At 49.2% G+C, this 1,153,433-nt stretch overlaps 1 protein-coding gene across 1 annotated transcript; it reads right to left on the reverse strand.

The window, feature by feature from the left end:
* Positions 1–243,733: 243,733 nt before the first annotated feature.
* On the reverse strand, positions 243,734–929,453 carry LOC147707338 (ribonuclease H1-like). Its single transcript, XM_086926381.1, has 9 exons — positions 929,177–929,453; positions 926,965–927,044; positions 839,933–840,024; positions 752,196–752,300; positions 663,432–663,519; positions 522,915–522,969; positions 450,713–450,797; positions 311,431–311,555; positions 243,734–244,179 (listed from the first exon to the last, which is right to left on the reverse strand). The coding sequence occupies exons 2-9, from the start codon at positions 927,015–927,017 to the stop codon at positions 244,087–244,089; spliced, it is 696 nt and encodes a 231-aa protein (XP_086782507.1). The 5' UTR covers positions 927,018–927,044; positions 929,177–929,453; the 3' UTR covers positions 243,734–244,086.
* Positions 929,454–1,153,433: the final 223,980 nt, after the last annotated feature.

The raw sequence follows: 1,153,433 nt of genomic DNA on the forward strand, positions 1-1,153,433 counted from the left end.
ATTCAGAATGCCAAAGAAGAATGTTATGGTGGGGGGTAACTCCATTGAAAATTACATGGTACAAGTAGTGTCAAAGATCAATAACGATAGGAGACAATCTCTAGGTCTTAGTCACTCCCCTAATTTATCTCCCTTAAGTCCATCACCAGACTCACCATGGTTAGATATTCCATCTCAGGCTGAGGGAAGTGTAATTTTAGATCCTGAGATAATTGAAAATGGTCCATCAAATATGAGTATCAGTTTAGCTCAGGTTCAAGATATACCTACGACTAATGTTTCGGACTCCCAGATAGTTGATCTTGAAGAAGATCACACTGCACAAGACAGTGAGCAGACAAACACAGAAGCTGATCCTCCCACTCAAGCCCCAGCTCCTCGAGCAATTAGAAAGTGTAGAAAAACCCAATTACTCCGCGGTGGAGTTTGCTCAGGGAGAAAGAGGGCCGCGTCACCATTGAGAAGTAGGGAAAAAGGTAGGAGGAAAGTAGAAGATGACGAAAAGTTAAACATGGATGAAGATCTTATATCTAGGATAGCAGATTTAATTGACACCAAACTTAGAGCCTTAATTAAACCAGTAGTGGCTAAACTGGATAAGTTATCCGCAGATGTGAAAAAGTTGGGTGTAGATCAGAAGAAGTTAATGGAAGAAGTGTCTAACATATCTGGTACAGTTAAAAATCTGGCCTTACCTGTGAAAGAGGTATCTGGCCTCCAGCCAGATGCAGGCACAACTCCTAACATCACAAGGCTAAATCATTTAGATCAGACCCCAATTATTGCATCCAACCAGTCACCGTCAAGGGTGATCCACCCTCCACAACCCCCAGAAATAACCCCACCAAATGTAGAAGAAGACACATTACACTTCATTGAAGACGCGGCCCCATTAGTGCTGGTCTTAGCAAATGCTCCCCCACTAGCACCGGATCAATCTGAATCAACCACGGCACTAACAAGTAAAGCCCTGCATTGGCTATCCGGCAACATGCGGTTGGCCCCATGGGGGAAGCAACAGCTAGCTAGAGATATTAAATCAGCTAGAAGGGCCACATGGATAGGACAAAATCCCAAAAAATTTAAAGGCGACTGCATAATTATTAATTTTGTAAATTCTGCAGTCCTACCAAATATCCTCCCTAACATTCTACCACCACAACGAAGGAGAGGTACCATCATCCCTCTTACTCTGGAATTTTTTGGTAAAAAACAACGGAGTATGACTTACCCTAAGCCTAATCATACCTATATTAGGCCTTTATGGCCAGAAACAACAAACGGTTGGGGCTTTGATGCACCAGCAAACATCTGGGGTTATAGTAGGGACGGATATGACCAACCATCACGACCATTTCATACAGATCACCAATACTTTAATATCCCCACATCCAATAGTTATGATATTTTCTCCGCGTAGGGTGGGCTGGATGGGGTAGAATGACTACCAGAAGACGCAGGCTTAGTCATTGCTAACCAAGTTTTAAATTCAGAGGCTGGTAATATTAGGGTACTGGGTGCAGATACCACTCATATAGGTATTCCTGGTCCAAACACTGCATCACATTTATCTTTACCTCCAGTTCATACCATGGAGTATTCTGGGCCAGTTCAAGAATGTAACAGTATTGCTATCCCTACTAACCCACTTGTAAGCGAGAATATGAATAGAACACAATGTGGACGTCAAAAATGTAAGGAGAGATTTTCTTTGTTATCATGGAATATAGCTGGACTCTCTGATAAAATGCAAGATAAAGATTGGTTGCACGATGTTAAAAAATATCCTATAATATGTCTTCAAGAAACCTGGGTAGTAGGGAAAAACTTGTATATTGAAGGATACCAGAGCTTTATAATCCCGGCAATTCCATCTGCTAGTGGAAGAGCTAAAGGGGGTTTGGCCATTTTTGTTAATTTGTCGCTCATATGTCACAAAATTGAACACAAATCTGGTAATAATAACATACAGATCCTGGAATTCAAAAGGGGTAAAACTAACTTTGCACTGATTAATGTTTATAATTCTGTGAACCAGCTTGGAGATTGCAATATAGAATTCTTACGTGATTTGCTAGGGGCAATTGATAGTTCTCTGCCACGTTCCAAAATCCTAGTAGGTGATTTTAACACACATTTATGTGGGAACCCTAGCGTGAGACCTGTTGGACAATTGGGTTGTAACAGTATGGAAGGAATACATTTTGAACACTCGCGGAGGGGTGCAGGTCTAAACGATTTAATGAATGAAAACAATCTATTCACGGCAATGTCGACAGTACCTGATCAAACTGTATTCCCAATCCCTACTTTTAAGGGCCATGCTACAGGTACATATATAGACCACATTCTTATCTCAGCTGACTTTGTTAATATCACTGAGGAATTTATGATCCTCATGTGTATTTACAGCGACCATAACCCTTTATGCATTACTATGGGCATGAGTCTACTTGAAAAATGCAACTCTCGAGAGGACCGTGGCCTTTTAAAATGCATTAATGGTAAGCGTCGCCTAAAATGGTCAATGGTGGATTGCGATCAATTTTATACTTCTATTAATGCAGTATGTAATCAAGAACTGATGATATGTACATCTCCTGCATCAGCTCCGTTGCAAATCTTGACATCCTTCAAGGAGATAGCCAAGAAGGTGGAGTCATTTTTAATGGTACCCAATAAAGGAAGAATAAATTCAAATTGCAACCCAAAATGGTTTGATAGTGGCTGTTCAAAGGCTAGTCGTGAGCTTAAGAAAGCCTTAAAAACAAAACCAAGAGATCCATTGATCATCAGGGGTCTGCGGACTGAATATAAGAAATCACTGGCCGCCCGCAAGCGAGCAGTTAAAAAAAGTGTATGGGAGTCACTTTTAGAACCCGAGACTCTAAAAAACAGCTCGAAGTTTTGGGGGATAATCAATAAACCAATATTTGATTGTCCTAGCAATTCAAACGTGGGCACAAACATTTCAGAGGATGAATGGATAGACCATTTTAGTTCTATTTTTATAAACAATGAACCACAGGCAGAACACAACTCAGGTAAAGGTAGAGACATCTCACTGTTTCACAAATGACGAAATAATTAAAGGAATTAAAGGTCTATCAAATAATAAGGCCCCAGGTCCCGATGGACTTCCGCCTGACCTCTTTAAATCATGCGAAGCATTATGGGCGCCGGTACTTACAGCAGTACTTAATGCTGCTGTGTTATGTGGATGCCCAAAATCATGGGGGGTATCTACAATAGTCCCTATATTTAAGAAGGGAGACCGTAGCAGCCCGGTCTGCTACAGACCGATATCGTTAATAAATTCCGTGGCAAAAGTGATAGGAGGAGTCATTTTAAACAGATTTATCAGTTGGTCAGAGGAATGTAACATAATATCTCCAATCCAGTATGGTTTTAGGCCTGGACACTCTACCATTTCGCAGTGTCTGAATTTGTATCTTATAGTAGGGAAGTACACCAAGGCTCGAAGAGGCACGATTCACATGGCGTTCATGGATCTCTCTTCGGCTTTCGATTGTGTGAAACGAGGGAAGCTCTGGGGCGCCATGGAAAAAATGGGCGTGGACAAAAACCTAGTAAACTTTCTAGAAGATATGCATTCAGATACTAAAGCTAATGTCAGATATACCCAGGACCTAAAAGTGACCAAAGATTTTGGAGTGTTTCGGGGCGTCCGGCAAGGATGCATTTTGGCCCCGTTCCTCTTCAATCTATACATTAATGACCTGGAAGAGACCCTTTTAAGCACCAACACAGATTATCCATACATTGGTCGAAAAGGTCTGCCGGTACTATTATACGCGGACGACGCAGTCCTTTTATCTAGAACGGCCAATGGACTCCAAATTTTACTAGACTCCTTTTACACATTTATGAAGACAAGAGATTTAAGTATTAACAACACTAAATCCTACATAATGAAGGTTGGTCAAGGTTTTAAAAAACCAAATCGCCTAAATGTAAACGGAGTGGAAATCCCTGTAACTCACACATTCTCTTATCTCGGGGTCCTCTTTGATAGTCAACTTAAATGGGGACCCGTGATTCAGAAAAAGAAGGGAGACGTTACAAGGGTAAACGCGGCTATATTGGATTTCTCAAAAAAGATGGGAAATAGCCCAGTTGCCGCTCTACTCCAACTTTATAAGGCCAAAAGTGTAACCACAGCTTGTTATGGCAGTGAAATTTGGGGATATGTTCCCCTGGACGTACTCCAGATAGTCGAAAATAATTTTTTTAAAACAGATTTTAAGGGTTCCCAGGGGTACAGCAAACTATTCTGTGCATGAAGAATTGGGTGTTCCGTACGTATGCGATAAAATTGCAGTGAATCCCATGTTGTGCTGGATGAATTGTTGGTTAAATGACAACATCCCATTGACCAAGCTTATTTTAAGAGAAGCACTTACATGGGACAACAGGATGGAGGTTCCTTGGCTTAAATATTTATCCAAATGTTTTACTGATTCAGGCCGCTCTGAACTCTTTCTATATCCGGAATCCATCACCAAAACGGATCTTATTACGGTAAAAAATGCTTTTATTGACTCTAGACAACAGGAAAGGGAATCATGTGAACTAAAAAAAGAAAGTGTACGAAATCATATACTAATTAAAAGCACTTTGTTTACAGAACCCTACCTGACATGGCAAATGTCGAGTTACGACCTTTTCCTGCTGACAAGGTTCAGGTTCAACCTGTTTCATCTTTTGTTGGCGGTACCTAGGGGTTCTCATCGAGGTCAAGTGTTGCCGGCTTGCGGCTGCGACAATAAGTCTCCACAAGACCTGGCACACTTTTTGTTTTTTTGTTCTTTTTATGCTATACCAAGGAAGCTATACTTGAAACCCTGTTTGAAAAAATTGAACTTCCAACAATTTCGCCCTGCACAACATTTTTTACAGCTGCTAAATTGTGATTACACTTTGTTTATATGTAGTTTTTTAAGAATGGCGATCAAATTCAGAAACAGTATGGATGGATAGTAATACTGATATATGAATTGTTATTTATAATTGTTGTTAAAGGAATACTATTTTTTAAACGGTCTTCTATGTCTTGAGATAGTGCAGTACTCTTAACTCTGTGATTTTTATCTGTAATTGAATACTTTCTTTTAGATCATGTGTTTGTTGTGTTATTAACTGTAATGTAAATACTTTTATGGTTGTCAAATCGAACAACCGAATAAAGTTTATTTGACTTGACTTGAAGTTGTCTGAAGCGCCTGGTTTGGTTTCTGAAGGCCAGCATGTAGCTATATACATTCTGGGGAGGTTTCCTGGGAGATTGCTCCCAGCCTTCCTTTACCAAACTCAGTGGTCCTCTCACGGGGTGACCGTACAGTAGTTCAAAGGGGCTGAACCCTAGGGACTTCTGTGGTACCTTGCGATATGCAAAGAGCAGGCATGGTAAGAGGACGTCCCACTTACGCCTCATTGGACCTTCCAGGCCCATGATCATGCCTTTCAGGGTTCGGTTGAATCTCTCAACCAACCCGTTACCTTGGGGATGGTAAGGCGTGGTGAACTTGTAAGTTACACCACACTCTTGCCAAAGGGACTTCATATACTTGGATATGAAGTTGGTCCCCCTGTCGCTCACCACCTCTAGAGGGAATCCTACTCGTGAGAAAATTCCCATCAGTGCACGTCCCACCACGGGGGCCGTCACTGTCCTCAGAGGGATGGCTTCAGGGTACCGGGTGGCATGATCCACCAAGACCAGGATGAACCTGTTGCCCATGGCTGTCTTGGGGTCCAGAGGCCCAACAATGTCAATACCCACTCGTTGGAATGGCGTACCGACCACAGGGAAGGGTTGGAGGGGAGCCTTGTTCTTCCCTCCGCTCTTCCCACTTGCCTGGCAAGTCGGACAGGTTCTACAATGAGCGTCTGAGCTCTTGTGCATTTGGGGCCAGTAAAAGTGGGTGACAAGCCTGTCATAGGTCTTGTCCATCCCCAAATGTCCTGCTAAAGGCACATCGTGAGCCAGACCCAGTAGGAAGGCTCTGAACTTCTGGGGTACCACCAGCACACGGGCTGACCCAGGTTCAGCAGCCTTAGGCTCTGAATACAGGAGGTCGTTCTCCCAGTACACATAATGCGTTTTGGCCTGAACACCATTGGCCTGGTCTGCAGCCTGCTGCCGCATACCCACGAGAGAAGGGCATTCTTTCTGCTCCTTGCAGAATTCTTCCCTGGAGGGTCCTCCTTCTTGCTGCCAATGGGTCAGCTCAGGCAGGTCCCCCAGTTCAGCAATCTGTTCCCTTGTAGGCTCCAGGGCATCCCCCTCAAGGTCTGCTTCCTCCTGGACCGTGGGAACTTCAGGGACCGGTTTCCCGCGCCCCCTGCGCCTTCTCCCTAAAGCCGGTTCCTGGGCCTCTCCTTCAGGCCCCAGGACCTCTTGATCACCCCTACTGGCTGCCATTGACCGGGTGGTCACGCACGCCCAGTCAGGTAGACCCACCATCCTCAGGTGAGTCGTTTTCTCCACCTTTTCCCAAGGGGAGTGCTCCAAGTCATTCCCTAGCAAACAGTCAACAGGCATGGTTTTCCTCACACAGACCTGCAGAGTACCAGAGACCCCCCCCCCACTCGAAGGGAACTTGAGCCATCGGACACTGACTCTCTGAATTATCAGCATTGATAACCCTACAGTAGGCATGGGGTACAACTTGCTCTTGAGACACCAGGTGCTGCCTCACTGCAGTCACACTGGCTCCTGTATCTCTAAGAGCCTCAGCTTCCTTACCATTGATGATCACCACCTGCCCATATTTCTTAGTGTTAGAGGGCAGGTAGTTTGTCGGGACCATCTCACTGTCTCCTAGTGAGACTAGGGTCATCTGAACGGGATCTCCACCCCCCGGGACCATCACTTCTTCTCCTAAGTGAACACTAGTCACTTGACGGGGCGGAGCACCAGTGGGTGCTGGTTTTCCAAACAGGCGACACTTGGGGTCACTGGATATGTGCCCCGGCTCACCACATTTGAAACAATTGAAGGGCCCCTTTGGAACAGGTCTACCTGTCGGGCCCCATTCTGCTTTGGGGGTGGGGGAGGCTGAGAACCTTTCTACTGGTCCCCTTGGGGATTACTTTGGGGGCCTTTTTGGAACCCTTTCTGTTTTCCCTTGTCCCCCCCACTGTTCTGCTGGGGACCCTGCCCACCCTTGGCGGAGTCTCCCACTGGACCCTTGTGGACCCTGGTGCTGAGCCAGCGGTCTGCCTCCTCAGCAAGCTTCCTCGGGTTGGACAGCTTGCTATCGATCAGGTGTTGGCGTAACTCAGGAAAACAGTGATCAGACAAGTGCTCCCATGCAATTAAATCAAAGAGACCTTGAAAATCATTCACTTTGCTACCCTTCACCCAACCATCCAGTGCTCTGCAAAAATAAGTCACATACTCCACATACGTATTCCCAGGCCGCTTAGTACATCCCCTAAACTTCTGTCTATACATTTCAGGGGTAAGCCCGTACCTGTTCATTAAAGCTTCTTTCATGTGGGAATAGGATCTTTGGTTTTCAACGGGCAAATCTAGCAGGGTATCTCGCCCTTCGCTAAGGAACCTTCCCCACAACCCCGCTCCCCAATCCTTGTCAGGGACCCGGTGGGAGGACATGGCTACCTCGTATGCCCTAAACCACTGTCCTATGTCATCCCCCTTAAAGAACTCTTTAACTACATCTTTGGGGATGTGCACTCTTGACTCTACCTGCACCGGCGTTGTGCTGCCACCAGAGGGAGGATGATCCAAGTTTCTCTCCTTTAGACTCATCTCCCTCATCTTTAATTCGTAATCCATTTGGTGCTTTCGCTCTTCCAGCGCCATTCTTTTGGTTTCAAGCTCCAGTTGGATTTTTAATTCTGCCAGCTTCCTTTCATGATCCCTCGTTTCCTTCCTGTCTGCCAGCTCCTCTGGCGACAGGCCTTTACCAAAGCTGTGCACGCTGTCTTGCTTTTCGAGATCCACCAGATCCACAGGTGCCCTCTGCTCCTCAGTGGCATCCTGATCCTCAAGGGCATCTTGATCCTCCGGGGGCTTTCTGGACTCTATCCAGGCTTTCAGGGCCTTGTAGAGCTCTGGCTTGTTCTTGCAACCGGCGTGCGGAACCTTGAGTTTCTTGCAAAAAAACTTCAGTTCCGTTCTGGTGTATTTATCCAGCTTTGCTACGTCCCATTCCACCTCCAACATCTCAGAGGTCGTGGACTCCGCTCCATCCAGGCTCTTCGTGCCCGGCATGGTTTCTTCGCTAGGGATCTTCTCTCGGCAAAATTACAACAAAACCTGTGGCCAAGTAACTGGACTGAAATCACTGTGCAATGGTCAGATGTTAAGGTATAAACACTGCAAATGTAAATTCGAAAATCCTCACCGCTGCGTCCAATGTAGGAAGGGGGAGTCTCTAGTTGGCGCAGTGTAGCACTAGCGACAAGCAGGGACTCTCTCTTCCTCGTCAGGGCTGAGGGTTACCTTCCAGACAACCTCTGCTTACCCTCAAGGTTGTGTGGCTTAAGCAGTCTTAGGCTAATCTTTGGGGCACATGGGTTAAACATTTGCAATATCACACCATCACAACCAACCCACCACACAATGACACCAAACTGTATTTGTGAAAATATATATCTTTATATAGATTTCAAGCAGGTTTGTAAATACAGTTGTCAAACTTTCAATAGCGGTTCCAGTTTACTTAAGTTCAGGTTGCCACAGTTCTTTCTTAGCAATAAGCAATCTTTTGGGCCTTCTGCCCAGGTTCAGTAAGGTTCAGTGTCTTGTAGTGCCTCAATGCGCTTTCCGCTGTCTCTGCTCGCTTCGGAGAGGAGATCGGGCCTCGGGGACCAGGAGCTGTGCGAGCCTCGGTTTCAGAGGCGGCTCGCGTTGGGAGTTGCAGGACGCTCGCACCGTGAGGATACAACACAGTACCTTTCGAATTCTTGTGGAGCGGGCGGCTTCCAGGGGAGCTGTCCCACGTCGCGTTGCTTTTCCGGGGTCGCTGTTCGCTGCGGCTCTCAGCCGGGCAGGTCACGGGTCATCCGGGGCGGCGGTGTTCAGTGGCGGCAGGGTCTTCCCTTCGTCGTTCACTCCGACCCTGGAGGCGGCGGCTGTGTGGTGGTGGCAAGTGGCAGTACGGTCCCCAAGTGCAGGACGTACCCAGCCAAAGTGCCGGTTGCAGCTGTGCGTTCACAGCTGAGCTGTCGGGCAGGCTACCGACCAGAGGGGGGTTATCACAGGGCGGCTGTCCGTCTTCGCAGGTGGATTGACGGCTCGAAGCGCAGTCAATTCGGGAGCTTGGACCGGACGGGTCCTCCTTCACTTTGCTCTCGGGCTCCCGGTGCAGATGCGGTCACGGTGTTCGTGCCAGCGGCGGCTGGACCTCACGTTGCTCTCGCTGGTGCTTTGGGCCCTGGTCACGGTGCTTGGGGGGATGTCGATGCCTTGGATTACGGGGAGCGTGGCAGGCTTGCCCAGCGCTCCCAGACCCCTCGGTCAGTACTGCAGCGATAAGCAGCACACACAGTCGCTTTCTTCAGGATGTAGCGCCCACTGGTCCTGGGGCGCTGGTCAGGGGGCAAGTTCAGCAGCAAGCCCTTGGAGATCTTTCAGCAGAGTTTGGCACAAAGTTTCACAAAGCAAAAGTCTTCTTGTAGTCTTTCCTTTTCCTCTCCTTCTGCAGCAAGGCACCGGACACAGGCAAGAGTCAGCACCCTTCCTTGTCCTTCCAGGTCCTTCTCGTCGGGCAGAGTTCCTTCTGTAGCACAAACAGGATCTAATTTACAAGGAGCAGGGCTCCTACTTTTATACTGCATTTCTTTTGTTCTTGCAGGCCAGGGGGGCCTTTGCATAACCACTTCCAGTCCTTGAACACTCTGGTGGGTGCAATCCGGCTTCTGCTTTCAGTGTGAGGGGCAGGCGCATCAGACGCCCCACAGGAGGTGGAGCCAACATTGTGTGGACAGAAGTAGCCAGAAGTACCTTGTTGATGGGGCTTCGCCCTTCCTGGGCCAGGTGTCGGCTGAGTCATCAGTCGCTCCCCAGGAGGGTGGAGCCAGCATTGTGGTGGCAGAGCACAGCAAGATTCAGAGTCAAGAGCCACTCCTACCTCCCACTAAGGTGTAATCTGCGCATTCACCACCTGTCATCCCCCAGCCCTGTCACTCACACATCCCAGACAGTCAGATACACATACCAGCAGAGGCGGGCTGAAATGGTTAGGCAAGCAAATGCTAACTTTCTAAAAGTAGCATTTGCAAACACAGGACATTAAAATAAACTTTACTAAAAGAAATATTTTATTATCCTGAGTTCAGGCATACTAAACATGACTCTCTACCATGCTCCCTGAGCCTGCTGGGATTATAGAGTGTAATAATTCCAGCAGCCCGTTCTGGCCTAAAGGAAGCAGGTAGCCTTACAATAGTGAAATACGAATTTAGTTGTAATTCACTACTAGGACATGCCACACACATCAGGGCTTGTCCTACCTTACACTTACAATGCACCCTGACCTCAGGCCTACCATAGGGGTGACTAATATGAAGTCAAGGGAAGGTTTCGGGGCTGGCAAGTGGTTGCACTTGCCCAGCCAGCATGACAGTACGAGACTGCACGCGGGTTCTGCGGTGGCAGTCCCCAGACACATCTTACGGCTGCTTCTGTGGGTGGCGCAACCAGCGCTGCAGGCCCACTAGCAGTATTGGCATTCACAAGCCCTGGCACTCCTAGTGCACTTTACTAGGGGCTAACAGTAAATCCAATGAACCAATCATGGACATCAATCACATGTACAATTTACAGTAGGGAGCACTTGCACTGCGGCACGGGTCGGCCGTGGCGCAGTGCCCTGAGTATCGGAAAACCAGCAAAACATCGGAGGCACACCAGCAAAAAGTGGAAGGGAAACTCACGCCAAGGTGCCAGGTGTAACATGTGTCCCCTCCAGCTGAAATGTGGGGGGAACTACCCTTCCCCAGGGAGTTCCACATCACTAAGGCGGAAAAAATCTGGACAGACCGTCAGCATTGGCGTGATCTGTGCCAGGGCGGTGTTCCACCGTAAAGTCCATACTCTGTAGAGAAATGGACCACCTCAACAGTTTCGGGTTCTCACCCCTCATTTGCATCAACCATCTGAGGGGCCTGTGGTCCGTCTGAACTCGGAAGTGAGACCCAAACAAGTAGGGTCTTAGCTTCTTCAGCGCCCAGACCACAGCAAATGCTTCACGCTCTATTGCACTTCACCTACTTTCCCGTGGAAGTAACCTTCTACTGATGAAGGCTACGGGTTGGTCAAAGCCCTCCTCAGTCATCTGTGAGAGAACAGCCCCTACACCATGCTCTGAAGCGTCTGTTTGCACTATGAATTCCTTGGAGAAATCAGGAGCCAGGAGCACGGGCGCCGTGCACATGGCAGTCTTCAGGGTGTCAAAAGCCTTCTGACAGGTGTCAGTCCAAATCACATTCCTGGGCTGCTTCTTCGAAGTCAGCTCTGTCAAGGGGGTCACAATCGTGCCATAGCCCTTGACAAACCTCCTGTAATACCCAGTGAGCCCCAGGAAGGCTCTCACTGCAGTCTGGGTCTTGGGGGGTTCCCAAGCCAGGATGGTCTCAATTTTGGGTTGCAAGGGTGCCACCTTGCCACTCCCCACTTGGTGTCCCAAGTACACCACTGAACCCTGCCCAATCTGGCACTTGCTTGCCTTGATTGTGAGGCCTGCTCTGCGCAGGGCCATCAACACTTCCCAGAGGTGTCGCAGGTGTTCTGGCCAGGTGCCACTGAACACCGCAATGTCATCCAGGTAGGCGGCACTGAACTCATCCAGCCCAGCCAACACCTGGTTGACCAATCTCTGAAAGGTGGCAGGGGCATTCTTCATTCCAAATGGCATAACCCGGAACTGGAAATGCCCATCTGGTGTAGAGAAGGCTGACCTCTCCTTTGCCCCATCGGTCAAGGCGATCTGCCAGTACCCAGACGTTAAATCAAACGTGCTGAGGAACCGGGCAGCCCCTAGCCAATGAGCTCATCAGCTCTGGGGATGGGGTGCGCGTCAGTCTTCGTGACTGAATTGAGTCCTCTGTAGTCCACACAGAACCGGAGTTCGGGTGTGGCTCCCGGCGCAGCAGCCTTTGGGACCAAGACCACGGGGCTGGACCAAGGACTGCTGGAAGACTCAACCACCCCAAGGGCAAGCATCTTGGAGACCTCCTCCTTGATGCAGGCCCGGACCCTGTCAGTCACTCTGTAAGCCTTATGCTTCACAGGTAAGCTGTCTCCTGTGTCCACATCATGGACGCACCAATCCGTGACACTAGGAAACAGGGAGAACCATTCTGGAAACTGCCCCAGCAACTGGCGGCAGTCTTCCTGTTGTTCGGGGGTCAGGGTGGGTGAGAGGTTAACTCCATCCACTGACCCGTCTTTCTCACAGGCCACTAAGAGGTCAGGGAGAGGCTCCGACTCCTCCTCCATTCCATCATCAGTTGCCAACAACATGCCCACTTCGGACCTTCTTAAGTGGGGCTTGAGGCGGTTGACATGTAGGACCCTCAAAGGGTTCCTGGGCGTCTTCATGTCCACCAAGTATGTCACTGGGCTCTTGCGCTCCACAACCTCAAATGGACCTGTCCACTTATCCTGAAGGGCACAGGGTTCCACTGGAGCCAGGACATACACCTCTTGTCCAGGCTGAAGCTCGACCAGAGTGGCATTCTGGTCGTACCACCGCTTCATCTCCTCCTGGCTTGCTTCCAGATTTGCCTCGGCAAGTTGTCTGAAGCGCCTGGTTTGGTTTCTGAAGGCCAGCATGTAGCTATATACATTCTGGGGAGGTTTCCTGGGAGATTGCTCCCAGCCTTCCTTTACCAAACTCAGTGGTCCTCTCACGGGGTGACCGTACAGTAGTTCAAAGGGGCTGAACCCTAGGGACTTCTGTGGTACCTCGCGATATGCAAAGAGCAGGCATGGTAAGAGGACGTCCCACTTACGCCTCATTGGACCTTCCAGGCCCATGATCATGCCTTTCAGGGTTCGGTTGAATCTCTCAACCAACCCGTTACCTTGGGGATGGTAAGGCGTGGTGAACTTGTAAGTTACACCACACTCTTGCCAAAGGGACTTCATATACTTGGATATGAAGTTGGTCCCCCTGTCGCTCACCACCTCTAGAGGGAATCCTACTCGTGAGAAAATTCCCATCAGTGCACGTCCCACCACGGGGGCCGTCACTGTCCTCAGAGGGATGGCTTCAGGGTACCGGGTGGCATGATCCACCAAGACCAGGATGAACCTGTTGCCCATGGCTGTCTTGGGGTCCAGAGGCCCAACAATGTCAATACCCACTCGTTGGAATGGCGTACCGACCACAGGGAAGGGTTGGAGGGGAGCCTGGTTCTTCCCTCCGCTCTTCCCACTTGCCTTTGCAGTCGGACAGGTTCTACAATGAGCGTCTGAGCTCTTGTGCATTTGGGGCCAGTAAAAGTGGGTGACAAGCCTGTCATAGGTCTTGTCCATCCCCAAATGTCCTGCTAAAGGCACATCGTGAGCCAGACCCAGTAGGAAGGCTCTGAACTTCTGGGGTACCACCAGCACACGGGCTGACCCAGGTTCAGCAGCCTTAGGCTCTGAATACAGGAGGTCGTTCTCCCAGTACACATAATGCGTTTTGGCCTGAACACCATTGGCCTGGTCTGCAGCCTGCTGCCGCATACCCACGAGAGAAGGGCATTCTTTCTGCTCCTTGCAGAATTCTTCCCTGGAGGGTCCTCCTTCTTGCTGCCAATGGGTCAGCTCAGGCAGGTCCCCCAGTTCAGCAATCTGTTCCCCTGTAGGCTCCAGGGCATCCCCCTCAAGGTCTGCTTCCTCCTGGACCGTGGGAACTTCAGGGACCGGTTTCCCGCGCCCCCTGCGCCTTCCCCCTAAAGCCGGTTCCTGGGCCTCTCCTTCAGGCCCCAGGACCTCTTGATCACCCCTACTGGCTGCCATTGACCGGGTGGTCACGCACGCCCAGTCAGGTAGACCCACCATCCTCAGGTGAGTCGTTTTCTCCACCTTTTCCCAAGGGGAGTGCTCCAAGTCATTCCCTAGCAAACAGTCAACAGGCATGGTTTTCCTCACACAGACCTGCAGAGTACCAGAGACCCCCCCCCCCCACTCGAAGGGAACTTGAGCCATCGGACACTGACTCTCTGAATTATCAGCATTGATAACCCTACAGTAGGCATGGGGTACAACTTGCTCTTGAGACACCAGGTGCTGCCTCACTGCAGTCACACTGGCTCCTGTATCTCTAAGAGCCTCAGCTTCCTTACCATTGATGATCACCACCTGCCCATATTTCTTAGTGTTAGAGGGCAGGTAGTTTGTCGGGACCATCTCACTGTCTCCTAGTGAGACTAGGGTCATCTGAACGGGATCTCCACCCCCCGGGACCATCACTTCTTCTCCTAAGTGAACACTAGTCACTTGACGGGGCGGAGCACCAGTGGGTGCTGGTTTTCCAAACAGGCGACACTTGGGGTCACTGGATATGTGCCCTGGCTCACCACATTTGAAACAATTGAAGGGCCCCTTTGGAACAGGTCTACCTGTCGGGGCCCCATTCTGCTTTGGGGGTGGGGGAGGCTGAGAACCTTTCTGCTGGTACTCTTGGGGATTACTTTGGGGGCCTTTTTGGAACCCTTTCTGTTTTCCCTTGTCCCCCCCACTCTTCTGCTGGGGACCCTGCCCACCCTTGGCGGAGTCTCCCACTGGACCCTTGTGGACCCTGGTGCTGAGCCAGCGGTCCGCCTCCTCAGCAAGCTTCCTCGGGTTGGACAGCTTGCTATCGATCAGGTGTTGGCGTAACTCAGGAAAACAGTGATCAGACAAGTGCTCCCATGCAATTAAATCAAAGAGACCTTGAAAATCATTCACTTTGCTACCCTTCACCCAACCATCTAGTGCTCTGCAAAAGTAAGTCACATACTCCACATACGTATTCCCAGGCCGCTTAGTACATCCCCTAAACTTCTGTCTATACATTTCAGGGGTAAGCCCGTACCTGTTCATTAAAGCTTCTTTCATGTGGGAATAGGATCTTTGGTTTTCAACGGGCAAATCTAGCAGGGTATCTCGCCCTTCGCTAAGGAACCTTCCCCACAACCCCGCTCCCCAATCCTTGTCAGGGACCCGGTGGGAGGACATGGCTACCTCGTATGCCCTAAACCACTGTCCTATGTCATCCCCCTTAAAGAACTCTTTAACTACATCTTTGGGGATGTGCACTCTTGACTCTACCTGCACCGGCGTTGTGCTGCCACCAGAGGGAGGATGATCCAAGTTTCTCTCCTTTAGACTCATCTCCCTCATCTTTAATTCGTAATCCATTTGGTGCTTTCGCTCTTCCAGCGCCATTCTTTTGGTTTCAAGCTCCCAGTTGGATTTTTAATTCTGCCAGCTTCCTTTCATGATCCCTCGTTTCCTTCCTGTCTGCCAGCTCCTCTGGCGACAGGCCTTTACCAAAGCTGTGCACGCTGTCTTGCCTTTCGAGATCCACCAGATCCACAGGTGCCCTCTGCTCCTCAGTGGCATCCTGATCCTCAAGGGCATCTTGATCCTCCGGGGGCTTTCTGGACTCTATCCAGGCTTTCAGGGCCTTGTAGAGCTCTGGCTTGTTCTTGCAACCGGCGTGCGGAACCTTGAGTTTCTTGCAAAAAAACTTCAGTTCCGTTCTGGTGTATTTATCCAGCTTTGCTACGTCCCATTCCACCTCCAACATCTCAGAGGTCGTGTACTCCGCTCCATCCAGGCTCTTCGTGCCCGGCATGGTTTCTTCGCTAGGGATCTTCTCTCGGCAAAATTACAACAAAACCTGTGGCCAAGTAACTGGACTGAAATCACTGTGCAATGGTCAGAAGTTAAGGTATAAACACCGCAAATGTAAATTCAAAAATCCTCACCGCTGCGTCCAATGTAGGAAGGGGGAGTCTCTAGTTGGCGCAGTGTAGCACTAGCGACAAGCAGGGACTCTCTCTTCCTCGTCAGGGCTGAGGGTTACCTTCCAGACAACCTCTGCTTACCCTCAAGGTTGTGTGGCTTAAGCAGTCTTAGGCTAATCTTTGGGGCACATGGGTTAAACATTTGCAATATCACACCATCACAACCAACCCACCACACAATGACACCAAACTGTATTTGTGAAAATATATATCTTTATATAGATTTCAAGCAGGTTTGTAAATACAGTTGTCAAACTTTCAATAGCGGTTCCAGTTTACTTAAGTTCAGGTTGCCACAGTTCTTTCTTAGCAATAAGCAATCTTTTGGGCCTTCTGCCCAGGTTCAGTAAGGTTCAGTGTCTTGTAGCGCCTCAATGCGCTTTCCGCTGTCTCTGCTCGCTTCGGAGAGGAGATCGGGCCTCGAGGACCAGGAGCTGTGCGAGCCTCGGTTTCAGAGGCGGCTCGCGTTGGGAGCAGATAGCGCGGTGCGAGCTCGAGTTGCAGGACGCTCGCACCGTGAGGATACAACACAGTACCTTTCAAATTCTTGTGGAGCGGGCGGCTTCCAGGGGAGCTGTCCCACGTCGCGTTGCTTTTCCGGGGTCGCTGTCCGCTGCGGCTCTCAGCCGGGCAGGTCACGGGTCATCTGGGGCGGCGGTGTTCAGTGGCGGCAGGGTCCTCCCTTCGTCGTTCACTCCGACCCTGGAGGCGGCGGCTGTGTGGTGGCGGCAAGTGGCAGTACGGTCCCCAAGTGCAGGACGTACCCAGCCAAAGTGCCGGTTGCAGCTGTGCGTTCACAGCTGAGCTGTCGGGCAGGCTACCGACCAGAGAGGGGTTATCACAGGGCGGCTGTCTGTCTTCGCAGGTGGATTGACGGCTCGAAGCGCAGTCAATTCGGGAGCTTGGACCGGACGGGTCCTCCTTCACTTTGCTCTCGGGCTCCCGGTGCAGATGCGGTCACGGTGTTCGGGCCAGCGGCGGCTGGACCTCACGTTGCTCTTGCTGGTGCTTTGGGCCCCGGTCACGGTGCTTGGGGGGATGTCGATGCCTTGGATTACGGGGAGCGTGGCAGGCTTGCCCAGCGCTCCCAGACCCCTCGGTCAGTACTGCAGCGATAAGCAGCACACACAGTCGCTTTCTTCAGGATGTAGCGCCCACTGGTCCTGGGGCGCTGGTCAGGGGGCAAGTTCAGTAGCAAGCCCTTGGAGATCTTTCAGCAGAGTTTGGCACAAAGTTTCACAAAGCAAAAGTCTTCTTGTAGTCTTTCCTTTTCCTCTCCTTCTGCAGCAAGGCACCGGACACAGGCAAGAGTCAGCACCCTTCCTTGTCCTTCCAGGTCCTTCTCGTCGGGCAGAGTTCCTTCTGTAGCACAAACAGGATCTAATTTACAAGGAGCAGGGCTCCTACTTTTATACTGCATTTCTTTTGTTCTTGCAGGCCAGGGGGGCCTTTGCATAGCCACTTTCAGTCCTTGAGCACTCTGGTGGGTGCAATCCGGCTTCTGCTTTCAGTGTGAGGGGCAGGCGCATCAGACGCCCCACAGGAGGTGGAGCCAACATTGTGTGGACAGAAGTAGCCAGAAGTACCTTGTTGATGGGGCTTCGCCCTTCCTGGGCCAGGTGTCGGCTGAGTCATCAGTCGCTCCCCAGGAGGGTGGAGCCAGCATTGTGGTGGCAGAGCACAGCAAGATTCAGAGTCAAGAGCCACTCCTACCTCCCACTAAGGTGTAATCTGCGCATTCACCACCTGTCATCCCCCAGCCCTGTCACTCACACATCCCAGACAGTCAGATACACATACCAGCAGAGGCGGGCTGAAATGGTTAGGCAAGCAAATGCTAACTTTCTAAAAGTAGCATTTGCAAACACAGGACATTAAAATAAACTTTACTAAAAGAAATATTTTATTATCCTGAGTTCAGGCATACTAAACATGACTCTCAACCATGCTCCCTGAGCCTGCTGGGATTATAGAGTGTAATAATTCCAGCAGCCCGTTCTGGCCTAAAGGAAGCAGGTAGCCTTACAATAGTGAAATACGAATTTAGTTGTAATTCACTACTAGGACATGCCACACACATCAGGGCATGTCCTACCTTACACTTACAATGCACCCTGCCCTCAGGCCTACCATAGGGGTGACTAATATGAAGTCAAGGGAAGGTTTCGGGGCTGGCAAGTGGTTGCACTTGCCCAGCCAGCATGACCGTACGAGACTGCACGCGGGTTCTGCGGTGGCAGTCCCCAGACACATCTTACGGCTGCTTCTGTGGGTGGCGCAACCAGCGCTGCAGGCCCACTAGCAGTATTGGCATTCACAAGCCCTGGCACTCCTAGTGCACTTTACTAGGGGCTAACAGTAAATCCAATGAACCAATCATGGACATCAATCACATGTACAATTTACAGTAGGGAGCACTTGCACTGCGGCACGGGTCGGCCTTGGCGCAGTGCCCTGAGTATCGGAAAACCAGCAAAACATCGGAGGCACACCAGCAAAAAGTGGAAGGGAAACTCACGCCAAGGTGCCAGGTCTAACAGCTGGCATCACCCCACATATCCAGCAGTCTGTGGCATTTGTAGCAACGTGGGTATGATGCAACATCTGTATAAAAGTGTTATTCAGATAAGACTGTCGATGCTTCAATTCTTGATAAGGGAGTGTATAAAAGAAATGCTCATCGGGAACTGGAGTGGAAACAACATACAGTTCACGGACAGGAGCTTTCTCCTCAACAAACCACATGACTGTAGCAATGACTGCTATGGCAAGAATGAACCCTACAGAACCAAAAACTTTCCTCTTATCCATTGCAACCGAAAGTCACAGTATCTTCCTGTTTCTAAAGTGTTGTCGGAACTCTTACCCCTAGATAGCCGTTGTTTTCTTCACCATTGGGCCAAGACGGGTGTCACTACTCTAATGCATGGCTGATCCCCCCCCTTGCCTCATCAGCTCTCCGTTTCACAAACCGAGGGACCGTTCAGACAACTTCTCACACAATCGCAGATTCTTTTCTTGGTCGCAGGTCGTATCTCCTCGATGCAGGCGTTGTTTGGTCCGGGAAGAACTCCTCAGAATCGTTGGGTCCCACAGCACGGCCTTTGTCTGTAGTCAGGATGTCTCGATGGTCTGTCAGCACAGCAGGCTCCACCAGGTCAGGTTGTACCTTTCGACTATGAACTGAATGAATCCAATTCTTTCGATTCGTCACTCGCACTGCTGTTCTTGTGGCCAGAAGAACTTGTTCAGGACCACACCATCTTGGCTCCAGACTATTCGACCTCTCAAAGGATTTCACGAGAACAAAATCGCCAGGCCGGAGGTTATGTCCTTCTCCTGTGGACCGATCAGGGAGTGCTTCTCGAACCTGTTGGTGAATAGAAACCAAACTATCAGTTAATTGTGCTAAATAGTCATTCATTAAAACACAAGGTACATCATACACTGAACTCGGTTTGGGCACCCCCCATATATTCATGGGGCGCCCAAAAACAATTGCATAAGGTGTCAAGCCTGTCCGAGAGTGTGGTACCGATCTGATAGACAACAACGCCAAAGGCAAAGCATCTGGCCAAGTTAAAGCAGTGGAGGCCTGTATTTTTGCAATTTTCAACTTCAGAGTTCCATTGTACTTCTCCACCAATCCTGCTGATTGCGGGTGGAATACTGCATGGAACTTTTGCACAATGCCTAATCCCTTCAAGACATACTTAATAACGTCCGCAACAAAATGGGGCCCGTTATCACTCCACAATAATCTGCAAACACCGAATCGAGGAAAGAATTCCTTCAAAAGCACCTTAGCAGTAGTCATTGCAGTATTGTCCTTGCTACGGTATGCTTCAATCCATTTACTGAATGCACAAACCACAACCAGAATGTACTTCAGATTATTACAGCGTTCCAGCTGAATGTAATCCGTTTGCAATACTTCAAAAGGTGCAATGGGTGTTGCAAATCCTCCTGCCGGAGTTCGTGTCCCTTTCCCTGGATTGTACTTTAGGCAAATCATGCACGTCTGTACTACTCTTCTAGCCGTGCTAGCAATCTCTGGATGCTCCCAGACTTGTGCAAGCAATTTCACAATCGCTGAAGCTCCAACATGTGCTAGTCCATATGCCATCTGAACCATAGGTTGCACGAAGGCTGTAGGCAACTTCCACCTATCCATCTGCTTATTCCTCCAGCAGCCTTCATCGTCCAATTCTCCATCTTTGGACCACTGCTCTCGTTTCTTATCAGTAGCAGTCTTTTGCATCTCTAACACCTTCTCCCTTGCATCATGCCACCGTTCAGCTTGTGACTTGACAACATACATAGAAGTGGAACCAGGCTGGATCGCAGTTTCTCGTGCCACTCGATCTACAAAGGCATTTCCTTGTCCCACCTTGTCTGTCACATTCTTGTGCGCACTGCATTTTACTATGGCTATTCTTCTAGGGAGTGTCAGTGCAGTCAGGAGCTGGTGTACTAGCTCTCCATACATGATCTGACTTCCATGTGATGTCAAAAAGCCCCTTTCCTTCCAGAGCAGGCCGAAATCGCGCGCCACTCCGAAAGCATAGCGCCTATCAGTGTAGACATTCACACATAATCCTGTGCTAAGCTCACAAGCACGTATCAATGCTATTAGTTCAGCTGCCTGTGCTGATTTCTGTGGTATGCGGGCTGTCTCCACTATCGTGTGTAATGTGGTAATTGCATAGGCCGCAGAAGTGGTTCCATCTGGTAACTTTAAACAAGACCCATCCACCCACAGTTCTCCATCCAAATCTGCAAAGGGCGTGTCCTGTAAATCAATGCGACCCTTTGTCTGTTCCTCAGTCACAAAGACACAATCATGCGTCTCTTGTGCCTCAGGCCGGGTCGTTGGAAAGGGCAACAATGTGGCTGGGTTTAATGTTGCACATCGTTTCAAAGTTATATGGGGGGCCAGTAATGTCAGCTCATATCCTGTGAGACGAGCACTAGTCAGATGCTGCGTCTTTGTCTGATTCAATAGGGCGTCCACAGCATGGGGGACCCGCACTAACAGTTTATGTGATAAGACAATCCCTTCACTCTGGCGTATTGACACAGCTGTCGCCGCAACTGAACGGAAACATCCAGGTAATGCTCGAGCAACAGGATCAAGAACTGCCGAGAAGTATGCACATGGGCGCTGCTTATCGCCGTGCATCTGCACTAACACTGACAGCGCGCATACATCTCCCTCATGCACATACAATGTAAAGGGCTTCGTGTAGTCAGGGGTGCCTAATACTGGTGCCGAACAAAGGGCTTGACGTAATTGGTGAAAAGCATTCTCACATTGATCTGTCCATGGAAGGGGAAATGGGGTATCTTTTGTCAAAAGGGCTAACAGTGGTTTGACTATATGTGAAAATCCCAATATCCATTGGCTACAAAAGGAAGTAAGACCCAAAAAGGCTCGAACTTCTTTCTGCGTGGAGGGGACAGGCGTATCTAAAATGACTTGAATGCGATCTGGTGTGAGCGCACGCCCCTCCTTAGACAAAAGGTGACCTAAGTAGGTTACCTTTGGTCTACAAAATTGTAATTTTTTCTTCGATACTTTGTGATTGTGAGATGCCAAAAATGTAAGTAAGGACAAAGTGCATGTTTCACATTGCTCTGGGGTGTCGGCGGCCAGCAAGATGTCATCGACATATTGTATGAGCGCCACGCCATCAGATAAAACAAAGGAATCTAGTTGTTGTTTCAATGCCTGACTATAGATACTTGGACTTTCAGTATAGCCCTGGGGAACTCTACAAAATCTATACGATCTATTATTCAAAGTGAAGCCGAAAAGGTATCGGCTGTCAGGATGAATAGGGATCGAAAAGAAAGCGTTCTTCAAGTCTATAACAGAGAACGTCGTTGCAGTTGGTGGGACCAAAGTGAGAAGTGTCGTAATATCTGAGACCACAGGGTAATCTTATTAACCTCCCTTAAATCGATAATAAATCGATAAACTCTGGTGTCAGTGTCTTTTTTCAAAATCGTTAGGATAGGGCTGTTACACACATTGTAAGGGACTTCATCGACCACTCCAACTTTAATCAAATCCTGCACTATTTGAATGAGCGCCTCCTCCCCCTCCTGTGAAATCCGATACTGAGGCAAGCGCTGCAATACAGCTCCCTCCTTCACACTGATGTGTACCGGAGGGATGATCATTTGTCCTACATCAGTATCAGACGTAGCCCACAAGGATTCAGGCAGAGAGGCCAATGCAGCTTCTACCGTAATCAAATACACCCTCTCCGTGGATGGATAATTGTCATTTAAAATAACACGCACTCCTTCAGGGGAGCACCGTATCGTGGCTCGAAAATATTTGAGCATATCCAAGCCAATGATATTGTCAGGGGTATTCGGAGAAAGCAGAAATGGACATGGAGCAGCAAACTGATCAACATAAAGTGCAAGAGGTTGTGATAGTGGGCTAACAGAAGGAGTTCCATCGAACCCTATTGACGTAATCGATGAGCCAGACAGGGGAGCCCTCGGAACCAATTTTCTAGACATAGCGCTACGAGTAGCTCCGGTATCAACCAGGAACTTATCAGTAGAGCCCAAAACGTGTGCTGTAACATAAGGACCCCTCTGATCTACTGGCACTTCAACTGGTTCCTTACCCCATCCTACGCAATCCTATGCAAACTGGGAATCATGTTGTTCAGGAGGTGTATAGTCAGACATTTGATACTGATTTCGTCGATCAAAAACATTGGATCCCTCACGGGATCGCACATTCGAATCAAATCTAGCCCTGTCATTTGTGTTGGATCGAGGACCTGGAAAGTTTCCTCTACCCCTTGCAAACCCTTGGCCCCGATGAGTGCGTAGCACCGGGCAATCACATGCCCAATGTCCCTTCATTTTACAATACGCACATTGATCCTGGGCTACATCAGTACGACCCTGTGAAGGAGTAGAAAAATTCCTACCACCCCGGTCACTCCCTCTACGCTGCTGCCCATAGACTTGCGCTAACATTACTTTCGTTTTTAAATCTTTAGTTTTCTTATCCTCACTCCCTTTCGCTTCTAATTCCGGACGCTCGTAATACTGAGCCATCGTCAGGAGGGATGCTGGCGTCGAGGTGGTCCAAGAACTTTCACTCGCTTTTAGTCGAGCTGCGATACTCGGTAATAAGTTTGAAACATATTTATCGACAAAGAGATGGTGGCCCGTGTCGTCTGTAAGCGACTGACCGCTTAAGTCATGAAACGTTGATTCAAACCGCGTAAAGAAATCCGACACGGACTCATCTGTTTTCTGTTTGCAGGACGCTAGCATAGTCCAATCAATGTTTTTAGGGGGAATAAGCGTTTTCAATTTAGTTACTATAGCAGCGGGAAGATCTAAAATCGCTTGGGGCGGTTTCTGCGCAGGTTTTCTCTCCCTATCTTCATCCTCAAGGTCCCCCCATCTAGCTTTAAAAATCGTAAGATCATCCACTTTTCGAATCGACCTCCACATATCTGGTGGCAAAATAAGCCCAAAGAACAAATCAATATCAGCTAAAGTCATAGTACAAGAATTCAAAGCCCCTTCAACTTCCTCATAAAACGCTGCAGGATTCTTTCGGGGATCAGGTAACGATGCTTTTAATGCCATGACATCTGCTCTATTCCAAGGAGTATATACCCAGTTATAAATAAAACACCCTTTCGCATCAGGCGACCCTTATCTGAACTAGTTCCCGCTCCCTTAGGGGGAACGTACAACGGCGCTGCCTCCCGCATTGGTTTAGCATGCACGGTGTCGATCTTATATGAATAAATGATGGGTGACTGCTTCCCGGCGCCAGACAGGCCCGAAGACTCGTTGCCGGCCTTCCGTTTCCGTGCCTCTTCCCGGAGTCGTAACGTTTCATCCCGTAACGCAAAAAGTCGTCGAACTGCACCGGGCACCTAGGAAGAAGGAAAAAGACCTTTACGTAATTCTTTAGCATCAGCTACCACATCCTCTGGTTCAAAAACATCGGTGCATTTCCGGAAAGCGGATACCACTTCATCGGAAAGAAAACTAACAAAATACAATCTTTCTCTATCCTCCCATTTTTCAAGATCAGTTAACACATCAGTTAGAGACACAGTATCCTTGGTGACCCGATAAACAATCTTACGAAGTTCAGTCATACGATCGGTCGATAACATAGACCGCGTATCTCTCTTCTGATCGGGCGGTCTGGAATCTGAATCTCCTCCATTCGGAGCGGACGGGCCAGCGTAGGGCGAAGGTGAACGATCTAATAACGAAAAATCATCAACCGATTTATTAAGGACCGGATAGAGTGGCTGGCAAACAGGGTATTGGCCAGATATTTGCAATCGCCGTTCTTTCTCCTGTTTCTCCTCTAACTCCTTAGCTTCACGCTGTTTCGTCTCACGCGCCTTCTCACACTCACTCTTTCGTTGCTCTTTCTCAATCAGTGCTTGCTCACGCTTCTCACGCTCTCGTACTTCTTTCACCCACATACGAACATATCTGGTCGCACTCTCCGCTTACACATACACTGCTCCACATACTCAATCTTCCTCAAGTCAAACGATCCATACATAGGCCATCGCAACTCAGGATCCTTCTTGGTATATTTCTTGGTATATTTCCTCCACAACGTGCTGTACATTATAGGGGAAAGACCAAACTTCACATACATATCCCTATTCGGCGTGATTCTTCAAGTACCAACCGTTCATTTCCAAAACAGCAGCACCACTTACAAAGTGCGCTAAAAACGGGCATGTCTTAAAATAATGCAGAATATGCAATATTACAATAAAATGGCACTTAAAAACGTTGCGCCGTTCAAATTAAAAAATCAGGAGAAATGTCCCCACATTGCCCGCCTATATGGGTTGCAACTCATATATCACAATCAAAGACACATTCACAAATGACTAGTCAATTTCAAATTCAAACAAATTAGTCGGGGCAAGCGTATCCTAAAACTACCTTGCCAATCAAGACTCAAAGGGCTCGGGGCAAGTATCGTACCACGATTCTTACCAATCAGGAGCGTCCAGATTCCAACTGCCAAGTTCTGAATTCGCCCAAACGGCCACTACACGGCAAACTGACAGAAGAGGTCTCAGTCGAGGACCGGCGCCACCCAGACGGTCAGATCGGAAGGGAAGGAAGAATACCTCGGGATGCCAGGACTAAAGGCGCCGCTGGCAGTGATCACGTCCCCGGCAAGGTTCCAATCCTTCATCACGACCAGTCCTTCGAGCATCCTAGTAGCCGATGAGCCCCACGTGACGGGCGCCAATTGATGAGTTTAGGCCTCAGCCTGCCTGCAGATGCGAAAGGTTCGCTCTTCTGTACACAAGTAGTCCTCAGACTATGTAAGAATTTGGCATGGAAACTGGAAATACAAAGTTTAATAAACCTTTAAAGGTGGTACTACAGCCCACACAACACCCTTCAGTATTGTACAAGGTAGCACAAAGAACACGGACATGCGGTCCCCTTTTATACACAAAGAAGGGGGTTCATATGTGGGCGGTTACAGCAGAAGAACATGATTTACGACCATATAAGGACATTTCTTGAACATAATCAATACATGGGTGGAGCAAATGGTCTCGCGAAGCCCCCTGAATGCACATTCCAATCCCCTCTAATCAGAAACAGATGTTGCACTGTGAGACTTGGCCCTTTCCCCAGAAATTTTTCGCTTTTTATCCCCTGATAATTTAGAATGCCCCTATTGAAACAACAGTGTGTAGGCCTTGGGTGGTGGAGAATGCCCTGTGTAGTTTAAAACTAGTGTTAAAGTACAGGTACTTCCTACCCCTAACATGGCCGCCACAGACCACTGCTGCAGAAGCGTGGTTTAGAGGGCGCATTCTAGTAGCCAGGGGCTGGCTGGAACCCTCAGGCAATGTATCCATCTTAGCCTGCCAGCCTGTCCACAGGTAGAATGGTGGAACCTCCTGGAAGCCTCTGGAACCTTCTGGGAGAGGTGAGGTGACACCAACTGACACTACCAACTGTCAACTGGCACTATAAAAGGAAAGGGAGGGAACTTTCCTGAGGAGAGAAGCTGAGGGGAAGACCTGGGGAAGTACCTACGCAGGAGGATAGGCAGTGGGGGTCAGGGCAGGGTCTTATGATGCTGGAATGACAGGGCCTAGTGTGCTGCTTTATAAGTGTTGAGGTATCCTGTTCCCCCCCCCCCCCCCACTGACCTAGCCCCGCGGCAGGGAACCCCCAGGGACCCCTTGAGGGGATTGGCTGAGGAGATCCAACACCAGCCACCAACTTAACCCCCTTCAAGGAAACAAGAACCCAACTGCTATTTACAAGGGCGCAAGAAACAGCTGCGCCAAGAAGAAATCAAGGAACAAGAAACCAAGCAAATAAACTAAGGGCGCAAGAAACATCACGCCAAGAAGAGAACTAAATCCCCACAGGACTGTTGAGGAACTTCCCAGGTATTGGCGCTGTGTCGCTCCCTGTGCCCCTCCTGACGCCACCTGGGGTTCCTGCGCTAACCTGCCACTGCTGTGTGGCTTGTCCTGTGAGCTGCCTTTACTTTAAATCCACAATGGATGAAGCGCTGAATCAGAGACTGCCTGTCCTGTCAAGCTGCTTGTAAAGCGCTGTGAACTGTTGCCCTTGAGAAGCGCTATACATGTCTCCCAAGCGCTGGTCTCCCCAGCACTGCGGCACCCTTGCAAGTGCTGTATTTCTCCCCCAGGCGCTGGACTGCCTGAAGACTGTTACTGTAGGAGAGCTGTACATGTGGCTCCAAGCGCTAACTCTGCTAAGGCTGTCATCTGCTGTGCCCCTGAAAGCGCTATAGTCTACCTATATTAAGCGCTGCATTAGTGCCTCTAAACGCTATCTTGAATGCCCCTGCGAAGCGCTGTGAAGTTGTGAGGCGCTGTACATCTTTTAGCTGTCATCAGTGACCAGTACTACATCAGCAAAGCGCTGTGAGGAGGAATGTGCTGTACCACCCCTGCTGGGCCTCCATCTGAGCGCTACAAAGTAGTTGATGAGCGCTGTGGTAATTGCCTGCTGTGGCCCATCGGAGCGCTGTGAAGTGCCTGTAAAGCGCTGCCCTTAAAGCGCTACGAAGCCCCCCCTCCAAGCACCTACCTGTAGCCCCCTAGCGAAACGCTGTGATCCCCGTGGGCCCCTGCTGAGGTGCTGACTGGGCATTCACCGCCGCGGGCCCGGTTCGACTGGAGGGCCTTCCTGCTATTAACTGCCTCGTTGCGGCGGCCCCCGATGTGAGGAGAGGGCCGCCGGAGTCCGTGAGGGCCGCGTTAGGCCTTGAGGCAAGAAACCCCGCCGGAGTTTCAGTCAGGCGCACTAGGCCGCTGAGGCCGAGGAGATCCCGCGTCACGTGACGGGGGAACACCGCCGTGTCACCGGCCACGCCCCCGTCATTGCAGCCTGAGACTGAAGGAGACTGCAGCGCCGGAGCTCATAAAGAGCAAGAGCCCCCCCCCCCCCCGAAGTTGTCCCTGAATGAACCCCGGGCCCCCGGAGGCAGAGCGAGGCCCGGAAACAAGAGGAGCTACGACCGGAGGGCTCCAGTGTGGGGTAGGAGCCCTCCCCTTCGCCTGAGACCACCGAAAGGGGCCCAGAGAAGGCCCGAAGAGACAGGTAAACCCCGGGGAGGAGGGCAGAGGGTCCTATGATCGCCCCTCCCCGGGAAAACCCTGTTACTTGGCCCGTGGGCCCCATTTAATGTGTACAACCCCCCCTTTGGTGGAAGAGGGGGGAATTTAAGTGCCTACAGGCCTGCTGGGCCCTTGAACTGGGCCAGGAGTTTATTTGTAACCCTGCTGTATTGCCTACCGAGCCCCTGTATATTAAAAAGGCCAGGGGGCTGAGAACTGGAATGGGAATAATCTCCTAATGAGAAGTTGATTCCTAGTTGAGGAACTGGTTAGTGTTACCTAAAGGAAATGGGTACCCTTGCAGAGTGAATTGGGATCCAAGCACTAATGAGAGGTGTTGCCTTTTTGAGGGATGCTACACTGATGGAATGTCTATCCAATTGGAAATGTTTATTCCTGACTAAGGAAGTGTTTTACCTACGCTTAGGGGATGGTTCTTCCTGCTTGAGTGTTACTGGCCTGTTTGGTCAGGGAGGGTGGTGAGATGTTTGCTCATTAACCATGGAATGTTCCACCTTGGCTGGATGGTCTGATGTAATAAGGCCTAATGGCAAGTTAAGCCCTAAATAAGGAACTGTTTATATTTACCTAATGTGATGTTGCTTGATCTGTTAGGAAGTGTTCTACATTCCTGCCTAATGCCATGTTTAGTTAGAACTAATGGGATGTCTACATAATGAGGTGTTTACTTAAGGGGATGCCATCCTTGTTGCATGAAATGCATATTCCTGATTGCTGAAATGTTTTATTCCTATTTAGTGCTATATGGATTTAAAACCTACCGTTGGTTATCTGCATATTTATAGATGTGAAACGCTCACCCTTGTTTGGTGAGGAGTGGGTAAAATGCCCACAGAACCAATGAGACGCAATGCTATTTGGTTGTCTCTTTAATGTATTTCTTTCAGGTGCTGACTCAAAGCAAGGCGGTAGTCAGGCCTGTGTTCTTCAAATATTTATTTATCTAATATTTAATATTTATTGCATATTCAAGATTCATTCATCTAGTATTTATTACAGAGAAATGAAACATATGTATTTGTAAAGGTAAACTGAAAAGCTAATGTTATAATGAATTTCTTCTACCCTGATCCTGCTCCATTTACCTGATTATCTATCTTAATAAAGTTAACTTGAGTTTTTACACAAACTCACTGGAGTGGTGTCACTAATTGCGTGCCCAGGTTTCTGACTCAGCGGTTGCGTGTGCTGCATGGTTGCTTTACACATAAGCTTTCTGATGCCTACCCGCTCATGCCATGCTACCCTAGGGGACTGGTGACCCCAGTTCCAACATATTGGTGTCGAGCGGTGGGATCCAGGACTTGTGACCATGCAGCACCCTCCATTGGGACAGGGTGCACAGCAATTGGGCTGCACAATTATTGTGTGTGTAAGCCAAAGTAATTGACCCCTCCACTGTCTAGCCTGTGAGTGTATCAAGATCTGTTAGACCTAATCCTGTCACCCACGTCCTGGTATCTTTTCCCAGATTTATCTGAGTCCCCACCTGGCATAATGGAGTTTTGTCAGGGGATGGGGGTGCCTGTTGGGCGGAGGGAAGAAGGAACTCCGTTCCACTTTGGGGGCATGGGTAGGAGCCCACCCAGAGGGGAGAGGGGATGGGGAACAGGAGGGGCAGGTCACACCCAGGGAGGCGGGCACACCAGAAGACCCAGGCCTACTCAAAATTGTTGTGTCTGACAAGGTGCTACCGGGAGGATGTTCTGGGGCAGGGAGTAGAGTAACTGGGGGTGTGCGTCGTCTAAGATGATAGAGCATGAGAGGGAGAGTGAGAGCCTTGCAATGGATGAGAGGAAGCTGGTGCACAGGCTTCAGCTAGAAGAGTTAGAGCTGAAGGCCGTGGAATTATGTGTACCAGGTGCTTCCAATGGTGGCAGCGTACCCGAGGTTCGGAGTTTAGACCAGTCACAGAGTGTAGGACCTGGACTGGGGTTTCAGGATCAGGGGTTGCCTGACCTGGCGGGAGGAATCTCTGTATTCAGAGTTCCTCCGGTTGTGACTTCCAGGGGTACCTATCCGGGGAGGAGGGTGCGGAACCCTGGAAGGGGGTGCAGAGGGAGGAAGGACTCTCCTCTGGCACCGGTCTAGCCACGGGGTTAAGATCCTGGGTTGGGTGGCCAGGTTCAGGGGTTGCCTGACCTGGCGGGAGGAATCTCTGTATTCAGAGTTCCTCCGGTTGTGACTTCCAGGGGTACCTATCCGGGGAGGAGGGTGCGGAACCCTGGAAGGGGGTGCAGAGGGAGGAAGGACTCTCCTCTGGCACCGGTCCAGCCACGGGGTTAAGATCCTGGGTTGGGTGGCCAGGTTCAGGGGTTGCCTGACCTGGCGGGAGGAATCTCTGTATTCAGAGTTCCTCCGGTTGTGACTTCCAGGGGTACCTATCCGGGGAGGAGGGTGCGGAACCCTGGAAGGGGGTGCAGAGGGAGGAAGGACTCTCCTCTGGCACCGGTCCAGCCACGGGGTTGCCTGACCTGGCGGGAGGAATCTCTGTATTCAGAGTTCCCCCAGTTGTGACTACCAGGGGTGTCCCGAGGTGCCCTAGCTGTGGTCACTGGGCCTGGAGTGTTCTTTAAGAGAACCCCAGGTTGGGAGACTAGGCTGTCCCGATGTGTCATCCAGGAGGGAGGGTGCGGAACCCTGGGAGGGGGTGCAGGGAGAGGTAGGTCTCGCCCCTGTCACCAATTCAACTTAAGGGTTTAGACCCTAGGTTGAGGAGGAGAGTGGAAAAAGGTACCACGGGCCTGGGGCGACTGCCCCCCACTCTGAGAGAGAGTAAGGGCCAGAGACATCTGGATTGGAGGTCTGTCCTGGCCGCATCCCACTAGGAACACCAGTGGGGTGGTTGGATTAGCGAGGATGTCATGGTGGTATTGGGCCTGCGTCCACCTTTTTCCGCCCCAAGCAGGGAAGCCCGTCAAGGGAATGATCAGTCTACCCTGGCTTTTGGCTGGGGGGGAGATGTGTGAGACTTGGCCCTTTCCCCAGAAATATTTCGCTTTTTATCCCCTGATAATTTAGAATGCCCCTATTGAAACAACAGTGTGTAGGCCTTGGGTGGTGGAGAATGCCCTGTGTAGTTTAAAACTAGTGTTAAAGTACAGGTACTTCCTACCCCTAACATGGCCGCCACAGACCACTGCTGCAGCAGCGTGGTTTAGAGGGCGCATTCTAGTAGCCAGGGGCTGGCTGGAACCCTCAGGCAATGTATCCATCTTAGCCTGCCAGCCTGTCCACAGGTAGAATGGTGGAACCTCCTGGAAGCCTCTGGAACCTTCTGGGAGAGGTGAGGTGACACCAACTGACACTACCAACTGTCAACTGGCACTATAAAAGGAAAGGGAGGGAACTTTCCTGAGGAGAGAAGCTGAGGGGAAGACCTGGGGAAGTACCTACGCAGGAGGATAGGCAGTGGGGGTCAGGGCAGGGTCTTATGATGCTGGAATGACAGGGCCTGGTGTGCTGCTTTACAAGTGTTGAGGTATCCTGTTCCCCCCCCCACTGACCTAGCCCCGCGGCAGGGAACCCCCAGGGACCACTTGAGGGGATTGGCTGAGGAGATCCAACACCAGCCACCAACTTAACCCCCTTCAAGGAAACAAGAACCCAACTGCTATTTACAAGGGCGCAAGAAACAGCTGCGCCAAGAAGAAATCAAGGAACAAGAAACCAAGCAAATAAACTAAGGGCGCAAGAAACATCACGCCAAGAAGAGAACTAAATCCCCACAGGACTGTTGAGGAACTTCCCAGGTATTGGCGCTGTGTCGCTCCCTGTGCCCCTCCTGACGCCACCTGGGGTTCCTGCGCTAACCTGCCACTGCTGTGTGGCTTGTCCTGTGAGCTGCCTTTACTTTAAATCCACAATGGATGAAGCGCTGAATCAGAGACTGCCTGTCCTGTCAAGCTGCTTGTAAAGCGCTGTGAACTGTTGCCCTTGAGAAGCGCTATACATGTCTCCCAAGCGCTGGTCTCCCCAGCACTGCGGCACCCTTGCAAGTGCTGTATTTCTCCCCCAGGCGCTGGACTGCCTGAAGACTGTTACTGTAGGAGAGCTGTACATGTGGCTCCAAGCGCTAACTCTGCTAAGGCTGTCATCTGCTGTGCCCCTGAAAGCGCTATAGTCTACCTATATTAAGCGCTGCATTAGTGCCTCTAAACGCTATCTTGAATGCCCCTGCGAAGCGCTGTGAAGTTGTGAGGCGCTGTACATCTTTTAGCTGTCATCAGTGACCAGTACTACATCAGCAAAGCGCTGTGAGGAGGAATGTGCTGTACCACCCCTGCTGGGCCTCCATCTGAGCGCTACAAAGTAGTTGATGAGCGCTGTGGTAATTGCCTGCTGTGGCCCATCGGAGCGCTGTGAAGTGCCTGTAAAGCGCTGCCCTTAAAGCGCTACGAAGCCCCCCCCTCCAAGCACCTACCTGTAGCCCCCTAGCGAAACGCTGTGATCCCCGTGGGCCCCTGCTGAGGTGCTGACTGGGCATTCACCGCCGCGGGCCCGGTTCGACTGGAGGGCCTTCCTGCTATTAACTGCCTCGTTGCGGCGGCCCCCGAGGTGAGGAGAGGGCCGCCGGAGTCCGTGAGGGCCGCGTTAGGCCTTGAGGCAAGAAACCCCGCCGGAGTTTCAGTCAGGCGCACTAGGCCGCTGAGGCCGAGGAGATCCCGCGTCACGTGACGGGGAAACGCCGCCGTGTCACCGGCCACGCCCCCGTCATTGCAGCCTGAGACTGAAGGAGACTGCAGCGCCGGAGCTCGTAAAGAGCAAGAGCCCCCCCCCCCCCGAAGTTGTCCCTGAATGAACCCCGGGCCCCCGGAGGCAGAGCGAGGCCCGGAAACAAGAGGAGCTACGACCGGAGGGCTCCAGTGTGGGGTAGGAGCCCTCCCCTTCGCCTGAGACCACCGAAAGGGGCCCGGAGAAGGCCCGAAGAGACAGGTAAACCCCGGGGAGGAGGGCAGAGGGTCCTATGATCGCCCCTCCCCGGGAAAACCCTGTTACTTGGCCCGTGGGCCCCATTTAATGTGTACAACCCCCCCTTTGGTGGAAGAGGGGGGAATTTAAGTGCCTACAGGCCTGCTGGGCCCTTGAACTGGGCCAGGAGTTTATTTGTAACCCTGCTGTATTGCCTACCGAGCCCCTGTATATTAAAAAGGCCAGGGGGCTGAGAACTGGAATGGGAATAATCTCCTAATGAGAAGTTGATTCCTAGTTGAGGAACTGGTTAGTGTTACCTAAAGGAAATGGGTACCCTTGCAGAGTGAATTGGGATCCAAGCACTAATGAGAGGTGTTGCCTTTTTGAGGGATGCTACACTGATGGAATGTCTATCCAATTGGAAATGTTTATTCCTGACTAAGGAAGTGTTTTACCTACGCTTAGGGGATGGTTCTTCCTGCTTGAGTGTTACTGGCCTGTTTGGTCAGGGAGGGTGGTGAGATGTTTGCTCATTAACCATGGAATGTTCCACCTTGGCTGGATGTTCTGATGTAATAAGGCCTAATGGCAAGTTAAGCCCTAAATAAGGAACTGTTTATATTTACCTAATGTGATGTTGCTTGATCTGTTAGGAAGTGTTCTACATTCCTGCCTAATGCCATGTTTAGTTAGAACTAATGGGATGTCTACATAATGAGGTGTTTACTTAAGGGGATGCCATCCTTGTTGCATGAAATGCATATTCCTGATTGCTGAAATGTTTTATTCCTATTTAGTGCTATATGGATTTAAAACCTACCGTTAGTTATCTGCATATTTATAGATGTGAAACGCTCACCCTTGTTTGGTGAGGAGTGGGTAAAATGCCCACAGAACCAATGAGACGCAATGCTATTTGGTTGTCTCTTTAATGTATTTCTTTCAGGTGCTGACTCAAAGCAAGGCGGTAGTCAGGCCTGTGTTCTTCAAATATTTATTTATCTAATATTTAATATTTATTGCATATTCAAGATTCATTCATCTAGTATTTATTACAGAGAAATGAAACATATGTATTTGTAAAGGTAAACTGAAAAGCTAATGTTATAATGAATTTCTTCTACCCTGATCCTGCTCCATTTACCTGATTATCTATCTTAATAAAGTTAACTTGAGTTTTTACACAAACTCACTGGAGTGGTGTCACTAATTGCGTGCCCAGGTTTCTGACTCAGTGGTTGCGTGTGCTGCATGGTTGCTTTACACATAAGCTTTCTGATGCCTACCCGCTCGTGCCATGCTACCCTAGGGGACTGGTGACCCCAGTTCCAACATGCACGTACTGAGCATGCGTTAGATAGGCTGGAACTATTTATAGCTTGTTGCTGGGCAAACTCCAGGGGTGATGGTCAGTGAGGTAGGACTTGCCTCGTGGCGAGCACATGGCACGATGTAGCCTACAAGATGGAGGCCAGAAAACAAAATGGAGTCTGGCCGTAAAATAGTGAAACATAAGAAAACTACCTTGAAGACGTTATAATAGGTCTTCAGCGGATGCTTAACATTTATCGCTGTTTTATTTACAACACATGTGGACCCTTAACCTGTTTATTAGGTAATCTCCCCAAATCAGAGAGGTATCTCAAGAATCAGAAACTTTAGATGAGGAACTCGTGCTTTGCATTTATGAGGTCAATGATAATAAAAGAGATTCGCGTGCCGGCAAACTGATTGGTTTGTTCATGAAGCCCTCACCTACCAACCTAGTTGGTGGCATGCTTCAACATCGGGCCCACCACAGTGACACCGAGTGTGTCCCGGGTGTGCTTCGGCGCTAGTTTACTGCGGAGCTGGTATGTTCGCTGAGTGTGCAGTGTCGTGAGTGAGAAAGTGAAAGTTAAAAAGCTATACAGTGGGTCCCAGTACCTGAGGATAAATGGATAAACTTTAATTACTGGGCCACTGTTAGCTACTAAAAAGGCAAGCGGACGTGTTGGAGTACGAATTATGACCTCCTGCGTCCTGTGTGGTCTACATGTTTCAGCCAGGCCTTTTTTAATTTAAAACTGGCTTTCCTCAGGACCAAGTGAGTATGTGATAAAGGTGCAAATAAATAAATAAAGTTACTAAATTATAGTGATTGTGTTGTTTCTTGGCTATTTGTCGCACTCTCTAAGGTGCGTTATATGTTAGAGGGGGATTCCCTTTTGCTTTACTACACATAACATATACAAGACATAGACAGACGTACAGGGTAGAGTCATATTAGCATGATATGATTATTTCCACATCATTTAGCCGACTTATAAGGTGTGTGACCGGCCTATATACGGCTAGGGTGTGGTCATTTCAGGGACATGACCTGCGTGGGTTTTTATCTTAAAACGGATTGTAGTGGTGAGCTAAAACAGCGGATATTAGCATGGTGAGGTACAGGTAAGTAAAAGTACATTATCCTCACACAGGCTATTTGATGTAAAAAGCTTCCTTGGGTCACCTGGCAGAGAAAGAGACCCTGAAACAAGGTTGTGAAAGTAATCGGTTACATCTGACCTGTAGGGAGAAAGATATCAACAGCTTACCCCAGTTGTTGCAATTGTGTGCTGGCTTTACTCACGGAATTGGTGGTCTAGATCCTCCTTGGACCTGTCGTCCTTCTGCGGTGCCCGGAATGAGAAGAGGAGGCCCGCCAGGCGAGTTTAAATAGCCCCGTTTATTGTTTTCACCTGGGTAAGTGTGGAAATAGAAGGAGGGGTGCACTCGCGCTAGATTCCTCGTCATTGCCGTGGGGCGCATGCTCAAAAGAGCAGTGTTTATCGAGCATGCGCATGGTGGGGTTCGAAAGACAAGGTGTGCCTCAGCGTCTGCGCATGTGCGCAGACGTAATGGGAGTCTTTTTGCATGTGCACGGGCGTGGTAAGCGACTGTTGCTTGTAATGCTGGGGGCACCAAACTGTTCAAAAGAGTAGCGCTGTTTTACGCTAGTGGCAATGGACAGTGGTATACCAAAGTACATTTATGTGTATACAGCGAATTGGCTGTAGCTTAGGTTGGGTCACTTTGTGAGAAGAAGGAAAGGCAGGATGGGACACATGACATAGTGGTCGCATTTAATGGTGGGGCCTCCGTAGGTATGTTTAGCGGATGGCTTGTGTAAGGGTAGATTGTTCAGGAGTTTAGGAAATTCCACGGTATTGAGTCGTTCAGACCCACTGTGTGGGTAGACAGTCTATATATCCAGCTTTGTTCTTTCTGGAGGAGATATTTTTCATTGTTTTCAGTTGCATCAAACTGTTCAATGACAATCCATGAGAAGTCATTAGGGGTGTGGTTGTGGGACAAAAAGTGGTCCGTCAATTTACTTATATTCTTGCCACATCGGATGGTGCTCCTGTGTTCTGTCATTCTAGTTCTGACTTTTCGGGTAGTTATCCCGATATACCGTAGGCCGCACCTGAGGTTATAAGGTATACCAGGTTGGACGAGTTGCAGTTTGTGAACTGACGTTGCGTCCATGTTTTTCCCAGTTCCAAGTTGAGGGTTTTGGATGGTGATGTCAAGTGGCATACACTGCAATTGTTACATGTCTGGTGGCCTGTGAGTTTGGGTAACCCCCAGGCGTTGAGGATTGTGTTGTCAGACGGGACGGTGTTGGGTCTGGGTCTTGTATGAACAAGCTGATATTTTAGGTTTTTTGCTCTTTTGTAGGCAAACCTTGGTTTTTCCCAGTTTCTGGTGCCTGAGTTAATGATCTTCCAGTTTCTTTTGATGATGTTGGAAACTTGGTTCGATGCAGTGTTGTATGTTATTATGTTATTATGTAAAGTAGTGAGCATATTGCGAAACTGTGAAATGACCCTTACTAAAGAAAAATGCAAATTTGAAGGAGCTCTGTTGATTATTTAGGTCATAACATTAGTGGCAACGGTATATCACCCAAGCAGAATTTAATCAAAGCAATTCAAGAAGCTCCTGAGCCTCATACTAAAGTTCAGCTCAGATCCTTTTTGGGTCTGGCTGAATATTACACCAAATTCATTCCTTTATTTTCGGATAAGCCTAGTAATATGAGGTGTTTAATGAAAAAGAATCAAAAATTTGTTTGGTGTGAAAATTGTGCTACAGAATTTTCAAATCTTAAAAAATAATTATCTCCAACTTCTGCTTTAGCGACATTTGATACACGTTGTAGTTCTGTCATTATTACTGATGCCAGTAATATTAGTATTGGGGCAGTTTTGATGCAAAATCAGAAAGGGAAATTAGTTACCATTGCATTTGCATCTAGACCTTTACAAGATGCTGAGGTCAAATATTTGACACTTGAAAAGGAAACTCTAGCATGCTGGTGGGGTATAGAGTATTTCCGAAAGTATGTATATGGCACAGTATTCAAGGTTCGGACATATCATAGTCCATTGGTGGAGTTGTTTACCACAAAGGGTTGCGGGAAAGCTACAACAAGGATTGCCAGATGGCAGTACAAACTGCAAGATTTCCATTTTAATGTAGAGTACATTCCTGGGGTCAAGAATGTTTTAGCAGACTGCCTATCCCATTTACCTGTCAAGGAAGATTGTGAATCATTTATTCCTGATGAGAATACTGAAAAGGTTATATCTGTTTGTATGGTATCTAATGGGTCTATCAAACAAGATGAATGGAAGAATGCTTGTGCTATCGATGAGGAAATTCAAGAAGTTATCAAATATATTTCAACTCAATGGCCGTTAAAAAAAGATTTAGATAAAGAGTTATTGCCTTACTTGTATGTGGCCAATGAATTGTCAGTTATTGATGACATGTTATTTCGAGGTGTACAATTAGTTGTGCCTAAGGATTTGCGGGAACAAGTATTGTGTTTGGCACACGTAGGACATCCTGGGATGTAGAGCATGAAAAACAGATTAAGATCTGAATTTTGGTGGCCAGCCATTGACAGATTTATCGAGTCAAAAGTAAGATCGTGTATAGATTGTGCTATGAGTGATAAGTCTCAAAAAGTTGTTAAGTAAGAAAAGTCTCTTGTATCGAGGCCTGAGGTTGTTTGGGAAAGAGTTTCTCTTGACATAGCTGGTACGATTTGTTTGCCCATAAGTCTGATGTATATAATTGTTCTTATTGATCAATTATCTCAGTGGCCAGAGATTAAATTAGTGCATCTTATTGATTCTCATACAATCATTCAATTCTTAAGTGAAGTGCTTAATAAGGAAGGGTTTCCCAAGTGTTTGGTTACAGACAATGGTACTCAGTTACCATCCACTCAAATGGAAGATTTTTTGGTTGAGCATGGAATTTTTCATTTGAAAACATCGGTATATTATCCACAGAGTAATGGAATTGTCGAAAGGTGGATAAGAGTTCTGAAAGAGGGTGTACAATTGGCATTATCTTCTGGACAAAATTGTTCTCAGATTCTTAAAGATTTGGTGTGGAGTTATAGGGTTACTCCTAGAGTGGTTGGTGATCTGTCTCCATTTGAGAAAATGAGGGGAAGAAAGGCTGTTTGTGATTTGAATCAGTTGTGGATGTTCGAGATGAAAAACAAAGTTGATCAATCTAAATTAAAATCCAAAGTTTCCAATGATAAGTGTCGTTGGCCATCTAATAAAAGGCAACTGTCATCTCTGAAGCGGGTGTCCCAATTTCATATTGGTGATTCGGTACGAGTGAAGAAGGGAAGATTAATAAAGGCTGGAGAATCTAAGTTTTCTATACCAATGAAAGTAGCCAGAGTTGGTCATCAGGTTGTAGAGCTAACTGATGAGAATGTGTGGAGTTTGAGCAAGGTTGTTAAGGTGCCTACATGCTTATGGTCTAACCTTGATAAATCTGCTGGAGCAAGTATCACTTCTCTACATCAACAAAACCATAATGACACCAAGTATCAAGCCACCTCAAGATTAAAGTGCAAGCCAGCTTGGTGTAAGGATTTTGTCATGACATAATGTATTTACTAAAGTTTGCTATTCTTGTTTACAGTTGAATCTATGTACAAGGTATTATTTGAATACGCTTTATATCTATTTCCCCATTTGAAAATTGTTATTTGTTGTTTTGTTGAATTACTCATTTTCTGTTAATGACTCAATGATAATATATGTAACATACAGTTCTCTTGATAATATTGAATATGTTGTAAATTTATGTTAACGAAACGGGATGTGTGGCATCCTGACCAATGGTGTCTTCCAGAACCATGGGTCAGGGTTCCACATGTCTCACATTCTATCTTGGGTCAGTTGGCCCAGGCTCTATTGAGAAATGGTTTATGGTATTTATCTTAAATAAATACACTACACAAATTACCTCGTTTAGCCTTTTTATTAGAATTTTACACTCACCTGTAGTATGAGTCTCCCAGTGAGTTGTTGGATTCTAAGATTACGTCTTCCAGCTACCTGCCTACCTTGGAGGTATCTGACTGTCGCCATTTGATTCTCTTGATTTGGCGGCCGTTGTGGCATTTAGGTCAAGTATTACAGTAAGGGTGTTGTGGTTGCCGTCAGGGCAGTCAGGGATCTCCAGTTGAGTAACTAAGGGGGCTGACAGGAAAATGTAGTCTATGGTTAAGATCCCTTTGAATGTGGCAGGGAACTGAACGTGAGGGTCTTGTGCCTGAGAGATGTGTTTGGTAGAAAGTAGATTGTGGTTAGATAAGAGTATTCATTCTGTCCTGTTCTTTGGTTTTATGTACAAAGTTGTAGGTGCTCCCAAGTGCCCTGATATTAAAATCTCCCACTAATAAGGTTTCATGGGTGACAAACTCCAAGAGGAGATTCTCCTGGCTGTTGGGCAGGTGTTTGGTAGCAGACAGTTTGGATATTTGGTTACGTTGTGGTAGCAGTTTCTTAGAAGAAGGGAGTATCTTTCTTGCTACTTGATATGCCAAAAACTAGGACTGCTTGCCAGGCCAGAGAATTACATTTTAGGGTTACAGTCTTGATCGTGCAAGAGTGTTTAATAAAAAATAGATAGGCCCGTGATGGTCGCTCAAAAAGATTGGTGCATTTTGCTGGTTTGAAGAGTTGTTGGAGCGATAACACATGGAGTAAGAACCCATGTCTCCTGTAGGCAGAGAATATAATTTCTGTTCAAATAGGTCAGCATGGGTTTGCTTGTGAGTATTGACCTAAGCCCTGCCACGTTCCAGGAAGTGATTGCGAGTTTGGGCCTTAGCTGGAAGGTCCAAGCATGAAGAAGGCCTTGGGGGTTCAAACTAGGAGCAGTAATCTGTAATCCCTCTATGGAGGTTGCCCAGCTGGCTCCACCCATTAGAGTTGAAGTTGGTACTTGAGCATCTTACCTGTTGCTGGTTGTTAGCGCATACACCTCTGATGATATTTTCATCTTTTGAGAGCCAGTCATGGGTGGCTCCCCATGTCCCCCTCAGCACACTCTTACGAGGTCTTGCAGTCTCTTGCTGAAGCAGCACATGTGGATATTTCTGCGGATGAGATTCTAAGAACTTAATGCCCTACCTCATGAAAGTTCTTGCTTTGCCCATGTTAGGGTCCTTTCTGCTCACTCCTGACCTTGTGGTAATGGTGTCCTCGGAGGTTCCTTTATCGTACATTCGGGCTAAGTTTAAGGATGTTAAATCGGAGGAGGCTAGCCCCTTCTGGGTAGGCCTAGGAGATTGTCCCTGTTGAGTATGTCGTGCAAGCACTTGAGAGTATAGTGCAGAATAAAAGCCAGTTCAAGCAGTTCTGAGCTCAGTCCCATCTTAGTGGTGAGTGGGAGAGGAGCATTATCCTCTACTTCATATGACCCTCTGAGTATGAGGCTTTCTCCCAGGTCTTCCTTGTGTGCGTTGATTGACCCAGTGGTAAGTTTAGGAGCGTCTGCAGCCCTAAGTTCCTGGGTGGCTGCCTTGAATGTCTCTTGTGCAGGTTTGGTTGTTTTTTTAGGGGTGATTTGTGTCATTAATGACTTTCTTGTGCCTATTAATCTCTGTTTTTGGTTTTAAATTCAAGTTGAAGATGGGGGAAGTGCATTTCAGACACCTGTTCCTTGTCCACCTTGTTGGTGTTGCCTATCCCTGAGATCAAGGATCGTCTTTTTTCGAGGTGTTGCTTTTTTGACAGTTTTTTAAGTTTCTTTTTTTCCTTTCTGGAGGGAATTGGTTTTATTGGAAAGGGAGATGAAATTGAAGGGTCTCTTTGTAGAGCAGGTTCGTCTTCCTTGGTCAGGCTCGGGGAGGTGAAGACCACAGTACCCTCACGCCGCTTTGCATATTAGGCTTTCTGCGCGTTTAGGCGCCCTGCTGGCATTTTAACTTACCTGTTTTCGTATTTGTGTTGGACTTAGTTTCTTTCCCTTGTTTTTAACAGGGTTTCATTCTTCCACTCACTTGCAGCATAATTGTCTGTGCACCGCTGCTTAGCGGGTCCGGTTCCTGGGGCGGTGATCTACAGGTGCCATCTTAGGGTGGTAGGACACTTTTCGGGCGCCATTAGCGAGCGGTCTAGCGCTCCGGCAGCCTCGCGGGACGCTTACTTAAGGCGACCATTTCTGTAGGCAGCCTTGATGAGGTACCCTCACGACGCTTTGCATATTAGACTTCCTGCGTGTTGCGCTCTATTAGGCGCGTTGCTGGCATTTTAACTTACCTGTTTTCGTATTTGTGTTGGACTTAGTTTCTTTCCCTTGTTTTTAACAGGGTTTCATTCTCCCCCTCACTTGCAGCATAATTGTCTGTGCACCGCTGCTTAGCGGGTCCGGTTCCTGGGGCGGTGATCTACAGGCGCCATCTTAGGGTGGTAGGATACTTTGCGGGCGCCATTAGCGAGCGGTCTAGCGCTCCGGCAGCCTCGCGGGACGCTTACTTAAGGCGACCATTTCTGTGGGCAGCCTTGACGAGGTACCCTCACGCCGCTTTGCATATTAGGCTTCCTGCGCGTTGCGCTCTATTAGGCGCGCTGCTGGCATTTTAGCTTACCTGTTTTCGTATTTGTGTTGGACTTAGTTTCTTTCCCTTGTTTTTAACAGGGTTTCATTCTCCCCCTCACTTGCAGCATAATTGTCTGTGCACCGCTGCTTAGCGGGTCCGTTCCTGGGGCGGTGATCTACAGGCGCCATCTTAGGGTGGTAGGACACTTTGCGGGTGCCATTAGCGAGCGGTCTAGCGCTCCGGCAGCCTCGCGGGACGCTTACTTAAAGCTCCCTTCAACGCACAGCGGGCGCGCCTTCCCTGCGCCTGAGTCGTGCCAAGGTCCTGTCCGTCTGCGCCCGTCAGCGCTAAGTAGGCGCGGGCCGAGGCAGGACTCTAAGCTCTAGCCTTATTGTCATGACGTCGCCTACTATTACCTATCCAAGGGAGGAACTGCTGGCCATCAGAGGTCGGGTTATTAACTGCGGCCATACCCCTGTTGGCCCGCTATGTGCTCCTTACCAGTGTACATGTAGAGGCTGGTCCTTAGACACTCCTGCCCCTAATCGAGTGGTGGAGACACCACTTTCACACAAGAGCGGGACAGGATTGCGTGAACTCAGCATCTGGAACCTGAATGTTAGATCATTGGTTAAACATCATCAGGAGATATATGACCTTATCAAGGACGAGTCCCCTGACTTGTTTTTCTTGACAGAAACCTGGCTGCAGGATACGGATACTTCCATCCTCAACCTGGCCTTCCCCCCGGAATATTCCATCTTCACGCTTAACCGTGCTACCAGGGGGGGAGGTATTGCGTTGGCCATCAAGTGTTATCCGTGCGAGTGGAAAGTCTTAAAACTCCCAGGATGTGAGAGCGCTCTCTTCAAAGCTTCGATCAGTCATCACTTTACCTTCTCTGGCATCTTGATTTATCGCCCTCCGGGCTGTGATTCCGCTTTCAGGGCAGCTCTCCCTGACTTAATTAGCACCGTGGCACTAGGATGTGCTAATTTTAATATTCTTGGAGACCTCAATCTCCATTTTGATTGCCTGACCTCCCCTTCTATCAGTAGTATTCTGGCCGATCTAGAGGCCTTGCAACTTACCCAGCTGGTCACATCTACTACACACATGTGAGGGCATATCCTTGATCCTTTTTTTACCAACTTAGAGGGGGCTAGGGCTTTATGCCCTACTCAGATCGCCTGGACAGACCATATGTTGGTGAAAATGCTATGCCCCACTCATGAGCATCCTTTTAAACCTCAGGATAGAACAGTACTTAGGCGACACTGGAACAAACTGAGATTGGAGGATCTCTACCATCTGCTGGAAGAGGCTCCGTTGGGCCCCATAACCGATGCGAAACGCAGATATGATCTCTTCTGTGAGTGGATCACCCACGCCCTTGATTCACTGATCCCCATTGGCTGGTCTAAGTGTCGCACAAAAGAACCAAGCCCCCGGTATGATAGCTCTCTAGCGCTTCTTAAAAAAGCCTGTAGACAGGCTGAGAGGGAGTGGCGGAAAGCGTTTGACCCTAGAAAAAAGGCATGCTACTTCGCCAAAATCAAAATCTATCATAGGGCGGTGTGTAGAACACGAGCAGCCTTTTATGCCCAAGAATTCCAGAACAGCTCTAATCCATCGAAACTCATCTTTAAGGTGCTAAAGGACCTGATGGCTAAAAGGGCTACGACGGCGGAAATCTGCTCGGATTCCCATTGCGAGGACCTGGCCTTCTTTCTCGAGAAAGTTCAAGCCATCTATCGAACTTTTCCGAATGGCACTCACATCTCGGAGCCGGTCAGCTGTAGCCTGGGTGGATGTGAGTCTCTCACTATTCTGCCATTTCTATCAACTGAGGCCTTTAACACCTTGAGCCTCAAAATCAAATCAGGATCCCCTGCAGATCCAATGAAACCGGCTCAGCTCAGGAATATGTCCCTGTTATGCCGTACTCCGGTGCTTTCTTTGATCAACCTGTCTTTATCTTCAGGTGTAGTTCCCATTAGGTGGAAACAGGCTGTAGTCACGCCTATCCTGAAGAAGGCTACCCTTGAACCCCTCAAACCCGAGAACTACCGCCCAGTCTCCCTTCTTCCTTGGGCTGCAAAAGTAACAGAGGCCCATGTGAACGGAATTCTTTCTGAACATCTCACTAGGGCTAACATCCTCGACCCCACCCTGAACGGTTTCCGTGCGGGTCACAGCACAGAGACGGCCCTACTCTCTATGGTCGAACACCTGCGTTCTGTGCTTGATGCGGGTCGGACGGTGGCACTATTGCTATTAGATCTTAGTGATGCGTTCGACACGATCTCGCACAGGATTTTGCTCCAGCGCCTGGAAGAAGTAGGTGTCACGGGTTCTGCCCTATGCTGGTTTCGTTCCTTTCTTGCCGAACGGTCTTTCAAGGTTGCGATCCCGCCCGGTCAGTCTAAATCATATCCGTTGGAACTGGGTGTCCCGCAGGGCTCTTCGTTAAGCCCCACTCTATTCAACCTTTACGTGAGGCCGCTGGCTGCGGTCGTCAAGCAGTGGGGCTTGACGATGGTCTCATATGCAGACGACACGCAGCTGGCGGTCACGTTGAGTGGGGACTCTGACATGGAGGCTCCCAGGTTCCGTGACGGACTACGGGCAGTGGCCAACTGGATGAATTCCAACTGTCTCCAGTTAAACGCCAAAAAGACCGAGGTCATGGTGGTCGGCAAACAGGCGGAGCTATGGGGTGACCTGTGGTGGCCTCCTGAACTGGGTGTGACCCCTTCTCCAGCATCGGAGATAAAAAATCTTGATGTTTGGCTGGATTCGACCCTTAGTTTCATCTGCCACACTAAGAAGGTGGTGGCTACCTGCTATGGCATTATCAGAAGTCTAAGACCTATCCTGAAATTTTTCGGCGCACCCAGCAGGCAGCTAGTGGTCCAAGCGTTAGTGTTGTCCCGGCTGGATTATGCTAGCTCGCTTTTGGTGGGGATCAATAAGTCAGAACTCACCCGGCTGCAGCGAGTTCAAAACGCTGCAGCCAGAGTGGTGATTGGTCTGCCAAGGCAGTGTTCTGTTTCTAACACGCTGCGCTCTCTCCACTGGCTTCCTGTGAACCAGAGGATCAAATTCAAGGTATTATGCCTTGCTTTTAAAATCCTCAAGGGTTCATCTCCCCAAATACTGGAGAATTTGCTGGTGCCATATGTACCCTCACAAACCCTCAGATCCCTGGGCCAAAACCTGGCAGTTGTTCCGCGCTTCAGGCTGAGCAGAGTCGGTGGCCGCTCTTTTCGGGTGTAAGCGGCGAAGTTGTGGAACTCTCTCCCCCTCACACCCGGGCCCTTGAAGATCTCTTGCTGTTCAGACGCGCCATCAAGACTATTTTATTTGTTTAGCTTTTATTGATTTACCTTATTGTTGTTCCATTTCTCTGGCCTTTTAACTGAGTTGTGTTTTGTGTACCTTGCAAAGCGCCGGGACGCCCCTTTCCTGGGGCAGCTGAGCGCGGTATAAGTGCAGATAACATTACATAATTGTGGGTGGCTATCACTGCACCCATCGCCTCCAGGGAAGGTGTTTCTGCTATGAGAACGGCGGAGTGCGTTAACTGTTTGGTAACAGGGTCAAGCCCCTTTTTTGGGGGAGGGGATGATTCCCCTTGTTAGTACAGATGTAGCTCTGTTGTTTTCGGTTGGTGTAGGGAAGGAGGTTTTGCACTGTTGTAAGTTTTTTATTGGTTTTCCGGAACAGCAGACATTGTTATTGACGCTGTCTCCGAGAGAGCATAGGGGCATATGTAGGAAGGCATTTGCGATTCGCAAACGCCGGAATTCGCAGAATTCTGGTGTTTGCGAATCGCAACCGGCCATTTGGTGTGTAGGTGCCACATAGCAAAATAAGGAATCTCAAAAATTGCGATTCCTTATTTTGCTCAAGCATTTAAGGAATCGCAATTTTGCGATTCCCTAAATGCTATGTAGGGGTGACTTTTAAAATGCGATTTTGGCTTAAGAAATTGCAAAATACCACCTACTCCAAGTAGATGGTATTTTGCGATTTCCTGTCAAAATGCATTTTAAAAATAAATTCAAAGGTGGAACACAGACATGCCCATAGGGCATGTATGTGCGCCACATGTACTTACAGGCACATTTCAGGGTTGCAACAGGTGTCCTTTGGACACCCTGGCACCCTTGGAATTGCGATTCTCAAATTGCGATTTTCTCATAGAAAATCTCAATTTGAGAATGTATCCCCATTCATTCCTATGGGCCTCTTGGCCCATAGGAATGAATGGGACACTCATTCCTTAATTGCGATTCGCAATTTGCAAATCGCAATTAAGGAATTTTTGCAATTCGCAAAAATATTGCGACTTTTTACCTACATTCCATTTTGCAATTCTCAAATAGCGATTCCTTAAAAATCGCTATTTAAGAATCGCAAAATGGAAATTACCTACATATGCCCCATAGTATTTCGGGAAGAGAGCTTAGTTTATTGAGCCAATAGGGAGCTTGTACATGTTTTGTTGGTTTCCGGTAGCCCAATTACTTTTTCCATGGAGGTTAGCCTGCGCCCAGGCCTGCTTAGGTTAAGGTCATTGATTGAATTGGGTCTATCTGAAGTTACATGTTCTGGGATTGCCATAGGAGTGTCTTGCAGTGTAAGAGGCAAGTGAGACTGAGGAGGGGCACAGAGGACCAGGAGGAGGGATGCTTTATGCAGAGTCCCCATGTTTGAGCCAATGAGGCTTCAATATGGGCTTCCAGTGTGGCTTTGGATAGGTTGCCTAGCTCCTGGTCTGATATGCTTTCCCTCCTCTTTATGGGCGTTTGGGTGTGATTTGACTCTGGTATGTTGCTATCCAGCTGAGAGGTATTGGGTGTCTCCTCAGGTGCTGTCAGAGAAATGGAGTCAATTACGCATGTGTACGTCTGGGCAGTTGTTGATGTTAGCATGTGTATGCTTTGGATGCTTGCAAAGCTTTGATATCCCAGGACCCTCCTGAGCTAGGAGGTTAGTTGCGTCCCTTTGTATCTGGGTTTACAGATGCGCTGGCCTGGGTCAATGGGAGTGTGTCTGGGGAGGGATGGAACAGTTGGAGAGGCTCAAAGTTGCCCAAGGCCACGCATTATTGTTTTAGGTGAGAGCTAGTAGTGTTGGATGATGGCCTGGCTGGAGGTCCGTTTATGGTGTTAATGGATTTATTAAGTGCTGGTGAGTTCAGTTGTGGGGGTGGAAAAGACACCCCTGAGGTGCAGCATTGCTAAAGTATTCACTGATGAGCCCATGTGACGATTGGGCCCCTTGATCTCCTGGTGTGGTAGAAGGAAGGGCTATAGGTTCTAGCCCCTGAGGTGTGGTGGCTAGTAGATCTAAAGAATTGTCTGCTCAGAGTGGTTCCTTTCCTCTGAGGTATTATTTTTCTTTTTGGCATGACCCTTAGGGCTTTACATGTATCCTAGCTTGCTTGGAGTAGGTCGGTGTTAGATTTGGGGGTCTCTAGTTGGCAAAGGTAGGTACCTTTGACCAAATAGGGACCCTTGCGTCTATTCAGGGTAAGGGGGTACACTCCTAAAATAAGCCCTGCTTGGCAGCTTGGCACGAGCAGGCAGGCTTACCTCAGAGGCAGTGTGTAAAGCATTTGTGAACACATACAGTAACCCAGTGACAACAGTACAGATGGACACCACACAAGTTGTAGTATGAAAATAAGTATTTTTATATAGACTTAACACAAGACCGCAAACAACAAAAATCCAAAATACTGTGCTTCAAAAATTGTAGAAATAGCTTAGTTCTCTTTAGATGTAAAATGAGATACTTTAGATGTAAAATGAGATACTTTAAGTTAAATGTACCTTTGGATGCCTAACGCTAAACAATGAAAGTGTTGCAGGGAAGGTGATGCGGCTGTTCCTTACACGCCAGAACAGTGATGCGTCGGAAACCTACTGCTGCGTAGGGGATGCGACGGTCCTTCTCCGCGTGGGGAGGTGATGCGTTGGTTTCATCCTGCGCTTCCGTGGCGATGCGACCAGCAGCTCTGTGATACAATGAAGATCCGGTGCAATGAAACAAAATGGCATCATCTTCTTGATGCGACAACGATGTGTGCACGCCCAATGGCCGTGCGGCGACTCAGCGATTCTTCTGAGCAACGACAGGCCCTGCGAAACACTTCGGCGATGCGATGGCGTCTGCTGTGACGGCGACACTGCTCCGGTGATGCAAGGCACTTGGGGTGATGCGATGGCAGCAGCAGTGGCACGCTTCTCTAGTGATGCGACAGCGTCTACTGCAAAGGCGACACTCTTCTCTGGTGATGTCAAAGGTTCTTATAGAGCACACTAATCACTGCAAGGTCTCAAGGTCTGATGTAACAACAACGGCTGTGGCGGCGAAACGCTTCTTCGTCTTGAGTCTCACTTCCAGCTCCTAGCGACACACAGTCTCTCCGAAGGCCCAGCTCAACAGCAGGCACTTCAATTCCCAGCAAGGGAAGGCAGGGGAGTTGGTTGATGAAGTCTGTTGTCCCTGGGACTTCAGCAGGAGGCAAGCTCTATCTCAAGCCCTTGGAGAGCCTTTACACGTTGATTTGAAAGGAGCACAAAGTCCTTTCTCCTTTCTTTGGCAGTCAGGCAACCACTGCAGGCCAATCCCCAAACATCACTCAACTTGGGGATAGACTCCTCCTCAGTTTCTCTGGTTCCTCTCCTCAGCAAAGGTTCTAGTTTCCCAAAAGTGATCTAAAGGTCTGGGTCCCCATATGTATACTAGCAAATCCTTTGTCCTCTGAAGGCCTGAGGGTCCTGTTTCTAGTCCAAACCAGTTCTGTGCCGTCCTGGAACATTTTGTTGACAAGACTCCTTCTTCCCTTTGACAGTGTGGGCCAGGGACATCAGAGGTGGAGTCAGCATTGTGGAAGGCAGGCACAGCCCTATTCAGGTCCCAGGTGCAACTCATCTCACCTATCTACATGCAGGTAGATCTATTCAGCCCTGTGCTGACTCACCCTGTCACCTGGAATCCCCCAGCCCATGTCACTCAAACCCCAGACAAGGAATACACAACCTAGGAGAGGCAGGCTTGGATAGTTAAGCAAGAAAATACTCACTTTCTAAAAGTGGTATTTTCAAACACAGAATGTCAAAACCAACTTCACTAAAAGATGTATTTTATCATTCTGAGTTCAGAACCCAAATTTCTACCTAGTTCCCTGAGTCAGTTAGGATTATAAGGTATTATAATCAAACTTATGCCTATGGGGAACAGGTAGCCTTGCAATAGCACATACCACACACACACCAGGGCATGTCCTACCTTTTACCTACAATGCACCCTGCCCTTGGGCCTACCATAGGGGTGACTAATATGCAGAAAAGGGAAGGTTTAGGAACTGGCAAGTGGGTGCGCTTACACAGTCAACATGGCAGTACCAGAATTCACCCAGGCTTTGCAATGGTATACAAGAGACACACTTTTACAGGCTGCGTCTGTGGGTTGCACAACAAGTGCTGCAAGCCCACCAGCAGCATTTGATTTACAAGCCCTGGGCACACTCAGTGCACTGTACTAGGGTCCTGAAAGTAAACCAAATCAGCCAATCATGGTGTCACTAATCCATACATCAATTTACCATAGGGAGCCCTTGCATTGTGGCACTAAAGTCGAAAAACACACAAAAATCACCACAATCCAATGCCATCCATGCCCTCAATGATGTTTAAATTCAAGACACCCCAAAGAAAGACTAGGCCCATGCACCACTAAGTACCCCTAGGCATAATGGTTGAAAGCAAGGCTAACTGGGTGCAGGCCTGAGCACACTGCCTGGCTTCAAAATGGCCCCTTGACCCCCACCACATGGCCAGGCCCTGCCTGTCCCAGGCCTCAAAATGTCGCCCACCCACATGGCCAGGCCCCAACAAAACCCCAAAAAGTCAAAAAACACTCAAAAATCACCACAATCCAATGCCATCCATGCCCTCAATGATGTTTAAATTCAAGACACCCCATAGAAAGACTAGGTCCATCCACCACTCACTACACCTACGTGTTCGGTATTGTTTACTCCCGTAATGCGTGATCGCGGGCCTTTATGATGTACTCGCATTGTCAAACTCTCGCTGTGCAAGATGGCAAGCCGCGATAACGTAATTGCGTTCGAAAAACTCTCGCGTGATCACGCAGTAGGATTGAAAATGGCACAGAACACGCAAACCGGGAGAAAAACAACTCGGCGGACTCAGAATCACGGTAAGTCAACGCCGCGCGCGCGATATTGTATTTTTCAAGCGCGACCAAGAAAAATAATTCGTAGCTTGCGGATTTTTGGGCAAATTTGCGCGATTCGCAGATCGCGAAATTGCCAAAAATCCTCAAATTAGCCCGCGAAATGGATTTTACACCCATACTTAGTCTCTCCCCTGACCCCAGCCTTGAATGTGTCCCATATCATCATAAGAAGGGCTGAGCCTAAATTTACCTCAAAGAACACCAGAATCCACCTCTGCATATGTACTTTATATTTGCCATCATACAATAGCGCTTTTTCAAAGGTCCAGGTTATATTCTTGCTTTCGGGCTTTAAACCATCCAGGGGAAATATTAACGGGTTGTGGTCCGACATAAATCTGAGTGAGATCTCAATGCGAGAGGAATGGACCAGGGATGAAGAGATGAGAAAATAATCTATTCTTGTGAGTGACACATGGGGAGCGGAAAAAAAAGTAAATCCCTCTTGGTTGGGTCTTAGTTCTGCCCAGACATCGACTAAGCCATGTGTCTCAACTAGGTTTAGCATGGCTTGAAACACCCTTGGTTTTCTCCCAGTGTATCTCCAGTTCTTTTCTGATTGCCAACAGGTAGGTAGGTTTAAATTCAAGTCTCCACATAGTATGATGGGAGTCGTCCAGTGTGCTAACTCTCCTGTCACCCAATTAATTACCCCCGGATCGTCCAGGTTGCTCCCATAGATAGAACACAGTGTGAAACTACAATTTGAAGCCAAAGAGCAGCTCACGATAACCCATCCCCCAAGGCTATCTGCCTTGACCCCATCTATTTGTAAAGCAAGCCTATGATTTGCTAGCACCCCTACACCTTTCACCCTAGCCCATTGAGTTGTAATTCCAATTACCTTGTACCCTTGTGAGTTAAAAAGATGTTTCTGGGCCCCTTCGATATGTGTCTCCTGGAAACAAATTATGTCTGGACCGAGTGCCCGCAGCCCTCGTTCAACTTTCTGCCTTTTTGCTAAATCGTTAAGACCACAAATGTTGACAGAAATTATTTAAATTTTATTTATATTAGTCATCCTACGTTAGTGATTCTCTTAGCTTTGCTCCTATCTTCCTGCCTTCCTGCCTATTTCTTACTTTTCCCTCAACCTTTTTAATGAAGTAACTTAGTACCCTGTGTTTTATTCCAAACTCACCCTTTGTGCCCTTCCTTTCACATCCTTTTAGTGCCCCCTCCCCCACCCTTATTGAGCAGTCAAGATGACCTTGTATGATGGATGTCAAGTGTGAGTTCCAGCCAGCCGACCACAAACAAAATAAAAACAAAGAAGAAAACCCATTAGAGGCCTGGGGATCCTAATGCCTAAGACCTTAGTGTAAAACATAATTCTAGAATATAAGTCAATTCATCCTCTTGCGTTCAGCTATTTCCTTTAAGAATTCTACAGCTTTGACTTCTGAGAGGAATACTCTTGTTTTTCCTTTGTGCATAACCTTCAGTCTGGCCGGATTCATCAAGTAAACTTCTGCCCCTTGCTGTTGAAATGGGGAGATCAGCTGGCGCAGCTTCCATCTTCGTTGTACAGTTGCGTGGCAAAAATCTGGTTTTGCAAAAAACTTTACCCCATTCGCCTCTTTCTGAGAGTTTGGTCTTGCCTTATCATAAATCATCTGCCTCAGTAGAAAGTTTCCTAAGAAGACTAGGAAGACCCTGGGTTTATCGTTAGTGTTGTTCTCGCCCCACCTAGACTTGACATTAAAAGGGAATCTATTGGCCCTTTGCACTTCCAAGTCCCAATTCCAATTAGCCTCTGTGGGGAATGCCGCTTGCAGAAGTTTGACTATGAACCCTCTGGGATCTTCCCTCTCGACTCCCTCCGGAATACCCAGTAGCCGCAGGTTATTACGGTGTTGTCTGTTTTCCTGGTCCTCTAGTTTAGTCATTAAGTCTATTAGGCATGCCTCATGAGAGTTCCCCTGTTCTTTAGCCTTTACGGCCTCTCCATCAAGTATCTCAGTTCTGGCCTCCACCATTGCAACCCGGTCCCCAATGTCTGTACAAACTTTGTAAAAGCTTCCTCATCCCACTTTGTAGTTTCTTGGAAGCGGCTTTGGCAGAGAGATTATCAGAGCGTACCTCCTCATGAAATTCCTGAATGGAGTTTAGGATTGATGTTAAAGAGAGTGCACCCCCTTCATCCCTGTTCTTATCCGGGACAGAAGCGGTTCTCACAGGTGGTGTTGTGTTGGGGGTATTCTCAAGAGAGAGCAGGCTAGGAGAGTCAGAGTAATCCCATTTGAGTTGATTCCGCTTCCGCCTAGACTGTCTCCTCCTCATGACAGTATCGACCAATTTACTTGGGGCTGCCTCCTCCTCGCTAACGGTCTCTTCTGACAGTGAGTCTTCTGTTGAAGAGGGGCCTTCTTTGCCTGTGCCTGCATCTGATAGCGATCCATCTGATACTGAGTAAAAATGTTCGGTGCTAGGATCTGGGGTTTGAGGCTGTGGCCCCCCGGGATTACTCGCAGCTGTCCGGTTCTTTCCCTGCTCTTCTGCTCTTGCCAAGGCTGCGCTTGGCGGGGCTATCTGAGGCACATTGCTTGCTTCCATATTGTTTTGCCTGGTTTCTGTGTTCGCCTCATGAGAAATCAGTGGTGTTTGTGATTCTATCTCAGTAGAGGAGACTTAGGGGGTACCGTTGGAGTGATCTTTGCAAATCACGCTGTCCCCACTCCCTGCTGGTGTTATAGTTCTTAGTACAGGGAAGTGTTTACTAATTGAGAGAGAACAGCCGGTATTGGCCGAAGCAGCCTCCTTCATAGGGTTTGGTTTAACAGTCTTTTTAATGGCCCTCTAGTCCCTCTTACCTTTCTGAGGTGGGTCTGACTTCTCTCCTTCCTTTACCCCCTCTGTCTGCATCACGGCCGGTTTTGCTTTTGTTTTCTGGCCTCTTGTCGCCATCCTCGCTGCTGGATACAGACTCAAGTTTGTCCGTGCTGTTTGGCAGTATACGATCCCTGAGTTTATGCAGACAGCCACCGACACCGCGGCTGTGAAGAGAATCCGTTCGCTGAGCGGCGATCGAATGATCAGGTGAATCTCCGCATATAGCCCCAATCGTCTGCGCGAGGGATAAAGCCTCCGTGCTTTACTCGTGGTCATGGGACTAAGCTGGTTCTTGTCCGTTCGCTCCTGCTTCAGCTGTCTGTTTCAGCTGAATGGCTGTCAGGCTGTCCGTGCGATGCGCGCCGAGCATCAGGATTTTCACAGCATGCAACAGTGGTGAGGTGGCTGGATTGCGGCTCCTCCTCACACAGGCCCCATCACTGCTCACATCCATGTGAACCGCCTCAAGCTCTACAATGACAGGGCTGACCTCACCATGCTGATGGTGACTGACGAGCAACAGGAAGCAGAGAGTTAACCTCTCCCTGGCCTCCTCTCTTTCAGCCCAAAAGATGGGTCAGTGGATGGAGTAGTCTTTTCAGACACCCTCGCTCCCCAACAGCAGGCTGACTGCAAGCAAGTCTTGCAGCAGTTTGCTATCATCTTTTTCTTGACCCCTGGTCTGACCAGCTGGTGTACCCATGATTTGGACACTGGTGACAGTAGCCCTGTGTGATGGGGCGAGTGGCCCAGGAGAGGAAGAAAACAATGACTGGTGGTCTGCCACCCCTCTATTACCCACTTCCTTTACTTTCCAACAGCCGCCTGACCCCTCCTGGAGTGAGGAGCCGGAATCGAACTGGCCGAGCGAGACAATGAGATGTGGCCCCTTTAACTACGAGGCAAGAGATGACCTGGCCCCTCCCACCTACAGCCACGGAGGGACGTCAAAAGAGGGACCAACCTCGGAAGCAGCGGACCGCGTTTCCCAGGTGGAGAAAGGAGATTAAAGTGCTGATTTCGGAGAGAAGACGGGAGAAGGAGTACCGAGAGAATTGACGGAGAGCGGAGAAGGAGCAGCGGACCCGAAGCCAGGAGGCCAACGTTTCCACGCTTCGCCCCGCCACGCTCCCACGGTAGGGGCGTGGCTCCAGCAGGTACGGGCCGAGTGGCGAGCTGGGTGGGACGGCCTCCTGAGTGATTGTAGAGCCACGTAAATGTAAATGTGTAAATGTATTTGAGCTTATATAGCGCACAGCTACCCACAAAGGGTTTCCCGGCGCTTGCTTAGGGAACCCGTCCTGGTATTCCCCTGTGAGATAACCCTGGCAGGGTATCCACAAGGTGAAAGCCAGGCATCCCGCCGCGAGGGGCCATTGTGGAGATTAAGCAAGCTATTGCCCAGAGTCGCAGAGCGTGAACCCGTGAGTCGAGAAGGCACCGGAGCGAGAATTATCGAGTCCGTGGAATTTTTGAGCCCAAGACCCGCCGAGGCGGGGAATTGAACCCTGGTCCAGGGCCGATCTCAGCTTCCGGGTCTGCCGCCTCTAACCCCTGAGCCACACTTCTCCACGTGTAAAGCTCTAACCCCTAAACCTCCTCCCTACACGAGGACTTCCCTCACTGAGTGTATATACTTCACTGTTCACCGGTTTCCCTCACCCCCGGCCCCACCAACCTGTATGGTCTCGTGCTTTGATCTGACACGGTCTCTCTCCCTCTTACCACACACCCCGGAGCCAGAGAGGAGAAGCGACGATCCCCTGCAAAGAGACCTTCCAGAAGCAAGCTGGATTCATCCCTGAAGCCGCCCTTTGACTCAGCAGCGTTTGCCCGAGAATGGATCACAAGTCCGCAACGACGCTGTTACATTAAAATAAAGCCTTCGTTGAAAACTTTAATTAAGGATTCGGCATCTCACTTGACCTCCTCCCCCTTGGTTACTCCTGTGAAGTTAGGCCTGAGTCTTCCTTCCCCCACCCCCTAACCTGGGACACCCTGTCAAAAACAAAATCTATCGACAATCAGACCAAGTCAAGGAGAGCATCAAATCTGAAGTCAGCCAGATGCTGGAGCTAGGGGTGATTGAACCTTCTGAGAACCTCTGGGCTAGCCCAGTGGTTCTAGTCCCCAAACCTCATCAACAGGGCGGAAAGAGAGAGATGAGGTTCTGTGTGGACTATAGAGGGCTCAACTCTGTCACAAAGACAGATGCTCACCCCATTCCAAGAGCAGATGAGTTGATAGACAAACTAGGGGCAGCCAAATTTCTAAGCACCTTTGACTTAACTGCAGGCATGGCCCCAGGAGCCAAAGAGAAAACAGCATTCTCCACCCCAGATGGGCACTATCAGTTTACTGTGATGCCTTTTGGGTTAGAGAATGCACCTGCCCCCTTCCAGAGGTTGGTGAACCAAGTCCTGACTGGGTTGGAATCCTTCAGTGCAGCCTATCTTAATGATATTGCTGTCTTTAGCTCCACCTGGCAGGATCACCTGATCGACCTTGGGAAGGTTCTACAAGCCCTGCAATCTGCAGGACTGACTATCAAGGCATCCAAATGCCAGATAGGGCAGCACACTGTGGTGTACTTGGGCCTCCTTGTTGGTGGAGGCCAGGTCCAACCCTTACAGCCCAAGATCCAGAGCATCCTGGACTGGGCAGCTCCAGCCACCCAGACCCAAGTCAGGGCATTCATTGGCTTGACTGGGTACTACGGAAAGTTTGTGGAGGGATATGGGTCTATTGTGACTCCCCTCACAGAACTCACCTCCAATAAAATGCCCAAGAAAGTGAACTGGACTGTTAGCTGCCAAAAGGCTTTTGACACCCTGAAAGAAGCAATGTGCTCAGCACCCATTCTAAAAGCACCAGACTACTCCAAGCAGTTCATATGCCTCAGAGCTGGGGATAGGAGCGGTCCTCTCCCAGATCAATGAGGAAGGCCAAGACCAACCTGTTGCTTTTATAAGCAGGAGGCTACTCCCCAGAGAGCAGAGTTGGAGTGCCATTGAGAGGGAGGCCTTTGCTGTGGTTTGGTCCCTGAAGAAGTTGAGGGCCTACCTGCTTGGAACTCACTTCCTGGTTCAAACTGACCACAGGCCTCTCAGATGGCTAATGCAGATGAAAGGGGAGAATCCAAAACTACTGATATGGTCCATCTCCCTACAGGGTATGGACTTTGAAGTGGAACACCGACCAGGGACTGCCCATGCCAATGCAGATGGACTTTCCAGGTTCTTCCACTTAGACAATGCAGACTCCCTAGAGCAAGGTTAGTATCATCACCTTTCGTTTGGGGGAGGTGGGAGGGGGGAGGTTGGGTGAGAAAAAGCCTCTTTCTTGCCTTGGTATGCCCCCACGTTTTTCTGAATTGCTGATGTGCTTTGACTAAGTGTGCCCTGGGCTCCTGCCAACCAGATGCCCAGGGCCTGTGTTCCTTCCCTAAAACTGTACTGAAACGAAACCCAATTGGCATCTATGGCCACCTGTCAGCCGCTAGTAGTTGGTACCCAGGGCATGGTGACCAGAGAAGACCCCTGAGGGCTGCAGCACTTATTGTGCCACCCTCAGGGGCCCTTCACCCTGGCACCCACACACTGCCTTTGCAGGCTGAGTGCCTAAGTACAGAACTAAAACCAGAGTCGACATGGCACACATCCCTGTGTGCCATGACCACAGAACCCACTGCCCTGGCATACTTCAGTCACCCCTCTAGCTGGGTGCCCTATGCCAGAGGTGTGGGCACTGGTGCATGAGCCCTGTGCCCCTACAGTACCCAGGGCCATTCCTGGGCACTGTAAGTGCAGTGATGCCATTAAGAGTATATGGTGCTGGGAGGTAGGCATTACGAACCCATTGAGCTCAATGCTATAGTGTGTTTTAGGATTGTGTTGCTTACTGTCAATACTGTATTAATTGTGTGCACAAAGTTTATTGCTCCTTTGCAAATTAATTACATGAGAGAACTCATAACAAGAAATGTATATTATTATAACTGTTGGTTCTAAAAATAAACACCTATATCTGTGGGTATAAAAACAATTGGCCTCGAGTTCAGTCCTTGAGTGTGTGAAACCTTTTGCTGATGAGTGTGTATAACAAATGCTTTACACTGTCCTCTGGTACTGTCTTACTGCTTGACCAAGCTACCACTTTGGAGAGTAAGGTCAGTTCTGACTTTAACCTCTGTTATATCTCTGGGGTTGGTGGACTCTATACACACACTGCACTTCATTCTAGTCCAGTATATATAGAGCCACTTTCTCACAACAGCCCTGAGGAAGTCGCGGGTATTTTCCTTTGCCGACAAAACATGTGTTGGCTAGAGACCAGAATTCTAAGAACAAATGAAAGAAGACAAGAAAAACAAGACAATTGAGATAATGTTATTTCATGTCATTACATAGATACGTTTCTGCATGATCATATTAGCGTGTGTTTGAGGATAACAGAATTGACATTTCTGTTGACTTTGGTCACATAATTGGGGAGTGGGTGATCTTCCTACTTCAGAGCACCGCAAAAGAACTAGGGATAACTAGATTTATGTGTATAGACCTTTAGAGCACCAGACACCTTCATAAAACCTAAACCACCACAATTTCCTTAGTCTCTGTAGAAGCCCGTAGAAACTCATCCAGGCAAGCCATCTGAGTGCCACAGTGCCACAATGGTGCCTATTGCTAATCCAAGACAGTCTAGTATCCAACACACTTCTAATGACACAATTTTCCGCACTGCAGCATTCTTGGATGACCTGTGTTGAGAGAAGGGTATAAGTCATCAGGAAGGACAGTCAACACCTGGGCCACAGAGCCCCAAAGCGTGTGGGAGTGGCAGACAAGCAAGTAGCTGCCATTTACCAAGCGCAGGTGAATGCTTGCAGATGAGGACATGCTCTTGCCACAGGTTTTGATGGGCTTGAACTCACAATATAGTTGAGTGGCGGGGAAAGAGTTCAGGTTTATTTTGATGGTGGATGTCTGGACCATCAGATATTTGGGCATTGGGTGTTGTGTCAAGAAGGTTGGGTCACCCAGAGCAGGAGATAGTGTGGAGGTATTTGCTGGTTTACTGGAGGCCTGGAACATGGCTTTGTGAATGCCCCAATCAGGGTATCCGTTTGGGCCTCATTAAAAGGCAGAAGAGATTCAGTGTCTGCCCATGTTATAGGTTCTCTGCGAGAACATTTGTTTCCACCTGCATGGTGGATAGTTGGAGGTCTAGGACACCTGACACCCTCTGCATCACCACAGCGCTTTCATCAGTGGCAGTCCCAGGGGTTATGATCAGACCAGTATCTGGAGAGCTGTCCATACCACTGGCGTCTTGTAGTTCCTTGTACCAGTTAGTCAGTATATTGAGGTACTAGGTCATCCCAATCATATTGGTTGTAGTGTGAATCCATCTCAAAAAGGCTATTGAGAACCTGAGCTCTCCTTTGAGGCTGAGATGAGATGTCGAAGTCCAATGGCTTGCCAAAAAGATGCTGCCTGGAGGATCTGGGGCACCGTCTTAGTCGAGGAGACTTTGGCTCAGAGTTAGAGAGCACAATCAGTTGTGCATCTTCCTCTTCCACGAAGAGTGCACCAAAGCAGGTGTAGAACTCGTAAGGGTGCAGAGGCTCCAGAGGGCACAGAGGGTGGACCCACCTGTTGTATTCTAATTGGAGATCTAGACTCTTCCTTGGTACCTGAAGGCATGCAGGATGAAGCCAAAAGTGTGCCAGGGACACAGCATGGCCTCACAATAGTCCTCTATCTATTGCTCAGCAATTGTCTAAGGAGGAGATAGACTTCTGGAGTGAAACAGAGAGGCACATTTGAAAGAAACAAGAAGGGGCAGAGCCCTGCTTGGACTTCTTGTGCTTCTTTTTGGACTTTCCCAATGACTTTAAACGGGACAAAGATTTGCCAGGGGAACTGGACCTTTCTCTCGACCTTCACTGGTCACGGTGTATGTCGATGTAAAGCTTCGCCTCATGGTCCCATATGGATTTGGGTTCATCTGGGTGCAGTCACCGTAGGCCTTGGAGTCGTGCGCTGACCTTAAGCAGAATACTGGATGGTGATCTGTCAGACATTTGTTTGCGACAGTCCCTACAAAGCTTAAACTGTAGTTTTAGGGGTTGACATTTTTTTTACACATTGGTTTATAAATTTGGAGAATGGTATTTTTCAGGCAGGAGGGATGGCTTTAATCTGGTGGCGCAGAAAGAAAAGAATTGTCAGTGCATGGGTGGCGCTTATATGCGGCCCAGCACTTCACTTGCAGGGTGGAGCAGCGTGACGCAACCTATTGATGCACAGGAGTACTGCTAAAAAAGTTTCCAGACTCAGTTGAATGCCAGGGGATATACCAAGTGAGGAATCTACTGTTAGAAGTATGCTTCAGAAGTCAGCACACAGAGGTGCCGCCTATATGCAGTTTCGCCTAATCACTTCCATGGAAATATGAAGTCCCACAGGAGCCATATTGTGCCACCTACTGGTACACGGGAAGCACTGGTTTGGAACCTGGGTATTTTGTAGAGGTGAGGAATCTGCAGTTACGTATCCTTTAGAAAAGGGCCCTAATTTCTGCTTCTTGAGGAAATTTTCCAGAGTGGATTGAGACTAGGTCCAATGACGACTCCTCCTAGGAAGGTAAGACTTGTTTGATCCAGTGCACAGGGTTCGCAACAACACACCTAGGATAGAATAGTTAAATCCACAATGCAAGGACTGCGGGTGACCCACATGAGCATAAACATGTCAAGCTTAGCTTGAAGGAATGGTGCCATGGAGTTTCTGGTACTGAAGAGAGTTTGCACCAAGGATGTTCCTGTTTCCAGGTGCTTGATGTGAGAAGTTGGCCTGATATATGATGCTCACTAGTTCTAGTGATCACCTTGTATTAGTCCAAACAACCCTTATGGTGATTGGTTGTAAGTCAACCTTATAGACCAGCTATCCTAATGGTAGCATTGACAAAGTAGTCTTAGGCTAAACTCTTTTGGCATGTGAAGCCAGCTGTTTTACCACATATAACCCCTTGAATACCAAATGAAAGGACACCACACAGGTAGTTATGAAAATAAACAAGATATGTATTAACTAACAAACACCTCTGAACTCTTTATGAGATCAGAGGGCTAAGCACATGACAAGACTCTTAAGAAAAATACGTTTAAGTTGCACAATTACAATGTTGCCCTAGGGGTACAACAAACCATATACTAAGTAAGTGGAATGTGAAAGTCGATAGAAGGAATGGGGCTGTCCAGAGGCTGTAAGATCGCTGGGACCACACTACCCTAACCCTAGGTAAGTAATAGCAGGCCCACGGAACGCGTGTGCAGAGTGTGAACTCACACGCGAGATGCGTAACAACGTCTATGGACAGTACAGTTCAAGTAAAAGGTGAGTACGGACAATCCTGACTAGTTAGGACTAAAACGACTGTGGAACTGGACACTAGTAGAGTCAATCTACCCTTGAGCACCGAAATGCTCGTGTTACCTCACCCACAGGCTGCGGGTGCATAGGTGCGAAGTTGTGTCGGGTTCCGGCGTCGAAGTCTATGGAGCCTGGAAGAAAAGATGCTGCAGGTGACCAGGAGGAAGATGTCTGGTGTGATCCAAGGGTGGATCAGTGAAGAGGAGAACCTGAAAGCAGAGGGGACAATGTTCAAAGTCACTAGCCAGTGACTGTAGTGGAACCAGGAGTGGAACCAGATGTCGTCGTCGCGATCAGGTGAAGAGTGGATGCTTGTCTCTGCAGCCACGTGGACCAGATGGTGTCTTCGACGACCAGGATGGAGGCACGAGCTGTCCCACGCAGGCTCTCGGTGTCGGATCCGGATTTGGAGTCAACAGGCCTTGACAAAGGCAACCCACGCGGTGAGTGGAAACGGCGTCTGGAGTGGACCAGGATGGTCCGGGGTGCTTCTCCTTCGCAGGGAAGCAAGGGCCAGTCTGGAGCAACTCCGTGGAAGTTCTCCTGAACCGAACCCAGACTCAGCACTTGACCATAGCGAGACTGACAGGATATGAACTGACACTGTTCCAACCACACATAGAGATCAGACGTTGCAACATACTAAACCCTGCTACACTGTTACCCTCGATTACAGCAGATCCTGTACCACATGACTGCGTGGAAGTCATTAATACCATGACAAAACCCAGACAAGACTTGACCGACATTGCATTGCCCGACCCAGACCTGACACTTTACGTGGATGGTTCATGTATGAGAACAAGCACAGGAGAGTTAGTGGCCGCATATGCAGTGACCACTGAAACTGAAGTCATAGAAACACATTGTATTGACACATTGTCTGCCCAAGCAGCAGAGCTCATCGCTCTGACCCAAGCCTGCATACGAGCCAAGAACCTGAAAGTAAACATATACACAGATTCACAGTACGCATTCGGAGTCGTTCACGACTTCGGTATCCTCTGGCAAGAAAGAGGTTTTTTAACTTCTCACGGCGCCAAGATACAACACGGTCCCCTCATTCAAGCTCTGTTAGAGGCAATACACTTACCTGCATCCATTGCTATCATGAAGTGCAAAGCACATACGAAAGTCACCGACACCATTTCCCAGGGTAACGTCCTGGCAGATCGAATAGCCAAGCTTACAGCTCAGACTCAAACAGACATTCCGACTGACACGACAAAGACTGAAGTAACTCCACTGACACATTGTATGACAGTTAAGGATCCCACACTAGATGTACTCGACATACAGACACATGCAACTCCAGATGAAATCAAGAAATGGACTGAACAAGGAGGGATCCAGACAGATCAGGGATGGATGACGAAGGGAAGAGCCACATGGTTTCTCCCCGACTCTATGGTTCAAGTTATCATTAATACAGCACATAGTCCAGCACACTTAGGAGAAAAAGCCATGCTAGACAGCATCCAGAATATCTGGTTCAACAAGCATTTACGTGCAGCAGCAAAACAGAAAGTGCGTACCTGCATGATCTGTTGTCAGTTCAATCCAGGCAAAGGTATCCCCGTGGAACAAGGTGGATTTCATCCTCCTGACCATCCTTTCGAAGTCCTCCAGATGGATTATATCCAGATGGACAGATGCCGAGGATTCAAGTATGTCCTCGTAGTTGTATGTGCCCTTTCCCGATGGACAGAAGCGTACCCAGTCCCAGATTACACTGCCGTGACCACTGCCAAACAGTTGGTCCGTGAATTTTTACCGCGATACGGCTTGCCCCGTGTCGTGTACTCTGATAATGGACAGCCATTCTCGTCCGAACTCATGAAACAGGTATCACTCCTGTTAGGATACCAGTGGAAATTTCACTGCCTACGACACCCCGAAGCAGCTGGTCTCGTTGAGAGACATAATCAAACTCTGAAAACACGGTTAGCGAAGGTCTGTGCAGAAAAAGGAGTAGATTGGATGGTAGCCCTGCCGATTGCCCTCTTTTACATGCGTATGGTAGCTCATTCCAGAACCGGACTATCTCCCTATGAGGTAGTCTTCGGCAGACCTCCAAACATGTGGGGTACGCCTATGCCTCGTAAGATTACTGATGTCGATAGTAACATGCTGACAGATTACCTGGCTTCCTTGATGTCTGCACTACTCTCTTGTCGTTCACAGGTCGCGGCTGCCTTCCCGGATAACACCCAGGTGAAACCGCATGAAATTGTTCCCGGAGACCTGGTGTTGGTCCGCAACTTTGACCGCTCAAGCCCTCTGGAGCCCAGGTGGAAGGAACCGAAACTGGTGTTGATGACTACGAGGACCGCTGTGAAGATTGAAGGAAGAAAAGGGTGGCTCCACTCCAGCCACATCAAGCGATTTCATGGACTGTGTCCAAAGACATTTCCCAAGGACTGCCCTGATACTGACTCTAAACTCCCCCTGTTAGAGAAAACTCCACAACAGGAGTACAAAACAAAGTTGAGGTCTAGTAAGTCAGACAGCGTTTAATTGTTTAAGTCCCCCTCTGGTGAAGCAGTTAGACAGGTTTCTGACATGTATAAGATAGACCCAAATAGTCAGAGAGATAGGCGAATTGAAAAGAGAGAAAAATATTGCAAAAACCTGCACAGCAGATGCGTCGTTACTTTAATTTTTATGTTTGTTCTGAGTATATCGATTGTATGCATAAGTTTAATGCTACATGTTTTCTTTCCTCCTCTTGGTTCCCATGTACATACTTCCTCTAATGACACTGTAGAGCACACCTTCAGTGACCTGCCCCCTCACGAGCTGTCCTATCGATTAGCAATGCGCAACAACACTTTCATTTGTATGTTACACCATACTCACCAGACCAGCAATGCCACAAATTGCTGGGTATGTGGCCGACTCCCACCCTATCAGAAATACAAGGGAGCTCTGCCCCTCTTTCCCTACCGGTTTACACATAATGGTTCGTGCGGAGCATGGTTTACTTTAATGTCCTCCCTAGACAGTAAGTCCACAGTTTCCCAAGGCAATTGGATATGGGGGAACCTGAATACAGTTATGAATAAAATATGTTTCCCAGACAAGGAAGGTCTTCCCCAAAGGACAGGGACCGATCTAGAAAATGAAGTGTATGGATTGGGTAATTTTACCCGTAACCTCATGATTCTGAACGTCCAGTCCGAGACTAATTCGGACTTGCCGTTTATTACAGTTTTACCAGTGAAAGGCGAATTATGCATCAGAAAGAATGGTTCAGTACATCTAGGACACAGTGACTGTAATACTGTGGTCGAATTCAGTGATAAAGGAAAGTCTACTTTCAAAGCCTCTCGCCATTCCTATTTTATTTGTGGTCAGACAGCCTATGTACATCTGCCCTTGGATTGGGATGGGACGTGTTATATTGCGTTCCTATTACCACCTGTTTTTCTAGCCCCACCTGATTATCATCGAAATTCACATCTTGTGCATATAAGACATAGAAGGGAGATCAAGACCCCGATTGTCGATCAGACTGAAACAACATGGGAGCAATATACAGATTTCAATAAAGGATTCTTTTTCTTTGTGGGTCCTGTCCAAAACAGTAAACTGATACGCAAATTAACCAGAACTTTGGAAGCAGTAGTGAATGAGACTACTTTTGCTTTAGGTAACCTGACCGAAGAGCAGTCCGCTATGAGGCTTGTTGTTCTTTAAAACCGCCTTGTCCTTGACATCATCCTGGCCGATAGGGGCCGGGCTTGTAGAGTGATCGGATCCAGTTGTTGCGTGTTTATTCCTAATAACGCGCTATCAGTGTATAAAGCGATAACAAGGCTTCATGAGATAGCTCACCTGATAGACCAGAATCCTGGCACCTGGACTTGGTCCGGTTGGCTCTGGAGTGTGATATCCGCCTGGGTATGGAAAGTGTTGTCATTCCTAGGAATAATACTGCTCATAGTATTCAGTTGTTGTCTCTGTCTGCAATGTGGGCCAGCGATTTGCGGCTTGTGCGCCACAGCTTGTATTCCCCGTCCAAGTTCACGTTCCCGTTCCAGAATGAAAAAAGATGAGCAAATGATGTTATATGAACAAATAGATGGTCTCATGAAGATAGATATATCCTAAAGGGTGAAGTAGGGGCCAAGGAGGGAATGAGGAAATAGAAATTTTTAGGTAATCAATGTGTCCCCCACTCGCACCCTATCCATGCACCCATGTTCCATAATTCCCTTCCCGTGCCTGCCATGAAGACGCATATGCATTTGCGTCCAACGTTAACATGTCAGTTATTCAGTCCTCCAAGAAAACCACGTTAATTTGGCTTTTAGGCCTATGGTGCCAACGTCTTTACATGGTGCACTTTTAAATATCGCAAAGCACACGTTCTTCACGTTTTTCTGGCTCAGTCGAGCCAGGCCCTTAATTGAGGCTCCGAGTCTTTTCTGTCTCTGAAAGCTGCAGTTTAGGTATGCATCCCTGACCTCTGCCTTACTTCCTGCCCAGCGAGCGGTGCCCGGCTCGGCCTGGCCTGCCTGCCAAGACAGTATTTTGCCTACAGTTATCTGCTCAGCCTCCGCAAAAACACATTCCAGTCTAGTGAAATAGGTAAACATATTCCTGACTGCAGAGCAAAGGGCCCTGCCTTCCTGTCTCCTTGCAAGTAATTTACAGAACCCGTTACCATGGTAGGCCCATGGCCCCCGCGCATTGCACCAAGACACGTATGCACGCACTAGCATTCAGTATTGAACGGCCTCTGCCCGAGAGACCTTTTACTTCAGACAACACATCCTCTAAACACAAGATACCAGATATGCTATAGGTGCAGGTCGTTCTGACATCCCAGACACCAGACTCCTCTACTAGTGCTAAAAGTCAAGCCCCCCAGCTCTCCCCAGTTACACGTCATGCTCAGTTGCGCACGCACACAGGGTAAAGGTTTCTGCTGACCCTGCAGAATTTCTCTATGCATCCACCCACCTATGACACTTCTGTGACGTTTCCAATACACGCCTACGTGTACGCCCCCTTACACGCCTTCTTTTACGCCCATGTGTTCTTATCTCTCTCTTTTCACTTGTTACGCCTACTGTATTCATTTCAATTATACTGTTTTACTATATATAATGTGTGATGTTAATAAAATGTTGAATATCCCTTCCTGAACCTTAGTGGTGATGGAACCCGATGTCCAGTTTCTCGAGAGACTTAATTAAAGCCCGTATGACTCAGATACCACGGACTCTGCCTCTCATTTTATTGAGCTATCCTTATTGTCATTTAATGTATAGAAAAATAGTCCCGGTAATTTTATTTACCACACCATGCGGCGCAGCGCCTGGCGCCAAATCATGAAGACCACTTGTGTGGCCCGAGGCAGTTCTTTCCGCAGCCTGGCCGAATACAGCAGTGTGTGGAGCGTGGTGTCGCCCATCAATGAGCGCTCGAGGGCATATGCAGGGTCACCTCTATCCCCGTACCACCACTCATTAAGAACTAATAGGTGGGAGGCCTGATAGTATGATAAGAGATCCAATGTGGCCAGCCCTCCACAGTAGGTGGACAGGAAGCATGGCCGCAGTGCCACCCTAGCGGCGCCTCCCGCCCATAGAAAGCGGCCCAGCACTGAGTTGACCCGATGAAACCACTGTGGATCTATCTTATGCGGGAGATTCTGTAGTTGGTACAACATTATTATTATTATAGAGGCTTTTGTAGCGCGCTCTGTTACTAAAAAGTATAGTATCCTGGCGCGAGAGAAAGGGAAAACAGATCATATTACATGCGGTTTAGAGAGACATACCACATGCGCGGTAGTGCGACCATTTTGAAAATCGCAGACCTTCCAAAGATTGTAAGTGGCATCCGGGACCACGTCTTGATGTCTGCCTGAACCTTCTCCCATACCGGCAGCACGTTGCGCTCCCACGCTATGTCAGCGGACTTGGACAGGAAGACTCCCAGATATTTCAGCCCCCCAGCTGCCACCTGTAACACCGACGCCCAGGGGTAGACACCGGAACCCACGCCCAGTACCCAAAGGGTGGATTTACGTGGATTGAGGAAGAGCCCCTACACCTCGCCAAATATGCGCATAATCTCCAAGATACGGGGGCCGGACCGGTTGAGGTCTGTAAGAAAGAAGAGGACATCATCCGCATAGAGCGCAATTCTATCGCAGAGCCCCCTACTCCACACAAAGCCGCGAAGCTGTGCATCAATACGCACCCAAGAAGCCAGGGGCTCCATGGCCAACGCAAAGAGGTAGGGGGATAGTGGGCACCCCTGCCGGGTCCCCCGGCCTACCGAGAATCTCTCCGAGATCGCCCCGGACACCCGCACGGAAGCGGTTAAATCAGTGTACAGTAGTTTAACATAGGAAATAAACACCGGGCCCAGGTTAAGGCGTGGCAAGAGGGAGAATAAGTAGGTCCAGCTGACTGAGTCGAACGCCCTATCTATGTCTACTAGCAACAAAGCCGCCCGCTCTCCAGAAACCCTTATAGCGTCGATGGCCGTCTGCGCTCGCCGGATGTTGTGCCGTGTTGCCCTATGCGGCATGAATCCCGCCTGATCCGGATGTACCAGGTCAGCCACGTACGGGAGGAGGCGATTAGCCAGAGCTTTTGCCAGTAATTTAGCCTCAAAGTTGAGGAGGGATATGGGGCGATACGATTCGTGACGGTCCGAGGGCCTACCGGGCTTCTGAAAGACCACTACTTCGGCGTGGCGCCAGTCTGCTGGCATGCAGCCCTGTTCCCTCGCCAACTCCAGTGCTTCCCTATAGTGGGACCCCAGTTGAAGATGAAACTTTTTATAGAACTCACATGGAAAGCCACCTGGTCCAGGCGCCTTTCCCGTGTTGAGTTGCACCAAAGCCTCACCCAGCTCCTCCGCTGTGAGGGGAAGGTCCAGGGATTTCCTTGTGTCATCGGAAACAGCCGGGGGGTGGGCAGATCCGCTATAAATTTGTCAATGGCATCAGCCGGGAGGCAGTCCCGTTGGGCATATTGGTCTGCATAATAGTGGGCAAAACTCGCCGCCAGGGCAGCTGGGTCTGTAATAGAAACTCCCTCCCCATCCGTGAGCCCCGGCAACGTAACTGGTTGCATGACGTGTTGACATAACCTATAGAGCATAGTACAGGACTTATCTCCCCACTGATACACCCTGCTCCGCGTGGCCAGCCATGCCTGCCGAGCCTCATCCATCAAAATAGAAGCGTAGGACTGTTGTGCCTGCAGGAGCAACCGAACCGCCACCCCGTCCCCCTCTCTCTGACACCGCTGTTCTAGGCGTTCAACCTGCGCCGCCTCCGCGACAATAGCCTCCCGACGACGACGACGGGCGGCCGCGCACCACGCTATGTCTATGCCTCTCAGTGTAGGCTTCATAGCCTCCCAGACTGCTACCGCGTCGACGTCCTCGACCAGATTCTCCTGCCAGTAATGGGCAATCGCGACGCGCATGTGTTGAACATAGTCTGCCTGTTGGAGATGCCACGAGGACATCCTCCACCGAAACGGCTGACGCTTCCTATGCAACTCTATCTGTACTGCGACAGGAGAATGATCGGGCAGTCCCCTAGGCAGAATTTTGGCTTCTCTCACTCTGGATTATATTTTCATGCCGGGAGTATTCCTTGACAGTCGAGAAAAGGAGCCATGCACAGCAGATATATACGTATATTCTCTCGCCTTGGCATGCATATGTCGCCAGACATCCACCCAGCCCAGTCCTTCAACCGCCGCACTCAGTCTGGTAGGGACAGCCGCCACCACCGTGCCTTGCAGCCTCTTGCGATCCATGTAGACATTCATAACATCGTTCCAATCACCGCCCGAACCCACACCACCATCCCCCTTTAGCATCAGTCTATGGCATCATGGCAATTTGGTGGCGATGTCACAAACCAGGGTAGGCCCTGGCCAATATCCGTAGCGTACCACGGCACTATGCACCCAATGATCAGGTGACCAGGTAGTCACAACCCATCCTCGAGCCATCTCCTCGGTGAGTCCTCAAAATCCGTAGAAGCACTCCCAACCAAGAGTTCAGTTTTCTTTTCCAGACTGGTCAGTGTCAAGTTGTGTCTCGTCAGGCTGGCCATTACGAGAGAAGGACCGCTTCCGTGACCTGGACTTCCTGTGTCGCTTACTCCTGGCAGCAGGGTTGCCCCTCTCCTGTGAGGATCCGCGCGACGGGCCAGAGCCCAAGCCCGGCTGGGCGTGCGGCCAGACCCTGACTGTCTCATCAGTCTACCTGAAAACCTCCTCCGGGGAGTCAAAGAAGTGCGTTTTCGATTGGAAGATGACCCGGAGGCGGGCCGGATAGAGTAAGGAGTACTGAATCTTTAAGCCACGCAGCTTAGCTTTCGCTGCCATGAAAGAGTGGCGCTGTTGCTGTACGAGTTTAGTATAGTAAGGGAAGATCATAATTTTGTGATTTTCAAACATAAGTGTCTCCTTGGCTCTTGCTTCCCGTAAGATGACGTCCCTATTGTGGAAGTTCACCAATCGGGCTATGTCCGGACGAGGTCTTTCTCCGGTTGGCGGTTTTTGCGTCAGGGCTCTGGGGGCGCGTTCAATCACAAAGCATCGCGACAGGGCGTCCGGGGGGAGCCAGCTCTCTAGCCATTGTGTCAAGAAGCTATCCATGTGTCCCTTCTCGCAATGCTCCGGAAAGCCCACGAAGCGCAGGTTGTTTCTGCGCGCCCGCCCTTCCGCGTCCTCCACTCGGAGCGCCAAGCCCTTCTGGATTCTTTCCATGGCCGCCACCTTCTGTTTCAGTGTCCCCACATCGCTCTCCACTTCATTGATCCTAGTTTCCGCCTCCGTAATGCGGGCCACGGCATTGCGAAGATCTTGTCGCAACAGAGTGACATCAGCCCCCACCGCTCCTATTTTAGCGTCCAGCATGTCCCGAGATTGGGTAATCGCCGCCATCAACGCCGCGTTGTCCGGCCCCGCACCCTGGCCACCCCCGGAGGCACCCGGCCCTCCACTAGGCCCGGTAAATTTGTCAATGGGTCCCTGCTTGGCGGGCCCGCTCCCTCCACCACCCCTGGTCATGGCTGGGTTACTCAGGGAGGGCAGCCCAACTTCAGCAGCCAGCAGAGCTCCCCCCGGGCAGCAGCAGGATAGGTCGGGAGATGTCTTAGCCCCAGAGTATGGTAGTCCACAGGGGGGTTCCTCCACCTATAACCGATTCGCACCGGGCCCCAGTTCAATCCCATAGGCGCATCCAGGGGGCAGCATCACCTGGTGCCACTATGCAGCTGACATCGTTTTGGGGCCGAGCAGGTCTCTTCCAAATCTTCCAAATGTCCACCTCGGGTACCTGGGGTCCACCACCTCACCATTCAGCACCCCAGAACGTTCAGGTCAGCCCATGCCTTGACACAGGTTGTTAGACGGCAATGCGAATCGGGACCCAGGCACCAGGCTCCTTCAGCTCCCATGCAAGCTCCGACCGGAGGCGGCCAACCGCGTCCAGGGTTCTTCAGCGGGTTCTCAGTGCCCCACAGTTCCTGCCCCGCTCCGTCCACCGGGTCCAGCATCCACCCCCACTGGGCCTTATGTACTCACTGCTCGCTCCTCGATGCAGTAGCCGCCATCCCACCGCTCCTCTAGGGGTCCAGATGGAACTCCGGCAGGGCCCACAGTCGGCTACTGGGCAGGAGGCACAACCAGGGTATCAGCGTCGCCCCGAGATGGCAAGCGGGGCCGCCCCGGTCGCTGTTCAGACCGGCTCCCACCACTCGCGGTCGGGGAGCTCGAAAATCCAGGTCCCGGTCCCAAGGCCTACGCTCAGGCCTCTGCCGTCTCTCCGTACCCCCACTTCTCACTAGGCCACTGTGGAGGCGGGGGGGATGCAATGGGGTCGCCGACCCCCACTCCGATGCCAGTTCAGCCGAGCCAGGCAGTACCGAGGACCGCTGCCGGAGGTCCGTTCCAGGGACGCCCGTCCCGGTCACCGCCAAAATCGAGGCCCCGGCTCCGCACGCCGGGACTAGGCCCCAAAGGGCTGCAGCTGTGTGTTCGGCTTCAGGCGGCGCAGGAGCTCAGTCCGGCACACCGATGGGTTCTCCACACCTTCTGCCACCAAACTAGATCGGTGTATCACCTCATGGGTCCGGGAGCCAGGATAAATGCGTCGGATTGTTGTCGGGCTGGCGGGAGCTCTAACAAGCTACGTCCACCATCTTCGCCCGCTAGGCCACGCCCCCGCGTGATGTCTCTTTTAGCTCGGGAAGTTCCCTGTTCTTGCGGTATTGCTATTCTTGCGATATCTACGTGGGTGTAAGAGAAGAGGTGCAGATCGAGGAAGTGGGGGCTCCGGGGGGGCTGAGCCTCACTGAGAAGATTTGTATGAGAGAGACATTTTGGTGCCTATTCATAGAAAAAGAACAGCTGGGACAATTGGGTCAATTTAACAGATTCCTTTTATGCTAGCTGGTGTTATGTTATGTTATGTTATGTTATACCAGGGTTTTATATAGCGTGCGGCTACTCGAAAGAGTGTCCCGACGCTTTGAATTGCACACTAATCTCATAACACAACAGGGAAAGAAAATAAAAGGCAGAGAGAAAGGAAACCTAATAGGGCCAGAAACTAAGAGGTAAAGAGCCAGGTTTTGATGGGGGCTTATCAGGGTATCATGCCTCAAGGGTGGGCAGAATTGGCCTGGGGTACAAAACAGACCCTGCTTCAACAAACACCACAACAGACACAAAGGGGGCCTGCACCTTCTGGATAAAAAAGGCAGTGAGGACCTCACATTGCTGATTGGAGGAAAGAGAGGGGGGACTTTAGGTTGCCCCAAAGATTTAAGATCTTTAAGCAGGGAGAAGATACATTTAGCAGGGTTACTGCTATATCTAAAATGGATATTGTGGCTCTGGGAGCACTTGGCGGGAATAAGGATGTTGAGGGAATGCGTGAGGCAGTCAGATAAAGTGCTTTAAGCCCCATCAGGGTTGCCGGGGAGACTGGGTATGTGATCCAGGGGAAGAGCGCAAAATTGCTCGGTATCAAGTTTATGAGAGGGGCGTTTTAAAACCGATTCACGAGCTGCACCATGGAGGGGTCAAACTCCCTGTAATGCCATGGATAGGTGTATCGGCTGTGAGCATGGGTTGTTGTGTATCGATTTAGATTCCGTATGAATTTCATGATTCATGCCCTGATATTGGTACATTTTCACATTGCCCTTATATAGGCATAGAAATCCAGTCCTTAGGCATAGTCCATGCTACCCAAATACAGGCATGGCTACTTCCATCCGTTCATCTACGTCACAACGAGTTCTTGGAAAACCAGACTCTTAAGCTTTAGGGACTTCCCCTTGCCTGGATATTGATTTCTCCAAGAACTCATTTATTATGCATTAATATCTATTCCTTAGGGTTTCATTCATGACGTTCATATGCCCGACTTTTACGTCGAGACTGGCATTCCTAAACACCTTCAAGGTATAAATATACCTTCATTTTCTATGGCAAAGCACGGTGTGGTTCGATGCAGTTAGACTACCTACTTGCACGACGCAGCAAGTCACAAAGGAAGTCATCTCCCAAGCTGATGCACTGACTAGACGCTGTTATCCTCCCTGCCGAGAATCCAGCTCCAGTGTTTCTGACTCTCCTTGCGGGGTGTTGGGAAATCAAGTCCAGGGAAAGAGATACCAAACTCGCTCATTCTAAGGTATGGAGCTGATTAGAACCTAGAGAAACCTTTGGCAATTCTTGGCGAAACTAAACTAGACTATAGCTAAAACAGCACCTACTTCTTCCCTCGTACTAGACTTAGGTTAGGGACACTGGGGTAGGCTTATTTTAGAAGCACCAGTTGAGTATTTTAGCTTGTGTTATTTATGTTTGTACTCCCTTTTTTATTTCTTTGTAATTTTTTTTGCTACTCAGAAAGAAACAAGTACAAAAAGGTAATATAAAAAGAAAAAATAGAACAGCGATACCATAATGAAGGTTACGTAGATAACAATATCGAAGTAATTCCAAAACAATATATGCAATAAATATATATGACGTGTGACATTGCAGGTAAAGAAAAGCAAAAAAAAAAAAAAAAAGCTAATTCCAGAAAACAGACAACCTTCAAATGCTTAAAGATCCCTAGATCTTATCAAACCTCATTAATGATTTAGTGCCCCTAAATCTAGCTAGAGAGGATTCCATACCGTGTATTTCGTTAAGCAAAGACCACCATTTCATGATTAGCGGGGGATTTTAGGAAATCCAGGCGTGGGCAATTGTAAGTTTAGCGCAGGATAGCATAATAGTAATTATAGCCTTTTGTGAGGTGTTAATGGTGTTGATATCAAGTGGAGCTGAAGAAATTGTGAGCGGGAGAATGCAAGTCAGATTTTGTTTAATTATCTTGTCCACAGCTCTCCAGAATTCTGCTAACATAGGGCACGAGAACAGCATGTGTACCAAATCTGCTGCTACTAGCGCACACTTGGGGCATTTAGTTCGGTCATTATATGAGGGGTTCACATCCCACTTAGATATTCTTTCGGGAGTATGATAGAGCATACATGTCGTTCTGAATTGTTGAGTCTTAAACTAGACGAAAAGACAGCATTATTGATGTTACGCAGCGATGTGTTAATCATCGCAGGACTAATATTACTATCCAACATTTTGCTCCATTTTTCCGCAAGTTTATTGCAATCGCTAATTTTATCGGGACTGAAGCACTTATAGCCAGCACTAATTAACCCCTTGTTTTTATGTAAATACACACAGTCCCAGATAACCGAATTCGAAATACTAGAAAGTTTCATCTTTCGGATGAGGAAATTGTGTATCTGTATATATTTATATCTCATGGAGTCGGTTACTTTATATAGTGTTTTTAATGTATCAAAACTCAAAAATCCTTGTGCTCTATAAAGGTCCCCGAGTGTCCTTATGCCGTGTACCAACCAAGTGTTTGTTGTGCCATTACTGAAAATTTCCGGGAGTCCCGGATTGCTCCACAATGGTAATTTAGGGTGAAAAAAAGAGGTATGACAAAAATTCAAGATATTTCGACATATTTTAACTAAATCCCTGGCGCTCTTAAACCTAACCCTTTTGGGTTTATTATTCGTGATGATTTGAGTTTTGTTTAGATTCAATTTATACCCAGAGATATCTCCAAATCGATTAGCCTCCTCTGTAATACCCTTCAGGGCTTTTGTAATGTCGGTCGAATAGATAGCTATGTCGTCGGCATAAGCCGCGATTTTTAATAAATGGGGGCCAAACTTAAAAGGAAGAATACAGGGTTGGGACTGCAAAGCATGAAGAAACGGTTCCATTGATAAGGCAAACAATAAAGGTGAGAGGGGGCATCCCTGAAGGGTGCCCCGAGCTATGGAAAACGGTATTGATGCCATGCCTACGTAACTGATTTTAGCTATAGGATTGTAATATAGCGATTGGGCCCATTTCAAAAATTTACCGCTAAAGCCAAAATTAGTCATCACCTGCCAAAAGTACTCCCACCCCACCCGGTCAAAGGCCTTTTCTGCATCAAGCAGGATCATACAGAGTAGGGTGGATTCCTTGTCTGCGATATCGAAGGCAGTTATTGCCATATTGATATGTGCCGTAGTATCCCTGCCCATTACTAAACCATGTTGATGCGGGCTGACTTTTTGGTATATACGAGACCAGACGGGTGGTGAACACTTTGGCAAATATTTTGGAATCGGCGTTAACCAACGAAATAGGGCTGTAAGAGCCACAATTGTCCGGTGGTTTCCCTTTTTTCAGAAACAACACACGTTTTACCCTATTCCATGAGCAAGGGGCTTTCCCATGGTCACCGATATAATTAATAACTTGTTGGAAAAGGAAAATCAATTCGTCCAGGCATATTTTATAGATCTCAATAGGTATTACGTCTTCCCCTGAAGCTTTTCCAGATGGTAGGGAAGAAATCGCCTGTCTGATCTCCTGCTGACTGATATAATTAGACAGTTGTATCAGCTCAGGAAAATCGGGTGTTCCTATAAGATGGTCCAAATACTTTTGAATGGCAGCCGAAGTGGGGTATGTTTCGGGAGTGTACAGTTTTTCATAAAACATTGTGAATTGCTCCAAGATTTGAGATGGTTGATCATAAATCATGCTGTTAGGACCACTAATATATTTAATCAAAGAATTTGCTTTTTCATCCGCTATTTTGTAGGCTAACCGTTTCCCGACCTTGTCCCCACTCTCATACTGAGAGAGCAGTGATTTGTGTAGATTTATACAACTCTTTTCCCAGAAAATAGTTTTTAATCTAGACTTCAGGCACCCTAGTTGTAAGCCCAGTGCCATCACATTTTCGAGGCGCAAGTAAAGAGCATCAGCCAATTGCTGTTCAACAGCCAAGATATCATTAACCAGTATTTTGTCTCTCCTGCGGCGCTCAGCGTTTTGTTGGTGAAGAAATTGCTGCGTGAACCCCTGAATGCTTGCCTTACATGCGTCCCAAACCATAAGGCAGGTAGTGGAGTTAAGATTAAGTTCGATAAAATCCACAATATGCAGTTTAAGCTGAGAGATAAATAGGGTGTTTGTAAGCAGGTGCCTAAGAAAAGAAAAGGCTCAGGGTGTAGTGCAATTCTGTTTAGTGTCAAAAGGAAATAAAATGGGATTGTGGTCGGAGTTAATTCTTGGGCGAAGTTCTAAGGTACTGTCGCTCACCAGATTGTCAGGTGCCCAGACCATTTCAATCCGTGAACAGAGCTTATGAGGAGCAGAGTAGTATGTATAGCCTGGCACATTGGGGAAGGCACTACGCCAAACATCCTTAATATTATGGATGTGGCCTAACTCTAGTATAACAGCACGGGTTCTACGCATGCGTTGAAAGGCGTTGCGCCTGGTGGTGTCAATCTGGTAATTCATTATACAGTTGAAGTCACCCATAATAATTAATTCCCCTTCCCACTGTAACAGTTCCATATTTAATTGATAAAAAATGAATCCTTCGTCAAAGTTTGACCCATAGACCACACAAAAAACAAATTGTCAAGATGAGTAGTAGTGGCTAGTGGGAGCTCCCCGATCCTACCCGAAATGGCGTGATTCGGCTTTCAAGATACGCTATGGTGCTGCAGCCAGTCCGGGACTCCGAGAGCACTTGAGACCATTGAGAATTTTTTTTTACATGTAGCTGGTGGAGTTAGCAGTCACTTTTGTATCTTTGTAAAGCGATTGCAGCCGGCGAGCTAGCAAAAGAAGACGACAAGCGAAAGGCGGAGGAAGTTGAGGAGGGCTTCTAAAAGCGACCGCAGTGAGCAGAGACCACGGTTGTGAGGGGGACATGTGAGATGTATTGGGGCCGTATTCGGGCCGGTGAAACCGCCGGTGAACCCGCTGGTGGACCCAGAGACGTGCAGATTTTTTTTCTAAAATAGCAGAGAGTATAAACCACATTTTTAAACGGTAGACGGATGCAGATGCTTGTACTTACTGCTCGCCCGACTCCTTATCCCGCGGCTGATCGGGGGGCCGGTTTTCGGCTGGTCGGGTCTTGGGATACAACCTGGATTACAGCTGAGTGCAGACCCTGCACAGGACGGTGGATCTCAGATGGCTCCAAAGAACTTGTCCAGAGGTACGAGGGCAAACAAACCCAACACTGAGGTTGCACTGGCGGTTACAGCCACAACTGCAACAAATGCAGTACAAGGTCCCGTGAGCCTCGGAAAATCCAAAGAGGGGGCTCTCGCATCGAGAACTACTATGGCAGGTGAAACCGTTTCATCTTCTGGGGGGGGAACTATCACAACTGCCCCTCCTACAGCTTCCACTGTATCTGGCAAGCAAGTTCTGAGACCTCCAGTTTTGCTCGTACCTTTGCCTTCATCAGTTCCTGTTTCCGTGAACAACAGTATTACTAAAACTGACACAAACAATGCTAAATCCACGAAAGGGAGAAAGAGCGAGGCGGAGCTGGAGGCAAATTCAACCAACATAGCTGCCCTCACTGACGTTACGCCAGAGCTCTCACCGCTTGGGGATTCTATAGTAGAAGCAGAAGCAGAAGCTACCTCGTTAGTTCGCTCTGTTGACTGTTCTAGTGAGGATCTCTCTCCGGCGGGAGAGTTAGCTGTTGTAGGCACGGAGGTAACTGGCTCTCCGAATGGAAGATTATACACAGAGGAGGAGGCGTCGGTAGAGGGCACAGAGGAGGGTGAAAACTCTAACGACGAATTTGAGGATTTAACAGAGGGGGATTCCCCTTCAGATACGGCTAAATATCTGGCGAATAGGAGGGATAAGGCTAAGACCAAATCTAAAATTAAGTGCAAGAAGGAGAAAGCACTGGGACTAGTAGTAAGCTCAAACCCTCCGGTAGGGAAAAACCTTCTGATCGAGAAAAGCCCCCTCAGGAAATGGATCCAGGCCAAGGGGTTGGTGAAGAGTATGACACTCAGACTCTCCGGTACAAGCTCGTCTGATCATGATGGTACCGATCCCTCTGCAATGTAAACAGAGGATCCTGTAAGCACGGTAGGCATAGCACAGCCACCCCTAGCTGGATCAACTGTTGTATCTAATATGGTGGGACTCCAGGATTTGGTTCCAGGAGATAGAGGCTCCACATGGGTCACCCTAACTGACGAAGTTTCTCCTAACGGCACCTCCATGGTTAATATCACTGCTGTTAATAGCTCTCCTGTCAGGGTAAAATCACCAGCGATTCTGCCTCCACCAGCTTCTGTGGCTCCTCAACGTATAAATAACTCCACCGTAACTATAGAGTTAGGATCTTTTGATTCGTCACTGGATATTATCTTGCAGACTCTAACTGGCCACAGGAAAGAAGCGCAAGAACATTTCCTGCACTTGCGAGATGACAATACTAAGCTTCAGAGTGCTCTACAAGAGATTACATCTAAGATGGGGGGGGTGACCCAGGAAATGGAGGACTTGCAGCAGCGAGTGGTTCAGGTAGAGGAGGGTTCAGCTAGAACTGATGCTCTGGTTAGCCAACACGATTCCCAACTTCTAGCTCTACAACTGAAAGTTGAAGATTTGGAGAATAGCCAACAGCGATCCAACTTCTGGCTCTTTGGTATTCCAGAGGGAGCTGAAGGGGGTGATCCGAGGGCATTCATGGTAGGCCTACTTCAGAAAGCTGTTACGGATCTCTCTGATTGGGACTGGGATTCCCAACTTCAGAGAGTCCACCAGCTACCACTTGTTCAGAGGAACAAACAAAATAAACTCCCACGTCATTTCTTATCCATTTTGGAAACTATCTGTTAAGGCAGGCAGTATCATTAAAAGCCAATCCTAATTTACCAGTTACAGTAGGAAATCTGTCTTTTTTCGTTAAATCGGATCTCAGTAAGGCTACCATGGACAGACGGTGGCAATTACGTAAACTCATAGATCCGTTTAAATCTCTTGGTGGACAAGTTTTCCTACAGGAACCTGCTCGCCTAAAGGTTAATAAGGGAGGGCAAACTCACTTCCTTACAGATGTAAGGGAAGCCTAGAGCCTACTAGCTTCATTCTCTTAAACTTATAGAGAACTGAAATTGATTCCTAATATCATACTCTATATTTAATCATTCACTCACTTAACGCCCCCTTCTCTCTTTTCTTTGCTCAATTTTTTTTCTCCTCGTCGTATCTTTTATTTCTTAATTAGATACACTTAGATTTTCTTAGTTCGGGTGGGGATTAGGAGGGAACCACTGGTTGCTCCTCAGGATAGCTGCCATCCCAGCGACAGCAAGTGTCCGGGGGGGTGCTCCTACCCGAGAGGGGGGAGGCGGTTGGAGGGGAGGAGGGTTCTGAGGGGGTGGCGGGGGGGGAGGTACCTTTTGGGAAAAGCAACTCAGGAAGTGGAGCTCCGTTATTATTTCAAGAGTATTTTACTTTTCGTTTCAGCCTTACAGAATGATAAGACATATCTGATTTCTCTTTCTAAATGGTGCGTTTAAAATGTTTAGCATGGAATGTTGCAGGTTTAAATAGTAAAAGTAAGAGAAGGCTGGTCCGGGAAGAATTAGCCCTTACCAAATTTTGTTTTTTTATCTGAGACACATATCGCTTATAAAGACAGGAAGATACTTGGTCAATTGGGCTATGATGTGATTGTTTGGTCTACTTTTAACACCTCAATAAGAGGGGTCACCATTCTTAAGGACAAAAGATAGAGATTTGCAGAACTGTTTGTGACAAGAATGGTAGATAGGCCATAGGGCAATTATTAATATGTTTGTACTCCAATACATTTAAAATACACTTATGCCAGGAAATGGGAAGTGGTCCAAGCCCCAGCATTATACAAAAATCATGTAGGATGGGATGAGAACTCTCCTTACCATAAAATCCAGTTAAAAAAATCAACCAACTGCACAAAGGCAGTACCTAGTTAAGCAAGAAACTAAAAAACAGGTCAAGGAGATCTTAGATCAACTTGAATACCAAGGGGTGATTGAAATATGCACCTCATCAATGAACAATCCTTTGTTTCATGTCTTCAAACCAGACAATACATATCGTCTAGTTTTGGATTACAGACAGCTAAACTCTTGTTGCAAAACACTTGCAGTGCAAAATGCACACAGTACAGCATTAACCTCATCGCTGCTACCCATATTCCCCTGAGGTGCTAGAGTATAATGATACTGGGTGTGGTTATGATGGAACCGTTCCGTCATCAGCACAGTTCCACTGTGCCTCATGACGGAACCGTTCCGTCATGAGCATCGAAGGGGTTAATGAACAACATTGTGCGTAAAAAATATAAAACCACATTAGACCTTTCAAATGGTTTCTTTTGTCAAAACATTGCACCAGAATGTAGGTATTTGACCCCTTTTTAGGGCGAGCTGACGTAGCTTGCAATGCGAAGCATTGCAAGCTGTCAGCGAAGACAACTAATGTTGCCCGTATTTGGAAGAGTGGACACGAGAGGGGCACGAGCGTAGACGCGGATTTCACCTCGTGGGCGCGCACGTCGCCTTGCCCCTCTCGTGTCTCATTCCCTTGCGCAAACACACTCCACAGTCACGCATGCGCACATACCCAGCCACACACACTGCATACACACACTGCATACACACACGCAGACCCACGCGCACACACGCAGACCCACACAGACACATTCGAACAGACACACACGCGTACACCCCCCTCCCCTCCCCTCCCACTCACCGGGCTCTTTCGGCGTGTTCCGTGTCTTCATCTGCAGCGCTGGTCGGAGTCGGCCGGCTTCACTGCTTCCTCGTCGGCGGCGGGCGGAACTTCCTGCTGGATTGCAGGCCCCGCCCCCGTCTCGGCCAAAAGTGCCTGACTTCCGGTTTTCACGGAGCAGGGCTGCGGCGGTGATTTCTTTTGGGGGCAACAGCGGTAGGCACCCTCGAATTCGCAATGCAATATTAGTATTGGCAAAAATGTGTAACGAGTCGCCACAATAATAGTATTTATTTAAAACGTAACCTACCTGCATCTCAGAAGGGTTGTGTTCTTTTCCCTTTGCCTGTCTGTGCACGGTCAAGAAGTCTCTTTTGATCTATCTCACTGGCAGGAAGGAGCCTGGGCTCAAGGGCCAGATTGTGATTGCGTAACATGAAGTTGATAAACAACAAGCAAGTGTCTGGGGGGGGGGGGGGGGGGGGTGAGGGCTCGCCTCATGGTTTGGACCCTAGGCAACACACACTCCACACAATACCACTCAGTGCCACAATTATATGCTACATAATTACACTGCACTCAATGCAACATACACTCCAAACAATACCACTCAGTGCCACATAATTGCACGCCACACAATTACACTCTACTGAATACATCATACACTCCACATAATTACACGCCACATAATTACACTGCACTCAACACAACATACACTCCAAATACCACTATGTCACATAATTACACGCCACATAATTATACTCTACTGAATGCAACACACTCCACACAATACCACTCAGTGCCACATAATTATGCTTCATAACTACATTGCACTCAACGCAACATACACTCCAAATACCACTCAGTGCCACATAATTACATTGCACTCAATGCAACATACACTCCAAATACCACTCAGTGCCACATAATTACACGCCACATAATTACACTCTACTGATTAGACTGGGCTCAATGCAACATACACTCCAAATACAACTCAGTGCCACATAATTACACACCACATAATTACACTGCACTCAATGCAACATACACTCCAAATACAACTCAGTGCCACATAATTACACACCACACAATTACACTGCACTCAATGCAACATGCACTCCAAATACAACTCGGTGCCACATAATTACACGCCACATAATTACACTGCACTCAATGCAACATGCACTCCAAATACCACTCAGTGCCACATAATTACACGCCACATAATTACACTGCACTCAACATCTAAGTCACGTAAATACAACACATATTGCATTACAAATGCTATAGGTGTCACATTTGCGAAAGTTAAAACTATTGGCAATGTAAATGACTAAGCTATTAATTTTGGTATTTTCAAAACCAACAGATAAATATAAAATTTGTCATTTACAATACCAACAGCTCAAACTTTCCTAATGCGAGACCTATTGCATTGCAAATGCTTGTTCAATAATGGGGACACCGCGTCACTTCTGTTGTCTCCCTTAAGGATTCAAGAATAGTCCTGGGTTATTCTCAGCAAGAGTAACAGAGTTACTACAAACGTATGATGATGAAGCATTGTCATACGTCGATTATTTTTATCTGACAGACGATTACATGGATAGGCACTTGAACAGGGTGAACACCATTATACTGGGCTTCAAATTCAACTTTAAAAAATCTAGAATTGCCCATCTTAACATCCTTTTTCTAGGATATGGACTATCAAGTGAAGGAAAAAGCCTGGCAGCCAACTTTTTAGAAAAATGTGCACTGCTCCATCCTCCAAAAACGCTGAAAAACTTAGTCGATTCTTGGTTTCCAAAATTTCGGAAGAACTTACATTCTAAATTACGCAGAATGGGTTAAACCTCTCTACAAATTAATAAAACCTGATTTTAAAACAGTAAATTGGAATAAAGAACACACAGAAATTTTGTGTTCACTCCAAACAGACATTTTAGCAACATAACATTTACAAACAAGCGTAAATGTACGCAACTTAGTGATCCGAATCATTTCGGGTCAATGCGGATTCACCTACTTAACTTTTAACAAAGGTGAAAAAGTACCAATAGCATACAAATCACATTTGTACACACAAGCAGAAATGAAATTCAATTCTACAAAAAAAATTCTGACAGCAGTTCATACCGCTGTAGCAAAAGAAAGAGCCCTAGCGCAGGAGAAACGCATTATAATCGTAAATCCTGTACCTGCCTTAGAAGCACGGATAAAAGCGAGCATTCCAAATGCAAAGCTTTACGTCGAAGATGGATACAATGGGTTAATTCTCTTGCTGCAACTGATGTTGAATACGTTTTTGATCCTTATTTGAAAACACAAGCATTTCTACAATACGAACAAGAATGTCCTCTGCCTACTGAAATTCTGCCTCTAGACCAGTATGAATGTATAATTTATACATTCGCGCTAGAGGATCCTAAACTGGGTAATTAGTCTAAAGGAAGGAGCGCCTGGTAAAGGGCTCCCAAATCACTCTGCACACTTTGTTTTAACCTACTGCTTCTGCATTGCATCAAGCCTAAGTGATGACCATTGCAAGAAACGCCAGTCCTAACTGTTTAAATTTGCCGTTTCTCACTCGCCACATTTGGTTTTACAATCACTCACGGTTCACTGCATCCCAGGTCTGCGTCTTTCCCGGTCCACCCCGGATTGTTCCGGTTGAGTGGAGGGAAGGCGGATGCAGACCGGAAGTGCCTCATTGCAACTGCGACGGTTAGCGGTCTAGTTGCCAGAGCACCAGCATATAACCCGATGCAAGCCTCGACGTACCGCTGGCACGCCAAAGGCTAGCCCGTCCGTGCCAGATCGGGCCCAGGGCCAGGAACTCTGGTTTCTACTCCCACAGCCCCTCTACGCTACTCCAGGTAAAAACTACTCCAAATAATGCAGGCCCCAAAGATATTAAGCTCTCACTCAATTACCATTGAGAAACTGCAAAACAACTGCACCCATGCCCTTACAAACTGTCATCAATGGGAATCCAACACCCAGCAGGGAATCCATTTAGCATGGCCCTGCTGAACTGCAGATCCTTACCTAAACACTCCCTGGAAATCTCCATTCTCCTACAGGACACAAAACTTGATGTTCTGTTTCTTACAGAGACCTGGCTTTCTCCAAGCTGTGACCCAGACGTTGTGCAGGCTCTCCCCCCGGGATACTTGATTCAACGCCTTGACAGAACAAGTGGCAAAGGTGGTGGAATAGCAATCATCTATAAAGAACACCTAACTTGTCACATCCTGGACAGCCCCCATCTAGATTGTGAAAACACCCACTTCACCATTGAACTCACCCCCTCTAGATCTTTTTCTGGCATCCTCCTATACCACCACCCGGGAGCACACGGACAATTCTGTAGCTCGCTTCTGGAAACTGTCCTTTCCCTGGCTAGTGTCTCACCCAACTTTAATCTTCTTAGAGACTTAAATTTGCACTTTGTTAACCCACTGGACAAAGTGGATGAAAAATTGGGACTTTACCTCTCAGCCTACCAACTCCACTTTAAGATCCATCAAGATACAAACATGAAAGGTCATCTCCTATACCCTATTTTTTCAAACATAACAGAAATAAAAGGGATGGAATCTATCCCCGTTCCCTGGTCAGATAATTTTTTAGTACCTTTCATCTGGCATCCACTCACCGAGGGCCCCCACATGCCAGCCTCATGCACCCTAGAACGGCCCTGGCCAAAACTGGCTGTAGAGGGCTAGACCCACGAACTACAATTAATCAAACCCACATATGATCCTGACCCCTCAGTAGCAGATAAGAAATTCTCCTCATGGTTCGAGAACGCACTGGACATAGTACTGCCCAGAAAAATCTTATAAAAAAAAAGTGGAACGAACAAATCCCCCTGGTTCACTTCGGAACTCCGTAAACTAAAACATTCCAAGAGATTAGGAAGAGCATGGAGGAAAGACGTAGCTAGCAATAAAAAAAACTAATATAGATCATCCATTACATCCTATTAAGCTGCTCTAAAAACAACACAGGCTGCCTTCTACGAAGAAAAAATTTGATCCTCCTCCAGGGAAACATTTCGTATTGTCGAAAAACTTCTGAAAGTTCCCGATCCACCCACTGACCCTTCTGGCCATCCATGCAATGAATTGGCAGAATTCTTCACCACCAAAATTCAAAATATCCTAAACACCTCCCACCTAACAACAATGATCACTACCTAGAGCCCCACAAACCAGAACCTCAGAACAATGCCCATTGTTTAGAATCATTCTCTGCTCTCACTGAGGTATTATTTCACCCATATTAGAATCGATCAAGAGCGGCTCCCCGCTCGACCCGACACCGTTTAACATCCAGAAGTCAGCTGCACCACCCATCAACTCCCCCATTATTCATTTATCAATGCCTCCCTAACAAGGGGCATCGTCCACCTGGACTGGAAAAAGGCCATGGTAAAGGCACTACTAAAAAAAACCATCTAGATCCCACTGAGATGGGCAGCTACCGTCCCATCTCCTTACTACCGGGAATCAGTAAGGTGCCAGAAAAAATTGTCAATCGCCAACTCTCTGATCACCTAGAGTCCGGTGGACTACTCCACTCTTCCCAGACTGGTTTCCGCCCTGGCCAGGGTACAGAAACCGCACTGATAGCAGCTGTGGAGGAGGCGAGAAAGATTCTTGACTTGGGAGGCGTTAGGATATGTTCCATGCAGAGGGCCTGTCCACGTTCACTCCACTAGCTATTGGTTCTTGTCAGTCTGTCCGCTCTTCTTGCAATAACTGAATTCTGATTAACAGATTATTGGGTCCTGATATGTGTGAAGGACTTCCTGTATGGCATCGTTTATGATTTGTTTTTACCAAGGTTTGTTGTATTCTTTATGCTGGCTTGTGATGGCCCAAAGACTATTGTATTATCGAGCATGGCCCCATGATTGCTCTAAAAATGTTCGCCTCATTGTTAAATGCCTTTCACAGTAAATGGGTGCTGCTGTAGTCTAACCTGTAAAAAAAGTTTCTAGAACAAACACGTGTTGGCGCTTTCAACCCCACCCAATGCTACCTAAAAAAAAGAAATTAAGGAACTCGAGCGGCCGCTTGTGTTCGTCACTCTAATCCTCCTCACCTGAATACCTGACTCACCGATCCTGCGCTCCTGATTCTTGAAGTCGTCATCTCTTCTCACCGACGGCTCTTCTTCCGGGAACATTGTCCATCCTTGAGATCCTACCCTTCCGGTTTCCGGCAGTCCTCGGTCCAGTTAGAAATCTCGTCCGTCCCGAAAAGAAAAGTAAAATAATGAAAAAAAGGGTAAATACATTCACGATTGCACCAGAATGCGAGTAAGTACATTTTTGACTTAATTTAAAGGGAAAACAATGCGCCTTGATGTACCTTTATAAATCAAGTTCCGGAAAAGACAGCTGGCTACTAATTGGTCATCTAATTAAAACAGACTTCCTTGTTTATTCTTCCAAAGACAAAACTCACGTAGTTTATGCCAACAGAAAAATACTTGCTGCAAAAAGACATAGTTGGCTCAACATACAAAGGAGCATGTTAATGACTTATATTATTGGCGAAAAGACTGATACGGTAGTGTAAATATTTTGGCAAAACTTGTTTTTAGAGTCTTGGAATTATTGGTCATTCACCTCAAGGAATTTTTTTTGTTTAAAGGACACAGAACAAAGAAACGAAGTAAGCAATAAATTCCAAAAGGTCATAAGGGACACATACTGTGTGTAACTTGGATTGGATGTTAATTCATGTTGTCTATTTTCTCCTTAAGAATGTTGTAGGCTGCAAATTACTTCAAAAGAGATAGTCACGTTTTCAGAGAATGATCTGGTGAAATAAGAAGCGCCAGAATAGAGAGGTATATTAAGTTTGTTTGTTCTAATATGCTGATATAGATATCTGAAAGTTACATAGCTAAACAAGTAACAAGAATGTTAATTATTTTCTGCTGAAGAAGTATTCCCCAAAGTGAGACAAGTGAGAAGTCCAGAGGAGCTGTGGAGGAGGCGAGAAAGATTCTTGACTTTGGAGGCGTTAGGGTATGTTCCATGCAGAGGGCATTCCCCCTTCTCTTGGGCTTCTTTTCCTCACGCTTTGCTCTTTAAGACAATGCGGCAGGATTAGAGGTTTGAGAGAGGGTGCGAATAGTCTTTAATTCTTTCTGGCAGGACTACCTGGATTTTCAGGTGAGTGAGGACTTAACAGGAGGATCCACAGCAGTTATCCTCCTGGACCTAAGCGCAGCCTTCGACACAGTGAACCACTGCATTTTGGTACACCGTCTCAACAAAGTAGGAGTGACAGGCACGGCCCCATCCTGGCTGAAATCGTTGCTGGAAATGAGAACTTTCCAAGTATTCTAAGGTAACACTCGATCCCAACCTATTCCGCTTCACTGTGGGGTTCCCCAGGGCTCGTCCCTGAGCCCTACACTTTTTAATGTGTATATGTCTCCACTGGAAAAAATAGTAGCCCCTTTTGGAATTAAACTGGTTACCTACGCAGATGATACCAAACTAATCGTAACATTAAATCAGGCGGATCAGTCTAGCTGGATGAACAGATCACACCTTAAACTTAACGGCGGGGGTGTGGCTAGCAGCCAACTGTAATAGCCGCAGCCTAAAGGGGCTCCTACCTTCCTGGCAAGGATTCCGCGCTATCCGCTGCCATCCCGATGTGAAATTACTCTGCAATCGTGGTGATACATCCCGGGACCCCCTCTGGGAGCCTTTTCTGTGGAAGTGACAGTGTTTCAGCAGGGGCGGAGCAGTTACCGATCTCCCGTCAGCAGTGACAATGGCGGCTCCTCAGTGAAGACGGGCCCATGCATAGATCCTGCGGGGTGCCGGAAGACGAGACAGCAGAGCTGAGGGGCCGCGACTGGTGTGGTTACATGCTGTCGGCGGCAGCAGAACGACTGGCGGCCAGAAACGATTGTGGGCACGTACGGCTGCCAGGATGATGATGCAAGGTCCCGACTTTGGGGCCTAGATGAAGACGGAAGCGGGTGCGAATACTGAAGGGCTTACGGAGGATCCAGGTGCTGACCTACTCCTGTGAATGTACTCGCGGGTAGACGAAGGCACCCGCTGTTGTCTACTGCTGCTGTAGTTGGGCGGGTAGTGCCCAGGACTGGACCAAGTGACGAGAGGTGCTGGGGTGGCCCGGAAGGGATATCATACTGGGGCCCAGTCTAGAGGCGGTACTGAAGTGACAGGCCCAACTTATAGGACTGAGCCAAGTTGGAGACGACCCCCCCACCTCCACTACTGGGCGCTAGTGCCGGCGGCTGTGGGACAGGAACCGCAGTGATTGTGGACACACCCTGTTAGTGGTTCGGGTGCCTGAGTACATACAGGAGGTCCTGGCTTTGAGGCCTTGGCCAGTACGAGCGCGGCCGCAGCCTTGGTGGCCTCCTGGAGGCCATTGTGCATTGATCTTGGCCCACCGGGACAGACTGCCATAATTGAAACTGCACACTGCCACTTCTGTGGGCTGGGGCTGGTTTGGGCATAAGGGAAGGACAAACATAACGCTGCAAGACTGAGGAAACCCAGCTGATGGCATGCTGAGAGCGACCAGGTTTGGGGGTATAGGGAAGTAGGGGACCTGGCTTCTGAACTGGCATAAGGAGGACAACTAAGTGCGACGAGGGCTCTGCGCTGGTATTTGCTGGTGATGACCTTCCACTCCCTCCTGGGCCTGACACATACTACTGCTGGCCCAGACGAGGCTTGAAGTGTCTACAGGGAAAGGTGATGAGCTACGCTGCCTATCTCGTGGAGTGACAGTGGCTAATGTGATCTATGACCTGCTGGCTTGACAGTTGCAATGGTTAGTGAGAGTGGAAGGTGATCAGGAAAGAATTGACTACAATGAGAACTCTGATTTGACTCCCCTAGGTGTTTGCTGAGATCGGTGCTGAGCCCATGGGACACTGCGCTTGTGAGTCAGAAAGAGTACCGGAACTGGGGCCGCTGGCAGAGGCCAGGCACACTGTACAAACTCCTAAAAACTGTTTTGGAGAAGAAGAGTTGTGCCCTTCCTGCGACAAAGAGACAAAGCGGAGACCACGAGGTGGCGGTCTCGTTTGGCTTTGATCACTCCATTTGCCCCATAGGCTGGATTGCTGAAGACAGGCCACCATGGCGACCGGGGGAAGGGGCCCAAGGGGTAACCCCCAGAAACAATTGGCAACATTTGATTGGTCAAAGTCTGGAGATAAAGGAGATTCCCCAAGATCCGAAAAAGAAAACTGAAGGACTGGGTTCTTTAAGACCCAGCGGTGCCAGGGCACAACACCTGAAACCTTCGTGGGTAACCTGCTCCGGCGCACGAATCACAGAGACACGGGACACTTCCTTCGACGTCAAAGATTCAAGGTTTATTTGCTGCAGGGAACACAGAAGTCACGACAAGTACACCACGTGCAACTTGGGGAGACTGCTTCAAATTGGTTCTGTGGATCGCTCCTTTTATACAGTTTTTACCCATAGAGTTACATTGAACACAAAAGTTTACAACCCGGTTCCCACCATTATCCCCCAGAGGGGTCGCTTTGGTCACTTTGAAACACATCAGGTCCGGAACATAAGTGCGGAAACATTTGGCGGTTCCCAACTGTAAAAACCCATCTTCCCAACATTAGCGAATTCCAATCGGCAGTAAAACAGATCGAAATAGGAACAAAGACAGGTGCAGAGGAAGACGGAGACAGTGGGGAGATCGGAAAGGGTGTAAAAGGGGAGGTATCAGGAAACACGAGATACAGGCATCAAAGGGACGTGCCTAATGAGATGCACGACTGAGACAATAAGTCCGTGCGGCAAGATGAGCCTCAAGCGGCGCCATCTGCCTTACAGTAGCATCCCCCTCGTCATAAAGACACTTACAAAGAACATGTGTCTTCCGCAAATATCTTGGGAGTCCCAGGGTCGCGAAGCGGACAACGTCCGTTCGCTGGCTACTTGAGGGCAAGAAACAAAATGGATGCCGTATCTAAGATGGAACCCGTGGGTACAGATAGAAATACCCACGTAACAGACGAACGGTTTAAGTTAGTGCAGCGAAACTGCGCACACTTACTAAACTCGTCATTTGCGGTTAATAGATACCAGACTCGACCATATTCGTGCGAGTCAAAAACACCACTTACAATTGTCACGGAACCTCAGACGCTCCTTTTGCCCTCATGTAGGCAAGCACTAGTCGGAATCATATTCGATATTCATCAGACCATCGAGATGTTGCTGTAGCATAGCTCTGTCCAACCGAGTCCCCTTGGTAACAGGTGGTTGTCTCATACACGTTGTAGCACAGAGGCCACATAAGACAGGACCACACTGCACACAAAGGCAACACGTGAACAGGAACACCACAACGACTCCGATGATCATCAGAATCTTCCAACCCCAAGTCGACATCAGGCCCCAAAACCATCCAAGTAGCGTCCAATCCCCTACATCCACGTGTATGGATTCGGAGATCTTATGCAACCTCGAGATGGCTTGATAGACAGTAGGAGCGTTATCTGGAATGAAAATGCAGCAGCTCGAATGGATCACCTTACATACCCCACCTCGATCTACTAAGATGACATCTAAAACCATACGGTTTTGTAACGTCATAAGTCTCTCCGCCTGAAGTTCAGTGGTGATATTACCAAGGGCACTGGCAGTAATATTAGCTGTCGATTCTACCACCCGAGTCAACTGTCTCAGGTTCCTACTATTAACCATAGGTCCCCAAAACGGGAGGAAACCCTTGAAAAAGTCTCCTGCCTCTTGACCGGCAGTATCCTCTTCGCTAATTACGCCTCGCACAACTCTAGTCTTATGATAATCGGCATCTACAGTAAACGTCGGAGGCAACAGATTTGCAATGAAACATGAGCCCATGAAGTCAGCGGGCAACCATGCATATGCACGATCATAGCAGATAAAGTATGTACCCTTGGCAGCCAGAAACACAGGGGACGAGACCATCGGCAGAATGTAATTTTCAGTGCAAGCACTTGCTCCAAGTCGGGCTTGCGATCTTCGGCCACGACCCATGAGACAAAAATTACCAGTGTGGGGTACGACCCATATCGGAGGCGAGCTTTTAAGCTGCTTTTCGCTAGTGAACGCACTATATTCACCTCTACTTAGGACCCGATAAGCCTGTACCTCTTCTTCGGGAATAAGCGAGGGATCATAGATATCGCTATCTAAATCCTCTATTGCTATCGACAAAGGTTTTTGATACGAGGTAGGACCAGAGTAGGGAGAACGTGGTTCTCGAATGGGGTGGAAACCCAGTGCGCTTCGAAACATTGTCTGGAATGCTCGAGCAGACCCTTGGGAACTATACGGTAACACCAGATATGGAATTCCCTTATCCGTAGTATGTGGCATCAACCCACACACCCAACAATTAGTAGTATTAACCACTAACTGATGCTGATGAAGGAGCTGAATAAAGGAATTGTTGCGGAATTCTACACGTCTAGCCTGTTCGTGTTCCGGTAACATATGAAAGGAATGAGGAGAAACAGTGGAGGTAAGTTTAGGGTCAGGAGTAGGAGTAGGTGTAGCAAAAGGTAAGAAGTAAGACATCGTGTAATACACCCCACCCGCCAATAATGCAGAAGCAGTCAAAAACAATACAAACAATTGGAATATAAAACATTTGGTACGACTGAGTTGCTGCAGCTTGAATCTGTGAGCCTGAGCTCCTTCCAAATCATTCAGCTTCGAGAATGCCATTCCCTACGACCGTCCGCAACGTTTCTTGACGCACTTCGTTCTGTGTAGCAATAGTCAATCCCTAGGAGTTCCCAGGAACCGACGGCCTTTAACCTAGCGTCAAGACCTACTATCCAGAAGGAAGTACGCGCGCGGCCCTACGGCCTTTAATGCACAATATGTATATATGCAAAAACAAAGTCTCTCAGCTGTGGAAGCAAAAAGTACAAGGAATAAAGCTCAATATATGTACAATGAATAATTACAGTAATACGAAGGTTCAAAACTGATCACGGAAAACGGGATAATGCAGTTGTCAATACAACAAAGCAGGATCTTTTATTTGTCCTTAGTGCGAGATCGCAAAAAGTATCGAGTTTTCCCAGGACGTGTCTGCTCGTCAAACAAAGGATCCGTTGAAGAGACAGCGTCCCGTTGATCAGTTGAGTGGTTTGGTCTTGAGTCTTTCGATGATAATTGTTCAACAATGTCTTTCTGCTGCGCTGAGAATTCTCCAACAGGCTGTGCGTCGCTAAAAGGCACAAACGTCGGCAATACTTCAGTTTCAGTTGATGCAATGCCTTTCCTCACCCACGAGTCTGCTGGCAACGGAATGGGGACTTTCTTGGTGTGCGTGGCATGCACCCAATTCTTCCGCCCCTCAAGACGAACTGCAGTTCTCGTGGCAAGGAGGACCTGGTAGGGTCCGGTAAACCTCGGGTCCAGGTTATTCTTGCGTGAAAAATTTCTCGTCACCACCCAGTCTCCGGGCTGGAGCTGGTGGCCTGGACCCTCCGTCTGCGTCGGCAATGCTTCGTGAACCTGTTGGTGAATTAACCTCAGTTTAGCAGTCAAGTCATGTAGATAATCAATCAACATTGGGTACTCAAGATCACGAAAAATACCTGGCCTAGGAACCCCCCATACTTTCGCAGGACGGCCGAACACTATTTCATAGGGACTAAGCCCTACTCGGGAGTGTACAGTCGCCCTAGTTGACAGTAATGCTAGAGGTAAAGCATCAGGCCACGAAAGACCAGTCGTAGCCTGAATCTTCGCTAACTTTAGTTTGAGGGTGCCGTTGTACCCTTCAACCAATCCAGCTGACTGGGGATGATTGGCGCTATGGAATTTCTGATTAATTCCAAGGCCCTTACACACACTCTTCATCACACTACCCACAAACTCACTTCCGTTATCTGACCACACGACTCTAGGCATTCCATACCGAGGAAAATATTCCTTCAGTAGGATTTTCGCAGTAGACAAAGCAGTATTGTCTTTGAGGGGATAGGCCTCGATCCATCGGGAGAATGCGCAAACCACAACTAAAACGTATTTCAGGTTATTGCATCTCTCCATATGGATGAAGTCCAATTGAATCACCTCAAAGGGGCATGAAGGGGGAGCAAAACTGCCAGGAGGAGTTGGGGTTCCTTTGCCAGGATTATACATCATGCACACCATACAATTCTTCACCAGACGTTCAGCACATTTCGTGATACCATCATTCTTCCATACAGGGGAAAGCAACTTACAAATACCTTTCGCGCTAATATGTGCTAACCCATGCGCCATTGTCACAACGGCCAGCACATACGCATCCGGTAACATCCATCTTTTCTGATCAGACAAATCAATCCAACAACCATTCGCATCCAATTTTCCCGTACTTTCTTTCCACTTCGCCTTTTCAGTGTCGGTGGCTTCATTCTGAATTGTTTTCACACTCTCGATAGTGTCCTCACACATACTCGATTCTGTAGGCCACCTAACTGGACTCGTCACATACATTCGAGTGCTAAGGTTCCGGGCAGTCTCCTTAGCAGTCTCATCCGCAAACGCATTACCACGACCAACATCATCCGTCACCTTACGATGCGCACTACATTTAACAATTGCAACTTGTTTAGGCAACGTCAGTGCATCCAGAAGATCATTCACAAGCTGGCCATGCTGAATCTTTGTACCGTGCGACGTCAAGAAACCTCTCTCTCTCCACAATCGTCCAAAACTGTGAGCGACGCCAAATGCGTATTGGCTGTCGGTAAACACATTCACACGTTTCCCTTTCGCTAACACACATGCTCTAGTGAGAGCAATCAATTCTGCAGCTTGGGCAGAATTCTGATTTAATCTTGCAGTCTCAACAACAATATTCAACGTTACAACAGCATAAGCAGTAGTCACATCGCCATTCGGCAACTTAAAGCATGACCCATCCACATATAGTGTACCATCCGGATCTTCCAATGGGGTGTTTTTAAGGTCCACTCGACCTTTTGTTTCTTCCTCCGTCCTCAAGTAGCAATCATGTTCTGCTACTTCATCTGACTCTGTGCTAATTGGTAACAAAGTTGCCGGGTTCAGAACATTACAACGTTTTATTTGAATGTGGCTTGCCAACAGCGTCAACTCGTACCCAGACAACCTCGCACTCGTCAAGTGCTGAGTTTTCGTACGATTCAAAAGAGTATCGACTGCATGCGGAACCATCACCGTAAGCATATTATCCATGACCAATCCTGCTGATTGTCGGATGGAGACCGCAGCTGCCGCAGTTGCTCTCAAACAACTCGGCAATGCTCTAGCTACCGGGTCCAAGGTCGAGGAAAAATATGCACATGGACGTTGCTTACCACCAAAAGGTTGCGTTAAGACACTCAAAGCACAACCTTCCCTCTCGTGAACATATAACGTAAACGGCTTACTGTAGTCGGGAGTACCTAACACAGGAGCCGAACACAATGAATCACGCAATTCAGAAAAACTTTTCTGACATTCGTCCGTCCATGGTAAAGGAGTTGAAACATCCTTGCACGTAAGAGCCACCAATGGTTTCGCTAGCAATGAAAAATTAGGAATCCATTGCCTGCAGTATGATGTGATACCTAGAAAGGCACGCACATCTCTTTGGGTTGTTGGCACAGCCATTCGCGCAATTGCTGCAATTCTCTCTGGGGTCAATCTCCTTCCCTCCTTTGACAATAAGTGACCTAGATAGGTTACTTCTTGGCAACAATATTGGAGTTTAGAAGGTGACACCTTATGATTCAACTCACAGAGATGTTGCAGCAACGACACCGTAGCAATTTTGCAAATGTCCTGAGTATCAGCAGCTACCAATAAGTCATCGACGTATTGGATTAAGGCCGCACCAGCCGGCAACCTAAACGCATCCAGTTGACCCTTCAAGGCTTGGCTGTAAATCGATGGACTTTCACAGTAGCCCTGAGGAGCGCGTTTGAACCGGAAGCTACGTCCACCAAGAGAGAAACCGAAAAGGTCTCTGCTCTCCTCGGCAATCGGGATGCTAAAAAATGCATTTTTCAAGTCAATCACCGAAAACCATGATGCAGAAGCTGGAATCAGAGTCAGTAGCGCCGTAATGTCAGGCACAACGGGAAATTGAGGAACCACAATTTTATTCACCTCCCGTAAATCGATAACAAAGCGATAAACAGGCGGTTTCGAAGGATCAGTACGTTTAAGAATGGGCAGCACGGGGCTGTTGCACACGTTTCCCCGAGTCTCCTCAATAACATCTTTCTCGATCAAATCATAGATGATCGCTAACAGTGCTCGTTCACCATCAAGGGAGATACGATATTGGGGAATACGTGGCAGTCGCACATTAGATTTCAACTGTACAACATAAGGGGAGATATCAAGTAGGCCCACGTCATTTGGACCCGTTGCCCACAAAGACGCAGGAAGAGAACTCAATTCCGGTGGGAGCTTATCGAGGGACAAATACATAGGAGAGTCAATCCTCTCTCCTAACGTAAGCTTTACACCCGCAGGAGAACAATACAAAGTCGCGTACAAACGTTTAAGCAAATCCAGGCCCAAAAGATTTTCACCACAACCCGTAGTCAAAATCAACGGAGCTTCTAGCTCACGTGGCCCAATTTTGAGGGGCAAAGGGCGTGAAACTGGATTGCTAACAGGGGCGCCAGAGAATCCAACGGAAACATTTGTTAAGCCAGACAAAGGTGCGCCAGGGAGTTTCGAATGCATGATAGAACTTTTCGCTGCACCAGTGTCCAACAGAAAAGGCTCAACGACGCCCGATGTAGCAACTGCGACGTAAGGCCCTCTCTGATCAACCGGAACTGATACCACTCCCTCTCCTTGTCTATGGCTGTCCTAGTAATTACAGTCGTCAGTTCCCTGATCGACGTAATAATCATCTACATTGTACTGCGCAGATCGTCCTTGCGATGATCCACGTTGATCGAAACAATTATTAGAATTAGATGAGTTATCTGAGCGATCATTCTGAGCACCACGACCTCTACCACGTGACGCCTGCTGCGAACCACCACGACCTCCTCTAGATGAGTTACCATTGTTACGTTCATTCAAAACAGGGCAATTGAATTTAATGTGTCCGTCCTGTCTACAATAAGCACATTGATTGTACCCTAACGAGGATCTTTGGGAGGAGGAGTCATTACGAGTTTGGGATCTGTTCGATTGCGACTGCGATCTAGTCTGCTGTGAATTATTCTGATTCGAACGTGGAGGATACGCTTGCTGAAGCAGCACTTTAGTTTTTAGCTCTTTCGTCTTTTTATCAGCACGGTCGCTCTCTTCTTTCTCTCTGTTCTCATAATATTGTGCCGTAGCCAATATCTGAGCTGAAGTAGAAACGGCCCATGCACTTTCCGAATTCTTTAACTTATTGCTCAGATCGGGCAATAAATTCGAAACAAATTTATCCAGGAACAATCTTTGACCACCCTCAGTACCCATATCCTGTCCACTATGGTCGATGAATGCCTCCTCAAACCTCGTAAAGAAGTCGGAGACACTCTCGTCCTTCTTTTGCTTACAGGCTGACAATTTGTCCCAGTTCACCTTCATAGCTGGCATAAGAGTTTTCATTAATGTTATTATTCGTTGGGGAAGAGCAGTAATCATCTGGTCGGGTTTAGCACCACCAACTTGTCCGGCATCTGCCGCTACAATGGCAGCCCAATCACCGCCTAATTCATTCGGATGATTCTCCTGCCGAATCTTAGCCCATACCGGTTGCGGTACGACATTGCCGAACAACATATCGATATCGGAAAGATTCATTACCGTAGCATCTACGAGCTGCGATAATTCTTTGTAATACCCTGTAGGATTTTTGCGAGGGTCAGGCAAAGATTGCTTCACCTGTAACACTTCCGAACGTTTCCATGGGAGATGTATCCATACTCTCTCAAAATGCCCCACTGTCGTCGGAGGTTGAGCATTAGGATTAGGTGGTATCCAGACCGGTGGAACTTCTCGCATGGGAAATTGGCCAGACTCGTCTGGTTGTTTTTCAATATCCTCAACGAACAATGCATGAGGGATTGGAGCGGGACGAAAAGATAGCAATCGCTCAACAGCACGTCGAACGTTGGTATCCACTATCAGCCCATTTGCGAACTGAAGCTGAAGATCAGACAGAGCGGTGAGCACCTCGTCAGGCGCATCGGCCGCTATCTGATCATGAAGGAACTTACACATTTCGTTGAACACATATCTCTGGGTAGGTATATTAAATTGACAAAATGTATCGAGTACGACACGGGGTGGACTTCTAAGAGGATTTACCATCCAACCCATCGCCATATTATATAGCGCAACGCGTTCTCTGTTTCCAGGAAGCTGACTACGTCTCTGAGGACCATCGGAACCAGCGGACCCATGAACAGGTCCGAGCGAATGAAAGAAGCTAGCCGCAAGAGGAGAATTGCGACTACGAATAGAGGGAGAGGAATAAGACACAGGACTAACAAGAGAAGGAGTAGAAACAGTAGCAACAGCAGGAGTTAGCAAAACAGGAGCAGTAGCAGGAGCAGTAGCGGGAGCAGGAGTATGTGGAAGCGGAGGAGCAGTAGGGATAGCAACAGGCAAAGGAGCAGGAACAGTCGGAAGGGCAGGTGCAAGTTGAGGAACAGGCGGAGGAAGAATAGGCGGAAGAATAGGTACAGCAGGAACCACAGGAGCTGCGGTACCCTGTACATACGGAGGTGGCGACTTCATAAGATAAGACATTAAAGGATCCTCAACTGGCTCTTCCTTCTTTTCCGACTCCGTAGGCAAAACGGGATAACATTTATCTACGGTCATACGCTGTAGTCTGTCAAACACTTCCTTATCCTTAACCTCCTTATCTCGCTGAAATTGCTCTGCTTTCTTCACTATGGTAGCAACATTATCTCGCTGATTACGTTTAGTCTGTCTGATTTCCTTCTGTCGGGCTTCTTTACGCCACAACCGAAAGGCATCAAACATGGCCGGCCTTGACTTTCTTTCAAACAATTTAATCTCTAGATTATCTAAGATCGGTGCCTCGAAGCTACCATGTGGTGGCCAGCGAAGGTCACCATCTTTCTTTGTATATTTGATCCAGTAATCATTAAAAGTAATCGGGCCTAGCCCATGTTTGCTATAAAGTTAATACGTGGGAGTTCCAACCGGAGGTATCGGACACGAGTCCTCCAGTCGGGAATCCGTACCACAAGGCCTGAAACAACTAAACAAAGTACTACGACCAGGCATCTTGCACACTAGCCGAGTTTCACAAACTTCAAGGGTTACGGGACTTACCAAGTCCCAGCAAAGAACAAAACCCTCGGTTTTTGGCGGCTGCAGTCGTCAAACAATACAACAAAGTACGCTAGCAAAGTGTCACCGACAAAAACACTCACACAGCGTTAACAACAAAAACACTCGCTAAAGTGTCAACAACCAAGAACTCTGGGAGCGACCCACAAATACTTAACTCAAAGATCGATGGCGTCACCAGGAAGGCCCGTCAGTCGTCTCGCTCTACCAAGGTCTACGCCAGGCGCCAAAACAGGTCTACAGTCAGGGCAGCAGTCCGTCGCAGCCGTCAGGAGGCGGGAATCATCGCGGGAAAAGTCTTCGGGCCACTTGTTTCGACAACAGGATCGATGAAGCGGGGTGCACCTTCCCTCGGAGATTTCACACGAAGTTCCTCACGATCGTCGGGCTTGGACCGGTACCACTGATGCAGCCCCACGTTGGGCGCCAACTGAAGGACTGGGTTCTTTAAGACCCAGCGGTGCCAGGGCACAACACCTGAAACCTTCGTGGGTAACCTGCTCCGGCGCACGAATCACAGAGACACGGGACACTTCCTTCGACGTCAAAGATTCAAGGTTTATTTGCTGCAGGGAACACAGAAGTCACGACAAGTACACCACGTGCAACTTGGGGAGACTGCTTCAAATTGGTTCTGTGGATCGCTCCTTTTATACAGTTTTTACCCATAGAGTTACATCGAACACAAAAGTTTACAACCCGGTTCCCACCATTATCCCCCAGAGGGGTCGCTTTGGTCACTTTGAAACACATCAGGTCCGGAACATAAGTGCGGAAACATTTGGCGGTTCCCAACTGTAAAAACCCATCTTCCCAACATTAGCGAATTCCAATCGGCAGTAAAACAGATCGAAATAGGAACAAAGACAGGTGCAGAGGAAGACGGAGACAGTGGGGAGATCGGAAAGGGTGTAAAAGGGGAGGTATCAGGAAACACGAGATACAGGCATCAAAGGGACGTGCCTAATGAGATGCACGACTGAGACAATAAGTCCGTGCGGCAAGATGAGCCTCAAGCGGCGCCATCTGCCTTACAGTAGCATCCCCCTCGTCATAAAGACACTTACAAAGAACATGTGTCTTCCGCAAATATCTTGGGAGTCCCAGGGTCGCGAAGCGGACAACGTCCGTTCGCTGGCTACTTGAGGGCAAGAAACAAAATGGATGCCGTATCTAAGATGGAACCCGTGGGTACAGATAGAAATACCCACGTAACAGACGAACGGTTTAAGTTAGTGCAGCGAAACTGCGCACACTTACTAAACTCGTCATTTGCGGTTAATAGATACCAGACTCGACCATATTCGTGCGAGTCAAAAACACCACTTACAATTGTCACGGAACCTCAAAATGACGCAGCAGCATCTGCGCAGATCACAGAGCCTACTCTCCATGATGTCATGGCAGCTATCAGTGGAGTGCGATCATCAGTGGATTCGGTTACGGTGGAGGTCTCGCTTCTCCGGGCCAACTTCCGTAAGATGGATGAGAAGGTTCAAGAACTGAAAATTGTCACCAAGGACCAGCAGACAGACACCTCAGAATTGCAAACACAGATGCTTGACCTACAGAGGAAACAGGAAAGGATGTCGCAGCAACTCGATTAAGAAGGTCGTGCCGTCGTAATAATATTTGAATCTTAGGAGTTCTGGAAAGGGCAGAGGGGCCGGCAGCGGATTTACATGTGGAGGACGAAGCACCTCAAGCCTGCGAAACTCTCCAACTACTTTTCGATTGAAAGGGCTCATAGGGTGCCTAGGGGAAGACCAAGACCTGGAGACCCATTATTGCATGGGTGTTCAACTACCACAATAGAGATATTATCCTACAGACGGCGCGCTCGAACCCTCCCTTGAAAATAGAGAACTATGAGGTAGCCCTCTATCCTGCTTTCACGGCCAAGGTTCAAGCTCAAAGACGCAGTTACCAAGCGGTGAAGAAGGAACTAAGGGACAGAGAGATCAAATATGCGATGTTGTTTCCTGCACGTCTGAGGGTCGAATCTGACAGCAAGTCCTGGTTTTTTGATTCCCCGGAGGCAGTCTGGGAATGGATGGAGGGCTGGTCCACAGTGAGAAATCAGAGGAGAGATCGCCGAGGAGGGTCGGGCCAGCGCAGAGAGGACCCATTAGAGACAGTCCACAATGCCCCGACAAACAGCTCTAGCCACCTTGAAGAACAGGACTAATGGACATGGGCAGCAGGACCAGGACAACCCACGCTGAAACGTCTGATTGAACGCAAGTAGTGGTACTGGAAGGAGGGGGGATGGGGGTGATGCTATTTACTGTGTGATTTGGTGACAAAGGGTTCCCGAAGTTATGCTGTGAACTGATTAATCGCTTTGATGTGTTTTGGTGGGAACGCTGTAAAAAGTGGATGGCTATGTTTCGAGTTCTATATGATTTGATTCGCCGGGAAGGGGAGATGCTCTACCCCGGTTATTTTGGGAATTTTAGAGAGGGGGAGAAGCACTCTGCCGAGTTTGGGGGTGGGTAGTTTTGAATCCACAGGCAGGGAGGGGGGAGGAGGTTGGGGAGCGGAGAGGGAGATTGTTTCTTGGTTACTTGGTTTATTGAGGATTTGGTTGCTACGCTAGGACGATTGAGTGACTTCACGAAGGAAGAATTGTTCTTTCAATTATTGGCTTCCATACACCCAAACTCTAAAATGGCTGTACTGTTTGTTGAACGATAATTGCTAGGTACTCAGGTTTACATATTATCTTATTCAGACATAATCGGAAGGAGGGAACGAGGGGTGACACAGACGTGGGGCAGGATAGTAAACGACGCTTGACCGTAATGTCCTGGAATGTGAATGGGATGGGAGATAAGATCAAGAGAGGCATAGTACAGCAATACCTGCAGAGATGTGGTCTTATTGCAGGAAGCCCATTTGGTGGGTCGCAAATCTAAGGCCCTCACTAGATGGGGATACACACTTTTGGCACATGCAGACTATACTACTGGTTCCAGGGGTACGTCAATATTAGTTAAAAAGACTACACCCCTCATTATACACAAGACGTGGACTGACACGGCAGGCCGCTTTGCGGGGGTGGAAGCTCAGTGGGATGGGAAGGATCTTAATCTGATCTCGGTCCACCTACCACCTGCTCTGGGCAAAACGGCGCTGGAGGACTTGGGTAACAAACTGATAGGTCTACGAGAAGGTGTGCTGATCATGGGAGGAGACTACAGTATGACATTAGATGACACTACTTACCATAGCCCACCTAAACCCCATGAAAAGGTTAATAACCTGCTGTCTAACTTTGTGCAGGCACTGGGTCTCGCAGACGTGGGTCAGGCACTTCATCCCACCGACACAATGTTTAACTTTTTATCTAATGCCCATCGTAGTCTGTCGTGTATTGACTGCTTCCGTACACATTTGTCCTCGGTGGGAAACTTTGCCCAATATAAAGTGTTGCCTAGGCGGATCTCAGATCACTCCCTGGTCTGGACGACATATACGCAATGGGAAGGTCAACCACCAGCCACCATAGTAATTAACCCGTGGCTCCTACGCATCCCCGATATTAGAGACGAACTCTGCACGCAGACCGGGAATTACTTTACGGAAAACGTGGGTTCGGTTGACTCCTTGCAAACCATCTGGGAGGCCTTCAAAGTAGTGATAAAAGGCGTAGCTAGTTTGTTAAAGGCAAGCAACACTGTCAAAAAGCAAGAACTCTTGGCTCAGGTGGAAAATGACCTCATTGACCTGGAGCTTGAGCACTCGCAAGATCCCTCGCCTGACATTAGTCATAGGCTCACACTGAAACAGGATGAGTTTCGGTTAAAATCTAGGGAGCAGATATTGGCCAGACATCGAGCGACGCAACACAGACTAAATCCGCTGCCGGCCCCCCTGCACTTTCCAGAACTCCTAAGATTCGAATATTATTACGACGGGCACGACCTTCATAATCATTGAGTTGCTGCGACATCCTTTCCTGTTACCTCTGTAGGTCAAGTATCTGTGTTTGCAATTCTGAGGTGTATGCAGGAAAGGCGGGAGCAAGGCTCCAGATGGGTTCATAGGCTGAGGACGCCGGATGGGGGCACGATAACACCCGGCAGACCTAGTGGAACGATTTGCCAATTATTTTGAAGGGGTGTACACTCCCTCTACTAGTTATACAGCGGACAACTCATATCAGCTTCTTAAAGACAGTAATCTTCCGTGCCTCTCTAAGGCGGATAAAGACGATCTGGGGGTTGACCTCTCCACTGAAGAAATAGGCAAGGCTTTGGGGCAACTTAAATCAGGAAAGGCTATGGGGCCTAACGGAGTCCCAGTGGAGTTTCTGTAGGCTACAGCCTCTTTAACTACACCACATTTGAAAGCCATGTATGAAGAGAGTTTAAAAAAGGGTCAGCTGCCCCTAGACCAGCGCCTCGCCACTATTGTAGTTATTTATAAACAAGGAAAACCAAGTGATCATTGCAGCTCCAATAGGCCGATCTCATTGATAAATGTGGAGACGAAGATTTTGGTGAAAGTCTTGGCGAATAGATTGGTGACAGTTGTTACCTCCTTAGTCCACCCAGATCAGTCTGGCTTTATGCCAGGGCGTACCACGGCTCTTAACTTGCGACGGGTACACAACGTCATGGCTAGGCGACAATATATAGATGAAGACGCAGCAATATTATCCCTAGATGCCTCTATGGCTTTCGATTCCATAGAATGGCCATATTTATTTGAGGTGTTGCAAAGGGCAGGGCTAGGTCCCAAATTTGTAGCTTGGGTACTCTCTTATATACAGGGGTATTAGGACAGGTGAGAGTGAACGGTTTTACCTCCTGGACGTTCGAACTCCGTAGGGGTACGAGACAGGGATGCCCGTTATCCCCGCTGATCTTTTACCTCGTACTGGAACCACTCGCGGCCTGGGTACGTAGAGACATAATGGTGCGTGGCATGCGCTGGGCGAATGATGTGGAAGACCGTATATCGCTATATGCGGACGATATCCTTCTTTACTTGTCATACCCGTATAGATCGATCAGGGTTGTCCTGGACATTTTCACAAACTTTGGTAAATACTCGGGGTTTGCAATAAACTGGCGCAAATCAGTTCTTTTTATGCTGAAAGGAGAGGTGCCGTGTCTCCCAGCACAGTGTGTGATAAAGGTTGCCACAGACGGTTTTAGCTATTTGGGGATCTTTGTTACCTCAGACCCAGCCTGTTTTTACAACTCAAATCTGGCCCTGCCTCTGGCTCATCTGCGTGCAGATGTTAAACATTGGAGGACCCTACCCTTGACACTAGTGGGGAGGGCAGCGCTATTTAAGATGCTGGCCCTTCCTCGCTTCCTCTCCACAATTGCCCCTACAAAGTCCCGGATTCGTATTTCATAGAGGTTGAGGGTGAGATCACTACACTGCTATGGGATGGGAAAGCCCCTAGGATTGCTTGGCAGAAACTGACAAAAAGTTGGTATGATGGGGGCATAGCCCTCCCAGACCAGCAACGCTATTACTGGGCGGCGCATCTGGTGACTATTAACCATTGGATATATTACCCTCCAGACGACCCAGCGTATGCCCTAGATAGATTTCAGACTGATCGCACACGTTACTTAGGTGCTCTATATACCACCGACAAGAAAAATAAACGGAAGTTTTTTGGACCGACCAAACACACACTTGATATTTGGCGCATAGTCACGTCTCAACTGGGCTGGACAGACACACTATCGTTGGCCACACCACTTTGGTTTGCTCAGAAGCTGGGAAGGCTAGGGTATCAGCCTGGGTTTGATAAGTGGGACCTCATTGGGCTGTCCACAGTGGAAGATTTGGTTAAAAAGAGAGCGATATTGACTTTTAGTGAGCTCCAGGACAAATATCAGTTGGCTCAGGGGGAAATTTACCGATACCTACAAATTAGACATGCGTTACAGGCAGCCATTCCGTCCTTCACGGACATACCGGAATCTTCCCCTCTGGAGGACCACCTGCTTGATGGTCCTCTCAGATCAAAGGCAATCTCCTTAACCTATAAAAAGTTGAGCAACAACCTTTCCGGATACCTTCCCGAAACTCAGGGAACATTGGCAATATGATATAGGTCCTATAGAGGACGAAGACTGGCAATCAGCACTGATGTCCCCACGTGAGGCGGCCATTACTCAAAGATTCCACCTGATCCAACTTAGAATACTGCACCGCTCATACATAACGGCGACAGTTTGGGCAGAAATAGGGGCTAAACATGACGTCAGATGTGGAAGGGAGTGTGGCCAGCAAGCCACATTTTACCACACCCTGTGGACTTGCCCCCAGGTATGCCCCTCTGGGCGGGAGCCAAGACACGTATGTCCACTGCAGTAGGGAAAGAAATAACTCTAACCCCACAACTTGGACTACTAAACATTTGGGAGGCCAAGGACATCAAACAACAGTTTACTGCATTGGGTTACACAATGGTGAAGAGAGAAGTGGCTAGGGGTTGGGGGGACAAAAACCCGCCCGTGTCACCGTGTGGGGCAAAGAAATGGACTAGTGTATGCTGGCGGAGACAGAGGTATATAAGGCGAGGGGGTGCCCTAAGAAATGGGATAGGAAGTGGTACCATTGGAACAAATACATGGGAGATATATGTGTGTCGCCCACGGCCGAAATGGAAATGCGCAGACAGGAGAGATTGATGGGAGATGTGTCCTGAGGGCTATTGACTGATACTAACCTGTAATTATTTTGATGATGTTATGCAATGTGTCATTCAATCATGTACTGTACTACTGTGATTATACTCAATAAACAACGTTCTAAAAAAAAAAAAACTTAATGGCAAAAAACAGAGCTCTTGCTGCTGAGCAACCAGTAACCACTGGGGAAAAACCAACCGTCCCAGCAAGGCCTGTCTGGATCCCAAAGTTTGGTGATCTAGTCAGAGAAAAGATCGCGGACAAGAAAGAATTTGGGCCTTCTTACAGACAACCAGTACCTGTCCTAGCAATCCACGGAACAAGAACAGTGATACTGCAGCCCCCTGCTGGTAAAAAGGAGAACCGATTCATGTCTATCGACCTGATCAAACCACACTATGTGGCCGATATTAAGCAGTAAGCCAAGTGGACTCCGCCAATGTAGCAGACTCACTCCTCTAGCTACAATCCAAGAGGTTCAAACTGAGAGACTCATCCCCATTGAGGAATCTGCAGTGAGAAAAGAAGAACTATACAACAAAGTTATGGAACTTGTACCTCTTGAGACCCAAATAACAGTTCATCATGAAACACCTGTCTACAACAAAGTACCAACTGTCTACAATGAAGTAGCACCTGTCTACAATGAAGTAACAAGTGATCAAGTCATTCCAGCGGTTTCAACAAATCTGGATGCATCCCCACCATTGACAGAACTGCCTCTGGGTACTTCATTAACTTTGATACGTTTTCTGAGGATCCAGCGAACCTGAAACAACACCAGTAAAAAGAACTTTCAAAGAACAAGCAGCTAACCTTTTCCATCACCTGGAAAACACTTACCTGGTTTCACCGTGGATTGAATTTTGGATTGTGTTGGGAATATGTTTTCTTCTACTATGGTTAGCTCTGTTAATAACTCTGGGTATGCTGATAAATGGAAGATATGTAAAAATGGACACAGCAAGTAAGAAAGTCAACTTACTCCTCAAGCCACACAAATCAGCTCATCATGAACAAAGAGTCTTGTCAGCAGTGAATATCACAGCCGTTCCTATACCTGATGGTATAGCTTGGGACAAAACAGAATATGACATTTTTGGCCCGTCGGAGCTTTTGAAGATTCCACACTTATTCAAGATTTCATTTAGTGACTGTTTCATCGAGTACCTTTTCTGATGACTGGGACTTCGAGACTGTTAATAGCATGATGTCTGATCTAGAGAGGTCTGCAGTATTCACAAATCATGAATATTTAGAAAATTCATTAGACTATGAACAACTGTATTGTTATAACCATTATGGTCATCATTTCTAGTACAAATCTGTAAGTCCTAGAAATGTGTTAATGTATAACCAATGTGAACATAGTCCTATGCCACCAAAGAGTAGCTCAAAAACATTTGCTATGAAATTTCCATACTTTTCAGGGTTCAATGTATCCAATGCAGAAACATTTTACTTTAGAAATGTAAACAGTACAAGGAATGAAAATTATGTTGACCAATACGAAACAGATTTGTTCTGCAGCCTTTTATGCCCAACTGTCTAGACAGGGTTTCGACTTTTAGAAAAGACAAAATTGAGACAAAAACTGTCTGGGGTACAAAAGATTGGCAGGTACAGGGAGTAGAAGCTTTGTTTAGGGTCTGTATCATCCCTGAGCAAATTATGTTTTTGAATGACACTGTCCAACAAACGTCCTGCCTTGGGTTAGCCAAGATCAAAGATATGAACAATCCGTCCATACCTACACCTGAGAGTGATGAAACTTCAGTGGGGGAGGTCGACGTACATACTATTTTGCATCACAACAGAACAGATCCAGATTGGAATAAATGGTTAATCTGGCCCACAGACAAAAATAACTGTCAAGATAGATTCCTGAACAAAACAAAAGGGTTTAAAATCAATAGGCCAGACCCAAGATATGTTCAAAGGCAGCATCCTGGAATAGTAACAACATACAGTGTAGAGAAAATCTGCCTTGATTGGCTACTTAATTCTACACTTAGGGATGTAAAGCAACACTTATCTTTACTTAAAGATGGCGCAGACCTTAGGGAATTCTTGCTAGGACCAAGAAAGCCACGTCAAAAACGTTTCATATATGCCGGTATATATGCTGCATATAACGAAATCTGAAATACTAGGCAAGCAGAGACTGCAGAACGAATAACGAGAAATTGATTGTATTCATTTAGAGAAATCGCTCTCTGTAGTTGACAATGGGTTAATGACTCTGTCGTCCAGGATATATTCATTGGACAGCATTGTGTCTTCTGCCATAGATATCATGGAAGAAGACTTGGTCATGTTGCAACATGGTCGATCTCAACTACGTTCTATCATGCTATTAGGTTGGATGCTCCAAAACTTGCGTTCAAGCTATGTGCCTTGGCATTTAATCAATACTATGTCACTATTTTCAGAATTTAATCTCGCTGATAAACAGATCAAACTGGCACAAAGGAGAGCAGACTATACGGTGCTGAGCATTGAAAAACTGGAAAGATTACCATTCACTGTAGCAGAAAAACCTGCTACTGAATGGATAATACATGGAACAATCACTCTCCCTGTTACAATTTTTCATTTTCAGTTTTGCCTAAAACACATACCAGCAGGCAAATATGAAAGGTTGGGTAAAGAATACATCAAGACATCCTGAGATTTACCATACACACACAGATGTTGGAGTGGGGGACGTGAAGTGTTTCTTAGCGGTTCAAACTGTGAAAATGCACTAAGCCGATCTCTCCTTTGCTAGGGTATTCATTTACAAGGGGCCTGTGATGGTTCCTCTAACAGCTTATACTGTCACCGGCAAGGTTCACCAGCTGCAGTGATTGATCCAATTTGTGGACAACTTTTAAAAGGAAGTTACCTCATGTTGAACGATCACAGCTGCTGTGGCATGTTGCCAGGTATTCCATATCCGGTAACTGTGTCATCCAGGGTCACTTGCTGTATGCAAGTATTGTTTCCAAAAACCAAGACAGTCAGGGAGTCGCCACTTTGACCTTCACTGAACATCTCTTCTATACGAATTGATACTCCAAGCAGAATGAAAGCCATTCTTTTGCAAAAAAACTGTGCCACTGACCTCGACGAACAAGTTACTTACCTTCGGTAACGATATATCTGTAAGAAACATTAGTTAGTGTTAGATTCCTTACCTTAGAATATCCCCAGGCGTCAGTCTGGATCCGGAAACTTTTGCGTAGCAGTACCCCTGCGCGTCGGTAGGCGTCGTCTGCAGGCGTCCCCTGCGGCTCCGCGTCCGTCGTCGGCGTCGTGCGCCGTGATGACGTCGCTGGAGTACATAGACGCCGCCTCCGCGCGCTGACGTCAGTTCTTTGCACACAGCTTTTCCGCGCCAGGAGACGCAGAGCCATGAGAGAACCAACACTGGTGCCATGTAAAAACTAGGGCCCTGAAAGGGATGACCTTAACCCTAGGTATCAGTTCGCAGAACGGGGAGGATGGGTGGGTTCGGTAAGGAATCTAACACTAACTAATGTTTCTTACAGATATATCGTTACCGAAGGTAAGTAACTTGTTCATCTGAAAGAAACACGTTAGTGTTAGATTCCTTACCTTAGAATACATACCCCAGCAATACCAACCCCGGTGGTGGGTCTGCGAACCAATACAAAACTACACCAGAAAGTCCTGGAGGACAGAACGGCCAAAGAAGCCATCCCTCCGGACTTGACTGTCCAGGCAGTAGTGCCTCGCAAAGGTGTGCAGCGAGGCCCACGTAGCCGCCTGGCAAATGTCCTGCAAGGGGACTCCCCGGCCCAGGGCAGTAGTAGCTGCCGTGGCCCGAGTGGAATGGGCCCTCAGCCCAACAGGAGGCTCCTTCCGAGCCAAAGAGTAGCACGCTTTGATGCAGAGGACGACCCATCGAGAGATGGTTCGTTTACAAACCGCCCGTCCCTTCTTCGCACCCACGTAGCCAACAAACAGTTGGTCATCCACCCGGAACTGCGATCCATGTAAAATGAAAGCGCACGTTTTGGGTCCAGACGATGGAGCCGCTCTTCATCCTTTGAAGGATGCGGAGGCGGGAAGAAGGAAGGGAGGGTGATGGACTGCCCGATGTGAAAGGCCGAAACAACCTTGGGCAGGAAAGAAGGTCTAGTCCTCAGAACCACCTTGTCAGGATGAATGGACAGGAAAGGAGGTTGGACAGAAAGAGCCTGGAGCTCACTCACCCTCCTGGCAGAGGTGATGGCAACCAGGAAAGCCGTCTTTAAAGTCAGGAGACGGAGAGGGCAAGAATGAAGGGGCTCAAAGGGAGCACACATCAGGAAAGTTAGAACCAGGTTCAAATCCCACTGAGGCATCACAAACGGAACAGGTGGAAACATGTGAGTGATGCCTTTCAAGAATCGAGTTACAATCGGGGATTTGAACAAAGAAGGCTGATCAGGAAGCTTCAAAAAGGCTGAAAGGGCAGAAAGGTAGCCCTTGATAGTGCCCAGAGCAGAGCCCTGCTGGGCAAGAGAAAGAAGAAACAGAAGAACCTCCGAAAGAGGGGCAGAAAGAGGGTCCACAGCCTTTGCTGTGCACCATGCCACAAATCTGTTCCACCGACAGGCGTATACCGACTTAGTGGAGGGACGCCTGGCTGCCAGAATAACATCACAGACTTCAGGAGGCAAGTCAAATGGCCTCAACTGCCGCCGCTCAATCTCCAAGCATGGAGGTGGAGACTGGACAGGTTCGGGTGGAGGACCGTCCCCTGCTGCTGCGACAGAAGGTCCTCCTGAAGGGGCAGGCGGATCGGGGGACCGACTGACATGCTGAGTAGCTCGGGATACCAGTACCTTCTAGCCCAGTCCGGAGCCACAAGGATAACTTGAGCCCGGTCGCGCCTGATCTTCTTCAGCACTCTGGGCAGAAGTGGTATAGGCGGAAAGGCGTATAACAGACCGCAACTCCACTCGCGCCGAAAGGCGTCGCCGTGCGAGTGCCGTCTTGGAAACTCCAACGCGCAGAACTGATGACATTGCGCGTTCTCTTCTGTGGCGAATAGATCTAACCAAGGCTCTCCCCAGTGCAGAAAGATGCCTTGCGCCACGTCCGAGTTCAGACGCCATTCGTGATCCATCGAGCACCGACGGCTGAGTTCGTCCGCCCTGGCGTTCAGAGAACCTGCCAGGTGTTGAACCGTCAGAGTCACGCCCTGACGTTCCAGCCATTGCCAGAGGCGCAGAGCCTCCTGGCAAAGGGTCCACGACCCCACTCCGCCCTGTTTGTTGCAGTACCACATGGCGGTGGTGTTGTCGGTGAACACCTGCACTACACTCCCGTTGACAAAGGGGAGGAATGCCTTCAGTGCCAGACGAATCGCCCGCAGCTCCAACAGATTGATATGGAGCCGGGACTCCGCCGGAGACCAGATGCCTCTGATCTCTGCCTCTCCCAAGTGGCCATCCCAGCCCTGGAGGGACGCGTCCGTCACGACAACGTGCTCCGGTTGGGGAAGGGAGAGGGACTTGCCCCTGACCCAATCGCGGTCCGTAAGCCACCACTGCAGTTGTCTCGCAGTGCCTTCCGAGATCAAGACGTGGTCGGACAAGTTGCCCTGATGCTGGGCCCACTGAAACTTCAGGTCCCACTGCAGAGCCCGCATCCGCCACCTGGCGTGATGCACCAGAAGGATGCAGGAAGCCATCAGTCCCAGCAGCCGCAGCGTCAACCTGACCGAGACCCGGGATAGCGGTTGAAAGATGGGAATCAAAGCCTGAATATCCCGAACCCGCCGTTCCGGAGGATAAACCCGAAACTGCGCCGAGTCCAGAACCGCTCCGATGAAAAGGAGCTTTTGAGAGGGACACAGGTGTGATTTCGGCACGTTGATGGAGAACCCCACGTCGTGCAAGAGGTCTGCCGTCATCTGAAGGTGGTGGACGACTGTTTGGGGCGAGCCCGCCTTCAACAACCAATCGTCTAGGTAGGGGAAGACTGAAACCCCCAACCTGCGCAGATGGGCTGCGACCACCGCCATCACCTTTGTGAACACCCGTGTGGCGCTGGTAAGGCCGAAGGGGAGCACGATAAACTGAAAGTGCTCCAGGCCTACCGTGAACCGCAGGTAACGCCGGTGGGCCGGCAGGACGGGGATGTGAAAATAGGCGTCCTGCAAGTCCAACGCTACCATCCAGTCTTGTGGGTCTAGAGCAGCCAAGACCTGAGCTAACGTCAACATCTTGAACTTCTCCTTCCTGAGGAAGCCGTTGACGTTCCTTAGATCCAAGATAGGACGTAGGCCCCCCTTGTCCTTCTTGGGCACCAGAAAGTAGTGGGAATAGCAACCACGCCCTACTTCTGGCCCAGGAACGCGCTCGATGGCCCCCTTGGCCAAGAGGGCCGTAACTTCCTCCTGCAGAAGTGTCAAGTGGTCCCCCGACACACGGTGGTTCTGCGGTGGCATGGCTGGAGGAGAGGTCTCGAAGGGGAGGGAGTAGCCCCTTCGGACGATTTGCAGCACCCACCTGTCCGAAGTGATCGTGCGCCAGTGAGCGTGGTGATGGCGAACCCTGCCACCCACTGGCGTCACATGGGGCCGAAAGCACGGACTAGGAGGATTTTGGGGTAGATGCTGCGGGGGAAGGTGTGGTCTGACCCCGCCGTTGTCCCCGACCGCCACCACGGCGGTTTCCACGGCCGCCACCGCGTTGGAAGGATTGTTGCGGCGCGTGGCTGGCAGCACGTGTGGGGGCGCCCCTTCCTTGGCCACGAAAGGGACGAAACGAACCCGTTTGCTGACGCTGGGTCGAGAGACCCAAGGACTTGGCCGTGACCCTGGAGTCCTTGAAGCGTTCCAGCGCGTGGTCCGCCTTGTCACCGAACAGGTGACAGCCATCAAACGGCATGTCCATCAATGTATTCTGGACATCAGCCGAAAAATTGGCGGATCTCAGCCAGGCGTGGCGACTAATCGCCACCGTCGTTGACATAGCTCTGCCCAGCGAGTCGGTCGTATCAAGACCACACCGTATTGAATATTTCGCTGCATCCCGGCCCTCAGCCACAGCTTGACCGAGTTTTGCCCGCACCTCCATGGGGCATTCTGGCAGCAGTTCCGCGACCGTATCCCACACAGAGTGGGTGTAGCGGCCCAAGAGGCAAGCGGTGTTGCAAGACCGCAGGCCCAAACTAATGGACGAGAAGACCTTTGTGCCAAACTGGTCATACCTCTTGGATTCCCGGTCGGGCGGGGCCGACGGGAATGCGGACTGGGAGGTCGAGGCCTGGATCACCAGACTCTCAGGAGTGGGGTGGGTAGACAGGTACTTGGGGTCGTCCGGACAAGGACGGTGGCGCCTGGCCACGTTCCGATCAACAGGCGCACCTGAAGCGGGCCTGGACCACGTGCCCAACAGAACGTCTGACAAGGCTTCATTAAACCGCAGCAGTGGCTCCTGTGGGCATGACTGCGGTTTGAAGACCTCGGTGAGGATGTTAGGCCTCACGGCCGCGACGGGGAGCTCAAGGTGCAAGGCCTTGGCAGCCCTCATCAGCACCACAGAATAGGCAGCTCCCTCCACCGATGCCACGGAAGGAGGAGAGATCAAACCAGGGTTAGGAGAGTCGTCCAAACCACTGGCATCCCCCAAGTCACCTGTCCAGTCCGGGTCATACTGGCACTCGCGTGACAGAGGGTCCTCGGACCCCTCCCAACCTTCACCGTACTCCTCATCCTCTCCGTATTCGGAGTCAATGATGAAGACCGGCTCCTCGGGGTTCATGGGCCCCATCGGCGCCGGGACCGGCGTCGAGCGACGCCCGTCCGGCGCCGCGTCCGGCGTCGGAGAAGGTAAGGGGACGGCGCCGCCCGGAGCCGGCGCCGGAACCCCACCGCCGGCCGGAGCCGGCACTGGAGAACCGGCGCCGCGCGGGGGCGGCGTCGGGGGTAACCCCGATGGCAACGGCGCCGGGGAGGCCGGAAGACCAGCCGGCGCCGATCCCGAAGGCCCTTGCGGCGCCGGGGTCGGAGCCGTCGGCAGCGCCGGGGCCGGAGCACCCGACGGCGCCGAGGCAGGGACACCCGAACCGCCAGGGCCCCCAGACGGTAGCACTGGGCCCGAAGGCACCGTAGGCCCCGTCGGAGAAGCGAGCGCCCTCATGGCCATGAGGAACGCCTCGATCTCCTCAGGCGTCGCGCCATGCCCAGGGACCGGAGGGTATGAGGCAGGCCGCGCCGGCGACTCTCGCGGAGCCGCGGGGTTGGGGTCACCCGAGCCCCCGGCCGCATCGCGCGAGCGTCGGGGGGAGTCGGGGGTACGATGACGACGCCCCGACTTCTTGTGCTTCCTACCTGACGAGCCTGACGAGTGGTGTCGACTTCCGGAACGCTCGGCGCGGCTCCGCGACCGCTCCCTCGAACGCTCTCTCGACCTCCGGCCGGACCGGGACCGCTCCCGGTCCCGACGTGGGGCCGACACCCGGAGCTCCAGTAGCTTGCGGGACCGCTCCCGCCTAGCCTTGTTGGTGAGGGCCCGGCAGTCGACACAGGAGTCCACGTCGTGGTCGGGGCCCAGACACCGGAGACAGAGGCGGTGATGATCCGTGACCGACATCGTGCGCTCACAGTCATCGCAATTCTTGAACCCAGGCATCCTATCAGGCACAATAAGAGAAAAAACAATCGAAAAACTTGGTCAAAGACCGGAGTACTGCTCTTCAGATCTGCGTCCACTGGCGCGGAAAAAAGAAGAACTGACGTCAGCGCGCGGAGGCGGCGTCTATGTACTCCAGCGACGTCATCACGGCGCACGACGCCAACGACGGACGCGGAGCCGCATGGGACGCCTGCAGACGACGCCTACCGACGCGCAGGGGTACTGCTACGCAAAAGTTTCCGGATCCAGACTGACGCCTGGGGATATTCTAAGGTAAGGAATCTAACACTAACGTGTTTCTTTCAGATCAAAGAGACTTATGATCTACAAGTCGCAAGGACTTCTGCCGCGATACATGCCCTTTTGAATAGAAACTGCCCTATAAATTTCTCAGAAACGTTAAGTCGTATCTTAAACATGGCTGATACGAGCAGTATTGTACATGTATTTAAGACTGTATTTTCCGGACTGCTAGCACCTTTTCAAGCAGTCCTTGGAATCATTCCAAACTTCGTGCACTCTGTGTTTGGCGGACGGCCCCTCCTTTTGGGACTCGTTGCAGGGATACTATTTTTGCTCCTTCTGCTACGATATGGCTAGCCAAATCACCAGCAACACCCAGTTCTCCATGGAGACAACTCTACTGGCGATGAAGTGTCGTGAGTGCATCGTCCAAATTCTGGGGTTACCTCATCTACGAGAATTAAATACCACATGGTTACTGTCATTCAGACCAATCTGGCAATATTGCATCTTACCTGTTCTACGGTGCCTGCTATGTGAAGAGGAATGCGTGCTAGACATCTGTTCAACACTCCCATCAGTCATGCCAACGGATATTGATACTTTGCTGGACCCTGTAATGGCCCATGCTCTGTGTTGTCCCCAGCGGCTACCATTCCTGATGACGGCATTCATAGAGATCTCACAGACGCAAATTGCAACTGCTGAGGTACGGGAGGAATCAACAGGTGTGCATCCGATTCAAACATTGCTCATGTGACCAATGCTAAAGGCGTTAGTTCACATCTATGTGCGGTTAATCTTCTAAACGAGGTAATCCAACTTTTGCCTACAATGATAGACGACTTTCTGTCTACAGACATAGAGGATTTTATGTTTTCTCCAAGCCTTAACACTGACTTTTGATTTTGGCAAATAATGTTCTGCGAGACTCGTAATTTGACATTCATTTATCACAACAAGGAACTAACTTTGGAAATTTTTCCTATGATTAATTTTTTCTCCAAATTTGTATTTTTCATTTTTTGGCACAAAGTAATCTGCTTATAGTAGAACTATTCATAGAGAACAAGAATTATTTGAATACTTCCAGATACAATATTTGACCTTGTCCACATACAAATGATTATGTAATCTGACATGAAATGGTTTTGGCACCTTTTTCTTCTGTATTTACGAGCCATTTCATAAATGTATATTTTCATGATTCAGCCAATTTGCATTCAAAATGTCAACATATGCTTAGAATGAATACTTGCTTTAATGTGTACAGCACCAATTCTTTAGTTTGAATACATAATTTACAATGTAGTTGAAACATGCTTTTTAGCACTTTGTGTGTAGATACATTTTAGATATGTTATCATGTTTAGGATCTAATAATGTTGTACATACGAAAGTGGAGTGGGTGTTGTGTATCGATTTAGATTCCGTATGAATTTCCCGATTCATGCCCTTATATAGATACATTTCACAATGCCCTTATATAGGCATAGAAATCCAGTCCTTATTTAGACATAGTCCATGCTACCCAAATACAGGCATGGCTACTTCCATCCGTTCATCTAAGTCACGAGTTCTTGGAAAACCAGACTCTTTAAGCTTTAGGGACTTCCCCTTGTCTGGATATTGATTTCTCCAGGAACTCATTTATTATGCATGAACATCTATTTCTTAGGGGTTCATTCATGACGTTCATATGCCCAACTTTTACGTCGACACTGGCATTCCTAAACACCTTCAAGGCATAAATATACCTTCACTTGCTATGGCAAAGCACTGAGTGGTTCAGTTCAATTTGACTACCTACTTACATGACGCAGCTCGCCACAGCAAGTCCCTAAGGAAGTAATCTTCCTTGCTGACACACTGACTAGACGTGGTCATCCTCCCTGCCGAGAATCCAGCTCCAGTGTTTCTGACTCCCCTTGCGGGGTGTTGGGAAATCAAGTCCTGGGAAAGAGATACCAACCTCTCTCATTCTAAGGTATGGAGCTGATTAGGACCTAGGGAAACATTTGGCAATTCTTGTCGAAACTAAACTAGACTATAGCTAAAACAGCACCTACTTCTTTCCTCGTACTAGACTTAGGTTAGGTACACTGGGTTAGGCTTATTTTAGAAGCACCAGTTGAGTATTTTAGCTTGTGTTATTTCTGTATGTATTTTTATATATGTCATAGGAACAGATCATGCTATTACAGTATTATTTGATATTCCTGTTTACGCTGTACGCGTTATACTTTGCATTCTGTCTTACGATTGTAGCAGTTCATATCTCTTGCATGAGAAAGAAGACTGTTCAATAAACCCTTGTTAGTGAAACACCCGTTTCTCTATTTCTGTGCAACTCTGTAGAAACGAAGCATGCATGATTGACTGAGTGAAATAGTTATCAATTGTTTCCATGACTCTGAAGATATTGTTCCGACTCTAAGGGAAACAAAGTCGTCATGTTTATGCGGTTGTCGGAGACGAATCCCTTCTTGTTAATTTGAGAAAGTTTGTAGTGACCTCTGAGTTAGCTGGAAAACACACACAATTAAGTTTAATGTACTCAGTAGAGACATACTGACCTCAGTCCTATGTCAAAACTATAGTGTATATTATTCCAATGCGCAGAGCCTATTAGGGATATAGGAACTACACTACAGGGTAAGTTGGAGAAAACAGAATCCAATAAATATCCAGCTGAGTGTGTGCAGACTGGGACACTCTGGGTTAGTTGGAGGGCGGGAGAACAGCTAAATAATTGCCAGTCTCACAGTCTTGACTAGCATCTAAACTCAGATTAAAATCTCCAATGATGCTGAAATTGGCCGATCTGATGGCAAGTATGCCAGATGCTGCAATAAGCGCCAAACATCCTATATTTCAGTGAAGCTATCATGGAGCTGGGGAACTCGTAAGGATGAGTGTCCAGCCCATGTACTTACTATGGCTTCCCTCGTCACTTACAATATCCAGGAATCGACAAGGATATTGCAAGGGGCATATTGGATATGTCCTCACAGTAGACATAGTGCACCCTGCTTAGGGTTAAGATGTCTTACCTACAACTCATGCAGTATCTATTGGCATGGCACGTTGACTCTTCAGTTTTGTCTGCACAAGGAGACAGGCTGCAGAGGCAGTGTGCATGCGCTTGGTGAGGGGGTAGTGTCTTAGAGTAGCGCAATTTTTGCTGCAGCCCTTAGGGACCCTCTTTAACCACAAGGCGCTTGGTACCAGGAGTACCTTTTAGTTATATGTGAGCTAAAGGGGTGCCATTTGTGGAAACAAAAGGTACCTTTTTTAGGGAAGGAGATCTGGCACAGGAGACCTGTTTGGCAGGGACCCAGTACACTTCCAGTCTGAACAAAATGTACCAGAAAAAAAGCAGGAGCTAACCATGTCCAAAAAAAGGCACTTGCCTACATGATCCTCTCCCTCCCTCAAACAAAAGAGGATGAGACTAACCCTCCCCTAGAATTTCTTCTTTTAAGTGGAAGAACCTTGAAAGGCCATCTGCATTGGCATGAGCAGTCCCAGGTCTGTAATTCACTCCAACGACCACTCCCTGTAGGGATATGGACCATCTTAGAAGTTTGGGACTTTCCCTTTTCATTTGCATGGGTTGTAATGGTTAAATCACGCCTCCACCAACAAGGTGACCCAAGTATAAAACCGTTCTCTGCTCTATCTGGAACTTGCCTGCCTTGAGATTCTCTTGTACTTTCCCAAGGTGGATCAGGTGATCCTGGCAGGTGGACCTAAATATAGCAATATCATTGAGATGTGGTGCACTAAAGGACTCCAATCCAGTAAGGACTTTGTTCACCAACCTTTGAGAAGTGGCAGGTGCATTGTTCAAACCAAAGGGTATCACAGTGAACTGATTATGCCAATCTAGGTTTTTATAAATATAGATCTTTCTTTTGCTCCTGGAGTCAGACCTATCTGCCAGAACCCTGGTGTGAGATCAAAGGTATTCAGATATTTGGCTGCTCCAAACCTGTCAATTAAGTCATCTGCCCTTGGAATTGGGTGTGCTTCAGTTTTAGTCACAACATTGAGACCATGATAGCCAACAAAAATCCTCATTTCTTTCTTACCACCCTGAGTATGGAGCTAGGAGACTAAGACAACTGGGCTGGCTGGCCAGGGGCTGCCTGGTGGCTCTATGACTCCCATTTCTAGCATCCTGATTATTTCAGTTTTTATACTCTCTTTCACTTGATCAGACTGCCTATAGATTTTATTCTTGACAGGTAGGCTTACACCAGTGTCCACACTATGGGTACACCAGCTAGTCTGTCGGGGTCAAAGAAAATAGCTAAGCAAACTGATTTAGGACTTGCCTGCAGTCTGCTGGTGAGTAGTGAGGGTGACCGATCTTTTGGATTAAGTGACCCAATAGGTACTGTGGGAATCACGGACATCACCGGCTTCCTGTACAGCAGCTTGCTGTCGCAGGCTTTCAGTAGGACAGGTTTTATGCCTCTGGCGCACCTCTACCCTAAAGGGTCCCCTTGGGCCCAAAAGATCATCTTGGTAATGCTCCAGCTCTCTCTCTGGAGTGGACTCTTCTTCCTCCCAAAGGAGAAAGGTCTGGTGCCAAATTGGAAGCGGGCTACCTATGCCAGAAACCTCTCCTCAGGATACCAATTCCATGGGATGGGTTTTTGTCACATTGTTGACTGGATAGGTCCTTCCAGTGAGATACTGTTTTGAGGACACCAGTTGCTCAGTCAACATTGTGATGCTGGCACTAGTCTCTCTCAAGGCTTCCATCCTAACCCCATTAATAAGAGGATGCTGCCTTTTTTTTGCATGTTAGCCACCTTAGCTGTCTGGTCCACTAAGTCCACATTCCATACTAGTCACCTCAGTGAGCTCTCTGACATGGTCAATACTCCCCTGAGATCCGATCTGGAGATTGGTCACTGCATTTACTGCAGGTGGAGTGGAGGCACTGTTCTTGTTTTTGCAGTCAGAGTCTCCAGTTTAGTGCACTGTGGTCCTACAGTCTTGGCACCAAGCCTTCTTGGGATCCCAGTTCTACCCATGGTACCCACCCTTTGGCTGTGAAGTCTCTCTGGGCCCACCCTCCTAAACACGTAATTTGGGGGCTGGAAGAAGAATTTGTTTTTAGGGTTAACCTCTTTCCCTTGGGGGCTTTTTGACTGCTTTCCTTTGGTCTCCCCAACCAGTGGAAGTCTTGGTCACCCAGTGGTCTGCCTTCTTCCCCAACTCTTAAGGAGAAAGTGGGCCTAGGTCTACCAGGGATTGATGTAGCTTCTCTAGTTAACAATTACTTAAATGATGGTCCTTCATTATCAAACTATAAAGCCCTTCAAAGTCCTGCACATTATTAACTTCTTACCAACCTCCTAGTGATTTCATGGAGTAGTCTACAAAATCTACCAAGGCCTGGCTCTGGGTTTTTAGAGCCTCCTTGAATCTGATCCTATACTCTTCAGTGATTAATCTAAAGCCCTCATTTAGAGTATGCTTCATGAGGTTACAGTATTCAGCCTCTTTCTTTTTTTGAGTGTTAAGAGCCTATCCCTGCACCTTCATGAAAACATATCCCACAGGATAGCTCTCTACAGCTTCCTGTGGACATGCCCTCTGAAAAGCAATGAACCACTTGGTGATATCATCACCCTCAAAGGATGTTAGGATAATCCATTTAGGGTCAAAACAATCTACTCTCTCCATTTATGATTGTGCTGCTGCCAGAGATAGGTCCTAGGCCCATCTATTTTCTCTTTTTCTATAGCCAGGAGTTGGGCTCCTAGAGCTGCTTTCCTGGCTAGTCTTTCCAGAACAAGCTCTTCGTCTGCAGGGGCTTCTCTGTCTTGGGCTATCACGCCGGCACTCCCATTGTCAGTGTTTTGATCTTCTGTAAGATTAGAGCCATCCTCTGGATGCTCTTTGTCATACTCTGCCAAATGCTCCAGGAGCTGTGCTTAGGCAGGGTTTTACCCAGTTTTAAGGCCACAGGTTTTACACAGGCCCCTAAGCTGTTTCATGTTTAGAGACATGTAAGGTGTGAGGTAGAGTTCCTCAACCTGTACCAGCTTTGAGTTACTACTTCTAGTACTCATTTTTACTTTAAGTTTAAAACCTTTTTGGAGAGGAAAAAAAACCTAACACTGATTTCCAAACTACAGTAAGGTTTGGACTTTTACAACAGATGAACAAAAAGGGACCTAACCAGGGCCTTAACAATTATTTGAAAATGTGGATAGTCAATTTGCAAAAATACAATTTAACTACAGGCAATTTTCAGATTTATTCCTGTGGTCACATATTGTAGAGTGGTCCAGCAAACGCTAAGTCGTGTACCCCACCACTGGGCCACTAATGTAAGAAGCTGGCTCTCTATATACTACACCAAACTGAGGTATAGTGTTCAGAGTCCAGTGGATCCCCAGAAGCTTTACAGAGGCTAAAGTATATAAAACAAATGCTCTTTTGTAGTAGTGTGGGCGAGCAGTAAGGCTTAATAGAGGATAGTGTAAAGCATTTGTTGTACACAGTGGTAATAAATGAGACACCCTTAATGAATAAATTCCAGACCAATTTATAAAATACTGGGTTATACTTATTTTGTAGAACCACAGAATTTTGTCATAGGCAAATACATTTATAAGTATAAATACTTTTTCAGTTTCAAAAATAGACACTTTTGAGTTCAATTTTCAGAATTTGCAATGATAACCTATGGGAGGAAGAAAACATTCAGCATACAGGGATAACATTTGGCTTACTAGAACAGTCTTCGTAAGTTAAGGTCAAATTGTGCAAGGTTCAGTTCAGCACCAACAGTGAACCACCAGGGACACAGGGGCAGCTGGGTGCAGGGTATAAGTTTGAGGAGAAGCTCAGTACAAATAAATGGAGATTGTGGGGCAATTGGACAGAGGCTGCTTACAGGTAAGTAGAGAGGCTTGGGTGGCCAGTCTCCAAGGGGTTGAAGCAAAAAATGGACGAAGCAGCACCAACACACCACCAGAGGCACAGGGGCAGCTGGGTGCACGGTGCCAACAGAGCATTGGGTACCCAATGCAAGGCAACGGAGAACATCCAATTCGAACAAGGGCTGCTGGGCAGGTAAGTTGCGGTGCTCGGGGGATATAGGAACACCTTTGGTGGACGAGTCATCTTTAGGTGCCGGATCATTGAGGGTTGCAGACAAGCTGGTAGGATTGGGGCCAAGTCAGTTGGTCTCCCTAGTCTTCTCTGCTAGTGCGGCTCTGAAGTGTCAGGCTCTTCTTAGATTGTCAGGAACTGAAGTCCAGAGTCAGACCACCTAAATTCTAAATTTAGGAGGTGTTACAAGGGAGTGACAGGTAGTGGCCAATGGGCCCCTTACCTGGGGTGTCTACACGCTCTATTATGCCCACCTCCTGTGGGAGGGGGGCATAGACCTAGCCCTGATTCGTTAAGTCCCACCATCTTCAAGATGGTGGGCACTGAAAGGGGTACTTCACCTCGCCTTCAGCGCAGAAGGGTGAATTTGGCAGTGGGGGCACACCTATTCTTTCTAAGTTTTCCCACTTGTCCTGCTACCAAAAAGGGGGTGAGGACAGGAAGAGGGCCTGCTTCCCTCTGACAGGAGAGGCTGGGGTTGCATTACAAAGGCAGCAAGGCCTTGAAGCTCTCAGTTACAGATCACTCTCCCTGACCGGGGCGGGGGTAACGAGTAACCACCCAGGAAAGGCATTGTTTTCACCCTTTGCGTTTGCAGGCATGCTCCCCATGAGGTAAGAACAGTCTGGAGGTTGTAGGCTGGCTCAGGCCAGTTGGTGGCCACACTAAGGATTGGTAGGTTTCAGGAGACACCTCTAATTGGTCTATGTGAACTTTGTAATAAATATGACATTGGAATCAGTGCAAGTGTATTAAGCTGAGATGTTTGGTACCAAACATCTCATATTTCAGTGAAGCCATCATGGAGCTGGGGAACTTGTAATGAGTGTCCAGCCCATGTACTTACAATGACTTCCCTGGTCACTCACAATATCCAGGAATGAACAAGGATATTGCAGGGGCATATCTGTTCATGACGATATGCCGTCACAGGAGATATAGTGCACTGTGCCTTAGAGCTAAGGCCTGCCTTACCTATATCTCATGCAGTGCCTATGGACATGGCACACAGGGATGTGTGCCATGTTGACTTTTTTGCCTGCACCAAGACACGCAGGCTGCAGTGGCAGTGTGCATGTGCTTGGTGAGGCGTCCCTTAAGGTGGCACAATTTGTGCTGCAGCCCTTAGGGACCCTCTTTAACCACAAGGCTCTTGTTACCAGGGGAACCTTTTACTAGGGGAATGAATGTGTGAGCTAAAAAGTTGCCAATTGTGGATACAAAAGTTAATTTTAGGGAACAAGATCTGGCACAAATATATCAATGAAAGAAAGGTAGCAGCACAACATGGACGTTCATGAACATACGTAGCTGATCAATTAGCTACATAGTACAAAGAAATAGAGGGACAGAGACGGGGGCCTCTGAAAAAAAACGAAAAAACAGCAAAGCATTAGGAAATTATGCTAGCTGATTGGAAGCCTGAAAAAGGCTGGTAGGAGCCACAACCTAAAAGAAAGCAACAGGAAAGGGAACCTTGCAATAAAGAATACAAGGGTGAACTGGGCCTAAAACAAGCCATGGTGAGTAAAGGCTAACTATTAGAAGGCTGAGACTGTCGGAAAGGTGAAGGCTATCGGAAAAAGCAGGAGCCGATGAAAAAGTAAAAAAACAGTCCAATAGGGAAAAGAAGCTGCATAAACCTTAAGATCCAACATTTTTACCCAACAATAAAAAAAACAATAGAAAGGAGAGGCAAGTGAGATAGAAATAATATATATTGGAGGAACAGAAGTTCCACAAAAATCAACAGTAATCAAGATTGAAGGAAAGAGAAGGGCAATCACTTGTAAGCCCAGAGTGAAAGGAAAAACAAGTGCCAGGACAGAGTCCTGTGAATTTGCCAAACGCAGTGTGTTCGAAGAACTGAAGCTACTGCAGTAAAAAGAAGAGAACATCACAACATAGTGGAAACACTAAAATGATCTAATGAAGAAAGGAACTCCAAAAGTGACACTGGTAGCAATGACAAATTCCGGAGGACAAGGCTATACGACACTGTATAGCAGAACCAAACAGAACAGTTTGTGAAAGAACACCAACCTTACAGGAAAGGAAGCCTAAAGACAGAACCATTGGTTAGAAACAAATCGTAAGAACCAAGAATTCATATGCAGATAGATCATGTCATTAACCTACAAAAGGCGCATGGTGAGAAAGAGATGTAAACAAGTTGATGCCCTACAAAATCAAAGCAGCAAGGATAAATAAGGCACCTATACCCAACAATAGTACTCAGGACCAGACAGTCAGAACAAAGACGCAAGTCTGGTTGTAAAAAGAAAGTTAGAGAATTTGAGACTCAGACACAGCTACACAGATAAATAATGTGGAATAGACTGCAAACAAAGAAGATCAGCAGGAGAAACCTGTGCACCATAGAGTATGTAAAGGGCCCCCTGTTGAAGAAAGGTAAGAAAGGACGCTGAAAGAAAATGAAGACACCAGAGGAAAAAATTTCCAACCGAATCACTGACAAGGCTCAGAACATGGATTGCCAAGCAGAGACCATACCAGACATTCCACTGCTCCAGAGAACATTCCTTTAACATAAAGAGTGCTCCCTGAGGGAATTAGAAGAGCATAACGATGAACCTCTAGTGGAATCTCAACAAACTGTACACAACCTTCCAAGGGGAAACCAAGCCACAGGATCCCCTAATATATGGTAAATTAGTAAAAAGACTGGCAATATGCCTACCAAAATTGCCCATAAGAGCAGGAAACATGAGATCAGCAGGAGAAACCTGTGCACCATAGAGTATGTAAAGTGCCCCCTGTTGAAGAAAGGTAAAAAAGGACGCTGAAAGAAAATGAAGACACCAGAGGAAAACATTTCCAACCGAATCACTGACAAGGCTCAGAACATGGATTGCCAAGTAGAGACCATACCAGACATTCCACTGCTCCAGAGAAAATTCCTTTAACATAAAGAGTGCTCCCTGGGGGAATTAGGAGAGCATAATGATGAACTTCTAGTGGAATCTCAACAAACTGTACACAACCTTCCAAGGGGAAAACAAGCCACAGGATCCCCTAAGGTATGGCAAATTAGTAAAAAGACTGGCAATATGCCTACCACAACTGCCCATAAGAGCAGGAAACATGAGCAATCCAACTTGTTCGGAAAAGATATACCACAAAAAAAGATTTCTTTTGAGCGAGGAGCTCATCAGCAGAGATCACCAAAAAACCCTATTGAATAGGTAGTAGACGCACGTATGATCACAAAGAAAGACAATCTGTTGTTAACAGTGTAAATACAAAGAAGACCTGCAGAAGCAAGAACACCATCCGGGTGACGTGCTATATAGAGCGGACAACACAAGGGGCACTCCAGAAAGAGTAACAGAAGGCAGATGTCACACAACCTAGAATACCACGCTGAATGTGAACAACGCAGTTATAGAATAACAAGGAACATTTGTTGTGTGATACTCTGCCTCACTTCACTCTCCTGTGCACTTTAAACAGCGCTCCTTGCGCTGCAACGAACGCCATCTATCGCCATCACTGAGGGCGAGGCGCCACGGCGGTCACGCCCACCTCAGCTGGACACGCCCCCTCCCCTGTCACTATAAAGTGCGCGCGGCTGGAAAGCGCGTCACTTTAATTTGGGAGTCTCCTGAGGCGGAAGCCGGGAGTGAATCTTATCTTTTTAAAACATTTGTTGTGTGATACTCTGCCTCACTTCACTCTCCTGTGCACTTTAAACAGCGCTCCCAGCGCTGCAACGAACGCCATCTATCGCCATCACTGAGGGCGAGGCGCCACGGCGGTCACGCCCACCTCAGCTGGACACGCCCCCTCCCCTGTCACTATAAAGTGCGCGCGGCTGGAAAGCGCGTCACTTTAATTTGGGAGTCTCCTGAGGCGGAAGCCGGGAGTGAATCTTATCTTTTTAAAACATTTGTTGTGTGATACTCTGCCTCACTTCACTCTCCTGTGCACTTTAAACAGCGCTCCTTGCGCTGCAACGAACGCCATCTATCGCCATCACTGAGGGCGAGGCGCCACGGCGGTCACGCCCACCTCAGCTGGACACGCCCCCTCCCCTGTCACTATAAAGTGCGCGCGGCTGGAAAGCGCGTCACTTTAATTTGGGAGTCTCCTGAGGCGGAAGCCGGGAGTGAATCTTATCTTTTTAAAACATTTGTTGTGTGATACTCTGCCTCACTTCACTCTCCTGTGCACTTTAAACAGCGCTCCTAGCGCTGCAACGAACGCCATCTATCGCCATCACTGAGGGCGAGGCGCCACGGCGGTCACGCCCACCTCAGCTGGACACGCCCCCTCCCCTGTCACTATAAAGTGCGCGCGGCTGGAAAGCGCGTCACTTTAATTTGGGAGTCTCCTGAGGCGGAAGCCGGGAGTGAATCTTATCTTTTTAAAACATTTGTTGTGTGATACTCTGCCTCACTTCACTCTCCTGTGCACTTTAAACAGCGCTCCTTGCGCTGCAACGAACGCCATCTATCGCCATCACTGAGGGCGAGGCGCCACGGCGGTCACGCCCACCTCAGCTGGACACGCCCCCTCCCCTGTCACTATAAAGTGCGCGCGGCTGGAAAGCGCGTCACTTTAATTTGGGAGTCTCCTGAGGCGGAAGCCGGGAGTGAATCTTATCTTTTTAAAACATTTGTTGTGTGATACTCTGCCTCACTTCACTCTCCTGTGCACTTTAAACAGCGCTCCTAGCGCTGCAACGAACGCCATCTATCGCCATCACTGAGGGCGAGGCGCCACGGCGGTCACGCCCACCTCAGCTGGACACACCCCCATGTTCCCTCTCGCACGGACATAAAAGATGTGCCTCGCCAGGAAGCGCAGCGGACGGGCGCAGCGGGCGCGCCGGCAGCGCGCCGAAGGCGCGCCAAAGGCAAGCCCGTCCGGGCCTGGACCGGGCCCAGGGCCAGTCCCCCTGCCTCTTCCATCAGCCCCACCCGCATCTGCTGGACTTCTGCCCAACTTCACCTACTCAACTCGCATCTATGCCCGACCTGCCCCCGCTGCATCCCGAATCACCTGGAAACCGCTCATTATCTCTGCTCACAATGCAGTTTTACGCTTCCACCTTGCCAACCCCGCCTTCCCCCTTGCTCACCACCGCATCCTTCTTCCTCTAATCAGCTCACTTTACGTGCAGGTTTGATTAACTGTCGATCTCTACCCCGTCACGCCAACGACATCTGGATGTCCATCTCGTCTGAGGAATGGGATATTCTTTTCCTTACCGAGTCCTGGATCACAGACTCTTCCTCACCAGACATTTATCTGGCTATCCCCCCAGGCTATGACATCAAATGCCTAAATCGGACCGGAGGCAAGTCCGGTGGCGGTCTTGCCGTCATTCTCAAATCTTCCTTCCAGTTTACTTTCACTAGACTTAGTGAAATTGGCACCATCGAAGCCATGTACTTCTCCATCTCCGACAATGCGTCAACAATTCTAGCTGGCACACTCGTCTACTGTCCCCCTCCTGTCTCCACGCCCTCCCTTAACGCCCTTGTCCACTTATTAGCTGATCTCTCTATTAAACATCAAAACTTCATTGTCCTGGGCGATTTTAACCTCCACATCGACAACCCGCTTTGCGCTAAGGCTATTAACCTGATTGACACCATGGAAAGCCTCAATCTTAAACAACTGGTTGCAGGTCCCACCCATGTGGCAGGCCACACCCTGGACCTCATCTTCGCAAACTTTTCGCTCATCACTGCCCTCCAGCCTCTCCCTCTAACCTGGACCGATCACTTCCTCGTCCCATTCTCCCTTACTTTAGGACGCAAATCTGTCCAACCGGCTCACAGGAAGGAATTAGGACGAAAGTGGCATAAAGTCACCTGCGCTACCCTGGACCCCATATTCCACTACCAATCGGAGCACCTCTCCCCGAACATTGATGAAAATGTCGCTAGGTTAAACTCTACCCTCCTTACGGCAATTGACTCCATTTCCCCCCAGATAACCATCTCCTCCACCAGGTCGCGGCCCTCGGCTCCCTGGTTCTCCACCTCCCTTCGGGAGGAGAAAAGCAAGTGTAAGGCTCTTGAACGCAAGTGGAGGCTCCACTACGACTCTGATGCCAAACAACTTTACAGAATGGCACTCAAACAATTTCTTAAACTGAAAAAAGGCGCTATGAAAGACCACTTTGCCACTCAAATTAACAGAGCAAAAAACTCTTCAAAAACGCTCTTTAACGTCGTCAAAGACTTTATTAACCCTCCGGCCAGAGCCCCCCAGAATACCGCTAGTCAGGCCCTTTGTGAGGGACTCTCAGATTTTTTTCTTGAAAAAATAAATAAACTATGTGTCTCCTTCCCCACTGAGACAATCACTCCATCTCCTGCTCCCAATCCCCCTGAGTCTCCATCTCTCCTTGCATTTAACAAACTAAGCACGGACGAGGCCATTAGATTGCTCATCGCCTGCAAATCTGGCGCCCCCTCTGATCCTGTTCCCGCCAAAATCATGGGAGAACTGGCACCCTCACTGGCCTGCCCTTTCCTCTCCGTCTGGAATGCCTCCCTTCACCATGGCTTCTTCCCCACCACCTGGAAGGAGGCACTGGTGATCCCTATTTTGAAAAAGGCAGACGCAGACCCCTCGATCTTCTCTAACTACCGTCCCATCTCCCTCCTTCCTAAACCTGCCAAAGTCCTGGAAAAAGCAGTTCAGCTCCAACTTACTGATTACTTGGAAAGCCACTCTCTGCTTCACGGATCCCAATCCGGTTTCCGAGCAGGATTTAGCACCGAAACGGCCCTGCTGGAGGTGTCGGAGACCATCCGGGAGTGCGTGGACAGGGGCGAGGAGGCCATGTTGGTTCTCCTCGACCTGTCCGCAGCTTTCGATACGGTCTCTCACCCCATCCTCCTGGACCGTCTCAGGCAGATAGGCGTCGGTGGCACTGCCCTCGGCTGGATCGAGTCCTTTCTCTCATCCAGAAGTCAGAAAGTACTACTACGCCCCTACAAATCACAGAAAAAACCTCTGTCATGTGGGGTGCCACAGGGCTCCGCCCTCAGCCCCCTATTTTTCAATGTCTATCTGGCCCCCCTGGCTGACGTCGTGGAGTCCTGCGGAGTCAGGGTGGTATCCTACGCCGACGACACTCAGTTGGTGTTTTCCTTCCGGGACCACTCGGACTCCGCATTCCTCAACTTTCGCCAATGCCTGAATAACATCAGCGGCTGGATGACTACGAACCATCTGAGACTGAATGCAGATAAAACGGAGGTTCTGTTTTTCAATCAGAAAACCTCTATTCCCTCGTCTTGGTGGTGGCCGACAGCTCTTGATCCCGCCCCAACCCCGGTTCGCTCGGCGCGGAATCTGGGCTTCCAATTTGAGGACTCCTTGTCATGTAAAACCCAGATTAATAAGGTTACCTCCGCCTGCTTCATGAAATTACGGATGATAAAAAAGATCCTCCCGTACCTTCCCACGGATTCCCGCCGCACAGTCACCCAGGCCCTTATCACGTCCCACCTGGACTATGCGAACAGCCTCTATGCAGGAGCTCCGCAGTACCTGATTGGCCGGCTGCAGATTGTCCAGAATGCTGCGGCCAGACTGATCGGTAACATCCCTTACCGTCAATCTGTTTCTGCATATCGAAGGCAACTCCACTGGCTCCCTGTGGCCAGCCGCATCCAGTTTAAGGTCCTCACCCTTACCTATCGAGCCGTTAACAACTTCGGTCCTACTTACCTGAAAAATCGGGTCTCGATATCTTGCTCCACCAGATCCCTGAGATCCAATGACCTCCGCCTCCTCATCTTGCCCCGCTTCAGACTTTCCAGAACCGGTGGCAGAGGTTTCGGTGTCATTGCTGCCAGACTTTGGAACTCCCTTCCTCTTGAGCTGAGGTTCTGCCCCTCTGAAACCGTCTTCCGAGCCAAACTCAAAACCTGGCTCTTCTCCGGACTCTAACTTCCCCTGCACTGTCTTTTTCTCTTCCCGTCTCCACTCAGTAACCCCTGGATTTCAGCGCCGGGACACCCCTTCGGGGGTAGCTGCGCGCTTTACAAACTCCATAAAATAAATAAATAAAAAAATAAATAAGGTTGAAAGAAGGAAAACAGAGCTAATGGTCTGCACTACCCCGACTGCTGCAAAACCAGCACAAAGCAGCGTCGTCATGGGCACCACATAAATGCAGGACATCAAAAGGCATGTCAAATAAAGTGGATTGGACTGCCTCAGAAAACCCAGTGGTACGAATTTAAGCCAGCAAGGCAACAGAAGAAGCCATCCAAATCGGTGGTGTCCACCCCACACACTTAATGATTAATTGAGCAGTCTGCTGCCCATCCAAAATCAACAGCCAGTTTAGCATCCGGGAGGGTTGGAAACAGCTGTGCCAATGAATTTCATGAGGCATGAGAAAAACGTCTGCGCACAATAGCTGTGTTGGGGACGTAACGCAGCACTGGGGGGGAGCTAATATGCTTTCCACAAAGGAAAGGGACATGCCCGGCTCCAGGAATTTTTATTTGGGTGGGCCAAGGATACATTCGGGTGGGCCACTACCGTCCCAATTTGTCACTTCTGGAGGTAGTCTACAAGCCATAGATTACATCATACTACTTGCCAACAGTCACCATGATACAAGGATTGCTTCTGTGTGTATACAGAACATGTGGAGAGTTATTTATTGGTGCTCCACCACTGACCTCTTTTTCTGTAGATACCTTTACTACAACCCTCCAACAGTGCACTCCATCTCTTCGTAGCCCCTCCCCCTCATGATCTCCTCCTCAGACTCCCTCACTACCACTCTCCACCCATGCCCCTCATCTCTCTGTATCTCCCACCCTCCCCCATGACCACCTCCTCGGATTCCCTCACTGCACCCTCCGACATTTGCCCTTCATCTCTCTGTATCTCCCCTCCTCCCCATGACCTCCTCCTTGAATTCCATCATTGCCACCCTCCACCAGTGCCCCTCATCGCTCTGTAGCCCAGCCCCCCCCATGACCTCCTCCTTGGATTCCCTCATTGCCACCCTCTACCAGTGGCCCTCATCGCTTCGTAGCCCAGCCCCCCATGACCTCCTCCTCGGATTCCCTCACTGCCACCCTCCGACAGTGCCCTTCATCTCTCTGTATCTCCCACACTCCCCCATAACCTCCTCCTCTGATTCCCTCACTACCACCCTCCAACAGCGTCGTTCATCTCTCCAAAGACCCTCTCCCTCATGACCTCCTCCACGGATTTCCTCACTACCACCTTGCAACAGTGCCCCTCATCTATCCAAAGGCCCTCCTCCCCATGACCTCCTCCTTGGATTCCCTCATTGCCACCCTCCACCAGTGCACCTCATCGCTCCATAGCCCAGCCCCCCCATGACCTCCTCCTTAGATTCCCTCATTGCCCCCTCCACCAGTGCCCCTCATCGCTCCGTAGCCCAGCCTCACCATGACCTCCTCCTTGGATTCCCTCATTGCCCCCCTCCACCAGTGCCCCTCATCGCTCCGTAGCCCAGCCCCCCATGACCTCCTCCTCGGATACCCTAATTGCCACCCTCCAACAGTGTCATTCATCTCTCCATAGCCCCTCTCTCATATTTGATTTCATTTGTTGTATTGCGCTACTCATAGTGTAGGGTGTCATAGTACTTTACATCATGCACACATTATGCAAAGACAATGAATCATACAAGTATGTAAATCAGCCTATAGGGAATGTCACATAAACCAATGAGGATTACAAGGTGTAGGAATCACGTCATCCATACTGGCGGCCAATATGTTTTAAGAGGGTTTGGTCTGGAGAAGCATAAACGCAGGATTGAAAGCATACCTCAGTGTTTGTGGGGTTGGCTTTACTGATTAAAATGTATATCTGCCAAAACAAACTCTTTATAGCAACATTAGGGTAATGAAAGAGTAGGGAAATTCCAACTATATTGAAACACACAAAAAAAGTTCGAAATATACCATTCAGGTTTGTATGCAGCTCTTTGAGGTCAGTTTATAGATCACTGTCCTATTTTAGGATTGTAACTTATGTACTGCAAGTAACCCATTGAGCTATCCACATAAAATACAGTCTATCTGCATTTAAAAATTATGAACAGACAAAATATTGCTTTTGAGTAGTTGTGTCTTGCATCCGTCATGATAACTTATAACAATATAAATGAAATATACACAGCATACACGTGTGTTGCTGGGCCCTCACAGACTTTTAGAATATTAACTAATATACACACACCCTCGAAGCATACACATAGTATATATCTAGCTGGGCCTTCGCAGATTTTTAAAAAAAGGAGCAATAGCCACGCATTCTCTTACCTGCTCTGTTCAAACTCTGTGTCACAGCCGGATCTGATAAACAGCTGAAGGGGTCAGTCTGACGTCACTGCGAGGGCCAAGGTTCATGTTTGGGTGGACCAGGCTCATGTTTGAGTGGGCCTGGCCTACCAGGCCCACCCTCTAGAACCGGGCCTGGAGAGGGAGAGGATGTGGTCTGACGGCTAGAGTTGCCGACTTTAGTGCTGGAAACCAAGGTTCTAGCCTCGGGGTCGCATCCACATCCTGTGATTCTTTGCAAATCACTTAATCTTCCTGTGCCTACCAATAAAAAATATGAAAATGTAAAAAACATGAATGTGTCCTTGTGTAACGTAACCGGTGCACATGCAATAACTTCGGGTCTTGTTTGCAATATAAATCTGAAAAAAAGAGGGTCCTATCTTCGGGAATCTCTATCAACCTGAGGAAGATAATCCAAATCATGGGAAGCTGTAGCAGCCTGTACCACGAAACTGTGGTGCTTCAGTTGGCAGAGTAGACGAGCATTAAAGCAGTCCACAGGAGCACCAGTATCACGTCTAGGCCATGCCCCCAGCAAATTATCATGCAGCATCTCACAAAAAGGTAGCACCGGCTCAACACCCAATTGGCCCGGATGAAGAACCCCAGTGAGGGGGCTCAGTAGACTGCCACAGAAGGAAGAGAAATCTAAAACCACAGCCACCCTCTCCAACATATCTGCCAAAGTAGAGCTGGTCTCGGTATCTAGGTCAGGAGCAGGGTAAGACTCCAAAACTCTTGCTTCACCTAGCTCAGTTATCCAACTATCCACCATAGGATGATCTGCAGACATTTTTTTTTTTTTTTTTTTTTTGGTGTAAGACATTTATTATGACAAAAGGGACAAACGGTTACACTGCGTCACGCCAACAACCCGGAGGCAGGCCGCTATGAGGTGTGTACATCATCTAAGTCAGGAAAACAGTCGACAGTAATACAACTTTTGTGGAGCTCCGAGCCCTCAGCAGGGTGTCCAACATTGCAATGTATCATACGTGAGCAACACAACCGTAGCACAGTTAGTGATCTTACATTTTTGCAGTGCAGTAGATAGATGACCATAACAGGAGCCGTGGAAGCTGTCTCGGGGCAATCCGCAGGCCCCAACTCTAGAAACAGCAAGTGGGAAGCACACATCTAGTAGCACCGTTTTCACCCAACCGTCCCCAACAAAATAGAAAAGAAAAGAAAGGAAACGTAAACAACGTAACAATGGTGCAAACATAGCAAGTCAACCACGCAGTTCCCCTCGCTTTGGCGGGGCCGCGTGTGTCCGTCGGCCGGTAGCGATCCGTGGCAGTAGTGGAGGTGAGGCAGGCAGCAAGCATACATGGCGGAGGTAGAGAGGGGGGGGGGGGGGGGGGGGGTGACGCGGGGGGGGGAAGGGAGATATCTTAGCAGGGCAAGGGGTCGGGACGAGTGGTCTAAGGGAAGGCAAAAAGGGGAACAGGACGCGCTGCTAGTACAAAGTGAAGGAGGGACAGCAGGGCAAGCGTGGTACATAGCCAGGGCGTGACAGTGCCAGAAGGGAACATCAGTGCCAAGTCAGTTCAGATACGCACAGCAACCACTCAGCCCATATCATCCGAAACACCCACATCAGGCGATCCTCCAGATACTTCCGATCCCGCCCGCTCTCTTGTCCACTGCAGAAAGGGCTCCCAAATGTCATTCGGCCTAGAGGCAGTGGGCATGGTCTCCCAGTAGTGAGTGAGTTGCGCGTGCCCATAGGTGACATCCCCGACCCACCCAGTGAACAATGGCAACGCCCTCCTGCCCCAGTGTAGTGCAACCTGTCGTTTAGCATAGAGGAGGAGGAGTGCATGTAATTTTCTGTCACAAGGTTCAGTGTCCTTGACGTAGCCCAGCAGGCCCAGGAGCGGCGACGGCATGTCGTTTCTACTTAAGATTTGGTTGATAGCTGCAAAGACATCTGTCCAGAAGTCTGTTAGTTTGGGGCAGCTCCACGCCACATGTATGAAGGACGCTTCTGCCCTCCCGCACTTCCAACAGGACGCATCCGTACGGATGCCCATGCGATGAAGTAGCATCGGTGTCCGGTAGTACCGGTGTAAAAATTTAAAGTGAATGAGCCGCAGCCGGTAGTTCGGGGACAGTGCAGTCAGCTGTTCACAGCAGTACTTCCATATGTCATCCGTGAGGGGGACGTCCAGGTCCGCAGCCCAAGCATCTTTGGCGGTAGCCACAGTGATTGGGGCCTGCTCCTGCATGCAGTTGTAGAGCCTCGATACCAATTTTTTGGGAGAGGGTTTCGACAGTAGGTTCTGTAGGGCATCCAGTGCCTGCGGCTCCTCCGGGAAGTGGGGTCCCAACTGTTTGCATGATTCCCTAAGGGAGTGGTACAGCAGCGTGTCCGCAAAAGATTCAGGGTGGTCCCCAACAACCGTGTGCAACTCGACAAAGGTGCCTTCAGGGTACAAGTCGGCGAATGTGTGCAGTCTTTGCCCCCGGAGCGTAAGAACATCGCCTCTGGCAGCCAAGCAGGGCAGCAGTGGGTTCCCCCGCAGTGGGATCGCAGGTGCATACAGGGAGGAGAGGCCAGCTCTTCTCTGCAGTTCTCGCCAGGTCCAGCGTACCATTTCTACAGTGTCGATCTCCGCTGAAGGGCGCGTAACCTTCCCATATAGGGCCACGCGCAGGGGCAACGGGGCCAGCGCAGCCATTTCCACCGCTACGTGCGGTTGGTAGGGAGTGGGGAAGGCCCAAAAATGCAGAAACTGCGCCTGTGCACACAGAGAGTATAGCTTCAAGTCGGGAGCTCCGAGGCCCCCCTGCCTAAGTGGGAGTGTGAGCAGGTCCCAGGAGATCCTCGCCTGGCCTCCAGCCCAAACCAGTTTCAACATCAACGAGCGCACCCGCGCATGGAAGTGTGATGTCATGGGCAGCGGGATGTTCACAAACAGATACAGGAATTTGGGAAGAATCACCATTTTTGCCAACGCTATTCGTGCAACTAGGGACAAAGGTAGCCTGTTCCAAACCTCAATCTTCCCTTCCATCCAATCTACTGCCTTTCCAAAGTTCAGAGACCATAGTTCTTGCACATCCCGGCTAATCCAAATCCCCAGGTACTTAACAGCCTCAGCTTCCCAACGTATAGGGTAGTCTGCAGATGGCTGGCTCGTCTCATCGGTCAGTGGGAAAGCTACGGACTTTGACCAATTGATGGATATTCCCGCCAGGCCCTCAAACCTCACAAACTCTCGGAGCAGCGGGTTCATGTTGTCTTTGGGGTTGACAATATACAAGGTCACATCGTCAGCATATAACGAGATCAAGAGGCTCCGAGAGCTAAACCCGATGCCCCTCGCAGTGTGGTGTTGTCGTATCCGAGCCGCAAGTGGCTCCATCGCGATGGCGAAGAGGAGGGGGGATAGTGGGCACCCTTGCCTGGTTCCTCTAGTGATATTAAAGGATCCGGACACCAGGCCATTTACACTTACTCTGGCTCTGGGTCCAGTATACAGCAATTTGATCAGGGTCATGAAATTGCGACTGAAGCCCATTCTTTCCAGCACCCTGAATAAATACGGCCATTCCAAAGAGTCGAACGCTTTGGTCGCGTCCAAAAACACCACCGCCGCCTGCACAGATGGATGTAGGTAATGAAGGACCGAGAAAATGGTCCTGAGGTTATGGGACGTGGCTCTACCGGGGATGAATCCGGACTGGTCAGGCAAAGCTATAATCGGCAACATCGGTTGCAGCTCGTCCGCGATTATTTTAGCGTATATTTTGGCATCTACATTAATGAGGGAGAGGGGCCTATAGGAGTCCAGGAGCATCTCATCTTTGTCAGGTTTTAGAAGAGTGACTATTAAGGCCTCGTGCATGGAGTCAGGCAGGGAGTTCAATTCAAGGGCCTCCACAAACACGGAGTGTAGTTTCGGCGCCAGTTCATTAACATAGGTTTTGTAAAAGGACGTCGTCAGGCCGTCAGGGCCAGGGGCCTTGTTAGCCGGCATGCTTTTTATCACCTGAGCGATGTCCTGGACGGTAACAGGCAAGTCCATGTACTGTCTGTGGTTGCTATTGAACCAAACTAATGCAATGGAGTCAAGGAAACTAGTTAAGGAGGCCGGGGCGGTGGGTTGTTTAGAGGCGTATAGAGACGCATAAAAGTCAGCAAAGGCGCGCAATACAGCCTCTTGGCCCACGGCTAAAGTCCCCTCTTTGTCATAGATAGTGTGGATGTAGTGTGACTGTGCCCGAGAGTCTATCAACCTGGCGAGTGTTCTGCTGGGCCTATCTCCCTCTCCGTATCTGCGGGCCTCAGCGCGTTTCCCCAGAAAACGCACCTCTCTCTCCGCTTCCTCTCGAAAGGCAAGCAGTTTCGTTTTGATTTCACCTGCTGTTCCTAATGTCGGGGCCAAGCTAAAGGCTGCATCCAGCCCTCGCAACTCTCCCTCCAGTTTAGCCAGGGTGTCTCGAATCGATCGTAGCACTCCCGCCTGCCTCGCTATGCACTGGCCCCTTATTACTGCCTTAAAGGCGTCCCATTCAACAGCCTCTGAGGCGACGGAACCTGCATTTTCAGCAAAGTATTTAACAATGTCGTCCCTGATCTCCTCAACGAACACCTGGTCCGTGAGTGCGTGTGGGGGCAATCGCCACGTGAATGCTCTGTTAATGGTATCAGGAAGGCGTAGCTCAAGCTCACAGGGGGAATGGTCCGATAGGGACCTAGCCTGTATTTCGACCCTTGTCACCCATGTTGCAACCTCAGGAGACACCAGCCAGAAATCCAATCTGGACCAAGCCGCTTTATGGCACGTGTAACAGGACCCCATTCTCACGTCAGGGTGACGAACCCTCCACACATCCGACAACAATCCCTCACTCATCACGTCAAGGATAGCCTGGCGCGCACGGGCATGCATAGGTCTACTCACACCACGTCTGTCCATATCATCATCCAGCACAACATTAAAATCTCCCCCCAACACCACCGACGAACAGTCAAGCAAAGCAATCTGCGCCCACACGTCCCTAAAGAAGTCCGGGTCATCTACGTTAGGACCGTAAACAGCTGCCAGCACAACAGGCCGCCCTTGCAGGGAGCCATACAAGATCACGTATCTGCCATTCACGTCATACACGTGAGCATGTTCCCGCCAGTCTAACCCCCTGCGCACAAGTATAGCAACCCCTCTGGCATAGTTGGAGTAAACAGAAGAATATACCTGAGACCACCTAGAGTTCTTCAACCTGGGCGAGGGAGTAGTATTAATATGTGTTTCCTGCAGGAAGCAGACGTCAACATTATGCCTGGCCAATGTGCCATGCATCAATCGGGCCTTTCTGTAGTCCCCGAGGCCTCTAATATTCCAGGTCCAAAGTTTAATCCCACCCATATTTGAAGTCTTCCAGTGTTGGGACCATCCTCGTCCCAGCCCACCCCCCACACCCACAACGGACCCCATAACTCCTTGCCACGAATCGCGTACCTGAAAATGAAAACATAGCGGCCAGTTCTGTGCACCATGTCGGAACAAGAAATAACGAAACAACAAACCCCCCCCATTGCCCCCCACCCTCAGCAACCTCCCAATCAGGTCGTGAAATACCCCATAGTAAGGCACACAAGGTGCAACCTAGAACCAACAGCAAAAACAGCGGGAGGCACCCCATGGGGCGTGGTGTGCCCAGCGAACAGCCCCGTGTGAACGGGGTGGCTACAATTAGGGATAAGGTTCCATGAGTTCCGCGAGTCCCCCCCCACGGGATCTAGCAGTCGCACCGCCTCCAGGATGACTGTACTCAGTAGGGCACAACAAAACACACCCAGGAGTCCCGGGACAGGACCCAGTTCCACCTATTGCGCTCCCAGGGAGCATGTACCAGCAACGAACCCAATGAATCCGCGCCAACTCACATGAAGTTTGAGGTGGCGGACTTATGACATCCTAGTACCCCCACTAGACCACCAGTTAGTCATTGTCACTTAGCTGTTCGGACGTATCTTCATGTCTGGGCGATCTTCTCCTGGACCCCGCCCCGCCGATGTGTTTGGCGAACTTGAGCGCCGACTTTGCGTCCGTGAAAAAGTGGGTGGTGTTGTCATGCAGTACCTTCAACCTTGCAGGGTACAGCAGAGAGTAAGGCACGCCTGCCTGCAGCAGTAGTCTCTTCGCCGGAAGGAACTCCTTGCGAGCCGCTTGCACCAGGGGGGTGAAGTCCGGATAAAAGGAAATGTTATTACCTTTATGGGTGATTTTGCCCTTCTCCCTCGCCAGGCGCAAGATCAAGTCTCTGTCCTGGTAGTTGATCAGTTTTGCGAGGATTGGCCGAGGTGTAGCACCTGGCGGTGGTTTCTTCCCTAGCGATCGATGCGCTCTCTCGACCGTGAAGACTGGGGATAGGTGCGGGTCGAAGAGTTCATGCAAAAGGTCCGCCACATAGGTCTCCATTTTGTCGATATTTGTAGTTTCCGGAATTCCCGTTATGCGTATATTGGATCTTCGGGAACGTGCTTCCAAATCATCCGACTTGGCTCGCAGTACATCTAACTCTCGTTCCAGAGAAGTAATATGCTTCTTGGCTTGCTGCTGGAATTCACAGCATTCAGTCTGCCTGTTTTCTAAGCAGTCAAGCCGAGTCTCATGTACGTCCACCTTGGTCTTCACGGATTCCAATTGCGCAGACATGGTGTCGAGTTTAGTATCGATACTTTTCAGGCTGGATCTTACCTCCATGATTAGCGCCCCAAAGTCAATATCGGCCGGCAGCCCTTGAGACGACGCCATGTCGCCACTCGATTCTGCAGCAGGGTTCCTCGGAGTGCGCTTGTTATCAAAGCTGATCTTGGATTGTTTGGCTTCGTTCTTCCCCATCGTGGCTGCCGGTCATTAACAAAGGGCGGTTCAGAAACGCAGGGATCCCCTGTGCAGTGTAGAGGCGTCAACCCGTGTGAGGCAGGGGTTGCGTAGGTAGTCCCGGGGAGCCCGGATCCACAGCCCGGAGTCCAGGCCCTAGTGGCGTGAGCGCTCTCCGCACGCGATGCCAGCAGCGTGCCAGGCAGGCCCTAGATGGCGGGCTGAGTGCTTGGGGTATGGTAATGGCGCCGAGACCCAAAATGCGGCAGGGCAGGTGACCAAGTTATATTCTCAGGGCTGGAGCCCCACAGTCTTGTGGCTGGACAGGCAGCACGCCTATGGTCTCAGCAGTTAGTATGCACCCCTTCCAGGTGGAGCAGGTAGGGCATCGAGGACGCCAGCAGGGGCCCCTCCGCGCGTAGCGCTGCTCGCTGCACTCCGGCCGCCACCGCCAGCGGTCACAGCAGGGTAGGAACATGCGCTCACCAGGATTCCGCAGGTTTGGCCGTTCCACGTCTTCTCCACTAAGGCGGCAGGTCCGGGCTCCGCTCCGCAGGCGAATCCGCCGCCAGGCAAGGGATCTAGCCCCCGATCGCCTCCAATCCGCCCACAGTTCTCCCGATCGGTTCAGGGCTCAGTAGGGGTCCGCTAGGGAACGTCTGAAGTCGCGGCGCCGCCGCCGATAAGTTTTCGCGCCCACGATCTCCGGTCTGCTAGGGGCCTCCAAAGCCTCGGGCTGCAGTGCGTCGCGCCGCCCAGGGATGTGCACTTCCGCCCAGTGCCAGGACGGGCTGTCCAGCCGGCGGAGTCTTGAAGGGCTCCGGTTTCGGGATCGCCGCTGCAGTGCGTCTCAGATTCACACTCCGGATTTATGGAGGTGTCCTCTGCCAAACCCGAGGGAGCGGGGGCCCGCAGGCGCCAGGAGCAGGATCACAAAAGGATTAATTGGTGTAGCCGGCGGAGCTCACTCAACGAGCGGCCATCTCGCAGCTCGGCTTAGCCACGCCCCCCGATGATCTGCAGACATTGGCTGTACAAACCCAACCCCTTCCTCATCATCATCGAAATATTCTTTATGCGAATGTTCCGCAGAAACATGATGCATTAGCTTTGTGCCCGAGGTCAATCGACAGCGATCCAGCGTCACACAGATGTCAGGAGAAGATAATGGAAGGGTGCCGATGGCACAGTGTTTAGAATGAGGCGAGGGCAGTGCTTAATTTGTCAAATGCGAAGTGCAGGTGCTCAAATATTTGTCGGAGGCCACACCTACTGTTCTCTGGCTCCACCCACTTCCTCCACTGGCACCACCCACTTACTACATTAGCTCCACTCACATTTTCAACTGGCACTGCTAAAAATCAGAGGTAATATATACCTGGCTGATCCGAATTTCAGCAAGGGAGCCTTCCTCGTTGTAAGGTTTGATAGGAGGTTCCCTTGCCCTGTGAGCTCTGACTCTCACCTCTCCCTCTGGCTAATTCTACCTCACACTTCTGCCCCATCACTGCTCAGCTGTCCACCTCCCTCAGGAAGAAACGCAGCCACGTTATTTCCCCCTCACCTCTCTGCCTCATGAAGCACCCACCCTCTTCTTTGCAAACCGACCCCCTGCTTCATGTGTTCCCGACTGCCTCTTCCCTCATCGCTTCCCTCCCATTGCAGCCTGCTCTGGCTCATTACTGCCTTTCTCTCACCTCTAATTTAATTTCCCTCCCTTTCCAAAATCGCTCTGCATCGTTTTCATTGCCCTGACGTCCCTTCTTGTTTGTGTTTCCATTTCCACATAACTGCGCCTCCCTTATCTTGCCCCTCCATCTAGTGTGTCGATATATCCCCCTTCTCCACGGCTCTCGCAGTCACCTCTGTGGTCTCCTTCCTTGTTGTCCTAAGTAGTCAGTCTCTTTTTTGTGTGATTTCAAAATGGGTGTGTTTGTGTTTTCTGAAAGATGGATAACGTTATGGCGTGGCAATGTGTGCATTGAATACCATATCTGTTGAATTTCTGTGATTTAGCATGTTTGAGCCATAATTATTTCTCCGTTTTTAAATGAGCATTTTCAGTTAGTTACTATAATACACTTTTCCCACCCCGCAGCACTCCGATATCTGCAGCCAGGAGGGATTGGCCATAGTACCGCCTGGCCTGCCCCGGCCCTGTACCTGACTCACTGCCAGGGGTCAACATTTATTTCAACAGCAGAAAGTTCAGATGCAAGTTTATAAGCAGTCTAGAACAAACATAGGAAAAACACTTCCTCATGTATTACATTATTACCAATCACTTTATTTGAGGGTGCAAGTGCAACACTTCTTATAGCCAGGAAGGAAGCCTTTTCATTGAACACAGAAGGGTGCTTAAGACGCACCTTTTTCCACCTAGGATCTAATATCTGCCCTAATCTCTGCTCTGTACCTGCCACTGCTACCAGGGCCGGTCCTAGGATTCGTGGGGCCCCGGGCAGGATAGGAACATGTGAGGCCCCTCTAATTTGCATAAAATGTAGTATCACAGCAAGTGACATCATAAGAAGTGTCCACTGACTAATCATTTTTTGGCACTGTTGAAGTAGCTTTGCAAGAAGCTACCTCTCTAATGTGTACATCACTGAGATGGCTACAAATACAAAAAATAGCCCTAATAAAATAAGTGCAAATATTTTAAAGCTGTATTATGTGGAAATGCAACACGTCAAACGGGGTTTAAAAGCTATGCCTCTATCTCTCCAAAACCAATGTTTCCAGATTAGTGCATGAATAAAATTCTAAGACAGACTGTCCCATAGCTGTACAGTGGATCTTTAGGTGGCTCCCTGATACTCCAGTTGCACCAATGAAGTTCAAAGTTAAGGCATTTGGTTTTAGCAGGCATGGACATCAACATAAAGGGATCCATGATGGTTCGGGTGAGCGACCTGAAAATGCTCCAGTAAACAGAAAGCACAAATAAGAGGATGAGAGGGCACTTGGAAAATAAAGAGGCAGGTAATTGAAAACTTTGGCAGAAGGCTCAATGTACTTAGCAGCACATGCTAGTTCAAAGACAATTTTACCTCTCCTCCAGCCTCCTACATTTTTTTGCTGGTTCTGCCCACTTACATTCACCTCTCTCCTCTGTGCTTTACTTTTTACCTCACCTCTTGCTCAGCCTACTTTCTTCTCTTGCTGGTTCAGCCCCTCTTACATCCACCTCATTCTGCATGCTCTCCTTTTAATGTATTATCTTTCCCCAATGCCCAAGCCTTTTACCTTTACTCTTTGGTTCTGCCACTCTTACATCCATCTTGACCCTCACACCTCCATGCTCTACTCTTTACCTCTGATCTTTCAACCTTGCCTCTGATATTCACTTGCTGATTCCTCCCCTCTTAAATCCACATCTCTCTTCTCTGTCCTACTCTTCACATCCCAACTCTCTACCCAGTCTTTATCTTCTTTGCTGGTTATGCCATCCTAAATCCAGCCATGCCTTTAACTTCTTCTCTTTCCTTTTATCTTTTCTTTCTGCTCCTACTTCATTACATACAACTCTCCCCTTACTACCTTCCTCTCTCCTCTTGCTGATTCTGCCACTCTTCCATCAAACTCTACTACGCTATCTTCACTGCTCATCTCTCCCCCAGCCTTATAACTTTTGTCACTGGTTCTGCCCCATTTCCATCTTCTCTCGATTTTCATCCTCTTGAACACTCTAATCTTTTCTCACAGATTTTGCCTCTTACACCACCTATTTCCATTCATTATTCATTCATATTATCATTTCTTCCTCAAACTTTATTTCATGGATTCTGCCCCTTTTACATCAATCTCTCTGCTATCCCCAACTTTGTTGCTTCTCTTTCTCGTTATGTCCTTATATCCATCTTTCTCCTCCATGCTGTATGCCTCATCTCCCCCCCTGCCTCTTACCTTTTTCACAGATTCTGGCCTTCTACATCCACATCTCATCATTCCCTCTCTCTTCTCTGTATAAGCTTTCTTGATTGTTCTGCCTCTCTTACATCTACATACCGCATCCATGTACTGCCATTCTTCTCTCATTTCTTCCTTCAGACTCCTAAGATTTCTTTGCTGGTCTGTCCCCTTTGCATCCACCTCTCCTCTTTGATCCCCTTACCTCTTACCTTGTCTCACTGTTTGTCTCATAACTTCATGTCTCCCTTCCATGCTCTACACTTCACTTTATCTTAACTACTGTCTCTTACCATTCTCACGAATCCTGCCTATATTACACCCACCTCCTACCTACCTGCTGAGCTCTTCACCTCTAATCTCTCTGCAGTCTCTAGCCTTCTCTCACTGGTTCTACCTCTCCCCTGCCTCTCTACCCTAGCCTCTTACCTGCTTTTGGTTGTCTTGCCCTCTTATATCCAACACTCACCATTCCCTCTCTATGACACTTAAGTTTTCCTGAGGGTTCTGCTTCTCTTATATCTACCTCGCCTATCCAAGCACTGCCTTTCATCTTTCTCTTCTACTTTGTTCACGGGTTCTGCGTCCCTCATGTCCACCTCGCCCCTCCATTCTCAACTCTTTTGGGGATATTCCGAAAAAAGTCATGTGAAGCATCGCAGCCTCCCCCTCCCCCCCCCCCTGTGCGGCTGCGCTGCCCTGCGCGACAGCCAGGGAGCAGAAGAGCACTATATCTTCAAACACTTGGCTCTCTCCACCCCTTTCCCTTGCACCGTCACTCGTTTCAGCTCTGTGCGCCATGCACACACCTTAGCGCTGAAGCGCTATGGTGTGTGCATGAGTGTTGCATAGGTTTTGTACAGAAGGGTACCCTTCTTGTGCAAAATACTATGCTGGGTACGATACTACGCTTTTCCCACTTTGCATACGTGCTGCGCAGTGTAGTGCGCATGCAAAGTCGTAAAAGCATGGAGAAATGAAAGCATTTCTCTTGTTAGCGCCTCCTTTGAAGGGACGTTAACTTTTGTCGCAAAACCATGTTCACAAATTTTTGTAAATATGGTTTTGCATCAAAGGGCATGGGTGGTTACATGGGCACACCCATGTACCACCCCCTCGGCGCAAAGTAACGCAAAGCAGTGCTTTGCGCTTCTTTGCACTACTTAGAGGGTGCTTTCCAGCACAAAACAAGTTTTTGCTGGAAAGAGAATAGCAGCAAAAAAATGTGCGCTGGTTAACGTCACTTTTATGACGCAAAACCTGCACAAAAGGTTTGAAAATCTCCCCCTTCATGTTTTATCTCTATCACCTCTACTCTCCATTCACTGTTTCTGCCTCTCAAGCTTCCACCTCTCCCCTACATACCCTGCTATTCACCACTCTTCTCTCCGGCCTCTTACCTTGCTTCACGTCTTGTGCCTGGGCGCAATACAGTCCCCTGCAGCACAGATGTGCCCACAACACTTCTGAGGGCCCCATCCCTCAAGGGTCCTCCCATTCAGCCTAGGGCCAATGAATAACTGTGAGATGTGGGAGACTCTGGGGCCCATTATCACATTCTGCAGTGAGGGACCCCATCACAACTGCTCTCATATTACTTTTCAGATGCGTAAAGCAATGAATGGTGAGTGGCCTGAGGGGTTATATGACTTGGGTGTATCTTGGAGGGTTCATTGCACTCCCCTTGGGGTGATAAGGATGGATGTGGGATCACCCCTCCATCGCTTCCCCTAACTGAATGTTAGCATCTCAACTTAACTTTTAAAGAGCGAATTGCTCATTCTTCCTTCGGTTCATGTAAATTACATGAAAATAAAAAACACCAAGCGCTTATAACTGGAGTTATTATTTATGTTAAACTCCTTTTATGTTTGTTTTGGATGAACATGCTTGTTTGAGAAAAAAAACAGAGTTGCAAAAAAAGAAAAGAATAATAAACCCTTTATCCATTTCTTCCATAGAAGGAGCAGCGCCTTTTGTAATGTGAGATCACTCTATGGTTTTGTGTTGTGAGCCCTGCAGGTTGCTCTGCGTTTCTTTCATGCAGGGGCAGGGCTCACTTCACACCTCACGCCAATTCAAGCATCTCCCTAACTGCTTTTATGCAGATGCAGCGATTAGGCTGATCAGGGCCCAATCTGCACTGCAGCATCTGAAAGGGATGGGGTGTCATATTGCACTTTCAGTCCATGGCAGCCTGGGAGTGAGGGGGCCCCGCCGTGGGCCTCGCTCATTGCACCACGACTGCAAACCCCAAGGGAGGGGGCTCCCCACCTGTTACTCTTACAATGGCACCATTTCAAAGGTTGATGGGCCCGTGGGGGGGCCCTCACAGTAACACAGCCGCGAGGCCCTGGGCGGCTGCCCACTCTGCCCATGCCTAGCGCCGGCCCTGACTGCTACCCTCCACTCCACCTGGTAGCCGGCTCATTGGCTGTTTTGGCGCCGGGACGCCCCTTTGCTGGGGCAGCTGCTCGCGGTATAAATTATATTAACATAACATTGTGGTTTTACCATACTAGCACTGCAACATTTAACCTCTTATTTAATATGTGACAGTCAGTGGCTTTGGGGTTATGCAGTATAACTTGGACTGCACTTTCAAATTGATATCACGCCGCATTGATCTTGTGCACTAGCCTGGCCCCTGACCATGTGAACATACTGTGTGCACAAGTGACAAAATCATCCATCATGGCCCGATCAGATGGCCACCTGGCAGTGCGGGCCATGATGACTCGACAGTGGTAAGAGCGGGCCTCAGAGGCTGAGCAGAGCCAGTGCAGGTATGCGGGGGGGCGGTCGCAAAGCAGTGAATGCGCTGCTTTAAGACAACGGAAGGGTAAGTGAAAGAGGCTGGTGTAAAGCATTCACCCTTACACCCTCAGTCACACAGGATTACACAAGAGCTCTGGCTGAAAGGCCATTTTAGCAAACAGCCTTGGCCGTCTTTTGTTGAGCCCCTGCTGCTGAGTGCAGAGTGTAGACCAGGAGACCACTCATACCCCCCAGCACCAGCGCAGCCCAAACATGGAAGGAAGTGGAGTGATAACCTGTCGGACTGGGTGGAGGCATCAGTCTTACGGGGTCTCGGCCAGCCTGGATCCTGGCAGCTCCTGGAACCCCGATAATAAATCTTACGCTTCGCCCAGAATTGGGGCAGGACTCGCAGGTGAAGGAATTGTTTTAAAAACAAGCGCCTAGCTCACAATAGTGCCTCCTTCACCTCTGAGCAAACCCAGCACTCAGTCTAAAATGAAAGACCGACACTGCATGTGAAGCAAACTTCCAACCACCTGTCATTCCCAGAGGCTCAGGAAGTCACCCTTGCACAATTATCCTCCACATGTAGCTGGATACGGGGGATAAGCGTGATGTGAGTGAGTCACTGCAGAGACTGAGTGCCCATTACAGACACGAGTGACTGCTTGGGAGGGGGCCCAGCCCTCGGAAAATCACTGCGACTCCTGTAACAACAGGTGCTGCTGGGGTCCACGTGTATCCTAAGGACATATAAATGATGCCATCGGGGCATTTCTTTTTGTTTCTTAAAACAATTTTTTAAAATATATGAAATGTAGAGGGCGTGGCTAGCAGCCGAGCATGGCGGCAGCCTAAAAGAGGAGCTCCGTAGACCGGACGGCCTCTCCTAATATCCGACCACTTATCGGCGCAGATAAGAAGCTCCAACGGAGGGTTCTGAAGCCTAGGACCGGGCGGAACCCAGGGCAGTGACTTAGAAGTCTGTCCGACATTGGAAACGGAACATACGTCGAGATGACCCTGAGGCCTGGTCGACCATAAGCAGCCGGAACATGTCCTGAATCATCGGCCGACAAGAGACGTGGGAGGCTCGGTTCATTCCCACCGGAAACGCACGACCACAATCCGAAGAGTGGCTCATGAGCTCAGATGTAGCAAGACTTGTTCAAACTGTCTTCGTTAGCCTCGACTACATTTAAGAAACCGATCTCCAAGCGATCAGGAGAGAGCTCCTCCGGACGGCAGACAGGTGAAACCGAAACCTAAGGAGAACAAAGGGCTGATCCGCCATCTTTGTGCATAATACTCAACAAGTCGACTGCCTTTGAACACCGTCGCCTCGCCATCGAGACCGACTTTGGAGAGTGGGACCTCTGGCCTAATAGCACAGGCACCTGACCCGCTGAAGGAATCATAAACCGAGGACTGAGCGTGCGGGGAGGAGGTGGCCCACTATATACATAAAAGAGTCAGGTGTTGACCACCTACACACCAGACCCCCGCGACACCCCGAACGACTGGGCGGAGTACCCTGTGAGGCTTTCAGGGTACGAAGGGGTAAGAATGGCTGGAAAGAACGCGAGAGGGGGCACCACGCAAACCCGAATTGACCGATTTGCCAGTGGTGGGGCATCATCCTCCCCGTCGGCCCCAGCCGGCAAGATGGCGGAAGGGACGAATACGCAAAAAACGACATTGGACGATGTCATGAAGACACTGACTCAAGTGCAGGCCACGGTGGGCTCAATCTCTACTGAGATCACTTTGATCCGTGCCGACTTCCAGAAAATGTCTGAGAAAGTGAAATCGATGGAGGTGGTCACGAAGTCCCTAGTGGAGGACGTTTCTGAGCTCCAAACGGAGATGCAAAAACTGGCGATAGAGAATAGAACATTGCGTGAAAAGCTGGACGATCAGGAAGGTCGCTCAAGACGGAACAACATACGAATTCTTGAAGTACCGGAATCCGAAGGTGTTAGAGCAACTGATCTCTATGTGGAGGACCTAATTAAAAAAGAGCTCCAACCCAAGGGACTGTCTGCCCTTTTCTCTGTGGAAAGAGCACATCGAGTGCCTGGGGGTAAACCTAAGCAGGGAGCGAAGCCGAGACCCATCTTGGCTCGTCTTTTCAACTTCCGGGACAGAGACACCATTTTGCAGGCGGTTAGGGTGTCCCCTCCGTTGAAGATCCTCAACTCCACTCTGGCCTTTTTCCCGGACTATACGGCGGAAGTTGAGCGCCGTAGAAGGAAATTCCTGGAGGTCAAGAAAGAACTGAGGGTGAGAGAGATCCCCTACACCATGCTTTTTCCGGCGCAGCTGAGGGTGGTATCAGACAATAAAACGTGGTTCTTTGACACTCCTGAACTTGCGAGAGACTGGCTCGATGGATGCAGACCGGCGACACAACCTCGTAGATCCAACAGATCGAAAAAGGACAATAAGGTGGGACTCCCGGGGGGCTCACAGAAGTCTCACAGGATGGAAGAAGACAACTCCCAAGAAGAAGACGCGGTGGAGGAAGGCGCCAGCAAGGGACACTAATCTTCATAAAGGACATACTAATTTTACTTTTATGTTTGCATTCTGCCTGGGGGCCGGCTATAGGACACTGGGCTGAGGACTTCCAAGGAGTGAATGTAGGGCCGCCGGCTCCGGAGACTCTTCACCCCCGCGAGCAAGTATTTGGTGTGGGGAATGGGACAGGCACTCTGCTAAGTTGGGGGGGCGGGCGGTTCTGAGTCCGTATAGCAGGGGGGCAGGGAGGGGGGCTGTTCAGGGCATGGGGGGGGTTTGGTTTTTCGTTTTGTTTGACTCAGGGAATTAATAGGCAACACGGCGAACTGAAAGACTATAGGGGTATGTACCGAGTACTATGGCATGCAGATGTTGAAATGTACAGACTAAACTTGATAGGGGTGCATGGCGCACGACTTACAATCTACTCCTCAACATGAGAACATGAGCACAGGTCCGATACCTCCACTGCAGGTGATGTCCTGGAACGTAAGAGGTCTTGGGGAGAAGATAAAGAGAGGGTTGGTCCTACAGGGTATTAAGAGACTGAATCCAGATCTAATCCTTCTTCAGGAGACGCACCTAGTGGGAACGGCGAGCAAGGCATTGGACAGAAGGGGATACAGTATGGTGGTACACTCGGACTTTACCTCCGGGTCTCGTGGAACGGGTATACTAATGAAAAAGGCATCTCGCTTCATACTGCATTCCACGAGAACTGATGAGTATGGCCGCTTCGCTGTGGCGATTGGACAATGGGAGGGCAAGCCACTTAACGTGGTCTCGGTATACATTCCACCGGCGCTGCACGCGACCACTCTACCCGAGTTAGGGAAATTACTGTTAGATCTCCCGGAAGGTGACCTAGTGGGGGGGGGAGACTTCAAAGCAGTGACACATAACACGCAGGATAGGTACCCGGCCAGAACACACACGTCTGGTCCGTCCCGCTTCCAAGAATTCATCGATACACAAGGGTTGGTGGACGTTTGGCGGCATCTTTACCCTGAGGACCGGAAATACACCTATTACTCGGCAACTCACAATAGTCTGTCTCGCATAGACTGCTTTCTTACATTGGGGGACGGTCAACTTACAATTAGTGATGTGCAGATTAGGCCCAGGGGTGTTTCAGATCATTCCCCCCTAACACTGAACATCTCATGCCCGGGGAGGGAACGCAGAAGACTATATCCAATTTAACCGGGGTATATCAAGGTACCACATGTACGGAAAGAATTAAAAAAGGCGACCCGGCACTACTTTGCCGAGAATACTGGTTCTGTGTCCTCTCCCACTACTCTATGGGAAGCATACAAAACAGTTTTGAGAGGTCATGCCATTACAGCAATAACAGGGCATAAGCGCATGCAGCAGCAGGAGTTGCGGGACCTAGAATAGGACCTAGAGATAGCAAACATAGCCTACATGGAACACCCGACGGAGGAAACACTACACATACTTACACTAAGCCAACAAGCCCACACTGATCATATCCGCCTGCAAACGATGGAGAATATAACAGCGACGGCGTATAGAATATATGATACAGGTGACCAGGCCAGTAAACTACTGGCCTGGTTAGATAAGAGAAAAGAAGGTAGCAGGACCATACTACAATTGGCAGACCAAAGTGGGACACTACACTCGAACCCGTCGGAAATAATTGATCTCCTCGCAGATCATTTTCAAGAGGTATACACTCCAGAAAGGGAAGTTACGGAGGCTGCTGCGACGCTGGCCCTCCAACCGGTTCGCACCCCAACCCTGCCCCAGGATGCAGTGGATGAACTGGAGGCAGACCTGACAGTACAAGAGGTTCAGGCAGCAATTAACTCACTTCACACAGGGAAAGCAGTAGGCCCCAACGGGATCCCGATTGAATGGTATCAAACGATGTCTGACACACTGAGTGAGCCACTATTGGCGATGTTCAAGGATAGCTTGGAGCAGGGGGTACTGCCCCGGGATCAACGACTAGCCACTATAGCCACCGAAACCGGGTAAGCCTCCAGCAGACTGTACCTCATACCGACCAATCTCGCTACTCAATGCGGAAGCTAAGATACTGGCAAAGCTGTTGGCTACCAGATTGATGCCCCACCTTTCCCTCCTGATCCATCCAGACCAATCCGGCTTTATGCCGCATAGGAGTACGGCACTTAACCTCCGAAGAGTCCATGGCGCACTGGCGCGGGCCCCCCAATTGACAGAACCAGCGGTCATTCTTTCGCTGGACGCCAAGATGGCGTTCGATTTAGTGGAGTGGCCATACCTTTTCGCAGTTTTAGCGCACATGGGCTTCGGCCCCAAATTTATAGCGTGGATAAAACTCTTATATACAGAACCTGTAGCATATGTGACGGCCAATGGCCACGTTTCACGTGACATCCACTGGCTAGAGGAACGAGGCAGGGCTGCCCGCTCTCCCCTCTGCTGTTTGCATTAGTTCTGGAACCGCTAGCGACTATCATTAGAGATACTCCTTTGTTAAAGGTGGTAAGTTGGGGGGAGCATTGGGAGGACAGAGTCTCCCTTTATGCTGATGATATGTTGATATACTTGTCAGATCCGGCTGAAGGTGTTCCTATATTACTTGACCTGTGTAATGCACATGGTGTTTACTCCGGCTACACCATAAATTGGTCAAAATTGATTATATATGAACTGAAGGATCCCCTACCGCATATACACAGCGAATGCCAATTGACCATTGCACACCCCTCGTTTAAATATCTAGGCATTTATGTAACCCGAGACGCCTCGCACTACTTTACGCAAAATTTGTTACCTCCACTCACTCGCTTAAAAGCGGATGCAAGATACTCGGCGAATCTACCATTGACGCTTCTGGGCAGAGCGGCCTTATTTAAAATGAAGGCACTTCCGCGTTTTTTACATATATTGGAGAATACACTGACCCTTGTCCCACCCTCATATTTTAGGAAGGTGACAGCAGTCCTTTCAGGGTTTGTTATGGGGAGAGCGCCCAGCTCGAGTGGCGCATATAAAACTTAACCGTGGATGGTACGACGGTGGGATAGCACTGCCAAATTTACAGTTATATTACTGGGCATCCCAACTTAGGTGATAAACCAGTGGATCCACGCACCACAAGACGACCCGGCATATATGGCTGACAGAACCCAATTAGGAACACACAGCCTATTGGCACCGCTATATAACAAACGTCTATTGACAAAACTGGTAGGCCGACAAAGCACACAGTAACATTATGGCATAAGACACAGGCTAGATTAAAATGGGAGGACGTTATAACCGAACTCACACCCCTGTGGGATACTAAAGCATTGGGATGTCTGAGACATAGCAAAGGATTTACCCTATGGGACAATATAGGAATCTCCACAGTGGGAGACCTATGGACAAGTACTGGTGTGATCCCATTCTCACTCCTACAGCAACAATATGACCTAGGATCCACTGAAACATATAGGTATATACAGATCAGACACGCATTGATGACGGCTATAGAGCCGGGGACCAAAGTCCCTGAATCATCTCCATTAGAAGACCGCCTGCTCACTGATTATATGCAAACAGGAGCTACATCACTCACTTATCGAAAACTGTTAAATAATCTACCGGACACACTAACTAAATTACGGGATAAATGGGAGACGGAGTTGGGAGAAATGGATGAAACGGACTGGAATGCCGCACTAGCATCCCCGAGAGAGGCAGGAGTATCGGCCCGATTCTGTCTAGTACAATTCAAAATACTACATAGGGTCTACTACACCAGAACTGCTTTGTATAGAATACACAGGGCGCAGCATCCGAATTGTCTGAGAGGTTGTGGAGAGGAAGGAACACTCCTACACACACTTTGGGGATGTCCGGTCATTAGCAAATACTGGAGGCGAATTATGAGGACCGTTTCACAAACACTGGAAGTTTCACTCACACCAGACCCGAGGGTTTGCTTATTGAATGTGCGGGGGAGGACGGATCTACCTAGACAGGGGCAACAATGGGTGGTGATAGGAGCGATGGTGGCCAAGCGCGACATAGCACAAAAATGGGGGGCGGCAGACGCACCGACATTGGCACAGTGGTGCACACACATGGACAAATTGATGATTACCGAGCGAGCGGTGTATAAAATAAGAGCCAACCCTCGCAAATGGAACAGGATCTGGTTACCTTGGAACAAGTATAGAGGTGACCTGTGTGACCCTTTGCCGGAAGAAGGAGAGGATAGCTCTGATGAGGAGGATGAACTTTGAAACTAACACATACCCATGGACGGGACGCTGGGAGGGATATGGGTGTGATGGTAAGAGACCATGGGGAACTCATGGGTAAGAATACAGCATAGTACATCAGTAAAGCCCCACCGATATAGATGATTGTGCGTGTATTGAAGCTCTACTAAATTGTTTACTGTTCCTAATGAGTCTATAGTTCTGTTTCAAATCAAAACAAATAATTAAAAAGTAAGACTATTAATTCTGTATACACTGATGGAAAGCTTGACGCATCATGATCCTAATTGCTGCCGGACCGGAAGGTTGTCGGCTGAATAGCTGTGTATCACAAGCATCGGAATAATTAAGTCGTGACAATGTCCTCTATACACGCCAATGATGTAATGTGTAATTTTCAACTGCAAATAAAGTCTTACAACCAAAAAAAAATGAAAAAAATATATGAAATGTAGATAAAAGGGCCGGAGACGTAGCTCCTTCTATCTTGGCGCGCATTACAATGTGAAAAAATCTGCGCAACCCCCATTGATTTGATGAGCGTGCCCTGCCCTGAAACGAAACTGAATCCAGTACTGATCATCATCTATCTAGGCAGACCGGGCCGGCCCGCAACTGTGCAACAATAGCCACCGCAGTACACTATTACTGGCAACAAAACATGATCGTGATGATCATCAAACCAGGGGATCAAAAACCTCATCATCATCAGAGTGACCATCAACATAAAAAAGTAAACCAGTAGGTCTCACCTGCGCAGCTTCATTTAATAAATCGTTTTTAAAAAATAATTTGGCCGCCGGCCTACTCCGCCTACTACCCCAGGCCATTGATGTATATTGATTCTTTATTTCATTTCTTTTCTGTAAAGGAGGAAGATATGTTGTATATTGATTCTTCTTGTAATTTGGCTGACAGTAGTCTTTAGCCCTTCCTTAGTGTTCTTACCTCCTCAGCCTCCCAGAATACCTGTGAGTGTTCTAACTTGTACCAGTGTGTTCTACTTGTGTCAGTTGATGGTCTGGTCAGCTGGCGAGGTGTGTACTCAGCTGTGTCCTACAATACATCTACATGTAATCAAGTAGAAGTATCTTGTCATCTATTTACAACAGCCACCATGATCAAACCAGTGACGTCACTCACCAATCAACAATTATGATTTAAACAAAACAGTAATCCTACACCTGCAGCCCTGCCCTGCCTCACCTAGGCTGTGCAGCTTCATTTATTTAAATCATGATTTGATTCAGCCGCCGGCGCCAGCCTACCCAGCCCAGGCCATCATGACCAGACGCCCGGGTAGACCATTCAAGTGATTCAACATAATGATTGAAAAACCTACCTGACCACTGCACTGTGACCAGTAATCACTGTCACAGCGCCTGCGGCCAGCCAGGCCCTGCCCTGCCCTGCCCTGCTGCCTCATCACCTGCACAGATTTAAATAATTTATTTTATAGCCCGCTAGCGTACCCCAGGCATTGCCTCGCTCGCCCGGCCCCTCACCTGGTGAGCAGAGCTATATACTGAAGCGTTGTGACATCCTCCAAGCAGCTCCCGACACTTTGAAAGGCGGTGCTGGTGTAGTAATAATCAACACCACCAGGGAATACTCAGTGGTGTGGACAGGTGTGGGTATGCTGGGGCGGGCGTGCTGAGGCAAAATTAAAGCGAATGCACGCGCATTCAAAATCTGTGAACGCATCGCTGCCTCTGCCGCGCACAGCCCCAACCCCCGCAGAAGACGACCAGCCCAGGACAGCAAAGCCCTGCCCAACCCAACTCAACAACTACTACAGTGTCCCGCCCACTGGGCCTGATCCGCGGCCGGAATTCTTGAGACCGAGAGGAGGAGCAATTGAGAATCGTCGTCAGTCACGTCACGTGACGGACAGTAAGTGTTTACAATTTACTGTCTGCATCACAGTCAACAACCAGTACGACGAGTCGGTATGGTAAAACTTAAACTAAGTGACACAGCAGCACAGCACACGCTCTCTGTGTGTGCCAGCCCAGTGCCAAGCACGCAGCACGACTCATAAATCAATTACTGACACAGGACAGGTGCACTTAATGCAGCATGATAGACCCGGCCCTGATAATTAGGTGCCGGTGCTAAGCACAGGCAAGCTCCAGCTCAAATTAAGCCCTGGGCTCAAGCCATCTATAGCCTGATTCTTGTGAAAGAGAATGAATTTCGGTTAACAATTGACATTTTCTTGATGTTTGCAAATCACAAAGTGTTAATTTTGTATTTTCTGAATGTTAATATAATTTGACAGACAATCACCACAATAAACAGCATTTGCAATGTAATCGGGTCCGATTGCATTACGAATGCTTATGTTTAAAACGGAGCACGCCGCCACTTCACGGACACTGTGCTTGGTTTCTTTATATATTTCTTAACTTCAACACTGAGCGCAGTTTCCTTGAAGTGGGCTCAGTGCTGAAGTTAAGAAATATATCAATAAACCGAGCGCGATGCCCGTGAAGAAAAAAAAAGTTTTAAAAAAAGTCTTGCAGAGCGTTTCCCTTGTGGGAACGAGCAGGGGCACCATATGTTTGCAAGTTAATTACAAACATATGGTGTCAAGCTCGCTCTCGCAAGGGAATCGCCTAACGTGCACGCGTTACCATTAAAAGCAATGCAACACATGCACGATTTTAGGGCGAAAAGCGAGTTGATTCCAAGAGGTCTTTTTCCTATGCATTGCATGCGCACTGGTAAGGCTCGACCTAAAAAGGCACATTTTCCAGACAAAAAACGTCATAGTGGGCAAAAAATGGCCAGAGGAACTGCTTCTCTGGATCCGCATCACGGCAGGACGTATATGGACTCAGTCAACATCACATCCGGTGGACAACATCGCTAGAGTCGCACAATGCCGTCAACCGAAGCACAGAGGTTATGCTGAAAAGATTTCCAGATCCAGTCTGGTGCCTGGGGAGAGTTCTAAAGTAAGGAATCTGTGGCTAGATGGCTATCAGATAGGAACGCTCCACCTTCATTATTAGGATCACAACTTGAATATCCCAGAATTGGTGCACAAGTGGAAAGGTTTTCATAACGACTCAAATCACCAAGAAGGAACATCGCTACTTGAGTTGGAGAGATGACTTAGACCAATTGATTGAGAACCCTTGGGTTAAAAAGCAGCAACTCTGTTTAGCACGTGATCAGACACTACTGGGGTTGGGCTCACATTCAGCAGAAAGTCATCAAGGTATGAGAATCCATGCATCCACAATCTGCAGAGATGGGCTGAGACCACAGATATATTATTGGTAAAAACCAAAGGTAATAACGTAAGGCGAAACAGAAGGCCTGCAAAATGGTACTGGGTAAAGCCCAAGACAAAGCGCAGCTACATCCTGTGAGACTGCAGAATTGGTACATGGATATACATGCTTTGCAAAACAGGAAGGCACCCTCCGTTCCCCCTTGATCCAAGGACAGCAGAAACTGGGAGAGGAATAGCACTTTGAATTTCTTCCTTTGGAGCAATACCTTCTGCCTTTCTTGCTAATTAGAAAACAATGTCCAACTTCTGCTTCTGATATTAACTTGATTGATCCTCTGGTGAGCAAAGTCAATAACTTCCAGTACCAAATACAGGAGTGGTCTGCCCAAAGCACTGTGTAAGCAGAAGGAATGTCAAGAGAAAGGTCTTGAAAAGGCACAGCATACTTAATATGTAGGACTCACCGGTCCGAAGTGATGGAGCACCAGTGGTCTAAAAACTAGGAAAAGTATCCTTTACCCTGGATTCACGGTAGCTCTCAGTACAACTAAAGAGGCTTTATTGTATTGTATGGGAGGGAGGAGGATAAAGACGGCATGATTAAGACTGCTCTCCTTAGCTTTCTGCACCACATTTGTGATGGTTGAATTGGTTTTAACGGCTGGAAGATTGGTAGAGTAGCCCAGGAACTTGAACTTCTCCAGAGCAAAAGGGGCCATGTTGCCAAAATGTTGTCACCACAGGACATATCAGTTAGCATAGTCTGGACATAACCTTGGGGGTGTACCTCAGGATTTTGGGGAAATCTGTGTGTGTGTGTGTGTGTGTGTATATGTGTATGTGTATATATGTGTATGTGTATGTGTATATATATATATATATATATATATATATATATATATATATATATATATATATATATATTTGGAACACAAGAAGGGCGGCACAACCGGGTACTTATTTAGAAGTTTTTATTACACCAACACTCCACCGACGCGTTTCAGCCTCACGGCTTTTCTCACGGTCAGCAAGTCCTTTTTGCTTTCCATTTTTATACTGCCCCACCTGAGCCATAAAGTGGCATTGTGGGATACGTAGTTTGTGAAGCAAGAATGATTAAAAAAAACACATTAATGACAAACAAAGGACTGGTGTGTTCTGATTATACAAGTATAGTACTAAGCGTCCGAAGTTGTTTTCACTCAGGGGCGTATCTTGTTTCATTTACATTCATAGTTTAAGAGTTCAAGTTTAGGGTATAGTACCCTCGTCCATGTATTATTCTCGCTGAGTTCATATTTACTCCAGATGTATGTGGAGATCTTCTCCAAAGTTCATGCCTCTGGGCTGTTTTGTCCGGAATCGGACAATGAAGCGTGATTCCATCTGTCGAAGAAGACGGACCGTGTCTCCTCCTCTGTCTGGTTTGTTCAGCATTTTCAATCCATAGTAGTTCATGGCTCGCCAATCCCCATTTTGGCAAGTACTTAGGTGTTTTGCTGTGGCATACAGCATGTTCGAGTTCTTTACAGCCCGGATGTGTTCCAGTATTCTTTTCTTTAACATGCATGTGGTAGATCCTATGTATTTCATTCCACATTTACATTCTATCACATACACCACGTTTTTGGATGTGCAGGTGATGTACTGTTTGATAGGCATGAGTTTTCCATCTGGTTTTGACACAGTCTTCGATTTTTTACCTATTTTACATGCTTTGCATGTGGTGCATGGCTTGAAGCCTACATTTTGTTCCGTCCACCATTTGGGTTGTTCTTTGATCTGAAAGTGGCTTTTGACTAATAGGTTTTGAAGAGATGTGTTTTTCTTATACGTGATGGAGGGGTATTTACCCGCCAAGGGTCCCACATCCAGATCGCTGGTTATCAAGTGCCAATATTTTTTCATTTTCTTTGCTATTAATCCACTATCTTTGTTATATGTAGTTACAAATCTTGGTGGATCTTTGTTTTGTGGGGATTTTTGTTTTTCAACCAAAGTATCAGCTCTACTGATTTTGTCTGCCTTCTTTTTACAGTCTTTTAGCACATAGTCCTTATATCCTCTTGACAGGAATCTTGCTTTACTTTCAAGTATCTTATTTTCGGCATCTTCTTGTTTTGAGCAGTTGAACAGCTCGAGAGATCAGGATTTCAAGGCGGCTGCCTCGGAATGTCTTGTAAGGTTCAGCCTTAGAGGGTATGATAAAAAATTGCTACAAAGCACTCTTAAAAAAGTGAGACGAATCCCAAGGAAAGAACTTCTGAATAAGAAATCTCCCAAGAGTGACTGTTCTAAGAATGAAGGGAAATTCAGGATGGTAACCCCATTTTCTTCTGGGGCAAATCAGTTGAGAGCTATGTTGAAGAAAAACGGGCACATTCTCCTGACGGATAATGTGCTGAAGGACGACCTACCACCACATCCCCTGGTGACCTTTAGCAAAGCTAGGTCATTGAGGGATTTGTTGGTGAGAAGCCATCTAGAGAAACCTACTCCCAGAACCAATACCTTACGGGAAATGAAAGGTTTTTTCCCCTGTGGCCGCTGCAAGGCCTGTGCGGCTAGCAGAAGGGTCCTCACATATGATATATATGATCCAGGGAAAACCATGAAGATAAAAAAATCCATCACCTGCAGTACCTCCTATGTAGTTTATTGCTTGGTTTGCCCATGTGGCCTACGCTACATTGGGAGTACAATCAACCAATTAAAAATGAGAATACTTGAACATCTCTGAGCTATTGATAAGGCAGATCAGGCATATCCGGAAGCTCGTCACTTTTCGGAACTACATGGAAGGAATAGGAGCAGGCTGCAGTATTTCAGATTGCCTCCGTTCCATTGAATATAAGGGGAGGGGACCCGCTGAGAAGTCTGCGCAGGCTAGAGTCGAGGTATATTATAGATCTGTCGACCAAACATCCTAGAGGCCTGAATAGTAGTGAGGAGATGGCGGTTCACCTAGGAAAGTGAAAAGGAAATGAAGATAAATGTATGACATATTGTCTATGTTGCGAATATGATTTCCATATGAGATAAAGTGAATCACATGTGTACTGTATATGCATTATTGTATGAATTTAGGTACAGGGATATAATTGATGAATTAGATGTAGAAACTAATGAATTGTTTGAGGAAATATGAAGGTTAGCTGCACACTGTTGATCCTGACGAAAAGATAGGAAGTATAATTTTGAATTTCAGTTTGTGGATAATTTGATGAGGGATATCAGCCGATCCACGGCTAGATAGTATGGTATGTTCCATTCGTTAATATGTTTATACCCTCTGCTTTTACACAAATACCGATGCACGGCTATATTATATTTGCGTAGATGTAAAAGGAGAATATACACTCCAATATGGCGCTGGTGGTAGTCCCTTATCTGTTTCCACTATGATTTGACTTTATTTACAGCTCATGAACATAGTGTCATCGACACTGACGAAGACTAAACGCCGAAACGGGTTTGTTGTGTGGTTCCTAAATAAAGAAAACTGTTGGACCTGACCCTCCGGAGTGCTGCAATTTTTGCTGAAAGCGAAGATTTTGAGCGTGACATATATATTTATATATATATAAATCTAATCAGTGGTTTGCATAGCACAAGCAACCAAATCTATTCAGTTCAGACTAGAGCTTAAGATTAGCTTAGTAGCATCTTAATCATCTTGTACAGTCTGTGGAAACCAAACCTGTAGGTTCTCTGGAAGAGCAGGAACCACCTGTTACACCCTCATCAAAAGAGTATGGCAGTAGTGGGTTAGATGGATAGCATTAAAAGACCATAATGCCAAAATAAAAAGATTTTTTGCCAGTGGCATCAGTTTGCTTTGACTCCCTGTCCAGTGGAGTGGAGGTATTCGGAATGCGTTTACACAAAGAAACCTGGACCACCAGGTTTTCTGGCAATATGTTGTGTCAAGAATTTATAGTCCCCTGCAGCTGCTCTGGGAGGTCAAGTAATCTAATGACTAACCATTATGGAAGAGAAACGTTTGGCTCAAGCCTCCAGAATAGGGTCTACAAGGGCATCATGAAATTGGAGAGGCTCAGGAGGTGGTCCTGGACGCATAATGTTTGACCAAACTGCCTTTTGTCTGGAATGTGGCAAATGTAAGCCTTCTACAGCCCTAAGTATAACTACAGCAAAGGAAACACTTGTCTATATGCAGGTCATGGGGTGATTCAGGAGCAGAATAAGACTAGGTGTTTGAACCACCATCATTTGTAGGTAAAGATCAGCATAAGTGGAAAAGGAGTAATAATCCACATCATCTTCGTTCAGAATAGGTACAATCCATAAGCACAGTAGCTGTTAGTACCATATTCAAAGCCAGTATTTTGTAACTTCTGCAGGAAAGGAAACCAATGTAAAGAAAGATCCAAATTTGGGGAAGAGCCCCTATCCCATTTCCCTACTTAGACAGTGGGCATACAGGGGAAGCACTCTCTCAAACTGCACCTAGAAGTAGGAGCCTCTCCAGGACCTGTAGATGTTGCATGGATTTAAATTGGGGACGAGGCAGCTTGGATTGCAGTGGCAGCTGAAGGGTTTAGTACTAAAAGGACATGCATCTTTGGTGACCTGAGTTCAGACATGGAAAATTATTCTCTAACCAATAGCCCACTGGAGCATAATACTGTGGGTCATCTGAGATTTTGTGAAAAGACAGCTGCTCCAAGGTTTAGTTACTAAGACTTCTTGGCCTCTGCGAATGCCACAGAGCAGGCTTGTTCTTCCCCTGAAGAAACTCTTCTTTGAATGCTTGCTCCTAGCTGAAGAGACAGCACAGGAGCCGTTGGATCTTGACAATCTTACTACGACCCTCCAGGTAGGAGTCTCAGGAGACTTTATGGCAGCAAGGTCAGACGAGTTTGACCTGCCGCCATGGTGTCCACAATACCCAAGGGATTAACACTCAGGGGAGAATCTGGATGGCTTTGTCCCAAGTAGACCACTGGTTGAAATGGGCTGGCTCCTGAGAGTTCAGTTACTGCCAGGGGCTCCTGTATTACTTGCTGCACCTCTGGTGTTTGGGTGGCCTCCCAACAGGACTGGAGAGGTTGGTTGTTCACAGAAACTAGCTCAGCAGTGACAAATTAAGAGAAATGCCCCTTTTAGGGTGGTCACCACCATTTTCTATTGTATCAACTGGCTGATTCCAGATTGACATATGCAACTCTCCTGTAAGGCCATAGTATTGGTGTATAAACTACACCCAAGCCATGGAAAGTTAAACATAACCTGTTACACAAGTTACTACTCGTGTAACGATATATCTGTAAGAGACATTAGTTAGTGATAGATTCCTTACCTTAGAATATCCCCAGGCGTCAGACTGGATCCGGAAAATTTTGCTTAGCAGTACCCCTGCGTGTCAGTAGGTGGCGTCCTGCGGCTCCGCATCAGTCACTGGCATAGTCAGCGCTGAGATGACATCACAGAGGGTACTTAGGTGCCACCCATGCGCGATGACGTCAGTTCTGTACACGACTTTACGCGCCGAAATGTAGAGCCAAGGAATCTATCACTAACTAATTTCTCTTACAGATATATCGTTACACAAGTAGTAACTTGTGCATCTGAAAGAGACGTTAGTGATAGATTCCTTACCTTAGAATAGATAACCCAACAATACCAACCCGGGTGGTGGGTATGCGACCGAGCGGGCGTAAATAATGTCCCAGGAACAACAAACGGACTTTTCGTTTCATGCGGCTGAATTAGGAACACGGAGGACTTGCTGTTATGGTGTTGGGAGTGGAAGACATCGGCTTGGTAGTGAATAGGTAAGAAACTCCCCCCAAATAGATGCCACAACCAAATGAAGCTACGTTGCAGAATGTATAAGTAACTGGTCCATTTCTCTGTATATTTACCTTTATACAGATAGAGACTTGACCAATGAGAAAAGGCTAATCCACCCCGTGAAGGTGTTTGCTTTGCAGAACCACGGTAAGATGTGTGGGATTGCTGCAGAACAATAGAGTCTGCGGAAGGACAAGTCGGCCATAATTAAAGCACTTGTTGCTCTCCTTTTTTCCTAACTTTAGAAACGAGGATCCGGCCAGTAGTTTTACCTAGGGGGAACTAGAAGAATCAGCGTAAACAAAAGCCCGCCCATACAGTCCAAAGGAATAAGCGCGAGGGGAACGTGCCCCATTTAAAAAGTAGGTAAAGGGCTAACATCATTGGGAAAATGACATGAGTCAAAAGATATGGTGTGTAGGATAGAAATGAGGGTGAGTCTGTCCCCTTTTCTCCTATAGGAAACAAGGTGCGATTCAAAGTGAGTAGAAAGGGCGTACCCTATGAGAATAAACACCAAAAATAAGGTAAAGGTGTGAGACAGTGCAAAATTAAGTGACAATTAGATATACAATAACTGCGTAGGATAACTTAAGTATCTATCCACGTTTCAGAAGGAATGTACTAGTATGAAGGGCTGAACAACTGAAACTAGAAAACCCTTGAAAATACTACAAACTGCTATGTAATCAGGTAAATGATATTAGAGTAAAAACAGACCCCTAAAAAACGTACGGATAGCTTATAACTCGTACTGCATGACATAGGAAATATAAAAACATCAAAATGTAGGGGAACAGAAAAGGAGTGAGGGAGAAAAAGCGGACTTATCCCCAGACAGAAACAACCAGTTTTTACTTAGAGAGTGTTTATACAAATGATTCCCCATGCCCAAACACCAACATTAGAGGCAACAGTTTGTGTATGTATAGAACGAATTAGTGATGGAGGTAGAGTATAACATGCATTGTGTATGAATTGGGGATAGGGAATGCCTGATATGTACAATGTTATAAAGCAACCAAAATGTAGTTTCTTGTACTACGGTGTGGTAAAAGGATTTGCATGTCACTGTACAGTACTGATGAAATTATGAGGAGAAATTGAATCTCTTGTATATGAACAATGTACTTCATGAATGTAGCAATAGTATATAGGATATCTAGATAGAATAAAGATGATACCTATGCAAGATATTTATGGAAATATGTTTATCTGCAGGACTAATCTTGTTAGTGGCAACCAACCAGTGCCAAGAAGCAGGAGAGACTGATGATTCAGTCTTGATAAAGATGGTAGATTATCAATAAAAGCCATCGAAACGCGTCGACGCCACCACTGCATAATCAAGAGACCAAATCTACCCTGTAGACAAGATATTAAGCGGGACCAGGTCTAGATTTTTTTGAATGTTAGGTTCTCAGATGTGCAAAATGTAATGACTAATAAGGAGTGTCTTTGTATGTCTCTCCCCCTCTGTGATTTCTCTTTATAGCCAACTGATGATGAGAAGTGATTTTGAGTTAATGTGTTTTTAATCATTATGTGTATAAAAATTTTGTTAATGAAATTGTAATGTGCTTTAATGCAAGTGCACAATGTGTTGTTTTAAAGAATTGCAATATTACTGTTGTGTTGGTGTATCAAATTGTGTAGGACCCAGTTCTCTTGTTTGGGTAACCTAGATAATTACATAGTTTGTGAAACTTTAGTTCGTCCGCCAAGGTAAAAACCTTTTTTACTGTTTAAAGTACCCTATTCCCCTGGTGTGCTAAGGGGTCTCTCTCAAATGTTAAAACAGTTTGTGCACAGCCCAACCTTTTTTGGCGCCCACGTAACCAACAAAAAGCTGATCATCCATCCGGAACTGCTGTGTACGCTGCAGAAGAATGCAAGCGCTCGTTTTGGGTCCAGACGGTGGAGCCTCTCCTCTTCCCTTGAAGGAGGCGGAAAGTTGGGCAAAGTGATGGTCTGCCCGATGTGGAAGGGTGTGGAGCTCACTCACTTTTCTTGCAGAGGTGATAACTATCAGGAAAGCCATTTTCAATGTGAGAAAACGTAAAGGACAGTTATGAAGAGGCTCGAAGGGAGCGCACATCAGACAAGTCAAGATTCAAGTCCCACTGAGGCATTATGAAGGGCACAGGTGGGCACATATGTATAATGCCTTTAAGGAAACGGTTACAACCGGGGACTTAAAAAGAGAAGGCTGATCTGGAAGCTGTAGAAAGGCGGAGATGGCCGAAAGATAATCTTTGATAGTGCCCAGAGCAGAGCCCTGCTGGGCCAAAGAGAGAAGAACAGAAGAACCTCAGAAAGAGGGGCAGAAAGGGGATCCACAGCCTTTGCTGTGTACCATGCCACAAATCTGTTCCACCTGCAGGCGTATACCGTTTTGGTGGAGGGACGCCTGGCTGCCACAATGACATCACAGTCTTCGGGAGGAAGATCGAAAGGTGTCAACTGTCGCCGCTCAATCTCCCAAGCATGGAGGTGGATGCTGGACAGGTTCGGGTGGAGGACCATCCCCTGCTGCGACAGAAGATCCTCCCGAAGAGGCAGACGGGTCGGGGGATCGACGCTCATACTGAGTAGCTCGGGATACCATACTCTCCGAGCCTAGTCCGGAGCCACAAGAATGACTTGGGCCAGGTCGCGCCTGATCTTCAGCACTCTGGGTAGAAGTGGTATAAGCGGAAAGGTGTACAATAGACCGCAGCTCCACTCCCGACGAAAAGCGTCTCCGAGCGAGTGCCACCTTGGAAGTTTCAACACGCAGAACTGATGACATTGCGCGTTCTCTTCAGTGGCAAATAGATCTACCCAAGCCTCTCCCCACTGCAGAAAGAGACCTCGCGCCACTTCCGAGTTCAGACGCCATTCGTGATCCACCATGCTTCTGATCTCCGCTTCTCCCAAATGGCCTCCCCATCCCAGGAGGGACGCGTCCGTCACTACTGTGCGATCCTGGGAAGGGAGAGGGATCTGCCACTGACCCAATCGCGATTCGTGAGCTACCACTGCAACTGTCGTGCAGCAATCGGACAGGTTGCCCTGATGCTGTGCCCACTGGAACATCAGGCCCCACTGCAGAGCCCGCATATGCCATCTGGCATGAGTCACCAGCAGGATGCAGGATGCCATCAGGCCCAGAAGTCAGAGCGTCATCCTGACTGAAACCCGGGATAGAGGCTAAAAGAGCAGAATCATAGCCTAAATATCCTGGACTCGCTGCTCGGGAGGATAAACCCGAAACAGTGTCTAATCCAGAACCGCTCCGATGAAGGGGAGCTTTTGAGAGGGACTCAAGTGCATCTTCAGCACATTGACGGAGAAACCCAACAAATGCAGGAGGTTGGCCGTAGTCTGGAGGTGGGTGACGACTGCCTGGGGCAAGCCCGCCTTCAACAGCCAGTTGTCTAGGTAGAGGAAGACTGACACCCCTGGCCTGCGCAGATGAGCTGCGACCACCGCCATCACCTTTGTGAACACCCAAGGGGCACTGGTAAGGCCAAAGGGGAGCACGGCAAACTGAAATTGCTCCCGGCCCATCGTGAACCGCAGGTAGCGCCGATGGGCCGGCAGGACGGGAATGTGAAAATAAGCGTCTTGCAAGTCCAACGCTACCATCCAGTCTCCAGGGCAGCCAGGACCTGAGCCAGAGTCAGCATCTTGAACTTCTCCTTCCGAAGGAAGCGATTGACGTCCCGGAGGTCAAAGATGGGGCGCAGGCCCCCCTTGTCGTTCTTGGGGACCAGAAAGTAGTGGGAACCACTCCCTACTTCCTGACCTGGAATGCACTCAATGGCCCCCTCGGCTGATGGGAGGTCAGAAAGGGGAGCGAGTAACCCTGGCAGATTATCTGCAGCACCCACTTGTCCGATGTAATTTCGCGCCAGTGGTGGGGGTGGTGATGAACCCATCCACCCACTGGCGTGTGGTGCTCCCTGAAGCTCGGAATAGGAAGGCTTAAAGGCAGAAGCAGCAGGGGTGGACTGATCTGCATGCTGGTTACCAGACCCGACCCTGCAGAATCCACGGCCGCCATGAAGCTGGTTCTGCACAGGCTTGTTGGAGGAGCGTGCTTGGGTGTCCTTGCCCTGGCCATGAAAGGAACGAAACCCAGGCGTGGCAGGGTTCTTTGTGGAAAAACCCAAAGACTTGGCCGTGGCCCAAGAGTCTTTAACACCATCGGTGCGGTGCAGATTCCTCCCTTGCGCTGAAGTTTTTAAAAACCCATTGTTCATGACGAGCTCAGCTCGTCATGAGTGTACGAGAGGTGTACCTCATGACGAGCTGAGCTCGTCATGAGCATCGAAGGGGTTAAAGCGCTCCAGGGCATTGTCAGACTTCTCGCCAAAGAAGCGGGAGCCATCAAAGGGCATGTCCATGAGCGAGCCCTGGACATCAGGCAAGAACCCAGTTGACCGCAACCAGGCATGGCGCCGCAGCGCCAGTCGTAGAAATTGTCCTGCCCAATGAATCAGCGGCCTGATGGCAAACTTCGCCGCATCCTTACCTTCCGCAATCGCTTGGGAAAGGACAGCCCGGACCTCCTCAGAACACTGGAGGCAAGACCTCTGCTACCGAATTCCACACTGCTTGGGAGTAACGGCCCAATAAGCAGGTGGTGTTAACCGACCGCAACGCCAAGCTGGCTGAAAACAACCTCTTCCCAAATTGGTCCAGCCTCTTAGAGTCCTTATCTGTCAGAGCCGTGGGAAAGGCACTCTGCGACGTCGAGACCTGAATGACCTGGCTCTCAGGCTTGGGGTGAGTGGCCAAGAAGGCAGGATCACCAGGCGCTGAGCGATGACGCCTAGCTCCATTCTTATCCTCCGGTGCTCCCGAGGCCGGATGCAACCGAGTGCCCAAGAGGACTTTGGTGAGAGCCTCATTGAAAGGGAGCAGCAGCTCAGCCGACGTAGACCCCATCTGGAGCGCCTCCGTAAGAAGGTTGCTCTTTAGGGCCACCGTAGGGGGGTCGAGATGGAGAGCCTCCCCAGCACCACGGTGTAGGAAGTGCCCTCCTCCCTAGTAGGTGGAGGAGAGGCAAACCCCGGGTCAGAAGACACTACAAGCTTGCCCGCATCTTGAAGGTCGTCCACCCAATCCTACTCGGGAGTCACACTGCTGTGAGAGGGGGTCCTCAGAGCCATCCCAGTCCTCGTCCGGCTCCGGAGTAGAGGGAGCAGGCGGCGGCGACAGGGCCACAGCGGGGTCAAGCTGCGTTGGGAAAGATGCAGAAAACTGCGCCAGGCGTGGCAGAGCCGGAGCCGTATCTCAATGCGGATCCCAGGTCTGAACGAAATGGTCCAAGAACCGGGGCAGGGGTGGGATAAACGGCACCCAGTGCAGCACCTGTGGTGTAGCCAGGGGCGGGGCCAGAGCCAGCAGCGCTGGATCCTGTGGCACCTGGGCTGGTGCCGCCAGGCCAACAGGATCTGGACACGGGACCGCAGGGCCCGCAGGCAGGAGCCCGAGGCCTAAAAAGGCTTTCCATGGCAGCAAGAAACTCTTGCTTCTATTCGGGAGTCGCCGGCGGACCCAAGTACAGCGGGTAGGCCACTGGACTCCCTAGCTCCGGAGGAACCGCAGGGGCGGAGCTCCTGTCCCCTTCGTCCGCCTCCGGGGAGCGACGGGGGCGGCACGACCCACAAGAGTTAAAACCGCTCATCCCTACGTGCACCAGGAGAAAAGAGAAAGGGACAAAAGTCTCAAAAAGTAGTCAAAAAATGACTGCTGTACATGCTCAATCCGGATCCTCGCTTTCGGTGCAGAAAAAGAAAAAACATGGGTGGCACCTTAGTACCCTCCATGATGTCATCTTGGCGCTGACACCAGTGACGGACGTGGAGAAGCAGGACGCCACCTACTGACGTGCAGGGGTTCTGCTAAGCAAAACTTTCCAGATCCAGTCTGACGCCTAGGGATATTCTAAGGTAAGGAATCTATCACTAACGTGTCACTTTCAGATGACTGCAGCACTTCCACTTCTTGCGCCATCTACTAGTGAGACAAGCCAAATAGGACTTCAGACAAACCATGTGTAGCCGGACAGCAGAAGTTTGAATCCTGCTGCACAGACCTGTGAAAATCACCTTACTGACATTTAGGGAAATGCTACTTTAAATATTATAGAAGTCACCCCTAAACACACCTTGCTACCTACAAGGTATGGTGCATAATATTTAAGAGTTGAAAAGGTGTGACAAAAAAAGTGGCATGTACTTCAAGTGACCAGGCCCAACACTATTGTCATGTTCAAATAGGAGAGGTCAAAGTATAGATTATAAACTGGTCTACAACTTCTGATCTGTAACAGGGACAGACTTCATTTAAAGACGTATTGTTATATTGAATAAAATCCCGTCGAATAGTAACATTGGGGTATTATTAAGTGTTTGGAAAATGTAACTTTTAGAAAGTTACCTTTAATCTATCCTTAGCTGCTGGAGGCTAATTTGCATTAGCTCTCATGCATGTGGCCTGAACGAGGCATGAATGAAGTGTGAAAACTAATCCCAGAGAATGGACAGTGGGTTGGGAGGTGTTTTTGTCCCCCAGAGGGGAAGACGAGTTGGGATAGGCCCAGAATATTAATTAACTTCATAGGGCATGCCCTGTAAAAAGTAAATGTTAGGTGACACCAGGAAATGGCCACACTTTGCCCCCATAGTAAGACTGCCACCAAACCCAGTGGGAGAAAAGTTTTCCCCACCACAGAGGAGGTACTCATTACCCTATACACACCTCTGAGTAAGCAAAAAGGAAGAATTGAACCCATCTAGGATTTTGATGGCAAGAGGCAAAGTGGGACTGTTTGTAGTAGAAAGACTGGAACTGCTGAAAAAGCGGGTAGGGTTGCCCAAACAAACTTTTACCCCATTGGTTAGGGGGTCATCCAGCATCCCCCTACCCACTAGATGGTATGAGGCTTAAATGTAGCACTCTTAAGACAACCTCCTTAAAACACAATGGACCTGTGGAAGAACAGAAGGACTAACCCTAGAGTTTGAGACCTGAAGGGATAGACCTACTCCTACTTGCACCCAATACAAAGAAGCAGCCTCAAAGGGTCCGCCTGCTGATGACCTCCATGTGTACAGGGACACAAGAGGCCCCTTTCCTCAAGTGTCCAGTTGACCAATAGCACTGAACTAGACCCTGCTGTTGGCCTCTATCCGACACCCTGAAAGCCTCTAAGTGTCTTCCCTCGAGTTCCTGCGGACCTTACAAGTGTAGTCTTGTTGTTTTGTGTACTAACAGTTTTGAAAGTTAAGAAAATTCTTACTTCAGAGCTTAAGGAGACCAGCTAGAAAAAGTCTCAGACAGGCTGTTCCATGTCAAATCATATTGCAGCTTTGTCCCTCTCAGAGGTCCTTGCATCTCTGAAAAGAAAATTACTAAGCACCATTCTACATTAGAGCTTAGAAAGTGTTCAGCTACAAATCTCCCGAGCTCCAGAGGGACCAGTGTGCTTAAGATATCTGGCCTTCACGTTCTTGTCACAGCTACAATTTCAGCAGCAGCAACTGTGGAGAGGATATTTCTTCTTAAAATATGACAAAGTCAGGGGGCGCTAGAGGGCGCGCTTACGGAATGGCTGCCTGAACGCGCAGCTCCCGTTCCTTGGCACATAATCCTTCACTGATCCTGCGCCACGGGGTGCTGAACCACCCCAAAAAGGTCGGATCCTGAGGCCTGCATCGTTCCCCACGCTCGCTCCAAGTTTGGCGGCTCTACGTGCTCCGGGACCGGAGATACGGACGGCAGCAGTTTGACCGACCCTGCCTCTGGAGCTCGGGCAGGCGCCGGACCGGCTGCTGTAACCACGCGACCCTGGGGATCGCCACGAGATTACAGGCCGCACCTCGCCGCCACAACCTGCGACCCTGCTGGGAGGACATGCGGCGATCGCCGCGAAGGTAGGAGACGTCTGGCCGCCCTGCCTAGAGCTGCGTCCCCCCCCTCCTCATCGCTGGTGGACCCTTGTTGTAGGTGCTAGGGGGGGGGGGCTGCTCCTCCCATGCTGGACGGGGCTGCGGCCTGCCCGGACTGATTCCCGCCTCGCTACCATAACTGGCCGGAACTACGAGTCTTGACGGACCTGCAGGGTTTGAGGCCTGACCCCACCGCGCTGGGACTTACCCCTGCACCGTGCTCCCTGCCGGCGGGCCCCTACACCGTGGCCACACCAGGGGATACTGTCGGATCGGGGGCTTGCTGTGTCTCTCTCCTGCGTGGGGGCCCTGGATTGTCCCCCTGTGTGGCGATCCCCGGGGGGCTCTCTTCCTGGCTGCTAGCCGATGCTGCCTGTCCTGCTGGCCTGGATCCTATTGAACTGGACCTGCCACGGGCCCTGAGGCCTGGGCTTTGCCTCGATCAACCCTACGCCACTAGTGTCCTCTAAGTGCTCTGCGCATCTTTGCTCATACATCCACTGTCGCTTCTCTGGAGCCTGGGGGGGCGCAGATCAGCGGGGCTCACCGACGTCTCTCCTGTTTTACTCTACTAAAATACACTGCGGTGGGGCCATCCTGCCCCCTCCCGATTGACCACTCCTTCTCAAGACCATTGAATTGCCCTGCTACTGCCCATCTGGGTTTGTGGACTGTCGCTGGGAGCTGCCATGGGGCGCCCTGAACACCGCCAGCCTAAACTGAGCTTCGACAATGCTCGCAGAAGCGCTAAATCGACACCGATGAACCCAGGGCCTAGCACATCTTCTCCACAATCCACCCCCCCCCCCCCCCCCCCACCCCCGGCCCCTGCGGCGGATCTCACGAGTCTGATCCAAGAGATGCGACAGGGCTTCGCCACAGTCGTGGAAAAAGTGGATGGGGTAACGGCTCGATTGGATGCCCTTGTGCACAAGGTTGACCGCCAAGAGGAACGCATTACGACTGCGGAGCAGCGGATATCCGACAACACAGACACCGCCGCGACCCATACATCGCAACTGGCCAGGATGGACAATTTGCTACGCGTCATAGCGGCGAAGAACGAAGATTTGGAGGCGCGCAGTCGCCGCAACAACATACGCATAACGAATGTGCCGGAATCCACAGCCACAGGCAGAATGGAGCTTTACGTGGAAAAGTTGCTTAGGGGTTCCATCGGAGAGGACGCTTTTTCTCCTCAGTTCATAGTGGAGAGGGCCCACCGATCACTGGCACAAATGCCCCAGCCTGGCTTACCTCCTAGGCCTATAATAGCGCGGCTATTGAACTATCGGGATCGCGACACGGCCCTCCGGGCGGCCCGCACTCAGAAATCGCTGCAGTATAATGGGATCACTTTTTCAATATATCCTGATTTTACACCGATGGTCCAAGACGAAAGGCGCAAGTTTCTGCCCGTAAAGAAAAAGCTGCGGGAGGCCCAAATTGACTATGCCCTCCTATATCCGGCGAAACTGCGAGTTACCCATCAGGGCAAGCAACGTTTCTTTATTAACCCGCAGAAAGCAGAAGATTTTTTGAAATTTGTGCGTGCAGCGCGCAGGGGCGCGAATGTGCCTGCAGAGGACCTGGAGAATACTGATTTACCCCCTGAACAACAGGATGACTAACTGTACTTGCAGGATATGTGCACAACGCCGGCCACGCCTGCTGTCTCTCCAACAGCGTGTGGAACTTTGGTGGCTGGAGTGATGAGAGAATGATGGACATGCATGGACACCGCACCCCAGTGGTAATGTACGCCAAGGACCACTCCCTTGGCCTTAGTCTCCACCGAGGGTAGTACAGTACTGGAGCTAAGGACCAGGTGGTGGCAGTACGCACTCTATGCTTTACCCCTACTGGGTGCTCCCCATTACATGGTTGTGTTTTTTGTTGCTGCTGTTGCGGTTGGAAGGGAGGTTGGGGCGGGACTACGAGGGGGGGATTCATGGCTACTGGCATGTTTGGGATGCTGGGGTGGGTGGGGGTCGGTTGGATTTTTCGAGGCTTTTATTGCTCAGACTGTATCTTTATCTGCTGATATGGTGTTTCTTGGGGTACGGGCGGGATGGCTGTGGCTGTATCACTAGGGCCCTTCGGGCGTTTTCACATATAGACTTGCTGTATCTATGGCGGTATCGAATGCAAGTGCGAGATTGACATGCATATCGTGGAATGTCAGGGGTCTCAATAATGCTAAGAAATGCAGAAATATAATTGCCTATCTGAACAGACATCATGTGCAAGTTGTTATGTTGCAGGAGACGCATCTGCCTGCTCAGGGCGATGCCACATTTGCGACGAAATGGGCTAGTGCCCGTGTTTTTTCCTCATACTCGACATATGCAAGGGGGGTTGCGGTGCTCATTGCCCGCGGAGTGCCTTTTCATCGTCTCGGAGAGGCGGTGGACAAAGAAGGGCGTTATGCTTTACTGTGGGGAAGAGTTGGCCGTGATGTCTATGTATTTGTGTCTATGTACGCACCAAACGTTGATACTCCTGCCTTTTATTCTACGTTGTGGGGGAAGATTGTAGCTGTTGGGGCAAGACATGTTGTATGGGGTGGAGATTTCAACCTCGCACTAGTGCCCCCCATGGATAGGGCGGATGGTGTCAGCTCCTACAAGCCCAAGTCTAGGGAGACATTGGAGGGAATCATGGAGGAGGGTGGACTCTTGGATGCCTGGAGACACCTGCATGCCCAGGGGCGGGAAGGGACACACTTTACCTCACACAATGGGACATGGGCGCGTCTCGACTATTTTCTGGTTGACAGAGAGGTTACTGCAGAGTTGATAAGAATAGAACACCTGCCTAGAACCTTTTCCGATCACAGCCCCGTGTCTATGCAATTTAGCATTCCTGGGTGGGACGATCCACGTCCTCAGTGGCGACTACGTCCTGATGTGCTTTTGGACAATGTCTTCTGCACTGAGTTGGGTGAGGAGATAGCAGATTTTTTCCCAAGGAATAAAGGCTCGGTAGAATCAGTTGAACACATCTGGGAGGCTTTTAAAGTCACCATTAGGGGCTTCTGCATCTCCAAAAGTCACGGGAAACTGCGTGATATCCTACAGTCCATAGCTGCACTGGAGCGCGACCTGCGAGCTCTGGAACACAGCATGATCACAGATTCTGACCCACACCTACACGCCACCTTTAGGGAGACACTATCAAAGTTTGAAGAGGAGGCAGCCAGGGAGGCGAAATATCGGGGCAAACACTGGGTGGCTCGGAAATATTGTGAGGGTGATAGGCCTGGAAAAGTGCTCGCTGCAATTACACGACCATCACGGGTGCACAACACTATACTTGAGCTTACTGACGACACCGGCACTGTAGTCAGGGACCCGGCAGAAATACTGTCCACCTTCACAACACACTACTCTTCACTATATACTTCTACGGCAGTGGAACACACCTCATACGCTGAATACCTTAACGAGGTGGCATTATGCTGGCTCAGCGATGGGGACAGGGAGTTTCTTGCGGCTCCTATCGAGCTAGACGAGGTTCACGAGGCCGTCATGTCCCTTCGGAATGGCAAGGCGCCGGGGCTCGATGGCTTACCAGCCGAATTTTATAAAACCTACGTCGACATAATGGCGCCGGTGCTCCGCGAGGTCTTCATGGAATCCCTAGCCGATGGGATACTTCCCCGCTCTATGCGTGAGGTGGTCATCACCTCCCTTCTGAAACCGGATAAAAACCCCACCACCTGTGATTCATACCGACCACTGTCCCTCCTAAACTGCGATGTCAAGATTCTAGCCAAGGTCTTAGCCACCCGACTGTCGCTGCTCATGACCAGGCTGGTCCTACCTGATCAGTCTGGCTTTGTGGCGGGAAGGTCTACGTCCCATAATCTTCGCACCCTCTTTGCCTTGCTTCGCACGGTTCACCCCGACATCCCTGTCGCAGCCGTGTTCCTGGATGCCACTAAGGCATTCGACTCGATCGAATGGCCTTACCTGTTTTCGGTTCTGGCCAGCATGGGTTTCCCCAAATTATTTCTCTCTTGGGTTCGCCTTTTGTATACGGACCCCACTGCGAGAGTGCTAATCAATGGCCGCCTGTCACTACCTATTGCACTTACTAGAGGCACCCGGCAGGGATGCCCGCTCTCCCCCCTACTGTTTGCCATCGCGGTCGAACCGCTCGCCTGTCGTTTACGGCAGCTACACCGAGAGGGAGCAGTGCAATGTCTGCAACGGCAAATAGATGTGTCCCTATATGCTGATGATATCACATTATACGTTAAACATCCCGAGACGCATCTCAATCCCCTGCTTCGAGAATTCATAATGTTCGGAGGGGTATCGGGTGTCCACATCAATTGGGCAAAGTCGCAGTTTTTTCCCCTCACTGATGCAGTGCATGTCTTCCCTCTCGATTACCCTAGAGTGGTGTAGCGACGATCTTAAATATTTGGGGATTCGTATATCTCGCGATAGAGATGAGACGTTACGTGCCAACTATGGGGTAGCCATGACCAAGTTAACTGCTTCAGTGGACAGATGGATCACTCTGCCGCTCTCCATGGTGGGTAGAGCCTCACTCATTAAAATGGTGATCTTACCTCGCTTCCTGTATCTTTTCCTTAACATCCCCTATTACCCTGGCGCTTTTTTCTTCAGAACGCTCCGCACGGAGCTGCGCAGGCTTTTCTGGGGTGGCAAGTCCCCCCGCTTAAAGTGGTCGACGCTGACCCTCCCCTACGATAGAGGAGGATTTGACGTCCCTGATTTTGAAACTTACTACCAATGTGCGCAAGCGCACTTTGCCTATCATTGGATGGCTCCAACTCCTTTCATGCCGCACATAGCGGTAGAGGACTGGATCGTACACCCTATACCACTCAACGGTCTGCTGCACTGTCCCGAGACGTCCGTCACCACTGCGAACACTTCAGTTTCCTGCACATTAGATGCATGGTGCCGCATTGCTAGACACCTGTCATGCCCGTTACCCTACTCTCCTAAATTGCCACTTTCTTACCACCCACAATTATCTCTCTTGTCGGAACGTGGCTTCCGTCAACTATGTGACAAATTACTCATCGCCTGTTGGGGCGACCTGTTCCACGAGAATAGTTTCAAGACTAAGGAACAGTTCTTTACAGCACAAGCGCACACCTCCCTTGAACTCTTTTACTACATTCGGCTACGTGCGGGGATGCGGGACATCTTACCTGACTATCCCAATGAACCTGAGACCCTAGCGCCACTGCACTTCCTGCTGGGGTCACAAGATGGGACCCACCTGGTCTCCGGTCTTTGCCTCCAAATCCGCAATGCTGCCCCGAAGCCGGACTCTAGTGCTCGGATGCGCTGGTCTGCTGAACTCGCCATCGACATTACCGATGAGCAGTGGAAATATTGCTGCACGCTCACCTCTCGCGTATCTGCTAGCAGCAGATTGAAAATTATCCACTATAAATTCCTTCAGAGGATATACTATACTCCGGCTCGGAAATATAGGTTCGGTTTGGCTGACAGCGACCACTGTGAACGCTGCCGTGCTGACCATGCTGATTTCCTGCACCTGGCATGGGAATGTCCTCAGGTTGCTCATTACTGGCAGCTGGTTGTGGAGGCTATTGCGGAGATGGTGGGTGAGGCGATGCCCGCAGACCCCTTGGTCGCCATACTCGGATACACGATGCAATTGCCTAAAGGGTGCCGGAAATTTGTTGACACCGCCTTGCTCTTAGCCAAGCGACGCGTTGCTTGCCGCTGGGGCAGAGGAAGAGCGCCTAAGTTTAAGGACTGGCTTACAGATTTGACATATTGCCAAGATCAACACACCACTTTTGCTGAATTGGTACCCCTCTCTTGCAGGCCCAGAGATATTTGGGAACCACTAATGCACTATCTGCTCACGCGCCCGGACGACGATGCACGCTCGGGCGACCTGCCTCCCCCTCCTCAGCGCGCTGGCATCCCTCCCGGATCGCAGCCCCTTGATACCTCCTGCGACATCTGACTCTCCTCATTCCCACACGCTCTCATGCCCCTGCAACGTCCTGTATGACCTAGGCCGCCCGGTCTTGGCCTGACCCACACCCCCCCTCCTCATTGGGCATGACTGTTCTCTTTTTTCTGCGTCCACAGTCCGTTTCACGCTATTGCTAGATGACACCCCGTTTTGTTTTCTGCATCTATAGGACACACCTTTGCAGGCTTCTGCCACACTGGGATAGCAGTCCCGGACATCAGTTCCGCCATGGGCTACGGCCTGCCTGACCCACCTTGCTGCACCACTCTTCATTTGCACTTTAGTACAGTCACATACGGCCTCGTAGTTATAACCTGAGTTGGGGAGTTTTGGGTTCCTGTTTTGGAAAAAAAAAAATAAATAAAGGAGAGGGATCTCATCTCTCGACTACAAAACCCTGTTCAACTGCTGCTCATCCTTGCTTGTCCTACTCCCCGGGCTGCAGAACCAGCATCATGTATGTTTTTTCTATACGCCGCCGGGCCCCCGGGATGCCGGCTACTGGGCTGTGTACTGTTCCTAACTTTTGCTGCCAGCCTCCGGGTTGTAGGCGGACCAAGCTGTGTACCATACTCTGTTTACTCCAATAAAGCAGTTTGAACCCCAAAAACAAAAAAAAACAAAAAAATATGACAAAGTCCCTTTCAAAACTGGCACTTAGTAACTTTTTCAAACTTTTTGACTTCTAGACTTCACAGGGATCAACCAACTTGATGTATCCAACTGGGCTCCATCGCAGTTGGCCTCAAATCACACATAGGTCCTGGTTTACCGCTGCCATGGACTATCATTGGCACTTTGCTAATTTTTTTCTCTTTAATAAGTAGTGGATGTTTAACCCCTTCAGCACAGCGCAAATTTTCGCGCTGTGCTGAAGGTTCTATTGAGCCGGCGGGCCGTGACGGAGCGGTTTCGTCATAAGCACAGCCCAACCAGCGCTCATGACGGAACCGCTCCGTCATGAGCACCGAAGAAGTTAAAAAAAAGAAATGTCTGAGTTTTTCAAGTTAACATACGTTTGCGCACCATCCAAGAGGGGATAGAGAAAGACATAAGCACGTCACAAACATGCTAGGTAGATAATATCACTTAATCAATTAAGCATCCCAGGTATGAGTGAGGTTCAAGACCATAAAAGTGTTGCTCTAGGAGCATGTCTGTGCATCTCATGAGGTATCGGACAGACCAGCAAATACACTTGGGGGATTAGGGTGTAGGGGGAGGTTTTTACTCCAGTGGTTGGTTCCATGGACCGTAGGTAGGCTTGAAACTGCAGCCAAATATCCAGGGGTTGGAGGTGTACATAATCTTTGCCTACCCTCTCGCAATGGCTCATGCTCCCAAGCCAGTCTGAGGCAGCAGGCAGATGGGCACTTCCACAGTGCTATCTCTCGGTTACCCAGTAGTAATGTCAAGGATACCAGGCAGCGGTTAGAGTGTGGCTTATTTTGAGTGTATCCCAGCAGTGCCATTTGGGAGGTCTGGTGTTATCTCAAGATCTGTCATGGCAGAGATGTTTTAACCCCTTCGGTGCTCATGACGGAGCGGTTCTGTCATGAGCGCCGGTTGGGCTGTGCTTATGACGGAACCGCTCCAACATGGCCCCGCCCGCTCAATAGAACCTTCAGCACAGCGCAAAAATTTGTGCCGCGCTGAAGGGTTAACACTGCTAGTCAATATGCGAGTACAACAGGACCCACCCAGGTGGGATGAGCAAAGTCTGCTCGAGTGCCCAGGCGCACGTTACTAACCTTTGGTAACGATATATCTATAAGAAACAGTAGTTAGTGTTAGATTCCTTACCTTAGAATATCCCCAGGCGTCAGACTGGATCCGGAAAGTTTTTCGTCAGCAGTACCCTTGTGAGTCGCTAGGCGGCGGCGGCGGCTCCGTGTCTGTCGTCGTGATCGCCGGGATAACGTTGTCAGAGTACTTAGACGCCGCCCTTGCGAGCTGATGTCAGTTCTGTACACAGCTTTCCGCACCAGGCACGCAGAGCCATGCAAGAAACCGACACAGGTGCCATGAAACTAGGGTCCTCAAAGGGAGATACCTTAACCCTAGATATCGGTTCGCAGAACGGGGAGGATGGGCGGGGCGGTAAGGAATCTAACACTAACTACTGTTTCTTACAGATATTTTGTTACCGAAGGTAAGTAACTTGCGCATCTGAAAAAAACAGGTTAGTGTTAGATTTCTTACCTTAGAATAGATACCCCAGAAATACCAACACCGGTGGTGGGTCTGTGAACCAAGATCACACCAGAAAGTCCTGGAGAACGGAACGGCCGAAAAAGTAATTTCTCTGGACTTAGCTGTCCAGGCAATAGTGCTCAGCAAACGTGTGCAGCGAGGCGCACATAGTTGCCTGACAGATGTCCTGCAAGGGGACTCCCCGACCGAGGGCAGTAGTAGCCGCCGTGGACCGAGTGGAATGGGAGCGCAGCCCAACATGAGGCTCCTTTTTCACCAAGGAGTAACAGACCTTGATGCACAAAACAACCCACGAAAGATGGTCCCCATGTGCACCGCCCGTCCCTTCTTAGCGCCCACGTAACCAACAAAGAGCTGGTTGTCCACCTGGAACTGGCGTGTGCGGTCTAGAGAAAAGGAGAGCGCACGTTTTGGGTCCAGACGGTGGAGCCTCTCTTCCACTGTCGAGGGATGCGGAGGCGGAAAGAAGGTGGGCAAGGTGATGGACTGTCAGATATGAAAAGCTGTAACCACCGTGGGCAGGAAAGAAGGACAAGTCCTCAGAACAACCTTGTCCGGATGGGCAGAGAGGAAAGGAGGCTTAGAAGATGGAGCTCACTCACTCTCCTGGCAGAGGTGATGGCAACCAGGAATGCAGTTTTAAGAGTCAGAAAACGAAGAGGACAGTTATGAGGTGGCTCAAATAGAGCGCACATCAGATAAGTCAGTACAAGGTTAAACTCCCACTGAGGCATCACGAAAGGAACATGTCTGCGAGTGTGTGATGCCTTTCAAGAATCTATTTACAACAGAGAAGGCTGATCAGGAAGCCTTAAGAAGGCTGAAATGGCAGAGATATAGCCTATGATAGTGCCCAGATCAGAGCCCTGCTGGGCAAGAGAAAGAAGGAAGATGAGAACCTCTGAAAGGGGGCAGAAAGTGGATCCACAGCCTTTGCTGTGCACCATGCCACAAATGTGTTCCACCTGCAGGCGTATACCGTTTTTGTGGAGGGACGCCTGGCTGCAAAATCCCATCACAGACTTCAGGAGGCAAGTCAAATGGCTTCAACTGTCACCGCTCAATCTCCACGCATGTAGGTGGAGACTGGACAGGTTCTGGTGGAGGACCGTCCCCTGCCTCTGCAGCAGAAGGTCCTCCTGAAGAGGCAGACGAATCGGGGGGATCGACTGACATGCTGAGTAGTTCGGGATACCAGTATCTTTGTTCCCAGTCCGGAGCCTAAAGGATGACTTGGGCCCGGTCTTGCCTGATCTTCAGCACTCTGGGCAGAAGTGGTATAGGCAGAAAGGCGTACAACAGGCGGAAAGGCGTACAACAGACGGTAGCTCCACTCGCGAAGAAAAGCGTCTCCGAGCGAGTGCCGCCTTCCAACGCGCAGAACTGGGGACATTGCGTGTTCTCTTCGGTGGCGAACCAAGGCTCTCCCCACTGCTGAAAGAGACCTTGCGCCACATCAGAGTTCAGATGCCATTCGTGATCCATCATGCACCAGCGGCTGAGTTCGTTCTACCTGGTGTTCAGGGAACCTGCCAGGTGTTGAACCACCAGGGTGACGCCCTGGTGTTCCAGCCATGTCCTGAGGCACAGAGCCTCCTGACAAAGGGTCCACGACCCCACCCCGCCCTGTTTGTTGCAGTACCACATGGCGGTGGTGATGTCCGTGAACACCTGCACTATACCTCCCCGGACAGAGGGAAGGAATGCCTTCAGTGCAAGCCGGATCGCGGGTGTTGGAACTGGCCCTTCTTGCAGGGTTATCCCCAAACGTTGTGCTTCTTCCTCCCTTATTTTTCCTGACCTGTGGCTGTTGGCAATAGGACTCTGGGAACTTTACCAATGCTGATCAGTGCTAAAGTGCATATGCTCTATGTGTAAATCGCTATTGTGATTGGTTATCCATGATTGGCATATTTGTCTCACCAAGAAGTCCCTAGTAAAGTGCACTGAGTGTGCCAGGGCTGGTGATGAAAAATGCTACTAGTGGGCCTGCAGCACTGTTTGTGCCTCCCATATGAGTAGCCCTAAAATGGTGTCTCAGGCCTACCACCGCAGTGCCTGTCTGCAGTCTGTCAACTGCCATGTCCTCCTGGTCAGTGTCCCCACTGACCAGGCCTAACCCTTCCCTTTCTGTGCACACTGGTCGCCCCTATGGAAGGCCCAAGGTACCCCCTTGGGCAGGGTGCAGTGTATGTGAAAGGTAGAGCATGTACTTGTGCAGGTGACATGCTCTGGTAGTGAATTACAGCCATTTTATTTTTTCACTGCTGCAAGGCTATCTTGCGCCATAGGCTATCATGGGGGATGCTGGCTACAGTGGCTACCAGCATATCTTCCAATAGGAACAAGATAGGACATAAAAGTCTGGTATCCCTAAACTCGCAATTTAATAACACGTCTTTTAGGAAAGGTGGTTTTTAACTCCTAGGTTTGAGAATAGCACTTTTAGAAAGTTGCTGTTCACTTGTCTGACCTTTCTGTGTGCATTGGCCTGTTTGTGAATTGACTGTCTGGTTTGAGAGTGACAGGGGCTGGGGATTCCCCAGGAGGCTGGCTGAGTCAGCCCTAGGCTGAATGACTGCATTTGCAACTTGAGTGGTGGGAGGAGATAGCACCTGGGCCTGAAAAGGGCTGTGCCTGCCTTCCACAATGCTAGCTCCACCTCCTGCTGGGTGGCTGACGACCCTGCCCCTCACTCTGAAAGGAAAGGAGAAGCCAGGAAAACAAAGTGATCAAAGAACGCCCAGAACTGGTTCAGACCGGGCTCAGGGCCTACTTGCGCAAAGAGAAAAAAGACTTTTAGGGGTATAAGTACAGGACCCCTGACAACAGAAAATTAGATCATCCTGGAATCAAGAAGGAACCTCTGCCAAGGAGAAAGCTGAAACTGAAGAAGGAAGACTGTCCTGCTGTTGCTCTGCTAGACTGACCTGCTGTTGCTTTGCTGCCAAGGAGAGGGGAAGGACTTTGCTTTGTGCTGTGTCCCCTTGCTTGAAAGAATCTCCAAGAGCCTGAGAAGAGCTGGCTCCCTGTTATGAAGTCCCAGGAACAAAAGGACTTCACCCCCAGCTTCCCTGAACTTTATTGAGAGAGTTCTGTCCTTCCTGGAAAGCGGGGCCCACTTGTGGTGCCTCTGGAAGTTGTACCTGTGTTGAGAAGCTGGAAACCAAGCTTTTAAGGAGTTTCTGCAATTTTTTTGCATCGCTCGCTTGCGGAGCGTATCCCAGACAGTGCGAGGAAATTCCAGCCGCTACAATGGCCGAGATTATCGCAGCGCCTGTTGCGGGACGCACCAGACCGGTGCGGGAAGATTACGATCGCAGAGCCTGTCGTCACTGGGTGAGATCTCCGCACCGCTTGCTTGCGGACCGCATCACGTTGCTGCGAGAGATCACCGCTGGTCCGCGGATCATCCCCCCATAGATCGTCGCAATTCCAAAGATCATCGCATCGTACCTTTGCGAGAGAAAACTTCCCTCGGAACCTACGCACTGGAATCCATACAAGTCCGCCTTCCTCCCCATACAGACCGGATTTGTCACAACACGCCCGCAGCTGCAGCTGTCCTCAGGGTCTCAGGAGCAACGCATCGCTTGTTTTCCACCGCAACAGGTTCTGCTTTGGAACTTTGTCGCTTTTAAAAGGTACTGTTGGTTAAACGTGACGCAACTGAACTTTTCACGCAACTGTGGATTATTTTATCGCAACCTTAAGAACTCTTTTGCAACCATATTCTTGAACTGTGTATGTTGGATTTTTGTCGTTTTGGTCTTGTGTTGTTTAGATTAAATACCTTTATTTTTCTAAACTGTTGAGGAGTCAGTTTGTGGTGTTTTCACTGTGTTACTGTGAGTGTTGGTACACATACTTACACATTGCTTTTGGATAAGCCCAACTGCTTGGGCCATGCTACCAAGGGGGTGAGCAGAGGTTATTATAAAGAGTGTTTCCTCCTTACCCTGACTAGAAGCAAGGGTCCCTATTTGGACAGTGGTACCTTCCTCTGCCAACTAGAGACCCCCAGTTCTAACAGCCGGCAGCTCCATAAGGTTGATATGGAGCTGGGACTCCGCCAGAGACCAGAGGCCTCTGATCTCCGCTTCTCCCATGTGGCCCCCCATCCCAGAAGGGAAAAATCAGTCACTACTACGTGCTCCGGTTGGGGAAGGGAGAGGGATCTGCCACTGACCCAATCGCGGTCCGTGAGCCACCACTGCAACTGTCTCGCAGTGCCCTCTGAGATCAGGACATGTTTGGACAGGTTGCCCTGATGCTGTGCCCACTGAAACTTCAGGTCCCACTGCAGAGCCCGCATCCGCCACCTGGCGTGATGCACCAGCAGGATGCAGGAGGCCATCAGCCCCAGGAGCCGCAGTGTAAACCTGACCGAGACTCGGGAAAGATCAGAATCAGAGCCTAAATCTCCTGAACCCGCTGCTCGGGAGGATAAACCCGAAACTGCGCAGAGTCAAGAACTGCTCCGATGAAAAGCAGCTTCCGAGAGGGGCACAGGTGAGATTCTGGCAAGCTGATGGAGAACCCCAGCGAGTGCAGGAAATCGGCCATAGTCTGGAGGGGGGAGACGACTGTCTGGGGCGAGCCCACCTTCAACAACCAGTCGTTAGGGGAAGACTGAAACCCCTGATCTGCGCAGATGAGCTGCGACCACCGCCATCACTTTCTTGAGCACCCGAGGGGCACTGGTGAGACCGAAAGGGAGCACGGTAAATGAAAGTGCTCGTGGCCTACCGTGAACTGCAGGTAGCGCCGGTGAGCCGGCAGGACTGGGATGTGGAAATATGCATCCTGCAAGTCCAACGCTACCATCCAGTCTCCAGGGTCAAGGGCAGTGAGGACCTGAGCTAAAGTCGGCATCTTGAAGATCCAAGATAGGGCGTAGGCCTCCTTTGCCCTTCTTGGGTACCAGAAAGTAGTGGGAGTAGCAACCACATCCTACTTCTGGCCCAGGAACGCACTTGATGGCCCCCTTGGCCAAGAGGGCCGTAACTTCCTGCTGCAGAAGTTGCAAGTGATCCCCCGACATGCGGTGGTATGGCTGGAGGAGTCGCCTCGAAGGGGAGGGAGTAGTCCCTTAAGACAATTTGCAGCACCCACCTGACCAAAGTGATGGTACGCCAGTGGAGGAGGGGATGGAGGACACTGCGCCCCACTGGCGTCGATTGGGCCTGAAAGCTCGGACCAGGAAGGCTTTGAGGCAGAAGCTGCGGGAGTGGATGTGGATTGACCGTGCCGTTGTCCCCCTGCACCGCCACGGTGGTTACGTCTGCAACCGCGTTGCGGTTGGTTCTGCGGCATGTGGCTGAACGAACGTGTGGGGGCGTCCATTCCTTGGCCACGAAAAGAGCGAAAAGCATAAGTCTGCTGGCGCTGGCCCGGCAGGCCCAAGGACTTGGCTGTAGCCCTGGATTCCTTCAAACGCTCAAGCGCACTGTCTGCTTTGTCGCCAAAAAAGGCAACGGCCATCGAAGGGCATGTCTATGAGCATGGACTGGACATCCCCCGAAAAATTGGCGGACCTCAGCCAGACGTGGCGATGGATCGCCACCGTCATGGAAATCGCTCTGCCCAGCGAGTCCATGGTATCAAGTCCACATCTGATTGAATAAAGTGCTGCATCCCGCCCCTCAGCAAGTGATTGGGCGAGCCATGCCTGGGCTTGCTCCAGTCACTGGGGCAGCACGTCCGCAACCGTGGCCCACAAGGAGTGGGTGTAACAGCCCAAAAGGCAAGCAGTGTTGATAGACCGCAATCCCAAACTTAATGAGAACAGTTTCTTTCCAAACTGGTCAAACCTTTTAGATTCCCGATCCGGGGAAGTGGTCGGGAATGCTGTCTGGGACGTAGAGGCCTGGATCACCAGGCTCTTGGGAGTGGGGTGTACGGACAGAAAGTTGGGTTGCCCGGAGCCTGGCATCGGGCCACGTTCCAATCCACAGGGGGCACTGTGGAGGGCTTGGACCAAGTGCCCATCAGAATGTCCGTGAGGGCTTCATTGAACGACAGCAGAGCCTCCGAAGAGCTTACTGGCGGCTGAAGCACCTCGGTGAGGAGGTTCATCCTCAAGGCCGCAGCAGGGAGCTCAAGATCCAAGGCCTTGGCTGCCCTGCGCAACACTACACCATAGGTAGCACCCTCCTCTCTAGCTACGGAGGGAGGAGAGATAAATCCAGTGTCAGGCGATGTATCCAGACCACTGGCCACCCCCAGCTCATCTGCCCAGTCCTGACTTAACTAGCACTATTGTGCCAGAGGGTCCTCAGACCCTTCCCAGTCCTCCCCTTCATCCGTGTCCTGATAAACAGGCAGAAATGACGGAGCCGGTTCATAGATGAATTGCTCGCCCACCGACACCGGAGACGGCGCCGAACCCGGACTGAAACTGGGGACGGCGTCGTCCGAAGACACCATCGGGTGTCGGCACTAGCGTAGGAGTCGTGAGGTCAACTGGCGTTGACCGGGATCCAGGGCTGGATCCCCCGGTGCCCTGCGACATCGGGACCATAGTCGATGACGGCGCCGAAGCCCCCTACGGCACCGGGGCCAAAGCCGCCCACCTGCCAGGGCCCCTAGTTGAGTCTGCGGGCCCGAAGGCGCGCCGACAGCCCTCGACGAAGGGAAGTGAATTCTCATGGCCAAGAGGACACCGCACATCTCCTCCAACGTCGCATGCAGCCCAGGAACCGGAGGGGATGTCACTCTTCGACTTCTTTTTAGAGGGCCTCAACTTACCTTAGTGTGAAGACTTGGAGCCCGAAGAACGGTGTGGCTCAGGCTCCGCGACCAGCCCCTCGACTTCCTCCTCGACCGGGACCTTGAGCGGCGCCAAGCCGACTGCTGGATCCCGAGGAGCTTACGAGACCACTCCTGCCTAGCTTTCGAGATCAAGGCCCGGCAGTCGGGGCACGACTTGGTGTCGTGGTCGGCCCGAGGCAGTAGAGACACCGGCGGTGGGGGTCGGTCACCGACATCAGGCAGTGACAGGCGTCGCACGGCTTGAATCCAGGCATCCCTACCAGCACCAGGAGTCAATATCGACTCGAAAAGAATAGCCAAAAAGTTAGTCAAAAAATTACTAGGGTACTAGCTCTTCCCGGATCTGCGATTGCTGGTGTGGAAAAAAGAAGAACTGACGTCAGAGCGTGAGGGCGGTGTCTAATTACTCAGACAACATCATCCTGATGATCACAACGGACGCGGAGCTGCAGACGACTCCTACCGACGCGCAAGGGTACTGCTGACGAAAAACTTTCCAGATCCAGTCTGACGCCTGGGGTTATTCTAAGGTAAGGAATCTAACACTAACCTGTTTCTTTCAGATACTTCATGCAGTTCTGTTGTCTGGTGTGGTCAAATGCTGCAATATCAGATGGCGATGGGTAGTAGCAGTGCAGAAATGTAAAATATAATATTTTATGCTGCTGGCTGATTGATATACACAGAGTCTGTGTGCAACTGATGTCCACATTTTGTCTGATCATCACTACCAGTTCAGTGGCTCAAGTCTCCTGCACCCATGTAGTAGTGTCGGCCATCAGAGTGATACATGCTCGGTACGGTCTGGAAATCATGCGGTCTCCCCCTTATCCACTAAGGTCAGTAGTAAAGGGGAGAAGTCTTCGGGAGTAGGGCACAGGAGAGGACAAGTGATCTCAGCGTGTTCTGAAGTCTCCTGAAGATAAAGTGGTACATATACAATACCTCTCCAACCCAAGGGACCCTCCACAAAAGGTGTGGTTGGCTCATCCGGGAATTGGTGCGTAGATTATGCGCCGGGATAGCATTAGAATGGAGGGGGTCACCACCCAGCATACGTCGTAGACGTAGTCATGCCCATCACGTGGTAAACACCATCCTTAATGTCGAGTAGTATGCCCTTGGGTAGTATCTGGGAGTGAAGGAGCCCCTCTTACAGGGCACGCTCCGGGCTTAGGTAACTAATACGGGCATCCGGATGATACCGGCAGTATGTGTACTGGCACTGAGATGCAAGTAGTAGAAGTATAAATCCGGGACCCCAAGACCTAAGCGCTCATAGAGAAGTTTCAGCGTGTCCCACCTAATGCGGTTGAAAGTCCTTGCCCAGATCAGTCACAAAAAGGACTCTGAAGTGTGCAAAAAAAAAAAAGGGTTGTGGCATGGGGATGTTGGGCAAAAAGAACAATTAATGGACAGAATGCAGAACAATGTCATACATTCACCCCAGTACAGAGATCTGGGCCTAAAGCCATCGTTTTTTTACTCACCATGCCATTCCAGTTTGGACACAACTATATGCAAATCAGTCTAGACCCTGTGTTCAATGGTAACAGTCCAGCCCGAACTGCCTGGCCAGGTCCTCCCTGGACTGGAAACAAGCATCCTAGGACCGTGTTTGGGCTTTCAAGCCCTCTTCAGCCAGGATAGCTTGACTCCAGTGGAATGGAGAGCACGGGACTCACATCTGAGCATACCCTTCCCATTCAGAGTGACAAATGCAAAAAGAACAATTGCTGGACAGAATGCAGAACAATGCCATACATTCACCCCAGTACAGAGATCTGGGTCTAAATCCATCGTTTTTTTGCTCACCATGCCATTCCAGTTTGGTCCCAGCCATATGCAAATCAGTCTTGACCCTGTGCCCAAGGGGAACAGTCCAGCCAGAACTGCCAGGCAAGGTCCTCCCTGGACTGGAAACAATCATCCTACTGTTCCCATCTAAACAGTGAAAAGGATAGCCAACAATGTCAGATTTTACACATTTTACAAAGTTTCCTTCAAAAAGAAAACTCCCCTTCACCAAAATCCTTGAAATGATAGAGACGAAGAGTTGGACGACAAGCCCCCATAGGCTGCCATTATGTGTCCGGAAAAGGGATACCGTGCCTTTAAGGAACTCTCCAGAGACCCTCGGTATCCCAGGATGTACAGCCAAAGTCCTTTTACTTTCAGTTCTTTTTTTGATCAAATATGTTTTTATTGGCAGCATCATAGTACATCACAGTGATAGGACAAAAACAAGTCACCATGACATGCGAGCTACCCCCACGACTCCCGGGAGAGAGCCTCAGGGCCAACCGGCCTCGGGCCATGTGTCCATGCTTGCATCAAATGCCATTTTCAAGTGAGAGAACACCCCAACAACACCCCGTCCCACCCCCCCCGCCCGGGTCCCCACCCAACTGAACAACCACGTTACCCGCCCTGTTCCCCCCTCCCATCCCTCCCCCCGAGGTGTGGTCCGCCAATGTCTAGGTAGGGGGATCATCTAGGCCTCCGCTTGCCCTTCTTCTGCCCCTGATCGGCAGCCGGTTTGCAGAATTCATCCACCAGTCTAAGGACCCGAAGGTATTTGGGGCATGTCAGTTCGTGGAATTCAGTGGAGAGTAGTGCAATCAGAGGCGCCCACACCTCTCGGAACGTGTCCTTGGTCTGCGTGAGGAAGGCCTGTATGCGCTCCATACCCATTATGAACCAGATTTTGTGGAGCCAACCCGTGTGAGATGGTCTGCGTGAGTTGCCCCATAGCGAAAGGATGTGGTGTGTCGCTGCTCCCAAGGCCAGCCCCATCTGTTTCCCTTGGATGGATTTAAGTGGGAATGTCAGTTTGTTAGGTAGGCCTAAGATCGTGTATGCCGGGAAGCGTAGGATTTCTGTGTCAAAGTGCGTATCTATGTCTTTCAGTACCTCTTCCCAGTAGGCTTGCACCTCCGGGCACTCCCACAGCAAATGAAGCATGGTCCCAATCTGACTGCAGCCCCACAAACACTTTGGATCGCGCCTGGGGTTGCTCTTGTGGAGGCGTTCCGGCGTCAAGTGCCAATAGCAGGCCACTTTAACTGCGGCCTCTTTACTCGCCATGTTCCTAGCCGTGTGAAGGGCCCTGTAAAATATGTCCTGCCATTCCCTGTCCGATAGTTCCCGGCCGATCTTTCTCTCCCATCTGATCTGTCCCGCCGACTTAGCTGCCTGTGCCGGGGGCGCTAGGAATTTATAGAGTTCCGTGATCGCCCTCCTGTCGTCTGATTTGGCTAAAAGCCACTTCTCAAAGGGCGTGAGGAAGCGGCCCACCAGCGGGGCGATGTCTTTGTGGGTGAGCCAGTGCCTTAATTGAAAGTACTGGAAGGCGTGCGGCCCGACTATCCCATAGCTCTCTTTAAGGGCCGCCAGTGTCATGAAGCCCTGCCTGTCGAACATGTGTCCCGCTGAGTTACATTCCGAGGATCGCCACTGTGAAAAAGCGTTCGGGCCATCCCTGGGGCGAACGCCGGGTTATCAAATAGAGGCATCATCGGCGACGGGAAGAAGGTGAGGTCTCGGGATGTAGCCACCGCGTCCCATACCTGTAGGAGGGTCCTAGTGAAGGACTGGGTTTTTCTAAAGCCCAGCGGTGCCAGGGACAACACCTGAAACCTTTGTGGGTTACCTGTTCCGGCGTACAAATGACAGAGACACGGGACACTTCCTTCGGCGTCAAAGATTCGAGGTTTATTTACTGCAGGGAACACAGAAGTCACAAGAAGTACATAGCATGTAGGTTCATGGAGACTGCTTCGAATTGTATCTGTAGATCGCTCCTTTTATACAGTTGTTCGCTCCGGAACATAATTACAGTAGCATTGCCGGTTCCCAACTGTAAAAGTACATCTTCTCACCATTAGTACATTCCATTCCGGCAGTAAACGAATCAAAGAAGAGTCAGAAACAGGTGCAGAAGAAGACGAGGACAGCGAACAGTTTGAAAAGAGTGTAAAGGGGGTGCTATCAGAAACACGATTGCAGGGATCAAAGGAGACGTGCCTAATGAATGCACAACTGAGACAATAGACCGGCACGGCAAGATGAGCCTCGAGCGGGGCCATCTGCCTTGCAGTGTCATCCCCCTCATCATAAAGACACCCTCAAAGGAACACGTGTCTTCCGCAAGAGTTTGGGAATCCCAGGGTCACGAAGCGGACAGTGTCCGTTCGCTGGCTACTTGAGGGCAAGAGACAAAATGGATGCCGTATCTAAAATGGAACCCGTGGGTTCAGATGAAGAAACCCACGAAACAGACAAACGGTTTAGGTTAGCACAGCGAAAACACGTACACCCACTAAACTCGTCATTTGCGGTTCATAGATACCAGACTCGACCATATTCGAGCGAGTCGAAAACATCACTTACAATTGTCACGGAACCTCAGACGTTCCTTTTGCCCTCATGTAGGCAAGCACTAGTCGGAATCAGAATCGATCTCGATATTCATCAGACCATCCAGATGTTGCTGCAACATTATTCTATCCATCAATGCTTCCTTGGTAACAGGTGGCCGTCTTATACATGTCGTAGCACAAAGGCCACATAAGGCAGGACCACACTGTACACAAAGACAACACGTGAACAGAAATGCTACAACAACCCCAATGATCATCAGAATTTTCCAACCCCACGTCGACATCAGGCCCCAAAACCACCCTAGTAGCGTCCAATCACCTACGTCCACGTGTACGGACTCGGAGATCTTATGCAACTTTGAGATGGCTTGATAGACAGTAGGAGCGTTGTCAGGAATGAAAATGCAGCAACTCGAATGGATCACCTTACATACTCCACCTCTATCTGCAAGGACAACGTCTAAAACCATACGATTTTGTAACGTCATATGCCTGTCAGCCTGAAGCTCTGCTGTAATATTACCAAGGGCGCTTGCAGTGATATTAGCGGTCGATTCCACCACTCGAGTCAACTGTCTCAGGTTCCTACTATTGATCATAGGTCCCTAAAACGGCAAGAAACCCTTAAAGAAGTCTCCTGCTTCTTGACCGCAGTGTCCTCTTCGCTAATCACGCCTCTCACAACTCTGGTCTTGTGATAATCCGACCCAACAGTAAAGGTCGGCGGCAACAGATTTGCAATATAACATGTGCCTGAGAAGTCACGAGGCAACCATGTATATGCGCGGTCGTAACAAACAAAGTAAGTACCCTTGGCAGTCAGAAGAACAGAAGAAGAGGCCGACGGCAAAACATACGTTTTGGTACAGGCACTCCTCCCGAGCTGAGCTCGCGGGCTTCGTCCAAGGCATTTCAGACAGAAATTACCGAGGTGGGGTACGATCCAGATCGGAGACGAGCTTTTAAGCTGCCGATCCCCCACTGACATGCTATACTCAGCCTCACTCAGATCTCTGTATGCTCGCACCTCTTCCTCTGGGATAAGCGATGCGTCAAAGATATCCCATCTAAATCGGCAATCGCTCTTGCCAAAGGCTTGTGGTACGGGCCAGGACCATGATCTGCAGTGCGTGGCTCTCGATGGGGGTAGGAATCTAGTGCGCTACGAAACATTGTTTGGAATGCTCGAGCTGAACCCTGGGAACTATAAGCTAGGACCAAGTACGGGATTCCCCTATCAGTGGTATGTGGCATTAACCCACACACCCAACAGTTGGTAGTGTCCATCACCAACTGGTGTTGATGAAGGAGCTGAACGAAGGAATTGTTTATGAATTCCGCACGTCTAACCTGCTCGTGTTGTGGTAAGATGTGAAAGGAATGAGGAGAAACAGTGGAAGTAGGTTTGGGTTCAGAGGAAAGTGTAGGTGAAGCAGAAGGCAATAACGATTGTATCGCATAGTATACTCCACCCACCAGTAACGAAGAAACAGTTAGGAACAGTAGGAACACCTGAAACATAAAACATTTGGTACGTACAATCCTATGCAATTCGAATCTTTGTGCTTGAACCTTCTCCACTTCCAACAACTTTGAGAATGCCATCCCCTAAAACCGTCCGCAACGTTCTTGACGCACTTCGTTCTGTGTAGCAATGCTCAATCCCCAGGAGTTCCCAGGAATCAACGGCCTCCGACCTAGTGTCAGGACCTACTAAACAGAAGAAAGTACCCGCACGGCCCTACGGTCAACCCGGATGTAAGGTTCTTTTAATCAGACAATATATACAAAATCTCCTAGCTGTGGAAAAACAAACATTTGTGGAAAAGAACTCAGAATTTGATACAAAACCACAATTGTTCAAAAATGTTCTGAGTGATAATGGTGGTAACGTGAATTTCAAAAGGAAAAAGCAAAAATAATTTTTATTAGTCTAGTATTAGAACGAAGAAAATATCTGCTTCTTCCAGGACGAGTCTGCTCTTCAAACAATGGATCGGAGTGTGGAGCAGAGTCCTGTCGGTCTGACGATAGTTCAGATCTTGAATTCTCCAATGGTAAAGGTTCAACAAAACTGTCTGGCTGCTCTGAAGTATCTCCCACAGGCTGAGCGTCACTGAACGGCACAAAGTTCGGCAAAGCTTCTGTTTCTGTTGCAGCGATGCTAGTCCTCACCCACGAGTCCGCTGGTAAAGGTATTGGTACCTTTTTAGTGTGGGTGGCGTGCACCCAATGCTTACGGCCCTCCAAACGAACAGCGGTCCTCGTGGCGAGCAACACTTGGAAGGGTCCAATAAACCTCGGCTCGAGATTTCGCTTCCGGCCAAAGTTCCTGGTAACCACCCAGTCTCCGGGTTGGAGCTGGTGGCCTGGACCCTCCGTCTGCGCCGGCAGTGCTTCAAAGACCTGTTGATGAATTAACCTCAGTTTAGCAGTCAGATCATGAAGGTAATCAATTAGCATTGGATATTCAAGACTTGTGAATGCACTGGGTCTAGGAACCCCCCAAATATTTGCAGGACGGCCGAACACAATCTCATATGGGCTGAGCCCTACTCGAGAGAGTACAGTCGCCCTAGTGGACAAAAGAGCCAGGGGCAAAGCGTCGGGCCACGAGAGACCAGTCGTAGCCTGAATCTTTGCGAGTTTTAGTTTTAGAGTACCATTGTACCCCTCAACCAAACCTGCTGACTGGGGATGGTTGGCACTGTGGAATTTTTGTGTAATTCCAAGGCCCTTACACACACTCTTCATCACACTCCCCACAAACTCACTTCCGTTATCAGACCATACAATCCGTGGCATTCCATACCGAGGGAAGTATTCCTTCAGTAGGACTTTCGCTGTGGACAGGGCAGTGTTGTCTTTGAGAGGGTAAGCTTCGATCCATCGGGAGAATGCGCAAACCACAACTAAAACGTATTTTAGGTTATTACATCGCTCCATATGGATGAAGTCCAGTTGGATTACCTCAAAGGGACATGTAGGAGGAGCAAAATGGCCAGGGGGTGTAGGAGTGCCCTTGCCAGGATTGTACATCATACATATCATGCAATTCTTAACCAATCTCTCAGCACACTTAGCGATACCATCATTCTTCCATACAGGGGACAACAACTTGCAGATACCTTTCGCACTAATATGTGACAAGCCGTGTGCCATGGTCACGACAGCTAGCACATATGCATCCGGCAACATCCATCTCTGATTCTCCGACAAATCAATCCAACATCCATTCGCATCCAACTTTCCTGTGCTCTCCTTCCACTTGGTCTTTTCAGTTTCGGTGGCCTCATTCTGAATCGCTTTCACACTTTCGACAGTATCCTCACACATACCAGTTTCTACGGGCCACCTTACCGAACTCGCCACATACATTCTAGTTGCAAGATTTCTCGCAGTCTCCTTAGCAATCTCATCAGCAAACGCATTACCACGACCAACATCATCCGTCACCTTACGATGCGCACTGCATTTAATAATCGCCACCTGCTTAGGCAATGTGAGTGCGTCTAAAAGATCATTCACAAGCTGTCCATGCTGGATCTTCGTACCATGCGATGTCATAAAACCTCTCTCTCGCCACAATCGACCAAAGCTATGGGCAACACCAAAAGCATACTGGCTGTCGGTAAACACATTCACCCGTTTCCCTTTCGACAAAACACACGCTCTTGTCAAGGCAATTAGTTCTGCCGCCTGTGCAGAATTCTGATTCAATCTCGCAGTTTCCACAACCGTACTCAACGTTACCACAGCATACGCAGTCGTCACATCACCATTCGACAACTTAAAACACGAACCATCCACATACAAAGTACCATCGGGGTCTTCCAATGGAGTGTTTTTTAGGTCAACACGACCCTTCGTTTCTTCCTCAGTTCGCAAATAACAATCGTGTGGTAATACCTCGTCTGATTCCATATTGATTGGCAACAACGTCGCCGGGTTTAGGACATTGCAGCGCTTTATTTGAATGTGACTTGCCAAGAGCGTCAACTCATAACCAGACAACCTTGCGCTCGTCAAGTGTTGGGTTTTCGTACGATTCAAGAGAGTGTCAACTGCATGCGGAACCATCACCGTAAGCATATTATCCATGACCAATCCTGCAGATTGTCGGATGGACACCGCAGCTGCCGCTGTTGCTCTTAAACAACTCGGCAATGCTCTGGCTACTGGGTCCAAGGTCGAGGAAAAATATGCACATGGACGCTGCTTACCACCAAATTGCTGCGTCAAAACACTCAACGCACATCCTTCTCTCTCGTGAACGTATAGTGTAAACGGTTTACTGTAGTCAGGAGTACCTAACACAGGGGCCGAACACAACGCATCACGCAGTTCAGAAAAACTTTTCTGACACTCTTCCATCCATGGCAAAGGAGTTGGAACATCCTTGCACGTGAGGGCTACCAATGGTTTTGCTAGCAATGAAAAATTTGGAATCCATTGCCTGCAGTATGACGTGATACCTAGAAAGGCACGCACATCTCTCTGTGTTGTTGGCACAGTCATTCGAGCGATCGCTGAAATTCTCCTTGGGGTCAAACTTCTTCCCTCCTTTGACAATAAGTGACCTAGATAGGTTACCTCTTGGCAACAATATTGCAGTTTAGAAGGTGACACCTTATGAAGTAAGTTTCAAACAAAGGGGGGAGAGAGAGAGTCAGTGGATTCAGTCTCCCTAGTCATGCGAATAAACAAAGTAGAATCCACTCAGAGTGGCGGTGATCCCTAAAGTGATGGGGAACACACAGTGTTGTTTAAATGCCCCTCACACACCAACAGGCCCCTTGGTGTCATGCTTCATCATCGGGGCCTTCGCACCCCTCTACGGGATGCGGCGTGCTACGACTCGCGAATACGCAGGAGCACTAAATAGTGAACTATGTGAGGGGGTGTGTTACTAAGGAGTGAGTGAGGTGAGGTGAAAAAAGTGAATAGTTTAAAAAATACCTGGCACGTGGGTGAAAAATAATTTTATTAAATCCCCGGCTGGTATTATTAAAAGAAGTGCAAGATGGGGTTGTAAGAATACGTGTTAGGGTATTACAACCACTACAAAGGTGTCAACATGTTTCGGAGCGCAAGGGCTCCTTCTTCAGGACAAGGATAAGCACTTACCCTCCCCTTACTCACATGTAAATGTAAAAGTGTAAAAAATGTTACAACAATGTGTAATATACCTAACAATGTTATATATATGTAGGTAGATGTAGTTGCGCCCAATTGGCGATAGATGAAAACCTGTGGAAAGAAAGCACAATAAACACACTGGTCTACAGTGCACAGACCAAGGGAGAAGAAAATGCTTCTCTTAGTACAACAAGGTAGACCCAAAAATAAGGGTCAGAGAACCCTGTAAAGAAAAAATGAAAAAATGTATATATGGACAAACACAGCACATACAGACATACATTCATAACATTGAAATACTCTGCTCAGATGGAAAGAGAGAGGGAGAAAAAGCAGTTAATGTAAGGCTTACTTATAGTTCTCAAATACAAGACCTCATGAGCCTATGCGTGTTATTGGGGGATCCTTCCTTACTGCTCAGTAAAGTAAAGGATTCAGTTTGTTATAGGCACCAAAATCCTAATGCGCCAGAATAATGCTCTTTTTCATGACCCAACTCACGGTTACTGCAATGGCTAGTTGCCTTCCTTCCCTCAACGCGGCTACGATGAAGTGAGCGTTGATCGCGTCGGTAACTCATTTATACTCTCCCGACAGGTAATTAGTTGAGGTAGATTGAATAATGAGGCCCGGGGAATGCCCAAATACGGAGTCTATAATGTCAGGGAATCCGGTGCTGCGCGATCGGCTCGCGCTACATAACGCGCATGCGTACCCCTGCTTCACAGTAGTGAATGCGCATGCGCGGCAGATGATGCAACCACGCATGCGCGAAGCAATGGCATTCCGCCGCAAGGGTAAAAACGCATGCGCGAGAGGAAATACACAGCGAGCATTCGCGCTGGAGTTGAAAATACGCCTATAAGGTGCAGGGGCACTACAATAGGACTAATATAGCCAGCAATCAAGTAGCGCTATCAAAATGAAGAGCTGGTGTAATAGAGAAATGTGGGAATTTATCCCTAACTTGGCCCAATAGGTACTCTGAGTCTGATGGTAGTATAGTAAACTGGCTCAGTGGAGACACATCGAGGGGGACAGTACATCTTAATGGAACACCGATGATGTTTATAAATAGCCCCATTAACTATGACCTTCCCATATCAGGCTGAGATGCAGAGTTCAGAGCGGGACGACCTAGTACAGTTTATCTTAGTAGATTCCAAGGAATGGAGTCGTTGAGCCCAGTGGTATCGGTTCCAAGACGGAACACCCACCGCTGTTCTTTTTCCAGAAGACCTACTTCCGAGGACAGTTGTTCAATTACTGTCCACTGTAACTCGTTGACACAGTGTTGGTGTTCAATAAAGGGGGCTGACATTTTTGTTGTAAGTTTTTTGCACCTGATGTTGCTTTTGTGCTCATTGAGTCTCACTTTCACTGGTCTCGTTGTCATTCCCACATATTCTTTTCCACAAGGACATATGATCAAATATACAACATTCTTGCTGTTGCAAATAGTAAATGCACGTTGTTCCCAGTTTGTCCCATTTGAAAAAGTCAGAGTTAGGCTTTTTCTGGTAAGGTGGCAATTATTACAGTTGCCACACGGGTGGTGGCCGTGTATCCCCTGTAGTCTTGGCTGATCAGTTTTAGTCGGGCTTGGTCTTGTGTGGACAAGCATGTCTCTCAAGTTCCTACCCCTTCTGTGTGCAAACAGAGGTTTCTCCAGTGATAGACTGCCACTTGTCAGTATACGCCAATGTTTATTGACCAATTTTGTGACTTGGTTGGTTACTGGGCTGTATGTGGTGACACAGACTGTTCTATCTCCTTGATTATCACTCCGTGGGTTATCCTCCAGGAGGGCCTCACGGTTGTTATTTCTAGCTCTTTTCATAGCTTTTTGGATCACCGCGTCCGGATATTTTCTCTGTCTCAGTTTCATGCTGAGGTCTTTAGCCTGAGTTTTATATTTGGCAATGTCACTACAGTTCCGACGTAAGCGAAGGAACTGTCCATAAGGTAAGTTCTCCCTCAAATGACGCGGGTGGAAGCTGTCAAATCTGAGGAGACAGTTCCTGGCTGTCGGTTTGAAGTGGGTCTCTGTCTTCGGGACGCCTGCCTCATGATAAATATTCAAGTCCAGGAAAACCATGGTATTGTTTGACACTTGGTGGGTAAATCTGAGGAATGCATTCTGGTTGTTAAGCCAATGTACGAACTCAGATACCGAGTTCTCATCTCCTTCCCAGATAACCAAAATGTCGTCAATATACCTTCGCCAAGTGCGGATCCTCGCCCTGTAAGGATTGTTCGGATGGAGGATTTTTGAGGATTCCAGATGACGGACATATAGTCCGGCCAGGCTTGGGGCAAAAGTACTGCCCATACTGGTCCCATGTCTCTGCCAAAAGAGGGTGCCCTCGTACTCGAAAAAGTTTTTTGTGAGGGCCAGTGAAATACACTCCAACACTACACTGCGAGGGGTATGGTATTCCCAGTTGGTAGAGTGGAGTACTTCCTCAATAATTTGTAAAGTCTCATCATGTGGGAGGCTCGTGTAGAGGCTCTCCACATCCAGGCTTAGGAGCATCTGAGAGGTAGGATCGAAAGTCTGGTTTTGTAACAGTTGTAGTACTGCTTTTGTATCTCTAAGATACGTGTCAGTGGCTTGTACGAGAGGTCTCAGAAAGGCATCGGCAAACTTGGACAATGGTTCCAAGATAGATGAAATACCGGACACAATGGGGCGTCCTGGTGGGTTTTCGAGGTTCTTATGCACTTTCGGTATGGTATAGAAATATGGAATGCGTGGATTTTTCTGAATCAAGACCGTGATCTAGACCTCCTAGGCCTCGGGCGATCCCCTGGCCGTACAGGAGGCGGGAGCTGCGGAGGCAGAACAAGAGTCCTAGGCTGTGGAGGCCTCGTAGGCGGTGACGGAAGGTGCGGCAGAGATGGAGGAGGCAGTTGTGGAAGCAGAGGAAGAGGCGGAGAAGTCGGAGGAGGAGGCAAAGGAGGTAGTGGAGGAGGCTTCCTCTGAGGCAATGGCGGAGCCACTGGTGGAGGCGTAGGCGTCCTGGGCCTAGAAGGCGAATAAGTCTGAGAATATTCGGATTCCGAAGACCTAACCACTCTCCTCTTCTTCTGCGCAGGTCTTGAAGAGGATACCCTGGAGGCAGACCTCTTCTCAGCCGAGCACCGGCGCGACCGGGGACTCGTCGATGCAGAAGACAGGCTGACTACTGAGGCAGAGGACACCGTCCTGGCCCTTGAACGCCTCCTCGACGTCTACTTTTCCTTCCTAGACGTCGATCTCTTCGCCTTTCTGCTTCTCGACGTCGATCGTCTAGACGTCGATGAACTCCTCGACGTTGACTCTTCTCTTAGACGTCGACTTGTCTTTCCTTGACGTCGAGTTGACCTAGACGGCGGTGTCGCCTAGACAGCGAGCGCCGGTGCCTCCTTGACTCATCTCGACATCGATGATATGTCAACGCAGGTGAAGTCCTCAACGTCAACCTCGTCCAAGGTCTCGATGTCCTTCCCCTCGACGTCGAATGTTGATGACGCTTCGACAAGAGCCCAGGGTCGACGGGGAACAGATAGTAGTCATGCCTCTCGACGTCAAAGCCATCGACGTCGACCAGGACCAGTGCCTTTTCTGGGCCTTTTTTTGACTGAGGAGCCCCCCAGAGGCCGAAGCACAGGCAGAGGACGATGACTGAGTCCCTCCATACCCATACCCACCTGGTTCCTGATGTCTCCTCTGCTCCAGGCCTTGGAGACTAATCTTCTCTCTGTCACGCAGGGTTCCCCTGGAGAAGGCTTGACAAATCTCACAGGCTTCAGGGACATGGGAGAAAGGGTGACAGAGTATACATACTCTGTGGGGGTCAGATTTAGCCTTCTTCCTGGCACACTCAGGGCATTTGTCGAATAAAGCTGGCATATTCGACATAAAGAGTGGGCAAAACTGGCTAAAAAACATAACAAAAGGAAGAGGAAGCCCCAGACGTCGAGTGAAACTCAAAACACTTGAAAAGTGGCAAAAAATTGAAGAAATAGCCAAAAAGGGAGAGCTCAATGCCCCAGGGTCCTGCTAGCAGGAGCCGGAAAAAAGAACTGAAAGTAAAAGGACTTTGCCTGTGCATCCTGGGATTCCGAAGGTCTCTGGAGAGTTCCTTAAAGGCACGGTATCCCTCTTCCCATCTGAGAGACATAGTGAGTAGCTGAATACTATTTGGACACACTGCCTGGGAGTTCGGCGAGATCGGTGGCTGGAGACGGAGACAACGGAGTTTGGAGGCCTTGGCCGGCCCCGGCGGGACTTTGTTATCCGGCGGTGGCCGTTCCCCCCTCCCCCTCCTCTGCTTGCTCCTGGAGACGAAACCGCTGCAGAAAACTGGGTGACCGATTAGTGGGGGAACCTCTCACCACTGCGTTGGGATCCGGTCAACGGCCCACAGCAACACAGGCCCACGACCAGTGATTGGAGACACTTTACCGGACCCCCTTTCTGGCTGGGCACCTGCTAGGCTCCCAATTGGAGAACTCGACCGACATGGGGAAGCCAAAGGGTGCTAAGGGTGGCACTCAGGCCGTCTCAGACACGGAGGCTCCGGACAAAGACGACCGGCTAGATCCAGAGAAATCGGGGGGCCCGCACCTACAGCAACGATTCAATAGAATCTTGGAGGCGATTGCAGACTCACGATCGGCTCTGCAACAGGACATTGCTCAGGTCGCGACGAGTCTGGGCCTGCTCAGAGCGGATCACGGTACGCTCTCGGACAGAGTCAAAGAAGTGGAGAGCTCGGTGGGAATCTTGGAACCCGCTCAAAAGTCCCTGGCCGCTGCCATGAAGGATGCCCTATCCCGCATTGGGGACCTGGAGAGACGAGCGGAGGACGCGGAAGGGCGGAATAGGAGGAATAACATCCGCGTGGTGGGCCTACCGGAGAAGATTGAAAATGGCGACATGGTGGCCTACCTAGAGGACTGGCTTCGGACTGTGGTAGCGCCCGAGGGGCTCTCCTCCTTCTACACCTTGGAGCGAGCCCACAGGGTGCCGGCCAGACCACCACAACAGGGCCGATCCCACGCCCGGTGGTGGCGAGGTAACTGCATTTCCGTGACAGGGATCTCCTTCTCTACGCCGCCAGGCATAATGGACCGTACCAGGTGGCGAACAGTCAAGTAAACATTTTTCCGGATTACTCCTACGAAACCCAGCGAAAGCGGGCCTCCTTCCTGGCGATCAAACGGGAACTGCGGAGCGAGAGCATTCAGTACTCCTTGCTGTTTCCGGCGAAACTCCGCATCATCCTGGACGGCACGACCAAATTTTTCGACAATCCGGAGGACGTATGCAGTTGGCTTGAGCTATACAGAGCTGGCAAAGACGCTTTGGTTCCTCCTTCCAATCCACATCGGAAACGGGCTATCAGCGGAGATCTAAGAGAATCCGGAGCCGCCGTGGTAGATCGGGCAGACCCTCGACGGTGGAGACTGCGGCCGAGCGGCAAGGGGTGCTGAGATGGTCTCCAACATATCTGGCTCCCAAGGCGGACCTATCACGGAAGACTCTGAAACTGGCATAGGTGGGGGCCAATCGGACATGGAAGACTCTGAGACTGACAGTGTGAACTTACCTGTGATTACCCCTGATTCGGCGGAGGGCCTGCTGGATGGACAGGGATGAACCCGGGTGAGCCGGTTCTGGTCAGAAGGGGGAGGATAGCGGGAGTGGGGGGGACCCTGGTGGGAGCTGTTGGATAACTGATCATCGGGTGGGTTGGGGTCGCACCTTCTTCCCGACCTCTATGACCTGGGGCTCGGTCAAGTCTCGGTAGCATCGAGGCGTGGAGGCCCCCTATCGACGCTCGACCCCCACTCAGCCCTTAAGGCACACCTGCGGTGGCTACCGCCAGATTAGTTGTTCTGGGGAGGGTGGGGGGAGCAGGGGGTTGGGGGGAGTTCTGCTGTTGTTGGGGGGGGGAAGACTGCCATTGGTGTGGGACTAACAGTGAGATTGATCGTACTTGAGCATTGGTGGGGAAAACTGGATGAGACACTATGGGACAATGGCTGATTTAACCAATTTGAAATGTATCACTTGGAATGTGCGAGGCCTTCACACCATGTCCAGGCGCCATAAGATCCACGCTTACCTAGTGCACAGAGGGGTACAGATTGCGCTGCTCCAGGAGACACACCTCACTAAGTTAGAAGGATTGGTGCTGCAGCATAGGTGGACAGGGCAGGTATACTACACCACATATTCAGCTTATGCGAGAGGCGTGTTGATCTGGGTGTGGGCCGGGGTACCCTTACAGGTTACTAAATCCATGGTGGATCCGGGGGGACGATTCGTAGCAATTGCCGGTAAACTAGGGGGCAGAGCCCTGAACATTTGCTGCATCTACGCGCCTAACGTGGACCAACTCGCTTTCCTGACCGCGCTGTCGGGCTCCCTGGCCCACTATTTATCGGGACCCCTCTTGTTAGGGGGGGACTTTAATTCGGTGGTGGATGTTGATCTCGACCGATCACATCCCCCCCTTCCGGACTCGCCAGTCCACCGAGTGGCCAAAGGTAGGAGGGAGTGGCAGGCTCGGTGGGGACTGACGGACATTTGGTGAGCACAACACTGCGCACCCGAGACTACTCTCACTTTTCTGGCATGCATGAGCTGCACATGCGGCTGGATGGGCTGTTGGGAACTGCGGAACTAATGTCTGCGACCGTGAGATCTGAGAACCTGACGAGGACCATCTCTGATCACAATCCCCTTCTAGCAGATTTTTGATGGATTCCAGGTGCCCCTAGTGTGCCCACTTGGAAGCTGCGCCTCAAGATATTGGAAGATCTAGTTTTTAAGACGGACCTGGAAGATAAAATCGCTGAGTACTTCGCGGAGTATGAGGGCACGGCTGGGACGAGGGCAACGGAATGGGATGCATTTAAAGTAGTGGTTAGGGGATATTGCATAACAAAGAAGGTGGGGATGCGGCGAGTCATTCTGGACGACCTGGCTAACGCTGACCGGAGACTCCGTGAGATGGAGCTTCTTCGCCCTGGCCACCCGGAACTTCAGGGGCAGGCCTCGGCAGCGAGGGAAGCGGTAGCTGTGGAGGTCGAACGACTACGTAGCTTCGACTATAAGGCCTACTTGACCAGGTCACTAGCGGAGGGGGATAAATCAGGAGCGCTCCTGGCTTGGCTGGCCAACCCCAGGAGACGTACTACTCCTACGACGGCCATGCGCACCGCGGAGGGCAACGAGGTATGCACCCAACCCGAGATCCTTGATTGCTACCTGCGCTACTATGAACGGTTATACCGAAGTAGACTAACACAGGACGTTGTCCCAATCGATGAATACTTGCAGGGCCTGTCGATCCCCGCTCCAGAGCCTGAACAGGCGAAAGATTTGGGGAGAGACGTGGCGCTAGGGGAAATCCGCAGCGCCATAAAAGGGATGGCGAGAAACAAGACTCCAGGCCTAGACGGCCTTCCGGTGGAGTTTTACTCCACCTATGCGGACCTCCTGGCCCCCCGACTATTGGTGGTGTATAAGGAAGCGAAGCGTCTGGGACGCCTCCCCGGCTCGATGTGCGAGGCCTTGGTGGTCCCCCTACTCAAACCTGACAGGGAGGGCAATGACCCGGCATCTTACCGACCGCTTTCGATGATCACGGTAGACTACAAGATTTTGAGCAGCATACTAGCATCAAGATTGTTGGGCCACATGAGCTCCTTGGTGCATGACGATCAGGCGGTATTCATCCCCAAACTTAACACGACAATGAATATCCGCCGCCTGTTCCGCCTACTGGAGGAAACCCATGCCGAGGCCCCATGTCCCTTAATACTCTCGATTGACCTAGAAAAGGCTTTCGACAGTTTGGAGTGGGAATACCTCGTAGCGTGCTAGTACACTTCGGTCTGGGGGAGGGGTTTCTGCTGTGGACCACGGTACTGTATGCTTCGGCGATGGCCAGAGTGAGATCGGGCCCACTGATTTCCCAACAATACCCAGTGGAACGTGGTACGAGGCAGGGATGCTCGTTGTCCCCCTCTGCTCTTTGCGCTCGCTGTAGAACCCCTGGCGCTATCGATTCGAACTGGGGCCTACTTCAAAGGGTTGCGAACTTCGACGGGGCACCAGCACATCTCCCTCTATGCCGACGACTTGTTGTCTTTCTTGAAGATTCAGGCGAAGCCTTGGCCGGGGCTGATACAGCACTTACGACATTCGGGGAACTCTCGGGCCTTAGAGTGAACTGGGCCAAAACTTGCCTGTTCCCGGTGCGAAAGGGGGAGCCCCGACCTGACACAGCCAGGGGGATTAGATGGGAGCCTAGCTGCCTCAAATACCTAGGGGTGTACGTATATCATGACCCTGCTGATATCCTCGATGGCAATATCGCCCGTTGTGTTCGAGCTCTGAAGGGCAGTATGGGCTTTTGGGCCACCCTGCCGCTATCGGTGGCAGGACGTATCGCACTGCTGAAAATGGTGGCGCTCCCCCGGCTGCTATATTACTTTAGGACGCTCCCGGTCTGGGTCCCGCCGGCCACCTTCCGGACCTTGAATTCCATGCTAGTGACGTTCCTCTGGGGATCGGGCCGCCGCAGGGTGGCGCTCAAGACACTGATGAGGCCGAAATCTGAGGGGGGGCTGGCGGTGCCCGACTTTGAAAAATACTACTTGGCTGCCCAGTTGCAAACTTACACCCAGGCTGTGGCGCGGGAGTTTCGAGGCCCGGAGGAGGAGAGGGGGGCGTGGTATGCCCAGACATGTTATATCCTACATCGCACTACAACAAAGGTTAGCCTTCAGAGACCTCACGCACGAAGAACGCACCATACGGTCGTGCTAGAACCGTGTACATGGCCGGGCGGAGCTGAAACGCCCGTATGCTCCGGAGATCCCATTGGGAATGCTCTCTGCCTTACCACACGGTGGCGATTGGTCACGATTGAGGCATTGGGAAGACGCTAGGTTACAACTGGTGGGTGACCTCTATGAGGATGGAGTGTTACCCTTTCAGGAGATTCTGGACCGCTTTGATAGCCCCGAGGTGATTTCCTGCTTCACGCGGCGGTCACGAGGGCGATCCAGACGCACTGGCAAAAGGGTCTGGAGGAACCACCGACGTCGGCAGCATGCCAATATATCATGATGTCGTCGGGGATGGTCAAAGCAGTAACGTGCTTGTATTCCAGAATGGTCAATGAGGGGCTACCCCCGCTAGATACACTTAGGACTCGGTGGGAAGCTGACATTGGGAAAGACATACCGGAGACTACGTGGGCACAGCTGATGCGCCGAGCCTGGAAGGGAACGCGTCACGCCCGATTTCAGTTGGTTCACTTTTATATACTCCATCGGGCCTACTTGACCCCGGAGAAAATACAGAAATACTTTGCCTCAGACACGGCGGCGCTGAAGGTAAAGTTTATAGTTAAGGCTGTTGTGTGCTAGAGGAAAACCAGTCAGGACTGCTTCTTATCCGAGAAATGTGTTTGTCTCTTGGGCCCAGACGTAACAAGCAGCTGGCCACTGCGGTTGCGTAAAGAGCTCTGGAGCTGGCACAGGAATTCGGTGGGAGGCAGCCCTTTGTTGTAAATTTCCATGAGGGGAGAGGAATCCATAATAGCGAGCTGCAGGAGAGGAGGAGTGTTCAGTCCAGCTTGTGTGCAGTTCAGCTTGGAGGTCAGTTCAGCTTGGAGTCAGAGCAGTCTGGTTCTTGCAGAGGAGAGAACAGGATGTCTGCTGGAGCTGCAGAATAGAGTGCAGTTCTGGAATGGAGAAAGAAGGCAGATGATTGCTGAAGAGAGAGCAGTGCAGAGAGCATCAAAGCAGATGGAGGAGCTAATGCTGTCAGCTGGAGCAATTGAACCAGAGGCGTGGTGTTGTGGTGACGGAGGCAGAGACAGAGAGAGAGCCCTGATCCCACCAGAGTCAGAGAGAAATCTTCCTTCTAATAGGTGAGGTAGTCTAAACTAGTCCCCTTTACAATTACACCTTAACCTTGTCCTTATTCCCTAGGCTATTGTATGTCTAATCCTTTTCTTTCAGCGGTGTGTTACGTCTAATCCTATTCTTTCAGCGGTGTGTTATGTCTAATCCTTTTCTTTCAGCGGTGTGTTAAAATTACTGTTAGTCATAGAGATCCCACAGTTTTGTGTATGTGTATTGCATCATTGTTAAAATAAAAGAGACCCCATTTCTTAGTGAACTAGTGTGGTGTATATCTTTTGTCCCCATACAGTGGAGGTAGCCATGTCTCCTAGTCAGGTATTACTGTTTGAACAGATGTTACCCCTGATCAGGTAAGTGATAGTGAATAATTAGGGAGATAGGAGACCTGCAACTAAGGGATAAAGTTTATGCTAGGTAATTTGGCCATCCCATAATATTATTGTAGTAGTGAGCCCGTAGTGAATAGAGAGAGAGACTTCCCAACAGAGAGACAGAGAGCTGAAGGTATTCATAGGAAAGTGGTCGTCATTGGTAAGTGGCGTTAGTGAGAGCACTGATTGTGGTCAGTGTTTAGGTCTGCCGGATTGCGGACCGTGTGTAAGTGAGAGCACCGGAAGGAGACGGTGTGGAGGCCTGCCGGATTGCGGGCCGTGTGTAAGTGAGAGCACCTAAGGTAGAGAGGTGTGTAGGTCTGTCGGATTGCAGACCGGGTATAAATGAGAGCACTGGGACTGCAGGCCCATGTGTGTAGGCGCGCCGGATTGCGTGTCGAGTGAGCACTGATGGTGAGCAGTGTGTAATGGTAGATAATCAGAACTGCCCCAGGGTAGATTAGTCTGGACCCATGAGGTCGCGAGACTATGAGGTATGAGTGTGGTGTAGGGCATGGATGTCCTTAGAAATCAGTGAGTATTCTTAGTATCCCTATAGATTTAGTGGTGTTTCTGATGATATGAGCTTGTATATTGCGAGTTCCCCATCCTCAGGTAGGTACCCAGGTGCCTGGATAGATGGTCCTGAGGAGGGAGGTGGTTACGTTCCGACTGGGTTAGAGGGGCTCTCAGGAGCTGATCCCATCAGGTCCGAAAATCCTGTCGGTACAGGCTCATACTGGCGAAGCAGGAGATAACTAGGCATTGGAAAGCACGGGTTGGTCCAACAGGCACTAAATGGCGCAATGAACTTCTAAAATGGGCTATGGGAGAGAGCACCCTGAGATACCGACTGGCGAGGCGGCAGCAGAACGAGAAAGCGTTAGAGACAGCACAGGAGTGGGAGACTTTGGTGCAGGCCCTGCGCGATTACAGCACTTCCAGTGAATCCGATAGTGATGACGGTGAACAGCCTCCGTCCCTGTAGAACTACTTCGAAACGATCTTCCATATAGAAGGGAGGGTTTTCTACCATAAGCTCTCGACACACACAACAGCGCACCGATGGCGGGGTGGGGGGGTGGTGGATAGAGGCTGAGGGTAACGGAGTAAGCCTCCACTGGCATTGAAGATTTTCACACCGTATGGTTGGCCCATGGACCTCTGGGGGGTTAGGTTGGGTGGGATGAGTGGGGTGTTTTCAAGTTGTTTAGAAAAGCAGAAGAGGACTTTTCAATTGTTTAGGTCGACACCAGAAGACCGCAAGACCCTCATACATTGGTTCAACGTAAACGCCGCCCAGCCTCCGGGATGTGGGCTGAATGGCTGTGTGGTAGAAGTATGTCATTATTGGGCTTTCTTTCTTATACTTGGTACTGGTTGTGAGAAGTTGGCCTGATATGTAGTGCTCACTATTCTAGTGATCACTATGTATCAGTCCAAACGACCCTTATTGATGATTGGTTGTAAGTCAACCTTATAGACCAGCTATCCTAGTAGCATGGACAAGAGCAGTCTTTAGGCTAAACTCTAGAGGGCGTGTTAAGCCAGCTGTTCTACCATCACATATACCCCTTGAACACCAAGTTAAAGGACACCACACAAGTTGTTATGAAAATAAAAGGATATTTATTTATAACACAACAACCCTGGACTCTTTATGAGGACAGGGCGCTAAGCACAATACAAAGCTCTTAAAGAAATACTGAAAGTCGGATAATTTACACAAATGCCCAAGGGGCACGAAAAACCATATTCTATGGAAGTGGAATGCGAAATTACTAGCAGGTAAGTACTACTCTCAGAGGCTTTAGAACCGCTGGGCCTACAATGCTGAACCCTTAAATTAGAAGCAAGAGGCCTAGGGACGTCGAGTGGAAACTCTCACGCATAATGCGGGACAAAGTCTATGGATACTAGTAAATGCAAAGTTGGTGTTCTCGGGCGAACCCGACTAGGTAGGTCAAAAACGAAAGTGGATCTAGACACTTAGAGAGTTGTTCTACGCTGGAGCACCGGGGTACTCGGTTTACCTAGCCCAGGGGCTGCGGCTGCATAGGGTTCAAGTGTTGTTGGGAATCCTCGTTGACGAACCAGGAGCCTGAAGTGGAAGTTGCTGGCAGGCGACCAGTGAAGATGTTGCGGGCTGATCCGGGGACGGATCAGTGAAGAAGAGTACCTGTAAGCAGAGGGGACCAAGTTCTGAATCACTAGCCAGTGATTAGGTGGGCACCAGGATGGCACCGGACGAGGTCACTCAGCCAGGCGAAGAGGTGACACTGGATTCTGCTGCTGCACGGACCAGGGGCGCTGATGTCGACCAGGCTGGAGGTCTGCAAGCTGTCCCACGTCGGATGTCCGCTGCTGGCGATGCTGGATCCGGTGAAGGAGGCAACAAGCCTTGGCTACGGCAAGCCCACGTGGCGACACAAAATGGCATCTGGAGTGGACCAGGAGGGTCCGAGGAAGGTCCCCTTCAGGAGGAGACTAGGGCCAGTCTAGAGGAGCTAGACCAGCGGTGAAACAAACGTAGGACGTCGTCTGGAGGGTCACTAGCCAACGGGCAAGTGACCGGACAACGTGGCAAGCGACACAGAAGCAAAAGGGCCCGCGCAGATCTGGTGGATGCTGGGGGGCTGGACTTCGGTGCTCGTGCTGCTTGGGGTTGGGGCTTCTCTTACCCCAGTGCACCCACTCGAGGGTCCCTCGGTGGTCGTGCTGGTTCAGTGTCGTGCTGGTTCTGATGATCGCCGGGTCCTCTGGTCTCGTCGCACCCACGGTTCTCAGCTGTGCTGTAGAGGCAGGTTGAGGTCAGAGAGGGCAGGGAGTCCGGGTCTCGTCGTGCTGGTCAGTCTGGTTTCGGAGGAAGGACGTCTTAGCAAACCGCAAGATACTTAGTTGGTGCCTGCGGCTGCAGGGTGACTACTCCTTAGTCACAAGGGAGAAATCTTGAGAAGAAGTCTTGAGTTCCTTTCGTGGAAAGTAGTTTCAGGATTCAAAGATGATCTAATTTGGAAGGGTCCCCGCTCCTACCTTCATTCTAAAGAAAGGGGCTGGTACGCGACTAGGTCCTGCCCATGGGTGGGACCAGGAAGGGGGGTGGTTACACCTCTCTCCCCTGTCCGGACTTTCCCCAGCTCAGGGGCTGGTGTGCCCCTGGAACTGGTTCAAGCCGGCATATGCACAGTGAGCACCGGGGTGCCACTTGCAGTCACCTTCCTATTCAGCCCTGCCTACCTAGGTGTGACGAGGAGGACCCTGACCCGGGCCCTCCCGGCTTACCTTTACCTGTGTCATCTTTTGTCACCCAGCATGCAGACGCCTGGAAACCGATAACAGACTGGCCCCAATCGTCCCGGGAACCGGAGGAGCCGTGTTTCTTTAACTGGGCGGAGCTGGAGCCGGAGACCGCCCACCAACCAGAGGTAAAGGTGCGCCCAAACGGATCCCAGGTGTGTTTTACACCCGGAGGGAGTGGAGAGTGGTGGCGTGAGCGAGGAGCAGAGTGGAGGAGAACCGAAGACGAGGACCCGAAGATCGCGATCGAGGAGGAGGCGTGTGAGCAGTGGAGGACGGGAGGCGACGGAAGCAAGGAACATCAGCTGGACGGGACGTGTGAGCAGTGGAGGACGGGAAGCGAAGAAAGCAAGGAACATCGGCTGGAGGAGGAGGCGTGTGAGCAGAAGAGGACGGGAGAGGACGCAAGCGAAGCACAGCATCGGCAGGAGGCGGGTGAGCAGGCGAGGAGATCGGGAGCGGACTGGAGAACGGAACAGCGGAGAGAGGAGGCGTTGGAGGAACATCGGAGGATGGAGTCCAGGGACAACGGAGACAGTGGACAACGGACCTGGGGAACCGAGGGACGAGAGACCCGTGACGACCGCGACAAGCCGGGAGGCCAACGAGGAGGCGCATCGCCCAGCCACACTTCACACGAAGTGTGGCTCGAGCAGGTACGGTCAAGGTTCACGGGGTGGGCGGGACGTAAATGGGGTAAACCGCCTTAAAACCGAGCAACCGACCCTCAGTGCACAGTTACCTTCCCTTCACCTCACCGGCACTAGGAACAACGAGCACGTGTGGTCCCTCACTACCCTTCCCTGACAAACACCCCAAAACCACGATCTAATAGTGGTTTCTTTATTTTTGTTTCTTTCATGGTCAAATCTGAAACGAGAGACAAGACGGCGGAGGCAAGGCCTACAACGCCCAGAAGGCACCGGGAAAGTCGGAGACTGGGAACCGCCAAACAAGTTAAAGAGGACATTGACAATCCTTTGCCATTCTATCGAGTACCAGTTCAAAAGAGGAGGCTATATAAAGTAATAAAACCGTCTTTGCCTCGCAATCCCGTGTCAGTGAGTTTATTGGATATCCCACCCGACAGCCCACACTAGGATACACAAAACCCTGTCTGGGATGGTGCTAGCACCGCCCCTGACAGGAAACCCTTTGTCCAAGCTCTCCTCGCTGGAAGGACTCCCAGCAGCAGGAGGTCAGACTTGTGTCTGTGGTGGCAGCATCCATTTTGTGATGCTGAGGCTCGAGTTAACTTTAACCGGGGTTCACAGTTACATACATGTCGTGTCCCTCTAGAAGGGTGGAATGCTAACCCCGTCGTCAGAATTGGCGAGGGGTTAGTATTCCAATTCGTATGACTTCTTACTCGACATGTTTTGATAAAGCGATACCAGAGTTGGCAAATAACCGCGAGGATTATAATGCACTTAAGAGTATATGGTATGCGTTATCATGGAACAGCTATTAGAACTTGGTTCCGCAAGCTGCAAACGGGCTCAGCTCATGCCAGAGCACCCTCTCACATGATTCCAAGCACTCTGCCTTCAGGATTGTTGAGGCCTGCCATAGGAGTGACTGATAGGAATACATGTGTCCATTTTAGGGTTAGGTATAGGTATACTATATCTAAAGCAAGGGGTGATTACACCACCTTGCCCCAGCTGTCATGCAGCCAGTTGTGTCAGATTTAGATGGCCAGCCAGGGGTGGCATAATACATGCTGCAGCCCCTGGTAGGCCCTGGGTACACCTAGGCCCTGGGTACAGGGACTGATAAGGTGGCCCAGTACCAATTGGTATATGCACCTAAGGTACATGGAATCCATTTTACAGAGAGAGCAGTAGGCCTGGGGCCCTGAATAGCAGGGTCCCAGGTCAACTAAGTCGGAAAACCAGCAAAACACCAGGCAAAAAGTTGGGGGTAACCACAGTCAGGTATCCACCTTCCTACACTGGGGATGTGTCTTGGACCGGCATGTAACTTTGGCTAATTCCTGCAATAAAAATATATTAAAAAAAAAAAAATGAAGTAACACTCCGGATGGAGGGGGACATAACTAGGAAAAAAAACGCATTCTTTTGGGAGAAGCTATCTAAGGGTTATGACATTCTTCTAGCTGAACAAGACGGGCCACCTGAATTTTTCAAGGAGTGCCCACATGGCAAATAAATCATTATGCCAGCCATCTCTAATCATATTCCAATTCATAAAAAATACAACTATGCCAGAAAATGGGCTGTGGCCCAGGCTCCAGCATTATATAAAAATCATGTGGGATGGGATGAGGAATCCAGATAAAAAAATCAATCAACAATGCAAAGGCAATTTCCTGTAAAACAGGAAGCTAAAAAACAGGTCAGGGAGATCTTAGATCAACTTGAATACCAAGGGGTGATTGAAACATGCACCTAGTCTATGAACAATCCTTTGTTTCCGGCCTCCAAACCGGACAATACATATCGTCTAGTTTTGGACTACAGACATCTAAACTCTTGTTGCAAAACTTTTGCAGTACAGAATGCACACAGTGCCGCACTGATGAATAACATTGTGCGTAAAAAGAATAAACACACTAGCTATTTCTAACGGTTTCTTCTGTCAAAACATTGCACCAGAAAGCAGGTATTTGACCGCTTTCTCAATCATTGGGACAGAGCGACCCCAAGGATTCAAGAATACCCCAGGGTTATTTTCAGCCAGAGTAACAGAATTACTACAAATGTATGACAATGACGCAGTATCTTATGTCGATGAAACTATCTTACAGACAATGACTTGGACAGGCACTTGAAGAGTGAACACCATTATACTTGGGTTTGCTTCTGAAGGGTACAAATTCAATTTTAAGAAATCACGAATTGCCCACCTCAATGTCCTATTCTTAGGATACGAACTTTCATGTGAAGGCAAAAGGCTGGCAGCAAACTTTCTATCGAAATGTGCGGTGCTCCAAACTCAATTACGCAGAAAGGGTTAAACCTCTCTACGAACTAATCAAACCTGATTTCAGACCAACTAATTGGACTCAAAAACACACAAATGTTGCGCTCAGTACAGACATTTTATCAAAAACATAGTTACAGACATACGACAACGTGCGCAATCTTGTAATCCGAATCATCCCAGGGAGATGCGGATTCACGTACCTAACATTTAATGAAGGTGAAAAGGTACCAATAGCTTACAAATCACACTTGTACACACAAGCTGAAATAAAATTCACTTCAACAGAAAAAATTCTGACAGCGGTTCAAACTGCAGTAGCAAAGGAGAGAGCCCTCGCACAGCGTAAACGCGAAAGGATCGTTAAACCTGTACCTGCCTTAGAGGCAGTAACAAAAGCGGGTATTCCAAATGCTAAAGCTTTACATCTGAGATGGATACAATGGGTTAACTCTCTTGCTGCAACAGACGTAGAATACGTTTTTGACCCATACTTGAAAACACAAGAATTTCTACAATACGAACAAGAATGTCCTCTGCCCATTGAGATTCTGCCTCTAGAACAATACGGATGTATAATCTATACAGACGGATCAGCACAACCCGCAATTGGGGGTAAACAAGCATATAGTGCTGCGTGCGCGATTGTTAAAGGTCGCTGGCACGAAAGTAAATTTCGACCCATGGTCACTAATACTCAATCACTAGGAGACTGTACAGCTCAGCAAGCTGAACTACAGGCTTTCAAGATGGCGCTTGAAAATACCGATTGCGAGTTCCCCACACTCATAGTGTGTGATTCGTATTACTGCGTCCAGTCTTACAATGAATATTTCCAGAACTGGGTTCAAAACAGTTTTAAAGACGCAAAAGGTGGCACAATTAAGCATAAAATACTTAGGGAACAAGTAGTTCTATTACAGAAAGAACTACAAAAGACTCACGTGATCCATACACTGAGCCATCAGCGTGATGGCGTTCACGTTGCAGGGAATTCATTGGCTGATGAAGCCGCGAAGACAGCTGTGCAAACAGCTTCCGTAGCTGCAATCACTCGTTCAAAAACAGAAATAGATGGTGAAACAATGCTAGCTGTCGTTGCAACTAGCGTTACCTCTAAACTATCCACTCGAATATACATACATAATTGATGTAAACTGTGCTCCTTTTGCTCGAATCCCTGGAGTGGGGGACTGAGTAATTCCAAACAGGAATTGCAGAGGTGCTTTGATACAAGAAGCACATATGGGAGAGGGTCTGACATCACGGGATCTCAAAATCTCTAATAGAACTGAAAGAGATGTACTGGTGGCCAGGGATGAATGCACATATTTACAAATTCAGAATTAACTGTGATACCCGTTACAAAGCCCATAACTTTAAAAGCCACCAGATACCGGACTACAGTGTAGCCAGCCCAGTTCAGACACCACTGTTAGACAGCAATAGACTTTCTACAAGCAGTCGTCGCAATGGACGAATGCGGTCCAACAACTATTAGGACGATTCATTTGGATGTGGCCTCAGCACTCGGCTGACGCCTGAACTGTTATAAAAGATTTGCGAGTCTTTATCAGCACATGCACACTGACCAGGGTACTGCGTTTAGCTCTCGAGTTTACAAAGAATCCATGGCCAGCTTGGGCGTTGCATTGCGGTACTCAAGTCCATTCCATCCTGAGGGAAATGCAGTAGTGCAAAGAAAAAAACGTGACATAAAGCAATCTATAACAGCTAGGGTATGAGGCTTGGGTGACTGGTGGGTCAAACATCTAATAGGTGTCCAATGTAGTCTTAATAATATGCCAAGAAATTCTCTGGGTGGAATGACTCCATATGAAATACTTCTTGGTACTAGAATGCTCATCCAGGATCTTGATTGTCACACTTCAGTGGTGGAACAAAAACCCTTTGATATCAAAGACAGTTTGGCTGCTTTGCAGGAATAAAATAAAACAAGAAGAAGCCTAAGCAACACAACACAAAAGCCATTGACCAGTGAAGAAACACCACCTGTCCCAGCAAGACCTGTCTGGATTCCAAAGATTGGAGATCTAGTCAGAGAAAAGATCGTGGTGAAGAAGGAATTTGGACTTTCGTACAGAAAACCAGTACCTGTCTTAGCAATCCACGGAACAAGATCAGTGTTACTGCTGTCCCTTGCTGGAAGAAAGGAGAACCAAGTTGTGTCCATCGACCTGGTCAAACCACATCATGTGGCTGATAATAAGTAGTAGGCCCAGTGGACTCCCAAGATGAAGCAGACGACCAAATCTTGCTACAATCCAAGAGGTTCAAACTGAAAGACGTATCACCTTTGATAAATCTACAGTGAGAAAAGAAGGACTATGCAACAAAGCCATGGAACTTGTGCCTCTTGAAAACCAAATAACAGTTAGTCAAGAAAAAAACCTGTCTACAATGATATAGCCTCTGACTATACCAACAAGCCAAAGGATGAAGCAGCCCCAGCGACTTTGAAAAATACGGATGCAATCCCAACAATTGACAGAACTGCCTCTGGCTATTTCATCAACTTTGATACATTTTCTGAAGATCCCAGTGAACCTGAAATGACGCCAGCAAATAAAGATTTCAAAGAAAAAATAACAGAACTCTTTCATTAACTTGAAAAAATATATCTGGTTTCACCATGGGTTGAATTTTGGATTGTGCTAGGTGTACTCTTTCTCCTACTTTGGCTCATTCTTGTTTTAAGTTTGGGAAAGATGATAGATGGGAAAAAACAATACAATAGACACAGCAAGTAAGAATATCAACTTGCTCCTGAAACCACACAAATCATCTCATTGTGAGCGAAGAGACCTGTCATCAGTGAACATCACAGCCGTTCCTATACCTGGCGGCATAGCATGGGACACAATTGATTATGACATTTATGGCCTGGTGGAACTGTTGAAGTTTCCACACCAGTTTAAGGTTTCTTTGAGTGACTGTTTCACCCAGCACATTTTCTGATGATTGGGACTTTAAGACTGTTAATAACATGATGACAGATTTAGAAATGTCAGCTAAATTCACAAAACATGAATACTTAGAAGGTTCATCAGATTATGAACAAATGCATTGTTTTAATCATTATGGACATCATTATTTGCACAAATCCGCAAACCTTAGAAATGTTTTTACTTATAATCAATGGGAACATTGTCCAACGCCGCCAAAGCGCAGCTCCAAAACATTTTATGAAAAGTTTCCGTACTTCTCAGGTTTTAATGTCACAAATCCAGAAAAGTTTTATTTCAAAGATGTGAATAAAACAGGAATGAAAAACATGTTGACTAATACTAAACAAATTTACTATGCAGCCTTTTATGCCCAACTGTCTGCATTAAGTTTTAACTTTTGGAAAGACAACATTGAGACAAAAACTGCCCGGGGCACAAAAGACTGGCAGGTGCAAGGTTTAGAAGCCTTATTCAGAGCCTGCATTATCCTAGAGCAAATAATGTTTTTAAATGACACTGTTCAACAAACATCTTGTCTTGGCTTGGCTAAGATTAAAGATTTAAATAAACCGTCCATACCTAAGTCCACACCTGACAGTAATGGCACTGCAGGTGAGGAGGTAGACGCAACACATATTTTACAACAGAACAGAACTAATCCAGATTGGAAAAAACTGTTAATCTGGCCCACAGACAAAAATAACTGTCAAGATAGATTCCTGAACAAGACACAAGGGTTCACGGTGAATAGGCCAGATCCAAGATATTCCCAGAGACAACATCCAGGGATAATAACAACTTACAGTGTAGGAAAACTATGCCTTAAATGGCTACAGAAATCCACACTTCCAGAAATTAAACAATACTTAACTTTACTTAAAAATGGCGTTGATTTGAAAGACTTCCTACTTGGGCCTCGTAAACCACGTCAAAGACGTTTCATATACGCCGGTATATACGCTGCTTACAATGAAGCATGGAAAGTCACGCAAATAGAAACTGCAGAAAGAATACGAGAAATTGATCGTATTAATTTAGAGAAAGCTCTCTCTGTAGTGGACAATGGGTTAACGACTTTGTCCTCCAGAATTAATTCTTTGGACAACATTGTATCATCTGCCATTGACATAATAGAACAGGACTTGCTAATGTTACAACATGGCCAGTCTCAATTACGTTCTATAATGCTGCCAAGCTGGACGTTACAAAATCTCCGTTCAGGCTACGTGCCATGGCGTCTAATCAACACCACGTCATTGTTTACTGTATTTAACCGTACAAATAAACAAATCTCTTGGCACAAAGAGCAGACTATACAGTGCGGAGCATAGAAAAACTGGAAAGATTACCATTAACTGTTTCTGAGAAACTGGTCGTTGAATGGATAATACATGGCACCATAACAATACCAGTGACTATTTTCCAGTTTCAGTATTGCTTAAGACACATACCAGCAGGCATGTATGAAAGGTTGGGTAAAGAATACATTAAGTCGACCTGGAATTTACCATACACACCCACACAAATGTTGGAGTGGGGGTAAGGAAGTTTTTCTTAGTGGGAAAAATTGTAAAAACTCACTAAGCTGTACACTTTTGTGTCAAGGTATTAATTTACACTGAGCATGCGAGGGTTCTTCAAAATAACCTTTCTTGCCACCTGCACGGTTCTCCAGCAGCAGTGATAGATCAAGTTTTTAGGCAGCTAGCCAATGGTAGCTAAATAATGTTGAGTGATCACAGATGGGGAGCCGCCGCTTAGGCCTTCACTGAACATCTCTTCTATACGAATTGACACTTTAAGCAGAATGAAAGCCATTCTATTGCAAAAAACGGTACCACTGACCTCATCCAGAGAAACGTATGATCTGCAAGTCGCAAGGACTTCTGCGGAGATACATGCCCCATTATCAACAAACTGTCGCATACATTTCGTACAAATGTTAGGTCGCATCTTAAACATGTCTGATACGAGTGGTATTGTACATGTATTTAAGACCGTTTTTTTGGGACTGTTAGCACCCTTTGAAGCAGTCCTAGGCATTTTTCCAAACTTCGTGCACTCTGTGTTCGGCGGTCTGCCTCTCATTTTGGGACTCGTTGCAGGGATACTGTTTTTATTTCTTCTGCTCCGATATATGGCAAGTCCAGTCACCAGCGATACCCAGACTACCATGGAGAATGCTCTCCTAGCCATGCGGTACCGTGACAATATTACACAGATTCTTGGCTTGGCTCGTTTAAGAGATCTGAATACCACATGGTTCCTTTGATTCAGACCAATCTGGCAAGATTGCATCTTACCTGTTCTACGATGCCTGCTTTGCGGAGAAGAATGAGTGTTGGACGTTTGTCTTACACTTCCATCAGCACTGCCATTGGATGTTGACGCTTTGCTAGGTCCGGTAACGGCTCATGCATCGTGTTGCCCCCAATGGCTGCCAGTCCTGATGACGGCATTCATTGAGATCTCACCAGCAATTCCAGCTAATGGTGGGGTACGTGGAACAACAGGCACACAGGTACCAACTACGAACGTTGCTAATGCGAATGACGCTGAGGGCGATGCTTCTCATCTGTGCACAATTGATCTACTTAATGAAGTAGTTCCACTTTCACCTACTGTGGTAGACTATTTCTTTGCCAGCTTAGACGATTTGATGTTTTCTCCAGACACCGAGAAAAACTTTTGAAATTAGCACACAACGTTCCATGAACTCTAAATTCGGCCTTCACTTGTCAAAACAAAACTTTTAATTATGGAGCTCTATTTTTTCTACTATTTTGATATGACTTTTTTTTCCAAAATTGAACTTTTTTCCTGGCACCAAGTAATCAGCTTAAAGTAGAACCATTCTTAGAGAAAAAGAAATTCTTTTTTTGAACACTTTCTAGAGACAATATTGGGCCTCCAAAACAGTTTATATATTCTGCTAAGGAATGGTCTCGACTTTTTCTTCTGTAAACATTTCTTTTTTAATTTTATCAAGAACATTTACAAACCAGCGGTCACAGTCATAACCAGCATAGAATGTGCAATACAACAGAGATCCATAATACATAGTATACAATTATCTCATGTCTGAGCGCACATATAATAATAAATCAAACCATAGGAAATGTATCTGCAATCAAAGCAATTAGTCAGGGGTTTCCTTAAGCAAATCAGGGTGTTCTTGCAAATAATCAGTAAGTGGTCCCCTGATGTCTGAGGGCCTTGAAGCAGCAGGTAATTCTTCTGCATACAACATAATGTTGTCACAGCAGTACACAGCGTCCAGTATCCAATCCCTGAACGCCGGGGCTTTTTTCCTGTCCCAGCACATAGAAACCCGTCGCTTCGCAAGTAGTAACACAATTGCTACCAATTTCTCGCTCATGGACCGTAGTGGTATGTCGAGGCCCAGTAGGCATAGCCGTGGGGTGCATGCCAATGTGCAGGAGCCCATCCGCCCCAAGGGACCAGTCACCGTTTCCCAATATCGCTGCACCCTCCCACAACCCCATGCAAGATGTGCAAAGTCAGCTTGATCTATCCCACAGCGTTTGCAGTTGGCAGCATCCCTCAACTTATATTTACATAGTTTGGCTGGGGTGTGATATACTTGGTGTATGTATTTATAATGGATAAGTCGAAGATTGCCATTTGGTGTCAGCAACGTGATCAGTGTACAGCAGGCAGTCCAGTCCTCCTCCGTTAGGGGGGTATCTAGTAAGGTGGACCACTTATCGCGCGCCCTCGATGTATCTGCTCCAATCTCCGACTGCATCTGTTTATATAGTCGTGATATGAGATGTGTTTGAGTGTTCGAGGTGAGAACCATTTGTACCAGTTGCAGTGTAGGGGGTTCATCTGGAATAGAAGGGTATAAGACCTGGGCAGCGGCTTTTAATCTGTGGTACAGCACTCGAAAAAGTAGCGACTGATTGTTTATATAGTACAAGTCCCCTGGAGTGATGAACGAGCCGTTTGGGTATAAGTCACCTTGCTTAGATATGCACACCTGTTCTAAAAGAAATGTTTTTTTCCAGCGTCACTGATAATCCGGGGAGGTGTGCCAAAGGGAGGTTGGGAGCATATATTGGGGTCTTGTGTGCTAGTTGGCTGATCCACTCCCAGGCCTGAGAAGTTGTGCGTACCGTGTTGATCTCCCTCAAAGTAAGGTGAGGCCGAACACGTGTGAGTATGCTAGTCAGCGGTATAGGGTTCGCGTTGCCAACTTCCACCGCAAGATGAGGCAAATATTGCACTGGATGATACCAGTAATAGGCGAAATGCGCCTGATCACATAAATAATAGAGGTAAATATCAGGCACTGCGAAGCCACCCGCACTGTAAGGGAGGGAAAGTGTGTGAAGACTCACTCTAGCCGGTCTGCCTGCCCATATTAGTTTTACAAAATTTGTACGGATTCTGGCAAATACCGAAGAGGGGGGTGTAATCGGTATGTTGATGAATAGGGACAGCAACAGAACCATTTTATCCAGGGATAAGCGATCGGCTAGAGAGAGGGAGTGTGATCCATCTTTGTATTTGCGTTTCCCTGCCGTCAATTGCGACTCCGTAGTTCTGTCTAATCACTAGTTCCGCATCCCTATGTATCCAGATCCCAAGATTTTTAATGGGGTCATCCTGATACATGAGGGGGAAATCCATATGTGGGGCTGTTGTGCACTAGATTTACTCCAGTTAATGTGCAGGCCAGAGTGCCAGCCGAATTTCACATATTCGCGTAATAGTGGGGAAAGATTACTCTCAGGATCACAAAGGTATACCATGTCATCGGCATATAGTGATATACTTATAGGTCGCAAACGGAAACCAAGTGCAGTGTGGGCATACTTCTGGCGTACTTTACAAGTGAGGGGTTCCAGCACAATCGAAAAGAGGAGGGGGGACAGCGGGCAGCCCTGCCTAGTGCCGCGTTGGATAGGTACACTATCGGAGATGTATCCGTTTACTTTAATGCGTGCCGTGGGTTTAGTGTATAGAAAAGTGATCAACGTTATACGCGGGGGTAGACCAATCTAACGCAGAATCGTAAACATATAAGGCCATTCCACAGAATCGAAAGATTTGGCGGCATCCAGGAGGACCGTCACTGCCTGCAGATCTGGGTTTAGCTGGTGTAGAAGTGCGAAGATCGTGCGCAAGTTATGAGTCGTGGATCTTTCAGGGATATAAAGCCTAACTGATCGGGAAGGATTATGGTAGACATAAGGGGTTGTAATCTTGTGGCAATGATCTTTGCCAGTATTTTCACATCTGTGTTAACGACAGAGGTCGATACGACTCCGCCTTCGTAGGGCACTTAACTGGTTTTAACAGAGCCACTATGAGCGCCTCTCTGAGCGACTGGCGGAGAATCTCATTATTATAGGCCTCATCATACATTTCAAGGAGATGTGGTATCAACTTATCCGAGAATGCTTTATAAAACTCTCTGGTGAACCCATCGGGTCCCGGTGATTTCCCACTTGGCAAAGCTTTAATGGCCAATAGTGTTTCCTCCTCTGTTATTGGTTGTGCCAGGTATTCCAGGTGGGCATCTGACAGCCATGCCAATGCTTGATCCTCAATATATTTAATAAAATCTCCGGCTCTATTGCTGTGTGCTGTGTAGTGTAAAATTCCCTATATGTGTCCACAAAGGTGGCCAATATCCCGGGTGTGTCATAGTGCGTTAATCCCTCATCCTCAATCTGCGTGACTATGTTGCCGGTGCTCTGTTCGTATCTTTTGCGCCAGTATGCATCCCGGTCGGCCGCCCTCACCCAGTCTACGCACCCTGTGACGTCGAGAAGTGTTCTTCATTTCATCATCTGCCAACTCGTATCGATTTACCTCGGCACGCAGGGTCCCTAGTGTGGCGGTGTTGTGAGTGGCATCATATTCAGTCTCTAGCAAGCAAATATTGTCCTCGCAGTTCTCAAACTGCGTTCGTATATCTTTCAGTATACCTGCAGAGGTACCTATACAGACTCCCCGGATTGTTGCCTTGAAGGCTTCCCAGTGTACCTGCACTATCTACAGATTGGGCATTATGTATGAAAAACTCTTCTATCGCAGTATGCATTGCCTCTTTGAACAAGGGATCCAACAAAGCTGTTGCATTGAACCGCCAGACAAAAGGAGGTGGTGCATACGTGGGGATATTCAATGACAGAGTAACTGGTTTATGGTCCGATAAGGTTCTGGGAAGATGCTGAATATCCTTAGCCCAGGTGGAGGCATGGTCAGTCAGCAGCCAGTAGTCTAGCCTAGACCAACTGTTATGGACAGTGGACGAGTGAGTGGTCTCCTGAAGATTGGGGTGACGCTCTTGCCATACATCATGGAACCGAAATTTCGTCATGCCACTAAGGATCGCTGAAGCTGCGCGGTTATGGTGTTCAGTAGTATCGTGAGCTCTGTCTAATGCAGTGTCTAATGTCGTGTTTAGATCCCCCCCCATATCCACTCCAAGTGCGGCAGTTCCCCCATCTTGGCTAAAAGGGTCAGGAAAAAGCCTGATCATCTGTATTAGTCCCTTAAGGATTTTGATGACACCCACTTTAGTGCCCCGGAGAAGACCTGTTACAGTGAGATATCTACCTTCTGGGTCAATATGTGTTTGATCCAAGCTAAACTGTGTGCCCTTACTTATAAGGATCAACACTCCATGTGCATACGAAGAGTACGTTGAAGAGATTGCGTGTGCAGCCCATCTGTAGCCCAGTGTTTTCGCTTTGCTAGGGAGCACATGCGTTTCCTGCAGGAGCGCCAAATCCACGGAATGTCTGTCTAGATATGCAAAAACCTGCCTGATTTTTTTGGGACTATTAAGGCCTCGAACATTCCATGTCATGAGTTTTAAAGGTCATACCCCTGCCATACCAATATTATAGTGTAAGATACATATACCATGTGCGTCATGATCTTCTGTGCGTTCCCATGGATCAATAGATAAATCAATGCAGTGATCGCTCCAACCGTAACAACCTCTCCCCACCCACTTCGTCATCCCAATCATGACAAAGCCGCTGCCCGATATACACATCCTAGAACGGAAGAGGAAAAAGGAAGAGAAAACAAAAGGAAAAAACCACTACCATTCAACACACACAGTCCCGGGGTGTCCACAGGACGGGGTCAAACAATGTGGGTCACACAGGGGGGGCAGTTGCCCGCTATAAACCCCAGCTAGGTGAATGCTGGGGGATCAAGCCAATTCCATAAAACACATAGGGTGTCATGGTGTGCTGAGCCGCAACGTCAGACTTAAATTGATAGACATAAAAGCACAAGTATGGAAACATAAGGTACAGCCATTAGTCACACTATCTTATCTGCCAGTGTCAGTTCTCAATAGTAAACAATATAGGGCAAAGAGCAAACTTAGGGCCAGATGTAGGTAATCCCCGATTACCGATTCTTAAATACCGATTCGGTATTTAAGAACTGGCAATCGGGATGTAGGTATATTTATCGAATTAATTACCGAATCGGTATGATTCGGTAATTAATGAATCGGTATTTACCGAGTCTGTAACCGCCATTGTTTCCTATGGGCCTTAAGGCCCATAGGAATCAATGTCAATTACCGAATCGGTAAATACAGATTCGGTAATTGGTGGAAATATTGAAGGGTGGCAGGGTGTCACTTTGACACCCTGTTGCACCCCTCAATTGTGCATGGGTTCACATGTTGCTGACATACGTCTGCAACATGACACTGTTTCAAAAGCAAAAATTATGCTTTTACATGGTTTTCTTAATTTACCACCAACTACTAGTTGGTGGTAAATTAAGACTTCTTAAACCCTTGTAGCACTGAAAACAGTGCTACCTATATCTGAAATTACAGAATCGGTAATTTTACCAATTCGGTATTTTACCGAATCGTAAAATTACAGATTCGGTAAAATTACCTATTCTGTAATTTTACATGCCCCTACATACCAATGTCCAAATACCGGTCGGAAACGGCCGAAAATCGGTATTTTCGGACGTTTCCGACCGGTATTTGTACACCTACATCTGGCCCTTAGGGTGGGGACACCCTTAGACCGGCACTGTGCAATCCATGCCCTCATAGTACAGCTACTTAGGGAAGATCAGTTATTCAGCATCAGGAGGGCCTTGCTCTGCCTGATGTCCGCGCGGTGATTTACATCGCAAGACATGTGGATGGTTCGCCTGCAGAAACTTGAGTACTTCTTGCGGGGTGTTACAAATCGTGCTTTTCCCATCTATGGTTATTTTCAGCCGTGCTGGGTAAAGCATGGCATCAAGGTCTTTCAGTTTCTTTTTTACCTCCAGATATCGTTTCCTCGCCTACTGGACCTGCGATGTGAAATCCGGAAAAATAGAGATACTCATCCCTTCATGATTCAGTGCCCCCAGCTCTCGAGCCTTTCTGAGCGCCGCATCCCTAGCTCTGTAATTTAAGAGTTTAGCTATTATAGGGCGGGGTCGTGCCCCGGGCGCAGTGCCAAAGTGCGATGCACCCACTCCACGATAAAGACTGGTTGAAAAAATATCCCTGGCAAGGATGGTGGAAAGAAGAGTCTCAACATATGTCTCCATATTACCAGTTTGTGTGGTCTTCGCCACTCCCAGGATGCGTAGATTGCAGCGCCGGGACCGCGCCTCCAAATCCTCCGTCTTCGCCGCCAAACTCTGCAGGATTTTGTCCACCTTCTTATGTTTCAGCTCGAGCTGTTGCGCAGTGTCCTCAGCATCTGATATGTGGCACTCCGCCATGTCGATGCGCTCCGTATGTTTATCCAGCCGCTCCGAGATGTGGTCCACACGGTATGCTAGCGAATCCATCTTCCCATCAATGTTGGTGAGCGTGGACTGTATAGTTGCAAACACCACCTGGACATCTAATGTGGGTTGCGCAGCAGGAGATGTATTTGCCTGGCTTCGACCGGACTGGTCAGCAGGCGTCATCGGGGTTTTTCGCCGACTGTCGAACTGCAGCCTAGGCTGGGTTTTATCCGGCTTGCCCATGGCTGCCGGCCGCAGGGGGACAACGACGAGGGGAATCCCAAGCAGAGAGCACAGGTATGCACCAGTGATGCCACCGCCGACAAGACACAGGACGCAATGAAGTCTGCGCTATGAGGTTTAGCACGTTGTAGGCGCTGCAGTGGTAAAGCAGAGAATAGGCCCTCAATTCGAGATAGGGCTGGTACCCGAGGGTCCATCAGCAAGTGTCTTGACTCCCTCGCCGCCTTCCCGCACCGCAGCACTAACAGAAGAAGAGCTCCCCCGCACGAGCAGCCACATCGCGCCTACCTCGGGGGTCACTCGGCCGCGTGGAGGCTCGCTAGAGCCCTTCGGGGGCAGGGGGGCAGCCCACAGCTATGCCAGTCAGGCAGCTCCAGGAGGGCAGCCGCCGCACAAGCTCAGGCGCTGTCACCCTCACAGCAGGCCCACTTCATTCGTACAGAGCCCCGAGCTCGCATAGTGGCGGCGTGGTCTCGTGCGCTGGGAAGCACACCCCTCCGATCACTGGGAAGGCTTGGGGCATGCTCAAACAGCGCGAGCTCAGACGCAGTCACCCTCACAGCAGGCCCACTACATTAGTCCACAGCCCCGGGCTCGCGTAGTTGCGGCGTGGTCTCGTGCTCTGGGTAGCGCACCCCTCCGATCACCGGGAGGGCAGGCCCGAAAACAGCGTGTAGAAGCACTGGAAGAATCTGCGGAGGACGGTAGGCTCTTCTCTTGTGCAGTTTATACAGGGTTGTTACGGCCTCCAGCAGTCAGACACCCAGGATCATGAGAGGACTGTGGCTCCATCGGGTGATCTCGCTTAGAGCGCGGCCATTTCCTAGCTCGGCAAGCTCCGCCCCCTTCTTCTGTAAACATAGAGCCATTCATAAATGTCATTTTTTATTATTTCATATAGCATTGCCACTGTCGTTGAATATGCTTTGAAAGACAACTATCACTTTTAAAATGCGTACAGTACAAATACTAATTTATGTGTACACCATTTTGGAATACATTTTATGTATTTTGGGTGGGATTGCGAACACATTCTTACGTTTTAGATGCTTATAGGTTTAGTAATTTCGAATATTATACATGGAGTGGGTGTTGTATGGCATTTTAGGACCCTAGTGTAATTTTCCAGATTCATGCCCTTATATAGGTATAAAGTACTGTATGCTTATATAGGCATAGAAATCAACCATTTTAAGACATAGCTCATGCAGTCCTGATTTGGCATGTCAATCTACAATGATTTCTTGGAAAATACCCGCCTTCAGCAGTCAGGGACTTACCCCTGCTTGAATACTGATTTGTCCAAGAACTCATGAAGTTTTCAAAGAACTGAGACCCTTTGATGATGTTATTATGTCCAACCTTATGTCAAACTCTGCACCTTCAAGGTATAAATATGCCCACACTTGCCCAAGCAAACACACAGTGGTTTGGAGCAGTTCGACTATCTACTTGCAAGACGCATATCGCTGCAGCAAGTGCCGAAGGAAGCCGACACTCCAGCAGACGCACTGAGAGAGACGCTGTCTTATTTCCTGCAGAGAAATCCAGCTGCAGTGTTTCCAAGCGACCCTTGCGGGTTGTTGGGAAATTGAGTCATGAGAGAGAGAGATACCAGACACCTTCATTCTAAAACCAAGGTACGGAGCTGATTAGACCCCTTGAGAATTCTTGGATACATTCTTGGCAAAGAATACTGAAACTAAGCTACACCTCACTTACTTCTTCCCTTGTACTAGACTTAGGTTAGGTATACCGGGGTAGGTGTCTTTTAGAAGCACCAGTTGAGTACTTTTTTAGTCTTACTGTATGCATTGTACTTTGCAACCAGTATTACGATTGTAGCAGTTCATTTCTTCTGCATGAGAAAGAAGACTGTTCAATAAACACTTAAAAACAAATATTAAATTTATTGGCATTTCAAAAGAAAAACAAAGACAAACCAAGGAAAAGGCATCATAAGCAATATTCTCTGACAGCAAATAATAGGCAAGGAAAACACAGCGACATTAATAGGTGCACATCAAACATAAATCAAAGCAGCACAGAGGAACAAAACCAGGCATAGTGCCCAGAAACATCCACGGTCCAACACCCCGGGCAATTGTAATAGGAGATGGGCCATCCTGAATACGGAAGAGCACAGTCTCACTCGAAACACAGGATCAGTATCATCACACTACCCAGGCACCTCACTCAGAGTGCTGCTCAGTCGCAGTGCCCGGTAATTCGCTCGGCAACTCCACACTACTATCCATGTCAGCCCTTCGCAGTTTCATCACCCCTAGCCGTCTCGTCACGAGTCAGCGCGTCATCCAACATCAAGGACCAGAAATTCTTGGGTCTGTTGCGGAGGCATCAAGTCGCTGTAAAGCTCTGATTGCGTGCAGCAGTAAGTCAGTTTCCTCGTCCAGGACTTGAGTGGGGGCGCCTCTCATCCAAGCGCGCGTAACGCACCAATTTGCTATAAGGAAAGCAATGTCAATTAGATGCCTATGCGCAGGATGTAGGGGCTTAGAATAGCCCAATATGGCTAAGAGTAGATCCAGAACCAACTGCACGACTCTGTTGATCTCCCCGTATACCGCATGCCAAAATGACAGGACTGTAGAGCAGGACCAGGCAACATGCAAAAAATCAGCGACCTGCTCATTGCACCTCTCACAATTAGGGGAGTCTCACAGCTTATACCGGAATAGTCTCTCTGGGGTATAGTAAGTTCTGTTCAAGAACTTAAAGTGTATGAGCCTGTGTCGCCCATTCAGGGATATCTTTCTGGTGCCGGTGCAGCAATACTGCCACATCTCCTCCCGAAGCTCAATTTGCAAATCAAATTGCCACTCCAGTCTCGGCTTCGCATATTCTGTCGTTCTCTCAGAGATGTTGATGCGGTATAAGTTGGTTATTAATTTAACGGGGGGCTTAGCGTTGACCACATAGTCATATGCCGTGACCGTCGGGGTACCTCCATATCATCCCCCAGAAGGTCCCTTAGTGCAGGTCTCACCCAATAGAAATTGAAGCGTGCAAGCATCAGAAATGGTGTGCAAACGTACACAATCCCCTCCCAAGTATGCTCCTTTCCACCACAAACAGATCTCCCATGATGTGAATGTTCAAAAGGTGCATCGCCAACAACACTCCCTTCTCTCTACAGAGTGCGAGCCAGGAACACCACTCTATCGCCGCCTTCGGAGCATATAACAGCGAGCACGCCTGGGCGTCCATCCTATAATGCCAAGCATGCGTGACAGAATTCAAGGAGTCTAGAATCCCCGTACGGCGATCCCCAAGTCTGGTCAATAGAGCAGGCAGCGTGGTTGGGTCTGCAACAATCGTTTCAATGCGCACATGTGGGACATTCAGTGGTCTGTGTATCCAGTAATAGGCATGGGCGCTCTGCGCAGCACGGGGCGTTGAGGCCCCCTGCTGCATACGGACAGATTAAAATGCTCCAGGCGACCCTAGGTTGCTTACCCGACCAAGCAAGGTGGACCATCAGCACCCGCAGCCGCCTGAAGAAATGATACGATAAAACCATCGGGACATTGCAAAAATAAATACTTTTATTGGAAACGCCAGTCTCACTATTTCTCTGCACCTCTGGTGAAACGAAGCATGCACGATTATCTACACGATCACGTGCCCTTGTGGTGAGAGATAGGTGGGTATGACCACCTGACCAGTTAAGATCAGGATTGGGAAGCACAAGAGCACAACACGATGCAGAAAAACGAACACTGAATTACTGAGCCATTTCTCTGAAAAAAAACCATAACTCAGCAAGTTTAAGATGGACTATTGTTGAGTCCAACCAAGATGGACAAACAGTACTTTATTCAGACAGGAACAACGCTTTGTCCATAGATTGAAGACCAACACAGAGGGGCTAAATGATGAAATACCGTGGGTGGAAGTAATGCCTTAGGATCGATGGACATTCCTAGACCCATTCCCTGTAATCACTTACGCTAACCACTTTCTTGGCATGCTTTCTTCCAATAACATGAATTAGCAGGTGGAGCGACTGTTTCCTGCTGAAATCCACACTGCTCTTAGTTCAGAGGTATACTCCTCCTCTCCAGTTCTGTACTTGACTGACCCCACCACAGATATCATCAGCAATGAGACCTCTGTCACCTCAGATATACCTCTTTGGTACGTTACACAAGACATGTTAACCCCTATGACCGGACTCCTTAGTCTATTTTTATCAGCTTTAGATCTCCAAAATCCCACAGCTGAACTACCACATCACCTCCATCTAGATGAACAGCATGCCACCTCAAATATATCAACCTAGTTCTCATCATCATCATTGGGATGAACTACAACTGGGCATGGAAATGTTCCAGTAGCTATATCACATCCCAGAAGTTAATATATTTATAATGGAAAATGCTACTTACCAGTATGCATCTGTTCTTGGCATGTAGAGCTGCAGAGTTACACACTATGCATAGATGGCCACCTAGTGTTGGGCCCGGATGTTTGCAGTTTGTTTTGTTGTAGAAAAGTCTTTGGGAGTCACGGGATAGGGGACTCCTCCTTAGGACGATACTGCGCATGGGCTTCGGCTCCATCCCGATTGTTTTTCGCCATTAGGGAAGTGATGGAGCTGTATAAGAGGTAGTGATGTCCATGTGATTTGTATCTAATTAAGATAATACTGGAACAGATCAAGGCAGCCGGGGGTGCAGGTGGGCGTGTGTAACTCCGCAGCTCTACATGCCAAGAACAGATGCATACTGGTAAGTAGCATTTTCCGTTCGAGGCATATGAATTGCAGATTACACACTATGCATAGATATGTGAGCGGTGTAAGCCATGTAGCGGCTCTGCATTTGTCATCTAAGGGGATGTTCCCTAAGAATGCCATTGAAGCCCCTATTTTTCTTGTTGAGTGGACTTTTGGAGGAATTGTTACCGTGCGTTTTGCTTTTTTGGAAACACATTTGTATGCATTTAACAATCCATCTGGTGATTCCTGATTTTGATATAGGGTTTCCTTTATGTGGCAGTGAAAAAGACACAAAAAGTTGTTTCGTTTTACAAAACGACTGTGTCCTTTCGATATAGTACAGCAGTACTCTTTTGACGTCTAAGGTGTTTAGAGCTCCTTCTGCAACTGTTTGAGGCTGCGAGAAAAATACGGGCAGCTCAACAGATTGATTTAGATGGAATGGTGAAATGACTTTAGGAAGGAATTCAGGATTAGTACGAAGAACCACTTTGTTATGATGCATTTGCAAAAAGGGTTCTTGAATGGTAAATGCTTGTAGTTCACTAACCCTTCTAAGAGAATTAATTGCTACCAGGATAGCTACTTTCCCAAGTTAGGAATTGCAATTCACATTTATGTAATGGTTCAAAGCGAGGACCCATTAACCTTGTAAGAACAATGTTCAGGTTCCACACTGGTGCTGGTGGCGTTCTGGGGGGAATTATTCTTTTGAGTCCTTCCATGAAAGCTTTAATAGCTGATACTCTGAAGAGATAGATGTTGTCTATTTTGTAAGGATGCTGCTATGGCAGCAAGGTGTAGCCGGATCAACGTATAGGCTAGGTTACACTTTTGAAGGTGTAATAGATATCCTAGGATGTGTTGGATAGACACGTCTAGGGGATCTATTTGGTTGTTTTGGCAGTATATGACAAAGCATTTCCATTTAGCAGCATAACATGCTCTGGTAGTGGGACGTCTAGCTTCTTTAATGATGTTCATGCATTCTGGAGGAAGGTTGAGGTAACAAAACTATGACCTCAGGAGCCAGATCGCTAGGTTGAGCTGAGCTGGGTACGGGTGTCTGATCTCTCCATGGTTCTGTGTTAATAGGCGTGGAAATAGATTTAATCTCTGATGTGGTACTACAGGCTTTTGCAGCAGCGTGGTGTACCACGGTTGTCTGGCCCAAGTTGGAGTGACTAGAATGAGAGTCAGTGAATGTTGTTGTAGTTTGCGCAGCACTCGCGGAAATAGTGGGAGGAGGAAAAGCGTACGCAAATAGTTTTGACCAGTTCATCCATATCGCATTGCCTTTGGACAATGGGTGTGGGTATCTGGCTGCAAAGTTTTAGCATTTTGCGGTTTCGTGGGTGGCCAAGAGGTCTATCGGAGGGGTTCCCCACATTTGGAAGAACGGATGAAGTACTTGCGGGTGAAGTTCCCACTCGTGGATCTGTTGTGTTTGTCGACTTAGCAGATCTACGATAGTGTTTTGTACTCCTGGGACGCGTTGGACTAAGAGGAAGATCTTTAGCGGTATAGCCCATCTCCATATCTGCTGTGCTAACAGAGCTGCATAGTGTGTCCCCCCCCCTTGTTTGTTTATGTAGTACATAGCTGTCATCTTGTCTGATGAGTTTGAAATGCTTTTAGAGCTAGAAACACAGCTAGCAACTCCAAATGATTGATGTGGAGTAACTTTTGCTGCGGTGTCCACCTGCCTTGCATGGTGTGATGCAGTAGATGGGGTCCCCAGCCGGAGAGGGATGTGTCCGCTGTCATGACTATTTGAGGAACTGGCTCTAGAAACGGTCGTCCTTTGGAAAGGTTTTTAGTGTTCCACCATTACAGAGAACGAGGAGTCCGACCGTCTACCAACACTAGCTCTGTTAATTGAACTTAAGCCTGGTTCCATTGGCGTGCTAGGCACTCTTGAAGTGGACGCATTTGCAATATTGCGTGAGGTACTACAGATATGCAAGATGCCATCATTCCTATGAGCTGCATGAACACTCGAGCTGGTAGCGTTGTGGTTCAAATTTTGTTAGGAGAGTTTGTACACTTGTTATCCTGGCGGGAGAGGGATAAGCTAGTGTTAGTTGGGTGTTTATTGTAGCGCAGGGATACTGTTGTATGTGCAAGGGTTGCAGATGAGATTTGACGTGATTTACCATGAATCACAAATCGTGAAGCAGTTGAATAGTAGCCTGAGTGTGTTGCACACACTGTCTGTATGAGTTGGCTTTTATGAGTCAGTCGTCCAGATATGGGAAGACGTGAATGTGCTGTCTTCTTAGGTGTGCTGCTACTACTGCTAGGCATTTGGTAAACACCCTTGGCGCTGTTGTGACTCCGAATGGGAGCACTTTGAACTGGTAGTGTGGTCCGTGACCATGTGAAAATGACCCAAATGTATGTAAATGTTTAAAGGTCTAGGATGGGTCTTAGAGATCCATCCTGCTTTGGTATTAGGAAATATAGGGAATATACTACTTTGTTTTTCTGATGCTCTGGAACTATTTCTATTGCATTTTTCTGCAGGAGGGATATTACCTCCAGTCTGAGCAATGTTGAACGTTCCTGTGACATTGGACGCTGCTTGGGTGGGGTAGATGTTCGTTCCAGACAATAACCTGATTAAATTATATGGAGCACCCACCTGTCTGATGTGATGTTTTCCCAGGCTGGTAGGTATTGCTGTAGTCTTCCCCCGACAGGAGTGGAATGGGGCGGGGGAAGGGAGTCATTGGGCAGGGGTAGAGGCAGAGCTCGAGTTGTTATTTTTGCCTCTGCCTTTGTTCCCACCCCTTTGGTAGCCTTTACTGTAGGTAGACTGTAGGGGCTTTTTATGAGGTAGAAGCTGTGTCTGAATTATATCCCCTGGTGGCACCTCGATAGGATGAGCGACAAAATTAACGTCTGGGAGCCTGAGACTGCAGGGCTCCCATAGATTTGGCGGTGTCTATCTTTTTTCAATTTCTCTAATGATACATCTACCTCTGGTCCAAATAGGTGTTGTTCGTCAAAGGGTTGGTTAAGAATGGCACTGGGTACCTCAGGTTTGAACCCCGATATGCGTAGCCAGGCGTGTCTGCGTAGCAAAACGCTGGTGTTAACTGCCCTAGAGTCTGTGTCTGCTGCATCGAGGGCACACCTAATAGATGTTTGTGATATTTTTCCCCTCTTGGATGAGCTTGTTTGCTCTATCCTTTTACTTGTCAGAGAGGTGCCTCATCAGTGAAGCTAGATCATCGTAATGTGCCCTGTCATATCTGGCTAGCAGTACCTGTGTATTGTCGATACGCCAAGTTTGCTGCTTGAGACGCTGTTCTTTAGCCTGATGCGTCAAGTAGCTTAGACTCCTTATCTGGTGGTGCAGCCACACCCGATGTTTGTGAGTTAGCTCTCTTGCGTGCGTTGGAAACTACAAGTGAGTCTAGTGGTACTGGGCCTTTAATATATGCTGGTTCTGAAGGGACAGCTTTATATTTTTTCTCTATCCGGGGGTTAATGACCCTAGTTCTGATTGAGTCTTTGAAGACCTCAGGGGCATGCTTGATCACTCCTTTAAGCATGGGTAAAGTGGATGAAGACCTTTGTGCATTATCGAATATATCCATCAGGAAGTCTTCAACAGAGTCTGTATAAATGTCTACCCCATGATAATGTGCAGCCCTGTAAATTAATTCATTAAACCCTTTAGTGTCTTCTGGTGGGGAAGGCCTCGAGGGGTATATGTCATCCTGAGGGACATTTGGGACATCTGGGGTGGTATAATTGTCCCACGGGTCTGGGGATCCTGTGGGCGTGGTTGGATCAGGTATGTTACCCCCCCCCCCTCCCCCCATATCATCAGAGCTATCATCCCTGTGTGGTGTGATAGGGGATGCTGGAGAATGCTGTGGTACAAGAGGTGGTGGTGATGGTACAGGTGAAAGACGGGGGAGGGCAGTCTTAAGGGAGAGGTAGCCATGTCCTTATTTGAATGCGGAACTGGTATGTCCAGTGGTCGCTTTTTTGGAGCCAAAACTAGGTGTCCAGTGATTGGGTTCTTGGCCAGAGTCTTTTGATCTTTTGGTGCAGAGGGAGTCTTGTGCACCGAGATGGCTTGTTTTGGTTTCTTGGCAACGTCTTTCACCGGGGAGGCAGCTGTCTTTTTCGGATCAGACGACTTTTTCGGATCCGATGCTTTTTTCGGTTCCGGTGGTGTTTTGGAACCTGAAGTGGGTTTGCTTGGATCCGGCCTGGGTTTCGGTGCCGAAGGAGTAGTAGTGTGCTTCAGTGCCGATGTTTTGGATGTTGGGCCGTTGAATTTTTCGGTGCCGGTATGTGTGCACCAGCACCGTGTGAAGGTCGACTCGAGCTGGAGTCGCCTGAAGGCTTGGTTAGCTTCTTAGCCGGGCCCGAAAGTGGGGCAGTAGAAGCAGTTTGACGGTGTGCACCAGAGCTGGAGGGCGAGGGTGTGACCAGGGCCTTCTGTGTCGAGGAGGGGTCGGGGTCAACGGTCTTACTAGCGACCCGCTGCGTTGGAGTGATGTCCTCAACATTGGAATCTTCTGCTTCAGAGCTGCTGTTGACGTCGTGTTGTTCTGGGACGTTGACTCCTTCCTCGAAAGAGGCACAAGCTGAGCAGTCTTTTGCCTCGGGCTCCGGAGAGACCGAGGTTACACACCTCATGAAGGTCGATGTGGGGAAACTTCGACCCACATGGAGGACACTTTCTAAATGGCATCCTTTCCATGAGCTGGAGTCAATGCCTAGGTAGGCTTGAAGGCAGTCGATGACGACCGGAATAGAGATCCTTGATGTTTGAAGAAGCGCGTCGACTGGAAAGCGTTTGAAACTAAGTTTTGTAGTTTGGTAAGGATTGCGCGCCGAAGGAAATCGGTTCCAACACAGAGCGCTGGAAACACATCCGAGTCCGGTTGCCGAAAAAAGTAATCTGGGGATGGAGCTGATGCCCATGCGCAGTATCATCCTAAGGAGGAGTCGCCCAAAGACTTTTCTACAACAAAACAAACTGCAAACATCCGGGTCCAACACTAGGTGGCCATCTATGCATAGTGTGTAATCTGCAGCTCATATGCCTCAAACACAATGTTTTCTCTTTTTTTATTCAGTTTTAACACCCGTTTAATCCAAGGTTTTTCTGACACTCCAGAACCACTGTTGCGCTTCCGATCCAACTGTCCCAATACTATATTTAGAAACTCGTGTTTCTTTGAAAAAGACTTATTTTTCTCAGCATCAGTGCAATTTAAAAACCTTGTACGAAGTATTTTAACGTCATACACCTTTTCAGAACAGTCAAGCACACTCAACACTTCATGATCACATCTCTGCATTACTACCCCAATATGATCGGAGCCCCACTTGAGGTTTATTTTGTCTCTGTCATTCCGTTTCAGGGTCTTCATCTTCTGATTCGGGCGGTGGATCGCATGTCACCCCTGTATTTATTCCAGGCCCCCAGATTTTACTCCACTTTTGGGGGCACCCCGGTTGCTGAACACCGTTCTTTCGGCTATCATAATCACATCCATGTCCCTACTCCATGCAGCAAGAGATGGTGTCTCCACCGCTCCCCAATTCTGTGCAATGTTCCGTTTAGCCACCATGATACCCTGCGTGGCCCAGCTCGGAGCTGGACGAGTTAAGTCATTAGGTTCCCATATATTTAATAAACACCTTCTCGGCTCAGGTACTAGTGATACTCCCTCTGATTGTGAAATTGTCCTCATCACTTGTGTCCAGTATTCCATAATTTTAGGACATTCCCATATGGTGTATAAGGTACCCTCATCCCCGCAGCCAGAAAGGGTGCGTTCTACCTATCCTGTGTAGGGTGTGTCTGGTGTAATATGAACGGATTTTAAGCTGCATTAGCCTAAATCGTGAGGGTATGCCTACCTCCCGCAGGGAAGCCAACTCTTCCTGCCATTCAGAGTCGTCGAAATCGCCTAAATCATGGGACCATTTGTCTTGAAGGGGCCCAGTTGGGTCCAGCAAGTTATTTACCAATTTACGATATGCGAGTGAAGTGGCCTTTTTTTGCAAATATTCTGTCAGTAACCTATCTTCCATAGGTGATGCCTCCAGGACTTCAGTACCAGGCGGCAATGCGGTCATTAAGGCATGTCTGATCTGCGTGCATCTAAACAGCTCCATAGCCGCCAGCTCATATTGTTGTTGGAGACGCTCAAATGGAACTATTTCACCATTATACAACATGTCACCCACCGTGGATATGCCTATATCATCTCAGTTGTCAAAGCCCTTACTATTTCGAAGTCTACCCAGTCGTTTTATGTCCCACAATGGAGTGAGTTGGGTCAGAACTCCATGCCATTCCAGTTTGGCCTGGGCGGCATGCCAGATGCCCACGGTGTCTGAGACCCAATCATTGCTGGGGTCAGTTTTCTGTCGTAGAGGGGAGAGAGCATACCTTTCTTACCTAATATTGCTCTGTCTGCCTTAAATGCTGGGTCTGACTGCGGAACATGCAGCCATTGGTTAATTACCTTCTGTTGCGCTGCCCAGCAGTAAAGTTGTGTTTGGAAGTGCTATTCCTCCATCATACCAGCCGCGCACTAACTTGGATTGTGAGATTCGTGCCAGCTTGTTGCCCCACATAAGGCTTGAGACCTGTGCCGCAATCGCCCTAAAGTAATTTGGATACACCGGGTACGGCGTATTCTCCAGTACTTATAAGAAGCGGGTAGGACCATCATCTTGAAGAGCGGTGCTTTTCCTAGCAAAGTCAGGGGCAGAGTTTCCCAATGGCACACATCTCTTGAGACGGTCCAGTGGTGGTTGTAGATTCCTTTGAAAGAAATCCACGGAGTCGGTGGTGACGTATATGCCCAGATATTTAAATGCACTCTGAAATCCGGAGTGGGCAGTCCACGGGGAGCTGTGGTGGGGGGCCGTGTAACACATACATTATAGATTTGGACCAGTTTATGGTATATCCAGACGCCCTCTTGAAAATCGTACAAATATTTAGAAGGGTCAGTATGGAGCGCCTAGGAGAGGACAGATTTAACAAGAGATCGCCCGCATACAAGGAAACACGATCTTCCCAGCTCTCCGTCCATTTGAGTCCCTGTATCATTGGCTCCAGATTTAGCAATTCTAGCAGCTTATGCGCTGAAATGGCTTCTCCAGAGAACGGTTTTATATACCTTCCATGGGATGGTCGGGGAGTCAACTGATGCAGCATTTTTTTGGAAGGAATGGCCTGTCGCCCGAGCGACTGCCTTCCTAATCTTGGGGGACTTGTAAACAGCCAGGAAATATCAGGTAGATACGCCGCCTTGTCTAGTGGTAGTGAGTGTACTTCAGGAGTAGTGGGGAATGGTCAGAGATGCCTCTAGGTCTGATCTCTATACTGTCTACATTCTTAAGGCTGCCCGCCGACCCCAGGAAGTAATCTATTCTCATTAGGCTATTGTGTGCCCCCAAAGTGGTATGTGAATTGCTGCGCTGTTGGGTGGTGCCACCGCCATATATCCAGGAGCCCAAGTGCTTCCATAAAACTCCCAAGGCATGACACTCCAGTTACCTGCTCGCAAAAATGGTCTCGTCCATAATGGTGTTAAAGTCTCCACCAATGAGTAGTTCACCCTCCGGTAGGCAACGGTAGGCAAAGTAAAAACTCAGATCTGGGAGCGCCACGGCATGTAGTGCAGGGGGGATATAGACGGAAACTATATGAAGGGGCCGTCCCTCCCATTCAGTGATAATGGCTGCAAACCGCCCCAATCCATCAGTTTTGGCTTTGTGTATTATTAATGGGAATTGTTTTCTTACCAGTATACCTACCCCCCTGGACCCTGAAGAAAACTAGAGTGTGCCACCATCTTGAACCCCTATCCATCTATCCATCGCTTTGCTTGTGGCGCCGATAAGGTGAGTCTCTTGCAGCAAAACTACCGCTGGAGCGCCCCTCTTGATACAGTGCAGGACCAGACCCAGTTTTATTTTGTCTCCCAGGCATCGCACATTCCACGTAAGCAAGGAAAGAGGTGGCACCGGTATCACGGGGCTTGTGTCAGATGCAAGATGTGCTGTATCGTTCACCGCTATGTACGGTGGGGCTTGCAAGGAATATGCTACTTACCAGTATGCATCTGTTCTTGGCATGTAAGCCTGCTCACATTCATATCTGTGCATAGATCGCCGCCTAGTGTTGGGTCCGGATGATTGCACATTGTTGTCCTGGAAGAGTATTCGAAGTATCACAAGATAGGTGGCTCCTCCCCTGGACAACAGTGCGCATGGGCATCCTCAGATTGTTTTTCGCCTTTGTGGCAGAGATGGAGTATAATACAGTAAGTGATGACCATGCCTGAAAATGATTCCGAGTGCTGCGACAGGCACCGGGGAGGAGGGCGGGCGATATGAATGTCAGCAGCCCTACATGCCAAGAACAGATGCATACTGGTAAGTAGCATATTCCGTTCGAGACATGTGGGCTGCTGAATTCATATCTGTGCATAGAGTAAAGAGCAGTTTCCTCCTTAGCGGTGGTTGCCCATGCCAGCTGCAGCAGTCTGAAAAAGAGTTCTGAGAACAGCCTGTCCTACAGCAGCTTGCTGTTTGGAGTGTACCTCTACGCAGTAGCGTTTGGTAAATGTATGTATGGTGGTCCATGTGGCTGCTCTACATATATCCTCTAGAGAAATGTTACCTAGGAAAGCCATGGATGCCCCTAACTTGCGTGTGGAATGCGCTCTCAGGGAAACCGTTAATGTGCCTTTAGCCTTCTGATAACAGATCTGTATGCACTTAACAATCCATCTGGCTATATCCGATTTGGAAATGGGGTTGCCTTTGTGCTGTGGAGAGAAGGCAACAAACAGTTGCTTAGTTTTCCTGAAATCTTTTGTCCTGTCTATGTAATACAGGAGAGCTCTTTTAACATCCAGTGTGTGCAGTGCTCGGTCTGCCACTGAATCTGGATTTGGGAAGAAAACGGGCAGTTCTATGGTTCTATTAATGTGGAACTGCGACAGTACCTTCGGCATAAATGTAGGGTTGGTACGCAGCACTACCCTATTAGCGTGAATCTGTATGAAAGGCTCTTGAATAGTTAGGGCTTGAAGCTCACTACTCTTCTTAGCGATGGGATTGCTACTAGAAAGGCCACTTTTCATGTCAGAAACTGTATCTCACAAGAGGGAAGAGGTTCAAAAGGTGGTCCCATTAGTCTGGTGAGAACTATGTTCAGATTCCAGACAGGAGAAGGTGGGTGTCTGGGAGGAATCTCTCTTGAGTCCCTCATAAAAGCTTTAATGGCTGGCACCCTGAAAAGGGAAAGATGCTGTCTGTTTTGAAGATAAGCTGCCATTGCAGCTAAATGTATCCTGATGGAACTATATGCCAGATTGCATCTGTATAGATGCAACAAATAACAATGTTTTGCGTTGATACATCTAGCGGATTTATGTCATTATTGGAATAAATGACAAATCGCTTCCATTTTGCCGCATAGCAAGCCCTGGTTGTAGGTCTTCTTGCCTCCTTGATGATGTTCATACAGTCAGGGGGCAGGTTCAGGTAGCCAAACTGTATGACCTCAGGAGCCATATTGCAAGGCTCAACTGTTGCGGATCTGGGTGCTGAATGTCTCCACGGCTCTGAGTGAGGAGACTGGGTGTGAGTCGCAGTCGTTGGTGAGGCACCACTGAAAGTTCTAGGAACGTGGTGTACCACGCCTGCCTTGCCCATGTTGGCGCAACTAGGATGAGCATCATGGAGTGCTGCCGCAGTTTGCGTGCCACTAGGGGTATGAGCGGTGCTGGAGGAAAAGCGTACGCAAATCTGCCTGACCAGTTCATCCATATCGCATTGCCCTGAGACTACGGGTGTGGGAACCTGGCGGCGAAGGTTTGGCATTTTGCGTTTTCCTTTGTGGCGAATAGATCCATCTCTGGATGACCCCACTGCTGGAAATACGGTTGGAGCACCGAGGGATGTATCTCCCACTTGTGCATCTGATGGCTGTGCCTGCTGAGCAGGTTCGCCATCTGGTTGTCCTTGCCTAGGAGATGTTCCCCCATGAGGAACACGTTTCTTTGAATGGCCCACTTCCACATGCTTTGGGCTAGATGTGACAATTGTGGAGAGTGTGTGCCTCCCTGCTTCTGGATGTAATACATGGCAGTCATGTTGTCCGTCCGGATCAGCACGACTTTGTTGCACAAATGCAGTTTGAACACCTTCATGTATAATGGAGGACATGCGCTCCCCAGCCCTGGAGAGATGCATCAGTCGTCGGCACTATCTGTGGTACAGGCTCTTGGAACGGTCGTCCCCTGCAAAGGTTTTGTGTGTTCCACCAATGCAGAGAGTTGCATCACGACCGGTCACCAACACTAGGTCTTTGAGATGTCCCTGAGCCTGGTTCCACTGTTGTGCCAAGCACTCCTGAAGAGGACGCATGTGTAGCCTCGCGTGAGGACTATGAAGATGCAGGAGGCCATCATGCCTACCAACTGCATAAATACTTGCGCTGCGAGTGTTGGGCCCTGAATTTCTGAATCAACAATTGCATGCTGTTGACTGGCAGAGTTTGGCTGCGCTGTTGCTGCGACAGTGTTTGTCGCTCCTAGGTACTGTTGTACATGTGCGGGTTGAAGATGAGATTTTGGATGATTTAGTGAAAATCCTAGACTGTGTAGGAGGTGAATCGTGCGGGACATGTGGCTGGCACATTGCTGGGCTGACTTTGCTTGGACAAGCCAGTCGTCTAGAATTAGATAAAGTACCAAGGCACATCCCTCTTAGTTGCTATTCTCCAAATATCATTTTCGCCATTACAACTCCAAAGACAAGTGATTTCACCAGCTACTCCTAGTCCTCACAAAGACATGTACAATGTTCAATGTTATTCCAAGTCCATTTATTAACAATTCCTTTCTTTTGCCACACTGCCAGTCGTCTAGATAAGGACAGAGATGGATGTGTTGTCTCCGAAGGTGCGCAGCCACTGTCACAAAGCACTGGGTAAACACTCTGGGGGCCGTAGTGACCCCGAAAGACAGGACCAGAAACTGGTAATGCTGGTTGTTTATGGTGAACCGGAGATATTTCCTGGGTGAATGTGGAAATATGCGTCCTTTAGGTCTAGGGTTGCCATGAAGTCCCCCTGACTGAGCAATGGTAGGACTTGCCACAAAGTCAGCATGTGGAAATGTTCTGACAAGATGTACTGGTTCAGGGGTATGAGGTCTATAATGGGCCGGAGAGACCCGTACTTCTTTGGGATTAAGAAGTACAGTGAGTACACCCCTGTACCCTGTTCTAAAGGCACGAGTTCTATAGCCCCTTTTTGCAGCATGCAGATGATTTCTTGCTGCAATAAGTGCATGTGCTCTGCAGACATAGGACGGTGCCTTGGGGGTATGTTGGGTGGAGTGGAGGTTAGTTCCAGACAATAGCCGTATTGGATAAGTTGTCTAACCCACCTGTCTGTGGTAATGCCTGCCCAGACTGGCAGGAACTGCTGAGGTCTTCCCCAGACCGGTGTTACATGGTCTGGGGGCAGTGACAAGACATCACTGTTTGTTGGTGGCAGAGGATCTGGCATTATTTCCTCGTCCTCTGCCTTTGGTGCTGTTCCCACGATATCCACCCTATTGTTTTTGTTATAGGTGGTCTGCGTGCCCACTTTGTTGTATTGGACTTGCTGTGATGCTTGACCTCTAGAGGCTCCCCTGTTACCGGAGCGACGAAAGGAACCGCCCCTGAACTGTTGTGACTGCAGAGCTCCCATAGATTTCGCTGTCTTTCCTAATTTTTTTCTAGGGTCGTGTCTACATCAGGACCAAACAGAAAGTCCGGGTTAACCGGCTGATTGACTAAAGTCGTTTGGATCTCTGGCTTAAAACCAGAGATGCGTAGCCAGGCATGCCTTCTAAGCATCACACTTGTGTTGATGTCCCTAGCTGCTGTGTCTGCTGCATCTAGCGCACATTTAATGGATGCATTTGAAATCAGCTTCGCCCTCCTGTATCAGCATTTCTGCTCCCTCCCTCCTTATATGCATCAGGCAGGTGTTTGTAGTAGCTGCTCTAACGTGTCGTAATGAGCCCTATCATATCTGGCTAATAGGGCCTGTGTATTTGAGATCCTCCAAATATTTGCCGCTTGAGCCGCTACTCGCTTGCCAGAAGCTTCCATGATTTTGGATTCTTTGTCCGGAGGAGGAGAATCACCACTTGTCTGAGAGTTCGCTCTCTTACAAGCATTAGCCACCACTAGGGAGTCCAATGGGAGCTGGCCCTTGATGTACGTAGTGTCTACAGGCGCAGGCCGGTATTTCCTTTCAATCCTTGGGTTTACAACCCTTGCGGTCTCCTTGAAAATGTCACCAGCGTGTTTGACACCCTTTAGCATAGGCAATGTCTTTACTGATCTTTCTGAAGTTGAGAAAGTATCAAACAAAAAGTCTTCCTCCACTGGGTCAGCGTGCATTTCCACGTCATGGTTAATGGCTGCCCTTTCAATCAATGCGTTAAACGCAGCAGTATCTTTAGTAGGTGAGGTTTTGATGGTATAGGACAGAGTGTCAGGCGTGGTGTGTGGGTCAACAGGGTCAGTCCAGGGTTGAGGTCCCTCTTGATCTGTGTCAATAGGATAATTAAATTCATCCTCATTGTATCCCTCCCCCACATCCTCATTGGTACGTGTGGGAGAATAGGCATATTCTTGTTCTTAGAACTCCACAGGTTCAAAAAAGAACAGGTGAGGTGGCAGAGTCATTTTTCTTTTTGAGTGGGATCTTGTATGACTTCAAAGGATTTTCTGGAATGATCGTTCTTTTGTAAATAGTGAGTCTGCCAGAATCGGAGTCGATGAATAGTTTTTACTGAACATCATAGGAGGCCGCTTGGACCACCACGTCATCCTCAATGGGCTGATTTCTTGATACTACCGACACCTTTTTGGCTGTGTCGGTGCTTTTTTGTGGCTCGAACGCCTTGGGTCGAGCGGTCAGGGGCAGTCCGTACTTAATTGGTGGCGTAAGCATTGGAGACGAAAATACCTTCGAGGGCGGCGCTGTCTTCGATCCGAACGACTTAGTCTGATCACTAGTTTGCTTGCGGCCTTGCGTCGACTCGAGTTCCGGGTGCGCAGCAGGCACGCTCTTCTGCTTCGACGTGACATGCTCTGCTGTCGGGTCAATTTTGATCTTCGAGTCAAAGGCCTTTTCCCACTATTGGCTTGGAAGCTGGAAGCTTTGGATTGAGACTTCTTAGCCTTGAGTCCTTTGCCAGTGTCGCCATCTTTGGACGTCGACGGCATCAGTGCAACGTGCTTGACCGTAGATACGGGCTCCGGCTCCCAGATCTTTGGGCCGACGCCCCCTTGTGACCCCGAAGGGTGGATGACACTTTTTGATTTGATTGGAGCCGATGAATCTGAAGCAGTCGATCCGAGGACTGTCTTTAGTAGTTTCGATTTAGCATCTGTCGGTTTCGATTTCACCGCTGATTGTGGTTGATCGACCGATGGCTCCTTAGAAATATTCTTCGTCGGGCCTTGACGTGGGGCTATAGAATGTGGATTAAGATCTTGGCTAAGGGCTTCCGGCGATGCCTCGACCTGAGCCTTAGAAAGTACAGTGTCAGTATTAGTCCCCGCGACTGGGCCTTGCTCATCGCTCGAGTCGTCATCGACTGCTCCGATGGCCTCTGAGTCGTCTTCTACCTAGACGGCGTCTTCCTCATGGGCGTGGGCTTCTTCTTCGACCTCATCATAGGTAGAGTCGTGCTCCGACACAGGATCAGACTGTTCAGGATCCTCTTCGACGCCCTCGTCGTCAGCCTCGAAGATGTTATCCGGGTCGGGCGCCGTTTTCTGCGCCGACTGACTTGCAGCGCGTCGAAGCCGAAGAGTCTTCTTCGACCTGAACCTAGAACAGGCCATGCAGCTGGCCTAGTCGTGGTCCGGGGATAGGCATTTATTGCACACTGGGTGCACATCAATGTGAGTGTATTTGGAGTTGCAAACGGGGCATCTTTTGAACGGGCTCCGTTCCATCGTCTATGGGGCCTTTGGTGTCGAAAAACGGTAAACTGCCTTAGACGTCCTGTTCGAAGAACTGGATCAAGTACGTGGCACAGAACGAAAGACAATACAGACGCCCCGAAGGCCTTTTGAAAGTGTTTTACTTTACAAACTTGAGTCAAGAAAGTACATCCGAACCCAATGGCGAAAAAAAAAAAAAACCCACAATCTGGGGATGGAGAGGATGCCCATGCGCACTGTAGTCCAGGGGAGGAGCCACCTATCTCGTGAACCTTCGAAGACTCTTCCAGGTGAACAATGTGCAATCATCCGGACCTAACACTAGGCGGCGATCTATGCACAGATATGAATTCAGCAGCCCACATGCCTCGAACAGTGTGTTACGGATTGGCGGGTGTAAGTCGTGAGCCTTATAGTGTGCGCTTGTACTGCATAACAAGGTGCTGTAACCAAAGTCAAAACATATGCCTAGAAAAGAACAGTTGAACAATCTTAACCCTCCCGCCTGCCTTCCTGCCTTGCGGACTTCGAACTGCCCGCCACCCCAACTCAGCAGAGTGCCTAGAACCCAATCCCCTAAACACTACTTGCGTGTATGGGAGCGGGGAGTCAGAGGAAGGCCATGCTCATCCCCTGCTCCAAAGTCCTTAGTTGCTGAGAAGTCCATCTCTATTTCTCAGCCGAGGCGAGTCCAATTAAACGCCTGTACATACTTTCTACACGTGGTGCATGATTGCCACAAAGTTTCACTCTGAAGCTGTCTATCTTCTTCCGCCCTTCGCTGAGGGTCATCGAGGTCTTCCCCCAACCAGGGACGTCAACGCCGCCTGTCGAAACGTCTGTGCCTTCTACCCGCCGCCATCTCTCGAGCCAATCCTGGGCATCCTCCGTTGTCTCAAAGAACCATGTCTTCTCATCCACTACCGCCCGGAGCTTTGCTCGAAATAACATGGAATAGGGCAGTTCACGGGCTCTCAACTTCTTCTTGACCTCCAGGCAACTCATGCGACGTGCTGAGACCACCGCTGTGTAATCCAGGAAGAAGGATACCACAGAGTTCTGTACACGTATGGGCGGAGCCACCCGGGCCGTTTGTAAAATGGCATGTCTATCACGGAAATTAAAGACGAGTACTGGTCTGGGGTGGGCCCCAGGCTTGAGCTTACCCCCCCCCCCCACCACACCTTGTGTGCGCGTTCTACAGAGAAGAAAGTGGAAAGACCTCTAGGCTGCAGTCTAGTTTATTAGTTCCTAGACGTCTAGGTCCATGGCGGGGCCCCCTTCACTTTCCGGAATTCCCGTAATTGTTGCGAAGGGAGCACTCTTTCTGGTTGTCCAGCTTCGCTGCCATACGTTTGTTTTCAGCCTCTAACTGCAACACTTTGATTAACGTGGTAGTGTTCTTTGTCAGGGATGTAGTCACTTGTTCCACTTCCGTGACTCTAGCTGACATTTTTTGAAAATCTGCTTTGAAGGTCACATCTGCAGAGATAGATCCTACCATAGACTGCACTTTGTTGAGGGCGGACATGATATCTTCCAATGTCATCTTGGGCGTCCCTGCCTCCTCGGAGGCTTTATCCGTGCGTCCTTTGCGCTCTGGCAGTGGGGGAAAGTCCTTGCTGTATGCAAATGTATCCAGTTTTCCCTGCTGGGTCGTGCGTGTCCCTCTTCCACTCATCTTCGGCTGGGCAGTCACTCCCTTCTGCCGCTGCTTATCGCTATGGGCCGTTTGCTTTACAGAGGGCTACCGGAGGGAAGTCCCTGGCTTGTCACTCAGCTGGGCGACCTACGATCCCTTCCCCATCTCACACACAAAGCTGTCTGGGGGCCATCCGCAGCCAACCTGTGCAATCCAAACCTGCAGTCACTTATCCTTGGATGAGCCCACGCCTGTAGTTCAACGTGCGGTCTTATAAGACTCTATATATCTGCTCCACGAATCTTGAATCCGGGTTTATGTGTAGTATTGGGCATTACTTGTCCATGTGGCCCACAGCTGAATTCCGATGCCCCGTACCTGTGCGCTTTATATCTTTACCTGGTACAGCCAGTCGGGGCCTAGGCAGGCCCCCGTTCACATGAGTCCCAGCCCTGGCCAGGCCAGTCGGCACAGCCCCCAATAGAGGCCCCCCAGGTGCCGCACCGGGGGCGCCACGCGTGTTTCAAGGCCCAGTCTGATGACTTCGATCGAGCCTGTGCAGCGGTGCCGGGTCAGTCCCTCACCTTCCTCTACCGGTGCACGTTGGACCGCAAGGCCGGCCGACGGTCTCAGTCTGCTCTCCCCCAGGGAACAGCTCCGGGACATGGAAGAATCGCCGGCGTCAGCCCGTCCAGCAGGTGTCCTCACTTCACTTTATTCCATCGCCGGCGCTCTCTCAGTAGCGGTCTCCTGCTGCGTGCTCAGCGCTCGGGCCGTTCCTCAAAATTTAGTCCCTGGCTTCAGCCGCCAGTGTAGGCCTTCCCCTGCAGCACGGCCTGCGTGGTGTTCTAATCAGCGAAACGAGACCGGAGTAGCCCATTCAGTTCCGCTCACTTTTGGCTTCCTGTAAGTGTCCTCTGGGTATAATTTCGACTGCGGATTAGTATTCGGATTAAAAGGGAGACAGCCTCACCCTCGGAGCCAAGTTAGATTGCGGCCATCTTGCTCGGCAGAAAGCCATGCCCACTTTTGTTTCTTAGACAGTGATTGGTCGTTCCTCCACCTTCCAATATGGCCGCCTTGAAATTCCTCACCCTGCAACACAAGCAGGGCAGCTGATATCATTCCATCGTGCTCCACGCAGTTATCTAATCTTAGTCCCGCCCCCACCACGTCACTTCTGCCCAGTCAGAGTCCAGACGCTATAACACAGCACCGGGGGCTCCCTTGTTCACACAGGCATTTCAGACGGACGTGCAGGTACTGGGCACCAAAGGGGACGAACAACTAAGTTTCCTTCTAGCTGACACTCTTCCTGGATCTGAGTAAAGGGTTTGTGACAAGGGTAGGATGGGAATTCCAGGACTCAACTGTTATTTTCTCTTTTTGTCCGCCTCCGATAACGCTCCCTTAAAGCCGCTGTGAGCGCCGACGCTGCCCTCCACTTCCAATTCGGGGGTAGGTCATCCATTCTTACTGCAGCACAACAAAATACGCATCATTTACAAAACCATGCACTACAACTAACAGCGTTTCTGTAGTGACGTGGCTGTAGTTGACAGTCACAAGTCATAAACACACTCCTTTCCCTAATTTGGGGCCTCTAAACACCGGCCTAGCAGCGACCGACCTGCATGTGAATTGAACATTTAATTTGCACAGCGTCACAGTCCACGCTATAACTCCATATCAGTAGAGCCGGATGAATAGCTTTTGTCCATCATCACCAACACTGCAAGATGGTTATATCAGTGGTTTCATGCAGCTAACTGATATTGACAACCCCCCTGTATGACTCACCTCACAGGTAGCAATAAGTCTACGTTGGCCAGCATTACAATGTGGAAACATTGGAATTTTATAAGTTTGTATTTTTTCTTTTTTCATATTACTAGATTGGGAAAAGGAACTTGAAGTACACGTTCCTACTAGCGCTGAAATGCATCAACACCCGATTATAGGTATTACAGATATACAGGGGTCCTTTTTTTTTGCCTCTGATCACTTTCTCTTCTATAATAATTCCTTTCACCCTGTTCTGGTACTGACTAAGCTCCCTCGGATTCCTTATGGACCTTTACAATGCGTGAAACATGTGGACTCCATTCTTTTTCATACACCCTCACGGATACTGAGAGCAACTACATTGGTTTCCAAGAGGAGATCACATCCATTGCATTTTTAAGTATCATCCGGACCCCCGAATAAAACTAGGTTCTAGGTACCGGCTGTTAATTTTAACTCACTTATTCACCTACTGTCCTAGGCCCACACACCTGCATGCACAACTGCAGCGTCTCCTCAAAAGATCACCATTAAAAAGCCCCCTCACGGGACGTGGGTGGGACAGAAGCTACCCCCACGAAGAGCAACACCCGATCAAGCATGATACTGGTAAGGGCACTATATTCATAAGGAGGAATTCCCCCACATTCTAGAACATCCTAACTTTACTGAGACAGACAACTCTAAAACTTTTGTGCAAACCAGAACAGGTTGCCACACTTTCTGTAGTAACAGCTACCCCTTAAGTTTATACCAAGGACAATAAGACCAAATGATTGAGCAAGATGGCTAAAAGCTCCAATAAAATTAACATACATTTAATTTTAGTAAATGCAAAAGGTCTTGGATAATGGCAGGCCGAAAAACAAAACTTTATCCAATTCACAAGCTAAAAAGAAGTTATTTTTCTTACCCATGGCTCAGTGCCATAATCTCAACCATTTACACTTCTAGATTCGACAAAACCTCATCCAGTTTTTTTTGCACATATCCTAATTAAATCTAGACAAGTCGAAATAACCCTAGAGCAGCTCATCAGGAATTAGTCTTAGAAATTGGATGTTGACACATATGGAGCAATTGTAGAACGCAAATCTATCCTAAAGGATGCAGAGCACTGTACAAGGTCAATGATAAAGTCGCAGTCAATGAGTGACTGGAGGAGTAGCAAAGGTTTCAAGAGGGTGGGGTTGAAATGTCGGATTTCTTCAGGCTCTACATGTGTGCTACAAGATACAGGATTCCAGTAAGATGGGAACTGGGGGCTGAGTGCAGTCTAGGAGGCCGAGGAGCAGGGTGCTGCCACTATCCTAAGATAAGATGGAGTACAAGAGTTAACCTCCCTTTTGAGGCAAGAGGTTGCAAATCCTGAACATTACCAGGGGGCACTTCCAGCTGTGCTTGCAGCAGAACCAGTAATTATTGGGCAGTTCCAAGAAACAAGACAGAGTTGCTGTGTTAATACCTGTGCACAAGGGTTAGAGGTTGAAGAACTGGAATAGCTTACAGAAAGGTCCAATGTGGGGCAGGGAAAAAAAAGACAGGCTTTGAAAAAGACTATCCCGACCCTGTCACCAAGTGAGGACATTTGGCAAAATTAGTCAAAGAGGTGGGTTGCATCTACCAATAACATAGGTTCCAACTTTTGGCAATGGTCTTTTTGAGTAAAGTGCACCATTCAGTTTTGATTAGGAAGATCTAGAGCAAAACAGAGTAAACACCATTTGTTTATTTAATTGCACTCCACAGTACAAGTTTCATTTATATGCTAAACAGTTAAAAACAATCTCTTAAATCGATTAAGTACAAAAATGCCATACTGTTTACAAATGTGTACAAACTGGGGATTTGTTTGGCAATTACATCACAATATACAAAAAGATTTGTTTTTATAAAGGCTAATGTTTACATTGCATAGACCTTTTGAACATTCAAAACAATCGAAATTGTAAACCTACAAAAAGGGACAGTATTCTGCAAACCACCTTATTGTGAAAACAATGGTTTGATCATCAAACTAAATCACAACAGTCCAACTGACATGCTGCACGACTTGTACTAATTAGTATTTCTTTAATGGTTTCCTAGCTCCTTCTCTTGCTAGTTCATCAGCTGCTTCATTTCCGTTATAACCAGCATGTCCAGGAACGTGTTTCTGTTAAAAAAAAAAGCCAGACACATTTGAAAAGACAGTTTGATAAGTTTTCAATGCTTAGATACTACAAAAATCAAATGCAGTAGCGGTGTTGATCTTGTAGGATATTGTGCAATTGTGTTCACATCTACATTATTATCATTTCATATTGTAGAGGTGAACAGGCTTCAGAAAAGCCCTTTTTAGTTCTGGCTATAGCTGGCTCCATTAGTCTGCTAAATCTCATATCAGCACAACACACAATATAACAAAGGGCTTTTGGGTCACACCCTTCAGTTACTGACTTTCACAGATCGAAGCCCGCAAAGAAACCACACTTTTTTGTTTTAAATAAAGGGGGGTTGGGGATGCAGGGGTGGTCTGATCGAGCCTCCCCCAAGTGAAAAAACAAACGTTTTAAAAATAGATGCCCGTGGGATCGGGTCTCTACCAGATAAAGCGCTACCGAACTAAGTAAGAAATGCGTTACTTACCTGTAACAGCAGTTATCCAGTATTGGTGTCTTTCATAGATTCACATGCCTGAATCATTCCCCGTCGTCGAGACGGGAGCCTCCGGTACATAAAAAGTAATGTCCTATAGACATACATAGAGAAAATAGGCCTAAGGGCCTCCCCTTAGTAGACTCTTTGTCCTTATGTAAAAAGGACCAAACTCACAGTCAGCCAATCAGCTCCGACCTCCCTCTAGAACCTTCCTGGGAGGAGCCTCAGTCCCTCAGATTTTCATACCCACCCAGCTAGGTTGGCGTAATATTGTCAGAGAGGGATGTGAGTCCTTCCAGGGGAGGCGGGAGGGTTGCATGTGAATCTATGAAAGACACCAATACTGGATAACTGCTGTTACAGGTAAGTAACGCATTTCTTATCCAGTATTTGGGGTGTCTTTCATAGATTCACATGCCTGAATCAGAGTAGCTAGCAATCAGATATGCACATGCGTGATGTAAAGTAGCTCTGCAGACATGTTAGACAATGCATATATTATCATATAACATGGGGACAGCATAGTTGGAACATCACAAGAGCAAAGAATGTGCATACCTGGATGGCGGGATGTAGGAAGGCTCACCTCACTGAAAGAGATGGCGAAGCACCGCCTGGCCCACTGCCGCATCCTTCTGAAGTTCGATATCCAGGCAGTAGTGTCTGGAGAAAGTGTGCGGTGACTTCCAGGTCGCCGCTCTGCATATGTCCAAGATTGGCACCCCAGCGAACAGCGCTGCTGATGTGGACATCGCCCTGGTGGAATGAGCAGTCACATGATCAGTCAAAGGCCGTCCGGCCTTGTCGTGGCAGAATGCAATCGCAGAGGAGATCCATCTCGAGATGCTTTGCTTCGTAAGAGGCTGGCCCATTCTTGGTCTGCTGTATGCCACGAACAGTTGTGAAGACTTCCTGAGAGCCTTAGTTTTATCCAGGTAGAACTTTAGGCATCTCTTGAGATCTAAAGAATGCAGTGCCCTTTCTGCTGCTGTGGAAGGGTTCGCGAAGAAGGACCTAAGGACAATTGGTTCATTGAGATGAAAGTCTGAAGGCACCTTTGGTATGAATTTAGGGTTCGGTCTCAGCACCACCCTGTCCTGTCTGAACTGTAGATATGGTTCCTGAATGGACAAAGCTTGTAGCTCGCTAACTCTCCTGGCCGATGTTAAAGCGAGCAAGAGCGCCGTTTTCCAGGAGATGTATTTGATAGATGCTCGATGAATGGGTTCAAACGGATGTCTCATGAGTTGGTTGAGTACCAGATTCAGTTGCCATGTCGGATGGACTTTCCGAGGCCTCGGAAAGGATCTGTAGAGCCCCTTCAGGAATTGCTTGACTAGCCTACTTGACCACAGAGAAGGTCCTGTGAAAGTTCTGGTGAACCTAGAGATAGCTGCCAGGTGAACCTTAATGGATGCATGTGCCAGTCCTGACTGTGCCAAATGTAGGAGGTATGGTAATATCTGTTCAGGGGTGACAGCGAGTGGTCGCAGGCCCTGATCTGAACACCAAATGCAGAACCTTTTCCACTTGAGAGAGTAGGATTTGTTTGTACTGTCTGCTCTCGGTTTTGCCAGGACATCCCTGCAGTCCTGTGGGATGTTTAGGTCACAGAACTCTGTGCTCAGGAGCCAGGCCGATAACTTGAGCAATTGGAGGTTCGGTGCTGTACCTGTCCGTTGGACATCGTTATGAGGTTCGGGTGCTGCCTCAGCCGAATCGGTGACCTGATGGAAAGTCGAAACAGATCCGAGAACCAGTGTTGCCTCGGCCAGAACGGGGCAATCAGGATCAGGATACAGGGCTCCGCCTTTATCTTCCTGAGGAGCCTCGGGATCATCGGAAACGGAGGAAAAGCGTACGCTAACACGCTGAACCAACCGATGGAAAAAGCATTTCCCAGCGACCCTTGTTGGGGATGCCAGCTTGCGTAGTTTGGGCATTTGGCGTTCTCCTTGGTGGCAAACAGGTCGATTCTTGGGACTCCCCATTGAGAGAAGATGTGAGCCAGAGCGTTGTCGCTCAGTTCCCATTCGTGGGAGCGGGATCTTTGCCTGCTCAGGGCGTCCGCGATGGTATTGTCTTTTCCGGGTACATAGTCCGCTTTGAGCTGGATTCCGTGTAGCACCAGCCAGTTCCAGATTTTTTGCGATTCGCGTGATAGAGAGAGCGAACGCGTTCCCCCTGTTTGTTGAGATAGTGCATCGTCGTGGTGTTGTCTGTTTTGACGAGCACTGGGGAGTTCTGGATGCGTAGTAGAAAGGCCTGTAGAGCAAGATATACAGCCCTCCGCTCCAAAAGGTTTATATGGAGCAGCTTTTCCTGAGCGTCCCACTTGCCGCTGATCCGAAGGTCCTGGAGAACAGCGCCCCATCCTTCCAGGGAGGCGTCCGTGGTGACCACCAGAGGTGTCGCCGGAAGGAGAAACGGCAATCCTATGGTTAGATTTTTGCGACGCCTCCACCATTCTAGACCCCTGGATATTTTTGGTGTTATCCGTACAATGTCCTCGAAAGAGCCAGTACTTTGAGTCCATTGGCTCGTGAGAGCTTCCTGCAACGGGCGCATCCTGAGTCTGCAGGGAGGGATGAGGAGTATACAGGAAGACATCATTCCCAGGAGGGATGTGTAAGTCCGGACTTTGAGGTGTGTCTTTGTTGCCACCGCCGTGGCTAGAGACAATATCTTGTCCGTCCTTTCCTTCGAGGGGAAGGCTATTGTGCACTCCGTGTCCAAGGTAGCCCCGAGGAAGGTAATCTTTGTCGTAGGGATAATGCAGGACTTTGAGATTGAGGGTCAATCCCAGCCTCTGAAAAAGATTGGTGCAGGCGCTGGAGGATTCGGCCGCACCTTCTGGTGAGGGTGCTTTCACCAGCCAGTCGTCTAGGTAGGGGAAGACTTGGTGACCCAGCTGACGTAGAAAGGCCGCCACCGGTGCAAGGCACTTTGTGAAAATCCGCGGCGCGGATTTGAGGCCGAATGGCAGGACTTTGAACTGATAATGTCGGCCTGCAACCTCGAACCTCAGGAATTTTCTTTGATGCTTGAGGATGGGGATGTGGTAGTAGGCATCCTGGAGATCCAAGGATGTCATGAAATCTCCTTTTTCCAGAGTGCCCAGGATCTCTTGGATCGTCACCATCCTGAACAATTGGCTCCGCAGGAAAGCGTTGAGCGCCCGGAGGTCGAGAATGGGCCTCCATTTGTTCTCCTTCTGTCGTACAAGAAAGAAGTGGGAATAAAACCCCTTCCCCTTTAAGGATGCCGGAACTCGTTCGATTGCTCCTTTCTGTAGCATGACAGAAAGTTCCTGGAGAAACAGGCGTAGGTGTTTGTGCGCCCGTCTTTGGGGAGGTGTATTGGGAGGGATGGTGGTGAATTCGAGATAATGGCCGAATCGTATCATCTGGAGAACCCACCGGTCCGTGGTGATGTGTTGCCAATTGGTGAGGAAGTGGGTCAACTTTCCTCCAATTTGAAAGGATGGAGAGGGCGGTAGGACTGGCTGGAGTAATCTGTCACTGGCGGCCGCCAGTGCCCCTCTTGGGATTTTTGCCTCTGAAGTTAGATCTTCCGTATGAAGATTGACGACCTTGTTGTGGCTTGTGCTGGTATTGATTCTTGTTATTGTAGGAATACGAGGACCTGTTCTGATAGGAACCTCAATAAGAGGACTGACTCCTGGATCGGTTGCCTCGAAAGGACTGGTTTCGCGACTGCAAAGTGCCCAGTGCCCTGGCAGTATCGGTGTCCTTCTTTATGGTCTGCAGTGCCTCGTCGATCTTGTCCCCAAAAAGATGCTGGCCGTCGAAGGGCATGTCCAGCACCTTCGATTGCACCTCCTGGCGGAACGACGTCGCTTTCAGCCACCCTTGACGGCGCAGAACAGCAGCTCCAGCAAGCTGACGGAAGACAGTCATGGCTGCGTCAATAGCACAGTCAATTATTTCCGCAGCTGAAGTTTGACCTTCCACAAGGAGAGCCTTGACTTCACCCTGGACTGCGTCAGGCAGCTCCTTTACGTAAGGGGCTATGTCCTCCCAAAGTTGGCGATTGTAACGTCCCAACAAAGCAATGGAGTTGGCCACCTTGATGGTCATGGCCGATGTTGTCGTGAATCTTTTCCCGATCGTGTCAAGCTTCCTGCCTTCTTTGTCTGGAGGAGCGGACAGCGGGGAGGAAGGGTTGCGGGAGTTCTTCTGGGCCGCCTGCGTAACCACCGAATCAGGTTTGGGGTGTCCATTGAGGCAAGCTGCCGCTGTAAGTGGGGCTTTGTATTTCTTGTCCAGGCGTGGAACCACCGCGGGCACAGAAGCGGGTGTCAGCATCAATTTCTTGCCTTGCTCCCACAAGAACTCTATAATTGGAATAGATTTAGTAGACTTCTGCGGCTGCTTTTTGAAATCGTGCAAGAAGCATTCCGTTTCAGTTGATTCCACGACCATATGGAATCTCTTCGCCGCCCTTTCCACAAGTTTGTGGAAGCCGCCAATGTCCACAGGCGGTGAGTCCGCTTTGCGTGGTTGTGGTGAAGCTGGGGATGACGCCACATACTCATCCTCCTCATCCTGGTCCGAGTGGACTTCTTCCAATTCCTCCTCATCCTCATCTTCGTCTGAGGAGTCCACCACCTGAGGTTGGACCCTGTCACGGTGGGTTTGAGGGAGAGGTTGAGACTGTTTTGGGGCGGACGCTGGTGTATGTACCATAGGTGTCTGATTCCCACCGTCCGCATCCGGGAAGCGTTGCTTGTAATCTTGTACAAGGTACCGCAGGTCATTGACAAGTCGCCGGTAGGCATATCATGGGGGGTGACCTCCGTGCGGACACTAGTGTGGACGGAGTGTTCCTGATAAGTGAACTCCTGTTCCTCATCAGTGCTTTGGCATTGGACATTAAGGTCAGAGATAGAAGTAGCGGGACCCAGGTGGTCATCCTCTTCAGATTCTTCACTTTGGAAGATTTCCTGAGGTGGCTGCGTTTCCACTTTGCTCAGAGACGTTGTTTCCGGGGTAATTTGCAGTTTGGTAGTCTTGCCAGACGTAGCATTTGATCCTGTCGTCGTCGAGGGTGTCGTCGACGGCGGTAGCGCGAGGGCCGACACCTCCACAAGTCTGGATTTTTTCCATGGCTCAGACAGTGCCATCTTAGACGACGAGTCTTTCGTCGACGGTGTCCTAGTCGACGGTGGGGTGGTCGACGGTACCTTGGTCGTCGACGACTTCGACGCCGATGTTGTCGTCGTCGGTGCACTCGTCGACGGCGAGCCCGTCGTCGACTCCCTCGTCGACGTCTTCGACGGTGGCTTTAATAACGTCTTCGACGACGATGGGCTCGTCAACGACAACGTCGGTGTAGTCCTCGTCGTCAACAAGGTCTTCGTCGTCGACGACGATGTCAGTAGAATAACAGAGGAAACAGGTCTACCTGATGACAAGGATGTAGTCGTCGACGCTGAAGGCGACGATGCTGATGTCGTCGACACAGTGGTAGTGACTGAGGTAGTCCTCTGGGCATGTCTGGTAGATGACGGAGCAGGCTTTTTAAAGGTTTGATCTTCCTGAACAGACACTGAAGATGTTGTGGATCTTGCCTCTGAAGACTTCTTGTGTGCCTTCTTAGGAGGAGTGTCTGAGGGGCCAGGGGAAGTTACCCTAGGCCTCTTTTTAGAGACTTCTGAGGACTTGGAAACACTGCCTTCAGATGATTCCAGATTGTCTCTGTCCTTAAGCCTGTCGAGCCAGATGAGAAGGCGACCTTCCCTGTCCCTCACGGTCTTTTTAAGGAAAGCCCTACATATTCTGCATTTGTCCGAGACGTGGTCCGGGTAAAGGCAATATAAGTCATGCTTATCATCCACATGGATCCATTTCTTCCCACATGAAGAGCAGGCCCTGAAAAGGGCTTTCTTCTGTGATTCAGACATGGAAGAAAGCAGTGGAAAGAAAACACTTACTGCAAAAACAGTGTAGTGAAGTAATCCTTGAAGAGATGAGATTGAAGAATCACTTTTAAAGAAAGTTAGATTTTGAAGGAATCCTGAGGAGAGCTCAGGCTGGAGACTCCCTAGCACAACGTGCGGTAGAAAATCTGAGGGACTGAGGCTCCTCCCAGGAAGGTTCTAGAGGGAGGTCGGAGCTGATTGGCTGACTGAGAGTTTGGTCCTTTTTACATAAGGACAAAGAGAGGCTACTAAGGGGAGGCCCTTAGGCCTATTTTCTCTATGTATGTCTATAGGACATTACTTTTTTATGTACCGGAGGCTCCCGTCTCGACGGGGAATGATTCAGGCATGTGAATCTATGAAAGACACCCCAAATACTGGATAAACTCTTAATCTCATAGCGACATTTGGTCACAGACTCCTTACTTTAGAATCAAATACCATAGTATACCAGTCCTGGAGGATGGTCTGCGAGCTGAGACCGCTAAATGCCACCAACTACAACAAAATCGGTCTAGAACCAGAAAAAAAGAGCGGGCCTCCATAAAAATGTAGGTGAACAATAGAACAAGTTACTTACCTTCTGTAACGATATATCTGTAAGAAACAGTAGTTAGTATTAGATTCCTTACCTTAGTATATCCCCAGGCGTCATACTTGATCTGGAAATTTTTATGTAGCAGTACCCTTGCGCGTCGCGTTGGCAGGTGTAGTCTGCAGCTCCGCTGCGACAGTTGTCGGCGCCGTGATGACGTCGCCAGAGTACTTAGACGCCGCCTCCGCATGCTGACGTCAGTTCTTAGACACAGCTTTTCAGCGCCAGAAACGCAGAGCCGTGTTAAAAACCAACACTGGTGCCATTGAAACTAGGGCCCTGAAAGGGGATGACCTTAACCCTAGATATCGGTTCGCAGAACGGGGAGGATAGGTGGGGCGGTAAAAAATTCTAATACTAACTACTGTTTCTTACAGATATATCGTTACTGAAGGTAAGTAACTTGTTCATCTGAAAGAAACAGGTTAGTATTAGATTCCTTACCTTAGAATAGATACCCCAGCAATACCAACCCTGGTGGTGGGTCTGCGAACCAATAATCACACCAGAAAGTTCTGGAGGATGGAACGGCCAAATAAGCCATCCCTCTGGACTTGGCTGTCCAGGCAGTAGTGTCTTGCAAACATGTGCAACGAAGCCCACGTAGCTGCCTGACAGATGTCCTGCAAGGTGACACCCCGGCCCAGGGCAGTGGTAGCCGCTGTGGCCCGAGTTGAATGGGCCCTCAGCCCAACAGGAGGCTCCTTCCTTGCCAAGGAGTAACAAGCCTTGATACACAAGACAACCCACCGAGTTGGTCCGCTTGTGTACCGCCCGTCCCTTCTTAGCGCCCACGTAATCAATAAAAAGTTGGTCATCCACCCGGCTCCTTCCTGGCCAAGGAGTAACAAGCCTTGATACACAAGACGACCCATTGAGATGGTCCTCTTGTGTACCGCCTGTCCCTTCTTCGCGCCCACGTAATCAAAAAAGAGTTGGTCATCCACCCGGAACTGGCGTGTGCGATCCAGATAGAATGAGAGCGCACGTTTTGGGTCCAGACGGTGGAGCTGCTCTTCCTCCTTTGAGGGATGCGGAGGCGGAAAGAAGGTGGGCAAGGTAATAGACTGCCCGATGTGGAAGGTCGTCACAACCTTGGGCAGGAAAGAGGGTCTAGTCCGCAACACAACCTTGTCCGGATGGACAAAAAGGAAAGTAGGTTTAGAGGAAAGAGCCTGGAGCTCACTCACTCTCCTGGCAGAGGTGATTGCAACCAGGAAAGCAGTCTTCAGAGTAAATGGAGGTGGAGACTGGACAGGTTCGGGTGGAGGACCGTCCCCTGTTGCTGCAACAGAAGGTCCTCCTGAAGAGGCAGACGAACCGGGGGATCGACTGACATACTGAGTAGCTCGGGATACCAGTACCTTCATGCCCAGTCCGGAGCCACAAGGATGACTTGGGCCCGGTCGCGTTTGATCTTCAGCACTCTGGGCAGAAGTGGTATACGCGGAAAGGCGAACAGACAGCAACTCCACTCGCGACGAAAAGCATCTCCGAGCGAGTGCCACCTTGGAAATTCCAATGCGCAGAAATGATGACATTGCACGTTCTCTTCTGTGGCGAATAGATCTAACCAAGGCTCTCCCCACTGCAGAAAAAGACCTCAGAGTTCAGATGCAGTTCGTGATCCATCATACACCGGCGGCTGAGTTCGTCCGCCCTGGCGTTCAAAGAACCTGCCAGGTGTTGAACCACCAGGGTCACGCTCAATGTTCCAGCCACTGCCAAAGGCGCAGAGCCTCCTGGCAGAGGGTCCACGACCCCAACCCCAACCCGCCCTGTTTGTTGCAGTACCACATGACGGTGGTGTTGTCTAAACACCTGCACTACACTCCCCCGGACAGAGGGGAGGAATGCCTTCAGTGCAAGACAAATCGCCCGCAGCTCCAAAAGGTTGATATGGAGTCAGGACTCCGCCAGAGACCAGAGGCCTCTGATCTCCACCTCTCCCATGTGGCCTCCCCAGCCCTGGAGGGACGCGTCAGTCACAACTACGTGCTCCGGTTGGGAAAGGGAGAGGGATCTGCCGCTGACCCAATCGTGGTCCGTGAGCCACCACTGCAGCTGTCTCTCAGTGCCCTCCGAGATCAGGACATGGTCGGACATGTTGCCTTGATGCTGGGCCCACTGAAACTTTAGGTCCCACTGCAGAGCCCGCATCCGCCAACGGGCGTGATGCACCAGAAGGATGCAGGAAGCCATCAGCCCTAGAAGTCGCAGCGTCAACCTGACCGAGACTCGGGATGAAGGCTGAAAGATCGGAATCAGAGCCTGAATATCCAGAACCTGCTGCTTGGGGGGATAAACCCGAAAATGCGCCGAGTCGAGAACCGCTCCGATGAAGAGGAGCTTTTGAGAGGGACACAGGGGTGACTTTGGCACGTTGATGGAGAACCTCAGCAGGTGCAGGAGATCCGCCGTCGTCTGGAGGTGGCAGACGACTGTCGGAGGCAACCCGCCTTCAACAACCAGCCGTCGAGTTGGGGAAGACTGAAATCCCTAACCTGCGCAGATGAGCTGCGACCACCGCCATCACTTTAGTGAACACCTGTGGGGCGCTGGTAAGGCCGAAGGGGAGCACGGTAAACTGAAAGTGCTCGTGGCCTACCGTGAACCGCAGGTAGTGTAGGAGAGTAAGGTCTGCAATCCTATGGTCACCCAAGATTTTTGCTTTTTGCTTTACTGGTTTATGACTTTCCCTGGCTGTGGGACTGCTAATCAGACCCACAGCCTAGCTGTTCTCTCTCTAAATTGACATCCATGTACTTCAGGTGCATTTACCAATTGGTATTGGGTCACTCTTGTAAGTCCTTGTACAGTGTACCATAGGTACCCAGGGCATAAGTGTAGCCAAGGCCTACCATGGGCTGCAGCATGTATTATGCCACCCCTGGCTGGCCATTCAAATCTGACGCAACTGGCTGATCAATCAGCTGGGGCAAGGTGGTGTAATCACCCTTTGCTTTAGATATAGTATACCTATATCTAACCCTAAAATGGACACATACTCCTATAAGTCACTCCTATGGCAGGCCTTAACAATCCTGGAGGCAGAGTGCTTGGAATTATTTGAGATAGTGCTCTGGCATGAGCTGAGCCTGTCTGCAGTTTTCGGAACCAAGTCCTTTAGCTGTTTCCATGATAACGCTATACCATATACTCTTTTTAAAAAAAACAGATTTTACTGATCGCATGGTGAACACATGTCAAGTAATGCTCCGACAACCAGAGACGATCACTAGAAGCAAGTTATCAATCACAAGTCACATGCAATTATTTTCGTAGATGATCAAACAAGTGAAGAAAAAAAGTAAAAAAAAGTAAAAAAAAGTAAAAAAAAAAAAAAAAAAAAAGGTGGCACAACCCCCGCGCTCCGCCTGCGTTTTGCTTGAAACATATTTTACTTGCCAAACGTGCCACAGTGTCCGTGTGTATCTCAGGCCGTCGGGCTGTCAATGGAGCTGGAAAGCATCGTCCTCAGGTGGTGGTTCCAAATCCAGGCCAGATAGTCTGCCCCCTCTTCCATATCTTGTAGTGCTTTCGAGGACAGCCCCTGGCTACATAGATTGGTTGTTCCAGGCCCATACAAAAGTCCATCCCATTCTTCCAACCTGTAAGTGATGGGGCCCGGGGTGCCTTTTAAGATCGTGCAATGTCCCTCTTGGCTAGGGTTAGCCCCAACAATAGTAATGGCGCTTATACCGATTGCCCCCCACTCCAGCCAGTACGTGAAGGGCCAGCAAAGGATCTTTCTGAAGCACCCAGGCCAGGGCCTTGTTCAAGCATCTGAAAACCCCATCCCAGAACTTCCTTCTGACCCTGCAGTCCCATACTGTATGCAGCAGCGTACCCTCTTCCGATCCACACCTAAGGCAATCTGGGGATGCTATCAAGCCCGCACTCCACAAGCGCTGCCTAGTGTAATACGTACGATGAAGGTACCTGAATTGAATTAGTCGCAAGTGCGTGGAGATGGCCGCTCCCCTGGGTCCCTCCAGCTCCTCCACCCAGTCCTCCTCATCAAGCTCCCCAACATCCCGTTCCCACGCGGTCCTAAGCTGTGCAAGGTCCGTGGAGCAATGCCGCACTAAAGTTTGATAGATGCGGTGTAGGAAGGTGGATATCTGACTATGGTTGCCCTAAACTTTTTGCCTGGTGTTTTGCTGGTATTTCGACTTAGTTTACCTGGGAGCCTGCTATTCAGGGCCCCAGGTCCACTGCTCTCTCTGTAAAATGGATTCCATGTACCTTAGGTACATATCTAATTGGATACTGAGTCACCTTATCAGTCCCTGTACAGTGTACCTTAGGTACCCAGGACATAGGTGTACCCAGGGCCTACCAGGGGCTGCAGCATGTATTATGCCACCCCTGGCCGGCCATTCAAATCTGACACAACTGGCTGCACGACAGCTGGGGCAAGGTGGTGTAATCACCCTTTGCTTTAGATCTAGTATTCCTATATCTAACCCTAAAATGGACACATATTTTTATCAATCAATCCTGAAGGCAGAGTGCTTGGAATTATGTGAGATGGTGCTCTGGCATGAGCTGAGCCCGTTTGCAGCTTGCGGAACCAAGTCCTAATAGCTGTTCCATAATAACGCGTACCATATACTCTTAAGTGCATTATAATCCTCGCGGTTATTTGCCAACTTTGGTATCGCTTCATCAAAACATGTCGAGTAAGGTGTCATACGAATTGGAATACTAACCCCTCGCCAATTCTGGCGACTGGTTAGCATTCCACCTTTCTAGAGGGACACGACATGTATGTAACCGTGAACCCCGGTTAAAGTTAACTCGAGCCTCAGCATCAAAAAATGGATGCTGCCACCACAGACACAAGTCTGACCTCCTGCTGCTGGGAGTCCTTCCAGCGAGGAGAGCTTGGACAAAGGGTTTCCTGTCAGGGGCGGTGCTAGCACCATCCCAGACAGGGTTGTGTGTATACCAGGTAGGCAGGGCTGAGAGGAAGGTGACTGCAAGTGGCACCCCGGTGCTCACTGTGCATATGCTGTTTCAAACCAGTTCCAGGGGCACACCAGCCCCTGAACTGGGGAAAGTCCGGACAGGGAGAGGGGTGTAACCACCCCCCTCCTGGTCCCACCCATGGGCAGGACCTAGTCGCGTGCCAGCCCCTCTCAGGATAAAGGTAGGAGCAGGCCCCCTTCCCAAATTAGATAATTCTGAATCTTGAACTACTTTCCACGAAAGGAACTCTTGACTTTTTCTGAAGATTCTCCCTTGTGGCTAAGGAGTAGCCACCCTGCACCTGCAGGCACCACCTAAGCATCGCGGTTTGCTGCACGTCCATCCTCCAGATCAAGACTGACCAGCTCTACGAGACCCGGATTCCCTCGCATCTGACCTCTACCTGCATCAGCCCAGCTGAGATTCGTGGGTGTGACGAGACCTGAGTGACCGGCCATCTTCAAAACCTGCACGACGCTTAACCAGCACGACCGCCGAGGGATCCTCGAGTGAGTGCACTGGGGTTTGAGAAGCCCCAACCATGAGCAGCTCCAGCCCTGAAGTCAAGCCCCCCAGCATCCACGAGATCTGCGTGGGGCCCTTCTGCTCTTTGCTGCTCACCGCATTGTCCAGTCACTTGCCTGCTGGCTAGTGGCCCTCCTGACGACGTACCGAGACGATTTCACCGCTGGTCTGGTTGCTCCAGACTGGCCCTTGCTCCCTTCCAAAAGAGGAGCACCACGGACCCTCCTGGTCCCCTCCAGACGCCATCTTGACTCCACCGCGTGGGCTTGCCTTTGCCAAGGGTTGTTGCTCCAATCCTGGTTCCAGCATCGCCGACAAAGCCTCCTGACCCGTGTGACTGCAGAGTCCAGCCTCGCCCACTCACCTGATCGAGGTGACTTCATCCGGTGCCATCCTGGTGCCCACACAATCACTGGCTAGTGATTAAGAACCGAGTCCCTGCTTTCAGGTCGTGTCCATCACCGATCCAGGCTTGGATCACTCCGAACATCTTCACTGGTCGCCTGCCAGCAACTACTTCTTTCAGGCTCCATAGACTACAACGAGGATTCCAGACGTCTTTTGAACCCTATGCAGCCGCAGCCCCTGGGCTAGGTAACCCGAGCATTTCGGTGCTCCAACGCAGGTTCACTATCCAAGTGTCCAGATCCTTTGTCGTTTTAAGTCTACCTAGTCTGATTCGTCCGAAAACAGTAACTTTAGAAATACTAGCCTCCATAGACTTTGTCCCGCATCCCGCGTGAGAGTGCACACTCTGCACCCGATCTCACTAGGCCTACTGCTCCTAACCTTGGGGTTCAGTAGTGTAGTCCTAGCGATCCTGAAGCCTCTGGATCTTGTTACTTACCTGCTAGTATTTCGCATTCCACTTTTAGAGTATATGGTTTTTCGTGCCCCTCGGGCATTTGTGTAAATTGTGCAACTTGAAGTATTTTCGTAAGAGTTTTGTATTGTGCTTAGCTCCCTGACTCAAAGAGCTCAGGGTAGACTTGTTCTAAATATACTTTATTTTTCATAACAACGTGTGTGGTTTTCTTTCAATTGGTGTTCAAGGGGTATATGTGATGGTAAAACAGCTGGCTTAACACGCCCTCTAGAGTTTAGCCTTAAGACTGCTTTTGTCCACGCTACTAGGATAGCTGGTCTATAAGGTTGACTTACAACCAATCAATAAGGGTCGCTTGGTATGATACACAGTGATCACTAGAATAGTGAGCACTATATATCAGGCCAACTTCTCACATGCGGGATATCTTCTTGTCAGGCAGATCTCCCATAAAGACCTTGGCCTCGATGGGACTGAATTCCGGTAGGTCCTCCACCCCTTGAAGATATAAGTGCATGCCGGAATTAGAGGTATTTATAGAATTGGGTACGTGGCATCTTGAATTCCTCCCGTAGAGTATCAAAGGACTCGAGTACACACCATAACATAACATCCCCTAGAGTAGAGATGCCTATCACATCCCAACCCCAAAGCCCACCAGGGTAGCGAGCTGAGGCAATCTACCATTCTGCCACAATGGGGTTTCTAACTTTGGAACATTCCACCATCCCATCCTACGCAGGGCAGGGCCTGTCGCCAAACTGGAAGACCACCTGTGTATTGGACGGCAGGGACCTCAGGAGGGATGCAGAGTACAGCAGCGTATGTAAGGAGGCAGTGCCTACCAGGGCTCGTTCCACTGCATATGCGGGATCTCTCCTGTCCGCATACCACCATTCGTTCAGGATCAGGAGGTGGGATGCCTGGTAGTATGACATGACATCTGACGTGGCCAGTCCCCCCGTGTACGTGGAGCGAAAGCAAGTCCGCAAGGCAACCCGCACAGCACCCCCCCTCCCATAGAAAGCCACTCAACGCAGTGTTGAGGCGCCGAAACCAACCCTGTGGGACCAACACCGGATGGTTTTGCAGTTGATAAATTAGAAGTGGGAGCGCCACCATCTTAAAAATGGCAGATCTACCATGGATGGAGAGTGGCATTCTGGCCCACGCCTTGGAAGTCCTCCCGTATGCGCTCCCACACCGGGGCAATATTACGCTCCCGGGCCTCGGACGCGTCCTCCGTGAGAAACACCCAAGTATTTCACTCTATCTGCGGCCACCTGAATCCCTTTTGCCCACTCTCCAACTGGCTGCGGACCCCCCCAGAGTCCAGACTTCCCAGGGTTCATGTAGAGGCCTGATGTTTCGCCAAAAATTTGCAGAATTCGAGGCCCCGAGCGCTCTAGATCAGTAAGGAAAAAAAGAAACATCGTCCGCGTATAAGGCTATTCTATCTGCCTTGTCGGTCGACCACTGAAAACCCTTTAGCTGAGCGTCGATCCGCACCCACGCCGCAAAGGGTTCCATCGCAAGTGCAAATATGGGGAGAGGGGGCAGCCCAGTCTCGTCCCCAGCTGGATGCTAAAAGAGCGGGATATCCCTCCGCCCACTCGCATCGCAGCCATGAAGTCCGTGTATAATAGCCGTACATAAGCCAGGAAGCGGGGGCCAAGATTCAGAAGCCCCAATAGGGCAAATAAGTAGGTCCAGCTCAGGGAGTCAAACGCCCTATCCATGTCTGCCAACAGCAGCGCAGCCCGTTCTCCCAATCCCCGCCAGGCCGAAATCGCAACCCAAGCTCACCTGATATGACAAGTGGCACGTTGTGGCATAAAGCCGGCTTGGTCCGGGTGGACCGAGTCTGTGATGTGGGGCTTGAGTCTATTGGCGAGGGCCTTTGCCAGTATCTTGGCCTCTGTGTTAAGCAACGAGATTGGATGGTAGGACTCATGTCTCTCCGGAGGCCGCCCCGGCTTCAGGAAAACAACTACCTCCGCATGTCTCCAATCCGGGGGCAGCGTGTCACTCTCGCATGCCACCTCAATGACCGCCCGGAAGTGGGGAGTAAACCCCCCCCCCCCCCCCCAAACACGGAAGCACCTGTCGTGGTCTGAGTGTGATCTCGGCCCCAACTGGGAGCCAGGGAACACCCCCTCCAATAAATCCCCATACAGCAGTTCATGTGGAACTAGGCTGTCGTTCCCTCCCTAACCCTGAACAAGCGTGGCCTCCAGCCAAAGCCACAGCGCCCTGGTTATTGTTATCAAGCATATAGCAAAGCAAATGTTAGTTCCCTCTGCATTCACGGCACATCCTCTCGGGCCTCCTGCGAGTCCTCATCTTGACTAGTCTTTGATCTTGGTTGCGAGCTGTGGCTCGAGCGTGATCTGCCACTGCGCTTTCCGAGCCTTGGCCGCGGTGAACTACTGTCTCTGCTGCTGGACCAGCTTCGTGTAGTCCGGAAAAATGAGGATGTTACGAGTTCTCATACATGAGCTGGCCCTTCAATCTCGCCTGTTTCAGGATAGCGTCTGTCAGCGTAGTTTAATAACTTGGCGATCATGGGACGAGGGTGCTCTCCCACCGGAGGTTTCTGAGTCAGCGCCCGATGGGCCCTTTCCACTACAAAACAGCGAGAAAGAGTGTCGGCTGGCATCCATCCCTCCTCCATTGTGCCAGGAAACGCTCTGCATTACCCTTCTCGCAATTTTCTGGAAATCCCAGGAAGCGAAGATTACTGCGCCTGGTGCGCCCCTCCGCATCCTCAGTTCTCTCCAGGGCAACGACCCTCTTTTTTAAGGTAGTCATGTCGTCCTCTACTTTAGATATGCGGGTTTCTGCACCGGTTATGCGTTCCACTGCGTTTCTTAAGTCCTGCCGAAGGAGAATCACATCCAAGCCAACAGCCCCGATCTTCGCATCCAGGACATCTCTGGACTGCGTGATCGCCTCCAGGAGCACAGCATTGTCCAGCACCTGAGCTTTGAGCCGGCAGCTTCAGTAAATTTGTCAATAGGGCCCCGTTTGCCCTGACTTCCACCTCCATCCCTTGTCATGGTATCCCGTGCTTCCCACCGCCGGGTTAACCTGGACCCGATGCGGCCGCTCGCACGCTCCGGACAGCTCGTCCCGCGGCCCCCCTCTGAGACGACTCAGCCCCAGCAGTGGATTCGGGTGCCTCTAACTGCAGTCGTCCGAGGTCTCCAGAACCGGGAGCCAAACAGGATTGCAGGGAACTACAGGAGATGACCAGGGCTAGGATATCTGGTAAGGATTACTAACGGCTGGTCGGAGCTCCGGCTCTACACGACCGCCATGTTCGCTGGCCAAGCCACGCCCCCATACCATATACTCTTAAGTGCATTATAATCCTCGCGGTTATTGCTAACTTTGGCATAGCATTATCAAAACATGTCAAGTAAGGTGTCATACGAATTGGAATTACTACCCCCTCGCCAGTTCTGGCGACAGGGGTAGCATTCCACCCTTTAGAGGGACACGACATGTATGTAACTGTGAACCCCGGTTAAAGTTAACTCGAGCCTCAGCATCACAAAATGGATCCTGCCACCACAGACACGAGTCTGACCTCCTGCTGCTGGGAGTCCTTCCCTCGAGGGAGGCATGGACAAAGGGTTTCCTGCCTTGGGAGGTGCTAGCACCACCCCAGACAGGATTTTGTGTATTGGGTAGGGCAGGCCTGAAAGGATTGAGACATGCCTGGGGCACACAAGGTGTCCCTGTGCATACACCGGTCTAAACCAGTTCCTGGGGCTGTCCAGCGGCTCTCCAGCCCCAGCTCTGGCGCAAGACCGGACAAAGGATAGGGGGTGTAACCACCCCCCTTCCTGGTCCCACCCATAGGAGGGACCTAGTCGTAGTACATCCCCCTTTAGCAGGATAAAGGTAGGAGCTGGTCCCATTCCAAATTAGATTAATCCTGACTTGAAACTTTACAAGAAGAAACTCTGGACTTTGACGTTCTGCTCCACAGAAGTGCAAATGCTACTTACCAGTATGCATCTGTTCTTGGCATGTAGGGCTGCTGACATTCATATCTGTGCATAGATCGCCGCCTAGTGTTGGGTCCGGATGATTGCACATTGTTGTCCTGGAAGAGTCTTCGAAGTATCACGAGATAGGTGGCTCCTCACCTGGACTACAGTGCGCATGGGCATCGCCTCCATCCCCAGATTGTTTTTAGCCATTGGCAGAGATGGAGTGAAGTATGTGAGTGATGACCATGCTATGAGCATATACATATTTGAAGACTGCAGCTGCTACAGGCGCCGGGGAGGAGGGTGGGCGATATGAATGTCAGCAGCCCTACATGCCAAGAACAGATGCATACTGGTAAGTAGCATTTGCAGTTCGAGGCATGTGGGCTGCTGAATTCATATCTGTGCATAGAATACATAGCAGTCCCTCATTAGCGGCGGCCGCCCGTGCCAGCTGCAGCAGTCTGAAAAAGCGTTTTGAGAACAGCCTGACCAACAGCTACCTGCTGTTTGGAGTGCACGTCTACACAGTAATGTTTAGTGAAAGTATGTGTGGTAGACCATGTGGCTGCCCTACAAATATCTTCTAAGGGAATGTTACCTAGGAAAGCCATAGAGGCCTTCAACTTCCTGGTGGAGTGGGCTCTTGGTGGGATAGTGAGAGTGCGTTTAGCTTTAGCGTAACAGATTTGAATGCATTTCACGATCCACCTAGCGATCCCAGCTTTGGAGATAGCGTTTCCCTTGTGGTGTGAGGCAAAAGCAACGAAAAGCTGCTTGGTTTTGCGAAAATCTTTTGTCCTGTCCACGTAGTACATCAAGGCTCTTTTAACGTCAAGGGTGTGGAGCATCCCCTCCGCCAGCGTCTCTGGGTTTTGGAAAAACACAGGCAACTCAATTGTCTGGTTCATATGGAATTGAGATACAACCTTGGGTAAGAATTTAGGGTTAGTGCGGAGCACAACCCTGTTAGCATGTACTTGGAAGAAAGGTTCTTGGATGGTGAGCGCCTGCAACTCGCTAACCCTTCGTAGCGATGTAATTGCTACTAAGAAAGCAACCTTCCAAGTCAGAAACTGAAGCTCACAAGAGTGCAGTGGCTCAAAGGGAGGACCCATCAGTCTTGTAAGAACCACATTGAGGTTCCATTCTGGAGCTGGTGAGGTCCGTGGTGGAATGACTCTCTTGAGTCCTTCCAGAAAAGCCTTGATAGCAGGGACCTTAAAAAGTGACAGGTGTTGCCTATTCTGGAGGTATGCTGCCATAGCAGACAGGTGAATGCGGATGGAAGAGTACGCCAAATTGCATTGATACAGGTGGAACAGGTAACAAATGATGTTTTGAATGGAAGCATCTAGCGGGTCAATATCGTGGTTAACACAGTAAATGACAAACCTCTTCCATTTAGCCGCATAACAAGCACTAGTAGTGGGCTTCCTTGCCTCCCTAATGATGTTCATGCAATCGGGAGGAAGATTGAGGTAGCCAAACTTTAGGACTTCAGGAGCCAGATCGCCAGGTTGAGCTGTTGCTGATCTGGGTGCTGAATGTCGCCATGGCTCTGCGTCAGAAGGCTGGGAGTGAGATGAAGCCTTTGATGCGGTACCACGGAGAGTTCCAGAAACATGGTGTACCACGGTTGGCGAGCCCACGTTGGAGCAACCAGGATGAGAGTCATCGAGTGCTGCCTGAGCTTGCGTGCCACCAGCGGTATCAGAGGTGCTGGGGGAAAAGCGTACGCAAATCTGCCTGACCAGTTCATCCACATCGCATTGCCCTGTGATTGCGGGTGTGGGAACCTGGCGGCGAAGCTTTGGCATTTTGCGTTCTTCTTTGTGGCGAACAGGTCTATCTCTGGATGACCCCACCTTTGGAAGTACGGTTGGAGTACTGATGGATGTATCTCCCACTCGTGCATTTGATGGCTGTGCCTGCTGAGCAGGTCCGCCATCTGGTTGTCCTTGCCCGGGAGATGCTCTGCCATGAGGAAGATGTTCCTCTGAATGGCCCACTTCCACATGCTCTGAGCCAGATGAGACAGCTGCGGAGAGTGTGTGCCTCCCTGCTTCTGAATGTAGTACATGGCAGTCATGTTGTCCGTCCGGATCAACACTACCTTGTTGCACAGATGTACTTTGAACGCCTTCAAGGCCATGAAGATTGCCATCAGTTCCAACACATTGATGTGCATCTTCCTTTGCTGTAGTGTCCATAGTCCCTGCACTGTGTAGTGGAGTACATGAGCTCCCCATCCCTGGAGAGAAGCGTCCGTTGTCAGGATAATCTGTGGCACAGGCTCCTGGAACGGTCGGCCCTTGCAAAGGTTTTGTGGATTCCACCAATGCAGAGAGTTGTACGCCCGACCGCTCACCAACACTAGGTCTGTTAGCTGCCCATGAGCCTGAGTCCACTGACGTGCCAGGCACTCCTGAAGCGGACGCATATGTAGTCTCGCGTGCGGGACAATGAAGATGCAGGAGGCCATCATGCCTATCAACTGCATGAACACTTTCGCTGGAAGCGAGTGCTGGGGCCTGAATCGTTGGATCAGCGTTTGGATACTGGCGACTCTCACTGGATTTGGCCGCCAGAGTGTTTATTGTCGCGCCCAGATACTGCCGTACATGGGCGGGCTGGAGATGGGATTTCGGGTAGTTCAGAGAGAATCCCAGATCGCGCAGGAGATGAATGGTGCGGGACACGTGTTCGGCGCACTGCTGTTCTGTTTTTGCCTGAATGAGCCAGTCGTCCAGATAAGGATAGACGTGGACGTTTTGGCGTCGTAGATGCGCCGCCACAGTCGCCAGGCACTTTGTAAAGACCCTTGGCGCTGTGGTGACCCCGAACGGCAGAACCCTGAACTGGTAATGCTGGCCTTGAATCGTAAACCTGAGATACTTTCTGTGGGAAGGATGCAGGGGGATATGAAAGTATGCATCTTTTAGATCCAGCGTAGCCAGGAAGTCCCCCTGCTGAAGCAGAGGGAGTACCTGCTGTAACGTGAGCATATGGAAGTGCTCCGAGAGAATGTACCAGTTGAGGGGCCTGAGGTCCAGGATGGGCCTGAGGGATCCGTCCTTTTTGGGGATTAGAAAATACAGGGAGTAAACCCCTGTTCCCCTTTCCTGCAGAGGGACAAGCTCTATTGCCCCTTTTTGCAGCATGACTTGAACTTCCTGCTGCAACAAGTGCAAGTGCTCGCCGGACATAGGACGGCTTCTTGGAGGTATGTTTAGTGGAGTGGAAGTAAGTTCCAGACAGTAACCGTACTGGATAAGAGACTTGACCCACCTGTCCGTGGTGATGGATTTCCACGCGGGCAGGAACTGCTGGAGTCTCCCCCCGACCGGTGTTGTGTGGTCGGGGGGCAGTGACAAGACGTCACTGCTTGTTGGCGGTGGTGGACCTGGAGCTGTTGTTTCCACGTCCCCTGCCCTTGATGTTGTTGCCTCTGTAGCCACCTCTACCCTTGTTGGTGTATGAGGTTTGGGTATTACTTTTATAATACTGTGCGGACTGCGATGCCTGACCCCGTGAGGTGCCTCTGGTATTGGAGCGGCGAAAGGAACCACCCCGAAACTGCTGAGACTGGAGGGCCCCCATAGACTTGGCAATGTCTATCTTTTTTCATCTTTTCCAGGGTCGCATCCACCTCTGGGCCGAACAGGTGGTCAGGATTAACTGTTTGGTTCAGGATGGTTGTTTGTATATCCGGTTTGAAACCCGATATCCTAAGCCATGCGTGTCTTCTTAGCAACACGCTAGTGTTGATGGCCCTGGAGGCTGTATCAGCCACGTCCAGCGCACACTTGATGGAAGCGTTTGTGATGAGCTTTCCCTCCTGAATTAACATTTCTCCTGCCTCCTTGTACTGGTCAGGCAAGTGTTGCAGTAGTGATTCTAAGGTGTCATAATGAGCCCTATCGTAGCGTGCAAGTAGGGCCTGTGTGTTTGAGATTCGCCAAATATTAGCTGCCTGTGCAGCAATCCGTTTCCCTGAGGCCTCAAATATTTTTGACTCTTTGTCTGGGGGAGGAGCGTCACCAGTGGTCTGCGAGTTCGCCCTCTTGCGTGCGTTGGATACCACCAACGAGTCCAGTGGCAAGTGTCCCTTGAAGTATGTGGGATCCGAGGGCGCTGCCTTATATTTCTTATCAATGCGAGGATTGATGACACGCGCCCGAGTGGGCTCCTTGAAGACCTCCGTCGCGTGCTTCAGCACCCCCTTGAGCATTGGCAGTGTCTTGACTGACTTTTCAGCCACTGAGAAAGTGTCAAACAAAAAGTCCACATCCACAGGGTCTGAGTGCAGCTCGACATCATGGTTAGCTGCAGCTCTTTCAATCAAAGCGTTGAAGGCTGCCGAGTCCTCCGTCGGTGAAGTCTTTGCCGCAAAAAGCTGCGGTTCCTGACCCGACTGCGGGTCCTCTGGGTCGCCTCCGGCAGACCAAGGTTCATGTTCCTCCTCCGGATCCGAGTACGCCGGATAGTTGTACTCGACCTCCTCCTAGTCAGCATCCCCTGCATTGGAACGCGTTGGCGAGTGTTCTAAGGCTTGTGGAGACATAGGCTCAATCGGGGCCGAAGTACCCGCAGAATCCTTCTTATTTTTGAGAGGAATCCGAAAATGTTCCAACACCGGCTCCGTGGTGATTTTCCTTTTGAGGAGAGACAGTTTCCCAGTATTGGCGTCGATGATGACCTCTCGACGCTCTTCCTCTGCAAGTGGCTGGAGCCGAGGCTTCGACACCACTAATGCTGCCATCTTCGGCGCTGACGCAGCCGCGTCTGTCGACTTCGCCGCCGACCCTGAGGGCTTCGGGTCGGCCATTTTGGCGTGGCTCTTCAAGTCGGCCATCTTGAATTGTTTGGAAGTTGACGCCTCCAGAGCCTTCTGCACCAGCGCAGCTTTCACTTTCGGTTTCGAAACCGGGGGAGTGGATCCCGATGGCTTTACTTTCGTTTTTGTTAACGGGAGTGGCGCCTCAGAAATGTCCGTGACCGGGCCCGGAGGCGGGGCTGTTGGACTAGTAACGAGGTCTTGGGTAAGGCCCGAAGGCGATCCCTCAACCTGGGCCGCATGAAGGGGGTTGACCCCTGAGTCAGTTCGGGGATGCTCTTCCTCCGAGCTATCCCCCACGGTGGCAATGGCCCTATCGTCGTCCCCTACCTCGTCGCCGGCCTCGTCAACGTCCTCATCACCCGCGTTGTAGGCATCCCCCTCGGACGCGGGACTAGAGTCCGAAACCTGTATGGCGTCGTCTTCAACAAATTCCTCGAAGATGTTGTCTGGCGGGGGCGCCGGGGTAGCCGATAACCGGGCCTGGAGTCTAGCGGCCCGACGAATCTTGAGAGTTTTCTTACACCGGAACTTCGAGCAGGCCATACATCTGGCCTCGTCATGGTCCGGTGACAAACATTTGTTGCACACAGGGTGCACATCGAGGTGTGAATACTTGGAGGTGCACACCGGGCACCTCTTGAACGGAGTTCGTTCCATGGCTGGAGCGTAGAGTAGGCCCGTCCGTGCCGAGAGCACGCGGATGGGTAGCAAGAGTTCGGAGCTGAGAAGTCAATAAACCCGAACGAAACGATACCGACGCTCAGCCTACAGACCTTGTGGTCTCGAGTTAGAAAAGTTTAACAACTATCGATTCCGACAGAGGGAACCGAAACACATCCGAACCCAATGGCGGAAAAAAACAATCTGGGGATGGAGGCGATGCCCATGCGCACTGTAGTCCAGGGGAGGAGCCACCTATCTCGTGATACTTCGAAGACTCTTCCAGGACAACAATGTGCAATCATCCGGACCCAACACTAGGCGACGATCTATGCACAGATATGAATTCAGCAGCCCACATGCCTCGAACACTGAAGAAATCTCCCTTGTGGCCAAGGAGTGACCACCCTGCACAAGCAGGCACCATCAAACGTTCCAGCGGTTCACTTTGTCGTCTTCCCTGGTGGATCCAGACTTCAGAGCCCGACGAGACCCGGACTTCCAGACCTTTCAGACCTCAACTCACATCTGCAGCACAGCTGAGATCAGTGGGTGCAACGAGACATGTGGGACCGGCCATCTTGAAGAAACTGCACTTCGCTTCCAGCACGATTTCAGAGGAGTCCTCGACAAAGTGCTTTGGGGATTGAGAAACCCCAGCCCAGAGCAGCTCCTGCACAGAAGATCCGGCCTCCAGCATCCACGAGATATGCGTGGGTCCCCTTTTGCTTGATTGCTGCTCGACGCGTTGTCTGGTCACTTGCCGGCTGGCTAGTGGTCTCCTAGACGACGATCCTTTAAATCCACACCGCTGGTCTGGTTGCCCCAGATTGGCCCCTGCTTCCCTACAAAGGAGAAGCACCCCAGACCCTCCTGGTCCGCACCAGACGCCTTTTCCACTCACTGCGTGGGTTGCCTTTGCCAAGGCCTGTTGACGCCGAATCCGGAACTAACACCGCCGACAGCGAGAGCCTGCGTGGGACAGCTCGTGCCTCCATCCTGGTCGAAGACACCTCCTGGTCCACGTGGTTGCAGAGTCAAGCGTTCACTCTTCACCTGATCGCGACGACAGCATCTGGTTCCTCCCTGGTTCCACTCCTGTCACTGGCTAGTGACTTTGAACATTGTCCCCTCTGCTTTCTCTTCAGTGATCCACCCTTGGATCACTCCTGGACAGCTTCCTCCTGGTAGCCTGCAGCATCTTTCTTCAAGGCTCCATAGACTTCCAACGCGGAAACCCGACACTTTGACACCTATGCACCCGCAGCCCGTGGGTGAGGTAACAAGAGCATTTCGGTGCTCAAGGGAAGATCAACTCTCCTAGTGTCCAGATTTCCAGTAGTTTTAGTCCTAACTAGTCAGAACTGTCCGTACTCACTTTTTTGGTAAATTGTACTGTCCATTGACTTGGTTACGCATCTCGCGAGTGAGTTCACACTCTGCACACGCGCTCCGTGGGCCTCCTATTACTTACCTAAGGTTAGGATAGTGTAGTCCCAGCAATCCTACAGCCTATGGACAGCTCCATTCCTTCTATCGATTTCCTTATACCACTTGTTTAGTATATGGTTTGACGTGCCCCTAGGGCACCATTGTAATTTGTGCAACTTAAACATATTTTTCCTAAGTCTTGTCATGTGCTTAGCCCTCTGATCTCAAAGAGTTCAGAGGTGTTTGTTATTAATAAATATCTTTTTTTTTTAACAACCTGTGTGGCGTCCTTTCACTTGGTATCCAAGGGGTTATATTTGGTAAAACAGCTGGCTTCACATGCCAAAAGAGTTTAGCCGAAGACTGCTTTGTCCATGCTACCATTAGGATAGCTGGTCTATAAGGTTGACTTACAACCAATCACCATAAGGGTTGTTTGGACTAATACAAGGTGATCACTAGAACTAGTGAGCATCATATATCAGGCCAGCTTCTCACACCTTTCTTTTGGGTAATGTCTTAATCTTATGGCCTGGCTAGAACATGATCAAGATATTCAGACATTTGCAGCTTAATAGTATGCATCTTAGAGGAATGAAAATCTATACAGTATTTATGAATGCGTCTAGGATCTAAGCACTGGGCAATCATGAGATATTACTTTTATTGTGATCTTTGAGAAGCCAAGCAAATGACTTACTTGGGCACACCCTCTCAATATACTTCCTGGTTTAATTCTCTTCCAACAAAACATTTAATCTGCAGCTTCTCTAAATGCCATTAAAGTAGAATACAGGTCACACTTTAACGCTGGGTCTGCATTTGTGTGGAGAGCACCCTTTGGTGCTGCAAGTTTATTTTCTTTATTCCTTTAGCTTGGACAGGGGCAGTAGTATTGGTTTCAAGAAACCAGCTTGTTTGACTTGATATACTCCTTCTATAACCAACGTAACTTCCTCCTACACCATAGCAAGTGTATCTACTGAATAAAGATTTTGCGTGAAATAGCCTCCCATTATTACAATAGCTATTCTGGTTCTAAATGTGGCGTCTGTCAGTGTCTGAGAAGGAAACCCCCAGCAACTGCCATGTCTTATCACAAGGTTGGACAAGCTGCAGCAGTATGGTGAGTGATCAGACAATGTGCAGGGAAGGTACTGCTGTTCGAATATCCAGCTTAATAGAGTAAATCATAACCAAAAATCAGTCCTGGAGAGCGAATCATGTACGGTTGTATTTTTCCTGACATGTCACATATGTATAACTTTAATTTGTATCTGTGTTTCTGGAACACCTTGGATGGGAAAATGGTTTGCTTGGATCAATCTTTCAGGGGGGTCTAGCAAAAAATTAAAATTCCCACCCCAGATAATGTGCAGTTCCTTATTTTCGCAGCTTATTTCCATTACTTCGGCAATCATTTCACAATTACAAGGAACATATACATTTATTTGGAGTACGAGTACAAGATGGTTAGCTCTGGTGCTCATTATGAGAACAGATCACCCCTAAAGGTCTGACTTTTATGCTTATAGTCTGTCTTATCACTCAGTACATTTACCAAATCCCCCATTCCCCCCCACCCCCCCCCACTCATGACTAGGATGAGAGCTAGCTTCCATCCTCCATTTATCAGCAATATTAGGCATATGCGTTTTCTGCCATAAAGCAACAGGTATATCAAGGCTGTCAAAGTAGGTGTGCACCGATCTGACCTTTTTGGATTGTTTAAAACACTAATATTTCAAGAGTAGGTAATGGACGCTGGAGAGTGTTCTCATGACACCCGCTGTATAAACAATGGAGACAAATTGCACACATGTAGACCGCATGAATCCAACTGACTGTGGTGTAGTGTAATAAGGGTAGAGTAAAAAAAACAAAAAAACATTTGCTCCACCTTCCCAACCCATATAGCTCTTAACTTAACACATTCCTGTACTCCACATTCCCAGCTATTAGTGGACTTAACCCAGGTAACATATCCAGAATAAACACAAAGTTAAAGATCTGGTATGCATCACACATGTAGGCGGTGCTACCCACTACATCAATATTGCCATATTAGCATATATTGAAAAGCCACACCAACATAGCAGTGCATGCTTTCCAAATTAAACGTATCGCTTTGAATGTAATGCACGTCATTACATTAGGGGTTTACACATGTTTATTCAATGTCAGTGATCACATTCCAATCTGGATTTGAGTTTGTAGGTGGTGATGGAAAACTTGTAGAGTCTTCCACTGTCTGGTGGAATCATTTGGAAAAGTTCAAAGCAGCTTTTTAGCCCAGAAGGTATTTTGGATGTCCTCTAGTCTCTACACGTAGTTTTGCAGGGTACTGCACAGAATATCTCCTTCCACTGGAGCAGGCCCCCTTTTGACATCTATGAACTTCCATCTGCCAGTTGTGGTTGATACAAATCGAATATGCTACTTACCAGTATGCATCTGTTCTTGGCATGTAGGGCTGCTGACATTCATATCTGTGCATAGATCGCCGCCTAGTGTTGGGTCCGGATGATTGCACATTGTTGTCCTGGAAGAGTATAAGTATCACAAGATATGTGGCTCCTCCCCTGGACTACAGTGCGCATGGGCATCTACTTCATCCTCAGATTGTTTTTAGCCATTGTGGCCAAGATGGAGTGAAACTCAGTGAATGATGACCATGCTAGAATTATATGTGAATTCTGCAGCTGCTACAGGCGCCGGGGAGGAGGGCGGGCGATATGAATGTCAGCAGCCCTACATGCCAAGAACAGATGCATACTGGTAAGTAGCATATTCGGTTCGAGGCATGTGGGCTGCTGAATTCATATCTGTGATTAGAATACATAGCAGCCCCTCCATTAGCGACGGCCGCCTGGGCCAGCTGCAGCAGTTTGGAAAAGTGTTTTGAGAACAGCCTGCCCTACAGCTGCCTGCTGTTTGAAGTGCTGTGTAAATGTGTGTGTGGTAGACCATGTGGCTGCTCTACATATGTCTTCCAAAGGAATGTTTCCAAGGAATGCCATAGAGGCCCCCAACTTCCTGGTGGAGTGGGCTCTTGGTGGAATGGTGAGAGTACGTTTTGCTTTCAGATAGCAGATCTGGATACATTTAACGATCCACCTAGCAATACCAGCCTTGGAAATAGGAATGCGAATGGAAGCATATGCCAGATTACATTTGTACAGTTGGAAAAGGTAACAAATTATATTCTGAATAGACGCATCTAGCGGGTTAATGTTGTGGTCTGCACAATAAATGACAAACCGCTTGCATTTTGCCTCATAGCATGCTCTGGTGGTGGGCTTTCTTGCCTCCCGAATGATGTCCATACAGTCAGAAGGCAAGTGCAGGTAGCCAAACTAAGACTTCAGGAGCCAGATCGCAAGGTTGAGCTGTTGCGGATCTGGATGCTGAATGTCGCCATGGCTCTGCGTCAGAAGGCTGGGTGTGAGACGCAGCCTCTGATGCGGTACCACGGACAGTTCCAGAAACGTGGTGTACCATGGTTGGCGAGCCCACGTTGGAGCAACCAGGATGAGTGTCATTGAGTGCTGCCTGAGCTTGCGTGCCACCAGCGGCATCAGAGGTGCTGGGGGAAAAGCGTACGCAAATTTGCCTGACCAGGTCATCCATATCGCATTGCCCAGCGATTGTGGCTGTGGGAACCTGGCGGCGAAGCTTTGACATTTTGCGTTCTCACTTGTGGCGAACAGGTCTATCTATGGATGACCCCACCTTTGGAAGTACGGTTGGAGGACTGATGGATGAATCTCCCACTCGTGCATTAGGTGGCTGTGCCTGCTGAGCAGGTCCGCCATCTGATTGTCTTTACCCGGGAGGTGTTCCGCCATGAGGAAGATGTTCCTCTGAATGGCCCACTTCCACATGCTCTGAGCCAGGTGAGACAGGTGCGGAGAGTGTGTTCCTCCCTGCTTTTGGATGTAGTACATGGCTGCCATGTTGTCCGTCCGGATCAACACAACCTTGTTGCACAGATGTACTTTGAAGGCTTTGAGTGCCATGAAGATTGTCATCAGTTCGAGAACATTGATGTGCATCTTCCGTTGCGTCCATAGTCCCTGCACAGTGTAGTGGAGGACATGAGCTCCCCATCCCTGGAGAGAGGCGTCCGTAGTCAGGATGATCTGTAGCACAGGCTCTTGGAACGGTCGGCCCCTGCAAAGGTTTTGTGGATTCCACCAATGCAGAGAGTTGTATGCCCGACCGCTCACCAACACTAGGTCTTTCAACTGCCCGTGAGCCTGAGTCCACTGACGTGCTAAGCACTCCTGAAGCGGACGCATATGTAGCCTCGCGTGCGGGACTTTGGAAATGCAGGAGGCCATCATGCCTATACACTGCATGAACACTTGCTGGAAGCGAGTGTTGAGGCCTGAATTTTTGGATCAGCGATTGAATGCTGCTGACCCTCACTGAATTTGGCTGTGCTGTGGCCGCCAGAGTGTTAATGGTTGCGCCCAGATACTGCCGTACGCGGGCGGGCTGGAGGTGGGATTTTGGGTAATTCAGTGAGAATCCCAGATCGTGCAGGAGGTGACTGGTGTGGGACATGTGGGCGGCACACTGCTGGGCTGACCTCGCTTGGATGAGCCAGTTGTCCAGATAGGGGTAAACGTAGATGTTCCGTTTTCTGAGATGCGCTGCCACTGTCGCCAGGCACTTCGTAAACACCCTGGGTGCTGTGGTGACACCGAAAGGCAAAACCTTGAACTGGTAGTGCTGGTTTTGTATGGTGAAACGGAGGTATTTCCCGTGTGAAGGCTACAGTGGAATGTGAAAGTACGCATCCTTTAGGTCTAAAGTTGCGAGAAAATCCCCCTACCTGGGCAACGGGCGCACTTGCTGCAGGGTCAGCATATGGAAGTGCTCTGACAGGATGTAGTAGTTGAGTGGCCTGAGGTCCAGGATGGGCCTGAGGGACCCGTCCTTTTTTGGTATTAAGAAGTACAGGGAGTAGACCCCTGTGCCTCTTTCCTGCACTGGCACGAGCTCTATTGCTCCTTTTTGCAGCATGACGGTGACCTCCTGCTGCAATAAGTGCAAGTGCTCGTCCGACATAGGACGGTGCCTTGGGGGCATGTTGGTTGGAGTGGATGTTAACTCCAGACAATAACCATATTGGATAATTTTTCTGACCCACCTGTCTGTGGTGATGGACTTCCAGACGGGCAGGAACTGCTGGAGTCTCCCCCCCCGACCGGTGTTGTGTGGTCGGGGGGCAGTGACAAGGCGTCACTGTTTGCTGGTGGCAGAGGATCTGGAGCTGTTTCCACTTCCTCTGCCCTTGGCGCGGTTGCCACAATATCCACCTCGACTCTTGTTGGTGTAAGTAGTCTGAGTGTTGCCCTTGTAGTATTGCGTGGACTGGGAGAGCTGGCCCCTGGAGACGCCTTTAGTGCTGGAGCGACGAAAGGACCCACCCCGAAACTGCTGGGACTGTAAGGCACCCATGGATTTTGCAGTGTCAGTGTCCTTTATTTTTTCTAGGGTGGTGTCAACCTCTGGGCCAAACAGGTGATCTGGGTTAACCGTTTGGTTCAGGATGGTGGTTTGGATTTCTGGCTTAAATCCAGAGATTCTCAGCCAGGCATGTCTCCGAAGCATAACACTGGTGTTTATAGTTCTGGCAGCGGTATCAGCTGCGTCCAGAGCGCACTTAATGAAAGCGTTAGAGATTAGCTTCCTTTCCTGAATCAGCATCTCAGCCCCTTCCTTGTATTGATCAGGCAGGTGTTGCAACAGGGTCTCTAGTGTATCATAGCGCGCTAGAAGCGCCTGTGTGTTAGAAATGCGCCAGATACCCTCTTCCCCGAAGCCTCAAAGACCTTGGATTCTTTGTCTGGGAGAGGAGCATCACCCGTAGTCTGAGAATTAGCCCTCTTCCGGGCATTCGAGACGACAAGGGAGTTAAGAGGAAACTGTCCTTTAATGTAGGTAGGATCAGTAGGCGCCAACTTGTATTTTTTGTCAATCCTAAGGTTTATCACCCTTGCCCTGGTAGGTTCTTTAAAGATCTTAGCAGCATGCTTTAAAACACCTTTCAGCATAGGCAGAGTTTTAACAGTTTTTTCTGATACTGAAAAAGTGTCAGAGGAAATCCACATCAACAGGGTCAGCATGCAGCTGGACGTTGTGATTGTTAGCAGCCTGTTCAATGAGGGCATTGAAAGCAGCAGAGTCTTCTGTAGGTGAAGTCTTTGCAGAAAAAAGTTGAGGGTCTTGTCCTGAATGAGGATCCCCAGGGTCACCACCAGCTGCCCAGGGCTCATTTGTATATTCAGGGTCTGTATAGACTGGATAACTGTATTCATCCTCATTATCTCCCTCACCAGCGTCCACATCTGAGTAATTGGGCGACATCATGAGTCTGTGGGGAAAGGGGTTCCACCAAGACGGGAGAGCAAGCAGTCCTTTTTCTTGAGAGGGATCTTGTAAGACTCCATTTGGGGTTCTGGGGTGATTTTCCGCTTCAGGAGGGAAAGCCTGCCCGTTTCGGCGTCGATGAAGTTTTCCCGACGCTCATCCCCCGAAGGTAGTCGAGGTCGCGGGCCGTGAACCACCGATGACGCCTTCGGAGACCTTTTCGGGCACGCCGGCCACTGCCTTAGGAGCGAAAGCCTTCGGCGCTGTCTTGGACGCCTTAACTGGTTTCTCCACAGGTGGAGGGTCCTTCGGATCGACCGACGCGGTGCCCTCACGGATGCGCTGCAGGGAGTCCGTCACCTTCTTGGTGAACGCGGCGGATGGGCGCGCCGTTCAATGGAATCCTTCGAGGCCACTTTTGGAGTCTACTCTCGGGGCGCAGCGCCCTTGGCCTTGTCGTGCGGACGCGGGGTAGTGAGGACCTTCGGGTCATAGAGTCGCTTCTTCGGGTCACCGGGAGTCTTCTTCGGGTCGACAAGGCTTTTGCTGGTGTTGACAGACTTCGGCGCCGACCTCGACCACCTTCACTTTAGCCTTCAGCGCGGCAGACTTAGTCTCGACGCCCTTGACTTTTCGGCTCGACAGCCACCTTCGGTGCCGAGTCTTGGAGCCGACCAAAGCGATGCGCACTTTTGGTTTCGATGCTGGCACCTGCGCAGTATCTGGCGTCGAGACCGTAGGTTTCACTTTCGGTTTTGTTTTGCCAGGGAGTGGCTCGGCAACAATGTACGTGGCCGGGCCCGAAGGCGGGGCCGTGGAACCCATAGCGAGATCTTGGGTAAGGCCCGAAGGCAATCCCTCGACCTGTGCCTTATAAATCGGCACGGCCCCAGAGGCAGTTTGAGGAAGCTCCTCATCCGAGCTATCCTCAATGGCCCAGAGGGCTCAGTCGTCTCCTACCTCCTAGACTACTTCTTCGCCCTCGAACACCTCAGCATCCGCGTCGTAGTCTACTTCGACGTCCGACGCGGGGTTTGATAAAGAAACGTCCTGAATAGATTCGTCCTAGACATCCCCTGCATCGAAGATGTCCACAGGCGCCGGAGCAGATTGCTGGGCCTCCAGGCGCGCAGCTAGTCGAAGCTTAAGCGTCTTCTTAGACCTGAAGCGGGAACAAGCCATACACTTGTCCTCATCGTGGTCCGGCGACAGACACTTGTTGCACACCGGGTGGACGTGGATGTGGGGGTACTTCGAGTTACAGACCGGACATCTCTTGAATGGACTTTGTTCCATGACGGACGGTCGATAGGTCAGGAGCGTCGACTGGGCCTTCCGCGCCGAGAGCATGCGGAAGTACAGAATCCGGCTCGGAGCCGAGCTAGAAGTAAAGCCGAACGCAAGACAATACCGACTTGTAGACTAAAGACCTTTTGGTCTCAAGAAAGTTTATCGATTCAGACAAGAGGGAATTAAAGACATCCGAACCCAATGGCGGAAAAAAACAATCTGAGGATGGAGAGGATGCCCATGTGCACTGTAGTCCAGGGGAGGAGCCACCTAAGACTCTTCCAGGACAGCAATGTGCAATCATCCGGACCCAACACTAGGCGGCGATCTATGCACAGATATGAATTCAGCAGCCAACATGCCTCGAACCTTTGAAACTTGATACCACAGGGGTCCATTTTCTCTCGCATGTTGCAGCACATCTGTCAATATTTCAGTAGTCATGCGAGGAGATTGGGTGCAATGGAGCACCCAAAATGGGCCTCGGGCGAATGATCATCCAGCACACTCCACCATGAATATGCGTAATGCTGATGTGGGCAAACATTTCAGACAGCATATTTTCAACAAAGCACTTGTTTAGCCATGTGTGTTGCCACTACCAGTTCTAGAATTTAGATGTTACTGTGGTGAGAACATGTTTTGATTGTAGGAAGCTGCCTCTGTATATACCAAAGGGAGGTATAGTGTGCACAGAGTCCAGTGGAACCTCAAAGGTAGGCAGATGTTAAGTTAAATAGCACCTCACTCTGTATTTGTAGTAGTGTGGTCGAGCAGTAAGGCAGTATCAGAGGACTGTGTTAAGCATTTGTTGTACACAGTCAGCAAATTAATTCACACTCAGACTGAACTTCAGGCCACTTTTTGTATAAAAATATTCTTTTAGTTATTTTATTTTCTAGAACCAAACAAGCCTGGCACAGGTAAGCAATAATTACCTAACAGTAGTAATGCAATGTGTAAATGGTTTGTATTGTAATAGCATATGCACTTTGTTTTGACTTTCAGTATGGTTGGAGAAATGCAATACTTTGTAAACAGAGTACATAGAGTTCAATGTGCTTTTCAGTAAAATACCAGGTGTTACTATTTGGATTACTTTTCTTACACAGAGTAGTACAACTAGATACAACTGACATTTCTTGTAAACAGGTAAGTAAAATTGTTTTAGTTAAACATTACAATTTTAAAGAAATGAACATAAGTTACTTACCTGTAAACTGTGGCTCTCCAGTATTGGTGTCTTTCATAGATTCACATGCTTGAATATTCCCTGAAGTGGGAGTCCCACGGTACATAAAATAGCAGTAATATATGCATATATAGATGAAAAAATTACATAATCATACATATATACATATAGAGCAATTAGATATAAAGAGATCATAAAGTTAAGAAACAGAATAGGCCCATATCAGCCTAAGGGAGAATTCACTTTAGTAACATATCAGTGTCATTTTAATGGTCCACATTCCAGCCAATCCGGTTGCAGCACCCTCTAGTACCTTCTCAGAAGCTCAAGTCCTCAGATTTTCGTAGAACAAAGTGCCCAAGAGTGCATGAGGAGAAGAGAGCCTCTGAGGGGAGGAAGGGTGGGTCGCATGTGAATCTATGAAAGACACCAATACTGGAGAACCACAGTTTACAGGTAAGTAACTTATGTTCGTCTCCAGTATTAGGGGTGTCTTTCATAGATTCACATGCTCGAATAAGAATAGAAAGCAGTAAAGCACAACAGGAGTCATAAAGGTACCATAAAACAAAGTACATAACACAATTCAACGTAAAACTGTGCATACTATGATTCAAGAGAAAATACCTTTATGACTGGAGGCGTGAGCAACAGAGGCTCACCTTATTGGAAAAGATTCCGTAGCACCGCTTGTCCCACAGCCACGTCTGCTGATCCGAGACAGTAGTGCTTCGTAAAGGTGTCTGCTCGACCATGTGGCAGCTCTGCAGATGTGGCGTAGAGGCACTCCCACAAAGAGGGCTGCGAAAGTTGACACAGCCCTTGTGGAGTGAGCTTGTACAGGAGTAGAGGGGCTTTCCAGCCCATTAGTGGCAAAAAGCAATGGCAGAGGAAATCCACCTAGTGATGGATTGTTTGGTAACTGGCTGTCCTTTGCAGATTGGGCCATAGGCCACGAAGAGCTTATCTGATTTTCGAAAAGGTGCAGTGCGTTGAATGTAGAATTTCAAACAACTGTTTAAGTCCAAAGAATGCAGGGAACATTCTGCAGGAGACTGAGTATTAGGGAAAAATGTCTTAAGGATGACAGGTTCATCAAGGTGGAAATCACTTGGAACCGTAGGTATAAATTTTGGATTGGTGCGTAGTGTAACCGCTTCTTTAGAAAACTGAAGAAAAGGAGGTGGGATTGTAAATGCTTGAATGTCACTTACTCGCCTGGAGGCTGTTAGAAGTGCAACTTTCTAGCCGATGAATTTTAAGCCCGCTGAATGGATGGGCTCGAAAGGAGGTAGGAGGAGCTGAGACAGGATCAAATTTAAGTGCCAAGAAGGCGGAGGGCGACGAATGGGCGGAAACATCCGAAAGAGGCCCTTGAAAAACTGTAGGATAATTCGAGAGAAATATGGCGTGGAACCATCGTGACGGAAGCGGGAGAGTGCTGCCAAGAAGAAGAGTGGAATGACAAAGTCCTGATTTTGCAAGGGACAGGAAAAAAGGCAGAATCTGTTCAGGCTTGGCGGTCATTGGATCCAAGGCTTTAGTGTGGCACCAGATACAGAAACACTTCCACTTCAGTTGATAGGTTTTAATGGTGGATGGAGCGCAAGCATGAGCCAGCACTTCTCTGCAATCTGCGTCGATGTTCAGACGTGCAAACTCATTGTGTTCAGTTTCCAGGCATGTAGCTGGAGATATGCCAGATTTGGATGGCAGATTTGCCCCTGCTTCATTGTCAGGAGGTGAAGAGGATGAAGCGGAATTGGATCGCTCTGGGAAAACAGGAGGAGATCCGGGAACTATGGGCGCCGTGGCCACCTGGGTGCTATAAGGAGGACACGACAGCTTTGAAGCCTCATCCTGTGTAACAGGCACCGAACTAAAGGGAGCGGAGGGAAAGCGTAGATGAATTTGTTCGACCAATTGATCGAAAATGCATTCCCGCTCGACTCTCTGTGGGGATGACGACTTGCAAAGCGTTGGCATTTCCTGTTGGTGGCAGTTGCAAAAAGATCCATCTGTGGATGGCCCCACTGACGGAAGATTAACTCGAGTTGGTTGATTGAGTTCCCACTCGTGATCGTCTGTGAGAGACCTGCTGAGTGAGTCCGCTAGGACATTGGAGACACCCGGCACATGGATCGCTGAAAGATGGACTTGATGGTGAATCGCCCAGTTCCATATTTCTTGTGCTTGTCTGGAGAGCAGAAGAGACTTCGTGCCGCCCCGTTTGTTGAGGTAGTGCATACTGGTGGTCCGCACCAGCAGTGATTGGCCCTGCACTACCCTCTGGAAAGATTTTAGGGCAAGGAAAATTGCCAGAAGTTCTAGGCGATTTATGTGCCACGTGCGTTGGAGCGCAGTCCACTTTCCTTTGACTACATTCCTTCGAGGTGTGCTCCCCAACCTTCCAATGACGCGTCTGTCGTGAGCGTCTGTGTCAGAGTTGTCTCTTGAAAAGGTCATCCCATGGAGATGTTTGGAGGGTGAGCCCACCACTCCAGTGCAGATTGAATGCGGGGCGTGAGGTGAATCTGGTCGTTGAACGACCCAGAGATCTGTTTCCACTGCTTGTTTAGTTCCTCTTGTACGACTCATATGTAGTCTGCAATGTGGAATCCGATGTATGCAAGAGGAAGCCATGCCCAGAAATTATTTTACTATGCGGACAGAAACTTACTGTTTCGACTGCAGGGAAAGTACCATCTTGAGTATGCGGTCCTGTCGTTCCTGGGAGACAAACACCTTTGCCAGTTGAGAATCTAGCAAGGCTCCTAGAAAATCTTGCTGCTGTGATGGGCGAAAGTGTGACTTTTGGCAATTGACTGAAAGGCCCAAGGTGCGAAAAAGCGAGATGCAGACCTGAGTGTGCTGATTCGCCATCTCGTATGATGGAGCCTTTATAAGACACTCGTCTGGGTAAGGGTAAAATTGGATGCCTTGCAGGCACAGAAAAGCAGCTACCGGAGCCATGATATTTGTAAAGCCCCTCGGTGCTGAGCGAAGGCCGAATGGCAGGACTTTGAACTGTGAGTGCAGGTGTCTGACTCTGAAACAAAGATATCTTCTGTTTTTGTGGTGAATCGGCACATGAAAATATGCGTCCTGGAGGTCGATAGTGGAGAAGAATTCTCCGGGATTGAGGTAATTTAAAATTTGAAGTAGTGTTAACATTTGAAATGTTTTTGCTGTGATGAATTTGTTCAGGGCCCGCAAGTCCAAAATAGGGCGCCACTCTCCCGACTTTCTTGATTAAAAAGAAGCGGGAGAAAAAGCCCTTGCCCTGCTGCCCCTTAGACAGCCCCTTTTTTGATCAATTTGACTTGAGCCAATAGTTCTCGGTAATGAGGTGGGGGCTGACCAGTAGGTGGGCGGTTGGGAGGAAATTTTATAAATTCTAGAGTATGTCCCTTTGAGATCACATCCAGGACCCAATGATCAGAGGTGATGTTTGACCAATTTAGGATGGACTTGGAGATCCGACCGCCTATTTTCACAGACAGTGTGTACTTTACACTGGGGTTGTCACTGTTAGCATTATAACCACCTCTGTACGTGGGTTTTCTCTGGTATGGTTTTGAATTGGTCTGGCGATTTTGAGACTGGTAGTTATTTTGTTGTCCATTGTCGTTAAATGAACGATATTGGTTAGAGCCACGAAAAGTAGAAGAGCTGGCGCCCCCACCACCTGCTCCTCGAAACGGCCGCTTCTTATATTGGAGGGTTGCAAAAGCCCGGGCCGTATCCTTTTTAATGGATTCGAGAGAGTCATCGACATGTTTGCCGAAGAGCGAATCGCCATCATAGGGTAGATCAAGCACTCGTGCTTGAAACTCTAGACGAAATGCAGTTGACTTTAACCATCCTTGGCGTCGCAACACAGCGGCCCCAGCCAATTGCCTGAATCCCGTAGATGAGGTCGATGGCACAGTCTATGATCTCTGAAGAGATTTTCTCTCCCTACTGTACAATGGCTTGCGCTACCGCGCGGATTGCATCCGGAAAATGTGGAATTAATGCTGCAATTTCAGACCACATCTGGCGGTCATACCGTCCAAGAATTGCCAGGGTACTAGCCGACGTAACTGTTGTGGCCACCATAGTGGTATACTTTTGTCCGATGGAATCCAATTTGCGTCTTTCTTGATCAGGGGGAGATGAGGTGTGGCAGGATTGCGAGACCTTTTCTGAGCAGCCTGTGTGATGACGGAATCCGCCTTAGGCTGAGAAACTAGGCATGCTGGAGAATTTGCAGGCGCTTTATACTTTATCAAGTCTAGGTAAAACGGCCAGGATCGAATTAGGCCGCTCCATTAATTTGAGACCTTCCTCCCAAATGTGATCGATAATCGGGATGGTGTGGGCTTGCCTCTGAGGAGGATCCTTGAAATCATAAAAAAAAGTCTGTCTGCTGGACCTCTAAAGTCATGTCAAACCTTTTGGCAGCACGGACCATCAAGTTGTGAAAGCTGCCAATGTCCACTGGAGGCGAAGCTCTTGGCGATGTTGGTGGAGTAGAAGGTGGTTGAGCCCTGTAGTCATCCCAATCAGCGAGGACGTAGTCTTTGCCATCTTGATCTGTGTTTCTAGGGTCTTGTTCCTCATTATCAGTATCCTGCTGAATGTGTACAGGTGATCTGTGTGTTTCTGTAGGTATAGAAACTTGTGTTTGTGGAGGAGGTAGCGGAACTGGCGAAGCATGCCTAGATGGCAGAAATGCAAATGCTACTTACCAGTATGCATCTGTTCTTGGCATGTAGGGCTGCTGACATTCATATCTGTGCATAGTCCGCCACCTAGTGTTGGGTCCGGATGATTGCACATTGTTGTCCTGGAAGAGTCTTCGAAGTATCACGAGATAGGTGGCTCCTCCCCTGGACTACAGTGCGCATGGGCATCGCCTCCATCCCCAGATTGTTTTTAGCCATAGGCAGAGATGGAGTGAAGAAGTGAGTGATGACCATGCTATGAGCATATGTTTGTATATGAATACATACTGCAGCTGCTACAGGCGCCGGGGAGGAGGGTGGGCGATATGAATGTCAGCAGCCCTACATGCCAAGAACAGATGCATACTGGTAAGTAGCATTTGCAGTTCGAGGCATGTGGGCTGCTGAATTCATATCTGTGCATAGAATACATAGCAGTCCCTCCATTAGCGGCGGCCGCCCGTGCCAGCTGCAGCAGTCTGAAAAAGCGTTTTTAGAACAGCCTGACCAACAGCTGCCTGTTGTTTTGAATGCACGTCTACACAGTAGTGCTTAGTGAAAGTATGAGTGGTAGACCATGTGGCTGCTCTACAGATGTCTTCTAAGGGAATGTTACCTAAGAACGCCATAGAGGCCCCCAACTTCCTAGTGGAGTGGGCCCTCGGTGGTATAGTGAGAGTGCGCTTTGCTTTAGCGTAGCAGATCTGAATGCACTTTACTATCCATCTAGCTATTCCTGCTTTGGAGATTGCATTTCCCTTGTGTTGTGTGGCAAAAGCAACAAAAAGTTGTTTGGTTTTGCGGAAATCTTTTGTCCTGTCCACATAATACATCAAGGCCCTCTTCACATCAAGGGTGTGGAGCATCCGCTCCGCCAGCGTCTCTGGGTTTTGGAAGAACACCGGCAATTCAATAGTTTGGTTTATGTGAAACTGCGAGACCACTTTGGGTAAGAACTTAGGGTTAGTGCGGAGCACCACCCTGTTGGCATGTACCTGGAAGAAAGGTTCTTGGATGGTGAGCGCCTGCAGTTCGCTAACCCTCCGTAGCGATGTGATTGCTACCAAGAACGCCACCTTCCAGGTCAGAAACTGCAGCTCGCAAGAGTGTAGTGGCTCAAAGGGAGGACCCATCAGCCTTGTAAGAACCACATTGAGGTTCCATTCCGGAGCTGGTGGAGTCCTTGGTGGAATGACTCTTTTGAGTCCTTCCAGAAAAGCCTTGATAGCAGGGACCTTAAAGAGTGACAGGTGTTGCCTATTTTGGAGGTATGCTGCCATAGCCGACAGGTGAATGCGGATGGAAGAGTAAGCTAGATTACACCGATACAGGTGAAAGAGGTAACATATGATGTTTTGAATGGAAGCGTCTAGCGGGTCAATGCTGTGCTCCACGCAGTAGACGACAAACCTCTTCCATTTAGCCGCATAACAAGCTCTAGTAGTGGGCTTTCTCGCCTCCCGAATGATGTCCATGCAATCGGGAGGAAGATTGAGGTAGCCAAACTCTAGGACTTCAGGAGCCAGATCGCCAGGTTGAGCTGTTGCGGATCTGGGTGCTGAATGTCGCCATGGCTCTGCGTCAAAAGGCTGGGAGTGAGATGAAGCCTTTGATGCGGTACCACGGAGAGGTCCAGAAACGTGGTGTACCATGGTTGGCGAGCCCACGTTGGAGCAACCAGGATGAGCGTCATCGAGTGTTGCCTGAGCTTGCGTGCCACCAGCGGTATCAGAGGTGCTGGGGGAAAAGCGTACGCAAATCTGCCTGACCAGTTCATCCACATCGCATTGCCCTGTGATTGGGGGTGTGGGAACCTGGCGGCGAAGCTTTGGCATTTTGCGTTCTCCTTTGTGGCGAACAGGTCTATCTCTGGATGACCCCACCTTTGGAAGTACGGTTGGAGTACTGATGGATGTAACTCCCACTCGTGCATCTGATGGCTGTGTCTGCTGAGCAGATCCGCCATCTGGTTGTCCTTGCCTGGGAGATGTTCTGCCATGAGGAAGATGTTCCTCTGAATGGCCCACTTCCACATGCTCTGAGCCAGATGAGACAGCTGTGGAGAGTGTGTTCCCCCCTGCTTCTGGATGTAGTACATGGCCGTCATGTTGTCCATCCGGATCAACACGACCTTGTTGCACAGATGTACTTTGAACGCCTTTAAGGCCATGAAGATTGCCATCCGTTCCAACACATTGATGTGCATCTTCCTTTGCTGAAGTGTCCATAGTCCCTGCACCGTGTAATGGAGTACATGCGCTCCCCATCCCTGGAGAGAGGCGTCCGTTGTCAGGATGATCTGTGGGACAGGCTCTTGGAATGGTCGGCCCTTGCAAAGGTTTTGTGGATTCCACCAATGCAGAGAGTTGTACGCCCGACCGCTCACCAACACTAGGTCTGTCAGTTGCCCATGAGCCTGAGTCCACTGACGTGCCAGGCACTCCTGAAGCGGACGCATATGTAGTCTCGCGTGCGGGACAATGGAGATGCAGGAGGCCATCATGCCTATCAACTGCATGAACACCCTCGCTGGAAGCGAGTTTTGGGGTCTGAATCGTTGGATCAGCGCCTGGATACTGGCGATTCTCACTGAACTCGGCTGCGCAGTGGCTGCCAGAGTGTCTATCGTCGCGCCCAGATACTGTCGCACGTGGGCGGGCTGGAGATGGGACTTTGGGTAGTTCAGAGAGAATCCCAGATCGTGCAGGAGGTGAATGGTGCGTGACACGTGGTCTACGCACTGCTGTTCCGTTTTTGCCTGAATAAGCCAGTCGTCTAGGTATGGAAAGACATGGACGTGCTGGCGACGGAGATGCGCCGCCACTGTCGCTAGGCATTTGGTAAAAACTCTCGGTGCCGTGGTGACCCCGAACGGCAGGACTCTGAACTGGTAATGCTGGTCTAAGATCGTGAATCTGAGATACTTTCTGTGGGAAGGATGCAGGGGAATATGGAAATAGGCATCCTTCAGATCCAGCGTTGCTAGGAAGTCCCCCCGTTGAAGCAGGGGAAGCACCTGCTGCAATGTGAGCATATGGAAGTGCTCCGAGTTGATGTACCAGTTCAGGGGCCTGAGGTCCAGGATCGGCCTGAGTGATCCGTCCTTTTTGGGGATCAGAAAATACAGGGAGTAAACCCCTGTTCCCCGTTCTTGCAATGGAACGAGCTCTATCGCCCCTTTTTGCAGCATGACCAGTACTTCTTGCTGCAACAAGGTCAAGTGCTCGTCGGACATAGCACGGCTTCTTGGCGGTATGTCCGGTGGAATGGACGTAAGTTCTAGACAGTACCCGTACTGGATAAGAGACCTCACCCACCTGTCCGTGGTGATGGACCTCCACGCCGGCAGGAACTGCTGGAGTCTCCCCCCGACAGGTGTCGTGTGATCGGGGGGGAGTGACAAGACGTCACTGCTTGTTGGAGGCGGTGGACCTGGAGGCATTGTTTCCACGTCCCCTGCCTTTGATATTATTGCCTCTGTATCCACCCCTGCCCTTGTTGTTGTTATACGAGGACTGGGTGTTACCCTTGTAGTATTGCGTGGACTGGGATGCCTGGCCTCTTGAGGTGCCTCTTGAATTGGGGCGGCGAAAGGAACCACCCCGAAACTGCTGGCTTTGTAAAGCCCCCATAGACTTGGCAGTTTCGGTATCTTTTTTCATTTTTTCTAGGGAGGCATCCACCTCAGGGCCGAACAGATGGTCAGGATTCACTGTCTGACCCAGTATTGTGGTTTGTATGTCGGGTTTGAACCCAGAAATTCGAAGCCAGGCATGGCGTCTAAGTAACACGCTTGTATTGATAGCCCTGGAGGCAGTGTCTGCCACATCTAGGGCACATTTGATGGATGCATTTGTAATGAGTTTACCCTCCTGAATGAGCATCTCCCCCGCCTCCTTGTATTGGTCAGGCAAGTGTTGCAGGATGGCCTCTAATGTGTCATAATGGGCCCTATCATAACGTGCAAGCAGGGCTTGAGTGTTAGAGATCCTCCAGATGTTCGCTGCCTGTGCAGCAATGCGTTTGCCTGATGCCTCAAAGATTTTGGACTCTTTGTCTGGGGGAGGAGCATCACCAGTAGTCTGCGAATTCGCCCTCTTTCGAGCGTTGGACACCACCAGGGAGTCCAATGGCAAATGTCCCTTAATATACGTGGGATCCGTGGGCGCCGCTTTATATTTCCTGTCGATGCGAGGATTGACCACCCGCGCCCGGGTGGGCTCCTTGAATACCTCCTGTGCATGCTTCAGCACCCCTTTAAGCATCGGTAGTGTCTTGACTTGCTTTTCGGCTACCGAGAAGGTGTCGACTAAGAAGTCCGCATCCACGGGGTCCGAGTGCAGGTCGACGTCATGGTTCGCTGCAGCTCTCTCTATTAATGCATTAAACGCCGCCGAGTCCTCTGTCGGGGACGTCTTTGCGGCGAAAAGTTGAGTGTCCTGGCCCGACTGCGGGTCGTCTGTGTCGCCTCCCGCTGTCCAGGGCACATGCTCCTCTTCCGGATCCGAGTACGCAGGATAGTTGTACTCGTCCTCTTCCTCGTCCACATCAGGCACGGGGGAAAGGGCCGGCGAGTGTTCCATGGCTTGTGGAGACAGAGGTTCCATCAGAGCCGAAGAGTCCGCAGAGTACCTTTTGTTCTTAAGTGGAATCCTAAAAGGTTCCAACGCCGGCTCCGACGTAATCTTTCGTTTGAGGAGCGACAATTTCCCGGTGTTGGCGTCGATGGTCACCTCACGACGTTCCTCCACCGCGAGCGGTTGGAGCCGAAGCTTCGACACCACCAAGGCAGCCTTCGGCGTCAATACTTCCTGAGAGTGTCCGCTCTGCTTAGGCGCGAAGGCCTTCGGCGCCGACTTGGGAGGAAGGGTAAAACGAATTGGCGTTTGCTCCTTGGCAGGCTTTGGCGTGGCCCTAGGCACTACAGTGTCCTGGCTGGGAACAACAGTGGACTGTTGGATCCGCTTTAAGGATTCTCCCACCTTCTTTGTAAGGGATGCCGAGGGCTGAACCGTCGCGAGCGACTCTTCTTCTCCGAGAGCCCGGTCGCCGGTAGGCCTCTTCTTCGGTGCCGACGCCCCATGGCCTGGCGCACCGTCGGCGTGACGCTTCTTCGAAGCCGTCTTCGGGTCCGCGACCCCTTTCGGTGCCGACGCAGCCGCGTCGGATGCCTTCACCTTCGGCGCCGACCCAGAGGGCTTCGGGTCGGCCATTTTGGCGCGGCTCTTGTGGTCGGCCATTTTGGCGTGGCTCTTCGAGTCCGCCATTTTGGGTTTCGTGGAAGTTGACGCCTCCAGAACCTTCTTCACCAACGCCACTTTCGGTTTCGGTTTCGCATCCGAGGGTGCGAGACCAGTTGGCTTCACTTTCGGTTTCTTGTTAGAAATGTCCGTGACCGGGCCCGGAGGCGGGGACGTAGGACTCATAGTTAGATCTTGGGTAAGGCCCGAAGGCGATCCCTCGACCTGGGCCGTATGACGGGGAGTAGCCCCGGAGTCTGGTTGGGGATGCTCTTCCTCTGAGCTATCTCCCATCGTGGCACAAATCAGTTCGTCGTCCCCTACCTCACCGGAGACTTCGTCGCAGGCCTCCTCATCCGCGTCGTAGGTCTCTTCCTCGGACGCGGGGCCAGAGTCCGACTCTTGTACGTCGTCCTCTTCCTCGACCGATTCCTGAAAAATGTCATCAGGTGGGGGCGCCGAAGCCGACAACTGTGCCTGGAGTCGATTAGCCCGGCGAATCTTCAAAGTTTTCTTACTCCTAAACTTTGAACATGCCATGCAGGTGTCTTCACGGTGATCCGGTGACAAGCATGTGTTGCACACGGGGTGCACGTCGAGGTGCGAATATTTTGAGTGACACAGCGGACACTTCTTGAATGGAGTCCGCTCCATAGCAAATGTGGTAGTGTAGGCCCGTCCGCGTCGAAGCACGTGGAAGGGCAGTAGGAGATTGGAGCTGAGAGTCAGTAAGAAAAACCGAACGCAACTATACCGACGCCCAGCCTAAAGACCTTTTGGTCTCAAGTAAAAACGAACAACTATCGGTTCCGAAGGAGGGAACCGAAAACACATCCGAACCCTATGGCGGAAAAAAACAATCTGGGGATGGAGGCGATGCCCATGCGCACTGTAGTCCAGGGGAGGAGCCACCTATCTCGTGATACTTCGAAGACTCTTCCAGGACAACAATGTGCAATCATCCGGACCCAACACTAGGTGGCGGACTATGCACAGATATGAATTCAGCAGCCCACATGCCTCGAACCCTACGATTATAATCATTCAGCATGTGCTGCAAATTAGACACTAAAGACAGTGGTATTTGTGTCATCAGTTCCGTTATGGGTGTTTTAGAGTGCTCTATGGGGAAAAGATCTGCCCCATCTTCGATTTCCTCTTCCCCGCCATAGTCCTGGCACTTGATCTTAAGTTCAGAGGGGCTAGGCGCAAAACGAAAATCATCATCGACATATGAGCCATCATTAGAGTCCTCCTCCGCGGACTGAAACAATTGTTCAGGAAGAGCAGAGCCACTCTTTACAGGACTTAAATGCAGAAGAGGTGCCCGTCTTTTAACCATTGAAGCAGTGACCACTGTGAAGGTGGGGGCTGTGGCCAGGGGATGGTGTGAAGTTGACGAGCAAGTCAACGAAGCGGCAGAAGATTCAAAAGGAGGCTGAATTGTCAGTGCTGGGTCTGCTGATGAAGAATCCATAGCCATTGATGGATGTGACTTCCCTTTGTTCTTCGTCGACGAAGGTTTTTTCGCCGTCGGCGACGAGGGTAGCGTTGACGCAGATGTCACAGTCGACGAGGATGTCATTGTCGGAATTTTACTAGTCGACGAAGGTGGGACCGTCGATGAGGATGCAACCATTGACAGCGTTGTCACCGTCGACACGCTGGGTCCCGTCTGTAGGAGAGTAGGGTCTGCAATCCTATGATCACCCGGACTTTTTGCTTTTGTTTCACTGGTTTACGACTTTCTCGGGCTGTGGGCCTGCTAATCAGACCCACAGCCTAGCTGTTCTCTCACTAAATTGATGTGTGCACCTTAGGTGCATTACCCAATTGGAACTGGGCCACCTTGTCAGACCCTGTAACTCAGGGCATCGGTGTACCCAGGGCCTACCAGGGACTGAAGCATGTATTATGCCACCCCTGGCTGGCCATCTAAATCTGACAACTGGCTGCACGACAGCTGGGGCAACGTGGCGTACTCGCTAGTTGCTTTAGGTATAGTATCCCTATATCTAACCTTAAAATGGACACCCGAGTTCCTATCAGTCACTCCTATGGCAGGCCTTGACAATCCTGAAGGCAGAGTGCATGGAACCGTGTGAATTGGGCTCTGGCACGAGCCGAGCCCGGTTGCAGCTTGCGGAACCAAGACCCAATGGCTGTTCCATGATAACGCGTATCATATCGGTAACTTCGGTATAGCGTTATCAAGACATGTCGAGTGAGGTGTCATACGAATCGGGATGCTGCCCCCTCACCAATTCTGGTGACGAGGTTAGCATTCCGCCCTTCTAGAGGGACACGACATGTATGTAACTGTGAACCCCGGTTAAAGTTAACTGAAGCGTCAGCTCCACAAAATGGACGCTGCCACCACAGAAACGAGTCTGACCTCCTGCTGCTGGGAGTCCTTCCAGCGAGGAGAGCTTGGACAAAGGGTTTCCTGTCAGGGGCGGTGTTCGCACCATCCCAGACAGGGTTTTGTGTATTCTGGGTAGGTAGGGCTTTGCAAGAAGGTGACTGCGGAGTGGCACCCCGGTGCTCATTACGCATCTGCTGGCTAGAACCAGTTCCAGGGGCGCGCAGCCCCTGACCTGGGGAAAGTCCGGCAGGGGAGAGGGGTGCAACTACCCCCCTTCCTGGTCCCACCCCTAGGGCAGGACCTAGTCATGTACCCACCCCTTTCTTTAGGATAAAGGCCGGAGCGGGGACCCTTCCAAATTAGATCATCTTTGAATCAAGAACTACTTTCTACGAAAGGACATTCGAGACTTCTCAAGATTTCTCCCTTGTGACTAAGGAGTAGTCACCCTGCACCCGCAGGCACCATCTAAGAACTCTGCGGTTTGCTGCAAGTCCTTCCTCAGGAATCCGACGACCCAGCTCGAAGAGAACCGGCTTCCCTGGCACCTCTGACCTCTACCCACATCGTCAGCTCAGCTGAGATCTGTGGGTGCGACGAGACCTTGAGGGACCGGCCATCATCAAAACCTGCACGCTTTCTTAAATCAGCACGATCACCGAAGGAATCCTCTGGTGAGTGCTCTGGGGTCCGAGAAGCCCCGACCCTGAGCCGCTCCAGCATCGAAGTGCAGTCTCCCAGTATCTCCACGATCTGCGTGGGGCCCTTCTGCTTTGCCGCTCAGCCCGTTGTCTGGTTACTAGCCACTGGCTTGTGACATTCTTGACGACATCCGACAACCAACGCTGCTGGTCTGGTTGCTCCAGACTGGCCCTTGCTCCCTTTTACGAGAGGAGCACTTTGGACCCTCCTGGTCCGCTCAAGACGCCATTTTAGGCCCACCACGTGGCCCTGAAATCTGCCAAGGCTTGTTGCCCCAATCCTGGGCCCAGCGACGCCGACAGCATCAACCTTCGTGGGACAGCTCGCACCTCCATCCTGGTCGCCGACAACGCCTCCTGGTCCGTGAGACTGCAGAGCCTAGCGTCGCCCACTCACCTAGTCGAGGTGACGGCCATCCGGTGCCCTCCTGGTACCCTCTGACTACTGGCTAGTAGTACGAACTTGGTCCCCTCTGCTTTCAGGTATCAACGATCTCTGATCCAGGCTTGGATCTCTACGAACTATTCTTCACTGGTCGCCGGCCAGCAACTCCTTCCATCCGGCTCCTGGCTCGTCAGCGAAGACCCCCGACGCCTGTAAGTCTTGTGCAGCCGCAGCCCTTGTGGCTAGGTAACTCAGGCATTTCGGTGCCCGCATAGCCTCCTTACTTAAGGGTCCCGAGTCCCTCGCTTCCGACTTGCCTTATCGGGTCCGCCAGAGACCACTAAACTTTCCGTGCCCTCGGGCACTTGTATTGATTGTGCACTTGAAGTATTTTCCTAAGAGTTTTGTTCTGTGCTTAGTACCCTGTCCTCATAAAGAGTACAGGGCTGTTGTGATTCTAATAAATATACTGTTTATTTTCATAACACTTGTGTGGTGTCCTTTCACTTGGTGTTCAAGGGGTATGTGATGGTATAACAGCTGGCTTAACATGCCCTCTAGAGTTTAGCCCGAAGACTGCTCGTATCCACGCTACTAGGATAGCTGGTCTAAGGTTGACTTACAACCAATCACCATAAGGGTCGTTTGGACCGATGCATAGTGGTCGCTAGAATAGTGAACACTAAGATTGACGCGCCGACTGAAGCTTTTTTCGTCGACGATTAGGTCTTGGCAGTCGTCGACGAGATCTTAATGATAGAAGTAACGAGTCTCACCTCATGGGTCGTCGACGACTAGGTTGACGTCGTCGACGTAGAGACAGCATCAACTGATTTAGTCGTCGTAGTCTATGGACGCGTCGACGAGCCAGTGCCCATTTTTGAAGATGATGGCACGGCTTTGGACTGTGACGCCAGAGAACCAGGTCCCGTAGGCGTTGGAGGCAAGTCCTGTGGGAAGACATTCTTAGAGACTTCAACAAGTATTCTTTTCTTGAGGAATGGAGAGGGCATCTCTGTCTCTGACCCACTCTTCTGAGAGGCCTTGGAATGAAATGAAGAGGCACTCTCAACCTCCGAGACCACTGACTCATATGTCTTTAACCTCTGTAGCCACAGAAGGTAAAGAGCCACTCTGTCTCAAAGTTTTAGCAGAAAAATTACGGCAGTACTTACAGTTCTTGACTTCATGGTCCGGGTAGAGACAGTAAATGCATTTACTGTGTGGATCTTCATGAAACAGTCTGTTTGCCACAGGATGAACATTGTCTAAATAAAGATTTCTTTGAGGACATTTGTCAAGTAGAAATGAGCTATGAAAGTACAAAAACTGAGCAGAGCTCAGGGAGAATCCCTTCACACGACGTGCAGTAGAAAATGTGAGGACTTGAGCTGAGGAGAAGGTTCTAAAGGGTGCTGCAACCTGATTGGATGGAATGTGGACCATTAATATGACACTGATATGTTACTAAAGTGAATTCTCCCGTAGGCTGCTATGGGCCTATTCTGTTCTATGGTACTTTCTTAACTTTATGATATCTTTATATCTAATTGCTCTATATGTATATATGTAAGATTATGTAATTTTTCATCTATATATGCACATATTACTGCTATTTTATGTACCGTGGGACTCCCACTTCGACGACGGGGAATATTTAAGCAAGTGAATCTATGAAAGACACCCCATATACTGGAGAATCTATGTTTTCAAACTCCACACTTTTAAAACTCAGGGGTACCCTAGGGTCAAGGATGCACTCGTTACATCTCAGCAGCACTAGGGCGGCCGGGTATAGAATGTTGAGGCCCAATGTTATCCAACAGGGGATAGGGGGCCTCCGGTTGTTGGCTGCTGACTAGCAGGCCACTTGATTGTGGGTGCAAAGCATCTGGACTTTAGCTCAGGGCAAATGGGGAAACAAAGTAGCACCAAAAGGTACACTCTCAGCAGCACTAGGGCGGCCAGGTGCAGTTACGTCGGGTGCCTTGTTTCTTTCAATAGGGAACCTCCGATTTGCAAAGGAACTGCAGGCTTGGGGACGAAGGTCTTCTGGGTTTGACCACCACTTTGGGAGGTAGTTGGGAAGTTAGGGGTTGGTTAGGCACATTTGGTTCGGCCACCCAAGGCCGCGGGACGTCAGATGCAAGGGTGCTTTTCGCTGTCAGATCTTGCCAGCTCCTGGTTGTGTGTGTGTGTGTGTGTGTTTGGGGGGGGGGGGGGGGGGGGGGGGGGGGGGGGGGGAGGAAGGGGCCTTCTGCTTTTTAGGCTGCTGGTGTTGGCGGGAGGCTTGTGGCAGGTCAGGGGTCGCAGGGTCTGGATCGCTGGGAGGACCTCCCCGTTGTTTGCCCACTCAAGCTCAGGCATCGGACGGGGGTGCAGAGTTGAGCGGATTTGCAGTGTCCGTCCGGAGCCAGAGGTTGCAGATGAACCAATCCGGTGTTCACGGGAGACAGTCTTTGTGGTTGAAGGCAGGCAGATCTTCCGGGGCTTGAGTTTGCTGGCTGCAGGACACCGTGATTTTGCAGGAGCAGGTTCGAGGTGCAGGTAGCGATGGGGCCAAGTCAGTAGGCCTCTTCCTCTTGTTGGCTTCGGCACGGCTGTTCAGTCCTTTTCCTTGTTGCAGGTTCTGGTCTGACAAAGCAAGGTTAAGGGGTTCCCCTAAATAAATGGCGGGGGGGGGGGGGGAACGGGGGGACGGGGGGTCATCGTAGACAGGATCAGTTATTTGTAAATTACGGATTGGTCAGGACTGGTCTTGCCATCTCAAAACAGTCTATTTCTAGATGGATTGTGTCCTGTATCCAACTGTTACCAGAAGGCTAACAAGACTCTACGGGGTAAGCCTAATGCTCTCTCAACCAGGGGCAAGGCAGCTACAGCGGCTTTGCTATGTAATGTTCCCATTGCAGACATCTGTAGGGCTGCCACTTGGAAGTCTGTCTATACCTTTGCTAAACACTACTGCATGGACTCTGATGCCAGAGCAGATGCTCAGGTTGGGCAGGTTTCCCCGAGATCCATTTGCACAGTAGTGGTTTAGTCTGTTTCTTCCACCGCTGGGTTGGTTTGATTGTGTTGGGCTTGCCATTCTATTCACAGATTATACCGAGGGTCTCTGGAGGGTACCTTAAAGGCACGGTATCCCTTTTCCAGGCACATAATGACAGCCTATGGGGCTGGTCTGTCCAACCCCTAAATCTCTATCATGACAGAGGATTTTTGTGAAGGGGATTATCTCTACATGTGAAACTTAGCAAAAAGGTGTAAAGTTCAATATTAGTTGGCTATTCTTTTTCACTTCCGGATGAAGTACTGGCCAGTGTAGCCTTGGTAATTTCAGGCTGCATTATTGGTCTTTGATTTTCTGTTAAGTGTCTAATGCAGGACTGCAGAAGAGGACAAGTTAAGAGACTATTTGGATTGCTCCAAGGTCAACGCACATGAGCGGGACTATTCAGATAAGGACAATACACAGCGATCCCAGACTACAGAAAAGAGGGCGCCTAAAGCTGAAAAACCACTACGCACCCGGCCGCCCAAGTGCCGCTAAAGGTGCACCTTTTGAGCTACTTTGTTTCCCCATTAACCCTGACAACCCTAGGAGCTTTGCTACCCCAACCAAGTGGCCTGCTTGCCAGCAGCCACCAACCGGAGGGCCCCCTGTCACCCATTGGATAACATTAAGCCTCATCACTCTGCACCCGGCCGCCCTAGTGCCGCTGAAGGTGCAACAGTGCATCACTGACCCTGTGAGATCCCAGAGTCTAACCCCAGAACTTTAAGTCCCACAGTTGTTTACTTACCTGTGATACATTAACCGGTTTTCCTCCTATAGGATAACATTGACATTTTTTGTCCAAAAAGTTATGGAGTTTTGAAATCTAAAGTAACTTCCCTGCAATTTACTGTAAAAGCCCATTCATTTCAATGTACTGCATTTGCCAAGTGTTGCATACTACTGCTACTCTGTAAATCAAACAAAGTACAATTTCTATTGCACTTTCAAACTGTTCTATATCCAGTAACTGATTACTGAAAATTATTTAATGCTTACCTGTGCCAGGCTTGCTTCGTTCTCAAAATAAACAGTATATTTTTATACAAAAACAAATGGTCTAAAGTTCAGTTCTTGTGTGTATTCATTTGCTGACAGTGTGTACATCAAATGCTTAACACTGTCCTCTGATACTGCCTTAGTGCTCGACCACTACCACAGAGAGTAAGGTTTTATCTAACTTTAACCTCTGCCTATCTCTGGGCACACTTTGACTCTATACACACTATACCAAATTTTGCTATAATATATATATATATATATATATAGCCAGTTTCCTACACTGTCCAGGCGCTGTTTAAGTATTGCAGCTTGTCACTGTGGCAGGTTTCCCCATCAATGGCTTCTATACTAGCCTTCAAATCTAAAAGGTGAAATTGAGTCCCCCCCATCGGACATCTGGCCAGGAGTAGGGACATGGTCAGGTTTGGTTGGCCTCTCTTTAACACTAACAATGGTCAATAGTCAAAGGACAATCTTCCCCGTTTCTGGTCAGTTTTCCCATATTTGCCTATATGGCTCGACCTACAACTGCAGATAATGTTGAGGATTTCAAATCCTAATGTACAACTTCAAGATGTGTGGCAATTTCATAGGGTCACTTTAATACACAGAGGTACTCATTTCTTATGCCATTCCATTCCACGTTCATTTTATATGTAGATGCCATGCATGGTCTTTAACCAGTGGCTTGGCATACTATTCGCATTCCAAGTGAGCCACCAGCCCCAGCCATCAAGCAAAGCCCAGCCAAGGGCTTCCAGTCTCCAGTCTGTTTTCGGTAAAGCTCTGTCTGGTGGATACTCTAACCGCAGATGACTCACCTTGTGAATCCCATGTACTTGACTGGATCTGGATTTTTTTTTTCCTTCAGCGATTCCCTTGCACATCGGTAGGTGAAGTCGTGCGGTCCATCGTACCCTGGAAGTAGCCTCAGGGCACCAATATAATGGTCACCTTCATGTTAGCTTATTTCTTTTTAACTCGGATCCTTTAATTGGTCACGTGACACTTAAAAAAAAAAATTAGTTTAACACCACCCTTATACGTCTCGGGTGTCTGGGATGCTCGCATGACTAAATTGTGCAACTGCTTGTCTGGGATGCTCGCATGACTAAATTGTGCAACTGCTTGGATGAACCCAAAGGCCGTTTGTGACAGCGAGACCAAGCTCTACATCACCAAGCACTGCAGGAAGGCTTGGAAAGCCTGGTCGAATTAGAGCATGAAATCGCCTAGTCCCAAAGACAGCTCAAAGTTTCTCATCAACAGCACCAAGGATCACGTGTTGAACAATCAATCAGCTCTTTGTAGGTTTTTCTGGGCGAAGGAAGGAAGTGTAATGCAGAATTAGACTGCCTCCAAATTCTTTGGCTAAAGATCTGCTATGGTCTGGCCAAGAAACCGCTTCGAAAGGCCTGCTGCCTCATTACGCCAAAGCCAATAAGGAAAATGTTACTTACCAGTATGCATCTGTTCATTGGCATGTAGAGCTGCAGAGTTACACACTGCGCATAGATGGCCACCTAGTGTTGTGCCCGGATGTTTGCAGTTTGTTTTGTTGTAGAAAAGTCTTTGGAAGTCACAGGATAGGTGACTCCTCCTTTGGATGATACTGCGCATAGGCTCCCTCCCCAGATTTTCCGTTCGAGGAATATGAGCTGCAGATAACACACTGTGCATAGATTGTATAGCAGTACCCACACCTAGCGGCAACCACCTGTATCCGTTGCAGTAGTTGGGTTGCCTTTATGTGGTGGTGAAAAAGACACAAAAAGTTTTTTAGTCTTATGAAAAGTTTGTGTCCTTTCGATGTAGTACAGTAATGCTCTTTTGACGTCTAAGGTGTGTAGAGCTCTTTCTGCAACTGTTTGTGGCTGCGCGAAAAAGACGGGCAGTTCAACAGATTGATTTAGATGAAATGGTTAAATTACTTTTGGAAGGAATTTAGGATTAGTGCATAGAACCACTTTGTTATGATGCATTGGCAAAAAGGGTTCTTGAATGGTAAATGCTTGTAGTTCACTGACCCTTCTGAGAGAAGTAATAGCTACTAAGAAAGCTACTTCCCAGGTTAGGAATTGTAATTCGTATTTATGTAACGGTTCAAAGGGAGGTCCCATTAACCGTATAAGAATAATGTTTAAGTTCCACACTGGTGAAGGTGGTGTTCTGGGAGGGATTATTCTTTTGAGTTCTTCCATGAAAGCTTTTATAGCAGGTACTCTAAACAGAGATAGATGTCTACTTTGGAAATATGCTGCAATGGCAGCAAGGTGTAGTCTGATAGACGTGTAAGCTAAATTACACTTTAAGGTGTACTAGGTATTCTATGATGTGCTGAATAGACACATCTAAAGGATTCATGTGGTTGTTTTGAAAGTATATTATGAATCGCTTCCATTTAGCAGCATAACATTCTCTCGTCGTGAGACGTTTGGCTTCTTTAATGACGTTTATGTATTCTGGAGGAAGGTTGAGGTAATTAACTGACTTCAGGAGCCAGATCGCTAGGTTGTGCTGAGCTGGGTCCGGGTGTCTGATCTCTCCATGGTTCTGTGTAGAGACGTGGAGATAGGCTTAGTTTCTAGTTGCAGCAGTGTGGTGTACCACGGTTGTCTGGCCCAAGTTGGAGCTATTAGAATGAGTTTTAGGGAATGGTGCTGTAGCTTGCGTATCACTAACAGAAGTAGTGGGAGAGGAGGAAAAGCAGACGCAAATTTTCCGGGCCAGTTCATCCATATCGCATTGCCTTTGGACAGCGGGTGTGGCTATCTGGCGGCGAAGTTTGGGCATTTTGCGTTTGTGGGATGCGAAGAGGTCTATCTGAGGTTGTCCCCACATTTGAAAGAACGGTTGAAAATCTTGTGGATGAAGTTCCCACACGTGGATCTACTGTGTCTGCCGAATTAGCAGATCTGCCATGATCTTTTGTACTCCTGGAACGTGTTGGGCTAATAGGAAGATTTTTAGTGGTATAGACCATCTCCAGATCTGCTGAGCTAACAGAGCTGCAGAGAGTGTGTTCCCCCTTGTTTATGTAGTACATGGCTGTCATATTGTCTGTGCGGACTAAGACAGCTTTGCCTGATACTGGTTTTTGGAATGCTTTTAGGGCTAGGAAAACAGCTAGTAACTTCAAGTGGTTGATGTGGAGTAACTTTTGTTTGCGGTGTCCACCTGCCTTGCATGGTGTGATGCAGTAGGTGAGCTCCCCAGCAGGAGAGTGATGCGTCCGCTGTCAGGATTATCTGAGGAACTGGCTCTAGGAACGGTCGGCCCGTTGAAAGATTTTTGGTGCTCCATCATTGCAGAGAGCGATGAATCCAACTGTCTACCAACACTGGATCTGTTAATGGACTACAAGCCTGGTTCAATTAGCGTGCTGGGCACTCTTGAAGTGGACGCATTTGCAGTCTTGCATGAAGTACTATAAAGATGCCATCATTCCTATGAGCTGCATGAACACTAGCTGGAAGGGAGTGTTGCAGTTTGAATTTCGTTGAGTTTGTACACTTGTTATCCTGTTTGGAGAGGGATATGCTAGTGTTAGTTGGGTGTTTATTGTAGCGCAGAGATATTGTTGTATGTGTGAAGGTTGCAGATGTGACTTGGTGTGATTTACTGTGAATCCCAAGTCATGAAGCAGTTGAATAGTAGCGCGAGTTGTACACACTGGCTGTATGAGCTGGCTTTTATGAGCCAATCGTCTAGGTATGGGAAGACGTGAATCTGTTGTCTTCTTAAGTGTACTGCTACTACTGCTAGGCATTTGGTAAACACCCGTGGCGCTTTTGTGACTCCGAATGGGAGCACTTTGAACTGGTAGTGCTGCCCGTCTAGCACAAATCAGATATTTTTTTAGCGCAGTGTGGATGGGAATGTGGAAGTAAGCATCCTCAAGATAGAGAGTGACAAGGAAGTCGTTTTGTTACAGGAGTTGAAGGACTTGTTGAAGTGTGACCATATGAAAATGATCCGACTGCATGTAAATGTTTAGAGGTCTGAGGTCTAGGATAGGTCTTAGAGATCTGTTCGTTGGGATTAGAAAATATAGGGAGTATACTCTTTTGTTTTGCTGATGCTTTAGGACTATTTCTATTGCATTTTTCTGCAGGAGGGATATTACTTCCTGCCTGAGCAGTGTTAAATGTTCTTGTAACATTAGACGCTGCTCTGGTGGTATGTTTGGTGGGGTGGATGTTAGCTCTAGACAGTAACCTGATTGAATTATTTGAAGCACCCACCTGTCTGATGTGATGTTTTCTAGGCTGGTAGGTATTGTTGTAGTCTTCCCCCGACGAGTGGAATGGGACAGGGCGAAGGGAAAGGGAGTCATTGGGCAGGGGTAGAGCCAGAGCGGGAGTTATTTTTGCCTCTGCCTTTGTTATTGTTACCCCTGTAACCACCCCTTTGGTAGCCCTTACTGTAGGTGGACTGTGTAGGGGTATTGTACAAGGTAGAAGATGTGCCCGAAGAATATCCCCTGGTGGCACCTCGATAGGATGAGCGTCGAAATAAAAGTCTGAGAGCCTGCGACTGCAGGGCTCCCATTGATTTTGCGGTATCTGTATCCTTTTTCATTTTTTAAGTGGTACATCTACATTGTCCAAATAAGTGTGCTCATCGAAGGGTTGATTAATTATGGCACTTTGAACTTCAGGTTTGAACCCTGATATGCGTAACCAGGCATGTCTACGTAATAAAACACTGGTGTTAACTGCCCTGGAGGCAGTGTCTGCTGCATCAAGTGCACACCGAATAGAGGTGTTTGTAATATTTCTCCCTTCTTGGATAATCTCATTTGCTCGATCTTTGTACTTAGCAGGGAGGTGCCTCATTAGTGATTCAAATTAGTCATAATGTGCCCTGTCATATCTGGCCAATAAAGCTTGTGTATTGCAATGTGCCCCATGTTTGCTGCTTGAGATGCAGTTCTTTTCCCTGATGCATCAAGTAACTTAAACTCTTTATCTGGTGGAGGAGCTTCACCTGATGTCTGTGAGTTTGCTCTCTTGCAAGCGTTGGTAACTACAAGTGAGTCTAGTGGTACTGGACCTTTAATATATGCTGGGTCTGAAGGGGCAGCTATATATTTTTTCTCTATACGAGGGTTAATGACCAGAGTTCTGACTGGGTCCTTTGTGCATTATCAAAGGTGTCCATTAGGAAGTCCATCTACAGGGTCTGTGTGCATGTCTACCCCATGATTGAAACCCATAGTGTCTTCTGGTGGGGAAGGCCTTGAGGGGTATATGTCATCTTGAGGGACATTTGGGACGTCTGGGGTGCTATAATCATCCCACGGGTCAGGTGTGCCTGGAGGAGTAGCTGGATCATGTAGGTTACCCCCTATATCAGAGCTATCATCCCGGTTATCGTCTGGTATGATAGAGGATGCAGGGGAATGTTGTGGTAGGGGAGCAGGTGGGGATGGTATAGGTGGAGGAGAAGGGGAAGGAAGTCTTAAAGGAAAGGTAGCCGTGTCCAGTGGTCTCTTTTTTTTAAGCCAAAGTTAGCTGTCCAGTGATTGGATCATAAGCCAGGGTCTTTTGTGCAGGATCTGGATAAAGCAAGTCCCCTGCAGGAGGCCGATCTTTTGGTGCGGAGGATGATTTCGGCACCAAAGTGGTTTCTTTTGTTTTTTGGCAAGGTTTTTAACTGGAGAAGTAAGACTTTTTCGGCTCCGAAGATTTTTTTGGTTCAGAGAATTTTTTCGGCTCTGGTTTATTTTTGGGATCTGATGTTTTTTTCGGTTTCAGTGGTCTTTTAGAATCCGAAGCGGGTTTGCTTGGTTCCGACCTGGGTTTCAGTGCCGAAGGAGTAGTGGTATGTTTCGGCGCCGGTGGTTTGGATCTGGGCGTGAACGTTGTCTTATTTGGTGCCGGTAGGTGTGCGCCGGCACCGTGTGAAGGCCGACTCGAGCCAGAGTCGCCTGAAGGCTTAGTTACTTTCTTAGCCGGGCCCAAAGGTGGGGCAGTAGAAGCAGTGTGCAGGTGTGCACTCGAGCCTGAGGGTGTGACCGGGGCCTTCTTTGGGTGTGTCGAGGAAGGGTCGGGTCGACGGTCTTACTTACGACCCTCTGAGCTGGAGGGATGTCCTCGACTTTGGAAACTTCTGCCTCGGGAGTTGCTGTTGACGTCGTGTTGTTCTGGGACGTCGACACCTTCTTCAAAGTTGTCGTCCGGAATCGGAGCTGAAGATCGAGCCATTGTTCTCCTTGCTCTTCAGTCCTGGATAGTCGAGGGCTAGCTGGGGGCCGAAGGAACGAATGGAAATGTTTGTAACTAAAGCGCTGGAAACACATCTGAGCCCGGTGGCAGAAAAAAACTATCCGGGGTTGGAGCCGATGCCCATGCGCAGTATCATCCAAAGGAGGAGTCACCTATCCCGTGACTTCCAAAGACTTTTCTACAACAAAACAAACTGCAAACATCTGGACCCAACACTAGGTGGCCATCTATGCACAGTGTGTAATCTGCAGCTCATATGCCTTGAACACATGTTATTCAGCGTACAGATACCCTTGGGTGAACGCGGGCTTTACAAATACACATGTTAAGCTGCTGGCACTATTGCTGGTGCATGGACTGCCTTTTTTGGACATCTGCAATGTGGCAGTCGGTCCATGTGTTTACAATACTGCCTGGATAACCATGTCTGGTAAGGATACTTTGCCCATTTGATCCTGCAGGACTTTTGGATCCAAGCCATTCCAGAGACCCACCACCTTGGGGAAAGTGCTGTGATATGAATTCACAGGGTGACATCTGAGGTTAGAAGTATCCCAAGTTACCTGCCTTCCGGAACGCCTTTTCTGGCTGATACTCCAACCAAACTATTCAATTTGTGAATATCCCCAGGGGCCAGACTAGATCTAGAGATTTCCTTCAGCAATTCCTTTTTGTAGCTGTAGGTGGCGTCATGCGGCTCCAGGGCTAGTCAGTCCTAACCCGGAAGTGATGTAGGGGCCACAATAGAACCACTACCTCCACACTTCTATGTCAGTTTTTTTCTGGTATAGGTCCACGCCAGATGCAGGGCCATTAAGAATCAGTTCCCCAGTGCAGAGCTCCAATTTGGATTTTGTTTCTATGAAACCGGAGCAGTCTAATCCACAGAATGGTGAGTTGGCAGGACAGTGAGAAATCTGCAGTTATGAGTATTCATCGGAAAGAGCATTTCCAAAGGTAAGTAACTTATTGAATATTAAACTTCAAACTACCCCAAGCAGTTAATATGGAGTTGGTTAGTATTTGTTGGAGGGACACTTCGCTGCCAGAATTCTAATTACTACCTTGGGAAAAAGGTCAAAAGAATTAAACTGTTGCAGCTTAATCTCCAAGCATGGAGGTATAAGGTGTATAGGTTTGGGTGCAGGACCCTTCTGTGCTGCTGCGACGGGAGATCTACCGGAAGAGGCAGCAGGACTGGAGGACAAATTCTCATGTCCAGAGGTTCTGGGTGCGACACCATCCTGGCCCATTCGGAGGCACTAGGATGAGCTGGACCCGGTTGATAGTGAATATGCTACTTACCAGTATGCATCTGTTCTTGGCATGTAGGGCTGCTAACATTCATATCTTAGCATTAGATCGCCACCTAGTGTTGGGTCCGGATGATCGCACATTGTTGTCCTGGAAGAGTCTTCGAAGTATCCCGAGATGGGTGGCTCCTCCCCTGGACTACAGTGCGCATGGGCATCGGCTCCATCCCCAGATTGTTTTTCGCCATTGTGGCAGAGGATGGAGTGAAAAGTGTAAAGGATGTCCATGCTAATGATTGAATACAATAGTATATCTGCAGCTGCGACAGGCACCGGGGAGGAGGGTGGGCGATATGAATGTTAGCAGCCCTACATGCCAAGAACAGATGCATACTGGTAAGTAGCATATTCAGTTCGAGGCATGTGGGCTGCTAAATTCATATCTTAGCATAGAATACATAGCAGTCCCTCCATCAGCGGCGGTTGCCCGTGCCAGCTGCAGAAACCTGAAAAAGTGTCTTGAGAACAGCCTGTCCTACAGCCGCTTGCTGTTTGGAATGTACATCAACACAGTAGTGTTTTGTAAAGGTATGTGGTGTAATCCACGTGGCTGCTCTGCAAATGTCCTCTAGAGGAATGTTTCCAAGGAAAGCCATGGATGCCCCCAACTTGCGTGTGGAGTGTGCCTTTGGGGGTATTGTTAAAGTGCGCTTGGCTTTATGATAACAGATTTGAATGCACTTAACAATCCATCTGGCTATTCCTGCTTTGGAAATTGGGTTGCCTTTGTGTTGTGGTGAGAAGGCAACAAAGAGTTGTTTTGTCTTCCTAAAGTGTTGTGTCCTGTCTATGTAGTACATCAATGCCCTCCGTACGTCTAACGTATGGAGCATCCTTTCCGCCACTGTTTGTGGGTTCTGGAAGAATGCAGGCAAATCGATAGTTTGGTTGAGATGAAAATGTGACACCACCTTTGGAAGGAATTTGGGGTTAGTACGTAGTACTACCCTATTTGAATGAATCTGGATGAATGGTTCTTGTATCGTGAGTGCTTGCAACTCACTTACGCGTCTTAGTGACGTAATGGCAATTAGGAAAGCAACTTTCCACGTTAGGAATTGCAGTTCGCACGAGTGCATTGGCTCAAACGGTGGTCCCATCAGTCTGGTGAGGACCACATTGAGGTTCCACACGGGAGCTGGCGGTGTTCTTGGGGGAATGACTCGTTTCAGGCCTTCAAGGAACGCTTTAATGGCAGGCACCCTGAAGACTGAGAGATGCTGCCTATTTTGAAGGTAAGCCGCGATGGCGGATAGATGTATCCGAATAGAAGTGAACGCTAGCTTGCACTTATAAAGGTGTAACAGATAGCAAATGATGTTAGGGATAGATGCATCTAGCGGGTTTATGCCATTGTCTGCACAGTAGATGACAAAACGCTTCCATTTTGCGGCATAGCATGCTCTGGTTGACGGCTTCCTCGCCTCCTTGATGATGTTCATGCATTCAGGAGGTAGGTTTAGGTATCCAAACTCTAAGACTTCAGGAGCCAGATCGCTAGGTTGAGCTGTTGCGGATCTGGATGCTGAATTTCTCCATGGTTCTGCGTCAGAAGTCTGGGCGTGAGGCGCAGTCTTTGATGCGGGACCACTGAGAGTTCGAGGAACGTGGTGTACCATGCTTGGCGCGCCCACGTTGGAGCAACTAGGATGAGTGTCATGGAGTGTTGCCGTAGTTTCCTCGCCACCAGTGGTATCAGGGGTGTCGGGGGAAAAGCGTAAGCAAATTTGCCTGACCAGTTCATCCATATCGCATTGCCCTGCGATTGGGGGTGTGGGAACCTGGCGGCGAAGCTTTGGCATTTTGCGTTCTCCCTTGTGGCGAACAGGTCTATGTCTGGACGCCCCCACCTTTGGAAGTACGGCTGGAGTACCGATGGATGTATCTCCCACTCGTGCATTTGATGACTGTATCTGCTGAGCAGATCCGCCATCTGATTGTCCTTCCCCGGGAGGTGTTCTGCCATGAGGAAGATGTTCCTCTGAATGGCCCACTTCCACATGCTCTGAGCCAGGTGAGACAGCTGTGGTGAGTGGGTGCCCCCCTGTTTTTGGATGTAGTACATCGCGGTCATGTTGTCCGTCCGGACTAACACCACTTTGTTGCAGAGATGTACAATGAAGGACTTGAGTGCCATGAAGATCGCCATCAGTTCTAGATAGTTGATGTGCATCTTCTGTTGCTGCGTCGTCCATAGTCCCTGCACTGTGTAAGTGAGCAGGTGTGCTCCCCATCCCTGGAGAGATGCGTCCGTTGTCAGGATAACCTGTGGCACTGGCTCCTGGAACAGTCGGCCCTTGCAAAGGTTGTGTGGAGTCCACCAATGCAGAGAGTTGTATGCCCGACTGGTAACCAACACTAGGTCTGTTAATTGCCCCTGAGCCTGTGTCCACTGATTTGCTAAGCACTCCTGGAGCGGGCGCATATGCAACCGTGCGTGAGGGACTATGAAGATGCAGGAGGCCATCATGCCTATCAACTGCATGAACACTCTTGCTGGAAGTGAGTGTCCCGGTCTGAACTTCTGGATTAAAGACTGTATGCCGTCTATCCTGACCTGGTTTGGTTGTGCCGAGGCCGTCAGGGTATTGATTGTCGCACCCAGAAACTGCCGGACGTGTGCCGGCTGAAGGTGTGACTTCGGGTAATTCAACGAGAAACCCAGGTCGTGAAGGAGGTGAATGGTAGTCGACATGTCCGCGGCGCACTGCTGTTCCGACCTGGCTTGAACGAGCCAGTCGTCGAGGTAGGGGTAGACATGGATGTTCTGCCTCCTGAGGTGCGCCGCTACAGTCGCCAGACACTTGGTAAAGACCCTTGGGGCAGTTGTGACTCCGAAGGGTAGGACTTTGAACTGATAATGCGTGCCCTGGATAGTGAACCTGAGGTACTTTCTGTGGGACGGATGTAGCGGAATGTGGAAATAAGCATCCTTGAGATCCAAGGTTGCTAAGAAGTCTCCTTTGTTTAACATAGGAAGAATCTGTTGCAGTGTAAGCATGTGGAAATGCTCTGACAGTATGTACAGATTGAGGGGACGGAGATCCAGAATCGGTCTGAGAGATCCGTCCTTCTTTGGAATGAGGAAGTACAGGGAATAAACCCCTGTGCCTTCCTCCCCCACTGGCACGAGCTCGATTGCCCCTTTTTGCAGCATCACCAACACTTCCTGCTGCAATAAGTGCAAGTGCTCTGCGGACATAGGTCTTTGCCTTGGTGGAATGTTGGGTGGAGTGGATTTCAACTCTAGACAATAACCGTACTGGATAAGCTGTCGCACCCACCTGTCTGTGGTGATGTTGATCCAGACGGGCAGGAACTGCTGTATTCTCCCCCCGACAGGTGTTAAATGGTCGGGGGGCAGTGACAGAGAGTCACTGGTTGCTCGGGGCAGAGGAGCGTGAATTGTTGCCTCCCTTGCCACGTCCTTTGTTGCTGTTTCCCCTGTAGCCCCTCTTGTTTTGTTTGGGGTACGAGGACTGTGCTCCACCTCTAGGGAACTGTGACTGTTGACCCATCTGTCCTCTGGTGACTCCACGGGCACCTGAGCGACGAAAATTATTGCCACGAAACTGCTGAGATTGTAGGGCCCCCATCGATTTAGCGGTTTCAGTGTCCTTTTTAATCTTTTCCAGGGTGGTGTCAACATCTGGACCAAACAGTCTATCCGGATTGACTGGTTGATTAAGTATGGTTGTTTGAATGTCAGGTTTGAACCCCGATATGCGGAGCCAAGCCTGTCTTCTGAGCATGACACTGGTGTTAATGGCCCTAGCGGCTGTGTCCGCGACATCAAGTGCGCACTTTATGGCCGCGTTGGAGATCAGTTGTCCTTCTTGTATAATCATTTTGGTGCCCTCTTGAAACTGCGGAGGCAGGTGTTCTACAATCTGCTCTAGTGTGTCGTAATGTGATCTATCATAACGTGCCAGTAGTGCCTGTGTATTTGCAATACGCCAGAAATTGGCAGCCTGTGCAGCCACTCTTTTGCCTCCTGCCTCTAGCACTTTGGACTCCTTATCCGGGGGAGGAGCTTCACCCGTTGTTTGGGAGTTGGCCCTCTTGCGTGCGTTTGCTACCACCAAGGAGTCAAGCGGCAACTGTCCTCGAATGTATGCAGGGTCTGCAGGCGCTGGTCTGTACTTTTTTTCAATACGTGGGTTGACCACCCTCGCCCTGGTAGGCTCTTTAAAGATGTCCGCAGCATGCTTGAGGACCCCTTTGAGCATAGGCAGGGTCTTTACATTTCTTTCCGAAACTGAAAATGTGTCGAATAGAAAGTCCTCCTCAACTGGGTCAGCATGCATGTCCACATCATGATTAGCAGCTGCCCTCTCAACGAGTGCATGAAAACCTGCAGAATCCTCCGTAGGGGATGCACGTGTACTGAAAGTCTGTGGGTCTTGCCCCACATCTTGGGTGCCTTGGTCCCCAATGCCATAATAAGAATCTGGCTGTGCATCAGGTTCATTTACTGGGAAGGTGTATTGTTCATCTTCACCATAGCCCTCACTTTCAGAGTGGTCTGGAGACGGTGTTGGGCTCCGTCCCAGAGGAGGCTGGATAGGTTCCATGAGGCCTGAGGCGTCCTGTGGAAACTTTTTCTTCTTTAGGGGAATGACGTAGGATTCCACCGGCTGCGAAGTGATCTTCCTTTTATAAAGGGTTAACTTCCCCGTGTCCGCGTCTATGAAGCACTCCGAATCTTCTTCAGGGTCGAGCACTTGACCCGAAGATGTCTCTGCCGTAGAAGAGTCCGACTTCTTTGGCGTCGATTTCGAGGAAAAGGCCTTTGGCACCACTTTTGGCGGTAGAAGGAAGAGGAGCTTACTTGCCGGCTTGACCGGGACATCTGCCGCCCTCTGCGTCGATGGCGTTGGCGTCGACGAAGAAAAAGCCTTGTCTTTAATTCTTTGTAGTGAAGCAGCCACGAGAGATGCGTCGGTGACCGATGTCTTTGGCACCGACGAGGTGGCCTTGCCTTTGGATGCGACGTTCCGTTGGTCTTTTGGAGGGATGGACGGCGCCGACCCCGAGTCCCTGGAGCGATGCGCAGATGTCCCCGTTGGAGCCGGGGCTGTGTCGGTTGCCTTGGCAGGCTTCGCCGGCGCGCTTGTCTTGTGCGTGCCACCCTTTTTAGAGGATCTCTCCTCCGGCGCCGATTTCGACCCAGTGGAATCGCCGCGTTTCTTCGACTTCTGCGGACCGGAGGTCGACGGAGTCGATGAGGCCGCCTGTTTATTTGTTTTTGCTGTTGCGACCGCCATCTTAGGGACGATTGAGTCCTTAACTTTCGGTTTCGGGTCGGCCATTTTAGGTGCAGTCGAGACCGTTGCTTTCAGTTTCGGTTTCGAAACCCTCGGCGCAGCAAGTATGTCCGTGGCCGGGCCGGCAGGCGGGGCCGTGGCTTGCGCTACAGGGTCTTGGGTAAGGCCGACAGGCGATCCCGCGACCCTCTCCTGATGTTCGTCAACTTCGGGGCATAGCTCGTCCCCTGAGCTATCTTCCTCGGCCCCATAAACCATAACGTCGTCCCCTACCTCGTCGACGTATTCAAGGCCTTGACCCACGACTCCGTCGTCGTCATATTCCGGATCAGCCTCGACCTCCGTCTCAGGCGGGGAGATTTGAAGATGATGGCTCTGGTCCTCTTCTTCTTGGTCGCCGAAGATGTTATCTGGATCCGGGGCCGCCTGTTTGGCCACAAGGCGCACTGCGCGCCGAATCGTGAGAGTTTTCTTCGACCTGAACTTCGCACAGGCCCGGCAACTTCCTTCGTCATGGTCTGGCGAAAGGCACTTATTACAGACCGGGTGTACGTCTATATGTGGGTATTTGGACCCACAGAGCGGACAGAGTTTAAACGGACTCCGCTCCATGTTGGGAACTTAGTGTCGAGTCGCGATGAGAAGGCCTCGATGTCCGAAGAGTAGTAAAAAACTCCGGTGATTCCGGCTCCGAGAGACGGAAGAACTCGAGACCGTACGCAAACAATACCGACGTAAAGAACCCAAAGCCTTTTGGCCGTAAAAAGTGATGTTTATTCGGTTCCGACGGAGAGACGTCGAGACCGCATCCGAACCCAATGGCGGAAAAAAACAATCTGGGGATGGAGCCGATGCCCATGCGCACTGTAGTCCAGGGGAGGAGCCACCCATCTCAGGATACTTCGAAGACTCTTCCAGGACAACAATGTGCGATCATCCGGACCCAACACTAGGTGGCGATCTAATGCTAAGATATGAATTTAGCAGCCCACATGCCTCGAACTCATAACTCGTAAAGGGGTACAGGAGTCCAGAGCACTTCAGTCCAAACAAAAGGCATTTAGAAGTGAGAAGTGCCTTGGGAACTCCAAAAGGCAAAATCTTGGGTACTGTGCGTTCTCAGCAGTGGCAAAATAATTAAGACCGTTTTCCCCCCCATCGTTGGAATACACCCTGTGCCACCTCTAAGTGCAGCAGCCATTTGTGATACTTTAGACAATGCTACCTGAGTTTGTCTGCCCTGATGATCACAGATCCTGCCAGGTATTGTGTGACCAGGCAGATGCCCTGGCAACTTAGTCGGTTCCAGAGGCCTTAAGGATCTTGACAGTGGACCCACAACCTCACCTAAGCATTTGCAGTACTACACTGCAGTGGTATTTGTAAGAAACTGTACCCGTTACCCCTTAATGAACAAGAGGATGGCCTTTAGTGACAAATAAAACACCCGCAATTCCAACAGGTGGATGTGGAGGCCAGCTTCCACTTGAGTTATGACCATTCATTAGCAGTTGGGTAGGGAGAGGGGTCTTCCGCCGGTCCAACTACTGTCCAGCAACCACTACTTTCTAGTCTCCTTCGACACCTGGATGGAATCTTTAAGGTTCCCTTGGTGCCGACCCCATTGAGACTCCATATTCCGCTCCAGAGCCCTACTCCACTGACAGAATGCATGAGGTCAAGTAGCCTTAGACCCACCCTCAGAAACCCAGGTCAAAGGCTGAACCACTGGGATCATAACCCAAATACCTTGGACTTCTTGAGGCAGAGGGAAGGCTCAAAACAGCACTGTGTCCAGGATGGCTCTAATGACAGGAAGTCACTGTTGCTCGCTCACGTAGATGGTACATTCCAGAGATGTCAATGGGTTGGCCCTCATCTGAAGAGGGCTCATGACTGATTGATGCGTACCAACCTTTGGAAAACAGTCGTCGAGGTATGGAAAACTGGTATTCCCACCCTCAAATGGGCATCAACAACCATCACTTGTGGGAATACCCAAGAGGCACTGTTGAGGCCAAAGGGAAGCACGGAGACCTTATTGTGCTTGTGGCCTACTTGAAACTGCAAGTACTGTTGGTAGGATTGCAGGACAAGGATGAGGAACAAGGAACATCCTACAAATCCAATGTCACCACCCACTTGCCTGGATCCAGGGCAGAGCCAACTTAGGTCAATGTGGTATTGGATTTGCCCTTCTTGAGGAAGTAGTTCAGGATGCAGAGGTTTAGAACAGGACAAAGTCCTCAGTTCTTTTTTGAAACCAGAATGTAGCGGGATTAGCAGCCAATCCTGATTTCTGATGCTGGTACCCTATATATGGCTCCCATCTTCAAGAGTGTGAAAGTCTTGCCGGAAAATTGACAAGTGGCCCTCCAGTAGCCGTTGTGGTGTAGGCAGTATTTCTAGAGGGGTTGGAAAGGAAGGGCAGGAAACAAACATATTGGACAGTTTGTAAAACCCATCTGTTCAATATTTCCTTTGCCACTAGTAGAGGTAAAAAATAAAATGATCAGGCCTCTAATTGGACGACTGTGCAACACTAATTATAAGCTAAAGGGGTCTGACCGCGGTGGGGTAGTTCATGTGGGGCTGGGGTAGGGGATTGCTTAGGTCATTAGCCCTGGAGGCCTGGACACTGGCAGCAGGATCCCTAAAAAGTTTATGCAAACCCTTGCCATTAGAAGGAAAATAACCCAGCCAACTAACCATGCAGAGCACATTCCAAACTTACTAGATCAAAAATACTATGATGGAGGGAAATGAAGTAGGCAGATTGCTAAGTGCTAAACAAGTACAAAATTATAACTGAAGAGAAGATCAGTTGCTGCACAAGGAAAAAACAAGCTGGAAATGTGGACAAAAAAAAACAACTCAGCTGTCCCACAGGCCAGGAGGCAAATATCGGACGATAGCAATATTTTCTGAACTCTACATTGCCAAACAGGCCTTTAAGAGCCCCATAACTAAGAAGGATCTCCACCTAGAATTACCAAGCTTAAAAGGGTCAAAGTATCTTGGCGAGCAAAGATGGAATCTCATGAATGTTCTACAAGCAGGTGAGACCAAACCAATCAGGAGTCATGAAGAACTTTAGAGAAACAAAGGAGATCTTTAAGATTTGCCTTCTTATTAAATGTATGCTCCTAACTCTTCAACATCGTCCTGGTCCCCAATGTAGTCTTAGTGAAGATCACATTAACCCATCCTGATTGAGTCCTGTAAGTAGCCTTTGTAGGCCCGGGACAAAAACATAATGTTGGCCACCTCTCTGCTTTTCATTCAAGGAACTTTGGCTAATGCTGGCGGGAAAATGTTCAAGTACATTAAGATTCTTAACATTGGAAAAACAGCATACAATTCAAAGACAACTTTAAAGAGGACTAGAAGGTTGTGAGGAACGTTTAGTTATACTTAACATTTTAACATACATTAAAATACAAATTCTGGAGAACTCAAGACAGGATTAACAGAGGAAGGTCCTTATCTGAAGATTCTTGTTTTAAATGAGTTGATGATGCAAATGTTAAAGTGCATGGATACAGGTTACAGCTGACTGGTTTTTAACTCCCAGGTGGTAACAGTGCATCTACAGAATTTGGGGAGGGGGCGCAGAGGGATTGATGTTTATATGTGTTCAGCAGTGGAGAAAGTATTATTGTGCCATTTCGATTTGGTAATAATGTCGGCCTTCAAAACTGTAGAACTTTGTATCTCTAATACAATAACCAGTATTGATAACTAAAACATGTACGTTCGGACTACACCAATTGAGAACATATTAAAGTTGCACAAGTTCCTTCAAGTATAGCCCTAATAGTAGCAAATACATACCCATGTAATATCCATGCCCTTTGACAATTGGTGAAGCCTTTGAAAGTCGTCTTTGTTTTTCACTGGTTCACCAGTAGTCAATGTCCAGTCGTTCTTCTGCCAGTTAGGAACCCATTTTGTAATTCCTGTGTTGAACATTTGACAGTTCAGAAGAAAGTTGTAACACTTTGTTAAAATAATCTATAATGTAATCCTTCAACCACTATTTAAACCATCAACATGTTTAGCAAAAACAAAGTTGCATTATTTGTGTCAGGCAATGTACAAATCACCAGTGACTAGTATTCAATATTGCGAGTAAAAGTATGGACTTTCACCTCACTGCTCATTCTTCTCACCACCAAACAACCAATAATCGTATTAGTGTTGCAAGACCGCAGAGAAAACTTTAGAAATAAGGACTCAAATCCAGGAATGTGGTTCATTAGGATGTAGTTTTAATTTTTGAAATGAAGTTTAGCACTGACAAATTTTGTATCTATCCGATAGTAAATATTCATTAAAATACAGAAAGGCCTTCATTTTCGGATAACGAAGGTGATAACTACTTTCCCCAGCTCCACTTACACCACCTTCCACAGCATGTGTTAGATTCTAATCCCATTCACTTTTTTTATTAGGGGAGGGGGCAAGCTGCAATTACTGTGAATACAAGTTCAAGCTGGAAAACTATTTACGTCAGGATATTTTCTTAAGAGTACTTTGAAAACTAGTGAAAAAGTTTCTTAATTTGACAGCTCGTACCTCTTAAGCACCTGCCTGCATTTTTATCAAGATAAAGTGAGTCAGGGCGACATCAGTTCTTAAGCTATTTCGCTGCACCCTGCAAGCATACCTTAGATGGCAGCCAGTTGAACAGAAAAGCCGAAGTCAGCATTTCCTCTGTCGGAGTACACATTGACTCTGTGGTGGCAGTCTACTAGCTTTTATGTTGGTAAAAACAGTGGTATCCTCTAAATCACTTGCTACGAACGCACATGAAATACCACTTTTTTTTGCCATATTCAAAATATCAAACTGATGCTGTGTAAATATCTTAACCCCCACCCAGTGTTTTATATAGACCAAACTAGACCAGAGACATTGAGTATCAGTGCGCTTTACATGAGCACCAGTTTAGTAACAAAGGGACACTTTTTGTGAGGCACGGGGAGATTAAGTGATTTGCCTTGAATTGCAGGATGTTAAGCGTCGTTGCTGAGACTCAAACCCGGTTCCCCAGCTTAGAGGTCGACCACTCTAGCCATAAAGCTACCGTATTTTCCGGCGTATAAGACGACCCGGCGTATAAGAAGACACCCTACTTTGCCTGAAAAATTTTAGGTTTTGTGCTATACTCGCCGTATAAGACGACCCCCACTTCCAGCGCAGTCCAACGCAGTCCTGCATAGCCATTCCGAGAATGTACGGTACCGGTATTTTGAACTTACCGTATTAGTCTAGTCCTCCTCCCTGTGGGTGAGCAGTAAGGCTTTATCAGTGGACAGTGTTACCTACCTAAGCGTTTATTTTACAAACTCAGACTGAACTCAAACAAATTGGTTGTATAAACAATCTTGCTTTACTCGCAATATTTTTATTTAGAACCATATGAAAAACTGTCACTTCTGAATATACCGGTACGGTACACATAAATAAGTGCACGAAACAGTGCAAGTGGATTAAACTTCCCATAACTTTCCATAAATCCAAGGGATTTCTACAGGATTTACAACGTTCCCTTTAAAAGCCTTCAAAATCCTCCTCTTCGTCATCTGATCTCATAAGTAAGTCAATGAGATCTTGTGGTACATCTGTAAGGCAGTCATCGTATGGATCTGGTACCAATTCCGTATCAGATGATGTGGTCTCTTCTTCGGCATCCTCTTCACCTTCCCACAAATAGTCGTCCTCCATACCATCTAATGAATTTGATATGCCACACTTCTTGAAAGACTTTATTAGTTTCTGCATCAATGTCGTTCCAGGCCTTTATAACAAAGGTGCACAAAACATCCAACTGTGGAGCACGCATGTTTCCTCCTTTTGTGAATGTTTTTTCACCGCTAACCATCCACTCATTCCACTGTTCTCGGATGCGATCTTTAAATGGCTTGTTTAGGCACACATCCAGTGGCTGCACCAACGATGTCAATCCTCCAGGTATAACTGCAGCATCTGTTTTTATTCTTGCCAGCCTTTGCTTGGTGCTTGGAGTTAAATGAGCCCTGAACATATCCCACACCAGTAGACTACGTCTTTGTAGAAGTCCACCTGGTCGCCTGCTCCATACATTATCAAGCCATAGCTTTACCCCTTCTTCATCCATCCATCCTTTCTCATTCACATGCACAAAACAACCAACAGGGAACTTGAGTTTCGGCATTGTTTTTCTTTTGAAAATAACCATTGGTCTCAGTTTTGCGCCATCAGCTGTGCATGCTAGTAACACTGTGAAACTGGACTTCTCATGTCCTGTTTTTATTAAAATTGTCTTTTCGCCTTTTTCATGGACAGTTTTGTTGGCAATCATATCGAAATTCATTGGAGTTTCATCCATATTTCCGATGCTACTTAGCGCATAGCCATGTTCATTGCGCAGCCTAATAACGTAGCGATGGAAGCTATGCATTTTGGCATCAAGATCCGCAGGTAATTTCTGGGCAATTTTTGTCTTTTGCCGCAATACCAGATTATGCCTTCCCATGAATCTGGTACACCAGGATATAGTGGCCTTAAATCTGTGGCTGAGATCTGGATTAGATTTGGCCCACTGAAGTGCAACCAATCGGATTTTATTTCGGGTCACGACATAACCGCTTTGCCGATGCTCGGCCACCATGTCTGCTACATGCTTTTTAAGTTCTGGCCAATGTGGGGTGCCTCTTCTTAATGCACACTTGCCTCTTGGCATACTCCGTAATGCTTTCTCATTAGCTCTCCAGGCCCGAACCATCTTTTCTGTCACTCCATATTGTCTTGCAGCAGCACAGTTATTATGTTCCGTGGCAAAATCCACAACTTTAAGTTTGTAACTGGCTTCATATTTCCTTCTTCTTGCCACTCCTGGAGCCTTGCTGAGTTCTAGACTGCCAGCCATTTGCACTGGATGCGCTGCTGGAGCCTTGCCGGGTTCTTCACTGTTTGCCATTAGCACTGGATGTACTGGTGCTGTACAGTATGAACAGGTGCAGAGACTGTCTTCAACACCACACATACGGTACGGCAAATACGGTATCTGGTCACCAGACTGCCTTTCCTCTTCGCAACAACCAGCCAATCACGGCAAGTGCTCTACTGCCTTCAGTAACATTCGACAGTCCCCTTTCTATGCCCACGCCCATGTCAAGGAGAGAGGGGCGCGTGCCAAAACGTGCCAAACGTGTCAACACACCGGGCGCTGCCATCTTCGGCGCTGGCTGCCCGTTACCATATACCGTATTTCGGACGTCCTGCTGCCTCGTCTGCCTGGGGATGTGCAAGCGGTTGGAGGCGCGTGTACAGCGGCAGCGGCAGTCGAGGTAAGACTCATGGCGCCATTTGCTCGCTTGTGAAGCGGTTTGACACCTTCGAGTGAAGTCCTTGCTATGAAAAAAACGCTCGCTTTCGATACTTCATGGCGCGGGGCCTGGTTGTGGACGTTGCCAGGGCCGGTGGCTGTATTTTTTAACATAAGGTGTGTTGTTTCTTGTTACATACGGTATTTCCTATTGTGAAGCGGTCTGACACCTTCGAGTGAAGTCCTCGCTATGAAAAAAAAAACGCTCGCTTTCGATACTTGCACAATTCATGGCGCGGGGGCTGGGTGTGGACGTTGCCAGTGTCGGTGGCTGTATTTTTTAACATAAGGTGTGTTTCTTGTTATTTCCTATTGTGAAGCGGTCTGACACCTTCGAGTGAAGTCCTCGCTATAAAAAAGCGCATGAAAACATACCATAACATTTTGTACCCGGCGTATAAGACGACCCCCGACTTTCCAGAAAATTTTAAGGGGTTAAAAGGTCGTCTTATACGCCGGAAAATACGGTACATCCTCTCCCTGTTATCTTCAATAACAGAAAGCTGTTCAAATGCCCCGAGACTGCAGGCCTTTCCTCCATATTGCACAGATCTTTGCATAATACTGGTAATTACAGTTAGAGTGGGAAAGCCACCACATTAATAGGGAGAACAGAGCCAAGCCAAGGGACTGACTTGGCTTGTAGACCGTGGAAGAGCCCAGCAGTGCAAATATTTTGTGTGGGAACAAGCACATATAGGTTTGTCTCCTCGGGGGTGGCTTGCGTGCAGAGGTAAAATGGCGAACCCGCTGTGAGCTCCGCTGAGTCGCGGGACTCAGATGTATTTTTTTAAGCCTCATATCCTAGTTTCCCAAGTGGTGAGAGACGGTCCTGTCTTGCAGAAGATGCGGTGATTCTGGATACCCCTTTTGGGAGTTTCCTGCCATCTCCGAGCGGCCACCAGTTTAGGTCGCTGCGATCGCGTCTTTCTGCGCTGCCAAGTTCTGCCGCCTTTTAGTGATAGTGGTTTCACAATGTCACCTCATTGACTTTTACCATTTTGGCAGCGATGGTGGATTCAAATTTTCACCTCACATTACTGCTTTGCATTAAACCCCTCTGAGCACTGTATAGCTTGCTCTTACGCAGCTCTCTTCATGTACTTGCCAATATACTGTGGAAATGGAGCAGTTTTCTTGTCAAACAGTGCTATCCATTATAAGAGGCGCGCCACTTGAGGTACATCTGCAATTCTTGCTCACTGGAGGTCCTTCTAACTTTGTCACATACTGAACGAACTGTCATTAAGACCTTGTTATTTTTGGATTTTCTACGGCATTTGTTGGGAATACTTCACTTTGATTTCCTATGCAAATTACCATGGCTAACTATCTCCACACTGCTAGATCTTCCTTATCTGGTACAAAACCAAAAAGACATAAAAACTATCCACCTTCTCCTATTCATTCCTCTCAGATTCCTGTTTCGGACTCTATTAGATGAAGTCCGTGGTCTTCAACCCTTTATGTCCACTACAAATGAAAAACTGAAACAGATTGAGGAGAGATGGATTATTATGTAAGGTAAGGTACTGGAACAACGTGTTAGCAACCTACAGGATGTAGCTACAAAGATTCTGTCACTAGAATAGGAAATTCATAAGTTAAAAATCCATACCGAGGACCTTGAAAATAGTCGTAAAAATAATTTACGCCTTTATGGACTTTGTATCATTTCTAAAGAAATTCCTTCCAGAGCTCCTAGATCTTCAGGCTTCAACAAGTGCCCTCAACATAAGAGGAGCACATAGTCTGGGACGTCTAAACCCTACCGCTACCAAACCACGTGGAATCAATGCTCTTTCTAGAATTCACCGAGATGATGTACGTTTTGAAGGCTGTAAGACTTGAACGTCTTATTTGGTCGGGCCATAATATCTTCATATCTCAAGTTATTTCCAATGCAACAAACGCCAGTTGCAAATAATTTCTTCCTTTACGTCCTAAGGTGAGTCATCTCAACATCCAATATGGAATCCTCCATCCAGGTCTCTGCAAAATTCCACATGATGGTCGGTCACGTTCATTTGATGATCGGGAAAAACTTAAACTATCTTCATAATCTTTCATCTCATGGAATGGATACTATTTTTTACTTCTCTATATTTTAGGATTGTGACCTTGAATCCAACATACATGCTTACTCAATGTTTTCTGATTTGTTTTTCTTTATATTCATGAGGTTCTCTTTTTCTATTCTTCTTTGCACCCAATACTGTGGTCAGTCAGTGTCCTCTGGCGTCACTATGCTCCTCTTTCGATTTCTTTTCTCTTTACAGATCTGGATGTTATTCCTTGATCTGTTTGCTTGCTTCTTCCTTCCGTTTCTTCTCTACTCTTATCGATCTGTCTCAGTTTCATCTTGTTTTTTGGTAAATGTTTTACTTTTAACAACAAGTCTTGCTCATCACATGTTGAACAATGGCTTTTCATTTTTTTTCTTTGTTGATTATGTAGTTTCGTGTTCCTGTTTCCTCATGTATCCCCCGAACACACATCATGGTTAATGAGGTCTTTTGGAATGTTCGTGGTCTAGGTCATCCTGTCAAATGTCAAAAGGTATGGTCTCATTTAGCTTAACTTAACACCCAGGTTGCTTTTTTACAGGAAACCCATTGTAATGATGTAGAATCTCAAACTCAAACGCCAATGGGTCAATCAAATTGTTTTTCTCCTGCTATTGATAGTCATGGTGGTGGTGTTGCTATATTATTTCACAAATCTACTAATGCCCAAATAGTTATCAGATTGTGATCCTTATGGTTGTTGAATGATGGTTGAAGTTATCCTTAATTAAAGACAAATTACCTTCTTCAATATTTACGGTCCTGTTAAACCAGATCCTGAATTATGGCGATCTATAAAATTGAAACAATTATCTGCATCTAATTCTAACATTGTAGTTGGTTGTGATTTTAATAACTGGTTGGACCCTTTTTCAGACAGACAATCCAAATTTAAACCAGACGAAACCCACAAATCATTCCAATCTGCCATTTCATCTCGTCTCCTATTTGATACATGGAAAACTTGTAATCCAGATACCTCAGAGTGTACTTTTTTTCCTCCTGTACACCATACTAGGTCTTAAATTGATATGTTAATTTCCAAATTATTACCTTGTCTCCATTCATCTGAAATTGGTTCTATTTTTATTTTGGACCACGCTCCCGTTTCTACTTCTATTGATTTATTTATCATCACATGCAAACCAGGCCGCTGGCGTTTTAACAATCACCTTTTATCAGATCGCACTTTAATTTCAGAAGCGACCTCCTATTAATGGATTTTTGTACGGAACTCTTTAGACACCAATTTTCACAATAATTTAGATTCATTTAAAGCATCCTTTAGAGCCATCACTATTGCTTACTCTTCAAAGAAACAAATTCGAATGAATGCTAAATATAGAGAAACACTAATCGAAACCTTGGAACACAATTACTATTTATCCAAATCCTCATCACTACAAGTTAATTAAAGCTAACTCTAACCTGAATAAAATAGCATCTTGGATGCTTGTAACATCCTCCTTAAGGTTAAATCGAAATATCATGGAGGTTAAAACCAAGCAGGGAAAATGCTAGCGAATTATTTAAAAATCAAAATCAGAACGTAAAATTATCGACCAGATTCAAGCAGAAATGAATAATGCACTCCTCTCATCCTGATATTAGTACATTTCAATCATATTACAATGTCTTATAAAAAGAAACTACTAAGCCTTTTAAAGACTTTTTTTTTCAAGTGTTCCCAAACCTAAAGCTCTCCTGGATATCTACACACCACTTGAGATATTTCTCAATAAGAATTACCAGACGCTCTCAAATCCTTGAAAAAATTGAAGGCTCCTGTCGTTGATGGCAATTTAGTTGATTTTTAGCATTCTCTTCTATTTTTGCCCTTAAATTATTAGAACTTTATTCTTTTATATCGAATTCTAAGGCCTGTGGCTCGTTTTTAGAAGCCCTTATTATTGTCACCCCTAAACCTGATAAAGAACCCTTGTTTTGTATATTTTTTGTCCTATATCACTAATAAATTATGATTGTAAAATTCTTGCAAAGATCTTAGCTTCCCGCTTGGAGAAAGGTATTCATTTTATAATTAACCCGAGTTAAGCTGGCTTTGTCAAAGGATGTCTAGCTTCTGATAATGCCAGAATGTTTTCCAATATTCTCTCTTAGTAAAAAATATCCCACTCAGCCGCATTATCTATGGATGCAGAAAAAGCCTATCAAATTAATTGGTATTTCATGATATGCACCTTAAAAATGGTTTGGCTCAAAGTTTTTCATATGACAAATTATAATATATAAATCCAAAAGCAAGTGTTTTTGTTCATGCCCCCCCCCCCCCCCCCCCCCACATATTTTTCTCTCCAAAGAGGTACCAGTCAGGGTTGCCCCCTTTCCCAATTACTTTTCTTGTTACGTTTGGAGCCCTTCCTCGAACGCATTAGAAGCAACGACTAGTTTACCTGTCGGTGTGGTTTTGCAGCTTGAAGATCTTTTTGGATTCACTACGCTGTGCATTATTCCGCGGTCTAGTGGTTGGGTCCAACATCGTAGTCTTTTCTTTCTTTTTTTTCGTAGCCCAGGTGGGAGTCGACGTTCCACCTTTTGGTCTACTTCCTGTGACGTTGGCACGCTTCCTGCAGAAGCTCTCACCTTTGGGCGTCATCTTCGGATTCTTTTTTCTTATTTTTGTGTTCCATTTGTGAATCCTTTGGCAATGTTTTCTAGTTCTTCCTCAAAGTGAATGATTTTTTCGCTTTGTCTTTTAAGGTGTTTGTATATTGTCCTTGTATTTCCAATTTCTCCTGCCTCATCTTTCTGGCGGAGGTGGGTGGGTTCGCTAGTGAATCCAGAAAGATCTTTAAGCTGCAAAACTACACCGACAGGTAAGAAACTATTCGTTTTGCAGCGTGAATCTTTCTGGATTTACTATGCTGTGTGTGAGAAGGTGGCCTGATATGCAGTGCTCACTATTCTAGTGAACACTATGTATCAGTCCAGCAACCCTTATTGATGATTGGTTGTAAGTCAACCTTATAGACCAGCTATCCTAGTAGCGTGGATACGAGCAGTCTAAGGCTAAAGACTCGAGAGGGCGTGTTAAGCCAGCTGTTTACCACACATATACCCCTTGAATACCAAGTGAAAGGACACCACACAAGTGTTATGAAAATAACAGTTATTTATTTAAAGATCACAACAGCCCTGTACTCTTTATGAGGACAGGGTACTAAGCACAAACCAAAACTCTTACAAAAATACTTAAGTTAGCACAGTATATACAAATGCCCGAGGGGCACGGAAAACCATATACTCTGAAAGTGGAATGCGAAATTCCTAGCAGGTAAGTACAGTACTAATAGCTTTTGGAATCGCTAGGACTTGACTAGGGAATCGTTAGATTACTTCTAGGAGGCCTAGGGGACTCGGGTGCAGTGTGTGCACTCTCACGCGAGATGCGGACAAAAGTCTATGGTAGCTAGGAATTAGAAAGTTAGTGTTCTCGGGTGAACCCGACCTGGTAGGGAGAAAACGAAAGTAGATTCTGACCCTTGGATAGTGAGGCTATGCTGGGGCACCGAAATGCCGAAGTTACCTAGCCCAGGGGCTGCAGCTGCATAGGTCTGAAGAGACGTCGGGAATCCTCGTAGACGGACCAGGAGCCGGAAGAAAAGATGCTGGCCGGTGACCAGTGAAGAAAGTTCAGTCGGATCCAAGCCTGGATCTTGAAGATAGATGACACCTGAAAGCAGAGGGGACCAAGTTCGAGACTACTAGCCAGTAGTCAGTGGGCACCAGGAGGGCACCGGATGGTAGCCACCTCGACAAGGTGAGTGGGTGACGCTTGACTCGAAGATCTCACGGACCAGGAGGCGTTGTCGGCGACCAGGATGGAGGATCGAGCTGTCCCACGAAGATAGAAGCTGTCGGCGTCGCTGGACCCAGGATTGGGCAACAAAGCCTTGGCAAATTCAAGCCCACGCGGTGGACCTAAAATGGCGTCTGGAGTGGACCAGGAGGGTCCGGGGTGCCTCTCTTGAAGAAGGAAGCAAGGGCCAGCCTGGAGCAACCAGACCAGCAGTCGTGAAGTCGTTGGGCGTCGTTCAGAAGGCCACAAGCCAGCCGGCTAGTAGCCAAACAACGCGGTGCACAGCAAACAGCAGAAGGGCCCCACGCCGATCGTGGAGATGCAGGGAGGCTGATCTTGGGTGCTGGAGCTGCGCAGGGTTGGGGCTTCTCGGACCCCAAAGCACTCACCAGTGGAGGACACAGTGGGCTTGCAGTAAAGATGTCGTGCAGTCTTGGCGATCGTCGGTCCCTCGAGGTCTCGTCGCACTCACGGTTCTCAGCTGGGCTGTAGAGGTGAGTAGAGGTCAGAGGTGCCAGGGAAGCCGGGTCTCGTCGAGCTGGGTCGTCGGATTCGTGATGCAGGACTTGCAGCAGACCGCAGTGTTCTTTAGGATGGTGCCCGCTTGATGCAGGGTGACTACTCCTTAGCCACAAGGGAGAATCTTGAAGAAGAAATCGTGAAGTCCTTTCGAAGAAAGTGGTATCTTGATTCCAAAGATGATCTAATTTGAACAGGGGGCCCGCTCCTATCTTTATACTAAAAAAAGGGGCTGACCCGGTGACTAGGTCCTGCCTATGGGTGGGACTAGGTGGGGGGTGGTTACACCCCTCAGCCATGCCGGACTTCCCCAGGCCAGGGGCTGGTGTGCCCCTGGAACTGGTTCAGACCGGCCTATGCGTAGTGAGCACCGGGGTGCCACTCAGCAGTCACCTTCCTGTAAAGCCCTGCCTACCCAGGATACACAAAACCATGTCTGGGACGGTGCTAGCACCGCCCCTGACAGGAAACCCTTTGTCCAGGCTCCCCTCACTGGAAGGACTCCCAGCTGCAGGGGGTCAGACTCGTGTCTGTGGTGGCAGCATCCATTTTGTGGAGCTGAGGCTTCAGTTAACTTTAACCGGGGTTCACAGTTACGTACATGTCGTGTCCCTCTAGAAGGGTGGAATGCTAACCCCGTCGCCAGAATTGGCGAGGGGTTAGTATTCCAATTCGTATGACACCTTACTCGACATGTTTTGATAAAGCAATACCAAAGTTAGCATTTAACCGCGAGGATTATAATGCACTTAAGAGTATATGGTATGCGATATCATGGAACAGCTATTAGGACTTGGTTCCGCAAGCTGCAGACAGGCTCAGCTCATGCCAGAGCACCATCTCACACGATTCCAAGCACTCTGCCTTCAGGATTGTCAAGGCCTGCCATAGGAGTGACTGATAGGAATCTGTGTGTCCATTTTAGGGTTAGGTATAGGTATACTACACCTACAGCAAAGGGTGATTACACGACTTTGCCCCAGCTGTCATGCAGCCAGTTGTGTCAAATTTAGGAGGCCAGCCAGGGGTGGCATAATACATGCTGCAGCCCCTGGCAGCCCTGGGTACACCTATGCCCTGAGTTACAGGGTCTGATAAGGTGGCCCAGTACCAATTGGTAGTTGCACCTAGGGTACAGGAGGTAATTTAGAGAGAGAACAGCCAGGCTGTGGGTCTGATTGGCAGGCCCACAGCCAGAGAAAGTCGTAAACCAGTGAAACAAAAGCAAAAAATCTGGGTGATCATAGGATTGCAGACCCTACTCTCCTACACTGTGCACAGACTTTGTAGCGGTTTGTTATGTTTGTGGAGGCTGGGTGGAAGATAAGCATTGCTTGTTAAATGTATGTTTAAGCACCTTCTGTCCTACTTGTGCTTCCTTGTTCATTTGTATATCCACACAATAGTGCTTAGTGAACGTGTGCACTGAAGCCCATGTAGCTGCCAGGCATATGTCTTGAATGGGTGCGTTAGCCAGGAAGGCTAGTGTTGCTCCCTTCTTCCTGGTAGAGTGGGCTTGTGCTCCCTCTGCTTGTTCTTGGCCTGCCTGTTTGTGGTAGAATTGTATAGTTGGTGCGATCCATTGTGCAATGGTTTTCCTTAGTTACTGGTCTACCCAGGAAACTGCTTGAGAAGGGCACAAAGAACTGCCTTGTTTTCCTGTGCTCTTTGGTTCTTTTCATGTAATGCATTACTGCTCTTTTAGCGTCTAGAGCGTGCAGTGCCCTCTCTGCGCTTGTGGATGGTTTCTGAAAGAAGCTTGGAATTTGTATTGTCTGGTTCATGTGAAACCTAGACACCACCTTTGGCATAAAGTGTGGGTCAGTTCTCATTACCACCCTATCATTGTGTATTTTAACGTAGGGTTCTTGCTGTGTCAGCGCTTGTAGTTTGCTAACCCTGCGCAGCAAGGTGATTGCCACCAAAAGGCTGTCTTCATTGGTAATATTTGTAGCGAGGCCTTATGGATGGGTTCAAAGGGCGCTTTCATAAGTTCTGTTAGGACTAAATTAAGGTTCCATGCCGGTGGAAGAATCCTCTTCGGTGGTGCGATCTTTTTTGCCCCTTCCAGGAATCTCTATACTACTTGTGATGTAAAGAAGCTCTTTCCGGTCTCTCCTATTGCGAAGGCTACAATCGCTGCTAGGTGTACTCTTAGCGAGGATGAACTTAGTTTTGCTTTCAGCAGGTGTGTGAGATATCTTAGCACCGTTGATTCCCTTGTCATGTGTAGTTTTTTCTTGCTGCACCATTGTGTGAACCTCTTCCATTTTGCCACATAGCACCTTCGTGTGGTAGGTCTCCTTGCCTCTCATAGCACCCGCAGGGTGCGCTCCGGTAGCCTTAGGTGTGCAAACTATGTCTTCAGGAGCCATGCAGCTAGGCTGAGGCTCTCTGGCTCTGCGTGTAGTACTTCTCAGTTTTGCATGGATAGTTAAGTCCTTTCTTATCCCAAACTTGTGGGGTGGTTCCCTGTGCCATTTCCATTATTTGTGAGTACCTGGTCTGCCTTGCCCACTGTGGTGCCACCAGGATCAGTATCATGTTGCTGGTTTTGCACTTGTTGAGAACCCTGTATATCTGTGGTATCGGGGGGAAAAGCGAAGGCAAATGTTTTTGACCAGCTTATCCGTAGGGCATTCCCCTGGGATCGTTCCCCTAGTTGCCTGGAGGCTAAGTATCCGCATTTTGGTGTGTTGCAAATAGGTCTATTGTCGGTGTTCCCCACCTCCTGAATAGCCTTGAGTTTCCTGTGCATTGAGCTTCCACTCGTGGGATGCTGAGATCGGTCTGCTGAGCCAGTCTGCTTCCACACTGTCCTTCCCTGGTAGGTGTATGGCTAGGTCTATTTTGAGTGGGATGGCGCATCTATATATCTCCTGTGCTAGGTTCGATGGCGGGGCCGATTGTGTTCCTTCCTGCTTGTTGATGTAGAACATCGTTGTGTTGTTGGTCTGGATCAACACTCTCTGGTTGTACAGTTGTTTCTGGAATGCCTTCAGGGGGAGGAACACGGTCTTCAGTTCCAGGTAGTTGATGTGTCTGACCGCATCTGCTGGAGTCCACAGACCCCTCACCTTGAGCTTGTTCATGTGTGCTCCCCATCCTATCTGGGATGCGTCTGTGGTGAAGGTCACCGTTGGGGTTGGTGGCGACTTCTTTTTTGTTATGTTCTCCTTGTTCCACCACGTTATCTCCTCCTGCACTGCCTGTATTACAACCACTAGATCTTCCCAACTTCCTGTTGCTTGTGACCATTGTTGTTGCAGCCATTCCTGGAATGGTCTCATGTGGAGCCGTATATTGGGGACCAGGTGTATGCTTGACGAAATCATCCACATGATCTTGCTCGCTGTCCTCACTGTCCGAGCTCGCCATTTCTGGTAGTGGCGTGTCTCCTTCAGCAGGGCCAGTATTTTCTTGTTGCTGGGGAACACTTTGTGCTGTATGGTGTTGATCTGTGCACCCAGGAAGATCTTCACTTGCTCTGGTTCCATTGAGGATTTCCCCCAGTGTATGTAGAATCCCAGGTCCATCAGCGCTTGTGACCCCGCTGTGCGTGTTCCTTGCATGTCCTGTGTGAACTTGCTTTTATTAGCCAGTCGAGGTAAGGGTATACTTAGATCCCTTCCCTCCGCAGGTACGCTGCCACGGCCGCAAGACATTTGGTGAAGACCCTCGGTGCGGATTTTAGCCTGAAGGCTAGGGCTGTGAACTGGTAGTGTTCTTTGTTGATGGTAAATCTTAGTAGATGTTTGTGCTGCCGGTTCATGGGAATGTGCAGGTAGGCATCTTTGAGGTCTATGGTGGACATGAAGTCTCCGTCCCTTATCTGAGGAATGACCTCTTGTAGTGATGTCATTTTGAATTTGTCTATGTATTTGTTTAGGAACCTTATAAACAGGATGGGTCTTAGCATTTCGTCTACTTTTGGTACTAAGAAATATTTTAAGTACACTCCCTTGTTCCTTTCTCTGAATGGAACTGGTTCGATGGCCTACTTTCGGAGTTCTTGTGCTTCCTCTAGGAGTAGCTCTAGTTCTTTTCCTGAATGTGCCTTCCATTTTGGTTTTCGGTTTGGTGGTTTCTTTTTCAGTTCCATTCAGTATCCACACTGTATGATGTTGAGTATCCATTTGTCTGTGGTTATCTTTCACTCCTGGAAGAAGTGTCTTAGCCTGCCTCCTACTGGCGTTACATGTTCGTTGATGTTTGGTCCGTGTAACCCTCTCTTGTTGACCTTGTGCTCCACCCTCGGAAGGGTGGTGTGGGTGGGTATGCTTTGCGGCCCTGCTGTGATTGATTATTGCCCTGGTGGGCCTGCTGAAATGTGTGGTGTGACGTTCCCAGCTGGTTTCCTCCCCTTCCGTTTGGTCTCTGTGTCGGGGTACCCCTTCTCATCCCTCTGAATTGTAAGGCCCCCACGGACCTTGCATTTTCTTTTTTGAGCTGGGTGAGTTTTTCATCCACTGGTGCCCCGGAACAGGGTTTCTCCATTGAAAGGGGTGTTCAGAATTGTGTTCTGTACTTCCGTCCTGAAGCCTGAGATCCTGAGCCAGGCATGCCTTATTTCTGCGATTCCTATCATCATAAGTCTGCTGGATGTGTTAGCCTCATCCGAGGCGGTTTTCAGGCAAGAATTTGCTACATTCTTTCTTCCCTCCACCAGGTGTGACGCTCTTTGCTGGTATTCATCGGAATACCAGCAAAGAATAATGCACAGCATAGTGAATCCAGACAGATTCACGCTGCAAAACCCTCTTATTACTGGGTTTACTCTAAAATCCCACCAAATTAAACTTTCTGCATATGCAGATGATGTTCTTATTTACATGTCCAATCCGGTTTCTTCTTTACCCCCCTTTTTACAGAAATCTCATCATTCTATAACGTTTCAGGTTATAAACTCAATTTCTCCAAGACCGAGATTTTAACCATAAAACCTTCATGCTATAGGCATATATTTGATTCTATCAACTTTACATGGTGTCCTCAAAAAAAATATTTAGGCACATGGTTCTCCTGTAACATTCGTGATACACTATCCCATAACTTTACTGCTTTAAAACTTAAAATGACCAATTTGTTGTATTCTTGGTCACCTTTATTTTTAACATGGTGGGGCAGACTAGTTACAATTAAAATGATGAGTGTTCCTCAAGTACTGTTCACATTGTCAGTGTTGCCATTCAAAATCCTCAAACATTTTTCACAGATTAATTCTTTATGTACCAAGTTTCTTTGGAATAATAAGAATGCATGTATTGCCATGTCCAAATTACTTTGTCCTAAGACAGAGGGGAGTGTAAGATTTCCTGATTTTAAATTATATCAATGCTTTTCTGATTCGTCAATTTTATGCTATGTCTAAAGACTATCAGGATTTACCTAAACCTTCTTGGGTCAATGTTGAATGCTCATTGTTTTTTTTTAAAACCTTTATTGTGCAGATGGAAGCATACAAATACGGGCCTACAACCAATCAGGCCGGCCACGACACATTGTGAGAGGCACATAAGCCAATAAGGAGGTTTCCCAGCAGTCGCCCAGCGTTGTGCAAGCGAGCAGTCCAATCTTAGAAAAGCTGAATACGACCGCTGGAAACAGGATTAAAGAAGGTTAATTTTATAATAGGAAGTATAGCAGGATCAGTTGCAGTTTTTAGTCATCTAAGTTCCCATAGCGGGCCACGATTCAAACATCAAGACATAAGGGCATCGATAAAAACGGGTATCAGTAGCGGTTCACAGCAATCAACTTCTAGACGCCATAGTTCAAGTCAGTGCCCACCGTGGCCCAGCACGCGCCATCGACCACCTAATTATTGTGCTAGTACATAAAGGAACCAGAACAGCAGCGTAATTACAATTATCCTCTATACTAACCCAAGTAATAAGAAAAAAAAGGGGGGGGCCGGATATTATAAAGAGGAAGAAAACAAGTTACTTACCTGTAACTTTAGTTCTCCAGTATTGGTAACTTTCATAGATTCTCATGCTTTGTATCATTCCCCGTCGTCGGAATGGGAGTCTCGGTAACAAAAATACCATAGCTGTAGGTAAAAAAAGACAATGGAAAAAGGCCTAGGCCTCATTCCCTTTTGTAGCATATCACCCTCTTTGTGTAAAAGAGACCAAACTTTGGCCTCACCACTTAGAACCTTCCTGAAGGAACCTCAGAGCCTCAGATTTTCGTAGCCGTTGTGTACTAAGACACCATATCTGTTGTAGGCTGAGCTTTCCCCGGGGAGGAGGGTGGGCGCATGGGAATCTATGAAAGTTACCAATACTGGGGAACTAAAGTTACAGGTAAGTAACTTGTTTTCTTACCCCAGTATTGGAACTTTCATAGATTCCCATGCTTTGTATCAGAGTAGTAAGCAGTTGGCAAGATAATCACATTTTGCATTGTAAATAATAGCAGTAGACAATATGACAGATACAAAATGTGAAAAAATGGAAGGTGGGAAGAAAGGAAAGCTCACCATTAGTGGAAGAGGTTCCCTCAGGACAGCCTGTCCTGCTGCTGCATCATCCTGTTGCAGAGATTCCAAGCAGTAGTGCTTGGTAAAGGTGTGGACGCTGCTCCAGGTTGCAGCTCTGCAGATATCCTTAATTTGCACCCCCGCGAAGAGTGCTGTGGAAGAAGCCACAGATCTTGTGGAATGCGCTCGTATCTTTTCAGTCAGAGGTTTACCAGCTATGTTATGTTATAGGGGGGTTTTGTATAGCGCTCGGCTACTCCAAAGGAGTGTCCCGGTGCTTTCAGACCAACAGGTCAGCAGCTAACACAACACAACAGGAAAAAGGAGCAGCCTTGTGACAATGTAATATAGCGCTTGTGATCCACCTTGAAACACCCTGTTTGGATAGTGGAAGGCCTTTACTCGGTCCCCCGAAGGCCACAAACAGTTGAGAAGATTTTAGAAAATCTTTAGTACGTTGCAAATAAAATTTTTAGCATCGCTGCACATCCAACGAATGCAACGCTTTTTCCGCTGGCGTGGAAGGCTGAGGGAAGAATGTTTTCAGAATGACCGGTTCATTCAAATGGAAATCCGAGGGAACCTTTGGCATGAACCTCGGGTTAGTCCTCATGACGACAGCGTTCCTCTTGAATTGAAGGAAAGGTTCTTGGATGGTCAAAGCCTGCAATTCTCCTACACGCCGAGCCGACGTGAGAGCAAGGAGAAGAGCCAATTTCCACGAAAGATATTTGATGTCAGAACGATGGACTGGTTCAAATGGGCCCTTCATGAGTTGAGAAAGGACCAGATTCAAATGCCATGTTGGAGGAGGCGGTCTCACCGGTGGATAGACCCTGAACAGGCCCTTAAGAAATTGCTTGATTATTCTGGAAGACCATAATGAAGGCCCAGAGTCTGTCCTTCTGAATCGTGACAAAGCAGCCAAATGGACCTTAATTGATGAATGGGCTAGACCAGATTTGGTCAAAGACAGCAGGTAAGGGAGGATCTGATGAGGCTTGGAATTGAATGGATCAATGTGCTGCTTTCGACACCAACAGAATCTTTTCCACTTAAGGCGGTAAGTTTTGTTAGTTGAAGGCGCCCTTGCTTGGGACAGAACTTCCCTAACCTCCCTTGACAATGGCAGGTTCATAAATTCTCGCTGTTCAGGAGCCATGCAGTCAGGTGTAACGACTGAGGGTCTGGATGCAAAATCTGTCCTTCGGACATCGTGAGAAGATCCGGCAGAATCCGTAGAGGCAAGGGGGGAGCTATCGACAACAGATGGAGCTCCGTGAACCAGAACTGCCTCGGCCAAGCTGGGGCTATCGGGATCATCCTGCAAGGTTCCACCTTGAGTTTCTTTATTAGTCGTGGTATCAGAGGAATGGGAGGAAAAGCGTAGACAAATGTCTTCGACCAGGCTATCGAAAGGGCATTTCCCAGTGAATCTTGATGGGGAAGCCTGCTTGCGTAAGACCGGCATTTCTTGTTGGTCGGAGTGGCAAAAAGGTCGATGTCCGGCCTTCCCCACCGGCTGAAGACTTGTTCCAAGACTTCCTGATTCAACTCCCATTCGTGGCTGACCGAGGATGACCTGCTCAGTCTGTCAGCGTTTTCGTTTAGGACGCCAGGCAAGTGTTCTACCATCAGAGACATCTTGTGTTGGATCGCCCATTCCCCAGACCTGCTGGGCTTCTCGTGATAATGGGCGCGATCTGGTCCCTCCTTCCTTGTTCACATAGTGCATGGCCGTGGTGTTGTCCGTCCTGATAAGCACTTGTGAACCTTCCAGGCAAGGAAGAAACGATTGCAGAGCCAGTCGTATCGCCCTGAGTTCCAACAGGTTGATGTGGAGGCGTTTTTCCTGGGGTGACCAATGACCACTGACATGTAGGTCCTGCAGCACTGCTCCCCAACCCTCCAATGACGCGTCCGTCGTTATCACTTGTGGAGATGGGTCGCTTGCGAAGGATAGGCCTTGGGACAAGTTGTTTTGATCTGTCCACCATAAGGCCGCGTTCTTGATCTCCGGAGTGATAGCCACTCTGTCGTCGACCGAACCGTGGACTTGCTTCCATTGATTGTCCAGTTGTTCCTGCAAGGGACGCATCCTCAGTCTGCAATGGGGATTAGTGGAATACACGATGACATTACTCCCAGCAGAGACTTGTAGCGGCGTACTGAAAGAGACTTTCTTGCTTGTAAGTCTTGGGCCATGGTTTGTAATTTCTGCCTCCTTTCCGGAGTAGGAAAAGCTCGAGAAAGCTCTGAGTCCAAGATGGCTCCCAGAAACCGAGCTCTTCTGGACGGGATCTGGCAAGATTTCTTGTCGTTTAGAGTGAGACCCAGGTTTTGAAATAAATTGGTACATGCTTGAACCGCCTGTAGCGCTGTTTTTCTGGACGGAGCTTTCAATAACCAGTCGTCCCGATAGGGGAAGACCTGAAACTTGTGTTTTCGCAGGAAAGTTGCTACCGGCGTCAGCACCTTTGTGAATATTCTTGGGGCTGATCGGAGTCCAAAGGGTAAAACCCTGAATTGGTAATGGCTCTTGGCTACTGTGAATCGCAGAAACCTGTGCGCTGGGTGAATCGGAACGTGGAAATAGGCATCCTCTAGATCGAGCGTGGCCATGTAATCCCCCGGGCTGATCAGCTTTAAGATGTCCTTGAGGGACACCATCCGGAAGGACAGAGAAATGAGATAGGTGTTTAGCCCCCTGAGGTCTAAAATGGGGCGCCACTTGTCGAGCGTCTTCTTCACCAGGAAGAACCTGGAATAAAATCCTTGGCCTCTTTGGAACTGGCTCTATCGCCCCTTTTCGGAGCATCTGTTGAACTTCGAGCCGAAGGAGACGCTGGTGTTTTGAAGGAGTGGCTGCCGGGGGCTTGGGTGGCGGAACTTGTGTGAACTCTAAGGTATGCTCTTTCCGAATGATGTTGAGCACACAACGGTCCGATGTTATCTGGGACCAGTTGTGAAGGTATTTGTTGACCCTGCCTCTAACTGATGACTTCCTGGAGGAGGGTCCAGTAGGAAGAGCCAGGAGGCCGCTATTGGCGCTTGGACGAATCTCGTCCTCGTGCCCCTTGCTTTCCTTTACCGTAAGGCCTGGAGTAGTTGGAAGAATGGCCCTGCCGCTGCTGGTAAGGCTGACGGTGTTGCTGGGAACCGGATCCTGTGTTGGAATATCGTTGTTGGAAGGATCCTCTGTAAGTACCACCCCTGCCTCTGGATCCCTTGAAAGGAGACTTTCTGTACTGAAGTGTTCCTAAAGACCTAGCGGTCTGTGTCTTTTTTTATATCTTGCAGGGTGTCGTCAACGAGTTTGCCGAACAACGCTTCCCCATCAAAGGGGAGATCCAATACTTTATTCTGGACCTCGGGCCGGAACCAAGTAGCTTTAAGCCACCCTTGGCGACGGAGTACTGCCGCTCCAACCAGTGAACGGAATGCAGTAGTTGCAATATCCATTGCACAATCGATGATTTCCATCGACGTCGCCTCTCCCTCTTGTAAAATCTTCTTTGCCTCAGAAGGTAGCTGGTCAAGGTACGGGGCGACATCGCACCAGAGTTGACGGTCGTACCTACCCAGGATCGCTAAGGCATTAGCCGCTCGCACCAGCAAACTTGCCATCGATGAGAATCCTTTTCCCACGTTATCCAACCTCCGCCCTTCCTTGTCCGGAGGAGTTGTCAGTGGTGCCGAAGGGTTGCGCGATTTCCTCTGCGCTGCCTGCGAGATAACAGAGTCTGGTCTTGGATGACCTGTCAAGGCCGCAGGGGCATCATCGGTCGCCTTGTACTTCTTTTCGAGACGCGGTAGCACCGGGACCACCGTCGCCGGGTGTGTCATTGCCTTTATGCCCTCTTTCCATAGGTGATCCACGATAGGAATGGACCTGGCAGTCTTCCGAAAGGGTTCTTTAAAATCATAAGAAACAATCTGTGGTAACTTTAGGCATTGCCAATTTAAATCTTGCCGCAGCTCTCTCCATCAGCTGATGGAAGCCCCCAATATCCGCTGGCGGGGAGTCCGCCGGGTCCGGATTTGGCGATGCGGGATTGTCAATAACGTATTCATCATATTTCGTGTCGGGATTAGAGACATGATCCGACTGCTGGTCCTCATCCGAGGATTCATCAACATCATGAGTCCCTGGCAATCCAGAGGAATCCTGTTGGATGGACGCTTGAGGCTGTGGAGAAGTAGGAGCCGAGAAAGTAGGTGGCACCAATGAAGCCTGAATCCTTGAAGGCGTAGCAGGCGTTGATGTATTTGGCAGAGGTCTACTGGCCTTAGACTTATATTCCTGTAGCATCTTATGTAGATCTTGCAGGAAAGACGTTGGCACTGAAACCATTTCCTGTTCAGGTTGCTGCTGCCGACTATGACCATGTTCCTCGTGGCCGTATTCGCCCTCTGAGTCAGTGTCCTGGCATTTGACAAATAGTTGGGAAGGACTATTGGCATAGTTATATGCACCTTGTTCATTTTCCTCTGATTCTCCCTCTTGAAGGAGCATGGTAGGTAACAGAGGGGACACCGTCCTTGGAGAAGTCATCTCTGGCGTGATCCGCGTCACAGAAATATTAATTCGCTTTTCTGTGGACAATATCGTTGGTTCCGTAGTCGACGGTTGTATGTACGCCGTCGAGACAGGTGTCGTGGACGTAGTCGACAATGAAACTGTCGACGCCAGCCGTTGTCATAGTCACTGTAGTAGTCGTCGACGCCCTCGTCGACGAGACCGCAGTCGTCGACACCGTTGTCATCGTCGTCGGGACTCTCGCTGTCGACACCGGGGCCTTCGTCGTCGACGGGGCTTTCAACGTCGACGGGGCTTTTAACGTCGACGGGGCTTTTAACGTCGACGACTCCTTCGTCGACACCCTTTAAGCTGGTACCTTCGTCGACGGAGTCTTCAGTTTCTCAGTCGACGGCGAGGACTCCGCCGTCGACGGTCGCGACGTCAACGAACCTCCAGTCGACGGAGTCTTCGATGTTCTCGTCGACGGGCCTCCCGCAGTCGACGTCTTCGTCGTCGAGGACTTAGAAGTCCTCTCAGAAGACTGGAATGAAGGTGTTTTGAAGGCTGTGGCAGTCTTCTCACCTGTAGAAGGCGTAGAAGGTCCATCCCTCTCTTTTACACTTCCGTGAGGAGATTTGCTGGGACCTGGGCTCTCAGACTCACTGGGGGTCTTTTTTGAGGCTTTAGAAGATCTTCCTACAGAAGTAGAAGGGGAACCCCTACCCTTTTCACTGACCTTTTTGTAGAAGACATTGATCCAGCATCCTCACTGTCACTGGAGACAGTATCCTTCCTTGATTTAAGCTTTTGCAGCCATGTCAGGAGCCTACCCTCACGGTCCCGGAGGGTCTTGGCAGAAAAAGTGCGACAGATTAAACAGTCAGCAGCCTGGTGGTCAGGATAGAGGCAATAAATGCAGTCCTTATGCTTATCCTCCACAAAAAGCCTTCTCTTGCCACAGGAGGAACAAGGCTTGAAAAGGGTTTTTTTCTTCTTAATTTCCGACATCCTGGAAGGTAGTAACAATCCTGAAGAGAATCTGGAATATTCTGAAGAAAATCCTTTAGAAAATCCTGAAGTAATCCTTTTGAAGAGTAGAAGTTGAGCAGAGCTCAAAGGAGACTCCCTAGCACAACGTGCGGTACAAAATCTGAGGCTCTGAGGTTCCTTCAGGAAGGTTCTAAGTGGTGAGGCACTTCTGATTGGCTGAGGCCAAAGTTTGGTCTCTTTTACACAAAGAGGGTGATATGCTACAAAAGGGAATGAGGCCTAGGCCTTTTTCCATTGTCTTTTGTACCTACAGCTATGGTATTTTTGTTACCGAGACTCCCATTCCGACGACGGGGAATGATAAAAAGCATGGGAATCTATGAAAGTTCCAATACTGGGGTAAAAGAAAGAACGCCGCGCTGCTGCACGCACCCCACAGCGGTAAAGCGCGCAAGACTGAGAGACCCACTACCGGGGGTAGGGCGTGCTAGTCATGAAATATGTGCAATCAATACCGTAGAATGAAAGCAGCTCACCCCCAACCCCACCAGCTATCACACCATGGGAGACACGCACAGACACAGCGTCCCGATAAAGGGATACAAAAGAGCCATAGAACTAAAGGGAAAACCAACAGGAAAGAGACCCCGTCCCACCCACCCCGCACAAGGCTACGGCCTACACCCCCAGCAGCGTGCCTGTCGCCCTAAATAGAAACCTGAAATATAGGAAAGGTTAGAAAGAGAGAAAGGAAACAAGAGAAAAAAGGGAAAAGAACCAGGAGGAGAAGAGACCATCAATCGAGTCGTTCAGCCCCTGCCCCCCGCCTTCACACACATTTATTCCACATCAAAACGAAAGCGACAATCTCAGGTATCAGAAACATTCTAAGGAATCGGCCATATTGTCATGGTTAGGGGCATTCCTCATCTGTGTAGGAAGGTACCTCCTGACTATGGTTGCCCCCAACTTTTTGCCCTGTGTTTTAGCTGGTTTTTGACATAGTCGACCTGGGGCCCTGCCAATCAGGACCCCAGGCCTACTGCTCTCTCTGTAAAATGGATTCCATGTACCCTAGGTGCATTTCCAATTGGTACTGGGCCACCCTATCAGACCCTGTAACTCAGGGCATGGGTGTACCCAGGGCTGCCAGGGGCTGAAGCATGTATTATGCCACCCCTGGCTGGCCTCCTAAATTTGACACAACTGGCTGCATGACAGCTGGGGCAAAGTCGTGTAATCACCCTTTGCTGTAGGTGTAGTATACCTATACCTAACCCTAAAATGGACACAGATTCCTATCAGTCACTCCTATGGCAGGCCTTGACAATCCTGAAGGCAGAGTGCTTGGAATCGTGTGAGGTGGTGCTCTGGCATGAGCTGAGCCTGTCTGCAGCTTGCGTAACCAAGTCCTAATAGCTGTTCCATGATATCGCATACCATATACTCTTAAGTGCATTATAATCCTCGCGGTTAAATGCTATCTTTGGTATTGCTTTATCAAAACATGTCGAGTAGGGTGTCATACGAATTGGAATACTAACCCCTCGCCAATTCTGGCGACGGGGTTAGCATTCCACCCTTCTAGAGGGACACGACATGTATGTAACTGTGAACCCCGGTTAAAGTTAAACGAAGCCTCAGCTCCACAAAATGGATGCTGCCACCACAGACACGAGTCTGACTCCCTGCAGCTGGGATTCCTTCCAGCGAGGGGAGCCTGGACAAAAGGTTTCCTGTCAGGGGCGGTGCTAGCACCGTCCCAGACATGGTTTTGTGTATCCTGGGTAGGCAGGGCTTTTCAGGAAGGTGACTGCTGAGTGGCACCCCGGTGCTCACTACGCATAGGCCGGTCAGAACCAGTTCCAGGGGCACACCAGCCCCTGGCCTGGGGAAAGTCCGGCATGGCAGAGGGGTGTAACCACCCCCCTCCTAGTCCCACCCATAGGCAGGACCTAGTCACCGGGTCAGCCCCCTTTTTTAGTATAAAGATGGGAGCGGGCCCCCTGTTCAAATTAGATCATCTTTGGAATCAAGACCCGACTTTCTGCGAAAGGCATCAAGATTTCCTTCTTCAAGATTCTCCCTTGTGGCTAAGGAGTAGTTACCCTGCATCCGCAGGCACCATCCTAAGAACACTGCGGTCTGCTGCAAGTCCTTCTTCACGAATCCGACGACCCAGCTCGACGAGACCCGGCTTCCCTGGCACCTCTGACCTCTACTCACCTCTACAGCAAAGCTGAGAACTGCGAGTGCGACGATCGCCAAGTCTGCACGACTTCTTTGCAACAAGCCCACCGTGTGCTCCACTGGTGAGTGCTTTGGGGTCCGAGAAGCCCCAACCCTGAGCAGCTCCAGCACCGAAGATCAGCCCTCCAGCATCTCCACGATCTGCGTGGGGCCCTTCTGCTTTTGCGTGCTCACCGCGCTGTGTGGCTACTAGCCGGCTGGCTTGTGGCCTTCTTCACGACGCACGACGACATCACTGCTGCTGGTCTGGTTGCTCCAGACTGGCCCTTGCTTCCTTCTTCAAGAGAGGCACCCCGGACCCTCCTGGTCCACTCCAGACGCCATTTTGAGTCCATCGCGTGGGCTTGAATTTGCCAAGGCTTTGTTGCCCAATCCTGGGTCCAGCGACGCCGACAGCTTCATCCATCGTGGGACAGCTCGCTCCTCCATCCTGGTCGCCGACAACGCCTCCTGGTCCATGAGATCTGCGAGCACAGCGTCACCCACTCACCTAGTCGAGGTGACTACCATCCGGTGCCCTCCTGGTGCCACCTGACTACTGGCTAGTAGTCTCGAACTTGGTCCCCTCTGCTTTCAGGTGTCATCTTCCTTCGATCAAGGCTTGGATCCATCGAACTTTCTTCACTGGTCGCCTGCCAGCAACTTCTTTCTTCCAGGCTCCTGGTTAGTCTACGGGGATTTCCGACGTCTTTTGAGACCTATGCAGCTGCAGCCCCTGGGCTAGGTACCTTCGGCATTTCGGTGCCCCAGAATAGCCTCACTATTCAAGGGTCAGAATCCACTTTCGTTTTCCTCCTACCAGGTCGGGTTCGCCCGAGAACACTAACTTTGTCATTACTAGCTACCATAGACTTTGTCCCGCATCACGCGTGAGTGCATACACTGCACCCGAGTCCCCTAGGCCTCCTAGAAGTAATCTGAAGATTCTATAGTCAAGATCTAGCGATTCCAAAGCCTATTAGTACTGTACTTACCTGCTAGTAATTTCGCATTCCACTTTCAGAGTATATGGTTTTCCGTGCCCCTCGGGCATTTGTATATACTGTGCTAACTTAAGTATTTTTGTAAGAGTTTTGGTTTGTGCTTAGTACCCTGTCCTCATAAAGAGTACAGGGCTGTTGTGATTCTTAATAAATATCTTGTTTATTTTCATAACACTTGTGTGGTGTCCTTTCACTTGGTGTTCAAGGGGTATATGTGTGGTAAACAGCTGGCTTAACACGCCCTCTCGAGTCTTTAGCCTTAGACTGCTCGTATCCACGCTACTAGGATAGCTGGTCTATAAGGTTGACTTACAACCAATCATCAATAAGGGTTGCTGGACTGATACATAGTGTTCACTAGAATAGTGAGCGCTGCATATCAGGCCACCTTCTCACAATCTCCATCCGTTAATCAGTGGTCCTCCGGGTTCAGACCGGCTCACCCCTGTCCTTTCCTGGTCATCGCTACCATGCGTAATAGAGTAGTAGGCAGCAAACCTTCCGAGGTGGAGAGGCCACAGGGTCGGAACAAAACGGGCCAAGGGTGTAAACCAGAGGACCCCAGCCACAAATGGCAAAGCAAGAACTTTTTGCGGCAGTCCATACTTTCCAATAGCGACAACAAGAGCAGCAAACAGTACAGGTGCAGTCTCGCCGCCCAGGAAAGTGAGGTCTCCCCCGCAAGGTAACAGCGGGACCTCACTGAGGCAATTTGAATCGAAAATCCATATCGCTCCCCAATCATTCGAGCAGGAACGGGCCCCAGCGTGGAGCCCACACCCTCTACAATTAAAGCTACCTGGAGATTCGGGGCCGCAGGAGCACAGTCCTATCGATGCACGGCAGCAGCACTCCTCGCAGCAGCCAAGGGGGGCGAATCAGCACACACTCGAAGTCGAGCCGCGTCCATGAGGGACGGCCCAGCAGTAATGGCGGCAGACCCACTATCTTGCACAAAGGCGTCGAGGGCCATGGCCGCACGTAAAGACTGTAGGGCGTCAAGGACATCGCCAAGCGTGGGCTCTCGCTCACAGGACCAGGCCCTCGTGCACTTCAGCGCTTCAAGATCGCCGCCCTGAGTAGATCCTTGACCCAGGGCGCCAGTCGCCATCTTGCAGGTCCAGCCGCGTCTCCACGCGCCTCAACTCCTGGAGCGGGCTCTCAAGCAAGGCCACCGCTGGAGTCCCCTCGAGCCCCAGAAATGGCAACCTGGGTGCAGAAAGGAGGGCCACCAAAAGTGGGGACCGCCGGCGCCACCGTCCCACGGACGCCGACCGCCGATTCCGGGCGCAGGGCTTCAAGATGGCCGGACAGGGCAACAAAGGGGGGTATGCCTCCTGAGCGGTCTTCCCCCGTCCACGGCGGGCCGCGCTTTACCACAGGGCCCCGAGGCCGCCAGACCGGGCCCGGTCAGTCGCCACCGGCATAACCACACAACGGCCTCTCCCAGCCGACCCCTCTCCTCCACCAGGGGCCGCCGCCGACACCTTCACTCCGGCCGACCTTCACAGGCAAGTCCCCGGTCTTCACGCCGCGGAGGCCCCGGACCAGGCAGGGGCACAACTTCGGATCCGCAGCTCGCAGGAGCCCCCAGGACAGACTGAGTACGAGCGTTTCTTCACCTTTCCATTTCTTCCAGAGTGTGTCGCCTCGGGGCAGGATGCTTATCAGGATATGCGTGTTGGGCAGGAAGGTTGGCGGAGCCAAGCTACAATGCGGCCATCACGGTCGCGAGCTTGGCTCCTCCCCTGAATGCTCATTGTTAAACAATTTTTCAGTACAGGATAGTGTACATGACGAATATTACTTTTATTTCCAAATAGCCAATTTAAAAATATTCTCAAAATCTTTTACATACACTTCTTATATCAATTTTTCCTCGCCTCCTCACTTTGGTTTAATAAACATATCAAATTTTGTCACAAATAATTTTATTACAAACACTGGAAAGAAAAGGGTCTTTTTTATGTCAATCAAATGATTGTCAATTATATGATCTTACCTTTCCATCAGCTGCAAGAAACATTTAACTTACCCGATTCCTGTATTCAGCAGTATAACATTTTAGCTCCAATACTACAGGGATGTTTACAGATTTTCAATTCTCAACCAACTTATTTCACTCCTGATACTCCCTTGTACCAAGTTTTCTGACATTATTCCTAGTGCCTCGTTTATATATAAAACTATTCACACCTAACTACACACAGAATAAATCAAATATTGCACTAAAATGGGAGCAGGATCTATCCAAAATACTGTCTCTCAGTGGGACAAGTTTTGGCAACAACTCAAGACATCCAAAGCTGCAATTGCACACAATCCTTATATTTTACTTATAATAGAGTTATTACTCCCCTCCCTTCAAGTAAGTTCAACCAATCAGTCTCATCATTTTGTTGATCATGTCTTACTGCTGAAGGTTCTTTAATACACTTACTGTTCTATTGTCCTATGGTACACGATTTCTGGAAAGCTGTATGGTTAAAAAGTATATTGATTTTTTCTTATAAGATTCAATTTAACATTCACAATGTATTTTTAGGTACTAGGTCGCCTGAATTTGATCCAATTACCTCCAAATCGATTTTATTTGATTAATTTATTGATGTGGCTTTTAAGGTTATTTAAGGTTATTTTAACATGCTGGACAGACAACTCTAAAATATCCTTTTAACTTTGGTGGAATTTAATTTGATAAACAAAGAATTGCTTCGGTGCCTCATGCTTCAATCCATCTCCAAATTCAATCTGATCTACTATGGTTACCATTCACTACTTTTCTATCATTCAATTCACCTTTATAGTTTCTTCTTCTATATTCAATATTTCCTCCTTTTTCTTTTTTCCCCTTCCCTCTATCCTCCTTTCACTTTTTTCTACCCTTTTTTTAATAAAAAAAATTTACTTAATTTCTTGAATATTGTATGCCTTTTCCCATTCACGCAGGTTCTTAGTATACCAGTACAAATGTTAAGCCCTATTTTTATTATGTATTTTTTAGTACTCATTGTTCAGGACTTTGAGTACAAGAGTTATATAATCTTAGCTCTAATTAACTTGTTTTATAGATGCTATTTATATATACTCGTGTACTCTTATCTCCATCGGAACTTTGTATACCTGTCATTTATCTTTAATAAATATTTAACAAAAAAAAAAAAAAGATTCTCCTCAAAATAAAGACACGTATTCCTTTAACAGGTGGAAGCACGTCACCCTATTACATCAGATAATATCAGTACTTTTAAAGTTATTTATTGAAACTGATAGTTTTTCAACTAGAGTGTAGAAACATGAATGTAGAAACATTTGTACCCCAATCGGACGACAATGTCTTTACTGGTCTAACAGGCAGGTCGGTTGTCAAGTATAACTTAAAGGCGGCCAGGATTCCTATTATGTATGAAGAAAGGAAAATGCTACTTACCAGTATGCATCTGTTCTGGTCATGTAGAGCTGCAAATTCTTACACTGTGCATTAGATCGCCACTTGGTGTTGGGCTCAGATGATTGCATGCTGTTGTCTTCAAAGAAGTCTTTGTAGTCACGGGATAGGTGACTTCAGTGCGCATGGGCCTCGGCTCCATCCTTAGATTGTTTTTTGGCCAAGATGGGAAATGAAGTTAGAAGAAATAAAGGGATGTCCATGCGTGTATATCTAATTAAGATAGAACTGGAACAGGTACAGGCCCCTGGGAGGCGGGAGGGTGTGTAAAAATCTGCAGCTCTACATGCCAAGAACAGATGCATACTGGTAAGTAGCATTTTCCGTTCGAGGAATAGGAGCTGCAGATCTTACACTGTGCATAGATTGTACAGCAGTCTCCCCTAGCAGTGGTCACCTGTATCTGGTGCAGTAGTTTGAAAGTTGAGGACAGCTTGGCCCACGGCAGCTATATATATATGCTGCTTGGCTTGCACATCAACACAATAGTGTTTAGTGAAGGTGTGTGTTGCAGACAATGTTGCTGCCATGCAGATCTTTTTACATCTAGTGTGTGTAGGCTCTTTCTGCTACAGAGTCTGGGTTTTGAAAAAACACTGGTAACTCTACGGATTGATTTAGATGAAAAGGAGTAATTACTTTAGGAAGGAATTTAGGATTAGTCCATAGAACCACCTTGTTACGGTGGAATTGTAAAAATGATTCTTGTATAGTGAAAGCTTGAACCTCACCAACTATCCTAAGAGGTAATAACAATAAGGAAAGCTGTTCTCCATGTGAGAAATTGCAGTTCACACCTATGTAGAGGTTCAAAAGGGGGCCTCATGAGCCCTGTAAGACCAATGTTTAGGTTCCACACTAGAGCGGGTGGTAACCTAGGAGGAATGATTCTCCTTAATACTTCCATAAAATCTTTGATCGGAGGTACTCTAAATAACATATGTTGTCTGTTTTGTAGATATGCTGCAATGGCTGCAAGATGTAAACGCATAGATGAATATGCTAGATTACATCTTTGTAAATGGAGAAGCTAACAGATGATATTTTGGATGGAAGCATCTAGAGGATGAATTTGGTTATTAGTGCAGTAAATGGCAAATCTCTTCCATTTTGCAGTATAGCAAGCTCTAGTAGTAGGTCTTCCGTCTTCTTAAATGATAATCCTACAGTCTGGTGGCAGGTTAAGGTAACCAAACTAAGACTTCAGGAGCCAGATCGCCAGCTTCAGTTGACTTGGATCTGGATGTCTGATGTCTCCATGGTTCAGCATTAGCATGGATGGTGTCAGACAGTCTTTGGTGTGGAACTAGAGTTCTAGCTGTGTGGTGAACCACGGTTAGCGTGCCCATGTGGGAGCTACCAAGATCAATTTGAGAGACTTGTCTGAGATTGCGTACTACTAGTGGTATTAGTGGGATTGGCGGAAAAGCGTTCGCAAATCTGCCTGACCAGTTCATCCGTATTTCATTGCCCTTGGACAGCGGGTGTGGAAACCTGGCGGCGACGGTTGGGCATTTTGCGTTCTCGTGTGAGGCCAACAGGTCTATTTGTGGATGACCGCACTTGTGAAAATGGTTGGAGAACTTGCGGAAGTAGTTCCCATTCATGAATCTGTTGTGTCTGTCCACTTAACAGATCGGCTATCTGATTGTGAACTCTTGGAAGTTGTTCTGCAAGCAGGATATATCTTCTGTGGAATGGCCCATCTCAAAATGTTTTGTGCGAGCTGGGATAGCTGCAGGGAATGTGTGCCTCCTTGTTTTTGAATGTACTACATGGCTGTCATGTTGTCCGTCAGGATCAAGACAGCTTTGTTCCGTATATGTATTTGGAAGGACTTCCGTGATAGGAAAATTGCTAGCAGCTCTAGGGGATGGATGTGAAGCACCTTTTGTTGAGCGGTTTTATCTTCCCCGAGTTGTGTGGCGGAGCAGATGGGCTCCCCATCCTGTCAGGGATGAGTCTTGTCAGTACTATCTGTGGAACAGGCTATAGGAACGGCCACCCTCTGGACACGTTTTTGGTGTTCCACCACTGCAGAGAGCGATGTGTGCGGCTGTCCACCAACACCAGGTCTGTAAGTTGTCCTTGTGCCCGATTCCACTGATGTGCTAGACATTACTGCAGTGGGCGCATTTGCAGTCTTGCATATGGTACAATAAAAATGCAAGATTTCATCATGCCTATTGATTGCATGAACACTCTGGCTGGGAGAGAGTTTTGGTTTTGAAACTTTGTGACTAAGGCGTGAATGCTCTGTATCCTGGCTGGACTGGGATAAGCTAGAGCTGTATTGATGTTTATGGTAGCCCCTATGTATTGCTGTACATGAGGGCTGTAGATGTGACTTGGTGTGGTTTATTGTAAACCCCAAGTTGTGCAGTTTTTGAATTGTTTGATGTGTGTGTTGAACACACTGGTTGAATGACTTGGCTTTTATGAGCCAGTGATCTAAGTATGGGAAGACGTGGATATGTTGTCTTCGGAGATGTGCTGCTACTACTGCTAGGCACTTTTTAAACACTCTTGGTGCAGTTGTGACCCCGAATGGAAGGTCTGTGAACTGATGTTGTCCTTCTAGCACAAACCCGATATACTTCCTGTGGGAAAGATGTATGGGAATGTGAAAGTAGGCGTCCTTGAGGTCTAGTGTGGTAAGAAAATCTCCTTGTTGCAACCACGGGAGCACATGTAAAGTGATCATGTGAAAATGTTTGGAGTGTATATACAGATTGAGAGGCCTTAGGTCCAGAATTGGTCTTAGTGTCCCATCCTTTTTGGGTATTAGGAAGTAGAGTGAGTAAACCCGTTCCTTGATGTTGCAACGGAACTAACTATTGCATTTTACATGGAGCCGAGTTAGATGTTGGAGCCGAGTTAGATGTTCTGTGGACATTGGACACTGTCTGGGTAGTATATGTGGAGGGGTAGCTGTAAGTTCTAGGCAGTAACCATACTGGATAATCTGTCTTACCCACTTGTCTGTTGTGATGGAATTCCAGACAGGTATGAACTGTGTTAATCTCTCCCCCACTGGAGTGGAATGCTGTGTAGCTTCCTCTAAAATATCCTCTATTGGAGGATGTTTGTGTATTGTTTTTAAAGGAAGCTGAATTATCTGCTCCAGCTTGTTTGGAGCCTCCTCTGTAAAAGGAGCGACGAAAGGAGCCTTGTGTTTGAGTGTACTGCAGAGCTCCCATAGATTTGGCTGCATCAGTGTCTTCTTTCATGTTCTCAAGTGCTGTCTACCTCTGCACCAAACAATTGTTGGTTGAATGGCTGAATTATGATGGTTGTTTGCACCTCCTGCTTAAATCCTGAAATGCTTAGCCACGCATGTCTAAGGAGGACACTAGTGTTTATTGCTCTAGATGCAGTGTCTGCTACATCAAGTGCGCACTCGATTGAAGCATTTGAGATAACTTCCCCTCTTGCATAAGGTCATTTGCCTGGGCTTTATATTGGTCAGGTAGATACTGTAATAGTGTTCCTCTGAACATAATTAGCCCTGTCATATCTTGCAAGGAGGGCTTGTGTGTTAGCTATATGCCATGTATTGCTAGCTTGTGCAGCTATCCTCTTACCTGAAGCGTCTATTATCATTTATTCTTAATCAGGAGGTAGTGCCTCACCTGATGTTTCCAACGTTTGAAACAACTAGGGAATCTAAGGGTTGCTGTCCTTTAATGTAGAAAAGGGGGTGGTGATGAACAGAGTGTCTGAATTAAGCAGACCACTCTTACCCAGTTCAAAGATCAGGGCTTGATCCATCACCGTTATTTATCTCACTGCACCATCCCAGCTCAGAACCTGGCTATATGCAAATCAGTCTGTCCCTGGCCCAGTGCATCATGGGAACAGGGCAGACTAAACTACCAAGCCAATTCTTCACCAGAAAGGAGACAAGCTACCGGGGACCGGTTTCTGGCATTTCAGCCGTCTTCGGCCCGGCTTGCTTGAATCCTGATGGTGCAGTGAGAAAGGGACTCATGTCTGAGTATACCCTGCCACACCTATAGTGGCCAAAAACGATTCAGAAAAGGGGGTGGTGATGAACAGAGTGTCTGAATTAAGCAGACCACTCTTACCCAGTCCAAAGATCAGGGCTTGATCCATCACCGTTTTTTAGCTCACTGCACCATCCCAGCTCAGAACCTGGCTACATGCAAATTAGTCTGTTCCTGTCCCAGTGCATGATGGGAACAGGGCAAACCAAACTACCAAGCCAATTCTTATACTGGGAAGGAAACAAGCTACCGGGGACCGGTTTCTGGCATTTCAGCCGTCGTCGGCCCGGCTTGCTTGAATCCTGATGGTGCAATGAGCAAGGGACTCACATCTGAGTATACCCTTCCACGCTTATGGTGGACAAAATGATTCAGAAAAGGGGGTGGTGATGAACAGAGTGTCTGAATTAAGCAGACCACTCTTACCCAGTCCAAAGATCAGGGCTTGATCCATCACCGTTTTTTAGCTCACTGCACCATCCCAGCTCAGAACCTGGCTATATGCAAATCAGTCTGTCCCTGGCCCAGTGCATCATGGGAACAGGGCAGACCAAACTACCAAGCCAATTCTTCACCAGAAAGGAGACAAGCTTCCGGGGACCGGTTTCTGGCATTACAGCCGTCGTCGGCCCGGCTTGCTTGAATTGAATCCTGATGGTGCAGTGAGCAAGAGACTCATGAAGCTTGTTTCCTTCCCAGTATAAGAATTGGCTTAGTAGTTTGGTTTGCCCTGTTCCCATCATGCACTGGGACAGGAACAGACTAATTTGCATGTAGCCAGGTTCTGAGCTGGGAAGGTGCAGTGAGTTAAAAAACGGTGATGGATCAAGCCCTGATCTTTGGACTGGGTAAGAGTGGTCTGCTTAATTCAGACACTCTGTTCATCACCACCCCCTTTTCTGAGTCCTTTAATGTAGGCAGGCTACCCAGGAGCAAGACTGTACTTTTTTTCTGTTCTTGGGTTTATGATCCTAGCTCGTACAGGATCTTTAAACACTTCTGGGGCATGCTTAATGACCCCTTAAATCATAGGTAGTATTTGAACTGACTTTTGGGAGTGTTCAAAAGTATCCAGCAAAACATCTTCTTCTGCCTCATCTGAGTGCATTGCGACATAATGATAGATGGCAGACCTATTGAATAAATGTCCAAAACCAATATTGTCTTCTGGAGGAGATGGTTTGGGTGGATATGTATGTGGGTCAGGGATATCTGGTACATCTTGTGGGTTTGAGTACTCCCAGTCTGTTACATCACTTGGGTAGGGAAAAAGCTCATCTGGGTTTCCCCCATTCCCTAGGTTATACTCCTCATCATTCTGAGGAGGTGTCTGTGGAGGTGAAGAATGAGGTGGAGAATTTTGGAGTGAATTTACAGCTGAATTTTGAGGTGAAATGTTTAAAGGAGGTGAAAGAAGGTAAAGGAGAAGGGTGCATAGGTGATGTGGCGGAATCCTTCTGGACAGGCACTGGAGTTGAAGGTGCTGTATCTAGCTTCCTCTTTCTATGTGGCATAGAAGAAACATGCCCTGTTTTTGGATCGATGTATATTCTTTTGTGCAAAAGGATCAGGTCGAAAAAGCTCTTCTTGAGGAACCGATTTCGGCGCCAATTTTTTTGGTTCCGGGCCTGTTTTTTTCTTGTTTTTTGCCTTAGGAGCTGTTATAGAGTCCTTTGGCGTAGTGTTCGGCACCGAAGGTAATGTCTTTGGAGTCAAGGCCTGGTTCGAGGGCTTGGAGGCATCGGAAGCAGGCTTTGGTCAGCTTGGAAGCGTCCGAAACAGACTTTATTTGTTTCAGAGCCGTCTTGTCTTTAGGAGTCGAAGGTTTGAGTGTTTTTTGGAACCAGGAATTCTTTCGGTGCCAAGGGAGCTGGTAGTATCGGCACGTGCAGTTTGCTCGGTATGGAGCTACCAGAAGGCTTTAATATTTTCTTTGGAGCCGGTGTTCGATGGCGGGGCTTTTGAAGCAATGTTTCAGTCGCGACTGCTCCGAAGGCATAGTTTTTACATTTGCCTTTTGTTGGAGAACGAGGCAGCATCTTTGAGGCCGGCACACATAACATGACACATTTAAACACCCTAGGGCAGTGCCTGAGTCTGAGGGTAGCGTTGCAGAGCAGTCTGAGGCTTACTCAAGGGAGGTGGTGTGGGCTAGTAATCGCCATTTGCAGGTGCGTAAAATTAACACTCAATTGATTGTCCAGTCTGTACTTTGCTTTATAAAAGTAAGAGTACATTTATTAAACACACACACCACTCAATACTATATACCAATTTACAAATATACATAAGCTGATGGCATTACTTTGTGACATTGCATACCATCTCCACCCTTCCCGCAGGGGGGTGGGGACTAGTACCACCACTCCCATGTATGCACATCATCTTGCCCCCAATGCAGTGAACTGGTCTTAACCTGGAGCGAGGGCCCTCACACTGGCACCATCCCAGTGGCGAATCCCCCCCATTACCTCAATAAGCACTTAACAGGCTACACCTGCCTTGGTGACACGACCTTGACTGAGCACCTCCTACTGACCATACAGTATGCACCTCTACATTTTAAGGGCTAATAGTCTGGGGTCTTCACCTAAGCACAGCAGCAGCAAGAATACATGTTTACGCACACTTTAGAATGACAGTACTCAGCACATTGGTTTATCATTAAAAGTGCATTGCAATTAAAGCCCTTAAAGGCATCACAGACAATCACAGGTTTAAGTAAATACGGTCAGACACCCTAGCAGGAGTGACTAGTCACTTAAATCCAATTTGCTATGACATCACCTTAACCACATCGCTGCTGCGGCGATTTTTGCGCTGTGCGGCTTTTTAAAAATAACTGCGTTACATGACGAGCTCAGCATCAGCACAGGCCACCCGTGGGGGATGACGAGCTGAGCTCGTCATCAGCATCGAAAGGGTTAAACCAGTACTTCACATTGATCATCAGTCCCTTGAAAAGAAATAACCATTAATAAATGCATTTCGGTGCAATTACAGGGGATGCCCTTCTCTAGACATCCTCCAACTTAGCCTTTTCCTCCTTGATGCAATTATCAAAACACCCTCAGCTGAAGAACAAAAGTTCCAGCCCAGAAGGTGTTAAATGCAGGTTGAGCCCTGGAGGGGTTATTCTTTTAAAATCCCTCTGGGGGACCACCATGGATTAAAACGGTCTGCTTCCAAATGCCTGGCAAGGCATTATGGGGTGATTGTGCCCTTTCCTCTGAATAATAGAGGAGCGCCTCTCCCGCTGTGCCGGGAAGAGCCACGCTGGTGCTTCCCCGCTTTCTGGGGCCTTGTCCCACCCGGACCCCCAGGTGAGTTTAGACAGCTAAGGGAGCCCACTCCCGGCCGCTTATGATCTGTTGTTGGGGGTCCAGTCCCACCCGGGCCCCTGGCTCCTTTCGGCTTGGGGACCCTGGTGCCACCTGGGACCCCCGCAGGCGTTCCTCTGGGGAGGGCAGCGCGGGGAGGCCAACCGCCCCCCCCCCCCCCCCCCTCGGGACCCTGGGTTGGGGTCTCGGCCCCCGGACATATTCCACCACCTCTGCCTTACTTCGGGGCCAGGGGATGGGGTCATATTCCACCACCTCACTGCCTTCATTTAGTTCAGCTTGGTACCTGACACCCAGCGACATCAGTGGATGGATTAGCTTGTAGCTCCACCTATCTTTTCTCCTTGAAGGGAAGATCTTTGCTCTGGGAAGAAAGGTCATTAATCTAACCTGCCATGGCCAGACCCCAGCCAGTAACTCAGAGAAGTAATTTAGAAATATGACATTTCTGGACGACCCAAAAGCAGTACAAATATGACTTTGGACTGCAGAATACTCATTTTCACCTCTGCTACACTGGACATTAGTGCGTGTCTAGAATCTTTAGGCTTTGTGGAAGTCATTTTAGCCACGGGCCCCACATTCCCAGAGAAATAATGAAGTGAAAACACAGTAAGACACACTGACGTTCCCTGGCATGTTCCTTTCCAGTATATAAAGCCTATTGCATGTCACCACTCAATTCTGCCCAATTCCTGCCACAGCATTCACTCTGTAGCTGCTCCTGGACTGCGCACGCTAGGAATGTCCCCTAGGCAGCCCCTACACGTGTGCACACACATGTACACCAGTGTCTGCATGTAACCAGCACGGTGTCCCATACTCCAGCTGCTGCGCAGCGGCCTAGTCCAGCCAGGGGTACACCAGCCAATTCTCCATGCAGTCTCCTTAAGTATGAGTCACTGTGGGTGAGTCCCAGATTATGAGGCCCCCCACAGTAAAAGCTCAAGAATTAGGTGCTCAAAAAGCAAAAAATCCAGGCAGCTCAGTGTCAGAACCACCTTCTAACACCTTTGGTTTACGTGTTGGGGCAGTCGTACTTCCACGTTGACCTGATGGTATGGAGTCATTGGAGTAGTCTGTCTCAGATACGATCTGGTGATCGGAATTTTCCTACGGGACAAATGCACCTTCAAAGATATCCACGGTTCCGGAGCTAATGTCTGCATGTCGAGTCGACTGGCCCTCCGATCTAGAATGGTCTTCTTAGATCGAAAGGATGTGCAAGGTGTACAGCTCGACTCGTAGTGTTCTGGTGATAAGCACAGGTTACACACCTCGTGATGGTCGCTGCATGGAAATTTTGCTCCACACACTAGGCATCTTTTGAATGGCGCCCTTTCCATGAGTTGTAGGCCTCACCGCGTGGGTAGTCACAACGGCCTGCTTCCACAACCAGAATCGAGCTGATTAAGTAGAGTTTATAGTTATTGATATCGATAGTTGTTTGGTAACTTTTACACGTTGAAGTACTTGAAAAGTAGATTCTGAACCGGAGCGGAAAATATGCATCCGAACCCAGTGGTGGAAAAAAAATCTAAGGGGAGAGCTGATGCCTATGCGCACTATCGTCCAAGGGAGGAGTCACCTATCTCGTGACTACAAAGCCTTCTTCCAAGACGACAACAACATGCAATCATTCGAGCTCAACACCAGGTGGCGATCTAATGCACAGTAAGATCTGCAGCTCATATGCCTCGAACAAACATCTTCATGGAAAAAGCCTCCTTTTTCCTAACTCAACTCGATCATGCCAAAAACAGACCCAGAGAACTATTTAACATTATCCACAATCAAACATCCACAGCCCCCCACCTCAAACTTACTGCCTCAACTAATAGATGTGATTAAATGGCCAACTTCTTCTCGGATAAAATCACCAAAATTGATCGCTCCTTCCATCTAACCGAGATCCCACCCAACTCCCCTTTTGTTGCCGACACTTCACTAAACTATCCTCCCATCCTGACAATCCCCTTACCCTTCCACTCTCCCTCTCGCCAATACCCCTCTTGAATCCAGCCTCTCCCCCCTGCAACTAAAAATACATCCTGGACTAACTTCCACACTGTGACTGAGCTCAAAGTCTTCAACATCACCAAACTTATGCCGACCTCTTAGACCAAAAACCCTATCCCCTCTAGTCTTATCCAGAATCTTAAACAAAATATTGCCGCTTACTGGACCAACATCAACATTTTTCTCCACAGGTTGTGTCCCGGACGGACTTCTGCTCTGTCAAATCACACCTAACCCTATAAATCCCACCTCAGACCCCAATGACCTGAACAACCTCCGCCCTATTTCTAACCTACCACTTCTTTCCAAAGCCCTGGAAAAATATGCTCTGCTTCAACTTGATAAACACATTAACAACTTCAACCTTCTAGACCCCTTGCAATCAGATTTCAGAAAAGGCTGCACCACTGAAACCGCCATGCTAAATATAAACATCGATAACATCCACTCTTCCCTGGACAACGGTGAATCCTGCCTAATGATTCTCCTCAACCTTTTGGCTGTCTTTGAAACAGTCAACCACAACTCCCTACTCAACTCACTAAAGTCCCGCTTTGGACTCAACAGTCAGGTCCTAAAATAGCTCACTTCATTTCTCAAACACAGAACAAAACAAGTCAAAATGCACAACTGTCTATCCAACCCCTCTCCGGTTTCTCTAGGCGTCCCCCAAGGCTCCATTCTCTCCCCATCTCTCTTAAACCTCTTTATGGAACCTCTTAGCCCTATTTGTTGAACGTGGCCTTTTTTGCAAGGTCTTCCCTGAAGTTTTTGCCTTCATCCTGTATTTTTTCTGACCTGTTAGCTGCTTTAGGACTCTGGGCACTTCACCACTGCTGATCAGTGCTAAAGTGCATATGCTCTCCCTATTGTAAAGTTATGTATGGATTAGCGATGCCACGATTGGCTGGTTTGGTTTACTTGTCAGACCATAGTCCAGTGCACTGTGCGCGCCCAGGGCTGGTAAACCAAATGCTGCTGGCGGTATTGCAGCACAGGTTGTGCCACCTACAGAAGCAGCCTGTAAAAGTGTGTCTAAGGCTTGCCATTGCAGAGCCTGTGTGCAGTCTGGTAGTGGCATGCTGACTGGGCAAGTGCATCCACTTGCTAGTCCCTAAACCCTTTTTCTTCATATCAGACACCCCTATGGTAGGCCCAAGGGCAGGGTGCATTGTAAGTATAAGGTAGGACATGCCCTGGTGTGTGTGGCATTTCCTAAAAGTGAATTACAGCCATTTTCGTTGTTCACTATTGCAAGGCTACCTATTCCCCATAGGCCAGAATGGGCAGTTAGATTATTACATTTTATAATCCTGACTGACTCAAGGAACTAGGTAGAAATTAGAGTTTAGTATGCCTGAACTCAGAATGATAAAATGCATCTTTTAGTGAAGTTGGTTTTAACATTGTGTTTGAAAATACCACTTTTTGAAAGTAGGTATTTCCTGGTCTAACTATCCAAGCCTGCCTCTGCTAGGTTGTGTATTCCTTGTCTGGAGTTTGAGTGACAGGGGCTGGGCGATGCTAGGAGACAGGGTGAGTCAGCCAGTGCTGAATAGAGATATCTAGATGAGGAGGAGTTGCACCTGGGACCTGAATAGGGCTGTGCCTCCCCTCCACAATGCTGGCTCCACCTCCTGTGGTACGTCTGATTATCTCTGCCCTGCACTGTGAAAGGAAAGGAAGAGTCATGTAAACAGTGCTCCAGGGCTGACCAGAACTGGTTTAGACTAGGCAGAGGCCTCTCTGCCTTCAGAGAACAAAGAAACTGTATAAAATTGGGGAGCCAAACACCAAAATTTTAGACCACTTTTGGACAACAAGAAGAAACATTTGCTGAGGAGAGGAACCAGAGAGACTGAGGAGAGACTATCCCCAAGCTGAAGTGCTGCTTGGGTGACTGGCCTGCAGTGGTTGCCTAGCTGCCAAAAAGAGTAACTTTGTGTGTACTTTCAACAACTTGTGAAGGATCTCCAAGGGCTTGAGAAAGAGCTTGCCTCCTGTTGAAGTTTCAGGAACAGACTTCAACTACCAGCTCCCCAAGAGTTCATTAGAAGTGCCTGCAGTTGTGTTGGGCTAATGGAGTGACTGTGTTTCTCAATGAGATGGAAGCGCGACACGAGGAAGAAGCGGGTTACCACCGCAGGGTGTCGCCGCTGTAGCTGTCGCATCGCATAAGCGGCTCGCATCGCATAAGCGGCTCGCATCACCGGAAAGGAATATGCTACTTATCAGTATGCATCTGTTCTTGGCAAGTAGGGCTGCTGACATTCATATCTGTGCATAGATCACTGCCTAGTGTTGGGTCCGGATGATTGCACATTGTTGTCCTGGAAGAGTCTTCGAAGTATCACGAGTCAGGTGGCTCCTCCCCTGAACTACAGTGCGCATGGGCATCCTTCAGGAGCCAGATTGCCAGATTCAGTTGACTGGGATCTGGATGTCTGATGTCTTTCCTTAACAACTGGCATTTGAAAGAAAGAAGCCTGAGTGGAAGACTTTCTATATGCTGTTATCGCTGCCAGGGGAACTTTTATGGAGGAATACTGTAAACCTGCTTTGGCCAAAGACAGTAAGTATGGCAACAGTACCTGTTCCAGACCTCGAATAGGGTCATGACTCCGCAGTACACCACATGAAAAAGCACTTTCATTTAAAAGCATAAGACTTTCTTGTAGAAGCTCTCCTGGCCTCTTAAAATCTGCATGCAGTCCTGTGAGAGGCCTAAATGTCCGTGTTGGATGAACTCAGGAGCCATGCTGCAAACTTCAGGGACGGCAAGTTGGGGTGGAACACCGTGCCGCTCGCCCTGGTCAGCAGATCGGGAGGACACGGCAGCCTCCTGTGTGGTACTTTGGATAGGTGAAGAAGGTCCAGATTCCACCACTGGCGAGGCCAATTCGGAGCAACCAGGATCATGTCTGTCTTGGCATCGTACAGCTTCCTGATCACCAAGGGAATGAGTGGAATCAGTGGAAAAGCGTAGAGTAATGTCTCGGACCAGTCTATCCACAGAGCATTCCCCTTGGGCCCAGTTTGCAGGTACCTGGAGGCTAAGACGCAGCATTTTGCGTTTTCTGCGTCTGCAAAAAGATCGATGTCTGGTGTTCCACAGTTGTGAAAGATGTCTTGTATACCCAGTCGTGGGCATCTGCAAAGTGCCTGCTTAGGTCGTCCGCTTGAACATGGAGGACGCCTGGCAAGTGGAATGCAGATCTTCTCATATCCTGTGCCAAAAGCCATTTCCCGATTGTCTGCTTTTAGAGACAGTGGTCTGGATCTTGTTCCGCCCTGCTTGTTCAGGTAGTACATTGTTGTTGTGTTGTCCGTCTGAACAAGCAGAGAGGTCGAAGTTATTGACGTGAAGAACACTTTGAGAGCTAGATGTACAGCTCTGAGCTCCAGCATGTTTTTGTGGTATAGTTGCTCTTCCTCTGACCACATTCCTTGGATCTGCCATGATCCCAAATGAGCGCCCTATCCCTGAAGGGACACATCCGTCACCAGAGTCTGTTGACTGTCTTCTTGAAAAGGGACTCCCACTATGAGATGAATCTGTCACATCAACCATCTGATGGAGAGTCGGACTGGCAGAGGTATAGATATCCTGTCCTCCCAGTGAGATCTGGGACCACTGATCCTCCAGAGTCTGCTGCAAAGGTCTCATGTGAAGCCTGGCGTTTGGAACGAGAAATATGCACAAGGCCATGGACTCCAGTAGGGATGAAATCTGTCTGGCTGTAGGCTGAGGTGTCTTCACAAGAGTTCGACACTGGAGGAGAATGGATGATAGTCTCTCCTCCCAAGGATACGCTCTTGCGTGGTCAGTCCAGAGTTTCGCCTACATAGTGTATCCTCTGTGTTGGTTTGAGGATGGACTTCTTGAAGTTTACATTTAGACCGAGCTGATACAACTGATGAATACATTGCTCGAGATGTTGTTGCAGAAGAGTGGGAGGCGTACTCTTGAGAAGTCAGTCGTCTAGGTAAGGATAAACTAGTACGTGCTGTTTCCTCAAGAAAGCCGCTACAACTGCCACGCACTTTGAGAAAGTGCGGGGAGCAGACTTTAGCCCGAAAGGCAGGACCGTTAATGGAAAGTGGTTTGATTGGATGCGAAACAGTAGAACTTCCAATGCTTTGGAGAGATTGGTATACGGAAATAGGCATCTTGAAGATCTATGGAACACATCCAGTCCCCTTGATGCAAAAGCGGTATAATTTGATGTAATGCCAGCATTCTGAACTTTTCTCGGAGTATCAATCTGTTGAGACGTCGGAGATCTAGTATAGGAATGAACTTTCTTGGGGACCCAAAAATATCGGGAGTAGATCCCTTGCCAACGTTGTTGCCATGGGACATTCTCAATGGCGTTCTTTAGGAGTAGAGCAGACACCTCTTCCCTCAAAAGATTTATACAATGGGTGAGAGTCTTGAGGAGGAATAGAAGGTGGCAGGGACTTTAATTTGATGGTGTACCCATTCTTTACAATATTCAGCACCAGCCCTTCTAGCGTGATTTTTGTCCACTCTTCCAGTTGAATTTGTACACTTACCCCCACCGGAGTGGGTAACGGAGAAAGGGGAAGCAAGCGCTCACTTCTGTTGCTTGGCAGCGGGTGTGGACCGTCCTAAATTGCCACCTCTTCCTCTACCAGGATGACTCTGGGAGAACTGTGACCTTCCTCTGTTTTGTTGCGAGGACCATTGAGGGGTTTGAACCCTCTATTGGTTTTGTCGTTGGTCGTACAGTACTGTCGCCTGAAGTTCTTCCTCTTTTTAAGACCCACAGCTTTAACCGCATCAAGCTCGGTTTTCATTCGAGACATCTTATCATTGGCATGCGATCCAAAGAGTGATGACCCATTGAACGGAAGGTTAAGAATCTGATGCTGCACTTCAGGTTTAAGTCCTGTGAGCCTCAGCCACGCTGAGCGTCGAGCACAGATCCCATGCAAGTAGCCATGTACAGCTAGAGCGGTCGCATCCGCCGCCGCACTGATACTTGATAGGCTACTGAGCCACCTTCATGCAGGATTGCAAGAAAATCTCGTTTGTCCTCTTTAGGGAGCTTCTCTGTGAAGCGTGACAGTGAGTCCCATAATGAACCCTCATATCGACCCAGCAGGGCTGAGGCGCTGGCTACTTTCATGCAGGAAGCAGAGGTAGTACACATTCTCTTCCCTACAGAGTCTATAGCCTTACTGTCTTTATCAGGGGGCACAGATGATGATGCTGCCCCTGTGATTCTTTTGTGCCGCCGACACAATAACAGAGTCCGGTGGAGGGTCAGCCCTCAGGAAGAAGGGGTCATTATCAGGAGCCTTATATTTCTTTGAGATCCTAGATGGTACAGCTCCCACTGCTGCTGGAGTAAAACTTGAGCAACGCAGGTTCCAGCAATCCAGGCACTAGAGGAAGCAAAGGTCTCGAGGAGGACTTTTGTTACAGGGTTTCAAATATCACCGATGTCTTGGTGGTAGAAACCGGCATTTCAATGTGGAGTTTAGCCGCCCCCAGGCAGAGAACCTCATTAATTAGAAAATCGATGGGCGATATTCTGCTTGGAGGATATGAGGAAAGAGTCTGAGAATAGTCTGCCTTGGAATCCGACGACCGTGTGGAAGACCTATAGCTGCACCTTCTAGAAGGTCGGTGGCGTTATAATCTACTCCTAGGAGAGCGTGATCTCCTCCTCACCGATCGGGATCTTCTCAGCGTGGCCAGCTCGGGTCTCCCCGAAGAATGCAGACTGTATCAAAGGTGACCTTGAAGAAAACCGCGAGAGGTTAATTCTGCGGATCTTCTACTCCAATATCTCCTAGCGATTTTGGCGAGATATTGGTTGGTCTGGCTTGAGACTGCGCTGGTGAGTGCTCTGGAGATACTTGTACGATCTGAAGACCTGGAGGGAAAGAAGCACACCCTGAAGACACCACCGTGCCGTCACAAGTCGAACGAACCTTAGACTGTGCCCTAGGTCTCTTTGCTGGAGAAGCCGATTTAGATCTCCGACGACAAACTCCGAAGTCGACCTCCTCGACGTCGACCTGGATCTTGACTTAGACCCAGAAGGCATTTTTCTTGATCTCGACGGCGATCTTGGATGTTGATCTTTTCGGCGTCGAGTGACTGGTTTCTCTTCGGCGTCGAGGCCCTGGGTGTTCGGCTCGACGTCGATGCCAGTGGACCTCCCGCCATCGGCTGAGATTGACGTCGGTCCAGAGCCTCTCGGCGGCGAACTTTAATGTCGAGACCTCTTGCCGTCGTAGGCGAGCCAGACTGACTGCCTACGCGTGGATGGAGACCTCATCCTCTTTCTTCCCACCTTGTCTAGATGGCGAGGGACGTCTCGACAGCAAAGGATGCTTTGATGGCGAGGGATGTTTCGACATAGACTGATGTCTCGATGGCGATTTAGACGCCGACTGAGCACAGTGTTACCTTGGATGAAGATCTGTCCCTCGACGGAGGAGACCGATATCTTTTTTCCACCGCTTTTCTTCGACTCTTTAGGATGAGAAGAGGGCTTTCTGGAATGATGCTCTTCTCGCCCACTCACTGGTTCTCCTCTCTCATGAAGGGAATGCAGCTTTATCTTCCTCTCTCTAAAGGTACTCTTGGAAAACTTGCTGCAGTGGCAACATTGGTCTGGCTTGTGGGATGAAGGCAAACAATACAGACCGAATGAGGGTCTGACTTGGCTATCTTTTTACTACAGGCCAGGCACTTATTAAATAAGGCCGGCATTTTGACTGGAAAAAATAGGCAAGTCAGAAAAAAATTGCTGAATTAGTCTGAGAGAGACTAAAGACGTAGAGTGAAGTCAAATTAAGTTTCTACCAGAAAGAAGAGAAAAAATATTACCAACTGGTGAGCTCAATGCTCCAGGATCCTCACAGAAGGAGCCGGAAAAAAAGAACTGACCTGTCACCCATGGTGCATGATGGGAGCGCCTTGGGGTCATGGAGGTCTTTAAGGCACAGTGCCAATTTTCCAATGGTTTTCTATGCAGCCTGTCTAGCTGATTCGGTCTGTTTTTAACTTTGAAAATAAAGGTTGTGTGTTTCAAAGAAACTCAGGGCAGTTTTCTTCTTTACATATATAATATATGGTGATTTATATGTCTTTATTTTGTCAAATGTACAAGCTTTACATGTAATATTTGCAGTTTTAGAGCCTAACCGTGTTTTTCAGGCTGTATATGTATATTATCTATATATATATGGGTATTTATATGTGTGTGTATATGTAAATATATGCATATTATTGGCTATTGCTCCGGGATCCCGCACGTAGACAGGACTATTTAGTGCTTATGACTATTGAGTATCCCCTGTAAGAGAATGTGTGCCTTTTTGTTTTTGAATGTAGTACATGGCTGTAATGTCCATCCGGATCAAGAAAGCTTTGTTTTGTACATGTACTTGGAAGGATTTCAGTGCTAGGAATTTTGCTAGCAGTTCTAGCTGATTGATGTGGAGCACTTTTTGCTGAGTGGTCATTTTCCTTGAGTTGTATGGTGTAGCAGATGGGCTCCCCATCTTGTGAGGGATGAGTCTGTTGTCAGTCCTATCTGTGGAACAGGTTCGAGGAACGGCAGCCCTCAGAACAAGTTTTTGGTGTTCCACCACTGCAGAGAGTGATGTGTGTGGCTGTCCACCAAAACCAGGTCTGTAAGTTGTCTTTGAGGATGATTCCACTGATGTGCTAGACATTCCTGCAATGGGCACATCTGCAGTCTTGCACATGGTGCAATAAAAATGCAAGAAGCCAGCATGCCTTTTATTTGCATGAACACTCTGGCTGGGAGAGATTGCTGGTTTTAAACTTTGTGACTAAAGCTTGAATGCTCTGTATCCTGGCCGGACTGGGATAAGCTAGAGCTGTATTGGTGTTTATTGTAGCCCCCAGATATTTATGTACATGAGAGGGCTGGCGATATGACTTGGTGTACTGGATTGTAAACCCAAAGTTGTGCAGTGTTTGAATAGTTTGAGATGTGTGCTGGACACACTGATTGAATGACTTGGCTTTTATGAGCCAAACGCCCAGGTATGGGAAGACATGGATGTGTGGTCTTCTGAGATGTGCTGCTACTACTGCTAGGCACTTTGTGAACACTCGTGGTGCAGTTGTGACCCAGAATAGAAGGACTTTGAACAGATAGTGTTGTCCTAGTATAAATCTTTGATACTTCCTGTGAGAAGGATGTATGGAGATGTGAAGTAGGCATCCTTTAGGTCTAGTGTGGTCAGGAAATAGCCTTGTTGCAATAATGGGAGGACTAGTTGCAAAGTGATTCTTTGAAAATGATCTGAGTGTATATACAGATTGAGGGGCCTTAGGTCAAGGATTGGTCTTAGTATCCTGTCCTTTAGAGCGAGTAACAAACCCCTGTTGCTTGATGTTGCAACGGAAGAACAATAGCTACTTACCTGTAATCTGTGGTTCTCCAGTATTGGTGTCTTTCATAGATTCACATGTCTGATTAATTCCCAGTCGTTTGAGTGGGAGTCCCACGGTACATAAAAAAGCAATAATATCCTTGGAAAAACTTGATAATAACCAACCAGGAAGTAAAGTAGCCCAAGCTACAAGAGTAAAAACTTCGACACTCATGACTATCCAACTCATTTTGTAAAGTCCAAACCGCAGCCAATCAGGCGACAGCACCCACCAGAATGTTTTCCCCAGAGGCTCAGGCTCTCAGATTTTTTTCTCACAGGAGTGAAGCTAAAAACTTCCTAGCCAAGAGCTTCTGAGGGGAGGTGGGCGGGTTGCATGTGAATCTATGAAAGACACCAATACTGGAGAAGAAAACAAGTTACTTACCTGTAACTTTGGTTCCCCAGTATTGGTAACTTTCATAGATTCCCATGCTTTGCATCATTTCCCGTCGGAATGGGAGCCTCGGTAAATAGAAAATACCTTAGTAATAAGCACAAAGTGAAAAAATAGGCCTAGGCCTCATCTCATTTTGTAGCTTATCCACCTTTTTGTAAAAGAGACCAAATTCTTGCAGTAGCCAATCAGAGCAGCCTCACCCCATAGAACCTTCCTGAGAGAAACTCAAAGCCTCCGATTTTTGTAGCCGTTGTGAACAGCATCATCATAAGACAATAAGGCTGAGCTTTCCCAGGGGAGGCGGGTGGGCGCATGGGAATCTAATAAAGTTACCAATACTGGGGAACCAAAGTTACAGGTAAGTAACTTGTTTTCTTGCCCCAGTATTGGAACTTTCATAGATTCCCATGCTTTGTATCAGAATAACTAGCAGTAAATAGAAAAAGCATATTTTGTAATATGTGCACCTGAAAATGCCATACATAATTCTGATAAGAAAAACCAGATAAACTGGACACCCCTTTCGAGGAGCGCTGAATGAAACAAAAAGCTGGGAAGACTTTCTGAACTGTCTTGTGCGCTCCAAGTAGAATTTAAGACATCTGTGAATGTTTAAAGAGTGCAAAGCCCTTTCAGCTGGTGTGGAAGGCTGCGGAAAGAAAGATTTTAAGACCACTGGCTCATTCAGATGAAATTCGGAGGGTACCTTCAGAATAAATTTAGGATTTGTCCGTAGGATGAGAACATTATTTTTGAACTGTAGAAAAGGTTCCTTAATTGCGAAAGCCTGGAGCTCACAAACTCTTCTAGCTAATGTCAGGGCCAAGAGAAGAGCTAGTTTCCACGAGAGAAACTTAAGGTCAGCCTTATGAATAGGCTCAAATGGGGCCTTCATAAGATACGACAAGACTAAATTCAGATGCCAGGCTGGTGGTGGAGGCCGGACTGGTGGAAAGACCCTGAATAAACCTTTCAGGAATTGTTTGATAATCCTTGCCGACCACAGAGAAGGACCTGATGAGCGTCTGAATCTAGAAATGGCCGCTAGATGTACCTTTACAGAAGGAGCCAATCCAGATTTCGCCAGAGAAAGGATGTAAGGTAAGAGTTTGTGCGGCACAGAAGTATATGGATGTAGACCTTTCCGACACCAAAAACAGAATCTCTTCCACTTAGCCCGATAGGTCTTGTTGGTACTAGGCGCTCGGACCTGGGCCAAAATGTCTTTACATTCTATTGAGAGATTTAAACCCTGGAACTCTCCAAACTCAGGAGCCATGCTGTCAATCGTAGAGACTTAAAGTCCGGATGTAGAACCTGTCCGTGACCCATTGTCAACAGTGTTGGTACAGGATGTAGGAGAATTGGCTGATCCTGGGAGAGGAGGAGAAGTTCCGTGTACCAAAACTGTCTGGGCCATGCTGGTGCGATCAGAATCATCCTGCACGGCTCTACCTTGAGCTTGCGGATCAATCTCGGAATCAGCGGAATGGGAGGAAAGGCATAAACAAATGCGCCGGACCAAGCAATCAAAAGGGCATTCCCCAAGGACTCCAGATGGTGAACCCTGCTTGCGAAGGACTGGCATTTGGCGTTCTGGGGAGTTGCAAACAGATCGATGGATGGGGTCCCCCAGCGTGCAAACAGTTCCTCCAGAATGGTCTGGTCCAGTTCCTACTCGTGGGAGATAGTCCTTTGGCGACTCAAAGTGTCCGCCGTGACATGGAGTGTTCCCGCTAGATGTTCCGCTGAAAGGGCGATATTGTTGTGGATCACCCAATTCCAAAGTGTCTGGGCTTCCTTCGAGAGGGTGGAAGATCTCGTTCCGCCTTGCTTGTTTATGTAGTGCATGGCTGTGGTGTTGTCTGTACGAACCAGCTTTGCACGGTCGCGGATTCGTGGAAGGAAGGCTTGTAAGGCCAGACGAATGGCAATAAGTTCCAGTAGATTGATGTGGAACTTGACTTGAACTGGGCTCCAATGGCCACTGACCTTCAGTTCTTGGAGGACCGCTCCCCATCCTTCCATGGAAGCATCTGTCGTCAAAACCATGGGAGATGGTGGAAGTTGGAACGGGAAACCTCTGGAAAGATGGTCTTTCAGCAACCACCAGCTGCTTGCCTGCCTCATCTCCGGAGTAATGACAATCCTGTAGTCGAAGGAACCTGTGACTTGACGCCATTGTTTGTCCAACTGTTCTTGCAGTGGATGCATTCGCAGCCTGCAGTGCGGAACCAATGGTATGCAGGATGAAATCGATCCTAGAAGAGATTTGTACTTGCGAACTGACAGAAAATTCCGTGTCTGAAGAAGGCGGGCTGAAAAAAAATCAGCTTGTTCTGGCGCTCTTCCGAAGGAAAAGCCAGGCAGCACTCTGTGTCCAGGATAGCCTCTAGAAACTTCGCTGTCTTGGAGGGGCGTAACTGATTTTTCTCTGTTGAGCCGAAGACCCAGTTGCTCGAACAGTTGTCTGCAGGTCGTGACTGCCCTGGACGCCTCTTGGAAAGAAGGAGCTTTCAGCAGCCAATCGTCCAGATATGGAAAGACCTCTAAAGACAGTCTCCGGAGAAAGGCTGCCACCGGAGCTAGTACCTTTGTAAAGATTTGTGGAGCGGATCGGAGACCAAAAGGCAGGACTTTGAATTGAAAGTGGCTCTTGCCTACTGTAAACCGAAAGTATTGCCTGTGAGCTGGATGAATGGGTACGTGGAAGTAAGAGTCTTCCAAATCTAAGGTCGCCATGTAGTCCCCTGGATTGAGAAGGCGGAGGATGTCCTGAAGAGTGATCATCCTGAAGGATAACTTGATGAGAAGTGTTGAGCTGCCGCAGATCTAAAATCGGACGCCACTTGTCCCTCGTCTTCCGAATCAGGAAGAACCTGGAATAGAATCCTTTCCCCTTTTGGGAGAGGGGTACAGGTTCTATTGCCCCCTTGGTGAAGAGTTGGTGGGCCTCGAGATAAAGGAGTTTGAGATGTTTGGGTGGAAAGGCGTCTGGAGCTCTTGTTGGAGGAAGATCTTGAAATTCCAACGTGTATCCTTCCTTGATGATCTGTAGGACCCACTGGTCTGTTAGGACCATCCAGTTGTTGAGGCAATGGGCAATCCTGCACCTCACTGGTGTTAATGAGGGCACAGGAACAGTGGAAAGAGCCACCTGGCTGCTATTGTTTCCTGATTTGTCTCTCCTTTGTTGGCCTTGTCGTCCTCTCGGCTGTTGGCGAGAGAAAGAACCTCTCTGAGAGTATTGAGGTTTATATATTTGGCTAGATTGTGAGCCGGAAGAGTAGCGGTGCCAATTGCCGCCTCTATAGGTGGAGAATCCTCTCCCTCTTGGTCCTCTGAAGGGTACTTTGCGATATTGCAACGTTCCTAAGGATTTGGCCGTATCAGTATCTTTCTTTATGCCCTGTAGGGCGTCATCTACGTGTTTGCCAAATAGCATCTCTCCATCGTATGGCAGATCTAGAATCTTATTCTGCACCTCCTGTCTGAACCACGTGGCCCTCAACCATCCTTGGCATCTCAGGACCGCCGAGCCGGCTAGCGCTCGAAATACTGTGGTTGCTATGTCCATAGCACAGTCAATCACCTCCGAAGAGGCCCGCTCTCTCTCCATGAAATGAAATGAAATGAAATGAAAAGGAATTTCTAAAGCGCATGGCTGCCCTTGAGCGTCCCAGCGCTACGTGTACACACAGACAGACCTCCTCTGAACCGCATCCCGAGATGTTAGTCATTCTGGGGGAAAAGGAACGTTTTCAAAGATTTTCGGAATCTGGTCAAGTTAGGTTCTTTCCTCATTGATGTTGGGAGGGAGTTCCATAGCTGGCCCGCATTTATTGAGAAGCGGCGTCCTCCGGCCCTTGCTCTTTTTGCTCTCGGGATAGCTACCAGGTTTTCCTCGCCAGAGCGGAGCGTTCGTGATGATTTGTAAGGGCGGATCAGATCTCTGAGGATCGGAGGGCCTGTGCCTTGGAGGACTCTGAACACTGTACAATATCTTCTTTACCTCTTCCTTAGAGGAATCCTGTAGTTCCTCCACAAACGGAGAAAGGTCGCACCACATCTGGCGATCGTAACGCCCCCGAATCGCCAAAGCATTAGCCGCCCTAACCATAAGACTGGCCATTGTAGAGAATCTTTTACCCACATTGTCTAAACGCCTGCCCTCTTTATCTGGAGGCGTAGTTAGCGGCGTGGATGTATTTTTTTATTTGCTCTGTGCGGCCTGAGAAATTACAGAGTCCGGTTTTGGTTGACCCAGGAGACACGCCGGGCTGCCATCTGGTGCCTTATACTTTTTCTCCAGTCTTGGAAGCACCGGGAGGACTGTGGCTGGATTTTGCATAGCCTTCAGTCCAAACATGTTCAATGATGGAGATTGAACGTACTGATTTCCTAAATGGTTCCTTGAAATCGTACAAGAAACATTCTGACTGAACTGTGGTAACAGGGAGACCAAACCTGTTGGAAGCCCGTTCCATCAAGTTGTGAAAACCTCCAACATCCGCTGGAGGAGAGGTAGCGCTATCAAGGTTCTGTGATGTCCGGATCACGAGGGTCATCTGGATTCCAGTCCACGTGCTGGTCTTGGTCAGGGTCCATTTGCTGGTCCGCATCTGACGAGGCATTATCATTATCTGTATCATGAACAGGCACTACTTCTTGTGGATGTGCTGCAGGTGCAGTATCACGATCTCTCAGAGGCAAAGAGTGTTCTGACACAGGCTGTGATGGCTGAGGCGGCGGTGTCTGAGTGCGCACCTTTTGAACCTCCTGAGTAGGAAAACTCCTTCGGTAGTCCTGCAACATAAGTTGTAGATCCGAGGTATGAGTGGATGGCATCGCCACCATCTCTTGTTGAGATTGACGCGAAGGCTTCTGCAAAGGCATTTGCATGCTAGGCATTTCCTCTCCTCCATAATAATGTTCTGGAACATAGTGTTGGTGTTCCATCTCCTTCCTCAGAACTGATATCCTGAACCTTAACTTGCAGGTCATAAGGGCTATATGCTTGGCCAAAGTCGCTATAAGCTTCTTCATCAGAATCGTCATCCAACAGTAGGTTAGGTGGAAATTTTTTAACCTGTCGCGGAGATGTAATTTCTGGTGTTATTTGCCTTCTTTTGCGTGAAAAAACAGTTTTTTCAGTCGCCGACGACATAGTCGACGGGGTCGTCGTAGACTAACGCTTTTAAGGATTGTGTCGTCGACAGAAGAAACTGCGCTAGTCGTCGAGGATTGTGCTGTCAACGAGAAGCTCATAGTCGACGATGGATGGAGCGTCGACGGTATAGTCGACAAACTCGCTGTCAGCATTAAGGTTACAGGAGTCGTCGACACTGTCGTCGTCGAAGCGATCTTCGTCGTCATCGTCGTCGTGAAGGTGATTTTCGTCGACGACAAACAGGCATCAGGTGTCTTTAACACAGTCGACGGGGCAGGCCCCGTCGTCGCAGCAGTCGTCGACGAGGCTAATTTCACAGACACATCCTTTTTTACAGAAATCGTCGGCGTACCTGTGGTTTGACGACCGCTGTTTTTTTTTATCCGAAACGACTTCCTGGGTTGCAGTTGAAGGCTTTTTCACCCCTCTATCCCTTTCAGAGGGAGGTGAAGTGAAAGGAGCAACTTTCTTCGCCTTCTTTGAGGGTTGCGATTCCTCAGGCTTTCCCTGCCTCTCCTTTTCACCGCGGTGAGGAGATTTTTGGGAAGCAGGCCTGTCAGACCCATCAGAGGTCCCTGGTAAGGCCTTGAGAAGGGGCTCGTCTGAAGTAGAAGGGGGAGACCTACCCCTCTTCTTAGACTTCTTAGATGACACCATCGACGAGGAGCCCTCACTGTCTAATGACATAAGTTCTTTGCGGTCCTTTATCTTCTGAAGCCATGTGAGGAGACGTCCTTCCCTGTCCCTCAAGGTCTTCGTGGAGAAGGTTCTGCAAATTTTGCAGTCCGTGGCTTTATGGTCAGGATACAGGCAGTATATACAGTCCCCATCTTTGTCCTCAAACAATCTCTTCTTTGAGCAGGTAGCACAGGCTCTGAAAAGTGCTTTTTTTTCCTTGTCAGACATGACAAAAAAGAGATATAAGTTGAAGAAAAGTAGTTTGGAATTGAAGAAAATGAGCAGAGCTCAATGGAGACTCCCTTGCACAACGTGCGGTAGAAAATCTGAGGCTCTGAGTTTACAAGACCACATACATTACATTACATTCTCTCAGGTAGGTTCTATGGGGCGAGGCTGCTCTGATTGGCTACTGCAAGAATTTGGTCTCTAACAAAAAGAGGTGGATAAGCTACAAAATGAGATGAGGCCTAGGCCTATTTTTTCAACTTTGTGCTTATTACTAAGGTATTTTCTATTTACCGAGGCTCCCATTCCGACGACGGGGAATGATAAAGCATGGGAATCTATGAAAGTTCCAATACTGGGGCAACCACAGATTACAGGTAAGTAACTATTGTTAGTCTCCAGTATTAGGGTGTCTCAGATTCACATGCCTGAATCAGAATAGATCGCAGTACCGAAATAATGCTTGGAAGACGCCATTTGTAAGAGTTTGTACATAGCAAGTACATACATTTACATATTAAAGGAGCAACATTCATATATGCATGAAAACACTTGCAATCACATGAGAATACACCCAATATAGGCATGGAATAAGCGTCTGGAAAGTAATACAGGAGGGAAAACAGAGGCTCATCTTATCTAAAAAGATTGCGTAGAACCGCTTGACCCACTGACGTATCAGCCTAGCTGGCAGCATCCAAACAATAATGCTTGATGAAAGTAGGTCTGCTGGACCAAGTCCCTGCTCTGCAGATTTGTTGACGAGGAACTCCAGCGGAAATAGCAGTCGAGGAAGAAACAGCTCTTGTATAGTGAACTCTTGGAGTTGTCTGTAAAGGTCTTCCAGATTGTATATGGCAAAAGTCAATAGCTGCAGAAATCCATCTAGCTATGGTTTGTTTAGACACTACTTGTCCTATCTTTCTATAGGCAACAAACAGTTGATCGAATTTGCGAATGTCAGAGGTCCTTCGTAAACAGAATTTTCTAACATCTTCTGATGTCAAGAGCATGTAATGTCCTCTCGCAGGCGATTGCGGATTAGGAAAAACATCTTTAAGATGACTGGTTCGTTCAGGTGAAAACCCGAAGGGACCTTAGGCATAAACTTTGGGTTTGTACGTAGCTCCACAGAAGTGTACGTGAATTGTAAGAAAGGTGAATTGACTGTGAAAGCTTGAACATCACTGACTCTTCGCTAGCAAAAGAGAAACGTTCCAGGTTAGGAATTTGAAATACACCCTGTGAATTGGCTCAAATGGGTGGCGCATGAGCTGCGCTAATAAAACGTTAAAATGCCATGATGGAGGCGGACGACGTACAGGAGGAGACATTCTGAATATTCCTTTAAAGAACTGCTGAATTCTTGAAGAATAAAGAGAGGTGGACCCATCCTGACGTACCTTGAAATAGCTGCCATAAAGACCTTCAACGTTGCATGAGATAAGCCTGATCTTGCCAATTGCAAGAAAAAAGGTAATATCCGGTCCGGCGTTGCATGAAATGGGTGAACCCCAGCAGATTGACACCAAATGCAGAATCTTTTCCATTTAAGTTTGTATGTCTTTATTGTAGCAGATGCTCGCGCGTTAGCCAGTACCTCCTTACAATCCGCAGAGATATTCAGATGATCGAATTCAAGGTGCTCATGTGCCAAGTTGTTACTTTTAGAGAAGCCGGATCCGGGTGGCAAATTTGACCATTCTGAATGGAGAGGAGATTCGGTATTGGAGCGCACTCTGAGAGGAGAAGAAGTTCGGTGAACCAGTACTGGCGAGGCCAACTGGGGGCGATGAGAATAAAGAGACACTGCTCTTTCTTCATCTTCCAGAGAACTCTGGGAACCAACGGTATCAGAGGAAAGGCATAAGCATATATTTGAGACCATTCGATCGAAAACACATCCCCCTTAGAGTCCCTGTGGGAATGCCAGTTTGCAAGAATATGCATTAGCTATTTTTCTTGGTCGCAAAGAGGTCCAGATCAGGATGACCCAACGGCTGGGAGATTCCATTCGGCTTTTGCAGTTCCCATTTGTGGTTGGTCACCATTGACCTGCTGAGGGTGTCCGCCAGCACATTTGCAACTCCCAGCACATGAACAGCCATGAGATTGACCCTGAGTCATATCACCCAAACCCATGTCTCTTGGGCTTCCTGAGATAGAAGAACCAACCTCGTTCTTCCCCGTTTTTTAAAGTAATGCATACTTGTAGTATTGTCTGTGTGAACCAATACTGTGGCCCCTTGAGGAATTGCACGAAAGGATTTGAGGGCTAAGAAGATGGCACTTAGCTCTAGCAGATTGATGTGCCAAGCGTTTTCTTGAGGGCTCCATTCCCTGCTGACCTTCAGCCCTTGAAGATGTGCTCCCCAACCCTCAAGGGAGGAGTCTGTGGAGCTTGTGTAATTTGGAGCCTCTTGAAGGAACGCATCCCTGCCACAAATTTCTTTCGCTTACCCACCAAATAAAAAGCCTCTCGCATCTGAGGAGTGATTTGAATGAGATCTTCGAATGAACGAGACTTGCAACCACTGCTTGTCTAGCTCCTCTAGCATTTTTCTCATGTGTAATCTGTAGTTGGGAACCAACGGGATGCAGGTGGAGGCCGTGGACAGGAATGACTTTGGATCTACTGAAACGGACCTTTTTGTACGTAGAAGAACCACCAAGAGGGATCTGCAGGCCCGTCGTTCGTGTGAGACAAACACCTTTGCTAGGAGTGTATTGATTGATGCTCCGAGAAATGTTCGTATCGGAGCGAGGACTAGTTGGGACTGGTCATGATTTATTGAAAACCAGGTTTTCAAGTCTGGGTGTGCTGGACTGCTTGTACATAAGAGCCAGTCCTTATTATACAGTTGTCTCAGTAATGATACAATTGTATGCCTTGCATATGTAGATAAGCTACCACTGGTGCCAGGATCTACGTAAAGACACGTGGAGCGGACCCAAGTCCAAAAGGTAGGATTTTAATTGAAAATGTTTTGTACCTATTGTAAAGCGTAGCCACTTCCTGAGCTTAGGAAGGATTGGCACATGAAAATAGACATCCTGGAGGTTGAGTGTAGTTATAAAGTACTTCTGGCATAAGAACTTTAGGACTTTGCGGTACAAGATCTGTAAAGTTAGCGCAAAGATCTAAAATCAGGCGCTACTTTCTTGATTTGCTTGTTGATGAGGAACTGAGAGTAAACCCTAACTCTGTTGGAGATTCTGAACCACTCGGCGGTCCCGGTTTGTATCCATATAGAGACTTGTGCAAACTACTCCCGTAGATTAGGAGGTGGAGGTCCCTTTGGAGGTGTAGAAAGGGGGAAATTTGACAAATTCCAGAGTGTGCCCTTGGACACGACGTTTAAAAAACCCAACTGTCCACTGTCACCTTTGGCCAATTGGAATTAAAGTGAGATTAGACCTCCGACGTTTTTGGAGGGAATAAAGGTGGGCTCCAAGGTAATCCATTGTTTCTTAGAAGAGTTGCCTCGGCTGTACGATGATTTTCCAAGTAGGACATGTTGGTATTTTGCCTATGTGACTGCGTTTGATTTGAGTACCGCTGTTGGTTCTGATTGTAGGATCCAATACTGGATGGAACTCCTTTGAAAATAGGACGTGGAGCTACGTCCTCGGCACCACGAAAAGGCTGCGATTCTATACTGGAGAGTCGCGAGGGTGCGGGCAGTATCTGTGTCCTTTAAAATGGTCTGCAGTGCCTCATCAACATGCTTGCCAGAGAGGGATCCTTTATGAAAAAGGCAAGCGAAAGACGTAGCATTGAAGCAAAATTTTCTTTGCCAGACTGATTCTATTGCGAGCGGTCGAAAAACCTGTACACGCAATGTCCACTGCAAAGTATTTTTTACGATGCACTTCCCTCTCGCTCTCTCCTGCAGGATCTTCAAAGCGTGAGGCTTGGAGGAATCTGGAATAAATTCTACCAGCGCCAACCCGTCAGAGCACATCTGGCGGCATACCTGCCCAACTGGATTGCATGATAATCGCTGTGCAGCCTGAGTAATGACTGAGTCAGGGTTAGGCAGAGAGACTAGACAATCAGGTGAATAGTCTGGAGCTCCACATTTCTTGTCGAGGCGTGAAAAAAAAAAAAAAGAACGCCGGCAGAGTTTGGCCTCTGCATGAGTTAACCACCGTCTTGCTAAATAAAGTCTATGATAGAAACTGAACGAACTTGTTTCTTTTTTTTTTTTTTTTTTCAATCATAGAGAAAAACGGACCTCTTCCAACAGGACGAGGGGAAAGGGGAGAGTGATTTGCCGCTCTCTTCATAAGGAGGGGAAAAACTCCAATATTCACCGGAGGCGAATGAATTAGAAATCCAGTTGTAAGAGAAGACGTAATCTCGCCATGTGTAACGACCGGATTCTCAGGACAGGCAGCTCACCAACCGTGGCTAACCCAGTCATCACGCAACACTCTTCTCAGGCCACTATTTACAAGATATCTAGAATACTCACCTGAGAAAGTGAAAAGAAGCTATTTACAAGCCTATGTAGTCAAACATACTACTAACATCTAAGGAATTTTATATTTTATCCTATAATTACCTCATTTTATCTTTATAGTCGCCAGACCTATTTGGGAGTTATTTCCTGTCAAAACCACCCTGTCTTCCATTTCTCAGTTACCTGTAAGAAGGGAATCACCCATCCTTCTGTACGACAGCACCTGTTTAAAAAGAAAGGTTACTCCTGCCATAAAAACACTCAAATATGCAACCGGGGTCTCCTTCGATAAGGGCCGGTCCTCACCGGTTCCTAACTAGTGAAATAACAAATTAACTATAATATCACTTCTGAACTACAAACGCCTCAGAAAACTGAGGCAGGAAGACAAGATGGCTGCTCGCTAGTTTAGGCCTTTAGGCCCGAAAAGAGGAAAAATAGGCATAGAATCATGCCAAAGCCAATAGGCAAACCCTACAAATAGGCCGAAATAAAGGATTCATAGCAATATACTGAGATGGCATGCCAAAGCCAATAGGCAAACCCTACAAATAGGCTGAAATAAAGGATTCATAGCAATATACTGAGATGGCAGTGGACTACTAGTCATCACTAATCCAAATCGGGCAAATTATCCTGTCGTTACACCATGGTACAGGCCGTGGCTGTCTCGCTATCAGAAATACATAATTCTGATCTGAAGAAAAAAAATGTTCATACAACTATGTGCTGTCCAAGAAGAATAATGGCGGAAGTAAAAAGCCATCACGCCATCAAGGGGATGTAGCGGAAAGCTGCTGTCGACAAAATAATTAGTCTACAAAAGCACTGTGCATAAAAGTCAACAGTGCGTGAAACCAACTGTCAACGGGCTCAACCGCCGACTAATCCAACAGTTGACAGGTTCATCCGTCAACGAAGCCAACTGGCGACGAAGCTGAATGTCGTTGAAGCTCACCGTCTGAGCTCAGCTCCTACCGAGCTCAGCTCAGCTCCTACCGAGCCCAGCTCAGCTCCTACCGAGCCCAGCTCAGCTCCTACCGAGCCCAGCTCAGCTCCTACCGAGCTCAGCTCAGCTCCTACCGAGCCCAGCTCAGCTCCTACCGAGCCCAGCTCAGCTCCTACCGAGCCCAGCGTCCACCGAGCCCAGCGTCCACCGAGCCCAGCGTCCACCGAGCCCAGCGTCCACCGAGCCCAGCGTCCACCGAGCCCACCGTCTACCGAGCCTACCGCCGACTAAATTTACCATCGACAAAACTCAGTGGTTGACGAGCCTGGAGTCGACAAGAGGGCACGGTTGTCGACGAATGCCTGGAGCCACTGTCATCGCATAGCACTAGTGACGGCAGAGATTGTCATCAGAGTACATCGACCGTATCGTCGACAAGCTAGCACATTTTCACGTACAAAAGTGTGCAGAGTGAGTCTAGACTCGAGAGTAAATCTCGTGGGCGTAGTTGTGTGAGGCAGACTAAAGGAAGGCCAGAGACCCCTTAATTGTGATGTTAATTCAGCTGAAGTAGAGGAGAAGCATCACTTAAAACCTTAATGTGCAGGACAAACAAAAAAATCCTCCCACATCAGAAGGGATCACAATCACAAAAACATCCCTTCTCCTCCTACCAAGTCAGAGACAGGCAGAGTTCTGGTCCATATACTCTTCATGAGGGTTCACAGGAAAAGGTCTCAGCTTTCCAAGAGTGACGTAGGGTCTAAAGATTGACTTTGTGTAAGAAGACATTACAAAACTGATATAATGAAGAATAAATTGAAGAAAATTGAAGAACTGAGCAGATCTCAGGGAGACTCCCTTCAACAGCTTGCGGTAGAAAATCTGAGAGCCTGAGCCTCTGGGGAGAACATTCTGGGGGGTGCTGTCGCCTGATTGGCTGAGGTTTGGACTATACAAAATGACTAGGACAGTCATACGTGTGGAAGTTTTTACTCTTGTAGCTTGGGCTACTTTCCTTCCTCCTGGTTGGTTATTACCAAGGAGGAAGTAATCCTATTGCTTTTTTATGTACCGTGGGACTCCCACTCAGACGACTGGGAATGATTCAGGCATGTGAATCTATGAAAGACACCCTGTAGGAGAGTAGGGTCTGCAATCCTATGATCACCCCAGATTTTTGCTTTTTGCTTCACTGGTTTATGACTTCTCTGGCTGTGGGCCTGCTAATCAGACCCACAGCCTTGCTGTTCTCTCACTAAATTGACACGTGTACCTTAGGTGCATTTACCAATTGGTACTGGGCCACCTTATCAGACCCTGTAACTCAGGGCATAGGTGTACCCAGGGCCTACCAGGGGCTGCAGCATGTATTATGCCACCCCTGGCTGGCCATCTAAATCTGACACAACTGGCTGCACGACAGCTGGGGCAAGGTGGTGTAATCACCCTTTGCTTTAGATATAGTATATCTATATCTAACCCTAAAATGGACACACAGATTCCTATCAGTCACTCCTATGGCAGGCCTTGACAATCTTGAAGGCAGAGTGCTTGGAATCGTGTGAGATGGTGCTCTGGCATGAGCTGAGCCAGTTTGCAGATTGGGGAACCAAGTCCTAATAGCTGTTCCATGATAACGCGTACCATATACTCTTGAGTGTATTATAATCCTCGCGGTTATATGCTAACTCTGGTATCGCTTTATCAAAACATGTTGAGTAAGGTGTCATACGAATTGGAATACTAACCCCTTGCCAATTCTGGCGACGGGGTTAGCATTCCACCCTTCTAGAGGGACACGACATGTATGTAACTGTGAACCCCGGTTAAAGTTAACTCAAGCCTCAGCATCACAAAATGGATGCTGCCACCACAGACAAGTCTGACCCCCTGCAGCTGGGAGTCCTTCCAGCGAGGGGAGCTTGGACAAAGGGTTTCCTGTCAGGGGTTGTGCTAGCACCATCCCAAACAGGGTTTTGTGTATCCTGGGTAGGCAGGGCTTTAGAGGAAGGTGACTGCAAGTGGCACCCCGGTGCTCACTATGCATCTGCCGGCTAGAACCAGTTCCAGGGGCACACCAGCCCCTAAGCTGGGGAAAGTCCGGCATGGGAGAGGGGTGTAACCACCCCCCTTCCTGGTCCCACCCATGGGCAGGACCTAGTCGCGTGCCAGCCCCTTTTCCAAATTAGATCATCTTTGAATCCTGAAACTACTTTCTACGAAAGGACATTCGAGACTCTTCTCAAGATTTCTCCCTTGTGGCCAAGGAGTAGTCACCCTGCACCCACAGGCACCAGCCAAGAACACTGGTTTGCTGCACGTCCTTCCTCCGGAATCCGACTGACCAGCACGACGAGACCCGGCTTCCCTGGCACCTCTGACCTCTACCTACGTCTACAGCTCAGCTGTGATCCGTGGGTGCGACGAGACCGAGGGACCGGCCATCTTCAAGACTGCACGACTCTTGCCCAGCACGACCGCCGAGGGGTCCTCGAGTGAGTGCTTTGGAGTCGGAGAAGCCCCAACCCTGAGCAGCTCCAGCACCGAAGTTCAGCCCTCCAGCATCCACCAGATCTGCGTGGGGCCCTTCTGCTTTATGCTGCTCACCGCGTTGTCTGGCTACTAGCCCGCTGGTTTGTGGCCTTCCCGACGACGACGACCGACATCAACACTGCTGGTCTGGTTGCTCCAGACTGGCCCTTGCTCCCTTCCAAAAGAGGAGCACCCCGGACCCTCCTGGTCCACTCCAGACGCCATTTTGAGTCCACCGCGTGGGCTTGAATTTGCCAAGACTTGTTGCCCCAATCCTGGGTCCAGCGACGTCGACAGCAGCAACCATCGTGGGACAGCTCGCACCTCCATCCTGGTTGCCGACAACGCCTCCTGGTCCGTGAGACTGCAGAGCCCAGCGTCGCCCACTCACCTGGTCGAGGTGACTTCAGCCGGTGCAATCCTGGTGCCCATCTAATCACTGGCTAGTGATTCAGAACTTGGTCCCCTCTGCTTACAGGTGTCTTCCATCTGTCCCCTCTGCTTACAGGTGTCTTCCATCTTCGATCCAGGATTCCCGACGTCTTTCCAGACCTATGCATCCGCAGCCCCTGGGCTAGGTAACTTCGGCATTTCGGTGCCCCAGCATAGCCTCACTATCCAAGGGTCCAGATCCTTTTTCGTTTTCTGTCTAACTAGTCGGGTTCGCCCGAGAACACCAACTTTGTAAATTCTAGCCTCCATAGACACTGTCCCGCATCCCGCTTGAGAGTGCACACTCTGCACCAGAGTCCCCTAGGCCTCCTGCTAGTAATCTGAAGGTTCAGTAGTCCAGTCCTAGCGATTCCAAAGCCTATTAGTCCAGTACTTACCTGCTAGTAATTTCGCATTCCACTTTTGTAGTATATGGTTATCCGTGCCCCTCGGGCATTTGTGTAAATTGTGCAACTTAAAGTATTTTCGTAAGAGTTTTGTTGTGTGCTTAGTACCCTGTCCTCAAAGAGTACAGGGCTGTTGTGATCCAAATAAATACACTGTTTATTTTCATAACACTTGTGTGGTGTCCTTTCACTTGGTGTTCAAGGGGTATATGTGATGGTAGAACGGCTGACTTAACACGCCCTCTAGAGTTTAGCCCGAAGACTGCTCGTATCCATGCTACTAGGATAGCTGGTCTATAAGGTTGACTTACAACCAATCAATGAGGGTTGTTTGGACTGATACAAAGTGCTCACTAGAATAGTGAACATTATATATCAGGCCAACTTCTCACACACCCTAATACTGGAGAAGAACATAAGTTACTTACCTGTAAACTGTGGTGTGAGAAGTTGGCCCGATATGCAGTGTTCACTATTCTAGCGACCACTATGCATCGGTCCAAACGACCCTTATGGTGATTGGTTTCAAGTCAACCTTAGACCAGCTATCCTAGTAGCGTGGATACGAGCAGTCTTCGGGCTAAACTCTAGAGGGCGTGTTAAGCCAGCTGTTATACCATCACATACCCCTTGAACACCAAGTGAAAGGACACCACACAAGTGTTATGAAAATAAACAGTATATTTTTTAGGATCACAACAGCCCTGTACTCTTTATGAGGACAGGGTACTAAGCACAGAACAAAACTCTTAGGAAAATACTTCAAGTGCACAATCAATACAAGTGCCCGAGGGCACGGAAAGTTTAGTGGTCTCGGGCGGACCCGATAAGGCAAGTCGGAAGCGAGGGACTCAGGACCATTAAGTAAGGAGGCTATGCGGGCACCTAAATGCCGGAGTTACCTAGCCACAAGGGCTGGGGCTGCACAAGTCTTACAGGCGTCGGGGGGTCTTCGCTGACGAGCCAGGAGCCGGAATTAAGGAGTTGCTGGCCGGCGACCAGTGAAGAATAGTTCGTAGAGATCCAAGCCTGGATCAGAGATCGATGATACCTGAAAGCAGAGGGGACCAAGTTCGTACTACTAGCCAGTAGTCAGAGGGTACCAGGAGAGCACCGGATGGCCGTCACCTCGACCAGGTGAGTGGGCGACGCTAGGCTCTGCAGTCTCACGGACCAGGAGGCGTTGTCGGCGACCAGGATGGAGGTGCGAGCTGTCCCACGAAGGTTGATGCTGTCGGCGTCTCTGGGCCCAGGATTGGGGCAACAAGCCTTGGCTGATTTCAGGGCCACGTGGTGGGCCTAAAATGGCGTCTTGAGTGGACCAGGAGGGTCCGGGGTGCTCCTCTCGTAAAAGGGAGCAAAGGCCGGTCTGGAGCAACCAGACCAGCAGCGGTGGTTGTCGGATGTCGTCAAGGAGGTCACAAGCCAGCGGCTAGTGATCGGACAACGTGCTGAGCAGCAAAGCAGAAGGGCCCCACGCAGACACCAGAGCACTCACCAGAGGATTCCTTCGGTGATCGTGCTGGTTTAAGAAAGCGTGCAGGTTTTGATGATGGCCGGTCCCTCGAGGTCTCGTCGCACCCACAGATCTCAGCTGAGCTGACTATGTGGGTAGAGGTCAGAGGTGCCAGGGAAGCCGGTTCTCGTCGAGCTGGGTCGTCTGATTCCTGAGGAAGGACTTGCAGCAAACCGCAGAGTTCTTAGATGGTGCCTGCGGGTGCAGGGTGACTACTCCTTAGTCACAAGGGAGAAATCTTGAGAAGAGTCTCGAATGTCCTTTCGTAGAAAGTAGTTCTTGATTCAAAGATCTAATTTGGAAGGGTCCCCGCTCCGGCCTTTATCCTAAAGAAAGGGGTGGGTACATGACTAGGTCCTGCCCTAGGGGTGGGACCAGGAAGGGGGGTAGTTACACCCCTCTCCCCTGCCGGACTTTCCCCAGTTCAGGGGCTGCGCGCCCCTGGAACTGGTTCTAGCCGGCAGATGCGTAGTGAGCACCGGGGTGCCACTCCGCAGTCACCTTCCTGTAAAGCCCTGCCTACCCAGGATACACAAAACCCTGTCTGGGATGGTGCGAACACCGCCCCTGACAGGAAACCCTTTGTCCAAGCTCTCCTCGCTGGAAGGACTCCCAGCAGCAGGAGGTCAGACTCGTGTCTGTGGTGGCAGCGTCCATTTTGTGGAGCTGAGGCTTCAGTTAACTTTAACCGGGGTTCACAGTTACGTACATGTCGTGTCCCTCTAGAAGGGCAGAATGATAACCTCGTCGCCAGAATTGGTGAGGGGGCAGCATCCCGATACGTATGACACCTTACTCAACATGTCTTGATAACGCTATACCGAAGTTACCGATATGATACGCGTTATCATGGAACAGCCATTGGGTCTTGGTTCCGCAAGCTGCAACCGGGCTCGGCTCGTGCCAGAGCCCAATTCACACGGTTCCATGCACTCTGCCTTCAGGATTGTCAAGGCCTGCCATAGGAGTGACTGATAGGAACTCGGGTGTCCATTTTAAGGTTAGATATAGGGATACTATACCTACAGCAACGGGCGAGTACGCCACGTTGCCCCAGCTGTCGTGCAGCCAGTTGTGTCAGATTTAGATGGCCAGCCAGGGGTGGCATAATACATGCTTCAGCCCCTGGTAGGCCCTGGGTACACCGATGCCCTGAGTTACAGGGTCTGACAGGGTGGCCCAGTTCAAATTGGGTGATGCACCTAAGGTACACACATCAATTTAGCGAGAGAACAGCTAGGCTGTGGGTCTGATTGGCAGGCCCACAGCCCGAGAAAGTCGTAAACCAGTGAAACAAAAGCAAAAAGTCCGGGTGATCATAGGATTGCAGACCCTACTCTCCTACATGTGGTTCCCCAGTATTGGTGTCTTTCATAGATTCACATGCGACTCACCCTTCCTCCCCTTAGATTTGAGCTGCCTGAGTAATGACTGAATCCGCCTTAGGCTGTGACACTAGGCATGCCGGAGAATCTGCTGGTGCTTTATACTTTTTATCAAGCCTTGGTAAGACAGCTGGGATCGAATTTGGTTGCTCCATCAATTTGAGACTTTCCTCCCAGATATGGTCGATTATCGGAATAGTGTGAGCTTGCCTTTGAGGTAAGTCTTTGAAATCGTAAAGAAAACAATCAGTCTGTTGGACTTCTAAAGTGAGGTGAAACCTCTCAGCAGCGCGGACCAATAAGTTATGAAAACTGCCAATGTCCACTGGAGGCAAAGCTAATGGCGAAGTGGGTGGGGTTGAAGGTGTTTGAGCCCTGTAATCGTCCCACTCTTAAAGGCCGTTATCATTCTGATCTGTGTTGTGAGGGTCTTGATCCTCATTATCCGTATCCTGCTGGGTACGCACTGGTGACCTGGGTGGAACTGGTGCAGGAATTTGAGGCTTTGGAGGAGGTTGCGGCACTGGAGAAACAGACCTAGACGGTGGGAATCTGCGATTATAATCGTCCAGCATGTGCTGCAGATTAATTACCAAAGACAGTGGTATCTGTGTCGTCTGTTCCGCCATAGGTGCCTCTGAATTGTCTACAGGAAATAGAGATGCCCCATCTTAGACGTTCTCTTCCTCCTCATCATAATCTAAGCACTTGCTTTGTAGCTCGGATGGGCTAGACGCTTGTCTACAGACATTCTCCATCACTGAATGATCATTGGAGTCCTCCTCCGCAGACTGAAACAATTGGTCAGGAAGAGTAGAATGCAAATGCTACTTACCAGTATGCATCTGTTCTTGGCATGTAGGGCTGCTGACATTCATATCTGTGCATAGATCGCCGCCTAGTGTTGGGTCCGGATGATTGCACATTGTTGTCCTTGTGGTAAATATTTGATTTACCGTCCTAATTTCTATGCAGGTAAGTACTTAATCAATAATAACTCAATCGGAAAGAAAGAGGCAGAGTCCGTGGTGTTAGAGTTCTTAGGGGTTTTATTCCTTAAAAAGGAATGGTCAAGACCGGATATCTTGTTCCTGCCACCACTGGGGTGCAGGAAGGGATAGAGCAATATTTTATTGACAATACATAGCTTATATACTTAAGTTACATTATAGAAACCAATACAGTAGGCGTAACAGCTGAGAGAAACAAGATAACAGCATCCACGTGGTAGTGATACGTAATTGGAAGGCGTGAACTAGGCGTGAACATAGAGGTGTGTGCTAGAAACGTCACAGGTAGGTGTCACAAGTGGGTGGCACAAAGCAGAATCTTGTAATGTCAGCAGAAATCTGAGGCCTGGATGCGCGCGCAGCTGCAGGACGTGTGATTGACGTGAAACTGGAGGGTGCAGGGGACTTGACATTTACACTGACGGAAAGAGACAGAAGTCTGGCATGTCAGATCAACTCGTACCTCTATCATATCTGATATCTGATGTTTGGGAACCATATTATCTAAACGGAAAAGGTCTCTGGGGCAGAAGCTATTCTATACTGACTGTGAGTGCGTGTATAAGCGCCTAAGTGTCTACATGAGAATGCGAGGGGCATGGGCCTACCATGGTAACAGAGGCTATGAATTACTTGCACGGAGACAGTGAGGCCGGGCCCTTTGCTCAGCAGCTGGGGGGATGTTTACTTAAACTAGTAGGCAGGAATGCATTTTCGAGGAGCGGAACAGATAATTCGAAGGTTGAATACAGTCTTGGCAGGCAGCAGGCTGAGCTAAGCGCCGTGAGCCGCACAGGGAGTAAGGCAGAGGTCACGGGTACAGAGACAGCCTGGGCTGAGGCTTTCGGAGTCAGAAAGCAGGAAAAAAGGCTTGATGGCAGAATTCAGGGCCTACTTCGCCAGAGCCGAAAAACGTGTAAAGTACACCACAAAAAGACGTTGGCATAGCATACTTAGGAACGGAGTATTCAACCCATTCAGGGTGGGTCTGAAAGAGGACATGTTAACGTTGGAAGCAAATGTATTTGCGTCTTCATAGCTGGCACAGGAGGGAAGTTACATGCACTTTAAGCTGGTACATGGAGACGGTGGGGTACCCGTTAGGGAACATTACTTGACCATAAAATTTATATTTCCTCATCCTGGAAGAGTCTTCGAAGTATCACGAGATAGGTGGCTCCTCCCCTGGACTACAGTGCGCATGGGCATCTACTCCATCCCCAGATTGTTTTTAGCCATTGTGGCCAAGATGGAGTGAAACTCAGTGAATGATGACCATGCTAAGATGTATGTGAATACTGCAGCTGCTACAGGCGCCGGGGAGGAGGGCGGGCGATATGAATGTCAGCAGCCCTACATGCCAAGAACAGATGCATACTGGTAAGTAGCATTTGCAGTTCGAGGCATGTGGGCTGCTGAATTCATATCTGTGCATAGAATACATAGCAGTCCCTCCATTAGCGGCGGCCACCCGTGCCAGCTGCAGCAGTTGGGAAAAGTGTCTTGAGAACAGCCTGCCCTACAGCTGCCTGCTGTTTGGAGTGCACGTCTACACAGTAATGCTTAGTAAATGTATGTGTGGTAGACCATGTGGCTGCTCTACATATGTCCTCTAAGGGAATGTTTCCAAGGAAAGCCATAGAGGCCCCCAACTTTCTGGTGGAGTGGGCTCTTGGTGGAATTGTAAGAGTGCGTTTTGCCTTTGCATAGCAGATTTGAATACATTTCACGATCCACCTAGCAATACCAGCCTTGGAAATAGGGTTACCTTTGTGATGTGGCGCAAAGGCAACAAAAAGCTGTTTAGTTTTCCGAAAATCCTTGGTCCTATCAATGTAATACATTAGGGCCCGTCTAACCACAAGGGTGTGGAGCATCCGCTCCGCCAGTGACTGGATTTTGAAAGAATACCGGCAACTCAATGGTTTGGTTGATGTGGAACTGAGACACAACCTTGGGTAGAAATTTAGGGTTAGTGCGGAGCACTACCCTGTTTGAATGAACTTGGAAGAAAGGCTCTTGGATTGTGAGGGCCTGCAGTTCACTAACCCGCCGTAGCGATGTAATTGCTACTAGGAAAGCCACTTTCCATGTCAAGAACTGAATCTCGCAAGAATGCAGTGGCTCAAAGGGAGGACCCATCAGTCTTGTAAGAACCACATTGAGGTTCCATTCAGGAGCTGGTGGAGTCCGTGGCGGAATGATTTTTTTGAGGCGTTCCAGAAATGCCTTGATTGCAGGCACTTTGAAAAGAGAAAGGTGCTGTCTATTTTGTAGGTATGCGGCCATTGCAGACAGGTGAATGCGAATGGAAGTATATGCCAGATTACACTTGTATAGATGGAACAGGTAACAGATGATGATCTGAATAGAAGCATCTAGTGGATCAATGTTGTGGTTTGCGCAATAGATGACAAACCGTTTCCATTTTGCCGCGTAACATGCTCTAGTAGTGGGCTTCCTAGCCTCCCGAATGATGTCCATGCAATCTGGAGGAAGATTGAGGTAGCCAAACTCTAGGACTTCAGGAGCCAGATCGCCAGGTTGAGCTGTTGCGGATCTGGGTGCTGAATGTCGCCATGGCTCTGCGTCAGAAGGCTGGGTGTGAGACGAAGCCTTTGATGCGGTACCACGGAAAGTTCCAGAAACGTGGTGTACCATAGTTGGCGAGCCCACGTTGGAGCAACTAGGATGAGAGTCATCGAGTGCTGCCTGAGCTTGCCAGCGGTATCAGAGGTGCTAGGGGAAAAGCGTACGCAAATCTGCCTGACCAGTTCATCCATATCGCATTGCCCTGCGATTGCGGGTGTGGGAACCTGGCGGCGAAGCTTTGGCATTTTGCGTTCTCCCTTGTGGCGAACAGGTCGATCTCTGGATGACCCCACCTTTGGAAGTACGTTTGGAGTACTGATGGATGTATCTCCCACTCGTGCATTTGGTGGCTGTGCCTGCTGAGCAGGTCCGCCATCTGATTGTCCTTGCCTGGGAGATGTTCTGCCATGAGGAAAATTTTCCTCTGAATGGCCCACTTCCACATGCTCTGAGCCAGATGAGACAGCTGCGGAGAGTGTGTGCCCCCCTGTTTCTGAATGTAGTACATGGCCGTCATGTTGTCCGTCCGGATCAACACGACCTTGTTGCACAGATGTACTTTGAATGCCTTTAAGGCCATGAAGATCGCCATCAGTTCCAGTACATTGATGTGCATCTTCCTTTGCTGTAGTGTCCATAGTCCCTGCACCGTGTATTGGAGTACATGCGCTCCCCATCCCTGGAGAGAAGCGTCCGTTGTCAGGATGATCTGCGGCACAGGCTCTTGAAACGGTCGGCCCTTGCAAAGGTTTCGTGGATTCCACCAATGCAGAGAGTTGTATGCCCGACCGCTCACCAACACTAGGTCTGTTAGCTGCCCATGAGCCTGAGTCCACTGACGTGCTAAGCACTCCTGAAGCGGACGCATATGTAGTCTCGCGTGCGGGACTATGGAGATGCAGGAGGCCATCATGCCTATCAACTGCATGAACACTCTTGCTGGAAGCGAGTGTGTAGGTCTGAATCTTTGGATCAGCGACTGAATGCTGTTGACTCACTGAATTCGGCTGCGCTGCAGCCGCCAGAGTGTTCATGGTCGCACCCAGATACTGCCGTATGTGGGCGGGCTGGAGATGTGATTTTGGATAATTCAGTAAGAACCCCAGATCGTGCAGAAGGTGAATGGTGTGGGACATGTGGTCGGCGCATTGCTGGGCCGACTTCGCCTGAATGAGCCAGTCGTCCAGATAAGGGTACACGTGGATGTTCTGACGTCTCAGATGCGCCGCCACAGTCGCTAGGCACTTTGTGAAAACCCTGGGCGCTGTGGTGACCCCAAAAGGCAAAACCTTGAACTGGTAGTGCTGGTTTTGAATGGTGAACCTGAGGTACTTTCTGTGTGAAGGATGCAGTGGAATGCGAAAGTACGCATCTTTGAGGTCCAGAGTTGCCAGGAAGTCCCCTTGCCGAAGCAGTGGGAGAACCTGCTGCAGCGTGAGCATATGGAAATGTTCTGACAGAATGTAAAAGTTGAGGTCTGAGGTCTAGGATGGGCCTGAGGGATCCGTCCTTCTTTGGAATTAGAAAGTACAGGGAGTAAACTCCTGTACCTCTTTCCTGCGGGGGCACGAGCTCTATTGCTCCTTTTTGCAGCATGACGTTGACTTCCTGCTGCAACAAGTGCAAGTGCTCGCCGGACATAGGACGGCTCTTTGGGGGTATGTTGGGGAGTGGACGTGAGCTCCAGACAATAACCATATTGGATAAGAGATCTGACCCACCTGTCCGTGGTGATGGACTTCCACACGGGCAGGAACTGCTGGAGTCTCCCCCCGACCGGTGTTGCGTGATCGGGGGGCAGTGACAAGGCGTCACTGTTTGTTGGCGGTGGAGGACCTGGAGCGGTTATTACCACGTCCTCTGCCTTTGACGTGGTTGCCACGGTATCCACCCCGGCCCTTGTTGGTATAGGACGGTTGGGTGTTACTTTTATAGAATTGTGCCGACTGGGACAGTTCACCCCTCGAGGTGCCTATTATTGGAGCGACGATAGAAACCACCCCGAAACTGCTGGGACTGCAAGGCACCCATAGACTTTGCAGTGTCGGTGTCCTTTATTTTTTCGAGGGTGGCATCAACTTCTGGGCCAAAACAGTTTGGTTCAAGATGGTAGTTTGAATGTTTGGTTTGAAACCGGATATTCTGAGCCATGCAGGTCTACGAAGTAGAACGCTAGTGTTAATTGCTCTTGAGGCCGTGTCAGCCACATCCAGAGCGCACTTAATCGAAGCATTGGTGATAAGCTTCCCCTCCTGTATCAACATTTCTGCTGCTTCCTTATATTGATCTGGTAAGTGCTGTAGAAGGGTCTCCAGCGTGTCGTAGTGTGCCCTGTCGTAACGCGCAAGTAGCGCCTGTGTGTTGGATATGCGCCATGTTGGCTGCCTGCGCAGCAACTCGTTCCCCCGAAGCCTCAAATACTTTTGATTCCTTGTCTGGGGGAGGAGCATCACCCGTAGTTTGTGAGTTGACTCTTTTGCGTGCATTTGAGACAACCAGGGAATCCAGAGGCAACTGTCTTTTGATGTACGTTGAATCAGTGCGCGCTGCCTTGTACTTTTTGTCGATACGTGGGTTGATGACTCTTGCTCGGGTGGGCTCCTTGAAGACTTCAGGCGCATGTTTTATCACCCCTTTTAGCATTGGCAAAGTTTTTACAGTTTTTTCAGCGACTGAAAAGGTGTCAAAAAGAAAATCGACGTCTACTGGGTCAGCATTGAGATAGACGTCATGATTGGCTGCCGCCCTTTCAATTAGAGCATTGAAAGCTGCAGAGTCTTCTGTTGGGGAAGTTTTTGCTGAAAAAAGCTGAGGCTCCTGCCCCGAATGCAGGTCCCCAGGGTCGCCACCAGCAGACCATGGCTCAGTCACATCTTCTGGGTCTGAGTAGACTGGATAGGAATACTCATCCTCATTGTTTCCATCACCCTCCTCCACATTAGAATGAGTGGGTGAAAGTTCATGGCCTTGTGGCGATACAGGCTCCATAGAGGCAGAGGCACCAGCAGAGTCCATCTTCTTAAGTGGAATTTGGAAATGCTCCAATGCTGGTTCAGGGGTGATCTTCCTTTTAAGGTGAGAGAGCTTGCCTGTGTTGAAGTCGATGATCACTTCTCGACGCTCTTCTTCTGCCAGCGGTTGGTGGCGCGGGCTTGGAACTACCAACGATGCCTTCGGCGTCGAAGATAACTTCACGGGCACTCCGGCCCCAGGTTTAGCTGTGAAAGCCTTCGGCGCCGTCTTTGGCGGCAACGTGAACAGAATCGGCGTTGGCGTCTTCGCCGGTTTTTGGAGAGGCTTGGGCGGCACAGCGTCCTTCGGCTCGACTGCCGCGGCCCCCTCCCTAATACGCTGAAGGGACTCCGTGACCTTAGTGAACGAGGCGGAGGGACGCACCGGCTCGAGAGTCCTCTGAAGCTGGTTTGGGGACGGCGACCAATGACGCAGTCTTCGGAGCCGACGCAGCAGCCCCCTTTGGCCTTGTCGAGTGGAAGTGGGGCAGGGAGAGACTTGGGGTCGTCCTGCCGCTTCTTCATGGCCTTATGGTCGACCTTCTTGGTATCGATGCGACTTTTAAGTGCGTCGACCAACTTAAGCGCCGATGCAGCCGCGTCGGCCGTTCTTACCTTCGGCTTCGATACCGTAGTCTTCGGGTCGGCCATCTTGGCGTGGCCCTTGAGCTAGACTGCCATCTTGGATTTCTTTGGCGCCGAGGCCTCCGATGTCTTCGACCCGACCAGTGCGACTTGCGCTTTATGTTTCGATACGTCTGGCGTCGAGACAGATTGTTTCACTTTCGTTTTCTGTACCGTGAGTGGTGCCGTATCATTGTCCGTGGCCGGGCCGGAAGGCGGAGCCGTGGGACGGGAATCAAGGCTTTGGGTAAGGCCTGAAGGCGATCCCTCGGCCTGGGCCTTAGAAGGGTGGCTGGCCCCAGAGTCAGCGTGAGGAAGCTCCTCGTCCGAGCTATCCTCTACGGTGGCAAGGGCCCCGTCGTCCCCTACCTCCTCGACGACTTCCTCGAAATCCTACCGCGTCGTAGTCTTCCTCGACCTCCGACGCCGGGTTAGATTCTGCGATATCCTGGATAGTGTCGTCGCCGACATCCTCCGCGTCGAAGATGTCCATTGGAGGGGGTGCCGATCGCTCGGCCTGCAGTCTTGCAGCACGGCGGAGCTTGAGTGTCTTCTTCGACCGGAACTTTGAGCAGGCCATACACTTGGCCTCGTCGTGGTCCGGCGACAAGCACTTATTGCACACCGGGTGCACGTCAATATGTGGATACTTCGAGGCACACACCGGGCACCGTTTAAATGGACTTCGTTCCATGATGAAAGTAGGTTGGAGCGTCGTGTAGGCCGGTCCGCGCCGAAAGCACGCGGAAGTGCAGAGTTGGTTCGGAACCGATGAAACAAACGAACCCGAACGAAGACAATACCGACGCGAGTTCCTAAAGACCTTTTGGTCTCAAGCAAAGCAAGTTAAACTATCGATTCCGACAGAGGGAACCGAAACACATCCGAACCCAATGGCGGAAAAAACAATCTGGGGATGGAGTCGATGCCCATGCGCACTGTAGTCCAGGGGAGGAGCCACCTATCTCGTGATACTTCGAAGACTCTTCCATGACAACAAAGTGCAATCATCCGGACCCTTGTATCAAACAAGGGTTCCCTGTATTACTAGATAGAAACATGCACCCCTAGGCATTTTAAGATTTCCGCCTAGGCTGTTCTTCACATTGTGCAATCATCCGGACCCAACACTAGGCGGCGATCTATGCACAGATATGAATTCAGCAGCCCACATGCCTCGAACCCACTCTTTATAAGACTCAACTGTATAAGAGGCACCCGTTTAAGCGTGGAAGCAGTGACCACTGAAGGTGGTAGCCGTGGCTAAAGGATGGTGCAAAGTCGATTAGCCCGTCGACGTGGTGGTGGAAGATCCAAAAGCAGGTTGAGGTGTCTGCGCCGTGTCCACGGACAAAGAATCTGTAACTGTAGACAGATGGGATTTAGCCTTTGCCAAGGAAGATTGGGCCGTCGACGGAGTGGCAACCGTCCATCAACGAAGTTGTTGCCGACGATGAGGGTCCCGTCAACTGACAGCGGTCCGTCTACAATGCTGTAATCTTGGTTGACGACTAGGAGCGAGTCTACGAATAACGCGTTGACGGTGGCTTCTTAGTCGACGGTGTTGATTTGACAGTCGTCGACGAGATCTTTAAGATAGAGGTAATGGGTCTCACCTCATGGGTCGTCGACGAGGTGGACCTAGTCCTCGAAGACATTGAACAAGTCGCCGTTGACATGGAGACAGCATCCACGGATTTCGTTGTCTATGTCATCAACGGACGCGTCGACGAGCCAGTGCCCATTTTTGAGGATGATAACACTGCTTTCAACAGCGATGCCAGAGAGCCAGGTCCCGTAGGCGTAATTGGAGGTAAATCCTGTGGGGAGACATCCTTAGAGATTTCCACAAGTCTACTTTTCTTGAGAAAAGGAGAAGGCATCTCCGTCTCCGACCCACGCTTCTGAGGTCTTAGACTGTAAAGAAGAGACACTCTCAACCTCCGAGGCCACAGTGTCAGTTGTCTTCAACTTCTGTAGCCACAGAAGGAGACGGGCCTCTGTCCCTTAAAGTTTTAGGTGGAAAAGTACTGCAGTACTTAGTTCTTCACTTCATGGTCCGGGTAGAGGCAGTAAATACATTTACTGTGTGGATCTTCATGAGACGCAATTTTCCACATGGACATGGTTTGAACAAAGATTTCCTTGAGGAAGACGTCTGAGAAGAAAAAACTGAGCAGAGCTCAGGGAGACTCCCTTCACACGACGTGCGGTAGAAAATCTGAGGACGTGGGCTTCTGAGGAGAAGGTTCTAGAGGGAGCTACAGCCTGATTGGCTAGAATGTGGACCAATACATAATGACACTGATATATTACTAAAGTGAGTTCTCCCTTAGGCTTTCTATGGGCCTATTCTGTTCTATGGTACTTTTAATCTTTTGATATTTTTTATTTTTTTTTGAAAACCTTTATTGTACCTTCATATTGTTACACAGCACGCCGCCTACAACCCCGAGGGGCCGGCCGCTAAACGAAAGAGGAAAATCGCAAAGACAGCCTTGTGGAATTAAGGTCCATGTGTTGAGAAAGTCATTGTAGTGAAGGCTTGCCACAGGAATGAATGAAGGGCGCCAGCACACTTATCGTAAAGAATAAATGAGGTTTTCATTTTCTATTTTCTGAAAACAACGAAGGGAACAAAAGAACATCGGGAAATCACAGTGCGATCATTGACAATGTACATTGCAGGATAGTTATAGGAGTAGCCTAAGGACAGGATAAAGTGCCGTGTTATCTAGGAATCAACCTGGGGTGTGAAGAGACTACCACCCCCCCCCCCCACTGCCCTCCCGCAGGACCCCCCCCCCGCAATCAATCCCCCTCATTCCATCCCCTCATCATCCGAGTCTAGCTGATCATCCTCTGGCAGTGGATCGCAGATGTCGCCCCGGTATGTGTTCCATGGGGACCAGACCTTGTTCCACTGGCCAGGACAGGCCCGACTTGGGTACACCGCCCTTTCAGTTACCATCGTTCTATCCATGTTCATGCACCACTGTGATGTTGTCGGAAGGTCTGCTACCCCCCAACGCTGCGCAATGTCCCGCTTCGCCACCATCATTCCCAGTGTCACCCAGAGGCGGCCATGCCGTGACAGGTCCGTCGATTCCCATACATTGAGGAGACACCGCCGTTGATCCGGAAGGACCGAGACCTCCAGCACCTGGAAAATAGTACGCAAAACTTGGCGCCAGTAGTTTTGTATGTGTGGGCAGTCCCAGAACGTGTGAAAGAAGGTAACTCATCCTCGCAACCACGCAAGCAAAAAGGGTGTGGAGTTCTGTGGATGCGGTGTAGCAGTGTCCTCGTGTAGTATACCCTGTGAAGGACCTTTAGCTGGACCAGCCTCATCCTGGCCGATATGCCCGCCTCTTTGGGGAAGCTAGAGCCTCATTCCACTCGTACTCATCTAGGGCGCCTACCTCCCGCTCCCATCTGTCCTTGAGGGGTATCAGAGGATCTGGTGAGTTATTTAGGAGCTTACGGTATGTCAGGGAAGTTGCTCTCTCCACCATGAAGTCGGTCAGGAGGCGATCCTCCAGCGGGGAGGATTCAGGGAGAGTCGATCCAGCAGGGATGGCAGAGAGCAGGGCATGGCGGATCTGCACGTATCGATATGACTCGTGCGGTCCGAGGTCATATATTTCTCTCAGGCGGGCGAATTAAATAACATCTCCCTGCTCTCACATGTCCCCCACTGTGGAGATGCCGATGGAGTCCCAGCGGGAAAATCCCTTACTGGTCCTTAAATTTCCCAGAGCGCGCGTGTCCCAGAGCGGGGTGAGCTTAGTAATCGTACCTTTCCATCCTAGTGCAGCAGTCGCCACGTGCCTGGTGTCTACAGTGAGTTTAGTGGGGCCTATGAGCAGTCTCAGCTTCCTACGATCGTAAAGCGGGGCAAGTATGTTATTGGTGCCCAACTGTGCCCTGTCCGCTTGGAATGCCGGGTCAGACTGCGGAGCATGTAGCCATTGGTTGATGGGCCTGAGTTGTGCCGCCCAGTAGTATAAGTGCAAGTTAGGAAGTGCAATGCCTCCCTCATACCAGCCTCTGCAGAGTTTAGCTTGGGCTATGCGCGCAGGGCGATTGCCCCACAACAGCCCGGAAACCACCGCGGCGACCTTCCTGAAGTATCCCGCTGCCACCGGGAATGGTGTGTTATCCAGGATGTACAGAAAACGGGGCAGTGATTTCACTTTGTACAATGCAGCTTTCCCCAGCATCGTTAACGGCAACCCTACCCAGAAGCCTGCGTCCTGTTTGAGACGTTCCAGTGGTGGCATGAGGTTGTCTCTTGTGTTCAGAGGGGTCCCTCGTGATATGGATACCTAAGTATTTAAAGGAGGAGCCGGCCAGTCTCAGAGGGCAGTCTGGCCCGAGTGTTGGGGTGCTCCCTGCCAGCACATATAACTCAGACTTGTTCCAGTTTATGGTGTAGCCTGAAACCTCACCATGTTCGTCGCACAAGCGCAAAAGGGCCGGGACTCCACGCTCGGGATCTGTTAGATATACCAGCATGTCGTCCGCATAGAGGGACAAGCGGTCCTCCCATCCTTCCCTCCATTGAATTCCCTCGAGTAAGGGGGTGTGTCTGATGCGAATAGCTAGAGGCTCCAGGGAAAGCGCAAAGAGCAGGGGAGATAGAGAGCAGCCCTGCCGGGTGCCACGGCCAAGCGGGAACGTGCGTGATATGTGGCCATTCGCCACCACATGTGCCACTGGCGCTGTGTAGAGTAGCTTTATCCATGATATGAAGTTCGGGCCGAAGCCCATGTGGGACAGGACCTCGAAGAGGTAGGTCCACTCACCAGGTCAAAAGCCATCTTCGCGTCCAGGGCCAGTATAACTGCACTATCGCTAAGTTGGTCTGCCCTTGCCAGCACCCCGTGTACCCTTCTGAGGTTAAGTGCAGTGTTTCTATGAGGCATGAACCCCGATTGATCTGGGTGGATAAGGTCAGACAGATGGGGCAGTAGGCGGTTGGCCAGGAGCTTCGCTAAAATTTTACTTTCCGCATTCAGCAGAGAGATAGGGCGGTAGGATGAGCATTCCTCCGGAGGCTTGCCGGGCTTTGGTATAGCCACTATCGTGGCCGTCCGCTGATCCAGCAGGAGCTGGCCCTTTTCACGACATTCTACGTACATCTTAAGTAAGTAGGGACAAAGGTCTTCAGTGCGTGCCTGGAACCACTCGACCGGAATACCGTTCGGCCCAAGTGCCTTACCGGGTTTGAGCGCCCCTATGGCTTACCGAAGTTCGTCGGTAGTCAACGCCGCCTCCAGGTCGGCCACGGCCTCTGGTCGCAGCGATGGAATATCTATGTCGCTCAGCGCACACTGGGCCGCAATCACGGTCACCTCCCTTTCGGGAGTATACACCTTTTCGAAGTGGGACGCCAGCGCCTCCACCACCCGGTCGGGGTCAGTTAGCATCGTGCCATGTCCGTCCCTCAGCTGCTGGATCCCCATGGAGCTACCCCTCTCTTATCAAGCCAGGCCAGCATCTTCCCTGCCTTGTCCCCTACATCGTACACCCGATTCTGGGTCAGTGATATGCCCCTGTACCGTGAGGCGTGCGTGGTCTGTGTATAATTGCTGGTGAAGTGTAAGGGTGTGTGCCGTGTCTTCCGTGGGGTCAGCTTCGTGGGTGGTTGTGGCTTCGCGCAGTTGGAGCTCAAGAGCAGAGTGCTCAGCTGTTCGTTCCTTCCTATGTGCCGCTATTGAGCCTATAGCCTGTCCCCGCAATACTGTTTTATAGGCCTCCCAGAGAATCTCAGCAGAAGCCGCAGTCGGTTCGTTTTCAATGAAGTACTGCTCCGTGGCTTTCCGAAGAGCCCTCCCGATTTTCGGGACTTTAAGGTAAGAGGCCTGAATGGGGTATATGCGGCGACGGGACTGTGTCCGGGAGGTAATGGTGAGGGTCAATGGTGAGTGGTCAGAGATGCCTCGAGGGTGTATGCCTACCTCATCCACTCGTTGTATCCCGTCCCCCAACGCTAGGAAGTAATCAATGCGGGATAGACTGTTGTGGACTGTGGAATGAAAAGTGTATTGTTTGATCAGGGGGTGAACATGGCGCCAAACATCTATCAGCCCCAGTGCCTCTAAGAACCGCCGAAACCGGGAGGGTCCCCCCGGAGAAGCAGCCACCGGAAACCTGTCGAGCTGCGGGTCTGCAGCTCCATTGAAGTCCCACCCAAGAGCATGTCACAGTCCGGGAGGGACAGCAAGAAGTCGCCCAGGGCTGGAAGCATCACAGAGTGTAGGGAAGGCGGGATATACACTGAGACCACCGTTAACGGGCGACCGTCCCACTGACCCACCACAGCCGCAAAGCACCCCTGATTGTCGGATTTAGTACTAAGTGTGATGAAGTGGGAGGATTTTTTGATCAGTATACCTGTGCCCCGTGAACCAGTGGAAAATTCGGAGTGTACGAGAATTCTATACCCCCTCCTGTCCAGGGCCCTGGTAGCTCCACCCACCAAATGAGTCTCCTGCATGAGTACCAAGTCTGGTTTATAGCGCTTTACTTCAGACAGGACTAGGCCGCGTTTCACCTTATCCCCTAGGCCCCGCACATTCCAGGAAAGAAGCCGAAGGGCGGAACCACTCGTCTGCGTCCCATCCACCCTCACGGCATTGAGTCGTTCATCCGCCATCACCAATCATCAAACACATAATATGTCCAGCAAGAATCATCCGCACCTGCAATAGCACAATTCTAGTCAAAACACACTGTACAGTTCTTGATCGACTTAGTGAATTTCCCATGAAAAAGAACCAACCCACCCCTTCCCACCCTGCCTCCCTGCTAAACGGTCCTTCAACTGCCCGCCACCCCAACTCAGCAGAGCGCTTATCCCATTCCAAAACCAGAGTACTTGCGCGTCAGGGGAGAGTGTCCCCCAAAGCAGGCGGTCCCCTTGCCGCCCTCGGGATGTCCAGGCCAGAGTCCAAGAACGACGAGATAGAGCAATCCTTATGGGAGAAAGTCAGAGTCCAACCAGTTCATCGCCTGCGATTCTCATTCGCCCCCGGCAGCCCCAGTTCGATCTTGTGATGGCGATGCACTCGCGCTCCTCCTAGCCGAAGTCTGCGAGCCGCGCCGGCTGTCGGTTTCGGGCCTGTTGCGTCGACGGTTAGACGTGCGGTCCACCGTGCGCCATCCCTCCAGCCAGTCTCTTGCTGTCTCCGGAGAGTCAAAAAATCAAACCTTGTCGGCCACCACTCGTAGCCAGGCCGGGAACAGCATGGAGTACGGCAATTCCTGTTCGCAGAGCGTCTTCTTCACCTCCAGGAAAGTTCTCCTCCTGCACGTGACCTCCGCCGTGTAGTCCGGGAAGAAGGAGATGCGTGAATTTTGAATCTGAATAGGTGGTGCCACCCTGGCTGCTTGGAGAATCGTGTCACGATCTCTGAAGTTAAAAAGTCTTGCCAGGATGGGACGCGGGGCAGCCCCCGGCTTAGGTGTCCTACCGGGCACCCTATGGGCTCGCTCTACAGTAAAGAAGTTGGAGAGCCCCTTAGGGGCCAGCTGGTTCTTGAGGAAGTCCTCCACATACAAGTCGATGGCCCCTTTTATTTCGGATTCCGGGACCCCCAAAATGCGGGCGTTGTTTCGCCTGGAGCGCCCCTCGTGATCATCCAGCTTGTCTTTCAAGAGTTTGTCAGCCTGCAACTTTTCCATTGCCACCTGTAGATCCGAGACGTCTTCCACGAGTGATTTGGCCACCACCTCCACTTGCTTCACTCTCTCGCCCATCTTTTGGAGGTCGGCTCGTATGAGGGTCACCTCGGTAGCAGTCGAGCCCACCGCCACCTGAACCTGCTCTAGGGCGCGTAGGACATCATCCAAAGTAGCCTTTTTAACCCCGTCGCTGTCCGCACCTTTGCCCAGGGACTTGCGTTGCTCAGGCTGGGAGAGTGCCTGGTTATCGTAGGCGAATTTGCCGAGTTTCGCCTGAGCGGCGGTTTGTCGGGGTCCTTTCCCCGCCATTTTGGCTCGACGGCGGGGCACTCTCGGTGATAGGGGAAGCAGGCCGTCCACGGCCAGCGGCGTCGAGGCGTCCGGACGGAGAGCTCTGCTAGGCAAAGTTCGGTGACCGCTGCTGACGTTTTAGTCCCTTCGGCGGCGGGTCTGCCTCAGCTCAGGCAGGCCAGGGCAAGATGGCGGCTATCACGCAGTAATTTCAAACTTCAGTCGCAGTCGATTGCCGCTGCAAGGCACTGCCCCGCCTCGTCGCCGGAAAGTTAGAGTCGGAAGTTGAGTGCTCAAAGGGGACACGCCGGTCCGGAGGTTCGTTGGTGTCGAACAAGGTCTTCTGCGGGTACTTCCTGTCTGCCGTGCCGAGGAGGGTTCACTTCCGCCCGGATGGAGCTCGGCCAGACCACCGCGGCTGCACTCGTGCCACCAGGCCGCACTTCGGTGGAGGAAAAAGTAGGTCTTTCCTCCTCTTCCCGGGGCTTGAAAGCTCCCAAATTACTCCAGCGACCGCCGTTCGGTCACCGCACCCAGGACACCCCTTCTGGGACGAGTATTGAGCGGATAGGCATGCAGATTGTTGCGGGAAGCCGCCTTGCTACGGAAGCCTCTCTAGGTTGCTGCCGCCATCGGCTGCTAGCCACGCCCCCTCAATCTTTTGATATTTTACTACATTATACGTATGTATATATGTAATTATGGTAATTCCATGTATATATGCATATATTACTGCTAGTCTATGTACCGTGGGACTCACAGATCGACGACGGGGAATATTCAAGCATGTGAATCTATGAAAGACACCCCAATACTGGAGAACTAACTATTACATCTTTTTGCAGCAATGAGAGAACATCTTGTTGGAGCAGCGTTAGATGTTCTGTGGACATTGGACACTGGGTGGTATATGTGGTGGGGGAGCTGTAAGTTCTAGGCTAACCATACTGGATAATCTGTCTTACCCACTTGTCTGTTGTGATGGAATTCCAGACAGGTAGGAACTGTGTTAGTCTCCCCCCTACAGGAGTGGAATGCTGTTGGGGGAGCTGAATGAAGTCACTGTTTAGTGGTGGGAGAGGTTCGACTTATTTGTGAGAAAGTGGCTTTATATAAACTGGACTATAATGAAGTACAGTGTGTTTAGCGTCCACAAACCCCAAAGAAGTAACAGAGGTTAAAGTCAGGACTGACCTTTTGTAGGAGAGTAGGGTCTGCAATTTTAAGATCACCCCAGATTTTTGCTTTTTGCTTCACTGGTTTACGACTTCTCTGGCTGTGGGCCTGCTAATCAGACCCACAGCCTTGCTGTTCTCACTAAATTGACACGTGTACCTTAGGTGCATTTACCAATTGGTACTGGGCCACCTTATCAGACCCTGTAACTCAGGGCATAGGTGTACCCAGGGCCTACCAGGGGCTGCAGCATGTATTATGCCACCCCTGGCTGGCCATCTAAATCTGACACAACTGGCTGCACGACAGCTGGGGCAAGGTGGTGTAATCACCCTTTGCTTTAGATATAGTATACCTATATCTAACCCTAAAATGGACACATAGATTCCTATCAGTCACTCCTATGGCAGGCCGTGACAATCCTGAAGGCAGAGTGCTTGGAATCGTGTGAGATGGTGCTCTGGCATGAGCTGAGCCAGTTTGCAGCTTGCGGAACCAAGTCCTAATAGCTGTTCCATGATAACGCGTACCATATACTCTTAAGTGCATTATAATCCTCGCGGTTAAATGCTATCTTTGGTATTGCTTTATCAAAACATGTCGAGTAAGGTGTCATACGAATTGAAATACTAACCCCTCGCCAATTCTGGCGACGGGGTTAGCATTCCACCCTTCTAGAGGGACACGACATGTATGTAACTGAACCCCGGTTAGTTAACTCAAGCCTCAGCATCACAAAATGAATGCTGCCACCACAGACACAAGTCTGACCCCCTGCAGCTGGGAGTCCTTCTAGCGAGGGGAGCTTGGACAAAGGGTTTTCTGTCAGGGGCGGTGCTAGCACCATCCCAGACAGGGTTTTGTGTATCCTGGGTAGGCAGGGCTTTACAGGAAGGTGACTGCAAGTGGCACCCCGGTGCTCACTATGCATAGGCCGGCTTGAACCAGTTCCAGGGGCACACCAGCCCCTGAGCTGGGGAAAGTCTGGCAGGGGAGAGGGGTGTAACCACCCCCCTTCCTGGTCCCACCCCTAGGGCAGGACCTAGTCGCGTACCCACCCCTTTCTTTAGGATAAAGGCAGGAGCTGGGACCCTTCCAAATTAGATCTTTGAATCCTGAAACTACTTTCTACGAAAGGAACTCTACTTCTTCTCAAGATTTCTCCCTTGTGGATAAGGAGTAGTCACCCTGCACCCGCAGGCACCATCTAAGAACACTGCGGTTTGCTGCAAGTCCTTCCTCCGGAATCCGACTGACCAGCACGAAGAGACCCGGCTTCCCTAACACCTCTGACCTCTACAGCTAAGCTGAGAAGCGTAGGTGCGACAAACCGAGGGACCGGCCATCATCAGAACTGCACGACTTCTATCCAGCACGACCGCCAAGGGATCCTCGAGTGAGTGCTTTGTGGTCCGAGAAGCCCCAACCCTGAGCAGCTCCAGCACCGAAGTTCAGCCCTCCAGCATCCACCAGATCTGCGCGGGGCCCTTCTGCTTTTTGCTGCTCACCGCGTTGTCTGGCTACTAGCCCGCTGGCTTGTGGCCTTCCCGACGACATCAACACTGCTGGTCTGGTTGCTCCAGACTGGCCCTTGCTCCCTTCCAAAAGAGGAGCACCCCGGACCCTCCTGGTCCACTCCAGACGCCATTTTGAGTCCACTGCGTGGGCTTGAATTTGCCAAGACTTGTTGCCCCAATCCTGGGTCCAGCGACGTCGACAGCAGCAACCATCGTGGGACAGCTCGCACCTCCATCCTGGTCGCCAACAACGCCTCCTGGTCCTTGAGACTGCAGAGCCCAGTGTCACCCACTAACCTGGTCGAGGTGACTTCCGCCGGTGCCATCCTGGTGCCCATCTAATCACTGGCTAGTGATTCAGAACTTGGTCCCCTCTGCTTACAGGTGTCTTCCATCTTGGATCCAGGCTTGGATCCACCGAACAATCTTCACTGGTCGCCTGCCAGCAACTTCTTTCAGGCTCCATAGACTGCAACGAGGATTCCCGACATCTTTCCAGACCTATGCAGCCGCAGCCCCTGGGCTAGGTAACTTCCAGCATTTCGGTGCCCCAGCATAGCCTCACTATCCAAGGGTCCAGATCCTTTTTCGTTTTCAGTCTAACTAGTCGGGTTCGCCCGAGAACACTAACTTTGTAAATGCTAGCCTCCATAGACTTTGTCCCGCATCCCGCGTGAGAGTGCACACTCTGCACCCGAGTGCCCTAGGCCTCCTGCTAGTAATCTGAAGGTTCAGTAGTCAAGTCCTAGCGATTCCAAAGCCTATTAGTCCAGTATTTACCTGCTAGTAATTTCGCATTCCACTTTTGTAGTATATTGTTTTCCGTGTCCCTCGGGCACTTGTGTAAATTGTGCAACTTAAAGTATTTTCGTAAGAGTTTTGTTGTGTGTTTAGTACCCTGTCCTCATAAAGAGTACAGGGCTGTTGTGATCTAAATAAATACACCGTTTATTTTCATAACACTTGTGTGGTGTCCTTTCACTTGGTGTTCAAGGGGTATATGTGATGGTATAACAGCTGGCTTAACACGCCCTCTAGAGTTTAGCCCGAAGACTGCTCGTATCCATGCTACTAGGATAGCTGGTCTAGAAGGTTGACTTACAACCAATCATCATAAGGGTTGTTTGGACTGATACAAAGTGCTCACTAGAATAGTGAACCTTATATATCAGGCCAACTTCTCACAACCTTACTCTCAGAAGTGGTAGCTTGGTTGAGCAGTAAGGCAGTACCAGAGGGCAGTGCAAAGAATTTGTTGTACACACTAAGTCAGCAAAGGATTTCACACAGTCAAAGGCTGAAATCCAGGCCAATTGTTTTTATATCCAAAAGATAGTCGTTTTATTCTTAGAACCAACAGGCATAAAAATATACTTTGCGAGATATGAGTACTCTCATGTAATTACTTTGCAAGGAAGCAATAAAGTTAGTGAACACAATAGTGTTGTGTTTTATTTAGGACTTTAATTAAATATTTTGTATTTAGTAATAGCCAATGCAAACCAAATGTGGCAAGGCTACTTCCTTAGACTCCTAGAAAGCACAACGAGTTCTTACAACATACCAAACCTCCAGCAACCTGGGAATTCCCCGTGCTTTTGTTTTGATTGGTCTTAGAACTCTTGCAAGCACTGAAAGAACGGTCAGTTCTTAGTGACATCTTTAATTGACGTCTTATGTCCAACCTTACGTCAAACACGGCACCTTCCAGGTATAAATATACCAGCATTTGCCTTAACCAACATACAGTTGTGTGGAGCAGAGCAGCTATCTACTTTTCCGAAGCCCAGCTGATGAGTGCCGAAGGAAGCCGTCCCTCCCATTTGACGCACTGAGAAAGACGCTGTCTTTTTCTCCTGCCGAGAAAATCCAGCTCCGGTGTTTCCAGTCACCCTTGCAGGTTACTGGGAGATTGAGTCCTGAGAGCAAGATACAAGACCTCCTCCATTCTAAAAACCAAGGTACGGAGCTGATAAGATCCTTAGAGAATTCTTGGGTCCTATACTTGGCAAAAACTAACTCAACTTGAACTGCAGCCCATCTACTCCTTTCCACGTACTAGGCTTAGGTTAGGGTACACTGGGGTAGGCGTATTTAGAAGCACCAGTTGAGTACGTTAAGTCAAGCTTTTATCTTTGTATGTAACTGTATATATTTTATACCTTTTAAGTATCATATCTCAGAAACCATATCAATGCTTTTTCAGTATTATTTCGTAATACTCCTTTTACTGTATGCACTTTACTTTATAACAAGTATTGCAATCATAGCAATTCATTTCTCTTGCATGCGAAAGAAGACTGTTCAATGAATAACACCTTTTTATTGAAAAAGCCAATCTATTCTCTGCACTCTGGTGAAACTAAGTATGCACAACTGACTGAGTGAAATAGCCATCTATTGTTTTCACACGACTCTAGAGATATACTCCTTATTCTGGGGGAGCAAAGTGGTCATGTTTATGCGGTTGTCAGAAGCTGAATCCCTTCTTGTCTAATGAGGGAAGTTCACTCCTCCCTGTTCATTCGAAAACGTTTCTAGTGACCTCTGAGCTAGCTGGCAAACCTAAATTAGGTCTCTATTGAATATGTTAGACTTAGTCTACCTCAGTCCTACGTCTAAACTATAGTTTGTTATTCCAATGTGCAGAGCCTATTGGGAAAATAGGAACTACACTACACGGCGCCCAACGTTTGGTAAGGCGATAATCTAACGCAAGATACTAGAGTAACTCAGTCATGCTTTTCACACAGACTCCTTTTCCCCCATAAAAACACTAATAGACGCCTGGAGTGGGTGAAAGTTTAATATCCGCCAGAACTTAGTAGGAAGAGAATCCTATGTATTAGTTTACGGTGTAATCAATGTTGAAGGATACAGTGTTCCAAAATATATATGGGGGGGGGGGGGGGGGGGGGGGGGGGGGGGCAAGTCTCCCCAAAGGGAGCCCTCTGAGAAAAGATATAACCTTAGAAATAGGGACAATGAGAAAACCTGACCGATAAAGATGTTGATACCCGTTACTCTCGATCTTTTCAGACTTCAAAGAAATCGGAAGTTGAAATTATTTGTAGAGCGCACTGTGGCCAAGCGGCTTCCTGGCGCTAAATGATTAACAATGACAGTTGGAGAAAACGCAGGGGATAATTGAAAGGAAAGGCTTGAGCAAACAGATGGGTTTTGAGCGCCTTTCGGAAGAGCAAGTAGACAGTAATTGACCCGATGGTCAGAGGGAGGCTGTTCCAGAAGCGGGGTGCAAGAGTGGAAAACCTAGTGCCACCTACTCTGGACTTACGGAAAAGAGGGACACTAAGAAGTGCCTGGCTGGAGGAACGGAGATTGCGGCAGGGGAGATAGTGAGTGATCATAGAATTAATGAAAACAGGGGCCGTACGAGCACGGGCCATGAAGACCATGCAACCCATCTTGAAGAGGGCTCTCTGCAGGATGGGGAGCCAGTGGAGTAATTTGGTGGAACTTAGAAAGCCGGTGGATGAGGCGAGCAGCCTGGTTCTGGATGTTCTGGAGGCGCCGCAACTCGTAGGCAGGAATGCCTACGTACAGGCAGTTCCCATAGTCCAACCGTGAAAGGATCATGGCCAGAACAATGATTTTAAGGGCATCGGGGAAAAGAAACGGGAGATCTTGCAGATAATCCTGAGGGATAAACAGCAGGATGAGACAACAGAGCTAACCTGAGGACGCATGGAGAGGTCCTGGCAGATTTTGATTCCCAGGGCTCTAACTGAAGCTGAGGGAACCGGGGAGGACCAAAGATAGAAGGCAGGAGTCCAGGGACTGGTGGAACCACCAGTCAGGACCTACTCTGTTTTGTCCGGATTAAGCTTGAGGTGGTTTAGGTTCATCCAATCAGAAATGAAAATGAGCGTAGTTTGAAATTGAAGAAGGGAATCAGGGGAAGGGGAAAGATCAAAAACAAGCTGAAGGTCGTCAGTGTAATTATACACTGAGACCCCCATATTGAGCAGGGAAACAATCAGGGGATAGATATAAAGGTTGAAAAGAAGAGGGGAAAGAGAAGAGTCTTGGGGAACCCCACAGGACACCGTGCGGGAGGGAGCAGAAAAACCTGAGAGACGAACAGCCTGCGTCCGGCCTTGGAGAAAAGAAGCGAGCCAGGAGAGAACGGTACCCTGGATGCCCACTGCCCGGACACGGTCGAGGAGGATGGAGTGGTCGACCGTGTCAAAAGCAGCGGACAGATCGAGAAGCACCAAGGTTTGGGGGGGAATTGGAATCAGCCTTGCTCTTCAGCTCGTCCAGGACTGAGAGGACTACAGATTCAGTTGAGTGGACCGGGCGAAAACCAGCTTGTTGCGAGGCCAGAAGATGGTTGTCCTCGATGTGGATCGACAGGCAGGAGGAAGTAACATGACTCCAGAATCTTGCCTAAATAAGGAAGCCGGGAAATGGGCCTAAAATTAGCAGGGAGAGTAGGGTCAGAGCCAGGTTTTTATAAAATGGGAATAACTATGGCCGATTTAAAAGACGACGGAACTATGCCTCTGAGAAATTTAAGCATTAAGAAGTGATAGGGGAGGGTCGGGGCAATCAGAGAACAGCTCCCCTAAGATGCGAGCCGGTCCACAGTCGGCAGGGGAACCTGACGACTTTTTTTTTTGAAAACCTTTATTGCGCATCAAAAAAGGACAAATACGGGCCTACAACCATCTGGCCGGCCACAAAACTTTAAAAGCACCAATGCAAGCAATACGGCGACACAGTATTACCCCATCATCCTAGTCGAGCATTGAAGAGTTACACATTAATTGCTGTAATACCGTGTCCCCAGAACCAATGAAGGTTAATTTTAAAGTTTTTTATGCAGATATTGAATCAAATCGTACTGTTCTGAATCATAAGAGAAGAAGAAGCAAAAAGGAAGAATCCATGCGGGAGGAGCATGACATCAGCTTCAAGTCACTACGCAGGAAATCGATCCAACCGTCAAGTCCCACCCGGGCAGCATGGCAGCAATTTGTATATCCAGCTAAATGACCCTCTCAACGTCCCACCCAATGCCCGCCGCCACCTAACCCCTAGTAACCTAGACATGGACCCAGACCAAAAAGGAGAAAATCAACAATAGGAATAAAATAAGGCACCATAGAAATTATAACTAGAAACTAACTACTAACCCCCCCACCCTACACGCATGCAGAGGCTACGGCCTGCCCCCCCCCCCCCAGCAGTGTGTCTGTCGCCCAATAAACCCGAAAAATAGCGAGAAAGAAAAGAAAGGAAGAAGAAAAAGAAAAAGGTATAACATTCAATATAGAGAGGGAGAAAAGGACACCCCAATCATCACCTCTCAAAGACAAATAGAACGGGAGGAGGATCAATACTAGGCAGTCCCGGTCCCCACCAGCCACAAGAACATCTTCCACCCCAAGGTCAGAGTAATCGGCAAGCAATAAGGCAGATACAGGAGTGAAATGTCAATTTGCAGCGTTCGAGTAAACTGGACACAAAAAACAGTCCCAAACCCGGTTCAACCAGCCAAGAAGCCGATAAGGAAAGCAGCCTAGCCCTGGCCCGATCGTGGATACACCCCCACATACGTTCCCCGAGAGAGGCCCGCCCACTGTAGAACAAAGAGACAATATGGCAACAGAAAGAATGAAAGTGACTTAGAAACACAAAATGGCCGTCGAGAGTCACCAGAAAGTCCGTCGACTGTAGCAGGGAGTTCCACAGAGACATCAGGAGTGTATGAGTTATTTAGTAGCAAAGTCAAAGGACACAACCCAGGAGACGTCGATAGAGCCAGCAATGTCGTGGATAGGTCCCAAGGCACACGCGATGATAAATCCAACAATGTAGCACTCTCCATTGGAAGGGGAAACAAAGTATCCCGAGCGGAGTTGTCAGGCAGGCGGTCTCGGGCGCCAATAAAGTCGGAATCGGGCACATTTGTCCAACAGGCAGGAGGAAGCACTGTGTCCCCATGGTATGCAGGCGGAGGCGAGTGGCAGCTTTGCGGGATCAATGCGTTACATCCCGGCCGCAGCGCAGACGCCATGCCGTCCAGCTTGCCACCCAGTATTCTGTAACCTTGGTGCATATCCGCACGGAAGTTGCACAGGGCGGACAGGATGGTGCCAAGAGAAAGTGTAGGCTGTAGCCCCTGCCTCTCACTACCCTGGGAAGTTGCTTGAAACTCGGACCCCACCTCAGGCGGGGCAGCACAGGCCACCGGCGGGAACGGGCGCTCTCCCCCACAACACAAAGCACCAAGCAAAGCCATCATGGCAAAGTTCCGGGGCAATCACCAGGATAGGTGTAGCACAAGCGAACGTCCATGCAATGCTGCAGGATCAATAAATACAGTGACAGTGAGGCACACACTGCAGGGTAGGCGCCCCGCGGCAGACCCAGGTAGAGAGACGCGGGGTCAGGCAATCATAGCCAAGCAAACATGGCCGAGTGAACCTCTCTCCATGCCATCTGCCCCAACAAAGGATCCGTTCCGAAGGGGCGCCGCAGCGCAGCAAGCGCTCACTTCTCACCGCCTGCTTCGAGTCGCTTCAGGTGGCGTAGCACGGGCAGTGCCTCGCGAGGATCCCACAGGTGCTCTGGCCCTCAGCGCCGATCGAGCATTCCGGCCGCCAGCAGTTCTCCGGGGCACGGCAGAAGGAGACCGTACAGGCGGGGTCCAGGGCTGCAAACTGTTCCGCGGCTATCTCCGCCCGCCGGGCAGGTCGAGAACCCAGGAAAACACAGCTGAGATCAGCGCCGCGCCGCACACAATCCGTCGTCAAGTTACACCAGGATATATGCCAGGATATCGGTGCGGCGGATAAAGGCTGGTGGAGCCGGGAGCCTACAGGTCTCTGACTTGACTTTTTTGAGGAGAGCAAGAAAAGATTCCTTCAAGACGGGTGACAAGTGATTAAGAGAGGAGAACAGAGGGGGGAAGCGAAGGGGGGGGGTTGGGGATGGAAGAAGAGAAGATGGCAAGGGAATGTTTTATTTGATATTGGCAATTCAAGAAAGAAATTGTTCAAGAAGAGGCAGAGGGCTTCGGAAGGGACAGTATTGGGATTGACTGTCGGATGCAGCCAGATTGTGAATAGAGAAGATCTCCTTGGATTTCAATTCAGCTGAAAGAATAGCTCTTGTAGTTATTTAGTAGAGACCTATATTGATCCCTTACGCCTCCACTGGCGTTCTGACTGAAAGCCAATTTGAGGGCTTTAAGATCACTAGAGAACCAGTTATTGGCTTTGTGGAGGCTACAAGCCTTGACCCTCCTGAGGGGGGCGACCAGGTCTCAGGAGGTAGACAGCCAGGTGTTGACGGCGTCAACTTGGTCAAGGGAAAGATCAGATAGGTCGGGGAGAGAGGTCACCAGGGAAGAGCAAAGAGTATTAAGAAGAGGACGGTCAGAACACAAGGGAAGAGCACGTCTAGTCCAAAGACAAAGAACCTGCTCATCAAAAAAAAGAAAAAAAAAATTACAATTTCCCAGAAAGAAGGTAGCAAGTATCAAAATAAAACATGCTGAGAATCCTGAGGACACAACTGAAAAACTGAGAGTGGGCCCAGACAATTCTAGATGGTGCAGCAGAAGTGAGGATAGCTTGCAAGATCCTGATGAATCTTCTGGAGACAGTGGACACGAATGAATACATTTAAGTGAAAACTGCAGACACCCGAGTGAGTGTGCCCCACAAACTGTACGAAATAACATTGCGTATAGAGGGAGATAAAAATAGGAAAATAAAAAGTCTTTTGGGAGAATTTATCGAAAGGCTATGACATCCTTCTAGCAGAAAAAGACTGGCCACCAGAGTTTGTCAGGGAGTGCCCACATGGACGAAGAAATGATTATGCCTGCCTTCTCAAATCATATTCCAATACTTAAAAAATACACACTTGCTAGAAAATGGGCAGTGGCCAAAGCCCCAGCATTATATAAAAATCATGTAGGATGGGATGAGGATTCTCCTCACCATAAAATCGAGTTAAAACATCAACCTACTGCACAGAGGCAGTATCCAGTTAAGCAAGAAGCTAAAAAACAAATAAAAGAAATTTTAGATCAACTTGAATATCACGGGGTGATTGAAACATGCACCTCACAAATAAACAATCCTTTGTTTCCTGTCTCAAAGCCAGACTATTCATATTGTCTAGTTTTGGACTACAGACATCTAAACTCCTGCTGTAAAACTTTTGCAGTCAAAAACTCAGTGCAGCGCTAATGAATAATTGTGCGCAAAAAATAAAAAACAACATTAGATATCTCGAATGGATTCTTCTGTCAAAACATTGCACCTGAAGAACAAGTTACTTACCTTCGGTAACGATATATCTGTAAGAAACATTAGTTAGTGTTAGATTCCTTACCTTAGAATATCCCCAGGCGTCAGTCTGGATCCGGAAACTTTTGCGTAGCAGTACCCCTGCGCGTCGGAAGGCGTCGTCTGCAGGCGTCCCCTGCGGCTCCGCGTCCGTCGTCGGCGTCGTGCGCCGTGATGACGTCGCTGGAGTATATAGACGCCGCCTCCGCGCGCTGACGTCAGTTCTTTGTACACAGCTTTTCCGCGCCAGAAGACGCAGAGCTATGAGAGAACCAACACTGGTGCCATTTGAAACTAGGGCCCTGAAAGGGATGTCCTTAACCCTAGGTATCAGTTCGCAGAACGGGGAGGATGGGTGGGTTCGGTAAGGAATCTAACACTAACTAATGTTTCTTACAGATATATCGTTACCGAAGGTAAGTAACTTGTTCATCTGAAAGAAACACGTTAAGTGTTAGATTCCTTACCTTAGAATAGATACCCCAGCAATACCAAGCCCGGTGGTGGGTCTGCGAACCAATACATTCCTACACCAGAAAGTCCTGGAGGACAGAACGGCCAAAGAAGCCATCCCTCCGGACTTGACTGTCCAGGCAGTAGTGCCACGCAAAGGTGTGCAGCGAGGCCCACGTAGCCGCCTGGCAAATGTCCTGCAAGGGGACTTCCCGGCCCAGGGCAGTAGTAGCCGCCGTGGCCCGAGTGGAATGGGCCCTCAGCCCAACAGGAGGCTCCTTCCGAGCCAAAGAGTAGCACGCTTTGATGCAGAGAACGACCCATCGAGAGATAGTTCGTTTACAGACCGCCCGTCCCTTCTTCGCACCCACGTAGCCAACAAACAGTTGGTCATCCACCCGGAACTGGCGTGTGCGATCCATGTAAAATGAAAGCGCACGTTTTGGGTCCAGACAATGGAGCCGCTCTTCATCCTTTGAAGGATGCGGAGGCGGGAAGAAGGGAGGGTGATGGACTGCCCGATGTGAAAGGCCGAAACAACCTTGGGCAGGAAAGAAGGTCTAGTCCTCAGAACCACCTTGTCAGGATGAATGGACAGGAAAGGGGGCTGGACAGAAAGAGCCTGGAGCTCACTCACTCTCCTGGCAGAGGTGATGGCAACCAGGAAAGCCGTCTTTAAAGTAAGGAGACGGAGAGGACAAGAATGAAGGGGATCAAAGGGAGCACACATCAGAAAGGTTAGAACCAGGTTCAAATCCCACTGGGGCATCACAAACGGAACAGGTGGAAACATGTGAGTGATGCCCTTCAAGAATCGAGTTACAATCGGGGATTTGAACAAAGAAGGCTGATCAGGAAGCCTCAAAAAGGCTGAAAGGGCATAAAGGTAGCCCTTGATAGTGCCCAGAGCAGAGCCCTGCTGGGCAAGAGAGAAGAAACAGAAGAACCTCGGAAAGAGGGGCAGAGAGTGGATCCACAGCCTTTGCTGTGCACCATGCCACAAATCTGTTCCACCGACAGGCGTATACCGACTTAGTGGAGGGACGCCTGGCTGCCAGAATAACATCACAGACTTCAGGAGGCAAGTCAAATGGCCTCAACTGCCGCCGCTCAATCTCCAAGCATGGAGGGTGAGACTGGACAGGTTCGGGTGGAGGACCGTCCCCTGCTGCTGCGACAGAAGGTCCCCCTGAAGGGGCAGGCGGATCGGGGGACCGACTGACATGCTGAGTAGCTCGGGATACCAGTACCTTCGAGCACAGTCCGGAGCCACAAGGATAACTTGGGCCCGGTCGCGCCTGATCTTCAGCACTCTGGGCAGAAGTGGTATAGGCGGAAAGGCGTATAACAGACCGCAACTCCACTCGCGCCGAAAGGCGTCGCCGTGCGAGTGCCGTCTTGGAAACTCCAACGCGCAGAACTGATGACATTGCGCGTTCTCTTCTGTGGCGAATAGATCTAACCAAGGCTCTCCCCATTGCAGAAAGATGCCTTGCGCCACGTCCGAGTACAGACGCCATTCGTGATCCATCGAGCACCGACGGCTGAGTTCGTCCGCCCTGGCGTTCAGGGAACCTGCCAGGTGTTGAACCGTCAGAGTCACGCCCTGACGTTCCAGCCATTGCCAGAGGCGCAGAGCCTCCTGGCAAAGGGTCCACGACCGCACTCCGCCCTGTTTGTTGCAGTACCACATGGCGGTGGTGTTGTCTGTGAACACCTGCACTACACTCCCGTTGACAAAGGGGAGGAATGCCTTCAGTGCCAGACGAATCGCCCGCAGCTCCAACAGGTTGATATGGAGCCGGGACTCCGCCGGAGACCAGATGCCTCTGATCTCTGCCTCTCCCAAGTGGCCACCCCAGCCCTGGAGGGACGCGTCCGTCACGATAACGTGCTCCGGTTGGGGAAGGGAGAGGGATCTGCCTCTGACCCAATCGCGGTCCGTAAGCCACCACTGCAGTTGTCTCGCAGCGCCCTCCGAGATCAAGACGTGGTCGGACAAGTTGCCCTGATGCTGGGCCCACTGAAACTTTAGGTCCCACTGCAGAGCCCGCATCCGCCACCGGGCGTGATGCACCAGAAGGATGCAGGAAGCCATCAGTCCCAGCAGCCGCAGCGTCAACCTGACCGAAACCCGGGATAGCGGCTGAAAAATGGGATTAAAAGCCTGAATATCCCGAACCCGCCGTTCCAGAGGATAAACCCGAAACTGCGCCGAGTCCAGAACCGCTCCGATGAAAAGGAGCTTTTGAGAGGGACACAGGTGTGATTTCGGCACATTGATGGAGAACCCCAGGTCGTGCAAGAGGTCTGCCGTCATCTGAAGGTGGTGGACGACTGTCTGGGGCGAGCCCGCCTTCAACAACGAGTCGTCTAGGTAGGGGAAGACTGAAACCCCCAACCTGCGGCGATGGGCTGCGACCACCGCCATCACCTTTGTGAACACCCGTGGGGCGCTGGTAAGGCCGAAGGGAAGCACGATAAACTGAAAGTGCTCCTGGCCTACCGTGAACCGCAGGTAACGCCGGTGGGCCGGCAGGACGGGGATGTGAAAATAGGCATCCTGCAAGTCCAACACTACCATCCAGTCTTGTGGGTCTAGAGCAGCCAAGACCTGAGCTAACGTCAACATCTTGAACTTCTCCTTCCGGAGGAAGCCGTTGACGTTCCTTAGATCCAAGATAGGACGTAGGCCCCCCTTGTCCTTCTTGGGTACAAGAAAGTAGTGGGAATAACAACCACGCCCTACTTCTGGCCCAGGAACGCGCTCCATGGCCCCCTTGGCCAAGAGGGCCGTAACTTCCTCCTGCAGAAGCGTCAAGTGGTCCCCCGACACACGGTGGTTCTGCGGTGGCATGGCTGGAGGAGTGGTCTCGAAGGGGAGGGAGTAGCCCCTTCGGACGATTTGCAGCACCCACCTGTCCGAAGTGATCGTGCGCCAGTGAGCGTGGTGATGGCGAACCCTGCCACCCACTGGCGTCACATGGGGCCGAAAGCACGGACTAGGAGGATTTTGAGGCAGATGCTGCGGGGGGAGGTGTGGTCTGACCCCGCCGTTGTCCCAGACCGCCACCACGGCGGTTTCCACGGCCGCCACCGCGTTGAAAGGATTGTTGCGGCGCGTGGCTGGCAGCACGTGTGGGGGCGCCCCTTCCTTGGCCACGAAAGGGACAAAACGAACCCGTTTGCTGACGCTGGGTCGAGAGACCCAAGGACTTGGCCGTGACCCTGGAGTCCTTGAAGCGTTCCAGCGCGTGGTCCGCCTTGTCACCGAACTGGTGACAGCCATCGAACGGCATGTCCATCAATGTATTCTGGACATCAGCCGAAAAGTTGGCGGATCTCAGCCAGGCGTGGCGACGAATCGCCACCGTCGTTGACATGGCTCTGCCCAGCGAGTCGGTCGTATCAAGACCACACCGTATCGAATATTTCGCTGCATCTCGGCCCTCAGCCACAGCCTGACCGAGTTTTGCCCGCACCTCCATGGGGCATTCTGGCAGCAGTTCCGCGACCGTGTCCCACACAGAGTGGGTGTAGTGGCCCAAGAGGCAAGCGGTGTTGCAAGACCGCAGGCCCAAACTAATGGACGAGAAGACCTTCTTGCCAAACTGGTCATACCTCTTGGATTCCCGGTCGGGCGGGGCCGACGGGAATGCGGACTGGGAGGTCGAGGCCTGGATCACCAGACTCTCAGGAGTGGGGTGGGTAGACAGGAACTTGGGGTCGTCCGGACAAGGACGGTGGCGCCTGGCCACGTTACGATCAACAGGCGCACCTGAAGCGGGCCTGGACCACGTGCCCAACAGAACGTCTGACAAGGCTTCAATAAACGGCAGCAGTGGCTCCTGTGGGCATGACTGCGGTTTGAAGACCTCAGTGAGGATGTTAGGCCTCACGGCCGCGACGGGGAGCTCAAGGTGTAAGGCCTTGGCAGCCCTCATCAGCACCACTGAATATGCAGCTCCCTCCACCGATGCCACGGTTGGAGGAGAGATCAAACCAGGGTTAGGAGAGTCGTCCAGACCACTGGCATCCCCCAAGTCACCTGTCCAGTCCGGGTCATACTGGCACTCGCGTGACAGAGGGTCTTTGGACCCCTCCCAACCTTCACCGAACTCTTCATCCTCTCCGTATTCGGAGTCAACGATGTAGACCGGCTCCTCGGGGTTCATGGGCCCCACCGGCGCCGAGCGACGCCGGTCCGGCTCCGCGTCCGTCGTCGGGGAAGGTAGGGGGACGGCGCCGCCCGGAGCCGGCGTCGGAGCCCCGCTGCCGGCCGGAGCGGGGACGGCGTCGGGGGTAACCCCGATGGTAACGGCGCCGGAGAGGCCGGAAGACCAGCCGGCGCCGATCCCGAAGGCCCTTGCGGCGCCTGAGCCGTCGGCGGCGCCGGAGCACCCGACGGCGCCGAGGCAGGGACACCCGAACCGCCAGGGCCCCCAGACGGTGGCACTGGGCCCGAAGGCGCCGTAGGCCCCGTCGGAGAAGCGAGCGCCCTCATGGCCATGAGGAACGCCTCGATCTCCTCAGGCGTCGCGCCGTGCCCAGGGACCGGAGGGTATGAGGCAGGCCGCGCCGGCGACTCTCGTGGAGCCGCGGGGTTGGGGTCACCCGAGCCCCCGGCCGCATCGCTTGAGCGTCGGGGGGAGTCGGGGGTACGATGACGACGCCCCGACTTCTTGTGCTTCTTACCTGATGAGCCTGACGAGTGGTGTCGACTTCCGGAACGCTCGGCGCGGCTCCGCGACCGCTCCCTCGGAACGCTCTCTCGACCTCCGGCCGGACCGGGACCGCTCCCGGTCCCGACGTGGGGCTGACACCCGGAGCTCCAGTGGCTTGCGGGACCGCTCCCGCCTAGCCTTGTTGGTGAGGGCCCGGCAGTCGACGCAGGAGTCCACGTCGTGGTCGGGGCCCAGACACCGGAGACAGAGGCGGTGATGGTCTGTGACCGACATCGTGCGCTCACAGTCATCACAGTGCTTGAACCCAGGCATCCTATCAGGCACAAAAAGTGAAATAACTATTCGAAAACTTGGTCAAAGACCGGAGTACTGCTCTTCAGATCTGCGTCCACTGGCACGGAAAAAAGAAGAACTGACGTCAGCGCGCGGAGGCGGCGTCTATATACTCCAGCGACGTCATCACGGCGCACGACGCCGACGACGGACCCGCAGGAGACGCCTGCAGATGACGCCTACCGACGCGCAGGGGTACTGCTACGCAAAAGTTTCCGGATCCAGACTGACGCCTGGGGATATTCTAAGGTAAGGAATCTAACACTAACGTGTTTCTTTCAGATAGCAGGTATTTGACCGCTTTTTCAATAATGGGTAGTACATAGAAAGGGGTCCCAGTTGGCACAGTGTAAGGGGCACAAAATCACAGTTCATAGAATATAAACAATGAAGAACTTCTTGAGAAAATTACTTTGAGAAATGTTATTTAATACACATCCTCATTTGCAAATTAATTGCCAATGCTTTAAAAAAAGCAAAATTAGACTTATTCTTATTGCCCAAGAGAGGAGGGGCTTGGAAAGGAAGGATAGGTGAGAAGGGGGGGGAGTGTGTTTAGGGTAGTGCAGAAATCAGACCAGTTTCAAAGAAATAACAAGTGGTCTCATATACATTCAGAGTTAAGTACCACATAGACTTATATACATTGTCAATCACGTATTTTTTACAATAGAAATATTCCTATCCCATTATAAGCTACCACAGCCAATCATGATCTATTGCTGATGGGTAGGGGCAAGCAAGGGTGTGTCGACGTTTCGACCCCAGAAGTGCAGGCTAAGTCGTGCCGAACAGTGGGTTCTTCATCAGGACAGGTGGTAGTGGGGTGTCGGGGTAGTGAAGAAGGGCACCTGTAAGGAGAGACTATTTAGTGTGGGGAATCTTGCTTTTTATTAAAAAGGGGCTATGACAGTCACACCATATTACCTACAAAGGCACGCCGAATCATGTGACTCCGCCTAGGATTGGAAGTGGGCCCAAAGGCTCCAAATTCCAAGAGAGCATGAACCTAAAAAGAAATTAGGCTTCAATCAGATTGTGGGCATTCGTAACACAAGTCCCACAACACCAAAATTCGCTATTGTCAAAATGTGCTTAAATTTAAAAGCATCAAACACAACCCAGCCGGGTTGAAAACAAGGACAATACCACACATTGGAGGATGAACCAACCAAACAAACAGGATAGACCCAAATCGTCTTGTCATTTAAAGTATGAAAGGCTGAGAGAAACCGCTCTTGTCTAACCCAAAAATCGGCTAAGATTACATGTCAAAAACCATTAAAAACGTAATTCCATATTTACCCAAGGTTCACAGGCTAAGGTTGAACTGCATTTAGACGAAATTTGCCATCAATCCTTGGCAAGAAGTCTCTCAGGTATTGTATACTTCATACGGCGATATTTGTTTACATTCCTTGGCAGGATGTCTTTAGGCCATTATTTACTGGCCTGTGATTTTGTGCCCCTTACACTGTGCCAACTGGGACCCCTTTCTATGTACTATTGATTACCCAGGTCCCAGTACTGTTGGGTTAACCCGTATATTATAACATTCTCAATAATGGGGTCGCAAAAATAATTTTGTCGTCTCCCACAGGGATCCAAGAACAGCCCAGGATTATTTTCAGCAAGGGTAACACTTACTACAAATGTATGATGAGGCATTATCTTATGTTGATGACATCTAACTTACAGATGATGACCTGGAGACTCACTTGAAAAGCGTGAACACCATAATACTTGGGTTAGCTTCTGAAGGGTACAAATTTAATTTAAAAAAAATCTAGAATTGCCCATTTAACTGTCCTATTTTTAGGATATGAATCATCAAGTGAAGGCAAATGCCTGGCAGACAACTTTAGAGAAGTGTGCTGTACTCCAATCTCCAAAAATGCTGAAAAACCTGCAATACTAGGTTTCCTGAATTTCGGAAGAACATACATTTTAAATTATGCAGAGAGGGTTAAACCTCTCTACGAACTAATAAAACCAGATTTTAAACCAATTAATTAGACTCAAAAACACACAGAAATTTTAAGATCACTGCAGACAGATATGTTAATTAAAACAAAACTACAAACACGCGTGAATGAACACGACCTTGTAATCCGAATCATCCCAGGAAAACGCGGATTCACATACCTGACCTTTAATGAGGGAGAAACGCTACCAATAGCTTACAAATCACATTTGTACACACAAGCTGTTTAACAGAAAAAATTCTGACAGCGGTTTAAACTTCTGTAGCAAAAGAAAGAGCCCTAGCGCAAGGCAAAAGGATATCTGTGTTAACAGCAGAATCAGCCATGGAAGCATTAACAAGCCTACACAATCTAAATGCTGTGGCATTAGATCCAGAATTTTACTGCAGAAGGCGTGAAACACTATTTTGATCCGAAAATGAAAAAAATAGAAAATCTAGAATACGAACATGAATGTCCTCTGCCGATAGAAATTCTGCCTCTGGAACAATACACCTGTTTTATCTACACGGACAGATTTGCACAACACTACGCTGTGGAAAAACAGATTTACAATGCAGCATGTGCGATTGTTAAAGGTCGCTGGCGCTTAGGTAAATTCAGACCGATGGACACTAAAACTGAATCACTCAAACGGTTCAGCTCAGCGAGATGAAATAAGATCCCTAAAAATGGCGCGGGAAAATGCCGATCGTGAATTCCCGACACTAATAGTGTGCGATTCGCATTACTGCGTCTGATCTTACAATAATTCCATGCAGACCTGGATAAAAATCGGTTACAAAGATGACAGGTGCCACAATAAAACCTAAAAATCTATGGGAACAAGAGAACTACAAAAGACTCACGTGATACATACGCAGAGTCTTCAACGTGATGGCGTTCACAATGCAGGGAATTCATTGGCTGGCAAAGCCACAGCAGCGGCTGATCACTCTGCTTCTGTAGTTATAAAACAAAAAAAAACAAACAAAAAAAAAAAAAAAGAGTACGAAAACACAAATAGATGGCGAAACGCTAATTTCAGTAAAAGACTTCATGGAAGGCAATTATGCGGCGTTACCTCTAAACTATCCACTATCATAATTGATGCGAACTCCGTGCCGTTTGCTCAAATCCCTGGAGTGAGGGATAGAGTAATTCCAAACACGTACCGGAGAGTCTTCTTGATACAAGAAGCACATATGGGATTGGGTCTGAGGCACGAAGAGATCATGAAATCTCTAATAGAACTACAATCTCAGTACTGGTGGCCGGGGATGAGCGTAGAACTTTATAAATTTGCAATTAATTGTGAGGACTGCAACAGAGATCGCAGTTGTGAACCGGACCAGACACGAGCCCGGACACCACTATTAGAAAGCATCAGGCTATCTATGCGCAGTCCCATAAAAATGAAGACTGGATTCATTTGGATGTGGCCCCAGCGCTCGGCTGACGCCAGAACTGTTATAAAAGATTTGCGAGTCTTTATCGGCACATACGCAATTGGCATGCTACATTCTGACCAGGGTCCTGCGTTTAGCTCTCGGGCTTACAAGGAAGCCATGGCCAGCATGGGCATTGCATTGCGGTACTCTTCTCCCTTTCATCCTGAGGGAAATGTGGTTGTGGAAAGAAAAAAACGGGACATAAAGCAATCTATAACAGCGAGGGAATTAGGTTCGGGTGATGGGTGGGTCAAACATCTAACAAGTGTCCAACGTAGTCTTAATATGCCAAGAAATTCTCTAGGTGTCAGCCCGTATAAACTTATTTAGAACTAGAATGCTTTTTCAGGACTTAGATCATCAAACTTCAGTGGTGCAACAAAAAGCTTTTGATATCAAAGATAGTTTGGCTGTTTTACAGGACTTAAATGAAACAAGAAAATGTCTGAGTAACGAAAAATGAAAGCGAACTACCACTGAAGAAAAACCACCTGTCTGGATTTCAAAGATTGGGGATCTGGTCAGAGAAAAGATAGTGGTGAAGAAGGAATTTGGGCCTTCTTACAGAAAAGCAGTACCTGTCTTAGCTGTCAGCGGAACAAGATCAGTAGTGCTACCGCCTCTTGCTGGTAAAAAGGAGAACGGAGTTGTATCAATCGACCTGGTGAAACCGCAACCATGTGGCCTATAATAAGTAGTAGGCCCAGACTCCCAAGAAATAGCAGAAGACCAAATCTTGCTACAATCCAAGAGGTTCAAACTGAGAGACTAATTACATTTGATAAACCTACGGTGATAAAGAATGGACTATGTAACAAAGCCATGGAACCTGTGCCTCTTGAGACTTAAATTGCTACAGGTGAACAAGAAACACCAGTCTACAACGATGTAGCTTCGGACTACACAAATGTAACAAAAGAAATCCAGAAGCAATCCCACCAATTGACAGAACTGCATCTGGCCATTTTATCAACTTTGATGATTTTTCCGATCCAAGTGAACATGGAGACAAGCCAGCAACGAAAACATTTAAAGAAAAAGTAAAAGAACTTTCATCAACTCAAAGAAATATATCAAACTCCTCAATGGATTAAATTGTGGATTGTGTTAGGCGTACTTTTCCTCTTCTGTGGCTCATCTTGGTTTTAAGTGTGGGAGAATTATTGATGGAAAATATAGTACAATGGACACAGCAAGTCAGAACATCAACTTGGTCTTGAAACCACACAGATCACCACACATCGAAAAAAGAGAACTGTCATCAGTGAACATCACAGCCATCCCCATACCTGGTGGTATAGCACGGGACAAAACTGACTATGAAATTTATGGCCCGGTTGAGCTCTTGAAATTGCCACACCAATTCAATATTTCGTTGAGTGACTTTGTTTCACCTAGTAGATTCTCTGATTGGGACTTTGAAAATATTAATAATATGATGTCAGATTTAGAAATGTCAGCAAAATTTACTGCACATGATTTACAGGTTTCGTCGCATTATGAGGAAATGTACTGTTTTAACCATTACGGGCATCATTATCTGCATAAGTCCGCAAATCCTAGGAGGAATATGCTACTTACCAGTATGCATCTGTTCTTGGCATGTAGGGCTGCTTACATTCATATCTGTGCATAGATCGCCACCTAGTGTTGGGTCCGGATGATTGCACATTGTTGTCCTGGAAGAGTCTTCGAAGTATCACAATAGGTGGCTCGTCCCCTGGACTTCAGTGCGCATGGGCATCCTCTCCATCCTCAGATTGCTTTTCGCCATTGTGGAAGAGATGGAGTATAATACAGTAAGTGATTACCATGCCGGAGAATAATTCGGAGTGCTACAGCTGCGACAGGCACCGGGGAGGAGGGCGGGCGATATGAATGTAAGCAGCCCTACATCCCAAGAACAGATGCATACTGGTAAGTAGCATATTCCGTTCGAGGCATGTGGGCTGCTGAATTCATATCTGTGCATAGATTACATAGCAGTTTCCTCCTTAGCAGTGGTTGCCCGTGCCAGCTGCAGCAGTCTGAAACAGGGTTTTGAGAACAGCCTGTCCTACAGCAGCTTGCTGTTTGGAGTGTACATCTACGCAGTAGTGTTTGGTGAATGTATGTATGGTGGTCCATGTGGCTGCTCTACATACATCCTCTAGAGGAATGCTACCCAGGAAACCCATGAATGCCCCTAACTTGCGTGTGGAATGCGCTCTTGGGGGAACTGTTAATGTGCGTTTAGCTTTTTGATAACAGATCTTTATGCATTTAACAATCCATCTGGCTATACCCGATTTGGAAATGGGGTTGCCTTTGAGCTGTGGAGAGAAGGCAACAAACAGTTGCTTAGTTTTCCTGAAATCTTTCGTCCTGTCTATTTAATACAGGAGAGCTCTTTTAACATCCAGTGTGTGCAGTGCCCGGTCTGCCACTGAATCTTGATTTGGGAGGAAAACAGGCAGTTCAATGGTTTGATTAATGTGGAACTGTGACACCACCTTAGGCATAAATTTAGGGTTGGTACGCAGCACTGCCCTATTAGCATGAATCGGTATGAAAGGCTGAATAGTTAGAGCTTAAATCAATCAGACATTTATAGAGCGCTCTACTTACCCGGAGGGTCTCAAGCTCACTAACTCTTATTAGCGATGTGATTGCTACTAGAAAGGCCACTTTCCATGTCAGAAACTGTATCTCACAAGAGGGAAGAGGTTCAAAATGTGGTCCCATTAGTCTGGTGAGAACTATGTTCAGGGTCCAGACAGGTGAAGGTGGGTGTCTGGAAGGAATTACTCTCGAGTCCCCCCATAAAAGCTTTGACCGGCACTCTAAAAAGGGAAAAATGCTGCCTGTTCTGAAGATAAGCTGCCATTGCAGCTAAATGTATCCTGATGGAACTATATGCCAGATTGCATCTGTATAGATGCAACAAATAATGCAAATGCTACTTACCAGTATGCATCTGTTCTTGGCATGTAGGGCTGCTGACATTCATATCTGTGCATAGATTGCCGCCTAGTGTTGGGTCCGGATGATTGCACATTGTTGTCCTGGAAGAGTCTTCGAAGTATCACGAGATAGGTGGCTCCTCCCCTGGACTACAGTGCGCATGGGCATCGCCTCCATCCCCAGATTGTTTTTTTCCACCATTGGGTTCGGATGTGTTTCGGTTCCCTCTGTCGGAATCGATAGTTGTTAAACTTTTCTAACTCGAGACCAAAAGGTCTTTAGGCTGGGCGTCGGTATCGTTTCGTTCGGGGTTTTGTCTGTTTCTCAGCTCCGAACTCTTGCTACCCATCCGCGTGCTTTCGGCGCGGACGGGCCTACTCGACGCTCCAGACATGGAACGAACTCTGTTCAAAAGGTGCCCGGTGTGCACCTCCAAGTATTCACACCTCGATGTGCACCCTGTGTGCAACAAATGTTTGTCACCGGACCATGATGAGGCCAGGTGCATGGCCTGCTCGAAGTTCCGGTGTAAGAAGACTCTAAAGATTCGTCGGGCCGCTAGACTCCAGGCCCAGTTATCGGCGCCCCCGCCGGACAACATCTTCGAGGAATTTGTTGAAGACGACGATGTCCTACAGGTTTCGGACTCTAGCCCCGCGTCCGAGGGGGATGCCTACGACGCGGGTGACTAGGACTTTGACGAAGCCGGCGACGAGGTAGGGGACGACGATGGGGCAATTGCCACCGTGGGGGATAGCTCAGAGGAATTGCATCCCCAAACTGACTCAGGGGTCAACCCCCTTCATGCGGCCCAGGTCGAGGGATCGCCTTCGGGCCTTACCCAAGACCTCGTTACTAGTCCAGCAGCCCCACCTCCGGGCTCGGTCACGGACATTTCTGATGCGCCACTCCCGTTCACGAAAACGAAAGTGAAGCCATTGGGATCCGCACCTCCGGTTTCGAAACCGAAAGTGAAAGCTGCACTGCTGCAGAAGGCTCTGGAGGCATCCAATTCCAAGAAATTCAAGATGACCGACTTGAAGAGCCGCGCCAAGATGGCCGACCCGAAGGCCTCGGGGTCGACGCCGAAGGCGAAGTCGACCGATGCGGCCGCGTCGGCGCCGAAGATGGTCGAGGTTGATGACCCGAAGAAAGCTTCGAAGAAGCGTCAAGGACCACAGCTCTGGCTTCGTCGGCTCCTGCTGTCGGGGACAAGGAACATGCCGTGTCGGCTCCGAAGACGGTGCCTCTCGCCGACCCGGCTCGGGGAAATCGCTCGAGCCGGTCAAGCCCTCTCCAGCCTTAACGAAAAAGGTCGCGGAGTCCCTGTAACGGATTCGGAAGGACGCTGTGGTTCCCGAACCAGGGGATGTGGTGCCGAAGCACACACCGAAGCCCACAAAGGCGCAGACGCCTATCCGCTTTACCCTGCCGCCGAAGTAGACGCCGAAGGCTTTCGCTCCGAGGCATGGGGCAGGCGTGCCCTCGAAGGAGGTATCGACGCCCAAAGCATCGTTGGTGGTGTCGAAGCCTCGGCTCCAGCCACTTGCAGAGGAAGAGCGTTGAGAGGTCATCATCGACGCCAATACCGGAAAACTGTCTCTCCTCAAGAGGAAAATCACCACGGAGCCGGTGTTGGAACATTTCCGTATTCCTCTCAAAAACAAGAAGGATTCTGCGGGTACTTCGTGTAGGAAGGTACCTCCTGACTATGGTTGCCCCCAACTTTTTGCCCTGTGTTTTAGCTGTTTTTTGACATAGTCGACCTGGGGCCCTGCCAATCAGGACCCCAGGCCTACTGCTCTCTCTGTAAAATGGATTCCATGTACCCTAGGTACATTTCCAATTGGTACTGGGCCACCTTATCAGACCCTGTAACTCAGGGCATAGGTGTACCCAGGGCTGCCAGGGACTGAAGCATGTATTATGCCACCCCTGGCTGGCCTCCTAAATTTGACACAACTGGCTGCATGACAGCTGGGGCAAAGTCGTGTAATCACACTTTGCTGTAGATATAGTATACCTATATCTAACCCTAAAATGGACACACAGATTCCTATCAGTCACTCCTATGGCAGGCCTTGACATCCTGAAGGCAGAGTGCTTGGAATCGTGTGAGATGGTGCTCTGGCATGAGCTGAGCCTGTCTGCAGCTTGCGGAACCAAGTCCTAATAGCTGTTCCATGATATCGCATACCATATACTCTTAAGTGCATTATAATCCTCGCGGTTAAATGCTAACTTTGGTATTGCTTTATCAAAACATGTCGAGTAAGGTGTCATCCGTATTGGAATACTAACCCCTCGCCAATTCTGGCGACTGGGTTAGCATTCCACCCTTCTAGAGGGACACGACATGTATGTAACTGTGAACCCCGGTTAAAGTTAACTGAAGCCTCAGCTCCACAAAATGGATGCTGCCACCACAGACACGAGTCTGACCTCCTGCTGCTGGGAGTCCTTCCAGCGAGGGAGGCCTGGACAAAGGGTTTCCTGTCCGGGGCGGTGATAGCACCGTCCCAGACATGGTTTTGTGTATCCTGGGTAGGCAGGGCTTTTCAGGAAGGTGACTGCTGAGTGGCACCCCGGTGCTCACTACGCATAGGCCGGTCAGAACCAGTTCCAGGGGCACACCAGCCCTGGCCTGGGGAAAGTCAGGCATGGCAGAGGGGTGTAACCACCCCCCTCCTAGTCCAACCCATAGGCAGGACCTAGTCACCGGGTCAGCCCCCTTTTTTAGTATAAAGATGGGAGCGGGCCCACTGTTCAAATTAGATCATCTTTGGAATCAAGACACGACTTTCTACGAAAGGACATCAAGATTTCTTCTTCAAGATTCTCCCTTGTGGCTAAGGAGTAGTCACCCTGCATCAAGCGGGCACCATCCTAAGAACACTGCGGTCTGCTGCAAGTCCTTCATCACGAATCCGACGACCCAGCTCGACGAGACCCGGCTTCCCTGGCACCTCTGACCTCTACTCACCTCTACAGCAAAGCTGAGAACCGTGAGTGCGACGAGACCTCGAGGGACCGACGATCGCCAAGACTGCACGACTTCTTTGTAACAAGCCCACTGAGTCTTCCACTGGTGAGTGCTTTGGGGTCCGAGAAGCCCCAACCCTGAGCAGCTGCAGCACAGAAGATCAGCCCTCCAGCATCTCCACGATCTGCGTGGGGCCCTTCTGCTTTTGCGTGCTCACCGCGCTGTGTGGCTACTAGCCGGCTGGCTTGTGGCCTTCACGACGCCCGACGACATCACTGCTGCTGGTCTGGTTGCTCCAGACTGGCCCTTGCTTCCTTCTTCAAGAGAGGCACCCCGGACCCTCCTGGTCCACTCCAGACGCCATTTTAGGTCCACTGTGTGGACTTGAATTTGCCAAGGCTTTGTTGCCCAATCCTGGGCCCAGCGACGCCGACAGCTTCTATCTTCGTGGGACAGCTCGCTCCTCCTTCCTGGTCGCCGACAACGCCTCCTGGTCCGTGAGATCTTAAGAGCACAGCGTCACCCACTCACCTTGTCGAGGTGGCTACCATCCGGTGCCCTCCTGGTGCCCACTGACTACTGGCTAGTAGTCTCGAACTTGGTCCCCTCTGCTTTCAGGTGTCATCTTCCATCGATCCAGGCTTGGATCCACCGAACTTTCTTAACTGGTCGCCTGCCAGCAACTTCTTTCTTCCAGGCACATGGTCCGGCAACGAGGATTCCCGACGTCTTTTGAGTCCTATGCAGCTGCAGCCCCTGGGCTAGGTAACTTCGGCATTTCGGTGCCCCAGCATAGCCTCACTATCCAAGGGTCAGAATCCACTTTCGTTTTCTCCCTACCAGGTCGGGTTCGCCCGAGAACACTAACTTTGCAATTACTAGCTACCATAGACTTTGTCCCGCATCACGCGTGAGAGTGCACACTCTGCACCAGAGTCCCCTAGGCCTCCTATAAGTAATCTGAAGGTTCTATAGTAAAGTCCTAGCGATTCCTAAGCCTATTAGTACTGTACTTACCTGCTAGTAATTTCGCATTCCACTTTCAGAGTATATGGTTTTCCGTGCCCCTCGGGCATTTGTATATACTGTGCTAACTTAAGTATTTTCGTATGAGTTTTTGTTTGTGCTTAGTACCCTGTCCTCAAAGAGTACAGGGCTGTTGTGATTCTTAATAAATATCTTGTTTATTTTCATAACACTTGTGTGGTGTCCTTTCACTTGGTATTCAAGGGGTATATGTGTGGTAAACAGCTGGCTTAACACGCCCTCTCGAGTCTTTAGCCTTAGACTGCTCGTATCCACGCTACTAGGATAGCTGGTCTATAAGGTTGACTTACAACCAATCATCAATAAGGGTTGCTGGACTGATACATAGTGTTCACTAGAATAGTGAGCACTGCATATCAGGCCACCTTCTCACACTTCGGCCCCGATAGAGCCTGCATCTCCACAAGCCTTAGAATATTCGCCAACGCGTTCCAACGCAGGGGATGGTGACGATGAGGAGGTCGAGTACAACTATTCGGCGTACTCGGATCCGGAGGAGGAACATGAACCTTGGTCTGCCGGAGGCGACCCAGAGGACCCGCAGTCGGGTCAGGAACCGCAGCTCTTTGCTGCAAAGACCTCACCGACGGAGGACTCGGCAGCCTTCAACGCTTTGATTGAGAGAGCTGCAGCTAACCAGGATGTTGAGCTGCACTCAGATCCTGTGGATGTGGACTTTTTGTTTGACACTTTCGCAGTGGCTGAAAAGTCAGTCAAGACATTGCCAATGCTCAAGGGAGTGCTGAAGCACGCGACGGAGGTCTTCAAGGAGCCCACTCTGGCGCGTGTCATCAATCCTCGCATTGACAAAAAATATAAGGCAGCCCCCTCGGATCCAACATACATCAAGGGGCACCTGCCACTGGACTCTTTGGTGGTATCCAACGCACGCAAGAGGGCGAACTCGCAGACCACTGGTGACGCTCCTCCCCCAGACAAAGAGTCAAAAATATTTGAGGCCTCAGGGAAACGGATTGCTGCGCAGGCAGCTAATATTTGGCGAATCTCAAACACGCAGGCCCTACTTGCACGCTACGATAGGGCGCATTATGACACCCTAGAAACACTGCCGCAACACTTGCCTGACCAGTACAAGGAGGCAGGGGAAATGTTAATTCAGGAAGGAAAGCTCATCACAAACGCTTCCATCAAATGTGCGCTGGACGTGGCTGATACAGCCTCCAGGGCAATCAACACTAGTGTGTTGCTGAGAAGACATGCATGGCTTAGGATATCAGGTTTCAAACCGGATATACAGACAACCATCCTGAACCAAACAGTTAATCCTGACCACCTGTTCGGCCCTGAGGTGGATGCGACACTGGAAAAAATGAAGAAAGACACAGACACTGCTAAGTCTATGGGGGCCCTCCAGTCTCAGCAGTTTCGGGGTGGTTCCTTTCGCCGCTCCAATACCAGGGGCACCTCAAGGGGTCAGACATCGCAGTCCACACAGTATTATAAAAGTAATACCCAAACCTCATACACCAACAAGGGTAGAGGTGGCTACAGAGGCAACAACATCAAAGGCAGGGGACGTGGAAACAACAGCTCCAGGTCCACCACCGCCAACAAGCAGTGACGTCTTGTCACTGCCCCCCGACCACACAACACCGGTCGGGGGGGGACTCCAGCAGTTCCTGGCCGCGTGGAAATCCATCACCACGGACAGGTGGGTCAAGTCTCTTATCCAGTACGGTTTCTGTCTAGAACTTACTTCCACTCCACCTAACATACCTCCAAGAAGCCGTCCTATGTCCGGCGAGCACTTGCACTTGTTGCAGCAGGAAGTTCAAGTCATGCTGCGAAAAGGGGCAATAGAGCTCGTCCCACTGCAAGAAAGGGGAACAGGGGTTTACTCCCTGTATTTTCTGATCCCCAAAAAGGACGGATCCCTCAGGCCCATCCTGGACCTCAGGCCCCTCAACTGGTACATTCTCTCGGAGCACTTCCATATGCTCACATTACAGCAGGTACTCCCTCTGCTTCAACAGGGGGAATTCCTGGCTACGCTGGATCTAAAAGAAGCATACTTTCATATCCCCCTGCATCCTTCCCACAGGAAGTATCTCAGATTCACGATTCAAGACCAGCACTACCAGTTCAGGGTTCTGCCATTCGGGGTCACCACAGCGCCAAGGGTCTTTACAAAGTGCCTGGCGACTGTGGCGGCACATCTAAGACGCCAGAACGCCCACGTCTACCCTTATCTGGACGACTGGCTCATTCAGGCAAAAACAGAACAGCAGTGCGCCGACCACGTGTCCCGCACCATTCATCTCCTGCACGATCTGGGATTCTCAATGAATTACCCAAAATCCCATCCCCAACCCGCCCATATACGGCAGTATCTGGGCGCGACGATAGACACTCTGGCAGCCACTGCGCAGCCGAATTCAGTGAGAATCGCCAGTATCCAAACGCTGATCCAACGATTCAGGCCTCAGCACTCGCTTCCAGCGAAAGTGTTCATGCAATTGATAGGCATGATGGCCTCCTGCATCTCCATTGTCCCGCACGCGAGACTACATATGCGTCCGCTTCAGGAGTGCCTGGCACGGCAGTGGACTCAGGCTCATGGGCAACTAACAGACCTAGTGTTGGTGAGCGGTCGGGCGTACAACTCTCTGCATTGGTGGAATCCACAAAACCTTTGCAAGGGCCGACCGTTCTAGGAGCCTGTGCCACAGATCATCCTGACAACGGACGCCTCTCTCCAGGGATGGGGAGCTCATGTACTCCACTACACAGTGCAGGGACTATGGACACTACAGCAAAAGAAGATGCACATCAATGTATTGGAACTGATGGCAATCTTCTTGGCCTTGAAGGCATTCAAAGTACACCTGTGCAACAAGGTCGTGTTGATCCGGACGGACAACATGACAGCCATGTACTACATTCAGAAGCAGGGAGGCACACACTCTCCGCAGCTGTCTCATCTGGCTCAGAGCATGTGGAAGTGGGCCATTCAGAGGAACATCTTCCTCATGGCAGAGCATCTCCCAGGCAAAGACAACCAGATGGCGGACCTGCTCAGCAGGCACAGCCATCAGATGCACGAGTGGGATACATCCATCGGTACTCCAACCGTACTTCCAAAAGTGGGGTCATCCAGAGATAGACCTGTTCGCCACAAAGGAGAACGCAAAATGCCAAAGCTTCGCCGCCAGGCTCCCACACCCGCAATCACAGGGCAATGCGATGTGGATAACTGGTCAGGCAGATTGGCATACGCTTTTCCCCCAGCACCTCTGATACCGCTGGTGGCACGCAAACTCAGGCAGCACTCGATGACTCTCGTCCTGGTTGCTCCAACGTGGGCTCGCCAACCATGGTACACCACGTTTCTGGAAATCTCCGTGGTACCGCATCAAAGGCTTCATCTCACCCCCAGCCTTCTGACGCAGAGCCATGGCGACATTCAGCACCCAGATCCGCAACAGCTCAACCTGGCGATCTGGCTCCTGAAGTCCTAGAGTTTGGCTACCTCAATCTTCCCCCCCGATTGCATGGACATCATTCGGGAGGCAAGAAAGCCCACTACTAGAGCATGTTATGCGGCTAAATGGAAGCGATTTGTCGTCTACTGTGTAAACCACGACATTGACCCGCTGGACGCTTCCATTCAAAACATCATTTGCTACCTGTTCCACCTGTACCAATGCAATTTGGCGTATTCTTCAATCCGCATTCACTTGTCTGCAATGGCAGCATACCTCCAGAACAGGCAACACCTGTCACTTTTTAAGGTCCCTGCTATCAAGGCTTTTCTGGAAGGACTCAAGAGAGTCATTCCACCACAGACACCACCAGCTCCGGAATGGAACCTTAATGTGGTTCTTACAAGGCTGATGGGTCCTCCCTTTGAGCCACTGCACTCTTGTGAGCTTCAGTTTCTGACTTGGAAGGTCGCTTTCTTAGTAGCAATTACATCGCTACGGAGGGTTAGCGAATTGCAGGCGCTCACCATCCAAGAACCTTTCTTCCACGTACACGCTAACAGGGTGGTGCTCCGCACTAACCCCAAATTCTTACCCAAGGTTGTATCTCAATTCCATATAAACCAGACAATTGAGTTGCCAGTGTTCTTTCAAAACCCAGAGTCGATGGCGGAGCGGATGCTCCACACCCTTGACATAAAAAAGGCATCAAGATTTCCTTCTTCAAGATTCTCCCTTGTGGCTAAGGAGTAGTCACCCTGCATCCGCAGGCACCATCCTAAGAACACTGCGGTCTGCTGCAAGTCCTTCTTCACGAATCCGACGACTCAGCTCGACGAGACCTGGCTTCCCAAGCACCTCTGACCTCTACTCACCTCTACAGCAAAGCTGAGAACTGTGAGTGCGACGAGACCGAGGGACCGACGATCGCCAAGACTGCACGACTTCTTTGTAACAAGCCCACCGAGTCTTCCACTGGTGAGTGCTTTGGGGTCCGAGAAGCCCCAACCCTGCGCAGCTCGGGCACCGAAGATCAGCCCTCCAGCATCTCCACGATCGGCGTGGGGCCCTTCTGCTTTTGCCTGCTCACCGCGCTGTGTGGCTACTAGCCGGCTGGCTTGTGGCCTTCACGACGCCCGACGACATCACTGCTGCTGGTCTGGTTGCTCCAGACTGGCCCTTGCTTCCTTCAAGAGAGGCACCCCGGACCCTCCTGGTCCACTCCAGACGCCATTTTGAGTCCACTGCGTGGGCTTGAATTTGCCAAGGCTTTGTTGCCCAATCCTGGGTCCAGCGACGCCGACAGCTTCATCCATCGTGGGACAGCTTGCTCCTCCATCCTGGTCGCCGACAACGCCTCCTGGTCCGTGAGATCTGCGAGCCCAGCGTCACCCACTCACCTAGTCGAGGTGACTACCATCAGGTGCCCTCCTGGTGCCACCTGACTACTGGCTAGTAGTCTCGAACTTGGTCCCCTCTGCTTTCAGGTGTCATCTTCCTTCGATCCAGGCTTGGATCCATCGAACTTTCTTCACTGGTCGCCTGCCAGCAACTTCTTTCTTCCAGGCTCCTGGTCCGTCTACGAGGATTCCCGACGTCTTTTGAGACCTATGCAGCTGCAGCCCCTGGGCTAGGTAACTTCGGCATCTCGGTGCCCCATCATAGCCTCACTATCCAAGGGTCAGAATCCACTTTCGTTTTCCTCCTACCAGGTTGGGTTCGCCCGAGAACACTAACTTTGTCTTTACTAGCTACCATAGACTTTGTCCCGCATCACGCGTGAGAGTGCACACTCTGCACCCGAGTCCCAAGGGTCTCCTAGAAGTAATATGAAGATTCTATAGTCAAGATCTAGCGATTCCAAAGCCTATTAGTACTGTACTTACCTGCTAGTAATTTCGCATTCCACTTTCAGAGTATATGGTTTTCCGTGCCCCTCGGGCATTTGTATATACTGTGCTAACTTAAGTATTTTTGTAAGAGTTTTGGTTTGTGCTTAGTACCCTGTCCTCAAAGAGTACAGGGCTGTTGTGATTCTAATAAACACACTGTTTATTTTCATAACACTTGTGTGGTGTCCTTTCACTTGGTGTTCAAGGGGTATATGTGTGGTATAACAGCTGGCTTAACACGCCCTCTCGAGTCTTTAGCCTTAGACTGCTAGTATCCACGCTACTAGGATAGCTGGTCTATAAGGTTGACTTACAACCAATCATCAATAAGGGTTGCTGGACTGATACATAGTGTTCACTAGAATAGTGAGCACTGCATATCAGGCCACCTTCTCACAGTCCAGATAAGGATAGACATGGATGTTGTCTCTGAAGGTGCGCAGCTACTGTCGCCAAGCACTTGGTAAACACTCTGGGGGCTGTAGTGACCCCGAAAGGCAGGACCTTGAACTGGTAATGCTGGTTGTTTATGGTGAACCTGAGATATTTCCTGTGTCCTGGGTGAATTGGAATGTGGAAATATGCGTCCTTTAGGTCTAGGGTTGCTAGAAAATCCCCCTGACAGAGCTGGTAGGACTTGCTGCAAAGACAGGGTGTACTGGTTTAAGGGTCTGAGGTCTAGAATGGGCTTTAGAGACCAGTCCTTCTTTGGGATTAAGAAGTACAGTGAGTACACTCCTGTACCCGGTTGTTCTAAAGTCACGAGTTCTATGGCCCCCTTTTGCAGCATGCAGATGACTTCTTGCTGCAATTAGTGCATGTGCTCTGCGGACATAGGACGGTGCCTTGGGGGTATGTTGGGTGGAGTGGAAGTTAGTTCTAGACAATAGCCGTATTGGACAAGTTGTCTTACCCACCTGTCTGTGGTAATGACTTCCCAGACTGGCAGGAACTGCTCAAGTCTTTCCCCGACTGGTGTGATATGGTCTGGGGGCAGTGACAAGACGTCACTGTTTGTTGGTGGCGGAGGATCTGGCATTATTATTTCGTCGTCCTCTGCCCTTGGTGCTGTTCCCACGGTATCCACCCCTATTGTTTTTGTTATAGGTGGTCTGTGTGCCTCCTTGGTTGTATTGGGCTTGCTGCAATGCTTGACCTTTCGAGGCTCCCCTGTTACCGGAGCGACGACAGGAACCGCCCCATAACTGTTGTGACTGCAGAGCTCCCATGGATTTTGCGGTTTGTCTTTCTTAATTTTTTCTAGGGTTGTGTCTACATCAGGACCAAATAGAAAGTCAGGGTTAACCGGCTGATTGAGTTAAGTTGTTTGGATCTCTGGCTTAAAACCAGAGAAGCGTAGCCAGGCATGCCTCCTAAGCATCACACTTGTGTTTATGGCACTAGCTGCTGTGTCTGCTGCATCCAGCGCACATTTAATGGATGCATTTGAAATCAGCTCCCCCCTGTATCAGCATTTCTGCTCCCTCCTTATATGCATCAGGCAGGTGTTTGTAGTAGCTGCTCTAACGTGTCGTAATGAGCCCTATCATATCTGGCCAATAGGGCCCGTGTATTTGAGATTCTCCAAATATTTGCCGCTTGAGCCGCTACTAGTTTGACAGAAGCTTCCAAGATTTTGGATTCTTTGTCCGGAGGAGGAGCATCACCACTTGTTCGAGAGTTCGCTCTCTTACGAGCATTAGCCACCACTAGGGAGTCCAATGGGAGCTGGCCCTTGATGTACGTAGGGTCTACAGGCGCAGGCCGGTATTTCCTTTTAATTCTTGGGTTCACAACTCTTGCCCTTGTGGTCTCCTTGAAAATGTCACCAGCGTGTTTAAGGACACCCTTTAGCATAGGCAATGTCATAACCGATCTTTCTGAAGTTGAGAAAGTATTAAACAAAAAAAGTATTTCGCCACCGGGTCAGCGTGCATTTCTATGTCATGGTTATTGGCCGCCCTTTCAATCAGTGCGTTAAACGCAGCAGTATCTTCAGTAGGCGAAGTTTTGACTGTATAGGACTGAGTGTCAGGCGTGGTGTGTGGGTCAACAGGGTCAGTCCAGGGTTGAGGCTCCTCTTGATCCGTGTCAATAGGATAAGTAAATTCTTCCTCATTGTATCCCTCCCCCACATCTTCATTGGTACGTGTGGGAGAAAAGGTGTATTCTTGTCCATAGGACCCCACAGGTTCAAAAAGAACAGGTGAGGTGGCAGAGTCCCTCTTTTTTTTGAGTGGGATCCTGTATGACTCCATAGGATGTTCTGGAATGATCTTTCTTTTGTAAATAGAGAGTCTGTCAGAATCCGAGTCGATGAATAGTTTCGACTGATCATAGGAGGGCGCTTGGAACACAACGTCCTTTTCTATGGGCTGGTTTCTTGCGACTACCGACACCTTTTTGGCCGTGCCGGTGCTTTTTTGTGTATCGAACGCCTTAAGTCGTGCGGTCGGGGGCAGTCCGTACTTATTTGGTGGCGTAAGCATTGGAGACGGACCGACCTTCGAGGGTGGAGCAGTCTTCGATCCGACCGACTTAGTCTTCTCACTAGATTGTTTGTGGCCTTGCGTCGACTCGAGCTCTTGGTGCTCAGCAGGCACGCTCTTCTGTTTCGACTTGACATGCTCTTTCGGGTCGATTTTGGTCTTCGACTCGAAGGCCTTGACCACCAGTGGCTTGGAGGCTGGAAGCTTCGGATCGAGAGTCTTATGAGCCTTGAGTCCTTTGTCCGTGTCGCCATCTTTAGACAGCCAGCGCCAGTGCGACGTGCTTGACCATGAATACAGGTTTTGGCGCCTCGATCTTCGGGCCGACACCCCCTTGTGACCCCGAAGGGTCGATGACACTTTGATTTAATTGGATCCGATGAATCCGAAGCCGTCGATCAGAGGACTGTCTTTAGCAGTTTCGGTTTAGGATCTGTTTGTTTCGGTTTCACCGCTGATTGGGGTTGATCGACCAGAGGCTCCTTAGAAATATTCCTAGCCGGGCCTTGACGCGGGGCTATAAAATGTGGAGTAATATCTTGGCTAAGGCCTTCCGGCGATGCCTCGACCTGAGCCCTTGACAGTACAGTGTCAGTATTGGGCCCTGCGACAGAGGTTGGGCCTTGCTCATCGCTCGAGTCATCGAGGGCTCCGATGGCCTCTGCGGGTAGTCTTCTTCTTCATCCTCCTCGTAGTTAGAGTTCTGCTCCAACGCAAGATCTGACTTCAGGATACTCTTCATCGACGCCCTAGTCATCAGCCTCGAAGATGTTCTCCGGGTCGGGCGCCGTTTTCTGCGCCGAAGTGTCTTCTTCGACCTGAACTGAGAACAGGCCACGCAGCTGGCCTCGTCGTGGTCCGGTGATAGGCATTTATTGCACACTGGGTGCACATCTATGTGAGGGTATTTGGAGTTGCAAACGGGGCATAGTTTGAACGGGCTCCATTCCATCGTCGATTGTTGATGGGGCCTTTGGTGTCTAAAAAGGCAAACGGCCTTCAACGTCCTGTTCGAAGAACTGGAGCAAGTACGCGGCACAGAACCAAAGACAATACAGACGCCCGAAGGCCTTTTGGCCTTGTGAAAAGTGTTTTATATCGATTCCTAACTGGAGTCAAGAAAGTACATCCGAACCCAATGGTGGAATGCAAATGCTACTTACCAGTATGCATCTGTTCTTGGCATGTAGGGCTGCTGACATTCATATCTGTGCATAGTCCGCCACCTAGTGTTAGGTCCGGATGATTACACATTGTTGTCCTGGAAGAGTCTTCGAAGTATCACGAGATAGGTGGCTCCTCCCCTGGACTACAGTGCGCATGGGCATCGCCTCCATCCCCAGATTGTTTTTAGCCATTGGCAGAGATGGAGTGAAGAAGTGAGTGATGACCATGCTATGAGCATATGTGTGTATATGAATACATACTGCAGCTGATACAGGCGCCGGGGAGGAGGGTGGGCGATATGAATGTCAGCAGCCCTACATGCCAAGAACAGATGCATACTGGTAAGTAGCATTTGCAGTTCGAGGCATGTGGGCTGCTGAATTCATATCTGTGCATAGAATACATAGCAGTCCCTCCATTAGCGGCGGCCGCCCGTGCCAGCTGCAGCAGTCTGAAAAAGCGTTTTTAGAACAGCCTGACCAACAGCTGCCTGTTGTTTTGAATGCACGTCTACACAGTAGTGCTTAGTGAAAGTATGAGTGGTAGACCATGTGGCTGCTCTACAGATGTCTTCTAAGGGAATGTTACCTAAGAAAGCCATAGAGGCCCCCAACTTCCTAGTGGAGTGGGCCCTCGGTGGGATAGTGAGAGTGCGCTTAGCTTTAGCGTAGCAGATCTGAATGCACTTTACTATCCATCTAGCGATTCCTGCTTTGGAGATTGCATTTCCCTTGTGTTGTGTGGCAAAAGCAACAAAAAGTTGTTTGGTTTTGCGGAAATCTTTTGTCCTGTCCACATAGTACATCAAGGCCCTCTTCACATCAAGGGTGTGGAGCATACGCTCCGCCAGCGTCTCTGGGTTTTGGAAAAACACCGGCAATTCAATTGTTTGGTTTATGTGAAACTGTGAGACCACTTTGGGTAAGAACTTAGGGTTAGTGCGGAGCACCACCCTGTTAGCATGTACCTGGAAGAAAGGTTCTTGGATGGTGAGCGCCTGCAGTTCGCTAACCCTCCGTAGCGATGTGATTGCTACTAAGAACGCAACCTTCCAAGTTAAAAACTGGAGCTCACAAGAGTGCAGTGGCTCAAAGGGAGGACCCATCAGCCTTGTAAGAACCACATTGAGGTTCCATTCCGGAGCTGGTGGAGTCCTTGGTGGAATGACCCTTTTGAGTCCTTCCAGAAAAGCCTTGATAGCAGGGACCTTAAAGAGTGACAGGTGCTGCCTATTCTGGAGGTATGCTGCCATAGCCGACAGGTGAATGCGGATGGAAGAGTAAGCTAGATTACAACGATACAGGTGAAATAGGTAACATATGATGTTTTGAATGGAAGCGTCTAGCGGGTCAATGCTGTGCTCCACGCAGTAGACGACAAACCTCTTCCATTTAGCCGCATAACAAGCTCTAGTAGTGGGCTTCCTTGCCTCCCGAATGATGTCCATGCAATCGGGAGGAAGATTGAGGTAGCCAAACTCTAGGACTTCAGGAGCCAGATCGCCAGGTTGAGCTGTTGCGGATCTGGGTGCTGAATGTCGCCATGGCTCTGCGTCAGAAGGCTGGGAGTGAGATGAAGCCTTTGATGCGGTACCACGGAGAGTTCCAGAAACGTGGTGTACCATGGTTGGCGAGCCCACGTTGGAGCAACCAGGATGAGCGTCATCGAGTGTTGCCTGAGCTTGCGTGCCACCAGCGGTATCAGAGGTGCTGGGGGAAAAGCGTACGCAAATCTGCCTGACCAGTTCATCCACATCGCATTGCCCTGTGATTGGGGGTGTGGGAATCTGGCGGCGAAGCTTTGGCATTTTGCGTTCTCCTTTGTGGCGAACAGGTCTATCTCTGGATGACCCCACCTTTGGAAGTACGGTTGGAGTACTGATGGATGTATCTCCCACTCGTGCATCTGATGGCTGTGCCTGCTGAGCAGATCCGCCATTTGATTGTCCTTGCCTGGGAGATGTTCTGCCATGAGGAAGATGTTCCTCTGAATGGCCCACTTCCACATGCTCTGAGCCAGATCAGACAGCTGTGGAGAGTGTGTACCTCCCTGCTTCTGGATGTAGTACATGGCCGTCATGTTGTCCGTCCGGAACACGACCTTGTTGCACAGATGTACTTTGAACGCCTTTAAGGCCATGAAGATTGCCATCAGTTCCAACACATTGATGTGCATCTTCCTTTGCTGAAGTGTCCATAGTCCCTGCACAGTGTAGTGGAGTACATGCGCTCCCCATCCCTGGAGAGAGGCGTCCGTCGTCAGGATGATCTGTGGGACAGGCTCTTGGAATGGTCGGCCCTTGCAAAGGTTTTGTGGATTCCACCAATGCAGAGAGTTGTACGCCCGACCGCTCACCAACACTAGGTCTGTCAGTTGCCCATGAGCCTGAGTCCACTGACGTGCCAGGCACTCCTGAAGCGGACGCATATGTAGTCTCGCGTGCAGGACAATGGAGATGCAGGAGGCCATCATGCCTATCAACTGCATGAACACCTTCGCTGGAAGCGAGTGTTGGGGTCTGAATCGTTGGATCAGCGCCTGGATACTGGCGATTCTCACTGAACTCGGCTGCGCAGTGGCTGCCAGAGTGTCGATTGTCGCGCCCAGATACTGTCGCACGTGGGCGGGCTGGAGATGGGACTTCGGGTAGTTCAGAGAGAATCCCAGATCGTGCAGGAGGTGAATGGTGCGTGACACGTGGTCTACGCACTGCTGTTCCGTCTTTGCCTGAATAAGCCAGTCGTCTAGGTATGGAAAGACATGGACGTGCTGGCGACGGAGATGCGCCGCCACAGTCGCTAGGCATTTCGTAAATACTCTCGGTGCCGTGGTGACCCCGAACGGCAGGACTCTGAACTGGTAATGCTGGTCTAAGATCGTGAATCTGAGATACTTTCTGTGGGAAGGATGCAGGGGAATATGGAAATAGGCATCCTTCAGATCCAGCGTTGCTAGGAAGTCCCCCTGTTGAAGCAGGGGAAGCACCTGCTGCAATGTGAGCATATGGAAGTGCTCCGAGTTGATGTACCAGTTCAGGGGCCTGAGGTCCAGGATCGGCCTGAGTGATCCGTCCTTTTTGGGGATCAGAAAATACAGGGAGTAAACCCCCGTTCCCCGTTCTTGCAATGGAACGAGCTCTATCGCCCCTTTTTGCAGCATGACCAGTACTTCTTGCTGCAACAAGGTCAAGTGCTCGTCGGACATAGCACGGCTTCTTGGCGGTATGTCCGGTGGAATGGACGTTAGTTCTAGACAGTACCCGTACTGGATAAGAGACCTCACCCACCTGTCCGTGGTGATGGACCTCCACGCCGGCAGGAACTGCTGGAGTCTCCCCCCGACAGGTGTCGTGTGATCGGGGGGAAGTGACAAGACGTCACTGCTTGTTGGTGGTGGTGGACCTGGAGGCATTGTTTCCACGTCCCCTGCCTTTGATATTATTGCCTCTGTAGCCACCCCTGCCCTTGTTGTTGTTATACGAGGACTGGGTGTTACCCTTGTAGTATTGCGTGGACTGGGATGCCTGGCCCCTCGAGGTGCCTCTTGAATTGGAGCGGCGAAAGGAACCACCCCGAAACTGCTGACTTGGTAAAGCCCCCATAGACTTGGCAGTTTCGGTATCTTTTTTCATCTTTTCTAGGGAGGCATCCACCTCAGGGCCGAACAGATGGTCAGGATTCACTGTTTGACCCAGTATTGTGGTTTGTATGTCGGGTTTGAAGCCCGAAATTCGAAGCCAGGCATGGCGTCTAAGTAACACGCTTGTATTGATAGCCCTGGAGGCAGTGTCTGCCACATCTAGGGCACATTTGATGGATGCATTTGTAATGAGTTTACCCTCCTGAATGAGCATCTCCCCCGCCTCTTTGTATTGGTCAGGCAAGTGTTGCAGGATGGCCTCTAATGTGTCATAATGGGCCCTATCATAACGTGCAAGCAGGGCTTGAGTGTTAGAGATCCTCCAGATGTTCGCTGCCTGTGCAGCAATGCGTTTGCCTGATGCCTCAAAGATCTTGGACTCTTTGTCTGGGGGAGGAGCATCACCAGTAGTCTGCGAATTCGCCCTCTTTCGAGCGTTGGACACCACCAGGGAGTCCAATGGTAAGTGTCCCTTAATATACGTGGGATCCGTGGGCGCCGCTTTATATTTTCTGTCGATGCGAGGATTGACCACCCGCGCCCGGGTGGGCTCCTTGAATACCTCCTGGGCATGCTTCAGCACCCCTTTAAGCATCGGTAGTGTCTTGACTTGTTTTTCGGCTACCGAGAAGGTGTTGACTAAGAAGTCCGCATCCACGGGGTCCGAGTGCAGTTCGACGTCATGGTTCGCTGCAGCTCTCTCTATTAAGGCATTGAAGGCCGCCGAGTCCTCTGTCGGGGACGTCTTTGCGGCGAAAAGTTGAGTGTCCTGACCCGACTGCGGGTCGTCTGCGTCGCCTCCCGCTGTCCAGGGCACATGCTCCTCTTCCGGATCAGAGTACGCAGGATAGGTGTACTCGTCCTCGTCCACATAAGGCGCGGGGGAATGGGCCGGCGAGTGTTCCGGGGCTTGTGGAGACAGAGGTTCCATCAGAGCCGAAGAGTCCGCAGAGTACCTCTTGTTCTTGAGTGGAATCCTAAAAGGTTCCAAGGCCGGCTCCGACGTAATCTTTCGTTTGAGGAGCGACAATTTTCCGGTGTTGGCGTCGATGATCACCTCACGACGTTCCTCCACCGCAAGCGGCTGGAGCCGAAGCTTCGACACCACCAGGGCAGCTTTCGGCGTCAATACCTCCTGTGAGTGTCCGCCCTGTTTCGGCGCGAAGGCCTTCGGCGCCGATTTGGGTGGAAGGGTAAAACGAATGGGCGTTTGTTCCTTAGCAGGCTTCTGCGTGGGTCGAGGCACTACAGTGTCCTGGCTGGGAACCACAGTGGACTGTTGGATCCGCTTTAAGGATTCCCCCACCTTCATTGTAAGGGACGCCGAGGGCTGAACCGGCTCGAGCGACTCGTCGACTCCGAGAGCCCGATCGCCGATAGGCCTCTTCTTCGGGACCGACGCCCCATGGCCAGGCGCACCGTCGGCGTGACGCTTCTTCGAAGACGTCTTCGGGTCCACAAACCCTTTCGGTGCCGATGCAGCCGCATCGGAGGCCTTCACCTTCGGCGCCGACCCAGAGGGCTTCGGGTCGGCCATTTTGGCGTGGCTCTTCTGGTCGGCCATTTTGGCGTGGCTCTTCAAGTCGGCCATTTTGGGTTTCGTGGAAGTTGACGCCTCCAGAACCTTCTTCACCAACGCCACTTTCGGTTTCGGTTTCGCATCCGAGGGTGCGAGACCAGTTGGCTTCACTTTCGGTTTCTTCGTAGAAATGTCCGTGACCGGGCCCGGAGGCGGGGACGTAGGACTCATAGTTAGATCTTGGGTAAGGCCCGAAGGCGATCCCTCGACCTGGGCCGTATGACGGGAGTAACCCCGGAGTCTTGTTGGGGATGCTCTTCCTCCGAGCTATCTCCCATCGTGGGACAAGCCAGTTCGTCGTCCCCTACCTCGTCGGAGACTTCGTCGTAGGCCTCATCACCCGCGTCGCCGGTCTCTTCCTCGGACGCGGGGCCAGAGTCCGACCCTTGTACGTCCTCTTCTCCCTCAACAGATTCCTGGAAGATGTCATCAGGTGGGGGTGCCGAAGCCGACAATTGAGCCTGGAGCCGATTAGCCCGGCGAATCTTTAAAGTTTTCTTACTCCTAAATTTCGAACACGCCATGCAGGTGTCTTCACGGTGATCCGGTGACAAGCATGTATTGCACACGGGGTGCACGTCGAGGTGCGAATATTTAGAGTGACACAGCGGACACTTCTTGAATGGAGTCCGCTCCATAGCAAAGGGTGTAGTGTAGGCCCGTCCGCGTCGAAAGCACACGGAAGGGCAGTAGGAGATCGGAGCTGAGAGTCAGTAAGAAACCCGAACGCAACTATACCGACGCCCAGCCTAAAGACCTTTTGGTCTCGAGTAAAAGTAGAACAACTATCGGTTCCGATAGAGGGAACCGAAAACACATCCGAACCCAATGGCGGAAAAAAACAATCTGGGGATGGAGGCGATGCCCATGCGCACTGTAGTCCAGGGGAGGAGCCACCTATCTCGTGATACTTCGAAGACTCTTCCAGGACAACAATGTGCAATCATCCGGACCCAACACTAGGTGGCGGACTATGCACAGATATGAATTCAGCAGCCCACATGCCTCGAACAAAAAAAAACAACCTGAGGATGGAGAGTATGCCCATGCGCACTGTAGTCCAGGAGAGGAGCCACCTATCTCGTGATACTTCGAAGACTCTTCCAGGACAACAATGTGCAATCATCCGGACCCAACACTAGGTGGCGATCTATGCACAGATATGAAATCAGCAGCCCACATGCCTCGAACATACTTTCGTTTATAATCAATGGGAACATTGAGCTGCCTTTTGGCAGGTTTGGACAAAGACATTTTTTGAAAAATTCCCCAAACTTCAGGGTTTAATGTCACTGATCCGGAAACATTCTATTTTAAAATGTTAAATAAGACAGGGGTGAAAAATATGTTGACAAATACTACACTGATTTATTCAGAAAAATGTTATGAAAAAATGTCTACATTTGGTTTTGAATATTGGAAAAATAACATTGAGACAAAAACCATTTGGAGAACAAAAGTATGGCAGGTACAAGGTGTAGAAGAATCGTTCAGAGCCTGTATGATCCCAGGAAAAATAATGTTTCTGAATGACAGTTCAGCAAACAACCGGTCTTGGTTTAGCCAAGATAAAAGATTTAAACAACCCATCTATACCAAAGCCAATACCTGATGGAAACACCACTGCAGATGAGAAGTTAGACGTGGCCTATATTTTAAGACAAAACCGAACACTTCCAGATTGGAAAAAATGGTCTATCTGGCCCACAGACACTAATAACTTTCATGATAGATTCCTGAACAAAATACAGGGGTTCAAACAAAACAGGCCAGACCCAAGATATTCCCAAAGACAACATCCAGGGATTATAACATACAGTGTGGGAAAGCTATACCTCGAATGGCGACAGAAATCCACACTTCCAGAAATTAAGCAACATTTAACTTTACTTAAAAAAGGTGCTGACTTGCGAGATTTCATAATGGGACCTCGCAAACAGCGTCAAAAACGTTTCATATAAGCCGGTATATACACAGCATACAATGAAGCTTGGAAATTAAATCAAATTGAAACTGCTGAAAAAATACGAGAAATTGATTGTATTAATTTGGAAAAAGCGTTTTCTGTAGTGGACAATGGGTTAACGACTGTCCTCCAGAATCTATTCACTGGATAGCATTGTATCTGCTATTGATATAATAGAACAGAATAGGATAATGTTACAGCATGGTCAGTCCCAATTGCGTTCTATTGTACAGCTAGGCTGGAGGTTACAAAATTTGCGGTCAGGTCACGTGCCATGGCGTCTAATCAACATAACGTCATTATTTTCTATCTTTAACCTTACTGATAGACAAATCTCTTTGGCACAGAAAGGAGCAGACTATACGGTGCTAAGTATTGAAAACTTGAGAGATTACCATTGACAATGTCAGAAAGCCCTGTCATTGAATGGATAATACATGGCACCATTACAATCCCGATAACTACTTTAGTTTCAATACTGCCATGAGTATATACCAGCAGGCTTGTATGAAAGGTTGGGTAAAGGATACATCAAATCAACCTGGAATTTACCATTTAAACACAGGTGTTGGAGTGGGGGAAAAGGTATTTCTTAGTGGCAGTAACTGCAAAACATCACTGAGCGGTACACTCATATGCAAAGGTATAAACCTGCATGGACCTTGCAAGGGTTCATCAAATAAACTTTCATGTCACCTGCACGGAACCTCGGCTACACAGATAGAGCCATTTTTCAGACATCTTTCCAACGGTAGCTACGTTATATTAAGTGACCGTAGCTGTTGTGGCATGGTGCCAGGAAAACCCTATCTCGTGAGCGTCACTTCCGGGGTCATTAGTTGTATGCAAGTATTGTATCCAAAAAGCAATCTAGACATGGAGGCGGAAATTTTGCCTTCTGTGAATATCTCTTCTATTCGAATGGATACTTCAAGCAGAATGAAGACTATTCTTTTACAGACAACTGTGCCTTTAACCTCGTCCAAAGAGACGTATGACCTGCAAGCTACAAGGACAGCGGCAGAGATACATACCCTTTCATCAACAAACTGCCCCAGGTATTTCGTAGAAATATTAAGCCAAATTTTAGACATGTCAGATACCAGTGGCATCACACATGTATTTAAGAAAAAAAATTCGGGACTGTTAACACCCTTTGAGACAGTCCTGGGCATCTTCCCGAATTTTGTGCACTCTTTCAGTGGCCTGCCACTTATTTTGGGACTCGTAGCAGGAATTTTAATTTTGCTCCTTCTGCTCCGATATGACAAGCCAACAAAACTCAGGCTTCGATGGAAGAAACAATCCTAGCAATACGATACAGAGACCGAATCACTAAGGTCCTCGGATTGGCCCGGCTAAGAGATATGAAGACAACCTGGTTTCTTTCATTCAGACCGATCTGGCAAAATTGCATCTTACCTGTGCTTCGATGTCTGCTATGCGGAGAAGAATGCGTGTTGGACGTTAGTCTTACACTACCATCAATAGTACCAATGGATATCGAAGCTTTGCTTTGTCCAGTAACGACTCACGCAACGTGTTGTCCCCAGCGGCTACCGATTCTGATGACTGCATTCGTTGAGATTTCACCACTACGAGTAGGTGGCGGTGAAGTACGAGATGAAGGCGGCAGCACACAGGTACAACCTTCTGTGCTTATCTAAACACCGATGATGGCAATGCATCGCATATACGCACTATTTCTGATTTTTCAGCATTGGCACAACTTTCACCTACTGTTGTAGACAAATTTTTTGCTGGTCTAGCTGAGGTAATGTTCTCCCCTAACAACGAGAATAACAATTGAAATAGCGAGCACACAGCGTTCCCTGAACTCTGAATTCGGCCTTCAACTTTTTTAAAACATCACTGCTGAAAAGATTTGGAACTATTTTTCTTACCTTGAAAAGAAAATTATTTTTTCTCCCCAAGAACTTCCAAAATATTTACTTTTTTTGGCACAAGGTACTCTGCTTAGAGTAGAACTATTCTTAGAGAACAGAGCTTCTATTTCTAGAGACTCTAGAGACAATATTTTGAATCAGCCTCTAGCACACTTACAATCTTGTATTAATATGTGATGAAATGGTCTCTGCCTTCTCTTCTGTATTAAGAGCCAAGAGCCATTTCATAAATGTAATTTTCGCAATTCATTCAGCTGATATTTAGGTTTGAATTATCTGAATGATAACACTGCTTGAATGTGTACAGTATAATACTAATTTTCCTGTATCTATACCGTATCAAATGCATTTAACCCCTAAAGTGCTGCGTCGGCCGACGGCAGCACTACCTCCCCAGTGCTGCGCACGACCATTGGACGTCCATTCAGCACTAGTTCTAATGGACAGCGCAGCACTGGGGAGGGATGTTTACGAGCATCTATGAGGTTAACGTATTTTGGGGTGGGATGGAAAAACACATGCATACCTATATGTTTATATATTGCTTAGTATTTAGTAATGATGGACATTATATGTGGAGTGGGTGTTGTGTTTTATCTAGGACCCTAATTAAATATTTCATATTTAGTAATAGCCAATGCAAACCAAATGCGGCAAGGCTACTTCCTTAGACTCCTAGAAAGCACAACATACCAAACCTCCAGCAACCTGGGAATTCCCTGTGCTTTTGTTTTGATTTGTCTTAGAACTCCTGCAAGCACTGAAAGAATGGTCAGTTCTTAGTGACAAATTTAATTGACGTCTCATGTCCAACCTTACATCAAACACGGCACCTTCCAGGTATAAATATTCCAGCGTTTGCCTTAAGCAACACACAGTGGTGTGGAGCAGAGCGGCTATCTACTTATCCGAAGCCCAGCTGATGCGAGTGCCGAAGGAAGCCGTCCCTCCCATTTGACGCATTGAGAAAGATGCTGTCTTTCTGCTGCCGAGAAAATCCAGCTCCGGTGTTTCCAGTCACCCTCGCGGGTTACTGGGAGATCGAGTCTTGAGAGCGAGATACAAGACCTCCTCCATTCTAAAAACCAAGGTACAGAGCGGATTAGAACCATTAGAGAATTCTTGGGTCAGATACTTGGCAAAAACTAACTTAACTTAAACAGCAGCCCATCTACTCCTTCCCACGTACTAGGCTTAGGTTAGGTACACCGGGGTAGGCGTATTTAGAAGCACCAGTGGAGTATGTTTAGTCGAACTTTTATCTTTGTATGTAACTTTATATATTTTATACCTTTCAAGTATCATATGGCTCAGAAACCATATCAATGCTTTTACAGTATTATTTCGTATTACTCCTTTTACTGTACGCACTTTACTTTATAACAAGTATTGCAATCATAGCAATTCATTTCTCTTGCATGAAAAAGAAGACGGTTCAATAAATAACACCTTATTGAAAACGCCCATCTCTCCATTTCTCTGCACTCTGGTGAAACTAAGTATGCACAACTGACTGAGTGAAATAGCTATTGTTTTCGCACGACTCTTGAGATATACTACTTATTCTGGGGGAGCAAATTTGTCATGTTTACGCAGTTTTCAGAAGCTGAATCCCTTCTTGTCTAATCAAGGAAGTTACTCCTCCCTGTTCATTCGAGAACGTTTCTAGTGACCTCTGAGCTAGCTGGCGAACCTAAATTAAGTCTAACATATTCAATAGAGACCTAATCGACCTCAGTCCTACGTCTAAACTATCTTGTTATTCCAATGCACAGAGCCTATTGGGAAAATAGGAACTACACTACAATAGATAGAGGGGTTGCTGAAGAAAACTCAAGTCTAAACACTTTAGCATTGAACTCATTGAATTGTCATCATAAAAGTACAGTTGATTACAGTACAGATTACTTTAGTAGTCCTAGGACTACAGCCTAGATTCAGTCCTTGGGGTCTAAGCGGATACCAGATTAGCAAAAAGTTTTAGTTACTGTACTGAATTTTCATGAACATTAAGCGGTTATAAAAGATCACACTTAAAAACTTATCAATGTAAATCTGGCAATGTTATTCAATGGGAAAAAATTCAGGCTGCAGGTTAAGTACGATCGCGTTACTTTTGTAATCCAGTACTGGGCTCCTAGGGCCAGCACTGGGGTCTTAACCTAAAACAGGTAGGTAGTTGAGTTTCATCATTTCTTATGATTTTTAAATAATATTTCAAGTTTTCAAAAGTAGATATAAGAAATTTAAAAGAAAAGCAGACAATGGGTTCCTATGGAGAAAATACAGATTACTAGTAAATCCGGTAAGGATTACTTTTGCTGTTCAGTACTGGGCTGCAAGGTACAGTACTGGCTTCTTCCCTGCTCACAGGTGAGTACTTCGGAATTCGGCTTATTTTATATGAATATTTTCAGTTTCCAAAAATTCACACTCAGAACATTTTCGAGCTAAAATTAGTCAATGTTATCCAATGGCAGGCAAGTGAGTTACCAGTTTCCAGGCGAGTACTTGGCTGATGAAGTTAAGGTTCTGGGCATAGACTCAGGGGCCCCCCAGGGTCAGCTAAGTACAATTGGTTCAGACCCAGCAGCAAAGGGGCGGCTGGGTGCAGAGGTAATTAGGCCAAATGATATCCAATGTGGGAAAGGGGCTGAGTGAATTTTGTTTTTCTGCTGGTATTGACGAAAACTATCGTTCACGCATATTTTGAAGGGAAATGACTGTTTATTGGTAGTTACTGAGAAGGGACTACGATGAGAATTGGTTTGGTATTAACGAAAACTTTATGGTTCACTCGTGTTTTTAATAGAATAATGGCTGTGTTTAAACTATGGTAATGGTAAAGGGCACTTAGACGATAAAGATTTTATAAAATTAGTTATTTGGAGAAGTTGGGTTGTTTTTTGAGCAGATCATCATACATATAACAATATAATCCCAGGTGCATTTAAATAACACATTAGAATTATTGACATATCGCATTGTCTAACATTATGATAAGTGTCTCGATGAAATGAAATTTTATGTGATCAGACAGTGTGTGGTGTGGAATCAAGAATTAAAAGCCTTGTGTGAATGATGGAATAAAACTGCAAGAATTGTAATAAAGCCATCATTGATAAAGTTTATCAATACCATCAGAAAAACAAAATTCATTTTGTAGTCCTTTTTTAGTGACTACACTGACAATGTTTCTATCAGCTCGAGTATTAGTTTACTCTTAGTCCATCTTCAGTTTCGGCAACTCTAGTCTACATCCTGACTATCTAATTAGTCCTTTGTCAGTGTTTACTGACATTGATCGTGCTAAATAAACAACGAAAAAGGACTCCTTTTGTGTCTTCACACGGAGAAGATAATGCTGTCTGAGGGAAACTCCCGTATCCACAGGTAAGTTGCTTTCAGCTGGATTGAAAACCGCTAAATTCAATAACATGTCAGTGAATTTAATTGTGATTAGCTAAAATCGATAGTCTTTCACTTTTTTAGCTACTGTGTCCACGGGACTACGCTATTATCATACGAATACCACAAACGGCTTTCAGCTCACGCAGGTGAGTCACGGAGAGCGTACTACTTTTGTTAACCCACAACTCTATTTAAAGACACGACATTGGAATATATCCTATTCATACCTTTAGGTTGCCATCAAAACTCTTGCATTATAAACAGTCTCGAAAGGTAAGCCCAAGCATATTGGGAAACCACTAAATAAATTCATACTAAACACTGTGCTAAAACACTGTATATCTTAATTTGTATACAGATTCTAACAGTCTTTGGATTTAACGCATGGCATTTCGCGTGTCCTTGCAAACTATTACATTTTAACTAGTTAAGATAACCATTCTTGAAATTCCCAAAAACGAACTAGGTTAACCAAATAACTTTTTACTAGGTATTCTAATTCATAAAATTGTACTTGAGTATCACATGAGTGATTGTTTTGCAACGTAAAAACAACCAGCTAATAGAAATTGATCTTTAAAAGGATCATTTAAATATTCAGCAATTTCATGTAAATGAAAAAAGACAATGGCATCGTTTTAATACGTTCTTTTTATTTTTCTTTCCTTTTAAACAGAACCCCTGAACAATAGGTTCCGAAATGCATTGGGTCATTTATTGAAATGTATTTGGCTATATATGAAATACCCATATCATTGAAATATTGTGATATGAAATGTAAAAATGTATGTTCTATGAATGTGATAGTTTGAATTCCTGTATTACAAAATTAAAATGTTACAAAGGAATACCACATCTCGTTGTTGCATGTCAGAGCCTAGCAGCCATTAGGGGGCTAGGCCACTTTCAAATGTATATGAATGTTAGCAGGCATTAATCTGACATAGCACACATACCAGAACAGTTGCACTAACTCCATAGAAAATTTTGAGTGCGATTTCCACACACATACATCATGTTATTTGTGCAGGCCTCACAGATGCTGCCTCGTTTTCCAACAGGTCTCAACTGGCTTGCCGTTGAAGGTAGATCCTCTTACAAGACACCATGCATCACACAAAGCCCTACACCAGAATGCCCTGCTGTACCTCACAAACTCAAAAAAGCAGGTGGCTCCAGAACGATGCGGAGCACTAACACTTTGCGAGTCCTTATCTACTGCTGGTGTGCCTGACAAGCCGTCCATAGGAGCGAAAATCGGCCCCCTTTGAGGACTAAAGACCGCTGCAGCCGCTGAACTTTACCCACCTCGCCGGACCCGCTTCGCGGGTCCCGCAGCGCCGCGTGCTGCAGAGGCTGCTGACACTTTGGGGACACAGAACAGGAGGAGCGGGCAGGTGAGAGCCGGCGGGGCTGCGAGCACGTAGGCAGGGACTCCAGTGACCAAGAGTCCCTGCGCGCCCATTTGACACACCTGGGCTGCTCTCCCCGCTGGCCACACCCGCCTGTCCACTAACCAATTAGGAAGTACCAACAGAGTATAAAATTGACCACTATCCCCGCTCCGCGGGAGCGTGCCGGGAGAAGCCCGGGACAAGGGCGGGACCGTCTGTGGCCGTCAGGGGCCGAAGGAGGCCGGGCTGGGCCAGTCCTCTGATATCAACTTTAAGGGATCCCATAGCAACAAGCGATAGATAAGTGTCATACATTGTTGTGTAGTAACAAGGTTGGTGACCATAATAAATATGTCTGCATCCCCAAATAGTACTATCACAACGACCCCACCTGTTGGGACTGGACCACTGGTAATTGGACCGCTGGATAAATTCTTCTTTAACCGCCCTTCCCAAAACATTGACAAAGAGATAACACTTGCAGAGGCGTGCTGAGCGCAGATTGTCTATTGAACTACTTAAAAACTCTACGGACAAGCACCCTGCCCAAATCTATCCTGCATTGTTAACACCGTTATCCTCAGTAAATCTCCCTGTTGTAATTGAGCAATATGATGTATCCTCAAATGTAACAAGTAAGGACAATATAAATAAACTGACTTCTCCTTGTGTGAGTTACATTGATCCTACGATTCTCCCAGAACCAGCTGCCCAGGTTACCTTGACCCAACCCAAGCACGGATCAAAAAGTAAAAGGACTACTATAACAAGAAAATGTCAATTTGTTAAACCCCCACAAAAACATAGAAAGGTACATAAAAGCACGTGTACTAGAAAGGTTGCCACTGAAGCAAGTTGTAGTATAGAAAGCCTACAGGATGGGGATGTTGTTTTATTAAACAGCCCAGATCCCGGAAGCAATAATTCCCCAGTGACAGGTCTCCCAATTGATGATAAGCTATCACCCCTCCAAAACTTGATCCCTGAGTTAGAAAAGTTGCTTAGATTGCTTCTTTCCCCGATTGAGGACCGAATTGGTAAGCTCTCTGACCGATTAGACCATTTTGAACAGGTAACACTAGACAATTTTTATTCTACAAAAGCGTTGATTAAAACTCATACAAGGGCAGATGAAAGCAGTAAGTCCCAGAGCAATACCCATTGTGCTAGTCAGGAAAAGGGAAGAAGGCAACAAACCAACCCTTCACTGCCACCTAAGCCAGGTAGTGCGGTTGCAAAAAGACCTCCCAAGCCTGTTGAATTAGCTCTACCAGGTCCTGCTGTAAATCCTATTAACACTGTAATCCCAGCGCAGACTGAGGCGCAGCAACCGCCTTCAATACCAAATCCTCCGTCTACCGTTGGAATAGGGGGTAATGTGTGTCCTACAGTAGGTAATGCCCCAGCACCTACCCAACTAACTAATACGCAGCTAGCAGCAAATAAACCTGCACCCCACCCTGCTCCTATAGCTACCAAACCAATCCCAACACCCTTGATAAAGCCACCACATAGGAAACCCCCCATGAACCTTGCCCCATATTCTTTCCCCTATGTAGCAGTCCTCATAAATGTTCCACCACTACCAGTAGGACAGAGAGAAACCTTCCAGATGCTTAAAAATAAGATCATGCACTGGTTAAGGGTGAATCGGCCTCTACCTGGAGATGTCGATGGTTTAATCCTGGGGGTAAGGAGAATAGACTGGATAGGCTACACAACCAAAAGCCTGGGAGGGAATTGTATTGTGGTTAACTTCCAAGATCCAAGGGTGGCAGGATGGATAACTAGACAGGGATGGGGCATAAATAAGGGAGGAATTGGAATTGTCGACCTTACTTTCTTTTATCCCCGTCCAACCAGTGTATCGACTGGCCTGCTCAATGAACACACAAACCCTCCCAACCTACCATGGCCGATGATTCCCACACCGGCTCCACCTCCAGTTTCAAAATTACCTCACTGGTACGAATTATAACCCTCCGGTTGGATGGCAAGATCAAGGGTGGGGATGCTGACAAATGCCACAATATTTGTGCAGTAGTGGAGGAGGAAGTAATAGTGATTTACAAGGGAGTTGTGAAGAACCTGATGTCAATTCCGGCCCAATCCCAAATGCTAGGAATGCTGGAAATGGGAGTCTGGTTGTGGTGGAAGGAGGTGGGGTAGCAAATATTAATGCTGGAGCAGGGGAACCATTTACACCTACAGTAAACGAGGATGATGACACCGATGGTGGTCTTGTTAGGGTTATTGACAGTGTTGCAAACCCAATGATTTCCCAACCATGTTTCAATAATAATAATCTTAGTGGGGGCGAGCTAAGCCTTGGTATGTTTCTATCTTGGAACATTGCTGGGCTGGGAAGCAAGCTAGACTCACAAACTTGGGTAAAATTCATTAATGGGTTTGATGTGTGTTGCTTCCAAGAAACTTGGGCTTGTGACCCCGTTTTCCTCTGTGGCTACTTAAACTTTTTCATACCGGCCTTTAGAGGAGGTAGGGGTCGGCCAATGGGAGGACTCACTATGGATTAAGCAGGACCTGGATATTTCTATCAAAGTGTTGGATTTGGGTATTAGCGATTTACAATTGTTAAGAATTGCATCAAAAAAGGGGGTTGTTATCGACCTGTACAAGTCTATGCAAGAGGCAGTAATTCAGCTAACTCTCCAACCCTAGAGGCGTTGTCCGCCTCCCTAGAAACTAAGTCCCAAGACAGTAGGGTATTAGTAGCCGGGGATCTAAACAGGACCTTCGAACCTCTTGACAGTACAAACGATCCCTTAGGGAAGGATGAGGACACTCTTTGGGGAGTACCATCTTTATGCTTAAATCCTGTCAAGCGGTGGACGAAGGATATTCTGTTACTAAATGCCATCTGTATGGAGTATGGCCTAAGGGCCCTGAATGGGAGAACACCAGGGGACAAGGAGGGTAGTTGTACTTTTGACAATGGCCATAGCAGGAGTAGAATTGATTATGTAATATGTAGTCTCCCGCTGTGGCAAGGAATTCTTGACATGGTCATTAAGCCCAGACTAGAAAGTGACCACAACCCCCTTTGTGTGACCCATAGGTGGTGGAATGTTGGATCCCAAAATATGCATTTAAGAAATGACCAGATCCCAGTAATGGCTAATGACGCACGAAGGCTAAAATGGCCAAGGGTATTGGCTAATGAAGCAATGACCTACATTAACCTTGAGGTGGATAAGGCAATTTCCACTATGGAAGCGGCCGAATCTATAACCCCCGGGTCTAGGGTTATTACAGACATCCATGATAAGCTATTTTCCCTCCTTAAACCATGTTTCATACAGCCAAAAAACAATAAAGGGAAAAACCCCCGGGAAGTTGCTAGGTGGTTTAATTGCCAGTGCAGATCTGCCAGATTGAAATTGGGCCAAGCCATTAGAGAAAGGGACAGTGCTGCAACCAGAGCGGCTAGGAAAGCGTACAAAATAGCCATCTCCCAGGCAAAGAGGAAATGGGATGAAGACCACTGGGCAGAGTTAAAGGAGGCTTCTAGCAGTAAGGACTCTAGGCTTTTTTGGAAAATTATGAAGTGGGGCAGAGGAGGTACCCCCGCAAGGCCCGATAACAATGTAGCCGAAGAGGCCTGGGTTGAGTACTTCAGACCACAATGCGCAGAAGTAAAGTATCCTGTGATGGGGGAGGTCATACTGCCAGTCTTTGCTTTTGACAATTTGTTCTCCCTCAAAGAAGTAGAGAATGCAATTACCGTATTTTCCGGCGTATAAGACTACTTTTTAACCCCTTAACATTTTCTGGAAAGTCGGGGGTCGTCTTATACGCCGGGTACAAAATTTTATGGTATTTTTTCATGCGCTTTTTCATAGCGAGGACTTCACTCGAAGGTGTCAGACCGCTTCACAATACGAAATAACAAGAAACAACACACCTTATGTTAAAAAATACAGCCACCGACCCTGGCAGCGTCCACACCCAGGCCCCGCGCCATGAATTGTGCAAGTATCGAAAGCGAGCGTTTTTTTGTCATAGCGAGGACTTCACTCGAAGGTGTCAGACCGCTTCACAATAGGAAATACCAAGAAACAACACACCTTATGTCAAAAAATACAGCCACCGACCCTGGCAACGTCCACACCCAGGCCCCGCGCCATGAAGTATCGAAAGCGAGCGTTTTTTTCTTAGCAAGGACTTCACTCGAAGGTGTCAAACCGCTTCACAAGCGAGCAAATGGCGCCATGAGTCTTACCTCGACTGCCGCTGTACACGCGCCTCCAACCGCTTGCACATCCCCAGGCAGACGAGGCAGCAGGACGAGGCAGCAGGACGTCCGAAACACGGTACATGGTAATGGGCAGCCAGCGCCTAAGATGGCAGCGCCCAGTGTGTTGACACGTTTGGCACGTTTGGGCACGCGCACCTCTCCCCTTGGCATGGGCGTGGCATAGAAAGGGGACTGTACAATGTTCCCGAATGTTCTCGAAGGCAGTAGAGCACTTGCCGTGATTGGCTGGTTGTTGTGAAGAGGAAAGGCAGTCTCGTGACCAGATAGCGTATTTGCCGTACCGTACGTGTGGTGTTGAAGACAGTCTCTGCACCTGTTCATACTGTACAGCACCAGTACCGTACATCGAGTGCAAATGGCTGACAGTCAAGAACCCGGCAAGGCTCCAGCAGCACATTCCGTGCAAATGGCAGACAGCGAAGAACCCGGCAAGGCTCCAGCAGCGCATCCAGAGCAAATGGCTGGCAGTCTAGAACTCAGCAAGGCTCCAGCAGTGGCAAGAAGAAGGAAATATGAAGCCAGTTACAAACTCAAAGTTGTGGCTTTTGCCACGGAACATAATAACTGTGCTGCTGCTAGACAATATGGAGTGACAGAAAAGATGGTTCGGGCCTGGAGAGCAAATGAGCAAGCATTGCGTAGTATGCCAAGGGGCAAGTGTGCACTAAGAAGAGGTACCCCACATTGGCCAGAACTGGAAAAGCATGTAGCAGACATGATGGCCGAGCATCGGCAAAGCGGGTATGTCGTGACCCGAAATAAAATCAGATTGGTTGCACTTCAGTGGGCCAAATCTAATCCCGATCTCAGCCACAGATTTAAGGCCACTGTATCCTGGTGTACCAGATTCTTGGGAAGCCATAATCTGGTATTGCGGCAAAAGACAAAAATTGCCCAGAAATTACCTGCGGATCTTGATGCCAAAATGCATAGCTTCCATCGCTACGTTATTAGGCTGCGCAATGAACATGTGTATGCGCTAAGTAGCATCGGAAACATGGATGAAACTCCGATGAATTTTGATATGATTGCCAACAAAACTGTCCATCAAAAAGGCGAAAAGACAATTTTAATAAAAACAGGACATGAGAAGTCCAGTTTCACAGTGGTACTTGCATGCACAGCTGATGGTGGCAAACTGAGACCAATGGTTATTTTTAAAAGAAAAACAATGCTGAAACTTAAGTTTCCTGTTGGTTGTTTTGTGCATGTGAATGAGAAAGGATGGATGGATGAAGAAGGGGTAAAGCTATGGCTTGATAACGTATGGAGCAGGCGACCAGGTGGACTTCTACAAAGGCGTAGTCTACTGGTGTGGGATATGTTCAGGGCTCATTTAACTCCCAGCACCAAGCAAAGGCTGGCAAGACTAAAAACGGATGCTGCAGTTATACCTGGAGGACTGACATCGTTGGTGCAGCCACTGGATGTGTGCCTAAACAAGCCATTTAAAGATCGCATCCGAGAACAGTGGAATGAGTGGATGGTTAGCGGTGAAAAAACATTCACAAAAGGAGGAAACATGCGTGCTCCACAGTTGGATGTTTTGTGCACCTTTGTTATAAAGGCCTGGAACGACATTGATGCAGAAACTGTAATAAAGTCTTTCAAGAAGTGTGGCATATCAAATTCATTAGATGGTATGGAGGACGACTATCTGTGGGAAGGTGAAGAGGATGCCGAAGAAGAGACCACATCATCTGATACGGAATTGGTACAAGATCCATACGATGACTGCCTTACAGATGTACCACAAGATCTCATTGACTTACTTATGAGATCAGATGACGAAGAGGAGGATTTTGAAGGCTTTTAAAGGGAACGTTGTAAATCCTGTAGAAATCGCTTGGATTTATGGGAAGTTATGGAACGTTTAATGCACTTGCACTGTTTCATGCACTACGTAATTTATGTTTGCCGTACCGTACCGGTATATTCAGAAGTGACAGTTTTTGATATGGTTTTAAATAAAAATATTCTGAGTAAAGCAAGATTGTTTCTACAACCAATTTGTTTGCGTTCAGTCTTTGAGTTTGTAAAATAAACGCTTATAGGTACCCACTGATAAAGCCTTACTGCTCACCCACAGGGAGGAGGACTAGACTAATACGGTAAGTTCAAAATACCGGTACATTCTCGGAATGGCTATGCTGCGCTGGAAGTGGGGGGTCGTCTTAAAAGGCGAGTATAGCACAAAACCTAAAATTTTTCTGGCAAAGTAGGGGGTCGTCTTATACGCCGGGTCGTCTTATACGCCGGAAAATACGGTAGTAATGTCCAATGTGGGAGGGCACCGGGGCTAGACGGGATACCCTCGGATGTCTTTAAGCATGACATGAAGAGATGGGCGAGGTATATCTTTTTGCTGGGAAACGCTCTTGCCAGGGGGGAGGGGGGGGTTCTCCCTGAGCTATGGCAAGGAGCAATCATCATACCCATTTACAAAAAAGGAGATCGGTCTCTCCCAGCCAACTACAGGCCCATAAGTCTGATAGCAACCATACAAAAAGTAATGGGGAAAATGGTTACAAATCAGCTTATGGATTGGGTGGATGATAACAACGCTCTTTCCCCCTATCAGGCAGGATTCAGAAGGGTAACCAGCACAATTGACCAGGTCTTCCGTTTTACCATACTGCGGTGGAAGACTGTTTTGCTTGGCAGGGGCTGCCTGTATGTCGCATTTGTTGGCCTGTGGGCAGCATTTGATTTGGTCCCCAGGTACAAGTTATGGCTGGTCCTGCAAAAGCTAGGCATCCCGGTTGAATTGCTCACCCTAATCATGAGACTGCATGAATGTAATTTCGCAAGAGTCCAGTGGGGTGGGAATGGTGAGTCAACATCGGACTTCCCGGTGGAAAGGGGGGTCCGCCAAGGCTACGCCATGGCACCCTTACTTTTCTCATTATTCATCAATGGGATTGTCGAGCGAATGTTAGACGTGAGTATAGATGCACCATCGTTAGCGGGTGCCAGGGTCCCGATCCTGATGTTCGCTGACGACACCCTAATTATGTCAAAGACTCCTGCAGGGTTACAACGTGCATTAAACATATTTGATGTTTTTTGCAAAGAGCACGGCTTAGAAGTAAATGTGGGCAAAACGAAACTAATGGTCTTTTCCCCACGCCGTAAAATTCATCCCAAGGTATCCCTGAATAACACTAAGCTAGAGGTGGTTAAGGAGTTTACGTATTTAGGGGTCCAAATAGCAGAGGGCCCGGGTTGGTCCCATCGCCTGGAAAAAACGGCCTTAAACACTAACAATTATCAGGGGCATTGCGAGGGGAACACAGAAAATCCAAGACTAAACCGATTAAACCAGTCCTTATAGTATACGATGCTAAGGTCCTAGGAGCGACCTTATATGGTGCAGAGTTATGGGCTTGGGAGAACCTTTCGACCTTACAGATATCTGAAAACAGGTTCCTCAGAGGGATCACAGGCCTCCCACAGAGTACCCCCTTAATACCATTGTTCCTGGAGTTGGGTAGACGGTCAATTAGTGATAGAGCGCGACTGCGCCCTGTTCTGTATTGGAGACATCTTTGGACAACCCCTGAGATTAGGCATTATGCTGATGGTTTCCTGGCAATAATCAAGGAAGACAATTTTCACAAGATAAAGTGGCTGAAAAATCTAAGGACCATGTTAATTAACTTGGGACTTTTTAAACTTTGGACCAAACCGCAGGGGGAAGTCTTTCCAAGTAAGGAAGCCCTCAAGTCGCAATACTGGGATTGGGTGGATAACAACCTTCTGAGAGGCACTAGGTCTGATTCTATGGCGGGTCGCTTCTTGGAAGCTTAAATCTACCCTATCTTAGAAAATTACTGGGACAACATCACAGTCCCACTGGACAGGAAGTTAGTCTTCCAGTTAAGATCTGTATCCCTCCCGCTAAAAAAATTAACCGCGGGATGGCAGAGGCCGACCACTATGTCATGTCCAGTGTGTGAAGCAGCTGTTGAAAGCCTAGGCCACTTTTTATTTGTCTGCAAAGCCTATTCGTTACCTAGGAGGGTATGGCTTACCCCAGTATGCAAAAACCTTGGGACACGACATAGTGCAGTGGCATTGAGAATTCTATGTACATCTACCCAGGAGTCGATAGTTCTCGGGGTAGCCAAATATCTGGGGTGGGCTTGGGCAATCAGGCGGCGGTTGATGGGTGGGCTTAGTTAATCTGGTTTATATTAGTTTTACAATTCCCAATGTAAAATGTTATATATGTGTATTTTTATATGTTGGTATTCAATGAGCTTGCACAAACTGTTTTACATGAATATGTATATGTTAAATGATCTGTTTTTATCTGTTATGTTTGATTTTATGCTGTGCTTTTATGAGAAAATATCTCGAATAAAGCTTGTTCACCACCACTAACACTTTGCTCCTCATCCCCCTTATTCAAAAAGAAAACCACACAATCTCGCTCCTTCTCTGGAAATGTGCAGATCGTCTGGAATGCCCTCCAAAAGAATTGTGCTGAGACGCTCCTACATTGCCTTCAAACAAAGACCTTAATTGGCACACCCTTGGCAAATACCGGGGTCCTTAATCGGACCTCTGACGCCTCCATCTTTACCCTTCTCTACTTTACTCCCTCCTCTTCTCTCCCTCACCTCATACTCTTCCCCCCCCTTCTATCCCCCTTCCTCTTGAAACCCTGCCAGGCTGAACATCCCCCCCTCTCCCCCATCCTGGTTCCCCCATGCCTACTTTTTTCCCCAATTTTTACCTCCCCTGCAGCTCCGCCTGAATCTTTCACCTCTCTGCCCACTATATATGTAAATGTATCTGCTTTTGCTGCGTTTATTAGACCTCAATGGTGGTTAATTTTTTTTTAGGCTGTGCTCTTGAACAATTTCTTGTAATCTTATTTTTGCAAATATAAAGCACTCTGTTACCACCGGGTCTAGCCAGCGCTATATAAAACATTTTAAATGAATAAATTCCTTGTGGAAATCAGTACTAGTCTGGTGTAGAATCCAGTGATGGGCAGGGTTGCGTACTACCTGTGAAAACATAAAATGTATGCTTGTTCTCTTTGAAAGGACACTAAACTTGCATCAAAATAACAAAAGCTAAAATGGTGTATGCATGCCATGCAACCAGGGTTTGTGCATGGTATGGTCACTTGATATTTTGCAGAATGAGGCATTTCACTTGAGGCCTAAAAGGTGTTCAACATCCCGGGAGTATGTAAAGGTTTATCACACAAGTGACCATAAGCGATGGTAAAGCAGGGTTGGTCATTAAAAGTGGATAGGGGAACCATATTTCAAATACAATAACAATTTTATAATCTAAAGGGGCAACTTGAGCAAGTAATATTTGCAATAAAGTAAAACAAGTTAAGCAATTCTGTTACCTAGCTGAAATTGAAATTGTGATAGTAAATGCATACCAAACTTACCATCGATGGTGAACTTGCTGTCAGTACAAACATCAAGCTTCTTGATATTTTGACTTTTCGCCTGAGCTACTGCGGTGCATGCTGCCTGAAGGAGTTGTCCAAATCACAACATATAAGTGGCAGATTCAAAAAGAATTTTGTCAAAATAAAAGATAAGAGCCATGAACCTAACACACCATCACTAGTCTTCTCTTTTACTACTATGCGATAGTAAAATGTTAGTCTTGAACTATTTATGTGGCATCAAATTGTTTTATTCTTACAGTAAGAGCTCAAAGGAAATTCTGATGTTGAAGCATCAATATTGCTTAATAGGGTTTAACAATTACAGCTGAACTTCTCTCTAAAGACAATTGCAAGGCTTCTGGCAATGACAAAGTCAACTTAAAACATTCAGAGAGCATTAAAAATTGAGTACACAGAACAGTAAAGTACAATCTAGCCGCACACCTGTAGCTTAAGGATCACTTACATAATTAGTACTAATCATATTTATTGGCATATTTCAGATAGTATTCTAAACCATTACGAGCCACATCCCATAGATCCAGTCCAGGTTTAACATTTAATGTAGAACGGCCTTTCAATTTTCTCACCCACATTCAACTGCTTATCAGAGTATATCCGAACTGAAGGTTTGTAAAAATAACCCTGTCTGTATCCACCTCATAACTAGGTCTTTTTATTTACAGTGCACTCAGTGCTATCCATTTAGCCAGAAAGGCAATATACAGTTTTAAATATTACATAAGACCAATAGATGCTACCGTATCTTGGATAACACAGTAACTTGCTTGCAACTTGGAGGAAGGGGGGGGGGGGGGGGGTCGGTTGAGAGAGAGAACGTCTTTATGGTTGGGTTGAAGCTCATCACAATAAGTCTGTTGCTTAGGTTAGAATTCCTTTAAACACCAGAAGACTAGAGGCGTTAAGCGAAACGGGAACAGTTGGTTTAATAAACATTACGGTCAGGAGAACAGGAGAACATACACAGGGACAAGGTCTGAGGACTAACAAAATTTACAATCAGTTAGTGTCCTTTTATACAAAATAGGAGTTATAAAAGTTTCCAGCATACCATGTATGGTGAGGAATGTTGGCTGCTGCCTTTAAGAGTCACACTGCCTATGGTAGCCATAGATGGGTCTCACCCATAAGTGGACACAATGGGGGCAGTGGTTAATGTGTCCAGATGTCCTGCATGGGGACTGCGTGTTTTAGGTCCCGATTATCCTTGTGTTCATAACTCGTGTGTCATCTGATTTTTTATGGTGGTTTTAGGAGGGTGCATACCCCTCTGGCCATGTGCACTTATTCGGGGCAGTCTCCCTTGCCCATTGAGATGCCGCTGCGCCCAACCGTGGAACTGATCAAGAGTTTCCTGCCAAGTACGCACGCACCCTCCTACCTGTGACTTATCAATAAGCAATCCCTGGCCTTGGTCTAAGGGCCTACTTGACTACACATTTGTGAGTCGAGGTGGATGAAGTAAACCTCTTGCAGATCATTGTGAATGTATTTAATGATCAGAGGTGCTTTTGTTTGAACCAATGTTTGAAGAAAAGTATCCAGTTCATGTTATTTCGCAAGGAAAGTGGTAGTGATTACAAAAAATAAACACATGAAGGGTGAGTGACTCGTTATGTTAATATTAATTTGCAACAGATTATCTAATATGGAATTTCAAACAAATCCTGCTTTCAAATATTGGTGTATTTATTTACTTGCTTCTATTTAGATGCTACTTTCTTATATTTGTAACTACTAGGAAAAGTATATGCAATTTAGAAATTCAAGAGATGGCGGAGGTTGACATGGTCTCCATGATCGAGCTCTGCCAGCCGAGTTACAAACCCGACCTCATCTGTACATGCTGGGGACTCCTGTTGCTGATATTGCACAAAGGCATAGCAGAGAAGCCAGCTAACCCAAGCCCGCAGTGCCTAAAGGCCAACTCTCCGCCTGGTAGTAAGTGCGCGCAGCGATGTGCTGGACCTGCAGCTTACCTCCCACGCTGCGGTCACCTGGACTGCAGCTGCTCAGCACACATCGCTATTTGCAGCACATCACAATAGCTGCAGTGGACAGAGAGGATCCCACAATATACCTGGACTGTGCCATCTGGCAAATTCTCTGGCTGAAACTGAGGAGGTGGGGGAGGGGGCTGCGGCAGACTGAACGAGGCAACTGCCGCACGAGGTACCGACATATGAAGGGGAGAAATGAACGTCTGTCCCCATTGCCTGGCGCTGCCTCACTCATGACATTGTACCACCTTCCACTTGGCCCCCTCGGGTCGGACCAGCTGCCCTAGTTTGGCTGACCAGCTCTGGCATGTGAGACCTTGGGCCTACTCATGGATGAAGGCGGCCTGCTGCAATAGCCCGAGACGCATGGCCTATTGACGCTGAATCTCGCAGCGCCTGTGAGAAGACCTGTTGGCCAGTGGACCGAGCTGGTGCCGCAGGCCTTCGGCATGAACCTGGAATGTGCGGACGGTGCACTGTGGACATCGCTAGTGTGTTATCCGCCCATGAATTGGCACCACTCTGCTCACTCATGGTAGGTGGGTGGTGTAGGAAGCTGGCTCTGCATAGACCATACCAAAACGAGGTATAGTGTGCATAGAGTCCAGTGAAACTCAAAAGGTAGGCATGAGTAAAAATAGATAGCACCTTACTCTATTTGTGGTAGTATGGGCCAGCTGTAAGGCTTTCTCGGAGGGTAGTGTTAAGCATTTGTTGTACACACTCAATCAGCAAATGATGTCACACTCCAAGACTGAACTCAGACCAATTTTATTTGTATAAAAATATTAATTAATTTTATTTCTAGAACTAAACCAGTCTGGCACAGTACAGAGATCTGGGCCTAAGTACATTGTTCTTTTGTTCACCATGCCAACCCGAAACCCATAGGATGCTTGTATCCAGTCCAGGGTAGACCTGGTTTAGCAGGTCGGGCTAGACTGTTCCCATGAGGCACAGGGACAAGACTGACATGTACACGACTGGGTTCAAACTGGAATGGCATGGTGAGCACAAAACGGTGGATTTGGGCCCAGATCTCTGTACTGGGGTTAATGTAGGACATTGTTCTGCATTCTGTCAATCAACTGTTTTTGCAATTGTTCACAGGAGGGGCAGTCAGTCCTCCCAGGGTTCTGGAGGTTGCTGGCTGCAGGGCAAGGCTACTTTTGGTGCAGGATCATTGCAAACTGCAGATGGGCCGGTAGGGCTGGGGCCAAGTCAGTTCTCTGCAGTCTCCTCTGCTGGGCACCTTTAGTCCTTCGTAGGTTGCGGGAATCTGCATTCTTGGTTCAGGGTTGCCTCTTAAATACTGTATTTAAGGGGCGTTTTATGGATCTCGTGGTGAGTAGCCAATACACCCTTGGAGTGCTCACCCCACGTGGGGGAGTGAGCAAAATCCCTAATCCTGATTGGGGAGTGCCTGCCATCTGGAAATTTGCAGAAACTGAAGTTTGGGCTTCACCTCTCCTCCCCCACCTGAGGGGTGGGGTTGGCATAGGTGGGCACACCTTTTGGGCTGGCTAATTTTTCCCGCCCGTCTTCCTGCTGAAAAGGAGGGGAGACGGGAAGGAGAAGTTGGGGGTTGCATTACAAAGGCTGCGATACCTTTGAAGCTCCCCTGCCACAGATGGCTCTTCCTGGCCTGGGGAAGGTGTGAACACCTCGGCCCAGGAAAGTATTTATTTCTGGGCTCAGAGAACAAAGGCTCCTACCCTAGGGGTCCAGAAACAGGTCTCATGGCGGCAGGCTAGTGTGTACCAGTAAGGGAACCCACCAGAGGCTGGTTGTTTTTCAGGGGACAACTCTAAGATGCCTTATGAGTGCATTTTTCATTAAATCCCACCATGGCATCAGTGTGGGATTTAATGTGCTGAGTAGTTTGATAAAATTTTCAGTAAATCCATTATGGTGCTGTAGAGTTCATATTGACAAACTCCCAGCACCATATACTCTTAATGGCATTACTGCACTTACCATGTCTAAGAATTTGTTTAAACAATGTAGTAGTACAAGGGCTCATGCACCTGTACCCTCACCACTGGAATAGTGCACCCTGATAGAAGGGTGGCTGACCTATGCCAGGGCAGTGGGTTGCAGGCATGGCACACTGCCATGTCGACTTAACTTTGTTCAGCACCAAAACACGCAGCCTGCTATGGCAGAGTGTGTGTGGGAGTGTAAAGGTGCAGGGCCTCTAAGGGTGGCACAATAAGTGCTGCAGCCCTTAGAGGCATTCCCTGGCCACAATGCCCTTGATACCCATGGTACCGTTTACAAGGGAATGATGTGGCTAGATAAGTGCCAATATAGGGTACAAGGTACAGTTTTGTGAAAGAACTAAGGCCCTAGGAACCTGATTGGTAGGGACTAAAAACACATCAAGTCAACGTGCATCAAATGTCTGGCAAAAAGTGTGGGGTGGTGGAGGAACCGCCCGTAAAAAGGAAGGGCCCTGTCGCACAAGTTACTACTTGTGTAACGATATATCTGTAAGAGACATTAGTTAGTGATAGATTCCTTACCTTAGAATATCCCCAGGCGTCAGACTGGATCCGGAAATTTTTGCGTAGCAATACCCCTGCACGCTGGTAGGCGTCGTCTGCGGCTCCGCGTCCGTCGTCGGCGTCGTGAGCGCCGGGATGACGTCGTCGGAGTATATAGACGGCGCCCATGCGCGCCGACGTCAGTTCTGATAACACAGCTTTTCCGCGCCAGATACGCAGAGCCATGATAGAACTAACACTGGTGCCATGAAACTAGGGCCCTGAAAGGGGATGACCTTAACCCTAAATATCGGTTCGCAGAACGGGGAGGATGGGAGGGCGGTAAGGAATCTATCACTAACTAATGTCTCTTACAGATATATCGTTACACAAGTAGGAACTTGTGCATCTGAAAGAGACACGTTAGTGATAGATTCCTTACCTTAGAATAGATACCCCAGCAATACCAACCCCGGTGGTGGGTCTGCGAACCAATATCACACCAGAAAGTCCTGGAGGACGGAACGGCCAAAGAAGCCATCCCTCCGGACTTGACTGTCCAGGCAGTAGTGTCTTGCGAACGTGTGCAGCGAGGCCCACGTGGCTGCCTGACAGATGTCCTGCAGGGGGACACCGCGGCCCAGGGCAGTTGTCGTTGCCGTGGCCCGAGTGGAGTGAGCCCGCAATCCAGCCGGGGGCTCCTTCCTCGCCATGGAGTAGCATGCTTGGATGCACAAGATGATCCACCTAGAGATGGTCCTCTTGTGTACAGCCTTCCCCTTCTTCGCGCCCACGTAACCAACGAAGAGTTGGTCATCCACCCGGAATTGGCGAGTGCGGTCCAGGTAGTAGGAGAGCGCACGTTTTGGATCCAGGCGGTGGAGCCTCTCCTCCTCTTTCGAGGGATGCGGAGGCAGAAAGAAGGTGGGCAAAGTGATGGACTGCCCGATGTGGAAGGCCGTGACAACCTTGGGCAGAAAGGAAGGTCGTGTACGCAACACCACCTTATCAGGATGTACAGACAGGAAAGGTGGAGAAGAAGAAAGAGCCTGGAGCTCACTCACTCTCCTGGCAGAGGTGATGGCAACCAGGAAGGCCGTCTTTAGAGTAAGGAGACGAAGAGGGCAGTTATGAAGTGGCTCAAAGGGAGCACACATCAGATAGGTGAGAACAAGATTCAAGTCCCACAGGGGCATCACGAAGGGAACAGGAGGGAACATGTGCGTGATGCCCTTCAGAAATCTACTCACAATAGGGGACTTGAACAAAGAAGGCTGATCTGGTAGCCTCAAGAAGGCTGATAGAGCAGAAAGGTACCCTTTAAGAGTGCCCAGAGCAGAGCCCTGCTGGGCAAGGGAAAGAAGAAAGAGCAGCACTTCCGAAAGGGGTGCAGAGAGAGGATCCACAGCCTTTGCTGTGCACCATGCCACAAATCTGTTCCACCGGCAGGCGTATACCGACTTTGTGGAGGGACGCCTGGCTGCCAGAATGATATCACAGACTTCGGGAGGCAAGTCAAATGGCCTCAACTGCCGCCGCTCAATCTCCAAGCTTGTAGGTGGAGACTGGACAGGTTCGGGTGCAGGACCGTCCCCTGCTGCTGCGACAGAAGGTCCTCCCGAAGAGGCAGACGAATCGGGGGATCGACTGACATGCCGAGTAGCTCGGGATACCAGTATCTTCGTGCCCAGTCCGGAGCCACAAGGACGACCTGGGCCCGGTCGCGCCTGATCTTCTTCAGCACTCTGGGCAGAAGTGGTATAGGCGGAAAGGCGTACAACAGACCGCAGCTCCACTCGCGACGAAAAGCGTCTCCGAGCGAGTGCCGCCTTGGAAATTCCAACGCGCAAAACTGCTGACATTGCGCGTTCTCTTCTGTGGCGAATAGATCTAACCAAGGCTCTCCCCACTGTCGAAAGAGACCTTGCGCCACGTCCGAGTTCAGACGCCATTCGTGATCCATCATGCACCGGCGGCTGAGTTCGTCCGCCCTGGCATTCAGAGAGCCTGCCAGGTGTTGAACCACCAGGGACACGCCCTGATGTTCCAGCCACTGCCAGAGGCGCAGAGCCTCCTGGCAGAGGGTCCACGACCCCACACCGCCCTGTTTGTTGCAGTACCACATGGCGGTGGTGTTGTCGGTGAACACTTGCACCACGCTCCCCCTGACAGAGGGGAGGAATGCCTTCAGTGCAAGACGAATCGCCCTCAGCTCCAGAAGGTTGATGTGGAGCCGGGACTCCGCCGGAGACCAGAGGCCTCTGATCTCCGCCTCTCCCATGTGGCCTCCCCAGCCCTGGAGGGACGCGTCCGTCACAACTACGTGCTCCGGCTGGGGTAGGGAAAGGGGTCTGCCACTGACCCAGTCGTGGTCCGTGAGCCACCACTGCAGTTGCTTCGCAGTGCCCTCTGAGATCAGGACATGATCGGACAGGTTGCCCTGATGCTGGGCCCACTGAAACTTCAGGTCCCACTGCAGAGCCCGCATCCGCCACCTGGCGTGACGCACCAGAAGGATGCAGGAGGCCATCAGCCCCAGAAGCCGCAGCGTCAACCTGACCGAGACCCGGGATAACGGCCTGAAGACAGGAATCAGAGCCTGAATATCCCGAACCCGCTGTTCCGGTGGGTAAACCCGAAACTGCGCCGAGTCGAGAACCGCTCCGATGAAGAGGAGCTTTTGAGAGGGACACAGGTGTGACTTCGGCACATTGATGGAGAACCCCAGCAAGTGCAGGAGGTCGGCCGTAGTCTGGAGGTGGCTGACGACTGTCTGGGGCGAGCCCGCCTTCAACAACCAGTCGTCGAGGTAGGGGAAGACTGATACCCCCTGCCTGCGCAGATGGGCTGCGACCACCGCCATCACCTTCGTGAACACCCGTGGGGCGCTGGCAAGGCCGAAGGGGAGCACGGTAAACTGAAAGTGCTCGTGGCCTACCATGAACTGTAGGTAACGCCGGTGGGCCGGCAGGACGGGGATGTGGAAATAGGCGTCCTGCAAGTCCAACGCTACCATCCAGTCTCCTGGGTCCAGGGCAGCCAGGACCTGAGCCAAAGTGAGCATCTTGAACTTCTCCGTCCGGAGGAAGCCGTTGACGTTCCGCAGATCCAAGATAGGGCGTAGGCCCCCTTTGCCCTTCTTGGGTACCAGAAAGTAGTGGGAGTAACAGCCACGTCCTACTTCTGGCCCAGGAACGCGCTCGATGGCCCTCTTGGCCAAGAGGGCCGAAACTTCCTCTTGCAGAAGTTGCAAGTGATCCCCCGACACACGGTGGTATTGAGGTGGCATGGATGGAGGGGAAGACTCGAAGGGGAGGGAGAAACCCCTTCGGACAATTTGCAGCACCCACCTGTCCGAAGTGACTGTATGCCAGTGTGAGAGGTGATTGCGAACCCTGCCTCCCACGGGCGTCACATGGGCCTGAAAACTCGGACTAGGAAGGTTTTGAGGCGGGGGCCGCTGAGGGAGGTGTGGACTGGCCTCGCCGCTGACCCCGACCACCGCCGCGGCGGTTCCCACGTCCGCCACCGCGCTGCTGGACATTTTGCGGCGTGTGGCTGGCGGTCCGTGGTGGGGCGCCCCTTCCGTGGCCACGAAAGGAGCGAAAGGCACCCGATTGCTGGCGTGGGGCCGTAAGACCCAAGGACTTGGCCGTGGCCCTGGAGTCCTTGAAACGTTCCAGCGCATGGTCTGCCTTGTCGCCGAAGAGGCGACGGCCATCAAACGGCATGTCCAGGAGGGTGGCCTGGACATCGGCCGAGAAGTTGGCGGACCTCAACCAGGCGTGGCGTCGAACCGCCACCGTCGTTGCCATCGCCCTGCCCAGTGAGTCCGTGGTATCCAGCCCACACCGGATAGAAAAACGTGCCGCATCTCGGCCGTCCGCAAGGGTTTGGCTGAGTTTAGCCCTGACCTCCTCAGGGCATTGTGGCAGCACCTCCGCAACCGTGTCCCACAGAGTGTGGGTGTAGCGGCCCAAGAGACAGTTGGTGTTCACTGACCGTAGCCCTAGGCTCACAGACGAGAAGACCTTCTTCCCGAACTGCTCATATCTCTTGGATTCCCTGTCGGGCGGGGCCGACGGGAATGCGGTCTGGGAGTTGGAGGCCTGGATGACCAGACTCTCGGGGGTGGGGTGGGTGGACAAAAAGCAAGGGTCGCCCGGTGCCGGGCGGTAGCGTCTGGCCACGTTCCTGTCCACAGGGGGGCCTGTGGCGGGCTTGGACCAAGTGCCCAGAAGAACGTCACACAAGGCCTCGTTGAACAGCAGGAGGGGCTCCGCGGAGCCGGACTGCTGTTTGAGGACCTCAGTGAGGAGATTAGTCCTCACGGCCGCGACGGGGAGCTGAAGGTTTAAGGCCTTAGCTGCCTTCGTCAACACTACACTGTAAGCAGAACCCGCCTCCGAAGCCACAGTCGGGGGCGACGTAAATCCAGTGTCTGGCGAGGTGTCAATACCACTGGCCTCCCCAAGCTCATATGTCCAGTCCTGATGTGACTGGCAATCACGTGCCAGAGGGTCCTCGGACCCCTCCCATTGCTCCTCGTCACCCGGCTCCTGGAGACCAGGATTAACAGCCAGGGCCTCCTCGTGGAGATAGAACTCTCCGAAGGCCGACGGAATTGGCGCCCAGCGGCGCCCCTCCGACTCCTGAGGAGGACCGTAGGAAACATTGGGGGCGGCAACCACTTCGGCTGCCGGGGACGACACCTGAAGGGACGGCGCCGGCGAGGTCGTAGGGTCGACCGGCGAGGTCCCGGATCCGGAGCCGGATCCAGCGAGGTCGTGCGGCGCCGGGACCGAAGTCGCCAGCGGCGCCGGGCCCGAAGTACCAGACGTCGTCGGGGCCGAAGCGCCCGATCCGGAAGGACCTCCAGACGGAGCCGATCGGCCCGAAGGCGCCACGGGAACCGACTGAGGAGGGAGGGCCCTCATGGCCATGAGGTACCTCTCGACCTCCTCCTGCGACGCGCCGTGCCCAGGGACCCGAAGGTGTGGGGCAGGCGGCGACGCTTGCGACTCCCGCGGAGCCGCGTGGGCGGTGTCGCCCGAGTCCCCGGTCGCATCGTGCGAGCGACGGGGCGGGTCGGAGGATCGATGATGTCGCTCCGACCTCTCATGCCTCTTACCTGAGGACTTGGAACCAGACGATCGGTGTCCACTCCCGGAACGTCGATGACTCAGACCTCGCGACCTGTCCCTCGACCTCCCGTGGGACCGGGACCTGGAGCGGCGCGGGGCCGACTGCCTCAGCTCGAGACGCTTGCGGGACCGCTCCCGCCTAGCCTTCGACGTCAGGGCCCGGCAGTCGGAGCAGGTTCGATCGTCGTGGTCGAGGCCTAAGCACTTCAGGCACCGGCGATGGGGGTCCGTGACTGACATGAGTCGGCCGCACTTCGAGCAAGGCTTGAACCCGGGCATCCCTGGCACCGATAGTCGAGAATCGACCAAATAGAGGATCAAAAAGATCAAAAAAGTTTTCAGTCAAAAAGTGACTGGGGGTAGAGCTTCTTCCGGATCTGCGCTAGCTGGCGCGGAAAAAAGAAGAACTGACGTCAGCGCGCATGGGCGCCGTCTATATACTCCGACGACGTCATCCCGGCGCTCACGACGCCGACGACGGACGCGGAGCCGCAGACGACGCCTACCAGCGCGCAGGGGTATTGCTACGCAAAAATTTCCGGATCCAGTCTGACGCCTGGGGATATTCTAAGGTAAGGAATCTATCACTAACGTGTCTCTTTCAGATGCTGGGCTACACCGGTCACCTCTACTGCTTGCCGGCACTACTAGCTGCAGAGGCATTCCCTGCATCGCTGAAGTGGGGAGGCGCCTGAGAGTGCACTGCTGACTGTCTCTGCACAATCACTGGAGGCAAGAGCTGCAAGATCAGGGCTGGACGGTCCCTGGGGTAATTGGACAATGCCCCTGAGTGGCAGGGGCCCATCTGGGCAGGCCAGACGCCGGCCCACAACACTGACTCATTGCAACGCGAAGTAGGAAGGTTGCCCACTCCTCTCCGCCCTCTTTCGTCTCCTTTCCCCCCCACTCCCCATTGCTGCCAGACCCGAACCGGACGTGTTGATGCCCACGGCGCAGCAACTCGCAATGGCTAGGCTGCGAACCAAGTCACAGCCAAAGCAGCAGGAATTAAAAGGTTCCGACTCGCCACGAGAGCAGAGGCGGATGGACGCGGAACCCACGGCCGCCTTGGCAGCCAAGATGGACACTATCTTGGCGGCGGTGGAGCGCATCGGGACTACCTTAACACAAACCAAAACCTCCCTGGAAGCATGCCTGGATAAAGTCACATCTGACTTCACACTATTGCTTGCGGATCATCGCAAGCTGTCAGAGTCGGTAGCTGAGCAGCACCAAACGGTCCAGGGATTGCAACCTGTGGTCCACAGTCACGCCTCGGCTTTGCAGGATCTAATCGACAGAGTCCATGTGCTGGTGGACCGCGCAGAAGACGCAGAAGGGCGCTCCCGGCGCAACAATGTCCGTGTGGTAGGCCTGCCAGAGGGGGAAGAAGGGAAAAACCCCTAACAGTATACGGAGGACCGGTTGCGAGCGCTCCTGCCGGCTGGAACGCTGTCTGTACACTTTGTGGTGGAAAGGGAGCATAGAGTGCCGGCACAAGCCCAGAGGCCTGGAACTCGGCCCCGGCTGTTTCTCTTTAAACTCCTCAAATACAGAGACAGCAATTCGGTGCATCGTGAAAAGCAGAAGATGGGAGACATCAAAGTGGGCAACAGTCGGGTGCTGTTCTTCCCAGATTATACAGCGACAGTGCAGAGACGATGTGGCTCCTATCTGGCAGTGAAGAGACAGCTACGAGAATTGGAACGGCCATACTCACTGCTGTTCCCCTCCCACTTAAGAGTGGTCACCACGGTGAGGTAATCAACATTTTTATGGTCAAATGTGTCCCCTAACGTGTACCCCAACGGCTTTAAGTACATGTAATTTCCCTCCACAACCGAATCTGAAGACGCAAATACATTTGCGTCTAACGTTAACATGTCCTCTATCAGATCCACCATGAATGGATCGATAATTCAGTTCCTAAGTATGCCGTGCCACCGTCTTTACATGGTGCACTTTCACGTTTTTCCTGGCTCTGCCGAGCTAGGCCCTGATTTCTGTCTTCAAGCCACTTCTGTCTCTGCCTCTGAAAGCTGCAGCATGGAGATGCATCCCTGACCTCTGCCTTACTTCCTGCCAAGCGAGCGGTGCCTGGCCTGCCTGCCAGAAACGGTATTTTGCTTTCAAGTGATCAGCGTAGTCAGCTCAGCCTCCTCGAAAACACATTCCTGCATAGTGATTTAGGTAAACATATCCCCGGCTGCAGAGCAAAGGGCCAAGCCTTCCTGTCTCCCTCATGAAATTCATTGCTCCCGTTACTCTGGTAGGCCACTGGCTCCGTGCATTGCACTTAGACACATATGCATTCAGTATAGAATAGCCTCTGCCCGGAAGACCTCTTACTCCAGATTAAACATCCTCCAAACACTAGATATCAGATATGTTATAGGGACAGGTCGATCTGACATGCCAGACTTCTGTCTCCTCTACTAGTGCTAAAAGTCAGACCCTTGGCTTCCTCCAGATGCACGTCAATTACACGTCATATTAGCTGCGCGCGCATTCAGGTCACAGGTTTCAGCTGACTCCGCAAGAATTCTCTATGCATCCACCCACTTATGACATTTTTCTGTGACGTTTCTAGTACACGCCTTCGTGCACACCCCTGTTCACGCCTTTCTGCTACGCACATGTGTTCTTATCATATACATTTCACTTCCCACGCCTACTGTATTCACTGCTATTGTGTCATTTTACTATATATGTCATGTACTGTTAATAAATCATTGACATCTTTCTGCCATCATTGCATACCCGACCCCTTGTATTGATGGAATTGATTTCCATGACTCGAGTCATCTATGATTAAAGCCCGTATGACTGATGCCACGGACTCTGCCTCTCATTTGATTGAGCTATTTCTTTTTACCTGTCTGATATTATATGGCAAACTCGTATACGGTAAAATATTTACCACATAATTTGGCGCCCGAACAGGGACCCCTCCCCCACCCCACGCGCCGGTGATGCGTCGCAGGCTTTGCCCCCGACTACAGCTGTGACGGACCCCATGCGCATCTGCAGGTTTTCCTGTATCTCCCTCAGGCCTACGGAGGTGACAGAGACTGCGGTCGACATCCAGACGAGGCGGTGAGGAGTGCGGAGGATCCCGACCAAAGCCCAGCCGAGAGAGCAGCGTCCGAGGTATCGAGAAGCCCACCTGTAGTGTCGAGGCACATGCGTAGCGTGCAGCAGTGACGTCGTAGCGGTCCAGTCGAGTTTCCGAGGCCTTCCGTTCCGTGCTTCCCGGTGAGTACCGTTGCTGGGGACGCATCAAGACGGGTGCATTAATTTGTGTCCGGTCAAGACGGGTTTGGGTACACAGATCCGGTCTGCACTGTTTTAGCAGTGTATCTGTACTGTTTAGCAGTGCATCTAGTATTCAGTTATCCAGTTTTTCAGTGTTTATTGATTCAATATTCATTTGAAATGTTTCAATGTGTTTCAATGTCGTGGTATGAGTGATTGTTTGCATTTCTATACTGTGTTTATTGTGTGCGTTTAGATCGTGGTAGCAATGCCTCTGTTCTCAAAGTTACGACAGATAGGAACTAGGAAAGGGATACTTGAAGAAGCAGTTCCCATACCACCTAGGGACACTCCTGGATATTTTATGTACCACAAGCACGGCTTAGACGCCATTCTATACTTGGACTTGTGGGTGGACTATAACAAAGACTTGGCAGAGAATCAGAGATGGCCCGTTACAGGGACATGGGATGCCGAGTGCATCATGAGAGTAGAGGAAGCGTTATGGAAAAAGAAAGCCAGACAGTCACAGAAAGATGCCATTGAATTATGACGTAAAGAATCACATAGACGAACAGAGAAAGCACTCAGAAAAGCAGAGAACAGTAGAGAGGATTCCGGAAAAACTAAAGAAAAAGAACTACTAGAAGAAGGAGAGCGAGTTAGAATGGAACACGATAGACAAAGTAATGCCATTATAACAGGACTGTATCCAGTTCTGGCCGAGGGCCTGCCCAAGGCGACCCCGGAAATACCGAAAGATCTGCCCCCTCCATTGGTTCCAACTAAATTACGTAATAAAAATACCGCAGCAGACATATTCCTTTCTTCATATTTAGACGATGTAGCTCCCGCATATATTAATGTACCCGTACCACCTGCTGACAATAATCTGCCCCCAGTTCCGCAACAGCAGATCCCTGCTGATCTGACCACGACCCCTCCACGTCACCAGATCCCCGCACCTGTTGTTATTGCCTTACTATTCCCCCTGGTATTCATCCGCTTAATAATTTTGGGCCCGCGGCTACCCAGGGCTCAACCCCGTTACAGATACCGACCCTACAGTCAGGTTATGCTCATGCTTCCGCCTCAGGAGGTGCTACAGGAGGTTATCGCACCCCGCCACATTTACAACGTGTGACAATGAGAGATTTAGCAATGCAGCGTACACCTAAAGCAACCCCAGCCGAAAAGCTTAAAGAACATCTTACAGATTGCAGATATGATACAGTGCCTGGCCAGACAGGACCCATGATGTTAGCCTCATTACGTTTAAGACGTGTTAGATTATTTGATGTCATTACCAGAAATGCCAGACCATCTAGACAATATATATCATTTTATCAGAACAGGAGAAAGACCAGATGGTATTCGTGAAGCCATGGCACATCAGAAAGTCGAGACAAAAACTTTAATATTGCGATTTTTGATTAATTGTTTGATAAGGGAACAAGACCAGCCAGGTTTCCCGAAAGAAGAGATGGAGGGATTGTGCAACTGGAGTCAGAATATTGCAGACTGTAAACATGATAGAGAGAAATGCATAGAGGCCATGACTAGAAAAATCCGTAAAGTAATAGTAGCAATACATGCCCGACGAGAGTCTGAAAGGCAACTCGAGTCAGACGATAAAGAAACCTCAGATGAGGATGAACCAGAGAATCCAGCAGAAACCTCGCAATCGGCGAGGGGAGACCTGTTAGCGTACGTAGGTAGAGAGAAAATACCTAGACAGTATCCTCTTGATAGGCCCTTCGACAGACCCATCCGTTTAGAAAACAAGAAACGATACCGTTGTCCAATACCAGAACGATGTACCCTTGAGCATATTTTCCAAATTACTGATAAAATCCTGAAAGAAAGAGTAGGTTATCAAGAACTCAACACTTTACGTGATCAGGAACTAGCCCGGTCCGCGGTACAGTGTGCCGGGGATGACAGCATATATAAAGACGATTCAGTAGTGCAAATATTTTTAAGTCTTTCCCCAGAAGAACAGCGACTGGCTGGTATATACATGACCCAACATCTCATTGTACAGTATGAAAACCAAGCATCTGATCCAGGTCCGTTATATAATCTATTGCAGGACTTACTCCTGAGAAGATGGAGGTCTAGGTACCGATTTAATTGATATCATTCTAGAGCAACGTCACAAATATAGGACTTTCCTTAATCCACATCTTGTTTCCGTTCCACCCCCAGTAAGACAACAATATCACCTAGACAAACAGAACCCTTTACGAGAAGTACATCCAGTCAGGAAACCAGATAATACCTTTGAACGCGTGTTTGTATACACGCCTATAACTAAAATGGAATTATTGGAAATGAAGAAAATAGTGCCAAGTCATGATAAAGACCCTGCAGGTTTTCACCGCGAAATAAAAGACATGTTGCTCATGGGAGATTACACCTATCCCGACATTATGAAAATATTGAAAGTGTTATTGCCTGCCGGTATTTACGAGAAACTCAAAGAAAAAGAATGGGAGGTGGGAGATAAAAAGATCAATTGGACTGAATTAGAAAACGAAGAAACTGGTCGAACCCCAGGTTTAGGTCTTGGGGACAAAACTAAAGCATTACCAGGGTTATTAGTCCAGGTTTTGCCAAGATTGTTGGCAACTAAAAAGGAGGACTGGAATGCAATCTCAGCCTGCAAACAGAAACACGATGAAGATACTAGTGATTTTTACTCCAGATTCGAGAAATGTTTTATTATTAATAGTGGCCTGAAAACCAGTAGCGAGTCATACCCACATCTTTTTGTAACCAAATTAGTCGAGAATTCATTGCCCCAGGTTAAGAACCGTGTATTAAAGGTCGAGAGCACATGGCAAGCAAATACGCCTTCCCAAATGTTACAGATGTTACAGTATCACCAGAACAGAATCAGAGAGAGGAACATGATCACGAACAGAGACGTATGAAAGACACGAAAATGAAAGTGCTAGTTGCTCAGTCAGTTCCCGCAGATGGTCATAAAAGGGGTACGACAGTCCAACAATTCAGCAACTCCTGTTAAAGGGACATGCAACTATTGTAAACAGCCAGGTCACTATGTAAACGATTGTGCAGTTTTGAAACACAACATAGCTACAGGGAAAACTAAAGAGAGACCGCGTCCTCCCAGACAGGACCAGAATCAACAACACGTTCCGCAGAATATACAGCCTATGCAGATTCCCCAACAGACCGTAGCAGTACCCCAGCCTCAGCCCATTGCCGCAACACAACATGTCACACAGCAGATGTACCAGTATGCACAATCCGACTACCCCGATTATCAGCAGTACACATGAAACAGCCTAGAGAGGGAGGTTGGCTTGCCTCTTATTGAGATTCCTGTAGATCAAGAGGGTCCTTATGTACATAGTCAGGTATTAGGAAAGGATAGAAAGTTTTTGATTGACACAGGGGCAAGCAGAACTACCATCAGTCATGACGAGGTCCCAGGGGCACCCCTCTCAGGCTCACAGAATGTTTCCCTTGGATTTTCAGGAAAGCCTATAGTCAATGAAGTTTCGAAACCAGTTCCCCTTGCAGTTGGTCCATTATCCCGTACTACAGATTTATTGCTCACGAAATCATGTCCAGAAAACTTACTTGGTATAAAGACACTGAAAGCTCTAGGAGCTGTAATTTGTTGTTCTCCGGAAGGAGTCAGGTTGTTCCTTCGAGATTTTAAGGGACATTATGTATTGAGAGATTTTGACCCCAGGTTACAGAATGTTCCTGCACATTTATGGGCAAAAGGCCCCACTGATGTAGGTTGTACGCACATTACTCCATACCGTGTCACACAAGCCAGGAGTAGTACTACCACGTATCCGACAATACAAGTTACCACCTGATGCTGTAGTGGCTTTACTGAAAATCATTGACGAGCTCATTGCACAAGGAGTGGTTGTAGAAACCGACTCCAATGTTTGTAATTCCCCTATCATTCCAATTCTTAAACGCACTGATCCAAATGCACCTCCGGTTTATCGATTAGTGATCGATTTACGAGAATTAAATAAATGCATTGTACCACAGCATCCAGTGGTTCCAGACATTTCGTCCCTATTGACAGCTATTGATTCTGAAGCGACGTTCTTCACTGTAATCGATCAAGAACGCCTTCTTTAGTGTCCCCATTGATCCAGAAAGCCAATACCTATTCGGATTCTGTTTAAATGGCCGTAGCTTCAAATTTGCACGTGCACCTCAAGGATTCACAGAGAGCCCCAGCATCTACAGCCAAGCATTGAAACGACAACTTGACAGTATTCACATGCCTGCCAACACTGCCCTACTCCAATAAGTCGATGATCTATTGATCACCGCCCGTAGTGAACCTGAATGTGAACAAGCATCACTGACAGTCTTACATTTTCTGGCGGACAAGGGACACAAGGTGTCTCCTTCGAAGCTACAATTCTGTGCCCAGCAAGTGGTGTACCTTGGGCACTTGCTGTCCAAGTGAGGTAGGCAGCTGACACCTGATCGAATTTAGTTAATTGCACAATTACCGCAACCCAAGACACAGAAAGAAGTTAGAGCCTTTATTGGACTCACTTCCTATTGCAGACAATGGATTCCGCAATATGCATTTCTGGCGAAACCACTTATACAGTGGACAACACAGGAGGCAGAGTCTTCGACTGTTCTCCCTTGGACACAGGAACATACACAAGCTTTTGACGAATTAAAGGAAGCCGTATGTCAAGCACCAGTTTTAGCAACACCATGTTACAGCAAACCTTTTACACTTTTTGTCACGGAACGCGATGGCACAGCGTTGTCAGTTCTCACTCAGATTCAAGCAGACAAACACAGACCGTGTGCTTATTTTTCAAGTACATTAGATCCAGTAGCCCAGGCCTTGCCAGCGTGCTTAAAGTCAGTTGCAGCAACAGCCCTAGCAATCAGACAAAGTGACTCCATTGTATTAGGACATCAATTGACAGTACAGGTTCCACACTCTGTGGAGGTTCTCCTAAACAGAACACAGACCCAACACTTGACTATAGCACGACTGACAGGTTATGAATTGACGTTATTCCAACCACACATAGAAATCAGACGTTGCAATACACTATATCCTGCTACACTTCTACCATCAAGCACAACAGATCCTACTCCACATGATTGCGTGGATGTCGTTGACACAATTACGAAGCCCAGACAAGACTTGACAGATGTTGCATTACCCAATCCAGACCTGACACTTTATGTGGATGGTTCATGTTTAAGAACAAGCACAGGAGAACTAGTGGCCGCATATGCCGTGACCACTGAAACTGAAGTCGTAGAGACACATCGCATTGACACCCTGTCAGCTCAAGCAGCAGAGCTCATTGCTCGGACTCAAGCCTGTATACGAGCCAAGAACCTGAAAGTAAACATATACACAGATTCCCGTTATGCATTCGGAGTCGTACACGACTTCGGTGTCCTCTGGCAAGAAAGAGGTTTCTTGACCTCTCACGGAGCCAAGATCCAGCATGGTCCCCTCATTTAAGCTCTGTTGGAAGCAATACATTTGCCTACAGCTATAGCTATCATGAAGTGCAAGGCACATACAAAGGTCACAGACACTATTTCTCAGGGCAACGATTTTGCAGATCGAATAGCAAAACATACAGCACTAACTCATACTCAAACGACGGACATGACAAAGACTGACGTAACTTCACTGACACATTGCCTGACAGTCAGGGACCCCACACAAGATGTCATCGACATACAGACACATGCTACTCCAGATGAAATTAAAAAAATGGGCTGAACAAGGAGGGGTCCAGACAGACCAGGGATGGATGACGAAGGGAAAGACCACATGGTTTCTCCCCGACTCTATGGTTCAAGTTATCATCAATACAGCACATAGTCCAGCACATTTAGGAGAGAAAGCCATGTTAGACAGTTTACAGAACCTCTGGTTCAACAAGCATTTACGAGCAGCAGCAAAACAGAAAGTGCGTACCTGCATGATCTGTTGTCAGTTCAATCCAGGAAAAGGGATTCCCGTAGAGCAAGGTGGATTTCATCCTCCCGACCATCCTTTTGAAGTCCTCCAGATGGATTATATCCAGATGGATTATATCCAGATGGAAAGATGCCGAGGATTCAAATATGTCCTCGTAGTTGTATGTGCCCTATCCCGATGGACAGAAGCATATCCCGTCCCAGATTACACTGCCAAGCAGTTGGTTCGTGAGTTTTTCCCTCGATACGGTTTGCCCCGTGTCGTGTATTCAGATAACGGTCAGCCATTCTCATCTGAACTTATGAAGCAGGTCTCGTGGAACGGCACAATCAGACTCTGAAAACTCGCCTTGCCAAAGTGTGTAAAGAGAAAGGAGTAGATTGGATTGTAGCTTTGCCAGTTGCCCTTTTTTTATATGAGAATGGTAGCGCATTCTAGGACAGGGCTATCCCCGTATGAGGTGGTCTTCGGTAGACCTCCTAATATGTGGGGGACGCCTCTACCGCGAAAAATCACTGATGTTGACAGTAATATGCTGACAGATTACCTTGCTTCATTGATGTCTGCACTACAATCATGTCGTTCACAGGTTGCGGCAGCCTTCCCAGACAACACCGAGGTGAAGCCACATGAACTAGTTCCGGGGGACGTTGTTGTAGTTCGGAATTTCGACAGATCAAGCCCTTTGGAGCCCCGCTGGAAGGAGCCGAAGATAGTTTTGCTAACAACCAGGACTGCAGTCAAATTGGAGGGGAGGAAGGGCTGGGTTCACTCGAGTCATGTGAAACGCTTTTATGGACTTCCGCCAAAAACTGATTCCCAGAACTCTCACATACCAGAGACTGATACCAAACTCCCCCTTTTAGAGAAAACTCCCCAAGAGGAGTATCGACAGAAATTGAGGTCTAGTAAGTCAGACAGTTTAATTGTTTAAGTCCCCTCCTGGGTGAAGCGGTTAGGCAGTTTCTGGCATGTACAAGTTAGACCCAAATAGAGAGAGAGAGATAGACAGGAGACCAAGAAACAAAAATATCGTAAAAGTCTCCGGAGCAGATGCGTCTGCACATTACTTATTATGTTTTTTCTGAGTCTTACGGTTATTGTTTTGAGTTGGATGCTATACATGTATTTTCCTCTTGCACATTCTTTTTCTAATGACACTGCAGAACACACGTTTAGTACTCTTCCTCCACACGAATTGTCTTATCGACTTCACTGCGCATCAATACATTTATTCGTATGTTACACCATTCTCACCAGACTAACAATGTTACGAATTGTTGGATATGTGGCCGACTCCCTCCCTATCAGAACTAAAAGGGAGCTCTGCCCCTCTTTCCTTACCCGTTCACACATAATGGTTCCTGTGGTGCCTCGTTTAGTTTAATATCCTCTATAGACACCGAATCTAGAGTTACCCAAGGTAATTGGATATGGGGAAATCTGAACACAGTCATGAACAAAGCAGGTTTCCCGAACGAGGAAGGTCTTCCACAAATGACAGGGACAGATCTAGAAAATGAAGTGTATGGATTAGGCAATATTACACTCAACCTCATGATTCTAAACGTTCAGTCAGAGACCAGTCCAGACCTGCCATCCATATCAGTTTTACCAGCGAAAGGTGTTTTATGTGTCAGAAAGAATGGTTCAGTACATCTAGGTCACAGTGACTGTACTACTGTGGTCGAGTTCAGTGATAAAGGCAAGTCTACATTCAAAGCTTCCCGACATTCCTATTTCATTTGTGGTCAGACAGCTTGTGAGAAGGTGGCCTGATATGCAGTGTTCACTATTCTAGTGAACACTATGTATCAGTCCAGCAACCCTTATTGATGATTGGTTGTAAGTCAACCTTATAGACCAGCTATCCTAGTAGCGTGGATACGAGCAGTCTAAGGCTAAAGACTCGAGAGGGCGTGTTAAGCCAGCTGTTTACCACACATATACCCCTTGAATACCAAGTGAAAGGACACCACACAAGTGTTATGAAAATAAACAGTTATTTATTTAAAGATCACAACAGCCCTGTACTCTTTATGAGGACAGGGTACTAAGCACAAACCAAAACTCTTACAAAAATACTTAAGTTAGCACAGTATATACAAATGCCCGAGGGGCACGGAAAACCATATACTCTGAAAGTGGAATGCGAAATTACTAGCAGGTAAGTACAGTACTAATAGCTTTTGGAATCGCTAGGACTTGACTAAGGAATCGTTAGATTACTTCTAGGAGGCCTAGGGGACTCGGGTGCAGTGTGTGCACTCTCACGCGAGATGCGGGACAAAAGTCTATGGTAGCTAGGAATTAGAAAGTTAGTGTTCTCGGGCGAACCCGACCTGGTAGGGAGAAAACGAAAGTAGATTCTGACCCTTGGATAGTGAGGCTATGCTGGGGCACCGAAATGCCGAAGTTACCTAGCCCAGGGGCTGCAGCTGCATAGGTCTGAAAAGACGTCGGGAATCCTCGTAGACGGACCAGGAGCCGGAAGAAAAGATGCTGGCCGGTGACCAGTGAAGAAAGTTCAGTTGGATCCAAGCCTGGATCTCGAAGATAGATGACACCTGAAAGCAGAGGGGACCAAGTTCGAGACTACTAGCCAGTAGTCAGTGGGCACCAGGAGGGCACCGGATGGTAGCCACCTCGACTAGGTGAGTGGGTGACGCTTGACTCGAAGATCTCACGGACCAGGAGGCGTTGTTGGCGACCAGGATGGAGGATCGAGCTGTCCCACGAAGATGGAAGCTGTCGGCGTCGCTGGACCCAGGATTGGGCAACAAAGCCTTGGCAAATTCAAGCCCACGCGGTGGACCTAAAATGGCGTCTGGAGTGGACCAGGAGGGTCCGGGGTGCCTCTCTTGAACAAGGAAGCAAGGGCCAGCCTGGAGCAACCAGACCAGCAGTCGTGAAGTCGTTGGGCGTCGTTCAGAAGGCCACAAGCCAGCCGGCTAGTAGCCAAACAACGCGGTGCACAGCAAACAGCAGAAGGGCCTCACGCCGATCGTGGAGATGCAGGGGGGCTGATCTTGGGTGCTGGAGCTGCGCAGGGTCGGGGCTTCTCGGACCCCAAAGCACTCACCAGTGGAGGACACGGTGGGCTTGCAGTAAAGATGTCGTGCAGTCTTGGCGATCGTCGGTCCCTTGAGGTCTCGTCGCACTCACGGTTCTCAGCTTGGCTGTAGAGGTGAGTAGAGGTCAGAGGTGCCAGGGAAGCCGGGTCTCGTCGAGCTGGGTCGTCGGATTCGTGGTGAAGGACTTGCAGCAGACCGCAGTGTTCTTTAGGATGGTGCCCGCTTGATGCAGGGTGACTACTCCTTAGCCACAAGGGAGAATCTTGAAGAAGAAATCGTGAAGTCCTTTCGAAGAAAGTGGTATCTTGATTCCAAAGATGATCTAATTTTAACAGGGGGCCCGCTCCCATCTTTATACTAAAAAAGGGGGCTGACCCGGTGACTAGGTCCTGCCTATGGGTGGGACTAGGTGGGGGGTGGTTACACCCCTCAGCCATACTGGACTTCCCCAGGCCAGGGGCTGGTGTGCCCCTGGAACTGGTTCAGACCGGCCTATGCGTAGTGAGCACCGGGGTGCCACTCAGCAGTCACCTTCCTGTAAAGCCCTGCCTACCCAGGATACCCAAAACCATGTCTGGGACGGTGCTAGCACCGCCCCTGACAGGAAACCCTTTGTCCAGGCTCCCCTCGCTGGAAGGACTCCCAGCTGCAGGGGGTCAGACTCGTGTCTGTGGTGGCAGCATCCATTTTGTGGAGCTGAGGCTTCAGTTAACTTTAACCGGGGTTCACAGTTACATACATGTCGTGTCCCTCTAGAAGGGTGGAATGCTAACCCCGTCGCCAGAATTGGCGAGGGGTTAGTATTCCAATTCGTATGACACCTTACTCGACATGTTTTGATAAAGCAATAACAAAGATAGCATTTAACCGCGAGGATTATAATGCACTTAAGAGTATATGGTATGCGATATCATGGAACAGCTATTAGGACTTGATTCCGCAAGCTGCAGACAGGCTCAGCTCATGCCAGAGCACCATCTCACATGATTCCAAGCACTCTGCCTTCAGGATTGTCAAGGCCTGCCATAGGAGTGACTGATAGGAATCTGTGTGTCCATTTTAGGGTTAGGTATAGGTATACTACACCTACAGCAAAGGGTGATTACACGACTTTGCCCCAGCTGTCATGCAGCCAGTTGTGTCAAATTTAGGAGGCCAGCCAGGGGTGGCATAATACATGCTGCAGCCCCTGGCAGCCCTGGGTACACCTATGCCCTGAGTTACAGGGTCTGATAAGGTGGCCCAGTACCAATTGGAAATGTACCTAGGGTACATGGAATCCATTTTTAAGAGAGAGCAGTAGGCCTGGGGTCCTGATTGGCAGGGTCCCAGGTCGACTATGTCCAAAACCAGCTAAAACACAGGGCAAAAAGTTGGGGGCAACCATAGTCAGGAGGTACCTTCCTACACAGCTTATGTCCGTTTACCTCCAGACTGGGATGGTACTTGTATCATTGCGTTCCTATTGCCACCAGTTTTCCTAGCCCCATCTGACTATCACAGGAATTCCCGCCTTAATATTGTTAGACATAAGAGAGACCTCCCAATAGTTGATCAGACTGAAACTACATGGGAACAATACACAGATTTCAATAAAGGATTCTTTCCCTATCTAGGCACTGTCTCCAACAGTAAACTGATACGCAAATTGACCAGAATACTTGAAGCTGTAGTGAATGAGACAACTTCTGCTTTGGGCAACTTAACAGAGGAGCAGTCTGCTATGAGACTTGTTGTTCTTCAGAACCGCCTTGTCCTTGACGTCATCCTGGCTGATAGGGGCGGAGCTTGTAGAGTCATTGGATCCAGTTGTTGCGCGTTTATTCCTAATAACGCGCCATCAGTCTATAAGGCCATTACCAGACTTCACGAGATTGCTCATCTGATACACCAGAATCCAGGCTCCTGGACTTGGTCCGGTTGGCTCTGGAGTGTAATCACAGCCTGGGGATGGAAGCTACTGTCATTCCTAGGAATCATATTGGCCATAGTATTCAGTTGTTGTCTATGTCTACAATGTGGGCCAGCGATTTGCGGCTTGTGTGCCACAACTTGTGTTCCCCATCCAAGTTCACGTTCCCATTCCCGAAGAAAGAAAGAAGAACAGATTATGTTATATGAACAGATTGATGGTCTCATGAAAATAGACATATCCTGAAGGGTCCGTAGGGGACAAGGAGGGAATGAGGTAATCAACATTTTTATGGTCAAATGTGTCCCCTAACGTGTACCCCAACGGCTCCATGTACAAGTTTTAAGTACATGTAATTTCCCTCCACAACCGAATCTGGTCTAACGTTAACATGTCCTCTATCAGATGCACCATGAATGGATCGATAATTCAGTTCCTAAGTATGCCATGCCACCGTCTTTACATGGTGCACTTTCACGTTTTTCCTGACTCTGCTGAGCTAGGCCCTGATTTCTGTCTTCAAGCCACTTCTGTCTCTGCCTCTGAAAGCTGCAGCATGGAGATGCATCCCTGACCTCTGCCTTACTTCCTGCCAAGCGAGCGGTGCCTGGCTCGGCCTGGCCTGCCTGCCAGAAACGGTATTTTGCCTTTAAGTGATCAGCGTAGTCCGCTCAGCCTCCTCGAAAACACATTCCTGCATAGTGATTTAGGTAAACATATCCCCGGCTGCAGAGCAAAGGGCCAAGCCTTCCTGTCTCCCTCATGAAATTCATTGCTCCTGTTACTCTGGTAGGCCACTGGCTCGGTGCATTGCACTTAGACACATATGCATTCAGTATAGAATAGCCTCTGCCCGGAAGACCTCTTACTCCAGATTAAACATCCTCCAAACACTAGATATCAGATACGTTATAGGGACAGGTCGATCTGACATGCCAGACTTCTGTCTCCTCTACTAGTGCTAAAAGTCAGACCCTTGGCTTCCTCCAGATGCACGTCAATTACACGTCATATTAGCTGCGCGCGCATTAAGGTCACAGGTTTCAGCTGACTCCGCAAGAATTCTCTATGCATCCACCCACTTATGACATTTTTCTGTGACGTTTCTAGTACACGCCTTCGTGCACACCCCTGTTCACGCCTTTTATTACGCACATGTGTTCTTATCATATACATTTTACTTGCCACGCCTACTGTATTCACTGCTATTGTGTCATTATACTATATATGTCATGTACTGTTAATAAATCGTTGACATCTTTCTGCCATCATTGCATACCTGACCCCTTGTATTGATGGAATTGATTTCCATGACTCGAGTCATCGATGATTAAAGCCCGTATGACTCTGATGCCACGGACTCTGCCTCTCATTTGATTGGGCTATTTCTTTTTACCTGTCTGATATTATATGGCAAACTCGTATACGGTAAAATATTTACCACAACGGAGGGCACGTGCTTCTTTGAGGCCCCGGACGTATGGGACTGGTTGGCGGTGACGGGAAGATGGTCGGGGAGGAGGCCAGCAGGCCAAGAGGAAGGCAGATGGCAGGAACAGCGCTCCAGGAGACTGAGGAGGAGGACAGGGTCCCGGCGAGGTACGGATCTGGGACAGGCTGCCCCCAGCCCAGAGAAAATGAGACGGGAGCGGCAGGAGGCCCTGGAGGCAGTCGCAACGTTGGGAGAGGGGAACGCAAGCTGTGAACCAAGCTACGGGTAGAAGAGCGCAGCGCACGCCAGTGGATCCTCCTAGTGAGCAGTTGGCCTGATATGCAGTGCTCACTATTCTAGTGATCACTATGTATCAGTCCAAACAACCCTTATTGATGATTGGTTGTAAGTCAACCGTATAAACCAGCTATCCTAGTAGCATGGACAAGAGCAGTTTTTAGGCTAAACTCTAGAGGGCGTGTTAAGCCAGCTGTTATACCATCACATATACCCCTTGAACACCAAGTGAAAGGACACCACACAAGTTGTTATGAAAATAAAAGGATATTTATTTATAACACAACAGCCCTGGACTCTTTATGAGAACAGGGCGCTAAGCACAATACAAAACTCTTAAAGAAATACTGAAAGTCGCACAATTTACACAAATGCCCGAGGGGCATGAAGAACCATATACTATGGAAGTGGAATGCGAAATTACTAACAGGTAAGTACTACTCTCAGAGGCTTTAGAACCGCTGGGCCTACAATGCTGAACCCTTAAGATTAGAAGCAGGAGGCCTAGGGACGCCGTGTGCCGAGTGGAAACTCACGCGTAATACGGGACAAAGTCTATGGGTACTAGTAAATGCAAAGTTAGTGTTCTCGGGCGAACCAGACTAGGTAGGTCAAAAACGAAAGTGGATCTAGACACTTAGAGAGTGGATCTACGCTGGAGCACTGTGGTACTCTGTTTACCTAGCCCAGGGGCTGCGGCTGCATAGGGTTCAAGTGTCGTCGGGAATCCTCGTTGATGAACCAGGAGCCTTAAGTGGAAGTTGCTGGCAGGCGACCAGTGAAGATGTTCCGGGCTGATCCGGGGACGGATCAGTTAAGAAAAGTACCTGTAAGCAGAGGGGACCAAGTTCTGAATCACTAGCCAGTGATTAGGTGGGCACCAGGATGGCACCGGACGAGGTCACTCAGCCAGGCGAAGGTGACACTGGATTCTGCTGCTGCACGGACCAGGGGCGCTGATGTCGACCAGGCTGGAGGTCTGCGAGCTGTCCCACGTCGGATGTCTGCTGCTGGCGATGCTGGATCCGGTGAAGGAGGCAACAAGCCTTGGCTACGGCAAGCCCACGTGGCGACACAAAATGGCGTCTTGAGTGGACCAGGAGGGTCCGAGCAAGGTCCCCTTCAGGAGGAGACTAGGGCCAGCCTAGAGGAACTAGACCAGCAGTGAAATAAACGTAGGACGCCGTCTGGAGGGTCACTAGCCAACGGGCAAGTGACCGGACAACGTAGCAGCAACCCAGGAGCAAAAAGGGCCCCACGCAGATCTGGTGGATGCTGGGGGGCTGGACTTCGGTGCTCGTGCTGCTTGGGGTTGGGGCTTCTCTTAGCCCAGTGTACCCACTCGAGGGTCCCTCGGTGGTCGTGCTGGTTCCGATGATCGCCGGGTCCTCTGGTCTTGTAGCACCTACGGTTCTCAGCTGTGCTGTAGAGGCAGGTTGAGGTCAGAGAGGGCAGGGAGTCCGGGTCTCGTCAAGCTGGGCAGTCTGGTTCCGGAGGAAGGACGTTTCAGCAAACCGCAAGATACTTAGTTGGTGCCTGCTGCTGCAGGGTGACTACTCCTTAGTCACAAGGGAGAAATCTTGAGAAGTCTTGAGTTCCTTTCGTAAGGGGCTGGTACGCGACTAGGTCCTGCCCATGGGTGGGACCAGGAAGGGGGGTGGTTACACCCCTCTCCCCTGTCCGTACTTGCCCCAGCTCAGGGGCTGGTGTGCCCCTGGATCTGGGCAAGCCGGCATATGCACAGTGAGCACCGGGGTGCCACTTGCAGTCACCTTCCTATTCAGCCCTGCCTACCCAGGATACACAAAACCCTGTCTGGGATGGTGCTAGCACCGCCCCTGACAGGAAACCCTTTGTCCAAGCTCTCCTCGCTGGAAGGACTCCCAGCAGCAGGACATCAGACTTGTGTCTGTGGTGGCAGCATCCATTTTGTGATGCTGAGGCTTGAGTTAACTTTAACCGGGGTTCACAGTTACACACATGTCGTGTCCCTCTAGAAGGGTGGAATGCTAACCCCGTCGCCAGAGTTGGCGAGGGGTTAGTATTCCAATTCGTATGACACCTTACTCGACATGTTTTGATAAAGCGATACCAGAGTTGGCATATAACCGCGAGGATTATAATGCACTCAAGAGTATATGGTATGCGTTATCATGGAACAGCTATTAGGACTTGGTTCCGCAAGCTGCAAACGGGCTCAGCTCATGCCAGAGCACCATCTCACATAATTCCAAGCACTCTGCCTTCAGGATTGTTAAGGCCTGCCATAGGAGTGACTGATAGGAATACATGTGTCCATTTTAGGGTTAGATATAGGTATACTATATCTAAAGCAAAGGGTGATTACACCACCTTGCCCCAGCTGTCGTGCAGCCAGTTGTGTCAGATTTGGATGGCCAGCCAGGGGTGGCATAATACATGCTGCAGCCCCTGGTAGGCCCTGGGTACACCTATGCCCTGAGTTACAGGGTCTGATAAGGTGGCCCAGTACCAATTGGTAAATGCATCCAAGGTACACGTGTCAATTTAGTGAGAGAACAGCTAGGCTGTGGGTCTGATTAGCAGGCCCACAGCCAGGGAAGTCGTAAACCAGTGCAGCAAAAAGCAAAAATCTGGGGTGATCATAGGATTGCAGACCCTACTCTCCTACACCGATGATTTATTGGTCTTTGTCAGGGATGTGCACCACATGCCGGAACAGCTCGCCCCGCTGTCGAGTCGATTTGCCGGCCTCTCGGGGCTTCGCCTCTATGCCTTTAACAGCAAGGTTACTGACCTGGAGTACAGCCTGTGAGAAGTTTCCTTGATATTGCAAATGCTACTTACCAGTAGGCATCTGTTCTTGGCATGTAGGGCTGCTGACATTCATATCTGTGCATAGATCGCCGCCTAGTGTTGGGTCCGGATGATTGCACATTGTTGTCCTGAAGAGTCTTCGAAGTATCACGAGATAGGTGGCTCCTCCCCTGGACTACAGTGCGCATGGGCATCGACTCCATCCCCAGATTGTTTTTAGCCATTGTGGCCAAGATGGAGTGAAACTCAGTGAAAGATGACCATGCCATGAAAGGTTATGTGAACACTGCAGCTGCTACAGGCGCCGGGGAGGAGGGCGGGCGATATGAATGTCAGCAGCCCTACATGCCAAGAACAGATGCATACTGGTAAGTAGCATTTGCAGTTCGAGGCATGTGGGCTGCTGAATTCATATCTGTGCATAGAATACATAGCAGTCCCTCCATTAGCGGCGGCCGCCCGTGCCAGCTGCAGCAGTTTGGAAAAGTGTTTTGAGAACAGTTTGCCCTACAGCTGCCTGCTGTTTGGAGTGCACGTCTACACAGTAATGTTTAGTAAAAGTATGTGTGGTAGACCATGTGGCTGCTCTACATATGTCCTCTAAGGGAATGTTTCCAAGGAAAGCCATAGAGGCCCCCAACTTTCTGGTGGAGTGGGCTCTTGGTGGAATGCAAAGAGTGCGCTTTGCCTTAGCATAGCAGATTTGAATACATTTCACGATCCACCTAGCAATACCAGCCTTGGAAATAGGGTTACCTTTGTGATGTGGCGCAAAGGCAACAAAAAGCTGTTTAGTTTTCCGAAAATCCTTGGTCCTATCAATGTAATACATTAGGGCCCGTTTAACGTCAAGGGTGTGGAGCATCCCCTCCGCCAGTGACTCTGGATTCTGAAAGAAAACCGGCAACTCAATGGTTTGGTTGATGTGGAACTGAGACACAACCTTGGGTAAAAATTTAGGGTTTGTGCGGAGCACTACCCTATTAGCATGAACTTGGAAGAAAGGCTCTTGGATTTTGAGGGCTTGCAGTTCACTAACCCTCCGTAGCGATGTAATTGCTACAAGGAAAGCCACTTTCCATGTTAAGAATTGAACCTCGAAGGAATGTAGTGGTTTAAAGGGAGGACCCATCAGTCTTGTAAGAACCACATTGAGGTTCCATTCAGGAGCTGGTAGAGTCCGTGGTGGAATGACTTTTGAGGCCTTCCAGAAATGCTTTGATGGCAGGCACCTTGAAAAGTGAAAGGTGCTGTCTATTTTGGAGGTATGCGGCCATTGCAGACAGGTGAATGCTAATGGAAGTATATGCCAGATTACACTTGTACAGATGGAACAGGTAACAGATGATGTTTTGAATAGAAGCATCTAGTGGATCAATGTTGTGGGTTGCGCAATAGATGACAAACCGCTTCCATTTCGCCGCATAACAGGCTCTAGTAGTGGGCTTCCTAGCCTCCCGAATGATGTCCATGCAATTGGGAGGAAGGTTGAGGTAGCCAAACTAGGACTTCAGGAGCCATATCGCCAGGTTGAGCTGTTGCGGATCTGGGTGCTGAATGTAGCCATGGCTCTGCGTCAGAAGGCTGGGTGTGAGACGAAGCCTTTGATGCGGTACCACGGAGAATTCCAGAAACGTAGTGTACCATGGTTGGCGAGCCCACGTTGGAGCAACTAGGATGAGAGTCATCGGGTGCTGCCTGAGCTTGCGCGCCACCAGCGGTATCAGGGGTGCTGGGGGAAAAGCGTACGCAAATCTGCCTGACCAGTTCATCCACATCGCATAGCCCTGTGATTGCGGGTGTGGGAACCTGGCGGCGAAGCTTTGGCATTTTGCGTTCTCCCTTGTGGCGAACAGGTCGATCTCTGGATGACCCCACCTTTGGAAGTACGGTTGGAGTACTGATGGATGTATCTCCCACTCGTGCATTTGATGGCTGTGCCTGCTGAGCAGGTCCGCCATCTGATTGTCCTTGCCTGGGAGATGTTCTGCCATGAGGAAAATGTTCCTCTGAATGGCCCACTTCCACATGCTCTGAGCCAGATGAGACAGCTGCGGAGAGTGTGTGCCCCCCTGTTTCTGGATGTAGTACATGGCTGTCCTGTTTATTTATATATTTCTATAGCGCAAGAATCGAGCCCGAAAGGGTCATCTCCGCGCTTTGACTGCAACAAGTGGCAAAGATACTGTACAGATAGCCAGCGAATGCAAGAGGGGGCATCCTTTAATTATGTCTCCATAAACAGATTTGTTTTTAACATTTTCCAAAAAGTAAGGTGATTGGAGATCTGTCTCAAGCTGAGCGGCAAGTTATTCCACAAGGCCGGCCCCACTGAAGAGAGGGCTCGGCCGCCTTGTCTGGTTTTTTTAATGAAAGGTGGTTTGAGCAGGAGTTGGTTACTTGACCGTAGATCTCGTTCCGGTTTGTAGGGCTGTAGTAGTTTAGCTAGGTAGTTGGGGCCGTTTCCAAATAGGCATTTATGTACAGTGCAGCAAATTTTAAATTTAACCCGTTGGCGTATTGGGAGCCAGTGTAGTTCTCTCAACAGGCGTCCAGAAGATGTTCTAGGAGGGGCATTCAGAATCAGTCTTGCCGCCGTGTTCTGGACCACCTGCAGTCGATTGATGGCATCCTCATTGGCTTGTATCAAAAGCCCATTGCAATAGTCGAGACGACTTATTACAAGGGCTTGTACCAGGGTCTTTCTGTAAGTGTCCGGTAACAGGGGAAAGACTCGCCTGAGTAGTCCAATGGTGTGAAAGCAAGCACCTGCAAATACATTTGCATGTTCTTTTTAGGTTAAATTTTGGTCCAGTTTCACACCCAGATTTTTGATGGTGGGTTTAGGGGAGGGTACAGGCCCCAAATCTTGGGGCCACTAATCAGGAGACCAGAGCATGCTAGCTTTCCCAAAGAGCATCACTTCTGTCTTCCCGACATTACACTGGAGGTAGTTGGAGGCCATCCAGTTGGAGATGGCCCTCATGCCTTCCGCAAAGTTTTCCCTAACATTAGAGTCAGGGGCATGGAAAGGGTAGAGGAGTTGAGTGTCGTCGGCGTCCGGATCAACACGACCTTGTTTTCAGATGTACTTTGAATGCCTTTAAGGCCATGAAGATTGCCATCAGTTCCAGTACATTGATGTGCATCTTTCTTTGCTGTAGTGTCCATAGTCCCTGCACTGTGTATTGGAGTACATGCGCTCTTTAACCCTGAAGAGAAGCGTCCGTTGTCAGGATGATCTGCGGCACAGGCTCTTGAAACGTCACCCTTGCAAAGGTTTCGTGGATTCCACCAATGCAGAGAGTTGTATGCCCGACCGCTCACCAACACTAGGTCTTTTAACTGCCCGTGAGCCTGAGTCCACTGACGTGCTAAGCACTCCTGAAGCGGACGCATATGTAGTCTCGCGTGCGGGACTATGGAGATGCAGGAGGCCATCATGCCTATCAACTGCATGAACACTCGCGGAGTGTTGAGGTCTGAATCTTTGGATCAGCGACTGAATGCTGTTAACTCTCACTGAATTCGGCTGCGCAGCGGGCGCCAGAGTGTTTATAGTCGCACCCAGATACTGCCTTATGTGGGCGGGCAGGAAATGTGATTTTGGATAATTCAGTGAGAAACCCAGATCGTGCAGAAGGTGAATGGTTTGGGACACGTGGTCGGCGCACTGCTGGGCCGACTTCGCTTGAATGAGCCAGTCGTCCAGATAGGGGTAGACGTGGATGTTTTGACGTCTCCGATGCCCCACCACCGTCGCTAGGCACTTTGTGAAGACCCTCGGCGCTGTGGTAACCTCAAAAAGCAAAACCTTGAACTGGTAGTGCTGGTTTTGAATGGTGAACCTGAGGTACTTTCTGTGTGAAAGATGCAGTGGAATGTGAAAGTACGCATCTTTGAGGTCCAGAGTTGCCAGGAAGTCCCCTTGCCGAAGCAGTGGGAGAACCTGCTGCAGCGTGAGCATATGGAAATGTTCCGACAGAATGTAAAAGTTTAGAGGTCTGAGGTCTAGGATGGGCCTGAGGGATCCGTCCTTCTTTGGAATCAGAAAGTACAGGGAGTAAACTCCTGTACCTTGTTCTTGCAGGGGCACGAGCTCTATTGCTCCTTTTTGCAGCATGACATTGACTTCCTGCTGCAACAAGTGCAAGTGCTCGCCGGACATAGGACGGCTTTTTGGGGGTATGTTGGGTGGAGTGGATGTGAGCTCCAGACAATAACTATATTGGATAAGAGATCTGACCCACCTGTCCGTGGTGATGGACTTCCACACGGGCAGGAACTGCTGGAGTCTCCCCCCGACCGGTGTTGCGTGGTCGAGGGGCAGTGACAAGGCGTCACTGTTTGTTGGCGGCGGAGGACCTGGAGCTGTTATTACCACGTCCTCTGCCCTGGACGTTGTTGCCACGGTATCCACCCCGACCCTTGTTGGTATAGGAGGGTTGGGTGTTACTCTTAAAGAACTGCTTTGACTGACGCTTGACCCTTTGAGATGCCTCTATTATTGGAGCGGCGAAAGGAACCACCCCGAAACAGCCGTGACTGCAAGGCACCCATAGACTTAGCAGTGTCGGTGTCCTTCATTTTTTCGAGGGTGGTATCGGCTTCTGGGCCAAACAGGTGGTCTGGGTTGACAGTTTGGTTGAGGATGGTAGTCTGAATGTCTGGCTTGAAAACTGATATTCTGAGCCATGCATGCCTACGCAGTAGAACGCTAGTGTTTATCGCTCTTGAGGCGGTGTCAGCCACATCCAGAGTGCACTTAATTGAGGCATTGGTGATAAGCTTCCCCTCCTGTATCAGCATCTCAGCTGCTTCCTTATACTGCTCTGGCAGGTGTTGTAGAAGGGTCTCTAGAGTGTCGTAGTGAGCCCTGTCGTAACGCGCAAGCAGCGCCTGTTTTGGATATGCGCCATATGTTTGCAGCCTGCGCAGCAACACGCTTCCCCGATGCCTCAAATACTTTAGATTCCTTGTCTGGGGGAGGAGCATCACCCGTAGTCTGTGAGTTGGCTCTTTTGCGAGCATTGGAGACGACCAAGGAATCCAGAGGCAACTGTCCTTTGATGTACGTTGGATCAGTGGGCGCTGCCTTGTATTTTTTGTCAATACGTGGGTGGACTACTCTTGCTCGGGTGTGTAGGAGAGTAGGGTCTGCAATCCTATGATCACCCAGATTTTTTGCTTTTGTTTCACTGGTTTACGACTTTCTCTGGCTGTGGGCCTGCCAATCAGACCCACAGCCTGGCTGTTCTCTCTCTAAATTACGACATGTACCCTAGGTGCATTTACCAATTGGAACTGGGCCACCTTACCAGACCCTGTAACTCAGGGCATAGGTGTACCCAGGGCCTACCAGGGGCTGAAGCATGTATTATGCCACCCCTGGATGGCCATCTAAATCTGACTCAACTGGCTGCATGACAGCTGGGGCAAAGTCGTGTAATCACCCTTTGCTGTAGATATAGTATACCTATATCTAACCCTAAAAATGGACACACAGATTCCTATCAGTCACTCCTATGGCAGGCCTTGACAATCCTGAAGGCAGAGTGCATGGAATCGTGTGAAATGGTGTTCTGGCATGAGCTGAGCCCGTTTGCAGCTTGCGGAACCAAGTCCTAATAGCTGTTCCATGATAACGCGTACCATATACTCTTAAGTGCATTATAATCCTCGCGGTTAAATGCTATCTTTGGTATTGCTTTATCAAAACATGTCGAGTAAGGTGTCATACGAATTGGAATACTAACCCCTCGCCAATTCTGGCAACGGGGTTAGCATTCCACCCTTCTAGAGGGACACGACATGTATATAACTGCGAACCCCGGTTAAAGTTAAACGAAGCCTCAGCTCCACAAAATGGATGCTGCCACCACAGACACGAGTCTGACCTCCTGCTGCTGGGAGTCCTTCCAGCGAGGAGAGCTTGGACAAAGGGTTTCCTGTCGGGGGCGGTGCTAGCACCATCCCAGACAGGGTTTTGTGTATCCTGGGTAGGCAGGGCTTTACAGGAAGGTGACTGCTGAGTGGCACCCCGGTGCTCACTACGCATAGGCCGGTCAGAACCAGTTCCAGGGGCACACCAGCCCCTGGCCTGGGGAAAGTCTGGCATGGGAGAGGGGTGTAACCACCCCCCTCCTAGTCCCACCCATAGGCAGGACCTAGTCACCGGGTCAGCCCCTTTTCCTAGTATAAAGATAGGAGCAGGCCCCCTGTTCAAATTAGATCTTTGGAATCAAGACTCGACTTTCTGCGAAAGGACTTTAAGATTTCTTCTTCAAGATTCTCCCTTGTGACTAAGGAGTAGTCACCGTGCATCCGCAGGCACCATCTTAAGAACACTGCGGTCTGCTACAAGTCCTTCCTCCGGAATCCGACTGCCCAGCTTGACGAGAACCGGCTTCCCTGGCACCTCTGACCTCTACTCACCTCTACAGCTAAGCTGTGAACCGTGGGTGCGACGAGACCGAGGGACCGGCCATCTTCAAGACTGCACGACTTCTTTCCAGCACGACCGCCGAGGGATCCTCTGGTGAGTGCTTTGGGGTCCGAGAAGCCCCGACCCTGAGCAGTTCCAGCACCGAAGTTCAGCCTCCCAGCATCTCCACGATCTGCATGGGGCCCTTCTGCTTTTTGCTGCTCACCGCGTTGTTTGGCTAATAGCCCGCTGGCTTGTGGCCTTCTTAACGACGCCCGACGACATCACTGCTGCTGGTCTGGTTGCTCCAGACTGGCCCTTGCTCCCTTCCTAAAGAGGAGCACCCCGGACCCTCCTGGTCCACTTAAGATGCCATTTTAGGTCCACCGCTTGGGCTTGAATTAGCCAAGGCTTTGTTGCCCAATCCTGGGTCCAGCGACGCAGACAGCTTCATCTATCGTGGGACAGCTCGCTCCTCCATCCTGGTCGCCGACAACGCCTCCTGGTCCGTGAGATCTGCAGAGCCCAGCGTCGCCCACTCACCTAGTCGAGGTGACTACCATCCGGTGCCCTCCTGGTGCCACCGGACTACTGGCTAGTAGTCACGAACTTGGTCCCCTCTGCTTTCAGGTGTCATCTATCTTCAAGATCCAGGCTTGGATCACTTCGAACTCTCTTCACTGGTCGCCTGCCAGCATCTTTCTTCCAGGCTCCTGGTCTGTCTACGAGGATTCCCGACGTCTTTTGAGACCTATGCAGCTGCAGCCCCTGGGCTAGGTAACTTCGGCATTTCGGTGCCCCAGCATAGCCTCACTATCCAAGGGTGAGAATCCACTTTCGTTTTCCTCCTACCAGGTCGTGTTCGCCCGAGAACACTAACTTTGTCTTTAATAGCTACAATAGACTTTGTCCCGCATCACGCGTGAGAGCGCACACTCTGCACCAGAGTCCCCTGGGCCTCCTAGAAGTAATCTAAAGATTCTATAGTCAAGTCCTAGCGATTCCAAAGCCTATTAGTACTGTACTTACCTGCTAGTAATTTTGCATTCCACTTTCAGAGTATATGGTTTTCCGTGCCCCTCGGGCATTTGTATATACTGTGCTAACTTAAGTATTTCCGTAAGAGTTTTGTGTTGTGCTTAGTACCCTGTCCTCAAAGAGTACAGGGCTGTTGTGATTCAAATAAATACACTGTTTATTTTCATAACATTTGTGTGGTGTCCTTTCACTTGGTGTTCAAGGGGTATATGTGTGGTATAACAGCTGGCTTAACACGCCCTCTCGAGTCTTTAGCCTTAGACTGCTCGTATCCACGCTACTAGGATAGCTGGTCTATAAGGTTGACTTACAACCAATCATCAATAAGGGTTGGTGGACTGATACATAGTGATCACTAGAATAGTGAGCACTGCATATCAGGCCACCTTCTCACAGGGTGGGCTCCTTGAAGACCTCCGGCGCATGTTTAAACACCCCTTTTAGCATTGGCAAAGTCTTGACAGTTTTTTCAGCGACTGAAAAGGTATCAAAAAGAAAATCGACGTCTACTGGGTCAGCATGGAGATCGAAGTCATGGTTGGCTGCCGCCCTTTCAATAAGAGCATTGAAAGCTGCAGAGTCCTCATTTGGAGAAGTTTTTGCTGAAAAGAGCTGAGGCTCTTGTCCGGAATGCGAGTCCCCAGGGTCGCCACCAGCAGACCAAGGCTCAGTCACATCCTCTGGGTCTGAGTAGACTGGGTAGGCATACTCATCCTCGTCGTCACCATCACCCTCCTCAACATTAGAATGAGTGGGTGAAAGTTCCTGGCCTTGAGGTGATGCTGGCTCTAAAGGGGCAGAGGCACCAGCAGGGTTTGTCTTTCTTTTCAGTGGGATTTGGAAATGCTCCAAAGCTGGTTCAGGGGTGATCTTCCGTTTAAGGAGAGAGAGCTTGCCTGTGTTGGCGTCGATGATTACCTCGACGCTCTTCTTCCGCCAGTGGTTGGTGGCGCGGGCTCGGAACCACCAACGATGCCTTCGGCGTCGAGGATAACTTCGAGGGCCCCCCGGCCCTTGGCTTTGCTGCGAAAGCCTTCGGCGCCGTTTTCGGCGGTAACGTGAAGAGAATCAGCGTTGGCACTTTCTCCGGCTTCTGGAGAGGCTTGGGCACAGTGTCCTGCGGCTCGACTGCTGCGGTCCCCTCCCTAATACGCTGAAGGGACTCATTGACCATTCTAGTGAGCGAGGCGGAGGGACGGACCGACTCGAGAGAGTCTTCTGAAGCAGATTTTGGCCCGGCGACCGAGGCCGCAGTCTTCGGAGCCGACGCGGCAGCCCCCTTGGCCTTGTCGAGTGGAAGTGGGTCAGCGATAGACTTGGGGTCGTCCTGCCGCTTCTTCGTGGTCTTCTTATGGTCGTCGACCTTCTTGGCATCGATGCGACTTTTAAGTGCGTCGACCAACTTCAGCGCGGACGCCCCCGCGTCGCTCGTTTTCACCTTTGGCTTCGACACCGTAGTCTTCGGGTCGGCCATTTCGGCGTGTCCCTTGAGCTCGACAGCCATCTTGGATTTCTTCGGCGCCGAGGCCTCCGAAGCCTTCGATCCGACCAGTGCGACTTGCGCTTTCAGTTTCGAGACGTCTGGCGTCGAGACCGATGGTTTCACTTTGGGTTTCTGCACCGTAAGTGGCGCTGCATCAATGTCAGTGGCCGGGCCGGAAGGCGGAGCCGTGGGACGGGAATCAAGACTTTGGGTAAGGCCCGAAGGCGATCCCTCAGCCTGGGCCTTATAATGGTGGCTGGCCCCGGAGTCAGTGTGAGGAAGCTCCTCGTCCGAGCTATCCTCTACGGTGGCAATGGCCCCGTCGTCCCCTACCTCCTCGAAGACTTCATCGAAATCCTCGTCTTCCGCGTCGTAGTCTTCCTCGACCTCCGACGCCGGGTTAGATTCTGTGATATCTTGGATAGTGTCGTCGCCGACATACTCCGTGTCGAAGATGTCCGTCGGAGGGGGTGCCGATCGCTGGGCCTGCAGTCTCGCAGCTCGGCGGAGCTTAAGCATCTTCTTCGACCGGAACTTGGAGCAGGCCATACACTTGGCCTCGTCGTGGTCCGGCCACAAGCACTTATTGCACACCGGGTGCACATCGATATGTGGGTACTTCGATGCACACACCGGGCACCTCTTAAATGGACTTCGTTCCATGATTAAGTAGTTTGGAGCGTCGTGTAGGCCTGTCCGCGCCGAAAGCACGCGGAAGGGCGGAGTTGGCTCGGAGTCGATGAAACAAACGAACCCGAACGATAGACAATACCGACGCGAGTCCTGAAGACCTTTTGGTCTCGAGTAAAAGAAGTTAAACAACTATCGATTCCGACAGAGGGAACCGAAACACATCCGAAACCAATGGCGGAAAAAAACTATCTGGGGATGGAGTCGATGCCCATGCGCACTGTAGTCCAGGGGAGGAGCCACCTATCTCGTGATACTTCGAAGACTCTTCCAGGACAACAATGTGCAATCATCCGGACCCAACACTAGGCGGCGATCTATGCACAGATATGAATTCAGCAGTTCACATGCCTCGAACATGAAGTTCTAGTGATCACCTTGTATCAGTCCAAACAACCCTTATGGTGATTGGTTGTAAGTCAACCTTAGACCAGCTATCCTAATGGTAGCATGGACAAAGCAGTCTTAGGCTAAACTCTTGGCATGTGAAGGTAGCTGTTTTTACCACATATAACCCCTTGAATACCAAATGAAAGGACACCACACAGGTGGTTCTGAAAATAAACAAGATATTTATTAACTAACATACACCTCTAAACTCTTTATGAGGTCAGAGGACTAAGCACATGACAAGACTCTTAAGAAAAATACGTTAAGTTGCATGAGTTACAATGTTGCCCTAGGGGAGCAACAAACAATATACTAAACAAGTGGTATAAGGAAGTCTATAGAAGGAATGGAGCTGTCCAGAGGCTGTAAGATCGCTGGGACTACACTATCCTAACTTTAGGTAAGTAATAGGAGCCCCACGGAACGTGTGTGCAGAGTGTGAACTCGCACGCGAAATGCGTAACAAAGTCAATGGACAGTAAAAATTATGAAAAGGTAAGTAATAGACAGTTCCGACTAGCTAGGACTAAAACGACTGGATATCTGGACACTAGGAGAGTTAATCTACCCTTGAGCACAAAAATGCTCTGGTTACCTCACCCACAGGCTGCGCGTGCATAGGTGTTAAAGTGTGTCAGGTTTCTGTGTTGAAGTCCATGGAGCCTTGAAGAAAGATGCTGCAGACGACCAGGAGGAAGCTGTCCGGAGTGATCCAAGGGTGGATCAAGGAAGATGGATACCTGAAAGCAGAGGGGAAAATGTTCAGTCAGTAGCCAGTGACTGGAGTGGAATTAGGAAGGTACCAGATACGGTCGTCGCGATCAGGTGAAGAGTGGACGCTTGAGACTGCAGCCACATGGACCAGGAGGTGTCTTCGACGACATTGATGGAGACACAAGCTGTCCAAAGCAGGCTCTCGCTGTCGACTGTGTTGGTTCCGGATTCGGCGTCAACAGGCCTTGGCAAAGGCAACCCACGCGTTGAGTGGAATCTGCATCTGATGCGGACCAGGAGGGTCCGGGGTGCTTCTCCTTTGCAGGGAAGCAAGGGAGAGTCTGGAGCAACCAGACCAGCGGTGTGGATTTCAAGGATAGTCGTCTAGGAGGCCACTAGCCCGGCAGCAATTGACCAGACAACGTGTCTAGCAGCAATCAAGCAAAAGGGCCCAGATCGAGCAGATCTCGTGGATCCTGGAGGGCTGATTTTCTGTGCAGGAGCTGCTCGGGGCTGGGGCTTCTCAATCCCAAAAGCACTTCGTCGAGGATACCTCAGAAGTCGTGATGGAAGCAAAGTGCAGTTTCCTCAAGATGGCCGGTCCCACATGTCTCGTCGCACCCACGGATCTCAACTGTGCTGCAGATGTGAGTTGAGGTCTGAGCGGTCTGGAAGTCCGGGTCTCATCGGGCTTGGAAGTCTGGATCCACTCGGGAAGACGACAAAGTGAACCGCAGGAACGCTTGATGGTGCCTGCTTGTGCAGGGTGGTCACTCCTTGGCCACAAGGGAGATTTCTTCAGTCTTCAGTGGAGCAGAACGTTGAAGTCCAGAGTTTCTTCTTGTAGATTCAATTCAGGATAATCGAATTTGGAATTGGACCAGCTCCTACCTTTATTCTGCTAAAGGGGGCTGTACCATCACTAGGTCCCTCCTATGAGTGGGACGCGGAAGGAATATGCTTCTTACCAGTATGCATCTGTTCTTGGCATGTAGGGCTGCTGACATTCATATCTGTGCATAGATCGTCGCCTAGTGTTGAGTCCGGATGATCGCACATTATTGTCCTGGAAGTGTCTTCGAAGTATCACAAGATAGTTGGCTCCTCCCCTGGACTACAGTGCGCATAGGCATAAACAGGCAACACTGTCCAGTACTTCCAACTAGAATTTCCACCAAAAATCCACAAAAACAGCAAAGCCTGTCCAGATTTCCCTTGCCTTCAGCAAAAACACCTCTGGAATGATAGAGAGGAAGACATGGACAGACAAGCCCCATAGGCTGCCATTATGTGGCTCAGAACAGGATACTGTGCCTTTAAGAGAACTTTCCAGAACTTCACAGTATCCAAGAATGCCCTGCAGGTCCCTCTTACTTTCAGTTCTTTTTGAAGGCGTAACACGCCAGACCTGTAGCATTCCTTACATGAATATCTTTCTCCACCGGGGAGGAGGGCGGGCGCTTATGACTATAACAGAGATACCCCTACTACAGAACTGGAGTTACAGAAAATAAACTACTCCTTCTGTAGTAGGGGATATCTGTGTATAGCCATAATCTAGTGAAAAGAATGGCAAGCCCATCCCCTCACCAAAGCGGCGGTGGAGAAAAGAAACCAACACCACTATTGTGCGAACAAATTCCGCAGCGAAGCCTGTCCAACCTGAGCATCCGCTCTGGCATCAGTGTCCAGACAGTAATGCTTAGCAAAGGTATGAACCGACTTCCAAGTGGCGGCCTTGCAAATTTCTGCAATCGGCACATTACTGAGCAAGGCTGACGTGGCAGCTTTGCCCCTGGTGGAATGAGCCTTAGGCTTACCTCCTAAGGTCTTATTAGCTTTCTGGTAAGTTGTATGCAGGACACAATCCACCTAGAGATGGACTGCTTAGAGGTCGCAAGACCCGTCCTGACCGATCCATAATTGATAAACAATTGGTCTGACCTACGAATACTTTTGGTCTTATCCAGATAAAATTGCAACACCCTCCTAACATCCAGGGAATGTGGAGACCTTTCCGCTGGAGATGAAGGGTTCTGAAAAAACGTAGGCAAAGTTATAGTCTTGTTGACATGAAAATCAGAAATAACCTTGGGAAGAAATTTAGGGTGAGTACGCATAACAACCGTAGCAGCATGAAATACAGTATAAGGTTTATTACAACACAACGCATGAATTTCACTCACCCTGCGGGCCGATGTAATGGCCACGAGGAACGCCGCCTTCCAGGATAGGTGCTGCAACAAAGCCTTATGAATGGGTTCAAAAGGCTCCTTCATCAAACTGGACAGCACCACATTCAATTCCCATGAAGGCGAAGGAAGACTGACAGGAGGGAACACTTTCTTCAAGCCTTCCAAAAAGTCTTTGATCACAGGGATCTGGAAGAAGGAAGTCTGTGAAGGGCTTTTCCTGTAGGCAGTCAATGCAGCAAGATGAACCTTAATGGAATGAACATTAAGGCCAGACCGCGCCAAATGCAGAAGGTAAGGAAGGATGACCTCTTCCTTACACGTCGTTGGGTCAAAGTTCCTGGACACACCAGTTACAAAACCTCTTCCACTTGTAAGCATAGGAAGTCCGAGTGGAAGGTCGTATAGACTCCTTCAGTATGTCCATGCAATCTTCGGGCAGATTCAAATGGCCATATTGCACTCTCTCAGGAGCCATGCCGCCAAACTCAAGGACGAGAGGTTGGGGTGCAACATCTGCCCCCCGAACTTCGTGAGAAGGTCCGGCTTGCACGGCAGCCGTATGTGCGGAAGGACTAACTGGTGTAGAAGGTCCGTGAACCACCACTGCCCGGGCCATTCCGGGGCAATCAGGATCATCCGCGCCCTGGACAGCTTGATGAGCACTGCTGGAATCAGGGGAATGGGCGGAAAAGCGTAAACAAAGCTGTTCGACTAGTTGGTCCAGAGTGCATTCCCCAGCGTCCCTTGCTGGTAGTACCTGGAGGCGAAGTCTCAGCATTTGCTGTTTTCGGCGGTGGCTAACAGATCTACGTCTGGAGTCCCCCACCTTTCGAAGACTTCTAGTAGGTCGTTTATGACCCATTCGTGGTTTTCCTGAATCAGTCTGCTCAGTGCGTCTGCCTTAACATTCTGCACACCTGGTAGATGGGTAGTCGTGATAGTCAATCCTCTGGCCAGAAGCCAGCGCCAGATTGTCTGCACCTCCCGAGACAGAGTGCGCGACCTCGACCCCCCCTGCTTGTTGAGGTAATACATCGTGGTTGTATTGTCCGTCTGTAAAAGCAGAGAGTTGGTCTGGAAGGACGGAAGAAAGGCCTTCAGTGCCAAGTGAACAGCTCTGAGTTCCAGGAAATTGATGTGATACGTGGACTCCATCTGAGACCACGTTCCTTGAATCTGTAAGTCTCCCGAATGCGCTCCCCAGCCTTGGAGAGAAGCATCCGTCACGATAGTCTGAGTAGGGATGTCCCTGTGGAAGGGAACCCCTCTGAGGAGATTCTCCGCTGAACACCACCACTTCAGAGACTGAAGAGCATGCAGAGACAGTCGTATCTTGTCGTCTCAAGATCCTTTCCTCTGGTCCCATTGGTCCTCCAAGCACTCCTGCAGAGGTCTCATGTCTAGTCGTGCATGAGGAGCGAGGAAGATACAAGAGGCCATCGACCCCAGTAGAGAAGACACCGTCCTCACTGTTGTAGATGGAGTGGTCATAAGAGCCTGAGCCTTCCGAAGGAGACACGCTTGCTGACAGCAAATTGATGGTGGCTCCTGTGAGAAGTTGGCCCGATATGCAGTGTTCACTATTCTAGCGACCACTATGCATCGGTCCAAACGACCCTTATGGTGATTGGTTGCAAGTCAACCTTAGACCAGCTATCCTAGTAGCGTGGATACGAGCAGTCTTCGGGCTAAACTCTAGAGGGCGTGTTAAGCCAGCTGTTATACCATCACATACCCCTGGAACACCAAGTGAAAGGACACCACACAAGTGTTATGAAAATAAACAGTATATTTATTAGAATCACAACAGCCCTGTACTCTTTATGAGGACAGGGTACTAAGCACAGAACAAAACTCTTAGGAAAACACTTCAAGTGCACAATCAATACAAGTGCCCGAGGGCACGGAAAGTTTAGTGGTCTCGGGCGGACCCGATAAGGCAAGTCGGAAGCGAGGGACTCAGGACCATTAAGTAAGGAGGCTATGCGGGCACCGAAATGCCGGAGTTACCTAGCCACAAGGGCTGCGGCTGCACAAGTCTTACAGGCGTCGGGGGTCTTCGCTGACAAGCCAGGAGCTGGAAGGAAGGAGTTGCTGGCCGGCGACCAGTGAAGAATAGTTCGTAGAGATCCAAACCTGGATCAGAGATCGTTGATACCTGAAAGCAGAGGGGACCAAGTTCGTACTACTAGCCAGTAGTCAGGTGTACCAGGAGGGCACCGGATGGCCGTCACCTCGACCAGGTGAGTGGGCGACGCTAGGCTCTGCAGTCTCACGGACCAGGAGGCGTTGTCGGCGCCCAGGATGGAGGTGCAAGCTGTCTCACGAAGGTTGATGCTGTCGGCGTCGCTGGGCCCAGGATTGGGGCAACAAGCCTTGGCAGATTTCAGGGCCACGAGGTGGGCCTAAAATGGAGTCTTGAGTGGACCAGGAGGGTCCGGGGTGCTCCTCTCGTAAAAGGGAGCAAAGGCTGGTCTGGAGCAACCAGACCAGCAGCGGTGGTTGTCGGATGTCGTCAAGGAGGTCACAAGCCAGCGGCTAGTGATCGGACAACGTGCTGAGCAGCAAAGCAGAAGGGCCCCACGCAGATCGTGGAGATGCTGGGAGACTGCACTTCGAGGCTGGAGCGGCTCAGGGTCGGGGCTTCTCGGACCCTAGAGCATTCACCAGAGGATTCCTTCGGTGATCGTGCGATCGTGCTTGTTTAAGAAAGCGTGCAGGTTTTGATGATGGCCGGTCCCTCGAGGTCTCGTCGCACCCACAGATCTCAGCTGAGCTGACGATGTGGGTGGAGGTCAGAGGTGCCAGGGAAGCCGGTTCTCGTCGAGCTGGGTCGTCGGATTCCTGAGGAAGGACTTGCAGCAAAATGCAGAGTTCTTAGATGGTGCCTGCTGGTGCTTGGTGACTACTCCTTAGCCACAAGGGAGAAATCTTGAGAAGAGTCTCGAATGTCCTTTCGTAGAAAGTAGTTCTTGATTCAAAGATTTAATTTGGAAGGGTCCCCGCTCCGGCCTTTATCCTAAAGAAAGGGGTGGGTACATGACTAGGTCCTGCCCTAGGGGTGGGACCAGGAAGTGGGGTAGTTACACCCCTCTCCCCCTGCTGGACTTTCCCCAGGTCAGGGGCTGCGCGCCCCTGGAACTGGTTCTAGCCGGCAGATGCGTAGTGAGCACCGGGGTGCCACTCCACAGTCACCTTCTTGCAAAAGCCCTACCTACCCAGAATACACAAAACCCTGTCTGGTTTGGTGCGAACACCGCCCCTGACAGGAAACCCTTTGTCCAAGCTCTCCTCGCTGGAAGGACTCCCAGCAGCAGGAGGTCAGACTCGTGTCTGTGGTGGCAGCGTCCATTTTGTGGAGCTGAGGCTTCAGTTACCTTTAACCGGGGTTCACAGTTACGTACATGTCGTGTCCCTCTAGAAGGGTGGAATGCTAACCCCGTCGCCATAATTGGCGAGGGGTTAGTATTCCAATTCGTATGACACCTTACTCGACATGTTTTGATAAAGCGATACCAAAGATGGCATATAACCGCGAGGATTATAATGCACTTAAGAGTATATGGTACGCGTTATCATGGAACAGCTATTAAGACTTGGTTCCGCAAGCTGCAAACGGGCTCAGCTCATGCCAGAGCACCATCTCACATAATTCCAAGCACTCTGCCTTCAGGATTGTTAAGGCCTGCCATAGGAGTGACTGATAGGAATACATATGTCCATTTTAGGGTTAGATATAGGAATACTATATCTAAAGCAAAGGGTGTTTACACCACCTTGCCCCAGCTGTCGTGCAGCCAGTTGTCAGATTTGGATGGCCAGCCAGGGGTGGCATAATACATGCTGCAGCCCCTGGTAGGCCCTGGGTACACCTATGCCCTGGATTTCTAAGGTATGCTGTACAGGGACTGGTAAGGTGGCCCAGTACCAATTGGTAAATGCACCTAAGGTACAGGTGTGTCAATTTAGAGAGAACAGCTAGGCTGTGGGTCTGATTAGCAGACCCACAGCCAGGGAAAGTCGTAAACCAGTGAAGCAAAAATCGGGCGTGACCATAGGATTGCAGACCCCACTCTCCTACAGATGGTACCATATTACGCTTTGTCATGCCACACTTAATACATTATTGAGCCTTGAATGGGCACGTGGTGAGGTGTATATTTGATGCCGCATTATACTAAAAGTTAACTAACACTGCTTTTGTGGATCGACCCACGTAAGCAGGGTCAATCACGATTACAGAGAAAGTGACCTCTTACTTATCTTACATGGACCCAGAGTACTTTGTCACACTTAAGGCCTAAAGAATTCTTGAGCTCAATGTATTAAGTGTGGCATGACAATAGAACCAATATAGTACCATTATAACCTTGTGTGAGCCCATTTAGGGCACAATGGTATATAAGACTATCTCCACCGGAACAGCTCTTCTGGGAGTGACCGAAACCATCGGGAAACTCCTAAACGATGGTCAGACAGTCGCACTCATTTTGTTAGTTTTGAGTGCGGCTTTTGACACCATTTCTCACACCAAACTTCTGGCCACACTTGTAAGAAATGGTATACGAGGCAATGCACGTAAATGGATAGAGTCTTTTCTGTCCCAGAGAACATTCCAGATCACATCCTCAATTGCCCGTTCTGACAGTTAAAACCTCGCATGGTGTACCACAGGGATCCATTCTGAGCCCTTTGTTTTTTAATCTCTACCTCAGACCTTTGGCTGATTTAGCTGAGCTTGGGACTTACTCTCATGACTTACGCAGATGATTCACAATTAGTCTTCTCACTGTCAGTCTAATCCCACGGCTCCGTCCATTCTCAAACAAGATCTTCAAAATATCTTCAGCTGGATGTCCAAAAACCAACTTAAGTTAAACGGTGACAAAACCGAAATCCTCATTCTGGGGAAAAATAAAGATCTATGGACCACCGCGCATTGGCCCTCTGAGCTTGGCAGCATCCCCACCCCTGCTACCCATGTAAGAAATCTGGGGGGTCATCATCGACAATGCCCTCTCGATGAAACAACAAGCAAACAAAGTGGCCGGCCTTTGTTTCACCATCCTGAAATGGCTGAAAAAAATCCTATGGATGCTGCCCCTTGCAACGCGAAAGACCGTAGTCAACGCACTCATTACATCCCGGCTTGACTACGGCAACATTCTCTATCTGGGCTCAATTCAAGCAGTCATCAAAAGTTTACAACTGGTACAAAACTCGGCGACAAGACTACATTGCCAAATTCCAAAAACTGCCAGTTTATCGAAACATCTGCACAACCCACATTGGCTCAGTGTAGAAAACCGCATTAGGTTCAAAGCCCTGAGCTACACGTTAAGGATTAAATTCGGCACTGCACCTAAGTATCTACAATCCCTAGCAACCCCTTACATCCCGGGCAGAGAACTGCGCTCTCAGACCGCAGCAACTTTTCGACCCCGAGATTCAAATTAGCAAGAATGGGAGGTAGATCCTTCTCTGTCCGAGGACCTTCTCTGTGGAACAAACTCCCTCCCCATATTCGTAAGGAAGAAATTTACGCCAAATTCAGAAAGTACATAAAGACCTGGCTCTTCCATAAATAATTAGTGCCCTTCACCTCTTGCTACTGTACATCGACAAGTCATCGGTGCCGGGAAACCCTTTTTGGGTAGCTGTGCGCCATACAAATGTAAAAATAAATAAGATATGGTTCGAGGCATGTAGGCTGCTGAATTCATATCTGTGCATAGATCGCTGCGTAGTGTTGGGTCCGGATGAGTGCACATTGTTGTCCTGGAAGAGTCTTCGAAGTATCACGAGATAGGTGGCTCCTCCCTCGGACTACAGTGCGCATGGGCATCGACTCCACTCCATCTCGGCCACAATGGCTAAAAACAATCTAGGGATGAACTATGTGAGTGATGACCATGCTATGAGCATATATATGAATACTGCAGCTGCTACAGGCGCCGGGGAGGAGGGCGGGCGATATGAAAGTCAGCAGCCCTACATGCCAAGAACAGATGCATACTGGTAAGTAGCATTTGCAGTTCGAGGCATGTGGGCTGCTGAATTCATATCTGTGCATAGAATACATAGCAGTCCCCCTATTATCGGTGTAGGAAGGTACATCCTGACTATGGTTGCCCCCAACTTTTTGCCCTGTGTTTTAGCTGGTTTTGGACATAGTCGACCTGGGATCCTGCCAATCAGGACCCCAGGCCTACTGCTCTCTTAAAAATGGATTCCATGTACCCTAGGTGCATTTCCAATTGGTACTGGGCCACCCTATCGGACCCTGTAACTCAGGGCATGGGTGTACCCAGGGCTGCCAGGGGCTGCAGCATGTATTATGCCACCCCTGGCTGGCCTCCTAAATTCGACACAACTGGCTGCATGACAGCTGGGGCAAAGGCGTGTTATCACCCTTTGCTGTAGGTGTAGTATACCTATACCTAACCCTAAAATGGACACACAGATTCCCATCAGTCACTCCTATGGCAGGCCTTGACAATCCTGAAGGCAGAGTGCTTGGAATCGTGTGAGATGGTGCTCTGGCATAAGCTGAGCCTGTCTGCAGCTTGCGGAACCAAGTCCTAATAGCTGTTCCATGATATCGCATACCATATACTCTTAAGTGCATTATAATCCTCGCGGTTAAATGCTAACTTTGGTATTGCTTTATCAAAACATGTCGAGTAAGGTGTCATACGAATTGGAATACTAACCCCTCGCCAATTCTGGCGACGGGGTTAGCATTCCACCCTTCTAGAGGGACACGACATGTATGTAACTGTGAACCCCGGTTAAAGTTAACTGAAGCCTCAGCTCCACAAAATGGATGCTGCCACCACAGACACGAGTCTGACCTCCTGCTGCTGGGAGTCCTTCCAGCGAGGGAGGCCAGGACAAAGGGTTTCCTGTCCGGGGCGGTGCTAGCACCGTCCCAGACATGGTTTTGTGTATCCTGGGTAGGCAGGGCTTTTCAGGAAGGTGACTGCTGAGTGGCACCCCGGTGCTCACTACGCATAGGCCGGTCTGAACCAGCCCCTGGCCTGGGAAAGTCCGGCATGGCAGAGAGGTGTAACCACCCCCCTCCTAGTCCCACCTATAGGCAGGACCTGGTCACCGGGTCAGCCCCCTTTTTTAGTATAAAGATGGGAGCGGGCCCCCTGTCCAAATTAGATCATCTTTGGAATCAAGACACAACTTTCTGCGAAAGGACTTTATGATTTCCTTCTTCAAGATTCTCCCTTGTGGCTAAGGAGTAGTCACCCTGCATCAAGCGGGCACCATCCTAAGAACACTGCGGTCTGCTGCAAGTCCTTCACGAATCCGACGACCCAGCTCGACGAGACCCGGCTTCCCTGGCACCTCTGACCTCTACAGCAAAGCTGAGAACCGTGAGTGCGACGAGACCGATGGACCGACGATCGCCAAGACTGCACGACTTCTTTGTAACAAGCCCACCGAGTCCTCCACTGGTGAGTGCTTTGGGGTCCGAGAAGCCCCAACCCTGCGCAGCTCCAGCACCCAAGATCAGCCCCCCTGCATCTCCACGATCTGCGTGGGGCCCTTCTGCTGTTTGCTGTGCACCGCGTTGTTTGGCTACTAGCCGGCTGGCTTGTGGCCTTCTTAACGACGCCCGACGACATCACTGCTGCTGGTCTGGTTGCTCCAGACTGGCCCTTGCTTCCTTCTTCAAGAGAGGCACCCCGGACCCCCCTGGTCCACTCCAGACGCCATTTTAGGTCCACCGCGTGGGCTTGAATTTGCCAAGGCTTTGTTGCCCAATCCTGGGTCCAGCGACGCCGACAGCTTCTATCTTCGTGGGACAGCTCGCTCCTCCATCCTGGTCGCCGACAACGCCTCCTGGTCCGTGAGATCTCAGAGCACAGCGTCACCCACTCGCCTAGTCGAGGTGGCTACCATCCGGTGCCCTCCTGGTGCCCACTGACTACTGGCTAGTAGTCACGAACTTGGTCCCCTCTGCTTTCAGGTGTCATCTTCCTTCGATCCAGGCTTGGATCCATCGAACTTTCTTCACTGGTCGCCTGCCAGCAGAAAACAAGTTACTTACCTGTAACTTTGGTTCCCCAGTATTGGTAACTTTCATAGATTCCCATGCTTTGTATCGTTCCCCGTCGTCGGAATGGGAGCCTCGGTAAATAGTAAAAAACTATAGTAGTAAGCACAAAGTGAAAAAATAGGCCTAGGCCTCATCTCATTTTGTAGCTTATCCACCTTTTTGTGTAAAAGAGACCAAATTTCTGCAGCAGCCAATCAGAGCAGCCTCACCCCATAGAACCTTCCTGAGAGAAGCTCAGAGCCTCAGATTTTCGTAGCCGTTGTATACAGCTATCCACCAAGATCAGAAGAGTGAGCTTTCCCAGGGGAGGTGGGTGGGCGCATGGGAATCTATGAAAGTTACCAATACTGGGGAACCAAAGTTACAGGTAAGTAACTTGTTTTCTTGCCCCAGTATTGGAACTTTCATAGATTCCCATGCTTTGTATCAGAGTAACTAGCAGTAAAGAAAACATATTTTGTCATACCTGAACCTGAAAATGTGACACATCTCTGTAAAAAACAGCAGAACACATAGGATCATGAAATATGACAATAATGCAGTATACAAAATATGCAAAGGAAGGCGGGATAGAAAGGAAAGCTCACCGACTTATTGGAAAAGATTCCTCAGGACTGCTTGGCCCACTGCTGCATCCTCCTTCACAGAAGAATCCAGGCAATAGTGGCGGGTGAAGGTGTGGACACTGCTCCACGTTGCCGCCCTGCAAATGTCCTTGATAGGGACTCCTGCGAATAACGCCGCAGATGAAGCCATGGATCTGGTAGAGTGAGCACGAACTGCTCGCTGCAGAGGTTTCCCAGCCGCCTGGTGACAAAATTGTATAGCACTGGAAATCCAACGGGAAATACAAGCCTTAGAAACTGCACAACCCTTGCATGGAGCACTGAAGGAAACAAAGAGCTGTGAAGATTTCCTGAACTGCTTCGTTCGCTCCAGATAGAATTTCAGGCATCTGTGAATGTCCAGAGAGTGCAGAGTTCTTTCCGCAGGTGAAGAAGGTTTTGGAAAAAATGGTTTCAAGACCACGGGTTCATTTAGGTGGAATTCCGAAGGAACTTTCGGGATAAATTTAGGATTCGTCCGTAGAATCAGCACATTATTTTTAAACTGGAGAAATGGTTCCTCAATCGTGAAAGCCTGGATCTCGCTTACTCTGCGAGCCGATGTCAGGGCCAAGAGAAGAGCCACTTTCCAGGAAAGAAACTTAAGGTCAGACTTATGCACAGGTTCAAAAGGGGCTTTCATGAGGGATGACAGAACTAGATTCAAGTGCCAGGTCGGAGGAGGTGGCCGGACTGGAGGAAAAACCCTGAATAAACCTTTCAGGAATTGCTTGACAATCCTAGCCGACCATAGGGAAGGCCCTGAAGATGAACGTCTGAATCTAGAGATGGCTGCCAGATGGACCTTTATCGACGATGGAGCCAATCCCGATTTCGCCAGTGAAAGAATGTAAGGCAAGAGCTTGTGTGGAGAAGAAGTATACGGGTGTAAACCTTCCTTCTGGCACCAAACACAGAATCTCTTCCATTTGGCTCGATAGGTCTTGTTGGTACTAGGGGCTCGAGCCTGAGCTAGAATGTCTCTACATTCACTTGAGAGATCTAACCCCTGGAACTCTCTGAACTCAGGAGCCACGCTGTCAATCGCAGGGACTTCAAGTCCGGATGTAGAACCTGACCGTGAGACATTGTTAGCAAAGTTGGAATAGGCTGTAGGAGAACTGGCTGGTCCTGGGAGAGGAGAAGAAGCTCCGAGTACCAAACTTGTCTGGGCCATGCTGGAGCGATCAAAATCATCCTGCACGGTTCCACCTTGAGTTTGCTGACCAACTTCGGAATCAGTGGAATGGGAGGAAAGGCGTAAACAAAGGCGCCTGACCAGGCAATCAAAAGCGCATTCCCCAAGGATTCCCGATGGTGAACCCTGCTTGCGAAGGACAGGCATTTGGCGTTCTGGGGAGTCGCAAACAGGTCGATTGATGGTGTCCCCCATCGAGCAAAGAGTTCCTCCAGAACGGTCTGATCCAGTTCCCACTCGTGAGAGACTGTCCTCTGACGACTCAAAGCGTCCGCCTTGACATTGAGTGTCCCCGCTAGATGTTCCGCTGAGAGGGAGACGTTGTTCTGTATTAACCAATTCCATATCGTTTGGGCTTCCTTGGAGAGGGTGGAGGATCTTGTGCCACCCTGTTTGTTTATGTAGTGCATGGCTGTAGTGTTGTCCGTACGAACCAGCACTGTCCTGTTTTGAATCCTCGGAAGAAAAGCTTGAAGAGCCAAGCGGATCGCGAGAAGTTCCAGGAGGTTGATATGGAACTTGCGTTGCACTGGACTCCAGTGACCGCTGACCTTCAGCTCCTGGAGGACCGCTCCCCATCCTTCCATGGAAGCATCCGTTGTTACAATCAGGGGAGATGGAGGAATGAGGAACGATAAACCCTTGGAAAGATTGTCTTTTTCCAGCCACCAGCCGCCTGCTTTTCTCATTTCTTTGGTAACGACAACCTTGTCGTCGAAGGATCCTGTGACCTGCCGCCACTGTCTGTCCAGTTGCTCTTGTAGTGGACGCATCCTGAGCCTGCAGTGCGGAACTAAAGGAATGCAAGATGAAATTGATCCGAGAAGTGATTTGTACTTGCGAACTGTCAGTGTCTTTCGAGATTGGAGAAGACGAGCTGAACACATTAGTTTGGTCTGGCGCTCCTCCGATGGAAGGGCTAAGCAACTGTCCGTGTTCAGGATGGCTCCCAGGAACCTTGTTGACCTGGATGGGTATAAAACCGATTTCTCCCTGTTGAGTCGAAGACCTAGCCGCTCGAACAGATCCTTGCACGTCCGGACTGCACTGGACGCTTCTTGAACAGATGGAGCTTTCAGCAGCCAATCGTCCAGGTATGGAAACACCTGAATAGCTTGTTTTCTGAGAAAAGCTGCCACCGGAGCTAGAACCTTTGTGAAGATCCGTGGGGCGGACCGGAGACCAAATGGCAGTACCTTGAATTGAAAGTGACTCTTGCCCACTGTAAAGCGCAGATATTGCCTGTGAGCTGGATGGATAGGAACGTGGAAGTAGGCGTCCTCCAAATCGAGGGTCGCCATATAATCCCCCGGATTGAGCAGACGAAGGATGTCCTGAAGAGTGACCATCCTGAAGGACAACTTCACGAGATAAGTGTTGAGCTGCCGTAGATCTAAAATTGGACGCCACTTGTTCTTTGTCTTCCGAACCAGGAAGAACCTGGAATAGAACCCTTTCCCCTTCTGCGAAAGGGGTACAGGCTCTACTGCCCCCTTGGTGAAAAGTTGGTGGGCTTCGAGATGAAGGAGCCTGAGATGTTTCGGAAGGAAGGCATCCGGCGCTCTTGTTGGAGGAAGGTCTTGAAACTCCAATGTGTGTCCTTCTCTGACAATCTGGAGGACCCACTGATCCGATGTAATAATCATCCAGTTGTGTAGGCAATGGGAAATCCTGCCCCCCACAGATGTGAATGAGGGAACAGGAACAGTGGAAAGAGCCACCTGGCCGCTATTGTTTCCTGGTGTTCTCTCCTTTGCTGCCCCTGACGTCCTTTAGGCTGCTGGCGAGAGAAAGAGCCTCTTTGAGTGTATTGTGGCTTATACGACTGGCTGGACTGAGATCCAGAGGAGTAGCGATTTTGATTACCTCCACGATAAGAAGAAAAACCTCTTCCTCTAGCTCCTCTGAAGGGCACCTTACGATACTGCAATGTACCCAAGGACTTAGCTGTATCCGTGTCCTTTTTGATTCCTTGCAGGGCCTCATCGACGTGCTTGCCAAATAGCATCTCACCGTCATATGGTAGATCCAAGATCTTATTCTGCACCTCCTGCCTGAACCATGTGGCCTTTAACCACCCTTGGCGTCGCAGAACCGCCGAGCCGGCTAGTGCTCGGAATGCGGTGGTTGCAATATCCATTGCCACATCAATGACCTCCGAAGAGGCCCGCTCCCCTTCGAGCAAAATCTTCTTCACATCTTCCTTAGACGAATCCTGCAGTTCGTCAACAAATGGGGCAAGATCGCACCACATTTGTCGATCATAGCGTCCCAGAATCGCTAACGCATTGGCTGCCCTAACCAGGAGACTGGCCATAGCTGAAAACCTCTTGCCCACATTGTCTAGGCGCCTGCCCTCCTTATCCGGCGGCGTAGTCATCGGCGCAGAAGGATTCTTGGACTTGCTTTGGGCAGCCTGCGAAATGACCGAATCCGGTTTCGGTTGGCCAAGTAAACATGCTGGACTGCCATCCGGTGCCTTATACTTCTTTTCCAGTCTCGGAAGTACCGGGAGGACTGTAGCCGGATTATGCATAGCCTTCAAGCCCTCAGACCAGACATGCTCAATGATTGGAATGGACCTCACTGACTTCCTGAATGGTTCTTTAAAGTCATACAAAAAGCAATCCGATTGCACTGTGGTCACTGGGAGACCAAATCTTTTGGATGCCCTGTCCATTAAGTTGTGAAACCCTCCAACGTCCGCTGGAGGCGAAGTAATATTATCCGGGTCGGTGTTGTCCGGATCTATAGGGTCAGCAGTATTCCATGGCGCCTGTTGATCTTGATCAGGATCCGCTTGCTGGTCTGTATCTGAAGACGCAGCGTCATCATCATCATCAGTCTCTTGCACCTGTACTACCTCTTGAGGGCGCACTTCCAGCGCAGTGGCACGCTCTCTTGGGGGTAAAGAATGGTCTGCCACAGGACGTAATGTCTGAGGCGGAGGTGTCGTGGGGCGCACTTGTTGGGCTTCCGGAGGCGCCGGGAAACGTTGCTTGTAATCCCGCAACATAAGTTGTAAATCCGCCACTAAAGTGGATGGTATTGCCACCATACCCTCAGGTAACTGACGCATCGGTTGTTGTGGAGGCACGTGCCTGGTAGCAGTACGTTCCTCCTCATAATAATGCTCTGGAGCATAGTGCTGTCGTTCCATCTGCTCCTCCTCAGAGCTAAACTCCTGCACCTTAACCTGGAGGTCAGAAGGGCTATAGGCCTGCCCAAATTCACTGAAAGTCTCTTCCTCAGAGTCATCCTCCAATAGTAGTGTTGGTGGTAGCTTCTGAACCTGGCGAGGAGACGTCATCTCTGGCGTGATCTGTTTCCTTTTCCGCGAAAAAACCTGTTTTCCCGCCATTTCCATCGTCGACGAGGTCGTCGTCGACGAGGCCCTCGTCGACGAGGCCGTCGTCGACGGGAAGGTCTTCTGTGTCTGTGTCGACAGTGGAAGTGTAGACATAGAAACTGTCTTCGTCGACGAGGATAGCGTCGTCGACGAGGTGAAGCTCGTCGTCGACGAGGTGAAGCTCATCGTCGACGATGGTGGAATCGTCGACGGGACCGTCGACGAGCTCGTCGTCATCAACATGGCAACCGGCGTCGTCGACATCGTCGTCGAAGTCGTTCTCGTCGACGACACCGCCGTCGACGGCAGCTTTGCAGACATTGTCGTCGATGTGGAGGTGGTCACCCTCGTCGACGACGAGCAGGATTCCGGAGCCTTGAAAACAGTCGACGCAGCCGTCGTCGACGAGCCCGTCGACGAGGCAACCTTGGTAGAGCTGTCCTTTTTAACACTCGTAGACGACGTACCTGGGAGTTTAGTCGTCGACGGTTTCTGCTTCTTGTCTGAAGCGACCTCTTGAGTCGGGGTTGAAGGCTTTTTGACCCCACGATCCTTCTCTGAGGAAGGCGAAGAGACTGTAGAAGCCTTTCTCACCTTTTTTGAGGTCAGAAGTTCCTCAGGCTTACCCTGCCTCTCCTTTTCACCTCGGTGAGGAGATTTTTGGGCAGCCGGCCTGTCAGACCTGTCAGAGGTCCCTGGTAAGGCCTTGTGTCGGGACTCGTCTGAAGCAGAAAGGGGAGACCTACCCCTTTTTTGAGACCTTCTGGATGACACCATAGACGAGGAGCCCTCACTGTCCGAAGAGATAATGTCTTTCCGGTCTTTCACCTTCTGAAGCCATGTGAGGAGACGTCCTTCCCTGTCCCTCTGGGTCTTGGCTGAGAAGGATCTGCAAATCGGACAGTCTGTTGGTTTATGGTCCGGATATAAACAGTAGATACAATCCTCATGTTTGTCCTCGACAAACAACCTCTTCTTAGAGCAGGTGGCACAGGCTCTAAAAAGGGCTTTCCTCTCCGACATGCTGAGAAAAAATCCAAGTAGTTGAAGAAAAACCTGAAGAAAACTGAGCAGAGCTTAATGGAGACTCCCTTGCACAACGTGCGGTAGAAAATCTGAGGCTCTGAGCTTCTCTCAGGAAGGTTCTATGGGGTGAGGCTGCTCTGATTGGCTGCTGCAGAAATTTGGTCTCTTTTACACAAAGAGGTGGATAAGCTACAAAATGAGATGAGGCCTAGGCCTATTTTTTCACTTTGTGCTTACTACTATAGTTTTTTACTATTTACCGAGGCTCCCATTCCGACGACGGGGAATGATACAAAGCATGGGAATCTATGAAAGTTTCCAATACTGGGGCAAACTTCTTTCTTACAGGCTCCTGGTCCGTCAACGAGGGTTCCCGACGTCCTTTGAGTCCTATGCAGCTGCAGCCCCTGGGCTAGGTAACTTCGGCATTTCGGTGCCCCAGCATAGCCTCAGTATCCAAGGGTCAGAATCCATTTTCGTTTTCTTCCTACCAGGTCGGGTTCGCCCGAGAACACTAACTTGGCAATTTCTAGCTACCATAGACTTTGTCCCGCATCTCGCGTGAGAGTGCACACACTGCACCAGAGTCCCCTGGGTCTCCTAGAAGTAATCTAACGATTCTATAGTCAAGTCCTAGCGATTCCAAAGCCTATTAGTACTGTACTTACCTGCTAGTAATTTCGCATTCCACTTTCAGAGTATATGGTTTTCCGTGCCCCTCGGGCATTTGTATATACTGTGCTAACTTAAGTATTTTTGTTAGAGTTTTGGGTTGTGCTTAGTACCCTGTCCTCATAAAGAGTACAGGGCTGTTGTGATTCTTAATAAATATCTTGTTTATTTTGATTACACTTGTGTGGTGCCCTTTTACTTGGTGTTCAAGGGGTATATGTGGTATAACAGCTGGCTTAACACGCCCTCTCGAGTCTTTAGCCTTAGACTGCTCATATCCACGCTACTAGGATAGCTGGTCTATAAGGTTGACTTACAACCAATCATCAATAAGGGTTGCTGGACTGATACATAGTGTTCACTAGAATAGTGAGCACTGCATATCAGGCCACCTTCTTACAATCGGCGGCCGCCCGTGCCAGCTGCAGCAGTTTGGAAAAGTGTCTTGAGAACAGCCTGACCAACAGCAGCCTGCTGTTTAGAGTACACGTCTACACAGTAATGTAGAGTAAATGTATGTGTGGTAGACCATGTGGCTGCTCTACATATATCCTCTAAGGGAATGTTCCCAAGGAAAGCCATAGAAGCCCCCAACTTTCTGGTGGAGTGGGCTCTTGGTGGAATTGTAAGAGTGCGTTTAGCCTTAGAGTAACAGATCTGAATACATTTCACGATCCACCTAGCAATACCAGCCTTGGAAATAGCGTTACCCTTGTGGTGTGATGCAAAGGCAACGAAAAGCTGCTTAGTCTTTCGAAAATCCTTTGTCCTGTCAATGTAATACATTAGGGCCCTTTTAACGTCAAGGGTGTGGAGCATCCGCTCCGCCAGCGACTCAGGGTTTTGAAAAAACACTGGCAACTCAATTGTTTGGTTTATGTGGAATTGAGATACAACCTTGGGTAGAAATTTAGGGTTAGTGCGGAGCGCCACCCTGTTAGCATGGACTTGGAAAAAAGGCTCTTGGAAGGTGAGGGCCTGCAACTCGCTAACCCTCCGTAGCGATGTAATTGCTACTAAGAAAGCCACTTTCCATGTCAGAAACTGAAGCTCACAAGAGTGTAGTGCCTCGAAAGGAGGACCCATCAGCCTAGTAAGAACCACATTGAGGTTCCATTCTGGAGCTGGTGGTGCCCGTGGTGGAACGACCCTTTTGAGTCCTTCCAGAAATGCCTTGATAGCAGGAACCTTGAAAAGTGATAGGTGCTGCCTGTTCTGGAGGTATGCAGCCATCGCAGACAGGTGAATGCGGATGGAAGAATACGCCAAATTGCATTGGTACAGATGGAACAGGTAACATATGATGTTCTGAATGGAAGCATCCAGCGGGTTAATGTCGTGGTTCGCACAATAAATGACAAACCGCTTCCATTTAGCCGCATAACATGCTCTAGTAGTGGGCTTTCTTGCCTCCCGAATGATGTCCATGCAATCCGGGGGAAGATTGAGGTAGCCAAACTCTAGGACTTCAGGAGCCAGATCGCCAGGTTGAGCTGTTGCGGATCTGGGTGCTGAATGTCGCCATGGCTCTGCGTCAGAAGGCTGGGTGTGAGATGAAGCCTTTGATGCGGTACCACGGAAAGTTCCAGAAACGTGGTGTACCATGGTTGGCGAGCCCACGTTGGAGCAACCATGATGAGAGTCATCGAGTGCTGCCTGAGCTTGCGTGCCACCAGCGGTATCAGAGGTGCTGGGGGAAAAGCGTACGCAAATCTGCCTGACCAGTTCATCCATATCGCATTGCCCTGCGATTGCGGGTGTGGGAACCTGGCGGCTAAGCTTTGGCATTTTGTGTTCTCCCTTGTGGCGAACAGGTCTATCTCTGGATGACCCCACCTTTGGAAGTACGGTTGGAGTACTGATGGATGTATCTCTCACTCGTGCATTTGGTGGCTGTGCCTGCTGAGCAGGTCCGCCATCTGATTGTCTTTGCCTGGGAGATGTTCTGCCATCAGGAAAATGTTCCTCTGAATGGCCCACTTCCACATGCTCTGAGCCAGATGAGACAGCTGCGGAGAGTGTGTGCCCCCCAGTTTCTGAATGTAGTACATGGCCGTCATGTTGTCCGTCCGGATCAACACGACCTTGTTGCACAGATGTACTTTGAATGCCTTTAAGGCCATGAAGATTGCCATCAGTTCCAATACATTGATGTGCATCTTCCTCTGCTGTAGTGTCCATAGTCCCTGCACTGTGTAGTGGAGTACATGCGCTTCCCATCTCTGGAGAGAAGCGTCCGTCGTCAGGATAATCTGTGGCACAGGCTCTTGGAACGGTCGGCCCTTGCAAAGGTCTTGTGGATTCCACCAATGCAGAGAGTTGTACGCCCGACCGCTCACCAACACTAGGTCTGTTAGTTGCCCGTGAGCCCGAGTCCACTGACGTGCTAGGCACTCCTGGAGCGGACGCATATGTAGTCTCGCGTGCGGGACAATGGAGATGCAGGAGGCCATCATGCCTATCAACTGCATGAACACCTTCGCTGGAAGCGATTGCTGAGGTCTGAATCGTTGGATCAGCGTCTGAATACTGGCGACTCACTGAATTTGGCTGCGCAGTGGCTGCCAGAGTGTTGATTGTCGCGCCCAGATACTGCCGTATGTGGGCGGGCTGGAGATGGGATTTTGGGTAATTCAGTGAGAATCCCAGATCGTGCAGGAGATGAATGGTGCGAGACACGTGGTCGGCGCACTGTTGTTCCGACTTTGCCTGAATCAGCAGATAGGGGTAGACGTGGATGTTTTGACGTCTTAGATGCGCCGCCACAGTCGCCAGGCACTTTGTTAAGACCCTGGGCGCTGTGGTGACCCCGAAAGGCAGAACCCTGAACTGGTAGTGCTGGTCTTGGATCGTGAACCTGAGGTACTTCCTGTGTGAAGGATGCAGGGAATGTGAAAGTATGCATCCTTGAGATCCAGAGTAGCCAGGAAGTCCCCCTGCCGAAGCAGAGGGAGAACTTGCTGCAGCGTGAGCATATGGAAATGTTCTGACAGAATGTACCAGTTGAGGGGCCTGAGGTCCAGGATGGGCCTGAGGGATCCGTCCTTTTTGGGGATTAGAAAGTACAGAGAGTAAACCCCTGTTCCCCTTTCCTGCAGTGGAACGAGCTCTATTGCCCCTTTTTGCAGCATGACTTGGGCCTCCTGCTGCAACAAGTGCAAGTGCTCGCCGGGCATAGGACGGTTTCTTGGAGGTATGTTTGGTGGAGTGGAAGTGAGTTCCAGACAGTAACCGTATTTGTAGGAAGGGGGAGGCTCTAGTTGGCGCAGTGCAACACTAGCGACAAGCAGGGACTCTCTCTTCCTCGTCAGGGCGGAGGGTTACCTTGTAGACAACCTCTGCTTACCCTCTAGGTAGTGCGGCTTAAGCAGTCGTAGGCTAATCTTTGGGGCACATAGGGTTAAACACTTGCACTAGTACACCTTTACAACCAACCCACCACACAACGAGACCAGACTGACTAATATGTAGTCAAGGGAAGGGTCGGTGCTGGCAAGTGGGGGCACTTGCCCAGCTAACGTGACGGTACGAGACCGCACGCGGGTTCTGCGGTCGCAGTTCCCAGACACATCTTTACGGCTGCTTCGGTGGGTGGCGCAACCAGCGCTGCAGGCCCACCAGCAGTATTGGCATCTACAAGCCCCAGCACTCTCTAGTGCGCTTTACTAGGGACTAACAGTAAATCCAATGAACCAATCCTGGATACCAATCGCATGTACAATTTACAGTAGGGAGCACTTGCACTGCGGCACGGGTCAGCCGTGGCGCAGTGCCCTGAGTATCGGAAAACCAGCAAAACATCGGAGGCACATCAGCAAAAAGTGGAAGGGAGACTCACGCCAAGGTGCCAGGTCTAACAGTATTGGATAAGATTTGACCCACCTGTCCGTGGTGATGGATTTCCACGCGGGCAGGAACTGCTGGAGTCTCCCCCCGACTGGTGTTGTGTGGTCGGGGGGCAGCGACAAGGAGTCACTGCTTGTTGGTGGTGGAGGACCTGGAGCTGTTTCCACGTCCCCTGCCTTTGACGTTGTTGCCCCGGTAACCACCTCTACACTTGTTGGTGTATGAGGATTGGGTGTTGCTTTTATAGTATTGCGTGGATTGTGATGCCTGACCCCTTGAGGTGCCTCTGTTATTGGAGCGGCGAAAGGAACCACCCCGAAACTGCTGGGACTGCAGGGCCCTTATAGATTTAGCAGTGTCGGTGTCCTTTTTCATTTTTTTAAGGGTTGCATCCACTTCTGGCCCAAACAGGTGGTCTGGATTAACTGTTTGGTTTAAGATGGTAGTCTGTATGTCTGGTTTAAAGCCTGATATTCTAAGCCATGCATGCCTACGCAGTAGCACGCTAGTGTTTATAGCTCTGGAGGCGGTATCAGCCACGTCCAGTGCGCACTTAATTGAAGCATTGGCGATAAGCTTCCCCTCCTGAATTAACATTTCAGCTCCCTCCTTGTACTGATCAGGTAAGTGCTGTAGAAGGGTTTCTAGGGTGTCATAGTGTGCCCTATCGTAGCGTGCAAGTAGGGCTTGCGTGTTTGAAATGCGCCAAATATTAGCTGCCTGCGCAGCAATACGTTTTCCTGAGGCTTTAAAGACCTTCGATTCTTTGTCTGGGGGAGGAGCATCACCCGTGGTCTGCGAGTTTGCCCGCTTACGTGCGTTGGAGACAACCAAAGAGTCCAGTGGCAATTGTCCCTTGATGTACGTTGGATCAGTGGGCGCTGCCTTGTATTTTTTGTCAATACGAGGATTGATGACTCTCGCCCGGGTGGGCTCCCTGAAAACCTCAGGCGCGTGCTTTAGCACTCCTTTGAGCATTGGCAATGTCTTGACAGTCTTTTCAGCCACCGAGAAAGTGTCAAACAGAAAATCGACATCCACTGGGTCCGCATGGAGGTCGACATCATGATTGGCCGCAGCTCTCTCAATTAGAGCGTTGAAGGCTTCAGAGTCCTCTGTTGGAGAAGTTTTTGCAGCAAAAAGCTGCGGCTCGTGTCCTGACTGAGTGTCCTCAGGGTTGCCTCCAGCAGACCATGGCTCATTGACCTCCTCTGGATCCGAGTACGCTGGATAATGAATATGCTACTTACCAGTATGCATCTGTTCTTGGCATGTAGGGCTGCTAACATTCATATCTTAGCATTAGATCGCCGCCCAGTGTTGGGTCCGGAGGATCGCACATTGTTGTCCTGGAAGAGTCTTCGAAGTATCCTGAGATAGGTGGCTCCTCCCCTGGACTACAGTGCGCATGGGCATCGGCTCCATCCCCAGATTGTTTTTCGCCATTGTGGCAGAGGATGGAGTGAAAAGTGTAAAGGATGTCCATGCTAATGATTGAATACAATAGTATATCTGCAGCTGCGACAGGCACCGGGGAGGAGGGTGGGCGATATGAATGTTAGCAGCCCTACATGCCAAGAACAGATGCATACTGGTAAGTAGCATATTCAGTTCGAGGCATGTGGGCTGCTAAATTCATATCTTAGCATAGAATACATAGCAGTCCCTCCATCAGCGGCGGTTGCCCGTGCCAGCTGCAGAAACCTGAAAAAGTGTCTTGAGAACAGCCTGCCCTACAGCCGCTTGCTGTTTGGAATGTACATCAACACAGTAGTGTTTTGTAAAGGTATGTGGTGTAATCCACGTGGCTGCTCTGCAAATGTCCTCTAGAGGAATGTTTCCTAGGAAAGCCATGGATGCCCTCAATTTGCGTGTGGAGTGCGCCTTTGGGGGTATTGTTAAAGTGCGCTTGGCTTTTTGATAACAGATTTGAATGCACTTAACAATCCATCTGGCTATTCCTGCTTTGGAAATCGGGTTGCCTTTGTGTTGTGGTGAGAAGGCAACAAAAAGTTGTTTCGTTTTCCTAAAGTGTTGTGTCCTGTCTATGTAGTACATCTAACGTATGGAGCATTCTTTCCGCCACTGTTTGTGGGTTCTGGAAGAATGCCGGCAAATCGATAGTTTGGTTGAGATGAAAATGTGACACCACCTTTGGAAGGAATTTGGGGTTAGTACGTAGCACTACCCTATTTGGATGAATCTGAATGAATGGCTCTTGGATTGTGAGCGCTTGTAGCTCACTAACACGCCTTAGTGACGTAATAGCAATTAGGAAAGCAACTTTCCACGTTAGGAATTGCAGTTCACACGAGTGCAGTGGCTCAAATGGTGGTCCCATCAGTCTGGTGAGGACCACATTGAGGTTCCACACCGGAGCTGGCGGTGTTCTTGGGGGAATGACTCGTTTCAGACCTTCAAGAAACGCTTTAATGGCAGGCACCCTGAAGACCGAGAGATGCTGCCTGTTTTGAAGGTAAGCTGCGATGGCGGATAGATGTATCCGAATAGAAGTGAACGCTAGTTTGCACTTATAAAGGTGTAACAGATAGCAAATGATGTTAGGGATAGATGCATCTAGCGGGTTTATGTCATTGTCTGCACAGTAAATGACAAAATGCTTCCATTTTGCGGCATAGCATGCTCTGGTTGACGGCTTCCTCGCCTCCTTGATGATGTTCATGCATTCAGGAGGTAGGTTGAGGTATCCAAACTCTAAGACTTCAGGAGCCAGATCGCTAGGTTGAGCTGTTGCGGATCTGGATGCTGAATTTCTCCATGGTTCTGCGTCAGAAGTCTGGGCGTGAGGCGCAGTCTTTGATGCGGTACCACTGAGAGTTCGAGGAACGTGGTGTACCAGGCCTGGCGCGCCCACGTTGGAGCAACTAGGATGAGTGTCATCGAGTGTTGCCTTAGTTTTCTCGCCACCAGTGGTATCAGAGGTGTCGGGGGAAAAGCGTACGCAAATTTGCCTGACCAGTTCATCCATATCGCATTGCCCTGCGATTGCGGGTGTGGGAACCTGGCGGCGAAGCTTTGGCATTTAGCGTTCTCCCTTGTGGCGAACAGGTCTATGTCTGGACGACCCCACCTTTGGAAGTACGGCTGGAGTACTGATGGATGTATCTCCCACTCGTGCATTTGATGGCTGTATCTGCTGAGCAGATCCGCCATCTGATTGTCCTTCCCTGGGAGGTGTTCTGCCATGAGGAAGATGTTCCTCTGAATGGCCCACTTCCACATGCTCTGAGCCAGGTGAGACAGCTGCGGTGAGTGGGTGCCCCCCTGCTTTTGGATGTAGTACATCGCGGTCATGTTGTCCGTCCGGACTAACACCACTTTGTTGCACAGATGTACAATGAAGGACTTGAGCGCCATGAAGATCGCCATCAGTTCTAGATAGTTGATGTGCATCTTCTGTTGCTGCGTCGTCCATAGTCCCTGCACCGTGTAAGTGAGCAGATGAGCTCCCCATCCCTGGAGAGATGCGTCCGTTGTCAGGATAACCTGTGGCACTGGCTCCTGGAACAGTCGGCCCTTGCAAAGGTTGTGTGGAGTCCACCAATGCAGAGAGTTGTATGCCCGACTGGTAACCAACACTAGGTCTGTTAATTGTCCCTGAGCCTGTGTCCACTGATTCGCTAAGCACTCCTGGAGCGGGCGCATATGCAACCGTGCGTGAGGGACTATGAAGATGCAGGAGGCCATCATGCCTATCAACTGCATGAACACTCTTGCTGGAAGTGAGTGTCTCGGTCTGAACTTCTGGATTAGAGACTGCATGCTGTCTATCCTGACCTGGTTTGGTTGCGCCTTGGCCGTCAGGGTATTGATTGTCGCACCCAGAAACTGCCGGACATGTGCCGGCTGAAGGTGTGACTTTGGGTAATTCAACGAGAAACCCAGGTCGTGGAGGAGGTGAATGGTAGTCGACATGTCCGCGGCGCACTGTTGTTCCGACCTGGCTTGAACGAGCCAGTCGTCGAGGTAGGGGTAGACATGGATGTTCTGCCTCCTGAGGTGCGCTGCTACTGTCGCCAGGCACTTGGTAAACACCCTTGGGGCTGTTGTGACTCCGAAGGGTAGGACTTTGAACTGATAATGCGTGCCTTGGATAGTGAACCTGAGGTACTTTCTGTGGGACGGGTGTAGTGGAATGTGGAAATAAGCATCCTTGAGGTCTAAGGTTGCTAAGAAGTCTCCTTTGTTTAACATAGGAAGAATCTGTTGCAGTGTAAGCATATGGAAATGCTCTGACAGTATATACAGATTGAGGGGACGGAGATCCAGAATTGGTCTGAGAGATCCGTCCTTCTTTGGAATGAGGAAGTACAGGGAATATACCCCTGTGCCTTCCTCCCCCACTGGCACGAGCTCGATTGCTCCTTTTTGCAGCATCACCACCACTTCCTGCTGCAATAAGTGCAAGTGCTCTGCGGACATAGGTCTTTGCCTTGGTGGAATGTTGGGTGGAGTGGATTTTAACTCTAGACAATAACCGTACTGGATAAGTTGTCGCACCCACCTGTCTGTGGTGATGTTGATCCAGACGGGCAGGAACTGCTGTAGTCTCCCCCCGACAGGTGTTAAGTGGTCGGGGGGCAGTGACAGAGAGTCACTGGTTGCTTGGGGCAGAGGAGCGTGAATTGTTGGTCCCTCTGCCGCGTCCTTTGTTGCTGTTTCCCCTGTAGCCCCTCTTGTTCTGTTTGGGGTACGAGGATTGTGCTCCACCTCTAGGGAACTGTGACTGCTGACCCATCTGTCCTCTGGTGACTCCACGGGCACCTGAGCGACGAAAACTATTGCCACGAAACTGCTGTGATTGTAGGGCCCCCATAGATTTAGCAGTTTCGGTGTCTTTTTTAATTTTTTCCAGGGTGGTGTCAACATCTGGACCAAACAGTCTATCAGGATTGACTGGTTGATTAAGTATGGTTGTTTGAATGTCAGGTTTAAACCCCGATATGCGGAGCCACGCCTGTCGTCTCAGCATGACACTGGTGTTAATGGCCCTAGCGGCTGTGTCCGCGGCATCAAGTGCACACTTTATGGCCGCGTTGGAGATCAGTTGTCCTTCCTGTATAATCATTTTGGTGCCCTCTTGAAACTGCGGAGGCAGGTGTTGCACAATTTGCTCTAGTGTGTCGTAATGTGACCTATCATAACGAGCCAGTAGTGCCTGTGTATTTGCAATACGCCAGAAATTGGCAGCTTGCGCAGCCACTCTTTTGCCTCCTGACTCTAGCACTTTGGACTCCTTATCCGGGGGAGGAGCTTCACCCGTTGTTTGGGAGTTGGCCCTTTTACGGGCATTTGCGACCACAAGGGAGTCAAGCGACAACTGTCCCCGAATGTATGCAGGGTCTGCAGGCGCTGGTCTGTACTTTTTTTCAATACGTGGGTTGACCACCCTCGCCCTGGTAGGCTCTTTAAAGATGTCCGCAGCATGCTTGAGGACCCCTTTGAGCATAGGCAGTGTCTTTACAGTTCTTTCCGAGACTGAAAAAGTGTCGAATAGAAAGTCTTCTTCAACTGGGTCAGCATGCATGTCCACATCATGATTAGCAGCTGCCCTCTCAATGAGTGCATGGAAACCTGCAGAATCCTCTGTTGGGGATGCACGTGTACTGAAAGCCTGTGGGTCTTGTCCCACATTTTGGGTGCCTTGGTCCCCAATGCCATAATAAGAATCTGGCTGCGCATCAGGTTCATTTACTGGGAAGGTGTATTGTTCATCTTCACCATAGCCCTCACTTTCAGAGTGGTCTGGAGACGGTGTTGGGCTCCTTCTTGGAGGGGGCTGGATAGGTTCCATGAGGCCTGAGGCGTCCTGTGGAAACTTTTTCTTCTTCAGTGGGATGACATAGGATTCCACCGGCTGTGAAGTGATCTTCCTTTTGTAAAGGGTTAATTTGCCCGTGTCTGCGTCTATGAAGCACTCCGAATCCTCTTCTGAGTCGAGTACTCGCGCTGAAAATGCCCCTGCCGTAGAAGATTCCGACTTCTTTGGTGTCGATTTTGATGAAAAGGCCTTCGGCGCCACTTTTGGCGGCAGAAGGAAGAGGAGTTTACTTGCGGGCTTGACCGGGACGTCTGTCGCCTTCTGCGGCGATGGCGCCGGCGCCGACGAAGCAGAGGCCTTCTCCCTAATTCTTTGTAGTGAAGAAGCAATGAGAGATGCGTCGGTGACAGTGGCCTTTGGCACCGACGAGGTGGCCTTGCCTTCGGATCCGACGTTCTGTTGGTCTTTTGGAGGGTTGGACGATGATGCCACGTCCGCCGACCCCGAGTCCTTGGACCGGTGCGCAGATGTCCCAGTCGGAGCCGGAGCTGTGTCGCTGGCTTTGGCGGGCTTCGCCGGCGCCGGCGCGCTTGTCTTGTGCGTGCCACCCTTTTTAGAGGATCTCTCCTCCGGCGCCGATTTCGACCCTGTGGAATCGCCAGATTTCTTCGACTTCTGCGGACCGGAGGTCGACGGAGTCGATGAGGCTGTAGGCTTATTCGTTTTTGTTGTTACGATCGCCATCTTAGGGACGCCTGAGTCCTTAAGTTTCGGTTTCGGTTTCGGGTCGGCCATTTTAGGTGTAGTCGATACCGTTGCTTTCAGTTTCGGTTTCGATACCCTCTGCGCAGCAAGTATGTCCGTGGCCGGGCCCGCAGGCGGGGCCGTGGCTTGCGCTACGGGGTCTTGGGTAAGGCCGACAGGCGATCCCGTGACCCGCTCCTTATGTCCGTAAACTTCGGGGCATAGCTCGTCCTCTGAGCTATCTTCCACGGCCCCATAAACCTCTTCGTCGTCCCCTACCTCGTCGACGTATTCAAGGCCTTGACCCACGACTCCGTCGTCGTCTTCCGGATCTGCCTCGACCTCCGTCTCGGGCGGGGAGATTTGAAGATGATGGCTCCGGTCCTCCTCTTCTTGGTCGTCGAAGATGTTTTCTGGATCCGGGGCCGCTTGTTTGGCCACAAGGCGAACCGCGCGCCGAATCGTGAGAGTCTTCTTTGACCTGAAACTCGCACAGGCCCTGCAGCTTCCTTCGTCATGATCTGGCGAAAGGCATTTGTTACAGACCGGGTGCACGTCTATATGTGGGTATTTGGACCCACAGAGCGGACAGAGCTTAAACGGACTCCGCTCCATGTTGGAAAATCGGTGTCGAGTCGCGATGAGAAGGCCTCGATGTCCGAAGAGTTGAAAAACTCCGCTGATTCCGGCTCCGAGAGACGGAAGAACTCGAAACCGCACGCAAACAATACCGACGTAAAGAACACACAGCCTTTTGGCCATTTAAAGTTATGTTTTCTCGGTTCCGACGGAGAGACGTCGAGACCGCATCCGAACCCAATGGCGGAAAAAAACAATCTGGGGATGCTTCGAAGACTCTTCCAGGACAACAATGTGCGATCATCCGGACCCAACACTAGGCGGCGATCTAATGCTAAGATATGAATTTAGCAGCCCACATGCCTCGAACTTGTACTCCTCCTCCTCGTCTCCGTCACCCTCCCCAGCGTTAGAGTGAGTGGGTGAGAGTTCCAGACCTTGTGGAGATGCAGGCTCCATAGGGGCAGAAGTACCCGCAGAGTCTAACTTCTTTTTAAGTGGAATATGAAAATGCTCCAACACCGGCTCCGGGGTGATCTTCCTTTAAAGGAGAGAGAGCTTGCCTGTGTTGGCGTAGATGACAACCTCTCGACGCTCCTCGTCCGCTAGTGGTTGGAGCCGTGGCTTCGGCACCACCAAGGATGCTTTAGGCGTAGACACCAGCTTCAAGGGCACCCCGGCCCCATGTTTCGGAGCAAAAGCCTTCGGCGTCGTCTTAGGCGGCAGCGTGAAGTGGATCGGCATCTGCGCCTTCGCCGGTGTTTGTGGAGGCTTCGGCGCCACAAACTTCGGTTCGGGAGCCACTGCTTTCTTCCGAATACGTTGAAGGGACTCCGTGACCTGTTTGGTAAAGGACGGGGGGGGGGGGGGGGGCTGGACCGGCTCTAGCGAGTCCTCAGAGTCCGGATTCGGGTCGGCGACGAAAGGCACGGTCTTCGGAGCAGACACAGAATCGCCTTTGGCTTTGTCAACCGGGATCGGTGCAGTCAGAGCCTTGGGGTCGTCCTGGCGCTTCTTCGAGGCTTTTTTAGGGTCATCGACCTTTTTGACATCGATGCGGCTCTTCAGAGCGTCGACCAGCTTAGACGCCGACGCAGCCGCGTCGGGCGTTTTCGCCTTCGACAGTGGGGTCTTCGGGTCGGCCATTTTGGCGTGGCTCTTGATCTCGGCGGCCATTTTGGACTTCTTTCGGCGCCGAGGCCTCTGGAGCCTTTGGTCCCACCAGTGCGACTTGCACTTTCGGTTTCGATACGGATGATGCGGACCCTGATGGCTTCACTTTCGGTTTCTGTACCGGGAGTGGCGCATCACCAATGCCTGTGGCCGGGCCCGGAGGCGGGGCCGTGGGACGAGTATTGAGGTCTTGGTTAAGGCCCGAAGGCGATCCCTCGACCTGGGCCTTATGCTGGGGTTCGGCCCCGGAGTCAGTATGAGGATGCTCTTCTTCCGAGCTATCCTCCACGGTGGCAATGGCCCCGTCGTCGTCCCCTACCTCCTCGACGACTTCCTCGAACTCTTGATCTCCCGCGTCGTAGTTCTCATCGTCCAACGCTGGCTCAGAGTCCGAAACTTGTAGGACGGTGTCGTCTTCAACGTCTTCTTCAAAGATGTTGGTTGGTGGGGGTGCCGATAACTGGGCCTGCAGTCTTGCGGCCCGATGTAGCTTGAGAGTCTTCTTCGACCGGAACTTGGAGCAGGCCATACACCTGGCCTCGTCGTGGTCCGGCGACAAGCATCTGTTGCACACTGGGCACCTCTTAAACGGAGTTCGTTCCATGTTGAAGTAGTCTGGAGCGTCGTGTAGGCCCGTCCGCGCCGACAGCACGCGGAAGGGCAGCAAGTGTTCGGAGCCGATGAATAAACCAACCCGAACGATGGACAATACCGACGCGAGTCCTAAAGACCTTTTGGTCTCAAGTAGGGAAAGTTAAACAACTATCGATTCCGATAGAGGGAACCAAAACACATCCGAACCCAATGGCGGAGAAAAACAATCTGGGGATGGAGGCGATGCCCATGCGCACTGTAGTCCAGGGGAGGAGCCACCTATCTGGTGATACTTCGAAGACTCTTCCAGGACAACAATGTGCAATCATCCGGACCCAACACTAGGCGGCGATCTATGCACAGATATGAAATCAGCAGCACACATGCCTCGAACCCAGCACGACCGCCGAGGGATCCTTGAGTGAGTGCACTGGGGTTTGAGAAGCCCCAACCCAGAGCAGCTCCAGCATCGAAGTCCAGCCCCCCAGCATACACGAGATGTGCGTGGGGTCCTTCTGCTCTGTGCTGCTTACCGCGTTGTCCGGTCACTTGCCTGTTGGCTAGTGGCCCTCCTGACTACGTACCACGACGATTTCATTGCTGGTCTGGTTGCTCCAGACTGGCCCTTGCTCCCTTCCAAAAGATGAGCACCCTGGTCCACTCCAGACGCCATCTTGACTCCACCGCGTGGGCTTGCCTTTGCTAAGGCTTGTTGCTCCAATCCTGGTTCCAGCATCGCCAACAGCAGAGACCATCGTGGGACAGCTCGCACCTCCAGCCTGGTCGCTGACAACGCCTCCTGTCCCGTGTGACTGCAGAGTCCAGCGTCGCCCACTCACCTGATCGCGGTGACTTCATCCGGTGCCATCCTGGTGCCCACACAATCACTGGCTAGTGATTAAGAACTGAGTCCCCTCTGCTTTCAGGTCGTGTCCATCAACGATCCAGGCTTGGATCACACCGAACTTCTTCACTGGTCGCCTGCCAGCAACTTCTTCTTTCAGGCTCCATAGACTACAACGAGGATTCCCGACGTCTTTTGAACCCTATGCAGCCGCAGCCCCTGGGCTAGGTAACCCGAGCATTTTGGTGCTCCAACGCAGGTTCACTATCCAGGTGTCCAGATCCTTTTTCGTTTTAAGTCTATCTAGTCGGATTCGTCCGAAAACAGTAACTTTAGAAATACTAGCCCCCATAGACTTTGTCCCGCATCCCGCGTGAGAGTGCACACTCTGCACCTGATCTCCGTAGGCCTCCTGCTCCTAACCTTCGGGTCCAGTAGTGTAGTCCTAGTGATCCTGAAGCCTCTGGATCTTGTTACTTACCTGCTAGTATTTCGTATTCCACTTTTTGTGTATATGGTTTTTCGTGCCCCTCAGGCATTTGTGTAAATTGTGCAACTTGAAGTATTTTCTTAAGAGTTTTGTATTGTGCTTAGCTCCCTGACTCAAAGAGTTCGGGTAGACTTGTTATAAATAAATATACTTTATTTTTCATAACAACTTGTGTGGTGTCCTTTCACTTGGTGTTCAAGGGGTATATGTGATGGTAAAACAGCTGGCTTAACACGCCCTCTAGAGTTTAGCCTAAAGACTGCTTTTGTCCACGCTACTAGGATAGCTGGTCTATAAGGTTGACTTACAACCAATCAAGGGTCGTTAGGTATGATACACAGTGATCACTAGAATAGTGAGCACTATATATCAGGCCAACTTCTCACACCATCACGATTGTGCCTATTCAGAGCACAATAGTATAATATAACTAGTTATTTTCTATGGTCTAGGTCTGTTGATTTCACTTCGATTTATGCTGTATAAAATTTTGTTTCTCAAACACCACGATAATGTGTAAACTGACAGTCGACCAGGACTATGGATTTTGAATTTTATTGGATTCTTTTGTATTTAGCAAAATTGGTGTGAAATAATCTTAAAAAAACAATTGGTGGACAGACTGCAGAACAAAGTCATACATTCACCCCAGTACAGAGATCTGGGCATAAATCCATCGTTTTTTGCACTCCACACCACCTCAGTTCAGACTTGGCCATATGCACATCAGCCTTGACCCTGTGCCACATGGGAACAGTCCAGCCCGAACTGCCAAGCCATGTCTTTCCTGGACCGGAATTAAGCATCCTAGGACCGGTTTGTGGCTATCAGCCGTCTTCAGTCTGAACTGGGGTGGTGTGGAGTGCAAAAAAACAATGGATTTAGGCCCAGATCTCTGTACTGGGGTGAATGTATGACATTGTTCAGCATTCTGTCCATCAATTGTTTTTGCATTTGTCACCCCGAGTGGGATGGGTATGCTCAGACGCGAGTCCCATGCTCTCCACACCACTGGAGTCAAGCTATCTTGGCTGAATATGGCTGATAGCCAGAAACCGGTCCTAGGATGCTTGATTCCAGTCCAGGAAAGACATGGCTAGGCAGTTCGGGCTGGACTGTTCCCACGAGTTACAGGGTCAAGGCTGATTTGCATATGGCCATGTCTGAACTGGGGTGGTGTGGAGTGCAAAAAAAACTATGGATTTAGGCCCAGATTTCTGTACTGGGGTGAATGTATGACATTGTTCTGCATTCTGTTCATCAATTGTTTGTGAAATAATCTTAGACAATGAAGTAGAATTGGTAAAATGTGTGATCAGCTATCTGGGCACTTCTGTTATTTTTATATAACAGAGAAACAATTTTAAAATCAAATGACAGACTTATACAAGCCATTTTATATGATATAGGTGAATATGGACACCATAAAAGCATATCCCGTGACTTCACCTTAAGGAATTGTCCTCTTTAGGTTTACTGTTCATAGCCTCGTTGTGGGCCTGACTTGTTTAGCCTATAAATGTAAATAAATGAAAAAAATGGTGCAGATAGCCATGGCATTGTTAAAGACAAGAAGCTGAATCAAATTTATCTTTGTTGATACAATAAAATAGAGCTCAAAGTACACCCCTGTGAGTGTTCAACAATTGGTTCTCGTCAAGAAACTTTGTGCCATATATCTATAGCACAAGTTCCACCCCTCCCTTTTGTGTGGTCAGCAGAGAAGATTCAGAAGGAGATGTACTGACCAGTGTAGCTGAACATTAAACCTTTATGCATCAGGGCTCTTTAGTTGCAAATTCATTTTGTGACAGTGTAACAGTAAGGAATATGGAATATACAGGTCACATCTCCTAGCATTTTAATGACACATGGTTTACAACACTCACTTGGATTTCAGCTCTTTGGTTGGTCTGTCGTCCAGGAAGTCTCTCGCCAACATTTCTTAAATTACAAAAAAAAAAAAGAGAAAATTGACAAGATACTTTAAAATGCAGTTTTTTGGGGCACTTGTTTACTGTTCTAATCTCAAACACCATAAAGTGAGTGGAAGCAAGAACCTCGGTTCATGAACTAATGTTACATTCACATAGATAACTTGAATATAAATAATGGAGTATTATGGTCCTATATTATCAGTTATAAAATATTTAGTTTACAGATAAAATTAAGAAATGTTAAAATGGACTGCAGATTAATTAGACCAGGTTACAAATGAACAGAGCTTTACAAGCAAAGAATAGAGGCACACCACTACACACACAAACATTCCCCCCGCCTCCCCTCCGGATGTGCGCGCTGCACATTATGCATTTCGTCCACTTTCTGCTCCCTTGATAACAATTGATATATAAAAGTACAGATGTTTCTTACATTGATTTCAACAATGAGCGACTCATGTGGTTAAATCAACGATCATGTTTTACCACTTTAAAGAACTATAACAGAATCAAACAGTCACAACTTAAGTTATGAACAATTTGGGTATATATTAATCTAGTCTGCTCAAGTAGGGCCAATGTTTCCAGATCAACATAACATACATTAAATGGGTGTGTTGGTGTGGAGGTGTGCGCGCACATGTGTACACACATGGAATGAAAACAAAACACTAAAGAACAATCTACGTGCCTTCAGTAAAGCCCTTTCTGTTAGAAACTAACTGCAGATTGCTTAACATTTGAATACTGCCTAGGTGTCATACTTAATCTGGAAACTTTTGAGCAGCACATCTGTATGCTAGTAGGTGGTGAACTGTGACTCAGCACTAGCACCGTTCTGCTCCGCAGAGGACGTGCGTGGCCCATTTAGGGACCACTTCCGCTTGCTGACATTTGTTGCTTTCTGGGTTGTTCGCGACGCAGAGCCCCAACAGCAAATTGGCCTTTATTAGTGTGGCGATTCCTGGACTTGGGATCTTAACCTCATGTGCGCTGACGTTATTCTGCTCGTATGCTGACTTTTTAAAAAACGCACTTTACATGACGAGCTGGGCTCGTCATCAGCGTGCGAGGAGGCTACGCCATGACGAGCCCAGCTCGTCAGCCTCGAAGGGGTTAATAGGTACAGCGCAAATCAAAGAACAGAGAGGATGAGGGGGTCAGTGAGCAATGTGGGGTTAAATAGAGTTTCTACCAGAAAGATGACCTAAACGACAAGTAATTTGTTCTTCTGATAGATCTCTAATCCCAGATTGCTCACCTTTTGAATAGATACCAGAGCAGTACCCATTAGTAGGTTGGTCTGTGAATTGGCTCAAACAAAGACGTCTTGTAGGACCGAGCAGGAGAAATGTCCCACTTTGTCAAGCTGGCTGTCCAGACAGTAACGCTGCATGAACAGAAGGAGCGATATCCACATGGTTGCCTGGTCGATGTCCAGATCCAAAACTATGTATGGCAACACCGTGGTAGCAGCTTTGGCCCTTGAGGAATGAGCTTGTAGCCTTTCAGAGGCTGCTTTTTGGCCAGTGCATAGCAGACCCTAATGCAGAGTACGATGTAGCAAGAGATGGGCCTTTTTGCACATGCTCGCTTTATTTCGCTTCAAACTGCATGAAGAGTTGATCCCCACAAACAGTGGATCATCCACCTGGTGTGCTTTGGTACAATCAATGCAAAACGTCAACGCTCTTTTGGGGTCCAAGAAACAGTGTCTCTGCTCCTAGGAGGTGCGACGGAGCATAGAACACCAGCAGAGTGATGGTTTGGTTTTTGTGGAATGACGTCACAACTTCACGCAAAAAGGAAGCTCACATCTACAGAACCAATTTGCCTGGGAAGAAGGTTGTACATGGTGATTAACAAAGCCTGCAGCTCGCTTACTTGTAACACCAGTGTTCTGGCATTGAGGAATACAGTCTTGAGGGTAAGAGGCCGAAAAGAGCTGCTGTAAAAAAGCTTTAAGAAATAACACATCAAATATGTTAGGACAAGGTTAAGGTACCGTTTGGCTGGGGGAAGAGTAAACTAGTTTAGAGAATTATCTAAAATAAAAAGAACCCGACTACTCCAACCAGTGATTTATATATTGAGGGCTAGTCTGGCAACTGCAAAAATTCTAAAGGAGCTTAAAGGTATTCCTTAACCGTACCCAAAACAGTCTTGCAGGGCGAAAAACAAAACAAACAGAAGGGCAGATAACCATCTGTTGTGTGTCATACCAAATTATGACCGGTGTACACAGTTTTTGTGGAGTGATGCCTGGCTGCTAAGAAGACATTATCCACATATGGAGGGCAGGGGAAGGTGATCAGCTGTCACTGCTTGATCTCCATGCATGAAAGTGGAGACTGTAAAGGCCAGGGTGCAGAACCTTGCCCCAGACAGCAGGTCCTCCGGGAACAGAAGTCTGATGGGAGGACAGATGTAGGAAACTGGCTCTATATATACACACAAAACACCAAAATAAGGTATAGTGTGTATTAAGTCCAGGTGACCCCAGAGGTAGGCAGAGGTCAAAGCTAGATAGAACCTTACTCTCTATTTGTGGTAGAGTGGTCGAGCAGTAAGGCAGTATCAGAGGACAGTGTTAAGAATTTGAAGTACACACAGTAAGCAAATGAATTTACACACTCAAGAACTGAACTCTAGGTTAATTGTTTTTGTAATAAAAATTTCCTGTTTCATTTTTAGAAGCAAGCCTGGCACAGATCCGCATTAAATACTTTACAGTTATAAGTTGCGGATTGTAGACAATTTCAAAATGCAATAGGAATTTTTTTTGTTTGATTAACAGGGAACGAAGTAGGTTGCAATACTTAGCAAATGCAGTACATTGAAATGAATAGGCTTTTTCAGTAAATTGCAGGTAAGTTACTTTTTACGTTACTTTTCTAACTCCGTGCTGGATGGCTAGATTCTGCACTGGGACATTTCCTGCGAATAGGTAAGTTAATAAGTTTTGGTTATTTGTGCGATTTTTAAAGAAATGTTTAGATTTCAATACTCCACACTTACAAACTTTTTGGAAGTACATTGTCAATGTTATCCTATGAAGGAAAAACATTAGTTCACAGGTAAGTTTGACTGTGGGAGTTAAGGTTCTGGGGTTAGATTCAGGGGTCCCCCGAGGTCAGTTATGCACTCTTGTTACAACTTCAGCGGCACTAAGGCGGGTGGGTGCAGAGTGTTGAGGTCCAATGTTATCCAAAGGGAGATAGGGGGCCTCCGGTAGATGGATACTGGCAAGCTGGCCACTTAGTTGTGGGAGCAAAGCTCCTAGGGTTTAGGTCAGGGCAAATGGGGAACAAAGTAGCACAAAAGGTGCACCCTTAGCAGCGCCGAGGCGGTCCGTGCAGAGGGCTTTTTCCACGTCGGGCGCCCTGTTTTCAATGGAAAACCTTTGGTTTGCAAAAGCTTTGAAGGCAGGGAGATAAAGAACTTCTGGGTGCGGCCACTACTTCGAGAGGTAAGTTGGGAAGTTAGGGGTTGGTTAGGCACAGTCGGTTTGGGCACACAAGGCCGTGAGGCGTAGGGTGCAGGGGTGCCTTTTGGGGTCGGATCTTCTTCTGAGCTCCTGGTCGCGGTTAGGGGGGGCCTTCTGGATTTGGAATGCAGGCATCGCTGGAGGCTTGAGGCAGGTCAGAGGTCGCCGGATCTCAGTTCAGGATAGCAGGGGTGACCTCCTCCTGGAGTTTTTCCACTCAAGCTCGGCCCAGGTTCGGCAGGAGCAGAGTGGTCTGGATTCGCAGTCTCTGGCTGCTGCCAGAGGTTGAAGTTGAACAAATTCGGTGTTCACAAGAGAAGCAGTCTTTGGAAGTGCAGGCAGGTCCTCCTGCGATGTTGAGGTTGCCGGCTACAGGACACACCGGGGTTGCACAGGAGCAGGTTCGAGGGAGACAGGCCTGTAGGGCTGGAGCCAAGTCAATGGGTGTCTTCCTTTTGTTAGCTGGCTGCACGGCTATTCAGTCCTTTTCTTATTGGGATCAGGCTGGATCTGAGGAAGCAAGGTTCAGGTGCCCCCTAAATACTACATTATGGGGTGTTACAGGTAGGTAAAGGGCCGGCACCAATGGGTCCCTTCCCTGGGGTGGGTACACCCCCTATCGTGCCACCCTACTGTGGGATGGGGGCAGGAGCCATTTCGGGTTGGTTGGGTCCCCCCCTTCCTCAAGAGGACAGGGACTCAGTTGTGCTTCACCTCGCCTCCCCCATCTGAGAGGTGGAGTTAGCCGAGGTGGGCACACCTCTTTCCCTCACTTGTTTTTCCCGCCGGCTCTGCCGTTTAAAGTGGAGCGTAGAATCAGTGGCGACCAGTTGCTCAAAGCAGCAAAGGGTTTGGGGAGGCTTACAAAGGCAGCCTTTGAAGCGTCCCCTTTCGTGAACTCTGCCAATCCTGGGGAAGGAAGCTTGGCACCTCGTCCCAAAATGTGCATTGTTTCAGGCCCAGAGAGCAGCAAGCTCGACCCAGGGGTCCAGAAACGTCCGTTGTTTGCAGCGTAAGCAGCCACTCAGTCGAGTGAAGAGAAGTTGGTTGAATTTCAGGGGGCCTCTCTAAGATGCCCTCTGTTGTGCATTTTCCATTAAATCCCGCACTGGCATCAGTGTGGGTTTAATGTGCTGAGAAGTTTGATACCACACTTCCCAGTCTTCAGTATTGCCATTATGGTGTTGTGGAGTTCATAATGACCAACTCCCAGCACAATAAACTCTTAATGGTAGCACTGCACTTACAATGCCCAAGACTGGACTTAAGCACTGTAGTGGTACAGGGCGTATACCGAATATGCTACTTACAAGTATGCATCTGTTCTTGGCATGTAGGGCTGCTGACAATAATATCTGTGCATAGATCGCCGCCTAGTGTTGGGTCCAGATGATTGCATATTGTTGTCCTGGAAGAGTCTTCGAGGTATCACGAGATAGGTGGCTCCTTCCCTGGACTACAGTGCGCATGGGCATCAACTCCATCCCCAGATTGTTTTTAGCCATTGTGGCCAAGATGGAGTGAAACTCAGTGAATGATGACCATGCTATGAGTATATGTGAATACTGCAGCTGCTACAGGCGCCGGGGAGGAGGGCGGGCGATATGAATGTCAGCAGCCCTACATGCCAAGAACAGATGCATACTGGTAAGTAGCATATTCGGTTCGAGGCATGTGGGCTGCTGAATTCATATCTGTGCATAGAATACATAGCAGTCCCTCCATTAGCGGCGGCCGCCCGGGCCAGCTGCAGCAGTTTGGAAAAGTGTTTTGAGAACAGCCGGCCCTACAGCTACCTGCTGTTTGGAGTGCACATCAACACAGTAATGCTTAGTAAATGTGTGTGTGGTAGACCATGTGGCTCCTCTACATAGGTCTTCCAAAGGAATGTTTCCAAGGAATGCCATAGAGGCCCCCAACTTTCTGGAGGAGTGGGCTCTTGGCGGAATGGTAAGAGTGCGTTTTGCTTTTAGATAGCAGATCTGGATACATTTAACGATCCACCTAGCAATACCAGCCTTGGAAATAGGGTTACCTTTGTGGTGTGGTGCAAAGGCGACAGATGCTTAGTTTTCCTAAAATCCTTGGTCCTATCGATGTAATACATTAGGGCCCTTTTAACGTCAAGGGTATGGAGCATCCGCTCCGCCAGTGAATCAGGATTTTGAAAGAAAACAGGTAATTCGATTGTCTGGTTGATATGAAATTGAGACACAACCTTGGGTAGAAATTTAGGGTTAGTGCGAAGCACTACCCTGTTGGAATGAATTTGAATGAATGGCTCTTGGATAGTGAGGGCTTGTAATTCACTATCCCTCCGTAGCGATGTAATTGCTATGAGGAAACCAACTTTCCACATCAAGAACTGAATCTCGCAGGAATGCAGTGGTTCAAAGGGAGGACCCATCAGCCTGGTAAGGGCCACATTGAGGTTCCACTCAGGAGCTGGTGGAGTCCGTGGAGGAATGACTCTTGAGCCCTTCCAGAAAAGCCGTAATGGTAAGCACCCTGAAGAGTGAGAGGTGCTGCCTATTTTGAAGATAAGCGGCCATTGCAGACAGATGAATGCGAATGGAAGCATAGGCCAGATTACACTTGTACAGATGGAAAAGGTAACAGATGTTGTGCATAGAAGCATCCAGAGGGTTAATGTGGTCTGCACGATAAATGACAAACTGCTTCCATTTTGCCACATAGCATGCTCTGGTGGTGGGCTTCCTCGCCTCCCGAATGATGTCCATACAGTCGGAAGGTAAGTGCAGGTAGCCAAACTCTAGGACTTCAGGAGCCTTGCCAGGTTGAGCTGTTGCGGATCTGGATGCTGAATGTCGCCATGGCTCTGCGTCAGAAGGCTGGGTGTGAGATGTAGCCTCTGATGCGGTACCACGGACAGTTCGGGAAACGTGGTGTACCATGGTTGGCGAGCCCACGTTTGAGCAACCAGGATGAGAGTCATCGAGTGCTGCCTGAGCTTGCGTGCCACCATCGGTATCAGAGGTGCTAGGGGAAAGCGTACGCAAATTTGCCTTACCAGTTCATCCATATCGCATTGCCCTGAGACTGCGGGTGTGGGAACCTGGCGGCGAAGCTTTGGCATTTTGCGTTCTCCCTTGTGGCGAAGAGGTCGATCTCTGGATGACCCCACCTTCGGAAGTACGGTTGGAGAACCGATGGATGCATCTCCCACTCGTGCATTTGGTGGCTGTGCCTGCTGAGCAGGTCCGCCATCTGATTGTCCTTGCCCGGGAGGTGCTCTGCCATGAGGAAAATGTTCCTCTGAATGGCCCACATCCACATGCTCTGAGCCAGATGAGACAGCTGCGGAGAGTGTTCCTCCCTGCTTTTGAATGTAGTACATTGCCGTCATGTTGTCCGTCCGGATCAACACGACCTTGTTGCACAGATGTACCTTGAAGGCTTTTAGTGCCATGAAGATTGCCATCAGTTCCAGAACATTGATGTGCATCTTCCCTTGTTGTTGCGTCCATAGTCCCTGCACAGTGTATTGGAGTATATGCGCTTCCCATCCCTGGAGAGAAGCGTCCGTCGTCAGGATGATCTGTGGCACAGGCTCTTGGAACGGTCGGCCCTTGCAAAGGTTTTGTGGATTCCACAAATGCTGAGAGTTATATGCCTGACCGCTCACCAACACTAGGTCTTTCAACTGGCCGTGAGCCCGAGTCCACTGACGTGCTAAGCACTCCTGAAGCGGACGCATATGTAGTCTCGTGTGTGGGACTATGGAGATGCAGGAGGCCATCATGCCTATCAACTGCATGAACACTCTTGCTGGAAGCGAGTGTTGAGGCCTGAATTTTTGGATCAGCGATTGAATGCTGCTGACTCACTGAATTCGGCTGTGCTCTGGACGCCAGAGTGTCTATGGTCGCGCCCAGATACTGCCGTATGTGGGCGGGCTGGAGGTGGGATTTTGGGTAATTCAGTGAGAATCCCAGATCGTGCACGAGGTGAATGGTGTGGGACACGTGGGCGGCACACTGCTGGGCTGACTTTGCTTGGATGAGCCAGTCGTCCAGATAGGTGTAGACGTGGATGTTGTCTCCTGAGATGTGCCGCCACTGTCGCGAGGCACTTCGTGAACACCCTGGGTGCAGTGGTGACACCGAAAGGCAAAACCTTGAATTGGTAGTGCTGGTTTTGGATAGTGAACCTGAGGTATTTCCTGTGTGAGGGATGTAATGGAATGTGAAAGTACGCATCCTTTAGGTCCAAAGTTGAGACAAAGTCCCCCTGCTGGAGTAACGGGAGCACTGAGTTAGCATATGGAAGTGCTCCGACAGGATGTAGAAGTTGAGGGGCCTGAGATCCAGGATGGGCCTGAGGGACCCGTCCTTCTTTGGAATCAGGAAGTACAGGGAGTAAACTCCTGTGCCTCTTTCCTGCATAGGCACGAGCTCTATTGCCCCTTTTTGCAGCAGGACGTTGACCTCCTGCTGCAATAAGTGCAAGTGCTCGTCCGACATAGGACGGTGCTTTGGGGGTATGTTGGGTGGAGTGGATGTTAACTCCAGACAATAACCAAATTGGATAAGCTTTCTGACCCACCTGTCCGTGGTGATGGACTTCCACACTGGCAGGAACTGCAGGAGTCTCCCCCCGACCGGTGTTGTGTGGTCGGGGGGCAGTGACAATACGTCACTGTTTGCTGGCGGTAGAGGACCTGGAGCTGTTGTTGCCACATCCTCTGCCTTTGCCGCGATATCCACCACGACTCTTGTTGGCATAAGTAGTCTGGGTGTTGGCTTTGTAGAATTGCGCGGACTGTGAAAGCTGACCCCTTGAGGTGCCTCTGGTATTGGAGCGACGAAAGGACCCACCCCGAAACTGCTGGGACTGCAAGGCACCCATGGATTTTGCAGTGTCAGTGTCTTTCTTCATTTTCTCTAGGGTGGTGTCAACCTCCGGGCCAAACAGGTGATCTGGGTTGACCGTTTGGTTCAAGATGGTGGTTTGGATGTCTGGCTTGAAACCAGAGATTCTGAGCCAGGCATGTCTCCGAAGCATAACACTGGTGTTAATGGCTCGCGCAGCGGTGTCAGCTGCGTCCAGAGCGCACTTAATGGAAGCGTTGGAGATCAGCTTCCCCTCCTGGATTAGCATCTCAGCCCCTTCTTTATATTGATCTGGCAGGTGTTGTAAAAGGGTCTCTAGTGTATCGTAGTGCGCACTGTCATAACGCACCAAAAGAGCTTGTGTGTTTGAGATGCGCAATATGTTGGCTGCCTGTGCTGCTACCCTTTTCCCTGAAGCCTTAAAGACCTTGGATTCTTTGTCTGGGGGAGGAGCATCACCCGTAGTCCGTGAATTGGCCCTCTTCCGAGCATTCGAGACTACCAGAGGCAACTGCCCTTTAATGTAAGTTGAATCAGTAGGTGCCGCTTTGTATTTTTTGTCTATCCTTGGGTTGATGACTCTCGCCCTGGTAGGTTCTTTGAAGACCTTAACAGCATGCTTCAAAACACCTTCCAGCATTGGCAGAGTTTTCAAAGTCTTTTTAGACACAGAAAAGGTGTCAAAGAGGAAATCCACATCCACAGGGTCAGCATGCAGCTGGACATTGTGATTGGCAGCGGCCCGTTCAATGAGGGCATTGAAAGCAGCAGAGTCTTCTGTAGGTGAAGTCTTTGCGGAAAAGAGTTGAGGGTCTTGTCCTGAATGAGGATCCCCAGGATCACCCCCAGCTGACCAGGGCTCAGTTGTATCCTCTGGGTCTGTGGAGACCCGATAGCTATATTCATCCTTCTCATCGCCCTCACCAGCATCCACATCGGAGTAAGTGGGCGAGACCTCATGAGCCTGGGGTGAAAGGGGCTCCACCAAGGCTGGAGTACCAGCAGAGTCCATTTTCTTCTTGAGGGGGATTTTGTAAGACTGCAAGTGGGGGTTCTGGGGTGATTTTCCTCGTCAGAAGGGAAAGCCTGCCCGTTTCGGCGTCTATGTAATGTTCTTGACTCTCCTCCTCCGAGGGTTGTCGAGGCCGCGGGCTGTGAACCACCAACGACGCCAACATCTTCTCGGGCACGCCTGCCCCCAGCCTACCAGCGAAAGCCTTCGGCGCCGTCTTAGGCGGCAAGGTAAAGAGGATCGGCGTGGACGCCTTAGCTGGCTTCTCCAGATGCTTTGCAGGCGGAGGGTCCTTCGGCTCGACCGCCACGGCGCCGTCCCTAATGCGCTGCAGGGACTCCGTGACCTTCTTCGTGAACGCGGCCGATGGACGTGCCGGTTCAACGGAGTCCTTCGAGGATGCTTTTGGAGTGGAGTCCTTCGGGGTCACCTTCGGAGTCGACTCACGTGGCACCGCACCCTTGGCCTGGTCGTGTGGAAGCGGGGCAGAGAGGGCCTTCGGGTCATCGGGCCGCTTCTTCGGGTCGCCGAGAGACTACTTGGGGTCGTAGACAGCCTTCCTATGCTCGACCCGACCCTTGCCGGCATCGACCGTCTTCGGCGCCGATGCGCCGTGTCGAACACTTTCACTAGTCTTTGGCGCGGTAGCCTTAGGCTCGGCAACCTTGACTTGGCCTTTCGGCTCGACGGCCATCTTAGGTTTCTTCGGCGCCGAGGCCTCAGAAGACTTCTATCCGACCAATGCGATTCGCACTTTCGGTTTCGATACCTGCACCTGTGCAGTATCTGGCGTCGAGACCGTAGGTTTCACTTTCGGTTTCGTTTTCACCGGGAGTGACTCGGTAACAATGTCCGTGGCCGGGGAACTCATATCGAGGTCTTGGGTAAGGCCCAAGGCGATCCCTCGACCTGGGCATTATAGGATTGGCACGGCCTAGAGTCAGTTTGAGGGAGCTCCTCGTCCGAACTATCCTCCATGGCCCCAGGGGCCCAGTCGTCTCCTCCTACCTCCGAAGACTTCTTCGCTTTCGAAAACTTCAGCCGCAGCGTCGTAGTCTTGTTCGACGTCCGACGCGGGGTTTGATTCTGAGACGTCCTGGATATCTTCATCCTCGACCTCCCCAGCATCGAAAATGTCCGTAGGCACCGGTGCAGATTGCTGGGCCTCCAAGCGCGCAGCTCGACGGAGCTAGAGTGTCTTCTTGGACCTGAATCTCGAACAGGCCATACACTTGGCCTCATCGTGGTCCGGCGACAGACACTTGTTGCACACCGGGTGGACGTCGATGTGCGGGTACTTAGAGTTACAGACGGAACATCTTTTGAATGGACTTCGTTCCATGATGGATGGTCGATGAGTCTGGAGCGTCGACAAGGCCTTCCGCGCCGAAAGCACGCGGAAGTACAGAACTCGGCTTGGAGCCGAAGTAGAGTTGTTAAGCCGAACGCAAGACAATACCGACGTAAGACTAAAGGCCTTTTGGTCTCAAGGAAAGTTTTTCTATCGATTCCGACAAGAGGGAACTAAAGACATCCGAACCCAATGGCGGAAAAAAACAATCTGGGGGTTGAGTCGATGCCCATGCGCACTGTAGTCCAGGGGAGGAGCCACCTATCTCGTGATACTTCGAAGACTCTTCCGGGACAACAATGTGCAATCATCCGGACCCAACACTAGGCGGTGATATATGCACAGATATGAATTCAGCAGCCTACATGCCTCGAACACCTGTACCCTCACCTCTGGTATAGTGCAGCCTGCCAAAGGGGTGACTGATCTATGCCAGGGCAGTGGTTTTGTGGGCATGGCACACAGGGATGTGTACCATGTCGACTCTTCACATTGTTCTGCACCAAGACATGCAGTGTGTGTGGACAGGACCTCAAGGGTGGCACAATAAGTGCTGCAGCCCTTAGGGGCCATCTCTGGTCAAGGTGCCCTGGGGTAGATGTGGTACCATTTACTAGGGGCTGACATGTGATTAGAGTTGCCATTTGGGTTTAGGCTTCAATGCAATTTTAGGGAAGGAACATAGGCCCTGGGTACTTGATTAGCAGGAGCCTAGGGCATACTCAGTCAAATAACATCAGCAATTTAGCAAAACGTGGGGGCATACCATGCAAGAAAGATCCTCTCTCACAACAGATGCTAAAGCCCAGGAGCCCTGGATACCATTCTTGTGAAGAATCTGGGGCCACCGGAATGACTTGGGATCATTCTGTCCGGTTCTTCTCAACAGAGATATCAACGGGAAGACATACAGGAGTCCAGAGTTTCTGTGGGCGGAACAGGTTCCCTGCCAAGAGACACCTTGGAAACTCCAACACACAGAACTGCTGACATTGCGCCTTTTTATAGTGGCAAAAAGATCAAGCCAAGGTTCTTCCCAAGTGCGTAAAGAACCTTGAACCACCACCTCAAGGGACAGCTGCCAGTCAGGACTTGCATGACATTGACGGCTGAGCTCAGCCACCCTAGCATTTGAAGATCCTGCCAGATTGTTCACCTCCAGTAAAAAACCTTTCTGGTTCAGAAATTTCTAGAGTCCAGGACCCCACAATGCCATGTTTGTTGCAATATCCACACATTGTGGTTTTGTCTATAAGCACCTGTACCAGCCTCTATTTGATAAATGGAACAAAGGCTATTAAAAAAAACAAGTAATCAAAAGAAGAGTGACCATACAGGTAAGGTGTAAAAACGCCAAGAGTCTGGCCCTCCGCTTCAGGTGATTGATATGCAGCCATGCCTCCACCAGAGACCTAGCTTCACATTTCCCAGATAGCGGCCCCAAAACAGAAGTGACTTATCAGTCACTACTGACAGTTATAGGCGTTGACTCATTTGCAGTTCAGTAACCTCTGTAGATCTTTTGTAGTCTCCTCCAAGATATGGGTGTGATTAGAGATGTCCACTTGATGTTGGGCTGGGCCCACTGTGACTGCGATACAACAGCAAAATCCACATATGCCAACTGGAATGCTTGACCAGCAGGCTGCAGGAGGCCATCAGTTCCAATAGCCTCCGTGTCGACCTCGCTGAAATCTAGGACAGAGGCTAAAAGATCGGATCATAGCCTGAACTCTCCTTTTCAGGGAAAAGCATGAAACTAAGCCAAGTCCAGAATGGGATCATCTGAGGAGAAAGATGTGACTTCGGCATGTTCATTATCAACTCCAAAGATGACAGGAGGATCGCCTTAGTATTGCTGAAGGCGCTCCAACCCCAGGTAGTCAGTCAAATGTCGAGGTGGGAAAAGACTGGAATAGAAGCCAAAAGGTATGCCACTACCACTGCCATTACTTTAATGAACACCCATGTGCACTGGTGAGACCAAATGGGAGCACAGGTAACTGAAAACATCCCTGTCTCACCCTTAACCACAGTTGTGCCAATGGCCCTGCAGGTCTAATGTCACTATCCATTATTTAAAAGTCTAGGGCAGCCAAGATCTGGGCCTGTGCAAGCATCCTGAATTTTGACTTCAGGTGCAAGACCGTGAGAGGGCCCAGGTCAAATGAAGGACACTGTCCTTCCTTGGCACCAGAAAATTGAGGGAACCCAGCAAAATGAGGAAAGATTTGCTCTGCATGGGAGGCATGTAGAAAAGGAAGCCCATGAGAAAGACTGAAGACATGTAAATGGAACGTAATGGACAAAACGTCTTGCTATGTAGCCAACCAGCTTTTTGTAAGTGTCAAGAAAAATGTAAAGGTGCACAAATGTGTTAGATAAAAGGAATTCAAAAATAAATGAAAATAGAGGAAAAAAACAACCACAATCTACTTTAGGTGCAGGTACCCACTCATTAACCCCTTATGGCAGGAAGAGCGAACTCTTTTGGCCTAAGACTGATAGCTGGCCTTCCATCAGTTACTCTGGGGACAGTAGGTGTAGCAGAGTGGCAATGAAGGGCAAGGTGTACTGCTTATGGACTAGGTTAATGACCCACCTATCAGATGTGATGGTCTGCAAACAGAAATGGTCAGATCCCACCTACAACTGGGTGGCAGTGCTTCACTAAGTAGCAGGTGAAGCAGAATCGCTTGTGGACAATCACCACAGCGAGGTGGACACCAAAGCCACAAAACTGCCAGACACCTTGCTAGGGCCAACGAGATGGGGTACATCTGCCGAAACTGAAAAAGGAACGGGAGAGCTGATGAGCCCGGCAAGGCAGAGAAAATAACCCTAGAGAGCGTGCTGGGACCTTGCTCTTCTTAAACTGCTTCAGAGCTGAACCTGCTTTCTCCCATGAGCAGGCGAGACCCTTCAAAGGGCATGTCCATAAAAGACCATCGGACATCACCTGGAAATCCTGTTAACCGCAGCAAGAAATTGCATCAAATGGAGACACTAGTGCCAAAGGCCCGTCTGAAGGAATTGTTGACTTATCATTGCCATCCTGTATGGCTTACGTGAGGACAAGTCAAAGGTCATCTGGGAGACTTCAGCCAAATCCCATAGAGCATGGGAATAGCGGCGCAGGAGGAAGTTGGTATTCAGACACAAAGACTGAGCTAGTGAATTGAAGAACAAATTACTTACCTTCGGTAACGCATTTTCTGGTGGATACAGTACGGTCTGTGGATTCCTCACCTGGTGAAAATCCCCTGCGCCAGCAGCATTCGGAATTTTTTTTTATCTCTCGACGAGGACGATATCACAGAAGCCTGGCTCCGCTCGCGGCTCCACTGATGTCACTGGAGCCATAAGAGCCTTGTCTGCGTGAGGAAGTCAGTTCCGCCCTTTTTCCCCCTGCCTTTGAGGCATACGGCCGGACCGACATAAATACGTACAGTATACATAGTACACAGCTTTCGAAACTCAGTGTGAAATCAATGCAGCAAAGCTATAAGAATTAAACACTTCCATTGAAAGAAACATAGAAAACATCAACATTGTAGGTATACAAGGGTGGACAACGGGGAGGCTGATGGGTCAGTGAGAAATCCAAAGGCAGATACTGTATCCACCAGAAGGAAAATGCTACTTACCAGTATGCATCTGTTCTTGGCATGTAGGGCTACAGAGCCACACACTACTGCATAGATCGCCATCTGGTGATGGGCCCGGATGATTAAACTTTGTTGTGGTCTTGGAAGAGTGTCTGTTAGAGGACTCCTGTAGATCGTAGTGCGCATGGGCATCGACTCCATCCTCATTGTTTTTCGCCATTGGGGAAATGATTGACTTTATTGAGTACAGAAAAAGATGTCCATGTGTGATGTATCTAATTAAGATATTACTGGAACAGATAAAGGTAGCCGGGTGGGTGTGTGTGGCTCTGCAGCCCTACATGCCAAGGAACAGAAGCATACTGGTAAGTAGCATTTTCTGTTCGAGGCACATGGGCTGCAGACCACAAACTAGAGCATTGATTGCATAGCAGTTTACTCCCTCAGCGGCGACCACCCGTATCTGTTGCAGTAGTCTGAAATAATGTATGGAGTACGGCCTGGCACACATTAGCTTGTTTTGCTTGCACATCTACGCATTAGTGTTTCGTAAATGTGTGCGGTGTAGACCATGCAGCTGGTCAACAGATATCATCTAGGGGTATATTTCCTGACAATGCCATAGATGCCCCTAATTTACAGGTGGAAGAGCCCTAGGAGGAATGGATAGTGTTTTGCTTTTTGGTAACAGATTTGTATGCATTTAACAATCCACCTTGCAATCCCAGATTTTTAAATGGGATTACCTTTATGTGGAGGAGAAAAGGACACATTGTTTTGTTTTACGAAATGGTTTTGTGCTATCAACGTAGTAGAGGAGCGCTCTTTTTACATTTAATGTATGTAGAACTCTTTCCGCAACGGTTTGTGGTTGAGAAAAGAATACTGGCAACTGAATAGATTGGTTGAGGTGGAACAGTGAAATGACTTTTGGAAGGAATTTCGGGTTTGTTTTAAGAACCACTTTGTTGTGATGGAGTTGTATGAATGGTTCTTGATTTGTTAATGCCTGGATCTCACTTACTCTGCTGAGTGCGGTAATATCAACTAAAAAAGCAAATTTCCATGTTAGGAATGCAAATGCTACTTACCAGTATGCATCTGTTCTTGGCATGTAGGGCTGCTGACATTCATATCTGTGCATAGACCGCCACCTAGTGTTGGGTCCGGATGATTGCACATTGTTGTCCTGGAAGAGTCTTCGAAGTATCACGAGATAGGTGGCTCCTCCCCTGGACTACAGTGCGCATGGGCATCGCCTCCATCCCCAGATTGTTTTTAGCCATTGGCAGAGATGGAGTGAAGAATGTGAGTGATGACCATGCTATGAGCATATGTGTTTGTATGAATAAATACTGCAGCTGCTACAGGCGCCGGGGAGGAGGGCGGGCGATATGAATGTCAGCAGCCCTACATGCCAAGAACAGATGCATACTGGTAAGTAGCATTTGCAGTTCGAGGCATGTGGGCTGCTGAATTCATATCTGTGCATAGAATACATAGCAGTCCCTCCATTAACGGTGGCCGCCCGTGCCAGCTGCAGCAGTCTGAAAAAGTGTTTTTAGAACAGCCTGACCAACAGCTGCCTGCTGTTTGGAATGCACGTCTACACAGTAGTGCTTAGTGAAAGTATGTGTGGTAGACCATGTGGCTGCTCTACAGATATCTTCTAAGGGAATGTTACCTAGGAAAGCCATAGAGGCCCCTAACTTCCTAGTGGAGTGGGCCCTCGGTGGGATAGTGAGAGTGCGCTTAGCTTTAGCGTAACAGATCTGAATGCACTTTACTATCCATCTAGCAATCCCCGCTTTGGAGATAGCGTTTCCCTTGTGTTGTGTGGCAAAAGCAACAAAAAGTTGTTTGGTTTTGCGGAAATCTTTCGTCCTGTCCACATAGTACATCAAGGCCCTTTTCACATCAAGGGTGTGGAGCATGCGCTCCACCAGCGTCTCTGGGTTTTGGGAAAACACCGGCAACTCAATTGTTTGGTTCATGTGGAATTGTGAGACCACTTTGGGGAAGAATTTAGGGTTAGTGCGGAGCACCACCCTGTTAGCATGTACCTGGAAGAAAGGTTCTTGGATGGTGAGCGCCTGCAGTTCGCTAACCCTCCGTAGCGATGTAATTGCTACTAAGAACGCAACCTTCCAAGTTAAAAACTGGAGCTCACAAGAGTGCAGTGGCTCAAAGGGAGGACCCATCAGCCTTGTAAGAACCACATTGAGGTTCCATTCTGGAGCTGGTGGAGTCCTTGGTGGAATGACCCTTTTGAGTCCTCCCAGAAAGGCCTTGATAGCAGGGACCTTAAAGAGTGACAGGTGCTGCCTGTTCTGGAGGTATGCTGCCATAGCAGACAGGTGAATGCGGATGGAAGAGTACGCTAGATTACACCGATACAGGTGAAAAAGGTAACATATGATGTTTTGAATGGAAGCATCTAGCGGGTCAATGTCGTGGTTCACACAGCAGACGACAAACCTCTTCCATTTAGCCGCATAACAAGCTCTAGTCGTGGGCTTCCTTGCCTCTCGAATGATGTCCATGCAATCGGGAGGAAGATTGAGGTAGCCAAACTCTAGGACTTCAGGAGCCAGATCGCCAGGTTGAGCTGTTGCGGATCTGGGTGCTGAATGTCGCCATGGCTCTGCGTCAGAAGGCTGGGAGTGAGATGAAGCCTTGATGCGGTACCACGGAGAGTTCCAGAAACGTGGTGTACCATGGTTGGCGAGCCCACGTTGGAGCAACCAGGATGAGCGTCATCGAGTGTTGCCTGAGCTTGCGTGCCACCAGCGGTATCAGAGGTGCTGGGGGAAAAGCGTACGCAAATCTGCCTGACCAGTTCATCCACATCGCATTGCCCTGTGATTGGGGGTGTGGGAACCTGGCGGCGAAGCTTTGGCATTTTGCGTTCTCCTTTGTGGCGAACAGGTCTATCTCTGGATGACCCCACCTTTGGAAGTACGGTCGGAGTACTGATGGATGTATCTCCCACTCGTGCATCTGATGGCTGTGCCTGCTGAGCAGATCTGCCATCTGATTGTCCTCGCCCGGGAGGTGCTCTGCCATGAGGAAGATGTTCCTCTGAATGGCCCACTTCCACATGCTCTGAGCCAGATGAGACAGCTGTGGAGAGTGTGTGCCTCCCTGTTTCTGGATGTAGTACATGGCCGTCATGTTGTCCGTCCGGATCAACACGACCTTGTTGCACAGATGTACTTTGAACGCCTTTAAGGCCATGAAGATTGCCATCAGTTCCAACACATTGATGTGCATCTTCCTTTGCTGTAGTGTCCATAGTCCCTGCACAGTGTAATGGAGTACATGCGCTCCCCATCCCTGGAGAGAGGCGTCCGTCGTCAGGATAATCTGTGGGACAGGCTCTTGGAAAGGTCGGCCCTTGCAAAGGTTTTGTGGATTCCACCAATGCAGAGAGTTGTATGCCTGACCGCTCACCAACACTAGGTCTGTCAGTTGCCCATGAGCCTGAGTCCACTGACGTGCTAGGCACTCCTGAAGCGGACGCATATGTAGTCTCGTGTGCGGGACAATGGAGATGCAGGAGGCCATCATGCCTATCAACTGCATGAACACCTTCGCGGGAAGCGAGTGTTGGGGTCTGAATCGTTGGATCAGCGCCTGGATACTGGCGATTCTCACTGAATTCGGCTGCGCAGTGGCTGCCAGAGTGTCGATTGTCGCGCCCAGATACTGTCGCACGTGGGCGGGCTGGAGATGGGACTTTGGGTAGTTCAGATAGAATCCCAGATCGTGCAGGAGATGAATGGTGCGTGATACGTGGTCTACGCACTGCCGTTCTGTTTTTGCTTGAATGAGCCAGTCGTCCAGGTATGGATAGACGTGGATGTGCTGGCGACGGAGATGCGCCGCCACAGTCGCCAGGCATTTTGTAAATACCCTTGGTGCCGTGGTGACCCCGAACGGCAGGATTCTGAACTGGTAATGCTGGTCTAAGATTGTGAATCTGAGATACTTCCTGTGGGAAGGATGCAGGGAAATATGAAAATAGGCATCCTTCAGATCCAGCGTAGCCAGAAAGTCCCCTTGTTGAAGCAGGGGAAGCACCTGCTGCAACGTGAGCATATGGAAGTGCTCCGAGAGGATGTACCAGTTCAGGGGCCTGAGGTCCAGGATCGGCCTGAGTGATCCGTCCTTTTTGGGGATCAAAAAATACAGGGAGTAAACCCCTGTTCCCCGCTCTTGCAATGGAACGAGCTCTATCGCCCCTTTTTGCAGCATAACTAGAACTTCTTGCTGCAACAAGGTCAAGTGCTCGCCGGACATAGGACGGCTTCTTGGCGGTATGTCCGGTGGAATGGACGTAAGCTCTAGACAGTACCCGTACTGGATAAGAGACCTCACCCACCTGTCCGTGGTGATGGACCTCCACACTGGCAGGAACTGCTGGAGTCTCCCCCCGACCGGTGTTGTGTGATCGGGGGGGCAGTGACAAGACGTCACTGCTTGGTGGTGGTGGACCTGGAGCCATTGTTTCCACGTCCCCTGCCTTTGATATTATTGCCTCTGTAACCACCTCTACCCTTGTTATACGAGGGCTGGGTGTTACCCTTGTAGTATTGTGTGGCCTGGGATGCCTGTCCCCGTGAGGTGCCTTTTGAATTTGAGCGTCGAAAGGAACCACCCCGAAACTGCTGACTTTGTAAAGCCCCCATTGACTTGGCAGTTTCGGTATCCTTTTTCATCTTTTCTAGGGAGGCATCCACCTCAGGGCCAAACAGATGGTCAGGATTCACTGTTTGACTCAATATCGTGGTTTGGATGTCGGGTTTGAACCCCGAAATTCTAAGCCAGGCGTGGCGTCTAAGTAACACACTTGTATTGATAGCTCTGGAGGCTGTGTCTGCCACGTCTAGGGCACATTTGATGGATGCATTTGTAATGAGTATACCCTCCTGAATGAGCATCTCTCCTGCCTCCTTGTATTGGTCAGGCAAGTGTTGCAGAATGGCCTCTAATGTGTCATAATGGGCCCTATCATAACGTGCAAGCAGGGCTTGGGTGTTAGATATTCTCCAGATGTTAGCTGCCTGTGCAGCAATGCGTTCGCCTGAGGCCTCAAAGATCTTGGACTCTTTGTCTGGGGGAGGAGCGTCACCAGAAGTCTGAGAATTCGCCCTCTTCCGAGCGTTGGAAACAACCAAGGAGTCCAATGGCAAGTGTCCCTTGATATAAGTGGGATCCGTGGGCGCTGCCTTATATTTCCTGTCGATGCGAGGGTTGACCACCCGCGCCCGGGTGGGCTCTTTGAAAACCTCCGGTGCATGTTTCAGCACCCCTTTATGCATCGGTAGCGTTTTGACTTGCTTTTCGGCTACCGAGAAGGTGACGAATAAGAAGTCCGCATCCACGGGGTCCGAGTGCAGCTCGACGTCGTGGTTCGCCGCAGCTCTCTCTATTAAAGCATTGAAGGCCACCGAGTCCTCTGTCGGGGACGTCTTGGCGGCGAAAAGTTGAGTGTCCTGACCCGACTGCGGGTCTTCTGTGTCGCCTCCAGCGGCCCAAGGCACATGCTCCTCCTCCGAATCCGAGTACGCAGGATAGTTGTACTCTGCATCAACCTCGTCCGCATCGGCTGCGGGGGAATGCGTTGGCGAGTGTTCCAAGGCCTGTGGGGACACAGGTTCCACCAGAGCAGAAGAGTCCGCAGAGTACTTCTTGTTTTTGAGCGGGATCTTAAAAGGTTCCAACGCTGGCTCCGTCGTGATTTTTCGTTTGAGGAGCGACAGTTTCCCGGTGTTGGCGTAGATGACCTCACGACGTTCCTCTACCGCAAGCGGCTGGAGCCAAAGCTTCGACACCACCAAGGCAGCTTTCGGCGTCAACACCTCCCTTGAATGTCCGCCCTGTTTCGGCGCGAAGGCCTTCGGCGCCGACTTGGGTGGAAGGGTGAAACGAATAGGAGTTTGCTCTTTAGTAGGCTTAGGCGTGAGCGTAGGCACTATAGTGTCCTGAGCGGGAACCACAGTGGACTTTCGGATCCGCTGTAAGGATTCCCCCACTTTCTTCGTAAAGGTTGCCGAGGGCTGAACCGGCTCGAGCGACACGTCATCTTCGAGAGCCTGATCGCCGGTAGGCACTTTCTTCGGGGCCGACGCCCCATGCCTATGCGCGTCGTCGCCCCGACGCTTCTTCGGAACCGTCTTCGGGTCCCCGACCTCTTTCGGCGCCGACGCGGCCGCGTCGGAGGCCTTCGCCGTCGGCGCCGACCCCGAGGGCTTCGGGTCGGCCATTTTGGCGTGGCTCTTCAAGTCGGCCATTTTGGTTTTCTTGGAAATTGACGCCTCCAGAACCTTCTTTACCAACGCCACTTTCAGTTTCGGTTTCGCATCCGAGGGTGCGTGACCAGTTGGCTTCACTTTCGTTTTCTTCACCATAAGTGATGGCTTAGAAATGTCCGTGACCGGGCCCGGAGGCGGGGACGTAGGACTCATAGTTAGATCTTGGGTAAGGCCCGAAGGCGATCCCTCGACCTGGGCCGTATGAAGGGGAATAACCCCTGAGTCTGGTTGGGGATGCTCCTCCTCTGAGCTATCTCCCATCGTGGCACAAGCCTGATAGTCGTCCCCTACCTCGTCGGAGACTTCGTCAAAGTCCTCCTCACCCGCGTCGTAGGTCTCCTCCTCGGACGCGGGGCCAGAGTCCGACCCTCGCACGTCGTCTTCTCCCTCGACAGATTCCTGGAAAATGTCATCTGGTGGGGGCGCCGAAGCCGATAATTGAGCCTGGAGCCGATTGGCCCGGCGAATCTTCAAAGTCTTCTTGCTTCGGAACTTCGAACACGCCATACAGGTGTCTTCGCGGTGATCCGGCGACAAGCAGGTATTGCACACAGGGTGCACGTCGAGGTGTGAATATTTTGAGTGACACAGCGGACACTTCTTGAATGGAGTCCGCTCCATAGCAAAGGGTGTAGTGTAGGCCCGTCCGCGCCGAAAGCACGTGGAAGGGCAGCAAGAGATCGGAGCTGAGAGTCAGAAAACCCGTACGCAACTATACCGACGCCCAGCCTAAAGGCCTTTTGGTCTCGAGTAGAAGTTGAACAACTATCGGTTCCGACAGAGGGAACCGAAACACATCCGAACCCAATGGCGGAAAAAAACAATCTGGGGATGGAGGCGATGCCCATGCGCACTGTAGTCCAGGGGAGGAGCCACCTATCTCGTGATACTTCGAAGACTCTTCCAGGACAACAATGTGCAATCATCCGGACCCAACACTAGGTGGCGGTCTATGCACAGATATGAATTCAGCAGCCCACATGCCTCGAACCTGTAATTCACACTTAGGCAGGGGTTCAAAAGGAGGACCCATAAGTAGTGAGAACTATATTAAAATTGCATACCAGGGAGGGTGGTATTCTGAGAGGAATTAATTTTTCGAGTCCTTCCATAAACGCTTTGATGGCAGGTACTCTAAATAATGACAAGTGTTGTCTGCTTTGAAGGTAGGCTGCTGTAGCAGCACGATTTCACCTGATTGAGGAGTATGCTAAAGTACATCTTTGTATATGGAGCAAGGAGCATAGGATGGATGATAGAAACATCTAATGGGTTGTTATTTGTGCAATACACAGCAAACCTTTTCCACCTGGCTGCATGGCACGCTCTAGTGGTGGGGCATCTCACTTCTTTTATGACATTCATGCCTTCTGGTGGAAGATTGAGGTATCCAAGGGCGCTAGAGGGCGCACGGCAAGATGGCCGCACATCGGTGAGGCTCTGCCAGACTAAACTAAATATCTGTTAATAATCCGCCTAATCCTGCTGCTGTCGCACACTGCCCTGATGGAATCTTATGCCTGATTACCCGCGGAGAGGTTTGAGCCTGATGTGGGGACCTGAAACCCTGTTTTGCATCTAATTGCGGCCCTCATTGTGCAGGGGCAAACTGGGCCGCATGGAAGGTGCGTGGGCGTGCTGGAGCCGGGAGCGGAGCGCTGCCAGCGCCTGGGGCTTGGCTGGCTGATCGGAGCTGTATTGCTGGGAGCGGAGGTACGGACTCAGACTACGACAGCTGCGGTCGGCGAGAACAGGGCATAATGCGGAGGTGCTACGTGCAGGCGACGGACCAGAGCCAGGCCTAGGATATTGGTGGCCGGTGCCTCGGGCGGAGAGCGGGGTCGGAGGACTGGCCCGGCGCGGACCTGGAGGCCCCGAGACGCTCCCAAGGGACGATTCAGCCGGAGGTGTTGCCTGACGCCGAGGCCGACCTGGTGGATAACAACAAGTTTGAGCGTCTGCCTAAGCTAGTTGCTGTGAGTGGGGCTGGGGCCTGGTGGTAACGGTCGCTGCGGAGGTGGGCTTCAGTTGCCCTGGGCCTGGCCGTGCGAGCTGTGGCTGGCGGGGGTGGGCTGCTGGCCGGGACGGAGGGAACTGGATTGCGGTGTGCCCGCGTTTCCCTGTGGGCCTCTGCTTCTTGCCTGGCGTACACAAGTGTGGCTACCTGGCATGATAGTGGAGCTGTAGCGGCAGTTTGGAAATCGCGTAGAGGTGGCAAGGGCTCTATAAGTGGATAGCGTTCGACTGAGCCTACTTTGGGCAGATGACATGTGCAGGCTATGTGAGGTGATTTTCTCTTGTCGCCCTGTTGAAGCCTACGCCTGGTTCCCCAGCGAGAGTGGTTGTGGCATCACTCAGTGCATGTTGCCATTAGTGTGTCTCCCGTGCTAGCGCCGCCATTTTGAGACATACAGTTTTTGCCTCGCAGTGGCTTGAGACTTGCTGCAAAGAAAGAATAGCAACAGGCGCCATGGGCCGGCCTGAGAGGAATCAGCCCAAATTAAATGTTGAAACGCGTAGAACTGGGGCGCCCTTGTCGCAAGGCTTGCCAGATACTGAAGCACCAGGAGCTGTAGGGGGTGCGCTGAACTTGGAGGCCACATTGGTGGCCATGCAGAAAACGCTGCAATCTATAGAGGGCACTATGGACGCGGTTAACCACAGGTTGGACCATATGTCCACACAATTTGTACAGCAAACTGAACGTATGGATGAGGTTTGGCAAAGGGTGTCCGCAACGGAAGATGGCCTGACTAATAAAGTTCAGTATGGAACGGGTGTTGGCGGTCATACAGGCTAAGAATGAGGAGTTGGAAGGGCGGTCCCAACGCAACAACATCCGCGTTACGGGGCTGCCGGAATCAACAAATGTGGGCAAAATGGAGGAGTTCATGGAGAGACTCTTTTTGGAGATATTTGGTTCTGACCAGCTCTCTAAACTGTTCATTGTTGAGCGAGCGCATCGTTCCTTGGCAAAGCGTCCGGTGCCTGGGGCACTTCCACGCCCCATAATTGCTCGTATTTTGAATTACAGGGACAGGGATACCCTGCTGCGCCTGGCAAGGGAAAAAGGCACCATAGACTATCGGAGTAACAAATTGGAATTTTTCCCAGACTTCACCATGGCTGTACAAGCGGCACGGAAAGAATTTGCTGGAGTGAAACAGATTCTTAGGGCAGAAGGAATTCCATATGCTATGCTGTACCCGGCACGGCTGCGGTTAGGGGCACCGACTGATAATAAAATCTTTAATTCACCGAAGGCAGCCATGGAATATGCGAAGTAGCAGAAGAAACGCAAGAAAGACTGCCAGGGAGCAGGAGGGGGGACGATGAATTGCCTGAGGAGAACTGACGTTAGGGAGCTGCGTAGATGTGTGTTGCCAGGCCTCTAATGAACTACCTACTGAAGATGGTTTGCTCTTTCTGTAATACTGACTCTTTTCACAGGTGCTGCTTGGTTTTTAACTATACAAGTTTTTCATGTGACAGGGGACTATGTGCTCTGCAGACTTGCATACCTGGTGTTGGCATGCTGCACATATGTCAATGTCAATGATACTTGTAAAGTGCAAACAATCATCCTAGATAGGATATCACGGCGCTATCATGACAGAAGTGAGTGGTTGGCTGATAACAGGGTCATAATTATAATTTAATCAGGTTTAGGGAAAATAAATGTTTTTAATTGCCTCCTAAAGGACAAATAACAGTCAGTTAATTTAAGTTCCATAGGCAACTCATTCCAGCTATTTGCCGCCAGGTGGGAGAACGCCCGTCCACCCATCCTAGCTGTTTTCACACGAGTATTTCTTGCTCTAGCTGCCATGCGGGAGCGCAGGTTCCTGGAAGGAGCGTAAAATCTGATTTGTTTTTTAGGATACGAGGGCCAGTATTGTACAGAGCTCTATGCGTTATGCACAGCAGCTTAAACGTGGCTCTCTGCCTCATTGGTAGCCAGTGAAGCTCACGCAGGCAGCTTTTGGCTGGGTCGTATTTTTTTTATTACAGATTGCCTTCGCCAAAGCATTCTGTACGATTTGTAGTTTAGAAAAAAGAAAGTCAGCCATTCCCTCGAACAGAGAATTTCCATAATCCAGCCTGCTTATTAATAAGGATTGGACCAGTATTTTCCTACACTCAATAGGGATCCATGGGAAACCTCGCCGGAGAATCTTAAGTATAGCAAAGCCTTTGTCAAAGATTGTTGATACATGAGCTTTCATGCTCAAGGTGTTATCTAAAGTCGCGCCTAAATTCTTGGCCGTTGTTGCTGGACTGGGAGCAGTGCCCAGAGTTGTGGGCCACCAGCTGTTGTCCCATAGCTGTGTATGTCTACCAAACAGTACTTCAGATTTATCTGCGTTTAGCTTAAGGCAATGGTTGTGCATCCAGTTGGCTAGTTCAGTTAAACAGTTCAATAACCTGTCCTTAGGGTCATCTTCATCCAATGTAAACAGCTGGGTGTCGTCTGCATAAGAACAGATCGACACCCCACTTTCTCCCTATCAGCGAGTGGAGACACACATTAAATAGGGTTGGACTCAATGACACCCCCTGTGGGACCCCATACTTGATATTCCGGGGAGGGGAAACAAAATCACCCATCGTACTGACTGTTCTGTCTTGAGTCGATGGTGTGGAACGGTATCAAATGCCGCCGAGAGGTCCAATAAAATCAGGGCGACTGTTTTTCCCTGATCTACCTTGGTTCTGTTGTCCATCACTGCCAAGAGTGTTGTCTCAGTTCAGTTATTAGCCCGAAACCCTGTTTGGGAAGTATCCAATAAGTCGTTGGTTTCTAAGAAATTGGATAGCTGCCTGTTGACTAATTTCTTCATCACTTTAGACACTTTAGACAGATATGGACTGGGTCAATTGTGCATATAATGAGGTCTCAAATTGCGATCGGGCCATTGGCAGTCTAGGATGCTGTGCTGCGATTTGTGAACCTTGCTTATGCTAAATGTGTTGTAACACTAGCTCTTCTTAATGGTGCAGCACTGGTGGGACCTGCGCAGTTAAAACTGCGATGTGCAGTCGAAGAGTTGTGCCAAGATAACTGTTGCTCCTGGGGGTGGGCATTGTCCATCATTTCTGATCTATGGATCGGTTAATGTTGGTATGGCCGGGGTAGGTATGGGGCGACAGGGCTGAACTGTGTGTCCTTGCGGCTTAGTCACCTCCTGCTTTTCTTGAAAGTGGGAGTTTTGTGCCTCTTAGCCCCCACATATGGGAATACCCCACACGGTTTGCATGTTGGATGGGGGGGCTTGGGTTTGCTTTGGCTGGTTGGGGGGGCCGAAGTGGGAGAAGGGAGGGTAGGCAAGGAGATGGGGAGTTGGGGCGCTTTTGGCTTTGCACTTTGGTCTTCTTTTGTGTTTGTAAATGTTATGGGTGAGATGACACTGAGGGTGGTGGGATGGTCTTGGCAAGTTGGGGCAGCTGTTGTGAGATGGGAGAATGGTAGGAGACGCAGCGGGATCTGTTCCGGCGGGCGGGCACACAAGGAAGAACACAAGAGGATCTCTGTACAATATGATGGAGCATGTCACCGGTGGGAAATGGAGAGGAATGGTGCCATCACTGTCTATTGGATGAAAGGTAGATTAACGGACAGATGGTTGGATTTATACCCTGCATGCACTTATGGCTAGGGAAGGGACACTCAATTGGCTAACGTGGAAAGTGCGGGGTCTCAATAGGCCACAAAAAACCAGGCAGGTGATGGCATATGAGGTGCAGGTAGCCTTCTTGCAGGAGACGCATCTTAGCGGGCAGGCAGCTGGTGCAGTGGCTAATCGGTGGGCAGGTACGAGAGTGGCAATTTCATACTCTTCATATGCCAGGGTGTTATGATTCCAATTAAAAGGAATGTCCCCTTTGTGAGTTTACACGAAGAAGTGGATAAAGAAGGTCGCTACATTATATTACATGGTAAACTGTATGGTACACTGATAACGATGGTTAATGTGTATGGACCTAACATTGATGACCCAGACTTCTATGTCACGTTGTGGAATAAGGTTTTTCAGTTGCCTCCATCTGCGATTATTTGTGGGGGTGGGGGGGTTTGAATGTGACACTGGACCGGGGTTTGGATAAAAAGGAGGTGCGACAAACTACAATGAAACGTGCATGTGGGGCGGTTCAAGATGGGATGGAGGTATTGGGGTTGGTGGATATGTGGAGTCTCGGGCATCCGGGTGTGAGAGAGGGCACCTGCTATAGTCTGTATAGTCATGATACCTGGTCGCGCTTGGATTACTGGCTGGTGACGTTAGATGTTAGTGGCTGGGTGACGCGAACAGCGCATTTGGCACGAACGTTATTTGATCATGCGCCTGTGCTGATGGAAGTTAAGCTACCAACGCATGCACATGCCCCGTTCACATGGCGGTTACCCCCCGGGGCTCTGACTGATCTGGTGCTGCGTGAGACGATTGAAACTTTTTTTGATAAGAATGTTTCATCAGTGTCAAGTGCAGGCGTGGTATGGGAGGCTTTCAAAGTGACAGTGCAGGGTGCCTGTATTGGAATGCAAGCTGGAGTGCTCAAATCGCTCAGGGATTCTATGGGCCGTTGTTAACGTGAGTTGCTATGTATGGAGCGACAGTGTGAGCAACAGCCATCTGATAGTCTGTTGGCTGAAATACGCTTGAAGGTCACTGGGTACAATGAACTGGCGGACCAGGAAGTAAAATATTTATCCAAGCGCACTAGAGCACGCTACTACGGAGAGGGTGGTAGACCCGGACGGGGACTGGCGGATAGACCTAAAGACCCCTGGGCTAGGCACTGCGTAGTACAAGAAATCAGAGATGGTGACAGGACAGTGACGGATGGGGAAGGTATTCTAGAATGTTTTACGAAGTACTGTACCAACATGTATAAGTATAGGGAAACGGCAGGTGAGGAAGAAATTGCGAAATACGTGGAGGATATAGCGCTGGTCTGGCTCTCGAAGGGGCAGCAGGACTTTCTAATGCATCACATCATGGAGGGGGAACTGCGGGATGCGATTGTGGCGTTGTCTAGTGGCAAGGCTCCTGGTACCGACGGCTTACCCTCTGAATTCTATAAGGAATACGTAGATGTGCTACTGCTGCATTTAGCAATGGTGCTGGAGGAGGCTTTTGAACAAGGACAACTACCGGCGACTATGAGGGAGGCTTTGCTAGTGGTTCTCCCGAAACCGGGTAAACCAAAAGACAGATGTGAATTCTAACGGCCCTTGTCCCTAATGAACACTAATGATTATTGCTAAGGTGCTGGCTACACGCCTGCAACTGCTATTGCCTGTAATGGTATTGCCGGATCAGTCAGGCTTTGTGCCGTTGCGCTAGACGACGCATAACTTAAGAGCACTCTTTGCAGTCCTTCATCTACTCAAGCCTGATTTAGCTGCAGTAGCGGTCCTTTTGGATGCTGCCAAAGCGTTTGACTCTGTGGCCTGGAAATACATGGTGGCGGTGCATGGGTGTGCCGTTCTCTTTTACGTCCTTAATCATTTATTATATACTAACCCTGTAGCGCGCGTGCGAGTTGATAGTCGAATATCAGCGCAGTTTGCAACACAGAGAGGCACGAGGCAAGGATGCCCATTATCGCCTCTATTGTTTGCTATTGTTTTAGAACCCCTAGCCTGTATTTTGCGGCAAAGACATGCAGCCTCTGCTTTGTGTTTGTCTCCGCTCCTTGGCAGTGTCCATGTACGCGGATGATATGGTGCTTTATATCCGGGAGCCGGACAGATACTTAGTGCTCAGGGAATAAGTCAGGTTCGAGCGCTTCTTTGGCTTGTCAATAAACTGGGGGAAATCTATCTTGCTGCCTTTAACTGATATTACTTGCCCATTTCCAATAGAGTTTCCTTTGGAATGGTCTACGGAACCAGGTCGATATTTAGGGATATGGATCCACAGAGATACCCAGGAAATGATCCGTGCTAACTACGGAGTGGCAATTTCAAAGTTAAAAGATCAGGTCGCACGCTGGATACGATTACCTTTGCGGACCGTGTGGCCCGGATTAAAATGGTAGTGCTCCCCAAATTTCTATATTGTTTTGTAAACATTCCACTTCCTTTAACGACTAACTTTTTTACAACGCTTCAATCCTTGTTAATTACGTTGGCCTGGGGAAGTAAAAAACTGCGAGTTAAATGGGACACTGACCAAACCATATGAGCAAGGTGGGTTTGCTGTACCGGACAAGAGATTGTATTATTTCTGTGCACAGGCTCACTTTGCGTCCTATTGGATTTCGGCGCCACAGTACACGCCACATGTGGCGATTAAGGCTGCGGCGACCCATCCATTGCACCTAACGGCAATGATTGTGAACTCACACTGTACGAAAAGGAAGAGGTGGACACTGCACAGTGAAGGCTTGGCGGGAGTTAGGGAAGCACGTAAATTGTCGGCCACTCTGCGCCGGCCATGCCTTTGTTGTATCATGTGCGCATTTCGGTTTCGAGTGAGGTGGGCACCCTTCAACTATTACAGGATGTGGGGATACACACCATGGGGGATATCTTCCCAGCTGGACAATTTATTAACTTGCAGACGATATTGGACCAAACGAATAATGGCACTATGGCTACTTTCACCTATTTTAGGTTGCGCGCCGCGGTGCGCGATCACTATACGTCCATCCAGATGGAACCACCTACGCTGACTGCGCTACAGTTGATTTATACGGTGACTTCTCATGTGAAAATGATTTCGAAATTGTACAAGGTTTCTCAAGAAGCTGGGAACTTTAGGCTCATACATTATAAATTCGTACAACAATGGTATTACACCCCGGAGCAACTTTTTAAATTTGGCCTACGTGACACCTGCGTGTGTGCGCTGCGGGACTGCTGTAGCCAACTTTCTTCATTTGGCCTGGACATGCCCGCTTGTGTCTAGGTTCTGGATGGCTGTGACCGAAGCACTGACTGATATGACCTCAGTGACAATTGATGTGGAACCACGAGTGTGTTTGCTGGGCGTGGTGTCTGGTATCCCGTTGTGTGTGCGACGCTTAGTAGCGCTGGCGCTATAGCTGGCCAAGCGTAGAGTGGCGGCCTGCTGGGGAGGGAGGAGGGCGCATGATGTAAAGACCTGGCTGCAGGAAATGGCATATTGTCGAGATCAGCTGACATGCTATTATGAGGAGCTGCCGGCGGGTTCGCGCCCATGAGATATTTGGGGACCGTACACCACTTACATGTTGGCAAAGCTCTTTGACGATGACTAACCTTGACCGGTGCCTGTAGTATGTAGGGTTGCTCCATTTGAGGAGGTATCTGTTTGGACGCGGCAGGCTGTTGGCAATTGGTGTTCCCTTGGTTAATCCCCTGTGCTGGTGCTTTGGACATGCGCCTGCTGTCTGACCAGTGGGATGCCACTGTTTGTGCTGATCTTGCTTTAAAATGTCCCCCACTATAGATGTTAATCGTGGTTGCTCTTTATTACTACCTCAGGTGTTACCATATTGTGAATCTCCTTGTGCCATGATGATTCCCGCACATCAAGCTTGTTGTGTCTTCCATCACACATAGTTGTTCGACTAAGACCCGGGAGGAGGGTTGGGGGGGGTTCTGTTTCATGGCTAAAGTTAGACTACGTTCGATAAAAATCAAGACTACAGGGAGAACCGTCATTGTTGCTGCAAGTTAGATTCTGTTTTATCAATGATTGCCACGCCGCCAGGACTCTGGCTGTAGGCATTTTGGCTGTGTACTGGGAACTATATGCACATCCGTTTCAATGGTTGCGGCCGGCCCATCGGGTTGTAGGCCAGATGCGGTGTACTCTCAAGTGATGTAATAAAGGTCTTCCCAAAAAAAAAAAAAGATAGTATCCAAATTCTAAGACCTCAGTAGCCAAATCGCAGTGTTGAGCTACATTGGGTCTGGGTGTATGATCTCTCCATGGTTCGGTGTCAGTAGATGGAGTTTTTTAATTTTTGATGTGGTACTACTGAGAGCTCTAGTAGTGTGGTGTACCACGGTTGTCTTTCCCACGTTGGTGCTATGAGAATCAATGTGAGGGACTATTGCTGTAGCTTGCGTACCTTTAATGGAATTAATGGGAGAAGTGGAAAAGCGAATGAAAAGTTGTTAGACCAAACCATCCATACCGAATTGCCTTTGGCCAATGGGTGTGGATATCTGGCGGCGAAGTTTGGGCATTTGGAGTTGCGGTGTGTGGCGAACAGGTCTCTCTCTGGTTGGCCCCACTTGTGAAAGAAAGGTTGAAAAACTTGAGGATGACGTTCCCACTCTTGTATCCAATATGCTACTTACCAGTATGCATCTGTTCTTGGCATGTAGGGCTGCTGACATTCATATCTGTGCATAGATCGCCGCCTAGTGTTGGGTCCGGATGATCGCACATTGTTGTCCTGGAAGAGTCTTCGAAGTATCACAAGATAGGTGGCTCCTCCCCTGGACTACAGTACGCATGGGTATCGACTCCATCCTCAGATTGTTTTTAGCCATTGTGGCCAAGATGGAGTGAAACTAAGTGAATGATGACCATGCTAGAAGTATATGTAAATTCTGCAGCTGCAACAGGCGCCGGGGAGGAGGGCGGGCGATATGAATGTCAGCAGCCCTACATGCCAAGAACAGATGCATACTGGTAAGTAGCATATTCAGTTCGAGGCATGTGGGCTGCTGAATTCATATTCGTGCATAGAATACATAGCAGTCCCTCCATTAACGGCGGCCGCCCGTGCCAGCTGCAGAAGTTTGGAAAAGTGTTTTTAGAACAGCCTGCCCTACAGCTGCCTGCTGTTTGGAGTGCACATCAACACAATGTTTTGTAAATGTGTGTGTGGTAGACCATGTGGCTGCTCTACATATGTCTTCCAAAGGAATATTTCCAAGGAAAGCCATGGAGGCCCCCAACTTTCTGGTGGAGTGGGCCCGTGGTGGAATGGTGAGTACGCTTGGCTTTCAGATAGCAGATCTGAATACATTTAACGATCCACCTGGCTATACCAGCTTTGGAAATGGGGTTACCTTTGTGTTGTGACGCAAAGGCAACAGAGTTGTTTAGTTTTTCTAAAATCGTTGGTCCTATCAATGTAATACATCAGGGCCCTTTTGACGTCAAGCGTGTGGAGCATTCTCTTCGCCAATGAATCAGGATTTTGGAAGAACACAGGTAGTTTAATAGTCTGGTTAATATGGAATGGAGACACTACCTTAGGAAGGAATTTAGGGTTAGTGCGAAGCACCACCCTGTTAGAATGAATTTGAATAAATGGCTCTTGGATAGTTAGTGCCTGGAGTTCACTAACTCGTTGCAGCGACGTAATCGCTATAAGGAAAGCCACTTTCCATGTCAAGAATTGAATCTCGCAGGAATGCAGTGTTTCAAAGGGGGGACTCATCAGCCGGGTGAGGACTACATTGAGGTTCCACTCAGGAGCTGGTGGAGTCCGCGGAGGAATGACTCGTTTGAGTCCTTCCAGAAAGGCTTTAATGGCAGGCACCCTGAAGAGTGAGAGGTGCTGCCTGTTTTGGAGATAAGCAGCCATTGCGGATAAATGTATGCAAATGGAAGCATAGGCTAGATTACATTTGTACAGATGTAAAAGATAACAAATGATGTTCTGAATAGATGCATCTAGCGGGTTAATGTGGTCTGCACAATAAATGACAAACCGCTCCCACTTTGCCGCATAAGCCGGCCAGTATCTGGCGCATTTCCAATACACAAGCGCTTCTAGCGAGGTATGACAGGGCACACTATGACACACTGGAGACCCTGTTGCAGCACCTGCCAGACGAATACAAGGAGGCAGCTGAGATGCTTATTCAAGAGGGGAAGCTAATATCCAATGCTTCAATTAAATGTGCACTAGACGTGGCTGACACCGCAGCCATGGCTGTCAAAACTAGTGTCATGTTGAGACTACATGCCTGGCTCAGAATCTCAGGGTTTAAGCTTTTTCTTTAAAGGAATCTTGTAGGACTCCATCGGCTGTTCCGGGGCAATTTTCCGCTTGTGGAGGGAAAGTCTGCACGTTTCGGCATCAATAAAGTGTTCTTGTTGTTCTTCAAATGAAGATTGCCGATGTTTCAAGGTGGGAACCACCGTCGTCTACTTCTGCACCGAGGACACCTTCTCTGGCACGCTGGCGACCATTCTAGGGGTGAAAGCCTTCGGCGCCACCTTTGATGGCAACGTGAAGTGAATGGGCGTCGATGCTTTGTGAGGTTTCTCGACCGGCTTCGAAGGTGGAGGATGTCTTGGGCCGGCAGCCGAGGCCTTCTCCTTGGTGTTCTGTAGGGAGTCCGTCACTTGCTTGGTGAAAGCGGCGGACGCTTGCGCTGATCCGACGGGATCCTTTGAGCCAGCCCCAGGCATGGACTTGCGGGGCTGCGCCGCTTCTGGCCTGGTCTTGTTGACGCGGAGTCTCGAGAACTTTCGGATCACGAGTCCTTTGTTGGAGTCAACCGTCTTCGGCGCCGATTTACTCAGCTCGACCACCTTGACCTTAGTCTTCGGCGTGGCAGACTTAGTCTCGACGCCCTTGACTTGTGCCTTCGGATAGACAACACCCTTCTGCTTCTTTGGCGCAGAGGGCTCAGAGGCCTTGGATCCGACCAAAGTAATGCGCACTTTCGGTTTCAAGGGGGGCACCAGTGCTGTGGCTTGTGTCGAGACCGTTGGTTTCACTTTCGGTTTCGATTTTGCAGGGTGCGGCTCAATAGTAATGTCCGTGGCCGAGCATGAAGGCGGGGCCGTAGAACCCATTGTAAGATCTTGGGTAAGGCCTAGTGGCGATCCCTCGACCTGAGCCTTATGAAGCGGTACGGCCCCAGTGTCAGTGTGAGGTAGCTCATCACTCGAGCTATCTTCCATGGCCCTAAAGGCCCAGTCGTCCCCTACCTAGTGGACGACTTCAGCTTCGAACATTTCAGCGTCCGCGTCGTAGTTTTATTCGACCTCCGACGCGGGATTCGACAGGTTGTCACCGATTTCCCGGTCAGCTTCCTCCTCGACATCCCCGGCATCGAAAATGTCCACAGGTGCCAGTGCAGTGTGCTGGGCCTCCTGGCGCGCGGCGCGTCGATGCTTAAGCGTCTTCTTGGACCTGAAACGGGAATAAGCCATGCAACTGGCTTCATCATGGTCCAGCGACAGACACTTGTTGCACACTGGGTGGACGTCGATGTGGGGATACTTCGAGTTGCAGACAGGACATCTCTTGAACGACTTCGGTCCATGATGAATAGTTGATCGGGTCTGTGGCGTCGACTGGGCCCTCCGTGCCGAAAGCACGCGGGTGTATGGAATCCGGCTTGGAACCAAGCTGGAAGAATTAGGCACCGAACGCAAGACTATACCGACGAAGAAAACTAAAGACCTTTTGGCCTTAAGAAAGTTTATCGATTTAGACTAGAGGGAACCAATTTACATCCGAACCCAATGGCGGAAAAAAACAAAAACAATCGGAGGATGGAGTTGATGCCCATGCGCACTGTAGTCCAGGGGAGGAGCCACCTATCTCGTGATACTTAGAAGACTCTTCCAGGACAACAATGTGCGATCATCCGGACCCAACATTAGGCGGCGATCTATGCACAGATATGAATGTCAGCAACCCACATGCCTCGAACACAAAAAGGTAGTACTAAGGTATGCACATCTGCTTGAAAAATAGACTATGGCAATTACGCTGCTCCCAAGTGAAGTACAGCTGTTTAAGTTATCAAACTATGCCCACCTCAAGCATCCGGGGCATTTTGTGGCTCCCCTGGGTCAACAGTGTCTGTCCAGGGTTCAGTGTGGTCTTCTGGATCAGTGTCTACAGGATAACTGTAATCCTCATAGTCACCATCCCCTACATCCACATCTGAATGTGTGGGTGAAAAAGGAGCAGGTTCTTGTCCATATTGTTGTAGAGGTTCAAAAAGAAGGTGATGTTGCAGAATCTTTTTTTCTTTAATGGAATTTTATACAACTCCATAGATTGTTCATGGGCGATCTTTCGCTTGAAAATGGAAAGTCTACTAGTCTCAGGGTCGATGAATTGCCTCGACTGATCTTCCTGCAGAGGCCGTCGATGCTTCGTGGCCCCTTCAGTAGTTGTAGGCTTTGGCCCCATGGACACCTTCTTGGCCGCTTCGATGCCAGTCTTCGGGGCGAACGTTTTAGGTGCCACTGGCGGCGGCAGTGTAAACTTAATCGGTGCAGACGCCTTCGGAGGTTTACCGACTGTCTTTGGGGGTGGAGTGGCCTTCGGTCAGACAGCTATAGCTTTCTCCTGAATGCGCTGCAGCGAGTCAGACACCTGCTTCGAAAAAGAGGCAGATGGTTGTGTTGACTCTACGGGGTCCTTAGAGCCACTGCTTGTTTTGGACTCAAGGTCTTTACTAACCTTTGCTTTGTCAAGTCGACGTTTAGGATCGAGAACGTTTTGTGTTTCGAGTCCTTTGTGTCTACGGTCTTCGGCGCTGACTTCTTTGGGTCGATGTCTTTCACCACCTTTTTCGGTGCCCCGGCCTTCGGCTCAACACCCTTTAGCGACCTCTGCGGGTCGATAACACTTTTACGTTTCGTCTGAGCCGATGGTTCAGAAGCCTTCGATCCGACAAAAATAATTTGTACTTTCGGTTTCGATTTTGTTTTCTGTGCTTTCAGTTTTGTAGTCAGATTATTTTTGTTTCGATTTTGATCGATCAACCGATGGCTCTTTGGAATTGTCCGTAGCCGGGCATTGAAGCGAGGCTGTAGAACTATGTGTTTGATCTTGGGTAAGGCCTTGTGGCAGTCCCTCGACCTGAGCCTTAGAGTGTTTTAGTCTCAGCCCCCATGTAGGAGAGTAGGGTCTGCAATCCTATGATCACCCGGACTTTTTGCTTTTGTTTCACTGGTTTACGACTTTCTCGGGCTGTGGGCCTGCCAATCAGACCCACAGCCTAGCTGTTCTCACTAAATTGCTGTGTGTACCCTAGGTGCATTACCCAATTGGAACTGGGCCACCCTGTCAAACCCTGTAACTCAGAGCATCGGTGTACCCAGGGCCTACCAGGGGCTGAAGCATGTATTATGCCACCCCTGGCTGGCCATCTAAATCTGACACAACTGGCTGCACGACAGCTGGGGCAACGTGGCGTACTCGCCCGTTGCTGTAGGTATAGTATCCCTATACCTAACCTTAAAATGGACACCCGAGTTCCTATCAGTCACTCCTATGGCAGGCCTTGACAATCCTGAAGGCAGAGTGCATGGAACCGTGTGAATTGGGCTCTGGCATGAGCCGAGCCCGGTTGCAGCTTGCGGAACCAAGACCCAATGGCTGTTCCATGATAACGCGTATCATATCGGTAACTTCGGTATCGCGTTATCAAGACATGTCGAGTAAGGTGTCATACGAATCGGGATGCTGCCCCCTCACTAATTCTGGGGACGCGGTTAGCATTCCGCCCTTCTAGAGGGACACGACATGTACGTAACTGAGAACCCCGGTTAAAGTAAACTGAAGCCTCAGCTCCACAAAATGGACGCTGCCACCACAGACACGAGTCTGACCTCCTGCTGCTGGGAGTCCTTCCATCGAGGAGAGCTCGGACAAAGGGTTTCCTGTCAAGGGCGGTGTTCGCACCGTCCCAGACAGGGTTTGTGTATTCTGGGTAGGTAGGGCTTTGCAAGAAGGTGACTGCCGAGTGGCACCCTGGTGCTCACTACGCATCTGCCGGCTAGAACCAGTTCCAGGGGCGCGCAGCCCCTGACCTGGGGAAAGTCCAGCAGGGGGAGAGGGGTGTAACTACCCCCCTTCCTGGTCCCACCCCTAGGGCAGGACCTAGTCATGTACCCACCTCTTTCTTTAGGATAAAGGCCGGAGCGGGGACCCTTCCAAATTAGATCTTTGAATCAAGAACTACTTTCTACGAAAGGACATTCGAGACTCTTCTCAAGATTTCTCCCTTGTGGCTAAGGAGTAGTCACCCTGCATCCGCAGGCACCATCTAAGAACTCTGCAGTTTGCTGCAAGTCCTTCCTCAGGAATCCGACGACCCAGCTCGACGAGACCGGCTTCCCTGGCACCTCTGACCTCTACCCACATCGTCAGCTCAGCTGAGATCTGTGGGTGCGACGAGAACTCGAGGGACCGGCCATCATCAAAACCTGCACGCTTTCTTAATCCAGCACGACCACCGAAGGAATCCTCTGGTGAGTGCTCTGGGGTCCGAGAAGCCCCGATCCTGAGTGTGAGAAGGTGGCCTGATATGCAGTGCTCACTATTCTAGTGAACACTATGTATCAGTCCAGCAACCCTTATTGATGATTGGTTGTAAGTCAACCTTATAGACCAGCTATCCTAGTAGCGTGGATACGAGCAGTCTAAGGCTAAAGACTCGAGAGGGCGTGTTAAGCCAGCCGGTTTACCACACATGTACCCCTTGAATACCAAGTGAAAGGACACCACACAAGTGTTATGAAAATAAACAAGATATTTATTAAGAATCACAACAGCCCTGTACTCTTTATGAGGACAGGGTACTAAGCACAAAACAAAACTCTTACAAAAATACTTAAGTTAGCACAGTATATACAAATGCCCGAGGGGCACGGAAAACCATATACTCTGAAAGTGGAATGCGAAATTACTAGCAGGTAAGTACAGTACTAATAGGCTTAGGAATCGCTAGGACTTGACTATAGAACCTTCAGATTACTTATAGGAGGCCTAGGGGACTCTGGTGCAGAGTGTGCACTCTCACGCGTGATGTGGGACAAAGTCTATGGTAGCTAGTAATGACAAAGTTAGTGTTCTCGGGCAAACCCGACCTGGTAGGAGGAAAACGAAAGTGGATCCTGACCCTTGGATAGTGAGGCTATACTAAAAGGAAGACCAAGTTACACTAAGCACCCTCTTTGAAGTTCAAAGTCAAGGAACAAACATTCTTTTTTGTTTCCAAGAGCGCCCAGCAGTGGAGATCGGTGACACACAAGCTGAACTGACAAGACTTATCATGGTCTACGGGATTCCTAACTACATGAACATAAAGAATTGATCTCCACAAAGTGACTCACGCGACTCCTTGGACAATCAAACTGGAACTTACACCTGTATCATCTTAACTGTCAGCATCTGAATTATTGGATTCTTATTATAACCACATCGTACCTGCTTCGCCCAATTAACAAGAACCTTTTGAAAATAAGACCTGTGCATCTTCATCTAGATTGCCTTGAAAAAGCCCCCAGAGGGCGAAACACGTGTCGGCAGAGCCAAGCTGGAAAAAACGTTTTAATGTGTTTAAAATAAAGATCTTGAAAGAACTACACACGGTTTTGGATCCATGCTTTGAAGCTTCCCTACTACCTATGAACTGACTGTTGAAATTGGTGAAAAATAACTATAACATTATTTTCGCATTTGGAAACAAAAAAGAATGTTTGTTCCTTGACTTTGAACTTCAAAGAGGGTGCTTAGTGTAACTTGGTCTTCCTTTTAGTATTGATACGAGCATTAAGTTGCTCTGTGCAACACCCCGGGTGGTGGGTGTCTCACCAAGTTCTCAGTGCACCTCTTCCCTTGACACCTTACACACGACTTGCCCAGAGGAAATAGTCTTCGACAGAAGGTGCGGACGTTTTCTCTCACTGAGAAACGCTACCACCAACATTATTTTATTATAGTGAGGCTATGCTGGGGCACCGAAATGCCGAAGTTACCTAGCCCAGGGGCTGCAGCTGCATAGGTCTCAAAAGACGTCGGGAATCCTCGTAGACGGACCAGGAGCCTGGATGAAAGAAGTTGCTGGCAGGCGACCAGTGAAGAAAGTTCGATGGATCCAAGCCTGGATCGAAGGAAGATGACACCTGAAAGCAGAGGGGACCAAGTTCGAGACTACTAGCCAGTAGTCAGGTGGCACCAGGAGGGCACCGGATGGTAGTCACCTCAACTAGGTGAGTGGGTGACGCTGTGCTCGCAGATCTCACGGACCAGGAGGCGTTGTCGGCGACCAGGATGGAGGAGCGAGCTGTCCCACGAAGATTGAAGCCTTCGGCGTCACTGGACCCAGGATTGGGCAACAAAGCCTTGGCAAATTCAAGCCCACGCGGTGGACTCAAAATGGCGTCTGGAGTGGACCAGGAGGGTCCGGGGTGCCTCTCTTGAAGAAGGAAGCAAGGGCCAGTCTGGAGCAACCAGACCAGCAGCAGTGATGTCGTCGGGCATCGTGAAGAAGGCCACAAGCCAGCCGGCTAGTAGCCACACAGCGCGGTGAGCACGCAAAAGCAGAAGGGCCCCACGCAGACCGTGGAGATGCTGGAGGGCTGATCTTCGGTGCTGGAGCTGCTCAGGGTTGGGGCTTCTCGGACCCCAAAGCACTCACCAGTAGAGCACACGGTGGGCTTGTTACAAAGAAGTCCTGCAGTCTTGGCGATCGTCGGCCCCTCAAGGTCTCGTTGCACTCACAGTTCTCAGCTTTGCTGTAGAGGTGAGTAGAGGTCAGAGGTGCCAGGGAAGCCGGGTCTCGTCGATCTGGGACGTCGGATTCGTGAAGGACTTGCAGCAGACCGCAGTGTTCTTAGGATGGTGCCCGCTTGATGCAGGGTGACTACTCCTTAGCCACAAGGGAGAATCTTGAAGAAGAAATCTTGATGTCCTTTCGCAGAAAGTCGTGTCTCGATTTCAAAGATGATCCAATTTGAACAGGGGGCCCGCTCCCATCTTTATACTAAAAAAGGGGGCTGACCCGGTGACTAGGTCCTGCCTATGGGTGGGACTAGGAGGGGGGTGGTTACACCCCTCTCCCATGCCGGACTTTCCCCAGGCCAGGGGCTGGTGTGCCCCTGGAACTGGTTCTGACCGGCCTATGCGTAGTGAGCACTGGGGTGCCACTCAGTCACCTTCCTGTAAAGCCCTGCCTACCCAGGATACACAAAACTATGTCTGGGACGGTGCTAGCACCCCCCTGACAGGAAACCCTTTGTCCAGGCTCCCCTCGCTGGAAGGACTCCCAGCTGCAGGGGGTCAGACTCGTGTCTGTGGTGGCAGCATCCATTTTGTGGAGCTGAGGCTTCAGTTAACTTTAACCGGGGTTCACAGTTACATACATGTCGTGTCCCTCTAGAAGGGTGGAATGCTAACCCCGTCGCCAGAATTGGCGAGGGATTAGTATTCCAATTCGTATGACACCTTACTCGACATGTTTTGATAAAGCAATACCAAAGATAGCATTTGACCGCGAGGATTATAATGCACTTAAGAGTATATGGTATGCGATATCATGGAACAGCTATTAGGACTTGGTTCCGCAAGCTGCAGACAGGCTCAGCTCATGCCAGAGCACCATCTCACACGATTCCAAGCACTCTGCCTCCAGGATTGTTAAGGCCTGCCATAGGAGTGACTTATAGGAATTCTGTGTGTCCATTTTAGGGTTAGATATAGGTATACTATATCTACAGCAAAGGGTGATTACACGACTTTGCCCCAGCTGTCATGCAGCCAGTTGTGTCAAATTTAGGAGGCCAGCCAGGGGTGGCATAATACATGCTTCAGTCCCTGGCAGCCCTGGGTACACCTATGCCCTGAGTTACAGGGTCTGATAAGGTGGCCCAGTACCAATTGGTAAATGCACCTAGGGTACATGTTGTAATTTAGAGAGAGAACAGCCAGGCTGTGGGTCTGATTGGCAGGCCCACAGCCAGAGAAAGTCGTAAACCAGTGAAACAAAAGCAAAAAATCTGGGTGATCATAGGATTGCAGACCCTACTCTCCTACACTGAGCGGCTCCAGCACCGAAGTGCAGCCTCCCAGCACCTCCACGATCTGCGTGGGGCCCTTCTGCTCGCCGCTCAGCACGTTGTCCGATCACTAGCCGCTGGCTTGTGATCTCCTTGACGACATCCGACAACCAATCACCATAAGGGTTGTTTGGAACGATACATAGTGGTCACTAGAATAGTAACACTGCATATCGGGTCAACTTCTCACACCCCATACCAACGGCTGGGCCAAGCTCCTCGCTCGAGCTATTTTCTACGGCCCGAGGGCTCTCATAGTCACCTCCTACCTAGTCAACGACTTCATTTTCGAATATTTCCTCATCCTCTGCGTCGTAACTGGAGTCAATCTCTGATGCAGGATCAGACAGGTTCCCTATAACCTCCTGCTTAACTCCCTCATCTTCCTCGGCATCAAAGATGTTCATCCGGTCAGGTGCCGTCTGCTGGGATTGCTTCCGTGCCACGCGTCGAAGGCGAATTGTTTTCTTGGATCGGAACCGAGAACAAGCCATACAGCTGGCTTCATCGTGATCCGGAGACAGGCACTTGTTGCACACCGGGTGGACATCGATGTGAGGATACTTAAGTTGCAAACGGGACACCTCTTGAATGGGCTCCGTTCCATAATGGATCGTCGATGAGGCCTCTGGCGTGGACCAGGCCTTTAGTGGTGAATAGCCATGCTGCTCTTTTTGACGTCCGGCTCGAGGATAGAGCTGGAACGAGTACTGGGCACCGATCGCGAAGACAATACAGACGATAACTAGAGGCCTTTTGGCCAAATCGAATATGCTACTCACCAGTATGCATCTGTGTGAGAAATTGGCCTGATGTGCACTGCTCACTATTCTAGTGATCACTATGTATTAGTCCAAACAACCCTTATTGATGATTGGTTGTAAGTCAACCGTAGACCAGCTATCCTAGTAGCATGGACAAGAGCAGTCTTTAGGCTAGACTCTAGAGGGCTTGTTAAGCCAGATGTTATACCATCACATATACCCCTGAACACCAAGTGAAAGGACACCACACAAGTGGTTATGAAAATAAAAGGATATTTATTTAGAACACAACAACCCTGGACTCTTTATGAGGAGAGGGCGCTAAGCACAATACAAAACTTATGAAAATACAAAGTCGCACAATTTACACAAATGCCCGAGGGGCACGAAAAACCATATACTCTAAAAGTGGAATGCGAAATTACTAGCAGGTAAGTACTACTCTAATAGACTTTAGGATCGCTAGGACTGGACTACTGAACCTTCGGATTACTAGCAGGAGGCCTAGGGAGATCGGGTGCAGATTGTGCACTCTCACGCGGGATGCGGGACAAAGTCTATGGATGCTAGATTTCGTAAAGTTAGTGTTATCGGACGAATCCGACTAGGTAGAGCTGAAACGAAAAAGGATCTGGACCCTTGGATAGTGAGGCTATGCTGGAGCACCGAAATGCTGAGGTTACCTAGCCCAGGGGCTGCGGCTGCATAGGTCTGGAAAGACGTCGGGAATCCTTGTTGCAGTCTATGGAGCCTGAAAGAAGAAGTTTTCTGGCAGGCGACCAGTGAAGATTGTTCGGTGGATCCAAGCCTGGATCGGAGATGGAAGACACCTGTAAGCAGAGGGGACCAAGTTCTGAAACACTAGCCAGTGATTAGATGGGCACCAGGATGGCACCGGATGGAGTCACCTCGACCAGGTGAGTGGGCGACGCTGGGCTCTGCAGTCTCACGGACCAGGAGGCGTTGTCTGCGACCAGGATGGAGGTGCGAGCTGTCCCACGAAGATACCTGCTGTCGACGTCGCTGGACCCAGGATTGGGGCAACCAGTCTTGGCAAATGCAAGCCCACGCGGTGGACTCAAAATGGCGTCTGGAGTGGACCAGGAGGGTCCGGGGTGCTCCTCTGTTGGAGGGGAGCAAGGGCCAGTCTGGAGCAACCAGACCAGCGGTGTTGTCGTCGTGGTGCGTCGTCAGGAGGGCCACAAGCCAGCAGGCAAGTAGCCGGACAACGCGGTGAGCAGCAAAGAGCAGAAGGGCCACACGCAGATCTGGTGGATGCTGGGGGGCTGGACTTCGGTGCTGGAGCTGCTCAGGGTTAGGGCTTCTCGAACCCCAAAGCACTCAGACGATCCCTCGGCGGTCGTGCTGGATAAGCGTCATGCAGTTCTGAAGATGGCCGGTCCCTCGAGGTCTCGTCACACCCACAGATCTCAGCTGAGCTGACAATGTAGGTAGAGGTCAGAGGTGCCAGGGAAGCCGGGTCTCGTCGTGCTGGTCGGTCGGATTCCGGAGGTAGGACGTGCAGCAAACCGCAGTGTTATTAGATGGTGCCTGCGGGTGCAGGGTGACTACTCCTTAGTCACAAGGGAGAAGTCTTGAGTTCCTTTCGTAGAAAGTAGTTTCAGGATTCAAAGATGATCTAATTTGGAAGGGGGCCCGCTCCGATCTTTATACTGGGAAAAGCGGCTGGCACGCGACTAGGTCCTGCCCATGGGTGGGACCAGGAAGGCGGTGGTTACACCCCTCTCCCATGCCTGACTTTCCCCAGCTCAGGGGATGGTGTGCCCCTGGAACTGGTTCTAGCCGGCCTATGCATAGTGAGCACCGGGGTGCCAATTGCAGTCACCTTCCTCTAAAGCCCTGCCTACCCAGGATACACAAAACCCTGTCTGGGATGGTGCTAGCACCGCCCCTGACAGGAAACTGTTTGTCCAAGCCTCCCTCGCTGGAAGGACTCCCAGCAGCAGGAGGTCAGACTTGTGTCTGTGGTGGCAGCATCCATTTTGTGATGCTGAGGCTTGAGTTAACTTTAACCGGGGTTCACAGTTACATACATGTCGTGTCCCTCTAGAAGGGTGGAATACTAACCCCCGTCGCCAGAATTGGCGAGGGGTTAGTATTCCAATTCGTATGACACCTTACTCGACATGTTTTGATAAAGCGATACCAGAGTTGGCATATAACCGCGAGGATTATAATGCACTCAAGAGTATATGGTATGCGTTATCATGGAACAGCTATTAGGACTTGGTTCCGCAAGCTGCAAACGGGCTCAGCTCATGCCAGAGCACCATCTCACATGATTCCAAGCACTCTGCCTTCAGGATTGTCAAGGCCTGACATGGGAGTGACTGATAGGAATCTACGTGTCCATTTTAGTGTTAGATATAGGTATACTATATCTAAAGCAAAGGGTGATTACACCACCTTGCCCCAGCTGTCGTGCAGCCAGTTGTGTCAGATTTAGATGGCCAGCCAGGGGTGGCATAATACATGCTGCAGCCCCTGGTAGGCCCTGGGTACACCTATGCCCTGAGTTACAGGGTCCGATAAGGTGGCCCAGTACCAATTGGTAAATGCACCTAAGGTAAATGGAATCCATTTTACAGAGAGCAGTAGGCCTGGGGCCCTGAATAGCAGGGTCCCAGGTCAACTAAGTCGGAAAACCAGCAAAACACCAGGCAAAAAGTTGGGGGCAACCATAGTCCAGTATCCACCATCCTACAATCTGTTCTTGGCATGTAGGGCTGCTGAATTCATATCTGTGCATTGATCGCCGCCTAGTGTGGGTCCGGATGATTGCACATTGATGTCCTGGAAGAGTCTTCGAAGTATCACGAGATAGGTGGCTCCTCCCCTGGACTACAGTACGCATGGTCATCGACTCCATCCTCAGATTGTATTTTGCCATTGTGGCAAAGATGGAGTGTAACACCGTAAGTGATGACCATGCTAAGAGTTTTCATATCTGTGCATAGAATACATAGCAGTCCCTCTATTAGCGGCGGCTGCCTGAGCTAGCTGCAGCAGTTTGAAAAAGTGTTTTTTGAACAGCCTGCCCTACAGCTGCTTGCTGTTTGGAGTGCACATCTATGTAGTAGTGTTTTGTAAATGTGTGTGTGGTAGACCATGTGGCTGCTCTACATAGGTCTTCTAAAGGAATATTTCCAAGGAAAGCCATGGAGACCCCCAACTTTTGAGTGGAGTGGGCCCTTGGGGGAACCGTTAATGTGCGCTTGGCTTTTTATTAGCAAATCTGAATGCACTTAACGATCCACCTGGCTATACCTGCCTTGGAAATGGGGTTGCCTTTGTGTTGTGGCGAAAAGGCAACAAACGGTTGTTTTGTTTCACTGAAATCTTTTGTCCTATCTATGTAGTACATTAGAGCTTTTTTGGCGTCTAGTGTGTGGAGTATTCTCTCCGCCACTGACTCAGGATTTTGGAAGAACACTGGCAGTTCTATAGTCTGATTGATATGGAACTGTAATACCACTTTAGGCAGAAACTTCGGGTTAGTGCGGAGTACCACCCTGTTGGAGTGAATCTGTATGAACGGGTCCGACATAGTTAGTGCCTGAAGTTCACCAACTCGTCGCAGTGATGTGATTGCCATTATGAAAGCCACTTTCCATGTCAAGAATTGTATCTCACATGAGTGTAGAGGCTCAAAAGGTGGACCCATCAGTCTGGTGAGGACCACATTCAGGTTCCATACAGGTGCTGGTGGGTGTCGTGGAGGAATAACTAGTTTGAGTCCCTCCAGAAAAGCTTTGATGGCAGGCACTCTGAAAAGTGAGAGGTGCTGTCTGTTTTGTAGATAAGCTGCTATTGCGGACAAATTTATACGAATGGAAGCATAGGCCAGATTGCATTTGTATAGATGTAACAGATAACAAATGATGTTGTGAGTAGATGCGTCTAGCGGGTTGATGTTGTGGTCTACACAATAAATGACAAACCGCTTCCATTTTGCTGCATAGCATGCTTTGGTGGTGGGCTTTCTTGCCTCTTATGATATCCATACAGTCGGGAGGCAAGTTGAGGTAGCCAAATCTTTAGACCTCAGGAGCCGGATCGCTAGGTTGAGCTGTTGCGGATCTGGATGCTGAATGTCGCCATGGCTCTGCGCCAAAAGCCTGGGTGTGAGGTGAAGCCTTTGATGCGGTACCACGGATAGTTCTAGAAACGTGGTGTACCATGGTTGGCGTGCCCACGTTGGAGCAAACAGGATGAGTGTCAACGAGTGTTGCTTCAGCTTGCGTGCCACTAGCGGTATTCAAGGTGCTGGGGGAAAAGCATACGCAAAGATGCCTGACCAGTTCATCCATATCGCATTGCCCTGTGACTGTGGGTGTGGAAACCTGGCAGCAAAGATTTGGCGTTTTCCTTTGTGGAGAACAGGTCTCTCTGGATGATCCCACTGCTGGAAGTACGGGTGGAGTACTGATGGATGTATCTCCCACTTGTGCATTTGGTGGCTGTACCTGCTGAGCAGATCTGCCATCTGATTGTCCTTGCCCGGGAGGTGTTCCACCATGAGGAAGATGGTCCTCTGAATGGCCCACTTCCACATGCTCTGAGCCAGATGAGACAACTGGAGAGTGTGTACATCCCTGCTTCTGAATGTAGTACATGGCCGTCATGTTGTCCGTCCGGATCAACACGACCTTGTTGCACAGATTTACTTTGAATGCTTTCATCGCCATGAAGATAGCCATCAGTTCTAGAAGGTTGATGTGCATCTTCTTTTGCTGCGTTGTCCATAGTCCCTGCACTGTGTAGTGGAGTACATGAGCTCCCCATCCCTGGAGAGATGCGTCCGTTGTCAGAATGATCTGTGGCACAGGCTCCTGTAACGGTCAGCCCCTGCAAAGGTTTTGTGGATTCCACCAATACAGAGAGTTGTGTGCACGACCGGTCACCAACACTAGGTCTTTCAACTGTCCATGAGCCAGATTCCACTGACATGTAGTCTCGTGTGCGGGACTATGCAGATGCAGGAGGCCATCATGCCCATCAACTGCATGAACACTCGTGCTGGAAGAGAGTGCTGCGGTCTGAATTTTTGTATCAGTGATTGAATGCTGTTGATCCTCACTGAATTCGGCTGTGCTTTGGCTGCCAGAGTATCTATTGTCGCGCCCAGATACTGCCGTACGTGGGCGGGCTGAAGGTGGGACTTTGGATAATTCAGTGAGAACCCCAGAGCGTGAAGAAGGTGAATGGTAAAGAGGGCGGAGCTTGCCGGCGTCAATGGTGGACGCGTGAGCCTTCGGCTCCTCGCCTTTGCCCCTGTAAAATCCTGGTAATCCATCCTGCAGTGTCCAGACCGACCCTCGTCGCTCTTTTCCTCCCCTGGAGCCCCCGGATACTGTTGGAGGGGTCCGTGGCCCCGACGAACTGCGACCTACGGCGGGGGAGAGGGCGCGCTTCGGCGGCGGCGGACTGGGCCTGAAGCCGCAGCCTACCCTGGAGAGCGAGCAAAGCGACGTCGCCTGACGTGTGGCCGCAGCGGCACCCCGCGAGCCGGGGACCCGGTTCCCCCTGGTGTAACTCAGAACTTTAGTGAACGGGCGCCGGCACCCCCCATCCCTTCCCCCCCCCCCCCCCCCCCCACCTGGACACACGCGCGTACAAGAGGCGCTATACCTGGCGACGCTGCGGCTGCCCGCCTACCATCGCAGCTGAGGAGGTGCTCGTGAGGTGCTTCGAGCGCCGACTTCGGGGGCCCGGCCCGGGCCCGACCTTCGCCAGACGGAGCATTTGGTGCAGTGGGACTGCGCGCGTCAAGCGGACGCCTGACTGCAGGAGAGCGGCTTGAAGCGAGGTGACCCTCGTGAGCCACCCGCGGTTACTGCCAGACGTCTGCGCCTATCCGGCAGCGCTACAGTGAGTACACAGCAGGGACATAATACCCCGATGGAGCATTCATCCGAGACAGGCCCTACTGCGGACCCTCCCCTACTGAGTGATGATCGATCGAGTGTATGCGACAGTAAAGACGACCAGGGTGAGAGCCCTTGCCGGAGCCCGGTGGTGAGCTGCGGGCTTTCACTGTTGCCGCCATCTTGGGTCCTGGCCCTCCTGAAAGTGGAGCCGGCCTAGAGCTACTCGCGATCTGCTGCAGTGGCTGGGCCTTGGTGGCGATAGGCGCGACTGAGACTGCACGCCCCGTCTGAGGCGTCCTGCCCCTGCTGTTCCAGGGAGAGGCGGGTCTCTTGGACTCGAACCACATCGGAACAGAGCTGACCCCCGGATTGGAGCGGGGTGGCTGTGTGGCGCAGTTTGGGCCGAAAGGGATCTGCGTGGCGAGGCCCTTGCTGACGACTGATCTGTACCTGGCTGGCGTAACGCACAACGGGATACCAGGCCCCGGCGATCCTTTAACTGGCGGCCCCCGCCGGCTTCCAGGGCGTCACTGTGGAAAGTGAGTGGTCCCCCGAGGTGCGCCCCCGGACTGCCCTAACTTTGATCTGGAACAGACGCGGCGGCCTACATTTCTACCAAGTAGATTAGCTATGGGAAAGAACGACGGAACGCAGGCTAAACTCTCCTTTGAACGGCAACGGACCAAGGGGACAGAGGCGCCAGTCACAGAAGCGTCCCCGAAGGGAGCCGCAACGGATGGCTCGGCAGGCACGGAACTACAAGACCTGCTTGTCTCCATGGAAAAGGGAATACAAGACAGCATAGCGTCCATTGGAACCAAAATTGACGCCTTGTCATATCTTATGGACAGCATGGCGGAACGCGTCGACAAACATGCCGAGCGCCTCGACATGGCGGAAAGACGGCTCACGGAGGCGGAGGAGGCGCAGACAGAATGGGACAAAGACAGAAAGCAGTTTGCAAATGCTACTTACCAGTATGCATCTGTTCTTGGCATGTAGGGCTGCTGACATTCACATCTGTGCATAGATCGCCGCCTAGTGTTGGGTCCGGATGATTGCACATTGTTGTCCTGGAAGAGTCGAAGTATCACGAGATAGGTGGCTCCTCCCCTGGACTACAGTGCGCATGGGCATCGCCTCCATCCCCAGATTGTTTTTAGCCATAGGCAGAGATGGAGTGAACTAAGTGAGTGATGACCATGCTATGAGCGCATATATATATATATATATATATATATATATATATGAATACTGCAGCTGCTACAGGCGCCGGGGAGGAGGGCGGGCGATATGAATGTCAGCAGCCCTACATGCCAAGAACAGATGCATACTGGTAAGTAGCATTTGCAGTTCGAGGCATGTGGGCTGCTGAATTCATATATGTGCATAGAATACATAGCAGTCCCCCTCTTATCTGCGGCCGCCCGTGCCAGCTGCAGCAGTTTGAAAAAGTGTTCTGAGAACAGCCTGACCAACAGCTGCCTGCTGTTTAGAGTGCACGTCTACACAGTAATGTTTAGTAAAAGTGTGTGTGGTAGACCATGTGGCTGCTCTACAAATATCCTTTAAGGGAATGTTCCCAAGGAAAGCTATAGAGGCCCCCAACTTTCTGGTGGAGTGGGCTCTTGGTGGAATAGTGAGAGTGCGTTTAGCCTTAGCGTAACAGATCTGAATACATTTCACGATCCACCTAGCGATACCAGCTTTGGAAATAGCATTACCCTTGTGGTGTGAGGCAAATGCAACGAAAAGTTGCTTGGTCTTTCGAAAATCCTTTGTCCTGTCAATGTAGTACATTAAGGCTCTTTTAACATCAAGGGTGTGGAGCATCCGCTCCGCCAGCGACTCAGGGTTTTGAAAAAACACTGGCAACTCAATTGTCTGGTTTATGTGGAATTGAGATACAACCTTGGGTAGAAATTTAGTGTTAGTGCGGAGCACCACCCTGTTAGCATGTACTTGGAAAAATGGTTCTTGGATGGTGAGTGCCTGCAACTCACTAACCCTCCATAGCGATGTAATTGCTACTAAGAAAGCCACCTTCCAAGTTAGAAACTGAAGCTCACAAGAGTGCAGTGGCTCAAACGGAGGACCCATCAGCCTTGTAAGAACCACATTGAGGTTCCATTCAGGTGCTGGTGGTGTCCGTGGTGGAATGACCCTTTTGAGTCCTTCCAGAAATGCCTTGATAGCAGGAACCTTGAAAAGTGAAAGGTGTTGCCTATTCTGGAGGTATGCGGCCATAGCAGACAGGTGAATGCGGATGGAGGAATACGCCAAATTGCATTGGTACAGATGGAACAGGTAACAAATGATGTTCTGAATGGAAGCATCCAGCGGGTCAATGTCGTGGTGTACACAGTAAACGACAAACCGCTTCCATTTAGCCGCATAACATGCTCTGGTAGTGGGCTTCCTTGCCTCCCGAATGATGTCAATGCAATCGGGGGGAAGATTGAGGTAGCCAAACTCTAGGACTTCAGGAGCCAGATCGCCAGGTTGAGCTGTTGCGGATCTGGGTGCTGAATGTCGCCATGGCTCTGCGTCAGAAGGCTGGGTGTGAGATGAAGCCTTTGATGCGGTACCACGGAAAGTTCCAGAAACGTGGTGTACCATGGTTGGCGAGCCCACGTTGGAGCAACCAGGATGAGAGTCATCGAGTGCTGCCTGAGCTTGCGCGCCACCAGCGGTATCAGAGGTGCTGGGGGAAAAGCGTACGCAAATTTGCCTGACCAGTTCATCCATATCGCATTGCCCTGCGATTGCGGGTGTGGGAACCTGGCGGCGAAGCTTTGGCATTTTGCGTTCTCCCTTGTGGCGAAGAGGTCGATCTCTGGATGACCCCACCTTCGGAAGTACGTTTGGAGTACTGATGGATGCATCTCCCACTCGTGCATTTGGTGGCTGTGCCTGCTGAGCAGGTTCGCCATCTGATTGTCCTTGCCTGGGAGATGCTCCGCCATGAGGAATATGTTCCTCTGAATGGCCCACTTCCACATGCTCTGAGCCAGATGAGACAGCTGCGGAGAGTGTGTGCCTCCCTGCTTCTGAATGTAGTACATGGCCGTCATGTTGTCCGTCCGGATCAACACGACCTTGTTGCACAGATGTACTTTGAATGCCTTTAAGGCCATGAAGATCGCCATCAGTTCCAGTACATTGATGTGCATCTTCCTTTGCTGTAGTGTCCATAGTCCCTGCACTGTGTAGTGGAGTACATGCGCTCCCCATCCCTGGAGAGAAGCGTCAGTCGTCAGGATAATCTGTGGCACAGGCTCTTGGAACGGTCGGCCCTTGCAAAGGTTTTGTGGATTCCACCAATGCAGAGAGTTGTATGCTCGACCGCTCACCAACACTAGGTCTGTTAGTTGCCCGTGAGCCTGAGTCCACTGACGTGCTAGGCACTCCTGGAGCGGACGCATATGTAACCTCGCGTGTGGGACGATGGAGATGCAGGAGGCCATCATGCCTATCAACTGCATGAACACCTTCGCTGGAAGCGAGTGCTGAGGTCTGAATCGTTGGATCAGCGTCTGGATACTGGCGATTCTCACTGAATTTGGCTGCGCAGTGGCTGCCAGAGTGTCTATTGTCGCGCCTAGATACTGCCGTATATGGGCGGGTTGGAGATGGGATTTTGGGTAATTCAGTGAGAATCCCAGATCGTGCAGGAGATGAATGGTGCGGGACACGTGGTCGGCGCACTGCTGTTCTGACTTTGCCTGAATGGGCCAGTCTAGATAAGGATAGACGTGGATGTTTTGGCGTCTTAGATGCGCCGCCACAGTCGCCAGGCACTTTGTAAAAACTCTTGGCGCTGTGGTGACCCCGAAAGGCAGAACCCTGAACTGGTAGTGCTGGTCTTGAATTGTGAATCTGAGGTACTTCCTGTGTGAAAGATGCAGGGGAATGTGAAAGTATGCATCCTTGAGATCTAGCGTAGCCAGGAAGTCCTTCTGCCGAAGCTGAGGGAGAACCTGCTGCAACGTGAGCATATGGAAGTGTTCTGACAAAATGTACCAGTTGAGGGGCCTGAGGTCCAGGATGGGCCTGAGGGATCCGTCCTTTTTGGGGATTAGCAAGTACAGAGAGTAAACTCCTGATCCCCTTTCTTGCAGTGGCACGAGCTCTATTGCCCCTTTTTGCAGCATGGCTTTGACCTCCTGCTGCAACAAGTGCAAGTGCTCGCCGGACATAGGACGGCTTCTTGGAGGTATGTTTGGTGGAGTGGAAGTAAGTTCCAGACAGTAACCGTGCTGGATAAGAGACTTGACCCACCTGTCCGTGGTGATAGATTTCCACGCGGGCAGGAACTGCTGGAGTCTCCCCCCGACCGGTGTTGTGTGGTCGGGGGCAGTGACAAGGCGTCACTGTTTGTTGGTGGTGGAGGACCTGGAGCTATTGTTTCCACGTCCTCTGCCTTTGACGTTGTTGCCCCTGTAGCCACCTCTACCCTTGTTGGTGTATGAGGTCTGGGTGTTGCTTTTAAAGTACTGCGTGGATTGTGATGCCTGACCCCTTGAGGTGCCTCTGTTATTGGAGCGGCGAAAGGAACCACCCCGAAACTGCTGGGATTGGAGGGCCCCCATAGACTTAGCAGTGTCCGTGTCTTTCTTCATTTTTTTTAAGGGTTGCATCCACTTCAGGGCCAAACAGGTGGTCTGGATTAACTGTTTGATTTAAGATGGTTGTGTGTATGTCTGGTTTAAACCCTGATATTCTAAGCCATGCATGTCTACGCAGTAACACACTAGTGTTGATAGCCCTGGAGGCGGTATCAGCCACGTCCAGTGCACACTTAATGGAAGCGTTGGTGATTAGCTTCCCATCCTAAATTAACATTTCAGCACCCTCTTTGTACTGATCGGGTAAGTGCTGCAGAAGTGTTTCTAGGGTGTCATAGTGCCCCCTATCGTAGCGTGCAAGTAGGGCCTGCGTGTTTGAAATGCGCCAAATATTAGCTGCCTGTGCAGCAATACGTTTCCCTGAGGCTTCAAAGATCTTCGATTCTTTATCTGGGGGAGGAGCATCACCCGTGGTTTGCGAGTTTGCCCGCTTGCGTGCGTTGGATACAACCAAAGAGTCCAGAGGCAAGTGTACCTTGATGTACGTCGGATCAGTGGGCGCTGCCTTGTATTTTTTGTCAATACGAGGATTGATGACCCGCGCCCGAGTGGGATCCTTGAAAACCTCAGACGCGTGCTTCAGCACCCCCTTGAGCATAGGCAATGTCTTGACAGTCTTTTCAGCCACTGAGAAGGTGTCAAACAGAAAGTCGACATCCACTGGGTCAGCATGGAGGTCTACATCATGGTTAGCCGCAGCTCTCTCAATCAGCGCGTTGAAGGCTGCTGAGTCCTCTGTTGGCGAAGTTTTTGCTGCAAAAAGTTGTGGTTCATGACTTGACTGAGGGTCCTCAGGGTCGCCTCCAGCAGACCAAGGTTCATTGACCTCCTCCGGATCCGAGTACGCTGAATAATTGTACTCTTCCTCCTCATCTCCGTCGCCCTCCCCAGCGATAGAGTGAGCTGGTGAGAGTGCTAAGTTTTGTGGAGATGCAGGTTCCACAGGGGCAGAAGTACCCGCAGAGTCCAACTTCTTCTTGAGTGGAATACGAAAATGTTCCAACACTGGCTCCGGGGTGAGAGTTTGCCTGTGTTGGCGTCGATGATAACCTCTCGACGCTCCTCGTCCGCGAGTGGCTGGAGCCGAGGCTTCGACACCACCAATGATGATTTCGGCGCCGACACCAGCTTCGAGGGCGCCCCGGCCCCATGTTTTGGAGCGAAAGCCTTCGGCGTCGTCTTCGGCGGCAGCGTTTAATGGATAGGCGCCTGCGCCTTTGCCGGTGTCCGTGGAGGCTTCGGCACCACATCTTTCGGTCCGGGAGCCAAGGTGTCCTTCCGAATACGTTGAAGGGACTCGGTGACCTTCTTGGTCAAGGACGATGAGGGCTGGACCGGCTCGAGCGATTCCCCCGAGTCCGGAGTCGGGTCGGCGATCAAAGGCACGGTCTTCGGAGCCGACACATCACCACCCTTGGCTTTGTCGACCGGAATCGGCACAGCCAGAGCTTCGGGGTCGTCTTGACGACTCTTCGAGGCTCTATTCGGGTCGTCGACCTTCTTCGCCGCCGACGCGGCCGCGTCGGTCGTCTTCGGCTTTGACACCGGGGTCTTCGGGTCGGCCATCTTAGCACGGCTCTTGATGTCGGCGGCCATTTTGGTCGTCTTAGGCGCCGAGGCCTTTGGAGCCTTTAGTTTCACCAGTGCGACTTTCACTTTCGGTTTCGACACCGCTGGTGTGGACCCTGATGGCTTCACTTTCGGTTTCTGTACCGGGAGTGGCGCATCACCAATGTCCGTGGCCGGGCCCGTAGGCGGGGCCGTGGGACGAGTAGTAAGGTTTTGGGTAAGGCCCGAAGGCGATCCCTCGACCTGGGCCGTATAATGGGGATTGACCCTTGAGTCAGTCTGAGGATGCTCCTCCTCCGAGCTATCCTCCACGGTGGCAATGGCCCCGTCGTCGTCCCCTACCTCACCGACGACTTCCTCAAATTCCTCGTCCCCCGCGTCGTAGTTGTCATCCTCCGACGCCGGGCTGGAGTCCGAAACTTGTAGGACGGTGTCGTCATCAACGTCTTCCTCAAAGATGTTGTCCGGCGGGGGTGCCGATAACTGGGCCTGGAGCCTAGCGGCTCTACGAAGCTTGAGAGTTTTCTTGCACCGGAACTTGGAGCAGGCCATACACCTGGCCTCATTGTGGTCCGGCGACAAACATTTGTTGCACACTGGGTGCACGTCGAGGTGTGAATATTTTGAGGTGCACACCGGGCACCTCTTAAACGGAGTTAGTTCCATGTTGAGTAGTCTGGAGCGTCGTGTAGGCCCGTCCGCGCCGACAGCACGCGGAAGGGCAGCAAATGTTCGGAGCCGATGAATAAACAAACCCGAACGATTGACTATACCGACGCAAATCCTGAAGACCTTTTGGTCTCAAGTTAGAAAAGTTAAACAACTATCGATTCCGACAGAGGGAACCGAAACACATCCGAACCCAATGGCGGAAAAAACCAATCTGGGGATGGAGGCGATGCCCATGCGCACTGTAGTCCAGGGGAGGAGCCATCTATCTTGTGATACTTCGAAGACTCTTCCAGGACAACAATGTGCAATCATCCGGACCCAACACTAGGCGGCGATCTATGCAGATATGAATTCAGCAGCCCACATGCCTCGAACTGGTAGGCTCCTACAGGTGATCCAAGACAAGTCAGAGGACTTGGAAGCGAGGTCACGTAGATCCAACATCCATATCACGGGAGTGGCGGACACCACCCAGACCGGTAAAATGGAGCTCTTTGTCGAGAAACTCTTGAAGGTGCTGCTTGGAGAGGATGTCTTTTCGCCCATGTTTATTGTCGAGAGGGCTCACCGCACCCTGGGTCCCAGGCCAAAGCCGGGCGCGCTCCCCCGCCCAATCATAGCGAAACTCTTGAACTATCGTGATAGGGACACGGCGTTGCGCCTGGCCAGAGACAAAGGCAAGCTGCAGTTTGAGGGCATGGACATCTCCCTCTACCCGGATTTCACCGCCAAGGTACAGGAGGAAAGGAGGCAATTCGCTCCTTACAAGAAGCAGCTGCGTGAACTGGGCATAGATTACGCCATGATGTACCCCGCAAAGCTTCGGATTAACAAGCAGGGACACACTTCTTTACGGACCCTAGGGATCTCCAGAAGTCCTTGAAGGAGTGGTCCAGAGAGCACAGGGACGCCCAGAGGAACCGCGGCGACGACACTGGTTCCGCCTCGCACATGGATGAGCAGGACTGATCATGCAGCCACTGCGCGCCACGGAAGAATTTGTTCTGTTTGACACATCCCCATTCGGTGGTCCCAAGCAACTCGGGGGGGGGGGGGGGGGGCAGTAAGGGGCAGCTTTGACACGTATTGGCAGCACCAACTGAACCACACGGCGGAGGAGCTCAACGTCACACTGGTGGTTGACGATCTACTGTTCTGTCCCTACGTTAGGCGTAGTTGGGAGGAATCCTGGCCTTGAGCCGAAACTTAGTGTGGATGACCGCAAGTCATGAGGGGGTGGCCAGGGAATCGAGGGACTCCGGGGAGTCCCGATTACGGCACTGAACTACTGGCTGGGGCTGGGCCAAGGAGCTAGCTAGTTGTGTGGTAGTGCAGTTGGGGAACTGCTCCTGACTGGCAATCTCTGCCCCGGCGCTTTTGGCTGTTAGGCTCCGCTGTGAGCCGGTTTTAGGTATAATTTGAGTTTGTTATTTTTGGGATGTTGGGGGGTGGTTTTGGGATCTGTCTGACTTGGTTGGGGGTGGTCGGCTGTGGGCGGGTTGGAGTTGGTGTGGCCGCGTTGGGTAAGGCCTGCCATATGCGGGGAGGGTTCTGCGTTGAGGAATGTTCTCACTGTTTCGCTTGTGGGGAGTGGAGTATGAAGCCATGCAATATGTTGCCTGAAGTTTTGTCAAGCACGGGAAAATGCACTGACGATACTGCTATTTGCTACCTATGTTTATTGTTGGGATGACTAGTACTGCCGGAGGGAACACTGCACACACCCCTCTGGAATTGAAGATGTTGACTTGGAATGTGCGGGGCCTGAATGATTACCGTAAATTGCGTAAGGTCCTTAGCTATTTGCACAGACATCATGTCGACCTAGCCCTTCTACAGGAGACGCACCTGCCACTCACTAGTAGGATGTTGCAGGCCCGGGGGCTCGTGGGACATACTGTGGCCGCAGGGTTCACGACACTCCAGAGGGGTACTCACCTGGGTCAGCCCTACCTCCCAACTAAAACTATTCCCACTGGTATCTGACACCGAGGGTCGGTTTGTACTCGCTAGGTGTGTGGGTAAGGGTCTTCATCTACTGGTCGTCAACGTCTATGGCCCCAATTACGATAACCCAGACTTCTACACGAATCTTTCTGCACAGTGTAGATCGCAAGCCAACACTAGGGTACTGTGGGGTACTTAGTCTTTGACCCGGTCCTGGACCGATCTGCGGGGCCTGTCCGAAGGCTTGTTGCCTCGGCCGCACACATGAAGGCGGAATTAATTAAATTAGACCTGGTGGACGTGCGGAGAAGTAAACACCCCACGAAAGGTGGCTTCACTCACTATTTTGCCTTTCACAATATTCATACCAGAATGGACTACTGGCTGGTATCACAGTCTATTATAGATAGTATTCGTAGATGCGAGGTGCTCCCTCGCACTCTCTCGGATCACTCCCCCATACTGCTGCACATGGCCACCCCTAGGAGAGCTATCCCCCCCTTCACCTGGAGGTTCCCTCCCTATTCCCTGCTGAATGACGCTTTTCGGGGTGAACTGGCTGATAAGACATTTTTTGAAAAAAACCTGGGTACGGTGGACAACTTTCAGACTTTGTGGGAAGCGTTTAAGGCCTACATAAGAGGCATGGCTATGTCCAAACACTCGAGTGTGCTGAGGTCTGTTAGACGGGACCTGGCAATGCTTGAATCCCAACTATCTGACCTGGAGGGGCAGCAAGTGAACGACCCGGAGCCCGACGCAGACTCCCAACTTAAACTCCTGCTGACTGAATTTTAGGGGCTAGCCGACAGGGAGGTTCTCCACATGGAGAAATATGCGACGGCGCGAGCTTACGGGGAGGGGGGATAGACCGGGAGCTCTCCTGGCAAGACTGGTACGTGGTTCTAGACGACCACTTGTTGTGGACGAGCTACGCACGGAGGGAGGAGTGATCAGGGACGAGGAGATCCTCCAAACCTTTCGGCAGTACTATGCCGAGCTGTACAAGTCCCGATCGCTAGGTGTAGAAGACGAGATTGATGACTACCTCGATCATATTGCCATGCCCTTTTTACCGAACTCAGACAGAGAATTCTTGATGTCCCCCATACAGGAGGACGAGGTCTTGGAGGCACTTTCGGGCATGCGGTCGGGCAGTGCGCCGGGCTCTGACGGTCTGACTGTGGGCTTTTATAAATCATTGAAGGATAAGCTGGTCCCGCACCTGATTACCCTCTTCGATGATATCTGCGAGGAGGGCACTATGCCCCTCACAATGAGGGCGGCCCTGCTCGTTACCATTTTAAAGCCAGGGAAGCCCCCGGAGTCCTGCAGCTCCTACAGACCCCTCAGCCTGTTAAATGTGGACGCCAAGATCTATGCCAAAGTGTTGGCCAACCGCTTGGCGCTCTTGGTTCCTGACCTGGTTGCGCCTGAGCAGTCCGGCTTCGTATCTAACCGAAACCTGACGTACAACTTCTGCACAGTGCTAGGGACAATGCAGCACGTCCGCGAGGAAAACACCGCCCTAACAGTTTTCCTTGATATGGAAAAGGCCTTTGACTCAGTGGAGTGGCCTTTCATGATTAGAGTCCTCAGGAAACTGGGCCTGGGTGAGCCGTTCTTACAGATGCTGGGAGCCCTGTATCACCAACCCTCGGCTAGGCTGAAAATAGGGGACAGAGTGACGGACCCATTTGGCATCAGCAGAGGTACTAGGCAGGGATGCCCCCTTTCGCCCCTGCTGTACGCGCTTGTTGCAGAGTTATTGGCCTGTACAATAAGGGAGTATCGCAGCCTGGAGGGAATCAGCTTTCCTACATATAAAATAGGCATCTCAACGTATGCGGACGATACCCTGCTGTACATCCGCAACCCAGGGTCACACCTTTCAGCCGTCCTACGGGAGGTCGTAAGTTTTGGCTCGCTCTCCGGGCTGCAAGTGAATTGGGACAAATCCATTGCCTTCCCGCTAACGCCTGTGACGCAGCCTTTTGACATGGAGTACCCCTTGAAATGGTCCTCAGATTCTGTCCGATACCTAGGTATACAACTGCACACTGATCCGGACATCTTGGTCAGGGACAACTATGGCGTAGCCTACAATAAGCTTGTTGTCCTGTGGTCCTGTCAAGGGCCTTCTTCAAACAACTGATGCAAGTTCTCATCAGGTTGGCGTGGGGAGGCAAACAACCTAGAGTCCAATGGGCGACGCTGATCCTCCCTTGTGAAATGGGGGTCTGGGGGCCACCGACATGGAAAGATACTACCGCATAGCGCAGGCGTCGCATCTGCACTCGTGGATCCATGGGGACCCAGGCATACCACATGTGACACTGGAGCGCCTGTTCGCGGAACCCCTCCCCCTCCCGGTTAGTCTTCCTGCCGGAGGATCGCTCCATCGGTCAATTGGACTCCCTTAAGTCAACCAATCATGCATGGCACGTGCTGACCCGTGCACATGGCTGTCCCATCTTGTATTCCCCGCTAATGCAGATTGACTGGGCGCTGTGGCTGGACCCCCTTGGGGAAAGGGGTGTAACGGAGGCGCTCCGTTCGCTTGGGCTCGTGAAAATGGAGGACCTGTTAGCAGAAGGAATTGTGACGACATGGGATCAGCACCCACCCACCCCCCCCGGGTGCCTCACTGCTGCAGCGGTTCCAGTTTCACAGACTCCGGTCCGCGTTCAGGGAAGTACTGGGCCCGGCAATGGAGGAACCCATGGAGGTCCCTGAGCTCACGTACGTCATTAAAAACAAGTCCCCTAGTAAACTAATCTCAAACATCAATAATCTGGGTATTGCTCATCAGCAGATTCAATACTCCAAGGCCAGAGAGGCGTGGCGAGATTACCTGCAGTCGTTAATCGACGACGACATGTGGAGGTATTGCTGCTCCAGCACGCGTAGACTCTCCCTCCATGGTAGGCACAGGCTAGTGCATTTTAAGTTCCTCCAGCGGGTTTACTACACCCCGGAGAGACTCCACCGGTACGGCTTACGGCAGTCGGCGGAGTGTGAACATTGCCACACGCCGGTTGCAGACTTTATCCATATGGCATGGTACTTCCCGGGCATTCAGAAATTCTGGACGGAGGTCTTCTCAGAGATCAGTGAGATCCTGGGCTCGGAGCTACCTAGCAACCCAGAACTGGCTCTGTTGGGGTACTCTAAGCCTCTCCCTGCCTCACAGCGCCGCCTAGTCGATATGGTCCTGCTGATGGCTAGGAGAGTGGTTGCACAGTGCTGGATGAGGGGACCTCTCCCCACCAAGAAAAGGTGGGCGGGTGACCTACTCTCCTGCTGCACTCAGACTGAACTTTATAGTGAGCAACTCCCCCCTAGAAGTAGGCCAAAAAACTTTTGGGGTCTTTACCAGGAATACATACAGCGAGGGGTCGAGTAGGGCTCAGATGACATGGAGGCGCTAGACCTCCTGGATGCCACGGAGGACTAGGTGCCGAGGTTGACACAGGGTTCCCTTGAGGGGGACTTCAGGGGGGAGGGGGGGGGGGGGGGAATTGGGGACAGTGCGATTATAGTCAATGCGAGTAGGGCCCCGTACAGGCGGTTTGGAGAGGGGGATGGGTTTCCTGGGTTGTCAACTGTGGGTAGAATAATAATTGCACACTGTCGCACATTATCGGAGTTTGCACTCGGGGACATCATTGCAGGCACTCAGGTGGGAGGGTGGGGGGTTGTTGGGTTAGTTAAATCGTTTCTGGACTTGCCTTGTTTTCCTGAGACCTTAGATGCATGCGAATTTCAGAAGCTTGCGAGTAGCCATGGCGCACTTTATACTGCCGAAGGTTCGTGACCACACACCGTCAGCTATGACAGACAGCTGACTTGTACGCCGCCGGGCCCCCGGGATGCCGGCTAAATGGCTGTGTTCAATATTATGTAGATCAGCGATCCAGATACACTTACTACAGAATATGTGACAATAAGTGTTGTGTAATGCAAGCGATGATTCATGAAAATAAAGGTCTCTAATTAAAAAAAACCCTGATCCCCAACCCCCAAAACCCAGCCCTTACCCTAAGAAATCAAAGAAAACCCCTCCCAAAACCAAACCCACCCCTCCCTAGACAGACCCCCCCCTACCCAAGTACCATCTTTAGGGTACCTGCAATGCCCAATGGATGCCCCTTTGTGAGGAGGTTCCCTGGCAATGTCAGTAAGGGCAAGTTTGGTGGCACAGCAGTGCGCTGTGGCACAGAGTTCAGAAATAAACAGGCCATTCTCCTTTGTTTGCATTATATTTTTAATTCTTTCATTAAACTGTTTCATAGTTTGGGGGGAAAAAAAAAAAGGTGAATGGTGTGGGACATGTGGGCGGCACACTGCCAGGCACTTTGTAAACACCCTGGGTGCGTCGTCACTCCGAAAGGGAGGACCTTGAATTGATAATGCCGATTCTGAATGGTGAACCCGAGGTACTTTGTGTGACGGGTGTAGGGGATTTTAAAATATGCATCCTTCAGATCTAATGTTGCGAGGAAATCTCCCCGACAAAGTGACGGTAGAACCTGCTGCAATGTTAGCATGTGAAAGTGTTCTGATAGAAAGTACTGGTTTAGGGGTCTGAGGTCCAGTATGGATCTGAGGGACCCGTCCTTTTTTGGGATCAAGAAGTACAGAGAGAACACTCCTGTACCTATTTCTTTCACAGTCACGAGCTCGATTGCTCCTTTTAGCAGCATGAGGACTACCTCCTGCTGCAATAAGTGCAAATGCTCTGTGGTGTCTTGGGGGTATGTTGGGTGGAATGGATGTTAACTCCAGACAATAACCATACTGGATAAGGAGTAGTTTCTGTCCTGTAACTACAGTGCTGTAGTAGGGGTATCTGTTATAGTCATAATCTAGTATATAGTCCCGCCCATGTGCATGGACCCCGGAGCAATCAAAAATAATCTCTTAAAGTGTCGAAAAAATGCATAACTCAAGAGCGAATTTAAAGACATAATGCAGCCTATAAACAGGCTACACTGTCCAGTACTTCAACTAGAAATTCCACTAAAAATCCACAAACAGCAAAGTCTGTCCATATTTCTCTTGCCTTCAGCAAAAAACCTCTGGAATGATAGAGAGGAAGACATGGACAGACGAGCCCCATAGGCAGCCATTATGTGGCTCAAAACAGGATACTGTGCCTTTAAGAGAACTTTCCAGAACTCCACAGTATCTCAGAATGCACTGCAGGTCCCTTTTACTTTCAGTTCTTTTTGAAGGCGTAACACGCCAGACCTGTAGCATTCCGTACATGAATCTCTCCACCGGGGAGGAGTGAGGGCGCTTATGACTATAACAGAGGTACCCCTACTACAGAACTGGAGTTACAGGACAGAAACTACTCCTTCTGTAGTAGGGGATCTCGGTGTATAGTCATAATCTAGTGAATAGAATGGCAAGCCCATCCCGACACCAAACGGCGGTGGAGAAAAGAATCACCACTATTGTGCGAACAAATTACGCAGCGAAGCCTGTCCAACCTGAGCATCTGCCCTGGCATCAGTGTCCAGACAGTAATGCTTAGCAAAGGTATGAACAAGACTTCCAAGTGGCGGCCTTGCAAATTTCTGCAATCGGCACATTACGGAGCAAGGCTGTCGTGGCAGCTTTGCCCCTGGTGGAATGAGCCTTAGACTTACCTCCTAAGGTCTTATTAGCTTTCTGGTAACACAGTTGTATGCAGGACACAATCCACCTAGAGATGGACTGCTTAGAGGTCGCAAGACCCGTCCTGACCGATCCATAATTGATAAACAATTGGTCTGACCTACGAAGATCTTTGGTCTTATCCAGATCAAATTAACACCCTCCCAACATCCAGGGAATGTAAGGATCTTTCCGCTGGAGATGAAGGGTTTTGAAAAAACGTAGGCATAGTTATAGTCTGGTTGACATGAAAATCAGAAATAACCTTTGGAAGAAATTTAGGGTGAGTACGCATAACAACCTTAGCAGCATGAAATACAGTATAAGGTTCTTGGCAACACAACGCCTGAATTTCACATACCCTGCGGGCCGATGTAATGGCCACGAGGAACGCCGCCTTCCAGGACAGGTGCTGCAACAAAGCCTTATGAATGGGTTCAAAAGGCTCCTTCATCAAACTGGACAGCACCACATTTAATTCCCATGAAGGCGAAGGAAGCCTGACAGGAGGGAACACTTTCTTCAAGCCTTTCAAAAAATCTTTGATCACAGGGATCTGGAAGAACGAAGTCAGTCAATGCAGCGAGATGAACCTTAATGGAATGAACATTCAGGCCAGACCGCGCCAAATGTAGAAGGTAAGGAAGGATGACATCTTCCTTGCACGTCGTTGAGTCAAAGTTCTTGGACACACACCAGATACAAAACCTCTTCCACTTGTAAGCATAAGAGGTCCGAGTGGAAGGCCGCTTAGACTTCCTCAATATGTCCATGCAATCTTCGGGCAAATTCAAATGGCCATATTGCACTCTCAAGAGCCATGCCGCCAAACTCAAGGACGAGAGGTTGGGGTGCAACATCTGCCCCCTGAACTTCGTGAGAAGGTCCGGCCTGCATGGCAGCCGTATGTGCGGAAGGAGAGACCGGTGTAGAAGGTCCGTGAAACACCACTGCCTGGGCCATTCCAGGGCAATCAAGATCATCCGTGCCCTGGACTGGGACAGTTTGAGGAGCACCGCTGGAATCAGGGGAATGGGTGGAAAAGCGTCCACAAAGCTGCTGGACCAGTTGATCCAGAGTGCATTCCCCAGCGTCCCTTGCTGGTAGTAACTGGAGGCGAAGTCTCGGCATTTGCTGTTTTCAGCGGTGACTAACAGATCTACGTCTGGAGTCCCGCACCTTTCGAAGACTTCTCCTAGCACATTGTCGTTTAGGACCCATTCGTGGTTTTCCTGGATCAGTCTGCTCAGTGAGTCTGCCTCAACATTCTGCACACCTGGTAGATGGGTAGCAGTTATCGACAATACTCTGGCCAGAAGCCAGTGCCAGATAGTCTGCGCCTCCCGAGATAGGGTGCACGATCTCGACCCTCCCCCCCCTGCTTGTTGAGGTAATACATCTTGGTCATATTGTCTGTTTGTACAAGCAGAGAGTTGGTCTGGAAGGACAGATGAAAGGCCTTCAGCACCAAGTGAACAGCTCTGAGTTCCAGGAAATTGATGTTATACGTGGACTCCATCTGAGACCACGTTCCTTGAATCTGTAAGTCTACCGAACGCGCTCCCCAGCCGTAGAGAGAAGCATCCATCACGATAGTCTGAGTAGGAATGTCCTTGTGGAAGGGAACCCCTCTGAGGAGATTCTCCGCTAAACACCAGCACTTCAGAGACTAAAGAGCATGCAGAGACAGTCTTATCTTGTCGTCCCAAGATCTTTTCCTCTGGTCCCATTGGTCCTCCAAGCACTCCTGCAGAGGTCTCATGTGTAGTCGTGCATGAGGAGCGAGGAAGATACAAGAGGCCATCGACCCCAGTAGAGAAGACACCGTCCTCACTGTTGTAGATGGAGCAGTCATAAGAGCCTGAGCCTTCCGAAGGATTGATCGTAGTCGCTCCGAAGGAGACGCACTTGCTGACAGCGTATTGATGGTGGCTCCCAAGTACTGAATGCACTGGACCGGGATCAGGACAGACTTGGACATGTTGATGTGCAACCCCAACTTGTTTAAGAGAACGCACGTCTCCTGGAAGTGTGCTTGAGCTTCCGAGAAGGAGGCCTTGATCAACCAATCGTCCAGGTACGGGTAGACAAACACCTTGTTCTTCCTGAGGTGTGCCACTACCACTGCCATGCACTTCGAGAATGTTCTGGGTGCAGACTTCAGCCCGAATGGCAGCACTGTGTACTGGTAATGGTTTGCGCTGACTTGAAATCGCAGAAACTTCCTGTGTTTGCACGCTATGGGCACGTGGAAGTACGCATCCTGTAGGTCTATGGCACAAAGCCAGTCCCCCTGTTGCAACTGAGGAAAAATCTGATGCAACGACCGCATGCGAAACTTTTCTCTGCGAATCCACTTGTTTGCCTGCCGCAAGTCCAGAATGGGCCTGAACTCGTTCTTGTCCTTCTTGCGCACCAGGAAGAACCGGGAGTACAGACCTCTTCTTCTTTGAGACAGAGGTAGGTCTTCTATCGCCCTTTTCCTGAACAGGATATCGGCCTCCGCCTGGAGCTCGCGCAGTTGATACTGCGAGCTGACCAGAGGGATCGCTGGAGGAGGGCTGATGAACCGAAGACTGTATCCATTGCAAATAATATTCAGCACCCACTTGTCCTGAGTAATTTTTCTCTACTCTGCCAGAAAAAATTGAACGCTTCCCCCCACCGGAGCGGGTAACGGATGAAGGGGAAGTAACCGCTCAGGGTCAAGACCCGGCTGGGCCCTTGTTCGCGGTAGAGGACTGCTGTCCCCCTCTACCCTTCTGTCGTTTCTGGAAGGGTCTCCGGAACTGCTGCTGTTGTTGCTGCTGCTGTCCCGAAGACTGCCCCCGTCCTCTTCCTTGTGCACTGTAGCGCCTCTGAAAAGGCCTGTAGGATTTCTTCTCTTTGGGCTTCTCCAAGCCCACAGCCGTAAGGGTCTCCTCCTCCGCCTTCATGCGGGCCATCTAATCATTTGCGTGTTTCCCGAACAAAGTATCCCCGGAAAAAGGCAGGTTGGCCACCCGCTGCTGGGTCTCCGGCTTGAGTGACCTAAGCCGGAGCCAGGCATGTCGTCGCTGAGATTCCATGGCAGTAACCATGGGCAGCCAACAAGGAGACATCCGCAGCTGCCCTGAAGACCTGATTTGACACCAGCATCCCTTCCTTGAGGATCTCCTGGAAGTCCTCCCTCCTGTCTCTCGGTAGCAGTTTCACGAACTGTTGCAGGGAGTCCCATAGAGCCCGGTCATAACGACCCAGCAGAGCGGTATCACTGGATGCCTTCATGGCTGTGGATGGGGTCCTTCATGGCTGTGGATGGAGTCCCACACGCCTTCCTTCCAGCTGAGTCGATCTATTGACTCTTTATCTGGAGGCACGGTGAAGGACGGGGAGGTAGAGTGTATCTTCCTGGCCGCCGTCACTATCACCGAATCCGGTATCGGATCAACTCTCAGAAAGGCAGGGTCCGAATCCGGGGCCCTGTACTTCTTCAGAAGTCGGGAGGGAGCGGCCTTCACCACAGCCGGTGTGAGGAACAGCTCCTCTGCGGGTTCCTTCAATCCAGGTACTAGTGGAAGCAAAGGGCGAGACAGATGACTCTTGTGGAGCGTCTCGAATATCACTGACGTTGAAGGTGTAGGAGTCGTCACAGCGATACCCAACTTCGTAGCCCCCCTCAAGAGGACCTCCTGGAAAGTGGCAATGTCATCCACTGGAGAAACCCTGGTCTCTGGGGAGTCCGATAAGGTCGGGGAGTAGGAACGGGTCCTGGAAGAGCCCGTGCGGGACCTCGACCCCCACCTCCTATGGCGACGCCTTGATCTAGTGTAGGATCTACGACGACTCCTTGATCTTCCTCTCCGTCCAGAGCATGAACGTGACCTCGGCCGAGGGCGGTCAAACGGATCCACCGGAGTGGGTGACTTGGGCTTGGAAGGAGCCTTCGGTTTAGGCGTACCCTTGGGAGGTGTAGGAAGAATAGGCAGCGAAGTCTACCTCGGTGGAATTGGAGGCGGCTTCACTGGCAACCCTGGTCCAGGATGCGGTGGAGGCAACAGAGGAGGAGTAGGAATCCTCGGGGGGAGGCCCCTCGGTAACGGAGGAGGGGGGAGTCACCTTCCCCGACGGGGTATACACCTTGGAGTACACCGAGCCCGGCGAAGCCTCACCAGCCTGAGACGTTGGCGAACTTCTCACAGCGTCAGGCCTCTTTCCGCCTCTCGACGGCGACCTGCCAGGCCTCGACGGCGACCTGCCAGGCCTCGACGGCGACCTGCCAGGCCTCGACGGCGACGGCGACCTGCCAGGCCTCGACGGCGACCTGCCAGGCCTCGACGGCGACCTGCCAGGCCTCGACGGCGACCTGCCGGGCCTCGACGGCGACCTGCCGGGCCTCGACGGCGACCTGCCGGGCCTCGACGGCGACCTGCCGGGCCTCGACGGCGACCTGCCGGGCCTCGACGGCGACCTGCCGGGCCTCGACGGCGACCTGCCGGGCCTCGACGGCGACCTGCCGGGCCTCGACGGCGACCTGCCGGGCCTCGACGGCGACCTGCCGGGCCTCGACTGCGACCCGGGCCTCGACTGCGACCCGGGCCTCGACTGCGACCCGGGCCTCGACTGCGACCCGGGCCTCGACTGCGACCCGTGCCTCGACTGCGACCTGTGCCTCGACTGCGACCTGTGCCTCGACTGCGACCTGTGCCTCGACGGTGACCTTGACGACAAGAACTCCCGACACCGAACGCCTCCTCTTCGCCGACAGCGAACGTCTGTCGCCTCGACGGCAAGCGCCGACGCCGGGCCTGTCGATGTCGAAAGCTAAACGCCGACGAGGACGACGAAGAAACAGTCACCGGGGACTTCAATGGTCTATTAACATCCCTCGACGCAGAGTGTCGACGTCGTTTAGACTAAGACAACGGGGAGCAGACCGTAGTCATCCCTCTCGACGCCGTAGTGGGCGCAATACACCCAGGCAGAGAATGGTGGCGTTTGCTGGTCTTCCTGCCCCTGGGGAGCCCCCCCAGAGGCCTCAGCATGGGCAGAAGCCCCCCCTCCAGACCCATCTTGTGCCTTCAATCTTCTTTCCTCGAGGCCCTGATGTCTGATCTTCCTGTCCTTCAGGGTCCTGCCAGAGAAGCCTTGGCATATCACACACCACTCAGGGATATGTGAAGGAAGGCAGAGGATACACACCTCATGGGGATCCGATTTGGCCTGCTTCCTGGAGCACTCCGGGCATTTATCGAATAAAGCAGGCATATTCGACAAAAACAGAGTGCAAGAACCAAGGAGAAAGGCACCAAAGTACAATAAAGCACTTAACTTGAGAAAAGCAGTGAAAAAAAATCACCAAAAACCCTTAAAAAGGGAGAGCTCAATGCTCCAGGGTCCTGCTTGCAGGAGCCGGAAAAAAGAACTGAAAGTAAAAGGGACCTGCAGTGCATTCTGGGATACTGTGAAGTTCTGGAAAGTTCTCTTAAAGGCACAGTATCCTATTCTGAGCAAAATAATGGCAGCCTATGGGGCTTGTCTGTCCATGTCTTCCTCTCTATCATTCCAGAGGGTTTTTGCTGAAGGCAAGGGAAATCTGGACAGGCTTTGCTGTTTGTGGATTTTTGGTGGATTTTCTAGTTGAAGTACTGGACAGTGTAGCCTGTTTATAGGCTGCATTATATGTCTTTAATTCCTCTCTTCAGTGTCTGTGCAGTTCTGCATTTTTGCGACACTAAGATTTTTGATTGCTCCGGGGTCCACGCACATGGGCAGGACTATTCACTAGATTATGACTATACACAGAGATCCCCTACTACAGAAGCTTCCTGACCCACCTGTCTGTAGTGATGGATTTCCCGACTGGCAGGAACCGCTGTAGTCTCCCCCCGACCGGTGTTGTATGGTCGGGGGCAGTGACAAGGCGTCACTGTTTGTTAGTGGCGGAGGATCGGGAGCGGTTTCCACGACCTCTGCCCTTGGTGCGGTTTCCACGATAGCCACCTCTACCTTGTTTGGTGTAGGTGGTTTGCGCGCCACCTTTACTGTACTGTGTTTGCTGGGACAGCTGGCATCTGGAAACTCCTCTATTGTTTGAGCAACGAAAAGAACCACCCCTGAACTGTTGCGACTGGAGCGCCCCCATAGACTTTGCAGTCTGTGTCCTTTTTGATCTTTTCCAAGGTGGTGTCCACCTCTGGTCCAAATAAGTGATCAGGGTTTACAGGCTGATTTAGTATGGTGATTTGTATCTCTGGCTTGAAACCGAAGATTCTCAGCCAGGCATGTCGCCGTAACATCACACTTGTGTTAATGGCTCTGGCTGCGGTGTCTTCTGCGTCCAGTGCACACTTGATAGATGCATTTGATACAAGCTTACCTTCCTGTATGAGCATCTCCGCTGCCTCCTTATATTCATCTGGCAAGTGTTGTAACAGGGTCTCAAGTATATCGTAATGGGCCCGGTCATATCTGGCTAAGAGTGCCTGAGTGCTGGAAATGCGCCAGATATTGGCCGCTTGAGCTGCCACCCTTTTCCCTGATGCTTCTAGCACTTTAGATTCTTTGTCAGGGGGAGTAGCATCACCAGTTTGCGAGTTTGCCCTCCTCCGGGCATTGGAGACAACCATAGAGTCCAACAGCAACTGCCCCTTGATGTAGGTAGGGTCCCCAGGCGCCGGTTTGTACTTTCTCAATTCTGGGGTTTATCACCCTTGCCCTCGTGGTCTCTTTAAAAATGTCTCCAGCATGTTTCAAGACACCCTTTAGCATTGGCAGAGTCTTGACAGTTCTTTGAGGTGGAAAAGGTGTCAAACAAAAAATCCACTTTAATAGGGTCAGCATGGAGCTGGACATCATGATTTTTGGCTGCCCTTTTAATAAGTGCATTAAATGCCGCCGAGTCTTCAGTAGGCAAGGTTTTTACAGCATACACATGACTGTCTGGGGAAGTGTGTAGGTCTCCTGGGTCAGCAGCGTCTGCCAGGGTTCATTGTGATCTTCAGGATCAGTGTCTATAGGATAATAGTACTCCTCATTTTCACCTTCCCCTGTCTCCACAGCCGAGTAAGTGGGCGAGATAGCAGCAGTGTCCTGTCCATGTGGTGATATAGGTTCGACAAGACTGGGTGATGTAGTCGAATCCTTTTTTGATGGAATTTTGTATGACTCCATAGGCTGTTCCGGGGCGATCTTTCGAAAGTCTCAACGTGTCCTCGTCGATGAATTGTTCAGACTGCTCTTCAAGCGGAGGTTGTCGATGCTTTGTGACCACTACTGCAGTTGTGGGCTTCGGCCCCGTGGACACCTTCTTGGCCGCTTTGACGGCCGTCTTAGGGGCGGAGGCCTTAGGTACCACTATCGGCATCAGCTTAAACTTGATGGGCGCCAACGATTTTTGAGGTTTACTGGCAGGCCTCGTTGGTGGTGTATCCTTCGGTCCGACAGTTGAAGCCTTCTCCTTAATTCGTTTCAGCGATTCCAACACCTGCTGTGAAAAGGAGGCGGACGGCTGCGTCGACTCAACAGGTTCCTTCGAGCCACCGCCAGGCATGGACTCTAGGTTCGTACTGCTGTTAGCCTTGTCTGGTCGACGCGAAGGATCCAGAACCTTCTGAGCTCCGAGTCCTTTGTGTCGACGGCCTTCGGCGCAGATTTCGGGTCGACGTCCTTGACCAGTTTTTTTGGTATCCCAGTCTTCGGCTCGACAGCCTTTAGCGACCTCACCGGGTCAATAACACCTTTATGCTTCGTCGGTGCCGATAGTTCAGAGGACTTCGAGCCGACCAAAGCAATATGCACTTTTGGTTTCAATTTCGCCTCCAGTGCTTTTGGTTGCGTAGACACCGATGCTTTCACTTTCGATTGGTGAACCTGTGGCTCCTTAGAAGTGTCCGAAGCCGGGCCTTGAGGCGAGGCTGTAGAACCAAGTGTAAGATCTTGGGTAAGGCCATGTGGTGATCCTTCGACCTGAGCCTTATTAAGTGTCTCGGTCTCGGCCCCCGTACCAACGGTTGGGCCTAGCTCCTCGCTCGAGCCATCTTCCACGGCCCCAAAGGCCCAATCGTAGTCTCCTACCTTGTCAACGACGTCTTCATTATCGACCATTTCAATATCAGCGTCGTAGCTGGAGTCTATCTCCAATGCAGGATCAGACAGGTTCTCTCGAACTTGCTGCCCAACTCCCTCATCCTCTTCGGCATCGAAAATGTTTACCGGGTCAGGTGCCGTCTGCTGGGCCTCCTTGCGCGCTGTGCGTCGAAGTCGAATCGTCTTCTTGGAGCGGAAACGAGAACAAGCCATACAGCTTGATTCATGATCCGGCGACAGGCACTTGTTGCACACCAGGTGGACGTCGATGTGAGGTTATTTTGAGTTGCACACGGGCCATCTCTTGAAAGGGCTCCGTTCCATGATGGTTCGTCGATAAGGCCTCCGGCGTCGACTGGGCCTTCAGTGCCGAAAAGCCACGCGGCTCCTCTGGATGTCCGGCTCAGGCACTGAGCCGGAACAGAACTGGGCACCGATCGCAAGACAATACCGACGATAACTATTTATCAGATTCCGAACTTGAGTTAACAAATATGCATCGGAACCCAATGGCAGAAAAAAATATGAGGATGGAGTCAATGCCCTTGCGCACTGTAGTCCAGGGGAGGAGCCACCTATCTAGTGATACTTCAAAGACTCTTCCAGGACAACAATGTGCAATCATCCGGACCCAACACTAGGCGGCGATCTATGCACAGATATGAATTCAGCAGCCCACATGCATCGAACACAAAGGTAGTACTAAGGTATGCACATCTGCTTGAAAAATAGACTATGGCAATTGCGCTGCTCCCAAGTGAAGTACAGCTGTTTAAGTTATCAAACTATGCCCACCTCAAGCGAATGGAAGCTTGAACAATCCAAGCAAGCAATACGACACGAGAATCTCCAGTTCAAATTTTACTTGTGCTCAAAAGGGTTTCAATCGAAGCCTGCCAGTAAAAGTGTGAATAATATAAGCCTGAAAATGCACGATTTCATTAGCCTAAAAAATGTTTCACCTTCTTTGCTTCAGATGAATTCTAGAAGACACATACACTAAGAAACTGGTAATAACTAATGTCGACTATGCTACTTACCAGTATTCATCTGTTCTTGGTATGTAGGGCTGCTGACATTCGTATCTGTGCATTGATCGCCGCCTAGTATTGGGTCCAGATGATTGCACATTGTTGTCCTTGAAGAGTCTTCGAAGTATCACAAGATAGGTGGCTCCTCCTCTGGACTACAGTGCGCATGGGCATCCCCTCCATCCTCAGATTGTTTTTCGCCATTGTGGCAGAGATGGAGCGTAATACAGTGAGTGATGACCATGCTACATAGTTTTTCTGAATGCTATAGCTGCTACAGGCGCCGGGGAGAAGGGTGGGCGATATTAATGTCAGCAGCCCTACATGAAAAAAACAGATGCATACTGGTAAGTAGCATATACGGTTCGAGGCATGTGGGCTGCTGAATTCATATCTGTGCATAGATTACATTGCAGTCCCTCCTGTTAACGGCGGCTGCTCGTGCCAGCTGCAGCAGTCTGAAAAAGTGTCTTGAGAACAGCCTGTCCTACAGCTGCCTGTTTTGAATGCACATCTACGCAGTAGTGTTTCGTAAATATATGTGTGGTGGACCATGTGTCTGCCTTCCATATCTCTAAAGGAATATTCCCCAGGAAAGCCATGGACGCTCCTAGTTTACGTGTGGAGTGTGCTCTTGGTGGAATGGTTAGTGTGCGTTTAGCCTTAGCATAGCAAATCTGTATACACTTAACAATCCACCTGGCTATCCCTGCTTTGGAAATGGGGTTACCTTTGTGTTGTGGAGAAAATGCAACAAAAAGCTGTTTCCCTGAATTCCTTTTTTTTGTCTATATAGTACATAAGAGCCCTTTGGACATCTAATGTGTGTAGGGATCTCTGCGACATTTTCTGGATTAGGAAAGAAAACTGGCAGTTCTATGGTCTGGTTCATGTGGAACTGCAAAATCACCTTAGGCATGAATGTAGAGTTGGTGCGTAGTACAACTACTTGCGTGGACTTGTATGAACGGCTCTTGAATGGTTAGTGTCTGGAGTTCATAAACTCTTCGTAGTGAGGTAATGGCTACTAGGAAAGCCACTTTCCAGGTTAGAAAACGAAATCTCACAAGAGTGTAGAGCAGGGGTCTCCAAACCGGTCCCGGAAGGCCGGATCCATGCCAGATTTTTGGGAAATCCCCATTGAGATACATGTAGTTTTAAAAATCTGGCATGATCCGGCCCTCCAGGACCGGTTTGCAGACCCCTGGTGTAGAGGTTCAAAAGGTTGTCCCATCAGTCTGGTGAGGACCACATTGAGGTTCCAGATTGGTGAAGGTGGGTGTCTGTAAGGGATCACTCTTTTGAGTCCCTCCAGAAAAGCTTTAACGGCAGGCACTCTGAATAGTGAGGTGCTGCCTGTTTTGAAGATAAGCTGCTAGTGCGGATAAATGTATACGAATGGAATTGTACGCCAGATTACATCTGTATAAGTGCAACAAATAACAGATAATGTTTTGAATAGATGCATCCAGTGGGTTAATGTCATTGTTGTTACAATATATGACAAACCTTTTCCATTTAGCCGCATAGCATGCTCTGGTTATGGGCCATCTTGCCTCCTTGATATTCATATATTCTGGCGGCAAGTTGAGGTAGCCAAATTCTAAGACTTCAGGAGCCAGATCGCCAGGTTAAGCTGTTGCGGATATGGATCCTGAATGTCGCCATGGCTCTGCGTCAAAAGCCTGGGTGTGAGGTGCAGCCTTTGATGCAGTACCACGGATAGTTCTAGAAACGTGGTGTACCATGGTTGGCGTACCCACGTTGGAGCAACCAGGATGAGGGTCCTAGAGTGTTGCCGTAGTTTGCCTGCCACTAGCGGTATTAGAGGTGCTGGGGGAAAGCGTACGCATATTTGCCTGACCAGTTCATCCATATCGCATTGCCCTGCGACTGTGGATGTGGGAACCTGCTGGCGAAGCTTTGGCATTTTGAGTTTTGCCTTGTGGCGAACAGGTCTATCTGTGGATGACCCCACTGTTGGAAGTACGGCCGGAGTACAGATGGATGTATCTCCCACTCATGCATCTGGTGTCTGTGCCTGCTGAGCAGATCCGCCATCTGGTTGTCTTTGCCCGGGAGGTGTTCCGCCATGAGGAAGGTGTTCCCTGCTTTTGTATGTAGTCCATGGCAGTCATGTCTGTCCGGATCAACAAAACCTTGGTGCACAGGTGTATTTTGAAAGCCTTTATTGCCATGAAGATTGCCATCAATTCCATAAGGTTGATGAGCATCCTCTTATGCTGTGCTGTCCATAGTCCCTGCACCGTGTAATGGAGTACATGAGCTCCCCATCCTTAGAGAGATGCGTCCGTTGTCAGTATTATTTGTGGTACAGGCTCTTGGAACGGTCGGCCCTTGCAAAGGTTTTGTGGGTTCCACCAATGCAGAGAGTTGTATGCCCGACCGCTCAGCAACACTAGGTCTTTCCATTGTCCTTGAGCCTGATTCCACTGATGTGCTAAGCACTCCTGAAGCAGGCGCATATGTAGTCTCGCATGCGGGACTATGAAGATGCAGGAGGCCATCATGCCTATCAACTGCATGAACACTCTTGCTGGAAGTGAGTGTTGGGGTCTGAACTTCTGTATCAGCAATTGCATGCGGTTTATCCTCACTGAATTTGGCTGAGCTTTGGCTGGCAGAGTTTGTCGCGCCCAGGTACTGTCGCACGTGGGCGGGCTGAAGATGTGACTTTGGATAATTCAGCGAGAATCTGAGACTGTGAAGAAGATGAATGGTGTGGGACATGTGGCTGGCACACTGCTGGGCCGTCTTTGCTTGAATAAGCCAGTCATCCAGATAAGGGTAGACATCCATGTGCTGTCTCCTTAGGTGTGCTGCAACTGTCGCCAGGCACTTTGTGAACACCCTGGGTGCAGTCGTTACTCCGAAAGGGAGGACTTTGAACTGATAATGTTGATTTTGAATAGTGAACCCGAGATACTGTCTGTGTGATGGGTGTATGGGTATATGGAAATACGCATCTTTTAGATCTAAAGTCGCGAGGAAGTCTCTGACTGAGTAACGGTAGAACCTGCAGTAAAGTGAGCATATGAAAATGCTCTGAATGTAGCTGTTTAGAGGCCTGAGGTTCAGTATGGGTCTCAGAGACCCGTCCTTTTTGAGTATTAAGAAATACAGAGAGTACACCCCTGAGCCTTGGTCTTCTAGAGGCATGTCGTCTTTGCAGCCAGGGCCAATAACACTAGCGTCATGCTGTGTCAGCTGCGTCTAGCGCGCACTACATGGAAGCATTAGTGATAAGCTTGCCTTCTTGGATTAGTAGCTCTGCTCCCTCCTTGTACTGATCTGCTCCCTCCTTGTACTGATCTGGTAGGTGTTGCAACAGTGTCTCAAGGGTATCGTAATGGGACCTGTCATATCTGGCGAAGAGTGCCTGAACGTTGGCAATATGCCAGATGTTAGCTGCCTGCGCTGCCTCGCTTTTCCCTGAAGTTTCCAGTACTTTTGACTCTGTCAGGAGTGGGTGCGTCACCTGTAGTTTGGGAGTTCGCCCTCTTTCGTGCATTAGAAACAACTAATGAGTCCAATGGCAACTGTCCTTTTATATAAGTAGGGTCCACAGGTGCCGGTCTATATTTTTTTTTTCAATTCTAGGGTTTAATACCCTTGCCCTTTCTTTAAAAATGTCACCAGCATGCTTGAGAGCCCATTTGAGCATGGGCAGAGTTTTGACGGTTCTTTCCGAAGTGGAAAAGGTGTCGAACAAAAAATCTTCAACCGGGTCTGCATGTAGTTGTACATCAAGGTTACCTGCTGCTCTTTCAATAAGGGCGTTAATGGCAGTAGTGTCCTCAGTAGATGTTTTACAGTGTATGCCTGAGTGTCAGGGGCATTTTTCGGATTTTTTGGGTCAGCAGGGTCCGCCCATGGTTGGGTTTGAACGGGATCAGTGTCCACATGATAAGTGTCATCCTAGTCTTTGTCATCCCCTGCATCCACATCGGAGTATGTGGGTGAAAAAGAGTGAGGTTCTTGTCCATAGGATTGCAGATGTTCCACAAGAGCTGGCGATGTGGTTGAATCCCTTTTTTTCTTTAGTGGAATCCTACATGACTCCATGGGCGTTTCCGGTATTATTTTCCTTTTATACAAGGACAATCTACCAGTGTCTGAGTCAATAAACTGTCTTGACTCTTGTTCTTCAGGCTCTTCTGTAGCCTGTAGTCCCATCGACATGTTATGGAAAATGAAGTATATTTATTAATAACAAGTCTACCCTGAACTCTTTATGAGTCAGGGAGCTAAGCACAATACAAAACTTACGAAAATACTTCAAGTTGCACAATTTACACAAATGCCCGAGGGACACGAAAAACCATATACACAAAAAGTGAAATGCGAAATACTAGCAGGTAAGTAACACGATCCAGAGGCTTCAGGACCGCTAGGACTACCTTACTAAACCCTAAGGTTAGGAGCAGGAGGCTTAGGGAACTCTGGTGCAGAGTGTGCACTTTCACGCGGGATGCGGGACAAAGTCTATGGATGCTAGTAATTTTAAGTTACTGTTTCCGGACGAATCCGACTAGGTAGACTAAAAACGAAAAAGGATCTGGACACCTGGATAGTGAACCTGCGTTGGAGCACCTAAATGCTCGGGTTACCTAGCCCAGGGGCTGCAGCTGCATAGGGTTCAAATGACGTCGGGAATCCTCGTTGTAGTCTATGGAGCCTGAAAGAAGATGTTGCTGGCAGGCGACCAGTGAAGATGTTACGTGTGATCCAAGGCTGGATCGGTGATGGAGACGACCTGAAAGCAGAGGGGACTCCGTTCTTAATCACTAGCCAGTGATTGTGTGGGCACCAGGATGGCGCCGGATGAGGTAACCGCGATCAGGTGAGTGGGCGATGCTGGACTCTGTAGCCACACGGGCCAGGAAGCGTTGTCGGCGACCAGGCTGGAGGTGCGAGCTGTCCCACGATGGTCTCTGCTGTTGGCGATGCTGGATCCAAGATGGGAGCAACAAACCTTGGCAAAGGCAAGCCCACGCGGTGGAGTCAAGATGGCGTCTGGAGGGGACCAGGAGGGTCCGGGGTGCTCCTCTTTTGGAAGGGAGCAAGGGCCAGTCTGGAGCAACCAGAGTAGCGATGAAATAGTCGTGGTACGTCGTCAGGAGGGGCACTAGCCAACAGGCAAGTGACCGGACAACGCGTTGAGCAGCACAGAGCAGAAGGGCCCCACGCACATCTCGTGGATGCTGGGGGGCTGGACTTCGGTGCTGGAGCTGCTCTGGGTTGGGGCTTCTCAAACCCCAGTGCACTCACTCGAGGATCCCTCAGTGGTCGTGCCAGTTAAGCGTTGTGCATGTTTTGAAGATGGCCGGTCCCTCGGGTCTCGTCACACCCACGAATCTCAGCTGGGCTGATGATGCAGGTAGAGGTCAAAGATGGCAGGGAATCTGGGTCTCGTCGAGCTGGTCTGTCTTGATCCGGAGGATGGACGTGCAGCAAACCGCAAATGCTTAGGTGGTGCCTGCGGGTGCAGTGTGGCTACTCCTTAGCCACAAGGGAGAGTCTTCAGAGAATGTCAAGAGTTCCTTTCGTGGAAAATAGTTCAAGATTATCTAATTTGGGAAGGGGGCCCGCTCCTACCTTTATCCTAAGAAAAGGGGCTGGCACGCGACTAGGTCCTGCCCATGGGTGGGACCAGGAGGGGGGTGGTTACACCCCTCTCCTTTGTCCGGTCTCTCCCCAGCTCAGGGGCTGGGGTGCCCCTGAAACTGGTTTGAGCCGGCATATGCACAGAGCACGGAGTGCAACTTGCAGTCACCTTCCTCTCAGCCCTGCCTACCTGGGATACACAAAATCCTGTCTGGGATGGTGCTAGCACCGTCCCTGACAGGAAACCTTTTGTCCGAGCTCTCCTCGCTGGAAGGACTCCCAGCAGCAGGAGGTCAGACTTGTGTCTGTGGTGGCAGCATCCATTTTGTGATGCTGAGGCTCGAGTTAACTTTAACCGGGGTTCACAGTTATATACATGTCGTGTCCCTCTAGAAGGGTGGAATGCTAACCCCATTGCCAGAATTGGCGAGGGGTTAGTATTCCAATTCGTATGACACCTTACTCGACATGTTTTGATAATGCTATGCCAAAGTTAGCATTTGACCGCGAGGTACATAATGCACTTAAGAGTATATGGTATAGCGTTATCATGGAACAGCTATTAGGACTTGGTTCCGCAAGCTGAAAATGGGCTCAGCTCATGCCAGAGCACCATCTCACATAATTCCAAGCACTCTGCCTTCAGGATTGATAAGGCCTGCCATAGGAGTGACTGATAGGAATATATGTGTCCATTTTAGGGTTAGACATAGGAATACTATATTTAAAGCAAAGGGTGTTTACACCACCTTGCCCTAGCTGTCGTGCAGCCAGTTGTGTCAGATTTGGGTGGCATAATACATGCTGCAGCCCCTGGTAGGCCCTGGGTACACCTATGCCCTGGGTACCTAAGGTACACTGTACAGGGACTGATAAGGTGACTCAGTATCCAATTAGATATGTACCTAAGGTACATGGAATCCATTTTACAGAGAGCAGTGGGCCTGGGGTCCTGATAGCAGGGCCCCAGGTCAACTAAGTCGAAAAACCAGCAAAACACCAGGCAAAAAGTTGGGGGCAACCATAGTCCGATATCCACCTTCCTACAATCCCCTGCATCCACATCTGAGTATGTGGGTGAAAAAGAGTGAGGTTCTTGTCCATAGGATTGCAGAGGTTCCACAAGAGCTGGCGATGTGGTTGAATCCCTTTTTTTCTTTAGTGGAATCCTACATGACTCAATGGGCGTTTCAGGTATTATTTTCCTTTTAAACAAGGACAATCTACCAGTGTCCGAGTCAATGAACTGTCTTGACTCTTGTTCTTCAGGCTCTTCTGTAGCCTGTAGTCCCATCGACACTCCTTTATTGGCTTCGATACCCTTTTTTGGTTTGAACATCTTCGGTTGAACCATCGGTGGCAACCCGAATTTGATTGGCGTTGGAGCGGTTTTAACGAACAAGTTACTTACCTTCGGTAACGATATATCTGTAAGAAACATTAGTTAGTGTTAGATTCCTTACCTTAGAATATCCCCAGGCGTCAGTCTGGATCCGGAAACTTTTGCGTAGCAGTACCCCTGCGCGTCGGTAGGCGTCGTCTGCAGGCGTCCCCTGCGGCTCCGCGTCCGTCGTCGGCGTCGTGCGCCGTGATGACGTCGCTGGAGTACATAGACGCCGCCTCCGCGCGCTGACGTCAGTTCTTTGCACACAGCTTTTCCGCGCCAGGAGACGCAGAGCCATGAGAGAACCAACACTGGTGCCATGTACAAACTAGGGCCCTGAAAGGGATGACCTTAACCCTAGGTATCAGTTCGCAGAACGGGGAGGATGGGTGGGTTCGGTAAGGAATCTAACACTAACTAATGTTTCTTACAGATATATCGTTACCGAAGGTAAGTAACTTGTTCATCTGAAAGAAACACGTTAGTGTTAGATTCCTTACCTTAGAATACATACCCCAGCAATACCAACCCCGGTGGTGGGTCTGCGAACCAATACAAAACTACACCAGAAAGTCCTGGAGGACAGAACGGCCAAAGAAGCCATCCCTCCGGACTTGACTGTCCAGGCAGTAGTGCCTCGCAAAGGTGTGCAGCGAGGCCCACGTAGCCGCCTGGCAAATGTCCTGCAAGGGGACTCCCCGGCCCAGGGCAGTAGTAGCCGCCGTGGCCCGAGTGGAATGGGCCCTCAGCCCAACAGGAGGCTCCTTCCGAGCCAAAGAGTAGCACGCTTTGATGCAGAGGACGACCCATCGAGAGATGGTTCGTTTACAAACCGCCCGTCCCTTCTTCGCACCCACGTAGCCAACAAACAGTTGGTCATCCACCCGGAACTGGCGTGTGCGATCCATGTAAAATGAAAGCGCACGTTTTGGGTCCAGACGATGGAGCCGCTCTTCATCCTTTGAAGGATGCGGAGGCGGGAAGAAGGAAGGGAGGGTGATGGACTGCCCGATGTGAAAGGCCGAAACAACCTTGGGCAGGAAAGAAGGTCTAGTCCTCAGAACCACCTTGTCAGGATGAATGGACAGGAAAGGAGGTTGGACAGAAAGAGCCTGGAGCTCACTCACCCTCCTGGCAGAGGTGATGGCAACCAGGAAAGCCGTCTTTAAAGTCAGGAGACGGAGAGGGCAAGAATGAAGGGGCTCAAAGAGAGCGCACATCAGGAAAGTTAGAACCAGGTTCAAATCCCACTGAGGCATCACAAACGGAACAGGTGGAAACATGTGAGTGATGCCTTTCAAGAATCGAGTTACAATCGGGGATTTGAACAAAGAAGGCTGATCAGGAAGCCTCAAAAAGGCTGAAAGGGCAGAAAGGTAGCCCTTGATAGTGCCCAGAGCAGAGCCCTGCTGGGCAAGAGAAAGAAGAAACAGAAGAACCTCCGAAAGAGGGGCAGAAAGAGGATCCACAGCCTTTGCTGTGCACCATGCCACAAATCTGTTCCACCGACAGGCGTATACCGACTTAGTGGAGGGACGCCTGGCTGCCAGAATAACATCACAGACTTCAGGAGGCAAGTCAAATGGCCTCAACTGCCGCCGCTCAATCTCCAAGCATGGAGGTGGAGACTGGACAGGTTCGGGTGGAGGACCGTCCCCTGCTGCTGCGACAGAAGGTCCTCCTGAAGGGGCAGGCGGATCGGGGGACCGACTGACATGCTGAGTAGCTCGGGATACCAGTACCTTCGAGCCCAGTCCGGAGCCACAAGGATAACTTGGGCCCGGTCGCGCCTGATCTTCTTCAGCACTCTGGGCAGAAGTGGTATAGGCGGAAAGGCGTATAACAGACCGCAACTCCACTCGCGCCGAAAGGCGTCGCCGTGCGAGTGCCGTCTTGGAAACTCCAACGCGCAGAACTGATGACATTGCGCGTTCTCTTCTGTGGCGAATAGATCTAACCAAGGCTCTCCCCACTGCAGAAAGATGCCTTGCGCCACGTCCGAGTTCAGACGCCATTCGTGATCCATCGAGCACCGACGGCTGAGTTCGTCCGCCCTGGCGTTCAGAGAACCTGCCAGGTGTTGAACCGTCAGAGTCACGCCCTGACGTTCCAGCCATTGCCAGAGGCGCAGAGCCTCCTGGCAAAGGGTCCACGACCCCACACCGCCCTGTTTGTTGCAGTACCACATGGCGGTGGTGTTGTCGGTGAACACCTGCACTACACTCCCGTTGACAAAGGGGAGGAATGCCTTCAGTGCCAGACGAATCGCCCGTAGCTCCAACAGATTGATATGGAGCCGGGACTCCGCCGGAGACCAGATGCCTCTGATCTCTGCCTCTCCCAAGTGGCCACCCCAGCCCTGGGGGGACGCGTCCGTCACGACAACGTGCTCCGGTTGGGGAAGGGAGAGGGACTTGCCCCTGACCCAATCGCGGTCCGTAAGCCACCACTGCAGTTGTCTCGCAGTGCCCTCCGAGATCAAGACGTGGTCGGACAAGTTGCCCTGATGCTGGGCCCACTGAAACTTCAGGTCCCACTGCAGAGCCCGCATCCGCCACCTGGCGTGATGCACCAGAAGGATGCAGGAAGCCATCAGTCCCAGCAGCCGCAGCGTCAACCTGACCGAGACTCGGGATAGCGGCTGAAAGATGGGAATCAAAGCCTGAATATCCCGAACCCGCCGTTCCGGAGGATAAACCCGAAACTGCGCCGAGTCCAGAACCGCTCCGATGAAAAGGAGCTTTTGAGAGGGACACAGGTGTGATTTCGGCACGTTGATGGAGAACCCCAGGCCGTGCAAGAGGTCTGCCGTCATCTGAAGGTGGTGGACGACTGTCTGGGGCGAGCCCGCCTTCAACAACCAGTCGTCTAGGTAGGGGAAGACTGAAACCCCTAACCTGCGCAGATGGGCTGCGACCACCGCCATCACCTTTGTGAACACCCGTGGGGCGCTGGTAAGGCCGAAGGGGAGCACGATAAACTGAAAGTGCTCCTGGCCTACCGTGAACCGCAGGTAACGCCGGTGGGCCGGCAGGACGGGGATGTGAAAATAGGCGTCCTGCAAGTCCAACGCTACCATCCAGTCTTGCGGGTCTAGAGCAGCCAAGACCTGAGCTAACGTCAACATCTTGAACTTCTCCTTCCGGAGGAAGCCGTTGACGTTCCTTAGATCCAAGATAGGACGTAGGCCCCCCTTGTCCTTCTTGGGCACCAGAAAGTAGTGGGAATAACAACCACGCCCTACTTCTGGCCCAGGAACGCGCTCGATGGCCCCCTTGGCCAAGAGGGCCGTAACTTCCTCCTGCAGAAGTGTCAAGTGGTCCCCCGACACACGGTGGTTCTGCGGTGGCATGGCTGGAGGAGAGGTCTCGAAGGGGAGGGAGTAGCCCCTTCGGACAATTTGCAGCACCCACCTGTCCGAAGTGATCGTGCGCCAGTGAGCGTGGTGATGGCGAACCCTGCCACCCACTGGCGTCACATGGGGCCGAAAGCACGGACTAGGAGGATTTTGGGGTAGATGCTGCGGGGGAAGGTGTGGTCTGACCCCGCCGTTGTCCCCGACCGCCACCACGGCGGTTTCCACGGCCGCCACCGCGTTGGAAGGATTGTTGCGGCGCGTGGCTGGCAGCACGTGTGGGGGCGCCCCTTCCTTGGCCACGAAAGGGACGAAACGAACCCGGTTGCTGACGCTGGGTCGAGAGACCCAAGGACTTGGCCGTGACCCTGGAGTCCTTGAAGCGTTCCAGCGCGTGGTCCGCTTTGTCACCGAACAGGTGACAGCCATCAAACGGCATGTCCATCAGGGTATTTTGGACATCAGCCGAAAAATTGGCGGATCTCAGCCAGGCGTGACGGCGAATCGCCACCGTCGTAGACATAGCCCTGCCCAGCGAGTCGGTCGTATCAAGACCACACCGAATGGAATATTTCGCTGCATCCCGGCCCTCAGCTACAGCTTGACCGAGCTTTGCCCGCACCTCCATGGGGCATTCTGGCAGCAGCTCCGCGACCGTATCCCACACAGAGTGGGTGTAGCGGCCCAAGAGGCAGGCGGTGTTGCAAGACCGCAGGCCCAAACTAATGGACGAGAAGACCTTCTTTCCAAACTGGTCATACCTCTTGGATTCCCGGTCGGGCGGGGCCGACGGGAATGCGGACTGGGAGGTCGAGGCCTGGATCACCAGACTCTCAGGAGTGGGGTGGGTAGACAGGTACTTGGGGTCGTCCGGACAAGGACGGTGGCGCCTGGCCACGTTCCGATCAACAGGCGCACCTGAAGCGGGCCTGGACCACGTGCCCAACAGAACGTCAGACAAGGCTTCATTAAACGGCAGCAGAGGCTCCAAAGGGCATGACTGCGGCTTGAAGACCTCGGTGAGGATGTTAGGCCTCACGGCCGCGACGGGGAGCTCAAGGTTTAAGGCCTTGGCAGCCCTCATCAGCACCACAGAATAGGCAGCTCCCTCCACCGATGCCACGGTTGGAGGAGAGATCAAACCAGGGTTAGGGGAGTCGTCCAAACCACTGGCATCCCCCAAGTCACCCGTCCAGTCCGGGTCATACTGGCACTCGCGAGCCAGAGGGTCCTCGGACCCCTCCCAACCTTCACCGTACTCCTCATCCTCTCCGTATTCGGAGTCAATGATGAAGACCGGCTCCTCGGGGTTCATGGGCCCCATCGGCGCCGGGACCGGCGTCGTGCGACGCCCATCCGGCGCCGCGTCCGGCGTCGGAGAAGGTAAGGGGACGGCGCCGCCCGGAGCCGGCGCCGGAACCCCACCGCCGGCCGGAACCGGCAGTGGAGAACCGGCGCCGCGCGGGGACGGCGCCGGGGGTAACCCCGATGGCAACGGCGCCGGGGAGGCCGGAAGACCAGCCGGCGCCGATCCCGAAGGCCCCTGCGGCGCCGGGGTCGGAGCCGTCGGCGACGCCGGGCCCGGAGCACCCGACGGCGCCGAGGCAGGGACACCCGAACCGCCAGGGCCCCCAGACGGTAGCACTGGGCCCGAAGGCGCCGTAGGCCCCGTCGGAGAAGCGAGCGCCCTCATGGCCATGAGGAACGCCTCGATCTCCTCAGGCGTCGCGCCATGCCCAGGGACCGGAGGGTATGAGGCAGGCCGCGCCGGCGACTCTCGCGGAGCCGCGGGGTTGGGGTCACCCGAGCCCCCGGCCGCATCGCGCGAGCGTCGGGGGGAGTCGGGGGTACGATGACGACGCCCCGACTTCTTGTGCTTCCTACCTGACGAGCCTGACGAGTGGTGTCGACTTCCGGAGCGCCCAGCGCGGCTCCGCGACCGCTCCCTCGAACGCTCCCCCGACCTCCGGCCGGACCGGGACCGCTCCCGGTCCCGACGTGGGGCCGACACCCGGAGCTCCAGCAGCTTGCGGGACCGCTCCCGCCTAGCCTTGTTGGTAAGGGCCCGGCAGTCGAGGCACGATTCCACGTCGTGGTCGGGGCCCAGACACCGGAGGCAGAGGCGGTGATGGTCTGTGACCGACATCGTGCGCTCACAGTCATCGCAATTCTTAAATCCAGGCATCCTATCAGGCACAATAGAGAAAAAAGTCGAAAAACTTGGTCAAAGACCGGAGTACTGCTCTTCCAGATCTGCGTCCACTGGCGCGGAAAAAAGAAGAACTGACGTCAGCGCGCGGAGGCGGCGTCTATGTACTCCAGCGACGTCATCACGGCGCACGACGCCGACGACGGACGCGGAGCCGCAGGGGACGCCTGCAGACGACGCCTACCGACGCGCAGGGGTACTGCTACGCAAAAGTTTCCGGATCCAGACTGACGCCTGGGGATATTCTAAGGTAAGGAATCTAACACTAACGTGTTTCTTTCAGATTGGTCCGACCAACTTTGGGGTTGGGGCCTTTTTCGGTCCGACCGTTGTAGCCTTTTCCCTGATGCGTTGGGAGTGATTCCGACACCTCTTTGGACATGAATGGGGTTGTTCGAGTTGACTCGACCGGGTCGTTTGAGCCGGTCTTTGACTTGGCCGCAGGCGTCGACCGGGGATCGACCCCCTCTTTCGGGTCGAGCACATTGTCCGTGCCGACTTTCTTCGCCGCGGACTTCGCTGGTTCGATGGCCTTGACTTTGGCCTTCGGCGCCCCAATCTTCGGATCGATGACCTTTCTGAATTTGTCGGTATCGACGTCCTTTTGTTTCTTCAGCTCCGAGGGGTTTGAGGCCTTGAAGCCGACCAGAGTTAGCTGCACTTTTGGTTTCTGATTTGGCAGTGAAGATTTCGGTTTCTTTGGATCGACCGATGGCATTTTTGGACCGATGGCTCTTTATATGTGTCCGTAGCTGGGCCTTTATATGGGGCTATAGGACGAGTCTGTAGATCTCTGGTAAGGCCTAGTGGCGATCCCTCGACCTGAGCCTTATGGATTGTTTTATCTCGGGCTCCCGTATCGACGATGAGGCCTAGCTCCTCGCCTGAGCTATCTTCTACGGCCCCAAGGGCCTCTGCGTCGTCTCCTACCTCAACAACGTTTTCTTCCTCTTCGAATAGCTCCTCATCTTCGGCGTCTGACCCTGTTTAGAGCCATGACTCAGAGTATGAGTGTTCACCCTGATCCTCTAGATCAACGATCGGTCCCGAAGATGTTTACTGGATTAGGCGCCGACTTCTGCGACTCCAATCGAGCCGCGCGACGAATCTGAAGAGTTTTCTTCGACCTGAACCGGGCACAGGCCATACAGTTGGCCTCGTTGTGATCCAGGGACAGGCACTTGTTGCACACTGGATGGACATCGATGTGCGGGTATTTAGCATTGCAAAGTAGACACCATTTGAATGGGCTTCTTTCCATTCTAGGGCGGAGATTGGATCTAGTATGGAAAGAAAACCGGCAGAATCCTTGATGTCTTTCCAAAGCAAAGTTATCGGTACCGAACGAAACTATACAGACGTAGAAAGTTTTCCTAACTTGAGCTAAGATAGTAACATACAAACCCAATGGCGGAAAAAAACAATCTGAGGGAGGGGATGCCCATGCGCACTGTAGTCCAGAGGAGCCACCTATCTTGTGATACTTCGAAGGACAACAATGTGCAATCATCCGGACCCAACACTAGGCAGCGATCTATGCACATATATGAATTCAGCAGCCCACATGCTTCGAACAGTAGTGGTTAGGTCACAGTTTCCAATGGGCACAGATTTTTGTTTTCTTTATCACTTCGGCACCGTTCAAACTTTCCAGAAAAGAAGGGGTAGTGAAGGGTGTGCAGCCAGATACAGTATCAGAGAAAGGGACTTTTCCTATTCATTTATAATACAACGCTTTATGAGAAAGTGCCATCTGTCTTGCATTGGTATGCCCCCACTTTGTTTCTGAACTGATGTGCTTTGACTGCGTGTGCCCTGGGTTCCTGCCAACCAGGTACCCAGGGGGCCTGTGTTCCTTCCCTAAAACTAAAAACCCAATTGGCATCTCTGGCCACCTGTCAGCCCCTAGTAAATGGTACCCTAGGTACCCAGGGCATGGTGACCAGAGAAACCCCCCCCCCGAGGGCTGCAGCGCTTATTGTGCCACCCTTAGGGGCCCTGTACCCTGGCACCCACACACTGCCTTTGCAGGCTGAGTGCCAAAGTACAGAACTACACCAAAAAAGTAGACAGGTGTGCCATGCCCACAGAACCCACTGCCCTGGCATACTTCAGTCACCCCTCTAGCTGGGTGCCCCTTGGCAGAGGTCTGGGAACAGGTGCATGAGCCCTGTGCCCCTACACTACCCAGGGCCTTTCCTGTGCACAAAGTACAGTGATGCCATGAAGAGTATATGGTGCTGGGAGATTGTCATTACGAACTCCACAGCACCATAATGGCTACACTGAAGACTGACAAGTTTGGTACCAAACCTCTCGGCACATTAAACCCGCACTGATGCCAGTGTGGGATTTAATGTAAAATTTACCAGAGGGCATCTTAGAGATGCCCTCTGAAACCCTAACCTACAATCCACGTCTGAGCTGAGTGGCTGCAGAGGCTGCCACACAGCAGACATGTTGCTGGATCCCTGGGTGGGGAGCACCCTGCTTTCCTGGGCCTGCAACAATGCACATCCTGGGCGAGGTGCTAGGCCTCCTCCCCCAGGATGGGCAGAGGGAAGCTTTAAAGGCATGCCACCTTTGAGCTTCTCAAGACCATTTGCTGTATCCAGCAACTGGCCCCCACCAGTTCTAACCCCCACTTTGGCGGGAAGGCTGGCAGGAAAAACTACGTCATGAAGGGGGGTGTACCAGCCTGTGCCAACCCCACCTCTCAAGTGGGGAGACTAGGTGAAGCGTGACACCGGGCTCCGTCCATCTTGTAGATGGGGAGCCCTGCCCAATCCCAGCTAGGCTCCTGCCCCCCTCCCACAGGGGAGGAGATGGCTAGGGGGTGTACTCACTCCAGGACAGGGACCCATTGGTCCCAGTCCTTGCCCTACCTGTAACGCCCCTAAAATTCAGTATTTAGGGGGCTCCCTGAAACTTCCATCCTCAGATCCCAAAAGAAAAAAAGAAGAAAGAAGATCAAGAGGAAGAAGACCCGCCGTGCAGCTGCTAACAGGACGACAACTGACTTGGCCCATTCCTACCGGCCTGTCAATCCTGGAACCTGCTCCTGCCGAACTTACTGGCGACTCCTGCGGACAGCAACCTTGGGACACCCAGAGGACCTGCCTACCTTCACTCTCCTAAAGACTGGGACTCCCATCAGCAGAGGCTCTGCTGCAACAACACCCCCCTGGTGCCAGCCAGGAAGCTCCGGACCAGCCCACTCTGCACCCGCCGAGCCTGGGCCGTGCCCCACCGAACTAAGACTACGAGGACGCACCCCCGGCGACTGGCACCTTAAGTCCAGTGCCCGAAGATCCTCCTAAACGAACCAGACGACGCCTGCAGACTCAGAACCAGGGGCCACACCAACAGCAACCAGCTGAGGGTAAGCTTTCCCGACACCTAAAGACACCCCTGCACCAGGCCCCTCCCTTTGGGGTACCTACCTGTGCTCCAAGTGGCCCTTGGAGTGTCTCCGGCCCAGAGCCTACAGCATTTGTTCCTTTTTGACCTTTCCCATTGGATAACATTGAGCGCACGACAGCTCAAGAGCACCCGACACCCAGCCGCCAGAGTGCCGCTGGGTGTGCCACCCTGGTCCTATCCTACTCCCCTCCCCCCCCTTGCCCATAGCAGGTGACCAGGAGCCCAGCTACCACAGCCATGTGTCCTGCTAGCCAGCAGCCACCAACCAAAGACCCCCTTTCCCTCATTTGATATCATTGGGCCTAACTACCTCTGCACCCGGCCTCCCCTATGCTGCTGGGGCTGAACCAGCTGTACTTACCTGACCCTGGGGGACCCCAGAGTCTATACCCAGAACCTTAGCTTCACCAACCAAGTACTCACCTGGAAACCGGAACTCACTTACCTGCCATTGGATAACATTGACCAATTTTGACTCGAAAATTTTACAAGTGTAAGTTTTGGAAACTGAAAATATTCATATAAAATCAGCCGAAAGTGACCCGAGTACAGCTGTTTTTCGCTTTTGCTCCCTTACCTATAGGATGTCTAGATGCGCACAGTCGATGTATGTAACTTGTGATCATCTTCATTGCAATCCCTTATTTTTTTAATGATTTAATATTGAACTTCGAATACCACTTCTTACGTCTTACGGCCCGTGGCCTTTTGCTTCTTCAATTAACACTATGGTTAGCTCTTGGCATTGTTCACATCTATTCCTCTTGGGACGCGGCCGTCCCTGTTGGGTTGTAGGCGGCTTGCAGTGTTTAACATCTAAAAGTTCTGTTATTGTCGTTGACTTGCTTGCTCTGTGTAGGAAGGTGGTACCTGACTATGGTTGCCCCCAACTTTTTGCCTGGTGTTTTGCTGGTTTTCTGACTTAGTTGACCTGGGGCCCTGCCAATCAGGACCCCAGGCCTACTGCTCTCTCTCTAAAATGGATTCCATGTACCTTAGGTACATTTCCAATTGGCACTGGGCCACCTTATCAGACCCTGTAACTCAGGGCATAGGTGTACCCAGGGCCTACCAGGGGCTGCAGCATGTATTATGCCACCCCTCGCTGGCCATCTAAATCTGACACAACTGGCTGCACGACAGCTGGGGCAAGGTGGTGTAATCACCCTTTGCTTTAGATATAGTATACCTATATCTAACCCTAAAAATGGACACACAGATTCCTATCAGTCACTCCTATGGCAGGCCTTGACAATCCTGAAGGCAGAGTGCTTGGAATCGTGTGAGATGGTGCTCTGGCATGAGCTGAGCCCGTTTGCAGCTGCGGGACCAAGTCCTAATAGCTGTTCCATGAAAACGCATACCATATACTCTTGAGTGCATTATAATCCTCGCGGTTAAATGCTATCTTTGGCATCACTTTATCAAAACATGTCGAGTAAGGTGTCATACGAATTGGAATACTAACCCCTCGCCAATTCAGGCGACGGGGTTAGCATTCCACCCTTCTAGAGGGACACGACATGTATGTAACTATGGCACCCCGGTGCTCACTACGCATCTGCTGGCTAGAACCAGTTCCAGGGGCACACCAGCCCGTGACCTGGGGAAAGTCCGGCATGGGAGAGGGGTGTAACCACCCCCCTTCCTGGTCCCACCCCTAGGGCAGGACCTAGTCGTGCACCCACCCCTTTCTTTAGGATAAAGGCAGGAGCGGGACCCTTCCAAATTAGATCATCTTTGAATCAAGAAACTACTTTCTACGAAAGGAACGCTCGACTTCTTCTTAAGATTTCTCCCTTGTGGCTAAGGAGTAGTCACCCTGCATCCGCAGGCACCATCTAAGAACTCTGCGGTTCGCTGCACGTCCTTCCTCCTGAATCCGACTGACCAGCTCGACGAGACCTGGCTTCCCTGGCACCTCTGACCTCTACCTACCTCTACAGCTAAGCTGAGAACCGTAGGTGCGACGAGACCTCGAGGGACCGGCCATCATCAGAACTGCACGACTTCTATCCAGCACGACCGCCGAGGGATCCTCTGGTGAGTGCTTTGGGGTCCGAGAAGCCCCGACCCTGAGCAGCTCCAGCACCGAAGACGAGACCCCCAGCATCCACGAGATCTGCGTGGGGCCCTTCTGCTTTTTGGCTGCTCACCGCGTTGTCTGGCTACTAGCCCGCTGGCTTGTGGCCTTCCAGACGACGACCGACATCACCACTGCTAGTCTAGTTGCTCCAGACTGGCCCTTGCTCCCTTCCAAAAGAGGAGCACCCCGGACCCTCCTAGTCCACTCCAGACACCATTTTAGGTCCACCGAGTGGGCTTGAATTTGCCAAGACTTGTTGCCCCAATCCTGGGTCCAGCGACGTCGACAGCATCAACCATCGTGGGACAGCTCGCACCTCCATCCTTGTCGCCGACAACGCCTCCTGGTCCGTGAGACTGCAGAGCCCAGCGTCGCCCACTCACCTGGTCGAGGTGACTATCCGGTGCCATCCTGGTGCCCATCTGATCACTGGCTAGTGATTCAGGACTTGGTCCCCTCTGCTTACAGGTGTCTTCCATCTTCGATCCAGGCTTGGATCCATCGAACAATCTTCACTGGTCGCCTGCCAGCAACTCCTTTCAGGCTCCTGGTTCGTCAACGAAGGTTTCCGACGTCTTTTCATACCTATGCAGCCGCAGCCCCTGGGCTAGGTAACTTCGGCATTTCGGTGCCCCAGCATAACTCACTATCCAAGGGTCCAGATCCACTTTCGTTTTCAACCTACCTTATCGGGTTCACCCGAGAACACTAACTTTGCTTTTACTAGCCTCCATAGACTTTGTCCCGCATCCCGCGTGAGAGTGCACACTCTGCACCAGAGTCCCCTAGGCCTCCTACTAGTAATCTGAGGGTTCATTAAGGTAGTCCTGCCTATTAGTCCAGTACTTACCTGCTAGTAATTCCGCATTCCACTTTCATAGTATATGGTTTTCCGTGCCCCTCGGGCCTTTGTGTAAGTTGTGCAACTTAAAGTATTTTTGTAAGAGTTTTGTTGTGTGCTTAGTACCCTGTCCTCATAAAGAGTACAGGGCTGTTGTGATCTAAATAAATACACTGTTTGTGTGGTGTCCTTTCACTTGGTGTTCAAGGGGTATATGTAATGGTATAACAGCTGGCATAACACGCCCTCTAGAGTTTAGCCCGAAGACTGCTCTTGTCCATGCTACTAAGATAGCTGGTCTATCGGTTGACTTACAACCAATCACCATAAGGGTTGTTTGGACTGATACATAGTGATCACTAGAATAGTGAACACTGAATATCAGGCCAACTTCTCACTCAGCTCAGCTGAACTTTCACTAGCAGGCCCGCTTGGTTGTAGGCAACTTTAACTGTGTTCTTTGCTCTGTATTCTGTCAATAACAGGTTTAATAATAAAATCAGCCGAATTCCAAAGTACTCAACTATGAGCAGGGGAAAAGGAGTAGTTTCTTACCTGTAACACCAGTTCTTTAGTAGGGGTATCTGTACCTTGCAGCCCAGTACTGAACTGCAAAAGTAATCCTTAACGGATTTACTAGTAATCTGTATTTTCTCCATAGGAACCTATTGTCTGCTTTTCTATGAAATTTCTTCTGTCTACTTTTGAAAACTTGAAATATTCTTTAAAAATCATACGAAATACTGAAACGCAATTACCTACCTGTTTTAAGTTACGATCCCAGGTCAGGCCTTAGGATCCCAGTACTGGATTACACAAGTAACGCAATAGTACTTTACCTGCAACCTTAATTTTCTCCCATTGAATAACATTGCCAGATTTTTATTGAAAAGTGTTAACTTTCAAAACTGCTTTATATGCATGAAAAATCACTACAGTAACTAAAACGTTTTTGCTAATCTGGTTTAAGCTTAGACTCCAGGACTGAATCTAGGATCTAGTCCTGAAACTACTTAAGTATCTGTACTGTAAAACTGTACTTTTATGACGACAATCCATTGAACTCCATGCTTTAGTGTCTTGACTTGAAGTTGCCTTTAGCAACCCCTGTACCTATTGTGTTTACAAACTTTATTGCTTCCTTGCAACGTAATTACACGAGAGTTCTCATATCTAGCAAAGTATATTTTATGCCTGTTGGTTCTAAAAACAAACTATAGCTTTTGGTATAAAAACAACTGGCCTAGAGTTCAGTCTTTGAGTGTTTGAAATACTTTGCTGACTGTACAACAAATGCTTTGCACTTCCCTCTGGTACTGCCTTACTGCTGGACCAAGCTACCACTTCTGAGTGTAAGGTCAGTCCTGACTTTAACCTCTGTTATACTTTTGGGGCTTGTGGACTCTATACACACACTGTACTTCATTATAGTCCAGTATATATCGAGCCACTTTCTCACACACTTTTGCTTCCAAATACAGGAAACAATATGCGAAACCGAATTAAACTTAACTTTGCATGAAAGTAGAACTTTACTAACGAAAGTGCCTTGATTTAAATTTGGTGTAAATCCTTTGAGCAGTCTGAAAAAAAGGCATAAAATTGATGGGCATGAAGAGAATTAAGACCACATCTAAACATCAATTCGCTAATGTGCACAAATGATGGTTTGCATACTTCTGTGGACCCAAACTTTAAACGTAAAAGATTTATATCAGAGTAGATGGGGGAACTTTTTCTCCTGGAGCGATTTTACGTGCTGGCCACAACTTGGAGAAACATGTTGATAGTACCTTAACAAGACAAGGAGACCCCGGTTCCAGAGTCCTGGGGAAAAAACAAGCATTTGCAATGCAATAGATCTCGCATTAGGAAAGTTTGAGATATTGGAATTGTAAATGACAATTTTTTTATTTGTGTGTTGGTTTTGAAAACAGCAAAATCAATAGCTTTGTCATTTACAATGCCAATAGTTTTAAATTTCGCAAATTTGACACCTATAGCATTAGTAATGCAATATGTTTTGTATTTACGTGACTTAGATGTATTGATATTACAAATAACAATGGCTTCATTTTTTTAAATACTTTAAAAGTTATTGTAATTTATAATACCAATAACTTCAACTTTTTTTAAATTACTTTTGTGAAGATTATGTTCTGTGTAATTTATTGTGACGAAAATCAAAGAACAGAATTGAAATATTAACATCTTTGTAATACAGCTCGAAACATTGAGGGACCATATTTGAACCAGTTGTTGTTGAATGGTTGCACAGATTGATGCTGGGGTGGCGTTCAGTGGTGCTGTGGCATTCAGTGATGTTGTGGTGCCCCTGAGTGATGCTCTGGTGATGCAATAGAAAAAGTGAGGACAATAGACAGATAGAGTGAGGGCGATAAGAGTGAGGGCAATAGAAAGAACTTTCCTAATGGAGATCTGTTGTGGGTCAATAAACCCGTAATGCAAGTTGGGAATGCTTTTTTGAGTCGCAAAATGGGTGTCAAACGTACAAAAGGAAACTGCTACTTACCAGTATGCATCGGTTCTTGGCTTGTAGAGCTTCAGTGTTACACACTGTGCATAGATGGCCGCCTAGTGGTGGGCCCGGATGTTTGCAGTTTGTTTTGTTGTAGAAAAGTATTTGGAAGTCACGGGATAGGCGACTCCTCCTTTGGATGACACTGCGCATGGACATCAACTCCATCCCCTGATTGTTTTTCCTTATTAGGGAAGTGATGGAGCTGTACAAGAAGTAGTGCTGTCCATTTGATTTGTATCTGATTAAGATAATACTGGAACAGATAATGGTAGCCGGGCAGGCGGGTGGTCGTGTGTAACTCTGCAGCTCTACATGCCAAGAAGAGATGCGTACTGGTAAGTAGTATTTTCCGTTCGAGGCATATGAGCTTCAGATTACACACTGTGCATAGATTGTATAGAAGGACCCACACCTAGCGGCGACCACCAGTACCGTTGCAGTTGTTTGAAACAATGTTTTGAGTGCAGCCTGGCCCACAGTGGCATGTTTAGTTTTCACATCCACACAATGTTTTGTGAATGTGTGCTGTGTAAACCATGTAGCTGCTTTGCATATATCATCTAGGGAAATGTTCCCTAAGAATGCCATTAAAGCCCCTATTTTCCTTGTAGAATGGGCTTTTGGAGGAATTGTTAACGCAAGTTTGGCTTTTAGGTAACATATTTGTATGCATTTAACAATCCACCTAGCTATCTCTGATTTTGAAATTGGTTTGCCTTTAAGTGGTGGTGAAAAGGACACAAAGTTTAATTTTACGAAAAGGTTGTGTCCTTTCTATGTAGTAAGTAATGCTCTTTTGACGTCTAAGGTGTGTAGAGCTCTTTCTGGGACAGTTTGTGGATGCGCGAAAAATATGGGCAGCTCAACAGATTGATTTTGATCGAACTGTGAAATGACTTTTGGAAGGAATTTAAGATTCTATGGCAGGACCAGAGGCTTCGGATTATGCCTTCCTTTCTTCACTTTATTTCTCACAGCAGCAAGAAAAACATGTAAAAAACTACTTTTCCCATGAACACCAGGGAAAAAACAGGAAATTGAACAGTAAGTCCTTTCTCAGTCTCTATGCACCGGCAGCAACCATCATGCCTTGCAACCACTTCCTCTTCCTTCGCTGCTCAGCAGCAAGTTAGGTGGTTTTTCTCTTCTGTCCTGGGTTTTTTGTGGGATTCTGTGGGCAGCGCGTAGATTTGTTGTTGGCGCTGGTGTTTGCGACCCCTACAGGTCCCCTTTGGTACCGCGGGACGCTTCGGCGCTCCTCACGCGATTTGCAGCCCCAGTAGAGTGCGGTGCACTCCGAGCGCCGCTAGGGGGCAGTGCTTTCTCTGTCAGGCGCGCTATAATTCGCGTTATACGCGTTTTGTACCGCGTTTTTCTGCAGCTTTTGCGCCGTCCCTTGCTACCCAGTGCTGACACCCTACGGGGTCGAAATTAGGTTCTCCTCACACTGACGCCCCGAGTGGGTTGTATTTGGTAGATCGAACACCCTGACCGGGTCGTAATTTGGCGCTGGTGCGCAGCGCTTGGGAACGCTTGGCTGGGTAGCGCCCTAGTACACAGAGGGCTGTGCGTTCCCTGGGCTAGCCCCGTAATTTGTGCCTTTTGGCCGCCACATCCTCTGGGTTGCCCAGATCCATATTGTGCCCTCAGGGATCTCGTCAATTGGCTGTGCTGTACCTCTCTCCTGTGGAGCCCAATTTACCTCGTTATGCAGGGGGAGTCAGGCCAGTACCATGAGGAAGACCCTCTCTCTTATGCCACCTGGGATGAGGATTTTTACCAGGCGGTGGATGACTCCATCTACAAGGCAGTGGATCAAGCCATGGTACCACTAGAACAACGCCTGACGGCGCGCTTGGACGAGGCGTATGCAAAAATTGCGGCCCTCATTCCGGCGCCTACTCCGACCTCGGATCCTTCCCCGTCTGAGCTTTCCCCCCCGCCTAAAAAGGCTTGCGTTGAGGGGATCGATCCTGTCGCCTTTGACAAGGTCCGGCACGCCTTTAAGGCGCTTGAGGAACCGTTACCTGTTCCTGCTCAGCCGGTAGTTGTCTCTCCTGTTACCCCCCCGTACCATGTCCCCAGAGCCACGGCAGGATGAGGATTCTCCGGATTCGGAGGAAGAGGCCTGTTCCTCTAGCTCGTGGCTTTCTTCCCAGCCATCCACGTCCGCGGCCCCTTCGGATATGTTGGACCCGGACGAGATCGTCCACCCGCGGTCCTCCGAGTGGGTGCCGGGGACAAGGTGGCTTCGTATGTAGCGAACCGTCTCCGTAAACCGGTGGACAAAGACGCTCGCAGCAGTCTTCGGGCGGAGTGTCCCAGACCTTCCTGTAGGAGAGTAGGGTCTGCAATCCTATGATCACCCAGATTTTTTTGCTTTTGTTTCACTGGTTTACGACTTTCTCTGGCTGTGGGCCTGCCAATCAGACCCACAGCCTGGCTGTTCTCTTTCTAAATTACCTCATGTACCCTAGGTGCATCTACCAATTGGTACTGGGCCACCTTATCAGACCCTGTAACTCAGGGCATAGGTGTACCCAGGGCTGCCAGGGGCTGCAGCACGTATTGTGCCACCCCTGGCTGGCCTCCTAAATTTGACACAACTGGCTGCATGACAGCTGGGGCAAAGTCGTGTAATCACCCTTTGCTGTAGGTGTAGTATACCTATACCTAACCCTAAAATGGACACACAGATTCCTATCAGTCACTCCTATGGCAGGCCTTGACAATCCTGAAGGCAGAGTGCTTGGAATCGTGTGAGATGGTGCTCTGGCATGAGCTGAGCCTGTCTGCAGCTTGCGGAATCAAGTCCTAATAGCTGTTCCATGATATCGCATACCATATACTCTTAAGTGCATTATAATCCTCGCGGTTAAATGCTATCTTTGGTATTGCTTTATCAAAACATGTCGAGTAAGGTGTCATACGAATTGGAATACTAACCCCTCGCCAATTCTGGCGACGGGGTTAGCATTCCACCCTTCTAGAGGGACACGACATGTATGTAACTGTGAACCCCGGTTAAAGTTAACTGAAGCCTCAGCTCCACAAAATGGATGCTGCCACCACAGACACGAGTCTGACCCCCTGCAGCTGGGAGTCCTTCCAGCGAGGGGAGCCTGGACAAAGGGTTTCCTGTCAGGGGCGGTGCTAGCACCGTCCCAGACATGGTTTTGTGTATCCTGGGTAGGCAGGGCTTTACAGGAAGGTGACTGCTGAGTGGCACCCCGGTGCTCACTACGCATAGGCCGGTCTGAACCAGTTCCAGGGGCACACCAGCCCCTGGCCTGGGGAAGTCCGGCATGGCTGAGGGGTGTAACCACCCCCCACCTAGTCCCACCCATAGGCAGGACCTAGTCACCGGGTCAGCCCCCTTTTTTAGTATAAAGATGGGAGCGGGCCCCCTGTTAAAATTAGATCATCTTTGGAATCAAGATACCACTTTCTTCGAAAGGACTTCACGATTTCTTCTTCAAGATTCTCCCTTGTGGCTAAGGAGTAGTCACCCTGCATCCGCAGGCACCATCCTAAAGAACACTGCGGTCTGCTGCAAGTCCTTCATCACGAATCCGACGACCCAGCTCGACGAGACCCGGCTTCCCTGGCCCCTCTGACCTCTACTCACCTCTACAGCCCAGCTGAGAACCGTGAGTGCGACGAGACCTCAAGGGACCGACGATCGCCAAGACTGCACGACATCTTTACTGCAAGCCCACCGTGTCCTCCACTGGTGAGTGCTTTGGGGTCCGAGAAGCCCCGACCCTGCGCAGCTCCAGCACCCAAGATCAGCCCCCCTGCATCTCCACGATCTGCGTGGGGCCCTTCTGCTGTTTGCTGTGCACCGCGTTGTCTGGCTACTAGCCGGCTGGCTTGTGGCCCTCTGAACGACGCCCAACGACTTCACGACTGCTGGTCTGGTTGCTCCAGGCTGGCCTTTGCTTCCTTCTTCAAGAGAGGCACCCCGGACCCTCCTGGTCCACTCCAGACGCCATTTTAGGTCCACCGCGTGGGCTTGAATTTGCCAAGGCTTTGTTGCCCAATCCTGGGTCCAGCGACGCCGACAGCTTCTATCTTCGTGGGACAGCTCGATCCTCCATCCTGGTCGCCGACAACGCCTCCTGGTCCGTGAGATCTTCGAGTCAAGCGTCACCCACTCACCTAGTCGAGGTGGCTACCATCCGGTGCCCTCCTGGTGCCCACTGACTACTGGCTAGTAGTCTCGAACTTGGTCCCCTCTGCTTTCAGGTGTCATCTATCTTCAAGATCCAGGCTTGGATCCGACTGAACTTTCTTCACTGGTCACCGGCCAGCATCTTTTCTTCCGGCTCCTGGTCCGTCTACGAGGATTCCCGACGTCTTTTCAGACCTATGCAGCTGCAGCCCCTGGGCTAGGTAACTTCGGCATTTCGGTGCCCCAGCATAGCCTCACTATCCAAGGGTCAGAATCTACTTTCGTTTTCTCCCTACCAGGTCGGGTTCGCCCGAGAACACTAACTTTCTAATTCCTAGCTACCATAGACTTTTGTCCCGCATCTCGCGTGAGAGTGCACACACTGCACCCGAGTCCCCTAGGCCTCCTAGACATAATCTAACGATTCCCTAGTCAAGTCCTAGCGATTCCAAAAGCTATTAGTACTGTACTTACCTGCTAGGAATTTCGCATTCCACTTTCAGAGTATATGGTTTTCCGTGCCCCTCGGGCATTTGTATATACTGTGCTAACTTAAGTATTTTTGTAAGAGTTTTGGTTTGTGCTTAGTACCCTGTCCTCATAAAGAGTACAGGGCTGTTGTGATCTTTAAATAAATAACTGTTTATTTTCATAACACTTGTGTGGTGTCCTTTCACTTGGTATTCAAGGGGTATATGTGTGGTAAACAGCTGGCTTAACGCGCCCTCTCGAGTCTTTAGCCTTAGACTGCTCGTATCCACGCTACTAGGATAGCTGGTCTATAAGGTTGACTTACAACCAATCATCAATAAGGGTTGCTGGACTGATACATAGTGTTCACTAGAATAGTGAGCACTGCATATCAGGCCACCTTCTCACATTGGTGAGCAGCGGTTGGGATTTGAGCTTGCTGTTGTTTTACCACACGTATCCTAAGAATATCTTGTTGAAAGATCACATAAGTACTGTTAGGTACACATAACTAAAGCTTAGAATACTCTGAGTTCTACTGAACCAGCTGTTGTAGCTCCTCAAGGCTTAGCACACCTTGGCTGCAACTCTTAGCAAGGGATCAGTAGGTAAACACATAGTGTAGGTAGGTGCATCACTTACACCACACTAGAAACAGTATGTCGGACAAAGGAGGAAACACTGAGGTTCCCCTTGTGTCAGTTGACCCTCCACAGGTCATCCCTTCAAGATATACTGCGCTTAGCTTCCATGAGTTACGACAAGTGTGTACCTCTAGGAAGATTAAGCAGGGGTCTAACCCCACAACTGCCTTTCTGATTGGTCTCTTAGAGACTCATGATGCAAGGAGGGCTGGTAACCCAGACCCTTCTAATTCAGATGGCAACATGCCCTCCTTACAGGGTCCCTTTGATGCCCAGGACCATCCTCTTCAGGAAGCAGATGATGCTGATGATGAGGATGATGATTTGGTATCAGGGGATGAGGCAGAAAAGGAACAGGTAGAAGTCAGCAGACTAACCAGGTCCAACTTAAGCAGACATGAGATGGGCACTAGGGGACCCTTGGGGCCACTCTCAGGTCAGCTTAACATTGGGAATGGACGAGATAGATCTCTATCAAGAGGCTCTATCAGATCCCTTCATACCAATGGCTCTCAACGTTCCTCTCAAAGGGGAATGACATCTCCCCAGAGGAGAATGTATGAAGCTAAGGAAAAGGCAGCCAATCTGAGGATTGAAAGGGAAGAACTTGCCCTGGCCAAAGAGAGGCTTGCCTTTGCTAGAGAGCAACAATTGAGTGGGACAGTCCCCACTGGTGGCAGCATTGTACCTAGCAATAGGGAAAGGAGTTTTGATACAAAACACCTTGGTAAGATAGTGCCCCCCTTTAAACAAGGGGATGACATCCACAAATGGATTACTGCTTTGGAGAGGGCCTGCACTGTGCAAGGTGTTCCCCCAAGTCAGTGGGCAGCTATCTTGTGGCTCTCCTTTGAGGGTAAAGGAAGAGACAAGCTCCTCACCACAAGGGTGGAGGATGCTAATGATTACCAAGTCTTGAAAAATGCACTGGTTGATGGGTTTGGCCTAACCACTGAGCAGTACAGGGTGCTGTTCAGGGATACCCAGAAAACTCAGTCTCAAGATTGGGCTGACTTTGTAGATTGTGCCACTAAGGCTTTTGAGGGCTGGTTGCTGGGCAGTAAGGTTACTGATTATAAAGGATTGTACAATTTGATGATGAGAGAGCAAATTTTAAACAATTGTCAGAACCAGTTGTTGCATCAGCATCTTGTTGACTCAGATCTGACCTCTCCCCAAGAATTGGGAAAGAAGGCAGACAGATGGGTTAGAACAAGAGTTAAACAGAACCAGGGCCAGAATCAAGGTGGTCAGAAGAAAGCAGACCAGAAGGGTAAGGATTCGAAAGGGGAACAAAATGACCAGAAGTCTTCGACAGGTCCCCAACAACCCAAAGAGGGTGGGGGTCAGGCTCCCCAAAAGAAGAAAGAAGGCCAATCTAAAAGGTGGTGCCAATACTGCAAAAGTAAAACTCACTGGTTTAGTGAGTGCACCAAGAAAGGAGGAGGGCAGACTCCTGCCACTGCAGCCCCTAAGGCACCTGTGCCCCCTAGTACAGCCAGCAGTGGTAGTGCACCTCCCAAGGGTTAACCCTGGGTTCTGAGGGGAGTGACAACTTAGTTGGCACCCTCACTCAGGCTGTCCTTGTCAGTACAGGGGATATGGATATGTCCCCTGACATAAGTCCCAATACTTTGGGCAAATACAGACAGACACCTTTTATTAATGGAAAAATGGCTCAGGCCTATAGGGACACTTGTGCCAGTGTCACAATGGTGACACCTAGCTTTGTGGACCCTGGACAGATCATGCCAGGTACAGAATTCCTGGTGACCAATGCAAGCAATGTCACTACCAATCATAGTATGGCAATTGTAGCTTTCTCCTGGGGAGGGGTAACTGGCCAAAAGAAGGTTGTAGTTAGTTCAGACCTCCCAGTGGATTGTTTGTTGGGCAATGATTTGGAGTCATCACAATGGTCAGAAGTGGAGCAGAGGACTCATCTGGAAATGTTAGGTTTGCCAGCACATGTGTTTGCTGTGACTAGGTCACAGGCCAGAAGATGCCCCACTGAACAGGTGCTGGATCCTGGAACAATGGACCAGACACCTTCCAAGAAAAAGAGCAGTAGGGTTAAGGCTGTGCCTTCCCCCTTGCCCCAGGTTGTGGATCAAGTCTCAGAGGAGGCTGACCTGCAGGAATTGAGGGAAACTGAGCCTAGAGAGTTTGAACTTGATCAAGTTGAATTCTTGGGTTCAGGGGGACCCTCAAGGGAAGACCTGGGGAAGGACCAGTTAGGCTGCCCTTCTCTTGAACCCCTCAGACAGCAGGCTGCTGCTGAGGCTGCTGGGAACGCCACAGGTACCCACAAGGTATACTGGGAAGATGGACTCCTGTACACTGAGTCAAGAGACCCCAAGCCTGGCATGACCAGGAGGCTGGTTGTACCCTTGTCTCAGAGAGGTTTCCTACTTACCTTGGCCCATGAGATTCCCTTAGCAGGACACTTAGGCCAGACAAAGACTTGGGACAGGCTTGTCTCACACTTTCACTGGCCTCACATGAATGAGGATACCAAGGAGTTTTGTCGCTCCTGTGTCACTTGCCAAGCCAGTGGTAAGTCAGGTGGCACAACAAAGGCCCCCCTTATACCAATGCCTGTGGTGGGGGTGCCCTTTGAAAGAGTGGGGATTGACATTGTTGGTCCAATGGAACCCCAGACAGCATCAGGGCACAAGTTTATACTGGTGGTAGTGGATCATGCCACCAGGTATCCTGAAGCTATTCCACTTAGGACCACCACAGCCCCTGTGGTGGCAAGGGCCCTAGTTGGAGTGTTCTCCAGAGTGGGCTTCCCTAAGGAGGTTGTCTCTGACAGAGGTGCAAACTTCATGTCAAGCTATTTAACTGCTATGTGGAAGGAGTGTGGTGTCAATTACAAATTCACTACACCCTATCACCCACAATGCAATGGGCTTGTTGAAAGGTTCAACAGGACCCTAAAAGGGATGATTCATGGACTACCTGAAACACTCAGGCGTAGATGGGATGTCCTGATGCCCTGCCTTCTGTTTGCTTACAGAGAGGTCCCACAAAAGGGGGTTGGCTACAGCCCTTTTGAACTTTTGTATGGGCATCCTGTGAGAGGCCCCTTGTGTTTGGTGAAGGAAGGATGGGAGAGACCTCTCAAAAAGCCTGCAACCAACATAATGGACTATGTACTTGGTCTCCGCTCCAGGATGGCTGAGTATATGGAGAAGGCATCAGAAAACCTTAAGGCCAGTCAAGAACTTCAAAAAGCTTGGCATGACCAAAAGGCTGTCCTGACTGTTTATCAGCCTGGACAGAAGGTGTGGGTGCTGGAGCCAGTGGCCCCAGCAGCACTCAAAGACAAATGGTCTGGGCCCCACACAATCCTTGAGCAAAAGGGAGAGGTCACCTACCTGGTGGACCTTGGAAATCCCAGGAGTCCCCATAGGGTACTCCATGTCAACAGGCTCAAAGCATATGTCGACAGGAAGGACATGAGCTTGCTCATGGCCATAGATGAGGGACAGGAGGAAGAGAGTGACCCTCTCCCAGACCTGCTCACTCAGAATCCTGATGATGGGTCAGTAGATGGTGTTGTCTTTTGTGGCAGCCTCTCTGAACATCAGCAGAAAGACTGTAAACAGGTTCTTCAGTCTTTCAGACGTATGTTCTCTCTGACACCCAGTCAGACCAATTGGTGCACCCATGAGGTTGACACTGGTGACAGCCTGCCAGTCAAGAGTAAAATCTACAGGCAGCCTGATCATGTTAGAGACTGCATAAAAACTGAAGTGCAGAAAATGTTGGAATTGGGAGTCATTGAACCCTCAGATAGCCCTTGGGCTAGTCCAGTAGTTCTAGTGCCAAAGCCTCACACCCAAGATGGTAAGAGAGAGATGAGGTTTTGCGTAGACTACAGGGGTCTCAATGCAGTCACTAAGACTGATGCCCATCCAATACCAAGGGCAGATGAACTTATAGATAGATTGGCTTCTGCCAACTACTTAAGTACATTTGACTTAACAGCTGGGTATTGGCAAATCAGGTTAGCTGAGGATGCCAAGCCCAAAACAGCATTTTCAACCCCTGGTGGGCATTATCAATTTGTGGTAATGCCCTTTGGTCTGAAAAATGCACCTGCCACCTTCCAAAGGTTGGTGAATCAAGTCCTTACTGGGCTGGATGACTTCTGTGCAGCATATCTAGATGATATTGCTGTCTTTAGCTCCACCTGGGAGGATCACCTGGTCCACCTGAGGAAAGTGTTAGAGGCTCTGCAAGCAGCAGGCCTCACTATCAAGGCCACCAAGTGCCAGATAGGGCAGACACAGGTTGTATACCTGGGCCACCTTGTAGGTGGAGGCCAGGTTCAGCCACTGGAGAGCAAAATACAGTCAATCAGGGACTGGGCTCCTCCAACCACCCAGACTCAGGTTCGAGCTTTCTTGGGCCTGACTGGATACTACAGAAAATTTGTCAGGAACTATGGTTCCATTGTGACACCATTAAATGAACTGACAAGTAAAAAAATGCCAAAAAAGGTTCAGTGGACAGCAGGCTGTCAAAAAGCATTCGATGACCTAAAGCAGGCCATGTGCACAGCACCTATCCTTAAGAGTCCAGACTACTCCAAACCATTCATTGTCCAAACAGATGCTTCTGAGTTGGGTGTGGGAGCTGTTCTTTCTCAACTGAATTTTGATGGTCAGGATCAGCCCATTGCTTTTATAAGCAGAAGGCTGACCCCCAGAGAGAAGAATTGGTCAGCTATTGAGAGGGAGGCCTTTGCTGTGGTTTGGGCCCTGAAGAAGCTGAGGCCATACTTGTTTGGCACTCACTTCAAGATTCAGACCGACCATAAGCCCCTCTTGTGGCTAAATCAGATGAAGGGTGAAAACCCCAAACTGCTTAGGTGGTCCATTTCCCTACAGGGGATGGACTTTACAGTGGAACATAGACCTGGTACTGATCATGGCAATGCCGATGGGCTCTCCAGATATTTCCACTTAGAACAAGAAGACTCACCTGGTCAAGGTTAGCTTATTGTCCCAAAGTTTGGGGGGGGGTCATGTAGGAGAGTAGGGTCTGCAATCCTATGATCACCCAGATTTTTTTGCTTTTGTTTCACTGGTTTACGACTTTCTCTGGCTGTGGGCCTGCCAATCAGACCCACAGCCTGGCTGTTCTCTTTCTAAATTACCTCATGTACCCTAGGTGCATCTACCAATTGGTACTGGGCCACCTTATCAGACCCTGTAACTCAGGGCATAGGTGTACCCAGGGCTGCCAGGGGCTGCAGCACGTATTGTGCCACCCCTGGCTGGCCTCCTAAATTTGACACAACTGGCTGCATGACAGCTGGGGCAAAGTCGTGTAATCACCCTTTGCTGTAGGTGTAGTATACCTATACCTAACCCTAAAATGGACACACAGATTCCTATCAGTCACTCCTATGGCAGGCCTTGACAATCCTGAAGGCAGAGTGCTTGGAATCGTGTGAGATGGTGCTCTGGCATGAGCTGAGCCTGTCTGCAGCTTGCGGAATCAAGTCCTAATAGCTGTTCCATGATATCGCATACCATATACTCTTAAGTGCATTATAATCCTCGCGGTTAAATGCTATCTTTGGTATTGCTTTATCAAAACATGTCGAGTAAGGTGTCATACGAATTGGAATACTAACCCCTCGCCAATTCTGGCGACGGGGTTAGCATTCCACCCTTCTAGAGGGACACGACATGTATGTAACTGTGAACCCCGGTTAAAGTTAACTGAAGCCTCAGCTCCACAAAATGGATGCTGCCACCACAGACACGAGTCTGACCCCCTGCAGCTGGGAGTCCTTCCAGCGAGGGGAGCCTGGACAAAGGGTTTCCTGTCAGGGGCGGTGCTAGCACCGTCCCAGACATGGTTTTGTGTATCCTGGGTAGGCAGGGCTTTACAGGAAGGTGACTGCTGAGTGGCACCCCGGTGCTCACTACGCATAGGCCGGTCTGAACCAGTTCCAGGGGCACACCAGCCCCTGGCCTGGGGAAGTCCGGCATGGCTGAGGGGTGTAACCACCCCCCACCTAGTCCCACCCATAGGCAGGACCTAGTCACCGGGTCAGCCCCCTTTTTTAGTATAAAGATGGGAGCGGGCCCCCTGTTAAAATTAGATCATCTTTGGAATCAAGATACCACTTTCTTCGAAAGGACTTCACGATTTCTTCTTCAAGATTCTCCCTTGTGGCTAAGGAGTAGTCACCCTGCATCCGCAGGCACCATCCTAAAGAACACTGCGGTCTGCTGCAAGTCCTTCATCACGAATCCGACGACCCAGCTCGACGAGACCCGGCTTCCCTGGCCCCTCTGACCTCTACTCACCTCTACAGCCCAGCTGAGAACCGTGAGTGCGACGAGACCTCAAGGGACCGACGATCGCCAAGACTGCACGACATCTTTACTGCAAGCCCACCGTGTCCTCCACTGGTGAGTGCTTTGGGGTCCGAGAAGCCCCGACCCTGCGCAGCTCCAGCACCCAAGATCAGCCCCCCTGCATCTCCACGATCTGCGTGGGGCCCTTCTGCTGTTTGCTGTGCACCGCGTTGTCTGGCTACTAGCCGGCTGGCTTGTGGCCCTCTGAACGACGCCCAACGACTTCACGACTGCTGGTCTGGTTGCTCCAGGCTGGCCTTTGCTTCCTTCTTCAAGAGAGGCACCCCGGACCCTCCTGGTCCACTCCAGACGCCATTTTAGGTCCACCGCGTGGGCTTGAATTTGCCAAGGCTTTGTTGCCCAATCCTGGGTCCAGCGACGCCGACAGCTTCTATCTTCGTGGGACAGCTCGATCCTCCATCCTGGTCGCCGACAACGCCTCCTGGTCCGTGAGATCTTCGAGTCAAGCGTCACCCACTCACCTAGTCGAGGTGGCTACCATCCGGTGCCCTCCTGGTGCCCACTGACTACTGGCTAGTAGTCTCGAACTTGGTCCCCTCTGCTTTCAGGTGTCATCTATCTTCAAGATCCAGGCTTGGATCCGACTGAACTTTCTTCACTGGTCACCGGCCAGCATCTTTTCTTCCGGCTCCTGGTCCGTCTACGAGGATTCCCGACGTCTTTTCAGACCTATGCAGCTGCAGCCCCTGGGCTAGGTAACTTCGGCATTTCGGTGCCCCAGCATAGCCTCACTATCCAAGGGTCAGAATCTACTTTCGTTTTCTCCCTACCAGGTCGGGTTCGCCCGAGAACACTAACTTTCTAATTCCTAGCTACCATAGACTTTTGTCCCGCATCTCGCGTGAGAGTGCACACACTGCACCCGAGTCCCCTAGGCCTCCTAGACATAATCTAACGATTCCCTAGTCAAGTCCTAGCGATTCCAAAAGCTATTAGTACTGTACTTACCTGCTAGGAATTTCGCATTCCACTTTCAGAGTATATGGTTTTCCGTGCCCCTCGGGCATTTGTATATACTGTGCTAACTTAAGTATTTTTGTAAGAGTTTTGGTTTGTGCTTAGTACCCTGTCCTCATAAAGAGTACAGGGCTGTTGTGATCTTTAAATAAATAACTGTTTATTTTCATAACACTTGTGTGGTGTCCTTTCACTTGGTATTCAAGGGGTATATGTGTGGTAAACAGCTGGCTTAACGCGCCCTCTCGAGTCTTTAGCCTTAGACTGCTCGTATCCACGCTACTAGGATAGCTGGTCTATAAGGTTGACTTACAACCAATCATCAATAAGGGTTGCTGGACTGATACATAGTGTTCACTAGAATAGTGAGCACTGCATATCAGGCCACCTTCTCACACTTCCCTAGAGGGGAAAGTGGCCATGACCCCAGATATTGACCCCAAGATGGCCACTTTTCTCGCAAAATTTGTGAAAGACCCCCGGAAGGGCATCAACCGGTCCTGGAGCACGTGCCAGGACAAACTGCTTGACGCAGTGGGCCCCATGACCAAAATCCTCGACATGGCGGAGGAGGCGAAGGTGTCGGGGACGCCATTTCCCCGAAGTATTGTGTAATTGGGCGCAGCGAGCCATAGTTTTCCTTGGAAACGCAAACTGCGCCCTCTCTACTGAGAGGAGGAGGTCGCTGCTCATCAAAATCAACCCTAAACTGGGTGACCTCGCCTCTTCGGAGGCGGGCGCCGTAGTGCAGGGCGGTTTATTTGGCGATCCTTTTATTAAGGAGCTGGGCAAGTTTGTTGCGACATTTACGTCTTTGGACCGGGCCCAGTCCAATATAAAAAAGGTGTTTGCCCCTCGGGTTTTTGAAGGGGCCGGACGAGGCAGGGACCGCTCGTTCGGCCGGGGTGCTCCCTCCGATAGAGGCCAAGGCTGCGGACGTGGACATGGTCAGGGACATAACTCCAAGTTCGATAACTTTTACCCCACCAGGGGTCAGAAATTCAGAGGACGTGGTGTCTATCGAGGCCAACAAGCTGGACGAGGTGAGTGTTCTGCCTTCTGCGACTTTACGGGTGGGAGGTCGCCTGGCGCAGTTCTTCCCAGCATGGCTTTCCCTTACCAAGGACGCTTGGGTACTTAAGACGGTTCAGGGCTTCCAGCTGGAGTTCCATGGCCGTCCTCAGCAGCCCCAGCGTCCGCGCCCCATTACCTTTTCGCAGCGCGATGCGGCATTGGTGCGAGACGAGGTTTCCGCCCTCCTTCACAAAGGGGCGATTTGCCGCGCATGCGAACATCCGGACAGCTTCCTCAGCAATCTCTTCTTGGTCGACAAAGTAGATGGAGGCTGCCGTCCGGTTATCAATCTCAAAGAGTTCAACGAGTGGCTGGTTTACTGCCATTTAAAGATGGAGGGAATCCCCCTCCTGCGGGACGTGCTGCGACCGGCCGATATGATGGTCCGGCTCGATTTGAAGGACGCCTACCTGGCGGTCCCGATTTTCCCTCCACACCGCCGCTTCCTCCAATTCAAATGGGACGGACAGGTGTACGAGTTCACCACGCTGCCCTTCGGGCTCTCTTCCGCGCCGTGGTGTTTCACAAAGGTGCTCCACCCCGCGGTGGAAGCCTTGCGGGCTCGCGGTGTCAGGTTGATAGTGTATCTGGACGATCTGCTTTTCATGGACCAGTGTCCGAAGCGCTTGAGGGCCCAGTTGCAGTGGACCTGTTGCAAGGTCTGGGGTTTGTGATAAACGAGAAGAAATCCCTCAGTGCGCAACCTTCCTTGGGTTCAGCATAGACTCGGTTTCGGCTACCTTGAGTCTCCCCGCACGGAAAATGTGCAAGATTCGCCACGAGTTGCGCCAGACTCTGGCAAAGTCAATGGTCTCGTTGCGGCATCTAGCACGGATCGCAGGCCTGTTGTCATCTTCGATTCAGGCCATCTTCCCTGGGCCGCTTCACTACCAGGCGATGCAGCGGTTAAAAGCGTACCACCTCAGGCGGGGCCTCACGTACTCGCAACTGATTCCACTGTCAGTGGAGGTACGGGACGTAATGCGCTGGTGGCTGACGCACATGGAGGCCTGGAATGGTCGTTCCATATTTGGGTCGGCTCCCGACATTGTAATAGAGTCGGGACGACAGTCGCGCAGGTTGGGGGGCCAGGTGCGGGGATTTCTCCACCGGTGGCGCCTGGTCTACCCACGAGCAGTCTTTACACATCAACTGCTTGGAATTGCTGGCAGGCTCCTTTGCGGTCCAGTGCTGGACCAAGGAGCGGGTGCAGTCGTGTGTTCTTCTGCAGATGGACAACGTGTCTGCGGCCCGATATATCAACCATCTGGGTGGCACCAGATCCAAGATGCTAGCGGATCTAGCGCGGGACTTCTGGCACTTTTGCCTGGATCATCAGGTCTCGGTCACGGCGGAGTATTTGCCGGGCTGTCAGAATGAGGTAGCCGATTGGCATTACCGGCATCTCCTGGATGCCAGCGTTTGGAAGCTGGATCCGGAGATATTTTCCCGGTTGATGGCCTGGTGGGGCCCGTTCTCAGTGGATCTGTTCGCCTCGCGACTGGACCATCAGTTGCCGAGATGTTTCAGCTGGCGCCCAGACCTGTCGGCGGAGGCAACGGATGCGTTCCTCCAGGACTGGTCGAGCGAGCAGGGTTATGCGTTTCCCCCGTTCTCAATGATCACAAGGGTGTCGGCGTTACTGCGCCGTCAGTCAGCACAGGTGGAGATGATCACGCCTTGTTGGAGGTCTCAAGTCTGGTTTCCGGTTCTTCTGGAACTTTCTTGGGATTTTCCAATACTACTCCCCCACTCTCCTCACATTCTCCTGAACCCGGACGGGAATCCCCACAGGTTGGTTCAGGAAGGTTCACTGAGGCTGATGGCATGGCGGATCTCCGGCGTCGCTGGTCTCTCCCAGGCCTTTCGGGAAAGGCAGAGGATCTGCTCTCAAAGGCATGGGCGGACAGGACCACCAAGAGATACCGGTCTGCCTGGCACAGGTTGCGTCGCTGGTGTGTGCGACGGGGTCTCGATCCCGTGGGGACGGATGTAGTCCATATCCTTAATTTCCTTGCCGACTTGGTAGATGAGGGCTTGGCCTATAGGTCTCAATACCTTCCGCTCGGCCATTTCGGCGGGGCATGACCTGGTTCAGGGTTCCCCGATTGGGGAGCACCCTTTGGTTTGCAGACTATTGAGAGGGGTTCGCCTCTCGCTGCCCCCCGAACCGAGGTATTCAGTCCTCTGGGACGTCAACAGGGTTTTGAACTTGTTTCTCTCCTGGCAGCCGAATAGGTTTTTGTCCCGCAAGGAGCTTTCTGCTAAGCTAGCAATGCCATTATGTCTGATTTCGTGCAGAAAAGTCTGACGTGCGCGCGTTCGATATTTCAGCGCGGACCTTCTCCCCTGAAGGGGTGTCCTTTACAGTGAGCAGGAGGACTAAGACCCTTACGAGGGTTATTTCATATCCGGCCTTTCCGGATTCCCAGAAGCTGTGTGTAGTGCAGTGCTTCCGTGCATATGAGGATATGACTGAGGATACTCACCCTCCGGGCGAGCGACAACTACTGATTGCCCTACGGAAACCATACAAGGCTGTTTCTTCCCCAACCATCGCTAGATGGGTGCGTTGGGTGATGCAGGAGGCGGGGATTGATACAAAGAAGTTTGGTGCTCATTCAACTAGGGGAGCCATGGCCTCGAAAGCCTTTACGCTAGGGGCTCGATTGGAGGACCTGATGAGGGCCGCGGACTGGTCCTCGGACTCCACCTTCAAGAGGTTTTATTTTAAGCCAGTAACAGATGTGGCTCGGCTTGTGGTCGATAAGCTTTGAACTGGCATAATCCGAAGCCTCCGGTCCTGCCATAGAATGAGAATTTGCCTAGCCTTGGTGCTGGTAAGTTCCAATTCTATTAAGGACTCGGAGGCGAGGATTACCCCCCCCCCTGAGACTTCCTGGAAGTGATACCTTCCCGTATGGACCGTAATCTATTTACGTTTTTTTCATGTGGTTCTTAATGGTACTGTTCTACCTGCATTGTACTATGTACCTGATGATCCGTGAGATCGGGTCCTGACAGATTTTCTTCCAGGGACTGATGGACCGAAACAGGATGCGTGAAGTTGCCGGACAGAGTGCTTCGCGCGAAGGAAGAGGAAGTGGTTGCAAGGCATGATGGTTGCTGCCGGTGCATAGAGACTGAGAAAGGACTTGCTGTTCAATTTCCTGTTTTTTCCCTGGTGTTCATGGGAAAAGTAGTTTTTTACATGTTTTTCTTGCTGCTGTGAGAAATAAAGTGAAGAAAGTAAGGCATAATCCTCGCCTCCGAGTCCTTAATAGAATTGGAACTTACCAGCACCAAGGCTAGGCAAATTCTCATTAGTGTGTAGAACCACTTTATGATGCATTTGCAAAAAGGGTTCTTGAATGGTAAGTTCCTGTAGTTCACGGACTCTTCTGAGAGAAGTAATAGCTACTATGAAAGCTACTTTCCAAGTTAGGAATTGCAATTCACATTTGTGTAACGGTTCAAAGGGAGGTCCCATTAAGCGTGTAAGAACAACATTTAAGTTCCATATTGGTGAAGGTGGCGTTCCAGGAGGGATTATTCCTTTGAGTCCTTCCATGAAAGCTTTTACAGCAGGTACTTTAAACAGAGATAGGTGTTGTCTATTTTGTAAATATGCTACAATGGCAACAAGGTCTGATAGAAGTGTAGGCTAAATTACACTTTTGAAGGTGTAATAGGTATCCTATGATGTGTTGGATAGACCCATCTAAAGGATTAATGTGGTTGTTTTGGCAGTATATTACAAATAGTTTCCACTTTGCTGCATTACATGCTCTAGTAGTGGGACGTCTGGCTTCTTTAATAACGTTCATGCATTCTGGAGGAAGGTTGAGGTAACCAAACTCTAGGACTTCAGGAGCCAGATCGCTAGGTTGAGCTGAGCTGGGTCCGGGTTTCTGATCTCTCCATGGTTCTGGGTTAAGAGGCGTGGAGATAGGCTTAGTTTTTGGTGTGGTACCACAAATAGTTGCAGCAGCTTGGTGTACCACGCTTGTCTGGCCCAAGTTGGGGCAACTAGAATGTGTGTTAGGGAATGTTGCTGTAGCTTGCGTACAACTAACGGAAGTAGTGGGAGAGTAGGAAAGGCGTACGCAAATTTCCAGGACCAGTTCATCCATATTGCATTGCCCTTGGACAGCAAGTGTAGATATCTGGCAGTGAAGTTTGGTCATTGTGTGTTTTTGGGTGGCGAAGAGGTCTATCTGAGGTTGTCCCCACATTTGAAAGAACGGGTGAAGAACTTGTGGATGAAATTCCCACTCGTGGATCTGCTATGTCTGTCGACTTAGCAGATCTGCCATGGTGTTCTGTACTCCTGGAACATGTACTCCTGGAACATGTTGGGCTAAGAACTTTTTTTAGTGATATAGCCCATCTCTATATCTGCTGCGCTAACAGAGCTGCAAAGTGTGTTCGCCCTGTTTTTTTTATGTAGTACATGGTTGTCATATTGTCTGTGTGGAATAAGACAGCTTTGCCGGATAGTTGTTTTTGGAATGCTTTTAGGGCTAGAAAAACAGCTAGTAACTCCAAGTGGTTGATGTGGAGTAACTTTTGTTGCGGTGACCACCTGTCTTGCATGGTGTGATGCAGTAGGTGAGCTCCCCAGCCGGAGAGCGACGCGTCTGCTGGCAAGACTATTTGAAGAACTGGCTTTAGGAACGGTCTGCCCTGTGAGAAGGTGGCCTGATATGCAGTGCTCACTATTCTAGTGAACACTATGTATCAGTCCAGCAACCCTTATTGATGACTGGTTGTAAGTCAACCTTATAGACCAGCTATCCTAGTAGCGTGGATACGAGCAGTCTAAGGCTAAAGACTCGAGAGGGCGTGTTAAGCCAGCTGTTTACCACACATATACCCCTTGAATACCCAGGTAAAGGACACCACACAAGTGTTATGAAAATAAACAGTTATTTATTAAGAATCACAACAGCCCTGTACTCTTTATGAGGACAGGGTACTAAGCACAAACCAAAACTCTTACAAAAATACTTAAGTTAGCACAGTATATACAAATGCCCGAGGGGCACGGAAAACCATATACTCTGAAAGTGGAATGCGAAATTACTAGCAGGTAAGTACAGTACTAAGCCTTTGGAATCGCTAGGACTTGACTATAGAATCGTTAGATTACTTCTAGGAGACCCAGGGGACTCGGGTGCAGAGTGTGCACTCTCACGCGTGATGCGGGACAAAGTCTATGGTAGCTAGGAATTGCAAAGTTAGTGTTCTCGGGCGAACCCGACCTGGTAGGAGGATAACGAAAGTGGATTCTGACCCTTGGATAGTGAGGCTATGCTGGGGTCCGGAAATGCCGAAGTTACCTAGCCCAGGGGCTGCAGCTGCATAGGACTCAAAAGACGTCGGGAATCCTCGTAGACGGACCAGGAGCCTGGAAGAAAGAAGTTGCTGGCAGGCGACCAGTGAAGAAAGTTCGATGGATCCAAGCCTGGATCGATGGAAGATGACACCTGAAAGCAGAGGGGACCAAGTTCGAGACTACTAGCCAGTAGTCAGTGGGCACCAGGAGGGCACCGGATGGTAGCCACCTCGACTAGGTGAGTGGGTGACGCTGTGATCGCAGATCTCACGGACCAGGAGGCGTTGTCGGCGACCAGGATGGAGGAGCGATCTGTCCCACGATGGATGAAGCTGTCGGCGTCGCTGGACCCAGGATTGGGCAACAAAGCCTTGGCAAATTCAAGCCCACGCGGTGGACTCAAAATGGCGTCTGGAGTGGACCAGGAGGGTCCGGGGTGCCTCTCTTGAAGAAGGAAGCAAGGGCCAGTCTGGAGCAACCAGACCAGCAGCAGTGATGTCGTCGGGCGTCGTGAAGAAGGCCACAAGCCAGCCGGCTAGTAGCCACACAGCGCGGTGAGCACGCCAAAGCAGAAGGGCCCCACGCAGATCGTGGAGATGCTGGAGGGCTGATCTTCGGTGCTGGAGCTGCTCAGGGTTGGGGCTTCTCGGACCCCAAAGCACTCACCAGTGGAAGACTCGGTGGGCTTGTTACAAAGAAGTCGTGCAGTCTTGGCGATCGTCGGTCCCTCGAGGTCTCGTCGCACTCACGGTTCTCAGCTTTGCTGTAGAGGTCAGAGGTGCCAGGGAAGCCGGGTCTCGTCGAGCTGGGTCGTCGGATTCGTGATGAAGGACTTGCAGCAGACCGCAGTGTTCTTAGGATGGTGCCTGCGGATGCAGGGTGACTACTCCTTAGTCACAAGGGAGAATCTTGAAGAAGGAAATCTTGAAGTCCTTTCCCAGAAAGTCGTGTCTTGATTCCAAAGATGATCTAATTTGAACAGGGGCCCTCTCCCATCTTTATACTAAAGAAGGGGGCTGACCCGGTGACTAGGTCCTGCCTATGGGTGGGACTAGGAGGGGGGTGGTTACACCCCTCTGCCATGCCGGACTTTCCCCAGGCCAGGGGCTGGTGTGCCCCTGGAACTGGTTCTGACCGGCCTATGCGTAGTGAGCACCGGGGTGCCACTCAGCAGTCACCTTCCTGTAAAGCCCTGCCTACCCAGGATACACAAAACTGTCTGGGACGGTGCCAGCACCGCCCCTGACAGGAAACCCTTTGTCCAGGCTCCCCTCGCTGGAAGGACTCCCAGCTGCAGGGGGTCAGACTCGTGTCTGTGGTGGCAGCATCCATTTTGTGGAGCTGAGGCTTCGTTTAACTTTACATACATGTTGTGTCCCTCTAGAAGGGTGGAATGCTAACCCCGTCGCCAGAATTGGCGAGGGGTTAGTATTCCAATACGGATGACACCTTACTCGACATGTTTTGATAAAGCAATACCAAAGATAGCATTTAACCGCGAGGATTATAATGCACTTAAGAGTATATGGTATGCGATATCATGGAACAGCTATTAGGACTTGGTTCCGCAAGCTGCTCACAGGCTCAGCTCATGCCAGAGCACCATCTCACACGATTCCAAGCACTCTGCCTTCAGGATTGTCAAGGCCTGCCATAGGAGTGACTGATAGGAATCTGTGTGTCCATTTTAGGGTTAGGTATAGGTATACTATACCTACAGCAAAGGGTGATTACACGACTTTGCCCCAGCTGTCATGCAGCCAGTTGTGTCAAATTTAGGAGGCCAGCCAGGGGTGGCATAATACATGCTTCAGCCCCTGGTAGGCCCTGGGTACACCTATGCCCTGAGTTACAGGGTCTGATAAGGTGGCCCAGTCCCAATTGGAAATGTACCTAGGGTACATGGAATCCATTTTAATGAGAGAGCAGTAGGCCTGGGGTCCTGATTGGCAGGATCCCAGGTCGACTATGTCAAAAACCAGCTAAAACACAGGGCAAAAAGTTGGGGGCAACCATAGTCAGGATGTACCTTCCTACAGGCCCGTTGAAAGGTTTTTGGTGCTCCACCATTGCAGAGAGCAATGAGTCCGACTGTCTAGGTGCTCCACCATTGCAGAGAGCAATGAGTCCGACTGTCTACCAAACACTAGGTCTGTTAATTGACCACAACCTGGTTCTATTGGCGTGCTAACCACTCCTGAAGTGGACGGATTTGCAGTCTTGTGTGAGGTACTATAAATATGCAAGATTCCATCATTCATATGAGCTCGGGAGCGAGTGCTGCAGCTTGAATCTTCTTAGGAAAGTTTGTACACTTGTTATCCTAGCTGGAGAGGGATAGGCTAGTGTCAGAATATTTATTGTAGCGCCAAGATATTGTTGTATGTGTGAAGGCTGCAGATGTGACTTGGTGTTATTTACTGTGAATCCCAAGTCGTGAAGCAGTTAAATAGTAGCATGAGTGTTTTGTACACACTGGCTGTATGAGCTGGCTTTTATGAGCCAGTCAACTAGGTATGGGAAGACGTGAATGTGTTGTCTTAAGTGTGCAGCTACTAATGCTAGGCATTTGGTTAACACCCTTGGTGCTGTTGTGACCCCGTATGGGAGCACTTTGAACTGGTAGTGCTGCCTGTCTAGCACAAATCGAAGATATTTTCTGTGCGCTGTGTGAATAGGAATGTGGAAGTAGGCATCCTTGAGATCTAGAGTGACAAGGAAGTTGTTTTTAACAGGAGTGGAAGGACTGGTTGAAGTGTGACCATATGAAAATGATCTGCCTATGTAAATATTTAGAGGTCTGATGTCTAGGATAGGTCTTTAAAGATCCGTCCTTTGGGATTAGAAAATATAGGGAGTATATTCCTTGGTTTTGCTGATGCTTTGGGACTATTTCTATTGTGTTTTTCTGCTGGAGGGATATTACTTCCTGTCTGAGCAGTGCTAAATGTTCTTGTGACATTGGACGCTGCTTGAGTGGCATGTTCGGGGGGGGGGATGTTAGTTCTAGACAGTAACCTGATTGAATTATTTGAAGCACCCACCTGTCTGATGTGATGTTTTCCCAAGCTGGCAGGTATTGTTGTAGTCTTACCCAGACAGGAGTGGAATGGGACAGGGGAAGGGGAGTTGTTAGGCAGGGGTGGAGTCAGAGCGGGAGTTGTTATTTTTACCTCTGCCTTTGTTATGGTTACCCCTGTAATCTCCCCTTTGGTAGCCCTTACTATAGGTGGATTGTATTGGTCTCTTTCTGGAAGCTAAAGTCAGCTGCCCAGTGATTGGGTCTTTAGCTAGAGTCTTTTGTGCAGGGTCTGGTTGCAAGAAGACCTCTGCAGGAGGTCGATCTTTTGAAGCGGAAGGCGGTTTCGGCACCGAAGCAGTTTCTTTTGCTTTTTTGGCAATGTCTTTAACCGGAGAAGCAGGAGTCTTTTTCGGCTCCGAAGATTGTTTGGACCCGAAGATTTTTTGGGTCTGAAGATTTTTTCAGTACCGGTGGTCTTTTCGAATCCGAAGCAGGTTTGCTTGGTTCAGACCTGGGTTTCGGTGCAAAAGGAGTAGCAGTATGTTTTGCAGCAGGTGGTTTGGATGTCGGAGTCACCGATGACGTCGTCTTTTTCGGTGCCGGTAGGTGTGTGCCGGCACAGTGGGAAGGCAGACACGAGCCAGAGTCGCCCAAATCTTCTGCCTCGGAGTTGCTGTCGACGTTGTGTTCTGGGACGTCGACCCCTTCGTCAAAGAGGTCGTACAGAATCGGAGCTGAAGATCAAGCCATTGTTCTCCTAGCTCTTCGGTTCCGGATAGTCTTTTTGGAGCGGAAAGAGGCACAAGCGAAACAGTCTCTGGCCTCGTGCTCCGAGGAGAGGCAAAGGTTAAACACACTTCATGAAGATCGGTCTGGGGAAACTTCAACCCACATTGAGGACACTTTTTACATGGCGTCCTTTCCATGAGCTGGAGTCTGGGCCTAGTTAGGCCCGAAGGCTGTCGACGATGACCGGAATCGAAATATTCAGTGTTGTAGTGTCGACTGGGAAAGCATTCAAAACTAGTTTTCTGTAAGTTGGTGAGGATTGCAAGCCGAAGGTAATCTGTTTTAACACGGAGCGCTGGAAACACCTCAGAGCCCGGTGGCGGAAAAAAAAAATCTAGGGATGGCGCTGATGCCCATGCGCAGTATCATCCAAAGGAGGAGTCACCTATCCCGTGACTTCCAAAGATTTTTCTACAACAAAACAAACTGAAAACATCTGGCTGAACACTAGGTGGCCATCTATGCACAGTGTGTAATCTGTAGCTCATATGCATCGAACAGGCCATTTGCAAACCCTGTGAAGTTGCAAATCACTCCCTGTGTTAGAATTGGGGGTCTCTGGTTGGCGCAAGTATGCACTTGTAACAAACAGGGACCCTCTCCTCTAGTCAGGGCAAGGGAACTACCCTTTAAGAATAACCCCTGCTCCCCCTCTAGGTTGCGTGGCGCGAGCAGTCAAGGCTTATCTCTAGGGCGCCTTTAGTTAAGCATTTATAATCACACACAGTAAATAACACTGACTCCCACAAATGGACACCAGGCTGTGGTATGTATAAAAATACTGGTACTTTATGTAAAAATAATGGATTTGTAGACTTATCACAAGACCTTAAATAACATTCAATTAGGATGCACACAATACTCAGTGTTGGAATGAATACTTTCCTGGCTGTTCAATATTTCACTTCAAGTGTTACTTCAAAATACAGCTCCCTTCAGCAAAGCGTCTTTAAATCAGTAAAGGAGACAAGGGGGTTTCCTTAAAGAACAAGTTACTTACCTTCGGTAACGATCTATCTGTAAGAAACATTAGTTAGTGTTAGATTCCTTACCTTCGAATATCCCCAGGCGTCAGTCTGGATCCGGAAACTTTTGCGTAGCAGTACCCCTGCGCGTCGGAAGGCGTCGTCTGCAGGCGTCCCCTGCGGCTCCGCGTCCGTCGTCGGCGTCGTGCGCCGTGATGACGTCGCTGGAGTATATAGACGCCGCCTCCGCGCGCTGACGTCAGTTCTTTGTACACAGCTTTTCCGCGCCAGGAGACGCAGAGCCATGAGAGAACCAACACTGGTGCCATGTAAAACTAGGGCCCTGAAAGGGATGTCCTTAACCCTAGGTTTCAGTTCGCAGAACGGGGAGGATGGGTGGGTTCGGTAAGGAATCTAACACTAACTAATGTTTCTTACAGATATATCGTTACCGAAGGTAAGTAACTTGTTCATCTGAAAGAAACACGTTAGTGTTAGATTCCTTACCTTAGAATAGATACCCCAGCAATACCAAGCCCGGTGGTGGGTCTGTGAACCAATACATTCCTACACCAGAAAGTCCTGGAGGACAGAACGGCCAAAGAAGCCATCCCTCCGGACTTGACTGTCCAGGCAGTAGTGCCTCGCGAAAGTGTGCAGCGAGGCCCACGTAGCCGCCTGGCAAATGTCCTGCAAAGGGACTCCCCGGCCCAAGGCAGTAGTAGCCGCCGTGGCCCGAGTGGAATGGGCCCTCAGCCCAACAGGAGGCTCCTTCCGAGCCAAAGAGTAGCACGCTTTGATGCAGAGAACGACCCATCGAGAGATAGTTCGTTTACAGACCGCCCGTCCCTTCTTCGCACCCACGTAGCCAACAAACAGTTGGTCATCCACCCGGAACTGGCGTGTGCGATCCATGTAAAATGAAAGCGCACGTTTTGGGTCCAGACGATGGAGCCGCTCTTCATCCTTTGAAGGATGCGGAGGCGGGAAGAAGGAAGGGAGGGTGATGGACTGCCCGATGTGAAAGGCCGAAACAACCTTGGGCAGGAAAGAAGGCCTAGTCCTCAGAACCACCTTGTCAGGATGAATGGACAAGAAAGTAGGTTTGACAGAAAGAGCCTGGAGCTCACTCACCCTCCTGGCAGAGGTGATGGCAACCAGGAAAGCCGTCTTTAAAGTCAGGAGACGGAGAGGGCAAGAATGAAGGGGCTCAAAGGGAGCACACATCAGAAAGGTCAGAACCAGGTTCAAATCCCACTGAGGCATCACAAACGGAACAGGAGGAAACATGTGAGTGATGCCCTTAAGAATCGAGTTACAATCGGGGATTTGAACAAAGAAGGCTGATCAGGAAGCCTTAAAAAGGCTGAAAGGGCAGAAAGGTAGCCCTTGATAGTGCCCAGAGCAGAGCCCTGCTGGGCAAGAGAGAAGAAACAGAAGAACCTCGGAAAGAGGGGCAGAGAGTGGATCCACAGCCTTTGCTGTGCACCATGCCACAAATCTGTTCCACCGACAGGCGTATACCGACTTAGTGGAGGGACGCCTGGCTGCCAGAATTACATCACAGACTTCAGGAGGCAAGTCAAATGGCCTCAACTGCCGCCGCTCAATCTCCAAGCATGGAGGGTGAGACTGGACAGGTTCGGGTGGAGGACCGTCCCCTGCTGCTGCGACAGAAGGTCCTCCTGAAGGGGCAGGCAGATCGGGGGACCGACTGACATGCTGAGTAGCTCGGTATACCAGTACCTTCGAGCCCAGTCCGGGGCCACAGGATGACTTGGGCCCGGTCGCGCCTGATCTTCAGCACTCTGGGCAGAAGTGGTATAGGCGGAAAGGCGTATAATAGACCGCAACTCCGCTCGCGCCGAAAGGCGTCGCCTTGCGAGTGCCGTCTTGGAAACTCCAACGCGCAGAACTGATGACATTGCGCGTTCTCTTCTGTGGCGAATAGATCTAACCAAGGCTCTCCCCATCGCAGATAGAGACCTTGTGCCACGTCCGAGTTCAGACGCCATTCGTGATCCATAGAGCACCGACGGCTGAGTTTGTCCGCCCTGGCGTTCAGGGAACCTGCCAGGTGTTGAACCGTCAGAGTCACGCCCTGACGTTCCAGCCATTGCCAGAGGCGCAGAGCCTCCTGGCAAAGGGTCCACGACCCCACTCCGCCCTGTTTGTTGCAGTACCACATGGCGGTGGTGTCGGTGAACACCTGCACCACACTCCCGTTTACAAAGGGGAGGAATGCCTTCAGTGCTAGACGAATCGCCCGTAGCTCCAACAGGTTGATGTGGAGCCGGGACTCCACCGGAGACCAGATGCCTCTGATCTCTGCCTCTCCCAAGTGGCCACCCCAGCCCTGGAGTGACGCGTCCGTCACGACAACGTGCTCCGGTTGGGGAAGGGAGAGGGATCTGCCTCTGACCCAATCGCGGTCCGTAAGCCACCACTGCAGTTGTCTCGCAGCGCCCTCCGAGATCAAGACGTGGTCGGACAAGTTGCCCTGATGCTGGGCTCACTGAAACTTCAGGTCCCACTGCAGAGCCCGCATCCGCCACCGGGCGTGATGCCCCAGAAGGATGCAGGAAGCCATCAGTCCCAGCAGCCGCAGCGTCAACCGCCCCGAAACCCGGGATAGCGGCTGAAAGATGGGAATCAAAGCCTGAATATCCCGGACCCGCCGTTCGAGGATAAACCCGAAACTGCGCCGAGTCCAGAAACGCTCCGATGAAAAGGAGCTTTTGAGAGGGACACAGGTGTGATTTCTGCACATTGATGGAGAACCCCAGGTCGCGCAAGCGGTCTGCCGTCATCTGAAGGTGGTGGACGACTGTCTGGGGCGAGCCCGCCTTCAACAACCAGTCGTCTAGGTAGGGGAAGACTGAAACCCCCAACCTGCGCAGATGGGCTGCGACCACCGCCATCACCTTTGTGAACACCCGTGGGGCGCTGGTAAGGCCGAAGGGAAGCACGATAAACTGAAAGTGCTCCTGGCCTACTGTGAACCGCCGGTGGGCCGGCAGGACGGGGATGTGAAAATAGGCATCCTGCAAGTCCAACACTACCATCCAGTCTTGTGGGTCTAGAGCAGCCAAGACCTGAGCTAACGTCAACATCTTGAACTTCTCCTTCCGGAGGAAGCCGTTGACGTTCCTTAGATCCAAGATAGGACGTAGGCCCCCCTTGTCCTTCTTGGGTACCAGAAAGTAGTGGGAATAGCAACCACGCCCTACTTCTGGCCCAGGAACGCGCTCGATGGCCCCCTTGGCCAAGAGGGCCGTAACTTCCTCCTGCAGAAGTGTCAAGTGGTCCCCCGACACACGGTGGTTCTGCGGTGGCATGGCTGGAGGAGTGGTCTCGAAGGGGAGGGAGTAGCCCCTTCGGACGATTTACAGCACCCACCTGTCCGAAGTGATCGTGCGCCAGTGAGCGTGGTGATGGCGAACCCTGCCACCCACTGGCGTCACATGGGGCCGAAAGCACGGACTAGGAGGATTTTGAGGCAGATGCTGCGGGGGGAGGTGTGGTCTGACCCCGCCGTTGTCCCCGACCGCACCACGGCGGTTTCCACGGCCGCCACCGCGTTGAAAGGCTTGTTGCGGCGCGTGGCTGGCAGCACGTGTGGGGGCGCCCCTTCCTTGGCCACGAAAGGGACGAAACGAACCCGGTTGCTGACGCTGGGTCGAGAGATCCAAGGACTTGGCCGTGACCCTGGAGTCCTTGAAGCGTTCCAGCGCGTGGTCCGCCTTGTCACCGAACAGGTGACAGCCATCGAACGGCATGTCCATCAATGTATTCTGGACATCCGCCGAAAAGTTGGCGGATCTCAGCCAGGCGTGGCGACGATTTGCCACCGTCGTTGACATAGCTCTGCCCACGCGAGTCGGTCGTATCAAGACCACACCGTATCGAATATTTAGCTGCATCTCGGCCCTCAGCCACAGCCTGACCGAGTTTTGCCCGCACCTCCATGGGGCATTCTGGCAGCAGTTCTGCGACCGTATCCCACACAGAGTGGGTGTAGCGGCCCAAGAGGCAAACGGTGTTGCAAGACCGCAGGCCCAAACTAATGGACGAGAAGACCTTCTTGCCAAACTGGTCATACCTCTTGGATGCCTTGTCGGGCGGGGCCGACGGGAATGCGGACTGGGAGGTCGAGGCCTGGATCACCAGACTCTCAGGAGTGGGGTGGGTAGACAGGAACTTGGGGTCGTCCGGACAAGGACGGTTGCGCCTGGCCACGTTCCGATCAACAGGCGCACCTGAAGCGGACCTGGACCACGTGCCCAACAGAACGTCTGACAAGGCTTCATTAAACGGCAGCAGTGGCTCCTGTGGGCATGACTGCGGTTTGAAGACCTCAGTGAGGATGTTAGGCCTCACGGCCGCGACGGGGAGCTCAAGGTGTAAGGCCTTGGCAGCCCTCATCAGCACCACTGAATATGCAGCTCCCTCCACCGATGCCACGGATGGAGGAGAGATCAAACCAGGGTTAGGAGAGTCGTCCAGACCACTGGCATCCCCCAACCCTCATCAGCACCACTGAATATGCAGCTCCCTCCACCGATGCCACGGATGGAGGAGAGATCAAACCAGGGTTAGGAGAGTCGTCCAGACCACTGGCATCCCCCAAGTCACCTGTCCAGTCCGGGTCATACTGGCACTCGCGTGACAGAGGGTCCTCGGACCCCTCCCAACCTTCACCGAACTCTTCATCCTCTCCGTATTCGGAGTCAACGATGTAGACCGGCTCCTCTGGGTTTATGGGCCCCACCGGCGCCGAGCAACGCCGGTCCGACTCCGCGTCCGGGAAGGTAAGGGGACGGCGCCGCCCGGAGCCGGCGTCTGAGCCCCGTTGCCGGCCGGAGCCGGCACCGGAGAACCGGCGCCGCGCGGGGACGGCGTCTGGGGTAACCCCGATGGTAACGGCGCCGGAGAGGCCGGAAGACCAGCCGGCGCCAATCCCGAAGGCCCTTGCGGCGCCGGGGTCGGAGCTGTCGGCGGCGCCGGAGCACCCGACGGCGCCGAGGCAGGGACACCCGAACCGCTAGGGCCCCCAGACGGTGGCACTGGGCCCGAAGGCGCCATAGGCCCAGTCGGAGAACCGAGCGCTCTCATGGCCATGAGGAACGCCTCGATCTCCTCAGGCGTCGCGCCGTGCCCAGGGACCAGAGGGTATGAGGCAGGCCGCGCCGGCGACTCTCGCGGAGCCGCGGGGTTGGGGTCACCCGAGCCCCCGGCCGCATCGCGCGAGCGTCGGGGGTACGATGACGATGCCCTGACTTCTTGTGCTTCTTAACTTATGAGCCCGACGAGTGGTGCCGACTTCCGGAACGCTCGGCGCGGCTCCGCGACCGCTCCCTCGAACGCTCTCTTGACCTCCGGCCGGACCGGGACCGCTCCCGGTCCCGACGTGGGGCTGACACACGGAGCTCCAGTAGCTTGCGGGACCGCTCCCGCCTAGCCTTGTTGGTTAGGGCCCGGCAGTCAACGCAGGAGTCCACGTCGTGGTCGGGGCCCAGACACCAGAGACAGAGGCGGTGATGGTCCGTGACCGACATAGTGCGCTCACAGTCATCACAGTGCTTGAACCCAGGCATCCTTTCAGGCACAAAGAGTGAAATAACAATTCAAAAAACTTGGTCAAAAGACCGGAGTACTGCTCTTCAGATCTGCGTCCACTGGCGCGGAAAAAAGAAGAACGGACGTCAGCGCGCGGAGGCGGCGTCTATATACTCCAGCGACGTCATCACGGCGCACGACGCCGACAACGGACGCGGAGCCGCAGGGGACGCCTGCAGACGACGCCTACCGACGCGCAGGGGTACTGCTACACAAAAGTTTCCGGATCCAGACTGACGCCTGGAGATATTCTAAGGTAAGGAATCTAACACTAACGTGTTTCTTTCAGATACAATGTTCTGTCAGCAAAGCGTTCCTATGTAAAGAGGAACAGTATAAAATGCCCTCAAAAGCGATTGCAGCAGAATTCCTGACTAGAAGATGCTTTGTGTCAGATTCTGAACTCACAGAGGATTGGCTTCAGGGCGCTGCTCTGTGCGCTTCGTGAACTGGGGCACCAACAGCTTATCCGACCCAGCAAGGGGTTAACAGCCAGCAAGGGATTCACAGAGGGGCGGACCTTCGAGTCCTCGGCTTGCCCCTTGAACACACACAAGTTACAGTACCTTGCCAAAGGGGGGGTGGGGGGGGGTGGGGGGGTGGTTTGCCACAGACAAATGCGGGGCACAGCTGTGGACCGGGACAGGCTCAGCAAGGCGCCTTGAGGGGGGCTCGGCTCGTGACTGCGTTAGGAGGGGCAGTGCTGGAGCGGGGCCTCCGAGGGGCTCTGTGGGCTGTCAGGGGCGCTGTGTCCTGGCGAAGCTTGCAGGGAAATCCTTCGGTGGGGAAGTGCACTTTAGAGCGGCCCGTACTCCTTTGTACAGGGCAGCTCCTCTCACTGTGGCGCAGCCTCAGGGATTCCCCCTGGTGCGGGGCGGGTCAACACTTCACCGGCGTGGGGACACGGGCCGGATACCAGGGAGGAATAGGCAAGAAGGGGAGGCGGCGCGGTGGCACCCAGCAGTGGGCACAACTTGTACCGGCAGGTCAGCTGGTGCTGCGCAGCCTCAGGGGCAAGGTGTGGTGCGGAGCAAACGCTCAAGGGCACGCACCTTTCAATCTGCTCACTCGGGTCCCGGTAGCTCGTGGGGGCTGCAAGGCGGGCGGTGCACTTCTCCTCGGAGATGGGTGGAGGCAGGGTGCGGGGCGGCTCCTGAGGACACGGTGTGGCGGCGGCTGCGATCAGCGGCGGCACACGGGTCAGGGCGGCCACGGCACGGCTCCAAGCACTTCAAGGCAGATAATCCTTGGGGTGCACACAAATGACGGCCTTCAGCGGGGCACGAACTCGGCAAGCCCAGCAGCTTGGGTCGAAGGAGGGGGGGGGGGAAGAGCCCAATGGTCCTGGGGCTCAGGTCAGGGGGCCAGCTCACTTCCAGGCCCTTGGAGATCAGCTAGCAAGCACAAGAGTTTGTAGAAAGTAAAAAGCAAAGCAAAGTCTTTCAGGATTTCTTCCTCTCCTTTGGCAACAAGGGTCCCACTGCAGGCCAGTCCCCCAGGATAGGGACAGTCTCTCTCCTTCAGCTTCCTTGGGTCCTTCTCCTCAGGCAGAGGGGCGTCTTGGTTCACAAGCAGGATCTGATTTACAAGGAGCAGGGCTCCTATATTTATATGGCATTTCTTTGGTCTTTTCAGGCCAGGGGGGCCTCTGCATAATCCCTTTCAGTGGTGGAGCACTCTGAGTGGCTGTCCTTGGCTGTTTCTTTCAGTGTGAGGGGCAGGCACATCAGACGCTCCACAGGAGGTGGACCCAGCATTGTGTGGACAGGGGCAGCCAGGAGTACCTCGTTGATGGCGCTTCGCCCTTCCTGGGCCAGGTGCAGGCTGAGTCATCAGTCGCCCCCCAGGGGGGCGGAGCCAGCATTGTGGTGGCAGAGCACAACCTGATTAAGAGTCATGGGGCACTCCTACCTCCCACTAAGGTGTAATCCTTGCATTCACCACCTGTCATCCCCCAGCCCTGTCACTCACACATCCCAGACAGTCAGATACACAAACTATCAGAGGCGGGCTGAAATGGTTAGGCAAGCAAATGCTAACTTTCTAAAAGTGGCATTTGCAAACACAGGATATTAAAATAAACTTTACTAAAAGAAGTATTTTATTATTCTGAGTTCAGGCATACTAAACTTTAATTTTTACCATGTTCCCTGAGCCAGCTGGGATTATAGAGTGTAATAATTCCAGCAGCCCATTCTGGCCTAAAGTGAGCAGGTAGCCTTACAATAGTGAAAAACGAATTTGGCTGTAATTCACTATTAGGACATGCCACACACATCAGAGCATGTCCTACCTTACACTTATAATGCACCCTGCCCTTTGGCCTACCATAGGGGTGACTAATATGAAGTTACGGGAAGGTTTAGGGGCTGGCAAGTGTGTGCACTTGCCCAGCCAGCATGACAGTACCAGACTGCACGCAGGGTCTGCAGTGGCAGACCCTAGACACATTTTAACAGGCTGCTTCTGTGGGTGGCGCAACAAGCGCTGCAGGCCCACTAGCAGTATTGGCATTCACAAGCCCTGGCACTCCTAGTGCACTTTACTGGGGACTGACAGTAAATCCAATGAACCAATCAGGTATATCAATCACAGTTACATTTTACATTGGGAGCACTTGCACTGCGGCACGGATTGGCCGTGGCGCAGTGCCCTGAGCAGCGGACACCAGCAAAAACATCTGAGGCACATCAGCAAAAAGTGGAAGGGAAACTCACGCCAAGGTGCCAGGTCTAACACCCTGTATCAGTTTATTTAATTAACTAAGTGCATTTATCCATAAAGGAAAATGAAAAGCAAAAGATTACCAAATATGCAACTCCGCAGCTTTAAAAACAGTCAAAGGTTTCTGCTTTAACAATTTAACAGAGCTCTAGTCAACACAGAAGTGCATTGTCATATTATGGGGTTTAAAAAATCTTTTTCAAGTGATGTTTGAACTAGGATTTCTTTGTGTAAAGTTTAAGTACCAGACATCAGTGGCATCCGGGCATTGCATGTGGGCATCAGCTGTATGTTTGTCTCACCAAGAGTCTAATGTGTCTGGAGGAATCACTGCTGTGCACCACAAGCAGACGTACTCCTGGCATAAAATGAGTAATCGGGAAGGCTGTTGGCTGATCATGAAGCCACAGAAGAGGCCTAGTGATACCAGTGGCATTGAATTAAAGGTAACGTTTATTTATTACAAGCAGAGGAGGGCATGTGCCATATATGGCGTGGAAAGCCGTTGTGGAATGAAGGGATGTTAAATTGTTCAAACACGCCATATTGTGGGCAGCATTAAGTACGCTCATGGATAAGGTTTATTCTGCATTTCATCAGTTTCCCATGTTCATGGTAGAGTCATTGGTTTGGGCATCCAATCAGAATAAGCAAACCCATAAAATTACACATTTGTTTGTTTTTATGTACCATGAATATGGCCTTGTCTAATAGTGTCATAGGGGCAGATCTACAAGCCCCTTGCGCCTCTTTTACACAGCTGTTGCATCACTTTTGTGATGCGGCGGCGCAAAAGATGCGCCATTGTTATTTACAACGCGACGCATCTGGGAGATCATGTTGTATAGCCCTACGCCAGAAATAAGCGTTCCGGCGAAGGAACGCCTCCTTAAAGTGGATGAGTGAAATCCAAAAGATTTCACTCAGTTGCTTTTGAGCCCATGCTGCGTCAAAACCCTGCGTCTGCTTGAAGCAGGCGCAAGGATTGACGCAGCATTGTACAGATATGGCCCCCCAGAGCATTGCTGAAGCTGCGTTGCGCATGCGACGCAACTTCAGCAATGCGCCGCCTTTACTGCAGCAAATAAGTCACGCTTCAGTGCGGTTTTTGCCCCATGGTGAGCCGCATTGTAAATGCGGCGCATCCATGGTGGCGGAGCCGCTACCCACAATAACTGGCGCATCCCTGCGGATATGCAGGGAAGAGCCAGTTATTGTAAATCTGCCCCTTAATGTGCCTCAAGTCCACCTCCCAACAGTGCCTGCCCCTTCTCTTATGGCAGCAAAACACACAAGATGGACGGAATGTTGCACAATGGCAAAACATTCAGCCCAGGCACAGATCTGGGTTTAATCCATCGTTTTGCTCACCAAGCCACCCCAGTTCAGACATGGCCATATGCAAATGTCTTGATCCTGTGCCTCAAAGGAACAGTCCAGCTCGAACTGCCAAGCCAGGTCTTCCCTGGACCGGAATCAAGCATCCTAGTACCGGTTTCTGGCTATCTGCCGTCTTCAGCCAGGATAGCTTGACTCCAGTGGTGTGGAGAGCATGGGACTCACGTCTGAGCATACCCATCCCACTCGGCGTGACAAATGCAAAAACAACGATGGACAGAATGCAGAACAATGTCATACATTAACCCCAGTACAGAGCTCTGGGCCTAAATCCATCGTTTTTTTGCACTCCACACCACCCCAGTTCAGACATGGCCATATGCAAATCAGCCTTGACCCTGTGCCTCATGTGAACATTCCAGCCCGAAATGCCAAGCCTTCTCCAATGGCAAGCAACTACTCTTGCTCCTCTAGTCCTGCCAGGATCCAATGAGCAGGTTTTTTTTTTGGGGGGGGGGGTGCATAGCTCCTTAGAGCAAAAAGCAGTCCCACAATACATGCACTCAACTAATCAGAGGGAGGTTTAGTCACTTACACGAGTCTCCAAAGCTAAAGCCTTCCATGCAACCTCAGCAGCAGATCCAGAATTTAATACCCCGGGCAGGTGCTTTAACATTCCGGTCTAGTTGTTCCCCACGAAGGTAAGCCTTTCACCCCAAATGATAATGAAAATAGATGTGACACAGATTTTTGTTATATATAAACAGATGGATGTGATAGATTGTTGAGAAACGAAGGCTCGGATGATAAAATATACAGTGTACATTCAATATCAGATATCGAAATGGAGGTCAAGTATAATATGGCTTAGAGCAAAAAAACATTGCATATATATAGGACCTAATTTTTGTTCAGTTTGCTGGTAGAGATTCTCCATCACCACCAACATGGAGAACGCCCTGTAAGCCGTATTACAAGTGCATTATACACCCTATGGCACTTGAAATACGCAAGGCGTAAGTAAAATTATCACAGCAAACTAAATAAGGCCCTTAGTTATGGTATACAAATTAGAAAGATCATAAAGATGTAGTATGAAGCCGATTGAATATGCCACTTACTAGTATGCATCTGTTCTTGGCATGTAGGGCTGCTGACATTCATATCTGTGCATAGATCGCCGCCTAGTGTTGGGTCCGGATGATTGCACATTGTTGTCCTGGAAGAGTCTTCGAAGTATCACGAGATAGGTGGCTCCTCCCCTGGACTACAGTGCGCATGGGCAACGACTCCATCCTCAGATTGTTTTTAGCCATTGTGGCCAAGATGGAGTGAAACTCAGTGAATGATGACCATGCTAGGAGTATACATGTGAATACTGCAGCTGCTACAGGCGCCGGGGAGGAGGGCGGGCGATATGAATGTCAGCAGCCCTACATGCCAAGAACAGATGCATACTAGTAAGTAGCATATTCAGCTCGAGGCATGTGGGCTGCTGAATTCATATCTGTGCATAGAATACATAGCAGTCCCTCCATTAGCGGCGGCCGCCCGTGCCAGCTGCAGCAGTTTGGAAAAGTGTCTTGAGAACAGCCGGTCCTACAGCTGCCTGCTGTTTGGAGTGCACATCTACACAGTAATGCCCAGTAAATGTGTGTGTGGTAGATCATGTGGCTGCTCTACATATGTCCTCTAAGGGAATGTTTCCAAGGAAAGCCATAGAGGCCCCCCAACTTTCTGGTGGAGTGGGCTCTTGGTGGAATGGTAAGAGTGCGTTTTGCCTTTGCATAGCAGATTTGGATACATTTCACGATCCACCTAGCAATACCAGCCTTGGAAATAGCGTTACCTTTGTGATGTGGCGCAAAGGCGACAAAAAGCTGCTTTGTTTTTCTAAAATCCTTGGTCCTATCAATGTAATACATTAGGGCCCGTTTGACGTCAAGGGTGTGGAGCATCCGCTCCGCCAGTGACTCAGGCTTTTGAAAGAAAACCAGCAACTCAATTGTTTGGTTGATGTGGAACTGAGACACAACCTTGGGCAGAAACTTAGGGTTAGTGCGGAGCACCACCCTGTTGGAATGAATTTGGAAAAATGGCTCTTGGGTTGTGAGGGCTTGCAGTTCACTAACCCTCCGTAGCGATGTAATTGCTACGAGGAAAGCCACTTTCCATGTCAAGAACTGAATCTCGCAGGATTGCAGTGGCTCAAAGGGAGGACCCATCAGTCTGGTAAGAACCACATTGAGGTTCCACTCAGGAGCTGGTGGAGTCCGTGGCGGAATGACTTTTGAGGCCTTCCAGAAATGCTTTGATGGCAGGTACCTTGAAAAGTGAAAGGTGCTGTCTATTTTGGAGGTATGCGGCCATTGCAGACAGGTGAATGCGAATGGAAGTATATGCCAGATTACACTTGTACAGATGGAACAGGTAACAGATGATCTGAACAGAAGCATCTAGTGGATCAATGTTGTGGGTTGCGCAATAGATGACAAACCGCTTCCATTTTGCCGCGTAGCAGGCTCTAGTAGTGGGCTTCCTAGCCTCCCGAATGATGTCCATGCAACTGGGAGGTAGGTTGAGGTAGCCAAACTCTAGAACTTCAGGAGCCAGATTGCCAGGTTGAGCTGTTGCGGATCTGGGTGCTGAATGTCGCCATGGCTCTGCGTCAGAAGGCTGGGTGTGAGATGTAGCCTTTGATGCGGTACCACGGACAGTTCCAGAAACGTGGTGTACCATGGTTGGCGAGCCCACGTAGGAGCAACCAGGATGAGAGTCATCGAGTGTTGCCTGAGTTTGCATGCAACCAGCGGAATCAGAGGTGCTGGGGGAAAAGCGTACGCAAATTTGCCTGACCAGTTCATCCATATCGCATTGCCCTGCGACAGAGGGTGTGGGAACCTGGCGGCAAAGCTTTGGCATATTGCGTTCTCTTTTGTGGCGAACAGGTCTATCTCCGGATGACCCCCACCTTTGGAAGTACGGTTGGAGTACTGATGGATGTATCTCCCACTCGTGCATTTGGTGGCTGTGACTGCTGAGCAGGTACGCCATCTGATTGTCCTTGCCCCGCAGATGCTCTGCCATGAGGAAGATGTTCCTCTGAATGGCCCACTTCCACATGCTCTGAGCCAGATGAGACAGCTGCGGAGAGTGTGTGCCTCCCTGCTTTTGAACGTAGTACATTGCAGTCATGTTGTCCGTCCGAATAAACACGACCTTGTTGCATAGATGTACTTTGAAGGCTTTTAGTGCCATGAAGATCGCCATCAGTTCCAGAACATTGATGTGCATTTTCTCCTGTTGCTGCGTCCATAGTCCCTGCACAGTGTATTGGAGTACATGCGCTCCCCATCCCAGGAGAGAAGCGTCTTGTCAGGATAATCTGTGGCACAGGCTCCTGAAACGGTCGGCCCTTGCAAAGGTTTCGTGGATTCCACCAATGCAGAGAGTTGAATGCCTGACCACTCACCAACACTAGGTCTTTCAACTGGCCGTGAGCCCGAGTCCACTGACGTGCTAAGCACTCCTGAAGCGGACGCATATGTAGTCTCACGTGCGGGACAATGGAGATGCAGGAGGCCATCATGCCTATCAACTGCATGAACACTCTTGCTGGAAGCGAGTGTTGAGGTCTGAATTTTTGGATCAGCGATTGAATGTTGTTGATTCTCACTGAATTCGGCTGATCTGTAGCCGCCAGAGTGTTTATGGTCGCACCCAGATACTGCCGTATGTGGCGGGCTGGAGATGGGACTTTGGGTAATTCAGTGAGAACCCCAGATCATGCAGAAGGTGAATGGTTTGGGACACGTGGTCGGCGCACTGCTGGGCCGACTTCGCCTTAATGAGCCAGTCGTCCAGATAGGGGTAGACGTGGATGTTCTGACGTCTGAGATGCGCCGCCACTGTCGCGAGGCACTTCGTGAAAACCCTCGGTGCCGTGGTGACCCCAAAAGGCAAAACCTTGAACTGGTAGTGTTCGTTTTGGATGGTGAACCGGAGGTATTCTCTGTGTGAAGGATGTAGTGGAATGTGGAAGTACGCATCCTTCAGGTCCAGAGTTGCCAGGTAGTCCCCCTGTTGAAGCAGTGGAAGAACCTGCTGCAGTGTGAGCATGTGGAAATGCTCTGATAGGATGTAAAAGTTGAGTGGCCTGAGGTCTAGGATGGGCCTGAGGGATCCGTCCTTCGGAATCAGAAAATACAGGGAGTAAACTCCTGTACCTCTTTCCTGCAAGGGCACGAGCTCTATTGCCCCTTTTTGCAGCATGACTGACTTCCTGCTGCAATAAGTGCAAGTGCTCGCCGGACATAGGACGGTTTCTTGGGGGGTATGTTGGGTGGAGTGGATGTGAGCTCCAGACAATAACTATTGGATAAGTGTTCTGACCCACCTGTCCGTGGTGATGGACTTCCACATGGGCAGGAACTGCTGGAGTCTCCCCCCGACCGGTGTTGCTTGGTCGGGGGGCAGTGACAAGGTGTAGGAAGGTACCTCCTGACTATGGTTGCCCCCAACTTTTTGCCCTGTGTTTTAGCTGGTTTTGGACATAGTCGACCTGGGATCCTGCCAATCAGGACCCCAGGCCTACTGCTCTCTTTAAAATGGATTCCATGTACCCTAGGTGCATTTACCAATTGGTACTGGGCCACCTTATCAGACCCTGTAACTCAGGGCATAGGTGTACCCAGGGCTGCCAGGGACTGAAGCATGTATTATGCCACCCCTGGCTGGCCTCCTAAATTTGACACAACTGGCTGCATGACAGCTGGGGCAAAGGCGTGTAATCACCCTTTGCTGTAGGTGTAGTATACCTATACCTAACCCTAAAATGGACACACAGATTCCTATCAGTCACTCCTGTGGCAGGCCTTGACAATCCTGAAGGCAGAGTGCTTGGAATCGTGTGAGATGGTGCTCTGGCATGAGCTGAGCCTGTCTGCAGCTTGCGGAACAAGTCCTAATAGCTGTTCCATGATATCGCATACCATATACTCTTAAGTGCATTATAATCCTCGCGGTTAAATGCTAACTTTGGTATTGTTTTATCAAAACATGTCGAGTAAGGTGTCATACGAATTGGAATACCAACCCCTCGCCAATTCTGGCGACGGGGTTAGCATTCCACCCTTCTAGAGGGACACGACATGTATGTAACTGTGAACCCCGGTTAAAGTTAAACGAAGCCTCAGCTCCACAAAATGGATGCTGCCACCAGAGACACGAGTCTGACCCCCTACAGCTGGGAGCCCTTCCAGCGAGGGGAGCCTGGACAAAGGGTTTCCTGTCAGGGGCGGTGCTAGCACCGTCCCAGACATAGTTTTGTGTATCCTGGGTAGGCAGGGCTTTACAGGAAGGTGACTGCTGAGTGGCACCCCGGTGCTCACTACGCATAGGCAAGTCTGAACCAGTTCCAGGGGCACACCAGCCCCTGGCCTGGGGAAGTCCGGCAGGGGAGAGGGGTGTAACCACCCCCCTCCTAGTCCCACCCATAGGCAGGACCTAGTCACCGGGTCAGCCCCTTTTTAAGTATAAAGATGGGAGCGGGCCCCCTGTTAAAATTAGATCATCTTTGGAATCAAGACACGACTTTCTGCGAAAGGACTTTATGATTTCCTTCTTCAAGATTCTCCCTTGTGGCTAAGGAGTAGTCACCCTGCATCAAGCGGGCACCATCCTAAGAACACTGCGGTCTGCTGCAAGTCCTTCACGAATCGGACGACCCAGCTCGACGAGACCCGGCTTCCCTGGCACCTCTGACCTCTACAGCCAAGTTGAGAACCTTGAGTGCGACGAGACCTCGAGGGACCGACGATCGCCAAGACTGCACGACTTCTTTGTAACAAGCCCACCGAGTCTTCCACTGGTGAGTGCTTTGGGGTCCGAGAAGCCCCAACCCTGAGCAGCTCCAGCACCGAAGATCAGCCCTCCAGCATCTCCACGATCTGCGTGGGGCCCTTCTGCTTTTGCGTGCTCACCGCGCTGTGTGGCTACTAGCCGGCTGGCTTGTGGCCTTCTTCACGACGTCCGACGACATCACTGCTGCTGGTCTGGTTGCTCCAGACTGGCCCTTGCTTCCTTCTTCAAGAGAGGCACCCCGGACCCTCCTGGTCCACTCCAGACGCCATTTTGAGTCCACCGCGTGGGCTTGAATTTGCCAAGGCTTTGTTGGCCAATCCTGGGTCCAGCGACGCCGACAGCTTCATCCATCGTGGGACAGATTGCTCCTCCATCCTGGTCGCCGACAACGCCTCCTGGTCCGTGAGATCTGCGATCACAGCGTCACCCACTCACCTAGTCGAGGTGGCTACCATCCGGTGCCCTCCTGGTGCCCACTGACTACTGGCTAGTAGTCTCGAACTTGGTCCCCTCTGCTTTCAGGTGTCATCTTCCTTCGATCCAGGCTTGGATCCATCGAACTTTCTTCACTGGTCGCCTGCCAGCAACTTCTTTCTTCCAGGCTCCTGGTCCGTCTACGAGGATTCCCGACGTCTTTTGAGTCCTATGCAGCTGCAGCCCCTGGGCTAGGTAACTTCGGCATTTCGGTGCCCCAGCATAGCCTCACTATCCAAGGGTCAGAATCCACTTTCGTTTTCCTCCTACCAGGTCGGGTTCGCCCGAGAACACTAACTTTGCAATTCCTAGCTACCATAGACTTTGTCCCGCATCACGCGTGAGAGTGCACACTCTGCACCCGAGTCCCCTGGGTCTCCTAGAAGTAATCTAACGATTCTATAGTCAAGTCCTAGCGATTCCAAAGGCTATTAGTACTGTACTTACCTGCTAGTAATTTCGCATTCCACTTTCAGAGTATATGGTTTTCCGTGCCCCTCGGGCATTTGTATATACTGTGCTAACTTAAGTATTTTTGTAAGAGTTTTGGTTTGTGCTTAGTACCCTGTCCTCATAAAGAGTACAGGGCTGTTGTGATTCTTAATAAATAACTGTTTATTTTCATAACACTTGTGTGGTGTCCTTTCACTGGGTATTCAAGGGGTATATGTGTGGTAAACAGCTGGCTTAACACGCCCTCTCGAGTCTTTAGCCTTAGACTGCTCGTATCCATGCTACTAGGATAGCTGGTCTATAAGGTTGACTTACAACCAATCAATAAGGGTTGCTGGACTGATACATAGTGTTCACTAGAATAGTGAGCACTGCATATCAGGCCACCTTCTCACACAAGGCGTCACTGTTTATTGGCGGTGGAGGACCTGGAGCTGTTTCCACGTCCTCTGCCCTTGGCGTTGTTGCCACGGTATCCACCCCGACCTTTGTTGGTATAAGAAGTCTGGGTGTTGCTTTTGTAGAAATGCGTGGACTGTGAAAGTTGACCCCTTGAGGTGCCTCTAGTATATGAGCAACGAAAGGACCCACCCCGAAACTGCTGGGATTGCAAGGCACCCATAGACTTTGCAGTGTCAGTGTCCTTTTTCATCTTCTCAAGGGTGGTATCAACCTCGGGGCCAAACAGGTGATCAGGGTTGACCATCTGGTTCAAGATGGTAGTTTGAATGTCCGGCTTGAACCCAGATATCCTCAGCCATGCATGTCTACGAAGCATAACGCTAGTGGTAATTGCGTGCGCGGCGGTGTCAGCCACGTTTAGAGCGCACTTAATGGAAGCATTGGAGATAAGCTTCCCCACTTGTATCAACATTTCTGCCGCTTCTTTATATTGATCGGGTAAGTGCTGTAAAAGGGTCTCTTGAGTATCAGTGTGCCCTGTCATAACGCGCTAGTAGCGCCTGTGTGTTGGATATGCGCCATATGTTTGCTGCCTGCGACGCCACCCTCTTCCCCGAAGCCTCAAAGACTTTTGATTCCTTGTCTGGGGGAGGAGAATCACCCGTAGTGTGTGAGTTGGCTTGTTTGCATGCATTGGAGACAACCAGGGAATCCAGAGGCAATTGTCCCTTAATACAAGTAGGATCAGTGGGCGCTGCCTTGTACTTCTTGTCGATTCTTGGGTTGATGACCCTCGCCCGGGTGGGCTCCTTGAACACCTCAGCTGCGTGCTTCAACACCCCGTAAAAAGATTAGCCATTTATTGGTTGAATGGACTGAATGAATTAATTTCAAGTCTATTTTTCCTTTTTTGAACTGCCTACATTTAACTGTAGTTCATTGATTTATGATGGTCATCAAGTTTATACTTTTGACTCTGGTCTTTATGGAATTACGGATGATTTTTTCTTCGTAGTATGAATATTTGAGTGTATATATATCAGAGCAATTCACTTTGTATAATACAATTAGTTATGTGTATGTGTTTGTGTTGTAAATAATTGCGAATTGTAAATAATTGTATATAAAGGTGTACAAAACGATAAGGTGTCCCTTTCATACATCGATACTTAAAAAAAGAAAAAGTAAATAAATAATAAAAGAGTTAGAGTGATATACCCGTACGAACCAGGAAGTCTCTTATGGTTTGTTCCCTCAAAAATAGAGGATTTAAGTAAGTGTGTGGCTGGCAATCTGTGTACTTTGCTTTTTCAACACCCCCTTCAGCATTGGTAGAGTCTTTACATTCTTTTCAGAGACCGAAAAGGTGTCTTAGAGGAAGTCGACGTCCACTGGGTCAGCATGGAGCTAGACGCCGTGATTGGCTGCTGCCCTCTCGATGAGGGCATTGAAAGCCGCAGAGTCCTCAGTGGGGGAAGTCTTGGCAGAGAAAAGCTGAGGCTCCTGTCCTGAATGCGGGTCCCCAGGATCGCCACCTGCAGACCATGGTTCAGTCACATCCTCTGGGTCTTTGTAGACGGGATAGCTATACTCATCCTCGTCGTAGTCGTCACCTGCCTCAACATTGGAATGAGTGGGTGAGAGTTCGTGAGCCTGTGGTAAAATGGGCTCCATCAAGGCAGAGGCACCAGCAGAGTCCATCTTTCTTTTGAGTGGAATCTTGTACGACTCCAATTGTGGGTCAGGGGTGATCTTTCTCTTTAGTAGGGAGAGTCTGCCCCGTGTCGGCGTCGATGAAATGCTCCCGACGCTCCTCTGCCAGTTGTCGTTGCCGTGGGTTCGGGACCACCAACGACTGCTTCGGCGTCGAAGACACCTTCACGGGCACTCCAGCCCCTGGTTTAGCTGCGAAAGCCTTCGGCGCCGTTTTAGGCGGCAAGGTGAAAAGTATCGGTGTAGGCGCCTACGCCGGTTTCTCCAGAGGCTTAGGCGGCACAGGGTCCTTTGGCTCGAGTGCTGCGGCCCCCTCCCTAATTCGTTGTAGGGACTCCATAACCTTTGTGAACGAGGCGCAGGGACGCGCCGGCACGAGAGAGTCTTTTGCGGCTGATTTCGGGGCGGCGACCGACGATGCGCCCTTCGGAGTCGACGCACTTGGCGTTGCCCCCCTTGGTTTTGTCGAGTGGAAGCGAGGCAGAGAGGGACTTGGGGTCGTCCTGCCGCTTCATCGGATCGAGAGTGGACTTCTTATGGTCGTGGACCTGTTTCTTGTGATCGGGTCGACCCTTGCTGGCGTCGACCGTCTTTGGCGCCGATGCAGCTGCGTCTGTCCCCTTAACCTTCGGCTTCGATGCAGTAGGCTTTGGGTCGGCCATTTTGGCTTGGCACTTCGGCTCGACGGCCGGAAGGCGGAGCCGTGGAACGTATATCAAGGTCTCGGGTAAGGCCCAAAGGCGATCCCTCGACCTGGGCCTCATGATGTTGGATGGCCCCGGAGTCAGTCTGAGGAAGCTCCTCGTCCGAGCTATCCTCTACGGTGGCAAGGGCACAGTCGTCCCCTACCTCCTCGACGACTTCATCGAAATCCTCGGTGTCTGCGTCGTAGTCGTCCCCGACCTCCGACGCGGGGTTAGATTCCGTGATCTCCTGGATATCGCCGTCCCCGACATCCCCAGCATCGAAGATGTCCGTAGGAGGTGGTGCAGATTGCTGGGCCTCCAGGCGCGCAGCTCGGCGGAGCTTGAGTGTCTTTTTGGACCGGAACCTGGAACAGGCCATACATTTGGCCTCGTCGTGGTCCGGCGACAAGCACTTGTTGAACACTGGGTGTACATCGATATGCGGGTACTTCGAGGCACACACCGGGCACTGTTTAAATTGACTTCGTTACATGATGGTTGAAGAGGTTGGAGTGTCGAGTAGGCCCTTCCGTGCCGAAAGCACGCGGAAGAACAGTGTCTGTTCGGAGCCGAGGAAGGTACGAACCAGAACGAAAGACAATACCGACGCTTGTCCTAAAGACCTTTTGGTCTCAATTAAAGTAAAGTTAAGAACTATCGATTCCGACAGAGGGGACCGAACACATCCGAACCCAATGGCAAAAAATAAACAATCTGAGGATGGAGTCGATGCCCATGCGCACTGTAGTCCAGGGGAGGAGCCACCTATCTCGTGATACTTCGAAGACTCTTCCAGGACAACAATGTGCAATCATCCGGACCCAACACTAGGCGGCGATCTATGCACAGATATGAATTCAGCAGCCCACATGCCTCGAACTTGATGATTACAATGTAGATCTGGTCAATAACATAATCAATATATAGTTTAAGACCTTGTTCTCTCCCGTTGCCTCAGGCACCTTCTGAAGAAACAGATCCAACATGACCTGCGTCCAATGTATGCCAGCAAAAACACCCAAATATAGGAAAAATGCCTCCTTAACACAAAAAGAGGCAGACAATGAGCCAACCTTATCTTTCTCCCATTCACAACATCCTCAAGCACTGCAAAAAGTGTTACTCCCTACCGTAGAGTATGATTTGTCTGCTCCGCTATCTATGGGCTTCTCTGCCTTCTTGCTGCTGATCAGGTGAAATTTAGGGAACAAACGATGGTTTTTAAAATCACTCCGTCGTGGCGTGTCAAACTGAAAGATGAGGGTGGAAAAGCATAAGCTGTGGCGTTTAAGGTTTGTGGATTAAGAATTACTCGAGATTCTGATGCTCAAATTAAGCACAACGGGAGACAAAAATTTTAATTTTACACGCCTGGATTGGATTAACCGCAGAATGGGGGAGCAAGCCCTCTTCCTCCTCCTGACAGCCGAAGCTGGCTAGTTGCCGTATTGAGGAACTCACTGCCGCAGCCCGGACAGGAAGCCAGGCAACCTGTGTTGGGACAGGGCCGCAAAAAGTCAGGAAGCAGACGGGAGCCAACCCTGCGCTTCTGTGCCCGTGAAGCCAGCCGGAAGAGAGCATGTGAGATAGCGGGGCTCCGGTGCTCGTGGAGAGCCCTGCCTGCTGGAGAGACTGACACGCTGATGAGAGAGCCTGGTAAGCAGCGTAGAGTCCCCCCGGTGAGTGGGGTTGAACAGAGGATGGAAGGAGAACAGGAGATGGGCACATCGCATGACTGGACGTCTCTTGCGCAAGTCCATGTCTTGCCTCGCATGAGAGGCAACTCCGCAACAAAGATTCTCGCTGGCGACAGCGCTTCGCACTGCATTTGCCAGGCGAGACCTAAAAAAGGAACACAATGGGGTACAGTGTGCACACTCATTCAAACAAGCTTCACGGTGGGACAGGAAGTTTATTTCCAGACTGCATGAGCTCGTCATTTTTGTTTATTTTGCTTTTGTTGCCTTTGCAGACCACTCCCCCCCCCCTCTCCCCCCCCCCCAACTCCCACCCTGTCCCAGTGGCTTTGATGTTTCGATCGATCTCCGCTACTGCTTCGAACATGCTCCACTACTGTGGAGAAAATGTATATGGGGAATGTAGGAGTGTAGGGTCTGCAATCCTATGCTCACCCAGATTTTTTGCTTTTGTTTCACTGGTTTAAGACTTTCTCTGGCTGTGGGCCTGCTAATCAGACCCACAGCCTAGCTGTTCTCTCACTAAAATTACAACATGTACCCTAGGTGCATTTACCAATTGGTACTGGGCCACCTTATCAGACCCTGTAACTCAGGGCATAGGTGTACCCAGGGCCTACCAGGGACTGCAGCATGTATTATGCCACCCCTGGCTGGCCATCTAAATCTGACAACTGGCTGCACGACAGCTGGGGCAAGGTGGTGTAATCACCCTTTGCTTTAGATATAGTATACCTATATCTAACCCTAAAATAGACACACAGATTCCTATCAGTCACTCCTATAGCAGGCCTTGACAATCCTGAAGGCAGAGTGCTTGGAATCGTGTGAGATGGTGCTCTGGCATGAGCTGAGCCCGTTTGCAGCTTACGGAACCAAGTCCTAATAGCTGTTCCATGATAACGCATACCATATACTCTTGAGTGTATTATAATCCTCGCGGTAATATGCCAACTCTGGTATCGCTTTATCAAAACATGTCGAGTAAGGTGTCATACGAATTGGAATACTAACCCCTCGCCAATTCTGGCGACGGGGTTAGCATTCCACCCTTCTAGAGGGACACAACATGTATATAACTGTGAACCCCGGTTAAAGTTAACTCAAGCCTCAGCATCACAAAATGGATGCTGCCACCACAGACACAAGTCTGACCCCCTGCAGCTGGGAGTCCTTCCAGCGAGGGGAGCTTGGACAAAGGGTTTCCTGTCAGGGGCAATGCTAGCACCATCCCAGACAGGGTTTTGTGTATCCTGGGTAGGCAGGGCTTTAGAAGAAGGTGACTGCAAGTGGCACCCCGGTGCTCACTATGCATCTGCCGGCTAGAACCAGTTCCAGGGGCACACCAGCCCCTGAGCTGGGGAAAGTCTGGCATGGGAGAGGGGTGTAACCACCCCCCTTCCTGGTCCCACCCATGGGCAGGACCTAGTCGCGTGCCAGCCCCTTTTCTTAGTATAAAGATAGGAGCGGGCCCCCTTCCAAATTAGATCATCTTTGAATCAAGAAACTACTTTCTACGAAAGGAACTCTCGACTTCTTCTTAAGATTTCTCCCTTGTGGCTAAGGAGTAGTCACCCTGCATCCGCAGGCACCATCTAAAGAGCACTGCGGTTTGCTGCACGTCCTTCCTCCGGAATCCGACCGACCAGCACGACGACACCCGGCTTCCCTGGCACCTCTGACCTCTACCTACCTCTACAGCTAAGCTGAGAACCGTAGGTGCGACGAGACCTCGAGGGACCGGCCATCATCAGAACTGCACGACTTCTATCCAGCACGACCGCCGAGGGATCCTCTGGTGAGTGCTTTGGGGTCCGAGAAGCCCCAACCCTGAGCAGCTCCAGCACCGAAGTCCAGCATCCACCAGATCTGCGTGGGGCCCTTCTGCTTTTTGCTGCTCACCGCGTTGTCTGGCTACTAGCCCGCTGGCTTGTGGCCTTCCTGACGACGAACGACATCAACACTGCTGGTCTGGTTGCTCCAGACTGGCTCTTGCTCCCCTCCAAAAGAGGAGCACCCCGGACCCTCCTGGTCCACTCCAGACGCCATTTTGAGTCCACCGCGTGGGCTTGCATTTGCCAAGACTTGTTGCCCCAATCCTGGGTCCAGCGACGTCGACAGCAGGTACCATCGTGGGACAGCTCGCACCTCCATCCTGGTCGCAGACAACTCCGACTGGTCCGTGAGACTGCAGAGCCCAGCGTCGCCCACTCACTTGGTCATGGTGACTTCAGCCGGTGCCATCCTGGTGCCCATCTAATCACTGGCTAGTGATTCAGAACTTGGTCCCCTCTGCTTACAGGTGTCTTCCATCTTCGATCCAGGCTTGGATCCACCGAACAATCTTCACTGGTCGCCTGCCAGCAACTTCTTCTTTCAGGCTCCATAGACTGCAACGAGGATTCCAGACGTCTTTCCAGACCTATGCAGCCGCAGCCCCTGGGCTAGGTAACTTCGGCATTTCGGTGCCCCAGCATAGCCTCACTATCCAAGGGTCCAGATCCTTTTCGTTTTTCAGCCTAACTAGTCTGGTTCGCCCGAGAACACGAACTTTGCTTTTACTAGCCTCCATAGACTTTGTCCCGCATCCCGTGTGAGAGTGCACACTCTGCACCCGAGTCCCCTAGGCCTCCTACTAGTAATTTGAAGGTTCAGTAACGTAGTCCTAGCAATTCCAAAGCCTATTAGTCCAGTACTTACCTGCTAGTAATTTCGCATTCCACTTTTGTAGTATATGGTTTTTCGTGCCCCTCGGGCATTTGTGTAAATTGTGCAACTTGAAGTATTTTCCTAAGAGTTTTATTGTGTGCTTAGTACCCTGTCCTCATAAAGAGTACAGGGCTGTTGTGATCTAAATAAATACACTGTTTTCATAACACTTGTGTGGTGTCCTTTCACTTGGTGTTCAAGGGGTATATGTGATGGTATAACAGCTGGCTTAACACGCCCTCTAGAGTTTAGCTTGAAGGCTGCTCGTATCCATGCTACTAGGATAGCTGGTCTATAAGGTTGACTTACAACCAATCAATAAGGGTTGTTTGGACTGATACAAAGTGCTCACTAGAATAGTGAACATTATATATCAGGCCAACTTCTCACAGGGAATTAACATAAAATTGTCATTTTTCTCACTTTTGTTTTTTTAATTGTTTTTCAGACATAATAGTCCTTTGTACTGCCCTCTCCCTTTCCATGAGCTCCCCCCCCCCCCATCCTCTTTCCTCAGGGCTTTTAACTCCTCTCTCCATATTGCCTTCTATTACTGTTTCAAACACCATAGTTGAGAAGGTTTATTATGGGAGTGCGCAAATCACACTTTTTAGTTGTACTGCAGACATAATATTCCTACGTGTTGCCCTCTGTCCCTTGGTGTTGCCCTTACCCACTCGGTCAATCCCATCCAGGGTCCACTTGCGTTTGCGACCCTCCCTCCAACTCTCCCCTGTCTCTTGACAACTCTCTCCTTTAGCATATCCTAAAATTACATGTCATACCATATCATCTCAGGACATTGACCACACCAATAGATCCTCCCTTTGCCAATGCTTGTACTTACAGAGGATGGTTTTCTCCCCAGTATACACCAATTCCAGCACTAGCACCAGATCTGCCATTATTGGTGCAGCAACCATCTGTGTACACCACTGTAGAATTGAAAGCAGAAAAAAGACACTCCTTTATTTTATCAATTCTGAATTGCAGGAAACCAACAGTTTAAGAGTATGTGTAAGATATACTGTACAAGAACATACTGAGACCATATTTTTGAAATTCTACTATTGGTGATGAAACTTCTATAGTCAAATAGCACACTTTATAGAGATTAAAGAAAATGTACCTATAGAACAAATTGTGACAGTATAGGGAGAGAAGAGGTGGCTGATCAATATATTTAAAGTTTAGTCTAGGCTGTGCTATAGGCTGCTAAACAACGTGGGGCTGTAATACTATATCACAACATGATTTCTTTTTAAAGGTTATCATTGCAGACATCTCAATAAATATTGGTTCCTTACACTATCGCAGGCTAGGTCTAATAGTAGCTTCAAATCTGCATTTGATACTGGGAAACAAATCGAATATGCTACTTACCAGTATGCATCTGTTCTTGGCATGTAGGGCTGCTGACATTCATATCGTGTGCATAGATCGCCGCCTAGTGTTGGGTCCGGATGATCGCACATGGTTGTCCTGGAAGAGTCTTCGAAGTATCACGAGATAGGTGGCTCCTCCCCTGGTCTACAGTGCGCATGTGCATCGACTCCATCCCCAGATTGTTTTTTAGACATTGTGGCAAAGATGGAGTGAAACTACGTGAATGATGACCATGCTAGAAGTATGTGTGAAAAACTCCAGCGCTACAGCCGCTGGGGAGGAGGGCGGGCGATATGAATGTCAGCAGCCCTACATGCCAAGAACAGATGCATACTGGTAAGTAGCATATTCTGTTCGAGGCATGTGGGCTGCTGAATTCATATCTTGTGCATAGAATACATAGCAGTCCCTCCGTTAACGGCGGCCGCCTGTGCCAGCTGCAGCAGTTTGGAAAAGTGTTTTTAGAACAGCCTGCCCTACAGCTGCCTGCTGTTTGGAGAGCACATCAACACAGTAGTGTTTTGTAAATGTGTGTGTGGTAGACCATGTGGCTGCTCTACATATGTCTTCTAAAGGAATATTTCCAAGGAAAGCCATGAAGCCCCAGCTTCCGGGTGGAGTGGGCCCTCGGTGGAATGGTGAGAGTGCGTTTGGCTTTCTGATAGCAGATCTGGATGCATTTAACGATCCACCTGGCTATACCAGCCTTGGAAATGGGGTTGCCTTTGTGTTGTGTTGAAAAGGCAACGAATATTTGTTTAGTCTTCCGAAAATCTTTGGTCCTATCAATGTAGTACATTAGGGCCCTTTTGACGTCAAGTGTGTGGAGCATTCTCTCCGCAACTGACTCCGGATTTTGGAAGAACACAGGTAGTTCTATAGTCTGGTTGATATGGAACTGAGAAACCACCATAGGAAGGAACTTTGGGTTAGTGCGAAGCACCACCCTGTTGGAATGAATTTGAATAAATGGCTCTTGGATAGTTAGTGCCTGGAGTTCACTAACTCGTCGTAGCGATGTAATCGCTATAAGGAAAGCGGCTTTCCATGTCAAGAATTGAATCTCGCAGGAATGCAGTGGTTCAAAATGGGGACCCATCAGCCTGGTGAGGACCACATTTAGGTTCCACTCGGGAGCTGGTGGGGTCCGCGGTGGAATGACTCGTTTGAGTCCTTCCAGGAAGGCTTTAATGGCCGGCACTCTGAAAAGTGAGAGGTGCTGTCGGTTTTGGAGATAGGCAGCCATTGCGGATAGATTTATCCGAATGGAAGCATAGGCCAGATTACATTTGTACAGATGTAAGAGATAACAAATGATGTTCTGAATAGATTCATCCAGCGGGTCAATGTTGTGGTCTGCACAATAAATGACAAACCACTTCCATTTCGCCGCATAGCATGCTCTGGTGGTGGGCTTTCTTGCCTCCTTGATTATGTCCATACAGTCAGGAGGTAAGTTGAGGTAGCCAAATTCTAAGACCTCAGGAGCCAGATGGCCAGGTTGAGCTGTTGCGGATCTGGATGCTGAATGTCGCCATGGCTCTGCGTCAAAAGCCTGGGTGTGAGGCGCAGCCTTTGATGCGGTACCACGGACAGTTCCAGAAACGTGGTGTACCATGGTTGGCAAGCGCACGTTGGAGCAACCAGGATGAGAGTCATCGAGTGCTGCCTGAGCTTGCGTGCCACCAGCGGTATTAGAGGTGCTGGGGGAAAAGTGTACGCAAATTTGCCTGACCAGTTCATCCATATTGCATTGCCCTGAGACTGTGGGTGTGGGAACCTGGCGGCAAAGGTTTGGCGTTTTCCTTTGTGGCGAACAAGTCTATCTCTGGATGACCCCACCTTTGGAAGTACAGTTGGAGAACTGATGGATGCATATCCCACTCGTGCATTTGGTGGCTGTACCTGCTGAGTAGGTCCGCCATCTGATTGTCCTTGCCCGGGAGGTGTTCCGCCATGAGGAAGATGTTCCTCTGAATGGCCCACTTCCACATGCTTTGAGCCAGATGAGAACTGTGGAGCGTGTGTACCTCCCTGCTTCTGGATGTAGTACATGGCTGTCTTGTTGTCCGTCCGGATCAACACAACCTTGTTGCACAGATGTACCTTGAATGCTTTCATTGCCATGAAGATAGCCATCAGTTCTAGAACGTTGATGTGCATCTTCCTTTGCTGTGGTGTCCATAGTCCCTGCACAGTGTAATGGAGTACATGAGCTCCCCAACCCTGGAGAGAAGCGTCCGTTGTCGGAATGATCTGTGGCACAGGCTCCTGGAACGGTCGTCCCTTGCAAAGGTTTTGTGGATTCCACCAATGCAGAGAGTTGTATGCACGACCGGTTACCAACACAAGGTCTTTCAACTGTCCGTGAGCCTGAGTCCACTGATGTGCTAAGCACTCCAGAAGCGGACGCATGTTTAGACTCTCGTGCGGGACTATGGAGATGTAGGAGGCCATCATGCCTATCCACTGCATGAACACTCGAGCTGGAAGTGAGTGTTGAGGTCTGAATTTTTGTATCAGCGATTGAATGCTGCCGACCCTCACTGAATTTGGCTGTGCTGTGGCTGCCAGAGTGTTTATGGTCGCACCCAGATACGGCCGTATGTGGGCGGGTTGCAGGTTGGACTTTGGGTAATTTAGTGAGAATCCCAGATCGTGAAGGTGAATGGTGTGGGACATGTGGGCGGCACACTGCTGGGCTGACTTTGCCTGGATTAGCCAGTCGTCCAGATAAGGGTAGATGTGAATGTTTCGTCTCCGTAGGTGCGCCGCCACCGTCGCCAGGCACTTTGTAAACAACCTGGGTGCCGTGGTGACTCCGAAAGGTAGAACCTTGAACTGGTAATGCTTGTTTTGGATGGTGAACCGAGGTATTTTTTGTGTGACGGGTGCAGCGGAATATGAAAATACAATCCTTCAGATCTAACGTTGCTAGAAAATCTCCCTGACTGAGCAACGGTAGGACTTGTTGCAGCGTTAGCATGTGAGAGTGCTCCAACAGAATGTACTGATTGAGGGGTCTGAGGTCCAGTATGGGTCTGAGGGACCCGTCCTTTTTTGGTATCAAGAAGTACAGTGAGTAAACTCCTGTGCCTCTTTCGTCCACAGGCACAAGCTCGATTGCCCCTTTTTGCAGCATGACGAGTACCTCCTGCTGCCATAAGTGCAAATGGTCGGCGGACATAGGACGGTGTCTTGGGGGTATGTTGAGTGGAGTGGATGTTAACTCCAGACAATAACCATACTCGATAAGCTCTGTGACCCACCTGTTTGTGGCGATGGACTTCCAGACTGGCAGGAACTGTGTAAGTCTCCCCCCGACAGGTGTTGCGTGGTGGGGGGCAGTGACAAGGCGTCACTGTTTGGTAGCGGCGGAGGATCTTGAGTTGCTGCTTCCACGACCTCTGCCTTTGGCACCGTTTCCACGATATCCACCCCGACTTTGCTTGGTGTAAGTGTTCTGCGTGCTGCCTTTATAGTACTGTGTTTGGGAGAGCTGGCCTCTGGGAACACCTTTATTGCTTGAGCGACGAAAAGAAAACCCCCGGAACTGCTGGGACTGCAGGGCCCCCTTAGACTTAGCAGTGTCAGTGTCTTTTTTGATTTTTTCCAAGGTGGTGTCCACCTCTGGGCCAAATAGATGATCAGGTTTTACTGTCTGATTGAGAATGGTGGTCTGTATTTCTGGTTTGTACCCGGAGATTCTGAGCAGGCATGTCGTCTCAGCATAACACTAGTGTTAACTGCTCTGGCCGCAGTGTCTGCTGGGTCCAGTGCACACTTGATAGAAGCATTAGATATGAGCTTCCCTTCTTGGATGGGCATCTCAGTTGCCTCTTTATATTGATCTGGGAGGTGCTGTAACAGGGTCTCAAGTGTGTCGTAGTATGCCCTGTCATACCTGGCTAGAAGAGACTGAGTGTTTGAGATGCGCCAAATTTTGTCCGCTTGAGCTGCCACCCTTTTCCCTGATGCCTCAAACACCTTAGATTATTTATCTGGGGGAGGAGCATCACCAGTCATTTGAGAATTCCGGGTGTTAAAAACAACAAGAGAGTCCAGCGGCAACTGTCCCTTGATGTAAGTAGGGTCACTAGGCGCCCGTTTATATTTTCTCAATCCTGGGGTTTATCACCCTGGTTCTTGCAGGCTCCTTAAAGATATCCCTAGCATGCTTCAAGACACCCTTCAGCATAGGCAGAGTCTTGACAGTCCTCTCAGACGGAAAAGGTGTCAAAAAGAAAGTCTACTTCAATGGGGTCAGCATGGAGCTTGACGTCATGATTCTTAGCTGCCCTTTCAATGAGGGCATTAAATGCAGCCGAATCCTCAGTGGGTGATGTTTTTACCGAATACATTTGTGTGTCTGGGGTAGAGTGAGGGTCACCTGGGTCAGCAGCAGCTGCCCAGGGTTCATTGGTATCATCTGTATCAGTATAGACAGGATAGCTGTATTCGTCATCATCATCATCACCTTCCCCAATGTCCACATCCAAATAAGTGGGTGAGACATCCTGGCCATGCGGAGACACCGGTTCTACAAGAACGGGCGTCCAAGTAGAGTCCTTCTTCAGTGGAATTTTGTAGGACTCCATTGGCTGTTCCGGGGAGATTTTCCGCTTATAAATGGAAAGTCTGCCCGTTTCGGCATCAATAAAATGTTCCTGTTGCTCTTCCAACGAGGATTGTCGTTGCTTTATGGCCTAGACCGCCGTGGTGGCCTTTGGCACTGAAGACGCCTTCTTGGGCACGTCGGTGGTTATCTTAGGGACGAAAGCCTTCGGCGTTGCCTTCGGCGGCAGCGTGAAGTGGATGGGCGTCGACGTTTTCTGAGGTTTGTCGGCAGGCTTCGAAGGTGGAGGATCTTTTGGCCCGACACCCGAGACCTTGTCGTTGATGCGTTTCAGGGCGTCTGCCACCTGCTTTGTAAAGGAGGCGGACGGTTGCGTCGACTCAACGGATTCCTCCGAGGCACCCCCAGACGCGGACTCGTGGGCCTGTCCGCTTTTGGCCTTGTCCTGTCGATGCGGAGGTTTGAGAACCTTGGGATCACGGAGTCCTTTTTTGGTGTCGACTGTCTTAGGCGCCGATTTGTTCGGGTCGACTGCCTTGACTTTTGCCTTGGGCGCGCTAGACTTCGCCTCGACGCCCTTGAGCTGTTTCTTCGGGTCGATAACGGCCTTCTGCTTTGTCGGTGCCAACAGATCCGAGGACTGAGCCGACCAAAGCAATATGCACTTTTGGTTTCAATGTAGGCACCAGTGCTTTCACTTGCTTTGAGACCGGAGCTTTTACTTTCGGTTTCGATTTTGAGGCTTCATAGTAATGTCCGAAGACGAGCCGAAGGCAGGGCAGTAGAACTTATTCGTAGATCTTGGGTAAGGCCTAGTGGCGATCCCTCGACCTGAGCCTTAGGAAGCGTTTCGGCCACAATGTCAGTTTGAGTTAACTCCTCGCTCGAGCTATCTTCCATGGCCCCAAAGGCCCCGACATCTACCTCGTCGACGACTTCTTCCGCTTCGATATTTCAACATCCTCGTCGTAGTTGGAGTCAACCTCCGCCGCGGATTTAGACAGGTTCTCGCGAACTTCCGGGTCAGCTCCGTCATCTTTCCCGGCATCGAATATGTCCATAGGCGCCGGTGCAGTCTGCTGGGCCTCCTGGCGCGCAGCGCGTCGATGCTTTAGCGTCTTCTTGGATCGAAAACGGGAACAAGCCATGCAGCTGGCCTCATCATGATCCGGCGACAGACACTTGTTGCACACCGGATGGACGTCGATGTGGGGATACTTTGAGTTGCACACAGGACATCTTTTGAACGGGCTCAGTTCCATGATAGTTCGTCGATAAGGCCTCTGCCGTCGACCGTGCCTGCAGCGTCGAAAAGCACGCGGCTCTCTTGGAAATCCGGCTCCGAGCTGGAAGCAATCGGGCACCGAACGCTAGACTATACCGACGAAAAACTAAAGGCCTTTTGGCCTTAAGAAACTTTTATATCGATTCCGACAGAGTGAACCAATATACATCCGAACCCAATGGCGGAAAAAAACAATCTGGAGATGGAGTCGATGCCCATGCGCACTGTAGTCCAGGGGAGGAGCCACCTTTTTCGTGATACTTCGAAGACTCTTCCAGGACAAAAATGTGCGATCATCCGGACCCAACACTAGGCGGCGATCTATGCACAAGATATGAATTCAGCAGCCCACATGCCTCGAACACACCAGATACCCCACACCCCCTCCGAAATAAAATTAAGAACAGTGAAATGTTGGCAATATTCTGGGGGCACTACAAGACTCACCAGGACTTACCAGGACATTCTTCCGGAGCCCCAGCCTTTGGTGTTGGTTTCCCCTCCGCTGCCACGAGACATCCAGCGTGGCCGCCGAGTGGGGGAAACTACATTTCCCGGAAGCCCTCGCTGCTGGAAACCGCCCACGCCTACTACACGCCCGGTGGCGCTTAAATCTACGCGAGCACTCTGGTGGAGCGGGTGCATTTTGACATTATTCGGGGGGCACTACAAGACTCACCAGGACTTACCAGGACATTCTTCCGGAGCCCCAGCCTTTGGTGTTGGTTTCCCCCCGCTGCCACGAAACATCTAGCGCGGCCGCCGAGTGGGGGGAAACTACATTTCCCAGAAGCCCTCGCTGATGGAAACAGCCCACGAGTACTACGCGCCCGGTGGCGCTTAAATCATCGCGAGCACAACCGGGACGCGCGCGGGCGACGCCGGGAGAAGCCCGGGACAAGGGCGGGGCAGTCTGCGGCAGTCCGAGGTCGTTTGAGGCCGGGCTGGGCCACCTTATTGACATTTGCAAATGGAGTAAGATTGCTGGGGGTTTTTTTTTTTTTCTTTACTAATGCACAAGTTACTACTTGTGTAACGATATATCTGTAAGAGACATTAGTTAGTGATAGATTCCTTACCTTAGAATATCCCCAGGCGTCAGACTGGATCCGGAAACTTTTGCGTAGCAATACCCCTGCGCGCCGGTAGGCGTCGTCTGCGGCTCCGCGTCAGTCGTCGGCGTCGTGAGCGCCGGGATGACGTCGGAGTACTTAGACGGCGCCCATGCGCGCTGACGTCAGTTCTGATAACACAGCTTTTCCGCGCCAGATACGCAGAGCCATGACAGAACCAACACTGGTGCCATGAAACTAGGGCCCTGAAAGGGGATGACCTTAACCCTAGATATCGGTTCGCAGAACGGGGAGGACGGGTGGGCGGTAAGGAATCTATCACTAACTAATGTCTCTTACAGATATATCGTTACACAAGTAGTAACTTGTGCATCTGAAAGAGACACGTTAGTGAAAGATTCCTTACCTTAGAATAGATACCCCAGCAATACCAACCCCGGTGGTGGGTCTGCGAACCAATATCACACCAGAAAGTCCTGGAGGACGGAACGGCCAAAGAAGCCATCCCTCCGGACTTGACTGTCCAGGCAGTAGTGTCTTGCGAACGTGTGCAGCGAGGCCCACGTAGCTGCCTGGCAAATGTCCTGCAGGGGGACACCGCGGCCCAGGGCAGTTGTCGTTGCCCGAGTGGAGTGAGCCCGCAATCCAGCCGGGGCCTCCTTCCTCGCCATGGAGTAACATGCTTGGATACACAAGATGATCCACCTAGAGATGGTCCTCTTGTGCACCACCTTTCCCTTCTTCGCGCCCACGTAACCAACGAAGAGTTGGTCATCCACCCGGAATTGGCGTGTGCGATCTAGGTAGTAGGAGAGCGCACGTTTTGGATCCAGACGGTGGAGCCTCTCCTCCTCTTTCGAGGGATGCGGAGGCGGAAAGAAGGTGGGCAAAGTGATGGACTGCCCGATGTGGAAGGCCGTGACAACCTTGGGCAGAAAGGAAGGTCGTGTACGTAACACCACCTTATCAGGATGAACAGACAGGAAAGGTGGAGAAGAAGAAAGAGCCTGGAGCTCACTCACTCTCCTGGCAGAGGTGATGGCAACCAGGAAGGCCGTCTTTAGAGTAAGGAGACGAAGAGGGCAGTTATGAAGCGGCTCAAAGGGAGCGCACATCAGATAGGTGAGAACCAGATTCAAGTCCCACTGGGGCATCACGAAGGGAACAGGAGGGAACATGTGCGTGATGCCCTTCAGAAATCTACTCACAATAGGGGACTTGAATAAAGAAGGCTGATCTGGTAGCCTCAAGAAGGCTGATAGAGCAGAAAGGTACCCTTTAAGAGTGCCCAGAGCAGAGCCCTGCTGGGCAAGGGAAAGAAGAAAGAGCAGCACTTCCGAAAGGGGTGCAGAGAGAGGATCCACAGCCTTTGCTGTGCACCATGCCACAAATCTGTTCCACCGGCAGGCGTATACCGACTTTGTGGAGGGACGCCTGGCTGCCAGAATGATATCACAGACTTCGGGAGGCAAGTCAAATGGCCTCAACTGCCGCCGCTCAATCTCCAAGCTTGTAGGTGGAGACTGGACAGGTTCGGGTGCAGGACCGTCCCCTGCTGCTGCGACAGAAGGTCCTCCCGAAGAGGCAGACGAATCGGGGGATCGATTGACATGCTGAGTAGCTCGGGATACCAGTATCTTCGTGCCCAGTCCGGAGCCACAAGGACGACCTGGGCCCGGTCGTGCCTGATCTTCTTCAGCACTCTGGGCAGAAGTGGTATAGGCGGAAAGGCGTACAACAGACCGCAGCTCCACTCGCGACGAAAAGCGTCTCCGAGCGAGTGCCGCCTTGGAAACTCCAACGCGCAGAACTGCTGACATTGCGCGTTCTCTTCTGTGGCGAATAGATCTAACCAAGGCTCTCCCCACTGTGCCACGTCCGAGTTCAGACGCCATTCGTGATCCATCATGCACCGGCGGCTGAGTTCGTCCGCCCTGGCATTCAGAGAGCCTGCCAGGTGTTGAACCACCAGGGACACGCCCTGATGTTCCAGCCACTGCCAGAGGCGCAGAGCCTCCTGGCAGAGGGTCCACGACCCCACACCGCCCTGTTTGTTGCAGTACCACATGGCGGTGGTGTTGTCGGTGAACACTTGCACTACGCTCCCCCTGACAGAGGGGAGGAATGCCTTCAGTGCAAGACGAATCGCCCGCAGCTCCAGAAGGTTGATGTGGAGCCGGGACTCCGCCGGAGACCAGAGGCCTCTGATCTCCGCCTCTCCCATGTGGCCTCCCCAGCCCTGGAGGGACGCGTCCGTCACAACTACGTGCTCCGGCTGGGGTAGGGAGAGGGGTCTGCCACTGACCCAGTCGCGGTCCGTGAGCCACCACTGCAGTTGCTTCGCAGTGCCCTCTGAGATCAGGACATGATCGGACAGGTTGCCCTGATGCTGGGCCCACTGAAACTTCAGGTCCCACTGCAGAGCCCGCATCCGCCACCTGGCGTGACGCACCAGAAGGATGCAGGAGGCCATCAGCCCCAGAAGCCGCAGCGTCAACCTGACAGAGACCCGGGATAACGGCCTGAAGACAGGAATCAGAGCCTGAATATCCCGAACCCGCTGTTCGGGTGGGTAAACCCGAAACTGCGCCTTGTCGAGAACCGCTCCGATGAAGAGGAGCTTTTGAGAGGGACACAGGTGTGACTTCGGCACATTGATGGAGAACCCCAGCAAGTGCAGGAGGTCGGCCGTAGTCTGGAGGTGGCTGACGACTGTCTGGGGCGAGCCCGCCTTTAACAACCAGTCGTCGAGGTAGGGGAAGACTGATACCCCCTGCCTGCGCAGATGGGCTGCGACCACCGCCATCACCTTCGTGAACACCCGTGGGGCGCTGGCAAGGCCGAAGGGGAGCACGGTAAACTGAAAGTGCTCTTGGCCCACCATGAACCGTAGGTAACGCCGGTGGGCCGGCAGGACGGGGATGTGGAAATAGGCGTCCTGCAAGTCCAACGCTACCATCCAGTCTCCTGGGTCCAGGGCAGCCAGGACCTGAGCCAAAGTGAGCATCTTGAACTTCTCCGTCTGGAGGAAGCCGTTGACGTTCCGCAGATCCAAGATAGGGCGTAGGCCCCCTTTGCCCTTCTTGGGTACCAGAAAGTAGTGGGAGTAACAGCCACGTCCTACTTCTGGCCCAGGAACGCGCTCGATGGCCCTCTTGGCCAAGAGGGCCGAAACCTCCTCTTGCAGAAGTTGCAAGTGATCCCGACACACGGTGGTATTGAAGTGGCATGGATGGAGGGGAAGACTCGAAGGGGAGGGAGAAACCCCTTCGGACAATTTGCAGCACCCACCTGTCCGAAGTGACTGTATGCCGGTGGGAGAGGTGATGGCGAACCCTGCCTTCCACAGGCGTCACATGGGCCTGAAAACTCGGACTAGGAAGGTTTTGAGGCGGGGGCTGCTGAGGGAGGTGTGGACTGGCCTCGCCGCTGGCCCCGACCACCGCCACGGCGGTGACCACGTCCGCCACCGCGTTGCTGAGCATTCTGCGGTGCGTGGCTGACGGTCCGTGGTGGGGCGCCCCTTCCGTGGCCACGAAAGGAGCGAAAGGCACCCGATTGCTGGCGTGGGGCCGTAAGGCCCAAGGACTTGGCCTTGGCCCTGGAGTCCTTAAAACGTTCCAGCGCATGGTCTGCCTTGTCGCCGAAGAGGCGACGGCCATCAAACGGCATGTCCAGGAGTGTGGCCTGGACATCGGCCGAGAAGTTGGCGGACCTCAACCAGGCGTGGCGTCGAACCGCCACCGTCGTTGCCATCGCCCTGCCCAGTGAGTCCGTGGTATCCAGCCCACACCGGATAGAAAAGCGTGCCGCATCTCGGCCGTCCGCAAGGGTTTGGCTGAGTTTAGCCCTGACCTCCTCAGGGCATTGTGGCAGCACCTCCGCAACCGTGTCCCACAGAGTGTGGGTGTAGCGGCCCAAGAGACAGTTGGTGTTTACAGACCGTAGCCCTAGGCTCACAGACGAGAAGACCTTCTTCCCGAACTGCTCATATCTCTTGGATTCCCTGTCGGGCGGGGCCGACGGGAATGCGGTTTGGGAGTTAGAGGCCTGGATGACCAGGCTCTCGGGGGTGGGATGGGTGGACAAAAAGCATGGGTCGCCCGGTGCCGGGCGGTAGCGTCTGGCCACGTTCCTGTCCACAGGGGGGCCTGTGGCGGGCTTGGACCAAGTGCCCAGAAGAACGTCACACAAGGCCTCATTGAACGGCAGGAGGGGCTCCGCGGAGCCGGACTGCTGTTTGAGGACCTCAGTGAGGAGATTAGTCCTCACGGCCGCGACGGGGAGCTGAAGGTTTAAGGCCTTAGCTGCCTTCGTCAACACTACGCAGTAAGCAGAACCCGCCTCCGGAGCCACAGTCGGGGGCGACGTAAATCCAGTGTCTGGCGAGGTGTCAATACCACTGGCCTCCCCAAGCTCATATGTCCAGTCCTGATGTGACTGGCAATCACGTGCCAGAGGGTCCTCGGACCCCTCCCATTGCTCCTCGTCACCTGGCTCCTGGAGACCAGGATTAGCAGCCAGGGCCTCCTCGTGGAGATAGAAGTCTCCAAAGGCCGACGGAATCGGCGCCCAGCGGCGCCCCTCCGACTCTTGAGTAGGATCGTAGGAAACATTGGGGGCGGCAACCACATCGGCTGCCGGGGACGACACCTGAAGGGACGGCGCCGGCGAGGTCGTAAGGTCGACCGGCGAGGTCCCAGATCCGGAGCCGGATCCAGCGAGGTCGCGCGGCGCCGGGACCGAAGCACCCGACCCGGAAGGACCTCCAGACGGAGCCGATCGGCCCGAAGGCGCCACGGGAACCGACTGAGGAGGGAGGGCCCTCATGGCCATGAGATACCTCTCGACCTCCTCCTGCGACGCGCCGTGCCGTGCCCAGGGACCCGAAGGTGTGGGGCAGGCGGCGACGCTTGCGACTCCCGCGGAGCCGCGTGGGCGGTGTCGCCCGAGTCCCCGGCCGCATCGAGCGAGCGTCGGGGCGGGTCGGAGGACCGATGGTGTCGCTCCGACCTCTCATGCCTCTTACCTGAGGACTTGGAACCAGACGATCGGTGTCCACTTCCGGAACGTCGATGACTCAGACCTCGCGACCTGTCCCTCGACCTCCCGTGGGACCGGGACCGGGACCTGGAGCGGCGCGGGGCCGAGTGCCTCAGCTCGAGACGCTTGCGGGACCGCTCCCGCCTAGCCTTCGACGTCAGGGCCCGGCAGTCGGCGCAGGTTCGATCGTCGTGGTCGAGGCCTAAGCACTTCAGGCACCGGCGATGGGGGTCCGTGACCGACATGAGTCGGCCGCACTTCGAACAAGGCTTGAACCTGGGCATCCCTGGCACCGATAGTCGAGTACAGTCGACTAAGAGAAGATCAAAAAGGATCAAAATTTTTCAGTCAAAAAGTGACTGGGGGTAGAGCTTCTTCCGGATCTGCGCTAGCTGGCGCGGAAAAAAGAAGAACTGACGTCAGCGCGCATGGGCGCCGTCTAAGTACTCCGACGACGTCATCCCGGCGCTCACGGCGCCGACGACGGACGCGGAGCCGCAGACGACGCCTACCGGCGCGCAGGGGTATTGCTACGCAAAAGTTTCCGGATCCAGTCTGACTAGTCTGAATAGCCTGGGGATATTCTAAGGTAAGGAATCTATCACTAACGTGTCTTTCAGATCCATGAGTTATATGATGTAGTAGGAGGTTTTGGTTAGCATCATTTCATATATATTGCCTTAGTAGGCCGAAACCAAAGCCTGTTAGGATATTATTACATGCGACCCACGATTTTCCATGCTAGCTGCTGTTGGTTGTTCCTTTTGATATTCAGTATGTATTTTGATAATATCCAACCATGACTAGACTGAGTAAAACCTCTAATGGATAAAACGCATAATTCTATCGACACGTAACTGACCAAAGCAGTTAGTGTCCTGGTGAAAGAAATAGATCGCACAGAAAGACATATCAGTGGGAACTGGTACAAGGGGTGGGGAACAAGTTAGCCTGATTGCAGAGATCCATACAAATATGGAGGAAGGATTGACTATTACAGACTGGACCACCGATACAATAGAGGTTATACCGGACACAGCTGTAGCAGAAGCAGAGAATTCTCATGTCTCACGGATCTCAGTTATACCGAACTTATCCAATTAGTCCACATCGCCCCCACTTACAAATTCAACCAAAGGGTGCAAAAAGAAAGATACAGGTCAGGGATATAGAAGGACAGCCAAAGAAACGCAAATTACCACAAGAGGGATCTCTGCGAAACAGAGAGCTGCTCCTGGTAATGAACAATCCAAGTGTACATTCAGTATGGAGGTTTTTATAGAGAAAACAACTGAGATAATTCGGCCATTACATGAAAAAATTGATAATTTGGCAAGAGAGTTACATAAACTTAGTGGGAACGTGGATAAACTTAGATTGAGAGATCAAATAACCAACCCTAGGGATCAGGCTAATGTGACCACAAATGTCCCCGCTAATTTGGCAAAGATTAAGCAGTCAACCTTAAAGATGGCTGTACCCAGTACTAGTATGACTGTAGTCATAAACTTAGATAACGACAAAAACTTAGAGGCACGAAATAAACCACCACAGGATAACAGTGTAATACCACCGATAGGCAAAGGAAAACCAAGGGAGGAGCCCCCAGAGCAGGCAAGAGGGTCACGCAATACAGATAACCCTAAAGTCACTGATATACCAGCACTTCTAAACTTACCACCAGAATGTGGAGCATATGTACCCAAATTGCGAGACGGTCAATCAGAAAAATATTAAACTCAAAAATAAAACTCTTCATTGGTTATCAAAAAATTATGGTTTTCCAACAATGGGAGCTGAACAGATAATACTTACACAAAGAGTAGGGTGGATAGGCCCACTATGTAAAAAATGTGATGGCAACTGTATAATAAATCAATTTTAGGTAACCAGGTTGGTCACACAAAACTCTACTAAGGGCACCTCCCCCCTCATGCTGGGATTTTAATACAACACTACGGCCACTGGGCTATTTTTACAGACATTTGTTGGTAAGTGACCCGGTCGCCAATCAAAAGGCTGATCATTCTAATAATAATTTACTGCCTCCACTAGTAGCCCCACATGTTTTTTTATTCAGTTGTATAATAGATTCCAGTCCCTGAGCCCGATGGAGGATAATGATGGACGTGAGGGATACGAGGGGGTATCCCCAAAGGATGAACCAGGTTGGAGGGTAGTCCACAGTTCAACTTAAAGAGGAAATTAAATAAGTGAAGTACAACCCCCATACACAAGACCTCAAGCAGGTGTATACATGTTCTAATAGTATTGGGAGCGGGGATCATATTGCCATACATTATGTCAAAGAATTTATGACTGGGTTACAACGTGCTGAGATCCCTATGAACCTAGTTGTGACTACAAATCCTACCACTAGCCAAGGAATACAGAATACAAACCGCAACACAGGAGGGTTATATACTTACAACATGGAATATTGCAGGCCTTGGTAAAAAATTAGATACCCCTTTTTGGCAGGATTTCATCTCCTCTGGCAATGACTTTATTTGCCTACAGGAAACATGGATCATAGACCCGGTTGTAGTGGAAGGTTATAAATCACACTGTTTGAGTGCGATACCTACCCCAGCAGGAAAAGCTAAGGGAGGACTGTTGCTGCTCATATCTAATAAACTACTTGGGTGTAAAATCATAAGTTACTTCTTATCTATTGATAACCACAGCCAAGTGCGGAGACTTAAGTTTCCAATGGGTAAGGACTTGGTTTCAATCAATCATTATAATAATACCTTTACCAACGATAGGGGAACACTACTAGATGCACTTGAAAAGGAGACAGATAGGGTACTGGCACTTTCTGGTAAACTAGCCATCATATTATGGGCTGACGATTTTAACATAAAGAGTCTGTCCCTCAATACAAACCAATTCATGTGGGTTTATGAAGGCCTATAATAATACCAACGGGAACAATGATGATTTGTTACATTTCCCCCATTGTGCATATGGTAGGATTTTAAATACTAGAATGGCGAAATTTGACCAGGATTTACTTGACTGGTCCATGAGGAACGGCCATATTAAATGTCAAACTTTTACTGGGAGGAATGCCCACAGTAACATAGATCGTATTTTAATTTAAAAAAATAGCTTCTATACTGATCTATGGATATCTGAACAGGTGGTCAGCGACCACAATAGTAGCTCTAGTACTTCTAGATTGGGGTAATAAATTAACTAATAACGAGGAATGTATTTGGCATCCTCCCAGTTAGGCCCAACGGCATGAGATTTAATTGAGATGGAGTAGACCCACTTAAAGTTCAAAAGGAAGTGGTCACTAAATGTAGAAAAGAAATGGACTACTGTCTTAGTGAACAGGTCCTCCCTGGTACACTTAAATGTTTTTTTTTTATATAAACAGAGCAGTTAAGAGTTTATTAACTAGAAGCACTAAAGGCCGGAAAATGGCTGGCTGAAGGTGGTTTGATTCAAAATGTACCCAGGCATTGCACAAGTTGAAATTGGCGCTGGGGACCAAACCTCGTAACCCATCGCATATTTATGAGTTACGAGTTGAATACAAGGAAACAATATTGGCCCACAAAAAACAGCTTCGAGTTAACGCATGGCACAAACTAAGTATGGCAGCCAATACGAAGAAGAAAACAAGTTACTTACCTGTAACTTTGGTTCCCCAGTATTGGTAACTTTCATAGATTCCCATGCTTTGTATCAGTCCCCGTTGTCATGGGAGCCTCGGTAGTATAATAACCATAGAAACAAAAGAGAAACACAGGCCTAAGCCTCATCTCATTTTGTATCCTATCACTCTGTGTAAAAGACCAAACTTTTGCTAGGACCAATCAGAGCAGCCTCACCCTCTAGAACCTTCCTGAGAGAGCTCAGAGCCTCAGATTTAGCCAATGATAGAATGTATGGCAAGAGTTGGTGAGGCAGAGATTTAGAAGGATGGAGACCTTGTCTTTGACACCATAGGCAGAACCTTCTACATTTTGCCTTGTAAATCTTATTTGTGCTCGGTGCTCGAGCTTGTGACAAAACGTCTCGACATTCTTGGGAAAGATTTAAATGACGGAACTCTGTGTTCAGGAGCCACGCTGTCAAGTGGAGCGAATTCGGATCCGGATGGTAAACCTGCCCCAGATTCCTGGACAACAGGGATGGAATGGACTGCAAGCGGATTGGAGAAGCTTGGGAGAGACGCAGGAGCTTCGTGTACCAAAATTGCCGGGGCCACGCTGGTGCAATGAGAATCATCTTGCACGGTTCCGCCTTCATCTTCTTGAGTACTCGAGGAATGAGGGGAATTGGAGGAAAAGCGTATAAGAATGCGCTGTACCAGGTCTTCGAAAGGGCATTCCCCAGGGACCCCTGATGGTGAACCCTACTTGCGTAAAACCGGCATTTGGCGTTCACTGGGGAGGCAAACAGGTCGATGGTAGGTGTCCCCCAAACCGAGAACACTTTCTCCAGAATGGACTGATTCAATTCTTATTCGTGCGTCACCTCTGTTTGTCGACTCAGGGCGTCTGCCTTGACATTGAGAGAACCTGCCAGGTGTTCGGCTCTCAGACTGATGTTGTGAAGGATGGCATAATCCCAGGGTTTCTGAGCTTCTGTGGATAGAGTCTGATCTCGTTCCCCCTTGCTTGTTTACATAGTGCATGGCCGTCATATTGTCTGTCCGGACCAGCACTGAACGGTTGCGAACCTTGGGAAGGAAAGCCAGTAAAGCTAACCAAATGGCCCTCAGCTCCAAGAAATTGATATGGCGCTGAACCATGCTCCAGTGTCCGCTGACTTGAAGTTCCGAGCACCGCTCCCCAGCCTTTTAAAGAGGCATCCGTGGTCCCTAGCACAACGTGCGGTAGAAAAATCTGAGGCTCTGAGCTCTCTCAGGAAGGTTCTAGAGGGTGAGGCTGCTCTGATTGGTCCTAGCAAAAGTTTGGTCTCTTTTACACAAAGAGTGATAGGATACAAAATGAGATGAGGCTTAGGCCTGTGTTTCTCTTTTGTTTTGATGAAGCGGGCTTCAGAAAATATTTTATTCCGACTCGTGGATTTAATTCCCCATTACATGAACTAATATATTAATGAGCTGTTGCATGATTTGTTTAATTAATGAAATGAAAATTATATTTGTAGAGCGCTGCAGTTGCCCTGAGGCGTCCAGGCGCTGGAGCTAAAAAACAGACATGCCCTCTGAGGTTACTAATTGTTAAACAGGAGGGTTTTAAGCTGTTTCCTGAAGCTGGTAAGGTTTACATTGTTTCGCATCTGCAGAGGGAGGGTGTTCCAAAGTTTGGCAACATTATATGAGAATGAACGTCCTCCTGCTCTAGTTCTGAATATTCTGGGGATTTTGGCAAGTGTAGCAGATGAGGAACGTAAAGTTTTATTGGGCAAGTATGAAGAGATCAGGGAGGAGTTGATTTCTGGGCCCGTTTTCCAGAAAGTCTAGTGGGCGATGCAGAGAGCCTTGAACTTTACTCTATCCCCGACAGGCAGCCAGTGTAGAGTTTTTAGGCCAGATTTTATTGATGTCCTCCGAGGGACTCCCAGGAGCGCCCGGGCAGCACAGTTTTGAGTGCGCTGAAGCTTTTGTAGGGTGTAGTCCGGGACTCCCATGTAGGAAGGTACCTCCTGACTATGGTTGCCCCCAACTTTTTGCCCTGTGTTTTAGCTGGTTTTTGACATAGTCGACCTGGGATCCTGCCAATCAGGACCCCAGGCCTACTGCTCTCTTTAAAATGGATTCCATGTACCCTAGGTACATTTCCAATTGGTACTGGGCCACCTTATCAGACCCTGTAACTCAGGGCATAGATGTACCCAGGGCTGCCAGGGGCTGAAGCATGTATTATGCCACCCCTGGCTGGCCTCCTAAATTTGACACAACTGGCTGCATGACAGCTGGGGCAAAGGCGTGTTATCACCCTTTGCTGTAGGTGTAGTATACCTATACCTAACCCTAAAATGGACACACAGATTCCTATCAGTCACTCCTATGGCAGGCCTTGACAATCCTGAAGGCAGAGTGCTTGGAATCGTGTGAGATGGTGCTCTGGCATGAGCTGAGCCTGTCTGCAGCTTGCGGAACAAGTCCTAATAGCTGTTCCATGATATCGCATACCATATACTCTTAAGTGCATTATAATCCTCGCGGTTAAATGCTAACTTTGGTATTGTTTTATCAAAACATGTCGAGTAAGGTGTCATACGAATTGGAATACTAACCCCTCGCCAATTCTGGCGACGGGGTTAGCATTCCACCCTTCTAGAGGGACACGACATGTATGTAACTGTGAACCCCGGTTAAAGTTAACTGAAGCCTCAGCTCCACAAAATGGATGCTGCCACCACATACACGAGTCTGACCTCCTGCTGCTGGGAGTCCTTCCAGCGAGGGAGGCCTGGACAAAGGGTTTCCTGTCCGGGGCGGTGCTAGCACCGTCCCAGACATGGTTTTGTGTATCCTGGGTAGGCAGGGCTTTACAGGAAGGTGACTGCTGAGTGGCACCCCGGTGCTCACTACGCATAGGCCGGTCAGAACCAGTTCCAGGGGCACACCAGCCCCTGGCCTGGGGAAAGTCCGGCATGGCAGAGGGGTGTAACCACCCCCCTCCTAGTCCCACCCATAGGCAGGACCGAGTCACCGGGTCAGCCCCCTTTTTTAGTATAAAGATGGGAGCGGGCCCCCTGTTCAAATTAGATCATCTTTGGAATCAAGACACGACTTTCTGCGAAAGGACTTCAAGATTTCTTCATCAAGATTCTCCCTTGTGGCTAAGGAGTAGTCACCCTGCATCCGCAGGCACCATCAAGAACACTGCGGTCTGCTGCAAGTCCTTCAGGAATCCGACGACACAGCACGACGAGACCCGGCTTCCCTGGCACCTCTGACCTCTACTCACCTCTACAGCAAAGCTGAGAACCGTGAGTGCGACGAGACCGAGGGACCGACGATCGCCAAGACTGCACGACTTCTTCGTAACAAGCCCACCGAGTCTTCCACTGGTGAGTGCTTTGGGGTCCGAGAAGCCCCAACCCTGCGCAGCACCAGCACCCAAGATCAGCCTCCCTGCATCTCCACGATCTGCGTGGGGCCCTTCTGCTGTTTGCTGTGCACCGCGTTGTTTGGCTACTAGCCGGCTGGCTTGTGGCCTTCTGAACGACGCCAGACGACATCACTGCTGCTGGTCTGGTTGCTCCAGACTGGCCCTTGCTTCCTTCTTTAAGAGAGGCACCCCGGACCCTCCTGGTCCACTCCAGACGCCATTTTAGGTCCACCGCGTGGGCTTGAATTTGCCAAGGCTTTGTTGCCTAATCCTGGGTCCAGCGACGCCGACAGCTTCATCCATCGTGGGACAGATCGCTCCTCCATCCTGGTCGCCGACAACGCCTCCTGGTCCGTGAGATCTGCGGTCACAGCGTCACCCACTCACCTTGTCGAGGTGGCTACCATCCAGTGCCCTCCTGGTGCCCACTGACTACTGGCTAGTAGTCACGAACTTGGTCCCCTCTGCTTTCAGGTGTCATCTTCCATCGATCCAGGCTTGGATCCACCGAACTTTCTTCACTGGTCGCCTGCCAGCAACTTCTTTCTTCCAGGCTCCTGGTCCGTCTACGAGGATTCCCGACGTCTTTTGAGTCCTATGCAGCTGCAGCCCCTGGGCTAGGTAACTTCGGCATTTCGGTGCCCCAGCATAGCCTCACTATCCAAGGGTCAGAATCCACTTTAGTTTTCCTCCTACCAGGTCGGGTTCGCCCGAGAACACTAACTTTGCAATTCCTAGCTACCATAGACTTTGTCCCGCATCTCGCGTGAGAGTGCACACACTGCACCCGAGTCCCCTAGGCCTCCTATAAGTAATCTGAAGGTTCTATAGCCAAGTCCTAGCGATTCCTAAGCCTATTAGTACTGTACTTACCTGCTAGTAATTTCGCATTCCACTTTCTGAGTATATGGTTTTCCGTGCCCCTCGGGCATTTGTATATACTGTGCTAACTTAAGTATTTTTGTAAGAGTTTTGGTTTGTGCTTAGTACCCTGTCCTCATAAAGAGTACAGGGCTGTTGTGATTCTTAATAAATAACTGTTTATTTTCATAACACTTGTGTGGTGTCCTTTCACTTGGTGTTCAAGGGGTATATGTGTGGTATAACAGCTGGCTTAACGCGCCCTCTCGAGTCTTTAGCCTTAGACTGCTCGTATCCACGCTACTAGGATAGCTGGTCTATAAGGTTGACTTACAACCAATCATCAATAAGGGTTGCTGGACTGATACATAGTGTTCACTAGAATAGTGACCACTGCATATCAGGCCACCTTCTCACATCCAAGATAACTGCATTGTTGAAATCCAGCCGTGATTGGATCAGGCCCTGTATAACAATTTGTCTGGCCTCGAATGGGAGGAGGGGAAGGATTTTTTTGATCACCGAGAAGGCCGATACAGGTGGCTGACACCTTAGTGGCCTGTGTATTAAGGCTCAGCGATTTGTCGAGCCATACTCCCAGGCTTTTGATGTTGTCTTTGGGGAGTGGGGGGGTGCCCATGCTTGGGGGCCATATTAGCTCCAGTGTGGAGGGGGCCGCTGGGCCAAGGAGCATAAGCTCAGTTTTATCATTGTTGAGCTTCAAGCATGAGCTCAACATCCAGCTTTTTACGTCCTCCAGGCAGGCCGCTAGGTCAGGTGGAGACTGGAGACCGCTCTTCTGTGCAAGGGAGACCACCAGCTGGGTGTTGTCCGCATAGGAGATGATAAACACCATGCGAACGAACAATCCCAGCCAGCGGCCTCATGTAAGCATTGAAAAGCGTAGGGCTTAGGGAAGAGCCCTGCGGCACTCCGCACCCTAGTGGCCTACTGGAGGACACAGATGTGCCGTCGAAGACCTGGAAGGTTCTGTCTGACAAGGATTCCAGCCACGGCAGGGCATCTCCGGACACTCCCAGGTCGGCAAGACTGTTCAGCAAGATTTTATGGTGTACCGTGTCAAACGCGGCACTTAGATTGAGGAGGATCACTGCCACTGATCCCCCTCGATCCAAGATCCGTCTTGCCTCCTCGGTTACAGCTAGTAGGGCGGTCTCTGTCCCATGTTTAGGGCGAAAACCCGTCTGGGAAGCATCGAGGAGATGGTTATCCTTGAGAAATGTCGTCAGAGTGGTATTGACGTGCTTCTCCAGGATTTTAGACGCCCATGGGAGCAGGGAGATTGGGCGGTAGTTACTGGCGTTAGCTGGGTCGAGGGAAGGTTTCTTTAGGAGGGCCCGCACCATTGCGTGCTTCCAAGTTGCGGGTACTGTCTTGCTCAGTATAGAGGCGTTCAACAGTTCTAAGAGGGTGGGGAAGATGGTGTTACTGGCTAGGCCCAGTGGACCTGGAGGGGCCGGATCGCATGGGGAGCCGGTTTTTATTTGTAGAGCTAGTTTCTCTAGGGTTTACATTGTTATTAAGGGAAACGATTTCAGCTCAATGTCCCTGTCCAGAGCAGAGTCCAGGCATTGAGAGGGCAGGTCGATGGGTGGGTTTGAGAAGGAAGAGTATATTTTATTCACTTTTTGAAAAAAGAATTCCACCAAATCGTTGCATTTGGACGATGAATTGTTATCATCTGAGGCGGGCGGGGGAGGTTTTATCAGAGAATTTACTATATGATATATCTTTCGGCTTTGATTTTGCCACTGTTATTTTGTGGGTGTAGTAGGCTGCTTGCGAGGTTTTTATGGACATTTTGTACTTCCTAATCATTTCCCTGCAAGTAATTTTTTCGGCTGGGTTGTAGGAAATGCGCCATTTCCTCTCTTGTCTCTTGCATAGACGTTTCTGGTTTCTGAGGTCTTCTGTATACCATGGAGCTGATTTACTTTGTCTTTTGGATCTAGATGGATATGATGGGAGATCTGAGTCCAGAGAGGTTGTTAGCCATTCTTCATATTTGATGTTATTGGACGTTGGGTCATGAGAGAGGGAGGGTCTGGTGCTACTGAGGGTCTTCATCCAGTTGTCAAGAGGAAGTTTTGACCAGTTTCGAGTTTTTCTGGATGTAAACAGGGAAGAGGGTGGTTTGCTCGTGGTCCAGGTATAAGCTATCAGGAAGTGATCGGACCATGGGAGGTTGTTAATAGGGCCTACTTTGAGCTGGTCACTGTTACTGAAAATTGGATCTAGAAGATGCCCCTTTTCATGTGTGACAGAGGGAACTAGTTGCTCTAGTTGAATGGCAGCCAGGTTTGACTATCTCTGATGCCGTGGGATCTAGCAAGTTGTCACAATGGATGTTAAAATCTCCCAGAATGGTGAAATTGAAGGGGGGACAACCAGCTGTGAAGCCACTGAAAGGAGAGAGGTATTAAATTGTCCGGTGGGACCCGGGGGGGCGGTAAATGAGGATGCCGGTAAAACTGGAATTGGGGGACAACTCGATGGAAAAAGAGGTTTTCGCAGTCCTCAATGTCGTCCGCTAAACAGCGGCAGACATAGTTCTCTTTGTAGATAATCGCGAGGCCGCCACCTCTGCCTAGTGGTCGATCAGCTCGCGCTATCTGGTATCCTGGAATTATGGCCTGTGCTAGGTCCGGCTGAGAGTCTTGGTTTAGCCACGTTTCGGTTAGAAAAATAGCATCAGGAGAGTGTTCATCTAAAAGCAAAGAAATTTCTGTACAATGTTTTACTAGTGACCTGCAATTGAGTAGAAACATGGAGTAGTCCTTTGCCTCAGCTCTGGTATTGACGGTTTTAGAGGTTAGTTCAGACTTACAGTGCATACAGCGGTGGGGGATCTCCAAAGGATGTCTTGGGGTTCCACAGCTTGGTAGTATCGGTGGACGTAGCTGATGTAAAAGGCTCGAGCTGTATACCTGTCTACTGGCCCCTGAAGGGCCATGGGGCAGTGCCCCAGGGACCGGCCGGGCGCGGACGAGCGCAGACGAGCTTGCCTTAAGCGCGCCTTAGGCGTGCAACCGTTGCGCCCGCTGCGCTCATCCGCTGCGCGTCCTTCGGGTAAGCATTATTTTATAGGTGGAGTAAGTGGGAGGTAGAGGGGGCGTGGCCTGCCCGAGTGGGCGTGTCTGCTGGTTCAGGGAGGGCGTCCGGAATGGAGGAACACTCGTCCGCGTCAGCTTTCAGTCAGCTGTGCGGGGTGTCGGCTAGTCCGAGTGGCGAGTGCCCAGGGGTGAGTAAGTATCCAACAACACACAATACACAAGTGATTCTTAAAATATGGTGATTTTAAAAACTCCCGGCTTTTCGCCTCAGGAGGGTTGTCTGAAGTGCTGCGACGCTCTTACTCAGCGTGCGCTTTATATGCAGGGGGCGTGGCCTGCCCGAGTGGGCGTGTCTGCTGGTTTAGGGAGGGCGTCCGGAATGTAGGAACACTCGTCCGCGTCAGCTTTCAGTCAGCTGTGCGGGGTGTCGGCTACACCGAGTGGCGAGTGCCCAGGGGTGAGTAAGTATCCAACACACAATACACAAGTGATTCTTAAAATATGGCGATTTTAAAAACTCCCGGCTTTTCGCCTCAGGGGGGTTGTCTGAAGTGCTGACACAACCTAGATTAAGTTTGCACCACACATATACACGCGGGAAACTAATTACATGTGCTTTTGTTGCATTTGCAAGTCTGTTCTGTAACACATGATTAATATTGTTTTGTTTGTTATGTCTGTCCTATTGTCTTTGTCACTATTAATATGCGGCTGATCATTCATGGCATGTGCTTTTTATATGTGTTTACATGTTTGTCCTATGTTGTGTTTGTCTGTCTGTGTATCATTTAATTATCTTTTTACCCTTTCAGAAGCAAAGCTGGATTACATGAAGAATGGTAGATATTAAATGTGCTGCTTTTCTGTGTGCTTCTGCTAGGTGACTTATATTAATGGGTTAACATTAGCCATGTAGGTTGGAAACAGAATGTCTTTCATTACCTGAATGAATTATTGTTTTGTGTTTGTTTAAATAATAGTTTTCTGGAAAGTGACGTGAGCTAAAAGTGGCCAGTGACGCAAGCAAAAGAGGCGCAGAAAATTGATGCTTTCTGAAAAGAGGCCTGCTGTTAAAAGCCACATGAGAAAACCTTATTTTGAAGTGGATGAAAAGCACGTTTATTGTGAAATGGTTTGAAAAGAACTGAAAAAGGCCCTCTGGAGTGGTTTGTTGTGCCACGGAAAGCTCAGAACGGACAGGCTCAAGGTTGAAAGGAAGAGACGCGTCAGATTTTGTATTGCTTGAACATCTTTGCTAAATATGTAGCAGACTAAGGAACTGTCGTCAGGATTCTGTGCATGAACAATGGCTCTGTGTAAAAGCCTGGTCTCGTGGTGGAAGATGTCACAGTTTACTGTGGCGTGAGGTGGTTTAGCCAATGGAGAGCCAGAATTCAGCTGTTGGAATGTGAAATTAGTTTAGCTGTAGTTTTAGGGTATAAGAATTAGCTCAAGGAGCAAATCTTTGGCTTACGCTTCTTGATTCCAGAGGGACGTGTTCTGCTGTCCGATGATTACACATAATAAAGCAGAGCTCTCTTTACATCCAGTGTGTGTAGGGCTCTTTCAGCTACTGACTGGATTTTGGAAGAACACTGGCAGTTCTATTGATCCTACCTTGAGACCATGCATGCCGCTATATTGACGCGAACGAGGACACTCTTAGGTTCATTACTTCTGAACCAACACATGACTGTGGGAGAAGGAATGGACATGACTTCCTTCACCGGGATACTTAATATCCGAACGTGAAACGCCACAGGGGAAAGAAAGAGGAAAAATAAGGGAAATTGACACAACTACATTGAGAGGTTCCACTGTGGTCAACGAATAACGTAAGGAGAAAACAAGTATTTATAGATAGCTGTACCTACTCGACAGGATAAGTAGGAGCTCAAGGAGGTAAGGAACTCTCTCCACGCCTCTCGAGGACTTGAGTACAGGCTACCGGTTTAAGCACTCGCCCTGAAGAAACTCCTTGGTAGGGAGTGAAACGCGTGGGCTGATTTTCTTGCAATTTGTACTATGAATGCTTTTATAAAGAATGAACAATACTAAATAAAGAAACTTTTCATATACTCAAAATCGACAGCTTTTCTTGGACTTCTTTCCTGTGCGCCCCCATGCAAGCTTAACACAGTTCTATTGTTTGATGAATATGGAAGTTGGAAATGACCTTTGGCATAAACTTAGGGTTTGGTTTAAGAACCACCCCGTTAGCATGAACTTTCATTAAGGGTGCCTGAATGGTTAGTGCTTGTAACTTGCCTGAGTGAGGTAATGGCAATTAAGAATGCCACCTTCCACGTTAAGAATTGCAGTTCGCATGTGTAGAGGTTCGAAAGGAGGTCCCATAATCTGATAAGTACTATATTTAGATTCCAGACCGGGGAAGGTGGGTATCTGAGGGATTACTCTTATATGACCCTCCATAAATGCTTTTATTGCTGGTACTCTAAACAGTGAAAGGTGTTGCCTGTTTTGAAGGTATGCTGCTATAGCCGCTAGGTGTAGTCTTATAGAATAGTACGCTAGGTTGCATCTTTGAAGATGCAGCAGGTAACAATGTTCTGTATGGAAGCGTCTGAAGGGTTGATTAGGTTATTGTTGCAGTAAAAACAAATCTCTTCTTTTTAGCTGCATAGCATGCTCTCGTAATTGGTCGCCTTGCCTCTTTAATGACGTTCATACAGTCTGGAGGCAAGTTAAGGTATCCAAATTTCAAGACTTCAGGAGCCAGATCGCTAGGTTCATCTGATTGGGATCTGGGTGTCTGATTTCTCCATGGTTTTGAGTTAGAAGATGGGGTGCGTGGCGCAGCCTTTGATGAGGAACTACTGAAAGTTCCAGGAATGTTGTGTACCATGGTTGTCTCACCCATGTGGGAGCAACTAGGATCAGTGTGAGTGACTGTTGCCGCAGTTTGCCTGCCACCAGCGGTGTCAGTGGTGCTGGGGGAAAAGCATACGCAAATCTGCCTGACCAGTTCATCCATATCGCATTGCCTTGTGACAACAGGTGTGGGAACCTGGCGGCAAACTACTGGTATTTTGAGTTTGTTTGTGCCAAACAGGTCTATCTCTGGGTGCCCCCACTGCCCGAAGAATGGTTGGAGAACTTGGGGTTGAATCTCCCATTCGTGTAGTTGCTGGCTGTGCCTGTTGAGCAGGTCTGCAATTTGATTGTCTTTCCCTGGAAGGTGTTCTGCCAGGAGAAGGATAGCTTTTGGGATTGCCCACTTCCATATGCTCTGTGCTAAGTGGGACAGTTGTGGAGTGTGATCCTCCCCGTTTCTGGATATAGTACATTGCGGTCATGTTGTCCATCCGGATCAACACAGTCTTGCTGTACAAGTATTTTTGGAATGCTTTCAGGACTAGGAATATCGCTAGCAACTCTAGTTAGTTGATATGCAGTTTCCTTTGTTTGTTTGTCCAGAGCCCTTGTACTGTGTAGTGAAGGAGGTGGGCTCCCCAGCCTGTCAGTGATGCGTCCGCTGTTAGTACTAGTTGCGGAATCGGCTCTTGGAACAGTCGCCCCTTGAAAAGGTTTTGTGGGTTCCACCACTGCAGAGAGTAGTGAGCGCGACTGTCTACCAACACGAGGTCTTTTAGTTGTCCTTGAACCTGGTTCCACTGCCGTGCTAGGCATTCTTGCAATGGACGCATTTGAAGTCTGGCATGGGGGACAATGAATATGCAGGAGGCCATCATGCCTATGAGCTGCATGAAGACTCGAGCTGGAAGAGTGTGTTGTGGCAGAAATTTGCGAATGAGCATCTGCATGCTGGCTATCCTCGCTGAGTTTGGGTATGCCTTTGCCACCGAGGTATCTATAGTCGCTCCCAGATATTGTTGTATGTGGGATGGTTGTAGATGCGATTTTGGGTCGTTTATGGAAAACCCTAGGCTGTGTAGCAGCTGGAATGTTTGAGACGTGTCTCTTGCACACTGTTGGTACGATTTTGCTTGTATGAGCCAATCGTCTAGGTACGGGAACACATGGATCTGTTGCCTCCTGAGATGTGCAGCTACTGTGGCTAAGCATTTTGTTAACACTCTTGGAGCAGTGGTCACCCCGAAGGGGAGAACCTTGAATTGGTAGTGTTGACCTTCTATTGTGAACCTAGGATATTTACTGTGAGCTGGATGGGCGGGTATGTGAAAATAAGCGTCCTTGAGGTCAAATGTTGCCAGGAAGTCTCCTTGCTGTAGCAACGGGAGCACCTGCTCTAGTGTGATCATATGGAAGTGCTCCGACAGTATGTATTGTTTTAGGGGTCTGAGGTCCAATATTGGTCTAAGGGAATCGCCCTTCTTGGGAATAAGGAAGTATAGTGAGTAAAACCCTGTCGCTTGGTGTTGGAAAGGGACTGGCTCTATGGCCCCCTTTTCCAGCATGCATTTCACCTCTGGTTGTAGCAGGGTGATGTGTTCTTTGGACGTAGGACGGTGTCTGGTTGGTATGTTTGGTGGGGTAGAAGTTAGTTCTAGGCAATAACCATACTGGATAGTTTGTCTCACCCACAGGTCCGTGGTAATTGCGTTCCAGACAGGTAGGAATTGTTGGAGTCTGCCTCCGACCGGTGTTAGGTTGTCTGGAGGTAGCGTGATGAAGTCACTGTTTTGTGGCAGTGGAGGCTCTGGTGTTATTGCCTCCATGCACTCCTCCCTTGCTATTGTTCCCCCTATAACCTCCGGTGTTTTTGTTAAAGGAACCTTGGGTGTTGCCTTTGTATGAAGATGGTCTTTGAAGTATTGCCTCGTGTAGCTGCTCTGTATGAGGAGCGTCGAAAGGAACCTCTGTGTTGCTAAAACTGCAATGCACACATTGATTTTGCAGTTTGGGTCTTTCTTCATTTTATCTAAAATGGTGTCGAATGCGGTGCAAAAAAGGAAGTCTTGATTAGCTGGTTAAGAATGGTTGACTGTACCTCGTTCTTAAAGCCCGAAATACGCAGACATGCAGGTCGTCTTAGTAAAACGCTAGTGTTAATAGATCTGGCTGCGGTGTCGGCTGCGTCAAGCGCATATTTGATGGAGGAGTTTGTAATAAATTTCCCTCCTGTATGAGGTCATTAGCTTGGGCTTTAAAAGGCTCAGGCAGGTGTTGCATTAAGCTTTCGAGCTGGTCATAGTGCACCCTGTCGTAACGAGCTAGCAGAGCTTGTGTATTCGCATTCCTCCATGAATTGGAGGCTTGTGATGCTACCCTTTTACCTGAGGCATCTAGTATTTTTGACTCCTTATCAGGAGCCGCCTCCCCTGTTGTCTGAATTGGCCCTTTTACGTGCATTAGCTACTACCAGCGAGTCTAATGGTAACTGACCTCTGATGTACGTAGGGTCTGCTCTATACTTCTCAATCCTAGGATTAATTACACGTTCCCTGGCTCTATCTTTAAATATGTCAGGCGCGTGTTTTAACACTCCCTTTAGCATAGGAAGTGTTCAGATGTTTTTTTCTGAAGTAGGGAAGGTGTCAAATAAGAAGTCTTTTTCTACAGGGTCATTGTGCATGTCAACGTTGTGGTACTGCGCTGCCCTATCTATTAGTTGGTTGAAGACAATGGTGTCAGTAGGTGACGGCTTAGTTGGGTATGAGGAGATGTCAGGGATGGGATGGGATGGGTGTCATATGGGTCAGTTGGCTCCCCCCATGGTTTATCTCGAGGGTTAGGATCCTCTGGATAATCAATCATGCTGTGGGTCCTCCCCTGTGTTTCCCTCATTATCCCGATAGTGAGAGGGAGAGTAAGGAGCAAAAGGTGTAGTAGGCATAGTGAAGGGTCTAGAGGGAGAAGTCATAAAGTCCTTCTTCTTTAGTGGAATGGGGGGAATGAGAGTCCGTGTCCAGTGGCCTCTTCATCCTGTGCAGGATTGTGAGTTTACTAGTCTCAGGATTAATATATATTTTTGCCTGGTCATCTGATGGATCTGGATGGAAGAGTTCTTCCTCCACTGTCCTTGGTTGTGTGATTTTTTTGGCTTTGGGTCGATAACACCTTCTGTTTTAACGACTTTTGGTGCCTTATTGCTCTTTTTCGGCTCGGGCCCTTTCTTCGGCTTGACAAGTGATTTTGGGTCGACCGGGTCTTTTGGTTCGACAAGTTTCTTGTGCTAGACAGATTTTTTCGGTTGACTGTCCTTTGCAGAGTCAATGGCTTTTTTGGGATCGACTGGTTTTTGGATCGACTGGTTTTTGGAGCGCTTGTTTTTGGTTAGATAGACTTCTCCAACCGGATTACAAGCTTCGATACGGCACTTTTCCCGTCGGCGACCTTTGGTTCGGCGACTTACGGCACAGCCAGCTTTTTTGGGTCGATGTCTTTTCGGGTTGGCGCCCTTCGGCTTGGTGTCCTTTACCTCGACGGCCTTTTTAGGGTCGGCGCCATTCGGCTCGACAGCCTTCTTCGGGTCGACACTTTTCTGGTCTACGACCTTTTTGGGCTCTGGAACCTTCTTTGGGATCACGTTACTTGGCCCTGGGGTCTCTGAAGGCTTAGGTGCCGAGCCGGGAGGCTGGCGAATGTTTTTTGGGATCTTGGCTAAGGCCTTTTGGCGATGCCTCGACCGGAGCCTTTGGTAACGGGGTACTCCGTGTCGGGGGCAGTGTACTCAGGATTTGCCCCGGTGGGATCTTATCGGAGTCAGAGTAATCCTCGACAGTGACTATTTCTAGGTCCGAATCTGTAGCTTCTGGAAGTTCTTGGTCATCATCGAAAATGTTGTCAGGTCTAGGTGCATCATTTGCCTAGCGGTCAGTCGTATCCGTATGGTTTTCTTCGACCGGAATTGGGTGTAGGAAGGTGGATATCCGACTATGGTTGCCCCCGACTTTTTGCCTAGTGTTTTGCAGGTTTTCAACATAGTTGGCCTGGGATCCTGCTATTCAGGACCCCAGGCTTCCTGCTCACTGTTAAAATGGACTCTATGTACCGTAGGTACATATCTAATTGGATACTGGGTCACCTTATCAGCCCCTGTACCTTAGGTACCCAGGGCATAGGTGCACCCGGGGCCTACCAGGGGCTGCAGCATGTATTATGCCACCCCTGGCTGGCCATCCAAACTGACACAACTGGCTGGTAACACAGCTGGGGCATGGTGGTGTAATCACCCTCTGCTGTAGATATAGTATACCTATATCTAACCCAAGATGGACACATATACTCCTATAAGTCACTCCTATGGCAGGCCTTATCAATCCTGAATGCAGAGTGCTTGGAATTATGTGAGATGGTGCTCTAGTATGAGCTGAGCCTGTCTGCAGCTTTCGGAACCAAGTCCTTATAGCTGTTCCATGATAACGCTATACCATATACTCTTAAGTGTATTATAATCCTCACGGTTATTGCTAACTTTGGCATAGCATCAAAACATGTCGTGTAAGGTGTCATACGCTTTGGAATACTACCCCCTCGCCAGTTCTGGCGACGGGGGTAGCATTCCACCCTTCTAGAGGGATAAGACATGTATGTAACTGTAACCCCGGTTAAAGTAAAACTGAGCCTCAGCATCACAAAATGGATGCTGCTGCCACAGACAAGTCTGACCTCCTGCTGCTGGGAGTCCTTCCAGCAAGGGAGGCGTGGAGAAAGGGTTTCCTGCCTTGGGAGGTACCAGCACCACCCCAGACAGGACTTTGTGTATCCAGATAGGCAGGGCTGAAAGGAATGAGATGCCTGGGGCACACAAGGTGTCCCTATGCATATCCCGGTTCAAACCAGTTGCTGGGGCACTGCAGCTCCAGCTCTGGCACGAAACCTGACAAAAGATAGGGGGTTTAACCACCCCCCTCCCTGGTCCCACCCTTGGGAGGGACCTAGTCGCTAGTACAGCCCCCTTTAGCAGAATAAAGGTAGGAGCTGGTCCCATTCCAAATTAAATTATCCTGAAAAACTCAACAAAGAAGAAACTCTGGACTTCGACGTTCTGCTCCACAGAACACTGAAGAAATCTCCCTTGTGGCCAAGGAGTGACCACCCAGCACAAGCAGGCAGCATCAAGCGTCCTAGCGGTTCACTTTGTCCTCCTTCCTGGTGGAAGGAGACTTCAGAACCAAACAAGACCCGGACTTCGAGACCTCTCCGACCTCTACCTACATCTGCAGCACATCTGCAGCACATCTGAGATCCATGGGTGCGACGAAACACGTGGGCCCGGCCATCTTTAACAAACTGCACTCCGCTTCCAGCACGACCTCTGAGGCACCCTCGAGAAAGTGCTTTGGGGATTAAGAAGCAGCTCCTGCACCGAAGTCCAGCCCTCCAGCCTCCACGAGATCTGCGTGGGGCCCTTCTGCCTGGTTGCTGCTCGACGCTTTGTCTGGTCACTTGCCGGCTGGCTTGTGGCCTCCTAGACGAACTTTGAAAACTACACCGCTGGTCTGGTTGCTCCAGACTGGCCTTTGCTTCCTTCCAAAAGAGAAGTACCCCAGACCCTCCTGGTCCACACCAGACGACATCACCACTCACAGCATGGGTTGCCTTTGCCAAGGCCCGTTGACTCAGAATCCGGAACCAACACCGCCGACAGCGAGAGCCTGCGTGGGACAGCTTGTGCCTCCATCCTGGTCGAAGACACCTCCTGGTTCACGTGGCAGCAGAGTCAAGCGTCACCTCTTCACCTGAACGCGATGACATCTGGTTCAACTCCGGTCACTGGCTAGTGACTGAACATTGTCCCCCCTGCTTTCAGGTCTCCATTGTCCTTGATCCACCCTTGGATCACTCGGGCATCTTCCTCCTGGTCACATGCAGCATCTTTCTCCAAGGCTCCATTTACTTCAAGGAAGAAATCCGACACTTTCACACCTATGCACCCGCAGCCCGCGGGTGAGGTGACGAGAGCATTTCGGTGCTCATAGGTAGATTGACTCCTAGTGTCCAGGTATCCTGTAGTTTGTCTCAACCAGTCGGAGCTGTCTTTACTTACCTATTTCGTAATTGGTTCATGCCCATTGACTTTGCATTGAAACCCGCAAGTGTGTTCTAACACTGCACACGCGTCCCGTGGGCCTCCTGCTGCTTACCTAAGGTTAGGGTAGTGTAGCCCCAGCGATTATACAGCCTCTGGTCATACTCATTTCTTCTATCGTTCGACTTATACCATTTACTTAGTATATGGTTTGCCGTGTCCCTATGGCACCATTGTAATTTGTGCGACTTATTGTATTTTTCTGAAGAGTATTGTATGTGCTTAGCCCTCTGATCTCAAGGAGTTCAGAGGTGTTTTGTTAGTAATAAATATCTTGTTTATTTTCATAACCTGTGTGGTGTCCTTTCATCTGGTATTCAAGGGGTTATATGTGGAAAAACAGGCTTCACATGACTAAAGAGTTTGGCATAAGACTGCTTTGTCCATGCTACCGTTAGGATAGCTGGTCTACAAGGTTAACTTCCAATTTATCACCATAAGGATTGTTTGGACTGATACAAGGTGATCACTAGAACTAGTGATCATCATATATCAGGCCAACTTCTCACATTGGGCACAGGCTGGGCAGGTTTCTTCCTTATGGCCTGGAGAAAGGCACTTGTTACATACTGAGTGCTTGTCAGTATACGGGAACTTCGAGTGGCATTGTGGGCACCTTTTGAAAGTGGTCCTTCCCATCGACAGCAGGCCCACGTGGCGTCAAAAAGGTTCAACAGCCTGCGTAGACAACCGGTTCGAGATGGAAAGCTTGAGTCAAGAAGTACTGAGCAAGAACAATACAGTCGAAGTCTAAGGCCTTTTGGCCTTTATAAAAGTTTTGTTTAGATTCCAAAGTTGGAGTCGAATATGCTACTTATCCGTATGCATCTGTTCTTGGCATGTAGGGCTGCTGACATTCATATCTGTGCATAGATCGCCGCCTAGTGTTGGGTCCGGATGATTGCACATTGTTGTCCTGGAAGAGTCTTCGAAGTATCACGAGATAGGTGGCTCCTCCCCTGGACTACAGTGCGCATGGGCATCGACTACATCCCCAGATTGTTTTTTAGCCATTGTGGCAAAGATGTGGTGAAACTCTGAATGATGACCATGCTAGAAGTATGTGTGAATGCTGCAGCCGCTACAGGCACCGGGGAGGAGCGTGGGCGATATGAATTTCAGCAGCCCTACATGCCAAGAACAGATGCATACTGGTAAGTAGCATATTCGGTTCGAGGCATGTGGGCTGCTGAATTCAGATCTGTGCATAGAATACATAGCAGTCCCTCCATTAACGGCGGCCGCCTGTGCCAGCTGCAGCAGTTTGGAAAAGTGTTTAGAACAGCCTACCCTACAGCTGCCCACTGTTTGGAGTGCACATCAACACAGTAGTGTTTTGTAAATGTGTGTGTGGTAGACCATGTGGCTGTTCTACATATGTCTTCCAAAGGAATATTTCCAAGGAAAGCCATGGAGGCCCCCAACTTCCGGGTGGAGTGGGCCCGCGGTGGAATGATGAGTGCGCTTGGCTTTCTGATAGCAGATCTGGATGCATTTAACAATCCACCTGGCTATACCAGCCTTGGAAATGGGGTTGCCTTTGTGTTGTGGCGAAAAGGCAACAAACAGTTGTTTAGTCTACCTTAAATCTTTGGTCCTATTAATGTAGTACATTAAAGCCCTCTTGACGTCAAGTGTGTGGAGCATCCTCTCCGCAACAGACTCTGGATTTTGGAAGAACACAGGGAGTTCTATAGTCTGGTTGATATGGAACTGAGAAACTACCTAAGGAAGGAAGAAATGCGTTACTTACCTGTAACTGCAGTTATCCAGTATTAGTGTCTTTCATAGATTCACATGCCTGAATCATTCCCCGTCGTCGAGACGGGAGCCTCCGGTACATAAAAAAGTAATGTCCTAAGACATACATAAAGAGAATAGGTCTAAGGGTCTAACCTTAGTAACCTATCTAGGTCCTTATGCAGGAAGGACCAAATAGAGTAGGCTCCAGGGTCCCACCTTGGTAGCCTATCTGTGTCCTTTTGTAAAAAAAAAAGGACCAAAACAAAAGGAACAACCAATCAGCTACTACCTCCCTCTAGAACCTTCCTGTGAGGAGCCTCAGTCTCTCAGATTTTCGTACGCACCAAGTTGGATAGGTGTAAACCTGTAGAGAGAGGTGAGTCCTTCCAGGGGAGGCGGGAGGGTGCATGTGAATCTATGAAAGACACTAATACTGGATAACTGCAGTTACAGGTAAGTAACGCATTTCTTATCCAGTATTTGGGTGTCTTTCATAGATTCACATGCCTGAATCAGAGTAGCAAGCAATACAATATGCACATTCTGTGAAGATACAGACAGTATATTACTGCAAGAAATGAACATTTGTGACTGTAGGAAAAAAACAACAGCATACAATGTCATGCAGAATCTAGTAACAAAGAAATGTGCATACCAGTCAAGGATGGTGGGAAGTAGGAGGGCTCACCTCACTGGAATAGATGGCGAAGCACTGCTCTGCCCACTGCTGCGTCTTTCGTCAGCTCAGCGTCCAAGCAGTAGTGCCTGGTGAAGGTATGCGGGGACTTCCAGGTCGCCGCTCTACATATGTCTAGGAGTGGCACTCCAGCAAATAGTGCCGCAGACGTAGACATGGCTCTGGTGGAGTGGGCTTTGGCCCGTGAGTCCAGAGGTCTTCCTGCCTTCTCGTGGCAGAGAGTTATGGCTGAGGAGATCCATCGTGATATGCTCTGTTTAGTTAAGGGCATGCCTTTCCTAGGCCTGCTGAATGCGACAAAGAGTTGGGATGACTTCCTGAATTGTCTTGTTCTGTCAAGATAGAATTTTAGGCATCTTTGAAGGTCTAAAGAGTGCAGTGATCTCTCAGCCGGGGTAGATGGGTTCGGAAAGAATGATTTAAGAACCACCGGCTCATTAAGATGGAAGTCCGAAGGGACTTTGGGTATGAAACGTGGGTTGGTACGCAGGATGACTCTGTCCTCCTTGAATTGAAGGAATGGGTCCTGGACGGAAAGGGCCTGTAGCTCGCCTACTCTTCTGGCCGAGGTCAGAGCAAGTAGGAGGGCTGTCTTCCACGACAGGAATTTTATGTCAGACTTGTGGATAGGTTCGAAGGGATGTTTCATCAGCTGGTGAAGAACTATGTTGAGCTGCCACGTTGGAGGGACAGGTTTTGGTCTAGGGAAGGACCTAAAGAGGCCTTTCAGAAATTGCTTAATGAGTCTGTCCGCCCACAGAGAGGGGCCCCTAGAAGTTCGAGTGAACCTAGAAATCGCTGCCAAGTGGACCTTGATGGACGCATGGGCCAGGCCTGAGTGCGCCAGGTGTAGAAGGTATGGCAGGAGTTGTTGGGGAGTGACCCGGAAGGGGTGTAGACCCTCCTTTTCACACCAGATGCAGAAGCGTTTCCACTTGAGAGTATAGGTCTTTTTTGTGCTGTTAGCTCTGGCGTTGGACAGGACATCTTTGCACTCTTGTGGGATGTTTAGATGGCTGAACTCACGGTAGTCAGGAGCCAGGCTGACAATTTCAGAGGGCCCAGGTTCGGGTGGAGAACCTGCCCGTGAGACATCGTGAGCAGGGTTGGGTGACTGTGAAGACGAAGAGGTGGGTGGACGGATAGACGGTGGAGCTCCGTGTACCAGTGCTGCCTCGGCCAGGATGGGGCGATGAGGATTAGAGTGCAGGGCTCCGATTTCATTTTCCTGATTACTCTGGGTATCAGTGGGAATGGCGGAAAGGCGTAAGCAAACACGTTCTGCCAAGCTATTGAAAATGCATTCCCTAGAGTTCCTGGTTGGGGAAGCCTGCTTGCGAAGCTTGGGCATCTGGCGTTCTCCCTGGTGGCGAAGAGGTCTATCTGTGGTGTCCCCCACTTCGTGAAGATGTGGTTCAATGCACTCTCGTCTAACTCCCATTCGTGGGATAGGGACTGTTCTCTGCTGAGGGCGTCCGCCAGGACATTGTCCTTGCCTGGAACGTATTCGGCTTTGAGGGTGATGCCATGTTGTAGAAGCCAGTTCCAAACTCTCTGAGATTCTCGAGAGAGAGATAGCGAGCGCGTCCCACCCTGTTTGTTCAGGTAGTGCATAGTCGTGGTGTTGTCCGTCCTGACTAGCACTGGGGAGTTTCTGATGCGCGGGAGGAACGATTGGAGCGCCAGGAAGACCGCCCGTAGCTCTAGAATGTTGATGTGGAGCTTGGACTCCTGTGGCGACCATTTTCCGTTGGTCTGCAGTTCTTGTAGGACTGCACCCCAGCCCTCCAAGGATGCATCCGTGGTGATGATATGTGGTTGCGCCGGAAGCAGGAACGGTAGTCCTTGCGACAGGTGTTTGTCTGAAGTCCACCATTGTAGACTGTTGATTAGATGTTGAGTGACTCGTAAGCGGTCCTCGAAGGATCCCTTCGCTTGTGTCCATTGTTTTGACAGTTCTTCCTGAAGGGGGCGCATTTTTAGGCGGCAGTGAGGGATGAGAAGGATACATGACGACATCATGCCAAGGAGCGATTTGAAGAGGCGGACGGTCAGAGACTGTTTGGATGCCACTGACTTGGCCAAGGAGATGAGTTTCGACTTTCTCTCCTGTGATGGAAAGGCCTTCGTGCAATCCGTGTCCAGGGTAGCTCCTAGGAAGGTGATGACTCGAGCTGGTGTCAGGGATGACTTTTCCCTGTTGAGGGTCAGTCCAAGGCGGCGGAAAAGATGCAGACAGGCGCTGGAAGATGCAGCTGCGGCTGCTCTCGACGGAGCTTTTACCAGCCAGTCGTCCAGGTAAGGGAAGACCTGGTGTCCCTGCTGGCGGAGATAGGCTGCGACCGGAGAAAGGCATTTCGTAAAGATCCTTGGAGCAGATTTGAGGCCGAAGGGGAGTACGCGGAATTGGTAGTGTATCCCTGCGACTGCAAACCTTAGGAACTTTCTGTGACCCTTGAGGATAGGGATGTGGTAATAGGCGTCCTGTAGGTCGAGTGATGTCATGTAATCGCCTTTTTCCAGGAGTCCCAGGATCTCCTGTAGCGTGACCATTCGAAACGATTGCTTCTTGAGAAACACGTTGAGGGCTCTTAAGTCGAGAATTGGACGCCATTTCTTCCCCTTCTTGTGGATGAGGAAGAAGTGGGAATAGAAGCCCTCCCCCATCTGGGCGTGTGGAACTTTTTCTATCGCGCCTTTCTGGAGCATGGATGTTAGTTCTTGCCGAAGCAGCCGCAGGTGTCTGTGAGGACGCTTGACAGGTGGTGTCTGAGGAGGGTTTGAGAGGAATTCTAGAGAGTGGCCGAATTGAAGGAGTTGTAGAACCCACCGGTCTGTCGTTATTTGCCGCCAGTTTTGAAGGTAAAAGGAAAGCTTCCCTCCAAGTCGCAAGGGAAGCGATGGTGGAGGGGCTGGCCAATTGGAAAAGTCATTGTCGATTGCCTGCTGGTCTCTTCTGTCCTTTCCCTCTGTAGGACGATTTATTGAAGGAGGACTGACGTCCCGACTGGTTTTGGCGCTGTTGAAATTGCGTTTTACCCTGAGAGTAAGAGTAAGAGGACTTGTTTTGATAAGATCCTCTATAGGAGGATTGTCCCCTCCCCCTGTTGGCACGAAAGGACTGAGTGCGAGATTGCAGAGTGCCCAGGGCTCTGGCTGTGTCAGTGTCCTTTTTAATTGCAGTGAGGGCTTCGTCAATCTTCTCGCCGAATAGGTGATCGCCATCATAGGGCATATCTAAGATCTTGGTCTGGACCTCCTGTCTGAAAGAGGTGGCTTTAAGCCAGCCTTGGCGTCGCAGGACAGCGGCTCCCGCCAGCTGTCTGAATCCAGTCATGGCCACGTCAATGGCGCAGTCTATCAGTTCTGAGGCCGATGTTTGGCCCTCAAGGAGGAGCGAGTGTGCCTCCGCTTTAGCATCTTCCGGCAGGTCGGCAATGTAGGGCGCGATGTCCGCCCAGAGTTGGCGGTTGTAACGCCCAAGAAGGGCGATGGAATTGGCAATTTTCACCGTTGTCGCAGAGGTAGTGGAAAAGCGTTTCCCAACTGCATCTAACTTCCTGCCTTCTTTATCTGGTGGTGTCGATAAAGGTGATGCAGGGTTACGCGAGTTCTTCTGCGCCGCCTGGGTGACCACAGAGTCCGCCTTGGGGTGACCCGTGAGGCATGCTGGAGCTGAAGACGTAGCTCTGTACTTTTTATCCAGTTTGGGTACGATTACCTGTAGGGAAGCTGGAGATTGCATGAGCTGCTTGCCCTGTTTGAGTAGATAATCAATGATCGGAATCGATCTAGTAGTTTTCTTAGTTGGTTCTTTAAAGTCATAGAGGAAACATTCAGTTTCCTGAGATTCCATTGACATATGGAACCTTTTGGCAGCCCTTTCCATGAGGTTATGGAAACCTCCAATATCAGCAGGTGGAGACTCAGAAGATTGTGGCTCCGGAGAGGCTGGAGAGTGAGTAACATAGTCCTGGTCCGCATCCACGTCCGTATCATCATCTCGGACTTCCCCTTCTTCATGTTCTCTGTCCTCTTCCTCGGACGAGATAGGGTCTTGAGCAGGGTCCTGTGTCCTAGGAAGGACCAGTGGAGGGGGCCTAGGTCTTGTCCCTTGTGCAGGAACGGGCACAGATGGCTGCGGGGTTGGTGGGACAGTAGGGGTGGCTTTCTGCGGAAACCGCAGTTTGTAGTCTTGGACGAGAAAGCTCAAGTCTGCAACCAATGAGGCCGGCAAGCACACCATTGGGGTCACCTGGGTGTGGACTTGGGTAGGCACTACTGGAGGGGTCGATTCCTCAACCTCCTGCTCTTCGTCCGTACTCTGGCACTTGACAATTAGGTCGGAAGGACTAGTGGCTTGGGTAAACTCCTCCTCCTCCTCCGGCTCCTGGTCCTGTAAGAAGCAGGATGGTGTCAGCTGTTGGACCTTACTAGGTGAGGTCATCTCCGGAGTGATCTGCCTTTTGGTGATCCTAATGGAGACATGGGAAGTCTGAGCGTCCATTGCGTGTGACAAGAGCTCGGATTCTTTCCAGGTACCAGTAGCCGTCGGTATAGTCTTCGTCGACGGTGCATCCGTCGACGACCCTCTCGTCGACGGAGCTTTAAGCAGCGTTTCCTTCGTCGACTGCTTCGTCGTCGGCGCCGCCGTCGACGGAGCGCCCTTCGTCGACGGAGTGTCCCTCGTCGACGGCTTCGTCGACGGTGTGACTTTCGTCGACGGTGTCGTCGTCGACGTCTTCGTCGACGGTGCTGTCGTCGACGCCCTCGTCGACGGTGCCGTCGTCGATGTCCTCGTCGACGGTCTTGTCGTCGACGGTGCGGAGGATGAAATCGGTCGTCCTGCTGACGACGAGTAGGTTAGAGTCGTCGATGAGGAGGACGCCGACGATGCCATCGTCGTCGATACCGTCGTCGTCGATGTTGAGACGGTTTTAGGCGATGAGGTGGTCGCCGATTGCGCCGTCGTCACCGTAAGCAGTGGTTGCTTCCTAGGGACAGGAAGGTCCTTGCTAGATACGGCAGGCTTGCCCTCTGAAGCCTTTTTAGACCTCTTAGGAGGGGTCGCTGAGTGGCCAGGCGAGGAAGCCCTAGGCCTCTTCAGGGAAAGTTGTGAGGCGACCGACATGCTCCCACCCTCGGAAATGAGGTCGGTCGGTTTGTCTTTGAGCCTGTTCAGCCAGATAAGAAGTCTCCCTTCCCGGTCTTTCTGGGTTTTGACGGAGAACTTACGGCAAATCTTGCAGTCGATGGTCTTGTGGTGAGGGTAGAGGCAATACAGGCATTCCTCATGTTCGTCGTCCACGTGGAGCCTTAGTTTACCACAGGAGGCACAGGGACGGAAAAGTGCTCTTTTCTTGACGTCAGCCATAGTAGAAAGTCGAAAAAACTGTGAAGTTTGGAGAAAATACGATATTCCTGAGGAGAACTCAGGTGGAGACTCCCTAGCACAACGTGCGGTAGAAAATCTGAGAGACTGAGGCTCCTCACAGGAAGGTTCTAGAGGGAGGTAGTAGCTGATTGGTTGTTCCTTTTGTTTTGGTCCTTTTTTTTTTACAAAAGGACACAGATAGGCTACCAAGGTGGGACCCTGGAGCCTACTCTATTTGGTCCTTCCTGCATAAGGACCTAGATAGGTTACTAAGGTTAGACCCTTAGACCTATTCTCTTTATGTATGTCTTAGGACATTACTTTTTTATGTACCGGAGGCTCCCGTCTCGACGACGGGGAATGATTCAGGCATGTGAATCTATGAAAGACACCCAAATACTGGATAACTTAGGGTTAGTGCGAAGCACCACCCTGTTGAAATGAATTTGAATAAATGGCTCTTGGATAGTTGGTGCCTGGAGTTCACTAACTCGTCGTAGCGACGTAATCGCTATCAGGAAAGCCACTTTTCATGTCAAGAACTGAATCTCGCATGAATGCAGTGGTTCGAAAGGGAGACCCATCAGCCTGGTGAGGACCACATTCAGGTTCCACTCAGGAAGAGTCTTCCAAGTATCACGAGATAGGTGGCTCCTCCCCTGGACTACAGTGCGCATGGGCATCGACTCCATCCCCAGATTGTTTTTAGCCATTGTGGCAAAGATGGAGTGAAACTCAGTGAATGATGACCATACTATGAGTATGTATGTGAATACTGCAGCTGCTACAGGCGCCGGGGAGGAGGGCGGGCGATATGAATGTCAGCAGCCCTACATGCCAAGAACAGATGCATACTAGTAAGTAGCATTTTCAGTTCGAGGCATGTGGGCTGCTGAATTCATATCTGTGCATAGAATACATAGCAGTCCCTCCATTAGCGGCGGCCACCCGTGCCAGCTGCAGCAGTTTGGAAAAGTGTCTTGAGAACAGCCGGTCCTACAGCTGCCTGCTGTTTGGAGTGCACATCTACACAGTAATGCTTAGTAAATGTGTGTGTGGTAGACCATGTGGCTGCTCTACATATGTCCTCTAAGGGAATGTTTCCAAGGAAAGCCATAGAGGCTCCCAACTTTCTGGTGGAGTGGGCTCTTGGTGGAACGCAAAGAGTGCGCTTTGCCTTTGCATAGCAGATCTGGATACATTTCACGATCCACCTAGCAATACCAGCCTTGGAAATAGGGTTACCTTTGTGATGTGGCGCAAACGCGACAAAAAGCTGCTTAGTTTTTCTAAAATCCTTGGTCCTATCAATGTAATACATTAGGGCCCGTTTAACGTCAAGGGTGTGGAGCATTCGCTCCACCAGTGACTCAGGATTTTGAAAGAAAACCGGCAACTCAATTGTTTGGTTGATGTGGAACTGAGACACAACCTTGGGCAGAAACTTAGGGTTAGTGCGGAGCACTACCCTGTTGGAATGAATTTGGAAAAATGGCTCTTGGATTGTGAGGGCTTGCAGTTCACTAACCCTCCGTAGCAATGTAATTGCTACCAGGAAAGCCACTTTCCATGTTAAGAACTAAATCTTGCAGGAATGCAGTGGCTCGAAGGGAGGACCCATCAGTCTTGTAAGAACCACATTGAGGTTCCACTCAGGAGCTGGTGGAGTCCGTGGCGGAATGACTCGAGGCTTTCCAGGAAGCTTGGATGGCAGGCACCTTGAAAAGTGAAAGGTGCTGTCTATTTTGGAGATACGCGGCCATCGCAGACAGGTGAATGCGAATGGAAGTATAGGCCAGATTACACTTGTATAGATGAAACAGGTAATAGATGATGTTCTGAATAGAAGCATCCAGCGGATTAATGTTGTGGTTCGCACAATAGATGACAAACCGCTTCCATTTTGCCGCGTAGCAGGCTCTAGTAGTGGGCTTCCTAGCCTCCCGAATGATGTCCATGCACTTGGGAGGTAGGTTGAGGTAGCCAAACTCTAGGACTTCAGGAGCCGGATTGCCAGGTTGAGCTGTTGCAGATCTGGGTGCTGAATGTCGCCATGGCTCTGCGTCAGAAGGCTGGGTGTGAGATGTAGCCTTTGATGCGGTACCAAGGACAGTTCCAGAAACGTGGTGTACCATGGTTGGCGAGCCCACGTTGGAGCAACTAGGATGAGAGTCATCGAGTGCTGCCTGAGTTTGCGTGCCACCAGCGGAATCAGGTGCTGGGGGAAAAGCGTACGCAAATTTGCCTGACCAGTTCATCCATATCGCATTGCTCTGTGATTGTGGGTGTGGGAACCTGGCGGCGAAGCTTTGGCATTTTGCGTTCTCCCTTGTGGCAAACAGGTCTATCTCCGGATGACCCCACCTTTGGAAGTACGGCCGGAGTACAGATGGATGTATCTCCCACTCGTGCATTTGGTGGCTGTGCCTGCTGAGCAGGTCCGCCATCTGATTGTCTTTGCCTGGGAGATGCTCTGCCATGAGGAAGATGTTCCTCTGACTGGCCCACTTCCACATGCTCTGAGCCAGATGAGACAGCTGCGGAGAGTGTGTGCCTCCCTACTTTTAAATGTAGTACATCGCAGTCATGTTGTCCGTCCGAATCAACACTACCATGTTGCACAGATGTACTTTTCAAGGCTTTTAGTACCATGAAGATCGCGATCAGTTCTAGAACATTGATGTGCATCTTCCCCTGTTGCTGCGTCCATAGTCCCTGCACAGTGTATTGGAGTACATGCGCTCCCCATCCCTGGAGAGAAGCATCAGTTGTCAGGATAATCTGTGGCACAGGCTCTTGAAACGGTCGGCCCTTGCAAAGGTTTCGTGGATTCCACCAATGCAGAGACTTGTATGCCCGACCGCTCACCAACACTAGGTCTTTCAACTGGTTGTGAGCCTGAGTCCACTGACGTGCTAAGCACTCCTGAAGCGGACGCCTATGTAGTCTCGCGTGCGGGACAATGGAGATGCAGGAGGCCATCATGCCTATCAACTGCATGAACACTCTTGCTGGAAGCGAGTGTTTAGGTCTGAATTTTTGGTTCAGCGATTGGATGCTGTCGATTCTCACTGAATTTGGCTGTGCTGTAGCCGCCAGAGTGTTTATGGTCGCACCCAGATATTGCCGTATGTGGGCGGGCTGGAGATGGGACTTTGGGTAATTCAGTGAGAACCCCAGATCGTGCAGAAGGTGAATGGTTTGGGACACATGGACGGCGCACTGCTGGGCCGACTTCGCCTGAATGAGCCAGTCGTCCAGATAGGGGTAGACGTGGATGTTCTGGCGTCTCAGATGCGCCGCCACCGTCGCTAGGCACTTTGTGATAACCCTGGGTGCCGTGGTGACCCCAAAAGGCAAAACCTTGAACTGGTAGTGTTGGTTTTGGATGGTGAACCTGAGGTATTTTCTGTGTGAAGGATGTAGTGGAATGTGGAAGTACGCATCCTTCAGGTCCAGAGTTGCCAGGTAGTCCCCCTGTTGAAGCAGTGGAAGAACCTGCTGCAGTGTGAGCATGTGGAAATGCTCTGATAGGATGTAAAAGTTGAGTGGCCTGAGGTCTAGGATGGGCCTGAGGGATCCGTCCTTCGGAATCAGAAAATACAGGGAGTAAACTCCTGTACCTCTTTCCTGCAAGGGCACGAGCTCTATTGCCCCTTTTTGCAGCATGACTGACTTCCTGCTGCAATAAGTGCAAGTGCTCGCCGGACATAGGACGGTGTCTTGGGGGTATGTTGGGTGGAGTGGATGTGAGCTCCAGACAATAACCGTATTGGATAAGTGTTCTGACCCACCTGTCCGTGGTGATGTACTTCCACATGGGCAGGAACTGCTGGAGTCTCCCCCCGACCGGTGTTGCGTGGCCGGGGGGCAGTGACAAGGCGTCACTGTTTGTTGGCGGTGGAGAACCTGGAGCTGCTGTTTCCACGTCCTCTGCCCTTGACGTTGTTGCCACGGTATCCACCCCGACCTTTGTTGGTATAAGAAGTTTGGGTGTTGCTTTTGTAGAATTGCATTGACTGAAGGTTGACCCCTTGAGGTGCCTCTAGTATTGGAGCGACAAAAGGACCCACCCCGAAACTGCTGGGATTGCAAGGCACCCATAGACTTTGCATTGTCGGTGTCCTTTTTCATCTTCTCAAGGGTGGTATCAACCTCTGGGCCAAACAGGTGATCTGGGTTGACCGTTTGGTTCAAGATGGTAGTTTGAATGTCCGGCTTGAACCCAGATATCCTCAGCCATGCATGTCTACGAAGCATAACGCTAGTGTAAATTGCGCACGCGGCCACGTCCATAGCGCACTTAATGGAAGCATTGGAGATAAGCTTCCCCTCTTGTATCAACATTTCTGCCGCTTCTTTATATTGATCGGGTAAGTGCTGTAAAAGGGTCTCTAGAGTATCAGTGTGCCCTGTCATAACGCGCTAGTAGCGCCTGTGTGTTGGATATGCGCCATATGTTTGCTGCCTGCGACGCCACCCTCTTCCCCGAAGCCTCAAAGACTTTTGATTGCTTGTCTGGGGGAGGAGCATCACCCGTAGTGTGTGAGTTGGCTCGTTTGCGTGCATTGGAGACAACCAGGGAATCCAGAGGCAACTGTCCCTTAATATAAGTAGGATCAGTGGGCGTTGCCTTGTACTTCTTGTCGATTCTTGGGTTGATGACCCTCGCCCGGGTGGGCTCTTTGAACAACTCCGCTGCGTGCTTCAACACCCCCTTCAGCATTGGCAGAGTCTTTACAGTCTTTTCAGAGACTGAAAAGGTGTCAAAGAGAAAGTCGACGTCCACTGGGTCAGCATGGAGCTCTGCGTCGTGATTGCGGCTTTCAATGCCCTTATCGAGAGGGCGGCAGCCAGAGTCCTCTGTGGGGGAAGTTTTGGCTGAGAAAAACTGAGGCTCCTGTCCTGAGTGCGGGTCCCCAGGATCGCCACCTGCAGACCATGGTTCAGTCACATCCTCTGGGTCTGTAGACGGGATAGCTATACACCTAGTCGTTGCCGTCACCCGCCTCTACATTGGAATGAGTGGGTGAGAGTTCGTGAGCCTGTGGCGAAATGGGCTCCATCAAGGCAGAGGCACCAGCAGAGTCCATCTTTCTTTTGAGTGGAATCTTGTACGACTCCAATTGTGGGTCAGGGGTGATCTTTCTTTTTAGGAGGGAGAGCCTGCCCGTGTCGACGTTGATGACAACCTCCTGACGCTCCTCTTCTGTCAATTGTCGTTGCCGTGGGCTTGGGACCACCAACGACGGCTTCGGTGTCGAAGACACCTGCACGGGCACTCCGGCCCCCGGTTTAACTGCGAAAGCCTTCGGCGCCGTCTTAGGCGGCATGGTGAAAAGTATCGGCGTCAGCGCAGTCGCCGGTTTCTCCAGAGGCTTGGGTGGTACAGGGTCCTTCGGCTCGACTGCTGCGGCCCCCTCCCTAATTCGTTGTAGGGACTCCCTAACCTTTTTACGGAACGAGGCGGAGGGACGCACCGGCTCGACAGTCTTTTGCAGCTGGTTTCGGGGTGGCGACCGATGATGCGGCCTTCGGAGTCGACGCACTTGGCGTTGCACCCTTGGTTTTGTCGAGTGGAAGCGAGGCAGAGAGGGACTTGGGGTCGTCCTGCCGCTTCTTCTGATCGAGAGCTGACTTCTAATGGTCGACCTGCTTTTTGTGATCGAGTCGACCCTTGCTGGCGTCGACCGTCTTTGGCGCCGATGCAGCTGCGTCGGTCCCCTTAACCTTTGGCTTTGATGCAGTAGCCTTCGGGTCGGCCATTTTTGCGTGGCTTTTCGGCTCGGCGGCCATCTTTGATTTCTTCGGCACGAGGCCTCCGAAGTCTTCGACCCGACCAGCGCGATCCGCACTTTCGGTTTCGACATCTCTGGCGTCGAGACCATGGGTTTCACTTTCGGTTTTGGATGTACCGGGAGTGATGCGGTATCAATGTCCGTGGCCGGGCCGGAAGGCGGAGTCGTGGGACGTACATCAAGGTCTTGGGTAAGGCCCGAAGGCGATCCCTCGACCTGGGCCTCATGATATTGGATGGCCCCGGAGTCAGTCTGAGGAAGCTCCTCGTCCGAGCTATCCTCTACGGTGGCAAGGGCCCCGTCGTCGTCCCCTACCTCCTCGAAGACTTCATCGAAATCCTCGGTCTCTGCGTCGTAGTCCTCCTCGACCTCCGACGCAGGGTTAGATTCCGTGATCTCCTGGATATAGTCGTCCCAGACATCCCCAGCTTCAAATATGTCCGTAGGAGGTGGCGCAGATTGCTGGGCCTCCAGGAGCGCAGCTCGGCGGAGCTTGAGCGTCTTTTTGGACCGGAACCTGGAACAGGCCATACATTTGGCCTTGTCGTGGTCAGGCGACAAGCACTTGTTGCACACCGGGTGTACATCGATATGGGGGTACTTCGAGGCACACACCGGGCATCGTTTAAATGGACTTCGTTCCATGATGGAAGAGGTTGGAGCGTCGAGTAGGCCTTTCCGCGCCGAAAGCACGTTGAAGAACAATGTCTGTTCAGAGCCGAGGAAGTTACGAACCCGAACGAGAGACAATACCGACGCTAGTCCTAAAGACCTTTTGGTCTTAATTAAAGTAAAGTTAACAACTATCGATTCCGACAGAGGGAACCGAACACATCCGAACCCAATGGCGGAAAAAAACAATCTGGGGATGGAGTCGATGCCCATGCGCACTGTAGTCCAGGGGAGGGCCACCTATCTCGTGATACTTCGAAGACTCTTCCAGGACAACAATGTGAAATCATCCGGACCCAACACTAGGCGGCGATCTATGCACAGATATGAATTCAGCAGCCCACATGCTTCGAACTGGAAGCATAGGCCAGATTGCATCTGTACAATTGAAAGAGATAACAAATGATGTTCTGAATAGAGGCATCCAGCGGGTTAATGTTGTGGTCTGCACGATAAATGACAAACCGCTTCCATTTCGCCGCATAGCTTCCTAGCCTCCCTGATTATGTCCATACAGTCAGGAGTTAAGTTGAGGTAGCCAAACTCTAAGACCTCGGGAGCCAGATTGCCAGGTTGAGCTGTTGCGGATCTGGATGCTGACGGTCGCCATGGCTCTGCGTCAAAAGCTTAAATGTGAGGCACAGCCTTTGATGCAGTACCACGGACAGTTCCAGAAACGTGGTGTACCATGGTTGGCGAGCCCACGTTGGAGCAACCAGGATGAGAGTCATCGAGTGCTGCTTCAGCTGGCGTGCTACCAGCGGTATCAGAGGTGCTGGGGGAAAAGCGTACGCAAATTTGCCTGACCAGTTCATCCATATCTCATTGCCCTGCGACTGTGGGTGTGGAAACCTGGCGGCAAAGCTTCGGCATTTGGCGTTTTCCTTTGTGGCTAACTATCTCTGGATGACCCCCACCTTAGGAAGTACGGGTGGAGTACTGATGGATGCATCTCCCACTCGTGCATTTGGTGGCTGTACCTGCTGAGCAGGTCAGCCATCTGATTGTCCTTGCCCGGGAGGTGTTCCGCCATGAGGAAGATATGCCTTTGAATGGCCCACTTCCACATGCTCTGAGCCAGATGAGACAACTGTGGAGTGTGTACCTCCCTGCTTCTGGATGTAGTACATGGCCGTCATGTTGTCCGTCCGGAACACGACTTTGTTGCATAGATGTACCTTGAAGGCTTTCATTGCCATGAAGATAGCCATCAGTTCTAGAACATGGATGTGCATCTTCCTTTGCTGTGGTGTCCATAGTCCCTGCACAGTGTAGTGGAGTACATGAGCTCCCCAACCCTGGAGAGAAATGTCAGTCGTCAGAATGATCTGTGGCACAGGCTCCTGGAACGGTCGTCCCTTGCAAAGGTTTTGTGGATTTCACCAATGCAGAGAGTTGTATGCACGACCGGTCACCAACACTACGTCTTTCAACTGTCTGTGAGCCTGAGTCCACTGACGTGCTAAGCACTCCTGAAGCGGACGCATATGTAGTCCTGCGTGCGGGACTATGGAGATGCAGGAGGCCGTCATGCCTAACTGCATGAACACTCGTGCAGGAAGCGAGTGTTGAGGTCTGAATTTCTGTATCAGCGATTGAATGCTGCTGACCCTCACTCTTGCAGCGACAGCACAGCCAAATTCAGTGTTTATCGTCGCACCCAGATACTGCCGTATGTGGGCGGGTTGCAGGTGGGACTTTATGTAATTCAGTGAGCATCCCAGATCGTGAAGAAGGTGAATGGTGTGGGACATGTGGGCCGCACACTGCTGGGATGACTTTGCCTGGATGAGCCAGTCGTCCAGATAAGGGTAGACGTGAATGTTTTGTCTCCGTAGGTGTGCCGCCACCGTCGCCAGGCACTTTGTAAACACCCTGGGTGCAGTGGTGACTCCGAAAGGTAGAACCTTGAACTGGTAATGTTGGTTTTCAATGGTGAACCGGAGGTATTTTTTGTGTGACAGGTGCAGAGGAATGTGAAAATACGGATCTTTTAGATCTAAAGTTGCAAGAAAATCCCCTTGACTGAGCAACGGTAGGACTTGCTGCAGTGTTCGCATGTGAAAGTGCTCCGACAGAATGTACTGATTGAGGGGTCTGAGGTCCAGTATGGGTCTGAGGGACCCGTCCTTTTTTGGTATCAGGTACAGTGAGTAAACTCGTGTGCCTCTTTCGTCCACAGGCACATGCTCGATTGCCCCTTTTTGCAGCATGACGAGGACCTCCTGCTGCAATTAGTGCAAATGCTCGGCGGACATAGGACGGTGTTTTAGGGGTATGTTGGGTGGAGTGGATATCAACTCCTGACAATAACCGTACTGGATAAGCTGTGTGACCCACCTGTCTGTGGTGGACTTCCTGAGTGGCAGGAACTGTTGAAGTCTCCCCCCGACAGGTGTTGCGTGGTCGGGGGCAGTGACAAGGCGTCACTGTTTGTTAGTGGCGGAGGATCTGGAGTTGTTGTTTCCACGACCTCTGCCTTTGGCGCTGTTTCCACGATATCCACCTCTACTTTGTTTGGTGTTTGTGGTCTGCGTGCCGCCTTTATATTACTGTGTGGTTTGGGAGAGCTGGCCTCTGGAAACACCTCTAGTGCTTGAGCGACGAAAAGAACCACCCCTGAACTGCTGCGACTGTAGAGACCCCATGGACTTAGCAGTCTGTTTTTTTTTTGATTTTTTTTCCAAGGTGGTGTCCACCTCTAGGCCAAATAGATGATCAGGGTTTACGGTGATTTAGAATGGTGGTCTGTATTTCTGGCTTGAACCCGGAGATTCTGAGCCAGGCATGTTGTCTCAGCATGACACTAGTGTTAACAGCTCTGGCCGCTGTGTCTGCTGCGTCCAGTGCACATTTGATAGAAGCATTTGATATGAGCTTCCCTTATTGGATGAGCATCTCAGCTGCCTCTTTATATTGATCTGGGGTGGCAGAGTGGGCTAAAGAACGGTGACGGATTTAACCCTGATCTTTTGACTGGGTGCGAGTGTTTGATTCAGATGCTCAGTCCATCACCACCCCCTTTTGTAACCGCTTTTGGCCGCCATAAGTGTGGCAGGGTATGCTCAGACGAGAGTCCCTTGCTCACTTTGCCACTGGATTCAAGCAAGCCGGGCTGAAGACAGCTGGAATGCCAGAAACCGGTCCTCGGAAGCTTGTTTCCGGTCAAGGGAAGACATGGCTTGGCAGTTCGGGCTGAACTGATCCCATGAGGCACAGGGTCAGACTGATTTTCATATGGCCATGTCTGAACTGGGGTGGCAGAGTGGGCTAAAGAACGGTGATGGTTTTAACCCAGATATTTTGACTGGGTGTGAGTGTTTGATTGATTCAGATGCTCCGTCCATCACCACCCCCTTTTGTACGTCCCTTCTTGGATGAGCATCTCAGCTGCCTCTTTGTATTCATTTGGCAGGTGCTGTAACAGGGTCTCAAGTGTGTCGTAATGTGCCCTGTCATATCTGGCTAGAAGAGCCTGAGTGTTTGAAATGCGCCAGATATTGGACGCTTGAGCTACCACCCTTTTCCCTGATGCCTCAAACACCTTAAATTCTTTATCTGGGGGAGGAGCATCACCCGTTGTTTGTGAATTAGCCCTCTTCCCGGCATTAGAAAGAAGAGAATCCAATGGCAACTGTCCCTTAATGTAAGTAGGGTCTCCAGGCGCCTGTTAGTACTCCTTTTCAATTCTGGGGTTTATCACCCTGGCTCTTGTAGGCTCCTTAAAGATTTCCCCAGCATGCTTCAAGACACCCTTTTACATAGGCAGAGGCTTGACAGTCCTCTGAGACGGAAAAGGTGTCAAAAAGAAGGTCTACTTCAATGGGGTCAGCATGGAGCTGGACGTCATGATTCTTAGCTGCCCTTTCAATGAGGGCATTAAACGCCGCCGAATCCTCAGTAGGCGACGTTTCACAGCATACCCTTGAGTGTCTGGGGTAGAGTGAGGATCACCTGGGTCAGCAGCAGCTGCCCGAGGAGGGGGAGGAGGGGAGAGAGAGAGAGTGAAGAGGGGGGAGACAGAGAGGAGGGGGAGACAGAGAGGAGGGGGGAGACAGAGAGGAGGGGGGAGACAGAGAGGAGGGGAGAGACAGAGAGGAGGGGGGAGAGAGAGGAGGGGGGAGAGAGAGAGGAGGGGGGAGAGAGAGAGGAGGGGGGAGAGAGAGAGAGGAGGGGGGAGAGAGAGAGGAGGGGGGAGAGAGAGAGGAGGGGGGAGAGAGAGGAGGGGGGAGAGAGAGAGGAGGGGGGAGAGAGAGAGGAGGGGGGAGAGAGAGAGGAGGGGGGAGAGAGAGAGGAGGGGGGAGAGAGAGAGGAGGGGGGAGAGAGAGAGGAGGGGGGAGAGAGAGAGGAGGGGGGAGAGAGAGAGGAGGGGGGAGAGAGAGAGGAGGGGGGAGAGAGAGAGGAGGGGGGAGAGAGAGAGGAGGGGGAGAGAGAGAGGAGGGGGAGAGAGAGAGGAGGGGGAGAGAGAGAGAGGAGGGGGAGAGAGAGAGAGGAGGGGGAGAGAGAGAGAGAGGAGGGGGAGAGAGAGAGAGGAGGGGGAGAGAGGAGGGGTGTGAGAAGTTGGCCTGATTTTCAGTGTTCACTATTCTAGTGATCACTATGTATCAGTCCAAACAACCCTTATGGTGATTGGTTGTAAGTCAACCTTATAGACCAGCTATCCTAGTAGCATGGATACGAGCAGTCTTCGGGCTAAACTCTAGAGAGCGTGTTAAGCCAGCCGTTCTACCATCACATATACTCCTTGAACACCAAGTGAAAGGACACCACACAAGTGTTATGAAAATAAACGGTGTATTTATTTAGATCACAACAGCCCTGTACTCTTTATGAGGACAGGGTACTAAGCACACAACAAAACTCTTACGAAAATACTTTACGTTGCACAATGTACACAAATGCCCGAGGGGCACGAAAAACCATATACAACAAAAGTGGAATGCGAAATTACTAGCAGGTAAGTACTGGACTAATAGGCTTTGGAATCGCTAGGACTACGTTACTGAACCTTCAGATTACTCATAGGAGGCCTAGGAGACTCGGGTGCAGAGTGTGGACTCTCACGCGGGATGCGGGACAAAGTCTATGGGAGCTAGTAAAAGCAAAGTTAGTGTTCTCGGGCGAACCCGATAAGGTAGGTCGAAAACGACAGTGGATCTGGACCCTTGGATAGTGAGGCTATGCTGGGGCACCGAAATGCCGAAGTTACCTAGCCCAGGGGCTGCGGCTGCATAGGTCTGAAAAGACGTCGGGAATCCTCGTTGACGAATCAGGAGCCTGAAGGAAGAGTTGCTGGCAGGCGACCAGTGAAGATTGTTCTAAGTGATCCAAGCCTGGATCGAAGATGGAAGACACCTGAAAGCAGAGGGGACCTAGTTCTTAATCACTAGCCAGTGATCAGATGGGCACCAGGATGGCACCGGCTGAAGTCACCTCGACCAGGTAAGTGGGCGACGCTGGGCTCTGCAGTCTCTAGGACCAGGAGGCGTTGTCGGCGACCAGGATGGAGGTGCGAGGTGTCCCACGATGGTTGATGTGGTCGACGTCGCTGGACCCAGGATTGGGGCAACAAGCCTTGGCAAATTCAAGCCCACGCGGTGGACCTAAAATGGCGTCTTGAGTGGACCAGGAGGGTCTGGGGTGCTCCTGTTTTGGGAGGGAGCAAGGGCCAGTCTGGAGCAACCAGACTAGCAGTGGTTATGTCGTCTGTCGTCGTCGGGAAGGCCACAAGCCAGCGGGCTAGTAGCCAGACAACGCGGTGAGCAGCCAAAAAGCAGAAGGGCCCCAGGCAGATCTCGTGGATGCTGGGGGGCTGGTCTTCGGTGCTGGAGCTGCTCAGGGTCGGGGCTTCTCGGACCCCAAAGCACTCACCAGAGGATCCCTCGGCGGTCGTGCTGGAAAGAAGTCGTGCAGTTCTGATGATGGCCGGTCCCTCGAGGTCTCGTCGCACCTACGGTTCTCAGCTTAGCTGTAGAGGTAGGTAGAGGTCAGAGGTGCCAGGGAAGCCGGGTCTCGTCGAGCTGGTCAGTCGGATTCCGGAGTAAGGACGTGCAGCAAACGGCAGTGTTCTTTAGATGGTGCCTGCGGATGCAGGGTGACTACTCCTTAGCCACAAGGGAGAAATCTTAAGAAGAGTCGAGAGTTCCTTTCGTGGAAAGTAGTTTCTTGATTCAAAGATGATCTAATTTGGAAGGGTCCCCGCTCCTGCCTTTATCCTAAAGAAAGGGGTGGGTACGCGACTAGGTCCTGCCCTAGGGGTGGGACCAGGAAGGGGGGTGGCTACACCCCTCTCCCATGCCGGACTTTCCCCAGGCCAGGGGCTGGTGTGCCCCTGGAACTGGTTCTAGCCGGCAGATACATAGTGAGCACCGGGGTGCCACTTGCAGTCACCTTCCTCTAAAGCCCTGCCTACCCAGGATACACAAAACCCTGTCTGGGATGGTGCTAGCACCGCCCCTGACAGGAAACCCTTTGTCCAAGCTCCCCTCGCTGGAAGAACTCCCAGCTGCAGGGGGTCAGACTTGTGTCTGTGGTGGCAGCATCCATTTTGTGATGCTGAGGCTTGAGTTAACTTTAACCGGGGTTCACAGTTACATACATGTCGTGTCCCTCTGGAAGGGTGGAATGCTAACCCCTTCGCCAGAATTGGCGAGGGGTTAGTATTCCAATTCGTATGACACCTTACTCTACATGTTTTGATAAAGCGATTTTAAAGATGCATTTAACCGCGAGGATTATAATGCACTTAAGAGTATATGGTATGCGTTATCATGGAACAGCTATTAGGATTTGGTTCCGCAAGCTGCAAACGGGCTCAGCTCATGCCAGAGCACCATCTCACACGATTCAAAGCACTCTGCCTTCAGGATTGTCAAGGCCTGCCATAGGAGTGACTGATAGGAATCTATGTGTCCATTTTAGGGTTAGATATAGGTATACTATATCTAAAGCAAAGGGTGATTACACCACCTTGCCCCAGCTGTCGTGCAGCCAGTTGTGTCAGATTTAGATGGCCAGCCAGGGGTGGCATAATACATGCTGCAGCCCCTGGTAGGTCCTGGGTACACCTATGCCCTGAGTTACAGGGTCTGATAAGGTGGCCCAGTACCAATTGGATATGTACCTAAGGTACATGGAATCCATTTTACAGAGAGCAGTAGGCCTGGGGTCCTGATTGGCAGGGTCCCAGACTAACAGTCGGAAAACCAGCAAAACACCAGGCAAAAACTTAGGCGCAACCATAGTCAGGTATCCACCTTCCTACAACTCCTCCGTTGGACAATACTGCGCATGGTCATCGACTCCATTCTCAGATTGTTCTTTGCCATGATGGGAAATGGAGTCAGTAGAAGTAAATAGAAAGGATGTCCATGCGTGTGAATCTAAGTAAGATGAGTACTGGAACGAATACAAGTCCTGGGGAGGCGGGAGGGCATGTAGGTTTCTGCAGCTCTACATGCCAAGAACGGATGCATACTGGTAAGTAGCATTTTCCGTTAGAGGCATAGGAGCTGCAGATCGTACACTTTTGAACGATTGTGCAGCAGTGTCTCCCCTAGCGGTGGTCACTTGTATCTGTTGCAGCATACTGAAACAGTGTTCTAAGGACAGCTTGGCCAACAGCAGCTTGCTGCTTGGCTTGCAAATCAAAACAATAGTGTGTGTATTGTAGACCATGTTGCTGCCTTGCATATGTCCTCTAGTGGTATGTTTCCTAAGAAAGCCATAGAGGCTTCTAGTTTGCGAGTAATTGTGCTCTAGGAGGAACTGTTGGTGTATGTTTAGCTTTGTGATAGCATATTTGAATACACTTTACAATCCATCTAGCAATTCCTCCTATAGAGATGGGATTGCCTTTGTGTGGGGGAGAGAAAGATACAAATAGTTGTTTTGGCTTTCTGAAGGATTTAGTCCTGTCCGTGTAGTATAACAGAGCTCTTCTAATATCTAAGGTGTGTAAAGCGCTTTCTGCAATAGAGTCCGTTTTTTAAAAAAAACACCGATTACTCCTTTTCACCTAAACCAATCATTACAGTTATCACTTTTGGTAGGAATTTAGGATTGGGTCCAAGAACCACTTTGTTAGGATGTATTTGAAAAAAATGTTTTTCTATTGTGAATGTTTGTATTTCACTAACTCTTCTGAGAGAGGTGATGGCAACGAGGAAAGCAGTTTTCCAGGTTAGGAATAGCAGTTCACACTTATGTAACGGCTCAAAAGAGAGTCCCATGTGTCTTGCAAGGACCACATTTAGGTTCCATACTGGAGCAGGTGGTAACCTAGGTGGGATTCTTTTTAAACCTTCCATAAATGCTTTTATTGCAGGTACTCTAAAGAGATAGAAGTCTATTTTGTAAATACGCTGCAATTGCTGCTAGATGCAGGCGTATGGAAGAATAAGCCAAAATGGACCTTTGTAAATGTAGAAGGTAGCAAATGATATTTTGGATGGAAACATCCAAAGGATCAATGTGATTGTTGTTACAGTATATTGCAAATCGTTTCCACTTAGCACCATAGCATGCTCTTGTAGTGGGTCTTCTAGCTTCTTTTATTATGTTCATACAGTCTGGTGGTAAGTTAAGTAACCAAACTCTAGGACTTCAGGAGCCAGATCGCCAAATTCAGTTGGCTTGGTTCTGGCTGCCTTATTTCTCCATGGTTCTCTTTTAACCGGGATGGCGTGAGCCGTAATTTCTGATGTGGAACCAGTGAGAGATCTAGTAGCGTGGTGAACCATGGCTGATGTGCCCATGTGGGGGCCACTAGTATTAGTTTGAGAGACTGTTGTCTGAGCTTGCGTACTACTAGTGGAATGAGTGGGAGAGGCGGAAAAGCGTACGCAAATATGCCTGACCAGTTCATCCATATTGCATTCCCCTCCGACCGTGGGTGTGGAAACCTGGCGGGGAAGGTTGGGCATTTTGAGTTCTCGTGGGTGGCAATGAATATGCTACTTACCAGTATGCATCTGTTCTTGGCATGTAGGGCTGCTAACATTCATATGTTAGCATTAGATCGCCACCTAGTGTTGGGTCCGGATGATCGCACATTGTTGTCCTGGAAGAGTCTTCGAAGTATCCTGAGATGGGTGGCTCCTCCCCTGGACTACAGTGCGCATGGGCATCGGCTCCATCCCCAGATTGTTTTTCGCCATTGTGGCAGAGGATGGAGTGAAAAGTGTAAAGGATGTCCATGCTAATGATTGAATACAATAGTATATCTGCAGCTGCGACAGGCACCGGGGAGGAGGGTGGGCGATATGAATGTTAGCAGCCCTACATGCCAAGAACAGATGCATACTGGTAAGTAGCATATTCAGTTCGAGGCATGTGGGCTGCTAAATTCATATCTTAGCATAGAATACATAGCAGTCCCTCCATCAGCGGCGGTTGCCCGTGCCAGCTGCAGAAACCTGAAAAAGTGTCTTGAGAACAGCCTGTCCTACAGCCGCTTGCTGTTTGGAATGTACATCAACACAGTAGTGTTTTGTAAAGGTATGTGGTGTAATCCACGTGGCTGCTCTGCAAATGTCCTCTAAAGGAATGTTTCCTAGGAAAGCCATGGATGCCCCCAATTTGCGTGTGGAGTGCGCCCTTGGGGGTATTGTTAAAGTGCGCTTTGCTTTTTGATAACAGATTTGAATGCACTTAACAATCCATCTGGCTATTCCTGCTTTGGAAATCGGGTTGCCTTTGTGTTGTGGTGAGAAGGCAACAAAAAGTTGTTTTGTTTTCCTAAAGTGTTGTGTCCTGTCTATGTAGTACATCAACGCCCTCCGTACGTCTAACGTATGGAGCATTCTTTCCGCCACGGTTTGTGGGTTCTGGAAGAATGCCGGCAAGTCGATAGTTTGGTTGAGATGAAAATGTGACACCACCTTTGGAAGGAATTTGGGGTTAGTACGTAGCACTACCCTATTTGGATGAATCTGAATGAATGGCTCTTGGATTGTGAGCGCTTGTAGCTCACTAACACGCCTCAGTGACGTAATAGCAATTAGGAAAGCTACTTTCCACGTCAGGAATTGCAGTTCACACGAGTGCAGTGGCTCAAATGGCGGTCCCATCAGTCTGGTGAGGACCACATTGAGGTTCCACACCGGAGCTGGCGGTGTTCTTGGGGGAATGACTCGTTTCAGACCTTCAAGAAACGCTTTAATGGCAGGCACCCTGAAGACTGAGAGGTGCTGCCTATTTTGAAGGTAAGCTGCGATGGCGGATAGATGTATCCGAATAGAAGTGAACGCTAGCTTGCACTTATAAAGGTGTAACAGATAGCAAATGATGTTAGGGATAGATGCATCTAGCGGGTTTATGTCATTGTCTGCACAGTAAATGACAAAACGTTTCCATTTTGCGGCATAGCATGCCCTGGTGGACGGCTTCCTCGCCTCCTTGATGATGTTCATGCATTCAGGAGGTAGGTTGAGGTATCCAAACTCTAAGACTTCAGGAGCCAGATCGCTAGGTTGAGCTGTTGCGGATCTGGATGCTGAATTTCTCCATGGTTCTGCGTCAGAAGTCTGGGCGAGAGGCGCAGTCTTTGATGCGGCACCACTGAGAGTTCGAGGAACGTGGTGTACCAGGCTTGGCGCGCCCACGTTGGAGCAACTAGGATGAGTGTCATCGAGTGTTGCCTTAGTTTTCTCGCCACCAGTGGTATCAGAGGTGTCGGGGGAAAAGCGTAAGCAAATTTGCCTGACCAGTTCATCCATATCGCATTGCCCTGCGATTGGGGGTGTGGGAACCTGGCGGCGAAGCTTTGGCATTTTGCGTTCTCCCTTGTGGCGAACAGGTCTATGTCTGGACGACCCCACCTTTGGAAGTACGGCTGGAGTACCGATGTATGTATCTCCCACTCGTGCATTTGATGACTGTATCTGCTGAGCAGATCCGCCATCTGATTGTCCTTCCCTGGGAGGTGTTCTGCCATGAGGAAGATGTTCCTCTGAATGGCCCACTTCCACATGCTCTGAGCCAGGTGAGACAGCTGTGGTGAGTGGGTGCCTCCCTGCTTCTGGATGTAGTACATCGCGGTCATGTTGTCCGTCCGGACTAACACCACCTTGTTGCACAGATGTACAATGAAGGACTCGAGTGCCATGAAGATCGCCATCAGTTTTAGATAGTTGATGTGCATCTTCTGCTGCTGCGTCGTCCATAGTCCCTGCACCGTGTAAGTGAGCAGATGAGCTCCCCATCCCTGGAGAGATGCGTCCGTTGTCAGGATAACCTGTGGCACTGGCTCCTGGAACAGTCGGCCCTTGCAAAGGTTGTGTGGAGTCCACCAATGCAGAGAGTTGTATGCCCGACTGGTAACCAACACTAGGTCTGTTAATTGTCCCTGAGCCTGTGTCCACTGATTTGCTAAGCACTCCTGGAGCGGGCGCATATGCAACCGTGCGTGAGGGACTATGAAGATGCAGGAGGCCATCATGCCTATCAACTGCATGAACACTCTGGCTGGAAGTGAGTGTCCCGGTCTGAACTTCTGGATTAAAGACTGTATGCCGTCTATCCTGACCTGGTTTGGTTGCGCCTTGGCCGTCAGGGTATTGATCGTCGCACCCAGAAACTGCCGGACATGTGCCGGCTGAAGGTGTGACTTTGGGTAATTCAACGAGAAACCCAGGTCGTGAAGGAGGTGAATGGTAGTCGACATGTCCGCGGCGCACTGCCGTTCCGACCTGGCTTGAACGAGCCAGTCGTCGAGGTAGGGGTAGACATGGATGTTCTGCCTCCTGAGGTGCGCTGCTACTGTCGCCAGACACTTGGTAAACACCCTTGGGGCAGTTGTGACTCCGAAGGGTAGGACTTTGAACTGATAATGCGTGCCCTGGATAGTGAACCTGAGGTACTTTCTGTGGGACGGATGTAGCGGAATGTGGAAATAAGCATCCTTGAGATCTAAGGTTGCTAAGAAGTCTCCTTTGTTTAACATAGGAAGGATCTGTTGCAGTGTAAGCATGTGGAAATGCTCTGACAGTATGTACAGATTGAGGGGACGGAGATCCAGAATTGGTCTGAGAGATCCGTCCTTCTTTGGAATGAGGAAGTACAGGGAATAAACCCCTGTTCCTTCCTCCCCCACTGGCACGAGCTCTATTGCCCCTTTTTGCAGCATCACCAACACTTCCTGCTGCAATAAGTGCAAGTGCTCTGCGGACATAGGTCTTTGCCTTGGTGGAATGTTGGGTGGAGTGGACTTTAACTCTAGACAATAACCGTACTGGATAAGCTGTCGCACCCACCTGTCTGTGGTGATGTTGATCCAGACGGGCAGGAACTGCTGTATTCTCCCCCCGACAGGTGTTAAATGGTCGGGGGGCAGTGACTGAGAGTCACTGGTTGCTTGGGGCAGAGGAGCGTGGATTGTTGCCTCCTTTGCCACGTCCTTTGTTGCTGTTTCCCCTGTAGCCCCTCTTGTTTTGTTTGGGGTACGAGGACTGTGCTCCACCTCTAGGGAACTGTGATTGTTGACCCAACTGTCCTCTGGTGACTCCACGGGCACCTGAGCGACGAAAATTATTGCCACGAAACTGCTGTGATTGTAGGGCCCCCATAGATTTAGCAGTTTCAGTGTCCTTTTTAATTTTTTCCAGGGTGGTGTCAACATCTGGACCAAACAGTCTATCCGGATTGACTGGTTGATTAAGTATGGTTGTTTGAATGTCAGGTTTGAACCCCGATATGCGGAGCCAAGCCTGTCTTCTGAGCATGACACTGGTGTTAATGGCCCTAGCGGCTGTGTCCGCGGCATCAAGTGCACACTTTATGGCCGCGTTGGAGATCAGTTGTCCTTCTTGTATAATCATTTTGGTGCCCTCTTGAAACTGCGGAGGCAGGTGTTCCACAATCTGCTCTAGTGTGTCGTAATGTGATCTATCATAGCGTGCCAGTAGTGCCTGTGTATTTGCAATACGCCAGAAATTGGCAGCCTGTGCAGCCACTCTTGCCTCCTGCCTCTAGCACTTTGGACTCCTTATCCGGGGGAGGAGCTTCACCCGTTGTTTGGGAGTTGGCCCTCTTGCGTGCGTTTGCCACCACCAGGGAGTCAAGCGGCAACTGTCCTCGAATGTACGCAGGGTCTGCAGGCGCTGGTCTGTACTTCTTTTCAATACGTGGGTTGACCACCCTCGCCCTGGTAGGCTCTTTAAAGATGTCCGCAGCATGCTTGAGGACCCCTTTGAGCATAGGCAGGGTCTTTACGGTTCTTTCCGAAACTGAAAAGGTGTCGAATAGAAAGTCTTCCTCAACTGGGTCAGCATGCATGTCCACATCATGATTAGCAGCTGCCCTTTCTATGAGTGCATGAAAACCTGCAGAATCCTCTGTAGGGGATGCACGTGTACTGAAAGTCTGTGGGTCTTGTCCCACATCTTGGGTGCCTTGGTCCCCCATGACATAAGAATCTGGCTGTGCATCAGGTTCATTTGCCGGGAACGTGTATTGTTCATCTTCACCATAGCCCTCACTGTCCGAGTGGCCTGGAGACGGTGTTGGGCTCCTTCCCAGAGGAGTCTGGATAGGTTCCATGAGGCCTGAGGCGTCCTGTGGAAACTTCTTCTTCTTTAGGGGGATGACATAGGATTCCACCGGCTGCGAAGTAATCTTCCTTTTGTAAAGGGTTAACTTCCCCGTGTCCGCGTCTATGAAACACTCCGAATCCTCTTCTGGGTCGAGCACTTGCCCCGAAGATGCCCCTGCCGTAGAAGATTCCGACTTCTTTGGCGTCGATTTTGATGAGAAGGCCTTCGGCGCCACTTTTGGCGGTAGAAGGAAGAGAAGTTTACTTGCGGGCTTGACCGGGACGTCAGCCGCCTTCTGCGTCGATGGCGTTGGCGTCGACGAAGAGAAAGCCTTCTCCTTAATCCTTTGCAGTGAAGCAGCCACGAGAGATGCGTCGGTGACCGATGTCTTTGGCACCGACGAGGTGGCTTTGCCTTCGGATGCGACGGTCCGTTGGTCTTTTGGAGGGACGGACGGCGCCGACCCCGAGTCCTTGGAGCGATGCGCAGATGCCCCCGTTGGAGCCGGGGCTGTGTCTGTTGCCTTGGCTGGCTTTGCTTGCGCCGGCGCGCTTGTCTTGTGCGTGCCGCCCTTCTTAGAGGATCTCTCCTCCGGCGCCGATTTCGACCCTGCGGAATCGCCGTGTTTCTTCGGCTTCTGCGGACCGGAGGTCGACGGAGTCGATGAGGCCGCCGGTTTTATTGTTTTTGCCGTTGCGACCGCCATCTTAGGGACGATTGAGTCCTTTACTTTCGGTTTCGGTTTCGGGTCGGCCATTTTAGGTGCAGTCGAGACCGTTGCTTTCAGTTTCGGTTTCGAAACCCTCGGCGCAGCAAGTATGTCCGTGGCCGGGCCAGCAGGCGGGGCCGTGGCTTGCGCTGCAGGGTCTTGGGTAAGGCCGACAGGCGATCCCGCGACCCTCTCCAGATGTCCGCCAACTTCGGGGCATAGCTCGTCCCCTGAGCTATCTTCCGCGGCCCCATAAACCATATCGTCGTCCCCTACCTCGTCGACGTATTCAAGGCCTTGACCCACGACTCCGTCGTCGTCATATTCCGGATCAGCCTCGACCTCCGTCTCAGGCGGGGAGATTTGAAGATGATGGCTCTGGTCCTCCTCTTCTTGGTCGTCGAATATGTTCTCTGGATCCGGGGCCGCCTGTTTGGCCACGAGGCGCACCGCGCGCCGAATCGTGAGAGTTTTCTTCGACCTGAAACTCGCACAGGCCCTGCAACTTCCTTCGTCATGGTCTGGCGAAAGGCATTTATTACAGACCGGGTGCACGTCTATATGTGGGTACTTGGACCCACAGAGCGGACAGAGTTTAAACGGGCTCCGCTCCATGTTGGGAACTTAGTGTCGAGTCGCGATGAGAAGGCCTCGATGTCCGAAGAGTAGTAAAAACTCCGCTGATTCCGGCTCCGAGAGACGGAAGAACTCGAGACCGTACGCAAACAATACCGACGTAAAGAACCCAAAGCCTTTTGGCCGTTAAATTAGATGTTTATTCGGTTCCGACGGAGAGACGTCGAGACCGCATCCGAACCCAATGGCGGAAAAAAACAATCTGGGGATGGAGCCGATGCCCATGCGCACTGTAGTCCAGGGGAGGAGCCACCCATCTCAGGATACTTCGAAGACTCTTCCAGGACAACAATGTGCGATCATCCGGACCCAACACTAGGTGGCGATCTAATGCTAAGATATGAATTTAGCAGCCCACATGCCTCGAACACAGGTCTATTTGTGGATGCCCCCACATTTGAAAGAATGGTTGAAGAACTTGTGGGTGCAACTCCCATTCGTGAATCTGTTGTGACTGGCGACTCAACAGATCTGCTATCTGGTTGTGGATCCCTGGAAGGTGTTCTACTGTCAGATGTATGTTTTGAGGGATGGCCCATCTCCAAATGTTCTGTGAAAGTTTGGACAGTTGCAGAGAGTGTCCCCCCTGTTTTTGTATATAATACATGGCGGTCATATTGTCCGTCCGGACTAGGACAGCTATGTTTTGGATTTGTACTTGAAACGTTTTGCGAGGTAGAAAAATTGCTAGCAGCTCTAAATGGTTGATGCGGTACTGTTTCTGTTGATTGCTCCACTGACCTTGTGTGGTATAATGCAAGAGATGGGCTCCCCATCCTGTGAGTGATGCATCTGTTGTGAGCACTATCTGTGGAACTGGATCTAGGAACAGCCGTCCCTTTGTCAAGTTTTTGTTGTTCCACCATTGCAGAGATCGATATGTACGGCTGTCTACCAACACCAGGTCTGTAAGCTGACCTTGAGCCTGATTCCACTGTTGTGCTAGACATTCTTGTAGTGGGCGCATTTGCAGTCTTGCGTGAGGAACTATAAAGATGTAAGAAGCCATCCTGCCTATTAGTTTCATGAACACTCTGGCTTGTAGAGAGTACTGGCATTGAAAAAGGGAGACTAAGTTCTGAATACTTTGAATCCTGGCTTGACTGGGATACGATAGAGCTACAGATGTGTTTATAGTAGCTCCTAGATATTGATGAACATGGGAAGGCTCTAGGTGTTACTTGGTGTAGTTTATCGTAAACCCTAAGTTGTGCAGTGTTTGAATTGTTTGTTTTGGGTGTTGTGCACACTGGTTGAACGATAATGCTTTTATGAGCCAGTCGTCGAGGAAGGGGAAGACCTGTATCTGTTGTCTTCTGAGATGTGCTGCCACTACTGCTAAGCACTTTGTAAACACTTGTGGTGCTGTTGTGACCCCGAATGGAAGGACTTTGTCATACAAGGACAACACTATCAGTTCAAACCTTAAATACTTACTGTTCACAGGATGTATTGGAATGTGAAAGTAGGCGTCCTTTAGGTCTAGTGAGGACAAAAAATCTCCCTGTTGTAGTAATGGGAATACCTGTTGTAAAGTGATCATGTGAAAATGATCAGATTGTATGTAGTGGTTGAGGGGCCCGAGATCGAGAATTGGTATTAATGTCCCGTCCTTTTTTGGAATTAGGGAGTAAGAAATGCGTTACTTACCTGTAACTGCAGTTATCCAGTATTAGTGTCTTTCATAGATTCACATGCCTGAATCATTCCCCGTCGTCGAGACGGGAGCCTCCGGTATATAGAAAAGTAATGTCCTAAGACATACATAAAGAGATTAGGTCTAAGGGGCTCTCCTTAGTAACCTATCTAGGTCCTTATGCAGGAAGGACCAAACAGAGTAGGCTCCAGGGTCCCACCTTGGTAGCCTATCTGAGTCCTTTTGTAAAAAAGGACCAAAGTAAAAGAAACAACCAATCAGCAACTACCTCCCTCTAGAACCTTCCTGTGAGGAGCCTCAGTCTCTCAGATTTTCGTACGCACCAAGTTGGTAGGTGTAAACCTGTTAGAGAGAGGTGAGTCCTGCCAGGGGAGGCGGGAGGGTGCATGTGAATCTATGAAAGACACTAATACTGGATAACTGCAGTTACAGGTAAGTAACGCATTTCTTAGCCAGTATTTGGGTGTCTTTCATAGATTCACATGCCTGAATCAGAGTAGCAAGCAATACAATATGCACATCCTGTGTTGATACAGAACATATACACCTGCAAATAAGGAACATTTGTGACTGTATAAGAAACAGCATACAATGTCATGCAGAATCTAGTAGTAAAGAAATGTGCATACCAGTCAAGGATGGCGGGAAGTAGGAGGGCTCACCTCACTGGAATAGATGGCGAAGCACTGCTCTGCCCACTGCTGCGTCCTTCGTCAGCTCAGCATCCAAGCAGTAGTGCCTGGTAAAGGTATGCGGGGACTTCCAGGTCGCCGCTCGACAGATGTCCAGGAGGGGCACTCCAGCAAACAGTGCCGCAGACGTGGACATGGCCCTGGTGGAGTGGGCTTTGGCCCGTGAGTCCAGAGGTCGTCCTGCCTGTTCGTGGCAGAGAGTTATAGCTGAAGAGATCCATCTTGATATACTTTGCTTTGATAGAGGCATGCCCTTACTAGGTCTGCTGAATGCGACGAAGAGTTGGGATGACTTCCTGAATTGTCTTGTTCTATCAAGATAGAATTTTAGGCATCTCTGAAGGTCTAAAGAGTGCAGTGATCTCTCAGCTGGAGTAGATGGGTTCGGAAAGAATGATTTAAGAACCACAGGCTCATTTAAATGGAAGTCCGAAGGGACTTTGGGTATGAATCGTGGGTTAGTACGCAGGATGACACTGTCTTCTTTGAATTGTAAGAATGAGTCCTGGATGGATAGGGCTTGCAATTCGCCCACTCTTCTGGCCGAGGTCAGAGCCAGTAGGAGGGCTGTCTTCCACGACAGTAATTTGATATCCGACTTGTGGATAGGCTCAAAGGGATGCCTCATCAACTGGTGAAGAACTACGTTGAGTTGCCACGTTGGAGGGACAGGTTTTGGTCTAGGGAAGGACCTAAAAAGGCCCTTTAGGAATTGTTTAATGAGTCTGTCCGCCCACAGGGAGGGGCCCCTAGAAGTCCGAGTGAACCTAGAAATTGCTGCCAAGTGGACCTTGATGGACGCATGGGCAAGGCCTGAGTGCGCCAGATGTAGGAGATATGGCAGGAGTTGTTGGGGAGTGACCTGGAAGGGATGTAGACCTTCCTTCTCACACCAGACGCAGAAGCGTTTCCACTTGAGAGTATAAGTCTTTTTTGTGCTGTCAGCTCTAGCGTTGGACAGGACGTCTTTGCACTCTTGTGGTAGGTTTAGATGACTGAACTCGCGGTAGTCCGGAGCCAGGCTGACAATTTCAGAGGGCCCAGGTTCGGGTGGAGAACCTGCCCGTGAGACATCGTGAGTAGGTTCGGGTGGCTGTGTAGGCGAAGAGGCGGATGGACCGATAGACGATGGAGCTCCGTGTACCAGTGCTGCCTCGGCCAGGAATGGGGCGATGAGGATCAGGGTGCAGGGCTCCGATTTCATTTTCCTGATCACCCTGGGTATCAGTGGGAATGGCGGAAAGGCGTAAGCAAACACGTTCTGCCAAGCTATGGAAAATGCATTGCCTAGTGTTCCTGGTTGGGGAAGCCTGCTTGCGAAGCTTGGGCATCTGGCGTTCTCCCTGGTGGCGAAGAGGTCTATCTGAGGTGTCCCCCACTTCTTGAAGATTTAGTTCAATGCACTCTCGTCCAACTCCCATTCGTGGGACAGGGACTGGTCTCTGCTGAGGGCGTCCGCCAGGACGTTGTCTTTGCCCGGAACGTATTCGGCTTTGAGGGTGATGCCATGTTGTAGAAGCCAGTTCCAAACTCTGAGATTCTCGAGAGAGAGAGAGAGCGAGCGCGTCCCTCCCTGTTTGTTCAGGTAGTGCATAGTCGTGGTGTTGTCCGTCCTGACTAGCACTGGGGAGTTTCTGATGCGCGGGAGGAACGACTGTAGCGCCAGGAAGACTGCCCGTAGCTCCAGAATGTTGATGTGGAGCTTGGATTCCTGTGGCGTCCATTTTCCGTTGGTCTGTAGTTCTTGCAGGACTGCACCCCAGCCCTCCAAGGATGCGTCCGTGGTGATAATAAGCGGTTGCGCCGGAAGCAGGAACGGCAGTCCTTGCGACAGGTGTTTGTCTGATCTCCACCATTGTAGACTGTTGATCATAGGTTGGGTGACTCGTAAGCGATCCTCGAAGGACCCCGCCGCCTGTGTCCACTGTTTTGACAGTTCTTCCTGCAGGGGGCGCATTTTTAGGCGGCAGTGCGGGATGAGTAGGATACATGACGACATCATGCCGAGGAGCGACTTGAAGAGGCGGACGGTCAGAGTCTTTTTGGATGCCACTGACCTGGCCAAGGAGATGAGTTTCGACTTTCTCTCCTGTGATGGAAAGGCCTTCGTGCATTCTGTGTCCAGGGTCGCTCCTAGAAAAGTGATGACTCGGGTTGGTGTTAGGGATGACTTTTCCTTGTTGAGGGTCAAGCCGAGGCGGCGGAAAAGATGCAGACAGGCGCTGGAAGATGCGGCTGCGGCTGCTCTCGACGGAGCCTTTACCAGCCAGTCGTCCAAGTAAGGGAAGACCTGGTGACCCTGCTGGCGGAGATAGGCTGCTACAGGGGAAAGGCATTTCGTAAAGATCCTTGGAGCAGATTTGAGGCCGAAGGGGAGGACGCGGAATTGGTAGTGTACCCCTGCGACTGCAAACCTTAGGAACTTCCTGTGTCCCTGGAGGATAGGGATGTGGTAATAGGCGTCCTGTAGGTCGAGTGATGTCATGTAGTCGACTTTTTCCAGGAGTCCCAGGATCTCTTGTAGCGTGACCATCCGGAACGACTGCTTCTTTAAAAACACATTGAGAGCTCTCAAGTCGAGAATCGGTCGCCATTTCTTCCCCTTCTTGTGGATGAGGAAGAAGTGGGAATAGAAGCCCTCCCCCCATCTGGGCGTGTGGAACTTTTTCTATTGCGCCCTTCTGGAGCATGGAAGCTAGTTCTTGTAGAAGCAGCCGTAGGTGTCTGTGAGGACGCTTGACAGGTGGTGTCCGTGGAGGGTTTGAGAGGAATTCCAGAGAGTGGCCGAATTGAAGGAGTTGTAGAACCCACCTGTCCGTCGTTAGTTGCCGCCAATTTTGAAGGTAAAAGGAAAGTTTTCCTCCAAGTCGCAAAGGTAGCGATGGTGGAGGGGCTGGCCAATTGGTAGAGTCATTGGCGATTGCCTGCTGGTCTCTTCTGCCCTTTTCCTCTGTAGGACGATTTGTTGAAGGAGGACTGACGCCCCGACTGGTTTTGGCGCTGTTGGAATTGCGTCTTACCCTGTGAGTATGAGTAAGAGGACTTGTTTTGATAAGAGCCTCTATAGGAGGATTGTCCCCTCCCCCTGTTGGTACGAAAGGACTGAGTGCGAGATTGCAGAGTGCCTAGGGCTCTGGCTGTGTCGGTGTCCTTAATTGTAGTGAGGGCTTCGTCAATCTTCTCGCCGAACAGATGATCACCATCATAAGGCATATCTAAAATTTTGGTCTGGACCTCCTGTCTGAAAGAGGTGGCCTTAAGCCAGCCTTGGCGTCTTAGGACAGCGGCGCCTGCCAGCTGCCTGAATCCAGTCATGGCCACGTCAATGGCGCAGTCGATTAGTTCTGAAGCCGATGTTTGTCTCTCGAGGAGGAGCGAGTGTGCCTCCGCTTTAAGGTCTTCCGGCAGGTCGGCAATGTAGGGCGCGATATCCGCCCAGAGTTGGCGGTTGTAACGCCCGAGAAGGGCGATGGAATTGGCAATCTTCACCGTTGTCGCAGAGGTAGTGGAAAAACGTTTCCCAACTGCATCCAACTTCCTGCCTTCTTCATCTGGTGGTGTCGATAAAGGTGATGCAGGGTTACGCGAGTTCTTCTGCGCCGCCTGGGTGACCACAGAGTCCGCCTTGGGGTGACCCGTAAGGCATGCTGGAGCTGATGACGTAGCTCTGTATTTTTTATCCAGCCTGGGTACGATTACCTGCAGGGAGGCTGGAGACTGCATGAGCTGCTTGCCCTGTTTAAGCAGATAATCAATGATCGGGATCGATCTAGTAGTTTTCTTAGTTGGTTCTTTAAAGTCATAGAGGAAACATTCAGTTTCCTGAGATTCCATGGACATATGGAACCTTTTGGCTGCCCTTTCCATGAGGTTATGGAAACCTCCAATATCTGCAGGTGGAGACTGAGGATTGCGGCTCCGGAGAGGCTGGAGAGTGAGTGACAGTCTTGGTCCGCATCCACGTCCGTATCATCATCTCGGACCTCCCCTTCTTCATGTTCCCTTTCCTCTTCCTCGGACGAGACGGGGTCTTGAGCAGGGTCCTGTGTCCTAGGAAGAACCAGTGGAGGGGGTTTAAGCCTTGGCACCTGCGCAGGAACGGTCACAGCTGGCTGCGGGGTTGGCGGAACAGCAGGGGTGGCTTTCTGCGGAAACCGCTCTTTGTAGTCCTGAACGAGAAAGCGCAAGTCTGAAACCAAAGAGGCTGGCAAACACACCATTGGGGTCACCTGGGTGTGAACTTGGGTAGACACAACTGGAGGAACAGATTCTTCAGCCTCCTGCTCTTCGTCCGTACTCTGGCACTTGACAACCAAGTCTGAGGGGCTAGTGGCCTGGGTAAACATCTCTTCCTCCGGTTCCTGGTCCTGTAAGAGGCAGGATGGCGTCAGCTGTTGGACCTTACTAGGCGAAGTCATCTCCGGAGTAATCGGCATTTTGGTGATTCTGATGGAGACATGGGATGTCTGAGCGTCCATCGCATGTGACAGGAGCTCTGATTCTCTCCAGGTACCAGCAGCCGTCGATATGGTCGTCGACGGTGTGTCCGTCGACGACGCTCTCGTCGACGGTGCCTTAGTTAGCTTTTCCGCTGTCGACTGCTTCGTCGTCGGCGCCGTCGACGGAGTGCCCTTCGTCGGCGGCTTCGTCGACGGTGCCGTCGTCGACGTCCTCGTCGACGGTGTCGTCGTTGATGTCCTCGTCGACGGTCTTGTCGTCGACGGTGCGGAGGATGAAAGCGGTCTTCCTGCTGACGACGAGTGTGTTAGAGTCGTCGATGAGGAGGACGCCGACGATGCCATCGTCGTCGATACCGTCGTTGTCGATGTGGAGACGGTCTTAAGCGATGAGGTGGTCGCCGATTGCGCCGTCGCCACCGTAAGCAGTGGTTGCTTCCTGGGGACAGGAAGGTCCTTGCTAGATACGGCAGGCTTGCCCTCTGAAGACCTTTTGGACTTCTTAGGAGGGGTTGCTGAGTGGCCAGGCGAGGAAGCCCTAGGCCTCTTCAGGGAAAACTGTGAGGCGCCAGACATGCTCTCACCTTCGGAAATGAGGTCGCCTTCCGGTTTGCCCTTAAGCCTGTTCAGCCAAATTAGAAGTCTCCCTTCCCGGTCTTTCTGGGTCTTGACGGAGAACTTACGGCAAATCCTGCAGTCAATAGACTTGTGGTGAGGATAGAGGCAATATAGGCATTCCTCATGTTCGTCGTCCACGTGGAGCCTCAGTTTACCACAGGAGGCACAGGGACGGAAGAGTGCTCTCTTCTTGACATCAGCCATAGTAAGAAAGTCGAAAAAACTGAAATTTGAAGAAAATCCAAGATTCCTGAGGAGAACTCGGGTGGTGACTCCCTAGCACAACGTGCGGTAGAAAATCTGAGAGACTGAGGCTCCTCACAGGAAGGTTCTGGAGGGAGGTAGTTGCTGATTGGTTGTTTCTTTTACTTTGGTCCTTTTTTACAAAAGGACTCAGATAGGCTACCAAGGTGGGACCCTGGAGCCTACTCTGTTTGGTCCTTCCTGCATAAGGACCTAGATAGGTTACTAAGGAGAGCCCCTTAGACCTAATCTCTTTATGTATGTCTTAGGACATTACTTTTCTATATACCGGAGGCTCCCGTCTCGACGACGGGGAATGATTCAGGCATGTGAATCTATGAAAGACACCCAAATACTGGATAAACTCCTGTTCCTTGTTCCTCTAACGGAACTACTTGAATAGCATCTTTTCGTAGAAGTGCTAGAACTTCCTGTTGAAGCAGAGTTATGTGTTCCGCAGACATTGGACGCTGCCTCGGTGGTATGTTTGGGGGGTTGCTGCGAGTTCCAGGCAGTAGCCATGTTGGATAATTTGTCTTACCCACCTGTCCGTTGAGATGGAATTCCAGACAGGTAGGAACTGTGAAAGTCTGCCCCCCACAGGAGTGAAATGCTGTAGGGGAGGCAGAGGGAAGTCACTGTTTAGGAGTGGAAGAGGAGCGGTTGTTGTTACCACCTCTTCCCTTGTTGTTATTGCCTCTGTATCCTCCTCTAAAATAGCCTTTATTAGAGGAGGTTTGTGTGTGTTTTATAAAAATGATGTGTCTGCGCCGGTCTGTTTGGAGTCTCCTCTATAAGAGGAGGGCGAAAAGAAATGAATATGCTACTTACCAGTATGCATCTGTTCTTGGCATGTAGGGCTGCTAACATTCATATCTTAGCATTAGATCGCCACCTAGTGTTGGGTCCGGATGATCGCACATTGTTGTCCTGGAAGAGTCTTCGAAGTATCCTGAGATGGGTGGCTCCTCCCCTGGACTACAGTGCGCATGGGCATCGGCTCCATCCCCAGATTGTTTTTCGCCATTGTGGCAGAGGATGGAGTGAAAAGTGTAAAGGATGTCCATGCTAATGATTGAATACAATAGTATATCTGCAGCTGCGACAGGCACCGGGGAGGAGGGTGGGCGATATGAATGTTAGCAGCCCTACATGCCAAGAACAGATGCATACTGGTAAGTAGCATATTCAGTTCGAGGCATGTGGGCTGCTAAATTCATATCTTAGCATAGAATACATAGCAGTCCCTCCATCAGCGGCGGTTGCCCGTGCCAGCTGCAGAAACCTGAAAAAGTGTCTTGAGAACAGCCTGTCCTACAGCCGCTTGCTGTTTGGAATGTACATCAACACAGTAGTGTTTTGTAAAGGTATGTGGTGTAATCCACGTGGCTGCTCTGCAAATGTCCTCTAGAGGAATGTTTCCAAGGAAAGCCATGGATGCCCCCAACTTGCGTGTGGAGTGTGCCTTTGGGGGTATTGTTAAAGTGCGCTTGGCTTTATGATAACAGATTTGAATGCACTTAACAATCCATCTGGCTATTCCTGCTTTGGAAATTGGGTTGCCTTTGTGTTGTGGTGAGAAGGCAACAAAGAGTTGTTTTGTCTTCCTAAAGTGTTGTGTCCTGTCTATGTAGTACATCAATGCCCTCCGTACGTCTAACGTATGGAGCATCCTTTCCGCCACTGTTTGTGGGTTCTGGAAGAATGCAGGCAAATCGATAGTTTGGTTGAGATGAAAATGTGACACCACCTTTGGAAGGAATTTGGAGTTAGTACGTAGTACTACCCTATTTGGATGAATCTGGATGAATGGTCCTTGTATCGTGAGTGCTTGCAACTCACTTACGCGTCTTAGTGACGTAATGGCAATTAGGAAAGCAACTTTCCACGTTAGGAATTGCAGTTCGCACGAGTGCATTGGCTCAAACGGTGGTCCCATCAGTCTGGTGAGGACCACATTGAGGTTCCACACGGGAGCTGGCGGTGTTCTTGGGGGAATGACTCGTTTCAGGCCTTCAAGGAACGCTTTAATGGCAGGCACCCTGAAGACTGAGAGATGCTGCCTATTTTGAAGGTAAGCCGCGATGGCGGATAGATGTATCCGAATAGAAGTGAACGCTAGCTTGCACTTATAAAGGTGTAACAGATAGCAAATGATGTTAGGGATAGATGCATCTAGCGGGTTTATGCCATTGTCTGCACAGTAGATGACAAAACGCTTCCATTTTGCGGCATAGCATGCTCTGGTTGACGGCTTCCTCGCCTCCTTGATGATGTTCATGCATTCAGGAGGTAGGTTTAGGTATCCAAACTCTAAGACTTCAGGAGCCAGATCGCTAGGTTGAGCTGTTGCGGATCTGGATGCTGAATTTCTCCATGGTTCTGCGTCAGAAGTCTGGGCGTGAGGCGCAGTCTTTGATGCGGGACCACTGAGAGTTCGAGGAACGTGGTGTACCATGCTTGGCGCGCCCACGTTGGAGCAACTAGGATGAGTGTCATGGAGTGTTGCCGTAGTTTCCTCGCCACCAGTGGTATCAGGGGTGTCGGGGGAAAAGCGTAAGCAAATTTGCCTGACCAGTTCATCCATATCGCATTGCCCTGCGATTGGGGGTGTGGGAACCTGGCGGCGAAGCTTTGGCATTTTGCGTTCTCCCTTGTGGCGAACAGGTCTATGTCTGGACGCCCCCACCTTTGGAAGTACGGCTGGAGTACCGATGGATGTATCTCCCACTCGTGCATTTGATGACTGTATCTGCTGAGCAGATCCGCCATCTGATTGTCCTTCCCCGGGAGGTGTTCTGCCATGAGGAAGATGTTCCTCTGAATGGCCCACTTCCACATGCTCTGAGCCAGGTGAGACAGCTGTGGTGAGTGGGTGCCCCCCTGTTTTTGGATGTAGTACATCGCGGTCATGTTGTCCGTCCGGACTAACACCACTTTGTTGCAGAGATGTACAATGAAGGACTTGAGTGCCATGAAGATCGCCATCAGTTCTAGATAGTTGATGTGCATCTTCTGTTGCTGCGTCGTCCATAGTCCCTGCACTGTGTAAGTGAGCAGGTGTGCTCCCCATCCCTGGAGAGATGCGTCCGTTGTCAGGATAACCTGTGGCACTGGCTCCTGGAACAGTCGGCCCTTGCAAAGGTTGTGTGGAGTCCACCAATGCAGAGAGTTGTATGCCCGACTGGTAACCAACACTAGGTCTGTTAATTGTCCCTGAGCCTGTGTCCACTGATTTGCTAAGCACTCCTGGAGCGGGCGCATATGCAACCGTGCGTGAGGGACTATGAAGATGCAGGAGGCCATCATGCCTATCAACTGCATGAACACTCTTGCTGGAAGTGAGTGTCCCGGTCTGAACTTCTGGATTAAAGACTGTATGCCGTCTATCCTGACCTGGTTTGGTTGTGCCGAGGCCGTCAGGGTATTGATTGTCGCACCCAGAAACTGCCGGACGTGTGCCGGCTGAAGGTGTGACTTCGGGTAATTCAACGAGAAACCCAGGTCGTGAAGGAGGTGAATGGTAGTCGACATGTCCGCGGCGCACTGCTGTTCCGACCTGGCTTGAACGAGCCAGTCGTCGAGGTAGGGGTAGACATGGATGTTCTGCCTCCTGAGGTGCGCCGCTACAGTCGCCAGACACTTGGTAAAGACCCTTGGGGCAGTTGTGACTCCGAAGGGCAGGACTTTGAACTGATAATGCGTGCCCTGGATAGTGAACCTGAGGTACTTTCTGTGGGACGGATGTAGCGGAATGTGGAAATAAGCATCCTTGAGATCCAAGGTTGCTAAGAAGTCTCCTTTGTTTAACATAGGAAGAATCTGTTGCAGTGTAAGCATGTGGAAATGCTCTGACAGTATGTACAGATTGAGGGGACGGAGATCCAGAATCGGTCTGAGAGATCCGTCCTTCTTTGGAATGAGGAAGTACAGGGAATAAACCCCTGTGCCTTCCTCCCCCACTGGCACGAGCTCGATTGCCCCTTTTTGCAGCATCACCAACACTTCCTGCTGCAATAAGTGCAAGTGCTCTGCGGACATAGGTCTTTGCCTTGGTGGAATGTTGGGTGGAGTGGATTTCAACTCTAGACAATAACCGTACTGGATAAGCTGTCGCACCCACCTGTCTGTGGTGATGTTGATCCAGACGGGCAGGAACTGCTGTATTCTCCCCCCGACAGGTGTTAAATGGTCGGGGGGCAGTGACAGAGAGTCACTGGTTGCTCGGGGCAGAGGAGCGTGAATTGTTGCCTCCCTTGCCACGTCCTTTGTTGCTGTTTCCCCTGTAGCCCCTCTTGTTTTGTTTGGGGTACGAGGACTGTGCTCCACCTCTAGGGAACTGTGACTGTTGACCCATCTGTCCTCTGGTGACTCCACGGGCACCTGAGCGACGAAAATTATTGCCACGAAACTGCTGAGATTGTAGGGCCCCCATCGATTTAGCGGTTTCAGTGTCCTTTTTAATCTTTTCCAGGGTGGTGTCAACATCTGGACCAAACAGTCTATCCGGATTGACTGGTTGATTAAGTATGGTTGTTTGAATGTCAGGTTTGAACCCCGATATGCGGAGCCAAGCCTGTCTTCTGAGCATGACACTGGTGTTAATGGCCCTAGCGGCTGTGTCCGCGACATCAAGTGCGCACTTTATGGCCGCGTTGGAGATCAGTTGTCCTTCTTGTATAATCATTTTGGTGCCCTCTTGAAACTGCGGAGGCAGGTGTTCTACAATCTGCTCTAGTGTGTCGTAATGTGATCTATCATAACGTGCCAGTAGTGCCTGTGTATTTGCAATACGCCAGAAATTGGCAGCCTGTGCAGCCACTCTTTTGCCTCCTGCCTCTAGCACTTTGGACTCCTTATCCGGGGGAGGAGCTTCACCCGTTGTTTGGGAGTTGGCCCTCTTGCGTGCGTTTGCTACCACCAAGGAGTCAAGCGGCAACTGTCCTCGAATGTATGCAGGGTCTGCAGGCGCTGGTCTGTACTTTTTTTCAATACGTGGGTTGACCACCCTCGCCCTGGTAGGCTCTTTAAAGATGTCCGCAGCATGCTTGAGGACCCCTTTGAGCATAGGCAGGGTCTTTACATTTCTTTCCGAAACTGAAAATGTGTCGAATAGAAAGTCCTCCTCAACTGGGTCAGCATGCATGTCCACATCATGATTAGCAGCTGCCCTCTCAATGAGTGCATGAAAACCTGCAGAATCCTCCGTAGGGGATGCACGTGTACTGAAAGTCTGTGGGTCTTGCCCCACATCTTGGGTGCCTTGGTCCCCAACGCCATAATAAGAATCTGGCTGTGCATCAGGTTCATTTACTGGGAAGGTGTATTGTTCATCTTCACCATAGCCCTCACTTTCAGAGTGGTCTGGAGACGGTGTTGGGCTCCGTCCCAGAGGAGGCTGGATAGGTTCCATGAGGCCTGAGGCGTCCTGTGGAAACTTTTTCTTCTTTAGGGGAATGACGTAGGATTCCACCGGCTGCGAAGTGATCTTCCATTTATAAAGGGTTAACTTCCCCTTGTCCGCGTCTATGAAGCACTCCGAATCTTCTTCAGGGTCGAGCACTTGACCCGAAGATGTCTCTGCCGTAGAAGAGTCCGACTTCTTTGGCGTCGATTTCGAGGAAAAGGCCTTTGGCACCACTTTTGGCGGTAGAAGGAAGAGGAGCTTACTTGCCGGCTTGACCGGGACATCTGCCGCCCTCTGCGTCGATGGCGTTGGCGTCGACGAAGAAAAAGCCTTGTCTTTAATTCTTTGTAGTGAAGCAGCCACGAGAGATGCGTCGGTGACCGATGTCTTTGGCACCGACGAGGTGGCCTTGCCTTCGGATGCGACGTTCCGTTGGTCTTTTGGAGGGATGGACGGCGCCGACCCCGAGTCCCTGGAGCGATGCGCAGATGTCCCCGTTGGAGCCGGGGCTGTGTCGGTTGCCTTGGCAGGCTTCGCCGGCGCCGGCGCGCTTGTCTTGTGCGTGCCACCCTTTTTAGAGGATCTCTCCTCCGGCGCCGATTTCGACCCAGTGGAATCGCCGTGTTTCTTCGACTTCTGCGGACCGGAGGTCGACGGAGTCGATGAGGCCGCCTGTTTATTTGTTGTTGCTGTTGCGACCGCCATCTTAGGGACGATTGAGTCCTTAACTTTCGGTTTCGGTTTCGGGTCGGCCATTTTAGGTGCAGTCGAGACCGTTGCTTTCAGTTTCGGTTTCGAAACCCTCGGCGCAGCAAGTATGTCCGTGGCCGGGCCGGCAGGCGGGGCCGTGGCTTGCGCTACAGGGTCTTGGGTAAGGCCGACAGGCGATCCCGCGACCCTCTCCTGATGTTCGTCAACTTCGGGGCATAGCTCGTCCCCTGAGCTATCTTCCTCGGCCCCATAAACCATAACGTCGTCCCCTACCTCGTCGACGTATTCAAGGCCTTGACCCACGACTCCGTCGTCGTCATATTCCGGATCAGCCTCGACCTCCGTCTCAGGCGGGGAGATTTGAAGATGATGGCTCTGGTCCTCTTCTTCTTGGTCGCCGAAGATGTTATCTGGATCCGGGGCCGCCTGTTTGGCCACAAGGCGCACTGCGCGCCGAATCGTGAGAGTTTTCTTCGACCTGAACTTCGCACAGGCCCGGCAACTTCCTTCGTCATGGTCTGGCGAAAGGCACTTATTACAGACCGGGTGTACGTCTATATGTGGGTATTTGGACCCACAGAGCGGACAGAGTTTAAACGGACTCCGCTCCATGTTGGGAACTTAGTGTCGAGTCGCGATGAGAAGGCCTCGATGTCCGAAGAGTAGTAAAAAACTCCGGTGATTCCGGCTCCGAGAGACGGAAGAACTCGAGACCGTACGCAAACAATACCGACGTAAAGAACCCAAAGCCTTTTGGCCGTAAAAAGTGATGTTTATTCGGTTCCGACGGAGAGACGTCGAGACAGCATCCGAACCCAATGGCGGAAAAAAAACAATCTGGGGATGGAGCCGATGCCCATGCGCACTGTAGTCCAGGGGAGGAGCCACCCATCTCAGGATACTTCGAAGACTCTTCCAGGACAACAATGTGCGATCATCCGGACCCAACACTAGGTGGCGATCTAATGCTAAGATATGAATTTAGCAGCCCACATGCCTCGAACCTCTAGTTTGGGTGGATTGTAATGCCCCCATAGACTTAGCGGTGTCTGTGTCTTTCTTCATCTTTTCTAATGTATCATCTACTTCCGGCCCGAACAATTGGTTCTGATTAAAGGGCTGGTTTAGGATGGTAGTTGGTACTTCTGGCTTAAAACCCGAAATGCGTAACCATGCACGACGCCTGAGAATAACACTAGTGTTCACTGCTCTGGATGCTGTGTCAGCTACATCTAGTGCGCATTTAATTGAGGCATTAGATTGCAAATGCTACTTACCAGTATGCATCTGTTCTTGGCATGTAGGGCTGCTGACTTTCATATCCGTGCATAGATCGCCGCCTAGTGTTGGGTCCGGATGATTGCACATTGTTGTCCTGGAAGAGTCTTCGAAGTATCACAAGATAGGTGGCTCCTCCCCTGGACTACAGTGCGCATGGGCATAGACTCCACTCCATCTCGGCCACAATGGCTAAAAACAATCTGGGGATGAACTATGTGAGTGATGACCATGCTATGAGCATATATATGAATACTGCAGCTGCTACAGGCGCCGGGGAGGAGGGTGGGCGATATGAATGTCAGCAGCCCTACATGCCAAGAACAGATGCATACTGGTAAGTAGCATTTGCAGTTCGAGGCATGTGGGCTGCTGAATTCATATCTGTGCATAGAATACATAGCAGTACCTCCATTATGGGCGGCCGCCCGTGCCAGCTGCAGCAGGTTTGGAAAAGTGTCCTGAGAACAGCCTGACCTACAGCTGCCTGCTGTTCAGAGTGCACATCTACACAGTAATGTTTAGTGTGTGTGTGGTAGACCATGTGGCTGCTCTACATATATCCTCTAAGGGAATGTTTCCAAGGAAGGCCATAGAGGCCCCCAACTTTCTGGTGGAGTGGGCTCTTGGTGGAGTTGTAAGAGTGCGTTTCGCTTTTGCATAACAGATCTGAATACATTTCACGATCCACCTAGCAATACCAGCCTTGGAAATAGCGTTACCTTTGTGGTGTGATGCAAAGGCAACGAAAAGTTGCTTAGTCTTTCTAAAATCCTTGGTCCTGTCAATGTAATACATTAGGGCCCTTTTAACGTCAAGGGTGTGGAGCATCCGCTCCGCCAGCGACTCAAGATTTTGAAAAAACACCGGCAACTCGATTGTTTGGTTCATGTGGAACTGAGACACAACCTTGGGTAGAAATTTAGGGTTAGTGCGGAGCACTATCCTGTTAGCGTGAACTTGGAAAAAAGGCTCTTGGATGGTGAGGGCCTGCAACTCACTAACCCTCCGTAGCGATGTAATTGCTACTAGGAAAGCCACTTTCCAAGTCAAGAACTGAAGCTCGCAAGAGTGTAGTGGCTCAAAAGGAGGACCCATCAGCCTTGTAAGAACCACATTGAGGTTCCATTCTGGAGCTGGTGGTGAGTGGTAGAATGACCCTTTTGAGTCCTTCCAGAGAGGCTTTGATAGCAGGCACCTTGAAAAGTGAAAGGTACTGTCTATTCTGGAGGTATGCGGCCATGGCAGACAGGTGAATACGGATGGAAGTATATGCCAAATTGCACTGGTACAGACGGAACAGGTAACAGATGATGTTCTGAATGGAAGCATCTAGTGGGTTAATGTTGTGGTTTGCGCAATAAATGACAAACCGCTTCCATTTAGCCGCATAACACGCTCTAGTAGTGGGCTTTCTTGCCTCCCGAATGAGGTCCATGCAATCTGGAGGAAGATTGAGGTAGCCAAACTCTAGGACTTCAGGAGCCAGATCGCCAGGTTGAGCTGTTGCGGATCTGGGTGCTGAATGTCGCCATGGCTCTGCGTCAGAAGGCTGGGTGTGAGATGAAGCCTTTGATGCGGTACCACGGAAAGTTCCAGAAACGTGGTGTACCATGGTTGGCGAGCCCACGTTGGAGCAACCAGGATGAGAGTCATCGAGTGCTGCCTGAGCTTGCGTGCCACCAGCGGTATCAGAGGTGCTGGGGGAAAAGCATACGCAAATCTGCCTGACCAGTTCATCCACATCGCATTGCCCTGCGATTGCGGGTGTGGGAACCTGGCGGCGAAGCTTTGGCATTTTGCGTTCTCCCTTGTGGCGAACAGGTCTATCTCTGGATGACCCCACCTTTGGAAGTAAGGTTGGAGTACTGATGGATGCATCTCCCACTCGTGCATTTGGTGGCTGTGCCTGCTGAGCAGGTCCGCCATCTGGTTGTCCTTGCCCGGGAGATGCTCTGCCATGAGGAAGATGTTCCTCTGAATGGCCCACTTCCACATGCTCTGAGCCAGATGAGACAGCTGCGGAGAGTGTGTGCCTCCCTGCTTTTGAATGTAGTACATGGCTGTCATGTTGTCCGTCCGGATCAACACGACCTTGTTGCACAGATGTACTTTGAACGCCTTTAAGGCCATGAAGATTGCCATCAGTTCCAACACATTGATGTGCATCTTCCTCTGCTGTAGTGTCCACAGTCCCTGCACTGTGTAGTGGAGTACATGCGCTCCCCATCCCTGGAGAGAAGCGTCCGTTGTCAGGATAATCTGTGGTACAGGCTCGTGGAACGGTCGGCCCTTGCAAAGGTTTTGTGGATTCCACCAATGCAGAGAGTTGTACGCCCGACCGCTCACCAACACTAGGTCTGTTAGTTGCCCATGAGCCTGAGTCCACTGACGTGCTAGGCACTCCTGAAGCGGACGCATATGTAGTCTCGCGTGCGGGACAATGGAGATGCAGGAGGCCATCATGCCTATCAACTGCATGAACACTCTTGCTGGAAGCGAGTGTTGAGGTCTGAATCGTTGGATCAGCGTTTGGATACTGGCGACTCTCACTGGATTTGGCTGCCAGAGGGTTTATTGTCGCGCCCAGATACTGCCGTACATGGGCGGGCTGGAGATGGGATTTCGGGTAGTTCAGAGAGAATCCCAGATCGTGCAGGAGATGAATGGTGCGGGACACGTGGTCAGCGCACTGTTCTGTTTTTGCCTGAATGAGCCAGTCGTCCAGGTAAGGGTAGACGTGGACGTTCTGGCGTCGTAGGTGCGCCGCCACAGTAGCCAGGCACTTCGTAAAGACCCTTGGCGCTGTGGTGACCCCGAACGGCAGAACCCTGAACTGGTAGTGCTGGTCTTGAATCGTGAATCTGAGATACTTCCTGTGGGAAGGATGCTGGGGGGATATGAAATTATGCATCTTTCAGATCCAACGTAGCCAGGAAGTCCCCCTGTTGAAGCAGAGGGAGTACCTGCTGCAACGTGAGCATATGGAAGTGCTCCGAGAGAATGTACCAGTTGAGGGGCCTGAGGTCCAGGATGGGCCGTAGGGATCTGTCCTTTTTGGGGATTAGAAAGTACAGAGAGTAAACTCCTGTACCCCTTTCTTGCAGTGGAACGAGCTCTATTGCCCCTTTTTGCAGCATGACTTGTACCTCTTGCTGCAACAAGTGCAAGTGCTCGCCAGACATAGGACGGGTCCTTGGAGGTATGTTTGGTGGAGTGGAAGTGAGTTCCAGACAGTAACCGTACTGGATAAGAGACTTGACCCACCTGTCCGTGGTGATGGATTTCCACACGGGCAGGAACTGCTGGAGTCTCCCCCCAACCGGTGTTGTGTGGTCGGGGGGCAGTGACAAGGCGTCACTGCTTGTTGGCGGTGGTGGACCTGGAGCTGTTGTTTCCACGTCCCCTGCCTTTGATGTTTTTGCCTCTGTAGCCACCTCTACCCTTGTTGGTGTATGAGGTTTGGGTATTACTTTTATAATACTGTGTGGACTGCGATGCCTGACCCCTTGAGGTGCCTCTGGTATTGGAACGGCGAAAGGAACCACCCCGAAACTGCTGAGACTGGAGGGCCCCCATAGACTTAGCAGTGTCTGTCTTTCTTCATTTTTTCCAGTGTCGCATCCACCTCCGGGCCGAACAGGTGGTCAGGATTTACTGTTTGGTTCAGGATGGTTGTTTGTATATCTGGTTTGAAACCTGATATCCTAAGCCATGCATGTCTTCTCAGCAACACACTAGTGTTGATTGCCCTGGAGGCCGTGTCAGCCACGTCCAGCGCACATTTGATGGAAGCGTTTGTGATGAGCTTTCCTTCCTGAATTAACATTTCCCCTGCCTCCTTGTACTGGTCAGGCAAGTGTTGCAGCAGTGTTTCTAGGGTGTCATAATGAGCCCTATCGTAGCGTGCAAGTAGGGCCTGCGTGTTTGAGATTCGCCAAATATTAGCTGCCTGTGCAGCAATCCGTTTCCCTGAGGCCTCAAATATTTTAGACTCTTTGTCTGGGGGAGGAGCGTCACCAGTGGTCTGCGAGTTCGCCCTCTTGCGTGCGTTGGATACCACCAACGAGTCCAGTGGCAAGTGTCCCTTGAAGTATGTGGGATCCGAGGGCGCTGCCTTATATTTTTTGTCAATGCGAGGATTGATGACACGCGCCCGCGTGGGCTCTTTGAAGACCTCAGTCGCGTGCTTTAGCACTCCCTTGAGCATTGGCAATGTCTTGATTGACTTTTCAGCCACTGAGAAAGTGTCAAACAAAAAGTCCACATCCACAGGATCTGAGTGCAGCTCGACATCATGGTTAGCTGCAGCTCGCTCAATCAAAGAGTTGAAGGCTGCCGAGTCCTCCGTCGGTGAGGTCTTTGCAGCAAAGAGCTGCGGTTCCTGACCCGATTGCGGGTCGTCCGGGTCGCCGCCGGCAGACCAGGGCTCATGTTCCTCCTCCGGATCCGAGTACGCCGGATAGTTGTACTCTGCCTCCTCATAGTCATCATCCCCTGCGTTGGAACGCGTTGGCAAATGGTCTAAAGCTTGTGGAGAGGCAGGCTCGATCAGGGCCGAAGTACCCGCAGAGTCCTTTTTATTCTTGAGGAATCCGAAAATGTTCCAACACCGGCTCCGCAGTGATTTTCCTTTTGAGGAGAGACAGTTTTCCGGTATTGGCGTAGATGACCTCTCGACGCTCTTCCTCTGCAAGCGGCAGGAGCCGAGGCTTCGACACCACCAGTGCCGCTTCGGGCGTCGACACTTGCTTCGAGGGCACACCTGCCCCGTGCTTCGGAGCGAAAGCCTGCGGCGCCGACTTCGGCGGCAGAGTGAAGCGGATAGGCGTTTGCGCCTTTGCTGGCTTTGATGAGTGCTTCGGCACCACATCCCCCGGTTCGGGAACCACAGCGTCCTTCCGAATCCGTTGCAGGGACTCCGCGACCTTCTTCGTCAAGGCCGTGGAGGGCTTGACCGGCTCGATCGATCTCCCCGAGCCGGGAGACGGGTCGGCGAGAGGCATAGTCTTCGGAGCGGACACTTCACGGTCCTTGTCCCCGACGGGCGGAGCCGTGGAATCGCCCGGACGCTTCTTCGAAGCTTTCTTCGGGTCATCGACCTCGACCATCTTCGGCGCCGACGCGGCCGCGTCGGTCGGCTTAGTCTTCAACGTCGACCCCGAGGCCCTCGGGTCGGCCATTTTGGCACAGCTCTTCAGGTCGGCCATTTTGAATTTTTTGGAAGTAGATGCCTCCAGAGCCTTCTGCACCAGCGCAGCCTTCACTTTCGGTTTCCAAACCGGAGGAGTGGATCCCAATGGCTTCACTTTCGTTTTCGTTAACGGGAGTGGCGCCTTAGAAATGTCCGTGACCGGGCCCGAGACGGGGCTGCTGGACTAGTAACGAGGTCTTGGGTAAGGCCCGAAGGCGATCCCTCGACCTGGGCCGCATGAAGGGGATTGACCCCTGAGTCAGTCTGGGGACGCTCTTCCTCCGAGCTGTCCCCCACGGTGGCAATTGCCCCATCGTCGTCCCCTACCTCGTCAAAGTCTTCGTCTCCCGCGTCATAGGCATCACCTTCAGACGCGGGGCCAGAGTCCGAAACCTGCATGACATAGTCGTCTTTAACAGATTCTTCGAAGATGTCATCCGGGGGGGGGCGCCGATGTTGCCGCTAGCTTGGCCTGGAGTCTAGCGGCCCGACGAATCGAGAGTCTTCTTGCACCGGAACTTCGAGCAGGCCATGCACCTGGCCTCATCATGGTCCGGTGACAAACATTTGTTGCACACAGGGTGCACATCGAGGTGTGAATACTTGGAGGTGCACACCGGGCACCTTTTGAACGGAGTCCGTTCCATGTCTGGAGCGTCGAGTAGGCCCGTCCGCGCCGAGAGCACGCGGATGGATAGCAAGAGTTCGGAGCTGAGAACAAACAAACCCCGAACGAAACGATACCGACGCTCAGCCTAAAGACCTTTTGGTCTCGAGTTAGAAAAGTTTACAACTATCGATTCCGACAGAGGGAACCGAAACACATCCGAACCCAATGGCGGAAAAAAACAATCTGGGGATGGAGGCGATGCCCATGCGCACTGTAGTCCAGGGGAGGAGCCACCTATCTTGTGATACCTCGAAGACTCTTCCAGGACAACAATGTGCAATCATCCGGACCCAACACTAGGCGGCGATCTATGCACAGATATGAATTCAGCAGCCCACATGCCTCGAACATTAATTTACCTTCCTGTAAAAGTTCTGCTGCCAGATCTTTGTGTTGATCTGGTAGGTGTTCCATTAACTTTTCTAGTTGATCGTAATGAGCCCTGTTGTAGCGTGAGTAAAGCCTGTGTATTTGCTATGCGCCGTTATGTTTGTTGCTTGTGCAGCAATTCGTTTCCCTGACGCATCAATAGTCTTAGACTCTGTCAGGCAGGAGTGTGCCCCCAGAAGTTTGAGAATTGGCCCTTTTGCGTGCATTTGACACTACCAAGGAGTCTAATGCCAGATGACCTTTAATGTGCACTGGATCAGCTGGTTCTGGCCTATACTTTCTCTATTTTAAGATTTAGCACCCTACACCGTACTGGAGCATGTTTAATTACTCCCTTGATCATTGGTAATATTTGGGTAGACCTTTGTGACTGTTCGAAAGTGTAACAAAAAGTCCTCCTCAATGGCATCAGAGTGCATAGGAACTCCATGGTAAAGTGCAGCTCTGTTTAATACAGTTTTAAACCCAATCCTATCCTCTGTAGGGGGAAGGTTTTGTTGGGTAGTACTCAGGATCAGGGATGTCTGGTGCATTATTTGGTGCAAAATTATATGTATCATCATCCTTGGGATATTCTGTGTTGATATCCTCATCTAAAGGGTATGTATGTGGCTCTGGAACATCATCCCCCCACCTAAATCATACTCTTTGTCAGTGTTCTGTGATGATGCAGGAGATTGAATAGGAGAAGTTATAGGTTCTACATATGGAGTAATAGGAGAGGAAGAAGGTGAAGGAGAGGAAGGGTGCATTGGATAGGTTGCAGTCCTTTTTGGCAGGAACCACAGGTGAGCGGTGTGTCTGCTGGTCTCTTTTTTATAAGGAATTGCTTCTACGTGTCCAGTTTTTGGATTAATATGGACCTTTTTATGTCTAGGATCTGGTCTAAACAGTTCTTCCTCTTCTATAATCTTCAGCGTCGATTTTTTCGAAACCGGTAGAGGTTGTCTAGTGCTTTTTTGCCTTAGGAGGAGTAACAGTCTCTTGGCAATGTTTTCGGTGCCGAAGGTTGTTTAGTCTTATCTGGGCTCTTTGGTACTGATATTAGAGGTTTTGGCGTGGAGACAGGTTTTGCTGGGCATGTGCCGCCGGAAACTGGCTTCCCCTCTTTATTTTTTGAACCAGAAGGTTTCGGAGTCGAAGCTTTCGGGTCTGGTACAGGTCTTGGCTTCGGCACAGATGATACAGGTGCCGAAGTGTCCTTGTCTTTGGGCACCGAAGGGTATTTTGTTTTCGGTGCCGATGAGTCCTTCGGTGTCGAAGGATGTTTCGGTGCCAATTGAGGAGGTGTAACTAGCACATGGTATTTCTTCGGTGCCGAGGCACCAGAAGGCGTATTCTCTTTCCTCGGAGCCGGGCCCGAAGGCGGGGAGTTAGAGGGTAAATTGCTGTCTCGACTGGGCCCCATGGGCGGAGTGCTGACCGTTGCCTTTTGTTTGGGTAATGTCTGTCGTGCAGGGGCAGATGTACTCACGGGTTGTCGAGATGGAAACAAATCGTCCGAATCCTCTGCCCCCGATATAATTTGGAGATCAGGCGAGTCCTCCTCTGCGCCGAGTGGAGCCTCGTCCTCGGAGATATCTTTTAATGAATATTAGTCCTCGGAGAAGTCTTCTTTGACGATCTCCTCCTCAAAGATGGCCTCCGGTGCCGATCTAATCTAGCGTCGAGAGGCCCTCCGATCCCGGATGTGTCTTCTTCAATCAGAAGGAGGCACAGAAAGTGTAGGTCGACTAGTCGTGTTCTGGCGAGAGACAGAGGTTGCAAACCTCGTGATGGTCACTATGAGGGAATTTTACTCGACATACCGGGCATCTCTTGAATGGAGTTCTGTCCATGAGGCGTAGGCCGCACGGCGCCGATGGGCCCAACGGCCCGCGTCGACGCACCGGAATGTAGCTGGTGATGTCGAAAGTCTATTCGATGTCGAAAGAAGTTTGTTTAAAGTTTCTCGCATCGAAAAATGCAGAAAAAGTATTTTCTAGATGGAGCGAAAAACTTTCATCCGAACTCAGTGGCGGAAAAAAACTGAGGATGGAGTCGATGACCATGCGCAGTATTATCAGGGAGGAGTCACCTATCTCGTGACTACAACGACTTCTTCCAAGAAGAAAACAACCTGCAATCATCCGAGCCCAACACCAGGTGGCGATCTATTGCTAACTGTAGGATTCTGCAGCTCATATGCCTCGAACATTTGATTTAAACTCTGCAGTAGGCAAATTCAAAGCCAAGAGCAGAGCCCCCTTTCTAAAGACTGATACGGTGCGATATTCTTTGATGGAACATCAGGAGCTGAAGAAAGCTCTCACTCCGGAGAAAACTCCAGGCCACTTGCCTCTTTAAGCTCTTCAAACAAGTCCTTAGACTCCAGCAATTCACCTTCCTCCATCTCCACTGCGTGATAACTTTGCTCCTCCAGTAGCCTTTGAGCCTCCCGCCTAGATCTCATCCTCTGGATCGGCGTCGATGGAGCCACAACCGACTCAGACGAAGCCGGCGTTGTCCTCGGATCCCGAGGTACAGTCTGGAACGGACGAGGTAGAGTCGGAATCGGAGCCGGTGAAGATGGTATCGGCGTGTATGACCTCGGAGCCAGGAAATGCCAGGATGGCGCCGCCGGCATAAAAGGCATAAACCGTGCCCATGCATAAGTCTGCGGTACACCCAGATTGTAGGCCATAGGACCCATGGGACAGGATGGTGCTCCAGAGGGGTACATGGCTCTTTAAAAGACCCCATACATCGCATTTAAATAATGCGTCGGGTCTTGACCCGGGCCTGGTAAGATTGGGTATGGCCCTAGACACTGCTCCTGTTGAGGTACAATCGGAGTGGGGCCAACCGGACCCGAGGGAGGTTCCAACGGAGTCGAAGACCCTCCAGGTAATGCAGCCTCCTCCTCCAGAGATGGAGTGCGTCGGCGCTGGGGAAGGATTCGAAGCCGGAGCATGCTCCAGAGAAGCTATAGGAGAAGGCTCACCCCGTGACTCCGAATTCGATGCAACAGATAAACTAGAGACATGGTCCTTCCGATGTTTTGGAGATTTCGACTTCAGATCAGACTCTTCTAGAGTGATGCCGCGACCCATGCTTCTTAGATCGAGAAGCATGCCCCGAAGATTACCTTGAAGCGAATCTAGACTTAGAGCGCGACCTCGAACGCCTCCTACCTCTCTTCTCCTTCAATTTTGCTACGAGCAGCTTCGCCTCTCTCTCTCGCAGCGCCTTCAGGTTCATCTCATTACAGCTGGAGCATCATTGGACATCGTGGTCCGATGAAAGGCACCAAACGCAGTCCTCGTGCAGATCCGTTCGACATTAACTTTCCGCACGCCCCACAGGGCTTGAACCCGGATTTCCTCGAAGACGTATCGACAGGAAACTAGAACACAAAACAAGTATCCGTAACAAACTAACCAATTGAGCTACTGAGGATCCCAAGAAAAACAGTTTGCGTTGACGCAGAAAAAAGCAAATAGAAGTCATCATGCGGATGGGGTCCTATTATGGAGTCAGTGATGTCAGCGGAGCAGAGCACGATGCTGTGCTTCTGTGACGTCGTCCACGTCGGCGTTAGGAGCTACGAAAGAATTTCCGAATGTTGCTGACGCAAGAGATATCCACAAGGTGAGGAATCCACTGGCAGATGTATTCATCAGAAAGACAGATTATGTGTGCGTTTGAGAGATTGTGTACGTGTGTGGGCGCGAGAGAGACTGTGTGTGCCTTTATGTGAGCAAAAGAGAAACAGGTTGTAAGTGTGTGTGCAAGAAAGACAGTGTGGAAAAGATTGCATGTGTTTGCATCAGAAACATTGTGTGTTAAGAGTGTGTGTGTTAGAGATACTGTGTGCAAGTGAGAAATATTGTGTGTGTGTGTGGTAAGTGTCCACATTCAATTATTACAATTACCTAATATACGGTTACTCCACTAGGTCGGTCATTCTTCCGTCCAGGATGTATTGTGACATGTAAACTGTGGAGGCTTTTACAAATTAATCATGCAGGGCCTTTAAGCAAAAAAACCTTTTAATCTGGAAATGTACAGGCACTTGGACACCAGATCTCGGTTATGCGCACGCTGATTCCAGGTATAAGGCTGCAGGCAAACAAATCACTGAGTAGTTTTTCCCATCTTCCTTCACAAGAATTATGGCACCGTTGAAGCCCCGGAGATATTTTCTCCTTGTGGGGCACTTGTAAACCATAGGCCTTTACATGAACACCAGTTACATTAATCTAGGCCAGATTGTTTTTTTTCAGGGGTTGGAAGAATAAGTGATTTGCTCAGAAACACAGCATGTTGGTTCCCCAGTTCCAAAGTATGCAGCTCTGGCTCTAACGCCATATCCATATGATTGGTAGCAATGGACCGGAAACCCACTGAACTTACATTGAAAACGTCAAACTACACTGTCAAACACAGACCTCAAATAAGGCAGTAATTATGAAATTTACTTTTACAAATCAAATGCACGTAAAGAATACAGGCTTTGTGTTTGTGCTTTACACCCACCTCTAGAACTCCATCTCACATGCACTTTAGTCTTCACAATTTGGAGGAGCATCAATTTGGAGCAACGTCCACATTTAAGTGAAATGTTCTGAAAGAACATTACATCACCCGATCCTTTAGCTTGTTCTATTTCACCCATCTATGCAAGCAGTTTCTTATAGTCTAAAATGGCATTACATTTTAACAGCTGTCACTGCAACTTACATTTCAGTGAAGCAGGCGTAGGTGATGTGGCAGATGTGAGAACGTGCATAAATCACCCATTTGCCCAAGATTGGTATACGGTGAAAGGAATCTATTAAATAAATCTCTCGTTTAAAGAAAAATGAAACAAATGGTGGGAGGGTTCAACCAGAGGCCTGCAGGGAGCAGCTGAATTCTGGACAACACTTTCAGGGAGAAAAGTAAAACAATGCACACTTTGTTATTTCTCCCACAATCTAAGGTGTGTTAAAAAGTAGATGGGTATGCAGAAGCCACCCATACTAGCGTGCTAAGCTCAACGCATGGTATGCAGGGGTAAAGGTTAATGTACGACGCGATTCGAAACACAAACTGAGTCCATACCAGTCAAGTCGGGGCAGGGTTGCAGGATGGCGCAGAGACTAGACTGGAGTTTATCTACAGGCTGCAGCAGTATCATAAACAGTACACAAATAGCCTGTGAGTACAGTGTGATTAAAGACAAGATGTCAGTCAATGGTAAGAAAGCTAATCCGGATGCATCCCGAGCACGCCAGGAAAGGGTTGCAAGCCAGACATACACCACACGGAGTCTTAGCCCAGATGCAGCACATCAAATGTGCACAATAACTAAAGGCTTTACAGTGTACCCAGCCAAGGGGACAGTGCTGAGCTCGCATCCCTCACGTGCTTTTCTCGTCATCGCGATAAAAACAAACGCAATTGCGATAATGTGATAAGCACGCAAGGGAGGTGCGCGCAGCAATGATTGGAGAGGCGGAGCGAGGCGGGCATGCTTGTGCACGTAACAGCAAGCTGGTCGATGCGGGTAGCAATTTGGAAAGCCCCTTACTAAACTCGAACAAGCAGCGCATGCGAAGCTGTAGGCTCGACCTAAAAATCTAGGGGGGTGGGGAAGAGAGGTTGATGGACATATTACGGGCTGGAGTGATAAGTGTTTCCCTATACTGTTTGGCTTGCACTAATGCATACACTGACCGAATACTTTTCTTGCCTTGCATTGCTGCTTTAAAGTGGTGGATAAAAAGTTAGTGATGGAAGTCTCTGAACAGTACAGGTGGAAGAGGAAAAATACATGAGTCTTCCTTACCAGCTGGTTCAGTGTCGTAGCCTCTGCTGTACTGTGCTGGTTCCGAATAGTATTCTTCTGAGGAGTAGGAATCATCATATGATTGTTTATACCCAGAACTTGACCCTTGAATGAAAAAATAAAAAAGAATCACATTAAAAGAACTTCAACTAAGGGGAAGAAAACAAGTTACTTACCTGAAACTTTGGTTCCCCAGTATTGGTAACTTTCATAGATTCCCATGCTTCATCATTCCCAGTCGTCGGAATGGGAGCCTCGGTAAATAAAGAAATAAAATCATAGAAACAAAAGAGAAATTAGTCCTAGGCCTCATCTCATTTTGTAGCATATCACCCTCTTTGTGTAAAAGAGCCCAAACTTTCCGCAAGGACCAATAACAGCCTCACCCCTTGGAACCTTCCTGAGAAAACTCAGAGCCTCAGATTTTCGTAGCCGTTGTCCAAACAGCCACCATCTCAGTAAAAGGCCGAAATTTCCCGGGGGAGGTGGGTGGGCGCATGGGAATCTATGAAAGTTACCAATACTGGGAAACCAAAGTTAAAGGTAAGTAACTTGTTTTGTTACCCCAGTATTGGAACTTACTAGATTCCCATGCTTTGTATCAGAATAGCTAGCAGTAAATTACAAAAGCACATTTTGTAAGATACATGGCATCACATAACCATATGACAATACCATATGACAAGAGATAAAAACATTGCCAACACCAAAAAAATGTGGTTAGCAGGATGGAGGTATTGTAGGGAAAACTCACCTCTCAATGAAAAAGATTCCTAAGGACTGCTTGACCAACAGCAGCGTTGTCTCGTCCTGCAGATCCAGGTAGTAGTGCTTCGTGATGGTATGTGTACTGCTCCACGTTTTTGCCCTGCATATGTTCCGGATGGCGACTCCAGAGAGAACCGCCACAGACCTTGTGGAATGTGCACGGACTTTTCTGTCCAGAGGCTTGCCCGCCTCCTGATGACAGAATTGAATCGCACTGGAGATCCAGCAGGAAATGCCACTCTTTGCCAAAGGAAACCCCATCCGTGGTGCGCTGTAGGACACAAACAACTGATGATTTTCGAAAGGGCCGTGTGCGTTCTAAGTAGAATTTCAAGCATCTTTGAACGTCCAAAGAGAGTAATGAGCGTTCCGCAGGCGTAGAAGGGCGCGGAAAGACAGACTTTAAGCTCAAGCGTTTATTTAAGTGGAACTCGGCACCTTCGGAATAAATTTTGGGTTGGTGCGAAGGATAAGCACATCCTTTTTGAATTGAAGGAATGGATCCACTATGGAGAGTGCTTGAAGCTCACTAACTCTTCTAGCTGATGTTAGCCCCAAGAGCAGCGCCTGTTTCCAAGACAGGAATTTCAAGTCCGCCTTATGAAGCGGCTCAAACTGAGCTTTCATGAGTTGAGCCAGCACACGGTTGAGCTGCCAAACTGGCGAAGGAGGGCGAACTGGAGGGTACATCCGAAACAAGCCTTTCAAAAAGGTTTAACAATCCTAGAGGACCATAAGGACGGGCCTAAAGAGGTGCGTCGAAACCTTGATATTGCTGCAAGATGTACCTTTACAGAAGAATGTGCCAACCCAGATTTAGCCAATGATAGTATATATGGCAAAAGATGAGGCAGGGATTTGTAAGGATGGAGACCCTGTCTTTGATACCACAGGCAGAATCTTTTCCAGTTTGCCTTGTATGTTTTATTAGTGCTTGGTGCTAGAGTTTGGGACAAAACTTCCTCTACACTCCTTGGGGAGATTAAGATGACGGAATTCTCTGTGTTCAGGAGCCACGCTGTGAAGTGCAGCGAATTCGGATCCAGATGGAACACCTGGCCCTGATCCCTCGATAATAGTGACAGAATCTGTCGCAAGCGAATTGGATGATCCTGGGAGAGAAGGAGTTCTGTGTACAGAACTGGCGAGGCCACGCCGGTGCAATGAGCATCATCTTGCATGGCTCAGCTTTCATCTTCCGGAGTACTCGTGGAATGAGGGGAATTGGCGTAAAAGCGTAAGAGAATGCGCCGTACCAGGCAAACGAAAGGGCGTTCCCCAGAGATCCCTGATGGTGAACTTCGCTTGCGTAAAACCGGCATTTGGTGTTCACCAGAGATGCAAAGAGGTCTATGGTTGGGGTTCCCCAGACCGAGAACACACTCCAGAATGGACTGATTCAATTCTCATTCGTGATTCACCTCTGTCTGGCGACTCAGGGCATCCGCTGTGACATTGAGAGAACCTGCCAGGTGTTCGGCCGGCAGATTGATCTTGTGAAGAATCGCATAATCCCAGATTCTGAGCTTCTTTGGACAGAGTTTGTGATCTTGTTCCTCCTTGTTTGTTGATGTAGTGCACGGCCGTCGTATTGTCCGTCCGGACCAGCACTGTTTGAGTCAGCTTCAACTAATTTATATGGCACAGGCGTTTATCTGGACTCCAGTGCCCGCCTCTCGGAGCACTGCTCCCCAGCCTTCTAAAGAGGCATCCGTGGTCATGATCAGGGGAGATGGAGAAATCCTGAATGTCAGACCTTCTGCGATATTGTCTTTTACTAGCCACCACTCGCATGCCTCTCATTTCTGGCGTCACAAACACCTAGTCATTGAAAGAGCTCTCTGCTTTGCACCATTGTTTGTCTAGCTCTTCCTGCAGAGGACGCATTTGCAGCCTGCAATGCGGTATTAATGGTATGCAGGATGACATCGACCCGAGCAGGGACTTAGAGTCGGACTGAAAGGCATTTCTTTATCAGCACCTGGCGAGCGAGAATTTGTTGAGATTTTTCTGACGGACGGGCGTTGCAACGCTCTGTGCCTAAAATGGCCCCAAGGAATCTTGTGGACCTGGAGGGTTGCTGAACTGACGTGATCTTGTTGTGCTGAAGAACCAGGTGACTCAACAACTGGATGCAAGTTGACACGGCTTGAGACGTTTCCTTGAAAGATGGAGCCTTGACGAGCCAGTCGTTTAAGTAGGGGAAAACTTCCAGGGATTGTTTTTGCAGAAAAGCCGCTACTAGTGCTAACACTTTGGTGAATACCCGTGGTGCAGACTGAAGGCCAAATGGAAGCACCTTGAATTGGAAATGGCTCTTGCCTACTGTGAAGCAAAGATATTGTCTGTGAGCTGGGTGTATCGGTATGTGGAAGTACGCATCTTCCAAATCCAGAGACGCCAAATAGTCGTCTGGGTTCAAAAGAGGAAGAATCTTGGAGGGTAACCATCCTGAAAGAAAGTTTGACGAGATAAGTGTTGAGCTCTCGCAGGTCTAATATGGGGCGCCAAGTGTCTGCCGTCTTCCGAACCAGGAAGAACCTGGAAAAAAGCCTCTGCCCCTCTGAGAGAGAGGTACCGGCTCTATTGCCCCCTTGATTAACAATTGGTGGGCTTCGAGATGTAACAGTCCAAGATGTTTTGTGCGGCTGGCGCCAGGAGCTCTTGTTGGAGGAAGCTCTTGGAAATCCAACGTATGGCCACTCTGAACAATATTCAGGACCCACTGGTCCGATGTTATCCTCTTCCAGCTGGTCAGACAAAAAGATATCCTGCCCCCCACTGATGTTACTGGGAGGGGATGAACAGTGGTAAGAGCCAGGAGGCCGCTATTGCCTCTTGGCATTGTCGCGTCAGTGACGGTTCCGACGCCCTCGCTGAGGTTGGCGAGAGAAAGACGCCGATTGTCCCTGGCGTGGATTCAAATATTGGGTCTTATAAGACTGCGAGGAATACCTTTCCTGGGTGTTGCCTCTAAGAGAAACCTCTGCCCCGTGCACCTCTGAATGGGACCTTTCGATAGTTCAGTGATCCCAATGACTTCGCCGTGTCAGTATCTTTTTTATACTTTGCAGGGCATCAACATGCTTACCGAAAAGCATCTCACCATCAAATGGGAGGTCCGGGATCTTATTTTGGACCTCCTGTCGAAACCAGGTAGCTCTCAACCAGCCCTGACGGTGTAACACCGCTGACCCTGCTAAGGCACGAAAAGCCGTTGAAGCTATATCGATAGCACAATCAATTACTTCGGAGGATGATTTTTCTCCCTCCATCAGAAATCTTGGCCTCTGCCCTCGCGGAGTCTGGCAGTTGTTCCACAAATGGCTCCAAGTCACACCACATCTGGCAATCGTATCTGCCTAGAATGGCTAGAGCATTTGCTGCTCGAACAAGCAAGCTGGCTATGGAAGAAAACCTCTTCACCACGTTATCCAATCGTCTACCGGCCTTGTCCGGAGGCGGCGTTGAAGGGTTCTTGGATTTGCTTTGCGCGGCCTGCGAGATCACAGAATCAGGTTTAGGCTGTACAAGAAGACAAGCAGGACTGCCGTCCGGAGCCTTATATTTCTTCTCCAGCCGGGGAAGAACAGGGATAACAGTGGCAGGATTCTGCATGATCTTGATCCCTTCCTCCCACATGTTCAAATATGGGAATGGATTTGACTGATTTTCTGTATGGTTCTTTGAAATCATACAGGAAACATTCAGACTGCTCCCTTGTAATTATCAGTCCGAACCTCTTCGATGCTCTATCCATGAGGTTATGAAACCCCCCCTATATCGACTGGCGGAGATAGACATCTCGACCAGTGGCGTCATGATCCTGTAGTCCACTGTCACAAATCAAAGTCTGAGTCCTGCAATGGATCAGTCAATGGATCGACCTGAACGTCCTCATCGGAAGAGGTATCCTGCAGAACATTATTAGCTGGCTCGGGGTCCGATGTCCATGAGAGGACCGCTGGTATGACCACCGGTGGTGTCAGAGGTACCACCTGTGAAGAAGGAATTACGACAGCTGATTGCTTCTTCTGCAGCACCGGAGCTGGAGGCTTTGCATGTTGTACTGAAGGTTCGGACGGAAACCTGGTTCTGTAGTCCTGCAGCATCATCTGTAGATCAGAGACTAGAGAGGCCGGCATGGCCACCATGTCCTGTCCCAAACCTGGAGGACGTCTCTCCTGAGTATCATAGTGATGCACCTGTTGGTCATATGAATGTTCATAGTATTCCTCTGTGTCAGTCTCTAGCAATTTTACATTTAAATCTGAGGGACTGTAGGCATCCCCATAATGGCCTCCATCTTCTTCCTCCTGCGACTCATCATCCAGAAGCATTGTTGGTGGAAGAGACGAAACCCTTCTAGGAGACGTAATTTCAGGTGTAATTTTCAGCTTCTGTATTGGAAATTGCAATTTCTGACCAGTCGAAGGTGTTGTCGTCCAAGGTGTGGCAGTCGTCGACGGAATCGTCGATTGAGTCATCGACGGCATACTGGACTTTGTCGACTGAGTCTTTATCGTCAGACTGAATCATAGTCGACAGTGCAATCGTCGTTCTTTCGTCGTCTAACTCGTCGTCATCACCATCAGTGACGTCGAAGTCGTTGTTGTCGGTGTAGTATTAGTCGACGACGAGGCAGTCGACAGCACCTTCCCTGACACCATCATCGACAACGAGGAAGTAGTCATGGTCGACGAACCAGGTACCTTAAACGACGACGGAGTTGTCAACGTCTATGACGCTACTGACTACAGTCCAGTCAACTGAGCCAAAGAAACAGCGGAAGCCTTCAGAGAAGTAATAGTCGTCGACGTACTTTTTGTTTTTGTCGTCGACGGACGCCGTTTTCTCTCAGGCATGGTCCCTGGAATGACGGCAGAGTTTTTTTAGCAGTTTTTTCCTTTTTGGACGGAGGAGAAGTGATAGAAACCTTCTTTTTATCCTTATTGCCGTCACCAATCCAGCAGCCTGTCCCAGCCTCTCCTTTTCCTTTTATTGGGACTAGCCCTCTCAGACCTGTCAGAGATCTTATGAGGGGCCGAGAGGGGGCTCAGCCGAAGGAGACCTACCCCTCTTCTTGGATCTCCGAGATTAAGACAGATGTTGAATCTTCTTCATCCGATGAGCACCTCCTTCCGAGTCTTCATCTTCTGAAGCCAAGTCAATAGTCGGCCTTCCCTGTCTCGCAACGTTTTGGTAGAGAAGGTTCTACAAATCTTGCAGTCTGTGGCCGTGTGATCCAGATATAAGCAATAAATACAGCGTTCATGCTTATCTTCAACAAAAAGCCTCTTTTTCCCACAAAACGCACGGGACCTGAATAGGCCTTCTCCTTGTCAGACATACCTTGTTTGTAGATGAAATGTTGAAGAAAAAAAGTAGAATAGAATGAAAAACTGAGCAGAGCTCGGTGGAGACTCCCTAGCACAACGTGCGGTAGAAAAATCTGAGGCTCTGAGCTCTCTCAGGAAGGGTCCAAGGGGTGAGGCTGTTCGGATTGGTCCTTGCGGAAAGTTTGGGCTCTTTTACACAAAGAGGGTGATATGCTACAAAATGAGGAGGCCTAGGCCTAATTTCTCTTTTGTTTCTATGATTATGTTATTTATTAATTTACCGAGGCTCCCATTCCGACGACGGGGAATGATACAAAGCATGGGAATCTATGAAAGTTCCAATACTGGGGTAAATAAAAATCTTGTATTTAGAAACTTTATTCAGTTTGCCATGTAGTGAAATCATCAAGGACCAATTTTTAAAGAAAAGAGAACACGTAAAACGCATATCAGCGGTAACAGACAATCCCCATAAATAAGCTGCCTGCAGACTGCAATAGATGCAGCAGTTGAGAATATAACAAATCTAATCGTTTGGTGTGCCAAGTATATCTTTGGAAAAAGACATGATCTGAAATGTACTGATCTTATCATAAATTACAACATGCTAAAATAGTAAACCAAGATTTTAGAGTCGGATACGATCACCTAATGCAAAACTCAACCTTTTAGCTCCAATATCTGAAACTCAAGAAGCTTTGTCCAAATATGCTCCCTTATATGGCTATAGGAGGCTTCAAAATGCAAATGCTACTTACCAGTATGCATCTGTTCTTTGCATGTAGGGCTGCTGACATTCATATCGCCCGCCCTCCTCCCCGGCGCCTGTAGCAGCTGCAGTATTCATATATATGCTCATGGCATGGTCATCACTCACATAGTTCACTCCATCTCGGCCACAATGGCTAAAAACAATGTGAGTGATGACCATGCCATGAGCATATATATGAATACTGCAGCTGCTACAGGCGCCGGGGAGGAGGGCGGGCGATATGAATGTCAGCAGCCCTACATGCCAAGAACAGATGCATACTGGTAAGTAGCATTTGCAGTTCGAGGCATGTGGGCTGCTGAATTCATATCTGTGCATAGAATACATAGCAGTCCTATTATTGACGGCCGCCCGTGCCAGCTGCAGCAGTTTGGAAAAGTGTCTTGAGAACAGCCTGACCAAAAGCTGCCTGCTGTTTGGAGTGCACGTCTACACAGTAATGTAGAGTGAATGTATGTGTGGTAGACCATGTGGCTGCTCTACATATATCCTCTAAGGGAATGTTCCCAAGGAAAGCCATAGAGGCCCCCAACTTTCTGGTGGAGTGGGCTCTTGGTGGAATTGTAAGAGTGCGTTTAGCCTTAGCGTAACAGATCTGAATACATTTCACGATCCACCTAGCGATACCAGCTTTGGAAATAGCGTTACCCTTGTGGTGCGATGCAAAGGCAACGAAAAGCTGCTTAGTCTTTCGAAAATCCTTTGTCCTGTCAATGTAGTACATTAGGGCTCTTTTAACGTCAAGGGTGTGGAGCATCCGCTCCGCCAGCGACTCAAGATTTTGAAAAAACACCGGCAACTCGATTGTTTGGTTCATGTGGAACTGAGACACAACCTTGGGTAGAAATTTGGGGTTAGTGCGGAGCACCACCCTGTTAGAATGGACTTGGAAAAAAGGTTCTTGGATGGTGAGGGCCTGCAACTCACTAACCCTCCGTAGCGATGTAATTGCTACTAAGAAAGCCACTTTCCAAGTCAGAAACTGAAGCTCACAAGAGTGTAGTGCCTCGAAAGGAGGACCCATCAGCCTAGTAAGAACCACATTGAGGTTCCATTCCGGGGCTGGTGGTGTCCGTGGTGGAATGACCCTTTTGAGTCCTTCCAGAAATGCCTTGATAGCAGGAACCTTGAAAAGTGATAGGTGTTGCCTATTCTGGAGGTATGCGGCCATCGCAGACAGGTGAATGCGGATGGAAGAATACGCCAAATTGCATTGGTATAGATGGAACAGGTAACAAATGATGTTCTGAATGGAAGCATCCAGCGGGTTAATGTCGTGGTTTGCACAATAAATGACAAACCGCTTCCATTTAGCCGCATAACATGCTCTAGTAGTGGGCTTTCTCGCCTCCCGAATGATGTCCATGCAGTCGGGGGGAAGATTGAGGTAGCCAAACTCTAGGAATTCAGGAGCCAGATCGCCAGGTTGAGCTGTTGCGGATCTGGGTGCACAATGTCGCCATGGCTCTGCGTCAGAAGGCTGGGTGTGAGATGAAGCCTTTGATGCGGTACCACGGAAAGTTCCAGAAACGTTGTGTACCATGGTTGGCGAGCCCACGTTGGAGCAACCAGGATGAGAGTCATCGAGTGCTGCCTGAGCTTGCGTGCCACCAGCGGTATCAGAGGTGCTGGGGGAAAGCGTACGCAAATCTGCCTGACCAGTTCATCCATATCGCATTGCCCTGCGATTGTGGGTGTGGGAACCTGGCGGCGAAGTTTTGGCATTTTGCGTTCTCCTTTGTGGCAAACAGGTCTATCTCTGGATGACCCCAATTTTGGAAGTACGGTTGGAGTACTGATGGATGTATCTCCCACTCGTGCATTTGGTGGCTGTGCCTGCTGAGCAGGTCCGCCATCTGATTGTCTTTGCCTGGGAGATGTTCTGCCATGAGAAAGATGTTCCTCTGAATGGCCCACTTCCACATGCTCTGAGCCAGATGAGACAGCTGCAGAGAGTGTGTTCCTCCCTGTTTCTGGATGTAGTACATGGCCGTCATGTTGTCCGTCCGGATCAACACGACCTTGTTGCACAGATGTACTTTGAATGCCTTTAAGGCCATTAAGATCGCCATCAGTTCCAGTACATTGATGTGTATCTTCCTTTGCTGTAGTGTCCATAGTCCCTGCACTGTGTAGTGGAGTACATGCGCTCCCCATCCCTGGAGAGAAGCGTCCGTTGTCAGGATAATCTGTGGTACAGGCTCGTGGAACGGTCTGCCCTTGCAAAGGTTTTGTGGATTCCACCAATGCAGAGTTGTACGCCCGACCGCTCACCAACACTAGGTCTGTTAGCTGCCCGCGAGCCTGAGTCCACTGACGTGCTAGGCACTCCTGGAGCGGACGCATATGTAACCTCGCGTGCGGGACAATGGAGATGCAGGAGGCCATCATGCCCATCAACTGCATGAACACCTTCGCTGGAAGCAAGTGCTGAGGTCTGAATCGTTGGATCAGCGTCTGAATACTGGCGACTCACTGAATTTGGCTGCGCAGTGGCTGCCAGAGTGTTGATTGTCGCGCCCAGATACTGCCGTATGTGGGCGGGCTGGAGATGGAATTTTGGGTAATTCAGAGAGAATCCCAGATCGTGCAGGAGATGAATGGTGCGGGACACGTGGTTGGCGCACTGTTGTTCCGACTTTGCCTGAATGAGCCAGTCGTCCAGGTAGGGGTAGACGTGGATGTTTTGACGTCTTAGATGCACCGCCACCGTCGCCAGGCACTTTGTAAAGACCCTGGGCACTGTGGTGACCCCGAAAGGCAGAACCCTGAACTGGTAGTGCTGGTCTTGGATCGTGAACCTGAGGTACTTCTTGTGTGAAGGATGCAGGGGAATGTGAAAGTATGCATCCTTGAGATCCAGAGTAGCCAGGAAGTCCCCCTGCCGAAGCAGAGGGAGAACTTGCTGCAGCGTGAGCATATGGAAATGTTCTGACAGAATGTACCAGTTGAGGGGCCTGAGGTCCAGGATGGGCCTGAGGGATCCGTCCTTTTTGGGGATTAGAAAGTACAGAGAGTAAACCCCTGTTACCCTTTCTTGCAGTGGAACGAGCTCTATTGCCCCTTTTTGCAGCATGACTTGTACCTCTTGCTGCAACAAGTGCAAGTGCTCGCCAGACATAGGACGGGTCCTTGGAGGTATGTTTGGTGGAGTGGAAGTGAGTTCCAGACAGTAACCGTACTGGATAAGAGACTTGACCCACCTGTCCGTGGTGATGGATCTCCACGCGGGCAGGAACTGCTGGAGTCTCCCCCCGGCTGGTGTCGTGTGGTCGGGGGGCAGTGACAAAGCGTCACTGCTTGGTGGTGGTGGTGGACCTGGAGCGGTTTCCACATCCCCTGCCTTCGATGTTGTTGCCTCTGTAGCCACCTCTACCCTTGTTGGTGTACGAGGTCTGGGTGTTGCTTTTATAGTATTGCGTGGATTGTGATGCCTGACCCCTTGAGGTGCCTCTGTTATTGGAGCGGCGAAAGGAACCCCCCCGAAACTGCTGGGACTGCAGGGCCCCCATAGACTTAGCAGTGTCAGTGTCTTTTTTCATTTTTTCAAGGGTTGCATCCACTTCAGGGCCAAACAGGTGGTCTGGATTAACTGTTTGGTTTAAGATGGTTGTCTGTATGTCTGGTTTAAACCACGATATTCTAAGCCATGCATGCCTACGCAATAGCACGCTAGTGTTCATAGCTCTGGAGGTGGTATCAGCCACGTCCAGTGCGCACTTAATGGAAGCGTTGGTGATAAGCTTCCCCTCCTGAATGAATATGCTACTTACTAGTATGCATCTGTTCTTGGCATGTAGGGCTGCTAACATTCATATCTTTGCATTAGATCGCCACCTAGTGTTGGGTCCGGATGATCGCACATTGTTGTCCTGGAAGAGTCTTCGAAGTATCCTGAGATGGGTGGCTCCTCCCCTGGACTACAGTGCGCATGGGCATCGGCTCCATCCCCAGATTGTTTTTCGCCATTGTGGCAAAGGATGGAGTGAAAAGTGTAAAGGATGTCCATGCTAATGATTGAATACAATAGTATATCTGCAGCTGCGACAGGCACCGGGGAGGAGGGTGGGCGATATGAATGTTAGCAGCCCTACATGCCAAGAACAGATGCATACTAGTAAGTAGCATATTCAGTTCGAGGCATGTGGGCTGCTAAATTCATATCTTTGCATAGAATACATAGCAGTCCCTCCATCAGCGGCGGTTGCCCGTGCCAGCTGCAGAAACCTGAAAAAGTGTCTTGAGAACAGCCTGCCCTACAGCCGCTTGCTGTTTGGAATGTACATCAACACAGTAGTGTTTTGTAAAGGTATGTGGTGTAACCCACGTGGCTGCTCTGCAAATGTCCTCTAGAGGAATGTTTCCAAGGAAAGCCATGGATGCCCCCAACTTGCGTGTGGAGTGTGCCTTTGGGGGTATTGTTAAAGTGCGCTTGGCTTTATGATAACAGATTTGAATGCACTTAACAATCCATCTGGCTATTCCTGCTTTGGAAATTGGGTTGCCTTTGTGTTGTGGTGAGAAGGCAACAAAGAGTTGTTTCGTCTTCCTAAAGTGTTGTGTCCTGTCTATGTAGTACATCAATGCCCTCCGTACGTCTAACGTATGGAGCATCCTTTCCGCCACTGTTTGTGGGTTCTGGAAGAATGCAGGCAAATCGATAGTTTGGTTGAGATGAAAATGTGACACCACCTTTGGAAGGAATTTGGGGTTAGTACGTAGTACTACCCTATTTGGATGAATCTGGATGAATGGCTCTTGTTTCGTGAGTGCTTGCAACTCACTTACGCGTCTTAGTGACGTAATGGCAATTAGGAAAGCAACTTTCCACGTTAGGAATTGCAGTTCGCACGAGTGCATTGGCTCGAACGGTGGTCCCATCAGTCTGGTGAGGACCACATTGAGGTTCCACACGGGAGCTGGCGGTGTTCTTGGGGGAATGACTCGTTTCAGGCCTTCAAGAAACGCTTTAATGGCCGGCACCCTGAAGACTGAGAGATGCTGCCTATTTTGAAGGTAAGCTGCGATGGCGGATAGATGTATCCGAATAGAAGTGAACGCTAGTTTGCACTTATAAAGGTGTAACAGATAGCAAATGATGTTAGGGATAGATGCATCTAGCGGGTTTATGTCATTGTCTGCACAGTAAATGACAAAACGCTTCCATTTTGCGGCATAGCATGCTCTGGTTGACGGCTTCCTCGCCTCCTTGATGATGTTCATGCATTCAGGAGGTAGGTTTAGGTACCCAAACTCTAAGACTTCAGGAGCCAGATCGCTAGGTTGAGCTGTTGCGGATCTGGATGCTGAATTTCTCCATGGTTCTGCGTCAGAAGTCTGGGCGTGAGGCGCAGTCTTTGATGCGGGACCACTGAGAGTTCGAGGAACGTGGTGTACCATGCTTGGCGTGCCCACGTTGGAGCAACTAGGATGAGTGTCATGGAGTGTTGCCGTAGTTTCCTCGCCACCAGTGGTATCAGGGGTGTCGGGGGAAAAGCGTAAGCAAATTTGCCTGACCAGTTCATCCATATCGCATTGCCCTGCGATTGGGGGTGTGGGAACCTGGCGGCGAAGCTTTGGCATTTTGCGTTCTCCCTTGTGGCGAACAGGTCTATGTCTGGACGCCCCCACCTTTGGAAGTACGGCTGGAGTACCGATGGATGTATCTCCCACTCGTGCATTTGATGACTGTATCTGCTGAGCAGATCCGCCATCTGATTGTCCTTCCCCGGGAGGTGTTCTGCCATGAGGAAGATGTTCCTCTGAATGGCCCACTTCCACATGCTCTGAGCCAGGTGAGACAGCTGTGGTGAGTGGGTGCCCCCCTGTTTTTGGATGTAGTACATCGCGGTCATGTTGTCCGTCCGGACTAACACCACTTTGTTGCACAGATGTACAATGAAGGACTTGAGTGCCATGAAGATCGCCATCAGTTCTAGATAGTTGATGTGCATCTTCTGTTGCTGCGTCGTCCATAGTCCCTGCACTGTGTAAGTGAGCAGGTGTGCTCCCCATCCCTGGAGAGATGCGTCCGTTGTCAGGATAACCTGTGGCACTGGCTCCTGGAACAGTCGGCCCTTGCAAAGGTTGTGTGGAGTCCACCAATGCAGAGAGTTGTATGCCCGACTGGTAACCAACACTAGGTCTGTTAATTGTCCCTGAGCCTGTGTCCACTGATTTGATAAGCACTCCTGGAGCGGGCGCATATGCAACCGTGCGTGCGGGACTATGAAGATGCAGGAGGCCATCATGCCTATCAACTGCATGAACACTCTTGCTGGAAGTGAGTGTCCCGGTCTGAACTTCTGGATTAGAGACTGTATGCCGTCTATCCTGACCTGGTTTGGTTGTGCCGAGGCCGTCAGGGTATTGATCGTCGCACCCAGAAACTGCCGGACGTGTGCCGGCTGAAGGTGTGACTTCGGGTAATTCAACGAGAAACCCAGGTCGTGAAGGAGGTGAATGGTAGTCGACATGTCCGCGGCGCACTGCTGTTCCGACCTGGCTTGAACGAGCCAGTCGTCGAGGTAGGGGTAGACATGGATGTTCTGCCTCCTGAGGTGCGCTGCTACAGTCGCCAGACACTTGGTAAAGACCCTTGGGGCAGTTGTGACTCCGAAGGGTAGGACTTTGAACTGATAATGCGTGCCCTGGATAGTGAACCTGAGGTACTTTCTGTGGGACGGATGTAGCGGAATGTGGAAATAAGCATCCTTGAGATCCAAGGTTGCTAAGAAGTCTCCTTTGTTTAACATAGGAAGAATCTGTTGCAGTGTAAGCATGTGGAAATGCTCTGACAGTATGTACAGATTGAGGGGACGGAGATCCAGAATTGGTCTGAGAGATCCGTCCTTCTTTGGAATGAGGAAGTACAGGGAATAAACCCCCGTGCCTTCCTCCCCCACTGGCACGAGCTCGATTGCCCCTTTTTGCAGCATCACCAACACTTCCTGCTGCAATAAGTGCAAGTGCTCTGCGGACATAGGTCTGTGCCTTGGTGGAATGTTGGGTGGAGTGGACTTTAACTCTAGACAGTAACCGTACTGGATAAGCTGTCGCACCCACCTGTCTGTGGTGATGTTGATCCAGACGGGCAGGAACTGCTGTATTCTCCCCCCGACAGGTGTTAAATGGTCGGGGGGCAGTGACAGAGAGTCACTGGTTGCTTGGGGCAGAGGAGCGTGAATTGTTGCCTCCTTTGCCACGCCCTTTGTTGCCGTTTCCCCTGTAGCCCCTCTTGTTTTGTTTGGGGTACGAGGACTGTGCTCCACCTCTAGGGAACTGTGACTGTTGACCCATCTGTCCTCTGGTGACTCCACGGGCACCTGAGCGACGAAAATTATTGCCACGAAACTGCTGAGATTGTAGGGCCCCCATCGATTTAGCGGTTTCAGTGTCCTTTTTAATTTTTTCCAGGGTGGTGTCAACATCTGGACCAAACAGTCTATCCGGATTGACTGGTTGATTAAGTATGGTTGTTTGAATGTCAGGTTTGAACCCCGATATGCGGAGCCAAGCCTGTCTCCTGAGCATGACACTGGTGTTAATGGCCCTAGCGGCTGTGTCCGCGACATCCAGTGCGCACTTTATGGCCGCGTTGGATATCAATTGTCCTTCTTGTATAATCATCTTGGTGCCCTCTTGAAACTGCGGAGGCAGGTGTTCTACAATCTGCTCTAGTGTGTCGTAATGTGATCTATCATACCGTGCCAGTAGTGCCTGTGTATTAGCAATACGCCAGAAATTGGCAGCCTGTGCAGCCACTCTTTTGCCTCCTGCCTCTAGCACTTTGGACTCCTTATCCGGGGGAGGAGCTTCACCCGTTGTTTGGGAGTTGGCCCTCTTGCGTGCGTTTGCTACCACCAAGGAGTCAAGCGGCAATTGTCCCCGAATGTATGCAGGGTCTGCAGGCGCTGGTCTGTACTTTTTTTCAATACGTGGGTTGACCACCCTCGCCCTGGTAGGCTCTTTAAAGATGTCCGCAGCATGCTTGAGGACCCCTTTGAGCATAGGCAGGGTCTTTACATTTCTTTCCGAAACTGAAAATGTGTCGAATAGAAAGTCCTCCTCAACAGGGTCAGCATGCATGTCCACATCATGATTAGCAGCTGCCCTTTCAATGAGTGCATGAAAACCTGCAGAATCCTCCGTAGGGGATGCACGTGTACTGAAAGTCTGTGGGTCTTGCCCCACATCCTGGGTGCCTTGGTCCCCAATGCCATAATAAGAATCTGGCTGCGCATCAGGTTCATTTCCTGTGAACGTGTATTGTTCATCTTCACCATATCCCTCACTTTCAGAGTGGTCTGGAGACGGTGTTGGGCTCCTTCCCAGAGGAGGCTGGATAGGTTCCATGAGGCCTGAGGCGTCCTGTGGAAACTTTTTCTTCTTTAGGGGAATGACGTAGGATTCCACCGGCTGCGAAGTGATCTTCCTTTTATAAAGGGTTAACTTCCCCGTGTCCGCGTCTATGAAACACTCTGAATCCTCTTCAGGGTCGAGCAGTTGACCCGAAGATGTCCCCGCCGTAGAAGATTCCGACTTCTTTGGCGTCGATTTCGAGGAAAAGGCCTTTGGCACCACTTTAGGCGGTAGAAGGAAGAGGAGCTTACTTGCCGGTTTGACCGGGACGTCTGCCGCCTTCTGCGTCGATGGCGTTGGCGTCGACGAAGAAAAGGCCTTGTCTTTAATTCTTTGTAGTGAAGCAGCCACAAGAGATGCGTCGGTGACCGATGTCTTCGGCACCGACGAGGTGGCCTTGCCTTCGGATGCGACGTTCCGTTGGTCTTTCGGAGGGATGGACGGCGCCAACCCCGAGTCCCTGGAGCGATGCGCAGATGTCTCCGTTGGAGCCGAGGCCGTGTCGGTTGCCTTGGCAGGCTTCGCCGGCGCCGGCGCGCTTGTCTTGTGCGTGCCACTTTTTTTAGAGGATCTCTCCTCCGGCGCCGATTTCGACCCTTTGGAATCGCCGTGCTTCCTCGACTTCTGCGGACCGGAGGTCGACGGAGTCGATGAGGCCGCCGGTTTATTTGTTTTTGCTGTTAAGACCGCCATCTTAGGGACGATTGAGTCCTTAACTTTCGGTTTCGGTTTCGGGTCGGCCATTTTAGGTGCAGTCGAGACCGTTGTTTTCAGTTTCGGTTTCGAAACCCTCGGCGCAGCAAGTATGTCCGTGGCCGGGCCGGCAGGCGGGGCCGTGGCTTGCGCTACAGGGTCTTGGGTAAGGCCGACAGGCGATCCCGCGACCCTCTCCTGATGTTCGTCAACTTCGGGGCATAGCTCGTCCCCTGAGCTATCTTCCTCGGCCCCATAAACCATAACGTCGTCCCCTACCTCGTCGACGTATTCAAGGCCTTGACCCACGACTCCGTCGTCGTCATATTCCGGATCAGCCTCGACCTCCGTCTCAGGCGGGGAGATTTGAAGATGATGGCTCTGGTCCTCCTCTTCTTGGTCGCCGAAGATGTTATCTGGATCCGGGGCCGCCTGGTTGGCCACAAGGCACACTGCGCGCCGAATCGTGAGAGTTTTCTTCGACCTGAACTTCGCACAGGCCCGGCAACTTCCTTCGTCATGGTCTGGCGAAAGGCACTTATTACAGACCGGGTGTACGTCTATATGTGGGTATTTGGACCCACAGAGCGGACAGAGTTTAAACGGACTCCGCTCCATGTTGGGAACTTAGTGTCGAGTCGCGTTGAGAAGGCCTCGATGTCCGAAGAGTAGTAAAAAACTCCGGTGATTCCGGCTCCGAGAGACGGAAGAACTCGAGACCGTACGCAAACAATACCGACGCAAAGAACCCAAAGCCTTTTGGCCGTAAAAAGTGATGTTTATTCGGTTCCGACGGAGAGACGTCGAGACCGCATCCGAACCCAATGGCGGAAAAAAACAATCTGGGGATGGAGCCGATGCCCATGCGCACTGTAGTCCAGGGGAGGAGCCACCCATCTCAGGATACTTCGAAGACTCTTCCAGGACAACAATGTGCGATCATCCGGACCCAACACTAGGTGGCGATCTAATGCAAAGATATGAATTTAGCAGCCCACATGCCTCGAACTCAACATTTCAGCTCCCTCCTTGTACTGATCAGGTAAGTGCTGTAGAAGTGTTTCTAGGGTGTCATAGTGTGCCCTATCGTAGCGTGCAGTAGGGCTTGCGTGTTTGAAATGCGCCAAATATTAGCTGCCTGCGCAGCAATACGTTTTCCTGAGGCTTCAAAGATCTTTGATTCTTTGTCTGGGGGAGGAGCATCACCCGTGGTCTGCGAGTTTGCCCGCTTGCGTGCGTGGGATACAACCAAAGAGTCCAGTGGCAAGTGACCCTTGATGTACGTCGGATCAGTGGGCGCTGCCTTGTATTTTTTGTCAATACGAGGATTGATGACTCTCGCCCGGGTGGGCTCCTTGAAAACCTCTGGCGCGTGCTTTAGCACTCCCTTTAGCATTGGCAATGTTTTGACAGTCTTTTCAGCCACCGAGAAAGTGTCAAACAGAAAATCGACATCCATTGGGTCCGCATGGAGGTCGACATCGTGATTGGCCGCAGCTCTCTCAATTAGAGCGTTGAAGGCCGCAGAGTCCTCTGTTGGGGAAGTCTTTGCAGCAAACAGCGGCAGCTCCTGTCCCGACTGAGGGTCCTCAGGGTCGCCGCCAGCAGACCATGGCTCATTGACCTCCTCTGGATCCGAGTACGCTGGATAATTGTACTCCTCCTCCTAGTCTCCGTCACCCTCCCCAGCGTTTGAATGAGTGGGTGAGAGTTCGAGGCCTTGTGGAGATGCAGGCTCCATAGGGGCAGAAGTACCCGCAGAGTCCAACTTCTTTTTGAGCGGAATACGAAAATGTTCCAACACTGGCTCCGGTGTGATCTTCCTTTTAAGGAGAGTTTGCCTGTGTTGGCGTCTATGACAACCTCTCGACGCTCTTCGTCAGCGAGTGGCTGGAGCAGAGGCTTCGGCACTCCCAAAGATGCTTTAGGCGTGGACACCAGCTTCAAGGGCACCCCAGCCCCATGTTTCGGAGCGAAAGCCTTCGGCGTAGTCTTTGGCGGCAGCGTGAAGTGGATTCGCCGGTTTATGTGGAGGCTTCGGCGCCACATCCTTCGGTTTGGGATCCACTGCATCCTTCCGAATGCGTTGAAGGGACTCCGTGACCTTCTTCGTGAAGGACGGCGAGGGTTGGACTGTCTCGAACGAGTCCTCCGAGTCCTGATCCGGGTCGGCGATCAAAGGCACGGTCTTTGGAGCCGACACATCACCGGCCTTGGCTTTGTCGACCGGGATCGGCGCAGCCAGAGCTTCGGAGTCGTCCTGACGCTTCTTTGAGGCTTTTTTAGGGTCATCGACCTTCTTGGCGTCGACGCGGGCCTTCAGCGCGTTGACCATCTTCGGCGCCGACAGCCGCGTCGGGCGTCTTCGCCTTCGACACCGGTGTCTTCGGGTCGGCCATTTTGGCGTGCCTCTTGATCTCTCGGCCATTTTGGACTTCTTCTTCGGCGCCGAGGCCTCTGGAGCCTTTGGTCCCACCAGTGCGACTCACTTTCGGTTTCGATACCGATGGTGCGGATCCTGATGGCTTCACTTTCGGTTTCTGTACCGGGAGTGGCGCATCTGTAGTGTCCGTGGCCGGGCCCGGAGGCGGGGCCGTGGGACGAGTATTGAGGTCTTTGGTAAGGCCCGAAGGCGATCCCTCGACCTGGGCCTTATGCTGGGGTTCGGCCCCAGAGTCAATAGGAGGATGCTCCTCTTCCGAGCTATCCTCCACAGTGGCAATGGCCCCATCGTCGTCCCCTACCTCCTCGACGACTTCTTTGAACTCTTGATCTCCCGCGTCGTAGTTCTCATCGTCCAACGCTGGCTCCGAGTCCGAAACTTGTAGGACGGTGTCGTCTTCAACGTCTTCTTTAAAGATGTTGGCTGGAGGTGGTGCCGATAACTGGGCCTGCAGTCTCGCGGCCCGACGTAGCTTAAGAGTCTTCTTCGACCGGAACTTGGAGCAGGCCATACACCTGGCCTCGTCGTGGTCCGGCGGCAAGCATCTGTTGCACACTGGGCACCTCTTAAACGGAGTTCGTTCCATGTTGAAGTAGTCTGGAGCGTCGTGTAGGCCCGTCCGCACCGACAGCACGCGGAATGGCAGCAAGTGTTCGGAGCCGATAAATAAGCAAACCCGAACGATGGACAATACCGACGCGAGTACTAAAGACCTTTTGGTCTCAAGTTAGGAAAGTTAAACAACTATCGATTCCGACAGAGGGAACCGAAACACATCCGAAACCAATGGCGGAAAAAAACAATCTGGGGATGGAGGCGATGCCCATGCGCACTGTAGTCCAGGGGAGGAGCCACCTATCTCATGATACTTCGAAGACTCTTCCAGGACAACAATGTGCAATCATCCGGACCCAACACTAGGCGGCGATCTATGCACAGATATGAATTCAGCAGCCCACATGCCTCGAACCCAACACACTTAATAAATGACAGGCAGCTAAATTTCCTTTGAGCAAAAACCCATTTACTTAAGCAACAAATGTAGGTTTAAGTTTCACTGTCCCTTCTTCCATACCCTCAAAATTGGCTCAGTCCCTTCTCCACAGTGAAAACCTCAAACGCATCCACCACAGAAGATAAACACCCTTGTTCAAGCCTTAATCATTGAGAAGTTTGCGGTTTCTTACTCTGGCTGTACAAAAGGGTAGTGGTGATGGACGGAGCATCTGAATCAAACACTCACACCCAGTCAAAGGATCTGGGTTTAATCCATCACCGTTCTTTAGCCCACTCTGCCACCCCAGTTCAGACATGGCTATATGCAAATCAGTCTGACTCTATGCCTTATGGGAACAGTCCATGTTCCAGATCTTTGTACTGGGGTGAATGTAAGACATCCTTCTGCATTCTGTCCAACTGTGTTTTTTGCAATTTTCACCCCGAGTGGGCTGGGTATGCTCAGACGTGAGTCCCAGGCTCTCCACATCACTTGAGTCAAGCTATCCAGGCTGAAAAGGCTGATAGCCAGAAACTGGTCCTTGGATGCTTGATTCGGGTCAAGGAAAGACATGGCTTGGTAGTTCGGGCTGGACGGTTCCCATGAGCACAGGGTCAAGGCTGATTAGCATATAGCCAGTGTCTGACATAGGGTAGCGTTGAGTGCAAACAAACTATGGATTTAGGCCCAGATCTTTGTACTCGGGTGAATGTAAGACATTGTTCTGCATTCTGTCCATCAACTGTGTTTTTTGCAAGTTTCTTACTCTGGCAAGCATATCTAATAGATTGTCTAGAAAAAAAGAACAAAAAAAAAAAGGAGCCCCTTTTCACAAACGATTTGCAAACGTGGAATCAGCGGTGCATGTGGTTCCCCGTGTAGGAAGCTGGCTCGGTATGTACACTATACCAAAATGAGGTAGAGTGTGCACTTAGTCCAGTGGAACCCCAAAGGTAGGCAGAGGTAAAAGTAGATAGCACCTTACTCTCTATTTTTGGTAGTGTCTGTGAGCATTAAGGCTTTCAGAGGGCAGTGTTAAACATTTGTTGTACACACTCAGGCAAGAAATGAAGTCACAGATTTGTCTAAATAAGAACAAAAATACATTATTTCTTAGAACTAAGCCAAGCCTGGTGCAGGTAAGTGAAATAAATGTTTTGCAAAATCTTAAATAATGTTCTACAAATGAATGGAGGTCCAAATGCAGCTGAAATATTTACAGGAAAGGCACTGTTTCGAAATTACTTTTCAGTTACTTTCGGGTTATTATGCATGTTACTTTTTAGATTACTTTTCAGATTGCTTTTGCTAATCTGTGTGATATGCCCGTTTATCACACTGAAATATCTCCTAGACAAAAGGTAAGAAATTCACTTTTATTACACAGACCGTTTTTGAATGTTCCATACAAAACAACTCCACACATAATTTAAGGAAAAACAGTCAATGTATTCCTATGGAGAAAAATGAAGCTAACGGTTTGCATGAAAGCAAGTACAAGTTTGTGGGAGTTGGTATTCTGGTGTTAGAACTGGGGTTACCCCATGGTCAGAGATGCACTCTTATGCACCCGTAGTGGCACTAGGGAGGCCAGGTGCAGAGGGCTGAGGCCTAAAGTGGGGGAGAGGATGAGATCCGACGGCTAGATTGCAGACTTTGGTGCTGAGCACCTCGTTCCAGGATGTGCATTGATTCAGACCCCTGAGAGCAGCAGGATCTCTACCCAGGGGTCCACAAACATGTCTGGGTGTGGCAGGCGGCAAGCAGTTACTCAGCCTGGACACTAGTGTTATGTTATTTTCAGGGGGCATCTCTAAGATTACCTCTGAGCGCATTTTTTATTAAATACCACACTGGCATCTGTGTGGGTTAAATGTGCTGATAACTTTGATAGCTAACTTCCCAGTTTTCAGTAAAAGCACCATGGTGCTGTGGAGTTCGTAATGACAAACTGTAAGAAAGTGACTATGTATACACACTGGACCAAAGTAAGGCACAGTGTGTATAGAGTCCCCAATCTCCAGAGGGATAACAGAGGTTAAAGTCAGATCTGACCTTACTCTCCAAAGTGGTAGCTTGGTCGAGCAGTAAGACAGTACTAGAGGACAGTGTAAAGCATTTGTTGTACACAGTCAGCAAAAGGTTTCACACATTTAAGAACTCAACTCTAGGCCAATTGTTTTTATATCAAAATAAATATTTTAGAACCAACAGGTATCAAAATATACTTTTCACCAATATGAGTGACTTCAGGCAGTTACGTTGCAGAAAGGCAATAACCCTTGTAAAGACAGTGGTTGCAATAGGCAACACAATTCATAACAATTTAAGATTGAGCTCAAGGGGTTTTTCTACATAAATGCAGTTTATTACTTAAAGGATTACTTTTCTAACCACAGGACTGGATCATGGATTCAGTCCCGGGACCTAAGCTGTAAACAGTTAAGTAAAAGCGTTTTGGTTACAGTTGTGGTTTTCAAAGAATATAAGGAATATGCTACTTACCAGTATGCATCTGTTCTTGGCATAGAGGGCTGCAGAGTGGTACATTATGAATAATCGCCATCTGGTGTTGGGCTCGGATGATTGTACTTGTTTTTCTCTTGGAGAAGTCTTTTGTCGTCACGAGACTGGTGACTCCTCAGTTGGGTGCTATTGCGCATGGGCTCCATCTTCAGATTGTTTTGCCATAGTAGGGTTAGATGGAGTAGTACGATAGAATACAGATAGAAATGCCCATGTAAGTGTATCTAATTAAGATAGTGTTGGAACAGACACAGGTTTCCGGGAAGGCTGGGAGGGCATGTACCACTCTGCAGCCCTCTATGCCAAGAACAGATGCATACTGGTAAGTAGCATATTCCGTTCGAGGCATATGGGCTGCAGATGGTACATTATGAATAGACTATACAGCAGTTATCTCCCTAGCGGTGGCCACCAGTGTCTGTTGCAACAGTCTGAAATAAAGTCTTTAGTACAGCTTGTCCCACTCTAGCCTGTGGAGTTGCCTGCACATCTACACAGTAGTGGTGTTTTGTGAAGGTATGCGGTGTAACCCAGGTAGCTGCTTTGTATATGTCATCTAGGGGAATGTTTCCTAAGAATGCCATAGATGCTCCTAGTTTACGTGTAGAGTGAGCTCTAGGAAGAACAGTTAATGTCCTCTTTGCTTTTAAGTAGCATATTTGTATACATTTTACTATCCACCTGGCAATGCCTGCTTTAGACATAGGATTGCCCTATGCGTAGGAGAAAAAGCTACTAATAGTGGTTTTGTCTTTCTGAAAGTTTGTGTTCTTTCTATCAATCAAGACATTTATAGAGCGCACTACTTACCCGTAGGGTCTCAAGGCGCTTGGGGGGGGGGGGGGGGTTGTTACTGCTCGAATAGCCAGGTCTTCAGCTTCTTCCTGAAGGAGAGGTGGTCTTGGGTCAGGCGCAGGTCGGGAGGGAGGGAGTTCCAGGTCTTGGCGGCCAGGTAGGAGAAGGACCTTCCTCCTGTTGTCGCTCTTCGGATGCGGGGGGACGGCGGCGAGGGCGTGGCTGGCTGATCGGAGGTGGCGTTTGAGCGTAGAAGTTGATTCGGTTGTTGAGGTAGCTCGGGCCTTGATCGTGTAAGGCTTCGTGTGCGTGGGTGAGGAGACGGAAGGTGATTCTCTGGTTGACGGGGAGCCAGTGCAGGTCTCTCAGATGTCCGGATATGTGGCTGTTGCGTGGGATGTCGAGGATGAGTCTGGCCGAGGCGTTCTGGATCCGCTGGAGTCTCTTCTGGAGCTTGGCGGTGGTTCCGGCGTAGAGGGAGTTGCCGTAGTCCAGTCGGCTGGTGACGAGGGCCTGGGTGACAGTCTTCCTGGTCTCAGTGGGGATCCACCAGAAGATCTTCCGTAGCATGCGCAGGATGTTGAAGCACGACGAGGAGACGGCGTTGACTTGTCTGGTCATGGAGAGCGAGGAGTCCAGGATGAAGCCCAGGTTGCGTGCGTGGTCTGTCGGTTTGGGTGCGGTGCCCAGGGCGGGGGGCCACCAGGAGTCGTCCCAGGCGGAGGGCGAGGAGCCCAGGATAAGGACCTCCGTCTTGTCCGAGTTCAGTTTCAGGCGGCTGGTCGTCATCCACTCGGCTACCTCTTTCATCCCTTCGTGCAGGTTGGCTCTGGCGGCGGCGGGGTCGTTGGTCAGGGACAGGATCAGCTGGGTGTCGTCGGCGTAGGAGATTATGTTGAGGTTGTGTTGGCGTGCGATGGCCGCGAGGGGGCTCATGTAGACGTTGAAGAGGGTGGGGCTCAGAGGACCCTTGGGGGACGCCGCAGATGACTTCGGTGGCTCTGACTTGTACGGTGGTAGGCGGACTCTCTGCGTTCTTCCGTTGAGGAAGGAGATGATCCAATCCAGTGCCTTCTCCTGGATTCCGACGTTGCTGAGGCGATGCACTAGGGTGCGGTGGCAGACCGTGTCTAATGCCGCGGAGAGGTCTAGGAGGATGAGGGCCGCTGTGTCTCCGTTGTCCATCAGGGCTAGGATGTTGTCGGTGGCGGCGATGAGTGCGGTCTTGGTGCTGTGGTTGGCTCGGAAGCCAGACTGAGGGGTCGAGGGATCCATTCGTCTCGAGGAAGGCGGCCAGCTGTTTGTTGACTGTCCTCGATGACTTTTGCAGGAAACGGGAGGAGCGAGATGGGGCGGTAGTTTTTGAGTTCGGTGGGGTCCGCTGTGGGTTTCTTGAGTAGCGCGCGGAGTTCGGCGTGCTTCCAGCTCTCAGGGAAGGTGGCGGAGTCGAAGGAGGTGTTGATGTCCCGTAGGTGGGGTCCGATGATAGCGTCGGCTTTGTTGAAGATGTGGTGAGGACAGGGGTCGGTCGGAGATCCGGAGTGGACGGAGTTCATCATGCGGATCGTGTCTTCGGTGCTGACCGGGGTCCAGGCGCGGAGGGTGGTGGTGGGTGGCGTTGCTGCTGTCGTGGCGTGCGTCGGTTGGCTGCTGAAGCTGTTGTGTATGTCCGCGATCTTGTTGTGGAAGTAGGAGGCGAGGGAGTTGCAGAGGTCTTGCGATGGGGTGATGTAGTTTCCTGCGCTAGGGTTGGAGAGTTCTTTCACGATGTTGAAGAGTTCCTTGCAGTTGTGTGCGTTGTTGTCCAGCCGGTCCTTGAATGCAGTTTTCTTGGCGGTGCGGATCAGCTGGTGGTGCTTCCGGGTGGCGAGCTTGAGGGTGGTCATGTTCGGTGTAGGTTCCTTTCTCCAGACTCTCGAGGGCTCGGCAGTTCTTCTTGGAGCTCTTGAGTTTGTCGGTGAACCATGGTGCTTTCTTGCTGCCGTGTCTGCTGGGCGGGATCCTCAGAGGGGCGAGTTCGTCCGTGCAGTTGCTGATCCACTTTGTGAGGTTGTCGGCGGCCTGGCTGGTGTTCGCTGAGCTGGCAGGTGGGTGCTGGCTCAGGGAGGCGGCGAGTTGGTCAGCTGTGATCTTGTTCCAGCTTCTTCGAGCAACCTGTTGCTGGTGGTGGTGGATTGTCGTTCTTTTGAAGGTCAAGTGGACGCAGCTGTGGTCCGTCCAGTGGAGTCCTGTGGCGTGGCTGAAGGCGATGTCTGTGCTGGATGAGAAGATGGCGTCGAGTGTGTGTCCGGCGAGGTGGGTGGGGGTTGACACCAGTTGCTTGAGTCCAAGGTTGGAGAGGTTGTCGAGCAGGGTGCTGGTGTTGCGGTCGTTGTTGTTCTCCAGGTGGACGTTGAGGTCTCCCAGGAGGATGTAGTCAGCGGAGCGGAGGGCGTGCGGGCTGATGACGTCGGCGATGTCCTCGCTGAATTGAGTTAGTGGTCCCGGGGGTCGGTAAATCAGGGTGCCTCTGAGGGTGGTCTTGGGGTTGATGTGGATCTGGAAATGCAGGTGTTCGGCGGTGGTAAGGGTGTCTTCGGTGCTAGTCGAGATGCGGATGGTGCTCTTGTGGATGATGGCGATGCCTCCCCCCGTCTGGTTGGTGGTGCGGTCCCTCCGGATGATTTTGTAGCCCTCTGGGATGGCGATGGCGATGTCTGGCGCTGAAGAGGCGTTCATCCAGGTCTCCGTGAGGAAGGCAACGTCCGGGTCTGTGGTGTCTAGGAGGTTCCAGAGTTCGGTGGCGTGTCTGTGGACGGAGCGGGTGTTGAGCAGGATGCACTTGAGGTGGCTGCTGCTGGTGTTCGGCTTGGCGGGTGCTGGTGTCGGGCAGGTCCGGATGCATGTGAACTTGCAGGTGTGGCAGCTGAAGGGTCCGTGGGAGCGTCGTGGGGTGGCTTGGTTGCATCCTGGGATTTGTCCGGTGTTGAGTGCGGTGAGGGTGGCGGTCGAGTACGTCAGGCGGGTAGATCGGGGTCCTCGTGGGCCAGGGGTCCTGGCACTGGGCGCGGTCCAAGCGCGGACGGGCGTAGACGGGCTTACCTTTGGCGCGCCTTCGGCGCACAATCGGCGCACCCGCTGCGCGTGACCGCTGCACGTTCGCACGGTCGCCATATAAGGCGAAGTGCGCGGGTGGGCGGAGCAGCTGGGAGGCGGGAGCGGGGAGGGTACTGAAGGGAAAAAGGGGCGGGGTTAGCGGCGGTGGCAGGAAGCGGGGAGGGAGTGCGGAGGGCGGCGAGACAGCAGGCAAACAGGAAGGAAAACCACAAAAACGGGCACAGAGTAAAAAAAAACAGGCACTAAGGAAGGAAAATACAAAACACAGAAAAAACAGTCAAGTGAAACTGGCAGACGAGCACGGACCACGCCGCTCGAAGGAGGGGGCGTGGTCAGCGGCAGCGAGGCAGGCAGCGAGGCAGTCAGGGCAAGGGGGCACACGCAGCAGCTGGTGGCCGTGTGGCGCGGGGGTGTCCTACAAGTAGGTCACACTCACCTGCGTCGCACGGTCGCCATATAAGGCCAAGTGCGCGGGTGGGCGGAGCAGCTGGGAGGCGGGAGCGGGGAGGGTACAGAAGGGAAAAGGGGCGGGGTTAGCGGCGGTGGCGGGAAGGGAGTGCGGAGGGCGGCGAGACAGCGGGCAAACAGGAAGGAAAACCACAATAACGGGCACAGAGTCAAAAAAAACAGGCACTAAGGAAGGAAAATACAAAACACAGAAAACAGTCAAGTGAAACCGGCAGACGAGCACGGACCACGCCGCTCGAAGGAGGGGGCGTGGTCAGCGGCAGCGAGGCAGGCAGCGAGGCAGTCAGGGCAAGGGGGCACACGCAGCAGCTGGTGGCCGTGCGGCGCGGGGGTGTCCTACAAGTAGGACTCTATGTAGTACAATATTGCCCTTCTGACATCTAATGTATGTAGGGCTCTTTCTGCTACTGTCTGGTTTTGGAAAGAATATTGGTAGTTCCACTCGCTGGTTGATGTAGAATGCTAAAATTACTTTAGGCAAGAATTTTGGGTTTGTTTTAAAAAACACTTTATTTTGGTGTAGCTGCATAAATGGTTCTTGTATTGTAAATGCTTGCAACTCACTTACTCTTCTGAGTGAAGTAATAGCTATAAGAAAGGCCACCTTCCATGTGAGAAATTGTATTTCACACCTATGCATAGGTTCGAAAGGTGGTTTCATTAGTCTGGTAAGTACTATGTTGAGATTCCAGACTGGGGCAGGCGGTAGTCTTGGTGGAATGACTCTTGAGGCCTTCCATGAAAGCTTTTATTGCTGGTACTTTAAACAGGGAAAGATGTTGCCTGTTTTGTAGATAGGCCGCTATAGCTGCAAGATGTACTCTAATAGAGGTGTAGGCAAGGTTACATTGCTGCAAGTGTAGTAAATGGCAAATAATCTGTTTAGTGGATGCGTCCAGAGGGTTGATGTTACTGTTACAGTGTACAGCAAACCTTTTCCACTTTGTTGCATAGCATGCTCTGGTGGTAGGACGTCTTGCTTGCTTAATAATTTCCATACAGTCTGGAGGTAAATCTAAGTATCCAAATTCTATGACCTCAGGAGCCAGATCGCTAGGTTCAATTGTTTGGGATCTGGGTGCATTATTTTTCCATGGTTCTGTGTAAGGTGCATGGGTAATCTCAGCTTTTGATGTGGCACCTGCGAGAGTTGCAGTAGCGTGGTGAACCACGGCTGTCTTGCCCACGTGGGTGCTACTAGTATCATTGTCATTGAATGTTGTTGCAGTTTCCGAACCACTAATGGAATTGGTGGGAGAGGGGGAAAAACGTAAGCAAATTTGTTGGACCAATTTATCCATAGCGCATTGCCCTGGGACAGGTAGTGTGGGTACCTGGATGCGAGGTTTTGGCATTTTGCGTTCTGATGAGTGGCAAAGAGATCTATCTCTGGTTGTCCCTATCTTTGGAATAATGGCTGCAGTATTTGGTTGTGCAGTTCCCATTCGTGTATTTGTTCTGACTCTCTGCTTAGGATGTCTGCTATCTGATTTTGAACTCCTGGTAGGTGTTCGGCTAACAGATAGATCTTTTGAGGAATGGCCCATCTCCAAATGTCCTGTGCTAGTCTGGATAGTTGGAGAGAGAGTGTCCCCCCCCCCCCCCCCCGTTTTTGAATATAATACATTGCAGTCATGTTGTCTGTTCTGATCAGGAATGCTTTGTTGAGGATTTGCATCTGGAAAGCTTTTAATGCTAGAAACACTGCTAGTAGTTCCAGATAATTGATGTGCAGTCTTTTGCTGTACACTCCATTTTCCCTGTACTGTATATTTTCCATAAGCGCTCCCCATCCGGTGAGCGATGCATCCGCTGTTAGTATCACCTGTGGAATCAGTTCTAGGAACGACCGTCCCTTGGAAATGTTTGTTGTGTTCCACCACTTCAGAGAGCGATGTGTGCAGTCTTCTACCAACACCAGATCTGTAATCTGACCTAGAGCCTGATTCCACTGTCGCTAGACACTCTTGCAGCGGACGCATTTGTAGTCTGGCATATGGTATAAGCAGTATGCATGAGGACATCATCCCTAACAGTTGCATGAACATGCGAGCTGTTATTGAGTGTTGTGGTAGAAATTTTTGGATCAACGTGATCATTGCTGGGATCCTGACTGGATTGGGGTATACTTTGGCTTTTTCTGTGTCTATAGTAGCCCCTAGGTATTGTTGAATTTTTTTTGGTTGTAGGTGGGATTTTGTGTAGTTCACCTTAAACCCTAGCTGGTGCAGCAATTGAATGGTCTTCTGAAGACATTCTTCCTGTGACTTGGCTTTTATTAGCCACTCGTCCAAGTAAGGGAAGACATGTATTTGTCTTCTTAGGAGTGCTGCAACTACTGCTAGGAATTTTGTGAACACCCTTGGTGCTGTTGTGACCCCAAATGGAAGGACTTTGAACTGATAATGTTGTCCTTCTACAAATCTGAGGTATTTTCTATGGGCTTTGTGAATTGGGATGTGAAAGTAAGCGTCTTTTAGATCCAGTGTAAAAAGAAAGACCCCTTTCTTCAGTTAAGGAAGTACTTGTTGGAGCGTGACCATGTGGAAATGTTCCGAGTTTATGTATGCATTGAGAGGTCTGAGATCTAAGAATGATCTTAGAGACCAGTCTTTTTTGGGGATTAGGAAGTATAGGGAGTATACTCCGGTCCTTTGCTGGTGTTTTGGAACCTTCTCTATGGCATGCTTTTGTAGCAGAGATAGTACTTCTTGTTTTAACAGTGTCAGATCTTGACTCATTGGACGCTGTCTGGGGGGGATGTTTGGTGGGGTAGCTGTGAGTTCCAGGCAATAACCATGTTGGATAATCTGTCTCACCCACCTGTCTGATGTTTTCACAGAGGTAGGAACTGTGATAAACGTTCCCCGACATGTGTTACATGGTCTGGGGGGGGGGGGGGGGGGGGGGGGGGGGGGGAGTTGTTTTAAGTCACTGTTTTGGGGGTTGGGGAGTTGCGGTTGTTATTATTTCCGCGACCTCTACCCTTGTTGTTGTTACCTCTAACTGCCTCTTGAAATACCTCTGGGTGATGTTGGTGTAAAAGAGGTAGATTGTTGGCTTGTGCCTGTATTTTTTGACCCCCCCTCTATAGGTAGACCTACGAAAGGAACCCCTTTGAGTTGGCTGTTGTAATTCTCCCATTGATTTAGCCATCTTTTCTAAAGTCTCATCTGTTCCTGAGCCGAAAAGTGTTTTTTGGTCAAAAGGTTGGTTCAATAAAGATGTTTGTACTTCTGGTTTGAACCCTGAGACCCTAAGCCATGCATGTCTTCTTACATGATACTGGTGTTGATGGGTCTTGCTGCAGTGTCTGCTGCGTCTAATGCGCACTTAATGGAAGTGTTAGTTATTATCTTCCTTTCTGGTATGAGCTGGTCTGCCCTTTTTTGATGTTCGATGTTCTTTAAGGAGATGTGTGATGAGCTTTTCTAACTCATCATAATGCGCTTTATCATAACGTGCCAGTAGCGCTTGTGTATTAGCTATGCGCCAGCTGTTTGCTGCTTAGGATGCTACCCTTTTGCCTGATGCATCTATTAGCTTGGACTCTTTATCAGGAGGAGGAGCTTCTCCTGTAGATAATGAATTTGCTCTTTTACGAGCGTTTGTAACTACAAGCGAGTCCAGAGGTACTTGTACTTTGATAAATATTGGGTCCTTTGGGGCTGCCTTATATTTTTTTATCAATTCTTGGGTTTAATACCCTAGCCCTCACAGGGTCTTTGAATATGTCTGTTGTGTGATTGTGAAGACCCTTTAGCATAGGTAGTGTGCCTGATGTTTTGTGCAGCAGGTAGCGTTTCTAAAAGGAAACTCTATTTGAGGTTCTGTATGTAAATCTACTTTATGGTATTTAGCTGCCCTATTAATCAACTGCACAAAACCTGTATGATCATCAGGTGGTTAAGGTTTTGAGGGGTATAATTGTGGGTCGTTATCGTCTGACCCTGCATCATAATTTTCCCATGGGTCTTCCTCATCTGGGATAGTGTTGTCATCTCCATGAGGTTCTCCCTCCCCTGCATCACTGTCTACATCTGTTTGAGGTGTAGATGGTCTTGGTGTAGAAGGTGGAGGAATAGTTGGCCTAGTATGAGGAATAGGAGAAGAGCGTGAGTCTCTAGGCTGAGGAGAAAGAGGGGGAGTTGTATTTGTCCCCATTGTTCGCTTTTTAGGAGGAGGAGCTTTGTCATCTAGTTAGTTCATTCTTCTTTTTCGGTGATTGTGTCACCACTTTGCCAGTTTGTGGATCGATAAACCAAGTCTTTTGTTTTGGATCTGTCTGCTGCTCCTGTGTCGGTACCGAAGTTTGTGGTTCCGAAAGGTGCCTTTGCTTCTGACCGTCAATGTTCTGTTTTTTTGGCACCGAGAATTTGCTAGATTCCGATTTTTTCCTGTGTCGAGTAAGTCTTAGACGACGAAGCATGTTTCGGTTTCGACATGGAATGTTTTGATGCAGAGCTTTCCTTTGTATGGAGCTTCGGTGTCGATGTCGACCGTTTCTCGGATCCGACATGGTGGGAGGCCGAGAGTTTCGGTTTCTGTTTCGGTTTCGTTGCCGGGCCCGAAGGCAGGGCGTCGGAAACTTTCTTCGGTGGTCTGACCGGGCTCGAAGGCGGGGTCTGTTTTTTGGTAAGGGGACGTAGTCACTCACGGTTTGTTGGACGTCTATTTCCTCGACATCAGACTCGTCCCCTTCCAACCCAGACTCATCTTCCTGTTCCTCTTCTTCTTGGAGGTGTTGGTCTTCGAACAGCTCCGGGATTGCCTCAGACTGCATTCTTGAAACCTCGTGTCTTCGGGCTCGACTGTTTCGAATCGTCGACTTGGAGGAGAATGCTGCGCAGGCTTCGCAGTCCCTGGATTCGTGTTCAGGCGATAGGCAGAGATTGCACACCTCGTGTAGGTCCTTGTGTGGGAACTTAGCACCCCACGTTGGACATTTCTTAACCCCTTCCCTGCTCATGACGAGCTCAGCTCGTCATGGGGCACACTGGAGCTGTGCTTATGACGAGCTGAGCTCGTCATGAATAAAGTAGAATAGCAATTTCCAGCACCGGATGGGAATTGCCTTAGCAGCCAAGGTGTTAAATGTGAGTCCTTTCCATTGCCTCCGGACTGGACTACGTCGAGAAAGTGATGTAGTGTGGCTCACTGGTTCGTGTTGGCAGACCCGAGAGCAGAGGACGGCCCGGGACCAGGGTTCGATTCCCGGCGCGGCAGGTTTCTGGACCAGGGTCAGCAGACTCTATAATTCTCTCGCCTCGGTGCCCACTCTGATCAGCGATCACACTCGGCAACTCTGGGCATTAGCTTGCCTCATCTTCACTAACGGCCTTACCAGACCGCCGGGGATGCCTGGTTTCTCCCTGGAGATACCCATTAAGGGACCATCTCTCAGGGAAGCCAGGAAGGGTTTCGCAGCGGTCGAAGCGCCTTGGGACCCTCCGGGTAAGTAGTGCGCTATATAAATGCCTATACATACATACATACATGCCTCTCGTCGACGTAGAAGAAAGTGTTTTATTGTTGAAGTCGAAACGCGTCGGAATGGAAATGAAATCGCGTTCGATAACACTACCGTCAAATTGGAAAGGGAATACGCACCGAAATATCACTTCTTCTCGAAGTCTATCTGGAGCGCTTCGATCTTCATCCGAACCCGATGGCGGAAAAAAACAATCTAAGGATGGAGCCGATGCCCATGCGCAATAGCACCCAAAGGAGGAGTCACCAGTCTTGTGACGACAAGACTTCTCCAAGAGAAAAACAAGTGCAATCATCCGAGCCCAACACCAGATGGCGATCTATTCATAATGTGCCATCTGCAGCCCATATGCCTCGAACATGTATTTTCAAAGTCGACACTAAAAACTAGCAATATTATCCTATGGAAGAAAATTCAAGCCCCAGGAAGTTTCTCGTTACTTTTGTAATCCAGCACTGGACTCATAGGTTCCGCACTGGAATCTCTACCTAAGACAGGTAAGTAATTATGTTTTAGCAGTTGGTACGATTAAGGAATATTTGTAGTTTGCAAAAATAGACACAAAAGACATTCACAGAAAAGCAGTCAATGATTTCCTTTGGAAGAAAATTCAGGTTACTGGCATATATGGTTATAATTACTTTTGCGGTTCAGTACTGGGCTAAAAGGTACAGTACTGGCTTCTGTGTGATCACAGGTGAATAATTCGGAATTCGTTATTTGACTGATTTTAGATTAATATTTAAGTTTCAATACTACACACTTAAACGATTTTGAGTCAAACCAGTCAATATCATCCTATGGAAGGAAAGTGAGTTATCGGCTTTCAGGTGAGTACTCGACTGGTGAAGGTAAGGTTCTGGGCATAGATCTAGGGGTCTCCCAGGGTCGGAAAGGTACAGTAGTTACAGCTGCATCTTTCTTGCATTGGTATGCCCCCACTTTTTTCTTAACTGCCTTGGACTGAGTGTGCCCTGGGTTCCTGCCAACCAGGTACCCAGGGCCTGTGTTACTTCCCTAAAACTGTGTTACAACTAAAACCCAATTGACATCTCTGGCCACCTGTCAGCCCCTAGTAAATGGTACCCTAGGTACAAGGGCATGGTAGCCAGAGAATACCCCCCCAAGGGCTGCAGCACTCATTGTGCCACCCTCAGGGGCCCTGTACCCTGACACTCACACACTGCTTTTGCAGGCTGAGTGTCTAAGTACAGAACTAAACAGAGTCGACATGGTACACATCCCTGTGTGCCAGGCCCAAAGGACCCACTGCCCTGGCATACTTCAGTCACCCTCTAGCTGGGTGCCCTATGCCAGAGGTGTGGGCACATGTGCATGAGCCCTGTGCCCCTTCAGTGCCCAGGGCCATTCCTGGGCACTGTAAGGGCAGTGATGCCATTAAAAGTATATGGTGCTGGGAGATGGTCATTATGAACTCCACAGCACCATAATGGCTACACTGGAAACTGACAAGTTTGGTACCAAACCTCTCAGCACATTAAACCCGCACGGATGCCAGTGTGGGAGTTAATGTAAAATGCACTAGAGGTAATCTTAGAGATGCCCCCTGAAAACCTAACCTACAAACCACGACTGGGCTGAGTGGCTGCAGACGCTGCCACACAGCAGACATGTTGCTGGACCCCTGGGTGGAGACCCCCCCCGCTCTGCTGGGCCTGCAACCATGCACATTCTGGGTGAGGTGCTAGGTCTCATCCCCCCGGAGGGCAGAGGGAAGCTTCAAAGGCAAAACCCCTCTGAGCTTCTCCAGACCATTTGCTGGACCCAGCAGCTGGCCCCCAACAGTCCTGACCACTACTCTGGCCCAAAGACCCTCCTCGACGACTCAGACTACACCTGCAGCCTCAGGACAGAGCATCCCTCTGACCAGCAGGGGGTAAGATTTCCAGACCTCCAAAGACACCCCTGCACCGGGCGCCCAACGGCCCTCTGTGCCCAACTCCTGGGTGCCTACCTATCCTCCAAGACCCCAACTTACGCCTTTGTTCCCTTTTCAAGTTCCTCATTGAATAACATTGAGCGCCAGACGGCTCAAAAGCACCCTGCACCCAGCCGCAAGAGTGCCCCTGGCAGTGCAACCTTAGAAGATTTTGAGTAAAACCAGTCAATGTCATCCTATGGAAGGAAAGTGAGTCATCGGCTTTCAGGTGAGTACTCGACTGGTGAAGGTAAGTTTCTGGGCATAGATCCAGGGGTCTCCCAGGGTAGGAAAGGTACAGTAGTTACAGCTGCATCTTTTTTGCATTGGTATGCCTCAGCTTTTTTCTGAACTGCTGATGTGCTTGGACTGAGTGTGCCCTGGGTTCCTGCCAACCAGGTACCAGGGGCCTGTGTTCCTTCCCTAAAGGAAAATGCTACTTACCCGTATGCATCTGTTTTTGGCATGTAAAGCTGCAGATTCGTACACTTTTGCGAATGATTGCCACCTGGTGTTGGGCTCGGATGATTGCACGTTGTTGTCTTCTTGGAAAAAGTCTTTGTAGTCACCAGATAGGGGACTCCTCCCTTGGACAATACTGCGCATGGTCATCGACTCCATCCTCAGATTGTTTCTCGCCATGATGGGTAATGATGGAGTTAGTAGAATTAAAGAGAAAGGATGTCCATGCGTGTGCATCTAAGTTAGAGGAGTACCGGAACGGATACAAGTCCCGGGGTGGCGGGAGGGCGTGTACAAATAAGCAGCTCTACATGCCAAGAACAGATGCATACTGGTAAGTAGCATTTTCCGTTAGAGGCATAGGAGCTGCAGATCGTACACTTTTGAACGATTGTGCAGCAGTGTCTCCCCTAGCGGTGGTCGCTTGTATCCGTTGCAGCATACTGAAACAGTGTTCTAAGGACAGCTTGGCCTACAGCAGCTTGCTGCTTGGCTTGCACATCAACACAATAGTGTTTAGTGAAGGTGTGTATTGTAGACCATGTTGCTGCCTTGCATATGTCCTCTAGTGGTATATTTCCTAAGAAAGCCATAGAGGCTCCTAGTTTGCGAGTGGAGTGCGCTCTAGGAGAAACTGTTAGTATAAGTTTAGCTTTTTGATAGCATATTTGTACACACTTTACAATACATCTGGCAATTCCTCCTTTAGAGATGGGATTGCCTTAGTGTTGGGGAGAGAAAGATACAAATAGTGGTTTTGTCTTGCTGAAGGATTTAGTCCTGTCTGTGTAGTGTAACATGGCTCTTCTAACATCTACGGTGTTTAAAGCCTTTTCTGGGACAGAGTCCGGGTTTTGGAAAAACACAGGTAGTAATAACTTTTGGCAGGAATTTTAGATTAGGCCTAAGAACCACTTTGTTAGGATGTATCTGAAAAAATGGTTCTTGTATTGTGAATGCTTGTATTTCACCAACTCTTCAGAGAGAGGTGATGGAAACAAGGAAAGCAGTTTTCCATGTTAGGAATTGCAATTCACACTTGTTTTAAGGCTCTAAAGGGGGTCCCATAAGTCTTGTAAGGACCACGTTTAGGTTCCATACTGGAGCAGGTGGTAACCTAGGTGGGATTATTAGTTTTAATCCTTCCATAAATGCGTTGATTGCAGGTACTCTGAAGAGAGATAGATGTCTATTCTGTTAATAGGCTGCAATTGCTGCCAGATGCAGGTGAATGGAATAATAAGCTAAATTGGACCTTTGTAGGTGTAGAAGGTAGCAAATAATATTTTCGATTGAAACATCCAGTGGATCAATGTGATTATTGTTACAATATATTGCAAATCGTATCTACTTAGCGGCATAACATGCTCTGGTAGTGGGTCTTCTAGCTTCTTTAATCATGTTCATACAGTCGGTGGTAGGTTTAAGTAACCAAACTCAAAGACATCAGGAGCCAGATCGCCAAATTCAGTTGGCTTGGTTCTGGGTGTCTTATTTCTCCATGGTTCTGTGTTAACAGGGAGAGCGTGAGCCTTAATTTTTGATGTGGAACCAGTGAGATCTAGTAGTGTGATGAACCTCGGCTGATGTGCCCATGTGGGAGCTACTAGTATTAGTTTGAGAGACTGTTGTCCGAGTTTGGGCACTACTAGTGGAATGAGTAGGAGAGGCGGAAAAGCGTACGCAAATCTGCCTGACCAGTTCATCCATATCTCAGTCCCCTCCGACCGTGGGTGTGGAAAACTGGCGGCGAAGGTTGGGCATTTTGTATTTTCGTGGGTGGCAAATAGATCTGTGGATGCCCCCACATTTGGAAGAATGGTTGAAGAACTTGTGGATATATCTCTCATTCGTGAATCTGTTGTGAATGTCGACTCAACAGATCTGCTATCTGATTTTGAATTCCTGGAAGGTGTTCTACTGTCAGGTGTATGTTTTGAGGGATGGCCCATCTCCAAATGTTCTGTGCAAGTTGGGACAGTTGCAGAGAGTGTGTGTCCCCCCCCCCCCCATTTTTGTATGCAATACATGGCTGTCATATTGTCCGTCCGGATTAAGACAGCTTTGTTTTGTACTTGAAACGTTTTGAGTGCTAGGAAAATGACTAGCCGCTCTAGATGGTTAATATGGAACTGTTTTTGTTGGTTGTTCCACTGGCCTTGTGTGGTATAGTGTAAGAGATGGACTCCCCATCCTGTGAGGGATGCGTCTGTCGTGAGCACTATCTGTGGAACAGGTTCTAGGAAAGGCAGTCCTTTTGTCAAGTTTATGGTGTTCCACCATTGCAGAGAGCAATATGTACGGCTGTCTACCAACACCAGGTCTGTGAGTTGACCTTGAGCCTAATTCCACTGCTGTGCTAGACATTCTTGTAATGGGCGCATTTTCAGTCTTGCATGTGGAACTATGAAGATGCAAGACGCCATCATGCCTATCAGTCTCATGAACAGTAGCTTGGAGAGACTGCTGGTGTTGAAAAATAGTGACTAAGGTCTGAATGCTTTGTATACTGGCTGGACTGGGATACGCTAGAGCTGTAGATGTGTCTATGGTAGCTCCTAGATACTGATGAACGTGCGAACGCTCTAGGTGCGATTTGGTGTAGTTTATTGTAAACCCAAAGTCGTGCAATGTCTGACTTGTTTGTTGTGTGTTGGACAGACTGGTTGAACGATTTTGCTTTTATAAGCCAATCGTTGAGGTAAGGGAAGACATGTATCTGTTGTCTGAGATGTGCTGCTACTACTGATAAGCACTTTGTGAACACTTGTGGTGCTGTTGTGACCCCGAATGGCAGGACTCTGAACTGATAGTGCTGTCCTTGTATGACAAACCTTAGATACTTCCAGTGAGCAGGATGTATAGGAATAAAGTAGGCGTCCTTTAGGTCTAGTGTTGAAAGAAAATCTCCCTGTTGTAGTAGTGGGAGTACTTGTAGAGTGATCATGTGAAAATGACCCGATTGTATGTAATGGTTGAGGGGCCCGAGGTCGAGAATTGGTCTTAGTGTCCAGTCTTTCTTGGGAATTAGGAAGTACAGGGAGTAAACTCCTGTTCCCCGTTCCTCTAAAGGAACTACTTGAATAGCATCCTTTTGTAGAAGTGCTAGTACTTCCTGTTGAAGCAGTCATATGTTCTGTGGACATTGGACGCTGCCTGGGTGGTATGTTTGTGGTGGTTGCTGTGAGTTCTAGGCAGTAGCCATGTTGTATAATCTGTCTAACTGTGATAATCTGCCCCTCACAGGAGTGGAAAGCTGTAGGGGAAGCAGAGGGAAGTCACTGTAAAGATTCATTTATATGACATTAAAATAACAGTTACTGTTATTTTAATGTCATATAAATGAATCTTTTTTACTTGTGTTAATTAACTAATAAAAACTTGTTTTTTAAGCAGCTGTAGTCCATTGCTATATATCTTTTGATCTATAGGTGATTCGATGTGTTAAATTGCCTAGGTTGTTACTTCTCAAATATGTTTTTTCCCTGACCTAGGAATTACGAAATTAGTCTATTCAGGGGGTCCTTGTTACATACGCAATTGTTCCTCCTCTAAAGTAACCTTTGTTAGAGGAGGTCAGTGTGTGCGTTTTAAAAGATGCATCTGTGCCGGTTTGCTTAGATCCTCCTCTATAAAAGGAGCGGCGAAAAGAACTTCTAGTCGGTGTGGATTGTAATGCACCCATAGACTTAGATCTGTCTTTTTTCACCTTTTCTAGTGTGTTGTCTACTTCCAGCCCTAACAATTGGTTTTGATTGAAGGGCTGGTTCAAGATGGTAGTCTGTACCTCTGGTTAAAACCTGAATGCGTAACCAAGCAGGACGTCTTAGTATAACACTAGTATTGACTGCTCTGGATGCTGTGTCAGCTACATCTAGTGCACATTTAATTGAGGCATTGGATATTAATTTTCCTTTTTGTATGAGCTCTGCTGCCTGATCATGTATTGATCTGGGAGGTGCTCTATTAGTTTTCCTAATTGGTCGTAGTGAGCCCCGTCATAAGAGTAGGGCTTGTGCATTTGCTATGCGCCATATGTTTGTTGCCTGCGCAGCAATCAGTTTCCCCGACGCATCAATAACTTTCTTTGTGAGGCAGGGGCGTGTCACCAGAAGTCTGGGAATTGGCTCTTTTCCGTGCATTAGACACTATCAAAGAGTCTAGTGGCAGATGTCTCTTAATATAGACTGGATCAGATGGTGCTTGTCTATACTTCTTTTCTATTTTCTTGGATTTAATACCCTACATCGTACCGGGTCTTTAAATATTTCTGGAGCATGTTTAATGACTCCTTTGATCATGGGTAGTATTTGTGTAGACCTTTGTGACTGCTCAAATGTATCCAGTAAAAAATCCTCATCAATGGAATCAGGGTGCATTGAGACCCCGTGGTAAAGAGCAGCTCTATTTAATAGATGATTAAACCCAATACTATTTTCTGGAGGGGAAGGTTTTGTTGGGTAGTACTGAGGATCAGGAATGTCGGGCACATTGTGTGGTGGTAAACCATATATATCGTCATCTTTAGGATATTCTGGATTGACATTTTCATCTAAAGGGTATGCATGTGGCTCTGGTACGTCATTCCCCCCCACCTAGATCATACTCTTCGTCAGTGTGGTGTGATGATGCAAGAGATTGAACAGGAGAAACTGTAGGTTCAATGTAAGGAGGGATAGGAGAGGAAGAAGGTTAAGGAGAGGAAGGGGGCATTGGAGAAGTTGCACAATCCTTTTTGGCAGGAACCACAGGTAGAAGTGGTGTCTGCTGGTCTCTTGTAAGGAATTGCTTCCACATGTCCAGTTTTTGGATTAATATGGACTTTCCTTTGTTTAGGATCTGGTCTAAACAGTTCTTCCTCCTCTACAATCTTCATCGGCATCGATTTTTTCGGTGCCGATAGGGGTTGTTTTCTGTTTTTTGCTGTAGGAGGAGTTAGAGTCCTGTGGCAAATTTTTCGGTGCTGAAGGTGGTTTCGACTTGGTAGGCTTGTTAGACGGTTTAGGTGTCTCTGTATCAGGCCTTGAAGTCTTTGGTACCAAGGTTGGAGATTTTGGAGTGGAGACAGGTCTCGTTGGCCCTGCGGCACCGGACTCTGGCTTTCCATCTTTATTTTTGGAACCGGAAGGTTTCGGAGTCGAAGCTTTCAGATCCGGTACGGTCTCCGGCACCGATGCATCTTTTGGTTTGGGTGCGCTTGGTCTTCGGTGTTGAAGAGTCCTTCGGTGTCTAAGGATGTATGTGCTTTGGTGCCAATGGAGGTGGTGGAATTGGCTCATGTGGTTTCGTCGATGCCGAGGCACCGGAAGGCGTCGTATTTTTCCTCGGATCAGAGCCCGAAGGCGGGGCATCTGAGGGGATATTTCGGTCTCGACTGGGTCCCATGAGCCGAGTGCTGACCGTTGCTTTTGGCTTGGGTAGTGTATGTTGTGCAGGGCAAGAGTACTCACGGGTTGCCAAGATGGAATCGAGTCGTCTGAGTCCTCTGCCCCCGATATGATCTGGAGATCAGGCGAGTCTTCCTCGGCGACGAGTGGAGCCTCGTCCTCGGACGTCCTCTTCGACGATCTCCTCCTCAAAGATGGCCTCCGGTGCTCGCGCTGATCTCCTTATCTCATGTCAACTTGCCCTCCGATCCCCAATGGTCTTCAATCGGAAGGCTGCACAAGCTGTGCAGGTCGACTCGTCGTGTTCAGGCGATAGACCGAGGTTGCAGACCTCGTGATGGTCCCTATGAGGGATTTTTGCTCGACAAACCGGGCATCTCTTGAACGGAGTTCTGTCCATGAGGCATAGGCCGTACGGCGCAGATAGGCCCAACGGCCCACGTCGACGCACCATTATGTAGCTGGTGATGTCGAAAAGTCTATTCGATGTCGAAAATGTTTGTATAAAGTTTCACGCTTCGAAGTTGCCGAAAAAGTCTTTTCTAGCTGGAGCGGTAACCTTTCATCCGAACCCAGTGGCGGAAAAAAAACAATCTGAGGATGGAGTCGATGACCATGCGCAGTATTGTCCAAGGGAGAAGTCACCTATCTCGTGACTAGAAAGACTTCTTCCAAGAAGAAAACAACCTGCAATCATCAGAGCCCAGCACCAGGTGGCGATCTATTGCAAAAGTGTACGATCTGCAGCTCATATGCCTCGAACACTGTTACAACTAAAACCCAATTGACATCTCTGTCCACCTGTCGGCCCCTAGTAAATGGTACCCAGGGCATGGTGACCAGAGACCCCTGAGGACTGCAGCACTTATTGTGCCACCCTCAAGGGCCCTGTACCTTGACACCCACACACTGCCTTTGCAGGCTTAGTGTCTAAGTACAGAACCAAACAAAGATATGAATGTCAGCAGCCCTACATGCCAAGAACACATTCATACTGGTAAGTAGCATTTTCCGTTCGAGGCATGTGGGCTGCTGAATTCATATCTTAGCATAGACTGTATAGCAGTATCTCCTCTAGCAGTGGTCGCTTGTACCAGCTGCAGCAGTTTGAAAAAGTCGAGGACAGCCTGACCTTTAGCAGCTTGCTGCTTTGCTTGCATGTTTACACAGTAGTGTTTAGTGAAAGTGTGCATGGTAGACCATGTAGCCGCCCTACATATAAATAAACAAGAAGAATCCTACTACCAGTGTGTAAAAAGGAAAAAAGGGGGGAACACTCAGTGTTGTGTAAAATACCCCTCACACACCAACAGGCCCCTTGGTGTCATGCTTCATCATCGGGGTCTTCGCACCCCGCTAAAGGGATGCGGCACGCTGCGACTACGCCGGAGCGTTGACAAATTAGACTATGTGTGGTGTGTGTTGAGTGTAAGTGAAGGGGAATAGATGTGAGTGGGAGGTGTAGTGAAAAATTAAAAAGTACCTGGCTAGTGGGTAAAATGAAAAAAACTTTATTTCGTACCCCTGGCTGGTGCTGTTAAAAAGTGTGCAAAAGAACGAGGTTTTTTTGTCTTAATTAAGGACAGAACCTCTGGTGTGCGTCGACATGTTTCGGTACTTGTGTACCTTCTTCAGGACGGGGCACAACTTCCCAACCCTACTCACGTTTTTCTAAGAAAAATGGGGTTATTTTAATTTTTCTAAAAAGTGATAACACTCATTAAAGACGGCTACAATGTGCCTACAGCGGTTCTCTGGATCATGTAATTACATGTCCTGAAAAAAAAAAAAACCATTAGGTTTGGTTACCATATAGGATTGGCTCAGACAGGTGCAGTCACCTGGAGCCCCAAACAGTTAATTAAACCTGTAAAGGAAAACAGACATACAAAACACACAACATATAAGACACTTTTAGGGTTTTTTTGTACTTATTGTCTTTGGACATACTCATGGTCTTTGCTGTCTATTGCCTCATGAGCAAGTCCTGAGCATCAAGGTAGGTAGGTGGATCCACAATCTATAAGGATAGAGAAGTGGATTCAGTGTTGTTGCTTTTACTCACTTTTTAACTCCGCCATACACCTAGACAGGCTGGACTTTGTTTGAAAAATACTCACGAAATCCGCCCTACATATGTCTTCTAGTGGAATACTTCCTAGGAAAGCCATGGATGCCCCCATTTTGCGCGTTGTGGGCTTTTGGGGGGACTGTTAGAGTGTGCTTAGCCTTTTGATAGCATATTTGAATGCATTTAACTATCCAGCTGGCTATCCCTTTTTTTGAAATGGAGCTACCCTTATGGTGTGGTGAAAAAGCAACAAATAGTTTTGTCTTTCTGAATGATTTAGTTGTCAACGTAATATAGCAGAGCCCTTTTTACATCTAGTTTGTGTAGTCCTTCCATAAAAGCTTTGATAAGTGGTATTCTGAACAGGGACACGTGTTGTCTATTTTGGAGATATGCTGCTATAGCAGCAAGGTGTAGCCTTATGGAAGAGTATACCAGATTGCATGTTTGCAGATGTAACTAGTAACAGATTATGTTTTAGATGGAGGCATCTAATGGATTGATTTGGTTATTCCAATAAATTACAAATCTTTTCCATTTAACTGCGTAGCATGCTCTAGTAGTTAGGCGTCTTGCTTCCTTGATAATGTTCATACAGTCTGGAGACAAGTTAACATATCCGAAATCTAAGACTTCAGGAGCCAGATCGCTAGGTTTATCCGATTGGGATCTGGGTACCAGATTTTTCCATGGTTCCGAGTTAATAGCTGTGGCGATAGGCGCAGTCTTTAGTGGGGAACTACTGAGAGTTCTAGTAGCGTTATGTACCATGGCTGTCTTGCCCATGTGGGAGCAACCATGATCATTGTGAGTGACTGATGCTTTAATTTGCGTGCCACTGATGGAATCAGTGGTGTTGGTGGAAAAGCGTACACAAATTTGCCTGACTAGTTCATCCATATCGCATTGCCTTGTGACAAGGGGTGTGGGTACCTGGCTGCAAAGGACTGGCATTTTGAGTTTTCTTTTGTGGCAAACAGAGCTATCTATGGATGCCTTCACTTTTGGAAGAATGGTTGGAGAACTTGAGGGTGAATCTCCCATTCTTGTATCTGTTGGCTGTGTCTGCTTAGTAGATCTGCGATCTTATTTTCCATTCCTGGTAGGAATGTTCTGCCATGAGAAAGATGAGAATTGCCCACCTCCATATGCTCTGTGCTAGCTGAGACCGCTGCGGAGAGTGTCCCTCCCCGTTTCTGGATGTAGTACATGGCTGTCGTGTTGTCTGTCCAGATTAACACAGCCTTGTTGTACAAGCATTTCTGGAAGGCTTTCATTGCTAGAAATACTGCTAGCAACTCTAAGTGGTTGATATGCAGTGTCTTTTGCTTGACTATCCGGAGCCCTTGGACTGTGTATTGAAGTAGGTGGGATCCCCAACCTGTTAGTGATGCGTCCGCTGTTCATACTAATAAGTCATTTGTAAAGTGCCTGGCTACACAAGGAACTGTGTGTCCCCGCGCTAACTGCTGATCAAATGCCCAAGGGGCCGAAGATGACAAGGCCGCAGGACTTACAGAATAGGAAACAAGTGTGTTTTTAGTTCCAGCCGGAATCTAATTTCAGACGGCTCCATCCTAAGATGCAGAGGGAGAGCGTTCCAGTGTTTGGAGGCCAGATACCTAAATGAGCGTCCGCCCATTCTGGCCCCTAGGATGCGGGGAGTTTTAAACAGCATCACGCCAGACGATCTTAGGTTCCGGGTTGGGCGATGAATGACAAGGAGATCTTTAAGGTAGTCCGGGCCTTTATCTTGGGCAATGCGGTGCGCAAAGGGGAGGACTTTACTCGCTCCCTGATGGGGAGCCAATGGAGTTTCGCCAGGGCTGACTTCCCCGAGGCTCTGCGCGGGAGCCCAAGTACTAGGCGAGCGGCGGCATTCTGCACGCACTGCAGTTGATGAAGGGCTTTTTGATTTAGTCCTATCAGCATGGCATTTCTATAATCCAGGAGTGGAGTCACCATAGCATGGACAATAGTTTTTCTGGCTGCGGGGGGGAGAAGGTCTAAGACCTTACGAAGAACCTTCAGTAAGCCAAAACACCTCCCTGTGACCTTGTTGACATGGGTCTTATACGAGAGGCTAGAGTCCAGCATTACACCAAGGTTTCTTACTGACTCCTTTGGGATGGGGGGCTCCCCAATTCATCATGCCACCAGAGTCGTGACCAAGCGGATGATGCTCTCCCAACCAAAAGCAGCTCAGTTTTGTCGCCGTTAAGGCGCAGGCAGTTATTGTTCATCCAAACCGCTACTGCTGACATGCAGTTCGAGAAATTGCCTGCGTCTTCTCTGCGGTCTGGTGTGAGCTTGAACACCAGCTGTGTCGTCAGCGTAGCTAACAATATCCACCCCAAATGCTTCCACCAAACGAGCCAGGGGTTCCATATAGATATTGAACAAAGTAGGGCTCAAACTAGAGCCCTGAGGAACCCCGTGGCTTACCTTGCGTAGGGAGGATCTGAAGGGTGGACAATGAAGCTGAAAGCTTCTGTTGGCTAAGAAGGATTGTAGCCATGCATACGCTGACCCCGTCACCCCCATCTGTGTCAGGCGGGACAGCAGCGTAGAGTGCAGCACGGTGTCAAACGCTGCACTAAGTTCTAATAAAATCAACGCTGCTGTCTCGCCTTCATCCACTAGTAGCCTTATGCGCTCGGTGGAGTACAGAACAGCCGACTCAGTGGAGTAGTTCGCCCTGAATCCCGATTGAGATGAGTGGAGGAGGCTTTCCTTTTCTAGATGTTCCATAAGCTGCCTATTGGCAATCTTTTCCACAATCTTTGCACAATAGGGAAGAAGGGAGATGGGGCGAAGGTTTTGGAGTTGCGTTGTGGGAATGTTGGGTTTTTTCTTCAGGGGGATAACCTGAGCAGTTTTCCACGCATCAGGCACGTGACATTCCTGAAAAGATAAGGTGACCATACTGCTGATGTAATCGAGTAGCACTTTCTCCATAACTCCCTTACACCGAGCCGCAGGGCAAGCGTCAGATGGTGATCCGGATAATGTGCTATTAGCTATTTCTAATAATTCATGTCTTTCAGGCATAGAAAAACATGTAAGCTGAGTTTTCTGTGAGGACATAGCTCCTGTATCCTCAGGCATGGTTAATGGATTGTTGCCAGCTGTAAAGGTGGCATGAATTTGATCCACAAAATAATCAGCTATAAGATGACATAACTCAGCGGAGTAGGTATCTTGAGCCTCCAGCCTGGATGAGATCGTAAGTTCTCTATAAATACTAAAGAGTTCTTTAGTAGGGTCGCTTGCTGTTTCAATTCTATTTTTAAAATAGATGCCCTTTTCTGATCTTACTAATTTCTGGTACTTTTTCATCTCTATTTTATAGCAGACATTGAGTTCAGGGGCATAGTTCTGTCTCCATCTCCACTCCACCGTTTTGCATTTGGCTTTAGCCAATCTAAGTTTCTCCGAAAACCACGGAGAAGCTCTAGATTGCCTTATCGGTGGTTTGCTCACCCAGGGTGCTACCTCGTCCAGGGCATTAGACATCCAGTTCTCATAGTTGCTCCATGCTTCCTGTAGAGTGCTACCTGGGGACGGGGGATTTTTTTGTAAGGCACGTTCAAATAATTCAGAGGAAAACTTTTTCCAGACCCTGCGCTTTTGTGGTAGGGGTTTTTTAAATTTAATTAATGGGGATTCATTTATAATTTCGAACGGGACCATGCTGTGATCTGACCAGATCAGCTGGATCAAGGGTAGGACCCTGACACCTTCCCAATTAGAAAAAATTGGGTCCAGGGTGTGGCCCAGCTGGTGCGTGGGAGCTATGGATAATAGTCCTACCCCAACGGAGTTCAGTGCTGTAATTACGATTTGTGCCTCTCTACACTCTGTCTTCGAAATGGAGTTTTAGATCTCCCAAGACCAGAAACCTATTATGTCTAATTGCAGGCTGGCTTACTAGATCTAGGAGTTGGTTTCCAAAATCCGCCACACTCCCTGGGGGACGATATATCAGTAATCCATTTATTATCTGCTTAGGATCTACTTTTAGGGTAAATATACCGCATTCACTGTTGGGTAAGGTGGTTTTTGTGAGAGTACATTCTAATTCAGATTTATAGATTAGGGCTAGTCCCCCACTACGTTGTTTTAGTCTGTCTAATCTCAACAGACTGTAGCCCGGGGGGGACTGCATCGAGAGTCTCAGGGGAAGATGTTTCTTCCAGCCAAGTTTCTGTAAGAAACAAGGCATCTGGCTCTCTACTAAGCAGTAAATCATGTAACTCATCTTTGTGTTTCCTCATTGACCTGCAGTTTAATAGTAGCAGTTTTAGCTTAGTTACTCCCTTTTCCTCCCCTCCAGGCAGTGGCAGAGGTAGATTACATATCTTACAGCGTGAGGGTAGTAAATCCGCTCGTAAAGTATGGTAGCATCTACTGTCCAAATGTTTACTGAGTGACATCAGACCCATTTTAGAATAATAAAGTCGATGTTGAGACATATCCTGCGGTACTGCTGGTTCTGAAAGACTGGAGGGTCCTGCCGCTTGCCCCGGTCGTTCGCAGACGGGCACAGACTGGAAGGACTCTGGCTTGACTCCGGCGCGCCCGCTGAACGCGTCCGCTGCGCAGAGCCATGGCCGTATGTTTTTATAGAGGCGCCCGAGTGACAGGAGAGGAAAGCCCACTCCAAGATGTCCGCCACTGAGCTCTTAGCTCTGTCCCTCGGTGATGACGGCCCTAAATCGGCCAGTGGGTGAGGGGGAGGCAAGTAATCTGCCAAACACCTAACAGAGTCACATAAATGTTGTAATTAGAGGACAATGAGTCCTACAACCCAAAATCGGTGCGCGATTAAAAGCGCCGAAATGGAGAGCAGCGTGAAGCGCCGGTGGGGGAAGGACACAAGGGATGGGTGAATCAAGGTATTAAAACAGTTTTTAAAATTAAAAACAACCACCCGGCTCAAGCCTCAGGGGTCAAATATCAGCCTGCATACTACTTGTGGAACTGGCTCTTGGAACAATCACCCCTTGGAAAGTTTTTGTGGGTTCCACCACTGCAGAGAGTTGTGAGACTGTCTACCAACACTAGGTCTTTTCGTTGTTCTTGAGCTTGGTTCCACTGTCGTGCTAGGCATTCCTGCAATGGACGCATGTTAAGTCTGGTATGAGGGACAACGAATATGCAGGACGCCATCATGCCTAGAAGCTGCATGAACACTAAAGCTGGCAAGGAGTGTTGTAGCTGAAATCTTTGAATCAGAGACTGCATGTTGGCTATCCTGGCTGGATTCGGATATGCCTTTGCCACTGAGGTATCTATTGTTGCTCCCAGATATTGTTGTATGTGGGAGGGATGCCGATGTGATTTTGGGTAATTTATGGAAAATCTCAGGCTGCAGTAGCTGGATTGTCTGAGACGTATGGTTTGCACACTGTGTGTATGAGTTGGCTTTTATGAGCCAATCGTACAGGTAGGGGAACACATGGATGTGTTGAATTCTGAGGTGTGCTGCTAGGTATTTTTTTTAAACCCTTGGAGCTCCGAAGGGGAGAACATTGGATTGATGGTGACCTATTGTGAACCTGAGGTATTCCTGTGAACCTGAGGTATTTCCTGTGAGCTGGATGTATAGGTATGTGAATATATGCATCTTTGAGGTCGAATGAAAAGAGGAAGTCACCTTGCTGGAGTAACGGGAGTACTTGTAGAGAAAGCAAAAATTACCTTCCAAGCACTGGAAAGAGCTGCGAAGTAAGAGACCTCAAAGTGGTGGGAGGGAGCATCTCTTAAAAAATATCTGGAACACAATCTCATCCCACAAGGCCTCCGTATACTTATCTTCCCACCCATAGAAACTACATCGCCAGAAAAACTACAACTATGGGAAGAAAATCTACGCACCGCATCCAATAATACGATGACAACTTATAGACATTGCACAGGAGGAATACGAAACAAATAAAAAGGAAGTAGACACTAAGCGAATTGAAGAGGCCAATTGGGGAGAAATCACCACAAAAAATTATGACATCCTGAGCAAATTTCTGGACGAATTTGAAGATATTATACAGAGGAAAAATCGCAAATTTAGACGCGACCTTGATGACTACCAACAGGGAAGAGTCTATACATTTGCTCAAAAGTACGACAATATCAACACCACAAGTACTAGCAGCAATACGAACACACCAATTCAGACTCCAAGTTCTTCTGAGGCCGGATCAGTGGAAGACCTAACAACAACAAAAAATCTTCACCCTCAGGTACATTTTCGGGAGGAAGTGCAACGACATCGCTTGGGGAATGTACAGGAAAACCGACAACGACCACCAAACCTAGGGACACCAAAACCCAATACACCAGGTGTACAAACCAGAGCAAGAATGAAGGAACAACACTTGACAAAAACCTAACCAACAACTTAGTTTTGAACTTATCTACAGAGGTCTTATCAGAAACACACAATCAAATTCTCAATAAAGGCCTTTCGTTTTGCCCCACGGCAAATTGGGACCTGGTTAAAACAAAAGTCGACCTCTTTAAGTTTACAAGGAAACTCAAGCTTCAATCGTTCTTCAATGAAAACCCAAAGCGACAGTATACTACCTACACCAGTCAACAAACAAGTGACATGTCAGCACAGGACTTGGAAAATAGTAATCTATTATTACATCTTGCGACAGACTCTGACCCAGACCACTTAGAGCTATTAACAACGGCAGATGACCTGGGCATTGACATTTTTCACTCAAAACCCAGCATGTTAAAGAAAAAAACGAAGTTTACTCCCTCACTACCAGCAGGTAACTCCATTGATATGTTTTCAAAAAGAGTATCTGAGGATTTAGATAAGGAATTTCAGAAACACAAAGCCAAACAGATACATCCCCAACAATACCTCTGCAAAGGAAAGAGCTGCTCTAAAGGAATTGAAATGCAATGAAAATTTAACTTATCAAAGAAGCAGACAAAGGGGGGAATGTTGTCCTCCAGTTGTCTTTGGCTTCCAACAGGTAGTCATTAGTGTTTAGGAGAACGAGACATGCTATTAACTGCTGGACCATAATCCTACCCAACAAATTCAAGACAAACTAATCACACTGCTGGATCGCTGGCATGAAAAAGGCTTAAGCACGGAAGAAAAAAATCTACTCATCAAAAATCCCATAACACCTACACTATATCTGTTGCCAAAGGTGCATAAACCAGGAAGAATACATAAAGGTCGACCGATAATAGCAGGCATAGATTCCATCTGCTCAAATGTGGGAGCACTCATAGATGCGGAACTACAACCTCTAATGAAAGCGTTACCGTCCTTCCTAAAAGACACTAAAGATGTCCTACAAAAGCTCGAAAACCTAACATGGCAAGATGACTACCTATTAACAACAATTGACATCTGTAGTTTGTACACCTCAATCAAACATTCTGATGGCCTAGCTGCAGCAAGAAAATATCTACAGACCAGATCAGTCCATCTAACTGAGCGAAATAAAATGATCCTGGACTTACTAGAATTCCGTCTTCTCCATAATTACTTCCTCTTCAATGGCAAGTACTATGCCCAAATGCAAGGGACTGCGATGGGGGCCAAATTTGCCCCGCCCTACGCCTGCCTCCTGATGGGAGCAGTCGAAAAACACTGGCTCTGGCAAGAAAGATCTGATAATATCAGCGACAATATATTAGGATTCTCCAGAAGCAGGAATCTACGCGATATACTCTGCCCCTCTCTTTGAAGCAAAAAACAAGCCCAGGGCCTTTCCACAACAAATCGCAGGCTTCTACACATGCACAAACTGCTCAATCTGTAAACTAGGCAAATCCAAGACCAAAGAAGTCAACATAAACGGACAAAGATATAAAATCAATGATTTCATCAACTGTGAAAGCACAAACACAATATACCTGATCACTTGCCCGTGTGGCAAAAATTACATTGGAAGCTCAAGGAGACCCCTGAAAATTCGTATTCAGGAACATTATCGGAATATCCACAAATCAGACACAAGACAATCATTGGTGGAACACTATTTGCAACATCATGAACACAACCTAACATTCTCCTTTGTAGGTATCAAAAGAGTAAAGACACCAAAACGTGGCGGAGATCTAGACCGCCTTCTGCGAAGGGAAGAGAGCTCACTGATTATAAAAATGGAAACAGTAGAAAAAGGCCTTAATCAAGAATATGAATGGCATCACTGGCTGTAACCACCTGCGGAAGCTAACCAGAACTCTGATTAAGGAAGCTGTAGCTTTTCTACTATTATGGCCATATACTTCTGATAGACAATAGAAGGACTTCTAAAGCTCTAAAATGGCTAATCTGTGAACATTATCCACCTTGCCATGAATATTACATCTTCTGGAACCTATATACATTGATCCAAGCTAATAATGTTAGATCAAACATGTGTTGTCCGCATCTCACATACTGTCCTACACTGATTGTGATGACTGTCTGTTTCTATTTAGTCTGTGTGGGAACCCATCCCTCTAATATGCATAATATTGTTGCAGACCATTCTGAGAAACAAGTGCATATCTCTCCATGGTACACGTTAAATTAACCTTCCACTAATACTTACTGTCCCATATCCTAACTTCATAAAAATTAGACCTGTGTCTAGACACAACAAGTCGTAACAATTCACCACTCCAATATGGCGCCCTCAATATATCTAGTTTACAATTCTATTGACAAACTATGGAATGTTGTGACCTTCCCACGTTTCTGTACTTTCATAGACTTCCGCAATCCGCACTCAGCATATCTGCACCAATGATAAATTACAGGCTGGAAATTTTTGCTTACAGCACGTTCCTCGTGTACATTGTTTTCTGTCCCAAAATCGACGAGTATAGTGATCCGACCTCTCCAATATGGCGGAACACATATTTATATACAGTCCTTTCTCGAGTGTGACCACACTGAAATGGCTGCGCATTAACATCCGGGTCATTGACAACAAACTCCACTTAAAAATAAATACACTCTATAAACAAGAGCTAATTATCCCTACTCCGTTTGTCCCCGCTGTTAAGCGAAGGTATTTTCTTGAACCAACTAAATAAAGAGACCAACATCGGGAGACCTTAACTTACGGGTCAGCCACACTCTGCCTCCGGATTAAAAGTGGCAGCAGGCGGGTTACCAAACGCAAAAGCGGCCATTTCCGAGCGGAGGAATAAGACGACACCCGAGGATTACACCCTGAGAAGTAAGTGGTTTTCACCCGCTATTCAGACTCCCGCTAGGTGGAACTCTCGCCAGGACCAAGTTACCGTCCGTTGCCGACTGCAACTTCTATTTAATACCGGACGCCCAACTTGCCGCATTATGACTTAGTGTCGGCTTTTTAATTCCTGCTAAACGCGACAGCTCTAATAATACTCCGTAATACTTTCCTCGCATAAAGCTAACCCTCAACAATCCGCTAATGCTTTTAATTTTGTCCCAGTTCTTCAATAATGATGCCTTCCCTCGGGCTGTAGGACTCAAGTTTTAAACAACTGTACTCTTAATTATTCGCCCCACAAAGTAGGTTTCAATTTAAACAATTCTTTTTTTGGGCCTCACAGCTACACCTGCCCCGCAAATATTCAAAAATAACCCAAGATAAAAGGGTATATGGCCAATGCAACGTATTCTGGGGAGTAAATTAAATGGAAGTGAAGGCACTACTATGTGAAACATGCCTAAACTTACTGGAATGAAATAATGTTTTTTTTTTCGTATAATGCCTTGTATAAAATGCTCTTACATACAATTTTAATGCACTGCTCTGAATGTATACATATTATATTTGACAGATCGAAACTTGGAAAATAATCGGAAATTTTGAAAACAAGTCAAAATTGTGAAGATCTGTAAAATGAACATATGATATTGTAAATAGGTATGGAGAGGATACTTTTGAACTTTTTCTTTCGCCTTACACTTTACTGGCGGCTTATCCTGATCACTTATGATTATACCACCTTGGTCATGCTAGTTTACCCTGAATTCTTTGAATTGCACTTCTTTTAAATATCCTCACTAAAACGTTAGCCATAAACCACTAAATCTCTAAATCACAGCGGAGACAAACTTAAGACCACTATGTATCCGTCTTCCCTCCTGTACTTTATAAATATCACTGGGCTTTCTCCTATCTATCAATTCTCTTTAGTACACTCACACTCCCAAATCACGTTAGTCTTTTTTCCTAGCTCACACTTACTCACCTTTCCTTTTTCCATCTCACAGGTACTTGGGTCAAAGGCTTCCTGTTTTAATTATTCACGCTTATAGTGGTTACTCTTTTTTGATTTTACAGCCTTGAAAAAGCCCCGGCGAAACGTGTCGGCTGTTCATGTTTTAACCTCATTTAATAAAAGTAATTTTTCTACATCATATGGACTCCTGATTCGGATTACGAAAGCAAGGATTCAGCCTAAGGATATTAATAATTTGGTCAAACGCACTCATCACCCCTTCAAAGACTGCTCGAGTATGTATTGGTTCAGAGGTCCGAGTTTCAATATTGGTCTGAGGGACCAGTCTTTTTTGGGAATAAGGAAGTATAGGGAGTATACTCCTGTCCCCTGATGTTTAAAAGGGACTGGCTCTAAGGCTCCCTTTTCCAGCATGGATGTCACCTCTTGTAACAGCGTGATGTGTTCTTTGGACATTGGACGATGTTTGGGTGGTATGTTGGGTGGAGTAGAAGAGAGTTCCAGGCAATAACCATACTGGATAATTTGTCTCACCCACCTGTCTGTGGTAATTGCGTTCGACTGGTAGGAATTAGGTTAGTTTGCCTCAGACTGGTGTTGAGTGGTCTAGAGGGAGAGTGAACAAGTCACTGTTTGGTGGCGGTGGAGGCTCTGGTGTGGTTCCCGCCACATCCTCTGCCCTTGTTATTGTTACCTCTCTAACCTCCTCTGTTGGATCCTTTATTAAAGGTGCTCTGAGTATTATTTTTGAATGTAGAGGAAGTTTGGGATGTGTTGCCTCTACCTGAACTTCGAAAGGAGGAGCGGCGAAAGGAACTCCTAGATTGTTGAAACTGAAGTGCGCCCGTAGACTTAACAGTATCAGTATCTTTTTTCATCTTTACGATGGTGTCTACTGCAGGGTTAAACAAGAAATATTGGCTAACTGGCTGGTGGAGGATGGTTGATTGCACTTCATTCTTAAATCCGGAAAGGAGCAGCTACTCATGCCGGCGTAGTAATACGCTAGTGCTGATGGACCTGGCTGTTGTGTCAGCTGCGTCAAGTGCACATTTAATGGAAGAGTTTGGGATTAATTAGCCTTCTTGTATTAGGTTGTTCGCTTTAGCTTTAAAACGTTTTGGCAGGTGTTGTAGTAAACCCTCCAGTTGGTCATAATGTGCTCTATCGTAGCGTGCTAATAGAGCTTGTGTGTTTGCAACTCTCCAAGTATTTGGTGCTTCAGATGCCACTCTTTTGCCTGAGGCTTCAAATATATTTGACTCCTTGTCAGGAGGGGGAGCATCTCCTGTTTGGGAACTAGCTCGCTTTCGAGCGTTTGATATAACTAGTGAGTCTAAAGGCAACTGTGACTTAATATAAGAAGGGTCTGTAGGGGCTGCTTTATACTTTCTCAATTCTGGGATTGAGGACACGCGCTCTGGCTGGGTCTTTAAATATGTCTGGCGCGTATTTTAGTACCCCTTTTTAATTCTTTTTTATTAATTATAGATAAACAGTGGTGTTGGTCACACATTCAATACAGTGGATTACAAATATTCCTGGTAAACCCTTCATTACATATCTTAGGTGGTTACAAGCAAGTGGTTCAGTCATTCAATGAGTATTAGGTCTTACAGGTTGGTCGTCAACCGGGGCAACATGCGGGGGTTCGCAGATATGACCCCTGTACTCGTTCCAGTTGGTCCAAACACCAATCCACTTCCGGGGAAAGCTCTGGCCACATATGCCATCTTTTCCTGGAGCATGCACCAGTCCATAGCAGTTTGCCATGAGTCCAATTTGGGATGTGTACCTGCCCCCAATAGCCTGGCTATGTTCCGTTTAGCGATTGCAAATCCAAACGTGGCCCACAGCCTCCCATGCGTAGTTAAGTCATTAGGCTCCCAGATATTTAAAAGACCCCTTTTTGCCTCTACTCTCAATGCCACCTCCCACACCTCTTGCATGCACTGGTGAATTCGGCGCCAATAGGTTTGGGCCTGCGGGCATTCCCACAGTATGTGGAAGAAGGAGTAGTTTCTTTTCTGTAACTTCATTTCTGTAGTAGGGGTATATCTGTTATAGTCATAATCTAGTGACTAGTCCCGCCCATGTGCATGGACCCCGGAGCAATCAAAAATAATCTCTTAAAGTGTCAAAAAAATGCAGAACTGCACAGACACTGAAGAGATAATTTAAAGGCATAATGCAGCCTAAAAACAGGCTACACTGTCCAGTACTTTAACTAGAAAGTCCACCAAAAATCCAAAAAACAGCAAAGCCTGTCCAGATTTCCCTTGCCCTCAGCAAAAACCCCTCTGGAATGATAGAGAGGAAGACATAGACAGACAAGCCCCATAGGCTGCCATTATGTGGCTCAGAATAGGATACTGTGCCTTTAAGAGAACTTTCCAGAACTTCACAGTATCCCAGAATGCCCTGCAAGCCCCTCTTACTTTCAGTTCTTTTTGAAGGCGTAACACACCAGACCTGTAGCATTCCTTACATGAATATGTCTCCACCGGGGAGGAGGGCGGGCGCTTATGACTAACAGATACCCCTACTACAGAACTGGAGTTACAGAAAAGAAACTACTCCTTCTGTAGTAGGGGATCTCTGTGTATAGTCGTTATCTAGTGAATAGAATGGCAAGCCCATCCCCACACCAAAGCGGTGGTGAAGAAAAGAAACCAACACCACTATTGCACGAACAAATTCCGCAGCGAAGCCTGTCCAACCTGAGCATCCGCTCTGGCATCAGTGTTTAGACAGTAATGCTTAGCAAAGGTATGAACAGACTTCCAAGTGGCGGCCTTCCAAATTTCTGCAAACAGCACATTACGGAGCAAGGCTGTCGTGGCAGCTTTGCCCCTGGTGAAATGAGCTTTAGGCTTACCTCCTAAGGTCTTATTAGCTTTCTGGTAACAGTTTTATGCAGGACACTATCCACCTAGAGATGGACTGCTTAGAGGTCGCAAGACCCGTCCTGACCGAACCATAATTGATAAACAATTGGTCTGACCTACGAATACCTTTGGTCTTATCCAGATAAAATTTCAACACCCTCCAAACATCCAGGAAATGTAAAGACCTTTCCGCTGGAGATGAAGGGTTCTGAAAAAACGTAGGCAAAGTTATAGTCTGGTTGACATGAAAATCAGAAATAACCTTGGGAAGAAATTTAGGGTGAGTACGCATAACAACCTTAGCAGCATGAAATACAGTATAAGGTTTATTACAACACACCCTGCGGGCCGATGTAATGGCCACAAGGAACGCCGCCTTCCAGGACAGGTGCTGCAACGAAGCCTTATGAATGGGTTGATGATATGAAGGCAGAGGGAGTTAAGCACACAAATAACGGTCGGTACGGCACGATGAGTACCCCTGACAAAGAACTGCAATTGTTCGCAATGCATTGGGTTGTGTTTACGATGCCGGCTCAAACGGAATGTTGAAAGCACGTGTCTTTGTACAACAAGCTTTGGCAACAAATGACATTTGAAAATGCGAAATACAACATTCTAAGTGGAACACCAGGAGCCTTCACAGCAGCGCGAGACGCCATCGGGCGGTGCTGTGATGGGAACGGCTTGACAATCACGGAGGCGGAGGCGGGAGCGGACCGGCAGAACAGCTCACCGGACCACACTCCCCAGCAGCCCCAGGGACAGCGTGCCCGTGACGCGCCAGGAGGCGCTAGAAAACGGCTGACACCCCACTCGCCACGCGAGTCGCGCGCGGGAGAAGCCCGGGACAAGGGCGGGCCCTCTGTGGCCCTCAGAGGCCTGAGGAGACTGGACTGGGCCAGGGACCCTGTAGCGCCTCAACCTGACTGTCATCGTGCTGTGTGCACGTAAGACTTATTTTTCATTAATTGTTAGTATTGATGTTTTAATACTTAACTGTGAGTGAGTACACTAGTGCGTATTAGTTTGTGAGTTGACAGCCTCATTGATTATGATGTCTAAACCCAAATCTGATAAGGTTATGGTAGGCCTAGCGTCTATGGATAATTTCTTGGTTAGGAAAGTAAACCAGATTAACAATAATAGACGTGCATCGTTGGGGAAGGCCACTGTGACAGGGGACTTACTAGAAATACCCCCTGATATTACCCCGCCCATAGACTTTGTTGCTAATACCAACGATATCATCTCTATTGACCCCCCAGTGCCCATTACAGTGAGTGCTGAGGTCTATTCTGACTCACTAGTGCAGCTAATTGACGATACTGATGTTTTGAATGAGACCCAACCTACAACCCAACCTGAAATTAGGCCCATGAGAACCTGTAGAACAGTATCTCAAAAAGATAACGGTAAACCTAATAACTCCAAGGCTAAAAAAAAGGATGGTAAGACGACTAGTGGCCCTGCTGCTATAACCCCTTTTGTCTTTACGGGCATTAATGGTAATGGGGGTCATCTAAATTCTGATTTGCTTGCCTCTTTAATAAAAAATCTTGAAGTTTCATTAACATCAAAAATTGAAGAGCTTATCAAACCTTTAACTAAAAAGATTGATAACTTAGCGAAGGAAGTTACAAGGCTGGGTGGTCTGTTATCATTACAGAAGAGTGCAACACTTGGTGGTACAGCTCAGTGTGGGGGGAAGGGAAAGAATCTGTTGATGCCAAAGACACAGAATAAAGTTAGGGGGAATACGGTTATAGCGGCACCAGTAGAGCTTGATAGATCTAATATATTGGATGCCCCAGTGGTATCAGCCCCGCAGTCACAACCACCTACAATATCTCAAAAAAGTAGAACCCTTAGTCACCCAAGGCATAATCGCTACTTAAACTTACCACCTGATTGTGCTCCATATGTGGCAGTGTTAACTAATGTCCCTCCTTGCGGCACACATCCTGCATCTCCTTATGATGAATCCCACAATTCACTGAAAAACAAGACTGTAGCGTGGCTTAACAAAAATTGTGGTTTTCCCATTGCATACTCAGACCAGATAATGGTAGTTAGACGCGTAAATTGGGTGGGACCTTCTAAAAAATCTAGCTCTGGAGACTGTATAGTCATCAATTTCAAACATCCCCAGCATGTGGCAACTGTTCTCTTGAGAGCTTCTTCACTGGTCTATAATGAAAATAGTATCTGTGTACGCCCGCTAGGCTACTTTTATGCGCATCTCTGTAAACCTACACCACAACAGAGCTTAGTCAGGCGGGCGTTTGAACCATATACCCCTGTTCAAGATTCTCAATTCTTCTATAACATAATGAATCCTTGTAGGTCAGACGGACCCATTGATGTTTATAACAGGAGAAATAGTGTTGGTCCTTATCGTTATGGCACGGATCTAATTACACAGAACAGGTATGAAGCATTATCTGGGCTTGAGATGTGCGATTGACGGATGGCACCTGCGGCTCAGGATACTGTGGCTACAGGTGAACTTACAAATATAAATTCAGATATCCCGGAGGCTACTAACCCAGGATGCCAGGCTGTTTCTTGGAATATTGCAGGTCTTGCGGCGAAAATGTGTGATGAAAATTGGGTGACTTATATCAAACAGTTTTCGATCATCTGTTTACAAGAAACCTGGGAGGTGGGCTGTAACCTTTTCCTGGAAGGTTACAAGGCTTTTTATGTACCCGCTTTGCCATCTTTAAGGGGTAGGCCGAAGGGGGGCCTTTTAACTTTTATCTCCATATTAATACCTTGCGGAGTACGTAGAGTTGAAGCCAAGCACACAGGTGTATTGGGCTTGGTCTTATCTGGAGGAAATGTCAGTGTGGGTTTGGTGAATTTCTACAATGCTACTTATGACAGTGAGGCCAGGAATGACATTTTTATTCTACACTCCTTTGTTACCAATAATATGAAGGACCTAGGTCATAATTTGTTGATTATGGGGGATTTTAATTTGCATCCCTGTATAGATCCTTTATACAAATGCTTACCAGAAATGTCATGTGAACGTGCATGTTATCTCCATATGGAACACACTAAGGAGGGGGAATTGTGCAACAATCTAATGGACGATCTTGACCTTTCATTGGCGATGTCTTTTAAAGACCCTTTGTATTGTTTTGATATCCCAACCTTTAAGGGACATGGTAGGGGTACCTTTATAGACCATATACTGGCCTCTCAGACGGTGCAAATTTATTTAGACTCTTTTTGCATTGTCTCGAGCGAATACAGTGACCATAATCCCTTAACAATCTGCTTGAAATGCCCTTGGGCAAAGAAGGGAAATAAGACCATTAGTCAAGGCAGTTTGGGAACAACTGACGGGAGGAGGAGGTTCAAATGGTCATTGGAATCTGCAGATATCCTCTATCAAAATATTGTTGAAAGCTGTAGTGTTAGAATCCTATCAAAATGTGTCGGAGAAGGTGTCAGCGCTTCTTACTGTCCCTAATAAAAATCAGGCTAAAATAGGCCCGAAATGGTTCAGCCATGACTGTACCAAAGCTGCTCGCAATTTAAGGATCGCTTTGGCAGCCTCACCAAGGAATCAGGAGGAGGTAAAAGTCTGTAGAAAAGAATATAAGGCTATTACTGTCGCTCGAAAGGAGCTCCTTAGGAAGGAGGCTTGGCAGGAATTACTTGATCCCTCCACCCTGAAGAGCAGCACCAAGTTCTGGGCACTGGTTAAAAAACCTTTTTTGACCGATGACCCGTGTGATGGACTCGCTTGTTGTATAACAAAAGATGAATGGGAAAGTCACTTTAAAAGCTTGTATTTTTTAGAGGGTGTTGGAACTAGTGCTGCTGCCTCCCCTGTGGTAAGCAGTAATATATCATTTGAAATAAGCGAGGTTCGGGTTGCCATTATGGGCCTTACAGCAAATTAAGCGCCCGGTCCTGATGGAATTCCGCCGGACCTTTACAAATATGATCCAGTTTTCTGGGCTCCAATTCTGGCTACCGTATTTAATGCTGCGGCCAGAGTAGGTTGTCCGGGAACGTGGGGATTATCAACCATAGTCCCTGTTTTTAAGAAAGGCGACAGGGGAAGTCCTCTGTTATCGACCAATATCCCTGATCGATTCAATGGTTAAAATTATGGGGAGAGTTTTACTTCAACGTTTAGTAAGCTGGGCGACTGATAATATTATGTCGACTTGCCAATATGGTTTCTGTGAAGGCCGCTCTACCATAACCCAATGCCTTAATTTGTTTCTTATTTTGAATAAATATACTGTTGTACAAAAAGGAACAATTCACCTAGCCTTCATGGATCTGTCGTCAGCCTTCGACTGTGTCAACAGGGGGAGGCTGTTGCAGACCATGAGGGACAAAGGCGTTGACAGGGGGATTGTGGATTTCCTTGCAGACCTACATAATGACACAAGAGCCAATGTGAGGTTCTCAGCGAATGGGGAAACCACAGGCAAGTTTAGTACTAATAAAGGAGTACGGCAGGGGTGTATCTTGGCCCCATTTCTTTTTAACTTTTATATAAATGACCTAGAGTCTGAATTGCAAAAGATAAAATCAGATTGTCCTAGAGCTGGAGCGAGGGGCATTCCTTTACTTTTATACGCAGATGACGCGGTTTTAATATCACGAACAGAGAAGGGTCTCTAAGCATTGTTGAGTGCTTTCAACAATTTTATGTTTGATAGGGACCTTATGGTCAATAATTCGAAATCTTACATTATGCATGTTGGCCGTCAACCAAAAAAGAAGTTCGTTTTTAAATTAAATGATGTTGTGATCCCTGTTACTAATACATTCTCATACTTGGGTGTTTTATTTGATACTAAGCTCAGTTGGGCTCCGCATCTGGCCAGAAAGAAGGGTGAAATGACCAGAGTGAATGCCTCGATTTTCAATTTTGCCAGTAAATTGGGGAAAAAGCCGATGGTGGCCATGATGCAACTATATAGCGCTAAATCCATATCCACTGCAGTTTATGGCAGCGAGATATGGGGTTACACAAATGGTGAACAAATACAAATAACCGAAAATAATTTCTTAAAGCGCCTGTTGTGTGTCCCAGGTAGTACTCCGAATTTAGCTGCACATGAAGAGCTTGGCTGTCAGTATATTTCAGATATTGTTGGCTTGAAACCACTGTTATGCTGGACAAAATTATGGTTAAGCCAGGATATTCCCTTAACTCACCAGATATTGGAAGATCTTGTTTCAATGGATTATGCCAGGTGTGTACCCTGGCTCAAATATTTGAAGTCCCAATTTTTTAAGCTTGGGCGCCCAAACATGTTTGAAAATCCGGGGGATATAGTCACGGGTGATGTTGCAGCAATTAAGAGGGCCTTTTTTATGAACCGTAGTGCCCTAAGAGATGAAGTTGAGCTTTTGAAACCAAATGTTAGAAAGTATATCATGTTGAGAACATGTGACACTATGGAATTGTACCTAACAGGCTCCTTTACTTCCCATGACAAGTTTTTGCTGACTCGATTTAGATTCAACATCTTTCATCACATTTTAATCAGACCAAAGCTGGACATTTTTAAAAAATCTGCAGCACCCTGTGGCTGCGACGGGAAGTCTCCACAGGACATGCTGCATTTTATATTTTTATGTACATTTTATGAGTACCCCCGTAGACGGTATCTTGTTACTCTTTTAAGGAAATTAAATTTTAAACAAATTAGACCCGCCCTTGTATATTTACAGCTACTGCATTCTGATTGTGTTCTCCAGGTGTTAGAATATCTAAAATTATCTGTGAGAATAAGGAAATGCCTAGATGAATAACTGATCTTCTGCCTGAAGTATTTTTTTGCATTTTTGTATATGGGCTCGACTTGCACTTGCACTTTCTTCGTATTGATCTTGTCTACTCACTCTGTTAAGAAATTCATATGTCCTATGTACTTATTTTTTATTGACTTTGTAATTCTGTGATGTTTTTAAATGAAATGTATAATGTACTGTACTTTTATGGATTGCAATATATCCGAAATAAAGTCAATTTGAATTGAATTGAATGGGTTCAAAAGGCTCCTTCATCAAACTGGAAAGCATCACATTCAATTCCCATGAAGGTGAAGGAAGACTAACAGGAGGGAACACTTTATTTAAGCATTCCAAAAAATCTTTGATCACAGGGATCTGGAAGAAGGAAGTCTGTGAAGGGCTTTTCCTGTAGGCAGTCAATGCAGCGAGATGAACCTTAATGGAATGAACATTAAGGCCAGACCGCGCCAAATGTAGAAGGTAAGGTAGGATGACATCTTCCTTGCAAGTCGTTGGATCAAAGTTCTTGGACACACCAGATACAAAAACTCTTCCACTTGTAAGCATAAGAATTCCGAGTGGAAGGTCTCTTAGACTCCTTCAGTATGTCCATTCAATCTTCGGGCAGATTCAAATGGCATTATTGCACTCTCAGGAGCCATGCCGCCAAACTCAAGGACGAGAGGTTGGGGTGCAACATCTGCCCCCCCCTGAACTTCGTGAGAAGGTCCGGCCTGCACGGCAGCCGTATGTGTGGAAGGAGAGACCGGTGTAGAAGGTCCGTGAATCACCACTGTCTGGGCCATTCCGGGGCAATCAGGATCATCCGTGCCCTGAACCGGGACAGCTTGATGAGCACCGCTGGAATCAGGGGAATGGGCGGAAAAGCATAAACAAAGCTGTTCGACCAGTTGATCCAGAGTGCATTCCCCAGCATCCCTTGCTGGTAGTACCTGGAGGAGAAGTCTCAGCATTTGCTGTTTTCGGCGGTGGCTAACAGATCTACGTCTGGAGTCCCCCACCTTTCGAAGACTTCTAGTAGGTCGTCGTTTATGACCCATTCGTGGTTTTCCTGAATCAGTCTGCTCAGTGCGTCTGCCTGAACATTCTGCACACCTGGTAGATGGGTAGCCGTTATCGTCAATCCTCTGGCCAGAAGCCAGCGCCAGATGTGCGCCTCCCGAGACAGGGTGCGGGATCTCGACCCCCCCCCTGCTGGTTGAGGTAATACATCATGGTCGTATTGTCCGTCTGCACAAGCAGAGAGTAGGTCTGGAAGGACGGATGAAAGGCCTTCAGTGCCAAGTGAACAGCTCTGAGTTCCAGGAAATTGATGGACTCTGTAGGAAGGTGGATACCAGACTATGGTTGCCCCCAACTTTTTGCCTGGTTTTTTGCTGGTTTTCTGACTTAGTTGACCTGGGGCCCTGCCAATCAGGACTTCAGGCCTACTGCTCTCTCTAAAATGGATTCCATGTACCTTCGGTACATTTCCAATTGGTACTGGGCCACCTTATCAGACCCTGTAACTCAGGGCATAGGTGTACCAAAGGCCTACCAGGGGCTGCAGCATGTATTATGCCACCCCTGGTTGGCCATCTAAATCTGACACAACTGGCTGCACGACAGCTGGGGCAAGGTGGTGTAATCACCCTTTGCTTTAGATATAGTACACCTATATCTAACCCTAAAAATGGACACACAGATTCCTATCAGTCACTCCTATGGCAGGCCTTGACAATCCTGAAGGCAGAGTGCTTGGAATCGTGTGAGATGGTGCTCTGGCATGAGCTGAGCCCGTTTGCAGCTTGCGGAACCAAGTCCTAATAGCTGTTCGATGATAACGCATACCATATACTCTTGAGTGCATTATAATCCTCGCGGTTATATGCCATCTTTGGTATCGCTTCATCAAAACATGTCGAGTAAGGTGTCATACGAATTGGAATACTAACCCCTCGCCAATTCTGGCGACGGGGTTAGCATTCCACCCTTCTAGAGGGACACGACATGTATGTAACTGTGAACCCCGGTTAAAGTTAACTCAAGCCTCAGCATCACAAAATGGATGCTGCCACCACAGACACGAGTCTGACCCTCTTCAGCTGGGAGTCCTTCCAGCGAGGGGAGCTTGGACTAAGGGTTTCCTGTCAGGGGCGGTGCTAGCACCATCCCAGACAGGGTTTTGTGTATCCTGGGTAGGCAGGGCTTTAGAGGAAGGTGACTGCAAGTGGCACCCCGGTGCTCACTATGTATCTGCCGGCTAGAACCAGTTCCAGGGGCACACCAGCCCCTGGCCTGGGGAAAGTCCGGCATGGGAGAGGGGTGTAGCCACCCCCCTTCCTGGTCCCACCCCTAGGGCAGGACCTAGTCACGTACCCACCCCTTTCTTTAGGATAAAGGCAGGAGCGGGGACCCTTCCAAACTAGATCTTTGATTCAAGAAACTACTTTCTACGAAAGGAACTCTACTTCTTCTGAAGATTTCTCCCTTGTGGCTAAGGAGTAGTCACCCTGCATCCGCAGGCACCATCCAAGAACTCCGCGGTTTGCTGCACGGCCTTCCTCCGGAATCCGACTAACCAGCTCGACGAGACCCGGCTTCCCTGGCACCTCTGACCTCTACCTACCTCTACAGCTAAGCTGAGAGCCGTAGGTGCGACGAGACCTCGAGGGGCTGGCCATCATCAGAACTGCACGACTTCTATCCAGCACGACCGCCGAGGGATCCTCTGGTGAGTGCTTTGGGGTCCGAGAAGCCGACCCTGAGCAGCTCCAGCACCGAAGTCCAGCCCCCCAGCATCTCCACGATCTGCGTGTGGCCCTTCTGCTTTTTGGCTGCTCACCGCGTTGTCTGGCTACTAGCCCGCTGGCTTGTAGCCTTCCCGACGACGATCAACTACGACAACACTGCTGGTCTGGTTGCTCCAGACTGGCCCTTGCTCCCTTCCAAAAGAGGAGCACCCCGGACCCTCCTGGTCCACTCCAGACGCCATTTTAGGTCCACCGCGTGGGCTTGAATTTGCCAAGACTTGTTGCCCCAATCCTGGGTCCAGCGACGTCGACAGCATCAACCATCGTGGGACAGCTTGCACCTCCATCCTGGTCGCCGACAACGCCTCCTGGTCCGTGAGACTGCAGAGCCCAGCGTCGCCCACTCACCTGGTCGAGGTGACTTCCCCGGTGCCATCCTGGTGCCCACACAATCACTGGCTAGTGATTAAGAACTTGGTCCCCTCTGCTTTCAGGTGTCATTTATCTTCGATCCAGGCTTGGATCACTTTGAACAATCTTCACTGGTCGCCTGCCAGCAACTCTTTCTTCAGGCTCCTGGTTCGTCAACGAGGATTCCAGACGTCTTTTCAGACCTATGCAGCCGCAGCCCCTGGGCTAGGTAACTTCGGCATTTCGGTGTCCTAGCATAGCCTCGCTATCCAAGGGTCCAGATCCACTGTCGTTTTCAACCTACCTAGTCGGGTTCGCCCGAGAATACCAACTTTGCTTTTACTAGCTCCCATAGACTTTGTCCCGCATGAGAGTGCACACTATGCACCCGAGTCCCCTAGGCCTCCTACTAGTAATCTGAAGGTTCAGTAACGTAGTCCTAGCGATTCCAAAGCCTAATAGTCCAGTACTTACCTGCTAGTAATTTCGCATTCCACTTTCATAGTATATGGTTTTTCGTGCCCCTCGGGCATTTGTGTACATTGTGCAACGTAAAGTATTTTCGTAAGAGTTTTGTTGTGTGCTTAGTACCCTGTCCTCATAAAGAGTACAGGGCTGTTGTGATCTAAATAAATACACTGTTTATTTTCATAACACTTGTGTGGTGTCCTTTCACTTGGTGTTCAAGGGGTTTATGTGATGGTTAACAGCTGGCTTAACACGCCCTCTAGAGTTTAGCCTGAAGACTGCTCGTATCCATGCTAGTAGGATAGCTGGTCTATAAGGTTGACTTACAACCAATCACCATAAGGGTTGTTTGGACTGATACAAAGTGCTCACTAGAATAGTGAACATTATATATCAGGCCAACTTCTCACAGACTCCATCTGAGACCACGTTCCCTGAATCTGTAAGACTCCCGAATGCGTTCCCCAGCCTTGGAGAGAAGCATCTGTCACGATAGTCCGAGTAGGAATGTCCTTGTGGAAGGGAACCCCTCTGAGGAGATTCTCCGCTGAACACCACCACCTCAGAGACTGAAGAGCATGCAGAGACAGTCGTATCTTGTCGTCCCATGATCCTTTCCTCTGGTCCCATTAGTCCTCCAAGCACTCCTGCAGAGGTCTCATGTGTAGTCGTGCATGAGGAGTGAGGAAGATACAAGAGGCCATCGACCCCAGTAGAGAAGACCCCGTCCTCACTGTTGTAGATGGAGCGGTCATAAGAGCCTGAGCCTTCCGAAGGATCGATCGTCGTCGCTCCTCCGAAGGAGACACGCTTGCTGACAGCGTATTGATGGAGTCTCCCAAGTATTGAATGCACTGGACCGGGATCGGGACAGACTTGGACATTTTGATGTGCAATCCCAACTTGTTTAAGAGAACGCACTTCTTCTGGAAGTCTGCCTGAGCTTCCGAGAAGGAGGAGGCCTTGATCAACCAATCGTCCAGGTACGGGTAGACAAACACCTTGTTCTTCCTGAGGTGTGCCGCTACCACTGCCATGCACTTCGAGAATGTCCTGGGCGCAGATTTCAGCCCAAATGGCAGCACTGTGTATTGATAATGGTTGGTGCAGACTTAAAAATCGCAGAAACTGCGTGCGTTTGTACGCGATGGGCACGTGGAAGTACGCATCCTGTAGGTCTATGGCACAAAGCCAGTCCCCTGTTGCAACTGAGGGTAAAGTCTGACGCAACGACAGCATGCGTAACTTTTCTCTGCGAATCCACTTGTTTGCCTGCCGCAAGTCCAGAATGGGCCTGAACTCGTTCTTGTCATTCTTGCGCACCAGAAAGAACCGGGAGTACAGACCTCTTCCTCTTTGAGACAGAGGTACGTCTTCTATCGCCCTTTTCCTTAACAGGATATCTGCCTCCGCCTGGAACTCGCGCAGCTGATACTGCGAGCTGACCGGAGGGATCGCTGGAGGAGGGCTGAAACCGAAGACTATCCATTGCAAACAATATTCAGCACCCACTTGTCTTGAGTAATTTTTCTCCACTCTGCTAGAAAAAATTGAACGCTTCCCCCCCACCGGAGCGGGTAACGAATGAAGGGGAAGTAACCGCTCAGGGTCGAGACCCGTCCGGGCCCTTGTTCGCGGTAGAGGACTGCTGTCCTACCCTTCTGACGTTTCTGGAAGGGTCTCCGGAACTGCTGCTGTTGCTGCTGCTGTCCCGAAGACTGCCCCCGTCCTCTTCCCTGTGCGCCGTAGCGCCTCTGGAAAGGCCTGAAGGATTTCTTCTCTCTGGGCTTCTCCAAGCCCACAGCCGTCAGGGTCTCTGCCTCCGCCTTCATACGGGCCATCTCATCCGCGTGTTTACCGAATAGGGTCCAACCGGAAAAGGGCAGATTGGCCACCCTCTGCTGGGCCTCCGGCTTGAATGACATGAGTCGTAGCCAGGCATGCCGCCGCTGATTGATTCCATGGCAGTAACATGTGTGGCCAACAGGGAGGAGTCCGCAGCTGCACTGATCACCTGGTTTGAAACCAGCATCCCTTTATTGAGGATCTCCAAGAAGTCCTCCCTCTTGTCTCTCGGTAGCAGTTCCACGAACTGTTGAAGGGAGTCCCACAGCGCCCAGTCGTAACTGCCCAGCAGAGCTGTATCGCTGGCAGCTTTCATGGCTGCGAAAGCGGTCCCACACGATTTCCTTCCCGCTGAGTCGATCCATCGACTTTCCTTATCAGGCGGCACAGTCGATGACGGGGAGGTAGAATGCAATTTCCTGGCCGCCGTCACAATCACCGAATCTGGTACCGGATTCATTCTCAGGAAAGCAGGGTCCGAATCCGGGGCCCTGTACTTCTTCAGCAGCCGGGACGGAGCAGCCTTCACCACCGCTGGCGTGAGGAACAGCTCCTCCACAGGTTCCTTCAATCCAGGCACCAGAGGCAGAAGAGGGCGAGACAAGTGCTTCTTGTGAAGCGTCTCGAATATCACGGACGTCGTAGGTGTTGGAGCTGTCACCGTGATACCCAACTTCGCAGCCCCCCTCAGGAGAACTTCCTGGAATGTGGAGATGTCGTCTAATGGAGAGACCCTGGTCTCAGGAGAGTCCGATAAGGTCGGCGAGCAGGAAGTATGGGTCCTGTAAGAGTCCGTGCGGGACCTAGACCCCCTCCTATGGCGACGTCATGATCTGGTGGAGGATCTATGCAGACTCCTTGATCTTCCTCTCCGTCCGGAGCGTGAACGGGACCTCCTCGGCCGAGGACGATCAACCGGGTCCACCGGAACGGGTGACTTGGGTTTGGACGGAGCCTTTGGTCTACGTGTACCCTTCGGAGGAGTCGGAAGCTTAGGTAACGAAGTCGACCTCGGTGGAACCGGAGGTGGCTTCTCAGGCAACCCTGATCCAGGCTGTGGTGAAGGCAACAGAGGCGGAGTAGGTGTCCTCGGAGGGGGACCCCTTGGTAACGGAGGAGGGGAAGTCTCTTTCCCTGACTGGGTATACACCTCGGAATACACCGGGTGCGGCGAACCCCCTTTTTTTCCCAGCCTGGGACGTAGGCGAACCTCCTACGGCGTCAGGCCTACTACCACCTCTTTTCAGCGTCGAAGAACAGCGACCATACGGCGAGCGTCGGCCCCTGGACGTAGAGCGTCTTTCTCGGCGCCGAATGCCTTTGGCCCCTAGACGGCGATCCTCAGGCGCCTCGACGGCGATCCTCAAGCGCCTCGACGGCGACCTTGACGGCGAGGAACTCACCGACGACGTCCGCCTCGTCTCGACGGCGAGTGCAGACGCCTGGCTCATCGACGCCGATCGCTCGACGTAGATGCTGACGAGGTGGACGATGAAACAACTAAGGTCTAGTAACATCCCTTAACGCCGAGCCTCGACGTCGTTTCGTCTGACGATGGGGAACAGACCGCAGTCATTCTTCTTGGCGCCGTAGTGGGCGCAATTTACATTTACATTTATTTCACTTGTAAAGCGCGTAATTCACCCGCAGGTCTCAGAGTGCTGGGAGCAGACAAGATCCTTGGATTCAGCAGATTCAGAAGGGTTTGAGGGTTCGGAATGCTAAGGGTTAAAGAGACAGGTTTTGAGCAGTTTCCGAAATCTGGCGTGATCTGGCTCTTCTCTCAGAGATGTGGGGAGGGAGTTCCATGCTTCTGGGGCGGTTTTACTGAAGGCTCGGTCCCCGTTTCCGCAATGGACCCAGGCGGAGAATGGTGACGCTTACTGGTATTCCTGCCCCTGGGGAGCCCCCCAGGGGTCTCAGCATGGGCAAAAGAAGCCCCTCCAGACCCACCTTGTGTCTTCAGTCTTCTTTCCTCGAGACCCTGAAGTCTGATCTTCCTTTCCCTCAGGGTCATTCCAGAGAAGCCTTTGCAGATAACACACTCCTCTGGAACATGAGAAGCTGGAAGGCCGAGGATACACACCTCATGGTGGTCCGACCTTGCCTTTTTCCTGAAGCACTCCGGGCATTTGTCGAAGAAGAAATGCGTTACTTACCTGTAACTGCAGTTATCCAGTATTAGTGTCTTTCATAGATTCACATGCCTGAATCATTCCCCGTCGTCGAGACGGGAGCCTCCGGTATATAAAAAAGTAATGTCCTAAGACATACATAAAGAGAATAGGCCTAAGGGTCTCACCTTAGTGACCTATCTAGGTCCTTATGCAGGAAGGACCAAACAGAGCAGGCTCCAGGGTCCCACCTTGGTAGCCTGTGTCCTTTTGTAAAAAGGAGCAAAGAAAAAGGAACAACCAATCAGCTACTACCTCCCTCTAGAACCTTCCTGTGAGGAGCCTCAGTCTCTCAGATTTTCGTACGCACCAAGTTAGTTAGGTGTAAACCTGTTAGAGAGGTGAGTCCTTCCAGGGGAGGCGGGAGGGTGCATGTGAATCTATGAAAGACACTAATACTGGATAACTGCAGTTACAGGTAAGTAACGCATTTCTTATCCAGTATTTGGGTGTCTTTCATAGATTCACATGCCTGAATCAGAGTAGCAAGCAATACAATATGCACATTCTGTGTTGGTACAGTATACATAAGTCTGCAGATAAGAAACATTTGCGACTAAGCCAACAGTATACAATGTCATGCAGTATCTAGTAATAAATAAATGTGCATACCAGTCAAGGATGGTGGGAAGTAGGAGGGCTCACCTCACTGGAATAGATGGCGAAGCACTGCTCTGCCCACTGCTGCGTCTTTCGTCAGCTCAGCATCCAAGCAGTAGTGCCTGGTGAAGGTATGCGGGGACTTCCAGGTCGCCGCTCTACAGATGTCCAGGAGTGGCACTCCAGCAAACAGTGCCGCAGACGTGGACATGGCTCTGGTGGAATGGGCTTTGGCCCGTGAGTCCAGAAGTCGCCCAGCCTTGTCATGGCAGAGAGTTATCGCTGAAGAGATCCACCTTGATATACTTTGTTTTGTTAAAGGCATGCCCTTCCTTGGTCTGCTGAATAAGACAAAGTTGAGATGATTTCCTGAATTGTCTTGTTCTGTCAAGATAGAATTTGAGGCATCTCTTAAGGTCTAAAGAATGTAGTGTTCTCTCAGCCGAAGTAGATGGGTTCGGAAAGAACGATTTGAGAACCACGGGCTCATTTAGATGGAAGTCCGATGGGACTTTGGGTATGAATCGTGGGTTAGTACGCAGGATGACTCTGTCCTCTTTGAATTGTAAGAAAGGGTCTTGGATGGAGAGGGCTTGCAATTCACTGACCCTTCTGGCTGAAGTTAGTGCCAGGAGAAGGGCTGTCTTCCACGACAGGAATTTGATATCCGATTTGTGGATAGGCTCGAAGGGATGCTTCATCAGTTGGTGAAGGACCACGTTGAGTTGCCATGACGGAGGGACAGGTTTTGGTCTAGGAAAGGACCTGAAAAGGCCCTTCAGGAATTGTTTGATGAGCCTGTCCGCCCACAGGGAAGGACCCTCAGAAGTTCTAGTGAACCTAGAAATTGCCGCCAGGTGAACCTTGATGGATGCATGGGCAAGTCCTGAGTGCGCCAGGTGTAGTAGATATGGCAGTAGTTGCTGTGGGGTGACATGGAAAGGGTGTAGACCTTCTTTCGCACACCAGACACAGAAGCGTTTCCATTTGAGAGAATAGGTCTTTTTAGTACTGTCAGCTCTAGCGTTAGCCAGGACATCTCTACACTCCTGCGGAATGTTCAGGTGGCTGAATTCGCGGTATTCAGGAGCCAGGCTGACAATTTCAGAGGGCCCAGGTTCGGGTGGAGAACCTGTCCTTGAGACATTGTGAGCAGGGTCGGATGACTGTAGTTCCGTGTACCAGTGCTGCCTCGGCCAGGATGGGGCGATGAGGATCAGGGTGCAGGGCTCAGATTTTATCTTCCTGATTACTCTGGGTATCAGTGGGAATGGCGGAAAGGCGTAAGCAAACACGTTCCGCCAAGCTATGGAAAATGCATTCCCTAGTGTTCCTGGTTGGGGAAGCCTGCTTGCGAAGCTTGGGCATTTGGCGTTCTCCCTGGTGGCAAAGAGGTCTATCTGTGGTGTTCCCCACGTCGCGAAGATGTAGTCCATCGCTCCCGCATCCAGCTCCCATTCGTGGGATAGAGACTGTTCTCTGCTCAGGGCGTCCGCTAGGACATTGTCTTTGCCCGGAACGTACTCGGCTTTGAGTGTTATGCCATGTTGGAGGAGCCAGTTCGAGTGAGAGAGTGAGAGAGTGAGAGAGTGAGAGAGTGAGAGAGTGAGAGAGTGAGAGAGTGAGAGAGTGAGAGAGTGAGAGAGTGAGAGAGTGAGAGAGAGAGAGAGAGAGAGAGAGAGAGTGAGAGAGAGAGAGAGTGAGAGAGTGAGAGAGAGAGAGCGCGTCCCTCCCTGTTTGTTCAGATAGTGCATCGTCGTGGTGTTGTCTGTCCTGACGAGCACTGGGGAGTTTCGGATGCGTGGGAGGAACGATTTGAGCGCCAGGAAAACTGCCCTTAGCTCCAGAATGTTGATATGGAGTTTGTATTCCTGTGGCGTCCATTTGCCGTTGGTCTGTAGTTCTTGCAGGACTGCACCCCAACCTTCCAAGGATGCGTCCGTGGTGACTATATGTGGTTGCGCCGGAAGCAGGAACGGCAGTCCCTGCGACAGGTGTTTGGTCGACCTCCACCATTGTAAATTGTTGACTATAGGTTGGGTGACTCGTATGCGGTCCTCGAAGGATCCCGCAGCTTGTGTCCACTGCCTTGTCAGTTCTTCATGAAGGGGACGCATTTTTAGGCGGCAGTGCGGGATGAGCAGAATGCATGACGACATCATGCCGAGGAGTGACTTGAAGATACGGACAGTCAGTCTTTTTGGATGCCACTAACTTGGCTAAGGAGATCAGTTTCGATTTTCTCTCCTGTGAAGGGAAGGCTCTTGCGCGTTCCGTGTCCAGGGTCGCTCCAAGGAAAGTGATGACTTTACAGTGTCAGCGATGACTTCTCTTTGTTGAGGGTCAGGCCTAATCGGCGGAAAAGATGCAGACAGGCGCTGGAAGATTCGGCTGAGGCTGCTGTCGACTGAGCCTTTACCAGCCAGTCGTCCAGGTATGGGAAGACCTGGTGTCCCTGCTGGCGAAGAAAGGCTGCGACAGGAGAAAGGCTGCGACAGGAGAAAGGCATTTTGTAAAGATCCGTGGGGCAGATTTGAGGCCGAACGGTTGGACACGGAATTGGTAGTGGACTCCCGCGACTGCGAATCTGAGGTACTTCCTGTGTCCTTTGAGGCTAGGGATGTGATAATAGGCGTCCTGGAGATCTAGTGATGTCATGTAGTCGCCTTTTTCCAGAAGTCCCAGGATCTCTTGTAGCGTGACCATACGGAACGACTGTTTCTTTAGGAACACATTGAGTGCCCTAGGTCAAGGATCGGTCTCCATTTCTTTCCCTTTTTGTGAATTAGGAAGAAGTGGGAATAGAACCCTTCCCCCTTTTGGGCGTGTGGAACTTATTCTATTGCGCCCTTTTGAAGCATGGAAGCTATTTTTTGGAGAAGCAGCCGTAGGTGTCTGTGAGGGCGCTTGACAGGTGGTGTCGGTGGGGGATTTGAGAGGAATTCCAGTGAGTGGCCGAATTGAAGAAGTTGTAGAACCCACCGGTCCGTTATTTGCCGCCAATTTTGTAGGAAAAAAGAGAGTTTTCCTCCAAGCCGTAAAGAATGTGATGGTGGAGGGGCTGGCCAATTGATGAGTCATCGGCGATTGCCTGCAGTTCTCTTCTGTCTTTTTCCTCTGTAGGACGATTTGTTGTAGGAGGTTTGACGTCCTGACTGGTTTTGACGCTGTTGGAACTGCGTCTTGCCCTGTGAGTACGAGTAGGAGGACTTGTTTTGGTAGGAACCCCTGTAGGAGGATTGTCCTCTTCCTCTGTTGGTACGAAAGGACTGATTACGAGACTGTAGAGTACCCAGAGCTCTGGCTGTATCGGTGTCCTTCTTGATTGCGGTGAGGGCTTCATCGATCTTTGCCGAAAAGATGTTCGCCGTCATACGGCATATCAATTATTTTGGTTTGGACCTCCTGTCTGAAAGAGGTGGCCTTAAGCCAACCTTGACGTCTTAGAACGGCGGCGCCTGCCAACTGTCTGAAGCCTGTCATGGCTACGTCGATGGCACAGTCGATCAATTCTGAAGCCGAAGTTTGGCCTTCGAGGAGAAGCGAGTGCGCCTCCGCTTTCAAATCCTCAGGAAGGTCAGCAAGGTAGTGCGCGATGTCCGCCCAGAGTTGACTGTTGTAGCGTCCCAGAAGAGCAATGGAGTTGGCGATCTTCACCGTCGTCGGAGATGTTGTGGAAAAACGTTTTCCGACGGCATCCAGCTTCCTGCCTTCTTTATCAGGTGGAGTTGATAAGGGGGATGCAGGGTTGCGCGAATTCTTCTGCACCGCCTGCGTGACCACGGAGTCCGCCTTGGGGTGACCCGTGAGGCATGCTGGAGCCGATGATGTAGCTTTATATTTTTTGTCAAGTCTGGGTACTACTACCTGCAGGGAAGCTGGAGACTGCATGAGTGGTTTGCCCTGTTTCAGAAGGTAATCAATGATCGGGATCGATCTTGTTGTTTTCTTCGTTGGTTCCTTAAAATCATAGAGGAAACATTCAGTCTCCTGTGTTTCCATGGACATATGGAACCTTTTGGCTGCCCTTTCCATGAGGTTATGGAAACCTCCAATATCTGCAGGTGGAGACTCAGAGGATTGCGGCTCCAGAGAGGCTGGAGAGTGAGTGACATAGTCTTGGTCGGCGTCCGGGTCTGTGTCATCGTCGCGGACTTCCCCTTCTTCATGGTCCCTCATCGTCATCGGACGAGATGGGGTCTTGTGCTGGATCTTGAGTCCTAGGAAGCACCAGCAGAGGGGGCTTATGCCGTGGCACAGGAACAGGCACAGTTACCTGCGGGGTTGGAGGAGCAGCAGGAGTGGCCTTTTCTGGAAACCGCTCCTTGTAGTCTTGTATGAGGAAACGCAAGTCCGAAACGAAGGATGCTGGCAGGCACACCATTGGTGTCACTGGAGTGTGAACCAGAGTATGGACAGCTGGAGTCACAGGTTCCTCAACCTCCTGCTCTTCGTCGGTACTCTGGCACTTAAGTACCAGTTCCGAGGGGCTAGTGGCCTGGGTAAACTGTTCCTCATCCATTTCTTGGTCCTGTAAGAAGCAGGATGGTGTTAGTTGCTGCACCTTACTAGGTGAGGTCATCTCCGGTGTAATCGTTTTTTTGGTAATTCTGATTGTAACATGGGATGTTTGGGCATCCATAGCATGTGAGAGGAGCTCAGACTCCTTCCAGGCACCAGTTGCCATCAACGCCTGTGATGATGGCGTCATCAAGGAGCTTTCCGTCGTCGACTGAATTTTAGTTTGTCGACGGTATGTCCGTCGTCGACGCCCTCGTCGACGGTGTCTTCGCCGTCGATAACTTTTCCATTGTCGACGGCTTCGTCGTCGTCGACTGGGTGCTCCTCGTCGACGGAGGAGGCTTCGTCAACGTCGCGGCTTTAGTCGACTGTGTTGACGTCAATGTCTTAGTCGTCGGCCGTGTCGTCGACGGCGCACTCCTAGACGTCGATGGAACAGTGGATGAAAGCGGTCTACTCGTCGACGATGAAGGTGTCGTTCTAGTCGACGAGGAAGACGCCGATGAGGCAGTCGTCGTCGACACTGTTGTCCTCGACGTAGAGACGGTTTTCAGCGCTGATGAGGTAGTCGACGGCGTCGTTGTAATCAGCGGCTGCTTCCTGGGGACAGGAAGGTCCTTGCCAGACACGGTAGGCTTGCCCTCTGAAGACTTTTTGGCCTTCTTAGGAGGGGTGTCTGAGGGGCCAGGCGAGGACACCCTAGGCCGCTTCAAGGAAAACTGCGAGGCGCCAGACATGCTCTTACCTTCAGAAACCAAGTCGCCTTCTGGCCTGTTTTTAAGTCTGTTCAGCCATATCAGAAGTCTACCTTCCCGTCCTTCTGGGTTTTATGGGAGAAAGTACGACATATCCTGCAGTCCTTGGCCTGGTGGTGAGGGTAGAGACCGTATAGACAGGTCTCATGTTGATCATCCACGTGAAGCCTCATCTTGCCACAGGAGGCACAGGCACGAAAAAGTCCTTTCTTTTTGCTATCAGCCATAGCAAAGAAGTCGAAAAACTATCGAATTTAGATGAAAAACCAAGATTCCTGAGGAGAACTCAGGTGGAGACATCCTAGCACAACGTGCGGTAGAAAATCTGAGAGACTGAGGCACCTCACAGGAAGGTTCTAGAGGAAGGTAGTAGCTGATTATTTGTTCCTTTTACTTTGGTCCTTTTTACAAAAGGACACAGATAGGCTATCAAGGTGGGACCCTGGAGCCTGCTCCGTTTGGTCCTTCCTGCATAAGGACCTAGATAGGTCACTAAGGTGAGACCCTTAGGCCTATTCTCTTTATGTATGTCTTAGGACATTACTTTTTTATATACCGGAGGCTCCCGTCTCGACGACGGGGAATGATTCAGGCATGTGAATCTATGAAAGACACCCAAATACTGGATAATGCAGGCATATTCGACAAAAACAGAGAGAAAACAAAGAAGAATAGTCCCACAGCACAATAAAGTACTAAAACTCCGAAAATTAGTGGAAAAACACCAAATAAGTCGCAAAAAGGGAGAGCTCAATGCTCCAGGGTCCTGCTAGCAGGAGCCGGAAAAAAGAACTGAAAGTAAGAGGGACCTGCAGGGCATTCTGGGAGACTGAAGTTCTGGAAAGTTCTCTTAAAGGCACAGTATCCTATTCTGAGCCACATAATGGCAGCCTATGGAGCACTGTAGTCCAGGGGAGGAGCCACCTATCTCGTGATACTTCGAAGACTCTTCCAGGACAACAATGTGCAATCATCCGGACCCAACACTAGGTGGCGATCTATGCACAGATATGAATTCAGCAGCCCACATGCCTCGAACTGGATCTCACATGAGTGTAGAGGTTCAAAAGGCTCAAAAGGTACTCTGAAGAACGAAAGGTGTTGCCTGATCTGAAGATAAGCTGCCACTGCAGCCAAATGTATACGTATGGAACTGTAGGCTAGATTGCATCTATGTAAATGTAACAGGTACCATATGATGTTTTTAGTGGATGCATCTAGGGGATTTATGTAATTATTGGTACAATAGATGACAAATCGTTTTTACTTCGCCGCATAGCATGCTCTGGTTGTAGGTCTTCTTGCCTCTTTGATAATATTCATAGTCAGGAGGCAAGCTCAGGTAACTAAACTATGACCTCAGGAGCCAGATCGCAAGGTTCAACTGTTGCGGATCTGGGTGCTGAATGTCGCCATGGCTCTGCGTTAAAAGACTGGGTGTTAATCGCAGCCCTTGATGAGGCACCACGGAAAGTTCTAGGAACGTGGTGTACCATGGTTGCCTCGCCCACGTTGGAGCAACTAGGATGAGTGTCATGGAGTGTTGTCGCAGTTTGCGTGCCACTAGTGGTATGAGCGGGGCTGGGGGAAAAGCGTACGCAAACCTGCTTGACCAGTTCATCCATATCGCATTGCCCTGAGACTGCGGATGTGGAAACCTGGCGGCGAAGCTTTGGCATTTGGCGTTTTCCTTTGTGGCGAACAAGTCTATCTCTGGGTGACCCCACTGCTGGAAGTACGGTTGTAGCAACGAGGGATGTATCTCCCACTCGTGCATCTGGTGGCCGTGTCTGCTGAGCAGATCCGCCATCTGGTTGTCCCTGCCTGGGAGGTGTTCCACCATGAGGAATATGTTTCTTTGAATGGCCCACTTCCACATGCTTTGCACTAGGTGTGACAACTGTGGAGAGTGTCCCTCCCTGCTTCTGTATGTAGTACATGGCAGTCATGTAGTCCGTCCGGATCAACACGACTTTGTTGCACAAATGTACCTTGAACGCCTTCATTGCCATGAAGATTGCCATCAGTTCCAATAGGTTGATATGCATCTTTTGCTGTGTCGTCCATAGTCCCTGACTTTGCTTGGATGAGCCAGTCTAGATAGGGGTAGACGTGGACATGGTTTCTTCTGAGGTGCGCTGCTACCGTTGCCAAGCACTTGGTAAACACCCTGGGCGCCGTTGTTACTCCGAAAGGTAGTACCTTGAACTGCTAATGTTTATTTTGTATGGTAAACCTGAGATACTTCCTGTGCGCAGGATGTATTGGTATTTGGAAGTATGAGTCTTTTAGGTCTAGGGTTGCGAGGAAGTCTCCCTGACTGAGCAATGGCAGAACCGGCTGTAAAGTGAGCATGTGAAAGTGTTCTGACAAGATGTATTGGTTTAGGGGCCTGAGGTCCAGTATTGGCCTGAGAGACCCGTCCTTTTTGGGAATTAAGAAGTACAGCGAGTACACCCCTGAACCTTGTTCCCGCAGAGGGATGAGTTCTATGGCCCCTTTTGCAGCATACTGATGACTTCGTGCTGCAATAAGTCCATGTGCTCTGCTGACATAGCACGGTGTCTTGGGGGTATGTTGGGTGGAGTAGATGTTAGCTCTAGACAATAGTACTGAATAAGTTGAGTCATCCACCTGTCTGTGGTAATGCTCTCCCAGACTGGCAGGAACTTTTGTAATCGCCCCCCGACCGCTGTTATATGGTCCGAGAGCAGTGACAAGGCGTCACTGTTTAGTGTTGGCGGAGGATCTGGTGTTATTCCCCCGTCCTCTGCCTTTGCTTTTGCCACGGTATCCACCTGTTATTTTTATTGTAGGTGGTTTGCGTGCTCCTTTTATTATACGGAATTTGTTGTGATGCTTGGCCTCGTGTTGCTCCTCTGTTACTGGAGCGACGAAAGGTACCTCCTCTAAATTGTAGGGACTGCAAGGCACCCATGGACTTGTTAGTTTGTGTCTTTTTTAATCTTTTCTAAGATTGTGTCCACATCAGGACCAAAAAGATAATCTGGGTTCACAGGCTGATTTAGTAATGTGGTCTGAATCTCAGGTTTGAATCCAGAGATGCGCAACCAAGCATGCCTCCCGAGCATGACGCTTGTGTTGATGGCCCTGGCTGCAGTGTCTGCTGCGTCTAGCGCACACTTAATGGATGCGTTGGATAGAATATGCTACTTCCCAGTATGCATCTGTTCTTGGCATGTAGGGCTGCTGACATTCATATCTGTGCATAGATTGCCGCCTAGTGTTGGGTCCGGATGATTGCACATTGTTGTCCTGGAAGAGTCTTCGAAGTATCACGAGATAGGTGGCTCCTCCCCAGGACTACAGTGCGCATGGGCATCCTCTCCATCCTCAGATTGTTTTTAGCCATTGTGGCAGAGATGGTGTAATACAGGAAGTGATGACCATGCCTGAGAATGATTCTGAGTGCTACAGCTGCGACAGGCACCGGGGAGGATGGCGGGCGATATCAATGGCAGCAGCCCAACATGCCAAGATCAGATGCATACTGGTGCAGAATTGTCTTCTTGGATCGGAAACAAGCCATACAGCTGGCTTCATCGTGATCCGGCGACAGGCACTTGTTGCACATGGGACATCTCTTGAACGGGCTCCGTTCCATGATGGTTCGTCGATAAGGCCTCTGGCATCGACCGGGCCTTCAGCACCGAAAAGCACGCAGCTCTTCTGGATATCCGGCTCGGGAACTGAGCTGTAACAGAACTGGGCACCGCTCACAAGACAATACTGACGAAAAACTGAAGGCCTTTTGGCCAAAAGAAAGTTTTATAACGATTCCGAACTTGAGTGAACCAATATGCATCCGAACCCAATGGCGGAAAAAAACAATCTGAGGATGGAGTCGATGCCCATGCGCACTGTAGTCCAGGGTAGGAGCCACATATCTCGTGATACTTCGAAGACTCTTCCAGGACAACAATGTGCAATCATTCGGACCCAACACTGGGCGGCGATCTATGCACAGATATGAATTCAGCAGCCCACATGCCTCGAACACTCTTCGAGGGACGACCCAGCCTTTAGGACAGACAGGGCGCGACTAGGAACCGATAACATGCTGACGGTTCTATAGGACAGACACCAAGCCAGGAGGCTGCTTGGGCCCACGGGACACACGGCCATGCTGTGGCACACCGCACAGGCGAAGCTGGGGTGGACAGGCAAAATCACCAAACTTACCCCAATATGGGACACGAAAGCGCTCGGACGGCTACAACAGATTAAGGGATTTGCGCAATGGGACAGTATTGGGATATCTACAGTGGGGGATTTGTGGGATAATGGCACTGTGATACTGCTTGCAAGGCCTCAGCAACAATATGAATTGAGTCCACTTGAGACATACAGATCTATACAAATCAGACACGCACTACTGCAGGCAATACCGGCGGACACTGATGTCCCGGAGTCATCACCTTTAGAGGACAGACTACTTACTGATTATATGCAGAGTGGTGCGACTTACCCGACATACCGGAAATTGCTGAACAATTTAGCGGACCCTACCCGGACATTGCGTGAGAGATGGGTGGAAGAAGTGGGAGACATTGATGACAGAGTGGAATGAGGCCCTGGCCTCGCTGAAGGAGGTGGGAATTTCGGCCAAATTTAGGCTAGTACAACTTAAAATCTTGCAGTGTCTACTATACTAGGCTCATGCTACATAAGATACACAGGGCACCACACCCATTCTGTCTTCGTGGCTGTGCGGAAGAGTGAACGTTCCTACACACAATGTAGGATTGCCACGTATAGTCGAATACTGGCGGCAGGTGATGCGCACAATCTCACAGACACTCAGTGTGTCCCTGGTCCCAGAACCTCGCAAATGTCTCCTGAACATCTGGGAACCTACGGACCTATCCACCAATGGTCAAATATGGGGTACACTGGCGATGATGGTAGCAAAGAGACAATGCGCAGCGATAGGGCACGCCATACCTACCCACGGTGTCACAGTGGAGTGGCAACATGGACATGTTGATGTTCACGGAGAGGGCGGTGTATGTGCTTAGGGCGTGCCCCCGCAAATGGAACAAAGTATGGTCGGCATGGAATACATACAGAGGGGAGTTATGTGAACCGCTGCCAGAAGTGGACAATGTTAGCTCAGATGAGGAGGATGAGGGGGGAGCGGGAGTAGCGAGAGGGCTGGGTCACAGGGAGGAAGGGTAGAGGTGGAAATCTAATATGACTGACATCAGAAGTAAACGCTATGGACTACAGATCCCGGTAATAAAGTGGAATAGACGTGATAATGATTATGGTGTGTGAATAAAAAACCTGAACACAGTTACAAGTTATGTTTTTGAAATTAAAAATACTAGACCTACTGTTTACTACACTGGCTGCGACTTATTGGAAGTATCAAGATAGACGTATGACGCCGCCGGACCTCTGGTTTGTCGGCTGAAGGGCTGTGTACAATTGAAATGTAAGACCACAGGAGCACACGTCACGGCCGGCCTGGATGGTTGTAGGCCTGTACTACTGTATGCCTTCATTTGTCAAATAAAGGTCTTAAAAAAAAAAAACTACTGCAAACAAGAGCTGTGCTGCCTTCCTGTTTTTCCAACAACCATGTGCGCTGGCACCAATTCTAGTTCACATCTGCGTATCAGTAGGCTAGCACAATATATACTCCATTCGCTCTCCATCGTTCGAAAGTAGGCTTACTGGCACTCTGGTGCACCTGGTGATTACTATGAATAAGCTTCACCAATTGTGTATGACTGAATTCTGTTTTATTTGTCTGACACTGGTTAACATCCTTTCAGAGCGGTGCCTCACCCGAGCTGTTGAACGGGTAAGAACTAATATTCAAACTTCTTCTTTGTGCACTTTGGTTGCAGGCCAGTGATGAGGACATTAAGCTCCCACCATTTTCTTGATTTAATGTTTGGAGACACATGCATTAGATTCTTGTTGCTTCTGTTCCCCGCAGGTAAATGAATATGCTACTTACTAGTATGCATCTGTTCTTGGCATGTAGGGCTGCTAACATTCATATCTTTGCATTAGATCGCCACCTAGTGTTGGGTCCGGATGATCGCACATTGTTGTCCTGGAAGAGTCTTCGAAGTATCCTGAGATGGGTGGCTCCTCCCCTGGACTACAGTGCGCATGGGCATCGGCTCCATCCCCAGATTGTTTTTCGCCATTGTGGCAAAGGATGGAGTGAAAAGTGTAAAGGATGTCCATGCTAATGATTGAATACAATAGTATATCTGCAGCTGCGACAGGCACCGGGGAGGAGGGTGGGCGATATGAATGTTAGCAGCCCTACATGCCAAGAACAGATGCATACTAGTAAGTAGCATATTCAGTTCGAGGCATGTGGGCTGCTAAATTCATATCTTTGCATAGAATACATAGCAGTCCCTCCATCAGCGGCGGTTGCCCGTGCCAGCTGCAGAAACCTGAAAAAGTGTCTTGAGAACAGCCTGCCCTACAGCCGCTTGCTGTTTGGAATGTACATCAACACAGTAGTGTTTTGTAAAGGTATGTGGTGTAACCCACGTGGCTGCTCTGCAAATGTCCTCTAGAGGAATGTTTCCAAGGAAAGCCATGGATGCCCCCAACTTGCGTGTGGAGTGTGCCTTTGGGGGTATTGTTAAAGTGCGCTTGGCTTTATGATAACAGATTTGAATGCACTTAACAATCCATCTGGCTATTCCTGCTTTGGAAATTGGGTTGCCTTTGTGTTGTGGTGAGAAGGCAACAAAGAGTTGTTTCGTCTTCCTAAAGTGTTGTGTCCTGTCTATGTAGTACATCAATGCCCTCCGTACGTCTAACGTATGGAGCATCCTTTCCGCCACTGTTTGTGGGTTCTGGAAGAATGCAGGCAAATCGATAGTTTGGTTGAGATGAAAATGTGACACCACCTTTGGAAGGAATTTGGGGTTAGTACGTAGTACTACCCTATTTGGATGAATCTGGATGAATGGCTCTTGTATCGTGAGTGCTCGCAACTCACTTACGCGTCTTAGTGACGTAATGGCAATTAGGAAAGCAACTTTCCACGTTAGGAATTGCAGTTCGCACGAGTGCATTGGCTCAAACGGTGGTCCCATCAGTCTGGTGAGGACCACATTGAGGTTCCACACGGGAGCTGGCGGTGTTCTTGGGGGAATGACTCGTTTCAGGCCTTCAAGAAACGCTTTAATGGCCGGCACCCTGAAGACTGAGAGATGCTGCCTATTTTGAAGGTAAGCTGCGATGGCGGATAGATGTATCCGAATAGAAGTGAACGCCAGTTTGCACTTATAAAGGTGTAACAGATAGCAAATGATGTTAGGGATAGATGCATCTAGCGGGTTTATGTCATTGTCTGCACAGTAAATGACAAAACGCTTCCATTTTGCGGCATAGCATGCTCTGGTTGACGGCTTCCTCGCCTCCTTGATGATGTTCATGCATTCAGGAGGTAGGTTTAGGTACCCAAACTCTAAGACTTCAGGAGCCAGATCGCTAGGTTGAGCTGTTGCGGATCTGGATGCTGAATTTCTCCATGGTTCTGCGTCAGAAGTCTGGGCGTGAGGCGCAGTCTTTGATGCGGGACCACTGAGAGTTCGAGGAACGTGGTGTACCATGCTTGGCGTGCCCACGTTGGAGCAACTAGGATGAGTGTCATGGAGTGTTGCCGTAGTTTCCTCGCCACCAGTGGTATCAGGGGTGTCGGGGGAAAAGCGTAAGCAAATTTGCCTGACCAGTTCATCCATATCGCATTGCCCTGCGATTGGGGGTGTGGGAACCTGGCGGCGAAGCTTTGGCATTTTGCGTTCTCCCTTGTGGCGAACAGGTCTATGTCTGGACGCCCCCACCTTTGGAAGTACGGCTGGAGTACCGATGGATGTATCTCCCACTCGTGCATTTGATGACTGTATCTGCTGAGCAGATCCGCCATCTGATTGTCCTTCCCCGGGAGGTGTTCTGCCATGAGGAAGATGTTCCTCTGAATGGCCCACTTCCACATGCTCTGAGCCAGGTGAGACAGCTGTGGTGAGTGGGTGCCCCCCTGTTTTTGGATGTAGTACATCGCGGTCATGTTGTCCGTCCGGACTAACACCACTTTGTTGCACAGATGTACAATGAAGGACTTGAGTGCCATGAAGATCGCCATCAGTTCTAGATAGTTGATGTGCATCTTCTGTTGCTGCGTCGTCCATAGTCCCTGCACTGTGTAAGTGAGCAGGTGTGCTCCCCATCCCTGGAGAGATGCGTCCGTTGTCAGGATAACCTGTGGCACTGGCTCCTGGAACAGTCGGCCCTTGCAAAGGTTGTGTGGAGTCCACCAATGCAGAGAGTTGTATGCCCGACTGGTAACCAACACTAGGTCTGTTAATTGTCCCTGAGCCTGTGTCCACTGATTTGCTAAGCACTCCTGGAGCGGGCGCATATGCAACCGTGCGTGCGGGACTATGAAGATGCAGGAGGCCATCATGCCTATCAACTGCATGAACACTCTTGCTGGAAGTGAGTGTCCCGGTCTGAACTTCTGGATTAGAGACTGTATACCGTCTATCCTGACCTGGTTTGGTTGTGCCGAGGCCGTCAGGGTATTGATTGTCGCACCCAGAAACTGCCGGACGTGTGCCGGCTGAAGGTGTGACTTCGGGTAATTCAACGAGAAACCCAGGTCGTGAAGGAGGTGAATGGTAGTCGACATGTCCGCGGCGCACTGCTGTTCCGACCTGGCTTGAACGAGCCAGTCGTCGAGGTAGGGGTAGACATGGATGTTCTGCCTCCTGAGGTGCGCTGCTACAGTCGCCAGACACTTGGTAAAGACCCTTGGGGCAGTTGTGACTCCGAAGGGTAGGACTTTGAACTGATAATGCGTGCCCTGGATAGTGAACCTGAGGTACTTTCTGTGGGACGGATGTAGCGGAATGTGGAAATAAGCATCCTTGAGATCCAAGGTTGCTAAGAAGTCTCCTTTGTTTAACATAGGAAGAATCTGTTGCAGTGTAAGCATGTGGAAATGCTCTGACAGTATGTACAGATTGAGGGGACGGAGATCCAGAATTGGTCTGAGAGATCCGTCCTTCTTTGGAATGAGGAAGTACAGGGAATAAACCCCCGTGCCTTCCTCCCCCACTGGCACGAGCTCGATTGCCCCTTTTTGCAGCATCACCAACACTTCCTGCTGCAATAAGTGCAAGTGCTCTGCGGACATAGGTCTGTGCCTTGGTGGAATGTTGGGTGGAGTGGACTTTAACTCTAGACAGTAACCGTACTGGATAAGCTGTCGCACCCACCTGTCTGTGGTGATGTTGATCCAGACGGGCAGGAACTGCTGTATTCTCCCCCCGACAGGTGTTAAATGGTCGGGGGGCAGTGACAGAGAGTCACTGGTTGCTTGGGGCAGAGGAGCGTGAATTGTTGCCTCCTTTGCCACGCCCTTTGTTGCTGTTTCCCCTGTAGCCCCTCTTGTTTTGTTTGGGGTACGAGGACTGTGCTCCACCTCTAGGGAACTGTGACTGTTGACCCATCTGTCCTCTGGTGACTCCACGGGCACCTGAGCGACGAAAAGTATTGCCACGAAACTGCTGAGATTGTAGGGCCCCCATCGATTTAGCGGTTTCAGTGTCCTTTTTAATTTTTTCCAGGGTGGTGTCAACATCTGGACCAAACAGTCTATCCGGATTGACCGGTTGATTAAGTATGGTTGTTTGAATGTCAGGTTTGAACCCCGATATGCGGAGCCAAGCCTGTCTCCTGAGCATGACACTGGTGTTAATGGCCCTAGCGGCTGTGTCCGCGACATCCAGTGCGCACTTTATGGCCGCGTTGGATATCAATTGTCCTTCTTGTATAATCATCTTGGTGCCCTCTTGAAACTGCGGAGGCAGGTGTTCTACAATCTGCTCTAGTGTGTCGTAATGTGATCTATCATACCGTGCCAGTAGTGCCTGTGTATTAGCAATACGCCAGAAATTGGCAGCCTGTGCAGCCACTCTTTTGCCTCCAGCACTTTGGACTCCTTATCCGGGGGAGGAGCTTCACCCGTTGTTTGGGAGTTGGCCCTCTTGCGTGCGTTTGCTACCACCAAGGAGTCAAGCGGCAATTGTCCCCGAATGTATGCAGGGTCTGCAGGCGCTGGTCTGTACTTTTTTTCAATACGTGGGTTGACCACCCTCGCCCTGGTAGGCTCTTTAAAGATGTCCGCAGCATGCTTGAGGACCCCTTTGAGCATAGGCAGGGTCTTTACATTTCTTTCCGAAACTGAAAATGTGTCGAATAGAAAGTCCTCCTCAACAGGGTCAGCATGCATGTCCACATCATGATTAGCAGCTGCCCTTTCAATGAGTGCATGAAAACCTGCAGAATCCTCCGTAGGGGATGCACGTGTACTGAAAGTCTGTGGGTCTTGCCCCACATCCTGGGTGCCTTGGTCCCCAATGCCATAATAAGAATCTGGCTGCGCATCAGGTTCATTTCCTGTGAACGTGTATTGTTCATCTTCACCATATCCCTCACTTTCAGAGTGGTCTGGAGACGGTGTTGGGCTCCTTCCCAGAGGAGGCTGGATAGGTTCCATGAGGCCTGAGGCGTCCTGTGGAAACTTTTTCTTCTTTAGGGGAATGACGTAGGATTCCACCGGCTGCGAAGTGATCTTCCTTTTATAAAGGGTTAACTTCCCCGTGTCCGCGTCTATGAAACACTCCGAATCCTCTTCAGGGTCGAGCAGTTGACCCGAAGATGTCCCCGCCGTAGAAGATTCCGACTTCTTTGGCGTCGATTTCGAGGAAAAGGCCTTTGGCACCACTTTAGGCGGTAGAAAGGAAGAGGAGCTTACTTGCCGGTTTGACCGGGACGTCTGCCGCCTTCTGCGTCGATGGCGTTGGCGTCGACGAAGAAAAGGCCTTGTCTTTAATTCTTTGTAGTGAAGCAGCCACAAGAGATGCGTCGGTGACCGATGTCTTCGGCACCGACGAGGTGGCCTTGCCTTCGGATGCGACGTTCCGTTGGTCTTTCGGAGGGATGGACGGCGCCAACCCCGAGTCCCTGGAGCGATGCGCAGATGTCTCCGTTGGAGCCGAGGCCGTGTCGGTTGCCTTGGCAGGCTTCGCCGGCGCGCTTGTCTTGTGCGTGCCACTCTTTTTAGAGGATCTCTCCTCCGGCGCCGATTTCGACCCTTTGGAATCGCCGTGCTTCCTCGACTTCTGCGGACCGGAGGTCGACGGAGTCGATGAGGCCGCCGGTTTATTTGTTTTTGCTGTTAAGACCGCCATCTTAGGGACGATTGAGTCCTTAACTTTCGGTTTCGGGTCGGCCATTTTAGGTGCAGTCGAGACCGTTGTTTTCAGTTTCGGTTTCGAAACCCTCGGCGCAGCAAGTATGTCCGTGGCCGGGCCGGCAGGCGGGGCCGTGGCTTGCGCTACAGGGTCTTGGGTAAGGCCGACAGGCGATCCCGCGACCCTCTCCTGATGTTCGTCAACTTCGGGGCATAGCTCGTCCCCTGAGCTATCTTCCTCGGCCCCATAAACCATAACGTCGTCCCCTACCTCGTCGACGTATTCAAGGCCTTGACCCACGACTCCGTCGTCGTCATATTCCGGATCAGCCTCGACCTCCGTCTCAGGCGGGGAGATTTGAAGATGATGGCTCTGGTCCTCCTCTTCTTGGTCGCCGAAGATGTTATCTGGATCCGGGGCCGCCTGGTTGGCCACAAGGCGCACTGCGCGCCGAATCGTGAGAGTTTTCTTCGACCTGAACTTCGCACAGGCCCGGCAACTTCCTTCGTCATGGTCTGGCGAAAGGCACTTATTACAGACCGGGTGTACGTCTATATGTGGGTATTTGGACCCACAGAGCGGACAGAGTTTAAACGGACTCCGCTCCATGTTGGGAACTTAGTGTCGAGTCGCGTTGAGAAGGCCTCGATGTCCGAAGAGTAGTAAAAAACTCCGGTGATTCCGGCTCCGAGAGACGGAAGAACTCGAGACCGTACGCAAACAATACCGACGCAAAGAACCCAAAGCCTTTTGGCCGTAAAAAGTGATGTTTATTCAGTTCCGACGGAGAGACGTCGAGACCGCATCCGAACCCAATGGCGGAAAAAAACAATCTGGGGATGGAGCCGATGCCCATGCGCACTGTAGTCCAGGGGAGGAGCCACCCATCTCAGGATACTTCGAAGACTCTTCCAGGACAACAATGTGCGATCATCCGGACCCAACACTAGGTGGCGATCTAATGCAAAGATATGAATTTAGCAGCCCACATGCCTCGAACACCAGTAAATCGTGTTCATTAAAAGTGGATTACTAGCTTTGTATCTATTTGGATTGCCTTTCACTTAGAATACTTTTCAGTCTCGCATAGCCCACACAGTAGCACTTTGTCTATAGGTCCTGAAGAAGGCTGCAACACCTTTCTGGGTCGATTTGGCTGAGGCTGCAACACATTTCTGGGTCGATTTGGCTGAAACATGTCGACCAGTTTTATCTATCACATGCAGAACTATCTTTCCATACTGCAGGTGCACTGTTTTTAATCTCACTCTAGGAGTCAGCAAATTCCTTTTTTTCGCTCTTAGTAGTCACATCTTGAGGATTTTAGTATATCCTTTGTAGTGTAGTAATCTTAAAACATCCTTAAGCACCTCCCTCACAGTAAGCCCTTGGCGGGGCTAGGAGTCTCCAGGAGGAGAATCCTAGATGAAGCATGCCACCTCGGTGGGTGATGGGATTTCGTCCTAATTAAAGGACTTACCTACTAGCAACAAGATCTCTGCTGTAGTCACTTTTGGTTCTTTTCTAGTACTTTAGACCCGAGGATTTTGCGTGTTATGCCTCCTACATGTCCCAGGCATGATTCTGGCAATGTTTCACAGGTACAGGGAACGGAGCAGAATTTTAAAAAGGCTCAGCCACCACAACGCTTGTATAACCTGGAAAGAGGGGTGTGCTATTTGTGCCCTCCTGACATAAAAACCCAATCCCAATGCAGGCCTCCGTGTGGGAGAACTGAGAATTCCCAGAGGGGAGGCTCGCTGGGAGAACATAAATACATAGCTAACCAGAACGTTTAAGGGCTGGGCACCACAGTTTCAAAAGGCAAGCAGACAATTTGGTCACAACAATTGAGTCCAAACACTAGTAATTCAGAATTTTAACAAAATAGTGGGCATTTTTTTAGAGTCTGAGCTGTTTGCAAAATCACACATTTGCATACTTGGGTTCTATCTGATCGAAACTGAAGAGAGCAAGATTTAATAGTACAACTGACTATAGCAGTTTCTCCACCTGATTGAGGAGGGACTCATTCAGGCAGAGGTGAAACTGCACTACATAATGAGGGGGTGAGCACATCTTCCTATATAAGATAAACCACAGACACAAAAGTAAGTACTAGTCAGGGGTTTTAAGAAGACTACAACTTTTGTGAGTTGTTGGAAATTGCATTTTAGGAAATGTCAGGAATTTGTATAGTAGGGTTTATCTGGTTATGCAGGTAACGCATCACTTAGAATAGACCATATTCCCCGCTTGGTTATGTACAGTATACAAGATAGCAACAACATAGGCACATAAAAGGGTAGGATGAAAATAGATGTTTATATAAATTCAATGTTAGCTTAGAAAGGCCATGTACTAGTCAACTAGCAACATTTATTGATTAAATACTAAGCATTATAAAAGTCTCCCTTCAAATAGTAAAAAAATGTACTAAAATATCTGCTTAAGCACAGCAGAGCCACTCACCCTGATTCACAAAATCACGTGCACCTTCTGAAGAGTCAAACTTCTTATACTCTGCATTAGAATACCGGTTCACTTGCTCTGAACATTCATCCCTGAAATGCAAAAGGAGCGATTACTATTTAGATATCCAATGGCTTACAGACATTAAAACCATCGCAAAACATTCTTTCCACTTAAATTTTATAGAAATAGAATTGCTGCTCTAAATTGATGTTCAGAAATGGAATGTTAATTACCTGTGTCTAGTGGTCCACTGCTAAGAAGACTTCTTGAACCTTTCTAGACCCACAACTAAATGGCAGTTCATATTCTTCTTTGCAGCTCCTAAATGACCCATTCAGTAGGCTCCATAAAGTCCACAATACATTAGAAGACACGCCTCACAGATTCTTTCCCACCTTTTCCTCAGTGTTCCGTCCATCATCTCCTAGAGTCTGCTTAGCTCACCCTAAGTTGGCAGAGTATGCCCAGCTGTGAGTCCCTTGCTCACTGTGCCACTGGATTAAAGCTAGCCTGGATGATGAAGGGTGTTACCCAGAAACCAGTCCCAGGATGCTTGTTTCCAGTTCAGGGAAGACCTGGCTTAGAGGTTCGGGCATGAGTGTTCCCATGAGTCACAGGGTCAAGACTGATTTGCATATAGCTGGGTCTGAACTGAGGTGGCGAAGTGAGCTTAAGAAGGAGGATTGACTCAACCCAGATCTGTGACGGGGGTGAGTGTCTGAAAAGTTTCAGCGCTCCGTCCATCATCTCCTTATATGCACCTTTTCCCAGGCCCAATTTAATGTGCGCATACCCATGAAAAAGGGAAGGTCAGATGTTGCTCTACAGATTTAATGTTTCAGACAAACTAAAACAGTACACTACATATTGCAAAATACAAATTTATTAAAAAATACATTAAATTAACAATTCTAGAGATGCTTTGTTCTTCATTACTTTAAGTACTAACCATTCCACCGGCTAACAGTTACCCGATGACATTTATTAAGTGCTATCTTTGGACTTGGAACAGGTGGAGCTATCTTGTTTAGACTTCAATTCAAAATTAATTGTAATTTAATGGTAATTGTAATTTAATGGTAAAGTTGGATTTGAAGTCACAATTCTGAAAATGCAGTTTAGAAAGTTGGCATTTCGTCCTAACCATGAGCACCTCGGACAATGTCCTGTATCACATGACTGAATAGCCCTGCTGATGAGCTTTGTGTAGCCCTCCCAACAGTGAGACAAAAGGGGAATAGGTATTATTATTAGAATGCTATTCTGACAGGATGGCTGGGATGCAGTGGTTTCATTTCCCACTTACTCTTCAAAGGGCTTGTCTCCAGCACAAAGGAAACTTACACTAGCCTTGGTTCACCACAGATTTCTTGACACCTGGACAGGGGAAGGGAAGAACTTTCTACAACCAGATGTTGGGGTAGTGTAAGGAATACCCCACTACACAAGGGTGGCACCAGCTATTAATAGGAGACCCTTAGTACATCTCTTTGTAACAATCCTGGACCTGTACACATTACAGAAGGACTGCCCTGCTCTCAGAGCAGGAAGACTGGTCCTGCTCCCTTCATCCCAGGCTAACCAGAGTGACTCGAAGTGTCAGTTGACTGACCTGTTTGGTCAAAAGAATGAAATAGAATTTAAGGATAGGGGAAACCTTAGCGGCTAGCTTAATAAAAAGGAGCGTCTTCAGCTTTTTCCTAAAACTAAAATGGATAGGTATAATTCTGATGGCTAAGATGCTATCATTCAAAAACACTGTGTACATAAACAAAAGAGGCTTGTTGCCCAGCATTTCCTCTCCTTTCTGGCACTTCCTTTCCAGTCTGAGGGGGTTCTGGTTGCAAGCATATGAACAATTGTTACTTACCTGTAAACAGGTGGTTCTCCAGTATTGGTGTCTTTCATAGATTCACATGCTTGAATATTCCCCGTCGTCGGAGTGGGAGTCCCACGGTAAATAAAATAGCAATAAATACTAAATATATAAATATATAATAAATATATAAAGTACATAATAAGGATAAACCCAAAAAATGCATACAAGAAGCATAGGGCACCCAGCCAAAAAATTCTACATAGGAATGCATGGGAATATAAAAGTTCCAATGCAGCCTATCCTTGTCATTATGTTAGTCCAAACTGCAGCCAATCAGGCGCCAGCAGCCCTCTAGAACCTTCTCCTCAGAGCTCAAGCCCTCAGATTTTCGTAGCACAAGAGTGACCACAGAGTCTATGAGAAGAGAGCCTCTGAGGGGAGGATGGGAGGGTCGCATGTGAATCTATGAAAGATACCAATACTGGAGAACCACCTGTTTACAGGTAAGTAACAATTGTTCTTCTCCAGTATTGGGGTGTCTTTCATAGATTCACATGCTTGAATATAGAATAGTTAGCAGTCCGTATCCCAACACAAAGTTTCCAGAATGCAATGTATAAGCAAAAGGTTGGAATCAACAGGTGCAATAACCAATGCCATAGAAGTTATACAACTATATGTATACATAGAGAAGACATGAATAAAACTGGAAACTATTAGGAGGAGGGTAGAATAGAGGCTCACCTTATTGAAAAAGATTACGGAGCACAGCTTGTCCCACTGCGGTATCTCCTTCAGCCATGGCGCCCAGATTGTAGTGCTTAGTGAACGTGTGCCTGCTGGACCACGTGGCTGCTCTGCAAATCTGATGCAATGGAACTCCGGCAAAGAGTGCAGTTGAAGAGGCCATAAACCTGGTAGAGTGGGCCTGTACTGCAGTCTGTAAAGGCTTTCCCGCCTTCTGATGGCAGAAAGCAATCGCCGAAGCCACCCAGCGGGCTACTGTAGGTTTGGTGACTGGTCGCCCTTTTTGAAAGCGGCCATAGGCCACAAAGAGCTGATCCGATTTTCGGAACTGGGCTGTTCTGCTGATGTAAAACTTTAAACATCTTCTAATGTCCAAAGAGTGCAAGCGTTGTTCCGCAGGAGATTGCGGATTGGCAAAGAAAGACTTCAGTATAACAGGCTCATTAATATGGAAGTCTGAAGGCACTTTTGGAAGAAAAGTAGGGTTAGTGCGTAAAAGCACAGAATCTGGTTTTAACTGTAGAAATGGTGGTTTGATCGTGAATGCATGCATATCACTCACTCGACGTGAAGACGTCAAAGCAAGAAGAAGCGCGACCTTCCAGGTGACATACTTGAGGTCTGCTTTATGGATTGGTTCAAAAGGTGCAGTCATTAATTGTGATAGGACAATATTGAGGCGCCACTCGGGAGGGGGACGCCGAACTGGAGGAAAAGTCTGAAGAAGTCCCTTGAAGAATTGACGTATTAACCTGGATGAACATAGGGAGGCTGAGCCATCATGGCGGAAGCGTGATATTGCCGCCAGAAAAACTCTTAAAGTAGCATGTGACAAACCCGACTGAGCCAGTTGGAAAAAGAAAGGGAGGAGCTCAGCGGGCGTGGCACGCAAAGGATGCACTCCGGCATCAGCACACCAGTGGCAAAAGCGTTTCCATTTTAACTTATAGGTCTTTATAGTTGATGGAGCCCTGGCCTGAGCAAGGATGTCACGACACTCCTGAGGGATGGTTAGATGTGCAAATTCACAGTGTTCAGGTTCTAGGCTGATAAGCTCAGAGAAGAGGGGTCTGGATGGTAGATTTGACCCCTGTCCATGGAGAGAAGATCCATTCGAGGATGAAGAAGAATGGGTTTGCATTGAGACAGGAGGAGCAGCTCCGAGAACCACGCCTGTCGTGGCCACCTGGGAGCAATCAGAAGGATGTGGCAGGGTTCTCTCCGAATCTTCCAAAGTACTCGTGGCACCAGAGGGATCGGAGGAAAGGCGTAGGCAAAGAGATTCGACCAATCCATCAAAAGGGCATTGCCTTGGGATCCTTTGTGGGGATGCCAACTTGCGTAAGCGGGGCATTTGCGGTTCTCTGGAGCTGCGAAGAGGTCGATTTCCGGGAATCCCCAACGACGAAAGACCATATAGAGTGTTGGCTGGTGGAGTTCCCACTCGTGGTTGGATGATCGGGATCTGCATAGGGAATCTGCCAGAAGGTTGGACAACCCCGGAAGATGAACTGCGGTGATTGTGATTTGATGATTGATGGACCAGTCCCAAATCGCCTCTGCCAGGCGGGATAACACCGGAGACTTCGTTCCGCCCTGCTCGTTTATGTAATGCATGCAGGTTGTGTTGTCCGTCTGTATGAGAACCGACTCCCCTTGCAGCACTGGTTGAAATGATTTCAGGGCCAAAAAGAAAGCCATGAGCTCCAATTTGTTGATGTGCCAGGTCTTTTGATGCAGAGTCCATTTCCCCTTGACGGAAATGGGGCCCCCCAACCCTCCAGAGATGCGTCCGTCGTTAAAGTCAGATCTGGGGAGTTGAACAGAAAGGACGTGCCTGCCGCAAGCTGATGTGGTTGTGCCCACCATCTCAGCACTTTCTTCATGACGCCACTGTTTGTCCAGTGCCTGTTAAATAGGTCGCGCTCGTAGTCTGCAATGAGGGACAAGAGCGATGCACGACGAAGCCATCCCTAGAAAGGACTTCACCAAACGGACTGAAGTGCACCTCTTTGCCAGAAGTAGTGAAACTAATCGGAGAATCCTTTGCTGACGTTCCCGGGAGACAAACGCCTTTGCTAGTTTGGTGTCCAGCGTTGCTCCTAGGAAATCCTTGCAAGTTGTTGGCTGCAATAGAGATTTCTCCAGGTTAATGGACAGACCCAAGGATCTGAATACTGTCTGACAAATGGAAGTATGGTGTTGGAGTTGTGAACGGGATTGCGATTTCAGGAGGCAGTCGTCGAAATATGGGAATATCTGGATGCCTTGGAGACGAAGAAAAGCCATGACCGGAGCCAACATTTTTGTAAAGACTCGGGGGGGCCGACCGGAGGCCAAATGGAAGTACCTTGAATTGGAAATGAAGGTGCCCCACCTTGAAGCGCAGGAACTTTCGATGACCTGCGAGTATTGGGACATGGAAGTAGGCGTCTCGGAGATCGATGGTCGTCATGAAATCTCCGACAGAGTAAGCGCAAGATTTCTGTAAGCGTTAGCATACGGAAGGTCTGATCCTTGAGATAGTGATTGAGTGCTCTCAAGTCCAATATGGGTCTCCATTCTCCGTTCTTTTTGACAATAAGGAAAAAACGGGAATAAAACCCCTTCCCTCTCGGAGACTTTGGTACTACTTCCACCGCACCTTTTTGAATGAGAAGGCGAACTTGATGAAATAGTTCCTTGAGGTGCGGAGGTGGTGGTCCGGAAGGTGGCGTTGGAGGAGGTACCTCGACAAATTCCAATGCATGGCCTTTTTTCACAATGTCGAGTACCCAACGGTCCGTTGTAATGAAGGACCATTGAGAACCAAACACAGAGATTTGCCCTCCAATTCTCCGTTCGACAGACAAGTCATTGACTTTTGTTGGACGTTCCCCTGAAAGAGGACTTTCCTCGATAATTTCTGGCAGGTTGCTGACGGGAAGACTGTTGACGGTTTCCGGTGAAAAGTTGGTTACCTTGGTTAAAGGACCAATACTGACTGCTTCCTCCACGAAAAGTGGATGTAGTGCCACGTCCTCGAGCACCCCGAAAGGGCTGCTTCTTAAATTGAAGGGTACCCAAGGCACGTGCAGTGTCCGTGTCCTTTTTTATGGATTGCAGCGCTTCATCAATATGCGCTCCAAATAATGACTCGCCGTCATATGGCATATCCAGGATCCTTGTTTGAACTTCCTGTCGAAACGAAGTTGAGCGTAGCCAACCTTGTCGACGTAGGACGGCCGCTCCAGCGAGTTGGCGAAAACCAGTGCAGGCCACATCCACTGCACAATCAATGAGTTCCTCTGAAGTTCTTTCTCCTTCTTGCAGAATCTTCTGCGCTTCTGCTTTGGAAGCATCCGGAAGTAACGCCACATAGGCGGACATATCAGCCCAAGCCTGACGGTCATAACGACCTAAGATAGCCATAGTGTTAGCTACTCGTACCGTCGTAGAGGACATGGAGGAAAACATACGCCCAATTGCATCTAGGCGACGGCCCTCTCGGTCTGGAGGAGCAGTGATTGTAGACGCTGGATTCTTCGAACCTCTCTGAGCTGCCTGCGTAACGACAGAATCGGGCTTAGGTTGACCTGTAAGGCATGCCGGAGATCCCACCGGCGCCTTATATTTTTTTTCCAACCTTGGTAGTTGTGCTGGTAAAGAGTTAGGCGTCTTCATTAATTTGACCCCTTCAGTCCAGATGAAATCTATAATCGGGACTGTGTGTATCTGTTTAAATGGTTGGTTCTTGAAATCATAAAGGAAGCAATTTTCCTCTCTGTGGGCTCGTGGTAATTTGAACCGTTGCGCCGCCCTGTCCATTAATTGGTGGAAGCCTGCAATATCCACTGGAGGAGAATCCCCTGGCGGCACCTGAGAAGGGGATGGTGTCTGAGCACGATAGTCATCCCACTCCGCTAAATGTTCCTCACCATCCCCATCCACATCTGAAACTTCTCAATCCCCACACTCTGGAGGATTCTCGTCATCATCATCATCATCTGGATAAATTGTTGTGTGAACTCGAACTGATGTACTTCTGTGAACAGTAACAGGTGGCGCTGGGTGTAAAGGAGCCAGTGTCGGCTCTGTAACTGGGTTCAACACTGATTGGACAGCAGCAACCTGTGGAGATGGTGGGAATCGTCGATTGTAATCTTCCAACATACTTTGGAGGTTCGATATCATTGATATAGGCAACATCGCAGCTGGTACTTGAGGGTGAGTTGCTTGATGTTGGCCATACTGTTCCTCTTCATCGTTACTGAAGTCTTGGCACTTTATGTTCAAGTCCGAAAGACTTTGAGCTTGGTCATCAGACTCTTGATCTGAATCAGTAGCAAACAAAGGAGATGGAGGATTAACCATTTCTCCTTCTGTGAAAGTCCCGAACTGGATAGATTTGCTGGACTGTAGAGGCAATAAAGGCCTTGAAGCAAATGAAGAGGCTGGCGTGGAAACTGTGTCCTGCGCACGCGTCGACGGCATGACATCAGTCTTCTTCTTCAAGGGAACTGGTTTTGATGTCGTCGCCGACGAGGAGACAGTCGACGGAGTAATCTTCATGGACATAGTCGTCGCCGACGGAACCTTCAATTTTAAGGTCTTCGTCGACGGAGCCGTCGTCGATGGAGCCGTCGTCGACGGAGCCGTCGTCGACGGGACAGATGAAGCAGGCTCTCTCGTCGATGGGACAGCCGTCGACGGTACACTCGTCGTCGAGGGCGTAGACGAACCCACAGTCTTCGATCCTTTCGTTGACGATGAACGGGTCGACGATTGAACTCTCTTCGTCGACGAAGATGAAATTGGAATTAAAGAAGAAACCTTTGAACTGAGAACCACTCTCATCGACGACGAAGACGTCGACGTCGACGCCGATCCAGAGGCCAGCGTCGTCGTGACTGTCGTCGTCGACTGTCGTCGACTTTGATCCAGAGACAGCCATTCTCGTCGACGGAGTTGAAACTACCGTCGTCGACGGAAAATCAGTTTTCTTCACAGAAAAACTGGAAATTGAAGCAGAAGGAGCCTGAGAGCTATGTCTCGTGGGCCCAGACGTGGTAGGTAACGGTGAAGACACCGCAGGGGTTAAGGCGAGGGATAGTTTCCTCTTTTTTAGAAATGGGGAAGGCACCTCCTGCACACTACCACGCTTCGAAGCTGCTTTAGATCGGCCTGAAACAAGACTTTCAGCATCAGAAAGTATATTGTCTTTATCCTTCAGCCTTTGAAGCCAAACTAGTAAGCGGCCCTCTCTATCCGAGAGTTTTCTCTGAGAATTTTCTACAGAGCTTACAGCTTCCCACTTCATGGTCCGGGAACAGGCAGTAAATACACTTACTGTGAGGGCCGTCATAAAATAATCTTAGCTTTCCACAGGATGAACAAGCTCTGAAGAGAGACTTCTTACTTGAAGACATTGTGGAGAACTGGAAAACACTTGAAGAGAAGAAAACTGAGCAGAGCTCAGGGAGACTCCCTTACACACGACGTGCGGTAGAAAATGAGGGCTTGAGCTCTGAGGAGAAGGTTCTAGAGGGCTGCTGGCGCCTGATTGGCTGCAGTTTGGACTAACAATGACAAGGATAGGCTGCATTGGAACTTTTATATTCCCATGCATTCCCATGTAGAATTTTTTGGCTGGGTGCCCTATGCTTCTTGTATGCATTTTTTGGGTTTATCCTTATTATGTACTTTATATATTGATTATATATTTATATATTTAGTATTTATTGCTATTTTATTTACCGTGGGACTCCCACTCCGACGACGGGGAATATTCAAGCATGTGAATCTATGAAAGACACCCCAATACTAGAGAACAAAGCTTCCAGAGGGGAGCCCGTCAGCCAGATAAGCAGGTGTTCAGTCCTATCAGCTTTGTAGAGGATAGAGCCGGCACCACAGGAATGCAAGTAGAGATCAGAGTGGGGGTGGTGTGGTAATATTACTTATCCCCTTCAATGCTGATGACTGAGCGGTTCAGTCATCAGCATCGGTTGGGCTGTGCTGATGACTGAACTGCTCTGTCAATAACACGTTGGTTCGAAACGAGTTGACTTGATGCTGGAACAAGATTCAGGAAGGGCATGTCAGGACTTCAATTGTAGATAAATTCTACCTGAATTGTGACCCTAGTAATTACCAGGTTCCAGAACAATCAAGCGAGCAGGCCAGCAAAAATACCGAACGGCCCCTTGCTTGTCCATAGGTTGTATATCAGGACTGGTGCCTCATACATTTAATGAAGATAGGCATTTGTCTGTGTTTTTGTATATATTGTGTAAATGTAAATAAGTCTCATTCGTAGTGATTGTCGAATTTATGTTTGGAAAAGTGTATTTTTATGTGAATTTTTGCTACTGAAAATGGTATTCTCTAGACCTATATGAATGATGTTTTTGAAAAATGAAAAACTGAGTAAAAAATACTAAATGAAAAGTGTCCACTTAGATCAATTGGATAAGTGGTACTAGACTTTGTTAAAATCAATCTACCTGGCCAATGTTTTTGCTTTACCAGGGGTGGCAGCGGAAGACTTTCCGCTGCCACCCCTGGCCCCTCCCCCACACTTCCTGGTGACGTCAGCGCGCGCCGTCATCAGGAAGCGCTGGACGCACTGGAATCCATTTCTTTCCAGCGCGTCCAGGACAAAGGTTGGTGTATGGTCTCCGGTGGGGTGGGGGGGGCAGTTTCTCGGTGCCTTGAGGCATCGGGGGGGGGGGTGTGGGGGCAGTAAACAGTGTTTCCTCTCCCCTGATGTCCCAATGCAGGGCATTCCTGGTGCACGATCGCGCACAGCGTCGCGATCGTGCACCAGGAATGCCCCACTAGACACTAGGGATTGTACATTTGGGCAAGTTGTGTGCAGGAAGCGACCCCTTGGGCAAGGGTCGCTTCCTTTAGGGTGCAAATTCATTTTCAGACTTTGCTCCCCCCCCCCCCCCCCCGGGCAGATCGGCCGTTTTTTTGGGCCGATCTGCACCCAGGGGGGCAGAAAAACCTACTGGAGCCCGGGATTTTCAATTCCTTTAAAATTTGGAAGAGATCCCTTGGGCAAGGGTCCCTTCCTAAGGGGGTAAATATTTTCAGACTTTCCTGCCCTCCCTAGGGACAGATCGCCCATTTATGTTGGCCAATTCTGAACCTGGGGGGGGGGGGGGGGGGGGGGGGGGGGGGTGGGGTGGTAGAAAAGCTAACTAGAGCCAGGGAATTTTTTTTAGCAAAATTGGAAGCGACCTCTTGGGCAAAGGTCACTTATTTGGGTCCTTTTCTTTTTTGTAGTATATTCTGCCCCCTCTGGGGGCAGATTGGTTTTTTTTAATTTTGCCTTTCTGCCTCCAGGAGGGGCAGAAAACTCCACTAGACATTATGGAATTCTTTCATTTGTAAATGGAAGCGACCCCTTGGGCAAGGGTCGCTTCCTGGGGGCCCAATTTGAAAATAAATATTGTACTTGCTTCCAGGAGACATGTTATCAGACTTTCTGCCCCTATTGTTTGTGACTGCCAGATAGCTTGTTATAATGTGTTCTAGGCTTTTGCTCTTTAGACTGTTGGTGTGCGGTTTTGTTACCGGTGGTTCTGCTGTTTGTGTAGTTGCATTTGTTTGGTAAGAGACCTTTTTTGTGCTATTTCAATGTAAATGTGTTTCTTGCAAATGTGTAATAATACCACTACGTTCGGTTTCTTTTTTTTGTGATTGTAAAACATGGTTTGCATTAGTGCTAGTTGTGTTTTTTCTGTACATTTGTTTTTTTTTCTTCCTTTAGTGGGATATCGTTGACCATTTGCTGTGTCTGCAGAGTAGGTGCTGGGGAGTTTGGCTGTATTTTTTAAGTGAATTGTATAGTTATTCAGTTTATAGATCTTTGTGATAAAGGCTTACATTTTTTTACCTACTTTGCTCACAGTTGTGATAGGTATCCATCGAGAGGTTGGTGGCCACCCTCAAACATGTGAAGAGTGGGTCTCCAGACAATCCAGAGCCCATGAGCAAGCTGAAATTAGTTGCTCCTACAATATCCCCCCTCCTAACCAGGCTGATAAATGCCTCCCTCTCCCGAGGGACAGTCCCCGCCAACTGGAAAAGGGCGATAATACGCACACTCCTCAAGAAACCCCACCTAGACCCCACGGATCCCTCACTCCTCAAGAAACCCCACCTAGACCCCACGGATCCCTCAAAATTTAGACCCATCTCCCTCCTCCCAGGCATCAGCAAAGTGGCAGAAAAAATCGTGAACGAACAGCTATCAACATTTTTAGAGAACAACCTCCTTCGCCACTCCCAGACAATGTTCAGACCAGGACAGGGGACTGACACCGCCCTCCTGGCTGTGACAGAGGAGACTAGATCCATCTTGGATGCAGGGGGATCAGTGGCAGTGATCCTCCTGGACCTGAGCACCGCCTTTGACATGGTGGACCACACCATCCTCCTCCACAGTCTCCAAAAAACTGGAATCACTGGGACCGCCCTGGCCAAAATCATTTCTGGAGCATAGGACCTTCCAAGTGGCCGACAGTTACGGCCATTCCAAAGCTCTTCTCCTTTAATGTGGGGTTCCCCAGGGCTCGGCCCTGAGCCCCACACTTTTTAACATTTACATGGCCCCCTTAGACGACATAGCTTCACCATTTGGCATAAAGGTGGTCATGTACGCCGACGACACCCAACTAGTCGTCTCCATCAATCAGGCCAACCAATCCATGGAGAATCTAGCCGCCTGCCTGCATAATATATCCAAATGGATGGGCGACTCCAGACTAAAACTCAATAGTAAGAAAGAACATAAGTTACTTACCTGTAAACTGTGGTTCTCCAGTATTGGTGTCTTTCATAGATTCACATGCTTGAATATTTCCCGTCGTCGAAGTGGGAGTCCCACGGTACATTAAATAGCAGTAATAAAAGCATATAAGTAAATTTATTATAAATAAAATACAGTAAATTCAAAAGTACCATAGAACTGAATAGGCCCATAGAAAGCCTAAGGGAGAAACTCAACTTGGTAACATCAGTGTCATTATGTTTTGGTCCAAATTCCAGCCAAGCAGGCTGTAGTTCCCTCTAGAACCTTCTCCTCAGAAGCCCAAGACCTCAGATTTTCGTAGCACAGAGTAACCAAAGTGCCTGAGAAGAAGAACCTCTGAGGGGAGGATGGGAGGGTCGCATGTGAATCTATGAAAGACACCAACACTGGAGAACCACAGTTTACAGGTAAGTAACTTATGTTCTTCGCCAGTATTAGGGGTGTCTTTCATAGATTCACATGCTTGAATAAGAGTAGAAAGCAGTAATCATCATATAAGTCATAAAGTTAACAGTAATTTCGGGCATATAATAGACATATATTAAAGAGAGAAAACCTTTGACAGGAGGCGGGTAGCAACAGAGGCTCACCTTTAATGGAAAAGATTCCGCAGCACCGCTTGTCCTACTGCGGCATCTGGTGACTGCAGACAGTGCTTCGTAAAAGTATGGCTGCTCGACCACGTAGCAGCTCTGCAGATGTGTCGCAGAGGTACCCCCGCAAAAAGGGCAGTAGAAGCTGACAGCTCTAGTTGAATGAGCACGTACTGGAGCTGGAAGAGGCTTGCCAGCTCGCTGATAACAAAAAGGCAATAGTGGAAGAAAGCAGGTTGTCCTTTAGAGACCGGGCCATAGGCCACGAATAGTTGATCAAGTTTTATATTCAGCGCACTGCATCCTTCAGGAAATCTGAAGCAACATTTTAAATCCAGGGAATGTAATGAACGTTCCGCAGGAGTTTGAGGATCCGGAAAGAAAGTCTTTAAAATGACCGGTTCATTGAGATGAAAATCACTGGGAACTTTCGGAATAAATGTAGGATTAGTACGTAGTGTAACAGCCTCCTTTTAGAACTGGAGAAAAGGAGGCTGAATTGTGAATGCCTGAATGTCACCGACATGCCTAGATGACGTCAAGGCGAGCAATAGGGCAACTTTCCACGCGAGGAACTTTAAGCTTGCTGAATGGATGTGTTCATAAGGAGGTAGGAGGAGCTGAGACAAGACCAGGTTTAAGCGCCAAGTAGGCGGACGACGTCGAATGGGTGGAAACATTCGGAAGAGACCTTTGAAAACTGTTTAATAATTCTAGACGAATATAGTGAGGAAGAGCCATCATGACGGAAGCGGGACAGAGCCGCTAGAAAGACCTTTAGAGTGGAGTGGGAAAGTCCTGACTTCGCAAGGGATAAGAAAAAAAGGCAGAATCTGTTCTGGTTTAGCGGTCATCGGATCCAAGGCCCTAGTGTGGCACCAGGCACAGAAACTCTTCCACTTCAACCGATCGGTTTTAATGGTGGAAGGAGCACGGACGTGCGCCAACACCTTTCTACATTCTGCGTCGATTGTCAGACTTGCAAATTCATGGTGCTCAGGTTCCAGGCATGAAGTTGGAGGTATGCTGGATCCGGATGGCAAATCCGCCCCTGCTGCATCGTGAGGAGGTGAGGCAACGGATGAAGCGGAATTGACTCGCTCTGGGAGAACAAGAGAAGGTCCGGGAACCATGGGCGCCTCGGCCACTTGGGTGCAATCAAGATGACTTGACAGGGTTGAAGCCTCATCCTGTGCAACAAGCGTGGAATCAGGAAGCGGAGGAAAAGCGTAGCTGAATGCGTTCAACCAGCTGATCGAAAATGCATTTCCGCTCGACTCTTTTGGGATGAAGACTTGCAAAGCGTTGGCATTTCTTGTTGGTGATAGTGGCAAAGAGATCTATCTGCGGATGGCCCCACTCAGTAATGAACTCCAGAGGTGGTTGATTGAGTTCCCACTCATAGTTGTCCGAGAAAGACCTGCCAAGTGTGTCCGCCAGAACATTGGAAACACCCGGCACATGTATGGCAGTGAGATGAATCTGGTGATGAATTGCCTAATTCCATATCTCCTGTGCTTGTTGGGAAAGCAAAAGGGACCTGGTGCCGCCCTGCTTGTTCAGGTAATGCATGCTGGTGGTGTTGTCTGTTATCACCAGCAGAGATTGACCTTGAACGATCTGTTGAAAAGACTTCAGGGCCGGGAAGATCGCCAGGAGCTCCAGGCGATTTATATGCCAAGTGCGTTGGACCGCAGTCCATTTTCCTTGCACTGACAGGCATTCGAGATGTGCTCCCCAGCCCTCCAGGGATGAATCGGTTGTAAGCGTCAGAGTTGGAGTAGTGTCCTGAAAAGACCGACCTTTTGAAAGGATTGGAGGGTGTGCCCACCACTCCAGAGCCTTTTGGATGCGGGGCGTAAGAATGATCCGGTCGTTGAACGATCCTGAAATCTGCTTCCACTGCTTGTCTAACTCCTCTTGGATGACCCTCATATGTAGTCTGCAGTGGGGAATCCACTGTATGGCAGAAGAAGCCATGCCGAAGAATGATTTCAACATCCGGACTGAAACTTACAGTTTTGACTGGAGGGATCGTACTATCTGGAGCATACGGTCTTGTCGTTCCTGGGAGACAAAAACCATTGCCAGATGAGAATCTAGAGAGGCTCCTAGAAAATCTCGCCGTTGAGATGGGCGAAGGTGTGACTTCTGGCAATTGATGGAAAGGCCCAAGTTTTGAAACGGGGAGAGGCAAGACTGTGCATGCTGGATTGCCAGTTGAAGATTCGGAGCCTTTATGAGACAATCGTCCAGGTATGGATAAAATTGTATACCTCGTAGGCGTAGGAAGGCAGCTACCGGGGCCATGATCTTGGTAAAGACCCTCAGTGCTGAACGGAGGCCGAATGGTAGGACCTTGAATTGGAGGTGCAGGTGTCCGACTGAAGCGCAGATACTTCCTGTGTCTGGGGTGAATTGGCACATGGAAATATGCGTCCTGGAGGTCGATCGTTGAGAAGAATTCCCCTGGATTGAGGTAATTCAGGATTTGAAGCAGAGTTTAACATCTGAAAGGTTTTGCAAATGATTAATTTGTTCAGGGCCTGTAAATCCAAAATTGGACGCCATTCTCCCGACTTTGACTAAGAAACACCGGGAATAGAATCCCTTGCCGCGTTGACCTAGCGGCACTACCTCGATGGCCCCTTTTTGGATCATTAATTTTACCTGGGCCAAAAGCTCTTAGAGGTGGGGGGAGGGTGGCCCCGAAGGTGGACGAGTGGGAGGGAATTTTGTGAACTCCAGGGTTTGGCCTTTGGAGATAACGTCCAGGACCCATTGGTCGGAGGTTATTTCGGACCATTATCAAAAGTACTTTGAGATGCGACTTCGAAAATGCAGTCGGCAGACGAAAGGAACTGAGACTGACTATTTTTTGTTGTTTGCGCCACCTCTATAAGTTGTTTTCCGTTGGTATGGTCTAGAGAAAGACTGACGATTTTGATTTTGGTAAGAACCTCTCTGCCGGTTATCGCCGTAGGTATTGTATGAGCGATACTGGCTTGCTCCACGAAAAGTAAAGGAGCCACCGCTTCTACCTCATGCCCCCCGAAAGGGCCACTTTTTATATTGGAGAGTAGCTAAGGACTTTGCGGTGTCAGTGTCCTTTTTGATTGCTTTAAGAGCATGGTCTACATGCTTGCCAAATAAAGACTCTCCATCGTACGGCAAGTCGTGGACTTTTGCTTGTACTTCTGGGCGAAATGTTGTAGATTTCAGCCAGCCTTGACGCCTCAAGACTGCAGCCCCAGCTAATTGGCGAAAGTCCGTGGATGAAATGTCGAGCGCACATTCAATAATTTCAGATGAAATTACCGTTCCCTCTTGGATAGTAGCCTGCGCTTCTGCTCGGATTGCCTCAGGCATTTGAGGAATCAGTGCGACAATCTCGGACCACATTTGGCGGTCGTAACGGCCAAGAATTGCCAAGGTATTTGCCGCTCTGACAGTAGTGGCCGCCATTGTAGTTATCTTTTTTCCTATAGAGTCCAACTTGCGGCCTTCCTGATCAGGAGGAGACGTGAGTGGTGTAGCTGGATTAAGAGATCTTTTCTGTGCTGCATGTGTAATAACAGACTCTGCTTTTGGTTGTGACACCAAACAGGCTGGAGCGGACGCTGGAGCCTTATATTTTTTGGGGAATTGTGTGTGATTGTCTTTGTGAAACGTCCTTAAAATCATACAGGAAGCAGTCACTTTCATGTTGCTGTTTCGACAGGGAGATGAAAGCGTTTCGCTGCACAGACCATTAAATTATGGAAGTTTGCAATGTCCACTGAAGGCGATGCAAGAGGTGAGGTGGGCGGAGTGGAAGGTGTTCGGGCCCTGTAATTATCCTACTCATTCATATCGACGTCATAGTCAGTGTCGTGAGCAGGATCTTCATTGTCAGGGTCAGGTAGAGTTCCTCCCGGTGACGCGGGTGGAACCGGAGCAGATGCTTGTTGAGGTGGAAGCTGGGGAGGAGGTTGCGATGCTGGGGAGGCAGGTGTCGATGGAGGGAACCTGCGGTTATAGTCATCAAGCATGTGCTGCAAATTTTTGACTAAAGATAAAGGTATTTGTATAACAGGTTCGGAAGTTACTGTTTCGTCAACCGGAAATAAATCATTCCCACTTTCGACTTATTCCTCTTAGTCACCCTCATCACTGTACTCCTGGCACTTAATGTGCAAGTCAGATGGACTAGATGCCTGTCCGAACAGTTGTTCCACCTCCGAATTATGATCGGATTCTTCTCCACCTGATTGGAACAATTTTTCAGGAAGAGGTGCTCCTCTCCTTATTGGACTTATTTGAATAAGAGGCACCGTTTTCAAGGTAGAAGCAGTAACCAATGTAAAAGTGGCAGCTGAGGCCGGAGGAGGATGAGATGCCGACGAGCCCGTTGATGTTACAGCAGTAGTCGTACAACCAACTTGAGGCGCAGAAATTGAAGATTTTTTCGTCGTCGACGAAGATTTCTTGTCCGTCGACTGTATTGGAAGTTTGGTCGTCGATGACGAAGTAACTGTCGACAAGCTAGCCGTAGACGGAGTCGTCGTCGCTGATGCGATGGCCATCGACGAGCTTCTTTTCGATGATTTGGTCTTAGTCGTCGGTATTTGCTTCGATGACTGAACAATCGACTGTGTTCGCGCCGACGATGAGAGCGTCGACGATGATTTTAGTCGATGGCATCGATTTGACACTCAGACGAGATCTTAACAATCGACGTAATGGGTTTTGTCTCCTGGGCTGTCGTCGACGAGGTGATAGTCGTCGACGCAGCAGTGGATGACAGAACATGTCGTCGACGTAGAGGTTACAGACTTAGTCGTCGCTGAAGAAGTAGTCGGGCTCGTCGACGAGCCAATGCCGGATTTCTGAGAGGAAGGCAAGGCTTTGGGAGCTGACGTCAGAGAACCAGGTCCCGTAGACGTGCCCTGAAGCAAATCCTGTGGGGAAACAATCCTGGAGAATTCCAGCAGTCTACTCTTCTCAAGAAAAGGAGATGGAACCTCAGTTTCACACCCACGCTTCTGAGAGGATCTGGAAATGCCTGAAGAAAAACTTTCCACATCAGAAACCACAGACTCTGAAGTCTTCAACTTCAGTAGCCACAGAAAGAGACGGGACTCTCTATCCCTCAGTCTTGGGAGGAAAAGTGCGACAGTACTTACAGTTCTTAACCTCGTGGTCTGGGTAGAGACAGTAAATGCATTTACTGCGAGGATCCTCATGGAGAAGGCGCAGTTTACCAAAGGAAGGGCAGGCTTTAAACAAGGATTTGTTATTTGAAGACATTTTGAAGAAATAACAGCTAGAGTTGAAGAAAAAACTGAGCAGAGCTCAGGGAGACTCCCTTCACTCGACGTGCAGTAGAAAATCTGAGGTCTTGGGCTTCTAAGGAGAAGGTTCTAGAGGGAACTACAGCCTGATTGGCTGGAATTTGGACCAAAACCTAATGACACTGATAGGTTACCAAGTTGAGTTTCTCCCTTAGGCTTTCTATGGGCCTATTCAGTTCTATGGTACTTTTGAGTTTACTGTATTTTATATATATATATATATATATATATATATATATATATATATATATATATATATATATATATATATGTATTTTTATAATTATAATAATTTTACTTATATATGCATATATTACTGCTATTTTATGTACCGTGGGACTCCCACTTCGACGACAGGGAATATTCAAGCATGTGAATCTATGAAAGACACCCCTAATACTGGAGAATCGGAGATTATGCTTCTAGGCGACCCTCACAAACTCCCCAAATCCCTTGCCTGGTCACCCAGCATGGGCACCCCCCCCCCCCCCCCCCCCAACACCAAAAAATTCAAATCAAAAGTTTAGGCTTTTGGCTCGACCAGGACCTCAGCTTCAGATCCCAAGCGAGAAAGACAGCCGGCACTTGGTTTGGGCTCATGTGAACTGCCCGGAAGATCCTCCCTCTTATCCCCCCCAGTCTAGGAAAATTCTTATCAAGGGCCTTATTATCTCTAGATTGGATAATGGAAACGCTCTGTACCTGGGCGCCCCAGTAGCGGTCATCAAAAAACTTCAGCACTCAGTATGCCGCAGCAAGACTCCTCACGGGGACGAAATCAAGATGCTCGGCTAAGCCCTCCCTCAAAGCTCTTCACTGGCTCCCCATCCAGGAGCATGCACCCTATGCATCTCTCATAAAATCTTACAAGGTAAAGGCCCCCCATACTAAAACTACTCATCAAAACTCATAAATCCACCAGACAGCTCAGGTCGGACTCCCTTTTCCTTGCCAGCGTCCCCAGAATAAGAAGAACACGCACGGGTGGGCGCCGCTTCCCATACAACGCCCCTAAGCTTTAGAATAGCCTCCCCCTTAGCATCTGTAAAGAAACCAACCTGCTGTCATTCCGCAGGCTACTGAAGACCTGGCTCTTCCCCCAATAATCCCACCCCAGGAGTACTTCAGGCTGCTACTATAGCGCTGGGACGCCCTTGGGTAGCTACGTGCTCTATAAATTCAAAATCAAATCCAAATCAGTGTTGGTTGTTGAGTTGTTTGTGCAGTCTGTGAGAAGTTGGCCTGATATATGATGTTCACTATTCTAGTGAGCACTTTGTATCAGTCCAAACAACCCTTATTGATGATTGGTTGTCAGTCAACCTTATAGACCAGCTATCCTAGTAGCATGGACACGAGCAGTCTTCGGGCTAAACTCTAGAGGGCGTGTTAAGCCAGCTGTTATACCATCACATATAACCCGTGAACACCAAGTGAAAGGACACCACACAAGTGTTATGAAAATAAACAGTGTATTTATTTAGATCACAACAGCCCTGTACTCTTTATGAGGACAGGGTACTAAGCACAAACCAAAACTCTTACGAAAATACTTTACGTTGCACAATGTACACAAATGCCCGAGGGGCACGAAAAACCATATACTACAAAAGTGGAATGCAAACTTACTAGCAGGTAAGTACTTGACTAATAGGCTTTGGAATCGCTAGGACTTGACTACTGAACCTTCAGATTACTAGCAGGAGGCCTAGGGGGCTCGGGTGCAGAGTGTGCACTCTCACGCGGGATGCAGGACAAAGTCTATGGAGGCTAGAATTTACAAAGTTAGTGTTCTCGGGCGAACATGACTAGTTAGGCTGAAAACGAAAAAGGATCTGGACCCTTAGATAGTGAGGCTATGCTGGGTCACCGAAATGCCGAAGTTACCTAGCCCAGGGGCTGCGGCTGGATAGGTCTGGAAAGACGTCGGGAATCCTCGTTGCAGTCTATGGAGCCTGAAAGAAGAAGTTGCTGGCAGGCGACCAGTGAAGATTGTTCGGAGGATCCAAGCCTGGATCGAAGATGGAAGACAACTGTAAGCAGAGGGGACCAAGTTCTGAATCACTAGCCAGTGATCAGCCGGTGCCATCCTGGTGCCCATCTAAAGTCACCTCGACCAGGTGAGTGGGCGACGCTGGGCTCTGCAGTCTCACGGACCAGGAGGCGTTGTCGGCGACCAGGATGGAGGTGCATGCTGTCCCACGATGGTTGATGCTGTCGACGTCGCTGGACCCAGGATTGGGGCAACAAGTCTTGGCAAATTCAAGCCCACGCGGTGGACTCAAAATGGCGTTTGGAGTGGACCAGGAGGGTCCGGGGTGCTCCTCTTTTGGAAGGGAGCAAGGGCCAGTCTGGAGCAACCAGACCAGCAGTGATGATGTCGTCGGTCGCCGTCGGGAAGGCCACAAGCCAGCGGGCTAGTAGCCAGACAACGCGGTGAGCAGCAAAAAGCAGAAGGGCCCCACGCAGATCTGGTGGATGCTGGAGGGCTGGACTTCGGTGCTGGAGCTGCTCAGGGTTGGGGCTTCTCGGACCCCAAAGCACTCGCTGGATAGAAGTCGTGCAGTTCTGATGATGGCCGGTCCCTCGAGGTCTCGTCGCACCTACGGTTCTCAGCTTAGCTGTAGAGGTAGGTAGAGGTCAGAGGTGCCAGGGAAGTCGGGTCTCGTCGTGCTGGTCAGTCGGATTCCGGAGGAAGGACGTGCAGCAAACTGCAGTGTTCTTAGACGGTGCCTACGGGTGCAGGGTGACTACTCCTTAGTCACAAGGGAGAAATCTTGAGAAGAAGTCGAGAGTTCCTTTTGTAGAAAGTAGTTTCTTACTCAAAGATGATCTAATTTGGAAGGGTCACCGCTCCTGCCTTTATCCTAAAGAAAGGGGTGGGTACGCGACTAGGTCCTGCCCTAGGGGTGGGACCAGGAAGGGGGGTGGTTACACCCCTCCCATGCCGGACTTTCCCCAGCTCAGGGGCTGGTGTGCCCCTGGAACAGGTTCTAGCCGGCAGATGCATAGTGAGCACCGGGGTGCCACTTGCAGTCACCTTCCTCTAAAGCCCTGCCTACCCAGGATACACAAAACCCTGTCTGGGATGGTGCTAGCACCGCCCCCGACAGGAAACCCTTTGTCCAAGCTCCCCTCGCTGGAAGGACTCCCAGCTGCAGGGGGTCAGACTTGTGTCTGTGGTGGCAGCATCCATTTTGTGATGCTGAGGCTTGAGTTAACTTTAACCGGGGTTCACAGTTACATACATGTCGTGTCCCTCTAGACGGGTGGAATGCTAACCCCGTCGCCAGAATTGGCGAGGGGTTAGTATTCCAATTCGACACCTTACTCGACATGTTTTGATAAAGCGATACCAAAGATAGCATATAACCGCGAGGAATATAATGCACTTAAAGAGTATATGGTATGTGTTATCATGGAACAGCTATTAGCACTTGGTTTGGCAAGCTGCAAACTGGCTCAACTTATGCCAGAGCACCATCTCACACGATTCCAAGCACTCTGCCTTCAGGATTGTCAAGGCCTGCCTTCAGGATTGTCAAGGCCTGCCATAGGAGTGACTGATAGGAATCTGTGTGTCCATTTTAGGGTTAGATATAGGTAACTATATCTAAAGCAAAGGGTGATTACACCACCTTGCCCCAGCTGTCGTGCAGCCAGTTGTGTCAGATTTAGATGGTGGAATAATACATGCTGCAGCCCCTGGTATGCCCTGGGTACACCTATGCCCCGAGTTACAGGGTGTGATAAGGTGGCCCAGTACCAATTGGTAAATGCACCTAAGGTACACGTGTCAATTTAGTGAGAGAACAGCAAGGCTGTGGGTCTGATTAGCAGGCCCACAGCCAGAGAAGTCGTAAACCAGTGAAGCAAAAAGCAAAAATCTGGGGTGATCATAGGATTGCAGACCCTACTCTCCTACACAGTCTCCTTTCTTTGTGAGGATAATGGCTAGCTGCCGGATTACTGCTCAGCAAGTTGTTGGAATGCTTTTTGATTCTTCCTCTGACCATGTTTTCTCTGCGCATGGCATCGTCTGATGATGAAGATACCCTGAGTGCTGATGAAGCTATTTTTTGTGTGGATGAAGTGGCTGTGGTAGAGGACATTGATGTGCCGATAGTGCTGCAAGAGGCATTCACAAATTTGGAGGAGATTAAAGTTTTTGGGTTTAACTTTTTTGATGGGCTTGCTTAGGAAACCATCAATGGCTTCATATTGGTCTACTAGTCCCTTGATGGCAACAGCTTTATTTCCGGCAGTCACGAGTCGTGATAGGTATTTGCTTCAGCTTCGGATGATGCATTTTGTTGACAATGGTAATGCTTTGCCACGAGATCACCCTGATTTTGACCGTCTTTTCAAGATTCGGCCTGTCATCGATCATTTTGTTGGTAGATTTCCTGAGATCTTTTATCCTGGGAAAGAAATTGCAGTGGATGAGTCTTTGGTGTTGTTCAAGGGCCGCTTGGTATTTAGGCAATACATTCCTAGTAAGAGGGCACGCTATGGAATTAAGCTTTATATGCTGTTTGACAGTCGGACTGGATAAGTCTCTAATTTCAGTGTGTACACCGGTAAGGAATCCAGGATTAACCCCCCTGGTTGTCCGTCCACTTTTGGAGTGACTGAGAAAATTGTGTGGGAACTTGGTAGAGGATTTTTTAACAAAGGCCATCATTTATATGTCGATAACTTCTACACTGGTGTGCGGTTGTTCAGGGAATTAGCCAAAGTGGACACTGTTGCTTGTGGCACAATCCGCTCTAACCGTAAAGGTTTCCCAAAAGAACTTGTTTGTCAAAAGCTTGCTCAGGGACAGTGCAGTGCAGTGCATTGCGTTGTGAGGAGCTTTTAGCTGTGAAGTTTTCAGACAGGAGAGATGTCTACATGTTGACTTCCATACATGATGAAAGCACTGAAGCAGTGACTGTTTGGGGTCAGGTTGCAGAAGCACGCAAACCTGTGTGCATTATGGACTATAATAGGCACATGGGTGGTGTTGACAGTAGGTCAGAGGTTGGAACCGTATGCTGCTCTTCGTAAGTCTTACATTAGGTACAAGTTGGCTATCCATCTTTTCCACTTGGCAACCTTTAATACTTTTGTTGTGTTCCAGCAATCTTGTCCTCAGTCAAAGATGACTTTTGTTAAGTTTTAGGAGTCTGTAATAGGCGTCCTTGTTTTAGTGGATCAGGCAAGTGTTCCTAGAGTTGGAGTGGTGGAGGATGTTGTCAGATTGAAAGATTGCCACTTTCCTGATCAAATTCCTCCTACAACCTCAAAAGACTCAGTCGGAGATGTAGAGTCTGTTGGCGAAGAGGTTTGCGGAAGGAGGTTTGTATGTACTGCTAAGACAGCCCAGGGTTAGAAGGACAGTGTGTGCCTGCTTGTTTTAGAATGTACCACACAAGAATTTTTAGGAGCATCCATGAGTGGTAAAGTGAACAGGCTGGTCTATATTCTTTAAAACTTATTGTTCAGTTTCAAAGTTGGCATTTGTGTAGTGTATTTAGATTTAGTTGTGTTAGTAGATTTGTATAAATTTGCCATTTGTTTGTTTTTTATTTGTATTTTAAAAAAACTAAAGTATGATGTTGGTTTGCGTGTAGTGTCCATTGTCTGGCAGTGTGCATGGTTTGGCACTTGGCTGGCGGTGTCTGTGGACTGGTGCTTGGCTGGCTGTGTGCATGGTCTTGTGTTTGGCTGCGTGGTCTTGCGCTTGCCTGGTGCGGCGTTTGGATTGGTGTTTGGATCGGCGCTTGGCTGGTGGTGCGTGTGCAATGGTGCTGTCCTGGCGGTGTGTGGACTGGTGCTTGCCTGGCAGTGTGCGTGGTCTGGTGCTCGGCTGGTGGTGTGCGTGGACTGGTGCTCGGCTTGCCGTGCGTGGGAAGTGACTTAATGCTGGTTACTACACACAGTGCAAGCTGAGCGCCAATCCATGTAATCCATGACTGTGTAGTTGCTGTGTCAGGAATGTGTGCGTGTGAAAGTGATGGGCCCTTAATTGGCGTGGTCTGCTGGTGGAAGTGTAGTAATGTGTTGGGTCCGCGGCTGGCGGTGTGAATGTTTTGTATGTGTCACATGTATGAAAGGTGTATGAATGGCCTGTAAAAAGGTTGGTGCCTTGTCATGGCTTTACAGCTCACTAGCTGTGAGTCAATGGTTCAGTTTCTTGTCCTTTCCATTATTAACAGTGGTTTCATTTTTTGTGAAATCACTTGCTAATACAATGGTATATACTGAATCACTCACCCTCGTGCCAAATCCAACCAGTATGTGTGTGTGTTTGAAAACTTGATTTTTTTGTTTGTGTTTTTAAGCTGGACGCACCTGGTCACTTTTTTTGTAAATGTTGTGATGTGTAGATTTTGTGCCTCGTGGTGTGAATGGTCTTCTGTGTGTCTGGTATGAAGTGTGTGTAGATTTTGTGCCTCGTGGTGTGAATGGTCTTCTGTGTGTCTGGTATGAAGTGTGAATGGCCTGTAAAGCGGTTGGTGCTTTAAGTGGCTTTACAGCTCACAAGCTGAGTCATTGGTTCAGTTTTTTTGTCCATGTAATTGACAGTGTATTTCATTTTTGTGAAATATCTTGTTAATTTAATTATATATACTGAACCATCACTCGCCCTCGTGCCAAATCCAACCAGTATGTTTGTGTGTTTGAGGAATAGTTGGCTGTGCAGGTTTTTTTTTTTTTTTTAGTCTCTGCCAAGGTGTACATTCCGCCTACAAATAACCTGCAAAATGTAGATATTGTTAAACCCATGGGGCTACATGGTGATGTCTCTCTGGTGGGGCGTGGCTTGGGCACAGAGAGGAATGGCGGCGTGAGCAAGGAGCTCCGCTTCGGATACCCTAATTTATCCTGAAAACTGAGGAGACCACAGAAACGCGAGCATTAGCGACCGGAAGGCAAGGGGAATACAGGAGGCACCCGAGGGACTGCAGAAGCCCTCTGAACAGAGTCGTACTGCCTCGACCGCGAATTCGCCCGTGGTTGTTGGAGGTGACCCAAAACGGCGGATCCAGGAATGACCGGAGCTCGATAAGGCTGATTCCCAGTGCATTAAGGAGCATCAGGATGGGTATCTGGGGGAGAATTTGAAGAGGCGAGGGCGTAGTTGCTGTCCGGAGGAGCTGAGGCGAAGAGAGAGCGAAAGCCGGACCGCTAACACCCGCGCAGTCCCCCCGCCCCCCACCCGTCCATCGCCGCCGGGAGCCTGGAAGACGGCGGCCGGGCACTACGCCGTAAGAAGAGGCGACTGACCAAGGGAGAAGTTGGACGCGGGCTATGACTCCCGGCAAGATCGCAGGCACCACAACCCAGCGGCGCACAGAAACGGAGGTCGCGGTCAGTAGAAGAGCCGGCAGTGCTAGCGGGACCGTAAGGGAGGCGGCAGATTGCGGGCTGAATTGAGCGGGAGACCGGGTCAAGGACACCTTGAAGGAGCTGACCCCAGCCCACAAGGCGATGGAAGCGAAGCTGGCGGGAGCCTTGGACCACATTTAATCACTGGAGAGCAGGGCGGAAGACACCGAAAACAGAAGTAGGCGCAATAACGTCTGTCTGGTGGGCCTGCCGGAAAAAAAAGGGGGAGATATGGTTGGGTACCTGGACAATTGGATCAAAACCGAGGTGGCGCCGGAGGGGCTCTCACCCTTTTTCACGCTAGAACGGGGACACCGTGTCCCCGCCAGTCCACCTAGGCCGGGCCAACAGCCCCGGCCAGTGGTGATCAAATTGTTGCATTACAAAGACAGACCTACTGCTCCAGAGAGCTCGCGATGCGGGACCATTCCAAGTGGACAACAGCAGAGTGACGCTATTTCCTGACTACATGTATGAGACACAGACTAAGCGCGTCCTTTCTATCCATTAAACGCAAACTCAGGACTGAAGGCATACAATATTCCCTGCTTTTCCAGGCCAAGCTCAGAGTGGTGGTAGACAAGGCGCACTTCTTCCCCACGTCGGCGGATGCCTGGGCATGGTGGGAATTATACAAGGAGGGAACGGATGGAGCTAAACGACGGATGGAAGAAGCTAAGAACCCACCGCAAACCCGGAAATCACAGAATCCGCAAGCAGCGACAGGGTCCTCGGAAACCAACGATGTCTCAAACGGACGAGGAGAGGAGAGCGGCGCTAAAAGCAGTGGTGGAACAGTCAGGGGCTGCCACGGCCCCATCACAGCAAGGTACGGACTCGGAGGACCACGTCACGGGCTTAGAAACGGACCTATCGGAAATCAACAGCACCAAAGGCCCGATAGTGACGCCTCAGACGTCGGGAGAAATAATTGAAGCCAGATATTATCATGCAAGGAGAAGGCCACAGCTGGTAACTGGGGAGGGTCTGTACTGCTAGCAAAAGTAATTATCGCTAAATGAAATGGGTCACCGCAGCCATATCCGGGGGGGGGATCATCTATGGGGCAGGGGGATGGGACTTGCGTAGCCACCTTTTGGATAAGAGCCACACCTCGTTGGCCTTTAAGGCCTTCACAGTGACGGGAGTGTTGAACTATTTTCATCAAGTTTGGATGGGAACTAATAAATCAATATGGGGGGGGCCTGGGGAAGTTAGGACTGTTTATTTTGAAATGTCAACCAGTTATGTCTTTAAGGGGGGCATACGGACAGAGTTAGAGAGAGTTATGGGGACACCGCCACCTGTGTAGGAGCAAGGAACTTGTGTGTTGGATCAGAGCACTTGGGACAATGGATAACAGGGGTACAGTGAAATGCATGACCTAGAATGTAAGGGGACTGCACACAATGGAGAGGCGGCACAAAATCCACGCATATTTGAACCGCAGGGGGATTCAAAATTGCATTGCTGCAGGAGACACTTGACGAAGCAGGAAGGGATAGCATTACAGCGCAGATGGAGGACAATTATTTAATACAAAGTACTCAGCGTTCGCTACGGGAGTACTGATCTGGATCAAGGCGGGCACTCCCTTTCAGTTGACTAGGCAGTTCATAGATCCAGAGGGTAGATATGTAGCCATAGAGGGGAAGCTTGGAGGGAAAGATATAGCCTTGTGTAGCGTATATGCACCAAACACTGACCAACTGTCCTTTCTAGCTCGACTATTGGGAGCGCTAGCACACTGCTTGGCGGGCAATGTGCTGATAGGTGGGGACTTTAACTCAGAAACGGATGTCACATTAGATAGATCTCACCCACCACTTGGAGAACCTCCACTACGCCGAATAGTAAAAAGGTAGATTGGAGTGGCAGGAGAGGTGGGAACTGCAGGATGTTTGGAGAACGCAACATCCAGGGGAAAGGGATTACTCGCACTACTCAGGCCTGCATGACCTACATGTCCGGTTGGATGCGATACTGTGCTCGCCATCTGTCATACCGTCGTTAGTGAAAACTGAATATCTAGCCAGAACAACCTGATCACAATCCCTTGCTGATTATGCTGGATTGGATGGCCGAAACCTCGAGTATTCCAACGTGGAGGCTGAGGCCGGGGACGCTAGACGATCCAATGTTACAGGCAGCACTTGACACAGGGATTACACAATGTTTTGATAAAAATGCCGGCACCACAGCATCCAGGGCAATGCAGTGGAAAGCCTTCAAGGTAGTCATCCACGGCCAATGCATCACCCAATATGCAGGAGTGCGTAGAGCGCTACTGGCAGACTTAGCTAAAGCAGAAGACAAACTGCACGAGATGGAGAAGACCTCCCAGGTCGTCCAGAATTCCAAGAAGCGATGCGTGCAGCTAGGGAGGCAGTAGCGGTAGATGTGGAGAGACTCCGTAGTTTTGATCATAAAGCCTATATAACGAGGGCACACTCTGATGGTGATAAGGCTGGAACACTACTGGCATGGCTGGCTAACCCCACCAAGCGGGGCTCTTCGATCCTATCTCTGGACGATGGCACGGGTCATGTGCTCTACACCCAGGCAGGAATCCTCGACAGATTCCAGGGCTACTATGAGACGCTTTACAAGAGTGCACTGGAAGGGCAGAGAGGGGAGGGAGGGGGGGGGGGGCGTGGAGGCCTTCTTTGAGGGTCTACGTTTGCAGTCTTTGGACCAAGAGCAGGCAGACGACCTGGGTAGGGACATTGAGCTGAGCGAGATTAGAAGGGCCGTACAAAGGATGGCCCGCAATAAAACGCCGGGCACAGATGGCTTGCCCATCGAATTCTATAGTAAATACCTGGATCTGCTAGCTGCGCGACTCCAAATAGTATATAATGAGGCTAGGACGGCGGGCTGCCTGCCCCAATCCATGCGGGAGGCCTTGGTGATCCAGTTGTTGAAATCAGGTAGGGAGAGCCAATGCGTGGCCTCCTATCAACCATTGTCTATGCTCACCACGGACTACAAAATACTGAGTAATCTACTGGCTGCCAGACTATTACAACACATGACTGACCTGGTCCACAAGGACCAGTCTGGGTTCATACCTACACGCAACACAACTACAAATATCAGACGGCTCATAAGACTTCTAGAGGACGCCCACCCAGAGGGACAGGCACCTATGATTCTATCCATAGATATCGAGAATGGAAATACCTGTACGAGGTCATGGAACGCTTTGGGCTCGGGGAAGGCTACATCAGGTGGACCAAGGTACTATACACGTCGGCGGTGGCCAGAGTACGGGTAGGGCCCCTCATCTCACGGCAATACCTGGTGGAAAGAGGAACACGGCAAGGCTGCTCCTTATCCCCCCTGCTGTTTGTTTTCGGGATGGAACCACTTGCAGCTGAAATACGGATGGGAAAACATTACAAGGGGATAGATAGAGGAGAGAAGCATTTAGTCTCCCTATACGCAGACGACCTTTTACTATTCCTAGAAGATGGGGACGAGGCGCTGAATGGGGCTGAGGGGCTCCTTGCGCGATTTTGGCAATGTCGGGCCTAAAAGTAAATTGGTCCAAAACTTGTTTGTTTCCCATGAGATGGGGAGGGTTGCGGCCTCCCCACTGCCCTTTGTTGACATGGAAGCCCACATGTCTGAAATACTTGGGAGTTTACATATACCACACGGCAACAGATTTGCTAGACGGCAACATAGGCAGATGCATGCGAGCATTGAAGGGAAGCATGGCATTTTGGTCCACTCTACTGCTTTCGGTGACAGGCCGCATATCATTGCTAAAAATGATTGTGCTCCCCGCCTCCTTTACTATTTCCGCACGCTCCCCGTGTGGATCCCCAACCCCGTTTTCCGAAGCTCAACATCGCAAATGACATCATTTCCATGGGGATCGGGTAGATGCAGGGTGGCGCTTAAAACACTCCGCTGCCCGAAGGATGAGGGAGGTCTGGCAGTGCCGGATTTCAAACTTTATTACCTCGCGGCCCAACTGCAACTCTACACACAAGTGGCAAAAGTATATCGAGGCTCGGAACAAGAGAGACAGGGAGGCACGCCGAGACACGTACTCGCCTACATTGCCTTGCAACAGAGGCTAACCTTGAGCGATCTAACCCTTGAAGAGTACATTAAGGCAGTGTTGGAACCGGTCCCAGCAAAGAACGGGAGTTAAGCATCCTTACGCACCTGAAATACCTTTGGGGATGATAACCGCGCTCCCACGTGGAGGAGACTGGTCACAGTTGCAGTCCTGGGAAGATGCGAGTCTGCAGGTCTTAGGAGATCTCTATGAGGACGGAGTACTTCTACCGTATCAAGCACTGCAAAATAGGTTTGATCTTCCGAGGGGAGGCTACCTCCTACATGCAGCGGTGATCAGAGCCATGCAGGCACATTGGGGAGGGGGCCTCTCGGAACCCACGACGACAATGGCGTGCCAGTACGCTAAGATGGCGGCAGGAACGTATAAGGCGGTAACATGCCTCTGTTCCAGGATGCTAAGGGAAAATTTGCCGCCCCTAGCCGCGCTGAAGGCCAAATGGGAAACCGACTTGAACCAAGAGATCCCAGACGTAGCATGGGCACAGATAATGCAGAGGCCAAGGAAAAGTACGAGAAATGCACGCTTCCAACAGATCCACTTTTATATCCTACACCGGGCTTACTTGACACCTGGAAAGATTAAAAAATATTTGAGGGACGGAGGCGGTGTGCCCTAGATGCAACACAGAGGGGGCGGAGATGGAGCACATGTTCTGGTCCTGCCCTGACTTAGGAGAGTACTGGCAAGCAATAGGCAGTACACTTAATGAAGTGACTGAGAGGGGTCTGCAATTTGACATAGCCGTCAGTGTACTGCATTGGTTCCCACATGCTTCTAAGCACAGAGTTACCAGTAAATTTATTGATATGGGTCTCATCTTGGACAAAAGGGAAATCATGTGGCTCTGGAAAGCGAGAATAGGCCCTACACACCAGAGATGGGTGAACGGACTCCTGAAATGGGCAGCTGCCGAAATCACGCTACGATATCAAATGGCACATCGAAAACTGGATGATGAGGCAATGGCAGCAGCGACGGCTTGGGAAACACTAGTGCAGGCGCTGCGAGATAGTACCCTACAAGACACTGAGGAGCAACAAGACCCAGATGAGGTTAACCAACACGCACCAGGCGCATCACATTCCTAGATTACTGATAATTCCTGATACCAACAATGAATACACACTGTACAGCTCTGAGCAGGAGTGGGGGGGGTTGGGGGGGAGCGGGGGTTAGTTGGGAATAGTTTTAATAGATAACAGAAGGGAATCGGGGGAGAACACCAAACGCAGACATGTGGATTATTTGCGACAACTGGAGCACACGTGTCTTGATATATTGAATAAGACTCCTTCTGGTAAGACGCCGCCCGGCCTCTGGGTTGTGGGCACTAAGGCTGTGTAAAGAAACGAATACTGATAGACTCGAACAAAGATCAAGGCTGTATTGCATGTATAACTGCAACGTATGAATCATAACCCTGCAATAAAAATTGTTTAAAAAAATGGTGATGTCTCTGGTGAAATCTAACAATTAATTTTATCCACAGTATCCAGCAAAACTCCCGTCAGTCATATTTTCCTGCAATATAGCGCCCAAATTGACACGCTGCACAAGTAAACAACTAATTTTGTCAAAACTAATTGGTTTAGCTAGGGGGGGGTCACATGATTTTTTCACTCCTTCCTCGGTTGCCATCTAAGGATACCTAGCAAACCCACACTTTTTTGGAAAGTAGACAACCGGGGGCTTTCAAGGGGGTATGGCTTGAGTGTATCCTCCAACTGTCCTTTGCTGAGAAACCCTAGAAAACTTTAAATGTACCTGATTTAATTTTTTTAACATTTTTGTGTGTAAAGGTGTGGTATTACTGGGCTCACAAATTTCCACCCACCCAGCGTTCCCCCAGGTCTACCGAAAAAAATGGTACCTCACTTGCCTGGGTCTGCCTACTGCCTGCGACAGGAAACAGCGCAAACGCAATGTTGTCGCACCTCAATTTCGCATTGAAAACTGGGCCTTTTTTGGCAAAGTGCCTACTTTTCTTTTTTGAACCCTGCTGCTGCCGGCACCCAAGGAAACTTTGCAAACCTATACATTTTTGAAAACTAGACACCCTGGGTAATTCAGGATGGGGTGACTCGACTGCCTCCCACCAGGTTCTGTTACCCAGAATCCCTTGCAAAGCTAAAATATTCACCAAAAAAACCCATTTTCCTCACATTTCTGCTGTGGAAAGTTCATGAATCTGCGTGGATCAACAAATTTCCACCCACCCAGCGATCCCCCAGGTCTCTCGAAAAAAAATAGTACCTCACTTGCCTGGGTCTGCCTAATGCCTGCAACAGGAAACAGCGCAAAACCCAACGTGGTTGCACCTCAATTTCCCATTGAAAATGGGCCCTTTTTTTTGCAAAGAGGCTACTTTTTGTTTTTGAACCCTTGCTCTGCCGGCATCTAGGGAAACCTAGCAAACAAATTTTTGAAAACTAGACACCCAGGGGAATTTAGGATGGGGTGACTCGTCTGCCTCTCACCAGGATTTGTTACCCAGAATCCCTTGCAAAGCTAAAAAAATTCACACAAAAAATGCATTTTCCTCACATTTCTGAGGTTGAAAGTTCTGGAATCTGTGTATCAACTAATTTCCACCCACCCAGCATTCCCCCAGGTCTCCCGATAAAAATGGTACCTCACTTGCGTGGGTAAGCATAGTGGCTGCAAAAGGAAAAGGGCCAAATCGTAGGGTGGAGACTTAAAATTACCTTTAGCAAAATCTACTTTTTTTTGGGGGGGGGGGGCCTGATGTTTTGGCCTGGGGCTCGGCGGCCATCTTTGAAAACTACCAAACCCAAACAGTTCTGAAAAGTGGACACCCGGGGGAGTCGAGGGAGGTATGGCCTGCGTGGGTCCCCCAACGTTTTTCAACCGAGAATTCCCTGCAAACCTTAATGATACCTCACTTGTGTGGGTGGGCCAAAGGCCTGTGACTAGGATGACCCTAAAACAGTAGAATTCTGTGCTTAATTTGCCAGCCCCAAAAACTACAATTTCTTAAAAGTACATGTTTGGCCTGTTCCGCTTTGGCCCACCCACACAAGTGAGGTATCATTTTACTCGGGGGAACAAGGGGAACGAACGCATGGTGGTAGGATATTTGTGTCGGCACGGAGATTCCACGAAAAAAAATATATGGAGAAGTTTTTTTACCTAATTTTAAGATTTGCAAGGAATTCTGGGTAGGAAAACGATGGGGGACCCACGCATGCCATACCTCCCTGGACTCCCCCGGGTGTCCACTTTTCAGAACTGTTTGAGTTTGGTAATTTCTAAAGATGGCCGCCGAGCCCCAGGCCAAAAACTCAGGTGCCCCCCCCCCCAAAAACAAGAAAGTTTTGCTAAAGGTAATATTTAAGTCTCCACCATACGATTTGGGCCTTTTCCTCTTGCAGCCACTATGCCTACCCACGTAAGTGAGGTACTATTTTTTTCTGGAGACCTGGGGGAAGGCTGGGTGGGTGGAAATTTGTTGATCCACGCAGATTACAGAACTTGCCACCACAGAAATGAGGAAAATGCAATTTCTTTGTAAAAGTTTCAGCTTTGCAAGGGATTCTGGGTAACAGAACCTGGGGGAAGGCAGACTAGTCACCCCATCCTGAATTCCCCTGGGTGTGTAGTTTAAAAATGTATAGGTTTGCTAGGTTTCCCTAGGTGCCGGCAGAGCTAGGGTGCAATAACTACAGCTAGGCACTTTGCCATAAAAGGGTAAATTTTTAACTTCAAATTTGAGGTGTGACCACGTTGCATTTTGCGCTGTTTCCTGTCGCAGGCACAAGGCCGACCCACACAAGTGAGGTACCGTTTTTATCGGGAGACTTAGGGTAATTCAGATTTGTAAATCAACTGTTATTACCTATTGAGTTTTCATGCATTTCTCCCTTCCCAATGAAAGACATTGTGTAAACAAGCACTGGTGTTGCCAATAGGTCTCGCAGTAGGAAAGTTGGAGCTATTGGTTTTGTAAATGACATTTTATATTTATGTTTTGTGATTCACAATGCCAATACTTTTAACTTTAGCAAATGTGACACTTTTAGCATTTGTAATGCCACAGGTTTTGTTTTGACGTGACTTAGATGTATTGATATTACAAATAACAATGGCTTTTAATTTTTTTAAATAATTAATACTTAAATAAAAGTGATTGTAATTTATAATGGCAATGGTCCGAAGTAGATAAAATAGTGGCAAAATAGATAAACTGTGGCACAGAAAACAGGGCAGAAATTCATATCTGGCGTTTGCATAACAAACTAAATCTCAGCATAATTGTTATGGAAACTTTTACCAAAACAAATATTTTAAAGGCAGGTTAATAAAACCCACAATAAGTATTGGCGTTTTGATAGAGAACAGTGTTGAAAATCAGGGGCTGACCCCCAATATGCCCTTGTGCTTTCACTGGAGGGACTTCCCATGGTTGGGGGTGGGGGGACACAACCTTACTGCCCAGCAGCTGGCCGTAGCTTTGCAGACCTGATGCGAGTCACGGCCACCAGGCCGTGAAGTGTGAAGCAGTGGGCGGGGAAGCAGATCCCTTTGAAGCTCTCAGAGGCAAGGGGAGGAGAACTGCTGCTGGTGGCAATCCTCTACAAAAGCACGAAACACTGAGGGGATATGTAGGTGGAAGGCCAGCAGGAGGGCCCAGGTTAAAAAAAAAAAAAAAAACGGCAATGAAATGTAAATATATCCTCCAAAGCAAACATCTGAAGTGCACGGTTCATTCAAATGCCTCACAGGGCTTTAATTTGTTTAAAAGGAAGCTACATGATATTAACAATCACACAATCAAACTTAACGTGAACCTTCCTTAATGTCACCGAATTCGAATGTTTACCCAGGGCTGCTCTCACGGGCAGTAAAAATAAAACGTTTTGTGTCACCATAGCTCCGAGTCCTTTACTGATGACTGGGGAGGGGGGGGGGGGGGGGGGGGGGCGCAGTGGGAGGTGGACGAGCCTCAGTTCGCAGCCATTTGACTGCATAGATGGGCGTTGGTTTATATGGTGCATATGCTTAGTATTGGTAGGATTCTTGAGCTCCCCTACGATTGGGTGAAAGGATGTGTGAAGCACACTGTATTTTGGTAAAGAACTATGCCTCACATTATGCGAATACCTGAATAGAGCACATATCACATGTTAGTATCAAGCATAACTCGCTCTGTTTGGGGTTGCTGATTCACATACCTAGAGGCCTCTTGGTTCGCTACTATCAAAGGATGGATGGTTCAGACACTGCCCGGTGGAAAGTTGCGCGGCGCACACTGTCTGCGACATGCCTCGACACCTGGCGAAAGCCTGCTGTCTGCTGGTGAATCATATTCGGTGGACTGATCAAGTCTGGCAGAGACGCCGAGCTCCCCCCCTCTGTTGGGGCTTTGGCGCTGGGGGCGTGTTGATGCACACTCTGGTGCAAGACCGGGTGAGGGCTCCACACATCTTGTGGGCATGTTTTGGGGCATTCAAACACTACAAGTGTTCCACGCAGGGAAGGTAGAGTTTTCACGCGTCGTAGATAAGTGCACTTGTTTCACACGCAAAGTGGCTTTTGCACGATTCCTGCATCTGCGTTTATATCGTAGTAACATATATATAAGATTGTTAAATTAAAAAGGCGATTTATGGAATCCATCAACCATACAGGTTAGGGTTGAGGAATTGAACCAAGAGCGTTCTGAAGGGAGAGGTTGGAGCACTCAAAAGGCCAAGTATAGAAAGAATCCATATGCAATTAGTAGGGTGACCAGGCACCAGAATACTATGTTTACATACACTCGGTTACTACCCGCGGAAGAATATAGGGTTCGAATGGCTCTGTGTAGACCGTATCGGGCATTAGAGGAAGCTGCAAGGATCAAAAGGTCACATTTGTATTTTATCTGCGTGATGTTCAAGAGGCAGCAGTGGTCGATCACACGCTGTACAGACTCCATACCATGAGACGCAGGACCCAGTAATCTGAAGGTCGTGTTCTGATGCTAGCTGAGGAAAAATGCAGGATTAAAAATGCTAGGTATAGAATCCATAATCTATATAATGAGAGGCGCAGGACTCAAAAGACTGTTTATATAGGGTGCACATTCTACCTGCAGAAGGCCACAGGATTCTGAGGACGATATATAGAATCAATAAGATGTCAGAGCGGTGGCGCAGGGATAAAAAGACTGTTTATGTAGAACCCACATGCGATCTAAGCAACACTGTAGGATTCAGAAGGTGATGTACAGAATCCATAGGGTGTTAAAGCGAAGGTACAGGAATAAAACGCCTTTGTTGATGTAGTACCCACCTACTATCCGAGGAAGACTATAAAGAATCAATAAGGGAACAGAAGGCGAAGAAATGTGATCGCAGAGTCCACGGGCTGTCTGGGGAGGACTGCTTGATTTTAAAACTATGGACAGTCCATAAGCACACAGAGGGCGGGAATAAAAAGGCTGCGCTTACACTAGGTCCACTGTCTCTCTGCACAAGAGTGCAGTTGGGCTCAGAGGGAGATGTACAGAATCCATAAGGAATCAGACCAAAAACGGAATAATAAGAAAGCTGCGTTTGTGCGGTCCCCGAGCCCTCGGCGAAAACGGGATGAATGAAAGAAGGGACAGAGGAGGAAAGGTGGGAGGGAACACGGCCTGGGGGAAGCTGGCTGGGGAGGGAGAGGAGAAATCCAAGTAAGGCTGTGTGCGGGGAGAGAGAGGGGAGGTGCTGGAGCTGGGGAACAGATGGCCATGAAAGTTTATGGCCCAAAAGCTCGTGCCTGTGGCCACGTGAACTCGAAGAAAACCGCACCAAAAAACCCTTGGTTTGACTAGTATTTTGAGCACTTGAAATCTCTCCATTTTCCATTCCTTCGGAATGGAAAAGGCTAGAGCTAAAAAAAAAAAAATTTTGAAAAAGGACCAATAATTCTCATGCTAGTATTGTCGTCTTTATATCTAGGACCCTAATTCAATATTCTCGATTTATGCTCTTGAGGTTATAATCAATAAAATCCTGATTAAGGCATAAGAATCAAATCCATATTCAGTAATAGCCTATGCAGTTTAAAGCACAGCACGGCTAAACCCATCGACTCCTAGAAAGCACAACGCGTTCTTTAAACAAACCAAGCCTCCAGCAGCCTGGGAAATCCCCCCTGCTTTTGTTTTGATTTTAACAAGAACTCCTGAAGTCCAGAAAGAACTGTTAATTCTTAGTGACGTCTTATGTCCAACCTTACGTCAAACCCGGCACCTTCCATGGATAAAATACCGACAGTTGCCTAACGCAAACATACGGTGGTTTGGAGCAGAGCTGCCATCTACTTGCCCGATAGTCCAGCTGATGCGAGAAGCCCACGGAAGCCGCCCCTCCCGTTTGACGCACAGAGACGCTGTCTTTCTCCAGCCGAGAAAATCCAGCTCCGGTTTTTCCAGCCTACCCATGCGGGTTGCTGGAATATCTAGTCCTGAGGAAAGAGATACCAGACCTCCCACATTCTAGTACCAAGGTACGGAGCGGACTAAACCCTTAAGAGAATTCTTGATGCAGATTCTTGGCAAAACTATCTTAACCAACTCAACTCAAACTGCTACTTACTCATCCCCTCCCACGTATTAGGCTTAGGTCAGGTACACCGGGGTAGGCTTAGTTAGAAGCACCAGTCGAGTACGTTAGTCAATGTATTTGTGTATGTATATATTTTATCTATTTTAAAGTATCATATGGCTAAGAAACCATATCAATGCTTTTACAGTATTATTTCATAATACTACTTTTACTGTACGCACTTTACTTTATGATGTATTGCAATTGTGGCAATTCATTTCTCTTGCATGAGGAATAACACCTTTTATTGAAAACGCCAGTCTCTATTTCTCTGCATTCTGGTGAAACCAAGTATGCACTGCTGACTGAGTGAAATAGCTGTTCATTGTTTTCACACGACTCTAGAGATACACTCTTATTCTGTCCTACGTCTACCCTGCTGTTTATGTTATTCCAATGCGCAGAGCCTATTGGGAAAATAGGAACTACACTACAGTATGAGTATTCCCTATTTTGAAAATGTGCAAATATATACGGTTTCTAAATTCTATAATTTGTACCCAATTCAGAAATACATAGGAGTCAGTTCTTAGTGACATCTTTTATTGACATCTTATGTCCAACCTTACGTCAAGCCCAGCACCTTTCAGGTATAAATATACCAACGTTGCCTTAAGCAAACACACAGTGGTTTGGAGTAGAGAGGTTATCTACTTATCCGGAGCCCAGCTGATGCGAGAGCCGAAGGAAACCGCCCCTCCCCTTTTGACGCGCTGGAGAAGCTGCCTTTTCTCACGCCGAGAAAATCTAGCTCCAGGGTTCCCAAGTTGCCCTTGCGGGTTGCTGGGAGATCGAGTCCTGAAACGCGAGATACAAGACCTCCTTCATTCTAGAACCAAGGTACGGAACTGATTAGAACCGTAGAGAGAATTCTAGATTCCTATACTTGGCAAAAAAACAAACTTAACTTAAAAACTGTAACTTACTTACTCCTTCCCACTTATTAGGCTTTGGTCAGGTACACTCGGGTAGGCGTATCTTAGAAACACCAGTTGAGTTTGTTAGTCAATGTTTTTATGTATGTATATATTTTATCCGTTTTAAAGTATCATATGGCTAAGAAACCATATCAATGCTTTTACAGTATTATTTCATAATACTACTTTTACTGTACGCACTTTACTTTATGATGTATTGCAATTGTGGCAATTCATTTCTCTTGCACGAGGAATAACACCTTTTATTGAAAACGCCAGTCTCTCTATTTCTCTGCATTCTGGTGAAACCAAGTATGCACTGCTGACTGAGTGAAATAGCTGTTCATTGTTTTCACACGACTCTAGAGATACACTCTTATTCTGTCCTACGTCTACCCTGCTGTTTATGTTATTCCAATGCGCAGAGCCTATTGGGATAATAGGAACTACACTACAGTATGAGTATTCCCTATTTTGAAAATGTGCAAATATATACGGTTTCTAAATTCTATAATTTGTACCCAATTCAGAAATACATAGGTGTCTTTCATACCGATTTTTCCATGTATACATTTTCAAAGAATAAGTGCTCTATACCGAGTAAATAATAAAATACCATTGCAAGTTGCTGCTCAGTTTTTGGCTCTGGGTTCGTTGGGTTCTTGGTGAAACTACAAGTCCTATATATCCCCACAACCAGGAAGCTCAAACGGATGTAACTGTATATTGCTTTCAAAGAACTGTCAAAATTACAAGAAGTTATAGGTGAAAACGTTGAGACAAAAGGCAGTTTTTTCAACTAATTTTCAATTATTCCAATATTTGACTTACTTTCTATAAAGAAACCTTCATGGATTTAGACAAATGACCCCTTTCTGAATTCAGAATTTGGTCTACTTTTCAGGATCCATTATCGCTTTCAAACTCATTTCTACCATTAACTGGAAGCAAAAATAGGCTGTCTCAGAAAAATGCCAAAATTGTGTGAAAAATGTTGGCTCTGACAAAAGACTGTCATTCCCTAAAAGCTGAGAAAATGGAGATTTCAGCCCCACAAACCCTTTTTTTTAAAAAAAACTTTATTGTGCAATGCAAATATGGTTACAGTACGGGCCTACAACCACAGGGGCCGGCCGCTAGAGCATGGAAAGCAGTCTTTGAACATCACAAAGCAGCGGCCGATCCCCTAGAGGTCCGGCAAAATACAGGATACAATTCTCAGCAACACAGGATGGAATCAGGATATAGTTATTTTTGTTTTTTTAGAAAAGAACAAAAAGAAAAAAAAAAAATCATGGCGGAGAGCATTATGGACAAAGTCGTGCTCCAACGGGGGGGACCCTCGATACAGGAGAGATAACCAAGTAAGCAATGGAGATGGCCAGGGAGGGGGAATCATAGGGGAAGTCAGAGAATCAGGAAAAAGAGTAGATTCTTCCAGGAATGTCAGATCAGGGGGATAGAGAAATGTCCGGATTTTCCTCAAACGGGGGTGTACAGATGTTCCCTCGATAAGCGTTCCATTGACCCCAGATTCTATTCCACGCCCTAGGCTTGCCCCTAGCCAAATGCAGTCTTCTCTCTAAACATACACGAGTCCATATTCTCCTTCCATACTGACACGGTGGGGTGCCGTTGGGAACCCCACAGCTGTGCAATATCCCTCTTTGCGATCATGTTCCCAAGGGCCGCCCACCGGGCCTGAGCGACGTTGTAATCATTCGGCTACCACACATTTAACAAACATCTCCGAGCCTCAGGCAGCAGAGCGACCCCGGTGACACACTCCATTACAGTGTCACAGGAGTCCAATACGCAGCCACCTCCCGGCACTCCCAAATGATATGGAGGAAAGTAGCACTCAAACCACACCCGCGCTTGCATAACCCACCCGAGGAGAAGCCTATGGCAACCAAACGAGGACCAGTAACATACACCCGATGAAGAATTTCAAGTTGGACGAGATGGAGACGGGCGGGAATGGCGACCTCTTTCGGCGAAGACAGTGCTGACTGTCAGTCTTCGTCATCCAGCTCCAACCCATCTCCAGTCCAGGCCTCCCTGAGACGCACAAGGAGATCTGCCCGATTGTTGATTAAGTTCTTGTATATTAATGAAATCGTACTATCGGGCAGATGACCATCGAGTATACGGTCCTCAAGTGGAGAGGACTCAGGAACAATAGTGTCGGCAGCGAAGACCGACGTCAAGGCATGGCGGACCTGTGCATACCTCAAAAACTCTATCACTCATCTCATACTCATTCTGAAGTACCCCAAAGGTCTTAACCGCGCCTTTTACCCAAAGGTCACCCACTCTGCTTATACCGATCATATCCCACTTCTCAGAACCTTTCGTTGTGCAGAGGGTTCCCAGTCTTTCCGATGCATACAAAGGGGTCGCTCGTGTCAATCGACCGTTCCATCCCATGGCCGCATTTGCATCCTTCCACACACACAAAGCAATCTTGGTGGGTCCCGTTAGATTCCCCCCCGCTGCCAGAGAGTAGAGCGCCCTGTTGTAGTTACCGCCCGGCAACTGATGCTTGTCCATCTCTAAAGCCGGATTTGGGCTGGGTGCATACATTGCGTGATAGATTGCGGACAACTGGGAGGCCCAATAGTACCGCCTGATATCCGGGAGTGCCATGCCCCTGTCATACCAGGGGAGAGTTAGCTTTGCAAGAGCAATTAGTGCGCGGCCGTCCTAAACGAGCCGCCTCTGTAAGCCTTCCACCTCCCGAAAGTAGCTTGCCGGAATGACATTGAACGAATTCTGAAGTGCGTATAAAAACCGAGGCAGAGACATCATTTTAAAGAGTGCAGCGCGGCCTAGCGGCAACAACGCCATTCTATGCCACCGAACCAAGTCTAGTTTCAACCTTCGAGAGGAGGAAGGAGATTATGCTCATAGCGGGCAGCTGGATCTAGCGATATAAAAATCCTTAAATATTTGAAGCCGGATTGAGAGATCTGAATGGGAAATCTACTTGGTAATGGGGGAAGGACGCCCGAGATGACATACACAAGATTTAGACCAATTTATGATCAAGCCAGAATTCTTGCCGAACGAGGTGAGAACGTCAAACATGACGTTAAGGGATTTACGAGGGGAGGTAAGGTACAAAAGAATATAGTCGGCATACAACGAGACTCGGTCCTCAAAATCGGGGGCCCACTGGATGCCCTTTATCGACGGCCCCCATCAGAGCCAGGCTGCAAGAGGCTCTAAAGCAAGAGCAAAGAGCAGGGGGGGACAGCAGGCACCCCTGTCTAGTACCCCTCCCGAGGGTGAAGGACTTGGACACCCGACCACCACCTGAGCCAGCGGTTCCCTATATAAAAGTTTCACCCACCTGACAATTTCCGAACCAAAACCAAATTTCGCGAGGGAGGCCCAGAGATAAGGCCATTCTATCGTATCAAAGGCCATCGTGGCGTCCAAGGAAGCCAAGATAGCCGGTTCCGAAAGAGACCCCGCCCTCGCGAGAACACCATGTAGGCGCCGCAAGTTGAGCAGTGTTCCGATGTGAAATAAAACCGGATTGATCCGGATGGATCAGGTCACAAATCACTGTAAGCAGACGATTGGCGAGAACATTGTTGAGCTCAGTGTTCAACAGGGAGATGGGCCTGTACGATGCGCAGCGATCCAGAGGCTTGCCCTCCTTAAGAATTACCACAATCGTTGCCAAACGCTCGTCACAAGGGAGGGTGCCAAGGTCACGTGACTCCATAAACATATCGCGAAGATATGGTGCGACTATCAGGGCGCAGTTTGTACAGCTCAATAGGCAAGCCGTTCGGGCCCATGGCCTTGCCCGAACGGAGAGAACGAATTGCGGTTGCAATCTCATCTACAGACAATGGAGCCTCCATGCACTCTCGATCCTCCTCGGCAGGGCAGCGCAATGTCACGCAGCAATGAATGGGGGGAGTCCTCATCTCTATCAGACACCGGGGAGTATACAGCACGAAAATAATCCGCAAAACACTCCACAATCTCACTCTGGTTAGTTACACTCACCATCTAAAGTCTGAATCACAGGGACCACACAATTCGCTCTTTCCTTCTTGTCAAGCCACGCAATCAATTTACCCGCCTTATCCCCAACATCGTACAGTCTACCCTGCTGCTCCCTGTACATCGTCTTGGCAGCATCAGTAACAAGGGATTTATAGTCTAGCTGCTTCAGACCAAGGGTGTGGAGTCTGTCATGGGTAACGCCGGATTCTAGGTCAGCCTCCAATTCCAATATTTCCGCTTCAAGACTCACCACCTTCTGATTCCTAGCTTTTTTAGTTTCAGCAATTAAGGATTGGCCTGTCCACGAATAACAGTCTTAAAAGCTTCCCACAGGGACACAGTGGAGGAAAAAGACCCCTCGTTCTCCAGGAAATAGTGGTCTAGGTACTTTATCAAACTGTTATGGGTCTTGGGATTACGCAAGCACCAGGGGTTGATAGGGGCGACCCGCCCCGCAGCGTTCACCCCAGTGTCCATGCAGAGCCACAATGGAGAATTATCCGAAATGCCCCGGGATAGGTGTCTGATCTCCCCAACAGAGGAAGACTGGGCAGCAGGCATAAGGATGTAATCCAGTCTGGAGAGACTCCCATGAGCCCCTGAGTGAAAGGTGTACTGACTGTCGGATGCAGCAACCTCCAGCAGTCTACCAGACCAAAGGTGTCCAAGAACCCACTAAGCCATGACTGGGAATTAGGAAGATCCCTGGGGGGTTGACGATCCATAGTGCCAGAAAGCACAGAATTAAAATCCCCACCCATGAGGAGAATGCAATCAGGGAGCTCCAGCATCACGCAGCCAATATCTGAGAAGGTAGAGGTCTGGAGACCCGGGGGAACGTATACAGTGAGCAGTGAAAGTCTTACCCTCCAACCTACCAGTGAAGGCGGCGTAACGCCCTCGGTCGTCGAGGATCTCCAGAGGGAGAGAAGACCGAACCAGAATACCCACCCCTCTAGAACCAGTGGTGAACCCGGAGTGTGCGACCAGGCGATAACCCCACCTATTCATAGCATGACACATATTTCCCACCAAATGCGCCTCCTGCAAAAGTACCACATCAAGAGACAAGCGACGCAGATACTGCAGTACCACACCCGTTTTATGCGATCACCCAATCCATTGACATTCCAAGATCTTAACCTCAACCCACTACCCCCCATCCCAACAAGTGATGCATGAGTCACCCCACAAAGAGCAGGACACTTGAAGTATAGAAGAAACCAATACGTCGCCTTGAGAAAGAAAGACACTCACTAACACCCCATCCCACCCCCCAACCAACACCTGTTACAACTCCCCCCTCCCTGCACCCCTGCAGTAGACTAAAAAGCCACCCCAACATGCAGTGTGCCTGTCGCCTTAACATTCCCACTCTACAAAAAGACCCTGGAGGAGGAAAGAGGCCCATCCCTCCCGCCACCCAGAAGGGAACATCAGTGAAACAGCATACAAAATAAATAGAACCCAGTTGAGCAATGTCTAGTATTCGGAGATCAGGGGCCGAAATATCACTTCTGTAAAGGCTCACCACCCTCGGCACCACCAGGGTGCTCAGTCCGGTCGTTCCGGCCAGGCAGGGAATCCAGCCAGTCACTCACATTCTCCGGCCGGTCAAATAAGAATGTCCGTTCCTCGTACTCCACACGAAGCCTGGTAGGGAAAAGCATCGCGTTCTTCAATCCTAAGTCCCGAAGACGTCGCTTAACTCCTTGAAAGCCCATCCTTTGTCTCTGGACGAGCTGAGTAAAGTCCGGGTAAAAGTTAATTGAGGAATTCTTAAATTTCACCGGTCCGCTCACCCTAGACGCCTGCAGGATAGCATCACGATCCCTGAAATGAAAGAGTTTTTCGATGATAGGCCTCGGTGGAACACCCGGCTTAGGCTTTCCACCCGGAACGCGATGTGCGCGCTCCACTGCGAAGAACTTGCTCAGTCCAGAAGGGGCAAGGTGGTTCAGGAGAAGATCTTTAACCAGAAGGTCAACTGAGTAAGTCTCGGGATTTTCTGGAACACCTATGACGCGGATGTTATTGCGTCTTGCCCTATTCTCAAAATCCTCCAGCCGATGGGACATTAGATCATTGGCCGATTTCAAATTGCCAAGTTTGGTCTGAAGTTCCGACACATCGGCCGTGAGGCTAGAAGTCTTCAGATCCAACGACTTCACCTTCTCGTTGTTCTTGGACAGGTCGGCTCTGATCAGGGTGACATCTATGGTGACTGTCAATTTTATGAGCGAGAGCCTCATACTGCTGGCCGATGGTCTCCTTCATGTTGGTAATGGCGCTCAGGATGTCCTGCAGGGACAGATCAGTAGGGGCAGTTGAGTCCTCCTTGACGTCCTCCGGGGTACGGCTGGTGACTCCAGGGGGATCCTTTGGATTGAGTGTACCGGTCCATAACGTTGGATTGGACCGGTCCCCCACGAAGGGGCGTCGTCTTCCGTTTCTCGGCCTCGCCCCTGGCTGCCATGCTGGAAGATGCGCCCTGGAGGGGCCCGCAAGACCTAGTGAAAATGGCTGCCTGCGGGTAAGGCACCAACAGTCAACAAAAACTGGCTTGTGCGGCCAAGACAGACACGACTTGACCCAATCTGCGTAGATGGTAAAGTCTCACTCACACTGAATAGAGGCTGGACAGATCCCAGACCAAGCGGAACCTTCTCCCAATCAGACCATGCCAGGACCCGGAAACGAAACCGAAAGTTGGAGTAGGGCTACTGGGGAAGACCCCTCTGCCGTTATTCAACTCCGTCGCAGCGTCACAATTCGCCAAGTCCCCGGCTTGCCGCAGGGTGGGCCTCAAAAGTTCGAATCGATGTAATTTCGATTCCCCAAGTCCAAATTAAAATCTGAAAAGAGTTATGAAGTCAGCCAAGGTTCCTCTTCAATAATCCGTCCAAGAATTCAGGATGTGGTCAGGATAAATTGCGAAGAGTGGCGATGGTCCGGGGAGCTCTGTGCTCACGCGGCCATCACGGATGCTCGCGTAGCTCCTCCTACTTCACTGATTTTCCACAAACCCTTTTTTGATAACATTTGCAGGGAAAAACCCAGAGGCTCTCATTTGCAGCCCGTTTTCCCATTTTTCTAAAAAAAACCTAAAATTTCACTGTATTTTGCTTAATTTCTGAGACCCCTTCAAGGGAATCCACAAACCCTGGACACCTTTAGAATCCACATGATGTTGGAAGAAAAGGATGAAATTTGGCGTGGATACCGTATGTGGTCAAAAAGTTACAGGGGCCTAAGCGCGCACTACCCTAAATCGCCAAAAAAAGGCCTAGCAGCGAAGGGGTTAAGGCCCTTGAGACTTATTGCAGTGCTTAAATTTCGTTTTAGGGCAGACCAGTTTGGAGACAAAAAAAGCAGGGCAGAAAGATCTCACCATAGAGATGCAGAAGAACCTGAACAGTAGTTTTATTTCTGGAGGGTTTTCTCAAGAGCTAATCCAGGTTTTTATGGAAAACATGAAAAGCAACCAAATAAGATGTCCAACGACTAGAGAGCCGCTGTGCTCGGCCAGCAAGAAATCGGTTCATCTGCAAATATCCAATATTGATCCCCCTTCTCTTACCAGTGATGTGAAGCTGTGCAAGAGCAAGGAGGTGAAGAAGGCTCCTGCCTTTCCCCAGCGAGGTTTGTAACCCAAGCAGTCACTTAATCCTCAGTCCGCAAAAACTGAGCCCAGTGACAAATGGAACATGTCCAAGCAAGAGAGGAGTAGATACGTATACAATGGTCAGGGTCTATTGATTAATAATAACATTAAATGTATCGTAGGAATATTTGCATTAGTGAATTATCAAGATCCCATCCGTGTAGTACAAAAGCATTCATTTTAACATCTAGTAACCTGGGTACTTCGTATCATTCAAAAAGTACCAAAGGTAGTAAAATACAAATTCAACATATGGAAAGATCAATTACTTCATTGAATCAAACACATATTGAAGGACACAAGTCTCAATTAAATTCATATATAGACTTTGTATGTAGGTTCACACATATTGTCTGCATTATGACATTTCAACGCGCTCAAAGTGGCAAGGAAAAGAGGCAGTTAGGTGTGATGGGGTAAAGGTGAGGACTGGGTGAAGGTGGTTTCGACCCCTGGTTTAAGGGTTGATTGAAGCCTCATGCTGGGGTCTTCTTCAGGACATAAAAGAACAGGAGCGCTTATTAATGGGCCGTTCAGTGGCCTTTAGAGTTGGACCATCTTCGGTTCCTCTGTAGGTGAAAATAACTGGGACATCAAACGCCTTCTAATCAGTCTGTTTGGTATTTTCGAGTCCGGTTGAGACACTTCCAGGTGCATGAACAAATATCGCAGTCCATTTGATTTCGTGGAAATCGCTCCGGAGCGTGTGCATTTATCTACCTACGCTGCCGAGCCGCGACTCGGCAGCGTAGATGAATGTACACGCTCTGGAGCGCTCCTGTTCTTTTATGTCCTGAAGAAGACCCCAGCATGAGGCTTCAATCAACCCTTAAACCAGGGGTCGAAACGTAGACCAGATTATACCCACCCTCTAATCATAGGAGAAATTAATGGAGCAATACAGATCCTATGTTAAAGAGATGATTGGAACTAATGAACTAAATTAGTCTGCAAAGGCCGCACCGAATATCACTGATTGTTTTATGGTCACAACAACCTTTACCCAGTCCTCACCTTTACCCCATCACACCCATCCCACCTAACTGCCTCTTTTCCTTGTCACTTTGAGCGCGTTGAAATGTCATAATGCAGACAATGTGTGAACCTACATACAAAGTCTATATATGAATTTAATTGAGACTTGTGTCCTTCAATATGTGTTTGATTCAATGAAGTAATTGATCTTTCCATATGTTGAATTTGTATTTTACTACCTTTGGTACTTTTTGAATGATACTAAGTACCCAGGTTACTAGATGTTAAAATAAATGCTTTTGTACTACACGGATGGAATCTTGATAATTCACTAATGCAAATATTCCTACAATACATTTAATGTTATAATTAATCAACAGACCCTGACCATTGTATACGTATCTATTTACCTGACCCAGGTCAGAGAGTTCTTAGGGTATACCCCGTTATAAACTAACCAAGCAAGAGAGGAAGCAAGACAATGGGCTGTGCCTGCAGGCTGACAGGAGACCAAGGAGGAGGCAGTGCTTGATTTGAGCCTGTGGTTTCCAGTGCTCAGGAACGGCTACAGCGACAGTCCACCACTGTATTTAATTTTGAGATGTACACCAACGGTGTTTATTAAGACAATATACATTGAAAATGAATAATACTAGCCATCTCAGGCCATTACAGCTTTGCATGCACCAAAATAGTCTGAATTGTCACTTGTAGAAGCGAGATGGTTAGGTGTTATGTTGGTAATGTCATTGACAGTGCCAGCAGGGGCAATGGGTGGTGCAAGCTGCAGGTAGGAACCTTCCGAGAAGGGCTCTAGCACTTAATTTTTTACAAATTAAGCACCGAGCAGCGGTGGGAAAATCTTAATCCCCGCTGTGAACAGACAAACTGAGAGCAGCGACGAACATGCCAGCACTGTTATGATGGAGAGGCAGTAATAGTCCTGTGAAGAAAAGGAAGCTGGAATCCAGATAGGTAATTCGCCCTAGTTCCACGCCATCCCTGGAAGGCCTGCGATCAGTGATGAAGGAATGGGTAAAGCAGACAGGCTACTGTGGGAACTAAGCACTGACATTGCCAGAGGAAGGCACTCATCGCAAGGCAACAAGGAGTACTAGCCAAGCCCTCTATAACCACAGCAACACAAATCTCCACCAGTAAAGCTGGCAGACCATGGATACCACAGATCCAGAAGATTGGGAGCCATCTGCTGGGATGGCCTCTGGTGCCAAGTTTATTCAAACCCCAAATAACTGAATTTCAAGTACTGGAAGAGAGCCTGGTGGAGTTATGGAGGGACAGTTTCAGGACAGAATGTACGAAGGCCGACTACAGAAATATTGTGCTTGTTAAAATGTATTACTAGATATATGTAATGGATTGAACAAAACCATGTAATGAAAATAATTTTTATAATTGTAGAGCAAACAGAGTGAGACAAGATAGGAATGCCATACACCCACAATAGAACAATGTCACACCCACAATAGAACAATGTGATAAATATGAATGTGTGTAACAAAGTAAAAGATGAGACTAACTGGTAGAACCCGGTCAGCGTATTTTAGGTAGACCAGCGACTAACTGTTAGAGAGGTTGTACTGGTGGAAAAAGGACTTGAGAATATAAAACAACAACAAAAACATACATAAAGGTGAATCTGCTGAAGATTTCATAACGTGGACTGACATGGTGAAACACACAGCACACTGATAACCACAACAGAGGTTTAATTCTGAAAAATAATGGTTGCTAAACTGCAACCCGAAACTTCTGCAAGCTTACCGGAAGATGCCGATGGGAGGTTGAGACCAATAATTGGTTGGTTTCCTGGAAAAGCAGATGGACAGTGTTGCCATGTCCATATAAGAATGGATAATCATTGCCCTTAAGCCAAAAGGGTACTCCAGTCTTTTCAAGAGAAACAGCATACAAAGAGCATGGCAACTGCCAAAACCAGGTACCCTTTAACTGCAGTTATAGCAAGGCTTTTTACACAATCGAAATAGGTAGGCAGCCAGGAAATCTATTCCACTGGAAATCAACCATTGTTCCAGATTTCACCTTGCCAGTAACAAAAGCAAAGATGGGGGTGCTAGAGGGTGCACTGCGGAATGGCTGCCTCCCGGGACAGCTCCGCCGGCCAGATCCGTAATGTGTACAAAAACGGTCATCTAGCAGACTCAAAATCACCATATACTGACGGATATGGACATCGGAAGGATTCGGCATTAAAATGCGCGACATATGAGGCAGGAACATTGCTGAGGCGGCTGTATACTGCACGCTGAGGGCAGAGCGCTGGTGGGATCACGGCGCAAACAAAACGGCGAGGGCAATGATACGGACTTTGTTGTGTGAAGACGAGGCACGGGAATGCAAGCTGGTGTGCTGCGAGACACCTGTACGCCACATCGCTGGACAGCTAGAAAGAGGTAGCGCTGCACCATATAGGTGCCCAGATGGGATCGGAGGCACTGTGTACTACTGGGCACAAACTAATAATGCAGGATGTGAATGACAGGCGCAAAATGGTGGCTTGCAATAGCGGAGGCTTCCGTTCAATGTGCAGGACAGTTTATTATGCCTCGGATATTAAGCGTTGAAGTATTCTGCATACTGCCCCAAACTTTGGAATTGTTTAACTCGTCTGTGAGGATGCAAAGCTGTTGACAGCATTAGACTAGTACACCAAGCTGTGAGCAGCCCAAATGCAGCACGCGAACAGAGGAGTGCAGTGTTGAGACAACACAATGCGAACAATTGTGACTTTGTGTTATGGTGGGGCGCGCATTGCCTGGCACCCCTGCAGCAGTGTGTCAGAAGGAATCACTTCCTGTTGCGCGCCCTGACTACTTTACTCCAAATGTAAAGTATGTGCAGCACACGATATGCACCATGCTGTTTGGGTGGCGTATAAATATTCATGTATGCGTCTTCACATGGTGATTCAGTGATTCGGAGACCCCCTTCACTCGTGGTGTGGACCAGCGAAAGTGCCCTCCTTTGAGAGACCCGCCTGGTGCTAGAGACTGCTCATGTGCCTCATTGCTCAGATACTGCCAGCTCCCCCAGCCGACAACTACAACTTTTGATTACCCATTTCTGGTGTGCAGCGATTGTGGTACTTCAGGCAGCCAGTACATACTTCGAAAGGAATATGCTACTTACCAGTATGCATCTGTTCTTGGCATGTAGGGCTGCTGACATTCATATCTGTGCATAGATCGCCGCCTAGTATTGGGTCCGGATGATTGCACATTGTTGTCCTGGAAGAGTCTTCGAAGTATCACAAGATAGGTGGCTCCTCCTATGGACTACAGTGTGCATGGGCATCCTCTCCATTCCCAGATTGTTTTTCGCCATTGTGGCAGAGATGGAGTATAGTACAGTAAGAGATGGCCATGCAAAGAGTGAATGCTACAGCTGCGACAGGCACCGGGGAGGCGGGTGGGCGATATGAATGTCAGCAGCCCTACATGCCAAGAACAGATGCATACTGGTAAGTAGCATATTCCGTTCGAAGATTGTGGGCTGCTGAACTCCTATCTGTGCATCGAATGTATAGCAGTATCTCCCCTAGAGGTGGTTGCCCATGCCAGCTGCAGTAGTCTGAAAAAAAGAGTTTTGAGAACAGCCTGACCTACAGCAGCTTGCTGTTTTGAATGTACATCTACACAATAGTGTCTAGTAAATGTATGCATGTATGGTTGACCATGTGGCTGCTCTACAAATTTCGTGTAAATTAATATTTCCTAGGAAAGCCATGGATGCCCCTAGTTTGAGTGTTGAATGCGCCCTAAGCGGAACTGTTAAGGTGCGTTTTGCTTTCAAATAACAGATCTGAATGCAGAACGATCCATCTGGCTATACCGGATTTTGAAATAGGGTTACCTTTGTGTTGCGGTGACAAAGCGACAAACAACCGTTTTGTCTTTCGAAATGCCTTAGTTCTATCTATATAGTATAGCAGAGCTCTCTTGACATCTAGTGTGTGCAAGGCCCTTTCAGCTACTGTTTGTGTATTTTGAAAGAAGACCGGCAGCTTATTGTTTGATTTATATGAAAATGGGATACCACTTTTGGCATGAATTTAGGGTTTAATCTTAGAACTACTATTTGCATGCATTTGAATGAATGGCTCTTGAATAGTTCTAGGAACGTGTGTACCATGGTTGCATTCCCATGTGGGAGCAACTAGGATTAGTGTCATTGAGTTTTGGCGCAGTTTACGTGCCACTAGCGGTATTAATGGAGCTGGGGGAAAAACGTACGCAAATTTGCCCGACCAATTCATCGATATCGCATTGCCCTGAGACTGCGGATGTGGGAACCTGGCAGCAAAGTACTGGCATTTTGCGTTTTCGCGTGTGGCAAAACAGATCCTTCTCTGGTTGTCCCCACTGCCGGAAGAATGGTTGGAGCACGTTGGGGTGAATCTCCCATTTGTGTATTTGTTGACTGTCTGCTGAGCAGGTCTGCTATTTGGATTGTCCTCGCCTGGGAGGTGTTCCGCCATGAGGAACATGTTCCTTTGAATGGCCCATTTCCACACACGTTGAGCTAGATGTGTTCCTCCCTGTTTTTGAATAGAATACATAGCTGTCATGTTGTACGTCCGGATCAACACTGTCTTGTTGCATAAGTGGTTTTTGATTGCTTTTAGTGCAAGAAAAACAGCCATCAACTAGTAGTAGATTGATGTGCATTTTCTTTTGTTGTATTGTCCATAGACCTTGTACTGTGTAATGCAGGACATGGGCTCCCCAGCCTAGGAGGGATGCGTCCACTGTCATCACTATTTGTGGGACAGGCTCTTGGAACAGTCGTCCTTTGCAAAGGTTTTGTGGATTCCACCAATGCAGAGTTGTATGCCCGACTGGTCACCAACACTAGGTCTTTTAATTGTCCGTGAGCCTGGTTCCACTGCCGTGCTAGGCACTCTGGCAGCGGACACATGTGTAGTCTGGCATGAGGGACTATGAATATGCATGATGCCATCATGCCTATTAGTTGCATAAACTAATGAGCTGGCAATGAGTGTTGTGGTTTGAATCTTTGGATTAACGTTTGCATTCCATTGATCTGTGCTGCGTTTGGATATGCTTTTGCTGCTAGTGTATCTACTGTTGCTCCCAGGTACTGTTGGAAGTGGGAGGGTTGCAGGTGTGACTTTGGGTAGTTCAGCGAGAAGCCTAGACTGTGCAGGAGATGAATGGTCTTTGACGTGTGGCTGGCACATTTCTGGGCCGATGGCGCTTGTATTAGCCGATCGTCCAGATATGGGTATACATGAATGTGTTGTCTTCTGAGATGCGCCGCCACTGTCGCTAGGCATTTGGTGAAGACCAGTGGAGCTGTTACACAGAATGGTAGGACTTTGAACTGGTAGTGTTGTCCTGGAATAGTAAACCTGAGATACTTTCTGTGAGCAGGGTGTATTGGTATATGAAAGTATGTGTCTTTGAGGTCTAGAGTTACTAGGAAGTCTCCCCGCCGCAGCAGTGGTAAGACTTTCTCTGATAAGATGTACTGGTTGAGGCGCCTGAGGTCCAATATTGGTCTGAGAGAACCGTCCTTTTTGGGAATGATATACTCCTGTCCCTTGAGGTTGGGATGGGACTGGTTTTATGCCCCCTTTTTGCAGCATACTGACGACCTCTTGCTGGAATAACGTGATATGTTCCTTGGACATTGGACGGTGTACGGGTGGTGTGTTGGGTGGTGTTGATGAGAGTTCTAGGCAATAGCCATGTTGGATAATTTGCCTGACCCACCTGTCTGTAGTGATGTTTAGCCAGACTGGAAGGAACTGTTGTAGACTTCCCCCGACCGGTGTTATATAGTCTGGGGGTAGAGCTAAGAAGTGACCGTTTGGCGTTAGTGGAGGATCCACGACATCTGCCCTTGGTATTATTTCCTCTGTATCCACCTGTTTGTGCTTTTATTGTATGTGGATTGCGGGTTAGTTTTGTATGTGGAAGATTGCTGCAATGTGTTACTTTGCGCTCCTCCTCTATAGTTGGAGCGACAAAAGGAGCCTCTGTTGTTGGGACTGAAGAGCTCCCATTGACTTCGCAGTCTGTGTCCTTTCATTTTCTCCAGAATGGAGTCAACTGCTGGACCAAACAAAAAATCTGGGTTTATTGGCTGGTGAAGAATTGTGGCCTGGACTTCACTTTTAAATCCAGACTTGCGAAGCCATGCGCGTCTCCTAAGCAGTACGCTTGTGTTGAGAGATCTGGCAGCTGTATCTGCCGTGTCTAGAGCACACTTAATGGAGGCATTGGATATGAGCTTTCCCTCCTGTATAAGTGCATCTGCCTGCTCTTTGAAAGGCTCAGGTAAGTGTTGAAGTCCTTCTAAAGTGTCATAGTGCGCTCTGTCATATCGAGCCAGCAAGGCTTAAGTATTGGCTATTCTCCATGAGTTTGCTGCTTGAGCGGCTACTCTCTTGCCTGATGTTTCTAAAATTTTGGACTCCTTATCAGGAGCCTCTCCAGTAGTTTGGGAATTAGCACGCTTTTGTGCGTTGGATACCACCATTGAGTCTAAAGGCAGTTGTCCCCTGATGCAAGTAGGGTCTACTGGTGCGGCCCTATACTTCTTTTCAATTCTAGGGTTGATGACATGTGCCCTAGCAGTGTCTTTGAATATGTCATTTGCATGCTTTAGGACCCCTTTTAAAATTGGAAGTGTTTTGACACTTTTTTCAGATGTTGCAAGTGTGTCAAAGAAAGTCTTCCTCTATAGCATCTGAATGAATATCTACATTATAGTAGAGCGCTGCTCTGTCTATTAATAAGTTGAAAGCCACACTGTCTTCTGTAGGTGATGGCTTAGCTGGGTTTACATTTGTAACTGTAAGGGGTTGAGCCCCATCATCCCCCCATGGCTGTGAGTTGGGGTCTACATATGGGTTTGGAGTATCTCCAAAATCCACATTTGCGTCATGATCCACATCTGTGTCATGATCTACATCTAGGTTGTAGTCAGAGCGTGTAGGCGAGTATGGTGCATATGGAGTAGGCATAGCTGGAGAGATGGGTTGGAAAAGAATAGGAGAGGTTGCACAGTCTTTTCTATTTGAGTGGAATAATCGAAAAGTCTTCAGCAGGCACTGGTCTTTTCTTTCTTGAATTAACAGTCACTTTCCCAGTATTTGGGTCAATATATAGTTTGAACTGATCTTCTGTAGAGGGGTCTGGATGAATGATCTCCTTTTCCACAGTCTTAAACCTTGGCACCGTTGATTTAGGTTTGACAGTCTTCGGTTCGATGCCTTTATTCGGGTCGACCGCTTTTGGTGGCTGTATTTGCTTCTGAGGCTTTAGCGTCTGTCCGACTGGTTTTGTCGGTCCAGCGTCTTTCACAGGGCGCACCACTTTTTTAACCGACCGGTTTTGTCGGTTCGATAACCCTCGTTGGGTGTCCTGACTTGTGTGGCTGTAGAGGTGTCTTAGGAGCCTGCGGCTTCGGTTCGACCACTTTCGGTTGGTCTCCTTTTGGTTTCGCTTTTGGGTCGACGACCTCCTTGGGCGTAGCCCTTTTCTTTTCGTAGACAGCCTTTTGTCCCTTTTCGGGAGTCGGACTTTATTTGTTCGAGTCAACAGGCCTTGGCTTCAAAGGTTTATATAGAACGCTGGCTTTCGGCTCGGCACCCTTTGTGTTTATCACCTTCGGTTCGACGAGGTCTCTTTTGGTATGTTCTTAGCCGGGCGGTATTGCAGGGCTATAGAAACAGTATGTATATCTTGGCTAAGGCCTGTTGGCGATGCCTCAATCGGAGTCTCAGATACTGGTGTAGTGTGTGTGGGGCAGTGTACTCACGGTTCGCCCCCCGTTGTAGTCGGATTAGTCTTCGACAGCTACGATGTCTTGGTCATAGTCTTCGACGTTGACGATTTGTTCTTCCTCGTTGATATAATATTTAGAGTTGTGCTCAGAGTATAGATCTTCCATTTGATCAGAGTCATCGGCGTCAACTAGTTCTTAGTCATCGAAGATATTCTCTGGCTCCTGTGCCGACCTCTGCCGCCCGTCTAGTCCGAATCGTCTTTTTGGACCGGAACTGGGCACAAGCTAGGCAATTACTTTCGTTATGATCTGGTGATTAACATTTGTTGCACACAGGATGCTTATCTGTATGCAGGAACTTAAGTTGCACTGCGGGCAATATTTGAAAGGACTTAGTTCCATCTACCGTCGATCCACGTGATGTCGAGAAGGCCTAACGGCCCGATTCAACAACCGGAGTGCAAGTAAATTGTGACTAAGGCTTTCCGGTACCAATCGAAAACAATACAGACGAATCCGGAGGCCTTTTGGCCTTGTTGAAAAGTTACTTTCGATTCCGAACCCAATGGCGAAAAGAAAAAAGAAAAATAACAATCTGGGGATGGAGAGGATGCCCATGCGCACTGTAGTCAGAGGGAGGAGCCACCTATCTCGTGATACTTCAAAGACTCTTCCAGGACAACAATGTGCAATCATCCGGACCCAACACTAGGCGGCGATCTATGCACAGATATGAATTCAGCAGCCCACATGCCTCGAAACTTTCTAATATACCACGGAGCGGCTCATCCACTTTGAAGGGTTACTCGCTGCTCTTTAGCTGGGCTGGTGGTGCGAATCTGCATCACAATGGGAAAGCCAGACAAGCACTGGCGTTGCCAATAGGTCTCGTAGTAGGAAAGTTGGAGCTATTGGTTTTGCAAATGACAAAGCCCTTTATGTTTTTAAAATGAAAAAAAATAAAAGGCAGTTATTTGCAATGGTAATGGCTCCAACTTTATTTATTTTTAAAGTTTTATATAGCGCGAACAAGATCTTTGCAGATATCAGAGCGCTTTACAGAAACAGTAGGTAGGATAAACAAGACTTAAATCAATATGAGATTCCGTAGACAGTGAGTTGCAAAAATAGGGTAGCAATCATACAAGAGTATACAGAGTAATAACAATCAAGAAACAATAATATGGAAGCAGTACAATGTCTAAGCGGATAAGATTATAGCACCCCAGAGGGTGAGTAAACACAATGTTGAAAGCAAAGCATTAGTCAGTAGTGGGTGTGTTGCAGGTTATTGAGGCCGATAATGTGGGAGCCAAATACTGTCATCGTTCCAGTATCAATAGTGTTAGATGTATTTAGCCATAAGGATGGCCTTCACCTCTTTCTTGAAGAGTATAGTGGACGGGATAAGCCTGGTTTCTGGCGGGAGTGCATTCCAGATCCTAGGTGCCATTCCAGAGAAGGAGCGTTTGTATGTTTTTTCCTTCCGGAATCTCCGTGGTTTCAGGAGGAGAGTGTTTGTGCTTCTGTTGGATCTTGAGCCTCCTGATATGGTCAGCTTATGAGAGGTAGTTGGGTGCCTTGTGGTGTACGGCCGAGTGGGTCATACAGGCAATTTTCAACTGAATTCTGGCTTCAATAGGCAGCCAGTTCAGGGCTTTTAAGTCGGGGGATATATGCGAGTGTTTTCTTGAGCCAGTGATGAGTCTCGCGGCCGCGTTCAGGGAGGCTCTTAGGGGAGCCGTTGTTGTCAGGGGGAGCCCGCTGAAAGCCACAATTCCGTAGTCTATGCGAGGAATGACTAAGGCTTGTACCACAGTTTGGAAGTCTTTGGGTGGTAGGAAGGGTTTGAGTTCTCAACGTGTTGATTTGGAAGTTGGCTCCTTTAGTTGCTATGCTAATATGCTGCTGCATGTCGAGATTGGAGTCCAGTGTGATGCCAAGGGATTTCGCTGAGTCCACGATGGTGGGTTGGACATTGAGTGCGGTTAGATGATTGAGCCAGGTTTGGGTGATGGCCTTTTTCGCAGGAGGAGAGATCAGAAGGAACTCAGTTTTCAGAGCATTTAGTTTGAGGTGATTGTCGGCCAGTCACGCTTGGGTGTTCCTTAGTGTGGCATTCAGCAGTTTGATGTCTTCAGGGGATTGAAGCTTGAGGTAGAGTTGAGTGTCATCGGCGTACATATGGAAATGTACCTTAGAAGATTGGAGCAAGGTGGTGAGTGGTTCCATGACGAGGTTGAACAATGTGGGGGATAGGGAGGAGCCTTGCGGGACGCCCAGTGTTACTGGCACAGGCGAGGACAGTGAGTTGTTGATCCTGAACCTCTGAGAACGGTTGTGCAGAAAGGACGTGAACCATTTGAGAACCGTCCCGGATATGCCCATTCTGGTATTTAGGAGCTCCAGTAGATTCTCGTGTTTGACCGTATCAAATGCTGAAGAAAGGTCAAGAAGGATGAGGAGGCAAGACTCATTGTGATCAAGGATTTGGAGGGCATCATCTATTGTGTGTCATGGCCGTTTCCGTGCTATGCTTTGCTCTGAATCCAGATTGGTGAGAGTTGAGGAGGTCAAACTGCTCAATGTGTTTTGTCAGTTGGAGTTGCACGCATTTTTCTAACAGTTTTGCTAGAGTGGTGAAATTGGTGATAGGACGATAGTTGTTTAGGTCAGCTGTGGGTTTCTCGAGTATAGGCGTGACTTGCCCAATCTTGAGGGAGTCTGGGATGAGCCCTTGTTGCAGGGAACAGTTGATGATTTTAGTCCAGAGTGGGAGGAACAGGGGGGTGAGGACTTTAACAGCATTGGCAGGTAGGGGGTCTGTGTGATGATTGGCGGGTTTCAAGGTGACCAGCAGCTTGTGAATTGATTCTTCGGAATAGGTGTCGAAGGATGTCCATGAAGCATTGTTTTTAGCATGAGTGTTAGTTATGCATATGGAGCCGGCGAATAGACGTGCATCCTTGATGAGATCGCTTCTTATAGTGTCGTTCTTTTGCTTGAAGAAAGCAGAGAAGTCTTCGCAACTTGGGATAGCCTTTGTTAAGTTGTTGGGTTGTGGAGGTTACATTTTGGTTTGGGTTTTTTGACTAACTCGAACAGTTTTTTTGGTCGGTTTTTAGCTTGATCCAGCTGTTGGCTAAAGAATAATGATTTTGAGCGCTTGATTTTTCTGAAGTAAGCGTTTCTCTTACTCTTGAGCGTTCTAAGGTTCAGTGCTGAGGGGTCCGATCTCCACGCGCGCTCAGCTAAGCGCATCACACGTCTGTCTTCATCGAGTCTGCCATCGTACCATGGGTTCGAGTTCTTGCTGGACACTCTTCAATTGCAAGGGTGCGGCTTCATTGATTATTGTAGACATGGAGTCTAGGTAGAGGTTGGTCAATGCATGCACATCAGAGACGTCCGTAGGGGGAAGAGGGAGACTGCCTGTGTGGGCAGGCAAGGACGTTGGGTTAAGGTTCTTCAGGTCCCTCTTCCAAATCTTGGTTTTAGCAGGTTGCGCCGGTTTAAGTTTGACTTTTTCGTTGAAGAAGGTGATGATGTGGTGGTCTGACCAGTCACATGGTTCGATTGCGACTAGTTGGGTAGTCTTCTTTGGCGATGAGAAGGTCAATGATAGAGCCTTTTTCATGTGTCTGACGGTTGCAGATTTGGGTGAGGTCAAGCGCGTCGAAGAACGTCTTAAGGCTCTTCACCACAGTGTCTTTCTGGTCATTCCAGTGGAGGTTGAAGTCTCCCAAGTAAATTTGATTGAGCTGTCGACCGGCGTTGGTGGATATCGTGTCCATTAATTGTTGGGAGAAGATGAAGTTGTCACCGGGTGGGTGGTAAATAACATGAAGGGAGCACACAGGTTTGCCCTCACTAGTAATCTCAAGGCAGATGAGTTCCCAGGAGGAGAGGGAGGGGGAGGGGCCTTCAGTGACAGCTAGGTTGCTCCTGTAGATGCATGCGATTCCCCCGCCCGTCTTGCCATTCCTGTCGAGTCTAATAATGCGATAGTTGGGGGGGGGGGGACTAGAATGTCCATTATAGGTGTGGATGTTTCAGTTAACCATGTTTCAGTCAGAATGGCTAGATCAATGCCCCTTGATTAGATGAGCTCCGCGATGCCAGAGGAGTGTCTCCGGGCCGATCTGCAGTTGAGCAGGATACACTTTAGTCTAGGGTTGAGGAGGGTGGGAGAATGTTCTATGGAGAGGGGGACATTTTTGAGATTACAGGGGACAGAACTTCTGTTGCTCAGTGTGGGTGGCCTGAGGGGATTTGTGCGAATCGTGGGTATGGGGAGGTGTGTTGTGGGTGAGCGTTTTGTGGGACCTGGGCCATAAGAGCAGAGGAGATTGTGTAAGTCGCGGCCCGAAAGGGTGTTTAGGGTGCGACGGGGACGGTTGGAGGCCTTGCGATCAGGGATAGAGGGCCAGCGCGGGGAGAGCAGGGTGGAACGGTTTGAGGGGCGAATGGAGTCCTTGTTGGGCGGGGAAGTGTAGGGAAGTGGGTGCCTGGGGTGTGTGAGAAGAAGTTCTTTGATGGTGTGGAGCTCTTCCTTGACTTGTAGGAGGGTGGAGATGATCATGTCCAGTGTTGGATTGGGGATGGAATTTGAAGTGAGAGCAGTGGGTGAGTGTTTGAGTCGGGTAATGGGGTGGGAAATGGATCGAATGTGACGGGATGTGCGCGCGATGGAGCAGGGCTCTGCGGTCCGAGTAGGTGGGGTAGCGTTCGAAGGATGAGAGAGTTTGTGAACAGGGGGCGGGGATGAGGACAGGGGGCGGTTGATAGCGTGAGTGATGGCGCTTGTGGTAGGCGGTGTGGGTGAGTTGAGGGATGAATGTAGACTGGAGAGGGAAGCAGTGACAATAAGGGGGTGAGGGCTAAGAATGGGAGGGGATAAAGGATAAGGGGTTATGTTGAGGGAGGTGGTGTGTTCCGTGAGTCTGGCCGGTGGGGTAGTGGGGAGTGAGAGTGGGGGGGGGGGGGGAAGAGGGTGAGGGTTGGTTGGAAACTTTCCTACTGCAAGACCTATTGGCAATGTGGGTGAGTGGCGTTGCGTGGGTGAGTGGCGTTGCGTGGGTGAGTGGCGTTGCGTGGGTGAGTGGCGTTGCGTGGGTGAGTGGCGTTGCGTGGGTGAGTGGCGTTGCGTGGGTGAGTGGCAAGTTGGAAGTTCGGTGGTATTATATTTACATAAGGCAGAGTGAAGTTCCCTCCTAATTCTGGCATATAAACATATTCCCAGCATAGGTTTTATTTGAAATGCAGTGCTACGATGAATGAGCGCCAGGTCTGCTGGTGTTTCGAAAACACTGGCTGATTGAGTCTTGGTGTCAAAAACAACTGTGTAAGATGCTAATAATTTAATTTACTTGTGGTGGGTGCTGCACAGATGAGACCACAACAAATACATGTCTGCGAAGAATAAAGCTCTAGAAAGACCCTGAAAAGAGGCGGCCCTGAGTCAGCTTCTTCAGCACAGCAAAAGACAGTGTACTTCCCCACACTGGCAGATCTTCAGGCACCGCCGACTAAGGGGTCATTCAGCTGCTGCTGCAGGATTATACGAAAGACATCACTGCCTGCTTCAGAATACTACCAGGGAGCCCTTGGACTCGGATCTCTCTTTGGAGAAATCAAAGGCACAAACTGATCACGGTGAAACATCCTTGGCGAGCACGAGAACAAGATGAAATAGAGTCAGAGACCTTGGGGAAAACAAGCTCTTGGCATTGCTAAGATTAGGAGGGGGGGGGGGGGCTGCGGCTCGGGAGCAAATGGTAACGAGCGCGTGAATGGGAAGAGCCGTGGGAGGGGAAGTCGGAAAGTGCGAAGTGCAGACGGGGGGGGGCGGGGTGTGGAGCCTTTGAAGTGTGTGTGGCTTTCATGTGGAGTTCTGGGTGGGGGTGCAGCCTGCGTGAGGAGGTGGTTGGTGTGGTTGATGCATAGATACCGGCCTCTATCTGGTTGGTAGGTGTGCGGGCAGGTGCAGGTGTCATGAAATCGTATGTGGCCGTGTCCCTGCCTACCTACTCTGGAAATCGGAATGGCCCGAGGGTGGGGGAGTGTGGGCCTGGAGGGGTTTGCCGGTGATGGGCAGATGAGTCACTGCTGTGGATGAGCTGTGCCAGCGTCCCGGAGATAAGCATTAACCCTTCACTGCCCAGGGCTGCACGAGGAGGATACTGCCAGTGGCGGGAGGCTTGCTTTGGGGCTGGAAGTTTGTCAGTTCATGGAAGCCAGGAAGGCCTGTATGCTGTTAGAAATGTGGAGACCGTTGTATCGTATAGTGCTGTGCCTAGAATCAAAAGCCACAATCTGCATTAGAGAACACGTCTGTTGACTCTGCATACAGCAACAGCCGGTAAAACAATCCATTGCCTATCGGTAGAGTTACCTCACGACAATGCAAGTATGGAAGAAGTAGGGAGGCGTTACTCTTTGTCAAATACTGGGCAAAAGCTGAGCCAGAGCTCTGCAGGTCATGAAAGTATTACCTTTCATAGCTTGTTCTAATGTTCTTCATTCAGCACAATGCACATTTCACAGCCTTCTCTCTGCTGCCGTCATCGGTACAAAAATTAACTGGATCAATTGGCAGCTGGTCTTTTGATCTGTTTTTGGAATTGTTTGGAAATAATACGAAAAAACCTTCTGAAAATCGGTATAATTGCACATGGGATGCAGTATGCACACGGGAAAATACCACATGTGCAATATGCATATGGGCAAATACTGTCTGACTTGGGACCCCGCTTAAAGTGCAAAGGCGGGTGTGTACCAGTACAGAATTACAACAAGAGGCTTACGTCTCAGCCCTCGTCAAATTGAGGGGATGTGCTGGTGTGGGAGGGGGGAGGTGCTGGTGTGGGAGGAGTGCTGTTAGGGCAAGGCTGTGTTTGCGGGGAGAGAGGAGAGGTGCTGGTGTGGGAGGGGGAGGTGCTGTTAGGGCAAGGCTGTTTGCGAGAGAGGGGAGGTGCTGGTGTGGGAGGGGGGAGGTGCTGGTGTGGGAAGAGTGCTATTAGGGCAAGGCTGTGTTTGCGGGGAGAGAGAGGGGAGGTGCTGGTGTGGGAGGGGGGAGGTGCTGGTGTGGGAGGAGTGCTGTTAGGGCAAGGCTGTGTTTGCGGGGGGAGAGAGGGGAGGTGCTGGTGTGGGAGGGGGGAGTTGCTGGTGTGGGAGGAGTGCTGCTAGGGGAGGAGAAGCCTGATGCCGGCGATGCGCGTGTATGTACACGGGAACAGCATGAAAACCGCGGGGCTGAAAGCCCTTTGGTTTCACGATGTTTGCCCCTTGAATTCTCGCTCCGCTCGATGCGCTTGCGCACATCGATAGGTCGCGAGACCTAAAAAACAACAATCCAAGCTGCAGTTTGAGGCGAGAATGAACACCAGAGGCGCGACGGCACATTCGGACACAGAACAGGACAATGAAACGATGGCAACCAATGGAATGGAGCACGTGCTAAAGGCCATACAGCAGAGCTTACAAGACATCAATGGGAAGCTAGACACAATCACACAGAGTTGACAACATGGCGGCCAAGCTGGACAAGCATGGTGAACGTCTCGTCGAGGCTGAAATCAGGATCGCAGCATTAGAAGATGGCAGACTAAATTGTTTCCCTCCAAGCGACCAGTGCTGTCACTTTCTGCTGTCCAGAGTATGCTACATTGAGCTGCATCGAATGTTAGGACTCAGGTATAGCGCCCATCACTAAAAGTTGCAAGTGTTAATGTCTACTACACGTGATGAGGGACGTTTGCATCAGACTTCTCACACTGCACTGAACTGTAATATGAGACATGCTGGCGTTGCGCAAACAAACTAATATAATGCACGGACTGTTCTCTTATTACAAGCTGAGTTAGGTACAGCTAATAGCATAGACGTGTGTTTATCCTACAAGACACCATAATTTGTATATTATATGTGTATAGTGCAGGGGGTTGAATATGGTTGTCTGGCCTCAACTTACAATTGCAAGTGGCTAATTGCCAATTCTTTTATGAGGGGGATATATGTACAAATTTACTACTGGGGGATGTTGGGTTTTATGTTGTAAACCATTGCACTCGAGAAGCATCGCTGAAATCCAATGTAATATTGCTATATGTACTGCTCTTACGTTTCAGGAAATTACACAAGCCATGCAGATTGCAACGAACACACTGTTCTATGAAAGTTAATGCATACTAAAGTAGATCACTGACAAGTTACAACCTAAGCACATCAACTTCTTGAACTGGAACATTAGGGGGTTAAACAATCCAAAAAAGATCAGACACATTTTTGCATATTTCGATAGGCTGAGGGTAGACGTGGCACTCCTACAGGAAACGCACATTGCCCCACATGCAACACATACTATTGGGCGTAGATGGGCAGAATCGTTCCATTGCTCCACCTACTACCCATACTCCAGGGGGGTTCTTACTTTGATCAGGAAAGGGCTGCAATTCAGTATAAACAACGTCATCACGGATGCAGAGGGGCGTTATGTACTGATAACAGGTGTCCTCAGGGGCAGAAACTGGCATTGCTAAAGACATACGGGCAAATATAGATCCCCGATTTCTATCACAAACTATGGCGCAAACTTAAAGATTTACAGGACATCCCAATAATTTGGGGCGGGGTTTTAATATAGCACTAAATTACGTCCTGGACAGATCAGTTTCATCAATCGAACCACATAAACGTGCCCTAGGAAATTTAAAAGATATTATGGCAGACATACAACTTACTGGTATTTGGAGAACCAGATATCCAGGGTGCATGGAGGCCACACACGCTTCAGCAGCACACAATAGCTGGTCACATATAGATTGGCTGTGCACTGATGATATAGCGCTATGGACAGAATCTGTTAAGCACCTCCCTCGTACACTATCCGATCCATTTCATTTCATCAAACTTTATTCGGCTTCAAGATGAAAACCATAAAAGTTAACTTACACAAATAAACATGCAGGTTTAAAAATGGACATCGCAAATCAGGTTACATAAATTCAGGAAGCGTCACTACACATTAAAAAGAATAAGTTTTCTAAAAACAATTCATAGTAATACAATTTAGTCCAAGTCAATCACAGTCCATACTTTTTTTGTATCTTAGAGAGCATTTTAAAAACCCTAAAATCAGTGGTATACAATCAGGTTTTAACAATTGCAGATACAACAGAGCTGGGCGTACCTGTACAAAATTTAGTCTTTTTAAAAGGGGTTTTAAGAACAATCTGCGGGGGCCACATAAAAATCGCAAAAAAGGACAAAGTGTAACAGATCCTGTGGAGACAGATTGTCGCAGCCGCAGGGTGCTAACACCTGTCCTTTGTGGCTCCCCTTTGGAGCTGCCAGTAAAAGATGAAAATAATCCAATCTGAACCTGACCAGCAGGAATCTTTCATGCATAGAGAGGGGCCATGTAAGATAGGATCCATTCCTGGGGAGTTTTTAAGCATTAGGTATCTGCGTACTCCAGATTTCTGGAGTTCCTGCTCCTCACGATTAAGCTGTTGTTGCTCTAAATAGGTTCTCTTTACAAAGGCCACGTCTTCCCTTGTTATACACTCTGGTGTTAAGAAAAGATCCAGGCGACCTAGCTCGGAGAAGGAATTTATTAAGTATTTGAACCATGGTATTACAGACTTATGGTCCAATTTCAGCACATCCCTATAGATTTTGTGTTTGAGTGTGAGATCTTTGTTTAACCAGCTTTTTAGCCAAAAAAGCAAGGGGCGCAAACTAAGGGTGTCACTGCTGTATTGAACACCAGTTTCTCCGTGAACGGAGAAATTTGATGTCCCTTGGGGGACCCCCAGCAGATGTTTTAGGAAGGTATTTTCAGCCACCTGATCCCTTCCACTCTGGTGTACCCCCACAATTCACTCCCATATGTAGCTATGGCTACGCTCCTGGATTGGTAAATTTTCAACATTGCGGCCACTGGGCGATTGCCCATCTTGCTCGCAAAGTTAAGTATTGCTGCATAGCTCCGGGTCACCTCCGCCCGCTTCTTCTTGGTCAAAAGGGCCAAGTTTTGTCGCTCATCTAGGAGAACGCCTAGATATGAGAAGGTGGAGGTTGTGGGCACTCTCATTCAGTTTACCATTAATGGATATTGCCGCTTGGATCTTATTCTTATCTTGTTCTTACCTAATTTCGGTACAACACAGCGCGGAGATATCTCTCCGGAGATTGAGTTCCTGCGCTTTACAAGAGATAAATAAATTCCTTCTGCATTATAAAAGATTTGGCGTTGTTTATGGCCAAATCTCTTTCAGCCATAAACCCCCAAAATGTACTTGTAGGCTTTTAGGTGTGCCTGCTAGGAGAACCGCGTCATACGCGTATAGCAGAACGGGCAGCCCCCAGTCACCCACGCAAGGATAATCCACACCGGTAGCCTGCAGGGTTTGGTCCAGATCATTTATATAAAGATAAAAAAGAAAAGGGGCTAGAATACATCCCTGACGTACCCCCCTTTCTATGCTAAAAACCCTCGAGACCCTTAAGTCCTGCGAGTACCTGACGTTTGCCTTGGTCTCTTTATGGAGATCTTCAAGGAAAGCCACCCAATTAGCGTCAACCCTCATGGCGTTCATGGACCCCAAAAGCCCCTCCCGATTTACACAGTCGAAGGCTGAGGATAGGTCCATGAAGGCCAGGTATATTGACCCCCCTTGAGCTACAGCATATTTCCCAATATGAGATGTAAATTGACGCATTGGGCCACAGTAGATCTTCCCGAGCAAAACCCGTACTGCACTTCTGATATGATGCCGTTTTCTACGGCCCACTCCCTTAATCTATTCAACACTATTCCCCCTACAACTTTAACGATCGAATCAATCAGGGAGATAAGTCTATAGTTCATTGTACAATTCCTGGGAGATATGTCTATAGTTCATTGTACAATTCCTGTCCCCCTTTTTAGGTCTCGCCTGTCGATGCGCATGCGCATCGAGCAAGCGAGAGTATTGGGACTTATCCACTCTTTCCCCAACTTGCAAGGAATCGTGGCGATTCCTTGCAGTGCCCGTGACTTTTAAGCTCAATGCGCATGCGCATTGAGCTTAAAAGCGCGTGCACGTCCATCTTGGTTTACCCGCTCCGCCCCCTCCCCTTCCCGCCGTCTCGCATTTCCCCTGCCGCATCAAAGGCTTTCACGGCCGGCCGGCCATGCTTTCAGTTTCACGACCGGCCGGCCGTGTGAATTACATTCCAAAGCCCGCTCTCCCTGCTCCGCCCCCTGCTCCGGCCGAGACGCATTTCTCCTCCCTCCTCCCCCCTCCTGGGTCAGGTTACCCTGCTTTCTCTTTCGTTTTTTTTTTTCACTTGCAAGAAAACAAAAGAATGACTGAAAACAACAAAACGCTTCACCAGTGAGCGACCTCTCACCTGTGTCATACCACAATGGCCCATCTTTCCTATAATGATTTTCTTTGGTCTTTTAATTCTTCTCCCACGTGTAGTGACCCCTAGAGGAATGTACTGGAAAAATGTCAACATTACGTAGCAGGGAGCTTGAATGAAATCGCCTCAAATGTGTGTTTCTGAGCTGTCTAATTGCAAATCCACTGTCAGACGTTTGAAAAAGGTGGCCACTAGACACTGGTACATTACCAAATCGTTCCTTTTCTCCAGAACGAAGTGCGGAGCAGAAGTACACCAGGATCCTGCGACATGCCCGGTCGGCTTTAAACTTCCGTACTTCTTTACTCCCACAGCTTGCGGTTGGCCGAACTTGATCGGACACAGGCTAAAGACAATACGGGTCACTCCGCAGCTCTTGTGCTTCTGTGCTGCCTCCAACACCAAAATGTGGGCACGCAGTCACAACAGCGTTAAGTGGCTGAAGGTGGGAGCATGCTGAAACAAGTCCATTGGTGGCTCGCAGTGCTGCCTTGCAACTGAGACGACAAAGAAGTCCCTGCAGCACCTTCATGTGACCCCATGGAGCAGGTCAGTCTGTGCGCGCTCAGAGTGGCTCGTGACTCAGACGTCAAGCCGCAGCGGCTAAACCGCCCCCAGTCAAGTCATCTGCAATAATTAAGAAATAAATAACAATATTTGTCTCACCTCTGAAGGCCCCCTCTGGCCACCCGATAAGAAGACCAAGTAGTCAAAAGCATTGCGTGTGTCCCTTAAGTTGTCGCACACCGCATGTAGGCGGCATGTAAAAACACGCCCAAGAAACATTATGGGCACTGACAACCACCCAGTTGATGCGTTGCTCAAAGCAAACGCTGATTGAGACAATAAAAAAAAACACAGTGTGCAGCAATTCCCTTTCCAGAGTACACACATAGATGACAGCACAGCTTGTAATAAGACAACCTCACCCACCCTCACCCACCCTCAACGCCTCACCCTCAACGCCTCACCCTCAACGCCTCACCCTCAACGCCTCACCCTCAACGCCTCACCCTCAACGCCTCACCCTCAACGCCTCACCCTCAACGCCTCACCCTCAACGCCTCACCCTCACCCTCACCCTCACTCACCCTCAACACCTCACTAACCCTCAACCCCTCACCCTCAACCCCTCACCCTCTCACCCTCAACCCCTCACCCTCACCCCCTCACTCACCCACCCTCACCCTCACCCACCCTCACCCTCACTCAGCGCAACCACAGCATCTTCACTAAATATATTTAATACACTTTAAGCTATTGGCAACATAAAATAAAATCCATTTTATTTACGTATTAATTATTGTTTTTTAAAGCCATTGATTTTTTTTATATCAATACATATAAGTCACATATAAGTCCCGTTAATACAAAACATGTTGCTTTACAAATGCTAGAGGTGTCACATTTAGAAAAATTATAACTATTGGCTTTGTAAAGAAGAAAGCTATTAATTTAGCTATTTAGAAAAAACAACACATAAATAAAAAACAAAAAAATAATTAACACCTATAGCTCAAACTTTCCTACTGCGAGACCTATTGCATTTCCAATGCTTGTTGAATACAGGAACTATTGTATACAGTCCCCAAGATTCAGGACATCCAACCTTTACTGCTGCATTCAGTACTGCCACCAGGACAGGTGCCCACAATGATAAGTTGGATTTGTAAAGGTCAGGTGGAGCACCTTCAGGGCCAGGGGCCTTTTTACAGGTAAGATTGTTGATGCGGTTTTCCACCTCTTGGGCTGTAAATAGGATGTCATTTCCATACTCCAGGTTAATTTAAGGCACAGGGACAGATGTTGTGCATTTAAAAATAGCACTAAAATGATCTATCCATTTCTCCTCTGTTATATTAGTTCCCATATCTTCTGGTTTGTTAGGCGGAAATAGCAGGCTATTAATTATATTCCAGAATCTAGAGTAACATGATAAGGTCTGGGGTTCTAAAAGTTCCCGCCATATGTCCTCCTTCACCTCCCTCTTGCGGAGACCCAACTGTTTTTTATATGTAGCTCGAGCCGCACAAACACAGTCCCTAGGGGTGCTCTTTAGTGCATCTTTCAAGTCCCTGGCCGCTTTTGAGCAGCTGTGGTCAAACCATTTTGGATCATCCATTATTTTATTCTGGCAGCCAACGGTTAGTAGAGTCCTTACTTCACTAATTATACCTTCAAAGGCCGTTATTGTACCGGTGGCGGAGGACTCTGGATCCAGGCAGTGCAAGAATTCTGCCTTGCATGATTCTTGCAGATTTTCATAAAATAGGGGTTACTTGGGTCCACTTAAGACGCCGCCTATTACTAGATGTTTTAAGGGTACCTACTGCCTGCGCAAACTCCTTTCTATAGAGGAGATTGGTACTTATTTTGGCTTATTTTGGCACAGATAGGGTTGTGATCACTAAAAGGGCTTTCCAACAGTTGTATAGCCCATAATCGAGGTGTGGAAGTTGGTTAGATACTAAAATGTGATCAATGTAAGATCCACCATGACCTCCTTTATAGGTGGGTACCTTTTGTGTACTCAGTGGGGGTAACAAGCTGGTAGCTAGGAAGAGGTCAAAATCGTCTAACATATCGTTTAATGCGGCACCTTGTATTGAGTGCTCAAAGTGTAAGCCCTTCACCCTCGGGCAGCCCATTTCATTCATTTTGGATAGCCCGGGATTTCCACATGGAAGAGTATTAAAATCCCCCATAATCATACTCTGTGTGGGCCACGATGCAGCTTAACAAATTTATGCAGCTCTGCGATCTTACAGCCTTTTTCCCCTGTTAACAGCATTATAGAAATGTATTACATAAGCTGAGATTGCCCCGTTTAAGAATAGCCTGTATGTCATTGTTCGAAGAGGGAATGGTCTTAATTTTGCAGTTTAATGCCAGGAAGGTAAATATAACCAACCCTCCAATAGCTCTCCCCCTAACTGCGGGGACTGCAGGGACATAAAAGGCTTTGTACCCTTCTAGGTAGAAGTTACAGCCAACTGACCAAGTCTCCTGTAAACATATAATCAAGAAGTGGCTGATAAACGGGGTCCAAATAGGGTCAATGATCTTGTCAGCAAGCCCCGCTTCATTCCATGAAATTAAAGTGAAATTATCAGTCTTACTGGGATCATATGGGGGTGCGAAGGTCGATGTTTGAATTGATGTGGCCATGGGAGTACCAGATGTTGCCATAGGTAAAACGTTTTGTGCCTTCTCTAGCGATGTTATCTTAACACTTGGCGTAGCATAAGGTTGGGGTTTTGCATGTTCAAGATCCGGTCTAGCTGATAAGATAGTTGTCAATGGCTGAGCTGCGTGGTATAATACCTGGGATCTTACCGGTAGAGTGGGGTGTATAGGCAAGAGGGGAGTAGCTGGAGAGGACATCCCTCTGTCAAGTGCAATCATCAATGCCCGAAAGGCAATTAAATCTGTTTGTGACCTCCAGGGGTGTGAGCTGTCCCGATGTGCCCACCATCCTGGCTCCGTTAAGTCTGATCTTTTAGGGAGCAATGGCTTCATAGTCCGGTGATATTTACACTCACTATACCACAATATGTGCCGCCACCTTATAGCTGTAGGTTTAATGCAAAGGCGCTATTGGACACCCTACACACTGATGCCATTAGCCAATCTATCACTGAATATTTTTAATTAAACGCTCCCACCACTGAGAATCCGGGCCTGCTATGGGAGGCTTTCAAAGCCACAATTAGGGGAGTCTGCATAAGCACGAACACTGGCATTCTCAAAGATATAAGACAACTCACCATACGAGAAGATATGCACGAGCAGTATTATGAACGTACACTGGACACAAAAATATTATGGGAAATTAGAACTGTCCTGATGAAATACCAAACATATGCGGATGATGAACTAAAATACGTGGCACAATGATAGGTGGCGCGCTCTTATGGGGAAGCAGACAGACTTGGGCGAAACCTGGCAACAAAACTCTGTGAAGGGCATGCACCACAATCAATCCGGGCGATCAGGGATGTCAGAGGGGTCCTACAACAGGATATGCAGGTTATATAGAGAGAATTCATGAACACGTATGACGACTTATATACTGCACAACCGACTACCACCCCGGAAGAAATCATGGACTATTTAGCTGATGTATTGATTGCGTGGTTATCGGATGCGCAGAGAGAATACCTTTCATTACCGAAGTCATTAAATCATTGTCAAATGGTAAAGCGCCGGGCCTAGACTGCTTCCCGCGCAAATTCTATAAGACGTTTGTAGATCAGATAGTACCCTACCTGGTAGTGATGTACGGGGATGCCCATGATAAACTGCTGCCACCAACGCCGAGGGAAGCCATGATAATTGCCCTTTCAAAACCACACTAAGATCCTGAATAGTGCGATTCCTATAGACCCTTATCCTTAATAAATGTAGATACAAAAATACTAGCTAAACTGCTAGCTATACATTTGCAACCGCTGATGTCAGACCTAGTATTACCGGAACAATCAGGGTTCATCCCATCAAGATCTACAGCGCACAATACTAGGACTCTTTGGATGGTCACATTATTTAATCCCTAATACTTAAGCGGCTGCGATATTAGATGCGGCTAAAGCATTTCACTACATAGAATGGTCATACCTACACACGGTGCTACGCCGCATGGGATTCCCCCCTATTATTTTGCAGTGGATACAAACACTATACACTGCTCCGACAGCACAAGTAAAAATGTATAAATATGTATCTGAACCACTGCACATTGCTAGAGGGACACGACAAGGATGTCCACTGTCCCAGCTACTATTTGCCACAATACTTGAGCTTCTGGCTTTTAAAATAAGACAAAGACACCACTACTCTGCGCTTCAATTCCCAGAGGCCGCTACATATATCATTATATGCAGACGACATGATGTTATACGTCTCTGATCCCGCCCAAAACTTAAATCCTCTACTAAGGGAGTATATTAAATTTGGACAGCAGTCGGGACTTAAAATAAATTGGTCCAAGTCCTTAATTATACCACTAAGAGATTCTAAAATTCCACACTATAGGTTATCCATTGGCATGGCAATCGGAGCCAGTGAAATATTTAGGAGTCATGTATCATCGTGACCAGGAAATAGTTATTCGCACCAATTACGGTAGAGCCATTTGTGCGTTGGAAGATAAAATTAAGAGATGGATTTGTTTGCCATGGTCGTTGGCTGAGTTTGGCCATTGTGAAAATGGTCATCCTACCTAAATTGCTGTAATTTTTTTATAATATTCTAATCAAGCCCCCAATGGAAGCGTTCCGTAGGATTAATGCCATGGATCTGAAATTGGTATGGGTAAGCAGGTTCGGATTGAAATGCGCGAACTGACACTACCTTATCCGCAGGGCGGTTTAAAAGTGCCAGACTTTTTGCTCTACCACCTATGTGCGCAAGCACAATACGCACACTTATTGTACCGCGAGGTCCCTTTCTTTACACATGTTGCAATCGAAGAGGGAGATATGCTACCAATACCGCTAACAACGATCATTACGCACCAACCACCCCCTTACACGAACGAGACAAACACCATAGACACAACGAACAAAAATTGGCGACCGATGAGGCGAAAAGCAAACAAATTTCCACTATATGCTCCTGCGCTGCCACTACATTACCACCCAGAAAAATCAGTCACCCAAGAAAAGGTGGGTATGAATTTACTCAAGCAAAATGGTATAGATACCATGGGAGATCTTTACCATAATGGCCAATTCAAGTCACTTGACGATCTTTTATGTGACTAACCAAACGCTACTATTTAAATGCATGTACCACAGACTACAGGGGGCAATAAAGAAATTATATAAGTCTTAACCTGCAGAACCACAGCAACTATCCTCATTACAACTACTGATGACCACTCCCACAGCCAAGCACATGGTATCTAGGCTACATGTTAAATTACAAGAAGATATAGCGGGAAATACACAAAATGCACTAAAGAAATGAAATTGCTTAGATGATCCACTGACAATGGTAGAATGGACAAACACCTGTTCATTAACGAGCTTACTAACGCCCAATGGCAACTTGCGTATGATACATTATAAATATCTCCACCAGACCTATTACACACCAGCTAGTCTTAACAGGAATGGCTAAGACCAGATTCAAGATGCCAGCGTTGCAAGGCGGATATGGCAGATTTCATACACCTGGCTTGGAGTTGCTCTGAAATAGCGGAATATTGGGTAATAGTGTCTCAGGTGTTGAGTGCTATGGTAGTAGGAGTGAACATAGAATACACTGTACGTGTATGTTTGCTAGGCCTGGTGCCTAATGTGCGCACCTTAAGAAAACACTGGAATTGCATTGCTACTGGCTAAACAACTTGTTTTACTATGTTGGCGTGGGAGAAACACACCGAAGATCAAGCAGTGGCTTCGAGATCTAGCATACTGTAAAGACACATTGCTGGCGTATGAGGAGGAATTACCTGCGGGCTCACGGCCAAGAGATTATTGGACATTCCTGAATGACTACCTGAAATCGCACCAAGTTGACTAATTGTATGCATGGACTATACCGAAATGTGAAGTATAATGCAAGATTACCTATTTGGATGAAGGATGTTGGGCAATGGTCTGTAAGTTTCATTCAGTCACCCCTCTAGCTGGGTGCCCTATGCCAGTGGTGAGGGCACAGAAGCATGAACCCTGTGCCCCTACAGTACACAGGGTCATTCCTGGGCACTAAGTGCAGTTCAGCCATTTGAGAGTATATGGGTCATTACAAACTCCACAGCACCAGGATGGCTTCGCTGAAGACTGAGAAGCTTGGTATCAAATTGCTCAGCACCTTAAACCAGAACTGATGCCAGTGTGAGGTTGAATGTAAAATGCACCAGAGGGCATCTTAGAGATGCCCCCTGAAGCCTAACCTACAATCCACGTCTGGACCGAGAGGCTGCCACACAGGAGACATGTTGCTGGACTCCTGGGTGGAGAGCCCCCGCTCTCCTGGGCCTGCAACAATGCACATCCTGAGCGAGGTGCTAGGTCTTCACCCCCAGGATGGGCAGGGGGAAGCTTCAAAGGCCTCTGAGCTCCTCCAGACAACTTGCTGTACCCAGCAACTGGCACCCACCAGTTCTGACCCCCACTCTGGCGGGAAACCCTACGTCAGGAAGGGAGGCGGCCAGCCTGTGCCAACCCCACCCCTCAGGTGGGAGAGGAGAGGTGAAGCACGACCCCGGGCTCCGGCCATCTTGAAGATGGGGAGCCATGCCTCTAACACAGCTAGGTTCCTGCCCCCGACCTATCGGAGAGGAGCAGGCTAGGGGGTGTACCCACCCCAGGACAGGGACCTATTGACTTGGCCCCCAGCCCTACCGGCCTGTTGATCCTTGAACAGGCGTCTCCTGCGGGAAGCATCCTCGAGAACCCCGGAGGACCTGCCTGCCTTGACCCTCTTAAAAACTAGGACTCCCATGAGCAGAGGCTCTGCTCCAACAGCAACACCCCTGGTGCCAACCTGGAACTGCGAATACAGCTCTCTGCACCCGCCGAGCCCAGCCCGTGCCAGAGTGAACCAAGATTAAAAGTCCAGTGCCCAGTAGCCTTCCTCGACGAACCAAAACGCCTGCATCCTCAGAACCAGGGACACCCCCCCCCCCCCACAAACTGCGTACAACCGAGGGTAAGATTGCCGACACCAAAATACACCCATGCAACCGCCTTTCTGCAGCCCCCTGTGCCTTCCTTTGAGGTATCTAACTCTTCGCCAAGATCCCAACTTACCTCTCGAAGTGGTGGTCGCACCTGAAGAATCACCGTCCCGGAGTCTGCAGCCTTTGTTCCCTTTTTACCTTTTCCATTGAATAACATTGGGCGCCCGACGGCTCAAAAGCAACCTGCACCCAGCCGCCAGAGTGCCGCTGGAAGTGCAACTACTACCCTACTCTGCTTCCCCACTTGCCCCAAGTGCCCAGGAGCTCAGCTGCCACAGCCACATGGCCTGCCCTCAACCAAAGACCCTCTCCTCCATTGGATAAAATGAGCCTACCAACCTCTGCACCTGGCTGCCCCTGAGAGTGTACCAACTGTACCTACCTGACCCTGGGGGCCTTTAAGTCTAAGCCCAGAAACTCAACTTCACTGGTCGAGTCCTCACCTGGAAACCGATAACTTACTTTCCTGCCATAGGATAACATTGACTGGTTTGACTCGAATAATCTTTTAAGTGTGAAGTTTTGAAACTCTAAAATATTCCTATAAAATCAGCCGAGTAACGAATTTCGAAGTGATCTGTGATCTGTGACCTGTGATCCGGAGAGGAGCCAGTACTGTACCTTGTAGCCCAGTATTGAACCACAAAAGTAATCTGAACCGGTGTTAGACCTGGCACCTTGGCGTGAGTTTCCCTTCCACTTTTTGCTGATGTGCCTCAGATGTTTTTGCTGGTGTCCGCTGCTCAGGGCACTGCGCCACGGCTAACCCGTGCCGCAGTGCAAGTGCTCCCTATGAAAAGTATAACTGATTGGTATACCCGATTGGTTCATTGGATTTACTGTCAGTCCCCAGTAAAGTGCACCAGGAGTGCCAGGGCTTGTGAATACCAATACTGCTAGTGGGCCTGCAGCGCTGGTTGCGCCACCCACAGAAGCAGGCTTAAAATGCGTCTAGGGTCTGCCATTGCAGAACCTGCGTGCAGTCTGGTACTGTCATGCTGGCTGGGCAAGTGCACACACTTGCCAGCCCCTAAACCTTCCCTTAACTTCATATTAGTCACCCCTATGGTAGGCCCCAGGGCCGGGTCCATTTTAAGTGTAAGGTAGGACATGCTCTGATGAGTGTGGCATGTCCCAATAGTGAATTACTGCCAAATTCGTTTTTCACTATCGTAAGGCTACCTGTCCCCTTTAGGCCAGATGGGCTGCTGGAATTATTACACTCTATAATCCCAGCAGGCTCAGAGAACATGGTAGAAATTGATGTTTAGTATGCCTGAACTCAGAATAATAAAATACTTCTTTTAGTGAAGTTTATTTTAATATCCTGTGTTTGCAATGCTACTTTTAGAAAGTTAGCATTTGCTTGCCCAACCATTTCAGCCCGCCTCTGCTGGTATGTGTATCTGACTGTCTGAGATGTGTGAGTGACAGGGCTGAGGGGATGACAGGTGGTGAATGCAAGGATTACACCTTAGGAGGTAGGAGTGCCCCTGGACTCAATCAGGCTGTGCTCTGCCACCACAATGCTGGCTCCGCCCCCTGGGGAGCGACTGACGACTCAGCCGGCACCTGGCCCAGGAAGGGCGAAGCACTGTCATCAAAATACTCCTGGCTGCCCCTGTCCACACAATGCTGGCTCCACCTCCCTGTGGAGCGTCTGATGTGCCTGCCCCTCACACTGAAAGAAGAAGCCAGAACACACCCAGAAAGTACTCAGAGACTGAATGAGGTTATGCAGAGGCCCCCCTGGCCTACAAGAACAAACGAAATGTGGTATAAAAGTAGGAGCCCTGCTCCTTGTAAATTAGATCCTGCTTGTGAACCAAGACTCTGTCTGAGGAGAAGGAACCAAAGTAAGCTGGAGGAGAGAGACTATCCCTATCCTGGGGGACTAAACCTGCAGTGGGAACTTTACTGCCAAAGGAGAGGAAGAAACTCTGCAGAAAGACTTTGCTTTATTTATTTTCTACAAACTCGTGCTTACTCGCTGATCTCCAAGGGCCTGGAATTGAGCTGGCCCCCTGACCTGAGCCCCAGGACCATTGGGCTCTTCCCCCGCCTTCGCTGACGAGTGCTGAACTGCCTGTGTCCCCGCCGCTGGAGCAGTCGCTGAATGCGCATCAAAGACCAGCCCTGTGAATCAAGCCCATGCTGTGCCGCCTGACTCAGTGTGGCCCCGCTCCTCCTCGAGCCGGAGTCCACACAGTAGGCTAATAGGCCGCCTCGCACTGTGCTAACCTTTGCCCCCTATGAGTCGCATTGCCACTGCCTTCAAGCCACCCGGACCCGCTAGCTCGTACCCTGGCAAGTACGGCCCGCACTCTCCAAGCCCCGAAGTAGCACTGTGCCGCAGTATGCCACATACGCCTGAAGCGTACACCTGTGCCAAGTACGCGCCATACGCTCCATACGCTTGAAGCGTACACCTTGGCAATTGGCCCGTATGTTCCGAGTGTACTCCTGAATCGTACGCCTGTGCTCTGGGCTTGCACGCCTCGTGGAAGCAAGCGGCCCCCAAGAAGACACGGCTCGTACGCCGCCATCGCCAGACTTTCCTTTTGGCCCAGCACGGTGCGTACCTGGTAGACTTACTGCATCGAACTTTTCTCCCCGGGGCCGTGCCGCATTGAGATCCGTCCTGTACCGTTGACCCCGTACAGGCCGCCTCCCTGCTCTGGAGCCCCTGAGCCCCCCCAAAGGATCGCCTGTGCCCGGACCCGCCACTGCGCCCCCCTCGAGGTCCCGCCTAGAAGCCCTGCACCGGACTCTCTACGGCCGGATCTCCACGGACAGCCCGCCGAGGAACGTCTTTTGCCCCGCAGCTATTCTCCAAGAAAACAGGTACTTTGCGCATCTAATCCCCGGGGCCCACCATGGACCAGAGAGTCTGTTTGTGTTTCTGACAAGCCTCCTGCCTGTTAAACCGTAGAGGCCCCACCCGGGAGTCATAGTTGCACAGACACTATTCACGAGAGTCCTCTTGTGATAGTATTGTGGGCATTTCTTGGAACAACGTGATTACTGCTTAAAAGAACGCTTTGCTGAGGGAACTGTATTTTTAAGTAATGCTTCAATTGAAATATTGAACAGCCAAGAAAGTATCCATTCCAACCCTGAGAAGAGTATTGTGTGCATCCTAATTGAATGTTATTTAAGGTCTTGTGATAAATCGGCTAACTTTTACATAAAGTCTACGTATTTTTATATACATACAGCCTGGTGTCCATTTGTGGTGGGGGGGGGGGGATCAGTGTTATTTACTGTTATTTAATGTTATTTACTGTGTGTGACCTCGGACCAGTACCCAACCCCAAACAAACTTAAAAACCTAGGGGTCCGGTTAGACCATGAGCTTAATCTCAAACATGGCAACCAGGTAGCAGGAGCCTGCTTTCACGTAATCGGCATGATGCGGAAAATCTTCCCACTATTACCTGACAATACCAGGAAGACACTAGTCCAGGCGCTTGTTTTAAGTCGCCTGGACTATTGTAATGGCTTGCTCCTGTCTGCCAACGAGGGAGTTATGAACAGACTTCAGGGAGGCACAGAACACGGCTGCCCGTCTGGTTCTGAATGCCCCTCCCCGTACGCCATCGAAACCTCTGCTGACAAAACTCCATTGGCTGTCGGTCAAACAGAGAGCAAAGTTCAAGGTATGCTGTACCATCCACAAAAGCCTGAATGGAATGGGTCCTGCATACCTGAATACTAAATTTATACCCTATATACCATCTCGGACACTCAGATCTAGTGAACAGGGCTTCCTGTGTGTTCCTAGAGCAAAGAAGACAAGACACGGAACGAGAGCACTATCCATAGCTGGACCCTCTCTTTGGAACAGTCTCCCGATATCCCTTAGGCTATGTGCAGACCATCTTCCTTTTAGGAAAATGCTAAAAACCTTCCCGTTCAAACAGTAGCGCACATAATTTATGGCACCCTCCCCTCTCAATATGTACGTAGAAGCCAAAAGCGCGGAGATACTCCTTCGGGAGTGAAGCCAGCGCGATACAAACTCGCAAATAAATAAATATGAATGCTTAACTAAATGTGCCCTAGAGATTAGCCTTGACTGCTCGCACCACGCAACCTAGCGGGTGAGCAGGGGTTATTCTTAAAGGGTAGCTCCCTTGCCCAGACTAGAGGAGAGGGTCCCCGTTTGTCACAAGTGCATACTTGCGCCAACCAGAGACCCCCAATTCCAACAACCGGGTTCACCATTAACCTGTGTTTTCACCATAGGAACCCATAGTCTGCTTTTCTATGAAATTTCTTCTGTCTACTTTTGAAAACTTGAAATATTCTTTAAAATGTGCACATATTACTGAAAGGTAATTACTCACTTGTATTAAGTCGAGATCCCAGTGCTGGACCTAGGACCCCAGTACTGGATTACAAAAGTAACAAGAACGTACTTTACCTGCAACCTGAATTTTCTCCCATTGGATAACATTGTTTGATTATCACTGAATAGTTTTTAAGTGTGAACTTTTAGAATACCTTTTTATTCCTTAAAAATCACCACAATGACCAAATAGTTTTTACTAAACTGTTTTCAGCTTAGATCCCAGGACTGAATCTAGGATCCAGGCCTGGGATTACCAAAGTAATTTACAAAGTAATCAACTGCATTTTTTGTAGAACAACCCATTGAGCTCAATGTTACATTGTGTTTAGAACTGTGTTGCCTACTGCAACCCCTGTACCCGTTGTGTTTACAAAGTTATTTCCGTCCTGCAAATCCATAACCTGAGATCACTCGTAACTGAGAAAGGTATATTTTGATACCTGTTGGTTCTAAAAATAAAACGACCATATCTTTTGATATAAAAACAATTGGTCTGGAGTTCCGTCCTCGAGTGTGTGAAACCTTTTGCTGACACAAATGCTTTACACGGTCCTCTGGGACTGCCATACTGCTCGACCAAGCTACCACATTTGAGTGTAAGGTCAGCCCTGACTTGAACCTCTGTTAAACATCTGGGGTTGGTGGCCTCTATACACACTATACCTTACTTTGGTCCAGTACATATAGAGCCACTTTCTCACACCCATTAGTTGTTTTCATCTCCTTCCTCTATGACGGCAGGGGTGGCTATACTGGTCTCAGCTAGGTTCCAAGGCAAGATTAAAAGCAGACTCTTAAGAGTATACTTTCACACTGGGACAAAACACTTTCACAATAGCTTCAGTCTATGTTCCCAACGATGGTCAGGAAAGGTTCCTCAGTGATGCAATTCAGGAGCTGACAGGCTCCCCAGACAGCGCATTACTCAGCGCTCAAGGCAGAATGGGGCCCTTACGGGGAAGCACCTACTGACTGAGGCAGGGCTCAAGGACACCTGGAGACTACACCACCCACTTACCAGGGTGTATACGTTCTACTCGCACTCCCACAAAATGTATGCCACAATAGACCATAGATTGACATCGGACATACTGACAACTGGCAAAAGGTGGAGATCCTCCCATGCACCCTGTCCGATCACTTAGCTGTTTGTATATCCTTGCCTCTATACCACCATAGACCCCCTCGCATCTTAGGGAGGCGATATTGCAGCACCCCTCTGTAGTTGAGCAAATCTCCAAAACCATAATTGATTACCTGGCCACTAATGACAATTAGATATGATAATAGCGATTCTATGGGATGCCCTGATGGCGATGGTCAGGGGAGAGCTCCTAGCTATATCCGCAGCGGACAAGATTAGTAGAGAGAAAAGAGAGCACCTCTCTGACAGTAGCTAATCTAGAGCGTATCCACCAAAGAACTGGCATGCCTAGTGCCTGGAAACAACTCAAGACAGCGAGAGACCCGTTGGTGGGCCTGGACAAAGATAGGGCCGAGTTTGCTGCTTTGCGGCTTAGGTATGCCTTTTATGTGGAGGGAGATAGAAGGGGGAAGCTTTTAGCTAACCCACTACATGCACAAGGACAGTCCTCTCATATCCCCAAGGTGACAGACCAGCTCAGACAGGAGCAGACTACTTATCAAGGCATAGCTGAAACTTTCAGGCAGTTCTATGCATCCGTATAAGGGGCCCAGATACTACACAAGGACAGCCCAGCTTAATATTTACAGGGGACGACCACTGCCAAGTTGGCGCAGAGTCAAGTAGAGGACCTCAAAGCCCCTATTAGGCTGGATGACGTCATGTCCGCTATATCCAAATTAAAACTGCAAAAATCACCAGGTCCCGATGCGTTCTCCCCTTTTTTACAAAACCTTATGCACACCCCGAGGCTGGTAAGGGCATACAACTCTATGGGGGCGGATAACCTCCTCCCGCCAGTGTTGGAGGCACTGGTTACGGTTATTCCTAAAGCGGGTAAGGACAAATGACAGTGTGCATCCTTTCGTCCAACTTCACTTCTGAACGTGGACTTAAAAATCTTAACCGGAGACTGGGTCGCGTGTGGTACAGCGCTCCGTCCAGCCTGGTGATTATCCTTCCTTGATCCTGGCTCCCTTGGACGTGGAACTGGTCCTGGAGGGAGCGCTTGGTTTCCTGGCCCTGGAGGCGACGGTCCGACGCCCCGAACTGGACGGCCGGTGGGTCAGCGGGCCGGCGCGGCCGATTCTGTGGGTCGCAGCCTAGCGGCCATATTTGAAGCCAGGGACTACCGCCGAGGAGGCCCGGGAGGTCGCGGCAGGCGGCGCTTGGCAGACAGACGGCGGTGGTGTGCCGGCGGCTGGTTGCTGGCGATGGCCGATCTCGGCCGGGTCGGACCCGAATCATCAGTTCCCCAGGCGAGAAACCGGTGGGGGAGCACTCCGCCCTGCGCCTAGGATCCTGTACAGCCGGAGGGCCGGCCGAAACGACAGTGTTGGGAGCTGCGGCCGCCATCTTTGCTCTCTACGGCGGTGGGCGCCGCTCTGCTGGGGACACAGAGTGGGGGCTCCTTTCCTCCCAATTACCCTATCTCTGGGCCGATATTGTGATGGGCGGTCGGATCGGGCAGCACTGGTGCACGGAGGTGCGGTGGGAGCCGCCCGGGCACTCGTGGCTGCCCAAGTCCAGGGGGCGTGGCCCGGGGATAACACTAGGGGCGAGTGACAGGGCCCAACCCCCCCATAACACCAGTGGCAGCAGTGCGTGGAGAGTGGCCAGGGACAGCAGATCTTGCAGGGGACACGCGGCGGAGCGGTGGTGAGCAGAACCCGGAGGGGACGCCAATTTGTGGATGCTGGTGACTGCGGTGGAGGGCCTTACATCGCGGAGGTATTGGTGGCGCTGATTCCCTACATCCCCTGCCGGACGACGGTGCCTTCTCCCTGGAAGCGGACTTGCTAGTAATCAATTCCGGCGCGGACCCGGGTGTATTGGGGCGCCGTTTCGTGGGAGGTCGGTCCCCGGGTGCCCTGGCGGGGTGTCAGCGGACACTTGCCATGACTAGGGGCAAGGGGGGCATCGCCCCGGCTGCACAGGGACCCATTGATAAGTTCACTGGCCCCGGGAAGGCGAGCGGCGCGGCCGGCCACGAGCAGGAGGCCCCGCCGGACAATGCAGCGTTGCTGGCAGCAATCACCCAATCGAGGGACATGATGGACGCTAAGATTGGCACAGTTGGGTCAGATGTGATGCTGTTGCGGCAGGATTTGCGCAATGCAGTGTCCGGCATAACGGAGGCAGAGGAGCGTGTGTGGGGTGTGGAGGACGATGTCACTATCCTCAAGCAGAGGGTGGCGAAGCTTGAGAGTACACAGGGGCCTGGCGGTGCGGGTTGAGGATACCGAAGGGAGGGCCAGGCGCAACAACCTGCGCTTTGTGGGTTTTCCAGAGGGATGTGAATCTGGCAACATGGAGCGATTCCTCACGCAGTGGTTGGAGGGCGCACAGGGCGCTAGCTCAGAAGCCGCCGGGGGGAGCTCGGCCCCGCCATAGCGCGGCTCTAGAACTATTTTGATCGGGACACATTTCTGAAGCAGGCTCGAGCTCTATGACAATCAGTGGATCATGGTGTTCCCAGACTACATGCGGCTGGTGCAGCAGCAGCGCCAGTATTTCCCGTCTGCCAAGGCCCGGCTGAGGGAGCTCAAGTTGCCATATGCACTACTATTCCCGGCACGCCTCTGTGTGGTCTTCCAGTCCCGTACCTTGATCTTTAACACCACGGAGGGCGTTTTTAAGTTGACGGACGAAACTGTGCGGGTGAGGACCCATACGCCGCCCGGACGGCATTCTAACTCTTCCTGGAGCTAGGGGGTTGCAGCAGGGCTCGCAGAGACATCGCAGGCGGGGTAGCAGGAAATCTAGATCCCAGAGGCGATCGCTGTCCTGCAGCCCGGCGTTGGTAGACGATGGGCGACAGTTGCCGAGCGATGGACCATCCGTCCCGACAAGTGGGCATCAGGTTGAGGAGGAGTCCTAACTGGACCAAGTGTGACGTCTTGCTGGTTTCTTGCGGGATCCCATAGGAGGGCTCAGACCCTATTGACGCGACACCTGTAGGCAACAGGTTGGACTATCATTGGTGGTAAGTTAGGGATCCATTGGTGAGATGGACCCGGGTCCCACCGTTGGGGGCTTGGCTCCCGTCTCACTGTGACAGGTACTTCAGAGTTTTTTGAGGTATGGGGTGGGGGGTTGTTGCGTGTTGGGGTTGCAATGCGCGTTCGTGCTGGGTTTCGCATGGAGGGTCCACTCTCCACCTGGTCTACAGAATAGGGCCACAGGATTGCATGCTCTTAGATGGCTAGTGAGTTGATGACTGTTCCGGGGTCAAAGGGCGCCCTCCGCATTGTCAGTTGGAATGTCCGAGGGCTTCGACAAAACTAAGCGGGGTGCGGTGCTACGCCCGGCCAAGAGGGTCAGGGTTGACGTTCTCCTACTGCAAGAAACCCACCTGATGGGCTCCAAGGTTCCCTGTCTACAGCGCTATGGCTACGAACAGGTCTCAAGCAGGCTTTACACAAGGGTCCAGAGGGGTTGAAATTCTTATACATCGTAGGGTCCCCTATGTGCACGCACAGCAGTGGTTGGATGGGCAGGGGCGATTTGTCTTTGTCCGGGGAACCATTGGGGATGTTCCAATTGAGCTGGGCTGCGTTTACGCCCCACCCCCCTTGCAGTGGCATCTAGTAGAGCAATTGTTGGCGCTATGGTCCGACATGCCTGAAAGGGGTGTCAGCTAAGGGGGTGGGGGGGATTGCAACGACGTTATGGACTTCTCCCAGGACAGACATAGGTCTGGTGAGAGTAGGGGGGGTTCTCAGCCCACGAGGCTACACGCGCTGGTCTCCAGCCTTGACACATGGCAGCTCTGTCATGGCAATGAGAGGGGGTTCACTTACCTTTAGTTGGTTCATGCGTCATTCTCCAGGTTGGACTACCTCTTTGTCCCTAGAGGAGTGGCTTTAAGGGTGGCGTCTACTGGCATTCTCCAGAGGGGTATGTCCGACCATTCCCCAATCTATGTGGTACTGCAGCTGGACGGGAGGCGGTCGCCCATATGTAGGCGCCTCAGTGTGGCACCTATTGAACGAAGGATAATAGCACGAGGGTAGCGATCTCGGACTTCCTAGCCACGAACGTGGGCTCTGTGTCTGGTGCGCCAACAGTTTGGGAAGCGATGAAGCACACCCTCCGGGGTGTGGATATAACCTGGTGTGCGGCGGCTCGCCGGCAGCGCCGAGGGGAACTGGTCCGGGCAGAGATTGAACGACTGGACCGCCAGAGTAGGGAGGCAGATGGGGGTGGGGGGTGTGACGCCGGCTTCAGGCGCAGCAGTCCTACGCGACCATCCTCCTGGAGGAAGCGAAGCAAGTCTGGCTGGCGACGCGCAGCAGAATTTGTCAATGGGGAGACAAATCTGGTAAAATGCTACATAGGCTACGTCATGGCTTGGTAGTTCGGGCTGGACTGTTCCCATGAGGCACAGGGTCAAGGCTGATTTGTATATAGCCATTGTTTGACCTAGGGTGGTGTGGAGTGCAAAAAAACTATGGATTTAGGCCCAGATCTTTGTACTGGGGTGAATGTAAGACATTGTTCTGCATTCTGTCCATCAACTGTGTTTTTTGCAATGGGCACAAAGATCCAGCACTAGGGTCTCCAGAAAGAAGGTGAGTAATTTAGTTTATTGGACGATTTTTCAGGAATATTTTCAAGTTGCAAAACTCGACACGTAGAAATTCTGAGTGAAACCCAGCCAATGTTACCCTATGGAGAAAATCAAGTTCTCGGTCTTTGGGCAAGTACTCGGCTGGCAGAGTTAAGGTTCTGTAGGTAGACTCTGGGGTCTCTCAGGGTCAGGTAAGTACAGTTACACCCTCAGCGGCACAGGGGCAGCCGGGTGCAGAGTTAGTAGGTCCAATATTATCCTAAAGAGGCTAGGGGGCCTTAGGTTGGTGAGTGTTAGCAGGCAAGCCAGGCGGCTTTGGGAGCTGGGCTCCTGCTCACTTGCACTGGGCAGGTGGGGGAAGTAAGATCGGACATATGCTGCACTTCCAGTGGCACTCTGGCGGCTGGGTGCAGGGTGCTTTTGGGCAGTCTGTCGCCCAATGCATTCCAATGGGAAAGCTTGAAGTTGAACAAAGACGGCAGGCTCGGGGACGGAGATTCTTCAGGGGCGACCACCACTTCAAGAGATAAGTTTGGCAGCTGTAGATTCGGTAGCCACCCAGGAGTTGGGCACAGGGGGCCGTGGGGGCGGCGGGTGCAGGGGTGTCAGGAAATCTTACCCTCAGCTGGTCGCGGTTGTAGGGGTCCCTTGTTGTGAGAATGCAAGTGTCATCAGGAGGGTCCTTGGGTGCTGGATTCAGGGTCACAATCAGTGGGGTGGGGGGCGGGGAACGACCTCCTTGTGGTCTTTGAACATTCAGGCACAGGCTGGGCTCAGGGTGGTGCAGTGCTGGATTCACGGTTCCTGGCTGGCACCAGGGGTTGTTGCATTTGTAGCAGAACCACTGCTCGTGGGAGTGAGTCCCAGTCTTTAGATGAGCAAGGCAGTCAGGTCCTCCGGGGTTTGAGGTTGCTGACCACTGGAGACGCCAACATTTTAGCAGGAGCAGGTTCAAGGTTCGACAGACCTGTAGAGCTGGGGCCAAGTCAGTTGGTGTTGTCCTTATGTTAGCATGCAGGTCTTCTTCTGGTTTCAAAATCGGGATCAGGGGAAAGAAGGTTCAGGGTGCCCCTAAATACTAAATTTAGAGGTTACAGGTATGGGAAGGTCAGGGACCAATGGGTCGCTTCCCTGGGGTGAGTACATCCCCTATCTTGCCACTCCTGTGGGAGAGGGGCAGGAGCCCATCCCTGATGGGGCAGGGCTCCCCCATCCTAAAGATGGCGAGAGCCCGGTGTTGCGCTTCACCTCTCCTCGCCCACCTGAGGGGTGGAGTTGGCAGAGGCTGGCATACCCACTTTCCTCACTTAGGTTTTCCCGCCTGTCTTCCCACCAGTGTGGGGGTCAGAACCGGTGGGGGCCAGTTGCTGAGTACAGCAAGTGGCCTGGAGAAGCTCTCAAGGGTGGCATGCCTTCTAAGCTTCCCCCTGCCCATCCTGGGGAAGGAGGCCTAGCACCTCGGCCAGGATGTGCATTGTTGCAAGCCCAGGAGAGCGGGTGATCTCCATCCAGGGGTCCAGCAACAGGTCTGCTGTGTGGCAGCCTAGGCAGCCTCTCAGTCAGAACACAGGTTGTAGGTTAGTTTCAGGGGGTAACTAAGTTGCGCTCTGTTGTGCATTGTACATTAAATGCCACACTGGTATCATTGTGGGTTTAATGTGCTGAGAAGATTGATAGCAAACTTCAGTCTTCAGTGTAGCCATCATGGTGTTGTGGAGCTCGTGATGACGACCTCCCAGCACCATATACTCTTAATGGTATCACTGCACTTGGTGCCCAGGAATGGCCCTGGGTACTGTAGGGGCAGAGGGCTCATGCACCTGTGCCCACACCACTGGCATAGTGCATCCAGCTAGAGGGGTGACCGAGGTATGCCAGGGCAGTGGGTTTGTGGGCATGGCACAAAGGGAGGTGTGCCTGGTCTGTTTTGTTCTGCACCAAGACACTCAGCCTGCAAAGGAAGTGTGTGTGTGTCAGGGTACAGGGCCTAAGGGTGGCACAATAAGTGCTGCAGCCCTTATGGGCCTTCTCTGGTGGTCACAGTGCCCTGGGTACCATTTACCAGGGGCTGACATGTGGCCAGAGATGCCAATTGGGTTTAAGCTTCAATGCAGATTTTAGGGAATGAACACAGGCCCTGGGTACCGGATTGGCAGGAACCCAGGGTACACTCAGTCAAAGTAAATCAGCAATTTAGCAAAAAGTGGGGGCATATCATGCAAGAAAGATGGCACTCTCACAAATGGTTCATCCCAAGTTAAGTAATTACGCGCTTTCAGATAGATGAATGCGTTACACCTGTGACACAGACCACCGTCTAGACTGTGGTGGAGCGAGCTTTTGGGCGCCATCTTCTTAACTGCTTGAATTTTCTGTGCGCCCCCACACTTCTCCCCGGCCCAGCAGGTTCTACTTCTTGTCCTCAGAGGGGCCGCTGCACCCTCCAACCCAAGAGACTGGGAGGCAGCCCGGTATCTGAGCCGGGCTCCGGAGACAATAGTTTTCTCTTCAGCACCCATGGCCTTTCCTTTCATCCTACCAGGGAACTTCACACCTCAGTCTGGGGCATTGTCCGGGTGAGAGCAGAACTGACAGCGGCCGAGACAAAGTGCCCGCCGTAAAATGTTAAAGGCAGCTCTTTCTGCGTCTCTTTCTTGCTATCTGTCACCCTCCCGTTCTTTTTTCTATCTTTCTTTTTCCTTCATTCTTGGTCTCGTACTTTTTTACATGTACTTTATCTTTATGTTTTTGTGGCTCTTTCCAATATTCTTTATGAATTTATCTTTTACTTTTGTTACTTCTCTCTTTCATGCCAGATTTCCCTCAATTGTTCCTCTTCGTCCCTTCCTTGTTTTTTCATTTCTTTCTTGCTGTCGCCACTCCCACCCTTCCCCTTTCTCACTCCTCCTCGCTTTGTTCGCCACTTTCCTCATTCTTCCTCCAATATACAGGTTTACTACCTCTTCATTGCATCTTCTTTTTCGCTGTTTCATTGTGATCTTTAAAAAAAACATACCACTCTCCTACACACTTACTTGCATCTCTTTTCTGCCTCAGACTCTAAGGTGAAACATTATTCATCTTGTTGCATTGACTTGTGTCAGTGTCTGAAATGCTGACTTCTGATTCGAAAATAGGATTATTAGTCTTCTTAGTACTGCCACCTTCACTGGTCACCTCCCATGGCGACTGGTCCCTTTACTTGGTTTGTTACAGGATGCGTGTTATTTAGACAGTGAGCACTATTTTCTTCATTTTTTTTTACTGCAGGCAGGACGTGCTTTGGTGCCTTGCACACCCCCTTCCCGTTGTCCGTGCCTTCTGCCAACCCCAGCCCGCTGTCGTTGGTGCCCTGCATTTGCAATGCAATAGGTCTCGCTTTTAAGCCAGTCTGAACTAATGGCATTGTAAGTGACAATGCCTTTTATTTGTGTCTTTGCTTTTAAAACATAAATAAAATGCACTGTCATATCCAATGCCAATAGCTTAAACTTGTGTTAAGGAGAGACTTATTGTATTGCAAATGCTTGTTAAAGGTTTTCAAGTACACAACTTTCACCCTACACCCCAGAGGGCTGTTACAACCTTTCAGTCGTTTACAACTCACCAGGCCCCTTCCTACTTTCCAACCGAGTAATCTGATGGAAGAAAGTTTTTTTTTCATGGCAAGGTCTCTTCAGTAGCTGCAAGATCTCCATGGCTCTTCATTGTCAGTTTCAACTTTAGATTGAAATATCCCAGTTACCTTCTTCCTACATATATGGTACTTAAACGTCACAAAAACTGTTCAATATTGCAGTCCTTCTTTTGTAATGTATCGCCAATGTTTGTGAGGCTTCGGCCCCTAGAACACAATAGTAACTTTAGCCACTAGTAACAGCAGCAGACACCCAAAGTTGAGGATGACTAGGATACAGTCACAGTAAAGTCCCTAGCTTTAACGGCTGCCCTTAATTGGCTTAAGCAATTTCTTGAAGTAATTTGAGCCAACATGAATTAGTTTGGCTCAGGAACGAGAATATTTGGTTCATGATTAAAACTTAAGTCGCAAATATGTTGTGTTCTGAAACAAAAATGGAAGCAGCACCATTACCGGAGACATATTTCAAACCTCACTCACCAACTATGATAGACACCGGGATTCCTGCCATTTCTCACAGCATAGTACGACATCTTTTCTTCAAAGGAAAAGCAGGTTAACTAGAAAAAAATTAAGAGGAAATCAAAAAGTGATTCTCCACGTTAAACCTACAAGAAAAACGTACATGATCAGCATTAATTGAAAGAATAAAAAGGACAACATCAACATTTTAAATGCATTTTTTGTACTTGTTAATGCGTGAAAGTAATGCTAATGTAAAGTACAGAAAGCATGCAACGTTGGGAGTGTTAAAGAGAAAGTATTTATATTTTAAATCTTGGTACGTAATACAATGGGAAAGAGCATATTTCAAAACAAAAATTGGCCAATACAGTTAGCCAGTTGATTGTACCCAAAATACCAACACCAAAACCATTAGGCGAAAGAAAAGTAGGCCAACCAGCTTAACTCAGAAATTACAAAAAGGTGACACTGACCCAGGACACGAAGGAATAGCGGCCGTACTCACCGATCTGGACGACTACAATGGTACACCTTAAACTACAAGAACCCCCAAAATACCAGGATTTCACAAATAAGGAACTTTACATTTAACTAAGTTCTGACTGGGGAACAAGTTTTTCGGTCAAAAGACTGTCTCCATTTTCCCAAGTAGTGATAAAATCCGGAGATAAGGGGGCAAGTATGCTGCATGACTGGGACAAGGCGGTATAAAACGGAAGCAATAAACTATGGTATATGGCCCAACATTTATCTTTTGAGGAAGAAAAAGTAGCACGACCGCGATTGCGGGACGAATCTCCCCGTCTAGTCCATCTTAACACGTGGTCAAGATTTCGATCGAATAGTTGCAAAAGTTACATGCAGCAGATTAACAAAGAAAAAGACGAGCAACGTTGAGGTAGGTGGGAACATAATCGATAGCTTACGTCTGCAAGCGGGCGGAGAGGACTCTACGACAGAGCCACTAAAACTACCCAACCCACCTGAAACGTGCCGCTTCTATTGCGTATTCAAAATGGCAGCTCCAAAATATCCAGCTCTGCAAGACTACAGCTAACACGTGCCGGGAGCAGATACCGTTAGGAATTAAGTATATCTGCAACCGTCCCTATTCAGGAACGATCAAATAAATTTCACCGAAAGTAGAGTATTCAAATGTATCTTCCGTTTAAAATGTTCTCCACTCAAATACAAATCTGCGAAAATCTACGCCCCCCAGCAAAATCGCCCTTTTATCGTTGACAAATGTTGACACGCCAGGATTACCAATCCTGCCGCAATTGCTACTGCAGTCCATGTTCACGTGCAATTTGTTAAAAAAAAATCAGCCTTAATTCTTAAATGCAGCGTTCTCCTTTGATTTGGCTTTTCCAAGTAATATTGCAAACCGTTGCGTGTAAAACGCATTTATTTATTTTTTTACCGCAAGGCACTGACAGCGACATCGATAACACGGAGCCACTTAACTACCCTTTTTTGGACACTACCATTCTACAAAACGCCAAGGGCGCCATTCCTAGTCACGCAGCTCACAAAAATATATTCTTAGCTAGCAGAAACGCCCTAACTACAAATAGAATATTAATGTCAAGAAGTGCCAGGCGCGCAACACCTATTGGACTCACCGGGCTTCAGCAGCAGCCCCCCCCCCCCCCCAGTCGTGTGTGGAAGCCCGGGATGAGACAGATCCCGGGCACACACAGAGCCGCAACCGAACGTTTCACAGGTCTTTAAAAGACCATGTGAATGTTAACTATGCCTTGCAGTAGTTTCACCCCCTTTAAGAGCCCCTGCAGCTGCACTCTGCCTAATGATTAAAGGTTCAGCCCCCCCCCCCCCCCCCCCGAAATTTGGCTCTAGTTGCGCCTCTGAGAAGTGCAACTACATAACTGAAACAGATCACCAAGCATGTTAACACAACTACTATAATAGAAGGGAAGGTGGAGCCAAATACTAGGGAAGGCCAACTCGTTCTACGAACCCCCCCGGTTTTTAATAACAAAAATATATTTTTTCAGCATAAACGTTATATTTTCCGTCTTCATTTTTTAACTCTCGTAAAAGCAATTGAATTATATCGCATAACAAGCCACCTGTACCCGTTGTCCGCGCCCTCAAATACCGCAATCTTTTCACTTAAAAATCAAACGGGCGCTTAACATTCGGTACTAAAACGACATTAACAGTTAAATACTCTTTTCCCTCCGAACTAGGAGCGTTGACCAACCCCAAGTACGCCGGTGTGATACTACTCCAACTCTCCGTCCTGCAGCTTCAGTCAACAAAGGAAGATTCTGAGGATAGCGGGGATTATCATAACTAACTAAAAGGGCGTGGACAGACAAGACGTCCCTCCTTCCGTCTCAAGGAATGCGAATCCTGCCAGCCCCGCCCTGTGAACGTGCCAATGAAACGAAACTTGGCTCGTGTTGGTAGCGTACGTCCTCGCACTTTTCGTGAAGTACGTGCAATCTTAAGTGAAAGAGTCGAGAGTTCGTTTGCTCGCTAGCTCTAAATCTCAGTTTTATATATAGCGTGGACATTAAACAAATGTGTTGCTTTGCAAAATAAATAGTTCATTATATAAGGTATTTATTAAAATACCCAACGGTATTGGGTCGTTTACAATAGAGAACATATGGAAGTAAGTAAGTAAGTAAAATATCTTTATTCGATTGTTTACATATAACAATCATAAAAGTACATTTCGTAAACATTTGACACAAAATATAATTGTAAAAAGGAGTATTTCCACATGGAAACGGACACAAGCGGAATTACAGGTTTAAAAGAGATAAAAATACGATATAAGTTAAAAAGATATACCTATCAGTAACAAAATGAATTACCCTTCCATACTTTTTCTAAATTTAACTGCTAATTTTAAAAAACTACATACATACATGGTGCAGTCACTATTTAGCATTTGAAGGTAATAAAGTGCTAGTCTGATTTGTGCAAAATACAGCTGTTTGAGTAGAGGTTTTAAAAACAGATTTCGAGGAACTGTATAATACGAGCAAAAGAATAAAAAGTGTGCCAGATCTTGCGGAGACTTATTGTCGCAGCCGCAAGCTGGCAACACTTGTCCTCTATGTGCCCCACTTGGTACAGCTAACAATAAGTGAATCATATCAAATCGAAACCTTGTCAACAAAATGCGTTCATAGCCCGACAGAGGCCAAGCTAGATAAGGTTCCATATGTAGACAGGTTTTTGTCAGAGCGTGCAATCTCACACTATTTTTCTTATACTCTCTCTCCTCCCTCGCCAGGTACCTGGATAACATAAAATTGTTCTTCACATAAGTTACATCAGTTTTAGTTATTTTCTCAGGGGCTAGGAAGAGGTCCAACCGGCCTCATTCAAGGAGACATCTTCTGACGTATTTTATCCACGGGATCTTGTACCTCCCTTCCCACTCAAATGCTTCTTGCAAGATATTTCTGGTGAGCGGTATGTCTGTGTTTAACCAGCTATTTAGCTAGCACAGCAAGGGGTTTACAGCTATCCTGTCACTTAAATAGGGCATACCAAGTTCTTCGTGAACAGAGAAGTTTGCCGTACCCCTGGGGAGCCTTAAGACTTGCTTTAAAAAGTTATTTTCAATGACCTCGAGGTCGTCTAAGGGTACGGAGCCCCATATTTCGCTCCCATAACATGCGACTGCAGTGCTCTTGGCTTGGTATAGCTTCAAAACGGCAGCCACCGGGCAGTTTCCCATTTTCCTTGCAAAATCTATTATTGCCGCGTAGCCCGCACTACCTCACCCTTTTTCTTTTGTATTGCTGGTCCCCACGTTAATTTGTAGTCAAAAAGGACACCGAGGTACGAAAAAGTCTTGGTTGTCGGTATTTCTTCGCCATTTACTGAGTGGGGGTATATTTTTTTTGGCCCTAAGCCTGTCGACATAGTAAAAGATTTCAAATTATTGATGCTCAGGCCTCGGGAGTTCATGAAATCAAAAAATGAATCTAACAAGGTTTGAAGACCAATCGCGGTTCTGGAGATTAGGACGGCGGCGTCCGCGTATAGCAGGAAGGGCACGCCCTTCCTTCCTATATATGGATAGTCTGTACCGGTTTTTAATAAGTGCTCTTCCAGTTCGTTAATATAAAGGTTAAAAAGAAACGGGGCTAAAATGCACCCCTGCCTGACACGCCGGTTTATCCTAAAGTCCCTGGTTACTTTCATGTCTTGGGTGTATGTAACCGGGACCCTCATGTGCGCCCCGCACTTGGGCGCGAACTGACCATGTGTGACCCCCCCACTTCTCTCCACAGCCCCGCATTCCTCGATATGGACCGGACTGGAAAAGTATAGCTGTGACGAAGAGGAGGATGGGCCCTTTAACTGGACCGAAGGTCTGATGGAGGAGGAGGAGTCGGGACATAGGATAAAAGGCGGATCCGATAAGCACCAGGGGTGTTACTACACCGGAGGAGCGGTCAGTGAGGAGCAGAGCGGAGTGGCGGGAAGCAGCGAGGACGAGTGGAGAAGCGGAGGACGGGAGAACAGCGAGAACGAGTGGAGAAGCGGAGGACGGGAGAACAGCGAGGACGAGTGGAGAAGCGGAGGACGTGAGAACAGCGAGGACGAGTGGAGAAGCTGAGGACGAGGAGTCGGGAGGAAGGAGTGGAGCGACAGCGGACGGTGGATTAGCGAAGCCAGCCTAGCGGAGGAGGAAGAACCACCGACCCCGGACAGGAGAGTGGATCCGAAAGCTGGGGAAGCCTCTGATACCCACGAGCAGTCGGGAGGACAAGACGAGAGAGCAGAGGACGAAAAGGACACGCCCGGAGGCCAACACCACGATCCGCCCAGCCGTACGCCAGGAGGGGTACCGCTAACAGAGGTGCGTAACCGCTTTCTGGGCTGGTTTAAAAAGAGAGCTCGACGCTTAACTTAGTTAGTGATTCACTCCGTAGTATAAACCCGGGTTACCTGCACAACACATCCCCTCCGTGTTTCCTTAAGGTTGAGTCCCCAACTTGTATGTAATTGCACTGGGTGTTTCCCCCACGGCCCCTACCTTGTGAAAGTGTTGAAAACTACTCCTGTCAACTGATACCCGCCTCTCTTCTATTTCCCCTTTTTGGTGCCCGCGAGGGTGGACAGCACGGAGCCTCCGGAGCCACGCAGGAGGAGGAGTCCCGTCCGGAGAAGGGAGGAGGGAGTGCTCCGAAAGACCCGGTGAGAGCATAGCAGATCACCCCGACGAGGAGCAGCACGAAAAACATGTACAGATTCCTTGTATGAGCGAATAAACCCTGGCATAACAAAGACACAACTCCTGCCTTTTCCTAGTCCCGCAGTTACAGTGTAACGGACGTTTGCTCCTGTGTCCGAGTGGAGGTCGGCCAAAAAATTAATAAGGTTTTGCTCCACTCCCATTTTTTGCAGGACCTCCCAGAGCCTGCCTCTGTCAACGCAATCAAAAGCGGATGATAAGTCCATAAAGGCCATATAAATGGTCCCTTTTCTAGCCATAGTGTATTTGCCGTTTATTAGATACAGGTTCAGACATTGAGTTATCGTTGAGTGGCCTGGTCTGAACCCGTATTGTGTTGGCGACAGTATATTGTTTTCATTAGCCCATGCTACCAGCCTATTTAAGATAATACCCCCCACCACCTTAGCAACTGAATTAATCAACAAAATAGGTCTGTAACATACTGCGCTGCTTCGGTCGCCCTTCTTGAATACAGGCACTATGGTCGAGGACCCCCAGGACTTTGGGCAGCCAATTGATACTCCAGCATTTATTACTGCGGTAAGAACTGGGGCCCATAAATGGATATTTGATTTAAATAAATCAGGAGGAAGGCCGTCAGGGCCAGGAGCCTTATTACAAGTTAGACCCCGAATCCCCTTTTCTACCTCCCCCACTGTAAAGCACAACAAATCTTCATCAGAAATTTTAAAATCAGATTCCGCTTGTGACTCAACACTTTTAAAAATTGTACTGTAATGAGATACCCACTCATCCTCTGGTATGTTAGTTCCAAGCGTAGGGTTGCTGGGATCATCAAACAGAGGCTTATTTATGATGTTCCAAAACTTAGAGCTATTTCACAGGATTGCGGGGTCACACAGAGATTCCCAAATGCCTGCTTTCACTTCTTTTTTCCGAGCTGCCAAGGCTGCCTTATATTTGGTTCTCAAAGTCTTTATAAGGACAGGATCTCTTGGGATAGCCTTTAATGCTTTTTTGAGATTTCGTCCGGCCTTTGAGCATGCTTGGTCAAACCATCTTGGTTGGTATTCATATTGACCCTTCGCTGGTATGGTTAGCAATTGACCAACTCTGTCAACCACAACGGAAAAGGCGTTTAAGGTCGTTTCATGCGAGGTAGTAGGAGAGACGCAAAGACCAAGTTCTTGGCCACAGCTGGTATTAATTGAGCTGTACAAAGTGTCACTATTAACCTTTGACCATTTCAAGCGTCGGTTTCCGTTTATTGGTTTTAAAGAACCGCAATCATTCCGCGACTTCCGGTGTTCAAAGATACCTCCTCTAACTACAATAGAGATAGGATTGTGGTCACTAAAGATGCTTGTTTGGATTTCAAAGTCAGTGGCTAAGTCAACAAGATCTCTGGAAAGTCAAATGTGGTCTATGTAGGAACCGTGACCGGAGCCTTTGTACGTGGGAACGTCAAAGATATGGGAGCCCGCCGACATGGACATTGCAACAGTTAGGTTCCTGTCATCAGTTAGATTATTGACGTAAGTGCCACGCGTCGAGTGGTCAAAATGGAAACCAGACCTGTTATTGCATCCTATGAGGCCATATAGGTGTCGTTTCAGGGTTGCCACATGGATGCGCGTTAAAATCTCCAGCAATGAGGGTATTTCGGGGCAAACTTGCTGCTTTGGCTTTTAAGAAGTTGTGTAAATGGAGGATATTACACTCCCTGTATGAAAGTACAGCATTATAAAAGTTAATGAGGGTGAGTGCCCTTTTACCTCTCCTAAGCACCAGGGCTTGAATATGTCTGTTATCAGATTCTCTATTTGAAACCTGCCGGATGATAATTGCGAGGCTGATGTAAATTGCCATACCCCCCTTTGATCTTCCGCTATTCGACAGGACTGCCGGTTGAAAGAAACTTTGAAAGCCCTCGATGTGTACATTTACATCTTCCAGCCATGTTTCTTGGAAACCCAGAACAGTATATTTCTTTATGTATGCCACCCATGTTGGGTCCTTTGCCTTGGCGGCCAGACCGGCTACATTCCAGGATAAAAGTTTTATAATGCAAGGTGATATGTGGTCTGGGCCTGCTACCTGTACCGTATTAGTGGGTGAAGATATAGCTTGACCACCTCGATCTGTCATTGTGTCTGCTTGCACTTCGCTGGTGGAGAGTAGAGGGTTTACGTCACTGAGGACTGGGCTATAAACTTGGATGGCAGAATGTAGTGAGGTGAGCCCATTTAGTGACAGCATGCTCTCTGGGTGATTTACTGGTAGAACTGCCTTACGTGTTTCGTCTAACACTTGGATTGAAATTTGTCTACATACTGAAATAGTGCTTTCTGTTTTGTTGGAATGTACTGCCCTAATTGGGGACTCAGAAAGGGTAGGAGGGGGCAAGAGTGCGATTTGTCAGTCGATCTCATCCAGATAATCTGGGGCATAAAAAGCGTCAAATCTGTTTGAGATGGGAACCCCGTATTGCATATTTGGATGATGTGGTTATGAGTAGTGCTGCTGTTGTGTATGAGATAAAAACTCCCTTCTCTCTTGATGTTTTATGGGATAGTTATTTGGCCTACTCATCCATAAAGGTTCCTGCCTATGGTTTGTATAGTCCGTTGAGATGGCCTGGCCATAGGGCCATGGGACTTCCCTTGGTTGGTAATGAGCCACTGGCTCAAGCATGCCCCCCTGACCGTAGATTGACTGTGGTTTTATTATATTTTGGCCAGGGATATTAGAGGGGTAAAAGTAGCTCAGGTCCATAGTGCGGATAAGACTGTTTGTCACGCCGCTTTTCCAACTGCTAATAAAGCTAGCTGCACGACTGTCTCCGAAGTTTACCACAATGCAGTCACCCTCAGTCGATTTGAATCTAGTTCCCACCCAGTCTACCCTTCTCACGTGAGAAATATGGCCATTTATATGTTGGAGGATCGGTCTATGTGTGGGCAGCCAATGGCTCACCTTATTTTTTAATTCCACTTGAGATTCTGTCCTCTCACCAACTAATTTAGGTACACCGATCATAACGATGGTGTTCGGACTAGATTCAGGAGGGAGATTTATGTGAAGTGGTTTTTTGACTACCACCGGTTTTAACAATTTATCCCCTGCTAAATTTGTGGGTATACTCGGGTTTGGGGTTTTAATTTGACTCACTGACTCTATATGAGTTCTAACTAGTTTGACCGGGGAGCTCTCGGCAGCCCATTCACTTTCCTCATTTTCTTTGTCAGGTAGAATTTGGGCGCTACTCGAGGTTGCGGCCACTATGTGAGGTGGATTGACGTCTGCGTCTAGCTTTATTATAGGTTTGTTGGGGACTTTTTCTTCCTGGTAATTTGGCAAAATTTGTTTGATGGCACTATTTTGTGTGGCTTTCTTTACCCGTGCTTTTTTGTTACTGGTTGGAACAAGGGAACTGCTTGCAGGTACAAAAGTGGAGGTTGATTTTGGTGCTTTCAATATTTTGAGCATGGTGGAAGATGCATCGTTTTGGGCCCTCTCAAATTTCCCTAATGCCTTCTCGATGTTAATAACTCTCTCACTGATGGGCAGCAAGAGAGACCTGACTAGGGTTTCTAAATCACCCATGAGTGATTTATTATTTATCAGTATGTGATCTGTCTGATTTGTTTGATGTATGAGCGTGTTTGTGTGCACTGTCTGCTTTTCACTCGATAGTGGACCTGGGTCTTGGCTGGTTGTAGATGGGCATAAGTTTGCTGTTTTGGAAGCAAGGTTAGCCAGTCTAAAAGTAGACCAGATATCCTTGGCTGAATGATTTTGTTTAGCCTTAGGTCGATGGATTTTTCTGGCTAAAGATGTTATTTTACTTTTTGTTCCACGAAGCCGAATTATATTTTTTGTAACTAGACTTATTTCAGGGGCAGATTGTGTTATGGGTATTAGATCTCCCAAAGGTGTGGCCCTTGGTTCTAGAGGGGCTATGGGCGAAAGACATGTATTAATGCCATTTTCGCTAAGCAACATAAGACTGTTGTCCCTGCTGTTACCTGTAGAGGGTAGAAACACATCTGTTGGTGTGTTATCTCTAGTATGAGGGCTAGGGAGCCCCGTAAACGACAGCATTAAAATGGACTCTTGGGAATTCATTGTGTTGTCCACAGTGTTGACGTTTTTGGTGGTATGTAAGGAGAGATCCGGAAAACACAGGTCTGGAGTTAATGAAAGGCGTCTTTCTGTATCTTGTATGGCATCCGCCACTACACTGATCGTTTTCTGAAGCATTAGGTCGATAGCAGTTATTGTAGGAAGTGGTGTATTGGAGGCACTTTTTGTTCTTGTCGTAGATCTCGTGGCCACAGGGGTCTTTCTAGTTTTAGACATCCTTTATCTTGGTTTTTGAGTATAACAAGTAGTAAAGTACCCCTTGATTAGCAACTAGGCTGGAAAATAAGCAAAAATCACCTTAGTTGTTTTACGCAGCGCAAAGTGTAAGGGGGGTGGCCCGCCCCGTCCTCCTCGGTCCCCTGAGGGCCACAGAGGGCCCGCCCTTTGCCCAGGCTTCGCCCGGCGTCCCGCGAGACGGGTCCGACGGCGATTTAAAGCGCCACCTGGCGCTCGCTGATGACGCTGGACCCCAGCAAGGGCTTCTGGGTATTGTAGTTTGTAGCCCCTCGCCGGTCTCCTCCTGGCGGCCCCGCTGTTGTTGGGATCACGAGCGGTCGGCTGCTAAAGACTGGCGGGTGGGTCCAGGCAGTGACAAGGTTTAGAGCAGCGCGGTTTTGGCCAAGCGTTTAGGATGCAGTAGATGGGGCACAAAGCAGTTCAAGAAAGGAACTAGGAGCGTTAACCAACCCAAAGTACGCCGGTGTGATACTCCAACTCTCCGTCCTGCAGCTTCAGTCAACAAAGGAAGATTCTGAGGATAGCGGGGATTATCATAACTAACTAAAAGGGCGTGGACAGACAAGACGTCCCTCCTTCCATCTCAAGGAATGCGAATCCTGCCAGCCCCGCCCTGTGAACGTGCCAATGAAACGAAACTTAGCTCGTGTTGGTAGCGTACGTCCTCGCACTTTTCGTGAAGTATGTGCAAATTAAGTGAAAGAGTCGAGAGTTAGTTTGCTCGCTAGCTCTAAATCCCAGTTTTATATATAGCGTGGACATTACACAAATGTGTTGCTTTGCAAAATAAATAGTTCATTATATAAGGTATTTATTAAAATACCCAACGGTATTGGGTCGTTTACAATAGAGAGCATATGCGAGTACTAATCTTGCTTGCATGATGCAATAAAATCAGCTAATATGTGTTGTTAATGTGATGTGGACTAATGCACAGCTTAATTATAAACAAACGCAATTTAAATGTGCCTATTGTACACGTTTTGTGCCAGAAAGTCGTTGGAGATGTAAGTATAAAGCGCATTTATGTGGCTTATTTGCTAGGTAACAACTAATAGGGAAATATTAGAATGGTGGGAGGTAAACAGAAGGGTTTCATTACCACAATTAACATGAGTTTGTATTTGTTTCTATGATAGTTCCAAAATGTGGCTTGTGAGGCCTACACAGAAAATGGCCACTCTGATTCACTGCGAGCGAGTATTGGTCTGCACATGTGCATCCGAAGCCTGCAAGCGCGAGTGAGCTGACTGTGCTTGATTGGGAGGTTCAAGGACGCCTTTGCCCCGGAACCTCGGATGGATGCCAAGCATGGACGATGAAATGCTCAGAGCCTGAGAACTTTTCCCTATGTTTCAAGTGAAGGAATCGCCTAGGCCACAGACTGTCCTAAACAAAGCCCCTTTATTTTTCTGCTGATTCATCGTGAAAAACATACTGTAATGATGAGGAAGTGCTCATCTACCACAAATTTGTCCAATCAGAACTCGAATTGGTGATGTTAGTTACTTTTTAGATAGATTAAGTTAGGAAATAGTGTATAAAAAACCCTGATTTTGCTTAGAAGGGGTCGATCTTTCGATTTCCTCTGGAGATGTTGTCGGACTGAAGATCGATTCTTGGATGTAAGAACTTTTTGTTTTATTTGTTTTTCTTTATAGGACTGTTAGGATAAGATGAGGGTGTTAGCTAGGGATGTTAGGAGAGAATGAATTTGGAACTATCTGTTCTTTGCTAAACTTCTTACTGAACTTTTAAATAAATGTCTATTTCTGAGCTTTAAAATAAATGATCATTTTGAAAATAAAGTTAAAGGATTCTTATTGAATAAAGAAATAAATGAATGCCTAAATGTCGGACATACTAAAAGTTTGCTTTGAATAAAAATTAGATAAATGGAGAATTAAAAGCTGGTCTTTGGTTTTTCCTACGCCTGGTTTTCGTTCTAGCAGATCCATTGCCATTATGGTGGTGTGTCTGATTAAATGGTGTTTAAAAAGGAACCATGGTAAATTGCTTTACATTGCAGGTGTAAATAAAATAGTTAAATAGGTTTAGACACTCCGCCAATGTTATAGTAGGACTCCTGGTTTGTTGGCCAAATCTGTGAAGCCGAATTAAATGAACAGAGTAAGTGTGCAGTGTAATGGGCCCTACTGTTGAATGAATGTGTGTTCTGAGGATTCGGGGAAATGGCCATGTTAATTTAGAATATATTTTTGGAGTCCCGCTGTAGCATACACATCTAAGAAGAGGACATGCCCCACTATATCAGTGCATACTATTTTCTATATACATTATTTATTCACTCTGATCTTTATGTGATTGCCTCTAGTTATGCTACATTAAGGTGGCACATTATGTCCATGTTCAATAGTAAATAATGCCCTTCAGCATGGTGTAAAGGGCATTTGATCTACCCAAAGTTACCCAACCTTTCCTGGAGAGAAAGCAACAACAACATTTTGATTATGTTTATTAAAAATTCAAAACCTGTAGCCACCAGTTTGGGATACATTAAGGTAAATGACCTCCTGCTGGTTTAGACAGTTGAACAGATATTTCTGGCTCGCCCAGGCCTCGAAACATCATAAAAATGTTACTAAACATGTAGGTCTAGAAACTTGGATAATCTGCTCGACCTAACTGAACTGTACATGACCCATAAACTGGTCTCATTATGTCATCCTAGCCAAATACTTTATTTTGCAGAGCCACATTTTTCTTCCTTATCGCATATCAGACCACCTTCCAATATGTGAGTTCAGCATTCCAGCTATACACAAAAAGTATTTGGTTTGATTTGATAAACTATAGGTTTGCTCCATGCATACTTAAAACATGACCCCTGACTTGCCTCATAGTTCACTAATAGCATTGCCAACATGGCAGGCACAGGAATGTTTCTCAGTTAATGTATAACACTCACTTTTCATAAATATATTACTAAAGCATGAACTGGTAGTTCACTATCATTCACAGACAGCACATTTTTAATTGAAATGGCCAAAAATGATCCCACTAACATGCAGTTTTACTTGTAAAGCTATATAGTGTAGGAACAATATTCTGTGAAAATTGGGTTTCAGCAAACATATTTATCATTCACACATCAAGTAACATGTTCAGATTGATTTTCATCCCATTAACATAGTTGTATTATCACACAGAATTACAAAGCAAGTGCTTTCATAGCTACTGACATTTTATCTGAAGTGTTTGTACTGTTCATTTTTTTAGCTATTTAAATGTATGTTAGACTAAAACATGCCATCTCGCAGCCTTTTATGTCACAGTTTTTGTACATTATGTTTGTTATACAGTTCACTTTATAAAATCCTCGAACTTTGCAGTTTCAGAGAAAGAAAATTAATTGTAGATGTATACTGACTTTTGACCTCTGTCTCTGAACACAGAATAAATATGAAAAGAAACAAATAAGATTTCAAGGCATCTTTAATGCTCCTTTACTTTGTGACTGATCAGAACACCTGTTGTTTTTCAGCTTGCCATAAGAAACGAGTCAGCCGTAAATATAGCTTGCCCTGATAACATCTGATTCTCCATAGCAAATGTGTGAGTAGATTTGTTGAGACTCGTCACCACAACCGTCAATTGACTTTAAACCTGAAAAATGTAACGAGGCAGAGCAGATGCTGTGGGCAACAGACTCACACCTAATGTCAGGATATGAGGGACCCACAACTTGTCTTAAGTTTCACAGTACTAGAGTGTGTATCCGGGACTCTACATTTATTTCAGAATTGGAAGTCCAATCTACCAATCAAAAAGAATTAAAGAGCAAAGCAGCAGTTTCTGGGCGTTGGCGGAGGGGATACGTTCATCCAATTAAATGTTAAATTGATGGCGGTAGACTTGTCATCTTTTTTTTTTTAAAACACATCTTATTAGTTGAGTGGCACATATCAAGCAGCACCCTGTAACCCAGAGGCAACTGCACAATCATTACAACAAATTCACATTTGCCCTTAACTGTTCGGTTCAAAGTCTGTCAGCCCCCCAGGAATATCTGCCACCAAAACAATAGCATATGGAAAACCCCTGTAGCGATCGCTACCATCAGCAAGACACAAGGTAGAGGATTTCGAATATCCTGTCCATGGCGGAAAAACTACAAGTCCCAGAAGGCCATCCGGCGCTGGGGGTTGGCTCAGTGGGAGGACGTGATATAAGCGCTGTTAGACGGACCGGGAGGGTCGGCCGAGGTTACGGGGAGAGGTCTCCAGGGAGAGCCGTCTCCAACGACTGTACAGACAAGTAACTTCCCCCCCACAGACGGACACCACACAAGGTTGAAGGTTAACGAGACTTTATATGCAATTCTTAGGTTACGATGATATGATACAAGGAGGTCTGGACTCAGGGGTCCCCTCGATTCTAGTCTCTGGTTTGGGGAAAGGGTAGCGGGACAGTCTTGTTACCAATGAGTGAAAAATAGCTCTCAATCCTCGAGCTCGGCGTTCTAGATGATCGGGCCGCGGCGGAGCCAGGCAGGTCCCGAGATGGACGAAGGAAAACGACGGTCCGCGGCGGAGCCTGCAGGTCCCGGTGAAGATGACGGTTACAACGGTCCGCGGCCACGCCAGCAGGTCCCGACGACGATGAAGGTGATGAAGGTTGCGAAGGCTGTGGCAGCGCCAACAGGCAGGACGATGGTGCACAGGACAGAGCTATGGCAGCGCCAGTAGTCTGTCTAGGATGAGTTCCTCTTTACGTCTCTCGACTCCAAGATACAACTGCCTTCCTGCTCTGGAGCTGCCCCAGTTATAGGGCTGGCGTGCTTTGATGTCCGGACCCTCGCACTTGGAGGTCGGGAGGTCCGGGATGAGGGAGTCCAGACACCCAGTAGGGGGGTGGAGCCAGCGCCCGGGGAGGCGATGGGCGAGCGGCACTTGGTGGGGGAGAGCCATCGGCACCTCTTTCTCCCATTGACTTGCCAAGTAGCCCGCTCACCTCCTGGGTGGAGGGTGGTGCCGGAATGTCTGAGGCCGGGCCAGGCCCAGGGTTGAGGTCGATCGGGGGCCAGGCGGCCTCGTGGTGGAGTGTCCAAGATGGCGCCCCAGGCTGGGCGCGTGGGCCGGCAGTGGATCGGACCCACGAGGTCGACAGGCTCGAGGGCAGGGGTCCCTGAGGGGACGGAGGACGTGCAATGGTGGTGTGTGGTACTTGCGGGACTGGACTCAGGCCTGGTTGGGCCGGGGGAGAGCGGCCCTTCATGTGGCCTGTCCAACATGCGTCCCCCCCAGCTGAAGGCGGGGAGAGTTACCCATCCTCTTGGGGACTCTCCTCGTCGAGGCGGAAAAACCGGGACAGGCCATCCGCGTTGGCGTGATCTGGCCCAGGCCGGTGTTCGACTGTGAAGTCCATACCTTGCAAGGAGATGGACCAGCGTAGCAACTTTGGGTTCTCCCCCCGCATATGCATCAGCCATTGCAGGGGTCGGTGGTCGGTCTGCACCCGAAAGTGGGTGCCGAAAAGGTAGGGCCGGAGCTTCTTGAGGGCCCATACCACCGCGAAGGCTTCCCTCTCTATGGTGCTCCAGCGTTGCTCCCGTGGTAGGAGTCTCCGGCTGATGAAGGCCACCGGTTGATCAAGGCCTTCGGTGTTCACTTGAGACAGGACTGCCCCAATGCCCTGGTCGGAGGCGTCCGTCTGGACGACGAACTCCCGGCTGTAGTCTGGGGCCTGGAGCACAGGGGCGGAACACATGGCGGTCTTCAATTGTTCAAATGCAGTTTGACACTCTGGGGTCCAGGTGACTTTCTTGGGCTGGTTCTTTGACGTGAGTTCTGTGAGGGGCCCCACTATGGTACCATAGTCTTTCACGAACCTTCGGTAGTAGCCCGTGAGGCCCAGGAAGGCTCGTACCTCGGTTTGGGTGATGGGGGGCTGCCAGGCCTGGATGGCGGCAATTTTCGGCTGTAGAGGGGCCACTAGGCCGCTTCCCACCTGGTGTCCGAGGTAGGTTACAGACCCTTGCCCAATTTGACACTTGCTGGCCTTGATCGTGAGGCCAGCTCGCTGAAGGGCTTGCAGCACTGCTCGGAGGTGGTGGAGGTGCTCGGTCCAATGGTGGCTGTATACAGCGATGTCGTCTAGGTAGGCGGCGCTGAATCCTTCGAGCCCCGCCAGGACCTGATTGACGAGCCGTTGGAATGTTGCTGGGGCATTCTTCATGCCGAAGGGCATGACCGTGAAATGGTAATGGCCATCGGGGGTGGAGAAGGCAGAACGTTCTTGCGCCCGGGGTGTGAGGCCGATCTGCCAATAGCCTGCTGTCAGGTCGAAGATGCTGAGGTAGCGGGCAGCTCCCATTCGGTCGACTAGTTCATCTGCCCGGGGGATGGGATGCGCGTCTGTTCTGGTGACCGCATTCAAGCCCCGGTAGTCGACGCAGAACCGGAGTTCTGGTGTGGTGCCGGGGGCAGCTGCTTTGGGGACCAGTACGACAGGGCTGGCCCAGGGACTGTCTGAGGGCTCGATGACCCCGAGCGTGAGCATCTTGGCTATTTCTTCCTGGATGCAGGCCCGTACCCGGTCTGGCACGCGGTAGGCCCGGTGGCGGATAGGGGGGCTGTCCCCGGTGTCCACATCGTGCACACACCAGGAAGTGACACCCGGGGTGAGGGAGAACAGGCTGGCGAACTGCGATAGGAGGGCTTGACACTCTTGGCGTTGTTCTCTGGTGAGGGCCTCTGAGAGCCGGACCCCATCCACGGAGCCGTCTTGCTCTTGAGTCCGTAGGAGGTCAGGGAGAGGCTCGGAGTCCTCTTCAACCCCAGTGTCTGTGGCCATCAGGAGGCTGAGCTCTGTTCGCACAAAGTGGGGCTTTAGTCTGTTAGCGTGGAGGACCCGGAGAGGGTTCCGGGAGGATTCCATGTCGATGAGATAAGTGGCAGGACCCTTGCGCTCTATTACTTTGAAGGGCCCCGTCCATTTGTCTTGTAGGGCGCATGGCTCAGTGGGGGACATCACCCATACCTGTTGGCCAGGTTCGAATTCAATGGATGAGGCATTCTGGTCATACCATTTTTTCATGTCCTCTTGACTGGCCTCTAGGTTGGCCTTCGCTAGTTCTCTGAACCGCCTGGTCTGGTTGCGGAGGGTGAGGAGGTACCGGAAGACATCTGGAGGGTTCTTTAACGGAGGCATCTCCCAGTCTTCTTTGACGAGACTGAGCGGCCCTCGCACTGGGTGTCCATATAGCAGTTCAAATGGGCTGAAGCCCAGGGATTTCTGGGGGACTTCTCGATACGCGAAGAGGAGGCACGGCAGCAGCACATCCCACTGGCGACGGAGGGGCTCTTCCAACCCCCCGATCATTCCCTTTAGCGTGCGGTTGAACCGCTCAACGAGTCCGTTCCCTTGAGGGTGATAGGGGGTTGTGAATCTGTAGGTGACCCCGCACTGTTGCCAGAGGGACTTCATGTATTTGGAAATAAAGTTCGTGCCTCTGTCGCTGACGACTTCTCGGGGGAAGCCCACACGGGAGAAGATCCCCATCAGGGCCCGGCCGACCACCGGGGCTGTCACAGTTCGCAGAGGAACAGCCTCAGGGTAGCGGGTGGCGTGGTCCACTAGCACCAGGATGAATCGATGGCCTTGTTTTGTGCGTGGGTCCAAGGGCCCCACAATGTCTATTCCGACTCTCTCAAACGGGGTAGTGACCACGGGAAAAGGTTGCAGGGGAGCCTTTAGTTTGCGGCCGCTCTTTCCACTGGCTTGGCACGTGGGGCAAGATCGGCAATGCTGGTGCACATCGTTTCTCATTTTGGGCCAGAAGAAGTGGGTCACTAGGCGACTGTAGGTTTTATCTTGTCCCAGATGTCCTGCCAGGGGGACATCGTGGGCCAGGTTTAACAGGAAGTCTCTGAAACGGAGGGGTACCACTAGTACTCGGTTGCTCCCCAGCTCGGCGATTCTTTGCTCGCTGTACAGCAGATCATTGTCCCAGTAGACCCAATGAGTTCCGGAGGTATCCCCTGCGCTTTGGGCGAGCGCTTGCTGGCGGAGTCCCTCGAGGGAAGGACAGGTCTTCTGTTCTTTGCGAAATTGTTCTTGCGTGGGCCCCCCTTCTTGAGGCCACTGGTCGAGGTTAGCGAGGTCGGTAGGTTGAGCTGGTTCGGAGGGAATGTTACGGTCGGTGTTTTCGGCCGGGGCGACCGGAGGCGGTGGCGCCGGCCATTCGGGTTCTTCTGGCTGGTGATTGGCACGGGCGGCCATGGAACGGGTGGTGACGCACGCCCAGTCTGGGACGCCCAACATCCCCAGGTGTTCCTTTCGCTCCACGGCGGCCCACGGAGAGCTTTCCAGGTCATTGCCCAGGAGGCAGTCTACGGGGGCATCGTCTCGGACCGTCACTTTCAACATGCCGGAGACCCCCCCCCATTCGAAGGGGACGCAGGCCATCCGACACAGGCTCTCCGAGTTATCGGCTGATCGTACAGGGCAGAGAATTTTCGGTAGATACTGTTCTGGGGCCACCAGGTGACAGCGGACGGCTGTTACACTGGCCCCGGTGTCACGAAGGGCTTCGGCCTGGTGTCCATTGATGCTCACCCATTGGCTGTACTTCTGGGTGTTAGCGGGTAGGGGGACCCGCGGGACCATGTCTTTCCCCCCTAAGCAGGCTAGAGTCATGGCGGCTGGCTCCCACTCTTGATGCTCTTGTTCGTACTCTTCCTGTTCCTCGGAGATCTGTTCTTCCCCTAGGGCTGCAGCGGCCACTTGGCGGGGTCTTGGGCTCTGGTACTGCGGGCAGTTTGGGTCGTTCGCATAGTGGCCGACTCGTTGACATCGGTGACACGTGACATTTGCTCTATACCCCGGTCGCGCTGGGGTGCTGCCCCGGTTGGCCGGGGGGGTGGTGTTGGTAGCGGGGGTGACCGGGGCGTTGTCTCTTCCTCGCCCTTGGCCCCCTCCTCCTCCTCTGGGTCGGTGCTGACCATTGTTGTTCCGGTTCTGTTCGTAGGACCCATTCCGGCCCACTCTGGTGATCTCCCACCGGTCAGCTTCGGCTGCGAGCTGCCGGGGATCCGTTAACTTGCTGTCGAGGAGGTGTTGGCGGAGTTCAATGAAGCAATTGTTCGACAGATGCTCCCATACCATCAGATTAAATAGTTGCTCGTAGGTCGTGACGTTGCTTCCTCGGATCCAGCCCTCGAAGGCTCGGCTAAAGTATGTTACATAGTCCACCCAAGTTGTACCCGGGATGCGGGTGCAGTCTCGGAACCTCTGACGGTACATCTCGGGTGTGAGACCATAGCGGGTGAGGAGTGCCGCTTTCATATGGTCGTAGGAGGTCATCTGGTGGTCCGGGAGCTGTAGTAGGGTGTCGCGGCCCTCATTGAGGAATCTTCCCCAGAGACCGGCTCCCCAGTCGCTTCCATCGATCCGGTGTGCAGTCATAGCGATTTCATAGGCTTTAAACCATTGCTGGATGTCGTCCTCTCTGAAGTATTCTCGGACAACATCCTTGGGGATGTGTACCTTTTTGTCTGTGGCCCCTGAGGTGGGGGGTCGCTCGGGCCCCCCTGCTTCTTTATTCTGCTTGCGTAGGTTGATCTCGGCTAGGTTCCGTTCGTGTTCGTACGCTAGTTTCTTTTCCTCGAGCTCCCTTTGTCTCTGTTTCTCCTCTCTTTCTTCTCGGAGACGCAGGTGCTCTAAGTTGATTTTTTGTTCGGCCAACTTAAGTTCAACGTCCATTTTAAGTCGGGCCATTTCTAGTTCGTGTAGTCGGGTCCTTTCTCTTTCCTGGATCTCGTCTTGCGAGAGACCCGTTCTTTGCCCTTCAGGGGCCGTGGTCGTTTTTTCTACGGTGCTTTGATCAGGGGTTCCGGCAGCCCCGGTCTCTGCCCAAGATTCTAGGGCATGCTTAAAATCGTCCTTGGTACTCAGTCCGGTGGTAGCGATACCCAGTTCGATGCAGAATTGTTTTAGTTCACGATGGTTGTACTCCTCCAATTTCTCCATTTGGAATTTCTCGGTTGATCCGCTCTCTTTCGTGGTCATTGTGACTTCGTCGTGGGGTGAGCTACTCTCTGTACGTTTATGCGGTGATTCGGATCGCGCCGCTGGCCACCAATGTTAGACGGACCGGGAGGGTCGGCCGAGGTTACGGGGAGAGGTCTCCAGGGAGAGCCGTCTCCAACGACTGTACAGACAAGTAACTTCCCCCCCACAGACGGACACCACACAAGGTTGAAGGTTAACGAGACTTTATATGCAATTCTTAGGTTACGATGATATGATACAAGGAGGTCTGGACTCAGGGGTCCCCTCGATTCTAGTCTCTGGTTTGGGGAAAGGGTAGCGGGACAGTCTTGTTACCAATGAGTGAAAAATAGCTCTCAATCCTCGAGCTCGGCGTTCTAGATGATCGGGCCGCGGCGGAGCCAGGCAGGTCCCGAGATGGACGAAGGAAAACGACGGTCCGCGGCGGAGCCTGCAGGTCCCGGTGAAGATGACGGTTACAACGGTCCGCGGCCACGCCAGCAGGTCCCGACGACGATGAAGGTGATGAAGGTTGCGAAGGCTGTGGCAGCGCCAACAGGCAGGACGATGGTGCACAGGACAGAGCTATGGCAGCGCCAGTAGTCTGTCTAGGATGAGTTCCTCTTTACGTCTCTCGACTCCAAGATACAACTGCCTTCCTGCTCTGGAGCTGCCCCAGTTATAGGGCTGGCGTGCTTTGATGTCCGGACCCTCGCACTTGGAGGTCGGGAGGTCCGGGATGAGGGAGTCCAGACACCCAGCAGGGGGGTGGAGCCAGCGCCCGGGGAGGCGATGGGCGAGCGGCACTTGGTGGGGGAGAGCCATCGGCACCTCTTTCTCCCATTGACTTGCCAAGTAGCCCGCTCACCTCCTGGGTGGAGGGTGGTGCCGGAATGTCTGAGGCCGGGCCAGGCCCAGGGTTGAGGTCGATCGGGGGCCAGGCGGCCTCGTGGTGGAGTGTCCAAGATGGCGCCCCAGGCTGGGCGCGTGGGCCGGCAGTGGATCGGACCCACGAGGTCGACAGGCTCGAGGGCAGGGGTCCCTGAGGGGACGGAGGACGTGCAATGGTGGTGTGTGGTACTTGCGGGACTGGACTCAGGCCTGGTTGGGCCGGGGGAGAGCGGCCCTTCATGTGGCCTGTCCAACAAGCGCCATCTCCGGAACGTAACGGGGCTTGTCAATCGGATTCCGTATTCGCTCATTGTGGATGAGCCTTCCTTGCTTCAAGTCAAGATTCCAGAGAAACATCGCCGATCAAAAGCCTGCGTGGCCAGATCTCCTAGTCTGCACGACGCCGAGCAACAGCCAGCGTGGTCAGAATTCTGTAGACTGCCCAACGCCGATCAACAGCCAGCGTGGTCAGAATTCTGGTGGAGAACCGTTGGTCCTGTAACCATTCCAGTCGTGCAAGTACCAAGAGGAAGCGGGCTCGCCTCCTCGTTAATTGTTGTGTCTTGTTACTAGTACAATCGGCGTCTTTTCAGCCGCCATTTCTTGTTTACATTCCGGGGAAAACCTTGGTGCCTGTTGTCAGTGGCTACTGACACAGTTTGGTAAATGTTCTAAACATAACCACTAAGATACAGTGGGTTTATTACGTGGAGGTTCCACGTTTTTGTTAATGTGTAATTCAAAGGCTTATTTGAGATTACTAACTAAGTAACAGCGGAGTGACGTTAACTCCTCTGTACTTCTGGTCGCCTATTTGTTGGGTTCTGTAATTTGAGGATTCCTTTAAGGATACATGGGGTGGAGAAACTGGTGAGTATAGGTCAAGAGGGAAGGGATCCTGGGTGCCTGCATATCGTACTGTGGAAGTAATCCTCTCTTCTCTGTCTCCCCTACCTGCAGAGTCCCAGTACCAGTCACCTCATGGTAACAGACCAGACGATATCTGACGTGCCATTCCCCGATGCCAATCTACCTCCCGGCCCCTATTCGTACAGGTCCAAACAGTGGGTTTATTCCATTGTGGGGGTTTGTGCGGAGCGGAGTCGGAAGGACTATCATCTATCGTCTCTGCGGGCCATCGGTAGAAGGTTAGTGGCGCTTGCGTACTCTTGCGCTACCCTCAATCCTGACAGATTGACAAGCCCAAGAATACAGCCCTGCCTAGACGATGGATACAAATGCCACTCTTACCGCCCTGTTGGAGAGTTTTACAGGCCTTCAACAGGAAGTCCAGAATTCCCGGTTAGAAAACCAGGCGTTATATAAAGAGATATCTGAACTACGTAAAGAAGTATCAGATCTAGCCATGAGAGAGCCGGTGGCGAAACCATTGATTCGGCCGGCCACTCTGCAGCCTCCCCCTTCCTTCCAAGCAGGGGGTTCGCTCGCAGCCCCCTTCCACTTCTGCGGAGGCCACACCGACTGTACATATCATCCAAAATCATGGTATACCCCTGGCTCCACCCGAAAGGTTTTATGGGGACCCAAGAAAATGTGAAAACTTTTTGAATCAATGCCGTTTGCATTTTCTATGCAAACCTATGGTCTTCCAGGACGAAGCATCCAAAACGGCTTTTCTAATGTCCTATATGGGAGGGAACGCGTCCAGCTGGACTATTCCCTTGCTCGAAAGAGACGATCCCGTTCTACATGATTTTGCTGCCTTTTGCATCGAACTCAGGAAATTGTTTGATCGGAAGTCTCACATGTTGTCCTTGGATCATGAATTAATGACCTTGAGACAAGGGTCCCAAGATCTGTTGTCTTACATCACGACATTCAACCGTCTCATTGTAGAAACAGACTGGCCGGCCCAGAAACGGATCTCCTTGTTCTACCAAGGACTCCGGGGGGAACTAAAGGATGTCTTGGCTCAGGTGGTGCAATTACCAACTACCTGTGCGGAGTTAATAGACCTGACTGTCCAACTAGATCACCGGCTATTGGAAAGAAAGGGAGATAGAAGAGGGGGAGATTACCGACCCTCTTATCCTTTATTTAAATCCCGACAGGGGGTAGATGACAAAGCTAAGACACCCGAAGGACCAGAACCCATGCAAATAGGGGGAATACGTGGGCCCCTTTCCCGGGAGGAAAGAGACAGGCGAAGGAGGCTGAAACTCTGTCTCTACTGTGGTAAAGGGGGGCATTTCATCAATGACTGCCGGGCAAGGAATTATGTCCCTGGAAAAAATCCCCTTCCCCGAGGGCAGGCAGTTCTTAGTTCTGATGAACCGGCGGAAAACTGTCGGTCTTAAATCAGGTAGAGACCTCTGGTTTGAGACGACCTCTTGATCCGGTCTCTCCTTTTGTAGCTAATACCTTACACCCTGCAGTCGCACATATGAATGTAAACGTCGCTCTATGGGTTGCCAACCAAAAACCTGTACAGGTAGATGCCTTGTTAGATTCGGGTGCGACAGGTAATTACATAGACCAGACCTATGCCTTTCGTATGGGTATTCCATGTGAGAAGAAAGCTATACCTGAAACGGTTAAAACTGTGGATGGTACCATACTAACGTCAGGCCCAGTAAAATACCATACGTTGGCCCTCGTAATGAGGTTTGGGGAGGATCACTGTGAATATATACAGTTTGACTTGATCGATGCCCCTCAGTTCCGGCTCATTTTAGGCATGCCCTGGTTGACACTACATGATCCAGTGGTGAGTTGGGCTTCCCGTACTGTGAGCATGACCTCTGAATATTGTAAGGAACATTGTCGAGAAGGAATGCATCACGATTTTCCCCTTGTTCCTTCGATCGCAACCTTCTTGGCTCATGAATGTGTGGTGGATGCTTATTGTTGTGCCAGCACTCTTCCTGAAGAGTACATATCCTTTCAGGCCTTGTTCGATAAACAGACCGCTACCCACTTACCTCCACATCGTACCTACGATTGTCGGATTGATCTCGTTCCAGGCGCTGATATCCCCTGTAGTAGGGTGTATGCTCTAACAGAAAAAGAAACGTTGTACCTCAAAACCTATCTGGAGGACAATATAGCATCTGGGTTCATCAGACACTCTACTTCCCCGGCCTCGTCACCCATGTTCTTCATACCAAAGAAGGATTGCGATGAATTAAGACCATGTATAGACTACCGCGCCATTAACAGGGTGACCATCAAGAATCGCTATCCTCTCCCCCTCATTCCGGTATTGATGGATCAGTTGAAAGGGGCGCGGTACTTTACAAAACTTGATCTCCGTGGGGCTTATCATCTAGTCCGTGTGATGAAAGGCGACGAGTGGAAAACTGCATTCCGAACAAAGTTCGGTCTCTACGAATACCGCGTGATGCCCTTTGGCCTCTGCAATGCCCCCGCCGCCTTCCAGTTTTTTATGGATGAAGTGTTGAGGGGGTGCTTGGAGACATTTTGTGTGGTCTATATTGATGACATTTTGATCTATTCCGTGTCTCTAGCCGATCACATCTCCCATGTGAAAATCGTACTGGAAAGGCTACAGCAGAACTCCCTGTACGCCAAACTCGAGAAATGCCTTTTTCATGTCCAACAAGTAGCCTTCTTGGGGTACGTGATTGACGCTCACGGATTCCGTATGGACATGAGTAAGGTGGATGCCATCATTACATGGAAAACGCCACGGAACGTTAAATCGGTGCAAAGCTTTCTCGGATTTGCCAATTACTATCGGCGTTTCATACAAGATTTCTCCAAAATCATCCATCCCATCACAGCCCTCTTGCGAAAGAATGTTCCCTTCAAATGGGGAGTGGACGCCGATTCCTCCTTCCAACTCCTCAAAGAGAAGTTCACACAGGCCCCCATCCTTCGACATCCAGACCCCACGATTCCGTTTGTTCTGGAAACTGATGCTTCTCAGTTTGCTCTAGGGGGAGTCCTTTCTCAACGCCATCCTACCTCTGGTCAACTCCACCCCGTGGCTTACTACTCCAAGAAACTCTCTCCGTGTGAAATCAACTACTCAATCACCGACAAAGAGCTTTTGGCCATCAAAAGAGCATGCGAAGAATGGAGGCATTATCTTTTGGGAGCGTTGCATACGGTGGAAATCATCACAGACCACCGCAATCTCCTGTTCCTAAAGACGGCGAAGGCCTTGACTCCTCGACAATTGAGGTGGACCCTCTTCTTTTCTGACTTTGATTTTGTAATCAAATATAGACCAGGAACTCGCAACGGGAAAGCAGATGCGCTATCCAGGTTGGGTGATGGAGAAACTACTACCTGTACGGAACCCCCTTTTATCTTGCCAGGAGCTGATTCCACGGATAGAGCTATCGCCTTGATCACCTCCGAAGATTTCCTGGACGACGTTCGGGTTGCCCTAACGGACTTCGATATTGCTGACTGGGTACAGAAAGAGCCCGAACATCGATGTGAGAAAGATCACTTGGCCTATCATTTCCATGCCTTATATATCCCCAACCCTGCATTACAACGCAAAGTCCTAGAATGGTCTCACGATTCTGCTTTAGGGGGACACATGGGCATCTTTAAGACTATAGCCATTGTGGAACGTTCTTTCTGGTGGCCTGGGGTCAGAAAGGATACCAAGGAATACGTGCAGAACTGTGCTATCTGTGCACAGGGGAAAGCCAGTCACATCAAACCTCCAGGACTGCTACAACCGTTGCCCATTCCACCCAAACCTTGGCACACCTTGTCCATGGACTTTATAGTAGAGATGCCCCCGTGTGAAAAACAAACTGTGATCCTGGTAGTGGTGGATCATCTCACGAAAATGGGACATTTTATTCCCTTGCCAGGCCTTCCTTCCTCCAGTGAATTAGCCAAAGTCTTCCTCCAACACATCGTCCGTCCACATGGATTACCGAAAGTGCTGATCACTGATAGGGGGACACAATTCACTTCCCGTTTCTGGAAGGCTCTCTGTGCCATATTGCATATTGATGCGCGACTCTCGACGAGCTTCCATCCGCAAACAGATGGAAAAACGGAACGTCTAAATCAGACTTTGGAGCAATACCTGCGGTGTTTCTCTCTACAGAACGCCTGCGATTGGACCGCACTCTTATGGTTGGCAGAGTTCGCTTATAATAACGCGGTACATACTACCTTGGGATGTTCCCCCTTCTTTTGCCTCTATGGATTCCATCCTAACATGCTCCCGTTTGAATGGCCTGCTGAATCTATGGTTCCTGCCATACATGAACACCATGCTCATCTTCGAGCTATACTGATTGAGGCCCGGAATAATCTCGAACATGCTCAAGATTCCCAGAAAACATATGCGGATAGGAGACGTACTCCTGAGCCTGAATATAAGGTAGGGGACAAGGTATGGCTTTCTACGCGTAATCTACATATCAAAGGTCTGACGAAACTGAAACCGAAGTATGTGGGTCCCTATGGCATCTGCGAGAGGATAAACGCTGTGGCCATGAAGCTCTCATTGCCTGTATCATGGACTATACATCCTGTCTTTCATGTGTCACTCCTACGTCCGTGCCTCCCGAGCGTGAGATTGCCTGATCGTCCCCATCCGGTGGAAGTCGAGGGCCACGAGGAGTATGAGGTGAGTTCTGTTCTGGACTCCCGTTTGGTAAGAGGTCGCGTCCAGTACTTGGTGGATTGGAAAGGGTTTGGTCCCGAGGATCGGACCTGGGAACCCTTGGACCATCTGCATTGTCCCGACTTGGTGGAACAATTCCATGAAAGGTTTCCGGGGAAGCCGGGACGTCCGCCGGGACGGCGGTCCACGAGAGGGGGTTCTGTAGCGATCGCTACCATCAGCAAGACACAAGGTAGAGGATTTCGAATATCCTGTCCATGGCGGAAAAACTACAAGTCCCAGAAGGCCATCCGGCGCTGGGGGTTGGCTCAGTGGGAGGACGTGATATAAGCGCCATCTCCGGAACGTAACGGGGCTTGTCAATCGGATTCCGTATTCGCTCATTGTGGATGAGCCTTCCTTGCTTCAAGTCAAGATTCCAGAGAAACATCGCCGATCAAAAGCCTGCGTGGCCAGATCTCCTAGTCTGCACGACGCCGAGCAACAGCCAGCGTGGTCAGAATTCTGTAGACTGCCCAACGCCGATCAACAGCCAGCGTGGTCAGAATTCTGGTGGAGAACCGTTGGTCCTGTAACCATTCCAGTCGTGCAAGTACCAAGAGGAAGCGGGCTCGCCTCCTCTTTAATTGTTGTGTCTTGTTACTAGTACAATCGGCGTCTTTTCAGCCGCCATTTCTTGTTTACATTCCGGGGAAAACCTTGGTGCCTGTTGTCAGTGGCTACTGACACAGTTTGGTAAATGTTCTAAACATAACCACCAAGATACAGTGGGTTTATTACGTGGAGGTTCCACGTTTTTGTTAATGTGTAATTCAAAGGCTTATTTGAGATTACTAACTAAGTAACAGCGGAGTGACGTTAACTCCTCTGTACTTCTGGTCGCCTATTTGTTGGGTTCTGTAATTTGAGGATTCCTTTAAGGATACATGGGGTGGAGAAACTGGTGAGTATAGGTCAAGAGGGAAGGGATCCTGGGTGCCTGCATATCGTACTGTGGAAGTAATCCTCTCTTCTCTGTCTCCCCTACCTGCAGAGTCCCAGTACCAGTCACCTCATGGTAACAGACCAGACGATATCTGACGTGCCATTCCCCGATGCCAATCTACCTCCCGGCCCCTATTCGTACAGGTCCAAACAGTGGGTTTATTCCATTGTGGGGGTTTGTGCGGAGCGGAGTCGGAAGGACTATCATCTATCGTCTCTGCGGGCCATCGGTAGAAGGTTAGTGGCGCTTGCGTACTCTTGCGCTACCCTCAATCCTGACAACCCCCCTCCACTACCCCCAACTCCCCCCTCACCCAACTCCCCCCCCAAACACCCCCCCCCCCCCCCCCAGGTCACACAAGTCCACAGTTCCATAATCACAGTTGTACAAAATAACCATATACCGTATGGCACTCACAGTCCACCCCACCACCCCATCAACACATTCCTTTGTATTCGCCCGCAGTCTCCCCCAAACCCAGCAGTAACTGCTCATCCGCCACGGGAGGGTCCAGCCACACTCTCCGATATTCTGCCCACCTGTGCCAGATTTTATAATGCTTGGGTGGACACCCCCTTGCCACAAAAATAGGCTGCTCCAGACCCATGCAGAAATCAAGACCATTTTTCCAGACTGCTACTGATGGGGCCCTCATCGCTTTCCAAGCCTGTGCAATGAGACTTGTCATCTTCGGCATGTTTTTCCCCTGTCTTTTTGCCTCTGACCTCTGATAGAGCACAGGCTCACCTGCCCAAGATTTTACCATACTCACCTGGGCCCATAAATCAACATATACACTTTGAACAGGTAAGGTACGCTTAAAAAATTTTGTTTAACCATTCAGGACCTATACCATTTGACTTACCAATCCAAGTCACCGGTACCTAAAGTCCTAAGGGATCAAGGGTGTTAGCATAATAGGCAGTAAATAAACATTTGCACTCATATAATAACCACAAACTCGGGGAAGGTTTAAATTCTTTTATCTAATGTAAATTATTAAATGTCAGTGTCCCTACTACATTAACTGAAACTTGATCAATCAACAAAATATGATTAAGGTACGATAGAATGAGAAACTTTCATAAGCATTGAAACATAGGAAGGGTGAAAAAAGGAAAAACAGTACAACGACGAACCCACATTTATTATAACTACCTAGAATGGTGTGAAGACCAACCCTGGCCACGGGCTGGGTCAAAGGACAGAACCCCAAAGTTCAGGTGCCAGCAGGAAAGAATAGATGCAAACCAGAATCATGACAGGTACGGACCAAATTGGATCAGGACAGGACCACCTCAGGCTAAGACCGGCACCCACAGCTAATGTGCTACGCCTGCGTTGCACCTTCTCTGCAGCCAACAGCCAAACCCGATTAGGTCTCCAAATCTCCCTTCCCAGTAACCCCGATTGGGTTATTGATTCTTCTGACAGAGTGCTCCGCCAGCAGATCTGCTCTCGATCACCTATTGAGTGCATTGGGTCAGTGACAGGTCAGCTACTTGGACAAGTCGGACACACTAACTAACTAACTAAGACTACTCTAGTTATACTATTTTCCAGGGCAGTGTACCACCCCCCAATGTTGCAAGTGTATGGATCCCCAATTTTGATTGGACAAAAGGATGTGGAGAGGTCATCACACCATACCAAATTGAAACTATTTTTCTGAATATTTAATTTAACGTTCCCGCCCATCAATTTATTTTCCCATGCGTTTTAATTCCACCCAACAATTGAATGTGCTTATAGAAATACAATGTTAACAGTTTGTCTTCCGCTTGGGGTCATCAAGTCATGTTCCCAGGCACATCTTCTAGTGTGATGATAACTTGGCTTTGATTCAATGTCGAATGACTTAAGCTCCTTCTGGAGTTTTGACATGCGCAGTGTGGGTTTTCAAGATGGAGTAATTAGCACCTCCCAGGCCAAAGATTTCGATACATGAAAAAATAGAAAAGAAACAGTTTTAGAATACAGAATAAATGAATGCACTGTATACCACTTATCTCTACTCTATTCCCATTGATTTATTTTAACTATTGCGTTTAGTGTTTAGGGAAGCCAAACAGCGTAGCAAAAGCAACAGTGCAAGCTTCATGCATGCTGTAACACAAAGCAGCCATCTTAATTCTAGTGCGCAGAAGCGAAAGTTTTCTCCAAGCAAAGATAGTACTTCATGTCACGTGAGTATGACAGACGCATGCGCTGTAGGAAATCCCGCGTAGCAGCAGCCATTTTAATGCAAGCGGATTATAGTTAGTAAAAGCACATTGAAAACCTTCCCCTAGATGCTAGATATGTCGTGTAATGCAATATTAATTAGACAAAACATGTCAATTAGTACGTTATGAGTTATTTGAGAGGGTTGAGTACAAGCAAGTCGCTTTACGTGCAAATCCTTGCTCCATCAATCCCCTCTTTGATGATATTTTATATCATCACCAATTAATGAAACAGATGCCAACTTTCACAACTCTCCCAATTCAATCTCTTCAAACTTTCTATTTTGTTTCTTTTCATTGTTTGTGTGGAAGTTTTTTACTTTCTTGTATAAATTTCCATTCAACTCTTCTAACTCAATTTCATCAATATTTCTCTTTTTCCCTTTCTTATTTACTTTATATGTCTTCTTGTGCTTATGACATTTACAACAGATTGTTATCCCTAATATCAGTAGGCCTATTCCCACCATTGGCATCAGTATTCTCCCTACAAAGCTCTTTCCTACATTAGAAAACCAACTACCTATAGAGGAGAGACCATCTGTAAGTCTCTTTCATGCACTATCAACCTCCAGTGGTTTGAGTTCTTGTTCCAAATGTGTAATATATTTCTTACATAACCCTTAATTTCAACACTTTTGTCAGGTAAGTGCAACAATGTTGTGCTTTCAACATTCTGCAGACTCCGCCCTCTTTTTCTAATAATGTATCAAGAGCAAGTCGATTTTGTAAAACCATTGATCTGATCGCAACCAATTCGGTATTGATCATCAAGAATCCTCCAGCAGTGTCAGATGATTAGCGATCCACCACTGTAGACAGTTTGCAAATTCTCTACGTATTCAGAACCACTCCCACTGTAGGTATCAATGCACTAAATATATCACCTACTATTTCCGCAAAACTAGCTCTTTTAATACGTATTAATCCATTAGTTTCTTCATTGCTTCCAGTGATTTTGTTTACATGGTATATCTTTGGGAATACTATTCCAAAATAACAGCTCTCATACCAATGATCTGGCAGTTTGTAATATGCTTTGTTTCTGCATATAAAATAAATTCCAGGAAATACTGGTTCCGTTCCATCTTTGAAACCCCAACCCCCAATTACCTTATAATTGTGTTCACACTCACTGGAACCAATGAATAAATTGTTATAATAACTAGTTCTTTCTCTGTGGAGACAGAGTTTCCCTTTCTTTTCAAAATTCAACAACATAGCAGTGTCAGTCTTGCTATTTAAGGTGAACCCTACATTTTCAGCCCATTTAGGGATTTTATGGTTCTTGTCTTTTGCTTTTATTTGGAAATTCGCTCTCCTTTTCTCAACCATATCTACAAATATTTTCTCTTTTTCATGTAATAAGCATGTTTAATTATTCTTGTGTGCTTCTGCTATATCTATTGTACCTATGGTTAGAAAATATTCACCCATATAACGTGTTACATCACTCTTAGTATGTACAGGATTCAGGTTACTACGTATAGGAGGCTCAGAAAATATCACGTCTGAGTTAGAATAATAATACTGTAAGGGTCCTTTCTTATAAAATAAACTAGCTAAAATACTACATGAAATGCCATATGTTAGAGCTAAATGGTGGTAAGTCACACCTTCGGCTACCGAAATAGGTACGTTTATACAGACATAACAATTTTCTATTTCCATAGCTTCTACATAGTGTACTAATAGGTTTGCAAATACATTTAAGTGAGTTCTATTCTTGATTCTAGTATAGTGTAATTCTTCCTCATCTGATGCTTCTAAATCTTCCTTCTGTTTCTAATACTAAATGCCTTTTCTTGGGTATCTATTTTTCTAGGTGTATCTATTGTTTCAGGTACGTTATTCTTTATGTCTCTACTCATTATATAAGGAATAGCTACTTTCAGTCCTAACCATACTATGAGTTCTATCACTATACTACATGTGCATATTCTACAGCATGTTTTCAAACAGTTTTTTTTCGATCTTCCATTAACAGAATGATCAGTCATTGCTGATTAGGGAGACTTAACCCCTCTTTGTAACTTTTACACAGTCTTTTAACCTGTGTACTTTCTTTCAAGTTGGTCTCACTTCTTCGTCAGTCTGCAGTTAATTTGTCACCACTTTCATCACTTATTTCTACGTGTTCGAAATCTTCAAGGGTGACGTAAGTCCATTCAGGGCCTCTGAATATATTATTTAGCCTTTTCAATCGTGGACTTCTCCTTCTTGGTTGCTCTGTGGAAGGCCCAGCTTGACTTGATATTTCATTTACTTGCTCTGGTTCTTCATTTATTGTATTGAAGCAAAACTTCAAACTTTTTTTTTCACAACCGTCTTTATTGAAATGTTAGGCAGAGCATAGGTACAGTTCTCCACAATCAGAAGGATACCGTCCACATTAAACATATAGCAGGATGAACAGAAGCCTAAATTTGAAATGACCCCCCTCCCCGTCCCACGTCCCACCCACCCCTAAGAACACACCCCAATTCCCTTCCCCGGCTACCCACCTCTTATCCCACCCTAACCCTGTGCACGTGTTCACATTTCACCAAATATACAGGTAAGGCAATGTAGGTATCAGTTAACGACCTAGGGCCCAATGATCCCATCCGGAGGCAGCACATCATCTATATCAGCTGGGGGTTCCAGATCCAGTCCTCTGTAGTCTGCCCACCGCTTCCAGATCTTATAATGTTTCCGGGGGCACCCCCTGGCCTCAAATACAGGTAATTCTAAGCCCATAAGAAAGTCTAAGCCCGCTTTCCAGGCGGTAAGCGGGGGGGCACGGTCACACTTCCAGGCTCTCGCCAGATCTCGCTTAGCTACAACCAAACCCAGTAACAGTAGGTGGCGTTTATAGATGTTGCCTCCAACATTTTCCAGAACATGGAGGAGGCCCAGCCTGGGTGTACGGGGGAGATCCCATCCCAGCACCTCCGACAGACAATTCCACACCCCATTCCAAAAGCGAGTCAGACCCACACAAGACCACACCGTATGCAGCAGCGTTCCTCTTTCAGTTCCATAGCGCAAGCATTCCGGAGCGGCAATGAGGCCTGCCCTCCACAGTCTCTCCCTAGTGTAGTATGCTCTATGCAGGTATTTAAATTGTATGAACCTGAGTCGCACAGCAATGGCAGCCCCGCGGGGGGATTCAAGTGCTTCCCTCCAGTCATCCTCATCCAAAGGGCCAACATCCGTCTCCCAAGAGGCCCTTAAGGACAGGAGAGAGGAAGAGCAGTGAGTAACCAGCGTTTGGTACATTTTGGAAACTTTCTTATCTCCCAGGTCCCCCATGAAGAGCTTGGCCTCCACCGGGCTGAATTCAGGAAGTTGGTCCAGCCCCACCAGACTCGGCACGAGTGCATGGCGGAATTGTAGATATTTGAAAAATTGGGTCATGGGTATATTGAATTCGGAGCTGAGATCCTGAAAGGATTTGAGGGTGGTCCCCATGAGAACATGGCCGAGGGAGGAAATCCCAATGGCGTCCCAGCCACCAAACCCCGATAGGGAGGCCAGCGCCGGAAGCCGACCGTTATGCCACAGCGGAGTTTCGGCTGTCAGCCTGCCCCACCAACCCATACGGCGCGCGCCTGCCTCCAAATCGCAAAGACCACCTGGGTGACCCGCGGCAGCATCCTCCGCCGCCCGGCCGAATACAATAGCGTGTGCAGCGTGGCATCGCCCATTAAAAAGTGTTCCAACGCGTACGCCGGGTCGCTGTGGTCACCATACCACCACTCATTTAGAACCAGCAGATGAGAGGCCTGGTAGTAAGACAGGAGGTCAGAGGTAGCCAGACCTCCGCAGTACGTGGACAGAAAGCAGGTCCGCAGTGCCACTCTAGAGGCACCTCCGGCCCACAGAAACCGGCCAAGTGTTGAGTTCACGCGACGGAACCACTGCGGGTCAATCCTGTACGGGTGGTTCTGTAATTGGTAGAGAAGCCGTGGCAGGGCAACCATCTTGAAAATGGCAGATCTGCCATATATATTGAGGGGCATGCAAGACCAGGCCTTGAAGTCCGATTGGACTTTATCCCACACCGGCAGCACGTTACGCTCCCACGCGACCGCGGCAGACTCCGACAGGAAGACACCCAGGTATTTTAGACCACCGACCGCTACCTGTAGAGCCGAGGCCCAGGGGTATGTCTCTGGCTCGTCGCCCAGTACCCATACGGTCGATTTACGTGGATTAACCCCTTAAGTGCTGCCTCGGTGCATTGGCCAACGGCAGCACTACCTCCCCAGTGCTGCGCACGACCATTGGACGTCCATTCAGCACTAGTTCCAATGGACAGCGCAGCACTGGGGAGGAATGTTTAATAGCATCTATGAGGTTAAGAAAGAGTCCCGAAGCCTTGCCAAACACTTGCATCATATCCAGAATGCGAGGGCCAGAGCGGGGAAGGTCAGTCATAAAGAAAGGGACATTGTCCGCATATAATGCGATTCTATCTGTAAGTTCCGCTCCCCACACAAAGCCACAATATTGTGCATCAAGACGTACCCGTGTGGCCAACGGCTCCATGGCCAGAGCGAAAAGGTAGGGGGAGAGGGGGCATCCCTGTCGGGTTCCCCTGGCAATTGGGAACTTCTCTGAGATCGCTCCAGAGATGCGCACCGAGGCGGTAATGTCAGTGTACAGCAGCCTCACGTAGGAGATGAACACCGGTCCCAAGTTGAAGAGTGGCAGAAGGGCAAAGAGGTAGGTCCAGCTGACCGAGTCGAATGCCCTGTCTATGTCTGCCAGTAACAACGCCGCCCGATCCCCGGTTGCCCCCACAGCGTCCACCGCCGCCTGTGCGCGCCTAATATTGTCTCCCGTCGCCCGGTGCGGCATGAAGCCTGCTTGATCCGGGTGGACCAGATCTGCAATATATGGGAGCAGATGGTTTGCCAGAGCCTTGGCTAGTAATTTGGCCTCAAAATTGATCAGGGATATGGGGCGATAGGACTTGTGTCGATCGGGGGGCCTACCTGGTTTCTGAAATACCACAATTTCGGCCTGACGCCAGTCCGGCGGCAGGCTACCTTGCTCCCGCGCCAATTCCAACGCCCGTCTATAGTGTGGCCCAAGCTGCAGGTGGAATTTCCTATAAAATTCGCTGGGGAACCCACTCGGTCCCGGTGCCTTGCCTACATTAAGCTGGCCCAGCGCATCTCCCAGTTCCTCCGCCGTTAGGGGGAGGTCCAGGGCCTCCCGCACCTCATCCGAGACTGCCCGAGGGGGAACCTCCGCGAGGAACCCAGCGATCGCCTCCGGTTGGATATACTCTCGAGGTGCATACTGCTCTGCATAATATTGCGCAAAGCTCGCCGCTAAAGTCGCAGGGTCAGTGATCGCGGTCCCCTCCCCATCGGTGAGGCCTGGTAAGGTGAACGGTTGTAATGTTTGTTGGCAGAGCCTATGGAGCATGGTGCAGGATTTATCACCCCATTGGTAGACCCTGCTCCGCGTGGCCAGCCACGCTTGACGAGCTTCGTCTAGTAACACCGAGGCTTAGGAGTGTTGCGCCTGCAGGAGTAGTCGTAACGCCAGGTCATCCCTCTCTCCCCGGCATCGTCCCTCCAGTACTTCCACCCGCTCAGCAGCAGCAGCAATGGTCTCCTGACGAGTGCGACGGGCAGCCGCGCACCAAGCAATGTCAATGCTTCTCATAGTGGGTTTCATGGCTTCCCACACAGTCACAGCGTCAATCCCTTCCGCTAAATTCTCCTGCCAATAGTGGGCTATCGTACAACGCATATGCTGTGTGTAGTCCGCTCGCTGTAGGTGCCACGAGGACATCCTCCACCGAAACGGCCGGCGGGACTTGCGCAAGTCGATCTGTACCGTAACAGGGGAGAGATCAGACAGCCCCCGAGGCCTAATTGCAGCCCATTTCACCCTGTCAAGGAAGGCCCCCGGCACAAACACACAATCCAGCCGTGAGAAGGAGCTGTGTACAGCCGATACATACGTGTACTCACGCGCCCTGGCATGCAAGTGTCTCCAGGCATCCGCCCAGCCCAGCCCATCAATCATTGCCTTCAGCTTCGTAGGGGAGGCTGCCGCCGCGACCCCCCGCGCACTCTGCCTGTCCAGGCCCACATCCACCACGTCATTCCAGTCGCCACCGATCACAGCCAAGGAGTCGGGGATCTCAGCCCATAGGTCAAACAGTTTCTCAGCCAAGGACCACTGCAGCGGGGGGCATATACACAACAAAACACCACTGGTTCTGAGCCAATCGCCCCTTTCACAAACACATACCGACCCTGAGGATCAAGCCAGTGACGCTCGTGGGTATAGGACAGCCGCCTGTGGATGAGAATAGCCACCCCCCTCGAACCCCTGGAAAACCCAGCATGGAATACCTGGTGGAAACCAAATCTCTGCAAACTCAGTGTCTTTGTGCCTAACATGTGTGTTTCTTGGAGGAGCATCACATCAGCCGTGTGCCTTTTACCCCAGCGCAGTACTGCCCCGCGCTTGATTTTGTCCAACATCCCCCGGACATTCCAGCTCACTATTCGCATAGAGTCATTAGGAAGTTCTCGCCCTGAGGTGTCAGCCATAGTCACAATTAACAAGTCTCCGAGGCCTCCAGATCCCGACCCAGGCCACCCACACCATACAAGCCAAAACAGCAAAAGTCACGTGCACCCCCTTCAGAACACTCATCACCCCCCCAGTCCCCGTCCGCCCACCCCGTTCCCCCAACAACCCATCTCCCCACCCCCCACCCCTATACCTCAGAGAACATTGAAGTACCTGTCGCGGCATGGGGAGTTTCAGGCCCAAAACAAAGCGCCTAAAACCCACCATACCAATGGATCCCAACTTTCCCCCCCAACTAATAGAGCCGTTCCCTCAGGGCCACCCCCCAGCCACGGGAGGATCAGGCGGCCCATCAGAAAGTACCCCAAACCCCCATTGTACCAAGTATCCAGATCACATGGAGAGCGTAGCAGTCAGGTGCCACCCATCGGAAGGCCCCAAAGCCCCACCATGGCCCAGGTCATACTGCACCAGTCGTCGTCTGCTCCTCCACTCGAGCCTCCGATCAAGGCCCTCCGCAGGGTCCACCGATGGAGCCGGGCGAAGTAATGAGAATTGAATTCACACCATGCTCAGTTTTCTTTTCCCGATTGGTCAGTATCAGGTTGCGTCTCACTCAGCAGGCCCTCTCTGGACAGAGAAGGCCGTCACGAACGGGACTTCCGATGTTGTTTACCCTTGCCGGCAGAGTCGCTCCGCTCCTGCGATGATCCACGCGATGGTCCAGAGCCCAGCCCCGGCTGGGCATTCGGTCGGAGCCTGACCGTCTCATCCGTCCACTTGAAAACGTCCTCCGGGGAGTCGAAGAAATGAGTCTTGGAGTTGAAGACCACCCGAAGGCGGGCTGGATAAAGCAATGAGTATTGGATCTTTATGCCGCGCAGTTTGGCCTTCGCAGCCAGGAAAGAATGCCGCTGCTGCTGCACCTGCCTGGTGTAGTCCGGGAAGATCATGATCCTGTGGTTGTCGAACAGCAATGTCTCTTTGGCCCTCGCTTCCCGGAGTATGGTGTCCCTGTCGTGGAAGTTTAGGATTTTTGCTATGATCGGCAGAGGCCGTTCTCCCACCGGCGGTTTCTGTGTCAATGCTCTATGTGCGCGCTCCACCACGAAGCAGCGCGACAAAGCGTCCGGGGGGAGCCAGCTTTCCAGCCACCTCGTCAGGAAGGTGTCCATGGGCCCTTTCTCGCAATCTTCCGGAAAGCCCACGAAGCGCAGGTTATTCCTTCGCGCTCGCCCCTCCGCGTCCTCCACACGAAGAGCCAGCCCTTTCTGGATCCTCTCCATTTCCACTACCTTCCGTTTCAGCTCACCAACATCTCCCTCCACTCCCGTGATCCTGGTCTCGGTCTCCGTGATGCGGGCAACAGCGTTGCGGAGGTCTTGGCGCAATAGCATGACATCGGCCCCTACTGCACCAATTTTGGCATCTAACATGTCTCTGGACTGCGTGATGGCCGCCATCAGCGCCGCGTTGTCTGGCCCGGTGTTCCGGCCACCTCCGGCAGCCCCCGATCCCCCACTGGGGCCGGTGAATTTGTCGATTGGCCCCTGCTTGGCGGAGTTCATGCCACCTCCACCTCTGGTCATTGTCCGGATAGTTGTAATGGGCCGCTCGGTGTCCTGGCAGTCGCTCCTCACACCGTCGCCCAAGATCAGCCGCCACCCGGGATAAGGCCCGGGACCCGGAATCTCGCAGGGCGCCTCGCCACACCCGTCCACCACCACAGAGCACGGTCACTGTGCCCGTGTCAACAGTCAATGGCCTCCAGCAGTGGCCAGGGCCCCCAATAGCAAACGGGGCAGCAGACTCGGCTCCTCACCCTCATGGGGCTCCTCCGGCGTCTCGTGTGCAATGATCACTCCGCCGCCGTGGGTGGTGGGCACAACCAGGCGCCGGGACCGGGGCGGGGGGGCGATGCTGCTCCTCTGGGCCACCCTGGCCACCCAATCTGTGCACAGCGCCGGGGGGGGCAAGACAGACGCCAAAGTTCCACGGACTGTACCGCCCGCAAGGCGGGAAGACGAGGCGCCCCCAATAATGGCGCGGACCAAGGCTCCGGGCCGACTACCTCACAGGTCCCAACACGGGGTCCACAGCAGCAGGACGTGCCCCCTCCGTGCCGGTGCGGAGGCACCTGTCTCGCCGCCGCACCGTCCTCAGCAGCCCCGATGGATCCGGCCGGTCCCGGGGTCCACAGAGCCCTCCTCCAGCGCCCCCTCCATATGGCCCCCAGCAGTGTCCACAAAGCAGCGCTTGGCAGGGGATTTCGCCGTCTGTGCTCCGACCTCCAAAAATGTGCCTCCAGGAGTCCCACGGGCCCGCCGACGATCCAGCCGCCCAAGGTCCAGCGCCAGCAGCCGGGGTCACGCAGAAATCGAGGCCCCGGATTTACACGCGGCTGGTAGGCCCGGCGGGTATCACCGCAGATAACTTCTCCAGCCGGTGACCGGATGTCTCGGAAGCACCACCGGAGGGTGCCCCTAATCTCCAGCAGTCTCCGCCGTCGTAATTAAGGTGATTGCGGGTTTGGGGAAGGATAAATCAAAAGGATAAAGTTCGGGCCGGCGGGAGCTCTACGGAGCCACGTCCGCCATCGTCACCCTCAAAGCCACGCCCCCCCCAAAAACTTCAAACTTTTGACAAACCCAGGCCATCTATCTCCTTTTTTGAGTCTTTTAGCTGGCACTGTGAATTGATTTCCTTCAATTGTTCTTTTATTCTCGTTCAGTTGTGGCATAATTTGTACATCTTCATCTTCTGTATCCCTCTCTATCTGATTTTGTCCAGGACTTGTTTCTGTTTCTTCTGCCTGAACACTAATCTGGCCTTGTGCAGGAGTTTCCTGAATTTGATTTTGACTTTGTTCGCCTTCTTCTTCCTTGACACCTTTTTCCACACCTATCTGGTCCTGCTCATGTAACTCGATCTCTTGTCCTTCTTCTTCCTGAGCCTTTGCCCTTGTACCTATCTGTCCCTCCTCAGACTCTGGAGCTGTGAAAGGTATCTGAAATGTCTGAGTATATTGATTTTCCCTTATCTGATCCTCCTCAGGATTACCATTAGCTTGGATTTCTATAATCTGAGTACGTTCTTCTAAGCCTATCTCATCCTTACTATCACTCTGCTATCTAAATAGTTTTGACTCCTTGTTCTTATGATCCTGGTAGGTATGTCGACTACTGGAATCCACTCATCCTGACTGGTGCTTGGTCGTTCATCAGCTATTTCAGGATCGATTTCTTGAGACCATTCAGTTGTACAACCTTCGGCTTCAGTTTCATCAGGTTCAGTCACCCTTTTTGTGTGACTGGCATGGATCCAATTCGGAATTCCCTTGCACTTTACAGCTGTAGTGGTGACCAACATCACTTGTTTTAGCCTTCCCCACCTTGGAGCTAGGCAAGATTCTCGTGTATGTTCCTTTATCACAACCCAGTCACCTGGAATCAGATCATGTGCTGGAGTTGATTGTATGGCGACAGCGTCTTCCCCAACCCGGTGAGAGATAGAACGCACTTGGTCAGCCAGTTCTTTGCAGTACTCTAGCACTAAGTCATCAGATATAGTTATCAACTTATGTCCTGGCACCCATGCCTGCCTCATTGCTCTTCCCATGAGAATTTCATGAGGACTCAAGACTGTTTTTCTGTCTGGAATACTTCTGAGTCCCATCAGAACAAGAGGTAAAGCATCAGGCCATTCTTATTTTGTAGATGCATATATCTTCCCTAGTCTTGATTTTATTGTGCCATTCAGTTGTTCAACCACTCCAGAAGCCTCTGGACGGTATGCACAGTGCAACTTTTGCTCAATTTTAAATGCTTCACAGTTTAGACCAATTATTTCATTATTAAAGTGACAGCCTCTGTCTGATTCAATCGTTACTGGAAAACCGAAACGTGGTATCAACTCTCTGAGTAGAAGTCTAGCTACGGTGTTCCTATCATTTCGTTTTGTAGGGTATGCTTCTACCCATTTTGAAAATAGGCAGACAATGACAAGAACATATTTAATTCCTCGACAGGGTGGTAACGGGATAAAATCAATTTGTAGTCTTATGAATGGTCCTTCTGCTTTCCCAATCTTCCCAGGGCAAACTACAGTTCTCTTACCAGGATTCATTTGTTGACAAATCAAGCATCTTTGGCAAAGAGCTTCTGCTATGTTCCTGAATTTTGCATTAAACCATGATTGTCTGAATAGTCGCAACATAGTAGCCCGCCCTTGGTGGGAATCTCCATGGTACATCCTAGCCATAGAAGCAAGCATACAGTCTGGTAACACAGGTCTGCCATCAAGGTAAACAATAACACCATCTTCAGCCCTTTTCTGACAACCTATCTTCCTCCATTCTTCCTTTTCTGAAATTTCTGCCTCATTCTGCAAATCTCTCACTTCTTCCCACATGTTCACACCTTGCAGCAACATAAGTTGGCAGCTGCTTCCACATGCATCGATTTTCTTATTTATTGCCATCTTATGTTTGGCACAATGTTGGGCTAATTGGTCAGTATATCGGTTACCTGCTGTCACTTTATCATTTCCAGATTGGTGAGCAGCACACTTGACCACAGCCACTGTTTCTCGTAATTGGATTGCTTTTAGCAAATCAGTCACATAATTTCCATTTTTAATAGGAGTACCTGATGAAATCAGAAACTCTCTCCGCATCCAGAGTTGGCCAAAATCATGCATAAACCCCGTAGCCGTATTGGCTGTCTGTGTAAATGGTTACTTTCAAATTTTTCCCTATTTTGCAAGCCCTTGCCAATGCAATTAATTCAGCTATTTGTGCAGAATTGACTCCAGGTAAATAGGATGCTTCAACTGGGCCCCATAATGTACAAAAGGCATATGCAGCGCTCAAACCTCCTTCCTCATGTTGCATGCATGAGCCATCTACAAATAGCTCATGTTCTGAATCTATTAATGGTTCTTCTCTTATGTCTGGACGAGGTTTGGACAGTATTCTGTCAGGTCGATACAATTATGTTCGACTTCATTTTTGACTTCTGCAAAATGTGATTCAGGCAACAGTGTTGCTGGATTCAAAATGTTTCACCTAGCAATAGTCACATTTTCTACACCTAAAAGAATTATTTCATATTTAGTCAGCCGACTAGGAGTCAGATATTGGGTTTTGGTCCTTGTCAACAAAATCACAACTGCATGTGGGACGTATACAGTCACTGCATGGCCAATAATAATTGACTCAGTTTGCTCAAGACTCATGCATGTTGCAGCTACTGCTTTCAGACATCTTGGCAATGCAGATGCCACTGGATCCAGTATGGAAGAAAAATATGCCACAGGACGTCTCATCAATCCATGGGTCTGGGTCAAGACTGAGAGTGCGCAATCGTCTCGTGTATCACAAAACAATGCAAAGTCTTTTGAATAATCAGGCATTCCTAATGCTGGAGCTGTACACAGACAATCGCGTAATTTTAAGAAAGATGACATGCTTTCATCATCCCATTCTACTGGGTCTTTTGCTCTTTTCTTTGTCATTTGTATCAATGGCTTTGCCAGAACTGCAAATCCCACAATCCACTGCCTGCAGTAACCTACGACTCCAAGAAACATTATGATTTCTTTCTGAGTTCGAGGTAGATTCATGTTTTTAATTATTTTGATCCTTTCTGTGGTAACTCTTCTAACACCCTTTTCTATCTGGTGTCCCAGATATTTCACTGATGTGGTGCAAAACTGTACATTTTCAGGTGACACCTTATGTCCTCCTTCACCCAAATTATTTAACAAGGGTATGGTATCCACTACAAAGTCATTTCGGGTGTAAGACACTAGTAATAGGTCGTCTATGTACTGCAATAGGACAGATTTTCCAGGCAGCACCAAAGATTCAAGGCACTTTTTCAAAATCTGAATTAAGATTGATGGACTTCCTGTGTACCCCTGAGGGACACGGTTCCAGATGTAGACATGGCTGTTGAATTCAAATTAAAAAAGATACCTGCTATCTGGGTGTAAAGGTATCGAGAAAAATGAGTGGCACAAATCGATTACAGTGAACCAACCTGTTGCCCACAGTATCTGATATAAAATCACAGTAGGGTTTGGTACTACAGGACAACATGGGACAACAATTTTATTAATTTTGCGGAGGTCTTGTACGACCCTATATTCCCACTCGGTTTCTTTATGCCAATTATGGACGAATTACATGGACTGCTCATTATTTCCTGCAAAATGCCTGTTTTAACCAAACGTTTTGTTTCTGCTGCAACTCCTGCTTTTATTTCTAGACTCATTTTATGCTGTCGAGTATTTGGGTAAACTGTACCTTCTCTCACAGTCACTTTTATTGGATCAACATCTGCCATTAATCCTACATCTTTCCCTGTAAAATCCCACACTTTAGGATTCACAGTTTCTTGTAATTCTTCTGGTAAGTCTTTTATGGTCAATGTTTTATTTTCCGTTTCCTGTTCTGCCAACATTAATTTATATATTCCATCTTCGTCTGGGGTTTGAATTTCAACACCAGTTGGAGTGCAAAAGATGGTGCCATTCATTTTGCACAACAAGTCCCTGCCTAAGAGGTTTACTGGACTGGAATAGCACACAACAAATTTGTGCATTTCTTTAAAATTTCCTATTCTAACTTCCATTGGTTCTGTAACTGGGGTACTAATTTGTTTTTTAGAAACGCCCACTACTTGGATCGCTTCTCCAGAGAGGGGTAGGTTTGGAACGTCTGCTGTTCCCACAGTAGAACCGGTAGCGCCAGTGTCCAACAAAAAAGATCCATCATTTCCCTCAACTTTTCCCTCAATATATGGACCTGACTGATCTACCGGTAAAGATGCGCCAAGTACGCACTCCTCGTCCTCCCCTCTCAGCCACCGTCAGTAGGTGTCCTGATGGGATATGAATACGATGAATACATGTTATTGGCCTAATATATACAATATAACCTTATAACTGCATGTTAGAATTATATTATTCGCATAGCATTATTATTGTCAGGAGTGATTCACTATAGTGCTGCCTAAACCTATTGGTATGACCAAAGCCATCTTGTTTCGTTTCTTTGTCTCCAACGTGGTTTCCTTGAAACCACGTGATTAGGCTTTCTGCATGAAACCACTGTGGCAGACCTAGCTGTCTGCCTTACTCGTTAGTTTGTAGCTTAGGGAAACCCAAGGTCACACCTGCCCTTCTTGTGGGATGCGCACATTCTAGCAGAGCCTGTTCCTGACCTCCCCGAGCTACAGATAGAAAGGGAGGCACCTTACTGACCTACCCCCGGAATAGCTTAGGCCCAGCTACTAGCAATCAATTGTGCCTTATATGTGTCTTCCTGCTGGCTCACTGACAAATTGTATCTTTCCTAGTAAGGTGATATCGTACTATGTGTGAATCGTATATATGCTTTACTGTGCTTGTGTGTAATCAGTCTCCTCTGCGCACCTCCGAAGGTCGTGTAGACCGAGGCTCCCCTGTCAGGGCCTGTATCTGCAGAATAAACGATTGAACCTTCTCCATTGCCGACTGACTTAATATTTACGAATATTGTATATGGGCTATTGGTGAGTATAGTCCAGTAGTTTAATATTTTAGTTCCTTCAGTTGGAGACTCCGCTAGGACTCTGCGATAGGGTCGTCCCCTCCTGTAAACAGGAGTAGACGGGACAGGGAGGAGTTCTGGCAGAGTGGGTGGACGGAAAGAGAATCCTGATTTGAAACACCCGTTTGGTGGTACGAAAACAAGAAAGTCCACTCTCGAGCCCAGTATCCCTCCCAGCTGCTGAAGACCCTATGCCGGAGTCCTACGGGCTTAACCCGAGAGAAGAACAGACTGTGTCGGTCTGTCTAGGAGTCAGCAGTGGAGAATTCGCAATCGACCTGAGTGCACCAGGTGAGTGAATTTCTGATTGTATTCGGATAAGAAATACTTGGAAGAAGTGTTTTTCCCGGTAGCGGTTAACTGCATTCTGAAGGTGGCCGGGGAAGCCGGACCACAAGGGAATCTGAGGGTCTGACGTTGCGGCAACGTGGCTGTGCGGGTAGATGCCTCACGGACTTATTTGGTGAAAATTTGAGATTACACCTGCTGCCTTAGTTGGGTACTGAGTTACTCGCTCGGCCGAATCCTCTTCGGGATACCCCTGGGAGCAACTGGGTAAGCTAGGGTTCTGGAGCTGCGGGCCCAGACGCCCGGCCCAACCAGAACGGGACCATGGGATGGCCTGTAAGAGGGTTCGTGGTTCGCCTATCAGGTGATCTCAGAGCAGCCTAGCGACTGTTCCTGTTGTTGTTGAATTTTGTTGGTCTGGAATTCTGTTGAATCGGTTCCCCGAACAAGAGTCAACGGGCTCTGTTCGTTCTGAAGACATGTCATCTGCATAGAATAAGTATTCAGTACTGAAAAAGGTTATTGCCTTGCGACTCTTTACAGCACTTTATGGCAAGAAAGCAGAGGAATATGAGAGTGTGAGTGGTGAAGAGGACGCGTCCAAATGTGAATGAATTTTTGGAAGTATATGAATAGAATTGTGTGAACATTACAATGTCTTGTTTTAGTAAAATATGTTTCGGGTGCTGCTGTCAGCGAAATAAACGGCTGGAAGAAAGACAGCCTGCCCCTCCCGAGGGCAGCCCCAGCTTTGATATGTATGTGAAACACGAATGTCTGACATAATATCGACAGACAGAATATCGAAATACAAAAATATCGGAACAAAAATATCGACATCAAAAATATCGGAATCCTATCTTCATAAAGGTAAGTACAAAAATATCGAAAAAATAATATCGTAGTACAAAAATATCGGAATCAAAAATATCGTTTTTTTAAATGTATTAATAATAATGTAAAAATAATTTTAAAATACATATAATTTTACAAATATTAAATAAAAATATTAAAACAAAATTAAAACTAATACATATACATTTAAAATAAATAAAACACTTAATAATTTAATGTAATTTTATTTATTGTAATGTTATTTAATTGATTTAATGTAATATTTTTTTGTTTTTACCCTGTATGCCTGTACCCCAAAAACCCAAAACTGACCCTGAACCCTAAAAATATCCCTGTACCCCAAAAACCCAAAACTGACCCTGAACCCTAAAAATACCCCTTTACCCAAAAACTGAAAACTGACCCTGAACCCTAAAAATACCCCTTTACCCAAAAACTGAAAACTGACCCTGAACCCTAAAAAAAGCCCTTTACCCATGAACTGAAAACTGACCCTTATCCCTAAGAATACCCCTTTACCCAAAAACTGAAAACTGACCCTGAACCCTAAAAATACCCCTTTACCCAAAAACTGAAAACTGACCCTGAACCCTAAAAATACCCCTTTACCCAAGAACTGAAAACTGACCCTGAACCCTAAACATACCCCTTTACCCAAAAACTGAAAACTGACCCTGAACCCTAAAAATACCCCTTTACCCAAAAACTGAAAACTAACCCTGAACCCTAAAAATACCCCTTTACCCAAGAACTGAAAACTGACCCTGAACCCTAAAAATACCCCTTTACCCAAAAACTGAAAACTGACCCTGAACCCTAAAAATACCCCTTTACCCAAGACCCTTATCCCTAAGAATACCCCTTTACCCAAAAACTGAAAACTGACCCTGAACCCTAAAAATACCCCTTTACCCAAAAACTGAAAACTGACCCTGAACCCTAAAAATACCCCTTTACACAAGAACTGAAAACTGACCCTGAACCCTAAACATACCCCTTTACCCAAAAACTGAAAACTGACCCTGAACCCTAAAAGTACCCCTTTACCCAAAAACTGAAAACTGACCCTGAACCCTAAAAATACCCCTTTACCCAAGAACTGAAAACTGACCCTGAACCCTAAAAATACCCCTTTACCCAAAAACTGAAAACTGACCCTGAACCCTAAAAATACCCCTTTACCCAAAAACTGAAAACTGACCCAGAACCCTAAAAATACCCCTTTACCCAAAATTAATTAATATTATTTAATTACCAATTAATTATTAATTAACAATAACAATAAAGTAAATATATTAGCACATTAGCTGTAATTAATTTAATTTAATAATTAATATTATTTTTCCCAATTAATTAATTAACAATAACAAAAAATGTATATATAAAAAAAATTACTATAATTAATGTAATTAACTAATTAATATTACTTAATTACCAACTAATTAATAATTAAAAATATGTACAAAATTATATTAATTAATTAACTAATTAATATAAATTAATTACCAATTAATTATTAATTAGAATATGTACAAACATATATTAATTAATTAATTATTATTAAATTACTTCCCACCCTATTCCCCTATAAACCCATAACCCGCTACAGAACATATTTATCAATTAATCAATTAATTAAAATTAATTAAAAATTATTTCTCAATTAATTAATTAATAATTCCTACTAATTAATAATTAATTTAACATAATTAAATTACTTCCCACCCTATTCCCCTATAAACCCACAACCCGCTACAGTAGTAAAAGACAATATTTAATTAAATGACATTAAAAATAAATAATAAAACATAATAAATACAATATAATATACACTAAATTTATTTAAAAATTGATATTAGTAACATCGAAGTTATTTATTTCGATATTATTGACATCGATATTTAAAACTTCGATATTACTGATATCATACTAATATCGATATTAAGACTGTCGATATTACTTACCTTCGATATTTTGTCCCATCGATATTTAAACTTTGATATTATTGTATATCGATATTTAAAACTCGATATTTTGTCTGTGTACCGTGAAACACGGTCTTTAATACAATTTGGAATAAATATACCAAAGATAATTCTGATTTGCAATGGCCTTTATCGGGGTCGTTTGATGAGGAAAAGATTAATTACATCCAAAGTAAACTGTTTATGAAAAAAAGTCGTCAGTCAATGTTTGACTCCTTGAACTTATGGTTGAAGGAGGCAAAACGACAACGGATAAGAGAAGAGAAATTGGGAAAACTTAAATCAGGACAGACAGTCACCCAGAAAGCTATAGCTTATGATAAAGAAAAGGTGGAAGAAAATATCGCACAAATGGATAGGCAGTTTCGCTTAGAGACTGATAAAAGTTATGCGACTCGACCAGAGACAGGAGATGAGATTGAGGATTTATTGGAAGCCCGACCACCCCTTATGCCCCACAAGGATTGTACCCAGCCGTGCCTTTGCTACGAACGGGTCAAATCGGAACAGCATCGGCCGCGGGAGCACCGGTAACGGCTAACACGGCCCCTGCTGATGGATCAGTACGAAGTGCGTTACTCCCCCCTCCCACTCTCCGACCAACTATCTCACCTTTGATATCTCTACAGCCGGACGCGGCTGTCCCTTCCCTTTCCCACCCTGTATTTCTCTCCCCTCCGACTCAAGCTGCTATAGACCCCCGATATTCGACTTGTCTAGATACCACACCCAAATACCTTAGACCGGACTTGAGTGATCAGCGAGTCTACACTAGGTCGTCATTGGGTACGGAAGAAAGGAAGGCCATTGTGATTCAGGCATCCCAGTGGATGCGGAACTCCATTTACACCTTGGAGGACATTTGGAGTACCATGAAAGACTTTGAACCAGTTGCACAGCAACTGGCTTTGGCGAATATGGCAATTCGATTGATTTCACTATGGAAGCAGTGTTTCGAGGAGGGAATACCCCCTCAGATACTGCGCGATATAAGAGATCGAGCTTTTAAATTCCAATTGCAAGCTGATGAAGTATATCAGAACATAGCAACTCTGGTGCACTATCGCGAACAAATGCACCGGAAGTGCGCTGATTGGGGAGCGCAGCACCCCATGAGAGAGGTGCATCCCCTCTTTTATCCTGAACTACCTGAATTAAAGGATGCCAGTGGCCAAGTGACTAGGGCTCGAGTGGACGCTAGGCTTCAGGAACAATGGGTTTATACCCCTTGGGAACGAAGCGAGGTCCTTACGCTAAAAGCTCAGCTTCCTGACCCCCGTAAAGATCCCACTGCTTACTATAAGGAATTGACTGAGGCCGCCAATTCTGCTATCATGACAATACCTGATATTGAGCTGTTCTTTGGCCTTTTGATCCCGGTCGATATTTGGAGACAAATACACGACACGGACCATGCCCCTGAGTTGGGAGGAACATGTGACAAATTGAAAACCTGGGACAAAGAACGAAAACCTTGAGAAAAACCTATAGACGAGGTACTAGAAGCGCCGGCTAAGATTATTACGTATATGCAAACTCTCCTCCCTCCTAGAAGAGTTGATTGGGACAAATTGACCGCCTGTAGACAGAAGAAGGATGAAAGCATGTCAGATTTCTGTACCAGGTTTGAGAAAGTCTTTATAGATTTTAGTGGACAAGTCCTATCCACGGATGGCAGGATACGGTTGTTTGTGAATAGATTTGTTACGAATTTGCTCCCCAAAGTTATGTCCCATGTCCAGGCAGCCGAGAGCACGTGGACTACGGCTGCCCCATCAGTGATTCTTAGTATGGCCCAATATTATGAACATCGAGAGAATGAAAATAAAGAAAAGTCAGAAAAGAAGATGAAGGACTTGAAGACTAGGGTTCTGTTGCAGCAAGTTAGCAGAGGACAGACCTCAGGACGGGGAGGGCGTGGCTCATTCCAGAGGGGAGCAATGGCGGGAAGAGGTGGAGGAGGTCCCCCGAACATTGGCATAAATCAATGTTCCTATTGCAAACAGGAAGGGCACTGGAAGGCAGATTGCCCTCTGTGGCTTGCCAAGTATGGGGGTAATAGAGGACGAGGAAGGGGCAGAGGGAATATAGACCGTAATAGTATGAAATGAGAAGAGATGTACCGTGAGGATTCTCGAAAAAATTATTTTGACAACCCCCAAGCCAGACAGTACTACAACGAAAAATTACAGGGATGATGGGTACAAGGGACAGGATTATGTATGAGACAGCCAAGGACAGACCGGGGGCCATTTTACAGTACCATTTGACCAGGAGGGACCTTATGTACAAGGGGAACTGTAGATACTGTGGCAATGAATAGCTCAGTTGCCCATACACTGGTCCCAGGGGCTGCCAAAATAATGTATCAGTAAGATTCTCTGGAATCCCGGTGGTAAGCCCTGTTTCTAAGCCCCTGCCCTTCACTGTAGGTCCCATTTCTATACATTCACCTTTTCTGTTGACTTCCAATTGTGGAGAAAACCTTTTGGGTCTGTATATTCTGAAAAAGTTACATGCACGGATTTATTGCTCCCCCGGCGGTGTCTATTTGACACTTCAAAAACCACCTCCTAATGCAGCCCAATATTTTGACAAAAACGGAAACCTTCCCCCTGAATTTTCTATGATTCCTCAGACACTGTGGGCTACAGGAGATACCGATGTTGGCCTGTGTCAATAACCTTGAAACCTAATGTCCAGCTGCCCTGCATTCCACAGTATAAAATTTCACCAGAAGGTGAACTGGCCTTGTTACACATTATTCGTGACCTCATTCAGAAGGGGGTAGGTGAGGAGACAGCTGCTAATGTTTGTAACAGTCCGATTTTACCAATTTTGATAAAGACACCAGTTGATGGTGCCCCGGATTACAAAAATACTTATCGTTTCGTGATTGACCTTCGAGAGGACAACAAAATTGTGGTCCCGCAATATCCGGTAGTACCTGATATAACTGTTATTCTACCAATGATTCCCCCTACCGCTCAGGACTTTTCGGTGATCGATTTATAGAATGCCTTCTTTAGCATTCCAATTCACCCTGATAGCAGACATATCTTCGGATTCTCATTGGCTGGCCGAAGCTTCAGATTTACACGCGCCCCTCAAGGCTATACAGAAAGTCCTAGCATTTACAGTCAAGATTTGAAAGCAGTCCTCGATGAATTAAGTTTGCCACCTGGGAATACGATCATCCAGTACGTGGATGATATTTTGGTGACCTCCGATACAGAAGAAGGCTGTAAGGAGGCCACGGTTCAGTTGTTGAATCATTTGGCTAAAAAGGGTAATAAAGTGTCCCTTTCTAAATTCCAGTATTGTCGACAGGAAGTGACCTACCTCAGCCACTTACTGTCGAAAGCGGGGAGACGGTTGACTCCAGAGCGAATATCTGTAATAACTAACATGTCTGTCCCTCGTACTCAACGTGATGTTCGTGCTTTTCTTGGCATAACCTCTTACAGTCGCCAGTGGTTTCCTAACTATTCACTTCTCTCTAAACCCTTGTTGCATTTGACAACCAAAGATGTGCATGAACCCTTACCCTGGACGGATGAATGTCAAGAAGCCTTTGATTCTTTAAAGTCTGCTCTTTGTTCTGCACCTGTCTTGGGTACTCCAGATTACCGAAAGCCTTTTTCACTTTATGTGCACGAGGCTGTTCACTTTCAGTGTTAACACAGGGTTTTGGAGGGAAACAAAGACCCTGTGCATTCTTTTCATCAGTCTTGGATAATGTTGCATGAGCCCTTCCGAGTTGCCTGAGGGCCACGGCTGCAGTAGCAGTGGCTATCAGGCAATCAGAGGGAATACTTTTGAATACAGACCTCACAGTCATGGTACCGCATGCTGTGGATATTCTTTTGAACAGAACTAAGACCCAGCACCTTACAAGTGCTATATTAACAGGGTACGAGCTGACCTTATTTGCACCTCATATTACGATTAAAAGATGTGCCACTCTGAATCCAGCCACATTACTACCTCTCCCTTCAAATGACGAAAAGGACGATGTCCATGATTGTATATTCAGAACAGAAGAAGAAACAAAGGGACGTGTACATCTTACTGACATCCCTTTATCTAAACCTCAAGGGGAGTTGTATGTGGATGGCGCTTGCTTTAAGTTACCAGATGGCACTGCGACAGCTGCTTATGCTATCACGACATTAAAGACAGTGGTGGAGACCGCAAGGATCTCCCATCACTCAGCCCAGGCAGCTGAACTAATAGCCTTGTTAAGAGCATGTGAATTGAGTGAAGGACTGAGGGTGAACATTTTTACGGACAGCCAGTACGCCTTTGGCGTTGCCCATAGTTTTGGGAGGCTGTGGAGGGAGAGGAGTTTCTTTACCACACATGGCCAGAAAATCCAACATGGCCCCTTAATTGACCGATTGTTATTTGCTTTGACACTACCAGAGGAAGTGGCTATTATTAAGTGCAGTGCCCATAAAAAAGTTGTTGATTCCACCGGAAAGGGAAACGCTTTTGCTGACGCAGTAGCGAAAGAAACAGCCCAGACTAAAATGAATCCCATGTTTCCTAGCACATCGGCCCGATGGGTAGCAGAAACATCCCTGTTTGATGACATTATAGTGTGAGAGAACTACAGAAGGAGACCACAATAGATGAAGTACAGAGATGGGAACAGGAAGTAGGAAATCTGGATAAGAAGTAGATCTATCTGAAAAACAGCGATGATTACTGCCTAATGCATTAGTATATGCTGTAGTGATAATGGCCCATGGACCAGCCCACATAGGCGCGAAAGGTATTTGTGCCATATTAGAGCCAGTATGGAACAACCCAAACATTTCCAAAACTGCAGCACATATAGTAAAATATTGTCCGGTGTGTCTACGCCACAATCCTGGAGGTAGAGAATCTGTTTTGAGAGGGAATTTTGCCCCACCGTCCTTGCCTTTTGAAGTAATACAAATTGATTACATTCAATTGGAAAGGGTAAATAATTTTAAATATGTTTTGGTGGTGGTATGTGCTTTTAGCAAATGGGTTGAAGCCTACCCTTCTAAGGAAGCCACTGCAGTTGCAACTGCCAAAGCCATGGTGAAGGAATATCTGCCCAGATATTGTTTGCCCCGTGTCATATGGTCCGACAATGGGTCTCATTTTAATTCTCAGCTAGTACAGAGCGTTTGTAAAGGATTGCAAATAAAACAGAAGTTCTATGCCGCCAGATAACCCAGTCGGCTGGACTAGTTGAAAAATATAATGGCACTCTGAAATTAAAAATGGCTAAGAAGGCAGCCAACATGGCGAACGCAGCTTAATTGAGCTCCGTCCCGCCGCTCAATTATCCGTCCTAATTATCCTTCTTCCACCCGCACCCGAGGGCATCCCGATATTGTGTGGTGCAGCGGAAGGTGACCAGCAAACAAGGTGCGAGTCTGAGCCGAATTGCGGGCTCGGAAGGCGCCGTATAGCCGATACCAGCAGAGCGGCCTACTGTAGAGTGAGGCGCCGGGGACCTCGAGTTTGGAGACGCCCGGAGGAGAGGAGGGCTGACGGCGGCTTTATCGGCACAGCCTCTACGGCGCGGCTAAACTAATCGGAACTGCGGTGGTGGACCCGGGAAGGTGCCAAGCTGCTGTACCTGGTGCAGAGGCCGTCAAATTGACTGGAGGCGTGGGCAAAGATCCGAAGAGCAGACCAGGGCCTGGTGGCGCCCTTTGCACGGCGGCGGACCCCTGGGGCTACGGAGGCAACTGAGACCGGTGGTCGGAGCAGAGGGGCACTCACGGACACCCCGGTGGTTGTGTCGGACCGCGAGGAACGAGACCCCGAACCAGGCGAGTGAGCCTCTCCTTGTAGTGGGGTGCGGCGGGGGGTGCCCTGGGCCGGGCCCCTGGGTCTGACTATCTACCTCCAGAGCGCTGCCGGGCTGTGTTGGCGCCAAGGGCCTCGAGAGAAGTACTATACCCAGGTGGTGGGTTTCACAGAACCGACCCGCCGGATATAATTGACCAACGCTGGGCCCTGATACACAAAGGCTGGAACCCCCTGGCAGACAGTCGCGGATCAGGAATTGCGGTGAATCTACGGGGAAGGTGCCCAGGGCTGACATCGAGAGTAGAGGTTTGCGGTGGGGGCCTGGATTGCAGGCCGCCTGGCAGTTTAAACCTGGTGATCAAGTGAGGTGAGACTGGTAAAACCCGGCGAACGATATCCCAAGGAGGGGGGCCCCAGGCGGTGAGGAACCGTAGCCAAGAGAGACGCAGGAGGTGTCCGGTAGCCAACAAACCATGACTAGAGGTGGGAGCGGCGGCGGAACCTCAAAACAGGGGACCATCCACAAATTCACTGGCCCGAGTGGGAGCGCTGGGGCCACGGGAAGCCATCAGACCCAGGGTCCGGACAATGCAGCCCTCCCGGCTGCAATTACCCAATCGAGGGATATGCTAGACGCTAAAATAGGGGCCGTTGGAGCGGACGTTACACTTTTGCGTCAAGACTTGCGAAATGCGGTGGCCCGCATTACAGAAGCGGAAGCACGAATTACTGGAGTGGAAGACGACATGGTGATCCTTAAAAAGAAAGTGGCCAACATGGAAGGCATACAGAAGGGCCTGGTGCTTCGGGCTGAGGATGCCGAAGGACGGGCTCGGCGCAACAACCTACGGTTTGTTGGCTTTCCGGAAGACTGCGAAAAGGGCAACATGGAGGCCTTTCTTACGGAATGGCTGGAGGGCTGGCTCCCGCCGGAGTCCCTCTCCCGCTGCTTTGTTATTGAACGGGCCCATAGAGTACTTACACAGAAGCCGCCGGTAGGCGAACGCCGCGGCCGGTCATAGCCAGGCTTCTCAATTATCATGACCGGGACACAATTCTAAAACAAGCCAGATTGAAAGAGCCCCTCATGTATGACAATCAGCGGATCATGATCTTCCCAGATTACACAAAACTGGTGCAGCAGCAGGGGCAGTCCTTTACGGCGGCCAAGGCCCGCCTGAGAAACCTTAAAATCCAGTATGCCCTACTTTACCCGGCTCGCCTGCGGGTGGTCTTTCAGTCACGAACCCAATTCTTTAACTCTCCTGAGGAAGTGTTTGCATGGACGAATGAGACAGTACGGGTAAGACCTCATACCCCGCCGGCCCGAGACTCGGATTCATCCTCCTCGACGGCGCCGCCGCGGACCCCCAGGCGTCCATGAAGCAGAAGCAACTGGAGGTCTCGCTCGTCGAAACGTTCTCCTGCAAAAAAGGGGAACACAGAGGAAACTGAAACATCAGACGCTCCGAAGGTAGATCCATGAGGGGTGCTGGAATGCAGGTACCCCCCCTGTGTTGAATCGTACACCATAACATTGGCAGGCGAAAATATTTGATGGCCTGGCTGGAGAAGAGGTACACCTTCAGGGGCGCCACAACTATGCAACAGATTATAGACCTATAGACACGGGATGCGGGATGAGTGGGGAGGGATGTACCTCTAGTTCGGGGAGGTTTGTTCTTTTAGGGGACCAGTTGGTACTGTTTTTGGGGCTGTTGGGGGGGCTCCGTTGGGATAGATGGTCTCAGGTCTCTCGTTGGGGACTAGAGATGCTCTATGCCGCGACAGGTACTTCAATGTTGCTGAGGTATGGGGTGGGGGGAGGCTGGGGGACTGAGGGCAAGTTGGGGACATGTTTGTTGAGTGGGGTGGTATTGGGGCAGGGGAGGGGGAAGGGGGGATGGAAGATTAAAGGAGGGGGGGAATGAGTTGTTTTGCACATGGTTGTCTCGAATGATGCTGCTAGAGCGTCCAGGCCCAGAATGCCTGCTGCTGCCTACGCTACTGCGTTTACGCCTAGATGGCGGTTGAAAACATTGAGCAAAGGTCCGTTAAGGCCTTAATGAAAGTGATGAGCTGGAATGTGAGGGGCATGCTCGATAAGATTAAGAGGGGTGCAGTGCTGAGGCTGGGGAAGAGACAGAAAGTAGATGTCCTCCTCCTACAAGAAACACATTTAATGGGTAACAAAGCGCTGGGTCTGCAGAGATATGGCTATGACCAGGTCTATCATGCAGGATTTGTGAGGGGATCCCGAGGGGTAGTGATTTTGGTGCACCGCAGACTGTCCTACACCCACACGAGACAGTGGACCAACCCACAGGGTAGATATGTTTTTATACAGGGGATGATAGGCACTGAGACACTAATACTTGGGAGTGTCTACACTCCGCCCCCGCTCCAATGGGCACTGATAGAGAAACTGTTTACTGTATGGGCTGAAATTCCAGAGGGACTGGCAGTGATCGGAGGGGACTGGAATGATGTCATGCACTGCCGACTTGATCGACTTAGGCCTGGGGGCGACCCCATTGCAGATACTCCCACTAAACTGAGTGATATGGTGCGGGGCATGGGTTTGGTAGACACATGGCGACACCTCCACACCCACGAACGGGAATACTCATATGTCTCGGCTGTTCACCACTCGTTTTCGAGACTTGACTATATATTTGTCCCTGCTCCTGTGGCAAGGAGAGTTGCCTCGGCGTCCATCCTGCCGCAGGGTCTCTCGGACCACTCTCCGGTTGTGATAGAAGCCACCTTAGACAAGAGGAGACAGCCATTTTGGTGGCGCCTCTCCGCCTGGAACCTGCAACAGGCGGCCTACCAGCAGCATATAGGAGCGGCTATTGCTAGCTACTGGCAGGAGAATTTAGGCACAGTGGCGGACACGAGAACGGCTTGGGAGGCCCTGAAACCCACACTGCGTGGGATAGACATAGCCTGGTGTGCGACAGCGCGCCAGAAGCGGAAAGCGGAGATAGTGAAGGCAGCGGCGGCTGTAGAGCGGTTGGAAACTCAATGCGGGGCTGCGAGTCATCAAGAGGGAGTGGGGCAGCTGCTTCTGGCACAGCAATCATACGCGTCCCTATTACTGGACGAGGCCCGACAGATCTGGTTGGCAACCAGAAGTAGAATATATCAATGGGGTGACAAGTCCAGCACAATGCTCCACAGGCTTTGTCAGAGCACATTTCAGGCATATGAGTTGCCGGCCCCTAAAGATGACACCAGGGCCTCTATTTCAGACCGGAAGGAGCTGGCAGACAGCTTTGCTCGCTACCTCGCGGCCCAATATGCTCCGCGGGAATACCTCCCGGCACTGGATGTTGAAAAGTTCATTAATGACCTTCCGCCCCGCGCACTCCCAGACGACATGCGGGAGCGTCTTGAGATCCCACTTTCAGCGGAGGAATTAGGTACAGCCCTTGGAGAGCTTAACACAGGCAAGGCCCCTGGGCCTAATGGGTTCCCAAGCGAGTTTTTTAAAAGATATCACCTCAAGCTGGGGCCAAACTATAGGGTGGCCCTGGGGCCGGCGAGAGACGATGGTCTCCTGCCAGCAGATTGGAGGCATGCAGAAATCGTAGTGTTCTGCAAACCCGGACGGCCCCCGGACCGCCACGAGTCCTATCGTCCAATCTCCCTTTTAAATATTGAGGCCAAAATATTGGCAAGGCCCTTGCAAATCGACTACTCCCATATATCAAGGACCTGGTTCACCCAGATCAGGCCGGCTTTATGCCTCACAGAGCGACGAGACACAATATCAGGCGTGCGCATGTGGCGGTAGAAGCGATGGTTAGGACCGGAGATCAAGTGGCACTGCTACTAGCAGACAACGACAAGGCCTTTGACTCCCTGAGCTGGACATTTTTAGTTGCGCTCCTGCCGCGTCTAAATCTAGGGCCACATTTCATGTCTTATATTCGGCTGCTATACACCGACCTGACAGCCACGGTGAGAGTGGCGGGAGAGACGTCGGCGGCCTTCCCAATAGGTCGGGTTACCCGACAGGGGTGCCCCCTCTCGCCATACCTCTTTGCCCTGGCTATGGAACCGCTAGCCGCAAGGGTCCGGATGGATGCGCAGCTGTGGGGTTTTGAATGGGAGGCGGGACCTTCAGATAGAATCACATTATATGCGGACGATGTCCTGTTCTTCCTCACAAATGTGAACGGGTCCGGGCCACGGGTCCTTGAGATTATGAAAGTTTTCGGGGAAGTATCGGGGCTATACCTGAATCCACGGAAGTCCACGCTTTGGATGCTTAGCGATAGCTCCGGGATTGGGGCGTGGGCATCGGTACTACAGATGGCGGCTGGGGGCCTCAAATATCTAGGGGTGTTTTTGACGACCTCGCCGGCTATTGCCTGGGAACGCAATATAGTTCCAGTGTGGGACAAGGTACAACGGGAGTTGAAGTGCTGGTCTCGTATGCCCCTTTATATATACGGCAGGTCAGCAATATTTAAGATGGTAGCCCTCCCCCGCATGCTGTACCAGCTGCAGAATCACCCGTAACCGATCCAATCGCAATGATTCAAACAGGTTAACTCCGCTCTAGGCCTATTTCTTTGGGCCGGAGGTGTGTCGAGAGTGGCTTTACGTACCTTTTTGTCCACATATTGTGGGGGACTGGCGACGTCCGATATGTTGTCATATTACCAAGCATCACACCTCGTAGTATTAAACGATTGGTGGTATGGTGACAGGGGGGACCCGGCCTACGCCCTTGAAAGGTACCTGATGGACCCAGACACGCTACACACTATTCTGTACTCGGCACGGTTGAGAAGAGGGCTGCCAAGAGCAACGCGGGTGGTATTTCAGCTCTGGCGACAAACATTGCGTCGTATGGGATGGTGGGGGAAACTGACGAGGGGGACCCCGCTCTGGCTTAATGGGCAACTGCCGGAGCTGGCGTCGCTACAGGGCTTCGGAGTCTGGGACTCGCTAGGAATCTCTGCGCTGGGGCATGTCTTGAAGGGCACTACACTTATATCATTTCAGGAACTCAGTGAAGAATTCAGTATGCCCCGCACGCAGTTCTTTAGATACCTACAGTTGAGACATGCCATCACTCCCACACTGGAACGACTAGACACCCTGCCAGAATTCAGCCCGATAGAAGTGAAGGTATTCATGGGGGACCTGGGGGAGAAGAAAATTTCCAGTATATATCAGACACGGATCACACATTGTTCTTCTGACTTGCAGCTCCTACGGGATCGCTGGGTGAGAGATGTGGGGGAGCTGGGAGAGGAGGACTGGCGAGAAGCCCTTGAATCCCCAAGGGGGGCAGCTAATGCCGTGCGCCTGCGCCTGATACAGTTTAAGTACTTACACTGTGCCTACTATACCAGAGAGAGATTGTGGAGGGCTGGCATGATCGAGTCTCCGATGTGTCTGAGATGTAGCCGGGAGACAGGTGACCTCCTACATACAGTATGGGACTGTAGTGGCCTAGTGAGATTTTGGACGGGCGTATGGAACTGTCTGTCTGATGTGCTGGGGTGGGACCTCCCTCGTACTCCAAAGCTGGGGCTACTACACGTCCTGGAGGGGGTAGGAGGCAACATTTACAAAAGACATCTGCTCCTGCTGGGCCTTGCAGTGGCAAAGAGAGATGTGGCTCAGGCCTGGAAGGACCCCAGAGCCCCTACGTTGGTCGGATGGAAAACAGGACTAGACTTTTGCATGGGATTGGAAAGACCGGTGTTCGAGGCCAGGGGCTGTCCTGAAAAACATTATAAAATATGGAAAAGATGGGCGGACTACAGGGGCCTATGGCTTGAACCCCCAACACAGGCGGGAGGCGATGAGGAGCGGGTGTGATGGGCATATGGAGGCTAAGACATATTCACTATTCTGTATATATGTATTTTAGACGGCATCAGTGAGACATTGTGCAAAGGGGGGGAAGGAGGGAGGGACTGGGGGAGTTGGGGAAAGGGGCAAGGGGTTGGGGGAAATTTTCTAATGACAAATAAATTGCTGATTCTGATGTACTGTACTTGCTACAGCTTCTCCGGAATGCGGAGTGCTGTGTCTTCTATGCGATTTTCTCAATAAAAAAAGTTGTGAAAAAAAAATGGCTAAAATCTGTGAGAGTACTGGATTGAATTGGCCTGACGCACTCCCATTGGCATTGTTGTCTCTAAGAACCACCCCTCACACCGGAACTGGATTGTCACCTTACGAGGTGATTTTTGGCAGGCCCGCCAATGTGTGGGGAGTCCCCAGACCCCGATCCTTTAGGGATATTGATTATCCTCTGATGACAGATTACTTGTACGCCTTGACTAACGATTTGCGTTCTATTCATCAACAGGTATCGGACACATTGCAGCCACTACCGGAGGGTCCTGGACATCGATTGGAACCTGGCCAGTAGGTACTGGTGAAGAACTACCAACGGAAATCAAGTTTGGAGCCCAGATGGTCTGAGCCCTATCAGATCCTCCTGTCTACGAGAACGGGGGTGAAAGTGCATGGACGAAAGCACTGGATCCACGTCAGCCATCTGAAATGACTGCTGCTTCCTTTACCGTTTGATCTACAAAACCGAGAAGGAATTCTGAGCCAGGAAGGAGAGCAGATTCAAAGCTTTGTGCCTTTTTTCAGACGCCCAAGAAGTAGGGCAACTGAGTGAGGTGTTGTCTACAGGTGAAAGCGAGACAGCTCAACCGACAGAGGCTGTCATTCTCGAGGCTCCACACGTTTTGAACGCCTCAGATGCCCGTGGAGCTGAATTGTTTTCTGACCAAGAGCAACCTGGCTGTTGTAAATACGACCTGCGGCCCCTAAAAAACAGCGCAGTACCCCAGCTTCCAATGGTAGAAGCTAGACAGAGACTTGAGTTGAGAAACGTTGGATAGAATTACTGGGGTACTGAGCGAGACACTGGACTGAACCCGTTGAGAGCTTGGAACACCGTGTTAAATAGCTCTGTTCAGAAAGAAAGACTGAGTTAAGGGCCGCGGTCGTACTACTGGAATATAAAGCTTGCTCTTTTTGATGAACGATAGGAGTCTACCTGTGAGGCTCTAACGGACACAGGGAGAAGATCCCTCGGGGGAAAGAAGAACCCTCTGGTGGTGTGCTTGCTTTGTGGATACAAAGATTCGTTTTTGGACTTTTAGAGAGGATCCGAGTTAGAAATTGGACTTATAGAGAGCATGTTTCCGTTTGCCCGATTTGTCATGGAGGATGAACGACCAATTGCCCCTCGGCAGTATATTGATAATACACACTTGCTTTCCGGATGGATCACCAGAGTGAAGGTGGCATTCGTTGCTTTTATTCTTGTGATTACAGTTATTTTAATGTGTGTATTTGTGTATCTAGAATTTCAGCATCCTGTACAGAAACTGTTAGGAACTACCCCTGCCCCAGAAGAGCATTTATTTTATTCCTTACCCCCACATAAGGCTAGACACCGAGAAACATATGCAAAAAAATGTTTTTATTGGGATGTTACATCAGACCCACAGCACCACCAACAAGACAAATTGTTGGGTCTGTGGGTTACTTCCACCAGTAATGCATCAACATGACCTGTTCATCTCCTTGCCCCTATCCCACTTAGCTAGCTGTGAAGCCTGGTTTAAAATACTGTCATTAATGTATTCTCACTATATAGCTGATCCTAAGATATATACTGAAAAAAATTATGAGGCCATCCTGAAATATATAGAGCGACACCAAGGATTTGATGCTGAAGGAAATGGAGGAGAGGGATCCTTGGACCCAAGTGCTTGTATGAATGTGTACACTGAATATGAAAATGCTACTTGGTTACAAGAGGAAATGCAGGATTTTGAACATTTCAACTCCACTATGTATTTTCAGCATTTTAAGGAACGGAATGTCACTAATGACAAGGCTTTGCCAATCCCCATTATAAATAGTACTTCCTCCTTTTGCATACACGGACGAGGTCACGTTAGGGTAGGAAGCTCCTGCTGGGCCTTGCAGTGGCAAAGAGAGATGTGGCTCAGGCCTGGAAGGACCCCAGAGCCCCTACGTTGGTCGGATGGAAAAGAGGACTAGACTTTTGCATGGGATTGGAAAGACCGGTGTTCGAGGCCAGGGGCTGTCCTGAAAAACATTATAAAATATGGAAAAGATGGGCGGACTACAGGGGCCTATGGCTTGAACCCCCAACACAGGCGGGAGGCGATGAGGAGCGGGTGTGATGGGCATATGGAGGCTAAGACATATTCACTATTCTGTATATATGTATTTTAGACGGCATCAGTGAGACATTGTGCAAAGGGGGGGAAGGAGGGAGGGACTGGGGGAGTTGGGGAAAGGGGCAAGGGGTTGGGGGAAATTTTCTAATGACAAATAAATTGCTGATTCTGATGTACTGTACTTGCTACAGCTTCTCCGGAATGCGGAGTGCTGTGTCTTCTATGCGATTTTCTCAATAAAAAAAGTTGTGAAAAAAAATGGCTAAAATCTGTGAGAGTACTGGATTGAATTGGCCTGACGCACTCCCATTGGCATTGTTGTCTCTAAGAACCACCCCTCACACCGGAACTGGATTGTCACCTTACGAGGTGATTTTTGGCAGGCCCGCCAATGTGTGGGGAGTCCCCAGACCCCGATCCTTTAGGGATATTGATTATCCTCTGATGACAGATTACTTGTACGCCTTGACTAACGATTTGCGTTCTATTCATCAACAGGTATCGGACACATTGCAGCCACTACCGGAGGGTCCTGGACATCGATTGGAACCTGGCCAGTAGGTACTGGTGAAGAACTACCAACGGAAATCAAGTTTGGAGCCCAGATGGTCTGAGCCCTATCAGATCCTCCTGTCTACGAGAACGGGGGTGAAAGTGCATGGACGAAAGCACTGGATCCACGTCAGCCATCTGAAATGACTGCTGCTTCCTTTACCGTTTGATCTACAAAACCGAGAAGGAATTCTGAGCCAGGAAGGAGAGCAGATTCAAAGCTTTGTGCCTTTTTCAGACGCCCAAGAAGTAGGGCAACTGAGTGAGGTGTTGTCTACAGGTGAAAGCGAGACAGCTCAACCGACAGAGGCTGTCATTCTCGAGGCTCCACACGTTTTGAACGCCTCAGATGCCCGTGGAGCTGAATTGTTTTCTGACCAAGAGCAACCTGGCTGTTGTAAATACGACCTGCGGCCCCTAAAAAACAGCGCAGTACCCCAGCTTCCAATGGTAGAAGCTAGACAGAGACTTGAGTTGAGAAACGTTGGATAGAATTACTGGGGTACTGAGCGAGACACTGGACTGAACCCGTTGAGAGCTTGGAACACTGTGTTAAATAGCTCTGTTCAGAAAGAAAGACTGAGTTAAGGGCCGCGGTCGTACTACTGGAATATAAAGCTTGCTCTTTTTGATGAACGATAGGAGTCTACCTGTGAGGCTCTAACGGACACAGGGAGAAGATCCCTCGGGGGAAAGAAGAACCCTCTGGTGGTGTGCTTGCTTTGTGGATACAAAGATTAGTTTTTGGACTTTTAGAGAGGATCCGAGTTAGAAATTGGACTTATAGAGAGCATGTTTCCGTTTGCCCGATTTGTCATGGAGGATGAACGACCAATTGCCCCTCGGCAGTATATTGATAATACACACTTGCTTTCCGGATGGATCACCAGAGTGAAGGTGGCATTCGTTGCTTTTATTCTTGTGATTACAGTTATTTTAATGTGTGTATTTGTGTATCTAGAATTTCAGCATCCTGTACAGAAACTGTTAGGAACTACCCCTGCCCCAGAAGAGCATTTATTTTATTCCTTACCCCCACATAAGGCTAGACACCGAGAAACATATGCAAAAAAATGTTTTTATTGAGATGTTACATCAGACCCACAGCACCACCAACAAGACAAATTGTTGGGTCTGTGGGTTACTTCCACCAGTAATGCATCAACATGACCTGTTCATCTCCTTGCCCCTATCCCACTTAGCTAGCTGTGAAGCCTGGTTTAAAATACTGTCACTAATGTATTCTCACTATATAGCTGATCCTAAGATATATACTGAAAAAAATTATGAGGCCATCCTGAAATATATAGAGCGACACCAAGGATTTGATGCTGAAGGAAATGGAGGAGAGGGATCCTTGGACCCAAGTGCTTGTATGAATGTGTACACTGAATATGAAAATGCTACTTGGTTACAAGAGGAAATGCAGGATTTTGAACATTTCAACTCCACTATGTATTTTCAGCATTTTAAGGAACGGAATGTCACTAATGACAAGGCTTTGCCAATCCCCATTATAAATAGTACTTCCTCCTTTTGCATACACGGACGAGGTCATGTTAGGGTAGGAAGCAGTAGATGTAATTACACATATATCCTGCTTACATTCAGTACTCCTCCTGTGATTACCCCCCCAAATGTATATTTAGTGTGCGGTGAAAACGCATATACTTGGCTTCCCCGGGGATGGGCAGGGCGGTGTTACCTTTCATTTCTCTACCCCCCAGTTTATATTGCCCCATCTGATTACCATAAGACCCATCAACTAGTTAGACGAGAAATAGAATCTAATCGGAGTATTAGGAGTTTTGATACTGATAGAACTGATCAGACGGACATCTCCTTGCAACAATTTGAAGATATTTCCAAAGGTCTCACTCCTTTTTGGGGACAGATTTTCAATAGCCGTAGCATAAGACCCCTGTCGAAGATAGTGGAAAACGTGGTTCAGACCACCACTTGGATCTTGACCAATATTACTGTTGAGCTTCAGGCTACGATGCTCGTTACGCTCCAGAACCGAATGGTTCTTGACGTCATCTTAGCAGATAGGGGTGGAGCCTGTCGCGTGATTGGCAGCTCTTGTTGTGTTTTCATTCCTGATTCAGCCCCCACCATTCACCTTGCTATTCAGAAACTACACCGGTTAGCTAGTGAAGCACAAGTCGACAATGGTACTTGGACTCTTAGTGGATGGTTCTGGGGTCTAAGATATTCATGATTCTTGCTGGAGCCTTTGGAGTCATATTAACTTGCTGCCTATGTCTCCATTGTGGCCCTGCCTGTTGTTCCTTCTGTGCTGCTAAAATAACGTCTGCCTTGACTGTCTCTCGGCAGGCCAAGGTCGACAAACAGATAATTCAAAAGGAGGTCTCAGATCTAATGCAGATCGATGAGGGTGTGTTTGTAGAGTAGAATTAGTTATATTGGCTATAATAGGCCAAAAGGGCTGTCTGATGGGATATGAATACGATGAATACATATTATTGGCCTAATATATACAATATAACCTTATAACTGCATGTTAGCATTACATTATTCGCATAGCATTATTATTGTCAGGAGTGATTCACTGTAGTGCTGCCTAAACCTATTGGTATGACCGAAGCCATCTTGTTTCGTTTCTTTGTCTCCAACGTGGTTTCCTTGAAACCACGTGATTAGGCTTTCTGCATGAAACCACTGTGGCAGACCTAGCTGTCTGCCTTACTCGTTAGTTTGTAGCTTAGGGAAACCCAAGGTCACACCTGCCCTTCTTGTGGGATGCGCACATTCTAGCAGAGCCCGTTCCTGACCTCCCCGAGCTACAGATAGAAAGGGAGGCACCTTATTGACCTACCCCTGGAATAGCTTAGGCCCAGCTACTAGCAATCAATTGTGACTCATATGGGTCTCCCTGAGCCTCACTGACAAATTGTATCTTTCCTAGTATGGTGATATCGTACTATGTGTGAATCGTATATATGCTTTACTGTGCTTGTGTGTAATCAGTCTCCTCTGCGCACCTCCGAGGGTCGTGTAGACCGAGGCTCCCCTGTCAGGGCCTGTATCTGCAGAATAAACAATTGAACCTTGTCCATTGCCAACTGACTTATTATTTACGAATATGGTATATGGGCTATTGGTGAGTATAGTCCAGTAGTATAATATTTTAGTTCCTTCAGTCCTCTTCAAAAAGAGTGTCACTCAAAAGAAATTGTGGAGTCACTGAATCTCTCCTACCACTTCCCTCCCAATTTGTGGTAGCCACACTATAGCCTGCTTGGCTCCCAGGATCTGGCATAGGTGCAAGGGGTAATTGGTTCTGTATTACCTGCGGCAACTGTTTCTTTGACACTTCATTCTGCGTCTGTGAATTCAAAGAGTTATTTTGCACGTTGTTATAACTCAATATGGCTTTACACTCGTTTTTCCAATGCCCCAACTTTCTGCACCGTGACATGGGAATTTCTTTTTAGCCTCATCTCTGTTATAATTTCCCTTTGGCTTTCCTCTGTTTCCATCTCCTTGTGCTTGATTATTCTTCAACTGATTCAATTGGAGTTCCTGTTGCTCTGCTAGTTTTACTTGGGCCCACATGACTTTTTCTTCCAAATTCTTACGCTTGTTATCTAATTCAGCTTCACAATATTTTGCATATTTTTTTTTTTGCAAGACTTTATTGATCGCTTGTCAACCTACAGTAATTCGCCTACAACCCTGGGGCCGGCTGCTATAAATATAGAATTCTCCATCCAGCGGATCTTTCAACGTTGATGGCGTGTTAAAACACAGTACTTATATTCAAAAATATTTGTAGTCCTGCTTTTGTATTTTTTAATAACACAACTTAACTTATGACTCAGTAGTTAAATGAGTGACCACAGCCGTGGTCCAAACACCATCAGGCCCTGCAGCAGTCTCGGTTACCCTCGCACACATCACATACAAATTCTCATCCGGATTCTGCATTGTAAGAAAGAGCAGGGTCATCTTCCGCCCTTCCTCCACCCTCCACCATCCCTAACCATGCAGCCCCCATGCATTAAGCCTCCTCCATCTCCTCCCTGAACTGTCTATATCCTCTTCCTCTAAGGGATCACAGAGATCGCCCCTACAGGTGTTCCATGGCAGCCATACTTTATTCCACTTACGGGGGTTCGCTCTCATCTGGTACACTGCTCATTCTGTAATCATAGTCGCATCCATGTTCCTACACCACAGCGATAGCGTAGGCAGTTCCGCCGCCCCCCACCTCTGTGCAATGTCTCTCTTGGCTGTCATTAGACCTATCACGACCCACAGTTTACCCTGATGCTTCAGGTCAGTCGGGCCCCATATGTGCAGCAAGCAAAGCTGTGGGTTGGGCGTCAGGGACACTCCCAGTGTCTGCGAAATGGTGCGCATCACCTGCTGCCAGTATCTTACCATAGTGGGGCATTCCCAAAGTGTATGCAAGAATGTGCCTTCTAAGCCACATCTTCTAAGGCAAAGCGGGTGCGGCGTTCTGTGTAGTTTAAACAACATCGTCCTGGTGTAATATATCCTATGGAACATTTTTAGCTGTACCAGGCGAAACCTAGCTGAGATACCTGCTTCACGCGGGGATGCCAGTGCCGCATTCCAGTCCGAGTCATCTATGTCCCCTATTTCTTCCACCCACTTTTCACGCAGCTTACCTAGGGGATCTGGTAAATTATTCAACAGTTTACGATACGTAAGGGACGTAGCGCCTTCCTGCATAAAGTCAGTGAGTAGGCGATCTTCGAGTGGTGAGGCTTCCGGCAGAGTGGTGTTCGCCGGGATGACCGCCAGTAGTGCGTGCCTAATCTGTACATATCTATACGTTTCCGTAGGGCCTAGATCGTAATGTGACTGTAGGTGTGAGAATGGGACCACTCCCTCCCTTGTCCACATGTCTCCCACCGTTGAAATTCCAATAGTGTCCCATTGGGTGAAGCCTTTGGTGCATCGCAAGTGTCCCAGGGCCTTTGTGTCCCACAATGGTGTAAGCTTTGTTATGACTCCCTCCCATTTCAATCTCACTTGGGCTTGGTGCCATAATGCCACCGTATGCCTGGTAGGTCCTATTAATTTGGCTGCTATTCCCTTGTGATATAGAGGTGCCAACAAACTATGTGTGCCCAATTGTGCCCTGTCCGCAAGGTACGCCGGGTCATCCTGCGAAGCATGCAGCCATTGATTAATGATCTTAAGCTGCGCTGCCCAGTAATACAATTGGAGATTGGGCAGGGCGATTCCACCATCTTACCAGCTCCTATTGAGTTTGACGTGCGGTATTCGAGCTGGTCGCTCCCCCCACAGCAGGCTTGTCAATGTTCCGGTTACCTTCCGGAAATAATCCGGAGGTACTAGGGTTGGTGTGTTCTCGAGCACGTAGAGAAAGCGCGGCAGCGCCATCATTTTAAATAACGCCGCCCTGCCGAGCAGTGCCAATGGAAGTGTTTTCCAATGCTGGACATCGTTCCGCAGTCTAGTCAGGGGGGGTTGTAGGTTACTGTCAAAAAATTCAGCAGCATCCCGCGGTGACATAAATCCCCAAATACTTGAAGGAGGTTGTTGCCACCGTTAATGGGCATTGCTCAGGCAAAGTCAGCGGGGAATTGTTTAATCCGAATATGACTGACTTTGCCCAGTTGATCGTATACCCTGACGCCTCCCCATGTGAGTCACATAATTGTAATAGGTTGGGGACTCCTTCCACTGGTTCAGTTAGATAAATCAGCATGTCATCGGCATATAGGGAGACTCTGTCCTCCCATGCGTCGGTCCATCGGATCCCCCTCAGCAGCGGAGACGTCCTAATTTTCACTGCCAATGGTTCCAGGACCAATGCGAAGAGTAATGGAGAGAGGGGGCAGCCTTGTCTGGTTCCCCTCGCCAGCGGTATTTCACGGGAGATATGTCCATTAGCCACCACCCGAGCCGTCAGGCCCGTGTAAAGCAGCCTTACCCATGAGATAAACTTGTCTCCAAACCCCATGTGGGTCAGCACCGCGAGGAGGTACTGCCACTCAACCAAGTCGAACGCCATCCTGGCGTCGAGGGACAATATGACCGCTGGTTCCTTCAGAAACGGTGCACGCGCCAGTACCCCGTGTACCCTACGTAAATTGAGCGCCGTACTTCTGTGCGGCATAAAGCCTGATTGATCAGGATGGATCAAATGCTCCATATGGGGCATCAACCTATTCGCCAGCACCTTCGCCAATATTTTCGCCTCTGCGTTTATCAACGATATCGTCCGATAGGAGGTGCACGCGTCAAGGGGTTTACCCGGTTTTGGGATTACTACAATAGTTGCCACCCGCTGATCGGGGGCAAGATGCACACCTCCCTGCTCTCCTCGTACATCGCCAACAGAGGTGCACACAGGGATTCAGACCTTGTCTTGTACCATTCAATTGGTATCCCATTGGGCCCGAGGGCCTTGCCTGACCGTATCGCGTTTATGGCCAATTGAATCTCCTCCTTTGTCAAGTCTGCGTCTAGTTCTTCCGCCGACAAAGTCGGCGTTGGCACATAGCGGAGTGTTGACGTCGCCATTTCCTCAGAGACCTCTACCGTCGGGGAGTACACTCCTTGGAAATGGTCTGCCAACGTGTCATCAATGGCTTACGGACGCGAGTGCGACACACCATTGGCGTCCCTTAATTGTAGTATAGTTCTACTGCCCCCTTGTTTCTTTTCCAGCCAAGCCAGAAGCTTACCAGCCTTATCCCCTATGTCATACACTCGCTGGGCAGTGGCCGTCACATCTGCCATCGTTTGGCGTCGTAGGTGGCTATCATGGAGCTGTTGACGCACCTGGAGGAGATGCAACGTGTCGTCTGAGGGGTCTGCCATGTGAGCCGCATTGGCCCTGTCGAGTTCCAGCTCGAGCGCCACTAGTTCTTCCCTGTGGGCGCGCTTATGATTCTTGATACTAGATATGGACCGCCTTGTATGATTCCCACAGTATCGAGGGAGAATCAACTGAGGTCTGGTTTTCCGTGAAGTAGAGTAGCGTCGCCTTTGCTAGGTGTTTGCGCACCGACGGTACCCTGAGGTACCCTGGGTAGATCAGATACACACGTCTACGAGCCTTCTCTTGATTGGACAGGGTTAAAGTCATCGGTGAATGGTCCGAGATGCCTCTCGGCCTGATACATATCTCCTCTATTGTGAAACGGCCTGTGCCCAGAGTGAAGAAGTAATCAATTCTGGATAGGCTACCATGCGTAGCAGAGTAGTATGTATACTGCCGTTCAGTTGGGTGGAGGTGTCGCCAAGTATCAATCAACCCCTGCGCCTCCAAGAAATTACAAAAGCGAGAGGCCCCGAGCGGCTGCAGTCGAAGTGGGAACCTGTCATATTCTTTGTTAAGAACAGCGTTAAAGTCTCCTCCTACAATCAAATCGCCATCGGGTAGTTCCAGTAGGAACCTACCCAAGTCCGGCAAGGCAACTGCATGCAATGCTGAAGGGATGTACACTGATACTATATTTAACTGGTGACCCTCCCACTGTCCGTGAACAGCTGCGAATCTACCCTGATCATCCACCTTAGTAGTCTGGACAATAAACTGTGAGGACTTGCGCAGTAAAATTCCTACTCCCCGTGACCCAGAAGTGAACTCATAGTGTGCTATCATACGATATCCCCTCCTGTCTAGGGCTTGCCTGGCAGCGCCCGTAAGGTGTGTTTCCTGGAGAAGGACTAGCGTAGGTCCTACCCTTCTGTTTCCCTGTAATACTAGTCCCCGCTTGATCTTGTCCCCCAGTCCCCTAACATTCCAGGACATGATCTGCAGTGGAGTCACCGGAGCCGTCTGATCGATCCCACTAGCCATGGCTGCCTGCTGTGGGTCCGCCATTCAGGATTTGGGGCAATCCATCCCAACCACATGTGTATGGGATCTGGTGGTATTTGAGTAACCCATGTCCGTGTGGTGTATGGTGTGTAGTCTGAGGTGTATGAGGAGCATGTGGCACACCGACGCTGCCGTCAGGTATCTTCCTACATCTAGGCACCCCTCCCGCGTGAGTTGTGTGCCATGTCATGTCAGTCTGAGTCACAGAACCAAAACAACACTGAAAAACAAACACAACCCTCTCCCCTCCTCCCCCCCTCCCTGCCTCCCTGGCATACGGACCTCGAACTGCCCGCCCCCCCAACTTAGCAGAGTGCTTGGTCCCCTCCCCACACTTAAAGATACTTGCTCGTTGGGGTGAAGGGCTCCCCGCCGACGACGGCCTCTCTTTCACTCTTCAGAGTCCCTCAGCCAGTGTCCAGGGCAGTCCATCGGGCAGTCCACTAAGTGATTGTAATGTACTGTGCAGACCGGGCAGTTACTGTTCCTCCTCAGCATCTTCTGTCTCGGTTCTTCTCACCGGTGAGCGTTCCCCCATGTCATGCCCTGATGTTTGGGAGTTCGGAGAGCTCCCGGCCCTTTGGTGCTTGTGCGTTCTCTGTGATCGGCGCGGCTGACCTGCCGGCCTCCAACCATCCAGCTAGTCTCGGGCGACCTCCGGAGTATTGAAAAACCAAGTCTTGTTATCCGCCACTACACGCAGTCTGGCCGGGAACAGCATTGAAAACGGAATCTCTCGTGATCTGAGTTCCTGTTTGACATCCAAGAACGTTCTTCTGCGACGTGCAATTTCGGCTGTATAGTCCGGAAAGAAGGCCACTGTTGAGTTTTGGATTTTTATCGGCGGAGCCACTCGGGCCGTTTGCAGGATAGCGTCTCGGTCCCGGAAGTTGAACAGTTTAGCCAGGATCGGTCGCGGAGTAGCGCCAGGTTTCGGTTTTCCCCCTGGGACCCGATGCGCTCTCTCAACGGAGAAGAAGATGGACAGGCCCCTGGGTTTGAGTTTGTTCTTTATTAAGTCCTCAATGTAGAGGTCCATTGCTGTCGTGCCCTCCGATTCCGGAACCCCAAGGATCCGTACATTGTTCCTCCGAGAACGCCCTTCCTGATCATCCAGTCTTTCCCGCAACACTTTATTCTCCATTGACATCTTCTCCATCGCCGTTTGCAGCTCTGAGACGTCTTCTACCAGAGATTTTGTAACCACCTCCATGGAGCTCACCTTTTCGGACATTTTGTGGAAGTCTGCCCTGATGAGGGTGATCTCGGTGGAAATTGAGCCCACTGTTGCCTGAACCTGTGCCAGGGCCTGCATCACGTCGTCCAGCGTCGCCTTCTTTCCGCCAGTGGCCTCCGCCGATTTACCAGCTCTCCCATCCGCCGAGGGAGAGACATTCTTGTCACAGGCAAACCTGTCGATCCGGGTTTGCGTGGTGCTGCCATTCCCACCTCTGCCTGCCATGAGGCTTGTTCTGGATTCCCACTACAGAGTGCACACCGTGGGCCGATTTGTAGGATTAGCGTGGGAGTCCGGCTCGCGCTTCTGGAGTGACACTCCTGGAGTCTATTTCAAGAACAGTTCTCTTCGCACCTTAAGTCACTTGGTTTGTTTTGATAACCGGTAAGTGCACTGTCAATCATGCAAGGGGTGCCGGCAACACACTCACTGATGCATTGGTAGGTCGCTAACTGGTGGCCCCTGAGCAGAGAGATCGCCAGCGTGGGACCAAATTATTAATGATTTCACTGTTGCGCCACCACCATTCGGTCTTCTCCTTCCGCAGTGTATACTTAATTCACGAGTTACAGGCTACACTTATGTTGCACGCGACTGCCAGCCCAAGGGATTGAGGGGCGCCCAGTGGCAAAGTCAATGGCTCCACTTTAGTGTTCTCGGCAGGTACTGCCCAGCCGATCTGGTCACTACATCCATGGGGCACTGGGTCTATCTATGCCACGTGTTCTTCCACTTTTCTCTAGCACACTTCGACCCAGGTCTCACCATGCCATCCGGGGGGGGCAGCAGTGCCGCGTCCGGATCCTCCGCCGCAGTCGCCCCAGTGAGCGCTGTGTCCTCGTGCAGCCCTGCAATTCGGGGAGCAAGTGCCCACTCACCCTCACTTCGCACCTGGTCTTATGCGCGGTGTGCTGCGAGCCCCCTGCATCCAGGCGCGTGTAGTGTGCACTCCGCAGTCCCTTCTCACCATGGGAGCACCAGTGTCGTCCAGCACCGGGGGGTCCGTCACGGTCGGTCTCCAGCCAGTGATCCGCCTCCGGGGCTCTCCGGCCTCCGATTGTCTACGCCAGCACCGCGGAGCTCCTTCTCCCCTCGCAATAGCCTCTCATCATGTCCAGAGCCTTCCGGTCACAGTTTCTGGCCATACCCTGAATGTCTCTGTTCCCGTCGTCCTCCGACCAGGTGCTTCCGGTTCAGGATGACCGGATCCTCGGCACTTCCGGTCGGGCACTTGCTCAGGAGACTCCCCGGCTCCACACCTCCTGTTAGGCCGCAGTCGCCGCCAGTCCGAGCTTCTTTGTTCGGCACCGGAATTCGGCCGGAGTTGCTGCCTTCTGTTCCGCCCGGTCCTGGGCCTCGGGTCCCCCTCAGAGAGACCGTAATTAACACGGATTAGTGCACGGATCGTCGGAGAGGCCGTGTCTTCTGCGGAGCTAGCCTCTCAAGCTGCCGCCATGTTCGGCTGCCATATTTTGCATATTTGAGTATTTCATCAATAGGTTTGGCCTGCCAACAGATCTTATGATCTTTAATCCATTGTGAAATTTCTGGCCTCAATCCAGACACAAACCGATAGATGAAATGTGTCATGTTTTTGGTATCAATATTCTCTAGACCACTATATTGTTTAAAGACTTTAAAGAGGCGTTAAAGAGGCGTTCATAATATGCATGTACAGATTCAGCTTTATTTTGTGTAGTTCTATCTATTCTAGTCCAGTCAGTCTCTTTTGGAGGTAGCTTCCCTTTCAAGTACAGCATTACCTGATTGTACTTCTTCATAACCTCATCTGATGGAGCTCCTGTCTTTGGGTCTCTAGGATACTCATCACTTGGCCAATCAACTGCTATTTTGCACTCTGTCCATAAATCTACAGGGACAACAATATCAAATAATCCTTCTAGATCTTTTAACAGTACCTTTGAAACCTTTACAAATCTTTCAACTTGTCTGTACCATTCTACAGGTTTCTCTCGTAATTTTGGAAAATCATTTGTAAATGACAAAATATCCTGACGGGACCATGGGACATGTACATAACCTCCACCTGACACTTCTCTAATTGGACACAACCTTTCCACTTTTTCTGTTTCTTTCAACATATACTCTGATACTGTGCTTTTTGCCTGGGCCTCCTCCTTTTTCTTTGCCCACCTGGCTTTCCATCTTTCTAGATCACCCCATTTTTGCAATATTGATAACAACTCTTTAATTTGCACTTTCCTTCCTGACACATTCAGATTTTTCAAATCTTTATCAGTGAATTCAGCTAGGTAAGGTTTCTGCAATACTTTTGATTTACCAATATCGATTCCCATTTCAAGTGCCATAATGTGTTCAATCTTTCTAAACCCACATTTCCTGCCAACATTTCTTCTAATTCGACCCTTAATTTGAATGTATCCAATGCTTTTGGTTGCAATTTTGGCTTATCAATTTCTCGGGTCCATTTCTCTAATTCTTCTGGGGTAACTACTGTTGTATTTACTGTACCTGTTGGTGTTTCCATTCGCACTTCTCTAGAGCTTCCGAGGGTACTTTTCCTAACTGAGCTCCTTTCAGGTTCTCTTATAGGTAAATTCGTAAGGGAAATTACCGACTCACATTCACTTGCTTGATCATCCACAATTAATGTCTTATTTCTTGGCTGTACTACAGGTGTAGTTAGAACAGGAGGTTTAGGACTAGACTGCTTATCTCCATACAAAGGAACAACAGGACCAATGGTCACCGGAATTGTTAGCGCTTCAGGACTCATATTTAATTGGGAAATTTTCTGAATTAATTCACTTCTTTGTTTATTTAATGCTTCTCGTTCCCTGTCCTGTAACACTTTTTCTAATGAAGTCTCATTGCGGAACTAAAGGTGGTTTCAAGAACGGTGCACTAGGATTAACTTTACTTGGCTCCTCATTATAAGGTGGCTGATTTTTCATGAACAAACCCTCCAAATAATCATCTTCTGGATTATCGCGAATCATTAGATTTCTTTTTAGGGGGCGTGGCTTGGGCGTCGATGTAGGCGGCAGCGGATCTCTGAGCTCCCCCGCGGCCGCCATTCTCCCGTCACCATCCTGACCACTGATCCGGGTCCCCGACCCCGGAGGCTCTACCTCTGCTACCCGTGCCCCTGTCGAGCGGGGGGGGACAAGCGGAACGGCGCCCTGGGAGCGGAGAAACGGACCCTAGAAGAGCTCCTGAGGTGGACTGTCCAGAGGCTCTCAAAATGGCAGCGAGGGTCGCGAGAGCTGCTGCCTGACCTGAGCTTCCCTCCACAGCTCATGCCACACGAACAGAGGAGCCGACGGTGAGAGAGCCCCAGCGCAGTGCCCAGTACGAGCGGAAGAGATAGCGGAGAGGCTCTGAGGACTGGAGGGGTGGCTATGAGATCCCTGCCTGACCTCAAGATGGCGGCGCCCTCGTGACATCGGGGCAGTGCTGGTGGAACTTTTGCCTGAGGACTTCGGAACCCAGGAGGACAGCAACGACCAGGTTGGGCTTGGCTTGTGTGTACTGGGCTAGCGCTCTGACACGGAGCGTGCTGCGGAGGTGGAACCCCTAATTGGAGACTCGAGACCGCAAATCGCGCCCTGACCTGGCTCTGCACGTGGCTCCACGTCTCGGGGCGGTGGCCCTGCGCCGTCGTACTTGTGGGGCACGGAGGTGACCAGTGCTGCTCCCTCAGCATGATTTGCGGACCCTGCTGGCTGCAGGGCGTGAACATACCCTAATAGCTGAACTCACGCGGTCAAATGCCATTTGAGAGTGGGGCCCTTTCTGGAGTTCTCCACCTGCTGAGAACCTTGTACGGCAACTTACAGAGTCTTCCTAAAATGGTGAGAGGGGAGCGCGGGACCAACACCGGTGCCTCCCCTGGCGCTGCGGTGGTAGAGAAGAAGGCCACAGCGCAGTCCTGCGGGCCTGGTGACCTAGAGCCTGGAGGACGACGATTGCATTTCCTGGGGTGAGCACTGGATGTAGACTCGGGCCACATCACTGCGGGCCGCGGCTTGCAAGTGCCCTGCGCCCGACGGAGGACCCAGCCCGGCCTGTACTACCTACCGCCTGGATTCATCTGCTCCTTGAGATTGGGGCAGGAAGTGACCGCTGGGGCACGAACTCAAGATGATCAGGGGGAACAGAAAGAAGGGCTTTGAGACGCTGCGACTCGATGATCCGGGTCACTCCATGGAGGAGGAAGAGACGGGGTCTGTTCCTGGAGGCTCCGTACAGCCGTGGGACCCTTCTCTGAGTGACATTATGCAAGCCATCGTGGCCTCAAGGGAGGCGCTGGAGAAACGGATGGACTCTATAGGTTCTGACCTATCTCTCTTGAAAGATGACCACAGGAAGTTGAAGGAACAGGTGGCGACTTCGGAGACGGCCATAAAGGACATTCCCGATGAGGTTACTGCCCTGAAGAACTCTCTGGCTGAAGTGGTGCAGAAAGTCCGGGTGTTTGGGCTCTGGGCTGAGGACAGCGAAGGGCGTTCTAGACGCAATAACCTCCATATAGTTGGTATCCCGGAGCGAGAAGAGGGCCAGGATGCAGTGTCTTTCATAGAAACTTGGCTAAGGGCAGAGGTGGCTCTGGAAGGGTTCTCTCCATTTTATGCCCTGGAACGAACCCACAGAGTTCCAACGCGCCTGCCTAAGCCTGGAGCCCAATCGCGCCCGATGGTGGTACGACTCCTACACTACAGGGATCGCGATCATATTCTCCAGAAGGCCAGGGAGCTGCAGAACTTACGAATCGGCAACAGTAAAATTATGATCTTCCCGGATTTCACCAGAGATGTTCAATGGCAAAGGGCCTCCTTCTTGGCAGTTAAACGGAAGTTACGAACACTGCAACTGCCCTATGCCATGTTGTTTCCGGCCAGATCGAGAGTTACTGCTGAGGGGGTCACGCATTTTTTCCTCACACCGCAAGCGGCTTCGGATTGGATAGAAACCAGGGGGGAGACTGGGGAGGGCGCCTCGCCTGCGACCTCGCCTCGCCGACACTCCCCCGAAGTGACACCGACGCGGCGGCCCTGCTCCCCTGCCGGTTGGCAACAAGAACGGAACAAGGCGGTGTTGGCGGTGGCGGCCATCAGCCAGGGAGACATCAGCCCCTCCAGTAATACTTCGGAGTGCTCAAAGAATGGCGAGTTGAGTCCAGGCTCCAGCAGTGCTCATGGTTTATCGGAGGCAGACTTACCGATAGTCACTCCACAAACAGCGGATGGAATGTTTGGCTGATGGGACTGTATGGACATTGAGGACCCTTCTGTAAGGTACTGGGGTGTGTGATGAGTCTTGGCCACCGATGATGGGGGCGGAAGCAGTTGGTTTGCTCGGTAATGCTACATTGGGGGGGACCTGCTGCATGGAACTGAAATTTTGGGAGAGGGGGGGGACATTCCGGACCTTCTTGATTTGACGTTCCAAATAGCCTGACCTGATCTAGACGATCTGCGCTTTGTTTGCTTGGTTTGTATGGGGATGCCATGTTGGTTGTCTGTCCTGGGGAGAGGGACTTGGGTAGGTTTGGACTGCTTTGTTGATGGGGTATGTTTTAAGGGGACTGGGCGTGTCAGAGCGGTCTATGGGGGAAAATGTCAAGTACTATGTTGTCTGATATGGGACCCGCCTTAGGCTACAAATGTCTCACGTGGAATGTTAGGGGGATGCACACCATGCATAGACGGCACAAGATTCACTCTTATTTAATAAGAAGGGGTATTCATATCGCCTTCCTACAGGAAACGCATCTATTGCCAAAAGAAGGGAAAGCTCTGCAACGGAGATGGAGGGGACAAGTTTACCACACTGTCTACTCGGCCTATGCTAGGGGGGTGTTAATATGGGTGAGGGCGGGGGTCCCCTTCCAATGCACGATGCAGCTAGTTGACCCGAAGGATAGGTATGTAGTGGTGCGGGGGAAACTGGATGGCAGAGATTTAACGATGGGATGTTTGTATGCCCCGAACGTAGAGCAGCCTACCTTCTTCTCCTCGTCCCGTAAGCTGGCTCCGGTCTTGGTGGGTCCATTGCTCCTTGGAGGGGATTTTAATTGTGTATCAAACATTGCCTTAGACCGTTCACACCCCCCCTTACCAAATGCACCGGCGAGCAAACTGGCGCTTGCGCGTTCTGCCTGGCAGCGACAGTGGGGATTGGTTGACTCCTGGAGGGCTCACCATCCATTAGATAGGGATTATTCATACTTTTCCGCCCTCCATGAATTGCATGTTTGCATAGATGCCTTCTTGTGCTCCCCTGACGTGCATGGAGAGGTATGTCAGAGTGAGTATCTCACGCGCACGGTCTCTGACCATAACCCGCTACTAGTCCAGATGAGGTGGTCACAGCGTCGCCCACGAATCCCCACCTGGAGGCTGCGCCCAGAGGCGCTTGAAGATCAAGTCTTCAGGACCACGATAGCCTAGAGTATTGAGACCTATTTTCAAATTAATGAGGGGTCCGCGGGGCTAGCCACCATTGAGTGGGATGCCTTCAAAACGTTAGTGAGAGGGAGATGCATTGCAACGGTATCGGGTGTTCAGAAGACCTTACTACACTATATACGCCAGGAGGATGAGAGATTGCGCTCCCTAGAGAAAGAACGACCGGAACGGCCGGATAAGCAAGAGGCCCTATTGGAGGCCAGGGAAACTACGGCGACAAGGGTAGAACGTCTTCACTGTTTTGACTACAAGTCCTATCTTACACGGGCGCACACGGAACGAGACAAAACGGGAGCTCTTCTGGCCTGGTTGGCCAATCCGGCTCACCGAGGCTCGGTTATTCTGGAACTCAGGGATCAATTGGGTGTAGCCCGGTTTGATCAACAGGGAATTAATGAGCTATTTTTCGATTATTATTAAGAGCTCTACCGCAGTAGGGTGCTACCATCGGAGGCCGACTTGCAGGGATTCCTGGAAGGGATATACTTGCTGGAGTTAGACGAGGAAGATGCGAAATTGCTGGGCAGTAAAATAGAGGTGAGGGTAGACATTAAGAGTATGACGCGGAATAAAACGCCAGGCTCGGATGGTTTTCCGTCAGAATTTATCACACTTACGCTGACCTCCTGGTGCCCCGGCTGATGTGGCTTTATAATGAGGCTAAAAGATTGGGTAGATTGCAAGCAGCCCTGGGACAGGTCGGCGTATCGCCCGCTGTCCATGCTCAACCAGGACTATAAAACTTTGAATAAAATACTGGCGACGTGATTACTCCCCCACATGTCTACACTAATTCATTTGGATCAGTCCGGATTCATCCCGACCCGCAATACCGCGCTTAATATACGAAGGCTCCTGCATGTTTTGGAAGCTGACACCTATGACGTGGATGAGGCGGCGGTGTTTGCCGTCGACATTGAAAAGGCTTTCGATAGCCTAGAGTGGCCTTACCTTTTCCATGTTATGCATGCAATGGGATTGGGGTCGGACTTTGTGAATGGGACGGCTCTACTGTACCAGAACGCTATGGCGAGGGTTCGAACGGGAGGAGTAATCTCTGAAGCTTGCGCCGTGGGTAGGGGCACTCGCCAGGGTTGCCCCCTCTCCCCATTATTGTTTGCCATAGCGGTGGAGCCTTTGGCGGCGCAGGCTCGTTGGGCCAGGCATACAGGGATTGGATATTTACGGGCAGGTGCATCATATTGCGCTGTACGCTGATGACCTTTTGATCTTCTTGGCGGATACTGCTGACTCTTTGCAGGGGGCGAAGTCTCTACTGAAGTTGCTGAGTGCGATGGCTGGGCTCAAAGTTAATTGGGCGAAGTCGTACCTGTTCCCGACTCGTGAGCGCAGGGAGTGTCCGCACTCTTCTGAAGGGGTGACGTGGGAGGGGAGATGTCTTCCCTACCTGGGTACGGCGATCTACCATGATAGTGGAGACATTCTAGAAGGTAATATAGGGAAGGCGATCAGGAGCACTAGAGCGAACTTTGATTTCTGGGGTACGCTCCGGCTGTCTTTGGCGGGGAGAGTGGCACTCCTTAAGATGGTGACCCTGCCGAGATTGCTCTACTTTTTTTGTACTCTCCCGATCTAGATTCCGGCGAACATTTTCCGGCGAATACGGCTGATGGTTAATGGCTTTCTATGGGGATCGGGCAGGCACAGGGTGGCGCACAGCATGCTTCTGAGACCCCGAGCGGAGGGAGGGCTGGCGGTACCGGATTTTGAGATGTATTACCTGGCGGCTCGGCTGCAGTGGCTTACACAGTGGGTAGCGAGAGCCACGAGGGAAGAAGGCGAGTCCGGTGAGCCCCTTCAGGTCTTGTCTCGGATCGTCCTGTGCCTCCCGATGGGAGATTTGTACCTCTCTCAGGAATTCTCCACGGCCAGGAAATGTTGGCATAGATACCTGCGAAGGGGGGGTATAAAAGTCCCGTATGCACCCGAGATCCCACTCAAAATGTGTAGGGCGCTCCCACATGGGGGCACATGGCGATGCTTGGAAACCTGGGAACAGCAAGGGTAGGCGACCATAGGTGGCTTGTATGAAAATGGCGCGTTGATGCCCTTTGACATTCTGAGAGACCGATTTGAACTACCTGGAGGAGACTTCCTAGTCCATGCGGCGTTATCGGCGGCGATCCGTAAGCATTGGGGGCTTGGCATGACTGAGCCGCCTATGGCCATGGGCTGTCAATATGTGGTAGTAGCTGCGGGGACCGTCAAGGCTATCACGTGCCTTTATAGGAGTATGACTGTGGAGGCTTTGACCCCTCTCCTATCTCTGAAGGCAAAGTGGGAGGCGGACTTGCAACAGAGATCCCTGATGCAGCGTGGTCTGGTATTGTGGAAAGGGCTTGGAAAGGGACGCGCAACGCGAGGTTTCAGCTGGTGCATTTTCACATCCTTCACAGGGCTTATCTGACCCCTGATAAATTACATAAAAATTTCCCGACCCACTCAGCGGCCTGTCTGCGTTGTCTGGCGGAGTTGGCTGATTTCCAACACATGTTTTGGTCCTTTCCGGCACTGGGCTCCTTTTGGCAGGGGGGTGGTGGAGCTCTTGCGGGAGATAGCTGAACGAGATTTGCAGCCCTCAATGGCACACTGCGTCCTACACTGGTTTCCACACACCTCAAAGAACAAAATTACTAGCAAATTTCTGGACCTGGGGCTGCTCCTATCGAAGCGTGCCATAACTTCCCAGTGGAAGGCGACTAGCGGTCCCGCTGTAGAGAAATGGAAGGCGGAACACTGTAAATGGGCCCGCTGTGAAGGGGATGTTCGCTTGCAAATGGTACTTAGATCAGGTAATGAGACAGTTTTGGAGAGGGCACGGGCCTGGGAAAGGTTGGTCCTGGAACTCACACTTACGGAGGTTGACAACGAAGAATCCCCCACACATAGTCCTGTACCTCAGGTGGCATAGTATTGGCTGCCATTTGTTGAGAGTCTACACCCTAGATTGCTACCCCTCTCACGTGACGACTGCTGACACTTTCTGCCTACTTCTGATGGTCTGCTTCAGGCTAGAGCTGCCGATGATGGGTTCCAATCCACACTGGTAGGACTCCAACACTCCTCGGGAGGGTGGGGGGGGGTGGGGGGGAGGGGGGGGGAGGGCTGTGGGGCATGGGCTTCGGGTGGTTGGTTTTCTTGTTTGCAAATGTGGGGGATGTTGAGGGGGGTAGGAGGGTGAGGAAAGAGAAATGGGTTTGAGTTTGGAGGTGAATGGGAGATGATTGTAGGAGATGTAGGTTGATGCCTCTCAGGACTAATGGAAATAGTCACCTGGACATTTGCAGCCGATTTATGTACCACTTTGGGCAAAGGCAGACTCCACCGTATATGTGATTGATGTGAGACAGTGGGTATGAGGGGATGGATTTACTAATGTTCTTTGTCACATTGCCGTCTTCTCTGTGTATAAAACAATAAAAATTGTTTACAAAAAAAAAATCATTCGATTTCTTTTTTTCTCAGTACTTTTACTTCCCGTTTGTTCTTCTAAAGTTCGGACAGGATATAATCCTTCCACTAACATTGATTGTCTCCATCGTTTCATTTACTTATCTCTTGTCTCTTTAGGAAATCTAGGATAGAATTTACTCCAATTTCTGTCACTTCTGAGTCTATCTCGTTCAAAAGCCTCAGTTTCCCATTCTTCCAATGCTTCGTACTGGGTCAATCTAGGTCTAGGATCTAATTCATTCATGAGTGTTCTCAAATTATATAGAACTCTACCAGTAAAGGTACAATTTTCTGGAAATGCTAAAACACCATCATCTTTTGTTTACTCCATCCAGTTTTCTAACCACACACAAGTGTGATAGCCCCTTTCAACCATCATGTATGATGCAGGCGTATTTGGTGACGGAATAATAATCCCTTATCTAGTTTTTTTTGGAAAACCTTTATTGCAGCATGCATAAAATACAAGTATGGGCCTTTCAGAATAGAACTTGTATTAGAACGCAGGAATAGGTCACAGGATATAGTAGAGGTTTTATTTTATATTATCTAAATAAACGGATCAGGTGCCATACAATCAAACGAAAGGATACAAGGGACAGGCCAAGAAAGCAGGATATGCATCTAGAAACAGCCGTATGTGGAACTCTGGCGTCAATGTTTATGAATCGGAGTAAACAACAATACAATATACATTTTCGTGAACGCCATTTCAAAGGGACTGCCCACCCTGAAGTCCGAGTAACGTAAGGAGCATGGGCACTAAATTCCAGAACACAGTGAAATCAGAATAAATCACAAACCATACTGATCCTAAAGGAAAGAAAGGGAAGGGAGAAAAAGGCCCTAGAAAATAAAAAAAGGCAAAATAAAAAACCCCCTCCAACCCCCCACCCTGCACCCCTGCCGATGGCTATAGCCTAACCCCACTAGCAGCGTGCCTGTCGACCCAAGTAACTTAAACCCTAAAAGAAGGAAAAAGAAGAATGGAGGAGGGTCTATTCGTATGTGCTCCCAGCCCCTTAGTCCCCCCGCCAGAAACAGAAACCCCCTGTCGCAAAAAGACGGATGTAAACCGACCCTTCTAAAAGAAATTAGGGGGCCCCGTGATACACCGCCCAGCCTCTTAAATCAAACAATTGCAGATCGAGCGTCCATAATAGCCATTCTAAACCGTCCCGATTTAATTGATCTTAACCTTGACCCTTTCGAACCAGCACACGAACCCCCCCCCCCAGTGAGAGCCGAAAGCACACAAACGAGTCATAGAGGAGAAGGAAGTCACCAAAAATCAATCCATTACCACTTGTAGCTAGTAAGTCCACGAGAACTTCAGGCGCGGAAAGTCTCCCTCTCCTAGCTGGACAGTCCCGATGTTTCTTGCCCCGGGATCGTAAAATCTCCAAAAAGGGAGGAGACAACCACAAGTTAACAGAAGAGTCTACAACACAAGTCTCCGGGGGGGGGGGACGCCATTCGATACCTCCAAAGTCAATATTGATGGGAGGTGCGGTGGCACACTCACGACCTCGGGGACACCATCTTCCAGAGCACCATCCGATGGTTTCAATGCTCGCTCCCCCACGGGGTCCTCGCACAGGGTCAAAATGGCCACGGCTCGAGTGGCTGCAGATTGCCGTTCCAACAGTGGGGCAGGGTCCGGTACCACAAGTAGCATTCCAGATAGGCTTGCATCCATTTTAGTCAATAAAACATCCACTTGTGAGTGAAACGCCCAAAGTTCTGCCAATATTGACCTCAGCGATAGCTCAGACACCGTTCGATCCATAGTCTCACGCCCGACACCAATCACAATCAGCTCCCTGGGTGAATCTGGCATCTACGGGGGGGGGACAAACAGGATCACGAAAGGGCAAGCGTGGACGGTGACCCGTCGTTATCTACAGCTGCATTCACCCGGCTTAACTCTGCAGGCCGGGGTCCCGACCCGCCGAACCCCGGCGGGAATCTACACTGGGTCCGCGGGACGGGGACCCCCACCCACAGTCAATAGCAAGCAAGGTCACCTCTCTCTCAATGTTGAGCAAAGAAAACAATTGCCGCCAAATTCGGGCGCAAGAGAAGCCTCCACTACGATTGACCGGACCCTGCCTAGGTCTCTCGGCCGATGTTGTTGCACTGCAGCCTGGCCTTGCAGATACTCGAGGCCCTGGCTTCAACGCTGGAATAGGCCGCGATCTTCAACTCGATGTAACTTCGTAAGACCAGCCAATAAAAATTTGCGGATTTCACCATCGGAATGAGGAACAGTTCATCCACGCAGGGGCTGGGCATAAAATCAGGATATTGTACAGGATCTTGTGGCGGGATACGGAGGTCGGCGGAGCCGGGAGCCTAAGCAGCCATCTTGTTTGCCGTCGTAGCTCCTCCTCCCCTTCTCTAGTTTTATTTGGTTTATCTTTCTTAAAGAAATTTTTGACTTTTTTAATGAACAACATTTTTCTTTTGTCTCGGTACATGATGTGAGGTCTTCCTCCTCTACGTTGTTCTTGTGCAAAACCTAAGTACCTCCTATCTGGTCTATTTCCTGTTATTGCTGGGTCTAAATACCACATGTAATTTTATGCTGCTTTTAATTTGAAAATACCCTCGATTTGTTTACTAATGGACTTCCAATACCAACACGTTTCTTATTTTTCAATGATCAATTAAACTTTGAATTCAAATAAATTCAAAATTAAACTTTGAATTCAAATAAATTCAACCAATGGTTGCGCGGCTTTTCTTGTGAGACGAGTTTTTCACGCTCCTGCCCTCCTTTGCAATATTACCTCAGTTACACACCCGCTGTCTCAACCAATAACAGAATGGCTCTAAGTGACATCAACTGACTCCCTCCTTTGCAAGGTAATACGAAAAGTATTTCTTTTCACTTTTCAATGTAGAATTTCATTAATTTACAAACGTAAAAACATTCGCCACTGTGTCTGAGTAACTAAATTCAAAGGAAAGATCATTTTCACCCACTGCGAGTAAATACTTTCCGTTTACTCTTCAAACACTACGAGTAGATCTCTTCCGCCTACCCTTCACACAAGCATTAGAGAACTTGTTACTCCCTCGGGCTTACCCTTTCTAGGTGATATAAGGCCAAGGTTTTACTAGCGAACCCCTTTGCTGTCAATCAAGCTCAGAAGAACCTGCTACTTCTTCAGTGTAACCCTTTCTAGGTGATTGTGGGAAGTTGGCCTGATATAAGATGCTCATTAGTTCTATTGATCACCTTGTATCAGTCTAAACAACCCTTGTGGTGATTGGTTGTAAGTCAACCTTATAGACCAGCTATCCTAATGGTAGCATGGACAAAGCAGTCTTAGGGTAAACTCTTTTGGCATGTGAAGCCAGCTGTTTTACCACATATAACCCCTTGAAAACCAGATGAAAGGACACCACACAGGTTGTTATGAAAATAAACAATATATTTATTACTAACAAACACCTCTGAACTTTTTATGAGATCAGAGGGCTAAGCACATAACAATACTCTTCAGAAAAATACAGTAAGTCGCACAAATTACAATGGTGCCCTAGGGGCACGGCAAACCATATACTAAGTAAATGGTATAAGTAGAACGATAGAAGAAATGAGGATGCCCAGAGGCTGTAGAATCGCTGGGGCTACACTACCCTAACTTTAGGTAAGGAGCAGGAGGCCCACGGGACGCGTGTGCAGTGTTAGAACACACACACGGGTTTCAATGCAAAGTCATAGGCCTTGAACAAATTACGAAATAGGTAAGTAAAGACAGTTCCGACTGGTTGAGACTGAAACTACAGGATACCTCGACACTAGGAGAGTCAATCTACCTATGAGCACCGAAATGCTCTTGTTACCTCACCAACGGGCTGCGGGTGCATAGGTGTGAAAGTGTGTCAGGTTTCTACGTTGAAGTCAATGGAGCCTTGGAGAAAGATGCTGCAGGCGACCAGGAGGAAGGTGTCCGGAGTGATCCAAGGGTGGATCAAGGAAGATGGAGACCTGAAAGAAGAGGGGACAATGTTCACAGTCACTTACCAGTCACCGGTGTGGAACCAGGAAGGAACCAGATGATGTAGTCGCGATCAGGTGAAGAGGTGACACTTGACTCTGCAGCCACGTGAACCAGGAGGTGTCTTGGATGACCAGGATGGAGGCACGAGCTGTCCCATGCAGGCTCTCGCTGTCGGCGGTGTCTGTTCCGAGATCGGAGTCAACAGGCCTTGGCAAAGGCAACCCATGCGGTGAGTGAAGATGGCGTCTGGTGCGGACCAGGAGGGTCCGGGGTACTTCTCTTTTGGAAGGAAGCAAGGGCCATTCTGGAGCAATTAGACCAGCAGTGTAGTTTTCAAAGTTCGTCGTCTAGGAGGCCACAAGCCAGCCGGCAAGTGACCAGACAACGAGTCGAGCAGCAACCAGGCAGAAGGGCCCCACGCAGATCTCGTGGAGGCTGGAGGGCTGGTCTTCGGTGCAGGAGCTGCTCGGGCCTGGGGCTTCTCAATCCCCAAAGCACTTTCTCGAGGGTGCCTCAGAGGTCGTGCTGGAAGCGAAGTGCAGTTTCTTCAAGATGGCCGGTCCCACGTTTCTCGTCGCACCCACAGATCTTAGCTGTGCTGCAGATGTGAGTTGAGGTCGGAGAGGTCTGGAAGTCCGGGTCTCGTCGGGCTCTGAAGTCTGTTTCCACCAGGAAGGATGACAAAGTGAACCGCTAGGACGCTTGATGGTGCCTGCAGATGCAGGGTGGTCACTCCTTGGCCACAAGGGAGATTTCTTTAGTCTTCTGTGGAGCAGAACGTCGAAGTTCAGAGTTTCTTCTTTGTAGAGTTGTTCAGGATAATCTAATTTGGAATGGGACCAGCTCCTACCTTTATTCTGCTAAAGGGGGCTGTACTAGTGACTAAGTCCCTCCCATGGGTGGGACCGGGGAGGGGGGTGGTTACACCCCCTATCCTTTGTCCGGTTTCGCGCCAGAGCTGGGGCTGGAGTGCCCCAGCAACTGGTTTGAACCGGGGTATGCACAGGGACACCTTGTGTGCCCCAGGCATGTCTCATTCCTTTCAGCCCTGCCTATCTGGATACACAAAGTCCTGTCTGGGGTGGTGCTAGCACCTCCCCAGGCAGGAAATCCTTTGTCCAGGCCTCCGTTGCTGGAAGGACTCCCAGTTCAGGATAATCTTAAGTCTCTAGACTCAGCTCCTAGCTTTATACCAATCTAAGGGGCTGGATTACCTGAGTGGAACCTGCGAAGGGGGTCGTTACACCTCTTTCCCATTGTCCAGTTTGGCACCAGAGCTGGGGCTGGAGTGCCCCAGCAACTGGTTTGAACCGGGCTATGCATGGAGCAACTTGTGTGCCCCAGGCAGTATCTCATTTCATTCAACCCACCCTGCCCCAATACACTATAGCCGGCCTGGGGAGGTGCTAGCACCTCCCAAGGCAGGAAATCTATTGTCCAGGTCTCCCTCACTGGAAGGGCTCCCAGCTGCAGGAGGTCAGACTTGTGTCTGTGGCAGCAGCATCCATTTTGTGATGCTGAGGCTCGGGTTAACTTTAACCGGGGTTCTAGTTACATACATGTCTTATCCCTCTAGAAGGGTGGAATGCTACCCCGTCGCCAAAACTGGCAAGGGGGTAGTATTCCAAAGCATATGACACCTTACACAACATGTTTTGAAAATGCTATGCCAAAGTTAGCAATAACCGTGAGGATTATAATACACTTAAGAGTATATGGTATAGCGTTATCATGGAACAGCTATAAGGACATGGTTCCGAAAGCTGCAGACAGGCTCAGCTCATAATAGAGCACCATCTCACATAATTCCAAGCACTCTGCCTTCAGGATTGATAAGGCCTGCCATAGGAGTGACTTATAGGAGTATATGTGTCCATTTTAGAATTAGATATAGGTATACTATATCTAAAGCAAAGGGTGATTACATCACCTTGCCCCAGATGAGTGATCAGCCAGTTGTGTCAAATAGTAAGGCCAGGCCAGGGGTGGCACAATACGTGCTGCACCCCCTGGTAGGCCTGGGATGCACCTATGCCCTGGGTACCTAGGGTACACTGTACAGGGGCTCACAAGGTGATCCATGTTCCAATTGGTATGTACCTAGAGTACATTGAGTCCATTTTAACAGAGAGAGCAGAGGGCCTGGGGTCCTGAATAGCGGGGCCTCAGGTCAACTAAGTCGAAAACCAGCTAAACACTAGACAAAAAGTTGTGGGTAACCAAAGTCAGATATCCACCTTCCTACAGTGATATTGCACCAAAGGTTTGCCAGCGAACTCTTCACTATCAATTATTCACACATTTATTCAGAAAATCCCTAAACAGTGCTTCCGGTTGTACCTAACCATGCACTTACTTCCTCAAACAAGTGACCTCAACTACAGAGTGGCTTCTATTTACCACCTATTATTCTGCCCCCGGGGTTTCCAAACAAACATAAAACATGTACGAACAGGTTTGGTTAATACATAAAATTAATACAATCAATAATCAATGTGATTTCAAATTCGCAAAAATATTTCAATAAACCAACTAACTATAACTAACTACCTATCATAACTAAACCATAACCTTACCTCTGCTACCAAAATAAACATATAGAGCGCGGACTCACCTGCCCGAGATTTTACCATACTCACCTGGGCCCATAAATCAACATATACACTTTGAACAGGTAAACCTACGCTTAATAAATTTCGTTTAACCATTCAGGACCTATACCATTTGACTTACCAATCCAAGTCACCGGTACCTAAAGTCCTAAGGGATCAAGGGCCCGATGTAGGTAAATCCCATTTACCGATTTTGAAATACCGAATTTTACCGATTTGGTATTTCAAAATCGGTAAATGGGATGTAGGTCCCAACATCTGGATTCGTTACCGAATCCTTAACAATTCATTAATTACCGATTCGGTAAATACCGAATCGGTAATGCCCATTCATTCCTATGGGCTTTGAAGCCCATAGGAATGATTAGGCATTACCGATTCGGTATTTACCGAATCGGTAATTAATTAATTCACAAGGGTGCAGGGGGTGTCACTTTGACACCCTCTAGCACCCCCAAAACGGGCATGTGTGCAATGTGGCACACAGACATGCCCTAAGGGCACGTCTGTCTGTCACATGGCACATGTGTACATGCACAGATGTGCATGTACACAGGAATCGGTATTTTACCATGGATTTGTATTCCATGGTAAAATACCGATTCTGTAAGCCATGTGCCAATAGAAAATTGGCTACCCACATAGCATTTTCTGTAATTTTACCGAATCGGTAAATATTACCGAATCGGTAAATATTACCGATTCGGTAATAATAACGATTCGGTAAAATTACCGAATATGTGCACCTACATCTCCCTAGCCCTTTACCGATCGGAAACGGCCGAAAATCGGTATTTTCGGCCGATTCCGATCGGTAAAGGGCTACCTACATCTGGCCCCAAGGGTGTTAGCATAATAGGCAGTAAATAAACATTTGCACTCATATAATAACCACAAACTCGGGGAAGGTTTAAATTCTTTTATCTAATGTATATTATTAAATTTCAGTGTCCATACTACATTAAGTGAAACTTGATCAATCAACAAAATATGATTATGGTAAGATAGAATGAGAAACTTTCATTAAGCATTGAAACATAGGGAGGGTGGAAAAAGGAAAAAGAGTACAATGACGAACCCACATTTTTTAAAAACTTTATTTCTTGTTTTTTCACAGACAAGTAGCAGTGATGATAAAATGCAGGTTATGGCAACAACAGCAACAGGTTTCAATAATAGCAAATCATGCAGTGTACAGTCATACATGGTGATGCAAGCGAGAAGCGAAATACAATCCAATATGGAACACACATGCTGTACATACAACCAATCAGCACAGTAGTTCAAAATGAAGGAGGACATCAACGTCTCCGGGAGGAGGACTAAGCCAAACAGTCGGGAGGTCAAAATGCCAAAGCCCCATGTCAAACAGCACCCAACATTCACATCCAGCAAAGGGCATCTAGCCCACTCCCTCTGGGACTATACCAGTCGCCGTCTGTGAGCCCTGTGCCGCCTTGTGTCGGGCCACGTAATTTCTGTATGGCCCCATATGTCCACAGGTCGAGAAGTGCTGGGGAGTAAGGTGTAAAATTCTTCATATTGGTAATTGCAAAAAGCCAAGCTTCTAAGTCAAGCCTGACGAGTGAGGACTCTGCTGCTGCCCCACAATAGCGGCATTTCTCGCTTGGCCAGCAGAAATCCAAACCCCGCCAGCCTACAAACCTTCCAAGGGAAGTTGGACACATAACCCATCAAGGCTGTCTCAGGAGTGGGAAGAAGCTACACGGACAATATGTCCCCCAGTGTAGCATGAACAAGATTCCAATACTGATGTATTTTAGGACATGTCTAGGCGAGGTGAGCGAAATCCACAAAGGGAGACATGCACTTTCGACAATGGTGTGGCCTAGTGTGGTCTATTCTATGTGAGCGTGCGGGAGTGTGGTACATTCTACGGAGAAACTTAAAATGGAGTAGTTTGTGTCTGCTGTTCAAGGAGACCTCCCCGGTGGCTCTACAACACTGTTCCCATTAGTCACCAGTAATAGTCTTACCCAAATCCACCTCCCAGGCTGCCCGCACCCTAGCATCTGACACAGAATCGCACAACACTGTTTATATAATTTGGAAATCAAGTGTGCACCCGCCAGGCTCTGTATCAACAACGTCAATGGAGGGGCCGGCTCAGGGGAAGCTGGGAAGGAAAGAAAAATGGAGTGAATAGCGGAGAAAACACGAGTCAGGACGAAAGTGTCCATAAAGGTGCGCTCACTAAAGCGGTCCTCATCCGGGAATAGATCACCAAATGTGCGAACATGAAACTTTTCTAACGTACGTTGGACCAAGGTCTCCCCAGTTATCGGAAGAAGAGAAGGATTAGGAAGAGGTAATTCAGTGGAATATAACGATTCAAATCCCAGCAGCCTACGTAGCCTGTCCAAAGCCCAACACGTGGTCGAGACCGTTTGAACATCTCGCGGGTCCCGGGGGAATCCTGTGGGTAGGATATGAATGAGCTGACGCGGAAGAACCATGTCTGCCTCTGGTTTTAAATATGGGACGCGGGCATCCGGGTGGAACCAGGCATACGCGTAGCAGCATTGTGTAATTAGGTAGTACAAATAAAAATCCAGAACCCCGAACCCTCCTCTGCCATATGGCAAAGTAAGAGTCTTCCGCAAAAACCACAGTTGATGGACAGACTGCAGAACAATGTCATACATTCACCCCAGTACAGAGAGCTGGGCCTAAATCCATCGTTTTTTTTGCACTACACACCACCCCAGTTCAGACATGGCTATATGCAAATCAGTCTGACTCTGTGCCTCATGGGAACAGTCCAGCCCGAACTGCCAAGCCATGCCTTCCCTGGACCGGAAACAAGCTTCCGAGGACCGGTTTCTGGCATTCCAGCCGTCTTCAGCCCGGCTTCCTTGAATCCAGTGGTGTGGAGAGCATGGGACTCACGTCTGAGCATACCCATCCGACTTGGGGTGACAAATGCAAAAACCACAGTTGATGGACAGAATGCAGAACAATGTCATACATTCACCCCAGTACAGAGATCTGAGCCTAAATCCATCGTTTTTTTGCACTCCACACCACCCCAGTTCAGACATGAGGCACAGGGTCAGACTGATTTGCATATGGCCATGTCTGAACTGGGGTGGTGTGGAGTGCAAAAAAACGATGGATTTAGGCCCAGATCTCTGTACTGGGGTGAATGTATGACATTGTTCTGCATCCTGTCCATCAACTGTGGTTTTGCAAAGTAAGAGTCTTCCAGCAGACTCTGGGCGTCTTGTCCCCCCACACCAAACGTATAAGTAAAGTCCGCAGTTGCAGGAAAAAATTATTCGTAAGTGGGATGGGGATATTATTAAAAAGATGGAGTAACCGGGGTAGGACGACCATCTTAATAATAGCAATCCTGCCTGCCATGAACAACGGGAGACGTAGCCATTTCACAATCTGAGACTCCAAGGAACTAATCGCTCTACCGTATTTGAGTCTCATCATTGCGGCCGTGTCAAGGTGAACATGAATTGTAAGGTACCTAACCGAGTCGCTACACCATTCCAAAGGGAATTCGCAAGGCCAGGCAATGGTGCAGGAAGTGAGAGGGAAAATAACAGATTTGTGCCAATTAATACTAAGTCCAGAAAATCTACTGAACCTAATGATTTCTAGAAGCAAGGGCTCTAAGTTGACATGGGGCATCCTAACGTAAAGGACAGTGTCATCCGCATACAATGAAATTAAAACAGGACCCGTTTGAAATTGAAGGCCAGGGGTAAGTGATTCTCTTGGAACTGGCGCACCAAAGGGTCCATGGCTAAAATAAAAAGGAGTGGGGACAGAGGGCACCCCTGTCTCGTATGGCGGTTTAAGGGGAAAGGGTCAGAGAGAGTGCCATTAAGTCGCAGCCTGGCCGTCAAATTGGTATACAGCAGAGCTACAGTGGAGACAAAGCACTCAGGCATACCCATACGGCGCATGATAGATAGGAAAAAGGGCCATTCAAGGGAGTCGAATGCCTTCTCCGCATCCAGAAATATGGCAGCGGTGGGCGTGGAGGGGTCGATCCTATGCAATACAGTGTACAAGGTCCTCAAGTTAAGAGAGGTGGATCTGTGTGGAACGAATCTGGACTGCGCCAGCGATATGATAGATTCCATCAATAAAGACAGTTGAATCGCAATAACCTTGGCCAATATTTTATAGTCTAGGTTTAGCAACGACAATGGCCGATAAGAGCCACACAATTTAGGATCTTTCCCCGGTTTAGGCAAAAGAATAATCACAGCCTCTCTGAACGTAGGGGGAAGGATTCCGACCTCAAGCGCCTCCGCATAGACCTCCACCAACCTTGGAAGCAGAATGTCCTTATATGCCTTATAGAAGTCGGCCAAAAACCCGTCAAGACCCGACACCGAAGATCCCCGCAGAGCATCAATTGCCTCAACAATACTATCCGGAGTAATGGGGACCGACAAGAAGTCTTGCATGTAGTGTTCTAAATACACTAGGGCGACCTCCGATAAGTAGTCCCCCTGACCGCGCAAGTCTCCCGTGAGTGTGGAAGTATAGAGCTCTTTGTAATAGGAAAAGAAATGATTGCAAATGTCCGGGGTAGAATGTAGTGGAGCGCCGTTAGGGCCTATCATGTCAGTGACGTAAGCAGTGTCACGCGGGGGCGCAGAGTGTTGGCCAGCAATTTACCCAGACGTCCGCCCTCACCATATCTCCGTGCAACCTGTTGTCTACTGAGGCACAATAGTTCTCTTTCCACAGCCTCCCAAAACTCCAGGAGCAGCTCCAAACGCCTCACCTCCCCGGCCTCTGAAGGCGCCTCCAGCATGTCGCAGTCTAAAGTGGCAATGTCGCTTTCAATACGATTCAAGGAGGAGCGGAGGTCGCGTAAGAAAAGTGTACACATATGTCCCTGAGAGCTTGACGGGAAAAGGGGTTTAGCGTCAGGGGAATCAGTGGTGCTGTCTCTAGCAGGATCCAGTAGGAGATTAAAATCGCCCCCTAGTACTAAAAGACCAGGATCAAGCGAAAGAAGCCGCGCATGCAAAGCCTGAAAAAAAGCCGGAGAGTCCACATTAGGGCCATAAATTACAACCAAAGTGACCTTCTGCCCTATCAATGAACCAGTGACAATCAGGGTACGGCCCTCGGGGACCTGGAGTGTGTTATGAAGGGCAAACTGGACTCGTTTATGTATGAGGATGGCGACCGCTCTAGCATAGCGACTGTAATTGGAAAAAAGCCTATGTGAACCCCAACTGGCAGCCACAGGAGCCTGATCCGATGTGGACAAATGTGTCTCCTGCATAAATACGATATCGAACTTGTGTCGAACATTATAATTGAGAACCTGCCTACGCTTTCTAGTGTTATTTTGTCCTCTAACATTCCATGTCTTAAGACAAGTGAAAGCCCGGAAGGACCGGGCAAGTTACCTAGTTGAACCATTGAGAAATCGCTACTGCAAACGCCTCGCCACACATTTAGATAATCCCTGGTAACTAGGTTCTGTTGGGGCGCTCAGCTGAGTTTGGGGGGTAGTAATGGAACCACTAACTAATTTAACTAAGAGTGCCTCAAAGGGAGAGAGATGGGTGGTTACCAGACAGCCCCATTAGTCCACAAAAATGTTTTGGACGCTGCAAGTCAAATTTGTAGTCCTCCCTGAACACCAGGACGGGGGTCCTTCTGGGTCTTCGGGATCCTGCACTAGAACACCAGACTCGAGCAGACAAAACAATCATGTGGCTATGTATAGGCGCAGCAAAAGTTACCCTAGCAGCCGCCTGGAAAAGGAGCGAAGCACCAGCGATCTCCCTGTGGCATTCTAGATTGTGGAAACTTCTCAGTATGAACGAATGTCTGATGTCTTTCGAGACGACTTTAAGAACTTCAAATTCAAAAAAGGACCTTTGGTGACCTTCTTTTCACAAGGCCTACCGTCTGCGGTATGCCCTTCGTCTATTAGAGCTCTTTATCTTTTTCAACTATAATCTGCCTTACACGGTTATAGTCAGACTGGGTGTTTGTACGCCACCGCCACCACTGTCAGGGACGGAGGAGGGCGGGAGGGAGGGTTTGCTTTTATTCTTTTCCTTTTTTCATTTGTTGTTCCCGGTTTCCCCCTGGTTGGGGATTGTTACTGCACAAATGAGAGCTGTTCAAGTGCCTCCCTCTGAAGAGGGATTCAATGTTCTTAACCATCACAAAAGAAAGATGGGACGCATGCTGATACACTGACTATAATTAAAAGTTGTTAAAGGCTTCACCCACACCCGTCAATACAAGTAACCCTTTTTAGCAATCCAGTGATAACGGGGTTGAACTGATATGGAAGGTTAAGTGTTATTGACCACTTACAGTCTCATTGCATCTAGAGAACCCTTGTGAGGGGCGACTTGATAGTTCTGTCGTATGATGTACGCTGTATAAAAAACAAATAAAATATGTTTGACTAAAAAAGGAGTAAAATTTGTTTGGGGTAATGATCAAAATTCATGTTTTAATCAAATGAAAAAATAAATTTGCAAAGCCAACGTCCTAGCTCCATTTGACACAAAACGTACCTCTATTATAATGGTCGATACCAGTGTCACTGGACTAGGTGCTGTTCTTCTGCAGAAATACATTGATGGGGAGGGGACAATAGCATTTGCTTCTCGCACCCTCACGTCTTCTGAACAGAACTATTCTGTTATCGAAAAGGAAGCACTGGCAGCTGCTTGGGGCATTCAGTATTTCCGCACATATTTGTGGGGCACCACATTTCTCCTCAAAACAGACCACAAACCCTTAGTTCGCATTTTGTCCCCAGGTGGTGCGGGTAAGGGTTCCCCAAGGTTAGCCAGGTTAGCAGCCAAACTTCGAGTATCGATATGAAATTTCCCATGTTCAAGGTTGGCGCAACTTTCAAGCTGATTGTCTATCTAGACTTTCAATCAAAGGGGAAAACCTCGATGATGTTTCTCTCCATTTAGAAAATGAGGATGAAGCCATGGCTTGGGTCCATGATGTCTTAGCAGTTTGTGAAGGTACTTTCACACATGATGAGTGGTGTAATGCTATGGTCAATGATCATATACTTCAAGAGGTTATCTGTCTGGTTAAAATGGGTTCCAGACGTGGAAGTTGTGTACATGTCTCTGCTCGTCCATTTCTTAAGGTGCTTGATTAATCATCAACATGTGGTGACAATATTTTCATGCGTGGTGACAAGTTCATTCCCCCTTCTGAGCTGAGAACAAAATTACTCAACATTGCCCAAGAGGGACAAACTTTGACTCAGCACAGACTAAAAGCTAATTTTTGGTGGCCTGGTATAGACTCACAGGTGTCTTCATGGATTCAAAAGTGTGCAACATGGGTAGGGTGTTAAAATATCGATTACAAAAATATAGCTGACATAAATATCGTAGTAAAAATATCGTTTACAAAAATATCGACACCCTATACTTTAACAGGTAAGTACATAAATATCGACTCCAAAATATCGTTGTAATTAATATAGATGTAAAAAATATCGACTTTTAAAATAATTAAAATTACATTAAATAATAAATAAATATAAGTACTATTAACAAAATACATTACATTACTTTTATTTTTTAACTAATTAAAAAAAAATTACTACACTTTTTAATTATAAACTTAATAAATGTGGACATATAAATTGATTTTACACATTACTTTATATAACAACAATAATACATACATATAATTAAAATACCCCTTTACCCAAAAACCCAAAACTGACCCTGAACCCTAAAAATACCCCTTTACCCAAAAACTGAAAACTGACCCTGAACCCTAAAAATACCCCTTTACCCAAAAACATTTTCACTAAAAAAATCCTGTACACAGACCTAAAATTAATTAAAAAATTAACATAATTAATTACATAATTTTTATTCAATTAACTAATTGAAATTAATTAGCTATTATTTATTACATTATTTATATTCATTTAAAACATTAATTAATCTATTATTTCATTATATTTAAATACCCCTTTACCCAAGAACTGAAAACTGACCCTGAACCCTAAAAATACCCCTTTACCCAAAAACTGAAAACTGACCCTGAACCCAAAAAATACCCCTTTACCCAAAAACATTTTCACTAAAAAAATCCTGTACACACACCAAAAATTAATTTAAAAATTAACATAATTAATTACATAATTATTATTCAATTAACTGATTGAAATTAATTAACTATTATTTATTACACTATTTATATTCATTTAAAACATTAATTAATGTATTATTTAAATTACTTCCCACCCTACTCCCCTATAAACCCACAACCCGCTACGGAACTATTAATACTAAATTCAACTGAAAATACATTATTAAATAATAATATACTACTAAAAATACTACGTTGACTACAAATATTCATTAAAAACACTACATTACTTATAATTATTTAAAAAACGATATTATTGTAAACTATGTTTTTGTAAACGATATTTATTACAACTATATTAATGTTAACAATATTACTTACCTGTCTGTCGATATTCTGGTCAGACGATATTTTTGTCATCGATATTTCTTCCTGTAGATATTTTTGCAGCGATATTTAGGTTAGTCGATATTTTTACGACGATATTCCTGCTCTGTACCTGCAACATGTAAGGAGGGGGAGAAAAGACTTAAAGTTGCAGTTGGTTCATCCATGGGTCATTTGTCTACTCCCAATAGTCCTTGGCACGGTATTTGCCTTGATTTCATTGGACCCATGGAGGAACTACCCTTATGTCAAGGGTTTGCCATTGTTTCCATTGATGTCTTCTCTAAATGGCTCACTGTTGTTTTTGTAAAAGATATCACCACTGAAAGCACCATAACATTTTTAAAAACACCTTTTCAAGAAGAAGGCTATCCTAATGTTCTTATCATGGACAATGGTACCCAACTTGTTTCCCATGACATGCGTTCTTTTCTATCTAGTTGTGGCATTAAACATCATTGTACATCTCTATAAAACCCACAGGGTAATGGCTTATGTGAAAGAGTCAACAGACTTGTTAAAGGAACAATTCAGATGGCTTGCTCGAAAGGTGTCTTGCCTCATGACATGGTCCAAGATATGGTCTGTGCTTATCGTAATACAACACATGGTTCTAATGATAAGTCACCTTTTGAACTTATGCGTGGTAGACTTCCAGGCACAAAACTCACTCCTTCGTGGATCAAAGAATTGGTCTCTAAAGGAGGTCAATTAGACTCTCTACCTGTTACAGGCACAAAAATAATTTCTGGATCGCACATTTCAAAAGGTGACTACGTTAAATTAAAACCTGGTAGGATTTCTAAAGGTTTATCCAAATTCAGAGGTCCTTTATGTGTCAGGGAGGTATTTTCTCATTATATTGTTTTGACAAATGGTGAAAAATGGAACCTGCGAAGAGTTGCCTCATACCAAAAGAAATCTTCAGTTTACAAGGATGGTGTTTCACATGAACCTCTTCATCCTGCTTGCAACAGTGGGAGTAGTGGTTACATGTTATCTACAATGGAATTGATGAAGCCGATATTTCTATGATACCAAATACATTTGTTTCCAGTTCTATAGTTTTCTTTGAGCTACTTAAGAATTGACACCAGCAAGAATTCACAAAATGGTCGCACAATTCCATTGTGTGTTAGTCAGCTGCAACGTGCAAAGCAACGCAAGGCTTTCCGAGAACAAGAGTGCCAGCTTCCAGCTAGCTATTGCAAAACTTCACATTTCCCATCAGTGTCAGCATGATCTGACCGGTCACGTCCGTGCCATGCCCACGTATACGAGAAACACATATTTCACCTTTATGGAAAAAAAACAAGTCTGCCTTTGCCGATGACACGTAGGCAGCAACACCAGACCATAGGCGTGTTTTTGGTCCTTAGAAAGTATCACACCAGGGTTGGCCCTCACTGATTGGTCCAGCAGGACATAGTCTGATGTGTGTTACGTATTTTGTTATGACCCACCCTCTGAGGCTTTTGCCTATAAAATGTCTCTGCACTGTCATACCAATTGGGCACTCAGTAAGCTTTGCTGAGGTCTCCGTGCCGCACGATTATTTGCATTCTGATTGCATTCTGATTGGGTTCCCAATAAACCTTGCAAACTTGTGTGCTGAGAGAGAATTGTTTATTTCAGTGTTGTCATTTATCCTTTATTTTTTCAGCTTCAACATTTGGTGAAGAATGCGGACCCATCACAACTGACTGGCTCCATTGACGGATACTGGTGATCAGACTCTTTTGCATCCTTCTGAGGGAGGGGATTTGAGGTGATAACGTTCCGTTTCTTTATCTCTCCCCGATCTCCCTGGTTGCTGGAAGGGTCGGACCCGGTGGATGGTCTGTTTGTTGCCTCTCTGTTGTCTTTGGTGTGATCCTGCTCTTTTCACTCTCAGCACGCTTGTGTTGTTTCTGCCTCTTCTGCCTCTTGTTCTTGGCTTTCTATGTCTGGGCCAGTGTGCTTGTGTTCTGGGGATATTTACAATGCCTGTCCAGACTCCATGTCTTTCGTGATCCCTTTTCTGATCGCTTTCTTCTTTCTACTGTTATTGGCTCTGATGATTTATTTTTGTTTCTGTCATCACGCTACCCAGGAGGTAACTCCTGTCTAGCTGTCTCTCTCGCTCTTTGCGCTATTGACTTTTCCTCATTTCTGTGCCACTGGCGTGTGTTCACTTCTGTCATTGCTGCCTGGAGTCCGCTGCCTTTTCTCACATACATTTTTTTGTCCTGTAGGGTCTGGCCTTGGTCTCCTGCGTTCCCTGGCTGGTGACGGCAAGTTTCTGCAGAATTCCTGGCCGGCAGTAACTCTTTGGTGATTTCCGTATCGGAAGGCCCTTGGCCTACCATTGAGGGCGAAGTTCTGCACCCTTTCCCCGCCAGCAGAGAGTCACCGAGCGCTGGGAGTAGAGGACACCCTCACCAGACCGTTTCCTTTGGTTGCAGCGGACGTCGGTATGCTCTGACAGACTGGACGGAGCCCGGTGAGTACACTTGGGGGGGGGGGGGTATTTTCATCTTCCGGTATTGGGTTGTAACAGTTGGCCCCTTGTTGTTGAGCTGTGGCAGTTTTGGCTCCCCTGTGGGTGGTAGCAGGTAGCACGCCATTTTAGGGCGTGGCAGTTTTGCTCCCCAGATTGGCACCTAGTGTGTGAGCCTGTTAGGTGTCGCGATACGGGTGGCCGGATTAGCGGCCAGGTTTTGTTGTCTACTGTGTGTTTGTCGGTCATACTTTTGTTTGTTCTCATGAGCTCTGATCTGGGTCCAGCACTATCGCCCACACGCCGCTGGCCTAATATTTGGGCATTTATGAGGAACACTCCGGACGCTCCTGGCTCTTTGGCTGACGCCTGTCGCCCTGCCTTGGTTCCGCCTCCACCCTCCCCCTGGAGACATCCATCTAGGCGCCAGAGTGGTTCTAGGTTCGTGCCTCGGGATTCTTCTTGGCACGAAGAGGGGGGTGTGATGCTTGGTACACCAGTGTTTCTTTTTTCAATCATTATAGGTTTCATTGCATTCTTTTATTGTGTCCTTGTGATGTGCTTGGCTTATTTAGTGGCCAACTACTGCTAGGTACGAGGAGTGTTTTCACTTGGTGCCAAGTTCTAGGTTTCCTTTGCCAGCTTATTCATTTATTCTGGGTATTAGAACGTTACTTGACGGAGATCTGATAAAAGACCTTCACCTCACACACCCATTTACCAACGTTGACAAATAAGTACTTCCGTCCATAATACTCACTGACCTCTACAAGGGACTGGCTGGAAAGACCGATTAATGTGCACCTCTCTAAATTTCCAAAACTAAAAAGAATTTCTGTTATTCCCCTCACTCCTTTGTGGTTAAGTACAGCAGACCCACACACATTCTCAGCACAGAGGGTTTTTCTACAGTGCTGCCGCGTAGGATCCCCAAGTTTTTTCTTAGATGTTTTATGTGATTGTCTGAACTGCACGAAGCAATTCACCACTCTTGCTCTATTATTTGGATGTCAGAACCCTGTGGCACAGCCACAGACAGGGTCTCTTTTCCTATCTTTCTTATTTCACAGGCCATCAAGGCTCAACAAAAAAAACAGTATACAAACAACCGGGATCTGGCTTCTTTCTTTCTTGTGAACAGCTTTGGTAAATTGGCACAACATGACCTGTTGGGGTGATTGAGGTATAGCGTTCTTGTTGCCCTCTTGCAAATACTGTGTGGTTGAAATATATATGAAGTATTTCTGTCAACCTATATTATCACATGTTACTGTTTTGAAGTCCACCCTTCAACCCATCTGTCTGGTATACTTGAACAGTTATTTGTGAGGCGTTTAGGAATAGCTGCTGCACACAACTCAACCATGGGAAACAGCAATAGTAAAAATAATTTAGATACGGCTCAGCCAGCCCCACCCATGAACTCACCTGCATATATAGTGGGTTTAAAAAGAGGCTTAATCTCAATTATGTACACCCACAAACGGTACGATCTCACATCTAAAAACCCGGATCTGCAGTTCCCATATAATGGCACATATGACATGGTAAAATTATCATATTTGCGCCAGATGTTGAATTTAAAGGGAAAGAAGGTTAGAGGACTGGAATGGGAGGATTTCTATAGTTGGGACTGTGTGTTAAGTGATATGCGTTCAACCAGCGCGGTCAAATCAAAAGTCCAAAGTGAAATTATGGAAATTAAGAAAAAAGTATTACAGGCAAAACTGGAGGGCAATTGGAGAAAATATCAGCTAGACATAGTAGGCGAATTCCCATGTGTCCCATTTAAAGAAGAAAAGAAGGTAGAGGGTGAGGCAGGGGTGGACGACCAACTCCTAGAAGATATTCTCTTGGGGTGCCTGGGATGCGATTCACCGCTGCCTGCATCTGAGCCAGAACACACTGAGCTAACTCCCGAGGAGAGGGAGGCAGCCATAACCTTTGTACACAGAGCGCTGAAAGATAAGGTTGCGAGAGTGGAATTGGACGCTGTCCAAGAACTGGGTTCTCTGAAACTAATGAGAGACACAGCGGTCCAAGCCGCTTCAGACTACAACGATAAGAAACATAACATTCTAAAAGAATGTGTTAAGAAACAGGTAAAATACCTAAATTAATAGACAGACAGTGGCAGCAATTATTTGAGGATAAATCACAGGATGATTCATTTAGACAGTCACAGTGGCATTCACTAATATGGGATGCATTTAAATATGTCCACCAGACAGAACACGACATTTCGACCTTAGAGCAGTGTTTGGCAGAAACAGAGTCAACTCCAGAGAGCAAAAGACGAGGCAGCTTGGGTGGTGGGGTGGGAGGAGCTTCTGCGTCCACCCCAAACTCACCAAAATTGGTACTAAAGAGCGATTCTTTAAATTGTCAAGCACTACTACAGCGGCTCGTGGAGGGCTCACTAACAGTGGACTCCTTCAGACAAACACAGAGTAGGAAGTATATAGAAAAAATGATGTCCTTAGCACGAGCAGAGTTAATGAACAAAGCACCCCAAGCTCATTTGGCATTTGCTAAACAAACTAACACCCAGACAGCCACAGGTAGCAACATCCCACTTCCAGCACAATATGACTGGGAAGTAGGGAAGTTTGGATTTACAGACTCAGATTTAATAACATGGGGGAATCTAAGTTGCAGGACACGCTTAAGTATGCTGTAGACAAATTGCAACAATGGAAACAGTTAATACACACATGTGCAGTGATCGATGTAGCCCAGCAACTATCATTGCACCACCGCAGCTAACACAATAGGAGTTCCTTCACTTATCATTCCCCTACGAGAAAGACCACCACCACCTGGCAGTGCGCCAAATGATTTAGCATATGTTTATGTCCCATGGTCCAGGCAGGACATTAATTGTTTTTCTAGAGACTTCCCCAAGCTTAGAGAGGAGCCTAGGAAGTGGTATGAAGAGTTACAACGAATAGCTACATTAGGTGGATTGCTATGGAGATATCTAGATACATTGTTTAATATAATTATCCCGAAGGACCTTTGAGAAGAATGTAAAAGGAAGGTTGGGTGGCCAGTTGTGGAGCGAAAAAGGGGCAAGGGCGGGATGCCAGGTCCAGAAATAGATGATTTATACATGAAAGTGGTAGAACATTTGAAGGAGAAGGTACCGGAATATATGGTTGTTTGGAGTAAGATTACGAGTACTAAGCAAGAGAAGGATGAAAGCGTGAATACATACTTTTACCGCCTCCTGCAAGTATATAGGCAGAACAGTGTATTGAAAAACCCTATGGGGGATGTGATGCCGGCCCTGGTAACCTCTACCACCGCCCTCAACATCATTCTAGGGATGCCTGAAAGTGGGAAACTGCGTGATAGCACCAGCAAGAGCAGTGGATGAATGCGGACCATATGTAGAGGAAGAAATATTGGGTATGGTTGTTCCATTTCTAATTGACACAGGGGCTCAAAGATCAATGCTGAAGGCACTAACAACGCCCAAGGCTCCACTTTCTAGGACTACTGTAACCGCAGTAGGCATGACTGGACAACCTATTACAGAATACATTACTGAGCCACTACAGTTTGTAGTAGATACGATAAAAGTGCACCACCAGTTAATTCTTAGCAGATTTTGCCCCGTGAATTTGCTGGGTAGAGATGTGTTATGCAAATTGCAATGCATCATACACTGCTCACCAACAGGGGTCTTTCTAGAGAGCAAGGCCAATGGCCTAATGTTACAAGCCTTCATGACATGCACGGATCCCACAATACCACCAGAACTACGACATTGTGTGCCGCCTGAAGTCTGGGCAACAAGTGCCAATGAAGTAGGGCAAGTATCAAACTACCCACCAGTACAGATAAAACTAAAGCCAGGGGCAATTCTCCCAAGAGTGCCACAATACAAGATTTCTAAAGAGGGGGAGGAAGGCATCGCACCAGTCATACAGGACCTCTTGAAACAAGGAATTTTAAGAGAGATTCAATACAGTCAATGTAAAACACCCATAATCCCGGTGAAAAAGGCCACCAAGGGCCCGGACGGGGCCCCTGTCTATAGATTCACACAAGATCTGAGAGAATTGAACAAAATAGTGTTGCCCTCTTTCCCAGTGGTCCCAACCCCAGCAACAATATTATCCAACATCCCAGTAACAGCCACCACCTTCACAGTGATGGATCTTAGCTCTGCCTTCTTTACCATCCCCTTGCTCCCGGACAGCCAACATTTCTTCTCCTTTAGTTTTAGACAAAAGAGAAGAAGAGAGATTTAGACTCCCTGGTACTTAAGGAGGGATCCACGCTTATCCAGTATATTGACGATTTACTATTGGCCTCGCCTTCGAGGGAAGCTTGTGTAAAAGACACCATCGCTGTTCTGTGCCACTTAGCACTAAAGGGATACAAAGTCTTATCAAAGAAGTTACAGTTTTGCCTCACCTCTGTGAAGTACCTAGGAGGCCATGAATTAACAGAAGGAACAAAAAAACTGCTGCCAGACTGAATTTCGACAATCACCCATTTTCCCAGACCTCGCACTCAGAAGGAGGTTAGGTCATTCTTAGGGGTCAAAAACCACAATAGTTGAAAAAAGGGTCCAGGGGATATATAGTTTAAAGACCCACACCTGATTTTATCCCCAGCTCCTACTCAATGTACAACACAAGAAACACAGGGGGTCTACCAGCTGAATATTAGAGCTGCACTGTCACAACCGAGTCGACAAGATCTCAGAGTGTATATATCACATAGACAGTATATTTGTGAAGACAAAAGAAAAGAAGAGTGAACACTACCTGCATAGAAGAGACTGATACATCATAGAGTATTCATGAATGACTAACCAGTCCAAAGCAATTGATGTAGGGTTTCCATCAAAAAAGACTTAATGATCAGTCATATCATCTGGCCAAACTCTGGTGCATAAAGGGCTGGTCCCCTGCTCATTGGGACAAAACCGCACCTTATTGCTGTTTTGGGATTTGGTCCACCAACATAAACGGAACGTCCATGATGACTGATCTTTTGATGGTAGAATAGACAAGTGCAACAGAACAAATAGTGACTTAAAATAGGATGGAATGCCCTCCTTCTGACAACTTTATTCTGTGGACATGACACGCCTCCTAATTAAAAACCAGAACAGTGCAAAAAGACAGTAACAAATATCTGCCTATAAATGGGCCAACATGTTTCTGCCTGATAGGTGTTAAATCCCTTGGCATTCATCAGGGCCTCTGCTCTTATAATAGTTGCACTCCTAGTAGTGAGATAAAGGAATCACCACCATCACCAAAGAAATAAAGTAAAAACTGGTTAGATACGGTACAACCTGTAGTAACCATGGACTTTCACCCTCCGACTCACTGAAGCTACAGTGAATTCCTTAATGGTAGGGGAATGGACCTCACCTCACCTGGACTCTGCTCAGGTATAGGAGGCCCCGCACAATCCGTCGGTGCCTCAAGCTTCAATCTGAAGCCTCCCCCAAGCCTCAGGCCCTGATGGGCCTTCACATGTTGGACGTGATGGTGTGATCAGATTGTTTTCTCAATGTTGGTATAACTCAAAATTCTGCCAGACAGCATAAAGGCTTTGCAAGCAATGTTCTGTCTGTGCCCAATACAACACCGGAAAAGGTACACCCACTGCGCCTGGCCAATTCCCCCCTCCTCATGGGCCATTTGAAAGCCTTCAGCTTGATTTTATGGACATGCCCCCCACCCAGACATACAAGTAAATTTTGGTTGTGGTCTGTATGTTTAGCAAATGGACAGAGGCCTACCCCACCAAACATTGTGATGCACAGAGCATGGCCAAGTGCCTACTGAAGGAACTACTGCCAAGGTTTGGGGTACCCTCCCTCCTTGCATCCGACAATGGGCCTGCATTTATCTCCCATGTCATAAAGGGACTATGTAAGGGGCTTGCAATAACACAGAAATTGCATTGTGCTTATCATCCACCAGCAGCAGGCGCTGTTGAGAGGAAGAATGGGGTGTTGAAAAACAAAATAGCTAAAATGTGTGCATCAACAGACCTCTCCTGGGTAGATGTGCTGCCCTTAGCACTACTAGCAATGAGATGTACACCAGACAGAGTAAAGAAGCTGAGCCTACACGACATCGTGTTTGGTAGACCTATGCACATTCCAGGACATATGTCAACAGCCCCACTGTCAGTAACTGACGACCTATTATTGTGTTACTGTAAAAAATTAACAGACATTTTACGTTAGCTCCATTGTCAGGTGCTGAAGTCCCTCCTAGAAGCTGCAACTCCGCCAGCCCACGATCTACAACCAGGAGATTCGATATGGGTAAAGGCCCACACATGGAGGAACTGCTTGCAGCCGAGATTGAGAGTGCCCATGCAGGTTATTCTGACGACAGCTACAGCAGTGAAGTGTGACGTCTAACTTCGTGGATCCACGCGACACACACGAAAAAAGCGACGCCTGAGAACGAAGGACGGATCCCACCAACACTGGTACCGACAGCGGGGCCTCGCCGGGAATATAACCTTCGCTCCAACAAACGGAAAGCTGCAGAAGTAGATTAATGATCAACAAGCTGCTGCCTAATGCAAGGGCTCAGGACTGATAGACTTCGATTTGTGTCAATACAAGCCTGCGGACAACGGTCCAGGATACAATTAACTATTTTGTGTCCAGGGATAGACATAAGTGCAACATTAACAGTACTTATTCCAAGTCCACTATTGCTCAGTGAGCTAATAAGACTAATTTTTAATGAGATTTCCTTTCCCCACGGGCTCAGAGCAAATACCTGAGCAAGAATTAACAGATCTACATTTTGACATTCTCAATGGTGCCATTTTTGGGATAGAAAGCACTGGTTCTAGCATTATCCAAAACCTTGAACATTCTCCATTGTGCCGTTTTTGCATTAGAGGACACTGGTCCTAGACTTATTCGAGACATTAAATAGAAGAGGAAAACAGTGGTTAAATACTTGGCTCTAAGGGTTAGTTAGCATAGTGCCAAGAGGAACAAGAATAAAATTAGGGCCTATTCACCAGCCCGAGTGGACCAAGATTAAACTTAGGGTCTATTCACAAGAAGATTGCATAGCATAGAGAAGGGTTAGGTTTGGTCTGAGCCATGCCATCCACTGAACGACACACATGTAACTGGAAAGCAGTGGTCCTTGCAATATTGTTACCGACACCAGCAATACTAGTAACAACGATGATAATAGTATATTCTGCAGAACTTGAAATATCGCATCTTAATGGAAGAGTGGGGGATGGGAGTGATGGAGCTGAGCCAACAAAATCCCCAAAAGACTATGAACAGAATATGACCACGAACATTACTGAAATGGGGGTGGATGTGAATAAAGGGGACCAAGGAAGGTTGTGGGATACATATGAAGGAAATCAATATATTGAAATGCTAAAGCTATATGTGACAATTTTGAATATATCAGATTGCTATGTTTGCACACACATGCCCACGGATGCCACACATAGTTTGAAGTACCACGTACTGCCGGTATCCAAATATGTAGGCTGTGTTCTGATGCGTGACATGTTACTAAGTCAACACAGCATGTCTGTGTCAGTATCGATAGGTGTGACTTCATCTGAAGTACTGGCTGCTGATCCCAGCGGTAGCAATGGCTATAGCTATAGCTATAGCAGGAAGACAACAGACCCTCCTCTCAGACCTAAGAGGGTCCCTTGCATGAATATAAAGCCAACTAAGGGAGACCTAGAGATGTTAAAAGGATTTGACAGGGCTTCTAGGAATGAGGATTGGAGAGGCCGAGCAGGCTGGGATGACATGGTTCAGGGTAGGGGAAGTTTCAGCCCCTCCTGCATCCTTAAGGATGAAAAGATAACACCAAAAAGAATACCGGTTTTGCCAAAAGGAGCTGCCAGAACATGCAGTTTTTCAGAACTGCTGTCAAAAGACAACTGGAAAGAATGCATTTCACTTGGATGCACCTTCGAAGAACAACTTCGAGGGGAGCAGGGATTGTTTGACTGTGAGGATAGGATAAAACAGGATAACAGACATCCTACCCACCAGGAGAGTTCCTCAGATATATATGGGGACCAGCAGCTGTAACCACACCACAAGACTAACTCGAGTTAGGAGTCATGACGAGCCGTCACCAGGTCTGGTAGGTTACAGGGGCCTCTTCTTTGTCTGTGGTCCATGGGCATACTTCTACCTGCCCCCAGGATGGTATGGAAGTTGCTACCTAGCATCCATCATCCCATAGATGACCCACTTCACAAAATTAGTGCCAGCAAAAGAGAAAGTGTTGACACTAGTTAGGGGCAAGAGAACAGCCGAATGGGTAGATAACATATTTACAGGTTTTGGGGCAATGATCCCAGTAGTAGGCAATGTCTTTTCCTCAGTAAGGATACATCAGTTATCCAGGATGATTGAGGATCTAGCGGACTCTACCACTGATGCCTTTGGAAATATAACAGAGGAACTCACCTCCATGAGGGCGGTCGTGGTCCAGAACAGGATTGCTCTCAATATCATTCTGGCCAAAAAAGGAGGAGTCTGTTCCATCCTTCATCAATATCTTCCCAGGCCCAGGCCCAGTGCTGTGTATTCATACCGGATAACAGTGGGAATATGAATAAAGCAATAAAAAAGATCAAAGACATTAGAGATGAGGCCCACGGTATACACACAGGAGGCCTATGGGAAGACATGATGGACTGGTTGGCAGACTGGGGTTCTTGGATACTAAAGGCTATTATAATAGTGGTAGCAGTTTTTTTTACACTATGCCTCCTGATCAAAATATGCCCAGCTTGTTGTACAGTAATTTCCAGCTCCTGTGCCCACTGCATATCCAGGAATGGTGACTCACCGCACCACACCCATAAGGATGAGGATGAGGGACAAGAGATGATGAGCATAGATAGTTTATGATTGGCATATGATTTGGTATCAGATCTGGGAATGATGAAGCGGATATTTCTATGATACCAAATACATTTGTTTCCAGTTCTATAATTTTCTTTGAGCTACTTAAGAATTGACACCAGCAAGAATTCACAAAATGGTCGCACGATTCCATTTTGTGTGTCAGTCAGCTGCAACGTGCAAAGCAATGCAAGGCTTTCCGAGAACAAGCGTTCCAGCTAGCTATTGCAAAACTTCACATTTCCCATCAGTTTCAGCATGACCTGACCGGTCACGTCCGTGCCATGCCCACGTATACGACAAACACATATTTCACCTTTATGGAAAAAAAAACAAGTCTGCCTTTGCTGATGACACGTAGGCAGCAACACCAGACCATAAGCGTGTTTTTGGTCCTTAGAAGGTATCACACCAGGGTTGGCCCTCACTGATTGGTCCAGCAGGACAAAGTCTGATCTGTGTTACGTATTTTGTCATTACCCACCCTCTGAGGCTTGTGCCTATAAAATGTCTCTGCATCGTCATACCAATTGGGCACTCAGTAAGCTTTGCTGAGGTCTCCGTGCCGCACGATCATTTGCATTCTGATTGCATTCTGATTGGGTTCCCAATAAACCTTGCAAACTTGTGTGCTGAGAGAGAATTGTTTATTTCAGTGTTGCCATGTATCCTTTATTTTTTCAGCTTCAACAGAAGACTCTATGTTACTTTATTTTCCAGTTGGCAGGAGATGTGATGATGTAGGTGATGCCTCTGATTCAAGCAGCGCTTGTCATTCAAACAATAGTACTACTGATTCTTCAAATTCTCATAATGCATCTTTGCCTGCCAATACCAGAATTGCAAGGTACCGTAAACCACCAGCTTACCTTAATGATTATTGTTGTGAATAGTATGTTAAACACATTTTTATTTCCATTTCCATGTTTAAAATGTTCTTTATGCTTCTTTCCCTAAAGAAGGAGGTTGTGTTGTAAATGATTTCTCTTACATCATTCACTCTATGGTTACACATACCTTTCTCTATGTTTCTCCCTCCCACCTTCCAGAATACCTGCGTGTATTCTGAGTTCTATGCTCATGTTCTATAATGTTCAGTTGGGAGTTTGATCAGCAGGCATTGGGTTGCTGGCTCCTGTGTTCTATAATAAACTACTCCCATTTACTTACAAGAAGTGTCTGGAGTATTCTTCAACAGCATTCCATTACATTGCATTATACCTTTGCAACGTATACCATCACAATGCATACCACCACATTGCATTTAAGGTAAGTGTTGGATAGTATAGGGGTAATAATTACTATTCTAACTCCAGTGAGTGCAACAGTAGGGTAAGTGTTGGATAGTGTGGAGGTAAAAATTACTATTCTAACTCCAGTAAGGGCAACAGTAGGGTAAGTGTCAGATAGTGTATGGGTACTATGCGTTGTAATGGTATGCGTTTGTTCTGAATCTGCTTTTCACAAAAAAAACAGATCCTAACTGCAACACCCCACTTAGTCTCAGGCAAGACCCAGCATTCACCCAAGGCTGAAGATGTATGTGAAAGCTGTTTGGTTAGTCAGTTGAGCAATCAAGGGAAAAAGACTATCATGAACCGCATTGGCAAATCAAAAGGTCTATTTACAAGTTTACAAGTGGACTTTATTGAGATGCCACTCTGTAATAGCCTTAAATAAATCTTGGTAGTAGTCTGTTTATTTCTCAAAATAGGCTGAAGCGTTACCCACAAGAAGAACAGATATCCTTAAAGTAGCTACATTTTTGCTGAGAGAATTCATTTAAAAATTCGGCCTCCCGACTTCTATTGAGACTGATTGTGGCATTCATTTTAAGAATGATGTGCTACAGATAATTTGTACAACATGTACGATAAAGCAAAGGTTTCATTGCAGTTATTGACCATAATCCTCTGATACTGTTGAGGGGACACATGGCACCCTCAAAAATAAGGTGAGAAACGTTTGTGCCTGAACAGTTTAAAGTGACCGGAAGACTTCCCTTGGTATTGATGAAAATAAGAAATACTCCAAACGGAAGGACAAGATTATCACCCCATGAGATTGTCATAGACAGCACAGTGAGACTTGCACATGTCCCTTCATCTGCATTCATTTTAATACTAATGATATTGTCCTGGGCTACTGTACAGGTCTACCTGATGTGGTGAATTCTGTCTCTAAATCATGTGAATGCATCCACAGTAGATCATAGAAACACTCCTTGTCACAGCTTGAATGCCGGGGACGGGGGAGGGGGGGGGGGGGGTGAAGAAAAGATTGAAAATTATTTAGTGGAAGGTCGAGTCAGAAACTCAAAAATAGAACTTAAGGTACAATTGGAAGTGAGCTAGAGTTTCAGTTTGCAGAAGCCGAGTAACAAATTAAATAGGGTGAAGGTCTGTTGCTGTGCTAAAGAGCAAAGCATAGGTCGCAGCAAGAAACAGACTCGGATCAAAGTAATGAAACTAACACGTTGTAACTGAAAATCAGAGTTGAAAAAAATCCCCACTGGACAAAGGAAATTAATTGTGACAAGAATTGTCAAGCAAAAGCCTGAACAAAATTCAAGATTATGTGAGAGCCAAAGTTCTCAGACTTGCCAAGAACAAGTGACTGACATTAAAGATGGAAAGGCTGTAAACATCCCCAGACAGAGAACCTGTAAGCTGAAGCATTGTGATACAGAATTAAAAACAAAGAGGCAGTAAGTTTTGGAATCAGAAGAGAGTAATATATCGAATAGTAAAAGATCAAGTAGAAAAAGAGTTCCCAATCCAAAGTATGGTTCACCAGAGTGGATGTATTTTGCTATAATCTCAGAAGATGACACAGATAAGGATGAGGATTTCCAACTGAACAAGTGTCATGAATATTATGAGAATTATCAAGATTTAGAACCTAAAGCCGAGGAACAGGAAGAGCCACACTGAGGAAAAAGAGACTTTGTTTAGTTTTGTTGGTTTTCTTTTTATGAAAACTTCAAGAGATAACGAAAAGCTAATTGAGGGTTGAAAAAGACAGAGAGAGCCTTTTGTAGCGGAGCTTAATAATTTTGTTTATGGAACTATATATAACTGTGTATGGCAAGGCAGAGTTTTATAAAATGGGATAGGATGGGATTGTTGGTGAGAGTACATGTGTTAAGATATATGAAGTCAGTGGGGAGTTTTTGACTGGAGGAGGAGAATCTGTGTTAAAGGGAATCTATTATATTTGTGGGAAGACTGCCTATTTTAATTTGCTGAAGAATCAGGTGGGCTCATGTTACTTTTTTAGTTTTTCCTAGAATGTATCATGAGGAAGGATTGAATCAGGATAATGGTTTGAAAAGAGTAAAGAGGAGTTTTAAGTAAATTGATATTTTAGGGGCAATTACCCCTCATATGGGCAGACCTGAGAATGATATGAAGATCAGACATCTATCTGGAATAGTAGATGAGGCTTTCCATAGATATAGCAGGGTCTCTTAAGCTAATGAATGTGGAGATGTTGGCAATGAGGACAATGGTGTTGCGGAATCCTCTCAAGTTCAATATTATCTTGGCAAAGAAGGGCGGAGTCTGTAAGGTAATTGGGGCAAAGAAGGGTTGCTTATGTCCCACACTATAGTATAGAGATTGATTCATATATTACTAACATAACTAATCTGAGATATTAGAAGAATCAGGTGTCTGGGAAATAGTAGGGTCCTGGATAAAGGATTTAGGGAATTGTTTTAGAAAGGTAGGTAAATGGTTAGGTAGTACTGGAAATTGAATTTGGCAAGCTGTTTTAACACCAGTGAGAATACTGCTGATTTTTGCAATTTATTTATTAAAACTAATAAACTGTACTTTGGAAAGATATAGTGATAAGAAAAAGAAGCAATCAGATGATTTAAAATCTTCGAAAAGAAAGAGATTAGAGGACTAGTTTGAGAAAGAGGATTAGTGGAACCTGACTTACCAACAGTTAAAACGATTGGAGGATTCCTTAGAACAAAATAACAGAAGACTTCGAAAGCTGATGTTTAGATTAATAAATAAAGTTATTAATAGGGGTTTTAATGATCATTTGGAACAACCGGAGGGGAATATTTCAAAGCGTCTTTAAAAATATGTAAAATGTGCAAATATTGTGGAAAAATGTATTTGCTTTAGTTTTAATGATGTATAGACTTGGAACTAAAGAATAGATGAGATTACACCTGAAACGAGCTATTTAGTCATATAGAATTCTAGATTATGCTATAAATAATTAGTTCATATTGTCGTGTTATACACCATTAATGTTAAACTGGATGCTGTCTTTTTGTGTTCTATTCAGCTTGCTCCTGCTCATTCCCCCTCCCAATCAGTGTCCTGCTGCAAAGTCATCTTTACTCTTGTTCCGTGGAGATTCAAGCAAATGACGTAAATAAATCAGTATTGTACAATATCATGCTAGAAAGTGTCTACTGCATATGAGGCTTCCATGATATACCCAGAGTATCATTTTCAAGGATTTCCGCTGGAAGAGCAACAGAAGACGTGTGAGTTATTAGAACTATTGTTCACAAGAATGTTTCATTTGTGCTATACATCTCCAGAGTCGTTGATGAGGAAGCAATTCAGGATCTCTCTTACCTTAAGAAATGGGTTAGTGTTTAAATAATTGCATAGTTTTAATTATTACATTATTGTTTCTGATTTGCCGAATGCAACCCTTACCAAGATGGTGGTATTCTGAATTAGCAGAATCTATTAGTAGAATGTGTGGGTTTGCTATAAAACGTTCTGAGTTCTTGTATTTTGGGGAGATGGTCATTATTTTGGCCCATGTGCTTTCTGCGAGCTCCATTAAATTTTTGTCGTAGATGGAGATACTTTACCACATTCAGGCGTAGTATTGAGTAGGTGATAAGTATCAAGCGAGAGAGAGAGGAAAAAGCATGTGCTAGTTCACTTCCCCTGTTGAGTGCGCAAAGATCAACGGGAACTAGCTACAGAGTAGAAGCTCCATGTGTATATTTGTAAATGGAAAAACATTTGTTTCCTAAGCAAAAAACACATGTTTTTCCATTCACAAACATACACATGGAGCTTCTACTCTGTAGCGGTGTATTGAGTAGGTAATACTCTTCATGAGTCAGACACTTAGAATTTTGTTTAGAATAATGCCTACGTTTTATGATTTTGAATTATTTTTCTGTACTTCTGCTCTAAATATTTAATGGCTTATTCTCTATTGTATTGCTTTTAATTTTTCTGTAATAAAAACCTATTTGCTTATTTTTTAAATAGAACTCAGTCCTTTATGTATTAAATATTATATTCTGTTTAACTCTGCTACAATATTATTTTCCCTAAGGTGTAGTGCAATTTCTAACCCCTAGATCAATCGAGGATTTATAGAGCCGAAATAATTTGGTACATATCAGGGTGATACATTTTGGGGTTCAGATCAATATTGGGATTTGACTCCCACAGTGAATAAGACCTTTAAGTAGATGTGGGTGCCGGCTGCATACTGCTGATAGAGGATCATAGGGTTTCTTAGTAGGACTCCCAGATGCTCGCTATGGAGGTAATCGCTGTTGTGAGAAGTTGGCCTGATATGTGATGTCCAGTGTTCTCGTGGGCACCCTGTAGCAGTCCAAACAACCCTTATGGTGATGGTTGTAAAGTCAACCTTATAGACCAGCTATCCTAGTGGTAGCATGGACAAAGCCGTCTTAGGCTAATACTTCAGAGGGCATGTGAAGCTAATTGTTTTACCAATAATAACCCCTTGAATATCAAATGAAAGGACACCACACAAGGTATATATCAAATATATATGTATTTATTACTAACACAACCCCTCTGCACTCTTTATGAGGTCAGAGTTCGAGATACAGCACAAGTTACTCAATAAGCATACTATAAGTTGCAAAATACAATTCTGCCCTAGGGGCCTCATAAACCATATACTAAGTAAGTGGTATAAGAACCACTTCAGAACAGGTGAATAGGCCTAGGGCCTAGGGAATCACTGGGACTACACTGAACCACCACAGGTTAGGAAGTAGGAGTCTCACAGGATGTGTGTGCAGTGTCTAAACACACACGAGGGTTCTCATTGACTTTCAATGGGAACGTAAAGTTAACAAAGTAGTTGATTTTGGACACTTCCGGGTGGACTACGGGAAAACCCAGTTAAAGTAGGACACTTGGATAGTTATAACCCATGGGAGCACCGGAGTACTCAAATTACCTCACCCAGGGAAACCGGGTGCATAGGTGTTCTTTCGTGTCGGGTTTGATTGTAGAATCCTATGGAGACTTGCACAAAGACGCTGCAGACGACCAGGAGGAAGGTGTCCGGTTAGATCCAAGGGTGGATCAAAGCAGTGAAGAACCTGAAAGCAGAGGGGACAGAGTCTGGGTCACTAGCCAGTGACCAGGAAGGAACCAGGCGATGACGAGCTGCAAACAGGTGAAGAAGTGAAACTTGTCTCTGCAGCCACGTGGACCAGGAGGCATCGACGATGACCAGGAGCTGGATACGGACTGTCCCACAAAGGATCTCGCTGTTGGCGGTGTCGTCTTCCGGATTGGAGTCAATAAGCCTTGGCAAATGCAACCCACGCAGGAAGGGAAGATCGGCTTCTGTTCAGACCAGCAAGGTCTGGGGAGCTTCCCCTTTACAGGAAAGCAAGAGCAAGCCCGGAGCAACCAGGCAAGTGGTGTTGTTTTGTAAAGATGTCTTCAGGAGGACCACTAGTCAGCGGGCTAGCAACTGCGAAGACGCGTCAAGGAGAAATGCAGGAGCAGGCCCCACGCGGCACTCGTGGAGTGTGGAGGGCTGAGCTTCGGTGCACTTACGGCTCGGGGTTGGGGCTTCTCAAGTCCCAATGCACAACTTCGCGGACGCCTCAGAAGCTGCACAGTTAGCACAAAGCAGGTACTGCGGGTAGTCCGGTCCCACGTCTCTCGTGTCCACCACAGGTCTCAGCTTTGCTGTGGATGTGGGTCGGGGTCAGAGAAGTCTTGAAGTCCAGAGGCTTCAGACTCCGGCAGGAGCATCGACAAAGCAAACCGGCAAGTCACTGATGGTGCCCGTTTCCACAGGGTGGTCACTCCTTGACCACAAGGGAGATTCTTCAGTCTTCTAGTTACAGTAGAATGTCGAAGGTCCAGAGTTTCGTTTCAGAGTTTCTGTTCAGGATAATCTAAAGTCTCTAGACTCAGCTCCTAGCTGTATACCAATCTAAGGGGCTGGATTACCTGCTAGGTCCCTCCTATGGGTGGAACCTGGGAAGAGGATGGTTACACCCCTTTCCCTTTGTCCAGTTTCGTGCCAGAGCTGGGGCTGGAGTGCCCCAGCAACTGGTTTGAACCGGGCTATGCATGGAGCACCTTGTGTGCCCCAGGCAGTGTCTCATTTCATTCAAACCACCCTGCCCCAATTCACTATAGCCTGTCTGGGGAGGTGCTAGCACCTCCCAAGGCAGGAAATCTATTGTCCAGGCCTCCCTCGCGGGAAGGTCTCTAAGCTGCAGGAGGTCAGACTTGTGTCTGTGGCAGCAGCATCCATTTTGTGATGCTGAGGCTCTGTTTAACTTTAACCGGGTAAAACTACAACTACATGTCTTCTCCCTCTAGAAGGGTGGAATGCTACCCCCGTTGCCAGAACTGGCGAGGGGGGGAGTATTCCAAAGCGTATGACACCTTACACAACATGTTTCGATAAAGCCAAACCAAAGTTAGCATTAACCGCGAGGATTATAATGCACTTAAGAGTATATGGCATGGCTATATCATAGAACAGCTATAAGGACATGGTTCCGAAAGCTGCAGACAGGCTCAGCTCATGCTAGAGCACCATCTCACATAAAAGCAAGCACTCAGCCTTCAGGATTGTCAAGGCCTGCCATAGGAGTGACTTATAGGTATATATATGTCTATATGTAATGGTAGGTATAGGGATACTATACCTAAGCAAGGGGTGATTACACGACCTTGCCCCAGCTGAGTGATCAGCCAGTTGTGTCAATGTGGATGGCCAGCCAGGGGTGGCATAATACATGCTGCAGCCCCTGGTAGGCCTTGGATGCACCTATACCCTGGGTACCTATGGTACACTATACAGGGGCTCATAAGGTGACCCAATATCCAATTAGAGATGTACCTAAAGTACATGGAGTCCATTTTACAGTGAGAGCAGATAGCCTGGGGCCCTGGTTAGCAGGATCCCAGGCCAACTAAGTCGAAAACCAGCTAAACACTAGGCACAAAGTTGGGGTAACCATATAGTCAGATATCCACCTTCCTACAGCTATGAGCTTCGTATTTGTTTTTCCTTCAGCATTGAGCTCTTGGCATGGTTCCCTAAAAAGATGCGTGCCAGGGCAGTCGCGCATATTGTCATTAACCTCCATGAAAGGGGGGCGTGGCTAGCAGCCAAGCATGGCGGTCGTCTTCTAGATAAGCTCCGGACCTGGGCCGCTAAATCCTGTAATATTCTGTTGTAGACTGCAGTATGGGGGCTGTAAGTGAGCCAGCAGATGGCCGGGAGTGACACGAAGACTCGGAGCTGTGTAGTTGTCGAGGAACACAGATACGGGTGGTATTATCGGCCCAGGTGCCTGACTGCGTGGACTGTGGAGGAGAGACGCTTGGGGCCCTGTGCGGGCAGGCTTGGACACCTCCGGTAAGCGAGATTGCTGCCTGCTCCCCTACGGTCCGGAGTTGTGCGCGGCGAGTGCTGGGGCTGGACTGAGAACACAGAGGAGGCGGCGCCGCAAGATTCGTATGTGACGCCTTAGGGTGACCAACCGTCTGTAAATTTCACGGACAGTCCGTAAATTGGACCTCACGTCCGTTGTCCATGAGAGTCCTTTTAACGGACGCCGTTTGTCCGTAATTCTGGCCTTGCGGGGAGCAGCACTGCTCCCTGCGAGAAGCCTACGGCCCCTGATGGGGCGCCTCAAACTCTTCCTCGAGCACAAGAGCAGCCCCACCCCGCCCATTGTCAGTCTGTCTGAGGCCGATTGCCCCATACAGAATGTCAATGGGCCAGTTTAACTAAGCTGTTACACCCTGCTCTCTTTAGCTGTCCTTTTGCCCCCATTGGTCTGCCCTGGTCTTCTTCCTGTGAGTGTGTGATTACGCTTATTAGGCACATGCTGTGAAGACTGCCCTGGAGCAATCTGTTTAATGCCCAGTGTTTCACACAAGTTGACTCCGGCTTGCCAGGGCGGCAGGAGCAGCGCTGATCAAATAATTTGACTAACCTTGCTCCCGCACAATTGGTGCCAGCTGCAGATTCCCCAGGTCACCCACGTCCAGATTTGCCTCCAACACGCTTTCTCGATCCCAAAACGGCAGTTCTTTCCTTTGACGATTATGTTCTCATGTTTTTAGCTTTAATAACTTTATAATCAACTGAAACCACCTTAAGCCTGATGTGATCTGTGGCCTCATGGTTATTTTTAAGAGATGTTAATTCATACTTCCCTGCCCCTCCAAACTGTTCCGCTCTTTCGATCTGTAAACAGTGACCCCCGTGCTCACCAGTTTCAATACACAAATGCTTTATAATTAATCTATCAATGGCTCGTAGTTAAAAAACCCTGATGACGGATGCTCCCTAACTTTCTTGAAGTGTATTGTCTTAAAGGCAATTAGAAGCTTTGGGGAGAAGTTGGTGCTTCTGCGGGACGCTGTGGTTGGTAAACACCTTTGTTGGACTTGGCTGTCTCTTGCGCATTACATGATGCGATCGTTTTAGGTTTGGCCCAACTCATGCTTTCTCAAAAGTTTATCATAAACATGAATTCATACATAGTGAGTGAAACCATAGTGGCTCTGTCTCTTCACAGCAAGTGACAAATCATATGTGCACAACAGCCCAAAAAGGGGTGCCCTTCAGTGCCTGGGCTTTGCACCTGGGCTGCTAGGCAACACCTTTATTTTACTTTTTAATATGTTTGCTATTTTTTCCACATTGCTAAGGCTTGCAGAAGAAATAAATACCATTAGAACATTGGAATGTGGAGCATACATGAATGAAAGGGAGGTTGGAGAGCTGAAAGAATGGATGGATGGATGAGTGAAAAGTTGATGGATTAGTAAGAGCAAGGATGGATCGGTGGGTGAAAGGGTAAATGGTTGGATGGATGAGCGAATGGGTGGATTGGTGGACAAGTGGATGCATGAGCGAGTGAAAGGGAGAATAGAAAAAAGGATGGATAGATGAGTGAAAGGGTGGATGGATGAGAGAAAGGATGGATGAATGAGAGAAAGAATGGATGAGTGATAGGGTCAATTGATTTATTTATGAGTGGGTGGATAAGTGAAGGGAGTATGGAAGGATGACTGGCTAAGTGAAAGGGGAATGGAGCGAGAAAGGGAGGATAGATGGATGAGTTAAACTAAAGCATGGATGAATGATTGGCAGAATGGATGGAGGAATGGGTGTCTGGGTGAGTGAAAGGAAGAATGTAAAGATGTATGTGTGAAAGAATGCATACATGAGTGAAAGGGAGGGTGGAGAACTGGGAGAAAGGATGGATGAGTGTAAAGTTGAATGAGTATATGGATGAGTGACTGGGTGATGGATAAGTAAGTGAAAGGATGGCTGAAAGGGTAAATGGGTGGATGGATGAGTGAGTGGATGGGTGGAAGAGTGGAAGGATGACTGAAAGGTTGGCTTGGATGAAAGGGTAAATGGCTGGATGGATGAGTGGATGGATGGGTGGAAAAGTGGATGGATGAGTGAAAGGATAGATTGGGTGAAAGGGTGGATGGATGATGGATGGATGAGTGAAAGGGTGGATGGGGGGATGGATGAGTGAAATGATGGATGGAGGGATGGATGAGTGGAATGATGGATGGAAGGATAGATGATGGATAAGTTTGCAAATGTTTGAAAATGTTTGGATATGGATGGGCACACAGATGGAAGGACAGAATGAATGGTGAAAGACTGAATTATGGATGAAAGAATTAATAGATGACATAATGTAAATTTGAAATGGTGGATATAAGGAGTTAGATGGAAGGATGAATGGTTAGATCCTTGGACAAGAGAGCTCTTCTGGGGAGGGCTGTGATGACTTATTTGCTTTCTTGGTGCCATAGGAGCTTTAGTTCAAAGTGGGAGGTATTTTAATTTTCTGGCTACTCCCTTGCTTATATGTTACTATTCAGTATTTGCTCTGTGCTTATGTGTGGGATCTATACATCATACATATCACATTTTGAGTGACACCCAACTGCTACTTGAATGTTACACTAATAATTGTAAATGTTTGCATGTTTTGTTTTAGGGAAAGCCTCATAGTGCCATGAGCTGTGCTTGAGATGTATATTGTGCTTGTAGCAAAAGGCAAAGCGTCAAAAATAAACGATGTAATAGTGTATCGACAGTGCCTTCTTTAAGAAAGCTGCAGGGAAAAGCACCTTTGTGACTTCGTCAGCTAATGCAACTCTCTGGAAGCCTACATAAGCAAAGTCAAATTCCATATTTTAATGTCCACTTGCTGAAACACCCATAATGCGTTCCCTATAGCGGGTTCATCACAGCAATCCTCCCTTTAGTTGGCCTATGAGTGCCGCATTACATCTTACAATGGCACTCAGATATGAGATGCTAGTAACAGAGACTATCCAGGCAGATCTTCCTGACCACTTCTCTCACCAAACATGCCTGCTCAGGACCATGAGTTGTAAACAAAATATCGGACTGGACAACCCAGTGCAGTAACCATATAAATAGATTACTATCATATGAAGTACAACAAAAAAACAGCACAGTTGCTCAAAGCTGCACGCATACTGAAAAACCATAAAGTGCACGATTGTCTCAACCTAATCTAAACTTATTTTGACTTGTACTTAAATGGTTGTCTACTTACTCACTTTTATACTATTGTGCAACTTCCTCTAATGTGTCTGTAAGACTTACCTTTTGTCCCGAAGTTTTGTCCTGAATTTTGACCTTGTGTCCTGAATTTTTGTCCTGAATTTTGACCCATTGTCCTGAATTTTTACACTTACCGTCCTGAATTTGCACCCATGCCAGTTGGTCACCCTAGACGCCATTGTGGAGCGGGGGAGCCTGCGACTGGGGGAAGACAGATTAATTGAGCCCGGGGATGAGTTGCGACCTACCCCCCTCCTAGGTCTGATTGTCAGAGGTGGGGAAGCTGGGCGACGGCAACCGACCCTCAACAGTGCCTGAAGCAGGGGCAGTGACGTGCCGTAGTGAATTTGTCTGCACGGCAAAGGTGGAGGTGGTGGATAAGGCACACGCAGCAGTTGCGGCGCACCTTGGGACGACTGGCGGACGGGTGGGCCCCGCTAGCCGCCGGTTTCCTTTCCTTTCTTTCCTGATTGACTTTGATTGTCGCTGCAGAGCCCTCACATGGACAATGAGGAGTGGGGCTTTGCTAATCTCGTGCTGCAGATGTAAAAGTTATAGCCCCCCGAACTGAAGGTGTGGATTGCCTGCTATCCCCTGTCCCCCACCCCCTTGCTGCTGTACCACCCTGCTGCAACTAGAACCTGACCCGGACTTGCAGTGGTGGTGCCATGAGATGTGCAGAGGCCGACACTAGACTGTGCTGTAACAAACAACGACTGGGCTGCTGTGTGGCACTGCTGGAGGTGGACGGAGGTGTCTGCTGGACCACACGCCTTGCGAACTACTCCCGAAGTGTCTAGTAATTGTTACTGCTGCCAGGTGTATTTGCTATCTCTATCCTGACTCGCATGATTTTTTTTTTTTTTTAAACAGAATTTATTAGTTTCGCAGAAAAGAAGACCATTTAAGCCACAATAAAAGGCTGCCATTGCGCAGATGGCTCGTGCCGCCACAGGATAAAAGCAAGCATCTAATACTCATCCCTCCCCCCAAACACCCTACTCTCCCTCCCCGCCCTCGCCCTCCCCCGCCAGTGTGCCCCATTTAGGTCGATCATAAGTATAGCAGCGAGCTACCCATCTGTACAGCCGTGTAACCACCTAAAATCAGATGTGTCAACATGATAAAGTGCCTTCACAAGATAATCAGAGCCCTGTAGCCCCATCCAAAATCGCAAACGCAATCCAACCTGGATCGTCGTCGGGCGCCCCACCAATTCACCCGCATCCCTCAGTCTCACTCAACGCACTCTCCACCTGTCTGGCGCCGGCATTGCCCCCCCCGACTAGCCTCGGTATTCTCCCCTCCATCATCCTCCTCGGAGTCTGCAGATAGGGTCTGCAGTGCGGTCACCAGTGCCTCCCATGCTCTCGCTGACTCTAACGCCTTCTCATTATTCGAGCGTCTAGCCAATTGCAGGCGCAGGGTGCCCTCGCAGCTCGCCCAGGTCAAGATAGCATGGGCCCGCCCTAGACTTCCAATGCATGGTGAGTTCCCGTTTTGCCATGACCAGCCCCAAGTCGTAGAATTTGCTAGAAACTTTGGTACGGGAGGTATGTGGGAACCAAAGCAGCAAACAGGAAGCCATCTCAGCCTCCAGTGCCCGTCCCGTCGCACGATTCAGGCACGTCACCACCTCCTCCCAATAGGGCCCCAATCCTGCACAGGTCCAGAACGTGTCGGAAGTCGGCCCCGTCTGCAGCGCATCTCGGGCACATTGAGTGGGATAACCCAAAGTACCTTAGAATCTTGGCCGGAGTCAGGTACGCCCTATGAAGCGTGAAAAACTGTACCAACTGGAACCGGGCATTGCGCGTACCCTTCCAGGCTCGCCGCAATAGGTGGGGCCACGTCGCCTACGGTATGGGTCTGCCGATGTCTGTCTCCCACTTACCTTTTAAGGTATTTAGTGGCGATAAGTGTTCAGTCGACAGGCGTCTGTAGAGGCAAGTGACGGCCTTAAAAGTGCCCGCCGCCATGGTGACATACTGGCAGCCCAGCGAGGTCGGAGGTTCCTGCAGCCCCGTCTTCCAGCTGCGCTGCAGTCCCACCACCAACGCAGCATGCAATAAATAGTCTCCTCGTGGCAATCCAAACATGTCTTGTAAATCCTGAAAGGACAGCAACACGCCATCTCTATACAGATCTCCCACCATATGGAGGCCCAGCTCCTCCCAAACTGCCAACGCAGTCCAATTACCCCAGTGGGGGAGGGCCGTACACATGCCCAACGGTATCTCCGGGGCATACGGGGAGGAACAACCGACTTGTTTCTGACTCCGATTCCAGCACAGGCGGAGAGTGCGCTCCTCAAGAGTGAGCTGGCTAAGTTCAATCTTTTGTTGGAGAACTATGAAAGACAAGACGTGACGGGGGATCACTCTACCACAGGGTCCCTCACGGAACTCCAGAGCCACCGCCAGCGTAAGCCACTGAAACTGTGCCGCTAGGCAGTACCATTCAAAATCAGGCACCGCCAGTCCCCCATCAGCCCGTGGACGCATCAGGGTGGTGAGCGCGACACGCCGCCTACCTGTACCCCAGATGAAACCCGTAGTCATAGCCCGAAGTGTTCGGATGACCGAGGTCGGAATCCAAACAGGCAATGTGCGGAAAAAGTAGAGCAAGCGCGGCAGCGCCACCATCTTTAAGAGTCTTTTAAATAGGACAAGGGAACCCAGGGCGCAGTAAGCTAAGGACCATGGGTAGAGACTTATTTTCAAAAGACAGCGGTCCTTAGAAAGGAAGGGAATTGAAACAATAAATATAGACTCGATAGACCTATATTGTTAAGAATGCCCAGCCAGACAGTTTAATTACTGTGGGGTCAAGCAATGGGGGTCCTTGCAAAGCGTGAGGATATCTTCACCTCACGCTTTGCAAGGACCCCCATTGCGGAGCTGCACCCTCCGGTTCCCAGATTCTTGGACCAGGGCATCGTTCCCCCTTGACCCCACAGTAATTGGGCAAAATATATCCCTAGAAAGTCACGAGGAGCTTTAGACTTTCTTTAAAGCGACCCTCAGCATAACCGGATTGGGTCTCAAGCTGAATCATTAACCCTTTAGGCAATTATTTCTTGTCCTGAGGATGAACCGATAATATATGTGGTTCGAAACGTCGTCGACAATTAGTACACTAAGTGCAGAGTTAAAACATTATTTGAACATGCATATGTGTACAATGTGGATTATCATTTTTATAATTTTCATTGTTTGATAACCTGTTGTTGCCTGAATATTCCCTCCTGTCTGTCTGTTCCCCAAGTGTGTTGGTTGGACATCGGCTGGTGTCCCACTTCCATCGCACTGTGTGCTTCATTCCCTTGTTTCACACTATTTTCATTAAGAAATTAAACTGTCCGGCTGGGCATTCTTAACAATATAGGTCTATCGAGTCTATATTTATTGTTTCAATTCCCTTCCTTTCTAAGGACCGCTGTCTTTTGAAAATAATACCATCTTTAAGAGTGCCACTCGGCCCGCAACCAATAGAGGGAGAGAGCTCCAAAAGGCCATACTGCCCTTCAGGCCCCTTATCGCCTTGTGCACGTTAACGTCCAAGAGATCAGACTGTTTATGCTAAATACGGGTGCCCAGATAAGATAGGCAGCAGGGTTCCCACCTCAAGTCCTCCCCTGCCGAGGGCTGACGCCCACTTGGGGTCAAATGGAATAGGCAGGTTTTGTTCCAATTCACACATAGGCCCGACAGTCGACCAAACTACTGGAGCAGCGCTCTGGCACCCCGTATTGCCTCGTCTTCACAGGTCAAGAACATCAGTAGGTCGTCGGCGTATAGAGAAATGTAATGGGCCTCTCCACGCAACATCAGGCCCTCATATGATCTCCCCAATCTAGCATGCGCAGCCAACGGCTCGATTGCGAGTGCAAATAATAGCGGGGATAACGAGCAACCCTGCCCCCTCCCGATAGGGTCGGCCTCGTTTTGACCCTGGCGGAGGCCGAGCTGTACAGTAACGCTGTCCTCTGTACAAACTGATCTCCCAAGCCGAACTCTCTCAAGACCTGAAACATGTAGGGCCATTCCACGCTATCAAAGGCCTTTTCAATATCTACTGATAGCACAGCGGCATTCGGAACATCCTGGCAACCCCCCTCCATAACCCGGAGCAATCGACGTATACACGTCGCAGTGTTCCTGGTAGGGATAACGCCTGCCTGATCTGGGTGCACCAAGGTAGTCATGTGCTCCAAAAGCCGGGTCGCAAAGATTTACTGAGTATTTTGTAATCCACCGTAAGCATAGAGAGCGGGCGATACGCTGAACGCAAGCTGTCATCTCCGCCCTTCTTCAGCAGCGGTATAATAATCGCCTCTCTGGCAGATGCAGGTAGCCTTCCCAGATCCCAAGCTTCCCTATATACCAAGAACAGTTGTGGTGCTAGGAGATCTACATATTTAGAGTAATACTCCACCAGGAGACCATCGGTCCCCGGCGTCTTCCGCCTCGCCATGTGCTTGATCGCAGTTCGAATTTCGCCCAGGGAAATGGCTTCCCCCAACTTGTCCCCCTGTACTGGATCCAAACGTTGGAGCTGGGCCACTGAAAGAAAGCCCTGGGTCTCCTCCGGCAGGTCTGGCATCGTGCTGCGGTAGAGCGCAGTGTAGTAGCTAAAGAACTGATCATTGATCTCAGACTGCGAATACACAAGGGCCCCAGTCGCCGTGCCCAAGGACAGGATCGGAGTGCCCCGGGCCGCCCGATTCGCTAGCCATGCTAATAGAGAACCCACTTTGTCCCTTTCTGCATGGGCCCTCACCAGGTACTCCTTGTAGTCAAGACAACGCAGGCGCTCCACCTGAGTGGCCACTGCCTCTCGCGCCTCCAACACTGCTGTCCGGCCGGCCGCATCAGTGTGGCTTGCCCTTTCAGCGCGACGCAGCCGGTCTTCCTCCCGAGTGATATCCCGTAGCAACGTCTTGTGGGCTCCCGCCGTGGCCGAGATGCACACCCCTCTCATCACCACCTTAAACGCGTCCCACTCGTGGGGTCTACTAGACGCCGTACCTACATTTTCAGTGAAATAATGCTCTATGCTATTGTTAACCTCAGCACTAAAAACAGGGTCTTCTAAGGCCGTAGGATTCAATCGCCTGGCGCTGCCGCGTCCACCGCACCGCAATTAAGCAAGGGTTGTGATCCGATAGCGTCCACGCCAGATACTCACTGTGATATACCATGCCCTGGGTTTCCGGTGAGCACAGGATACCATCTATCCGCACATGCAAATCATGCGTTACTGAGTAGAACGAGTAGTCCCTATCTATCGGGTGATGGGCCCGCCACGCGTCTACTAGGCCCCATGTATTCTGACATTCCCGCCGCGCCTTCGCTATCCTATGTACCAGCGACTGGGCCAGTGGAGGATGGGAGCGATCCAAGCCCACATCAGCGACCGAATTGAAATCGCCCCCCAAGAACACCGTACCAGTCAGGAGGGTCGCCAGCTTTCCGGACAGGCGCGAGTGTAGCGATCGCTACCATCAGCAAGACACAAGGTAGAGGATTTCGAATATCCTGTCCATGGCGGAAAAACTACAAGTCCCAGAAGGCCATCCGGCGCTGGGGGTTGGCTCAGTGGGAGGACGTGATATAAGCGCCATCTCCGGAACGTAACGGGGCTTGTCAATCGGATTCCGTATTCGCTCATTGTGGATGAGCCTTCCTTGCTTCAAGTCAAGATTCCAGAGAAACATCGCCGATCAAAAGCCTGCGTGGCCAGATCTCCTAGTCTGCACGACGCCGAGCAACAGCCAGCGTGGTCAGAATTCTGTAGACTGCCCAACGCCGATCAACAGCCAGCGTGGTCAGAATTCTGGTGGAGAACCGTTGGTCCTGTAACCATTCCAGTCGTGCAAGTACCAAGAGGAAGCGGGCTCGCCTCCTCTTTAATTGTTGTGTCTTGTTACTAGTACAATCGGCGTCTTTTCAGCCGCCATTTCTTGTTTACATTCCGGGGAAAACCTTGGTGCCTGTTGTCAGTGGCTACTGACACAGTTTGGTAAATGTTCTAAACATAACCACCAAGATACAGTGGGTTTATTACGTGGAGGTTCCACGTTTTTGTTAATGTGTAATTCAAAGGCTTATTTGAGATTACTAACTAAGTAACAGCGGAGTGACGTTAACTCCTCTGTACTTCTGGTCGCCTATTTGTTGGGTTCTGTAATTTGAGGATTCCTTTAAGGATACATGGGGTGGAGAAACTGGTGAGTATAGGTCAAGAGGGAAGGGATCCTGGGTGCCTGCATATCGTACTGTGGAAGTAATCCTCTCTTCTCTGTCTCCCCTACCTGCAGAGTCCCAGTACCAGTCACCTCATGGTAACAGACCAGACGATATCTGACGTGCCATTCCCCGATGCCAATCTACCTCCCGGCCCCTATTCGTACAGGTCCAAACAGTGGGTTTATTCCATTGTGGGGGTTTGTGCGGAGCGGAGTCGGAAGGACTATCATCTATCGTCTCTGCGGGCCATCGGTAGAAGGTTAGTGGCGCTTGCGTACTCTTGCGCTACCCTCAATCCTGACAGATTGACAAGCCCAAGAATACAGCCCTGCCTAGACGATGGATACAAATGCCACTCTTACCGCCCTGTTGGAGAGTTTTACAGGCCTTCAACAGGAAGTCCAGAATTCCCGGTTAGAAAACCAGGCGTTATATAAAGAGATATCTGAACTACGTAAAGAAGTATCAGATCTAGCCATGAGAGAGCAGGTGGCGAAACCATTGATTCGGCCGGCCACTCTGCAGCCTCCCCCTTCCTTCCAAGCAGGGGGTTCGCTCGCAGCCCCTTCCACTTCTGCGGAGGCCACACCGACTGTACATATCATCCAAAATCATGGTATACCCCTGGCTCCACCCGAAAGGTTTTATGGGGACCCAAGAAAATTTGAAAACTTTTTGAATCAATGCCGTTTGCATTTTCTATGCAAACCTATGGTCTTCCAGGACGAAGCATCCAAAACGGCTTTTCTAATGTCCTATATGGGAGGGAACGCGTCCAGCTGGACTATTCCCTTGCTCGAAAGAGACGATCCCGTTCTACATGATTTTGCTACCTTTTGCATCGAACTCAGGAAATTGTTTGATCGGAAGTCTCACATGTTGTCCTTGGATCATGAATTAATGACCTTGAGACAAGGGTCCCAAGATCTGTTGTCTTACATCACGACATTCAACCGTCTCATTGTAGAAACAGACTGGCCGGCCCAGAAACGGATCTCCTTGTTCTACCAAGGACTCCGGGGGGAACTAAAGGATGTCTTGGCTCAGGTGGTGCAATTACCAACTACCTGTGCGGAGTTAATAGACCTGACTGTCCAACTAGATCACCGGCTATTGGAAAGAAAGGGAGATAGAAGAGGGGGAGATTACCGACCCTCTTATCCTTTATTTAAATCCCGACAGGGGGTAGATGACAAAGCTAAGACACCCGAAGGACCAGAACCCATGCAAATAGGGGGAATACGTGGGCCCCTTTCCCGGGAGGAAAGAGACAGGCGAAGGAGGCTGAAACTCTGTCTCTACTGTGGTAAAGGGGGGCATTTCATCAATGACTGCCGGGCAAGGAATTATGTCCCTGGAAAAAATCCCCTTCCCCGAGGGCAGGCAGTTCTTAGTTCTGATGAACCGGCGGAAAACTGTCGGTCTTAAATCAGGTAGAGACCTCTGGTTTGAGACGACCTCTTGATCCGGTCTCTCCTTTTGTAGCTAATACCTTACACCCTGCAGTCGCACATATGAATGTAAACGTCGCTCTATGGGTTGCCAACCAAAAACCTGTACAGGTAGATGCCTTGTTAGATTCGGGTGCGACAGGTAATTACATAGACCAGACCTATGCCTTTCGTATGGGTATTCCATGTGAGAAGAAAGCTATACCTGAAACGGTTAAAACTGTGGATGGTACCATACTAACGTCAGGCCCAGTAAAATACCATACGTTGGCCCTCGTAATGAGGTTTGGGGAGGATCACTGTGAATATATACAGTTTGACTTGATCGATGCCCCTCAGTTCCGGCTCATTTTAGGCATGCCCTGGTTGACACTACATGATCCGGTGGTGAGTTGGGCTTCCCGTACTGTGAGCATGACCTCTGAATATTGTAAGGAACATTGTCGAGAAGGAATGCATCACGATTTTCCCCTTGTTCCTTCGATCGCAACCTTCTTGGCTCATGAATGTGTGGTGGATGCTTATTGTTGTGCCAGCACTCTTCCTGAAGAGTACATATCCTTTCAGGCCTTGTTCGATAAACAGACCGCTACCCACTTACCTCCACATCGTACCTACGATTGTCGGATTGATCTCGTTCCAGGCGCTGATATCCCCTGTAGTAGGGTGTATGCTCTAACAGAAAAAGAAACGTTGTACCTCAAAACCTATCTGGAGGACAATATAGCATCTGGGTTCATCAGACACTCTACTTCCCCGGCCTCGTCACCCATGTTCTTCATACCAAAGAAGGATTGCGATGAATTAAGACCATGTATAGACTACCGCGCCATTAACAGGGTGACCATCAAGAATCGCTATCCTCTCCCCCTCATTCCGGTATTGATGGATCAGTTGAAAGGGGCGCGGTACTTTACAAAACTTGATCTCCGTGGGGCTTATCATCTAGTCCGTGTGATGAAAGGCGACGAGTGGAAAACTGCATTCCGAACAAAGTTCGGTCTCTACGAATACCGCGTGATGCCCTTTGGCCTCTGCAATGCCCCCGCCGCCTTCCAGTTTTTTATGGATGAAGTGTTGAGGGGGTGCTTGGAGACATTTTGTGTGGTCTATATTGATGACATTTTGATCTATTCCGTGTCTCTAGCCGATCACATCTCCCATGTGAAAATCGTACTGGAAAGGCTACAGCAGAACTCCCTGTACGCCAAACTCGAGAAATGCCTTTTTCATGTCCAACAAGTAGCCTTCTTGGGGTACGTGATTGACGCTCACGGATTCCGTATGGACATGAGTAAGGTGGATGCCATCATTACATGGAAAACGCCACGGAACGTTAAATCGGTGCAAAGCTTTCTCGGATTTGCCAATTACTATCGGCGTTTCATACAAGATTTCTCCAAAATCATCCATCCCATCACAGCCCTCTTGCGAAAGAATGTTCCCTTCAAATGGGGAGTGGACGCCGATTCCTCCTTCCAACTCCTCAAAGAGAAGTTCACACAGGCCCCCATCCTTCGACATCCAGACCCCACGATTCCGTTTGTTCTGGAAACTGATGCTTCTCAGTTTGCTCTAGGGGGAGTCCTTTCTCAACGCCATCCTACCTCTGGTCAACTCCACCCCGTGGCTTACTACTCCAAGAAACTCTCTCCGTGTGAAATCAACTACTCAATCACCGACAAAGAGCTTTTGGCCATCAAAAGAGCATGCGAAGAATGGAGGCATTATCTTTTGGGAGCGTTGCATACGGTGGAAATCATCACAGACCACCGCAATCTCCTGTTCCTAAAGACGGCGAAGGCCTTGACTCCTCGACAATTGAGGTGGACCCTCTTCTTTTCTGACTTTGATTTTGTAATCAAATATAGACCAGGAACTCGCAACGGGAAAGCAGATGTGCTATCCAGGTTGGGTGACGGAGAAACTACTACCTGTACGGAACCCCCTTTTATCTTGCCAGGAGCTGATTCCACGGATAGAGCTATCGCCTTGATCACCTCCGAAGATTTCCTGGACGACGTTCGGGTTGCCCTAACGGACTTCGATATTGCTGACTGGGTACAGAAAGAGCCCGAACATCGATGTGAGAAAGATCACTTGGCCTATCATTTCCATGCCTTATATATCCCCAACCCTGCATTACAACGCAAAGTCCTAGAATGGTCTCACGATTCTGCTTTAGGGGGACACATGGGCATCTTTAAGACTATAGCCATTGTGGAACGTTCTTTCTGGTGGCCTGGGGTCAGAAAGGATACCAAGGAATACGTGCAGAACTGTGCTATCTGTGCACAGGGGAAAGCCAGTCACATCAAACCTCCAGGACTGCTACAACCGTTGCCCATTCCACCCAAACCTTGGCACACCTTGTCCATGGACTTTATAGTAGAGATGCCCCCGTGTGAAAAACAAACTGTGATCCTGGTAGTGGTGGATCATCTCACGAAAATGGGACATTTTATTCCCTTGCCAGGCCTTCCTTCCTCCAGTGAATTAGCCAAAGTCTTCCTCCAACACATCGTCCGTCCACATGGATTACCGAAAGTGCTGATCACTGATAGGGGGACACAATTCACTTCCCGTTTCTGGAAGGCTCTCTGTGCCATATTGCATATTGATGCGCGACTCTCGACGAGCTTCCATCCGCAAACAGATGGAAAAACGGAACGTCTAAATCAGACTTTGGAGCAATACCTGCGGTGTTTCTCTCTACAGAACGCCTGCGATTGGACCGCACTCTAATGGTTGGCAGAGTTCGCTTATAATAACGCGGTACATACTACCTTGGGATGTTCCCCCTTCTTTTGCCTCTATGGATTCCATCCTAACATGCTCCCGTTTGAATGGCCTGCTGAATCTATGGTTCCTGCCATACATGAACACCATGCTCATCTTCGAGCTATACTGATTGAGGCCCGGAATAATCTCGAACATGCTCAAGATTCCCAGAAAACATATGCGGATCGGAGACGTACTCCTGAGCCTGAATATAAGGTAGGGGACAAGGTATGGCTTTCTACGCGTAATCTACATATCAAAGGTCTGACGAAACTGAAACCGAAGTATGTGGGTCCCTATGGCATCTGCGAGAGGATAAACGCTGTGGCCATGAAGCTCTCATTGCCTGTATCATGGACTATACATCCTGTCTTTCATGTGTCACTCCTACGTCCGTGCCTCCCGAGCGTGAGATTGCCTGATCGTCCCCATCCGGTGGAAGTCGAGGGCCACGAGGAGTATGAGGTGAGTTCTGTTCTGGACTCCCGTTTGGTAAGAGGTCGCGTCCAGTACTTGGTGGATTGGAAAGGGTTTGGTCCCGAGGATCGGACCTGGGAACCCTTGGACCATCTGCATTGTCCCGACTTGGTGGAACAATTCCATGAAAGGTTTCCGGGGAAGCCGGGACGTCCGCCGGGACGGCGGTCCACGAGAGGGGGTTCTGTAGCGATCGCTACCATCAGCAAGACACAAGGTAGAGGATTTCGAATATCCTGTCCATGGCGGAAAAACTACAAGTCCCAGAAGGCCATCCGGCGGTGGGGGTTGGCTCAGTGGGAGGACGTGATATAAGCGCCATCTCCGGAACGTAACGGGGCTTGTCAATCGGATTCCGTATTCGCTCATTGTGGATGAGCCTTCCTTGCTTCAAGTCAAGATTCCAGAGAAACATCGCCGATCAAAAGCCTGCGTGGCCAGATCTCCTAGTCTGCACGACGCCGAGCAACAGCCAGCGTGGTCAGAATTCTGTAGACTGCCCAACGCCGATCAACAGCCAGCGTGGTCAGAATTCTGGTGGAGAACCGTTGGTCCTGTAACCATTCCAGTCGTGCAAGTACCAAGAGGAAGCGGGCTCGCCTCCTCTTTAATTGTTGTGTCTTGTTACTAGTACAATCGGCGTCTTTTCAGCCGCCATTTCTTGTTTACATTCCGGGGAAAACCTTGGTGCCTGTTGTCAGTGGCTACTGACACAGTTTGGTAAATGTTCTAAACATAACCACCAAGATACAGTGGGTTTATTACGTGGAGGTTCCACGTTTTTGTTAATGTGTAATTCAAAGGCTTATTTGAGATTACTAACTAAGTAACAGCGGAGTGACGTTAACTCCTCTGTACTTCTGGTCGCCTATTTGTTGGGTTCTGTAATTTGAGGATTCCTTTAAGGATACATGGGGTGGAGAAACTGGTGAGTATAGGTCAAGAGGGAAGGGATCCTGGGTGCCTGCATATCGTACTGTGGAAGTAATCCTCTCTTCTCTGTCTCCCCTACCTGCAGAGTCCCAGTACCAGTCACCTCATGGTAACAGACCAGACGATATCTGACGTGCCATTCCCCGATGCCAATCTACCTCCCGGCCCCTATTCGTACAGGTCCAAACAGTGGGTTTATTCCATTGTGGGGGTTTGTGCGGAGCGGAGTCGGAAGGACTATCATCTATCGTCTCTGCGGGCCATCGGTAGAAGGTTAGTGGCGCTTGCGTACTCTTGCGCTACCCTCAATCCTGACAGCGAGAAAAAGGCCAACTGTTCCACATTCGGAGCATACACACTGCACAGTGCCACATCTCTGCCATCCATACGCACCTGCACCGCTACAAACCTCCCCTCTGGGTCAATCACCGTGGTCAACGGCTGGAAAGGCACACCCGCATGCACCCAGATTAACGCACCTCGTGCATACGCAGAATATGTAGTATAAAACAATTTACGCTGCAGCGCCCGGCCTTCAGATTGAACAATATGGGTCTCCTGCAGAAAAGCTACCTGGATCCCCTTGCGCACTAGATATGCATGCACCTTATATCGTTTCCTCATTCAGTTCAGCCCTCGCACGTTCCAGGAAATGCATTTCAATTCAAGGCGGGTCCCCATAGTGGAGTACAACAAGGCACAACCTATTCCTCTCCCAAGATGGCACACTGGCAACACCCCAATACCTCAAACATCCCCAACCAACCCCCCTCCCTCCCTTCCCCAAAACAGGCTCCAAACTGCAGTTACCCATCCAAACTTAGTCCCAGAAGTGGGAACTCTCTGGCAACTACCAGAGTCTCACACCTAGCATGAGTATGGGGGGGTGTCTCTACACCTGAGCGGGCTAGGCGGTAACAACACCCTACGCTATCAGCGCTCAGCCTCCATTATAGATCCCCTGGGTCCTAAGCACCCCACCCCGGAGGGACCCCAAAGCAAATTCCGACAGCGGTCATCTCCCCTTAGCACAAATAAAACATTAGGAATATGCACCCATCTCGATGACAATCCCTCCTGGCTCTCATCCCAACAGGGCAACCCAAAGCCAGGCCAACACCCCCTTACTGTACACACGCTGGGCAGATAAGAGTCACTCATCCATGAGGCCATCAGCAGTTCCTGGAGTGACATGCGGTAGGGCCAGACTGTCCACATCAGAGCCCTCAGTTGCTAGTTCGTCCGATCCCTGCCAGGAGCCTGATTCCACCACAGGATCTACGTCTACTGCCCCCGGAATGGCGGAGACCACCTGGAGGGCCGCCCGGCGGTCAAGTTCCGTCTGTGAATGTGATGGCGTTCGGGTGGATGCCATGCGATCCCTAGGCTGCCTCCTATGTGGCTTCGGGCTGGTTTTCACCGTCCTCGCCCTCGCCTTCTCCGTCGCCTCGTCGCCATCCCTGCCAGCCCTATATGTTTCCAGCCAGCACCAAGCATCCTCAGGTGAGTCAAAAAAGTACGATTTACCATCCACCAACAGTTTCAGTCGTGCCGGGAAAAGGAGAGAGTAGTGTATGCCCTCCTCGCGAAGGGCCTTCTTGACCGCCAGAAAAGTAGAGCGACTGCGCTGGACTTCATATGAATAGTCAGGATAAATGGACACTGATGCATTATCCACCCGGAAGGGGCCCAGTGCTTGCGCCTTCTGCAGTATAACATCCAGGTCCTTAAAATCTAACAGCCGTGCCACCACAGGCTGGGGAGGGCGGCTGGCAGATGGCGGGCGGGCAGGCACTCGTGGGCTCGCTCCAGAGTGCAAAACTGCGACAGACCCTCAGGGGCCACCACCTCGCGCAGCCAGGTCTCCAGGTAGGCCACCATATCGTTCCCCTCTATTTTTTCAGGCAGGCCTACTACCCGGACGTTGTTCCGCCTGTTGCAGCCTTCAGCATCCTACGCCCTCTTCTCCAGTTGCTGCACCCTGCGCAGTAGGTCCCCCACCGCTGCATCAGTCGCCTTGTGTGCTGGATCCAGCACCTCCAAGGTCAGTTCCGTGGCCTTAACTCTGTCATCCAGTTTGCCATGATCCGCCCTCGGCAGGCCCAAGCTCGCGGACACCTGCGTGATGTTGTGATGCAACGCCTCTGTGACAGGGTCAAGAGGAATTGGCAACAGACAGGTTTTACTTTTAACGGGTTTTATTGTATTGAACAGGTGGTCAGTACACTTCTTTCTTAAAGACGTATTCCGTCGTGGGGATCTACTTCTACTCGGCCTCCTGTGATGGCGCTCGGATGGGTCGAGTCGACGAAACACCTCCGGACTCCGTCGAGGCTTTACGTCTGGTTCCGTCTTGGCTCTCGGTTTAAACAGACAGAAACAGTCTTTCGTGAGTGGGGTGCTTTACATATATACAAGTGCAGGGGAAAAGGAGTGAGGACACATTAACCTGTGTAACTCTCTTGGCGTCATACTAATGGCAGTGCAGGGTAGTGCTCAGGGAAAGGTACACCGGGTCAAGGAGGGGTCAGGTTTAACTAGGCGAAGCGCCCCTACGTCCCACCCAGTTCCGGATAGTATTGCGTACCTGGGATAGCCACACACCTCCCCTGGGTGTGTGGCGGGGCGACTCGTGAAATCGTTGGCCTCCTGGCTTCTCGTCCGTTCTCGAACTTCCAGCTTCTTCAGGCTCCGAGTCGTCCGTCCTTTCTGCCTCCGTCTCCGTAGTCCTCCGCTCCTCTTCCGCTTCTCTCCACACGTCTTCCTCCCTCCGGGTGAACAAGCACACCTGGTGTTGGCGTTCCTCCGTATAAGACGTCTCCGCCTCACCATACAGCCCGCCCATTCCTCTGCTGTTTCCTTGTTAAAGGACCAGTGTCTCTCCTCGGTCTCTGGCGTGCTGTCTGTGGTCTTGGCGTTCTGTGAAGGGTAGAAGAGGGGAGTTGAAGGGGAAACAATGTCCTGTACTGGCAGTGGCACTCTGTTACACACCTCCCCCCTTAGACACTCACGATCGGTGAGTGGGTGGAGTGATAGAAAGACAGCCCCAACGGATCACTGAAATAATATCGAGGGACAAAATATCGACTTGCAAAAATATCGTGGACAAAATATCGACAGTCAAAATATCGAGTTTGTATCTACAAACAGGTAAGTACAAAAATATTGAGTACAAAACATCGTTTACAATAATATAGATGTAAAAAATATCGACTTTATTAAAAACAGTGTTAAATTAAATTAATATTCAAATTTAATTACTAAAATATACTTAAAAATACTTACATTAACTTATAATAATTAAATAAATGAAAATAATAAAAAAAAAATTACAATCTTATTTGTTAAAACATATATATATAGTAACATACTATAATTAAATAAGATACTATTATATTACCGTACGATACCAGAAGTGTAAAAAATACTATTCCCACTCCAAAGAGTGCAAGCGTAGGGAAAGCGTTGGATAGCGTAGGGGTTAAAATTACTATTACCACTCCAGTGGGTGCAACAGTAGGGAAAACTGACCCTGAACCCTAAAAATACCCCTTTACCCAAAAACCCAAAACTGACCCTGAACCCTAAAAATACCCCTTTACCCAAAAACTGAAAACTGACCCTGAACCCTAAAAATACCCCTTTACCCAAAAACTGAAAACTGACCCTGAACCCTAAAAATACCCCTTTACCCAAAAACTGAAAACTGACCCTGAACCCTAAAAATACCCCTTTACCCAAAAACTGAAAACTGACCCTGAACCCTAAAAATACCCCTTTACCCAAAAACTGAAAACTGACCCTGAACCCTAAAAAAAACCCTTTACCCAAAAACTGAAAACTGATCCTGAACCCTAAAAATACCCCTTTACCCAAAAACTGAAAACTAACCCTGAACCCTAAAAATACCCCTTTACCCAAAAACTGAAAACTGACCCTGAACCCTAAAAATACCCCTTTACCCAAAAACTGAAAACTGACCCTGAACCCTAAAAATACTCCTTTACCCAAAATTAATTAATATTATTTAATTACCAATTAATTATTAATTAACAATAACAATAAAGTAAATATATTAGCACATTAGCTGAAATTAATTTAATTTAATAATTAATATTATTTTTTCCCAATTAATTAATTAAAATTAACTAAAAATATAAATATATTACTCTAATTAATGTAATTAACTAATTAATATTATTTAATTACCAATTAATTACTAATTAAAAATATGTACAAAATATATTAATTAATTAACTAATTAATATTAATTAATTACCAATTAATTATTAATTAAAAATATTTACAAACATATATTAATTAATTAATTATTATTAAATTACTCCCCACCTTTACCCCCTATTAACCCAACATCCCGCTCCTAAACATTAACTACAATTTATATTACTATTAATAATTTTTTTTTATTTTTTTAACCTTTTTTCTACATATTATTGAAATTTTTTACTTTGACTATTTATATATATTTTGACGATATTTTTGTACTCGATATTTTTTTATCATTATTTTAATCGATATTTTGACCAACAATATTTTTGTTATCGATATTTTATTATTATCGATATTTTTAACTCGATATTTTGTCCATTCGATATTTTTGAGTCGATATTTTGTCTGTGCACCAGCCCCAACATTGTCTACACCTTTACGATGATGTATAGTGAATTTATAGGGCTGTAGAGACAGAAACCATCTTAAAACCCTGGGATTGTTCGATTTGTTGCGAGCCATCCACAACAGGGGGGCATGGTCTGTATACAAGGAAAACTTGTGTCCTTCCAAATAGTATGCGAGTTTCTCCACTGCCCATTTATGGCGAGGCATTCTTTTTCTATTGTTGCATATTTTAGTTCACAGGGAAAAAGTTTTCTGCTTATATACAATATGGGATGCTCATGATTGTCTGATCCCATCTGGGAAAGCACCGAGCCAATGCCATAGTCTGATGCGTCGGTGTGCAAAATAAAAGGTTTGGAGAAATCTGGAGATGTAAGAACTGGCGTAGAAGTGATTATTGACTTCAATTTATGGAAAGCATCCTGCATCTCAGTCGTGAGCTTAATGGGAGTTGTTGATTTCCCTTGTTGTTTCAGAGAATCAGTGAGTGGGGCAGCCACATGAGCAAACTGAGGTATGAAGCGTTGGTAGTATCCAACCAACCCTAGGAAGCCCTCATTTCTCTTCTGTTCGTAGGGAAGGGTGTATCAGCAATGGCCCTTATTTTTTCTATCTGCGGCTCAATAAGACCATGTCCGAGCAAATAGCCCAAGTATTTTACTTTCTGAAAGGCCACTTTGGATTTTTTTGCATTGATTTTCAATCCGGCTTTCTCCAAGACTCTGAAAACAGTGAGCAAGTGTGACAGATGGGTGGACCAATCAGGGCTATAGATGACAATGTCATCAAGATATGCAGAAGTGAAGTTTGTCAACCCTTTTAAGACAGTGTTCATTAGGCGCAGAAATGTGGCAGGTGCGCCGTGCAAACCAAAAGGAAGTACCGTAAACTCGAAGTGGCCATCTTCAGTTGAAAAAGCAGTTTTTTTCCTGTCATCCTCTCTGAGGGGCACCTGCCAGTACCCCTTCGTGAGGTCAAGCGTGGTGATGTATTTGGCATCCCCCAGTTTTTCAATAAGTTCGTCTACCCGAGGAATCTTATATGCATCAAACGTCGTGATTTCATTAAGGGCACGAAAGTCCATGCAAAAACGTCGACTTCTGTCGGGTTTTGGAACCATTACAATGGGGCTAGACCAGTCGCTCTTGGAGGGACGAATAACGCCCAAGTCCAACATTTCGTTGATTTCCTTTCTGATGGCGGCTCGTCTTGCTTCCGGGATTCTATAGGGGCGTATCTTCACTTTTTGACCAGGAGGTGTGTCAATACAATGTTCTGCCAGTGTTGTTCTACCTGTCTCAAAAGTATGTCTTGAATGTTCTTTTTGTTGTTGACTACTAAGTTCATCATTAAGAACCAATTGATCCCGAGTAGTGGAACTTCGTTGTGGCTCTGAGACCATGTGTACTCCAGCAGGTAGTGGACCCAACCACTTCTTGAGCAAATTGATGTGATATGTTTGCTGTTTGGTCGGGGTCACTTGCAATTTATAGCTTGTTCTTCCAATTGTATCAACCACTTTATAGGGTCCGACCCATTCAGCCCGAAACGTTTGTGTTGACGAAGACGGAGAACCAGAGCCCAATCACCCACGATAAGTTGTCTCCATTTCTTTCCTTTATCATAGGCGGTTTTCTGATGTTCTGACTCTCTTCTAGTTGAGACGAAGCCAACTCTCTCAATTTACCCAGTCTGGATTTTAGACTTCTGGCATAGTCTAGAGTGGCAGCCGTTTCCTCCGGAGTCTCATTTTCCCAAGCATCTTTGGTCATCTCTAGGAGAGAGCGTGGCAGACGACCGTACAGTAGTTAAAAAGGTGATATTCTCATACTGCTATGTTTCTGACCCCGTATCGTATATAAGGCTAGGGGCAGCATCTGGTCCCAATCGGACCCGCTGACTTCCATCATCTTCCTGAGGGTCGACTTCAGGGTGCCATTGTATCTTTCCACCAGATCGTCCGTCTGAGGGTGGTATACAGATGTGCGAATCTGGTGTATATTCAGGTTGTGGCAAATTTCTTTCATCAATTTTGAAACAAAAGGCGTGCCCTGATCCGTTAGGATTTCCTTGGGGAACCCCACTCGACTAAACAATTCAATCATTTTCTCACCAACTTGTTTAGATGTAGTGGCTGTCAATGGAAAAGCTTCGGGAAACCGTGTAGCATAATCGACTATCACGAGAATGTGTTGGAAACCTTTTCTGGTCTTGGGTAAGGGTCCAATGAGGTCCATTCCGACTCTCTCGAATGGTTTACCAATGATAGGTAAGGGCTGTAACGGTACTGACTGTGGTTTGGTCATGTTTTTCTTTTGACATATTCTGCACTCCTTGCAGTACACAGAGGTGTCCTTATATATTCTCGCCCAAAAGAAATTATTCAAAATAGTTTGTGTCATTTTCTCGGTACCTGTATGTCCTGCAAGCAAATGACTGTGTCCAAAAAATAGAACTTGGTCCCGAAAAGATACAGGTACCAGGAGTTGTAGAGGATCATCTGGTTTACCTCGTCTATACAATAGACCGTTTTGTATTACAAATTTAGGATATACATTGCTATCTTTATCCTGATTTGCATGAGCCTGTTCCCAGGCATTGAAAAGGGTAGCATCGTTGATTTGTGCAAAATTGAAACTTTTATCCAAGACCCACGGATCTGGGGAGAGTAGCGCTGGAAATGTATAATTTTGCTTGTCAGTTGAACCAAAACCTCCTGTACCCCGTTCTGTCTCATCTAGCATATGTAGTTCCTCCAAAGTGGGGTATGATACTTGCTCACAAATCAATTGTGCTAAACGATCACCTTTCTTTATTTGAAACTCTTTTTTTCCAAAGTTAAAAAGTATGATTGCCACATTTCCTCTGTAGTCTTCGTCAATGACTCCAGCTCCTACATCAATAAAATGTTTTGCTGCTAGTCCAGAACGTGGAGCGATTCTTCCGTAGCAGCCTGAAGGCACGGCAATTTGAATGTCTGTTTTTATGAGTTCTTTTTCTTGTGGAGGGATTGTATTGTCATAAGCACTGTATAGGTCATAACCAGCTGCTTTACGAGATCCCTTTGTAGGTGATGTGGCATTTTCAGACAGTTTATGAAGCGTAAGATATCACCATTTGCTTTTTTATAGTTATTTTCTTTTGATACCAATTTTGGTTGAAAAACTCCTTGAGGTTGATTGTATGAATTCTGTCCCAAAGTTTTTTTAAACATTTGTAAAAACCTCGGGTTGTCTGTCCCAATAATCAAGTCTTCAGGGAGAGTTGCAAGGACTCCTACCCTAATAGTATGAGGTTTTCCCAGGGTAGGTTGGATTGGTACGTCGGCCAAAGAGTAAGGCTTAACATCCCCATGTACGCTCTTGATATTTACTTTCTTTTGGGGAATCTACTGATCAAGGGGTACATGCTGTGATTGAATAACTGACTGTTGACAGCCTGAATCTAGGAGTGCTTGTACAGATGAACCATTCACTTTAACACTTACTCTGTATGTAGCTCCCATTTCGGCGGAATATAGCACAGCTCGGGGTAGATAGCCCACCTCCATCGGTTCTTCTTGACTTCTCCTCTTTGGCCATAACCGGGCGATATGACCCCAGTTACCGCAGTCAAAACATTGTGGTTCTGATGGTCCGGTATGTTCCGTTCTCCATGTGCGAGGATGGGAAGAGTCTACTGGTCGCGGTACACGTTTTTAATTTTTTTGATTTGGTTTGAAAGATTTTTCATGGTCCCAACTTGGTTTCGTATTTGTCTTGTCAAACTTTTCATAGTCCCAACTCAAATTTTTAGGTTGGGCTCGGGAAAATGTCGAAGCCATTTCGACCGCTTGATTGGTTGTTAAGTTATGGTGTTGTCTAAGCCATTTTTGCGTTGCATAGGGGAGAGCCTCTAGAAACTGTTCCAGGTATATACGATCTAGTATTTCTTCTTTACTGCTGGTTGCTGGAGTGAGCCACTTATCGGCTGCCATTTTTAATCTAACAAAAAGAGTTTTTGGATTCTCTCCAGGATTTCCTCTTTCTTTTCGGAAGCGCAGTCGATAGGCTTCAAAAGCTTTCTTCCATATCTCTCGATCAGCTTGTGCTGATGTTAATTGTTGTTCTACTACCCACTCAAGTCTCTCTTGACCCTTCGCTAACTGTTGAACGACGGTTTCCATCTTTTCTATACAGATGGTGTCAGTGCCCGCATTCTCCACCACTGTGACAGGGTCAAGAGGAATTGGCAACAGACAGGTTTTAGTTTTAACAGGTTTTATTGTGTTGAACAGGTGGTCAGTACACTTATTTCTTAAAGACGTATTCCGTCGTGGGGATCTACTTCTACTCGGCCTCCTGTGATGGCGCTCGGACGGGTCGAGTCGACGAAACACCTCCGGACTCCGTCGAGGCTTTACGTCTGGTTCCGTCTTGGCTCTCGGTTTAAACAGACAGAAACAGTCTTTCATGAGTGGGGTGCTTTACATATATACACGTGCAGGGGAAAAGGAGTGAGGACACATTAACCCGTGTAACTCTCTTGGCATCGTACTAATGGCAGTGCAGGGTAGTGCTCGGGGAAAGGTACACCGGGTCAAGGAGGGGTCAGGTTTAACTAGGCGAAGCACCCTTATGCCCCACCCAGTTCCGGATAGTATTGCGTACCTGGGATAACCACACACCTCCCCTGGGTGTGTGGCGGGGCGACTCGTGAAATCATTGGCCTCCTGGCTTCTCATCCGTTCTCGAACTTCCAGCTTCTTCAGGCTCCGAGTCGTCCGTCCTTTCTGCCTCCATCTCCGTAGTCCTCCGCTCCTCTTCCGCTTCTCTCCACACGTCTTCCTCCCTCCAGGTGAACAAGCACACCTGGTGTTGGCGTTCCTCCGTATAAGACGTCTCCGCCTCACCATACAGCCCCGCCCATTCATCTGCTGTTTCTTCGTTAAAGGGCCAGTGTCTCTCCTCGGTCTCTGGCATGCTGTCTGTGGTCTTGGTGTTCTGTGAAGGGTAGAAGAGGGGAGTTGAAGGGGAAACAATGTCCTGTACTGGCAGTGGCACTCTGTTACAGCCTCCCTCGGGGCTGTGATGGCTTGTAGGATCTGCTCCAGCTGTTGCTGTTGTAGCCCCGGTGCCTGCGCACCAGCAGAGTCCTGATCCTGGCCCACCGACATCTCCTCTACAGGATCAGGAGGTGAGCCCCCCTTTAGTGCCTTTGGCTTCCCCATGGTCTCACAGGCCCCTTGCGCTCCTCAAGGCCGTTCGAGCGGTGGTCGCACAGTGCACACTTATCCTTGGCAGCAAGAGAAGCACGAGGCCAGACCTCCACTCCACACCAGGCCAGAGTTGTAAGCCTGTACCAGCCACCTCACCGCCAGGCCGCCCTTGGGATAGTTGGGTGTTATAGAAGCGAGGCGTGGTCCCCCGGTATCCGTCTCATCGATGGTACCTACGGTCCCAAATTGTTAAGTTACCGCTACTGTGGGGTAGCCGCTGTCGATCCACGCAGTCCCGAGGGGGTGTCACCAGCTCTTCAGGCGACCATAATCCGGGGCCGCTCTGCCACTCCAGGCCTCTCCTGCCTGGCCCCAGCCGGGTCGTGCTCCATGCCGTCACAGCTCAGCACCAGGCAGCAGGGATATCACTCCCGCCGGGGTGACCCTCACAGACCCCAGCGTGGGATCCCTGTTTGCAGATGAAGGAGGATCCGGGCACAGCCGCGATGAATCGCCGCCCCCGTTCGCCACCCGGTCTCTGAGCGGGCCATCAGGCAGCCAGGGTCCAGTCTCAAAGCCCCAACGGCTGGCGAATCGGTAGTTGTGGGGAGTCCCACAGCCATCCGTGTCTGCCACCAATGAGGGCGACCCCCGCAGCGACAGACAGCAGTTCCGCTGTCTCTCTGCCGCCGCCGCCGGTCGCGGCAGGAAAAGTCCGATCCGGCCGCAGGATGGCCGCTCCGCCTCCGTGCCGGCCTCCTGGGTACGCGAGGCCGGGGACGATGTGCTGAAACCAGGCCTCACCAATATGGCCAAACGGCCGAGAACAGGCCCACAATGTCTCCGCCGGCGGTATCGGGCTCCGCCGGCACCCTCCGATCAGTGCGGCGGCGTCTCTGTAGCTTAGGGAGCCCCTCCAGGACCCAGGCGCCGTCCCCCAGGTATATTGCAGGATAAATCCAGCAAGGCTGGCGCGGAGCTCCGAGCTCAAGCAGCCACACCAGTCTGTGGTCAAGCCACGCCCCCCCTGACTCGCATGATGGGGCGAAACAGAGCGAAGCAACAAGATCAGGGAGGCCTTAGACTCTGTCCCGGACACCACGGAGAACGTAGATGCGCCGCTCACGTCTGGGTGTATCCCGCCTACTGATGTACCCGCACCTATGGACAAGCTAGAGCTGATCTTACAGGAGGTGAGGGACTCCAGGAGCATGATCGAGCTGTAAATTGGGACCCTGACCACTGGCATTACTTTGCTACGGGCAGACCGCACGAAACTTGCGGATAAGGTGAAGGATACCGCTACGTCGCTGGAAGGCTTAGCACCACGCCAGGCACAGAGTGAGACCCACATTAAACAACTACAGGACCAGTTTGTCACCCACCTAGACCGTGTGGAGGATGCGGAAGGCAGAGCTAGGCGGAACAACAATCGCATCATTGGCCTGCCAGAAAGAAGTGAAGGGAATGATGCAACAAGCTATATGGAACAATTGTTCAAAGACCACGTCACGACGGAGGGACTTTCCACGCAATACTGAATTGAACGAGCGCACAGAATACCTACCGGGCGACCAAACCAGGGGCTCCCCCATGACCTCTTATAGTCAAATTGTTAAACTTTCGGGATAGAGACACTCTACTGCAAAAGGCTTGCAAACTGCCTCAGATACAATTTGAGAATGCTAGAATATCACTGTATCCCGGCTACACTGTTCTGGTGCAAAGACAGCATTCTTCCTTCCTTGCGGTTAAGAAAGACTTAGAGACTTAACCTGAAATATGCGCTTCTCTTTCCGGCCTGAACAAAAAATTTGCACGACCAAAAACCTTCCTTTTTTTAGAGTCCTGGAGATGGAGATGACTGGCTGGAGGTGATGGAATTGACCAATGCTGCAACATCTGCCTCTCAATCCACTGCAAAGACTCGGAACAGTCCTGTTGTACCCACTGGTCACTGGCCTGCTACCGTTCCCGGCGAAGGTCATCTAGAAAATCGTCAACATGCAACTGGCCCGCCACCTGGAAGACAACAACATCTTGGACCCGTCCCAGTCCGGGTTCAGACGAAACCACAGCACTGAGACAGCCCTCATCGCCGCCACAGACGACATCAGGCACCAACTAGACAATGGCAAAACATCAACCCTCATCCTCCTGGACCTGTCAGCCGCCTTCGACACGGTCTGCCATCGCACTCTAAAGACAAGCCTCCTAGAAGTCGGAATCCAAGAATAGGCCCATGAATGCACCGCGTCCTTCCTCTCCGGCAGAACCCAGAGCGTTCACCTCCCACCCTTCCGATCCGAGGCCACCGACATCATCTGCGGCGTCCCCCAGGGCTCATCCCTCAGCCCGTCGCTGTTCAATGTCTACATGTCCCCCTCGCACAAGTGGCCTGCCAACACGACCTCAATATTATCTCCTACACTGACGACACCCAGCTCATCCTTTCCCTCACCAAGGACCCGCACACCTCCAAAACCAACCTCCACGAGGGGATGAAGGCCGTCGCCGACTGTATGAGGAACAGCCGTCTGAAGCTGAACTCGGACAAGACGGAGATACTCATCCTCAGACCCACCCCCTCAGCCTGGGACGACTCCTGGTGGCCGACCACACTGGGAACAGCACCGACACCCACCGACCATGCACGCAACCTAGGATTAATCCTCGATTCCTCCCTCTACATGTCTGAACAGGTCAACGCTGTCTCCTCCTCCTGCTACAACACCCTCTGCATGCTCAACAGGATCTACAAGTGGATCCCGACCGAAACAAGAAGAACGGTGACACAGGCCCTCGTCAGCAGCAGACTGGACTACGGCAACGCACTCTATGCAGGAATCCCAGCCAAACACCTACGACGACTACAACGTATCCAAAACGCCTCCGCCCGACTGATCGTCAACGTCCCCCGCCGCAGCCACATCACACCCCACCTGAGAAACCTACACTGGCTCCCCGTCGACAAAAGTATCACCTTCAAGCTTCTCACCACGCACACAAAGCACTCCACAACGCCGGACCAGCCTACCTGAACAGCAGACTCAGCTTCTACACCCCCACGTGCCAGCTCTGCTCCGCCAGGCTCACCCTCTCCGCTGTTCCCCGCATCCAACGAACAACCTCAGGTAGCAGATCCTTCTCCTACCTCACCCCCAAGACCTGGAACACCCTCCCTACCCACCTACGGCAGACCCAAAACCTACTCACCTTCAGAAGACTCCTCAAGACATGGCTCTTCGAGCAGTAGCGGCACCCCCTTACCCTAAGCGCCTTGAGACCCTCAAGGGTAAGTAGCACACTTTACAAGTACTCTGATTGATTGATCACATTGGACCCCTGCGTGGACATATCTCACTTCTCAGCAGATACAAAGAAACAAATCGCAGGCGATTGCCGCAGCAGCAACCTTTACATATGCCACGAGACCAGAGGCCAAGACCTCCTCCGAAGAGGAAGAAACGCACAACATGGACTCGGAGGGCAGTGTGGCCCTTTTTCCTTCTGCAACCCCACAGTTAATTAATGATTTATACTGCTAAAGTAGCCGCTACTCGCACTGTGCCTCCAACTGCATGATGACTCTGTAATTGGTGATGGAAATATGTGTATGATTATTTGAGTAGTAACATGTTTGTATGGCCCAGGTTCCGTGGTAGCTTACATGTACTGTTGAAGCGAAGGTCGCGCCACTTGGAGAGAGCTAGCGATGTCCCCCACATGGCAAACGCGCTTTACGTAATCATTATGTTCTTAATCGTTCCGTTGGGTTACATGGTCCGTTATTGTTTTTTGACCAGACCGAGTATTGGGGTTTTGGGTGAGGGTCGGTCCCACGATAGCTATAGATCTAGATAGGCTATGCAGCTTGAGAACTACGCTAGTTTTTAAGCGAGTCCTACCTACACCGCGATGCATACCCTGGGAAAAAACATCATACTAACATGGAATATAGTCGGGGCATGGTTTCGGTGCAAAAACGCCATAGAGGGCATGGGCAACTGCAACACCGCAAGGCAGAGATCGTATATCTACAAGAGTCTCATATGGTGGACAGTGAGATGGTGAAACTCCGTAAGAAATGGAGAGGGCACATTTTTTCTACTACGTACTCCAGCTATGCGAGGGGAACTACAATTTGGGTGAGGCATGGAGTGGCATTCTTAGCTTTGGAACAGAGGATAGACAAACAAGAGAGGTACATATTTGTGAGAGGAACGTTGGATGGTCAACCTGTGGTACTTGGCAATGTATATGGCCCAAATTTTTATCAAGATAAATATTGGGCTATGTTAAAATGGCATTGGCTGGGTGGGAATCACATGCATGGATTGTAGGGGGTGATTGTAATGCACCCGCCCCTGCATGGCGCAGGAGTTTTTAAACAGGCTGAGGCGCTGGGCAGATGGGCGGATGGGTGGGAACTGTGTGATGTCTGGAGGATGCGACACCCAACACACAGGGAATATTCCTTCTATTCCCCCGTCCACGTACTCCACACGAGGATAGATAGAATATATTGTTCCAACAGGATTGCTATGCAGGTGCCCCAAGCTACATATTTACCTAAGACGTTTTCCGATCATAACCCGCTGGAGATTGTTCTCACCTGGGGTAGGGTACCCACTCCGGTTCCCATGTGGCGTATATGGCCGCAGCTTTTGGAAGACTCTGTCTTCCGAACTGATCTGCTAGATACCATTGAGAATTATTTTGCAAAAAATAGTAATACAGCGTCGACTAGACTGATTGAATGGGACGCTTTCAAGGTCGTGGTTCGGGGGAGAGCAATTAGCACGACTGTGGGAGCCAGGTAGGAACTTCACAAGTCCCTACTAGAGGTGGAACATGCTATGGGTAGGTTTAGACGCAGTGACTGATGAGACCAAACGGGCCCCACTTCAGGAGGCTAGAATTAAACACGCAGAGCTCCTAGAATCTCTGCGTGTCATTGATTATCAGACATACTCGCGGCGAACTCACACTGAAGCGGATAAGTCTGGAACTCTACTTGCCAGGTTGATCCGAGATATCCCTACAGCGGTGGTTATAAATGGGATACGTACTTTAGAAGGGGTTAGCACCATTACTCAAGGAGATATCAATGCCGCCTCCCGTCAATACTATGCCACACTAGACGGTTCATCGGATCACTACGCGATGACCCACTCGGAGACCTTCTTGTCCAACCTCACATACCCGCAACTCACGGCAGCAGCTGGGAAAGGATTGACAGGGCCCATTACCAAGTCTGAGATTAGCGTTGCCATGAAAGGACTGCCGCGTAACAAAACCCAAGGGCTGGACGGTCTTCCAATTGAATTTTATGCTACGTATGCAGATTCACTAGTGCCTCAATTGGAAATACTGTATAACACAGCACTGGAAAGGGGCTCTCTACCACTCACCACGGCGCAAGCATTGGTAATATCACTCCCAAAAGCAGGAAGGGATCCCACAGATATTGCCAGCTATCATCCGTTGTCCTTATTAAACACAGAGTATAAAATACTGAGTAAGGTGTTGGCCAATAGAATACTGCCCTCTCTGTCCCAGCTCATCCATGTAGACCAAACCGTTTTTTTACCTGCACGCAGCACATCACTGAACACTAGAAAGCTCCATTATCTCATGACTGAAGCGCCGAAACAGTATCATCATGCGGGTTGGAATTCCCTGGATCTGTGGCAAGCATTTGACTCCATTAGATGGGACTATATGTTCCAGGCGCTGGGGAAATTTGGGATTCCGGAAAGCTATATTTCCTGGTTGCGCCTCTTATATGATGCCCCCACAGCGCGTGCCCGTACTGGCAGCCTCATCTCAGCGGAGTACTCTATACAAAGGGGGACAAGACAGGGCTGCCCTCTATCGCCTCTTGTCTTTATACTGGCATTGGAACCACTGGCCATAAGGATGTGCCAAGATCTCCTTGACAGGGGTATATCGCTGGAAAATACGACGCATCTTTTCTCTGCGTATGCTGTTGATATTATTCTCTACTTGCACGCTCTCCGTCTACCCTTGAATCCGATCCACAAGGTATTTCGCCATTTCGAAATTATTTCAGGCTTGGCCATTAATGTTGCAAAGTCACACACTTTTTTCTTCAAAGACCATGAAGAGATCACGGACGTAGAATTTGGAGATACCGGGCTACAGGTGGCACCGCACACATTCAAATGCCTAAGTATTCAGGTCTACCGGACTCATACGGACATGTTGGACGTAAACCTATACCGTGCGCTTACAGCCTTGCGGTCCAGCATCACTTTCTGAACGTCATTGCCGCTGTCTGTCATGGGTAGGGGGGCTTTGGCAAAAATGGTGGTTCTACCGAGACTGCTATACTATTTCACTAACCCACTGATGGTGCCACATTCTACGTTTGGGTTGATGAACACTTTGCTTATTGATCTTTTCTGGGGCGCTGGCAGAAGACGTATTAGTCTGAAGAAATTGCAATTGGATAGAAGTAGAGGGGGCCTGGACGTTCCGCACTTGCGCGCTTATTACTACGCATGCCAATTACAATGGCTGACATATTGGACAGAGGGCGCAATTTACAGGCTATAGGATACACCGAGGCGGATATCGATCATGGTGCGTTACATACTTTGCTGTTACCTAGTGGAGTGATCCCGAAGGATCCTCCCCCCTCTGCTGCGAACAGCACTCCAATGTTGGAAAGCAGCTCTGCAATATACACATGTACCCCCTGCATATGCGGGTAACTTCCCACTACTGGTTATTCCACTGAGGGACGGCAGGCTTACTAAGTGCAAGATAGCACCGTGGCTAGATGCAGGGATTAGCACAGTAGCGGATATGTTTGGAGAGGGAACGCTGCTAGATAATGACACATTTGTTAATGAAACGGGAGCCCCAGCGCACTTATATTTATTGCATGCTGCACTGTTCAAATATATAAAGAATCACTGGGCCCCGCAGGGACAGGAACCCCCCACTCACGACTTGGTCAAAATGCTTTACTATATGGGCAGAGGCAGACACCTTATTAGATGGCTTTACACTGGTTTGCGCTCACATACAATGATTGCTCTGGACTCATTGAGGGTGGCATGGAGTAAGGACATAGACAGGGACTTGGGCCCCGATGTAGGTAAAACGCATTTACCGATTTCAAAATACCGAACCGTACCGAATCGGTATTTTGAAATCGGAAAATGATATGTAGATAAAAAAAATCGGAAAATTACCGATTCGGTAGTAATCGGTATTGCGATTCGATACGTACCGAATCGGCAAGTACCGAATCGGTATTTACAGAATCGGCGAATATCAATTCGGCAAATACCGAATCGATAATAGCAATACACCCCCATGGGCCAAAAGGCCCATAGGAACGCATTGTAAATACCGAATCGGTATTTACCGATTCGGAAGTAGCCGATTCGGTATTAGCCGAATCGGTAAATACCGAATCGGTAAATGCCGATTCGGCGAGCAAGTATCCAGATCTCAGTGAAACATGGCAAGCAGCTCTGAGAGCCAGAAGGCAGAGTGCAAGCGGAAGGCCAAATTCAGCACCATGGAGCTGCAAGTGTGGGTGGAGGAGGTGGTGAGGGTACACAGGCAGCTGTTTGGGAGGCTGTCCCTCACTGTCCCAGAGAGCACTAAGAGGAAGCTGTGGAGTGAAATAGGGGAAAGAGTAAACGCTGTTGGTGTCACCCCCAGGAGCCTGGACGACCTCAAGAAGAGGTTTTACGACATCCGCAGCCTCACAAAGAGGAAACTGGCAGAGCTGCAGAAGCAGGCAGGACTTACTGGTGGAGGCAGGAACCCGGCGCCACCCCTCACTGACCTGGAGGAACTTGTGGCGACTACCATTGAGAGGGAGAGTGTGGTGGGAGTTGGGGACCTGGAAAGCTCATCCAGAGCTACAGCTAAAGGTAAGAAGCATGCGCATCTTGACACACCCTACCAGACACCTCCCCTTTAGACCCAATGCACAGCCAAACCCCCTTCCCGTACTGCTAGCAACAGACATGAGCAATGCATCATGGTAAATGTAGTCAGCAAAAGTAGCCAAAAATGCCACTGCAGAAGCATAATAAAATGAACTGTAAAACTGAATCAAAGTATTTGAAATGAGATGTGCAATGCTTTAATAGTAGTGACTGGAATACATTGGCACTCAGTTCACAAATGCTTCTTTATACCTAGGGGCACCATCAGGCGGGGGAGCAGCAGCTACTCAAGCACCAGCTCCAGCACCATCAGCCAGTGCGGTGGCAGGGCCAAGCACCAGTGTACCAGCACAGGAGGAGGAGGAGGAGAACAGCAGTGCCCTGGGCAATGAGGAAGACACTGGACATACCCTCACATTTCCACACTCCCCCCGACTGTCTCTAACGCCCCCATTGCATGTCTCCCCGGAGAACTCACCACCACAGAGCCACCCTGCACCTGCCACAATCTCCTGCCAGGAGGATAATTGTTGCTCCATTAATCCTCATGGAGGGAGCCGCGGGTCAGGCTCCAGCAGAAAACCCTGTAACACCTGTGGCACCCCAGCCCACACAGCAGGGCAGCAGCAATCCCTGGAGGCCATGTACATCCAGCAGTGCTCTTCCAGCACGGGAGGGCAGCGTGTTCCAAGGGCTGGAGGGCAGTATGGTCAGAATCCAGAGGATGCAGGCAAAATCAATCTTGGCCTGCCAGCGCCAGTTGCGGGTGCACAACCTGCAGATGGGGGAGATGGCACAGGGATTCAAGACATTTGTTGAGAGCAACAAGGACATTGCAACGGGTCTTGGGCGAATGACCACTGCCATCACCCAGCTCTGCAATAAAATGGATGAACACGAGCACTGTCGCCGCAGGGATGCCCGCGTGCAGAATAGGGCTATCAACCGCCTTGCTGCTGCAATCGCCCAGCTATGCCAACGTGGGGCAAACATGGAGGCCAGCCTCACCCAGAACACGGCAGAGCTGACTAGGGGCATGGCCCGCATTACCACCGCCATGGAGGCACTTATCATATCAAACACAGTTGTTAATCCAGCCCTGGACCTGGGCGAGGCTGGGGACAGCAGCAGCTGCAGCTGCCCGGCCAGCGCAGTGTCTGAGCCGCGCCGGAGCAGCAGGCGCTCAGCTGAGGCTGCTGGACATACAGAAGGGGGTGAGCCACATCCTAGTGGGGCTGCTAAGCGCAGCAAGAAATAAGACTGCCAGGGCGGGTGAGGCAGCCCGGACAATTGACATTTACCCACATATTGTTTACCTTTTCTTTTGTTGCACATCAGTGCAGTAACGTTGTTGCAACATTATTAAATATTTCTTTTTCTAACATCCATTGACCTGTCTGTGCATCTGTACTCACTCAGAAATAGTTTTCTGTAACCTCCTCACGTCTGTATCTGCCATCACTTGGCGTAGACACCCCAGCAGGTTGTGTTTGTGGCACAGCAACGTCTTCGTCATGGTCCTCGTAGTCTGACAACTCCACCTCAGTGCCCTTCTTCACCGCAAGGTTGTGCAACATTGCACAGACAGCTATGATCTTGCAGCAGGTGATGGGGGTATACTGCCTTGCACCTCCACTCTTGTGCAAGCATCTGAATCTGCTTTTCCAGATGCCAAAGGTCCGTTCAACTACATTCCTTGTGCTTTTGTGGGCCCGGTTATACCTCCTTTGGCTGGGTGTAGAGGGGTTGAGGTAGGGGCTGAGTATGAATGAGCGGAGGGCATATGCACTGTCGCCTAGAAGGAAAAGGGGTAACATTACTCACATGCATACATGTATTTTACTTAGCTACTTTGTGTTATGGGGGTCTGATGATGTGTCTCACCTAGGAGGTATCCTTCACCAAATTCGCCAGCCGTCAGCCGTGCATAGATGCCGCTCTGTTGAAAAATGTAGGAGTCGTGGGTACTCCCTGGGAATTTTGCTACCAGGTCTGTGATGGTGCACTTCGCATTGCAGATCACCTGCACATTGATGGTGTGCGTAGACTTCCTATTGCGGTATATGTATTCTGTGTCAGCAGGGGGGAAAATCGGAATGCCGCCATCCTGCAAGTTGCAATACATTTTGGGTCTATTTTTATAGGTTGCAGTTGGTTACCACCTGATTGTAATCCATGGTAAATACCGATTTTGAAATACCGAATTTGAGGCAAAATCGGTATTTCTATGCTTCCCTACATCTCAATCAGAGTTTTTCCCTGTCCGAATCGGTAATTTACCGATTCGGTAACTCTACCGATTCAGTAGATTATCCAATTCAGATTAATTTCCGATTCGGTGTCTCTACCGATTCGATACATGGACCGATTCGGTATTTTTACCGAATCGGTGTCACTACCGATTCGGTACATGTGCCGAATCGGTATTTTTATCGAATCGGTATGTTACCGATTCGTTCTTTTACCGATTCGGGGTGCTTCCGATTCGGATTATTTCCGATTCGGTAACTATTCCGAATCGGTATATATACCGATTTGGACGATTTTCATCGCCCTACATCTCGATGGCTGGATACCGATCGGTAAGGGCCGAAAATCGGTATTTTCGGCCATTACCGATCGGTAACGGCCTACCTACATCGGGCCCCTGGCAGATAAGGATTGGATGAGTGTTCTTGAACACCCCAAAAAGTCTCTAGAAATGCGAAATTAAATTTTATTCAGACTATGATACTTCATCGAGCTTACCTTGCGCCACATAAACTGGATAAAATGTTTCCACAGACGCAGCATCACTGTCCAAGATGTTTGTTAGAAGGGCGAACCTGCCTCAAATGGTATAGACTTGCCCGAAAGTGCGGGGAACTGGGACCATGTTCATAACATAATGGAAGAATGCATACTAGGCCTACACAAACAAGTCTCCAAACATAAGGTGCAATATCGATTTATTCTAGCGATACGTGCCATCACTATGCGCTGGAAATCGTGGACTCTCCCCTCTGTGCTCACATGGCATAGTGAGATGTTGCATTGGGGCAATGCAGAAAGTGCTGCTTTGCGCAGAGAGGAACTTAGAGGCCTATGCCTGTAGGTAGATCCTGTGCCTGGAGGGCTTCAGGGTACAGCCCGTTGCTCTGTCGGGTTTGGAGCTTTATCAACAAATTTCCCATAAAGATGCTTTCCCCCAGGCTCAGTGTAAAGGGAAATCGAGATCGGAACACTGCCAGAGTATGATTTCACTCGTAAATAATCTGAAAATCGGCAGAATCACGGCATCAGACTGAATTTTAAGCTTTCTGGTGCGATGAGTTAAAATGGCGAACGGAGCGGCTTTTCAGATTAAAGCCGGAGCGGACTAATAATGACGATCTGAGCCCTGCCGAGGAGTGTCTCCACACTTTTACAACTTTGGGAGAGGTCCGGTAAGGCTTTTGCAGATTATTTACAGCCGAGGAGTTAATATCGGAGGTGCGAGTTACCAGGACTGACCCTAAAATGGCGGCATGATACAGTAAGCAAGATGAACGAGCAGCAGATCTGTTATCTCAAAAGGGTGTCTACCATTGTGAAAGTGTCCTTATTGAACACAGAGCATTGACTGAGGGTTGCCTGATGAAGGAGATGGGCGTGACACCATGAGAAGCGCCAGTGGCTACTCCATTAATGAGGCATCTTGAAGGTCTGGAATAGGAGCTCCAACACAAAGAGCTGTCCTGTTGGTAGCGGAAGATGGAGAGATAGTGCTGCGGACTGTGGGCTTTGCGCTGCCGATGCGGGGGTTCTTCAACTTGGCCACAGTAAAGGTGAAAGACAAACATCTCGGCCCGCCCGACCCCAAAATGGCGGGCGACATTACATCCCTTCACACAGGTGGAGTGCAGGAGGCTTCCCTGTAGTCCCTTGAGGGTACGTTGAACTGAATTACGGCTACCTGGTTTGTCGTGACAGCTGGGAATGAAGACTCAGGATCAGTGATACTCAGGAGAACATACCCACTGCCTGACCTTAAAATGGCCGCCGTGTGACATTATTACCTCCAGGAGTCTTCCATTTCAGGCACTACTACTAGATGCTTATTGTTAATCCCCATACCTTTTCAGCCATATAGACTTGGGCGGACTCTGTCAGGAGGGTGCTGAAGCGGGGGGATAGGTGTGGAGCACACTGAATGCAATCTGACACCTCAGGTAGCTCCCACTGCATCCGGGGGCACCCTGGGTGTGATGAGAGCTGACTCCCATTGTCAGGATTCCCCGGCCGCTGGTAGATCACTGCCTGCAGCCCGAGTCTGTAACAGGCTTGAAAACTACAATACCCATGATTCCTAGCGCTGCGCGTAGGAATGACGCTATGCGACCGGAAATGGGATATCACGGCACTTGCGGAGAGACGCGCTGCCGATTATTCCTCCCGGCGAGAAAGAGTGATTGCTCGAGTTACCAGTTCTTGTCCGTGCTTGTTGCTGTGGGCTGAGGTAAGCTCACGCCGTTTGTTCATAGGACCTGGTGGATTACTTTGGAGGGGCTTAGGAAGCGCCCGTGTTATTGGTATCTGTGATCCCGCTTCTTGGAAATTCGTGTCGCCTCCACCGGGGTGACACCGTACCTTGGATTACTTGGGAGGGGCTTAGGAAGCGCCCACATCGCGTGTTGAGAGCTTCGTATCAGGTTTCCTCCGAATTAGTGGGTGCTTGTGTTTTGTACATACTTGCAAAACTACTTTTTCTCTGTACTGAAAACCCGACTTGGGGTTGGGTTCTATCCCTGCCGGACACCTAGGTTTAGGTGCCTCTGGACTTGTGAGGAAGTTTTGTCCCTGCTTTCTCTTGCAGAGACGTATCTGCATTGAAGCTGAGTTCTTCTCCATTTGCATTGTGCTGGGCAGTTTTTCTTTTGTTAGTTGTTTACAGGAACGTACATTACTGACTCCCATTTTAGGTGGTTTATGAAACGTAAAGGGTGTTAGACACAAATTAGCCTACGGTTCTGACCCCCTGACTGTGCTGTTCATATATCCACCTCGGAGGGGACTATAGTTCGTTACCTGGAAAAGAGTGATAGGTGATCATTATTTCTCCTGGGGCTTTCAGGTCTTCCTCATTCCCATGTGGGTAGGTGTACATATATAACCTATTCTTTTGAACCCTATCACCAGAGGTGGGAAGGAAGGGGCATATTTATGTTCTTCTTTGTTTATTTAAGCAGGAAAACCTGGGGATTGAGAAGACGCCCATTCTATTACTCTTTGCTTCAGCATACCTGTAAGATATTTCAGGTGAGGAAAAGCATAGCATATTGTGTAGAGAGGTTATCGGCCTAGGGTTACAATTCCACTTATCCCATGCTTTATATATTTACAGGTTTCCAGTTCCAGCCACCCAGCTGTTCCCCTCCGGACCTATCTTTTTCCCCCCGCTTGATCTCCTTAATAGTCTGCGAAACTGATAGCCAGACTTGGGATGATCTAGAGGAGGGCCCCCTTTATAGCATCAATCCAATCCTGAGGATCAACAACGAAAGACCTGACACCCATGGGTGGGAGATGTCCAGGAGAAAGCAGCAGAAGCCCCAGCAGGTCATCTCTGACTGCGAGACTCCACCGGCTCCGAGTATGGCACTTTAGATGCCACCTATCAAGTCCAGGCAAGAGCTGCGCCGTGACCGGCGCCCATGATAGAACTTTTTAACGATGCCCCCCTAGGCAGAATCTAGAACCCTCTGTATGTATTGCGGTGCCCGAGCAAACTTTGGCCGATGACCGGTGGAGCTGCCCTATGCAGCTAATGAGGAGTTTGGATTGGGTTCACCCCTCGGCCGTCACCTACCCAGCCGGACATCGGACACTGTTTTTCCTCATCTCCCCGCTGTCTTTCTCACCCACTCCACCCTATGTTTATGCTATGCTTTTGTAACTCATGTAACTATTCTCCTGCACCTATTTGGCTGTCACCTACACAGCTGGTCTTCTGACATTCTTTTCCACGTCTGCCCGTATGTGTCTCCTTCCCTTCCCCTCCTCCCTCCTTTGATTCAAACTGATGTAACTATATAACCTGTAACTCGCTGATTCAACTGATGTAAATTACAAAACTGTTTGTACCTACCACAGAGCTTGAGCAACCTTGGCGGATGCCCAGTGGAGCTGTCCTATGCAGCTATAGAGGAGTCTGGCCCCCTGGCCGTCACCTACCCAGCCGGTCATCTGACTTTGTTTTTCCTCGTCTCCCCGTTATGTGTATCCTTCGTTCCCCCTTCGATGAAACAATGACGAAGCCCCCTGGGCGGATACCAAATCTGTTTGTACCTACCGCGGAGACCGAGCAACCTTGGCCGATGCCCGGTGGAGCTGTCCTATGCAGCTATAGAGGAGTCTGGCCCCCTGGCCGTCACCTACCCAGCCAGTCATCTGACACTGTTTTCCTGTTTTCCCAGTTCGTGTATCCTTCACTCGCCCTCCCTCAGTGATTCTTTGATTCCAGCGGTTGTAACTATGTAACCTGTAACTCGCTGATTCAACTGATAGAACTATGTATCCTGTAACTTGCTTATCCTCATGTAAAGCGCTCTGATACCTCCGGGCCTAGCCATTGCTATATAAAAGTTTGCAAATAAAATAAATGAATAAAATACGCAAGACTTATAGCGTTGGAATGGGATGTTATGCTTGGAGCTTTCAAATCAGTTGACGTTCATCAAAACGCTGCTGGACTCCCACAGCTGACTGCACATTAAGACACCTACTCCCCGAATGACATATTACATGCAGTAGTTTTTACTTATTAGTGATACATACCTTTTATGTGAAGCTTACAATGTCTATCACACAATATTTTTCACGCACCTTATGCTCATGGGACCAAAGGGATAGGGGAGGGGGGAGTTGGGGAGTAGTTTGTTGGGTAACTACTTATCAACATGGCTATAGACACGAGACTTGCTTCTGCAGCAAGATACTGATGGACATTTATATTGTGGCAAACATCACTAGATATGTTGGTTCCATAGGCTACATATGATGTTTTTATCTCTATGTTGACCGGCAAAAGTCCTAGGGTCCTAATGTAATAGCACCAAATTATCAGTGCATGATACCTGAAATATGTCTATGGGCATATAGGTTGTGTAATGCAGTAATATACTGTATATGTTCTACGAAAACCAATAAATTATGTTTAAAAAAAACCTCCATGAAGTGGGCATTCAAGAGACTGGCCAGAAACAGTTTTCTTGCTGAGCAGGAGCAGAAGCCTTTATTGTAAATAAATGTGATGGTAAAATCATGCATGTTAAAGAAACAATAGGCAGCATGACAGCAACATAAAAGGCATATCTTCCTCGTGTGTGAGATGATGATCTTTTTCACTGCCGGCAGGACTTAGACTTTGTCTTTTAAAAGATTGGCAATTAAAATACAGTGAGGAGTTTGTAGTTAAGGGCCTGCTCTGTACAGGGGTGCAGTTTCCCTGACTGTATTCACAAGACGGTTCCTAGTGCCTTCTGACATTACTGCACCACACCATGTATCAGACTGCTTTTTTCATGTATGTTCTGTTTAACTGGGATGTGTGCAGTGAAACCCCAAACACTGTTTTGTAAACCTGTTCCTTACATGCGCATTACAATGAAAGTTGCGTCCCCCCTAGCCACTTTATAAATACTGCATATATTTTTTTCTCTCCCTTATTTTGACAGTTGTTTTTAGGTTTCGCCTGGACAGTGCTTGTGCTCTGTTTGAGAAATCTATTGTTTTTAATATAAACTTAAGAGGGACTTACATCAAGCCTCCACTCCTTCATGGTTCTCATTGGTTCCTGTGTGTGCTAATTAACTTTCCTCCATTTCTATTGGCTCTAGCATATTTCCCAGCCTTTACCAATGCTTGTTCCTTGTCTGCTTCTCTTGTCAGTTTCCCTCCGCCAAAATACTGTTAACATCTGCTTTGGTGGAACTATATTTTCATAATGTTTTGCCTTTTACTCTTGCAGCATATTTATATAAATTTATATAACAATTTATGACCCAGAGAGATTAAGTGATTTGAATAGAATCACAGGATAATGGTGGTCACGCCCAGACTTAAACTGGGATCCCCAGCTCTCGAGTCAACGACTCTAGTCGCTGTGCCACATCCTCTCCACTCCTGTGTTATCTGTCAGGGAGCTCTTTCCTTCTCCTGGACGATGGTTAATGAAACAGCTCTCTATTAATTACTTACCAGGACTTTATTCCTCTTTCTGGTATATACTTTTTCACTCTAACAGGCACATGCATCAAGCGATTTAGGAATCGCAAACGGTGCGAACCGCAAAATTCGGCCGTTTGCGATTCCTAAATCACTATTTGGGATGCACTTGTGGGACACCCCCGCGCCGCACGGCCACCAGCTGCTGCGTGTGTCTCCCTCTGCCTGCCTTCTGCCTCGCCGCCGGCCTCGCTGACGCCTGGCCGTTCCCCTCTGGTTTTGCCAGTGTTTTGCCCAAAATTTGTGCCTGTTTTTTCTGTGCCGTCCGATCGCTTTTTTAGCTGTTTTTCCTCTGTTTTGCCCGTCTATTGTGCCTGTATTCCCCTTGTGCTGTACCATCGTTTTCCTTCCTGTTTTTGCCTTATTTTTCCCTCCATTTGTGCCTGTTATTGTAATTAGTTCCTCTTTGCCGTGTCCAGTTTCCTTCCTGTTTGCCCGCCTACCTCGCCGCCCTCCGCTCTCCCTCCCCGCTTCCCGCCTCCCGCCACCGCCTGTGGCCATGCCCCTTTTCTCTTCTGTTCCCTCCCCGCTCCCGCCTCCCAGCTGCTCCGCCCACCCGCGCACTTCGCCTTAAATGGCAACCGTGCGAACGCGCAGCGGTCACGCGCAGCGGGCGCGCCGATTGTGCGCCGAAGGCGCGCCAAACGTAAGCCCGTCTACGCCCGTCCGCGCCTGGACCGCGCCCAGTGCCAGGACCCCTGGACCACGAAGACCCCGACCTACCCGCCTGACGTACTCCGCCGCCACCCTCACCGCTCTCAACACCGGCCGACTCCCAGAATGCCATCAAGCCACTCCACGACGTACCCACGGACCTTTCAGCTGCCACGCCTGCAAGTTCACCTGCATCCGGACCAGCCTCGCACCAGCACCCGCCAAGTCGAACACCAGCAGCACCCACCTCAAGTGCATCCTGCTCAACACCCGCTCCGTCCACAGACACGCCATCGAACTCTGGAACCTTCTAGACGCCACAGCCCCTGACGTTGCCTTCCTCACGGAGACCTGGATGAACGCCTCTTCAGCTCCAGACATCGCCATCGCCATCCCAGAGGGCTACAAGATCGTCCGGAGGGACCGCAACGCCAACCAGATGGGAGGAGGCATCGCCATCATCCACAGGAGCACCATCCGTCTCACGACCAGCACCGACAACACTCTGACCAGCGCCGAACACCTGCATTTCCAGATCCACACCAACCCGAACACCACCCTCAGAGGCACCCTGATCTACCGACCCCCTGGACCACGCACGCAATTCAGCGAGGACATCGCCGACTTCGTCAGCCCGCATGCCCTCCCCTCCGCTGACTACATCCTCCTGGGAGACCTCAACTTCCACCTGGAGAACAACAACGACCGCAACACCATCACCCTGCTCGACAACCTCGCCAACCTGGGACTCAAGCAACTGGTGTCCACCCCCACCCACCTCGCCGGACACACACTCGACGCAGTCTTCTCTTCCAGCACAGACATCGACTTCAGCCACGCCACAGAGCTTCAATGGACGGACCACAGCTGCGTCCACTTCACCTTCAAGAGAACAACGACCCACCAACACCAGCAACAGGCCGCCCGCAGAAGCTGGAACAAGATCACAGCAGACCAGCTCGCCACCTCCCTGAGCCAGCACCCTCCTGCCAGCTCAGCGAACCCCAGCCAGGCCGCCGACAACCTCACGAAGTGGATCAGCAACTGCGCGGACGAACTCGCCCCACTGAGGACCCCGCCTAGCAGACCCGGCAGCAAGAAGGCCCCATGGTTCACCGACGAACTCAAGAGCTCCAAGAAGAACTGCAGAGCCCTCGAGAAAGTCTGGAGAAGGGAACCGACACCAGACAACAGGACCTCCTTCAAACTTGCCACCCGGAAACACCACCAGCTGATCCGCGCCGCCAAGAAAACAGCATTCAAGGACCGGTTGGACAACAACGCACACAACTGCAAGGAACTCTTCAACATCGTGAAAGAGCTTTCCAACCCCAGCGCAGGAAACAACGACATCACCCCATCGCAAGACCTCTGCAACTCCCTCGCTTCATACTTCCACAACAAGATCGCGGACATACACAACAGCTTCAACAACCAACCAACGCACACCATGACCGAACAACCACCCCCCACCACCACCCTCCACGCCTGGACCCCGATCAGCACCGAAGACACCATCTGCACGATGAACTCCATCCACTCCGGATCACCGACCGACCCCTGCCCTCACCACGTCTTCAACAAGGCCGACGCTGTCATCGCACCCTACCTGCGAGACATCATCAACACATCCTTCGACACCACCATCTTCCCTGAGAGCTGGAAACACGCCGAACTCAGCTCTCTACTCAAGAAACCAACAGCGGACCCCACCGACCTCAAGAATTACCGCCCCATCTCGCTCCTCCCGTTTCCAGCCAAAGTCATCGAGAAGACCGTCAACAAGCAGATGGCCGCCTTCCTCGAGACGAACGGATCCCTCGACCCCTCACAGTCCGGCTTCCGAGCCAACCACAGCACCGAGACCGCCCTCATCGCCGCCACCGATGACATCCGAGCCCTGATGGACAAGGGAGAAACAGCGGCCCTCATCCTCCTAGACCTCTCCGCGGCATTCGACACGGTCTGCCACCTCACCCTAGTACGGCGCCTCAGCAACATCGGAATCCAGGACAAGGCGCTGGAATGGATCATCTCCTTCCTCGACGGAAGAACACAGAGAGTCCGCCTACCACCGTACAAGTCAGAGGCCTCCGAAGTCATCTGCGGCATCCCCCAAGGATCATCTCTGAGCCCCACCCTCTTCAACGTCTACATGAGCCCCCTCGCGGCCATCGTACGCAAACACAACCTCAGCATAATCTCCTACGCCGACGATACCCAGCTGATCCTCTCCCTGACCAACGACCCCGCCGCCGCCAGAGCCAACCTGCACGAAGGGATGAAAGAGGTAGCCGAGTGGATGACGACCAGCCGCCTGAAACTGAACTCGGACAAGACGGAGGTCCTCATCCTGGGCTCCTCACCCTCCGCCTGGGACGACTCATGGTGGCCTCCCGCCCTGGGCACCGCACCCAAACCGACAGACCATGCACGCAACCTGGGCTTCATCCTGGACTCCTCCCTCTCCATGACCAGGCAAGTCAACAACGTCTCCTCGGCGTGCTTCAACATCCTACGCATGCTACGGAAGATCTTCTGGTGGATCCCCACCGAGACCAGGAAGACCGTCACCCAGGCCCTCGTCACCAGCCGACTGGACTACGGCAACGCCCTCTACGCCGGGACCACCGCCAAGCTCCAGAAGAGACTCCAGCGGATCCAGAACGCCTCAGCCAGACTCATCCTCGACATCCCACGAACCAGCCACATCTCCGGACATCTGAGAGACCTTCACTGGCTCCCCGTCAACAAAAGAATCACCTTCCGCCTCCTCACCCACGCACACAAAGCCCTACACGACCAAGGCCCGAGCTACCTCAACAGCAGAGTCAACTTCTACGCTCCCAAACGCCACCTCCGATCAGCCAACCACGCCCTCGCCGCCGTCCCCCGCATCCGAAGAGCGACTACAGGAGGAAGGTCCTTCTCCTACCTGGCCGCCAAGACCTGGAACTCCATCCCGACCGACCTGCGCCTGACCCAAGACCACCTCTCCTTCAGGAAGAAGCTGAAGACCTGGCTGTTCGAGCAGTAGCGGCACCCCCCCCCCCCTCCAGCGCCTTGAGACCCTACGGGTATGTAGCGCGCTTTATAAGTGTCAATGATTGATTGATTGATTATCCTAAAAGTGAAGAAATCGCTATTTTTGCGATCTTTTAAAGTGCGATTGCTTTTAAGGAATCGCAATTTTGCGATTCCTTAAAAGCAATGCATGAAACTGAAAAAAATTGCGATTTCGCAATTAGAGAGAAAAAATTACCATGAGGTTGGACCTCATGGTAATTTTGCGAAATGTTAGAAAAATGCAATTTTGTGCATTTTTTTAACTTTCATGTTGTGCACACACATGCCCTTAGGGCATGTGTGTACACAACATATGTGCATTGTTTGATTTCAGGGGTGCAACAGGGTGTCCTTTGGACACCCCTGCACCCTTGAAATCGCAATCTCAATTTGCGATTAGCTAATTGCGAATCGCAAATTGAGATTGCCTTCCCATTCATTCCTATGGGCCTCTAGGCCCATAGGAATGAATGGGAAGGGATTCCTTAATTGCGATTCGCAAAATGCTAATCGCAATTAAGGAATTCTAAGAAATCGCAATTTATTTAGCGATTTCTTAATGCATAGGCATTTGCAATTCCTTAATTGCGATTCCTTAAAAATCGCAATTAAGGAATCGCAAATGCCGAGATTGATGCATGTACCTGATAATGTATACTTGTACTCACGTTTTTGTTTCATCTATGTAAAGCGATTTGATGGAATTAGGACTTTATAGGTGCTATCCAAAACTACAAAGTATTTAAACTATATTTATTTTTTAATATACTGGCTTACGAACCACAACCAGGTTGTGTTATTTGCCAATTAAAATCTACAGGAGGGGGGCGAGGCCAAGATGGAGACGTGAGAAGACGCTCGGATCTCGAGCTCCCGCCGACGGCCTCTGATAGCACCGGCCTGGGGGCCGAAAAAGCAACGGTCGGCACTCCAGAGGCGAGTCGAGTGTCCCTAGAGCAGCTGACCTCCGTGTGGAGACCGGAAAGTCCGCGAAGGGAGCTTATATCGGCGGCTGGAAGTCCGGGGCCTTTGAGGCCTGCGAGGGGCCAGAGCGGCGATCGCGGGCGGCCGGTGCGCAGTGTTCCGCCGGACCGGGAGCCCTGCTGAGCTTGCCGCGGGAACAGCTGCTGCCAGTCTGAAGTTCGGTACAAAAGGGGGTGGTGATGGACGGAGCATCTGAATCAATCAAACACTCACACCCAGTCAAAAGATCTGGGTTGAATCCATCACCGTTCTTCAGCCCACTCTGCCACCCCAGTTCAGACATGGCTATATGCAAATCAGTCTGACCCTGTGCCTCATGGGAACAGTCCAGTCCGAACTGCCAAGCCATGTCTTCCCTGGACCGGAAACAAGCTTCCGAGGACTGGTTTCTGGCATTCCAGCCGTCTTCAGCCCGGCTTGCTTGAATCCAGTGGCAAAGTGAGCAAGGGACTCACGTCTGAGCATACCCTGCCACACTCATGGCGGCCAAAAGCGGTACAAAAGGGGGTGGTGATGGACGGAGCATCTGAATCAATCAAACACTCACACCCAGTCAAAAGATCTGGGTTGAATCCATCACCGTTCTTTAGCCCACTCTGCCACCCCAGTTCAGACATGGCTATATGCAAATCAGTCTGACCCTGTGCCTCATGGGAACAGTCCAGTCCGAACTGCCAAGCCATGTCTTCCCTGGACCGGAAACAAGCTTCCGAGGACCGGTTTCTGGCATTCCAGCCGTCTTCAGCCAGGCTTGCTTGAATCCAGTGGCAAAGTGAGCAAGGGACTCACGTCTGAGCATACCCTGCCACACTCATGGCGGCCAAAAGCGGTACAAAAGGGGGTGGTGATGGACAGAGCATCTGAATCAATCAAACACTCACACCCAGTCAAAAGATCTGGGTTGAATCCATTACCGTTCTTTAGCCCGCTCTGCCACCCCAGTTCAGACATGGCTATATGCAAATCAGTCTGACCCTGTGCCTCATGGGAACAGTCCAGTCTGAACAGCCAAGCCATGTCTTCCCTGGACCAGAAACAAGCTTCCGAGGACCGGTTTCTGGCATTCCAGCCGTCTTCAGCCCGGCTTGCTTGAATCCAGTGGCAAAGTGAGCAAGGGACTCACGTCTGAGCATACCCTGCCACACTCATGGCGGCCAAAAGCGGTACAAAAGGGGGTGGTGATGGACGGAGCATCTGAATCAATCAAACTCTCATGCCAGTCTGAAGTTCGGCAGCCGAGCTTTGTGACAGTCTGCCGCTGCGACAACGGAGGTGCGGCGGGAGATAGCCGAACGGGAAACGAAAATTCCGGAGCACCAGGTGAGCTGAAAGACGACGTGGCGAACCCATAGACCGCCGGGGAGGCTGTTGCAGCGGCCCAGGCTCACGTCAGCGGGAGAGGAGCCTGCCCACAGGGTACGGACGGGGGAGAATGCAGACGGCGATATCGGAGGAGGGGGCAGGACCCGCCATTTGGCAGTGGCGCAGAAGGCCTCCTAGCGATCTAGCAAGAGGCGGAGGAGAAGGCCCTCATACTGGAGCAGCAGGAGTGAACAGAACAAACCGAAGTGCCGGTGGCCGAAGTGAGGAGGCGGGCGGAAATACAGCGAGGCCTTCGCTGCGGGCCCCTGGCGTAGCTGGGGTGAAGGGAGGCCCCTGGGACCCGGAGACGCCTTGTGATCCAGCTAGCAAAGGAGGCCCAGGACAATTGCTGGACCCCACTGTGGGGGGCGCACACAAACTCGGCGGGACCCCTGCGTTCATGGGAGCAAAAGCGGACTGAGCCGGGGGGGCCGCGCAGTGCCAGGAGAGCTCCAAAGGTAGCAGAGGCGGCCTGCAGCCTCCCAGGAGGGAGACAGACACAAGCAGTGAGGCACCACACGGGCGGTTGACGGCAAGGAAGGGAACCCCTGGCTAACGCACAGCGGACATTGGCGCAGGAGCAACAACCGGTGCAGCGGCCTTACTCTGAACAGGGCACGTTGAGGTGTTTGGGTCCCGGGCTATCTATCGGAACTGGGCGACGAACAGTCAGGCGCGGTGAAGAGCAGTTGCTGCCGAGCCCCGGGGGCCCTTGGAGGCACATGGTGAGTAGTGGAGGAGGGTCTCCCGGCCTGGAGGTCGGAATCTTCGTCGCTGCTGACGAGCGATGGCCTGCGAGAGAAGCAGAGATAGAGCAGCGGCGCCGCTATCTTGTGTCAGGGCCGCAGCTCGGACAAACGAGGACAGTGGAAGTGATCTGATGCGAGAGCCGGTGAGGGGCATTGCAGGCCTCCAGGTTGACGCAGGGAATCTGGTGAAAGAAGGGCGGTGGCCAACTGCGCGGAGACTGGACGCGGTGCGGTTGAGGTGGTAGTCCGAGCCCCAACTGATGGACTGATATAGACAGGTTTGGCGAGTGGTCTTGGGGGAAGGCAGGGCAGAGCTTGTACAGCCCAAGATGAGGTCCGGGTGCCCGGCGAGATACAGCACATTGATTTTCCGCCACGACCCAACACGCAGACATTCAAAGAGTGGCCCTATCCGGTGACTGGTCTAAGCCTCAGGAAGAGGGATCCCAATAAGGGGCCCATATAACATGTCCGGTGCGACAAAACAGTTAAAGACCTGTTCGCGAAGGCCCAGGCGACTCGGTCGCCCAAAGACATGGCTGCGGCTACCACACGTCCAGCTACGGGCTCGGCGGACGGCTCAGAGCCCATCACGAAAGCCTTCATAGAATTGCTCTTCACAGCGCTTAGAGATGACATTCACACCTTCAAGAAAGAGTTCACTGAAAAGCTTAAGGAGGTTCGCAGAGATGTTGATGGGATAGGGGAACGAGTAGTGACATTGGAGACGAAGGCTGATGGACATGACACCGACATCGAGGCCCTCCAGCAAGAGATACTGAGGCTCCACGACCAGTAGGTGGACCTACAATCGCACATGGAGGACTTAGAGAACAGATCTCGGCACCATAACATACGGATACGAGGTGTAAAAGTGGCGGACAACATCAAAGACTTATTTGGCTTCACTAGGGAACTTTTTAACCAAATCTTGGGTCGTCCACTAGAGTCAGAGCTTCAACTCGATAGAGCGCATAGAATGGGGCCCCCGAGGAACACGTCGGGCCCCCGCCAGACATCCTGGTATGTGTGCAGGACTACCGCACAAAGGAGGATATTCTACAGAAAGCTCGGCAGTTACACCCCATAACCTTCAAGAACCACGCACCAGGTCTTTTTCCAGGATCTGTCTGCACTTACTTTACAGAAGAGACGGTCCTTTAAACCTGTCACAACACATCTCCAACAGCACCAAATTCCCTACAGCTTGGGCCATTCCTTTCGCATAGTGTTTAAACTCAATAACAAGCTGTATCAGATCCGCTCATTGAGAGAAGCCTGCCACCTGCTAGGAATAGATCCACCGGAGGAGGAAGATAGCTCGCCGGTCCGCACTGGGGGGACTGCGGCCCCGGGCCCCCAGTGGTGCCACCAGGGCAGGAGACGCCGTATCAGGAAGCCCCCAGCAACTGACATCAGAGATGGGCAGCGTGCTGCGGTTGAGGCTGTCGCCTCAGACCTGTCCTCAACCCATTCCAGCTGACATTATTGGCTTCGTCATCTGCAGTCGCAGGCTGTTCCTTTTTTGTGCCGGTCCGTCGCCGGGAGAGAGTTCTGAACTGACTGTAACACCCCGAGAGAATGCATCTCTGATCACCCCGGAGGGTGATGGACTTTGGACCTTTGAATTTTTGGGAGTTTTGGGGGGGAGAGGGAAGGGGGAGTTTTTGGGGGAGTTGGGGAACGGAGAAGGGAAGGATGTCCTGTGCTCCATATTTGCTTTCCACTCCCAGAGTTTACACTCGCGCAGGTCTGTGAGGTTCCGCCTCGTAATACCACCACCCGCACATATGACACGCCTCACCAGCCCTCGGATACTAGCATGTGATCAAATCCGTTGAAGGCTATGCCTCCCACCACCCTTAAGATTCTGACCCTTAAAGTGAGGGGTCTGAATTATCCTGGTAAACGACGAGCAATTTTATCCTATCTCGAAAATGCGCAGGCGGACATATGTTTATTACAGGAGACTCACTTGTTGGCTCGGGATAGCCATCGGCTGCGCTCGCATAAATTCCCAGCACAGTTCTTCTCTTCTAGCCCCACCAAGTCAGCGGGAGTAGCGATCCTAGTGGAATGACAATTCAAAGGGGAGGTCCTACATAAAAGCGCAGAACTTAGAGGGAGACTGCTTGCATATCGCTTTGCCTTGGGGGGGCCTCACGTTTACTGTTGGGTCCCTTTACGGCCCTAATGAGGGCCAAGAACAGTTCCTACACTCTGACCTTATGGAGGCTACAGCCACGCCAGACAGACACATTATACTGGGGGGGGGACTTAAACCTGGTCTTTGATAATATCCTGGATAGGTCTGACCAACGCACTCACTAGACAGGGGCGCTATCAACCAGCAGCATAGACCGACGGAAGGAATTAGATCTCCACGATTTTTGGCGCAGAATTCACCCACACGATAAAGAATACTCATACTACTCCAATGCACACAAAACATATGCCAGACTAGACTACCTCTTAGCCTCCGGCCCGGTATGCACACTATCTTCCACAACAGAGATAGGGGTTATCTCACTCTCAGACCATGCACCAGTCACTACCACGCTCACCCTGCCACCTGCATCGTACCCCCCTAGAGTATGGCGCCTTAGAGAGACGTTATTGCATAGAAGGGATGTGGTGAAACATATTCAAGATGCCATCAAAGACTTCCTGTCTCACAATGCGAACTCTGACACAACCCTTGCGACGCAGTAGGCTGCTTTAAAGGCGATTCTCCGCGGGGAATTTATATCCCTCTCATCCGCCGAAAACAGAGACAGACAACGTAAACGCGACAAACTCACTCAGCGCGTCCATGAACTGGAGCAACTGCACCAACGAACTGGGGCCCCAAGAATTTGGAAGCAACTTAAGGCCACACGACACCAATTATCGGCCAACAGCAGAGGGTCAAAGAGATTGCCCGATCTGACGGGACCTGTGTCTGGGAGGACACTGTGGTTGCGGACGCCTTCTGCAATTTTTACGCCACTCTCTATACGGGCAGCTCGCTGAATGGCCCAGAGGATATTGCTTTCCTAGATTCGGTCGCACTCCCTTCCCTATCTCCGCCCCAAACGGAATATCTCAAGAGAGACATCCGCATTGAAGAGTTAGTTGCCGCCATCGCTAGGCTCAAACTAGGGAAAGCACCGGGACCGGATGGCTTTCCAGCCATTTTTTATAAGAAATTTTGCACTACACTCCCCGATTCTCACCCGCTTTTTCAACACGTTTGTCGAACCCAGGGCGATACCACCTGACCTTCTCCGAGTTTCAATAACGGTCATTCCCAAACCTGGGAAAGACAGAATCAAATGTTGAGCCTACCGGCTGATATCGTTATTAAACGTGGATCTCAAACTGTATACAGGGATCCTAGCAGCCCGACTTGCCCCCCATTTACCCGGCCTCATAGACCCGGATCAGGCGGGCTTTATCCCTGAACGCCAGACGGTAGATAATACCAAATGCATCGTCCACCTAATAGAAAAAGCTTCCTGAGTGCAGGGAGACAGAATGATGCTAGCAGTAGAAGCCGAAAAGGCATTCGACCGGGTTCATTGGCCCTATTTAGAACTGGTCATGGCAAAGGTGGGGATTGGAGAGAAATTTTGCAACCTCATTTTTAACTGTTACAAGTCCCCCACTGCAGTAGTCCGGGTGAATGGCTATAGCTCGGCTAGTTTTGATATTGAGAGGGGCACGAGGCAAGCATGCCCACTATCGCCCCTCTTATTCGCCCTGTTCATGGAGGCACTTGCGCAGGGAATTAGCCAAAATCAGGCAGCTACAGGGATAAAGTTTGGCGGCTCCACGCATACCATCAGTCTCTATGCAGTCGATATACTGATCTCTTTAGAAAATCCACGTACTGCCCTGCCAGCCTGTTTAGCGGAGTTGGACGCCTTCGCTAAAGTGGCCGGGTTCAAAATGAACACAGACAAGTCGATCGCCTTAGACTTATCGCTGTCCCCCTCCACAAGAGTTTATTTACAGAGCCTCCTCTCCATTCAGTGGGCATCAGACACAGTACCATACCTTGGGGTTCCAGCTGGCCCCCACACTTGCCACCATGGCTGTAGCTAATTACACGGCACTCCGCGGGAAGATTCGGGAGGAGATAGGTCGGTGGAGACATTTCCCGCTCTCCTGGTTGGGCAGGATTGTAGCGGTCAAAATGACCACCTTACTCCAAATCTTCTATCTCTTCCGGGCCCTGTCGATGCGACCGCCTGCGGGATGGATCCGACAAACACAAGCTGACCTTGCCCAATTTATTTGTCAGGGCCGGAAACCCAGAATGCGGAGGGCATTGGCCACGCTAGCCCCGGAATCAGGAGGCCTAGGAATACCTGACCTGCACAAATACTACCAGGTGGCGCAGTTGCGCTACCTGGTAGAATGGAGTAAATGGGAGTCAGAGAAACACTGGCTCTTTCAAGACCAGCCAGTAGCTGGCCGCCCGCTGCAGGAAATTCCCTTTCTTCAGAAGGCCCATAGGCCTGCAAACGTCTACGCCTCATACATCACACAGGTTCCCTTAGAAGTGTGGGACGCCACCAGTGTTGCCCATGACCTTACAACTTTCCCATCCCCGCTTACGCTGCTAGTAGATAACCCAGACTTCACCCCGGGCACAGTGAGAGGGACCTTCACACATTGGCGACCAGCGGGTTGCCGCTTCTTATATCACATCTTTAGCCCAGAGGGGGTGATCCCCTTCCCACTTTTAAACAAGAATATGGCCTCCCTGAGACGGAGCAGATGTGATGTCTACAAGTCACATCCAATGAAGGGCCATAACATAAAACTTAACGTAAATGCCACATGTGATTCTTCAAACCTGATATACTTGTTAAAGTGCCCTTGCGGGAAAATCTGAAAGGAAAATTAAAACTCGATTAAATGAGCACAAATCTAATATTCGAACCAGAAACGAAAAATCAAGTGTTGCCGTACATTTTGTGGAATAAAAACATAACATTGCGCAATTGAAATATCTTGTCCTGGAAATTATTGAAAAACAAGAGGGGAAAGACAATAACAAAATGCTGTTACAACGCGAAATATCATGATTATATCGCCTTCAAGCCATGAAGCCCTTCGGGCTCAACGAAAGGACTGAATTTAGTTGTTTTCTATAACCACAGTATGTGGATTGCTGATGTTTATGTCTTGATTTGCGACCTGCATTGATTTTACCATTATGTATTTAAACTCATAGCAACATTGTAACCTACATTTTGTTTACATAATTTTATTTGATCAGTTACACGCCACCCTCGGGTACACTATTTCCAGCCCTTAACACAAGCTATCCTCGGGCACACTGTTTCCACTCTTAAAATGGCCATCAACCCTTTGTCCATCTTCTATGTTGGTTATTTATGTAACCACACACCCATCCAATGAAATCGAACGTCTTTATTAGTCATGACGCTAACGCGATCCTCAACAACACAAATACTTTTTTTTTTAAACCTTTTTATTGGAAGACAAGCAAAAGACAGCAGTGTCACATATACAAAGCACACGAAGATTCAGGAAAAATGCAATACAGTAGCGTACATGGAAAGTCCAGGTGCCTAGTTCAACGTATAGCATGGGAGATAGTTAAGGAATCACAATATCAGCAAGTAACTGAAGTGCATCACAGCTGTACAGAACATGCTAGCACAGTAGTAGTGTGGATACAAAGCATACACTCTATTATGACGGAGATCAGCATCAGTACATCGGACTACCATCCATAGGTCAACAGTCACTGGGCTGAGGTGTTCTAAGCATCACCACAAAGGAGCAGGCAGTGACCCCCATACCCATCCCCCCACATGAACATACAGTGTAACCAACACAAGCAACCAAGCAGCAATATATAGGGACCTCCTCAGTCGCTGTGTCAGACTGTGTGTGAAAGACAGACGTGGAGTCCCAGCAGGCGTTATCCCGTTAACCAACCCCAACCCGATCCTCAGTGTCCGAATCAGAATCCTGCACAGCTCTGGTAAGCAGGTATACCTGCAACGGGCTCCAGAAATCCCTAGGCCTACAGCGCACAGGCATCATTTCTGCGTATACATTGTATTGGTCCTGACAATAAAGGACATCCCTCAGCCAGTCCCCGAACCGTGGGGCCCTGCCCCGCCCCCAACAACAGGCCACTCGCCGTTTTGCCAACAACAAAGCTACGTCCACAAATCTGCGGTAGAGCGCCGGCACCTCCTTAGTATATCCTAGTAGTAGAACCAAAGGGTCGAACAATACCCCATCCTCCGTCATGACCTGAAGGGCGTCATGAACCTGCACCCAGTAATCCGAAATTGCCCCACACTCCCACGCCAGGTGTAGGAAATCGGCACCCGTCGCATGGCAACAAGCACATCTGTCGTCTTCCGCTAACCGGAACCTGAGTTTCCGAGCTGGAGTGTAATAGAATCGTTGTATGAATTTATAGTGTATAATTTTTAAGCGGCAACTAGAGGAGATATTGGCAGTCACACCACAACAGTATGCCCATTGTTCATCAGAGATAGAAATTCCGAGCTCAGCATTCCACTGTTCGCGCACCCGACTAGGCGACGTAACCCGCTGTTTCCTGATGGCTCCATACAACCTAGAGACCAAGTGGCGTCCATCCGAGAGTAACATCACATGGAGCGGTAAGGCCACGCCCGGTTCCTTGGGGAAATCCGGCAGTAGTGTCCTCAAACCTTGCCGCAACCGGACATAATAAAACATCTCCAGCGGGGAGAATGCCCCACCACCAAAAAATTGCTCACGAGTGCGAAAGGTACCCTCGCGAAAAAGGTCCCCCACTTAAGCATCGCAAGACGCCTGCACAGGCGTTGGAACCCTGCCTCCTGCAGCAGGGACAGGGCAGGGTGATAAGCCAGAGGCAGCACAGGTGAGTATAGGAATGCAAGATCTAGCGCCTTCGTAACTCGCTTCCAAGCATCAACCGTACACGTCACCGTAGTCTGGGGAGCATCAATGTCCCCAACATTCCCCAGTACCATGCCCTCCAATGGGAGAGGATGAGCAACCCACTGTTCAGCAGCAAGCTGAGGCATAAACGGTGTGGGACGCATCCAGTGATACGCATAGTGCGCCTGGGCGCTAACATAATAAATCTCAAGATCAGGAACGTCAAAGCCTCCATCGACATAAGGCAACGTTTAGGTAGACCATGCTAAGCGCGGCTGTTTACCCCCCAGAACAAACGAATTAGCTCCGAACGGAGACGCGTAAAAAAATACGCCCCAGGATGATATGGAATATTCTGGAATAGGTACAGGAAGCGGGGTAACACCACCATTTTGATCAGGGACGCTCTACCCGCCATGGACAGAGGCAAAGACATCCATCTCATAATGTTATCTGCCAGTATAGTAATAGCGACGCCATAATTTAGCCTGATCGTCTCCTCCTTGCTCTAAGCTACCACAATACCAAGACAACGTAGTTCCGTATCACACCATTCCAGAGGGTAGTCAAGCGGGAATCGATGAACCGCTGCCGTGAGTGGAAAGAATTGGGACTTCTGCCAATTGATATGCACGCCAGAAATACCGCCAAATGCAACAAACTCACGTAATATCGCATTAAGATTCAGCTGCGGATCTTTCACATATAACGTAACATCATCCGCGTACAGGGAGATCCCAATTTGATGCTGAAAGCAATTAAACGCACTCTGTTGATGCAATTGGCGAACCCTACATGCAAGAGGTTCTATGGCAATGGCAAACAGGAGGGGAGAAAGAGGACACCCCTGCCTGGTCCCTCTCGTGATTGGAAAAGGGGAGGAAAGCACTCTATTCACAACCAGCCTCGCCACCGGGTCGGTGTACAGCAGTTTGACCCATGAGATAAATATCCGAGGAAATCCCATCCTGCATAGAACATCTATCAAGTAACCCCATTCCACTGAGTCAAAAGCTTTCGTAGCGTCTAAAAAAACTGCAGCCACAGGAAGTTCAGGAGCTATGGTCGGAATTAAGGAGAATAATGTTCGAAGATTATGAGACGTCGCCCGGCCAGGCACAAAGCCGGACTGATCAGGTAAGACTATAACGGGCTTAAGCTCCGAGAGCCGTGTTGCCAATACTTTCGCCAATATTTTAACATCACAGTTAAGCAACGAGAGAGGCCTATAGGACCCCACGTCCAGCGGATCCTTACCCGGTTTGAGCAACGAGGTGATAGAAACTTCCCTCATAGACCCCGGCAGTCTCCCAACCTCAAGGGACTCCTCGAATACCTCCCGGAGCACCGGAGCCATAATATCCACATAACATTTATAGAATTCGGCTGGGAGACCATCCAGTCCTGTAGCCTTCCCGTTATTAAGAGACATAATGGCACTTCTGATCTCGTCCACCTCAAGGGGTCTACCCAGGTACGCCCTGTGACCATCGGATAGCCAGCAGAGCGCCAGATCGTCCAGAAATCCCCCATACCTCACATCTCCCGATTGCTGTGAAGTGTATAAGTGTGTGTAATGTTGTATAAATGTGTCCTGGATGTCCTTCGTGTCGCTACAACGCGTGCCATCCGGTAAGACCAATTCCAACACATCTGAACTATGCCTCTGATGTCTCGTGAGTGCGGCGAGTACCTTCCCAGGTCTCTCACCCTCGTAGTACCTCCTCGCCGTCCAATATTTCCCCCTGTGCTTCGCCTCTCTGGCTGCTTCCTCCTCATACTCTGAGAGTTTGCCCCTAAACTGATGCATGAGGTCAGGATCAGGACCAGCCTGCATCCCGCGCTCCAGCTGTCGCAAATCAGCCTCTAAACTCGCAAGTGTACGAACAATCGTTCTAAGCACCCCACAGCTCTTGGAGATAGTGACCCCCCCGAATTGTAACTTTAAATGCCTCCCATATCACCTCCACACTTTCCACAGACCCCTTATTCCGCGGGAAAAAAGCCTCAACTTCCTCGCCTAGCTCTGCCTTAAAAATGGGGTCCAACAGGGCAGAAGGGAAAAGCCTCCAAGGCGGCCGCGGTCTGTGCAGTCCGGGCACCGATACCACAACCCTAACTGGACAGTGATCTGAGTACGTTCTGGGAAGGTGTGCCACATCATGTAATCCCGCCACAAGTCCCCTGGAGAGGAAGACATAGTCCAGTCTCGCCCAGGCACGAGCCTGTGCCGTAAAATGTGTGCCCTCCCTACCCGTAGGGTGTGCATGTCTCCAACTATCAATCAAACCTGCCTCCTCCACAATGCCCCGCAAGACATCTCTGGCCTGTACATTGTACTGAGAGCTCCCTTCCGATCTATCCTCAAGAGCACGCATTGCTAAATTGAAATCACCCCCCCATACAATGTGTGAGGCTTCCACAGCAAGAACATGGCCCCAAAGTGTAAGAAAAAAAGCAGGAGTATCAACATTAGGTGCATAACAGTTCACAAAAAGCACAGTGATCTGTCCAATCCTACCCCACAATAGCACATATCTCCCATCAGAGTCCACATGTGACCCCAATTCCTGAAATGAAAGTGACTTCTTGATCAGTATAACAACCCCACGTGCGTAAGAGGAGTATGATGAAAATTTCCTCATCGTGGCCCACCTCCCTCCAAACGCAGGGGCAGACGTCCGGCGCAGATGCGTCTCCTGCAGCAGCGCCACCTGTATTGCATGTCTATCCAGATAGTGCAGCACATTACGACATTTCCTGGCATCATTAAGCCCACGCACGTTCCAAGACAAGATCGATATCCTATCCAACACCTCGACTGACATCACTCATACGGAATGTGCGAAGCGGCATGCCAGAGCATTGCACTCATCCATGTCCCCGAGTCTAAACAGAGGAACGTTACCGCTGCATACATCTTCCCACCCACATACCATACATTACATTCATCCATGCCGTCTTCCATCCTCAGAACCAACCCCCCCCCCGCTCCCAACCACAAACAAGAACAACCGTGCAACATGCACGTATCCCACCCGAAGAACAACGCGTGTCTCACACATCGTGCCCCGCCAGCATAGTCAATGATCTTAGCAGGGGTATCCCGCCGTTGTCCAACCCCCCTCTCAGTGGAGCATTCCAGGCTTGATACAGCCGTGGAGTAAGCGGAACAACAGTTGCAGGAGACCGCTATGACAATAGGGCAGCCACGCGGAACATTACCACGAGCACAAGCAGCCTGCGAGAGACATGCAGTCAGCACAGTTTCCCCTCCCCCCCGCCCACCTGACCAACCCCAAACCGTCAGGACACTCCACCACCCACCCCTCCCATACGTCGTTCATCCACCCATGCAACCAACTAGCCAGTTGTACAAACAAACTCAACAAGAGTGGGGCATTCCCAGTGGGGTGCCCACCAGAGGTGCACATTACCACTCCCTCACACTACGCCGATCCTCCAACCTCAGGGCAATGCCGCAGCCCAGGTGCAGCGCGGGAGTGGGTGCCCGGAGCAAAGTATCAACCTTAACCATCGCCCCCTCAGCGACCCCCAATAGCGGACTCTCGGGCCAGACCGGCGGTCCGCACATCAATCCTTAACAGTACCAGCCTGGGGACACACAGACTACAAGGGCAGCTGTACAAGAGTCAGTGCAAAGTGTGCACCACAGCCGTCATGCCGCCAGCGACTGGGTCAGACGCCCTCTTCCTCCCCCGCCGACCGGTGGCCTTCCTATCCCTCCTCATCCTGCCGGCCATCAGCAGCCCGCTCCCTCCTGAGGCGCTTCACAAAGTCCTCCGCTTGTTGTGGATTAGTAAAAAAAGACTGCTTCGCCTGATGAGTCACCCTCAGCTTCGCAGGGTACAGCAAGGCATAGTCCACCTGGAGGTCTCTAAGCTTTTTCTTGACCGCTAAGAATTTGCGTCGCTGCTCCTGCACCATCGGAGTGAAGTCCGGATATATAGTGAAATTGACTCCCTCAAAGGAAAGCGAGCGGGTAGTGCGAGCTGCACGAAGAGCCGCGTCACGGTCCCGATAATTCAAGAGGCGCGCAATGATAGGGCGTGGTGCAGCGCCCGGGGCCGGTCGTGGCCCAAGAGAGCGGTGCGCCCGTTCCACAATAAACTGCGTGGAGAATGCCTCCGCTCCAATCGCACCAACCAGTAGTCTTTCCACATACGTCTCCATTTTTCCCACATTCGTCGTTTCCGGCACACCTACCACGCGTACATTATTGCGCCGACTCCTCGCTTCCAACTCCTCGTTCTTAGCGGCTATTACCCTCAGGATATTGTCCATTCTCGCCAGCTGGGTGGTATGGGTGGCCGTAGTGTCGTCATGATCCGAGATGCGCTGCTCCGCCGTAGTTAGGCGTTCTTCATGGACATCAAGTTTTTGCACCACAGCGTCCATGCGCGAGGATAATTTGTCCACTTTATCCACGATCGTGGCGAAGCCCTGTTGCATTTCTTGCATCATCTGCTGGAAATCCGGGGTGGTTGGCTGCGGACTAGCGTCAGCGACAGGGGGGGGGGGAACGCGAACTCCCTGCCTCCTGCACCAGGCGGGCGCCCCTCCTAGAAACTGCAGAGTCAAAGGATAGTTTTGGTTGTTTATTGTCCGGTTTCCCCATGGCGCCGCACACACAGATCGTAGCAGGTCCCGCAGCAATGGACAGGGGATAGCGAGGACACCACCGGACACAAGTCTACGGTCGACAGCCAACGCTTTGTACCAGACAGAGCACGCAACACAGCAATGGACAAAGTCAGGGCGCAGCACTCATATATCCTCACAACTTTGGCGCACTCTTCTGTGCCAGCCCCCCCCAACAGTCCAGACCGCAGCCGCCTCCGGGGCGGCAGAGGGTAGCCCTTACAACAGCAAGTGACAGAAGTCTGAAGGGGCACAACAGTGGCACATCCCAGCACATCACAGAAAAGGAAGGGTAGCGCCACTTACGAATTTGCAACAGGAAGTGCGCAGACACCAGTATCGGCGATCCCCTCCACAGTGCAGGGTAGTACACTCAATAGCAATGCAGTATATGACGCCCAGCAGGATGCAACAATCCGCAGTACAGGCAGAAGGGTCAGGCGCCACAACAGTCAAAGGCAAGCTATGGCGCTGCATCCAGCACGGTAGTCTCCTCCTTAACCCCACCGCTGCAATGAAAATGGCGCCAAATGGTGTTGAGGCGGCTTCCCAGCGCTACGGCCAGCAATCCCCCACAGTAACTGCCCCTTCCACCGGCACCAACCTCCGCACGCATCCGCCAGAGTCCAAGCGGTCAGGAGAGCACCACGGACGGGGGCACGAGCAGGCGCTGCCGCCCCGCCACTCCCGCCCGCGCAATGGCCATCTACCAATTTAGAGGGGAACTTGGCGTCCCCGCTGCTACGCCTCCGCCGCAATCCAAGGCGACACCTGCAATAGCACTGCAAGCACGACTCCACAGGATAAGAGCCCCCGGGGTGGTCGCCGGCCACGGCCGGGTGAACAGACACGCAGAGTCCTCGAAGGGGGAGGGGACCGGGCCTGCACTCCACGGGTGAAGCAGCGGACTAGAGTGCGACGGGACGCCGGACCGCGGAGCACCAGCTCTCCAGAGTGCCCAGCGATTAAACTCCCGGGACCTCTGCCTCCGGTCAGCAGGCTCCGATCGGCCCAGGAGTTGGACCGAGTGCGGTCAGCAACCAGCCAAAGCAGAATCCATGGTCAGGGTAGGGACTTGCGATGTTTAAAAGGATAAAGTATCGGATAAAAGCTCCGGGCTGCAGGAGCCTCACGGCAGTGCGGCCATTCTGCAGTGCGCCCTCTAGCGCCCCCCAACAACACAAATACTTCACCACTTGCACCGCGTTACAGCCGTTCGCTTCACCACGCTCCGATCAGCTAGAGACCTCGAATACAACTTGTTAAGTCAGCCGCACGAGCTGCCATGTCACTTGCGTTTCGTTTAGCTCACCTAGTGAACTTACCGGAGTCCTAACCCCTTCCTTTTTTTCATTTTTTGGTTACAGTTATCCTTGAGCCTTGTAACCACCATCCACGTAAGTGCGGTTTTACCTCGTTCTTTCACTTACTAAACACCTCGTTCTTCTACTTATTAAACACCCCGCCGTCAGCACGTTTGTACAAACACGAGGTTCACCCGTTTATCTATGCACGTTTTCACCAAGGTTTTCATTTTGAGTTGCGCTTGAGTTTGCATTTATGCTTGAGGTTTATGTTCAACATACAATAGTGATAACAGAAATTGTATAGTAATTGGCTATATCTTATTTTGTTTATATGGCAGATCTCCTTGAAAAAGGGCTTCCATTGCCCGAAATGCATTGGAGTTATCATGAAAAACCATGGATGAATTGATATTAACGTTTATGGCTCAAATGTGAAAATGATATGAATTGCAATATCTAATATGAAGTTTTTTGAAAATAAATGAAAATGTATGAAAAACAGAAGGAGTCTGTATTAAAGAACCTAAGGAGTGCCCTTAACCAGGGATGCATTCACTGTTGATGTATGCACTTATGAACATTTAATGAAACGTATACAGGACGGATACGTTACCTGCAGGCAGCACCCTACCTTTTTATGAAACTATTACTAATTCTGCTTTAAACACAAACAAACAGTGGTTGTGCACCTATCCTACCCTATGACGGCTCCTACCATATGAACAATGACTCATATCCCGTACCTCAGACGCTAAACTCATATCTGACCTTTATAAGATGCTACAGATGCCACAGGCACATATTTACAACCCAGGCATGGAACGATGGGAAAAAGAACTGGGCAGGGTCCTTAGCCATAAAGAATGGGAGAAGATATCCTATAGAGCATGCCACTCCGCATACCACACTGGGCTCACGGAGACACTCACGAAAATAACCACATACTGGTACTACACCCCAGAACAGTTGCACGAGATGGATCATAGTAAAGAAAGACTCTGCTGGCGAGGCTGTGGTCAAGTTGGCAACCTAGTACACCTGTTGTGGGACTGTGACCATCTCCAATCTTACTGGACACAGGTACTCGACGACGTGGACAAACATTTTCAAACAGAGCTTCCACGCTTCCCAGCGTATGTCTTATTAGGGCTTCCTAACCCACTGACATACCCCTTACGCTCCCGCAGAGGACATCAAATTGCCATTGCACTGTGTTCCGCGGTGCAAAATATCCTCACACACTGGCACACCACCACTACCCCCTCCATTACGGGCTGGCTGCACAGGATGTGGCCTGTACTGGGTATGGAAAAATTATCACTCACAATGGCGGGGGAAGGGGACAAATATGAGGAGCTCTGGCAACCATTTCGATCACTTCTAATGAAGGAATTCAGAGAAATCAATTGCCTGAGGTACCTTCGGCTGTTGAGACTCACAGAGCCAAAGGAGTTCGACTTTTAAGGCAGATACAGACGAAGAGACATCATAGACGGGAGTGGCAGGGAAGTCGGGGGTGGTAATGAGCACTTGACGGGTGGGGAAAGGGGGGGGGGAAGAATGGGGGATGGGGCGGGAAGTTCTTATTTTTGATGTTTCACCTTATTTCTGCATATTAATGACTGTTTTTCACCAGGCTGGAATTTTCATGCTACGTCGGACCTACCATGGGCCCTGTCTGCCTTTATGTCACTTCTTAATAACACCTGACTAATTGTACATGTGGTGAATGTTTCATTTTTTTAAAATTTTTTTTATTTATCTATCAAACAGCAGCACATTACAATGCACACAGGGCCATTCACCTACATCCCATCTCGGGCCGGCGGTAGGCCAGGTCTTCTCAGCAATGAGGCAATAGTGTATCAGATGGAGTTCACAAAGAAAAAGCCCCCACAATGGAACAGTCCGGTGTGCGGTTCGAGCGGTGAAGGTTCCAATATAGTAATACCATCAGTGATGTAACGTGCACTATTCATATATAGACATAATCGTAAGACTTTTATTTTTTCTCTAACCCCAAACCCCACCACCCCTTAACCGATCCCCGTTCTGCATATTCCCTGTGGTGTAAGATGTAATCTGTTGGAGTGACATGGCGTGTAGTGTTGTGTACGTCCCGCTGTGTGCGCAGGTGCATGCGTGGTACTGTGGTGCTGGGAGAGGCTGAACGACTACAGCGCTAGGTGGTGTTGTCTATCTAAAGGTGAGGCCGCTGGAATCAGGGGGGATCTAAGGTCGCTGCGTCCTCCTGTCCCTCACCCCCTCCCGAGGTTGAGTCATCCTCGTCCAACCTGGTATTGAGATAAGTGCGATAGAGCTCCCAGAAGTTCTTGGGGCGACTCCGGGGAGGGAGTAATTCGCTATACGCCTCCGCCTGTGTGTTACAGTACAGCATGTCGCTGGCCCATCGCTTCAGAGTCGGGAGCGGGCCCCTCATCCGCTAGCAGTGAACCTGGCCGGTCTCCCTCACCATAGGCGCGGGCCGTTGCGTATTTCCCCAGATGCCTGACCTCCCTGTCTGCCTCCTCGTGAAACTCTGTCAGGAGCTCTCGCAACGTCTCATCACCCTCCGAGGACGGGTCTACCAGCCGTTGGCGTTCACATTCCGCAATGCGTCCCTCAAGAAATGACAGTCTGCTCCTAATAGCCTTCAGGACACTGGAATGCTTGGCCATACCGACACCTCTAACATAGACCTTAAATGTTTCCCAAACCGTCCCGAAGCTACCCACTGTGCCTACGTTAGTAGAAAAGAACGCGTCTATGTCCTCCCCTAGTTCTGCCCGGAATGACTCATCTAACAGGGAGTACGGTGGGAGGCGCCACGTGAACGGGGGGATTCTTGGATGTGGAGTGATCAGGACCAGCAGAATGGGGGAGTGGTCCGATAGCGTCCGTGGGAGCACTCTGCAGTCCTTCACCATCGTCAGCAGGGTAAAAGCAGACAGCCAGTAGTCAATCCTAGTGTGGAGGTTGTGATACGCTGAGTAGTGTGTGTAACCCCCCCTCTCGCTGTGTCTCTCCCTCCAGACATCCACCAGCCCCAGTCTCACCATTTCGGCCTGCATTTGTTGCGCAGCTGCTGCCGGGCGCCTGGGGGGCCCCCCCGATCTATCAAGTTCAGGGCTAAAGGTGAAATTAAAGTCCCCCCCCCCAAAGCATTTTATCTGTGGGCCAGTCGGCGCATTGACCCGCTACTGCTGCATAAAAGTCTGGGGAGTCATAGTTCGGGCCATACACATTCACGACCAGGAGGTTGTGTCCCTTACCCGTGAATTTGCTTAGCACGAATCGGCCCTCCGGGTCTGCTCTCAGTAGTGTGAGTGTTAGTTTGGATTTAGGGTTTACCCACGTGAGGACTCCCCTAGCGTGTGAGGTGAAGCCCGCATAAGTGGAGTTACCCTGAAGGCCCCTATGTGCGTGCATTCTACTGTTGTTGGGTAGGTGCGTCTCCTGCAGCAGAGCCAGGTCTATGTGGTGTCTTTGGAGGTAGTGCAGCACCTTGCGGAGTTTCCGGTAATCGTTCAAACCCCTTACGTTCCATGTCAGCGCTGTAAGGGTCTCAGTGTTATTCAGTGGGTCTCCGAGTGACGTATCAGCCATTGGGGAAGTAGCAACATCTAATGCGCACCAACAGTACATATCCCGCCCGCCAGTACGTGCCCCCACCACCAGCCCCCTCCAAGGTATGAAACATTGCAGAACACAGTGTGGACCCCCCCCCGACCATCCCGCAATACAGAACAGATATCCCCCCCCACCTCCCACAGCCAACCGACCCCAACCTGGTGTGACCGAATCCCCTGTGTCCCCCCCCCCACCCTCTAGCAAACCCATTCAAGAACACCCCAAACAGGCTCAATCTGAGCCGGAACTGCTGGCAGCGCTAGGGCAGAGGTAGCCTACTCGTTCAGTCTGTCGTCCACTGTCTCACCTGGACCTCCGTACAATGGTATATAAGCTGCCCCCACGCCAGCGCCTTCAAGAAGAAGCCCAGCAAGCCAAGAGTACATAATAAGTACAGGCCCATTGTCCGAGCCCCCACCCCCGCCACCCCAACCGCATCTGACCTGTCTCGTGTCCGGTTCCAGGGCGGATGAGCCCGCCTAGGGCAGCACTGTGCCGCTAATGTGAGGGCCCAGGGGCACCCAGCCAAATCAGTCTGGTCTCACCCACTCGTCGGGGTCCTGCAGATCCAAATGTCCAGAAGTATGAACTGAGCGGGGAGACCGCATCGTGTCAGAGCTGAGGGGTGCCATGGGTGCCCCCAGAGCAGTGGCTCTCCGTTGCGGCCCTGGAAGCGTTCTTCTTCTCAGTCCTGTTCCTCCAGATCATCAGCACCAGATTGTTCCATTGCGCGCGTCTCTGAGCTTCCTCTGTTCTCCCTCATCCACACCTTCAAGGATTTTTGCAGTTCTTTAGGATCTGTGAAAAAGTGCGAGTAACCCTGTCTGTTTATGCGCAGCCGCGCCGGGTATAACATGGCGTAGTCCAAACCAAGGTCCCTCAACTGTTGTTTGTACGGGACAAAGCGCCGACGTTCCTCCTGCACTTTGGTGGTGAAATCTGGGTATAAAGATATGTTCATCCCCTCATATTGCAGTGACCCCTTCTCGCGGGCCACGCGGAGCGCAGCGTCCCTGTCCCTGTAGTTCAGTAATTTCGCTATTATCGGCCTGGGGTTTGCGCCCGGTGGGGGCCTAGGTCCAAGGGTGCGATGAGCGCGCTCCACTATGAACATTGGGGAAAAGGTGTCGTCTCCCAAGAGCGTCTTCAGTAGTTTTTCAACAAAAAGTTCCATCTTACCCGTTTGGGTCGACTCGGCCACTCCCGTTATGCGAATGTTGGATCGCCTTGAACGCGCCTCCAAGTCCTCCGACTTCTCCTGTATCACTTGGAGCAGGCGGCCAAATTGTTTTCGGTCAGCATCCCACTCCGTCTGCGCCTCCTCAGCCTCCGTTCGGCCATGTCGAGTCTCTCCGCATGCTTATCCACCCTCTCCGTCATGCGGTCCATTCGATACGCCAGCGCATCGATCTTGTTGCCAATGGCCGACATACCTTCCTGCAGGCCCTTCTCCATAGTCGTGAGCATTCCTTTGATTTCCGCGCAGAGCGAGGAACCCGGATCGTTGGTTGCCCCCGGTGACTGGGAGGTCGGAGGGCCTGGTTCCTTCTGCCGGCGCTGGTCGAACGACAGTTTCGACTGGGTTCTGTCCCCCTTGACCATTGTCGCGCTTCTCAGACGGCCTAAAGGCCTCACTGTCAAGGAGAGTGCTGCTAGTGCTCTGTACTCTGCTCCCGCTGGGTGTTGACCGCTGCAGCCGGGCCGTGGGTGTGCCGCCGTGTCCTGGATATCGTGGCGGGCTCCGCTCAAGGTGTCGACTGGGCTAGTATCCAGCCGGGCGACCGCTCCCCGGTCTCGGCAGTATGATCTGAGTCCCCTGTGACATGTGGTACATCCAAACTGTTTCGCTCGCCCTCCTGGTACTGGAGGAGCTCGCTCGTCGAAGGGGCCCGGGTGATGGCGCCCCGTCGGGACCCGGCCGGCGCCACGTGGTGCGTCACCGTCTCCGCGGTCGGTTCGGCGTTCTTCCAGGTCTCTCGGCACCGGGAACCCTCACTGGCTGGCTATTCTGCGTGGTGATGTGGCTCCGTGGAGTCCGAGAGTCAGTCTTCGCTGGGACCCGGAGGGGTCGAGGTCGTCCGGCCCGCGTGGCCGCACGTCGGATCACGCAACTCGGCCTCGCTACCAGGGGAGGTCGGGGATCCCGGCCTGGTCCCTCGCCACCTCGTAGACGGTGAAAAGCGGTGTGTCCGAGGGCGAATCGCTCCCAAACTTCGGGCGGTGGTGCGGTAGGGGCAGGGTCGACAACTCCTGCCATTTTCGCTGGGATTTTTCTGCTGGGCGAGGATCTTTGTCGGATATTCGGTGGCGCCGACGCGGAGCTCTGCTCTTACGCGTCCGCCATTGACGCCGGCTAGCTCCGCCCCGAATGTTTCATTTACTATGCATTGACTTTAATAAAAAAAGAATTAAACCATAAAAGCTACGGGAGGACACATCTGGAATTTACTGTACATTTTCCATTGCTGTAACGGCCCGCCCTCTGATTTTACATGTTTTATTTATAACCATTTAAGAGGGGCAGACTGTATAAATGAATGTTTACTGTTAATTAAAAATGTTATCCAATCCAGTCTAACATTACTATAGCTTTGTAGCTCATTTTGGGACTCTTAGGATATGCTAACCCTCCCACTTTAGATTTTAAGGTTAGTCCCCAGCCTCCCGATTACAGCATGCAGAAACCTGATTTGGATCGCTGAATCATGATCAGCTGGAAACAAGGCAGCTTGAGCTCGGAAATATATATCCTGAGCTAAAACCTTTTGTCCTTAATTTATGGAGGGGGAGATTAATGAGTTTAGCAGGTTTCGAAATTAAATTTTTGGCAGTATTACATACTGCATACATAAAAAAGTTTTGAATTCTGTGTTTGTTTGCGCGATGTTATTAAACTGCCAACAATTAAATGCTGATTGCCTGTTATCCTAAATGGCAGTAAACTGATTCAATAAAAATGCAATGTTAATTTAATAACACTGTACCCAACTGGCACTGCTATTGAGACGTTGTCTCCTCAGATGATCTCACTGTGTAAATCCACTTAATGAAAATTAAAACTATATAACTTTTTCTTATTTCAATTCAACCATTCTTCAGTTATTGCAATATCTTCATTGTTGCTTCACAATGTTAGCATTTATTTTGTATCTTCATTACTTTGTTCAGGTAACATTTCACTCATGTACGCTGTTCACATTATGGCTTTAACTCCCTATGCATTTCGGGACAATGCCCTTCTTCGGGGGAGATGAGTGCGATCTAAAAGTAACAAGCATTTACAATGCAACGGTTTCGCCTTTGCAAAAGTTAGAGCTATTGGCATTGTAAATGACAACATTTTTATTTATGTGTTGGTTTTGAAAACAGATAAATAAATGGCATTGTCATTTACAATGTCAATAGCTTAATCTCTCGCAAATGCAACACACACACACCCATAGAGTGCCGGCTGCACTGAACGGTAATCCCCCCAGCAGAGGTCCCTTCCACTCAGGGAGCCCCCCCGCCCCCCCTTACAGGAAATAAACTTTCCAGCGATGGGAGCACTTTTATTAAGACGTGCCTTTTTTATAAAACTAGGAACTTTTTTTTATACCCACCAGAGTTTACCCGAATATAGATTCACTGTTAAGCTGATGTGCAATTGTACATATATAGCTCGCAGCACCATATTGGCGCTACCAATGTTACTGAGATAGGAGGGAGTTGACAAACTGTTTAGCCCAAGATTACACATGGCATGGATACGGATACGTTGAAAATACATTTCAGCTTGTGCTTTCCGCCTCCTTCTTCGCATTCGTCACCACCAAGTGATATCATATGCTAATATCAACTGGACAGCACTTATCCTATCGATATTGTGAGGATGAAGGTGAAGTCCCCCAAGTTGGCGTACAGAGCAGCGTCAAGCTTAGAGAAACAGATCTCAGTCCCACTGCTAGGGAGAAAGGTACTCACAGTCTGAGGACAGAAGTGAGCCCTGAACTAAGAACTAACCATGCAGGTAAGTGTATCTGTCTGACATTTACTCCCATCCAAAACTATTACTTTTCTACCAAGTGAATTCGAAAATGTCATGAATGTTTTGATTTTTAAAAGTACGCTTAGACATGAGCTCACTGGCTCGACTATCCATCCTACATACCAAGCGCCGTTGATCTAATACGAACAGAATCATTTGCAGTGAATACAAAGCGCTGAGAAAGTGTTCAATGAAAGATCTGAATGGAAAGAAGTTATCTACGGATAGGTTACCCATTCCCATAGGTCCTGGCAAGATCGCACTCATTCAGGCAACCCTGCTTGTTCCACACAGACATCAGCAGACCCCCAGTCTCGTTCCTCCTCCCACAACCGTGCCAGCCCTGGAGGCACAGACCCTGTTCTGTATCTGATGTGATGATTGTGATCCCCTGACAGTGCAAAATGCACAGCTCTGAAATGATGAGTTTCTATGGTGCAGTAGCTCACCCATAACAAGTCTACTTTTTGTGCTTTGTGGAACTGTCACCGGGTAGTCGCTTTCCAAGTTCGACTTCACAAATACGACAATACACTGAAATTAAAAGGAATGGATCAGCCCCCCCCCCCCCCCCCCCCCCACCAATCACGGTTTGAATGACACTAAAATACTAACAACTGTCTGATTCCGTGGGACTTATTTTCAAGCACTTCGACTAGTAGGAAGAGACCAATATCTATGTAAACAAAAATTCAAAGTCCCAAAAACGTACACATTTTAGTTTTCTTTCAGCTCGTCGTTGCAGTGTGCTGATAAGGCATTTTAAATTAATCAATGCCATCACATAATCACCGAGACACGTGCAGTTTTTCACTGCAGGGGTCAAGTGCAAGCTATTTATGGTTGAAGATTGTTTTGAGAAAGAATAGCATATGTGTAGCTGAAGTAAATGTCATATTTTGCTCGAATCCTATTTTTTTTTGGTAATAATCTAATGCTGTTGGGACAAAAATTGGCCACATCTCAATCGAACTGCGGCACTGAGTGGGAAAAGAAACAGGAAGTAAAACACGCAGGCACCAATGTAATTCCCAGCACTACAGCCTGGGCTATTTTTCAAACACTCAGTGAAGGTTTTTTGTACTTGCAGCTGCCATGCTAACAACTCCCCTTGGTGCAGAATGGGATGAGCAGCCCCCAGGTCTCCCATATCTGGCCTTTGGCTAAATAGGGCCCCCTTTGAAGAGAGTTTCAGACAGCGGGAGGGGTGGGGGCGGGAACGGGCAAACAGACAGCGGGAGGGGGGGCGGGAACGGGCAAACAGACTTAGCAGTATATCATTTTATTAGGAACATACCATGTGCATCTGTAACTTCAGGGTACAGTTCTGCAGGTGGGCAGACATACGGCCCTTTAACAATTGTTGGCCTCTTAGTAACTTAGGCAGGCTCCCAATGAAAGATAAACTTAAGATCAAGCTCGTCTTCTCTTCAGCCCCAGCGCCTACCACCAACAGCCAAAAGATGTTTTACGAAGGTCTGCGATATTACATTTATTGTAAGAGCAATGAGAAAAATTATACGAAATAGGCATTTAGAAAATAACTAATGGTCCAGAAGTAAAGTGCCCACATAGGAAACACGTTGTCGCGACACACCAATTGTAAGGTTACATAAACTAACAAGCATTTACGGACGGACAGCGGGAGGTGGGGGCGGTAACGGGCAAATGGACAGCGGGAGGGGGCGGGAACGGGCACACGGACAGCGGGAGGGGGTGCGGTAACGGGGAAACGGACAGCGGGAGGGGGGCGGGAACGGGCACAAGAAAAGCAAGAAAAAAAACAGCCAATTCATGGCTTTGTCTGGAGAGAAAGATATGAGACTGAACCGCTTTTGATTTACGTAACCAATGATGACACGCATATATTCCTAATATTTAGTTCTCTGATCGTCAAAGCAGGAATGGTACATCAAGGATTAATTTAAACACACCCTCAACATTTGCGCTTACACATGGTTTCACAAGTTTTGTTGATGTTGAAAATCCTTACTTGTGTTTGCAGGCTAACCTGTTAAATGCACCCATTTGATTTACACTGCTTGATCGTATTTCAAATTGCCCACATTTGACGTTGGTGTTTGAAGCCCACCTAAGTTAATCTTCGGTATTCAAAAGAAAGACCGTGTTTTGTATTGGCTTATATTGAAACTCCGGTTTTTGCAGAGCTGAGTCATATTGCAGTTGCGAGGAACATTCACTTCTCTTTTCAGCAGAGGTCACAAGATTCACAAAACCCATAGCATGGGAAAACAAGCATTTACGGACGGACAGCTGGAGGGGGGGGGGCGGTAACGGGTAAATGGACAGCGGGAGGGGGGGCGGGAAGGGGCACACAGATAGCAGGAGGGGGGGGCGGAATCAAAAGCACTCACCTGGTACTGGACTTCCTCCGGCGGTGGCGGTCGGCCGCGGAATGAGCTGGACGCCGAGACAAAAAAAAAAACAACTCCGCCCACCGCCGCATGACTACACAGAGGGAACGTCCAGGGAAAAAATCGCTGGAACGCCCACGAATCTGGTCCGTGAATGACGGACAGATCTCTGTTCCAATGGCTAGCCTCCATTTATGGAGCTAGCCAATGGAACAGAGGGCGGATTCAAGTCCCCCATACTGCAAAACAAAAGATTTCTCCTGGGGTGATGGAGCTAGGAGCTCCGTGCCCCAGGCGAAACCTAAAAAGGATGTTGAGCTGTAAACCAGGCTGGTTTGATTTTCCACAATGTAGCACAAAACTAGAGGGTGACTGTCCTTACATCCAGTGACAGGTTTGTCAAAAACTGCAGGTGTGTAACGTGGTGCGAGAATAAATTTGGCCGTGAATTCAGTGCTGTTAAATATACATGCCGTTAATTATACATGTCGGTCTGTGTTCATTTTACGCAGTTGGTCGTGACGGTCATGAGTAAACCGAGTGTTTATGGAGGTGGTATAATAAAGTCATGCGAGCGTGAAAGAGGGTCCTGGTGTGAGTCCGATAACAGCGGGTCAAGAGCGTTCGTTAAAAAGAGCTATTAACATTGAGTGTGAAAACGTGAATAAAACATCATTCAAATAAACGTGCTGATGGTATTGGCAAAGTTATCAGCGTGCTTCTTAAAATAGGACAACAAACAGTTACGAGTGGCGATTAAATGCATAAACAATGTGGGTTCAAAAACCCATTGATTGTTAGTCTTACTGCGTATGAGGAAAGACTATGCCTGCTGTTATCCGTAACGCTATGACTGATATCATCGGTGTTCATTACGGAGGCACGGCACGTTAAATGTTGGTTTCCTGGTTAATGAAAACTAAAGACGGACAATACGTGTAAGCCATCTTTGAGTGGTTCTTGTGTGTGCATCTAGTGCGAATTAGTCTCAAGTGTCTCTGTGTGTAAGTGTGAGAACCATAGTCATATAATGCAAGTAGAACGATGAGGTGGCTGCTCCTCAAATAGATGTTGTAAACTACATCACACAAAATGAAACTAGATAAAACAAAGTAAAGTGTGGGAAATCACAAACTTGTAGTGCTTAATAAAAACGTAAACCACAGGACATGGGTGAATTTAACAACAAATGCATCTTGCTGAGTTCTACTGGTAAGTAAGTTCATAATAAACAACTAAATTCCATCCGATCATTGAGTCCCTTTGGATGGCAAGCATCCAATTTTTTTATCCAAATCATTTCACACTGCAGTAGTCTTTTTCTATTGTCAATACCCTGTATCACAGGGACAACCTCCAAAATCAAAAACCTTAACTGGCTTATGTTGTGTTTGTGCTCTGTAAAATGTTCAGCCACTGGAGCTTTCATGACTTTGTTTCTAAAGGTGCTCCTGTGTTCTGTCAAATGAACTTTCATTTTTCTTTCTGTTTTCCCCATGTATGGGAGGCTGCATGGGCATTTGAGTAGATACACAAGGTTCTTTGTATCGCAGGTTGCGTTGGTGAATAGATTAATGTGTTTCCCAGATGTGGGATGATTCAAAATGTTTCCTTGAATGACATTATTGCAGTGACGACAGTTCAAACATGGTTTAGTGCCGGTGTAAATGACTCCTTTTTGATGGGGTGTTGTCTCTAGTAGATCTTTAATATTCTTTGATCGTTGATATGCAAATAGTGGAGTATAGTTAAAGATCCATTGAAATCCGGTTCATTTTTTATCATTGGCCAATTCTTTAAAATTATTCTTTTCACTGTTGGCTCTTGATTGAAAATTTTGACACAAATACAGGTCTGTTGTTGGTCATTTCCTTCTTGTTGGGGGATAATAAACTGTTTCGGTTTGAGGCTTCCGTCCTTTCTTCTGCTAAGCTTAGCACCGTACCGTTTCGTAATGAAGATACGAAATAAATGCTAACATTGTAAAGCAACAATGAAGATAATGCAATAAATGAAGAATGTTGAATTGGAATCAGCAAAGTTATAATGTTTTCATTTTCATTAAGTGGATTTACACAGTGAAATCATCTGAGGAGACAACGTCTCAATAGGAGTGCAAGTTGGGTACAGTGTTATTAAGTTAACATTGCATTTTTATTGATTTCAAGTTTAACTCCCTAAAGTCACAGGGAGCTACCCACCAGCACCCAAAAAACACAAACACAGAGCAAATAGTTTACAAGGAGTAAACCTACAGTGGAAGTAAGTGTGCCGCACACCACTAAGTACATTTGCAAGTAAACCGATTCAGACAGATTGCCTCTGCTTCAGTCCAAGTCAATGGGGAAAATACATTCTCCCGGCAATTTTTTTTAAATCTCCCAATTGCCTACTTTAAAATGTTGGCATGTTTGCGCTACACAGTGACAACCGTGTGGGTATAGCAGACAGGCATCCCAGCCAAGTGCAAAGTACCACTCATCATTGTGGTTGTCCGCATCACCGCACTGAAATGCAAAATCACGCTTTTTAGTGCCTATCAGCTGTCAAGCCTGAGTGCTGCTATAATGCACAAGTATTGAAAGCTGCACTGGCAGTGCAATGCTCCTGGAATGCTTGGCGGCTGGCTCATCTGTTCAATAGCTGCTAGTACTAGTCTGTGCTACAATGTAACACAGGACACCTGACTCCCCACAGCATAATAGTTGATGTTAGGAGGAGTCACTGTCAGTGCCTAATGGCTACTACCGAGACAGTGTGAGTCTCAGTGAGTTTGTTAGACTCACTTTAATAGGCCAGTGAAAGGTCCATCCTGCTACCCGGGGTGCGAGCCGTTGGCACTTCAAGTTTTGGCTGCTGTAGTGAGTGTTCGGGGAATGGCAGTACAGCTGAGTGCGCCACTCGCACCACGGTGGTATGGATCCCACGACCGGACCTGACCCCACAAGCGACTCGCGACTCGCCTTTGTGAACCTACTGGCGATAGCAGAGCTCGCTGCTCACACCGTGGCGGTATTGATCAAAGCAGACACAACCGAACTGGCGCCAGTGGCCAGGCTGCTGAGTGTGCAAGGCCTGTCGTTGACGCAGTGCCGGTGAGAGGTCAGTCTTGCTGCTGGCAGTGTGAGCGGGCAGCATTTCAAATTTTGGCTGTTGCAATGAGTGTGTGGACAATGGCAGTGGAGTTGAGCATGCTGCTCGTACCGCGGCGATATGGACCCCGTGACCAGACCTGATCCCACAAGCGCAAGTGGCTGACTCGCCGTTGAAAACCTGCTGGCTATAGCAGAGCTCGTCGCTCGCACTGCAGCAGTATGGAGCCTGTGGACCCGACCCAACCTGTGCCGGGCTGCTGAGTTTGTGGGCCCGCCTGTTGCTGAAGCGCCGGCTTGCAAAGATGTGCCTGAGACTGATTGACAGCATAATCTCCTAGTTGCACTTTCTATGTTATAACATTAGCTTTTTAGGGCAAATTTGCGGTCATGAAAGATAAGAAAAATGAGATCATCTTCTGAACAGCTGCAGTCATGGCCTACTCTCTGTTACTGAGAACTGCAGTCAAGCAGTCTGTCTCCGGTTAGTGCCCTTCCATTTCTGGTGCTTTGGAACAGTTTTAAGATCTGTTTAGAGTTTCTTATTGGTCAAATGGGTGCAATTTCTGATATATATATGTTTACCTCGTCTTCATTGCTTGATTTTGCTTGCGAGAAAGTGTCACTCATAGTAGTTAAAATGCCACTCATAAATACATTGAAATTATGAAAATGTCACACATTGCAATCTGAAACATTGGCAGCTAAGAACATTATGAAATATAATCGGTGTACAAATATTGTGAAGTAGAAATATGTTTCTTGTTTTCATGGGCTGTAACTTTTGCAGTTGCTGACAACCGCCTTCATTTCAAGATGGCCGTTCCGTTTATCTGCACCAAAGGGCTGTCTTGGCGCTCCATGCACCGCCAATCCCAACACACCATACCAAACGAATGGACAAGCAGAAAATCTGTAGGATGGTTGGTGGGCACTGTAGTCACTCACATCTATTCCACGAACCTCCAGGTACCGTCCACAGCACTGCCTCACCCACCCCGTATGAGTATGTGGAAAGTCTGTACGATGATTGTTAGGCACTGCAGTCACTCATATGTATTTACCCCATCAACCTCTAGGTGATGATAACCGCTGCAATGTTCTTGGTAATAAAACAAAGTGAAATAATACACCCCAGAATCTTTATAGGAAATGTAGTTTACAAATAAGTGTGAAACCAAGCGGTGTGCTGTTCCTAAAAAGGAAGGGAAGTAAGGTAATGTCCTAACCGGGGGGAGTGCTCCTAGGGATACCATGCTTCATTATCGGGCAGCTCATTGTTGGGCCGGCGCTGCAATGTCCAACGGTCCTCGCAGGGGGGCTCTTTGTCGCAGATTTTTTACCTGTGATCTTGGCCAATGATGAAGCGGGTGTGCGTGGTATGTGAGGTGTATATACAACAGTGAGTAGGGTGTGGGGAAAGATGTGAATTAAAAATAACTATGGGTACCAGCTGAACCAACTTTAATTAGCAGGTTCCATGTCATGATTAAAAACCTACATTGAGTAATGTCATCAAGCATTTAAGTAAGGATGTGGGTCAACGTTTCATTCCTTTAAATTTCTTCAAGATCGTGGCATTTCTTCCGGACCATAAAACCCTACTAACTACTCAATGAGGGGCAGTTAACATTTGGGTGTAGAAATAAATAACCATACCCTCACCAAATTGCACCAACCGCAACAGGGTTCCTCTGAGTAGGGACCAAAAAAGGCAGAGAAATTGAGCCATAAACTCTGGTATGCCGGGACGCTTAATGGCGTTGCGTTCGACTCATCCGTCGGTTCCGCAAGTAGCGACCGACCTAACGTCAGTGCAATCCGGAGCAGATAACCTGTACAATGGTTGGTAGGCACTGTAGTCACTCACATCTATTCTATAAACTTCAGAGGTACTGTCCACAGCACCACCTCATCCACCCCGAATGGGCAAGCGGAAAGTCTGTACGATGATTGACAGGCACTGCAGTCACTCATACACATTTATCCCATCAACCTTTGGGTGAGGATAACCGCTGCAACGTTTGTGGTAATAAAACAAAGTGAAATAATACACCACAGCATACACGTCAACATTTTAGAAGAGGAAAGTAGGGGATTCAAAAAAATAATAGGATAATATATTGGTCCCATTGACCTGAATCGGGTCTATTGTCATGTATGGGACTTGTAAGTATGCTGCTGCAGGATTGGATATTGTAAATGCAAACATGCATTTTTTTCTTTACTGGTCAGGAACACCATACATGCCAACCCTCACAATTCAGGCGGGAGTCTACCGATTTCAAGGCAAATCTCCTGCCTACTGATTCCTGTATGCAGAAACCCGATTTGAATTACTGAATCTTGATCTTCTGGAAACAAGGTAGCTTGACCTGGGAAATATATATCCCGAGCCAAAACATTTTGGCTTCAATTCTTGGAGAGGGAGATTTGAGGGTGTGATAGGGCTCAAAATTTAAATTTTGACAATTTTACATGGTGCCTACAAAACAAAAGAGTTTAGACTGTGTTTTTGTTTGCGCTATGTGAATAAACTGCCAAAAATGAAATGCTGATTGCCCCTATACTTGCCAATAGACCGATTCAGACAAATTGCCTCTGCTTCAGTCTAACTCAATGGGGAAAATACAATCTCCTGACTCTTTTTTTTTCAATCTTCCACTTGCCTGCTCTAAGGGCCCGATGTAGGTAATTCCGATTTACCTACTCTTAAATACCGAATCATACCGATTCCGTATTTAAGAGTAGGTAAATTGGAAGTAGGCAGATGTAGGTAATTTTTATTTTCCAATTACCGATTCTGTAAGATTCGGTATTTCCCATTGATTCCTATGGGCCTTGAAGGCCATAGGAATCAATGGGAAATACCGAATCGGTATTTACAGATTCGGTAAATACCGAATCCTGGCAGGGGGAATGGGGAGTCACTTTGACACCCTGTAGCACCCCAATTGCAGGCTTGTGAGCCATGTGGCACACATACATGCCCTAAGGGCATGTCTGTGTGTCACATGGCATAGTTCGGTATTTTACCACCCAATAGGATTGGGTGGTAAAATACGAATTCCTAAAGGCCTGTGGCACTGCAAACTGTGCCACCTACATCTGGAATTACCGATTCGGTAAATATACTGAGTCGGTATTTTACCGAATCTGTAAATTTACCGAATCGCTAAATTTACAGATTCGGTAAAATTCGGGCCCCCTACATCTCAAAAACCAATTACCGGTCGGTAACGGCCGAAATCGGCCGTTACCAACCGGTAATTGGCGACCTACATCTGGCCCTAAATTTGTTGCCATTTATGTAGATGACATTGAAGCAGCTGGCTGCCAAAGTAAGAAGTGCGTGTGTAGCAGGCTGTGAACTTTGTCATATTGCTACGTAAGTGACCCATGTCCCGCGAGGGTAATTTGATAAAAAAGGCAGAGCGCTCACTTAGCATGTGATCCAGCGGGCCAAAGGAAATTCAGTCTCATATGTACAACTCTACACCAGGATACTCACCATAATTCATAAATCAAACACTAGGCCCATAAATGACAGAGACATGAATTGACCAACTGAATCATATGACCTAATTAATCAGAAACACTTTACAATACATTTAATTAAGTCTCTATCATAGGCAATGGATTAACTAATGGTAACTCAAGGAAACAAACAAGACCAGCTTGTCATTTCAAAATCTATTTTATTAACTTTATTAAAGAGCAAAATGCATTTTAAAGCGTAAATTCTTTTATTAGCAATTTTATTAAGCAAATTATTTATTAGAAAGGCACCATTTGACTGTCAGCTCAAACCAAACTCAGCATGAGAAGTGCTCAAACATTTAAGTAAATTCCCTTACCCTATTTCCCTAACTTAGCTAAAGAAAACCTAAAGGGAAAAAGTAAAGTCTCAATGGATCTTACGTGAAACGAAAGTCCGACAGCATCTCGGGAGCACAGGAACGAGCCAGCAGTGATCTTAGCAAGGGGGCAATTTTTATACCTTTTTCCTATCTAAAACTAACTAAAAGAATACAAATATTCGAGCAACACGAAACACGATTGGACTAGAGACATCATCTGATAAAGTCATTTGTCTTTCGCATAGCAAAAGTCACGTTTCTTCAAGAGCGGCATTGTTCATAGAGTAAGAGTGTCACATGCTTTTCCATGAATCGCAACATTAGGCAAAATCAACTAATGCTTCCTCCGTCCAAGCTTTTCCGCCGCTGCACATCCTGTCCTTGACCATGAAAGCTGAATCAAATGTTTTTCATAACTTCCACACAGCCTTGTTTTACGAGCGCCTTTCAAAGAATTATTGTAGAAAATATTTCCACTTTCATACGCTGCTGTACAAGGCCCAACTTTGACAGGACTTCGGGCATCCATTTTAGAAACAGGCCACAGGCCTCTTTTAGCATGAGTCTAGTATGCAAGGAAACACAAGACAATAATTAATTCAAGAAATGATAATTATTCTCTTACCCACCCTCTTTGCTAATATTAACCCATTAGTCTATGTTACCTAGCTTTGCATACAAAAGATAAACATAACATAAACACATGAGATGAGACGACATAAACAAAAGCACATTTTAAAGAATACACATGCTATTATTTGAAACAGCCGCAGTTAATGTTCAACAAAACGAAAGACAAAGTAAATATATTAATTAAAGCAGAATGACAAACATGACAAGAGCACAAATGATTAAACCCGCATGTTCGAGTAGGTGCACATTATTCTAGGTTGTGTCAGTACAAAAACGTGCAAAACATACAACACTCATTAGTAAATTAAAATTACGGGAGTTTCATTACAGCGTGCTTTTATTCAGAATTTATTCTGAAAGTCCGCTCCATCAACTCCCTCATCTGGTGATTTATAAATTACCAAACAAACCCAGAAATGTATTCTAAATTTTACTTTTAGTAATTTCATATAATGATCTCTCTCTGTGTATGTAAATCTTAACTCCTGTTTCATCAGTCTGTCTGGAACTCTCATATTGAGCCCTGCGGAATTCATCCATTTCTATCTCCTTCTCCTGAGCTTTTCGGAGTTTATAAATCCTTCTTTTTTCCCTCACATGTTTCTTTCTTTTATGAATCATACAACTGATTTTTAACAAAAGTGTCACTATAACAATAACTATTACATGGTAAAGCACTTTACCAATGATTGAACTGCCAATGTCTGCAAACCACTCTTTTATTGCCCCAAATCTCTTCGCTAAACGTTCAGAAAAACTGTCACTTTCCATGGGTTCTATTTCTGAGTGAAATTCTGTAATATTCTTGATCAATAATTCTATGTTCTGACTCTTATCTGGGATATATGTGCAGCGGTGCTGAACATGCAAATTCCCACAGACTCCTCCCTCTTTTGCTAGAAGGATATCTAACGCGAGCCGGTTTTGCATAACCATGCTTCTGGTAGCAATGAGCTCAGTATTAACCAACTGAAAACCACCTGCAGTATCAGTGGACAACCTGTCAACAATTGTGGAAAACTTTCTGATTTTAATTGCATTCAAGGTAATCCCTACCATAGGAATTATGGCGCCAAATATATCTCCCATGATCTCAGAAAAGCTTTCTCTTTTAAACCTATTCAGGAGTTTACCATTTTCCAATGAACCTTCTCCATTTCTGTCAACATGGAAAATCTTAGGAAAAACAAGACCAAGGTAACATGTACCATACCAATGGTCAGGAAGACTGAAATATGCTTTGTTCCCACAAACGAAATAGATTCCAGGGAAAATTGGGTCTTTACCACCTTTAAATCCCCATCCCCCTACAATTCGGTAAGTGTCTTCACATTGACTAGCACCGACAAAATAATTGTCGTAAAGCGTGTTATCTCTTCTAATGCAAAGCTTTCCACTAACTGGATCATCTATGTGAATAGTAGCATATCTATTTTCACCATTAAGCTTCTCGTCCTCGATTTGCCAAAACTTGGATTTAGTTTATTTCAGCATTTCATTCCTTTTATAAATCGCTCTCCTCTCCTCAACCTGATCAAGGAAAGATCTTTCTTCATCTCTCATTTTGCAAGTTAAATTATTCTTGTAAGCGTACTCATAGGTGAGTTAATTTGTTACCAGGAAGAATTCCCTCATCTGCTTAGCAGGCCTAACTTTGTTAAGGCTATGCACAATTTTTAAGTTAGCAAAAATCTCATCAAAATCTGAGTAATAGCACTCCAGTCGACCAGTTTGATAAAACAAGCTTGATATAACACTGCGTGTTATTGCATAAGTTAGGCGAAGCATATTATACTTGACCCCTTCAGAAACTGAAGTAGGAAGGTTAACACACACATAACAATCCTTAACATCCATGACTCTTACATACTCCGATAGGAGTCTGGAAAAAGAATTAGTAGAAAAATCTCCAACAGATCTGCCCTGATGGATTTCTGGTTTATGCTAAATAACTTGATTAGTTTTGTCTGCAACATCATGATCAGCTTGTTTAGATTCATCTTTGCTTGTCATATTCACCTTGTAATCCTCCCTATTAATGCCAAAAGGAAAGATGACTGCTAAAATTAACCAAACTAGAATAATTAAAATCACACAAATAGAAGACATTTTACAACATCTTCTAAAAATTGCACACCTAGAATTATCAGTATTAGGCATTTTTACTCAGCTCAAACTAAAACAAAAATTTAAAACCTACAATTAGTATGTAACACACCCTCCCCTTTAAAAAAATGTTTTAGTAACCCTCTCACAGCTTTTCTTCGACCGTGCGCCATAAAAAGTATCCAGCTAACACAATTTCTTCGACCTTGTGTCACCTAACACAATTTCTTCAGCCTTATGCCAAAAGCAAACCTCAACTTAAAGAAAACTAAACCTTAATCGTTGTCACTATTTTCTTCCAAATCTTCCTAACTGCTACTGCTAACCTCAACTACTGGTGGAATCAAGATGTAGGGCCACTCTGGAGATTTGTACTAGTGATTTGGCTTCAATGGTCTCTTGCTCTTCCTAGTATTTACTTCAATTCTCTTACCAGCTTGCTCTTTTTTGTCTGAATCACTCTTCTGACTTGATATTTCGTTGACTTGTTCTTTCGATCTATTCACTAGTTTGAATTTCAAGTCTTCTTTTGGCCAGATATCACCTTTTCTCAAGAGTTTCTTTTTAGGCTCAATTTCATTACATTCGGCTTTCCAAGCTCTTTTTCTGAATCTTCTGATCTCAGACTCCTCATCACTGTCCTCCGAATCAGTTTCAGAGATTTCAATACTGTATCTAGGAACTTCTTTACTCAGCAGCTTCACTCCGTTAGGAACAACATCTCTGTAGCTGGTACTTGGCAGTTCATCCTCTTCCTCCGGAATTACTTCTAACTTCCCAGTTCCAGAATTTCCGTTCCTGCTTTCAGAGCTTTCAATCTGCTTTTCAATACTTTCCTGATCTTGAATCTCTTCTGGCACAGTTTCTTTTTCAGACCTCTTTTCTAGAGCACCTTCATCATTTTCTGAATCAACAACAACGATGTCTAGATCTTTTTTATTTGATGCTTGATTCGGTTCTGAGTTCTCCAGATCTTCAGAATCTGGATTTTCAGGTTCTTCTTCTGAATCTGAATCTGCTGTAGTCTCGTCACTATCTTCGTCAGGGTTATCAGGTGCAGGTACACGAAGGGTATGGCTAGCATGCACCCACCTTTTTAGACCCCTGCACTTCACAGCATTTGTTGTGACTAAAATCACTTGCCTTGCTTTCTGCCATCTGGGTACCAAACAGTTCCTCCTCCAATGAACCTTTGTTCTGACCCAATCTCCTGGCAATAGATCATGAGCCTGCTCCTTTTCCTTTGAAATCACATCTGTTCCCACCTGATGGAATACAGAAGTTACGACGTCAGAGAGCTGCTTACAATAGTGTAAGATTGCACTATCATTTATTGCCAACAGCTTTCCAACTGGAGCATAAGCCTGCCTCATTACTCTTCCCATGAGTATGTCATGAGGGCTAAGACCTGTTTTCTTATCTGGAGTGCTTCTCAAAGACATTAAAACAAGTGGAAGTGCATCTGTCCATTTTATTCCTGTAGCTAAACACATTTTTGAGATTCTGTTTTCGATTGTGCCATTGATTTGCTCTACGACACCTGATGCTTCTGGTCTGTAAGCACAGTGTAACTTTTGTTTAATGCCAAAGGCTTCACAAATTGATTCAATCAGTCTGTTTTCAAAATGTGTGCCACGATCACTTTCAATAGTTACTGGAAAACCATATCTAGGTATGATCTCCCTTAAAAGCAATTTTGCCACAGTAATTGAATCATTGTGACGAGTTGGGAACGCTTCTACCCATCTTGAAAACAAACAGACAATAACTAGAACATACCTAAGTCTGTTATGTTGTGGCATGTCAATGAAATCCATTTGCAATCTAGTAAAAGGACCACCCTCCCGTCCTATGGTTCCCATGCTTACAACAGTTTTTTCTGTTTGGATTGATTTGCTGACAGATCAAACAACGTTGGCAAAGTGACTCTGCAATAACCCTAATTTCTGTCTGATCATTGTGTCTCTTCCTAAGTGACTTGGTCCATCGTACATCCTTGTCATGTCAGCAATCATGCAATTGGGCATAACAGGTCTACCATCTTTGTAAACCCAAATTCCATCTTCCTCTTGCTGTCTACAACCTTCTTTGAGCCATGTGTTTTTCTCCTCATCATCTGCTTCATCCTGTAAGTCTTTTACTCCCTGCCATGTTTCTACCACAGATATTAGCATGAGAGAGTTCATTATATGGTCATTATCCTTTTCCCGATTTAATGAAAGATTATTTTTCGCACAGTATCGTGCAGTTTCATCTGCAAAGGCATTTCCTTTAGTGATGTAATCTTGTCCCTTTTTGTGCTCTCCGCATTTAACCACAGCTATTTTTTCTGGTAACTGAATGCCATCGATCAGTCTTTTGATCAATTTTGCATTCCTGATTGGAGTTGCTGCAGAGGTTAAATAACCTCTCTGAGACCAGAGCTGACCATAGTCATGGACTACGCCATATCCATACTGACTATCAGTCACTATGGTAACCTTTTTCCCTGCTGCTTTTTCACAGGCACGAATTAAAGCAACTAATTCTGCCACTTGTGCTGAACGAATTCCTTCAAGAGTTGAACCCTCAATTATTTCAGAAACTGTACAGACTGAATAAGCTGCTCTCAAAACTGACTCTGGTAAAGGCACATCCTTAATGTCTTTTCTGGGTTTAGTACAGTATTCCAAAACATCCAAACACTCATGATCAACATCATCAGTTTCATTGTCATTTTCAGGAACCACATTATCTGGTAAAAGTGTAGCTGGATTGAGATTAAGACATCTCGCAATGGATACATTATCTGATCCCAGAATAACTTTTTCATATTTAGTCAGTCTGCTACTTGACAGGTGCTGTGTTTTGCTTCTGGTAATAAGTGTTTCAACTGAATGAGGTACATAAACTTTTACAGGAAACCCCATTATAATTCCTTCACTTTGCTCAAGGCTTACACTTGTTGCAGCCACTACTTTTAAGCAACCTGGCAATGCTTTAGCAACAGGGTCGAGAACAGCTGAAAAGTAAGCTATAGGTCGCTGCTGCCTAGGGGGCCATCTGCACTTGGGTGCTAGAGCTGCTGGGGTCTTCCCGCTGCCCTTGTCTCCCTCCCGCCACCGCAGTTACCAACGCGGCCGCGGAGCAGAGGGAGACTTCATCTCCCAGGTGCCCCAGAACCGGAAGTGCCGTCGGAGCGCACGGAGGCAGCTAGAAAATCGCCGACAGCACCAGCGCCGTGGGAGCACGCGGGAGCGCCCGGGGCTAAGCCTGGGCAAAGAGCGGGCCCTCTGAGGCCCTCAGAGGTCGAGGAGGCCGGTCCGGGCGCACCCCTCTAACATTGTTATCGCAAGCATCCCCAAGGTACGTCTGCCCACACCCCTTGTCGCATCTGGATTGACTGTTGGATATTTTCAAAACTCGCATAAGGGATATAACATTGACTTGCATTCATCTCCTTGTCCTTTGCGAACTTGACAGTACCGCATGACATATTGCTTCTCTCATCCCCCAAAGCCCAGTATTACATCTACTGTCTTATACTTTTGAAACTGAGTAATATTCTAATTGTGATAATATAATCATTCACAGTATGTCTACTAGGGGTACTAGAAGCAAAACAGCAGCTGGGGGGGCTCCGGTGATAGGCCCAATAGACAACTTCATAACAAGGGCCAATGATGCCATAGATCAGGGCATTTTACTCCTGGAGCGTAGGGTCTCACAAGACTTAGCCCTAGCCAAACGATCATCCCTTGGTCTCATTGCATCGGCAAGATCACCTATCCAGGTCAGAACTATTAATACCGGACCCATAACTGATATCTGTGCCGATATTCATAGTATACCAAATGAGGTTAACCTATCAGCATCGAATCCCCTAATAGACTCAGACTCAGAACCTAGCATGGACTTGGAAAGGACCCATAACCTGTCCATTAATTCTACACCAGATGAAGTAGTTAGAGACAGTACGAGGCAAGTAAGGGGTAGGCGGGAGGGTGCCATACGAAAACAAGTAAAACACACCACAAAGCATAGTACGTCTAAGGTTAGAAAACATAACGCACCAAAGCGAAAGCCTAGGAAGGGCGCTAACCCACACTCACACTCAAACATAGACAAAACAAATGCAATTATAGAGATAGAAGGTGAAGAGCCTCAGGGGATGCTGCAGGGTGCAAAGGATAAATCTGTCACAATTACTGCAAATGACCAGCTGTCGGAAAGAATGGGTGAACTTCTTAGTATTTATCTGTCCCCGATAGAATCCAGACTTGCATGTATTGAAAAGCAATTAGCTGAATTAAGCGTCCCCATCAAAAACATTTCCAGCTACGGGGCGCCTACTGGTGTGGGAGCCAAATCAAGTTCCTCAAAACCTATATGTTCCAAACCTAAGAACCCCCCAGCCCCAATTACAACCACAAAGCCTAAAACCCCACAGGCTCTAGGTAAAGGGACTGCTGCCAAACCATTGGCTGCAAACACTAGCGCCAACCCTATTGCTCACCCTCATACGACCAATGTAGTCTCAGAGTTAGGGAGGGGGCAAAACAATGCCCAGAGCAAGGGAATTCCAACGAGTCAAACTAATAACTCTGCTCAAAATCTCCCTAGGGCTCAGCCCGTCCAAAATACGGCAACTAATATGAGGCCGATCGCACCACGTATCAATCTGCCGCCTGAATGTGGGGCATATGTGTTGGTCCTAGTTAATGTATCTAAACTTAGGAAGGACCAAGAAGAAACCCCGACATCCCTTAAAAACAAGACCCTACACTGGCTAATTGCAAACTGCAACTTCCCAATGCAAGGGGTAAGGGAGATTATTCACACCCAGAGAGTGGGATGGGTAGGCCCATTGAGGAAAAAGTTCGAGGGGGACTGTATAACAATACATTTTAAGAACCCCAAATGGGCTGAAAAAACTCTGGCTAGTGCACCATTACCCTCCCCATGGGAATTCAACACCACCCTGCTCCCATTGTGTTACTTCTACAGACACTTGATTTCCCTTAAGTCGAACATGGCGAATAACCCTGCTGTGCCTTACCAGGACCCAAACTTTTATACCAGGATTAAGTCTCCACTTTTTCATCAGAATCAAGACTTTAATCCGTTGAAGTGCCCTGCTCAGCGCCATCAGGCTTCAATGCAGGCATATCCATTGTACTACCCTCAATTTCCCATAATGCCCCAGTATGATCACAGGGAAAGGTCATATCCAGCAATCATTCCGAATCAGTACACGCAGAGGAATGAAGTGAGGCCATTATTCAATATCCCAACATATAATCGGTTTGAATATGCCTTTTCAAACTTAGATGAGCAGGATTGGCTGGATAAAATGGTTGATGGTAACTGTGAGAAGTTGGCCCGATATGCAACGTTCGCTATTCTAGCGACCGCTATGTATCGTTCCAACGACCCTTATGGTGTTTGGTTGTAAGTCAACCTATAGACCAGCTATCCTAGTAGCGTGGATACGAGCAGTCTAAGGCTAAAGACTCGAGAGGGCGTGTTAAGCCAGCTGTTTACCACACATGTACCCCTTGAACACCCAGTGAAAGGACACCACACAAGTGTTATGAAAATAAACAGTATATTTATTAAGAATCACAACAGCCCTGTACTCTTTATGAGGACAGGGTACTTAGCACAAACCAAATCTCTTTAGCAAATACTTTAAGTGCACAGTTAAAACAAGTGTCCGAGGACACGGAAAGGTTAAGGCAAGTCGGAAGCGAGGGACTCGGGACCCTAGAGTAAGGAGGCTATGCAGGCACTGAAATGCCGAGTTACCTAGCCACGAGGGCTGCGGCTGCACAAGTCTTACAGGCGTCGGGGTCTTCGCTGACGAGCCAGGAGCCGGAAGAAAAGGAGTTGCTGGCCGGCGACCAGTGCTGAATAGTTCGTAGAGATCCAAGCCTGGATCGGAGATTGATGAAACCTGAAAGCAGAGGGGACCAAGTTCGTACTACTAGCCAGTAGTCAGAGGGTACCAGGAAGGCACCGGTTGGCCGTCACCTCGACCAGGTGAGTGGGCGACGCTAGGCTCTGCAGTCTCACGGACCAGGAGGCGTTGTCGGCGACCACGGTGGAGGTGCGAGCTGTCCCACGACGGATGTCGCTGTCGGCGTCTTGAGTGGACCAGGAGGGTCCGGGGTGCTTCTCGAAAAGATGGAAGCAAGGGCCAGTCTGGAGCAACCAGACCGGCAGTGATGATTCTCGGATGTCGTCACAGAAGGGCACAAGCCAGCGGCTAGTGACCAGACAACGTGCTGAGCAGCGAGCAGAAGGGCCCCACGCAGATCGTGGAGATGCTGGGAGACTGCACTTCGGTGCTAGAGCGGCTCAGGGTCGGGGCTTCTCGGACCCCAGAGCACTCACCAGAGAGTTACCTCGATGGTCGTGCTGGTTTTTAAGAGCGTGCAGGTTCTGATGATGGCCGGTCCCTCGAGGTCTCGTCGTACCCACAGATCACAGCTGAGCTGATGACGTGGGTAGAGGTCAGAGGTGCCAGGGAAGCCGGTTCTCGTCGAGCTGGGCCGTCGGATTCCTTGAGGAAGGACTTACAGCAAACCGCAGAGTTCTTAGATGGTGCCCGCTGATGCAGGGTGACTACTCCTTAGCCACAAGGGAGAAATCTTGAGAAGAGTCTTGAAGTCCTTTCGTAGAAAGTATTCTTGATTCAAAGATGATCTAATTTGGAAGGGTCCCCGCTCCGGCCTTTATCCTAAAGAAAGGGGTGGGTACATGACTAGGTCCTGCCCTAAGGGTGGGACCAGGAAGGGGGGTAGTTACACCCCTCTCCCCTGCCGGACTTTCCCCAGGCCAGGGCTGTCGCCCCTGGAACTGGTTCTAACCGGCAGATGCGTAGTGAGCACCGGGGTGCCACTCCGCAGTCACCTTCTCGCAAAAGCCCTACCTACCCAGAATACACAAACCCTGTCTGGGACGGTGCGAACACCGCCTCGACAGGAAACCCTTTGTCCAAGTGCTCCTCGCTGGAAGGACTCCCAGCAGCAGGAGGTCAGACTCGTGTCTGTGGTGGCAGCGTCCATTTTGTGGAGCTGAGGCTTTCGTTAACTTTAACCGGGGTTCACAGTTACGTACATGTCGTGTCCCTCTAGAAGGGCGGAATGCTAACCTCGTCGCCAGAGTTGGTGAGAGGGCAGCATCCCGATTCGTATGACACCTTACTCGACATGTCTTGATAACGCGACACCGAAGTTACCGATGTGGCACGCGTTATCATGGAACAGCCATTGGGTCTTTTCTCCGCAAGCTGCAACCGGCTCGGCTCGGGCCTGAACCTAGCTCACACGAGCCCATGCACTCTGCCTTCAGGATTGTTAAGGCCTGCCATAGGAGTGACTGATAGGAACTCGGGTGTCCATTGTATGGTTAGATATAGAGCTACTATACCTACAGCGAAGGGTGGGTACACGTCTTCGCCCCAGCTGTCGTGCAGCCAGTTGTGTCAAATTTAGGAGGCCAGCCAGGGGTGGCATAATACATGCTTCAGCCCCTGGCGGCCCTGGGTACACCTATGCCCTGCGTTACGGGGTCTGATAAGGTGGCCTAGTACCAATTGGAAATGTACCTAGGGTACATGGAATCCATTTTAAAGAGAGAGCAGTAGGCCTGGGGTCCTGATTGGCAGGATCCCAGGTCGACTATGTCCAAAACCAGCTAAAACACAGGGCAAAAAGTTGGGGGCAACCATAGTCAGGAGGTACCTTCCTACACAACCCCCCCCCAAACGAAAGGAGATAAGGCTATCCTTGTCCAGGTAAGCCTCTATTACCTAAGTGGCCATATAAGGAAGGACCAGCTCTGGCTTGGTTTCCCCCTGTGTCATGGTCCACTAGGCAACCCCTCACCCTAAGGGTATCTGAGGGTCTCCACCATAGGGAATCTCTGTCTCTGGTGTGTCTTGGGAAAGAAGAAGGCTGATGCTGGGATGGAGTACTGAAGTGAGGCTCCTCTACCTTTGGGCTCAACTTCCTCCAATCACCATTCATCATGTGTGCCTTTCTTTCTTTAGCTGAGATGCACTGAGCTCTCAGGGTCAGCCTCTGGCTACCTAAAGCTGGAGGCTGAGTCCCTCTGTTTGGCTTACTGAAGGGACAGGTCAGGTATGGGGTTTTTAGGCCCCATGTTTGGCTGTGCCCAACAGTGTCCAGCTGTGGGAGTTCCCTAACTACTTTTAAGGGGGATCCCTCAGGAGTCTGTTCTATTTTCACTTGGCTAGGGTTACCAGCTTCAGTGATCCTAATCTGCTGATTAAGGGGTTCTTTTGGACAGGGGGCCCTTTGGGGTCCACCACTGGCCTCCCTGATCTCTTCAGCCCTGGGCTGACTGAGGCAGGGTAGAGAGGTGCAGGTTACCTGCTCCAGACTGGGTCCCACCTGGGAAGGGTCCACTGCCATCAGGGGCTCTGCCAGGCTAGGCCTGACTACCTCTGGGGCAGTTCCTTCAACAGGGGTAGAGTCAGTTCCCTGAGGAGGCTGGCTCTCACCTAGTGTCTGGGAGGGGGAAGACTCTTCTTCCTCCTCAATGCTCTCTGTTTGAGTGGAGTGATCCATTGTTTCAGGCTTCACAACCTCACTATCTGTCTGAGTAGAGGCTGAGACCATTTCACCCTTGCCAACCTTTTCAGGAGGGCACTCAGTCTGTGTTTGGGCTGTGACTGTCACAGCCCTCCTATCCTGTTCTGGAAAGTCTGTCTGAGCCTGGGCAGTGGCTACCACTGCCCTTCCAACCCTTTCAGGGAGGAATGGTGCTTTGACTGGGGCTGCAGCTACTACTGCCCCACTAACCTGTCTGGATAGGCCTATCATTCTGGAATGAGTTTCTTGTTCCACCTCAGCCCATGCTGAGAGTTCCAGGTCATTCCCCAGTAAGCAATCTACAGGTAGGTTATCTGTCACTGCCACTCTCATGGGCCCTGTGACATTACCCCAGCTGAGCTTGACTACTGCCATGGGATGCCTTCTCTTCATTCCATGAATGTCTGTCACCTGATAAGTAAAACCAGGGGTCAGTTGAGCAGAGGGGACCAGATGGTCACTCACCATGGTGAGGCTGGCCCCTGTGTCTCTGAATGCCTCAACTTTCTGACCATTCACTAAAACTTCTTGTCTATACTTTCCCAAAATGTGGGGTCCAGTAGTGAAGTTGGCAAACCCCATGCCAGTCTCACAGACAAGAGTGTGGTCAGGGAACCTGGCTAGGCCATAGTCCTCCTGATTGCCCAAAGTAATGCCCACCACATTCTTGGGGGCACTCCCACCACCTGGGGGATTACCACTAGTGGTAACAGGAGGTCTGGGAGTGTTACTTGGGGGTATGTTTTCCTTATTGCTATTTTTAGGGCACTTGACATCACTTTTGTAATGGCCCACCTGTTTACAGGTATGGCAATAAGGCTTCTTCTGTTCTGAAGGGGTGTTCTGGGACCCACCACCCTTGTTGGAGTTTTGGGGCCCTTGGGGAGTCTTCTCTGTGGATTTATCCCCACCCTTCTCTTGAGGCTTGGTCGATTCCTTTTTCTGGTCACCACCCTGGTTTTTAGGCCTAACCCTGGTTCTGACCCATTTGTCTGCCCTCTTACCCAATTCCTGTGGAGAGGTCAGATCAGAGTCTACCAGGTGCTGGTGTAATAACTGGTTCTGACAATTATTTAAGATTTGCTCCCTTATAATTAGATTATACAATCCTTTAAAATCCGTAACCTTACTACCCAGTAGCCAGCCTTCAAAAGCCTTAGTGGCACAATCGACAAAATCAGACCAATCTTGAGACTGCGTTTTCTGGGTATCCCTGAACAGCACCCTGTACTGCTCAGTGGTTAGGCCGAACCCTTCAACGAGTGTATTTTTCAAGATTTGGTAATTGTTAGCATCCTCCACCCTTGTGGTGAGGAGCTTGTCTCTTCCTTTTCCTTCAAAGGAGAGCCACAAGATAGCTGCCCACTGACTCTGGGGAACACCCTGCACAGTGCAGGCCCTCTCCAAAGCAGTAATCCATTTGTGGATGTCGTCCCCTTGTTTAAAGGGGGGCACTATCTTACCAAGGTGTTTCGTATCGAAACTCTTTTCCCTATTACTAGGTACATTGCTGCCACCAGTGGGGACTGCCCCACTTAACTGTTGCTCTCTAGCAAAGGCAAGCCTTTCTTTGGCCAGGGCAAGTTCTTCCCTTTCGATCCTCAGATTAGCTGCTCTTTCTTTCGCTTCGTACACTCTCCTCTGAGGGGACGTCATCCCTCTTTGAGAAGAGTTGCGAGAGCCGTTGGTATGAAGGGATCTGCCAGAGTCTCTTGACAGAGATCGGGCTCGTCCATTCCCCAGGTTAAGCGGAACCGACAGCAGCGCCGGGGTTCCCCCAGTACCACTATCGTGTCTGCTTAAGTTGGACCGTGTTAGTCTGACGACTTCTACCTGTCCCTTATCTGCCTCGTCCCCAGAGAGATCCTCATCCTCATCCTCCTCCACATCCTCGTTCTCGGTTGCGAGGTGAATGAGGTCAGGATCGTCCCGGGTTCCCTCGAGGGGAGGCATGTCTCCTTCTGGATTAGAAGAGCTACGAAGTTTCTCAGCTCTCCTGGCATCATAAGTCTCCAAGAGACCAATCAGAAAGGACGTTGTGGGGTTAGACCCCTGCTGAATCTTCCGGGAGTGACACAGTCGTCTTAACTCCTTGAAGCTCAGCACAGTATATCCTGAAGGGATGACCTGTGGAGGGTCAACTGACACAAGGGGAGACTCAGAGTTTCCTCCTTGGCCCGACATACTGTTTCTAGTGTGGTGTAAGTGATGCACCTACCTACACTATGTGTTTTCCTACTGATCCCTTGCTAAGAGTTGTAGCCAAGGTGTGCTAAGCCTTGAGGAGCTACAACAGCTGGTTCAGTAGAACTCAGAGTATTCTAAGCTTTAGTTATATGTACTAACAGTACTTGCGCGATCTTTCAACAAGATATTCTTAGGATACGTGTGGTAAAACAACAGCAAGCTCAAATCCCAACCGCTGCTCACCAATGTGAGAAGTTGGCCCGATATGCAACGTTCGCTATTCTAGCGACCGCTATGTATCGTTCCAACGACCCTTATGGTGTTTGGTTGTAAGTCAACCTATAGACCAGCTATCCTAGTAGCGTGGATACGAGCAGTCTAAGGCTAAAGACTCGAGAGGGCGTGTTAAGCCAGCTGTTTACCACACATGTACCCCTTGAACACCCAGTGAAAGGACACCACACAAGTGTTATGAAAATAAACAGTATATTTATTAAGAATCACAACAGCCCTGTACTCTTTATGAGGACAGGGTACTTAGCACAAACCAAATCTCTTTAGCAAATACTTTAAGTGCACAGTTAAAACAAGTGTCCGAGGACACGGAAAGGTTAAGGCAAGTCGGAAGCGAGGGACTCGGGACCCTAGAGTAAGGAGGCTATGCAGGCACTGAAATGCCGAGTTACCTAGCCACGAGGGCTGCGGCTGCACAAGTCTTACAGGCGTCGGGGTCTTCGCTGACGAGCCAGGAGCCGGAAGAAAAGGAGTTGCTGGCCGGCGACCAGTGCTGAATAGTTCGTAGAGATCCAAGCCTGGATCGGAGATTGATGAAACCTGAAAGCAGAGGGGACCAAGTTCGTACTACTAGCCAGTAGTCAGAGGGTACCAGGAAGGCACCGGTTGGCCGTCACCTCGACCAGGTGAGTGGGCGACGCTAGGCTCTGCAGTCTCACGGACCAGGAGGCGTTGTCGGCGACCACGGTGGAGGTGCGAGCTGTCCCACGACGGATGTCGCTGTCGGCGTCTTGAGTGGACCAGGAGGGTCCGGGGTGCTTCTCGAAAAGATGGAAGCAAGGGCCAGTCTGGAGCAACCAGACCGGCAGTGATGATTCTCGGATGTCGTCACAGAAGGGCACAAGCCAGCGGCTAGTGACCAGACAACGTGCTGAGCAGCGAGCAGAAGGGCCCCACGCAGATCGTGGAGATGCTGGGAGACTGCACTTCGGTGCTAGAGCGGCTCAGGGTCGGGGCTTCTCGGACCCCAGAGCACTCACCAGAGAGTTACCTCGATGGTCGTGCTGGTTTTTAAGAGCGTGCAGGTTCTGATGATGGCCGGTCCCTCGAGGTCTCGTCGCACCCACAGATCACAGCTGAGCTGATGACGTGGGTAGAGGTCAGAGGTGCCAGGGAAGCCGGTTCTCGTCGAGCTGGGCCGTCGGATTCCTTGAGGAAGGACTTACAGCAAACCGCAGAGTTCTTAGATGGTGCCCGCTGATGCAGGGTGACTACTCCTTAGCCACAAGGGAGAAATCTTGAGAAGAGTCTTGAAGTCCTTTCGTAGAAAGTATTCTTGATTCAAAGATGATCTAATTTGGAAGGGTCCCCGCTCCGGCCTTTATCCTAAAGAAAGGGGTGGGTACATGACTAGGTCCTGCCCTAAGGGTGGGACCAGGAAGGGGGGTAGTTACACCCCTCTCCCCTGCCGGACTTTCCCCAGGCCAGGGCTGTCGCCCCTGGAACTGGTTCTAACCGGCAGATGCGTAGTGAGCACCGGGGTGCCACTCCGCAGTCACCTTCTCGCAAAAGCCCTACCTACCCAGAATACACAAACCCTGTCTGGGACGGTGCGAACACCGCCCTCGACAGGAAACCCTTTGTCCAAGTGCTCCTCGCTGGAAGGACTCCCAGCAGCAGGAGGTCAGACTCGTGTCTGTGGTGGCAGCGTCCATTTTGTGGAGCTGAGGCTTTCGTTAACTTTAACCGGGGTTCACAGTTACGTACATGTCGTGTCCCTCTAGAAGGGCGGAATGCTAACCTCGTCGCCAGAGTTGGTGAGAGGGCAGCATCCCGATTCGTATGACACCTTACTCGACATGTCTTGATAACGCGACACCGAAGTTACCGATGTGGCACGCGTTATCATGGAACAGCCATTGGGTCTTTTCTCCGCAAGCTGCAACCGGCTCGGCTCGGGCCTGAACCTAGCTCACACGAGCCCATGCACTCTGCCTTCAGGATTGTTAAGGCCTGCCATAGGAGTGACTGATAGGAACTCGGGTGTCCATTGTATGGTTAGATATAGAGCTACTATACCTACAGCGAAGGGTGGGTACACGTCTTCGCCCCAGCTGTCGTGCAGCCAGTTGTGTCAAATTTAGGAGGCCAGCCAGGGGTGGCATAATACATGCTTCAGCCCCTGGCGGCCCTGGGTACACCTATGCCCTGCGTTACGGGGTCTGATAAGGTGGCCTAGTACCAATTGGAAATGTACCTAGGGTACATGGAATCCATTTTAAAGAGAGAGCAGTAGGCCTGGGGTCCTGATTGGCAGGATCCCAGGTCGACTATGTCCAAAACCAGCTAAAACACAGGGCAAAAAGTTGGGGGCAACCATAGTCAGGAGGTACCTTCCTACAGTAACATTGGAAGTAAAGACACAAGTAGTGACAACAAGGGACACCAATCATTAGTAGAAGATAGATCAACCCAGAATAGACCATTTGATGACATGGATGGCAATATTGGCTGTCCAGCAGTTGGCAACATTAATGAGGGACACCCACTAGTAACACCAGCCAACGCCGCCCAGGACATACCAATACCAATATATGACCATATCACTACATCTCTAGCCACACACAAACTTAAAACCCACACACTTCCCGAACCTGACGTGAATACAGTGAGGAGTTTTAGTAATAAGCCCATTAGACACTCCAGTCATCGAGGCTTGTCAATTCTTAGCTGGAATGTGGCTGGGCTAGAACAAAGGCTCTCAGATCCTCAATGGGCTAAGATAATTAATGGTATAGATATTGCCATGTTTCAAGAGACTTGGGCTGTTGGGAACCTACATATAGAGGGTTATCATTGTTTCAGTGTAACAGCGCCCAAACCTAGTTTTGGCCGAGCAGTGGGCGGCTTGTTTATTGGGATTAGGATTTTGGCTGGTGGTACAATTAGAGATTTGTCTCGTGGGAATCCGAACATACAAATTCTTGAATATAAGTTAAAGACCCGGATTTATTTAATCAATTTTTATAATAATGATTTTTATTGTGTACAAAATAAGAACTTTGAGGCACTCGCAAAGACCCTACACAACCTAGAATTTAGTCCACAGACTCATGCTGGGTTAGGGATTTTAATTGGGGGTGACTTCAATGCAAAGTTACCAAAGAATTATGGGACTGAGGATAGGACCCACTTAGATCAAGTGGAACGAAGGGGTATCGAACTAACTAACATACTAACTGAGTTCACCGTTGGTGATGCTATGGCAATAGGCCATACCCTTAGTGCTTTTCAGGCTCCCACGTTCAGAGGTAGGGACAGTAGTTCCACCATTGATTATATCTTTATGTCGCCCCATTTAATAGATTGTGTAGTAAAGTCGACAGTGTTGGAGACATCATTTAGCGACCATAATCCTCTTACAGTAACCTTGGATTTTGCACCTAGTCCGGTCTACGCAAACCTAAATGGTGCTAGGGACATTACACCCTCGACCGATGGTTTCCAATTAAAATGGAGGGGGGTTGATAGCGGGGCAATTTTGGACAGTGTGCAAGCTAAATACCCGCATCTGATTAAGTCCTGCTCATCCACGGACGGTGATCATCATAGGATAATTACCGACTTTGGCAAACTATGTTCAACCATAAAAACCCTCTTGTCAGTACCGTTACCTAAGGAAGGGAAAGAACCAAGGTGGTTTGATTCAGCTTGTTCATTGGCAAACAGAGAATTAAGAAGGGCACTTACCATTAAACCTAGGTGTACTATGACCATCCAGACAGCCAGGAAGCAGTACAAATTTAAAATAGCAGAAAGAAAGGCCACACTACTTTCGGAACAGTGGGAATCACTGGTCGCCAGTGCAAATCTGGGTGGTAGCGAGCCCTTCTGGTCTGCAGTCAGGAAAACAAGGGAAATGGGCAAAAAGCTAACATCAATTAGCTGTAATATAACTAGTAGTGTATGGGAGGCTCACTTCTCTAAAATCTATGCTGCACCACCTGAGGAGTTGATGTCTCCCAGCCCAGGACAGTTGCGTGGCTTACAGATTGAAGCCCACGAAGTAGAACTAGCTATAAAAGAGAGCCTTGGAAACAAGGCACCAGGCCCTGATGGTCTGCCCATTGACATCATTAAATATAGTCCGGACTTATGGGCACCTATTCTTCTTAACGTCTTTAATAGCTTGCCAACAGTGCCCATGCCCACTACATGGGCAACTAGTACCATCGTCCCAATCTTTAAAAAGGGAGACAGGTCGGACCCAGTTAACTATCGTCTGATCTCTCTCCTGGATAACACCTTAAAAATTCTGGGGCGAGTATTTTACAACAGGGTGCTTGAATGGACTGAAGACACAGACTTACTGGACCCGTGTCAGATGGGATTCAGGAGCAGGGTGGGGACAGTGGAGCAATGCTTGAATCTAAAATTGATAATTGACAAGTATAGCATTGCTAGATCATCCCCCATTTACCTTGCTTTTATGGATCTTTCATCCGCCTTCGATCTAGTTAATAGATCTAAACTCTGGACCATCTTACTGAATTATGGGCTAGACAAGGCTCTTGTTAGCTTCCTGGCCTATCTCCATACTGATCTTAAAGCACAGGTCAGGATTGGGATGGGTGGAGAAGTTTCCGGGGCTATTGATATTGGCAGGGGGGTGAGACAGGGGTGCGTTTTAGCACCCCTGTTGTTCATTATCTATATTAACGGCCTAGCCAGAAGTCTTAAACAAGTTACTATTGACGTCCCGATAATCCTAGGGAAACCTCTACCAGTGCTATTATACGCAGATGATGCGGTGCTTATGGCCCGCACTCCAAATGCCCTCCGCTTATTAGTTCAAAGTTTTGTTCAATATATGGAGGGATTAGATCTGCGCGTAAATTTTAAAAAATCTTTTATCATGTCATGTGGCCCTGGGAAACGGAAGCTCAACACAATACATATAGGGACAGATAAACTCGAATCTGTTCCTATATTTCACTACTTAGGATTGGTTTTCGCTGCGAACGGCTCGTGAAGTGGGCATTTGGCCCACGCCACGAGCAAGTTCTCGAAAGCCACCAATTCAATTCTGAGCTTGCCTCGCCCGAAGAAAATAGGTGCCACAAGAGCTATTTTAAAACATTTTAGATTACAGTGCTTACCAGTAGCCTCATACGGAGCTGAGGTTTGGGGGTTGGGAAGTAGCCCATGCATTCAGAGGGAAGAAAGACGTTTTTGCAGGAAAATACTGGGCGCCCCAATCTCATCCTCTGATTTTATCTGCGATAATGAACTAAACCTTCCCTATGTTTGCGATTTTATCAGAGCCAGACCTGCATTATTCTGGATTAGGGTTGGAGGAACAATTCAGCCACCCTTACACAAAAAATTATAAAGGATTGCTTAAATTGTGACCATGGCATGGCGATTCCATGGCTCTCAGGAGTCTTCAAGACACTGAGCGCCGTGGACAGAGGTAATTTATTCTCCAACCCCACCAGGATTGAGCTCAAGGATAATACTGAGGTTAAATATGCACTGTATGCACTTTATAAATCTGAACGGATGGAAAGAGAATCATCAAAATCACCCACATTGCCTTTTCCTTGAGTTTCTTCTGCTTTGCATCTAACTCATCACTGCAGTATTTTGCCTTTCTCAGAATATCATCAACTGAAAGTGATTGCCAACCAACAATTCCGGTTCTAATCATATCCCTTATCTCAGGTCTCAGGCCATAAACAAACCTGTAAATGAAGTGGCTCATGTCACTTTCACTTAATTTTTCATAGCCACTGTATTGTTTAAATACCAGGAGTAACCTTTCATAATAGGAATGGACTGATTCTTTTGGTTCTTGATTTGTTCTGTCTATTTTAACCCAATCTACTTCTTTCGCAGGAATCTTGTCTTTCAGCCAAACAATTACTTTGTCATAGAAATCCATGACAATGTCTGAAGGAGCGCCTGTTACTTTATGTCGCTGCGGTTCCTCCTTGGGCCAGTTAATAGAAATTTTACATTCTGTCCAAAGATCTGACGGGACAACAATGTCAAAGAAACCATCAAGATCAATCCACAGAACTTTTGAGACCTTAATGAATCTGTCAACTTGACGGTACCATTCCACCGGCTTTTCTCTCAGCCGAGAAAAATCATTTGTAAAGAGTAGGATATCCTGTCTTGTCCATGGAACATGAACATAACCCCCACCAGCTATTTCCCTCACAGGAAATTCACCAAAGACTTCTCCTCTGTCTCTTTTTCTTCTTCTCTTTTCTTTGTCCATTTAACTCTCCATTTACTTAAATCTCCCAATCTTTTAGAAAGACAATTAATTCTTTTATATGAGAAATTCTGCCTGTAGTATTTAGGTTCTCTATATTTTTTTCAGAAAAATCCACTCTGTAATGCTTTTGTAATTGTTTCTGACGAGTTAAATTTATTTCCAATTCAGCAGCCACTTCTTCAAACTGTTCATATTTATTTTTAGTTTTCCACTGAATGCTTTTACAAATGAATAGCAGTTCATCATCCTGATATTGCTTCAAACAGTCAGTGCCAATTGTGCCAATAATTAATTCTTCTAAATCTGCTTTTAATTTTGCAACATCAAGTTGTTTAGACTCAGGAACTTGTGTTAAATCTGTTCTATTTATAGAACCAGAATCTGATTCTGCAGCTGATGGTGTGACATTTGACAAACCTTGATTTAAAGTTAAATTTGGCATTGTTTTATCTTTATGAATTTCTGTTAACTCAGAATAAAAATTTTCAGCCACCTTTTGAATTTCTGCATTTAAGGGATTTGCTATAAGAGAATGTCTATTTTCACTCTGATCAAAAACTGGTACAACAGGATCAATTGTAACTGGAACTGTCACTGCTTCCATGCCTTTTGTTAACTGTTGAATTAATTCTGCCTTTGCTTTAAAATATTCTGTAATATTTGGTATATCTCCAGGCAACTCTGTTCTTTTATCATCTCTCGGGAAATTATTTCTTGAATTAGAATTCTCTCTTGGGGTATTTGTTTTGCTTCTCGCCCTTTCGGGTAATCTCATAAATCTGGGTGAAACAAGCACCACTCAACAACACCACCACAGCATCACTTTGCACCAACACAACATCATTCACAAGCGACATATTGACAATAGGCACCACTCACCACCCGTCTAAAATTAGACAGAACAACTCAGCACTATTGCAAGCTTCTTTTGTATATAGAGGGCACACAACACCATTGCAAGCTTCCCTACAATACAGAATACAGTCAGCAGCATTGCACCATTTAGAGTGGTGTGTCAAGTGAGCTCAGTGCACAGTTTTATAATACATTTCACCAGGCACACACACACACACCACCAGCCATCAGTGCACGCTTTCACCAGGCACACACACCAACAGCCATCACTGCACGCTTTCACCAGGCATACACACACTCCAACAGCCATCAGTGCACGCTTTCACCAGGCATACACACACACCAACAGCCATCAGTGCACGCTTTCACCAGGCATACACACCACCGGCCGTAAGTGCACGCTTTCACCACATGTTTCAACGTGGCACACACAATAACAGGTATAAAAGCATGCTTTGTTGCTGTTGAGTAGTGCAGTAGTGTTGATGAATGAGGCTGTTGTTGTGCTACGTACGGCTGTGGTGGTGCACAGTGATGCTGTGTTGGTGCTCAGTGGTACTGTGGGGGTGCTGAGTGATACTGTGGTGTTGCTGCGTGGTGCATTGGTGGGGCTCAGTGATGCAGTTGTTGTGATAAGTGCTACTGTTGTGGTGCTGAGTTATGCTGTGGTGGTAATCAGTGAACACCAACACAGCAGCACTCATCACCACAACAGCATTACTCAGCACCACACTAACATCACTCGGCAACACACCAGCATCACTCTACACCAACACAACAGCATCATTCAGCACCACCACAATATCACTCTGCACCGACACAGCAGCACGCAGCACCACCACAAGCACCACTCAACAACACCACCACAGCATCACTTTGCACCAACACAACATCATTCACTAGCGACATATTGACAATAGGCACCACTCACCACCAGTCTAAAATTACACAGAACAACTCAGCACTATTGCAAGCTTCTTTCGTATATAAAGGGCACACAACACCATTGCAAGCTTCCCTACAATACAGAATACAGTCAGCAGCATTGCACCATTTAGAGTGGTGTGTCAAGTGAGCTCAGTGCACAGTTTTACAATACATTTCACCCGGCACACACACACATACCACCAGCCATCAGTGCACGCTTTCACCAGGCACACACACCAACAGCCATCACTGCACGCTTTCACCAGGCATACACACACACCAACAGCCATCAGTGCACGCTTTCACCAGGCATACACACACACCAACAGCCATCAGTGCACGCTTTCACCAGGCATACACACCACCGGCCGTAAGTGCACGCTTTCACCACATGTTTCAACGTGGTACACACAATAACAGGTATAAAAGCATACTTTTTTGCTGTTGAGTAGTGCAGTAGTGTTGATGAATGAGGCTGCTGTTGTGCTACGTACGGCTGTGGTGGTGCACAGTGATGCTGTGTTGGTGCTCAGTGGTACTGTGGGGGTGCTGAGTGATACTGTGGTGTTGCTGCGTGGTGCATTGGTGGGGCTCAGTGATGCAGTTGTTGTGATAAGTGCTACTGTTGTGGTGCTGAGTTATGCTGTGGTGGTAATCAGTGAACACCAACACAGCAGCACTCATCACCACCACAGCACCACTCATCACCACAACAGCATTACTCAGCACCACACTAACATCACTCGGCAACACACCAGCATCACTCCACACCACCACAACAGCATCATTCAGCACCACCACAATATCACTCTGCACCGACACAGCAGCACTCTGCACCACCACAAGCACCACTCAACAACACCACCACAGCATCACTTTGCACCAACTCAACATCATTCACAAGCGACATATTGACAATAGGCACCACTCACCACCAGTCTAAAATTACACAGAACAACTCAGCACTATTGCAAGCTTCTTTCGTATATAGAGGGCACACAACACCATTGCAAGCTTCCCTACAATAAAGAATACAGTCAGCAGCATTGCACCATTTAGAGTGGTGTGTCAAGTGAGCTCAGTGCACAGTTTTACAATACATTTCACCAGGCACACACACACACCACCAGCCATCAGTGCACGCTTTCACCAGGCACACACACCAACAGCCATCAGTGCACGCTTTCACCAGGCATACACACCACCGGCCGTCAGTGCACGCTTTCACCACATGTTTCAACGTGGCACACACAATAACTTCAGCTTTGAATATAAACGTTCTAATATTATGCTTCACTTTCATTCCTAATGTCAAGGACGTAATCAATTGTGTTTTTTATCACCTAAGCTTACTTTGGGGACTCTTGCAAATTCTTGTTCTCCCCCACAGAGGCACCCTGCTCCTGCGGTGAACCTTCCTAGACTGGATTAGCACATTACTATCACACACAACTTGTTCATCATCAAACAACCAAGCTACAGGTAGCACCCTTTAGACCACATGCTCAGACTATGGATCGTTGCATCGTCCACAAGGCACTACACAGGAGTCCCGCAGGTCACGGATTCAGAACCTTCTGAAAATGTCAGCTTACCCACAAATAGGAAACATCAAAAAGGTTTCTGCCAACTTATCAACCTAACAATAATGCTTTGCTGAAAGAAGATGCCTTCACTCTGAAGGGTACATTGTCTGGAACTATCTTCACCTCCAATTAACACCTACAGACAACTTCCGGCGTTTAGAAAATTCACCTCATTATTAAACTAGCATGCTCTTTTTATTCGAGTACTATACAGCAAGTTTTTTACACACTAGTATTAACGTTTCGCATCAACTACTTTTAAAAAAAGAATCTACACTATCCTTTTGAGACCTAGACAAACAACTACAAAACTAAGGCCAAACAACAAAACGAAAATGCAAAAAAGAAAATTCTAAATAACAAAAAAATGCACAAGATCTGTTACGCACCAAGTAAATAAAAACGACACTAGCTAACAATCACATAACTAACTCATAATACGTATATTATTAACACCTTTAGGTAACACTCACAAAACTAAAAAATTAAAAGCTAAACAATCAACACAGATAAAAGAAGGATTAATGGAAATAACGTCAACATACATTTGCAAATTAAAACACAAAGAAACATCCACATTTGCAGTTGCCTTACATTATTCGCATATTTCGTTAATAAAGATTAAAAACATAAATGACATTCGCAAAAGTATACATTTACACACCTTTAATTAAACACTGTGCCTCTTATACTTTTCAAACATTGTCATTGTAAAAATAAACAATTTAAATCATTAAAACTTAGCACATCCAATTATTACATAAATACAATCAAAGTACATACCCCTTCTAAGTTAAAATACAGATCATGTACATAAAAATACAAAGACAACCAATACATTAAAATTGTCACAAACAGACATTATATATCAACTTTATAAACAGTTAATTAACTATATTTTAAGTAAATACCAAAAAAGTAATACAGTCGCGAACAAAAGATTTACATTGTTATACAAAAAAAATCATATTCTTTACTTTATTTATACATACTATCAATAGTACATTCTATTAAATAAATAAAACAGTTAGAAATAAAGTCTTACCTGTCTAACGAGGCAACAACAGCACAGGAACAAGAACACGCCCCGCGATTCTCCATCTTCTGGGGAATTCCACCGTTAACGCACGCCAATCGAAAACACAATGTCAAAAACGTAGCGCTCCGATTGGCTGAAATAAAACGTCAATCAAAAATGGTACACTTGCAAGAGGAAAACAAAAAAAAACTAGACCGCTGACCTACTAAACGTAGGTTGCGTCAAGGGGACGCATTGCGTCCGCCATTTTTTTTTTTAAATACATACATAAGCATCAAAAAAGGCAGTCAACATATTAATAAACACAAAAAAATACAAAAAAAGTTAGATACACATTCCATTTATTACATAATGCTAAAAAACACTTACACAACATCACATCTACAAATATACACATCACACACTAAACATAGCAACACTAAAATACACTCATACAGCACAAGCAAAGCATCAATAACTAACACCACAACACAACTAAACAACTATACAATACCACTCAAAAAAAATACAGCATCACTATACATCAAAGGCTCCAACAACACACTAATCTACAACACCACAGCATCAAAACACACAACACATGCATCACTAAGTGCAACAACAACATCATTCATCCCAACACATGCAACACTCATCTCAACACATTCAACACAACACAAAACTACGCACAACACTTGCATCACTCAGCACAACACTTGCAACACTCAAAAAAAATAATGCTTAAATAAATTTTTTTTTGTAAAAATCGCCACATCACTTTGTACTTATAAAAGACGCACACTAAATGTATTTTATTATTACACTAGGCGGACAAACAGGAATAAATATTCACCCACATGTTTGCAAAATATATATCTTTATACAGATATATGGGAAAAAATAACACCCACTTGTAAACGCTCAATGTACGGGAGAGATAATACTCGAGAAAAAAAAACAAAAAACTGGCGCACACTCTAAATACATCACTCTACAACTCTAACGCAATCACTCTACCACCCTGACGCCTTCACTCTACCTTCCGAACTCTAACACTCTACTGCCCTCACTCTACAACTATGACACCCTCACTCTACCACTCTACGACCCTCACTCTAACACTCTACCACCCTCACTCTACCGCCTTCACTCTGACACTTAACCACCATCACCCTACCACTCGAACGCACTCACTCTACCACTCTACCGCCCTCATCCTAACACGCTACCGCCCTCACTCAACCGCACTCACTCATACGCACTCACTCTACAAACCTCACTCTAACACCATCATTCTACAGCCCTCACTCGAACGCCCTCAAACACTCTGCCACCCTCACTCACTGTAGCACCCTCAATAACTCAATCGCACTCACACACTCTATCGCCCAAAATTACTCTATCACCCACACTCACTCTATTGCCCTACCTCACTCTATCGGCCTCCATCACTCTACTGCCCTCCATCACTCTAACGCCCTAAATCACTCTACCGCCCTCACACACTCTCGCCCTCCCTCACTCTATCGTACTCCCTCACTCTATCGCCCTACATCACTCTAACGCACAACATCACTCTACCCTCCATCACTCAATCCCCCTCAATCCATCTATCGCACTCGCTCCCTCTATCGCCCTCCCTCTATGATTCACCCTCCCTCTATCTATCTATCTATCTATCTATCTCACTCACTCTATCTATTCAATCACCAAGCATCACTCAGCACCACCACAGCATCACTCAGGGGCACAACAACATCACTATGCGCTACAACAGCAACACTGAACGCCACTGCATCACTTGTCACAAAAAAAAACTGCTCCACCACAGCACCACTCAGCACCACCACAGCACCACTCCACCACCACAGCACCACTCAACACCACCACACCACCACTCAACACCACCACTCAACACCACCACACCACCACTCAGCACCACCACACCACCACTCAGCACCACTCAGCACCACCAAAGCACCACTCAGCACCAACACAGCATCACTCAGCACCACCACAGCATCACTCAGCACCACCACAGCATCACTCAGCACCACCACAGCTTCATTCAGCACCACCACAGCATCACTCAGCACCACCACAGCATCACTCAGCACCACCACAGCATCACTCAGCACCACCACAGCATCACTCAGCACCACCACAGCTTCATTCAGCACCACCAAAGCATCACTCATCACCACCACAGCATCACTCAACACCACCACAGCATCACTCAGCACCACCACAGCAGCAATCAGCACCAACAAAGCATCCCTCTGCACCAACACAACATCACTCAGAACCACCACAGCACCACTCAGCTCAACCACAGCATCACTCAGCGCCACCAAAGCATCACTCAGCATCACCACAGCTTCATTCAGCACCACCAAAGCATCACTCATCACCACCACAGCATCACTCAACACCACCACAGCATCACTCAAGACCACCACAGCATCAATCAGCACCAACACAGCATCCCTCAGCACCAACACAGCATCACTCAGCACCACCACAGCATCACTCAGCACCAACACAGCATCACTCAGCACCACCACAGCACCACTCAGCTCAACGACAGCATCACTCAGCGTAACCACAGCATCACTCAGCGTAACCACATCATCACCCAGCGCAACCACAGCATCACTCAGCGCAACCACTGCATCACTCAGCACCACCACAGCATCACTCAGCGCAACCACTGCATCACTCAGCACGACCACAGCATCACTCAGCACCACCACAGCATCACTAGTTCAAATATGTTCTCTCAATGTTTGAAGCTTTAATGCAAATGTCACATAAAAATGTTAATATTTCACTTCTGTTCTTGAATTTTAGTCACTGAACATAATCTTCACAACAGTTATTTACAAAAGTTTAAGCTATTGCCATTAAGAATTACAATCAATTTTATTTAAGTATTTAAAAAAATTAAAAGCCAATGTTAATTGTAATATCAATACATCTAAGTCAAGTCAATACAAAACATGTGACATTACAAATACTAAAAATGTCACATATGCTAAAGTTAAAAGTATTGGCATTGTAAATCACAAAACAAAAATATAAAATGTCATTTAGAAAACCAATAGCTCCAACGTTCCTACTGCGAGATCTATTGGCAACGCCAGTGCTTGTTAGTATATTGCATCCAATTTTCAAACCAGAGAACAGTATGATAACCATATTCTCCTTCCATATATGCTGCGGGTGTTTTATACTTATGAAGTAATTTTCCACCTTGCGCTTCAATTTTCTTGTCAGGGTTGAATAAATGTTTAATTTTCTGAAACCATGAAGGCTTTTTCTCTTCTTTATTCCAATAACTCATGTTTTTAAACTATTCCGTACAATTCAGAAAAGATCGTAAATATTTTTCTGTTGTTCCGCTACTCTGACCAATCCGTGCGCAAAACTCACCAACAAGCCAATCAGGTTAAGCTATGTCACTACCTTGCTCAACCAATGAGAAACCAGTTTTCAGAAATAACCAATAAGCTAACAGCTCATTTTAGTCACGTGAACCAATCAGCGTACTCGCTGTGACGTATGTCGACCAATCGCAGGGCGAACCCTGTGACGTATACTGCCGCTGCAGCGAAGCGGCGCGTGTCAGTGTTACTCCGTAAACTCACCCCTCCTTTACAAAATATTTTCACAGCGCCATTTTAAACAATCCTTTTCAATGGAATTCAGTTGATAACTACGTAAAAACAAACCATATGTCCGTTTCGCTAATAAAGTGATAGTTTTACCAAACATTCAAGAATCCACTCTCGTGAAATAGACGACGCTATTTTCACAAAAACAATTTCACAACTTTCATACAGGAAACCTATTCATACAAACGTGAAATCTTTGGCAGGACTTTAACCAACCAATAGAAATCCAGAAACGCCAGTAAAAATAGAAAACGCTACCTCACCCTTCACACAAGCTCGGAAAAATCCTACTATTCTTTTCGTAACGAGTTTTAAAACGGGCACCTAGTCCCTATACTCAGAGCTACAATTTCATAGGCAAACCGCACTATTCATGCAATCTGTCATACCTAAATCCCTAAACTTGTGTTGTATGTCCACAACACTTAGTGATATTTCTGTACCACTAATTTGAAACGAAACAAATGAACTGTGCAACTTCACCTGTCACACTACTCTGCCGGCCGGCACATAGGATTTTCACACTGCTGGAAAAACCTTTCAACAACAAATAACAACTAGACAAAACTTAACATGTGTTAAACATGTATCCTATGTAATTACCATGTAACATGTCAGTTACCATAGTAACCATCCTCTGCTACCAAGAATTTGATCCAGCGGGCCAAAAGAAAGTCAGTCTCATATGTACAACTCTACACCAGGATACTCACCATAATTCATAAATCAAACACTAGGCCCATAAATGACAGAGACATGAATTGACCAACTGAATCATATGACCTAATTAATCAGAAACACTTTATAATACATTTAATTAAGTCTCTAGCATAGGCAATGGATTAACTAATGGTAACTCAAGGAAACAAACAAGACCATCTTGTCATTTCAAAATCTATTTTATTAACTTTATTAAAGAGCAAAAGGCATTTTAAAGCATAAATTCTTTTATTAGCAATTTTATTAAGCAAATTATTTATTAGAAAGGCACCATTTGACTGTCAGCTCAAACCAAACTCAGCATGAGAAGTGCTCAAACATTTAAGTAAATTCCCTAAGCCCTATTTCCCTAACTTAGCTAAAGAAAACCTAAAGGGAAAAAGTAAAGTCTCAATGGATCTTACGTGAAGCGAAAGTCCGACAGCATCTCGTGAGCACAGGAACAAGTCAGCAGTGCTCTTAGCAAGGGGGCAATTTTTATACCTTTTTCCTATCTAAAACTAACTAAAAGAATACAAATATTCGAGCAACACGAAACACGATTGGACTAGAGACATCATCCGATGAAGTCATTTGTCTTTCGCATAGCAAAAGTCACGTTTCTTCAAGAGCGGCATTATTCATAGACTAAGAGTGTCACAGGCTTTTCCATGAATCGCAACATTAGGCAAAATCAACTAATGCTTCCTCGGTCCAAGCTTTTCCGCCGCTGCACATCCTGTCCTTGACCATGAAAGCTGAATCAAATGTTTTTCATAACTTCCACACAGCCTTGTTTTACGAGCGCCTTTCAAAGAATTATTGTAGAAAATATTTCCACTTTCATACGCTGCTGTACAAGGCCCAACTTTGACAGGACTTCTGGGAATCCATTTTAGAAACAGGCCACAGGCCTCTTTTAGCATGAGTCTAGTATGCAAGGAAACACAAGACAATAATTAATTCAAGAAATGATAATTATTCTGTTACCCACTCCCTTTGCTAATATTAACCCATTAGTCTATGTTACTTAGCTTTGCATACAAAAGATAAACATAACACAAACACATGAGATGAGACGACATAAACAAAAGCACACTTTAAAGAATACACATGCTATTATTTGAAACAGCCGCGGTTAATGTTCAACAAAACGAAAGACAAAGTAAATATATTAATTAAAGCAGAATGACAAACATGACAAGAGCACAAATGATTAAACCTGCGTGTTCGTGTAGGTGCACATTATTCTAGGTTGTGTCAGTACAAAAATGTGCAAAACATACAACACTCATTAGTAAATTAAAATTATGGGAGTTTCATTACAGTGTGCTTTTATTCAGAATTTATTCTGAAAGTCCGCTCCATCACATGCATGAGTAGCGAAATCAATACTCACATTATCAAGGAATGGCCTTTTGATTTCACAAAACCATGTTTTCAGTCTCAAAATTAAGGATGCAGGACAGTGAAATGTGGTCTGGGTGTAGGTGACTGCTGAAATTCTTATATAGAATAGCTGACATCTACGTGGCGTATAGTGTTTGTTGCAGACTACATACATCCAATAGACCCAATTCAGGAGGGAGACTTCTGATTTTTAAACAAACAAAAAATGCCTTTATTTTAGCTGTCTCCCACCTAAATTTCCCTCTGTTTCAATGGTAGTTAATGGGGAAATGAATTCACAAAATTTCTCTTCATTATCTCCCTCTTTCTTGTTTCGAAATGTTAGCAGGTATGACATTGGCCCTTAGTTGACTAACTTTTTGTTTTGGTATTTGCTTGCCATGTAGTCCAAGCAGTCCTTCGCCGGCAGTACAACGCTTCCTTGTGCTCTATGCATGACCATTTATCTTCCTAATCAACAAACATTGGCCAAACCGATAGGCAGCACCTATGCAAGAGCTGTTGACTTTGCCAATATGTTCTAGCCATGTTCTACACCAGTGTGGCTGCTGTTCAGCATGGCTAAAAGTTAGTGGTGGAGAGGAGGGTGAAGTGAAGTGTCGTAGAGTGGAATGGTGAAGAGTGGAGTTCAGAATCGTAGAGTGGCATAGAGTGCTGTGTATTGGAGTGGCATAGACTGGAGATGTGTAGAGTGGCATACAGTGGAGTGGCGTAGAGTAGACTGATGTGGAGTGCATTGGCGTGGAGTATTGCAGAGTAAAGTGGTGTAGAGTGCAGTGGCGTAGACTGCATCAGTGTAGAATTCAGAGGTGTACAATGCAGCATTTTGGAATGCAGTGGCGTAGATTAGTGTTGCATAGTAGAGTGAAGTGGCGTAGAATGCAGTGGTGTAGACTAGAGTTCAGTGGTGCAGAGTAGAGTAGCATAGAGTGCAGTGACGTAGAGTGGTCCAGAGTAGAGTGGGGTAGAGCGTTGCAGAGTAGACTATAGTGCCTTAGAGTGCAGTGGCATACAGTGGAGTGGTGTTGGGTGGAATGCTGCAGAGTGTAGTGGCGTAGAGTGGAGTGATGGAGAGGACAGTAGCGTAGAGTGCAGTGGCATTGAGTGCATTGGCAAAGAATGCAGTAGTGCAGAGTAGAGTAGCGTAGAGTTCAGTGGCGTACAGTGCAGTGCTGCTGAGTAAAGTGTCATATAGTGGCTTAAAGTGCATTGGCATAGAGTGCAGTAGCATAGAGTAGAGTGGTGTAGAGTAGAGTGACACATTGCTGGGTGGTGCTGAGTAGAGTACCGTGCTTTAGAGTGCAGTGGCATAGATTTGAGTGGTATAGTGTAGAGTGGCAAGGAGTAGAGTGGAGAAGAGTGTAATGGCATGGAATGGGTTACAGTGGAGTGGTGTAGAGTAGAGTGGACTGATGTAGAGTGCATTGGCGTAGAGTGTTGTAGAGTATAGTGGCGTAGAGTGCAGTGGCATAGAATTCAGCGGTGTACAATGCAGTGTCCCAGAATGTAGTGGCTTTGATTAGAGTTGTGCATAGTAGAGTGCAGTGGCGTTGGGTGCAGAGGTGCAGAGTGGAATAGTGCAGAGTAGAGTGGAGTAGTGCTGAGTAAAATGGCACAGAGTGCAGTGGCGTAGAATGCAGCTGTGTAGTGCAGTGGTGCAGAGCAGAGTGGCATAGAGAGCAATGGCGTAGAGTGGTGCAGAGTAAAGTAGCGTAGAGAGCAGCGGTGCAGAGTGATGCAGAGGACAGTATAGTGGCGTAGAGTATCGTAGAGTGGAGTGCTGCAGAGTGCAGTAGTGCAGAGTAGAGTGTTGTAGACTTCAGTGTTGTAGAGTGGTGAAGGGCAGTGGCATAGACTAAATTGGTGCAGAGTAGAGTGCATTGGCATGGAGTGCACTGGAGTAAAGTGCAGGGACGTAGAGGTCAGTGGCATAGAGAAGAGTCATGTAGAGTGCAGTGGCATAGTGAAGAGTCACGTAGAGTGCAGTAACATAGAGTCGCCTAGAGTAGAGAGGCATAGAGTAATGGCGTAAAGTGGTGTAGCGTGCATTGCCATAGAGTGAAGTTGTGTAGAGTAGATTAGAGTGGCATACTGTTGATTGGCAAACTGCAGGGGCGTACAGTGGAGTGGTACAGAGTAGATTGCATTGTAGTAGAGTGTATTGGCAAAGAATGCAGTGGCGTACAGTGAAGTGCTGGAGAGTGGTGTAGAGTAGAGTGACGTACAGTGCAGTAGTGCAGAGTAGAGTGGAGTGGCCTAGACTGGAGTGGTATAGAGTGCAGTGGTGTACAGCAGAGAGGCGTAGAGTACATTGTGATGGATTAGAGTGGTGCAGACTAGAGTAGAGAGGCGTAGAGTAAAGTGGCATAGAGTGCAGTGGTATAGAATGGAGTAATGCAGACTGGAGTAGAGAACAGTGGCTCAGAGTTCAGTGGTATGGTGTAATGTGGGGTAGTGCAGAGTGTTATGTGGCGTAGAGTGGAATATGCATGGTGTGGTAGCAGAGTTCTATTACAGACAACACATCTTCATTTGAAATCACCATTACATTTGCACGGACATACAGTTTAATTGATAAAAGTGTACAGCACACAAACAATAATGAATGAAAATGCCATCACCTAGTATATTGATTTGTTTTGATCGGTTTTAAATATTTGTTTTCACCACACTTTAAAATTTCCCAAAAAATGTGCTTCATTTGGGCTTTTCTTATTCTGAAATATCTGGCCTGTACATTTAGAGGCATTTAAATATTATCGTGCGCTAAAAAAATAACATTGTACAAACCTGTTTATAGAAATCTGGCACTGGTGGACGAAATCAATAAATTGAATTTGGGCAAGAGAAGGAACAAACTGGAGCTGGACATTCTAAAACAAATAGAGCCAGTAAATGTGAGTTACAAACCACAAAGCCAATGGTAAGCAAGGGGCGGAATGTATTCCCAGGAAGTTTTCCGAATGTCATCAAGATGTCGTTAGGACAGCTGGAAATTTAACTTTCTCCTATTCCTGAGACATTTAAATACGTCTCTTCCCTGTATTTCTCTAATTCCTCATCCCGTTGTATTATCTCTACTGAAAATGCTTGTTTTAAATGTCTGATTGTCTTTTGTTTCGAACTGCCACTCTTTTGTAAAAGCGTTCTAATGCTTGAGCCATACTCGCGGTACATAAAACTGCAA

This window comes from Lissotriton vulgaris, chromosome 6, assembly GCF_964263255.1.
Source record: "Lissotriton vulgaris chromosome 6, aLisVul1.2, whole genome shotgun sequence".
NCBI lineage: Eukaryota > Metazoa > Chordata > Amphibia > Caudata > Salamandridae > Lissotriton > Lissotriton vulgaris.

Coding starts and splice junctions, on each gene's coding strand:
- LOC147707338 (XM_086926381.1), bottom strand. CDS start 927,017: ATGTCGTACTATGCTGTGAGAAATGGCAGGAATCCCGGTGTCTATCAT. Junction 840,025..926,964: donor CCCGGTGTCTATCATAGTTG/GTGAGTGAGGTT, acceptor TTTGCATTTCAG/GGATGAATGTTCAGAGCAAG. Junction 244,180..311,430: donor AGGGCATGGATATTACATGG/GTATGTATTTGC, acceptor TTTTTTTAACAG/AAACACGTTCCTGGACATGC.